The sequence below is a fragment of the Apteryx mantelli genome, chromosome 4, assembly GCF_036417845.1.
Source record: "Apteryx mantelli isolate bAptMan1 chromosome 4, bAptMan1.hap1, whole genome shotgun sequence".
In the NCBI taxonomy this organism is placed as follows: domain Eukaryota; kingdom Metazoa; phylum Chordata; class Aves; order Apterygiformes; family Apterygidae; genus Apteryx; species Apteryx mantelli.
The window spans coordinates 88,732,230-89,885,662 of record NC_089981.1 but is presented as its reverse complement, the minus strand read 5'-3'; the positions used below and the strand labels follow the sequence as shown (position 1 = coordinate 89,885,662).

At 44.3% G+C, this 1,153,433-nt stretch overlaps 7 protein-coding genes, 1 long non-coding RNA gene and 1 other non-coding gene across 21 annotated transcripts; 5 read left to right on the top strand and 4 right to left on the bottom strand.

Moving 5' to 3' along the window:
- Positions 1–461,691: 461,691 nt before the first annotated feature.
- KLHL28 (kelch like family member 28) lies at positions 461,692–476,423 on the bottom strand. Of its 6 annotated transcripts, XM_067295217.1 has the most exons (6): positions 476,345–476,402; positions 474,034–474,818; positions 472,306–473,204; positions 469,545–469,988; positions 466,617–466,825; positions 461,692–465,647 (listed from the first exon to the last, which is right to left on the bottom strand). In XM_067295217.1, the coding sequence occupies exons 2-6, from the start codon at positions 474,085–474,087 to the stop codon at positions 465,484–465,486; spliced, it is 1,770 nt and encodes a 589-aa protein (XP_067151318.1). In that variant the 5' UTR covers positions 474,088–474,818; positions 476,345–476,402; the 3' UTR covers positions 461,692–465,483. The 6 variants fall into 6 exon arrangements, 5 of the variants coding, with proteins under 5 accessions (XP_067151318.1, XP_067151320.1, XP_067151316.1 ...); XM_067295219.1 differs by lacking the exon at positions 474,034–474,818 and having other exon boundaries at positions 476,345–476,423; XM_067295215.1 differs by lacking the exon at positions 476,345–476,402 and having other exon boundaries at positions 474,034–476,094.
- On the top strand, positions 475,569–519,174 carry TOGARAM1 (TOG array regulator of axonemal microtubules 1). Its single transcript, XM_067295716.1, has 23 exons — positions 475,569–475,595; positions 477,002–478,252; positions 488,262–488,418; positions 489,596–489,730; positions 490,497–490,793; positions 492,373–492,638; positions 494,675–494,907; positions 496,900–497,000; positions 500,610–500,777; positions 502,734–502,832; positions 503,298–503,464; positions 504,172–504,340; positions 504,661–504,795; positions 505,928–506,081; positions 506,694–506,799; positions 507,201–507,436; positions 511,023–511,181; positions 511,702–511,828; positions 512,138–512,256; positions 514,368–514,557; positions 515,795–516,014; positions 516,619–516,705; positions 518,339–519,174. Exons 1-23 carry the CDS (start codon positions 475,569–475,571, stop codon positions 518,590–518,592), a joined length of 4,857 nt encoding a protein of 1,618 aa, XP_067151817.1. The 3' UTR covers positions 518,593–519,174.
- Positions 519,175–519,502: 328 nt separating this feature from the next.
- On the top strand, positions 519,503–538,447 carry PRPF39 (pre-mRNA processing factor 39). Of its 7 annotated transcripts, none has more exons than XM_067295212.1 (14): positions 519,503–519,580; positions 523,392–523,755; positions 524,976–525,101; positions 525,742–525,860; positions 526,599–526,766; positions 527,480–527,645; positions 528,313–528,420; positions 530,629–530,793; positions 531,113–531,239; positions 531,333–531,562; positions 532,203–532,387; positions 533,874–533,948; positions 535,471–535,591; positions 537,628–538,447. In XM_067295212.1, the coding sequence occupies exons 2-14, from the start codon at positions 523,426–523,428 to the stop codon at positions 537,676–537,678; spliced, it is 1,971 nt and encodes a 656-aa protein (XP_067151313.1). In that variant the 5' UTR covers positions 519,503–519,580; positions 523,392–523,425; the 3' UTR covers positions 537,679–538,447. The 7 variants fall into 7 exon arrangements, with proteins under 7 accessions (XP_067151313.1, XP_067151311.1, XP_013808053.2 ...); XM_067295210.1 differs by having other exon boundaries at positions 531,333–531,601; XM_013952599.2 differs by lacking the exon at positions 519,503–519,580 and adding an exon at positions 520,241–520,416 and having other exon boundaries at positions 531,333–531,601.
- Positions 531,672–531,757, top strand: LOC136992099 (small nucleolar RNA SNORD127). Its single transcript, XR_010884223.1, has one exon. It is a non-coding gene; the product is annotated as a small nucleolar RNA SNORD127 (small nucleolar RNA).
- A 565-nt stretch (positions 538,448–539,012) lies between the features above and the next one.
- On the bottom strand, positions 539,013–543,873 carry FKBP3 (FKBP prolyl isomerase 3). Its single transcript, XM_067295214.1, has 7 exons — positions 543,747–543,873; positions 543,564–543,665; positions 543,377–543,484; positions 543,055–543,190; positions 541,893–541,960; positions 540,197–540,294; positions 539,013–539,253 (listed from the first exon to the last, which is right to left on the bottom strand). Exons 1-7 carry the CDS (start codon positions 543,852–543,854, stop codon positions 539,199–539,201), a joined length of 675 nt encoding a protein of 224 aa, XP_067151315.1. The 5' UTR covers positions 543,855–543,873; the 3' UTR covers positions 539,013–539,198.
- A 482-nt stretch (positions 543,874–544,355) lies between these two features.
- FANCM (FA complementation group M) lies at positions 544,356–621,294 on the top strand. Its single transcript, XM_067295715.1, has 23 exons — positions 544,356–544,833; positions 545,544–545,716; positions 547,439–547,516; positions 548,542–548,700; positions 571,161–571,292; positions 572,103–572,235; positions 575,218–575,346; positions 575,879–575,977; positions 581,505–581,689; positions 582,338–582,544; positions 585,290–585,524; positions 591,433–591,590; positions 592,263–592,415; positions 607,243–609,241; positions 611,016–611,095; positions 611,208–611,276; positions 611,813–611,950; positions 614,620–614,776; positions 615,549–615,655; positions 616,654–617,220; positions 618,021–618,405; positions 619,973–620,264; positions 621,056–621,294. The coding sequence occupies exons 1-23, from the start codon at positions 544,356–544,358 to the stop codon at positions 621,201–621,203; spliced, it is 6,261 nt and encodes a 2,086-aa protein (XP_067151816.1). The 3' UTR covers positions 621,204–621,294.
- LOC136991773 (heme-binding protein 2-like) lies at positions 553,948–563,858 on the bottom strand. Its single transcript, XM_067295208.1, has 5 exons — positions 563,634–563,858; positions 557,921–558,012; positions 556,463–556,604; positions 554,830–555,013; positions 553,948–554,387 (listed from the first exon to the last, which is right to left on the bottom strand). The coding sequence occupies exons 1-5, from the start codon at positions 563,854–563,856 to the stop codon at positions 554,216–554,218; spliced, it is 813 nt and encodes a 270-aa protein (XP_067151309.1). The 5' UTR covers positions 563,857–563,858; the 3' UTR covers positions 553,948–554,215.
- Positions 621,295–622,982: 1,688 nt separating the features above from the next.
- Positions 622,983–647,561, bottom strand: MIS18BP1 (MIS18 binding protein 1). Its single transcript, XM_067295714.1, has 16 exons — positions 647,204–647,561; positions 645,686–645,808; positions 644,092–644,600; positions 643,633–643,709; positions 641,164–641,294; positions 635,619–635,709; positions 635,039–635,205; positions 633,683–633,849; positions 632,445–632,553; positions 630,690–631,572; positions 629,579–629,751; positions 627,885–628,027; positions 626,002–626,153; positions 624,757–624,841; positions 624,017–624,077; positions 622,983–623,775 (listed from the first exon to the last, which is right to left on the bottom strand). Exons 1-16 carry the CDS (start codon positions 647,559–647,561, stop codon positions 623,681–623,683), a joined length of 3,324 nt encoding a protein of 1,107 aa, XP_067151815.1. The 3' UTR covers positions 622,983–623,680.
- Positions 647,562–648,041: 480 nt separating this feature from the next.
- Positions 648,042–1,034,456, top strand: LOC106492650 (uncharacterized). Of its 2 annotated transcripts, none has more exons than XR_010884044.1 (5): positions 648,042–648,485; positions 724,512–725,225; positions 814,825–814,899; positions 929,730–929,924; positions 1,034,384–1,034,456. It is a non-coding gene; the product is annotated as an uncharacterized lncRNA (long non-coding RNA). The 2 variants fall into 2 exon arrangements; XR_010884043.1 differs by lacking the exon at positions 1,034,384–1,034,456 and adding an exon at positions 1,013,478–1,013,959.
- The last annotated feature ends 118,977 nt before the right edge of the window (positions 1,034,457–1,153,433 follow it).

Below are 1,153,433 nucleotides of genomic sequence, written 5' to 3'. Positions count from 1 at the left end.
CATTTAAACATAAGAAAAAACTTCTTTACTGTGAAGGTGGTCAAGCACTGGAAGAAGCCAGAGAGGTTGTGGAATCTCCATCCTTTGAGATATTTTCAAAACCCGACTGGAGACGGTCCTGAGCAACTTGCTCTAGCTGACCCTGCTTTGGTCAGGGAGGTTGGACTAGATGATCTCCAGAAGTCCCTGCCAACCCCAACTGTTCTGCAATACTATGACTTCTCTTTCTCCATTCCATGCATGGTATGGATCCCTGCACAGACCTATATATTCAGCCCTGATTACTAGATGAAGCTCCATCTAGGTGAGTTCCATTTTGTGTAAGTCTCAGCAGTTGCACTGAAAAGCACAAAAATTGCCATTTTACATATCCAGATTGCAAAGCCATGGAGAACACAGCTCAGCAGGCTGCAGTGTTTTGTAAAGACAAGAAACCACATCTTCTGACCTGATTGAACAGTCACAACTGCCAGACACAGCTCAGATCCCCAGTATCCTGATGTTCACAGCTACCTACACTCTGAGATTGCATGCAGCCAAAGGATTTGTACAGCACGTGCATTTGAGATATCTGTAAACAGATCAGAGGCAATTAGCAAACAGAACAGGGAGTTAAATTCAGCAGAGTAACTGGTTGCTATGAATCATTCACTCATCTGTGCTGGGGAGTGTTGCAATCTGTGGCAGATAACCATTAAGAATTCATTGCTTTTCCTTATGGACAGGACCTATGCAGACCTGTCCCCTTCAGTAATAATAGTGATCTTTCTGGAGTTACTATGGACAAGATTTGCCTTGGTTTTCCTGTTATGTTGTAGAGGCAAAGGCATTAGCTGTAAAAAAGATCCGCTAGGTCACAAGATCACGTTTTTTGTGGAACCCTGGTGAAATGTCTTTCCTTGCTGTATATCCTCCTGTGGTATATCTAGTTCAGTAACAAGGACTCGCAGAATGGGCCACCCAGACATTCTCCTTGAAAAAGGTTGTCTGGTTTGATTAAATGCACTTGTGGGTAGATGAAGGTATAGCAATAAAAAAAAAAAAATGTTCCTTTGGGGTTTGACTATTGCTAGAATGATGAAAGATAGTCTTCCTACAGGGCTGGATACTCATTTGTCTCCTTTGTATTTTTTGAAGTAACTTAATAAGTGTCCACTATTACACAAAAAGCAGCAAAGAGCATATTATATTAAACATTAAAGTTCCAAGAATTATGTATTATAAAAGTTCATATCCTTTGATTTGTTGGAGTAAATTTTTGAAGCATAAATATTAGAAAGTATTATATGTCAGTTTGGTTTTACTCCAGCTGCTTTTTAAAATGATCACCAGTCTCTTGACAGCTTACTGAGTACGTGAACTTATTAAGCAGTCCTACATCTTATCTATCAGTGGCAAATGTAATTTGAGAATCCACAGTTTTGTTTAAAAAGCAGTGCCTTTTAAATATTGCAAGCTAAATATACAGCCACAATTATGCCACACAAGCTAAATACACAGCCACAATTATGCCACACAAAGATTAACTTCAAAATTGCCTATGTCACTTACTGACATTATCACTTAGCTATTGAACTTGAAGCAAGAATTAACACAGGGAAGTTCTGTGGTGAGTCTGTGTACAAAATCAGATCAAATAATTATGAGGCCCCTTCTGGCTCTAAAATCTGTGATGTTTTCATCATTAGAAGATTTTAGGTGCTTGATATGTGTAAGATATAGGAATAAGACTTCAAAAAGTTAAAAATACATTAAAAAAAAAAAAAGTGCTTTCTTCTCCCCAGAATGCTGCAGTCCTTTGTTTTTCAGATAACAATTCAACAGGGCCTTGGTCTTTCATTCTGTATGTTAGATTCAATCATCTGCCCAGTGCAGAGCAGGAGCAATAAAATTGTACCAAATCAGGCTGGACAGACTTTACACTGACATTTGCTGCTGCAAATGACTGCATAAAAATATAGGAAAGCAGATCTGCGTGCTCATTTTCCCGAGGGCCCTACTGAAAGAGAGAAACATTTTCTGGTGATAATTTCTTGAACATGGCAAATTGTACCCTATTGGGGATGTCATGGCCCAGAGAGGTCACTGTGCTTTTTCCTTTGATTTCAACAGCGTAAAATTCGACCCTGGGAAGATTCTCTGTGAATGAGGAAGGAGGACAGGGTTATCAGAACTTGAATTTCTAACAGTTCCTGTAAGTGGGTTAACTAATAAGCAAGAACTGCCTTATTTTCCAAAGTATGGTCACCTTCTGGAACACACATCAATCTTTGTCCTAGTGTGTGTTAGGTATCCTAGTTTTAATATCAACCTTTAACGCTGCAAGTTAAATTCATCAAGTAAATAACGTTATTCAACATGTCTCCACACGACTCATGCAGTTGGAACGGATTTCATGTTAGTGCAGGTTACAGAGTGCCAAACACAGCCAGGCCTGATCGTCTTCCCATCGTCCTGCTCCACTGAAGCCTGTGGAATTGCACCGAATTAAACTTGGTATGGGGAAGCTGAGAGCTCTTGCTAATTCTTCTGCTTAATGAAGGATTCTTTTTCTCACTCTTGACTATAAAATGGCATCGCAAGACTCCATGTTTACAACATCTTATGCGATACCGGATCAAGAACATTTTATGAGTGAATAGCTTTGTTTTTTTTGTCTGCCAGAGCATTAACAGTGATTTTTTTTAAAAATTGCACAATAAAACCTCCTGCAAGTCAGATTAAGCTTTTTGTTAGCCCCTTGAAACCTTATTATGTTCATACTGAGCCCTCACTGACACAAAATAGGGCAATTTCAGTTGCCGTAAATCAACTTAAGTTTCCTAATTGTATTTGTTCAGACCTGCTGAGGATCTAGATTAAAACTGGTTTCAGTGTATTCAAAAAGATGTAACTGACTGAGGATTTGAAATCTAAGGAAAAACAGAATCCAATTCAGACTCTCTTATGCCATCTGCAAAAATAAAGCTCCCCAAAAGTTAGTTATCATTGCAGCAGAAAAAAAAAAAAAAAGATTTTCAATATGAATATGTTGAGTGAGGAGTTTCCATTTTTACATTATCCCTTCTTCAAAGTGAAGCTAAGGTAATAGGCTTGCAATTTGAATAACATGAATATGACTGTGAGATTATACAATGCAAGAGACAGTGCTGACAGAATTTATTCTCATTTATTCTTTCACTGAAAAGAATTGAAACTGGATACCCTCCATAAAAAAAACTGAAAGATTTCTGGTCGTAAATTCTATGTATAAACTTTCCTAGAAATAGTCCTTGAGAATGTGTAATTTGAAACCCTCTGAGTCATGGATAAAAATGATCCATATCTACCATTCAAGTTTTGTGTTAGAAAGGCAGTTACTGAACTGTGATATTTTGAATGAGCAGAGAAACTTTTAAAACCACTGATAAAACTTGTGCTCATGTTTTTCCAGGAGATACTGGAATAAGATTAATGTTTGCACATATCATACTTAAAATTGTATCAGTCGTGACATCCTTAGTTAGCTTAAAGCTTGGCTAGTGAAAAACCCTGCAAATTACCCAGAGGTATTTGGAAAATGATCTTGTAATTATCTACTATAAATTCAGACTGGGTATTCCACTAGTTGGCATCTAATCTACTTTTTAACAATAAATGGGTAAAAAGAACACACTGTGAAAAATAATTCCATTTTGTGTTTATGAACACAGAAATCAGTTCATTAAATAAACCTTTTTTATAACGATGCTGTAAAAATACCATCTCTGACATAAGATTATCTTATTGCCTCATACTGCTGAATCTTATGACACAGAAAATGTGAGATACGACATATTATATTTCATTATAACAGAACATTATTCCTTACAATATGTGATCATAGGTAGCAAGCATAAAATAATATCTTCCCATTATGAGTCAAGCTAGAATTATTCTCTTGTGCATAATGACTGTCCTCTTCCCTAGAGGACTGATAGATGTCTAAGCTCTTTACAAGTATTTTCTTACTGTAGCAGCATCTACACATATCTGGCTTTATTGAATTTCTTACCGAGGGAGTTCAATGAGCAAACCCTAGTTAGGGTTGTCTCCTGTCCTAATTTAAAGTCCTGATGACTACAGAGGGAGTTTTACCAAGTGAAGACAACAAGATGAGCTCCATGAGGTGACTGCTGAGAACACATCTGTGTTTGTATTTGCATTAGGGGAATGTCTGGAGGTCACAGCTCAAACCAGTTACCTTTCTGCTAGAGGCTGACACCAGTCAGCTCAGTGCCACCAGAATACTTGCATTATAACTCGGCAGGACAGAAAGAGAGCTTTTGCCCACTATATAGATTGAGAAACAAAGCAATGGGGAGATTAAAGCTGTGATTTGCTTTCCCTAACTTCAGAATCCAAAACTGAGAGATTTAAGTCTGATGTAGTCATCTCAATAGTCAGTGAAGAGAACCAGGGCAGTTCATCCATAAGACAGGTCCAGGGAATCCCTCTAGAGTGGCTCTTTCTTTCTGCTGACTGTAAAGGGAGCCAATGTTTTTTGTCTGCATTAGTAAGTAATTTGGCACAATAGCAGCAGATCAGTAGTTTGAAGCAGCTGTTGATGAGGCCCATATGTCTATACTATATGCAGTTCAGAGGTTTTACTTTGGATGAGATTTAGTCTACTGTCCCTGGCTGAAAATGTGGTTTGAGGCTGTCTGAAGAACCAATAATTTCTCCAGTCCTTTATGTCCCATTAGGAGCTGGAATGCATTCAACACTCACCTAGAGAGTCTGGTGTAGATATTCTCTAGTCCGTGGAAACCAACATTGCTTTGCATCAAAAATGGGCATGATCAGGAGATTTGCTTCAACACTGTGCAACTGTTCTGAAACAAAATGCTGTCATGTGTGCAGCCTATGTCACCGGTTTAGACCTGGTCATCTAACTGTTGGTTGTCTAAAGTTAGTTAATGGAGATAAATCCCAGCCTAGGTGACTGGTTTAAGGTCATATGGGATCTGTGGCAGAACTGGGATTTACTAATCACATATCTCCTAAATCATAGTCCATACGCTGAAAGCTCAGCAATCCTCTTCGGTCTGTATTAAATAGAACATATTAAGTGACAAAAATCCCATAGAATGGAATCACAGAATCACAGAATCACAGAATCGCTGAGGTTGGAAGGGACCTCTGGAGATCATCTAGTCCAACCCCCCTGCTCAAGCAGGGTCACCTAGAGCACATTGCACAGGATTGCATCCAGGTGGGTTTTGAATATCTCCAGAGAAGGAGACTCCACAACCTTTACTGTGAGGGTGCCAGAGCACTGGAATAGGTTGCCCACAGAGAAGTTTTTCCTCATGTTCAGATGGAACTTCTTGTGTTTCAGTTTGTGCCCATTGCCTTGCGTCCTGTCGCTGGGCACCACTGAAAAGAGTCTGCTCATATCCTCTTGACATCCCCCCATTTAGATATTTGTATACATTGATAAGATCCCCTCTCAGTCTTCTCTTCTCCAGGCTAAACAGGCCCAGCTCTCGCAGCCTTTCCTCATAAGAGAGATGCTCCAGTCCCCTAATCATCTTTATAGCCCTTCGCTGGACTGGTCTCCAGTAGTGCCATGTCTCTCTTGTACTGGGGAGCCCAGAACTGGATGCAGTACTCCAGATGTGGCCTCAGCAGGGCTGAGTAGAGGGGGAAAATCACCTCCCTCGACCTGCTGGCAACACTCTTCCTGATGCACCCCAGGATACCATTGGCCTTCTTGGCCACAAGGGCACATTGCTGCCTCATGGTTAACTTGGTGTCCACCAGCGCTCCCAGGTCCTTCTCCGCAGAGCTGCTTTCCAGAAGACTTGAGTTCAGTGTGAGTTATATCAGTTTCAGAGAAAGTTAATTATAGGGCTGAAAGTAATTGCTTGAACTCCAGAGTACTGGGATTTCAGACAGTTTATGAGTGGCAGGTGTAAGGCAAATAAGTGGAAAATGTTGATAACAAATATTTCTCAGCCAAGATGTTCTTCAGCTGTTTAGCCATAGCCCTTGGTGTAAAAGCATTCTGGTGAACATGAAATGTTGTGTACTGGGGAGGGATGCAAATCCTCTGCAGAGCTGTTTTCCTTCACATGAAATGGAATACCACTTTTTGGTAAGTGCACATTACGACAGTAAGTGCATTACAATAATAATACACTCTAGAGTCAGCTACACAAGGCCTGCAGTAATGGTCTGGATTTTTGTTTATCCCAAAACATATTCCTGAGACTGTTTCTTTCCCTGGCACTGCTTCCATGCACTTTACTACCATAACAAAGCAGCCATAAGCCACTAACTGGCCAAGGGGGACAAATATCACTGAGGAGGGAAGAGCGATTGGGCACAAAACCAGCTGGAGGCTTACCGTTTCCTCAGTTTCCTGGGAGCAGAACCTGGGCTGATGTGACCATGTTTCCACACCTCAAGGCAACTGCCGCTGGGCACTGCTGAAGCAGTTGTGTAGTTGTAGGTTGGCCTCAGGAGGCACAGATACAGGGAAAAAAACCTTTTTTTTGCCTGCCCCTTTGTCTGAGCCAAGTCTAGTACATAAAATAGATCATGGCCCACGCGCTCCCCGAGAAGTGGGCTACTGCTTCCCTAGCCTCAAGCTGTCCCTGCTCCCACGGGGGCTGATCCATGTACGAGTCAAAGAGCAGACCCCTCTCTCCATCTCACATTTCTAGCACACATCCAGTTTGACCTACCCATGTGTTTCTTCTTGAAAACTCACTACTGTGTTTCATTCTCTTCTGTCTAGTTTTGAAGTAGTACAAAAACAGCAGAAGAGCTTAGAAAATTCCTTTTCTGAAGGTCTTCCTACAGATTTTTGTCATTTATGCACAGGCAGATAAACATGTGGACCAACTTCTCATCTGTATTTCTCCTCCTAGTAATGGTCTCCCTTTTCCCCATGAATTTTCCCTCCACAGACATTGCACACTACCCCACTATGCAAAAAAGCTACTCTCTGCTTTTGTGAAAAAGTTGTTATCTCAGTGTTCAAAGACTGCAAGGAGGTTATTTGACTTCCAGCAGGTAGATCCAAGATTTTCTCCTTTTTGTGTTAAGCAATTTTCCCATCAACTTTGTTAATGTGAGCCTCACACTTCAACGTTCATCACCATTGCCATTATTTGATTAAAAATGATATGAAATATAATAACAATTAGTTAATAATGGTCAGTGTACAAATGCTCTTATCTTATTAAACCAGACTGTGTGAGAGTGTGTGTGTGTGTGTGTGTATGTGTGTTATCTGGGGCACAACACTGAGATCTTGTGGAACAAATACTTTGATATATATTTCTTCACACCTGCATCAAAGGATCAGCAAATGCATTAACAGAGAAAAGGAGCTCAGTGTGATAACCAGCTCTGCCAAAGGCTTCCAGGTTTCCCTGGAATGTCTCAAAGGCTGTGAATTATCCGGGAGGCTCTGTGTTTTCTGTATTGCCGTGTTCATGCTGAGGAAATATGAGTTGGCCCGAAAGTCTACAAGAGAAGTTTCTGTCACAGAGAATCAACATTTGAATGAATTCTAAGGAGCAAGAATATGAGAAAAAGAAATGAGAGGGGAAAGAAGAAGGAACCCAAAGAGGAAGACCCTGTTTGGCTGCAGGAACCAGTCGCTTATAGACTGAGGCAGCTACAGGCCTCTGAGTATAACTGAGCTGGAATAAAGTTTGTTCATGCTCTGACCATTCTCTCGGTTCTGCAGTGAGCTCCATGCCCACGGACTTCTCTGCTAGATGCAGAACTTCATTCCTTTTTTTCCTTTAATTGATTTAAATACAAAGTTTTATAGGAATGGAAAATCTGCTAAAATGGTTTGAATCAGCAAGTAGTTTGGTTAAAAAGACATTTAAGTTCAAAACATTTGTTTTTAACATTATCAGAAAAGAAATGTTTCAGGCTTTGGTATTTCAAAGGGCTTCATCTCAATCATTAATAAATCACTTTTTAGGTAGAAGTGACACTTTCTATTTGAAAACTGACCTACGTTTAGAAACAGAGCAGTTTTTAAGGGTTAAATAGTCCCAAATGGAATAAAAATGAACCGGAATTATATTTTCAGAATTTTCATTTCATTTTTTTTTTCAGAAAGCTGTGTTTTGATTTAACACAGACTTTTCCTCCCCTACTTTTTTTTTTCCTTTGGACATAACCGAAAAGTCCATTATTCAGCTTTGGGGATACTGAGCCCCTGCAAACTCAGAACGAGTCAGTACCAGGGGAGGGCTCCAACCAGCGCAGTGAAAGACTTCCTCCAGCTGAGGAGTCCTAGAAGGAAAAGGTGGAAATGCTATTACTACCTTATAAAAGCTAGTAATTCCATCAAAAAAACAAGACCAAGGCTCATTTCTCAAACCACTGGCTTGTAGTAAAGAGTCTAAAAAGATGTTATTCTTCATATTCTTTTATTTAGACTACAACTTTTATTTATGCTACTGGTTCTATATTTGCCTGAAGACAGAGGCATCAGGTGAGAAAGAATGACCAGGTTTTAAAAATGACTTTAACAGCATGCTGATATTTTAGAGCTATTCTCACACCAGGAAGGAATAAAAAAAGTGGGAATAAAATGATTCTAAATAAATAGTGTATGTCCTGAAACAACCTTGCAATTCACACAAAATGTTCAGACAAATGGTTTGTTGGCCTGCACGGTTTTATCTTTTAACAGATTTCTTCTCCATTCCTAATATAAGCCAAGATGTAATAGATGCCTGAGCTTTTCTTTTTTCTTTTCCCTAGATTAATCTCCTTTTTATTTATTTTTGGCTTCCGGATGTTAAAAGGTGAGGTTTGTTCTCTGAAACATCTAGAATATCTAAATGACTTAGCTCTACCAATTCCGCTGGAAATTATAGTTCCTCTCTCCTTTTCTTTTTACATGTACCCTATAACTTTCTACAACAAAGGAGTCTTCTGTTCTATTCTGTTCTGTTCTGTTCTGTTCTATTCAGCTAATGATGTGGCCACTTATCTCCATGTCACTATTTGTCTTTGCATTACAAGCAGGTTTTTTTTTTAATACCTTTCTGTGCCTGAGAACGGACTATTCATTCACACTTTTCCCATCACCATGGAAACCTGGAAATGGGAAATAAAGTTTCCTAATTCACTCAAACTCTAGTTACGGTGGCTTGCTACATTTTTGCATCATGTGAATTTGTATGAGAGTAATGAGAATAACAAGGACAAATGCCATTCACGCAAATCGGGCACCTTTTCAAACATTATGACCTTTGTAATACTGGAAGTCAGTTTTTGTGGGATCCAGGCTTACTCCTGAAGAGCCTTCTTGTTCAGTGATGTGTAGTTTCTGTCTCTCCTCAGTATAATCCGTATTTTTTTCCTTCTCGTTCATTATCTCTGATACAGGAAGATGTTAGCAGTCTCATGCAGGCACGCTGTAGCTGATCTTGATTTAGTTACTAAAGCAACCATATGTGTAAGCCAGAACACAGTCATGTCTCTTCATCATTATAACACCAAAGTCCTGTGGGATGATAAGTCAGTTTAGCTCAAAACAGATTCCTTGCATGAGAGTGATGCATTGCTGACTGACCTCGGATTATTACATTTTAAAAGTCTTACGCTTTCACATCCCCAGGCCTCCTCCCTCTGGAGCACATGACTGCCTGAGAAAAAAGACAACTACTCTGGCTGCAGGCAGCTTTGGGCAGGTCAGGAAGCTCGGTGAAAAGAAGCACTAAGTATGATGAGGAAAAAAATATATATTGTGAGGATAACTATAGAGAGATCTGTTCTGAACTTCCAGCTCCATGAAGCTCTTCTCTAAGGTGATGAACCTTAAGGAGAGAAAAGACAATTAGGATAATCTCATCTGACCCCGTCTTGCATTTGGGCAGAAGGAGAATGCCAAGGATGAAGATGATTTTCCCTGCTACCACAGGGAAAATCTCCGGGAGGAGCAGGATAGGCTCAGCAGTGCCTGAGGCAGAAAATAATCCAGTGAAAAGATTTGCCTGGTGCACAGCGAGCTGGAGTTTGAATCTATAAACCTCTTTGTCCTGCTCAGTCACTTCCACTGGGATTTCTGACTCCTTAGTTAGGTTTGACTGAATCTTTTACCAAACGTTTACTTTCTTTTTAAGACAATCTACTTTTAAGTCTGTCACTTTGAGTTTCTTTTTCTAATCTAGCCTTGTATTTGGCCACGAGAGCTGTTCCCAATTGCCCAAATACCTTATCGTTCGGTCCTGGAGTTTCCTAGCAGGTAACGTAATGGTGCACTTAGGTTTGCGAATAGCTGTTTAGATTGTTAAAGCCCTGAAGGCTTATGTCTGAGTAAAATACAGGGCTTTCCAAGTGGTTCTGCAATATTTTCTGTTTATGGCTTATAGAAATTTGTATTTTTAGTCAGTGCAAAAATATAAGAACCTTAAGATATCTGTGACGCCATATAAATACTTAATTTAAAAAAAAATGCTAAAGGAGGAGAGCATTAATATTCTGAGAAAGTTTTGTAACAATTCTAATATATTTTCTTGACTTGCCTACGATGTTAGAAGAGCTACTACTGAACAGCAGATGGTCTCAGGCCAGGAAATTACCAACAGAGTGGAACAAGTTGAATTACAATGGGTTATTTCTTGCCAGGTTTCTAATCTCAGCCCTGTGAGGTGTTAAGTGCCCTCAGCTCCTGATGAAATGAGGGTTGATGGCATTCAGCACTCAGCTGGATTGGGTACTGCATACATAATACAATTTTTCTATTTCAGAAATGCGATTTCTGATACAGGCTTTTAGACTACACATTAAAACTATCTCAGGGTGCAAAGGCAGGTGTAGCTGAAGCAGAGGCCTCTTGCACCCGCGAAGCAGAAGTATGTTAAGCGGGCTCTCAGCTTGCCTTGAATCTAGACATAAGTACACTAAAATAGCAGAACCAGCTAACACGTATAAGCATTTTGTAACTCAGATAAGCATAGGTATATAAATAATAGGGAGCCACAGAGGGATGGGGACTTGTCGTATGTTTGCACAGACGGGGTCCAGGAAGATGCGTATGTGCAAGTAGCAGAATCTGCAAGGTGGAGAACAGGAGGAAAGACGCCTGGTGGAGCTGCAATAATGCTGCAGAATAAGGAGGACAAATGTCTGGCAAAACCAGAACAAGTCCTGCTCCAAAAAAAAAAAAAAAGATGAACCATTTTGGGAGCAGGTGAGATCCCTGCCTTTCTTTATGGGAAGGGGGAGAGGAGTACGAAACAACGATAAGCAAGAAAGAATGGGGAAAAGCAAGTTGCCCATTTCCGTTCCATATTGCCTCGTCAAGGAACTCCCAAGCCTGATCAGCAACCTTGAGAACTAGAACTGCAGCTACCAGCGCTCACGACGTGGCATCAGCCGCGTGGCACTGTGCACTCACGCTTAGCTTAGGATAAGATTGTTAAGACTGTTTGTTTCAGTATGTATTGATAACGATTAAAAACAAGCTGTTGGCAACGTGTCTCGTTAATGAATCTCTGCCCAGGAGGACTTTGTTTTGAAGTTTGAAAGTGGCCTGCTTTACACTCTCTTCTCTAATTCCCTAACTGATATATATGCATTTCTAAATAGTGTGTGTGTGTGTATTTATACACACACACACACACACACAATTGCAACGCAGGCCTATTTCCTTTCCGTAACCCTAGGAAAAACCCAAACCCAGGCTTGTGCTCGAATCGGAGCTGTTTCTCTCCCAGCAGCGCGGTTCTGCAAGGCTGGAGGAGGCCTCTGCTCCCGCGCCGCTCCGAGCTCCGAGGCTTTGCCTGGCAGCTCCTGCACCCAGCAAAACACCTTCTGAGCAACTTCCTATTGTGTCCAGTCCTGTCTCTGTTAACAGGAATTACCGTGTCAGAAAGAGATTAACTGGAGCAGGGGGTGGTTTGTTTCTTAGGCGTCCTGCGTGACCCCGGGCCACCCACCCGTCCACCTCTTTGTGCCTAAGCTGCCTGTCTGCAAAAGGAAAGGATGGCTCCTTTCTCTTCTGTGCCTTTTCAGGCTTTTGTTTGGACCCTTTAAGGTCATTCGGATTGTTATTTTGTGTATTTACCGTGCTGGGAAGCAGCAAGGCTCTGGCTTAGCCCGGACCTCTACGTCCGCTGTAACGCGGCTAATAAAGCCCGTTCGGTCTCACCGCTCGCAGCTCTGCCTTTTAGAAAAGGTGACGCGTTCCCCTTCGCTGGGTCTGTATAACGCTTCAGTCGTTCCCAGCGTCTCCTGGATGCTCCGGCAGCAAATTGTTTGGAGAGGGAATTAAGGGCTGTTTGGTTCGGGGAACCTTTAGATAGTCGAGCGCGCAGAGCCTTCGTGTTTCGTTTCCTTTTGGGGGGGATCCAGCAGCCGCCGTTAGAGATCCCTGGTGGCTGTGACAGCAGCGTGTCTGATCAGCTGTGGGTCTGCCCCTTTCCTTTTTTTAAGCCTTTCATTTGCTGTTCCGCCGTCCGGATGCAGGTTGCCTTGTTCATTTGCACTGCCTAAGTGGGGCCCTGCTGGGCAAAAGCATCTCAAATAACCCACGTACAAGGGCCGAGGTTTGCTCCGCTATCACTTGCCTTATGGAGGGGTGCTTTGATAAGCAAAGCATTCTGGAGACTCTTTGTTTTTCCCCTCATTAATTAAATATATTCCAAACTCAAGATTTTGGGCTTTCTTGCCCCAAAATGACAACTACCCTTACAGGACCCTCTTGCTATGTCTCTCATTATCACAGACATGATCTGTGTGATGGATGTAGGATAACCCTGACTCCCTGAAAGAGAAGCATGAATTAAGACCAAAACTGGAATTTAAATACTGGAAATACTTCCTAGGATCTAGAAATTCCTGACTCTGCTCTATCCACTTTCAAAATGAGTTAAGTTAGTTAGGAATGAGACATTTGTTCCATTTTCACTTTCCTCTTTCTCTCCTTTTGTTTTTATTTTGTTTCGTTTTTAGGGATGTCCAGAGATGTCATATTTCAAGAGCAACATCAAATTCATTCCCTACCTTATTTCTTTGTGTACTTTCAAAGATAGCTGGACGCTCACCTTTAATTTAAGTATCGTTATATAAATGAAGCTATTGTTAGTTTGACTTGCATTTACCACCGTTGGTAAGCAGAGGAGAGTTATAGCGTTTTTCCTTTCAGTTAAGCAAACATATTGGGGAAAAAAAGATGAGCAAATGTGAGCATGTAAGGAGGCGCGAAGTCTTTGACCTCCCCTCGCCACACCAGCAAAGTGTCATGGGTGTCAGGAGAGCTGATGTCATTCACCCCTAGGAGCGGTTAAAAGACTTGTTTTTCTTTCCCTGGAAAGGACGCGTTTGTCCCATTCCCCGGGGGTTTGCACCCAGAGAATACGGCTTTCAGCTGGACGTCATCCTGTGGCGTGTCCTGCAGTGCAGGTCCCAAACATCTGCCCTCCTGCAGCATGGCATGTCCTGCCGTCCCACGGCGTGTCCTGCCGTCCTGCGGCGTGGTCCCGAACGGCTTCCAGGACCGGCTCGGGGCTGCCTGGGCTGTGAGAAGCGAGAAGGGAAAGGAGGCAGCGGCTGTTGCCACTGCAGCTGGATTTCTGACAGCTGCGACAAGATTCACCGTTTCCGGATGCGGTGAGATTTAGCAGGGTTTCTCAGTGGGGCACTTCGTAAGAACACGAGCAAGGTCATCGTGGGTGTAAATGCACAAATAGCTCCACATCGTGTCTGCAGCAACTGTCCGCAGTGGATCCTCCAAAACGTATGGGAGCAGGGACAAGGAGAGGAACGGGACGCTGATAGAAAAGGTGCCGCTTGGTGCACCTGGGCAGAGAAAGGGATCTGCTTTGGTTCTCTCCGCAGGCAATTATTTCAGATTTAATTCTTCAAATAACAATTCCCTGACTTGTCCCCTGAATTCGGCCTGAATTCCTTCCAGAATGTAAATAACATTCGCTTTCGGCGAGCCTCGCTCACCTTGAGAGCCGGCCCTCGTCGAGACGAAATGCCGTTTCATTTCGTTGGCCCACTTTTATTCCTTGCGGGCATCTTCCTCTAGCTCCTGCTGATGGCTGGTGTCCAGAGAATCTGGTACGGTGCTGGAGCTCCTATTTTAGGAAATGGATTTGCCAGGGGATGTTATTGTTAATTGACATCCTATTTCTCATCTTCTCCCCTTCTGAAAGTTATTGAAAAGTGTGGGAAATTCACCTTCAGAGCGGTGCAGCTAGGCTTACGTGGCAAGGAAAAGCTTCGGACAAGGCTTTTAGCCCTCTGCAGCCAAGGGGCTGTTTTCTTTTAATAGAGTAAGGGTCTGCCTATTCACGGGTGACACTGTTCCTCTCCTTGTGTTACATTCGGCAACTTATATCTTTTTTTTTTAAATCAAGGATTTATACCTTAAGTTGTACAAAAAATACTGTAGATTTTTTCCTGGAGGTCTTTTGTCTCAGGATTATTTTATTTGCTATATAGTTCAAGCCAGTACTCTTGGGCTGGCTGGTCAGTACTAATCAGGTCATTCTTTCATTTTGATCTGAGATAAACATCTGTTTTGTTTTTTTTTCTTTTAAATCTTCTTTTCCCTAGGTTAATTTTAGTAAATGTTAGGGGCAGATTTGGTACTATCACCACCTGTACTATACTACGCTGCATCAGAGAAATCATTAGAAACGGCATCTTTCTTTTATTCTCAGTGTTGTTGTTCCTGCCCAGTTATTCGTGCCCACGCGGCATCGCGCGGCCGAGGTGCCGGGGAAGGCGCCGGAGCAGGGACCGGGCAGCGGCGACCCCGTTATAAGGGCAGGTGTTTCGTGCTGTCCAACAGCGTATATATAACATAGGTGAACAGCAGCGAGCACGGTAGCCAGCTAAAAGCTCCTGCAGCGTTCCCAAATGAGATGTTACCTTGGCGAGCGCTGGTTTGGACCCTGTACCCTGCTCTTCGGTGAGCGTGGTCACTCCTGAAGGACGAAAACCTCCGAGAGATTGCCCCTTTTCCTGCCCTCCTTGCAAGCGTCAAGGCTGCATTATTTCAACGTGCTTTTTGATGTGTGAGATGAGCAAAAGGAGAGCAGGCATCGGCTTCAAAAGCAGACCAGGTGAGGTTCCCTTGCCTTTATAAATATTGCAAATATTGCAAAACTCGTGCCACTCTTCCTTACGTTCCTTCTAAAAATGCTTCGGTGTCGTTTGAGCGTGGAAAGAAATATCCACATAGCAGCCTTGCTTGCAATTAGCCTGCACCTGCATATGTGAAACCAAACTTGAGTGAGAAAAAAAAAAATGTCCGGGATGAATCAGAATTGTTATGAAATAAATAGGTCTGCATACTTCGCTTTTTGTTTCATCTGATATCAGTTAATTTTCGAGGGTTATCATGATGTGCTGTGTCACATGGTTGTCTAGCAACAAATCTAAAGGAATATTGTTCCTAGAAATGGGTCACTGTTTCGAGACAACGCTGATAAGCGACTTAAAGCAGCCCACTGGAGTGGTCTCAGGCCTCGCCGTGCCACCGGCCTCTTGCATAGCCGCAGGGAAGTCGCTTCGCGCGGCGGTTTTACCGTCCGTAAAACGGGGCTGCTGCGAGGGCCGGTCTGCAGCAGGGTTTTGGCGTTACGGATAAGGATGCAATCCGAGGCCGTGCGTCGGTGACCTGCATGGGTTCAAGAGCCCAGTTTCGGGAGGAGCGGCCCTCGTGCCTGTCTGTCGCCACAGATCGGGAGCCTGCCACTGTGGCCAGTCTCTCAACACATCAAGCCTTAAGGACTATAAAACTGTCAAAGAAAAATGTAGTGTTTTCAGTGGTTTTTTTCCTCACCTCTTATCCCCACTTAATAATAAATCTCCGCGCTCCCAGCGCAATGCAACAAATTACAGAACTTTCAACGACAGCCAGAAAAAGATATTGTCTTTCATTAACTTTTTAAAGCTTGCTGATTTTGTGGAATTGCTGCAGCAAATTGTAAATGATGCATGAACTGAAAAATTCATGCCCACCTCGTGCCCGGGGAGCCTGCAGACGGGGCTGTGTAATCAAGGCTGCGCTGTTCGCTGTAGCACTTGACTTCCAGACGCAGCAAGAGGAGAGGGCTGGGCTGCGAGCGCTCTTCCTTGAGCAGGTCGCTCAGCCAGCCCTGACCCTCGGCTCGGCTTGGGAAACACTGAGATAGAGTGCAATACCCTGCCTGGGGTTTCCTCCGTGAGTTAAGATATGTTTGTCATTACTTAGATGCATAAAAAGAAAACAAAAAGAAGTCACTCAAATATGAGTCCCCAAAGTGCTTAAAAGTTATTGTTTTTAGCTGCGATAGTGGGAAGAGCGCAGCGGTCAGAGGAGCAGCAGCAGCGCTGAGCACAGTTCAGGCTCACGATCGGAGGAGGACGGCTTGGGAAGAGCAGGGGCTTTCCCAGCCCGCCAGCGATTCCAGGATTTCCCCGGGTGGCCTGGGAAGAGCAGGGGCTTTCCCAGCCCGGCAGCGATTCCAGGATTTCCCTGGGCAGCCCCGGGAAGAGCGGGGGGCCTCGCGTACCCGGTGGGTTCGCAGCAGCTCCCCTCTCCGGCGCCAGCCTGGCTCTTGGGGCCGTTTCATGGGTTTCCCTCATCACTGCTGCTGCTATCGCTACGTCTAATCACAGGTGCTGGGTGCCGCGGGGAGAGCGGTGCCGACCGGCCCTGACGCCCAGGAGCGGGAGCCGGCGGGATGCAGCCGTCCCTCCCGCCCAGCAGCACCGGCTCCTACGCTGGAGGCAGCATCTGTTGTAAACGCTTTTTTCTCGATCTATCGAAAACCTTAAATCACTCTCCGTTGCCATTTGCTTGCTCGGCACTCGAGTGTACGTGCTGCAGAGCGACACGAATCGGCAGGGCATCCCAGCGAAATGCTCCAGGCGGCTCTTCCCTGCAAGCCAGGGTTACGTCTCCGGGATCTTCCAGCCCCCCGTAGGCACCGCGTCTTGCTGTCGGTAGCCGTCTTCTGCTTGGTGCAGTCGTTCTCGGAGGAGAGCAGGGGAAAACGCTTCCCAGGCCAGGGGAAGAGGCAGCAACGGCTCTGCTGGTTCCCCTGGGCTGCGACGTGCCCTAAACCTGCTGGTTTTAACAATTACGCTGCAGTCGTGACTTCTGTTTCCCTCCGTGTACGGATGTGCCACGACAGCGTGAGGTCGCGAGCGCGCCGGGATGCCCAAAGCTCTGCTTGCTTCGCCGAAATAATGAATACGTGCTGATTTACCCTCAGAAAGCAAAAGCAATGTTTCTTTTAATTATTTTTTGACATCGTAGCCTATAATCTTGCAAAAACGTTGGTCAGTAGTGAGTTTGGAGTGGACGTGGGGGAAGATGTCTTTCTACCCATTGCGAGGAGTCCACCCCTTACATCAAATCACTCGTGCTAACACGTGGGGAGGAAAAGTAGCCATGTGCATGTAGGAGATAAATGTGTGTATTTGTAAAAGTAGCCATTTCTACTAGTCATTTTTTTAAATGTTTCCCATAGCAAGATAAAATTTTGCCAAAGATATACTCCCTTTCTTATTGTGACTTGTTTGAAGTCAAATAGGCACCTTCACTTTCATTTTACTATTCTTGCTGACTTATTTTAACTTGAATGAACTAAAGTAATATATTCAAGATGCTAAATTATGTGCTGCTATTTTCTTTCTGTTGGTAATTGTGGTGTATTGAGCAAAAGATTTGATAAATTGCCTCTCAGAGGGTTCCAGATCAATACAAATATATATGTGTGAAAAATTTAAATTAAACCCATGAAGGAGGTCCAAATTAATTAGGTTTATATCAAAGGCCACACTAATTTTTGCAGGCATCAAGGGAGCAACTTCTGTGTTTTATTCAGTGACACAGCTAGCTGAAACACGTTACAGTAATATTTCACTGAAAGAAGCAGTTTCGTTGAAATGAAATAGTTTCCTGGGAATGTGCTGGTTTTGCTAATTTTTCAACATAATTCTATTTCATTAAAATAAATGTGTTTTGTTACCTTTAATTCAAGTATGTATTTTCATGGAGACTTGTCATATTAATTTGTTATTATTTACTATTATATTCCATTATGTTGTTTTGACATATCTCCATGGTTCAAAAGTATTACAGTCCTGATCCCACAGGAACCTGGAGCTTTTTGTTCTCACGGAGTTAGGGATTAATCAGAATAAGTTTCAGAACAGGGATTAGAGTATGTTTATAAACATAGGAATTTTCTGTCAAAGGGAAATCCCATATTCCAACCTACAGTACTTTATAACACAGCCTACCTGGAATTGTGCGAAACACTGAAAATCAACATTATCCGAGAATGTGAATACTGAGTAAGACCATACGGGTGACAAGTCAACATTACACTTTAAATCAACAAAGCTGCCTTTCTTTCTGCTTTATGAAAGACGGAAAAAAAGTTAATTTAAAATGCAGAGAAAAACACAGCTTCTCTTGGAGAAAATGGCAGGTAAATGCATGAACTCCCCCCAGGCCCCTTCCAGTCTCATTTCGGAGTTTGTAAAGTAAGAAGTCGAGAGCGCAGCTTTGAACCTGGAAGACTTCTTCATCGCAGCCCGCGGTAGCGCTGGAGCGTGAAGCGAGGGTGGATAAACCGGTCCTGGGAGAGCGTCGCACCTTTTGCTCGTCTGCAGAGCGGAGCTTCGGCCACCTGTTTTCCAAGACTGAAATTCCTGCATATATGTCTTTTCTCTCGTTTGCTTTGTTGCTCAGCCTTGGATGCAAGCCGGCGCTATCCACGGCAGTAGCCCGGGCATTTCGTAGGAAAATCTGTTCTTGCGAAACTCGAGAGACTGGGTAAACGTGTGCTAGGAACGCTGATAAAGCTATGGTGCCGCTTCGTGGGGCAGGGGATGGAAGCAAGAAGGGGCTCCCGGACCGCGAGCCGTGTCCTGCTGCCGGGAGGACACGCATTATGGGACCACGACCTCCCGGCAAACGTGCTTCTGCTGGGCTGCTCGTCCCCTGTCCTTCCTCCTCCTTCCCTTGCTGCTACTCAACGGCTGCTCCAAACCTCCTAATTTTCTGGCTGTTTTTTTGCAGCCAGTTAATAGTTTGGTTTTTTTTTTCCTGATGCCTCTATCCGTGTCTCTTTCAGCCTAAGTGACTGTGGGGAGGCCGTGCACGTCCTCGGCCCTTGTCCCAACAGGCTGAACATCAGCCGGTCTTTTCAGTGCCCTCACGTCCGGCAGGTCTTCCTTCTCTTGGTCACGCTGGGATCCATCTCCTGCACCTGTTTCACTTCCACTTAATCTTCCTTGGACTGCTCGAGACGATTTTTACTGATTTTGACGCTATCTAACCTCATTTCAGTTTCTCTAGTTTTAAGCATCCTCCGGCTCCTATCGGTACTCCGATATTCCACTCTTCCCTGGCAGTGTCACCTCGCTTTGAGCGCGCAGTGAATTTCATCCGCGTGCTCTCCTTTTGGGGACAGAGACGTTAATGAACGTTTCCAGCAGGAAGGTTCCCAGCCAGCCCTGCGCACTCCGGTGTTATCCTGCCCCTCACCCAGCCGTTCCCCTTTCAGTACTTCTCCCTGTCTCTCTTGCAGTGAGTTTCTTATTCGGTTTGCAATACCTTGTATTATCCCCCTTTAACATATTATTTTGCGTGGTGTTTTATTAAGCGTTTTATAAAAATTCAGACAGATTAATCTACTGAATTTTGTTTGCCTGGAAGAAAACAGTTGCAGCGTCAAGGCTTTCCTTGATAAATGCTGCGTTAATCTGGAGCAATGTACCTTCAGCAAAGCAACGCCGCGTTTTGTCACGGTCTGCGTCCCCTCCCGCCTTACTCTTTTCTCCAAAACGTGCACCGAAGCCATCCGTGCTTATGGGCCTGTCGGTCGTAGTGGCGCTTGGCTGGGTAGGAAGGAAGCTGGGCTGGATTCCTTAGGTTTCGAAGCCTAGCTCTAGACTGAGGAAGCCTACGTGCTGCACCGGGCTGTCCGGTCACCGGGCTTTCAGCAGCCACCCTGCCTTTGCCCCGTGGCCAAGTCCAAAGTCTTCTTTAAAATCCAGCGCGAGGTGTTCGTGTTGTGGACAGCTCCTGTTCCGCCTTTGCTTTGGGTCCCGTCCGTCTTGTACGACGGCTTACGGTACTCGACGACTGACCGACATGAGGTGCAGCCCCTTCCACGCTCAAGTGAATAAATCGTCCGGCTTTGCTACCTAAGGCTTTCTTTCTTCCAAGATTTCCCGTTGAAAAAAAGAATAAGTCACCTAGCTTATTAATTAGCTTGACCAAATTTGTAGTGTCACATCCCTAAGGAAACTACCTGGCAACTTCACAGATTCCCCATTAGCTGAATGCAGGAATGGCTTTTTTGGACACCGTAAAGAGAGCCGACAGTCAGGGATTCGCCTCGGCTTTGCTACGTTTCATACATCGACGGCACGGACAGCTGTGTGCTGTGGAGACCCGAGTTAGTTCTGGCAGAGGGTGCAGCCTTAATTTGTCGTTGTCTTGGCTGCACTTGGTTGCTGGACTCGTTTTTGCTATTGCACAAAGTACCTTAGCTATGAAATATGACACTTACTATTTTACAGGTGAAAACGTAAGGTATGTGGCAAAGCTAAACAGAATGATTGTTCCAGAAATGTCTCACTTTTAGCCATGGTTCTTTCTGCTGCTTCGCTGCATGGGTGTCATTGAGAACCACATCAGCGAATTTATAATAGTCTTCACTCTGTCAGTGTTTTCCAGCAAATACTAGCCACGTGCACTTGCACCGTTGTTCGATATTAACTCTATTGTATTAGATTAAAACTGTATCCCACCAGTGACTCCACAGTGCTCTCTTGCCAGAATACAAGAAAGTTTTGGAGGCTTTCCTGAAAACTTGGCCGTGGCGCCGGAGCAGACATAAAATGATGCAACTTTTAGCTGCAAATATGCTGATCTCTGGCACTGCTTCCTTTTGGAAAACCCTTTCCAGAAGGAAATGTTAAGGGATGTTTCCTTACGTCCTGCCTTATACTGAGAGCAGGGCAAACACCCTAAAAACAGTGCATGGCACAGACCGTGCAGAGTAGCCAAAAATAGGCATTTTGGGAAAAAGAGAAGCAATAAGGCAAGTACAGAGCAATACTTCCCCCGGCAATCAGCTGATCAGAGACCACCTGTGTTAGAAATTGCACACACATTGGTGTGGTTAACAGGTCTTCGAGGATCTTTATTCTATTCATTAACCTAATTATTTTTTGAACCCATTCATAACTTTGGCAACTACTAACGCCTGCGCCAATGAGTTCTGCAACCTAATTACAGAATCATGAAAAATAGGACTGAAAGAGAATATGAAGAGGACATCTGGTCCAGCATTTGCCCCGGGGCAAGAACAACTACATAGTGGCATTCCTGACAGATGTTTACACAACATTCGGATGAAAAATTACTCCTGTATTTGTTTTGAACTTGATACCTGATGAGTTGATTCGGGGTCCTCACTTCTTCTGTTATGAAAAGTAATGAGTAGTCATCCCCTATTCAGTGTTTCTGCATCATTTACGTCTTTATAGACTGCTATCATAGTCTTGGTTTTTTCCTTTTGAGGTTGAAAAGTTCTAATCTATTTAGTTTTTCCTCATACATATGCATGCAGGATGTGAAAGTACTGCTGCAGAGTGCTTGTTTCCCTCACTTCAACAGCTGGTACTGACACTGATGAAAGCCTACAGCTATCTGGAAAATCATGCAGAAATGGTTGTACCAGTGATTTTAGTGCTGTAAAACCAAGAGATTCTGGGAACACTGGAAAACATACAGAAGAATGAATGCAGTCTAGAGGGCGTATTCTACATATCTAGAAGGCACATCTTATTTGCAGTGAATTGGCTCCATATCGTGTTGGAAGTACACTGCTTTGCATCCCCTGACACCAGACTGATGTCAGCATCCAAAACCGCATCCACGCTCACCAAAACGGCTCCCAGCAGTTTTCCGTTTCCTACACACCCGGAGAACCCTTTCCTAATGATCAGATTCTAGGAAGGAAAGTGTTATTAAAGGAGAATATCCACGTTGCTTTCCAAAGGGCATATTTAAGAAGATAAGGAGTAGTCACACACAAAAAAATTCCACCTTCTTTACCTAACCTGTAAAACAGAAAGTTTCAGTTGATCTTCTAGTTCCTTCAGTTCCACCACTCTGCTGCAGCTGAGTAACTTCATGAAATGGCCACTAGTAGCTTGCATGTTCAGATGACTTCCCAAAATTAATCAAGCTCTTGCTAACAATTTTCATTCATGCTGGAAATCAGTTTGATGCTGGCAAACAGCACAGTTCATAGCCCCATCAATTTGAAAGTGTCGGTGAGGAGAGGACAGAAGAGAAGAACAGGCGTTATTGTGTGCAATAAACTCAGGAGGGTTTAGAACGGAGATTTGAAACACATGACCTATAAAGTAAGTTTTGGAAATCCTCTCCTATAAAAGTGTGGAAAAAAAACCCCTAATATACTGCTTTCCTCTACAGCTGCTTGGATAACATGGTTTTAATTTGGCTTTGTACATTTTAAATACTTCCTGGTTTCCATTGCAGAAGGAAGAAAACACACTTTTCTACTTTATTTATGACTCACCCAGATCTGAATCCTGATCTGCTCAGTTCATATTGTCATGTTGTAACTTTTTTTTTTTTTTAATTATTTCAAATCACACAGAATACAGCCAAGAACATGAATCCTCCAGAATCCAGACTAGCTCTCTGCTGGTGTTGACCAAATCAAAAGGATCAGCTCTCAGTCATAAATCTTAGCAAATTTGTAAGGGTTTGGTTTTGTTCTGATATGGAATAATGGCAAACACTGAAAATTATATACTTCTGAAAAATAGAAGTGATAACCTTAATTCACATAAGAAATAGAGGAGTAGGAATACATTAATATATAAACAAAAGAATGAAAAAAAATAAAGAAAAAAGTACTGTGTATACTGTTTTATTGTGTAAGAAGTAAGGAAAAAGTAATGGAAGTTAAAGGAAATGAATATGGTCCTCAGTTTAGAAAAGCCTCTACACTGATAGTAGATAAGTCCAAGACATGCTTAATTTTAGACACAATTTTAAGTCCTCTCGCTGTAAGATGACTTCATAAGTGTATACCGCTGTCCTGAACCAGCGCTGGAAAAGCTCTGGAGAGTATAAAGCTCACATAAACAGAGTTTGGGCTTTTGCCCAGTACAATATTTACCCATAAAAATAATTGCAAACAGATATCTTTGAATTCAAGAATTAATTGAAAATCAAACAAATAAAACTGAAGCTTTTTTTTTAAAGAGATTATGACCATACACATCTGCTAAATGCTGCATACATCAACGCTTGTGCTTTAGGACTTTGGAAAGATAGACACTAGTCTTGGATACAAAAAACTGTTCTATGACAAGGCTATACTGTAACTGTCTGAGAAAAGACATTTTCCCAGCAGTCAGTCAGCGATAGGACTATGAGCAGGAGAAAGTATTTGCTTGATCTTGCATCTCTGGCATAAGAGGAAAGAATCTCATTTTCACAGAAAGAGAAATGTATAGAGAAATGTATAATCTTGCAAGAGTTTTCAGTGTCAAGGGAGAACATTATTCCGTATTTAAAATACCTTGAGATGTCACTGTCTTTGAACTATCCCCCAAAAAGCATTTGAGTTTATGGTTACTTCTTATTATCATAAAGTTAAGGAAATCATAATTATTTCCAGGGGGACTTCTACTTCAGAAAATAACCCAAAATAAAACTGAACCGTATACCCTAAGCAATGAGACCTGCTACTCATATATGTCCAAATAACAACACAGACTTTTGTATTTTATTAATTTTATATGATGCTTTTTCTTCTCACTTCCCTAGGTATTTGTGTCTGTTCAAGTTTAGTGCAAAGAAAAACCACAGTGTAGATCAGTACATTAATCTAAGACCAGAAATAATGCAGTCCCTTATAGTCCCAATATTTTTGTGCCATATTTTTCAATATCTAAGTCACTAAAATTGAAAAGTGTACACAGGAAAGATAGGAAATAAAAATATATTTGGTATCAAAACCCAATATGTCAAATTCTAGCATTCAAAAAAACCAGTTTTCTTTCTTTATGCAAAAGAAGGCTTTTAACCTTAATAACAATCATTATCTCAGGCAAACACAAATTGGCTTATACAGTGTCAAAATACGGGCACGTTCACTTCACAGGCAAAATGCGAAGTGATGGGGAAATACAAAACACAGATCTGGTAAATTAGTGGTTCTGTAGTAGAAACTGCAGGCAACAGCACTGAAAAGTCACGTAGTTAAAAAAAGAAGTTTTCATAGGTTGCTAACTGCTGTTTTTTCCTCTCCCTTGCTTTCACGGCTCCCTTCGTTCCTCCTCGTCCTCCTCCCCTAGGTCCCTCCCTGGTTAATTTGCTTTCAGAGCCTGGTTTCGTGGCACTGGAGCGGTGCCCCGTTCGGGACAGAGCTGACCTACGCACCTGCTTCGCTGTACAGGGACTATTTGGGAAAAGAGTCATGGATACCCAGGCCTTGCACGGGGCAGAATCCGGACACGAAGCAGAGATTCTCTGGCTTTCCCTGGAAAGCCTCCGGGGGAGCCAGGACTTGCACCCCAAATCCCACGGAGCTGGGCTTGGACCTCAAGCGTTCTGCAGCACTTGGGAAAGAGGAAGCAAAAGGCAATCGTGAACAGGCAATCGTGTTACGGGGAGAATTAGTAAGGTAAGAGGAAAACATTGCGAATGATGCAAGACTGGCGAGACAGACCGCGAGAAGGAAATATTTGGGTTGATGTGATTTCATGCATTACTTCAGGGATAAAATCCTAGAAGCACTGCGGACAAATTACGGCTCTGAAATAGGACACTGCTAGTCGTGATTCAGAAGCCAGGAGCATACTATAAACATGTATTTTCTGCACCTGAAAAAGCAGGAAGATATCTATATGTTAAACAGGATGGTGAAGTATTTTCCCCCTTTCTGCTCAAGGCATACACTAAAAAAAAAAAAAAATTCTCCTAAACATTTCAGATCAACAGGCCCAGAATCCTGAGTCCAGGAGCCCTAAAAGAGCAGAATGAGATCTGTATTTCCCAGATACTCACCTTTAATCTGGGAATATCAGGGAAATTCCATAGCCAGGATGAACCAAATAGCCACATACCAGGTGACCTGATGTCAGCCCTGTTTAATTAATAAGCCAAGCTGACATAGGCTAAAGAAGGAGCAACAAGACAGGACCAGTACTAGTGCCAGCCAGCATGGTTTATGGAAAACAGGTGTGAAAGTGAACTAATCTGGCTTTACTCTTAAAATAGATTACAATTTTGACAGATAAAGGCAACTGTGTAGTACTTGTAAGGTATTTGACTTTATCTCCAGGTTTTTGCCGAGAGGGAATCACTGAATGAAGGTGTTTTTAATAGGATTCTTTAGAAAAGATTACAAGGACAGACACTATTATCTGCTTTGAGGGTGGATATACAGGTATTGCCAAAAAAAAAAAAAAGTATGAATGTGATGAACACTGACAGAAGTTTAAAAAGGAATTGTATGGATTGTTAGGTAAAACTGATGGAAAACAAATGATACTTTAGTACAGACAAATACTGAACCAATATACAGACCTAATGAACAGGTAGAAAGGATAGCAATGATGCTGAAAAGGTCATAGTGAGCAGTCACCAGCTGGCTCAGCGTTAGCTCTTAGCTAGGTGCTGGAGAGGAAAAACATAAATTTCTCAAAAATAAATAAAAGCGCTGGTGAGAAGCGTTGTTGAGAGACATACTGGATTAGTGGCTTCTGGTCTCCGAATAGAAATGAAATAAGTTAACAACGCTTTCTCACGGGGGATACAAGTAGAACCTGAAATACAGAGGCTGAGGCCTGAATTCTGCAGTTCTGGGGAAGCGACCCATTAATGAAGAGCCCAGTTTGTGACTGGGATCCAGACAAAGTGCTTGCAAAGTGGTCCTTGGAAGTGAACCTTTTCCAAGGATTAACCAGCAGAAAAGAAAGAAGAGGCTGCATTCACTGCGTGAGAAATAATTACATCTAAATATTACTACAGTTCTATCAACACATTAAACAATAGCTCTATTACGCTAATGGTCTCTCTGGCATCCTAACAAGAAAGCATCAGCTCACTGAAATTCTTTGTGTTAAGGGACACCCCCAAGGAAAGCAAAGTGGTTGCAATTATTTGTCTTAACTGTTTTATTATTACAAGAGAAGCACAGATTAAAAAAAAAAACAAAAAAAAACATGACTAAAACCAATGATTACTTCCTTTATAAAGTATTTTGGTTGGCTCTGCTCAGAGAGCTTTAACAGCAGTTATACCTTAGGAGGAGGTCTGCTCTTGGATGGGATCAGAGTCCCTTAGTCTGGAAGTGAGTAATGAGTCCTACTTCAGCGTGCTGTGGAATACTAACCCTGCTCACAAACGGGTTCCTCAGTCCCTTTAGGAGCTGGTAAATCACATATGGTACAATACAAACAGGCCAAGAAGGTCCAGAAGGGAGCTCAAGAGATCATGCAGTTCATGCACCACAAACTCATTGAAGGTTTCTCCCAGAAACTCATTTAGAAGTCTAAAAGTCTGCTATTTCCTCTGAGGTCGAAAGCACGGTATTCTTGACGGAGACATGTCCATCAGCAAACACCTCACACCTCCTCCCAGCTGTATTCATAAACGAGGTATTCTTTCATCTAATTCTCTGAGCTGTCCCATGAGGGAGGCGAGTATGGAATTCAGGCCCCGGTAGAGCAGGTGGAAGGCTCAAAAAATCAGAAGCAGGTGCTTCTCTGACAATGCATAATTAGGTGATGGAAGTCACCAGTGCTGCTCGTTAGGGAAATTAAATGTTTATATGGCCCAGTGGAAGGATATGGCTATAGAAGAAGCTAGCAGACAGCATCAGCTGGAGAGGAATAAGTAGTTGATGCTCTTTACTCCATCTTTTTGTTTATTTTTCCTGCTTCTTACTGGAAGAGAGCATGGTGATCATCCTGTCTGATTCTGGACATAGCGCAGGCCACGGGAACCTCACCCAGCAGCTGCTCCATGTGTCTGCAGAGGAGATTCAGTCTTGCTTTAAGAGGACCGACTGTGGCTGCGGGTCAGTTTATACCACCTTTGTGAGATCAGGCTCATAATTTCATGACATGAAGCAATATGACCTTTTAGGAAGCCATTTGTTCTCTGAGGTTAAATGAATATGTCTTCCTGTTCTTTGCTTGAACAGCTCCTCAAAACTGCCTTAAAAATCCCCAGCAAGGTAGGGTGAAGCTTTCCAATTACTAAAAAAAAAAAATGTTTATTCCTAGAATTTCTTCAAGGTAGAGAGAAAACTAATACATTCAGAGACATCTTACTTATAAAAACAAACATTAATTGAAAGGACCTGGAAAATACTGAACAGTTTTGGTTTAACCCAAAAGGAAGTAGCTTCCCCCACCTCTTGGTTTGAAGTGGGGAGTAGAGGTGGCTGGTGGTGGGTACATTACACGTAGGCATCAACTGATGTCCACGTGGAGGATGTGCACTGAAATGTATTTTGCAATAAAAAAAAGCACAGTGTAGTTCTCTAAATCTGTTAGGAAGGAAGCAAAATATTTCCTAGCGTGTACCGAAGAAGCTTCTTGGACCTAGCTCTTCCACAGAGACGTCCCAGTGACAAATATTCTTTCTGTTTCTTCTTGCGGGTAGTCATTTTATTCGCCTAACTGTGTTTCAAGGAAAAGGGTGTAATATAGGCAACAATGAATCAGAAATTTTATTGCTGAGGCATCATTTCCAACTGCCCAGGTCCAAGAAGATAGTATATTTTAAATGGTGATCAGTGCAGTGGGGAAATGGCATAGCTCCAGAGGAAAATGGAAATACAAGTAATTAATTATGAGTTCTACTCTGTATTCAAGTGCAGGCAAACAGTGACTCAGTTAACCGTGATATTGCTACAGTCAGTCCTCTTATAATAGTCCTGTTATGCCCTTGATCCTTTCAATTAATGGTGTCTTTGCTCGCTAATTGTGCCCTAGACTGCAGTTAAATTCTCAAGTAGAGTATTTCTATTTTAATCCATCTTGGAGCTCTGCAAGGTTTGGAGTGTCAACCTTTTTTTAAATTAATTTTCAAGTCCCAGTGTTACATTGCACAAGTATAACATGGGAGAAAATAAAATGAAATCTCCATTGTGGATGCCTGTGCTCTCTATTACATGTCCCTCTATCACCTAATCTTTAGCAGTTGTAAACGTCCCTTCCTTTCACTCTGTCATTTCTGAGGCTCTGTTAGAAACTTGTCTCTGGCTTATTGCTACTCCATTTTTTCCCTATCATTTTAGTTTTTTGAATTGTTTAAAATTTTTATCTACTGTACATCAAAGAAGACCCATCAAAGGGGAAAAGAGCCGTGCAGAAGGCCAAGAGCTCCTGAGGTTTGTTTTTTTCTTTAGTCTGATTTGATCAGAAAGCCATCTGAATTTCTCACGTTGGCTGGCACAAACCTGACCGAACACAGAAATGTTATTGTTGCCAGACCCGTGGATGTCTTTAGGGCTATGACAGCAATGGCTCCGCAGGTCACCTGGCAGCGCTCGACAGGACGTGTGCGCACGAGGAAGGGAAGAGCTGGCAGAGAAAACTGCCTTGGGAGCAATGCAAATATCTCAACTCTCTTCAAGATGAAGAAAGCCTTCAGAATTCGTTCCTGCAAAATTGGTCATTGCAAGCAATTTGTTTTGCTGTAGCACTGTTCTTCTCCGACTTCTGATTACAGTACCCCCAGGGATGAACCAAGTATGTTCTCATAGCCAAACAAATGTTCGCCTTAATTGTTTCGAGTAGTTTTAAATTATTTTCATTGTATTACCGTGCTTAAGCACTGTACCTGCTCTTTAACATCTGCTGCCAATGTTGTGCTGTACGCTGAAGAGAAGATGCATTAGGCGTATGAAAGATTACCTTGCAGTGGGAACACATCTGATAGGAGTTTGATACTTGTTAAGTTAATTATTCAATGGAACTAGTTTTTCCCTTATGAATTTCATTTAGTCTTTACAGCACAACTTCCTTCAGAAAACATGATGATCTTAATGAGTCAAATCTGCAGGTCTTCTGTTCTCTTCAGGTGGGCAGGTTAATTTTCTATATAGTTAATTGCAAAAACTTGTGCTATTGGTAGCAAGTTAGAGGGAAATCAGTACAACACCTTGTCCATGTTTCTTAAGGTAAATTATCTGCTGAGAGGGATACAATGTAAAGATTACAGAAATGTTGAAGGTCTTTAGAAAATCTTTGGCTTTAAGAAAGACCTGCTTGAAATGATTTTAACCCCTCAAGTGGTAGAATTTGTAACTCTGCCAGCATCTCAGCTGCAAAGTGTTTCCATTTGGTTTTGCAGATGCAAGCCACGCTGGCTCTTTTCCTTTTAACAGCCTCAAATAGGTACAACAATCTTCCACTCGGGTTTCCTGTGAGTGAACCAGGGCAATTCAGCCTTTTCTCTAGCTTCTGTAGCTGTGGTTGTTGGAAACCCTTAGTGAAATGGCAGTACTGGGATGAAGCTATTACTCGTCACCATAGTCTTCCGCAGTATGTCTGACATGGATGTCAACGCGTAGAAGCCCATCTCTTGCATCTCTCCTGGGCATCTGGGTTTGGGAGTTTCCTTCTGCCTCAAAGCTAACAAACTGCCTCAATCCAGGTGCCGTTTCAGGACGCCTCTTGTGAAACTCGGCCACTGCTGCCTCGTTGTCTGTAGCAGCGAAAAGGACGTCCGTGGCCAGGCTCACGTCTTCCACGTGGTCCGATGGCTCAACGATGCGGTGCGGGAGCCGTGGACCGCATCACCCAGAGGCACCGTGGTGACAAGTCTCTGAGCAGTTGGTGGCATCTCACCGCAAAGGGATGCCCCTGTGGCCCTGCAAATCCCCTTGGATTACATGGGCAGATAGAACAGCAGACAAGTAAGATGATCTTTTTTTTTTTAGTTTTTGGGGTAGGTCAGCATGCCTGCTAGTCCCCCAAAACGACCTTGGTGCCGGCAGTAGCCAGAGGCAACGGCAACAGCAGCGTCCTCGTTTGGGTGCACGTTCTCAAGGTGTTTGAACAGGAGGAGGCAGAGGGCAAGGCTGGTGCTTGGTTTCCTGGAGCTGCCACCTCCGTACGTCCAGCCGTTGCCCGTCGTGCCACACCTCAGCACTTCAGACCTATCCTTTTAGTCCCGTGGCTCGTGCAATGGGAAGCGTAATGTGCTTGAACAAACCGCTGCCCTGCGAATGCAAACGGCATTGCATGGAGAAAATCCACCCTGAAAGGTGAAATTACTCACTAAAACTGGGCAGGTTAGCGGTGGCCACGGCACGCGGTGTGCAGCAGCACTCTCCCACGCTCTGCTTTTAGGCTCCCTTTGCTAAAGTAATGTGTTATCGATCCTGGAATGTACTTTCTCCAGCGGTGATGTACAAAGCCCGTAAGGACACGTGATGAGTTTTGCTAATGAGCATGAGTACTAGGGTTGTAAATAGAGCTAATGCAGCATTTACACATTTTATGCTAATGTCACACGAATGTTAGAATGACAAGCAGCACTTTTAAATGTGCACTGATTTAATAAGAAAAAAAGTAATAACCTCCCATTCAACCATTTTCGGTGCCTGAAAAATAAAAGATATTATTGAGTGATTTGAGTAAACCCTGCTCCCGGGTAATGTAAGCTATCATTGCATGTATTTTCTTTCTCAGCTCAGTATCAGGGAAAATCCACATGGAAGTTATGCACAGGAGAGTATGTTTCAGGATATAAGAGATACTTACAGAAACCTCAATAACTGTCATCAGCTTTAATGTGGGCAGGAACTGAGTAATAAACCTTCTATAAAATCACCCACCAAGGATCGTTATTATGACAGTAGAGAGACCCACATGGACTTCTTCACTGATTAGAAGATGTTTACTGCAATGGCTGGTGAAGGGAAAAAAAGCTGTATTATGGGCAGTGTTTTTGTCTCCACAGACAAGAATATCCATTCCTGGAGCGTACACCCGGACAGCTTTGTTCTTTTGGACAATAGCATTTTGGCAGAACTCTACTAAAACTGAAGCTTTACATGTCACCTGATTTGTTCCAGTTACACACTTTAATTTAAGAAAGCAAATAAATTAAACAATGTGTAACAAAGGGTTTTGGTAATTCCCGCAAGTACTTGTCTTAAAAGAAGAGGAAAAGAAAAAAAAAAGGGGGGGCAAATTAAACCTAGCAATAAAAAGCCCTTAACTAAAGTGATTCTGTCAAATGAAGAAGACTGATTTCTTTTGAGAACTTCCCTCATGTGTAGGAGCGCGTATTTGTCTTTGTTTGTGTCCTATTTACTCAAAACCAAATTCAGCCTTGGGATGAGTGCACATGCAATTCCCAGTGAACTGGAAGCACATGCAAAGCCAGAAGTTGCCCGTTATTAAACAGTAATCGTTTCAATAAAATACTGTTCAACCATAGTCAGTGGTTGAGCAGTGGTATATTACTTAATAAATTAAAGGACCTTGAGGCCTGGCACAGATTTTTCAGTTGAATATATTTAATTGCATTCCTAATTCTTTTTGTTTAAATAATCTTTACATAGGGCACTCTCCAATTTAAAAAACACACAGAATGGGGCATTCAGACTGTTTGAAAGTATGCATGTTAATTCAGCAAAGTGGAAAGTTGTGAACTATGGAGCCCAGAACGTGGGGAACAGTTTCATGTTCCACCCTGTCTTCTGGAAAACCGTGGCCCCAAAGAGAACGTGAGCACCAGAGTGCTGCTCTGCATAGGGGGAAAAAAACAGAATGTAGAAGAAAAAATGTAATAAGTAAAAGGCAAAAATTGTTTTCCACAATTTATGGAGACTGAGTGACACAGTTACTGGAGTACTGTGGAAAATTTTTGTTTTTTATCTTCAGCACAGGTGGTGGAAAATTGAAAAGGTTTCAGAAAGACAATGAAAACTATGACATAATTTTAGAAAAATCTTATGACTAGGTCTTTTTACCCAATACAGAGAAGGAAGAGAAGGGACTTGCATTTAGGTCTATAAAATCAGAGGAAAATTTGTGATAGCAGGCGGTTCTTCAAATGAGTATTTGGTGGTTAATGTGATGCAAGGTGCAGAGGCTGCGGGCAGAAAAAGGTCAACCCAGAGAGGAGGCATGAAGCCATTTAACTCATTTTCAACACGAGGACAATTAACAACTGAAACAACGCAACCTGTGACACGGAAAATTCTCCATCGTTGAAGATTGCCCTGATAGTGTCCAGACTGGCTTTGTACCTCCACCACAGGATGTCATGAAAATGTCACCAGCTGTGTTATGGGAAACATCTAATTTAGATGTAGACAGCACCTACTGTTTCCCATTAAAGGCCAGGCCCAGATGTCCCACTCAGGACAGGTGCTTCCACTCCTGAGGAAGAAATCTCACATTATACTCCTTTAAATTCAAGTTGCTTAATTTACAAGGATGTGACTCATTCCGAGCTCTTAGTGAAGTCATTTTGTTCAGATGCCTAATCTGAGGCCATAAAATCTGAAAATTTTGGCGTTAGCTACTGATGAATGGAAATGTCATTAAACCAATTTCACTTTAATTAAAAATAAAAAGGAATTTATACAGGAGTAAATCCTGTCAGACTGTACTCCTTCACAAGATGTTTGTGTGGAGTGGTAAGCCCAGCAGGATCAAAGCAGCGTGGCGATTGCGTTTCCGCCCCAGTGTGGTTCGTGAACTTGAAAATATGACTGCATGCCACGTGCTACTTTGATTTTCTTCACTTAACTGGTAATAAATGGACTTCCCCACAAGAGAATACTGTAATTCACATCAGTAGATTTCACTGATGCTGCCCCAGCACCTCAATGCATTGAGCAATTCAAAACTCCTTAGACCTTGTGACTAACCTGTGTTGTGTGCATTGAAGTCCAAATCCCACAAAGATTTCCTCATATTCAACTTCACACACTATGAGTAAAGTTTCTTCAACAAGACAAGTTTTAGTGAAAAAAGCTTGACATGTGTTTTCACCTTTTCTTGTCTTGACTTAATTACCTAATATATGCGCAGTATTTTTGAAGATAACGTTTTTGACACCATGGACTGTATCACCACCTAAGTAAGGACAACCATGAAGGCAGCAGTTATACTTTTACTCCAGGAAGACAAAGGTGTTGGCAGAAAGGATCAGGAAGAAAATAATTTGCTGCTTCTATTTTCAAACTTTAATCAAATTCTCAACAGGGATAGTCCTCCATCATCAAAGTCCTGTCTCAGTCTGGTCGCTCCCAGTGGTGTTGGGTGAGATGAACCAATACAGGTATCTGCTTCTATGAATGCACCCAAATAGATATGCAAACTTATTTTTCATGTGGTGTCTGATATAGATACCATAGAAAAATAAATCACTTGTTTTCTGTATCTACAAGATTAGTTTCCCTTCAGAAAGAAAGTTTTCATTGCACTGGCTTCCTTTATGAATACTAGCAGCCATTCAAACCCACTATCTGCTGAGCTGAAGAGAGTAATGAACTATTCATAGTGGTGTTTTTTTGTTTTTTTTTAATGGCAAGGATTAAATAAATGACAGATTTCAAGGGGTTGATATATTGCTGCATGTATAGGTCTGATAGTGCAACCAACTTCACGCGCAACTTGGTGGCTTCACCTTAGCTATCACTCCATGAACTGGTGGCTTAGAAAGACTGGCTATTCCTCTGAACTTCAAGATCCACAGAGTGTGTGAAGGTCATAGCAAAGGGCTTAGAAGTTTAAAGAGCTGTGGAGGATGTTTCAAGACAGCAGTTATGTTTTCCTATGGGTTCCTGAGCAGTTGTAAGTCCCAGAACAGGAGAGGAACCTGCACAGCTCATGTTACGTATAGGAGAGCAAAAGAGTCTGGATCCCTTGAGATCACCATGGTAAATCTGTTTTTGCTTTAGCTGTCATCACTGAAGCTACAGCAGTTGGAATTTCCCAGAAAATAAACAGGAGTGTAGACACATGCCGTTACAGTTGTGTTCAGGTGACCCAAATCTTCCAGGCACACATCACAGAAGATCCCTGCACCCAACACCTCAGAATTCAGGACCAGGGCTTGGAGGGCAATGATTGGCCTTAATTTCCCTGAGGAGCCTCACCTGCCATGCACATCCTCTGCCCATGGCCCTGAAGCCCCATTTCAGCTCCGGCCTGGGTGTCAGAACCTGCTAGAGCTGTTCTGTGGGTGCCTCTGCCCCCAGCCCTGCCTCCTGGGTCATCTCTGGACTTGTGTTGTAGCCTCATCTCCTGCTCCTGGCTGGGCTCCCTGCATGGATCCTGGACCTGGCTTGTTGTTTGCTGTGTCTGGGGCTGTCGGTGGACCCTGTCACCAGCACCTGGCTTTGCCCACCATGGTCAGACCCTGTGGGATGGTGCCCGGGTCGGTGAGGCGCTGCCCTCGGCGCCCTTCTCTTACAGAGCGGCTGGTCCTCGCTGCTCCCTGGCAGCGTATGCGAGGTGCCATCAGTTTTTGGAGAAGGTAAGCAAGCATCAGGCACCCTGGAACGTGCCGAGATCGGGTTCAAAAGCTGTCCGTGTCTGTGTCCATGGCAAGACAAAGCTGCCTCAGCTTTTGAGCTATTTTCTGTACTTCATTGGTATAAAACTATAAGACTGAATGTTAATTTTTGTTAAGGAGAACCTTTCATGGTGCCTGCTTTAGCTCTTATAATTGGTTATACTAGGAAAGCAAACCGATTGCTCGCTGCAAGCCTAAACTGCCAGGCAGCATTTCAATCCATACAGCGCTTTAGTATGGAATACTGAAGACATGGGATGTGTGTAGGATGCCCTGTGCCCCAAGCCAGGATCAGCTTTAGCTGAACCCCCTCAATGCAGGCTTGGCACGCTCCCCGTGGCACCCTGCGTCAGGGCTGCCCTTTCCCTGCCGTTAGAAAGTTTCTCTGAGTGTTTCTTGCCTGAGTTTACCTTTATTATGCTTGTCTTATCCATGAGGAACATGGAAAACTGATTATTTTCCTATGTTTCATGCCAGCTTTTTGTGTAGCTGGAGACCATTAACCATGTCCCCAAGTCTCTTCATGCTCATCATCCACAGTGCTTGAAGGCTGTCCTCCAAGATAAGTTTTTTTTTTTTTTTAAGGTGTTTTTGTTGTTCTTTCACAGGCTCTGGTCAATCTGTCTCTTCCCTGAAGTGCGGCACCAAAAATCGGATGCAACCTGCCAGCCAAGACCTTCCTGGCACTGGCTCCTCTTCAGAGACCATTTGTCACAGCCGCCCTGCAGATTCAGTCTGTGTTTTGCTTTATACCACGTGTCCTTTTCTACATCCTGTGTAAATGTGGCTTGTTCCTGCCCAGGTGCCGTGCTTGGAACACTTTTCAACTGGAAGTTTCCTATTTTGCCAGTCCACCTAGTATGGCAAAATTGTTTGCAGGTTTAAGACTGCCCTCCGATATGTTTGCAGTCCATCTCAGGTTGGTGCAGTGAGCGTCTTTAATAGACATCATCCGGACGGTTAGTTGAAATATTGGGTATCGCCAACCAGTGCAGGTGCATCCTTTCTTTTTGATAGTAAAACTTAACTCTTCTACAAGTATAACTTCCAGGCTTGCACCCATCACATATAACTATAGCGTTAAAAACAGAGAACACTATATACCTGTAAATATTGTAGTATTTTAATATAGATAATGCTTCTATAGTTTGCCTAAGAGAATACTATGTGAGATTTTGATATTTATAAGGCTTTTGAACCTGTGTCAGCTGGGTCTCCGTCAGAAATCATGCGATCGTTACTGTCTTATGAGGCAGGGCTTGGTGTGATTAAAACCCGGCCGTCCCTAGCTTATGATGTGGACTTCTTCCACAGGTTTTTCTGTAAACTAAAACTAGGTTCACTGATTTCTCCCTCCTTGTTGTTTCTCCGGCTGAAGATCTGTATAGTGTTGCCCCTTTTACTGTTTTCCAGTACCTTACATTCCCTTGGAGTATTTTACTATAATCACTAATAATTCTGAGATTGCTCAAGAACTTGTCAGTGCTTGCTTATTGCTTCTTTCTGCCACCACCCTTCATTTTTTTTTAGAAAGGGCAGAGATCCAGCCACTTTTTTGCTCTATTAATGGTACTAGCCACCTCTTCACAGTGTGTTTTTTTTTTTTTTTTTTTTTTTTTTTTTTTTTTTAATATTGCTATTCAATTACCGGTTACCTTCTGCTGGAAGGTTTCCGACTCCATCGATTACTGAAACAATGTTATTTGGGGTTGTCTTGTTTGCTATTCAAATTTATTTCTTGTTACCTTTGCTTTCACTGGTAACTGCATCTCATTTTGTGCCTTGATCTATGGGATTTTGAGCATGCATGTCCTTTGTGTTTTGGGTTTTTTTTTTTTTTTTCCCTCTTGGTGAGTTAGTTATTTGATTTCTTCCTATTTTCATTTGGCTTCATTAGTCATGAAGTCTAAGAAAAACTTACATATGTTGGTCTTCTAAACTTCCTCTGCTTTGGGGCAGCGTGTGCTTCTTGACAACTTTGCCATCTGCTCGCTTTCTTCCGAAACATAACACAAACACCAAAGCGTGCAGGACACTTTCTGTGCTTTCCTGCTGAGATTTCCTTCAACAGCCCTACCTTGTTTGCAGGGAAGTCTAGATAGTGTCAGCTGTTTGGTATTGTCAAAATCGGAGCTTTCACCCAAGCCTCGCTTCCATAATAACAGGATTAACAAGCGTCTGCCTTGTCCAGCACTGGTCTGACAACTTCAGACCAGACAATTTCCAAAAGCAACAGTCTTTAAGGTCAAAAAGGAGGAACGAGATGACACAGTTCAAGCTGAAACAGACAGAGAGAGCAAAAGTCCCAACCTCTGCTTCCACCTCTGGAATGGGTTAGATATATCATGCCAGGTTGATTTATCTCCAGAGCAAGTATCTCATGTCGCTTCCGAAATTGCCTTGTTGGGAGCGGCACAGAGGTCCCCTAGGTCCCCTCCGGCCACGCGATGTGAGGTGTCGCAGAGCCGGAGCCTTTGGCATCCCGAAGACGATGTGCTGGGAAGGGTGAAGGCCCCCTGCACCTTCCAGGCTTTACCGAATCCCCCTGAATCCCCCTTCAGAATAACGCTTTATTACGAGACCAGACGCTCTCCCCACCTTCAAGAGGCACAGGATTTTTGCCAGCTTTTATGTTAAGGAATGCTGGGTGTTTCTTTCACCTGTTTCCTTTGGAAAGTAATACTGAAATTATTCTTTATCCTAGACAAGATCACACTGGATATTTATTACAATGTTCAGAGTCTCCATTAAAATAACAGCATCTGTGTGCAGGAAGTCTCAGCCAAGAAGTGTCATATTCCAATTATTTGGCACAAAGACCTGGAAATAATTATATTTAAAGAGGGGAAAAAAAAAAGTCAAAACTTAAACACCTAAAAATTCTCCTTTAGAGAATAAATCAATATATAGCAGCCTAATTCCTTCTCTACCCTGTTCTACTACTGACATTTGCTTCTTGTGTATTCCACAATGAGTGTGTCTAGTGCATTGGAACAACATGCAGCAATGTAATCTCCCTCTGCACTGTTTAGAAGTTCTTTTAAAACACTTTTCCCTAGGTTACCTTACTGTAACTAAGCTGAGATAAAAAGGAAACGTTTGAGAAGCTTAGAGAATCATTTATCTATGCTTGTGTCAGCTGTCATTTAAAAAATTAAAGAGTTCTGAAGCCCAAATGTTTTATGCATAAAAAATATTATGTATAAATACGGTACCTGCATAAAACACATTTATACACATAGGCTGTGGATTTAATGGGTGTAGATATCATTTAAGCATATTGATGTACGTCTCTAAAAAGCAAAATTCTAGAGGTGTGTTACTGGTATGAAAAGAGAGGACGTGTTTTGCATTCAGTGTTTCAGATACGTGCCCTGCCCGGGCAGAGCTTCCTCTCGCAGGAGATCTCAGCCGAGCTGCAGCCCTTGAAGTATGATTTTTGCATTACCCAGAGAAGTTCGAGTGAGATTTGCCGGCAGAAACCCTGCACGGTCGGAGGGCTCCGTCGTTCAGCGTGTGAAATACCCGGCCTGGGCAGGGGCTTGAATGTCGAACAGCCACCGGCTTCGGGAAAGCAGAAGTCCCCAGATTATTGCCCAGAAACATTAATGAGCCCAGCAGGGAGGCAGAGCTGTGCGTCCAGCTCCGGACACCCGAGACCATCACAGCAAGACAAGGGGACGAGTTAAAACCCAGGTAAAGGTACAGCGGTGACTCTTTTTTTTTTTTTTTTTTTCCCTTCATATATCTATAACTTGTGGGTAATACCAAGGTATAACTGAAAATGGCAAGTAACCAGACCTCAGTTCATCATGTTTTGGAGGTATTCCAGGGTTCCTGTTCCGGAGGAGGAAAACTTTACCCTGAGCCCCAGCAGCCGTAGCTCTGTGCCTGGCTTTTTGGGGAGAATTAGGTGACGATCTGAAGGGCGGGAGGTGTCCTGGCACAAATACTCCGAGCGATGGAGCTCGGCACCCTGACAAAAGGGTGGCGCGAGAGCTCAGGAGCGGGAAGGTAGAGATTCCTGGGAACCAGCGCGGAGAGGGAGAGCGGTGCGGGCAAGCTGGCAGTTGTGGGAAGAAACTACCTTAAAGGCACAATGGCAAACCATCCTTTATGGAGGAAAGATGAAGAAAGAGCAAGATATATTGGAAAGGCCAACAGAGACTGAAGTAATAAAATGTAAGCCTGAATATCCACCTTTACCTCCACTTCTGAAGAACTATAAGGTGATGAGTAGATCTGTCAAAGTATTTTTTAATGGAAAAGCTGTGATTTATGGGTTGGTTTTGTTTTTCATTACTCTTATTTTTGAAAATAAAAGCAAAATTTGGTGGGGAACACTCACGTTTTCCCATTTTTATTCTTCTGATTTGAAAAGGATGGGGGGAAAAGTCAAATTCTTCCATTTATTATGCCCTTTAAATAGGGAGAATGCTTGTAATTTATAACTGAATAATTAAAGGCAAGTAATACTTCTTATTTGAAGTGTTTAACACCTAAAATGAAATGATTGTTTTCAGACACTGGCAAAGTTTGGAGTCTATAAGTGCAATCAAATGGGGAACAAATCTTCCAATAATATTTTTCAAAAATTGGTAATGTTAAGTCTGGTATAAAGCGTTAATCTTCAGAAAGAAGGATGAAGGAGAAAGCAGGAACAGTTGCCATTTCTGTTTGTGTAATGCTGTTTGGCTTTTTAGCCATGATGGAAAAAAAAATATATATTTTCCTGTAGGAGAGAGCTTTGCTATAGGGAAAACAGCCTTTCCTCCCTTCCCCCTCAGCTGACTCTATTGCAGACCCACAGATTTGCAGACCATGGATGAATTGCGTTAATTTTGCAATTTCAGCTGCCTCACTTATAATCCTGGGGCTGCCTGCGGTAAGGGAAACCAGGGCTCTGGGAGGTCTTTTTGGCCTGAAGCGCCGGAGATGTTAGACTGGTAAGCTTGCCTTGCTCTAAAGAGACTTTCTGGGTCTAGTAAATAATAGGTGTTGCCATTAAGCTTTTTTCAGGACACTGCACTTTGGAGGTTCTTGGCTTTGTTCCTGAAGTGCGTTTGTTGCTGCTCACGTCTCCTTCCACGGGGTTGGTATCGTTAGCCATAAGATGCATGCTGGGTGCACCACATGATGGTCACCATATGTGCACCCGCCGGGGTGGCAGACGTCCTGAGCGTGTAGTGGCAGCTGCCGTCCTTGCCGTGTGCGTGGAGTTTGCAAAAAAAGAGCAGTCAACTGCAATGCCGAGATACGCTCAGCACCCAGGCCCGGGGAGACTTGGAGCAGACCTAAACATCTCAGAACGCTAAAATATCTCTAGAGAAGGGTTAGAAGAGGAATTGTTTGAGGCTCCTTCGTAAAATATAAGGCATAAAGAAAAGGAACATGTGAGTAATGTAGCACCACAAAGTCGTAACGGTAAAAGCATCGGTAGCCATAAAGTATGCTATGCAGTGTCTGTCTATTGGCGGTATTTTCTGGTAGATTGAGGACCAGCCTCCCACTATGGGAGTATAATTTGTGAGCACATTTTGTCACTTGCGGTTTGATGGAGGAGTTCTGAATAGCTGAAATTCCCCTGTATTCAGCTCACGTTCGGGTAGTTAAAAGATGCATCCTACATATGGCTGCTGTTGAAGGGAAGATTCAATGCAAAGAACTTCCTCGTGAAATGTAACCACACAGAGCTAGCTGCACGTGCGTCTGGGTTTTATTACCATTGTATTCATTCCCCTCTCAGCTAGCACTAGATATATGTTGCTCTACATTGATCTTATGGAATCTGATGGGACTACCTCCGGGAAGATGCGGTGAGCAGGAGCGGATTTTCCCATTCCTACTCTCCTCGCGCGCAAGCGTTGCCGCGTGAGTGTACCTGCGCCGTTCCTCGCTGTTTCAGCCTGCCGTGCAAATGAACTCCTCTCACCGCTAAGAGTGGTTGTTTAATGCATTCGGAGAGGATAGCGTTTGACCACGCTTCAGTCATGACCTTTTCAGTATTCTGCATTTTGTCTGAGCAGCCACTTTGTCCAGTCCCCAAAGGTTAGTGGGATGTGGCGTGTAAACATAGGACACTTAGGAAAGCCAAGTAATCAAATGGACTTATAACAAAGGTCACAAGCCTGTTGCACAGTGTATTATTATACACAACATTAATTTCCAGAACTTACAGGCTGGAGCTCTCCCGTAGAAGGCATCGGCGTGCCAAACTTAAATCCTTTCCATAAAAAATAATGATGCTGAAAGATTACCTACAAAACAGCACGGTGTTGAAGAATGGTGAGATGGGGGAGTGTGCTGGATGCTTTATAGACTGAATATGAGACAAAACCATTTTAAGTGATGGGATGGCGAAGAAGGCCAACAGCACCCTGGGCTGCATTAGGCACAGGGTCGTTCTTTCTTTGTATGGAAGCTTTTGCCAGTCCATGGACGTTAATAATGCCGGTTATCCAATACCGTTATTTAATAATATGTTTTCCTCAATGGAAAAACATCTTGAAATAATAAGATGCAAGTAAGATGTAAGACTTCCTGCATCTGCACTCCAAGATTGTCACTGAGCCATGTCCGATAGATCCAAGAACGAGAAAACAGGTTTGCAGACATGCTGAGCAATATGGGCCAAGCCAAGGGTGGGAACTCTGTTTTTTATACTATGTTCCTTTATGTAAAAAGCCTATGACTTACCTATTTTATTTTTTCCATGAAAAATTAAGAATTTTGAGGCTTGCAAAGTTTATTAAACACCCATACAGATCTGACAGTGCCCCTATGTACATGAAATATTGTGCTAAAGGTAAACACAGGTTTTGTGGGAGTGAATAGATGATTTAACTAACTTCATTAATATGATTGGTAATTAATCTTCTGTTAATTCATCCTCCTCTGTTAAAATGGATATTCATACTGCTGCACACTCCAGCTAACAAAAAAACAACAAAGAATTATTTTGAATGAACTGAGAGCCCTCTTCAGTGTATATGACTATATTTTCCCCCAGAGTGAGTGGACAAGTACTTTGTGCTGTAATAACAAAATGAGGAATTCAGCTTGGATCTGACATTAAAAGGATTAATCCTTCCCACACATCCATTTGAGGTGTTTTCATAATTTCACATTTTTCATAATTTAAATCCTCTCCTTTCCTCCAGCTTATTTGTTATTGCATTGGGCTGTATGGAGAGACCACGTTACACCACCTGCGTGCTGCACAGAAAATGCTGTTCGCCGTATAGTTTTAGTGTCAAAGTTGCTAGCGAGGCAATGGAATCAAAGTAAAACAACTGGTTTCATCCTTGTTTCCAGTGGATGATGCTGATGATGAGTTGAATGAATTGATGGGTGATGGCACGGCCGCTGTAGGAGCGTAGGCAGGCTGGAAGAAAGGGCGCGTTGGTCAGGGATTTATCTTAGCATCTACCAGAAGGGCCTTACTGGGAGACGGTCGATGATATTGACTCCTACTTTCAGTATCACTGCATTGGAGAGTTATTTGGAGCTTCTTTTTGCAATCTATAATGATCCATCATGCTTAGCATTATCAATAACAATACAACAGAAGATATTTGGGTTACATATTTTCTCTAGTTACACACGTTTTTCTGTAGAGAGAGAGTTTCTCATGCTGAAGTCTTTTTTTCCAGCTTGTGCACATGTGCTGAGCTGTATCAAGAGCAGGGCTGTGAAACGGGCAGAAAAATGGCCATATGGTTTCCCTATGGTCGCACAGCGCCCGGAGCCTTTGCAGTCTGGTGCGGGCGGCCGAGCGAGCACGAGCCGCCTGAAGGCTCCTCCCGGCTCTGCTGACCAGAGCTGATGCCCCGCGGTGCACCGGCACGGCCCGTGCCTGGGGCCAGGACGCTGCTGGAAGCAGCCGCTCCTCCGCGGTGCCTCCTCGCCTGCGGAGACCTTACCTGTCCGAGCAAGGCGCTTCTGGGGTGGCTTTTGTCGTTGGCTCCAAGGGGGTCTCCTGCAGCCAGGACCCGGCCAAAGGGCTGAGCCGTGCACCCGCATGCACTTGCGCTGCTGGAGTCCGGCGGATTAAAGCAATTAGGCGTGTAGCAGTACATTTCCTCCTCCTTTTCATTACCCAGGAAAGCAGTCAAGATTTTTCCTTCTTTGATGTCGCGCTGCTGCTCTTATTCTAGAAAATGGTGCATTTTAGCAACCCCGTTAAGAGCATAATAACTTATTAGCACATTTCAATCATAATGGAAAATGCTTTGTATTATACTGAAAAGTCTTCTGCTCATTTTTTACTGATTATTAATGGACATTTTGGACTGAAGTTTTGTTTTCTTGTTTTATTAAAAGCGTTGAAATTATTGCTCATAAAATATATATAGCGTTTTGAACTTTTGCTACTGCTGCAGGGATGGATAAATACTCCGATTATCGTAAGGGCAAGGAGAAACGACACAACAGCTTGCAACATCTTTAAGTCTTAGCGCGAGCCAAAACCATCGCAGTTTCTCGGCGTTGCTCCCCGAGAGGGAGCTGGCCCCAGAGGCGCGTGGAGCTTCGCCCCGTGGCAGCGAGCGCGGCCGAGGGCTCCCAGCCACCGAGGACGCGGAGCAGCCGAGCTTGGGAGTCGCAGATCCTGCAGCGAAACCGGTGCAAAGCAATCGTGAGGAGGAACTGAGCGTTCTCTGCATTAGCCTGGGTTTCTTATGTGAGCATGGACAGGACATGGAGCCTGGCAGTAGCTTCCTTCCTTTCCATGGCGTTTTCCCAAGCTAATTGCAAACTCCCTGGAGACAGTGCTGTTCCTCGCACCGAGAAGGAAAATGCCCAGCGTAGCAACGTTTTTGTGTCTCTGGGGCCGCTGCTGTTTGGGTTACAGAAAAAGCCCATGTCGCATCCAGTATGGAATACAATAACCATTGCTAACCCCTGTTAAAAGCAAAAGCCAAAAAAGTCGGGTGCCGGTGAACTACAAAACCTCATTTAGAGAGGTAAAACAGGAACATTGCCATTTCACAAATGCAATATATTTATATATGCATATGGCATATATGCAAATGTTTGTGTATTTGTGTATCTGTTTGCTTATAGGACAGGTTATTTTTCATTCTGCTACATCACTTATTCTATAAAATGATGGGTAAAGGTGAAATATGATGCCCATTGTTATGTTCTTTTCATACAGTAGAAATTCAGGAAAAAAATAGTCTTTCTGCTCTACTATTATAGTAGTTAGATCTTGCATTTTTAAGTTAAAACAATGGTGTGGGTTATCTGTTGGTTCCTGTCTTTCTGCAGCAAGGAAAGAAATTACTGAACTATCCCAGGGTCCAGATGGGTTCGTTAGTGCAAAATTTACCACTGTGATGTTTGAAAAACATGAATGAAAGAATTGCACAAATGGCGTTACATTTTCAGGGAAAATACCATCTATGGGAAGCGTGTGAACTGCCAAACGTGCAAAACGCGACAGTCTCATCCCACCATTGTTTGTCACCAATTATGCCGAGATGGAATTTGGGGGCAAAACACAGAGAAACCATTTTCCATGTATATAATGAGAGGGAATGCTTTTTGTGAGTCAAAAAAAGACCCAAACAACCTTGCACTTCCCAGTAAAAACACTTCCCTACACCAGCCGCTACCTTATTGCATCCGTCTGGGTTAATTCAAGCCTTTCTCATGAATCAGAGCTGGTGAGAAGCCTAAGGAAAGCTGAGGGGGAGAAGGGGCGAGGTGGAAACCCGGATTTGAAGGGAGAAGGGGGAAGATGCCCCGTTTTCACTCTCCGCTCCATCGCCCGTCGGCGGTTCGGCTCGCGCGCTTGCCGAAACGCCCCAGCCCAGCGCCGACCCCGGGTGGCCGAGGACGAGCGGAGCCGCGGCCGAGACGTCGCCGCTCTCCGGCCCCTCCTTTAACACGAGGACTTGCAACCTTCCCCTTTAGCCGTAAAGTTTCCCCTGGCGTCGGGCATCGTTTTGGGGTGCACCAAGGCTGCCGGAACAGCAGGAGCGCACGAGCTGCCGCGCCACCCTTTCCTAAACCTATTTTGGGTTGTTTGAGGAAATCAATGGTTAGGCAACAGCCGGATCACGGTACGCTGCACAAAACTCAAGGGTGTTTGTAGTGATGTGTCTTATGAGAACGTTAATATAGTTCAGCCATTTGGGTCAAACCTGCGGCGTTAGACACCTCTTCCACTAGCCAACCACTATCAACCCTCAGACGAATTTTCAGCGGAGGCAGGTTTATGCTTTACCCCTTCCACCCCACCTGCCCTGGTTCTGCTCCTAGCACCAGCCTCTAAGTGTAATTTCTTATCCTCCTCGATTTCCCTCTTTGCAAGAGATTTAACAGTCTGTTGTGCTTGAGGTCGCTCTCTTGGTGTTTTCTGGTTCTCCTCGTCTGCTGCCCTATGCCCCTTGCTTGAGCGGAGACTATGTTTTTATTCCATGGCTATACATCAGCAACGTGGGGCCCGCTGCACTGCTGAGATGAGCTGCACAACCATGCACTCCTGGGGGAAAAGGAGTTTTAATAGATAGCTCGGTTCTAGGAGCTGGTCAACAATTTGCACACAAAATTATCGGGAAATTAAAAAAGTGAAAAAACGAATGCATAACTGTATAATTATGGTTGCCATCAGCTATGAAGTATACCCAAACTGTTGCTTTCTTCAGAGCTTTGCTATCAGTCAATTATTTTAATGCCGTCAGAACCATCAATAGCCCTTATAGCCGTATCTAGCCTTATAGTATATAAACTGTGAAGTAAATAAATCAAACAATATGAAGAACTTACAAATGTGCTATTTCCAAGTGTTTTTTTCGCGCTTTCTAGGCCATTTGTCTGCTCCACACAGTATTTTTTCACAGCCTATTTCCATCTGTTTCCCCGAGAATTGATAATGTTCTGCACAGCGTTTTCGAATCCCGTGCGCAATGCTGCAGTTAAATGCCACTCACGATTCACACCTAATGTATGTTAAAAAATGAGAAACAAAACCTCTTTTCTGACTATTTTCTAGTCTAGGTATTTTCCAGATGTTTCTTTTTTTCATATTTGGCACTCAGTTTGCAGTGTGCCTTATTCTTTACTTTCAGCAGTAAAAATACATTTTATTTCGTGAGGTTGTGATGGAGAAATAATAGTGTGGGAAAACAATATGTCTGTAACCACAAGCATCAGCCACAAAAGCTAGTGAACCACTTTGTGTTCAAAACATACTGCAAAAATTATAGCATTTTTCTAGTTAATGCTGGATTGCCAACTCCCGAGTATTTCCCCCAGCAGTGCCGGCCAAAGCTTCCATCATCTTTCACTGGCTTTTTGATGGAATAACAGCTTCAGGGTGTGGTTAGCCAGAAGTTATCCAACAAAAATGCCTTTAAACAGAAAATTTACCTTTTGAATAAACTTTTTTTTTGTTTTTGAGTAGATGTCTTACTGGAAATTCTTATTTTTTATCAGAAATTTGATTATAATTTCACCCCAATTCCAAAATGTTTTAATTCTGAAAAACTGACATATCTTCATTCTTGGTTATAAAGTTTACTTGCCCCATATTGCAGGTCTTCTCGGCGGGTCGAGTGGCCGGTGCAGAGTCCCCAGCCGTGGTCGGCTGCCCGTGGCACCTGCGGTGGCGATGGGCAGCCCCCCACGGAGAGGAGCATCTCCAAGCGCAGACACCGTTTCACCAGCGACTCTTGTCGGAGCGCTAAAACTACAACTCCCATACGGTATCAGGGCATCATTTCAGAAGGTATGTCGGGAGTTAAAGAAATATTTGCAGATTTGGCATTTTTCTGAAAGTCAAGCGATTTTGCCTGAATATTTTCCTCCCTCTCTCTCTCTCTCTTTTTATAACTTACTGCATTTCCAGATGGCTGCCTAGGGAAGAGCACTGCAACCATAACAGACAACACTAATAATGCAATAAATAATGCAACAAATGGGTGCAAGTTTGGGTGTAAGTACAGGACACAGTGGTGCAGAGCCATCAAGAACTGTCTGGTTGTCCAGTCCAGTCCTTTGCAATTTCTGAAAGCGATTTTTTTAATGCCCATGGTATAGCACATAACTATATAGATATGCCCATATACATATATGTGAAAAGCGTTGCAAGCGGCTCCAGGTCGTTCTCTCTGCAGGGTTGTCCACAGTTCACCACGGGCATCCCATGCACGCCCCACCATGCGGAGGGAAGCGCAGTGGCTTTTCTAGGGAAATAAGAGTCAGCAGAAGGCTGTCACTGCAAACGAGGAGGAAAAGCCCCAGCAAAGACAAGTTCTCGCCCAGAATGACGGTGTCTCTCGCCTTTCAGTCATTCCTTCACCTCCTTTTCCTTAAGGTCAGCGTCACTGCTAACACTGTTGAGCCCCAGCATGGTGGCACGCAGTGGAGAGCTTTTCACCTTCCTATCACTTTAATTTTCCTCATTCCCTGGGAGAATGAGGAGAAGCTCTTTGAATCAAGGACGCTTTTATCATCAACAAGAACTGCAAGTAACACTGAGCCACCCACCACTATTTTTAATTCTCTCTGCTTGCTCAGTCCTCTTCTTTCCCACCCTATTTAAGAGGCAAATGTGATTACTTCCTCTCTTGGAAGGGAGATCTACAAATAAGAGTGAACACTGTCATTAACTTAAGCCCTGTGCTATTTACACACCTAGGCTTGAGGTTTACTGGCTGGAGCTGACTCTCTACCCCAAGGAGACGAGACAGCGCTCAAGTCAACATTGACAGTGGCAAAAGCTGGTGGGGGCCCTGCTACGTCTGCCTCATTTTGTGATTAAAAAATATGCAAAGGGCTTTCATGCTACAGCCTTCTGAATGTGCGTGTTTATGCTGCAAGAGATACAGGCCATCAAATTCCAAAAATAATTTAAGAAAAGCCCGTATCTCCGATTCCAGCTCTTTACTATTGTTGCCTCTTTCGCGCTGAGATTGTCAATCTTGCCTTGAATGCCAGTTTCACAAAGGACGGGAAATAATAGGAGCGGTGGCACTCATGAAAGTGTTGAGGGAACAGCAGGCTCGGCACGGTGGGCATGAGGGATTTCTTGAGAGGACAGACTTAAACAAACAAAGAAATTCATTTGGATGTGAAAAGAATGAGGAGGAGAGCTTCAGAAAACTTTTGGGATCCATTAACCAGATATTGCAGATAATAACTTTAATACACATGGATAAAAAAGGTTATGAATAAATGATGGAGTTTTCAGATGAGAGTACAGAGAAACACAGGCATTACGACTTATTATTATCGAATTGTGTTCATCAGACAATTTGGAAAGGTCCCTGAAAAGCTATTGATTATTTAACTCAATCTTCTTACAAAATCATAAAAGCTTCAATCTTTTCCCATGTCCTGACTAACCCTCAGTTTAACAGACTGCATTGTCAAGGAATTTGTCCCCAAAATCAAGGGAAAACTTCTCTCTGGATTTAATCTGGTTTCCTCAGTGCATGGCGTCTCCGTCGGTGCGTCAGTCAGTGCGTGTCCCATGCCCAAGCCAGCGCTGCGGCGCCGTAAGAGCAAGCCCCAGGTCATCTCCCGTGCTGACGTGGGGTTGCAAAGTCCCGTCCTGGCAGCCACAGAGCGGCGTTACCCCAGGGTGAGGCCCAGACTTCGGTTCTTCCCTTAAATTTGCACCCTGTCCTCATCTTTTCACTCTAAAACGTGAATCTCAGAATAATTTAGGTTGGAAGGGTCCCACGGAGGTGTCTAGTCTAAACTCCTGCTCAGAGCAGGTCCAGCTTCAAAGCCAGCTCAGGTGGACTTGTCCAGTCAAGTTCTGAAAATCTTCGGGATGGGGATTTCAGTGTCTCTCTGGGTAACCTACCAACCACTCCCGTGGCAAAGAATTTCTTTTTTCTTTAGCCTCGTAGAAGTTTCCCTTGTTGCAGCTTGTGCCCGTGGCCTCTTTTCCTGCCACACTGCGTATCTGAGGAGAGTCTGGCTCTGCCTCCTCTACAGCTACCCCGTAGGGAATTGAAGACAGTAATTAAATCCCTCCTTCGCCTTCTCCTCTCCTGTCCTGTCCTGTTGCATGGGCTTTTTCCATCCCAAGCGTAACACTTTGCACTCCTCTTTGCTTAACTTAATAAGATTTGTATTGGCCCATTCCTCCAGCTTCATGGGGTCCCTCTGAATGGCAGACCTTCTCCCCAGTGCACTGACGGCTCCCCCCAACCTGCCGTCACCCTTGAACGCACTGAGGGCACTCGCCATCCCCTCGACCAGGTGGCCCATGAAGGTATTTAGCAGTATTGACCCCTGAGGATCACCACTCGTATCCAGCCACCAGTTAGACTTCAACACCCTGAGCAGATGATGATGAGCTCCTTTGGGTGCTCAGATGCCATGCCAACGTCAAGGTCCTCAGAAGGACCTCACCAAGCTGAATGTGAGGGAAAAATGTGGCAAACAAACTTCAGTGAAGATAATAAAAAGGAATATAAAGGAACACATCTCAGGAAAAATAATCCAAAGCATTTCTTCCTATTTGTACATGACCAGCTCGGTTTTAGTATATTCTCTTGGATTGGTTGTTTCACCACAATAACGCAGATGTCTTACCTTGTGGCAGGTAAACACCTGCCGTTTTCTCTGGTTCTTCTCTCAGCGCTAATACCGCTGCTGGTGGCACCACGCTGGTGTGTACAACTTTGTCCGTCCCGGAATGAATGAATATCCCGTCTGCTTTCAGGCTGGCAGCCCCGGTCGTCCCCTCCTGCAGCGCTGTGCATCGCTCGCGTGAAGCATTCCTTTAAACCGCGAGCACCGGCCTCTTGTCCATGCTGCGCACAAACCGCTGGTGCTGGCAATCTCTTCAAAAGCAGTTTAATCTAGTCAAGTATTTGTGGTTTTTTTTTTTCTTTAATGATGAGATTTTCAGTGGTTTGCATTGATGCAGTTCCATGTGCTTCTTTGGACTCTCAGTTAGAGCTCGCTGTGCCTTTGAGCAGTCAGGTCTCCTTTCCTCTCCTACTTCTGAGTTCTGCATGAACATGCTGGTTGTCCAGGCAGTTGCTGTCATTCATGGTCCTCGGTCTGGAATGGGTGAATATGCGGATTTCTTTGCAAAGTTACTTTTGGGGAGTGGAGGGACTCTTTGGGGCAACTTCAAAAATAATGCAAAAAAAGGTCACGTTTATTCTTCCACTCGTCAGTCACCTTCTTACATATGGTTGAAATTTGCAAACTGAAACTCACTGTTTACTTCATACCTGTGATTCATGTGGAAGTTAATAACATTTGTTTACTTCTTCCCAGCAAAACTTTATTAAAATAAGATTTTCAGCCTAAATAAACCATTTCAGGATTTCTGCTTCCTGTCACCCAAAGATAAGTCTAAAGTGTAAAATGAGGTAATAGCCATAGAAATCCAGAATATATTTATAGAGGTTTTTATAATGTCTGCATTGTTTTAATTTCAATTCTATTTTCTTTTATGTTATATTTTAAAGGAAAAAACATACAAGCTCTGGGAACTGTGAACCTGGTACATTTAATAAAATATTAAATTGCAAGCTGTAAATGTATTACATATGGTAGAGAGTAGAGTTAGGACACCATCATTCAAACACCATAAAACCAAAAAGCACCCAAAGAGCAACTCACATGGAACATTATACGAATTTACTACAGACATAATCTCCAAAAAATAGTTCTCAGGGCAAATTTATGCTTTTGTAAATGCTCTACCTTTAACCGAATGTAAGGATGCATTATTTAGGAAGCAAAGAGGAAAGTATGTATTAGCAAAGGCAGGAATGAAGTTGCAGTGTGGTATTTAATCTTCTCAAAAAAAAAAAAAAGCCTTGAGTTTGAACCTATTCGCAGGAGATGAATGCTTCTGTTAATCAATAACACCTTTAACTTAAGAAAATACGGAATTGTTTTTTGGAACTAGTTACTTCTTTCGGAGCCTGTTTTTATACAAATATTTTCTTCGGGGGCAGAGCTCATTCACATTCCTCTCCCTTCTCCTTTCTACTTCACCTCTTAGTGCTCAGTCCTAGGTCCTTTTTATGTGCCACTGCCATTGTGCCAATGCAACTGTGTGTGGATTTATAAAAAAGTCTGGTTTAATAACAAAAAATACATATTTTTATATTTTTATTTTTAGGTTAGATATGTCAGTGATTCGGTCACCGTGTGACCTCACAAACAGTTATATCTGTAAGGGAGCCAAGAACTGTGACATATGGCTGGAAAGGTTGGCCCAGGTTGTCCTATATGTTTTGCAGCCAAATATAGTATTTGGGTATCTCCTATTTCACTTATGTTTCAGTTCTTGTTACTTGTACTAAATCTTGGTTGTTCCCTACAAGCTCAACACTGACAAGCCTCTTTTGAGATGCATACTTGCCGTTATTCCATATTTTTATATAAATCTTCCCGTATTATCTTTCCAATAGCATTGTACATAACAATGCACCGCAGTTTGTTCACAGCATGGCTCGGCACACAAGAAATCTCTCCGGTATAAACTATTGAAAGGAGTTGGAGAAGATGTAATTAGGTAATTGGCAATGTCCAGGAATTTTTCATGTCTGGCTTTGAAAACCAAGATTTACCGCACCAAAGGATCTGGGGGGTTCAAGACAATGACATAGTTGAATGCTGAAAACTTTGAAAGCTAAAAAGAATATTTTGAGAGCTTGAAATCATCTGAGCATCAGTATGTGTTGGAGAGACAAGCTATGGAGTACTTCTGAGGAGTTAGATGTAGTTGTTTCTTATAATAACGTTAATGAAATGCCTAAACGCTGCTTTGGTCTAGATGCTAATGGGGGGAAAAAAAGAAAGAGAAAAGAGAAGAGAAGAGAAGAGAAGAGAAGAGAAGAGAAGAGAAGAGAAGAGAAGAGAAGAGAAGAGAAGAGAAGAGAAGAGAGGAGAGGAGAGGGGAGAGGAGAGGAGAGGGGAGAGGAGAGGAGAGGGGAGGGGAGAGGAGAGGAGAGGAGAGGGGAGAGGGGAGAGGGGAGGGGAGGGGAGGGGAGGGGAGGGGAGGGGAGGGGAGGGGAGAGGAGAGGAGAGGAGAGGAGAGGAGAGGAGAGGAGAGGAGAGGAGAGGAGAGGAGAGGAGAGGAGAGGAGAGGAGAGGAGAGGAGAGGAGAGGAGAGGAGAGGAGAGGAGAGGAGAGGAGAGAAGGAAGGAAGAGGAGGAATTTGCAGCCCAGGGAGGTGCCAGCGCTGGACTCTGCGGCCAAGCAGCCGAAGCCACCGGCAGAAACCTTGGCCAGAGGGAAGCAACAGCGTTTCAGCCCCTTACAGCCCTTTCTGGGACACGTCAGCAGGAATTTGGAGACTTTGGGGCTCCTGAGCTCCCGCAAAAGCAGGAACCTGCCTTCTGCCGGGGCTGCGTTTTCCCCAAAGAAAGCGTTTTTGGCCGGCAGCCTGACCGATTCCCTCTTCCAACACCCAAGAGATCGGATCGCAGTCTTCCCAGGAAGGAAACGGGATTATTTCTGGCGATTGCGAGGCAGCAGCGGGATTTAACGCAGACTCGGTACGCTGTGTCTTTGGCTCGGACCAGTTCTTTGACTAGATTTCCCGACTTTCCCGGTTTAAAGTGTTTCTTTGCTCTGCGGTGCTTACCTGCCCTGCCCGCATGGGTTCGTTCCCGAACCGATTAGGTGCCAGAGGAGGGAGCAAGGAAAATCAGCGAACGGGGCCACCGCTCGGTTCAGGACCGGGGGACTCACCCCTCCGGGCAAAGACCCGTTCCTAAGCGTGCAAGCTCTGCTAAACCTTCCCAAAGACAGAATTCTTAGAGGAAATTCATTTCGTAGTTTTTTTTTTTTTAATTTGTATCTTCCTTAAATAACAAGAATAGTTAAAACAGACAATTGTAGTTTGCATTCTTTAGGTGTGTCTCCTAAGGCAAATATAACATGGAACTGTAATATCCCTCCGCAGAGGTGCTGAACATACACTCATTACCTCTAGTTATTTCTCATTCAGCTAATTCAGCCTCCGCTTTTCTTTCCCCTATGAATTAGTTCTCTGACTTGCAGAGATGCCTGTGCAAATGGCCCTGATCAAAATCGCAATCTGTTCGCTTCGCCAGGACACGTCCCTCGAGACGGCGAGATTCATGCCTCGGATTTCACATTTCAGAGTCTATTTTTGTCTTTCTTTTAAGGAAGAATCATGCGTTCATGCGTTTCCTTTAGGCGGGAGGCGGCATCGTCTCCTGTCCTGCAGTGCCACGGTTAGTCTCCACCATGTCAGTTAACATACGACCATCGAAAACGCTGAATGCTCCTGGAAGCTGGTCAGAAAACGATCTCTGATCATATCGCTTTAACGGATTCGAGGTTTTGAATAAGAAGTGGTATCTTTTATTAGCCTGGTTAGCAGTGGAGGGAAAAGCAGTCGTGCAAGCCCTGCTGTGATGGAAGATGAGCGGATGCTGAGCCAGCGCTCCCCTCCGTTTTCCTGCAAGCAGCATCATCAGAAGACTCTGTTTTGCGGGGCAAAATTCAGTTCCTCGAGAAATGAAGATGCAGAACGCTGTGTAGTGTTACCATGGCGGGAGCTATCCTCCAAAAAAAGGTAATCCCAGTGCAAGTCTGACAGAAGGCGTTTGTGAATGAGAGACGCATCATCAGGACTTGCCAGCGCCGTGGTTTTGACGTATTCCTGCATCCCGGACAGATAAACTCCAGGCACTGGCAAGCCGGCGTGAGCAGCCGTAGCGGTCGCTGCTGTGACCGTACTGCACAAGGTTCTCCTGTTATATTTTTATAAGCCACCGCAATAAGTGCAGGATCATATTTTGGATATTTTGCCCGCATCGAGGTTCCTTCAGCGCTTCCACAAAAGCATCTCTCATGAAGTATAACAAATTTCGGGGGTGTTTTACATCAATTACAGAGGTCTTCTGTATAGCACAGGGGTTTCCACGTTATTGCCTAGAGCACTGACGCCGATTGATTCAGGCAAGTCTCAGAAAATCTATGGCTGCTGCAGCCAGATTTCCTGTACGAGTACCGGTCACTTTGTTTTCTGTCAGTAGACGTCCTTTTATCTAAAATATATAATATTCTAGAGTCGCTCTTATCTAGGAAACGTTTCTGGTAGCAGCGTATCAGCAGGGCAGAAGGGGGAGCGCGACAGCGTTGTGTCCAGCCTGCAGCAGCCTGAGGAATACGAACGGGCCCGTAACGGGCAGAAAAAAAGTGTCCTATGTCCCCATCTTCCCACCAAAGCTGTGGCTCACAGAAGCATGTTAACTCGAATCTCATGTGTTACCAGAATATACCTCTCAGAAAAAGCGTGTCTACAGGCCAAACACCAGGCTTATATCACATCAGAAGACCTGTGGGATCTTTAAAATCAAACTGAAGTTTTAAGATCTTTGCCAAAAGACTGATGGAGATGATTAATTAAATATACGAATGTTTAATATATTATTTCATGTCCTGTAATAAAGATGACTATGTCAGTTACTGCAAATGTACACCTAAATCGGTGATATTTTTCCCCAGATGTCTTCAGCTTTAGTAACTTCTTAGTAATTTAGTTAAACTATGCACTTAAGTAGTTCTATCAACTCAGTTAAGCTATTCAAATTATACTTTGCTCTACGAATTATTGCAAGAATGAACTACCAGTCTAGATCCTTATTTTCAGTTTGAAACTTGGAAATAGATGAATAATAAATATTTCAGGTTAATGTGCTTAAATAGTGAAGAATATTCACAGTCATAAGTAGCTAATCGTTAAAAACATGGAACACCTGTCACAGTCACAGAGACTCTTAAAAAGCTTCTTTGTTACTTCTGCCTTATTGTTGTTTTTCATAAACAGGTGGGAATTACTGAAAATCAATACTGAGAATTGCAAGGTCAGGAGGAAGATCATCTCAAACTTGGGTCTTAATTTCAGGGCCAATTTGCCTCGCATCCCAGTAATCAGCTATTTGAGTTTTAGCAGATCTGACAGCTAATTAATTATAAAGGAAGATTGGAGACTGGACAGCAGCCGTGGCACAAGAGAATTCATCTTTTCTGTCAACTTACTAATGTGTATCCATTCTCTTGGCACGGAAAAGAATACTTCTAGTAAATCTTTGTCCATCTTCCGTCTCCAGGAAGGAAATCAAACATGACATAAACAATTGCCTCTATAGTCTCTGGGAAATGCACTCTTAAAACCAAAACATGAAAATAAATTAGCACTTCAACATCAGATATTTTTTTTCCAGTCCTGCGGCTCCTATTGTATGAAAAATGTATAAACAATTTGGCACCAAAGTGCGCAGATATAGATGTGGAACGACTTTCCCGCAGGAGAGAGTGGTGCGTAAAGGACGGGGTACAGGCACCCGAGAGCAGAGGAGGAAAGAGAGGCACACCGGTTTCCAAAACTGCTCAGGTCAGTGCGGCACAGTCATTAGCAGCATAAATCTGTGCGGTTCACATAAATTATGAACAAATTCTGTGTATTGGGAGAGGGCTTTTTGCAGCAGCATGGCAATCAATAGAACTATAAAGGCAGAATATTAACGTAGTGGCTGATGGTATAAACATACTCCAGCTCTCTAAGAAAATCCTGCAGGTAGTCTCAGGCTCGGGAAGGCTGGATATACGGCAGCCACACTATATTTCTCAGGCACCGGCATGCCCACCGCAGTCTGGAGCCTCTCATCTGTCTAGTTCCCCTCACGACGGTGGCAGGATTTACTGCTGCCTTCCCAAGCGGGAAGCGAGCCCAGCGCTGGAATAAGCGGCGCTGAAGCATGCCGCAAGAGGCGGGTTTCACTGTTCTGCGACTTCAGTGAATTCTGATAAAATTTAGAAAAGCCTCTCACACTCTTCTTAAACTTCATTACTTTATTTTCTTACTTTATTACGGATAAATGAGAATACTGAGATTTCATCCCTTCAGCTACTGCAAGGATATGTGGAATACAGAGCTGTAAAAAGAAGTGCTGCAAAAGCTCCACCAAGTGAGAATTAAAAACGAGAGCACCAGATACTTCAGGTGGTGTTCGTCCCCGCTGTCAGACGCGTGGCGGCACCGAGGATGGGTGTCTGCCTGAGCGCTCGGACCCGCGCGGGCGGTTCGTTTGTTTGCGTGCGTTCCTGTGTCCTCCGCAGTGTGAGTTTAGGACCAAAATTGTCTTGCCTATAACAGCGTATTATCTTCCCTAAGGCTTTTATGTGACTTCATTAGTGCCCACAAAAACATCTCAGTGTCAATTCGCATTCACTGTATTGGTCTTTTTCCTTTCATCATATCCCATATAAATTTCCTTTCCAATCTTTTAATATATTAGCTAAATAAAAGAGCCCAGGAAGCATGTAAGTATCTTCATTCATAATTCAGATGTTCTAACTGTTGGCAGGAAGAACACAGGCTCCACTCATTCTCTTCACGTGGACTAACAAACAACTGCATACTACCACCCTTATAGAAATCACATGGCGTAAGCATCTCTCGCGAAGCAGGCGTGCAATTGCGTTGCCGATACCCACAGCCTCCAGAGGCCAGGACGCGCTGGCTTGTCAGGTTGCTCATCCCATTAGCACAGACAACAGTATTTCCACTTCTTACTGCTGTTTCTGCGTCCTCGCTGGCAGACAGCGGTGAAAGATTGCAAAAGAATGAAATTAGCCGCTGAAGCAATGGTGATAGCAAGGAACAACAACGTCACTGGGAAATTCTTCTGATAGATGAAGAACCGGTGAATTCCTGACTCTGTAGAAGCCAAACAGGCACTATGGACCATGGGCATAGGCCATTTTAGGCAGAAGAAGCAGCATTACCTATGTAAGTTCAAAAATATCGTATAGGCATAGGGCATTTCTCTTTCCCTCTGTTTTGCGTTCGTATGAGCAGTGCTGTCCTGTGTTGCCTAGGTCTGATGTGATCTGTTCAAAAATTGTGATCAGAGGAGGTTCTGAAAATCATGAGAACATCAACAAAAAAAAGGAGACTAGACCTGACATGAAGGCAACCTAGGAAGCCAATCTAATATTTACCAAAGAGAAGGTAAAAGAGCATTTTGCTCACAATTTGCAACTTTTAACAACAAATGGAACATGATTTTGATAGGGGAGTCTCCAACCTACCTGAAGAAAGGCAAACAATATCCAGATGGGAAACGAACCTAAACAAATTCATGTTAAGAATAGTTTGGGGTTTGCAGGATAAAGGACATTTGTTAATACGCTTGCTTGTTTATTAAAAAAATAAGGAATGATGTACAAGAATTGTGACACGTTAGCCATAACTGGAATTTTTAAAATCCTAATGGGATTTTATTTTAGGGGAAAGCTTACCTTGAAGCACAAACCTATTCAGAGAAGTCCTACAGTCTTAACTACAAGGGAGATAATGCTACATGATCAAAATGGTCCCAACAGCCTTTTAGTATATGACTCAGATGGTCTCAGATATGCAGTAGTCATACTGGGATATGCTAAACTTGCTGAAATCCTTGGGTTCTGCATGTGGCACCACTTTTAGTTTCTTAGATCCTTACGGATCTACATAAATGACTAGGATTTGAGAAACCCAAGCAATGTTTTCCATATCAGCTGAAAAAAGACATAATATAAGGTCTTACATCACCTTACCAAACCCAGCAGGTCCATAGCTATGGTGTCTGGGTGACGAGTGGTCTCCGCAGAACTAGTCACTCCCCTCCTGCTGGTTCCCCTTCTCTTTTCAGTCCGCTAAATTGCCCTCAACATCCACAAAAGTGCAGAAAACCGTCCTCTACGCAGGTCATTGCTGTAGGTCCCAGAGGAGGTTATGCTGTGGCAAACAAGTGGAGATGTGTCCCATGAGACATTGCTCTTTTCTGATGGAAATTTGAGAACTCTTGCCTTGCTAGGCTATAGTAAGATCTCTCCCCCAGCCACTCTAAATTCTACTAATAGCCTACAAATACCAGATAGATTTCATTTAAATGTATCAGCAGTGGTTTTTAAGGACACTGATAACAACTTGGCAATACAAAATAAACCAGTATTTGATCTGCTTGACAATGTATTGGAAATCTAAAGTTGATCTTAATTCATCACTGCTATAAAGTACAGTATTTGTTACCTCTGCAGATTGCTCTATAGAAATATCAAGTTCAGTTTCTATGACAACAAGAGTCATAAATGCCAAAATTCTTCCTGTTCACTTTCTTTTTTCAGCTTGAGGATGAGTCATTTATTTCAGTCTTTCGAATTAACCATTTCCTCCCCTCTGGAAATTAATAATCCAGACAGTACACCCCTTCCTTCCTGTATTCACAATATGTCCAGTTTGTTTCCCAGCAGTCAGGCTGTGCCTGGAGAGTTTGAAAAAGCCTGCACGTGGCTGTAGTGAAGGAGCAAGTGGCCTCTGAGCTCCTCCAGCTCCCTTCCCTGTGCGCACGCACCCTCGTTTACGGAGCCATGCACCCATTGAACAAGTGCTGATGGTGAACCAGAGCAGCTGCAGTGTATCATCTTTTTATCATGCATCCCCCAAGGATAACAGGATGGAAATATCCCTGATGAGAAACTTTTCCCCCGGGAAATAGCACTGAAGGTCCCTGAAATGTAATGGAAAAGCAGGAAAAGAAAGCCCAAAGATAACCTTAAAGAAGCAGGGCTCCTCCAACAACCACATCTAGTTTAGGACCTCTCAGAAAGGCCGGAGCATCTGAGCACTGCACCAGCAGCCCAAGGGATCTCGTTCGTGGTCCTGCCAAAAGCAGGCTGGGTTTGTGGGCCCAGCTTGCACAGGTGGAGCTCGTGCACATCCTCTGGGAACAAATTTTCCTGCAATATAGGAGAAATTAAATGCTTTAGACAGTCTCAGAAACCTGTAGTTGCAATCAGCCAGGGCATCCCTTTCTCACTTGAGAGTCCAGGAGGCCTGGTGTCTCCAGGCTGGGTAAGCATACCGCGCAGAGCCATGTAGTCAAAGCTGGTGAATGAAACTCCTGTTCTTTCCACTTTCTGCTCCATTAGTAATGTTTTATGAAATAGAACGCACACGGACAGCTGATCCGGGTTAGCACATGCACGGTCGGGTCCAGGCTTCCCCCTTCGCGCTCAGGAGAAGTCCTGCGCTGTGGGTGGTTTTGCTGAGTGGGCTCTGTCAGCACATCCCCTCTGTGTCCTCCCCTCCGGCTTTCTGCTACACTGCCTTGGTGTTGGAATAGCAAAAATCCATTCCCACCTTAATTATACAAGAAACTATGCAAAGTACTGTAGCCACATAGTTTATGAGAGTACACGGGACATATATCCCATAAGCCGTGGCAGAACAGGGTCCTTTATTGCTTCTGTAGGTTGTAAATTGCAGAACTCATTTTAGAATTCCTCTCATATACCACTTTTTTCTCCCTTCTCTACAGTCCTCTCTCATTGCAGGTCTTCTTTTCTCTGTGCCCCACAAAGATATTCTGAATAAAACTGCAGTATTTTCCTGACTTTGAGCAGAATAAATTGAGCTAGGGTTTCATAAAAATGAGTTCCTTACAATGGGGGGGGGGGTCTGCAATGCAAATGGACCTTAATGGGGTATAAGCTTCTTTTTTCCCCCCTTCTTGTAAGAAAGACCAAAAAAAAAGAGCCTTATTTTTTTTAACAAGACCTATTAGATGCTACATAAAGTGGGAAGGCTCATGACATTCAGTACTCATGACGGAAGTAGGGCGATGCTGCGGTGCATAACACAATAGTTCCATGTTATGGGGCTTTTTTTCTTCTTTTGCATCTGTTTCAGACTTAACAAGCTGACCAATGAGTCATTATTGCTCTAAGCATGCTTCCATTACACCTAAGGGAATTTTGCAGCTGAATTTCTACACGAGAGTTAGGCTGTTGCTGGGTACAACTGGAAATCCTCTCCACTCTGTCATTTCACCATTACATACTAAGTACTATATATATTTTTAGGTAATAAAGGTAGTCGGTTATACATCTAGTTATTCCAAGTGTGGCACCGTGTGCTCTGCGGCTATTCTGCCTGTATATTTAAATCTGTTGAGAATTTTTTCAGTGCGTGTGGCAGTTTACAAAGGATGGCATCCTAAGACATACGTGCAAACAGGCAGAGTTTAAAAGCATGTGTGACATTAACTTTGGTATTTGGTGACTCCTGAGTCCCTGCATACATAGCACAAATATTCATGTAGGAGCAGCTCTCTGGATGAGACCAATATATTTGCAGTCAAAACGTAACACATATCTAACTTTAATGAGGTTATATAGAAGTAATATTCAATGGTAGAAGTAAAACGTAGAATATAATTAAATCCCTTGTAGAAACATCTGCAACTTAAACAAGGCTTCCTTCGTGGGAAGCTCAAAATATGTAAAGCAATGCAAAGATGTTCATATCATTCTTTGCTGTAGAGGTACCAGAGTCACCTCCGTGGTCCTGTAAAGCCTGCTGCAGCCTAACAGCCCTGTCACTAATCCCATCTTCATTGCTCTTACTAGCGCAGGCTCCTCTGAAAATGCCGACAGAGCAGCAAGGCAATCTGCAAACAAAACCGCGCAGCACGTGAACATGCAAAGGCATCATCAGCTTAAAATGTGACTCAGCCCGTAACAAGTGGTGCATGGAGCACTGAACTGATCCTGGTACTCATTTGCTTGTCTGAAACTTTTTTGATTGCACTTTCAGCTTTTAACTGACTATTCCTTCCCAGCCCTTGAAATGGAAGTATTTACTTCCCTCCCTGTCTGTGGCTCCTGGACCACAAAACCATGAACACAATGAAGAGGAACGTTTTGACTGTTTTTCAAGTGGAAATATGAGAAGACTGGGTTTTTTTTGTCAATAGGTCTCTTGTTAAATGTGGATACTCAGAAAAAGTTTAATGTTGTTTATAATGGAATTTATGGCTTTATCCTTTCTTTGCACTGTTATGGTCCATTGAAGGCTTTTCATTTGAAGCCCAACAAAAACTTTATGTTCATATAGCCCTACAATAATGTGCACTGAATATCTGAAGTAGAGGTGCTTGGGAATTATTGCATGAAGCTGAGTTCAGTCAAAACATGGCAAGCATTTGAACACAAATTGTTTTATTACAAAGCTGAGGTTTGTGGTAATTTTGCACTGAAAACCAGTTCCACCAAGCCTTCTCTCTGAGGTGGTCCACATTTCTGTGAGCAAAGCCAGGCTGGAAGCAGAAGGTTTTCAACACAACAACAAGGAGATGCTAGAAGTTTCTCATGGGAGAAAAATATAAAGTTTTTGAAAGAGAGTTACCAGCTAAAGAAAGCAAGTATGTGATGGGAAGGCCCTCGCTGCTGGGGACTGGCTTTAATGATCCTGTGTTCGAGGCTCTGAAACAGATTTGTCTTCCTAGAAAAGTCCAGCTCAGAGGAATTTCTTTTACATTTTAGAGTCCAGTTTGGACTGAAACCTGAATTAAAAGATGCATTTTCCACAATTTTTATTTTCAATCAATCAGCTCCAGTTTTCATTTTTGTTTTCACTAAACTTTCCTTCTTCTTTCAAACTCTGGTGCATAACGTCTTCTCATACAAACTGTTACCTAGCATCAGCTAAAATGTTTAGGCAGTATCTTCATGCTCATGGAACATTCCCTTTTCTTTTGAATACCTTCACTAAATGATGCTAGACTTCGCCAGCTGGCAAGATTTTTATCCCATTGTACTTCTTTTCATCTCTAAATAGACTATAATTTGTTTATATTTCTTTGCAGTTCCACTTCTCAGTATTATTAGCAAGGCATTATCATATCTTTGCTTCCTAATTTTACTGGTTTGCCACTAATTTGCAATATCAATGTTCTATGTAGTCTAAATCCACAATCAGCTTTATGCAGAAAAACACTTTCTTCTTTCTCTTTGTGCTAACAAACACCCATGGTGAGCACATGGGCAGGGAAATGATGTGTTCATTACATCTATTCCACTTCCCCCTCATCCTGATGTCAAACAGCTCAGCCTAGTAAGTGGCCTGTTCCCGAAATGCACCTCGGACAGAAAGTATTTCTGCAAGTCTGGCCATGTCAGGAATTGCACAGCCCTTTCACTGCATTCACTCCTTAAAATGGATGTCTGGATCTCATTTTTGTATCATTGCAGAAGCCGGCATTGCAGAATCCAGGCCAGGCCCCCGCAAAACCCAAATATCCTCTGCCAGAACCAGGCTGTCGCACATTCGTAACGACGGTTTCAAATGCACGAGCAGAGGGATGTGAAGGGAAAATTCCCTTTTACCGGCACAGAAGCAAAAGGATGCAGCCCAGTAAATGTGATTTTTGCCATGGCTAACAGAAGGCTGCCAGCAATGAGGGGCTGTCCCAGAAATTCAACAAGCAACTAGAGTCATTAGTGCTCTAAAGGGTGGGACCTATGAGGAAGGGTTGAAAGAATTAGAATTATTCGACCTAAAGAAGGGAAGACTTAAGGGAACAGTAGTAACTGTCTTCAAATAACTAAAAGCCTGATGCAAAGAGGAATATTTTATGCTTTGTACCCATCATGGAGAAGATGGATGTGGTTAAATTATCACAAGACAGATCCAGATTAGACGTTGTAAAAACATTCTGATGAGGTGGGCAGAGGTCCTAACGTTTCCACCACTGGGAGGCTTTGAGGCCAGGTCTATCATCAGGATGACATGGATGCAGCTGAACATGTCTTGGGACAGCAGAAACGACTAGACCACCGCCTGGGTTCCCTTACACCCATTATTTTTCTTATTTGTCTTTTTTTTCCTGTGGTCTCTCAGAGACGTGGCAGGAAAGGCCCAAAGTAGCAAAGATACTGAATAATTCTTATTTACTAATTTCATTATGGTAATCAACTGGATGTATCAGCCAAGGTTTGGGTTATTTATGACCTCACACATAAACTGAAGATATGTCTTTCCTCAAAAGTTTTACAATCTAAGTAAAAAACTGTGATAAGGCAACTAGATTGAGTTTAATGATACAAACATTTGTCAAACTTTATACAAGGTGTATGTCTTAGTCCTTAAAACAAGCTTTTCTCTTTAAGTTATAGTTCCTGGACATTTAACACACAGGACAACACGTTGATGGCATGTAAATATGTAAATATTTTCAGTCCCAGAGAGGACCCAAGCTACATTTCTGAATTTTGTGCAAAATCAGAATGTAGCTAAGTGAGAATAAAAAGAAACACCAATGTGTGAAAACAGAAGTGACGTGTTTGAAATGTTATCTAGGTGAAAAATAAGATGCATATACAAACACAGCCATCAAAACAGAATTAAGAATTAAATTTATGGAGTTTTGCTACCTCCAGATTTACAAATTTCAGCAGAAGGCTTTCCAGGCAGCTGCATTAATTACCTTTAGCCACAGACGTTGCCTTCTGCATTAATGCGCATTGGCATTAGAATTTTAGGCTGTTTGCAGGGTAAAACACAGAAGTAACCTCACATCGCGGGCTGCAGGGACCCTCCGGTGCGGTCTACCGCCGATACGTGTTGAGCACAGCGCTGTGACTCCTCGGCGAAGGCGAGACGCCGATGAGCGTGTCTGGCCTCGTAGGCAGGCGACGCGTTCCCTTCCCGCGGCCGTTCCAGCAGTCCTTCTCTCAGCCTGCGCCAAGATACAGAAACCAGGACACATCTGAATTATTTATAAGGCACTTTCTGTGAGAAGAACGGGATTCCAGACCTTATGCAATGCCACTCGCTAAGGGCTTCAGTAGAAAAAATTTTGACCTCAATATTTGCCAAATGTAAAACGTATGTTCACATCATGAATATATAATGAGTTGTAGGGAGTTACGGAAAGGGTTTTGGTTTACTTTTTCTTGATTGCATAAGAATGACGTTGTGCGTATACCTGTTCAAGATATCCAAAATTTTTGATGTCACCATTTTTAGATAACTTGTATAAAGACGCATGTAAGTAGGTATGCCTTTTCGGGTACTACGTTCCGTAATGATCTGAAGCGGCCGGCCTTTGTCGCCTGCTGGCGTGTCTCTCTGCAGAACAGCTGCTGGGAAAGAACAGAGGTGACCTGAGATTAGTCAAGGTATAATTTCTCACACACACTCACTTCTGAAACACTGCACCTTTCTATCTTTCCCTTTTTTCAGTGTTGGCTGGAGCTGAAAGGTGCATGCATGCGTAGAAACAGCTGACAATAAAGGGATTTTATTTAGTTTCTCTTATGTTGTAGGTATATTAATTCCAGAAGAAATCTAAAAAAAAAGCTACTACAAAATGCCTGGGAAAAAAAATGAACTAAGTCTGGCTTTTGTGTGGAGCAATGTAGGAAACGTTACTGATGGACTTTGAACCCACAAGCACCTTACAGAGAGCAAGGACTGGCAGGAAAAAATAGCAGGTGTTTGCTAGACCGCAGGTGAATGAGTGGTCTTTGCTTCAGAGGGCTGCTGACTTTTTTAAATGTATATCTGGTCAAAAGGCAGTGATATCTTTAGAGTGTGGGTCTCAAGTGGTAGCTTGTTAAATTGAAGTAGACAGGTTTCAGATAGTACAAAAGCCCTGCCTGGATTTGTCTTATTTTTTGCCCTATAGGAAATGCACTTCAGACCACAGAAATCCCCGTTTCTGGGCTCTCAGGAACTATTCATGTGTGGGTAACCCAGACACAGATCAGAGAAGGCCGAACGAGAGGATCAAACTAAAGCAGAGACAGACATGCATTTTACCCTTGAAGACAAATAACTTCCAACAGGCGGGTGAAAGCGCTCTGCAGCGCTGGTCACAGCAGACCTGAGCACACGGAAAATTGGGTAGCGTGCGTTCCCAGCAAAGGGGCTCCCGTGGTGTTACGGGGAAACGGCACCTACAGCGTTCCGGGAAGAAACGGTGGCAAAAGCACCGATGAAGTAGGATTAAAACAGATTGAAAAATACGAATTATGAATATAAAAAAAATTATATATACGTGAATGCCTGACTTGAAGGAGGCTACACACAAACCTGTTTGCCGAGTGCTCCCTCCGGGAAATCGGACCCACGCAGGGAGCCCACCGACACCGGGCCGGTGGCGCACGCATCGAGATGGGACCTGAGCAGGAGGAGCAGATCCTTGGAGCCAGGTAGAACCAGCAACAACGTGAAATTCCAACAAAACGCTGGAGGAACGGCGGGTTGGCCGTGCAGTTGCGATGGGAAAGGAGAAAGCTGGACAGTCCCAGATGCTGAGACCCGAACGGGGTCATTTCACAGAAACTGGCCTCGCTCTCGGCATCAACAGCGGGCTCAGGGCACCAAACGCTCTGTCCAGACGTGAGACAAAGGGGAATTTTGGGACGATACCATTTGGTGTGCTACGTACGCAGGAGATGATAGATACTTCAGGAAATTTGACTCCATTAAAAGGGTACTTTTAGTGCATGGCTGACCCGAAAAAAGCACAACAAAACTAACAGCGTTATTTACCAGGAGTGACTGCGTCAGGACGGAAGTCACCCCTGCAGTCACATCTTAAATGCAAGGACAGCAGCAGGGGCAACCAACATGAAATACTTCATTAACTCTGGAATAGTAAATGTGAAATGAAAAGTACTTCACCGGAAAGAAGTGAAATCAAATTCTACTTTTTTTCAGGGCACAAGGCCAGTTCTTTATTTTTTAACATAGATTTATTCTGCCAAAAAATAAACAGTCTGATAGGAGGATACAGTACTTTAAAATTTTACGTTGCGTCACATGCCCCTCACATGCATGTGCCTGCATGCATATGGCACGGGCTATATTTAACATGATACTTTTGCCTGGTGATTTCAAACATCTGAATTCCAAATCTTGCAGTGTGAGAGGCGCTAATTGCTGCAGCTGAACAGTATTTTCTGTTAATGTGTTGCAGCAGCCAGTATGCAGGAGGATTTTTACTCTGAAGGGAACCATGCGAATTAAAATTTGATTTGTGGCTTGTTTGTGGAGTATTTGATGTCGGAGAGGTTTTGTTTTTTTTTTAATGTTAAAGTTATCTCTTCTGCCCTGAGACCGCGGTTTGGAGTGATGCCACATGCCTTGGATGAGCTCAGACGAGCACAAAACAGCCCATCTGCTTAGCAGGATCGTGAGCTTTGCTCCCTGCTGGCTCCTCACTGAACACAGAACACGGTTCAACGTTTCGGGCCGGATCAGGTCATGCTGCAGCTGCGCTTTTGGGCATTCTTGGAAATGACAAGATTACCCCAAGCAAGACTAAAGTGACTGATCATCCCAAAGCTTTCTATCCCTCGCTAATGCACTAACAGCAAACTCCATCCCAGAACTCTGCCTCCAAAAGAAGCCTCCCAAAGACAGCGTGTTTATAAAAACACAGGCAAAAGTTTGTAATAAAGGTCTTTCTTTGCAATAGAAAGCTATAGCATGGTTGTTTCTCGACGAATTATCTGGAAAAATCCAATATATTTAATGAAAATATTATAGCAGCTTCAAAGAAAAGCGACAGTGATATTCAGGCATGGACAAGGATGCTAAAAATATTTCGGGACACTGACACTAGAAAAGGCACTTCAGCATGAGAGTCACTCCATCTCTAGCGACTAACCACAGACGTCCTCGAGACAGAAATTGTTGAGCTTCAGCGCTACCAGTTTGGAAAGCCAAATCTGCTGATTGCAGTTCCCAAGAGGGAAATACAGAACATGCCAGCACGAGCGAACAGAGTCGCTGAGCGAGCGTGACAGCCTCGGAGAAGGGGGCTGCAGCATGCCGAGCAGGTGCCTGGAGCATTCGAAACGCTTCCGCCGTGTCCTCCTGATCATCGGAGCTGACCCCTGCCCGCGGCGAGCGCCCCTGCCCCTCCGCACATGCTGCTCCATGCAGCCGTCCCCAGGCAGACCCTGTGGTCCTCTGCTGTAATAAGCCACTTCCCGCTACCCCTTTGGGACCATTCTCATCCCATCTCTTTTTTTTGGCTTCTCTACCTTGCTTCTCGGTGCCCACGCTCCGGCGGCGGGAGGTCCCGCTTTCTTTTTCTGAGATTTTGTTCCACTCATTTCACATAGAGCCAGGATCCTGAAACTGAAAAAAGTGCAATTTTTAAGACTCCTTGTCAACAGACTAAGATCGCTGCTAGAAAGGCTGTAACTGGTTGCGGCAGCAGCATCTGCCTCATGAACCACCCTGGGTGCTGGAGCCCTGTGGGACATGACCTCTGCAGCAAGCATGGAAAGGCCATGAATTTCTGCTGTTCTCCACCTTCGCTTAGAACTGAAACTAGACGTTCAATCTTCAACTGATTAATAACTCAGGAAGTAGATTTATGGACCTTGGCAGAAGTCTTTCAGCCCATCCAATATGTCATGCCAGAAATCTAAATAAAAAAGTTAGATTAATGTAGTGCCTCTTGTACCCCTGCTATCACCAACTTCAGATTTATAGACTTAGAGGTTGGGATGATGCCCTCCGCCTTGCGTTGCCCCGACGGTGCGGGGTGTTTGGCAGAGGAGATTTTTGGATCGGCGTAAATGCCGGCGCTGCTCCGCAATTCTTCCTGCGGTCGTTCGATATGGGAGCAATACAACCGTGTTATTCCCGCAGCCAAGAACGAGCAGTCGTGGAGGCAGCTACGAAAGGAATAGCCAGAGCTTTATTCGATGCGGAGTGGCACCAACAGGCACGTGGAAAATATTAATTCACCACAACAAGAAGTCTTGCTCCACCGACATTTTATTCTCTGTGCCTGGATACCCTTGCTAGCGCTTTCAGTACGTTTGCCCCAGGCAGCATTTGCCTGTTCCTATGAACTGAAATTTTAGGAGAAACTGGAAGTTAATATTTGCAAATTGTCTTAAATTTCCCCCCTGCACATAATACTATTTTTCCCTTCAGTTATAGAGAAATTTGAACAAAACTTGTCAAAAAAAAAAATCACCATTTTTGGTTCTTTTATTCTTTCAGGAAGGGAGGAGGTTCAACCAAACTGCAGCAAGGAAAGGCAATAACAGCGGTATGACCTCCTGAGGGGCTCCCGAGAGCGCCAAACCAACCCTTGCTCAGGCTCTGGGGGTGCCTCTGTCTGTGGTCGTTGCACTCAGGCCCTTACGGGGAAGATATTTGGTATATCACAGCCTTCAGTCTTTTGTCCATGGGTGATTTTTCCTCCACTACAAAGCTTTTTCAAAGAGGAAACTTCTGTGTTTTTCAGCATACAGTCTCACAGGAGTGGTATCGCTCCAGGGAAGATATTTTTGTGTGCTGCAAATACAACAATATGGTGCTTGTTTTCACCTTATTTGCATATTATAAAGGTGCTATTGAGTGGGGAATTTAGTGCTCCAACTCCATCCTTAGTGTTTTTCCATCTCCTGTGCATATGCAATAATTTGTACTCTAAGAGATGTTCAGTGACCTCTTTTTTTTCCAATGCGAGAAATGTTTTCATTAAAAATAAAACAGCAGATACATCAAGACATTTCCTCTTGTAAAGCCTCATGTTCTGAATATAAAACAGGAATAGCCCATCTTTGCAATGCTTTCTTATCATGCTATGCAGCTAAAAGAGAGAACAACCGAGAGAGAGAGAGAGAGAGAGAGATTACAATGTTTCATAACACAGATAAGACAAACTTTTTAGGCAGGACTATGGACTATCCAGCAAAATTAATTTAAATAAGTAGATTAATACTAATAATCACAACAACATCATCTTTGGATCATTTTGTTTGATTTAACAAACAAAAAATACTATTCCGCACAAAGGATAAAACAATTCAAGATTTTCAAGTGCATGCGGTCACTGTCTATAAAAACCGTGTAAGAACATTACACCAAAGCCAAAGGTTGTCCAGATTCAGCTTACCTGAAATAAAACTGCATTCATTTCCCTTCTTGCCTCTTCTCCCTGGCTGCCCATTAGATTCAGATGAGATATGAAGTCTAGCAAATCTTGTATTCTCAGCAGGACTAATGCAGTACCCAGAAATTCTCAAGACATAAACAGCGACGAGATAAGACAATTTATAAATAATAGTCTTTAGTCTGAGTAGGACATAGGCAGCAAGTTTATTAGATGGCACTAATGTGGAGTAGCTTGCAGACAATTTTTACAAGACAGAGAAACCTAGGACTTGACCCTATGACAGGTGCTTGCTTTAAATACATGATTAATTCCACTGAGGTCCAAAGGAAATACTTATATGCTTAAAGTTAATCACTTTGTTTTAATATATGCTGAATCAGTATCTGAATGTAATTTAAGAACAAAATTTGAAGCTCCATTTTTTGGTAGCTGTTCGCTGCAGGGCCTACAATACATTCCTTTTTTGTTGAAGGTATGAAGTCTCATTTGCACTGTGAATATTTATAACTGTGAATTTAAAATATCTCTTTTTCAATAAAGAAGCTTAATAGTCTAAGGATGGTTAAATCATTTGCTGGAAAATATTCACAATGTGAACACAAAATAGGAACAAAACCCATCAAAACAAATTCATGGAGACATTCAAAAGAACACATGCAGAATACATATCAGTCCATTTGATCAGCTATTGTCTTACTGGTGCACTGACTAAGGCAGAACTCAGAAGGCATGAAAATTATTTATTTCCACCATTTTGTGTAGACTACATTAGTATGCTGACACTAAACTTGTGGGCTCTGTAACTAATATGCCTTGTTGGTTACAAATTGCATTTGAAACATTCTGAAATGTTAGAGTTGGCTGAATTATCAAAAAACGGAATTGTTAATATTTTTACAAATAGAAGCTGTCAGGTTTGTTCAAGATGATTCATAAATTCATACCATTCTTTATCTGATGGAATTCAGATCACTGCCAAATAAAGAGGATAATAACTCACAAGTCCCAGAATTTTCCATTAATTTAGGGTAAATAATAATTCAGCTGAAAAGTCATACTGCTAATTACTCTGATTTAAAGAGCATTTCAATTACCTAATTGAAGGACAGAAATAGTGCACTCAATTTAGGTGGTCAGTCACAGTTCAGAAATAATGAATTGTAAATGATTAATACACAGCACAGAAACAGTCACAATCTGAAATGATTCCTTTGAATAATCTAACGGGTAGTTGGCAACAATGAATACTTGTGAAAATAATCCAGAGCAATCAGTTAAAAGATCTGGCTAAAAACTTTACTTTAGAAGAACATGCTAATGGAAAGTGGAGGTTTCCACAACAATTTCCCCCAAATGGTTACTGTCTCCTAGGAAAGTCAGACAGATGTTTTATTGCAGTCTCATTTACCCCAAATCCATGCATTTTACTTGGCTGATCCAAGACATTTTTGCCTCCTCTCAGTTCAACAAACTAAGCTTTTAACGGCGTTTCTGTATCAACCTATTGCCTTGCTGCTGTTGTGCAAATGCAGCGGTGGGTACCAGTTCAGAGAAATGACCAAGGTATCTGAGAGCTTAGCCAAGAAGTGATGGAAAACCACGAACCAGGAATGTGAGCCTGAGGAAATGCCCAGCAAGAGATCTCTGGGAGATGAGCAATGGTCAGAAAGAGGCTCAGAATTATGAGGGAAAAGACTGTTCAGTGCCGCTAGAAACCTCTGGTAATCAGGAAAGCACAGCTGGACACATATTCTTCACTTATAAACCAGATCACTTCCAAGAACTATTTGAATCCATCATCAGTTTTGCCTTAGAGGACAGCCCATGGGATGCAAACCCTGGATGATTTCCTCGGTTAAAAGAGGTTAAAATGGTACCGAGAAAGATCTGCATGCAGCAATTGGCAGAAATACTCCAAAGAGAGAAGCAGCAGCTGCAGAATTTCTACTAACTCAGACATTTCTGTATTTTGGCTTGATTTGAGAACAGGAAAACTCCCCTCTCCTGGGCTAAGACGCAGACCCTGCTTTTCCTAAATATTTTGCGCCAAGCTCAGCTTTCCTTTGGAATATTGGAACTCCACTGCTGTGTTGCTAAAGGCTACTTTGCTTTCTAACAGAGCAAAACCCTGGATTGTTATGGACCTATTTTGCCATACGGCAGCTGGAACTGAACTTTGAAAACAGCTGCACGGCACACAAGGATCTAAGTTCGATTCACTTACGTCTGCTGGGAAGAGAAGGAGCGGAAGCCTCTTGCCCCCAAGTTGCGACGTTCGTGTTTGCCCACTGTGATTCGTAACGTCAGATCAGAGACGCATCCTGAAACAGGCAACGGAAACTCCTGGCAGCCAAATTCAAATTCACGTACGCTGACTCTGCCAGCTTCTGGCTTTCCGCCCATCCTGCAGCAGAGGTGACAGGAGGTTCTTTTTTTATCCTTTGAGCTTTATGAAAGTCAAAAACTTAGATCCTGTGAGGTGTAAAAAAAAAAGGCGACATTACCACAGAGACATTAAACCGAATGAGTCTACTCTAGCTTTACAGGTTTTTTTTGAGGACAAATACAATATAGTTCACTGTTTTTTATGCCAAAACAGGTATCTGCTGAAAGCAGGCTGGGGTGGGGGTAGGTGGGAGGCATGAGGGACAGTAAAATGAACAAGTCTCCCCCTGGGACAGTCAGCTCAGCACCAGAGCATGCAAGAACGAGAGAATGAAGACCTTCGCGCCACCCGCTTGGGAGAAGCCAGGGGAAAGGTTTGGGCTCGCGGTGAGGCAGGTCCCTTGGCAGCACGGTGCTGATATCGGAATATGCGTTAGGGCATCAAGCCAGGCAGGAGCTGAAAGAGCATTTTTCATATCTTAAATAAAAATGGAAGAAGAACCCAGTACCCATAGGTCAAATGAACTTTTTTGTCCTTAAAACGAAGTGCATGCCAGAGCTAGAGAAGAGGATTCTCCTATAACCTCAGCGAGTCTCTTGCCGTGCACAGCCCCAGTCCCCAGCCTGGTCTGCTGCCACCAGCACGTACTCGACCCCGCAGCCCCGAAAAGCACAAATTGCCTTTTTCAACAGCGGCCGAGAATTTCCCCCGAGAGGGTTTCCCCCGCCTCGGCTCTCTCTCAGGTGAGCCGAGAGGAGGGCGCTCCCCTCCTCAGGAGGCACATTTGCCGGTCCTTTCAACCATCTCCTCACCTTTCCCGAGTCCTCTCCCAAGGTGTGGACCGTGGGGGCAGAAGCAGGTGGTGCCGGGTGTTCGGCCACCCCAGGCATCGCGTTTGCCACCCGGGCCACAGCACCGCACGAGAGCCTGTGTTTAGCAGACTATGCAGAAGGACACCCCCTACTCTTTTCTCATCAATTTTCCATTTGTAACTTTTTATTTTATTTTCAATTTACCTTTCGTTTTGAGGGAAAAAGAACATTTTTCAGCCTAAACATCAAAAAAAAGAAAAAAAGAAAAAAGACAATCATTCAGGGCGATGCTCAGAGCCAGGTCTGTTCCTTCTCTGCCGTACACGGCTGTGGGATTGCCGAGCAAATGCCGAAGGCAGGGACCTGCAAGGGTACTTAACACCTTGCTCCCGCGGAGGGCGGTGGGGCCAGGCCCTTGGACGCCTGCGCTGGTATAAACCTTGCCTGTGCCTGACTTAGTCACCCCCTCTTCTTCAGAACTGGCCGCCGGTGCTGCCCTCCTTGTAATTGCAATGAGAATCGATATGCTCAGGACTGCAAAGGCCTATCTGTCACCCTGACAAGGATTAAACCGGAGACGCTGACAAATACGGCCTCCGAAACAAATAAATTCACCGTCTGCGGAGCATGCGGTGGCACTAAGCTGCTAAAGGTTCTCCTGAACTGGCGCACCAGGAAACCATCTTCGAATGTAATTATACGAGAAGGTGAAAACCAGGGAGAAGAAGGTGACGTTTGTTATCAGGAAGGGCCACAATTATTCAGGAAGTGAATATTGGGTTTTCATTTCAACTAAGCCTTTTTTGAAAGGCAGGAAAAATAAAAACAAAGACCACTTTCTAACTCTAACTTCTAACTAGAAATAATAATTTTTCAAAATCTGAAATCTATTAAGAGGAAGAGCTACAGTGAAGTGAGTGGGAATGTATTTGCGTAAGCCACAAAATACCTTTTCCCTACGAGTACTGCAAAATGTTGTGAAGTAATCAGTTTGTCATAATTAATATACTTGGAGCTATAAATCTTTCAGAAGTATGAATCACTGTTTAATTTCAAATCCCATTTAACTGTTACATTAGCAGACTCCTAAACTCCTAAATTACATAAACTGTGTCTGAAAAATTATTCCAGATTAAAATATGGAGGTGGTTTCCTTCCTTCCAATCCACCGAAAATCTGATCTATAATCCTTGCAGGCTAAATTCAGCAAGGTAGAAAATAAGGATTCTTAGCATTTGGTTTAGGCCATAAAAGTCAAGCATTTCCATTACTTTGTATGTGCAGAGATGATGTTAAGAAGTAAAGTACTTCGGTATATTCAAAGGCTGAGCACAGCGTACCACTATTTTTTTAGGAACCCTTAGCAGTAATCTTTTAATTAAAAATATACAACTTGTGGCACTTGTTGAGGGCTCAGGTCCATCTGGTCAAGCGCAGTGTTCCGAGGGGTGACCGAAGCCCCGAGGCAGACACAGGGGGATCCTCCCCATATCTGAGACCTGGGTGAAGATTGGTAACTAAAGCACAAAATGAATATAAAGAAATGGGTTAAATTGTTCTGAAAATATCTTATTTCATTGAAAAGTGACCTTCAGATCACTGAAAATATATTCAGGAATCTTGCTACATTTGCCTACCCAAGCCAGGGCAGGGGGAGAAGGAAGGAAAAAATCTTAAGAAGTGGTTCATTCCAGCTACTCCAGGAAAACAAAACAAAACAAGAAACCCTACATTTTAAATTAGAATGTACCAAATTTTCATTCAAAATATAAATGCAAGAAAAAAAATCAAAATAAAAACACTTTTTTGTTTCAGGGAAAGCAAACCAAAAAATGACCTAGTTGTGTAGTTCTGTTAATGAGACTTCCAAAATTCTGTTCTTTTTATCAGTAGATAGGAAAACCAGGTATTGTTTTTATCTGCATGTATTTTTCCTTGCTTCAGATTATGTATAAATTATTTGCCTTAGCAATTCCCAGTGATAATAAGTTGTACAGTTTAATTACATGTTGCATGAAACTATTCCCATTTGTCAATTTTCATGTTCCCACATAAGAAACTCTGTTCAAACAAGTCATACCTTTAGAAAAGAGATTTTTTTTTTTTTTCACATCTATCTCAATTAACTACCTATCTTATTTTTTAATATTGTTTCAAACACTCTGACACATTGAAGTAGTAGTTCCAGTCCTGGATGAAGCTATGTACTTTACCATCTCCCTGTGAATTCCTTGTTCTTATTTCAGTATTGCCAGTCCAACTGAAACAAAGTGCTGGGCGCAAAAGACATCTATTAGAACTCATGGAGGACTAGATGAACATTATAAAAAAAATTGGAGATTTCACAACATTTGGCCTCAGTACCTATACCAACCTTCTCTGGTGCAGGCACAACGAAGGTTTAGCAGAACTGGAAACAAAGGAAACCATTTAAAAGCTAAACCGATCGCTAGTACTCTGAATAGTGAGTTAAACAGAGGAGTGAAAGTCCCTGATTCAACCTAGAGTATTTTAATGTGCTTGCTCTTTCTCTGAATGTGCAATTTCATGAAATACCATGGAAAATGCCTACCAGAAGAAGAGAAGCGGTGTGAGCCCTACTGTTTACCTAACCCCAAGTTCTCATCCATACCAGCGTTCTTTTAACAGTTTTAAATCTAGAGGCCAGATATTTCCATTTCCTATTATTCAGAGTCTCAGAGAAGCCCCAACACAGGGAAAAGACCGATTAACTCCTTATGGACTGCTCTTGCTATGTAGCACCCAGCACACAAACTCATATTTAAGCACTCAGGAGGAGTCAAGTGCCAAGTCTTGGGACTACCAGAGCAAAGCCTGCTGTGAACAGCATAGGAGCAACAGGTACCTGGGGTCCATATGCAAAAGATAAAGACCTTTGCTCAGACACAGCAGTTTTACTCAGGTTTTGTTCTGAAGCAAGAGTGAATTAGCACTTTTTTTGGTGCACTAACCCTTGTCACTGTGCTGCTGCCCCACGTTGCTTGGTCCGTGAGGAGCTCCCGGCCGGCACGCGGGGATGCACAAGGCTGTCCTGCGGGCAGCGCGGCGCGGGGAGCCGCTTGCTGTGCGGCCCTCGGCGCTCCCACGCCGCCCAGCGGACCTCATCCAAAAAGAGTCATACCTGTTAAAGCATAATAAGAAATGTAAGTGATATTTTGTTACATAAGCAGCCTGCTGCTTTCGCATGAGTCACGGAAAAGCTGGAAATGCACCATGTTTGTCTCAGCCACTCTGAGAAATTTTCTGGTTTTGTTTTTGATATACCAAAGGTCCTAGCAGCATTTCTAACATAACTTAGCTCAGTTTTATAAAGTTCAGAAGAGCCTCGACTGCTTGTTCCTTAATATTATTTAAACACTAGCACAGCCAATGCTTGAGCTATAGCACTGTTATGAGTCACAGCGTGATGAAAACGGACCTGAGAACCAAGCTGGCTTTTTCTTTGCTATTTACACTGATGTGTCAGAGACAGGTACATAAAGAATTAGGCAAAAAGTATGTTTTAATTTAATGTGCTGTCAAGAAACAACCCTTTCCTGCCAGCTGATGAGTTCAGCTGGGACGTGGGTGCCCTGACTAAAGGAGGCTGCCTGCTTTGCTTGCCGGAGTAGGATTAGAGGGGATGTTTTCTGCCAAGGCTGCAACAGACCCAGATGACTCCCGAGCAGTCCCCAGCTGTTCATACATCTGTGTCTAATAGATCCAGTGCTTCCACAAAGCCTTTTGCAGTCATTTAATAAAGTGTGTTATTGGCTGTCCTTCACAGTAAAAATGCTTTTCTCTTTGCCAGCCTGATTCCCCCAAATGCTACCAAAGGTTTTTTCCCCCTCCAGACAAAGCAGTAAGGCTCTAACCTTTGGCATAGTTAGAAGATGCATCCCTCCACGGATTGCAATGCTTATCTGTTTTGCTAAAAAGAACTGTTTCTAGCCAGGAAAGAGAGAAGGAAGTCTAAAAGGAGAGAAAAGGTTTCAGCCTCGTCCTGGCTGTGCTTGGCTTTGGGCAGAGGAAGGTGACCCGTTCTGTGGACACTGGTCCACTAGTGTCAGAGCACATGGTTCCTCAAGGAACCGGGTTTCTGGTGGCCTTAAAACAGTACTTCTCAGGTCAGATTATTTGGATCCTTGTAACAAATATTTAACTTTTACATGTGCTCTTTAAATTCTCCCTTTTTTTTCCCGTAAAGGTTTGATTATTTTTTTTCTAAACTAGTCTTCCTTCCATCTGTTTCTGTTTATTTTGGGGATCTATTTCAGAGTATTTCAAAACTATGAGCACCTTTTAACACTGAATCTTGAACATGCAACTTACAGTTCCAAAATTAACCCAGTGATTAGTAATTTCCTAGTAATTGATGACTATGTGTGTTTGGGGGGGTGGGGTGCTCTCCATAATCCAGCTCACCGCCTCTGTATCTCTTTCTGCTTCATGCTAGAAAAGCAGAACACATTCAGTCATTAAAAAACAGGGAAAGCCATCAGCAATGTTGATCAAAATATACAAGCAAATCAATATATTTCCAGCAGATTATAAAGTATGTCCTGCAGTACAGATTGCTTATACTTCAGAACAGTAGGAGAATCCCTTGCTGCTTCTGAATGACACCAAATGAATGAATCAGTTATTTGGATAAAATGTGATGGAGAGACCGTTACTACATTCAGCCTGTGAGACACTGAAGATTTAACAGTTATAAAAACTGTGGCAGGATCTGTAACGGGGTTCGTCTTTTCCGTGCGGTTGCAGCTGGAATCCAGCAGCCCTGGACAGAGCTCTCAGTGCCCTGGTAACACAACGCTCCCGAATTCAGTACTTGCAGTGCCGGAGGACAACAAGCACCTAGACTCCTGATTATGCTGGTAGGGCAACAGTTCAATGGCTGACGCTGTTCTCCGCGTCGCACGATGCCAGCAGCAGCGCTGTTGTCTTCTCCGAGAGCACCGCAGGCAACGATGAGGGCAAGACCGGCGTCCCAGGGCCGCCGCGAGCATCCCTCCGGGGACGCTGATACCGATGCTGCTGCTCATCCCCTTCTTCCCGGCTCGCGCGGGGGTGCTGTGCGGTGCTCCTTCGCCGACGCAGCGGTGGTCGAGAAGCGCTGTGGAGGCGCTCGTGCGGCGACAGGCGAACGGATAGGACCGCTGAATCAAAAGGTTACCAACAAGTTAATTGAATTCAGTGCTAATCTTGAAATGTACTTGTTCCTCTTAACAGCTCTCTTGGTTCTTTATTCACCACCATGCTTAAACTCTAATGACACTGGTTGCTTTGAGACTTCAAGTAAGGAAATTTTAATAAAAGCTTGACTTGATGTTATTCCACTACAAGCTCTGCATTGAATTAAACATAAGGCTGAGGAGATATGTTGACAGTACATCAGCATGAAGTTCTGCTGGCCAGAGCTGAATATGGGTAAATAGTTTTATGTCATTTTCTTTAAGGCTCATTTCCAGCTTTCAATCAAGCTTCCATAAAACATGGCTGAAGTGCTGTGCAAGATATATTATCATGGCCAGTTGTCTGAAATGTGTGGGTACTGTTAATTCTGAGAAATGAATTGCTTGTCTTTCTCATTTTATCATTAAGGTGTTAGCCTACACTGAAATACAGGCATTCAGCCAGAATATAGCATGCCTAATGTACACAGAATAGCACAGAAAATAGATACATGATAAAAAATAATAGCTAAATAATCTATGCAGTCCATTACTGATGTGTGACTGAGCTGTAACTTTCTCTGAGTGTACATCCCTAATACTACAACTTTATTCTTTGATAAAGTTACATATTTACCAGACAAAGTAAATGCCACAGATTTGATCTATTTGGAATAAAGCGTGTAAAGGGTGCTGTGTTGAAAGCTATCATCTCAGCTAAAGAAGATGCAAATATGCACAAGACCATAAGGGGCTAAAAGATTGGCTAAAGGAACCGAGAGTGGTTGGTATGAAGGAGTTATTAGCCTTGAAGTAACTAGAGAAGCTCTTCAAGGATTAGTCTTGCAATCACTCAGCATTTTCATTAATAAATTGCAAAAAGAGTTGGAGAATGCTAATGAAATCTGCGGGTAACACAGCCCCGGGAAGCACTGCTGGGATGGAGACGGGGTGGCATTAAACAGGAGGAGCTCCCTGGTCCCGAGGAGAGGAGCCACAGGGATTCAGTGCTGCAGTCCCGCGCGCTCGGGCCAGCAGACCGATTTCTGCTCTAAGCGCGGAGCTCGTTGGGAAACAACTGAGGCACAAGGACCCAGACCTGTGTGCAGTTGTTGATGACCATGTGACAATAAACCACAGCTGTGCAAAAGTAAGTGTGGGCCTTGGGCATTGCCACTCGGGTTTGCTCAGGGGAGCCCCAAGACCTCACCTGGAAGACAGTGGAGAGTTCTTACCTGCTTGCAGGAAAGATGAATTTCAACTTGAGCAAGGCCAAAACAAGGGGAATGAAGATCCTGTTTACAGGTCAATCCTAAATGAGAGTGGCAGAACAGAGATGCAATATGAAATGGAACTTAAACAGTTTGTGAAAAGCATTATATTTCATTTTTATTTGTGGCAGCATGAGATTGCATTTGGCTGAGGAGGTCTCCCTGCTACCATATTCCAGTTAATTTAAGCAATGTATTGATTTGCACAGTTGATAAATCTCTCTCAGTGCAACAGCATGTACTGTTATAATCTAGCATGTAGAACAACAGAATTTCATTTCAGTGGGACAGTCACTAGGCTAAAGGGGAAATGTTCTTGGCTGCCACAAGACAGCAGACAGCTGATTTGGATTTTATCCAAGTGTTACGACCTAAGCATGAAGAGCTAAAGTCAAACCCAGAGTTGCACATACCTCAGCTGACTGTCCATCTGCCCCAGGCCGCTTTCTTGCCAAGGGTCCCCAGGAGTGATGGAGTGATGGAGTGGGCTGCATACCTGGTGGTGGCTGCAGCAGCAGCTTCTGGCTCCAGTCATCCACCTGGGCACACGCACAGCCTTCGCATCATGCAAAGAACACGCTCATGGTCAGGGCAGCGCAGTAGGCTGCAGCACGTCAAGGAGAGAAGGGTATCAGGCAGTCAGCTGTTGGCAGCAAAATGGTTAATCCAGACTGAGCTGACTACCGTCCACCAGCAAGGAGCCTTCAGGAAGAACAGAGAGGTAAGCAGGCTCCGTTAGTTGCTCTGGCAGCCATGGCCCACTCCTGTCCACTGGCGTTGGGTATATAGATATGTCCACACACTGTACCAGCCATGCTCATACAAACACTGTGGGCATGCAGAGCAGGGGTAATCCCTGCAAGTCCTCAGCCCTAGACTGGGTCACGTAGCTCACCTTGCCGGGAAGGCTGTTCACCTCTGTCTTTGACGAACGCTCCAGCGTTTAACTGCTGTTACGGGAACAACTGATCTCTGGAAATAGGAAGAGATTATGCCTTGAAGGTGCTAGTGCTTCCTGCTGCTCCCTCTTCCTGCGTGCAGTAACTGGGAACGAGACGACTGTGGTGCATGCTCACTGCACGGTTGGTGTTTTGCATTCTGGGGCTGCAGAAGTGCAATGACATTTACTGCGTTTCCTTTCTGCAGTTTTTCCCTGTGGAAGGTCTTTCCCAAAAGATTTCCACTAGGCTGTATCAAACATGAATACTTTTACTACTGCACAAAAAAGAGGTCCAAAAATACATTCGGAAGGGTCTGTTAATTAATAATTACAGTGCAGGCTGGAAGCAGTTCAGTATATTAACTTGTTAAGGTGAAAGTAGGGAAAGAAAGGTGCTGACAGCTATTACTGAATTAATTTTAATTAATTACTGAATTACTGAAAAAAAATCACAACATGAAGTTCATTAATGTTTTCCATTTGACTTGAAAGGTTCTCTCCTCTCAAGGATTAAAATAAAATTGGTTTGAGGGGACAGTTTTACTGAGTTAAAAGTTAGCTTTCAAAAAGTTTTTATCACTAGCATTTTCTGGAGGTGAATATCAGCCAGACAAACTTTCCTTTGTCTGCAATTCCCCCCAAAAGTATTGTTCTGACAATAATTTACCCCTCTGGAAAAGATTCCTGAAATGTTTTGCATCAGTCAGGAAAATGCCTGTATCATGGTATGCCCCATGGTGTTACCTATGAAATATCTTTCCTGCTCCCTGAGATGCTGAGGAAAAATGCAACTGCAACCTCATCGTCCGCTGCACCCGCCCGGTCCGAGGGCAGTGCAGGGAGATGCCAGATTCCCAGTCCTCTGCTTGGCCTTGATCCCAGCTTTTGGGTAGACTTTTCTTTTCTCTATATCAGCTAAGCAAAGCAGGCTTTTCTGATTACAAAGTGTGAAACCATGCTATAGGTGACACTTCATCTCCTTCAGCCCTCCATCTGCAGTGACCCAGAAGCTCACGTTACCAGGGAATTTCTCCAAGGGGTGCATGTGGTGGGCCTCCTCCTCCTCCTCCTCCTCCTCCTCCTCCTCCTCCTGCATGCTGCGTTAGCACTGTTTGGGGCGCTCAGCAAACAGAGGCCAGCACTGAACACGCGGCACTTCGTCTCCACCGTGGCTACGGGGCATCTCCCCCTAGGCTCTTCATTGAGTTAATGCTCCACAACACTTACTTAAAAACATACAGGCTGTGGGATTTCTTAAGTCCTTCCCCAAATCCATAAGAATTTAGCAGTGGAAAAGAAAGTAGTTTGGATCTCTTTCATTAGACTGGATGTTAGTGCTCATCAGACATGTCTTCTTCACAGCAGCCCTAACCAAGAAACGCCCTTCAGCAGAAAGGTGGTAGCACAGTTTGCCAGATCCAGGAAGCATACTGCCTTCAAGCAGTTCTTCAGCATCTTCTCAGGAGGCTTCATCACTGCCACTCTTCCACTCTGGCTACAGAAGCCAACAGGTTCAGTACAGTCTGGAAAAAGTCTAAAATTTACAAAACAAAACAAAACAAAATCACTGCTTGTGACTTAGCAGAAGTATCAGTCTGGGAGGAAGATTGGTGATCTTCTCTCCCAGACAGAATAAGCATGGTGATGGAATAGCTGGCAGAATATCATAGCAATTTAATTACATTTACACCAGAATCTCACTCTCACTCAAAAACTTTTCCCCTTTGCTGAAAGGCACTGTGGCCTCACTGGGAGGACTGTGAGACTGACATGTTTTAAATCGTGGTCAAATTCTTATCAAACTAATTAGAATTTCAAGTTTCTGAAAGTTTCTGAAAGTCTGAGTTTTGTTTGTCTGTTTGTTCTGTGGTACAGAACTGAATGGTACCTTTAACTTCATCCAAATTAATATTTTTTCCTTTGGTCTTTGTATCCTAATAGTTTGTTGCCTGTCTGTAGTAGTTTTGGGTTGTTCTTTTTTTCTTTGCTTTCAGAGGTGATAAATTACAGCATATTAACATAATGACATTAAATTTGTTGCTATTAAAATGAGAATAAACAAAATTTAAAAGTAATCTAATTTTAAGTGGAAAATAATGGATACTATTGAGATGCCCAAACACAACTTATTACTCATCCCCCATCTACATTTTGTTCATGCATTTCCAGGAATTAAACAAAAAAGAATTGAAAGGTTCAGTAAAAGTATTTTGAATATATGCTATTTTAATTGTCAATCACAAAACAAGATATATTAAGGCTTTTTAAAAAAAAATTGTATATGAGTTTATCTTCAGCTCCTTAGAGTTTTCTGTCAAAATGATTTGTTCATTTTAAAGTACAATTTATGTAGAAGTGATTATTGAACAGTATTGCAAAGTTTTGATTCAATATAGGTAGGCTAGAAATTCTCTGGCTAAAGTAATACCATAAAAGAAACCATAGAGCTTGCTTGCTATGTCTTTTTTCTTTCCCACACTCTGGACTTCTTTCCCAGGCTGTCTCTCCCATGGTGTCCAGGGCCTCTGACACGAGAAAGTGAGGCAAGGGAGTTTGTGATAGATCATGGGAGCTGTATTCTGTGAAGTAAGAATATCAGTCAAGAGAAACAAGAAGGTAAAGCACCTGAAATACATCTCTATTGAGGAACTGAGCTTGTTAACATTTTTAATCTATTTTTTCTGAATTATTCAGCACACACACACACACACACACACACACAGACGCACACACACAGTATTTTGAAAAGTTATTCCAATAGAGGATGGAAACAAAAATTTTATGTCTTGCTCTGGTGCTAGCACTGATTGCCTGTATATTATATTGTATGGCCGTCTGTCTTCACTGATTATTCAATAGATTCAGGGTTATAGCGTGTGTCACCAGGGGGAATTTAGGTGGCATGGCTGCAAGAACGGAACCACACCGCTCAGTTACACATAATCCAAAATTTATTTACTAAGCTGGGTAGTGGCTGGATAGCAATTTCTATTCTAACGCTTCTATTCTGCGGCAGTCGCAGAGGTCACACTCACACTGCCCCAAGCCCCAGCCCCTCCAGTCCCGTGAGGACCGGCACCCCGGGCCCAGGGGACCAGGAGACACGGTCCGACTGTGCGATGTGCCAGGTCTAGCTGGTGGCCTGGTTTCCCTCTGTAGCCACTGCACCCCAGGCTCGGCCACTTGTCCATAAAACAAATAAATAAATTAAAAAATATATATATATATATATATATAAAATATATGTGTATATATATATACACACACACACACACACACACACATGCTTACAAATATATTTAACACCAAACTTCATGACACAAACATGTTTGACATCTGCTTGGGACCTGACCATCATTTCACACATGCTTCAGCCTTGACCTTTCACTTATGCAAAGTCTATGCCACTGCAGATCCCAGGGATGCTTGCTTTCTCCTTCACTGTGCTAAAACTGTATTACAAGCCTAATGGCAACAACTAGACCTTGAAATGCAGAGAGGGGGGAAGTAAATCTATTACTTAGCTGTATGAGCAACTATTTTTTTAAGGAGCAAAAATGTGTGAAAATTAAGAAGAGCAAAAAAGTGCTGAAGAAATTCAGTAGCATTACTTGGTTTGTTCATCAGGTGTGATTTTCTGGTTTCTGCTTTCGTGAGATTGCATCCCCCTGAGTTTTGGAATGGCGAAGCAATTTTGTGATCTAGAGTCACTCTGTTTCTTTCCGTAGTTCTGTATTATACATGAAACAAGCTAAAATCTCTTTCATTCTGTGTAGCTGCCATATCCACAGCCTTTCTTTAAGTTCTCAGTTAAGCCTTCAGGAAAAGCAACATTTGTGAGATCTTAAAGCATAAACCATTCAAGTGGATATTTCAAGTGGGATGAATGTGATAGAAGGATATAAAAATCATTATTTAAGCTTTGAAATGCTCTGTGTTATGGTTTTTCTTTCCTAAAGGTCACAAAAGGTTTAAATGATGAAGAATAACATGACCAAGAAGTGAAAAAAAAAAATTAAAAGCCAGTGTAGTAATGCTTTCAATTTCTTTTCTTTTTCTTTTTTCTTTTCTTTTCTCTTTTCTTTTCTTTTCTTTTTTCTTTTCTTTTCTTTTCTTTTAAGAGCAAAGGACTAGATTTCAGACTCCACATGATCATTATAGTCACTGGCATTGTAGGCTGCCTACAAAGAATCTGTGTTGTGACAGGGTTTGAAACAAAAGCTGAAGATATTGTAAACATAACTCATTCTCATGGCATCTCCAACTGATTGCTGCTCTTGGCTCTATACCCCTTTACAGTTGCCATACTGGAATAATCTATACATACCACTAATGAATTATTAAAAATGGCTTTATAGAAAAAATCACAGAAAGACCCACGACTTCAACTATACTGCCAGGTCTAGTGGATTCTGCACATTTTAGAGATTGGCACTGGTTTGGAAATTGCTGCAGCAGCATTTTGTACTAGCTTGTTCACTTCTATCATATGCTGTGACTTTATATCATATCATAACTTTTCAATTCTGCTGGCGTGACGAGGCCATCAGAGAGGTCCTAGCGCACAGGCAGAGTTCTGAGTCAAGTTCGGTTCCCTCCGCCAACAGGGAAGGGTGAAACTGAGATTTTCATTCAAACCTGAATGTGGCTGAAAGTCCGAGGACAGATGGTCTGAGATACTCCTTCATCTCCGCGTCATACTGGACAAGCAGCAAGCAGCAGATTGCTTTACTTGAAATTCACTTGGCCTGTTTTTCTCTAAAAGCACCCCCAAAAGACAGAAAAAGGATGCAGGGGTGCGAAAGCAAGCTGTAAGAAAAGCCACACTTTCTAAGTAACACAAGAAGATGACTCTGAGCTCAGAAAATGAAAGGAACCCAGAAGGAAAACAAACAAATAGTAAACAAATCTTTACCCAGATACATAGGAAAAAAACCACCTCTCAGACCGTTCTACAAAACTCAGATTCTAATTTGTAGTCAGGGGCTCTGAAAATCTTATTCCCGTTTTCCTTCTGTCTCCATTCCTGATGGCCCTCAAAAGGACACATGCATCTACTAACAGATGTTTTAGCAGAATTACCAGAAGGGTTATAGTGACCAAAGCAGCTTATCATAGGGAAACGGGTAGATTCGTTCCTACTGTTAACAGGAACTGGGAAGCTTGCTTTCTTTTTCTTAGGAAGCTTTGAAAGACTCCAGTCAAGGTTCAATACTAGATGTCTCTTCAACAAGTGTCTTCACGCTATGTTTGCTGTAACTAGTTAGGCTGTAAGCAGCTAATAAGCAAAGATATAAAGTGAGTGTCTAAGAAATTATTTGTGTTTCTAATTTAATAAACCCAGATGCTTCAGAGAAAGGTAAAAGATTGATAACTAAGAGATTTACAAGTGCATATGAATAATATATATGAATAAATGAATAATGCAGCTTTTGAAAGCTGGAAAACTGTTTGTGAGGAGCAGAACACGAATTTTATGCCTCATTCACTTCCTTCCAAAATGTTGCACCTCTCATGTATTTAGATTCCAACAAAGTTCTGTCTAGGATGCAAAAGAGAGACCAGCCAGGAAGAGAAGGGCCCCAGTGAATCCTGTTAGTAAATTAATTTTTGGTTTCCTGAGTGATTTACAAGCAGTCCAGATGTCAGGAAAAGGGACTTACTGATTAAAATGACTGTTAATATCCACAGAAATAAAAGAGCCTGTTCTGAGCTGAGCAAATGTGCTCCTCTCACTCGGGTGTGACAGTATTAGTTGAGGAAGGCTCAAGGCAAGGAATGAAGTCCCACCCAGATCATTCATTTCAATTCAGTTTCAGATTAATCAATGTGGTGTCTCAGTCCACTTATTAATGGGGAAAAAAGTCAGAGGTATATATTAGAGCAAAGGCCAGTAAAACATCTGACAACAGTTTGATTAACGTACCTCTGTAATCATTTAAATTAGGTTCTTTCTTGTCACTCTCCTCCCATTATGGATAGATGTAGAGTCAGAAGATTCCTTTTATTCATTGGAGCTTATGCTCAATCTCAGCAAGCGCTGCACTTTATTGCTCATATCAGCGAGATCGCAGCACAGCACCTGTGGCATTGAGCGGCACTTTAGCGAGGAGGCAGCACCGGCCACGTGCTCTCCAAGCCTGCCTAGGGGTCTGACCACCAGGCTGGATTTGTGACAACCAATTATAAGCATGGACCTTGCCTGGAAACTGCTGGGAGAGTCACGTGAAACCATCACCGCAGGCCTGGTCCTCCATGGCAATTCACATCTCATTCCTGAGCCCTGCTGCCTCCATTCCTGAGGGGCCTTCCAAAATGTTTTAGCAGGACTGCTGGAAAGGACACCATGGCCAAAGCAGCGCCTTGGAGAAAAGACAGAGCCGTGTTAGCACCCGGCAGTCATGATGGAGGTATTCAACAACTAGCGCAAAGGCAACCGGTCGGCTTGCTTGCGTTAATGCTGCAGGTCGCACCACCTCTCATGAGATGTATTTTCTCTCACCTGTAAACATTTACATGATGGACTTTCAATGTCATCCCGGTACAAGTTCATAGCTCTTCTGAGCAAATCAGCACGAGTGATGCTCCATGTCAGAAAGCGTCGTCGGTGCCACCTGCATTGGCGAAGACGCACAGCATGGTGCGGACGAGAGCGCCCGGAGCAGGGCTCTGATTAGCCACCTCCAGCGCGCGCCCAAGGCAGCAGGCGGCGAGAGAAGCTCAGAGCAAACATTGACAGCGCCAGGAGGCAGGTTTAACTTGCAGACACCCAATTACTGTTTAGTTTTGTTGTACTCTAGCCAGTTTCTTCCTTCCAGAAACATATCCACACAGCCCCTGCATTCCCTACCAAGAATAACACTGCAAATTGAACACAGTCATTCTGAATTTGTTTTTCTCAGTGACATGTTGCTGAAATGAATCCTAAAATTCACGGTTCATAGCTTTCATAGAAATTAGGGAATTATAAAATATCTAAAGTAGATGCATACTATTCTTCTATTGCAGGGGAAATTGAAATGACCCACAGATATCTAGGGCCTCTGCAGCACACCTCTTCCTTTCCTTTCTGTATCTTTGTCTTTCCTAGAGGAAACTGTTCTGGCTCAAAAACTGATGAAAAGCTTTCTGCAAACAATATCTCAGTCAAAAATCAGCAAGCTTTTAAACTGTAGTTTAGCACAAACCACTCTGATAATAGTATTTTTCCTCCTTTAGATCTTTACTTTTATTCTTCCTTCACTTTTCCCCTGCAGAAAAAATAAGACAAAAGAGAACAATGATGAAATGATGAACTTCCTTTCCTATACTTTCGCTTTTCACATTTTTCTTTATATCCCTGTATGAATGTAATGTGCATCACCCGTCCTTCCCCTCCTTAATGATTTTGCAGTTAACTTTAATACGTGCTAGAGCTATTCTAGGAATACGTGTGCACTTAATGGGACAGATTATAGACCATCGCTCAGTTGCAGTCTTATGACGAAGATGATAACGGTTCTTCACGGGCAGCAACAGACTCTCGCCAGATACCAGCCGTGGCCCCGTGCTGCTGCAGCCCTGGCGGTCTCACCTTGCAGGGAGCAATCAGCTGGGATCTGCGGGGCAGCCGTCTCAGCCTGGATGGATGCGTGCTTCGGGGGGGAATTGGACCCAGGAAGCAACGTGTCCACAGGGCAGTTGTCGCACTGGTCATTTAATCCTTCTATTAATATTGAAAAGATCAACAGTGTCAGTAATTCATGTAGTGACCCTGATGATGAACAGCAGCTCCAAAGTTCTTTCTTTCCATTTTTCTTAAATTCCTCTGAAATGTCAAGTCTTGATTTCTCTTTTTTCCTTTCCTGCTTTTTTATTTTTTTTTTTATTTTTTATTTTTTTTGATCCCTGAGACTCTTGGCAGTCTTTTGAGGAGATGCATTATATGACACTACTTGTGCCTGAAAATTGAGCTGTACTTACCCTGGCCTGCCACTCAGGATTTAAGCTCCTGAAGAATTGCAGATGAAGGATCATAGCTCAGCAAAAGAACCTACTTTACTGCAGACTGATTATGCTTCTTGAGCTATCTTTCTCTCACATTTTTTTGGGAGAAAAAGAAAACACCACTCACTAGCCGTGCAAACTCAGCAGGAGCTGCAATTGCTGAGGACCCCTGAACCTCAGCCGGCTCCGATTTCAGTACTCGCAGCTCATCTTCTGAAGGAAGATGGAGAAACTAAGAATTGAGGAGTGTCATCAATCTACAGATAGACTTTGCATTCAGTTACTGAATCAAAGGTGGTCATGGAATAACTAGATGTTAGATCAATAATTTAGCCAGGCATATTCAGCCTCTGATAAATTAGGTAAGATTCCAGATATAAACTGTTCGTAAATTGTGAAGACATGCAAAAAAAATTGTTTTAGTTTTTTTCTGTTTTTTTTTTTTTTTCAATCTAACAGCAAAAGCAACAACTGGCAAAACTGAAATAGCTGAGGTAGTTGCTTCTTTACATAACCAGACCTTATGTTCTTTAAAAATTAGAATTATATGAATCAGTTAATACATAGAAAGTATTGCTATATATATATATATATTTGATATAATTTCTTCACTTCTGAGTAATAAAAAAGTACTCAGTGTTACAGCAGAGCCGCACTGTATACGAATGTGTCAGTATTATTTTTGGCTATTGACAACTCTGAAATGTGAGCAATTTAGGAAGCAGAAAATAGAGAACATTGGTGTTGATTTGTAAGCAAAAGGAAAGTTATATTAAAAACTCAGACAGAGGGAAATTATGACTTACATTATGATATAGAAGAAACACCTGTTTCTTTAGAAAATACTTAGCAGACTAGAATGTTGTTTCTATAAAATGTCATTATAAGGTAGCAGGTACAACACAATACTGAGCACCAGTTGCACGTTTCCCTCATATCATATGGATGTATGGTGCACACAAACCCCAGGTGCCTAATATTTACAAATTTGAAACCAGAAAATCTACTTTGAAATAAGCATTACTCTAAAAGGTATTTTCAAGGATGGGAGTGATAATAATATCATTGTAAGCACTACTCTTCTGTTGTTTCTTGCTAATTTTAACCCAAATTTCCAATATTTGCAAGTCAGGCCTAAAGAAATCATGCACAGACAGATTTGGGGGGCAGGGAGGAGGGAAAGGTTAAACACTGTCAGGGGCTTTATTCTGTCCTGCCTATAACCCCCCGGCTCCGTGCTCAGAATCAACCCTTTTAGTGTTGAGCCCAACATTACAGTGCTTCCCGACAAGCTAGTAATTTTATGTTTTACTTTATCACAAGGAAGATTAAAGGCTCTTGTAATCTGCAAGCCATCAGTTTGAAATCTTGTCATGGACTTGGTTTTCATTTTTTTTTTTTTAATATATATTCTTCAAATAAATTATGCTTCTCCAGCCTGGAAAAGAGCATGGAGAGTAATAGGACATAGGTCAGGATAACTGTGGAGGGCTTGAAAGGTTAATAAGGCGCCGTTCCTTGTCTTTGCCAGGAACTCGAGGCAGACGGACACCGCTCTGACTCGGCAGTAACAAATTAAAGCAGAAAGCAGCAGGTTCACGCAAAGCGTGGCTAAACTGCGGGACTCCTTGCTAGCAGGTGTTGTGGAAGATAAAAAGGACAAATTAATGAAGAAAAATGAGCCGACGGCTGTTGAATCCCTCGGTCACAGAAGCACAGACTTCTGGAGGTTATAATCCTGGAGCGCGCTCCCCCTGCTCTTGCGCTCTTCTGCAGGCATTGGGCATCGGGCTGTGTCAAGGTGTTGGGCTACGCAGATGTTCGCTGAATGCCAGCCTTTGTGAAAAATGAAATAGCTTTAGAAAGTTTGACAGAATTAGGCAAAAAGCTAATCTCCTCCCTGGCTTTGCAAAATTATGAAAAACAGAAAAAAATGATGGTTTGTTCCTTCATTCAGTTCCTGGGCATTAAGAAACCAGCGGAGGGGTTTAACGCAGACGCCCAGGATTTCACTCAGCGACAGGGCTGGCTGACAAAGAACAAATTCTCCTTTGCACAGACATTCAAGGTTTTACATATTTCTTTCTGTTCTGACAGGAAATGGAAATGAGACTTTTCAAAACAATTTGAAGAAAAAAAAAAGAGAGACAGAGCAATGACGCTGCAAAATCAGGCACTGCGCTTGTTCGCAGGTCTTCCACAGCTGGAGCAGCTGGTCTAATGCCAGACAACGGAATCAAATGCCTGCGAGAAACCTCTTGGGTCCGACCTGTTCCACTTCAGATGAATAATTAAAAAATCCTTTTGTATCCAGGAGATTTGGAGAGTTGCTTATGAAACAGAAGACTCCCCTGTTAGTTCCTCATCATGTGGCAGTTAAGTGTCCTCACTTTCCTGTCCATTCATTTCTGCTTCTGATTTACCCTATCAACCAGTCTGTTTTGCACAAAGAATAATTTTCAATTAAAATTTCACTGCACCTGAAAGTGTCGTTGGTACAAGTGTACACATGTATGCATGCATGCACGCATGCACGTGTATATATATATATATATGACCTCTGTCAGTAAATGTAACCTGCTTGGATTGAACCCTTCAAGCCATGGTCTTTAAAACTCTCTACTTTCTAGCTGCACTTTAGCCTGGACAAGACAGTCTTGACCATGATCACGGCAAATATTTTCCCTATACCTTCAGGACAAATCACTCACAGACACCTGATATTCAAAGTCTTAGTACTACAAACATTATTGCAGCTAATTCAGTTTCTAGAAGATCGGCACTGGCAAAGCCAAACCAGGTGAGATGAGACGATGCAAGAGTTTCCTATGCACAAAGATTGTAAAGGCATTTTTGGAACTGTATTTTTATATGCATGAATCATAAGCATTTGTTAGTGCTTAGTTACTTTTTAGTGGTAGGGTCACATTTTCAATTAAAGTTTTATTATTGTTGTGTTGCTTCCCCAAGTGTTAGCTACACGCGCGTTTGAAGCTGGCCACTGTTACAGTGATGTGTGCTTGAGAGCATCATCAGCTCTGACAATGTGCAATTATTGCTGTAAACTAATTTAAAAATGGAAAATTTTATCTTGACTGTAATATGTATTTTATTCTAGCTTATCAAGAACATATATAAAATCTATAGCATTTTTTTTCATTACAGGTACAAAACCAAGATCATTATGGAGCCCATGAGTTTTGTTTTCAAATGTTCTTCTATCCAATGCCAAGGACCTTAAAACATCATAGGAACACTTAGCCTTATTTATTTATTTATTTATTTATGTATTTCCAATTGCTACATGCTATGACAGCACTGGGAGTGGCTTTTCCTGGGCACCTGCAGCTACCAAACTGCTGGGTTCAGGAGTAGGGGAATTAGGTGCAGAACAACAACCCTGCTGGCATAACTGAAGTGAAGCTTCCATATGCTTAGGAACAGAAAAAATGGGAAGAGATCAAAGTGTGTTATTTTTGCAGTGAAAACCACTTCTTTTTGTCCTTTTTCTTTATAAAAGAAACAAAGAAAATCAAAAATTAAAGAAAATCAAGTGACAAACAGGCGCAATACGAGCTGGAGAGGCAGGACTTCGATGCTAGCAGTACGTTGCCTCCCGTGAAGGTGGTGTGCCGTTCCTCGCCTCCTCCTCGGTGACAACTTTGTGCTGCTGCCAGTGCAAGTGGCTCCTCCGCCCTGGTCCCCTCACTACCAGCCCTGCCAGCCGCAGCTCTGCCCCGGGGCAGCCAGATGCTGCCTGCACCCAGAAGCTTCCCTGCCTTGCTGTTGCGGGCAGGAGCCCTGGGCTCCGGCTGACCTTCCTCCCCTCTCCCTGCTCTGGAGAGCCTCGGAGGAAGAGGAGCTCTGCGACACGCGCATGCTTCCTTGGGGTAGGAGCGGGGTAAAATCAGCAAAATACAGAAGAGGAAGGGAGGTGCATTTCAAGCTTGCTTTTGTCCTTCCAGGTTGTGAATTCAGGATTCTCTTCCTCTCTTCCCAAATTTGGCTCTTCTCAGGCTTTTCCAGCTGGCTGGGACTGACTCCAAACGCGCCCCAGGGGCACGTGAAAACCCTCCTACCCCAGGAGATGGAGCTGGGAGGCTCGTCTGCAGAATGGGCCAGCGGAAGGATCTGCCACGTTTGCCAGGACTCAGCTCGGTGCAGTGCTCAGAGCGTTTGCCAGGACTCAGCTCGGTGCGGTGCTCAGCGCGTGCAGCGGCAGCCGGTGCTCAGGAGGCCTCTGGAGAAGCGACCCGCACGCCTGTGACGGGAATACGGGGCTCCCAGCGGGCTCCAGCACTCAGCAGCAGGGCTGTCATTTTCCATTAAGGCCTGTAGAACTTTTTCCCATAAGGCAGAGCCACTCACTACCTTTTTTTTACCCCCAATATACTCACAAATTCTGAAAAGGACTGATTTCTCAGTCCTTATTTTTGCTTTTGGAGCACACAGAAAACCTGCGACACCAATATTTACCCAGGTGCCTACAAGTGAATTAGTGCATACAGCACCACCTACATGTTTCCATTAACAACAACAAAAAAGGTAGGTAGTGGCCTGAATAAGACACTTCTGTAAGCTGCCTAAGAGACAACATAGGTATGACTTTGCAAAAAGAATGACAAAAAGAAAGGAGAGAAAAAAGGAACAACAGTAATCTCAATTACAGCATATATAGGTTTGTCTTAGATTGGCTTTATATACATCTTCCCCCAGACATTTTTACTGGAAGCAGGGTGGAAAGCAGGTCACCAAAGGGTGATGTATACACAAAATAACAATAAAACAATAATAAAAATAACAATAAAACAAGATTTCTGGCTCACCAGAATTTTCAGTTTTAGGTTTGTATTTCTTGTTCTGTTTAAATGAAGAGAGGGAAGAATGAAGAACTGTTGATTTGGGTGAAAAAGTTATTAAACCCCGTGCATTAAGGCATCTGTGTGGAGCTGGAAGTTTCCCCAGGCCGTGCAGCTGCTCAGTGGAGCAGATACCCTTGCTGGATTCAGTGAGGGAATTTTTTTGACTCCAAGTCAGTCATACCATAGCGGGGACATGTTCCCAGCAGATGCAGGGTTGGGAGAAGAGCACTACCCAGTAGCTGTTGCTTTTCATTTTTTCTTGAGAGAAAACTGTTCTGGAACAGATAACCTGTGTCATCATTTCCACTGCCTTGCTTTTAGCGTAGCACATATTTGCCTTTTTTAAGGAAATAAGTTTAGAAGATTGCAATGCCCTTGGTTAGCTGACCTTGTTCGACACAGGAGGAGCAGGGACACTGGAGTCTCAGAGAAAATGCAGCGCACATGCCATGAGATTGTTCCCAAGGGAACAAAGTGCTGTGCAGAAAATCTCAACATGAACCATCGTGGTGTCAAAGTGTCCTTGCCTTAGGGGCACTCTAACGACATTCAAGCCAGCTCTCAAGTCAGGTGAGGGGGAAAAAAACCCAAAATAGTAACATTCAAGGAAGATCTGTCTCCTCTTGCATGGTCCACCTAGGCATGGTGCGAATCAGATGTCATTTCCAATGTAATGCTGCTGGGTCATCATGGCAGAATTTTTCAGATACTAACATTTTCAAGAGGTGTATTATTATGAAAGTAAGTTCCAATTGAGAAAAATAGTCTAAATCAATTATTGAACTGTCTACCAAACTCAGCAGACAATCACTGGTTTAGTATGGTCTTCCTTGCTCCTTTCTGCTCCCCCAAGCACTGCTCATTCAGACCGACTCCCTTCTCTCTCAGGATATACCGATCCTTCTCTCCATCACTCACTCCAGTTTTTATGCTAATGGCATCACTGAGGCCTCATACATTTTTAAAGCTAGCCCTTCAACACTTCTCTAATCACTGCGTGATTCGTGTGCTAGCCCATGGTCTTGCCAGCTGAACCAATTGATTGCAACGAAGTCAACAGACTAACTGCAGTCTAGGTAGCTAGAATCAACCACACATACTTTGCCTGTAAAACTAGTTGTCTTATCAAAGAATGGCATCGTGTTAGTTCTGCATGATTCCCTCTGGCAAACTAACCCTTTCCCTTTTCTCATTTTCTATTTTTACACCCATTTCTTTTATGACTCTTACCTTACAAAACATACATCAACATCTTGTAAATCTGCAGACCCAGTTAGCCCATAGCTGCTCACAGGAGTTTCCGTTTCTCCCTTTCTTAACTGAAAGTGCTGCATTCACTATGCTCCAGTGACACAGCGCTGTGGCTTGACTTTGAAGATGCACTAACGAACTTTCTAACTGAATCTTCAATGCTAGGTGCCAGCCCATCCGCATTCAGGCTAAGATAATTGGTCTCATCAGCATGTATCGCAGGCTTTCTCAGCGCTGCTTCACTCTCCGGGTAGTGACTCTCTTTTCCACATGGTCCTTCCCATTAGCCATTCTGCACCGAGCACCCTGCTCAACATATCAGACTCCAACCTGCCTAGTTTCTGCCAGCTCACTTTATTCACTGGTGGATGCTGTGATGTCTTGGCTCCATGTAACAAGGCAGCTCAAGCACATGGACTTCACCAGGGTCAACGATCACCTACCTGATGTGCAGTTAGAGATTAGGGACTTGGGTTTTTTTTCCAGCCTCGAGTGAAGTTTCATAATATTAAGGGCAAACCCCAAATATTTCCATTATTTTGAAATATTTTTCCCCAATTTTTTCTTCCGTGAGAATTTTCATTTTTCCCTTTTAAGGATTACCTCTTTTTTCCCTAGTTCTTGCTGATGGTAGCTTCTGGTTAACATACAAGGCAGCTTTCTGGATTATGCTGCTTATCATCAGTTCCCTCAGTACCTCTTTGCAAGATAAAGCCACAAAAAGTAAGGCTATACTAAATATAGATTATGCAACCAATTATTTATGGATTTCATTCACTTGGAGAAAAAGAATGGGTTACACATCATAAGAATCCTTGTTCAGTACTCAGGGAAGGATTGCCAGCGACCTAGTATAAATACATATTGCAAGTCAAAGCAGAATAATATTCTGGATCTGGAATGCTCTATTGATTACTGATCTAACAAAATAGTCAAAGATTTATTGTTTTGAAAATTAGGTGCCACAAATTGTCTAAAACTGCCTAATGAAAGTATTTGAGAAAGTTTATCGAGAGTTGTCCAGCATACCTTTACCAGCTGCAGATACAGATGGGAGCTGGCCAGGTAAAACTGTTGATTATTTCTGCTAGAAAAAGTTTGCTTTTCAGGGACATCGAAGAGCTGGGAAATACCCACTTCTAAAATTTTTAGATAGAGTCCTACACAGGCTCTCTGGAATGAACTGCAAAAGCTACCTGTGAATCACAAAAAAACCTGGAGCAGGCGGGGAAAAGTTAAGCTTCTGATGCTCTTTTGGGTCTTTTGATTGATTACCAGGTGAATTGTACTTTGCTGGATCCTGCTTTGGGTTCCATCTGATCTTCACTGAAAACCACCTTCACAAAATGTTTTGTTTTCTGTAAGATGGCAAATTCTTCTTACTCACAACTCTTAGAGTATAAAGAACCAACAGGTTTTTTCCTATAGTTATACCAGTTATTTGAACATTTGCAAAACTGTTCAGCATTTCTCTAAGGTTAGAGAAATCATTCTGCAAAATTTTGGAATAGTGAAACTCTTACTAAGGAAAAGAAATCTAGCTTGGAAAAGTGTTCTTATTCCAGACAACACACTATCCCTGGAGCATTATCAGTTCAATAAATCTTTTGATATTCTGGTTCCCTTTTGACTCTGCAACTGTCATAAAAGTTATCTTACTGCCAGGGCTCATCATCTTTCACAGTTGTCGTTAGGACTTTGTATGAACTGCAAGATATCTGAAATCACAACAGAGAATACATATATAAAGATATACATACTGTTCTCTATATCGGCTACTTTACATTTGCCTCCCCTCCTGTATTCGTGAAGTTGGTTGCTCCAGCTGGAATTCACTATTTCACATTATCTTGAATTTCATCTTCTTTTACTCAAAGTGCTTCTATTTGCCAAGCTCATTTTTAAGTCTAATCCTATTCTTTAAAAGGCCTGAATCTCCTCCCAACTAGGTGTTATTTTTGCATTTAAATTTATAGATAGATTCTGTAATTCATCACAGTGTGCACAGACAGACTTAACCTCATGCTAGTCATGCTGCATGTAGAAAGATGAATTCAAAATGGATCACTGGGGTGATGAGGGAATGGTGAGCTTCTCATACAAGAGGAAGATTGTACAGATGAACAAAATAAAGGCTGACAGCGAATGTGATTGCTCCGCATACATATACCATGGATAACATCAGGGACGGAGTAAATGTATTTAGCTTGTAAAGCCAAGTCAGCATAGGTGGCCATGAGTATATAAGGCTGAAAACTAGAAGGATGGTGATCTTTTGGGGCACACCTCTAGCCGACGATGTGGAGCACAAACAGTCAAACTATTTTTAGGATGCAAATGGAGCTGTTTATGAACGTAAAGTGTATGCTTTGGTTGCTTGTGACAAAATAGACTCAACTCAGTGACCTTACACTTCCTGCCCGCCCAGCACTCTGGCTTGATCTTGCCTGATCTGTTTTAAATTTTTTGGAACTGACAGATTTCTGCTAAACACATCACTGCTGGTGAAGTGACAGGTTTCTGACAATAACCTGTTTTGTCAGGAAATTTCTGACCTGCTGCACTGTTCTTGACAGCAGCATGAGGCTGTACCAGTCAGAAAGTGTGTCCTTTGGCCACAAAAGCACTTGGTGCTGTAAGGAGAGGAGAGCAGATGAGAGGAGCACAAAGTGCCAGGCACCGTCTGGTGCTACAAAAGATGACACAAGCTGTCTGCTCTGCTTGTTTTATTGCTGCACAGTATTTTTATTACAAAACTAGGGAAAACCACTCTTTTGTCTTATCTGTAGAACAAGCCAGAGCTTAGGAGGGTTGGCAAAGAGGTGCCACTCAGACAGCAGGAGGCAACATTTGGTTTTATTCCTGTTAATCCACAGCTGCGGTGTAGGAAATGCCAAAGAGCAGGTGTCATGTGCACTGGGCATGGTTTTTACTTTGCAAATAGAAACACTCATTTTGTCCAGAGGGGCCAATGTCCAGAGGGAATAGAAGCTATAGACATGTCAGTTTTTAAATAAGTGAAATGGGAAACTTGGATTTGGACAGATAGCAATTTTCTATGGGAAATCTTTTAGACATTTTTCTGAATACAAAGTCTTTTTCTTGCAATATTTGTCAATAGTCTAAAATAATTTCTTCCACATATTATTCCAAAGTTAGAGTCAGTGAAATTACTGGTTCTTAAAAGGAATATTTCACCTAGGAAAGTCATACAAATGAAGCTGTAGTTTTGCAGACATTTTGGCAGTATCAACCTCCTGAATTTTAAAGCTTGTAATAACCCAACTGTTAAGCCACTGTGTTTGCATGCTATTTACACCGCTACATCTCTCCGACTGTCTTCTTAATTCTGGCTTTGACAGCAAGAGAAAGGATCGCTTAGTTTTCCCAGAGTTTGTGATCCATGATGACAACTATATCTTTGCGGAGTTCTGATGACTATACCATCCATGAATCAGCTAATATTACTGTAAAACTTACTGTCACTGAGCTCTGCTTTGATGGATGACCAAAGTAGCTGCTATTCTATTCAAAGGTAAGCAGGAAACTTATAAGAAATTACTCAAGAGAAAGTAAGAAAATAATGCGCAGTTCCAAATGGCATGACAAAGTGATCTGCTTAAGCTCAGCACTTACCTAGCTGAGAACAAGACAGAAGAAATGTCTCATCCATATTTGAATAGCTGATCACGTAGCTAACTTGACAGGCCATTTATATAGACAGATTAGATCATTGTATCATAAACTGTGGATTCTGCTCTGCCCTCAGTTACACCTTGCACATCTCAGCTTGATGCATCCATAAAATGAAGCAACAGGACAACGTGTCTCTCTCTAACTATCTGCATGCAGTGTTCCTAATTCCGCAAGTACTGCAGAAGTCTGCATCTTCAGTCAAATAGGAAAATAATGGGACCAACAGCAGTTGGATATATCAGTGGATATTTTCCAGCACTAATAATTACAAGATAGTATATGTACATTATTTACATAATTACTAAGATCCTATTAATAACCCATGCATATTAAAAAAAAAAAAAAAAAAGAAGATAAATAATTATAGCTTAGTCACCTTAGCTTCCAGCATAAGAAATTTGGAAGAGACGCTCAAGGATTTGCAAGCACCAGGGAGTTGACAAGGTGATGAGTAGTAGCCAAGATAGATGTGTCAAGAGCAAATCATGTCAAAGCAATTTGACCTTCCATAATAAGGCAGTAGAACTCCTAGGAAGGGAAATAAATGTCACATATCTTGATTTTAGCAAGGATTTTGTTACAGGCTTATGGGATTCCTCTTAAAGAGCTGTGTAAATTTGATCTGTAGGCTGGGTGAAGAACTGGTGAGATTTTTCTACTTAGAGATGAATTAACAGCAGCACACTCACAAAACGGAGGATGCACTGAGCATGGTTCTGCAGAAATATGCCCTGGATTCTGCTCTACATGTTTCTATCAATGATGAGGGTGGTGGAAGAGAGCATGCTTATTTTTTGTTGAAGATGGTATCAAGAGGTTATGTTAGAGCATGGGATTAGAATTCAAAGGAATTTTGACAAATTGGATAAATCAATCTGCCCTTCTGCATTTCTGGGGTGCAGAGGAGTGCCTCCTGCCAGGGAGGGACTCAGAGGAGGGAAGCGGATAAACCATTCCATGAGGTCAGAGATGTCCACTTCTCCCACTCCTGCTAACGGATGGAAAGCTCCACAGGCACCACTTTCCTATAGGGCGACACAGAGCAGCCTCCAACCCATGCTAGTGGCTAATGCAGCTTCAGAGCAGGTCCAAACAACGGCATTCATGCAATGGTAGAGAAATCCCCTGCCTTCCCATTGCTTTGGGGCATAACTAAGATACAAAACCTTTACTTTAAGACTAAAGATCAACATTTTATGGCAATAGGTAAGACTAGTCACCTGCAAAGATCCAATAGTGGCTTATTTTCTAGGCCTTTATTAAAATTTCCATCTACTGCTGTTAATTATTTCCAGAGAAATAAAAAACACATCTAAAGAATTTTTTTCATATTTAAATAAATTTCAAGCTTATTTAACATATTTATGAGCATTCTCCACCTTGCACCTGAACCCCCAAAATGCGAAGCCTGTTTCTGGTGGCCTGAGGGTGCTGGCCATGGCATGGAGCTGTACGACAGCATCTCTGAATCTCTCTGTCTGGACTGTTTGTCAGCTGAAGCTCTGCATGTCTTGAAGTCAGTCAAAAAACCTCCTGCTCAGATAAGCTTTCTATAGAAAGGACTAAAATTAGTCTTCCCCACTGTAATCAGGGATCTCCCTGGATACATCCTAATTTAGGCCATCCCCTTGGACTGGAGTGTATACAGGTGCAAGAAGCCACGGAGCACAAAAGGTACTTGCCTCTCCCTGTGTAACTTCCTTAAGAAGAGTTTTGTGTTTAGATAAGGGTATCTTGAACTGCCTGTTCTTGGAGCAGGGAAAGTTGCAAATTGGCAACTGAAAATAACTGTACTTTGGTGGGATGAGAAGGATCAGACTGTGTTTGTAAAGTGCTAGGTAAATTCTAAATTTTATTATTTTATTATGTATGTTAATCTTGCCATTATGAAGCAATCCTCAAATATTATATAAAGGCATGAAAATGTCATTTAAGGTTCTAACACCTGCATATGAGTACAAAACCAAGATAATCAGATATGTAGAAATACTAACATGTTAGCCTGAACAGCGTGCTGAACTTCAAGTATAAAGTTTGATAAAAAAAAAAAAAAAAAAGCCAGCACAGACACTCAAAATTTTCCATATCCAGAAGAATTCTACACTCTTGTTTAAGACTTACCATTTAGGAATTTACTTTAAGGTATTTTGCCTAGTTTGCAAAATATTCCCATGTAATTAGTAGTTAATTTCAGCTACCTACAGCAATAACAGGAAAGTACTGAGAAGAACCAGACCTGCATATACTCCAGGTTTTAAATGCCTTTTTAATCCAAGACTAAATGACTATCTTTTATTACCGAAGGAATATTGAGACAGAAAGAAAGTGCAGAGGGACACTGAAGAGTAGGCAGCTGTTCAGGAAAACAGTTTAACAAAAATAGGTACTGTGTTGCCTGGGTATCCTTCAGAGCCAGCCTGGAAAGCTTCACATGCATTTGATTTAAGGAAAAAGGAAAGGCTCCCACCCACCATCTCCTCCAGGACCATTCTTTCTCTTTGCTCTCCCACTCTTCAGTGACCTCTATCCTCTAGTTACGCACAATATCTTCCATATTTGAAGAGATGAAATAGCTGAAGGAGCTTCAAAGAAGTTAAATGCAAATCAAATGCATTTTCAGCTAACGCATAATAAAATCTGTGCAACTCACTGCCATGGGATATCACTGAGACCATAGATATCAACAGATCCAAAAAGGCTCTAGGGTGATTCACAAAAGACAGGTCCACCTGTGACTGCTGAATCCAATGGCCTAGAAATCCCCATACCACCAACTGCTGAAAGCTGGGAAGAAAAACCAGAGGAAGGACTGCTCTACTCAAACCCTATTTCTCATGCCGTTTCTTAATCATCTACTCTCAACCAGTGACTGCTCTTAACTCAGTCTTTTAGGTGAAACAGTATGGTAGTCTTAATCTTTTTATTAAAAAAGAAGGGGGGGGGGCTTTTTCACTCACACCCAGGTGAGCCCAACACGCTTAGGTCCTGCTCTTCCTTGCGCTCTAAGCTACTGTCAACAGACATAATATTTAAAGCAGTGCTGGGAGCAACACTCCTTCCATGGAAGGATTTGAGGTCTCAAGACAAAGCCTTTAGGTGGTGTTTAAAATAGGTCTGTGAGTCTGACCAGAGAGCCCAGAAGAACAAGGATGAAAAGACCTCTTTCACTCCCTGCAGTCCACAGGCAAAGGGAAAAATGCTCAAGCAATGGATTTCCTTGCTGTATTTTCCTCCTGTTCTTCGCCTGCAAAAGCACTGAGTCCTCATACAATACTCTGTCCCCATTTGTGTCTTTGCTGCCTTACTCTTTTGCCCTTCGGCACAACATTCACTCATCAGGCAGCCTGCATGGCTTGCTCTCCCCATCAGGGAGCAGTGTCATGGGTTTTACTCACAGCAGAAAGCACCAGGTATCATCACAACAGCTCTTGATCTTCACTCAAAAGAGGTTCCACAGCCTCTAAAGCATGTTAGCTATATTAGCTCCTCAGCACAGGAAAATGGCTTTCACCTGGTCCAAATCAGAGCAACCCGACTGCACAGGCTAAAGAGGGAAGCCTTTGCTTTGCTGAACTCCAAGGCTTTTCAGGACCACCCTGGGGCTTGGGTCGCCCCTCGTCCCCCAAGCAGTCCCACTGCCATGCCGCTCCTGCCCACCGAGGGGCACCTCCGGAGCCAGAGCAAGCTCCTGTGCCTGCAGCAAAGTCTGCGGCCTAAAACAGCCCATGGCAGTGGAGCTAGCTGCACCACACCAAGCCCACAGTGTTGATTTGTATTCCTGAATTGCTGCGAGCCCATGTAGCGCTGTACCATCAGTGTGTTCTCACCCTGGACCTTATTCCATTAAGCGCCATTATGGCGCTTAAACCATCCAAGTAGCTCTACTCTTGTGAGTAATACCCCTGTCCTGCTGCTGGATGAGACCTTTCCAAATTAGATACTAGCAAGAAGACGATTACCAAGATCTCACTGACTGCGCTGGGTCCCAGCTAGACCCATCCATCTCCAAGACGAAACGGAGCTGGTCTATCATTTGAGCAGCTGTGAAATACACTGAAAGCCACAGGAATATGCAATCTATTTGTATTTAAATAACATAAGCCAGTCCAAAGGAAAAAAAAAAGAATGTTTTGTAAAACTGCCTGTTTTCTTAGGCAGCAATGTGGGGTTTGTAGCATCAAACAGAACAGCAAGAAGGGAGTGGGATGAGGCACCATGCAAGAGCACAAGGAACCGGCCATGCATTATTCATCTCCGTAAACAGTAACTGATAACACGACAATAGCTGCAACACCGCTGCTTTGCTGAGGTTAAGCTAGAGTTGGTGTTATAAATCTCGGTTTAATACTTTGGCAAGCGCAGACCACCGCAGGCTGCAGGCGCGCTGCATTTATATCTGGAAAGCACCTGGACATCGCCACGCTCGTCGGCGTAGCGCCGCTCCCAACTCAGTCATTTTGCTACCACGACTCCTTACAGAATAACGCAGAGCCATTTCAGGCATCGTCTTCTCGCCACCAGCTTTAAAGCTGAACCAGAAGGTCGGCTTTATGGCGATAAGGAGCAGACGCTCACCTCCCATCGGTGTCCGCTGAGCCGCGTTAGCGAGCCACTAAAGACAGATATTATTAATGGACGCATGGCCAGCGCTCACTGCAACGCGGCCACAGCAGCAAACATCCCGCTCTCAGTCACCCCCGAGCAAACAGACACGCTAGGTATGGCAAGAGCACCAGTCACAGCAAAATCTGGCCTGAAATATTGCTAACGGTAGTAATTTCTCTTCGGTACGTCTGAACGCCATCCCGCTGAGTGAGGCTGTTCCTGTACCATGGCTGAAGTGATGGCAACCTGCACACCAGTGGGTGCGGGGCTGCGCAGCACAGGCGTAATTCACTCAGCCCAGCACGCGTTAACTCCAGTATTTCCGTAACGAGTCCAAAGAAACGCTAACCTCGAAACACTCTGTTTCCATGCTTGTTTCAGACGAAATAAATAAGGGGCGGTTTGAAATTGGCTGGCGATGTGGCGAACGGGGTGAGGCCCTGTGGGATGGCTGGGCCCGGATGCGCCGACATCTTGTTTGTGTGGCGGCGCCGCGAAATGGCTGCCTGCCGCTGCTGGGATGCGCTGGGTGTCTGCCCGGCCCTGCAGCCCTGTCGGGCTCCATCATCCCCAACACGGAGCGGGGAGCGACACAGTGGGGTGAGGCCCTGCCGCCCCATCGGGCTCCGTCGTCCCCGTCAAGGAGCAGGGAGCGACATGGTGGGGTGAGGCCCTGCTGCTCCATCGGGCTCTGTCGTCCCCGACAAGGAGCAGGGAGCGACATGGTGGGGTGAGGCCCTGCCAGGCTCCATCTTCCCCGACATGGAGCAGGGAATGACACGGCAGGGTGAGGCCACTCGTTATACGCTCTGTATCCAGAGCGTTCACCTCCAGGCTGCAGGTTTAATGGCCCTTTGATTGCTATTGACCAAGTTTCCTGCATTTCCTTCTCTCCTAACTTCAGCTGACGCACCGGTAGACCGTTTCCCTGGGCAGGAGGGCCGCCATGATGCTGCTGTGATGGGATCACCATGTGCCATCCTGCCGAGCCGTTCACGCTGCTACCTCCCATTTACCTTCAGAAATGAAATTGCACGAAGCAGAAACAATCGTAGCGAAACGTTTTTGTCATCTTTGCTGGTATCCTCAGCTCTGTGGCCTCCTGAATGTGAATTAGTGTCTTAAGCAGTTTATTCATTCATGGCAATCTGTTCATTTATTTTCAAGAGATTGTATAGCTCCAGGAAGTCTTGCATGGATTTTTTTTCTCTCTCTAAGCTCTTACTGCAAGATATTATTTCTTTATTTTCCTCAGATCATTTCTGCTTCTGTTCTCCCAGGCTGACGGATGAGACAGTTCTGGTCTCCGAAACGGAGAAGCAGGAAGATTTAGGACTTGGGTGAAGAGCATCGAAGCAGACCCGAGGTACGCAGAGGTTCCTCTCGGCAAATGTGCAGCAGCAGTCATTTAACTATTATAGCCAGAATCGTAAGCAGATCGCAGCAGAGTTTACTGTAAATCTCAGTGTTGTTCTTCAAAGTAAAAAGCACAAAACAAAGTACCACTTTCCAAAGCTTAAATAAATATTCATTCTACAGAACGGACATCATTCAAGTTAAGTTTTTCGGGGAACTTTCTTCCTGAATTGTTTTTTATTTTTCTAGAGCTCTGTAAAAAATTTTATTGGCAGCGATTTTAAGAAATACAAGGAATGAATGGCAAGGTAGCGGAATTACATTCCAGGCACACTTTAACATAGCTCATCTGTCCTTCTGCAGGAAGCCAGAATAGTGCTTGGCATCATCTAGGTTTCAGCTGAATCCTATTCTACAACTTTAGTAGGACAAAGTGGTTCTAAAATGCAGTGCTTACCTTGTGCAAAAGAGGCTATTTCTTCTCCATTGCTTTGGATCTTGTTCCACTGTCTTCACAGAGGAAAAATTCTCATTAAACCTGTTTTTTTTTTTTTCCCTTCCTTGATGGAGTTCAGAAGGGTTGTACAACATCAAAGCAAATGTAATATTAGTTGGTTTGTATAGCACTAAATATTAGTGTTACGGAGTGGAGATTTGGCAAAGGCTCATATGTGCTGCCTTTGAAACCAATGTCCTAAGTGTGGTCATCTAAGATTGCAGAAACCTATTATTCCAGTTCTAAAAAGCAAGGTGTTATTTGTATAAATGAATATGGTTCTCTAGTGTTTTTCCTTCCCTATGGCATTTTATTAGTAGATAGTAAGTATGAAAATGTGCTACTGCATTTAACATATAATATTTTCAAATAGACATGTCAGATCTGACTTTGATCCATCAATAATATATTGCTTAGAGTCTAGAAATAATGTTAAAAAAGCTATGTAGTTATGAGTTATTAGGATAAATTGGTTTTCAAAATGGCTTTACTCTTTTCTATCATGTCTCTCTGAGATCAATCTGGCCCACTATTATTTTCCACAGCCTCTTTCATCTAGTAATTCTAGCAGAATAAACAGGATATTCCCCATGATTCCACAAAGTATTCTTACTGGGTTTTTAGAAATGATTTTGATTTCACAGATATTGAAAAAATATCAACATTTGATGAAAATACCCATATTCACTTGCAAGACCAGGAACTTCCAAAACATTGCTATTGTTGATTTGTTTTCTGTGAAAAACTATTGTTTCAACCTGTGAAGTATCAGACAGATTAAAGAACCCTTCTGTACATACACACCACATAGTAAACACTCAAATTCATCAGCTTTTAAGATACTCAGTAGCTAAACCATTTGTCCAAATTATTAGCTCATGTTGAAAATCTGAGTTTTGTCTTGACTGTTTTAACAGAGTCTATCCATAGACTATTCAAATATTAAAAGAAAAAGCTGATATTAAAACCATGAAGAGTATCAAAATGTAATATGAGACATTTAAAATGAGAGTCTTCTAGAAATAAGATTATTATTTTCTAGAAACACAATTCACAAGTTATTTAACATCCTTTCTAACACATGACAGCAAAATGTGCTTGAAGAAATCAAGAACAGATCATTAGTAACCCAGAAATAAATGCTGAATCCTGCTGAATAAACATTTCAGCCAATTCTGATGAAACAATGGAAAGTTCAGTGGGACTTGCAACAGGGGAGAAGAAGAAACATAGCAGTAAGAAAACCAGAAAAGCCCAAAGAAAGTGTTTGCAAGCTCCCTTGCCTTTGCTGTGGAGACAAAATTACGGTTACGAGAACAGCCTCAACAGACAGCAAGGTAACCTGAAACACTGAAAAACTGAGCTTCTGAGACATTGCTAAGGCTCTGGGACCTTATCTTTCCTTTGTACAATGAAGTCAGCTTGTGAAGTTTATTGAAAAGTTCAGGGGAAACAATGTAAAACTGCAAACAAAAGCTTGAATGGAAAGCTTTCCTTGGGCAATCTCAGCAGGCTGCATGGAGCAACGTGCAGAAAAAAACATTCATTGCTTAAATTATGCATCCCCATTTGTCTCAAGGTAGACTTTGAAGTGCTTTTGCTAGAAGAGTTCTGTCTTCAGAATAAATTTCTCATTTTATTGCTGCATAGATATCAAGCAAACGGAGAACTGCACGTTTGTTTAAAAATTCCTAGCAAGGCACCCCATGCTGCTATGGCTTCAGAAATGAAGCTGATTGTTCATTTGAGCAGCCTGCCTTTGAACTGGGCAAATCCAAAATCAATCGAAAGAGTGCTGCTTCCCCCGGAGCGCAGGCGGGAGCGGGGCCGCAGACCCCGGCGCCCTTCCCGCCAGCACTGGGGTGGCCACCTTGGCCGCTCATCATGATTCACAGGGGCAGCATTGCCCAAAGAGCCGTTCAGCTGTGGATGCTGAGCAGCCCGAGCTCAGCCGAGGCCCTTGGTGGTATGCACAGCCGTACTCCCTTTCCAATCACCTGGAAGCAATCCGGACATGATTCCAGGGAGAAAAGTTTCTGCCAGAAATCTTGCTAATGATGTCTTTCAAGCGCAGGAGATCCCTACAAGCACACTGGCTCCCTGTGTGAGTTTAAACCTCATACTTGCAGCATCAAAGCACAGTGCTAAAGAATTTGAGCTAGAAACATCACTTCTTAAGTTGGCACTCATACACAAGAAAAGCTGTCATCCCTCCTTGGGCCAACCCAGCTCCTCAGCCGCATTTGAATACAACAGTATCTGCCAGCTACTTTGTAGATGTAAATGGCTGGGTTTTACAACATAACAAGCTCCCATTAATAATTTGCATATTCAGCTAATGGAGGGTTGCTGAAAAGTTGGATGTGAGTCTCGGCACATCTGTGTCTTCTTAGAACTATATGGGATAATCTGGAAAAAAATGGGCCAACACAGTCTGCAAATATTTTGTGATATCTAAAAAGATTTTTTTTCTGATTCTTCCCCCATTTCCTCTATTTTTCTTGTTGAATTAGTGGAGGATGAAATTAGGGGAAAATGCCATGATAAGAGAGATTCACAAGTGTGTGTTTCAGAACATGGCATTTCTCAGGGCAGAAGTTTTTGTTATTGAAACTCTCCGTCTAGCTCACAATAAAAAATAACTGTGAAGCATCACTTTCTATGGAAAAAAAGCATTATTACAAGTTTTTTTTTTCCCAAAAAATATGAGGAGTTACTATTGAAAGAATGGCAACTTGTATTTTCATATTGTTTTGACTCACCGTCACCCCTGGACACGCACTAGGGTGAAGCAGGGTGCAATGACAGATTCAGTGGGTGTGTTTAACAGCTATTACAGATTGTGCCAGCAAACCCCTGAAGTGCGCTGTGAAGTAGGCCTTAGCGCTTTGGTGGCCAGCACTAGCCCAGGTACCCTGTAACTTCTGCAATTTCTGCAGGATGGACATTCTTAGCCTCGGACCTGGTTTATCTGAGAGCTTATTTTTAATGTTCAGCCCCATTTGATATCACAGGCGTGAAAGCAGACAGCCCAGGTCTCCAGATTAGCTTTGGATGACAGAAGTATACAAGAGCAACACAAACAAAAATTCAGTCCACCCCAATATTTAATGGAGTACATTGCAAAATACTCAGGAGTAATGTGGTTCAGATCTTCTTACACCTCTCTCTGGCTATTCAGCTGCCCTTTCAGAAAATACCACCCAGTTACAGACAGCCTGCCAAATTACTAGACTATGTATGAAAACTGGCACATGTTAAACTTGGAAACAGAAGACGCCGCAGTGATGTGGACACCTCCTGCACAATCTAGACATCTAGGATCCAGCCTTCCTTTCTTGTTACTGCAAATAATTTAATGAAAAGCCAATGCCATTTCAAAGACCTGATGACTTGGCACAAGCAGGGACTCAGGCAGCAAACCAGCCTATGGATGCAAAAAAGCAGCAGAGATGAAACAGAAACAACCCTCTTGTCTGCAGACAGTCATAATATCCTAGGTGCTCTAAAGTAACGTTTAAAATGCCAGGACAATTATTCCTCACCCTGCCCAGCTTTGTCACCTTTTTCTTTTAATGACATAAGCTACAGCTTCTTTTTAACCGAACCTGCTAATCTCAAGCATCACTGGAGGGGAAGATGCCTGTTTATTAGTGACAATATTCATTGTCACTGATATTTATTAAGTTTATTATGTGTGCTGCCTCTTCTTTTGCTGACCTCTCATCCTTTCAAGTAGACGATACCCCCAATTTAAAGTTTTCTCACAGCAGGTATGAATCTCAAGTCCATGGCTGGTAATACTATTGCTGTGCGATGCAGGAGGGGAGGTTTCACTAGGGCTCCACAGTGCAGGGAGTCTTAAGCACTGACCTTTACCTTCCTGCACAACTACAGTAGTCAAGTAACCTTTAAAAAAAAGACAAAGTCATTTACAGTGCTATTAAGCAATGCAGGTGCACAGAGCTCCATTTTAAACAAACCCTCTGTCAGGCTGCCGCGCTTTGCACAGAGCATCGCGGCAGGAGCCAGCCGGCAACTGGAATTCATTCAGCAAACAAGAAGAGATCATGAGCTGCTCAGAAGTGATCTTCAGTGTTTTAGTTTGCTTTAAAAAGAGTATATACTTAGTTCAAATATAGGTATATCAAACAAAGGGGAACATGAGCTCATCAGCCAGAGAGCTGTCAATATTACTTACTTTCTGAATTCATTTAAAAGTTTCAAATTATAGCCATCAAGGGTAATCTTTAATTTAAACCAGGGAGCACTTTCTGAACACTGACTTATAATTTCTTTCCAAAAAAGAAAATATTGATAAATAGAAAATATAACCTGAGAATCTACTCCCAGAGGTTATTATCGACTTTGGCTAGTCTCACTGTTGAGAATTTGCTCGTGTTAATGAGGCTGGTATTGATCAGCTCTGGGGTATGCCCTGCAGAAATGCAGAGTGTTACGGAAAGAGACAAATTCTGGGTGGTACTAGGAGCCAGCTCGTTACACCTGGGTTTAACAGAAGTGGAGCAGACACCTAGTTATTCGCTCTTAAGAGGGAACTAGTAGCTAGTATTTGCTGGGAAGTGTTGGAAGTGAGGCTTAAGAGCTCTCTGACACTTGTTTCCCTGACAGCCCCAGCTCTCCCTTTCCTCCAAGGGACACGTGGTGCAAACTGGCTGTGGTGGCCCTTGAGCGTCACTCCTGCATGGCGCTGCTGGCACCCGGCTCCTACCTTTCCTGCGTCTCACATCAGTCTCTCTTACTCTTGCGAAGAGAGGAAGGTTTTTGTAACCTGCTTGTGTTATGTAGGAACTTACACATTTTGTAACTCCTTCTGTATTCACAATTTTTCCTCTGGATAGCACAGATCTGCAGCCTGGGCAGCCTGCAGGCCTACGAATTAACGGATTCCCAATACAGAACATGCATAGCTGCCACTGCAGGCAGGTTCTCCAAGAGCCGCTGCTATGACCCTGCGCAGAAGCAAAGCGAGCCAAGGTGGAGGAGCACAGCTCGTGGTCTGCTCCGCGGCAGCAGCCCAGGCACGCTGCGGAAGGAGCTCGGGGAGCGCTCTGTCCCAGGGGTAGGACACCTCCAGCTGCTTCCTCCTCACCATGGGTCAGAGCCTGCAAAGTGCCGTTTCCGTGTTGTGGCTGATGTGCTTTCTGTGGTGCACGTGTTTTCTGCGTGGTGTCTTGTTTCTATCAATCACCTTCGTATAGCATGTAAAACTGAACATGGGCAAAATAAAATTGGTTCAAAGAAGTTCTGCTTCCCCAATTATTACCTTGGTGGCGTAGGGTGATTGCCAGGTTTTGTCGCTGCCTCCCTCCTCCCCAAGCTGTCTGACCAGCTTCACCCATGCCAGGCCCGTCGGCAGGGACGTAGCTCCACGGAGGACAAGAAATGAATGGCAGCTCCGCTCGAGCACTGCTTTTTAGCAGGCACCACCTGTATTCAGAGTTCATTAACCTCATGGACCAGTCTTTAGCTTCCGGGACTAATTAGAAATACAGACAGCAATCAAAACTGGAGTGCTGAGTATCACAAGATCATGGGAATCACGGAAAAGCCTTCAACCAGACTGGACACACAGGAGACGCTTAGGAGCGTGCGAGGGTTGCAGGTTCGCGCCCCAGTCCCGGCGCGCGGGCGCATCCGCCGCTGCAGCAGCGCCCAGCGCAGCTCAGGACACACGTGCACGCTGCCCGTCGTGTCGGTTTAAGGCTACTGGTGCTAATCAGATTCATATGTTCAGAAATTCATCGCCTGATATTTTGATCACCAGCATTTTAAAAGCCATCTGCGTTTCTTTGATGATTCAAATCTACTTGCTTTGCAGCCGTATTTAGCACGGACCTCGTTCGCTTTTATCCCTGCCGGAAGCTGCCCGTGCACGGGGGCGCCCGCCCAGGCTGCGCCGCTCGCTCTCACCGGCCCGCTGGCGACGAAGCACCCGAATCGCTGTCGTGCAAAGCAGATCCCCAAATCTCCTTTTCGCTGCAACTATTTTTAAGTTACCCTTTTTATTAGCCCCTAAATAGTCTTGCGTTACTGGCCTGTATTTCTTCAGTCGAATGTTTAAAATAATTCCTCCTGCTCTCCTACCTGCACTAAAGGTCTGGGAAGTCAAGTGCTCGCAGCTCTAAAAACAACGCTTGGGCGCTACGCAGTGTTTCCAGGAGCAGCCCGTGGAACGGAGGGCAGCGTTTGACTTATCCGCAAAATCCAAAGTGTTTGAAGCAGGCATCCTAATTTCCCAAGAGAAATTATTTTTTTTCCCCCAGTGATTATAAATGTTTTAAGACATGACAAATAATACGATAAAGTTGTCTATTCTGCAAAAAAAAAAAAATCTGTGTCATGGCAAAAATTTAAGGTCTGTACTCCTGTAGCTTCATAAAACACAAGTGTGAGGAAGAGAAGTCTTAGTTCAATGTATTACCAACATACAAATGCTCCTCAAATGCGTAAAAGGTTCGGCAGGTAAATAATATATTCAATTATAAAGTCATAAATAATAACGTAAGTTACTTTTGTCCTGCAAACCACTCTTATTTAATAGAGAAAAAAGGAGTTTTACCTTCACTTTATTGCCCTCTGCTGTAGAAGCGCGTGTGTGCGCCCGTGGCTCAGCTCCAGCGGCACATGCCGCGCCGGCGAGCGCGTTCGCCCCCGCGTTTCGCTGCTTCCCGCGCCCGGAGGACTGGCGCGGCGCTCAGCGGCGGCAGGGCCGGGGGACCGCGGCTGCCCCGCTCTGCGGGAGGCGACGGGCTTCGGAGGATGTCACAGGAGGCGGCTGAACGCTTCCATAAGGCCCTGCAAAAATAAATAAACAGGCTATTTGGGAAACATGGGAAAGTGCAATGCAAGGTGTCTTTAAAAATAACACAATGTTGTGATGAAGCAGATATTAACAATTTTAAGGAGAGAAAAATGTAACTCTCTTTAAAATTTAAAAATTAAAAATTGTATAAATACTCCAATGAGATATTTTTTTAAGTCAGTGAGACTTTTTTTTAAGTTATATAAATTCATGTAGGGAAAAAAGACCTTCCTTTTCACTTTTTTCCACAGAAATTGCTTATTGTGTCTCTGATCGGCACCACTTCCCCAAGTCTAACAGCCCATCAGGAGTCCACCGAGTTCTGCCGTTTGGTCGTCTCAGGGGAGAAACGCAGCCGAGCGATTCAGAACAACGGATCCTTCATGGGACAGACTTGCCTGATGTAGACTATGATTCGAGCCGACGCAAAAATACGGAAGACAGATGAAAAGTAAATGTTGTTCCCTATAATTTGACGGGGAGCACTTTTTCAAGCATTACCACGGTTTGTTCAGATTAACTTATCTCTGTTTTTCCATAGAAACCCAAAGGGCTGGAGGGAAGCAAGAAGGAAACTAAGTAAATAAGTAAACAAATAAATAAACAGGAGATGATTAAGTATTTGAATTCAGATTTTACCACCAGCAAAAACAAAGGGATATTTTACATGTTGCTATGCACAAACAGCTCCATTAAAGTATATATATTTTTAAATAAAAAAATTTTTTTTGAGCGGCTGTAGTTATAAAGGAGGAAACTCATGCACAAAACCTTAACCGGAGTGAAGAAGCTTAGGTCCTTTGCCTCAAGCTGTGCATGCTTGAAAGGGACTGGAACACGTTCTAAGTACCTATATATACATATATTTACTTGGGAATGCATTTGGGCTGGTGGTGTGCCTTGCTGCTTGCCCCGAGAGCCGGTCGCTGGCCCCTCTGAGATGCATAAATCCGATTAGTTTGGTTTGGGGGACACTCAGTGCAAGTTCATACAAACGCACGGCTCACGCTACGTTTGCCACGTCCGTGCATGCGTCCACACGTATATGTGTAGGAGGGTTTGCAGAAAAACGCTACACATGAATAATGTACCGCTGCATTAAAATGCCTGGATGAAATCAGCCAGACGTAACACCAAATATTGCACCAGCATCACAGAGAGCAACCTTTCTGCTGTCAAAAAACACGCGCTGAACTGGTCCAGCGGTACTTTTACTACGTGGATCTCCTGAATTATGCAAACAGGCTGTTGGCAAAGCCGCTGAACCACAGCATCTGCACCACGCAGCCCTGCAGGAAGGAGAGACGGAGGACGAGGTCCAAAGCAACGTACCCAAAGTCGCTCCCTCATTCATGCATAACGTCGGTTTGAGCTAAATCAGTGACTCCGCTCTTTTGGCACCTCCGGACCCCAAACCATCTTCCGGCTGTCAATACGCTTGCTTTTCTTGTTTGCCCGTTTCCTTCAGGTAATGAAGTCACCCCGGTTTCGCTGGCTGTAGCAGTTTGATCTGTTCGTTGTTAAAACCACCGTCGTCTCGCTAGCTCGAGTCGGTGCGGCTGCTGCTGCCGGGCACCGGACCTTGCCGAGCCCTTTGCCTGCGGAATTAAAGAGCCGTTTGCTATCAGAAATCTTCTCCCCTGCAGGTACTTCGGTAGGGATGAAATCACTTCTCTTGTTGGGTAAACCAAATCGCGCTTGTTTGGGCTTCCACTGTAAGGCAAGCTTTCTGGACCTCAAATCATTGCCGCCACTCTCGTCCTGAAACCTTCCTGGCTTGTCAACAGCCTTTTAAAAAGGATATGCACTTTTTAAAAGTGTTTATGAGAACTGGTATTATAACACCTGTGCACCAAAACTGGCTCCAAAAACACGTTTGGCTTTACAAACTATTTTTGCAAAATATCACCATATTGGTATACATAGATATTCTTTGGTTATGTGCTAAATATAAGAGTATGCTTAGTTCATGCTACTAATTAAAAAAACAAAAACCAAAAAAACCCAGTATGTCCAACACATCTCTGAAACACCAGACAGTGAATACTTCTACAATGCAACAGCTGTATATTTTTTAGTTGGGGAGGGCAGCGGTCCACAAACCCTTTAGGAGCTCGAATGCTTTCCCGCTTCCAAAAAGCCTGATTCGGAGCATTTCATCACGCGTAGCTGCAGGGCACTGGCCCATTGGGCGCATAGAGGCATCGGAGCTACGAATGGGCATGGGCGCCCGCAGGCACGGCCCTCGCCTCCGCGCGCAGACCTCGGCGCCAGCGGCCCGGGACGACGTGTGACGGCAGGAATATTAGCAATGGGAATCGTGCGAGTTACCCGTGCAGCGCTGGTGCATGGCTGCAGCTGGGTCCTCCCGGCTGTCTCTCTCAATTTAGGAGCTTTAGCGCGAGAAGCAAACAGACTAATACGCGGAGCCGGTGGGTTTGCTGGTACTTGTGGGTTGCAGCTTTGCAGGGATGTGAGCAGATTACACATTTCTCAGCTGCAGACCCGTTTGCCGTTTCCGCCGTGTGGTTTTTGCAGTTCCACATTCACCGTTGCACGAAACGCAGCTAGCGGGAGATGCCGCCACCCGAAACGCGACCGAGCGTGCGGCCTGATGCATCTGTCCGTCACTCGCATCAGCCGCCCTGACACGGTGACTTACCGCAGCAGTCACACATCATTAAATGAACGCTGTCTGGCCACCCAAAAGCAGCCAGCTCCGCTCTGGAGAAAAAGCAGGGCTCAGGGATATCTCCTTCCCCAATCTTGCGTGCATTTGTGCAGAAGCAACCGCAACGTGGCTATGCATCGGGGAGGGGATTTAAGAGGAATGCACCTTGCACGCTGGCAAGCAGCTGGAAGCAGCTGGAAGCAGCGTGGTTGGTACCGTGCCTACGTGCACCGAGCCCTTCTGCACTCCTCCCGCCGCGTCCGCTGAAGGCAGTGGGCAGCTTTGCTCCGCCGTTCCTGACCTTGAGAAGGACGCTCGCGCAGACGTCCAGAAATCGCTAACGATCCCGCCGGCGTCAGCCTGCTAAAGGCCGTCTCGAAGCAAGAAGGTTGTCGATAACCAGGGGCCCTGACTGCTGCTCTGAAGTCAGGGGGACCTTTTGTTCTCAAAATGTTAGAAAAGCTCCAAGAAGGTCTTCTGCCGTTCTTCTTTGAAAGCTTAGCCACGCGACTTCTTAGTTTCCCATTTCCAGATATGCAAGATGTAGGAAGTATACCAGTAACTATCTTCCTTGCGAGGATCAAAACCCTACAGACTACAAACACCCCTCGTGGTCTAATAAAATCATGTAATCAGCATTTTTTTTCTTAATATGTTTTAGAAAAACTTGTAAGTGACTATGAGATGCTGCTTGTAGCATACAAAAAGGAATGATGTAGGTGTGTCGAAGCTATATTGCTAGCAGCTGATATCAAATTAAGATATAGATTTGCAAACCTTCCAGCGCAGAAGTGGTCCCGCAGGGGAAGTCGGTGGTAAGACTCTGTAAGATAATGTGCCGGGAGAAAATACTCTCGTAAATTGTAAGGAGATGCTCTGGGCTCTCACCACATCGCTGTATCCAGCCTTTAAAACGTATTGGACTGATAAGTTTATTCCTAATGTAAACATTTGGCAACATAGTAAAATTGCTACGGATGATAGTTTATGTCTAAGACTTAGGATAGCAGCATTGCAGAGTGCTGCCTACTAAGCCCAATTATATATTTTTTGTTTACTTTTTGATTTCTGTAGCTTTAGTATTTACATTTCCAAGCTTTTTTGCAACAGCCACCATAAACTGGCACATGCTGCAGTACCTAACTGATTTTGGCTCTACATCCCATTTTCAAAATTCACACAGACATTTAAAAATCTAAATATCAGCAAGAATTCAGCAGGATAGCTGTGTCTAGGTTCCTGCTTACCTAGGGCAGTGGCATGGGAGAAGGTGACATGCAAGTACCCTTAAAAATCTGTGCCTTTTTCAGTGAAATTCATTTGAGTCAAAGGGAAAAGAAAGAGAGAGATTGCCCAAGAAGCATAGCAGTCAGGATCCTTGCACTGACCAGGGCGGCGGTGGTGGCGGGGTTTGCTTTCCCAGGTTTCGGAAAGCTTTGCCTTAAGGACTTGAACTCAGAGAGCCCCTTCTGTGCAATGGAAGTCACTAAGTGAGGCACATTTTGAGCCGCTCTGTCTTGAGCCCTGATTTTGCACGTTACGTTTCGCTCGGGGAAGGAAGCCCTAAACGCGTCTAAAGCTGCTCGGGGAAGAGCGGCGCGGGCAAGGCACCGGGCTCCCTCTCTCGAGGGCAGTCAAGGGGAACTTGTTAGCCAGCTCCAAGTCAAGACAGCCCCTACGGACGGCGCGTCTTAACGCCAGGGCATTTTTCACACGTTGATTGCGGCGCGCAAAGAAGCAGAGATGCATTTAAGGGAGTATCAACAGTTTGTTCCATGGCAGGCTGCTGCGTGGACCGTGTCTGCGCTGCAGAGGGAAATGCTTCCCAAAGCCTAAGGAAAGCAAACCTCCTGGTAGGACTGAGCTCTGCGCATGAAGAGGTGGCTAAGATGACAGGACGTATATCACTGAGGACTAGCACGCAATGGAAAAGAGCCAGCAGTTTGCTTCTTTATACACGGATTAAGCAGATACATGCAGATATTAGCATATCTGCTATTGAAGTGTCAGCATAGGAACAGCTCCACAATCCCAAACTCACCAGAAATTAAATGAAAGGAAATACTAAGGATTTGTGAAGCTGAGTAATACAGACAAGAGGAAAGTAGCCAATGAGAACAGATGAAGATAACATTTTTTTTGTTATAGGATTATATTATGTTTTATCCTGACATACCCCAAACCAATTCACTTTTTTCGTACAGCTTGTCATATTAATTATGAGTCATTGAGGCTGACAGAGAGCCTGCATGCTCTTGTAATACAAGGATCTTTGCTAAGGTATAATGCGAAGAAAGGGCTAGGGCAGCAGAAAGTTCAGTCTTCAAGGCAGAAGACTCTTACATTATAATGTTGGTGTCATGGTAAACTGAAAGGATGCAACTGTGTTGCTTAAATTAAAGAAGACTGTCCGTGCCCTTGGAGGAACGTGCTGTTTTTAGTCTTTTAATATCCGGCAGCAGTGTTTAGTTGTTGATCGCAGATTCAAACGTGACACAACGCATTGACAGAGCAGCCAGCTACATTTTCCTCCACGTCTCCATGATTAATATATAGGGTTTAGGAAATGCAACCACAGACTTCCCATGGGAACCCTGCAACACTGAAAGCCCTTTACCAGAACCTTTACCTCAACTCTGCTGCCAGAAGGAGTCCGACATGACTCAGCATCCTCTGAAATTGTGGTTTAATTCAGTATGACCACATGCTCTGTGCTGCATTCACGATTTACAACTTCATCCTGGGCATCAGCCCATGGAGAAGCTGGGGGACTGTGTCCGAAGGCTGGAGGACCTCCTCAGCACTGGGGTGCCCCATGCGATGGCCGAGACCTCCTGCTCGAGCACCCCAGTGGTGAATTTGGAGAGCTCTTTGCACCCACCGTGTCCTGTGACGAGCCCCTTAGGCAAACCTCTAGCAAAACTGCAAGCCCCTTCCACCTCTTATTCTGCTTCTTGCTTGTACACCACCTGATCCCGCTAAGCCACCTTTATAAGGGGCCCTGCCCAGAAATTGATTTTATTATGCTTTTTATCAGTGGCTTAGAGCACAAGTTTGTGGGGAAGGAGGAGAGCGGGCAACAGACTCCTCTGTCCTGCCCAGTCGCCTCCAAACCAGACCAAGGGCTGCCAGCACCAGCCGAGCAGCCGGAGCAGCCCAGCTGCATGTTGGAGAGGAGGACACGGTGGACATGGTCATCATGTTAGTCACCACACTCTGAACTCCCCTGATCCATGGCAGGGGGAAGGCAGCCTTCTGCTTGCTTTCAAAGTCAAAGCTCGCTCTCAAAACTCTATCATATTCTTCCCTCAGTTAAAAGATTATGAACAGCAAAGCATGGAAAGGGGCTTGTCTACAGCTGTCCCAGTAAGTGGTACATCTAAGGCTGAGACACAACAGTTTGGTACAAGAGACCTCTAATATTGACCCAGGAGGTGGCCTGGCTGCATCTTTGAGAAACTCTAGAAGACAGGAGGAAGCAGGAAAAAATATAGAGCTTAATCAGCTGCCTGAAAAGCTGGAAAACATTAGGTAGGAAAGCACATTATCTCTGAAAGCGATGGGAGGGGGGATACAAGGAGGTGGGGGTGGTGAAGAAGCTGTGTGATTTTCCCTGGGAAACTATCGTGGTGGGTAAGTCCAGTTCCTCACGCAGATCTGCTCATGACCCGTGTCTGAGGGGGATTCCTCTGCGGCAGGTGGGAAATGGGGCAGCAGTTAAAGCAGGCAACTAAAAGAGAGTGGTAGGTGCCCTTTCTGTGCCACGAAGTGTTTGGAGAGGCAGCCTATGCAGAAAAGGTGCTGCAGCGTGGCCCTACCATCCAGGATGCGTGCTGGGAGCACAAACTCTTCCGGGAAACAGACCATTTCCCCAGTGTCCTTGCTTGCGCTCCAACCATTAAAGAGGAGACCTGGCCTCAGGGCACTGTAAGGGGCTTGGAAACAGCAGCTTGATGCAGAATTCACGTCCTCCCAGACTTTGTACATCAGCTAAAGTTTAGCAGACATGGTGGCGACTCTGGGCTTTCAATGATTATTTTTGCAAGAAGCATCTGCAGGCATAGAAGAGGCACCCATTCTCTGTCCCATGATGTGTACGTGCCTTCATCATCTACTGCCATAATTGCTCAAGAAGATTTTTCCTGATGCATTTATGTACTCCACCTGATTAGCAGTCATATAACAGCAAGCAATTTGCCATAATATTCTGAGTGTGCTTAATTTTCTCTTTGATGAAAGAGTTGTAAATGTAGGCACCTGTGCTCAACAGTTCATCTGATTACTTACTTCATTATTGTCATACTTTCTATTATTATTTGATATTTGCAAACAGCACTATTAGAGAGATCCACTGCCTAGTGCCCACTGAAGAAAACACAGGTGCTTTTCTCATAACTAAGCAGTAATGTATTTTCTGCAGAACCTTCTCATGTTATAGTGAAGCTAAAGTTTTATTTTAGATGAGATGCCTTGATGATCAAGTTCCTATGGAAATGTTCTTCTCTTTGGGAGAATAAGAGAGAACACAAAAGGTGAAAATAATGCAATAAGGTAACCTCACTGAGACACGCAATACTAAGTACTTTGATGAATGACTACTGGTCATTACATAATGACCTCTGTATAATGCCTAACTATTTTCTTCAGACATTCGTTGAATCCAAACTTGTTTTTCACGCAGTGAAGCCCAGATGACAAAAGGAAGAGTATGAGTGAGCTAAATAACACTCATGTCCAAACATCAGGATGAGGTTTGAAGCCAGAGATATTTAAAGTCCCAGTCTTTCCGCGTCAGGTCCGTGCCTGCCAAGCTTTCTGATAAGGAGAGAGGTAGGGGGAACAAAGCAAAGCAAAGTCTTCCTTGCAAGCCTGAAGAATTGGCTAAAAACATCAAAACAAACCATAGAGATCAACATCAGCTGTTTATGGGCCTGATTAAAGTTGTTGATTTTGACTTATATGCCTGAGTAAATTCACCTTACCTGAGGGACCTGTATACCTTCACACCACTCTGATAGCCGATGTGAGCCTGGGAATTTTTGTTTCTGTCATACCAACTGGTGCAGGGATGCTGGTGAAAGGAGAATGTTCCCAGGCTATTCAATCTGTTGTAATTTGCTCAAACACTGACCAGTTTACAGCACCACGTACAACACAACCTAATGAGCAAATTTTATTTCTCCTAACTTTGACTACTTCAAAGACATTCAGTGATCTAGACTTCCGCAGCAAGACACATGGCACTATCAAAATGCAATCTGCATATAAGATACGTCAGATAGTGGGGCTATAGTGGGAGTCTTGACAAACAGTCTAGACTAGATGATTGTAAACTATTGAGATCAGTCTGGCCGTGTGCATGAAACTCCTTTCTAGGACCAGGAAAAATGGTGTGCAGCAAAACCATTTCTCTTACCCACATTCATGAGACCATGCATGAGTAGAAGTTAAACTATGACATGAGGTTGTTCACACGATGCAGGTACCAACACATCCTCTGCTATGTTCCCTACATTCTTCTACTATTTGTCTTATATATCTCATGGTTATCCTATGCTCCTGCCATTTTTTTGGGTATCTGCCAAACCCTCCTTTTCTTAAGTAGTGTACAGATTTTCAGGAACTGAAACCAATATTTTGCTATGTTTGTGCAGGCTGATTTAAATCCTCCTGCAGTACAAATCGTGATGACAATGCTGAGGACTATGCTCACAGGTTGCTCAGAAGTTCCCCATCCAAGAATTTCCTACCACACTTGCATATAAAGGTCTCAGGCATTCCAGCCTCAGCAACTCATAATGATCAAATCCAGTCAGGTCAATGGGCCTATGCTGGCACAAGTCAAAGTGCTAATCCCTGCACCATCCTCTGTATTTAGGTAAAGCATGAGGTCTAGGAAATGTGTCCAGCACAACATCACCTGGTCCTGTTTCTTTTAATTTGTTTCTTCTAATTATGTGTTAATACACTGTTAATCAGCTGTTTCTACCACTGGCATCGCCCACAGGCCATGTCCACATCATACAGCAGGCTGCGATGGATCGACGCCTGAGCTAGAAGCGAACGGGTCAGCTGACCGCATGGTGTGTTGCAGGGTGGTGAAGGCACAGCTGAAGCAGCATGATTGAACCAAGGCTGTGTAATGCTGACTTGGCTTTCTGTTGCGTGGCCCAGAGTTGTCTTTGGTCTTAAATCCCAGAACAGCACAGCTCCTAGGCCCAAGCTGCCCTGGTGTGTGGAAGACCTGTTGGTTTAACTAACATTTTAACTAAATTTTAAATTAAAGGAAATATTTTGGCTATATGTCAATATGCGCATATATTTATCATAGATGGGTCTGAAACCACTTAGCAACAGAAGTCACAACTATTAATGTTACTTGTAAAATGCTCAAATAATGTAACTTCATTATACGTCTATTTTAGAAATTAAATTAGGCTAGATTTTGGAAAAGAGAAACCACTATCTTTTTTTTGCAAGGGAATGAATGAAAGGTGTTTCTTTAGTTGTCAACATTGCTATAAATTCGCATCATATTTGTGCATTACAGTTATTAATGACTTGATTCCTGAGAAGGATGCTCATTATTGGTTTCATTTCTTACTCTACTCTCTATTTTCACCTCTTTAGCCTTTTACTGTCTTTTATTGACAGAAGGTCACGAAGATATTTTAAATGTCTCCATTCATATTGACTAGACCTTCAATCTGAGTTATTTCAAAGCCTAGAGCTGTTCAGGGAACTTATAAAATTCATTCAGATGTCTTGCTTGCTTTTCTATTAAAGGGATTCTGCAAAAGGCAAAAGGCAAAAAAAAAAAAAGCATAATAATTATATTCTTCCTCAATATAGTTGTTGGTTACCTGCATTCAAGATATATCTCAGGGTTTTGATATTCACATTCTATGGGAAAATACAAAACACAACCAAAGCACAGTAATATTCACCTGTTTCCAACATGCATTGATTCAGAGTTTATAAAATAAGTGAGAATAAATTCAACTGAGTATAATATTGCAGAAGGTTTTCCAGGCTCTATTTCTACAATGCCTTTTCATGGAGGGATATTTTTAGAAGGAATTCCATAAATCAAAGTAGGCCCCAGCGAGGACATTTCCCTCACCTGAAATACAGCGTTTCCTAATCTAATTTAATAAATTCCAAATGTAAAAATTAAATTGAAAGCATTTATAGCACTTAGTTTTTAATATTCAGTATTTCATTCGAACATGGTATGAATATGAGTATGATGTCCTCAGTTATATAATATATGCCTTCAAAGATACTAGCGCATGCAATGAGTATCTACTGCTCTGCAGACGTCTAGAGACAGGGATCAGAATGAGACCCTGCACCGTGGGATACGGCAGCGTAGACAGCTCCACTGAACGCACGGAACAGGGTCCCAGGCAGCTGCGGATCCGCCGTCTCTGGAGATACTCTCAATGCGGATGGGCAAGACCCAGAGCAACCTCACCTAATTCTGAGGCTCACGCTGCTGTGAGCAAGAGGCTGGACCAGGCACCTCCGGAGGTCCCTTCCAGCCCAGTTATTCAATGCTCCTGTGACCGCTGTCCCACCCCCAGCCGGTGCGGAGATGCGGCAGGGACCCCCCTGCTCCCTCTCAGAGGTTAAAAGGCAGCGGTCCAAGGATACCTAAGCCTGACACACGTGGTGACACAACATGTGCACACCAAGACACACACACACACACCCCTACACAGCCCCCAGGACAGACCCATGACATGTCCGATCTCCACCCCCCACAAATAAAAATCTGTGAGATATAGAAGAGCTACCATTTCCTTTGGCCAAGCAGGGATATATCTGCCCCAGGTGAGGGCTAAGCCTACTCGGTCTTTTCTCCTGCTCTGCGCAGAGCCCTCTGAGATGCTGTTAGCAGGGTCTAAGAACCAAATCAGAACTTCTCAGAGACATGAAAGTCCTCATCTCCCAGAGTGGCCGTTTCAGACGTGGTGCAATTCTTTAACAAGCAGGGAAAAAATATCTTTTTTTCATCAGTTTGCCCCTTTTTTCCCAGGACAGATGATAAAGAAGCTGTTGAAGATGGTATATGCAGGCATGGATAGATAGGCATATGGATCCAGAAAAGCAGGACTACATAAGAGTCCGTTGTGTGCTGAAATTCCCAACCACTTAAATGGGCCCTGCGAGCGCTCATGCCACTCGTGTGCAATTCCCGTGAGAAAATAGGGGCTACTGCTGGCTCCAGAGCGTAGCTGTGCAAAACCCGCTTCACTTCGGCAGAAAAACACATCTAGCCTTTAGGAGGAGCTTATAAAGCAAATGTTATGATAGATTCGTCTAGGCCTTATTTCCCTGGTTTCAGAATTGCTAACGCTGAGCTGTGTCATCAGCTGCTTCCCCTTAGTCTCTGAGCCGGTTTTCTTGTCAGAGGAAATCTGCCTGGTTTGTCGTGATTTGTTCTTGAACAATCCAGGTTGGGTGTATCTTATTATCTTAATATCCTCTAGATACCTACAAAGTGATTATTTAATAATTTGCTCTAGTACCTTTACACATACTTAATTTAGGCTTACAGCTCTATAATTTTCTGAGTTCTCCATTGCCTTCTTTTAAAAAGATAGGTGTTCTGTTTGCCAGTCCCCACTTCCCTGAGATTTATTCTTCCCTACCACACCTTCTCACAGAAAATCACCACTGATTCAGAGGTTTTCTAGGGTAGTTCAGCAAGTATTCTAGGGTGAATTTCATCAGGCTCTGATAGCTTGGAAACGTCTAATTTATCTAAGCATACTTCAATATTTTCTTTCCCTGTTATCCCCTTGCTAAAATTAATTGCAGTAACTTTCTGGTCACAATTAACCTTTTTTGGAAGGCTAAAGCAAAAAGGCATTGAATACTTTAGCCTTCATTTGCTTCCCTTCCTTTTCCTTTCCTTCCTTTCCCTTCTGGGCCTATGCATTCCTTTGTCTTCCTCTTATTTCTGATGTATTTATAGAAGCCTTTCTTTTTGCTTTTTTATGTTCTTTGCCAGTTTTATGCCTTGCATTTTTTGATTTTATCCTTACAGGCGTGAGTTTATTCCTTTATATTCATCCTTAGTCATGTGTCCTTATTCCTATTTTTTTGGAGGATTCTTTTCATTTTTTTCATGTCCTTAGAGAGCTCAGAAGCAGCCACTGGAAAGCGTCTCTTGCCTTTGCAACAGGAGGTTGTTGTCATGCCTTTAAAGCAGTTTCGTTCGGTAACAGCCAGTTCTACTGCAGTTCATTTTGCCTTTGAATATCCTCCCAGGAGACCCTCTCTACTGCTTCTCTGAGTTTATTGAAGTCTGCTTTTTTGAACTCTGCTATCATTATTCTGTTGCTGTCCTTCCTTCCTTCCTTTTGAATAAGAAATCCCATCACTTTTTATTGTTTTATGGTCATTATCACGCAAATTACTTTCCACCTTCAGCTTCTCCACCAGGCTCTACCTTTTAGTAAATATCAAACCCAAAATAGCTGTCTGTGCCTCCTCATAATGCTTTTCCAATAGGCCCTCAGGCAATTTTTTTTTTTTTACTGAGGAAAGTCAACATACAGTCAGAGAGCTGAATGTGAACATGTGGGATTACCTGAGTAATTGCGACTTAAATGTGGGTGACACTATTAGACCAAACCACTCACCGGCCATCTGGCCTCCAGAGTGAAGGAGCTAGGAGAACTTCTTTCATTAACACATATGCAAGTAGCAGCAGAATAAATATGTCCTTTTCAAATTCATCCATTGATTTCAAATGGAAGAAAAACAAAAATAATCATTTTCACTAGGTTTTCAAGTCTCTGCATTGTCTATTATCTCTTTGACTAATTTCAGTTCTTTATGCCCTCATGATAAGTATTTCTGTCTCTAATACAAACAAATCGTTACTTATATTAAACCAAACTCTTTTTCACTCTCAGAATATGGTCTGTGGGTCTAGTTTCAGCTTTGACAGTCAGAATTGATCTGCAGATGTTGTTAGCATTCACTTGATGAAATAAAACTCAGCCTCTCAGTCAATTTAGTTCAGAGTTTTTCACCAGCTTTAATTATTTCGTACTGCATGTTGACTATCTTGGCTCCCGGATGGGACAGGCTAATACTCAACTGATATTTCTGTATTTGGGTAGATACATTTCTTGATTCAGTTGAAACGTTTAAGTAATTGATGTTTACATGGATAACTTAATCTTCAGATGAGTCATTCAACACTTCGGATGGACAAATTCTGCAAACTGAAGTTCATTTTGTTCTGAAGTTCTTTAGTGAAGAAAGATGAACTTTGGCATATGCTTAAGCACACGGCTGAAGTGGAGATTCAAATATCTAGAACTCTTGCTTCTACAAAGTAACACATGCAAGGTCCAGAGCATCCCATTATTTTTCTGTTGAGGGGAGTTAATGAATTAATCATATTGCTTCCCATCTAGTCTCCTATGCCGATACACTGCAGATCAGATTGAAAAGTTCAAGTTCTGTGGGAGAAAATTTCGTCATAGTGAAAGCTTACGTCAGTGTTTTCCAGCACTGAATACGAAGTATATCCGGAAACATCTTCATAACACGCTGTTCTGTGATGTGCTCTGAAACTCTTCATAAAGTTCTGCCAGGGAAACAGTTCTGAAATTTTTCAGTCAGTATTTTCAAGTGAACCCAAGGCACTTTGGGTAAGTCATATTCTGGGTTGACTCTCCACCATGTTGCCAATCTGGAGAATTCAGAGCCAAGGAAAGTAACACACAGTTGCTTCCCCCTTACGGACATGTTCTCTTCCCGTTCCCTCACCACAGTGGGCAAAGGTGTGCAGGACTCCTAGGGAAGGAGAAAACCCCCTGAAGCACAGTGCCAAGATGTGTTTTATCAATGTTTTCTCTTCTCTTGCCTGAACACATACTCCCTTGCCAGCCAGTGCTGAGGATACCCCGAAATCTTACTTGCTTTCAACCACCAAAGGTATTTTAAGACCTATCCCTAGGGGGTGCCAATAAAGTGAAATGAAAATAAGACTCATTTAATCCCTGCATAAACACTGCCTGGCACAAAATCTTTGCAGCACAAGTTGGGAGCATCAAGCAAACACCGGTCTCCTCATGTCAAATGATGAACTTCTTCAGCACCAAGTCAGTCCACCAGAAACCTCTCCTAAGCATAAATCATTTCCATTCCGTGGGAATCAAGGTGCCTGCCAGAAATAGCGCTTTCTCCCAGGGCTCTGCCAGGTGATGCTAATGGCATCGATCACGTCTCAGTGGCAGGCGCATCTGACTAATACGGGCTTGTCTGCCGGTGATTGCTCATCGTCTCGCTCACCCGGCTCCATCAGCACCCCGCAGAGCTCCGCAGCTTCCCGGGTAACTGTCCTCCCCCCTGTTAAAATCAACAGCGCGCCGCGGAAGTCTAATAAATACATAAATCAGATCGCTAGAATGACAAAGTCCATGTCAATAAGGTCTCTGCAGGGTCACTTTCTTTCTTTCCTCTCCAGGAAAAGGAAATGTCCTGTGTCCCGAGGAATCAGAAGGGTCCCTTGGGAGCACCAGGCTTGAACACGTTTGAGTCTTACAGGTACTCGGATCTTAAGCCTGGCATTTCCTAGGAGCCTGCTGCTTGACCATGCAGCTTTTGAACGTGCCATAGCAATGGATGCTGCGCGTTCACTTAAAAGACATGGGTTTGTATGACCGGTTTGGACTGAATCATCCCGAAACGTAAAATCATCACACTGCAGAGCTCTGCTGCAGGAAACATCCTGCTGCAAAGCCAGAGCCCGGAGACGCTTCCCAAAACCTCGTGCCGGCACCTTCGGGAAAGTCTCCCCCGCGCCAGCACCAGCTCTGCCTCTGGGGCCGGATGAGCCCGCGCCAACCCCAAGCTTCGAACCAGGCCTAACCTCCCTCCTAAAAAGGGAAGAAAGCATCTACTTTGCAAGACTTTAAAGGCACGCCTTGAATCGCAGACTGTTTTCTAGACAAATTCAATTGTCTGGTCTCGGTCATTTTGGAATTACGCTGTATCCAGGAAACCGCCGCTATTGTTTTCAAAAAGGAAGGCAAGTCCATTTTACCCTCTTCGCTTTAACACATTTGCATAGGAAACCGGGTTGATATGTTATAGTGGGCTAATATAAATTTAGCAATGCCGCAATGTTTATCAGGGGTTTTTTTTGTCTTTGTTTGTGCTTCTGATAATGGCCCTCAGTAATTAGGGTTACCGACTGATCTATCCCAATTTCATTTAATAACACTGAGTCTGCCTATGAAATGAAAAAAGGACTCTGTTCTGGATTTTTTTCTTTATGTGACTGTTATTTAAAAATCTATTTTTATTCAACAGTGAAACCAAAACATGTTGATAGAACCAGACAAAAAACCCTTAATTTTTCACATAGCAGTTGCCCACCCAAAGCACTTCCTTGATGAATCCTGCAATGAGAGAATGTATTATATGTTCCACAATTACTATTTATGGAAAAAAGCACTAATGAGAATAAAACAGGAATATTATCCTATATTTCTTCTTTTGCCTGAAAAGCCTAATTTGTATTATGTTGTTAAGTCTAGGAAATATGACTCAGTACTAGTACCATTATTTCAAGCTAATGTAAATTCTGTTGAAACTTGAGGTACATGAACTTTGCACATTTGTACAGCAGGTTTTAGCTCTCCCGGATGCACAGATTGCGAGGCCAGGAGGGACCACTGGAACCATCTGCTCCAGCCTCCTGCTGACGGCAGGACACGGTGCCTCGTGCCATGATTGCCACACTAAACTCCCAACCCCTGGATGAGCTGGCACGTGGCTCTTTAAAGCCATCCTCTTCAAATTGCAAACTTCTTGTGATAAACAACTTCCTGCCCCATGGTAATCTCAGATTTTAACTCTTTCTTTTTCTAGAGAACAGCCACTGGTGCCAAAAATAAGTTCTAGCTTCAACAGTAATGAGCAACTGTACTTTTTAAAAGAGGTACTTTGTCTATGATCACAAAGAAATAAATCACAGACTACTGGAGAATCAAGTCACATTAAGTAGAACATGGAGTGCTGCTGGAAAGGAAGGTTACTTTGACAATAATTAATGTTATGAATCAGGAACTGAGATTTGAGGCAGGTTCTTGGGATGTGAGTTGTTGCATGCTTATTAGGACGCACTTTTAAGGAAAAGGTGACTTTGGTCAGAGGAGCCCTGAGTCTTCTGCCAGTCACCCATTTTGGGCTTTGGGTTAGCTAACTTCTATGGCAACTTTTCCTAAACTATTTCAGCTGCACTTTGCTACCTATATAAACAGGCAAAGCATAAAGGTGATGCCAGGGAAGGTGATTCAGGCTTTAGCATCAAGTCACATCAGCAAATACAAACTCAGACAGAAAAGCTGCAGATGGACAAAATGAGACAAAGAAATCAAATTAATTGTCTGAGCTGCACAACGAGTCTTCAGTAGAGATGGGAACTTAAGGCAATCTCATCAGTCATGGTTCAGTTCCTTGATTTCTGCAAACCTCCTTCTTGATCATGAAAAATGTACCTGTTCTTCCTCCCATTTAGTAGAGTGTCCTAATTTCTTATGGCTCAAAAGAAAGAAAAAAACCTCTAACATTTTATGCATTTTCTGCAGTTTTGCTAAGGAAGCAAATAAATATTTCAGCACTTCATAAAAATTAATGACAGAGGATTTCTTCTAATTTAAAAACAAACTTATTTTATTAACTAATTTTATTTGCCCTTTGGTAAACTGAATCATATATCATGATGATCATAAACCCAAGGGGCGGGGCAGAAGAATGAAAATCCAAGGATGTCTTCTAAGTTGAAGTGCCTCTGTTTTACCACTACTGACAGTGTCACCTTAATGCAGAACCAAAACTTTCTTTTCTGCTGAACCCTGTTGTCCAGCTTCTTTCTTAAGCACGTCATATAGCAAGGGAAAAGAGAAATTAACTGAAGTGTACTCATGTGAGTCAACTCTTGCTGGAAAGTGGTACCCAAAGGAGAAAATAGAATGGTGTAGAGCTATCTTTGTAGAATAAAATCATTAACAGCAAAATAATCACTATTTGCTTAGCTCCAAGTAACAAGGGAGCTTTGTTGCTGTTCTCATTAATATCCTATTAACACCACTGGCTGTTTCGCCACGTGGAAAATGATGTGAAAGTGTCAGAGCAAGCAGCAGGCAGACGGCACCATCGCGTCGGGACGGGATGGGACAGCGGCCGTGGGCACTGCAGACCTTGGGGACACCCGGTCACGATGACCCCTCCGCTCCTACGTGCCTGGGGCCAGGCCAACGCAAAGTCCCTGCCGGGTACATGCAGGAGCTCGTGGTGTTTGTTCGGGAATGAGCCAAATCCTGCCTTCACCATCTCCCTCCTTCCCAGACAAAGCAGCGTCTGCAACGTGATGGGGATGAAACCTTTTTTCCTGGTAACTTTTAGCAAAACGCTTCCTCTCCCTGCCCCCAGGAGCTGCACCTGTGCTCCGAGGGATGCCAGCTGCAATCAGCACCGGCGAAGCGCTGGGTTACAAACATGCCCTCGTCCGACGCGCGACAGGCAGCGCATGAATTATGCTGATGCACTCGGTCCATATTTCACTATTGCCAGTATTGCCAAATGGCTTATGTGAAGCAAAACACTTCAAAACACTCTAAATACTTGGCTCAGCTGATTTTCGCCCTGTACTGCTAGCAACTTCTCCTAAAATATTGCCTGAAGGGAGCATAAAGAGGAGCAAATTAGTGAGCCTGTCTCCAATCCTGGAAAAGAAATGAAGAAAAAGCAGCTCCACAGGCTTTTCGTGGAGACCTTTCCAGCCCCATGGGGAAGAAAGGGAGAACGCAGAAAACACCGAAGCCAAACCACTTGACGTATGATTGGCACGAAGCGAGAAAAAATATCCGTTTTGTAGGACATAATGGGATGGAGCTGTGTAAATGAGCCAGGTCGTTTCTCACAGGCAAGGGAGCCAACGTGCTCGGTTAGAGACTAGCTGGCACGTCCAGGAAAGCGCTCAATTTAACACCAGAAGGCCGGTGCGCTAACAAGGCCAACACAGTTTACTTTCAAACCCAGCAAACCATAAATAAGTCAAAATGATACAGCCAGGAGAGAAGCTTGTGGTTTTGCTCCCCGCTCCCCAATTGCTTGCGTGCTGGACAGCAAGCCAGAGGAACGGAGATGAGGGAAAACGTGACGTGCCTGTTAATTGCTACCGGCCAAAATGGCCCATGGCGTGGACGAGCATGGTCAGAGGCACCACGTCATGGGGAAGAGGAGGAGGAGTTGGTCCTTCACCAGCCATGTCCAGCTCGGGAGATGTCCTGCCATGGTCAGGAGAATCCTGGCAACCCTCTGAGGTCGTTGGGGCTTCTGCAGGAGACACCTGCTTTGGGTCGGATTGCGTTGGATCAGGATAAATTAATGGACCCCTTTTCCAGTCAGCAGCTGCCGAGGAAAAAGGGATTATGACCTTATTTCATTCAGTACAGCCCCCACAATAACATACATATGTGACATAGGAGCCTAAAGAACTGATTTTCCCAAATTGAGGAAAACTAGGAGTCTGACTAAGGGAGGAAAAGCCGAGAGTAAAAAATAGTAAGCTGGACATATGTGGGGGAATTCTACAACTTGTAGCAGAAAGGAGAATAAGAATATCAGCATTTTAAGATAAAAGATCCACCATTAGATGAAAATAGCAAATTAATAGTGGTGTTTTTGAAAAAAGTAGGTATACTTAAAAGGATTTTTTTCCCCTGTATTTGAAAGAATTTCAGATGGACAAATTTCACATGATGATGGTCAATTATGTTCCAGTTCCTTCACAGCTGAAGAATATTTTAAATGTGTATTGAGACTGAACATCTTTAAAGCCCAGGTGATTTACAATGAAGAGCAGGATGAGGAAAAATCACTGTTATGGTGGTCAAAGGTTGAAATTTTTTTCAGAAGATTGAAAAATGTGTTAGTATTCATAAAAGGCAGACCTGGGTAGTTAGTTAGTCTGAAATAAGTCCCAGACAAAAACAGTATAAAAGCTACAATGAGATTCAGTTTGAGACTTAAGGGTTTAGGTGTAAATAAACCTGCAAACATGGTTTTATGGAAAAATAGATCTTGAAAAAAAAAAAAGTGATTTTACTGTTTCATGCCACCAAGATTTCAGCAGGATATCTGGGTACATATAATGTAGCAGACTTTTACAAGGCAGTTGGCTTAGCATCACTGGAAAACCAGCAATATCCGTTAATCACTAAAGTAAATGGCATACTGAGAAGAAAAAAGAGTTTGGGGAATCTCTATCAAATGGGAATCTGCCAGAAGCAGTGCTATCCCTGCAGTCTATCCACTGCTTTTAATCAGTGAATGAAATATGAATTGACTGTAGATAATGTTGGTGGATAACAGATAAAATTATCAATGGTAAAAAACAGTGGGGAATGTACACAGACAGGTGGCATCCCGGTTGATTTGATAAGATGGGCACATTCAACCATCAGGACCCTTAAAAAAGCTAAGAAACAAGGAAGAGCTGTCAGGATGAAGACTGTATCCAGAATGCAACGAATCTAAAAGACATTTGGGGTAGAACAGGTGAAGAAGTCGAAATACGGGAGCTCCACCACTGGAATTTAATTCCAGGTCACATCAACATCTCCAGCGTGGTTTAAGTGGATTTGGTCCTGCTTTGGGGAAGGGAATTGCCCTGATGACTTCTCAGGACCCTGCCAGCCCTCCTTCCCGCGATGCCCAGCGCAGGCTATGGAAACGCGATCACCAGCTGCACAAACATGGGAACGGCGGCTCAGAATAAGCCGATTTTATCATCATGTGCAGCCCAGCAGAGGCAGGCCAGGACAGCGCACGTTCTGGCATTCCTGGTTTTAAAAAGCTGTCGACAAATTAGAGAGAGGGCAGAAAAGAGCTGCAGAAATAATTTGACTATTAGAAAAAGTTCTTTAGCCTGAGAGGTTTAAAGAGTTTAATCTATTTAGTTCATCAGAAAGACAATTAGGAGAAGACTTGATTACAGCATATAAGTACCTTCACAGGGGGAAAACAACACGTATTAAAGGTCTCTTTAATACAACTGAGGAAGGTGTTGCGAAAAACAATGGGTAGGAGCTGAAGGCAGGCAAATTCCAATTGCCAAGGCGGCACACATTTTCAGGAATTAGTGTGATTAACCACTGGGAAACGAACATAAAGGTAAATAGCAAATTTACCATTTCTCTTCTTCAGAAGAAAGCTTCAGATAAAAGCTGGATGTCCAGAATTCATCTCCCTTCACATAGCCAGTGAAAATGCACCTGGAGAATTGCAGAATTGTCACACTGCTCTTTGGTTTCTATGCAGCTTTTCCAGGGAAATGGCTAACTCTTCCTTAGACCCAGCTCCCATACTCCTTTCCTCCCGCTGGAGCACTGGCACCAGGAATGTCCCCAAAACCAGCCCAGTGTCCCACACAGCCGCAGGAGTGACTTGCAAGACATAGCTGAGGGCCATAGGGGAGTTGCACACTGATTTACGCCACCTGTGACAACCATCACAGAGGTAATTACATTTGGCTCATTTCTATCTCTCAGAGAATCTACAGCAAACACCAGGCTATCTACTCAGAAACACCAAAGTTTCTAATGCATCTATAAATTATCCCTTAAGTTTTATCCCCATTCTGGATTTCCAGGCACCTGCACCAAGCTAAGCGCAGTTTTCAAGACTTTGCGCTCTGGAGGCTGGAAGACACAGAGGACTGGATTTATCTCGGACCCTCACGCTGCTCACTGCTGTTAACGTCTGCCTCGAACCCACCAGCCGATGTCTGGAGCAGACCATGTTCTGCGGCAACAGGTGAACAGCATCCTAAACTCATAACTTCACAGCTCTTTTAAGGATACAGTGAACTTCTTGCAGCATTCAGAACTGCAAAGCAACTACGTTGGTCCATGACATTGATGAAGGATGAAAGGCAGGAACCTCTAAATGCAGAGAATACACGATACATGTGTGGTGAAATTGGGGTCATAGGCATTCTGTGGAGCATTCTCCCAAGAAACCATGTCTCTTACTAAGACAAAAGGAAGTGCAAAGAGGACAAAGCACAAGCTCAGGTCTCCTCAAAGCTCTCAGCTTCAGGGGAAATCACACATCTGTCTTCCTTCCTGAGAACTTGCCTGCTCACTTTCCCCCATTGACCTTTATCTTTTCTTGTCTTTGCAGCTACTTTTCTCGGATCCTTCAACCTGGCAGGAGGAGCTCCATCCCTTCCATTTCTCAGGAGGTGCCCTGTCTAGGGCCATCTCTGCCCACTTTCAGAGGCACCTCCTCAACCAGTTGGTTCCTCCTTAGATCCATAACAAATATAGTTATAAAAGCCCCATAAATATTTGGCCTGATAATCCCTATTGTCCTTTTGTCTTACTGGTCACAGTGCGTTAGAAACAGCTCCAGTTTTCTGTTCTCACTCTAAACTAAGGATGTCCTTGTCCTCAAGGCTGTCCGAGAGAGAAGGTCTCCACAACACATTGGCATCATCCTGCACACAGACAAGACCATCAATATACTACTGATGGGAAAAACGGGATGGTGACTCATCCTGTGTCAACATGCAAGTCTCATATCCGCTGCCCTGTCTGTGAAGGTCAAGATTGTGTCACACATAGGTTGAGCTACACAAAGAAGTCAAGCTGATGCAAATATTATGAAGAAAATTGAAGTATAACACTCTGTCACAACAGTCTCACTTGTAAGTGTTATTTCCTCCGTTTGTACTACTATAGGGTTTTGGAACTAAACAGGTATATATTTAATTCCAAGTATACATGTATACATATATATGTATATGTATATACATACATGCATACATTTTTATATATATATATGTAATAGAAACAAGCTATGTGCCTGTTTCACTTAATTAAAATACCCCACAGAGATTAGGAATTACAAATAATGCCTTTCCTGTGGTTTCAGTCATTTCAAAAAAACCCCAATTTCAAATTACAACTAACGTGCATATGTAAATAAATATATATATATATACACACACACACACACACGTGTATGTGGAGCAAAATCACAGCTCTAGGCTCTTCAAAGACAAATTACTTTCTTTTTACTGTAAGCTGCAGAGACACTTTGAGCACAGGCAGACTTATCAGTGGAGCTGGCTCACTCTAACATCCTCCAATAATTGCATTTAGAATTTGTTTCCTTCTGACTGGAATATTCTCTGTGAAAAGCAGGAATTGTTGCTGAAAAAGCAGCACATGGTGCTGCAGAAACCATCTTGGCTCCTTGACTTCTGCAGCTGCTGCTGCGGGGCAGTAACATGATTTTCATCGTTTCCATGGCTTTGGCTTTGTGGCAGGAATAGCGAAGATGCATCATGTTGGGCTCTTGCTCCTCTCAGGCTACCTTGATGCCAGGGACCATTTTCCAGTGAAACCGTTTCATCAGGAAATCCATGGTCCAGGCTACTTGATCCCTCTAGGATTTGGGGCACTGCTGAACAGATGAAGGTGTGATGACTGTGGCCTCAACCTGAGGATGAAGGCTCGAACCGGGGCCCCTCTCCATGCTGGGGCATCCCATGGAGCTGGGTGGCATCAGCCCGCGACGGGATGACACTGCAGGTGTCCCAAGACCCCCTGGAGCAGGCAGTGGCATGGGCCAGGGTGGCCTCTCAGTTCATTTCAACAAAATGCCTATCAGAGCAGTTTTTCAGGAATTTCAAAGGAATTGAAATTCCCAGACCGAGAGTGCAGTCGACATGCAGTTGCGTTGCAGTGCCAGCGGTGAGAGGCCCAGAAGAGACCATGGCACCGCTGTGCCCAGTACCAAGCTTGCAAGGGACAGCAAAGGCCATCCCTGGCACATAGGTCTCGGGGATGAAGATAAATAAGCTATTACTTGCAAGGGACAAGGACAGAGGTAATGGGCCATGGCACAGCACAGCGGTATACGCAGGCGCACACATATTTGTAATCTCAGGGACCAAAGAATTTCCAGGTTTGTCCAATCTAAGCAATGCTAGTGACTGTTATCTGCAGCATTTACTCAGGGGATGGAACATCATGTATTCATTTTTCAAGTTCTGACATCAGATTTTTCTTGAACATGAGAAACAGCATGGGATCCTGCATAAACGTCATTATGGGAAGTGGGGATGAGTGGCACTGCAATTAAAACCCCTAGGAACACTTCTGTTTTTTGTAAGTGTTGCACTGCTGTCTGCATAGCAAAGGTGTTGTGAATGTTCCCTAACCGATCCTGCCATTCATCTGTAAATCTGTGAAATCAGAATTATAGTTCACTGAGTGAATCATATCTGGAGCGCCAATTCATCTGGTGCTGGCAGGGAGCTGAGCAATGTGGTCCCTCCCAGGGTAGGGGCTCTGAAAATACGAATAGCCAACGAATTACAGCAACATCCCACGACAACAGCCAGAGACTGGTGGCTTCAAGTATGACAGTCCAGGAAAAATAACGCAATCTCAACAAGGCACATGCTTTCCAACAGCAGGAGGCCCAGGCATATACGCCATAGCCATACATCAGTGTCCCTCTGGCTGCTGAGAAGATATATGAAAATGTTGGACACTATCATAGGATTTATGAACTGGTCATGTGAAAAACAGAAGGTCGTTTCAGTCAGGTCTATATATTTTTTTCAGTTTTGTTAAAAAATAGCACAACACAAATAGCTGCCCTTTTGGGTGGGGAAATTTAGTCACCTCAACAAAGAAATGGTGGTTTATTTCAATTTGGCTATATCAATATTTAATAACATTAAGCCCCAACATACAAAACTATATAAAGCTTAATAGGTGTCTGGGAAGCTAAGACAAACGTAAATAACTTTATCTAAGAAAATACACTGTCAATTTGTTTATGTTCCTGGCTAGTAAAGAGGAAAACATGGAAGAGGGACCATATGCTGGCTGGTTTTGATTTAGCGGTTTATCAGTAGAGGCTTTTGCTCGTGATGAACACTGTAATACAGTGGTGAAGTTCAAGAGATGCTTTGAAGGAGCAGAAGACTCGGAAGCACAGGCTGATGGAGGAGAGGGGGACAAATCTGGCCCCGGGGACAAGACAGGGAAAACGGTGCCATCCCAGGGAGCTCTGTGCCATGAAAGCCTCATTCCCACGGGATGAAAGAACAAGAGAAAAATGGGAAAGAGGTTTTGCTAAGGGCCAAGAGACATACACACACCCCTGCCCGGGACTGGTCTTCTCAAGGGTAGGGACGAATCCAGCCTCCAGAACTTCTCCAGCAGAAGTCAGACCTGGAGGAAGGAGCAGAGAAGACCAAACCGACACCTCTCAGGCTGCCTTTATTGGCCCACTCCGGTGTCGGCAAAGGGGTGCGTAGTGAGCCAAAATTAGCTAATTGGCCAAGAGAAATCTAGCAATGTGTTTTCTTCACGTAGGTATTCCGGGTTTAAGTATCTCTTCCCTTTCTGTCCGGTCCTGTTCCTTTTTGCTATCCCACACGGGCCCTTTGGTTTGCGTGGCTATATTGTAAAGTGGCCGGGTGGAGAAAATAAAATCCTACAAGCATACAAAATAAGGTGTTTTTTTTTTCCTTCCAACAAGATCCGTTTCACAACCATACTGTCAGTGAAACCCCAAAGGACCTCCCTTGGATGAAATTACCGCCAAGTATACCAAGTATAGGATTTCTAATTTTTTTTTTTTTTAAATCAATACCTTAACCCTTTACTATGCTGCAATAAACTTTGCATTGAATTTAAACCAGGCAGGCATTTGGAGTCGGGTGACTCTGAAAGGCACATAAGGACATTGCTTCCACGAGAGCAATGCATTCGGATAAAACACTACTGCAGAAAATCCCGTGGGATGCTGGCAAGCCAAGAGACCCTCAGCCCCCCCAGGAGCTGCAGAGGGTCCTGCAGGCTCGGGGAGATGGTACCAAGGATGGTACCAAGGTCCTGGTAGGAAAGGAGCCCCCATTCCTCTCCCCTTCACAAGAAAACAGCAGGACACATCTGGCACGAAGCAGTAGGACGGTGACTAACAGCAACCAGGGCACAAACCTACCGGGGCTCTCCCTGCTTTTCTGTGATACTCGCAAAAAAACGGGACAGAATCCAGAGCACGGGAAGGCCAAGCCATCGCCTTATTCACTTGCCAAAATCATCTCGCTGCACCTTCGTATCCTCTACATACATTTGTCTGTTCTTGCTTATGTTTATATATATGTATATACAAGTGTGTGTGTCTATATATATATAGACACACACATATATATGTATAAAATTAGATAGTAAACTTTTTGGATCAGGAGCCTTTTCCCAGTGTGTGTTCATGACTGAAAACAATGGCAGCAACCGCAGCCTTTCTTAATCTCCATGAATTTATGAACCCTGTTCATCACTCACACTGAAAACAGGTGAGAGGATATCACAGAAAGAGCAGAATTATTTCTCCATCTTGCAGTTTTCAGCCTAAATTTGTTCTTTACCAGTTTATAATCCTATTTTCAAACACTGTCCTCTTACATACTCATCTACCCTCCCTGATGGCTTTATCCACAGAGGTTTTACCCTTGTGGCCCAGTGGTCCAGCAGCCCTGACAAGACGACAAGAGCCTCCACTCTCCCTTGGACGTTGGCTAGCCATCGCAGAAGCACCTCCCAAAGCCAGTTGCGATTTGAGTTATTCTTCCAGGAACACAGAAGCCAAAAGAGATGATTTTTGATTACTGCCTAGTTTGCATTACCTCTATCCTGCCAGCCTGGTAACACCATGCGTAACTTATTCAAGGGTCATACTGCTGGTTCATAGTTACCCTATCATTGATTAAGGTATCTGCATTGCTCTCCTCCACCTGTGTCCAGCTAATCCACTCTCATCTTGTAGCACAGATACGTCATTGTTCCAAAGTTGTACAGTCCTCTATTTTTACTATGAAGTTTCATCCTTTTTTTAAAAATCTCTACCTTTTGCAGACTCCCTCCACTGTGACATTTCAGTTCTTCCCCGACACCATTGAAACCTCTCAGTTTTCTTACCTCTTGTTGTTATGTGCGTATGATAAAGTCACTGATGAAGTTCTTAACATCTCCAACCATCCCAGCAGATCTGCTTTAAGGGCAACCCAATGCCACTTTACACCTCAGTCACTTTGCTACCTCCTCTCCCCCGGGTTAAATGCTGATTTCCCTTGTGACCCAGGATCACGTGCTTTTCTGAAGCCTTGGAGTAGATCTGCTGCATCTCCACTGCTAGAAAAGCAGTTAGCTGAGAAAGGTGCCTAATTCACATGGCACGGCGTACATGAGGGTGGCTGGAGACAACGGAACACACAGTGTGTAAATACTCATCTGCAATTAAAAAAGGCTTCATGCAGCAGTTTATTGGCATCATTCTCTTTCATCATTTGCAGACATGCCTTATAGTAGCATTGACGGTAAATTATTTTTCTAGATTATTATACTCTGCCTGGTGGAATTTGAGGCAGATAACACAATCACTCTGCCAATAAGCAGTCAACGCAGGCACCGTGGGAGGTGTAATAGTTTTTCATGGCAGTTCCTAGAGAATTGATTAGCACTTGGCTCATTAGCTCAATAGCAATCAATGACTCTAAACAGCTTAGATCCCATTCTTGCACATTACAATTGCATAATAAAAATCCTTATGACAGATTTACTTAGCGCACATTTGCAGCACGGTGCTGCGCTCGAGAGAGGAGAGATTTGAAGGGCTGAGATGTCAGGAAGGCGCAGAGGAAGGGCCGGGTCCCAGGAAGGGTGCGAGGTGGCGTGGCACGGCACGGCAGGGCTCGGCACCGCTCGACGGCAAACCTGCAGCACACCAGCCCTGCTCAGAGGGCTCAGCTATGCACATGCACTGGGACGTGTCCGCTGCTCCCCGCTACGCTCCTACGGTGGGAGGCGGTTGCTTTTACGGGCAGCATCTGCAGCGCGTGCCGTCCTCATTGCATCGGGAAAACTCAACGTATGGATTCAGATAAGTCTTTTTAACGGCAGTCCCTAGACTTGAGACAAAGTCGTTTAAACCTCAGGTACCTTCACGTTACATACTGTCATCTTTCAGGGGGACTAAAAGCGCTTTCCAAATCTGTTTTGGAATGTCAAACCAAAACAGAATCATTTCAAACAGCTCCGCAAATTTTCGCCTCCCCTCTGGGAACTTCCTGTTATTTCTTCTCTCTAATAAAGAAATCAGAGGAAGAAAATTTGAGATGACCCAGATCTTGTAGTTCATTCCCATGGAGAACTGATACTGAGCGTCTCAGAACGAGGACTGGCAAAGGAGGACTAAGTGCTTTGGAAAAAAGGTCGGAAGCAGGAATAATCCATACCCTAATCCCCGGACTAACAGAGGGGAGCAGCCTCACACGGCTTTGCCTGCGGCTCTGCCGGCAGACCACGAACCCAAGCCGCGGGGAGGAGAATCCCTTGGGAGCAAAGGTGGAGGACCGGTGTCCCCCCAGCGTCTTTGAGAAGGTCGGAGCCCACAATCAATGTAGCTGGCTTTGAAAACATCTAATGAGTCAACTGGCCCAGGGTAACCGTCTGCACGAGCACTGACATCTCAGTGTTAGACCAGAGAACTGCTGGGCTCAGCTGATGACCACAACGGGCAAAAGATGCACGGCGCTGCAGGACCGAGCAGAGGGCAGCGGCGCGGTGGCTTCTGACCCGAGCGGGGAATCGGTTCGGAGCAGATCTGCCCAAATGACGGCATCAAGAGCGAAGAAAATGCAAAACAAAACACTCAACCCTTCCCCCGCGACCTCATGGTCTTTCCTTTCCAAAAACACACTTCTGATAACTCGTTTTGAAACGGCGCCTTCTGTTTAGGGGTTGATGTAATTTAACCAGGTTTGTTCCACGAGCAACAGAAGGAACAAAGCTTGGTTTCCCCGGCAACTTCGTCCTTTGTCCCCAAATCCCCTGCTCTGCCGCAGCAACTGCTGCGTCCCCCGTCCCCCGCGGCCCTCCCGCCCGGCCAGCCGGGCCGCTAGCTGCCTTGGCTTTATGAGTTTCCCTCCCCTGTTGAGCCTGCTTGAAATTGCCCGATGGTTTCAATAGCTCTTAGTGGGGAATATGAATGGAGGGTGCAGCCATAGAAACCTTAGGAAATCAGATTACAAAGAAATATGTTTTCTGGAAGAATTCAATGTCCCAACAAATGAAATGAAATGAAACGAAACATTTTGAACCAAAGATGGTGTTTTGGGTAGAGACCTTAAAGGTTTTTTCATGCTGTTGCACTCTTCCCCCGCCCCCGCATCTGTCTTAATGCAACCTCAACCCAATTTATTACGATTTTAGACCTTTGCCTTGGCATAAGCAAATCTATGACAATTTGATGTGCTCTACTTACAGTTAGCGCTGGCTGATGAGCAAGGACATGGCCCAAGACTCTGCTGGGGAACGACTGTAAGAAATAGTGCTGTGCAAAAGGGCCAGTGTGGAGATGGACTGGCTTTACGGGGTTTACTCTGACGCTAGCTGGGATCTTTGGCTTTGTCTGACGATGGCTGGTACGGGCTTAGTGATTTTGCATCCCGGTGAGCTCATGCTTCAGCTTCAGTTTCTGGAAGCTGCTCAGAAAGCAGCTGGAGGATGCCTCTGTCTCCAAACATGCATTGCTCTAACATTTTACTGACTAAACACAATTAAAAAAAAAAAAAGACAGAAGAAAAGGTAGGCAGATTTATGCTGTGCTGCATTTTCACCGTGGATCTCCTTTCTCGTTGACAGCAGAAACCAGGTTTTGCTCTGTGGCTTCTGCACTGTGCGCCCACCCTGAGATTCATGCAAAGGACACTTACTTAGATGCTGGCCTTTTGCAGCAGCCTCTTTAAACCCACAGCAGCTTTTTCCTCACCTGCATTCGCTCCTGTACCCGCTGCAGACCGGGCTGCCTTCGCCCCTGCGCGCCGGGTCTCAATGCCATGCTTAAAAGATCATTTTTTGCACCAGTTTACAGGTGAAAAACGTACTCACCTCTAACCTGGCGAGCCAATGTCACCAGCAATGGTGGTGGGAATCCGATTTGATATTGGCATTTTGCAGCTCAGGCACTGCTTGGAAATGGCTTGACTGCCCTGAGTCCAGGAACCTTAAACTAAATATTTATAATGGCTTATCATCTTTTAATGGTCTTTAGGGACAAGTTAATGCTTTGAGACAAGGGAACCTTTTCATTCCTATTCACTTTCATTCCTACTCAACTTTTAAAACAAATATACTATGACTTTTTCCTTTTAAAGGGTCAAGGAAGAAACCTTCAAATTTTAAAACAATTTACCAAAATAACTTTCTCCCCAATAAATTAACTGTGAAAGCATATTTGTAAATTCAAAACTAACACGATTAATTTTTGCAAAATTTTTGCAGAAGGAATATTTAACGTTAAGTTAAAACACCAGATATTTTTCCTGGTGGTCTAATGGTAAGCACTGTCCTAGGCCAGCCAATAAAACAGCATATAACTTAATTTCCCCAAGTGATTTAGTTCCTCATATGACTTTTAAATTAAACCCTGGGAGAAAACTAACTAGAAAACTGCAGGCTTTTTTTTTTTTTTTTTTTAATTAATTGGGTACTAAAGCAATGGTCTGACTACTGTTATTCACAGGAAGGCTCCCACTGACTTCAGCAGACACTATGTCAAACATGAATTTCAAATGATTCCTGTGTGCTCGTGCATCAGTTCACACAGTAAATTCGCATTTGCTTTGCACCCAGAGTATAGCTGTTATTGCTGTTCCTGGCACAAAGAAGTCCCAGCTACTTAACAGAAATGATAGTCGTACATAGCTGCGGAAGCTCTGCAGGTGCAGATGTGCTGGATAATGCGGCGCACAACTTTACCAAGGCAAACAGCGTTCTTCTAAAAGGTCTCAAATGGCCTCTAAAGGTCATTTGAGGAAAAATGGCCCAAGAAAGGCCATTTCTTGGAACGGAAAAAATAAATGTTTTTGTCGGTAGTACGTTCCGAACAGCGATGTCCTGCTACAGCAACAGCCCGTTGCACAGACCCCGATTCCTGCTAGCACCAGCCGTCGGGGTGCCCAGCACCCGCCGAGGCCAGAGCCGCGCAAATGCTGCCGTCGTCGGCGCTGCTTCCCTTGCCCAGCCTGTTTTTGCTAAGGACGACTCTCCTAGCTCTACACCCCCAGGTCCCACCATGCAAAACGGTAAAAACCAAAGGTCTGAAGGACAAAGGTGCCAGCGCTGCTGGGTCAGGTTATAGGCAGAATGGTGTCATATTGATTAATTTAATAAACAAATAGTTTAACGAAAAAACGTTAGGTATTGCTAAAGTGTGGCTGTGCTGTTATAGCAAAGCCTTAATGAGACCATTTCCTATGGGCCTTTACTGACACTTGAAGGTCAGACCCTGGGAACCAGACTGCTAATAAATTTTGAGCTGTAAGTGTTAATTGGGTGAGAATTTGGCAGGAGACGTTGCAGTGACAAACGTGATTTCAAAGCAACAAGGAGAACTCCTGTGCTACAGACCAAAACTTGGGTTAATGGTCTTCTAAACGACACCACCCATCAACCCACGGAGACTCACCAGGGCCACAAAAATCCTGAATTTTCCCCAAACCTTCAGGCCTTTACCTATCAAAACCTTAATTATATAAAAGGGAAACATAAGGACACAGGCCTTGGTGAAGGAGAGAATCAGATATTCAATGCATCATTCATTTTCCAATTTACATGAAAAAGCAGCAACAACAGGAACCTAGTAAATGAGATTTTTATCTTATTCTATACCGTTTTTTCCTGTGAAATAACTGAATTAATACAGGTGTGACAGTAAGGCCCCATCGAACTATCTGAGCAGTCTCGAGACATTTTGATGAGCCCTTGATAAAGGGCTTGATAAAGGAATGAGTTGTCTGGCATTAGTTGATTAATTGGCCAGTAATCAGCTGACAGATAAGCCACAGCAGCAGAACTTGAGACAACTCAGGAAATGGTATCCATGAATGCAATTATAGGCAACTTTTTTCTTACCCCAAATCGATCCTAATACAAGGACATTTTAAACCTTATATACTACAATTATGACAGCTAAAATGTTTACTTTAAAAATTGGACTGAAATTCACATATGGTTTCAATTCCCTTGCTCTCTTTTTTCCCCCAAGACCTATAAAATTATCATTATGCAAAATATCGACCTTATTTATTTTGAAAAATATTCCTGATCTTTTGCAAGTGTGTTCAATACTGGAAATTAATTTTAAATCATTAAATCATATGAGACTGCTAAAATATCAGTGGAATTTCAAGACAGATTGTATAAAGGAAAAATTAAGTTTCCATAATTGTTAATATAGTTAGATGTAAATAACATGTCATTTTGGAGCAATTGCTTTATGAATCTCTAAGTCTTATTTAATTAATCAGTACAGTTTGCATCAGTGACAAACCACATATTCAGCAGATTCAAAGATGCAAATTCTATTATGTGAGCATTAAGTGTAGCTTTATCAAGGATTTAATAAATAACAGCAATATTCCAATATGAAAAACTCATAAAGAACTTGGCTCAAGGGGGCATAAATTGTGACACAAAGGCATTTTTAAATCAGAACACAATTATTTCTAAGAGTCTTAGAAGACAAAAAGTAGTGCCTACTTTTGCTCTCTAAAGCCAAAAACACGTTGTTTTTTTATAACCCCAAGTGGAGAAGAATGAGCACCAGGAGGGCTCTTCTGAAGAACGTGGGGCTGGTGGCATGTTTCGACCATGCTCCTCCACACCACTACGGAGGCTGGTGCCCAGCACTCCATCAGTGTCCCAAAAGGGATGAAACAGCAAAAACGGGTAAAAGGTCTGGACAAAGGAGAGGGGAAGCAGATTAGTCTGGTAGCAAGAAGTGTTTTTGCCGACGAGAAAACATTTCACAGAAACAGGTGACAAATTTGCATCACATCAAAGCAAGTCAATAAATCAAAGGACAAGAGGGGCATTGCTTACAACAGGAGCAGAAGTTTCCGTATAAATTATACATCTCTCATTTAGACGCTTTTGAACAGCTCGGATCCACAGCATGAGTACAAAACCGAAAAGAAAACCACAAACGCGTATTCATCTCAGTCCGACTGCCATTTACTTAAAAACGCCGCGGCTGTGAGGGATCCTGGAGCGCGCGGCCGCGGGATTCCCCACGCTCGCTCCAGCGCGAGGAGCCGGCAGCCGGGATTGCATCGCCCCGGCCCGCAAACGAAACATACCATCCAAACCAGCCTTCCCCTGGATGGCAGGTGGACCCCGAGCGTTTGCCCCCTTTTCTAGTTAAAACACAGAGAAAACGTTAACGTCCTCAAAGAAGTGCACTGAGCCTCCGGATAGCGTTGTCCGGATAGCCCTGGGCGAGCTTGTATCTCATCATGCGAGTACTTTTTTGTAGAAGCATGGCATGAAATGGGCAATTCGTGCTTAATTACAGTGCAAAAAGAATATAATTCACGCATTCTGGCCATTTACTGGTTGAGAGAAGCACAAATATAAATGCCTGCTCAAAAGGCAACATGACCTCTGTTCTCGTGCTCTAATGCGCTGTGCAATTTCAGATTAATCCGCCGTATGATTTCCTGCAGAATCCCCCGCACAAAGCGTGCCGGACACACACTTCAGCTCGTTCGTCTCTGGCCACGTTAACGCTCTCAGGTAATTGCGTGGAAGCAGAGCACGGCAATCCTGCACCTCGGCTGGTGTCGGCGGCCCGATCAGGCAGTAGATAAGATGCAAGTGCAGTCAGCGCGCTCCACGGCTTGGCTGAAGACTCAGGTACGGACCGCATGGGGAGCGGGAACTCTTTACGGTAAAGAAAAGTGTGGTTTGTTTGCTGCCTTCAGTGCGTCAACAGTACAGTCCTGCAAATTGATTCCTATTTCAGTTGCCAAAGAAAAAATACTGGTTTCAGTTGACCTGAATGAAAAAGCGTTGGCATTCTTGCATTAAAAATTCCTCCACTGACTGCCATTCTCCCCCCCACCCACACCTTTTTTTTCCCGGAATTTTTAATGAACTATTAAGGAAAAGAAAACAAATTTTTTGCCTTAAATACTTGCATCATCTTTTTTTAAAATAAAGCACATTTTTACATTTTAAATATGTTCGTTTTGATAGGATATAACTATTTGCCACATTCAGCTCAAATCTTAAAATAATTATTCCAAAACAAAATTTCAAATACCTGTTTGTCCAGAAATGTCACTCAGCACTAATCAGTAAAACGTTTTACCTATCAGTAGCAAAATACAGCATTTTCTGGGTCTCATTTAGTAAATCTCCTTCCACATGTGTTGCTCTTCACATGAACATACAGCAGATACTATCCCTCTTAACCACGGCTAGTGTGAGCCAAACTGCTTTTCTACCAACACGTCTCCTAGACTGCAAAACCAAGATACTTGTGCGTGCGCTGTGACTGCGGCATCCCAGATTTAGGAAGCGCTTTGGTGTCCAGGGGACGGGGAAGCTCCAGAAAACACCTCTGAGTGCAGGTCAGGATGGGTCTTGCCAAAGCCCTCAGCCTCACCTGCATCCCTTACGCCTATATCTGCAGTCCTGCAGGTCTCCATCAATAAAACACATTATTTTAAACTAGCTCAGTCACCAAGGAACTGAGACCACTTTGTAGGTCAAACTTCTTCCTTTTTTTTTTTCGGTTTGGAGGATGATTAGAGGAATAATCTTGTTCTCAGCAGATGTAAACTGCTCTGCTTTTGGTCTCATTCTGCATGAAAACAGCTGCTGAAAGCCCTGGATATGAGGAATGGTTCAGCATCGCCAGCTCGGTGAGAGTTTGATCTCCTAAGGACTCCCACACCTTTGCAGATCTTTTGTCTGTAACGCAAACCTACAATTACATTTGAAAATTAGAAATAATAGCTTTAGTTTTCAAAGGTTACATGGTTTAGCACATCAGCATAAATCCTGTATTAAATCACCTCCAGCATCACAAGGAATCAGTTTCTTCCAAAGGGACTTTTAGCCTCCCAGTTTTGCAGAGCTTTTTTCCAGGTACTTTTCCCCAGGCTGCAGCCCTGAGTACTACCACATAACACTGCTCTTTTCTTTCCTATTTCTAGAGTCTCACAAATCTCGCCTTTTTTTTTAGGTCTGCCTCGCAGCCAGACCTATACGTTTCCTTTCCATCCTTTAGGATTTCTCAGTGCTTTGCTGCAGAGGTTATTTTCACAGAAGTTATGAGTTATTCTGCACTGTTCAGCTCCTATGGAGGGAAGGACTCTATACTAAATGTAGGTCTCGGTGATGTATAGTCTATATAGCTAAAACAAACCAATTCCTTATGGAGAACACCATAAATATTCTACAATTCGACCAGGAAAAAGAATGATGGTGTTGAAACCCAGACATGACTTAGAGGCTCTGCTCCCCACATTCACCCATATTACACTGCACCTCGGAGGCACTAAAAAGCCCCATCATTTTGAACGCAAGCTGGTAAAGAAGCTGGTAAAAGCAGCAAAATTCCAAGCAAAGCAAATCTGACCTTATTTTTAATTTCTGTGAAGAAGACTCAAAACAATTACTGTTGCCTCTCTGGGCATCCTGCATCAAGAGGCAACTGTGCAAGCTCCTCACTGCACCTGTGCATACTTTAAAATAAGAAACATTTCTAATCATCTCCTGCCAAGATGGTTTCTCTTCTGCCTTGCAGTTCCACTGTGGAGAAATTATTTGCAAATAAATGTCCTAGGAAAGCCACTCTTTGGGTGATGAATTGGGAACTCGGAAACTGTGTCATGTCCCACCCAGAGCTCACACCCAGTTGCACTAATTCCGCCTCCTCAGGGAAGGAAATTGCTCACTTTTCCTTCCTTGAGTTGATCACATTCCTCATCCCTTGAGGTTTTTACTTCTCTAGGGATCCAGCATGGATCTGCCCTCACATTCGCCAGGGATGGTCAGTGCATGGGTTCATCATCTCCCCAGATGAGGCAGGGACACTCTTCCCCACTGAGACCGCACAGAGGACGCCAGCAGCAGATCTTGAGAAACGTCGTATCTCACCACCACAGTCCTTGTTCTGGTTTCACATGATCTGAATCAGCTTCACAAGACGGTCAAACGCTGAGCCAGGAATCCAAAGTAACCCCAGCTGGAAACTCATCTGCTGACCAGGAGCTAAAAGTAGAGTAGGAGAAACCCCAGGTCTTGAAACCCCAGGGAAGAAAGGGCAAAACTCCCACTGCCCGGTCCGGAGGCAGCACGTCACGCAGCCCGGCGCGGAGATCGCCCCGAACCGGTGCGTGGGAAGGAGCAGGGGCCTCGGGCTGCCAGGGTTAGAAAAATGCAGCAGGCGAACGAAACGGCCGTAAGAACCGTAACGGTGATGGATAATGACACAAAGGACATGATGGACCCACCTGGGTGATACCACTGAGGTCAGCAGCCACGCGGTGTACCACTAATCCTATTACAGCCGGAATGCTCGTGGCAAGGAAAGGCGCCTATCTTTTAAACAGCAGCACTTAATTGAAAGAGAAAACCAGGCACCTCGGAGAAGCGGCTCGGTGGCAGGGACGAAGCCGTGTTGGAAGAGAGAAGAGCGCCCCGTCGCGGGCTGAGTTTTAAGTGGTACCCGGATGGGTGATGCTCATTCCCCAAAGCTTTGAGCACCCTGCCGACGTTCCCAGGTCACGGAGAGCCTCCTCTCCGACTTGGTGCACCTCGTTGGCCCTTAACCTGCTCTATTACGTCTGTATCACGGTTTCCACCTAATAAAAAAGTTGGCAATAACAAACTCGCTGATGGTTTCCCCGGAGCCTCACGTACGGCGTTACGAGAGCCCGAACCAAGCAGCACGGTGGGGTTTTCTGAACCTGCCTCACGAAAACCAGCAACAGAGGCAGGAAAAGGTGGCTCAGCCAAAGCCCTTCAGCCCCAGCTTCGCAGACAGCTCTGTCCTGCTTGGTCTTTGTGCAAAGCCCATGGTAAAGCGTATGTCAGGACTGTTTTTCAAGGTATCTAATTTAAAAGTCTTACCTAGCCCGCTGCAGTTCGGGAGACAAAATTATCTAGACATATGCAAATTAGAAACCCTTGGGGAAGAAGGGTAGAAGTGTCTCAATTCCTGACATTAGCATTAATATTAAACTTTTAAAGGCAGCCCAGCTGGGGAGGAAAGAGAGGAAATAACCAGCTTCGGCTCTGCTCCCGCTCTGGCCGCAGGAGAGGTGTGAAGGGAGGAGCGCAGGGCCGGCAGCATCCTTAGAGGCCACACACCCATACGCACACACAGTGATCCGGAAATATTTGCAGAAACATTTACTGGAATTGGTCTAAACTGCATATAGATAAAACGTTAATTCTCGGTCTAATTAACTGTTAGATAAAATCTTCCTTATTTTAAACTTCCCTATTATTTTTTTTTTATGCTGAACTAAGCGCTACCAGCTGTATTTACCTCCGGTGGGGGGTCACTTTACAGCCGGGATCTCACACCCTCCCCGAGCCAACACAGTCACTCTGCCGTCACCGGAGGGCTCCTGAATTGTCCTTCCGAGGCCAGTTCCTCCACTTGAGCAGAAGCCTAATTCAATTAAATCATCAATTCATAGACTTAAGGTAAAAGGGCACCACTAGGAGAGGCACCACAGGTGAGTGCTGTCCCACGGCCAAGGAGTCCAACCAGCAGCTAAATTTCCCATAGCACCAAACCCGCAGTCTGTCTGCTGTCCCCAAACCAAGACACGACCACCCGTTCTGCAGACGGAGCCTGCATGTCCCGCACTACACAAATACACTTGCATCTGGCAACATACATATGTATTTTTATTTGAATGGACCCAGCTTACTGCATGATCCGTACTGCTCTATGTGACTGACTCCTATTCAGCATTAACTCGCCGCTCCACCACATTTCTGGTAGACTTTCTATTCGTTTTAATCAACAGTAATATCCTTCAAAGTGATGGATTCAAATGATGGAGTGGCCCCATAGAGTCTCAGTACAAGCATTTCTATGCAGCAATAATTCCTCACTCACGGTTATTCCCTTTCATTGCTCTTAATCCATTTAACTTCTGCTTTCATAACTTCTTGCTCAATACATTGTAGGATTTTAAGTTGAAGCTGAGTCTTTAGAAAAGCCTCTGTGCATTACACAGGTCACTGGCATTCTTCAGTTTTGCAGACTTCTGTAATATCTGCAGCCACAATACCAGTTTCTTGCACAAGGATTAAGAACTGTGTAAACACTCTAGGACCTGATTCTGAGCCAAGCGTGATTTTGCTCCACAACCTCTACATAGGGGGGGTCCCTCCCCTAGCTCACGCCACCTGCAAGTGCGGCTCTCAACTCCTAAGCTGAGTAGCAAACGGGGTGGGAAAAGGAGGAGTGTAACTATCATCCAAGGGATTAGGTGGTTCCTTGTCTGTCATTTGGGAAAAAAAAGTAGGAAAAAAATTTTCAGGAAGAAATGTGATTTTTGAGTCAGCGAGCCATTTAATCTGCGAAGCCCTCTAATACAGTATGATCTCAATGGGGAAATGAGCCTCAATGAGGCTCAGCTCAGCTAAGTGATTGCTCAGAAGGTCGTGCAATAAGTCACTGTAAAACTAGGATTAGAGCTCCGCATTTCCTTCCGGCTTGTACCTCGCCACCGGAAAATGCCGCTTTGGAGGGGAGGTTTCAGTGAGGTGCATACACGCATGCGTCATCTTTGCACTGGAAATCGGAGCTACCGTGCTCGGCTCAGCCACTGGCCTCGCACCGGCAGGCACACGGCCATGAGTGGGGCAGCGCTGTCGGTGGGGATCTGCGCAGTGGGGAGAAAAACCTCCTCTAGATTTGTGGCTATATAGATGCCTAAGGAGAAGACATGGTTGATTTCACACTCCTGTTTGCTTTACCCCTTCAGACATTCTGGAAGAAGCCGTATACAGAATGGATAGAGAAGACAAGAAGGGACTCCCTGGTCATCACATCCAGCCACACATGATTATAGGCAGCCATGCAACAGATACCGCGCCGAGAAGGAAGACAAGGCATCTTCTGCCCCCAAATGAAGAGTCCCACAAATCTCCCAGGAAAGCTGAAGACTTCTAGTACAAGAAACCTCATTGCATTGAATACTCCAGACCTCACTGCACGTTCCTTAGGGAATTGGAAAGAAAGTGCCCAGATGGTGCGTGGAAGTAAATGCGATGCAAGGAAGGCAAAACACTCCAGCTGTCTCTTCTAATCGGGGACCCACTGAAGGGTGCACAAAACCACTTTGCAGGCGACAGTGAAGTTTGCTGGCAATACTAGAAAGAGTAGCACAGGCCAAAACTCTGTGTCTAGCTGACGCCGGTCTTTGAGTGTTCAGAGGAAGGGAAAATAGTCAAATAAACAAGAAAAAAACAAAACAACTCAGAAGCTGATATATGCTCCGCTTTTCTAGAGCTGGCGAACAGAAACTCTGAGGCATTGCATGTGATAGATAAACACATTACGTCTCGCTGGCACATTGAAAGCTGCCTGAGTTAGAGAAGGAGCCTGACACATGAGACCATCACAGCTATTCAATTTCTTGTCCTGGAATATTTGCACCAGGCCGCAGATCTCCTAACATCCAGCCCACTGCATTTCCAGCCTCCCCTCTTTTGGGTTGCAATACATCACAAAAAGATCTCAAAATGTTAGAATAAGCAGCAACAGCGAAGAGCAAGGGAGTAAGTGTTGGAGTAATCTGAAGCCAAGCAGCATAATCATATCTCGCTCCCTGCCTCGGGGGCACTGAGATGCTGCATCTCCAAGGACACCGTGAACACGGGCCAAAGGGAGCGACTCAGCCAAAGCAGCTGAGATGCACTAAAAGTCTGTTCTTTGACAGTACAGAAGCTGGCAATCTGGTACTATCCCCAAAGCAAAGGTGCTCGGCGTCTCAATCCTCCCTCTGGCAAGGAAGTTGTATTTCTCAGGGACACAAATTTCTCTAGGGTCGTGAGATCCTTCCAAAGCCCCAAAGCCGAGGGGGTCACACACTGAGCCCTGCCCCTCCAGGGTATGAAGGTGCGAGGCACCACGTAGGAAGAAACTGGGCAGTGACCATGGGGACGCTGCACAAGGACTGGAGCTGGTGCTGGCCGGGGCCCAAGGCTGCTGGACCTGGTGGCATGGGCAGGAGCTGGGCAGCTGCTGAGGAGAGGAGCTGGAAACGCTCCCTCTGCACCCTGGGTGAGGACCACGAGGACCACCGTGGGCACTGCCACCACCACCACCAGCGCCCACCACCGCCAGGACAGCAGCAGGAAAGAGCCCACTGAGGGCATCCATGGAGAACTAAGAACCTGGTGTCCTCCACAACGGAGGTGAGCTCAGACAGCAGCAGAACAGGTTTATTCCAAGTACTCGAGCTGATCTGATAGGGCGGCCAGATAAAACAGCAACAAATTCCAGCAAACTCACAGTCAAAATTCCCCCATTGCATACCTTTCCCAAAACGCAAGAATTTTTACAGCATATGAAATACCTCACCACAACAGCTACCGTCTCATGCAGCCATTTGAAGCAGTCTGGTCAACGCATGTGGAAGCAATCCTCGCGACACGGACACATCACCGTTTAACGTCAAGTTAATTCCTGACAAGCTTGTCATATTCATAGGCGTATTTTAAAGGCATGTGCTGCATGATAAGACAAGGCGGCAGAGGACATGAGCTGGAGGGAACTGCAGGGAACGTGCGTGATCGAACACATGAGAAAAAAAGAAGACAAATATCAAATATCATAACTTTTGACTCTCTCCTTCCTATTTCGCAATTGAGTAGGTTTTTTTATCATTTAAAAAAAATGGAATTTTCAAATAAACACCCCCCCTCTCCCCCCCGGCAGGGGGAGGGTGAAGAGAATTATTTTAAATGAGCAAAATTACCCAAAAATCTTCTTTTTTTTTCCCCTCATAGAGATATTACACCTATATAATGACATGCTTTTCTATTTTGTTTTACTTGAGATAGCCCTAATTTTAACTGAAAGTGCAGTAATCTTCCTACATATATATATCTTTATTGTACTCTGAGGGGAGATTATATTATAGAAATGTCATTTTTTAAGATTCTTTTTTCCCCAATAACATAAATGAGAAATAAATATTTTTGAGTTTTATGCACAGCAAAAATATGGCTTTTTGCAGTTGTGTTTTCGATTCCAGAGCAATTAAATGGCAGGAGGGGTGCACCGAGGGGCATTATTGGCCTGGACTCCACAAATGCAATTCATGGCGTTGACTTTCCCAGTCTCCCTGGCAGAGCTGGCAGCGTGGGCAGCCTGGAGCCCCAGCACTTTGTCCCCTGCCCGTGGCCAGAGACGCAAGACCAGCCCCGACCTCAGGGGTGGCCCCAGACTGACGGATGCTGAACACTACCGGGTGCTGCGGGACCAGCGGGGACACCCAGCCCTGAGCAGAACTGGAAGGGTTTAGCAGAACATCTTGCTTTTGGTGGACAGCCAATATCTCATAATATTTAAGTCACTGCAATAATTGCTACTGGTTTTAAGGGACTGCCATTAATTACATTCCCCTCTCAAACGCTCTGTTTTCCACAAGGTCAGTTCTTTTTCGTACGAGCAATGAGGCAGGGTTTTGCATTGCAGCTGTCTTCATCAAACGATTGCATTTTACAACTGAAAATGAGGCTCTCATGTCAGTTTGAACTTTTTTTCCCACCAACGCCGAGTGACGCAACCGATCACACGACGTCAGAGCGCAGCACCGTCCCTCCGCGAAGGCCGTGGCAGGATCCATCAGTGCAAATCACATCGCTTTTCTCTACCCCGTGCATGATCGCAGCTGCAGAAATAGAGAGCAGCTCCCCGCTCCACGAAGCCCCGGGGCGCGCGGACCTGGCTGCAACCTGGACTTCACACCAAAAACAAATTTGTCTTATTTCCAGTATGCCTTGGCCCCAAAGGTCCATGCATTTATTTTCTTCTTACGTTTTGGGTGCATTTTCTACCAAACACAGCCTGAACAGCAGGGTGCCTGTAAATGTGCCTAAAGCACCCTGCGGGGGCGAAAACAAGGCAGGAACACCAAAATCCCTCAGAAGGAGAAAGTCCTCAAATCCTTAGACCTCCTTGCAGGGTATGCCCTGCTAGCCTTCCTCCTCTTATTTGTATATAACATATGGGAAATTGCTCTCTTCCCCTAAACTGTGAAGCACATAAAAACGTACAATATCAATCTTTGCAGTGTGGCCTGCACGAGGTAGAAATGTAATTGCTTTCCAAGCACCCTTGAGTTATCTCTCCAGACATGAAACCATGCAAATATTAATCTTATCTTACTCTGAAAGTTTCTGCAAAGAAAAGTGGGAAAACCTCAAAACCAAAGCTGTCGGCAGATTTGAGAGAACAAGAACACGGCATCGTCCAGGAGGTCGCCACCAAGAGGTCAAATAAATGCCTTAACTACATGGTTTAATTCCCATGCTCTAAGTAACAGCAGAGGAATTGAAGCAGTACTCGAGCTTCTCAAAATTATCAGACTCACCCTTTTATTTCAAAATTCCAAACCAAAGGATTCCAAAATTCTGATAATCTTCATGGAGGGAAAATGAACTGAATTCTTTGAGTGTGTCTGTCTCAGGAAGCAAAATTAGAGATCAGAAGTCCTATAGCATGAGGGAAATGGAGCAACTTCCTGTAGAGTCAAGAAGTTCTCAGTGTAAATTAGAATAAAACATTGCAAGTCATACTTTAAAATCTCATTAACATATTATGAACAAAACATTCTTAAAGCATATTGTATTAAAACATTACATAGTATAAAATAGTTTCAAAATTGTAAAAAAGGAGCAAATCTCTCCTGCCTAATGCTGCAGGTCATGAGTTATGCTCGTTCCCCCCTAAGCCCGAAGGTGGCCCTTTCTCTGCTCACCACTCACTTTCAAGAGCATCAACATTTGTTAGTGATTCTTCCAAGCAGTTTTGTTGACAAACTGTGTCATTAACAAGACAGTCCAAATAACATTCCTTCTTGCTATTTTACAAACTGCCATGTCTTGCAATAATTCCAAATATTCAACACTCAAGAGGCTCAAAGCAGAATTAGCATTGCAGGCATAAGGGGGACATCTGCACCAGAAGCCAGTTAGCCAAAGTCCTTTAAAGGCTGTCAGTGACCCCCAGAAGAGATGTCCTCATCTGGCCGGTTCTGCAGAGGTCGCCAAAGCAGCTCAATTTCTCACTAAGAATTCATCCAGGCCCCTACATTTATCACCATTTTGGAAGTCTTAAAAATTTGCACTAAGCAGGATGTTTTTTCAGCCTCACAGAACTCTCTTTAGTGGAAATGAAATGAACATTATCATCAAAACTCAACATAATCACTGAAATTAAGTGGACACTTCTTCCCGGATTAATTTTAGTGGAGGCAATGCTTCCAGTTCTGTTTCCCCTATAGATCACAATGTTCTCTCCTAGTTGTTGTTTTTATTTAAAAAGCCTTTATTGAAATCTTACTTTCTATTTTTTGGTGAGTAAAATTACTGTCTCTGCACACTTCATTTTAAAAATAAATGTCCTCTCCAGTCATTCACATTTGTTCCCACAGGTTTCAGCCACAGCACTTTAGCCTAAGTGTGTTTGAACCTGCTGCTATTTTAGCCTAATAATTATATGAAATGCTTCTTGACCACAACAAGCACTGTAAAGGCATCCTTGGTGTTGAAGAACACTTCCAGGAGAAAGCAGAAATGAAGAGGGTCCAGAGAGAGGTCCTTTGAATGACTTATTAGACTTCACCTATAAAGACAGTTTCTGTATATCTATGCACTGTGCTGCTGACAGATGTTTGAGAGGCCTCATTCATTCACCAACAAGTGGGGTATTTCAGTGGGGTTTTGCCAAATTAGTGGAACAAGCATTCTCATGGAAAGTGCAGATTTTTGTCAATATTTTGGGGTAGAAGATCTTTCAATCAATTTTCTTTTCCAACAGTCAAGTGGGTCTTGATTTTGTTTATTTATTTATTCTAAAGCAGGTATCATACTAATCTAAACTTACTTTTGCTGTTGCCCAGTTTGACTGTGAAAGTCAACGGGCTGGTGCAGCAGTACTGAGGAGGTCTTTCTGAGAGCTTGGACAGAGAATCCAGAAGTCAGGACCTCTTTCCCTCAAAGGGAATGTTTCACCCAATGGCAGCTTCCTCTTGGAAAGGTTCCTCCTTGCTCAGGTGGCAGGCCAGGTGGCCCATTTGCATCCTGCACCATTACAAGAAGTATACTCAGCACCGCAAGGGTTATTTCAGGAATCCTGAAACGTCTCAAGTTGATATCTTGCCAGAGAAGACAACTCCAGTTTTTCCACCACTTGGCAAAAAGCATTACATCGCAATGACATTGCGACCACGCCAGTGCTAGCCTTGACCCACAGGCTCAGCCTCGGACCTGCCCTGACCCCAGGGACCATCTGGGGCTTGAGGCCGCAGGTGAGCCCAGCTCCTCCCCGACCAGCTCTGCCGCCGTTCAGATTTTCATCTGCGGGGTATCTCTCTGCCTTCCTCACTTCTGTAACACACCAGTGCCCCTCCGAGTTCTCTTGGAAGGATTTATAAGATAAATCAATTAGACAGGAAGAGAAGATTTTACTACTTTTATGTAGATTAGTATTTTACATTTCATATACTCAGTCGTGGATTGGTGAGCACTGTCATTTAATACTTAATGTACGTGCTCCTGCTTCTTTAATGAGGATCTTGTAGAATACAACCATCTTTTTTCACAGTCTCTCCGGCTATTTAACTAGTGAGCTCTGAATGTCAAGGAGGGAGGAGATAATGGGAGAAGATTCTTGCTGTAAATTACATAGCATTGCTACCACGTTCCGTAAGGGAATGACCACTGCCGAGATGCCCAGCTTTCCTTTCCGCTCCCTCCTGATTAGCCCCTGAGCCGATAAGCCCTTTTGGGGCACATTCTGCTCTTTTCAGCAGATCAAGCTGCTCGTCATGAGCGGTCCTCAAGGACCGATAACCGCTGCATGCGCAGAGAAGACAGTGCTTGACCTCGGTGGCCAGGGCATCTCCACATGCCCGACTAGCCAACTCACGGGGGCTTTTAACAGTCAAGAACTATTTGAGCTTTGCTGCTAAGAAAATGAATGAGTTTGTCATTTTAAGGAAACAGGGTTAATATAACAACTGACTTTTAAGACTGCAGCTGACAGTTTCGATAAAGGCTACCGGTGGCTTTCCTCTGGTCATGCTCTGGGCCCTTTACCGTTCCCTCTTCCACCACGCTCATCCCTGGCCCTGGGAGCTGTCAGAGGGAGCTGGGAATTGGCAAAACTAAGTGTCCCTGCACAGCGTTGGTGAACCGTAGATGGTCTTTAACGTCACCTCGCCTCTCCGCTAAACGGCTGGGTCTTTTCCTGTCAAAGGTCTATGAGACATTTGCTTGCTTTGACAGTCCAGCACTTCACCAGCGAGCAACCTCCAATCAGTTCCACGTCCTCAAACTTCAAGTAAATGGAAAAGCACAAAAAGAGTTAGTCCTCAGCGAGCCCTGTCTTCCATCACGCCTAGGAACGTTGCCAAAATCGAGCTCTAATTCACAGCGAGGGGAAAAGTCCAAGGCCAAAGGTCCTCCCAGGAAAAGAAGCTGACTATCTGCCACCTCGGTGCCACCCGAAGGGTCACCAACCACTCACGCCGGCCGAGCGATCGCAGAGCGCCCAGCAGAGCCAGGCTCCTCTCCCCCACGTGGCCTTTCCAAAGCAGCCGTCACTGGAAGTGGAGCTACCGGCCGGACTGAGGAGCTTCCGCTTTCTGCTGACCACCACAGATCTCCTAAGACAGGATAAATGAGCAGGAAAAGCTATGGCAGCTTATAAGAAACTTTAAAAAAAGCCAAAAGAGCATTAAAGTTTGTACAGAGGATTATAACAACATTAAAGCAATTAAATAATGATATGCGATCCTTTTTTCATTCAAAAAGACTTCTCAACTTCCGAGTTTTTCATGAAAAGTGAAATTCAGAGTTTGGCCTTCCAGTTTCTCCCTACCCCTCTTCACTCATTTATGCTGCACGTTGAATTGATAAAAATCCATGGAAAATATTTTTAAAAAGCATATATGAAAAAGTATCCAATTTGTTCAAAATAATTTCCATCAAAATACATTTATGTAAAAACAAAACAAAACAAAAAAATCCCTGGTAAGTCCTATCTTAATTTCAGGTTTACCTCCTGCTCTGCCCCATGGCCCTGATTGCCCAGGAGCAGAGCAGGAAACGGCAGAGGATTTTCCTGGCCAAATGACAGATACCTAATGATAGGAACATGGTGGGGGTGAGGAGAAGGGGCAGGGCACAAAAAGTTTTTTTTTTTTTTTTTTTTTTTTTTTTTTTTTACTCTTTTTAGATTTTTCCATCAGCCCACTGGTATTAGATAGCACTCAGAAATATTAACTGGCTTTTACTGTTTGAAGAGTATTGTAACCTACGTTGGAGTAAGGAGACCTCATTTCCTTTCCTGATGGATCCAGCAACCTCAGATATTAAAAGCTGACCAAAAAACCATGCAGGACACCAGGTACTGTTAAAGACCGAACGTACTAAGAGCTGTGCCCGGTGTGGAGTGTAACACCCTCAGAAAGGTGCACAGAACCCGGGCAGAGACCCACAGAGTGGTTACTGCTTTTAAAACCATAACCTGAGAGTCATCACTGAAGGGACCGTGTTTGTGCCACCTAGGGAAGAGAGGGCTGAGAGGGTAATTTTTCCGTATGCAAAAGGCTGCTAAATAAACAAGGGCAAATTGCTCTCCGCATCCACTGAGAAAATGACAAAATGACATAAGGTTGAATGAAAGCTGAGGTAATTTGGGCTGAATTTGGGGGGTAACATCAGGGCCAGCGAATTGCTAGAACAAGCTGTCCAAGGCAGCTGCAAAGTCCTCACCTGTTTTCTGGAGGAGGCTGGTTTGTTTTGCGTTACGTTCGTTTCTTTGTGTGGATTAGACTAATATCAGTCACAGAGAGGCTCAGCTGCACCGGCAAATTACTGCAGCTTAATAAATTACCAGGGATGTCAAATAGCAACTTTCCGTGGGTTTTCTCCTAGCCTTTGGCAGCGTGAGCTCACCGAGCTCAGCTTAATCCGCTCAGCGCAGACCAGGTGTCATCCCTTGCGCTGCTGTGGATGGTGGCACACGCCTGGACTTCCAGACCTGTCCTAACGGCAGTTTTCCCTGGCTCCTGCGCTGCATTTTAGGGGGAAAAGTCAAACGAGATGGTGGATTAAGGTGCTTTCTTAATCATCACTGGACTAGTTTTTTCTCCCCAAATATTTCCTGAGACTTTAGTTTCATCTTGCTTGTGCATCATTTTATATTATTTGTATTAGCTCTGTTCCATACCATTCTGGGAATACGGGTAAGAAGCTGTTTGTTAGCAAAGAGAGAGTCAAAGGAATTCAGTAAGTCGGACATGATTATTGCAGCTTTCCCAAGGCAGGATCATGCTACTGCTGTAGGTTCTGTACATTTTAAAATGAGAACAGAATGGAAAAGGAAAAGCGAAGAAAGGGAGGTAAAGGGAACATTACTAGAGACAGAAAAGCCACTGTTTAGTCATATTGCAGCATATTTTGCATCTTTTAGCTAATCTATATAAAATATAGCTAAATTAAAACGTACAAAACTAAATCCAGATATTCACTGAGAACACTACAGTTGAAATAAATGAATAAAAGAAGAGAGCATTTTCAAACGTACACAAGCGTGGGAATAAGAAAAACCCAAAGCGCCACATTACAAATAACATTAAAAATTAAAATGGAATAAATATAAACATGGGAGCCCTACTGGCTGATTAATACAAAACAGGCACGTGCAGACGGAGATTGGGAAACATGACCACACAACTTTCGCCCATTTAATAGCTTTGCGCTTTGCTCGGCCGCGCGGAGCACGGCCCCGAGGGACGTCCGCCGGGACACCGGGAGCCGAAAGGGCAGGCACAAAAATCACAGGGAATCACAGAGGGAGACCCTCAGCTATGGAAATCGCTTCCTTTCCTGGTGCGAAGCCAGGAACAAGTAAGGGAAAGGACCATCCGGGGTGGCCAGCTCCAGGCACCCGCTGCCACGGGCAATCTTGCCTTAGTGCCCCTCTTGTAAACTTGCCCAAAATCACGTACTTTGAGTTGTGCAAGAGAAATCGTCTCCTTATCCCCATCTTTTCCAATGAGAAATCTTGGTGTTTTGGAGTGGTGAATTCTCGGGTTGTTCCTGCTTGTGGAAAACCATGCCCTGAAAGCCATTTATTGCAGTGCAGCTCTATTACTATCATTATTAACATGGATTTCTTTTGTACAAGAAGACATGCAAAAATAACCTGGGGATAAGCTCTGAAATAGCTACAATTACAAACATTTAATCTGTTTTCTTTTACAGGCAGCTTTAGAAAGCATACTCCAGGCTGATTTATTCATTTAATTTCTGTTCAATTTTTAAAGTATATTTCTTTTCCTGGTCTAACTCTAATAAAACGTGAGGGTTTTGACACCAGATACACAGGTTACTTAACCACACATAACATTGCTTCTTGACAGGCTCTGACTTTGGGAATTGCCTTCAAACTTTAAACTGCAGTTTAAACTAAAAACAAAAAATCTAAAGATTTTAAAGCATCTGATCAGTAAGAAAGAGATGGACACTGCATTAAAATTATGACATGATTGAGAAGCATGACTCCTTTGAACTTAAGGGGTTAGAAAGTTGCTTATTGGGACATACACATTTGTTTTTCCGAATTACCAGATTTGAAAAACTTTTCTATTGCAGAGGCCAAGAATTTAATCTTTCATAATCAAGAGAGATGAACCAGAGTCATAACTTCACTGTAGCATCTCTGAGTTATTTTACTACCAAATATCTGACGTGTCTTTCAGCAAAACTGGCCATTTTTGCCCATATGGGTAGAATCTCTGCAAAGCCACTGCACCCCTCAGTAACCTCCCTGAGATGACAGACACCTCGGCACAGCGCACCGCAGTCCAGAGAGCACGCTAAATTAGTGGTAGGCTCGACCCTGAGATCAAGCTGACATCCTCAGGACACGCATGGACAAAGCCGTACCTGGTCAGCAGCTGTTCAGGTGACTCAGTAGTGCATTGCTCTTTCCAGGGATAATATTCTGCCTATCTTTTGCCATCCACATTACATCTGACATGTATGGTAGTATTTAAAATATCTGAAGGCTCCACAAGCAGGAATTAATCTTAAAAAGAACTTTCTGAGTCATAAGTTGCTTGTTCCCTATTACTAATGAATCCTGTTGCGTCGCTTGCATTTTTGCAGCCCCCGATGGATTGATATGGATTGATATGGAACAACTTTTTATAAAGAGATTTCTTTCTCCAGTGCGATAACCTGCTCTCTCTGTCCTAACAGCTATTAATGGTGTAATTGCAAATGACTCCGTGACCTGTGCGGTACCTTCTGGTATGACCCATCTCATGCTTGAGAGAAGTCTCATAGTTGGGTTTTTCAAGCCGCACTCCTGACTGCATGCAGGATGCAAATCAAAATGCTGTTCTAGTAGTTGGGGAGGTCTGGACAAAGCCAAAGAGGCCCTAGGACCAAGTCTTATTTACACCAGAACATTTGAAAGAGTAAAAATGGAATTATTCAAGTTAATTAACTCCATCCAAGTGAAATGCTGTATCAGCACATTTCCTTGGAGAGTTATGCTTATTAACTAATAGTTTATATCCAAAGCACTAATGATTTCAACGTATCTCAACTCCACCAAGAAGTTTTCTAAAAATTAATCCCCTCCTATTTCATTTACTGAAGGACAAGAAGAAACAGGTGCATAGCTCTATTTTTAACAAAGCAAGAATAAGGAGTACCACATGAAATGGTCAGGGAGCAGTTTGAAACACAGAAAAATACACACACCAGATATCCTGTTACCATGGGAAACTAAAATCTAAAGCAAAAATGGGTCCCACGAAGGGATTAGACAAACTAATAGAAGAAAAGTTCAACACCTGTTATGAAATACGAAGAAGTCAGCTTCTAGCTCAGGAAGCGCCTGCTGGAGGTTGAGGAGAGGACACAGGAAACCACCCATAGGATTCCTGTTTTCACACTCCTCCTCGAGGCGTGCAACCCTGGACCTTGCAAAAGGCAGGACACTCGCAATAGTTGGACTTCTGATCTGAACCACTTCTGCCAGTTTTATGTCCTAAGTCTCTTAAAAGAAGCTAAAACAAACTCCAAGCCTATCGCCACTGTAAATATGACTAAAAATTAAAAAAGTACCAGTTCCAAAACTCTCTGGTCTCAGAAACACTGTAACTTCAAGGCTGGATCTAAAATTAATTTAATTCTCAGTAGTAGCCAGCAAAAATGCAGATGAATGCCGTTATTAACTGTTTTCTGCTGCGCATCTCATCAAATGCTATTGAGAAGTGTTTTGGCAGAAAAAAAAGAAATATCAAATTCAGATCTTGGTCAGTCTAATTACTTCTGCCTCATGGAAGACAAAGTATTTCCCTCTCTGCTATCTCACAGCAGAAATTGTTTAGATAAGAGCCAGACTAGATTATTAGGCAGTACAAAACGCTTGGTGGTTTGAACTATGATTCAGTAAAAATTACAAACACTTCTTTAGGCAACAGTAATCCCTTTAAAAAGGAAGCTAAAGGCGTTGCCGTGCCAGGAATCTCCTCTGCTATTCCAGCATGTCCACCAGGGCTCAGGATCACTCTGAGCAGCTGGGGAAATCAGTGCAATTCTGCATCACCTCTCACCCCAAAATGGGCAGCAGCATGCTAAAACCAGGAAATTTAAAAAAAAAAAAAAAAGTACGTTTAAATGTGTTTTACATGGCTGAAAAAGTGGCATGAGTATTTTGTTCTCCAGAGGTGTGAAACTACTGCAACTCTTCTTTCTCCAATATCAGCACCATTAGCTAAACTCCATGACATACTTTACTGTTCGGTGCTATTTGTTTCACTCTTTGCTCTCTCTGAAACAATTACTGATCACCAGGAGGGAAAAGAAATTCCAGAGGAGGAAACTGGCACCTTCTGTAAACTCTGGGGAGCAATTATTCGCATTTAAAATACGGTCAGCCTTAGGCTACAGCATGTTGCAAAAGCAAATCAGCACCAGCAGCGTCCCCGGTGATTCGGCTGGGACTTTCCGAGCCGGGTCCCTGCGCCCTTGCGCGTCCGTGTCCGCACACGCTTCCTGCCAGCCATCCGCAGACAGCGCTCGTCCGAAGCTCCCGGGCATCCCGCGGCGTTTAAGAGGAGCCCGGGCTGTCGTTAACTGTGTGCATCCATCTAAGGGGGATGCCACCAGCTTTTCTTCCGAACTGTCACTTCCCTGCTTTGTATTCCCTGGCGGCAAGTATGTGGGGAGACGGCGGTGTCAGGAAGATTTGACAGCTAGGCGAGAGCATTGTTCCTGCTTTAGAAAATGCACATGGCTCAGAAAGACACAGCGCAACTCAGCAAAAAAAAAAAAGAACTTTAAAAGGTAGTCTGGAAACAAGCTTAATTTCCCTACACACACACACGCCTGGCCTCTTTGATCAGTCTGATAAGAACAGGTCAGCCAGGGCCTTCATCTCTTCCTCTGTGAGCACTCTCGGGTTTCCTCTCATAAAAAACAGGAGTTAATAGAATTTGTTCCTGCTGAAGCCACGTGAGAGTTAAGCCTCTCAAACGCAGCCTCAGCCTGTATTATCTACCCAGGCACTTGGAGGAAATTGCTAAGGACAGCATTTCCAAAATCAGATGTCTAATTTTAGGTTGCAAATATTCTTCTCCAGGGTCTGAATTGGCTGAATGTTTAAAGGTGCAACTTTGACACCTACCAGAGCAGCTGTGGAGCAGGGGGAGAAGAAGGGGAAGGAGATGTGAGATGTTGGAGGCGGAAGAGAGAAACGAGACAAATTCCCAGGAACCGCTCACGAGTTCAAACGCGCCGGTGCTGCGCTGATCGCTAACGCGTGCAGACTGGTAACTAGACACGGTGCCTACAGCACACAAACCAAACTCCCAAGCCGTAGCTCAGAAGCAGGTCTCTCTCCTTAGACTTGCTGAGCTTAGCAAGAATCCAGATTAAAGTATTTAAAGATGCCTGGTCGTGACCAGCAGGGACATTGCTAGACTTCAGCACACAGAGAGACAAGGGAAAAACACCCAAAACGCAAGAAGGTTCTCCCCAAAAGAGCAACCAAAAGGAGCTGTTGGAAGCCCACGACCTGGAGGCTGCTGGGTTTCTGCTTTGGGGTGGCATGGGGGACACTGAGGGTTTCTTGGCCCTACAGGACAAGGGAATTTTGCTGCATGTTGCTGAGTATCACCCACCAGTACCTTTCTCTTTACGTGATGCAGAATAAGCATTTGGGTAGAAGAGGACTTTCTCATCGAGGTCCACGCATTCGGTTTGGTACTTTGCCAAAAGCTGGAGGAAAGGGAGATGCCACTGTGATGTTGGAGCCGCTGGCTGCAATCTGGGCGAGACCAGCTGAGCAAAAGGCAGGACCACCACAAAGGGCGTTTCTGTTCCTAAAAACTGCCCTTTCAAAACTACGGGAACGCGGGGAACATCTGTAGGTCAGTGTCTCGCTCCTGAAGCTCGGCACGGTTTGCCGAGCAAACAAAGAGGAGTCATTCACAGGACAAAAAGTGGTTGCTTGGCACGAGGAGAACGTGACTTGATTAGGTTTGTTAAATGCAAACAAAGTAAAGAATAATTTAGTAGTGTATACTTAGTATTCAAAAAGGGTCAATTATGAGCCAGAATAGTTTAAAGAATGAATTTTACTGTCAACATTAAGATAATTAAGAGCTGTTTAAGAACTTATGCCCCAAAAGACACAATCTCACAACTGAGAAACCAGCCCTGCACCCTGGTTAAGGAGGTAAGAATATACATATATGTATAAATCCAGTAATTTTGCGGAATTTTGTTTTGAGAAAATATCTTACCTGAAAAGTCTCTGGCCAGCAGAGTTAGAGACAATGTCGTGCATTTATTTTTAAAAGTATATTAGGGATCTTAAAAACTATGTTGGTCAATAAGTTGACAGAAATAGTGTGATTGTCAGTAAGATGAAAAATAGTATTACATATTTATCTTCGGTATTTGAAGAGAGATTCATGTACTCATAACAGGTAATAGGCTACTTTTCCTTTCCTACAGTTACTGAGAAAATTACTAAACAGCAGCTATGAAAATTAAGTACTTTTAAATTATTAGGAAACACCAGAAAAATTGGAATTCAGATAAATCTGAAAGAAAGAAAACTGGCAATCTATCACTATTTTAAAAGAATGAAAAAATTCTCTGGGAAATTTCATTTCTTTTCAGCCTGACTGCAATTGGTTCAAATAATGGAATGGCTAGAAATGGACTAAGAACAATTAATCTGAATAAGACAATGAATGACAGGTAATACTAGTTTTTAGTGAATAATTACAGTAGAAATAATCAAACACCTTTTTTGATCAAAGAGTGTTAAATGTTTTGGTGACAAAAGTAACAGTACTGACATAACGTACTTAAAATTTGACTCAGTACCATACAGTTTCTTAACTAAGAAAGCAGAAAACTGCAAAATCAATACAATAGTCTTTAAACAGTTAAATGCTATCTCACTGATTGGCCTCAAAATGGAAAGCCCATTGAGCAATCACACCTCTGTAGGAACTGAAGCTTAGCTCTAGGCTGTTTAGCATTTTAATCACTGGCTTGGAAGAAAACACAAAATCACTACTGATCAAATTTGCAGAAAAGACAGAAGAATTGGACCAGTGGTAAATAAGTAAAACTCATTTCAGTGATGCAACGCAACACAGATCTCAGGATAATTAGCAATATTCCTTCCAAAACTGTTAAACACCTGGCCAGATACCTTAGAATAAAAGCTAAACATTGGACTTCTTACTCAATATTCGCCTTGTGACCAAAGAAAACAAACCAAACAAAATAAATATTTATGATTGCTTTTGTTAAAAATGAGAAATTGTTCCCATAAGTTGCTTTATTTATATCAATTTTAAGTTCTGAAAATACTGTCTAGTGGTGGTGGTGTAGGCATCACAATTTGGAGATATAAAAGCCATGGCGAAGCCTGTAAAAGCTTGGAGAAACGCCGCAGGAAAACTCGCGTCCTTATGCAAGACGAAAGGAGCTTGCAGCACACGGGAAGATACGGGCCAGAGAGATCTACCCGTATGCAGCTCCGGAGGGGAATGCAGACTCACCCAGGGAACTGGCGGATCCACGGAAATTCTCATTATTGGCCACTTTTCCTGGAGGCTCCTCAACCCCCTGCACCTGCGCCTCGGCACAGGATGTGCTGTAAAGGCTGTTTTAGCCACTCTCCTCTTAGCTCCCAGCCAGAGCACGCATGCAGCAGTCGGGAATTCATCGTTTTCCTGCACCCTGGCCCAAACTGGGCATTTAGGCTTGTGCGACTTAGGGCTCGTATAAATCCTCACCAATATAAGTTAAGCAAACCCCATTCACTAAGACAACAGGTAGCCTTCATTCCCCGGTGTTTATTTATAAAATAAAGTTTAGATATTTCTTGCCTTTAATAAGGAGACTTAAGTCTCTGAACACCAATTCCAGCGACATTCAGGGAACATTTCACCTGTGAGCTATGTAACTCAGAAGCCTTAATAAGCTTCGCCATGGGATGGCCAGTATCTGTTCTCTGATCTCAAACCTTGCTTGGCTTTAGCTGCTATTACTTTATACCTCAGGGAACATTTGATTTTACATTCAGGTTTCTATTTGTGGTGAACAGAGAGCCAAATAACAGGTATATATATTCACAGTGAAGACAGAAGTGAAACCTTTAAGTGGTTCAAATTCTATTTTTGAGTGTCACCTTTCAAGGAGAAACCCAAACCCCTTGTTACAATGAAGTTAAGAACAATTTTTTATATATATAATATATATATAATATATATATATATTTTTATCTGATAGACAACATTAAAATAAGAGCTTTCATTTGTTTACAAACTTTCTCTTTCCGGTAGTTCGTAGCTAAATTGCATCTTTTAAATACCAGAAAGACAAAAGGGAATTTATGGCCACCATCAGATTGAGCTTTAAACCAATGAAGTAACCTGTGGGTGGGCTGCCTCTTTGTACACAGATCTGAAGTTAAGCAAGGTTCCGAGATTTGCAGTTTACAAGGGATTTTTTTTTTTATTGTGGTAGAAAACAACAAAAGATTAGATTCCAGCTTACTTACTGACTAGTGAAAAAGCTTGTCATTAGCAAATACATAATAGGCTTTCCTGTGTTGCTAAATAATTCAAGTCAGAATTTTGAAATTAGCTTCTGAAAAATAAAACCGCTCGATTTCCATGTGCGCACCCTAGAATATTATCAACTCCAGGAGTAGTTATAGCTTGGTGGTATCAAATTTTAAAAGTTTTCCACAGTTTCTGGCATAAATAGAAGTTTTGCTTGGTGTGCAACAGAAGACCTCCGTCTGACCATCATCTCCATATTATCTTCAGAAAAAGATATGCCTAAGAAAAGTAGTAAAAGTGGAATAATCTGAGGGCAGAGAAACAGGGAATCACACGGATTGCTCACAACAGAATCGGCCTTAGTTCACAACGATGCTGTTGCTCAAGCCCAGGAAATGAATTTTACAGCCTGTGTTACAGCCTCTATCTCACTTCGAGACTCAGCCCAAGGACTACGGGACACCCGAATTATTCCACAGCAGCAAAGACTGGAAACTGGGGCTTCGTGCATCAAGCCAGCTGCTGCCCCACTTCCTTTTCCAACGTGTCCATGTTTCATGACAGCTCTGCACAATGTTGAACAGAGAACCGGCAACCAAACCCAGGATGCCTGAAGGCGCATTCATGTTTAAGGTTCACCACCCCAAGGCAACCCCGTATGCAGAGCGAACGCGGCCTCCTTGGTAAACCTGCAGGCTGGTTGCATGCCCTCACTCTCCAGGGAGCGCTCCTGCAAGGCGCCTGCATAATAACCAAGCTGTGCATCCACTAAATAATAATCCTCTGGCGTTTTATCCATCGCCAAGGGTAAGATCCCAGCCCCTGGTTTGGTGGGAACTTCTGAGGTTGACACTCACAGCGTTCTTTTCTATGCCTGGGACTCATTGAAAAAAAATCTTAGCACGATTCCCTGTTCTTAATGGTGTTCGATGCTCTGCTTAACATCAACTAGCTAATTAAAATACAGCTCGCTTTCTCTTCTAGCTTCAAAGAAGTGGATCTGCAGTTACTAGGGCCATTTTGGAAAATATTCCATCTTTTACCACTTCTTCTGCTTGCCTCTTTTCATCCAGTGTTGAAACACCTGGAAATACAGACTTTCTGTTGCTCAGGAGGATGAGCATAGAGATGTTTTCATAGTTAATGCAAGTGTTTTGGGTGCAGTCAGGCTAGTGTTTTGCATCATGGATAGGAGGGTTTGTGATCCTTCACTTGTACAGCCTGGCAGTGGGATTGCCCCAGGTTTCCATGTGCCAGGACTGCCCGGCTTTGCCTACTGCTACCGCGGTTTATAGGCAGAGTTGTGAAATCAAATCAGCAGAATCACGTATGTGCATCCTCTGAGATGGTTCTGAGGAAAAGGTTGCAATTCGGAAACTTTGTCTATTATTACAAGTCAAATGGTCTTTAAGTGGACTAAAGTGGCAGTTCTACCATTAGTAAGATCACTGTATTCCTGCCCTATTATATCTGCCTGGAATGAAGCTGAAGAGAAAATAAGGGGTTATTTTTCTGTCTGTCCAAGTCTTTTTCTCCTTGTTGATACAAACTGAAGAAATAAGCAGACGTGACTGTTAGGTGGAACATCATGCATGCAGAAAGCCCAGACAAACACCGTGGTCAGCTTTTAATAGGCAATGAACTCTCATTTCATAAAACACCATAGCAGCAGCAGAACAGGAGTATATTGGTAATTAAGTTCTCCATAAGGAAAAACAGAACAAACTTCTCTACTGGTTCTCTACACTTCTAGGTAAGAAACAACTTGGAGAAAAAAAGCTGTCATGCAATTTCCAGTGACTAGAAAAAGACTCCTGTAGGAAGCATCCTGCATCTCTGTTCATCCTTTATATATATCCACATTAAAAAAAAAAAAGAAAAAGAAAAGAAAGAAAAATTCACTATGTTCAGTACTGCAGCTCCACTGCTCAGTAAACCTTTCCTGCATATAAACACAATTTTAGGTACTTTCCATTAAAAAAGGTTGCTCGGAATTCAGAGTGATATTAATATTGTAAAGTACTCAGCATAACAGCTTAACGTGCCGGTGGAATTAAATGACTTCTCAACAGTGAACGCTGGCACCTGACATAACGGCTTTAACACAAAGAGTCTTTTTGCAGGCACTATCCCAGTTCCTAACGGCATATAAACGTTATTGCAGCAGGAAAAGCAGAAAAACATGAAATAAAGCATACAACCTAACATTAACATATCTGGCTATCAATAGACATTGAGCAAGTAACTGCAACTTCACAAAAACGTGGATGTCCACCCAGGAAATGCTTCGTGTGAACGCACGGGTCCAGAGGGCAGAACGGGTGCAGATGATGGGGTTTGCATGGATACAGCAGTGGCCTGTCCTAGATACCGTGCGATCTTTCCAGAAGTTAAGCATCATTAATCATTAGCACTTCCAACCATAAGATCTGCTCTTCTGTAGTATCGCTAAGTTTTAAGCCGGTATGTCATTTTTGTTGTATAACTTTCATTCTCCAAGTACACTGTGGCATGGCAGGATAATCTCTTCAAGGATTCCCAGCCATGTCCTAACCTGCTTCACGAGGGCTCGTTAGCGTTGTGCTGGAGCAGACACGTTTGTCTGACGCTTCTGCAGGTGACAACCTCTATCCCTTCCTACTTATGCTCCCAGAAGCTCACGCTGTCACTCCATCTCCGGTGGTCACATTTGCACCAAGCCCTTTATTGCAAATACTTCAATGAGAAGCGGGAATAAAATAAGTCCCACAAAGAAGTAGAAGAGACACGGACGCAGTAAGGGACACTGCCGAGATAGGGTTCGCGTACCAGCGCAGGGATGGGAGCGGGCTCACTTTTCTGTAGCAGAGAAGTGGATCAAACCTCCTGCCCATCTCCTTTTAAAAGGAGGAGCGCATGCAAGACTGCCCACTAGAAAAAAATCACGTGGCATTTAGAAGGCAAGCACTACCTGGAAAACACAGCTAAAGCTCAGCATATCTACAGAGCTAGACTTTTTTTATTAAGTAAGTGTAAGAAGGTCTTACAGGCTTACCCTTATAAATGTAATATCACATACAAAAAGGGATCACTCTGTAGTTGCAGTAGTCCGTGTATGGGTTGGACTGATGAATGATTTGTGATGCTTTTAATACGTTTTTAATTTCTCATTGCAAGTTTTGAGCACTGACCAAACTACACATTTGGATTGAACAATGTGCATTTAGAGGGAAGCTAACAGCACTTTTAAACCCTAGAAACAAAAATCAAAATCTTCTGTGAATCTAAATGTCACTTTCCTAAATTGTTATCTAAAGCGAACGCTCAAATTTGGCAATTTGCTACCGGCAGTTACAAAGCGACGCGCTGTGCCAGAAGCAACCAAGTAAACAGTGCAGTGGACTCCAGCTCTTACGCTTCCTCGCGGTGTCGTGGGAAGGGGAGATCTGGCTCTTTGGCAGCTGCCGTGGAGGAAACGCTCCCAACCAGCCCAGGTCCACAGTGGTCTCACCAGCCAGGCTGGCACCGGCCGAGCAGCAGAGCTGCCGGTGCGGTCCCTGCACTGGGAACCACCGCTTGGGGAGGAAGACCTGTGCACATGGGCCAAAGAAAGTGTGCTCTGTTGTTGCATGGATGCTTTGCACCAGGAGACAGGTCCACAGCAGGTCTGAAGGGGCCTCTGGTAAGAGGGCGAAGCGGGATGTTGAAGCCAAACGGCAAGGCAGGTGCAAACTGCCTCTCTGCACGGCCAGCGCCTAGGAGCAACCCCGCGCCTGGAGGAGCTGCTCTGCAAGCTCAGTCTTGCAGGGACGAGCATGGGACGGTGGTCCGGAGACCCAGGGAGGAGCCCACCAGCAGGCGACAAGCCCTGCAGCCCTGGCAGCTCTGCTGAAGGTTGACCCCACCAACCTGGGCAGGGGGGCTGGGGAGGTCCCAAAATTATCATCAGACATGGGAAAAAACTCGGGCAAAGAGGGGAGATGAATGTCGCCGTTAGGAGATCAGTGCACTTCTGTCAGTACGTCAGGATCACCGTCACTCAGAGTTTCAGCCCAAAGATTTGCTCACTCCACAAGTCAGCGGGGTGCGTGAAGATGCCTCCGGCTGGCTCCCAGGGACGGTGCTGTGCTCGGTCCCCCAACCGCAGGTCTCCCAGGGACTGACTTACCAGCGTGCTTCAAGACTTGGAGGGCCAGAGTGCTCCATGTCAAGTGCAACTATAAACTCCCTTCCCCGCCGCTGCCTGTCTCTATTTAATGCCATGTCAAAGCTTGCAGAGCATCCCCAGGGCACAAGAGCAGAGAAGATTAGCGTTGGGAGAGGCTGCATCCCCAAGGAGAGCTGATGGGTCATTTGGAGCAGCAGGAGGCTCCCGGGCAGGTTGGGCACACTCACGTGCAGCAGTGGCAAGCCCCCGTGATGGGGCAATGCTTTGCAGAGCAGCCCCTGCAAGAGGGCATCTTGTGGCTGCAAGATCACCGAGCGCCACCGGCTGCCAGCACCGGCCAGAGCTGCCAAAATCCAGGCTTTCGCCTCAGGATAGCTATCGCACAGGAAGCTGGAGAGCAGAAACAGCCTCTGCCCTCATCCCCTGGAGAAATCCGAGCATGGAAAGCCAAAGGAGCAAGCTAAGAAGCATAGCACATACCAATATTAGCACTAGATTTCAGAGGGGGGGAAAAAAGAGAACTAGAGCTAACTACCATTTTGACTAAGCACTAAGGAATATATTTACAAATACACAAGAAATTCAAAACTGCTGGAATCTGAAGGACATCCATGAACCCCAGGGCATTCCCCTGCATCTGCTGTTAAACACATTATCCCTGATGAACGAGTCAAAACTGGTACCTGAGGTGGCTCTTCTGGCTCAGGTTGATTTGGGGGGGGGGGTATCTCCAGAAATACCAGATACAGAAACCTGTTTGCAGACAGAGCTTTTCGTGTTACCACCCAGTAACCGCTAACACATTATCATGCTGCTGACAGTATTCCACAAAGACAAAAACCATTTGTTCCAGTTAACTCCATTATGTTATTATAAATAAATATCCTGGACAGCATAAATACCCTCATTTCTGGAAATTAGAAGTTGTTATGGGTTTATTTGTTGACAAATATGGCAAAGAAGGGAAAGAAACTCCAGTTCTTTCACCTCTCACGACAAGTAATGGCCTTTGCATCCCTCCCTGTCGTGGCAGGAGATATACCCTTAATAGGGGGGGTATCGGCCACCTTTTCACAGCCAGACCTGGGTCCTTTGGGCACCTCCACTGCCCTTGGCCCAGGAGCGCGTGCAGAGAAGGGACAGCAGTCAGGACAACCCTTGCTCCAGCTGAGCTCTTCTCGTTCCTAACTTCTAACCACGAGGGCCATGAGGCATGGACGTCTGCGTTACCCACGCTGTTTAATAGCCTGTCTGTAGGAGCTGGGACTAGCAAGTGCCTACACAGGTATAATTTGGGCAGAGCCGCTGTGACAAGTGCGAGGGAAGCACCCTGTCGTGGAACGTGCAGTCGCGCTCCTCAGCTCCTTAATGTACGTAACGAGCTGTGAATTTTGCAAGCATCAGAAAAAGCGTGGTTACATATATTGAACTGTTTCTTGAATCAGATATTAAGCCTCATTTTGCAGACAAAACTAATCTAGCTATTAGATACCAGAGTCATCAGCTAAGAGAGGCAGTTCAGCAAGTTAATATCTTGGAGCAAGCATGGAAATGATATAGAAAGCCTTTTTATGGGCACAGAGCAAATGAATATCATCTTGCAATAAAGACCTGAGGGGGGGAAGAAAAGAAAATGCATGGCTGATGGCCAAGGTAAGGGAAGTTATTAATAGCAAGAAAGTCATGTCCAAAGAGAAAAGAATCATAAATGGTGATGGGCTAAATGCAAAATACTAATAAAGAAAAGGAAAAAAAAAAGAAAGCCTGAGGAATGACTGCTAAAAAAAAAAGTCTAGTAAGATCTTTGGCACACGAACAGGCCAACCATGTCCTGGGCTGTGTCAGCAGGAGCACGAGCGGTGGGGTAAGGGAGGCGACGCTGCCCCGCTCGGCTGCTTTCCAGCCAGAGTTACCCCGAGTCAGTGACTAAGCACCACACTGATGTCAGCAATAGAAATATATATACTTGGGAATGAAAGTGAACTATATCCATCAGTTCTGCACAAAGAAGCTTTTGAAAGAGTAAAACGTTTCACCAGAAACTGCCCCCAAAAACAACCTCTTCACCAGATCATTCAAAGGCTCTTTAGACAGCTCTGCTCAGTGCAACCGTCGGGGACCCTGGAAACAAGAAAGATGGGAGGAAACAAGACCCTCGCCGGCATGATGGATGCGATCACGTCATTACCCTCCCAAGAAGATCAGTCACTGTCAAGTTTTCCCCTTATATTATTGTTCACAGTGAAAACTAATTCCAGCCTGCGTGCAGGCACCTCTGTGGCTGCTGCGAGCAAGGTGGGCACATCACAACCACCGCCCGCCTCCCAGCGTCGCTGGGAGATGCTTCCCCCATCCGCTGGCTCCGTCTCCTCCGTTTGTTGTCTGGAGTCAACAAAAAGCCTGAAAATGAAAGCTTGAAAAAAATGCAACACTGGTTTAACCCTTATTAGGTTGAAACACGTGTCCTTAGCCAGGCAAGCCGGGAAGCCAGAGGACTGCACCGGGGAAGGACCGGAGACGCACGCTCTAGTCGTGAGCTCTTTTCGGGCACCCATTGCTAACCCATTGCTAGCCGCTCTTGAAGTGGGGTATTGGGGCAACCGGACCTTTGCGCAGCTCTTAAAACACTATCGCTGATCTGAACGGAATAAAGAGTCTTCTGTCTCATCCATCCAGAGATGTTAAAGTTATAAACCAATTCAGGCACTTTCGGAAGGATTCCTCTCTTCCTGAATAAACACTACAAGCAGTAACAATGTGCTGAAGATGCTTAATCTTTAAACAGCCGTGACCCCGTAGGCTTTTCCCTCAAAGGCAGTTGCCGCCGCCTGCTTTGTGTGGTTGCGCTTGGCTTAAGCGCGCTATTCATTACCGGCTCTCCCCGCTTCATTCATGCTCGGTCTGTAAATAACCGCGAGCTGCAGCCCCAGGACAATAACTCTTGAATGTTTTCTTGATCTATTGTTGGAGGCATGAGGCTAAATTAGCCATATTCCAGCGCTTTTCTCCAATGCTTCCGAGGGTCCAGGGAAATCGGTAGCTTTTTAATCAAGCATTCTGAGGAGCTACATATTGCGGGGAGGAATTAGCACCGAATTACACACTGCACCCCTGCTTGTGTCGGGGGAAACCAGCATGATGCCTTAACGTTATTAAAAGGAGCATACAAGAAAACAGAAATGATTTGCCTTTTTTTCCCCCCTATACTTTGTTGCTTAGGAACAGCTGTGGATGAGGGGTTTGAGAGGTTTTTTTTTTTTTTTTTTTTTTTTTTTTTAATAAAGAAATGCATTTCCACCATCACCTCCAGGGAGGATAACAAGGGTGTGAATAACAACAGCCGCAGGCCCGAATCCCACGGTCAGCGAGGTTAATGGAAAGAATCCCCATTAACATGAATGGACGCTGAATCAGGATCTAGATGTCAAGGGCTTTATTACCATTATTTTTTAGTTCTGATATTCTGCTACATCACAAGCACAGAATCTTTTTCTTTATGCCTTCTACAAAATAAAATCTTTAGATTGCTTTGACCTTTGGTCCTTAGAAAACCCAAATAGCAAAAAACACCAGAATGTGCATTTAGTAATATCAGCATCATTTACCCCTGACCTACGTGTTTACTGCCGCGGCTGCTTTCTTTTCCGGTTCAAGTATCTCTATAGCAACTTAAAAAACAACAACAAAAAAGCCTTTGCATTACTGCTGCTCATGCATTTTTGATTCACATCTATGCTTCATCCATTGTTAGGGCTACTAATTTTAGTGGGGTTTAGTCTCAGTTATCTCCTGAGAGCAGTGGAGCTCTCCAGATTTGAAAATAGATGGAGACTTGTTTCTGTTTTTCTCCTGATCCATCTGAGACTTGTGTTCAGCGATGAGACAAGGACAAGGCACAAACCGCTGCTAATTGCTGCACCTCTGTCTCATCTCTACCATACTGGAAAGCTTGAAGAAATAGCAGGGCAGCAAAACTACCCGACAGAGCAAACACTGTATTTAGGAGTGAATTGTACCTTGAACCTAAGGTACTAAAACCACCTCTTTATAGAAATAAAAGCTTTGTAGCATTGTTAGATACATATGTATTCTTATATCCATTTCATGCACGGGCAGATGGAGGCAGAAAACATACAATAAGTGTCACAAAAAATGGAGAGAAAAAGTTCCCAAAACAACTAGAATAGTGGCTTCATAATAAAAGGTTATTTTTCAGAATACAACTTCCAGTAGCGATTGAACATGAATGATATAAAATACAATATAAATGCATGCAGGCAGAAAGGATTCAACTAAGACCTGAGTGGATTTCCTACAAGAAAGTTATAAACCGCCCATGCACACATTGGTTACCTAACAAAAGAGTTTCCCCTAGCAGGCTAGAAATATATTTGTGTTAAAATATAAATTTCATTTCTTGCAGATGCTACAGGAATGCTCATATTTATGCAAGTCCCTTCTCTTCCCAAGCGTGATGGGCCCACGAGGGCCTTGTCTCCAAAGCCAATTATTTCCAAGGGCAGAAGAGTGCCCTAGCTTGCCTTTGATGCTCACTTTCAGCTGGCATGAATTACAACAAAAGGTGGAAAGACAAAAAAAAAAAAAGAGGTTGCTCTATTGCAATCCCATGGCCATTAAAACGCAAATGATGAAGAGCGTTGTAATGTTGTGAGTGTTTTTAGAGCAGCTAGAGCTAGGTAAATGAGCCACAGGAGGGAAGGGACAGGACCTCGCAGAATTTCCAGCCTTCAGTTCCAAATTAAGGAGCAAAGTCTGCAGCCAGCCTGTAGCCAGATCTTACGAGACTCAGAAATTAAGAAAGGCTGTTTGAGGTTTCTATCCAAAAAAGGGAACACGTCTGTTTACACTTTGGGTGCTGGACAGGAACAGTAGAGCCAGAACGCAGACAGCAATTGAGGGTTTTTTTTTTTGTTGTTTGTTTTCTTAAGATGTTCACCAGCTTCTAGAAATACTTTGAATTTTACCCAACCAGTGCACACTAACATCAGTTCAGACCGAGGAGGAGCCACATTCCCAGGAGTACCACGTAACAACTGCTACCTCCAGAAGCATCATAACCCACGACACCTCTGCAGCTTTTCCTTATATTACGGGCTGCAAAAATGTTCTAACTGCCATTTCCCCATATTCTGCATGGGGCCACCAGAACAGCAGCATGAAGTGGCGCCAGGTGCTCATCCCAACATGGGATTTTACTGGGCTGCTGGAGGTGTAGACCATGGGGGACAGGGATGAGGCTGTGCCCCAGTCCCCATGAGACTGGGGCTCCTGCAATGGCTGGAAGCTTGTGGCCTCCAGGAGGGGGAACCAGAACTGGGTTTGAGAGATGTGCAACCTGGTTTCAACAAGGACAACACGGCAGTCTCAGCCTCTGGACTTTCCTGACCTCTTCAAATAAAAATAAGAATTGTGCACTTCAGAATCTGTGGCTGAAAAACAGATTTGCAGTTTTAGTGCAGCACTGAGCCGCTGTTCCTATTCAGTTTCAGCAAAAATGCCCGTGTATAAATATAAGTGAAGCCAAATCAACACAGAATTCTTCCACAGCCTAATCATCTAAAAATAATTAAAAACTACATATAGAAGATATTTGCAGCAAAAAAAGGAAGACTTTTTTCTCATTTGGTTCAAAGTGCTGTTTCATCAGCCGCTTATCCTTTCCCAACTTTCCTTTCCCTGCACGCCCAGAGAGCTGTGCCGTCTCAGAATAAATGTCATTATAACTATCGGCTTTACAGCAGAATGCCATGAACAATGAATTTTTAATACTCTGTCTGGAAGTCAGAGAGAACGCGTTAAGGGAACCCTGCAGGACAGGAGAAAGCTCAGAAAACCCCACATTTTGGTAAAGCAAAGATGAGGGTATTTACTGTCTTCAAACCTGCCCACAACAGTCCGGTCCAGTGTAAACAACGGGACACTTGGGAGGGAACGGATCACAGCTCATGTGCGAAGCTAAATTGGTCTTCAAGGAAAGCAGGGTTTTGCTTACCAGAATGAAATAAGTCTGCTCAAGCAGCGAGCCTGTCAGCAGGGTTTTGTTTACCTCTTTTCGCTCCTGGAAGATGCCAGGGCACTTCATTACCCTCAAAGCCTTGTCAGCTTTGAGAACAACGTCGCCAACGCAGCCGTACGACTGAGACGACTTAAAGGGCAAGAGGAGGCAAAGGCTGCAGCGGAAGGGCCACCAGCGGCCCATGAAGCACCGATAGCTCCTCCAGCAGCACCTTCGCACGCGATAAAACACCGGCAGCTATTGCAGGTGGCCATAAAAGCTTTCACAAATAGCTTGTGTGCGAGACGCTGCCTACCTAAATCAACCGCTTTCAACAGCCAGATGAAGTTTACTGATTCAGAGGGTGTCGGGGCGGTCGGTGTCTCACGGGCTCCTTGGTCTCTGCACCAGCCACGATGACCAAGGTCCACCACTCAGCCACGCAGGTCAGGAAAGCCAGGGCTTTCCTCTGCCATCCCAGGGTGCCGGGTCCCAGCAAGGGGTTTCAGCTCTCCCCGCCAGCGCTTGCACCAGGCGAGTTGGGAAGAGTCCAAACGAAAGCTCGTGCTGTGCCATGACCCCAGCAAAAGAGGGTCCTCAGCACGTTTTATTTTGTTAAACTTGTTCCGTGTACATCTCAAGTCCTTTAAATCTTTCTACAAAAGTATTTTGACAATTTTGTTTTTTTTTTCCCCCCAAAAAATGCATCCAAAAGATTTTCAATCAAATAGTGTTTTCTAGTAGCAAACTATTTCAGCAGAAGTCAGTGGAACTGGTCTGGTCCGTTTAAGCAATGCAAAGTTTTCTTTCCCACAGCCTTTCCAGGCCAGATGCCATACGCTTTACCAAGGCCAAGTAATGGATATGCCACTCTTGCATTGCATGCTTTTTCCATTTAGTCCCTTCACCCTTCGCAACATAGAAATATGGGATGTAAGGAAAATAGGGCGCTGTTAACACTGAACAGCTCTTCAAGGAAGCAAAGGGATTCTGTTGGTCTAGCATTTTTGCTGGAGAAGAAGAAAAAGAAAAAAAAGAAAAACACCCTTGAAGTTACCAGTGTTGCATAGTAAATATTCTGCATTAATGCAACTATTTAATTAGTTATGAGCGTATAATTAAGGGGAAAAGCATTGCTCATATTATCAGAGAAGCCTCGGGACACATTTTTGCTAAGTCATAGCTAGATCTGTGTTATACCATACATATAGGTCACATACGTTATAGTCCGCACCACAGCCTTTTGGGCATTAAGGAGTTAAGAAAGAATTCCTGCCTCAGGAAGGAAGTGCACCTTCAGTAAATAAAGCAACATTAATAGACATTTCTGTAAGACTAAGGTATTATTTATAGCTGCTTTAACAAGCCACTGTATAAATATTTCTGAGCAGTTCTTGCTAAGAGAACGATACCATATCAAATGTATGTTGAGGATTATTTTTTATGTTAGTTAAAGGACAAAGCTGTCTGAAGTTTAGAAAGTTGCTGATAAGTCTTGATTTCTGGTTGCGCTCATGTGGAAGAGATGTCCGTCTGCTCCGAGATGCTCATCGGAGAAGACTTTGGGGATCTTCCGGAGCACCGCAGGGGAAGGCGAGCGTGTCTCGTGCACGCAGGGATGGGAGCGCTCCCCGCACCGCAGCCCGATCCCCAGGGCCATAACAGCGTCTCCAGAGCCGCTCCGGCTCCCAAGTCCCTTGGCTGCTGCTTAATCCTTATTTCCATTAATATGCACCAACAGCTATTAAATCCACTACACAGCGGCTCCCCTCCAAGCTACTTGCCTCAGTTTCCCCACTGCGCCGTGATCTCCTTGGGGGACAAGGGGCGACACGGGGGATCCCTGGGGCTTGCCATGTGCTACGGCAGTGGAACGAGACTCAGATTAAATATGAGCGTTGCTCTTTTCATTATTTCTGCCTTTACTCCTTCCATTCCCTTCCTTATCCATTGCTTTTTAATGCAAGAAGAAGATATCATTATGGAGCGATTGCACTAGAGCTGTTTCCTGTACATCGCTCCTGTGACTTAAATACCTTTTGAAAGTAGTTCTTGCACAACACAATACTGACACAGCTTTTCCCGGTCTCGGAGTAACTGGTGAAACCACGTGATGATTCAGACGGAGACTAATAGAAGCCACCTCTAACCTTGCTTTTCTTTTTTCTCTCCGTTTTATTAATATATTTGTCTTGTTCAGTCCTCAAGGAAATAGGATCAGATTTAATAATCAGCATATCAACCAGCTTTTCTTCTTTCCTTGAAGAAGGAGACTAACAATATTTTAATACCATCTAAGACTGTCAAACAAGGGTTTTCTCTGTAAAAGCTCATTTTGGCTAAAAGGGAAATGAAAAGGCATCCTAAAATGAAAGCATTGCTTAATACATATACATGCTTTATGAGTTTTTCTCTGTTACCTGTAGCACAGTTTTTATAGGAAATTGTGGATTTTTGAGAAGTGCTGAACAGGCATCGGTGACCTCAAGACCCCGAAGCACATTTTGGGCACAAGCCCGCATCACCGCGTTTGACTTACGGCCTTGCTGAGCTGAGAGCAGAGGGCTGAAAGTTGTGGTCCGACCCCTGGGTCGGCGCCCGCTCTCTCTTCGTCTCCTTCTGGATCTCCCTGCCAGCATTTATGGGTGCAGCTTGTGGGGATTTTCCCTGTAAAACCTCTGTCAGCTCCAGTTACCGAGGAGCCTCAGCTCCTCTCCCACCTGCGGAGCTGCCCCGAGCAGCCACGTCGGCTCTCCTGCTCCCACGGAGACCCTTCCCAATTCTAGGAAACATCTTGTCCAGCCTTTGCACCCGGGTCCTCAATGCGGTAGAGTGACACCATCCCCAAATGCAAAAGCCCGGCTCAGGAAAGCATGTTTACACAGCAAACACTGGACCCTTCATGTGTTTTGGATGCATCGAACCTTCTTGTAGGACAGAGGGTCCATCAGGAGGGGAAGCTCAGTCCATGCACAGGAAAATGGAAAACCACCCGCCCTCGCAGCTCACGTGCATGCACAGCTCAGTCACGCAGAAGCGGGCAGCGGTGATGAAGACGGATGCATCTTGGGTTGTGCAGTGGGACGGTGCGCTTGGCCAAGAAGGGGGTTGCTGGCAGGCTGGACAGTGCCAAGGGCTGGAGTCGTGGCGTGACCAGGACAGTCCGAGAAAAGGCACAGGAGGCGCCACCAAGCTTTGCACGACCAAAGCTACCCATGGTGTGTTGGTAACACACCGTGTTGCGTTCCTGGCTTGGGAACCATAACGGGCTTTATGTCCAAATTCAGTGTGCAAAACTAACTTCCCCCTCTTCCAGTCACCATCCATGCAGAAAAAAAAAAACAAAAAGTAGAGACTAGAAGAATCTGAGCTCCTCAGAAAAAGCTTTCCAGTTTAATTGCATGACAGATTTAGGATGCAGACTGCTCGACACTTCCTCTTTAGCATCGTCATTCATGCGTTTTACTGGTGCTAGTTCAATGGAAACTTTCTCGAAATTGCAGTTGCATGAGCGGATTCTGGCTGCGGTGCAAAGACAAAGCTGTCCATGAGGTCGGCCACAACGGTTTTATTTTCAGTCATTAACTACCAGGGCAAACTGCATATCGAGCAGGCACAGCCCAGCTCCGTCCGCGCGCCTCTGACAAATGCTCTTGCTACACCTAGACAGAAGCACAACCGATCAGAGCAGCCGCTGCCGCCGGGCATGACACACTTGAGAGGGCTGAGCATCACCTAAATAAAAATACAAAACCACATTATCAGGGCAGCCCTGACATTATGCGGAGACAGATTTTGCTCCTGAAACCAATTTAGCTTGAATTTTTGCCTTTCTAAATACCAGCATTCATCAGGTTAGGTTATTTGCCAGAGCTTAATAATTCCATATAAAGACTATTAGAAGGAGCCTGCAACGAACAGATTAGCACAGAAAGCGAACGCAGGCGTCGAACAGCAAGCGAAGCATCGCTGGCAGATCTCCCGCCTTCCCCCATTTCTGGCCTTGCCAGAAGCAAGCAGACAGGAAAAATGAATGGGAAACAGCAGCTGTTGGGGTCTGCGGGCTCTTTGCTGTGCAGGTGATTATAAATATTGCATCAGAAACAGTAGCGAGCCCGAACCTTTGCGCCCCGGGCGCGAATACGCGAAGGAGCGAAGCAGCCTGCTCCAGGAGTCGTTCTGCCCCGCTGCCAGCCGAGAAACCGGGAGGGAAGGAAAAGCTTCCCTCGCTCTCACCGCTTCAAAGCCGGAAAACTTAACGCCGGTTCATGGCAGTGGCAAGAAATTACAGATGACTTGCTTCTCAAGAAAATGACTTGGGAGATGAAAGTGGAAGGAAAAAGACATTTAAGGTGCAACAGCAGCAGATGAAGGCTCTGGTGCCCAGGCCATAACGCCAGGGAGGAGCACGCCAGCGAGATGTTGAGCACTGTGTCTGGGTGGCGAAGCCCTCCACCCTTCGTAGGATCCCAATGAGGCTGCAAAGCTTTATCCTTTTGCATTAATTCAGATTTTTTATTTTTTTTAAGCTACTGTGTACAGGCAGCACAACATTCGTTACTCCTCCCCCAAAATTGCTAAGCACAGAACAGAATAAATACAACAAAGCAGATAAGCTAAAGAACCAGGAGGCAAAAGACAAGTTTAAGAATGATGGAATGGCTTTTCCTTAATGTCCACAAGAAAAAGAAAGCAATCGCTCCAGGGGAGCTAAAACATGGGCAAGCGTCAGCCCAGAATGGATATATACAGCTGAATTACAAAGCCAAGGGAAAAAAGGATTTTATAATGGTAACACTGACAGATGCTTACAGAAGAGACAGTGGGAGCTGCTACAATTTAAAAAAAAAAGAAGGATAATAATTGCAAGCTGCAAAAAGTCTTTATGCAATTTTACATTTGGCTTTTTTAAAAAGGAAGACTAGCAAGCGGAGATGAAATTGAGATAGGAACAATAACACCACAAAAACGCTATAGTGAGGGAATTAAGGGGAGAGCGTTGCGAGGAAGGAAGTGCATCACTGCATTTCCAGCATCCCCTTTCCCCAGCGGTGGGGGGGGATTTAATGACGGGTCCCAGCTCTGCAGCTTAAGTACTTTCCCTGAGAGTGAGAGGAGGAGAGATATACTGCAAAACACCCTTCTCTCTAAAAAGAGATGAGAGAATTGTAAAACTAGGAGTGGAGTGCTTTCAGGTTCGCTTTTCTTCAGAGGCAGTTATTATTAACAGGTTACTGTATCATTTTGCCTTGGTGATAGATTTTAGGATTTTTTTCCCCCTCCTCTCACTTCAGTTTTTGTTTCCCTTTAGTTATGAGTAGAAAACAGTCCAAGGATCCACACGGCTCTAACCGCAAGCCAGTTTGACCTAACGCTGCTGCTGGAGCAAGGAAATGCCAAGCACTGGGTCAGGATTCAGTCTCGTTTTCCAAGTGGTACCAAATTTCTGGCTATATTTGGTCTTTAAGGTGCATCAACCTCAGCTTGGTTCTTCTCTCCATCACTCGTAATGAGAAGTGTCACATCGCGGGGTGACCCTGCCCCAGGAGCCACATTACCCATCACAACCCAACGGGTGCTACAGCTGGATCATGGGCATTCATTTACTTCCCAGCATTGAGGCAGGTGCACCCCAACGCGGAGGATGGTCCCATGTGCAGGGCTGGGAAGGAAGAGGCTTCTCTGGCTGGAAATTACAGATTGAGGAAGGACCCAGGGGAGAAAAACAGCCCAAGTGTCCCTTCCCTGCTGGGCTGTTGGGGGAAAAAAAAAAGTGGATTTGCCTTACGTATGTGTGAGGAGGTATCTGCTATCATATTGAGTCACGCTGGCCCCATAAAACATGCTGTGCACGGCCCACCAGAGCAGGATGTGATGTGATCAGGGCAAAAAAGAGATCTGCAAGAATATTCCAGTCTTTGTTGCCACCTTTATCTCTCCCCTCTTCCCCCCAAAAAGTCCCACATCCATTCCTGTGGAAAGGCAGAACTGAATTTTAGATTTCCATTTCTCTTCAGGATGTTGGCATTACCATGCCATGAGCTTTGAACCATGATATCATCTCTCTTTGGATGCATTTTTCTCCTCTGTGACTGTATCAGGAAAAATAAAAGCCAGGCATCAATAACTGTAGGAAATTCAATGAGTAAAAAAAATAACAGGGATCGGTTGTTCTTGCAGCATTGAATTGCAGCTGGGAAAGCCACAGACCCTGAAGACATCTACCCACAAAGGTGGTGTTTGTTTCTCCAGACCCCTCGTAGCAGGGAGGTCTAGAAAATCCCACCCCACCGGCTCCAAACACGACTGCGTCAGGACTAGCTCTTGCTTCTGCAAAACCCTGGGAAGCTGCAGGTATTTGGGCCTTTGAGACACCTATGCTTTCAGTGAAGTTCGCTTCCACTCTTAAATAACTTACTTTTAACCACAATATGCTCAGATTAAATTAAGATGCAAAAGCACTAAAGTAATACAAAAGCAATCAGTTTAAAGATACTGTTAAAAGATACCGATATTAAGCGAGAAAATGCCTGAGGCTGCTATAGCTATTGAGAGGTGTCTTGCAAAAACCAAAAAGCCCGTCTTTTACCCCTTTCACTGTACCACTTAAGCGAACAAAGCAGCAGCTTCGAACAAAATGAATTCCCAATTTACAGGAGGGTTTAAGCTTATGATGAACAGATAGTATTTGAATTCAATATTTTAGCAAGTTTTGAGGAAGCCCTTGCATTTTGACAGCTGTGATGCATGGCACCGCGTTACAGTCAATAGACTGCTCATCTGATATTCAGCATATAGCATTAATCTGAAGCCCGGATAACACTGATTGTGTTACATGAACAGGAATATCAATTCCACCTGTAATTTTCTATAGAAAATAGTGCACACGTAATTTCCATAATGCCAATTAAACCAAGACACTCATTTATTACACTGGATTAAAAAGCTTTTTTTTTTTATACAAGTTCTGCTAAAGGTTCTTAAGTACTGTTAATTAAAATCAGTTTCGTCCAGGCTACACTGCTCCAAATTTACCCAGGACAGCTATGCTGCTGAAGCAGGTCACACATCATCATCGTACATGCTCTCACGGAGCTCAGGGTTTATTCGGATTCTTAATTCCCAGAGCAGGCGCTGCCGCACCGCTTTCAATGAACTCATTTTGGACAGGTACGCTTGCATTTCTCCACATCCTCCGCGGATGTAAAGCCGCGTGTGAACGGGCCCAGGAGAGCCTTTCCCGACTGCCCCTCCGGGAGAGGAGGCGCAGCGCAGAGATGCTCAATAACTCTCACCGCTTAAGTACTGACAAATTCACTGCCCCACGGGGAGCTTCTCTCTTTTCCCACCTCGCAGATGTGCTGGTCCTTCCTCCGCTTTGAATAATGTCCTTAATAAGAAGGAACAGCGATGGTGGCTGCTACGCAGAGGGCAGACACTACTATTTACTGCTGTAGAGTGTGGGTTAATATTGCAAATAATTCATATTACTAAGCACACTGATATGGCACTTAAAAATTATCAGACTTACTCCATAGCAAAGAAACATCAATCTGAGAAGCCCTTCAAGATGCAGACAACCGTAGAGGCATAAAATTGTTTCAGTCAGCTGCCAAGGGCTTGCTTTCTTTGTTTTTTAAAGCCTCCAGCAGACAGAGCAAACGCCTTAAGCGAAGCTGAGATTTACCTATGTTGCATGAAAATGCAACATACACAGTGGAGGTAAGGATTGACTTTCTCTGCCACATGAATGAATGCACCTCCCTTGAGCTTTCTACTAAAGCCATAAGTCTGAGGTAGGGAAACAAAAAAATCCTCACCCTAAATGCTAGCTCTGACCTCCCACCAAATGTCTGCATTTGCTGTTCTTGCTGTTCTTGATTTGGGTTTATAAGTAAGTGCAATGGATACAGAGCACGGCTGTTGGCTTAACCTTGCATGTGGCACTAACGTGAGCTAGCAAATGAGGGACTTCAGGTAAGCTGAGCTGGGGAGGAGCGTAGTGCGCTAGCCTGACATATTAAATAATGCTGCTGCAATTTGATGGGGTGTACAGAATATCAGTATTTGTATATAGCAAACTTCACATACAGAATATTTTAAAGATACAAGTTAAAATTAAAAAATGGTCATTGCAAAAGGATGTAGGTGTAGGAGAAATGTCCTTGTGTGGCATTCAGAACGAGTGAACTGGACAAGTTAAAGATATCAAAAGCCATGGTTTTTGCCAATGATAAGACTATAGACTGGACCATGGACTGAGATAAAAAGGACTTTTCATTGATATCCACCGCATTGTATTTAATGCTCTGCTACAAAACCAAGAAGCAGTGGCAGGTTTCCCAGGGAAGCGTGACTCCGGCAAGCGCTCCGCGTGCCCTCCGCCCAGCAGCGTTTCAGCAGTGATCCCTGTCGAGCCGGGACAGCAGCTCCGTGCCGTCAGCCAAACGCGGCTCCGGGCTCCTCGGGAGGCAACGCCACACTTGCAGCTGTGCCGAACTGGGTTAATTCGAGCGCATTAAGTGGAGCTGATTCAGTTTTACACTGCTGGCAGAGAAGAGGGATTGGCACCTCGCGGGAGGCTTGGCACAAGGATGAGCTCAGCCAATGAAAAAAAAATGTTCGTATATTTTATTCACAATATTTACCCAGCTTTTTGAACTAGGCAACCCTATAAAGACAAGAGAAAAGCACTCTGCAAATAATTCATATTATGTCTAACAAAGCTACATCTCTCGCACGGTGGCGAGAAGGGACCTCTCAACCTAACAGCTGTGCTAAGTCAGTGTGAACTGGATGTCAGATTTTGCACAGCTCACAGGCCGTCTCCTTAAGAGTTTCAGCATAAAACTAACACCTTTTGGATCACATGAGCTAAAGGCAACTTTAAAAAAATCAATGAGAAAGGACAGGAATACGATTAACATGCTACCATACACCGGATACAGATTTCCCCGCTTCAAACTTGGAGAAAGATCAGAGCAGAGAGGCACAAAAGCAGGACCTGTGCTCTCTGGAAACAGGCACTGAGAGGTAATTTAGTTCAGCTCTGAAAGATTAAGAGTTTGTGACTCTTCTGCAGATCTTTCATATGAATTTGAAAGAGCCGATTTATTTAAATAACAGCTGACTGAAAAAAGTGTAGAATCACAAGAAGTGGGAGATCCCAGAAGCATCTCTTTCAAAGGGAACATTTGCCTGGGGCAGGAGCGAAAGGGGTCCTGCTGCAATGCTGTTGCTTCTACTGCTCCTCTCGAATGTGCTCTGGAGCTGTGTGTTGAGCAAGGATTGGATTTTGCAATGTTTTCCAGCTGCAGACATGACTCATAGTCCCTTAGATTTATCTTCAGCTACAGAAAATCTATATTCAAGACTCTGTTGATTTTCAGAGTCTATTAAAGATCACAAGAGCATTTGTTCACAGACTGCCTGAGCAGAGCCCAGCAGAGCAGAGCCAGGGAAAGGTCTGGCTCAGGGTCAACATGCAAAGCACAGCAGGTTGCAGAGGACAGGCAGCGTCTCCAGATGACGTGAACCGAGACCGCTCCCGAGATGCCTCCACGCTGACCCAGCAGCAAAGCTGGGCAGCCAAGAGTTCGGGGATGAAGGCTGCTGGGACTTGCCAAAAACACACATCAGCCAGCCTTGAACAGAAGGATAACCCTGGTGTGCAGACCATGGGAGGTGGCACGCACACACCTTGGTGGTATCTGCAGCTTTTAATCATCCAGAAACACCTGATGCTGGGGAAGCTAGTCAGTCCTGCTGAGCAGAGCAGGGAGAAACAGGTCACTCACATATTGTCCGAGCTAAAGCTGCACTTTTTTTACCTCTATTTATGCCCAAGGAGAACTTCCCCCTCCAAGGATGGGATGGGGCCAGGGGAAGCCCATACTGTGGGACAGATGGGGAAGCTGGCACATGCAGAGGAGGACACAGGTGGCGAGTACCTACTAGCAGGTACCCATTACCATGGGATGGTTCAGCAACACTTTTTTTTTCCAAAAGACTAGCAAAGTAGCCCCCAAACCAGGCCCGGTACAAATCCAGTTTGTCAAGTATGACATTTGCTATACTTGTCTAATGTTTGATATTTTACACAGCATAGCACAGGACAAACACTTCAATTTCTATCTGTTCACTTTCTATTTTCATCCCTCCACCCTGCCCTCCTTACCAGGCTAAATAAGTACCTAGTTTTTCATCAGTCATGTATTTGCCAGGAGAAGCAATTTCCAGTTGTACTTTTCACCCAGTATATCTTAATTGCAATAGAAAACAGGCTCTTAAAGCTTGTTTTATTCATACCATCTATTAATTCATTCTTAATCACTAACCTCCTGCTGAGTTACATCTCCTTAGTATCACAGCTATTATTTCAGTAGGGAGATTGGATCATTTATGTTTCTATGTGAACTTACTAGGGTGCTCACTGGTTGTTCCCATACTAATTTAACACACTTGCACAAGTGATTAAGTTTCAGATGAGGGTAGCACCCAGCAGTATTTCAGAGCAGGTTTGTCAGCGTTTCTCGTTACGAGACCCTGTTGCTGTGGATTTTACACTCATGCATGCCTCCACTGCGGAGTAAATGGAAAAACTCTGATCTCCAGTCTCATCGTTGACCATGCTGTGCTGCATTCTGCAAGAATTGCTGGCGTTTTAAAGAGGAGGCCACTTTTCAGGCCCTGCATAGTGTAGAAACTTTGGCCTGCTTTAACTGGAGTTGCAGCTCACCTTGAAATGCAGCTGTGCCCGAGATGCACAGCCTAATACTCCTCATTCCCAGCTGTTTACGTCCTGCAGATCCCAGGAACTCTTACAGATTTGTGGGGAAACACTGATGGACTTCCCTGTTGAGTCTAGTCTCTTTTCCAGGGACTGCTTAGATACTTAACGAGCTTCAGAATGAAGATCTCCATATTCCCATTCCCTTCCCTACAAGAAGCCCCACCGGCACCAGGTCTCTTGGTGACCGGCCGGATTGCTTTGTGCTGGCTGAAATGACGCCTTCCCACAAATAGGCTACTGAGGGAGGGAAACGAGAAAAGCCCCTTTCTCCGCATTCAGATATGGGTATTCTCCGAGAAAGCGCAGACCGAGGGAGAGCAAGGCGGGATCGGGATGGCCGTGCTGTGACAGCGCTCGCACTGGGGCAAGGCACTGACGAAGAGCAAACAAGAAAGCCACGCTGCTTTTAAAAACCACCAAGTCTTAGCCCAGAATAAGGACCTTGAAAGAAAGTTTCAGACATTTCATCTTGCTTTGCACTACACTCGTTAGGGTAGCATCAGAAATTGTACATTTGAGAACACTCACAAAAATGTGCTATTAAAAAGTCAGCGACAAGAAAAACATATTTCAGAAGTGCTTTTCGGTTCAGAAATGCAAGTTCCTCCAGTTCAAAGTGTTTCACGGAAGAGGATCTTGGGTGCCAAACCCTCTGTTTCAGGGTTGTACTTGCTGGCCATCCAGACCTGGTGGGGACACCACCTCTCTCCTTCCACACCAGACTGAAGCAGCCTGGGGAGCTTTTCCTCACGTTTTCCTGCATCAAGGGCAAAACTGGGATTAACTGCACTTATTACAGCAAATTCAGACTGAAAGGAAAGGATTGGCTGGAATATATCCTGGCCTCCTCCACCCTATCCTACATATCTCAGTTCCTCAAAAACTTAGCGTCTGGTCCACCAAGTTCTTCAGCATTACTATACTGGGGAAATGTATAATCTGTGATAACAAAAAGGTGAGATCATGGATCTAATGGTTCCTTTTTTTACGGTCCTCACAGGAGCATACTGATCAAGACAGTTTTAGATAAGAGCAGAGAAAAAAAATATTGCCACGAACAGGGAAATGTACTCCTGGTTGGAGCAGTATGGGCCTGCAGTGACGCACACACCTTTCACGCAGGAGAAGCGGTCTCTTCTCATTAGGGTCAGATAATCAGAAATCTGAACAGACAGAAAGAAAACAGGCTGTAAAAAATATCAAACTGTTCAGACAAGGAAGGTGCAATTCTGGCAGCGCATGAAGATTAGCGATGGAAATAGAAATAAGAAGCTAACTGCTTCTTCCAATCTCGCCAAGGTGTTTTGAGGAAAGGAGGGGAGGGGGAAAAGGGAGCTTAGGGGCCTTGCAAAGAAAAATGCCAGATCTGCTGTCAGCCCTGTTCCTTCCTTAAATGCAAGAGTGGTATTTGCTATGTCAGAGATAAGGATGCGCTGAGCAGCTCTTGAACTGCGTGAAATTGGGGGCAGATGCTCCAGGGCACCTCTCCCACCGCTCACCATGGCTCAGGGAGGACCCCAGTGATGGGGTTTCAAAGTGGCCCTAATATCCCCATTGCTATAACTCAACCTAATTCGCCTGGTACTTTACAGAGAAAGCCATCAGATCAAAAGGCTGATTTCTAGCTTAAAAAAAAAAAGCCAAGAAACGGGTCTCAGTCGAGAGTGGCACCCGGATCAAATGAAGGATAATCATCCCATTTCAGCAGTGTCTTTAGGGCAGTATCGCGGCCCACAGGCAGTTGCTGTACATGGTCTTTTTTCCCCCCTTCCAGCTTAGGGAAACCTCCTCCCCAACACAAGTAGGGGATGGAGTTACTTACCGCCTCATAACCAGCAGAGCTGTATATTCTGCTAACAGCCAGGACACAGGCCAGTGCAGCAGGAGGGAGTGTACAGATTGGAAGAGTTTTTAAAAAACATTTAATTAACATTTCCAAGAGACATTCCAGTAATATTAGGGAGTGATGACCTGGGGCATTTAAACCGCTAGCTCTAACCTCCCTCTGCAAAGGGTACAATAAATTTAAGTGTGGTTTCTTTTTCCTAAGAAAAGTTTCCTGAGACCTTTTCCTCCCACATTGCACATACCATAAAAAGCAGTTTTCCAGGCTTTTTTGACCCCTCTTAACTGCTGTTGAGAAGAGGTGAAAATGCAGAAGTGCTTTGTTCTCACTGTGACAGGAAAAAATCCATTCACTTATTCCAAAGCTTGCCAGGATGGTGGAAGCTATTTTTAACACTGGAAATACCCACCTCAGGTGGGGTTTGCAATCACATCTCTTCCCCTGAAGGCAGATTACAATAACAGGCTCATACATCCAGGTGTAGTTAGTTTGTCAACAGCAGGGAAAACCAAAGGGATACTTAGAGAAGCCGAGGCAAAGGAAAAACTGGATCCACCTCATTCACCCTAATGCATGCTCAGAGATAGGGGAGATAACCCATCTAAACCAGAGTCTCCAAGAAGACCATAATACATGAAGACATCTGCCCTACTGATCAAAGTTTACTTTTTCCTAACTTTTTCTAACTCCCATTCATCCTCTCTGTAGAGGATCTGGGCTTTTAATACAGCCATCGTATACAGTTTGTATCCTGAGGCTAGGAAAAAGCACGTTTGCAGCTATGTTTTACTGCTTGATTTTCATGCCCTAAACAAAGATGAATTTTTTTTTTTTAAACCATGACCACACACAAGCATTTTCCTATCACAGAGCCAATGACCCTCGGACTAAGATGTTTCAGTACTTTCCAACAAGAGCTGATGAAATGGTCTAGCAAGAACAAGAATTCTGGTGCAATTTTAACCTGACCACACATTCATTCGGGTATTTTATGACCAGAGGTATTACTGTGTACTGCACTGAACCTCCCAAATGAGCAGTTTTAAAGTGTTTTTGATCTTAATTTTGGCTCCCCAACATACTGAGATCATCTCAAAAGCTGAGCCTAAAATTTAAATTGCTTTGGAGAACATTTTCAAAAGCAACTACACATTTGGGATGCCTCATTTTACAGGGCTAACTTAAGACAGCTTTGGGGATATTCTTATTTTGGCTTATTGATGAAGAGTGGTTTACTTGAACCTTTAAAATAAGAGCTGCTCCCAGGACTTCTGGATCAGTGGGTATCCAAAGTTGCTAGTGACTTTGGAAGCTCTCAGTTTTCTTTTGACTTCTGTCTCAAGGGGCACCTCAATGCTGATCAGAGGCAAGGCATGGAAATCCTTTCATCACAACCCCTGAAGCTGCCACCAGCCTTAGCTGCAGCTCTAGAAGGGCTTGTTCACACAGGCCAAAAACTCAGCAAGCAGAGCAAGACATCTGCTCACCAACACTGCACTGGAAAGGCTATTTTGGTGGTTATTAGAGCTCACAGGGGCCGGCTCTCACCAGGACGTGGAGGTGCCACCTGCTCCCGCAGCCAACAGGCCTCCTGGTCCCAGGTGCACCAACCTTCTCACTGAGCATGACCAGCGGTGAGGGCTAGGAAGAGACTTCTCTGGGGAAGTTTATGGTTTGAGATGGGTTCACAGGCAAGTAACAACTGGAATGAAATCCTCAAATGGACTCAAATTTTAGATTTATGAAAACACCTTCTCAAACATCAACATTATGATTTTTTTATTACAGCTGCAAGATTAGAAACATTAACTTTACTACATCACAGAATGGCTGCACCAAACGGCCACAATTTTCCGAACCTTCCATTTCTGTGCCTCACAAATACATTTTCAACCCCCTAATGTATGTAGTTTACTAGTGTGCTGCAATAAAGTACAGAAAGAACTAAAACACTGAATTTTTGAGACAGGCAATAAACGGACATGATGATTAAAATGCATCTGACTACCCTCACCATTTCCATAGGTCTGGAACAACAGTTCTGAGTAGGCACAGAGCAACCTCTTTTCAACGTAGCATAAATTCAAGAGTACTTGGGACTTCAAGATGAAAAAATATTCCTGAATGTGATTTTGAAAAAGCATTAGAAGGCTATCCAGTGTGGCTTTTTGTACATGATTAAGCATAAGAATACATGAGAAGTGCCCAGCAAGGTCACACTGGTGGTCCTTCCCACCCAGGTGTTGCCTTCAAAAGCAGGAGGAGATGCTCCAGGAGACACACAAGCCGCCACCTCTCACCCACGCCGGGCAGCAAGCACGTCCCTGCCCAGACCCTTCACGTGTCCGGCGCGACGCCTCCTGCGCACCCGCCTGAACCACCCTCTCGCCTGCCCGGACGGATGCCGCACGGGACCCCAGCAGCCGAGACTGGTGCAAGCAGTTCACCGACTTTATTTAATGTAGTCTTATTCCCGAGTGTCCTTTTGCAGTCGTCTTAAGCGCTCCTACTGATTTTTTACCATTAGCTGGCTTTTCTGCTTTTGATGTTTTTAAAGATTTTTTTTTTTTTTAAACTATCAGCTCGAGCATTATCTACAAGGTGCCTTTGAAAGTAGCCTTCTTAGTCCTCTAAATCTCTTATTTACAATCAACTTGCTGTGGTTCCCTGGCTTTCCTGGGCTCATTTTGGCAAGCTTTCCATTATTTAAATACCAGCCTTTTCCCTACAATAACCTCCTTAACATTTCCACTGAGCCATGCAGGGTTTCACTGAGATGCTTTGTTTTCTTTTTGAGTTTTGGCACACAGTTTAATTAGGCTCCTAATATAGTGACTTTTAAACTGGCCCCAGACAGCTCACAGGAGTCTTACTTTTTGGTCCGCAATAAATAATAATAAATAATAATAAATAATAATAAATAATAATAAATAATAATAAATAATAATAAATAATAATAAATAATAATAAATAATAATAAATAATAATAGCCTCAGTCTTTCTTCAAATGCTCTCCTTGAAATTGTTTATCTGTGTCTGGATTTATTTGCCTCACATTCACCTAGTGCCATGCTACACCTCCCCGTTTCATGATTTCTACTATCTAATACGACAGACAACTTGAACCAGGTTCTGCTCACTTTGAGACCAAATCCAGCAAGCAAACTTTTAAGACTAATTAACTCCAGGAGCACTGTTAAGTGCTTCTACTGTTCTCATCTTCCCAGCTTGTGCTGCTGAGCCAGATGCTCCAGGGGAGCCCGAGATCTCCACTGCAACCACCTCCCTCTTCTCATGTGTTCTCCACCTCGTCAGCGCCCTGCACAGCACCTGCTCTCACCTGGGGCTCAGGAGAGCTCAGCACCACGTTCATTTTATTAGAGCCTGAGACTTAAACCTACAGGAATTCCATAGTTCTTGCCTTTTCCCACAATACTTTTGCACCTCGCGGCATCTTTGACATGCAGTGCCCAGTCCTATTCACTCATTTTACACTGGCAGGCTGGCAACCCATCCACGCACCCTAAATCCTGGTTAAAACAGTTATTTTTTTTCTTTGTACCTCTTAAAAAAAAATACAGAAGAAATTGTTAACAGTGTGCTGAATGACAAAAATAGCTTTACATAATCTGAGTTAGGAGATTTTTACTTTTTTTCTTGAACAATATTTAAGCATAATAAAACTAAAAAAACCCACCAGATTAGCTTCAAAATAGAAGCTTTTCTTACAGCAGTGACAGTAGCTAAAACATATAAGCAACACAGCAGGACAGCCATTCTGGATCAACACATTCTTTAAGAATAGAGTGGCACTTATTGTGTGCTTTTTAATCAGGTTAAAAGTGACACAGAACAGAGTAATATCAGCACAGTAAAGATTATACAATTTAAAGAGGAAAAAGCAGCCTGAAAATAAGACACTCACCATTTGAGGAGAAAACCTCTCTAGAGGAACTACAAACATGCATTGTCTTTTGACTTATGAATGATTGTCTTTGGGAAGAGCCAAACAAGTCAATAGCATGAATGATGCAGGAAACAAAAGTATCAGATAAAGAAAAAAGTAAAACAAGAGGAAAAAAAAACCCACACAAATAGTCATCTCCATAGAGAGCAAGTTTAAATCCAGGAGCTCAGCACTTCAATCATGAAATCCTTCACAGTATGGAAATATACTTCTCATATGCAGATCAACATAAGTCAGTAATTCAGCAGGAGTTCAGTTGATATCATGGGTTTTCATATAATAGATATCATTATTTAAAGATTAAAGACAAAAACAGGAGAGAAAATACTGTTCAGTTTAGATATGTTTTCAAGCCAGTTTAAATGCGAATGAATAAGAATCAAATGGAGAAACTCAACAGAAAGCCTTAAAGAGCAACAGGCACCGAGTCCAGCTGACTGAAAAGGGCATCATTAATATTCTTCCCTTCATACAACCATTTAAGTGATTTCTGATGAAATAAGAAAACTGATATTTTACCTCCACTGTCACAATAAAAGGATTAGCTGTTATAAAACGTAGTTGCCCTGTGCAGAACATACTGTGCTCTGTGAGCTTGATGACCATTATAGAAGAAACCACATGGGTTCCTCCCCCAGCAGTTAAATTCAGGCTTACTGCTTACCTAAAACAGTGTCTTAAGTAGGAGGAGAAAAAAAAAAGTACTTAAATTTAAAATAAAAGCTTATACCATTGGGTGGGTGGGTGTGGGGAACATAACCTTTAAATGGAAGGCAAGCTGAGGGGTTAAAATAGCATTCAGGAAGGCACCACGCGGTCTGTGTCATAACAGCATTTCATGAATGCAGCCCATAAGTCACACGCAGCCCTGCTCCTGCCGGCCAGCACAGACAGGATCAGCGGGAAGGCAACCATTGAAAAGGGAATAGGAAAAGTCGGGCATAACCCCTCAAAACTGCGCACGTTGTCACAGGTAGGAGCACCACACAGTTTGCTTTGGTCTTTCCAGATGTGCAATCAGATCCCTTGTCCCAAGATAAAGACCAATATCATGAATCCAATTTTATCTTGGGAAGCACGTACCCTCCCTGCCTGGGACGGTCCCGGCAGGAGAAGAGCCCTCCCCAGCAGCAGCACCTGCGTGACCAGAGCTTTGGGACTGGTCTGCTGGTGAGCAGGACCACTAGTGCTGATCCCGACCTCAGCCTGCGCCCCCATCCTGTTGAGCAATGTGCTTCCCGATTGTACTCCAAGTATAGCAACTTTTGATCATACTGCAAGGTTTTTTAAGCAAAAATCATCTATTACTACATGACATACTCCTTTTAGGAGGCCCCAAGAAGTCACACACTCGGGGTCTTAGGTAGAGTTTTGCAATGAGATAAACACAGTTAGAATTGCTTTTTGAATACCTTCCCATTCATTCCCCACAGTGAAACCTCCAGGCTTTCCAACCCAAAGGGAATTCCAAGACATCAATATTTTTCTCATAGCGTACAGGAACAAAACACCATTATTCTAAACCACCAAAGAAATGAAAATGCTTAAATTCAGAATAATAGCTCAAAGCATCCCGTAGCACAAGCCACAGCACACCCGCTCAGCCCTGGGCTGTGTGCAAGCCTGGCTCGCTGGATCCATCCCCTCTCCCCGCACGAAGGGCAGCGGCACCCTGGCGCGTCCGGCTGCCTCGGGAACTGCACAAGGGCTGGAGCAGCCAAGACACCAAGCACGCAGCACAGCTCACCAACGCTTGATGAAACGTTTGGGGCCCGGGGGTAATGGGGAAAGCAAAACAAGACATCCCTGGCAGGACAAAATGCCCCATTTTCTGCACTTTCTTTGCCTTGTGCACGCAGAAAGGCACAGCTGCTGGAAGAGCGTTGCACCAAATTTTATATCACCTTTAGACACAGACGATCATCGTTCTTATTACAGGAAAAAGAAGCCCAGGTGGGAAGCTACATGCTGAAAGCTAGAGGTCAGCTCTGAGAGTACAGCCAGAGGTTTAACTACTTGCCATGCTGAATAGACTTACGTTTGAACCATGACACATATTTCCCCATAGATTTTTAGAAATAAACCTGCCATTATCCTCACAAACGATTGCTGTTGCAAGTAGTCTGCTCTCCTGCAAGTCCCACGCTGCATTCCTGCGTCAGGAGGTGGCTATGCATGGGTTCAAATGCTGTCACAAACAGAAAGCACACACGCACTTATTCCCACCAGGTCCCGGGATTTGCATGTGTGCTCACGTCTCTCTCTCCGTCTGCAGCTGTTCAAACACACAGCCAACCTCTGAACAACAGATCCAGATGCCTCCTGCCATCTCCTGCTCTCAAAGCCACATTAAACCAAAACGAACTAGTCACGGTTATTCCAAACTCCACCGCCATCACCCAAAACATCTAAAGAGATAGAAGAATGGAGATGGGATCCCCTTACCCCAAGGAACGCATCTGTGTTAAACCGCTCACTTACCCCATGGCCAGGAGCTGCCAGCGCTTCCCTGCCTCTCTCCCAATGCACTCCCAAGGAAAGGACTAGGGTGCTCCCACCCTGCCGCCTTTGAAGGACCATCGCCCTGCACCAGGTGGTGATCATCAGAGCACGTTAAGATTAGGCAGTGCCTGAATAAGACCTGCTAACTTTGCGAGATTGATTTTAATCAATCTTGCTAAAATTACTGCAGCCACAGATTTACTTAAGAGGTGGAATTAACATTTTTAACCATTTGAGGAACTCCCCCCCCAAAAAAAAACAATCACTCATTTATCCATATCATCTGCACCGTATTGGCTTAATTTGCAGTTTTACCTCAGATATGCCTTAGTCACTTTGACTACGGCATTTGCATCTATCTCCTAGGGGTTACACAGACCACTTCTGTCAAAGCTACATCCCGCTTACTATTATATATAATATATATTATATAGTGTATATACTATTATATACACTAATATGCTATTGGGATTATATTACTATTACTGTTTAACCTTGCACCTTGTCATCAACCAAAACCCAGTTTTTAGCAAACGACTCGCGCTGAGAGTGTGCAGAGAGAGCGCCCAGCTCAGCGAGGCGCCCTCCCGTCCCGGCGATGCGTCCGTCCCGTGGGCAGGTCTCAGCATCCCCCCAGCCTGGTTCATCTATGTCAGACAAACTTCTCGGTCCTAAAGTTTTCTTCCTTGCACTACTACAAAACCGAAGTAGTTCAACAAGTTTAACACAAACCAAAAGAACTAATTGTGGAGATGGGGTGGGTGGAAGGGAATAAAAAGGTTATTTTTGTGGTTTTATTTTGGTGAGAAATATTGCTAATTCTGCAGCTGAAATCACCCCTAACCCAAGGGCCTTCAGTCCCAACAGCATCTTCAGGAAGTGTTTGCAGCATGTGCACAAGCACTTATCGAAATACAGGGCTCTTCAGTAAATCGTTTTTAAAAGCAAATTAGAAGGATTAATTTGGGAACAAAGGGCCATATTTTAATTGCTCTTAGATACTTCAAGGCATGTTTCATGGGACTATTAATGAAGCGCCCCAAGGGAATGAAGCCGCCAACGCAGCACATTCAAGACAAGGGTTAATGACCCCATAAAATATTCCCTGGTGTACCTTAAAGCTAAACTGAGAATATTTATAAATTAAAATTAACATTTCCAAGCCTCCTACTGGCAGGAGCTATATGGCTGAAGAAGAAGCTAGTGACAGCCTTAAAACAAAACAAAAAAAACAAAATCAAACCAAACAAGAAAACATCAGGGTCACAAAGTCTGCAAGACACTTTCTTCTTCATCAATTCCAGCTACTGGAAAATGGCAGGTGTAAGCTGGCATTGCCATGCTAGCCCTAAACTTGTTATTTTTGAACTTATTCAGACGACACAGTATAATACGCTGTTGATATTGATGTTATGCTGACAATCCTTCGACCTTGCAGAATTTCACAGAAGAAAAATGCATAGGCCATGGACTCAGCTGCAATTTTTTTTTAATGACAGGCCAGGGAAAACTGAAAGAGCAGTACTCAACCATGTATCAATCATTACTTTTCCCTGCCTTTGAAACAGAGAAAAAGTGTTTGATAAATGACAGTATTTTTAAATTTACCCAATCAAAACGCGTTTTAGCCTAAAACTCTAATGCTAAAATCTCATGTTTGTACACATTGTTTTGACAAGGAAAATCATATGTTTTGCAGAACATGCTTCACCGAGCTGAGATTAACTGAATTCAGTAGAATAAAAACTCGGAACAAAGTTACTTACTCCAAGTGCAGGCTGGCCAGATGGCAATTTGGTTTCACGAAAAACGTTGATGTCATAAATATTGGTAAGTGCAGATCTCCATGCCAGAAACGGGGGCTTCTGGTTGTTTTGAAGAAGGGACAGACATGTGGCCTCCCTCCCGCACACCTCGCTGCCGCGGTCGCACATACCCTGCACAAGCGTTTTGCTTGGTATTAGGTAGCTACAAGACTGGGATATAGCCCAGAGGGGTATTAGGTGGGTGCAAGACTGGGATGTTGCCCAGAAGGTTGCTAGGTGGGTGCAAGCCTGGAATATAGCCCAGAGGTCATATTCCAGAGCTCTGGAATGCACAGAGGTCCAGTTTCCCACGCATTTGTGTGTCTGAAACGGGCAATGTGCCCTGAGCAGAACCATTTTGGCCGACGTGCAATACGTGGGCAGGCTGCAAGGGTCCGTTATGGTCTTGGGGGTTTCTTTTCCCTCGGGCAGGGGAGAGAAGACAAAATGCACGGGAAAGCTCGGCTCTCCTCCCGGGCTGCGCCCATCACAGCCCCAGGCTGGTGGCTCTTCCCGACGAGGCCCACTTTTCCCTTCTCATCTCCAAGCGGGATCGACCATGCCCCGTTTCGCATGCTTGTCACATCAGGGGAAGTGGCAACACCATCACACGTGCAGGCTGGTGCTTTGTGGACACAATTTATGAGCATATTACGGACATCTCTTGTAATAATAAATTCATCCCGAGAGTCCAAGCTTTCCTGAAGCAAAGCCGAGCTCAACGGGACCATGGTTTAGCCGAGGGCCACGTTTGCAGCTCCAGCACGATGACTGCTAATGAGCAGAGGCCTCCGGTCACTGCTTTCTGCACCGGCTCCATCCGTGCATCATTAGCAGCTGGCAATGGATGTGTCAAGTTTCCTGCTTTTAGGTCATCTCTGCCTTTTTAATTTCCTACACAGGAAAGCACAGAAGCCAGGGTAACAGTGACGCGCGAGTGACACATCTCTTTGGTCAGCCAGCTCATTGCTTGCTCCTCAGACGTCCCTCAGGTCCTCAGCCGGCGCGACGCTGCAGCCGCTCTCCCTGCCGGCCGTGCCGCGCTTCTCCCTCCCATCGCAGGCGCCGGTGGCCTGGGTTTGTCCGAAACCGAAAACCGAGCAGAGCAGCTGCACATCAGCCGGAAAACAAGGGCGACATCAAACCGCCTGTGCCGTGGAGCGGGATCTCAACAGGCTGCATTCGCACAGCCCTTCCGAGACTCGCAAAGTCCAAGCAACCTCTTTTCCCTCTGATTTAAGTCGCTGCGTTTCAGCTTTCCATGGCTGGTGCAAACAAGCCAAGCAGGACTCCGGAGCTGGCGAGCCGAGCGATATGGGCAGCCAGCACGGCAGTAACACGAGGCTCGGGGCATCTCTGATTTAAACAGATGCGCTTTCTGATATTTAAGCACAAACAGTCTGTGTTTACTCAAAAGTGGGGGAAGCCATAAAGAACCTGTTGAAATTCACTCTGCCATCTTACCCCCACAGTGATTTTATCATCACCAGCATTTACTGCAGCACGGGAAGGAAGGTTTATTGCCCAGGCTTGGAGCAGCCCCTCGGCACCAGCACCGTGCCGCTGCTGCGAGGGCCACCACGCGCCCTTGGTGGCACTGCCACGGTGGCCTCACACCACAGGCTATAGGATGGAAACCAAGAAGAATCCCATTTTTTTCCAAATGTTATATATATTTTATATATGTATATATATATATATGTATGTATCAAGCCTCCTGGAAAAACTTAATGGCCAATAGCTTTTAAGAATAGAAAGCTAATGATAATAAAATTGCGTTTTCTGATCCTTAGCCTGAAAAACAAGGCCTGTGAATTTTTCCCTTCAAGGGCGCATAAAGGAAATCTGGCAAATTCTTAGAGCAGGAAGTATAGGATGAAAACTTGAAAAACGACTTTCCCATTAAATTGCCTTAGATTTCCATGTCTGTTAAGCTTCTAAGTCACTTAAACCTCCAAACCACCAGAATATTCGAAATTCTGACTCTGCCCCTGTTGTTCATTTTGGCGTGATTACAAATCGCTGGATGACAGCCCCAGTGAACAGGATACAGCAAACCGTTGTATAACTCATTAAACCCTTATACTGCGAGCATCATTCACTAAGCCTGTTATTGCACAGCACACAAGTGATTTACAGCTGCGGCGTACAAGAGGATTTCATATTTCAGTGTCTTCTCCATTCTGCTCCGCAGCATTGCTCCATTATAAATTTTGCTAAAAGGCCTTGTACATTTGCCAAGGTATGTAGTTTGTAATATTACCTACTTGTTGCTAAATTATTTATAGCAGTTAGACAACATCCACTGTGCCATATGGTATTGGGAGAAAAACAAAGGTGCACAAACAGATAACTCGAAAACAAATGTTATGTAAAGGAAAAAAGATTAACTCTAAAGGGGACGCGGCGGCTTTCATGTGTTGTATCACCACCTTACGTAGGCAGCTCCACGTCCACAGCCGACAGTGCATTGACCCCTGGAAACAAGCTACGGGCAAAAGGGAAAAAACAGATTGAAGCAGACGTCTGTGGACGTGCAAATTGTCCAAGATGAATGGTATGAAATAATTCAGTCAAAAGAGAGGGGAGCAAAACCAAAGGATATAAGCAAAACTGCTAGTAGCTAAACAATAATGTCTTACAGACATCCGACACCACAGTCTTATTTCTGCAGGAAAACAGCGAGACCAGTGTAGAAATATTCTTTCTTTGGCCATAGTCTAAATTCAGCGTTGGGTCTGTGCAGGCGAACGACGTCCTTTGCCGGACAAGGACTTGGGGTGCAGGGAGGAGAGAGGAGCAGCGCCCGCAGGGCGTCCATCCATCCGTCCTTCCGTCCAACCATCCCACAGCCACGGACCTTGGTCAAACACACATCCCTGCGGTAAGGCCAGGTTTGCACTGAAAATTTTCACAGCCTGCAAAAATCTTTAAGTGAAATCCTTCTAAATAATCTAGTCCCTTATTAAGGCTCTACTGGTATACATTTCAATGACCTTAATCTGTGAAGGTCATTAAAAAATGATAGAAAATTACACATATGCTTAGCTGACTTAATAAGCCAATTGTGCAGAGGGTCACACGCAATACTTTGCTATTCGTGACCCTGAGGTTCTAATTTCTTAAGTGATAATGAGACATAACCTACGCATTTTACAGCCAAGAGTGTGGTAATGGAGAGAGATTCTTTTCACCTCAAGGAAGCTTTACTCTAATTTAATACATAACAACCAGAAAATGATCTTGGATTTCACACCTTTTCAGTGCTATCATATTCTGTAACAGTGCTGCAAACTCTCCATTAGGTATGGTTTCTTATTTCTTCAAAAGTTTCCTTATTTCAGGGAAGAACAGATGAGGAAGAAAGGTATTCCTTAGTAGAAAAGTGCACAGGAAAAAACATAATCATTGGAGTCTATTCATTTTTTAAATGATAAAGAATTTTTTTTAAGTATTCATTTTAAAGCTGTTGCTACTTTTGAAGGAGGAAGAAGGCTGCATATTTTTGCATTTATGAGATCTGCAACATTTGCAAACCAAGCGAACATGCATACAAACACACAGCTTAGTAAATAGTCAAAATGTTTTAAAAATGTCACAACATTTTTGGAAAATACAACATTTCAGTGAAGAAATCCTATTTTCAAATCAAATTCTTAAGAAGATGTATTTATCTTCAAGTGAAGCAAAGATAAGAAGGTTCCTCAAAACATCTAAAAATTAAATTCAGCCTTTTCACAAAAACATAGTGTTGTATTTGGTCAGCACTACCAAAAAATATTTTTAATAAAATAAGCCACACGGTGTTTTTCCATACAATATTTGTAGCTGTAATCTTTGGTACCTTTGGTGTTTCAACTGCCAGTCTCGCAAGACTTGTCTAAAAGGATGCTGAGTTTATACCATGTTATAAAGGTTAGCAGCAAACCACAGAATCTCATTTACAAGTTTTTTATACAATTCAAGACTGAAAAAGATTATCCTTTCCTTTTCTCCTGTGTGTAAGAGCAAGCATAGTTGTTTCCTTCTTTTGAAGTTTAAATAATAACAAATAAAATCTTGATGCTCTTTTATTACGTCAGTTGAGGGCCTTTTCTCCTTCCCAGGATGCTTCTGGCGGAGCGGAGCGGCGCCGTGTCCATCCGAGCCTTTCCTCACCCAACCCCACAGCTCCCTGTTCCCGCTATTTGGCTTTCCTGCAAGGGCGCTGTGCGGTATCGTGTCCCCAAACAGCCCCCACAACAAGCCTCTGAACACCAGTGAAAAAAGCTATCATTTGAAATATTGCCCAGTACATATTCTGAGCGCACAAAGTCATCCTTGTTGCATTCACATTTACTTAATTTTTTTTTTCCCCCATGGCACTGTTTTAACTGAGTTGTCGTTGTCTTTCTAGAAGAAGCAAAAGATCTGGACATCTGTTCTGCAGTCAGCCACCGTCAGACGCATTTGCGCTGCTGAGATTTCACTGAGCTTTCGGTTAAATCTTTTCCAGATGTGATCTGATGCCTTTCTCTGCCTGGTTTCCCTTTCCCCAGGGTAGCGTCATCCTGCACTCCTAGCAGTGGCTTCACTGAAAGACCCTTATTTTTTGCCACCTCATTTTCGACAGAGCAGAGGAAGCAATTAGCAAGTGAACATCACCACTGTTTTGTCACTTCTTTCCAAATTCCAAGTCTCTTTCCATTATGGAGCCTGATGATCTGTGAAGACGATAAACCATCCACCCAGCTACACAAGTGGTGGGGCTTTTAAAGCCCGAGCTATTGCCAAGCGTTCCAGCTCTGCAGCAAAACGCTATTCCTTTCAGCTGTTCAGCTTCCAGCTGCCAAAAGCAACGGTTTGCATCTGTCAGTGCCATCTTGCTTCTCTAAATTCAAGTCCGTGGCCGTTTGGAAGCATCACAACCAACGATAAATGGTCTGTGGGAGGCTGCGGTTCAAAAAAACACTACAGTTCATCTTCATTTCAGGTTGTGGGTTGCGAAACTCTAATTGCCTTCCCACAAAATCTGTCCTCGAAGTGGAAGGCTCGTGAAATACGTGGGGGGGATGCTTGCAGCCCAAATCCATACAGATGTTGTGCATATCTTAATAAGGCGGCCGTTATTCTGACGCTTATTTGATCGCATTGACGATGGGAGCGAGAAAATCTGGGCACTGCCCACAGACAACATACTGCCGGCGTGTCGCCTTCTAACAACCCTCTCAATCATTCTAGGGCTTCTTGCCCCAACCCAGGCAAAAAGCTGATTACACGGAGCCTATATTTAACTGAAAATATACGTTTTTGTTACTTCATTTCTACCCTTTGACATCCGCTTGCTTAAGACCTCGAGGAGGGAGCATTCACTGAGATACCTGGCAGATCACGGAATACGTGGGGGAATATAAAACATGACAGCTGCAAGTCTTTTATATGGGTAACACATTTGCCAGTTGAGATCTGAGTTACCAAAGACTTTCTGCGTGAAATCAGACTTTGAAATTAAACTTTAGAGCGCTTTCGCTTCTCCAGACACATGGATGGCCTCATTTCAGACCTACAACAGTCAGTGGAAACGCTCCCATTAACTTCCCGTGGGTTTTGAGGCAAACCCGTATTGTATACTGAAGACATATCGTATAGGGTGTATAAATAGTATAGGTTTTCACACAAGTTAGGGTGGGATATCTGATCAAAGACTTCAAAAAGCAGCTGGCAGCACCCACGCTCCGACAGACCACGTGCAGAAGGAGGTCAGACGTGGTCATCCCGACGGCTCCTCCCGCTCCGCGAAGCTCGGAGATGGGGGTGACGAAGCCGGCTCCAAGCCGCTCAGCACGGCGTTGCCACAGGCGTCTGTCTTTGGCCCTAAAAAAAAAAAAAGATTCAGCCAGATTTTGACAAACAGGATCCTTGCTTGCCATTTTACGTTTAGTCATTTGGCACTGATCAATTTTCATTGCTGTGAAGGCTTCCTTGGAAGTTATTAATGGCTGGAGGAGGACCAATTTTCTTCAGATTTTATTATGACACATCTGCACTCACCAATCTGACACACTAAATATTTATGAACCATGTCATTTTTCAAACATATAGACTAAGTCCCAGTTCATGCTAATCTACAATAAAATTGGAAAAAAAAATGTAAATTTCGCTGCCACATTACAGCCAGCTATTGTAATTTCCAAAATCGGAACCACTGACTAATATATCCAAATTGCCATCTTCTTTCCGTTGCCCATGCTTGTGCTTTCGCGGGTGTGAATGCGCAGTTTGACTGGTTTGAGGGCTGCTGTGTCCTTCAGGAGAGGAGAGGCGCTGCTGTGTAGGATTTGCCACTAAGGGCATAGCTTCTGGCAGTGCGTGGTGCTGGTGTGACCCCGTAACATGTACCTCCTGACCCATCTTCACCAGCACACCAGCAGCCAGCTTTCTCGGGAGGAGGCCACGCAAAAAGTCCTCAGCCTCGTCGGGGACATCAAGTCAGACATTTAGTAATTTTACAGTCTAAGAACAGCTAGGAAAAATGACCATGTTTCCTCGTCAAATCTGGATTTTTCCACTATACACAGGACAACGGTTACTTCACCGGTTTGCCGCCACTCACCCAAAACGGTCCTGTGCACTGTGTCCCTCACACCACTCATTGCGGACATAAAACATGAGTATGTGATAGACAGAATGACCCAGATATGGCAGCAAAAAGGAGATAATGAATGTATCCATGCTCACCTCTACTCATGATCTGGCTGAGTTAAACGTCTCTTCACTGTAGGGTTGGATCACCCACTCCGCCAGTTCTGTTTCCCAGAAAAAGATGGAAATGCTGTTTGTACTTCAATTAGTACAGAGCCCATTAGCGATGTGCAGGGCACTGCTATCGGAAACAAACATTTGCTTTAACGCCACCGGCAGGGAGCCCCAGCACCTTGCCGCTGCCAACCCACCGAGCCAAGGACAGCGAACCGGAGCGAAAAATGAAGCTGCAGCAGCAAATGCAAACAGAAGCCCAAATATGCAATAACGGTAATATTAATGTTATCAATATTAGAGAAGCTGCTTGAGGAAAAACTGGTATTTTAGATTTCTCATTTTCAAAGCAGCTTAGTTCCCCAGCTATGTAACCGGCAAATGTCTGATCCCCACTAGCATCAGCCCTCATGTGTCTTTGCAAGAAACTTCAATTCATCTCTGTCAATCTGTTCTTTTTGATCTCACAAAACTCCTTTTGAGTTACTAACTTTTGAGTTTCTAACTCCAAAATGTCAGGTGAAGAAAAAGATATTTGCCTTTGTGAGGAGAGGTATCAGTGGAGCCTACTTCATTCCAATTTGTGTTGTTTGTTCCCTAAATCTTCCCGCAGGATCCCCGCCACAACCTCACTGACAGGCATGAGCGTATTTGGTGACTAGTCTAGAACCACATTTAGCAGTGGCTGGTCCAACGGAAGAGGCATCTGCTGGGCTCACATTGCAAAACTTTCCTCAAATAATTCCTAATTTTGGTCTCTTCTTTTTATCCAGTCCCTGATTTTCACTGCTACTTCTGGAACCGTCTTCTCTTTGGCAAATCTGCTTGACGCCGCTCAATGGACTTGACTCTAGGAGATGTACAAATAGAGAGTGCGGACACATGCATTTCATTTCCTTAGGAAACCTGCCTGCAACATGAAAGCAATTTGTGTGCCAGACACTTATCAAAATGTTTGGGAACATTAAATTGCAATAAGAGCAAACTCCAGTCACGTAAAATTGCCTCCTAGCAATGCGCACACCCAGGCATTTTCCCTGAGTGCTCATGTCTGGAACCAGGCTGTGGCATCAAGAAATTTCCACCCTAGCTGTAGGTGATAAGTATTAGGTTTTTGTGAGATGCGACTGAAAAGTATTGAGACCTGCACGAAAGACTAGGACCAGCCCGGGTGGTGCAGGGATCTTCTGACTGGCCCTAGTCTTTCGTGCAGGTCGCTGAACAACTCTTTCACTGTCATTCACTGTCGTTCTGCGCAGACCGAGAAGTTGTGCGTTGTCAGATCATTTGAAGCATGAATGACTCAATATAGCATTCAAAAGCACTTTATCAGATCTGACCACACAGTATATAATTATTAAACGCAAAATTTACATCACCGCAATGTGCAATTATGACTCACAAGCTGGTCTAGAGGTTCAAACTCGGTGCTCCCTGGAGATGTGATGTTTCCTCTCCCTGCAATCTAAGGACAGTAAAGAGTTTATCACAGCTTTTAGAAATAGTCCAGTGTGTGTCGGGAGAGTCGTCCCAGAGCCATCCGGGTGCCACGGTTCCCACTTCATGACCGTGTCCCAGAGCCCGGCTGGCGAAGGGCTCCCCTCCACGGGGACTCGCAGCTGAACTGGCAGAAGGCCACAAGCAAGCCCACTTGCATCCAGACCGCACCATCCTTACTCACCTCTGCCGTCAACAAATATCTCCAATAATACCTTTTATATTGCTGTTATTACAATTCTGAGGGTTAACTGAATACTTACTAATTTCTGGACTTGTCTGGAGCATGAAATCTCATGGTTTCATTCCCAGCGGTGAGGCTGCAGAACGATATGCTTGCGGGTCTTCCTTTCTCTCGAACAGATTCCCCATTGCATCTGCCAGAAAGTTCAGCTTTCTCATATACATTCATGTCATAAAAATTCTCTTTATCCTGCAAATGACGTGTCCTGCATCAGTGCAAGTGACTGATTTAGCTGGTTTTAATGAAAAACAGGATGATGATGATGATCGGCCTTCCCAAGAGATGCATCCAGTTAGTGCTTAATGTGGTCACCTTACAAAACCAAGGATAAGGGAGATTTAGAGCAGCGCCTTAGAAGGGGATTTTCTGCCCCTCTGCATGGAAGCCCTCGCTCACGCTGGCTGCTGTAACGTGGAGCAGTTCTGGCTCTCCGTACGCCCCCCACAGCATTTTCTTGTCCTCCTCCACATCGTACTTGCCCTTTTTCCTAAGCTAATGAGAAGCCTTCTCCTGGCACTTTTCCAGCGCAACCCCAGCTCAGCGACGGCGAGGGTCGCAGTGCACGTGCCCCACAGCGGCGCTCAGAGTTTACACAGTTCTCCTTCCCAGTTTGAATTACTTAGTGCCCAGACTTAGATTCATTTCCGTTTATTCCTGCTGCGATTTTCTCCTTTTGGCGTGCTTTTGTCAGGCTGCTGACAGCTACTTATTGGTAAAGGGGACCACAACTCGCTAACACGTTTGCCGGTTTATTGTTCCACACATGTGTTTTTGGTGTGGGTTTTCTCCACACGATGCTTTAATTTACAGCTAGTGGTTTTAAGATATAAAGCTTGTCTGGAAGGATACCCTGGTTACGGGATGCTAAAGGGATGAAATCAGTAAGGCAGCCGACGCGCTCCGGCATTGCGCTCCGACGGCTGCTCCGTGCCGGCAGCTGGCCGAAACGGTGCTCCCGCGGCACCACCGCCAGGCTGGTCTCCCAGCCACTGTCTTTTCCTTTTCCCCCCCTATATATTGGACATTTATGAGATTCACAAACGCGATAACACTTCTGCTCCAAAGCCCATTCTAGACCTGATAATATTTTCCAAACCTAAGTAATGGCTCTGATCACAAATGCAGAACCGAGGGAGACTGTCGCAGGAACTAGCTCCGGTTGCGCATAAGGTCGTAGCCTTAAGCGCAATTTATGAGATCTGCAAAAACTCCTTCTACCACAGAGCTTCCCTTAGTGCAACATTTTGCGGCTTTTGGGGGCTGAAAAGAGCGTAACAACTGAAAATGAACCTTTATACCAATTGCTTGAACATTTCTTACTATCCTTATTTAAAATGATATCATCATCTCCCAAACTGCTGCCTGTTTAGCTATTTGTGTTTCTTTCATTTAGTATTCACTTGGTATCTCTGTTTCTTTTTCATTTCTTTCTTATTTTTAAGCTTACAATTCCTTCCAGTATATTCTCTGATTACTGGCGTATTTCATCTTTTTTCCTGTAACAAGCCAAGAAAAAAAAAGCCTTACTTTGCTGCCAAAGCGAGAAAAACAAACACGCACCTAATTATGCTGGCGGATACTTTGTCCCTCCTGACAACACTGCCTGGGAGTTTCTGCTGCGAAACGTCTGATTTTTGGCCTGCTACTTGACCTTCCGTTTTTCACAGGTTTGCTGACCTTTGCTCCCTCACCTTTTCCGCCGCTTGTTCTAATTTGCTCTTGAGTTCCCGTCTCCTCCACGGCTCTCAGGGTGTTTTTGTTTTCCGCTTAAAGTGAATAGCCTTTAAAGGAGAAACGGCATTTCTGGGGCCCTGGGTGTCGGTTAGGTTTCTTGCTGTTGCTCCGGTGGTGATGAAGCTGTTGGCAGCCCATGTTGTATGCGAGATGTTTCTCCTTGTCTTTCGTGATTTTACTGCTGTAGTTACAGAAGAAAAGCAAAGCGGTAGTATCAAAATTTGGTGGTTTTGGCGGTGTCTCATCCAGGAGAAGAGGAGAACTGCCTGGGGTGGGAAAGGATAAAAGGGGCAAGTATGTGTGTCTGTAGGTGCATATATATATATATTCACACACACACACACACATATATTCCATAGGTACAGTTACAAAAATGCCAGGAATTCTAGCGGTTCCTGACCAATTTTCAGACATGCAGCGTGGCCGGCCCTGGCCCCTGGGAGCGCGGAGGCTCCTCCGGGTCTCTGGCTGCAGCGGGAGAGGAAGGGGCATCCGCACCCCGTCCCTCCGGGCAGCCTGATCGAGGAGTCTGCGTTCCAAAATTGTCCTTAAAAGCCAGGCTTAATGCTAACATCCTGCACTGCTAAAGGCAATGATTCTCCCAGCTAGTTCTGCATGCTAGAGGAAACCCAAAGTCATCCAGAAAACTAGGATCCTCCAGGTATTTGCCCTACATGTACCCCTGACTTCTTAACTTTTCCTGAAATCTGGTTTAAAGCTATTAAATTGTCTTTAGTGTGAAGAAACCTGCTTAAACAAATCCCATAGGATTACACTTTGTGTACACCGTATAAAGTTTTATCTGTTTATGCCTGTGCCAATATATACTGCATTTAAATATTCATAGGATTTCAATACCATACATTTCTATAGTATTGTAGCATTGGGGTGCTTCATCATTATTCAGCCTCATAACATTCACATTTGCTTGCAGAAGTTACCGTCACCATTTAAAGATAAAATTATCCCCATTTTATAGGTGTAAAACGTAGGCGGAGAGAAATGGAATTATTTGCCTGAGGTCACGCAGCAAGTCAGAACCTGAAGCCAGAATTTCGGAGTCTTGACCCAAACTGCCCGCCTGCTTTTTCAAATGGCTGCAAGAGATCATCCAGCTAGCATCTGCACTGCAGGGATAAAATAAAACGTGGAGATGTCCCCCACATCTACGACCTGTACCAAACACTATTACTTTTAAGCCTTCCCTCCCACCGTTGCATCCCAACAGAATCGCGCGCACAGATGCCCACACATATACGTGCTGCTTTTTCATTCCGAGTGGCAGCAAACAGCCTTTAAACACAGTATTTAATATTCTGCTGCAAATGGACTTTGCAGAGCACCATCTGTGAGCTAGGACGTACCGCAGGCTGTCACCGGCTGAGGTTCCCGCTGGCTTACGGGGAACATCAGCTCCCTCCAGGGCAGAAGACCAGGAGGCAGCGATTCCCCCAGCCGCTGAGAACCAACAACTCAGCTCAGGCAAGGGCAAACCTCCAGCCCCGCGATGGAGCCCGGGAGAAACCCGGAGGCTTCACACCGCGCGGTGCCACCACCCGGGGAGGACGGCGTGATCCGGAGGGAGCCGCTCGTCCGCACGGTGGGAGCTCCGACGGCACCACGACCAACTCTCAAACCCCCCGACGTCGGCGGCCCCAGCCGTCGCTCTCAATTAAACGAGCGCGGCGTTTGCTCCAAAGACAATAAAGCGCTTTCAATAATTTAGATCCCCCCCCGCCTCTAATAATCCTTCTGACATTTGCCTCTGCTTCGTATGCAGTATCCGTTAATGGCGATTTAATCAACTGCCTCATTCATAAGTCAGATCAATAGTGGGAGTTTTTGTAGGAGGCCAGTTCAACGGGATGCGCTCACTCCCACTGAGGAAGATGAAGCAATTCATTGTAGCATCGGCTCAAAGTGAAAGAAGTATTGACCTGCCAGATCAAAAGCCGTCAGTGTCTACCGGGTACATAATGTGCTGCTGCAAGCCCAGAACTTAAGCAAAGGGGCAGCTCAGGAGGGATTTACAGTGAATTTATCTCATTCACCTTTGCTTTGAATTAACCACCTTCCCTTTCGTTTATGACAAGGAATTTAACGGAAAGGCAATTTCATGGGACCGTGCTCCCTCACCTCACATTACTTCACACTTGAAGACTTAATCAAGAGCAAAGGTGGGCAGGCGGCGGGAGATGGAGCTTATTAAACAACCTCCTCGCGGCCCGCCTCGTTCAGCTACGTGCGAAATAGCTGGAGAAAGAGCAGTTCCACGTAGCGAACAAGTCATCTGGCGCTCATCGGAGCCACCTCAGCCCTTCAGACGGCTCCTTCTGGAGCCGGCCGTGCCTAAACCCTGCAGGGGTGAAGGATGTTCCCCTTTGGGCACTGCTCGGTCTGAAGGGCTTTGCAGAGAGCATGAAGGACAGGCATCGCCAAGGTGGTTCCTCCACCCGTCTGCTGCCGCGTGTCTGCTTTGCATGCAAGGTTTGCAATGAGGGAGCAGAAAAAGGTCTGCCTCCAACACGCGCAAGTCCTGCATCACCTGGCTGCAGGTACCCACCTGCCACCGGCTTGGTGGTTGTGCTCTGTCGGCACCGAAGGGCTTGCAAACTGCTTGAAATGGCTCTGTTCAGTTCTTCAAAATACCGAAACACGCCTACTCCGTGCACGCTGGGCAGCTTGGGCATTTTACTGCTTCTCCGTCGGAGGCACGAGGCGGCTTTCCGCGTGGGTTGCCTTGCAACCTTGCCCGCTGACTCGGGTAACGAAGCGGCATCGCCTCCGTGTTGCTTATATGCCACCGGCTCGGGAATGTCAAAGGACACCGGGTGACATTTTCAAAGGCAAAACCGGAAAGATCTGTTCCCCTAAGTGCCGGCAAATTGAGCACCGCTTTACCAGCCGTGTATCCTCGCTGACCCGTTCCCCTGCCCCGGGCTATTTACACTGCTGCTGCCTTTTGCAGATATGCATTTTACAGCTCCCAGCTACCTCTGCCACATTTCCTCACCTGTGTGATGGGGATATTTCCTTTCAATTAATCTCTGTCTTGCCTTTTCGGACTTTAAGCCTCTGGGGACATGGCCAATCTCTCTGCCGTGCCGGTACTCCAGAGAGTGGGATTCCAGGTGTTCTTGCCACGTAAACATGTTTTATTCTTTTCTTTTTCTTCTTCAGTCTACTTAAAGAATCCAATGCACCCTCCTGACGCCATGCTTTAGCAACCGAACAGACAAAAATGAAAAATTCAGTCTTACTTTGGGGTGAGCTAACACACAGCTCAAAGGATATGAAAGAGAATTAGCCAGATGTCTGCATCCATAGGTGCATGGAGCCGGTGGAGCCACCTGTCAGTTTTGCATGAAGGTTTACACAAGAAAATGATGTTTTTTCCCAACTGATTTACGAATCTGGTAAATCTAGCCTCAAGAAAATATTGTGCTGCATTTCATGGCAGTTATTTTTTCCTACCTTGATTGCTGTACTTTTCACACTAGCCTGAGAAAATAAAAAAATAGCATTTAGGTTTTGGTTGATTTTGTGTATTATGGAGCTCCGTGTCCTGTAAAAACTTGAACTCTAAGCTCGCCTGTGTTATTTCAGGGCATCTGGTACCAATGATCAGACCAGCGTGGTCATGGAGCCTAAGCTGCACCCAGAGGGTCCCAGATATGGGACTCTGGTACGAGCCCTGTCTCTCCTTCGCTTTGAAGTCACCAGAAGAAGTCCGACACGCCAACACTGACTGCATTCATCTTACTTGACCTGCGAAACGCAACAGTGAATATATTATCTGAAAGCGGTAACTGTTCATTTATTACCATAATAACACCTCTCTATTAGTTCCTATAGTAGGCTGGGGAAAGGAATGACATTTGTTGCAGAGGATATTTTAATTTCAATTTTCAAATGCCGTAAAATGACAACAAGATGGTATCCCACAGGCACACTTGCGAAGTGTTTTGCTGTCCTCGTGTTTTGTAACAGAAGTTGGACAAACCACTGACATCAGTCCATTTAAAGGGTTTAAAAGGATGAAAGTAATAGCCATTAAAAACCCTTGCTGAATGGTACTTAAATGCGAAGGACCTTGACATTTTGTGAATTTAATTTAATACCATTGTACAGAGAACCAATTACAGTTACATCATTATGTGCAATAACCATGACTGGAGTCTCACTCTAACCAACCGTGCAAGGATATTATTTGGAAATCCTTGCCTATCGTTGGCCTCCTTAACCTTCCACGCCCTCCCCCATTCCTGCACCCCTGCACACCAAATATCAAAGCTTTTTTCCTCCGAAGCTCTACGGAGCAGCTTGGAAAACGCGACCTGAAAGAAAAGACTTCAAAGTACTATTATGTTGGTATTAGAGAAAAGAAAGGGAGGGAGGGACTTCTGGGCAAGGACAGGAGCGTTTCTTCATCTATTTTCTAGAGATGGTTATTTATGTTGAATGAGAGTCTTGGGGAACGTGCTAGCGATATGTATGAACTCACACGGTCATCAGGACGCGGCGGGCGACCCGGAGACGCCTTGCCAAAGAGCGGTCGGACGGGCAGTGGAGGAACGAAGGCTCCGCGGCGGCGTTAAGTATGTGGCACCTGCCATCCCCGGTGTTTGTTAAACGAAGATGCACAATAAACAGCGATGCAATTAGGAATACGATACTGAGATGTTAGCGTGCTGCTGCAACGTTCGTACGGCTTCAGCTTTCAAGGGGAGAAACGTGCGGCGTACGCAACGTTCCCCCTCGCCGCAGGCTGCCGGCAGAAACAGAGCGGCAGCGCCGAGCCTCCCGCCGAAAAGGCAACGATGCGGAGCCAGAAATCGATTTCTATTTTCGGCTCCCGCTTTATTATAAAATAATCGAGGCAAATCTAAGGTATCACCTTACCGGCACTGTTAATTCATTTCCAAGAGAAAGTAGGAACAACATTTATTTCCCATCTACTCAACACTTACCTAAACTGACCCCAAATACCGTACTGCATTAAACCGGTTTTACACCAATCTCGCCTTTCCCCCAGATTTAAGGCAGTGGTAAGAGACAGGCTGGCACAGATTGGTCCCAAACGAGGGTGACGGGCTGCGCCTGCATGGCTCCGGTCCTTGGTGGAAAGCGATGGTCAGGCATCGCTCGGCCAGCGCCGGGGATGCGCATGCGTTGGCAAAGGGACAAAAAAAGTGGGTTTTGGCACCAGACGCAGCGGGGGAAGACGCTGCACAGCGGCCACTCTTGGAAGAGGACAGTGGGCAAAATCGCCGCGGGGCTGAGAGCAGAGACGCAAATAACAGCTCCAATTTCAAGTATTTACGATTAGTTTCCGAAATAGAGAGATGTACAACGGTTCGATGCTAAATACGTTTGAGAAATCTCTAATCCGCCTCTTGCTGTTCCGTGTGAAGGACGATGCCCTTCAGCCACGAAAGACTGACATTCAAACTTTCATTAGTTTTTCAGCAGTAATATTTAAAAAGCTTCAGTAAAAATGTGCCTTTTAAAACGCTGGTATCGGTACTCATAAGAGAATAGTCTCTCAGTAAATATTGACATATCACCCACATCCGCATCTTGATAAATCTGTTTTCTATTTCGGAGAGTCTTTTATTCAGCAGTGGTGCTGTCAGATCCCTGGAGTTTTTCACAGGGCTCCTATTTTTCATTTAAGCATTGTTTAATAGAACATGTAATCTTGTTTTTTCTAACCAGTTCTTTTACCAAACTTAAAGTTTCCTAACTTGTTCGCTGAGATCTTGGGAGAGACTTATCTTCGATCTGTAAAACCCTTGCAAAATCCTTTTCTTCTCAGATGACTACAGCATGCAATATAAAAGATCATATGTCATTCTGCAAGGAAGGACTGGTAATACCTTGAAACACTTGGATATTTCTGGTCAACATTAAGTTCAATTCAGCCAACACCCGGAAGCATTTTTAAGAGGTTTAGAAAGAAAAGTGAGTTTCCTTAAATGTGATAAAAAAGGTGAATCCCTGCATAGCCTCAGAGAACACAACCAGTTTGATGCTGTATTGAGACTGAGCTTCAAAATAATTCCCCCTGCTATATTATTATTTTCAGAAAGTCTTTGCACAGCACTTTTAGCAATTTCCTAGAGAGGGAAAAAAAAACCTGAAGTAAAAGACTTACTAGGGCAGGGAGTTGGTCATCCTCTTCCAGCCCGCAGCCGAATTAGCCTCCGGGGGCTGTGCTTTGGGCATGGGTACGGTCTAGCAGCCAGGCCTAATCTCCAAGTCAGAAAACCTGAATTCTCCTTCCAGCTCTGGCACTGATCCTCTTCTAGATTTAATTTCCCTCTTATTTTCTCCATGTGGAATACAAATTTTAGTCTGTCTAGCCAATCTAGTGTTGCATATTTACAACTCCTAGCAAAATAGCAAGGTTATTTTTAGCATCGGGTTTATTTATTTGATAAAGATCCTGGTTAGTACTAGCCCGATGACAGATCCCTGGAAAAACACAGAAGAAACTCTTTTTGGAGAACTGTCAACTGCTTAAACGTATTTGCTATTTATTAGCTAGTTTTCAGCCATTCAAAATATATTAAAGTGGCTTTGCACACCACAGCGATACTAGCTAAAAATCTCCTCTGCAGTTTTAAATATATCACAGTCACCTTTATCAACTAAATGCAAGATAGCAGCCAAAACGGTGCCAAATTTAAGAAAACCTCTTCCTGTTAAACAAATTCAATTGGCAATAATTACGCCGCAACCTTGTAACTTAGTATTGATTCCATCGTAACATCCTAGCAAATACGATTAGGTAATCAAATATGAGTAAGAGCCCATCTGAACATGCCCTGGATAATTATATATCAGTCTGCCATAATCCGTTACCAGGATTCATGTCGGACTATCCGGCATTTTACGACATCCCGTTGTCTTTTTAAAATACCAACATGGCATTAGCTGTCTGTTCCCGCAGCCTTTTCCCAATTCGCTGTGATTTCTCCAACCAACCAGACTGACCCACAAGGTTCGCCGCTCCCAGGGAGCCCTGGCCCTTTTGGATGGTCTCGGATGCCAGCCACGTGGTCCTGCTGATTCCGAAACGGTTGACAGCTGCTCTTTAGCATCCTCCCCAGTTGCAGATGGAAGAGAAACCGTTTCATTATCACAGTAAGAGGCGAGTAAATCATCCGGTTTCTTTCCAAAATGCAGAGCTGCGAGTCTACATCTAATGCCTCCGACCTGCCTGTATCCCAATATGTTTTGTCTTTGCCTAACAGCAGACTGCTCCCACTGCTGGGATTTTACTTATTCAGAGAGAATCCCTCCTCGTTGAGCCTAACCCCATCGCGCATCAATTTTCTACTGACACACAGAGCTTCCCTTATCTCCTGTTTTGATTTCCCAGCTGTGGATTTGCTCACTTCCCCATACACTACTTCTGACTTTTCCTATTTTTTTTTTCTTTCCTCTTAAATCCTGGTGGAGATTTTGTTTTGCTTTCAAATCAAAAAGACCTCCTTTCTCTTCGGTATTTGCGATAAAGGTTTAAAAAAATAATAGGGAAAGATGCCTATTCATGTCTCAGGGTTTAGCAGAGTAGACACAAATACAGCTTTGGATGAACTATAATGATGAGATCTCCTAGGACTAACCAAGGCATCCATCCTCTTTAAGGTAGCTGTGCTTTATTCATTAGCCACTGCTTCTCCAGCCTACCCGTTCCTGCTTTCACACCCTTCTCCTTTTTCTTGGCTTGGCTGTTTGTGTGGCCAGAGGACAAAGTGGTTCAAGGAACTGAATCAGATAGAAAAAAGAAAAAAAAAACATCATTTTTTACACCTTTACATATTTTTTACATTTTTTCCCCCTTTTGACAAAAATCTTTTTGCTGTTTATTGGCACAAGCAGTTTTGATAGCACAGTGAAAGAGGCAGGATGGGAGCCAGGGAAATATCTGGGGATGGGAGAGCAGGTCTGCATACCCCCCTCCCACCCCTTCCCGTTGGCAGGATCTGGCTCCTGCGGTGCAGGAGGTTTGAGCAAAGGCAGCAGCAAGTTCCAGAGCTGCACAAGTCTCTGGATCACAGAGAAGCAGGAATTTATTTATTTTTTTTGGATGAATAAAAAGTAGGGTTTTTTCTAACTAGAATATTCTTCTGGATTTTGTGTATTTCTTTCTCCAGATTGAGGGAGTTTATCCCATAAACGTACTTATCTTCCCAGCTGCCCTAACTCATCGCATGGGATGTGTATGACAGTAAAGACACCTTCCCCGGCGCGGCGCCGTGCCCCTCACCATGGCACGGGGACGCGGTGGGAACCAAGCTGGAAATGCCCTGATCCCAGCCACCGACCAGCACTGGAGGGGCAGTGAGTGAGGATTTGATTTAACAACCTGGAATAAAATGTTGGTAGGACTCAGTGTTAAAGCAGACCGTTTGCTGGTGGACCTAACCCCCAGAAAATATGTTCTAAAGATGCATGTACAGTGAGATATGTAACCTTTCTTCAGTGAAGATGCTGAGGAATAGAAAATTCCAAGAGAAATGAAGGGATCTTTGGAAAAGCACTACAATGGCAACCTTAAAATCAGCCTAAGACCCTCTTTAATCTGCCAAGAAGGAGCGTTTCACGGTTGAGAAATATAGCGTTGGCAAGCAGGAAAATATCAAAAATTCAAATCCTTTTAACGTCTGCCTCCAGATGAAGATTTGGTTACGCTGTTTTTCTTCGCAAATGAGCGTAAAAGTACATGTCTATATTCTTGGGTGAGAAATGCATACACAAAAATTAAAGTGCGTGTGATGGCACTGCAAGAAATAAGATATAGAAATCTAATGCAAGGAAAAAAATGTATGCAAAGTATAGAAACCATGGTTTTGTTAGCAAGCGGGATTCCCATCACTGACATGGGGGAAAAAAATCTTCTTGAGACACAGCCACACAAGAAACTTCCCAAATTCCCTTCAGCTAAGGGCGAACAACCTGCTTCTCCAACTCTATAAAAAATGCAAGGAGGAAAAGATTTTATAGTCTTGATTTTGTTGTCAGCCTAAGAGCAAAAAAAAAGAAAGGTAGATTAGATATTCCTACCCCTAGGAACAGTAATTTTATTTTAAGACTTTGTATACCATAAAGCAGAAAAAAAATTGTCTCTTTCCTTTCCAGATAATTTCTAATTAATAAAGTTATATTTATTACATGCAATTAAAAATATAACCCCAGGTCATGAACAACAATAGAGATATTCAGTCTAAGGCTTACTTATCAAAATTATTTTCATTGCTTTTTTTCCCAAGTACTCTGCATATGAAATTTCATTTCTTGAAGCTACAGTATCCTGTTCCATAAAAATAGTGGTTTTTAATTAAATTAATTTAGCAAAGGAAAAAAAGTATGTTAGAATGCTTCACAGCTGAGAATAAAGCTAATTGAACCAAATCGTTTTTTCTGTAATGGAAGAAGCTCTGATGCAATCTAATTAAAAAGGAATAAACCCTATTTAATTATTTTATTTAATTGTACCCAAGACAATTGTCTGGTTGGCAGTTCTCAAGGATTTGGTCCACGCATCTCACTTTTCGGGAAGTAAATATGAATGTTGCGTTAATCACAAGTCTAAGAGATGAGTGAGCTTTCTGCGAGCGTTCAGCTCCTCCTGCTCAGGAGTGAAAACGTCCCCTCTGCTCTTCGGCCTCAGCCTCCTGCGGTTCCTAAGCTCCGGGTGGCAGCGCCAGTCTTGCAGGTCGTGACTCTTGAAACATCCCTCTTCCTCTCCTTCTTTTGACCCTAGAAGTTCCTATTCAAGCTGATCTATCCTGGTCAGAAACGATCACTCCAAAACTGTCAGAAAGCAGGTAAACCGTGTGTTATTTTGAGAGGATGTTTCCTACCACGCCTGGAGGAGGCGAGTGAGAAGAGCAAGGCGCCTAAAGGAGCAGGACTGCACGCCTGCGCCGCCGCACGCTGAGCCGGGTCTGCGCTCCTGAGAGGAAGCGTGAATGAAATCTCAGGCTGAGATGCAGAATTAACCAAAAAAAAAAAAAAAAAATTCAAAGAAGGGTATTTGCATGGTATTTCTGTATGACCAAGGAAAAGCTCTAATGACAAACGGTGCTGCCACATAAGGTGCAACGCAGAGCTGTTTCACCTGGAGCAATTTTTGCCTGCACTGAGCGCAAAATAAGCAAATAAATAAATAAATAAATAAACCAACCATTGTTTCACCCAAGTTTACTTGAGATGGTGCTTAGCAAGATCCTCAGTCAGGATTCCAACACGAGGTGTTGTTTTTCTGTTGGACAATATAAGAAACAGACATCTATAATGCTCAACAATAAATCACAAAATATTAACACTCAGGCAAGGATTTATATTTTGGCAATATTAAACAAACCCTATTTGAAATGTCAGTCTCTCGGTTAAATTAATTGGAGCTGTAACTCTGATGGCTGTATGGCTACCTGAATATTAATCTCAATATTCTGGTTTCTGACTTGGAAGAAGAACTGTCTTAGTGACATGCTTGATATTTCTGTTCTATACAGAAAAATTACTGAAAAAAATGTTTGCTTCAACACATTTTCATATTTTTTTACAAATTCTTAAAACATGTTTATCCTAAAAATGTCAGAAATACGTAACAGAGATGGTGTATGAATTTATAATGTGAATGACTTAGTATAATGATTTAGGCATCAGTCAGGCCTTTTCCTTTCGGATACAAAGGCAAAAAAACCCCTCAACACAGCAAAAGCAACTTGTTTTCCTGAAATATAAGCAAAAATGCACAGGGGTCCTACCTTTCTGGCAGACTCTAGTCCTAATGTCAAGTCTCTCGCTGCCGTTCTTTACCTTAAATACAAGGACACGTGCTTGAAACTTGAGGCTTCCTTACCTCAGTCACAAGCATCTCCTGCAAGAGAGACCAACGTGGTCGGTTGGACTTTACCGTGGGAAGGGAAGCGTTGCTCTCCTGATGGCCCCAGCGCAACGCTTGGGCGAGACGGCAGCGCGCTGCGACACGGCACGCGTCACCTGGATTTTCAGCCAGCTGCTTGATGCCACGCGGGAACCGCGGCTCTCCGGATGCTCCTACGCCAGGAAGGACCTCGGCGCAGCGGGAAGGGTCCCCAGATCCACCCGCGGGAGCGAGCAGCTCCACGCGCTTGGCCCACGACGAAGATGGCTACACATGGCTTGGTCACAGCATGTAGGTACCTCAGCTGGGAAAGGAAATTCACAGGAGAGGATGCCTTGATTTTTTTTTTAGAAACATCTGTAACATTAATAAAACCTGTGAGTGTTGTGTAGAGTCAATGCTACAGGTAATCTAAAAATCAATAGCAGGCTTTTTCCTTTAGAGACTTCTTCTGGTTTAAACAGAAATTCATTCAGGGCAGTTTTACCGCTGGTATCAAGCCGGAGCTCTTTCTAGCTTTGTGATCGACTAATCTGTTGTGTGTCAAGCCGCAGGATCGGGTTTTTTTACCTTTACGTAACAAATATTGAAGGCTGTTTAGATGGAAAAGGGAATCACGGTTTTGCTCCTTTGTGTTATATAAGCAAGGCTTAAAATGAAATTACTGTTCCTGGCGACGAAGGAACTTAAAACCTGCTCATGGTTTTCACCCTTAGGTTTAAAAAGTAAATAAACACGTAAACAAGTAAATCAAGAATATTCAATCTCATCTAATCTGCTTTAACCAGAGAATCTGAAAAGAGGCTTTCTTATTCTGCAGTTGAAAGGGCTGCGCATGTGAATGTTTCACAAGGAAAGCTTTTCTTCTCAAAGAAGTGTTTGAAATCTGAAGTAAATTAGTGCTAACAAAGCCAGCTTCCTTTTTTTAACCCACATTTTGAACTATACTGCCTTAGAGATCCATTACTTGCTCCTTGTTCCTCTTTCAAACTACATTTTTGAGTGTGCAGAGAAATCCTCCATGAAAAGTAATCAAAATTTGACAGTGGAGTGGTTGTGGCTAGGTTTTGGGGACTTCTCTGTTATGTCACAGGAAAGAAAAGCGACCCTTGCTATCCTTTTCAAGTCACTTACAGAAAGGACTGAAAACTAAGCACAGGAGACTTTATACGTCTTCTCCAAAATGGTAATTTTTCCATGTGTACAGGAGTAGTCTGTGTGACCGTTACCCTTATTTAAGTAACTTCTTGTGTCTGAGGTTTTTTGGAAGAAGACTTGTCAAGTTGCAGCATTTACCCTAAGAATAAAACAGCCTCTTACACTGTTTTACACTTCTGTGTTTCCATAAACTGGCAGTGTCCATGCAAACATCAACCGTAAATATTCACGAGCTGCAGTTTTCCCGTCCCCAGTAAATCCGTCATCGGCAGGGCAAAGGGGTGTGATGAAAGCCCAAACGACTATGCCGACCGGCTCGATCTTGTAGGACACAGGTCTACAGACCCCGAAAGACAGCTCTGCATGGCTGCAGCTTTGCAATCGCCTTTTGCTTCCTCTGCGTAGGAAACCAGCTACAGATTTCTCCGACTTACCCAGTTAGCTATAAATATAACCCTGAAGTCTTCACCACCGCTGTTTTCTAATCTTTGGCGCTCGCGTTGTGGCGTCTGGAGCACAGCAAAGCTCTCGCTTGTCTTGTGTCCTCTTCTTAAGACCTTTTCCAGCCGGCCATCAGCCTTGGCGCAGGACCTTCTGCCCGGCGTTACTGCGGAAGACTTACTGCTCCATCCTCATCTCAGCTCCCTTCCAATCTGACTTAATCCCTGCGGTCGGCCTCTCGCGGTCCCCGCTATAGACTCCTTGCAGCCTCACCTGAACACGTCCCTTTGAAGACAGATTTTTCTCTCGGCTCCTTTCTCCGTATGAATCACACGGATTACCGTCTCTCTAGGCTGCCTCTCTCCTCCGGTCTTCCCAACAAGCCCAACTCTGCTTGACGCCTTCAAATCCTTTTCCTCTAAAAGCCCATGAAAGCAGGTGAGTTAAATGACTGGTCCCTTCTAAAGAAGCAAAAATATATAAACTCACGTTGTGTTCTCACTCAAAGGAACAGTTGCACCTGAAAAAAATGCCTCCTCCTTCCTTTTGTAAAGCTTAACCCATTCTTGCAAACTTTTCCACGTTTTGTTTGCCCCGGATGCGTCCACCCAGGAGAAGCCAAGCGCCCTTACAGAAAGTCACCGCCCGCTCTGCTGGCTCCCCGGGATGCTCATTTTCCCCCACAGTCCCTCAGCTCCCCGTACCCACCGCCTGGCTCAAACTGGGGTGAATAAACACTGCCAAGAGCACTGGGGAGCAGGCGGGGATTATTTCCCAGCTGAGGTTTTCTCCGTGCTTTTCCTCAAGGTTCGTTGCACTTGCTGTTCTGTTACTGTGGGTTTCTCCTGTTTAGCTTCCTCTTAATTAACTGTGTAGTCAGGCTAGACCACACCATACCTAGGCAATTACTTTTCATGCTTTTTTCTTACAGATGAGAAGTCAGAGGAAGCCCAAAAATAGGAAAAAAAAAAATGGCACTGTCACTGTTCTTTCCTTTCTAGCAGCATCCTGTGCTCCAGCTTCACATGAAACCGGCTTCATCTCAGCATTATGCCTCTAATTGCCTTATAATTTTGTTACATGGGACTGCAATGAGGCTATTATTTCATTCTGGAATTTCTCATTACTTTCTTCCATTATGATTATGCACTTTATCGTGTTTACGTTCTCTGCCTCATTTTTAAACCTTCCCAGTGGGCTGGTGAAACTCTTTGGGGCCTGGGAGCCCCTTCACCAGAGCCCGCAAGCGCAAAACCGCATGGATGGGCTGGAGAGGGGAAGCTTTTCCCATAATGCGAATTCCAGGTATTGCTAGCAAAACCTCACTTCTACAGACGTAAAAATTCTCCAATTTGCGAGTGAATTTCAAAATAGAAAAATACGACAAAATATTGGGTCAAATATGATTTAAGTAAATCCTAATCAGTGAGTTGTTTCATTTTTTGGAAAAAAACCCCACACACCTTTCTGAAGCTTCTTTGACCTTCAAACATGCAGAACACATTACGACAGAGAAAGCTGGTATTTCACTTTTGCATTTGGAGAAATATACAGTGCAAAATGCTGGATTTCTCTGAAAATCTTGACTTCCTTGGCAATCAGCAGGATGAAATAAAAATTCAAACAGAAAAATAGACAATTATATATTATGGACAATCTGTGCATGGCGTGTACATAGCACAGTAAACATAATATTATGTATTGAGTGTTTTTTCATCACACTGAGTTTTGGATGATAGAGATAAAGCAATTCAAGCAGCAACTATGCACTCTGGCATAAACTGGTTAAAATAATTTGCCTCCGTGCATGACAAAACATGAGCATTGAATAGAGAATTATATTAAAAATTTATATAGTATTTCCTTGCTAAACCTTACATGCATTATAATCATATCATGAGATCCATTCTGATAGCACTGTAATACAAAATAGCTAGGACGACTCATGTGGAATACAGAAAAGCAGAAAGCGTGCGGTACCATATTATTATTGCAGTGTTTATAAGTTGCTGCTTCCAATCGCAAGCGGAAACAGGGTTTTCAGAGTAGAGGCAGGCGCTGGAACGTAGGATATAATTTCCAGGGTTGGTGCTGTAGGTGGACTTCCACTAAAATATTCATGATTTTAGCTGTTAGCAGCTCAGATTAATTGCCAGACGTAATTAATCTGCCCTGTAGAATCCAGCTATTTTGTAAACATGGGATTTAATGGACATGCCCCCTTAATTTGTATTGCAGGTTTTGTTAATTTGACAGTTAAGTGTATAAAAAACTACCTGTCATATAGAAAAATCAATATCTAGCATGTTGTGTCTATCCAATCACCTTTAAGCCAGCCACAGGACTCCTACGCAATTTAAAAACCAGTCATATTAATTTCTTAATTCCCGCTCTGTCATTTATCATTCACTCCCCCTGCCCAGGCATTAATCTCACCAGCAGTCACAGGGGCTGTGCGCGAGCTCGGGGGAAGCGGGATCGCTGCGTGTCTACCGCCACGTCCCACCTCCACGCCGGCACGGCAGCGCTTGCCAGAGCTGGTGGGACTGGACCATCTGCCACCGCCTGGACGGGTCTCCTGAGGTTGCGCATCGGAGCACGTCCCCTGGGACGAGGGGCTCAGGGCGCTGGGCTGGCTGGTAAGGAGCATCTCATAGCTGCCCACAACTACTCGAAAGGTAGCTCCAAAGGCAGCGGAGCCAAACCCTCTCCGCAGGGTCAGCGGTTAAACGAGAGGAGCCACAGCTCCCAGTTGCCATTTGGGAGGTTTAGACAGGACATTAGGGCAGGCTCCTACCCGGTGGCACAGCCCTGGAAGAGGCACCCAGAGGTGGTGGAGTCGCCAGCCTTGAAGAGCATCTACGCAACACCGCGGCTGGTGCTTCAAGCAAGGGTTAGATGAGATGACCTCCAGCAGCCCCTTCCAAACCATATCTCTGTGAGTCTGTGATTCATGATGCTGCTGTTAGTTTCAGGCCTGCAAGTTTTCCCAGTTATTCTGTCCTCCATAAGTTGCATTTCCCAATGCTGACTTTTATTGCTATCATCTTGTTGATCACCTTGCTTCATTAGGGTCTCTTTAGACTGAAGAACTGCAGCTTTGGCTGATCTAAATAATCCTATCATCTGCAGATGTACCACATCACTAATCATTCCCTTCCCACATCATTAATTGGTATGCCAGACAGCAGCAGTCCCCATGTGGAAATCTCTGGACACCCTACTGTTAACCTTTTGCCATAGTCAAATGGCCATTTATTCCTCTGCTGTGTTCTGGGACTTGGCTGAAGACATTTTGAATGCCCAAATAAATTATGTCAGATGGTGCTCCTTTGTGCCTGCTTGCTCAAGTGAAAAATAGACTGGTATTTCCATGCAGAACAATGACACTGCGCAGAAGTTATGCTCCTGCAGCTCTCCGGGGTGAGGCTGCGAAAATCCCCAGTACAGATGTCTGCGCTACACTCATCCCCTGGATTTCGAGAGCTTTTTGGACATATTGCTTATGCTTTCTATTGCCGCCGCATTCTGTATGCTGATGACTGGGGAAAGGAGTTAAAAATAAAGCTGTGCTATTAACAAAGGGACAAACACTCATTTAAGTGCTATTTATACACCTATACACACTGCTCTGGGAAATTCTCTTCCAGGCAGAACTATACACATTCCCCAAGACAACAGAAGAACTGAGCAGTTTCTAAAATATTATTTCCCTGTGGGCCGTGCCTATGGTGCTAATACCAAATCCCTTCTTCTGTACTGAGGAGAAACAGAAGAAATGTCTTGTGTCCCTTGGGATCCTGCACAGGCTTCTCGTCACATGTGGGGCAATTGCTTAGGCCAAGTTCCTCACAAGCTCTTTGGTGTCTAACACCAGCCGAAATCGGCTTAAAATCAGGAACCGCAGTAACTCCAAGGACCTTGGGCTGAAATTTTCCATCTGCATGATAAAGGGACCATCGCTGCCTTTTCTCCTAGGAAGGCTGCGAACAGCCATTAAGCAGGGTGACAGGCTCAGGCGCTGCAATGACAGCTACTTCGAGCAGCTACCTAAGATGGACAAACGTTTGCAAGCGGCAAAGAGGGATTTAATGAGCCAGGTTAGGATATGTCTTACAGCTTCAAAGAGAAACGTTTTGGACACGAATCACCCACACCACCTCGGGAGACACAACCAGAACAGGGATGTTTAGACTCAGGGCTTCCCCTTACAGAGGAGCACTGTCCCAGGGTACAGTGTCTTCACGCTCAAGTGTGTCTTCGCTCTGGGTTCGAGTGCCCAGCAGAAAAAAGGATTTTTAAATGGCTTTCCAAAAGCTGTGCACACTCAAACTCAAGCTCTCCCTGCTTTTAGCTGGGAGAATGCAAGGATTAATGAATATATAACCCTTCACCTGTCTCGGTGGAAGAAGTGGCACCCTGTGACGGGACACCCAAGACGAGGTGAAGCCCTGACAAGAGTCAATGTAGAGGCAGACACTGTATGGACAACCTCAAGGCCAAGTGTGAGATATAAATGCGATGTAGCAAGGTCACGAAAATATCAGCTGCTGAGTAACAAGGAGCAAAGGCTAAAATGTGCTGAGTAAACCATTTGCAATTAATCCTGTGACTAACTTTAATTCCAAAGCTTGTTTGTATCCATCATGGTCTACTTATCAAGGAGGAAAAAACAAATTTCCCAAAATACGCTCCAATTAAGAGCTTGTAGCTCAGTGAGGTTTTGGCTAATGTTTTACTGAACTATCAGTAGAAACCTTTGAAGTAGTTAGTGACTACTTTAACAATTCAAGTTATTTTCAAATGCAATATCCAGGAAGTTAACAATTTCAAATTTCTTTGGATTCACTGAGCCAATGTGCTGTGATATGTCATATAATTAAACTAGTCATTAAGACTTTACTGGATAGAAAATTCAAATCACTGAGCCATCTGACCTTTTGGGCATTTCAGCCTTTCACACTTCAGTTATCCAGTTGCCTATTAGTAAGTGCCTGACTTTATGGGTTTTCTGAACAGTTTTTTGAACAGTAAATTTAATTCTAAATATATCTAATACTAATAGCCCCACTTATTTTTAATAACAGAGTCTTGAGAAGTAATACAGCCATAATTCTTCTGTAGGTGCACCGTGCTATTTTAATTAATTCCTCACTGATAGAAATGTAACAAAACACAATATTTTCTACTTTTTTTAAAAATAAATAATTGTGCTTAAGGGAGCCTGTGACAAGACTAGTAGATTCTTCCAAACCATTACCACCATATTATGTTTAGATTGATAAGAATACATATCTCAAAAATAGGGGGATTCATGAATTTCATTTGCAGATATGCCACAGTCTTTCTGTGACCTTTATTTTTGCTTTATGCAGTGAAAGGGTATATCCCACACGATGTACATCAGAAATGGTGAAAATCCCCCTGGCCTCTGCTGCATACTTGCAAAGCACTGTATAAATAATAACAGTCTGAATATGAATGCAAGTGATATACATGGACAGTATGAACCAAATTACAAGCATTACGGCAAATAGTAGATCATCTCAGTGACTGCCTTGACATTACAGGGCATATGAATAACACAGAGAAATACATTGACCACAGTTCACATTTCTGTGTTGGCCTAAACTGAGCGTGCTAGTTTATACTAAAAAATAGTCCAAGTTCTGGTTAGATTCTACTCAGCTTATTATGGGACAGATCCAAATTGAGAAAAAAAACCCTATAAACGAATTCATTTTCAGCATGCTCAAGGACGATTTCTGATAGATTGTGACTGGTTTTTTTCAGTTTAAGATGCATCCAGCACGAAAGCCCTCTGTAATTTCCATCCTGCAAACAGCTCGTGTTTGTGACACCCCACACAGGGACTCCTCGCGGTAAGTAATATTTGGCTCATCATTTGCAGAAGGGGATTTCAGATTGGTACTGCAGGGCATGGGGCACGGGGCTGCTCCCCCATGGGGCTCGGGGCTCCTTCCCCTATAACTATTCTTCTCCCTGGAGGGAAAGTCCCAGCTGGTCCCTGCCCATGATCTGGGCTCAAGTAGCTGCAAATTGGTGACTGCAATGCTCCGTACAAGGCAGCAGGAGATTCAGTCTCAGCTTAATAGTCAAATGCAGACCAAATAGTCAAAACATCTCTTGTTGCTGGTTTATGGGTTTCCAAGAGGGGGAAATTGGTAAAACTGACTGTGCTGCAACTTGGGTAACAGTCAATGAGCTCCTGCCTCTGCCCCTCACTTGCGGGGCATCCTGGTGCCACGGAGGCGACCACCTCGGCATTACCCCTTGGACCCTCTGGCCCTGCACACACGGGTTGTCCAACCTGAACGTGACCACCACTTCGGCGTGAAGCATGGCCAGCCACACAGCACACCTCCTCCAGACCTTGGGACTAGCTGCCCTTCTTCTTTGCCACCCCAGGGCACGAGTCACTTGAATTTTCAGTACCAATATAATGAACGATGCAGCAGGAGTTCGGCAACTAAGTGCTCTTTTTCCAGGTTTACCTGACATGCACCTCAACAAGAGTAGCCCAAGGCTGGGCTGAACTGTAGATGGTTGCAGTTGGAGCTTGGACAGCTAATTCTAAAGAAATATATACCGGTATAACCAGTAAAACATTCAAAATTGAAACTGGTTCTTTCCTTTGGACTGCAAACAGCTCTGGAAATGGTTCTAACGTGGCTTTCAAGGAGGGTGCTAGTCTTGAATGATTTTATGTTTTTCTCTATACTTAAAGATTACACAAACCAAATCATCCACTTTAGAAGGTGAGGCGGGAGCAGAGATAAATAACGTGCTAGGCATGGAGCTGTGTTCATAGCTTGGCGAACGTGCATCTAACTTAGGTGCAATTAGCAACAGAGCACACGCTCTTCCCCAGACCAGCGGAGTATGAAATCCGTGGTTAGGAATTATCTGAATGACCAGTTGATTGATTTTTTGGTTTTCTGCACTGTTGCATAGTGACTGATCTAAATCTTGCTTTTTATTAACCCGTCTCCCTAGCGCCTGCCTAACAAAGCAAAGGGAGTGAAGTGAGCACCGAAAACAAAAGCCTCCGTCACTCAAAGCAGAGCAGCTACAAAGTCTTTCAGAAAGGTCAGCTCATTTCAGGCTGCACTAGTCGGCACTGCTCGTGCAATTAGAGGGGGGGATGACGAGCGTGCTGCTGTGCCGACGGGAACCGTGGGCTCATTATTTCATGGGATCCTAGTGACAGGCCATTTGACAGGGAAGGATTTAGGTGCAATTATTAAATGGTGTAGGAAGTAATCAGAAGAAAATATTGAAATAAAGTAAACGGTTTCCACTTGATTTGAAAAGGGGAAGTTAAACAATAAGTAAAACTGAGGGCACTGAGTCTTACTAGACATTATTTATGTATGTAACTAGCCTTAGTAAGTCAATATGTACTTAGAATTATCCAACAGGAAAAAATGTGAATAAAAATTATATGCAGAACCATTAGTATGATTTAAAAAAATAAGTAAAAGGATGCTATAATATGGCAGACATTTAAGTACCTGAGTAAAAAAATGAGGTGAGCGTATTTTAGTTGAAAGTCCACAGGCATGAGTGCCAGATCAAATAACAAGAGTTTCTTCTATAATCTTGCAGTTCTTCAGTCTGACAAGCAGAATAAAAAGGCAAAGTAATTAACCACAGGATGACTTTGAATCACCCGTGAGAGGCATTCTTGAAGTGGAAATGGCCAAATGTAGGGCAAGATAGGCAAGATTGTTTCCAGCAGAAAAAGCTTGACTATTAATTATTAATAGCAGGGAGCATTAATGTCATTTTACAAGACATGATTACAACTTCATCTAGGACATGGTGTACAATCGTTGTCATACATGTTTGAAAGGGAAATTTAAACTGAAAGAATTATGGAGAAAGGATGGTCAGGGGAAAAGAGAGAAATATGAAGGCTGACTGGAGATGTAATTACCCCTTAGAAGTACGTTTTGGAAGAGAAGCAACTCTTTAATTAAAGGCAACGTTGGCGCAAGGACAAGTGGGTATAAACTGATCGTGAGTATATTTAGGAGTAAAATTATCCATGCGTTTCTAACCAACAGAGGAGCGAGGGTCCTTCTTTGGCCTTCTCTCCTGCCAGGTGGGTTTCCGTCAGCAGGGAAATAGGGACTATTTCAAACACCCTTTGGTGGGACCTAGCTGCCCACAGAGACATGTGAGATGTGTCTCCTCCCCGCTCCCACACATCGTCTCCGAGGGCACCGTGTCTGGACAAGGCCAGCTCCTGGCTCAGGAGCAGCTCGATGACCACCAACTTCTGCAGGAAACGGGAAACGCTGGCAGATAGAGGAAAGCCTTCCAAAGCTGGTTCCTGGGACCCAAACTTCAGCATGAACAACCTTACGAACTAAAAAACACCACACACCTCTCCACTTTTCTCGCCCAATATCATGTGCTTTGCTTACACCTGTTCTAAAAATATATGCAGTCATTAGACTTAAAAAAAAAAAAAAAAAACCCACAAACAGCACCTTCCACTGGACATGCTTCTTAGTTCTCCAGAGGAACAGGCAGGAGTTAACAGCCGAGAGACATCACCCACATTGCTCATGTTCCCCATAAGCTGCTTGGTTACTACAGGGAAGTGCAGCATAAGAATATATTTAGATTATTCCAGATTTATGAGTAAATCTGGTCCAATAGATATTTACCTCCCCTTGAAATATCTTCCTTAATTATCTACTCCATTTTGCAGTGGGAAAAGGATAGTATAGGAGATAAAACAGGGATATCAAAATCCCAAAATGTAAGTACACAGGTATTAAAAATATAAGAAACTATATTTCAAACCAAAATAAACTGAAATAAAGGCCCCTGTTTTCACACAGCCATGTTTTTCAAACAATTATTTTTTCACTAGAAGTTTCTCTGGCTAACTCATTTGTAGCAGCAATACATTCAGGGCAGCTCACAGATCTTTTAGAGCCATTGCTTTTGGAGGCTTCCAGCACTATTTTGTCACCCAGTTTGGAAAATCAGACTTTCCTTTTCTAAACGAAAACAGATTTTTGGACCATGAAATGCAGCAGCCACAGAAAAGCGGTGGCTTGCTGAAGATAACATAACTCAATTTACATTTTGCATGCTCCCACGGGGCTGGATGCTCCCAGGCATTCCCACGGAGCTCCACATTGCCGAATGGGACGCGGGAAACGCTTGCCCCAGCCTCCTCTGAGCGCTCCCAAATCGCATGCGACGCGTTGGCAGCACCGTTTTCAGCCTTTGCCCCTGAGCAGGACGAGAGTCCCGCGCTGCCGAGACGGGCTCGCGGCAGGCAGGTGGGGAGCTCCGTGGGTTTCCTATCAACCCAAGGAATAGCCACGGCCAGTTGGGATGTGAAGGGGGAACGGGGCAGGAGGAAACTTGAGGAGAATAAAGTAAACTATAAAATTTCAAATTCAGAAAAATTTGGGGTCTAACTGTAAAATCTGAATAAGGAATACAAAAGAAGAATTCAGGACCAGAATTTTTTTTCCCTTTTTTACTTTTTCCAGCTGTATTTTGCCAAAGGCTTATACTTAGTGAAGCATCTTTCTATCAGAGGAAAGCAGAGAAATATGAATTTTAACATCAGCGATAGATGCACTTTACTTTTGTAGGAGAGATAAAGATGAAAGAATGAAATGAGGTTATTTGCCTTTATCTTCACTGCTACTGAGAGCCAGACTCTACATTTTTATCAGGCGACATTGGTTGAACTACAAAATTCAAAATACCTCAAAGAAATGAATACCTACCACCCTATTTGGTCACATCCTGATAAAACCCCTATCATTTTCTCACTCCTTCTTCCATCTCTGACCCTGCTAAGAGCTGGTCCATTCCAGACTCCGGAGAGGATGGGATGGGGCAGGAAAAGCCTTCATTTCTCAGTACGCAACGTGGAAGCCAAGAGTGCGGAGAGAAACTTTGGGAAAGCAGGATTAGATACTCTGAATTTTCTAATTTCATCGGAATGAATCCCATAGGAATGCTGCTACCTGCCTGGCCCTCACAGTGCTTGCTCCTCCTCTGGGCTCCCCCCAGCCGTGGTGTCCATCCTGGTCACCATGGGCATCCAGGGGACACTGAGCAAGCGTCACCACCTGGGGCACAACTGCCCCCGGGGCAGCTAATCCTGCACACGACAGGGAGCTCCTAACCAGATCCAGCTTCAGAGGTTTTATCTTGGACTTCCCCAATGCAGAAAGCCCTGCACACTATGAGTTTTTCCAAAATTTGTGTTTTATAAATAAAGGCGTGGTGAAGGAGCTCTACAAAGCTTTTCTGTATCAGCTCACTTTTAATCCAGCACTGCTGGATGAAGAGTTTCTTTACAGAAGTTATTTTAATCTATCTATAAATTTTCATATATTTCTCATCAACCTCAGATTTGCATCTTGGCATTTAATTAAAGCTCCTTAAAACACAGATAGAAATATACATTCCCAGTTTCACTGTTTCCTTATAATTGCACATTTCCCTGTTACATACCCATTGGGTACTTCAGAGCAAAATGGTAAAAAATAGTACTGAGACTTAAAACGACATAGTTAGAGTAATCTTTAAGGTTGTAGGATTGTTATTATAGCTACCAAAACAACTAAGAAATAACCATTCACTCCGATTTACAAAAACAAAACTAAAATGCAAAATAAAATGTGATATAGACTGTGCCAGCCATTCTCCATATAAAATTTCTGAGAGATGAAAGACCTTGTTTATACTATTCATCGTCTTGCTCTTTAAGCTCAATGCTTCACCTTCTTTTTTCTAAGGAAATGTTTTCAATAAAACATTTGCAACATCAAGAATTTTATATATATTTAATTTTTCCAGACTGCTTAGAGATCTATTGGGAACAAGTCCTTCTGCATCTGATTTAGCAAAGACATACTGAGATTTTCTACTCATAAGCTTTTGCTCCAAGGCCTAAGAAATCTCTGCGTGAACCCATCCCTTTCAATATACACCATTTTGCCTTTCCTGTTCTACAAAAAAATAATTGTGTAATGCTCAGTATTGGCCTTCAGAGGAAGAGCAATTCTTTGCATGAAACACATGTGGAAAGAAGGTTTTCTGCAGGGAGGGTAAGTTAAAATAAAATTGTATAATGACAGAGAAAGTTGGAGAAATCAGTCAAGTGCATGTGGGGAGAAGTCAGAGGGTTTAGTAACAGCTGGGCAGATCTTTAGCTCGCCAGTGGATGGCCGGTGTTGCACTGTGTCATCTGCAGAGGGGTGTGTGGCACCCGGGGAAGAGGGTGAAGGGGGCCCCATCGCTGCCGGGTGGGCAAGAAGGGCCAGGATCTTCTCAGAGACGCACGCTGGAAAAATGGGAGGCAACAGGCACAAATGAATCAAGGGAAATCTCAGTGGGACATAAGGAAATGTTCAAACTCTGAGGTCCTCAGAGGGCTCGTGAGATCTTCAGCCTTGGAGGTTTCCACAGCCTGGCTGAACAAGGACCCGGGACAACTGGATCTAACTTTGAAGTTGCCCGTGCTTTGAGCATGGGGTCAACAGGAGTCCCTCAAATGTCCCTCCCAGCCTAAATTTTCCTGTGATTTCTATGTGTTCAGTCAGTCATGAGCAGAAGGGACCCAAATCATTAGACCCACAAGGCCATGGGCCTTTGCAAGACCAGGAAGGCTCGTGCAAGCTGAGCAGCACAGCACATGCGATACATGGCTGAAACGGACCTTCGTATTACAGGAGCATTGCAAACGCTTCGGGAAGATGCAGGTGGGAACTGGTACATCCAACACAATAGGTAAACAGAGTCCTCCCTGGCTTTCTCCTTCAGACACCGTACACCATGGCTGTATCCATAACTGACTGCTTGTACTTAATTGTAAAAACAGCTCAAATTGCTAATAATAGATATGGCTACAACTGGCCAAGCAATTATTCACCTGCCCTTCCATCAAAATCACCTCCCTTCATTCCCTGCAGCATTAAATCTTGCTTTGTTATATGATACACTTCTAGTAAATCAGTGCATATTTGTCAAAGAGGATCGTACTTAGCTAACCAGATCCACAGACACAGTTTCTGGGTTTCACCTAAAACACAAATCAAGCAAATCAAGCTCTTCTGCACTTGAGGAATTTATAGAAATTACCCTAATGTGTATACAGCTGTATTAGCTTTTATCTCATAAATTACTGCCCTTTCACTTAGTTATTTCCTTTTAAAAATAAGTAGAATATTATTATCTCATTTTGGTATCTACCCTCATATAAAAAAAAAAAAAAAAGCATGAAGGATCACGTATACTAGTTTGCCCATTGCCAGACAAGATACTAGCAATCTCTTGGCTATTAGGAAAGCACAGTTTAAAAGACATGACCGTAAGCCTTTATTACTTGAGCAGAATCTTTTCACAGACTTTGTCTGCCAAAAATGAGTCTTTGCAGGGCTCTGAAAAATGCCCAATTTCGTATATGTTAAAATGTGCCACTGTAAGATAACTGTGGGTTGTTTCACGGGAGACAATCACTGAACGGTGCAACAGTTTTTTTTCCATTATGATTTGACTGTGTCACACAGCTAAAGCAGAAATTTGATCGAAAAGCTCTCTGAATCTAACCAAAATTAAGGTTATTTTAAATTTAGGTGTGAGCAGCCGGGGGGCAACATACCTGCAGTCCGGAATTACAGGGTGCATCTGAGAACGGTGCATTTTTGCAGGATCAAAGCTATTGACAGTGATTAACAACCCTACTGAGACCCATCATGCAAGCAAGGTGCTTTTCATAAGAGCTGCCCATGAAGAGAAAGCTGGGGGGGGACTGAAATAACCACAGATCAGTTTCTCTGTCAGGATGCAACTGGTTGCTCTTCTGATGGCTTTGATATACAGAAAAATACTGCAGCGGTAATTTAAATGCTGCTTTGTGGCTCCATTTGCCAAGACATGGTTCTCCGTGAGGAACCAAACCAAGCATTGGCATAGGCCATGCACGGGCGCTCTTGCTCTAGCCTGGTGCCTCTACTTTTCATCCTTCTTATCTCTACCTTTTCTTAGTTTTGAAGGAAATGCTTTCCTAGCAGCGCTGGCCAACATCTCGTCTAAGGCTAGAGAACGATACTTTCTCCATTTCCCTAACTTTACCCAAATACACACTATTAAAATGAAAATGTAAAAGTAAAATGCATATTTAATTTCTTTCTCTTGTCCTCTCTTTGCAAGAGTCTCTTAATGAATACAGAGAAGAAAGGCACAAAAAACGAGTGGGAGATTGACAGCAGTGTGAAATATGGTCTCCCTTACCAAGGCTGTTATTATGAATTCTCCGCGAGTGTTATTTATGAGTCTCCCACTCTCTGTGGATGTGTTCTGTGTACATTTATAAGCTCTAACACCTGTATACTTGGAGAATACAAAACTCCAAAATGAAGGCAGAGAAAACCATCATTTCCAAGCCTCTCTCACCCCAAACATCAATTACCTGGATGATTTCCAGTGGTCACGGCACTCAGTGAAGCCTGCGCTCAACCAGCCTGTCCTCTGCTCCACCCGTGTGGCAGCATCGGCGATGGGCAGGGAAAGTGGGACAACCCTCTTCGGTCTGAAGGCATCTGCAGGTCCTTCAGGTTACATTTCCCCATGCAGTTTGGACATCTGCCCCCACCATGTGGGGAGGAAACGTGATCCGGCCTGTGAGATAAAGGTGATTCACAAACATCTCATGAATACGAGCAGCTCTTTCCTCTGCTTGCGGGGAACTGGGCACAGATGTCAAATGACATCCATAGCAAGGCTCGTAGCTGCTCCCCAGCAGCATGGCCGCAGGCTCCCAGGCACCGTGCAACAGGGTTGGGGCTAAATCGGTTAAATTGGTTCCACTTTGGGGGAACAGTTCAGTGCCAGGAGGGGAAAGGAGAAGGAGGGCAGAGGGACTGGCTTCCTCCATAACCCCTGAGTCCAGCTGCCAAACTGCACTGCTGAGACCGCTCCTGGGAGCTGAGAGAGGTCCCTTCGGGCAAGAAATGGGGCTTGCACCTCCATATGTAGCAGACGTGGGGTGAGCAGGGAGCATGTGCATGCAGCCCGCTGCAGCCCGGACAGAGGGTTGCAGAGCAAGGGAGCTGCAAAAATCAGGAGAAACGGTGTTGGGGCAGGTCCAGCACTGCGCACAGGTCAGCACCCAGGCAAAACGCACCGGAGATTGCCTGGCCTCCAAATCCCGAAAGGGCTCAAGTGTGAGATGGGCAGTCAGGTACCCCCAGCGTGCCAGACTGGATATTTGGGTATCAAGTGACCTTTACAAGTAGAAACACGGGAGTTTGGTACAACTGGAGCTAAGGAGAAGGCAAACAAAGAGTTGCTGTTTCTACGCTTCGGTTTCAGCACATGAAGCCTAGGCAGGCTGACGCCTCACCATGGATTGGGCTCTTTCTCTTCCCCGCAGGTACAACTGCCCAATCTGTTTCATTAATTTCTCCAGCTGGAGAAAAGATTCGAGTCATCTGTCAGTGACCAGCCGCCCCGCGCGGTCCCCTCCAACAGCACCGAAGCCGAGCAGCCGGCTCAGGCACCGGGCACCACCGCGACTGCAGACCTCACGGTGCCAGGACTGTCCTGCCAACCCGCGCATCCCGCTCCCTTCCCTCCTTCCCTTCCTAATTTCACTGCAGATCATCTTTTTTTTTTTTTTTGCCTGCAATTAAAAGCCCAGGTGCCTTTTCAACAGGACCAACTGGCAAAACTCTTGGATGCAGTTGCCAGCCGGTTTTCCGAGCCAGCTGCAGAGGTGCGCTCAGCCCGGCACACCTGCGCCCGCGGGCAGCACACAAACCGTGCGAATAACCCGTATAACCCGTGAAAACCACAGCGCCAGGCTAGGAAACTACTGAACACAGCTTGCTTGCCCAGGAAACAACTGGAAGAGGCACCTAGAAATCACTGTAGGAAAGCAGTGCAATCCTAGCAAGGACACTGCAAACCCAAAGGTAACCCGGGTACCAAATCTGAAGCGTGCTGGCAGCTTTAGGAGTTTACCATCAATGTGTGTTTTTCCCTTCTGCCCTTTTTGCATGAGCCCCGTCACGGTGATGAACCAACCTTGCAAGCTGTGTCTGTTCGCTGCCCACCTTGACTGCACGGCCTTTGGAGCAGGGAATGCCGCCTCCCTGCGCCGGGAGCTGCTGGCATGCTCTGTGGTGCGGTAGCTGTTTTTTTAATGCAGCTTTTTAGGTATTCTCTAAAAATGTTGTGTTAGTGCCACTGAAATTCATCAGACATTTTTGGCCAATGTGCTAGAAGTCCAGGGCAGGAGGAGTACTTCGTCCATCATCCTACATCCCCTTCCTCTCCAGGGAAAGAAGACCAGGAATTGTCTTTAAAAGAACAATTATGCCGTAAATACCAACTGAGCTGCTGCGCAGCTAGTGCTCAATTGTGAGTGATTCACACACACACATATTTTATACACCCATATTGTTACATACACGTATTTTAAATATATATCTTTTCCCTGCAAACACTGTCTGCATAACCAGGCTGGCACAGCAAGACCTCTCAGGGCAGGTAATAAAGCCCTTTCAAAGCCGGTGCCAGTGGGGCTCATGACAAATTAGGATCTACAGATATCTTCTGGCAGTTATAATTTTACCTTGTATTGTTAAAAATGTTTAATTTCAAGTGAAGAACTGCTGACAAAAACGGGCAAGTTGGGCTAGATCGCAGCGAACAGTTGTTCTTGTCGGCTCGCTATTTTGCCTTGGTTTTCTTTCGTCAGCCGGTGCCCGTATAGCAAACTCCGTTGCTGCAGGTTCTGCTTAGCACCAGTCTTTCTGAGCGCCTGACATTGCATTGTGAACGCTGGGGCCTAAATTACCCTCCAGCCTTTGGTATTTCTATTTAGGGGAGCTCCCGGCAGCTGGGATGCTTGCAGAGCTTGCTCATCAGCAAAATGCAGGGGGAGGTCTGCTCGGAGCTGACACGTTTTGTGCGATGGGGTTCTCTCCAAACACACGGCGCCCTTCCATCAGAAGGGACGGTTGCATGAAAAGTGCCAGGTGTTCAGGCTTGTGTTCGCTGGCGTAAATCCTGCAAAGCTGCGTATGCAGAGCTTTGTGGCACCAGCTCCGGGAGCTGCCCCAAAATCATTGGGTTTAAATCAAATGGAGGTATTCCAAACCAACTGAAAAATGTGGTGGGAGAGGTTTATGTACTGCTTTATTTTCTTTGTTTTTTTTGTTTTTTTTTTTCCAAGCTGCATCAGGGAAGTGCCAAGGAAAGAAAAGAGAGAGAAGCTGCAGAGATGATATCTTTTTCAGTCTCCTGATAAAACCTCTTCAGTCACTGCTGCAAGAAGGGAAGGAGCACGCTGATGCTCCTTATTACTTCCAGAGAGCAAGGCAGCGTCCAGACTGCTTTGTTTGAAAATACCCTGAAAAGGGTATTTTCACGTCCTGGAATTGCAACTGAATTTCTGAAAATGCAATGCCGTAAAGCATTAGTTATCTTGAAGAATTTGGAGTCTCCCCCACGCAGCACCAGGAGTTTGCCCACTCTCACGCTCTTGGCTCGCGCTGGCGGTGCAGGGAAACGTGGGGAAATGCACGGGGAATCAGGGCACGGCGCTATTCGCTCTGCTTTTGCCAGCTGAAGGTCCTGCTTTGCTTCCCCACGAGACACCGTGATGTTGTGAAGAAAGCTGCAAGCTTGCGTTTTGCTGAGAGAAAGCACTTCCAGATTCTTCCTTCTATATAATTTTTCCTTTAAAATGTCTCCAAAAGGTCATGTTAATCATGTTTACTACCAAGCAATAAACGTTAACACTTCTCCTCTCGCTGGATAATGCTCGAGATTGGAGAAGTGCTTGTCTGTTTGCTTTTCAGTTAAGGGAAGCGAGATACAATAACCGAGTGAGGTACAACATATGCTATTTAAAAACAATGGCATTTACCACTACTCTACTGAGAGATGCATTTTTTTTTTCCTAATGACTACTTTCTGTAGCCTGTGATAGGAAATGGAGTTTATCTCTTTTTTTGATAGCTGGCTTTTTTGTCTTTAATCAACACACCCGCCCTTCCCACTCATTTGCAGTTCCCCTGCGTTGACACCTAAAAAGTGGAGACCGGCTTTAAAACGTAGACTGCAATTTATGTTTCATGTGACTGAAGAAATTCATAATGGTTAGAAAACAGGAAGCCCATAGGCAAACTAATATTTCAGCTACTAGTTGACTGAAGATGTATTTTTTAGGAAATTGCCCCCAAACTTCATTCCTTCACCAACCCTCCTTGGTTTTCGTGTTCTTTCTTATCCTCTTCTCTGAAGCTACCACTGAGTCAGAATGGAGTCTCTGAAAAGACAGACACTGTATAATGGAAACAAAAAGCCCCATGAAAAAGACTGAGCTATTAGTGAACTAATTAAGGTTTTGCTTAATATAGATAAGATTGCAAGCAAGAATAATTAAAGTAAACCTTATAACCCCTTGGATTCAGGAGTCTGGATTGCTAATACCGAGTGCTAATGAAAGCGGGCTGGTGCGGCGCGGGAAGGGGAGGACCCGAGCTCGTGGTGCCAGGGCGTTAAACAGCAAGGCGTTTAAGTAGGTCAGGCTGGCGGCGCTCTGCCAGGACGGAATAGGTGCCTTCTCATCCTATTTACTCTCAAATTATGCTAAGCCGTGTGACATTTGCCCGTTAGAGATGCTTTAAGCTCGAAATGTGGTCTGGCATCATCTGAAGAACCGGATCAAGTTACCTTCGATGCTGGCGCTGCACTTCCAGCACGGGATGTTTCGGTAGGGCCCCGGTCTCCGGAAAAGCCAGCGCCGGCACCGGGGCAAGCGCTGGGACAGGCGAGGGGAGCAGCCCTGTGCCAGGGGCTCCGGCACTAACCAGAGCCTGCAGTAAGGTCACAAGCAAGTCCAGTGCGTTTCCTAGGGAAACCACGCGCTCCGGCTCTCAGGCTGCTCTTCGGGTGCAGCATCCCCGTGCTGGCGGCGGCTGCATTTGGGTTTTCGCTGCTGCAGCTTGCAGTATACGCTGGGGCCGTTTCGTGGTCAGGAAGAGCACCGTACCCAGCCCACCTGCAGCTCTCAGCTGCAGCAAGGCTTTGAAATAACCCTTAATTAACCTGGGAGAGACGCTCCCAAACGAGAGGAGCGTTGGAGCGGGATCTCCGTAGAGGTCAGGCTGGGAACCTGGAGGCTCTCAGACGTCATCCACGTACTAACCCCCGGCACAGCCTGGCTCTAATCACCGCTCTAGGACAGCCAGTAAGGGCATGAAGAAAAAAATAGGTATTTTCTTCAAGCTGTCAGATTCAGCATGAGCTTCTTGGTGATTCTTTCATTTATACTAACCATCGCATTTCAGCGCCATATCCAGGAGATATGGAAACAGTCTGGGTCAGGCAATTTTTGGAAACAGGCAAATGACAGACACAGGGACAATACAAAATGACCAGGGCAAGGTCACCGCCAGGGAGCAGGAAACAAGGAGCCGGTGCAGACACCCCGGCCTGCAGAAAGGAGCAAAAGCCGAAGACCGGTGGGTTCCCCATCCCTCGCGCCCCGCTCTCTGCGCTCACTCCCATCCAGGAGATGCAGCTCCCATTCCTGCTACGAAAGCTTCAGGTCTGTGACCAGGCGGCATCCGTGGCGGGTGCCAGAGGGAGGGCTGGGATCGTATTTTGAAGGCAAGCAGAGACAAGGTCCTGCTAGAGATGACTGCTGTCCGCAGAGGGGAAAGGGCACGAAAGTGAAGATAGACAGGCAGCTTGCCTAAAAATGGCGATGAAGGGAGTGATCTCATGATGCAGGCAAATAATCTCAGAAAAATAGAGGAAAATGCAATTAAGACATGGCAGTGATTCACTAAATTCAAGCACAGGATGGAAGCACAGAGAAAGCAGGAACTAGCTCAGCTAGTACTAAGGACAAACAATGAAAAAATAGCATGAGCATGTAGGGACAAAATCAGGAAAGCCAAGAAACTTAGATAAAACCAGCAAAGGACATTCAGAGCAACAAGGAAGCTTCTGCAAATGGCATGCTGGCAGCAAGAGAGTGAGCAGAAAGGTGACTAATAAACAGGCAGAGAAGCTTATGGCAGATGATATTGAAAAGCCAAACTGGTTAATTCCTTTTTTGTTATTGCTTTGCTTCACTCTTCACCAAAAGGTCAATTGTAATCAGGCATGTAATGCAATTAGCATCACTGACACAAGGGTAATAGCTCGGGCTCCAACAGGGAAAGAACAAGTTAGAAAAGTTAAATATTTTCAGATCAGCTGAGCCTCCAAAATTTTGCTGAAGTGCTTAGCGAACTGGCTGCACTAGTTTTAGAACCACTTGCTGCTATCTATGAGAAATTCTGGAGGAAGAATGAAGCTGAAAGAAAGGGCATACCATAGCTTATCCTTCAATTGTTATTCAGTCCCTTTTGTGTAATTTCAGTTCCCAGGAAATACCGGATCAAATAATCAAACCACCTATTTGCAAACCCCTAGAAGATACTACGGAGGTAAGTAACAATCAACATATGTTTGTCAAGAACGATTCTTGCCAAACTCACCTTCTTTCTCTCTCTGGCGGCATACGGCATGTCCTCCTGGGATGGGGAACAGACTTGGCGGCAGGGGAGAAGCAGTGGATGACACAGAGCTTAATTTAAGGAAGTCTGTTAATACTCTCCCACGATAAGCAAGGTTGAGAAACATACTCTTGATAAACCATGCAAACTCTTTGGATTACCCTTATCCAAAAAGCAGACCTAATAGTTCAAAATCAGAAATGGGAAGATAGAGCCAGCTGCGTTCCATGTCGGTATCCTCATCCCGGTATTATTCGGTATTATCATTAAAAGCCTAGCTGAGGGAAGCGAGTATGTTTGTCCAATTTGCAGGTGATTCCAGACTGGAAAGGGATGCAAACATGCTGAAAAACAGGATTAAACTTCAAGGTGTTTCTACCATATTATAGAAATTAAATGAAAATCAGGATGAAATCCAATAAGCAATAATCCTGTTCAGATCAACGAGAAGGAGCTAGGCATAGACTTACAGAGAAAGATCTTGGGGTTATATGCAGTAATAAGCTGAGTCAAAAGTGTCTTTCTGGTACACACAAGGTGAACTTCAATGGGATGCACAGTCAGCGACAGTCAGCTCTGCAAGATGCATGCATTTTTTTGACTCCACACTTCCAAAGAAGATGTGAACCAAATAGTTCCAACCTCAACTGCTTTGTGATTCTATGAAATAATTTTTTTTTCTGGGTTCATTCATAGACAGGACAAAAAATAACAGACAAAATTGCAGGTACATCTAGGTTAAATACCATGAAACAAAGGTCAAATAGAAAGAAGATTAAAGTACTGGAAGAGATTTCTTGGGAAACTTACTTATGGAAACTCCATTTTTGTAGGTTTTTAAGAACAAGTAAGAAAAGCACCTATCAAAGAATGAGATACAGTTTATCAGATGTTTTGTTGGGTGGTTGGACCAGATGATCTCCAAGATACAGCCTTATTTTCTTTGATTTTAGATCTCCTTGGGTTCAAGCACTACTAATCATGCTAAGGTAGACAAAGGGTGAGAAACAGGCAGGAAAGATGGGCACAAAAATAAATGAACAAATAACCAACCTGAAATCTCCTTCCATTTAATATCCTAGCTAATTCTCTCTGCAGGAGAGATGTTCTGTAATATAACAACAAAAGAAGAAAAATATATTTACAGCCTGAAAATGAAATCTGTTGCAGGGAAGAGGAAATGGAAGGCACATGTGTCCCATAAGTATCTACTGAACCTTCCAAAATCAGTTAGCAATGTAACAGCATAAATATATGTAAATATATATATATGTATATGTATGTATGTATAAAAGAAATTTTTCTAAAGAGCTCTGATTTGGCAACATTCTGTGCTTTATACTAATAGCAATTAGTTCAGTAGTAAAACACAGCAATTGTTTTACTGGAAAGAATACTTGTTTCATTAAAACCCTCCAACTGAGATTTCTTGCTAGAGTAATTTTGCAGTACTGTTACATTTCCTAGTTAGGCACAGATTTATACTCAGCTCGCAGAGCTGCGGGTGTGTGGTTCCACATGTAGGTGATATTCAGGTTGCCCCCTCCAACAATTAACACCTTTGAAATTAAATCAGTGTCTGGTGGTAAAACTTACTAGTGCATGCCACATAAGGAAGGCAGACTTTACTCTGTTTTACTCAGATTTTCAACTCTGTTGCTATATTGGCAATTGTTTTCAGACTATGAACTCAAGCTCCTTTGCCTTGTACGCATAATCCCAGCCAGCCTGCAGCCATCAATAAAACAACAGGGATTTGGATCAACCTATTATATATTGCAATGGAAATGATTCCAAGAAATTGGATCTCAAAAAAAGTTAAATCCAACCCTAATTCTATCTTCCTTTTTCTTCCTCAGAAGGTTATCAATTTTGTCATGGTTCAGCATCATTGTTTGTAAATATAGATTTATTTATCTGTACAACAGGAAGATTGAGAACAAGATGTCTGCAAAATATGTTGAAGTTTTTTGTAATGGAAAAGTATTATCAGACCCAGAACAGCAGTATTAAAATCTTGAAGGACTAAAAACAGATCTAGTTGCAAAGTGCCTACTTAAATGTTCATTTGACAGAAAATCTGTTTTTCCCAAATGCAAGAGTTTTCATGGGTAAGTAGATCTTACCAAAGTATTATTTCTTCCCTAGAGGAAAGTTCTGCAAATTGTTAAACTCCACGGAGAGGTTTCGGTTCAGGATGCTTAACTCCGTTCTGCTTCTGCAAACATGCATCCTGTGCTGGGCGTGTTGGATGTCTCTCCTGGTGGTGCACCTTCCTGGGAAATCAGGCACGCAGCACGGCTTGGTGGCCACCAGTCACATGCCATTGCCCCACGCGCCTACGTGGTGGTGGGAAACTGCTCCAGGTGCTGCCAGGGTGACACTACCAGCTGGGAGAGGTCAGTGACTAACTCAAAATACACAGACATTTGTGAGGTTTTTTTCAGAACTTTACAATCCGTGAAAAGTTTCACACATTTTGATATTTGATATTTTGCACTTGGCTTGAGCTGGAGCCTCCGTCCAAGTCTGATGTTTCCCGCAGTACAGATCTGGCTGAGCTGAACCAGCTCTAGCTAAATGCTCTGCTATCTGCTCATGCATAGCAAGGGCAACCAGTGAGGTTCAGACATCTCCAGCTGACCATACATATCTGAACTTTAAATTGCCAGCTCCGATCCACAGCAGCTGTTCTCTACCATTCCTTAGATTTATAGAGTTTAAGCCTAGACAGGACCATTAAATCTGTCTCTCCTGCCCCTTGCCTGTCACAAGACATTGGATTTCGTGCATTTATCCCCCAGTCTGAGTCCAGTAGCATGCACCTGGGCAAATCACAGCCTCTGCACTTGGTTTTGGCTCAGAGAATACCTGGAGCCCTGCAGACTTGGTCATTAATTCTGCTCTGAGTTCTGCTCACTTTGTAGCTGTCAATCCATGACCCTTGTGAGCAGGCAGGGTACCAGTTACATGCAAAGCACAGAGAAGAGGTACCCAGCCCCCCTCACGGTCTGATCCGCCTTGCAGAAGAAACTCAGAGGTGATGCCGGGACCGCTGGAAGAGAAGCCAGTGACGGGGTGTGCGGCAAAGCCCGAGCAACGTTCCCTGGTCCCGGCACTAACAGTGCTCCTCAGTTGGGGCCAAGGGCTGGCGTTGAAGCCTGGCTTCAAAGCATGAGCTGCAAATGAACCTGAGTGTCTCTTGTCAATGAATTTAGCTCCGAGAAAGGTACTACCTTGACACGTCCATAGACTGACTGTCTCTCTCCGTCAAGAAACAGAGCAAAGCAGCTATATCAGCAAGAGCGTCCTTTAGACCGCACATCCATCTCTTTCTCTTGGCAGGACTACTTCTGGGCAGATTAAGTGAACTCAGCCCCAGACCTCCCATCCAGCAATCCGTTTGATAGCTGAGGCTGCTATTTAGTTCAAGCTCCCACATGCAACGATCATTTCTGTCCATCACAAATGGGACTAGGTGCCCAGTAGGGCATTTCATCTATTTAGCAGCCTTAATTCAACACCCCAGCAGAAACCTGCCTCACCGAGAGATCCCAGTGAAGGACAAGGGGTGACAGTCAGGTCAAGCCTGCAGTTCTCTGATAGCTCTTTGCAGGGAATCTTGCACAGGATCTAATCTCGGCGCCTTGTGGGAGCACTAATTTTTCATTACAAGGGGAGCCGCGATGGTAGAGCTCAGCAATTAAGCCTGCTGCCGTCTCTTCCCAGCATGCGCCCCTTGGCTATTGAGCAAGTGATAAGAGAGTGACTTAGTTACAGGAACAAGGGTTGCAGGGATAAATTCTCCCTAGTCTATCATCCTAACCTGAACAGATGTACCCTATACATTAAATATACGAGAATATACGGTCAGAGAGTAATTTCACAGCCATAATTCAATCAGCAGAATGTTATAACATAATCAGCTGAAAGAATGATGGCCCTTTCCGTAATATACTTCATTATTTCTGCCTGCTTTAGATCATATGAATACTGCTTAATGGTTTAATGGGACTTAAACTATACTCTCAGATGGAACAACAGCACACTTAGGTGAAACGTGGCCTTACTGAGCATTCAGCCTTTTTAGGTGCAGTCCGCTATGATTTTATACAGCTAAAGGTTGCACTTCGGTCAATTAGCTCACCAGCTGGAGCAAAGCGCTTGCTCACTGATTCCCTCCGGTCCCCTGCTACGGGTCTCGTAACCCTCCTGCCACCCACACGATACCGGGTATCCCCATATACTTCTTCTTTCGCCTAACGAAGCACACCGTGGTCCTTGGGGACACGTTACAGCCCCCCAGGCCTGCCCTTCCTCGCTGCCCAAGACTCCCAAACTAACCGAGTTTGATACCTGCATGCGACTTGCCCTGCTAGCATCCCATTTCACACTATCAGCTTTTTCAAACATTTTAATAGGTTTTTTCTTTTCCTTTTTTTCCTGTCACAATCTCCAATTTTGGATAAAGAAGCTCTAAAGTTCCAAATTGCCATTTTCACCCTTTGAAACCACAGAGCTCTTTTTTTTTTTTATGTTTGGAAGGCAAACATGAAGGCAGAGTCACGGTGGTCTGCTTCTGATGTCCGTGCAAGAGCCTGATACTCACATTGCCAGCTCTCAATAGCAAACTTTTCAAATTTATGCTCTACCCAGATGTATAGTTTTCTGTGATTACAACTTTTTGCCCTTAACATTGCGATGTACCAACTAAAGCTACTGAAAAATGGGTGTTTCTGTCAGCACAAAATTCTTGGATTTGAAACTCATTTGCAAACCAGCTCACGAGAATAAAGCATAAGCATGCAGACTTTTCACAATGCAAAATATTCACGGAAGAATAATCCGGAAGCGTCAAAACATCTGGGGAGCTTGTGCCAAACCGGAAAAGCACAGGCAGGTTGCCGTCCGGGCCAGGTCCGCAGGCAGACGCCCGGTGTCCTGATGGGAGGTGCAGCGACACGGTCTGCCCCCGTGTCTCTGCCCCGAGCCGCCCAAATCACAGAAATCCAGACGAGCTGCCTGCACAGGACTGTTTCTGCAGTCAACAAAAATTAAAAGCATTTGTTTTGCAAAGACACAGGTGCGCTAACGCAAACAGGGATTATGCCGATACCGTGTCCAGCCCAGAAGAATGACTCGGGCTCAGAGACCGATGCTCTAAAACCAGTACATGGAAATAGCCTAGTCAGCAAACAGAGAGGATGCTCCTGGCACGGGGCAGCCCCGGGCTTCCCGCGGGATCCGGGGGCGCATCCCGCCCATGCCACCCCCCTCCGGCCCTCCTCGCCTTCAGCTTCGCTCTCGCCTTCAGGGGAACGCGGTTGCACCAGCAGTTCGGCAGCTTTGACGCCTCCTCCCTGCGCAGGTGAGATAAACCGTGTTTCGAGGACGCTTTCTCCATAATGTCGGACACTTCTCAGCAGGTTTAATCAACTGGCACAACAGAAAACTAGCGCTTCTTTTGCCAGGTTTCTTTCGGGTCTTTTTTGCGCTGGTTAGTGACCCAAATCAGCTCCCAGCAGGGCCCGAGAAGCACCAGCGCCCGCAGAAGTAAAGCGCGGGAAATCGTGGTGAAGAGCTGGGGAAAGAGGGGGAAAGAGGAAACCTCCCTTTTTAGGGGGCAGCTAGTAAATTACCTCAAGCACTTGTAAAACCCGAAGTGGCCACGGCTGTATTTTACCACACCGCTGCGAGGACGAGGCAAAAGAGGCAGCTGCACGCGTTGTCTGGAGCAGGCAGGAGCAGGCAGGAGCCGGTGGGCACTGCAGGCTCCCGTGCCGGCACCGCCAGGCTCGGGCAGCCCGTCACCTTTGCTCCTGAGCTCGTTTTCCCTTTGCTTTTCGTGCATTCGCTTGCTTGTGTCTTCAGGAAAGCAGGGCTGGGTTTCAAAAGCAGTTTTTGCCCAGCTCAGCCAGTTTTCCTTCTCTCAGCAGACAAGTAACAATAACAGACAAATAAAGCCATTCGAATCCTTTCGCTTATGAAACCCTTCGCTTTAAAGGGAAACTGAATAAGAAATTACACTCCATAGTTTCCGGAACTTAACTGCTCTCCTCCCCATTCTCCCCATCTTCTAAAAATGACTTAAAAGATATTGGTGGTTACTGGCTGACTGGGGAAACCCACGTTTCTGCTCTGGGATTCCAGGCTTGGTTAAAGTATCAGAAGTTGTTTGGTGACGGCACCATTTTAACACCAGAGATGGGGAGAGCGAAGGAGGAGAGAAGACAACCTAACGCAAACCGCGTTTCTGCACGGGAGAAAAAACGTTTTGCATAAACGATATTTTCACTGCGACGTTTGGACGGGAAGTTTCCCAGCAGCTCTAGCACTAAGCACGTCTCTCATCTTGCATTTCCCCCTGGGCCATGGGTCCCGTTCGCCAGCAGCCCACAAGCTGTGGGATGCATCCTGGCCCTGGCTCTCCCATCGCATGGTTTAATCCTGCGTCCCTCCAAGCCTGTCCCACGCCGTGGAGGTCCGCGTCCGACTGTGCTGCCCGCGCCCGCCACGGGTCTCTGCTGATGCCAATGCCACGGTCCAAAGCCTCATCTAGCCTCCGCGTGATTGGGAAGGGAGCACACAAGTGCCAGGAGAGAGCAAATTGCTCCGGCTGCCCGGAAAGGCGAGCAAGGGAGGGGAGCCGGCAGCCCCGCCGGCCGCAGCACCGCATCCCGGGGAGGCTGCCAGAAAGAGGAGGTGAAGAAAAACTTCCTTGCATTTCCTGGCAAGAGCGATAAGCACAATTAATCGTTAAAAGGAGAGCTCAGTTCTCGGTGCTGTAGTCATAGTAACAGGTTTGTTAAAAAGAAAGCTGGAGACAATAATGCACTTAGAAAGTCACAGTCAGGAGATCTTCCCACCTGGTTATTTCCTTGGGATTTGCATACTGGTTTAGTTGCCTTCCAGTTTCCCAGCACAATTAGTATTAAGGGGGTGGAGAAAGGAGGGCGGGTAGGAACGGGGATTTGCTGGAGGCACGTTCTCTGAATTTCCAGTGGGTTGGAAGAGGTGTTAAATATAGGTTTTCAGTAAAATGCATTTTGATAAAAACAGAAACATTAGTGACTTTTCTCAAATAAGGCACTACCAATAAAATTAAGTGCACTATGTTACATCTTACACAGACGAAACATCTAGACAGTCTAGTCCTATTTCATGTCAGCTAAAAATGTTTCTACTGTCTTTTGACACTTTATGATGGTTCTTATACGTAACCCCATGTAGGGAATCGGCAATGTCCCCAAACAGACCTTACGGTGACCTGTGTACGGTGGCATGCACTCTAGTGGCTGGGTGTTTATTTCCCCTCGGGGTCAGACTGTGACCAGCTCTTTTTTTCAAGAAATGCAAGTATGTTGTATCCGATCAGCAAGTGCGTTTGGATGTCAGCTCTGGTGGGATGTCCCCTGTCCGTGATTTTTCAGTTCTTTAACCCCACTACTTAGCTTACCAAGAACAGAGTGTAGGAAGCACCACATAGAAACCATCATTTCCAGCAGAAAAGTCATTCTGGATGGAGAGATCTCTGGTCTGAGGGCTGTCTCCAAACATCAGGGCTTTCACAACTACATCAACACTGCAGGATCTGCTGAGGGGAAAATCGTAATGAGCGGAGCCAAGAGGTGACTGTGCACATCCTCCACATGCTCAGCTGAACTGGGTGATGGACTGAATCCAAACTAGACCCTTCCCAAGACCTCCCTGAGCTCAGAGGTTCAACGGGATCCTTGCAGGCTTCGTTTCCACCCAGACTCACGTCTCCAGGAGCCCAGGTTGCACCCAGCTGGGCACACGGTGCCTGACTTGCAGGGACTCAGCAGGTGCCTCTGCATCTTTTGGAGCCCTGCATCCCAAACCAGACCTGGACACTGGCACCTTGTTGCTTTCCCATCTCAATGGACTGCAGAAAAGACAGCTTCAGAGCCCAAACCAGCTTCACTAATGTATATTGTCTTAATTTACAGTTATTTTTCCCCAGTAGCAGTGAGCAGACCAGGGAAAGGAAGAGCTCTTTCCAGCAATCTCCATTTGGATAACAGTCTTCTCTATTTTCTCCTCCTTGTTCAGCAATAACTGCCCACAACAGTACTATTCTCCCCCCCCCCCTCGCAATACTACCAAGTTTATGTTCACACACTGGAACTTCACATAATTTGCATTAGTTCAAATGAAAGAGCTGCGTTTAGCACCATATTTTCAATCAACTCACATGAAAGTCAAAGATGCAGACAAGAGCGAAAGAGAAATTAACTGTAGAAAAGGAGCTTTTTAATCTACAGAGGTTGAGTACAAAGCAAAAGAAGGGCATGTTTAAATCCTTTTACAGAAGAATGAAAGTGTTTTCTCTGTTCTTCGCAAGCCCTCAGCATGGTAAATTCTGAGAGTAGCATGCCAGGGAAAAGGAGAGAGATTAATGGCTATTGTTTCATACAAATGGGTAATCAGGAAGGAAATAATTCAAGCCTAGTAGCTAAATTTAATTTAAGGTTATACAAATCTACACCTAATGATACGCTGGCAAATATATTGCATGATTAAATAAGAGGTCTGATGTCAGGAAAGAAATCCTTACCGACGTTAGCAACGGAAAAGGCATTGGTGGAAAAGGAGGGTTATCCTGGTTATCAGCGCAGAAGAGCAGGAGGGACCAGCCAAGGACCAACCTCCATGTCCAAGGACCATGCTCCACCACGGTCGGCAGCGCCGGCCCCGTGCTCGGTCTCTGCACAGGGGTAAGCAGTAAATATCCCTAAGTCCTGGCTTATTTTGGTCTCATTAGAGCAAATCAGCCCATGCTGAGGCCAAGGTGCCCATGCGGGCAGGCACGAGCTGCTCCTGTGCAGCTATCCATGAGCAACTCGTGGCGGATGCCTCTGCACCTGGCGCTCCCGATCCCAGAGAGGAAAGAGAGCGGAGGCGGCTTTCCGGTATGACAGTTGTTTACCAAGCGTCTGTGCGCTTTACCAATTCCAGCTGATAGCATAATTACTTTAGTTATTATTTTAATTATTATATCGATGTCAGTACTAACAACATTTCACATTTTTAAGTTCAGCGTTAAAAAAAAAAAAATAACACTTATCATGAAATTTCTCCTTTTTCCTCCTATTTCACCCTGCTTTACTACCAGCTGTGGGGCTGGGGTGCTCCTACAACCTCAGCATATGTGGGAAGCGAGAGCAGGACCCACGCGAGCCCCTCTCCCTCCAGACCCGCTTGCACCTCCAGCGCTCGGCACATTCAGCCACGAACAACCGTATTTCCAGGAATGACTCTCGCAAGTCCACTTACAGCTCAGTGACCAATATCGCACAGTAGAGAGCAGATCTGGGCATGTTTAAGGAATAATAGACCCTTTCTGTGTAAGGGCTTATCTCATAGCTCTTTAAATTGCAAACTGCTCCCTGCCTGATCCTGAGCATCGCGCTGAGAAGACTTATTTTGGCGGAAAAGGGTGCTCTGAAAGCCATGAAAGGTGCAGGGGAAGGAGATGGCTTGCAGGACCATACGGACACCTGGCTGGCTTTTAATGGCACCAGCATACGTGGGGCTGACCCACATCTCCTCACCTGACTTGAGAGCAGGCAACAGGGAAGAGCTGGTCGAACCCACCAGCAGCCGGGGTGAAGGGAAGCGCGTTCCGGGCGACAACGGAGCATTAGCAGCGCTGGAGAGACAAATTCCCTGCACATCATCTGCTCAAACTTTTCCCGGTGGCATTAGCATTCCAGTCACGTGAACGCTTAATTCATTGACAGATGAGGGGATTATTTTTTGCCACCTCCCATGTGCCTTCAGAAAGACACGAGGGCTGTGAATATTCAGGCTCCACGGGAAGATCGCGCTGCGTGCCTCAGCCCAGACAGGTGTCTGCAGAGGAGAGCGGATGGCGGTCTTGTCATTCCGGTTTAACACCGGCACGGAAAGGAAACAAGACATTTTCTGACAGCTGTTTCTCCTTGAACATGGTTCTCTGATGGTTGCCTTGATGTGTAACATTTGATCTCATCACAGTACCAAGCCTGTCAGCCCATACAGTGCTTTGATCATTTGCTTTTAAAATTTTTGTCTTCCTACTGTCCAAGGTCCTCACATTGACAGAAAGATCTTCGGGAAGAAAGAAGTTTCTGAGGAGAATAATATTTTGTTTTTAATCGTTCCGGCTGCACTTTGCAGACTCTGACCAGTCAGCGTGCCTCTCCGAAGTGTGCCTGGTGGTCCGTCTCACGGTTTCCCTAGGTGGCTCAGGACCAGGATTCACGGAGCGGCACCGCACAAGATGTAAATCTCAACTTTTGTCTCGTTTGGCCAGGGGAGTTCAGAGTGCGGCGCATGAGGAATTCTGCGTTGTAGCAGCCATATGGAGGAGTTTATGCTAATGTGAAAAGCTCTGCTGTGCCTCTATTTTTGTCAGTGCTTCACTACTGTAATACAATTTGCAAGCACAGCCGTTAGCGAGTTCCTATCAATGCCTGTTTATTGTCTAGATGCTCCTGAACTTGCAGCTCAGTGAAGTAAACAAAAATATTAAAGCAAAAGAGATCAAGAGAAGTCCACAGACCTGCACGCTGGAGCAGTCCTGTCTCATCATCTGCTCTGAGCGCCAGCATCTCCGCCGTGATGGCTTTGGCCCACCAATTCCCAGGCAGGATTTCTGCTCCGGCATTCAAGTCTTTACAGAGCTGACGGGCCTCTCTCTCCACATGCAGCAATTAATGGTCAATCAAGGGCACCTCAAGGCTTAGAGCTGCACCACAAAACTGGGCTACCAGCATAGACCATCTAGACTACAGAAAACACATATATGGGGTGTAAATTCCCCTCCTCTCCTTTTTTTTTTTTCCCTTGCATGGCACTAAATTGCTAAAATTTGGAAGTAGCTTCATTATAAAAGCTTGCTGTAGGCAACTTGTAAGAGAAGTTGTTAGTTCACGTGTTGGATACTGTTGTGAAGGAAACACTGGGGCTATTCTAATTGCAAGTTTGTACAAATCCTATGATCACAGGATCATTCAATGGGTGAATTTCAAAGCCAGAGCATGAATTGCATAAGTATAATGTGCTTCTGAAGCCAAAAGGACAAAACAGAATATCAAGGGAGTAGTTAAAATGAGCAAGCTTTGATCTAAGACATAAAAAGAGTGGAAAAAGCTTTTCCCCACCCCTTCCCCCCCACCCCCCCCACAAATTAAATACTAGCTATTAGTATGACTAAACCGGGGATTTTCCTGTCCAAAGTGTTTCAAGTCACTTTACAAAGACCAATCCATTGATCCATCGCTGTACAGCTCCTCCGGTTGGTTCAAGAGAATATCCCAAAACTCTCCTTAGGCAAAGACATCTGACCGAATGGAGAAGCCGTCCCCACCGTTGGTGCGAGGGACATATGCGAGGGGGCGTTGAGAGTCAGATGTCACTGATAGGACTTTTGCGTAATCCATGTCCCGTACGTACGCATGGAGAGAAGCAGGACTGAGCAGGCGGCAGACCCCTTTCCAGGGGCTCGTTTCACCCCGCTGCACTGGCTGTCGCCTGCCCTGCCGTTATTCCCAGCCCTGGAAATCTTCTTATCAATTACCAGGCCCAGTTTAATCACATCGCGATGGGTTTGCAAACTGCTAAAAACCAAGATCCTTCCCCCTCGCTCATGGTGCAGAAGCATCCTTTCCCCCGCTGCCGGATGATGCAGACCGCGGCACCCACGGGAGCAGTGACGTGCGTCCAGGCTCTTCTGCACTTACGGACCACAGAGTTCAGCTCAGATCTTATTCAGATCCCTAGCAGAGCATTTTCTCTGTAAAAGAGCAAACAGTAATAAGTAACTGCAGCTTTCAGGAAAATATCCTGGCTGCAAGCTGCATGGGGAGCCGCATGCTGCAAACATTACACAGCCTTTAACCCAGACATTTGCCTTTATACTGTGCACGGCACTTCCTACCTGACCTGAATTGGAAAATATTCATTCCTGCCTTCTCAAACACTGACAGGGTTTTAGCACAGCTCACGTGAATACACAGACCTATTTCATGGAATTTGCATGGAACAAGTAAGTTTAATGGAAGCTTTTAAGGATGTTTATCACATAACAACTAGATACCGGCAAATACAGCTGTAGCATATTAGGTCAAAAAGACAACTAGATTTGTGATCTAAGTGAACCGTGTGCAACGTACAACATGCAGACAAACATAGCGCAGCTAGTGAGGAGAAGAGGAAAGGATGCAGCACGAGTTTTTTGATCATAAATACATCAAAGCCTGAAATTCTCAGAATTTGCCCAGGTAGGTCAGTGGCTTAGAACGGCAGAGGAAATTAGGGGAAAACACAAAGATACTGCACGTACGCTTTGCTTTCACACTCCAGCATGCTGATTTTTAAAGGCTTTGTCAGACAGACATTTATGAGAAGGGAACCACAAGCATCTCCTTTGCTCCGGGTCATCTCCATGCTGCTTGCGTGTGTGTGGCAGGTAGCTGCCCCTGCAGCAGATGTGACGGGGGGGGCACTGATGTTCTTCTGAGCCGTGATTGCAGCAGAGAACTCATTACGCGAGCTGAGACTTCAAATCACAGAGGTCTTAGACATGTTTCTAAGGGCTTATTTCACCAAAGGATTTAACTGGCCCAGTGCAAAATCTCATCCTTTAAAAAAACCTGCTGCTTAATGGTTCAGGGATCTTTATTTGGGCTTACATTTAAGTCTCTAAATGTTTTCATTTCTGTTTCCTTCTGGACAAATCCAGGATCACCTGCATCTTATAGCACTAAGCATTTTGGCACGGTCTCAGCTGCATCTCCCTCTGCCGGTGTCCTGTTAGGGGCAGCCTCCACGCACGTGCCGTGCTGCCCACACACTGTGCTGCCCACCAAACCTCTGGAGAAGGCTGGTTGCATTTCTTCTGCCCAGACACCCAAACGACCCCTCATCCAACCTACGTAAATCACCTCTGCACTATTTACGCCCTTGGGAATCTTCTTCTGGTACCCAATACACAAAGTGAGGACCGTTTCTTAAGGACAAGAGGTCATGAATTAGTTGATTGATGCTCAAAGCCCTTGCAAAGGTGTAGCCCCTGGCTATGTGTGCCAGAGGACAACCTTTCCCTGTAGGACAAACCTGCTCAGGCCCCACTTCTAAAGGCAGCAACACCGGGAAGAGCTGAACCCCAGCTCCCTTGAGCAGACAACAGCTCGAGCTGTCCCAGGATGCATGCACGCCTGCCTCATGCCATGCTTTTAAGATCCTCTCCCTACAGCAGCTACTTCTGCTTCCAGCCTCTCCTGCCCCACATGGAGCTAAATTGGCCTTTTGGAGAGGAGCAGACGCTGCCAGCTGGAGCGGGGAAGAGGAGGAGGGAGGAAGTGACGGCTGGGAAAAGAGAAATGGACTGACCAGAGCAAGAGAGCTGCAGGGAGGACCCGAAAGGCAAAACTACTTAGAAACACTGAAATTCGGTTGAGCCCGGAAAGTCAGGCAGCAGATGCACAAAACTTGAAAGGAAACAATTTTTTTTCAAAGGATTAGTCCAGCACCTCTTCAATACCTGGCACAGCTTTCCCTGCTTTGATTCCCTCAGCACCTCCGGAGGCAGAGCACTGTCTCACAGGTCCTTGGCCCTGGCCACCACCTTCCTCACTTCTGCTGCCTTCCCAGTGCCGGAGGCCCGAAATAAAGGGGACGGCATGTGCTGCAAACGATAATGGCACCTGCATCTCTGCTTTCTTCTTCTTGGGGATTTTATTGAAATATATGGTGGCCCAGACCTAATCACATCAACTGCAGGGGACAACCTGAACATGCAACGTGTCCAACTCCTGCCACCACCTTGTCCCATTTTCAGCAACACAGAAACAACTCACCTTACAAAGACAGGACACAAACCTGCACCTCCTCTCTTCTCTTCCATCTCGCAGGCGCACTCTTTCTCTTTTCACACCTCTCTTCATGCTGGACATCGACATGTGTAATAAGATGGAGCCGGCTGATGCGGTTGTTTACTTTACTTTCACAACCAACAGTATGACTCACATTATCACTGTTAATACACAGGCACATGTTAGACACTGCAATTATCTTTCGTTCTCCATACAAAGAAATTACAACACAAGCTGATTTTGGAAGAATTATCAACACCTCCTGCAGAATACGGTCCTTCAGTGTAAAGGAGAAGCAGTCATAGACCAGGCTAGGGCACAGCGCAGAAACCCAGATGAACCAAATGAACATGAACTTCCAGTGAGTAAAAAGCACACAGAAATCCAAAAGTCCGTCTGCCAAAGCCCAACAGCGGCCAGTGAAAGGCGTCTTGGGAGAAACAAGAACAGTGCCTTCATGTACTGATACAAACCCAGATGCCAGCAAGCTGTGACCTCCTGAGCCAGAGGTGGGATCTGAGACACTAAACCAGTGCTAAGGCTAGAGCTACCATGGCCAACACGTGCACTGGCTCATGAACCATGATTACAGCTCCAGTTCATCTTTTGAGTTCGAAGTGATGAAGGCGGTCGAGGTCCCTGACTCCCACCCTCCTCTGCAATGCTGATCCCCATTTGGTCCAGCAGTTATCACGAGTTCCAACCTCAAGGTCTGCACGGGCAGCTCCCAAGAAACCCAGGAGCCTAACAGAGGTCTGGATTTCACTAGGACGCCTAGTGAAGTCCTCCCTTGGGAATCCTTCTCCACTACTCTGCACCTGGGCTCTGAGGTTTTGTGAAGTTAAATCTGTGAAGATGGTAAGTACCGAGCAAGTATGGACAAGCATATCATACAAATATGAAAGCGAGCACAGATGCCTGCGACTACTCTGAATTTTACTGATTAAATGTCCAGTAGATGAGATTAAATCTGAAAAGTACAGTTCATCAATACTGCAATATAATTACTTAAATCCAGAATACCATTTTTAAAATGCTCTGCAGAAAGAGTAAGTAGAACTACTGACCAGACTACAAAAGTGTCCCAGCTATTCCGACTTTTAAGCAAGAATACCCCATGGCAGGCACAAATTAATGTTTTTATTTCAGAACATGACCTTCTACCCCAAAAGAGAAAAAAAATACTATTTTTCGTTTTTCTTTCTGTGTTAAGTAACCTCCCAAAATCTGATAAAAAAAATAGCTATTGGAAATAAATTCATACTAGAGTTTTTTAGAATGCTTTTGTCAAGGGAATTGAATAAAGGCTGTGGTATAGAGCTAGGAGTTAGGCAGAAAATGTCAACAGGCTGGCCTTAAGCACATCAAAGTTTATTTTTGTTGAGCTTTCACCCTCTTGTAATAAAGCATTCCCTTGAAGTTCTTAACTTCTCTGACAACTCCTGAGAATAACTGAAACAAGCTACAAAAAATATTTCACCTTTTGCTGTTGTTTAGCTGAATGTTGTCTAGAAATTTACTTAAATGAGCTGATGTGGTAACTGGTTTGGTTACCAGCACAGCCAGCTTTGCTTCTTCTGCAGCTATTTCTGCTGAGGCCGAGCCAACCAAGGCATCACGACTGTGTGCAATATGCTGTAATATTTTCCCTGCAGCCCCGTGGGCAGAGTAGCGGTGTGTGAAAGCATCGTTTATTGAGTAAGCATCGCATCATCAACTGCTTTAATTTAATTTAAAACAGCCTTTTGCCTCTATATCAGCTGCATTTTACAAATTTCCTAGTAGGAACTTATTTTTCTAAAGGAAGTTTATTTAAAATTTAAATTCCAGCCACACCAAGGCCCTTTCCTTCCCTGCTGTGCCGGATGCACTACAGACCATTTCTCCATATATCCTTCTTCGCACAGCTACCTCTGCTGGAGTACAATAGCCAAAAACATTAGCACTAAAAAGAACAGAATATATATGAAAAAGCCACAGTCAACATCCTGAAAATGCTGTCTGCAAACCTTGAGCTCTCTTGTCAATGCTGTCAATCAATTTGGCTGAAAGAGAAGGTGTATGGGAACAGCCTTACACAACCGGCCCTACTAAAGACAAAGTTTTTATTCAAAATGGCTGAAACTAGCTCAGTTGCACTGAACTACCATTAATAAAACCTGAGGTATGTATTACATATGCATTTTATGATAGATGGTAATAATAACACTTCTCCAATCTCAGCTGTAATATTCATTTAACCAGGAAAACTCCTTTAGATAACCTCCAGCGTAACCTTTCCTAAAGTAATTAAAATAGTAAAGTCATTAGCTATTCATTTCATTCTGTATAATACTCATCCTAAAATTAGTTAATGTTCCCAGTTGAATATTGTAAAACTGATTAGTTTTCACCTTTCTGCAGATTCACCTTTGCTATCGGAACAAACTCCCTTGCTGTTTATTAAACTCTGGCATCGGTTGTGCGGATTTGGTTCACTGATGTCAGCATAAGGTGCAGAACGCATAACACTATATTAACTGGTAATTCCAATATAGGCCGCTTTTGGGGGTAAAACGGTCTCTCACCTTTTTCCCCTGCGAGTGGTTTTGTTTGCACAACCAAGGCCACGCTGCGCGGACGGTTTGGCGAGGGGCCCGGGGGGGTCTCCCGTCGCTGGACGCTGTTCCCCGGCTGGGCTGAACTCCTTCCCAACCGAACGTACCCTTTGCTCAACATCCAAAGGAAGGAGGCTTGGGTGGACGACGTTGGTGCAACTGATGTATTCGGGTGGGAAACCGCAGCAGGAGTAATGCTAGTTTCTTGTTTCATAGCAGCAAAGAGCTTAGCTTCAACTCCTTAATTTCACTCAGTTCTAGTTCAACTTCTATGGTGTTCAATTTTAATTCATGCTGTTAACAGCTTAACGTCATCGACCACTGAACAACGCGATGTTTCCAATGCAAAATTCTTGAACAAATCCCCCAAATGATTCTGAGAGGTGAGTTTCTCTTCCAGTTCAGCTTGAAAATAGATACTGAAGAGCTGGAATCTTGTATGGGTTAGAAATTATGTTTTCTACCAGCTTTAATGAATATTATGTGACAAGTAGTTGAGACTGAGCTGCGATCTGCGAGACAGGCTGTACCACGGCTCCTGGCGGAGATGCTGTGGTTGAGTCTGCAGTGCTGCACTCGAACGGCGCGTCTTTAATTTATGAGCAGAAAAGCCTCAAGGGGGAAGTGCAGGATGATTTCTATGAAAATAACCTGATTTGAAATACTAAAACTGAATGTGGGTTAAATGTTGCTTTTTAAAGGCTTATCTTATAATTTCACAACCAGCTGTGAGAGGATACAGCGCAACAGTCAGAAATATTTGTGGATTATACATAAAGTTAGAAAAGAAGCAATTCCCTCCCGTCCATATGAAGTAAGAATGCAGTAAAAAGAGGAAAAATTCCTCCATCTGTTCACAAGGCACCAGGATATCACACACGGGTGCCTCAGTCGGGGAAGGAAGGGCAGGACTTGGAGAAATGCAAGACTTTGTCGTCTCCACCCGAACCGATGGAGCCGTGCCGGCAGCACCTGTGCCGGGGAAATCCTCCTCCCGGCAGAGCGTCTCCGGCATCCCGAGGGGCAACGCCGTGCAGCGCCTGGGGACATCACCCGTCGCTGCCGCAGACCTGCCCGCTGCCTTTCAGTGCTCTGCTAGGGTCCCGGTGGCGCGTCTCAGCAGTCACCATGCGTTGGGATATTCACCGCGGCAAGGTGCAACGTTCGTTAGGAAGAGCGTCGGGGAGGAGGAAGGTGTTCATCTCTGGAAGGCTTTACCCACCGACGCTTGCAAGTTATGCTCTGTGCCATCCTAAATAAAATACTGATAAGCACAAAGTCACATGAGTGTACTGTATTCTAGCACGTGTCACGCTAGCGCCACATGCAGGTGTGACCCCTCTCGTTCCTGCTCTCCACGCTTCCTTAAGGATAACGTCTGCGGCGGCTTCAGCTTCTTCTGGCCCAGGGCCACATTGGGACTCGCGTGGAGCTGCTCGTCCACTGCGGCTGCTGACTCTGTGCCAAGGCGCTGCTGTGCAAGACACAACCCTCTCTTCCCTAAGCGTGGCTTATGTTGCAGATGTGGAAGCATTAAAGTGCTTTTTGCTTTGTTTCCACCATTTCCCCCTCCACCTGTTGTGCAGTCGTCTTTGGAGCACGTGGGCTGCGAAAGCAAGGACATACATCTGAGGGCGACTGCACAGGAATTCCAAATCCAAAGACTACAGGACTTGCAAATAGCAAGGAGGAATAACAAAGTATAAGGTCATTCATTAACTAAGAAGGTGCACAATTTATTAAATGCCACAGAAAAGGCTGAATGTTTTAACATTGTAATGAAAACCAATGGTATTTCTTTCAGAATGACAGCAGCACAGGATCGAGTTGGAAAAATACGTTAGAGAAGTCACTTCAAGATTACTAGGAATCATCTAGACATCATAAAACACTAAGAAACTAACTGAAGCATTTTCTGAATCATTAACAATTGGTTTTGAGAACAGATTAGGGGCCCAACAACACGTGCAAGAAGCTGCTATGAACAGTTTGCTGGCAAAGGACATGGTAAGTGCCGTCTAGCAGGGACCCTCCTGGTCGTGATTCTATTAAATATTAATGACTTTGACAACAAAACTGAGGAAACTGAATGACATCAATCTAGGAATGATTACAAGTGCTTCGGAGGACAGGATTAGAATGCAAAGTGACCCTGATAAATTGGAAAATGGTCTGAAATCAAAGAGATAAAATTCAGTACAGACAAGTGCAAAGAACTGCACATACAAATGAGAGAAAAACTAATATTCAGATACCAGAATGGGGATCGCTGGCTAGCCAGGAGGATTGAAAAAAGAAGCAATGAAAAGAAACTGGACACGAGTTAATAATGCCATCTTGTCACACAAATAACGTACCGGGACCCATAAAAGCCAGCGCAGCATGCAAGATATGCAAAGAAACTCACCCGCTCTCCCTGGGGCTGGTAACACATCGGCTCTCACAGGGTGCTCCGGCAGGGGCACTGCACCTCCGAAAACGTGCATGCATTGGAGAAGGTCTGGTGACATCTGGGAGGTCAGGATCTGCGATCTCTACGGAAAATTTGAACAAACTAGGGTAATAGAGAGGAGGGGAAGCAGAACGTGCAAAAAAGACTGGTGAACAATTACTCTCCAGCTGCTGAGACATAAATTCTGCTTTACTTAAAGCAAAGAGGATTAAGATTTAGATCGGCTATTAGGAAAAAGTTTTAGCTCTCTGGAAAGTTGTGCACTGGAAGAATGTAATTAGGGAGGGAACAGAATACCCTTCCTAAGGGTGGAGATGGAAATCTCATTAGTGAGCTGTGAGACTGATTTGACATGATTTGACATCTGTCCAGCTTGGTTTAATTACACCTAATCCTGCCTCAGATGTCACAGCGGATTAGCTGATCTCTGGAAGTGCGTCCCAGCACTGCACTTAAAGGAGTCCTCTTTCATTGGCTCATGTATTTTGTGTGATATGTTGTTTACTTCCAGATCAGCAAAGAAAATCCAGAAGAGCCCTAAAATAGGTAAGGATCCTAGAATTATTCCTCACTGATATGCTTCCCGCTTGAAAACTTGTATTCTGAGTTCTGCCTTCTAGCCAGTTTTTAATCCGTGCTAGGGTACTTCACTGATACTATGCAGTGCCACATCACGCAAGGCTGGGTCAAATCAATACATTTTAACATATTCTCTGCGTTAAAATCGGTTGTATGGCATGTTGTGCGTCTGCATCTGCATGAAGAAGATAAGCGGTGTATTGCTTTCTGTTCCATTTCACAGCAACAAATTATACTGGCTGGTGGTGCTTTCGTGTTGCTTGAAACAGCTCCCCAGCCTGCCGGTGTCACTGCGAGAGGTTGCAGAAGATGACAATCTCTGGCTCAATCTGTCCTGCACTGGTGATTTTCTGAACAATGATCAATTTATAAAACTTTCTTTTAAGCAAATGTTGCTGCATTTAAAACATGGCCGTAAAGGATTGGGATGGCGTCTTGCAGACATGCACGAAGGCGGTGGCACCTTCCCGGAGCCTCTGAGATTACGTGGGATAGCCGGGTGCAGGCAGCACGTTATGTGGCAGAGCTGCCCAGGAGCCAGCTGGATCTGCTCGTCCCTTGGCAGCAGCTTGGGACCAAGAGCCGTGTCCTGGTGAGCTGCTTCCCGCGTGCATCACCTGGCCGCACTGAGGGGCGACGCGGGGCTCCTCCAGCCAAGCTTTTCCTCCGGATTGCTCCATAGACGAGCTGGCTTCTCTCCACCGATCGCAGAGGAGAGTGGCCTTAACCCTTCTTGACTGAAGTGAGTCTTGGTAGCCTCTTCTGCACCCTCTTGCTATGGGCTTCACCCAGGAAGACGGAAAACACCCCGAAGCTGAAGGAGGAGCTGCTGCCCATCCCACGCGGCCACGGTGCCTGTAGTGCTCGACCTCATGCTGGACGCAGCCATGGCTCCTCCACGGCGCCCGGGTCTCGGCATGGCATCAGTGTGCTCCCGCCTGATCCATGCGAGGAAGGAATCTCTCCCAGGCTTTGAGATATGAATCCATGTTACTGAAGAGCTGTCACAGCATCATCCCACGAGCACACGGTTCACCTAAAAGCATTAGGAGTCTCCACCTTCTGTGGATACAGTTGCACTTTTCTTGCTGAATTCCCTTAGTTTTGTTTCTTTTAGTTTTGATGCAGGAGCTTAACCAGTTCGGTTATTGAAGACACTAGTAGTTAAGGCCCTGAGCAATGCATAGCATGGCAAAAGCACACGGCGAGCAATTACAGGGAAGCTGGATGACAAGCTCTTGGCTATGCTGGCAAGAAATAAGTAAATTAGCCCGGAGGGGATGTTTTCCTGAACAGTCTGGCAGGACGGAAGAGTTGTGCTTCAGGGAACCATATTTGCTGAGAGAATCTAAGAACCATGGATTAGACGGTTAAACTTGCCCACATCTCCATCTCTAATGGCGTTTCCTGAGACGTTTCTAACCAGGCTTTGTCCTTCTAGCTGGCAATAGCTAAAGCAATGCATGTTCAACGATGGCCTCTTGGGAACATAGCACGTAATACCTTGGGCATCACACGGAGGACAAGTCTCCAGAAACACTTTTCCTCTCATCTCCCTCCCTTTCTCCCAGGAACGATAGATGATGAAGAAGGTATGGCTTCCATACTACCCAGCTATCCAAATCTGACCCACAAATATCCTCAGCCTTTGCTGCAAAAGCAAGTTAATAGACCACAGGGCCTAAATGGACAGTTGTCCAGAACATACAACTTTTCAAATCACAGGCTGTTTGAAACAGTGTACAACTAGCAGAAAAACATCTATTCTTGATTTAAAAATGCCTGCAGCAGACGACCCACCAGGAACCTTGGCAAGCTGTTCCAGAGGCTGGTTATCCTCGCTGCTCAGATCTCCGTCTCTCTTATTGCAGGTTCAAACTAGTCTAGATTTCAAATTCCCATCTCCAAGCCTATCCAGCGTATAGGGGTTTTTTTTTAGAAAAAAAGAAAGAAAAGAAAAAGGGGCCTGTATTTTTTCACCAAAAAAACCCACTTTGATTAAATATATTATGGTTTTTGTAACTTTTCTCAGCAAAAAAAACATACCCAAATCTAAATATAGAAGTCATGGTTGAAAATGTAAATATTCTATTCTAAGATGCAAAATAGTAACAAAATATTGTCCAGTTTTATTGTAAAGATTAAATCAGATCATATTTCATAACTGGATGTTTTTAAAGCTCATTTCCATTTCGTGTGATTAGACTGAGGTGCTTGCACATCATGGTATGCCCATTGCTTTCTTTTCTCCCTTGTTCCGTGCAGATTTTATGGAAGAAAGAGGGGTTAAGTAGGCCTGAATACTTGCTTATTCTTCTTTTTGTAGCTCAATAATTTAAGACATTTTTGCAATTCCCTTTCCTTTGATTGGTAGTAGAATATGGTACAATTTTGTAACGAGAACCAATAGAGAGGCAGCACAAATCCACCCGGACCTCCGACTCATCTCTTCACTCCTTCCCGCACACACACACAGATGCACTACCGAGAGAAAGTCAACGGATAGCAAAGCCACTTAATCTCAGACCGGCGTGTTTAGTGGTGTTATACGAGCCTTCACAAAACCCAAGTCATGCTCCACGCATGGCTCTTCCCAGCTAACTGTCCTGCACTTTGGAGTCAACATAATTGCTCCAGACCTCAAAGGTATTTAAACTCCAGAGTCCCTGTGACTTTACGCTAGCAGAGGGGGGAAAATCAGTGGCAGGTGCTCAGATACCTTCACAAAAACTGAGCACTAGAGTTTGAATGTACTGACTTTTGAACCAACGTGCAGATTAGGCTTTTTGGCATGGCTGGGAAATACAAGTTGAGCTGCTGCTTTCATCATGAAATCTGTGAAACATGGAATACAGCTGCGCCCCGATTAATCTGTAGGGACGTGTTTTAAGTTTATATATTGCAGAGAGAATCCAGAGCACATCTACTTTAAAAAACAGGTTTCACTGGGTAGGGCTGGATCTGACTTGGGGTAGACAAGAACAGGATTTTTTACATTCATTCTAGCATATGCATAAAAGATATCTTCCTTCACCTTTGCAAATAGGGGACAGTGATAATTTGTTATGTGCATTACAATTATAATAATGCTTTTTGGTACCATCAAGATTACATTAGGAAGCTCTGCATTCCCAAAGGGAAGATTAAAGTGCAAGTCTAATAGCATGATTTGTTCTTTAGCGGAGCGCTCTTGTGCAGCTTGGAACAAAATATTCCCAGCAGAAAATATCCTACAGTGCTTGTACGAATAAAGGAGTTTCTTTATTCTAACAGTTATGTGGGAAGGTGAAAACTGTTTTTCTTTTCTATTTTTGTTGATCAGTTTTCTTGTATATTGGAGAAGCTTGAGTAGGTGACCAATTACAGAGTCAACTTAAAATCTACATTTTTAGAAGCTGCAAACAGGTATAGACAACAAAAGTGCGATTTGGAGATGCTGGTTTTAGGATCCTGTCCTACCTACCAGCATCACCTGCCATATGCAATGTCTCAAACCAGGGCAACGCAAGCCGAAGCAGAGTCTAGGCCCTCAGCCCTTTTTTCCTCTTCCCGCTAGATCCCACCGCAAGCAGATTTCCCCTTTTTTTTGTTGACACATTCCCATAGCCCTTCCAGCCGCTTCTGCTGGGACCTGACACATAGCGCCCTGCGCTTGCTGCACGGTTATAGCAAACCCTCAGCTCCCGGCACGCTGCCGCCGGGAACCCTGCTCTCCAAAGGGATGCACCTGGCAGACGCAGCCTCCCGCTCTTTCCCTCCCTCCACCCACGCAGAGGTTTGAGCAACAGGCAAAATTAAGTCCAAAGGATAGGTCTACGCTGGGCTTGCTGCCGAAGGCAGCCTTCCCTTTGCACGGCTCGGCGTAGCCTCGTCATTTGGAGCAGACTGCGCCCAACCACAGCCAGCGTTCAGCCATATCCCAAATCAACTCCGAGTTTGCTGTGAAAGTCCTGAGAATCAGAGAAGCTGAAGAACACACGCAAAATTGTCATTCCCGTCTGCACACGGTGGACTGTCTGACTGGTAATGCCCACGTCAATACGTCTCACTTTCAAAATCAGTCATAGACATCACACGGAAAATATATGATGTGCAGTTGGGAGTGTAACATATTTCCTCTGATTCTTTAAGGAAAATGTTTTTCCCTGCTTTCTCAACTCTCTCAATTTTCATTAAGAGTTAGTTTCTCAGTAATGGACCGCTTTCAGATTTAAACTTAATTAGCAGAGAAACTAAACTCCTGCCAAGCTTTGCGCTGCTTCATTATTTAGCTAAAGATGCGTTGGGAATACTTGTGCAACACCAGAACAATTTATTTTTCCACCTCTGCGAAAGTGATGGAAAGGAATAGAGAAGGACATTTCCAGGCACCCGGTTAGAAGGGTGCCCAAGACTGGGCTTGAAAACCTGCCTGTAGCAGAGCAGCCAGTTACTGGTGCACGACGTAGCTCCTCTGCATATATCGAACCCTTTAGGTGTCTTTCAGCTCCTATTCCCGCAAAAGAAAGACTTCAAGAGGCAAAGAAATGGCAGGCAGCGCTACTAGCAGAATTCAAAAAGCAGGCACAGCACCGCAGAGCGGAACGGTTAGAAGCCCAATTAACACACGAGCTATATATCTCTTGACTAGAAATAGGGATGCTTGCTAAAAATGAACATTATTGACTCCTTTTCCCAGCTGGTTTATTCTGGGGGCAACAGTAAGGTATATCTGTCTTTTCTTCTTTTTTTCCTAGCAGATTTCAATGTATATCATGTCGGGCTTGTTGGTCGTTTACCTGTTTCTCTACTATTTCGCCCCTTTAAAGCATAAGTTGTAATAGCCAGAAATACAACAGCTTCCATCAATAAACAAATAAATAAACAAGCCCAGCAGCAAGAAGCAGCTTTGTTCGAGCCACACAGGCAGCAATTGCAGAGGCGCTAATGACAAGCTGCCCCTTCCGACCCGCTCCCTCTGGCCGGGTCTGGGCGCGGGAAAGGCCGGGAGCGCGGCGAGGGTTGGGGTAGCTGCTCTCCCGGGTTCGGCAGCGCACGAGAGCAGGGGAGGAGGAAGAGCATCCTGCAGAAATTCCTGCTCCTGCAGCCGGCTCCAGCGCTTTGCCGCGCCGGGGACGCCCGGGTGCAAGTGCTTTGAGCAGACGGTCGGTGCCTGCTTTGAGAGAGACCTGCGCCACTGCCCTGCTGACGTGCCGGGCCAACCAAAACGAGGATGAAGAGCGCTATTTTCATATCATGAAGGCGGCGTAAAGAAGAAATCCAATACCACCATCACGGCTCCACGCTCAGCCCTCATCACCCCATCCGTGCACTCTCCTTGCTAACAGGAGGATCAGAGATTTCAGCAGAAACAGCTAAGGACTTGAAAAGGTTCTCAGAAAAAAAGACAGAAAAGACAGTTTTTTATCTGAAAGAGGAAAAAAAAAACCCGGAGGGAACAGCTTCACGAGGCAGTCCTACAGCCAGTGTGATCTCCGAGCCGCTTTCAGATGCAAGAGGCGAGCGTGAGGGTGCAGCGTGCAGAGCCGACACCTCCTGTTCCCACGTGCATCCGGCCTCACCTCTGCCACGAGCTACGGCGGCCAGGGGAAACACGGGCGATGCATCTCCTCCTCCATGCCGCTGCCCCTTTTTCTGTCAAATATTCACCTGTCCATGTTTATTTTTGCATACTGAGCTTCAGTGACTAAGTGCCTGGAAATAACAGAGATAATTATCTACCGCACTCGCTGCTCCTGCATATTTGCAAAGAGAAATTGCTCATCTTCACCTCTTTAAACTGCAAATTGCTCAGTCCATGGATTTTCTCTCTGTGCCAGGCTTTCATCTTGACTGGGACACCTGGCACTAGTGGAAAATAAAATGTCCTCTGTAATAGTCAGAAGAATAACCTAAAAATAGGTATAAAGAATAGGAACAAAATAAAGCAGAGAGTGAAAAATAAATGAGAAAAATCATTTGATCAAAAAGGTGGCAAATTCAGGGCAATAAAATGATTATTCGCTTCCCTAAAACATAGAATTAGCTCTAATCCTTTGCTGCCAGATTTTACTGAAAATAAGGACACGACAGGATTAAAAATTTAGAGTTTTTTTTCTACAGCTAGCAGAAAATATCCAAAATTGCAGGAGAGGAGATTAAACAGTGGGCAGGCGTGCAGGCTTTGGAGAGCGTCCCCTTCTCCTGCCTGCTGAGCGAATCCGCCTGAAGAGCAGAGGGATTTCGGCACACTACACTGCAGAGGAAATCTCGCTTCAGCTGCGGCATCCCTCTTTGCAGAAAGGGGAGACGTCACTGCCGCAGATCTGGCTAAACTGAAGCAATTGGCACGTCTTCATTTTCCTCACGATATCTGAAGTTAATAGAGACAGGCAATATAGACAGTCAAAGAAGCACTTTTGTCCACTTCGCCCGGTAGAGTTATGCCCACTCCTCATCCAGCACACACATACCCACGTGTTCATGATTAAAATTATTAAAATCCTTTCATGCACTTAACGTGCCTACATGCTTGCAGAATCAAGGTCATCTGCCTGACGTAGGATGCGCAGAGTTACTCGCGCTGGCCGTCCTTCTCGTGAGACCATCCCATCCCATCCCGTCCCACGTGCGAGGTGTTCACATGGGGCCCACGCATGTTACAGCTCGGCCCTGATTAGAGAACTTATCACGTGGGTGCATCAATGCATATCGTGGAACAGATGTATTCCTACCCACCTCAGAAGCTTCGGAAAACAAATGGCTAGGAATAATCGAAAATGAATTCAGCCCTTTAAAGGATAGGCCAAATTTCTTTCACCATGCCCCCCCAAACCACCAGAGACGAGATCTGGCAAGCTGAAATTAAAAGCACTTTCCAAAGGCCGTGGCCTCTGCTAAAACGGTTGACCTGCTCTGCACCACGACATCCCTGAGAACCGCAGGTCTCGGCCAAGACGGCCCCGTGCCGGCGCCGGCCCAGCGTGGGAACCGTCCTCCCCCCAGCAGCCCCAGGAAACCTCAGCATCATCTAACCCAAGAAAAGTTTTGCAAAACTAGGGGACATGGGTCAGATTCTGCAATTAACTGTACTGAGCCGCTCTGGAAAACAGGGCATTTACATGAAATTGAAATGGATTGACCTGTGACTGTTTTGTCAAGATGGATCTCATCAGGATGGGTTCGCATAAATATTCTAATCAGTGCTCTCATCCTGCCCCTCTCCTTGTAGTCAGTGATAAAGTTACGCTTTTTTCAGAAAATTATTCATGATGTTTATTCATGATGCTGTTTTTTCAGAAAGCTGTGATCCTCAGAAAAGCTGGAGCACCATGGTGAATACCAACCGAATACACGTGCCAGACGGGATGTGGTAGCTACAACTGCAAACGGGGTACGAGATAAGCCGGGGACATGGAGCGAGAGGGGGGCGGCATGCATTACTAAAACCATATGTCCAGCTCTGGCGCACCAGAATGCAACTTGACAAATAAAGCTCAGATAATTGCAAGAATGATTTGAAGCCTGGAAAACGAGTTTTGGAGAGAGAGACAAGCTACAGGCACTTGACCTTTTTAATTTATCCAAGGGAAGGGTAACAGCCGATTTCATTGTGGTCTTTAGTACCGTCACAGGGAGGTGATTCTCATACTAGACAGCTCTTTAATTTAGCAAAAAAAAGTCATAATGAGAGCCAAAGGCTGGAAGGTGAAACTAAACAAATTGAGAGTAGGAATAAAGTTAATTAAGCAGTGAGGTAGCAAACCTAAGCATAGAGCAGATTCCCTATCATTTGAAGTCTTAATTAAATGACATCCTGGCTCAGGGGTTACAGGTTTTGTGGGGGGCTCTCCAGCAGCAGTGGCCAGCAGGGTGGTGGGCTGGACAACCCTGATGGTCCTCCCTGGTTTCTCACTACCGCAGGACCCATGCGCAGGACTCAGGAACCTGGTCAGCTCTCTCCTCTGCCAAAAGCTTCCTAGATAACAAGGGCAAATGTAGGCTAAGGCTTTTATGAGTATTGAGAGGCCAATGGCAGCTCTAAGACCCGGTGCCAAAGTCACTTCTAAAAGTGCCTATTAGCCATCTAAACTTTTCTGACTGGCGTTTCTGAATGAACCAATGTCTAGATGACTTTAGAAAGTGTTTGGGCCTTAGGTGGCTACGCCACACGGTGAAGCCCGTTACCTCCATAGGGCCAAACTCTGGGTTCGGTCCGAATTGTCGCCTGCTTTTCCCCCTGCATGGAGCTGCCTTGCCCCAGGTGTAACCAGCATGCACGAAGGTTTGCAGACAGCATGGACCTTCGAGACCGAGCTAAACTAACAGTGTAGGCATCGCCCGTCTCTAAACAGGAGTAACTGCGTTGCCCTTTCACTTTGCCAGGAACAGATAAAGATCTAAACACTGCCAAGTACTTAGCTATCTAGTAATGTCAGTGGTCATCCGAACTTCCCAAAATAGAACATGCAGAGAGCTAAAAACATGGGGAGAGGGGAAGCTCCCGAGAGTGGAAACCTTTCAGATAGGCACCTAAAAAATAAAACAATCTGACAGCTTCCTATAATAGCAGGGACCTTTCCAGACCACATTGCACACCACATAGAAGAGGCAAGGCAAGAAGCAACCTTGAGAAATGCCAAAGGAAGCAGAGGATGCTCACCCAGGGAAGAGGACGGTGAGCCCTTCTCCCGTGCCCCACAACAACTAGGCAGTGCTGGGTAACTTTGAGCATCCCCACATACATCAGTGAGGTTTTAGGACTCCACACAGCAACCTCGCCAGCTCCGGAGGCTGAACAGCCCCAGTCTGGGGCACTGTCAATGGTTTTGATAGTCTTCTGGCTAAGAAAGAGGCAAACTGGCTGGAGAGGGAACAGAAAAATGGGAACTATGGGTGCAGCGAGCACATATTACTGGTTTTGGTGCACACCAAATGCTGCAGAAAAAAGGAAAAGCAAAGAAAATTTTGATGTTGAGAGACACAAGGAAAGCAACAGACATTACTGAACAAAACACGGGGGAGATGGAATTAGCAGAATACAAAATGGAAACGGGAAGCCCTCCCAAGTAAATTGCAAGATTTCCTAATTCACATACCAATGAGAGATACTTCATACAGCAGACAAGTGCACCAGTCCGAATGACTAGAGAAATGCTCAGGGTGAACAACAGTAAAAGCAGGATATGAAAAAATAAAACATTGAGGAATAAAACTCCAAGGAGAGGAAAAAAATGTGGCTGCAAAAGAAGAGATGGGGAGTTAACACTTTGCACAAGGCAAAAAGGCAGTATTTTTCTAAATAAATCAGGTGTTATGGAGAAATGGCTGCCACTTCCAAAGGTCGTGGGCGCAACAGATTTGGGCTGGAGACATTGCTGAGAAATGACATCCAGCCCCTCCCTGCGATCTGATCTTTATTACCACAGTCACACCAGAAATAGGTATATTTTCCAGGGAGAGCAAACAAAAACAACAAAATCGGAGGGTAAACAGAAGGATTTTCAACAAACCACAAGGAAACAACAGAACCTGCTTTCAGACTAGTCAACAAACAACCCACTACTCTGAAGAACGACAGACAAATGCAAGTTGTAATAAAAGAATTTAGTTGTTCATTGTACGTGGTTGAAGAAAAGCCATACGTAAAAAGAAACCGAAGCCAGAACCAGAAAACTAAAATCTACCAAAAATAATCCTAGCAAGATCCCCCGCAAACAAATAAACAAACAACAACAAAAAAACACGCACAGAATTTTGACCAGGCACAAATTAATACAGGCATATCTTGTACAGAAAATAATGATGGAAAATGAAGTGAGGAAAGAACACACCACCTCATCTGACTTCACAAACTCCTTCAGGAAAGCATATGCTGTGCCCCTGGTGTCCACACCCCCGTTTAACAGGTGGGACCAAAAGTTACTGGTGGACAGGTATTAGACTCAATGGACACACACAGTCTTGCTAAACTGGGTCACATCAACATAGTCTGGTTCATAACCTACAAAAAATGTTAGGAAATGGGAAACCGATTTATCAGTAATCCAAGAGGACAAAGTAGGCATGAATTGGACATATCAAATAGAGCTGGGAAATGGCCCAAATGACTTTAAATGGGGCTCCCATAAGAAACCTGTTGAAAGCCATCACAGAGGAACATAAGCAGGATTACCGAATGAAATTTTGATGCCCGCATGTAAAAGGGCATTCACATCCATGTTTTGTAGGCTGCTGTGCATGATGCACTGAAACAACATGTGGCCCTTCCTCATCGGGAAGGACGGAGAAAGCATTATCAAGAGTAGGATCAGAAGATATATGAAAAAAAATTGATGCACAGGAATGCGACTGTGTTTCTGTCGAGGAAAGTCACCCTCGTGAAGAACTGCCTTAAAGGACATAGACATATAGAGAAGCATTTAATTTCTCTCTGCAGAAGCCGGGGACACTATTTCACATTTATCTAAGAATCTGGTCTTCCATTCTTCACCATCGTTTCTACTAAATTGCCTATGCAGAAGTAAGGCTTGCTGGTCTTCAAACACCAGTTTTTCGAAAGGATGGTGAAGATGAGCCTGGAAGTCAGTTAGCCACATTTCTATCCTCTGGCTCCGAGGCTGAAGCAAGGAGCAGGCTATGGGCTAGTTAGCAGGCGCCTTGGCTCCTGCAGCTCTTGGGTGAATGCCATCTGGCCCTGTTGCTCTCTTGTATTTATCAGCTTGTTCTACAAGGCCTTTTAGAGGACTTAGGCGAGGCAATTTCTCAGACTCTTTGTCTGCAAAGGGCAGCTCCGGTGCAGAAAACTTCACCTCTTCCGGAAAGCGTTGGCACAGAGTTCATCGAGCTTTCCCCCAGCGGCCTCGTTCTCCTTTTATGCTTTGATTACCTATTGGCCTCATCAAGTTTCCAGCTACACCTCAATTCTGATCCCCATAAAGAAAGTTTTATTTTCAGTTTCCAAGTCTTTTCTTCCACAGAAAAAAAATCTGAGCTCTGTTAAATATAAATGTGCAATAATTTTCTACTGTTTACACTTTTTTCTATTTTCCTCCTTTAAACAGGGTATCTGCTTTTTGAAGAATAACTTTTCACTTTTGCTTTCCTTTCTAAATGCACTGGCTTTTGTGGGGGTCAAGCTGGAAAGGAGGGAGAGATGCAAAAGGGGAATGTGTCCTTGGAGTACTCTTTGATGGGTATAACACACACTCCGAGCCTCTAGCCTGGTATATTTTAAGTTATCTCTATATTTTCTGCAAGCATTTTGCTGTATTATCTGATCCTTTAATTATCTTATTTTGTTTTGTATAGCTCTTCTTTCAAAGTTAAGTATTACTATCACAGATATTTTTGGTTTTCAGTCTTCACAAGGATGTTTTAATTAGGTTTATTATGATCTCTCCTACAATATGGCTGTTCGATAGCTTTATCTATAACCCCATTTCAGCACTGCTCAGGATTAAATTACAATTGCTTTATCATGTCTAAAAATGGACTGCCTGTGTGACATCCATATAAACCGAAATCTTTTATTATTTAAGTCTTCACAGCCTCGCTAATCCTCTTTAGCATGTTACGGTCCCAGATATCATCCTGGTCAAAAGGTTAAAACTAGACTTAAGTCTATATTTTTCCTGGTTAGGCCTGGGATTTCAGTCACACAGAATGCTGTGTTGCACGTGGATATAACTACCTATATGTCTGACTGTCTTCATCATAGTATAGCGTTGCTGCGCAGCAGCATGAGCTGCTTCGCCATGCTGCAGATTAACCTGTATCAGCTCTGCGGCATCCCTCTCCTTCGCTGTCCTACACCAGGTTTCTGCATCCATTGCACTGGTCTCTATTTCAAGTTGCCTCCGCTGCCGAGGCTCAGCCAAGCGCAGTCTAGGGGTATCCATCGAGTTCATGATCTACCACATGGTAAGCACCAAAAGACATTTGCACCACACCATGCCAGCTTCCCCGGGCCACCACAAAGCTTGCAAGGTTTCTCAGAAAGTTTTTCAAGGTTTTAGTCACTGGTCAGAACTATGTATTTGGTTACATGTACATCCTTATGCAGATGTTCACATTCCACCAGGACACTTGATTTCCTTCTGCTCAAAAAAATAGACCTTCCTCCCTCCCTTTTGCTCTGCCTCTGTTATTCTGAGGACTGTCCACCTGGTAGCATCCTCCCAACCCTACTAGCACAGCATCATTTAGACAGCTCATGTAGAAGCTCACAGCTTCTCTGGGGGGTTATTTGGTTGTTGCTTCTATAAAACCTTCCTATGACCACTCAAGCTACTTGAGGAAGGCTGGCAGCACCCACCAGCAGCATAACATGCAGCCCCACGTGGTCTTTGCACCCAGCAAGACATGACTAGGTGGTTCTCCCTGGGGTGCTGCAACACCACCTGAATTCTGCCAGCTGCTTTTCTCCCAGCCTTGAAACGATGCCACTCTTTTTGTGTTTATTTTCCCAAGGATTTGGCAATGCCGACTTCTGTAAACTCCTCCATGTGGGTGAACTCCTTCCTTATTTTGCCAGCGTGATCCCTGCTAAGTAAATGAGACTACGGAAGAACATCACTCAGTCCAGAGGAACCAGGAAACTTCAGGTCAGCGCATGGGAACCACCACCCAGGAGGCACGGTAGGGAGGCCCATAGCCCTAGCAGAGTCCTATCCAAACCATAGGATGTTTGGAAGCAGCTGGTAAAGACGACACGGGTCCACATTGCCGAGACCGATTTCAGCTCCCTGCAGCCCTCTTGCGTGAGCCGTTACCGGCACAGCTCGTGGTGGTGGGGAGCCGCACCATGGCTGCTTGTTGAGAGCCCCTTTTCCAAGCTCATCCCAGAAAGAGGGGACACACAGGCTTCCAGAGGAAGAAGAGAGAGCCTGAGTCGATGGCTGCGTTGGGACTGGCAGGAAGGGGAGGCCACCATGTGAAGCACTCGGATCCGCTCATCTTCTATACGATGGACATGATCTCAGCAAGGAGAAGCTTCAGCATTCAAACAAGAACATTTCACATAGACGCACAGGAACCACATTTTTATACTGCTGGCAGGTAATAGTAATCTGCTCAGGTTTAAGAGTCCCTTCAACAAAATACCAGAAAACTAGTTTTGCAGGATGTACAGACTCGCAATAAGACGAGGGCTGAGCTTAATGGATAAGCACCAAATTGGAGAAAATAATTACCAGAACTAGGCCAAACAGAGGAGTGGATAAGGGTCCCCCCCAGAGTCACATCCTATATTCCTGTCTTAAGTTTATATATAGATGTCCTAGATAGCAAACAAATTAAGCTGCATTTGTCCTTTCTGACAGCTCAGCTATGGGGGAGTCACGAACATGGAACAAGCAGTAAAATTAGAGGCTTTAGCTCTCCTGTGTAGCCGGATCATGCGTAATGTTAATTAATCTCATATTTGACTTTGGAAACGTTTCCCGTTTGGCTTGTAGTGTTACTCCTAGGAGTTATTAATGAGTCCTGTTCTCTCTCCCAGTCATCATTTCCTTTTACCAGTCATTAATTTCCAAGGAGCTGTTGCCCCTGTGCAAATCCCTCACTAGCTGTCAGCACCTACTCAAGCATGGGAAAAGGGGCAGCTTTCTGGCAAAAGTACTAGCATTAAAAGTTGTCTCTATCAGTTTTCCATATCCCACGATTCCCTATTGTTCTTAGCAATTAAAAAAAAAAGTCAGAACGTGTTCGCGTCAGCCAGATCCTGCAGAACGGGGCCCCTTTCTTTAACTGACACCAACACGCTATCAGCGCAAGCATTTAGGCCAATTCACTTCTCTGGTTTGACTCAAGTAAAAGTTAAATATATATAATACAAATCCACCACAAAATGACTCAGGCTAAGCCTTTCTTTTTTTTAAAGAAGAATTTACTCTAAAATAAAAGTTTGTCAATAAAAAGCTATTTCTAACTGGCCTCCCACATCTGCTTGTTCTGTAAGAAGCATCATAAAATGCTGCATTCAAAGGACTTTGGCAAAAGGACTTTCCTCTAATAAGAAAGCTTGTCAATAACTTCACTTTTTATCTGTTCTTTTCAAAGCTTTTGTAAAGAGATAATTGTCAAGCACATATAGATTTATTTGGCATCCCTAGCTAGTCCTGAGAAATTACAACCGTGCCTGTCAGACATGCCTTCAGCCAAATCGGTCTCCCGAAATTGCATACCGTGCTTATAAGGGAAGCTACAGGAAACAACTTCTCACTTAAAAGCTTAAAAAAAAACTTAAAAACTTAAACAGAGTTCTTATCACTTAAAAGTATGTTAAAAAACAGAAATAAAAATGAAAAATTTTTCTTGGGGAGCTGTGCTGGAGAGCGCTGTGTCTGGTTACCCATTCAGATGTCTGGGTGGGTTTTTTGTTTTTTGGGTTTTTTTTTAATCTTTCTGGCCTCTCTGATAGCCAAGGGCACTGGGTTGCACAGGTCGTGCACACGCGCTACGTGCAGGAAAGCTTTCCTTATGAGGGAGAAGTGCAAAAACATGTTTCTCGGGTTATAAAGAGAGACGAGCCCCTCAAAAGAGGGGTCTAGAAAGTCACGTAGCAACTGAGGAGCTACTCGGCGCTGGCTGGCAGTAGATGCACGGGAGCGGGTCCAAAGACCTCCCCAAACTTGGCTGCGTGAAGATGTCCCCACGCACCCACCTGTGGACGTGGCTGCCCTCTCCTGCTCCCAGCCAGCATCCCGCGCTCCCGATCCCAGGCGAACGTGACGCAGGCACCCCGCGCTAGCAGGGCCTCCGGCCAGCGCAGCCCCGTGCTACGCTATGTGCATGGTCAGCTGAAGTCTGAAACACTTCCAGTGTTGGCACATCTATTATTCTTACTAGTGTAATAGGCAGAGGACCTTCACATTCCTCCCAGCAACATCCCCGTTTTTCAGTTTCTTAGTGCTAACTCCTGGATTCCAGCTGCTACTGCAGCTTGGGGGCCAGTGCGACCCTGATGAAATCTGCCATGCTGTGGGTACACTTACTCATCTTTAAGAAAATTGCTTGAGGAAATACCTACAGTATCTTACGCCGTGGAATGATAACATTTGGTTATCAGTTTTGTCACCCGATCCCGTAAAAACCCAATGACTTGGGTGGCTGGTGAAAACAGCGTATTCCACCTAAGGAAATCCTTTCAGCGTGCGCCACTTAAATTCAATTGAAATGTTGGAAAGGAGGGGGAATCTCTACAGATCACAGATGTGCACCTAGCAGACAGCTGCTTTTAAGAGTCATAATCAGGTTTTACATATAAAACAAAATCGACTTTAGATTGATCTGGAAACCTTCCTGAAAGCTGCCTATCTGCAAGGTAGAGAATACCTTATTCGTGTGACTTCTTTCTAACCTTGCAAAACATGAAGTTCCAGAGTCAGAGTCACTTTCAGTCATTCCAGAAAAACTGTTTTTAGCAGAAGAGGGAAGCAGGATTTCTGCCCCCTACCTCTACTTGCTCTTCAAATTCTTTCTTTTTCTGTTCTTCAGGTTTTAAGTGCTAGCCAACAGAATTCTCTGCCGATTTGATCAGTGTGTGTGACTGCTACTTAAAACCCTTTGCTAGCTACTGTTGAGGAAGTGAACAGAATATGGATTCTGGGCAATTTTAAACATTGCAGTTCTGCTCATCTTAGGTTTCCATTTTTACAAGTAACATGCAGCATTTCCAGTTATTACAGCATGGAACAAGGTTCTTGCTGCTTTTGCATAAATTTGCTTCCTCCATTGCCCCATTCCTGCAAATTTTTTACACATTAGTTTGCATCTTGCTGTAGTTTCAGACAAGCCTAAGGATACAGCTGAAATGCATCACAAAATTTGAAAAATCATTTTTCAAAAGTTTTGTGCATCAGCACCCAATTTAGTTGGGAAGGAAAGTCTAGCTATCTTTTCCGTCTAGAGACAAAAAAAGAAAGCAAAATGATCAGAATGGGCAGGATAACCCATAATAAAGTTTTAGCCGAATCAGTTTTATCATATCAATACAGCTTACTAAAAAGCATGCCCTCTGAAGAGATGATATCTTTTCCAGGAGTGATAGATGGAACAAGTCCTCCTCAGAGCCACATCCAGGTGCGTGAAGGATGAGGAGATGATTGGGAACAGCCAGGACAGTCTGTTCCTGATTAGCCACACTGGAGAGATGGGGACTAGACGGCAAGTCCTGCACCTAGGATGGAGCAGCCCCACGCAAGAGGAGAGGACGGGGTCAACGGGCAAGAAACAGCTCTGCAGAAACATGCTGGGTCCCACGAGAGGCTGAACGGGAGCCCTTGGCATGCCCAGGGGATCCCATCACTGCCAACACAGGTCAAAAATGCAACGTGCACAGCACCAACCTCTTCGATCACACATCCGTAAGCTACGTGTTCCCCAAATCAGCTGTGCCCTTGGAAAGCCAGTGGGATGAATCAGAACTGGATCATAAAGCAAATACTGACTTCTTAAAGGCTAAGCCTAATGTCAAGCAATAAAATAACAAAAGGTTTTCCCTTCCCTGCATTAAGAAGAAGAAAAAAAAAAAACAAATAAAACTTTCCCATAAAAGACAGGGATGATGATGAAACAGTAAAATTTGTAACTGATTTTATCTTGCAGCTGATTAAAAAGAGTGTTTAAACAAGTGCAGTGTTATAATATGGGAGAATAACAGGAGCGGGGAGGCCTTGAACAGTGTTTAGTAAGACGGGCAGGTCAGATACCACTGCGGGACCAAGACAAGAACGCACATCACCTCTTTACTTCCCCCCATATCCTTGCAAGTGGGCCGGGGCAACGGCACAGCTCCCTCGGCTGCATCACGAGGGTATTCGAGAGCTGTGCCCGACGTCTTAACACATCTCCATCAGCTGGGACCATCTCATCTTTAATGGTATTTCTTAAGTTCTCCGTAGAAGGGCACTACTTTTGTGGACAGGCCCTGGAGAAGTTAATGTAGGATTAGCAGAGCAAAAATTCTGAGGCAAGAAGCTTCTTCAGCTTCTGCTAACTTCAAGTATTTCTTATTAATTGGGACTACTCGGAGGCTGAAATTCAGATTCATGTGCAAGTACCTTGCTGGGCTGCAGTCTGAGCTGTCTTCTTGCTGAATAATGTCACTGCAGTAGTCTACAGAAAATTATTTGCGACCAGGGCATTTATCAGTTAAAATTAATCCTTCTCCGAGTGAAAATGCTTCTGCCTTCCAATTAAGCGACTGTGAGGAATGGAAACAAAGGAAAATTGCTCACCTTAATTAGTCCCTTTGCGGTGCTTTTTGCGAACTCATCTCTCATCGCAAGCTCGTCCGGGCTGCGGCGGCAGATCCGTCAGCGCTGACGGCGTGGGCGTTCGCACGGAAAGCTCCTCCGCGCCCTCCCCGAGGACGCGGCCCTGGCGCTGCTCCACCAGCCCTCCCACGCGGCCACCGAGCTCCTGGGAGGTCCTGACCGAGGCTTTGAGCACGGCCACGGCCGGCGTGAACATCACACGTAGCAAAGAGAGCCACCAGCTGATCCTTCCAGCGTTCAATATCCCAAGTCAAAGCAGGCAAAAAAATAAATAAATAAATAAATAAATAAATGCAAGGAAGTAGTTCTTTAGAAAATGTCACACTCCTGGTAGTCCTCTTATAAAACATATTTTAATGTTAATTCATCCTTGGGAGGAAGAAAGAAAACCCCGAAGGACCTTTTCATTCTATTACTTATTAACATATCTTTTAAAGATATTATAAAGGTTGAACCATGCAGACATTCAAAATGCCTGCATTTCATATAATCAAAAAACATGACAAGTAAGAACTGTTAAATATCCCATCTTTAAGACTGAGTTCAACAATCTGTTTAAGTGCATTCTTTAGACGTGAACTTACATTCACCCTTTTCCAGTAAAGCCATATGCTTTGAGCACTGCTTAAGTTCCAGTGACTCTGCGGGACTTAAAGCAATTGTAAGTTCTGCTGAATAGGGACAAAATTTGTTTTAAATTAAGCACACAGATAACTATTATCAGACTGGTACCTATGAACCTATAAAAAGATGTAGAAAGGCATCCTTAGGGCCACCATATTGTAGACCATTAAAAATGCAGGTGCAATACTCTTGTTTTAATGTCTCTACAAACTGACTCATATACCAATTACGGTTATCTTTAGCTCATTAAATGGAAAGTAAGTTTATTGTCATCTTGCCTCATAAACAGCTTGAAGATTCATAATTGGGAAAAACATACAGTAGCTTCCATTTCCATTTTTAACTTCTTCCATAAGAAAAAAAAAAAAAAAAAAAACTATTCCCAGTTCTTGTCTTTGTGAAGCTGGCGCCTAGTTCCACTGTCAACTACACAAAGAGACTTCATTTATCATACACAGTGTGTACGCGATTTAATGTGTGGATCAACCCCTTTATCTCTAGGAACACGCAAAAAGCGCATCTAGACCTCTCTATCCTGTTGGCAGCAATGCTGTGTTCATTGTCCATTGCCAAGGCTCACCACATCGCCCACCGCGGATCCAGACCCTCGGAGCGCAGATAACACAGGAGATGCCACAAGCTTTTCCAGACGGGGCGGATGCAGACTCAAAGGACAGCACACCAGCCAGGCATTTTTTGGCGTATGCAAGCTCACCGCACACCAGAGAGGTGCATCCAGCACAGTTCTCCATGCAAATGCAACCACGCTGCACAGATGCAAGCTGTGATGGAGAAGATGGACAGTGCTGCAGGTGGCTGCAAGATGCAACAGTGATATGATGCCCTTCGAGATGCCTGTATGTGCATCCTATGGTTACACATTGCATTTTCTCCACTCATTTGGTCAGTAGTGCACAACCTTTAAAGCAGTTTGATATCACTTCACCCATCAAAGATGCTTTTGGGTGGTACATACAAACCATCTGCTGGCAACGGAGCCACCCATGGCATGGCAGCATTTGAAGAAAGCTCCAAATATCAGAAGCTACTGCTGCATCAGCCAACACTTCATTAGCAGGAGGCTAATCAATCGATGTCCTCATTGACTCAATTATCAGCACGCCGGGTTGCGGGAAATTCCCGGGAGGTCTCGGAACACACAGGAGTTCCCAGCAGGGGGGAGGCTCGCAAAGACAGGTTTTGCCCCTGCTAACAGCTCCCCAGCTGGGGAACGCGACCGCCAGGACACGACTCACCCGAGGCCTCGGCCCCAGCCGTAAATCTAAGTCATAAATCCGTCCCGACAGCGCTAATCCGAGTGAAACGCAGGAGATTCTGGGAATCAGTCCAAACACAGGTAGCTAATAAGGCACCTTATTACTTTGCTTCCCAAACCCAGTAACTAGCTTCTGATCTTTGTATTTTAGCAGGAGAAAAGAGAAAAAAAAAAGAAAAAAGAAAAAAGGTCACTTCCAACTATAAATCTGGCCTTGCTTTCAGAGCCTCTCCAAGGCGCTAGGCGAGCACGTGGCCCCCTCCCCAGCTGCCAGCCTTTTTATGGTTACATTTAAGCATATTTTGTTTTCAGACTGTAGTAGGAACATGAATGACTTGCCAGCCCCTGTTACCAAAATCTACTGGTTTCTCAATCTGCAAAGCAAGAAGCAACACTTCTTATTTTAGCTGGAGTTTCAGTGGATTGCTATCTGATACGGAAAAGGCATCTCCTTTTCCTGTGATGTTACTACCCAGAGGCATTAGGTCTTACTGTCCTAGGCTTTCTACAAACACAGAAAAAAAAGACAGCGCTGCTTAAAGACAGCCAGCACGCTATATCACCCGCTGGATTTTCTCTTTGGCGACGTTACATCTTCCCGATGCAGGTTTCGGGTGGCCTTGCTCTGCTGGCACGCACAGCCGCGTTCGTTCACAACTTCATCGACACCAGCGAGAAGTGTCACCAGCTTTCTTACTGGAGCTACTGTGGGGATCTCGATGGATGGGACCGTGGAGCCCACTTTAGTCATTTGTAAATCGGAGGAGTGCGTGCATGATGCATTACTATCGACTTTGATGTCACGTTTTGAAAACCCTACAGAAATTCTGTGTTTACAGTGTGTTACAAAGATATCGTTAAAGGCCCTTAGAAATCACCCTAGTTTTAAACAGTTCCACTTTCACTCCCTACATTCAAGACAAGGACTAGAGTCAGACATAAAAATGCCTCCGAAGCTGGAATGAAGGTTGTAGGTATTCCCACTCCCACTGCTCTGCCGAGCAAGTACGACCAGAAAGCGCGTCACATCTGTAATTCTCAAATCACCCCCGAAGAAAGGCAACCATCTCATCTCCTCCCCCACAATGTGCTTAGATTAATAAGGATGTAATTCCATTGTTGAATTCTGATAATAACATCTCAAACTGCGAGAGTAAAGCAATTACAGAATTGTATATTCAAAAGTTACCCTCCTAACTTAGCCCTATCTGACCCCCCTCTCCAATTAGCTCCAAATACTGTAGGAAAATGAGACTTACTTTATAGATTTCTGCTGTGATCTCAGAGGTCTCCGACTCCGCATGCAGCCTTCTTAGGAGCTGATTCATTATTCATTTTTACTATCTCTAATTGCGAGATGAACTACAAATCCAGCTCAGCTTCAGGCTGGAGGTGCTGCTCCGTGATGCCTGGGAAGGCATCTGATGCCATCGCACTGAGCATTTAGGGAAATGCTCCGGCTGGTGGTTTCAGAGGATTGGACCAGCACAGGCAGGCTGCTAGTTCATGGTGAGCGGAGAGGAGGAAGGCTGGTGAACCTCTGCAGGTCACCCTGCTCCTGAAGAAACTCTTGTCTTCCCTGGGAGCCTCCTAAATATGCAAGTTCATCCCTCGTGGGCCCAGCCCCGCGGCCCTCCCTAATTTAGGGGGTTCGTTCAATCCCCACAGCCCTCCTTAATTTAGGGGGTTTGCTCATCGGCCAGCTGGATTCTGGTGATGCCGCTTTCTCCCAGAGGCAGACGGGGTGTTGCTGCTGTTTCTGGTCTTTGGAAGGGACCCAGCAACTGCTGTTCTCGAAGCTCAGAAATCCCCGCATGAGGTGGAGAGCACTGGCTGGTGTCCCTCCAGCCCATGTGACTCTCCCGAGGCAGAGCAGTGGGGACAGCATCAACTCCTCGGTGGGACACTTGAACTACCCTTGGGGTCTTCCTTGGCCCACTTCTGGTTCATCTCCTCCAGGTTCCTCAGGACCTTCCCAGCTCACACCAGGGTCCTCCTCAGCCCAATGATGCCCACACTGGTTGATTGACTGATTTACCAGCAAGCATCTCAGCCCTTTGCACCTTCCTGGGCAGATGCTGGCTGTCAGCCTCCCATGAGGGTCTCAGGTGTGGGCAAGGAGAGCAAGCAGGGACCCGACTGCTTTCACCTGCACTAACCAGCGTGGTCATCTCCCTGCTGCAGCACCTGCCCATGAGCACAGCGGCTTCCAAACCCTCTGTGGTGCCTCCTGCCTGCTGAGTCCTGTGGGAGAGCGCAGCTAGGGAATAACACGTTCCCCGGGCTCACAGCAGCTTCATCAGCCTTTCCTTGTCAGGGCACAAAGGCTTTGCCCAAGGAGTTGAAAGCGCAGCAGAAATGAAATGGGATTTTGCCAACACAGCAACTTCAGAGACGATTTATTTATTGATAGAAGCTGAAATAGAACACTTCTAGCTGAAGGCACTGTTATTCCCCATGTGCACCCGAGCTGCTGTTTCGGTCCATTTTGGGCACTCATTCTGCCCTACAGCCTTGCCTATCCTAGATAAACATTTTTCCTGATGCACCACTGCTCTTGCTGCTCCCTAAATCAAAATTTTCTCCCATGAAAATGTCATGATATTTTGCCTCTTTATCCTTTTTTTTTTTTTTGCCTCTTTTTCCCATTTTGTCCCCTGCCACCAGACAAGGGCACAACGTCCCCAGGGCCTCTGGGCTGCACCGAGAGCAGGCGATGCAGAGCAAAGGGGAAGGGAATGACCAATATCCTCATGGGTTGCTGAGACACAAGGAAAACTGAAACGACTTTCTGAACGCACAGGGCTGAACTCCCAAGTCCCAGCTATTGCCTAAACTACAGGACAGACATTCATCTCTGGATATAAGGTCAATCCTTGGGTTTGACGTCGCTTCCCAGCTGCTCACATGGGCAACAGTTGGCAGGACAGCAGGAGAGAGGATCAAAATTGTTGATCAAAACGTTTTATCCCCAGACTTTGTCTAATGACATCATCTTTTCACAGCTTAACAAAATTTCTATTGATCAAGATTAAGCCAATGATAAGCCATATCATGTTCAAGTTTCTAGGGACTGCAACCCTCTAAAATATTTAGATCTTTAGTGGATGAAAGACAGTACTTACTTAATTTCTTGACAGATTTCTGGAGCATCATAAAGTGGAAAATTTTACTCCTGTTCATTTGTTCTTGTCTGGCGTAACTTGGGTTTCTTTCATGTCAATGGCAGCATTGACATGAGTAATAGCACAGATGAATTTGCCCTTTGCTTCTAATGTATATGCCATTTCCAGCTGCAGTCAGACAATACTTTTCCTAATCTGTACAGAAAACATGCTCACCCAAGATAGAATACATTAATTTTCTCTGTTGTGCTATTTTTGATGCTGGCAGCCGTAGGTACGCTTTCCATAGAAGCAAAGAATCAGAAGATTTCGGTGAAGGGCTCTTCATGGGGATGACATCTCCATGCAACCATGCCGTTTCCCCATGCTTCTCCGTGACGAGAGCAGCAGCGACGGACCCGGCAGGGCAGATGCAGCAGGAGGCATCACCAAGAGCATCGGCCACCGACGACCCGCAGCCTCCAGGATGTTCCCGTGCCGGTGGCTGGGATGGGACACAGATCCCAGTGGGCTGCTTGGGCAGCCGGTGCGGCGGCAGCACCGCAGAAACACCGGCACAAACTGCCCCCGTGGGAACCCATCCAGCGTTTGCCTTTTCAAGTGTTTATAACTTCTTCCATAAATAAATCCTATCCATCCTGGGGTCTGTTGTCTAATGATTTCTTACTACACACACGGAGTATAAAATATTTCAAGGAAATAGAAACTACGCAGAATTACAGCAGTGTATTTCAGTTTTAACAGCCTGCTGATACTGGCTAAACAGATGCAGGCTTTATTCACTGCAGTATCTTCTTTCTGACATACAATCTCTTTAAAATCCTGAGGGAGTCCCATTTTAATTTACAGTAATTTAACGATGATATTACACTGGAAATTAGAGTTAACTTTTTAATGGCATATATTCCTTCATCTGACTAGTAGAAAGTGCACTTGCAATGATAATCATTTAATGGAGCAGTATGTGTAAATATTAAAGTATTCATAACAGTTTATTGATGTTACACTTGCAAAATAATTCAACAGCTTATTTTTTTAAAAAACTTATCAGTGTCTTTTACCTGCATGGCAGGTTAATGCATTAAACTAAAGTGCTTATAATCTTGCCGCTCCTCGTTTAAACCAAAAGCTTGATTCTGCTATATTAACCTGAAACACGGAAAAGTTGCTAGAAGACTCCTCCTAAGGACTTGCAGCAACGAACCAGGCGTGCTTACGCTCCGCAGAGCACTCGGCATAAATAGGGAATCCGTATTCAGGATCGACGGTTTTGGGCTGAGACCGCTCGCCTGACGGAGCCGCGCTGAGTGTCCGGCGCTAGTCGGGGCGCCAGGTCGCCCGTCCCATGCAGCGTCCCGCGGGAGCTCGCGTTCGGCCTTGGCTACGGCCCCGCAGCCGCACGAAATCTGTCTGACAAAGAACATTTTAAGATCGTATTCTGCCCGCAGAAATTTGGGAGATTTTTCCATACTTATGCTGTATGAACAACAGGATCGTTGAGCACTGCATTAGCTGGGAAGAAAAAACGGGGAAAACAGTCCAAAACCTTCTTATTATTGGGGTGATGGGAAACTCTGCATGGCAACATATCTGCCAACTGCAGCGTCTTTTCCTGAAACTACCTGCTCTTAATGACCGCAGAGGACAAGACGAACCCCTGCTCTGATGCGGATCTGGGCAGTATCTGTGCAACGGGGTGTCTCTGCGGGAGAAAGACACCAGCTGGAAATATAGGTGGCTTTAAAAAAAGTCAATAAAAGCATTTGGGGCATGATAACAAGCTTTTAATTGTAGAATATATAACAAGCATTCTCAGGGTATTTTCTTTTACTGAATAGGTCTATATTTGCGTTGATGCCCCCTTGGCCGGGGATGGCACAGGCTGTTTTTGGACGATTAGGGGATGCTCATGCTTGCGGGTGAAATTCCCACCGGGCCCGAGGGGTTGTGCCGGAGCCCGTCTGCAACATTCCCGATTCCCAATATTCCCACGACCGCAGGTCTGCCTGGTTTGCCAGCTGAACGCTTTTGATTTCTAACCTCCGCTTTTATACCCGGAGCACCGCAAGCCTGGGACTGTTCTGCACTCTCTCTTTTCAAGATCAGTTCTGCCTTTTTTTTCCTAACCTTTTCTACTTGGCTTAACAACCTCTTGCAAGATGAAACTTCTCGCATCAGACCGAAGCGCTGCCTAATTCGCACGCTGGGCTTTCAGCACCGCGCGCCGTTGTACCGGTTGCATCTGAAAGAGTCAAATTGCCATCGTATCCCCCACGGAGCTTCTGTTTCTCCCAATATTTGATGTTTTACAGAAAATCCCTGCTCCTGGAGACAACTGATCATATAAAAACTTTAGATTTCATTTAAATAAATTAACAAGTCTATTTTTAGCAGAGCCAGCTAGGGTTTGAAATTTCAGTTCTAAGGGAAATTCTGAAAAAGGCAAGGAATGAAAAGAGTAATTTCAAATCCAGATGGAAAGCTTCATTTCTGAAGTTTCTGATGAGACAAACACTTTGGAGGGGAAAAAACGGGGGATTTCAAAACATTAGAAACTGTTTGTTTCAGTTTCAATGTTATTTTTGGTTAATATGATCAGTGCATATTTAGTAAACAAGTGTTATAAAGTATAATGAAATTAAAGTTTTTAAGAGATGACATTAACAACTCCCCCCACTTTCCAAAAAGTTTCCACGTCGTGTTTTTGATGGATAACCTCCCCCAGAAAGGCCCCTGCCTGGTCCCTGATTCAGTTCTCAAGGCTGCAAAACCATCATATCAGCAAGCTCCAAACACTCATGAAACAACAGCAAACCAAAGAAAAAAAAAAAGTACTTTTGATTGTTTTTTAAATACTAGACTCCTCCAACCTGTACAATGGATTTTCAATGTTTGGACACCCCAGCTCTGCAGAGTCTCGTGTAAAGTGCCAGCACAACAGGAGGATATTAGGAAAATTAGAAATTAGGAAAAATGGCATCTTCATTTTGCATTCATTTCACTGTCCTCAGTGCTTGCATATAGCCATGCAGTAATGGAAAAATCATGCGGAAAAGTGAAAGCCTTCTTTACAGCTTTGGGGGGGGGGGGGGAAGAGGAAAAAACAGCTGTTGAGGGATTGCTTCGTCCTTCTGCAGACCCCAGCGTTTTCTGCAGATTCCGGCTTTGGATTTGCTCTCTAACATGTCCCTAAACCCCATGACCTCCAGAGACATCTGGGCAGTTGCTCCACCTCTGCTCCACGGTGGAAAAACGAGGTTGGAGCCCATTCAGGCCTGGCTTATATCTCAGACTTTATCTCCTCTTGCATTTTCTCCAGAATTTGCTTTAATTACATTTTCTGTAGATGTCTAATGATAACATTTCCCTTATGGTTTTTATCCTTGAGATATCAAGCCCAAACACCCTTCATTGTTTTTTTCCTCTCATCTCCTTTGCCTCTTCTACAGCAAGCAAAATTCAACCCAAGAAACGTTTATTTATTTCAGAGGCATCCGCGTTTCTGTTTTAAAGCCCAGGTGCGCTCTACCCGTAGATGAAACCCCCAAGGGCCTTTCTGCTCCCGTCCATAGTCGTGCAGAGCAGCGTCTTCCCTTCCTTTAGAAAGGACAAAGAAAAACTTTTAAGGCTTGCAATATTAATTTTAAAGCTTCCTGCAGCAGTCACTGACCTAAATGCAGCTGAGTTCCCTGGATTTATCCTGGCTGCTCTTGCTCTCTCTGGAGAGGACAGGAAAGAGCTGAGATTCAGGTCTCGCTTGCCCGGGCAATAATAGAAGAAACGCTCTTGTTTGCTTTGAAAAAACGTGATTTACCGCTGTTCCGTTAGCCAAAGCATTTGAAGAAGCTTTGTGAAACACCGAGGGGCCGTTTCCCGCTGCTCCTCGACGTGGACCTCGGAAGAGCCTCCGCCAGACGCTGCCGGCCGGACCGTGACCTCCCGCCGGAGCGCCGCGACCGCTCCTCGAAGCCCAAGCAGCGCCGTGAGGCTCGTAGAGCCCTCGAGAAGCCCCGGGTTAAGTGAGCTGCAAAAAGGAAACGCGTCTCGGGCAGGCGGGAGCTGCAGAGCGGGAGCCGCTCCTTCCCCTCCTGCCCGTCCCGGAGGAGCCCGGGAGAGGCGGATGCGCAGGAAAGTGCACGGAACTGGTCGTTTTCCCACGGGAGACCCTGCCTCCGGACCCAGGGCCTGCAGGGAGCCCTCCCTAAGCTCAGGCACAGGACAGTTTCTGGAGCTCTTCTGAGGATTCCCTGGATTTCAGATAACTATTCTGGTTGAAAAACTCAGTAATTTTGGAAAGAACTGAAGCATTGCATTCGGACATTTTTTCCAGACAGAAAAAGTTGATGTTTTTAGAAATAGCATGCAATTCCAAAAAACTATTATTTTAAAAAAAAAAATAAGTAGGTCTAAAACATAAAAGCAAAATTCGAAAGCTGGAAACAAAACTAAGTACTTTATCTGACCTACAAGTACTTCCGCCTTTCAAAAATATATAAATCACTACTTTTTTTTGGAACTGATTAGAGAACTGAAAAATTAAATATTTATATGGTGAACTTAGCATTGATTATATGAACTATGACCATAAAAAAAACATTTATCCCAAATTGCTTTTCTTGTGCAAATAGGGAAAATATTTCTGCTGTCCTTACTCATGCAAATAATCTTATTGGCTTAAGTAGATCGACTTAGCAGAGCCAGGTAACCAGGTTTGGGATCTGAATATACTGTCAGAAGAAACAAATGCTCGGGGTGGTTTAACTGAAAATCGCCTAGCTGTATTTGTCATTAGCCCTTTCATAAACCATTTCCTTAGGAAATTTTAAGGACCTGCTCTGTAATCAGCATTTAGTAGTATTCTTGAAATAGAACTGGTTCTTTTTGTCTGCCAACATTCATTTTTGCTCAGCAGCAAGGAAACATTTCATGTGTGTTACAACAGCAGGCCCAGCCTGAAGTCACAATAATTTATGGAAATCCTGCCATCAGCTCATTTTGTGAAAATTAATCTAATTCATTACCAATACAGCAGTTACTTCCTCATCTGCTCAGAACTGGGTTTGTATCGACTTCTGACAAAGGCAGCCATCCTCCTAAGTCCAAAGATTACATCAAGATAGCAATTAAATCTGATGTGCAAAATCAACTTTCTTTCATTTAATTGTTGGTATTTGAAATAGCAATAACTGGATCAGGGAACGTTCCCGAACCTGCCCCCCTCCCCACAGATAAAAATGAACAAATCGCTTCTAATCTTTATCCCCCTTCTCACACGAGAAATTTCGTGGTTATTAACTGCATGATCACAGAGGTTTTTTCTGAGCATCGCTTCCAGCGCGCTGTCGTTCGTTAGGAGCAAACTCCTTACGCAGTAATCCCAGCACCGGGAGCTGCAGCTGCACACGTCTCACCCAAAAAATAAATTTGTGGGGAGTTCTTTCTTTTCAAAATAGCCAGGATCACTAAACTCCCGTGAGCTTTTAATAAAAATATAAATTTTTGGATTAAAGTGTGCCTGCTCTTGCCTGAAGCCTCCCTGAAGGGACTCGAGTGCAACGGGGAAAGGGGAGAATTGTGTGGAAAAAGGAAATATGCACGTCGCAGTCGTCGGGAGAGGAAGAGGACGGGGAAAGCCTGAGGAGCCCGGGGTTGCACAGCCCGGCCAGCGCTTTGCACACCTCTGAGATGCTTCTCCTCGGGGCTGCTCAAAACGCTCGTCTCCGTCTCCAAGCAGAAACAGGGGAGGGCGACAAGTCCGTCACCAGTCAATAAATAGTGAGCACCGAGCACCCTGCTGCAGTGGCCACACGCATCCCGCCGCCTCCCGACGGGCTGCGCGACGCACGCCTAATCCTGGCTTCTGTTTGCAAAGGAAAGGTTGAAGCTGCATATTTTTCCCGCTGCCTCTTTTCGGCTAATCACCCCGCAGGTCGTGGCCGTACTGAGGATGCAGCCCTGGAAACGCCGCGTGTTGCATGGAGAAGCTCTGCAGGTCCAGCGGAGCGGCGCGCTCCAAAGCTCTCCAGGAAGCACGGTTTTAAGACGTGTCTCATTTGCAATGCGCTACGCAAGGCAGCTAATTACCCTCACGGCAGCTAATTACCCTCACGGCAGCCCTCCTCGCACAGGTGGGCAGGAATATCGCTTTCCCCTCCGCAGCGGGGGCGAAACTGGGGCTCCCCGAGATCCCAGGCTCCGCTTCAGGTCTTGCATCCAAAGTCTTCATTCCCCCGTTGCCGGAATCATGGGATGGGACGCGGCACGCGAGACCACAGACATCGGGCCGGGGTCCAGCGCCCCCCTCCTCGGCCGGTCTTGCCTGCCGCTGCCTGAAGTCGTCTTCAGGCAGAGCGAGGGATAATTGAATCCGCACCCTGGTGTATAATTATCAATCTGGCGCTTGATGACATTAAGAAATAATTATTTCAGAATTTGAAATTCATATTTAGCAAGACAGCGCTGAGCAGCAACAGTTGGGCCCTAATTAATTATTTTCCAGGCTCAGAGAACTAAAATGTGGTTAGTTTGGGGGGGGGCAGTTATTTTTCATTTATTTATCCCCAATGACTGCATCTGAACAAAGCAGCAAAAGAAGGAACTGGAAGCTTGAGTCAGAAACAAGATACCAGCACTTGTTTTGTGACTGCAATATTGCACTGTAGTAGCTCCCACACGTACACGATCTGTTGAGTTTGGGGCAGAGAAGATATTTACATTTCTGCAAATGAAAGTAAAGACATCTGGCCTGACAAGAAAAGCAGGAATTATTGTATAACTCATTGCAAACCAAGGCTATGCCCAAGCCCTCCTCGCAGGCTCTGGTGGCTCTACATCTTCCGAACCGATGCTTTCTCCAGCCCTTGAGAAGAAATGGATGAAGACTGAGCACTGTCCTTGAAACCATACCCAGGATGAAAGTACGGACAGGCATGCAGTAGAAGTCGCTTAGCATCAAAGTGATGTACAGCTACATGTTTCTTAGGAAGAAAAGGAAGGACATGTGAAATATTTCACCCATTCCAACTCAGAATTTTCCAGTAAGGACACTTTACTGTAGGAATTCTCAGGCAAAAAACGTTAAGAAACTGTTTTGTCCACCCCAGTTGCAATTACCAAGATAATTGCGATCAGCACTATTTACAAAGAGATCCAGCTGACTCACTGCTATTTAAAACCTTTAAACCAAGGTCAGACTTACTTAAGTCTTTTGAGACAGATTTCCACTTCATCCACCATTAGCAAGCTAAAGGCATGTTTTCCTCTTCTCTGGTCTGTGTCATGAAAGGGGTCAAACGAGAGCATCAAAGTGGTCACGTCTTGCCTTAAAATTAGCAGGTCAGAGTCTGCAGAGTCCCGCAGCCGACCGGACCCCTAACTGCTGAGGCCCTTGTCCATCAGGTGTTCCCTGACCCAGGCCTTGGCTTCTTCTCTTTGGGGATTTCATGCATACAAAGAGTAAATATATATTTAGATACATTTATGCTATTGAATTGTGTCAAATAAAATTGAGTTTTGGAAAATATTTTAAAAGTTGAGTATTGTTGCTACATTATTGACTGTCTTATTATTGGTAAGACAGTGTTTAGACACGTAGCCACACATAAAGCCCTGGGAGAAAACAAAAAGAAGAATCCCCTGTGCTGATGACAATTCAAGACATAATTGATGCCTTTGCACAGATTTCAACTATTCATAATGGAAGTAAATGTTACTATAGAACAGTGCTGTGGAACAGCAATTTAAAAACATGAATTTTGTGCAAGTTGTGTTTACTTTTAAAAGCATAATAATCTATTCTGCTACATTTTGTGTATTAAATCTCATCCTGGCTTGAAATTTTCTGGTTTTTTTGCCATGGATGAGTCATTTTAGAAAAGAGGATGAAATAAAAATTGTTTCTTTTTCCTACTCCCACCTATATAAAGTTTTCAATGAAACCACACGAAATCTATTAATTTGCTGCTAAGGAGCCAAATTTTGAAAAGCACCTAAACGGATCTTGAAAGTCCAAATGAAAACTGGTGCCATAGCTCAGGCACTTTGAGCATCCTTAGTCACGAGGAGCAGAATTTCCCAGAGCCCGTACGTAGCCGTGCACGACTGCAAACCCTGCCGACTCTGCTGTGCCAGGAACACCCGTACCCACAGCACTGCTCCAAACGTGAGATCTATGACCCTTGTGAGGGCGTTGCAGGAATGAGCACTGGGCCATCTCCCAGACGTGTTTTGGACATTATCAAAGTCAACAGCTGCCGAGTTAGTACACAGCGGTACCTGGGAGAGTGACCGTTTTTCCCTGCATTTAAGTTAGGAGGTATCTAAATGGCAAAGGGTGGCAAATGTTATATTTGCAGTGGCTCCTGCTCTGTACCAGGATAAGAAGCAAAGGATAAGAAAGTAAAAACAAAGTAAAGCATTCTTGCTAATATAGCTGAAATAAATTGAAAATAAAATGCTTCCACATCTGGTTACAACTCACCCAAGGGACTAATTTCGCAGATCACTATGGGTAGGTGAGGGTGGGGAGCTGCCTCCATACATCTGCTCTAGCTAATACTCCTAATGCCTTAAAAGTTTTCGCCTTCTGCTCATATATAATCCAGAGCAAGAACGTGAAGGAAGTAGTCCCTTTTGGCTCATATACTACGGACAAAATTTTGCCTTTCCATTTATAACAGCGTTTTGATTCAATACACACTTCCACTGTTCTGAGAGAGAAGCATACCAGCAATGCTTCCCTTCTCCCCCTTTCTCAAGGATGTGCATTTAAAGTGTCACAAATCTGCAAATGCTCTTCTACCCCGAGTCCCATCCTTCAGCATCAGGCAGGAAAGCAGCCTGCCTCTCTCCACGGATTCCCTGCTGCCTACAGGCTGGGAGAAGGGTTGCCACTGCATCGTCAGGGTTTCTGGGTGTATAGATGAGTTTGGGTGTCGGTGTGTTAAAGAAGGGGTGCGACTGGAGCAGCACCGAGGTTTGGTCCCTGGCCAGAGGAAGGATCACTGCTGATAGCAGAGAGGCAATTAGAAGGGTGAAGAAGACATTCATCTGGCAGATGTTCAAGCCGCAGTAGCAGCTAGACAACCAAGCAGGGAGTTCATCCAGGCATCGCACAAATGATGGGGGTGGAGGGGAAAAGGGATATTTTGGAACCGTCACCGTAAAGGCAATCTGAAGTTACTACCATAACAAAATCATCTGACACCAGCATCCCCTTTGCCATGTAGGATCTAAATCTCTGTCTGGAAGAACACAGGAGGGTCTGGCATGCAGAAAACAAGAAGATTTTGCTATACCTTAAGCGATTCCTGGTCGAATGGCTTGGAAACCCACAGCTGATCAAGCGAATGCCTCCGCGGGTCAGGCTAAAGGCATAACGTGGGCTGCTTCGCAGAGATTTGGAGCACAGTCTGTCAGCCCGGCAGGAAGTACACATTCTGTCACTGCCATTTTAAGTATTATAAATTGATTCATGAAGCCTGAGGTCTGCTATCAGCTTTCTTACTGATGAGAAAGTGGTAAAAGACAAAAAAAAGTCTTGGATAGGATGTGCTACTGAGCTCAGTACGGCAAATAAATAAACTAGAATTGTTGCAAAAATGAGACGATACACGGAGCGGTTCCCATAAAGCAGCAGCGCAGCGTAGCGCCAGCCGTGCCCTCTTCCTCGCCTCTGCCGAAGCGAAGCGGCACGCGGCCTCAGCCAGCACCGGGGGCTGCCCAAGTGCTGCAACAAAGGTACAGAAAACATCTGGGGAAACGGGCTGACGGGAACCTCAGGAAGTTCAGCAAAGGGAAATGTCACGTCCGATCCTGGGGGAGAAACAAGCCCAGGCACCAGGACAGGCTGCAGCATTGCAGGGAAGGACCTGGGGGTCCTGGTGGACGCCGAGTTGATCATGAGCCAGCAGTGCACCCTTGCGGCAATACCCTCTCTAGCATTTGTTAGCTTAGGATAGCACCTACCACAGAGCCCGAAACGTCTGTCCACCTTCCTGCCTCTCCTCCTCTGCTGGGCTCTCTGCTGGCCCAGTCCAGCCTGGTTGGCATTGGTCAGCCTGCAATCAAACAAGTCCATCAGCAGTTATTCACCTCCATTTCTCCCCACTTGAGTTCCCTCCTTGTAAATAGACTCGTCAAGGTGTCTGGGTATTCAAGCACTCACGTCAGCCCATTCAGGTCTTTGGTGGTCAGAGCACAATCGTCAGGGCTGATGATTCCCCGTTGCCCTGGTTCTAGCCAAGATGAACCTCAGCACCACAGGAAACGGCGGTTTCCGCATATCCTCACACCTTCATGGCAATTTTATTCAGTCAGATGCATCAAAGTATGCAAAGACAGTTGTCCCAGATCATAACACATTTTATTTGACCCACAAGGGTTCAACAGCTGATCCTGACTTAGTTCTGAAACAACCTTTCACCACAGTTAAGGAACATGGGTATTATCAATTCTGCGTATTAGTGATATTCATTGTGGTTCCCCTTGCTCTCACCACCACCCAGACACATAATAAACAGCCCTGGCCCCAGAGGATGAGAAAGAAACAGAGGCGCAGAGGCCCTGGGCTTTGCAGCCTGTTGGTGAAGCGCCACAAGCCAGGCATCCTGGTCCCCAGAAAAGAGCCCAAGTGATGGCACGGCAGGATGGAAACCTTCGCTTTGATGATATTTAACTGCTTCGATGACATAAAAGCAATATAAGAGAGCAGAATGTTAAAATATGCAGGTAGAAGATTCCTGAAGAAGCCACACGGTCCATTTGCTGCCCCAGGGTAGGAACCTATCGGATGCCTAATCGTAAATGAAAAATTTGAAATAAAATGAGACAGCTGAAATTAGTTGTTAGGTACTTTTTTCCCCATGACAGCGAAAACTGTCAAAACCAGAATCTCCTCAGAAATTTGCTCGATTGATGCAAATGCACTTTCTGGTGGAATATTCTTGCCCGTGAAACACTAGCTCTCCTTTCCTCCATCGGTCTTCCCTAGGCTTCGCTTCAGAGTCTTAGACCCCCCCAGGTCACTCGGTGACAGCAGAGATGTTGCGGTGGGCAATGGGCAGTGCTGGGCCACCTGCTAAACGCATGCTGCTGAGAGACTTCGGCAAGTGGTGGGAGACTTTCATGGGAAGGAGATGAAGTGGAGAAAGGCTGCCCAGACCCCTGAAACAAGAGCGCTTTGGGAAAGCTCCGTGCCATCGTCATTTGTAGGCAACAGGATACAGCTGCGTTTTTTTTTTTTTTTTGCAATTCTAGGTATTGCTAGCTGGTCACCATAACACCTTGAAAACGTCTCACTGCTCAGAATTATTTCATAAAGCCCAAATTTTGGCAAGTGTTGCGGCCCACTCATTCACCCCCATCTCCCTGAGGCAATGCCTGCAGCCCCGCTGAGAACCCAGAGCAACGTCTAATTTGTTACAGGTCATCAGTGCTTCGATAATGAAGCTACAGCACTTTTAAGAGAAGATTTTAAAACAGTTCATCCTAACCTCACTGATTAACTCCTGCTCAGTTCAGAGTTTAAGTTAATTATTCTTTTAAAAGAAGGTTTTTCTGCATAGGCTTTAAATTATCTCTGTCAACCCCACACAAATCTTTTATAATATTCAGGAATTCCAGAATCAGGCTGTGGAATCGGTTTGTTGAGTCTTTGAAATATCGTGAAGAAGGAAATATGGTAGATATCTTATGTCAATGCAAAGGCTTTAAATCAAGCTCAAAGGGGATCGTTTTTTATGATGCATTTATATGCATCATTATGCAGCCTAAAATGCAAATCGGTATACTTGTAACTATTACACTATAAACTTTTACAATGGTTTAGGTACATTTTAAAAGCACAGATTTTTTTAATGAAATTTATGTATTCATTTTACCTTTGCAGGATGCATCCTCATTTCATAATTTGAAGTATTTCCCATTGTATCAGACAGATAATAATTTAAACTAATAGATTTTAAGATTTCTAGCTCAAAAATACAGTTCCAGGAAGACCTAAGATGAAAAAAATCTTTCAATAGAAATTTCATAAAGAAATTAAAGTAAACATTTTCTCTTTAGCTTCCTTTGAATGAAACCTTCTCTTTGCTTTTGGGAACTGAAACATAAGTGGAATCTAAGATATCATCTCTCCCTCCTCTTTTCATTCTTACCAGTAGGTACGATGTTATCTTCAGTCTTTTCAAGAAAAATTCTGAGTTTTGTTCAGTTGCTACGTGGCATAAACTCCCAATCTTCCATACTTTGGAAGCACCTCTGACACAAATACGCCTTGGCCAAACCTCAGGAACATCTCAGGAGCTCACACTCTCCACTGCCTTATGTAAGCAGGACCCTGCATGCTTAAAAACCTCTGAAGAAGGAAACCCCACTGGGAGCCTCAGCTGCGTGGCATGTATGCCACCACCCTCGAAATTTGCCAGAAAAATAAAAAAATATTTTTACCTTTCCTCGCATGCAATGCTTTCTAAGCATCCTGCTCTTACTACTGTTTAGGATTCTCTCTCATTTGCTTATATATTTCTTACAGTCTAGTTCCCCAAACTAGGTGTAGCATGCTAAGATTAAACCACATCAGTGCCACCTAATGATATCTCAAATCCTCACAAAACTCTTCCATTAATACCTCTCAGAAGAAGATCTTTTTGTGCGAGTACCTAAGTTTTGACTCAGGTTTGCTTTGATCTATAGCTCTCTAATTCTTTCTATGACACTGCTGAGCAGAGATATTGGAGAGAGATGGACTGGACTACCCATAGCAAGATATGAAACTTCTGCCCTTGCATCAGATAGGAACTTAGGACAGAAAGTGTCTTCTGAAGTCATTTAATACAGTTGTATGATACTTCCCATAAAAATGACCAGTCTTCACTTTTTTTTTTGGCCTCATAATTGCCCACAGGACATCCGTGTCAGAACTTGCTCCTCTGAAGTTTAAAAAGCTGCTTTTTCATCAGAGTTGATTCATGGCCAGTCTGTACCCTCTTTTGGGGCAGCATTGCCCATCAGCCTAAGCAGTTATTTTCTTTATCTGTTGCATTCCTCAGAATATATCTGCGCCCAGAAAGTACCAGTATCTCCCTCGAAGGCCGAGCGTTACGCCGAGGATGACCATCCCGTCCAGCACCTGGTCCTGACACCAACTCCGAAGGTATGGTCATCCCTCATGGGAAAAGCAGTTTCCATGCTTCCACTCACCCAGCAGCAGCACCCATGGGAATTGACAGCTCCACGCATTTCTGAGCCCAAAGTTGCGGCCGGCGTTGGCTCCAAGGCTTCAGTCGCAGGCTGGCAAGGGGAACCCCGAAGGCAGCATCGACAAGCTCCAAATATTGAGCTCGCTATTACCGATGGCAGAGTACTGCTGGGTGCAAGCACAATAATTAAAGACCTGAATGGTGCGAGCACTTCCTGACACGAGCAAAGTCACTTGCCCCGGGATTTAAACTTGCCATTTTCTGTGATATAGCATCGACAGTGCTGCCTATGTAGTTTTGATTACAGGCCATAGGAGTCTGCAGATGTTGCGCTCGCTATAGGAGGGCTCCGTGATTGCTCCCTGAATGCCGAACCATATGTCGCTCTCAGATGCAGGGAGGAATCTGCATGACAGCATCAGGAAGGGAGGCATAAGCCCCATGCACAGGTTTAAAAATAAAAAGAGAAACAAAGGAAAAAAAAAGGGAAGCTCTCAGGAGGAGAAGCGTGGCGAGAGTGACGCATACTGCTGGGAAGGAGGCAGTATTCAAAGCCGTCTATGATGAGTTAACGATGCGATTCCCTCCAGAAAAGCAAGACTGGTGTTGATGAACACCAGCTCGACAATTTTTCCAGCAAATAGTCTCATTTGCTAATTTTTCTGAACAAGTTAATGAGCAAAATTCGAGAAAAACATGCTTTCAGAAGTGAAAAATGCTTCCCAAAAATATCTTCACATGAAAGATTGCCATAGTTTAAGCAGAAGTGAGCTAGGAATATTGAAGCTTTCCCTGCTACTGAAAATTAAATGGAAACACTTCATTTGCATTTTAGCAAAACGCCTCAGTAAATCTATTTGCAAATGCTTGGTGTTTTAGGGTGTTTCCACCCAGGCTGGTGCATCACGCTGGGGCCAGAATGCTCCATTTACAGCAAATTCGATGGTGAGTATTCTGCAGTTTAGTGGGTGAGAGTACACAGCAATAGACCATCTAATTCAGGGCCATTTACTCCATGCGATAGGAAGGCAGAAAGAAAGGTGGCCTGCTATATTTTATTTTCTAAACACACAGTGGCAAAGATTTTATCTATATTAGCCACCCACTAAATTTTTGGTATGGGAGATCAGAGGCAGAAATCACTGGAAGGAGTATTGAAGGTTTTTAATCCAGGGTTAGAGATATCCTACCCGGTGCAGTTCTTCAGGCAACTATAAAGTGAGAGATCTTCCCACTTGGCTCAGGGAACTGTAATTCTTCTCAGTTTAAATACGATGTTATTTAGCCATTTTGAAACTAGGGAAATATGCAAGTTGTAAAGCTAATAAAAGCCTCTCAGCACTCCTGAAATTTAAGAAGAGCGAAGCAAATCTTGAATGTAGTAACCTTAGAGATCTAGGAGTAACGCAGACACAATACTCCTTCCCAAAGGAACTCCAGTGGACTTTAATAGGCATTTACTACATGCTCTTCTTTTGCACTCCTGATTCCTTTGTCCATCTAAAAAAACCTAACACACATATACATGCACGCAGTTTTTCAGGATAAGAAACTTGTCAAAAAACGACCATAGAGATGCTCATAGACTTTTGTCTTCTGGAATTAGCAAGTTAGGCAAAACATATTTAAATATATATAAATATTAGAGGACCTCATAAGATTAGGGTTTCTCTTACATTTCTGTAGCCAGAGTCCTGCTGTTGGTATTAATGTTATTGTAATATTGGTGAGATTATCGTGAACAAAGTGACTTTCTATCCTTAAAACATTCATTGCAGCTACATTGGAACGTTATAAACTAATACTGAATATACGATATAGACTTACAGGAACTTAGAAAGCGTTTATCGAATTAAAGGTTGGAGTAGCCCAATGCTGTGAAATGCATGCGCTTGAGCTAAATGTTGTAGTGGGCAATGTATAATCTCCTGCCTCAGCTCTTATGGACCTACAGAGGTGCAGCTCACGGAGCCATGCAGCCGCAGCTCCAGCACCGTGGTGCACTGGCCGTCCTGCCCTCACACGAGGCTCTGGAGAGTCAGGCACAAGGAAGCGCTCCGATGTACTTATGCATCATGAAGAACATAATTCCCAGGCATTATGGCTGGTGGTCCAGCACTTTTCAGGATTCCTGTTCATTAAAACATTTCTGCTCTGACTTGCAACCAAAGCGAATGTTAAAATGCTGGAAAGTTCTGCAGGATGGAAAATCCATTTGCCGGCGAGCTGCAAGCCCTCCGGACGAATGCTGAATACTGCCATGCTGCTGCCTGTCTGCAGGGTGCGGGCGCAGAAGGGACTACGCTGGGAGCACTGCTGCCTCTACTGATTCTTCAGGAGAATTTGGACAGCTTGCTTAATGCCCATGCTTTGCAGGGTGAGACAACCTGCCCTGCTTCATGCTTGCATATCCACCCAGACGAGGGGAATTAACCCCAGGAGACTGCACGCGTTGGGGTTGTTTCTAGGTGTGTGACCTTCTCCTGCCTGCACAGAAGTGACCAAGATCGCTCTTGGTCCACCTTAGGCTGTGTTTTCTACACACACAACTTTGGGGAGGAGCAGACAAGGTGAGACAAAATAGAGCAATTAAATCAGAGTTAGTGCAAGGAATGCCCTGGAAGTCCTGCGGTCTGTGGATTAATACCCAGGTCTCCATCATGAAAATAGTAGTATCTGGGCACACCAGACCGATGCTCGCCAGCCCGCACGAGAAAGGTACCAGCGTTACACAGCTGCATGCATCCTGCCCGCATCAAGCTCTGATTTAGCAACGACTGAACTGGCATCAGCTCTGCTTAGCCAGCCTAGAGGAGAGGGGCTCAAAAGAGACTTTGCTCAAAGAGGAGCAAGTATTGTGGCTCGCACAGGGATCGAGCTCCCTGGCCGCAATGGTTCTTTCTGTGTCTCTAATCTCCAAGGCTAATGTGAGAATTTAAACCTATAGAACATCAGCTTCTAAAGAAGACTGCATTATATTTAAAAGCAAAATAAAGCTTGCTGAAGCTCTCTACCTGTCAAAGCAAAACCTGTCCTCAAAACTTGTGCATACGTCTACACTGTTTACTCTCTGAAAATATTACACCCAGAAATCATTTGATCCTCTTAGGTGTTATGTGATTATGGTGCTTCAGTTTAAAAATCATTGTGCCAAAAGCAGCTTTCACCTTCAAAAAATTTCTCTTTGGCACCTCCTCCATATGTGCATGTCCTTCTCTTTATGCATCTATATATACACACAAGCATCACAGTATGTACTTACATGTTTCTATAACCAGGCCACAGAAAATAATTTGTTCAATTAAAATATGATTAACTAAACACAAAACTGTAAGCAATCTGAATACTGTATTCTTTTTTAGCGAACAAAGAAAGTCTTCTTTCTTTCTGAGTGTATAATAGAAAGATTAAGTATGTTCAATTCATATTCTTAACCGTTTCATAGCTTTTTTAAAAATCCATCTATGCCTCTTGGCAATCTGCTACTAAACTCTCACAAAACTGCTTGAATAACAGCATTAAAAAGATATTTTTCAGGAAACACATATCCCTTCTTTTCATTCCTTTTCTAACCTCATCTGCTCCAGATTTAAGCCGTTCCCTAATGAACTTTAAAATTAATGCATAGATCCAGTCACCAGTTTGGCTGGAGTATTGCAGTAATTCTGCTGATTTAATGCCTAGAATTCTGTGTAATAAATGCCAGTTAGACCCACAAGGAAAACCATTTTCAGGCAGCTTCTGTAATCTTTACTAAGTTGAAGGAGACTGGTTCACTTCACCTTTCCAAGCCAAGCATTTCAAATTGGCTGCAGCTCTCCAAAGCCATCAATGAAAGAAGGAGGTGCTCATCACATTGATTTCTTCTCTCAACCTCCGTCCTACAGAAATACACAAAATGTTTTGATCTTTGAGGCTAGGAAATAGCCCCGTAGGTCCTTGGTATGAAAGAAGTTATGGTGAGCTAGCCCTGCGTAGTGTCCTCTAACCCCACCGCTGTCCCAACGAGTCTCTTGTGCGTCCTACCAACTGCCACATGTAATTGGAAATTTTAATCCTCATAAAATAAGTTTTCTTTAATAGATGCTTTAAACTTTTGTTATTTGGTATGAAAAAAGCATCTGACAGTAGTTGTGTATCCTAGTTTACATGTAGCATGAAATCATGGCAATTTGCCATTTTCTTTTTTAGGTAAGCCTAAAAGAGTCCCTGTGCCCCTTGGCCAGCTGTTATATGTGCAAATGAGAGATGAACTCACCATCTTCACAAAGGCGTCAGGGGACGAGACATTTTGGAAAGGCTGAACATCCAGTATTTTCCTTAGTAGACTACTCATTTTACCTACCTTTTTTGTGATATTATGGATATTATTACTGCCTAGAAGCACAGTAACAGGAAAATACTGGGAAGGTGAAAGGCCATTTAAACTAAAGGACAAAAACATCACAGGAACAAATGTGTAAAACCGAAAAAGGAAATTCTCTCAGCTCTAGTCTGAAGACCATACTTTGGGCAGAAGGTCTCGAGGGGAAGATTTGAAGGTGCAATGTGTCAAAACTTAAAGGGACAGCTCTTAGAATAGCAGAAAACCGTCAGGCGTGACTCAAAACCGCACGGACAGGGAGCCTGGCTCACGCGCGCACCAGGATTGCACCGATGGACAAAGTTGCAGAAAAAGGCTCTGCTGCACGTGCCACCGGCACGCTCAGAGCCGCTCTGCTTTGGCTTCACAATGCGCTATTCTGTACCTGTGAGGGTCATTCAGCTTCATCTCTCCTCTCTCTCCTCTTCCTCTTTCTCCTCCTCACGGCTGCAGGCCCGTCAGCTGCTACTGAGTCATGGCACCTTTAAGAAGACAACTGATCTATTCTATTAATTTTACTTGTCTCTTCTCTTCCTCCACACCCTAAAAAGAGAGGTTATCTCTCTTGGTATTCTTCCCAAATCAATAAATTTATTCAGCCCATCTGCTCTGACTTCAGCATGCGCTCCTTTAATTTGCAACTATTTGTTAAAATACCAGAAATGTAATTATTCCCAAAATGCCACAGGTGTAAGCGATACTTAACATAAAAAATGAAAAATCCATCAAGGCAATGTTTAAATAGTTTAAAATCCAAGTTTACCTTGTTAACCTGAAAAAAGGTACCAAGAAGAGGACTGGCAAGGTGAAGTGAAGGTCTAACAGACGGCGGTGGCACAGAGGGACTTGTAGTCAGATGCTCAGTAATGCAGCAAGGAGGATGAGGGAAGATGAGATTTTCAAAGCAGTCTTGGGGATGCAGATTCAACCGAGAAATATGATTTTGCATTAAAGCCATGAATGGCAATACCCATGTGCAAAATCACACATATTTTCTGAGCAAACGCCCAAATAAATTCCATGCTTGAAAACTGGTGAATAGCTGGGTGTGTGCAAAGCAAGGCACGCTGGTGGGGCCAGGCATCTCCAACCTGCCGTGGGGAGCCCTCCTGAGCCCACGCTGGCACCCAGCCTGCCCTGGGCACCCTCCACCACACTGGCACCATACAGGTTGCAGCTACCCGCCTCCAGTTCCAGCACTTGGTGCCTTCAAGCATTGGACCACCTTGCACAGCGGTGCCTGGGCAGGAGTAGGGGATCACACCCACTCCGTGGACTGTCTAAACCTGACCGACGGGCCAGAAAGAGCTCCTCAAAATTCCTCTTGTGATACTGAACTTACTGGTCTTCTCATTGAAATGTTAAACCACCGTGAAGTGCAGAAAAGTTCATTAAAAATGTGCAGTACCTCTTGGAGAACCTTAATTTGCCGTGGCTAGAGGACTGCTGATTTATTAGTATCTCCTTTGACGTTGCTGATCGTACAGACACTGTAAACAACCATTTCCATCTCATCGCAGATGAAAAGGAGCATGCGTTAATGTGTCAGTAATAAGGTATGAGGGCTGCAAGAAAGCGGTGTTGAAGTTCACAGCTTGTCCTCCATTCCCTCATCCCGCCGAGCCCTGCACAGTGGGCACCGCTATGAAACGGGGAAACTGGCTCTCGCATTAACTCAGCGTCTCAGACGTGGGTTTTTTTTGTTGTTTTTTCCCTCTGAAGTGTCAAAATGACATTGTAATATGACAGGAAAATGGAAATGAATCAGTTACAACAAGCGTGTTTGGAAGGGGAGAAGCGTCTTGTTGTGATGTTTGGTTTGGTTTTACCAAGATGTGTTTCCTGCCTGGTGAAAAACCTCCTTTCGGGAAAAATGCGCCAAGCTTCCCATGGGTGCGTGGGTAGGATGCCGCAGACGCTCAACACCTGGGCCACCACCAGAGACGGTGGCACCAGGTGCCGGAGGCCCCAAGGGCGAAAAGGGAGGGTGACGCTGCTGCAGGAGTCGGCCCACGCAGGGTGCTATCGTCTGAAACCATCGCACCCGCAAAACTCCCCAGCGGTCAAGTTTACCCAAAGCAGAAAACTCTTTTCCTGACAAAAGCACGTGTTTCAGGACACCCACACCTCGATGGACGTTTCGGTGGTGTCCGAGCACCCGCTCGCTGGAGCGTACGTTTCTGACTCTTCTGGGTGCGCGAACCCTTCATCGGAACAATTTGGGGCGAAAAGACAGGCTGAAACGTGAGAATTTCCTGCAGGACCATGGGAAACGAGCAGCAGAAAATTTGGCATTTGAGAGTGACCTGCGAAGCTTTCATCAAACTGAACCAACTCTGCTCAAGCACAGAAAAACTGCAGAATATTTAAACATAGACATTGGTACAGAAGGAAAAATCCAGTTTTAGAAACGGATTCTTATCACAGAATTTTATAGTTTTGCACTTTCGCAGTCATTACCCTGTAGGACAGATTTGTGCTGCTATTCCTTCCTTCAGTAGTGAACTCTGAATACTTCTCAAAGGACTTTTGATTCATATTTATACAGATTTTACCTTTACAGATACACTTCCAGCATTACAAGTGAACACTGTATGGAATGCAGATCACCTTCTGAGCATGAATTTTTCTGTTTCTAACCTGTTTCTTTCAGCTTACTTTCCTTTTCCTCCTAGCTATGCTGCTATCTTTTTTCCTATCTAAAATAACTGGATCTTGCTCAATCTAATTTTCTCTCTCTGCATGGGTATTTTTAAGAACAGAGCTTTGATTCTCTAACAGTTTATCTCCTTCCATTCTCCCAAGCATTTCTGCTGGGGAGAAGATTTTAGTTTCCATAGGAAATACACTATATAAATAAATACTCAGCATTAAAGATTCCTACCCAAACATGTGGGAGGAAAGTATGAAAAATATCCTTACTGCACCTGCCAAAACTTAACATAAATTATGAAGAGGAAAAACTTGCAGCAGGAAGAAAAGTGACACTCCACATTCCCAGCAAAGCAGGAAATCTTATCATAACTGCTGGCATCACGTAAGGAAGTCATTTGACCCAACAGCACAAGACGAGTTTTCTTCATAACCTTTCAGGCTTATTTGTGAGTACAGTACCTGTAAATTCATTTTAAAGAGACTACTGCAGCTACCCACAAACTGCCCCTTAGCAGCATTTAGGCCTTTTATACACGAGGCTAAACTACACTGTAAGCGCAAAAGTATAAACAAAACCTGCAGACTGACTTCAGCCAAACCCGGAGAACGGGGTTTATGCATAATTAAATTCCAGAATTCCAATTTTTAAATGATTTTAATGAAAAAGTAAAGGTCCCATTTTAATAATGCCATCAATATTTTGAAGCTTTGGGGTTTGGTATTTGGATGCCATTCGGCAAGAGGAATAGCTGTTGTCTCAGGGAGTGTTTCAATTCAGTGGTTGCTTTTCTCCCCGATAGATTCACATCAATATTTATGTTTTACGGTCCTGCGTTAATGTAAATGACCCAGCTCTATTGTGTACCTTCACAAACAAGACGCTAGCTACTTGCCTCATTGCTTTAACCTGCGCTATCGTATTAGTACATTTTAGCCTGATGCATTCTTAGAGCAAGTTATTAGCAGATTGGGAAGAATTTGCAGAGATAGCAATTTCCCAAGGAGTCGGTATGCAGTTTCCGTGCCAGCCTCGGCCAGGTACCGCGCGTTCAGCATCGCCAGGCGCTCAGCGCGTTGGCTGAAGTCCAGCAAGGCTCTTTCACTCCTGCGGGATTAGACCCGTTTCCAATCAGGTGGAAAACCTCTCCCTGCCGGCCTGGCAAGACGAGCTCCAACGGAGCAAACTAGTGCAACCTCCCTCCTGCGCTGTTCTGTTTAGACGCTGCTGAAGTATTTGGGGAGAGTTACCCCTACTTGATGTCACCGATCTTTTAACCTCTGACTCGCCACGTTTCGCTGATTGATCCCTGGATGCATGGCAATCCCGTAGTCACCTAAACTTCTAACCGTGTTTAATAAAATTAATTATATTTTTACAAATAACAACTGCATGTTGCTTCTCCGCCTTTTCATTGCTGCAAAATTTAAAACTAGTTATCTTTTCCACAGTGTTGTTTCCATGGTTTTTCAATATTATGCAGCTTTTATATTAAAAAAGATAATGGTTTCATATGCTGCTCATTATACTCTTGATGTTTGCTTTTTGCAGAGGATCTGAAAGAGGAAGCCTTGTTCTAATTTCAGATTTTAATGCTTAGTTAATTGTACCTGTTCAGTGTGTATCCATCCAAGGGAAATGGTCACCAGCTTCTGGGTAAAGTTATAGAAAGGGGAAGAAAGACAGAGAAACACATCTTAGATTTCTTTTAGCTTCATTTTTGGTTTTTCATGTTGGGGAATAGCACTCCATCATAAAATGCCTGGTAGACTTACTGTAGCATATTAACTTTTATTCTCTATTAAAGCTCCCAAATCTTTTCAAATTATGGAAGTTATACTAGAAAGATGAACTTCTGAAAGTTATTTCAGAACTTGTGAGGGGTTTTAAAGGCTTAACTGAGCAGCTGTCTCAAGGTTCAAGGACTGCCAAGAATCTTCTTATCTCCCTCAACAACCGGTTCAGGTCACATCCAAGCACTTTCGTCTGTCACCTACCATAGTCAGACCTGGTTAATCTGCAGACCTGGGTAACTAAAGAACTGAGGACCTAAGTATCTCGTGAAGAAAAACAGCACATGGCAATGACTTGATCTTTAAATCTTAAATAAGAATAAAATCAGAAGCTGATTTGTAGAAAAAAAATATGTAATATTAAACTTTTTTTTTTTTTAACCTTAGTTACATTCCCATCCTCACTGGAGTGAACTTGATAGCATTCTCTGGGGAAAATCTATTAATCTATGCCAAGTTTTTCAGCAGGATAACACTGCTGAAATATGTATATTCATGTATGTCAATATGTAGATGTAATTCAGTACCTATGTTCTGCTAGCATATATGTTAAAAACTCACAGTGTTCATAATGGCTAGATCAGTTCTAGCTTTGTTCAAAGGTAAAAACCTAATGGTCTAGAACAAGAGATTTCATGGCAAAAAACCCATATTTAGGTTGGCTGAGACAGAGGAACCTCAAATGAATAATATCAAGATTTGTAAAGAACAGTTTCCTGGCAAAAAGAAGTGTCAGCATGAACAACCGTAAAGCACCGTATTTTGCGGTGACAATGGTGCCCACTAAATCTCTGCAGAGATTTAGATGGATTGAGACCAGCCCAAGGAAGTACACTGGGCATCTTGGCATATCATTGAACAAGGGCTTCTACTCCATAGGAAGAAAAAGAAATACATACGTATATGTATATTGTGGAAAGCATTTTGTTTTCTTGTGAAAAAATTTACTTGAATTCATTCCACTCAAGCAAAAAGTTTCCTTATTTTTTAAACTGACTTAAAATATTTTCCTTTGAAACACTAAACAGCATTTCACTTTGAGTATGATGATTCAATATACCGTTACTGGATCACTCAGATAAACATTGAACTGACATATTTTGGATTTATGTGGTAGCTTGCAACACTTTGAAGATTTTGCTTTCGAAAAATAAAAACATTTTATTCTGATCAAAGCAAAACATTTTGATATTTCCAATGTCCTTTTTTTTTTTTTTTTAATAATTGTTGCATTCCGTGAGGATTCAAGAAATTTCAACTTTATCATCTGTTCAACAAGAAAACATATATATGCACTGGAATATCTTGGGGTATAAATTCCTGATTTCACTTGGACACAGGAACAAAACCTTAGGATGCTTAGGAAGCATCATGGAAAATAGCACCAAAAATACGGTGCTATTAAAGGAATGACGAGGCCTAGAAAGTCATGAATCAATCCCCTGATTTTAAGGAGCTGAGATGTTTTATCACAGTAAGGATACAAATTAGAGGAGTACGTTAAAATAGGATAACTAGCGGCCTATAAAGATTAAGTGAGGATTTTCTACATGCAGCCTCCATAACACCAGAATAACAATATTTTTCAAACAGAGGGAAGTTAATGCAATCCTGCCCCAGCCAGTTAAGCCTTTCAAGGAACGGAGCGCACTGTCACAACCAAGACAAGATCCTTGGACGTCAGTCAGGACCAGCTTGTCTTTTCCAAAGACACGGCATCTATATAGATAAGAGGAGCACCTAGGATTAAAACAGCAGATGTTTCAAACCCCCAAAAGGGCACTGGTAAGGGTTATAAATCTTAAATGTTAAGGGCCTGACTCAGTTCTGAATTTCTGAGATTAGGAAGAAATTTCCGCTGGAGCACACAAATCCATAACCTCTCACAGCGAGGGGCCAGGCTGCTGCTGCAGGTTGGTTAGTGATGAATACTTCCAGCAGCAGGTACTGAGCAAGAGGAGCTCTTTCTTTAAGCCAAAAGAATAATCTTGGGCTCTTAATTCATTGCCAGGTACAGCCTATTTCTTTGCAAACTTCTCCATTGCTTAGGAACATTAAAACACATAAGCTTTAAATGAACTAAATAGGAACAATCTTATCCTCGCTTCTCTGAATAGGAATGAATTCAGCTTGAAGGTATATAAACTGTGATAATTTAAGTTACTGTTTTTTGAGTTAACTGCCAATGAACACAATTTTCAATTTATTTTGCCCTAGGTTCTCAGACTTTGTACTGTTTGTCGGATTTTGCGCAAACTGTTCTCATATTTGTGGGTGAGACTACTCCGTGGCATTTGTGCTGTAGGTTTTCTCTTTCTATTTAATAAGAATCACAAAAATCGTTGGAAAAGTTATTTACATAGCTGCACAAAGAACGTGAAATAATTCCAAGCTGAGTTAAAATTCACACCACCTAGGGTTTTATATTATACATATATATAAATAAGTATCTGCTAGCATGAATTAATCATTATACAGCCGAATGCATTTATTGTTTCTTGAAATTCACATAAAAATTAGGGTAAAAAGGATTTTTTTTTTTTTTTAACAGCGATGACTGCAATGTGAAGCGAGCTCTCCTTTTGGCTCACAAAGGTGTTTTCAGATTCTCCCAATTTAAATAATCCATTAGGCAGCTTGCACTTTCTCTGGCCTTTCTGGCAGCTGGATATTTATGGGCTCCTTAAAGCCTCCTGTGTTTTCTCCCTAATTGGGCTCAGTCCCACGGGGCAGCAGCAGCGTCGGGCTCCCGTGGAGGAAGGGACGAGAAAGCGCCAGCAGGACCCTTAGAGCTCATCTGAAGCGGGCAAGTAACGAGATGGTACTGTAATTTGTCAATTTAATAATCCAAAAGTCTGAATGAGTATAAGCTATGCTGGCTACAGTTTAATGGATTTTGACCGCATTTCTGCGAGACCGTACACTTCCTCGCTGTGTTTTATTGCCATTAGACCTTCTTCTGTTAAGACGTCCTGCTGGCTCCCCTGTCGTTACAGTGCCAGCAGGTAATAAGGCTGCCAGGACAAGGTCGCTGCGGCTCAGTTTTTGGTTTCAGCCCCAGAAAAGCTGCCCCGGGGTAAATCCGGGTCCCAAGTCTGCAGCTCCCCAAGGGGCTGCTGAGAGGCAAGAGCCACCGGCAAACTAAAGGTCTTCTCGAGTCATCACCGAAGCGCCAGGAAGCCTCACGTCCCCACAGCTGGCTGCTGCACGTTAAAAACAGCCAGGGCCTTTGCGTTATATGAGAAATCCCAGAAACTTCCGTAGCAATTTGACCAGGAAAGGGGATACGTGGGAAGAAGAGGAACCTAACTGGCAACTATGGAGAGCAACGGAGCATACCGATTTCCAGCACTCAGAAATAAGCTTCCTCCACCCCAGCTGTCACTTCTCCCCAACCAAAACTTCCCTTTCCGTCATTAAGACGATTTGCTGCCATCTGCAATGCACAGATCCTCCGCTCAAACGCCGCAGCGGCAGCCGGGCCGGGGAGACGTGCCACGAGGAAAGGCATCAGGCAACCCCAGCGGCACCAGAAAAGACCGAGCACTTGGCGCAGGGGGGCCCAGAGCACCACAGTGCTGGATTTCCGAGAAAAGTTGCGTGCAAGCAAGGAAGCAAGAATGCAATCTCTGTAACGAACTGCAGCCGAGCAATTAATACGATCAGATGAAAGTAATTACCATGCCTTTCCTATTTCACTGGGTGCAGAGCACCAAAACAAGCAAAGTGCTCAGGTTATTGATGAAGATGTTGGATAACTGTTACAGCTGCAAAAAAAAAGTAGTAAAACTGCAGAAAGACATGGCGCTATTGCTGGGTTTGGGGGGTTTTAAGCCAGAAAAGGAAGCATTTAAAGAAGAGAGCCCTGAGCCTCATGGCGAGCACCCCACGGCCAAGCACGCGATGGCAGAAGCACCGGAGGAGCCTCCCCAGCCCCAGAGCGCCGGTGTCTGACGGACGCCTTGATGCAGCCAGAAACTGGGTCGCTGCGGCAGCGCAGCCTTGTGCCATGCAAACGGCAGGAACATCGCCGCGCAGTCGGTCAGCAGGGAGCCACGAGCATCAGAGTCTCCGTCAGGATTATAGAAAATTTGTCAATCACTGAGGAAAAAGCTCTAGCAAAGCACTAGTCAAAACGGGCTGCTACCGGCTGAGAAGTGTTACAAGCTGCAGATATTCGAGTTCAAGGAACGCAGTCTGCTCTGCAAAGACCGAACCAGAGGGAAAGGTGCTGCTGGGGTAGGAGAGTGAATTAACATGTCTTCCATAGGGAAATAATAAAGAGCAGCATGGATAAAGCAGAATCAACTTGAGTACAAATCTTGCAGGGGAAGAGTTATAAAAGAGTTTTAATGAGGAGCCTGTTGCTGCTGGGAGACTGCTTTCAACTCCCAAGGTCAAAGTTGGATATCTAGAGAAATCTGTGGAATATTATTAGAGCAATAAATACCTCAAAGAACTACATTATAACAGAAAATCTGCAATTTCAAAAGGCAAACTGGCAAACTAAGGGAATTGGTTAGAATCATGTGTTTAGAGACTAGAACACTGACAAGATATAAAATTGCAAAACCATATGTGATTGCTTCTCCAGACCGAAGAAAATATGTGCAAAGAAAGGCTCTGGATTGCTGTAGGAGAACGACGGCTGCTGATAGGAGGCGACTGGAAAGTGGGTAGAGGTAGATCTCACTGACCTGCGCATTGGTTAAATATGTGATGCAGTATCAGATTCAAAATTATTACATGCAGAAGAAGATGGGATTAATACAGAAGTTATCTGGGGGTGATGACTGTTTGCATGAAACATGATGGCAAGTGATGTTAGGAGAGGGCTATTGTGCTTGAAGGACTGCATTAAGATCAGCTGCATTTCCCATTTCATTCCATATTTTGAATAATGAAACTGTCATAAGGAGCAGGAAAGTACTAGTGACACTTGATGTCAGAGCTGGAAAGTGTTACCAGCAAGGATGAAAATCTTACCATCCTAAAGAATTAATGTGATGACCGTGGGGACAGGATCTTGTGTGATAACGTTCCTCTAAATCACAGCATTTGGGCTTTTTGATTTTCAAGGAATAGGATTTGGTTCACTGCTCTGCAAGGCACTTTTTTTTTTTTGATCAGAGATTGTATTCAAAGGATTGTATTTTACCATGAGATAGAGAAACACCACGGAAAAAAAAAGTCTCCACCTGCTTTGCCAATGACCGCTTACATCCTTTCATCGACATGTTTTGCTGGGTTCCAGAACAGCGTCTAACGCTACCACAAAATACCCAAGTGTTGTTATTGTCATTCTTAGCACACTGCTTGCTTTTGCTTTATATTTGAGGAAACAATGAAGACTATATCAGAATATGAGTTTGTTTGCCATAAATACATTAAAACACTCTAGACATGCATTTTTATTCCTACAAAACTATGCTTCACCCAGAATTAAAGACACTGTCTCTACTTATCCCAGGGCAAAAGGGAGAATTTGTACACATCTGAAACGAGGGACAAATGTCTATATATATTGCTCACCTGCATAGTGACTCATTGAACTTCATGAGTAATGTGAACAGGATTTCGTCTCCCGAACACACGCTTATTCTCTTCCCCAAATTCAGCTTGTTTATTCAACATTGTTTCTAGGAGCTAACCATCTGAATTTGCACAAATATCGTCCCGAGACGTGGCCGGTCTCTAAATTAGGAAGGAGAGACTTGCTGCCGGGCAGAATGCAAACGCAGGTATATACCTGTGCGCATTGCGGATGGACAGAAATGCTCCGTCTCTGGGTGAGAATTCCCTCTGCCTAGGGGTGTTATATCTGGAGAGACCTGAAAATGAACCAAAGCTTCAAGCAGGGTGCTCTAAGCCTGATTTACAGGGCACTTCAGCTTTTGAGCTTTCACAGAGGGAAAAACTCCCGATTTCACTCCAAATGTTTTGCCCACACGAGCGTAGTCATTAGGAAGAAACGATGAGGATACGAGAACGAGACCACAGGGCATCAGCTCACGCTCAGGTGCAAGCCACCTTCCTCCGCAAGCAGAATAAGTGTTCCTTTTCTCCTTTCTGCAGGCCAAGATGTTCAGCAACCGAATATCAGCGCCTCTCTCTTTTCATCCCCATCAATCCCTGCAGCTGCTCCCGGTGTGCTCTGCCTGAGCATATGCCGAGATATCTCCGACCAGCAGCAGCGCGCTGATCCCGGATTACTAGGGTCTGACTGGCTGGCATACGGGCGACCCAGGGACTTTTACTGCAGCAAGTGGATGGAGTTATTTTAACGTACTTGGAAAACAACCTGCAGACAACAAGTGATTCTGCACAGGTGGCTTCTGCACTTTCTCCCAGAGTCTCCAAACGGGGGGCCGAGTTGTGCAATATCGCCTTGCCTACTGGCTCTGATAAGGGAGGGAAAGCAGGGGAATAGAATTAAACGGTTTAGGCCAGAAGATGCACGGAGTCCAAGGGAGCTGGGCACCAACCCCCTCCTTCATTTGTTGCGTTTCTGGAAAACACAGGATTAAACACACATTATTAACAGCTCAGTGGTGGAACCCGTTATAGAGGAGATCCGGGAAACAAAACATCGACCTCTTTCTAGAGACCGATTCCAGGACCTCCTTTTGGAGAAAACACGGCCATGTAAGTGAACTGGTATCCACATCAGCACCATATTTCTCACCCGTCCTCCTTGAAAGCAAACCAAAACTGACAAAAACCAGCAACAAACATGAGCTCTTCTAGAAACCCTGCTATGATTATCATTTTTATTTGAAGCGCACTCAACTACTGCAGTGACGAATAGCCCCAAGAAATGTATGAGCAGAGACAAATAGAGATAAAAAATAAAATAACCTGAAATAAAATATACCAAAATAATGTATTATCCAAACTATTAGTTCAGCTGGAGATAAATTCAGGAGATATCATCATGTCTTCAACAAGAACCTTACTCCACAAAAACAGAGGGGGGTTATTAAAGCAATTGTCTATAAATGGCATTTTCCTCTTAGTTGATCATCAAATTGTGAACAATTTATACTTTGTAGCAAAAGGGCTTGCATCTCATCATTTTTTATTCTACCTAATATTACAGGGGATGGTCTTTTTACCCGCAGAGTTTTCAAACCGTCTTAAATCCTAATGAACCCTTGACTTCAACAATATCTCACTGTAATGAGTCCCATCAATAAAAACACACATAACAGTGCAGTAGAACATACTTCCTGTCATCTATTTTAGATGTTTCATTGTACAATTTCTTTTTGTCTCTTTGCATTTCAGTATAAAAAACCTGGTATCAGACAATGCATTTGTCACAGGTTTCCAAGCTGGGGAAATCCAGAGAATTAGGTCTGGACTCAACAAGGATTAATGGTACATAAAGGAGCATGATAAGAAAAAGAAAAAAAATACAATGACACAACAATTTGAAAATGAGTAACTAAATATAGATGAAATATTTAATAGGCCTTTGGGAGCACTAGCACCGAGACAAACTGTGGCCCAGAAGTGAAGCAGTGAAGGACAGTATCGGGTAGGTGTCTGGCCACCAGCTGGGACTTGGACCTCGCATGGTGCTCGCCCCAGAGCCCTAGGTCTTGGGCTCTTGCCCTCCTGGGTAATTGTCCGGTCCACCTAAACCCAGTATTCGGCCACTTCTCATTTCTTAATGCAAGCCAAAAGACCTCTTTTGTTCCTAAGAAAAAACACGATCTGCTATAGTAATCCCGATAGCTAATAAGAGTATGTTACACTCAAAATTTTCATTCCAAATACCGCTCATTCTGATTATTTTTACTCCTACTGCAATTCAAGAGGTTTTGACACCAAAAGTAACACGCACACACACAAATTATCCCATTCCCTTCACTTCAAGGCCTGATGTTTGGGCTGAAACTTTTACTCTTGCAAGCAATAGCATCTTTTCCTCTTTTTTTTTTTTTTGTATTTGGCAAACCCATATACACTTACCACTATAGAAAAAGGGGTTTTAAAATCCAAAGATTCAGCCCATGAACTCTTCCGCTTTCCAATAAGGTAGGACGGTCTCTTCTGCAGGTAGGTGACAGAGGCTGCTCTTCATTTAAAAGCTCTGCCCAACATCTAATGTGCAGCTGTCTCATCCATTGCTCCCTCTCCTACCTTCCCTCTGTCGAGGACAAAAGCGTTTGGGAGCTCTACACTGCCTTCTGGTTCACAGGAGCTTTACAGGCTGTTAAACATTTAAAGGCTGAAAAGGATTTCCTGCACCTGTACTGTTCTTCTTCCCTCTGACCGTGGTTCATTTGCTGCCTTCTATGAACAAGCAGGGGTTTGCTTCGCTTTGCTCGTTTTCCCCTCCCCTTTCTGGGGAGAAAAGCTTATGCATGGAAAAAACGTTGAGTTAGGGTTTAAGAGAACTAATCCTGAGACTTGTACACCTCATACCCTATTTCACCTGTACCCAGCATCACCGCTAAGGCAAGGAGTAGCTGAGAAGTAGCCTACAAAGGTCTCGCGAGCGCTCAGGAAATCCTGCTAGCCGCATTCCCCGACAGAAGGCCTTGGTGCAGGGGCCAAAGCCGTACTGTCTTGGGATGCTCCACCTGAAAAGTCCATCGGGGGCTTTCTTCTGCTGGCTAAGATGAGCTGGGAGAGTTGCACCATGCCGTTTGCTTTGTTTTTTTGTGTTAGTCGCGAATTTTGCACCGAGTCAAAACAAACTTATGAGTATCGGACCAGACAGCATAGTGACTGGTCCTATTAAAAGGCCAGAGACCGACAGACTTGAGAAAGACTCGTTTAAACAGCAATGATAGAAATATATCGGAAAGAAATCACGAGCGTGGACCGTGTTCCTCCATGCAGGCAGCTGATGCGTGCATGCGTGGAAATGAAATGAAATCCAAAGGACCTTTGCCTCATGTGATAGTTGGACAGCTACATATATTTTCCCTGTGCTGCCCTTTTTCTGGCTGCTCACAAGAAAAAAAAAAAAAAGCACAGTACAGAAACATGCAAGGATCCCTCTCTGAAGCTGTCAAAAATATTTATCTAATTGATAGGAGCGGCTGCCTGTTGGTGGAAAAAACAATATATGCTTAAAAATAAGCACGCAACATTTATCCAATGTTGCAATTTATTTTCAGACAAATAATACCATTTAAAAGGCTGTCTAAATAGGTATTTGAGCCAGCCATCATTCCAGACACCTGGATGAAATAACATGCATTTTAAAGAACCTTTTGCAAAGAATTTTTTTTTCCAAATACTAATAAAAAAAATAGAAGTACCAAAAAATTAGTTAGCTTAATAAGAATTTAGCAACAAACCTGAACACCACCAGTTCTATGGCAGCATCACTATTCAGACCAGTGGCGCCCGTATCTTTGCTCTTTTTGTTTTAAAGCATCCCGAGATGGCGTTTTGTGCCATTGAAGAGTGCCTGGTTTCTTGCTTCAAGCCGCGGTCAGGCTGCCGCCGGCTCCGCGCCCTCGATCCCGGCCGCAGGACAGCGCGGATACGCTCTGGCAGGCGGAGGGAGCGCACATGGCAGCGGGAGAAGGGAGGACGTACCAAGACGCGGGCATCCTCTGCGCGTCTTCCCCCTCGCTGCCCGGGCGTGATCTCCTGCCTCTTTTTGGGGGGGTTTCAGGTGAAACGAATGGCTGTGCCAAAATGAGCTCCCCGCCTGTCTGCATCGGAACGTGCTCAGGGAGCCGCGATTCGAGGCCAGCGTGACTCCACCGTCGCCACTTTGATTTCACACTGTGCTCTGTTTTGCTTTGCAATAAATTGGGAACAGCCCTTCTCAGCCTAATCCCTACTGGGATGTGTTCGGCTGGGCAGCTCTCATCGCAGTTTTAATTTTAAACGTGACAAGCAGTGAATACCATTCCCCTTTCAGCAATCACCAAATTACTCCCAGGGCCGAGTCTCAAAACTATTAATGCAGCAGTCCTCCATTATCTAACAGGTTTTCTAGCATAATTACTGTTTCTTTAGCAACACATTCCCTGACAGAGGAGCATGATCAGAAAACAAGATAACTACATTCATCCATATGAAAATAAATTCTGGGAGAGATCAAAGATGATGTTTCTGGCTACAATGAGAATATAAATCAACCCTCTAAAATGCAGTCTTTTAGTACCCTCTTATAAAAGCATCCTGGTAATTAACTCACACTTCTGCAATTTCTAGCTGATGATAAAGCTATGGTTTTAAAATGACTAGGTCTCATAGTACGAGGAGTTAGCCGAGTCCCCTAACCAGGCACTACCAAGAGTGCCAGACCTGCCCAGAAGTAGGAATTATTTATCTCAATTCTGAACAAATGCAAAAAAGAACATGAGACGGAGAGAGGGAGCTCCTACTGAAGGGGACAGCAGCCACGGGCTGCAAGCCCTGTACCACCAGCCACCACCCAAGCCAGCTCCTCCTTTCCAGTCGGTCACGATTTTCCAGTCTGCTCTTGGAAACAGACAGTCCAGTAACAGTGTCTCTCAGGGGAAACATCTATCCACCCAGTGTTTTTAAGCTCAAAAACTCTTCCTATGGAAAAAATCTCTAAAATATATGCCATTGAATTTATTTTTCAGTGGTTGCCGTTCATTGAACATCAGGGCTCATAAAACACTCGAGTTCTTATGGGCATTCTACTATGCTTCTGGCTGCTCAGTTTTTAGCATTATTGCTATTAAGGGAAAGGAAAAGTGGAAACAGACTAAAGACATGTAGGGGGATATGGAGAAAAATCATCCATGTGCTCTCGTTGTGGCCCATGGGCTTCAGGTGGAAGACGGCACCACTAAGAGACAAGGTCATGTTCCACAGAGTTTATATAGGAATTCATAGCTTTTAGCCATTTGAAAACCCTATAAATCTGCAGTAATTGATTGGTTTCATTGGGCTGTTTAAGAACTTTAAAGGAAGAGCAAACAAGAAAGACTAGATTTAATCCTCAAACCAACCAGGCCCTTACATGCATCAAGTGAACCACATGCTTAAGTGACTGGAAAGAAAAAAGAAAAAAGAAAAAAGAAAAGAAAAAAAAAAATCAAGACCTTGGTCTTTAGCTAGTATTTTTTTCCACTATTAGGCCAGGTGGTCCTCTAAAAGAGATTTCCCAGAAGAATAGTCATTGACAGCCAAAGAACAGTGCAACTTGCGTGCATCCATGTGCTCCTCACTGGGTAAAGACATGAGCAGACTTCTCATTTCTAAGACTATCCTACCTGTTTGGAAAGAAAACTGCTGTGACTTAAGCTAGTGCTCAAGCTCAGTGCAAGCTTCTTGCTGTTGTGCGTTTCATCTTCCCTCCAGCTACCCGTGCCCTCCTCAAAGTCCCGACAGACTAGTACAGTGTGGCACAGTATGACACAGAGGACTGCTGTCAGATGGTGTTTGATTCCTGCCGCTGAAGTTACATTTTCTGATTTAAAGAATGTAAATGAATAAACTGTAAGTCCTTCCACAGTGCTTCTCCTGTGCTATGACTGACTTCAGCTTCCATAAACTTTCTAAAACCTGTGGGTCCGGTTATCAGCATGGACCTTACCATCAGTAAGGGACCCGTGGGGAGCAACGGCCCTAGAGCTGCACTCAAGACCGGGTCTGTCAGGCAAACACACAAAGATGATGTCCAAAGAGAAATCATAGTTTCGGGTAAAGGACGTTCAGCCTATGGGCGGTGCCCAATCTCAAAGTGTCCAACACTGATGGAGCTCACTGGTTGTTGTACCACACACCCCCCACGCAAGGTCTGTGGACACAGTATCACAGTGTGAACAAATGCAGTCATCCCATAAAAGCCAGAAATCCCAGCAGCAGCAGAAGTACATGAACACTTGCAAAAGTAGGAATTTTTGCGCAATAGAGAGGTTTATCCAGTCAACACCCCTTTTTTTGCAAAATGTTTTGTTCCTACACTCTGCCTGCTTTACAGGAAGATGATGAATCACTTACCATATGGTTCTGCAACCATGCTGGCAACACCTGCATTCATGTACCAGGTTGTTCCTCAAATTTTGCCTTAGGGTTTTTTTTTTAGAAAGTCTGGCTGCCTTGCAATCTCTCTGACATGTTCTTTACCATCACAGTCCTGCTGTGCATGAGAAAACCTGGAAGAAATTCTCAACCACACTCATTCCTTATGCAAATATATCTACCATCTCTCAGGAGGCCCGTCTCATCTAGCATAACTTCTTAACAAGGAGTTAAGGTTGCTAGAAGGCATTTACAGGATCAAACTGTCATACATATGCTTTGGTGCTTGACTGTGCTTTGCCTTGTTCCTGCTTCTTATTTTTCCTAATTATCTATTTCATTCAAAGCCAGTGCATTTGCAAGGGAACGCCTTTCTAAGTGTTCCCACAGCGGGCTGTGTGAGAAATGAGCAAATGTGCACCCTGCTGAGACCTGCTAAGCAGAGTCACATCTGGCAAGGTGGGTACATTGGCAAGCAGTCATGGGCCTTGGGGACATGCACACCAAAGCCTGCGCAAGTCTGGTGATGCAGGTCATAGTGCTTTTCGCATGTAAACGCGTATGGTAAGAAATATTTTCCAGCCTCTCCTTCATAAAACTTCTACTTCCAATTCAACTTCAAAAAGGCAGGGGAAAGCCTTTACAAGCAGAAGTTTAACTTTCCACTTACTGTGCCCCAGCCCCAAGAGCTTCGAAATATCTTCATGCCTTGCTCCTTGCCCACACGTCTCTTGGAGAAATGAGCTGTATGCAATGCGGCACATGGTGGGGTCGCGGTGGGTGCCTGGGCTTCCAGACAACCCTGCCTTGCAGTGAGAAACACCGACAGCGGGGAACTGCAGCAACTTGGCTCCCCAGGACAAAATTACGGATTTTCATGTAGCCTGATGGCTCCCTCCTGTAACAGTGACTCATCCCAGGCAACACAACAACTTCTCCGAATGGAGATATGAAAGGTTCGGGCATTAACACAGCAAGGGCCCAAGAGAGGAGAACTGTCATTAACAGGGCTCAAGAGCCCACGGTCATGTGTACAGGCTTGATCTTTTGAGGCTGGAGGTTGACCAGTCACAAATTTGCCATGCTTTATAGACCACTTCTAACCAAAACAACACAGGACACAGAAGACCATGTTGGTGCCTCTTAAAAATCAGGCGAGAAAACCAGGATGTATGGGGTCTACCTGGCTGCTACAGCAGCATCACACACTGCTAGGCTGAGAGGAAGGATCGGTGGCATTTCGTTTGGCGTTGTTAACCAAAGGCCACCTAGGTGAAAGCTCTCCGAGAGAGAGAGCTCCATTTCCCTGAACCCTAGTCCCAGGGCAGGCACTGAAAGGTGTTTGCCAGTCCAAGCGAGCACAGAGCAGCTATTAGAGGCTTCGATGTAAATAATCGCTTCAAGAAAAAAAAAAAAATACTAACACATACAAGTCCTAAAATACCTAAAGATGAGAGATCGTATCTTTAACATACGGCACACAAATGCAATCTGCACTAAGATCAGAGCAGTCTTAATCTGTACCTACCTTCTCCACTTAAGTCAGCCATGATAGATTTTATGATTACATAAAAAGCTTGAATTTCCAAGTGAAGTATTTCCCCCTGGGATTAAACTATCCAACTGGTACAATAAAAATTTGAGACCATAAAAAACTGCTGCAAGTTTACAATACTTAAGAAATAAAAGGCCATAAAAGCACACGATGTTTGAATAAATGGATAGGTAAACTATTTCTCTGTGGTAAGAACATTCCTGAATCCAGAAACAAGCTGTGTCCTCTATAAGCAGAAAGGAGCAAAGCTGCAAGTCAAGCAAGCAGAATTCTGCTTTTGCCGTCTTGGTGGAGTTGTTGCCGTGCTGGATGCATGGCAATTTGCAAGTCACAGTAAATCTGCTCCTGGCCTACAGATTAATTTCTCAAGATAAATACCTCTGAGTGATTAAGCACACCATAAGTTTCTTGAGAGTGAGTCTGGTGTTTATGGCAGGCTGATAAGTATTGACTTCATTGCTCCACACATCTGCAAGCTGTAGGAGCAGTTAATAAAGAAGCAAGCAAGCAAGGTTTGCAAGAGAAAGTCTGCAAAGTGCTGGGGACATCACTGTGATGAAGCCTGCTTATAATTGTACTTTCTCCTTGTGAATTTTCGCAACACTCATTCTTAATGCACCCATTTGCTAAACAGACCTCTGCTGCAAATGGTACAAAGCTTTTACTGTCATCCAGATAACAAACTACTCACCAACACCTCCAAAATGCTGCAGTTTTCCTTTGCAACGGGGTCTTGTAACATACATGAATCAAGACAGATGAGCTAGTAAGAGCCAGTTTGCCATAAACAGAGCTAAGCACCTGTGTAACTAAGTGATCTATGATAACGAACATGCCCGCACCTTCAGCGGACAGTGATTTCTAGGGACATCCTGAGTCCCAGGCTGCACCCAGACCTTCTTGGTAGACCTGTTGCCCAAGAATATAGCTACTCCCTCATAATCTGTATTTTCTTGATCTTCACCACATCCCATGAAAATGAGTTTGTGTTATAATTCAGTACTGTGTGAAAAAAATACCACTGGGAAAAAAGTAGTTGTTGCCTGTTGTTTCTTTCAGGTCGGCTCCTCCGTAACTGCACTGGATGCTGCTTAAGTCTCTGGCAAGAAACGGTGGTTAAATCGTCCCCTTTCAGCTGCTCCAGACTGTGATTTCAGAGCTATTACATCTTCCCTCTCCATATTCTCCTTTCCAAAACGAGTAGCTCTAGATTACTCTCTCCACATTCAAAACTCAGTCAGCATCAGAGGTCAGGTCAGCTTTGCTATCCCTCACTGTGCAGGTTTTAGTCCTTTTGGAGATGAATCATAAGCTGTGTTATTGATGTGCAGGCACTCCTGGTTTACAGAAAAATGGTTCATTTTTCTGCGCAGGAAAAATTGCTTTCCTGCATAGTAGTAGCCAGAGCCCGTCACTGCAGATGTACAACAAAGGGTTTTTTTCCCCCCTTATGGGCACCACTGTTCACTGTTAAATGAATTTCATCAACCATATTATTTCACAGTTATTCAGTACTATTCAGTACCATAAGAGCCTTCTGCAACATTTAACATTCAGCTCTAACTTTGATAATCTGAATAATTTTGTATTTTCTACTAGCTTTGTGACCTACAGTCTCTGCAAGTTTCATAAAAAGCGGTTGATCTCATTAAAAAAAAACAAACAGATTATTAACCATTAGGCTGAATATTTTATAAATATACATGACCTCTGTGTGTACACATATAAAGGATTATATAAATATAGATGGTTTATTTATATATTGCACATAAACCCATATATGTCTTAAGAGGATATGCTCATTTGAGTTTGCACATTCAAGATTGTTTGGCCAACAGGAATCAAATGGAAGCATCAAGTCATTCCACAGAGCAAGTCCTCCATCCGTTTGTTCCCCCGACTGGTTTTCCCCTGCCTGGCGAAATGGGGGTGTTTCAGGCAGTGCAGAAGGCTGAGCTGAGGCAAGAAAGCAAACAGCACCCTTGCCCTCATGCGCCGCTGAGAGCGGGACGCACTCCCCGAGCCGCCCTGTGGCACCCAGCCTCGCTAGACGCGACGCTGTACGACGGAGCGTGATGGCGGCAGCACAAAGTGTGATTAATGCACCCGTTCTGCAATAATTAAAACTAATTAGTCATCAAAACAACCTACCTCAGGTCTGACTGGATGTCCTGTTGCCCATAATCTTGCAAAGGATGGACACCTTCCTAAACATCTCTGCTCCAGCCGAAGGATAGGACGTGCTCGGAGGACAGCTCCAGGCTGGACCTGCTGCCCATGGCATTCAGTGCCGTGCTGCTCCAAGGAAAACCGGCCCATTCCTGCATCGAGGCTCCAAGAGCCAGGCCGGGCTGCAAGGAGGACATTTCAATGTCGTTAACTCCCCCATGGACCAACGCACTCGTTGGGCCGTTAATGGTAACGCAGAAGGGCTGAGCAGGCTTCACTGGGAGAAGAGGAGCAGCTATCACGGACACAGCTGCGTAGCGGAAAAACAGGTGAATAAACAGTTCAAGGGAGAAGGAAGAAGGAAAAAAAATCACTAAGCAGCCTCATAAATTAGATATGTTATAGCCATAGCGAGGAGTCCAGACAGAAAGGCGCAGGGATAAGCCACGAGCAGGAGAGGTTCAGGAAGTTTTTCCGATGAGTCCAAGCCAGTGAGCGGGCAGCAGCAAAGGGAAGGATTAGACTTAGTGGCTACCGAAGAGCCTCACGTGGCTAGTGCAGAATTTGGCCCGTGTCACGTACATGAAATAATATTTCTAGATACCAAAAAGCTGAGTGCTCGAGGCAACGCTGATGCACTTACCCAGGGTGAAGCCAAGCTACAGGGAAACATGTTCCAAGCATTGAGCTTTAACCAAGGAAGCACGCGCTTTCCGGTTCTAACTTCTTGTTAGAAACACACTGAATTATAACTGTGATACCATAGACTTTTGCTGGGGAATCGAGCAAAGAGAGACTACAGAGGACACTCCAGCATTACTGAAGACAGCGTACCCAGGGGTTCGCCTTGGATGCCCAAGAGACTCTAGTAATAAGCTCAATAGTGTGAAAGACGGATGAAATTGGCCATCAGACAGGCATGAAAGGATTTTCATTTTAGCCAGTCTGATCCGCAGCCCTGTGGCTGGTGCTGTCGGCCATGGTGATTTTATGCACTGATGCAGATGAGGACGGGGAATCTCACAAAAGCCGCAAGTAGAGCTGGTAAGAAATAGAGTAGGCTCATAAATACGTATCAAATTAGTTTTCTTTTTCCTGATTTTTGGGTTAACGTTACCATTTGTTTTTCCTTTTTTCACATTATAACATAGTAGACGTCAATAAAAAGATAAAGATTTCCGCTTTCATTTCTCCCCGTTTTCCATTTTAGTACTAAAAGAGATGCTTGGGATAAAGAAAGGGGACAAAAGATAAGTGATGACCACAAAGATAAAAAAAAGTGGCATAAGAAAATACTTATTTTTGGATTAACCTTTTTGTAAAAAGAATATCAACTTTCTCTAGGTAAGAAAGAACCCAAGAGACCCATGAGATTAGACACGTTCTGTCTCTGATCCCAAGGTCAATGTTTAAGGCCTGTATTAGTCTTAAATTTGCACTAGCCCAACACAATGCTTTTATCTTGCTTGTCCAGGGCGTTAAGCCTGCATGGCTGGAAGATGGGGTATATGGGATCTCAAAATATGCTGTTTCCTTCATTTTAGTAATATTTCTTACGTACCAAATCCATCATGAGAGACAAGCGTAACAACTATCCTATGCAAAGTGGAAGAACTATGGTTATTAAGTTGTACATTAAGTGAAGTTTCTTTAAAAAGTTTATAATAATATGAACTCAAACCCCAGGAATGACACGTCTTAGCTAAACACGGACAGTGTTTTCTAAGTCTCATTACAACAAATGAAAAAGGATTGAACCGAAAGACCTATTGCTCTGATCCTTTATGTGCAAGTCCCCTTGTACAGACTTTTTCTACATTAATTTGTTCAGTTAAAGCCAAACGGATACTGTATCCCCAGGGTGGAGACTAAACCTGGGCTGCAGTAATTGCACTCGTTGGTTCACTCCAACTGATAATAATTTTTCATATTTGGAAGTTATCCAAAATTTCTCTTTCCCCTTTATTGATAACAGCGACTACAGAACCGGAGGAGTCCCAAGAGGCCTTCATGCAACACCACCTTGTTCCAAAAGCGATGGACAGATTCGCTATGTCTGCTTCTCTGTTGAAATTAGGATTCATACATTGAAAAACGCTGTAACAAGCTATTTGGCGTAACTGATTCGCCCAGAAGAGTTTTCGTTGCATTGCGAATTCACGAGAGGCTGCCATAAACAATACCAGAGAGATCTAAAATGCTTTCTATTAATAGCTGCTTAGACCTCTGGCATGCGTCCTGCAGGGTGTCTAAAAAGCCATCGTAACGGCATTACCGCGGCACGCAGGGATGCAAACAGGCATCAGCACTGCTGGGACGGGCGTCGGAGGGAGCCAGGTCTGCGCCGGTGCCCGACGGGAACCTGGGGCTCGGCTGCCCTCCGCAGCGCCGAGCTGCATGCTTTGCCCTCGGGGGCTCACGCGTGCCCTCCCAAAAGCTGTGCGCTGCATGGAGACCCGGAGCATCCACGCGCCAACGCTGTCGGTTTGCAGGGAGCCCAGCTGCTGAGCTTGCAAAGCCTCTCTGCTGCTTTCCCTTTCGGGAAGGATGCCAGCGTTTCGTCATTGAGGCGCCTCACATCACTGCACCGTGAAAAACAACATATGGCGCAAAGCACCTAAACGTCGAAAAAGCAGACTCTCCACTGAAAAAAAAGGAGCCCTCTAAAGGACGCGTGCATTGCCTGGGCTGCGGTCACAGAAGCCCCCCGAGTTACTACTCGTACGCTGGCTTTCCCCATTGCAGCGGTAGCGTACCCAGACCCTCCACCCCAGACCCAACGTGGGAAAGACCAAGCGCTTTTCCTCCTATAAAGATATCGCAACGCACATTTGCTCTCTGCAGCTTGATGCTGGTAAGGGGCAGTCTTCTGATCAGCTTTCCAGAGCAGCGACCAGGGGACAACCTGTTCATGGGAGTCGACCCTGCAAGAGCGAAGACGACCATCTCTGATCCTAGCAAAAAGGATCGTGGCTTAGGATCAGGGAGATGAGTGGCAAAAAAGACTGCATAAATAGGATAAATTAATGAACAGCAAGAATCTAGGACTGGTGGGGGAAATAGGAAGAGAGGATAAATATTTATAATAGAGTCATTGAGGAGCAAAGAAGAGTACAACGAGCCAAATCACTAACCACTTTGGTTTGCATACTAATGCAGAAGTATGGAGAATGAACAAGAGGAGCACAAAAAAAGAACAAAAAAAAAAAGAACCAAGCTTGGAAGAGAAAGTGAACAGAGCCATGAGCAAAACTACGCAAAACACAGCAGTAACAGGGAATTTACCCAAGTAGCTGAACAGAAGAGAACAGAAGATGACACAGACTGTTCAACAGTTTCTTCATGAGAAACACCAGAGCGAGCAGCTGCAGAGGTAATTAGGCTAAGACTGAAAGCAAAAAGCAATTTAAGTGGGACTGGCCCAAAGACAACAGAGCTCACAGCCTCACCAAAACAAACAAACAAACAAAAAACCCAGCAAAATAAAAACAATGGATTCCAGGACGGCCAACCTCAAAAACCTCAGGGAAAGTCCCATGAGACACATATCTAAGAGAAAAGGTGTTAAAGAGAACAGGTTGATCCTCAAAGAAATATGTTAACGGTCTGAGTACGCTCGCATTTGTCTCAAAGTTGAAGGAGGAAAGGAAACTTTGTAAATGAAATATGTAACTGAGAAGTGGTAAAAACCTTCCACTTAAAAAATATATATGGCTTTATTATTGGGGGGGGGTTCAGATTACATTATTATTGCCAAATTGGAAAGCAATTAATTAAAGGGAAGTCCAACAAAGAAGAATGAAATTATCAGTGATAAAACACAGTGTTTAACCTGATGAAAACACGTTCTACATCTTGCTGGGAAGTGGCAAACACGAGCAGGTGGTACCGGACTGGGCATCTCTAGGACTGAGGAAGATGATCCTGAAGCACAAGGCTCTGGGCATGGGCTGGCAATAGGATGTAGAAGAGATCTGACATGATTGACATCAGGGTAATGGAAAGAAAGATGTTGAAAGTAAGACGATACCCTTCAAAACTTTGAACTCCTTTCTGAATAAGGAGAAAGAATAATAAGGAGAATAATAATAATAATGAGAAAACAGAAACGAGCATCGACTTTCATGGGGTGAATGTAAAAAAAACAAGCAACACACAGGACAAAAAGTTTAAAAAATAATTTGCAAAATATATAAAACAGTAATAAATCATTTTCAGAAGCAGGAGTTGACAGCCCCCCCCCCCCGACAGTGTGGAGAATCAATACAAATATCAAGTTGTAAAAAGGAGCGTTCAAGGAGAGCAGGCCACAGAAGAATCCGTGTGTTGCTCCGAGCGTGTGTGTGTGTGTGCAGCTGTGGGTGCCTCTCCCACAGATCCAGGTGTGGGATCTTCCCTAAATTCCTCCCTCTTCATGTGGGAATTGCTGAGGGCATGTCAGCATCCGTGGGACAGAGCAATTTGACAAAACAGGCAGTGGCCAAATGTAAGGAAGAGATATTTACTCATGATTCTCAGCTCCTGAATGAAATGCATTAATAGTGACTGTGGCAAAAAATCTCAGTTAAAACTGCCTTTATACCAAAAAGGTATAAGGCTGCAAATGCAACACTAGTTTTATGTACCCCATTTTATGCATCCAGGAATATACTTACCAGATACCGGTAAATCTGATATCTGTTTGTATTGGGTCCACTCTCAGGTATTTTAATAAAGCACAGAATTCACAGGCATGCAGATAAATATGATCTATTGGGAAAGAGTCAACGTGGGTTCTATACAAGGAACTCTTGCCTTAGAAATATATTTGAGTTCTCTGAAGGAGACCAAAAGCATGTGGATAAGGGAGATATGACTGATATAGTTTATTTGCGTTTCCAAAAAAAACCATTTTTCAATATGTCTGGCCAACGGCTCTAAAAGAGCTGTGATACTGTATAAAAAGCAAAGGTCCTCACATGAATAAACACTTGGTTAAAAGATATGAAAAGAGATGGAACAGACGATGAATTTTCCCAGTGAAGAAGCATCCACTTCCCAAAGGACCCTCATCGGAGTCTGTGTTAAGGCCTGACCTGTTCAACATGCTCACAGGAAGTGTCTCGCAGTGAACGGTTCTGCTGGAGACGCTAGCTTCTTTAATTTAGCAGCGGGGAAGAACAACGGCGAAGACTTGCAGAGAGGCTTCTCAGTACTACATGCCTAGATAACAAAATAGCACATGAAATTCAATGTTGATAAATGCAAAATAACACACGTGGGGGAAAAAAATCCCAACTCAACATACACATCAATGAGCTCTAAGCTTGCTAAGGGTATTAAGGTATTATGAGTCATAAGAGAGAGCTCTGTGAAAATATGAGCTCCGTGCTTAGCAGAAATCAAAAAAAAAAAGCAAAGGAAGTCTTTGGAAATAATAGGAAAGGAAAGGAGTGGAATGCAAAGGAAAGGAAAGCGAGGACACATTATGCGGCCTCTGTAAAAGCAGTGGTGCCACTACATGTTGAATACGACATTAAATTCTTGTCACTGCTCCTCAGCTGCAAAACGGGTACAGCAGAACCTACAAGGAAGGCGTCAAAGACGACCAGACATGCAGAACACTTTTTATGCAAGGAACTAAACAGATCAGCAATAGTCAGTGTGAAAGAGAGAGGAGTATGAAGGAGGTCTAAAATACCATGACCTTTAGTCACAGATGTGCTCGTGGAAGATGGGTCCCCATGCCAACCCCCAGGAAGCAGAAAGGGGCTCTGTGATTCACGGACCATTCGGTCACATCCTGGGCCCTCTCCTTATCTCTGCACAGTGGCTGATGAGGTCAGTTGATGGAGATGCCTCAGGGCGGGGATGTCCTTGAATCAGTCAAGTCAGTGAATTTTATTGTTGACTTTAATGATACCATGACAATAAAAAAAAAAGTTTGATCTATCTTCTGGAGGATGAATCCAAGCCATTTCCTTAAAGAAGAAATAACAAGCCAGAGGGATGATTTATTACACTAAATGCACCAATATTATCCTGCCCAAAGCATTACCCTACAGAGGAAAAGGACAACTGATGGCAATCGTTTGTTCATGTGTCACTGGGCATTAGAAACAAGTCAGCATTAAAAATGAATCCAATTCATTTGCTCTGGGCTTATCTTAGAAAAATATGTGCATTCATCCATGATTTAAGTACATTTTAGATCAGTCAGAGGAAGTCAATGACTTTGTAGTGTGCCATATAATGTATAGTAAAACTTCAAATTACTAGTTGCCAAGAAATCAGTAGCTGAGGTTGTATACCGCATATGCTTATTCGTGACACGCAGCAGTAAAATTAACTGTGGAAATCAATTCTGCGCATAAGAGACAAGATGCTGCTAACCGCGAGCATCTCCAACGCGCCTGGGAAGCCCTGCTCTGCAGCCGGCGAGGCCGGTGGGGCCCGTGCGCGCTCGCCCCCCAGCCGGGGGCCGGTCCCCACCTCGCTCCGAGCGGAGCGGCCTGCGTGAAGTGATGCTGCGGATTGACCGCGCTGGCCAGAGCGCCTCAGCTCTTCAGCGCTTGTTTTAGGTAAAATATTAATGCAGGCAATTTAATAGAAATCTCAAACTTACAGAACTTATAAAAATTGCCAACTGCAAAAAAGAGGTCAATAGACTGCAAGTAAATAAGGGCAGTGAAGCAAGGAGACGTGATTTTTGAAGAACATTCTCTCCATTAAAAGTTTAGCAAGAGCTCGGGAGCAGGGGCGATGGCCAGCCTCGTGTTTAAGGAAAAGGGCACGTAGCAAACCATAGGCTGGTTTGTTGACCTCGGAGACTTAAATACTGCTCTGGAGGTGCAGAGCACTCCAGGGGGTCGCTGGCAAGAAGCAAACACTTCGATGCCACGTGCAGCAGTTTCCAGAAGGATTTAATCAAAGTGAAATGGATTCTGTGTGACGCTGGATCCCTAATGCTTGGCAGAAAGCAAACACTGCTCACAAATAACAGGAAATTCAGAGACAATGATATACTGCCTATTTCAGTGTCAAAGTGGGTACATCTATAAATCTCCCTTTCGTTTCAGGTGGTTAATTTATTGTTTGCATTTGCACTGTAAAGAAGCAGCCCACCATACGCCACTGAACATTTGCACTGTAGAGGCAGCGCACCTTCCCCTGCCGACTACACAACGTCACCGAAAAGTGCTGCTTCAACAGATGCAGGAAAAATAAAAGACTTTTTTGTGGATTTGCAGTTTGACTTTAAAACAGAATGAGCAAAAAAGCTCTCTCTGCCACAAGCCTTTAGCTTTGTCTAATTTATTCACATCTACACCTTCTCCAAAGCCTCCGGTATGTGTTGCATCAAGACCAACACCAAAGAAAGCCGGTCCCAGGGCAGCGAGCGCCAGGGGTGCTGGCGGCACGGCAGGTGGCTCCCGCAGAGCACGTCTCGCTCTACGAAAGACCTCCCCACCCAGTCTGAAAACAAACTTTCCCTTCAAAATAGCGGTGCGCTCCTGTTGCACGCAGACCTTAACTCCTCTGCGTTGCTCCCCGATCCTTTCTGACACTACCTACATCGAGCTTCTTCGCCCCCATCCACGATTCGAGATCTTGGAGGGGCACACTGTGAACACGCACCAGATAACCCTCTCCATGAGAGCTCGTTATAGCACCAGCCTGGGAATTTCTAATGAAAAAAAAAAAAAAAAAAGAGGTAGCTTTGATTACAGTCTAATCACATACCAGTTCATTTCCAGCCAGCTCTTGCAAATGCTTTCCCCTGAAGCTGATCAATGAGCGACACATTTTGTAGTCCAGCTGTAGCAACTCAGATACACCAGAGGAGATGCTGGAGATAAATAAGTCGAGTTTTCCAAAGCACATTACAAAAGGACTGAGAAATCTATGGTACCAGATCTAAGTCTAAGGAGCACACTGACTAATGAAGTTACATTGATTAATCTGATTAAATGTTTTATCAGGGTAGTAAGGGTGAATTACCAGCTTCTTTCAGCAATTCCACCTTGAGCATAACATAGCCAGAAGGCCAATTCTCAGCACAACCAGACAGACTGTGATGAGATTTTAACTCCCATTTGTTTATGGGATAGTGAGTGGGATGTCTACCATGAGAGCTGGGTTAAATGGAAGCAGAAAAACAATTAATTCCCCTCTGAGGTGTTCCTTTTCTAAAGGAATATTATTAATGTCACCTAAAACACTGCAAATTAAAAGAAAATATAGAATTTGAGCGTGTGCTTGGGGACGGGTCAGGTGGAGCTGTGGAGTCCTTACACCATGAAAGTATGCTGAATAAAAGGCAAACGAAAGAGAGAGGCAAGAATGGCTTTTAGGCCGCTGGTGTCTTCTCAAAGGATAAAACAGGCTTGCGATATGTGAAACCGCTGACGGGGCAGATCGAAGCCCTTTTTGAACTGTCAATACGTCATCCGCTCTGCAGATTCCTTGATAGTAACCGTGCAGACAACAGAGCACCATCGTTTTTTCCGTCCATCAGCCCTGGCCTCGGAATCGAGCGTTTCCCGAGAGCGCGCTCCCGGGGCGGGCGCCTCCGCATTCAGCTGCACGCGGCCGTTCCCTCCCTCCCCGGCAGCGCGGGGGCTGCAGCAAGCTTGCTCGCCTCGCGCCGCTCGCACAAGGAGTGGGGGAGACGTGGCACAACGCGTCTTTCAAGTCACTGAAGATGATCTTCACCCAAGGGCAGTGCCGTTGATGCGCATTACTGCACACTCTCCGCGTCCGTGGAGACATCATTCTGGAACTGCATTTATTCCAGTTTCTTTCATCTTAATTAGGATAATCAGATTATTGGTCTCAGAGCACCATGGTGCTCTTTTCACCTCTTGCAAGCACCCAAAGAAGCAGAGCACATGCAAGACAGAGCTCAGTCTGTAAACGCTAAAAATACCCCAAAGAACCTGCCAAGTTACACGCATTGGCTGGACGTTTTGCCCCACAAATGTGCAAAGGCGGCTGTTACAGTTCGCCTAGGAGGAAGTGTTGGACCATCAGGCACCCAAAGCAGTTGACTCCTGTCACATCTGGCCTTACTCCGAGCCAGCTACAAGCTGCACACAGTGGGACTGAGGAGGTTTGTGTCATGCCTCATACACACAGACCGATAGAGAACATCAAGTCCGGAGGAAGACAAGTTCCTCATGGATGACTACCATGTAGCCACCAAAGGGAGGGGAGAGTTTTATTTCTCACTGAAGCAAAGAATTATTTACTGTTCAATTAGTGTTGCGAATGATGCAACAAGATGCAAAGCGTGGGTTTGCGCTCAAAGGGTCACAACAGGGATGTAAAAGAGCTGGAAAAATATCAGCTAAGGCACAGTGTGATGAACAGGGAGGCTGGCAGAGAGCTTTGTTTCTTGACCAAAGCCCATGGGGAAGATGGGTCTCCCCTACAGGTACATCCACCTGTTTTGGAGGAGTTTGGCCCTTTTTGGACCAATGGTCATGGCACATCAAAACTGATCAGCTCCAGTGGCACCTGGCATTTCTCCTTTGCTTCTTTCTAGGTATCTTCCCAGATGTTTTCCCACCAAGACCTTTTCCTCTGCTCCTTATCTGTTCATGGGTGTTTTACAATGATTTCTCCCTGGATGACACACAGGTGAAACTTTCTTAAACACGTGGCAGCATGGAAGTTTGTTAGAACAAGTCTTATTCAAACCAGGCAGAAAACTGAGTGAAACCAAAGAAGAAATGCTTAGCACTCAAGCATCCAGTAAAAGAGGGGAACAAAATGCTTGTGTCCACTGCAGGTCTCCTTGTGCCCATTACCGAGCCCCACCGTAGAGGCTATCCCCAGAGCAGGCGCATTTCTGCACGCACAACACACTGCTGCGTAGAGATGCCAAAATTTGCTCATTATTCCCCAGCCTGGGATTCAGGTCCATCCAGTTACATCTGCCAGGGGCCGCCCCCAGTCCTGTGCGCTTGTTTTATTCTCAGAACTTACTCTCACATCCTGTTTGCCACAAATTCAGCTTATTTTAACTGAAAGAGCAACAGTTGAACGAGAAGGGGCATCACACCTGGAGGGCAGAAGAGGGAACCTCCTCACCAGCGAAGCTGCCCTCAGAAAAAGGCACACAAGCAAGATGAACCCAAGCTTTTTGGCTATCCTACTTCCAATACTGATATAGCTCCTCTTTCTCTACGTAGCGCTAACACACCCCTTGCTGAATCCAGATCCCCCTCTTCCCCAAACCATCCCTTCAGTGAAAGTATATTGGGATGGGACCAAGCCTGGATCAGCTGCCCCCATGCCACCAATCTCCCCCTCATCTTTACTTCGAGCAATAATAGGGTTGAAAATTTTTCATAAGAGACAGTTTACTAGAATTAATCCTGTGGCAGATTCCTTGTTTCAAGTGTGCACTGAATGCTAATCAAAACAGGAACCGACATGAACATAAAACAAGAATAAAATGACTTGAAGTCAAGTTACTCATTACGCAACAATTATTCCCCTGAAGATCTGTGCAATAAAAAGGCTGCAGAGAAAGGAAGCGTTTTGTGACTTTAGTTTCCACCTGGAAAGGTCAGAGAGAGTTGGCCTCTGGGAAGGGTCAGCACCGGCCCAGGAGCTAGCTAAAACACTCGGATGCAAGCAGGAGGGCAGTTTCTGAAGGCTGGGACTAGCAGCAGAGAGATTTACTGCCCCTTGCTTCCCCTGCCCCCGTGCAGCAGAGAATTAACCCAGATGCAAAATAACCTGCCCTAAATAAATGCTTTCCCCCAGGCAGCTCCGTCCCAGCAGCTCCCAGCGTGGCAGCTCATGCCCCGGGCTGCAGTCCGGCACCGGGAAGGGGCAGCTGGAAGCGAGTGGGACGTGGCAGTAACTAGAACCAATATTGCCTCCAAACCCCTATGTGATTTGCAAAGCCTGAGCCTGAGCTGCACGCTGGACTAAGAGGAGGAAAACACAGGTTTGGGCCAAAGCGGCGCGGCATTCCTGCGCCCCCAGACAGGCTGGTGGTCTTTGGTTGCTTTTAACACCAGCGATGTGCAAGTCCCTACCACAGATACTGCATGCTGGGCTATTTGGTAAGGTACTGCCAGAAAGGCTTCAGCAGGGTGACAAAACCTCAACGTACTACACGGGGGGCTCAAAATATGGAGAAAGAGTAATTAAACGCCACGTTGTGACTGTTCTCACTACCGTTGGCTGCGTATGTCCACGCAGCTAACCCAGGACCCCTGTGCTGAGGTCAGCATGGCTGGGGAAAGAGCCCAGAACGGGTCAAAGGAAAAAATCTTCAGCTGAAAAGCAAAGAGAAAAAAAAAAAACTTTTGCTTTAGGCAAGGTCTAGGAAGACCCACCACGAATAACCACCGTTAAGATATCCCTTTTCATGGGCTTAATGGTTCAGCTCAGGAACCAGCAAGGGATCTGACAGGCTGCACTGACCGCGGGAGGCTCTTCAGCTGGGGGAGCCCAGCGATGCCGTGGTGGAGCCATGCTCGCAGTGACGTTACCATCAGGAGGAAGATCTCCAGGCATGCCCCACAGACGCCTCTTCCAAATCTGCACGCAGAATTGAGGTCCTCTAATCATGGCAAGAGCAATCGTGGTTGCAGACAGTCCAGCCTGCAGTCAGCATGCGGAAACAGTCAGGGCTACGGCCAGTGCACGTGCTGGGAGCACATCTGGGGCCTTTAGCAGTAAGGGAACAGCCGCAAAAGAGGAGGCTTTCCAGAACCATCTGCAACGCTTGAACTATTGGATTTGCATGTAATCCACCAAAATGGAAACCTAATTTCCAAGTCACACGCCATTCAGCATCCAGTCAGGCCAAGCAGAGAGAAAAATGTGACAAAAGAGAAAACTATCATGCTGCTCAGAGGAGTCCTGTCACCATAACGTCGTGTCATGACAGATTGGGTCTGTTCATGAAACAGCGGTCACTCAATCAATACAACTGAGATAATAAAATGTCTCCCTTCAAACTTCCCAGGGCTTTGTCAAGGTCCATAGACACATGTAGGATCTTTCACTCTTTGGGCATCTCCGCAATCTCACTCCATCAATCAGTTACAGTCCATCTGGCACGGTTTTACCTTGGTTTTATTCCCGCTTTTAAAAATGGACCATAATGGTCTCCGTGATAAGTTAATATACACTTCTGGGACATTCTAATAGATGATAAAGGCATATTGCCAAGTTACCGTAAAATGCAAGTTCTGATTTCTTTTGACTGGGTGTTAAACTGACTGGGAAAGGTCAATTGGAGATAAGAGATGGCTAATAATGCACAGCTCTCATCTACTACTTATAATTCCCTATATAGAGCCCAAATTGTTTTGCAAAGGTGACCAAGCATTATTTCTTAACCTTTCCATGGGCTAGACAGCCCATTTCCATCCTGTAGGTTACTGAAGATGATCTAAGTACAGTGATTAAGGTAGCTATATCATGAGAGAGCTTTTCAATATTACTGATGCGTGGAGAATCAGATGGGAAATTGTATTACAGGAATAATACATAATTTTTTTTTCCATTTTAAACAGCAGAAAACAGTGTTTCAGATGCATACGAAGGTCCAAAGTTTCAAAGCTACCTGCTAGCGTGGTGAGTTAAGACCTTAGAGTCTGGCTCAGTCATACCCACGCACTTAAGTTCCCAGGTATGGCCATAGGTATTGAGGGTAATCAGTGCCCTAAGGAAGGACTGAAGGAGGATCCTCAGATGGCTCTTCTGGGCTCCTCTAAGTACAAAGAGGCAAAGGGTTTTGGAAATGTGGGTCTCGGTAACTTGCTGTAAGCGTTCACCAGTATCAAAAAATTAGAGCTCGGGCCGCTATCACAAACCGTGCATGCAGCCCAGTGACACCAGCTCTATTGACTGCAAATTTTGTGAGCCCTGAAATCATTGTATTCGTGGATCTGCTGCTTTGGCATGGGTGAGAACAGGTTTTTAACGGGACTAGAGAGGCCACAAAGGAAATCTTTACCCCCGGCGCTCTGCAGGGAGAGGAGACCCCAGGCATGGCAGGAGGCTGCAGGGGCCAGGCAGTGTGTGTTCCTCAGGAACGCACAAGGAAGAAAACGAGCACGGGTCACAGAAGGTCTAGATGAGGGCTCAAATCTTTGCACCTTCATCCCTCAACAAATGAGGGACATCCATATGCATTACATTTTCCAAAGGCATTGAAGCACACAGCTTGGGGGGGGGGGTTCCCCCCTTTCCCCATCACAGCCTGACTCCTGCTCGGGGAACTTGGGTTTGACCTTGTCAAGCCGTCACCCTCTGCACTCTGCTCCCACCAATTGCTGAACAGCAGCACTAAATATATTTCACCTGGTATTTAATGCCAGATAAATCACCGCAGCCAAAAAAGGAAAAGACAGCATCATGTAAGCAGCTGATGCATCTGACAGCACATATTGAAACCTGAGCAGCCGAAGCACCAGGTTCACAGCAGCTTCTCCTCAGGCAACACCGACTCCCGTTCCTCCCGCCAGGCTGGCGTACCTCGGGATGCCGAACACCCAGGGACACCCTGGGCAGCTCCTGGCTGCCTCCCCCGGCTTGGCTACGGGGCTGGTTTGAGCGTCGCTGTGAACGTGACCTTGTGCTCTGCACTTTGGCAAGAAGCACGATAAATTAGATTTGCCTGACACGAGAAGCAGGCTGCGCTGTTTAAAGATTAATCAGTGATCCAGCTGGAGCACCTGACCTCCCCACAGCCCGAGAAAACCTTCCCTTTCATTCTTTCCACTCTGGAGGGTCCCTCAGGGACCAATAAGCCAAGCAAGCTGGAGAGATCTGAACTCATCCGTCCAAGCCCCGACAGTCATCTCCAGCGCTTTCTGGCTTCCTGAAAATCACCTCTTTAATTGCACTCTTCAGCCCTGGCTGCAAACTGCTCTACCATGGATGAAGCCAAATTAGTCATGTTTTTAAAAGGGAACAAACTTTTGCTTTCTCATTTCCTTCCCCAAATCTACCCTTCCATTCATTTTGGTTGGCTTTCTCCCTTTCTTTCCATTTGACTCACTGTAGGAGTCTCCCTCTGCCCTGCCCTAGCTCCAGCTCCCATCTGATTGCAGCGAGCCATTTCAATTCGCTCACCCAGCAGCAAAATATTTGGGGTATTGCCAGGTGAGTTGCTGCAGCAGTTACAACCCAGAGAGCTTCAGAGCAGTTGACCAAGAAGCGGCAGTCCAAGCCCAGCAGCGCAATCACGTCTGTTCCCTTCACTACACGTAATTTACACAGTTTGATTTTTTTTTTCCTATGCATTCACCTCTTTTATTTGTACTTTGAGGACAAAGTCTGGTTCTATTTTCTTAAAAGTATGATTTTTCTCCCTGCCGTCAACTCAGCAATGTATCAGAGATCTCTTGCACAGAACATCAGACAGCCTAGGCCACGTGACAAGGGAGACTTGTAGACTGCAATCTTCTACGTAAAGCTACAGTATCTGAAACGAGTGAGCGCGGAGCAAACTCACGAAGCCTAATGGCCAAGCCTGCAGCGGAAGAGGCACGAAAGACGCGTAGCAAAGCTCAGGTAGCAATCACAGAGACCCCAAACGGTGCATTTTTGTATACTGTGTTTGCATGTTCCTGGCAGAGCAGAGCAATATCCGCCAGAGGCAGCGACGTACCGAGCCTTTCGCCAGCCGCACGTTCAGACCTCCCAGGGCCCAGTTTTGGTGACATACGCTGGAGAAGATGTGCTGGGGCTGCCCACACCAGCCCGCGGGACGCCCCAGGGTCCCGACCACTCTCATTCTTCTGGCACCAGAGGGACTTTTCGCCCAACCATCTCCCGAAGCAGGTACTGCTGCCTGCCTCGGTGTTCCCAGAGGAGATTGTCATCCAGGAGCCCCATCCATGCCCGTTACTAGCCGGGAACAGCGCAGGCCACCGCAGAGAAGAGGAAATTGCACACCGCAAGGAGGATGGGCAGCCACCCACAGCACAGCAGAGAAAGGATGGGCAGACCACTGAAGCTGTCCAAAGAGCAACCCCGCTACGCCAAAGAGGAGCACGGAGCAGCGGCTTCCTTCAGCAGGTGATCGAGAGATCCAGCCACCAAACAGCCACCAAAAGCAGCGGGCATCAGGAGCACGACAGGATGCAGAAAAGAACCGAGCTGCACCAGGTTCAGCAGAGCAATAGCGGCAGAAACGACAAGCGCAGAGCAGAGGCAGGAGGCAGAAGCAGCCAAGCACAGGGTCAGGAAGGCAGAACTTCGGCCACCAGCAGGTCTGCCGTAGCAGAGCGTGGGCAACTGGAGAGCGTGGGCAACTGTGAAGCTCACCAAGACCCTGCTCTGTAGGACAGAGGTAGCAACGGAGATGGAAATAAGGTCCCCGCAGTATCAATGCGACCAGCTGCAAGCAGAGCTCTGCTTTGAGTGCTAGATCTTTCAAAGCACCGGGATCTAACAGGAAAGGCTGTGTCCCCAGAGAAAAAAGCACACTTAATCTGCTTGCGGTAAGTCAGCAGTGCTATTGAGCAGATGCAAACACCGGTAAAAGAAGAGATGCAAAATGCACGGAGGTTAGCAGAAACAACCATGGGTTGCAGGAGGAAGTAATTCTGAGACAGCACTGGGAAACCAGTCTGTATGCGCATGACTTGACTGTTAGCAGCAATTGCAGCGTCTTTGTAAATAGTTGTGTTAATACAGAGACAGTTTTTGAAATGTGGAGTCTTTTCACCTAGCATACTGAATATGAAGATGATTTGTCACAGAAATTAGATTTTCACAGGCAGCAATACAGACAACTATTAGAATATACTTAAATGCGAAGCAATCACTTTCAAGTTTTAAATAAAGGTGAAGGTAGTGAGCAAGATACCTTTTTATGTAGGCCTTTACTATGCTCCGAGTGGCCTGCAGCTGCTTTGTTTTCAAGTCTGTTACACAAACAAGGGAATGTTTTTTGCCCTGAAAAGCATTCCTAAAGGGTAGCTCCAGCAATTACACATTATCAGATCAATCAAAGCACTGGGAAGGTTTTTGTACTAGAAGGTTCAAAAATTCGAGTTTCCAAGGTCTGAAAAGCATGCAAAGTGTGAACAAAATCATTCTCTCAGCACTATTTTTTCCTTCCCCAAACTCTATGCTGAAGGGTTATCCAACTATGTGAATTTGCAACTTTCCCTTAAAAGTAATCTCATGCTGAAATATGAGCACTACAAGCTCCTTTACAGGACATTAAGGTTTCAAACAAAAGCACTTAACATGAAGAAGTGCCAATATCAGCCTGTAAAAACTGCAGGTTCTTCCCCATAACCATTACTCTGGATTGGGCAAAACAGCACAAGGACTGATGGATATACGACCTCCTGTCCCGTATCACCGGAAGGGAGAATTTCGGGCTCCCATCAGGAGGCAACGCGATGCCCGGAGGCGAGGAGACAGCCCGAAGCGGAGCTCAGGCCCTCAGCCAGCGCCGCACGGGGAGCGATTGCATTTCTGCATGCAAGCGAGCGAGCTCAGAGAGTCCATGGGCAGCCAGAGCCACCGCAGTGGTTTCCCCTTGCAGATGAAAGTGGGGACAAGCTGGACCAAAATAAATATTCTGGAATATTTGCCAGAGAGGAGTTGTTTAAGCTAAAGCACAAGCTGCAGAGCCCCCAAAACACAAAGAATAACTAACCATAAAAATCTTTGAGTCCATGAGATTAGAAACTGGGGTTTTGACCATTGGAGCAGCAAGGTTCAGGAAGAGGTTCCCAAGGAGGTCAACAAAACCCAACCGAGCTTCGGGGGCACCAGGCCGGCTCGCCAGCCAGGCAGACAGCATCGCTGACAGCAGCCGGGGGAGCGGGCTGCAGTTTTCAATCCAGCGGTCCTAGGAGATGTATTTTCAACTTGTGAACAACTAGTCTTTGAGCTGAGTATTTTTTTTTTTTTTAAGTGCATGCAAGCAGCCCAGACTCTCCCGCTCAAGGAGAGGAAGGTGCCGACCAATTCTTGACTTGTGCCGGGGGAGTCGGAGATGCTCCTGCACTCTGCAAGAGCCAAGCTGTTTCCCATTAGCAAGGCTTCGGCTAATTTGCCATCGAGATCAGTTCCGTACTGCAGAAGCAGTACTTTTTACTGCCCTGAAAATTGAGCTGGCAGCACGAGGAAAAAAAATATATATATATATTAGCTGCTGGAAATGCGTTTGCATTCTTTATTTTCTGTCAATCTTTTTTATTATGAATATTCCTTAGAGGTCTGCAGAGCCAGTCGTATAACAAAAATGCATTTGTAAATCATCAATTCATCAACTGACAGGACAAAATTAAAGCTTTTCTTTTCTTTTATCCTATCTGCCCACTATTCCTTCTGCAGAGGATATGGGGAGGGGGGTGATCAAGAGGAAGCACGCAATCCCACAGGCACGCAATCCTCGCGCTCGGACAACGCCGATCGGAGAAAGAGCACGGCAAGCGAGGACCCAAGCCACAGCCTCACCTGCCTGCGAGATCCCTCTGCAGACCCCTTGGTCCTGGCGCACTTCAGTTTCTCCTCCTGTGAGCGTGGAGATTATCAGGATTATCACAGAGGTGTGAGACCTCGCAGCGCTAAAGGCAGTACATTCACTTGGACAGCGGTAGGACAGAGACCATGTGGAGCGGAGTGCGCCGACACGTGTGATGTCCCCTCAGTCTCCTCTACTCCTTACCAGGGAAGCTGAAGTTATTTGTAAATTCAAGTCAAATTTAACAGGCCCCTTGGCTATTAAATGCAACACTAAAGTGGTTCGGTTTGATGTTCCAGACTCTTCCATTTCTTCAGGGTAGAGAAAACCTGAGGACATGGTGGCAACCTCCATTTCTGTTCTGGAGCTTAGTGATTACAGCTTTAAACCGGGAAGTCAGACCGGCTAGATAAAATCCCCTCTGCAGAAAGCGACGTTCCTCCTTTTGGTTCCTGCATGCTAACTTTTAGTCTACAGTCTTTTCAGAAACCATCATCTCTTCAGTTTTCCGTGAATACAGCCGCAGACTCTCACCAAAGAACCACTCAAGCTATTCTAACCCTTAATTAGGGAGCTAATTAGGGAGGAGAAGATTCACTCTGGCAGCCGCAGTGTCTGCAGTCCCTGGCCAAGCCCTGATGCCCTCCAGGAACTCAATGCAGTGACAGAAATCACCTCTTACTTCTTTGGGGAGACCCCAAACCAGCGAGACCCGAGTTTTTCAGTTATTCTCCAAGCACATAAGCTCTTACAGTGTTTTTTCAGTCAAGCGATAACAGTTTCTGCTGGTGCCAGCCTGACTGGGAGTTTTCCAGGGTATCCACTGCAGCCATCCAGGGGATGGACGTTTTTCCCAGGGTGAGCTAGCCAGTACCAGTAGCGAATCTCGCTGAAGTGCCACCAAATTATCTCTCTTTTCTCAGCCAGGCTGCCTGCAGCCAGTCCTACTTACCGCGGATCTCAGGAGCAACTGAGACCATCAGCCGCGGTCAGAGCCTGGACCCGGTGGCCTGGCTCAACATGTTCCTCACTGTGCTGGTATAGCCCTGTCTCCAGCAGGAGCTCTTTGGGTTTGCACCGACACAGGTAACGCTAGCTGCTATTGAAAGCTGGATCGTGCAGCAGGTTGGTCCCCGAGGGACTGCTGGCAGGCTGTAGACCACGCATAAAGATATCTGAACACGTGGAGCGGCAGCACCTCCCTTCTCCCGGCAAAGCGCAGGCTCCTCCTAAGCATTATATTTTGTTTAGTCTCTAAAAGGGGCCAAATGCAAAGAAAGAGAAGATCAGGCTCACAGTTTTTGAAAAGCAGGAATCGCAGGTTGGAATAGTATTTTGCATGAATAATTCATACCGTGATTGCATTTCCATGAATGTTGCATATTTAAATGCAAATGCAATAACAGTGCTCGTGGGGGTCCAGCACTATTTCTAGCTTTCAGCCACTGTTTCTGTGATCTTACAGCCCAAAGAGCTTCTTTGAACTGCCATCACTAGCTCTGGCCTTGCTACTTCAGAAGACACAGGCCATCTACCTCTCGCTTTATTTTCACTTTAAAATTCCAGCAGTTTAAACAATTCCTATAAGAAAACCCTCTTCCTCCCCTCCCCAGCTTTGCCACATCTAAAGTGGTTGGAGCAGATGCCTTGTCAAGGTTGAATTCTCCAAAAGCAGCTGCTTACATTCTGAGACATCACTTTGGAAGAAAAGCTGTCATTAGCAAGACATTTACAAAACCCTCTCCTCTTTTGTGTGGGCGTTGGGAAAGGTGGGGAGCAAGGGGTTTGGAGGAGACCTTCCTTTTCCAGAGTCGCATGTTTGTTTTGCTTTCTTAACAGAAGAATAAAAAGAATTGTACTTCCAAAAAAAACCTGCCAAAAGCTCATTACAGTAATTACCTTACCCTTGATGGATACTGAAGCTAGCTGCTTCCAAGAAAGCCAAGTATCATACATATAATTTTGCAACAGTAATCTGTTAAGAGGTTTATTTCTCATCCTAGATAATGATTTCTAAGGCACAGCATCGGAACAGGTAGCCCTTGTAATTATAAAGCCATCACAAAGTCTGTGGTATCCAACTTACCCTAGTTACGTGCTGATATGTACTGGTGCGAAGCTGTCACATGTCTGGAAGCCTGGAGTGGCTTTTTCAGAGCTGGCGTCACATGATGTTTCCCTCAGTGAGTCCTGCAAGTTAACAGCACCAAGTGCCGACTGCGCATCCTTTCTCTATTTTAAATATTCCTCTACCCTTGCGATGCGGAACGGTATGAAGAGACACAGCCTTTCTGCTGCTTTCCTGCCAGAGGTTAGATACTCAAAGAGGATGTGCCAGGTCTTCGTTATTATCCAGAGCACCTGAGGGGGGGGGGGGGAGAAACAAATTAATGGGGAAATCTGAAAATCTGCTGCAGCTGAGTGCCTGAGAGCGTCCGTAAGGGCAAGTCCTCCAACACCTTGATTTCAGGGTGCTGTCAGCATTTGCCAGACAACAGGGAAGGCCCTAGGGGAATGAAATGTGGGCAATTTTAGTGTTATCTTGAGCCTCTATCCCCCATCAGCCCTGTCCTCCCAAACAATGTTTCTGTCAAGCTCTCAAACGCGTCAGTGAGCTATTACAATCTTCACAATATTTTGTTTCAGCACTAGTTTTAAAGCAGAATGATGATTTCCTTAAATTAGAGAACTATTCACAGGAAGAGAGAGACATGGGACACAGGACTTGGGGCACCGGTGTCATGGTCTATCCCTTACGGATGATGCTGCTGCTGCGCAGCCCAAGCAACGTGACTGCAGGAACGACGCAGTAAGCACAGAAGTACCAGAATCTGGCTGGACATTTCTAAACAAGAACATTTTAGAGCTAAGAATGGGCTAGCTTGCAAGCTTTGCACAGCAGACGTACGTCTTTGCAGAAAGCTGTCAGCACTGGATTTGACCAGGATGTTAAGTTCTCAGCCATTTTCTTTTACCACCCTATCTCTGGGTAAAACAAAGAAGTAACAGTCATAGAAGGCATTTTCAAAGCGTGGCACAACTCAGGACAAATGGTCAGCAGGATCAAGACTGTTAGTGTCTTTGAGATATACGGAGATGAAGAAGTTCCCTTTCCCTTTTAGTTTTGCAATTCAGCAAGCCCTTATGGCAATCAATTCTTTAGAAAAGAATAAGAGTTTTTAACTTGCAATCCAATTTACTATGTTTTAATAACCATGAGTTTCCAGTGATTGGAAGCCTGCTGCTGTTAGAAAAGAAAACAGCAGTAAATGCCATTCAGATAAGCTATTTATAAATGGCACACTTCGATTCAAAAAAAAAAAAAAAAAGTTACAGTAATTTTATTTGCAGCAGGTGGTGCTGCAATTTTTCTCTGCAGAAAATGAGTGGTACCTGTGCAGCATAGTAACAGCAGCAAATGCCTTGGCACAACAGACCTCACCGTGTTTGATTGCAGTTTTGCTCAGAACACAAAAGGTTAATGACAGCCGAAAATAGTAATAGGAAAATAAGTACAGCCCATTATCAAGGTGGAGCATTTCTGTAGATATTTAATAGCTAGAATAAAAAGTACAGCGAACGTTGGCATCATCTCTTGCTGTCTTGATTCGAACAAGCTGTACCTTCAGTGGGAAACTTGCCTTCTCTGCACAGCGCTGCCCTGGCTGCTTCACAGGGCTCTTCCTGACAGTTTTTCCTTCACTTCTGTCAAGGGGAATAATCCCTTTCCCATTTTTTTTTTTTACCTTCTGCAAGGAAATCAGTCCCTCTGCAGCAGCATGTGTTTCCTCAGTAGCCAGGAAGACCCCAGCGCAGCTCTTCTCAAGCAAGCAGGCACTGATGCCAAGAGACCCACTTTCAGAGCAGGACTGGGAGCGGATGCCACCGAGCTTGCAGCTCGCCACGCATCCACCATGGACCTGGGAGCTTTCACCCAGCGCTGGAGAGTGGGTGCTTGCGCCTCCCAACCTCGCAGGTGGATTGCTCGCCAAAAATACTGTGCAATCACTCTTAGCTACAACTCTTTCACTCCAACAATTCCCACCAGGAGAAAAGGGAATCTGGAAGACATCACTGGGGTGGGACACGGCAATTCTTTCATCTGCTGGAACCATACCTGCCTACAAAGGACAGTCTGGGATGGCATCATGATAGCAGTTCATCACAGACAAGTTTCCCCCTTAACCTGGATCCAGTATTAGACCTGTTTCAGCACGGACAGAGTGCTGCCCCGGCTCCCTCTCAAGTCAGGTGTATACAAGACAGCAAACCTACCTGAGGACAAGGCAGAGCTGATCATGGGGTGGCGATTTCAAGATTTTAAGCTTTCCTCCTGCCTTCCGCATTAGAAAAAAAGTCTTCTGAATGCCAGGAACCCCAGTGCAGAAAGGATCCAAGTGTCAAACTTCATTGCATCGCAAAGGAAAAGTAAATACTGAATGAAACTTCAGTCATATATTTACAGGGAACTGTCTCCTTGCACAGATGCACAGTTACTCAAAAAACGAGAGGAGAGAGAGAAGAAAGAGAAAATGCTACCACCAAGTGGAGGGAAGTATGCAGGTGAAGCAACGGCAGTATGAGAAAGGTAGAGCAAGTACAGACAGTTCTTGTAAATCCCTCTAACTGCTTCCAGTGATTTATTTAGGAAGAGTAACCCCCACATTATATTTTCTGGTTATCTTATATAGAAGAAAAATGTTCTCTTTGGGGGATTTTTTCCTCCAACTTGCTCATGTTCATAAGTTTAGCAGCACTATTTGAAGCTTAGGTCTGCACACACAGAGGCACTATGCATGCATGTACATACACAGCGGATGGATAGATTTATGAAACAGTTGGTACGGAAGAACATTTGTCTGCCGCAAGGTATTGTCCTCAGTTTGTTTGCCAGATGTCAGCTTGCTGCTTCGATGTACTGGCTCCTCTGCCTGGGCATTTCTAATACAAGAAGTATTGCATATTATTTTGCAAGAAAATAATACCTTTTCCCAGTGGAGACTGGGTAAGTGAGCAGAAATGTTCTGCAGAAGTGCAGCATACAAGAACACAGTCCTACAAGCCCACTGGATCCTATACGTCCACTGGAGGTTCCTAACGCTTAGTCAGAAGATTAACTTGCTTTCCAAAGCTCACATATATTTTGACCATTCACATGTTGAATAACAGCTCATTTCAAATATTTTTTATTACCCTAGATTACCAAATATAGATGGATTGTGTGGACTAAGATCTAAAAATGACACTATTATTCTCCAAATAAGAGATTACAGGAACCTGGAAAATGTGGATGATCTAAAGCAAGAATGCTCAAATTTTCTTTGCTTGTGACTTTTCTTGCACCTCAAGAATTTCATGCAGTGCTAAGAACTAAGGGTAATCTTGACTGCAAAAACAAGACTTGAGAGCCCACCTGGTTTAGGGTGGTGAATCCTAACAGGAGAACAAACAGCTGAGCTAATGGAACACCAAAGGCAGAGCATCCCAAGACGATTTGATAAACAGGGTGGGGAGATCATCACTGAACTGCCACTGCGAAGCAACACTGATTCTGAATGATAAAAAATAGGTTACATGCTAGATTTAGCAAGCCAGACTTTCCAAAGACCTCAGGTGCCACTTAGGCAATTAAATGGAGTGTTGAGATTTTTGAAAACACACCTATTCTGCATCACTAATGATCATACCAAACACGTTTAGGTAGCATTTCAACCCTTCTTTATGGACAATGCTTTTAAAAATCCGGGGTTAAAAAGGCTGAGGTGGGAGCAAAAACCCAGCTCTAAATGGAGAAATCATTAGAGACTGCAGAGAAGAAAGGCACTAAAAGCCGCCAGGCTGGAAGAGATCCAAAGCGGAGCCAGATGACAGGAAACGATTAGACAGCGGACGGGCTATGTGCTTGACTTCGGAGATGGAGAGGAACGAGCCGGGGCATCGGCTGCGGGGACCATCTATGCCGAAGCCAGTCAACGCTCCCCGAGACCCGAGCGACCGAAGGGCGTTCGCAGCAGGCGCAAGGAAACGGCAGGGAAGCAGGAGACGGAGCAACCGGCCGGGATCCCAGCAGGGTCCTCGGCGTGCGCGGGCTGCCCGCGGCACCGCTGCCACGCGCCCCGACGGCAGCCCCTGTTCTGCGAAGATCTCCGGATTCCTCCCTGCCTAGATAACGTCAGCAAAATGTCTGTCGCTACGGCAACGAGGGAAAACAAATTGATTTGAGAGGTGCCTGATATTCGTAATGCATCGAAATTGTTGTTGCTATGGCAACGTGATTTATAAATGAATTAAAGTATTTAGAAAACAATTAGCAACTGAAACTCCAGGGAAGCGAGGTGAATCTCAGCACAGCCCTGCCAAGGTCTCACCCGTGCCCGGGTTGGGAGGACATCGGCACCCAGCTCCGAAGACTTGAACCTCTCGTCCTCCACAGCCTTCTCAAAATGGGCGATTCGGAAGTTCATCGCGGACTACGGAGGAAAACACCGCACACGGTGGGATGGCGACCTCAGGGTGGCGTGACGGCTGGGCGAACGCCCTCACCAACACGACGGCAGCCGCCTTACGGTCGGTCCCCTTGACCGGCATTGAAGGTCTGAGCCCCCCTGCTTTGGCCCATGCGGGGGGTGATCTCTCAAAGGACGGGCTGTGCCGAAAGCACGCGTGACTTAGATGGAGAGGGCCAACGTCAACTGGTCTGACCTGGCTCGATGGAGACTCCCCTTGGACGGCAAGAAACACATTAGAGAAACGAGATGCCTCTGGTATGACGGTGAAGAGCAAGGCGCTTCAGGCAAGGCTTCCAACCTGAATCACTTCGTGTGCAATCCCACCAGGGAAATTAATCATTTGTGTCTGTGTTCATTTGTATCCGTGTGGGAGGTGTATTTAACAGCAGAAAGCAGTCAGAGCGGAGTTGGACGATGAGCACTTACTTTGAGTCGAAAAGACGATTAGGTTTGAAAAGCAATTAGGTAAATTCACTGAAGAGTAACCCATCAAGAACTTTTAAAGACGAAAATATTGCCTGACTCAGAAAGGCCCATAACTGCAGATCTGCGGAAGCTGGGAGAGTACATCAGCGAAGTATCGCTACCTTCTCACCCCGTGCTCATGCTCTTCCTCGGGCGTTTGCTGTTGACCATCACCTGAGCGGGATTCTGGCCTTGGTGGGTCTTTGGTCCAATTCTGTACAGACTGTGTTCTCATGACACATGGCAACCCACAACAGACTACCCTGTATTTGAATTACTCACATCTCAAGTAAAGCAACAGCCAGACAAACGCTATACAAGAAAACCACTTCACAGACCTTGGCTACCTTTGAGCGGCTGGTCTGCAGAAGTAACTACAAGAATTCGCACTGCAGTTTGTTTCCTTTCATCTCACTTTTACATCCCATCTCCTTTCAGCAAGTCAGGTCAGAGATCAGCTGGCAAATAACATCTTTTTCACAATATTCCTGCAACAAACTAATGAAAAGCTTCACCTGCTAAAAGTAGGGGCCTTCACCACAAGCAAAACGTAACACAATGTCTAGTGCTGTTCTCCCTTTCATAGAACGAAGCCAGAAGAGCACTTAACACAACTGACTACAATAAATGCGTTTAATTGCACTTCTAATACAGACACTGAAAGCACTTTGGGGATTTAGGAATCTAATAATTGGAGGGCGTCCACGCAGTGATTTATCCGTGCTGCTGGCACTGAATGACAATACATTGCACTCTTTCAAGGAGTGGCTCCTGATTTCTGAAAAAAATTCCAATTTCCGACCCTCCACATTCTCCAGCGGCCCAGTTTATTTAATACTTTGCAGGTTTCATCACGAAGAACAGAGCATCCCTTTCTGGTTTGCACAAGAATGGCTCCTTTCATGGGGAAGGCGATGCAAAAGTCCTGCTCTCTCAGCAGGCTTGCTGCGGAGACCTGAAAGCCCTGCTCCCAGCAGTGAGGATGTTTCTGTGTCACAGGCACCACAGAAAAAGGTACAAAGTCACTTTCTAAAAATGACTTGCAAACCATAACTCAGGTGCCAGACTCTGCCGTGGTCCCAAGGTACATAGGGCACGCTGAGGGCAGCCTCTGAGGCTGCTGTAGCTTAAGCATCCTCTGAAGGTTCTGCAAAGCGAGTTGAGGACCTTCTCCAAATTCCCCAACAACCGCAAATGTAGAAGGTGCAAAAGCTGCCTTAAAAACACAGGACAAAATCTCCCAGAAAGTATAACAGTACCCACATAAAACTGCACCACTACACCCTCGGCCAAGGTAACTCCCGCATGCCTTGGCAGCGCTCCTTCCAGGTTAGGAGGCACAGGTGCAGCACAGACACTGCGCAGAAGCAACCTCCCCATTTTCACCTGAATGCTGTGAAGCTAATGAAGGATAAAAGCAGTTAACTGCCAGTCTGTTTTCATACCAGTAGCACTGCAGCGCACAAGAATTCCCCTTTGTTTCATCAAAGCCATTTTTGTAAATATTACGTGATGCCTCCAATCGGGTTGTTGACAACAAGGATTATGAACGTGTAACCGCAAGTTCCTCGCCTGAGTCAGAAGAACAAGAACTATTAGCTAAATCTGCAAAAAGGACATTGATATAAAACAGAGACAGGTCACCGTTATTTCTAGTTTGTGATACTGGTCTGGGAAAGAACTGACCCACCAGAGATTTCCACAGACACGCTATCAGCAGTTTTACACCACAATACCAGGCTTAACTACAGAGGACCTTTTTTAGATGATTAACTATGTCTTATATGCAATCATATCTGAAAATAGGGGACCTAATGCCACACAGAAAACTCTTCTGACAGCAGTTTTTATAGGAGAACACGATATAAAATAAAACTAAACTATCATGGCTAAGATATAAGCCCTCAGTATGAACTTCTAATGCATCAGTAAGCAAACAGGCCTCCCCTTCACATAATTAAGATTTCTGCATTTATAATATTCTACACTATACTTAACAGTATGAAATTCAAAAGAAGGCTTCAAGCTTACAGAAGCACAAAAAGCCACATAGGTTTTTATTCATAGGAACTGCAGAAGAAGAGCTGGTAAACCTACTTCTTTCATTTCCAGTACCTCCTGCTCCTAAAACTCCCTTCAAAGTTCAGCCAGTCTCTCTTCCCAGTCCTCGAGCAGGCCTTGCACACCCACACAATTTTTCATCTGAAAGTTTAATTTCTTCCTCTCCCTCTTCAAGAAAAGTGTAACTTCGTTTTAGCTATCACTGACCAGAAGAAACCCTCTGACCATATTTAAATAGAAAAATGACATTCAATCACAGCACAAACAGTTTTGTTATCAAATTGTGCATATATACATACATAATCATACCTACTAGAACAACCAGTTTATATCAAGCAACTCAGTGAATCTGGTCTGCCTACTCACTGAATATCCATGATCATCTGAAAATGTATTTTTAATAACAAGTTAGCATTGCTATTCTTTAGATTGATAAATATTTGAAATTTATGCTTTGCTCTCTAGCTGAGGATGTTACGTGGTACTTGCTGATATGATTGGACAAACTGATAGGCTCTTTTGACATAAATAGTTGTGCATATGCATTTAGAAACCTATTTTCATCATTTTTTTCCACATAGTTGTATCATTTGTTTTCTGGGTGACATTTATTGTTGCATGCAAAACTTATTGCTGAAGTAGGTAGAAAAGGCTTGAAGTGAATTAATTCAAATATTTGAGTGAATAGATGAGAAACTTTTGCATTCTCAAAAGTTGATCCAGAATGATCACAAATTACATTATCCTAGACTACAATATCCTGATAGAGTTATAGCCTGGAGTTCATTTCATACGCATTAGTAACAGCTTCTGCTCATTGACACATGTAAGAAATGACAATGCTTCTTTGCAAAACCTGTTAACTGAAACAACAGGTGACATCACCTGCAATGACGTTCACCCAAAATATCCATGGATGTAGGAATTTGCATAGGTATTACACCAGAAAGACAAATGTTTGTCTGTGCAGAAGAATTGGAATGGAAATTAAGAAACAAGCAGTGGAAAGTGGGAGGCATGATTAGATACAGACACACAGCCCTAAAGAAACCTGGAGATCTGTCTGCCTATTGCTCAGACCGAGAGGATGAGCAAAGACTTTGGTGTCCAGAGAACAGGACTTCACGACCTCTTTGCACACATCCCGCAGCTTCAGCCCTCCATGGGCACAGAGTTCACCAGTGTGTTTGTGGCAAACGGGGAGAAGAGCAGCCCTGAACTACCAGAGCAAATAGAGGTATTTGAAGTACAAGATCTCATATGGAAGGCATTACCTGACTTCCGTTTGTAAATAATGAGATTGTAAAAAAAAGATAATTCCCAATTCAATGTAAATATATAAACAGACTCCAGGCTATATAACTAAATACTAACATTTTCTTTATATTTGGTGCACTGCAGTAAGATAGCATTCCACTTCAGAAAATGCAGTCTTTTGCATTGCAGCATTTCCCCCAAAGACAGATGTTGCAGATGGGTCTTAAGACTGGTCTTAAGATGAGGCAGGTCATGAGGAAGAAGTCAATATCCTTCAGTCAATAAGGCACAGATGATGGCGAAGCATGGATTTTGTTTTCTTGCTCTGATCCTCTCATAACAGGACGCTCCGGACTGCTTTGGGGTGGGAGATCATGTGGCAGGAGGAAACAGTGATGCAAAAGCTACTTTCTTCAGCCACCCCAGAGAGAAAAATCCTCTTCCAGAATTGCAGTCATGCCTCAAAGACTCTTTTCTTCTTCCAGGAGGAGTTTGGATTGTACACTGAGATAGATCCCAAAAATCCAAGATTTCCTAGATCTAAGAAAGAAAAATGGGACTGCGTAGCAATTAATAGCAAACACAGTCTCCTCTTCTTCTTGCAGCAGGCCCCTGCAAAGTGTGCATTTTCTGGGTATATGTTCCTCCCGAAGGCAATAAAGTCTTCTTATGTGCTCTTCAGATGAGAGAAATTCTCTTTTAGATGAGAGGATATGTCTCTTGAAAGAGAGACAGAGTTTGAAGACCATCTGCTTTGAGGAATTCATAAAAGAAGAAAAAGAACAGGAAAAAAAGCAAAATATAAACAAAAAGGGAAACTAAACCATCTAAAAAGGGTTGTAAAGAAACTCAGAGCTAGAAGCAAGGCTTGAAAAGGGATTCTAGCTACCGATGAAAGCTCCGATCCAGCCAGAAGCAGAGAATTTGAAAAAGGGAGGCTTGTTCCAACCATCTAACCACGTGCACTACGCACAGAAAGGGTGGAAAACAGGCACTCCCTGATGGGTATTAGTAGGGCTCAAGGTTTCTGGTTTTAGTGCTTGGCTGCAGCCAGTGTCGGCGTGCAGGACAGTCAGCCAAAGAGAACACCATGTTTTGGCCATCTCAGATGATCCTCATCCTTGCAGAGGATTTCTCCATAGGGATCGCTGTGCTTTGGGCAGCCTAAAACAGGACTTCAGTGCACCCCCATGCACATGTTTCGTATTAGAGGGCCTGTTTTAAACAAAATGTTGAGTTATTTATGATACATATAACATCTATCAGCCCTTTGCTCATAGCCAGTTATAGTTTATCTGACGAAGTGCAAAGAACAGAACGTTCAATTTGAATAAGTGATCTTCCATGCTTTACAGAGGTTTATAGTTTAGCTGCTGTTAATCTTAGATCTTTATTTGAATTTATTCCTTTGGAAATGACTCCAGATAATAGTCAGACTCTACAGGCTAAAAACCTTTAAAGTGATACAAGCCATAAAATAAACATCACCTAATGATAGCAAACACAATTTATTGTATGGTTCATTACATTTCCTTGTAACACATTCAGAGCGGTAAATGGGCATTCATTTAAGTTTCAGCTTGAGTGTGTCCCTTGTTTGAAATTGCTGAAAAGCATGTTTTTTCCAACCAGCAGATAAATAATGTACAAGTAAGTAATGTATATGTTTACTTCTTTCCTTAATATACCTGTATGCTTAAAAAGGAATTTCTTGTAAACCACAATAGGTCATATAAAGCTTATTCTATCTGCATAAATTTCAGTCATGTTCACAGTTTTCCCTGGTCTTTCTGATATTCAGAATTAACTTCTCAGTCTGGTTGTTGACACGCTTAAATCTTTCTATCAGTTCCTGTGAATTTCATGATAAAAGATCTCCGATGACCAGAGATTATTCCAGAGTGCTGCACTCAGCATCCAGTAGATATCACCCAGATAGGGCTGATGCTCAGTTTTCTGAAAGATCTTGATGCTTGCATTCATCCTTAATTAGAGCGAAACATGAAAAGATTCAAATTCCCCAAAGAATAATATTCTGAAAGAGTGTTAATTTGGGACTAGGGAGAGACATATCAGAACTTCTTGTTTCAGTAAAATGTGTATAATATTAGAGACAAAAAAGCTATTTATAAAACATCATGTTCCAAATATGTCAAAACAGAAAACTGACCCTGACTTTCTTCTACCAGTTTGATTCCAAAATGAAAACTACCTAGTTTTAAAGTGTTTCAATTCTTATGGAAAAGTATATTCAAATTCAATATGATTCCACTATATTTTTTCCAGAAGAATTGTTGACCATAGGATTATACTAGTTAGACAGAGCTCCAATGATACTTCTTTTTTTACTCTTGTTAGGTTCACAGCTGACCAATCATACTGAAATTATTTCAAGAAGTCACAAATTTATTGTGACCAAAATTAAGAGACAAAGTTAATTTTTGCTATTATTAAAGAAGTTTTTTTTTTTATTTAAAATCATCTTCCTAGTATTTGTTATCCCTCATAGTCATAATCCTTTGATCTTGCAAAACACAAGACCAGCCCTTGTTACAAGTATTGCTTTGGAGGAAGTTCTGAATTGTTCTTTTATATCTCAAATCATTTTATTCCTATATTCATTTAAATCCATATGTAGTCACATATCCATATAGGATACTTAATTCCATTTATCCACTTTTCATTTCTCCTGTATTAGGAAGAAGTCACTGTCAGCATGGTCACGGGAATTTTACAAATACCTTTGTAAAAGGATGGATGTCATTACAACCATCTAATTTACGGTATCATTACACTGTCTAATGTCAAAAAATCTGCAGCATTCAGTCTATACGCTTCCAAGCCCAACAGCAAACATGTCACAACCTTTCACGGCTTCTGCCCAATTAACAAAAACAAATGCTCCTTCCTTGTCAAAGGTATCTCATTCAAGTGATTTCAGCTACGTGTGATTAGGTAAATTCCCAGCCGGCTGGCCCAGATCTTTCCTCTTCACACCATTATTGCAAAAAGCCTGTGGATGTTAAGCAAGCTGTAATACTAATGTGTTTTCACAGCACTATTTCCACTCCCCTTTCTAATATTTTCATCAACTGTGAGACTCTCCTTATGTTAAAAAAAGCCCGCAAGGTTATCTTGCATCTTTTTGGAGCGGTAAGAAGGCGTTATTCTGTGCAGAGCGAGACGTGTACGAGGGACCCGGCGCTGCGGCGCAGAGAAATGCCGGGCTGGCTTGGAAGCAGCCGTGGGAATGGGAGACACGGGGCGGCATTGGGGAGTCGGAGACGGGCACAGGCTGGCGCGGGGACCTTGCAGCAATTGACCACTCGTCGGCTGTCAGTTATGGATGCAGACCTGACGCTGGACAGAACTGGGGCAACAAAAACGGTGTAAGGGGCATCGCGTTTGGTAAATTCGGATGCAACGTGGAGCTACAGCCCAAAGAAGAAAGAAAAGACATAAAATCGTGTTAGCAAACATGCAGAAATGACCTAGAGTGGTTCCTAGGGTGAGCAAGAAGACACTGTCACCGTGCCCATCGCACTCCTCCCCGTGGTGGCCTCCAGGTGCTGTGACTCTCTGTAACCCCCAGCGCCAGCACGAAACCACCAACCTCAGGGCCTGGAGGAACAGGGCAAGGGGGAGCACGATCCTGGCAAATAGGGTAGAAATTAATTGTGTGTATACGAATTTTAATGTAGTCATCTTCTTTCTTTTGTTATGACAACTGGATATGAACTAATGATCAGACTCTTAAGATTCAAATTATACTAACATTAAATTCTTGGCTTTGCTTACATATCAGGTGCGCTTCCTCTTCTTCCCCCATAAACAAGATTTTGAGCATAACAAAACTCTGCTTTGAACCATCCCAAGAAGCATGGCAAAGGTCCTCGCGCTGCTTCTGTGCCGTGTCACCCTGAAGGACCATCTAGTTCCCAGACATATTTCAGGAACACATCTGAATCCAGGGCAGCAGCAGACGTTTCATGAAAGGAGACATCTCCTTACGTGTACAAATGGAAAATAAAACAGAGGTTTATCTTCCATAGGAACTATCAATTTCTCATTGAGACAAGAGAACAGGATGAAATCTCTTCATGGACTTCAGAGATGCAAGAAATCCAGAAATATCACTTTGGGAGATACTTTCTTGCCTTTACATTTATGATGGACCTTGCTAACAGATATATGTGTTTGTTGCTGTCATTTCATGGCAAAATGTTTAAAAGAGAGGCTGGAAAGGAAAGAAAGAAAAGCAGAGGTTCAAAGTCACTCAGATTCAGAAGAGATTCTTCTGCTTAATGTTGCCTGAAACAGCTCAATTCCCCCTACTTTATTTTGGGGGTTTCCTTCATATCATTACTAATCAGTTCAGTTTAAATTTAGGAACAGAAACTGGAAATAGATTGGTGCCTAAGAACAAGTCAAAACGCACATAGAAGAACAAGTCCCTTCTTTTCTAACTCTGGGCACCCTCACATCCCAAATCCAGAACTGGATTGTTAGATCTAGTAGGGAGTGATAATACATTTAATCTTGATCATATTCTATAATTCTGTTTTTAAATCAATTTATACTGAAGATCTTATGGTAAATAATTATTTAAATACCATATTTTTTTCTTTTATTGCTGTTCCAAGATTATAAGTGAACTATTTGAATACAAAAATTTGTCATAACAAGCTATTGGAATGCATCTCAGGGATCACTTTGCAAATTGCCACATAAGGTTTAATACACGAAGAACAGAAGTAGAGGCAAAAACTTCTAACATGGCCCCAAACAAGCTATTCCATGCACATTTTTAATACTTCTCTGGTATAGTCTATAGTAAGGTTTCTGAACAAGTCACAGCTAGAGATGTCTACAAAACAGAACTAAATAGTTTTGCTGGAAAATGACAATTTCTCAGAACCAAAAAACATTTCACAGGACAAAAGATGGACAGGGTAGCCAGAAACTCGGTGCTTACTACAGTCACCTGCGATACGGAGGGCAAAGCCAACGCTTCTCCAGCCTCAGATGAACTCGACCCTTCCCAGGCACAGCCCTCTGGCCACAGACTCTCCACTCTCCGTGACAGAGAGCTTCAGGCTCCTGGGTCAATTCTCTCAGATCTGGACCTCTGCAACTTCTTATCCCAAAAGTCTAGGCAAGAAAATTCTCAGATAAGAAAGAAAACTCAACATTGCAAATATTTCTATGTGCAACAAAACTCTAATTTTTGAATGCTGGTCACCTGCCTGGAGGTTGTTATCGTACTAAGTGTCAGGAATAGATACTGAATAGTAATAGCATGCAACTGTTCAAGCTAGTAGCTTGATCTTTTTCTCTGATCCCAGTTATTCAAGCTTCAGGGCAAAAGAAAACTGAACAAATTATAAAAAGTAAAAAAAAAAAAAAGTTTTTCAAGACTAGTTATCAGATAAATAGGTTTTACTAAATATACTGTGAAACTTTGTGACGGTCACAAGCCCAGCTACCAGCACACGCAGACTTTTCTCACGAACTGCAGAAAGTTGAGGTCTGCAGCTCTAGCGCGTGCAGTGCAGACATTGCAATCCCGTAGAGCTGCAAATGGAAACGGTGCTTCTCCGTTTAGTGAATCCTAATCTCTGCCTCTATTGGATGGAAGTTCGGATATTGCACCCAGTGTCCAGTTCAAACCATATGTTTCTTCAGCAATTCAGGGACGGGCACTGCTTGATCCGAGTTCAGATTCATGGCCAAGGCAGCTCTGCTGGCTGCTTTTCAAAGAGGAAAGACCACTCCTGTGATTTAACTGTGGTTAAACCAACCCTGAAATCCCATCACACATTGTAAAGCTCTAAGAGAAATTGCCCCTTTTTCTATTTGAGAGCTGTCTTTTTGCCACAACATGCCCCTGAATCATTCCATGAGGTTTTGGATGCTTTTACTTTGTCAGAGTTTTTAACATCTTAAGTTAAATGAAACAATCTGTGTTTTAGACATATGGTTGTTCTGAATATTTTGGACTGAGTATAGACTATGGCATCAGGGAGCTAGCTCAATGTGTTATCTATTGAACGATTAGGATATGAAAGAACACACTGCACAAAGGAGATGTGCTCTTGTCTCATCTATTTTTATTTTTTAAATTTTCAATTCAGAAAAGGCTTTGAAAAAGAATTCCTAGTGAAGCAAAAACACCCTAGGGGCATGCAAATCTGAACTGAGACACAGCTGCTGCTGGATTTCCCTCCACAACTATCCCAATTCTAATTTATTACAAAACTAGATGTATAAAGATTATGACAGAGAAGGCACTGCAGATAAAGATTTAAAATTCAGTTGCTAAATACATGGTTAGCTATACTGAAAGTGCAATTTAGACTTGCTAGGGTAGTTACGGTCCTGAACTAACATTGACTACTAATTAGAAAAGCACTGCAGGACATTATGATAATGAATAGCTTTCCAAATCGAAAGTGTTCTGGATTGCTTCAATGAGGAGAAAAATTGAGAGCAGCAATGCATCTTTGAAAACATCCTTAAACAAGCTAGATTTCACCAAAATTAAAAATTAAATGAAAAAAATCATTTGCCTGCAATTCCAAGTCACTTCCGACCAACAAATCTGCAGATTTTCCTTCAAATTTTTCACTTGTTTATGCCGTCTCTGATGCTTTTCCAATCTTTTTTTTGCCACTCTTCCTTATAAACATGTAACTTCATCAATAGCAACTAAAGTTTCCCTGCAACGTGTGCCTTGCAAGGCACTTTGCTTTGGGTCAACCTTGAGTTTTGGACAAAGGGCATTATTTTTTCAGCTATCTCATTCGGCCCCAAGCCCATGCCAGTCGCATGGACTAACCAAAGAGATAAGTCTATGCTCCTCTTCGAGCAACGAAAATACCCAGAGCAATCTGCCTTATATCCAAATCGTTGTGAAATGCACCTCGCTGCACAACTTTGTTTTGACAGTCAGAATTATTTCCGTTTGCTGTTGGAGAAAACGACATAACTTTCCTAACTAATGCTAATTTCCCCTGAGTTGTAGGCACCAATTTTTCTAAACAGCGATGTCTGATCAAGTTAAAGCGGGAGGTTATTACTGGGGTAGCTACGAGGACAGTCCCGTGTCACCGTGCGTTTCCGGTCGTGCAGTTAGCACGAGTGACTCTGGGGGCACCAGAAGGAAAGCTGAGCACCTTCAAGACCCTCGCAGAGCTGGGACACGCAGCTCTGCTGCCCCTCGCTGCACCCGGTTCCACTCCGCCGACAGGCTGGAAAGTGAATCTGTGGCTTTAGAGTGAAAAGAAATTTTAATTCATAGAATATTCTATAGCTTTTGAGTGAGAATATTTGATTTTTTCTATTGCTAAGATGCAGTTCAAAGTGCAACTAGCTACAACCTTCCTCAGACTTTCTCAGCACAGAGGGAGGTTAGTACCAGGACGTATTTCAATATTGGTGAAATTGCTCCTAGGCAGGGTTTATGAGGCCGGGGGAAGAGTGGCGACTGCTTTGCGACTTGGCTGTGCAGTCTCCATCGATGGGCCCGTTCCCATAGCATGTTTTACAGCTGCGAAACTAGGGTTCAGAGAGCGATCGAGCAGCCTGCCTACAGCGACCTGCAAATCTCGCATCTGTCAGGAATTTAATTCGTCTCCCCTAGACCTTGGCTGTAAAACAATTCGACGAGCAAAACAGCTCTGGCTGCTGGACGTGGCGTTTCTGATGCGGTCTGCGAAGGCCACCGGAGCTGCGGCCGCGGGCTCGGCCACCACGGTGCCCCTTCGCAGTGGCGAGCCTCTGCCCGCACTGGCTGCGGAGGAAACCCGGGGCTCCGCCGCGGTCTTTCACGTCCGCAAGAGGAATGAGCAGGGCCCCAAGGGTCTTACCTCTTCTTACCGTCTCTGCTATTTGCAAACGCTTCCCGCAAACTACGCTTAAAATGCACGAAATGTCACCGCTCGTGCATTTAACCGTCTCAGAGTGGCTTGGCGACAGATGGGATGCATAAGGCTGAATCAGATGCGTTGACCAAAAGCGTTAATCGTTTTTTTTTTTCCTGCTAATAAATAGGGCCTGCATTCACTTGTGGAAGTTATTTAAAGTTCACAGATTTCCAGCAGCATTTGATAAGCTTAGTCTGACAATTTCCTGGGAGTGAAATATTTACGCGCCAGATTGTCTGGATTAGCAGCGGCGCTCACTGCGGTATACCGGACAGCTACGCCATTAAGACAACCCATGCAGATAACGAGCCTTGCTTCAAAATGGCAGCAACGAACTGCTGATGGGAGCGGTGGCCAGAGACGGACCTTTGCCGGAGCATGGTCTACCGCCTTCCTCCTCGCGTGGATCTTGCTAGCAAAGGGCACAGTTTAAAGGGGACAACCACATCTTCTTCAGTGCATGCACCAGCCGTTTTCATATTGCTTCATTACTCTACAACATATACTCAGTGTTGCAGAGCTGCATATTTTATAACGGAGATCACCCCATGAAAACAAGGCCTGTTTTGGGAGGGGGCAAGAAAAATAGAAATACATGTCAGACCTTCTTACACGCAACAGAAAGCTGTCAAAAGCCAAGGGGAAAACATGGTCCCACCTCAACTATATCTAATATGAGTCAGAAAAACATGACAAACACATTGCAGCCTCCCGAAAGAACAGCACTTTTTCCTATCTGAAATGTTTACGTCCACGTCCTCACCATAACCTGAGTTCCTCATAATCAATGTATTTCTACTTACTCTGCTGGGAGACTGAGCAATTTTAGAGATGGAGAAAAGAGACAGAAGCAAGACTGAATTGCCCAGCAATGCACAGGGTTGCCATGAAAAATGACCTCAGATTTCTCATGGCCCAAAATAAGGTCCTAGTTCCTCAACTATTCGTCTTTTAATTTCAATAAGGGTATGTGCACATGAAGACAAGCAATCGGCTTAGCACCTGTCACCTGAGCTCTTCAGGACAATTTGAGCTAATGGTTTTACCGTACTTTGCATTGAGTTCGGAGCAGCGTGCACAGCAGTTACCCCGGCTCAGCCGACAGTAACTCACCCGTTTGCTTAACGAGATGGCTTGCGATTGCGTGAACTACCCATTGCTAACACAATCAGATCGCCCCTTCAGTCCTGATCATTTTTAAGTACTTAATTCGCTCACTTCCCACGAGAAGTTATTAGCAGCATGTAGGGCTAATTTATCTTCCATGGTTGCATTTGATGAGTATTTAATTGCACACAATTTTGGCATGCTAGCATTTAGCAATGTACTGCGCTGCGCAGGTCCGCATGACCCGTTGCCCACAGTCATCCACTTTTAAGCTACAAAAAAATCATCTCATCTTGACTTACTTCCACCTATTTCACTAACAATGAGAAGTTATTACTGAAATAAAACATTAATGTTAAACGCCTTTGCCTATAGTATTTCTCCCCACTGAGCCTATTTTCCATTTTTCAGCTGAATGAAAACTGTTAAAGTTGCTGTTCTTCAGCTCAAGACTGAAATTACTTTAATAAAACCAGTAAGTTGCTGACCTAAGGCTTATAACTCAGGTGACAGGGGGGTCACTTGAAGGAGAAGCAAGCATACCTTTCCTGAAGAAACAGGAAAGTTCGATGTTCTCTGTTTCCACCTCAAATTATGGTGACACAGAGTGGACAGTATATATTCAATGGAGCGCTTAGGGCCTAACGTGAATCCCGAAAAGACCGTTTACGTCACAGCTTCCCAGATGGGTGAGTTTAGGGAATACCCGGCTTGTCGTGAGGCCACCGAGGGTTGGGCTGCACCTCGGCCACCTCGGAGCACGACAGGTCTCTCCCTGGTGCACAGCAGCACCGGGACTGCAGCCAACCTGCAGCACTGACCCTGCTGACATCACTTGGAATTTTTGGTGGTTTTTTTTTTTTTTTTTTTTTTTTGTTTAAGAAACTCAAGATTTAGGCAACCACTTTGAAATAAAAACTGGGGTCCAGGAACAGCGCTGCTTTTGGTGCAGATGCTGTCAGAAGGTTTCAACCTCCAAGGTACATGCTTCCAGTAAAAAAAAAGTTTGCATACATAAATTTCAAACCCAAGAGCATACACTTTCTTATAGTCTGATGTCATGAAGTCCAAAAATGGCTTCAGTCTGTCCTAGGAAAAACATATCAGCTAGAGGAATAGAGATGAAATTCAACATGCTTATTTTACCTTTAATAAAATTAGAGTCTGAAAGATTTAGTCATCACCCAAAAAAAAAAAAAACAAATAGCTCTAAGTAAGTGGAGAAATATTTTCAGTTAGATTTCAGTTAAAGCGTAAATTCCAGGCACATTCATCTTGGGATTTTTCACTCATTCTTGCCCAGGTAAAATGCTGTTTTTCTATGGCTCAGGAGACACTACTCCTGAAGAAAAACAGAAAAGTCCCTACTGCGAGTGTGGTCACCAGGTACAACGTCCCCCCCTCCAGAGCATCAGACATGCTCCATCAGGGTAATGTGTTGTGCTAGAATGAGGTCAAAATATGCCCCTTTAAACTCCAGTAGCAGAGGAAATATAAATGGAGTTCCAGCTTGGCAAAAGCTTTAATTTTGAAAAGAGAGAGCCCCGGATTAGGAAAAGAGCCTGCCGTGGGCACGTGCGTCCCGCCTGCCCCACGCTCTCGGCCAGCGTGACGGCCCAGACCCCGAGGCACGCGCGTGCTGCAGTCCTCTACGTCACGACACAACATTTTCTTTCTTTTCTGCTGTACGTTAACATTTTCTGTTGGGAAGGGGCACGTTCTCCTGACAAGCTCTTAGCGAAGCTTGAGAGATCAAAACGTACACTTCATTACAAAAGCACTCTCCTGCCGCACGGATTTGCTGAGATAACTTCTCAGCTTCTGCGGCAATGAGAGGAGCAAGCTGATGCGAAGCAGACTTTGCTTATGAAGCAGCTGAAGGTCAAATGGAAACCAGTTATGATGCGGCTTTTGTTTAATACCACTTCAGACGTGAACATCCTGCTTATAATATATTACACTTTCACATCGCTAAGTTGCTCATATATAAATCCACAGTCCAACTGCCAAAGACTTTGAAATTTTGCTTGCATAAAGCTGTTAAGCAGGATGCTTCTGGTTCGGTTTCACAGCATTTCTGTAAAAGACAGAAGGCTTGAATTCCTTTTCTTTGAGATTGTTAACAACAATGAGTATATTTGATAATAAGCCAAATGAAAGTAGATACAATCAGAAATTTCTCCTTGTCATGTGCCAGCAACAGAGAAAAAACTACTGTGCAGGGAAAATACAGTGTTGCTGAGGGATTAATATCAGAACCTGGTCTGCACATCCCCGGAAACCGAGGAAGGAAACAAAGCAAAATACTTCTCCTCTACACACAGTTACTGGGACCAACCATGAAGAGAAATTTCTTTTCCAGTACTGGTTTGCACAGAAGCTTTTTAGCAGAATTGAAATATTCCAGCAACAGCTAATTCAAACCAAGATGCTGATTCAGTCACCGTACAGATTCATATGCGGCTTTGCATTCCTAATCTGCCCCTTTGTCTGTTCCCTGCTGAAAAACAGTCATCTTTCCCAGAATGAATTAGGATTCTGAACTTTTGATCACACCACACCTTGTTTACACTTATGAAATCATCAAAAATTACTTCACACTGCTTAACTGATAAGAGCCCACATTAAAAATCTACGCCTTGCTACTCATGGCTACAAATTAGCCCTCTTTTTTTTCCGTATTTCTTATACAGCTTTCTGAACTTTATGTCCATTCTCACATTACTCAGATTCTTCATTATGTGGTATTAATGGTGTTTTGAATACCTGAAAATCTCTTTTGACCTTCATAATATTCTATTTTCTTCATAGCAAAAATATACTTTTTATTTCATATGACTCCCTATACAATAGTATTTGCTGGCTGATTTCTGCAAAAACGATCATAAGAATTTTCACCAGGTGGTGATATGGAGCAGAAAGCAATATGCTTAAACCAAAGTTATGCTTTAGTGTTGGTCAGAAAGGACCTTTGGGGGTCATCCAGGCCAACCCTGCCTGCCCTGACCAAGGCAGAGACCGTCTCAGTCTGTAGTTCCTGAATGTCAATCACTGAAATGCCTCAGCATCTCCCATGTTGTCACCTGTCTTCCAGCTGATGGCTTTAACTCCATTAGAAAACGCGGTTCAAGCAGCAAGGGCAAGAAGAGAACATGGGTCACTGTCTTAAACTAGGCATTTTCACTAAACACATTTGTTATTACTTAAAGAAGAAAAGTGTCTTTAATAAAAACTCAATTCATACAGCATATATATGCTCTGATTATGAGGTACAACAAATTTGCATGTCTTTACACACCGGCAGAAGCAGCTGGTTACCTGCTTTGCAGCCTTAAAGCTCTTGCCCCACCTACCAGTTTACTTTCCAAACAAGTCATGGTGTGTGAAAGCAGACATTTGCCTGTGTTCAGCTCCCCCTCAAACCACTCCCCAGACGATCATCCTCTCCGAAAAAACTAATGAGCTCAAACCAAACTGTCAGGGGAGCAAGATGTTCTAACTTCATTTACTTCTGCAGGACTCCCAGGACAGCAGCTGCGTTCGATGACATGTCTCAGATGTGCTATCTGAATGTACTTAGACTGCACAAATTACTTGGGGCAGAAAGAATAATATCTCCCTTTCCAGTTGTCTGATGAATATGCTAACTTTATGCTACAAATAATGAAACTTGAACAGCTTTCGGATGTTAGCAGCCTGGGGCAGAGCCCAGCTGGTACCTCCATCCTATTGCCTAGCCAGAGCCACCCAAGCATCCTCTTGCGATTTACACATGCAACAGCTGTAGGGTCAAAACATGACTGTCCTTAAGAAGAGGTGTATGAAAATGCAAAAAGTCTGTCCTGCACTGTGACAAATAGCTAGACCTGCCAGGACTCCAGCATGTTTAATCCAGAAGTCAGCCTGGGGCTGTGCTTCCCTAACACGTGGGTCCCGAATCCAGAGGCAATGCAAGCCACAGCTCCACAGCAGCTATGTGGTTTCAAGTCAAAATGGTTTACAATACACGATAGTCAATAATTAAAGGTTTTGCACAAGTCTGAAGTACTCAAAGCTGTTTCTTCAGTACTCCATGTGCTCTGATATAAGGTGAGGACATATGACCTTCTGCCTATGTGTCCTTTCCACTGCCCAGCCGCTCCCCTCTAAACCTCCGTCCTCCTCAGATCCTCAGGTGCCCAGAACTGGTGTGGAATAAGCTGAAAGTGCCACAAAGCTGCACATACCAATCAAATCACTAGAAGAATGTGCTCCACCAGATAGACTAAGGGTAGCAAAGGAGGAATTCCTTTGGGAAGCAACAAAAAGAAACATGCTCAGATGGACTTGTTATCAACAATACATGGGGAATTATCACTTTTTACGTAGAAGCACATGCATATCTGTCCACAATTATAAAGACTGAAATATAGCTGTAATCTATAGCCATAAGGTGAGATTTCCATCTTTATATGACATGAAAAATGTGCCAGACACAGGTTTACCCATAAACAAAATTGCTTTTTTCAGCTCTCCCTTTAATGTGAAATATCAATCATTTTGTGGTTTTTATTACACAGAATTTAGCTTTTGTTTTTGACAGATGGCTCACATTCAGTCTGAAGTACAACTGTATATCATTCCCATTATATACACATCCAAATTTCAGGGCATATATTTTAAAAAGGCAGTAATAAATGGCAAGAAACACCTGGTGAAGTAAGGCCAGTCACAGAGACCCCAATCAACTGTATGGACTTAAATGTGAAAGGGTTTATCAACCTACAGTCGTTTTCTGTGCATTGTGTGCTTATTAAAACAGCCACTGCTTTGGGAACCAGATGTTATCTCCTGGAATGTGAGAAGAGATGATAGCACAACAAAACAGAAGAGAACCGTTATTCAAAGCTGGGTTGCAAGCATTTGGGCTGGGGCGGGGGAGGAATCACACAAGTGTAAAAGGTCACAGATTTTGTTCAATTTTTGCTAATTTTACTGAAGTTTCCAGAACTTTGGCTACATCTCTTAAAAGACTCTGAAAATGAGGGAAGGGGAGAGGAAGGGCAGGCAGCTTTTCTGCATTTCACAGATTTCTGCAGGACAGAAAGCAACGTGGCCAAATGATCCGACCACCTGCACTACACAGGCCACCAGCTTTCAACCAGCAGCTGCCACCCCACGTCCCTACGCCCCGGTGCAACCACGACATCTCTTTTGGAAGGACAGCGGTCTGGAAGGCTGCAGGGACGCACGGAAACGGGTCTTCCGAAGCCCTGGGCCCAGTCCCCTGCTCTCCCATATAATCCCTTTCGTACACACACCTAGCTCAAAAAGGGGTCCCGGAGGAAACCCATGTTTTTTCTCTCACTGAACACAGTCCTTTGCTTTACTCCTTTTAGCCCAATCTGTCTTGCACTTTGCATATCAAACCCCACCTTCTCCAAAATTTTATGCTTAGTGCATCTGAAACAATTTACTGAAATACAGATTTAATAAACTGCTTTTGAAACCAGAAAAAAGTTGTATTATGAAAAGGTATTGTGTTAATCAGATATTATCAATGTATCTGTCTCTTTATTCTTCTATTATTCTTCTATTATTTAATTGCAGAGGATGTTTCCCATACTTCAGTCACGTGTATATCTGACAGATGTACTAACCACCACGGCAGGACTTGCACTGTCACGTGTACTAGTTCTTTTAAAACTCTCTGAAGTCCCATTCTGGGAATCTAAGTTAATTCCAACATAAATTTAGTTCAACCTCATCCCAAAGGACCACATGGCAATTCCTCTTAGCTTAGTGATATTCCTTTGTGCCGTTTATTCCATTTTCGGACTTCCTTCAACATCTGTCAAATTCAGTAGCGTATGTTCTGCTTTTCCATCTGCCAATGTGCTCAGGCCAATTCACGGGGAGAAACACAAGCAAGTGTGCCGGTCTGTCCTTACGTTACTTAATTCTCAGGCAACGGGACAGACTGCACATCATTTCCACGAGATGAAATTGGTAACTAACTGCCCTTTGAAAGATTGCACTGTTGCCCTACCCCTCTTCTTAAATAACATTTCTTTACTGATATGTCCTTTAAAAAATACCATTTAAGAGATGCTGCATAAAAGAGCTTTAACAACACTAAAACAGGCTAAACCAAGCAAAAGGAGCGAGCAGCATGTACAGAAAGGGAGCTACTCAAGGATATTCATGTTCCTTGGCATTGCTCACTAAGGCCTACATAAATCATTGTCTCTAGGTTTATTGTTCTGAGAACAGACAAAATAAGGAATGTAAATTTGTCAAGCTCAGTCAATAAAATTATCGATTTAAGAGCAGAGACAGAAATTGGAGATGCAACTGCCAGCTCTACTCTTGTCATGTTTGCTCTGTAATCCTCAGTGAAAATTCTTCCTAGCACATTGCAATACGCCAGAATGGCAAATACTAAGAAATTCCTACTCTGGCATTATTCGCTGCTGCTGTGATGAGACAATCAACTTTTATTATCAAATCAGAGCAATCTGTATAATCAGGAACAGAATTTACAGTTTCACATGTACCTGCACAAAAATAGTAAGGACATTTAAGGCTATATTTAAAATAACAAAACAAATAGCTTTCAAAAAAATTGGCATTAAAAACCTTTGTTGCATGAACGTTCTTCAGGCAACCTGAGGTAGCTACAGGGAAGAAAGTATTTAGAACATAAACAGCTATGATGAATCCATCAAGAATGATTCATCCCTTTTTCTATTCAGAACCAAGCTTCAATTCCCTAAATTAAAATAAAATGGCATCCATTTAATACATTCGAAGTTGCCTGTCTGTTTGTCCAAGTGCAGTATGATGCAAAGGTCATTTTTACCTTTTTAACTTGGACGCGTTGTGTTAATTATCAAGAAAGAATGCTTTAAATCAAATATAATTAGTTAGGTCTTTTAAATTTCTGTAAGCATTTCCCAAGCAAATGCATAGATAGTATTGTTCAGAAAACATCAAAAAATGTCCCGAGCAGAAAACGTTATAGTTTTTCTGCAGTGATTCTAAATGCTATTTCTTACTGGTGTGACTGTGGAACGTACAGCGCTGGCCAACACGAGAGTCACCCAGCGAAGGGAGCTGTCAGACGCGACGGAGAGGCCCTTCCTCCAAGAGCTAGATGGCCAAGCCAAGGCAGAAATCTCCGTAATTTACAGCTGACTAACAGAACTACTGCAGGAGGTTCAAGATTGGTTTGGGGCAGGGAGTTTTGTTTGTTTGCTGTTAAGAAAAATGAAGGACTTCAAGTCCAAGTGAGAGAAAAAAAAAATAGGATTTATGCTGCAGTTGTTGACTTGGGAAATTCTCTCTGCAGTGACTTGCTCAAGGCTCCTCTCCAAACCTGAACCTGGTTCTCTGAGACACAGCCCAGGTCCTAGCCCCGTTTAGATCCGGCAGTTAAATCAAAGATTTAACGTTTCATTGAACAGGTCATACAGACCCATCTGTGTCAACAAAACACTGAACTTCTTGCCACTGCCTTTAGCTGTTTTTTGGTCACTACCTTCAAGCATTTTCTTCATTCTTGAGGACAAAAAAATGTTCTTTGGCAACACACAGATATATAAGGAAAAAAATATATAGCTAATGCAAATATGTGCACCGCAGCAGCGGCACTGACCAGACATCGAAGTGGACCTGACACGGAGAAGGTTACGCTGCAGCTCCATCAGCACTAGCTCAGGCACCATCATTTCTGAGTGGGGTAGACCTGCCGTTGGGGGTTGGATGTGGTCTCGAATCCAACGTCCTCGTAATTGTTCCCAAACTGGTAACAACTGGGCATCAGGGGCGAGTCTCAGACCCAGCGTCCGCAATGCCTCTGCCCCTGCACGAAGCAGGGTTGTTCTGCTCCAAAGGATGGCTTAATTGACTTAGCAATTGTCTGAAATTTGGTGCAGGCAATAGTTGCCAGACTATTCCATTCTTCTTTTTTTTTTTAAATAAGCACACTATAGTTGTTTTAACTTTGCCCTTTGGTACGTGCACAGGTTTTCATAAAAAAGTGAAAGTCATAACAACACCCTAAAAGTAATTCCCCTTAATATCCTGAAACTCTACTACCACTTCTTTTCTCGTGCCCTAAGAATTTAGCCTGGAAAGCAACTCAAATTTTAATGCATACATCACAGTTATTTGGTTAATTCATGGCAATCAACTTACTCCTATTCCTTCTAGGCAGGAACAACAAAAGATGACGTTTTTTAAATACCTTGACAGCACGAGCGCAGCAATCCCGACGCCCGGGCAGCGGCGTGGGAACCGCCGGCCTGGGGCTCCCCGACCCGTCGTGAAGACGCTCCAGCTGGGCTCTTCCCGAGCCGGAACGCCAGCTCCAGCCACTCGCTCCTGGCCTTCGCCACGTTTCCGAAACGGCTGTTGCTCATGTTTTTATAGCATTGCCCCCATTCTGGCTTCCTTCTACGCGCTATAAATAAAAGGCGCTCTCAGCCCTGGCGGGGGTGAATTATTCATTTCCCCACACACTGATTGCAAATAGTCTCTTCTGCTCTTCTCCTCATTTCTTTTTTTTTAATCTTTAATTAATGAACCGACAAACCAAATCATAAACTTTGCTGGTTTTCTGTCGTGCTGATTGTGCTTTAAGCATAATGCAATCACTGCTCCTCATCCCGCTGTCCGCAGCAGGAGCGGAGCAGTGAGACAGCCCCGGCCCGCGCTAACCATGTAACGAGCTGTGCAGTCCTCCAGCCGCGGGAGCTCCCCAGCAAAACACACCGCCGTGCGCACGACAAGCACAGAGAGCTAGGAAACCCTTGGGGCAGCACTGACAATTTAAGGCGAACACCGAAAGAGCCGGACGAAACCACAGGCACTGCATTTCCGAGACAGGTTCTTCTCCAGGGATTTAGCAATTCAGCAAAGCACAGAGCTTGTCTTCTACCAGCAACCAGCTCCTGGCGAACCGCAAGGAAGCGGCGGACCAAGACTGGTTTTGAACAAAATCCCATACCTAGCAGCAAGTGCATTTCTTCAGTCTGATTTAAGGTTAAATGAGATATCCCTCGGGAGCCCTGCAAAGGGAATTGCAGATTCGTGTTTCTGCCTACGAGCCTCAATTTTGAGAAACAGTCCTGCGTACAGAAGAACTTGAGTTTGCGCTCCACGTGATCTTACAGCATTTGCTATGTCTTGTTTTTGTTTTACCTGAGGGTTTTGCCATTATTAAAGACAGCTTTTTAAGCATCCTCCATCTGGCAGCCAACTTACAGCCCTGATATTTTCCACCGCATCTGTCTCAGGGAGAAACAGGGACAGAAACCTGAACATATTCCTGAAGTTTTAAGGAGAATAAAATACAGACAAGCTCTGGCGGAGCTGTCCTCCCCGCTCACTGGGCAGTGTTTAATGACCCAAGTAATTAGAACTTGAGCATCGTTAATAGGCACCGAGGCTTACCTGCTCGGAGAGGTCGGGGCAGGCGCCTCCCTGGTGCCTTGGATGAGAGGGACCGGAAACCCTCCAAAAAACACCTGAAAATTTTTGCAGTAAAGCCCAATCCTGACCTGCTTTTCTACGCAGAGAGGGATGAGCAAACAGCGTTTCACACCACGTCAAACCCCTGCACAGCCGGGAAGTTGCTTGCAATGCTTGCACATATTTAAGCTAAATTAATTCCACTTTTAGGATGTGCCCATCCTGAGCGCCAGACCTTTTAAGCCTCATGCAATGATAATTCATGCAAACAGGAAGCCCAGCGGTTTCGGGAGGCTGCACCCGCCTTCGGCAGCCGAGGAAGCAGGACCCGGCGCGGGGCAGCTCCCACGTCCATCCGAGCCCGAGCGCAGCCCCAGCCGCCGCAGCGGGGTGGCTCGCGGGGCCCCACGCTTGCACCGTTCATGGCAAATTATCCGCTCGGCTCATCGGATTCGCATGTCTGATTTCACACGTGTAAGATGGGAAATGCATTCCCGGGAAATCATTACTTGATGCATTTAAGCATTTCAGTAATTCAAGTTAGGCTCGTCCTATTAAAAAAAGCTCGCCTGTGTTAAAATCTAATATCCTCCTCAAGATTTCACATTCCAGGCTGCATTAAATGGGAGAATTGTTCTGCTTTGCTGTCCGGGAGCTGAAGGATGCAAATCAGCCTCGTTCTAGACAGCTGACTAGTCAAGTCCTAAAATACTGAAAGTTTTACAGGGAACAAGGGCAAGGAAGAATGCGCATTTGTCTGCATTAATAAGCAGCTTTCCTGCTGGCGGATTTGAAGCGCTGCAGGTTTATTATTATATAGCGCAGGCTTATTACAGAGAAACAGATGTCAGCATGCCACCGCTCGACTGAACCTGGCTTTTTTTTCCCTCCGCTTTGTAAATGCACAGGCTGTGCAGGAACGGTCCTTTTCCAGTGGCAGCGAGGACGAAAATCCCCCCTGCGACACCAAATCCCTCCTCCGCGTCGGACCGCGGGGCTGCCGGCAGGGCAGGAGGCTCGCTCCGGGGACCGCAGCGTCCCAGCGGACGGGGGACCCTCCGGGGACACGGATGGTGTCCTTTCCCTTAGGGGGAAAAAGACGATGTTCGGGAAGCGGTTCCTCCTTGCTCTTTTTTTAACACTTCCAATGAAATAACTTGCTCTGCATCAGCTTCATGCCAAACAGCAGCTCGGTGTTTTCTGTTTCTTGACCTACAATTTGCTGATACTTTGGCTGAAAGCAGCCTATATCAAAGATATAAGTCTTTTCATATGGAGATTGGTTTAGCTCCACAATAAATTCGAACAAAATGCTTCCTCCGACTCCCTTCAAGCCTAATCTCCCCAGCTTCTGCAGAGAGGTAATTGAATTTCAGATCTCCATCCTGGACATCCAGCAAAGGCTTTAGCAGAGAGGGGAAATCATTTCTGGATAAAGTTTTAAATTACGTGGTGCGATCTTGGGTTTAATGAGTGGAAAGGCCAGCGTATATTATGCAGGAAAAAAAAGGAACGTTAGATTATCGTTAACTTCAAGCAACAATATAGAACTGAAAAAAATCTATATTCAAAATTTATTTGAGCAGGGCTGATTAAGCTGGCGGGTTCCCTGAGGCTCTCTGCAGCACCCAGCCCTGACCACTCACCGTATTTGCAGTTTCAGGCAGGAAAACACTCTTCCACGTATAATTTTAGGGAAAGCTCTCCTGCCGGCTTGGCAGCACTCCTTTCCAATTGCTATTGAAACTCATTGCCCACCTTGAGCCATTTCTTTCCCTGGCGAAGGAGGTGCATCTGCTTCCTTCTCAAGTGCTCGCACGCAGTTTTTCCGCGAGGTTTTCCAAATCTATAGTTTCAGCAACCGTGGCGGCTCTGCAGCCTAAAGATCAAATCAAATAAATTCAGAGGCTCCTTTGAGAGGAAAAAGGGCTGCTGAGGAGCAGCGAGGCCTTGGCTGGAGCCTTCAGGGGACCTCCAGGGCGCGAAGGAGCGAGAAGCGGAGAAAGCAAGGGGCCATCAAGTGCGGTATAAGCAACCGGGGTGTGTATGCGGGGTCAAATGCAAAAAGTCATACTCGGGTGTCACGCACAAGCTCTTGCACCAAAAAAAAAGTGAAATTTCATGACAAGCTGAAAGTTTGATCAAAGAGCACAACACATGAGCTGTACTGCAGTTGCAAGCGGCAAACCAAAAGAACGTGAGACCAGAAACTGCTGCGAAAAGCTGAGATGTCAAAAATTTAAATTTAATTGGTAGAGGAAAAAAGCAACAGGACAGCCCACTCCATCCAGACGCTCAGTGCTGTTGTCAGTAATAACAGCAGGAAAAGATGCCTTGAAAGGATTAGTTTCAGCATCACGGTTGCTAGTCCTATTACATTTTGAAATCTCAAAACCTAGGATGGCATTAGCTGGGTCTTCATCGAACCAAGGACGAGAGACTCCAGCGACATTGCCTTTTCCCATGGTGTCTTCAATGCTGCAGCTAGCAAGTGCCTCAGTATCCGTTTTCATACCTTTCTTTACATTTTTCCCTTCCCCAATTTTTTTTGCTCTATTTTTTGTCAGGTATTTAAAAATAGTCTTGGTATAACCTTGGCGTTATAGACGTTTGCAACATTCCCACAAATATGGCATAAAAGACAGATAAATCAATGTCTGAAGTAGCCCAAACCTCGTACATATCTTCTAATTTTGATGGTCAACATGGTTTCTTATTGCAATTGTCCTTCTACAGCAGAAAGAAGCTAAATAAGAACAGGCACAAGAAATAAACACACACATTTTAGGGGAAAATGCAGCCTGTAACTTTGCTGTCGGCCACATTTCCCATAGTCATCTTTTACCTTTAAGGAAACAGGAGTTTCTACAACAGCACGAAGGTCAGCCTGCCAGCCCATCCCGGTTAAGTTTTCTTCTTCAAAAGACAGATACAGAGATACTCTTTATTGAAACCTCCATCTACAGAGAAAGAAAATAAGGGATTTAACCCTTTGCATTTCAAATGCTTTAACTTTTTTCCCTCTATAAGTATTTATTTTATTTTTACTTTTTTTTTTTTTAAGATATCAAATTTTCCCACGGAATTAATCAGTTTGAGCCTCTGTACTTGAAGCCTGAAACCACATGTACTTATTTGGCATTGCATGTTAGGAACCTGCCCTGAACTGTGAAGACCTTTGATTTTCTGACCAAGCTCTTTCTCAAAATTAAAACAACATAACTCAGCAAGGGCTTTCAGAACAAGGATGCAACAAGGTCTCCCTTGCCTCAGCAAAGATGAGGAAGGCAATTTTAGTCTCTACAGGGCACTACATGCAGCATTTATCTCCCCAGTGCCCTTATTTCAGAGGGATGATGACAACCTGCAGAAGGTGCAGAAAATAACTAGCGAAAAGTTTGCTGGAGAAAATGCCCTCATCTAAATGAAAGGAGGCAGAAAGTGCAAGCGAAAGGAGAAAACCCTGGGGATTCAATGCTCTGTAGAAGAGAAGGGCAGACAGGGCAATGGGAAATCTCACAAGAGCAACCAGGTATAGCTTTGCAGCAGCGAGGGATCTCACCTCTGGAGCTAGGGGTTGCCGTCATTCCCGGGCGGCAGCGGCGCCCGAGCTGGGACCAGCCGAGCCGCGGGGTGCACGGCTGCCTGTGTGCACCCCAGTCTGTATCCGCATCCCAGCGCAATCCAGCATTACACAGCTTGGAGGCGCCCCAGGAAATCGTGCCGTCCCCCACCCAGCCAGCCTGGAAATCACCCGGACTCCGGACAGGGCTAAACCAGGTGAAACGTGACTGATATCGCACAACTTCTGCCCAAATGCCGCAGTGGCCCTTATGTCCTGTGAACCTTTATGTGCACGCGAATGAGTGCAGACAGACAGCATTTGGTGCTTAAACCTTATTAGAAAGCTAATATGTTTGTTTTGATATGCAAAAAAGGTTGGTAATTTTGTTTATAATAATGCCATTTGCAATGCTTAGTTATTATAAATATTTGGCTTCAGGCAAACAGAGCTGGGAAAACAGCTCAGTTTATGCTAATTTTTTATTCTTAAACTACCTTGACAGCGTGTGCATATATATATAGAAAAAATTCCCAAAGTTCATATGGGGAATTAAAAGCATACAAACCTCAGACAAGAGCACACGCCAGCGTGACAAACCCTTGACGTTTGGACTCGGTGTTTTACCTAGCAACCCGTCCTGCAGCTTGCTTAGGTTTGATCGTGCTGGTCTCCCAGCCTGTTTCACACTTCATTTTCCTACATTGTAAAATTTCTCCTATGGGAATCTTCCGTAAGGATACACGAAGTTGTGTAACGGACATACACATCGGTTATTCCTCGCACTGACAACTTGATTCAATAAAATATGCTGCAAGGTGGAAAAATTCTCCTTAAAAGACAAAGCAGCAGGAAAGAAAACAACAAACAGCCTTGAGCACAAGACATGTCGATCTGGAGATGGATCTTTGGACAAGGAGAAAAGGAGACTCGGAAGAAAAGGCATAATTAAACAAAAATAAGACAGGACAAAAAAAATTTAAAGAGGAGTTAAATCTCTCTGGTGATCTGAACATCTATAACCTGCCACATGCTTCTTCCACGCCTTTATCTCAGCTCCGCTGCCTTGAGAATTGACTTAATGGAGACAAAACTAAAACCTCCCCAAACAGCAGCAGCGAAGGAGGGGGCAGCGCCGGAGAAGCCGTTCCAACCCGGATCTCCGTACCCAGCCACTGGCAATGCTCTCCCAAAGACGGGCGGGAAGCACGCGCTCCACCGGCCGCCCCGCGCTCCGCGGGAGGATCTCCACTGGCATCGCCGCGCTCGGACCGTGTTAATCGGACAGGATGCTTTTTTCCCCAGAACGGATGGATGAAAGGACGAGATTGTGAATAGGAAGAAGAGCAGGAAGAGAAAGGCTTTGTTCATGCAAACTCCCTGGGTAGCTTCAATAGTGAAAGAAAATGACTGCCAGACCCAAATAATAGCTGTTCCCTGTCTTTTCGTACTCAGCAGCCAGTGTGCAAGGCAATTAACTCAGCTAGAGGTGCCCAAAAGTGGCCATCAGTTCAGAAAGAAGCACCTGGGGGCCTGGCGGGCCGGATGCTATGAAGATGGCAGCTACCACCAGTCAAAACTCACCAGGGTCACTTCATGGAAAATAGATTTTAAAAAACTTTTTTTCAAAATGTTGTATTTCAAAAACACAGAGGAGACATGTTGATCTACAAAGACCGTGTTTCAATCCAAGCCAGAACCACACCTGCGGGATTTTAAAATGCATCAATTATTGCATTTTAGTATCTGCTGCTGACAATTTTGAAATGTAAATGTGTCTATATAGACACACAAAATATAAAACATTGTTCCCGAGTGAATTTTTTATAGCTTTTCAAAAGTTCATAGGTAATTTCATTAAAGCATTGCACAAGTTTTGACAAAACTCTTCTCCTCAGCACCAGTGACCCGTTTTCTGCTTTTCAATGTGCAACATGATGCATGAGTGCTGCAGCAGGGTTTCAGACTGGACACCTTATGTGGAACATTCTTAGCCAAATCCTTGCTATAACTTCAAAAAGGTAATGCTATGAAGTTCCCACAATGTGAGAAGGGCACAGCCTGTCCTGGAAAGCAGGAGCCTGTGGCACCCAGCCCTTCGGAGATGTCCACCCCAGGGGCCAAGGCAGAGCTTTCTTCCATACGCTGCGAAGCCGCCAAGGTCCCTCAGCCACCAGGAAAACACTGAACGACCATGTGAAAGGACAAGCACGACCACACAGAGCACAGCATCTTCTACACGCCAGCTGAAGCGGTCTCAGGCACCTCTGAAAGCTCCCTACATCTTGTAGTTCTGCAAACTATTGATCCAGGGACGTTTTTTGTTCCTTCTGTCCTGTCTTGGGATTACCAAACATGCACGTGTGTTGGCCTAATACAAGAACTAATCTATTTTTACTTTGCCTTTCATCTTAAGTCCAGTATTCCTCTTTCAGTTTAGCCAAAAGATCCCTTTTGATAATTCCTTAAATCTTTTACCTGACCTTCCCCCCCCCCCCCCCCCGTACATCTGCTTTATTCCCCCTCGTAATTCCGACTTCTTACCAGGCGAATAGCTGGCTTCACTAGTCAGACAGCACATGGTACAAGCCAAGGACCCAGGAACCTGAACCAAAACGCATGCTACTCTTTCCTTTATGCACGTTTTTGAGAAGTTTCCCCCCCACCAGCCCATACACTCACGGTTTCACTGGTTATTTACCTTAAATACGAGCCAAGCACACGAGGAGGCTCAAATCACCGTCAGCATAACATTCTCAGGAATTGCTATACGTCCTCAGCGCTGCTTCGACATTCCCTTACCTCTATTTTACACACCCGGTAGCTTACTGCTAGCCCTTCGGTAGCCCACAAACACCGCATATTTGTCCGTTCAGCTGCTCAGTCACGTTCTTGAGTTCCTCCCTACTTGAAGCCTTTTTTTTCCCCACCCCCAATCTGTGGAGGTTTCCTTAGCTTACAGAAATATCACCTGCGTGGGAACACACGTTGCACTGGCTGAGGCTAGCAGAGGCAAAGCTACGGTGTTTTCACCTACCATCCCCTAAATCCTTGCGCAAGGTAGGAAAACAGCTCCGCAGGAGTAAGAGACCCTCGCTGGTGCACGTCTCCGTAAGGAGACCTTCTTCGCTTTTACGTGAGGAGCAGAGCGCCGAGCAGCTGCTGGCCTCTGCGGCGAGACACGGGCCAGGAGCGCTCGCGTGCCGCGACGGGGGCAGCCCAGCCACGCTGCTTTTCATTGACACAGCCGAGAATTTGAGAAGGCATAGTACTCAGCATATTTTCATCTCACTTTATTAAAACTATCAAAAAAGAGGTAAACACCTGAGTCAAAGATATGCGCACTTAAAAATGACTAGACTGATGAGGACTGGCTTGCCTTTAATTTTCAAAGCTATATAAGTACATTTATAAACACCATTGCCCTTTCTCCTTCCTCCACTAGACTTTGCCGCTCTGACTGACATCTGATTTTTTTAATATCATGACTTAATAACTCTAGCTGAATAGTTTAAGATATGTAATCCTCTCAGCTTAGCTTTTTAATTAAAGAAAATATGAAAGCAAATATCTGAGCTCAGATAGGTTAGGGACTACAGTAACTCTCCATAGAGATGGAGAGCCTTTGAAGAGCACAGGGTTATTTTTCATAATCTTCTGGCTCTGCTTTGAAACATTTCCCTTCCCGCCATGCACCCCCTCTCCCCGCTTTTTAAAGTACTTTGGGTAAAATTTTTAGAGCATCTAAAAAATTAATGCACCTGAAGCATCTCATAAGACAGCTGGGTGCTTAGGAATCTGAGCATGGCAGAACTGCAGATTTAAGGTTTTGCAAATCCCGCCGGCACAGCCAAGGTGACAGCACCTGAGCTAGCACGGGAGGCGGCGGGGACCCAGGGTCCGACCCAGCTGCCAAACCCCATGGTGGGGGTTGCTCTACTCATAGCAGTTCTCCCTCCAGCCACTTTCAGGCTTGCTCATTCAGAATTACATGAGATGCTGTACTACCTCCAAACTGCAACTTGCCTTCATCTACTTTTCGCTTGAAAGCCAAGAGCATTTTAGTGAAAAATATGCCAAAAATAAGCTAGTATGAGAACGCAGCTCAGGGAAGGTGAATCTACTACTGGACTGCAGCTCCTCAAACACAGTGGTCCTTGTTGGCTTCCAACCCCTCATATATACAATATCTAAAAATGAAGAAAACTCTTAAAATGTGGATCTAGTTCCCTTGCCCGCCTTCCTAACTCTATCCAACTGGCAATTAAATGGTCTCATCTCACAGCTACCTGTTCTCCTCACCAACCTTTTCCTTCCTAGTCCGAACACCATGGGGGGACAGTTTGTGCCGTTTAGCACTGTTAAGACCCTGCAGAACCCAGGCAGGGTTTGATGTTCAAGGATCAGGACCAGCAGCACCTGAGTTTGCTGAACGCCCGGGTGCTCAGGACGCTGCCCATCAGCTCCAGCTCTCCCACAGCATCTAAGGGTGGGGAGGTGCTAAGGGAAGAGACATCCACCTTCCCTCTCCCCCCACTAAAATTCAATCAGTGGGTCATCCGGTGATTCACTGGGTACAAGAAATACAGGTTTAAGTCCTTTTTCAGCACCGAGCAACATCACCAGCAAGGGCCTTCAGTGCTAAGGACCTTTTCTCCAGCCCACTTGAATGTCTCATGGGTATTCTGGGAAGTCCTCTCTGTCATGGCAAAGCATCACGGCTCTTGGTTTCACATTGTGTGAAACAAGGAAAGTGTTGAAGTCTGGAAAAAGTTCAGAAACAACACATCAAGCTCAAATCAGAGAGTTATAAACATTTTCTGTTGCTCTGCTCTGGATGTCCTGTAAATCTTTAACTGTGTTTAAAACTCCAGTACCAGGCAGCATGTTCTTTGTGTCATCTGACACAGGTTCACTCCTATACTTCCTATTCCAATATCTAAAAAAAAAATCTTTGCTTCCCAGAATGCCTCTTTTTCAAAGAGACAGAATTAAAGATCTTCCAGGGAAACTCATCCACTAACACTCTCTCATTTTTAGCTTCATCCAGGACCTGAGTTATAAAATATTTACTGTTAAAGAAAAATTTAAAACCAAGCACTCCTAATACTGAAATTTGAAATGTTCCTCTTAGATAAATATAATATTAAAGACTGTAAAGTGTTTGAGGAATTTTATAATAACTATAATCTATATAGACTTGAGGTCAGCAGTGACCCCACAGCACATGGGTAATATCATGAGAGATATTCAGTGTAGCCTTTAGCAGTAATAAAAAGCAAAATGCATAAAAATGACAATTCGTTTGCTCATTTCCATTACAGTTAAAATCTGTTTGAACAAGACAGACTGGAATTTTGCTGCCTAGCAAGTTCCAAGGCCAAGAACTTTTTCATGCCTGAAAATGAGGCTGAAGAAAGTGTTTCCAAACACAAGTCTCTAACCTGGAAAGCGAACACGTTCTTGGAGTCCCGTGGGGTTCCCGCACTCCGAGAGCCCCAGCCCCACGACAGCGGCTCCCTCTTCCCAGCACGCTGCCCCCAGGACCAGGCACGAGCCGATCACTGCTCCCACGACCCACCTGGTCTCCATCCTTTTTGGTTTATTGCGTTCATAATGAAGATCATGAACGGGCTGATGCTGGCCCGTGGTCACTGGTGGACCCAATAAAGCGCACTTTTTTTTTTTGCATAGATCTGTTCACAAAGGAAAGGAAAAACAAGCAAAACAGCAGTCACGTTTTCAAAGTTATTTACCCTGAAGCCTAACAACTACTTTCCTTAGTGACTTACCTTAAAGAGTTCAAGCGCCACAAAGTCAGCAAGATCCATCCCAAACCACAGACATGCGCATCCCGCACCACTATGCTTTTTCTGAGTAGTTCAGTCTGGCAGGTCGATGCAGGGCCCAGGACTCTGAAAAAGGGACCCAGAAACTCCTATGGGTGCCGAAGAATTAGAAAATGCAGGAAACCCAGAGAACTGCTGGGCTACAGTGAATGCACACACACTACCTGTGACCTGCCTTTTTAGTTATGCTGCAAGTGTTTTTCTTCCAGCAAGTATTTCCAAAGTGTATAAGTAGAAAAATGCTGAAACTTCAAAAAATATATAATGTGTTTAATTATTAATAGTTCTGTATAAGCTTTATCTACCCAAGTCCCAAGAGTCAGCTTATTTCATCACGTACTGGAAGACAGACTGCAAGAGTCCAACATTTTTAGATTTGCCCTCTTTCAAAATGCCTGTTTGCCCATCTTCATTTCTGCAAGCAAAGAGGCACTGGACCCCGCAGAACCGCTGACGCTTGTCAGGGGGCTTAACCCAGTTTCATATTCTAATTTTTCAGTGGAAGAACAGTGCTGGCTACCAGCCTTGGTCCAGTTGTAGGCACTAGCTGCTAAGGAGAGGCAAGTGAGCACTGCGCCAAGTAAATTAGATAAGAAAAAAGTCCAACTAAAATACCAGCAGTACTGTATGCTCAGGATAAAAAAACTTTACACCTCCACATGCTCTGCTTTGCAGGCATTTTCTAAGTCTTCCAGTTTAAAAAAAAAACAAACCTGTAGCTCTAAGTGTTATTTGCTGTTTGTGTTCGTGTAGCAGATTTTCCAGTCATCTTCCCCCCCAAAGGCCCTGGAGATGAGTGAAAGCTCGGATGAACTCGTTACCAGCCCAGCTGCTGATTTCAGAAGTTGTCTTTAAAGGCTGTTCCCTCTCGGGGGATACCTCATCCCTTCTGGGCGAGCGGCTCTAATTTGCATTGAAGCACAGGTAGAAAAATTGTCTTAGCTGTCAACCTGCTAGAAATACCCACTGGCAGAGTCAGAAAAAGCTATGGTCTGTCCTACTTTTAGACCTAAAAAGCAGTGCAGGAAAAACAAGTTGGGAAAATTTGAACGTCTGTCCCATAAGCCAAAATAGCGTTCAGGTCTGCAAAATGCTCCTCAGGAAGATTCGTGCATCGTATAGCAGCCTTTTACCAAGCAGCTTAGGATTGCCTTGCTAATACAGCGACTGCTCTATTTTCCGAATCCTCATGTATTGCACACGCCAATTCAGCACAACCTATGCAGCATTTGATGAAAGCATTTTATTCCCATTATTTTAAAATACTGAAGAAAATGGACCATTGGGGAAAACAACAAATTATAATGAAATAGCAACAAAAGCAGCTGAATGGGAAAGAGCTAAAACAGCTACCAATGCCTTGAAAAAAAACCCACGTAGAATCGGTGCAGGCCAGAGCTGGCCAAGCTCTTCAGTGTGCAAAGCGGCTGCGTTGCCATCCTGGCGCTGCCCGAGGGGCAAAGGCACCCGAGACCTGCCGGACCCAGGGCTTCTGACCCATCTCATGTCTCACGAAAGGAGCTGCAGCACTCCGGGCTGTAAAGCCCTGAAAGGTCTGCAAACATCAGTCTCTGAACACCAGGAACAAACTCTTTCCATGAGGTGTACCAGGACCAGTCTATCATTCCCAAGTCCAGAAAGACTCTCATCTTCAGCCTAACCAGGATGCTACAGGCAGGATGCCTGAAGAGGGATGGGGAAGGGTGACTAAGTGTGACATTAAAGAAAAGTTAGAATAACCCACAATCCTGTTATCAGGAGTCTTGGGTTAATTATAACACTGAGTGGGATTTTGACATTCTGTTCATGGAGAAAGAAAACAACAAACAAACCCCCCCCAAATCCAAGACCTTAGACAAATGTAAAACTTCATCTGAAAGGGAGCAATCCCTCCTTCTAACAGGGAGATTCACAACAGTTGGGACTTTCTGGAAAGCCAAAGTATCTCTTAATACAGCACCTAGTGCCTTATGCCTGATGGCTAATTATATTTGCAGTCTTGCCTCTGCCCCTGGAATGCAGGGTTGGAGGTTCTCTTTAAAAACACATTTTGAATGGTTGTGTTAAAAATCTTACCAGCGTGGGAAGCCAGTTGGGTGTTGTAGGTGTGCAAATCGCAGCTAAACCCTGGAAGTTTGACACTAGACTCTGCTTCATCTTTCACCCAATGTTTTGTTTTCTTACTGCTCACAGTGCCTCGTCTGACTGTTCCTCCAAACACCGGCAGCCGTGCTGAGAGAGCACAAGGATCAGCAGGAAATTTGTCACTCAAGGGAATATGAGAACTGCAGTTTACTTATTGCACTGCAGAAAGCAGGATTTTGCCATAGAATTTTGACTGGATTCCACAAAAGGATGCTGAGCTGCATGGAGCTGTAGTAGCAAAGGACTCACATGAGCTACCAAAAGTTTCCCCAAAAGACCAGATGGGTTCTTCTCCATCTTCCAATAGCATGCACAAAAGCATTCAAACCATCAGCTGGACTGGTGAGAAATGAAGGGCCCAAGACACTCAGTGCAACGCACCTCAGACAGAGGGATGGAGATCCAGCTCCCCCAGCCCCGTCTTGAGCAGGGGCTTGCAGCAGGATGCCCCCCCCTCGTCCCACGGCAGTCCCTCCTCAGCACAACCAGCAGCACCCAGAGGTACACAACGGACCATATGACAATACCAGACACCTTTTCCCTTCTACCCTCTGTTGATGCAGCCACAACTGGAGACAGCTGCTGAGTGTGGTGGGACCACAAATACCCCTTTTGGAGAAGGGTGACAGCAAACTCTTCCAGCAGTCCTTGGAGTGCAGCTTCTGCTTTTTGTGTACCACCAAGCACTGGGGATGAGGCAGTAGGGAGGACCAGGCAGAGCAGCAGAGCATTGTTGAGCTCCTGCTCTCTGCCAGACCCTGTCCGGAAGGCTGAGGAGGTGCAGGGGGCACAGTGAGAGGCTCATCTGAGGAGATGCAATCCTTGCAGAGAGCTGACAGCCCTGCTAACCCACCACAGACAACCCTAGGTGCTGAGGCTCCTGCCACCCGAACAAGGGATCCCACTGCTGCCAGCAGTGTGGAGATGGTCACGCAGGGCCCTGCACAGGCAAAGTATACCATGGACAAGTCACAAGGTGTGGGACAGTCTTCCATGCTGTTGTGGAGCAGCACAAGCAGGCTGCTCCACAAGCACGGCAAGCCAGGGGCTGAGGATAACCACAGCGCAAGCAGTGCCCTCACCAACCAGGGTTGCAGCTCCGCAGCATTGCAGCAAGGACAGGCTGATGATAGTAGGAGGTGCCACTGAGAGCCAGGTGACCATGGGCCAAGGTGAGATAACCAGCCAGGTCTAGGGTCCAGCCAGGACATCCCACCAGGACTGCAGGAGACAGGATTACCTGCAGCCAGGGTCTGAGGTGCATCTAGGAGACTAGGCTGAGCACAGGCACCCCACATCTCCATCCAGGTCTAGGGTCCATCCAGGATATCTTACAGGGCCACAGGAGACAGGATTACCTGCAGCCGGGGTCTGAGGTGCACACAGGAGACCAGGCTGAGCACAGGCACCCCACACCATGTCTCCAACCAGAGATAGGGCCAGGCCTGAGCTTAAATAGAGCCAGGCCCATGGGTGGAGGGGAGGGTGGGTGGGGGTCCCAGGTGCAGCTCGTCAGGGTGATTAGTGCCCTCAGCCCCAACACATGCCTCCTGGTGCTCTGTGCATGCTGCCTTCGCGTACTGGAAGGTGCCTGGGTTGGGCAGCAGGTACTGCAGCTTCGTGCATGCAGGAGCAGTGTCCGCAGACTCAGCAGCTTGGTCACCGCGCTCCCGCAGGGCGATGTGCTTGCAGGCAGCTGCGCAAAGCACCGTCGAGCTCATGGACCGTCATTTCTTCATTGCAAACAGCATCCCCAGCCATGGTGTGGAGACCTTTTAGAATAAAAATTCCCTCAAAGATGAGAGCATGCCATCACCTGCTTTGCTTTTTTTTTTATGAAAATAAAAAGGAAATCAACAGCTGTTTAATTCTCTTGAGTTAGTTTAACAAAAAAACTATTTCTTTTGAGTTTTGTACTGAGCTCATATTACAATCTTCCCCCGAACCCTTTATTTCCAGCAGTGAATAATAAATGTGCAAGATTCAATCATGCTGTAGTAGAAGTCAGAAATAAAGAACTTCTCAGTGGTACTTAAAAAGGATCATTTTGGTACTTGTATCACAGACACTTGCTGCATCAACACCGAACATCTGCCACTTCTGGTTTGCTGCTTTTTAGAGCCTTTTCAGATGGCCACAGGGGACCAGCTAGAGCAGAGGTAGAGCTTATTGAGGAAACGTCTGTCTCATTGCTAAACCCAACGGTCCACGTGCAGGAGCAGTGGACAAGAAAAGATGAGCAACACAACGCGCAGTCGAGGAAGGCAGCCCGAGAAGTGAGGTTTCCAGGGACCGTTCTCACTCAACGGCAATCTCATCCCAAAATTATTGTGCATCATGCCTGTGCCGGGTTGCAGCCAGCGCCGGTGGATTTACGACCGTTGCCGCTCAGTTACGTGGAGGATGGAGAGCCTGCGATTCCCCGCTGCCGGTTAACCTGGACACTGGATTTACTGCCGACTGAGCAGCATGATATACTGTTTGGTGCTTCTGCTACTGTTGAGAAAAATGTGTTGGTTTACTGCCGTTTGGGTCGGTGGCAAACATAATTACTCCTACCGACTCGTCAGGAGCTGCGCTCGCGGCTCTTCGCAGCAGCGCAGGGCTGCCAATGCCGTCGCCCGTCTCGCCCGGGTCGCGTGCCCTTGCAGCCTGGAGCATCTCGGGGGCAAAACCTGCACGCTCAGAAATGCGTGACCGAGTCCTCGGGCATCTTCGTAACAGCACCGCTGTTCCCCAGCCGTAACGGCAGATGCGCTGCGTTATTTATAGAGTAGGAAGAAAGCAAAGTGAAAATAGAGCAACCCTCCTCCTAAGGAGCGCCAGGCAGCTGCCGAGGAATTGCCCAGGACCACACGAGGGGACAAACTACCCGGCACGTGAGCAAAGTCCTCTGCAGGTGTGCAACGTCCCCGTCCCCGGGGCGAGGAGCGGGCCGAGGGCTTCAGGACATCGTTTGGGCATTAGAACAGGTGCCAGTGCAGGGCTGGCTGGTGTCCTCTCCCGCTTTGCATCGTCTCTTGTGTCGTGTCGGGTGCTCGCCCAGGAGCAGGAGCCAGGCCCTAACTCACCATGGGTATTCAGTCGTGTTTCACATCATTTACGGGCAGATTGCACCCCCAGCGACAGCATTCCTGACTGGACATCCCCAACTATCTGCAGAAGCATATGCAATTTAGGCACTTTCTCTGATCACGAACTATCTGCCTTGCGCAGCCAAAAAAAAAAGAAGGAAAAAGAAAAGCATGCATAGAAAATTCCTTCAACTATAACCCCGTTGTATCATAAGCTTGAGATTTTGCAATCTATATATCCGCATAATGGCTAACCCATTTTCAGGATTAAAGAGGAAAACAAAAATAACCCAGTAGCTTCCAGCGAGAAACAAGATATATATTATTCAGTTCATTAATCAAAATCTAGGTCACTTGTCAAATACACATACTATTAAAGAAGGCAAATTAAAATTTTCTCTAAATAAAAGCCAGCATTTGAGAAATTTGTTTTTTATGCTGGAAAGCTGGCCTGCAAAGATTTCAGTACTGTCAGTCAGCTCCAATTCATGGCTAAAAATTAAGACCCTTGCTGTCCTTTTTATTGTGAATATGATGACAGGAAAAGCCATTTCACTAAGCATGTCCAGTACCTGTGAGGGTCTCCCAGAGATGTAACTTCAGGAGAAGCCTTATAGGGTCTGCGGTGCAATCTATGCTGATTTGGTTAGGCTAATTAATGAAACACATCTACAGGGGCTCCATTTCCTAGGGGAAGGAGGAGTTTCCTGGCTCTTGTCTCTCTCCAGGTACCTGTAGAAGGAAGTGCAAACTACATGTTATTTTCGGGAAAAAATGGACCAGACAAGGTCAGAATGACTTGACAGTCCCTGAAAGGCAGATGCAGATTGCAGGGATGGGGGAAATATCGCTGTGAATCCACACGGGATCTGTTCCTGCTGTTCGTCCCCTGTCCCAGGTGAAGCTCAACGGGGTTTGGGTCAAGCTGCTCCGCTGCAGAGCAGAGTCTGGTGACAGGTCTCACCAACGAGCCACCACCGAGGGCCGTTTGTACCAAGTGACACACGGCTTAATTGGGAAGCACCTTTCCAGCAGGTCAGGTCACCCCTGACGGATGCTCCGCTCCCTCCTGCCCTGGGGGCTGTCGTTGCTGGAGGAAGCCGCAGGCTGTTTGCAAGACATCCTGCAAAACGCAGCTGTTCCTGTTGGGAGCAAACATTATCAACCTACAGGGAAGGAGCTCCTGCCGGACCGCCGACTTCTGGAGGGCCACTTGCGATAATTACAGCATTGCTGTATTTCACTTGGGAACGGTTATTACTGAGTGGCTCAGATAAAGAGGTAAAAACCAGGCGAGATATATTCTCACGCTGAAATTGGCTGAACGTGCTCCCCAGCAAAGCCAAGCCGCCAATGGAGTCTCATGTTGATGGTGAGTTCGGTTCTGGCTGTCTTCATGGATTATCCGAGAGCGTTATTTCTGACGTTAGGGCAGAAAATTAATTGCTCAACATTCATGCCTGAGGGATTTCTGGACATCAGAAGATTTCTGAGAAACTCTCAGGAGTTTTCCTGATAAAACCTGTAAGAATTGCAAGGCTGTAGAGCACCTAAGGGGAAATATGAACACCTAACTTGCACAGCCACAGGGTCATTAGCTGGACCTGATGCTAAGTCCTCTCATGCCTGTTTTTTCAATATAGTCCCTGTCCTGTATATATGCACAGACCCATGCAACGGCCCAGAGCTCTAGCTGTGGCACAGCCAACTCATCAGCACGGCATTTCCACGGGGCCACATTTCATTTTCTTCATACCTTTATTCTTAAAAGGCGCCTTATGTTCTTAATTATTCCAGCTCTTGACACCAGACACTCAGGTTTTGCAAATTATACAAGTTTTTACACCATAACCAACGCAATCTTAAATAACTATAATTCCAAGTTTCTGTTTTTCTCTCAGCTCTTATTTTTCTTAGCTGTCTCCTGGGCTGGCTGTACCTTTTAGGCAAGTTGTCTGTGATTATGCAAAAATATCTAATTAGATTGAATGAAATTGTCATATCAATAAAACACTGCCCTTCTTTCAAATCCCAGCAAAATACATGTACCAAGCAGTATTATTGTTTCAAGCTTTTTCTTTGGGGAGGTTATTTTGCATTTATTATTGCGGTAGTTGCTCCTCACACCATCCTTGCTTGGAGATCGTATTTCTTTAATCAGAGTTTTCACCCAGGGTTGCTAATAATCTCGGATTTTTCCAGCTGGCTTCGACACAGCCGTGGGAATGACGATGGTGTTGTACAACCGCACCTGCACAAGGACGAGCTGTGACCGCACTGCTCCCTGGGGCTGGCGTGCTCCAGCTTTCCAGGGAAAATAGGAAATCTGGGGGTGGCACAGTGGACTTGGTGCTGGTTCCTGGATGAATAGGAGCTGCTCGTTCTCCAGGTCCGATCAATCTCTTCTATGCATATATGAATATACATATGCATATGACTGAGAAAAGGAAATAAAAGCATCCATGCCTCCCACAGCCTCGCAAACTCCGAGGGAATTAAGCCTGGTGGAGCAGACGTTAAAGCGCTGAATGGTCCGGCTGTGGTTTGCATCCCCCTGGGAGAATCGGGACTTGGGCTGAGGCAGCACCTGGCCAGCTCTCCGGCCACCCATGATAGCGCCGGCTCTGCACTGCCAGAAGACACCCAGGAACAATATAGACATTGCCACGGTGCCCAAAGCCAGCTCCCTCTTATGCAAAAGCTTTCACCCCAAAAATGAAACCCTGATACTATTATAAGCCTATTATAGGAGCACACAAAGCCGGTGAACCAGAAGATTGGCGTAAAAAGAGGAAGGGGACCTATGAAGGCAAATCTCTTTCCAGACAACATGGACCTTGTCCAAGCAAGTGCATGGTGGTCACCACGGTGGTGAGCTCGGGCCATGTCCGCAGGCAGCGACTGCTTTGCTGTTCTGCCTTGTCCGCCCAGTCCCCGTGCGAGCCCAAGCTCCTGTCCCCATCCCGCTCAGCTGCTTGTGCAAAGTCACTTGATGCTGGGTTTGCCCAGGGGCTGAGGCTTTGGTTGCAGCTCAGTGCCAACATCTCTCCAACATCCCCAGGGGTGCAAAAACCTGCACAGTTCTCTGCAGAACCCACTTGACTAATTTTTCGGGGGAAGCAAGAAGACCAGCAGCAAGTCTGCAGATTTTCAGAGCAATTTAATAAACCAGTCAAACAGAGCCCAGCGCCCCAGGTTCCCGAAGGGAGATGGGGGCCGGGCGCAGGCGTTGGGCAGCACGGCGACCGAGAGCGGTCTGCTGCTCTGCTTTTGGAAAATAATTTCCTCCACTGCAGGTGGAACGATAGGAACCGACTCGCTAAGCATTTTGCACAGCTAATTAGCGGCTGCGCAGGTATTGAGCAGTTAAGAAACGGGATTCTTCGTAACTCAGTTTGCTCCACGCAAACCCGGTTTGCTCCCGGCTCTGCCGTTGACTCAGTGGGAGAACCCGGACGCGTCACTCACTTCTCCATCCTTCCCCTTCCCTATCCGCAAAAAGAGGGGAGAGGGATGCTGATACTGACACAACCTTGCAGAGAGGCACCTACGGATAGAAAGCGATTAAGTTAGCACTGCTATTAATAGCTTTCCTTGCTAATTCACATAAGCGGAAAGTTTGCCAAGAAAATGAGCAAGTGTAATGCCTTGCAATTACCCTGCAAGTAGAGGCACATGATAGCTGTGAAAAATCTGCTTAAATACACACCGAGGATGCTTTGCAAGCCTATTCACAGGAGGGTACTTACATCTGCAAGCAAAGCCTCCGCCTCGACAGTTTTCTATTCGCCTAATTCTATTTCCATATTTGAATACATCAAAAATACATATGAAGGTAAATATTTGTGTTTGTCAATAAAAAGAAGTGCCCAGATTAGAGAGTGTAAAATAAGTATTTTCATTTCTCTTTTGCTCAGAGATGTAAGAATTAGGGCGGTTTTGGAAGCCATGCCACATTGCACCAAAAACAGCTTGGACTACCATGCAGAGGATAATAATTTGCGATTTTCAGAACTGCATCTAGCAGGAGATGGCCCCACCAGTTTTGGTACTTGGTGCCTTTCAGATCGTCAGGATGGATGTGGGAAAAGGATGGGCCAGGACTAACAAATGCCCATATGACATTAGGAAAAGAAAGTCCTAATTTCTAGCTGGAATAAGAAACTTGGAGGCCTAAAGAAGAAAGAAGCATGGACAGGGAATAAAATCTCCCTTACTGTGGCATGCTGCTGGTCACCTACCCATGGAAATGAGGAGAATAAAGATAAACATGCCACATAGGGGAACATCATGCCATTAGCATGGCTTCTCTAACTGGTGGGTTTCTGCTTTAAAGCCGTTTATTATCACTCCTTTAATGCATAACCTTAAACCTTATGCCAGGCCATTTGATCCCATTTCTATTATTCCAGTTCTCAAGGTCATCTAACTCTTCTTCTATAAAAAGAGTTGTTTTGATGCTTCCTGGATCTCTGTTACCCACAAATACCCTTGGCATATTTTTGATTTTAGTACCAACATTACTAATGAAAATATTAAATAAAATTGGTCCCAGCTCCAGTCCAACTTCAGAAAATCCACCGATAATTCCCTCCAACCTATTACTTCCACTAACGCAATGTTTTTCATCTCTTCTCTAGCCAGTTAGTCATCTGCCTGGACATACTATGACTTTTCATTATTACCCATCTTCTGCAATTTAAGCAGTAGTAGCCCATGTGGCACAGTATCAATTATTTTGTCCCCTCAGTCCCTATGTTTAAAGCAACATCATTACTGAAAACACAAGTAATATAGGTACTTACCTTTGGCCAATATGCAAATGATCTTTAAATCCTATCCATCCTCAACATACAGAATCACCATTTCTCCCTTTATTGTTTTTTATTTATATGAACATTTAGTGTTTAATATCCTCAATGAGACAGAGCTGAGCTTGTCTCAAGACACTTGTCACATTCTCGCTACATTTCCTGGTCTCAGAATGACTGGAATTGCTGATTGCTTCTTTTTTTAAGTCCTTGAAGACTCTCTGCTTGTCCTAATTCCTTTCTGAGGTGGATCTGCATTTGTTCCTTTGAGACACAATTTCTCATCATTTTGGCACTGCGGACTCAAACAAATTCAGTTTTTACTCATAGTCAGTTCCCTGAGTTCTTCAAACACATACCTTTAGTAGCAAACCCTCTTAATTTTTCAATTTGCCCCTTTGAAATTTAAAGCTTAGTTCAAAGCTTGAGTTCTTAGTTAACAGTGTAGTTCCAGCCTACACTTTTAATTTTTTCAAATACTGTTATTTAAACTGTGATGATTTACGAGCATTCAGTTCACAGCTTTTTTTTTTTTTTTTTAAATCAGTTCTTTACAAGGCTCTTCTCCCTAATTACCCACTCAAAATATCATTATCTCTTATTGATCTAGTGACTGCTAGGTAAATAAATCATTTGACTACTATGCTCTGAAGTAATATGGACTTGCCATTACTAGTGAAAATTTTTGTCATATTTATCTCTGGGATGATAAAATATCTTCCAACGATGTGATTCTCAATTAGCCATATGAGGCTGACAAATATTATTACTTCCATGCATCTCCAAACACAACCTGAGGGTCTAGAGCAGATTTCCATGTTACTCCGTAGCATCACTTTATTCACTCTTACTCAGAACAATTCTGACCCAAAAATGAGGTTTATCTCTTTTCTTCCATTTTTCTCTCTTCTTGTTTTCTTAAAATGTTTTCTTCATCAGTGTATAACACCTTCCCACCATCTTGAGCTTAATTCTAGCTTTCCTGAACAGTTCGCACATCAGCACCTCCCTCCCGGTGGGGATTTCCATTCCCATTTATTTATGTTATTGCTGTATATGCAGTATCATATCTTGTGTTAGCTTGAGTTTTTGCCATCTGTAGATCATTTCTGCTGTGAAGCCAGCTCTTCGGTTGTATTAGGTTCATTCCTTTCTCCAAGGTCTATTTTTTCGACAGTATTACTTCCTTTTCTATCCCTGTCACCCAGCCCCTGGCCCTGTCCTCTTTAGCCATTCCTGTTTGCTTTGTAACTTGATTATCCCTTGTCTCTTTATCACCGAATCAGAGTAATACAATATCAATAAGTAATATAACTTAACAGGAAGGAGGGACAAAAAATAAAATACCTAATGCTCTTCAAATACTTTGAATGTTCTAAATGGAGGGAGTAGAGGCCGTTAGCAGTGTTCCTCTGAATTAATGCCTCTCGAGTATGACAAATTTGCTTTGATCTTATTGATTCCAATTGCACATGAAACAAAGCTTCCACTCATTTTTTTCCTGAAAAGAACAAAATATATCCTGTGCCCAGCAATTACATGGTTTGTTTCTGAACACCACAAACTTTAACACTCCATTTGAAACGCAAGAGGAGGAAGCACACTTACGGGAAGTTTATTAACTGTGATTTATGCTGCGCTTAAAAATTTTACAGTGATTCATCAATGCAATTTCGACTGGCTTAAATGTTTTTGAAAAGTGAAAAAGCAGAACGAAGTTGCCCCCAGAACAAAGGTATATTCCAGTTCAAGTTTTCCATGAAACTGGTCTTGTAAGACACGTTTATGAAACTAAAAGTAAAAAAGAAGAATGGAAAACAGAGCATTACGATGCTGTTCTCCATGCATGCGGTCTATGTACGTTTTAATTGTGTACCAAGCCCTCTGTACAGCTGTAAGTATCATTATGGAAACACTTTCATTATGAATGCCATAAGGGAAAAAAAATAATAATCCTTCGCCTATGAACGTTTTCTGGGGCAAGAGCTGTGCAGCATCTCAGCCTCAGGACTGAGATCTACCGCTTTCATTGGACTTTCTTTTCAGCAAATACCGAGTTGGACCCTCCGTAGGGAGTTAGAACATAAAAACAGAGCACGCTGGCTCATCGTGCAGATTCAAAGCCAGAAGGGAACATTAGATAATTTATTCCTACTCCCTTTACAGCATTATTCAGAGGCTTTAATTTTTTTAACTATCTGCATGGCTTTTCCCCAAAACCGCTTTCATCAGACGCTGATGGCCACACAACAGCACCTAGTAGGACACAAGACGTGCTCCCAGAGCAGCTTGCATTACCGTGCAGGAAAACAAATAATTTCCCGTGATGTCCCCCGTTGTCACATTAAACCTCGTGGTAAGCGCACATAATGAGCGTGGGAAGCGTCCTCCTGACGTCCCCAACCTCACCTATTCCCGGCGCCTGTCGTCACGTTCGCATCATGCTGCCGCTGCTCCCCGCTCCCCGTTGGCCATCCAAAACGTGCCCGTGGCTCCAGCCGTGGTGGAGCAATCGTCCCCCCTCGCAGCAGGCAGCTCAGCTATCCATTATCACTAAGTGACAGTCTGTTCTCTGGTTAAGGCCCCGCATTTGTCATCTGACAAGGACTGTGGCACACTTAACAACACGCATTTATTCTTTAATAAAGTTCAGCAAAGACCGGTATTTGCTTTCTGTTTCGGTGTTTCATCTCACTGTTGACTTTTACGGCGCTCTCATAAAAGCTTAAAAGCTCATCTCGCAGTGTAATCAAGCTAAAAAGTCATGTTATCACAACGATGCGATTGCTTATGCAATATGTTAGAGGCGTTTTTAAAAAAGCATATGTTCAGTCTGCTATAGAAGAGCAACAGGATGCTGTAAAGTTGATGCCTGTTAAATCTGTCATAAACTATAATATTTGATTTAACTTTGAGTAAAACTCAGCTGACAAAAATACTTTATGGCTGCCTATTAATGTGAATAGGAACCATGCATCATCACTAATGCAGGAAACAAATCATGTTGGCCAGCTGTTTAATAAGAAATATCTTCTGTGCTGTATTTATCTTTGTCATCCAGTCCAACAGTTTTATCTTGCACAAAGGTGCTTCCCTTGACTTGTTATACTGAATATTTGATATCACAGCAAAATGTATTAATTTCTGCTGAAGAGAAAAATAAAATAAAATAAAATTATCCTGATGTCAAAATAGAAATAAAATGGTTGAAACGGAAGGAATTACGCACTATAGCTCCCTGAGCAGAGTTCAGGGCACCTTCCCACAGGTCCCCAGCACTGCCCGACAGACACGGCGGTACCTGCCGGCTCTCCGTGCCCACGCCGCCGTGCCCGTCCCTGGCTCTGCCTCCTGAACGCTAGAGACGCGCCAGAAAGCAGGGGGATTTTAACACCAGACCCACCTCCTCGCCTAATTATGGCACATGTTGTTTCACAGAAGTAAAAATCTGACCAAAAAAAAAAAAAACCCTCATCTTCCCCTTTTTCCTAGCTCCGCATATCAGAGGAGGCAATGCATCTGACAGTCACGCCGGGATGGTCTGCTGAGGCTTTCGGTGTATTTCAGCGGAATATAAGGTTGCTTAAGAAGCAGTCATCAGGCCCCTGCAACACTGCATTCCTTTAAATACTGTTTCATGGCACAGGACAAAGAAGACGCAGTAAGAAAGTTGGCCAATGAAATATTTATGAATCAATAATTTCCCTATCCAAACAAGAATACAGCATCAAAGCCCAAAAGTAGGCTATTGGTCAGACAACTGTTACAAATTTAGTTAATAAAACGTATTAGTGACCTCACGTATCCGGTAGATAGCTCGGCGCCTCCTCCTGCGCAGACCTACCTTGCCGGCGCGTTGCTGCTCTGGAGGCACGTTTGCCTGCCCAGAATTACACAGCGGTTTTGGTGCCCACGGGCCACGTCGGGACTAGTTAATTCAATAGTGCCAGAGAGCAGCTTGAGCACCGGCCTCATTGCCCGGCTCAGTTCGCTGTTGACCTGCTCCTGACTTGGTCTAGCCCGTGCCACGTGGTGTCAGGGCATGGCTTGAGGGCACCGTGGGCATGGGACTGCTCCTACGAGACAGCAGAGGTGAGGCCACCTCAATGCTGGCTGTAGTCCATTTTATTTACTGGTACGGATGTACCTAATGGCTATCATGTCCATGCAAAGCTTTGTGAGGAATAGGTGCAACCAAACTCAAAATTACGTCTCCAGGACCCGTGCCAGATTAACATCAAGCCCATCCATGCTTCAGCAACAGCAGCCAGGTGCTCCCCTTCACTGCAGGACGGTATCAGCAACTGCTCTGGTTTCCCCCATGTCTAAAGGGCGAGAAACATCATCTACTGGATGCAGCGTGAAAGCGCAGAGCAGCGGCGTCAAAAAAACATTATGTAAATTATAGACACAGCAGCGCCCAAGAGAGAATTTACAGGAGATCTGTTTCGGGGCCAAAGGTCCAAACAGCAATATCTCAGGCAGACGCTCGTGCCTCCTTAGCAGGCTATTTCACAGCTCAGGATAAACATCAAGCGTCAGATGGAGGTATAAAACCACAATCCAAACACAGCTCTCCCCTCGTGCCCGGGATGCGTGGGTTTGATACCTTCTAGAAACAGCTTTGGCAACCAAAGCTAAACATGTTTCATCTGGAGCTTTAGTTTCAGCTCACCTCTGCAGGGTGTCATTTCATGTGCTTTGAAGAATGTTTCTTAATTATAAGAGACCTCCTTATCTGTGTACATTATTGGTACAGCTATAACAAATTATGCAAAAGATAAACAACTGGTGAAGATATGCAAAAAAAAATTACCAAGAGACAATCTCTTAACAATTATATGTCTGATGGCACAATATTCAGGGTAGGAAAAGTGGTAATTTGCATAGTTAGTTACATCAGCCACAATCAGAAAGAGCTGTCCCTGGCCCCTCATCAAGAGATATGGAGAGAGGCAACGAGTATGGAGATCAATAATTCGAGTCTTGAGCACCCTGGAGAGGGCGAGCACCTGCCAGATGGGATCTTGAACAGCTTGTTCCCAGAGAGGAAAGAGCTTTCATCAAGCCAGAAAGCAAAGGGAAGTATAATCAGTATATGACCCTCGGTATTGGTTCATTTTTCTTGGTTGAAAGACACTTCAGATGAACAGAGATACTCAATTTAAAGTTTGCAGAGGGAGAAAAAACTTCATGTGTGAAACAATCAATTAAAATAGACTCAACAGATATTGGGCCCTGAAAGTAAGCTACAAGAACTAAGGAAATTCTTACTTAGGGACTACTTAGATTCACTACTTAAGTACATACGCATATGTATATATACACAAATATACGTACATACAAATATGGACACCCACGTATAGAAAAGGAAGTGATACATTTTCAAACTATTATGTTTTACAAGAGTGTAAATGTAAATTCCTATCACTGCAAAAGCAGGGAAGAATTTGCAACACGAAAAGGAAATGGGATATATCCCCGGGTCTTGGGCACGCATTAACCCGATCTTCACACTGAAATGCCTATTTGAAACACTACAGTGTCATCACCAGCCTGGAAGTCAGCAAAGAACTGACACTCCCGGAGTATTTCTGATGAAAAACGTGGGAACTCAGCAGGACTCTGCATGCTGAAGCCCCCCGCCGAGGGTAATGGTAAGATATGAGCCAACCCGAACTGAAACAAAGGACTTAGCGGCTCTTAGAAAAGCTTGTGCAAGACTGTCCCTCAAACAGAAAAAGAGAAGAAAGTGTGATCTCTGTGCTGCCTCTTCCCGGCATTAAACAAGCAGGAAAGAGGAACAGCAAACATTTTAATAAGCAGCTAATTTTGCCACAAACTCCCCTTTATGCACGATGTCATCACTGATTCACGAACATGACGTACTGTGGAAAGAGGACTCCTGCCTGAAGCCTTGCTAGAGGAACCCACATACAAAGAGCGTGGTGAATCAGAAAAGTCTGTTTCGGACCGTGAGAAAGTGGCAGGAATGGGGCTGTGCAGACAGCAGCGCGCGAAGGATGGATGGAGGAGCTCCTCGGAGGATCCTCTGCGGTCCCCTCGGACAGGCTGTGTCTGCGGTGATCAGAAGTAATTATGCTTATATATTTTCTTGCAGCGTGGGGTAGCATGAGGATTTCTTCCTCGCTGTGCACATTGCCCTTTCTCACCCATCAGCCTCTCTGGTGGCAGCTGTAAGGATCCCTGCAGTGTCCCCGTGGCGAGGAGGAACCTGCTCTGCATGATGCTGTGCAGACACCCATAGCGTAGAAACACCCGGCAGGTGATGCGACAGCTCAGCCGACGCAGCCGGAAAGAGCCGCAGTCACAGTGAGCATCAGGGACTTGTGCTCACATGGGCTGTTGTAGCTGTTGCTAGATTTGATCATCAGGCCCTCCCTTGCTGCAGTTCGCTGGAACTTTTTGGTGGGGGTTCCTGCCACGCCAACCGCTGTGGAGGGACCAAGAGCAAGGATGTGCCTCCAAGGCCTGTCCTAAGAAGCCCTTCCTTCTGCCGGGAAAATAAAGTTGGAAGATGCCCGTGAAGCAGTGGATGAAGCCTTCGTTGGCTGAGTGGGGGAAGCTGTGCGGAGGATGCCAGGAATGGGCAGAAAGATGCCCTGATGCGCGCAGAAGCTGTTGGTCGTTAATGGGAGGTGAAAGGGGAGCCAATACCTACACTAACGTGTCAGCAATTGCTAGGCTCAAAATAGTCAAACTGGCAAGTCCCACTTCTCATTGAAGAACATGAAAAGGTCACTGAGTGTTAGTTGCTTCCTCCTCTTTTGTGCCACTGCAGTGGGACAGCAACAGATTTGATGACGTAGATGCAACCCATGGACGTTGTTAGCAACAACGTTCAGCAGCCTGATGGGATTCACGTGCATCTGAAGTGGAACCAGCCTGGACAAGCACCCAGACCAAAAACAAACATCTCTGCTCCCTGTGCTTGACAGTTTGGTTGGCTCAATACTTACAGCACAAGTAATTTGTTTGGCCAGCATATCGTAAATAAGCAAAGTTTTACTCTAATCCAGAAATAAACTATGAGCTAAAAGAGTAAGTGTCCACCTCTCGGCCTAAAGGAGGGATCTTTCAGCTCAAGCTGTGGAATATGAATACAATGGTGTTCATTTACTATTCCTAATGAAATGACGCATGATGTTGTAGCAATGTGTTTTCAGCAGGCTGTAACAGAGAAAAGCAGATGGAAGCCAGAGATGTGCTAATTAAGCTTGATAATAGAAATGTTAATTAAAAAATCCTGAAGAGGAAAGGACACTCTGTAATCTCCTTATGTTCTCAAGTGGTGCAAAAATGTCCAGTTGCAAGAAGCAAAGTCTTGTAAGAAACAGGTGGGCTGGGCTGGGAGGATTGGTCTTTGCTCTAGGCTTCAACCCTAAACCCTCCCCGAGGAGGGGATCGGGCGCAGAAGGCAGCAGCCGTCGCAGGCAGCCGAAGCAGTGCCACCTGCAAGCATTGCTCGAATGCAATGAGAAGCTTTGGCTGATCCTCCAGTCCCCAACACACCGCTCCTCTGTGCCCTGTGTGTCTTCACAAGCTGCATGGATAAATCTGAGAACTGGTGCAACAGGGGGTCACAAGAAGCATCTTCCCATTACCAGTGACAACCAGAAAGGCTCACTAGAAAGTAACAAGGAATTGAGAAACAAGATTAAATCCTCATGGTCACTACAGAGGTTGTGACATTAAACCCTTCACTTCTGAGTCAGTCCCTGGTCCTTAGGCAGTGATGTGCATAAAAATGCTCCATGGCACTTTGCAGCGGTTCATTGTAAGTCTGTCTCATGAGGGTAACCTGCAACTGCTCAACTCAGCTGGAAAGATGAGCTTCTCACCCCACTCTAAGTAGAGCAGTGTTTTCAGGTCCTTAATTTAAATTCATAGGCTTTTTAAAAAATGTCAAATTTGACCACACAACTGAATTTTGCACTTTTGCCCCAAAGTGTCTTCAGAAATGCCAGGACTTCCCCAGACAGACATATGAAGTCCTATCCAAACTTGTTATGACTCTACCATGCAGTTATGAAATTACAGCTATAAAAATTAGAACTTCTGAAAAGCAGCACTGAGTCTGAATGTAGTGCCAAGGTTAAGCAAGGTTTGTCATCTTGACTCACTGGGCAGAGGAGCATCAGAAATGTGCATAAGACTTTCCACTGCACCCCAAAGGTCCTGCTCTGCCCTGCACAGGAGCATATGTCACCTTGAGGTGCTACTCAACTGCATTGAATGGTTCCTGCAACTAAGTCAACACAGATTTTGGCCCTGGCTTCCAAGAAAATAGTTTAAAATAAAGTTAAACCTGAATAAATTAGCAGACCATTATTGTTTTATAAATTACATGGAAACTGTAATATAACTGTTCTTCTGAGGCTCTACTGATTGGGGGACTCTGTTATTTAAACAGCTGACTAAGCAGTCCTCTTGATGTTTATTTGACACAAAAATGTTATCTGACTTAAAGAAAAGTCAAAACCCTGTTATTTGCAAACTCCTGTATTGTTTGTGTCCTCACATCCTCTAGAAACAGGAGCTGGTTTTGTGGTTCCTTCTCCTTTAGCAGCCATGTGCTGCCTCCTTGGGTGGAAGGCTCTGCAGGGGACACGTTCTTCAAAACAAGACCTAGGCAGGTTCCTGACTGAACCCATTTTTCAAATAGTGCTTAATTGTGGAAATACCTTCAAGCCTGGCATTTCATCCACGCCTCAGTCCATGGAGAACACAGCCATAGCCAGGCATTCCCAGACAGGTTCAGGTGGCTGGAGAAGACTGATAGCATTTGCTAGACAAATTGCCTGACTCTGTGTTAAGGAACTAGGTTATCATGCTTATTAGCTAAATAGGAACTCAAGCATGGAGCAGTCTGAGAGGCATATCAATTAGCAAGGAAGAGAGGTATTTCAAAGACACTCTGTGATGTACCTGTGAGCTAGATTAAACCAGAGAGCAGAAATTAGCTGAGTCAGCAAGTTCCTTTATTATCGCAGTGCGTCTCCACGATGAATATTGAAATCCTTCCTGGACTGCTTTAAAATGAGCTCATCTGAAACCCAGCTGCTGTTCCCTTAAATGAAACCAAATTGTCAACAGAAATATACTCGGTCAGGAGTAGCCTTTGATTCTATAAAAAAACTGCTGTGATAATTGCAGGTAGTTAAAGCTCTACTAATTATTAGAGCCGCAAAAATACCTACCACTCTGCAATAGATTGACTGAAGTGTCTTGTGTTCCACCTCTAGGGCTCATCAGAAGACCGCAGCCCATGACATCTATCACCTAAAAGGACTGCTGGTACAGTTCACTGCAGCAGGAAAGCCTACTGAGATCCCCCGGCTGGAGGTGACCATTGGTGTGCACGGAAGAAAACATGTCCCAAGCTCTGCAGGCAACGTTGGGCCTCCTCTCGCAACTCCAGGCTACGTAGGGCAATATTGTCCCCGGTCCCTGGAGGCAGGGCTGTGGCGGCTGTGGGCTGTTCTGTAGTGCACCTTTGGTGGTCCTAAAGCCAACGGTCAGGACTGCAGCACATCACTGAGCAGCACCTCGGCTGCGGGAGAGGCCCCATTTCCACAGCTCCGCGGGCTCCCGGAAGCCGCCCTTTCAATTGCGCTGCTCAGGTTTTGTCTCCTATGTGGTGAGGAGCTGTTGACTCCTGGGCTGTATATCCACTCCATCCCGAGGTCCAATGCAGAGAATCAGCTCAGGAGTGAGAAGGGAAGGGCTCCTTCCACCTGGACATGCAACCCTGCCTTATTTCATGGTTCTATGCTGCTTTAAGGATGAGAAACAACACACTTTTTTTGCTAAGAAAGTGATGGGGTAGATGTCTCAGAGGCCACAGCTCCAGCTAGGTGCCCAGGCACGGTGGGATTTCCACCCTCCTAGTCTACCTTTTCCCCTTTCATGTTTTCCATTTCCCTTATGCTGCATCTCTTTTTGAGCCAAATCTGTGCATGAGAAGCTCCCCTGCTTGCCCTGCGTACACAGAGGCACTGTCACTCTTCCTCTCTGCCCTTCCTCTGCCTCACCACTGTGTCACCCGCCTCCTGCTCCTGCTCAGGTGGCACCACCGTTCCTACTCAGTCTACTCAGCTTCTCCTCCCTTCCGTTCCTGACCCCTCCATCATCCAACCCGTTTGGCTCATACACTTCAGAGATTCGGGAATCACTGCAGTTTTCAGAAGACCACTTTCAGCCCTCCTCTTGATACAGCAGCGCATGTGCCCTCATCTTTCACCCCGACTCGGCACAGGAGGTGCTCCATGATTCCCTCCCGAGAACACACGGTACATTACGTTGCATGGAAAAAATCCCAGAGTCTTAAATTACAGTGCCAGAAGGAGCAAGGATAACCATACTGCTTCCTTCAAATAATTCCCATGTAGCTTTTAAGAAAGCATCCAATCTTGATTTTATTAATTTCCAATCATGGACAATCCATTATGACTCTTTTTAAGGCGTTCCAGTACTTCATTACCTGCAGTGATTTCTTATTTCTGGTTTGAATTTGTCTAGTTTCAGCTTCAGTCACTGGATCTCATTAGACATTTATCTCCTAGGTGGAAAAGCTCTGTATTATTAACATTCCTACTCTTATGTCAGTACTTGGGGCAAGGATCAGGTTATTTCTTGATCCTCTGTTGGACTAAACACCCTTTCCTATGAGACATACTCACACTAGCTTGTGATTCTGCTGGCTTTCTTCTGAGCCAGCATCTTTCCTGACTTGTGGATATCAAAGCTGGACATCATATGTCAATCACATCATTGCTTAACATGAGGTAATATAACCTCCATCCACTTGCTTATCAGATGCTCTATTATTTTGTAGAAGTATATGCTTATTATTACCTTCTGGTTCTAGTCACCAGAAGCCTTCTCTGTAGCAAAAAATGATTCACTAATACCATTTTGAATTATATTTAGGAACCATTTATTGTTTTTTTTTCTGTTGTCATCATAACATTGTCCATCACCATGAGCAGAGATAGCCATTTCACCAAGGAGTGCTAGCACTGCTAATCTAATCATTAGACTTAACAGTAACAGTCCAGTTTCTGCCTTCCTCCTCTGAAACTCTTTAGCAAGTCAACACAAATGCCACGCTCCATCCAGGCACCAATAGCATGAGTCAAGCAAATGGGCAAACAATCGCTTAGAATAGCTTAGTACTGAAATAAGCTGCTTACCAGTAACCAAAGTCCCTGGAGAGGTGTTGTCTTGATGGCAGTCACATTAATTCATGCTTCATTTGAATCAAAGTAGTCGTTAACTTTTGCACTGTCTGGAGGGAATGTGCTTGTGTCCACAGTCCTGCGGTTTCAGGACAGGTGCCTCTTCTGCTACGACACTGCCCCCTCCCCTGCCGATGACATCAGAGGGCTCACAGCCTCCCTTTTGCACCAGTTCCACTTGCTTCTCATACAAAATAAAGTTGTCTTCTTTCCTTGACCCTTAGATGAAGCTTTCGGACTGCTCCCTCCTGCAGGTCAAAGAAGGTCTTCTCTCAGGGGTCTACCAGCTAGCCACCCACCAGTGTACAGGTTCGCTGTTTGCTGTGCTGCCTCTTCTTCACTTTTTTTCTCTTTCTTTGCCAGTTACAAACAATATTCTAGATGCTTCTGCTGGCTGAGCATGCGCCGTTATTCAGAGGCACAGCCTCATCCCAAAGGTATCATTTCTTTGGTGCATGACTTTCATTAAGACAACAGACGCATTTCATGTGGCTCCATGGGTAGAAAGCATGTAAAACATACTTTAAGAAGAGGCCATTGGGATGAGGTTCACCAAACAGAGAAAACTTGAACTGACGGGGAGCAAAAACCCGAGATGACAATGAATTAATCAAGAACTAGCAACACAAAGTAAGGAAGCTTATTGCTATCATCGGGATTATGCCCGTGGAGCGCGCTACCTCCACCAGGCAGTTCAGAGGACTCGAAATCGTGCTAGCTGCGCTCTGCCTCGCACCTTCATGACCCGAGCACACACGGCGTGATCGGCCCTCTGCGGATACCAAAAGGGTAAGAATGATCCAATCTTGATTAAGAGGGCACATGCACACCCGCAGGTGTGCGCGTATACGTGGACTGTCAGCAGAGCATGGAATAAATCCTGCACCCCGTATTCCCTCTTCTCTCAAACTGTACCTCATTTAGCATTGATTCTCCTGCCTGCTTAGCCATATCACCATGGCAACGGTCCGGTGTCAAATTAGCTATTAGCAGAGATAAGCCTGAGAATACTTAGGAAATTCTTATCAAATCATTACTGCTTTTGCAGTTTGCTTCATTTCACACTGTACAAACATCTTGCTATTTGTGTTGATATTACAAGAGAATGCATTGCAAAGAGTTTGGTTTGTGGCTCAGCTGATTTCCCCATAGCAAACCCAAATGAATTATAAAAATTACGGAGTGCTTACAGGTACGAGAAATTGAGGTTTTATTTAGGTCATTACAAAAAGTCTCCATTAACTCACCTTGAGAAGAATGCATATTAAAATGAGAATGTGCCTCTTCCTTAACTGCCTGTATCTACTCACTAAACAGGCTATTTTTCATGCCATGTACTATTATAAGTGCACTAAGTTGTTCAAAATGTTTGTTATTGCTTAAAGTTTGTTCTTCAGTTCCCAGAAAAGCAGATTCCGGTACACATCAAAATATACAGTTCAGTTTCTAGCTTTGCAGCCTGCATGGGGACATATGTTCATGGTTGTCGACAGATGCTTAGGTCTTGATCCCACAACAGTCTCCACCTTGGGCGGACTCTTTTGAGTCTGCACAAAGACCACTGATATCAGAGGGTCTATGCTGTGCCACATCAGTCTGCTAGCACAAAGCTCTTAGAACAATTTCAGTCCACGTATATTCATTGGTATCTATATATATATGTGTGTGTGTGTGTACATATGTGTGTGTATATATATCCATACACACATATATAAATATATATATATAATATATATATACACACTTCTTTCCATGAGAAATGTTGCTACTTGAAGCATCCAAGCCACAGAATTTCCCTTCATATATCCTTCTTCGCCAGATATCTCTATGTTCCCAACAGCTGATGGCCTCGCGTGCAAGCAGATGAGGTCACATCGTACATCAGTGTCGTACTGTATCAATCCATCAAAGGCTCCTTCTGTGACTTGTATAATGTGAAATCCATCAGCCCAAAAGCAGAAGACTCCGAAATCAATTTCCTATTTACTGGTTCCTTGATTAGTTTGATTTGTATTTTGCTGAAGCAATTGAGACTCAGCAATTTTCTCCATCTTTGGAAAAGTTAGTGGAAAGTTACAGTGCAGCAAAGAGCTGGCAGCACATGCTCGTGCTGATAACAAACCACAGCTGTTGGTTAAGGTGACTTCAGCCAGTGAGGTGGCTAAATTCTTCTTAACGCCTCTCCTCTAAATCAGCCCCCCACAAACTCCAAAATAAACAAATTATTTGAAGACAGAAGAAACTAAATACCTATTGGGTATTGGGTAAGCCGTGGTATTGGGAAGAGCCGAGAAATTGAGAAGTTTTGAATTCATGTCCGTGGGAGGAGGACCACACCCACCAACGTGGTGTTTTGGACACCAAAGCAACCAAGAACATCAGAAGAGGCAAACCTCATAAATGTCAACCACCGTAAGGATAACGTCCGTCGGACATCCCTAGAGCGTTCCCGGGGGGCTGCAGAGCCCCCCAGGCCGGTGCTCCCCATCAGGGTGGTGGGACCACAACAGGCCTGGGCTGCGTGGGGTGTCCCCAGGGAGAAGGCTCCCACCACTCCCAGGCACGGCTGAAACTGCAGCCAGGGTGTGAACACGTGCCTGCCATGGATCCCCGGGTCGCCCACGGCGCAGAGACGTGGGGATGGGTGCTAACACCAGGGGTTCGGAGAGCAAGGCTGACGACTGATGCATGCATTTTGCAGTCTTTGTAGGTCTTTCCATAAGGTGTGGGAAACGCGCGACTGTTCGTCTGCTGCAAAGCAGCTCCAGGACTGGAATATTAACGCCGGGGGAGAAAAAGTACTGCAAATGTGTTTTTCGCAGTCACAACAAAAAAGAAATAAAACGTGTTCAGTGCCGTAGCATGCTGAATAATAAGCAAGTGTTTAAACCTGAAAGAGGTCTTTTCCACACTCCTCTTTTTGTCATAGACAGTCTTTTTAATTCTGTGACATGGACACTAGAGACAAGAAGGAAGCCGGGGTGGTGTGCTGCCTCCTGACACAGCAGCCTAGATGGTGATGAGTCGGTTTGAGCACATTTCTTATGAATTTTAGAGGAGGGCAAAAAGGAGAACTTTTCTGGTTTTGAACTTCCTTCAAATGCTTTCATATTTGGACTCACCTTTCAGCTAAGAAGCTTCCCTGCATCCGGTGGGAAAAGCAGCGTATAATAAGGAACAGAAAGGAGGAGGGAGAAACGGCGTGCCTAGACTTAGCCACCTATGGAAGAGAAATGTTATTAAATTGTTCTCTCTCTTTTCCCTTTGTAGTCCACTGATCCTGTAAAACTAAGATGACTGCTGGCTTATTGAGGCTTGTACATCCCGGGCTGTTGTAAAGGAAATTGCCTTCTTGATCTAGGACATGTGAGTACGAGCAGATAAAAGGAATTGGTGAGCGCTGGGTCAGAAAAGCCAATCCACTGCTGTTTACTGGACTCTTGTAGCATTCTGAAGCTTGGCTCTCACTTAAAAGGAGATCCTTATTTAGCTTTTTGCAGCTAACTGCGGTGGGTCTCCATTCCCTTGCTCTAAGCTGGAAAGAGAGATGCAAATATTTTACCATTAAAAATTGTATGCAAAAGATATGAATAGAGACCAGGCCTGTTTTTTGAAGCCCAAATTTTCCTCTTGCTTACGGGTACTGTTGCACTGAGCGATTCTGGGAGAGGGATCCTTGTGTATCTCTTATTGTGATTTTCTTTGCCTTATTAGAAACAAAACATTGCTTACTATTTTTAACTGTAAAAGAAAAAAAAAGCCATCAGGAGAAGTATACATCATTTTCCCATCACATCTCTTTAAAACTCATTCTCTTCTCATTTACAGTAAATAACCTGCAAAAATATTTGAAAATAAAATCTCATCACAATAAAAATGGCTATTTAGAGAGTAGGTAAGAGACAATTTCAAAGCAAGAAAAATAAAACACTATAAAATAACTCAATATTCAGGACATGAGACCATCTTCATCAACCTATATTACTACATCATCTTGTCAATGAAAAAATCTTGATTTAGTGTTTTGTGCAGAAGAGCTATGATTTAGTTATTGAAATTTTCCAGCAAATAAAGTAATGCACATTGACAAATCAACACTTTCTTTCAAAACATTTGCTCAAGGATTTAATTTTAAAGTTGAATAACTGATGACATTTATTATAAGATCATTGAATGACAAGTTTAAATTTCAGTTAAATATTCAGTCTTTTTTAATATGCCGCTTTCATTGTGTACATATGACAAAGAATTTTTTTTTTTTAAGAATAAAGTTCATGTATATGAAAGAAAGAAAAAATGTGTAATATTGGACAGTGCTGACAATGTTTTAGCTGTACTCTAAGCTACTTTTGAAAATAATTGCTCACTAAAATAATGTCTTTGGGAAAATTTTGTTAACTTAGAACACAGAGTAATTATGATGTATTATAATCTCTTTAGGACCCCATGACCATTGATGGTAGATGCCCAGTCAACCTCCTGTTGGAGACAGGAGCCACCAGGAGTGTTCAATGAATTTCCCATGGAATCGCATCACATGACAGTTTTCATAAACTGCTAAACTTCGTCTTAATATAAAATAGCTCTTTTCTTCCTCTTCTCCTGTTGGGAACTATTCTATAATTCATTCTTCTGAATGGTAGAAACTTTATTCTGTTTTCCAGCCTAAACTTATTCATGGAAATTTTAAATCCACTTGTCCTTGTGCCAGCACTTGTCCTTCAGGTTAAATATTTCCTTTCCCTCCCTGGTGTTTTGCCCTCAGTGTATTTCTACAAGGCAATCATATCCTCTCTCAGTTCCTGTTTTGCTAGTCTAATTAAGCCATACTTTTAGCCTCTTATCAGGGGATAAATTCTCCATTTCCTAATCCACTTTCTTTGAATTTGTTTCAGATAGAATTAATTTTTATTGAACGGGAGTGCAGAATTGCACAGAAGTAGGACACGTACGTTGCTTTAGGGCTCTACTACTTCCCCCCTTCCTCTTCTGGAAAATCCTGCAGGGAAGCTGAGATCATATTGGGTTTTTCTGGTCGTTTCACCAATTTCCAACCCATGCTTGGGCATCCTTAGGTAGCACGACTTACTTTCTTGGCACTCTCACCTGGGTTTTGTATCAGTAGATCCTAGCCCACTTCTAGCACACGCCTGCAGAGCTGCCCAGTCCTGTCTGCCCCTCTCCTAGCTTTGTGCTTTTCCTTCCAGAAGGGGAAGCCAAGAAACCTAGCGAAGAAGTGGCAGTCCCAGGGGATGGCCCCCTCTCTGGTTTCCTGGACCTACAAGCTCTGAGCTGGGCATCCTCAAAGCTCAGGACCTGGAACAACATTTTCTTCCCCTTCGACATGATGATGCGACTCCAAAACCCTCCCTCTCTGATTTAGCGGCGTTCTGTGGCTTTTGCACCCGTACTGCAAAACGGAGCCCAGCACGTGCCGATAGTCATCGGCCATCGCACAAACAAGCCAATAAATAAATAACTGTGGAGCGAACGGGCTGCTCTCACTTGCACCAAGTTCATTACTTCTGAGTGCAGCTCGTGTCCCGCCAAGGTTCCCGCCTTTCACTTTTAATGAAACAAGCTGAATTTCTCTGTGTTATCTGCAGAAAACATGTGCGTGTGAAACAAAGTGAGGATGAGGAGCCAGGCTGAGAGCATTTAAAATAGCAATCTGTAAACTCTTTACTGAAGCAAGCCTAGGAACAAAACCCCTACCATCTCACAGAAAAAATACTATCAAATAAAATAAACTTTACTAGCTGACGAGCTCCAACAAGCACTTGCTGCCAGACTCGGAAAACTGGTCCCAACACTAAGTATGAACTGTGGAGACACAAGGAGGGGATGCACCTGGGACTGGAGGCACTGTTGCCCCGTCAGCTCCAGCACGAGGGTGCAGAACATGAGCTACTTCCAGCCTGAATTTCAAGTTTGCTCCTATTCTGTCCACTGTTGCAAAAGGCTCCATGCAATTCATTTCTGTCTCCTATCTGCACCGATTACCTTACGATATGTTATTAAGCAGCACCCCTGGACGGTGCAATACATGCTCCTTGGCACACACGGACAGCAAGGATGGTGTGTTTCTCCCAAGGACATGTGCTGACAGCCTCTACGGTAGTCAATGGGACATGTCGTCGAGGTCCTGGGGCTGTGAAGGAGTAATGTTGGTGGACAAGGTTATTTCTCTTAAGTACAGCACATCACTGCTAAGCTATAACAAGCTGCTGCTTCTTAACCGGTGTTACCTTTATGGGAAGAAAATCTGGGGTACTCAAGGAAAAGAGCAACTGAATAAGTAACTGACTCTCCTTTCTGCCATCATCTTTCATCTGAAGAGCTTAAAAACCGTCGCAGATGTTAATTATCTTCCCTTCCCCGTGAGGCAGATGAGGATCAAGTCCTCGGTTCACATGCACGGAGACGTCGGTGGCCTTCATCTTCCCAGGCACCTCAGGGGACAGCCAGGAATAGAGCAGGAGCTTCTTTCGCTAATCATTAGACACCAAATCCTCATTAAAATACACAACTACTTCTACAAAATGAATAAAATCACAGCTTAAGACTGGTGCACCAGCTCGTGATTTATATTATGATTATTCTAAGCTGGTCCTCAGGGGAAGCCAGAGCAGCAGAAAGCTGCCCCACCTACAAAACAGTCACCAGGATAGGGGCTCATGTATTTCAAAAGGTCTCTTAGCACCAGGATATAAGACCTTGGCATGCCGCTTTCTCCAGGACACCCTGCAAAGGTAGAAAGAAAATAGAGATTTTCTTTTTATACTGCAGCAACTCAAAGCGGTCGGAACAGGGCCAAAAAAAAAAATCGGTGTCCTCCGTACAGAGGAAGGAGGGCATGTCTCAGCCCCCTTGTAGCCGTGATGGATTAACGGTTGTGTTAGCTTGTAGGAATCAATCATATCACAAAATGCATCTCGAGCACAGCTTGCAATACCCGGCTCACATTATGCTGCAGTGTGCAAGTTTAAGGAAATGTGTACCTTAAAATGGAGCAACACGAAATAATAGGGAAAAAAAAAAAATCTCTCCCAAACACCGCGCGTCCCGAGTGCTGCTGGCGAGGGAAGCTGGGTGCACTGCCCATGGAGGCCCCACACGCGGGGACCGCTGCAGCCAACGTGGTGGACCAGGGCGTTCCCGGTGGGTGGTCCCCATGGATGGACCCCATCTGGGGCCGCAGACACAGGGAAGCGGTGCTTCGTGCGCTCCCAAAGCAAAGCAGGGTCCCTGCCGCAGCGCTGCCCAACACCTGCCTGTGGTCTTGCCCAGTAAGTTCATTTTTCTCCTGCCTCTGCCTCACCCTTGTGCCTGCAGCCTTGGAGGTGTTTTACTGCCACCACCCACTGCCAGGCCAGTGGACACACGCCAAGACATGGCCTAAGCCATAGCTTTTGGGGACCTTGCACCCGAGGAGTGCCTTGGGCCACCCTTCGTGCACCTGGGACGTCCTACGCACCCTCAGAGAGGTTTTGAGCAATGCACAGGCCAGGCGCTGGACCTTTCTCAGTGTACGAGTGCAAACCCTGCAACCAGATCTGCCTCAAAAGCAGTCAGAAACGCCGCTGATATCTCCCTTCATCTGCACAAGTGAGCAAATTGGTTCAGATTTGTTCAGACGGCGCTGAAGCACGTTCTCCACTCCCGATGAAATAAACCGCGTAAGATAAACCAGGTACATCTCCGTTTCAGTGTTTTGACACCCATTTGAGTAATGAAACCTGAAATCTTCTGTTCAAAGGAACAAACTGAAGGGGTGATCAAGAAAACCTCCCGATTCCCAGCGGCACATCCCAGTACAGGTTCCACCTTCTCAGCCATTTTCCCCTGTCCTCAACTGCCTTCCCGCTCTGCAGGAAAAGGCTGAGGGGAATAAGGGATCTCAGGAGGCATCCAAAAGTCACCAAATCCACAGCCTCCAGCCAAAGGAGTGAAGTGAAATTCTGGCCCAAGCACCCTTCCCTGTCCTGGGTGGCACAGCAGGTGCTCCTGTCCCAGGCAGTTGGTCCGAGCTTCCCCACAGAGACCTAGAGCACGCTACTTATTTGATAGTGTCTTACAGAAAACTAGCATTTCTTAGAGGCCAAGAGCTGTTGACCCTTTGGACCTCACAGTTTGGGGTGAAATATTGCCTCTGACACTTCTGCTTTGCCCACGATTGCTTCAGCAATCTTCACTGCCGTGGCTGCACAAAGCATCCAGAAACTCACCCCAAAACTGGGTCCGTCAATCTCTCCCGCCACTGGCCGTTTATTGAGGACGGTGCAGTCGTGGCATGTCACCTCCTGCAGGCGCACGTGCAACACTCCCGGGAACGCTGTCGGCATCGCTCGCTGCACACGCATGGTCACCGGCTCCAACTCAATTTTGCCACCGTAAAGCTTTCCTCCGCCCAAGGATGTCACGGGAATAAATCTGTTCATGCCCGTAAAGGCCTTCAAAGATGGAGAGTGACAAGTATCATAACTTTCCTTACTTAACTGTACAAAGGCTGGAATTTAAGTTAGAAACAAGTTTACCTTTCAGTGCGGCATTTAATAAGCTTGATGCATTTTCTTCGTAATACTGATCACTCTCTTTAGATGAGTCCTCAGCTGCCTCGCTGCCTGCCGGAGAGCAGGAGTTAGTGGCCCCGGCCACAGCCACCGCTCTGCCCCGTTATTCCCTGTATTGCGCTGCTCCAACTCTGCTCCGCCATTCACCTTTAATGAGGTGTAATGAGTAAAGGTTGATCAAAGCAATTAGCAGATTTTCGGCACCTTTAGACCTAGCAGCTGTCTGCAAGCTCACCAGCAGAGCAGACGCGGCCAGGCTGATGCCTGCAACGTGAATGCTGCTGCATGAGGCAAGCCCATGGCGGGATGTCCGAGTGCATCCCCATTCGCTGCGATTCCCTTGGAAAGGAAGGGAAAATACGATATGGGTATTGGCAGAAAAGTCCTTTTCTCCAGGGTGCCTGCTGCTATAGCACCCGCATCTACCAGGCACCAGTGATAGGGCACCCTTGGTTAAACCAGGGATACTCTATTTTCCTGAGCTAAAACAACTCAAAATAACAGTATATTATATAAACATAATGAGTATATAAAATAAGGGAGGTTACCGTCTCTGCCTGCCATATGAGCCGTCCCAGCCTCGCTCCCTCAGGCTTCTATTTTCAGTTCTTCATAGTTTTATTAACCTGTAATTGTGGCCTCCCTTGCTGAGTATCTGCCTTCAGCTGTTCTCTTTGCTGGCTTTGGTTGGTCATTTGGATGTGCGACCGCAAAGAGGGCTTGTTTTAATTTCAGCTAAAATGGTTCATCTGTGCAAAAATAAGTTGTTAAAAAATCCAGGAATCTGCCTCTAAACACTTTCAGTGCTGGTACTCTTCAGAGCAGAAACCTGAGATTTGGTTCATGGGTGACCAGCTGATTGCCGTCTCTGTGAAAATCCGTTCCAACCCTCCCGAATTAAAAGCCTCTAAAATGCCTGTGGTTTAAATACGCTCAGGAAAGCGTTCTTCACCTCCAGCGTCTCCCCGTTCCCCCACCTCCACCCCCCGCTACATCCCTGCCACCAGCGGCCAAGCGCACCCGGCCCAGGGCTGCAGAGCTGGGTTTTTGCTCCTGTACTGCAGGGTCGTTCACCCTGTTTTGCACCAGGGCTCTGACCCGGTGAGTATTTCATTGCATTCGCAGTCTCTAACACAGACCAAATCGGATCGTTCCCTTCTGGCCTCCACGGGACCACAGTCAGAAGAGGGGCTGAGTGGGGCCGTGTTTCAGAAGGGCGCCCATGCACCTCTCCCTGCCTATTCCCAGCACAAGCGGAAGGGCAGACCTCCCTCCTGGCCAGCTCCTGATCCCTGCTCCGTGACAACGCGGCACAACCCCCGTAAGATATCACCACGCGCCCCGTTGTATCCCACCTTGCAGCACATCTCTGGTAGCCCCAACCACTTGTGTGCACCTCTTGTGCAAAACCGATCCCGACCAGCATCTCCATGCAGTCAAGCGCTCATGATTTTGGATGTCCAAAAAAGGACCAAAAATGGTCCTGCAGCAGCCAGCTGGAAAAAGGCACATTCATCCTCGTCTCATCAGGAACCAAACTGTGCTCATGCGCCTCGGTTGTCTGTTTAAGACAGCATATCTCAGACTGAAGAAGGTGTTCACCGTTGCTCATAACGTGCCTGGCAGCCAGGCTCTGCACAAGCTGATGCCCCTCATAGCAGACAGCATCAAATTTTAGAGAGATAAGCTAGTATTTGCGAAGCACTCGGCTTCACAACTGATTGAAGCTCAGCTTCACCTCAACAACGAATATCAACATAGAAACGCCTACCAGAAAAAAAAAAAAACTGTGCTCAAAGCAGGTTTTTAATAGTACACAATAAACAGAGGCAGAAATGATGCAACTGAAAAATGAAAACAAAAATATTGATTGCTGTGCGTTAAGGTATGTCCCCACTGAAGCTGCACTCCATTTGGGGCCAAAATCCTGTGGAAACCAAAGTACGTAACCATTTTTATTGCATAGGAGAGGCAGGTCTGCAGAAGGAGGTCATCTCTTTCACTGAGCCCAAAAGTTTTCTCTGATTCTTCCAGTTATATCAATTGATCCATTAAAAAAAAAAAAAAAATCTAGTTAAAAATAAATGCCCTGACCTGAATTCTGCAGAACAAGTAACGCACACTGGCTTTGTTCTTGGCAGTCCAAACACCGGGCGTTTAGTGATGTCCTCAAAATGTGCATGATTCGTACACCGAGCTGAATTCACTGCAACAGGGCGAACAATTCTCGTATGCGGGAACGCTCTCAGGAGGCAGTAATGCATCTCCAGAGTCAACGGTAAGCACAGCTCTTAGCCTGTGATGCAGAGGATCTCAAGTGTCTCTTACCTGCAGATGAAAACCCACTAAAGGCAGGATCAACAGCAACTGCAAAATTTTCTTTTTGTAAAAATGCCCTGCTCAGTTCCTACACTCGTAGCGGAAGCTGTCAGTGGTAAGTAGTCAACCAACCGAAGAACGTGGAAAATGAGTGGATGGAAAAGAAATAAAAAAAGGCAACATCTGATCCAGACCATTGCGAAGAGACAACCTAACGGAGCGAGGCTCCACGACCGGCTTCCTGAGCTATGCCGTGACCGCTGCAGCGAGATCTTTCAAAAGCTCCTACACATCCTAAGGGGCAAAACCTCCAAATCCAGAGCCCTAAGGAGCCCGCTGACAGACGGCCACCTCGGCTGCACCCGCAGGGAATTTAGTGCCCCTAGGAGGCCAGTTATATATAGCCAAAGCTATTGATTTATAAAATTAGCCTTTCTTAAGGGACATATTTATTACTGGTGAATAAATTGTCCTGTAGCGCTAAGCAAGAGTCCTCTATAAGTTTCAGAAAGAAATGGAAAAGCTTTTACCCTTGTGAGAGAAAATTGTTTGCAGAAGGAAAGGAGAGCTTTCAAAAGGCTTATCAAACATAGACATATTTCTAAATTTCACCCAAACACAATGAAACTGCAGCCTTCTCTCCACTCCGTTCTTCATTTTACTTTGCTTATATTCAAAACTACTACTGAAAGTCTTCCTTGTAGAAGAAACAGGCTTCAAATAAGGAATTTCTTGATGTCTTAGCCAAAGCTGCCCTAAGGCCATGCCCACACACCGGGGCGAGGGCAACCTGCAGAAACCCCGAACCAAAGACAAGCTCACGCAGGAGGCCTCTGCCTTCCCTCTTGGCGGCATCCAGCCCCGGGGAAGCGGCAGGACCTCGACGGCGCTTGCAGGAGCTCCGCAGCGAGCGGCGAGGGTTGTTGTACTGCTCACACACGCTTACTGTAACTGCAATTCTGCATCGCCGTTATTGTCTAAACAAAGAATCAGGTTGACTATCAAAGCTGAAATGAGGCATTATGAGAGCTTTTAGACTTGTGTAGTCATTGCCTCAAAAGAAATGGAAGGCTCTATTATAACACGAAAGAAAGAAAAACCTTTTCAGAGGCTGTTACAAAAAAAATCATCAACATCGCCTGCTCTACAAAAAAAAATTTAATTTAGGGTTTATGACAAACATGACAAAACAAGTGCTGACTTCTCAGTATCATTCATGAAACGCAGCACGGTCGTGAGTAATGCAGGAAAATTTTGTTAATTAAACATTTAATGTAACAGGGCTCGTGAGCTAGCATGGGGTTTCTCTGCAGATCTATTTTTAGTGCTCCCTGAGCTGAGCAGCAGTTCATCTGCCCACACTCGGAAACCACGGACTTGCAGTTAATTATGAATTTGGAAGCATTACCTGAGACATTCGTTCTTATGCAGAGCAAATAGTTGGATGGGGAGATGAGGGAGAAGCGTTGCTGATGCAAACCAGCAGCTTTTCTGGAGCCCGCTGAAACCCTCTGTATTTTTGCCTCGTCTCGTCCTTTGGCTCGCTCTGAAATGCACCGTACACTGTCGGCAATTGGTCTTATTTCAAGTGGAAACCCCGGGGAAGAAGAGAATACAGTATCCTTTCTTCTTATGACAGCCCTTATTAGTATGTATGTTCAAATGCATCAGCCTAATGAGGCCGTGTCATTACGGCAAACTGCTGTTTTGAGTATTGTGGAAGCCTCAGACTATCAGAAGAATTTGGGGAGAAAAGAAAGGCTATTAGTTAAACACAAGTAGTCATAAAGTAATAGCAAAGACTGCCAAAAAATACATTGGTTTCACTAATAACTGCTGGGCAAAATGTAAAGGGAAGGATTCAAATATACTCATATTTTATTTCCAGGCATGAATAGCTACAAGCTACTCCGAGCAATGCAGACCCTATAGCACTTATATACTACAGGCAAGATCTATCACAGCTCTCGAGCAGGAACATCTGAACCACACATTAAATTAGGCAAGATGAAAAATTATTCTAAACCGTCAAAGCAACACTCAGCTTTCTTTTCCCTTTGGCATTCAGCCAGTTATTGCAGATGAGACTGCAGCTGAAATTTGCTGGGATGGTAATAGACAGGCAGGGAGGAGGCAGGTACATCTCCCCACGCACTAACCCCTGGGAATTTGGGGTCAGGAGTGTCTGATAGACATATTTAAAAATACCTTGCCCTAGTACGTTTTCGGCACTTCTGTAATTTTTTCTATCTGGATGCAAAGCTTTTGAGAACTCATCACCGAGGCACCGAACTAGGACTGGGGAAATAAAGATCCACTTTCTGTCTCCAACAGATTCACTGTAAGACTTCAGGGAAATCACTGCTTTTCAGACTGCAAGCCAGCTTGAAACATGTTTGCATATTCCTAAGAAGGAGACAAACAAATATTTATTTTCTAATAATAGGGCATATTTATAATTACAGTGAATTACAACCCAGAGAAGCACAACATTACTCCAGAACATTGTAGGTATAAGAGCAAACCCATGCATCTGTCAGCTCACCGGTGAGAGAGGTCTCTCTTTTCCCACCATCCGCCCAGGACATTTGCTTTGTCGAGCGGAGTCCAGCCATCAGATGTTCGTGTTATTAATAAATCTCATCGTAAAGGGAAAGCAGCCGTGGTGAGGATAGCCAGCACAAGGAAATTCGGCCCAGCTTCTCACAAGCAGCAATGACCTAGAACTGTTGCTTGCCTGCAGACGCTTTGGTAGAGCAACCCCCAGATCTCTCCCAGGGCGGCGGGTTTTATTGAGTCTCTCGGAAGCATCGTCCTTTCCAGGCGGCCAGACGTGGCACGAGACGCCCCCTCCCTCCGGAATTAGCCACTTCCTTTAAAAGCGGGAAGGGGGGGACAATCGCCACCGCACTCCGTCCAGGCGCAGGACAACCAGGACGACGTTTCCGCGCATGGTAGACACCCATACCACGAGGGCACAGCGGGGGAGGCCGGTGAGAAATAGCACTCCGAAGAGAGCTGAGTCAGCCCGCGATTTTTTTTTTTTAATCACAGTAACCGCATCAGCATCGCGGCAGCGCAGTGACATCTAATTTATTACTTGCCAAACACTCCGAAACGCTCTTAGTAAAATACGTTACGCAACAGCTTTTTGTTTTTGAGGAGCTCTGAGATTCCCAACTGCGGCAGCCACAACTATTCATTTATTGCGGCAAAATTCCAAGCGAGGACCTCGGCGCCCGTGGGCAAGCGCGGTCCTGCCACGCCACCTTCCAGCGGGCTGGAAACAGGGCTCAGCAGCCTCGGAAAATCAGGCTCGCGGTGCCAAAGATAATCAGCAAGATCACTCAATTAGCATAATTAGGGCTCCTTCCCGGGATAACCCCTTGAACGGTTGGTTCGCTATGGAGGAGTTGAGGGCTTTACCTTCCGTTCACCCACGGCTCTTCTGCTCTTGCCAGGTGGTCGGGGGAGCTGGACCTGTGGACTTCAGGAGGCTCTGCAACGCTTTCCCTTCGTTCCCTAGGTTCTGGATTCATCCCACAGCGGGTTTTATACCTTTCCAGTTGGCAGCAGATGCGAACTTTGCTTGCAAGGATGGTATCCCGAAGAGAGAGACTTGCCTCCGGCGACCAGCAGGTAGGATCTTCTCTACAGCTTAATTACTCATTGTAATGCTGCGGATAAATACCCTTTAAAACCATTTAACAAAGACGGGTAAAGTCTTTCCAACTGCAAAATAACACTTGGCTCAATTTACGAGCTGCATAAAGAACGGCATTCTTGTTTACCGAGTTGAGTGGGAGATCGGGGAGAGTTTTAAATCTCGCCCACATAAACACGGTGAAGGGGCTCGTGCCAGGAGGTCAGCACGGAGTAATGGTCCGTACAAACGTCGGCCTAAAGATGCGATAATCACAAGAAAAGCGATGAGCGTATACAAAGCATATAGCAGCGGGCATATGGCAAGATGCAGGAGGAGGGTGGCAGCAGCCACTGCAACACCGGCAGCACGCGGGAGGGCGTCCGCGAGCCGCGAGCTCCTCGTCGTGCTGCTCTGCGACCCCGGCTCGGATGGCGACCAAGCGCTGCTGCCCATTGCAGCACGGCTCGTCCATCAGAAGAAACCCTAGGCTGGAACTTATTTAGCCACCGGCAAGGCCATAGGCAACAGAAAATGTTTTATTGGCTGCAACAGAGGCCTCTCACCGAAACTGCTTGAAACTCCACGGCAGTTCGTTATGCTGGGAACGCTGCTCGTTACGCAGCGATTGCAAGCATATGGCTCGCAGCCGCGAGCAGAAGGAGACTCTGGGCTAATTGCTGCATTAGGAGCAGCAATATTCTCAGCAGCCTGCGACGACGAGCAAAGAGCTCCGCGCTAAAGACAAAGAAACCTTTCTTCTTTCCCTTTTCTCCGTGCCTTTCTTGCAGAAAGCCGCATTGCCCTGAGAACAGCGGCTGCTTCCCCATCCCGGCACCGATCCCCAGCATCGGCAGCCGCTGCCCTGCCGGCCGGCACGGAGTGAGAAACGCTCATCTCAAGGGCACGCCGAAGCCACGCAGCTGCCCCTGGCTCCTTGGTGATCGCTCCTTTGGGATGCGGAAAATTAACACGTGAAAAATACACCTTGGAAGAGCCACTGCCATGCAAGGGCTGGACGAGGCGTGACGCCGACCAGACCAACCCATCTCCGCTGGGAGGTTGCACGAGCTCCAGCTCATGGGAGCAGCAGCCGGCACGAAGCGGGTTGAGGCACGTTGCACCCTCTGCTCTGGAGCCAGCCGGCAGCAGGCAGCACCTCTCCGGGTCTTCAGATTGCCAAACCAGTACGTGGCTGTGACTTTCTGGTCAAAACATCCTCCCGTAACCGTCCAGTTTGCCCAGGCTCCCAGAGCTCAGTTTGCTGTGGAACGGGGACAGTTGTCTCATTTTCCAGGTCAGGACCAAGTGTCCACCTCAGTGTCTTTTTATTAATCCAGGCTGACCTCCTCCACGGACGCATGTGGAGCGGGGGGGGAACAACTGTAGAGACCAGAAGCAGTTGTCAGTGCAAAACACCCCTGGACTCCGAGCAGCCCGAGGATTTTCCCTTTCCTGCTTCGTAATTAATTATCTGGTCCTCAGTCAGAAAGGGAGGCAGGAAGATAAGAAACCATGAAATGATAATGAACCACAAAAGAAAAATAAATCTGTTCTTAATTATTCAACAACCTTGATTAGTTTAACACTTCAGGGCACTGCAGAGACACTGGACCATTTGAAATCCTCACTTACTGCCTAACAGAGGTTGGCTGGATGGTTTTTTTTCCCCACTAGAGATATCGCAGTTCATCTGGCTTCCATCTGCCTTTTTTTCTATTCCCAACATTATTTTTTCTCTTGAGTCAACTTCTGTAGTATTTTCTTCACAGATTCACAGAATGGTTGAGGTTGGCCAGGACCTCTGGAGAGCATCTAGTCCAAGCCCTCTGCTCAAGCAGGGTCACCTAGAGCACATTGCCCAGGATTGTGTTCAGATGACTTTTGAACGTCTCCAAGGATGGAGACTCAACAACTTCTCTGGGCAACCTGCTCCAGTGCTCTGTCACCCTCACAGATCGTAGATAACACTCCTACTGACTTCAGAGATTTATTTCGCCACTGGAGATGCAGCCCCCCAACAAGCAGAGGGTCCAGACAGGGAAGCAGGGCAGGGGGAAGGAGCCCACTGCTCCTGCATGCGGCACCTCCTCAGGGAACGACGCTTCCAGCCTGGCCTCCAACGTCCGACCCCATCCTACATGAGAAGAGCAGGCCGTGCCAGGCTGCACTTGGGTAGGAAAAAGCAGGAAAAATGTCCTTAGGAGCTCTTAATTTGCAGTATATTAAATGATTGCACTGCAAGCTGTGTGCCTACCACTTAAGGCAGTCTTCCGTAATGAACAACCAGCTCCAAGATTACTAACTACCTCATTTGTTTTTGAGCATCTAAAAAGGCTGGAGACTTCTTCAAAATTATATTTTGACACATAATGCATCTAAAGGATAAAGCTTGTCCTCAAAGGCTTGTGGTCTGAAAGGCAGCATTAAAAGCACGGGGAGAACGAGGAGAGGGACTGAAACAGTGGGTGAAGGTACAGCAGCGTTATGGAGTTACTGGTACTCGGTGTATCGTCCTCCAGGAGCAACGTGTGTGTTCGTGGAGGTCAGGTATGGCACGGCACGTGTTTTGGCAGGAGCAACATCCAATACACTTTTCCACCAATGCTCTTCTGCTTTTCCAGCGACAAAAACAGTAACTGAGTAATGCAGCTCATCCCATGTGAACATCTCTCAATCTTCCTGCCATATTAGCCATGTAGTTTATTTAAGAAACCCTTGAAGTAGCTAAAAAATCCTATGGCCCAGATCCACGAAATCAAATGCTTCCTTTTCTTAAATTCGACAGGCCTGAGGGCAGGCCTGGGACTGCTGAGTGTTGAGAGTCTGATAAGCCACTGTTTTCCCTCGAACATGTCAGAAAAAGAATCAGGAAACATTTTAAACCATCCCTTGAAAAACTTCCTCTAAGCATGAAACTGCTGCAGTTTCAGAGCTCAGTACCTCCGGCCATTTCCAAGGGCAGAAGAGTGCTGGCCGTGGGAACCTGAATGCGAGAATCATTCTTTAACCATTCTGTAGTATTTCTTATAAACGCACATGAAAATCATATGTTCAAAACAACACATCATTTGTAAAGTCAAACATTCAAAAGTTAAGGAGTAATGGGTTTGCAACACTCAGCACAGTCATTGCTTGACTTCTTTTCCAGCGTTTCCTGAGATCCAGCAGCCCATCTTTGCTCACTCACACACGTATGTGTTATTCCAGGGGCTCTGCTCCGGGTGGACCAGGCTCCGTGCCCGCTCCAGCACCCCTCAAGGCTGCGGCATGCGCTTCCCGGCCAAAGCCCAGCCAAGCACTGCCACAGCGGGGCAAGCGTTGCACAGACCTTACTGCTCCGGGCTGAAACAAACTCAGAACAGATGGAAATAAAGGGCAAAAACTCAGGCAAATTTCCACAGAATTGAAAAGCTGGTCAAATACGCTCAGGTTTTCCCAGGAGCTTTCCTGGAACTTCTCCCAAGGTTTGGCTTGGTGCAAGATTACAGTGGTGCAAAAAGTTTCAAAAATCTGTAGCAGTGACCAAATAACATATTTTTCCTTGTCTCATTATCAAATACTCCCTCACTTTTCCTCCCCTCCAAAAAAAAAAATTGCATGAGCAGAATAAATGGTTGGAGACTGGAATGGACGCAAGCTATTAAATATGAAGAGAAACCAGTGATAATTCATTAAGCCATTACACAGACCGACAGGGGCAGTTTGGTCCTTCTTTGACCTTCCACGAAGCACATCTGCATCTTCCACCTACTTCAGAGCATTGCACTGCTATCCCACATGAACTAATGTCCTTCCCTGCACTTTGCTCCTGTGGCAATCGGACATGCTAATTTATGATTTACAGCTGCTTTCAGGATTTTGCATTCTGCCTGTGCTCAGAAATAGGAAGGGGAAAAAGCATTTCCCACCCTCCCTTATGGGCTATAATCTGAAATATTATGGAAAGAAAACAAAACTGCTAATGTCTTTCTTTCCCAGCTCCCAAAACACGCAGTGATTGCTTTCTCACTTCCATCCAGAAAAGTTCAAAGGTAGCTAATGAAAGCGCCACTGCACTTTGCTAGCAATCAGCTCCTACCGAAGAAAATTGCAGGATCCAAATACATCGGCAAAAGTCAGATGCCTTGTATTACATCTTCATGTGCCAGCTACAGCAAGCTAGAAAATCCTGCTCTGCAAAACAAATTGTTTGTTATTCTGCTGCAGACCTGGGAAACTTTGACTAGCAGTTGTGTCAGCCACGTTTTCCACGGAAACGTTTTAGAGATCATTCCCATCCCTTTGACTACTCGGTGAAGGCAAGCTAGAGAAAAACGTAGACGGTTGCCTCTCATCAAAATAAGTGTCAAATCCATATTTTTAAGTTAAATAAATACAGCAGACCAGTAAAATATCTATTTTACCTTTTTGGTCCCCTAGGAATTAGATCCACAAAGGGATTTACATGTGTAAATCTGAAACCTCCAGCCGCAGACAACCCTGCCTTAGGCCATCGCTCTCTGAGGACACCGGCTCTTCCTCCGCTCCACCGGGTCTGCCTGCCAGCATGCCCAGGCTTTCCTCTTTCCCTCTCCCCCTCTGTCCTCTCTCCAAAACACAGCCTAGCTCCCCCGCTCGGTCAGCTTGCTGGGAAAGGCAAGTCCGGATCATCCACAGATTCCTGCATTGTTTAATGTTTTCCAGCTGAACTAGATAATCTCCTTTGGAGAAACAGGTAAATGCAGTTTAGGGATTGGAAGCGAAGGAGATTTCACCCTTCCTTTCTTTCTTATTCCGGTTTCTCTTGCTACACCCTCCAGGAACCGACTCATGTTTTGCCCCTGTGTGTGAGATGATTAAACACTTCACCTAGAGCAGAAATGTTTTCTGCATTCGTTTATTTGCTTACAGGCCACAGCCAAGCCATACCTTAACTTCCATTTCAACAGGACAGCACTGAAAGTCTCCCACCCTAAAGCACGCTCTCCGAATGCCTCATCCTGCCTCCTCGCGCACGGAGCTCACTAGATCTGGTCAACAAATGTTCTCCAGAGTTCAAGCGAGCGAAAGAATGAGCGCAGAATTTCTCCTCTAAATACTATTAAGTAGTTTGGGTTTTTTTGCTCATGTTGTTTAGTACAAGACCGTTGACTGTTATGGGAGACATATTTATTAAAATGAGCAGTCCTCCAGAAACATAAATGCATTGCAATTTCAGAAAAACTGATCTTTGAAAAAAACTGTTCCAAAGAGGTAATATAATACTAACCTATATAATACTATTCCAACTATATAAAAACATTTAAACTCAACCCATCTCACTAACCTGACAGTTTCTAAAAAAAAAAAAAATTCTAGATGCAAAATTCTGAAGTCTGAATACCTGTCTCATCCATGCAAATATTAATACCCAGCTTCTGGTTGGATGGAAAGGCTCAGAACAGCTCCTGCTCTCGCCAGCAGAAGCAGCTCTTCCCTGATGGGGACGAGCCTGGTGCTAATGACGCTGGAGCAGCTCTTCACACCTGCTTCAGAGGGGTGGCTTCAGTCTGCATGGGGAGCGGGGGAAATGTTCACAAAAGGCAGGGTGTATTTAGATGACATTCGTAGGAACAGAGAATAGGAGTTTGCCACCCTGTGTGTTTTGTCCCTGCAATAACCTGTTGGCTAGATGTGACCTCCTTATTTTTGTAGAAATCTCGGTAAATGTCTCCTGCTTTCATTTCCATTTCAGCTCGAGCTGGAGACTCTTCATTAGAATTCAGCTGCGAGAGGGCCCTCGAATCAAAGCCTGATCCATTGCCAATTAATAAATTTAGATTGCCAGCTGCAAAGGAATAATCCCATGGATACTTTAATCCATTCCCCTTTATTTTGTTTGAGCCTGAATTCCCCGTTTTGAATATCAATCACCATGAAATATCCCCGTCATCTTCAAGAGAAGGGGCTCTTTGCACAGCTCTTCCATTGAGCCAGCTGGGAACGGGTTTACGCTCCTCCAAAGTGGAGGCTTGGCCTCCTCGTTGCATGCAAAATGTAGGAGATTTTCTCAAAGGCAGAGATTGCTCTTAATTCCCTTCGTTGATTATGAGCTGCATCTTGATGTTTTGTGTACATGACCAAGTGACCTGGATTTTCTATTAACGGTTAAGGCTTCTGTATTCAACTGATGGCTGGTAACACAGCAAGGAAGGCGCCTGAGCTGGTTGCGTCACGCCACCAAGTGCAGGCAGCCGGCTACTTTATTTCACAGCAAAGTGTCAGGTGACATCCATGAAACTCCGGGAACTTGCATGAAAACGCGCACAAAGAAGTTTAGTTCTAAATTTTCTGGTTACTTATAAAACAAGAAATCTATGAGCACTCAGACAACAGTTAAGGCTGTTCTTACCTAAAACTGAGACCCTTCTTGTATATTTTACGGCTATCTCTACTTTCATCATCAGGGCTACGGTAACACCCGGGGAGTGTAGTTACACGTACGGATCCGCTGTGCAAATATGCTTGTGCGCAGCGAGATGCCCCCGACTGAAGGATGCAGCACGTAGGGGCAAGAGGCAAAGCGAGCGAGCCCAGGGAGGCACTGAGATAACGCTGCCGTCCCGGAGATCCAAGGCAGCGGTGACACCGGCGTCTCAGCCCTGTGCCTCTGAAAATCTTCCCCAACCCGTCCTGGAAGCCACAGCAGAAAAAAGGAAGTGGAAGTACATAATAAAGGCATCTGGGATAAATCGCAGACCTCAGCTCTCCCGCTGCACTTATTCGCCAGGTAGGACAGGGCACGTGCTTTTCTCCAGCATCGCCCGTGGGAGTATTTCAAAGCATGTTTTAAGGACTTTCACACCAACCACTTCATGATCTCAAAAAAAGAAAAAAGCGAAGAACACTTTTTGCTGGTCAGCTAGGTAAAAGTGGATTTCACCTAATGAAAAATTAACATCTAACTGCTCTTGGCTCCCTTCCGTAAATGAGGAGATTTCGGGCGAGTTAGTAACTTGGCTCAAGCTCCAGGTGAGTATGGAGCAGGGTCAGGTCTCACGCCGACCTCCAGGGTCCCTCCGTGGAGAGGGCACTGACCTCCTGCACAAGGAGGTGGGAGGCTCCCGCTGCCCCCAGCGTTTCTACCCCACCAGCAAGGAGCCACCAGAGCGACGTTCCACCTACTCCCAATCCCAGTTTTTCTGACTCCTTCGGTATGTGGTAGTTGATAACGAAACTCCCTGTGGGTCATTCCAGCTTATTCCAGCTGCTCATGGTAGTAGTAAATGATCCCCCAAAATCTCTTTTTCACAGTGCAAATTATATTAGAAGTCCAGTGAAAATTCATACCCAGATTCAATACTCAGCAACCATCACAACACTTAGTTGATAAAATCCTTGAATTGCTTTGACATGAAAATATTGTTAGTATGTTTTTGCCTAACTCTATCCGAGATTTCCTAAACAGTGTAGGACATTAAATTAAAATCCTAAAGTCTTAACTAGAAGAAAATCTTTTTAAAGACTTATTATTAATGTCATTTTACGTATGAGTAAGTGGGGCACGGAGCGGTAAGATGATAACAGTCAAGTGGTCTTTTTAAAATATGTTTTCCAGTGATTACAATGAAAACTAACAGAGAATATTTCCTTCCTGCAAGGAACTACCCAGAGATCCTAATTCTGAAAATACTGGACTTTGAGCGCTTCCGCTAATGAACGGCTCGTTTACCTTTCCATTATGGTCGCACCAGGTCTGATAGGTGTGACAAGGTAATGACAAATTTCTTCCCTGAACACCTTTGGCCATCAATATTGGCCACTGAACCAGCCAGTTAAATATGGCCAAAAGGAGCAGCCTTTGACCTGAAAGCAGCCTTGGCAATTCTGGATTTTATCACTCTGCATCCTCGCAGCGAGGCTGGACAGAGCTCTGTCCAACTCGATGCAGGTTTTTCTTGAGCATCTGCTCCTTCAGCCTCTAGGCAAGGGGTTTGGTGATGAATAAACTGAAATTACAATAAAACACAAACCAAGCAAGCAGGGGGTGGAAAACAGGGCTCCGGACACCCGTGCCAGCACCGAGGCCCCCCCGCACCGCCGGCCCCGGGGGCATCTTGCGAGCCCCGGCAAGCAAAGTCGTTATACCATGCTGGGGCTGGAGAGGTGCATCGAGGCAATTGGGGAGCAGGCACGATACCAGCATCTGCGTGAGGTTAATGCAATCGCTGCAATCTCCCCTGCAGCCTACGGCAAGACCTCCCAAAACAGGTCCCCCCCAAAGCCTTCCAGGGCAGCAAGGGCGCTCCCACGTGCATTATAAAACCTTTCCACTGATATCACTTCGTAGGGGTTTTTTTTCATTTATAGGAGCTCTGACAGAAACCTGATGGTAGTTTTTACTCAAAATGAAGGGTCACGAGCCCAGGAAAGGCTGAAGAACAGCTGAAGTTCAAGAAGGAAAGGTGCTCAGCTTAGGAACAGGAAGGTTTAGCTCCCTTCCCGCTGGGATGATAGGCCACCTGCTTGTAACAGCTTCCTATGTCCCCCGAAATATTATTAATAATTAATTGATAGTTACTAAAATAGGAAAAATATTAATGCTGTGTGTTTTCATTTTTATTTTAAACTCCATAGAAATATTATTCTAACTCAATATTTTGGGGAACGAGTGTGCAGCACACCCTTTAGGCAGTATCCCTGATTGAAAATTAGATGAGTTCATGGGAGATGGATCAAGGCACCAGTTCCCAGGCTGCAACCCATCACAAATGGGTCACAAAGCCTCCAAATTTAGTCAACAGCCAGTAAAAAAAATACCTTATTAACAGATTTCTCAGCTTAAAATTGGAGGACGAGGGTGCAGCAGTGGTGGTTCATGGCATATCTGGAAGATTGGCAACAACCCAGAGAGCCTGAGAGACCTCATTAAGAAATACTTTTGTATGTATTTCTAATTACTCTCATTTCATGGTACAGGTTTCTAACATTTAGTCTTTTATAAAACTTCAAAACACCAAATGGAGCTGCTTTTAATCTCACTTCTCCCTGAAACCCCCACTTCAAAAAGTAATCGCTTAGTGCTGGTGTGCATTTCGTTTAAAACCCACGAAAACATAAAAATCCAGGTTCAAGGAAGGAAACCAAAACCACTCTGTGGGCTTTTAGAAACAGTCAGATGTAGTCGTGCCATACCTAAGTGCATGAAATTAAGTCAAAAGGCTGCCAAAATTCATGAAATTGGCTTGAAGTCATGAGATCTAAAAAACCACAGTAACTCCTGGGACTTTCTGCTTTCCCTCTGGAATCTGAGTCTTTAGGGTTTGTTTTTTTCAGGTTGGATGCTGCAAGCAGAGGGTTCGCTTTAGATTTAGACAGGAAAAAAACTACCTTTTAAAAACCTGGGAGGTATAAGGCTCACGTCCTCTTAAGAATTTGGGAGGTGGCGCTTTAGGAAAATATTAAATGCTGCAAAACTGCAGAAAAACAACTGTGCTGGGAGAAACCGGAGCAAGCGACAGGAAACCCCCAGCACTGCACCACCGCGCTCGGAGGGGGCACGGAGCGGGGCCGGCACCGGGGCCGTGCAGAGGGGACCTGCACCCACAGTGACCACGCGGGCCTGTTTTTCCTTTTTTTTTAATTGTTTTTTTTCTGCCTTGTGTGTTTTTTATTCCTTTCAGCACCTTTTTTCTCAGTCCGTCCTTTGTCTCCTCGTACGTGGTTATTTCCTCTCCTTACGTTTCTTCCTCTCCTCCCCACGTCCCAGGCGGTGGTTGCAGCGCCCCTGTCCCCGCGCTAGCTCCTCTTCCTCATCGCCTGCGAGCGTCTCTTCTCTCCGCTCCCTCTCCTCCGGGGAGGTTTGGCTCTTCTTCTCGGGAAGCAGCTCCCGGTGCCCGTCCCTTGTAGCTGAACTTAGCAGACACCGAAGCAGAGCGGGGACGCGCTTGGGAGAGTCGGCAAGGCAGCAAACGCCGGCGCATCCGGGAACCGCACGAGGTTTCTAGCCCAGCACACCGGCCAGCGCGTTTCAGACCGTGCCAGGACGTCGTACCAACCCAGCTCGGATAAGGGTATGCGGGAAACCGCAGCCCCGACGAGCAGCGAGCACAGACACGCGCGGCAGCGGGCGTCCTTGGAATCCTCTCGTGAGCGCTTCAGAGCCGGAAGGTTTACATCTCCTCTCTTCCTAAAGCAAATCTGGAGAAATTTGTTCAGCGGGATAAACTCTGCTGACATACTGACCTTCGTAACAGCTTAACAGCGCGAGCTAAGGCTGTTATATGGCTATAAACATAACAGATGTTACAAGCTCGGACCCGTGTGTGGGAATCAGGGTACGCAGCTGGGCTGCGAGGAGCACAGAGCATCTGGAAATGAGCAGTGAAAGCAAATTCTGTCCTTTTTTTTTTTTTTGCATCTTCCAACCTGCTATCTACAAGTCTGCTAGTCTTCTCCTTTCCTCCTGGCTTGGCTGATATGAGAAGAGGCCTCCCACTTTCTGGAGGGAATTATTTGCATGATTCTTTCTCTTCAGGCTACAAGTTTTTGTTGCTTGGTTCCTTACCAGCTGGACAGCTTGGCTCTTTGGTGTCAGATCCTTCAGCCTTTGGTCCTCTCCCTGCTATCCAGCATGTCCTGCTCTCCAAGCTGCTGTAATTCCAGTCCCAGCTCACCACTCATAGCTGGGGTTAACTCTGGTGTTTCTTCAGTCCTTAGCTGTACCACTGCTGCTCAGGAATGCGTGTCCTATAGGCTAGTGCAATCTGCATCTTTTTGATCAGACCTACAGAAAGATGATTCGGGAATTTCTATCAGATCTACTCCAAGCTCCCTGCTGGCTCCGATTCTTCTTCTAAGCGTTCAAATTCACTAGCGTTGGCAATATTAGTCTCATTTGTCTGTGTGCTTTTGCTGTTCAGTAATTTGCACGTTCTCCTGTTCATCCGGATCCCTTTCTCTAGAGAAATAACGCTGTGTGTCTGCTGAGCCTCGTCGACCACGCTTGTGGAGGAGTCCGTGCTCTGCAAATCTTTCGGGCTTTCAGAGCCAGCTGACAGCCTAGATGCAGCTTCTGCAGTTTTCTCTAGGCCAGCACCATGCCAAGACTCGTGTTGCACCACCTGTCACGTTTCTGCGTCTGTGTCATCACACGTCTCTGGGATGCCGTTCACCCCTTCTTTGCTTCTCTCACCGCTGCACTGGGATTTTTGCCTTTCAGGTTGCTGAGCTGTTGCGTTCGTCTTCTGAATTGAAGTGTCACTGGTTTGTTCTCCATGGGTGACCATTATTTTCCCTGTTCTTCTGTTGACCCAGTTTCCTTCCCCTAGAGAAACGAGGCTGTATGTCTGCTGAGCTTTCTCTAGCCTAACTATGGCGCAAGGGGACTGCTGCAATATATGGTTTTCTCCTGTGGCCTGAACTTTTTTTATCCAGGTGTCACTTGTTTGCTGGCCATGACTCATCACTACATTACCTGTTCTTCTGCTTAGCCAAGTCTCTTCACCCAGAGAGACAAAACTGTATGTCTGCTGAGCTTTATTAGTCAAACCTTCAAGCAACGTATTGCTTTGTTTATTTTCCTCCATCACAAGCTCCATTTCCTCGAGATTAGCAAATTCCAGTTCTTTCACCAGGAGCAGTTCATTGTCACAAGGCAACACGGAGCCCTCAATTTGTTGATCAGGTTGCTCTGACTCCTCTTCTACAGGCTGTTCACTGTCACGTTGCGACTCTCGTCCTGGGACCTGCTCACTGCCACGCCGTGACGTCTGTCCTGGGACCTGCTCACTTGCATGCTGCAATGCCTGTCCTGGGACCTGCTTGCTGCCACGCCGCATCTCCTGTCCTGGGACCTGCTCACTGCCACGCCGCGACGTCTCTCCTGGGATCTGCTCACTGCCACGTCGTGATGTCTCTCCTGGGACCTGCTCACTGCCACGCTGTGATGCTTGTCCTGGGACCTGCTCACTTGCATGCTGCAACGCCTGTCCTGGGACCTGCTCACTGCCACGACGTGACGTCTGTCCTGGGACCTGCTCACTGCCACGACGTGACGCCCGTCTTGTTGGCTACCCCTCTTGCACAGCTGTTTCAGGACATGGATCTGAAATTCCCTCTTCAGCGCTGTTTCCCAGTTCATTCCCTGTATCGATGCTGCTCTCAGATTTCTCAGCGGGGGACCTCAGGATTTCCGCAAGAGCTTTCCTGCTCCAGACCAGACTTGTCTGCTGGCTTCTGCTTGTCACCTCCGTGTTTGTGCGGGGGTTGATCCAGGCGATCCCCTCTTCGGGGCTCTGGCCCAGTGCCGCAGCAGGCTCCGTGGCTGCCCTCGAGGATGCGGGGCTGGGCCAACCCTGCTGGGACGGGGGACGCAGGCTGCTCACTGCCTCGCTCCCCGGCTGGTCCGTCTGCTGCGTGCGGTCCACCGTCTCCTTGCTTTTAAAAACGCTGATGGAGCTGTCTGTCTGCTCAGCCTGACTCCTCTTCTCCTTCCCCCGTTTTTGCTGCTGCAAGCTTTCTTCTTTCGCTAGCACCCCAGGATTGTCCCCGTCAGGGTTCACTGCACCCCGTCCTTCACCCACCTCAGCTTCCACCTCGCCACCGCTGGCGTTAGCCCCACCAGCGCTCTCAGCACCTCCTGGCTGCTGATTTCCATCCCCCTCGTGGTGCTGTGGTGACCCCACGTCGCCCATCTGGTTCCCCGGCTCGACCTGCGCGCCTCTCTGATGTCCCCTTGCTGTGCCTCCACCTCAACGGCCGGTGGTGCTGGGGCACAGCCTTCCCCGGCTGATGGTGCTGGGGCAGACCCTCGATGGCCGACGGTGCCAGGACAGGACCTTCGGCGGCTGATGGTGCCAGGGCAGCCCCTGGATGGCCAATGGTGCCAGGACAGGACCTTCGGCAGCTGATGGTGCCAGGGCAGCCCCTAGATGGCCAGTGGTGCTGGGGCAGCCCCTTGATGGCTGATGGTACCTGGTCAGACCCTTGATGACTGATGTTACCGGGACAGACCCTTGATGGCGATGGTGCTGGCACAGCCCCTTGACAGTCGATGGTACCAGGACAGACCCTTGATGGTTGATGTTACTGGGACAGACCCTTGATGGCCAGTGGTGCTGGGGCAGCCCCTTGACGGTTGATGGTACCTGGTCAGACCCTTGATGGCCGATGGTGCCAGAACAGGACCTTGATGGCCAATGGTGCCTCGATAGGACCTTGATGTCCAATGGTGCCTGGACGGACCCTTGATGTCTGATGGTGCCTAGACAGACCCTTGATGGCCGATGGTGCCAGGACAGACCCTTGATGGTCAATGGTGCCTGGAGAGGACCTTGATGTCCGATGGTGCCTGGATAGGACCTTGATGTCCAATGGTGCCTGGACAGACCCTTGATGTCTGATGGCACTGGGGTAACCCCTCGCTAGCCGATGGCTGGTGGGGGTCAGCACGCTGCTGGTCCCGGGCAGGCCGTCCTCTTGCGGGCCGGGCCGTCCTTCAGGCCTGCTGGGGGGCGGGGGGCAGCCCCATGGCGGCAGCTCCCGGGCCGCGGCGGCGGAGGGCTGTGGGGCGGCGTGGGGCCCGCTGCCAGGGACGGCACTGCGGCACCCACCATCTAGAAGCCGCCGGCACCTGTGAGGTCACTGGCTTCTGCCCCACAGCATGGCCAACACCACCCCACAGCATGGCCCATGCCACCCCACAGCATAGTCAACAGTGCCCCATAGCCTGACCCATGCTGCTCCACAGCATGGCCAATACCACCCCACAGCATGGCCAACGCCACCCACAGCATGGCACATGCCACCCCACAGCATGGCCAACACCACCCCACAGCATGGCCCATGCCGTCCCACAGCATGGCCAACACCACCCCACAGCATGGCCAACACCACCCCACAGCATGGCCCATGCCACCCCACAGCATAGTCAACAGTGCCCCATAGCCTGACCCATGCTGCTCCACAGCATGGCCAATACCACCCCACAGCATGGCCAACGCCACCCACAGCATGGCACATGCCACCCCACAGCATGGCCAACACCACCCCACAGCATGGCCCATGCCGTCCCACAGCATGGCCAATGTCACCCCACAGCATGGCCCATGCCACCCCACAGCATGGCCAATACCACCCCACAGCATGGCCCATGCCACCCCACAGCATGGCCAATACCACTCCACAGCATGGCCAATGCCACCCCACAGCCTGACCCACGCTGCTCCACAGCATGGCCAACACCACCCCACAGCATGGTCCACGCTGGCCCACAGCCTGGTCCACGCCACGCCAGAGCACGGCCAACGCTGCCCCATGCCACCCGCAGCCTGCCCCACACCTCCCCGCCTGCCCAGGTGAGCCACAGCCGCAGGCCCAAAGCTGCATTAGTAATTTGTCGTTGTTTCGCATTTACTCTTAATTGTAAAGTTAGCTCAGGTTCTGAAAAATTTTAGCACATGGCCCGGCTAGTTTATCTCACTTGGCTTATTCTGGAGAAAAATCTGCTCTGCAGTATTTCAGTGGAGATTGCTTCTCACAAACTGCGGCTGTCAGGGAAACTGTAATTCATAAACCAATATTTCTCCTTAACAATCTTACACTCTTAAGCACATAATTAAAAAAAAAAAAAAAATTAAGAGCCCTGTGGCTGCACACCAAGATGTGGATGAACTGTGTACCTCATTTGTGCTGTATGTACAACTGAAATTCCCTTTTTAATTTGCTCTGTCAAAGTGCTCTGTTAAATATTACAGCTCATACTGCATATAACATCTTTTACTGAAGTAAGACAAAAAATAATTTGGATAAAGAAGTACTGAAACAAATACCCACCCAAAGCCAACAAAACTGTGTTCCTTGTTCACGGTGCATATTCAAGGTTTTATTAATTCCAAATGAGCACATATACATACAGGTATAACACAGTCACTGGGTAAAAAAAGGTTTTAGTGAATTCACAAAGTCAGAATTCTAAATTACTGAAAAGAAAAATGCCCCAGGAAGGAAACGATAACTTTGTTTTAAGGCGTGTAAGTGAGTGCTCCGGGCTACAGCAGCTGTGATATGTGCCCGGCGTAAACCTGAAAATATCCATAATTCCTGCCAAGAGTGGCAGGAACCGGCTCGGTTACGGTAAATTGGAAGCTATAGTGTTCTCTAAGCAGCGACATATATATTACATTTATGCGTTATAAGCTATGCCACGCAGACGTGCGGAGCCAGGGGGAGCCGAGCTGGTGTGCTGGGTTTGGGACTGGATAGTCCTTTTTGCTTTCTCTTGCCCTATTTATGTATTCCTGGTTATCTGAGTAATATCTGCGGGATGTTTAATCTCCTCTGATAAATCCACCCAGAGCGATCCTCATAGCATGAGCCTCTCTGACGGGCTGAGGCCACCGCGCTCCAGGACCACGGGCTTCTGCAGCTTGAACGGGTTCACGCAGAAGAGAAAATATTTCTAAAAATGCTGTTGGAGAAAAACGCACTCTTTCTTTTCCCTTTCCTTTGCAAGACCCTGGCACTCTCTGGGGGACTTGAGCTTCTGCGGAGGACCGACTCGTGAACAAAGTACACGGCCAATCCTCTTACCGCTTTCTGAAAAACCTGGGAAAACGCATGATTTGCACATATTCGGTATGGCCTTGTTAGGTCGTCGCAACGAGAATTCCCAGATGCTCGGTCCTGGCCGTGATCGAAGACCTGCGGCTCTCCCCGGCATTGCTGGCAGCTGTCCCCAACGCCGGGAAGGGATCCCACACTCTCCCCGGCGCGCAGCCCCCACGCCTGCAGCAGCGGAGGAGAAATTGCTCCTTGAGCAGCGGGAAGGAGAGCGAGGACAACTTAATTACCGCTTGCGAAGCCCTCGGGTACCTGAGGCAGCGATAGCCAGGGAAAGACCAAATTCTTCTTTCGGAAGACGACGCAGCAGGCAAGTCCTGGAAGGGAGCAGCGGGGAGAAAGGAAACGCTGAGCAGTTATTCAGGCGACGCACTGAGAGACTCGGGCTAAGGCAAAAAGATTGCGTGATGGTATGATTAAAGCCCGGATACACATGCAGATAGAACACATACGTATGCAGAAGCTAGAACAAATTCAAGGCTGTCCTTCCTTGCCTTCTGCACGGTTAGCTGTGCGGCTCGCTGATGTCCTCAGCCTCAACGTACCGTGCTGAACAGGACTTTTTTAGTGCCCTCTCACATGTTTGTCCTCGGTCTCTTGTTTTATATTCCAAAAGTAGTCCTGCGGGGACTGAGATCGTCTTCTTGTTTGGCATTTTGTGGAAATTAGTTTGCGTTTGCTGAGCAATAAATCTCAATTCCTCAGCTAGGGGATTCTGAAAAACGCTTTTGCTGGGGACTACAGTCCTGATTTGGTATTTTCTCCCTGTAGAAAAAGAATAAAACCAGGAATATTTCCATCTTCTTCTCTCTTTCTCTTCTCTTTAGAGTTATTATTATTTGCTGTTTTAGTTTAGAGCTAGATGCATATATGTGTATATATATATGTATATACATATATATGAAATATATATCAATCACTTTGGGATTTTGTATTTAGAAACTAGGCCAGCAACAATATCTGTTTTTCTCATCTATTTATGAAATAACTTCAACATAAAGGATTTCAAACTTAAAATAATTTCCTGCTTTCAAGTTATGCCAAGAAAATTAAATCTAATGTTTGCAGGAAAACCCTGCTTGGGTTTTCTCTTCGTTAAGCACAGGAGAAAAGAATATCCACAAGGAATGGACAGAGTCTTTTGGGGGTTGTTTGGATTTTTTGGTTTGGTTAAGTTCGGGTGTTCCACCTAACAGATATGTTACAAAAGCATTTGGAAACAGTCTAGGTTTGCACATGGAACAATATTATATTGTATTATATTAGGTTTGCACATGGAATTTTATTATATCATATTATATTATACCGGGGTTTGACCATTATTTTGGATTTTAACTAAACAGCATGAAAAACTGTAAGAAAACTTTTAAATCAGTCACTCAAGTCTTTGAAATAAGCTGTGCCAACTCATTTGAAGCAAAAGAGAAAGGATTCCTCAATAAGCTACAAACTTTGCTTTCTCGGTATAACACGGCAATATCAATTATTACCTATGCAAGAAGCGATGTGAGCCGCAGCCACAGCACAACAGAAGCGTCAAAGCAACGCAAGGCCACCAGCAGCACAACACACAACATTCTTCAGGAGGAAAGGAGGACTCAATATTTACATTGAGATAAGAATACAGGAATGTACCTGTTTACCACGTTAGACCCTTATCAAATGGGTGTTAGGCACCCAAAGTTGAGCTCTTCCAACCCATCCATTGCTTAGAAGACAAAAGAAAACTCCGAACTTCTAGCAGGAAATTTTACCTTTGCACCATTCACAGGCGTGCTGTTTTTAGCAGTGGTGTTGGCAGCAAAAGCACCAAAGCATTTCAGCTTTACTGCGAGGAAATCGCAAGAATTTCAAGTTTGAAGGTATCCGAGGGCAGGCACACCCATTCGTCTCGGTGCCACGTCTCCGGTTCGTACCCCTTACAGAAAGTTGGGTCATCGAGAGCGGTCGCAGGGGCGCTGGCATGGCCATCGCCTTGGAGTCACACAACGTGTGGTCACCTTTTCTGCAGCCAGCCCCAGGGTGAAAGACACCCTGCAGGACACCTGTCCGTATGCCGAAATCTGCTGTTGAGCATGGGTCCCAGGCAGCTCTGGGCTGCGTTGCATTCGTAACAGTGGTCCCTGGCACCCAGGGTGTCACATATACGTACGATTCCTCAGATTGTGCTTACAAAATGGAGATATACTTGTAATCTGGCCTTCCCTCGTAATCTGGCTTCATAGAAAGCAGACAGACAAATTCTTTGCTACCGCACTTCCAGCTTGGTGGTTTCGAGCCTTGGTCGCATGAAGAAGTCTACGTATGGAAATTGCCTCGTTGCTGAAAGAGTTAAAACCTCAGCATGGCACGGCGGTCGCACACCCACCCTTGCTGCTTGTGTCTGTCATCGGGCAGTCTCGGGCTCTGGGACGTGGAGGATGAAAAGTGGAAAAATGATGAAAAAGAGAAATCTGCGCTCAAGTTGTGCTCCCCATAAACCACTGTAATTGGATTTGTGAATCCAATTACAACTGTAGTGTAGAAGGCCACATTCAGAGCTCGGTGTTATATTTGTGAAGCTGTACAACTTGTATATGAAGAAAACTGGGCAGAAATGAGCTGACTGCTTTTCCTTGAAACAGTCTGAGAAAATACCTGATGACCTAATTCTGACCTCACTGAAGTCAAGAAAATCAAGGCCCGAGGTACTTCAATTAGAAATCCCCTAAACGTGTTGAGGTGGACTTTAAATAAGAGCAATTTTTCCATTAGCCCAGCTGCAGATCTCACATTGTAAATGAACCAGCCCAGTGCTGAAAAAAGACATATATGACCTTCTAATTCACATCGCTCTCTTGTTCTCATTAGAAATGGGAATTCAGCCGAGTTACAAAACTTCACTGCTGCAGCATAAGAAGCCAAACAACCCTGGGGAAAATGGGTAAACTGCTGGCCAAACAAGGAAGATAGAATAAGTGAACAAAGCAAAATGAAATAAATTATAAAAAAGAATAAAATGAGCAGGTTCATGGTCACTATTGCAGAGGCATCAACACAGCTTTTCCAGAGAGACGTCATGCCTTAACAGCCTATTGCTGTCCTTGGAAGAAGCCAACGACCCTATGGATTGAGGTGAGCTGGTCAGTACAGCACACGGCATCAAGAAGGGTTTTCACCAAGGGCTTTTAAGAAACGAACCTCTCACAGGGCAAAAGCAAAGGTTCTCTCCTGGGTCAATACTTAGCTCTAGGAAAATGAAGATTCAGGCAAAGAAGACCGGGTATTAGGAAGGACGAGATTGCCGGTGGAATCGCCAGGGCTCCCTTCGGGGAAGCCAGCTCCTCAGTCCCGTCACTAACGTCTGGACAAGGAGAAGTGCAAGGGGGCAACATCTGCTAAAGCGACACAAAACTACTCACTGTCAGAACTGAAGTTCATTAACAAAACATCTCACAGGAGAAGACGGCTTGGCAGCAGGAAGGCTGATGACATGCAGTGTTGATAAGTGTAAGTAAGTAATGCACATTGGAAGAATTAAGCGTAACGCATGGGGCTCTAAATTAGCCACGACTGCTCAGGAAAAGGAGCTTGACTCCCTGGGACTGGTCCCCTGGGAACCTCCGCTGAGTGCTGCGGAGCAGGCGGGAGGAGCGACGGGAGTCGCTCGGAGAGGAGCTGGCGTCCCAGCCACCGGCTACGAGCCTCGGAGCCACCCCACCTCGGAGAGAAGACACGAGAACGGAAGGGGCACGGAGAAGGACATCAAAGGCGCTCAGAAATATTGCCTGCTGTTCTCTTAAGGGACTAAACAGCCTAGCTTTTCTCAGCCTGGAAAAGGAATGATTTGGGAATGGAAGATGACAGAGCAGAGGGAGAAGCTCTGTGGCTTGGGAAAACACACAACAGTCTTTCATTACATGGTGATAGGTTATCCTACGAAATTATTAGGCATTAAGGCTAGTTTAAAGCTAAGGAACTACTATTTATCACGTAGCACATAATTAAGTTGTGGAATTCGTTCCCACAGAATATTGCAGAAGTCAAATTATAAGTGGTTTCCAAAGGTTTAGACAACCTCGTGAAGGGTACACGTTGCATGTGAAAAATAAGAGGTTCAGTCAACTGTTGCAGCATTCAAGAACGATCCTGGCCGAGCCCCGCTTGGACTTTCGGCATTCTCCCCAGAAACGGCAGCCAGCATTTCCACACCTGCCAACACTAGGGCAGGCACGCTACGAAACTCCCTGTGAACTAAAAAAGCTTCTTTTTGACCAGAATTAATCTAGAGCCATTGAACACTTAGCAAAACTGCTGGCGGCAAGTGCACGGCTTGAAATGGCAAGGTGGAGAAAAGCAGCAGGGGGGACGTGGATCCAAAACTGGCCCTTTGGGGAGGAGAACGTAAGAGTCAGGCGATAAGCAGCAGGGTTGCAGCAGGAAGGGGCTCCGCAAGTGTCTCCCAAGTCTGATTTATTTATAATATATTACTGACACGAGGAGAAGCGACTGCAGAAACGCAAGAAAAGTAGCTAGCTGTGGGAAGCTCTACCACCTTTGCAGAGACACCTGTAACCCGTGCCTACGGCCGGACTGTTGCCCAAAACAGAGCTATAAAAGGAGCAGGGGGGATCTCCCAGCATGCAAAGATAGTTGTTGAAGTGCAAGGGTCTTATTCATTTAAATATCTGGTAGAAACAGTGCACCTCAGGGAGAAAACCGTAAAAAGCAGAGGTTTATACAATACTTTATATAGTGCATATAATTTGTCTATTCCACAATGTACTGTTATTAGAAAGAAACATTTGCCTTTAAGACCTGGAGTAAAGTCCCTTTCTCCAGGCAAAGAATACGAATATGGAATTATTTGGGACCAAAGGAAAATCGCAATGAGTTATTAGAAGCATACATCAGTAGACGATGGCGATTTCAATCACCCGGCTGTTCATTAGCAAAGGCGTGCAGAAGGACACATCACGGCAGGTCACCTCCTCAAAGAATGCTGAAACAGCGCTAAACCGAACATCTAAAACATCCTTCAAGCTTACAACCAGCAAGGTCTGGGCTCGCTACCTGGCAGCTAGCGGCTGTTGTCCTGCTAGTCCTGAGCGGATATATCTGTTGGAAAGCCAGGCACCAGGATTGCAGCCCGGGAGCTACAGCAGCAGCACGGCCCGACGTTCCCTGTGAGCCCGGATCGGCACCGTGCCGGCTGCGCGTCGAGCTGAGCTCTCGTGCAGAGCTGGTTTGCTGTCAGTGGTATTTATGTATTGCGGACTGTGTTTCTGCAAACGAGCCGAGGGAAGCCAAAAGGTTTGCATCTGGGTTATTTATTACGGTTTTCTTTTCTTTTGCTAACAAATGGCTCTTGCCCGCTGCATGTGTTAGATGATATAAAATAAGCCTAAAATCCTCAGGAATAAAGAAGGAAGAGGCACCATGTCCCTGCCAGCCAGGGCACTCGCAACCATGCGCAGAGAGCCGGCGGGGCAGGGAGAATAACATATCTTCTAGGTATACATTTCTGGCACAAAAAGAAAAATTTGCGGCAGCTAGGAATCCTCCTAAGCTTATGATCCTGCTGATATTTATCACCGAAAAGCAGAACAGGAAGAAACAAACTCAACTAACTCCCAACCACTGAGCCACTGAGATGCTCACACTGCTTCAGGGGAGCTGGAGACCAGAAGGTCCGAAACGCCGTCCCCGCAGCCGGCCTCTTGCATAGCAAGTGCAAGGGAAGGGAGAGTCATGCTTAACCCCAGACTGGCACGTTAAAGATACTCCTAAATGGACATATATTCAGTTCTCTTTATTTCTGATATATTTTCTTTATAAATACATTCACTGCTCCCTATTTAAGAAGGGGAAAACAAGGACCAGGAGCAATTTGCAGCTGCATTTCAAGTTTAAGCGCAAAGAGGAGAAACGGCACCTCGGTTCATGCCTTTTCCTTACGGTCCCAACCCACCTACTGTAATCTCTGTGTTCCCCCCAGAATATTAATATCTTCTTAGACAGTTCAGGCCCGCCACCGTTTGGCCATCAGCACTACCTGGATTTTATGTCCTACTACAACACTACAGTACGGAGAATTGTTAAGAAAAGGTGCCATACAAATAATATACACGAAGAACGGGGAATTTTTCTAACCCAAAGTAATTGTTCAGCAAAAAAGAAAATTCTTTCACAACACAGTCATAACTCAAAGGAGTGAAAATCAGGTGGAGATGCAAAACTTTGATTTGCACCTACGTGTTTGAATCTGCTAATTGTGCCCTCTGGGAGCTAAGTCTTTTGAAAGCGGTGTTTCTTTACACATACATGAAATACTTCTTGAATATTTCAAACACGGTCTTCATGTATAAAGTAAACATATGTTGATCAGTTATTTCTAGAATAATGCGCCATCTGCTTTTTGACAATGCATTCCTCCGAGCGTAATGAGTAGTGACGGGTAAAAGTGGAAAACTATCTTCTATGAAATTTTGTTCACTTGTAGACGTTTTGTGCAATTTAGAATCTAGAAATATAAATCTTGAAAAAAACTCGCGATTATTTAATCCAGCCCACGGCCCTGAGGAAAGCTCATCCCTGCCGGATGTTTTCTAGCTTGTTCTTGAGCTCTGCCCCCAGCAGACGGCATAACCCCCACCAGCCTCTTCCCGCGTCTCAGGGCACCGAGTTGCAGAAAGCTTTATCCATTCTGAAGCTTCTGAACCATTTCTGCTCAAAATGAAGTTTGCATTTTTTTCTCCCCACAGATTATTGTATCAACATCTTATTGCAGTCAAAACCCATCCACGACTCCGGCATCTCGCCTGTCAGGAGGGGCAGCTCACCGGGCGCCTGGAGTCACCTTCCGTCCTTTCCCCGTCGCGGGAGCCGGGAGCTCATTGCACCGCGGTGATTGTACAAGTTCTTGCTGCGGGAAACTCAGGCTGCATCAAAAACGGCCTTTTTCAGCTCTTTAGCAGGCGTGTAATGGAAAAAACTGCTCTTCTGTGCCAGGAGGGAAATGAGAATTTTCGATGTTTGACAAGTTAAACCATTTTAACTTTACTTCAGATCGATATGATGTCTGTTTTAAACACAATCTAATTATTCCGTAATAAAAAAGAATGATTAAAATATAACTGCAAGAAATGTTGAAATGAAAATCCAGTTCAGACTGAAGAGAATCAGTGTTTTAATTTTGCGAATACTGAAAATGGCCCTCTTCAATGTGAAATAATGGCAAAACTATTTTGCCTTCACAATACAATTTCTGTGTCGCCGAATGTGCATTTTTTACAGACCAAATAACTAAATCCGAAAATTTCCACTTAGCTCCGTGGGCAACACCACCAGGCTGTGGGGGTATTTCACCCCTTCTGCTCTTCAAGGCCCGTTCCCCATCGCTCAGCACTTCCTGGAGGTCTTTGCCTTGAAATGGAGGCCGCTTTCCCCCGTCATGTTTCACTGACGAGCCAACGTCCTCCAGAGCAACCAAGTACGTGTGATTTCAGAGCAGACTGAACATGACAGATATAACGCACCAGGTCTGGTCAGAGATATAGCCCAGCACATGGCTAGGTTGCATTTCCCAGATTGCGCTACGGCCAAGGAGCTCGGCAGCATGCCACCTCTGTTGGCTGGAGGACCTTGGTCTACAGAAGAAAAGAGGAGCATCGTCTCCAGCCAGACACAGCTTCAGACTCGCGCTTTCCCAGGTCGTTTTTCAATAGGCTTCATGAAAAATATAGTGAAAACCGTCCAGCTTTCACCAAAATATTCCATGGAAGGGTCTTCTCATTTTTCAACAAACCGTAAAAAACTTCAGAAACACCTGAAAAACTCCCCATCCTGCCATCCTGAAGCCTTACGTATGAGCAAAGTAAGAAGGGCGGTGAACCTGGAGCATGCCGCATAAAGCCCTCGGAATAAAAGCGCTTTTCTCGTGTCATACTCTGGGATCTTTCAGCATGAGAGAAAGACAAATCGCTAGGAGCAGCTCATAGTCCTCACTGCCGGAGGAGAGGATGCGTCTAACAGCAACGCGATGGGCGTCTGCTCTTCCTTCGCGGCCAGAAAAGATTAAAGTCAAGGCAGCGGATTCTGCTCTCCCCTATTATCCGCTGACCTGTCCCCATTTAAACCCTGCTTGCTGGCCGTACGCACCGACTAAAAATCTCCCTTGACAAGAACACGTGGTCTGTCTCGCGTGGGTCGCGTGAAAGCCTCCGTGGGATGAACAGGGGCGGCCAGAAAACGCAGACCACGACATGGTTTGATGCCTTAACTCACGGTTTGCATGCTCAAGGTTCGGAGATTGCTCTGCCTTGCAGCTCCTCGTCCCTCCAGGTGCCCCCGGCGGGGACCTTCCCGCCGCCAAGCCGAGCTGAGCCACGGGACAACGCTCCTCGTATTTGCCCTAATGCCTGTGGTTGAACAACCGCACAAATCATCGACTGCACGCGGGCAAATCCCCTCTTCTCTCACCTTTCCCTGTGTCGGAGAAAACATACATATTTTATTTAAAGCACTGCACACTTTCTCGTGCTTGTTTTTCTGCATTTTAGATGAAGGGGCTTGTTTTGGAAAGTATGTTCACAAACTTCTCTGAGCCACAGTCATTGAGTCTCAGTTAAATCCACTAGACCGAATGATAAAAAATGTAAAGCATTTTATGGGTGGTATATGGTTAAAAATGTTTTTTCATCAGGTGATAGGAAAAAAAGTTTATAGAATCAACAGTTTCATGCAAAACGAGCAGCAGCCATTTCAAGTTGAGCAGAAAGGGGGAGAAGTACGAAGGAGCAGCAAGCGTTTGCCTCCGGTTTCCGTGGCAACCCATCTCCGCGGACACCGTCTGGCAAAACTGATGAGCAAAATCATTGAAATACAAATCTGCAAACACAAAAGGTCAAAACGCAAGTTTGGAAATGAAAAACTGGGCCCAGACTAGATTTAGTTCTCGGTTAGAACGCTGCAGAAAAGCGCGTTTTGATTGCAAGCGGTTGCACGGCCAGGAGGCGACCAACCAGGTGAGGCACGCTTTGGAGAGAAGACGTGGTACGGGTTTCCTACAGAGGTGCTTCATGAATGGGTATATCTACGTGAATATGTATTTATTTGTGTAGGTCATGGTCATTCTATACATTACTACGTAGATGTGTATGCATCGTAATGGTTTCTCAGACAACCATAAATATTTCTGTGTATTTTTTGCACAATGAGCATCCATGACTACAAACCTTTGTGCTGTCACGACACTAATGACCACGACTAATTTCTAATATGCAGGGAACTATTTGAACCTTTGCATCCGATGGCACAGGCATTAGGCGCTGCAGTTTCTCTTGCACAGGCCTGACGGGTCTCCTTCCCCACTCAGTCTCGTGGGAAGCAAGCTATGACGGACTGGGACCTCCACTCGTCTCAGTTTGGTTTCTGTCTGTTCCTGGGATCTGGAACCAGGAATTCTGCCTTAGCCCATCGGCAGATGGTTAATCTTTCTCTTGGCTACTTACTATGTAAATATATATTTTCACTTACGTATACAGCCAGCCTAAGAAACTCACCCACAAGGGATTTGGAGGATGTGGTTTTCCCTGGGTGCCAGTGACTGGTCCTGTTTTCGTACTCCAAACCTGTTGTAATGGATCCGTGGATTTTATCCCTTTCCATGGATTTTATCCCTTAAAGAAAGGAAGTTTTTGGACAAACACAAATACATTTTCCTCTTCTCACCATTGACTGAGGTGGTCAGGACAGACTGTCGGACCTGAAGTCACGCTCCAAAACTCTGGCCCACTTCTCCATGCGATGGCACGGCACGAGGTGCGGACGGAAAGGCATAAGGCTGGCTGAATTCTCAGGTAAGCACCAACACATTTTCCTCTTTTCCATGTGCTAAGGCTCACAGATGCATTACGTAAAGATTTGTGCAATCGTGTGCCTTCAGGATGGAAAGTCTGTCGTTCTTTAAATGTTGAGACATGCAACACAAGGTAGAGTTGTATGTAAACAGCCTGCCCCAAAGAGGCGTCGGATGAAGTTATTTATCTGCAGATACGGGGCCATTTAGCAAATCTCCATTCAGGAGACATGATTAGTTTATCCTGAGCTTGTCAGCATTACTAAGGATTAGACATTGATGTTTATCCAAAGAAGGAATGTTTCTTGAATTCACTTTGGGAGCGCAAGCTCTGGGAGCCGTGCGGGCTACTCGCCGAATCAAAAGCACTTCTCACGAGAGAAAGTTCTCAGCTTCAAACAAAAAACCTCACCTAATCAGAGCGAGAAGCCCCCGGAGCTCTGCTGTGATGGGAAAGGTGGACTGACACCTCCGGCAGGGCTGGGGCTGGGCAAAGCCATGAGGAATGGAGTGAGTTTCCTGGGCCGCCCCACGGCCGCAGACCTCCCGAGGGAAACGCTGCGGGATCGGCACCCCAACGCGTGTTATTTATTCCTCCGACGGCTACGAGGACAGACAGCAGCGACCAGCCGACTCTGAACGATGGAGATCGGAGGAAGGGAGCCGTGCCGTAACCGTGCCTGCACCAAGCAGGACTTGCCATTGGCTCCCCAAGGCGGCCAGTATATACAGAAAAAGAAAATACTCTGTTTAGGACAGGCAAAATTGCCTCCAGCTGTGGGATAATTGAATTTCTCCTAGAAGTTAGTCAAGCCCCACCAGATATACTGCAGGAATGGGAAGAGCGGTGACCCGCGGAGGAGTCGGGGCGCCGTGGGGCTCGGAGGGCTGCACGTTCCCGAGCTGAAGCCGCTTCAAGAAGTCTGAGCGCCAGCAGCGAAATAACGCGACGTTCGTAGCTACGCAGAATCACCAGGCAGGTCATTACGCTTCTCTTAAAATCCTTCTTCAGCGATGACAGCTGTACCTCCTGCCTTGCGCCTGCGAGCATCCTCCCCAAGCGGAGGTAGGAGGCCAGCAGCCCGTTTGTAGAGTCTGTTAAAAACGATGTTAAAAAAAAAAGAAAAAAGACCAAAAGGGAAAACTCCAAACAATCCTGCCCTAGAGACCACAGGAAGAACCCGACCCACAGCACGGGCTCTTCTGGACACGCTTATGCTAAAATACGCTTAGGAGGTCTGAAACCCACCATGGAGGGGTGGCAGCACCTCTCCTGGCGCACACAACGGAGGGGGATGACATCCGCCTCCGCCACCTTCTCCCGCTGCTGCCAGGGCAGGCACGGCGCAGACCCGCCGTGTGCAGGTGACAGGAGTCTTCCAGGCCACCACGGTGCTCTTTCCAACCCAGCTTCTCGCTGACCTGGAGCACAACAGTCGGAAGGTCTTTTGTCAGTCAGCGCTCGCAACGTGGCTTGAAATTGGTGCTGAAAAGATATGTCAGAGTTTTACCTCTTGGTAGAAACTTCTTGGTTTTGAAGGGTGTTTTTATCTGAGAAGACATCATTGTAGTGAACAGTAATATAGTCCTGTCCTTCTCCTGCCTCCTGGGCAAAAAGGAAATGAAGCACTGCGAGTGAACTGTTATCTGACATCTCCTAGACGCTTTCCCAAGAAACACCGTGCCGTATGGAGGGTGTTGCAGCCCGGGGTCTGCAGCGTCCTCCCAGGAAGGGGCCAGACAGCCGTGATCCAGCCGTCTGCTTCCCGGGAAGCTCCAGGGTTGGGGGTTGAGCCGTGTGTCCAGGCTCGCCGGGAGCGGTACCTCCCAGTCTGGCTCCTGCTGCATGCTATGGGAAAACGTGTAAATCATACTGGTTGAGCTGAAGCAGGCTAAGAGATAGAAGAGCAGGTATATATGAAATACATATTTGCATGTGGGATGGAGAATATAGTAATTTCCTGTTATTTCCCAGGAACAATCCGAAGGTCTCCAAACTTGCCCCATCAGTATTGTGCCAACAATGAAGAAACATAAGCTTTTTCGTTACCCTCCTCTTGTTAACCACATCGAAAAGCTACACGTGCCTGTGACAACCTTCAACATACAGTCAAGGCGTTATTGGGGACCTTCGCTGAGCCAAGCCTGCCTCGGGAGGCCACGGGAACGTCAGCAGCAGCAGGTACGGGCAAGGGAGGCAGGGCTACCCGTGTTCACTCGTCACGTGCGTCCTCTCCGAGAAGCCAACAGTGCAGAGCGGACGTGGAGGTAACAGGGCACGCGTGCCGTGCATCTCACAAATCACTGGTTATGCCATTTTAATAGCTCTGCGGAGATTCGGGATGCAAATTCAGGTTGAGCACAGATATCGTGCCAGGAGACTAGGAAGATGCCAGCCACAGGTGGTTGCCCACCCCAACACACCTACACAGACTTCAGCGTTGCACACAGGGAAAAGCAAGGAAAAAAAACCATCAACATGAGGGACGGGGAGACACAAAGCGGAGAGAGAGAGGTCAGCAGAGGTGGTCGTGCAGACTGGGGGTGGCACGATGCACCACAAGGTCCCAAGAGAGGCGACGCTCAAGAAACATCTGGTGGACTTTCACATCACCACCCCAGCAGCTGGGATGTGCTGGGAGACCACGCACTCCAAAAGCAGGTAGGAAACAAGGACAGGATTGGGTTTGTGTTTTGCAGGCGATAAATTCTTGTTTTTGAAGCTGAAAGTCTGACCTTCAGCCTTGGTGAGTAGATTTTTATTCTACCCTGTTGCCGGGGCAAGATGGATTGGAGTAACTCTGGAGAACACCTCCTCCTCGGAGCACAAATCCACAGGAAAAGGTGAACGCGGGGCACCCGATGGGGGCCCTGCCTAGAATCATGTCTAAAGGGTCAGACGTAAATCTCCGTACGAGTCTCCCAGCTGCAATGCATCTTCCTGCAGTGCACAGTGTCTCCAGTAAAAAAAAGCATATTTGTTTCCCCATAAATTAATATTAGACCTGCTACTAATATGTATACTCTTGTTGCAAATAAATACACATTTGCCACGTTTTATCAGCAAAAATGTTTTTCACTTCTGCCTGGAATGAAAGATGATGGAATGGGGGATCTTTAGGGATCTCTTTTTCTGCTTTGTTTTTCCACATCTTCCAGCTACATGAGAACAAGATGTAAAATCCAGCAGCCAGGGATATCACGGGGAGCGGTGGTGCTCTCCTGAGGCTTGTCAGCCCATAAATCAGCACGCACATTACACCCATGCATATATGCAGATTTTCTGTCTGTGATAGACAGAATATCAGTACAACCCACAATAACATGTGGCATTCTTGCGGTATATGCCAGGAAAAAAAAAGAAGAGAAAAAACAGCCTCGTGCGTACTACGGATGTTGTGGAGGTTCACGAGATGTTCCGTAGAGCGATACTTTTGGCAGGATGTATAGCAGAAAGCAACTTCTCCAGCAGGTATGAGAGACACCTGCGTCTGGAAAATCCTCAGGCAGGGAGGCTGGGAAGCAGTGCACGGATAATATGTTTTCTGCTGATATATCTAAATCGATAAGCTATACCAGGCTAGCAAGTTCTGGACCTGGCATTTATATACGGTGTGTAGCTCTGCGCTTGAACCATAGAAGCTGGGGCTGAACCAGTCAAAGAAAACGAACATAAGGAGGGCAGGGGAGCGGAGCTCGCGCCCGCCCGTGTAGCTAACCCGTTCTGCGACGGGGGCGATTTCGGACCGATTTCGGACACCTGTACAGTGCTAAGGGCCGTGCGCCCTCGTGAAATTCAATAGCTTCTCCTTAAAGTAAAATGGGCACGTTTTTAAGCAGCTTCTGGCTGCATAAGTTGCAGACAGGCGCATTTTGTACAGGCAGGGTAAGCACGCGCCCACATTAACAGATGCGCACTTTTGCACGTACTGGGCTGTAAATACCGGAGAACCCTCCCCAAATTTTACCCCAAAGCTCGGTTACCGAGGAGAAAAGCGGCGGCCGTCGCCCGTGCGCAGCCGGCAGTCCTCTGGGATGCTCTTGCGGCACATCTCTCCTAGAGGCCACAGCAGGCGGCCGCATCCGCAGTAGCAACGTTTAGAGTCTGTAACACGACTTGTTTGGCCATAGAACATACAAGAAAATCCCCAAATTTGAAGAGTGCAAAATGACAAAATCAGGACAACAGCATACTGGGACTTGCAAGAGTGGGCAGAAAGAGTCAGTTTTCGGCCCGAAAGACTGCGCACGTTACCAGGATGCCAGGGTAAAGCGCTAGGAATGCCTGGATAATATTTTGCTCCCTTTGCTTGTTTCCAGGGCACGTAAACGTGCTTCCCTTTCCTCTGTGCTACTGTGATTTTAAGCGATGGCAGCCTTCTGCATTTGCAAATGCCTGGGATACTCCATTCTCTACAAAACCAGGCGCTTCGTACCAGAACCAAATGGAGAAGAAAAAATGTGCAATACATTATTGTTACTTTCATATCCTCATTATTTGCATATTTTTCCAGTTTCTCTAATGCGTCTATTGTGCTTTTTCCAAACAAGCTAAATGCATTTTTCCCCAATCTTCTCGCTTTACAGCCCGTACGGCTTGTGCCTCGGGCAAGGGCCACGGTGGGAGGCACGATGCACAAACCAGGCACTTTTAGCGTTTTTACATTTTAACACGTTATAAATTTCTCTTCTTAACAATAATCTGGCAATAATTAGAAGAACATATTTTGCAGAGGGGACCAGAGGTCTGCTGTAAGCACTTCAGAACAAGAGAGTATCTCAGAACATGCCCAGTAAAATATACATGTAACCGCCACCGTTTCACGCTATGGCCCAAATCGTTGCGTGTTCTTGGGGAAAGGTGGGACATTTTCTGGTGGAGAACAGGAAATACGTCTCCTGGAGTAACTTCACGCAGGCCAGGTAAAAGGTAATTCCTGTTCCTGCGTCCTTTTGAAACCGGCACTCGATAGAGTAGCAAATGACCAAAAAAAGTGTTTAGAAGAACTCATTTCCATGCTCTGCAGGCTCTAACCTTGTCTCCCAAAGCCAAGGTTGATGCGTCCCATGCCAAATTAAATCTAAGATGTATGCAGTAATGAGAAGGGTAGCATTCCATGAAAAACCTCCGCTTTTCAGTTAAAGAAGCTACGGTTTATTAGATATGCAAAAATTACAAAGTCGGTGTCACTTTGCAAGTTCAGCTCCTTCCCTAAGCGCTTAGGCATCACACCCGAAGGAGCAAGATAGCTCTGGTTTCGCACAGCTTGCTACCTGGATACTCCATTTCTTTAAAAAAAGAAAGAAAAGGTGCCCCGGTGGAAATACAGCACTCTTTTCTCAGCAGATGAGGGATGCGCCGGCCGGCGATGGACACGGGCTCACGGCAGGCTTGCTTAACCCGACCAGCGTCCTCGCAAGCGGGACGGAGGAGCAGGGCTGCGGCCCGCGGGAAGCGGTCGTTAAACGCGACGCCCAAACCCGCTCCCGGCGCACCAGCCACCTGCACGCGCCAACGTCGCGTTGGGCTTTCCTTGCTTCATTATTATTATTTTTTTTAATTGAAATATTTCTCATGCCTGCTCAAACACCTCTTCAAGAGTGCTGATATTTATCTAACATATTGAAAGATTATTTCAATTTTCACAAAATCTTGTTCTTTTTTTTTCCTCCTTTCCCCTAGCAACCTAGCACGGAAAACAAAACAACGAGCAAATCTCATTCGTTTCATGCGTTTCTGAACATCGTGGCAACCGCTGTCGGAAATTTTAATCCTGTCGCCCTCATAACGCTCATTTTGCCTGTTTCCACGGTCGCTCTGCGGAGCTCGGCCGCGGCAAACGTAACGCGCCTGAAGACACGCTCAAAAGATAGTCCAGTCTCTCCCCTACAGAAGCTCCTCCATAGCTCCAGGCACCCTTGCAGCTCTTCTCCGGGTCATTTCTCCTTTTAATGCATCCTCTTTCAAGCCGGGGTGATGGGACTACCAGGTGCTTCTGCAGCTCCTCCCGGAGGCGGCAGCTCTCCCCCAGCTGAGCGACGCCGAACCACAAATCCAACGCACCTGGACACCGAACCCTCCTCTACCCCCAAGGAGCAACGGTGATGCGCCTTGACCGGGTGATGCACATTGACCCTACAACCCTGCTTGCACCAAGTCGCTGCGGCGCTGCCCCTTCCACCCGGGACAGCTCAGATCCTTTAGGAAGCTTCAGTGAGCTTTTTGCTGATGACCTTCCTGGAGACCTGTGGGCATCACCTTGGCCAGGTCCCGCTGAGCATCTGCTCGCTTTGAGCAGCCCAAGGGGTCTAGGAGCGGAGACGGGTCCTTGCTGGAGCCACCAGCATGCGGCAACGAGCTCCGGAACCGAGCTTTGGCTCCACCAGCGCGCTCAGCCCCGGCACGCTCGCTGCCGGCGACGTCCCTCCGGCTCGCCTACGGGCACCGGGACCTTGCTCCTGCCTGTCGGCCCCTCTAACAAATGACCTGCCAGGTGACGAGTGGCCACCATGCCAGCCCGAGCCCACACCCGCCTTGTCTCGCCGTCGGGAAATGCCGTGCGACTCCAGCAACTCAAGCTTGCTCAGCGCAGCGCCACGGAAGCACAGGCTTGGCTCTTCGGTGACGGAGCGCTGGACGGAAAAGCTTCTCTGCAGTTCCCCAAGTGCCACCTGCAGGTCTGCTCGCGGTCCCCAGGGACGCAAGAAGCCACAAGCAAGGAGACCAGCAGCACGTGTGCCCGGGCGGGCGGCTTTGGGAATGGGGAAAGCCCTGGCAAAAGTGGCAGAAAGAAGTGAGCTTGCAGTCAGCGAGAGCACCAAGAGGAGGTCTTGTTCAGGAGGAGGTCTTGTTCAGGAGGAGGTCCTATCCAGGAGAAGGTCCCATTCTGGAGGAGGTCCCATCCAGGAGGAGGTCCCATTCTGGAGGGGGTCCCACTCATGAGGAGGTCCCATCCAGGAGGAAGTCCTGTCCAGGGTGGGAGGGTCCCATCCAGGAGAAGGTCCCATTCTGGAGGAGGTCCCATCCAGGAGAAGGTCCCACTCAGGAGGAGGTCCCATTAAGGAGAAGGTCAGATCCAGGAGAAGGTCCCATTCAGGAGGAGGTCCCATTCAGGAGAAGGTCAGATCCAGGAGGAGGTCCCCTTCTCATGGGCTCGACCTCGCCTCCCCACGGGCACCAGCTCCGTGCGCCGAGATCCTTCCCCTCCCAGCTCCAGCCTCGCGCAGGCGCGGGCTCAACGGGCCACGAACATGCTCCCTCCTCCCCGGCGAGGACCACGACGCTCCACCTCCAACAGAAGTACAGGTCTGATGGTGGCAGCAAGTCACAGCAGCCCAGGGAACAGTGACAACAAGGTTGTGCTTCCTTCTCCTGCTTTTTTCACGCTCGGATATTAGGACCGGGCACGAGGTGCAGGGTGCACGCTGCGGACGGTGGGATTGGGGTACTTTTCCTAACGCGACGGTGTCGCGTTAGGAAAAATACCCCAATCCCACTGTCCAGCCCAAATCTTGCAAGTCCTGCAGAGCCTCCTCCTCGCCAGAGCTGCACCTCTTGGAAAGCATTTGGTGCAACTCAGGCGTCGCCGGCGAGTCGCTTACAAACGGAGCTTCATGGATTTAACTAAGGTGCCGCCTATGAGCCCTTCCTAAGGCCGTTGGTGCCGCGACCGGAGGAGAGTGCTAAGATCGACGGAGTTGAGCTTAAATATTTTATTACGGCAAGCTGCTAAATATTCATGGTCGAAGGAATGGGGGTCACTGTTTCCGGCTTTTCTGTAGGAAATTCGGAGGAAATTAGGAAATGCAGCCTGCGCAGGGTTGTGCATCCCCCCAACACCCTGCGCAGGGTTGTGCATCCCCCCCACAGCCTGCACAGGGTTGTGCATCGCCCCACAGCCTGTGCACGGTTGTGCATCCCCCCACAGCCTGCGCAGGGTTGTGCATCGCCCCACAGCCTGTGCACGGTTGTGCATCCCCCCACAGCCTGTGCAGGGTTGTGCATCCCCCCACACCCTGCGCAGGGTTGTGCATCCCCCCCACAGCCTGTGCGGGGTTGTGCATCCCCCCCACAGCCTGTACAGGGTTGCGCATCTCCCCACAGCCTGCGCAGGGTTGTGCATCCTCCCCACAGCCTGCACAGGGTTGTGCATCCTCCCCACAGCCTGCACAGGGTTGTGCATCTCCCCACAGCCTGCGCAGGGTTGTGCATCCTCCCCACAGCCTGCACAGGGTTGTGCATCCCCCCACAGTCTGCGCAGGGTTGTGCATCCCCCCACACCCTGCGCAGGGTTGTGCATTCCCCCCACAGCCTGTGCGGGGTTGTGCATCCCCCCCACAGCCTGTACAGGGTTGCGCATCCCCCTACAGTCTGCGCAGGGTTGTGCATCCCCCCACAGCCTGTACAGGGTTGTGCATCCCACTACAGTCTGTGCAGGGTTGTGCATCCCCCCCACAGCCTGTGCAGGGTTGTGCATCCCCCCAACACCCTGTGCAGAGCCCCCAGTGCTGCTCGCGGTGCCGCCTGTTCCCGTCGCCCCGGCACACGGCGCCTCATGCAGCCTGGTCCCGTCGCTGCTCACCGCGGCCGGCACGCACCGGCGTCTCGCAGGCAGCCGCAGGGACCCCACCGCCGCCGCCTCGTCCCCGGCAGCTGCCCGGCCTCCGCGGCCCAGCACCGCCGAGCCCGGCCCTGCGCTGCTCCCGGCTGCTTCCGAGCAGGAGAGCGGTGCCGCCAGGCCGCGCGGGACACACGGGGGCTCTCGCTCCCTTCGCTCTCCGGAGGGACGTTTGGAAGCGCCGCGGGGCGACGGGAGGAAGCGGCTCCGGCCGCCACCATCAATATTCCCGTGCGCCGCAGGGCCGGAACGCTAACGTCCGACCGCGGCACGGTATTTGGCTTATCGCAGGCGGGACGAGCGTTTTAAACGCCGCAGCGACCCGGAGCAATTGCAGCAACTCTCGCAAAAAAACTCGTCCCTGTCCCCTCTTCCCGCTCCCTCCCGACGCCGGCGCGGGAACGCAAAGCAGCCGGCGATGGAGAGGAGAGGAACTGCGCTGCCGCGAGCCGGCGCGCACCGCTGCGCCCCAAACCCTTTCCGAGCGGGAAGCTCGTGCCGGAAGCGCGGCTTCCCGCCCTCTCCGAACCAGCCCAGCGCCCTTTGGGAAACTCCCGCTACGTTGTTTTGAGCCGTTATTACCTGCAGCTCTGCAAATTAACCTTGCGAGCGAGGAGGGGCGAGTCGAAAGCCGGCGGGCCGCACGCGGAGGGCGTTTGCTCGCGGGAGCCCGGGCAGGCCGCCGGGGGAGGCGTTATCCTGCTCCGGGCAGCTCCTCGGCAGAGCAGCCTCCGCTGGGCCCGGTGCCGCGGGAGCTGACCCGAGCTGGGGAGGATCCGGTTCCTCGGAGAACGTTCGGCAGGAAACTAGGAGATGGGGGGGAAAACCTCGCTGCAAGCTCCCTGCCGGAGCGGGAGGTTTGGCGGCGAGGGATTGACGGCGCGTTAGCACCGTGAATTCTGTCTAAACCCCGTTATCGCAACGGCCCCGCCGCAAAGCTTGGCGCGTCTCGACAAGCGGATAACATCCGCCGCTGCAAAAAGCAAAGCAGAAACCATCCCGTTCGGCCTCGCGGGGCGACGGCACGGCACCGGGCACCCGAGAGCCGGGCCGGGAGCCGGAGGGCTGCGGGGGGCTCCGGGGGTCTCCCGCCGCCCCGCGCGAGCCAACACTGACATCCAGTGACGGCGCGCGCCAACTGCAGACGTCGCCCCCCCACGCGCGCAGCTCTGCCCGGAGAAGGGCAACCCTGCGGAAACGCTCCCCGATTTTCTTCCCCCAGGAAGAAGGCGCTCCGTGCGGCCAGCTCCTCCTGCCCCGCAGCGCTCCGGGCGCCGTTCCGCGCCCGCGCCTCTCGCCCTGGCTAGTTCCCGATTTACCCATTGAAAGAGACAAAAGTTTGGAAATAACAGGCTCTTTCTGCCCTGGATAGATACTTATGGTTTCTGTCGCGTCGAAATCCGTTTAAAAAGGTTGTGGAGCACAGGGAAATTGTAAGAAAAATGTTTGCTAAGAAACACAGCAAAGCCGACTGCCGAAGCAGGAAAAAAGACGGGGAAGGAAGCAGGAAGAACGGCTGCTTGAGCGCGACGTGACTGCTACAAGGAGACCTGGTTTCGGCAGCCGGCCCCGAGCGGGGCCAGGGAGCAGCCGCAGGGGCCGGCGAGTGGCTCTTAGCTGGAGGCGCCTGGCGCAGGAATGGCACGGGAATGGTGTGGGAATGGCGTGGGAACGGTGTGGGAATGGCGTGGAAACGGCGCGGGAACGGTGTGGGAAGGGTGTGGGAACAACGTGGGAATGGCATGGGAATGGCATGGGAACGACATGGGAACGGCATGGAAACGGCGTGGGAATGGCGTGGAAACGGCATGAGAACAGTGTGGGAACGGCACGGGAATGACATGGGAATGGCGTGGGAATGGCACAGGAATGGTGCTGGAATGGCGCTTCACTTTGCCTTTCCAGGTTTGCCAGGGCCTCCTGCCGCAGCCGCCCTCCGAGCAGCGAGGCGGCCGCATCCGAGGACTCAAGGTCCGTAAGGAGCGCACGGAGCAAGGGGCACCGCTTCCCCGGGAAACGAGGGGGGCTTCTCCCTGCCGGCAGTGCGGCCCCGGCGGTGCGGCCGGCTTTGGGCACGCCGGTCGGAGCCGGGCGGCACGTGCGCCTGCGCGCTAGCAGGGCTGCAGCCGAAGCGGGCCCGGCTGTCCACCGTAATTAAGGCTCAGCCGTGCAGGCTGGAAGCCGGCGTCGCGGCTGAAGCTCTGGAGCGCCGGCAATTAATATGGATGAGGGAAGCGAATGCCCCGCTTGAGCGGGGGGGCGAAGCTCCCACCTCAGGCCGGGGCGGCTCGTCTTCCTTTGCCGCGGAATCGAAATGACGGCGCCGTGCTGCCGCGCGCGGCGAAGGTCAGGTCCCCGCTGCGACAAGCCTTAAGCTACGCGAATTTTACCCGGGTATTTGGGGGTGATTCCGGCAAAGAGGGACGTGGCAAACCTGACTGCGCACGGCGCCAACACACACACACATAGAATAAAGCTGAAAATACGAAAAAAAAAAACCAAAATTCTTTCCTTTCTTGTTACTTAAGTGGAAAACAGAGCTCTTCTGCTGACTGGACAAGGCATCCAATTGATGCTTGCTGTCGGGGAGTTTTCTTCCATTTTTACTAGGCAGAAATCTGATAGTTTCTCAAGCCAAGTTACAGCAAAACGCTCTGCTTATGCCCGATATTGCATTATTTCCACATATTGCTGACTTTCCAGCAATATTTGCCTGCTTGATATGTGCATTAGCGCAACAGAGCCTCAGCCGGGCGACTCCTTGGCTTTGGCTTCGGCCTGTCATCTCCAATGGAGAAGAGAGAGCGGCGAGATTTATTTGAAAAATTATTTGGAGTGCCGCCACATCACAAATTGATCTAAAATGATGCTGCCCGCGCCAGGTTTGCAAGGATACTGTGCTGATTCCCGGTTTAAAGTGCCATTCAGATTAAAGCTTTGGGGGAGTCCCGGTGTTTTAAAGCGTGCATGACAAGGGGTGACTCTTAAAGCTTGACGTCACGTATCCAAACTGCACTGCGCTGTCGGCAAAGCAGAAAGCAGGGCCCGAGCGCGATTTATCCTCTGGGAGCAGCCTGAAGGCATCGGGGCTGGAGCAAGGCAGCTGAAAAGCTCCTGCCTGCTACAGCCCCGGGTAGTTTCTTCTGTGGCTCCTGAAACGCTGTCTTTGCCCCAGTGACGTTCAAGCCTTACGTGCACAGAAAGCGGGACAAGATGTATCGCAATTGCATTTAACCCAGTTACAGCAACAAGACTGGTGAAATTCAGTGGTAGTATGAAAGCAGATTCCAGTTTGATGTGCTCTTGGTAAAAAGGCTGTTAGCAGAGGGAATTTCAATACAATGCATGTCACTATAAACGTCTACGCTGTTAGTTTTTTTATCGCCATTTATCACATATTGCCTAATATTGTGTAAACGTCCTGTTCCTGAACCCGTCTGCTGCTTCTCGGCTCCGTGGCTGAGCAGCTCTCTGCGTCAGGCACTTTTCCCGCGGTCAGGGTTTGCACGGCCCCGACCCGCGTCGGCGCCGCGGTGAACCGGGTGACGGCGGTTTGGCCGCGGACCGAGGAGCCAGCTCCGCGCCTGACGAGCCGAGGGCCCTCGAGGCTCCCTGCACCCCCACGGCATCGCCTCCGTGCGGATTTACAGCGGAGAGCCCTGCCGGGCGTCTCCACAAGGCCGCGCGGAGAGAGGCTGGGAAAGGCAAGCAAGGAAGAAGGGTGCTGCCGAGGGAGAGGTAGCGCCTGGCGAGGAAGACTAAGAAGAATAACGTTAACACGGCGGCAAGCGGAGAACGGCCCGAGTCACGCAGATAAGTCGGGACTTATCTGTGCGGAGTTTGCCTTTGCCAGGCGAGGCAGCTCCCGTTTAACATCCCGCAGCAGGGCTGTCAACCAGCACAACGCTTCCTCTGTGATTCCCCGTCACGCCGCATAACGAAACGTGCCTCGCACGGCTGCATCGGCACCGCCAGGATGCACGGAGCCCCCGAGACAAGCCAGCTGCATTAAGTGATTTACATAGCGCCGGGAGCGACACGGAGGAGAAAACATGGGGCACAAGACAAAAAGGCAGGCGAGGAGGAGGGAGACGGGGAGCGAGGAACAAAAGCGCCAGCGTCGTCTCGTCCGTCTGCCTTCCTTAGAGACGCAGCCCGGTGCCAGCCAAGCACAGGGCTACGGTGCTGCTGCAGGCGGATCGCTCCTGCCGCCGCGGATGGGAAACGCAGCGGCCGCTCTCCGGGCTCGCGGATAATGAGGGGATCGCGGCACGTGCCGGAGGGTGGAAGCAGCGCTCCCGGCTGCATCCGCCCGGCTCGGGGCTTCGCTTTCACGACTCCCACTGGACCGTCACGACAAAGCCGCCGGCTGAGCCTTGCCGTGCCGCCCCGCTCCCGTCCCAGCGGCATGGGAGAAGGAGGCGCACGAGCTAGAGAAAACCCTTGGCTCTGTGCGGGCCAGGGAGCTGCTCTCAGTGCTTCGTCCCTAAGGCCACCAGGAGACGGGTGCAGCAGCAGGAGCTCGGCCGGGACATGGGATACGGGACACAGGACATGGGCGCGAGCTCTCCTAGCCCGTGCACGCAACCGCGTGAATAGGCATCTCCTTACAGAGAACGATGCTTTTTAATTCCAAAAGCCTATTGGAAGTTGTTTGAATATTTTCGAGCCCCATCTGCTTAGGAAGAAAAGGCTTTGCGGAAAGATGGGAGCAGATGCCGGTTTGAATATCGTTTATGAGAACAACAGAAACAGCCTCGGAGAGCGCGTGAGCAGGGGCTGCAGCTGGCCGGTGCGCGCTGCCTGTTTTCTTAATCTCCTCCGAAGACCCCAGATAGATTTGATTTCTAACCAAAATAAGGTATCTGCAGCCTCCTTTTAGACCATGGAGAACAAAGCAGGAAATTCTCAGTGCGGGACATCCCAGTAACAAGCCCGTCCCGCAGCCACCGCCAAGAGGGACGCTCCACGCCTGGCGCGGTCCTGCTGCCTCCTCTGCCTGCCCCGGTGGCACCTACAGCATCCAGCCCTCTTTCAGGTCACCTGCCCTTTGGCTTTAGTAACGCCGGCGTCCTTTGGTTTCCGTTTCGTGGCCGGTTGGAAAGATGGTCGTTTGCACCGTTTGCTCCTCACGTGTCTCGGTTTCTGTCCACCCAACAGCTCAGAGCAACACGGAGCTTGCTCTTCCCCGAGAGAGGAGCACGAGCGGCAGCAGCCACCAGGGCGATGCCTCCTCCCGAGCTGTCCCGCATCCAGGCGGCAAGAAGATCCGCCAGGTCAGCTGCATCCGCGGGGCGGATCCGAAGTGCAGTGCGGCCGGGGGGGGGGAAGCAGCAGCAGGTTTCAACCAAAGCCGTGAAGTTTAGCTTTCCGTCCTCGCTGTGCAAGGCGAGGAAGGAGGCAGCGCCCCAGAACAGCTGCAGTGGCCCTGCCCGGCGGGAGGCTGCGGACGGCTTCGGCCAGGCTTTGCACCTGCGCGCTCAACGCCTACGGCCAACCAAACATTTGGCTCACGGCTGAGCGAGGAACGGGAACGCTCCCCTCTGCGGGCAGTACAACGGGGGGTTGTCGGCCCGGTACCTTCTCCATCCCCAGCCAGGCTGGGGTGCTGCCCTGCAGTCCCCAAAAAAAGGCAGGAGCTGCTCGGAGAGCTCCGGCTCCCTTGCAGAAAAGAAGTTGCTTGCTGCCATCTTGAGGTCAAACCACCCCAACGGCACCAGGGTTCTCCGGTATCGCAGCCCACGCTAGGAGGAGGGGTCCCTGCAGCCCGCTGCACCCGCACCCCGGGAACGCTCTCTGCAGCCAGCGTGCGTATTCAGCTAGACAGCGGCGACGCGCGAGGCAGAGCGGCCGGGCTGGGAAGGAACCGCGTTGTGCAAGATGCTCCCCGCACCCCAGCGTGCACTGGAGCTGCGCCGCCCAAATCCCTGCACCGCTGCTGTTGGCGCGGACTCATCTTCCGAATAAAAGTTTAACACACATTTCATGTGTCTCTTTTAGGAAACAGCGTTCCAGGAGAGCTGTTCTTCTAGGCCGAAAGATTAGCTACTAGACGGGGCAGCTTGGCTTCCCTCTGGTCCCCCACCTTGCTCGCCCACGCAAACCACCGAGAGCTGTGACTGCAAACGCTCACGGGGGAAGGACAGCAGAGCAGGCGATCGCCCAGGCTTCTTCCCTCACCACAAACTGTTTCTGGTTTTGGTTGGGGTTTTCTTACGCGTTTCTGTTGTATTTTGCTCCTGAGAGCAGCCCTTCTACTTCCCAGACTGCAATGCTGGGTTTTCTCCTCTCTGGTGGGCAGAAGGAGGACATGTTCACATCTCCTCCCCAGACTCAAACGTCGGCTGCAGCTGTAGGGTATTTCTGCTCATTGCTGCTCTATTCACACCTTTGACAACACTAGAAATCAATCTGCTCCAATTGCATCTCGCTGTGATATTCACTTATGGTCAGCTTCTCTCCTGCTGCTACCGTATTCGTTGGCAATCTTCCCACTGATTTCAAGGAGAGCGAGATGAAGCCCTATGGAGACAGGGAGCGAGATTTACCAGGACTTCCAATTTCTTCCTCGTGGTCCCCCTGCTTCCTGCAGCGGCACTGCAGTTGATAGACACAGGCTACTATATTTCATTTAGCATTCATAGGAACTTTAAAATATTCATATTACTAATGCAGAATTTGATCTCTTCATACTGCAGTGTTCACGCATGGAGGCAAGCGTGGAGGAATTCTGCAGCGCAAATCCAGGTCCACATCAGAATTAAATACCTGGTGCATCCTAACATCTATAATGAGCTGAACAACTGCTCTGGAGCCTGGATGCTGCAGGACTAAAATATGTATCCAAATTTGCAGCTCAAAGCTATTGGTATTTGAATTTCAGCTCCAATTAAATAAAGCACTCAAGCATGCACTTAACTCTAACTCACGAGTAACATTGCCATCCTTCAGCAAAGCAATACCATTTCTGTACTTCAAAATGCACAAGACCTGAATTTCCAGCAGAATAATTTAAGAACACAACCTGTTGTGTGTATGTCTGCGTGTGAGAGAGAAAAGAAATGAAATGCTTTTTCTCTCTCATATCGAACCAAAACGCACTGCCTATTTCCTTTCCGGTTAAATGCCATTCTACACATTCTGAGAAACTAAGTTGTGAAAATGAAGTCTTTCCCTTTCCCCTTTCCCCTTCTGCACCCTCACTGCCCCTTCCACTAGCTATAACAGCCATCACTAGCTGTAATACATCTTCACCCCACTGTATCAACGCTGGAAACAAGCCAGCGAGAAACCGTGCCGTCTCCAACACTCAGGCACAGACTTCTTGTTAACCTGCAGGGCCAAGTGCATCAGAGAGCAAAGACAGCAAACCGTGGAGTTAAGTTGCAAGAAATCCACCCGCGGGTTAGGACGGTGTGCTTTATGTAGTATATGTGCTTGCTTTGGGAGGAGTTTTTGCTTTGGAGCTGTAACTGAAGTTACAGCTGCATGGTTACTTCAGTCTGGCATACCCCATGCATGGGACTAGTCCTGTTCCTGCTCCGTACCTGCTCCCCACCTCCCTCCGCTTCCCTCACACCAACGCTGTCACTGCGAAGCTGTCCAGAGAGCCACAGGCAAAAATGTGGGGCCCAGCCAGGGCCAAACCTGAGGGTCTGCGGCAGGCGGGCGCCACCTCCCTCATGGGCAATGCCTTTTGGGAAATGTCAGTCTAGGACCTGATCCACAAACGTATTCAGGAACGTAAATTGCAATTAAGGCAGAAATGAGCCACCAAAATCCATACGAACAATCCACAAAAGCCAAGAAGCCCCAGCACTATGTTATCTTCATTATATAGGTGCCCATAATTCTGCTATCCTGCAGATTCCTCTAGGCTGAGCTGAGCGTCCGGTATCTGTCTCGTGGCTGGGCGCTCCAGGGTCTAGTCCTCAGAGGACGCCGTTGTGGCAGCGCGTGGCACAGCTGGCAGCACGGGACGCCGCCTTCGACAACAAACGCAGCTGGCAGCGCGGCAGCAGCCCGATGCTTTGGAGCCTCCTTCCTGCAGAGAAAGCGGGCGACGGGCTACAGGAAGGGCCCTGATTGATAGAAAATAAAATAAAAGAGGAATGTCCTGAATGGCGTGTCTGCAAAGCGGATCCCAGACCCAGCTTCACGCTTGAGTCTTCTCTTGTTCAAAACATGACACTGCCTGAGGACACTGTCTTTACACCCGTAACTCAGTGAAGGAAAGGAATGGAAGAAGCGCATTTTCTGGAAAGGTTCAAATCCTTGTTAAATATTAATATGTTTTAATGCAAAAGTTCAGTGAACTCAGTTTGCAGAGTAGGTCTTTGAAAAAAACAGAAGTGACAGCAATTTCTGACAAAGCCCAGAAATATGTAGGAAGAACCTTTAGCGGAGAGTCCTGGAAAAGCACGTCAGTTCAGCAGCCTGCAGACACCTCCCGGGCCCTGCCAAATCGTGTCAAGGGAGCGGTGCAGCGGTGCCGCGGTGCTGCGGAGCTGCGGAGCTGCGGCTGAAGGTCTGCAGAGCCTCTGGCAGAAAGGGACAGAGAGTGGAGTCCGCGGCCTTAGCACACCAGGAAGACAAGGCAGATGGAGCGATCGGCATTTAAGGGTGGGTTTAATCATACCTTTTGAGTTTGCTGATATAGATATAATGGTCAAAATCACAACAGATACTTCAAGGGGAGACTCCACTAAGGTCAGGAGACAGCTAAAGAGATTTTTATTTTCTAAATCAGCAAAGAAACATTTTTGTACTGCTCAGTAAAGACAGCCACAACTGCCACAAAAGCTACTGCAGTTTACGCAGAAGTTTCTCAGTTGCTTACGGGAGACTGTCAAATGTTACATTCAGAAGAAATGAGCCATAAAAAATATTCTAGGTTTGCTCCTGAAATGTTTTTTGTTAGTAAGAAATGTGAAAGTACAGAAAAGGCCAAGGTGGCTTCCTTGGATGAACAGAACGTGGTCAGAGATGGTCAGCCCTTCTTGGTATGAGTGAAGCGGGGTACAGGGAGCGCTTCCCAGGTCCGAGAGCCCCATCCATCCACATCTGCTTGTGGCGTCGGAGGAGCCGCAGGCCACCCTGGACAGCCCGGGGTCAGATGTGCTCTCCGGGGCTTGGCACCAGCTGTGGCTGATGGGAAAGAGACAGCAAATTAAGCAGCCTGGCTTTCCAAGATTTAATCATGTCGAAATGATACATCTTAGCAGGGCAAAGGAGGTTGTAAGACTTTGCTGAAATGAACACTTTTTTCTCAGTGACTGCTGATTCCTTCACGTGACAGAAATACCAAAACGCTTCTGATAAATGTTCATTATAACACAGTTGAAAGAAGAGTAATTCATTGCTGCTTTGATTATTGTTAAGTTAGCAATGAAATTGCCTGTGGAATATTTGTATTTTCAAGTATTTTGTGTAGTCAAAGGATTTGAATTTTGTCAATATTCTATTATTTGCAGTTGATAATGTTAATTATGGAAAACACTGTTCTCTCTACCAGTCAGTGGAAAATGAATGTGTGCTTCCAGCTTACGTTCAATATGAAGATTGTGTAATAAAGTTTCCAATCATTTTTCTCTTTTGCCAAAGGCATTTCAGAATTACAGAAATGCTGGGAAATCCTCAGGCAAGGTGGTCTCTAGATGATGCAGCTGACAGGATCAGACAGTTTTCTAGCTCTTAAAAATTACATTTCAGAGTCAGTAAGACATCATCTTTGCAATTTTTTAATTCTGACAAAGTTTGAGATGATGGAAAGATACTTTAAATGACTGTATACTGCGCAATGATTGGCTGCGTGGCTGGTGTCAGCAACAGGACTTCGGTTTCCATGAGACCCTCTTTGAGGACAGCAACTGCTTGGAAGAGATGGGATGCACCTGAAAAAAGTGGGGCAAAAGCATCTTTGCCAACAAGCTGGCCAGCCTGGTGAGGAGGGCTTTAAAGACGGGGGAGGGAGAGGGTGTCCATGGATCAAGGGAGGAAGTGGTGGACGGGACTGGCAACCAAATGCTCTGGGGTGATGTAAACAGAACGGACCTCTTGATCAACAAAACAGGGCTGAAGTGGAATCGCCCCAGACGTATGCATGTAAATAAGGAGGTACCTACAGGACCACGTTATGGGGAAAGCTCTCGTGCCATTTCTAGGAAGTCAGCACGTGGGGTGCCTCTCCGAAGTGCCTGTACGCTAATGCAGCATGGGGAACAGGAGAAAACGGAAATCTGTGTGCAGTCACAGGGCTACGATCTCACCGGGTTCACGGAGATATGGTGGGCTAGCTCACACGACTGGAGTGCTGCGATGGATGGATACAGGCTCTCGAGGAAGGATGGGCCAGGAAGGCGAGGAGGGGGAGTCACCCTTTATGTGAGAGAGCAGCGGGACGGCGCGGAGCTCTGCCTGGGGACAGGCAAAGGGCCAGCTGAGAGCTAATGGGTCAGGGTTAGCAGGGGGACCAAGACGAGTGACACTGTGGCGGGTGTCTGCTATAGACCACGATCAGGAAGAAGCACATGAGGCCCTCTGCAGACAACTGGAAGAAGCCTCATGTTCACAGGCCCTGGTCCTCATGGGGAACTTTAACCACCCCAGTACTTGCTGGAGAGACAACACAGCAGGGCACAAGCAATACAGGTGCAATGGCAACAACTTTCTCACACAGGTGATCAAGGAGCTGACAAGAAGAGACACATTTCTGGACTTCATGCTTATACACAAGAAAAGACTGGTCAGGGATGTGAAAGCTGGGGGAAGTCTTGACTGCAGGGGCCACAAGACAGTGAAGTGAAGGATCCTGTGAGGAAGGAGCAGGGCGAAAAGCAGGATCACAACCCTGGACTTCAGGAGAGCAGACTTCAGCCTCTTCAGGGACCTGCTTGGAAGAATCTCATGGGATATGGCCCTGGAGGGAAGAGAGGTCCGGGAGAGCTGGCTGATACTGAAGGATCACCTCCTCCAACCTCAAGCATGGTCCATTCCAAAAAGCAGGAAATCAAGCAGAGGTGGCAGGAGGTCTGCACGGATGAACAAGGAGCTCCTGACTAAACTCAAACATGAAAAGGAAGTGTACAAGAGAGGGAAGCAGAGACAGGTGATCCAGGAGGAATATAGAGACACTGTCTGAGCATGTGTGAACAGGGCTGGGTTTAGGAGAGCTAAAGCCCATCTGAAGTTGAATCTGGCAAGGGATGTCAAGGGCAACAAGAAAGGCTTCTACAAGTACAAAAGCACCAAAAGACAGGCTGCAGAAAATGCTGGACTTCATGAATCTCAGGCCTCTGAGACCGGACGGGAAATCTGGAGGAAGGAAGACTTCCCCTTGGTGGAGGAGGGTCAGGTTAGGGAACACTGAAACAAACTGGACATACACAAGTCCATGGGCCCTGATGGGCTGCATCCACAAGTGCTGAGGGACCTGGGTGATGTCATTGCAAGGCCACTCTTATTTTTGGAAGGTCATGGAGATCAGAAGAGGTTCCTGAGGACTGGAAGAAAGCAAATGTCACTCCTGTCTTTGAGAAGGACAAGAAGGAGCATCTGGGGAACTACATGCTGGTCAGTCTCATCTCGATCCCTGGCAAGGTGATGGAGCAACTATTCCTGGATACCATTTCCAGACATGTGAAGGACAAGATGGTGATCAGGACTAGTGGGCATGGATGTACAAAGGTGAAATCATGCTTAACCAACCTGATCGCCTTCTGTGATGAGATAGCTTGGTGGATGGGGGGAAAGCAGTGGATGTTGTTTACCTTGACTTTAGGAAGGCATTTGACACTGTCTCCCATAACATTTCATAGACAATGAGACATGGACCTAGTGGACCAAGTCCAGAAAAGGGCCACGAAGATGATTAAGAGACTGGAGCATCTGTCATACAAGGGAAGGCTGAGAGAGCTGGGACTGTTTAGTCTGCAGAATAGAAGGCTCAGGGGGCCAAAGTATCAATGTGTATAAATATCTGATGGGAGGGTGTAAAGAAAATGGAGCCAGACTCTTTTCAGTGGTGCCCAGTGATGAGAAAAGAAGCAATGGGCACAAACTGAAACACGGGAAGTTCCATCCGAACATAAGAAAACACTTTCTTCCTGTTAGGGTGACTGAGCACTGGAACAGGTTGCCCAGAGAGGCTGTGGAGTCTCCATCCTTGGAGATATTCAAACCCCAAGTGGACATGATCCTGGGCAATGTGCTCTAGCTGTCCCTGCTTGAACAGGGCGTTGGAGCAGATGATCTCTGGAGACTGCTTCCAATCTCAACTATTCTGTGATTCTGTGATTCTGCAAATACTACTCACTTATTTCAGTGTAATAACTGTTTTTATGATACAGTCTTAAAATTAGAGTACTCTGATCCTCTATGTGCTAGAGCTTATGAAAATGCATTAATTTAAAGTAAATTAAAACAATTTCTGGGAAAAAAGAGATTTGATAATAAACTGTCTTCAAAAATTAAATCATGATAAAAGCAGAAAAAAAGGAGAGATTTCATCCAGTTACAGATGTTAGCATGTACATAACTGACTTCATTCTTTCATTTCGGGAGAAAAAATTACTTGAACCTAAATCAGCTGCCTTCTCCGGAGACAAATGGTCACATTTTTAGGGAAGTACATGCCTTATTGAAAGGTGGGGGACTTGAATCTGGGTAAGGGTTCTTCGTACTGCAGTATAGGTTCAGGGGAGTTCAATAGCATGTGTGTACATGCTTAAAGACTAGAAGAAGGTCTATATATTCTACCTCCAAATCATTTTTTCAATTTCTACTCAAATGCACCATTGCAGAGAGTATTTTCATCATACAGCAGATATCATACATATGTGCTAAACACTCATGTGGTTAAGGCTGTGCTTCCAATTGCTTTCTGATTGGAGCTGGGCAGGGGCAGGGTTAGATCTCCCACCGCAGAGGAAGTGTAAGTCCTATTTTGAAATCAGTAAGTGTTGTCATAAGTGTTAAAAGGAACTACAAGACCTGTGTATTCGAGGACAGTGGCAACACTTCAGAGCAGGGTTCACGCAGGCTAAGAGGAACGGTGTTTCCCACAGTGCCGAGGAGAAACGCTCCGTAGCCTGTTTGACACATCGCTAGACCCCATTTCCAGCCACAGGGTGAACGCGCAGAGGCACCTGACACCCGGTGAGGACAGCTGTGCCCACCGCTGCTTGAGTGACAAAACCTGAACCTTCCGCCTACGCGGTACAAAACATATTGTGGGTTTAATATATTGCCACAAGACATCTGAAACGAGCTTTTTCCCTCCAAGAAATTAGTTTTTGAAAGCAATCTCGTGCAATTCTGTGTTCATTTCCCCAGATACGTTTATTTCCCAGGTCGGGAGCACACAGTTCGCAGACAAGACAACCACTTGCTAGGGGAGAGGCCTGCCATTTTACCGAGCGGGGGGGGGGGCGGTAGCCAGCCCGGGCCGCTGCCGTTTCTAGGCTCTCGGTGCCAATCCAAGCAACGTTACGGACACGACCGACGCTGGGCTACTCTACCCGGGGCGGGCCCGCGGCTCCGCAGAGTCTGGCCGCCCGCGGCACCGCCCGGCCCCCCGTAGCACCCCCCGGCCCCCCTCCGCCCCGTCACGGCGCCCGCCCCAACTGCCACAGCCCTAACAGCCACTGCTACCCTGGCAACGCAGGCCACGCCCACCTCCCGTCCCCTCTTTTGGCTCCGCCCACTTTACCCCCCCGGCACAGGTACCTCCCGGGGGCGGGGCCGAATCTCCGCGAGGCGTAGAGGGGGCGGGGCCGTGCAGCGCGTCCCTGGGGAGACCGTTGGGGGGGGGGGGTCGCCGAGACGACCGTTGGGCGGCTGTTGCCGGGGGGAAGGGGGTCGCTGAGGCGACTGTTGCCGGGGGGAAGGAGGTCGCTGAGGCGACTGTTGCCGGGTGGAAGGGGGTCGCCGAGGCGGCCGGTGCGGGGGAGGGGGTTCCTCGAGGCGGCCGTTGGCGGGAAAAGGGTCCGCGAGGCGGCCGTTAGGGAGAGAAGGGGGTGGGGGGGGGGTCCCCGAGGCGGGAGCCCGCCCGGTAGCGGCGCCGCGGCTGTGCGCGCTGCTTCCTCCGCCCCCGAGGCGCCGGACGGCACCGCTGCGGGCAGGGCGGCTCCACGGGCCTTCGCTGTAGCGGCGGGTTTGCTTGTGGCGGGGAGGCTCTCGCTGCGGAGTGCCCTGAAGGCGGCAGGAGACACCGGTCCTGCAGTGCCGGAGCCCCTGTGCCTTGGAGCTGCGCGATCAGCTGCCGCCCTCGCTTGCTGTCTCCTCCCGAACCCGTGTGCTGCTGGAAGCGAACGTGTTGCCCTTCTCGTGGACAAAAAGGGGCAAGTGATCTTCAAAACTGAACGGCTGCGAAAATGTTACCGGCAGGTTTTTTTTGCCTTCTAAAGGAGGTTCATCCCTGTGGCTTGTGCGGTTGGATTTAGGGAAGCACAGATGCGTTATTGATAGCGGGCTGCCTGCGAACCGCGCGACTTGCTTCTGCGTCTGGAGGAAGGATGTGGAAACTGCAGCTAATCATACAGCGCAGAGAAAAGCCGTTTAAACGTCTGTGCAGTAAGCCGCGGGTTTTAAAAGTGCCCAGGAGGGAGTTACAACTCGTGTCTGTATGATGAAAGTTTGGCTCAGTAGGCTTCTCTGTGCAGCTGCTTGGCTCAAGATGTCTTAAAAATGGCTACAAAACAGGTATGAAAGAAAACTGGGAAGGTCGTTGGGTCCGTGTCTGTTCTCTGGGGCAGCATCAATCATATCACTGGCATTACTGATGTGTTTGCCTAATCTGTGCTTAGGTTGCAGAGGTGGCAAAAAAAAGAAAAAAAAAAGAAGTAGACAGGGCCCCGAACAACCTGATTTAACCTCCAAGTCTTCTTTGGTGTGGGTGCGTGTGTGTGTGTGTGTGTGTGTGGTGGAGGGTTGGACCAGGCGACTGACCTCCAGAGGTCCCCTCCAACCTAAATTATTCTATGATGAAAATCGCAGAGTATTTTAAAATATCTGTTCTTGTTCTCCCTGCTCTTCCTGTCTAAAGAATATCATAATATCCTGAAGCTCGCTGCCTTAATTCTGTTTCGCATTGCGTATGATAGGAAACAAACTGCACGTTTCTCACTTTGTAGTGACATTTTGTATGTTTGAAGATTTATGTTCTTAATGGTTAGCTGAATAAGTCATGAAAATATTAAATTTAATCAGCCAAGAAAATTTGACTTGTAACTTATCAGTTAACATTTTTTCCTTAATTTCAAAGCAGCTGGGATATGGGCAAGAAATAACTGTCTTTCAAATAAATCTTCCTTATTCTATTAAAAAAATCTGAACTTTCACAAAGTGGATGATTTTTGTGTGTATGATTTTCAAAAATGTTCATTATTGTTCTACACTTGCAGAGTATTAAAGCTTAATAATCTGGTCAAATGATTCTTATTATTTTAGTTCTCCCCAAGAAGTTCCTCAGGGAGACTTAATTCAGCTGGCAGTTGATGAATTTTTCTGTTGCAAGCTGGAATTGTGTGAACAGTATGGGTAAGCGCACAATATATATTATTCAGTAGAGGCTGAAATGTGCAGGTCTTTTGGTTTCTCTAGCAGTCCTTATTCTTGCTTGGGGAAGCTATCATAGCTGAAACTTTCTGTGTCTGTGTCCTATCTCAAAATGGCATTGAACTACTCAAATGGTGTGTTTTCCCCATGTGTTCACATCAGTTTCTTTTGGAGATCAGACTTCTGTGGGGAGATGGCCTCTGGAAATATCTGGACCCATTGCTTTTTCCTCTGCTTATAAAATATGTGGTGGAGTGTAACTTCCAATCTGTGTTTTCTAGGTCATACTGTACAAAAAAGTATGATTGTCCTATCAGTTTGCAAAGCAGAAGAGGAGAAACAACATCATTCCATGGTCATGGTAATTGAATATGAATCATGAATAAGCATTAGATGGCAGAAGAAAATCTAAGGATTTCAGTCAAAGGAGTCTGCACGATTCTTTTTTCCTCCCCGTCTGAGCTAACAAGACTTTTCAGCGGGCTAGGGGAATTGTGGTCCAGGCTGACAAGGATGGATCGGAGAAGGAGAGTGGATGAGGAGTATGATGGGCTCTAGGAGTTAAGTAAAGAAACTTGAGGATTTTTTTATCTTTGAACTGTGCCTATGGTAATGTCCTTACTCAAGAAGGAGACCGGATACTAGCTGTAAGTAGCAAAGATAAATGTGTGGTGAATTCACTAGAGTTGTTTGGTCTCAGTTCATCCAAGACTTTCAATAGCCAAATAGAGGCGTGAATAGAGCTGTGGCTGGGTAATAAACTGTATGTCCGTCTTTTTTGTTTTTTTTTGTTTTTTTTTTTTTTTTGTTTTTGTTTTTAGACCAGAGCAAGGAAAATCACCATCTGAGAAATTGCAGTTCTGCTAGTCCAGTTTCCTTTGCCTGTCATATTTCACAGTTATGCCTTTTCATTAGTTAACATTAACTGTTCAGTAAAATCTGAGTAACAGTTGCCTGGGGACTATGAAATGCCTGGCTGCCTGATGCATCAAGAGCAACCTTGTGCTTAAGAGTATTGCTCCCTAGATTACCAGGAAGACAAAACAGATGATCAGAATGGTGTTTTCCAAGGAATATAACAGTCATATGTTACACCTTTATAGATTGAGATGTAGGAAGAAAGTTCTTTCAGATCTGAGGAGCAGGTTATCCATAAACAAGTGGTAAACCGGTTGGTGGAACCTAAACGTAACACAGTTTTGGTGCACTGTGACTTGAGTATTTGGCAAGCATTTAAGTCATGGCCAGTTTGTTTTCATTAGGAGAAGAAGCTGATAATGGAGGGAAGGGGGTGTTTCTCTGCAGTCCCACTGAAGGTGTGCACTATGTCCCATCTCCCTCTGCCCCCCACTCAGAGCAAGAACAAAGAGCGAGGTCCAACCGCTTAGGGCTGCGCTTGCAGTCGTTTCTCAGGGTTCTGCCGGCTTGCTTTGGGGTGGTTTTGTTCCTTCCTGCATTTGACAACCAGGAAAGCTCCAGATCCTTGCTCTGCTTGGGTAGAAGCCGTTTCCATCGTCTCCTGGAACCTTGCTGCTTTTACTTGTACAGGATTTAGGGTGGCTTGTGACAATCTGTGATGGATGACTTAACCAGCTGCTACAAATGTTAAAGCTTATTGAATAATAATGCATGCTGCAAAAAGGTCCATCTCTTCTGTTCTGGCTGAATCTGGCACAAGTCCTCCTTTATTTCACTTTCTGCTAATGTATTTGGTGTCTTTGCTCCTTTCATTATAGATGTGGTCATTTAAAAACATTCACCCAAAAAATCTTCTGTCATGGGGTACCTCCTTTCGTTGTTCTAAACACGTAGCAGTGGAAGCTAGAAGATTTGGCATATGTACCGTATCATCAGGGCGTTTTTCTGATGACAAGTAAGCAAAGTATTTTAATGCAGTAGTGAAACATGTCTTTGATTAGGAAGGTATGACGCTAAAAATATTCATTAATAAAGAAGTCGGTATTTATAGCAACTTTAGGAAGAAGTGAACTCAGCCTTTGCTAGCCATTGGTTTCTGTGTTCCCATTTTAAGACCAGCTGTTGGATATCAGAAGTGGCTTTTTCTGTTAGCAAATTTGTCTAAAATCCCTCTGCTTCTTGCAGGAAATATTTCTATTTTATAACTAGATGTCATGACATCTTGATACACTGAGATGTAGTTGAGAATCAGTTACAAGTAAGATGCTTTTGAATCCTAGACTTAGTGTCTTTGGTTTTTCTCTAATAACAAAAAATGCAGGTCCTGTGAAGCAGAGCTGAGGAAATGGAATCAGCGTGCCCCAAGCTGGAAGAAGTTAGAATGTGCTTTTCTGTCAAAATCGCAGCTGTGCTGAAGTCTAAAAGCATCTTTGTAGGAAATACAGTTTTAAATTTCAGATAGAACTGATTCTCCGAGCAATCCTACAGGAATTGCATACATCAGGCATTCCCACGTGATTTACACTATGGAAGAAAGCCCTGAAGTCCTTGGCTCCAGTGCTAGAAGCAAGTACAGTACGAGGGTCCTGTGTGTGGTGGGCTTTGGCACTGACCCCACTGGTGTTGGGTATCGCTGTCCGTGACAGCAATGCCAGTTTGTTACCACTGGCTGTGCCTTGGATCCTAATCTCCTGTTTGCCAGCGCCTTGCTGCACACTTAGGTGTTCATCCTCAACCTCATCATGCAACCATCTCCCCACACTTTAGTCCACCTCTTCTTTCCCCCCAAACCAGGACCAAGACTATTCCTGCTTCTTACCCCACTGAACAGGCTGCTTCGTTTTGCTCTGGATTTGCTGCTGGTCCTGCATTGAAGTGTGGACGTGGGCACTGATCCGCTTCTGTACGCGCTGCAGAGTGAGCAGGGAGCCAGGCGCACCATGCTGCGGGCAGTTACCAGCCAGCCACCGACTCGTGGTGATAGTTGGCCTGAACACAAACACTTCCTGGCAGCCAGGAGGCAGGAGCCGCTTCTGTAGAGCGTCTGCCACTCGGGATTGACAAGCCTTAAATTTCCATTCCATTAATGGAGAGAGGGGGGAAGTATTACAAGAATATTAATGTCAACGCGTGAGGGAGTTTGCTCGCTGAGATTTTTGAGTCAAGTTGCTTTTTGCTGTAACTCTAGTTGGATGCAGTCAGTTAACTCCTCGCTGGTTGGCACTGTGCTTTACTAGACTGTCTGCAGCAGCGCTGGTGCAGGGAGTATCCAAGCTAGCTTTAAGTTCCTGTACTCTTATTGCCAGACTAACGCATTTTTCTGGTTCAGAAATACCTCACCTGTTGGTACTCACATGAACTATCACCATAAGTGAGATTAGCACCTAAAACACACATTTGAAGAACTAATATCTAACAGTACTCTAACGTTATTTAGCCCAAATAACACCCTTTGATCCTGAACAGGTCATGTTTCTGCAAAGTCACTAAGCCATGCTGGGTCTTCACCAGGGCAGAAGAGTTTGTACAGTGGCTTTCCAGAGCATGTTCTCTGGTGATGGAAAGGGGGAACAGGCAGGGTTTGGTGTTCCTCTGATGGTTACTCATTCCCTAGGGAGCTAATGCGGCTACGGGGACAGGTGGAAAACACCCAACCACGCAGCAAAACCCTCTTCCAAGGCAGCTTCTACTGCCAACAGGGCTGAGGCCTGTTAAGCGGTTACTGGCGTCAGGGTCTTCCAGCCAGCTCGACCCTCCGCACGAAGGGCAAGTATCCTCCCGCTCTACCCTCCCGCAGCTTTAGCTGTCCACAGCTTGCAGCGCCGTGGGTAGTGCTGCTTTTGAATGACAGCTCAAAGACTACAGCGTTAGAAAGAAACTAAAGCTACAGTATATTTATACTCACCATCCAGCAAAAGTGTAAAAATAAGTTTTTCCCCAGGTTTATTTACTAAATTATTTCACAGTCAATGAAATAGTTACAACAATAATTACAGAGCATTATCACAATAGCAAACACATTGAGAACACTAGTAAAGAACAAGAATGCAAGTTAGTTATTTTCCTGTTGAACTCAAATGCCACTTTTGTAAACAGTAACAAAACCAGAACATTGCTGCTAAAAAAGATGTACACATAAAAACACTCTACATACACAAAACTACATACATCATTTTATACTCCCAACCAAAGCACTCTGGTCAAGTCCGAGTACAATTTGGTATTCTCTGTACAATTATTAAATCCTGCTAAAAATTATAGTTATCCTTGGGTTTAAAATACAGCACAGCGCATAAGGCAAAAAATAGGAATTATCATCCAGTTCTTTGAGTTGCAGTTAAATACCAAGAATTTAAGGCAAGCTTGAACATTTTGCATTGTTTCATATAATGAATGGGGACTTACAGATGGCAAATTCACAAAAGTAACACTTAAGCTACCTCCCAGTAAAAGTTAACTGTTTATAATGTGTACTGGACACCTTTGCCCCGTTAGAAATTCCAACTAGACTTTCTGAATGAAAAGCATTCCTAATAGGAGAGACTTCAGGAAGCTTACACATGAGTATCTTAATTAAAAAAAGCAGAAATCCAGGAACTATATGTACACATATAAACTCATACTCATTTTAAAGTGCTTTACAAATAATTTTGAGTGACTAAGAAATAGAACTGGATGATAATTTATAGTTGTATGACATTGTATTTGAAGATCCTTAATTTTTAAACTGCAAGACAGACATTAGAGTATTGTACTTCAAATGCGGATTTAAACTGATTGTTGTGTCTGATCTTCCTATAACCAAGCACTTCAGTGAAGAGGACAACAAGCACCCAAAACCGAAAATAAAGATGGCATGATTTTAAGTGACACGATCCCTAGAGCTGATACACTGACAGTTCATCTAAACACAGCAGTATTCTTCATTAGGTATTCTTCCAACTCTTAATACCAATCTTGCTTACTAAAAACTTGCTTATGTGCCTATCTTAAATTTAGCAATACCACAATACACAAATTGGGTCAATCTCTATAGCCTAATTTAACATTGCTACTGCCTAGCTACAGGGAGTAAAATATTTTGCACTTTCAAAGTGTCTTCAGTTCCATAAATGCAAGATGTTTACACAATATTGAATAACCATCACCACACATCTGAACAAAGCATCTTCTTGTTCTGCTGATGCTAAAGTGGTTTCTATATCTTGCCCCGCTTTGTACATACCGAAAACTGTTTGCTAAATGCTTCCAATCAAAACACGTATGCGAGCATCTCCATTCATGGATTCCCACTGTAGTTAAACAGTATACACTGAACTGCAAGGAAAGCCTCCTGCCACCTTAAGGCATGAACTCGTCTTGTAAGTAAGGAAAGTTGTTGTTTTTTTTAATATTAGTTTGCTAAGCATCTTTATTACCCGGTGTATATTGGAAAAGATGATAATCAATGGCATCGCTGTGAAACTGCGAGTGAAAAGTAAAACAGCACATGTAAACATTCAGCTTGCGCGTTCACCTGAACCGAAACGAGAAGGCAAACTATCCACGAGGCCGGGCCGTTCCAGGAAGGGCCAGCCCCCAAACCGCTCCCCTTCCCTCCCCGCGGACCACCGTGCGACGTACAGCGACGGAGCTACTTGGGTCCTTGCAACAGATTTACTGGAATAAGGACATTATGCTATTATTGCTATAAAACTAGAATCCTTAGTGGGTCAAATAAACAGCATAAAAATGCTGAATTTGTTAATTTTATTTGCTTTTAAAGTCCTGCTTCATTCTACCAAATTTGAAGAATACGTGCAGGAGTTTACATAGTTTGTGCAAACATCTGTTATCTGTGAATAACGTTTTATGGTGAAAACACCTTTGTCTCCTTCACTGTTTAAAATCTGAATGTTAGCTCATGGAAGAACAAGGAAAACTCCTGTTTGCCTGACTGCAATTAGTTTTGCAGGAACTTAGAATAAATAAAGTACACTCAGAAATCCTCCACTTAGCATACTTATAAAGAAATGGCTTTTAAAGCAACTATTTTGAATATTATTGCACCTTCAAAAAATAATACTATATGGGTTTGAAAAACGAGGGGAAACAAACATTAATTTAACATGTTAAAACAAGAGGAAAATAACTCCAGAGGCAGAAAATTCCTTAAGTACCAGGTCTGGCAATACGCATACAGACATCAAGACAGAAATTCAAGATAATCGTGATTCCTAGTTAAAATCAGAAAACAAAACAGAAACATGCTAAATTAGCTAGAATTAATACTTACTTAATCACATATTTTTAATAATGGTTATAACCCACAGCATCACTTCCTATGTATCGGCCCGAATTTTCACCAAGTTTAGGGCTATCGCTAAGACACATCTCCTCCGATTCTGGTTAATCACAGGATCCAACCTCCAATACTCCGTCGCACGGATCCGCACTTCGGAGGAGCCACTAGGTCCCGCGCTTTCCGTTCACCGCAACTCGTGTCCAAGGCAAGACTGTCTAAGGAACCAGAGACGGGCTCTCGCTATCGCTCCATATTCGTGTATTTGCGAGACTAGGAACAATAAAACTAGATCTCATGGAAAAACATAACAGACGTGGAGCTCTGTGAGTACACTGTTATTCTCGACAGTTTTCATAGGCGCAAATGTATCAAGCAAAGAAGGAACAAAAACACTAGAACGATCCAAACGATCATGCTTTATGCATACTGCGCTAAATTGGTAACAGCCTTATCGTAAGTCCTACATTTAGCACCATTTTTATATCTGAACACTCGAAAAAAGCAATCATACATTCTTTTAAAAAGGGAAGTTGTCGGGAATATGGGCACGATTACGCTTGGGCGAAGGATGGGACGGATTCCTTTTTCAGTATTTTACATCATGCTATGAATGCTGCTGTGACATTTTCTGATGTCCTACTGTTGTAATTTTTCTTTGCGTTACAATTAAAAACACACAGCAGTCTAGCAAGATTAAGTAATTTAATCTACTACTTATCCACAAAAAAATAGAAGGGAAGGTTAAAAATGTGAATTCTCTTTATCAGGTCCAAAAATTTTGTAAGAGGCAATAAATTTGCCTTGTAAATTTATTTCTTTAAGTAGTTACCAATGACCATCCCAGCCCCCATATCGGTAAAACGGTAACAAAGGAGTGTACAGGCAACATACTATGGCATTTATTATTTACAAACCTTGAGATACAGAAACAAGGCAGCCCTTTAGTTACTGTTCATAAAAAAAATTATGAAGCACTGGCATTTTCTTAATATGAGGACACAACCAGCCAGCTATCAGCAAACCGAGCAGTCATACGACGCATTCAGACATCTCTCATCCCAAGCACAGTAAACTCCATGTTTCATAGTAGGCAGGAGGAAGAGAGAAAAGCTCTAGAGAGTGAACGGGTTAGATACACAACGAGGTTTCTCACCATATCCCAGGCATGTACAGTACGCACTAAAATTCACTGCCATTAACAGGATGCTATCTAAACCCAGTTGGCAATAAGTCTTCCATTCCTTTTGCTTGTGTTACTGAAATAACAAAGGCCAGTTACTGGAAGAAAACAAATCCTTCCTCATTTCAATCACAACTTCACCACATTCCTCCAACTTCAGAAAATGCAGCTTATGGTCTCCATGAGCAAGGTATCCTTCCAAGCAGATTAAGTCCCATCTTTGCATCAGGTCCATAAATTCCTATTTTTCAAAGTGCAGTCAAACCAAAATTGCATCGACAGTACATCATACCAGCAGAGTCCAGCCAGGTATCGGAGATGGGATCGTATTTCTGTACAGTGTTCAGATAGGACGACCCTGAATGACCTCCAACTACATAAAGGTAGTTATCAATTACAGCTGCACCAACTCCTGGGGAAAAGGAAAAAAAAAAAAAAGATACACAACCATCAAGCATGGAAATGAATAGTACTTTTGTTCCTAACTGAAATCCTAGAATCAGTTGGAAGGGCCTTCTGGAGGCCATCTGGCCCCTCAGCTCAAAGCAGGGCCACCTCGGATCACGTTGCTCAGGGCCTTGTCCAGGCAAACTTTGACCATCTCCAAGGACAGAGATCCCACAGCCACTCTGGGCCCCCATCCAGCGTTCGACCACCCTCATGGCAAAATAATGTCTTAATATCTAATTGGAATTTGCCTTCTTCCAGCTTGCTCTCACTGCCTCTTGCCCTTCCACCAGGTGCCCCGAGGAAAGCCTGGCCCCATCCTGCCCACACCCCGCTCAGGGAGCCACCGCGGGCAGCAGCCCCACTGCCCCCCGCCGCCTTTCCTTAAGGCAGAAAGGACAGGTTCTCCCAGCCTGGCCTTCCTTAGGCTGTCTTTAAACAAAGCGCATGTAAATGGAAAGTCCTGCTCTCTTCAGATCTCATTCTCGTTTTTCCACTCTTCTTGCACCCTCTTCCCCATGACAAAACAACGCTCTTCTGTCCCCAAACTCCTTGTCAGGAGGAGAGAAGGGAAGACGTGTTACTGAGTCTCGACATAAAATAAAGTACAATAAAACAGTAACCAGAGGATTGCTGAACTTCACTCAGAACTAGTAAGAACAAAATAGAAAATGAGTAAAAATATTACTTTATATTATGTACAGCTCAGTATGAATAAAAAACAAACTGGACTAATTAAAAAAAGAGAAATACATACTTGAGTAATTTGTACATTCTTTCATTGAACTAAGTGATCTGCGACCCAACTCACAGATGCAAAGCGCTCTACAGACAAGTCACCACAACCTTGATTTACTGCAACTTCTATCAGGTCAAACGGTAGTTTATTTCTGCAAGGATATCCGAGATAACCGCTCAGTTCCTGTGTCCCCACCTGTTCTGGGTTCCTTCATGGGTCTGCACACAGTCCACTGATTCTGATGAGGATCGTATCTCTCAATGCTTGATAAGTGCGACACACCATTGTGTCCACCTACTACAAAAATGAAGCCCAGCATGACACCAACACCAAAGTTTATTCGTTTATCAGCCATTGAAGCTACTGTCTCCCACGAGTTTTTACTCGGATCATAACGCTCCATGCTGCGAATACAAACAAACAACTTGTAAGACTTGGATTTCAACATTGGAATCTTACACCACAAGAAATCGGCATTTGTCAGAGACTCATCTGGTTCTGCCAGCTAATATTATTACACAAAGGAATAACATAACGCAAAGAAGAAGTGCTTGAGCCAATGGAAAATTCGGCAGCGCGGTTGCTTTGTACTACACACAAAGCACACAAAACACTAAGGCAACACTGGCATCAGTCACATCCCAGGATCCTCCAGCAACACGAAGCTGGTGCAGCTGAAGGTTCTCAACAGTGCTGCCGAAAAGAAGTTTTAACGCCTTTTGTTCTGATGCAGCAATTACAGGTCAGCCTCCTCCCCGATGCTACTACCAGGTACCTTCAGGTTGCATTTTGAGACAAAGTGCTGCTACTATTTATAAAAATCAACCCATGAAAAACTGAGCATAATGCAGATCTGAAGTGAATTTATTTGGGTAACGCGTCAAACCAAAAAGCTTCCCTGTGGCTTGCCCAAAAACAACAGACGGAGAGGAAAAAAATTTGGAGAGCACGTCCCCCAGGAAAAGCCGTGAAGAGGGTGCTGATGAAAACACTAAGGACAGAAGAGTTCTTCAGGACAGAATGGAAATGAATTAACAGCAGTCATGTTTTGTAGCCCCGGAGGATTGGACCCGTGGTCAGAGTCGTTAACGCACTCATGGCACACAGCCACCCCCGTCACAAGGACGGGTCGGTGGCGGCGCGAGGGGGGAGGAAGAGGGGAGAGGAAACCAGCAGCACTCGGCAGTAGGAGAAAAGGTGCAGTCAGGTTTCTGCTACTCCCAGAGCTTGCACGGGTCTCATGGGTGTATGAGATGGCATGTTAGTTGTGTCCTTGATAATTAATAAAATCAAAATTATTCAATAAAAATTAAAAAAAGGAAAACGTTGAGATATCCATCAATTCTAATAATCCATAGGAGTTGCTGGCAATTCCTTTTTGACTGAGGAAGGCAGAAACGGGATACAGGAGTAAGGCTGCTGTAGAATTTTAATGTTGTTAAGACTTTCTCCTTTAAAAGTACCGGTTTGTTAAAGATATTCCCTGTTCTCCCAGGGATGTCTTGTATTTCCTGGAAGGAGGTAATTCAATTTACCCTTCGAAGACCTGTGCACGCAGTGAGCATTCACCTTTCAGGCACCACTTCTGCCACGAGCAGGAGTTTGTGCAATAAGGTGACAGCGGCGCGAACGCCATGGAGGAGCCGCGTGAGCTCCTGGTACGTTTGCTCTGCTCCACCGCCGACTCCGCTTTGTTAACGCGCTGCTAACGGGGATAGTTCTGCACAACGGGAAGAGAGCACGGAGCTAAGAGCGACTGCACAGGAAAACAGTGCGGCTTAATTATTCCAGCCTAACTTCCCATGAGAAAAAATCCTAAGTCAATGGAAAACATTTCAGAGACGGTTTGCTCGTCTGTTAAGTACTTTCAACTGCTACTACAATCTAAAGTATAAGAAATTAGAATAAAAAAGCCATACTGAGTTTTATAAAATCCTGTCACAACTACACCAGTTTAAGTTATTGGTATTATACATTTCAGTAATTTAAAAAATACTCCTCGTTTTCCATTTGAAAGCTACTTAGTTATACTTTTCTATTTGGGAGCCAATGCTTTGTTTCACAAACTGTTTTATATTAAGGTATTTCTGAAGAAGATAAAAGCACATCAAGTAGGAAAAATAAGTAGAATTAATGACCAGTGCAATGTTGTTATACTAAACTGTTAAACAATCAATGCATCACATTATTTATCAAATATAAGCTCTGCTTTCCTATAAGCAAGATTTTCAATTTCACCCTTTATTCAGCCATTTAGACTTTAGTCCAAATTTGCTTCCTGAAGGGACACAGGGCTGTTCTGTTGCCACTGTTTACGATGGAAGGAGAGTAAAAATCGTTTCTTTGCACAACTAAATGCCCCAGTCCATCAATCCCGAGCAATGTGGAACAGGACTATTAAATAGCCCGCTGGTGCCAGGAAGCCTCTTGGGGGTAAAGCTCTGAAGCAAGCCTGTTTCCACCCAGGAGCCAGACCAGCCATCAGCATCTTGAGCTTTAGGATTATCATTAAGCCTAGTTTAAGGTTCCAGTTCAGGTATATGTTTATTTTGTGAATATTAAGCATGTGAGCAGCCCCACTCATTTCTAATCAGTGTTTTAAATATTTAAGTTAACTGCACATCCTAATATTCTGCAGACTTCAGACACAAAGACTTGCACAGCACAAGCGCAGTGCTGCGGCTAAGCAAGTCTCTCCAGGGGGCTTATTAACGGAGGGCTGGCACCGCGGGGGAGAGAGAGTTGTACTACCTTGGGGCCTGACTACGAACGCCCACAAAATACCGATCTGCTGAAATAACTAGCTCGAGCGTGTACAAGGCAAGGCATCGCGCAGGACCTTGCTCAGCGCTGCGCAGATACGCCTTTGTGCTTATCCTCTTCCCTTCTTAAGGATTTAAAAAAATGCAGCTCTGAGCTAGAACACAAAGTTAAGTCCATATAAAGATTTCCCAGTTGAATCGTCAGACTGATGCTGCAGAACAAGCAATAATGAGGCCCGCTGTGCATCACTGCTAATCGATCTTAGAATATTTTTTAATTGGCTGCCGAACGCAAGCTTAACAACAAGCTCTGCTGATTTCTAGCTTATGATACCGAGCCGCACGTATCGAGAGGACGTACCTGTTCATATGGGCAGGACCATAACCACCGATGGCATATATCATTCCATCCAGGACGGCTGCAGCAAAACAACTTCTGGTTTTGTTCATTGGGGCCACTAGCTGCCATTCCTTCACTTTAGGGATGTATTTCTCCACAGTTCGTAAGTAAGACTGCCCATCGTAGCCGCCTAAGGCGTAGAGCTCTCCTGCCAGGACTGCCACTCCCAGAGTACTCCGGCTCTCAAACATCCTCTCGAGAGACGTCCAAGTGTTCGTGTCGGGGTCCCAGCACTCCACCGAATTCTCGTGCTTTCGGTAACTGATGCCTTGACACACGTGGGTCGCGATCCCTCCCACAACGTAAATTTTCTGGTCTAGGACGCATATTCCAAATTCGTAGCGGGGAATGCTAAGAGGTGCCAGGCCTATCCAGGAGTCATTCTGGGGAAAATACATCTCAACACTGGAACAGAAAAACAAAGATTACATGAGCAAACCTAGGTTTCTGAAGCCTTGCGGAGCGTAACTGAACAAAGGAACATGATTTTAACGGTGTACTTCGTATTTCCCATCCCGCGTTTGCTGTGCCTTCCCGCGGCCTGACCGTAAGCTCAGGCAAATGCTGTTTAGGGGCCTAAAGGCCAAAGCACGGGGCCCCACAGCGCAGAGTGCTGCGCGGTAACACAGCCAGCAGTCACGGCATCCAGCCCAAGACCTGAAACGATGAATTTTAGAAGTACAAGACGGGCAGACCGGGGAGATGGCAAGACAACATCACGGACAGTGTGAGGGAAGACAAGACCGTGCTGATGCCGCAGTAGTTTCTGGAAGTACGTTATTATCGGGGTGAGCTAAAAATATAAAGCAAAGGGGTAAGAGGGGTAAACAAACAAACGAAAAAAAACAGAACAGCCACAGAGATGAGAGAGAGAGAAGAGGAGAGCAAGAGAGGCAGAAGCCCATGTCTATATATACATGTACAAACACACATTTAGAAAGTATAATTTGTAGCTTTGTAATTACATGTTTTACATACACTGTATAATTTAAAGAAACATCACAAAGCAGAAGGTTTTCAGTTTGGAATATTCGTTTCCAAAAAACTAAGTTTATATGCATTCTTTTCAAATCATACCCAGTTTTAAAACACGATGAATCTAGGCAATAGTGTATATAATCTAGTTAACCCACCTAAACAGTTCAGTTAATACTCTAGTTAATTTAAATGAATGTCTGATATTCAAGGAAACATATCTGTGCAAAAAAAGGTACAAGAAAACGAAGCCACTGAAGAGGTGAAAGCCACGGACTAAGAGCCCAGCAGCAGAGACTGCTGAAACACCAGACTGGCTCTCGACAGCCGCGGCCCAGGTTGAAAAGAACAGGACTAAACGTATTCTGAGTAATTCTGTTACTACATGGCAGCAGTTGACAATAAGTGAAAATCAGCCTTCCTGTAAGTACAAATGAGAATTAAAATCAGAACAGTGGAATTAAGGTTTCCTACTTGCCACTTTTAATTGTGAGAAAATTGGGGACCTAAACTGTTTTGAATTATTTTTACTGATCTGTGACATTTCTGTATGTCAGGAGCAACTGTTTAAACTTATTTAAATGACAGTTTAAGAGAGACTGATATGAATAATAAGGAAAAGAAAATTTTGTATGCATTAGCAAATGGTAAATAGTCGTAAAGAAAATTTGTGGTTAAAAACCACATTGGAATGTAATATTGTTACAATCATTGGAGAATCTATAAAAGAAACAGAGCTGAAGAATCATTATGAGAGGACTACTTTACTCACTCAAACAGAAATGGATTTGTTATTAAACTCACAAAATCCTTTTTAAATCTATAAACCCAACAATTCCCAGGCCCAAAGTCTAGTTCACTGTTGATCACTATTGATCAGGAAAGCTAACTTTTGGTAACTTAGCATCTGGGAACTTTTATAAACACAGGGAAACATATATATATTCCCAGATTTTGAAAGATGTGTGTGTATGTATGTATATATATGTACGGACACACAAACACGCATGTATGAAATTGTGTCACAGAAAAGACTACTTTGGAGCAGAATAGTGTCCAAGGTTTCATCTCGAGAACCGTTCCAGGCCGTCTGCCCCAGCGCAGTTATCCTTTACTCTGTGCTGATAAGAGCACACTCAACATCAAAGTATCATATGTGTACGCGTAAATGCGCATATATATGCGTACCCACACAAAGTTTAAGCATCATTTCTGGAAATGTTAATATAGTGTTATAACTAAACTCAACAGTATTATTAAAGTTATTTTTCTCTGTATTTCATTTCTTTTCCTCAGATGAGTCTCACTGATGTAACAGTCTACTGGGCCTCCACTGAAAACGGGGCGAAGAAGAAAGAGGCACACTTACCCGCTTCTGCCAGCAGGCGTACGGATATTTGCTCAGTAGCAAGGATTAAATTCATGGTTACATTACAGTCAAGAATTTAACATTTCTAGGAATTACCTCTTCGCTCCGATTAAGTTTATTTTAATTCCAAGCACTTCTGAGTTACCAGGAAGCATGTTTTTCACCCCCTCCCCTCCAAATTTTTCAAAAAAATTTTTAGTCAAAATTTTGTGATTTGATAGTCTACAATGCTAGATAAGTGAAAACTATGTAAATTGGAAAAAAAACTCAAAGGATACAAAAGTAATATACAAACTGGAAATAGCCACATTTATTATCAAAATTCTCAATCAACAGAATGAAAAAGGCAAGGCTTTATAGTTTTTTACTGTTCCTTACCTTTCCAAACAAGCAAATAGTCCAGCTTTTCCTCCGACAGCACAAAGAACTTTAGGAGCGCAGCGAGGTCTTGTCATCAGCATGGTCTGGTGGGAAAGTCTGTGTTCAGGCATAAAGTGATATTTTAGGGCCTCGTTCAGCAGATGTTTGCAGGTGTGGTCATCACGAATGAGGTGGTTTGCTTCATATAACCTTGTCAGAAACTTAACGCTCAGCAGCGGCAAGCGAACACAATGCAGCAGCTGCGCTAAGTACTTCTGTCGCTCCTGCACGTCGTATTTGATCCAAGACTCCAGCGCGTAAAAAACTGTCTCTTCTGTCACAACATTCAAGCAGTCATTGGAAACAATTTCATCCAATTCAGAATGCGTAAGCTCAAAAAATTCTTCAGTCTGACAAACATCTTCAAAGTTTTGACAAATGTATTTGTTGGCAGCCAAGTAGAGGTCATGGCAGCCGTAGGTCTCTGCGAAACGAGAAATCCCAATGCAATTGCCAGGGTCGAGCTGGCTTTCAAGAAACGTGCAACACTCCTTCACCACAAGTTTGATCTGGAGAAGATTCGCAGCTGGAAGAAGAGACTCGACAGTGTCCTGCGAGATGAACACCGTGCCCGTGTAGGCATACTCCACTATGGCTTGCAGGGCTGCCTCGTCAATGCACTGGAACTCCACCTCCGAATTCTCCTTCTCGGAAAGGTTCCCAGTGAACATGGCTTTGAAGTACGGACTGATGCTGGCAAGCACCACTTTGTGGGCATGAATCTTGACATCGCCAACTCTCAGGATAATGTCACAGAGCTCGTGATGTTGGCGAAGGAGGTTCAAGCCTTGCAGAAGCTGCTCAGAATGCAAGTGGGTTAAGTTGGCAAGCATGTAGGTTGGAGACGACTGGTCCATCTGTGACAAACAGAATTTTTAACGCATTACTCAGGGTTTCATTTTCCAATGGCTTCGTTACTCACATCACTTAGACATGCTACATATAACATTTAAAAAATATTTTTCCATTTAGGCTTTTATCTTAATTAGTATATTACTTTTCAATTTACTTTTTAAATCCTTATGCTCTATGCTTTTCTTATGCAAGGAGAATCCAGTGTTTATTAACTGCATATGCTATTTTAAGCTTTAATTAAAAAAAAAAAAAAAAGGAAAAGGAAGGTTTTTTAGTTCTGGAATAAAACACATGATGTTATCCAGAGCCTAGATGACCTGACAGGATTCTGCACCAGATATTTAAGAGAACTGCACAGTGACTGGAATAAAGAAAGAACAGAACTGGTTTAATTGAGACGGAGTTTTAGAAGTTCTTAAAATGAAACTGATTTGTGCTGCTAATCACTGATGTCCTACATCAGCTTGATGTGCAAATGACCACATTTAAAGAAACCTGCTCAAATGCCATTTGAATGCTCTGAGCTCTAAGTCAGTGAACTGTCCTCATAATTCTCCGAAATTAATACTAGGCAAAGAGGAAACCACTACATCTGTGTCTGTACAGGAAACAGGTGCCTTGAACTCTTCAAAAATAAGTTCTCTGGTGAGACACGATGCTTCCTCCTTTTTTCATAGACATATTTGGATCAATTACCTAACGATAATGCAGTGCTTTAAAAGAGAAGGGAAAGTTCTCAAACTTTAGTAAAGTTACAACACAGGTAAAAACATTTTATTGCTATATTCCAAAATGTTTTAAGTATTTTTATTGAAAAAAAACTCAACTTACAAAAGGCAAAAGAACAATATTTTCCTGACTTGAGATGTCTGTTTCTGTATTCATTTTAAAGGACGGACACCAAGGTATCTTTCTTGGGTGAAATCCCACATTACCGTTAGTCCAAACCACCACCAATGGTGATGCAGAGTACCCAGCACACCCGCCCCTCCTCTGGGCACAGCACCAAAGTCACCAGCTCCCAGGACCGTCACAGTTTCAGCGATGCTCTGCTTGGCGTTACGGCAGGGCAGCCAGGCGCTGCCGCGGCTCGCCTCCGAGCGCCGCGACCCTCGGGGAGAGCGGGCCCAGCGCCGCGGGCAGCGCCTGACGCTCGGGAGCGGCGAGCTCTCCGTTCCTCCCCACGCGGCAACGTCCCCGACAGACAAACCGCAGCCCTTCAGAGGGATCGGATGGGCGAGGATCGGGAGCCGGGCCTGCCGCCACGGGAAGCGGGGCTGGGCGAGCAGGGTGAGGAGCTTTCCTTGGCTAGCCCGGGATCGCCTGGACGGACGGATCGAACATGCTGGTGTCACCGTTTCGATGCCTGTTCCAGGCCCCGTGGCATCGGCAGCCACCCACAGCTTCGTGTAAGAGCAAAGAGAGCGACCCTCATCCCTCCCACAGCCCCACAAAATCCCCAAACACCTTTTCCAGAAAGTTTTAGTTTGCATTGCGGCACTCGACGGCACTATGATACCTGCTCCAGTTTCAGCATCATTAGCATTCAAATGGTGCTGCCCACCACTAAGAGCTGGAGGATCGGTTCCTCGCTTTATTCAGTCAAAATTATGTTCCTGGTGAGAAGGTGGAGTGTACGAATGTGTCAGGATCCTGGGCCACGAAGAAACGTAACTATTGTTCTGCAGAGAACATCGCAACCATCCAATTTCTGCATTGAAAAGCTGATTTAATTTTAATTTGCTAAGTGACTATACAAACTTCCAAATCTCACTCCTTTTATCTTATTATTAAGAAGTTCATCATTTTTACAGTTTCTTAACTGACACCTAATTTGCAATAGGCCTACTTACAAAGCACTTAATCTGAAGGAATAAAATTAGTTGCCAACATCTAAATACAGAACATAATAGTACTGACAAAGTGAAGACTTACAGCTAGAGGAAGAAAACCTCTTCCCCAGGGACAGAAAACCCTCTCCTAGTACAATCCTATCCTTGAAAAAAAACATATCTAAAAGAAAATCTTTGAGGGTATCTGCAAAGAGCAAGATTCCATATAACATTTTCCATATAACATCACTTTTGCAGCATTAATTGCATTTAAAAAGCTGTTCAACAGCTAAAACTCTTTCATTTCCTTTTGTGTTTGCACTCAGTTCATAATTTTATCTTATGTGCATGTAGAAACCATAGAACACAAGGTAACAACATGTGGAAAGAAAAAGGAATGGTTAAAGTTCAGATACAAATCCTGCAAGCATGGCTATAAATAACTATATTTCACTTATTCCACAGAAACAAATACTTTTGCACTGACTCGACAGAGATGCCTACTGTTCTATCTCACAAACCTGCTGTACGGCAATGCTCGCCTACACCACATATTTGCATGTATTCACTGTATTGGCGGGCAAGGAAACAGAAGCCGGCAAACTAACCAGCCCTGAAAAACACACTCCCGGTCCAGCAGCCTGTGCTGGGAACAGACTGACTGCTGCCGGCTCCTGGGCTGTCGGGCTCTTTCCGCAGCCAGTGGCAAAGCTCATCTCGAATGAGCAGCGAAAGGAAACGAAAACATTGCTCAGGGAAGCCTACGCCGTCACTTGCTTGCCCAAGAGCTGCTCTTCGGCGAGCGGTGGGACGCGGCGATGCCCAGTGAGCGACGCCGATCGCGCTTTCTTCCCGCGCAGGAGACCCGCAGGAGGCGCCGCGGGCGTTCGGGCGCTTCAGGGCGGTGTTTAAGCGCTCGCGAGTTCCTCGCTGCGGCCCGGCCCGTTCGGTCGCTTGTCAGAGGGAGCCGAGCGGCGGCCGTAAACACCCGGGAGCTTTCGGGCAGCTCCGGCTCTCGACATCCAAAGCACCAGGGGAAAAAAAAAAAAAGCGCTTCGAGCCCAGGGAAGCGCCCGAAGCGCTCGCCCGCACGGACGAGGCTCCGCACGAAACCACCCGCCCCGCAGCGGCGCCCCGAGCCTGTGATTCGGGGGGGGGGGGGGGGGGAAATCAGCGCGGAGCTCGGAGGGCGCCGCCGCTCCCGCCCCCCCCACCCCGCCGGGGCTCGGGGGTCGCTGCCTCGGCCCCGCCGGGGGTTGCGCGCCGCGGACCGGCCGCTCCCGAGGGCCGCCGGCGGGGCCGGTGCTCACCTGCGTGCCGGGGGAGGGGGTGGCCAGGCCGCGGCGAGGCCCAGCCGGCGGCAGCCGCAGCCTCGCTCCCTTGCGCTCGCACGGCAGCGCCCGCGCCCCGCCCGCGTCACTTCCGGGCGCCGCCGCCCCGCGCCCGCCCCCACCGGCAGCGGCGGCGGCAGCGGGGAGGGAGCGAGGGAGAGGGGGGAAGTCTCGCTTACCCAGCACCCCCCGCGCGCGGGCGCTGCCACACCGCACGCGGGGCGAGGGGGGAAGGGGGCGGCTCCCGGCGCAGCCCCGCCCAGACCCTCCCCCCGCCCCGCCCCTTCCCCCCCGCCCGCGGGCGGCCGTTGGTGCGCGCCGCGCAGGCGCCGCGCGCGCGCGGGGGCCGGTCCCTGGCGACGGCGATGTTGCGGCGCGCGCGGCGTCGCCGCAGTGGGGGGGGGCACCGGCGCGCGCCGCCGCCCCGCGCCCGCGCCCGCGCCCGGCCCCAGCCCCGCCATGGAGGAGGCGGCGGCGGCGGCGGCGGCCGCTGAGCGCGGGGGGCCGCGGAGGCCGCTGCCGCGCCGCGGGGGCGAGGCGGCGCGGGGGCCGCGCGGGCAGGCCCTGCGCGGGCGGCGCCGCGGGCCCGGCCGCCCCCGGGCCGCCGCTGCCGCCGCCCTGCGCGGCCCCGCCGAGGCGGAGACGGAGGAGGAGGAGGAAGAAGAGGAGGAGGAGGAGGAAGAGGAGGCTGCCGTCGGCTCCCCGCAGCAGCCCGGCGAGGGCCCCGGCGCCGAGCGGGCGCCGTCGCGCCTGTGGCGGCCACCGGGCGGGCCGCGCCGCCGCTGCCGCCGGGGTCCCGAGGCCGCGACGCCGCCGCCCGCCGCGCCCCGCCGCCCCGGCCTGGAGCTGGGGCTGGTGCCGCCGGAGCTGCGCGCCCGCCTGCTGGACCAGGAGGACTACCGCGGCCGCGCGCAGGCCGTGCAGGAGCTGAAGGCGGCGCTCGGCGGCGCCAGCGCGGCCGCCGTGGCCTCCACGCCGGCTCCCGCGCTGCTGGGGCTCGTCAGCTTCCTCTACACGCTGCTGGATGACTCCAACTTCAAGGTGGTGCTGGGCGCCCTGGAGGTGACCCACCTGCTGGCCCTGCGCCTGGGCCGCCGCGTCGAGGCCTTCGTGGCGCCGCTGGTGTCGGCTGCGGCTAAAGTGCTGGGCGACAACAAGCTGGCGATCCGGCAGGAGTACGGCCGCCTCTTGCTGCGGCTCATGGAGGCGGCGGGGCCCCGGCGCGTGCTGAGCCTGCTGCTGCAGCGGCAGCACCTCCAGCACAAGAACTCCAGGGTCCGCGAGGAGGTGGTGAACATCTGCATGGTGGCCCTGCTCACCTACCCCGGCGAGGACTTGGACTTGTCCAAGCTGGCTTTCGACCTGGCCCCGGCGCTGGTTGACAGCAAGCGCCGGGTGCGACATGCTGCCCTGGAGGCTTTTGCCCTGTTGGCGTCTTGCATGGGCCCGGGCAAAACCAGCCTTCTCTTCAAGGCTGTAGATGCCGTGGAGCTCCAGGATGACGGGGACGGGGTGATGCACGCCGTGCAGGCCAGGCTGGCCAGGAAGACCTTGCCCAAGCTCACGGACCAGGGCTTTGTGGAGTATGCCGTGCCCTTGCCTTCCTCTGGGCACAGCCGGGGCTCGTGCTTACCCCGCGGAGCGGACACGGACTGGCTCTTGGCCGGCAACAGGTCCCAGAGCGCGCACAGTTACTGCGGGTATCACGCGAGGGAGGCTGTGCAGGACTCCGGCTCTCACAGCGCCTGCGCTGACCCGGGAGTGTGCCCAAGAAGAGTTTTAAGTGCGGGTAAAGGGAAAAACAAACTGCCCTGGGAGAATGAGAGTGCTGGAGACGGGGAAGGTGGTTCAGGAAACAAGGTGCCTCTCGCAAAGGGCGCGGAGCAGGTAGGTACTTCTGGATCCCCGGGCTTTGTTCTTCCGAAGGCTGTTCCGGGGGAAGGTGTGGAAGGTGTTGGCTAAGGCTTGATGAAAGGCAGGTATTTCGAGGTGTGGCTAATACTGCTAATATTTTACACGCATGGATCTCCACAAATACATTGATCTGGGAAATCTGATTCAAGAACTCCTTATGACAGATTTAACACTAGTAGAAACCAGAAAACTTATCGCTTACGAAAACAGTATTCTTGAAATTAGGTGGGCTCCACAGGCACTTCTTGTGTCTAACCGTAGTGACCTATTTCTGACAGTGGCTAGCAGAAACCTGGGGGGGAACTATTTCAGAGCTTATGTATTCATACATTATTTATACATTACTTATATATTTGTGTTGGAGAGTACCTGATAGGCAGCAAAGAATTAAGCAAAAATTTTGACTTTCCTAGATACAGACACTGTTTCAAGGAAAAATGGCAAATTGCCTCATTTCAGGCACTGAACGCAGAGCTCTGGAGCGTGTCTGAAGCTAGTGCTTTTTGGCAGCGTACTGACCTGTAATAAAATCTGTGAATTAACAAATGTGCATGTGGCTCATGTTCCTCAATCTGATTTGACTAGGAAAAATGTAAGACAGGGTGAGAGAGTAGTTCTGATTGACCCGAGTTTAGCTTTTGCCACTTACTGACCATATCAGCATCCATGACCAGAAGAGACTTTTGAAAAATTATTCAGGTCCTTTCAGTCTTGGCCGTGGCTCTGTTCCATGACATCTGCTTTGGATATCCATGCGTTTAAGACCCTCTGGGGTGCGTGGGTGTGTTTTTTTTAACTGGACAGGTTGTTTAATTTAGCATAACTTGTTCTCTAGTAAATGAATTTCAGCAAGTGGCTCTTGTTAGAAAATCAGAATCTGTTTAGAATAATTTGCTCACTGCAATTATTTATGCATTTGGAATTTAGTTCTTAGTCACTCAGTAACTTGCTCCCAAGCTGGCTGGGTTCATCAACGGTGCTGTGCGTTCTTGTTTAGCGAGGACTAGGTTTTAATAAAGTCCCTTAATAAGGGAATGGGAACGGTGGAAGGTTGCTGCAGGGAGAGTCCCCCCTCGGCCTCACAGCTGCGGTGGAAATGGCTCTCGTCTTTTTAACCTTTTCTGCACACGCAGTTACGTTTGTTCCCGTAGACTGAGGAGTGCGCAAAGTCTCCTGCTGGACGGAGGCAGAGGAAGCAATCGGTTTATAGCTTCTGTTTTGTTGCATATGTAAAGTGTGTTTAGGAAGGGCATGAACTTAAATTTGACCTGAAGAAGTAGCTTCATATTCATAGCTTCAATTCAGTGATGATGAGTTACTCTGTTTAGTAAGTAACATCCTCAACGCTGATATGATAAAAGCTTTTTGGTGTATTTGTGTAGTGTAAACTTCATGGGTCTAAACCCCGTCTCATAAAATTTGGATGAAAACCAGCCATAACTACCAGTGCTGAGAGTGCGTGGGGGGTGGTTAGTCTCTAGCGTTCCTCTCGAGGGTGTGCAGACGGGGAGCTACTGCAGCAGGCTCTAGTGACCTGTTTTACCTAACGCCCACCAGGAAAAAATGGAAGGACCTTCAGACTGGCCCCTGTCCTCTCCTGACCGCCTGGCTTGTCTCTTCCCCTCAGTCCCCAAAGCTGTCTGTGTGGGGGGAGAGCTTTTCTTCTCCTCTCCTTGGAAGACCTTTCCGGTTGTATAACATCATGCAAATACTTAAATTAACGCTTTCCTTTTGCGATGATTTTTTTTTCTTCCATCCTTGTATATTATGCTGAATGTTTCACTTTGTTTCTACTTATGAATAGATGTAGAACTTGTATTTGCATCTGTTTCTGCAGAATTAGAACAGAATCAATTTCAGCCTTTATTTGGTAAAAACATTTTGAACATAAACTATATGTGAATGTGAGTGTAGGTTATTTTCCTGAATTTATTTTCCTTTCCTGCTATTCAGGGGTTCGAGCTGAAGTTAACCAGTCTGACTTTGCTTTTCACTGCAGTGAAAATGCTTTTACAGGGAGAAAATACTGTTTATCACATACTATATTTATTCCTTTTTAAATAAGAACTATTTTTTTTCTTTCTAATGCCTGTTTTTCTAAGGCATCCTGTGCCTCCCGGAAATGCTGTCTGTTCCCGTCTTTCCCCTCTACTTTCTGACTTTGTTCTCTTTGCCTCTCACTTCCACGTTATGTTGTTTTCTTGCATATTTAAGTTGGTAGAAAGCAGATTGATAACTTGGAGGTGTCAGAATTTGAAGACATCATCAGCTGCACTCTACCAAAAGAAAAAATGTTGATGCTGCTTTTGCACGCTTACCTGACAGACATCCGAATGACCAGAAACCTCCCCTAAACCAGAAGTCTTTTCATACTGAAGTATAACTTCTCTCCACGTAGCTTTGTGCTTCCTTGCAGGTAACTACTGACAAGAATAACATTTGGCATCATGTTTTGTAGCGTTTGGAAGTTGCCATTTTTGACTTAGATATAAATGAACACAGTACCAAAATCATGCCCGTATTACCGACCTGCTTCAGTGGTGCGGTTCATCTGCTGTAAAGACTGTCAGAAGTCTTATTCCCGGAGTTACGGAAAGTGGCCTGACATCTGATACAATACAGCAGCGAATGTTTTGCTTTCAATGGGTTGGAAAAGTCTGATTCAATGCACATGAAAGAGCAAATTATTTCTGTACCAGTGGACAGTTGAGAGCAGCATGTTGCTGGCAGACATAAGATTTTAGAACCGTCCTTCAAAAAACTGGCTGGTGGGAGCTGTCGTTTTAAAAATCATTTTGGGTTAACAGCTGCCTGCCTGCCAAGCTCTTCCAAGGCGTACTGAATCAAACGTAAGCTCCGCCGGGCTCGAGGAGTAGCTTTGTCTCTGGGTTCAGTCCCGTACCCGTTCAGTCTGCACAGACGTCCGCAGTAGCCATCGCGCTCTCCAGCAGCAGCAGTTTAGCTGGTGCTGGCTACGCCTGTGTGCTGCTGGGGTGGCGCTCGGTTTTTCAGGCTCCGGCAATTCCTTTGTACCTCCGCGTCCTTAAAGCCAAGGTTTGGCTGTAACGTTGCTCCGGCGAAAGCGTGGCTTAATGTAGCTACCACGGCTTTGCACCCTGTGTGAGGTAAAGGAGCAGCCTGGTTTAAAAAAGAGATGTCGGGAAGAAAGGAAGACTTTCTGTTGGAAAGCAAGGCAAATGCTGCTGCTCGTCGTTGTGCACCTAGGGGGAAAAATGGAGTGGGAGTCATTTTAGTTATCTACACCAAAATTGCCTGAGCAGTCTCGTTGTCAGTGGAGACCTAGGCAGGGCAAGCAGTGGAGTATAGAGGGCTATTCGGTCAAGTACCTAATTCAGGATAGGACGACTTGCTCCCAAGACTTAATGGAGTCATATTGGCTATATCCCCGTTTATGATAATGGAGGTTTAAGCAACGAGATCGGTTTAAGTGTTGAAGCGTTTATCTGGTTACTGTAGGTTGACAACTTTGTTACCCTGTCTTCACCTCCTGCTCATTCGTCCGATCCTACGGCTGCATCTGCCTGAGCGGGCTGTAAAGCCCTGCAGGGCTGGGCACCGTCCCTGGTTCCGAGTCGGACATTTGTCCAGTTCTCGGCAGTACTTGTTCTGTTGCAGAGGTGACTCCTGTCCTGTGGAGCGTGTCTAGGATGCAAGTGGGCGAACTGTGTTTTCCCTCAAGACGCTATATTTGCTTATGTGGGGCCTAAGCTTGGACAGTGTTTCCTGTACCTGAAGACATTCCTTGTTAACTGAGAGAGATGGCTGTATGCTGTGGAAATAAAGCTATTTATCTTGGGGCATTAGGCAACCAAAGGGGAGGGGGGGGAAAGGCAGCTCCCAGTATGCCTTTTATAACTGGCTGCTTTTAATAAGGCATGTCATGCAGAAAATTTGGGTAGCTGACCTGTTCATGTAACTGTAAAAAAGTAATTATTAATTCAGACATTCCTTTGAGATGAATTTGTTTAAAAATTAACTTCTGGAGTCATTTTGTGGCTGAAAGGATGCATGAAACTAGCTTAATGTTTAAAAGTATTTTTTACTAGTATTTTTAGGGGCATGTGATACAGTGATTGTCCAAGGCCATGTCTAGACTTTGCTGATCTGATAAGATGTGGGGTTAGACGTGCATAAGTTAATATGTACTAAAAATGTAATGTAGATAAAGCACCTGTCAGTGCAGACTTGCAGACCTATCAGTGAGACGGTCTGGTCGCAGACGCTCGAACCGTGACCGCCGCAAATTCCTGGGAATGCCTTTGCCCTGAGCTCGGAGCTGAGTCCTCCTCGCAGGAGGAAACGCAAGCGGAGCGGCGAACGCCACCAGAGGCCCGGAGAGGTCGCGAGCGCGGCAGGACGGATGCTCTCGCCCCCGCGACGCTGCTGGCCCGGGGCTCTGCGCCCAGCGGGGCCGGCACCGGCGGCGCAGCTCGGACACGCTGTGCCGCGCGCGGGTGCCCCTCCGGGACGGGCGCTCGCGGATCGGGTAGCGCACAGCCCTTAGAGGTTGTGACAGAAAACACTTACACCAGTGTTTGCTTAATCTGCGCCTCTTGTTTATTTTGACGGTTGGTTAAATGGGACGATTTCACGCTTCAGAGCTTTATATCCAAGAAGCAAGAGCTATAGCTGTTCATAGCACCTCAGCTTTCCAGTTTTCTTTCTGAAAGCAAAACTCGAGTTCGCCAAATTAAGCATAATTCGCCATGCCTCTTGCAGGTCTCCTCCTTGACGGCTGCGCACATCTGTCAAAGCTGCAGGACAAACTCTGCCCTTTAACTCTAGCCGCTTCGAAAGCGGCTTCTAATCGGCCTGGCTTCCTGGCCCTCACTGGTGGTTCTCACCACTTGCTTTGCATCTGTAGGCTACAGCTTTCCTGGTCCCTACCTGAATTAAGGATATTGCATCAATCGGTCTGAACACCTGCAAAATTATGTTCTGGAGCATATACTGGTAGGAACCTTTTAACGGCATCTGTGGAACGCTGTTTGCCAGAGAGATTAAATATTTGCAGAAAGAGATTTAATAAAGTGCATAACCCCGTAGATTTTTCCTTCGCTTGTAGTTCAGTAAAGTCCAGTTCTTTTCTCGCCCCGAGCTGGCAGAGCCGCGCTTGTCACATTCAGTTTGCTATCTGTAAATTAAATGTATAAAGTTGTCTGAATTTGCTGAAGTTAATGTTCTCTTCCCGGAGCCGCTGATGTATCAGGCCTGCTCTGATTCCTTGGTTTAAGCCTTGGAAGATGTAAACAATTCCAATCTGAATGGAACCAGATCCTATCCCGAAATAAATATTTATATTATTTTATTTAGGACTTGATACGATCTTACTAGTCTTTTAGGTGCTCATTTTGAGTAATTGAAGTTAACCTGCTGCATCCAAACGTGTCACATTCTCAAATAGTTTCCCAGCTTGTCATGCCGTTCTTGAGAGGTCGCACAAGTCACTTTAGGAACATCACAGCATCTTACTTTGTTAGCAGTCCCCACCCGCTCTGCTCCCTTTTAACTGTAATCTCTTATAATTCCAATTTAGGTAAACTATCAGAATAAAAACACTGTCTGAAGCTTGGGGTACAGAAGCGGTTTTAAAAACATCTAAATGCTACTTGTTCTGTAAATATTATTAAACTCCTGGAAGCATGAAGAAGCAAAACAATTGCTGCTGAATAAGCTAATACTACGCTTTGAGTTCCTGATCAGTCTTTTGGTAGAGAAGTGTTTCTGCATTTACACTGAAAACTGCGTGTGCTGCATCGGGTACGTAGCATGGGCAGTAATTCTTGCAGGATAAAAGTTAGCTCACGGCTTCTTCCCCTGTAAAACATAGACGTTGTGGACCGCCGTCCCCACTGCGGAAAGCCGTGCCCTCAGGGGAAAAGCACAGCATTTGAGCATTTTACTGAGGTTTTATCCAGTGTCAGTAGTTGAGAGTCATAAGGCGTAGGTGAGCTACACGTACTTTCACGTAACTTCATTATTTGGTGATGCGTGTGGAGTTCTTTTACCTGCTAATCTAAAAATTAACTGGACAGCTTAATAGCTGGGTTTTGTCAAGACCAAAGCGAGTGTTTGAAATGGTCTGTGAAATTAGTTTTATGAAACAGAGAGTCTTGTTTTCCACAGAGGATAACAAGGATTAAAGGACAGTGGAGGTCGACCCATCTGTGTGATAGAACCTGTTCTTTCGTTGTACGTGGAAGTGGAAGTCTCTGGGAGATGAGCCACGATTTTGTGGAGGCTAAGAGAGTATTTGGGGAAATGCCGTTGTATGTTTGTGCTATGCTTGGTCACTGTTGGGGAAAGGACATTTGCTAAGATGGACCTTCCAGCTCGCCCAGTGCAGCTCGCCAGTGACGTGTGACCTCGGTCAGCGAGGGGTCCGGCGCAAGGGCTGCGTTCTGGTAACCAAGTTAATGCTTCTTTTGGTGTATGGATTCAGATGGTTCCTAGCACCACTGCTACGAGTGGGAATGAAATGAAATTGAATCCTTGGAGAATTCTGTTTGCCGGGATCTGCCATCTATTTTCAGTGAAAAATCTGGCAACTTTAGGTTTGCTTTTCTTATTTGCCACCACCCTGTGTGCCTGCGTTCAGCAAATTTTTAACGTCTGTAATTATAATTTGCGTACAAGAAAGCAGACAGTTTTTATTCCTATAGCTGCAATTTGAACAACTGAGCAAAGCCGTACAATCATGTTACTGGTGTCTAACTGGCTCTTTCTGCATACGTTGTTTTGTCTGTATGGAAAAATAAGAGTTAAGCGCTTTTCGCTTACTTTGCATTAAGGAATGCATTTCTTTCCAGACTGAGATATGTGCAGATTGAACATGATGTGCTCCGACAGCCTGATCACAGAACCAGGAATCCGGACTTCTCATCTCCTCTTTTATCCTGAGTTATAATAACCTCCAACAAACCACTTAACTGCTGCACCTTCTTTACTGGTGTCCTTCAGGGAACCCTGAAGATGAAAAGAGAGCGTATCATTACTACTGTTGGGATTTAAGCCATTGCTCTTAATGCATGTTCAGCCGTCCAAACCCTCTCTGGTTCTTCCTAGTGTCGAGATTTCCTGCCCTTATCCGACGGAGGCATTTCTTACCTGCTGGCCTCCCTCGGTGGTTTTCACTAGAAACGGGATCCAGACAGATCCCTTTGGTGTCCAGGCTTCTTAAGGTTGCCCTCACTGTCCAAAGCTTGAAACTAAGCAGTCGTCCACTAACAGTTTAAGGGAGAATCTAATAGTCTCTGAAACCTGCTGGAAAAGTCCAGTCCTACATTAGCACTTTGCTCCTGGGATGTAGATGCTGTTATTTTAGTTTGAAGCTTTTGAGCTTTTCAGTGGGATTCCTTTGGATCCTTCAGGTGAGAGATTTGGGGCTGTTATATGGATGACCCTTTAATCGTATTTGGTGAATTTAGAGCATGTGACAATACGTTGGAACATGCGTTTTTGTAAGTAAAGACAACATTTTTGCTGGTTAACCACAGAAACCTCCCAAGAACAACCAGGCTGTTTCAGTTCAAGAGGCTGTGCGTCCCTGGGGATGCGCACCTTGGTGGTCAGTACCGAGATAAGCAGCTCTCCCTGGGTGAACCAGGGGTGTTTTTTAAAGCACTAAATTAAAATAGTCATATTACTGCTTTGCTTCTTTATTTATTGCTGACAGGGACCAGGTATGAGTTATTATTTTCATTTTCAAGGGAGAGGTCATTATTAGTGTAAAATTAAAAATACGTTACTTAAAACTTTGAATCCTGAACTTTGTTATTTCAAGCGGAGTTTCATTGTTCGGGAATGGAGATTTAACAACAACTGGCTTGTAGCGGTACCTTGTTAACGTATGTTGTGGATCATCTTTAATTGGAAGGGCTCTGGAGGGTTTTGTGGAGACTCTTAAAGGTTTTTGTATGTATTCTGTAACGATAAAAAAGGATGCTCTTTCTAGGATATTTGTGACCAAGTAAATACAGTAATGATTTAAAAACACAGTATGTTCATAGGCATGCTACTTATTTCATGACTGTGCCACTTGAAGGTTTAAATTCTGGGCATGGTTTATTTTGGGATGCTTTGGTGAAACCCCATTTGTTCCACACCAGTAAATCAGAGAATTTAGCTGCTCTTTATTCTACCGTGTCATTTAACTTGCAAGACGTTGTAATGTGTTAAACTACCGTGAGATTCCTACCGGTGCCCTGAGCGTTTGGCAGAGTGCAGAAGTGGCTTGCGACTGTGCCGGGGCGGCATGTGCCGCCGGGCCGTTCCTCCCCACCAAGGCTGCCGGTGCGGTGGCTTTTAGCCTTAACATAATGTAGGTCTTTCAAATATCGAACAAATATTTCCAGTTCTGTTTGGACTTGCATTTTGACCTCTGTGTGGAGCCTTCCCCATGACAGGGGAGAACGGAGTTGATTATTTTAGCCTTGACATGGCTTAAATTGCTGATTTTAATATTCATATCAGAAAGCAAGAAACCTTTATTTGAAGCATGGTCTTTATTTTGCTAAGTATTTATATTTTTTCAGAATTTTCCTTTAACTATAGTGTATTCTCATTACAAGCTACTAATTTTACCAAATACAGCTTTTAGACTAAATCTGCAACATGCTTTTTCACAACCGTTGTTTAAGCAGCTGTTGGCTATTTAAATGTAGCTTAATGTACTTATTCAAATATTATTTTTTAATTTTTAAATATGGTGAATGGTAGAAGTCAGGTTATTTTTTTCTTTTTGGAATGTGAGTAGTGTTAACACATATTTGAATGGGAACTGGAATCCAACTAAAAGGTTTTATAACACTTAAACTCCTTAAAGTATTGGATAGCTGTGAAAAGAAAATGTTCATCAAAATGTTTTGCATTTAAAAATGAACTGCGCCTCCTTAACAAAGGAAGCCTTAGTAATTAGTATTGATGAACTATTGGGCTCAATGCTAAATTATGAAGTTTAAAAAAATGCTTACTTTTTTGGTGAGAGATGTGACTTTTGGGGCTGTTCTCTTGGCCGTGCTGCAACAGCTTGCGCTTGGTTTCAGGGCAGTGGAAGGCTTCATACCTTGTCTTGCCAATCTTCTAATAAAATGTTAGGTGAAACAGTTTAATGATGGAAAGTAGAATTAGAAACACAGTTTTTAAAACTTTGAGTAGTGTTTTGAGTTTAGGTAGTTATTTCTCACTCTTTTTATTTCGTTGTTATTGAGTATCCGCCTGTAGCTTGACTTTTGGCTCTATGTTTGTTCTTTTAGTAAAGCCTAACCTGCACGTTTGGGAAAGGAGGTCTTGATCCTTCCACCTGACCCGCTGGTTGTAATGTTGGTTCTGATACATACAGTGGATGTAAGAGTTCGTACAGGCCAGAAGGGTTCATTTCCTCTCTGCTCCTCTTGCCACCGAGTCATTTTGTCATGATGAAATTGGATCTTAAACCGCATGGTGTTGGGAAGCGAAGACCTTCGAGCTCTGCAAGCTGCACAGCTCAGCGCCTGCTCTTGTGCAGTCCGGTCCGGGAGCCGAGACCCCGGCCTCTCCCGAGGGTTTTGCAGCCCCTTGCGGTGGCCACGGCGGTGTCGTGGAGGGGACCGCAGCGGGGCAGGCTGCTGCAACCACGCTCGGCGTCTTCTGCTGGAATCTCGGCTGGCTTCTCGCGCCCTTCACGCAGCAAGGGTAGAGCTGGGGTTTGGGTGCCATGGACCGGATCTGCTCCTGCGGGGGGGGGGTTCGTGTCCACACCTGTTCTGCTGCTTTCCGTTTTCTAAGTGATAGGAAAGAAAGTTCTGTTTCTCCATCAGTCTTGACAGTGATTTGTGTCATTTTAGTGTAAACGGAGACAGTTATGGGCAGTGGTGGGGTCTAGACGACAAGGTTGCTTGCGTAATTTGGGTGTTTGTAAAGAAAAGGGTTGAACTTTGTGTTCGCATGCATACGTATTTCTTTATTTTCTCTTTTCTTACAGTTCTCTCCACCCAGTGACTTCCTTCAGTCTCCAAAGTTAAGGCCCTCTCAAGGAATGCCAGTCAGTGACGAGTTATTTTTTAGTAGAAAAAGACCATCAAGGAATTTATTTCAGAATAGTATAGATTTTAGCTTGGAGCATTCTTCTGTTTGTGCTGGTAAGTATTAACACGGAGGAGCGTTTGATTAAGGAGGTGGTATCTGTTGTTTAGGAAGTAGATTTAGAAGAACTTGAACATAAATTTGTAGCTTAATGGACATGATTTCTCATTTGTTGATTATTAGTTTTAATATTTATTTTCATTTACTACAAGTAATTGAGGAATCAGCACAGGACTGTCTCCAGCTGAAGTGAACTGGGATGCTTCGTTCGTGCCCTTGGAGAAGCGTATATCATCCGAAAACACAAAGCATGGTTTTCCAGTCCTGCTTTACGCACACAGATATTCATTGGTTTAGATAGATCCAAGAGAGGTTGTAAATCAGCACTTTGCAGACAGCGCTGTGTTTTCACAGCGTTTAATGTAATTTGGCCATTTAAGGCATGACCAAAAGGAAATAATGTGGTTATATAAACAGCTGTAGGGAAGGTGACATTTGTGTGTTGTAGGCTCTTCAGGAGAGCCGGTAAGTGCATACCTGTTCTCAGTTTGTATATTTTCTCTTTTTTGCTTCATATAATCTGTTAGGGTAGAAAGCTCTCTGAAGAGCGAGCTTTGAAGACTGCTTTAAAGGGTAAAAAGGTTTGTGTTTTTCAAAACCAGTTCTGTAAGAGGCTGGAGGTTTAGTGCTATATTTAATTTATGCTACCAATGTAGACTCAGTGATTTGTATCTTAATAGCAAAAAGGCATGTGAGAAGCCGGGCAAGACCAGACTTGATTTATTCTCCGTGCTTGGCAGCGTGTTACACACTGTGCCGTGTTTGGGGAGCGCTGACGTGTGGGACGCAAAGGTTCCTTGCTGTTGTGCTCGGAGTGACGTCATGCTAAAGAAACTTGCCGTGTTTTGGGGTTTTGAGGTGTTGTCTTCCCTTTATGGTCATATACTGAAAGAAGTGATTGTTCTGTTTTTTTTCTTTTGGCCCCCTTCAACTCTGGGAGTTGGAACGAGGCCCTGGACGAACGAGCAGCCGTTTTACTAGCTTGTGCCTATGAACAGTGTGCTGGGGTTGCTTAGAAACTCTTGAATGAAGCATTAAAAACTTTCAAACTACTTAGATTTTACACGGCAAGTTAGAAAAAGAGTCTTAATTCACTATTAACTGTTATGGTATATTTTGAGTTAACTACCATACGTTAAGTATTTATCTAGTTATTTGTTTTCCTTTTGAAAGGTGCTATGGGCTCTCATCAGCCGCATATTTCAGGGAAATGCGGACAACTTGGATACACACAGATACATGGGAGGAGTGGTAGTGTGGATTCGGATTTGCAATTTTTAGGATTAAATAACTGTCAGCAGGACAAAGGTACATGGATTGTAGCTGTATTATAAATGGGTGCATGTTACTTTGGGCATGTCTTTTTTCTTCTGTGTTAGATTATTTAAACTATTACTAACATGTTGTTTCATACTTATACAGAAGTGGTAGCACCTCAGTGCTCTTTTTCACTCATAATTATTTAATTTGCAACCCACACCTTTTTTTGATATCTGGCTGATATCTGAATCTGAACTTTTCTTGAAAACCTGATTTTTGGGGTCCTGTTAATAGTATGTATCAGATCAGTCCGGCCTGCTTAGCAGCAGGGGCCAGGTCCGAGTCTTGCCTCTCTGGCACTAGCTAATACGCTTCTTTTGGTCCTCTCTAACGTGGAGAGGGCAGCAGAGGTGCAGGGCTGAAAGCGCCTTAACACGGGCGTGCGCAAGCGGAGGCAAAGGTCTGTCGCTTCCTCGGAGGACGGCGGCTGGAGGGAGGTGTCCTGCAGAGACACTGTTGGTGCGGGTAAAGCTTTTCACGCTCATATCCTTGTTTTAATTTGGTCTCTGAAACCCGTTGTTAGCTGACGACTGCTCGGCGCTCTCTGTGCGGCTTTACCAGACAGATACCAGGGTGCTGCTGTTTCAGGCACCGCTTGCTTCTAGTTTCAAAAGTGAGTTTGTCACTTGGGTTAAATGCTGACCTTCATTTTTTTTATCGTCCAGAGAGTGTATTATTTCATTGTAAATTATTATTATAAGAGATGTCACAGAGGCTAAGTATCCTAAATACTGTTCTCTCTTTCTTTACTCAGTTTGTGCCAGCCTAAATTTTTCCGGCAAGACGCAGAGAACCTTCTGCAGTCAAGCAGAGCACGCGTTGTCCTTTCAAGGTCCTAGTGCAAGTCAGGGGGCCTTCATCCTGCCGTCCTATCCTCTGTCGTCCCCCCGAAACAGTCCGAAGCACGTCTCCCCTCCCGCTGACTCTCCGAAGAAGTCGCAAGACAATACCGTTAACTTCTCCAACTCCTGGCCGCTCAAGAGCTTCGAAGGGCTGCCTAAGCCTGGTTCGCAGAGGAAGCTCCTCGGTCAGAAGTCAGGAGACAGTGCAGGTAGGAGTGATGCCACGTGCACTGAAAACTGATTTCAGGTTTGTACTTTGAGTGACCACAGAAGCTGGACAAACAACCTGCGGTGGCAGGTAAATTTGGAATTACGCAGTGTCCCAACTGTGAGATTTTTATACCTTGCACTTTAGTAGTCGTACCACTAGAGGCTTCTTTTAAAAAAATGAGATGTTCGTGATTTAGTAGTTTTATATACTGGCATGTTTCGTTGCTTCTGTCTTTTAAATATGTGGGATAAAGTATAATATGCAACAATGCCACTTTTCTTATTGATAACATATCAGTGAACAGTTTGCCATCAAAATAAAATAAAAACAACCCCCAAAATCTAGCACTTTCAAAGAAGGCCAATAAAATAAGACCTGTTACCTCCAGTACTCTCATTAATGCCTTTGTAAAAAATATTACTCATTGCATTTTGCCTTTTCACCTTTTTATTTGTATTTGGAAACTTATGTATCAAATTACTAGCTCTCGGAATAGCTCTTTAAAATCTGGTTACAAACAGCTACATCTCTAATGAGTGGAATCTATGCTAATCTCATCTCAATTTACCTTGACAACTAACTGTTTATGATCTGATTTCCTCTGTCTTTGAAAACCTCATGTACACATTGGTTAACTTGAAATAGTTTTTAAACTTATTTAATCACAATTTTTCAAATACGCGTAGCTAAATTGGTTCAAATACTTATTAAAGGAAATCTTATTTAAAGTTAAGAATAGCTTTACTATCAGCTTAGCTTAAACAGATTCCTAATCATTCATGAAGCAGAGGTGGTTTAGCAAAGCAAGACTTTCCACACAAAGTTTTGCAGTAGTTTAAAGAAATCAGTTTTAAATTTCATCTTAATTGAAACCCATATTTCTGTGTGTGTGTAGAAATTCTCTGAATTAGTTCTTTGGAAGTTGTCTGTTCCTTGAATGCATATAATTTTACCCTGGAGATTTGTGTTCATCGCTTGCTGATTTTCTGTGTATTTTCCATATGGTTTTCATTTTTTTTTCCCATCTCTTTAGAATAACTTTATTGTTGTTACACAGCTTACAGCAGAGTTTGCTAGGGTGCCATTCTTCTTTTTTCTGAATTAAGAAAGATAAATTTCAGTACTTTTTAAAGGTACTAAGTAGAAGTTGGTATGCACATGCATGAAATAGACTCATTTATATTTTGTAAAAAAGACACTAAAAGCAGGAGTGAATGGTATCTGAGCTTAAAATGCAGAGAGATGAAAAAAGTAGTCAGGAAGTTATAGAAAAAGCCATGCAAGAAGGCATGTCTGGTACTATTTTAACTGCTTTGTAAAATTAAATATCGGAAAACGTGCATGAGTAAGTATTCAGAAATTAGTTTTGGTGCCTTTGGAAAATAGATGCTGGAGGAGAAATGTTGAAAGTTTTTCAAATTATGCATGGTGTAAAAACACAGTTGGATAGGAAATGATTATTTACCGTTCATGTAAGAAGTCTAATTCTGTCTGTGTGCGTAGGTGTATATCTGCGCATATGCGTATGCACATAGGTGGATGAATCAGGGGCTCACGTGTGGTTGTGTCTTACCCAGGGGAGAATTTGCAGGAGAAACATTCTCCTCTGCAGCTGAAACCGGCCTTGGTGAGACACCCAGCTTCCCGGAGAGGCCTGAACGGGACCAGACCGGTCCCCCCCATACCCCGCGTCGCCAGCCCCTTGCCGGATAAGATTGAATTCAACGTGGCTAAGTGGAGAAACGAGGAATGTGAGGACGTGTGGATGAACGAAGTGGGTCGGAAGCTTGCAGCCGATCTTTCAGAGCTCAATGTTGACGACAAGGAAGTTGACCAAGAAGAGGTTGGTTTAAATATGAGTTTACACACTTTTAGGAACTGATGGAGTGTTTTTTTTTTTTTTTTTTTTTTTAAGTGCCAGAAGAGAATAAGTATTTGCTGACTTAAATTTTGTGACTGTCATCAGTACAGCAGGTCTTCAATAAGATAAGAGTGATTGATAGAAGCTAATGAAGCAATAAATATCCATGCTGAAACACCCTTCCTGTGTTTCTTCCAGACATATGTGAATTTACCTTCTTTTTCTGAGTGCTGAAATCATCATGTAGTACCAAGGCAGGAATTATAGGCATTTATACAGTTTCTGTTCTCACTATCTAAACCTAAGTTTAAATTTCATGTCAGAGTTAAATAATAGTTCGTTCTTTGGTTATAGCAGAGGGCCCAGGATATCTAATAACTTTATTACTGAAGGGTTCATTTGACTCTGAGTTTCCTTAGTCTTCCAGGTTTGTTGAAATTTGTCTTTGATACTTCAGTGTGTTTTGGCTGTCTTGGAATTCAGTCGTTCTTGGGTAAAATGAGACAATCTGGTGTGAAGCTGGATGAGTGTGGTCTCACCTTCCTCTGTTTAACACAGACGTAACACAGACACGTTTGCCATTAGGCTTGGCAGATCGTCTCTCCTGCAAGTGGAAATCCACTAGTGATAATTTGGGCCCGTTGCATCTATTCAATGACTCAATGTCTTGAGTTTGCCGGTCAACATGCGAATTTCTTAGGAAATAGTTGAAATAGTTAATACCTTTTAAAATCTGTCCCTTCTGTGACTCATGAGACTTGTCCAGCAGACCTATTCTAGCATGTCCCTTTATTGTTATTTATTATGGGCCCACTGAATAATCTGCCGGCAGCGTAGCTGTGTGCTCTGCACTGCTGTTTCTCAGCCGCATGGATCTTCGGTGATGCTCCAAGATGCGCTCGTGTACGTGAGTGAGCTTGTGCCGATCCCTGCCGCTGTGCCCAGTACATGCTAAAGAATTGTCGCTCCCTCTGCTGCTCAAATGTCCCTAATGTTTGAGAAATACTAATTAGCAGCACTGGTATAGGACCGCTGCACGGACAGGCCTGATGTTTTCAGCGTTTGTGGGGAGGTGGAACTGTATCCACACTGTCCGCACCGGTACAAACTGACACCGCTGCAATATTAATTACGTGAGAAGCACAGGTATTGCATTTGCTTGGATTTCTGTGATCTTCCCAGTTTGGTCCCAAGCAACCTGTGCTGATTTCTGTCACAGCTCGCAGGAGTTGTTTGCATCTCAAATCCTGTCCTTAGTCCCCGTGGATCTGAAACAGTTGCAGCAGGACTTAATGGCTCTGCTTCACAATCTTTTCCTTCCATCCCATAGTCACTACTCAGAGTAATTTGACATGCTCTTCAGATTGGGGAAGAAACGTTTGTTTGGGTTTTTTTGAGTGCAGTATAACTTTGTCCCAGCATTTCTCTCCTCCGTCCTCAAACCTTCCTTTTGATGTCACATACCAACGTCTACATTTTTTTTACATCAAATATATTCTACTGAAAGAGGAAGAACATGGAGTAGCATGAAGCTCTAGTTATCATAGCTTTTCCTGCGCATTTAGGGTAGGAGCTGCTCTTGCTAGGCAGAGCTTTCAAGATTCGCTTCTGCGTATTTTGCAGCTTTGTGCAGGTCAGAATGCAAAAGGCTGAGGTCCTGCCTGCCGGTTGTGTGTGCTTGCAGCTGTCAAACGCTTTCTTTATTCTAGCCTATTGAAAAAGGTAAGAGCAGCTGACTGCAAGCAATCTGTTCCTGTGGTTTGCAAAATGAAGTTGGATACAGCCTCTGCGCAGTATTTGCATTTCTTTGCATGAGAATTATTCTTGTGAAGTGAAACACGTTAAGATACTGGATAACCTATGTAAATGTTCGGTGGTGTTGCCCAGGAGGGGCATCCGTGCTGCACTCCTGTTAGTGAATTGAACTAAACATGTAGGAACATACTTGCTTTTGCTTAAGAAAGCCTTTGTCCTGTGCAGTGAATAAATACCGTTGTTTTCTTTTTGATCTCGTTTAGATGCAGAGTTCGCTTAGATCTCTACGAAACAGTGCAGCTAAGAAGAGGGCGAAGCTAAGCAGCAGCATTTCAGATCTTGAAAGTCCGGATTCTGCTCTTAAACTTGATCTGCCGGTGGATTCCCCTTCCCAAGCTTCCTCCCCAAGCGCGAGCTGCTACGGCGAGAGCGGAGTCTGCAGCCGGGAGTCTCCGACTGCGCCGATGTCCACAGCCCCTCAGAGGAGGAGAGTGATGTGAGTGCAGCTCCTGCGTTACCTCCGAGCTGGAACGCTCACGCAGAACCTCTGCTGCTGTTAGCTGGACGTTAAAGGAGTGAAATCTGTAGTTTATTTTGTATATGCTTGATTTTATCTATGAATTATTTTCCTACCTAAAAATACTTTGCTCTGCACTCTAGCTGCTTACTTGTATCACTCCAGTTTGTTGCAGCTTTTAACTGGAAAGAGTCCCGAGGTGTAGCCATAGTAACACCCTGCAGCTGGAGTCCGGTGGTAGTAAATATTTTATGATGACTTTAGCCTGTCATAGAAGGTATGTGAACCACAGCCGAAACAAATGAGTAAGAAGGAGAATGAGTTAAGAGGAAGGATAAGGTTTGCTTATTACAGCCTGGACATTTAAGCAGGATTTTTTTTTTTGAGATAAGAAGAAAACAAAGTAAAAGTTTCTTATTATTGCAAATCATGAACCATTTCCATTTTATTATTGACAGATTATTGTTATTTAAAATGCCTTCACTGAGCTCTGCTGAAAAGAAATTGTGTGATGATACAAGTTATTTTGATTATGCAGCGCAATGACACAATTGGTTATAAGCAGTATGAACTATAAAAAAATAAATAAATAAATGAAGTAAAGAGAGTTTTGTGGAATTTTGCAAATTCTGCAGCACACAATCTTCTTTCCACTCTGGGAGCCCATGGTAAAGCTGCTTGTAGCTCTGATCCTAAGAATATCCTGCATTTTTGTATATACTAACTGCATCCTTTTAAAACTGGCATACAGCTGTGTTAACAAAATAGGAAAGAAAAGAAGGGACATAAAGAAGGAAGGTTATTGAGACAGAGGGAGCCTAGAATGGTTCAGAAACAGGATTTTCACAGCTGTGGAGCCTCGGGGTAATTTCTCTCTTCCACATATGCTTTACTGCTGAATTGTAGTTCTAAAAATAACCTTTTCAAATAACACATGAAAATGCAAGAATACCCCCAAAATCAAGATATAATTCTTCTTTGATCATATAATTCTGCATACGATGTTTTTTGAGGCAAGGTTTTGACCAGAACAGCTATGAATAAGGATGCATGCTGTGGCACATACCATTGCAATTATTCTGTGACAACACAAGCTTAATATTTTACAGGATTCACAGATACTGGATCTTCAGAGAGGTTAGTTCAGATGCTAATTTACCAGCACTGGAAATTGGCATTGTCTGTTCACAAAATAGGTGCAGTGGGCAACAAAAACGTAGGTTTCTTCTGTGTATCTACTTTTAGAAGGATTTTATCCACTGATATAGTACCATGAGTAACGGGAACTTGATACTGGTGTTAGTGAAGTTTCTCTTCAGTTGCTGATGTATATGGGCTTTCCTCAGCATCTGAAGAGTCAGTCTTGCAGTTTTCAGTACTAGCAGAAACTGGAATAGCTGCTGTTTCTCTGCAACTCTAATGTAGGCCAGGACAGTACTCAACAGTGCAGAGCTCTAAGGTGAAGCATCTTTTGTTCAAATACATAATTAAAAAAAAAAAGTACCAAGATTGTCTGGTATAAAACAGCATTTTTCTGGTGAATATCTGTCTGCTAGAAACTGAGCTGAAAGCCCAGCTAATTTCTGAAAATCAGAAGTCGGTAGTTTTGGTCGCTGTCATTTGCCACTCTTTGCCAGATCGCAGTCAGCAGTGTCAGTCCCCTAGACAAATGATTCCTTAGCTTTTTCAGTGCGTGTCAATTTTACTCCTACTGTAAAGTCTGCTCTTCAGGCTTGTCTTTATGGTGTTCTTTGTAGTGGAACTGCTGATGAAATAAATTCTACTGAATTAATTTTCTTTTTCTATTCCGTGTGAACATTTGTAGGAGTATACTTGAAATATTTGTCCACAAAATATACTGGGGAAGAGAAACTGAAATGTATTTATGTCTCTGCTAGAAAGTGTTGTTCAGGTGGGCTTTGACTAGTGTGTAGAATTGTATGTATAAAAATGTATTTTATGTTGTAACAGGTCAGACATCTTTCCACTGCTTGGCAGCAAATCACAGCCTGCAAGAATATCTTCAGCAAGAAACAGAGAGACTAATGTGACAGAACATGCCTCCAGCGCAGGTATTTTACTGTGTTTATAAATATATAACTTGCTTCATAGATGTGGCAGAATGATCACTTTGGCTAGTATTTGATTTCACTTTGTTCTTACTTGTTCAATGAGATTTTGTCCCGTGAGCGCTTAAAAAAAGATAATTGCTAGACTTGATTTGATCAAACTGAGATTATCCTGTGGTACTGCAGGTGAGAAGAAATTCAAGGGTTTCTTTCTTTCTATGTCATGATAAAATGTTTTAATACAAATGCCACCTGTGAGTATGTGGCCTTCAAAACTCAAAACCATATTGTTTGAAAATTTGTTGAACACCAGCTGGATAAGGGTAGAAAGGGTCAAGAGGTTGCAAGCAGTTAATTTCCTCCTAGACAACTGAAGTTTGGTGATACTGTTCTATTTTATGCATATAGTGAGCTGCAAGCAACTGCAGATTTCTATAATGGACAAAAATTGATTGTTTATGATTATTTATGTTTAATCAAGTTTGGCTCAACTAGATGGAGAGATTTCTTAGAGGAAAAGACCTGAGGGAGCTGAGCCCACAAGTTCTTCTCTGGCCGCTCTTCCCAATGCCTGCTCCGACGCACCTCTTGCAGCCTCAGCAGCTGTGCATTTTTTCAGAAAACTTGGTGCTATTACAGTTGGAGGGTGTCTTGCAAGACTGAATTTGCAAAGCCATCACATTGAAAAAACAACAGCAGCTACTGAAACTGTTGATCTTTTTCAGAAGTTGTAGCTAAGGCTCCTCAGCTTCGCTAAGGCTACTTTTCTCTTTTTGTAGAATAAATCAGCTAATAGGTTTGTCAAGTAACAGCTTAAGCTGGAAAGCAAATACTGCAGACACATAGTAATAAATTTTGTGCTTAACCATTTTACATTCATTACATGAAAAGACCTTTTGTGAGAAGTTGACCTTCAGTGTAAAATAATGAGCAGCACAATTATTTTGCTTACTGAACCAGTTAATCAACCCGAGTGCGCAGCCCCAGACCTCTTGTGAAGAGCTGACAGCATACTTTACTGATAAGGTCAGCTTAATACCTGTGCAGCTAACTGATAAAGAAATTCCCTTGCTGGCTAGGTTAGAATAGCTTCCCCCCACTACTAACTGGATTTGGCCCATCACACAAGCCAAATCTCACGAAGCTCTGAATTTTTATACTAGAATTTGTAGAACTTGTAAAAATCATTGTGGCATTTAACTCTTCTCACCAAATAAAAGTTTTCAAACACTGAACGTAAATCCCCCTTACTGTAATTTAATCCCATTACTTTTTGTTTTTAATACCAAGGATGGAATATCTTTTTCTTCCAAGCAGCAACCTTTCATGTATCAGAAGTTAATTCCTTTTTTTTCTTTTGTCTTCTGTTCTCTGGACTAACCTCCATTTTTTCCAACTTCCCTTCATAGGTTACACTTGATGGACTTTTTTGTTCTTACTGTTGTCAGCTAGGCCCTTTTCAACAGATCTACCTTTTTTCTTGAAATGCAGCGCCCGTACAATACCTGTTGTGCTCTTAGAGTCGAGTGGAGTAGAAGGATTACGACAAGTACCCGTGCAGCTTTTGATTTATCCCAGTATGATATTTGCCTTTTGGCCACTTATTTCCCACCCTGTCTTTTTATGACTGGTTATTCATGCCTGTAGCTGGGGTTCGCCCTGCCAAGCTGTAGGGGGCTAAAGTGTAGACATCTGCTACAGCTTTTAGTCTAGAACTCCCTCGGTCATCAGAGGGAGGGAGGTTCCTACAATGGGTGATCCGTCTGAGCCAGGTAGGACATCTGTTTTAATACGTGAAGAGCTGCTGCACGGCAGTGTATTTCTCCACTGATTGCAGAGGAAAGCTTAGCTTAGAGCTTATGGTTTAGGTGTTGTAAAATAGGTGAAATTAATCCCATCCTAGTTGTAGAATCTTGTGCTTCTCCTTTTGTGTTGCAGACTGGTTCTTTTTGCATCATTCTTCTACTTTATCGTGAGCTCCTTGAATTCTGATCCTCTCCTCAAGCATGCGTGTATGCTTCCCCTTTGGTCTCCTTTTTTTAAATTTAGTATACTGTCTCATCGTACAGGCTGTTGGGTCAAATATTGAACAGTAGCAGGTCCTAAACAGACTGTAGTGGAAGCCCACTTTGTGCCTCCCTCTGCTTTGGCAAGGGGGGCAGCTACTGCGAGTACGTATACCTGGGACGGTGTATGGCCCCTCGCTTCTTTCCTGCCCAGAAGGTCTGTTACTGTGTCCTAAAAGGAGAACAGGTTTCTCTGATCGTCCAGTTTTCCGATGGGCGCTCCCAGATATATTATCTGCCCCGATACTGTCCTGGGAGCTGAAGTGCCCGGCATACTGGTCCGTCGTTCCCTGGCTTCTCCTCCTTTTTTTTTTTTTTTTTTTAAAGATTTTCAACACTTTTGCTCTTTTCTATAATGGGTCAGTCCCTGCTATGTGACTTCTGAGTTTTGATGTGTGAAGCACTGTGACAGCCAGGCTTCTCTGGGACGGCGCAGCAATTCTCCGTCAAGGAGATCTGAACCTCGGGGGGGGTCTGGCCATCCGGGAATTCTCCAGAGCCTCTTGGGCCAGTCCAGATTCTGACAGATCTCGGGGCCCAGCCCACAGTTTCCTTGCTGGAAGAGCCTCTCCGTCTCAAGCATCCCGCAGCACAACGTTTCCTCGGTTTCCAGCCCCAAGAGAACGAAACAGCCTGTTCCCGGCCGAGTTCCCACCCGAAGAAGAGAACGCCAGAAAGCGGTCCGAGGGTTTCACCGTGGCTCTTATTTCGCGTGTCACCCTGGGGTCTCCAGCACAGCTTCTGGATGAGGGCAGACCCTCAGGTTGGATGGGTCCGGGCAGGCGGTGGGAAGCGCAGCAGAACTGGCAGTGCCCCTGCCCGCGGCAGGCAGGGCGGCCGTGCCGCTGCCCCTCGCAACGCGGCGCGGGACAAGCCGGGACCGCTTCGGCAGCTGGGTCGGACCGGTCCTTCGCCTTGGCTGTGTCTATCATCCGCTTCATTTAAACTCAGTCTAAATTACATTGAATTTATGAAATACATATTAAAAACGCACATCTAGAAACACGTCTGCCTTTAGGTGCTTTAATTTTAGGGGTATTTGGAAAAACAGAAACGATCCTTTAAAAGATCCCAGAAGTAATTAGGATTTTTTTTTTTTAACCAAAACTACAGTGTATTGAGAATGTTTTGCAGCTATAAAAATGCTTATTTTCTGTTGTTAATAATTTTAATATGAAAATGTTTTATGTTTTCATGCCATTTTGAAAAGGAAATATTTCTTGTGCTTTTAATTACTATTATTTTCAGTTAATTGAATCATGACTTAATTTTGCTTTTAATGATGAATTAATTAGTATTAAGTGTTCATGTTTGAAAGACTTTTAAATAAAAACAAAATTTCAAGCTTTGGGTTAGATTTTCAACTGGGTTGTATCTGTAAACAAGAGCCAGAGCATCTTTGCTGACACGTTCAAACTTCTGCAGGAAAGAACGCTCATACTGTGCGCAGAAAACCAGTCGGAGAGTCTCTGAAAATGAACCTTTTTGAGAGTCCTGTATTATGCAGACTTTTTAATATATATATTTGCTGTTTCTCCTTTCACAGGGCTAACGTTTCATGATAAAGGGGCTTCGAATGTCAGCATAGTTGGCCAACGTTTACGATGTGGCAATGGATGTGGTGATTTTGAAGACAAGAAGCAATGTGAAGTGTCATCTACTATTTTTAAAAGTCAAAACATAGAACACCAAAGAAATTTTAAGCATTCAAAAGGTCTGTGAGTCTGCTACATTACTGTTCAGCTGACCTCTCATTTATGGCAAAAAGGCTATATGTCTTTTTTAAAACCAGCTTTTATAGAAAATACATTTCAAGGTGTTTAGCTTTATTCCCTCTCTTCTAGTCTTTATACCTATTCTAATCAGTTGAGGGGGTTTGACATTAACTAAAATTAGAGTGCCAGTTAAAATTAAAAATCAGGAGATAGTAAATGCCATGGAAAAAAAAGATTGAAATGTTATTTATCTCTGTCTGAATATTAATAGCTTTAAAACTTTGTGGTTTTAAATTACTTTGTTGTTCGTTGGTAAAATTAAGGAACTTAAGCCATTAGATTTCTTTTATTTCAGTTTTAACTGCGTCATTTTAGTACTGAGAACATACTAGGAATAATCCACTGAAACTACTTTTCCCTACATGATAATTGCTGTGTATATGATATAGATGTATGTAAAAGATGTTCAAAAAAAAGGGCTTTTTTGAACATCAAATGTAAAATGTGGAAGTCTGTTTAAGGAGAACATGTCCTCGCTGTCTCCTCTTGGTCAAATCTCCCTCATAGTGGCTAAAATAAACATCAAGTAACAACATTTTAGTGACAAATATGAAAGTAAATAGCAATATTCCAAGTGTTGATAGATATTGAATCGTAAAGATGATCTTTGTCCCAATAAGACTTTTTGTGCTATGATTTTCTGATTAAAAATGGATAATTTGTCTATTCTCAACATTTTTTTTACAAATAATGAAGTGCTATTTTATAGAAAAGATCCAAAGCTGAGCAATGGAAGTCGAGTATCTAGTCACATTTATAAATCCTTTGTTTGTTAATACCTGCTTATTCCGTGACACCTGTAAAATGGAAATTTGTAACTGCTTCTGGCCAGGATCCGTGGTAGGGACAGAAGCTCCTGGTCTGCAGGCAGCTTCCAGAGAGGAGTCGGTGTGCAGTGCGCATTCGGTTACGGTCTAACAGCAAATTTCTCGTGAAGCCCCAAGATTATGTTCAAGAAAACAGCAAAAGACCAATTTTGACAATTCTCAAATATTAAAGCGTGGAACATCCAGAAGCCAATGACTGTTTCTGTGGGAGGCCAACGTATTTTTTTCCATAGAAACCCTTTCAGTTGATCTTTTTTTCCTCATAAAGCACAAAAAGGAGAGGTCCAAAATTAAAACTATATAATGTTCAGATCACTTGCAAGGGAAGGAGGTGTCTCTCGTATCTCGCACCTATAATCGTTCTGTGGCAAACTAATGATGAAGATGAAGGCAGTTAAGTGCAGCAGGTCTGACAAGAGTCCCCGCGTGTTGATGAGCTTTCTAGCAGGTGATCAGGCTTTCCTTTTGCGGTTTAGAAATTTCAGATTATTTAGGTTAAATAGCAGAAACAAATGTTGATCTTCGTTGTCACAAATTACCAATTTTTATTTGCAATTAGTGTAGCCAAAACGGAACTACATAAAATATGTCATCCATTTAGCTGAATAACTTGAGAAACTGCTAATGTATACAGAAAACATTAAGTGCTGTTTGGGACAAAAAAATACTTTATCAAATACTGTTTTGATTCAATTGTGCTGAATTACGTAAGAAATAGTTCTATACTTCCACTAAATGAGTTTAAAACTTCTTTTTTTTTTCAGCGGAATCTGTTGGTTTAAACAGATATTACCTTCTCTTACAAACTTTGGTTCTCTTTACTATCTTTGGCAGAAATTATATTTACTGCATGCTCACTGTTATTCTGAGGATATCAGTATTTGGTAAATCTTGTGAACTTCAGTAACTTGAAAAAACAATGATTTATAAATGTGATAAAGAATTCGGATGTCGGTGCATAATGTCATTGTGGAAGAATAAAACACCTACCAAAGGGTGAACTACATGATTTACATGATGTGTGGGGTTTTTTTGCTTTCTTTTTATTATTATTATTATTTTTTTTAGGTTTTACAGGGTCAACTTCTAGTTTTCAACAAATGAACAACCTAGATTTCATTTCACCACGGGTCCTGTCTGAAGATTCAGTAGCGGTTGTCGGTAAAGGTATTACGAAAACAAAATTATCTCCTATGTCTCATCATGTTTTTAAAATGGGGAAAAATGTCTTTTTGCAGAGTGGGAGAACGGGAACTGAAGTGGGTTCCTTAAAACATTTTAAATTGTAGACAATCTCCAATTTACAGAGTAAATATAAAGAATTATGCTTTCAAGTTTTGCAATTACATGTTATGCTGTTCCTTTTGAGAAATATGTTCTACTACGCTATTTGTGTGCGGTAGCAAATTATGGAGGTTAGGTGCTCCTTGTAGGCAGATACGCACACGTGCGCGTGCATCCGTTGTACTCGGTGGAGTTACAGAAGAGTACCTTTGGGTGGAAGTTAGCACTAATATTACAATAGCAATGGTTTTATCTTCTGCAATTGCTTTTGTTTTGCGTTGGTTTTTGCTGAGGTCTTCTGGCTGAGATGGTTATTTTGATGAGGACCCAACATGATATGCCTTTCAGGTGTTTTTGGAAGTTCTTCTGCGCTAACGTATAGCCAGTCCATAACGTGCGTCGCGAATGGAGACGACCAAGCTGTCAAACCAGACACTGAGCCGTCGTCGGGGGTCTACGGGAGAGGCGTCTGGCAGAACAGCGCTGCTTGCCTTCACCTTGAAAGTGAAAAAGAGGTAAGAATTTCAAAATGATTTTATTGTCTCACTTTGTGTTTTTTAATAGGTGTGAACACAGCTGAATATAGTTTTGTAGTCTCTATATTCTGGTAAACAGGAGTTTGATTAAAAAACATTAATACATAGCTCAGGTGACTGGCAATAGAATGCAAGTCCTTTATTTATGTTTTCCACTGAGTTCCGTTATACTTTGAAGACTAAAGCTGGGTTAATAATGAGAACTCGTTTGTCAACATCTGGTTGGCTGTGTGCAAATTTTTGATCTGAACGGCTTATTTAACTTTTTTTTGCAAACCATAACGAAAACAGTTTCTTTCTCCTGAAGTTTGCAAAATGTTACATTAAGCCTAAACCAGAAGTTTCTGGTAATTCAGCATTATTTTTCTAACAATGGTTAAATAAAATGCAGCTACATTTTCTCAGTAAATTGACTACTGCAGATTGTTCATGCACTCTAAGTAAGGACAGGAATGGGCTGGCATTTTTTGATTGGTAAATACATATGAAATAAATTTGATCTTCTCGGCATAGTCCATATGGAATTTGTGTTCTCATCTCAAAAGGGCCATTATTAATGACACCAATTAGCAATACTGCTGATACCAAATTAAATTGGTTATGTGTTTTTTTTGTCCTGTCATATTTTGGATTAAAATAAGATTATTTTTATTACATCTCCTAATGGGTGGATTAATTTTGTGCAGATGAAAGTTGCCATGTCAAAATCTGCCCAGGATAAGATGAGGCAGAAGAGAAAAGAAGAAAAAGAGCAGAATCACAAAGCACATCACGAAGTCAAAGACCTCGAAGAAAAAGAAGAAAATCCCTGGGTGACGCTCAAACTGAATGAACCAGAGAAAATGACAACAGAAAGTGAGGATTAGTGTTCGTCTTAAATGAATAATGTTCTATTAAACGCTGATGAAGTTGAAATTATAATTCTGGGATAATTATTAAAGATTATGACTGTTAGTGTGACATAAGGCATGGCTTCAGTGAATTTTACACTGCAGTTTGCTCTCCAGTCATTTGGTGTCAGTCTTATAGTGCAAGCAGGGGAGAGTAAAGTGCTCATGAGAAATATTTGAAACACTGCAGTTAATAAGAATTTCAAAAAGCAAGTTAGGACTGAAAATACAAATTTTTCTGATTTTGTTGTTGTTGTAGTTTGGATGTTTCTTTCTGTTTTCTAGATGTAGGTCTCTATGGGGATATATTAGCATCATCAAGAAATGAATCTTTGTCATTAGAAAATGTTGTTTTGAGTCCTTCATTGAAAAGAACATCCAGTTTGAGGAAGACACAGTGTTCAGCCTTGCTAGATACTGGTAAGCTGCTACTGAACATAAATGACTAAACCAAATGTAAAAGACTGTTAAAACGTTTGGATGAGTGGAACGTGAGAGTTCCAAAGTACCGTCAGGTTTAGTATGATTTATTTGTAAAATGGATTGGCCTGAGATGCTCTGGAAAATTACTGGGTGGGAGACAGAACTCATCACTGCCCCCTTGAAACGTTTTTCAATGTAATTTATTAGGGAAATATTTGAAACACCAGAGGTTTTTTTTTCTTGCTCAGTAACTTAAATGATGTAAAGTATTGATGGAAAACTGGCTCTCTGCCAACCCCTTCCTGCCCCAGGAAGAACACTCTGGGTACGCTTTTCACTGAGATGCCTTTAAGATATACAGTCGAACCCTTTTCAGAATACAAGCTCATGTTGACGATGGTCACAGGCTAGAGAATTTCCCAGTTGTCTGTAATACTGAAAAAATATAGATGCATTGTAAGTATGACAGAAAGTGCTGGTTTTAGTATGACAGTAAAATGAATTGGAAAAAAAATAGTCTTCCAAATATAATAAGAACTTTATGCTATAATAAACTGAATCTGATTATTATCTTGTTAAAATGGAATTCAGTCATTCATTGGACTAAAAATTTTCTGTTAGCAATATTTACTTATTTTTATGACTGCACACATTAGAAAATTATTTCTCAGTAGCTAATTACTCACAATTATGATTTTTCCATCTCCTCAAACAACAGAAGCTAGATAATATCTGTTCTGTATCACAAGATTGGTACGTCAAATTTCTTCTGAAAGCTGAAGAAGTGTTGAACTATATGCAGTGATTTTCAAATTCATTTTTCAGATAAATTCATACCTAGGCTCTTTAAGTTTTCCCACATTGTACTTTAGCACATTGTACATCTATTTTTACGTTAAAAAAACCAGCTACATTTGTGTTTGCAACTTTTTAAAGTGGTAGTTGTATGCAAAAATTTTCATTCTCGTGCTAACATATTGAGGATGTAACAGAGAAAGCTGTCTGTGTAAACTTGGTCCTTCGGTAGCAGCAACCTCTATAAACCTCCAACTTTTTATATTTTCTTCCTTTGAAGGAACTGATTTCTTCAGATTATGCTAATTATTTGGTATGTTTTATGACTTTGCAGATGAAATTTCTCTTGGAGCACGAGGACAATATAAAGACCGGACCCCATCTGTCACTCACAGTCCAGAAATAATGGATCCATCGGAATTACAACCCTTTTCCAAACCAGAAACAGCACTGACAGAAGCCCTGAGACTTCTGGCTGATGACGACTGGTGAGTGTGGACATCTGTCCAGAGGCTGAACCTAATGTATAAGGCATTTATGTTGATAACTTAACAAACTGGCAAAATGGAGGTAACATAAAAGTAGGTTTTTTCCAAGGATTCCAAGTGATAGATGAGCAAAGAAGAAAGTTATTTTTCAGTCTGAATCTAGATTAAATTGTAACTGTTGAAAATATTGCTAGTGCCTACGCTTTCGGAAACTTGCAGAGTTGTTGCAGTCTAAGCCCTGTTTTGTGCAGGGCCCCCACCAATACCGTCTTGTTTATTTTCTGTGGAATACAAGGCTTTACTGCTGCTCCAATGGGAATAATGGGGGAACAATGCTGCCTTTTCAGTTCTGAGAAGGAAAATAATCCTTTTTTTTACTCTCCTGCAAGCTGTGGACAGAACTGTAGGAAAGAATTTAGAGGCTGGTATGTTAATGCAGCCCTGCTACCACATTAAAGGACAGACCTACTGTGAAAGAATTTCCCATTTTAAATGTCTTTGCTATTTGCAGTCTAATTTGTTTGCTCTTTGGTTCCTTAGTATTTCTACCTCTTTCATATTTTTTGCAATAAATTTGTAAATGTTTTTAATTTAAATATTTGCTTTACATAGGGAGAAGAAAATTGAAGGTCTGAACTTTGTGAGATGTTTGTCTGCCTACCATGCGGATATTCTGACTGTAAAGCTGCATGAAACAAGTCTGGCTGTGGCTCAAGAGGTTAAATTTTAATATCAGAATATTTCACTGACTGTATATGTGTATATGTATTTTATAGCTCTGAGATACCTTGACATGAAATGGTATATTCATCTGTAGTTCATTTTTCTGTTTTGGACATTTTCAAAAGGATGAGTTTGTAGTTCAGTGAAGCAGCTCATACTTCACTTACCAACAGTTTATCTGACTTCCTAAGAAACCGAAAACATTTAGATTGTACTTTATAACATTTTAATGTATATGTATTTTAATTCTCACACATTGTGAATCAAGTAGGAAATTTATTTCTCACTTGATTTTAAAATTATGTAAAAATTACAGTGGGAAACATTAAGCTTTACTTAATTTTAAGTATATTTATAAGCAATATTCATTGTTTGTTTGGGTTTTTCTGTGTGCAGGTCAAGAATTTACGCTCAGGTGTTTCTCGAGCTGCTGTGGTCTGTTTAGGGGATTTGTTCACCTACCTGAAAAAGAACATGGATCAAGAACTAGATAATACAGTAAAGGTCCTCTTGCACAAAGCTGGTGAATCCAACACATTTATAAGGGAAGATGTAGACAAGGCACTGAAGGCTATGGTTACTAATGTGACTCCAGCACGTGCACTTTGTTCTCTTATAAATGGAGGGCAAAGGTAATTCTTACTAAGACTTTATGCAGAAATAACCTGTGAATAGATTAAATAGTCAAGTATAGTAATTATTTAAATCTTTTTCAAAATATGATAAGCAGAATTAACAATATAATAATCCAGCTCTGCAAAACTTCTGTCCAGGGGCATATGTTTTTTGGCATATAAGTAAAATGTAGGTCCCCCCCCCCCTTCTTTCTGTGTTATGTAAAAAGTTGGCTGTTGATTTTGGAGTCTGGTATATTTTCTTGTAGTTTTGCAAGACTTCAGCAGTTTTATTTGATATTAATATGATAGTCCTAAGAAACTATTTTGCATTGTCTGGCAAAGCTCCGGTAGCGTTCTCATTTGCCATTTGTTCTGCAGCCAAAACTCTTTTATCAGTTCTTCAGCACTACTTTTTCTTTAGAAAAATGATTTACAGCTGGGTATCTCTGGATGCAATCATGTTGGTCCATTTTATATTCCTCTCTTAGACTTAACTGGTTAATAGTCCTTTGTCTGCACTTTAATTTCCTGTAAGTGGTGGTGGCCACTATTTTTCCTGAGTACCTCACACATGACAAGCTTCCATTTAGGTTTTCGTAGTTTGATTCTTTCCTTTAGCTCTCTTTAATCTGTAGCAGAAGTTGTAGTATTTTCTTTCACCTTACCCATAAAGTATGTTTTTCTTTTTTCTTTTATATCCTCATTCACCATAATAGCAACGCTTAATCTAGCCATTAGGCGTTCCAGTATGTTAGATGTATAATTAACTTATTCTCTAACGTCTGTGTTATCACTGGGACGGGTACGCGTTTCTTGTAGCCTGTCCTGCCATTCGGTGCATCAGACACGGTGCTCCAAAACTAACTTCAGAGCTGCTGCACAGCTGGAACTCGAAAGAGTTATTCTTGATTCAAAATGTTCTTCTTCCTATTTTGTTTCCTGGGAAGTTGGTGATTGTGGAATATATTGATTCTGTCTCCGGAAAGGCAATAAGAACTATTCTTCCATTATTTGAACTTTAAACTGAAAAGCGAATATAAGCCTTGGGAGTTAAATGATTTATGGAACATGCCCATATGTAGTCATTTTTTTCTGAACTTATGAGCAGCAGACAGCAGCCACACGCTGCTTTTACTCAGATCTGTGTAAAAAGGCTCAGCAATTACGTGTTTATGCGCTCACAGCGTTTTTTCGGAAGTGCTTGGCTAGGCAATACTCCTGAACGTAGCTGGCTAAACGTGATGCCCCCTTTGCAGCGGCAGCTTCCAATGCGCTCATCTGTCCTTCTGAGATTCCTAGACCTATGAAGCTTTGACCCCTCCACTTTGTGGACTCAAATACGTTTTCAGATATATAAGGTATAAAAATTGTCTGAGCTGTGAGATTGAATACCGCGTTTGAAGCGGGGACTTGGCAGCTAAAACGCCTCTAGTCGGAGGGGGGATTAAATCACGGAATACAGCGCGTTTCTAATGCCTGACATGGCATAAGCTGCGCTGCGAGTTGCAACTCTTCTAGTTGCCTTTTTAGCAAAACAGCCTATGTGGTACATGGGGGCTGTTGTCTCTTGAGGCTGGAACAGTGAATATAAGAATTATATTCAAAGATGAAATCTGGGAGAAGAATGATACCTTTCTTCAGTGTAATGTGGAAAACTTAAGGTTGTGTTTGACACGATTGCATGGTCATACTAAATGTGACTTGTACATTGAGTTGCTTAGATTCACCACAGCTTCTGTATTCAAGTTAACAGTTATGGGTTGGCCGACAACCTTGTAAGATCTTTTAAAATGTATGTATTTTCTATTTTACACATTTCAAGTCTACCGTGATCATAAGTAAAGGACTTGTAACTCTGAGTAGGTACCTATACTGATTCTTGATCAGCTGCAAAATTGTTTTTGACTTTACCAATATGAATAATTAAAAGCATTTTTGTTTGCTTTTCTGTGATACTGCTCTAAAGATATTGGATTACTGCTGTAAACTCACCTCTATAAACAGATACTCGATCCAAGATCATGATTCCAGGACTAGATCTGAAATCGCAGTGATAGTATTTCAGAGATCTAAAAGTCATGTTTCTTATCTCTATCAGTTATGTTTAATTTTAGGGTCTTATGCATACACTGAAATTTCCTCCTATTTTGCATGAGCAGCAGGCATTTGTGGGGAATGGGGCTTGCTCGCTGCAGTTTGGTGAGGTCTTTAAGCTTCGTAGTTGTTGTTTTACCGTCAGTACAGATGGTAGGAATTCTCTGTTACTGTTTTCCTTCTCCCCAGCTACGGAGACATACGACTGCTCTACAGAGGTAACTGCAGGTGCTGCAAACTAGTCAAAGCTAGTCGTAATTAGGTTGCTCAGTAGTGGCCAGCAGTGTCGTTGTATCGGCACCGAGTCTGGCATGCTAGCAGCCAAGATGCTGCGCCGATTTTGCAGCCTGAGCGGAGTATTCTGAGTTGCCCCATTTTGCTGTTTTAGTAGAGCCAGTTAGTTGTCTCTACGCAGACGGAAGCCACCTAGATAAGCTGCTTGGGTGTCCTGGAGCGCAGTGTAATCTAGTGGTACCTTTGCTTCCAGTGAGGCCATGATACTCTAGGAATTACAGAAAACTAAAATCTTGATGAGACGGGAACATAGTCATTCAGGGAGAATGCTGGATTTTCATGTCTGTCTGAAAGGCTGGGGAGCCACCAGTGCGACTTACCGCATCGGTTCTGTTCCTTAGCTCTCTCCTTTAGACCTCTCTTCCATTTGCACTATGGAAGATAAACCATACAAATGTCTCATTTACTGTGCAGTAAAACTGTGCTTAAAATAGCATGTTTAGTCTAAAGATGAAAATCAAATTGGAATGTTCTGAATTTGCGGAATTGAATTGTATACTCCAAACTCATGTGGGATCAGCAGCATAATTTACATACAAGGTTAGTTTGCTACACAAGTTGAAAACCGATTCCATCGTTTCTCTCATTTTCATCAGCATAGGTATTTGATGATCTCTTTTTTGTAGGAAGTAAACTTCAGCAAGATTTTTAGAAGTCAATAGAATACTGCTTTATTTAATTTTAAGTTGATATAAAACAAGATGTGGGTCAGAGCATAGGAATTTGTTTTTCATAAAATATCTGGAAAGAACATGTTAATAGTGTTCTTTCTAAAACAAATTATTTTTACAATTATTTTTAAGCAAACTAAAAGTTTCCCTTTAAAAAGAAGAAAATTACCGGCTTTGACAGTCCCAAAGCTGCAATATCCTGCCCCATAAGAAGGCAGGAGCATAAAACTGACTTTGAACACAAAGAACATTAGTTTTCCTCTTTTCATTCTCCATTCTAGTAGTTACAGATTTTAAGTGAATGAAATGAAATTCAGTTCAATGGATTATCCTTTTAAAGAAGTTCAGCGTCTCTTTTTACTTCACAACATTTCTTCTATAAAGAAATATGCAGAATAAGTATCTGCATATCAGCAGTGTCCTAGCTGCAGTTTATGCTAAAGATGAAAAATAAAAACTTGTACACCATATTTGGTAGAGCAGATAAATACTGTAACTTAAGCCTTGTCATGGCTGTTTACTAAGCAGTTGTGTTTCCTTAGCCATCTGCATACAGCGGTGAGGAGATGTACAGCCCAGCACCTGTCGGATGTCGTAGAACGGATGGGTCCTGGACGGATACTGTCTGGAACCAAAGATGTCACTGATAGGATTTTACCTGCGATAGCCAGGTTTGCACAAGACGGTTCCCAAGAAACAAGGTTAGTAAAGCTAACAGTAATTCACAAAAGCCCGCTCCAAGCAGCTGAAGCTTCCGCGTAGCTCACTGTTTTCCTTAGCAATGACAGAGGGTGACTGGTAAGAACGTGTAGTGGAATCATCTGAACGCCTCCCGCAGCTGTGCCTCCGTGGCGGCAGGAAGGAGGGGCTCCAGGGACGTGCTCTCCAGGGCACAGACGTGGCACAGGCCAGGCGGGGAATCCTGGCGTGGGGATCCGTGCTCTCACTGACCGGGCTGGGCTGCACGGTTGAAAGACAGCAGATACTTCAACATTGAGATGGAGGACTGTTCTCATTCCTCAATTTGCTCAGTTGTTGTTTAAATAATAATTGCTGGGCATAGTTTCTTTGTGGGAGCAGGGAAAGGGAGTCAGGTTACACTTATCGATAACAATCTTCCTGCGCTTTTATATTTTGAAATTTCAAGTGTCTAATTATCAATGGAGTCACAGAGCAAATCAGCGTTTACAGATGCTTATGTCATGGTCTGTTGCCCTGCAGATATTATGGTCGAAAGATGCTCTTCAGCATGATGACTCATCCTGATTTTGATAAAATGCTTGAAAAGTATGTGCCGGCCAAGGATTTGCCTTACATTAAGGAGTCTGTTAGCAGTCTACGTCAAAAGGTATGTGGAAAAAAGCTTTTGTTGAACAGGCGAGAAATATAAACTTGTACTAGTAGCTGTTGGGTACAGGCAATGAACCTACAGGGAATGGGAAAGGTGAGTTCAGAGAATTGCAAGTAATCAAGTGACTGCCACAGAGCAACTTACTGCTCATGAGCTGAACTGTGCATGCCCTTACTCCTTGCAGATATGCTGAATCAACTGTACTTTGCAATTATACTTGCATGGCTGTCAGACTTGCCTTTAGAGAGTCTCCAGCAGTGCAGAACAGCACCAGCCGTGCTAATAAATGCTTTCATCTTTGTGCAGGGTCTGGGGGAGATGCCATTAGATACACCCTCAGCAAAAGGAAGACGTTCCCATACCAGTAGTGTTGGACATTCGAGGTCATCATCTACTTCCAGAGACGCTCTCAACATCGCTGACAGGTAATGATCTTACTGAGTGTTTTACCCTGTTAGTGACTGACCTCCAAGGGAATAGCCGTTCCACAAGAAAAGGCTGTATAAGCATTCACGAGTTTGTGAAAATTAAACATGTCTGAAGAAAAGAGTGAAACTTGGCTTTTCCCAGATAAACCCTTTTTAATAGGATAACTGCTAATATTAAAGTTGCTTTGTGCATTTTAAAGCTAATTTGTTTATCAACTGCGTATGAAAATACACACAGCACACAAGCACTTGGAATTCACAGTTGACCCATGTCACTGTCAGGTCAAGATGTTGCTATTCAGACTCTCTGTAGAAACAAAATGCCTGGTGGTAGCTGCAGCACACTTGAGAAATTGAGATTATCTATTTGTGTGCTTACCTGGACAACTAAGGAATCAGATTTTAACTGGGATGCCGATGATCCTAGAACATACTGTCTCCATTTTTGGTTTCCTGTTTTGTCTTCTAAATAGGTCTTCTTTTGAACTGGAAAAAAAAAAAAAAACAAGAAAGCAAAAAAACTGTATCCAAGAACATAGAGTTCATAGGGGCTGTGACTAACTCCAGGTTTAAGAAGGTGCATCTATTCAGGAACAGATTTTTGTCACGCCCTCTCTACTATTCAAGATAATAATCAAGTCTAGGCTTGATGGTGTATTTCTGCTTTGGCACGTAAAGCTACATGTTTGTTTCCATATAAGAGATGCTCCGTACTGCAGTCTGCCCAAGGCCCTCATATCTTTGATTCGGGCAGTTTGAGCGGCCTGTGATACACTGGAAGGACAGAAGATGCTGATGCCAGGTTTTGTCCTCACAGAGCTAACAGGCTTGAACTTGAAGATGCAAGAAGAAAGATGCTTGTTCCATGCCCCATCAAAGACTTTGTTCAAGCATTAGGAGTGAGCTAGGGAATCTATCTGGGCTGCTCTGCAAATGCAAGATACTTATCTGGACTTCAGATAAATTGGAGTCATTAAGCTTTCCTGAGTCAGAAAGACTCATTTAATAGAATGGAAGAGATTCTCAGTCTGTTCAGTCAAGCTTCAGTGCTTGAAACTCTCCATCACTTTTTAACTTTTGAAACACTTTAAACTCTTCTTGTTTTTCACAGTGATGAAATTTGTCTGGTATCAATTACCGGTCAAATAAATTGTTCCTGCTTAGATCCTTAGCCTCATCATTACACTTTAATTGAACTTCAGTCTTCTCCTACTTCACCTCACCCTGAAGGTACCTTCTTAATGGGTGCCTGCTCAGCCAGGAAAGTGATTCTGCTGCCTTTATGATTCTTTCCATGACTAATGAGATTAGATGCCACAGAAAATTTGTCTGAAAATCCTCTGCGAAGAGATGTTGAATTTCCATTTCAGCCAGTCAGCTAGCTTCCTGTTTCCCCAAATCCTGCTCTTCACTGGAAGAGGAATGTGGTATGTGCTGAATAGTTTCAGAATTTCCTTTTGTTACATTAGAGAACCAAATGGTTTAGGGAGTCTCTCCATGTGTTGCTGGCTATTCTCAGAACTATTTCACAATTTATAGCTACTGGATAATGTAGATAAGTTGTGTTTCTTCCACTGGACATTCAAATATATTTCACTAGAGTTCACGTCATGTCATCTGCCTGCTTCAGGAACATCCCAATGTGAGGGGGAGGAATAACTCTTAAATTTTAGAAGTGGAAGGTATGCTGCTTAGATGCCACTTAAACTGGGATCAGTGTTGACAGTACTTAGAGAAAAAACAGTTAATCTACAGTAAATTTATTATTTTGGCTTGTCAGTCTGATGGCAGAGTGAGGGAAGGTCACAGCTGTTCAAACCCTGCTGCTCTCATGCAGGAACAGAGGAAAGCACAGGGCTCATGCCTAGCTGAAGTTTCTCTCTTGTGTGGTAGGTATATATGAGTTTAGAGTGGGATGTATATTGAGACTTAAGGAACAACAATTTCTATTAGGCGTTCTTTTAAAATAACCATATTTAACATGTGAGACCTCCTTCATCACAAGATTTTCTGTATTCTTCTACTTCTACTGAAAGAGAATGTCTTAAAGACTCCTGTTCCAGCTTGCTTATGTGTGCACTGAATAACTTAGGTTTTCCTTTCAATAGGGAGTCTACAGAAGCTCGTGAAGTTCCAAGAAAAACAGCTGCTCATAATTCACTAGAAACTGCGGAATATGTTAAAGACATTACAGATTTACTGAATGCAAAAGACTTCCGTGATCGAATAAATGGAATTAAGCAATTGTTATCAGATACAGAGAACAATCAAGACCTTGTTGTTGCAAACATTGTGAAGGTAACTGTACAAAACCATTCTACTTCAACAGTCTTGAAAGTTCTGTCACAAAATTTTCTGCTGAAAATCTTAGAATCTCTTTCGATAAGCATGTCTGATTAATAGGAAAACACCGAGGAACAGGTTAGTTATGCTTTAAAGAGAGATAACATGAGCTACAAAGATAGTTGGAAGTAAATAGGAGGAGCTGGAAAGCTTTCACATAGAGATAGCACTCATGAACTATTTCTGGAATACTGTGCGCAGTTTCTTATGCCGCAGCTGAGAAAAGATTAAAATACTGGAACAAGTTACAAAAAGATCTGCAAGGAGAAATCAAGATCTGAAAAACTGTCTCTGAAACACAGGCAGTTGAAATTTGTCTGCATGTTTATGTAGGAGAAGGTGAGGAAGTGTCTTGGTTGTGGTAACAGCTTAAGGAACATACTGTTTCTGATAGGAAAGGAGTTTCTTTAGAAGAAATACTGCTATGAGATCCAGTAGTTTCAAACTAAGGATAGACAGATTGAAAGTAGAAATAAGATTGCCTTTTAACTGTGCAGTGTCTTTGCTTTGAAGCTATAAAACATGGCTGTGAAACTTGCCAGTATCCTACCTGTGAATGATTTTGAAATCTTTAAATTAAGATCGGATATCTTTCTAAAAGAGGTGAAGCTTAGAATCGTGGGCTTGATCTAGGAACTGTCAGGTGATACTCAAAATATGAACAAATTGCAAGAAGTTCAGACTAGAGCTTTTCTGTGAGGATACCTGTTCCTCATGCCTCCGAAAGGCAGAAGCAAACTTTGGCATGTTACTGCATGTCGTAATGACACGTACGGATTATAAGACTAGAGCCATCCCACTGCGTGCTGTGAGAGATGCAGAAACAAAACATATGTCTCAAAGATGCTATAAATGGACATTCTTTTTGCCCAGTGGAGTTTTGTCGTCTTAAAAATACTTTTTTGCAGAAAATATTAGTCATATCGAAAGTTATATATGGCTAGTGTACTTCCATTAAGTTGCATAGGAATGATTCAAATTCAAATGATTTTGCGTACAGTTGAATCATACACAGTACAAATATCAAATGTTGGTTTACTTGCTAAAAGAATAAAATCCCAGTTTTTTTGCACATCAGAGCTGTCTCTTGAGAAGGTGGACAATAAAAGTGTAAATATAAAGCAGGAAATATAATATTCACTTCAAACATTAATTATTAATTCTGATGAATGCTGTTTGGATATTTTTTCAGATCTTTGATGCTTTCAAGTCTCGCTTACATGACTCCAACAGTAAAGTAAATCAGGTTGCTTTGGAGACGATGCACAAGATGATTCCATTGCTGAAAGACAATTTATCACCTGTGATCAACATGCTGATTCCTGCCATGGTAGACAACAACCTAAACTCCAAAAATCCAGGGATTTATGCAGCTGTCACAAATGTTATTCAGGCTCTATGTCAACACTTAGGTAATTTACTCACTGTTAATCTTCAAGAGTGTTAATTGCATTAATTAAATTCTAAATATAAAGAGTTGCTCTTTAAAATAATTTCCATCTAGACATTGTATTGTATAATAATTTTTTTATTCTCACACATCACAAAGCAGATAAGTCATCTTATTATTTCAATGTTTTGCCAATCCAGTAAAAAAATACTGCTAGCTGGACCTGTCATAGGTGTGTAGGTGCTTTTGTTCTATTTTCATAGCAGGTGTTTCATTATTCAGAAGCATGTCAAACTGCTGAGACTCTTAAGCAGATCAGAGAACTAGATTTTTGCTGATTTATACGTGCCACAGCTAATTTCCTTCCTCAGCTGTCCTGGCTTTGGAGCAGAATCTTAATATTTTGAGTAAATGAAAATGCTCCATGCTGCCAGACTGTGGAAGTAGTTCAGAGTCGTTAAGAGTATGCCTTTATGCTTTTATGCCCTTAAATACATTGCTTTGTTTCCTTGGAGTTACTATATCGTAATTAAGGTTATTATTTCCATTTTTTGATATTGTGATTATTTCTAGAGTGTTTAATTTTCTGCTCAAGATTTTTAACATGTGTTCTTCTTTGAATTTAGACAACTATTTGCTTCTCCAGCCATTCTGCACAAAGGCCCAGTTTCTGAGTGGAAAAGCAAAACAAGATATGACAGAAAAGCTTGCTGGTAAAGTTTTATTTTGCTTTGCATGTTTGTTTATTTGTATACCATCCTCATGATGCAAATTCACTGTAGGATCATGGTGACAAGGCTGTAGCCGGCTGCAAATCCGCCCTTCAGTCACAGTAGATTGCAAGCATTAATAATGCAGCAGTATCAAATTTCAGCCCCTCCCAATGCAAATAGAAGCTGTTGCTGGCAGAACAAAAGATTTTGATATGGTCAGATATCCCCTGCAAGTTGCCTAATGACCTGCAGTTTCACGTGGCTTTAATGTAGAAATGGAGAGAATGAGTTTGGTTTTGTAATGCGTTTCATTCCGTCAGTAACGGAACGTGTTGTGCTGCACTGTGACTTGGGTCCCGACATGCCTCCTCCTGCCTTACGGGCAACTGTGTTCTCTGTGCAGAGAGCCAAGGGAGTAGGGCTTGCTGAGGAGAGTCATCTTGACCACTTCCCTTACTTGCTTCAGGTCATATTCCCTCTCCAAGTACTCACTCCTCCATACCCCTGTCAGGAAGAAAAAAAATGGAATGACTGATTTTTTCAGATTTCCCAGCAGAGAAGATACGCTGTTCTCTAAGGCCACTTCCTACAAACTCTGCAATGTTACTTCTATGCCTGTTTACTTTTCCCACTTGTTCTTGCTCTTGATATTACTTGCTGCTGTGTTCAGTCTTAAAGGAGACACGGTAGGCAAGCTGAGCAGACTTCATAACGGTGTTCTTCCTAAACTGCTGCCAAAAGTTTAAAGACAAATTAACTTAAAAATACAAGACAAATTTCAATTAGAATTTGCATACATATTTTAATAGTGTGGATTATTAACTTTAAATAAATTAATAGCAGAAATGTTGAATTCTCCTTTGATGTGAACAAGGGATATGTTTCTGGGAAATAGCATTAGCCAAACAAAGATTATTGAGTTTATTTTGAGGGTAGGTCTATGTGTAATAGTGAGGAAATTAAACTACATGATATATTGGACAGTACTAATCATCAGCCTCTAAATAGTTCAGTTCTTTCTGGATTTTTTGGAGGAGTTTGTAGCAGAAATATCAGAACACTACATACATACACATTCTAGCAAAAAGGCAGGTATTTGCCTGTAAATACTTAATTCATGATGTAATTGTCTAAGTATGGAAAATATTCCAGCTTGTATGTATTTATAATATAAGGCTATTCGGTTCCTTGAACTCAAATATGTACTGGATATTTCTGAGATAGATGGGGAATCATAAAATATCAGATGTTATGCTGTACACTGTGAGGAATGAAGGTCCTTATGGTAATCCTATAAAAAAAAAATAACTCAGAAAAAAACTTTGTTTCACTTGTATTTTAATTTAATGGAGAACTGTAATTATTAGCAGTACAAATGTTGCTGTATAATAGAGTCCTGAGAGAGGATAAAAGGAGTAGTATTTGCAGGGAGGGCTGGTATATCTTTTATTAGACCACTGACGCTGTTGTAAAAACAGACGAGCTTTTGTGCATGGCTTCCCTTCGTTAGGTGCTTTGAGAAGGTGCTTTGATACTTAAGTGCTCTTAAACACCCCTCAAATAGGGGGTGACTTCCGAGTAGTATTGAAACGGCCTTCAAACGCCGCCTGAAAAGCTGTTCTGTGTCTCGCAGATCTCGTTACGGAGCTGTACCCACGGAAGCCTCACGCTGTGGAGCAGAAAGTGCTGGTTGTCCTCTGGCACCTGCTGGGAAACACGGCCAACAGCGGCTCGCTCTCCGGAGCCGGCGGAAATATTCGGACGGCTACCGCTAAATTATCTAAAGCGCTCTTTGCACAGATGGGTCAAAGTCTGTTAATCCACGCTGCGTCTCAGCCACCACACATCAAGAAGAGCTTAGAAGAATTTCTTGAGATAATAACCTAAAATAACGACCTCTTGTGCGCGCGTCCGTGCGTGACTCGGTCGGCTGATGGGCTCCGACCCGCTGACAACTGTTTACATGAGGACAAGTGGAACAACGCTACCCTTGCTTTATTCACAGTGCCTGCGTTTTTCATGTAGAACCCCCCAGCGGCCGCTTTCGGGGGCGCCCGCGTCGGCGCCCGCCCGGCGCCGCTCGCCAGCCCGCCTCGCCCACGCCGGCGCTTGCTCGTTTGCACTTTCCGGTAGAAATTACAGCACAGCGCCCTGTTTGTAGTAATGGATGTGAGATTTGTAATGAATAATACACTTTTTAATCGTATAATCATGTTCTGACATGTTTTAACACTAAGCCTTACATCTGTTAAGCGGAAGAAAACCCTGGAGATGATTACGGAGAAGGGGGTTTTGTGTGATACTTGTGGAAAACATGTATTTTTTTTAATCCACCTCTGTACTTGTGCAGTATTAGCTCGCCGCGGCTGCTGGCGCGGTAACGTGACGCCTGCGTGGCGGGTGGCCGCCGGCCCCTGAGGAGGCGGCGGGCTGCGGCGAGGCGGGGGAGCGCTGACGGGGGGTTGGGGGGGTGGGGCGCCCTAACGGCCCGCCCGCGCCTCCCCGGGGCGCCGCGGGGCCCCCCAGCTCCCGGTACTGTACTCGTTTTGCTAAGGAACCGTTCGAGAATAAACGGATTTATTTCTGTAACGTGCGGCCGCCGCCTCCTTGCCTTTCCCGCCCGCGGGGTGGGGTGGAGGGAGGGGGGATGGGCGGCCGCCGCGCCTGCGCGGCGGGGGCGGGGCCAGGCGGCGCTTCGTGCGCAGGCGCGGTGCGGCGGGGGAGCGTTGTGCGCAGGCGCGGTGCGGCGAGGGAGCGTTGCGCGCAGGCGTGGTGCGGCGGGGGGGGCGTTGCGCGCAGGCGCGGGGCGCTCTTCCTGGGGCCTGGCGGCGGCAGTGCGCGCACAGCGGGCGGATGGTCGCGAGCCCCGTGGCAGGTCGGGGGCGGGGGGGCGGCGGCGGGCACCGGCGGCCGTGGCGGAGGGGGGCCGGGAGGGGCCGGACCGCCCCGGAAAGCGCTGCCTTTCCGCCTACAAGGAGGCCTCCTGTGGCGGCGGCGGCGGCTGAGGCCTCTGCGCGGGCCCGGCCGTGAGGCGGCCGGCGGGAGGGGGGAGGGGCCCGGCTGTGAGGCGACCGGTGTGGGGGGCGGGGGGGGGCGGCCGTGAGGCGGCCGGCGGGCCTAGGTGTTTCTGATGAACGCATTTATACTTAAAAACACCAATATCACGTGCGTAATAGATACTTAACTGAAGCAGGCTACATAATATCTGGTGCTCTGAGTTACCTAAGGCAGCTGAACGCAGTTATCCAATATGCGCATTGAGTTATTTAACTTTAGTGGCATAAAAACGCCTAGAATTAAGTTACTGCCTTACGAGGCTGTCCGTGACGTATGTGCTTCAACTTCTTGTCTGTTATCTAAGTAATAACGTAGAGAGGCTTGTGTTTGTTTACCAGGTGGGGTGAATTCTGCTTGTGGTTTTTAAGGTTGGACATAACCTTCAGTTGTTGTAAGAATCTGGAATATGGCTGGTTCAATTTGAGACACTTTAGGTTATATTTAATTAGAAGCTGTCAAACAGATTTTAGGACCTGTTTGAAGTGTATGAAGTATGTGAATAGAAATGATCAAATACTATCTCGTTCTCCTTTGTTATTGTTTTTTGATTCTGAGAATGTAATGGTTGGTAGTTTTGTTTTTTTTTAAGATGGATTGCATCTCCTGACTCATCCAGAAAAGGAGAACATCTGGCGTATCTCAGAATAATTTTAGGTCGTTAATTACTGCATATTTAAGTACAATTGTTTTAGCTTTCTCTAAGGTTTAAAGCTGTAAATATCAGGGCTGCTGTTTTGCATAACCCACTCCTCTTCTGCCCTGATTTCATAAGGGTTATGTAGCTAAGCTCTGAATGATAGTAACCATTTTTAGTGGTGCAGATCTGTTCTGTGCGCTGTACTGGCAAAGGCGGAGTAATGCTATTTTGATATTTAATTTTCTAACTTGTAAAAGGTATTTGTTAATGAAATCATTGCTGAAGACACATCTCCAAAATTCACTAAAGAACCTGGCTTTTGACACTGTTATTTTTGATTATTTTAATTTTTTTTAGAATAACCTAAGATGTGAGGAAGAACTGGTCATTAATGAGATAAACTGCACATCTTACAAGAACAAGCATTCTCTTTTTCTGTAGGACAAAAGTAGTAAAGTACACTGTGCAGTCAGATCATGTTTGTATGACTTAAATAGCATCAGCTGTTCATAAACAGATGACCAATTACTTTACATACTTATGAAGCGTTTGTCTTTTAAAAAGGAAAGAAATTGTGTTAGTGAAATTGGCAGGTGATGTAAAAAATGGAGAATCAAAATAATTACTTTAAAGAGACGATTATTAAAGCACTTGCAAAATAGAACTTGTATAGCATGTGTTGGTCGTGCAGACTTTTCTACACTGCTGTCAAGTTATTTGACTTGATGAACTGTTACAAAAATACAAGCTGTTGTCTCATGTTTTGAAGCTTCTGAAGCTAGGGTATAGGAGTTGGCCTTTTTCATAAGGTGAAAAACATTTCCCTTCTGTCTAGATTTTTTTTCCCCCCACCTTTTTATTGTTGAATTTTCTACGTATTTGTTGAATTAAAAGCAAAAACTTCTGTTTGTCCTCTTTTCAGGCTTCTGGTCGGAATGAATTCCAGAGATAAAAATTGGGGGGGATTTGGGGAGGGGACAGGATGTTGCTGTTTTGTCTTGCTTTGTTGAAATAAAAAGCTTACTTGCCATCTTCTCTGAGGAGAACCTAAGAGTAATAGGAGAGGCAAGTGCTGCTGTGCATTTGAGGATAATAGTCTTATATAAACAACTGAACTTGACATTTTTCTTCCAAAATACAGTCACAGTTAAGTTATTGTATTCTAGATGTATTTTATTATAAACCTGATGGTTACATGACTGTAATAAGTTATCTACTGTAATATGGTGCTACAAATATGATACAGATGCAATTCAAGCTTATAGATTGTTGTATGAAACTGTGGGGCCATAAGAAGTAGGCAAGACATTCTGTATAATTTGACATACCTAATCTGCAAGCCCACCGGTGCTGGTGACACCTAGTCCCAGATATTTTTTACATGAGCCTTTGCTGCATCCTGCATGTAGGTGTGAAGTCTGCCTTTGTATGCTAGTCTGACACTACAGTGAATCTGCAGCCTCTTTAAAAGAATGGTTATTGAATACGAGTGTGAAGAGGAAGAATTACCCAAGTTGGAGAGTGAATTTTGTTGGAGAGTGAATTTTGAATGTTATTTGGTATTTCCATCAAGAGTCATAGCTGTATTATGCTTGTAAGATGGTGGTAGGGAGAGAGAAAACCTCTGCCGCTCTCATAGTTTGTATACGGTAATACCTAAAAACACTAGTCATGGAGAAAGAACCCTGTTGTTTGTGACAAAATAGATAATTCCTGCCTTCTAGGGTATAGCTGTGTTCATGAGACTAAATGACCTGCAAGAACTGTTGGAAAGAGGTAGTTTTGTGAATTTTTATATGCATAGCCTTCCAAGTGTGAAGAGGAACTGATAGAAATTATATTACCTAGAATCAATTAATCACGAGGCTCTAGCTTGGAGTTAGAGGAAAGTTCAGTTTAGTATCCTTACGCGTAGGCCTCAGGCGTTGAAGGCCAAGATGAGCTGGGGCTGAGCACTGTTTGGCAATGCAGCGTACAACCACGTTGTGCCAGACCAGAATTTATGGAGGCCGGTGGGGCTGGGCAGCTGCATTTGGCAGGAAGATCAGAATGAAGAGTGGGAGGAAGATAGAGTCTGTCCTGAGGGGCAGGAGGAAACATCTGTCATGTCATTTTGTACGGAAGCAGGTGACTACACGTAAGGAGCTAGCCTGAACTTTTTTGTGGCCCTCTGATGCTGGCTAGTTTGTGTAGACATAGTTAATATGGACTGCTGATAGTAATTCTTTTCTTTGTAAAGTTATTGTTTAAGCTAGTTCAGCTAGGTAGTGAGGGTGTATTTTAACATATGGGTTCACTTTTATACCTTGATAGCTACTGATGGTAATTATTTGGAAGATTCACAATGATGTGTATGTGTGTTAAAATTTATGATTGCTATGAATGCTTTTATAATTGTGAATGAGGCTCATGATTGAAGCAGATCTAATTGCTCAAAGTTTGTGGTGAAATGAATGGATGCATGAGGCGCTAGGGAGATTCTTGAACGGTTGAAAGTTGGGAACCAACTTATGCTCAAGGGTTAACCTTGTTTGTTTAATCTAATCTTGGAATAATCCATTTTGACTTGTGTATGTAGTGAAATGTTTGGTTGTTTAGGTAAAAGCCCTATTCTGAAAGTTTTAGGCTTTTCTGAACTTTTCACACTCTTAACTTAATACAAAGGTTAATATGAATTCACTGCTGTTAATGTAACAAGACTGAATGCACCTGACAGTCTAAAGCTGTTTACTTATAGATTGGCACATCTGCTCTTTGCAGCCATCAGAGACAATGGGCAGCTTTTTGTTTTAAGTGATGTTTAACTATTAGGAATAGGTGCTTCTCCCCCTCCCTCCCAGTTAAACAGGAGTAATTATAGCACTTTAAGGCCTTTTTCTCTCAGTACTGTAGTTGAATTAACGTCTATGCAGGCTGATAATTTTAAAACTCACAGCCAAATTCTTCTTGACTACTTGAATATTGAATCTTTTTTTTTTTTTTTTCCCCACAGGATATAGTACTACAAAACAGCGTTAACCTCAGCTATGCAGAACTCGGATAATACAGAGGAGGAGAAGACGACTGTGAGCAATGACAACACAGACAATGGCGCTGAGACGGCAGCAGAAGAGCAGCATATGGACTTCAGTACAGAAATTATGAGTGTAACAGAGATGGAACAATCGCCTGATAGTTCCCCTGACTTGAATGAAGAGAACACACAAGAGAGTGAAATTCCGAATATTGAAGGTTTGCAGACAACAGATATTGAGGCTTGCTTCCCTCCAGATTATGATAAGTTCTGGAAAGTAGTAGAGGAGAATCCCCAGGATTTCACAGGATGGGTATATCTACTACAGTATGTAGAGCAAGAGGTTAGTATGTACCTCCTTTTTACCCTCAGCCTTCCAGAAATAAACAGTCAAAACCAAACTAAGTCATGGATATTCCAGTAGCAAATCTCCAACTTTACATCAGGCTTTCATAGATACTGTTTTCAGACAGCAGCACTTACCAATTGTGTCAACAGCAGAGACCACAAAATAAAAACAATGTTTAAGACAAAGTCAAAACAATAATTGTTTTGAAAACATTAATACTGTTAAGCTTTTGTGTCTCACAAAAAAATTGTTCCAGTTTGTAAAAACAAACCTGTCCAGTTGGGCTTTTGTGCTTAGATTATAATCCCTCTAGGAAAAATACAGTTAATACTTGCCCACTGTTAGAGACAGTGTTTTGCACTTAAACTTTTTGGTAGTAAATAATCAGCTATAACTCAAATGCCGGATTCTCACTGGCTTTTAAAAAGGTAATTGTTTTTACAAGTTAAGAATGTTTGTGTTTTTCCAAGACATGCATAGAACTACATAGATACTGACATTTACCACTGTTGCTGAAACTCTGAACTGACCATTGGATTCACTTGAATGGTTTTAAATAAAGCTTCAAGGCTGGTGTATGATGCCTGCAAGTCGGAGGCTGGGAGTTCAGCGAGCTAGTTCAGATTCTCAAGATTCTTTCTTATTTGTGCGTGGGCATGTTCAAAATTACTCAAAACTTGTTGAATATGTTTGATGTTGTCTTATCGTTTTCTATTTTTAATGAGAGTAAGTGTGGTCTACACGACTTGCCATGTGTTAGTTTCATTTGGTCCTTCTTAATTACATGCATAAAAGCAAACAAAAACCAATGGCTTTTCACATGAGATGTAACTAAGCTGTGTGGATCTCCTTGCTGCAGAATATGTCAGTTCAGAAGTTTACATGGGTTCTCAACAAGCAACAGGACAAATTCATGGGGAAAAAAAAAAGTGGAAGGCTATAATGTAAAATACTTATCCTGTCTGAGGAAGTCCCTGAGCTGCAAATTTTCTGGCTAGGAAAGTTTTCTGAGGAAGCTTCGCTGTATTTTTGTCCTGCTCCTATACTTCCCATAGTCATCTGTTATTGGTTGCTCTTTGAGACAGTTTACTGGATAAGATGGACCTTTGGTCTGATTGCAGCATTGTTCTTTGAGAAGAAAGCTAGCTCTTCGTTTTGTTCTTTAACCTGCACATTGAAATGCTTCATTACCTTTTATTGTATACTTCCTACAGAACCATTTACCGGCTGCCAGGAAAGCATTTGACAAGTTTTTCACACATTATCCATATTGCTATGGATACTGGAAAAAGTATGCAGACCTTGAAAAGCGACATGACAACGTTAAACAATCTGATGAGGTATGTAGGTAGCTGGATGTAGCTATTGCCATTGGTCCTGTTAGCCAAATAATGACTAACCTACTGCAAGTCATTTGGCTGCCAGACCCTACCATATATGGTCAGATTTATAGGGATTTTGTTTGCACTTGTCACTTCTGTGGCATTTGTAGCTAATGTTTTTTCTCTTTGTTGGCAGGTGCGTTAAACCTCTACAGTTTGTCAAGCTTTGCAGTGCAAGCCTCTGTATTACACTGCAGCTTAACAAGTAGGGCAGGGCTTTTCTGTCACTTACATTTATTACTCATTTTCAAAACAATATAGTTGGTTTGCTGGTCACAATTGCTACATCTTATTGCATTTTTGGTCAGACGCTGTCAATGATGCTCTAATGGGTCTGTGCCCTATGGTCTGTACCCCAAAGCCTGCCCACACAACCTGGTCAGAATGCAGGGACCGCTGCGCTTTGAAGATCAAGACTCTGCACGTGGAGATCAGAACATTGCCATGTTCTATCCAACCTCCACCCAAATGGTAATGGTAGATTATTTAAACAAAATTCCAGTAATTAGTATTTCTAAGGTTCACCGGATAACACAGTGTTGCCTCTCTATTAGGACACCATTAAGTATTTGAAGTACAGTTCATGTTCTCTTCATAGGTTTATCGCAGAGGGCTTCAGGCAATTCCTCTTAGTGTTGATCTTTGGATACATTATATAAACTTCTTAAAAGAGACCTTGGACCCTGCTGATCCTGAAACTAACAGTACTGTGAGAGGGTAAGTTGAAAGCAGACTAAGTGATACAGGAAACATAAAATTACGTAACAACGTAATCAGATGAACAGGTATGAGCTAAAGGGCAATCTGAGAGCAGCCTGCACTTACTCTAAGGGCTTTAAAAAAAGCGGATGGAGCCAAGTTCTACTAAGCAGGGGTAGACAGTCTAATGTAGTATAAGGGTCGCAAATTGTGAACTGAGAGGTTAAGACTAAAGGTGAGGAACTACTCAGTTAAGCACTAGGATGGTAGTGCAGCACTGGAACAGGTTACCCAGAGAAGTCTGGGAATTTCCTTTCTTGAAGATTTTTAAGGTATGGCCGGAGCATATCTGACCTCACCTGTGGCTGGTGATGGTCCTGGTTTGAATAAGAGGTGGAACTGAAGTTTGACCTGAAACTCTAGTTGAACTAAATCAAAGCAGCTTCTAGCTGCATGATTGATGCATAGTTTTTGTCTGGTAAGCAGCTAAAGCAGTTGTTTGAGAAGCTTCTTTACAAGAATTTTTGAGCCCTAAAGGTTGTGTATTTTTGTAATGTCTTACATTCCTGCATGTGGCTTTTTGCGTTATCTTTACTCACTTTGTTTTAATAGTGCTGGGCAGGAGGGAACAGTGCAAACCTTATTTTTCTAGAGATCTTGCTTTGGATATTTAGAAAATACTTTGAGGAATTTAAATAATGAATTCAAGTGTGCTGCCGCATCGAGAAACAACTGTGAAATTATTTCACTTTTCAGAGCCTATGAACATGCAGTCTTAGCAGCTGGGACAGATTTCCGTTCTGACAGACTGTGGGAAATGTATATAAACTGGGAAAATGAACAGGGGAACCTAAGGGAAGTTACATCCATATATGATCGTATCCTTGGAATTCCAACACAGCTCTACAGTCATCACTTCCAGAGGTAAAGAGGAAACAAAGATTTAATTAATTTTATGAATTTCTTGAGCACACTTTAACCTATTTATTTAAAACATAGAAATGATCACTCAGAACAATAACTTGAAATATCTGCTCAAGCCAGTAATAATGATTTTTCTCTTACAGAATTGGATTTGTCCGCAAATGTACTGTGTTATTGCAGGATTGCTTGAAAATACAAACTAGATGAGATAGTTTTACTAACTTTTTTAGGTACTGAAACACATTTTAGGAAATTAGTGAAATACTAATTGAACTTCAAAAGTGACTAACTAAAGAGAAATACTTGGTAAAGTTTTAAATATTAAAATCCTGTGTTAATATGGTCAGGATAAGAGGATCTGGAAGCACTAGTTAAATTATACAGTAGCCTTCCTGTTAATTTCTGCAGATCTGTGGTTTTGGAAATAATGAATCTTCTAAAATTAATCTTATCCTGTCAATTTAACATGGCAAATGATCTGTATGCACCACTGAAGTTCATCATTCTTTAATTTCTTTTTGAAACATGAAGCTTCTGAACATCTCAAACAGTAGAATTTCCATTTTGTGCTTATGTTGTCAGAAGTTGCATCTTCAATATCGTTCTAGATTCATACAGAACCCCACTAGGATTTATTATTGTGCTCTGGTTATGCAGACTATTTACTAAAATATAAAACATAAGTTTGTTGATTTTTTTCTAACTGTTCTTAGGTTCAAAGAACATGTACAGAACAACTTGCCCCGAGACCTTCTGTCTCCTGAGCAGTTTGTTCAACTTCGCAGAGAACTGGCATCTGTAAATGGCCATAGTGGAGAAGATGCGCCGCCTGGAGATGATCTGCCCTCTGGGACTGAGGATATAACTGACCCTGCTAAGGTACATACGTAGAGGATGTTCCTCAGCACTTCTAGCCTTGTTCTGCTGATAAAAGAAGAGTTTATTTGCAGGAAATATACTATATTTGTAGCTGAGGTGTTTCTGTAGTTCTCTTGCATATCAGCGATTACTCTTTGGCTCATATAATTACTGCATTTGTCTATAGAACATACTTTTCCAGCACTTCATAGGTATCAAAGAAATGGAGTTCAAATATGAAAGAAATGGTGTGCAAAACTTTTGGAATAAATATTAACCATTCTAGATTAACAACTGTGGTCTAAGAAAGCTCATCAGTAATTGTATGTGTAGATTCATAGGTTCAAAGGCTTGTGAAATCTTGGAGCCGTCCAAAAGAATTTCTAACTGTGAAAATATACACTCACTGAAACCAAGTTTGACTTAGATCCAGATTCATCTTGAATCTAAGTCAGCTTTAAGATAAGACCAAAACTTCGCATAAAAAACCTATTCAGTTGTGTTGCACTAAGAGCAAAGGCACCATCAGGGCAATATCCCTCACTCCTTCCAGCTGTTCTGGACAGCATCTAACATATCTGTGCTACTTACGCTTTTTTAATTTATGCGTATTGCTGTCATCATAAAGTGCATTTACAAAGCTGATGCATTATCTACCTGTGTTACATTTTTAAAAATTATCTTTTAGCTAATCACTGAAATTGAAAACATGAGGCACAGAATCATTGAGATTCATCAAGAAATGTTCAATCACAATGAACATGAAGTCAGTAAGAGGTGGACGTTTGAAGAAGGGGTAAGTTTGTGTATTTTTGTGTAACGCAGCATGCATTAGAGTCTTGAACGTAAGACTGGGAACTAGGAATTCTGAGTAACAGTTAAAGCTTTACAGTCTAAACTGTTGTGGGGCTTTGAACAAAGATCGAGTTTCACTATTCTGCCCTTTTCCTTGTGAAAAGGCAGCTTGTGAGGTGAACCCTCTCATCTGAGGATTTTAAAATCTTTAAGCAATACTTGGAGAGAGGCAAGGTGGTGCAACCATACCTTTTATTAAGCAACTTTTAAATATATATGCATAAGCAGTACCGTCTTACACAGCATTTTTATGCATCTGGGGTATTACAAAATCAATAAGGGGAGGAAGGCAATGCTGATCCAAAAGGTAAGCCTACCCTAAAAGAAGAATGCAAAAAGATTCATGTGTATGCATGTATATTGTTGCATTAGACTCTTGCATCTGAAATCAGTTAGCATTTGCATTTTCCAGCTTTCCATAAGCAACATACTCCTACATATAACATAGTAATTGATTTATCATTTGATCAAGACAAATAAAAAACTTTTTCCATGTAGAATTAAGCTCAGTTACTGTTGAAAAAGCGACTTGGGTTTTTTAATTCTCAACTGATTTTTCTGGCAAACATAATATTGCATAATATTGTTCTTGCCTTAAATTTACTTTCTTTTCAAAGAGTACCTGGTGTGGGAAAGTTGGGACAGGTCTTCAGAGATGCCTAAATGTGGTACAGGAAGTCAGAACTTCGTTATGTTTCGTATTGCACTTTGTTAGAGTAGGCCTGACACCTTATAAGCCAAAGGAACTCAAAAACTTAGTACAGGGCCAGCATTAGTACCATAGACCAGTGCGTAGTTTAACTCATGAGAGTTGCCTTTTCTTGATATGTGTAACAGCCTAAAGAACTGGTACCAGTTCTACACGTTGCAGCAGCACTCTTGCACCAGATATCTGCCCCAGAAGGAAGTAAAGCATACAAAGTATGACCGTAGAGCAGGTGAGGGCTCAAATATGCTGATGTGTAGTACCAAATGGTTATGTGAGTAAAGCCATTAAGGAAACCCTTAAGCTTCAGCATCTCTAGCTTGGGATAATGCTAAAACTGTGGACATGTTGCAGAAAATGTATCAGAAACAGGGTATCTGCTATTGCTGATTGCCAGAACCAATACCTGCTCTACCAAGAGAGTATGGCCCCTCAATAGATACCGACATGTTGGATATCTAAGGAGTTTGGAATATAAAGTTAAACGTGTCTTTATAATGGATGGAAAGTAAGTAGATATACAGCAGATGCCAGATGTAAGTAATGGTGGCCACTTAGACCTGCTTTACTACTGCTTTAGCAGCAACAGTATACCTGTGACTTTATCAAAATGGAGGAAAAAAAAAATTGGGTTCCATAACAGAATTCACTGAGGAGCATGAAGGGGATGATGGGCTTTAAATTTCAAGCGGCCATGAAGCATTGCCTGTTACTCCTTAATTATTATTGTAAGTTCTTTTGATGCTTATATTGACGTTTTTGAGATGGAATTGTGGTACAAGAAAGAAATAATCAGGTAAATTAAAGATGGAGAGAGAAAAAGCCAAAGAGCTCTGGAGGGATGCTTTACTGCATCTCGTTCAGAGCAATTTTTACAATTTTCTCTTCTGAACTCTGTCCCGTCCAACTCCTCTTGTCGTCAGCAGTAAAAATGTGATCTTGCCAGCTATTGAATAATCAACTTAATGTAAACATTTACTATGAAGTTCAATTAAATGCTCTGTCTTTCCTTCCCATGATTCTCAACACAATTTTAAACTTAATTTGGAGGATGTGTGTTAGTACAACAGTAAGTACTTTAGTTGGTTGTATATATGTATGTGGACAATATTGGTTGTTGTTTACAATTTCTTTGTTGTCATGTTGCAACTGCAGATTTGCAAGGGAAAAACTGTTTGCATTGAGTTCTTTCTCAAATTCTGTAAACGCTTTTACTCAAAAGTTTTCTACAGAAACTGGCTTAAAATGTAATTGGCAGTAACATTTCTTGAGCAATAGTTGGATAACCCCATTTGGCTCGTTTGAATAGAAAAGGAAGTATTATTCTGAAGTCCAGTCTAAAAAAATGGTGTTACTTGAGCGGTGTGTGGTTAATTTTAGTTTTTTAATCCAACTTGATGTTACACTTATTAGTCATGCATTGCCATACTATGACTCTTGCAGATAAAGAGGCCTTACTTCCACGTAAAACCTCTGGAGAAAGCTCAGCTGAAAAACTGGAAAGAATACTTAGAATTTGAGATAGAAAATGGAACTCATGAACGAGTTGTGGTCCTCTTTGAAAGATGTGTTATTTCATGTGCCCTCTATGAGGACTTCTGGATTAAGGTAAGGGAAGTAGTTTACCAATGGTCTCTTACTGATTGCATACATTGATCTAGTGACTAACCTTTTGTACTCTTGTTGAATGTTGTTCATATATAACTATATCTGTTGCATTAGGAGATGGTCTGCTTGCAACCAGATTTGACTGCTGCATATGCCAACTTCGTTGCCTCTCTACGTCCTTCCTTACAGAAACTAGTCTAGTGGTTCAATAAAGGTGCTGAATGGGTTTAAACAAAAGAATTTTATCGTTCTGTCATGTATTTAAAGACCAAAGATAAGCTGTAAAATTATACAATCTCTGCTCTGTTTTCAACTATAGTATGCCAAATACATGGAGAATCATAGTATTGAAGGAGTGAGGCATGTCTACAGCAGGGCTTGCACAATACATCTTCCTAAGAAACCAATGGTTCACATGCTGTGGGCTGCCTTTGAGGAACAGCAGGGTAAGAGCAAAGTTGTGTTTTCCTGGGAGGGATTCTGCTTTAAATTAGCTGTTGGATGTGTCGTATTTTAAAGGTTCTTCACTGGTATTTTAGGCAACATCAACGAGGCAAGAAGAATCTTGAAAACATTTGAAGAGTGTATTCTAGGACTGGCAATGGTTCGCTTGCGAAGAGTAAGCTTAGAACGCAGACACGGAAACATGGAAGAAGCTGAACACCTCCTTCAGGATGCTATTAGGAGTGCCAGATCAATTAGTGAATCGTCGTTTTATGCCATCAAATTAGCTCGACATCTCTTCAAAGTACAGAAGAATCTCCCAAAGGCAAGAGAAGTGCTGTCAGAAGCCATAGAAAATGACCCCGTATGTGTTTCCTTATTGCTGTATAAAAACAGACTCGTGGTATTTTTTTCTGAACCATGTTTTTTAAATATGGCAACAATGATGACAGATGTCCTAACTGTATGTGATGTTTCATTACTACATGGAGACACTAGTCCCTCTAAACTGATGTTGCCATATTTGCAGCTTGCAAATCTGCAAGTTTACAACTTTTAAATCTTTTCTCATCAGAGGCACAGTGTGCCTCATACTCTTCATTTTTTCCCTTCTAGAAACTCAAATAATATTAGGAGTGTTTACATTTCAAGGCAAACAAAATGAATAGTGTAGACAGCGTTCTTGAATCATTTTGTATAACCACAGAAGTATTTGCCCCTCCAACCCTTATTGTTAATTGTAATACCTGTTTCTGTAATGTTAGATTACTTTTTATTTATTCATGAAACAAACCAGGTCAAAGATGACCAATATAAAAAGATGATCTTTTGTATTGCCAGTTCTGTAACATATATTTATGATGAAAAAGTTCTGGTGTATAGTTTTATTTAGTGTTAAATACATAACATGACAGATGTACAACTTGTGATGCAGTCTTTTTCCCCCCCCCCTCCCCCCTGCCCAGGAAAATACGAAACTTTATCTCAACTTACTTGAAATGGAGTACAGTGGAGATCTCAAGCAAAATGAAGACAACATCTTGAGCTGTTTTGATAAAGCTGTCCATGGCGCCCTGTCTATAAAAATGAGGATTACGTTTTCTCAGCGAAAAGTAGAATTTCTTGAAGATTTCGGGTCTGATGTAAACCAGTAAGCTTTAATATGTGCAGTGGCCATATTAGGGTCACCAAAAGATGTGCTTATAAAAGTGGTGGGGAAGAGGTTGGGCATCCATTCAATTTTCTTTTGTGCTGTAAATTCTCTGTTGACAGATAGATGCCAGAACCACATCCCTGTTTTTAAAAAAGGAAGATTTTTTCAGAAAATTAATCCCCTTTTCTCTGAAATACCTAACACTTCATAGAGCAAAATTGTTACCCTTAACCTCTTCTTACAATTTTCACTTGCTAAGTTTTATAAAGGAGGATGCTCCTCAAAGAGGAAGTGTTTTGTGATGCAGATAAAATTTTATTCTTCAATAACCTCAGAGCTGCTGCTTGAGTTCCCCAAATCACATTGACTTTGTTAATGTTTCTAAACATTTAAAAAAAAAAAGTACTTTTTATGAAGGAGGATCAGATACTAGAAGTGCAATATTTTAATTAAATACCAGACATGCTTTTTTCCCTCTTAATTCCCTATAGTAAAATAAGCGCCTGTTTTTAATTTACATTTTACAGCTAATTTTCTTGGGAAGACTAGCCATGAGTTAGTGTTTCCTGCTTTGTATGTTTTTAGGAATAACTGTCCGTAATTTCTGCTTACCCTTAACATACTAACTTGCATGGCAGCCAAGCATGCAACTTTGGGATCATAAACAGACCAAACAAAATACAGTGTTAAGTTCTGTTAAGTATCTAGAGGATAGAACTAAGTATTCACTTAGAATAAGACTCTTAAAAAAAAAAAAAAAAAAAAAAAAAAAAAAAAAGCCTATTCTACTTATTAGAATATGTATTCAGTTTTAATTTGATACTTTGTAAATTGCAATATGCAGCAGAAAAAAATAATCTAGATACTTTAGTTAGAAAATGCATGTATTATTGATATATAGATATATGCAAGTATTATTGATATATGAATAATAATATGGCCATTTCATGCTGCATTGAATTTACCATGATGTTTGAGAAAAGACTGTAGGTAGTACTTTGGAACTGTTATAATTTTGTATAATACTCATTTCTAGTATTTGAATAAATGTGTATTCTAAAGCATAGTGCTGCTATGGGCAGTATCAGCAGCTAGACTACGTAATACAATACTACGTAATCGCTGGGAGCAGCAGCTGTATCACAAGTCATAAAATTTCTTCATAAAGTAACTTAATGAAACAACTGCATTAAGTATGCTAAAATTTTAGCAAGTTAGGGATTTCTGAGCTAGTGTTTCTGGTAAAATTCATCTTTATGCAGTGTGGAATCTCCCTTCAAATTAGTAGTGTTTTTTTGGCTTTCATATCTTCATGATGGATAGTCTGATTAAAATTTGAATTTGGTTATAATTGAGTTTGATTTTAAAATGTTTTTATATTTTTACAATTTGAAATAGACACCTTTTAAAATGGTTGCTCATGTGTTTAAAATGTTTACATGGAAATTGTGAACAAAAGTGTAATTTCTTTTGTTTCCTTCAGACTTTTGGATGCCTATGACGAACATCAAGCACTTCTACAGGAGCAGGATTCTTTAAAAAGGAAAGCGGAGAACGGGTAGGAAATCTGTTCACCTGAAAATTTAAACTAACCCAATGGGTTATGCAGTATTGGTAGCGGGAACGTGTATTATACTGGACTGTATCTGATACAAAGGATTTGGGAAATGCTTTAAAAATAGTTCAGAGAATGATCATCAGAGACTTTTGTAGGACCTGTGAAATGGAGAGGGGATGGGTACAATAATTAAGTAACACTTTCTTGTAGCATTTGAATTTCAACAGTTCTTAAAATTACTGTGATCTCTATTCCCTACATGTAAAAACAAGAATCGTTAAACACTTCTCACTTATAGTGATCTTGTAACTTTTTTGGCTCTGACTTAAAGCTTTGAAGCAAGTTAAGTGCCATTAGCAAATATGTAAAGAAGGAAAAGCTGTTAGAACTTGCATCAGTTACAGTTCTGTAAGCTGACTGTGTCTATTCCAGCCGTAGGAATAACTGCATTTTTAAGTCTCAAGTTTCTTTTATGGTTTATGTGTAGGAGGTTTTAAGGCATGCCAGGTTGTTAAGGGTGTTTAAAACTATGAGCCAGAAATAGTTCCTATACAGACAATTTATGATTTAGCATAGACTAGCAGAACATGGAGGAGGATAGATGTGAAATAGAAACGAGGACTTCCAAATGTGGCGTTTTAATTCATACAAAGAAACACACTGTTTTAAATTACCCCAATTCAGCAAGTAAAACTGTCTGAACCGTTCTTAGACAACGGCTGGAGTTAAGGTCTCAGAACTCAAGACGAGGAGGTGGGCAGTAAACCTCTCTCTAATATTCCTGTACAGTTATCAAAATACTGAGGCAGTATGGCTGCAGCTGATTAAAAAGCCACCACAGTCTCCTCCTACATAGACACGTTGAACAGAGTGGCAGTTCGGTCGTAACCTTCCAGAAGTCCTGTAAAACATCTGTATATGCAACTGGTTAAATCTAAACAAGAAATGCTTAGACTGACGGCTCTTTAGGAAATTGCTTCTGGAAACTTAACAGGGGCAAATTGGTTTTTTTTCAGTCATCTCACAGTGATTATTTAGGCAATTTTTTGTTCTGTCTGACGGCTGAACAGGCACGGCCTTGGACAGTCTTGAACACTTGCATCCATGCTTCTAGTTACCCCTACAAGAACAACATCACTGTTTGTTTGTTTTTATCACTTAAAAGTATACCCCAGATAGGGGTATACAACTGGCTTAAATAATTGGAGCCAGACTTATTGGAGAAAGTAACATTTTAAATTATGTATCACAGAAGCACTAAATAATACTGCTAAAAGTAACCGTCTCTGAGCAGAAGCTTGTTGTTCATGTCTAGGTTTAAGCACCGTAACAATTTATAAATGAGACCATTGTTCCGAAGCCCCATATAAGGTCTTTCTCTAAATCAAACCCTGTTTTCCTATTTGGACAGGTCACTAAATTTGAAAATATTACTTATCTTTGTGTAGTAAATGTAATGAATAAAGACAATTTTAGAATTTAATCTAAGATACTATTTACAAGCATTATGTTAACTTTGCAGATCAGAGGAGCCAGATGAAAAAAAAATGCACCTAGATGACCCAACTTTGGCATCGGCACAGATGATGGATGGAGACATGCAGGTCAACCAGGCAGCGTACAACTATAATGCCTGGTATCAGGTGGGTGTGCTTTGATTGCTTCTGCTGACGTGCGCGTGCTGAATATATGTAAATTGTTTTCTCAGTGACTTTCTGCTGTCTGTGGCCAAGTGTTAGCTGGCAAGGAAAGCTTGCGGTAAATTTTAGCTCCTGTTTTTGTTGCTTCTTCCTTGTCCTTTTATGTAAATTTATAAAATCTCTCTGTAGTGTGGAGAAAGATTAAGAGATTTTGCGGCTGGCTCTTCCCTTTATGTAAAAGGAAGCATAACAGCAATTAAGGACATTCCTGGCTAAGGGCAATAGCCCTGTTTTGTGCTGAAACTTTTTACCCAGGAAAGTCACCTTGAGATGCCAGTTTACTAAGTGTTTTCACAGTTATTTTTTCAGAGTAATAGTTCCTATCACATCAGCATGGATTCTGCTGCCCTAGTACATAACGCGTGCAAGACCGGCCTGTTAAACAGCTTGTCTGTTGGGGCTGCTCTTGCCTGCTCTTCCCCTTTGCCCTCCCTAGGGGCATAAAGGCTGAATGAGTAATGTAAGAGGTTTCCTCCTCACTTGAGTTAGCATGCTCCGCTTGCTTCTAGGACAGTCCCTTCCGGTATTCTGACTTGAACAAGGGGCAGGTCATAAAGTCTGAGCTTAACGTCTGTCCTTTCTGCATGAGATTAATACTACGAAGGGTGGGCGCTGCTGGTGCCCCCTCAGCTGGGATGAGTCTTGTCCTGTGGGCTTGGAATGCTTTTCTTGTCGGTTGAGAGCTGCAGTGCTCGACTGAAACGCTTGCCGAAGCAGTTGACGAAAGCTTTTGTTTAGATTGGAAGGAGCCAGGGACCCGATCTTATCGGGCAAACGACAGCAGTGGTCGCAGATGTGACGTAAGCAGGCAGCTCTATAAGCCTGTTTTAGAAGTGTCTGTATCACAGCGAAATGTTCATTCCAAAGCCAGGCAGTGAAAGGTGTCTCACCCAGCATGGGGAACTCCGCTCAGTATTAGGCCAGGAAAAACGCCAGAAGTTCTCAAAGCACAGAGGCATGGGAGCAATAAAATTATACTGTTTATAAAGATCTCAGTCCTGTGGTTGAACTGCGAACTCCAGCACTGGATGGCTTCCACACACTTCAAAATCTGCTTTAGAATAGCAGACACCATGGAAGCTCTGAGGGGATGGAGACAGTTGTTCATGCTGCACCTGAGAACATTATGCTGCTAAATCCCTACCTAAGTGAGACAGTTGGGGCTGCAAGTGGTGGCAGTGCCATCTCCTAAGCTAAATACGTGGAAACTGCCCCACTCGTGGTCTCTGCTAGCTGCAGACCACTAGATTTGAAGGGAGTAGTGTTATGGCACTATGAGACTCTACTTTCCTCCCCCATCTCGTAGGGTTTGCTGTAATACTGGGCATGGAGCTAGTGCCTAGAGTCTCCCATAGATGCAGTATTCATGTTTTCATTACCTTCTGGTCATTCCCTTTCTTCTTCCTCTTGTGAGATTCAGTTGAATATGGAAGTGAGAAGGAGCTGTAGATTAGGTACCAAAGGGAGAATTTGAGGAACGAGATCGAACCTCTGACCAACCCTGTATTTGAAGACTCCTCACGTGCATTTTTTTTGAAGCAACTAAAAACATTACAGGCAGCAATACCAGCCACTGCGCTGACCTTTGTTAAAGTATCTGACCGTTGACTTGTGACTGAATCGGGTGCCAGTTTTGCTTCGGTAACAAAACTGATTTTCAGAGGATCGTGGTATTTCAGAGCTCCTGGTACCCTATAGGCTTTGAATTGCATAGAAACACTCTATTGTACTGCCCTTTATATCGCACTGAGGTACAGGATGCACGTAAAGCCTGGAGGAAAAGGTACTGAGACGTGACTATTCTGGATATCAGATGGAGCACGTTGCCACTGGGGTATAGCCAGGCTGGCTAGTGTGCTTAGGTCAATTAAAACCACAAAAGGGTGAACTGACAGGCGACATTCTGGAATGACAGCTAAGCCGATCTCCTTCCTGGAACACCAGTGTTCTGACTTACATTATAATGTATCTTTTTCTAGTACAACTACCAGAACGCGTGGAATTACGGACAGTATTATCCTCCTCCTTGATCAGAAGAGTGAGTGGAGTTCACTGTGCAGTTTCAACAGAGATGGAGTAAAAAATATATTTTTCTAAATTAGGGATGTGAAAGAACTGTTGTAATACCTGCTCTTTGGTCTTCTGCATGTGAAATGAGCTGATGTTCACAGGGTATGTGTGAAGCAAGATTCGTGTGTTGGTAACTGATAAATGGTATCTCTGTACACTGCTAGTTTACCATAAATGCATTTCTTTATTTCCCTGCACTAACTTATGGAGATATTATTTGAAGAATTTTTTGCCATTTCATAATGATTCTGTAGACTTAAAATCAGTAAATCTGTAGCCTTTTTTAAGCATTTCTGATGACCAGTGTTAGCCGCAGTGGCTGCTACAGGAAACGAGCAGGTGGAGGAAGGCTGCTGGCTGATGAGCAAGGCTGTCCTTTCACCTGCTCTCCTCTCCAACCAAAAATTCATAACCCGCTTCTATCATGAAATTTCTTCCCATGGCCCAGTGAGCAAAGCCCAGACCACTGTTTATATTGTCATGACTGAAACTCTTCAGATGAAGATGGCAGCCTTTGTAAGCTGTGATATGTATTTTCTATTTTATGTGGGGGTCAAAAATTAAAATGCAGTGCAAAATGATGTTGCATTCTTTTTTAAAAAAGCACAAACTGTGTTTGGGATGGATTTTTGTATCTAGAGTTTTTCATGTATACAGTGTGAGCAAACTTTTTTCATTTTGATCAAAGTGATCATTCTCATTTTCGTAATAAAAGCAAGGAATTCAGTAGTTCTTTGAGCTTTCTTGGATTTTCTCATGCAAGCTAAGAATAAGAATTTCAGATTCTCAGTTCAACAGCTGTTGTTCAAACTAACTTCTGCTTGTGTCTATGTTATAGAAACGGCTCCTGACAGGCATCGTGCTTGTCAGTTCTGTAAAATGCCTTTAAAGGAGAATTTTAGTAACACATGACCTGAACATGGTTTTTAATTTAAACAATGCTTAGCATATAAATATCCATTTTTTTCTTCTTCACTTTTGCCTCTTACACTCTCCTAAGGTCTTCTAGGTCTAAGTAAAATTGTTGGGTTACCACCGTGGTAAAACTTAGCAGCTACACAGAAGCTCAAGCTGAAAGAAAAATGAGTTACCAAAGACTTGAGCTAAGTACTGAAGTAAATACTTTGCAATAAAAGATTACTCAGTACCGGAAGGGAGAGTAAAAACAATCATGGAAGTTCAAGATGGGGCTGTTTCCGCTTTAACAGTTTACTGGAAACTTAGGCAATTTTTTTCCCCACACTAGGAGAAAGAATTTTTAAGGTGAGCCTACACACAGAAACAAGTCAAATCATTTGCATGTATAAACTATGTTTCTTTAGTGGTATGTTACTGTACAGCAGTTGAGGAGAAAAAAAAATTGATTTTAATACAAGGCCACAGTTGTAACTATATCCTGAAGTTACAAGAGCAAAACTGCAGTTGTTGGAAGCTTTCTTGCTCATAAATGGAGTCCCAGCAGCAAAGAAAATTCTTCATTTCACTCAATATCCACCAATTCCACTTCAAAGAAAAGTTTTGCATTTGGTGGTATCCTGTTTACATAAGTTAAGGAAGCTTATAAGAAACATAATTAAGTCAGTTTATAAATCAAAGTTAAGTGATTTACCACCTGTTCTGTTTCTCAGGTGTCAGTTTTACATTCCACTGACCCATTTTAACATCCTGTATTTAGTATGTAATCACAGCTGCTGTTTAACATGAGTGGTCATAAGAGACATTTGGTACCAGTTCTACGGATATGCCTTCTATCAAAAGACATAGTTCTCATTATTTAATTCTTAAGATGAACAGCTGAATTTTAAATTAACTGCCTAAGTGTTGTCTCCCACACTATCACTGGTCTTTCTCTGGGAAGTTAGAATGTCTTATTTGAAGACAAATATTGAAATGGAGTGATTTTTCTTTTTTGAGGCAAAAAGTATTTAAATTATCAGCACAGAAGGTAAGAGCAGGAGAGAAAATCCCTCCTCCTGAAACCAGCAGGAAGGGTGGACAGGAAATACAAAACAGGACTGTAGAAAAGAGTTCTCAATTCAATCCCCTATTGCTGTTGTACCCCAGAACCTTCTCGAAGACCAGTGCTTCTAGCCAGTTTTAACTGCTCTCTATACAATAGCAGCAGAAACCTTTTCTCCTGTTTCCCTACTAAGTACCTCCATTTGGGCTTTGGGAATAAGCATTTAGAAGCAGCTAGAATAAAAAAAACCTGGGAGACATCAATGGAAAGTTATCCCTGTTCTCAGCTAACATTGTCAGCGGGAATGCAGTACGCCCTAGAGGAGCTGTTCTTCAACACTAACGTGCAGTTGCATCAAGTAAGTTCATTGCATTTGTTTCTGCTCCTTAACATTCAAAGCTGCTATGAGCAGCAAAGGAACGTGCCCCCTTTATATTCCTCTCTGCGCTGCAGCTTAGTCTGCCGAGCATTTCCAAGTTACTTAAAATAGTAACGGGGAATTGATCACGAAAGGATACTTAGCATCGGGCTGCCCTTTCTTGCCATAAGCCCATTCAGGTTCAATTTCCAGCTGAGCTTTCTCTCCTTTACTCATTGTTAAGAGAGCTTCATCCCACTAAAAAACAAAACAAGAGTCTTAATGCACTGAAGAAAGTGCATTTTTTATGCTTTCCCAACTTGTTTCTATGAATACCTGCGCAATAATGTGTAATTCTTTTGTTCACCCACCCAAGAGCATACGCGGTGAGGCAGTTTTGCATATTCTGTTTACATGTGGAAACATTCACCCCTGCCTCATGTTCCCTGCTCCCAAATTAGTCTCCACTGTACATCGTACTCTGGGTTCGTGATTTCACGTTGTAAAGATACCAGTAATCTGAAGTAAACGTTTCAATGCAAGTATCCAGTTTCAAAACATGTTTCACATGTAGACACCACACACCAACTGGTTTGCCTCTCTCTCCACCTCGGGTTTCCCTGCTAGTCTGCACTGCCAATGGATTAGCCTTATTTTAAGGCGGATGCCTAAGGGCTAGTTTTATTTCAGCATTCGTCCCTCCTCAGGACTCTCCCTGCCTCACAGCTACTGTTCAGGTTAGCGCTGCAGCAGCATTTCACCAGGAGCAGCTGCTACTCGTGGCCTGTAGCTACTCGAGGAACATCCTGGCAGCCACACAGAACAGGAGACCAGGAAGAAACCCAGGTGCCTGTTTCCTTTGCAGCACTAGGCATAAGCCCAGGGACATTCTCCCCTTTGCAACTCCGATCCAGAGTCGGTCATAAAGGCCTTTTTTCCTGCATAGCAGCAGCATGGGAAGTTCTGTGTATGAATATATATATATCTTTTTCAGTTGTGCAAGCATAAGATCATGTTATCTTGTGCTAACAGCCACTAATTTTACCGTTGGCTCGGCAGCAGCGAGATGCACAGTGAAGCACCTCATTTGTGCGTAAGCCGATTTCTCCCATGCACCAAGTTTCCACCAGTACCTGTGACTTCAAGATTGAAACAAGCAGATGAACGTGCAGAAAATTTGATTCTTCTACTTAGTAATTTTAGGCTATCTTAGATAATCCCCTCACACAGCTTCTACCTGCGCTACTGTAACAGTCTGTGCTGGATACAGTAGAGGAATTATAGCAAGCCTCACAGAATGGGGCTTCCTTTTGTTTAGCTCTTCAGGATTCTGAAGAAAACTTCAGAGAACAGACACTATGCAACCTATTTTCAAAACTTGACAGCAGATAGAATCTGGCGTTTCAGCATACGGTTCAGGGTTAATGGATGAACCATATGCAGGAAGAGGCACTTGAGGTGAATATGAAAAGATGCTGAGAGAAAAAAGTGTTCTGATTGATTGACTAATAACGGATACCGTGCACGTGTACAGGGTAGAGCCCCAGGAACCCAGTAAATAGTCTTGTCCATTGTGCAGAGTGCTACACATAAATGCATAAGAGACTGTACTTATCCTGAGGAACATGTACTTGGAAAACCGTTTTCCAAATACTGCTTAACGAGAGAAATGACACTGAAGATGGATGAATGCACCTGTAAAAATATTACATCTTGCTGATGCAAAAGCTTTCAGCTTGCTGCCTCCCCCCCCCCAAGAAACAAGAACAGCAGCTCAAAATTTGCATCCCAGTGATAAATTCTGCAGACTGAAAAAATGTTTTGGATGTTGAGGGAGTCGTTAGTGGCTTACTTACACCTCTGATAACTTTTCCTATGCCAACTTTGAAACTTAAAGGTTTGGCTGCTTTTTTCTTCTTTGAACCTGAAAGACAGTTTTATGTTCATTTGCTTTAACGTCACACCAGCACATACCTTACTGCCATCTAAAATTATTATGATCATGCTTTACATAAAGATCTGTTTTTATAATATTTTTATTTATACCACACTGACAGATTTCCCGATGGTTCCTATTATTTATTCTTTTACTCAAAAGAGCAGTTCACTGGGTGAAAATTTAGTGCTATGCAGTGATTGTTTTCATTAAATATTCAAGTTCTGCAATGAGCTGAAGTTGAGCTGCATCCTGCAGAAACTGATCCAGTGAACCTAAAAGACTCTTTTCTGCACTACTAAAGTTGAAGATAAATGCAGTAAATGCAAAGGTGAAGCAAAAAAAAAAGTCAACAGGGAACCAATTTTGCTTTCAATGCTGTAGAAAAACAGATTATAAAACAAGTAAGATGGATCAGAGACTATTCCAATGACAGCTTTGCTGTTCCTCTCAACCATGTTAAACATCAGTGCTGGAAAACAGGAGTTTCTATGATTTACCTCAGAATCGTACACCTAAATCCTCTGATCAAAACAGTGACAAAAACACTAGTATACTTGTCTGAAGCGGATATGGTATACCAGACTGTTTCAAAGCACTGTTGTTCCAAGGCCTCCACGTTTAAGGGTTCATTGCAGCAGTACACCAAGGACAGCCCATGCGGAGAAGCTAGCTACACTGTTAGTGCACGAGTTCTGCAGATCAGCTGAAGTACCCGGGTGGGAATCATCTTTCCTCTCAAGTAAGTCTCAAGGCCAACCAAATGCCCTTATTTCACATTATCTGTGGCCTGGGAAATACCAAACTTGAGCTCTGGCAAGATGCACCAGGTATCACTTTACACAAGCCAGTCCTAAAATAATGCCCTGCCTTCGCTCATGGAAAAACTGACTGCAGGGATGGACTGCAAGGACACTGCCAGGCAGCTCAACAAGACGACGGTAAAAGCAGTTTATCAGGACTCTGGCCGTGCAAACCTTCAAGAAGCAGTGCCCTGCCCGAGATTGCCTCATGAGTCCTGCTAACTTCCTCCACGCGTATACGAGACAGAAGCCAAACGCTCAGCACATACATGACCTTACTTGTTTGAATATTGGTATCGAAGACTGTTCCGTCCTGTAATTTTCCTGTATACCAGCAATGAACAGTGTCTCCTTTCTTCGGAAAGTTGGTCTTATCGCCCTTCTTTAAAATTGATTTGGTATATTTTGGTGGACCCTAGGATTATTAAAAGAAACAAGAGTTACGAGCGCTCCGTTACCTGGTCTCGGACTAAGCACGTTCAAGACTGCACAGCCACATAGTTCAAGAATGAGCGAACGCGCGCGTCGGGGAGAGCGGCGCGATGCCACCGCGGGCCCCGCGCGGGTTCCCGAAGCCTCTCGCCGCCCCGCAGCCACCTACCTCCTCCACGGTCTCCTCGGGCTTGGCCGCCTTCTCCTTGGCCTCCTCCGCCTTGGCGGGCTTCGCCTTCTCCGCCGCCTTCTCCGCGCCCTCCGTGCCCTTAAAGCGCTGCGAGGGGAGAGCGGTGGCGGCTGTCAGCGCCCGGCGCCCCGGCCCCCGCCGCCCCCCAGCCCCGGCCCGGCCGCACCTGCGTGAGGAAGAGCTGCGTGTAGGCCGCGATGAGCTGCTCCTTGTTCGCCGTCTTGGCCACGTTCTTCACCTGCCCCAGCAGCTTGTGCTCCGCCAGGAACTGCAAGACACGGCCGTTAGCGGCGGCGGCGGCCCCCGCCCCTGCCTGCCTCCCGCCCCGCCGCCCCGCGCCGTGCCGTACCGCCTGCGCCGCGTGCTCCTGCAGGAACTTGATGATGTCCTTCTTGGGCAGCGCCTCGCTCCGCAGCTCCTCCGCGCTCCAGGGCTGCGCGGGCGCCGCCGCCGCCATCTTCCCGCCCGCCGCCGCCGCCGCCTCCTCCTCCTCCCTCCTCCTCCGCGCGCACCGCCCGCCCTTCCCGTCGTGCCCTGGGAGGCGCGTGGCGGGCCGCTGACTGCCTTTCCCGGCATGCCGGCGGGGGCCGGGACTACACCTCCCGGCATGCTCACGGGCAGCGGCCGCCCGAGGACTACACCTCCCGACATGCCCACGGGGGCCTGGACTACATCTCCCGGCATGCCCACGGGGCCCGGGACTACATCTCCCGGCATGCTCGAGGGCTACGGCCGCCCGAGGACTACACCTCCCGGCATGCCCACGGGGCCCGGGACTACATCTCCCGGCACGGCCTCGGGGGCCGGCGGGGTTTTTAAGCGGCGGCGTCGGCGCCGGCGCCGCCCAAGGGGGAGGGGGGGAATGAGGGGAGGGGGAGGCGGCGGCGGCGCGCGCGCGGCGGGCGGCAGCGCACGTTACCCGCGGCCCGGCGGGGGCCGCGCGCCGCCCTGAGGGACGATGAGGGGCGGCGGCGGCGGGCGGCAGCGCACGCTGCCTCAGGCCTGGCGGGGGCCGCGCGGCGGGGAGGCGCGGCGGGAGGAGGAGGCGGCCGACGACGACGACGAGCTGCTGGCGGCGGAGGCGGCGGCGGCGGAGGAGGCGGCGGGGGCCGTGCCGGGGCCGGAGGCGGCGGAGGCGGCGGCGGGAGGTTTCTGCGCGGCGGCCGGGGCGCTCTGGATCTACCCCACCAACTGGCCGGTGCGCGGCTACCAGCTGCGCATGGCCGGCGCGGCGCTGCTGGCCAACACGCTCGTGTGCCTGCCCACGGGGCTGGGCAAGACCTTCGTGGCCGCCGTGGTGATGTACAACTTCTACCGCTGGTTCCCCTCGGGCAAGGTGCTCTTCCTGGCGCCCACCAAGCCCCTGGTGGCGCAGCAGATGGAGGCCTGCGCCCGCCTCATGGGCATCCCGGGCCGCCACATGGCCGAGATGACGGGTACGGCCCGGCGCCTTCCCCCGCGCCACGCTTGGGCTTGACGGGCTCTTCTTCATTATTATTATTATTATTATTATTGTTATTATAGGGACCGGCGCCTTTCCCCCGTGCCATGCTTGGGCTTGACGGGCTCCTTATTGTTATTATTGTTATTATTATTATCATTATAGGGCCTGGCGCCTTTCCTCTGCGCCATGCTTGGGCATGACAGGCTCCTTATTGTTATTGTTATTATTATAGGGCCCGGTGCCTTTCCTCCATGCCAAACTTGGGCATAATGGGCTCTTTATTGTTTTTTATTTATTTATTTTAAGTCTTTGAAGACCCCATGGACTGCAGTTTATTACTGACCGGAGTAACAGCCTTAAGAGCTGCGTCTGTAACCTCCTCTTAAATGCAGGCCCCTCTCGGAGGTGACGTAGGCCAGGTGCAGCGCCGAGGGCTCGGCGGGACGGCATCCTGATCTTCTTGCTAGCTCTGTTTCCCGTGGTTCTGGATTTACTGTTTTATTGCGGAAAATCTTCCCATTCGTTGCATTCATCCCCCCTCCTCCCCCCAATTGGGAATAGCATCTTCACGCTGTTAAAATGCGCTCGTTTCCCAAAGCTGATGTTGGTCAGCCAGCCCTGTGGGGCCTTCTCGGTTTGTGGCTCTTTGCATGCTCTGTCCTTAGTTGAACACATTGGTAATTTTGCGTGTTTTATTTTCAGGGGGAACCCAGGTCCTCAGTCGGAGGGAGCTATGGGCTGCCAAGAGAGTCTTTTTCCTTACGCCGCAAGTAATGGTGAACGATCTTTCTCGTGGAACTTGTCCTGCCGTGGAGGTCAAGTGTTTGGTTATCGATGAAGCCCACAAAGCTCTTGGAAACCATGCCTACTGTCAGGTGAGACTGGAGGGACAAACGCCACCCGTGGCATGCGATTACAAAAAAAAAAAAAAAGCTCAGGTTCTCTTGAAAGTGTTGCTGGCATCATTGCTGTAGGGATATTGTTCTTGCGTTCCTTGGCTTTGTTTGGAAAATGAGCAGAGATCAAACAGTGCTCTGTGTGATCAGCACCTTGATTTTAAGTACAAACTATATTAAAACTAGATTAGATGAGATGGGAATTTTATTAACGTCTGAATAAAATTGTAATTTTTGTTTCAAAATACCTTTTGAACAGAGGCTATGAAAATAAAAACAAATATGCTGTTTATTTCAGATGTGTTCATATTTGCAGGTGTACACTGGTATAGTTATGTGATGTTTGAATAAATCCTAAATGGAGGGAGGTATTTTTCAGAAAAAAATGTGGGTATCTTAAGTGAAATGAATTCAAAATTTCCCTTTAAAACAAAGCTTTGTCTTGATTAGGAAATAGTGTTTACAGTATCTTGGCTTAATCTCCTAACAATATGTGACTCAAGAGAAAGTTACTGTTTTATATATTAAAGAAATTGATTGAATGTATGTGGAGTTATAGATGCTTGCTTACCAGGTCTTTAGATGAAAGTAGGTGTTATTCAGTGCTTGTCTAACTTGAAATGCTGGAAAAAAGCTGACGGCTTGCTAAATTAGAACAGTATGTGTTGGCTCACCAGTGTCACAGTTTTTTCTTCTATCCTCTCATTTTTCAGAACATATAGCAACTTCATTTTCAAAGAATTTAAGCTTATTGGTTACTTTATTTCAAAATACTGTATAAAACATTTCTTAATTTTTTTGCTATTACGCTAATCACACTGTGACATAGAGCCAAGATTTGTATTCATTGACATTTGAGTCATCTTAGTTATAGAGGAAAAAAATCTTTTATCACCTCTGGTCAGTCCCTGTAATTGTTAAAGTAGCAGGTTTTCTTCTTGCTTTTTACTATAAGCATAAATCGAATTCCTCTATCTTTAGTCTTCATTCATTATTTTCTGTGGCTATTATATTTGTTACTCTTTGTAATTGTTTTGGTTTTTTTCCTCTCAGAGCAGTGCAAGGCAGGTGGTCAGAAGGAACAGGGCTTGTTCCCTGATAGTACCGGCAGAGTTGAGCTATGCAGGAAGATGAAGTAGAGGCAGTCTGGCTATTGCTCGAATGCTCAGCAACTAACATGACTGACACATTTTTGGTCTTGTGGAGGGTTGTAGGATGAGAACTTGGGAGCTCTAAGGAATATTCAGATGTTTTCCTAATTGCTACTGAAAAATTTTAAGTGAGACTTGGGTGAATGCTGATTTTTCACAGCAGCTTTCATCTAATCTGGATTCAGATTAGATGGAACTAATCATCTGCAATTACTTTTTTTAGAGCAGTTCTTTGAATTTGTTTTTTGGCAGCTTATTTGGGTTAATGTGCTGTTAGTCTTTTGGTTAAATCTAATGAAAAATCATTTAATATAACTTATCAAATTTGCTCTGTTGAGTGGAATTGGGCTAACATAATCAAGATGAAATGTTCTTGGATATAAAAATATTATCAGCTGAGGAATTTCTGGTTCCCATTTGAATTTAGATGTACTCTTCTTAGAATATTTTGTTGAGCCTTTACCACTTAGTTGATGTTTTCATCAATATAGTTTGTACCTGCAAATAATCTCCTGTAGGATATTAACATGAAACTTGATCCTCTTCTTAGGTTGTGAAGGAGCTAAGCAAATACACAAATCAGTTTCGGATCTTGGCCCTCAGTGCCACACCGGGCAGCGATACAAAGGTGGGTCGAACCTGCTTTCATGGTTGGAGTGATGGGTTTAACAGAAGCTGTGTTTAATACCAATATGAAAAGCATGGAGGATATTGAAGTCTATCAGAGTTCCAAATAAAAACTGAACCACTTTACGGTCCATTAGTTGTTGAGTTGTATGTCTTTTTGTTGCTATAGACTTTTATTACCTTTTTCCTGTCCTTTCTTAAAGGGAATAAGATTATGTAGTGAAATGGCTAGCGTACCTTTTGCTGTTTGAGAATGCGCACCTACTTGAACCAAAAAGAGTATATTCTCAATGCAAAATGGCTTGTTGAGTACAGTTTATTGGATAAATTTAAATATGGCTGAAGTTTTCAGTCTAAGGTAGGTGGACATCCAAATTCACTCTAAGGAAAAGCTATGTAGCTTGACTTTTATATGGAGCTTTTCAAGATGTTAATGCTTGACAAAAATAAGTGTTACGTGAATTGTTTACTGCTCAAAAAGTTTAATATTAAAGAGGAGCTAAACAGAGAACTTTAAAGAGTTTTAATAGCTTTTCTTGGTCTTAATCAGCAAGACCTAAACTGCATGTTCCTCTTCTGGGATGGCGTGCGGCAGTGGCTGTAGCTCTGTTATAGTGCAGGCAGTGTGTATTTAAGCTACTAAGTACCAGCTTGACGTGTCCTGTAGCTACGAGAGCTCTCAGCTGTTACGGTATTAGGACAGCTGCCACCTAGCTCCCTGTAACGTCTCATGGGAGATTTCACGGCACACTCAAGCCTGAGGAGTTCTGTCACTCAGACGCTAAGGCAATTGCATGGTTTTTCCATTCACAAATTGATCATATAGGTTACTTACGTACTACTTAAGGCCCTTAATTGGAGAGTCCTTCATTTTTCATCCATCTGTATAGACAGTAAGTACCTTTTCCTTAGTATTATATTCAAGGCCTATTAAAATACGGAAATAGTTACTTTCGTGTGTTATTGACTTGCATCACTGGGGTGATAACAAGCAAATGGGATCTTTTCTTGTGACTTCTCAAACAGGCGGTGCAGCAAGTTATTTCCAACTTACTCATTGCGAAGATAGAGCTGTGTTCTGAAGATTCTCCAGAAATTCAGCCTTATTCTCATGAGCGACGTGTGGAAAAAATTGTTGTTCCACTTGGTGAAGAATTAGTAGAAATTCAGAACGCTTACATCCGGGTGAGTTGTTGGGTTTCTTTATTGTTTAATGGATAGCATCACTAAAGAAATAATTTCCCTTCCTATTTTAACATCTCTATCTAGTCTAGTAGCAACTTACAAAGTTAACGCTTTCCTGTGCAATTCACGTCGCCTTTGAATGTAAGTCAAAGAAAAAAAACATGGTTTCAGCTACAGCAGCTACTGTTTCACTTTGTGCTGGTGATATGTATTACCTTGCAATAACTTAAAGCTCTGATGGGAAATTTACTATCAAATTAATTTTCTTATCTTCTTTCAGGACTCCTTGTAAAAATGTTTTTTGAGACCTAAATTGAGGGCCTCTTTTAATTTGGCTAGAATTCAGCAGTATTAAGAGGTTGGGAGTTGCTGTGTTTGTGTTATCCAGGTTATTGTCGACCTTACATAAATCGTATATAGATTAAACTGTTTTTTTCTTCTTGTTAAGAATAATCGTTAGAGCTTTAACTCCTCTGTAAGTGTACATAGTTCCCTTTTTTTTTTCTTGTGAGTATTTTTTACCAGTAGCTGCTGTTCAAATATAGGACAGATTAGCAGGGAGCAGAACTGTTAGCCAGTTGATGGCTAATGGTCTGTGTCTTCTCAGTCAGGTATTAGCAGGCGCGTAGTATTCTGTAAGCCATCGCTCTGAAAAGTTCAAAATGAAGAGTTGGGTTTTTTTGGTAAGAACCCTAAAAAATTAGGAATAAGTTTAGTATGGGACTATTGCCTTTAAAGTATGTCTTTTAGGTTAAAAAGTTTAATGATTTTGCTTATAATCAGTGTGAAGACCATGGGAAAGCAAATCTGCGCCTTCATTTTCTATGTTTAGAGTTAGCTTTTTTAGATCAGCTGTTTTCAAACAGGCAACCTTGGAGCTTATTTAAATAAGAAAGTTCCACCGATCTGCTAGAAAAGTCTTTAAAAACTAGTTTTGCATCCCTGCAGAGGCATCAGTGCTCGTATTGATTTCGGGGAGGTAGTCTGAGGTTTTTTGCTTTTAGATTAAAGCTGGAATAAGCATGTAGGTTTGACTGATCTGGTGTAACTGTGAGTATAGACAAACCTTTATTAACTTCAATGGCTGCCACTGTGGCTTCGGTGGTTTCAATTTCCTTTCTTTGATCTGACATTTGCATTTGAATTGCTACTTAGAACATAAGACTTCCCTTTGCGCACATTAATAGCGTACAGAGAGCGAAGGGGCGGTTCCCAGTCTTTTCCAGCATTCTGCTTTCAGACTGCATGGGCAAAGCGTGCCCTAATCTTAAAGATTTTGGCACTTTCAAAAGTGGCTTCTGTACCTCCGTTTTCACAGAGGTGTTTCTGTAGCCGTGCCGTTTTCTGCAGAACGGCGATGGGCCTCGGCCATGCCCTTAAAGTTGTCTTTTATAGCGTTTAACGTGCTCGTGTGTTTTGGCTGCTGAGTGCTTTGATGTGAGAGTACGCGAGGGCAGCCCCAGGCGGCGAGGAGTGCAGGCTGTGACCCTTCCCTCCCCAAAGGCACCGTCGCGAGGTGCCTTCTGAGCTCGGATACGTGCATCACCGCGTTAAATCCTGCTTCTGTGCAGTTTGGGTCTGGAACCGCTCTTGACTCGTTCTGTGCCGCCAGCAGGAACTGCGCGAGACGGTGCTGAATGCGCGCACAAGCGGGGTGGCGGATCGCTCCTGCAGGGAGGAGGAGTGCGAGTTTGCCAGCAGACTTGCTGCCTGCAGCATGCAGATGCCCAGCTCCCCATATGCATGCTCATTTCAAAGGAAAAAAAAAAAAAGGCTTTTTTTGAAAGTTAGTTGAGTCTTTCGGGTTTTACGGTGACCATTTCAAATTTGGGGCTAAAGTGGGTTTTGTGAATTCAGAATAGTACCTTGTGACTTACGTTGTTTCCATTCAGAGGAAAGATGGCAATAAAGAGATTGCCAAACACTGAATTCTAAAGTAAATGTTAAAAGTACTCATTGTTAGAAAAATAAGATCCAGGTGTACACTCCGCACAATAAAATCATTAGCTTTAATTTTAACAAACAGTAACAGTGAACAGAACAACATTTCAGTGAAAATGGAGGCCAGTGTAAAACAGCACAACTCAACAACGCTGGAAAAATTATAGTTATGTTTATATTTGTATACATACAATCAGCAAGGCCCTGAGTATCACAATAACTGGAATAAACTTTTTAGGCACTATTACATGTTTGAAAAATACACAGTATGCAGGACAACATTTATCTGCTAAGGCTACTTCATTTAACTTTCAAAATATGTGTGAATTATGTTTTATCTCCTTTTAACAGTGCAAATCAAATACTTCAAATTAAAAATGAAAATCCTTTGACTAGTGGCTTACAAAGTAGAACAATAGGTGGATAATAAAATACCTAGTCCAATAACAGGAGTTAGGTAAGCAGGTTTGACAAAGTTTTCAGGCTTTCTAAAGTGTTCTTTTTGAATAATAGTAACGTTTCCGTGGCATTCATTGGTGTAGCTGTTAAGTATGCTCTGTCTCGATGGAAAAAAAAAAAATGCAGTTCCTGGTGCCCTTCTTTGCGGGCCGTTTACAGAAGCTGGTAGTGTTCCATAGCCATAAAGTGTATCTTCAAATTTAAGATTTCTCAGCAGCCTAAGCAGTCTAACATAAGTCAAAATAAATACTATCTCGGAATTCAGTTTTACGTAAAACAACACTGAGCACTTCGCTGTGGTTAGGATATCAGCACATTCAGATAAACAGCTCATTTTTATATTTGAGTAACAAGAGTGTTTCTATACCACAAGCAGCTGAGTCACAGAAATACTCAGGTAAAGGTTGCCTATGGAAAGAGATGTACTATATAGCAAACACTTCTTTTTCAATAGTTTTTTATGTAAAATATATACAAATTGATGCTTTCTGGTGAGAGGATTTAATTGTTTCCTAGAGCTATTAGACATTTCTTGTACCAAAGCATCCATATTATTTCTATAACTGTCAAAAACTTCCTTAATTTGCCATAGAACTTTGTCTCAGGTCAAAATGTATTTTTTTATTTGCCTTTATATAAAAAGAATGTTTTTTGGACCAAAACAAAGCCTGTTACTTAATGCATCCCTGGAACCCCCATTTAACTCAATTGAAAGCTTTTATTATTTTCCATTAACTTATTAGCTTTTACTTTAATACTGGCTGGCATTTCTACCAAAATGAAGAAATGTTAAAAATAAAATACAAAGCTAAAATAGCTACTGTAGGTGGTCAGGAACTTCAGGGTAATCGGACAGGAAACTATTGAACATATTGAAAAGGAAGTCGCAGTATTTTTTCTGGCTGTGATCCTATGTCTTTAACAAATTGAGAGCAATAAAAGACACAAGACAGACACCTTCACCATCTCGTCCTGTTAAGTAAGAGATACCTTGACGTGCATTTGCACTGTCACATCATCAAAAAAGTGGCTCCTAGTTGCGGCCACAACTGACACAAGCACTTGTGTTGCCTCCTGGCAAACCACATCAGAGAGCTTTCGGGGGAAGAAAACAAAAAACAAACCACAGTCTTCTGAGATTGCTCTCCCCTTCCCCCCTAAGTGAGATCAGTTTTAAAATCCAGTTAATTTGTGGCAATGCAAATGTTTGTGTCAAACCAGTGCAGGCTGTCTGAAGAGCTGGAGAAATCAGATTCAGAGGAAGGAAGTGAGGATTACTTATTTTTTCCACAAATGCTATCAGTTTAATTGTGGCTTTTAATAAGGTTTTTCTCCTCTTCCCCCCCCCTCCTGCTTGCTGTTTTACTGAAGTCATCTTTGTGGACAGCAGCCCCTAGAGGGCACCTTGGCCATGCTCAGGTGTGATCAGCCAGCTTCCAGCCTGTGTTTTTCTCACTGAGCTTCACAGTAAGCGGTTTTAGTTTGAAGAATAAGGCCGGTTTTGTGCAGTAGAAAGCCTTGTGGAGCTAGGAGGCTTAAAGTTCTTGAGAGCTGTATTTTTTTCAGAAGTACTACGTAAATCCATTTTGTTTGCCAATTAATAGGACTGCACTAGCAGACACGGGCTCTGGTTGTCATGTATTGTTTTAACCGAAGAACACAAGCTCTAGAGCCTAAATCTTGTAGCTGATAAATAGTGCTGGTGATATAATTCTTGCAACTTTATATACTTTATATAAACTAATTTAATTATATTAAGTAATTTGATTAAACTCTACTATCAGATCTTTAAGGGGATAGGTTAAGAGGGGATTTCTAAGAACAAAATTATTTGCTAATCTGGTTCTAAAGTGCATTAGGTGCTCTTTAATTGTAATATGTAGTCGAATTTGAATGGTGCTTTCAAGCTTTCTGATGCATTTAGAATTATACAAGCTTTTCTTTGAATAACAGCATGCTGCACTAGCAGTTTTCTAACTTGAAGAATTACCATATGTCATATGGATGAAGGGTAAAGGAAACAAGTTGCAGCACAGAAAATTAGATATTAGGAAAATAATTCTCACAGTGAGAGTGGTCAAACACCATCCAAGTTGGCCTTTTTTCAGCAGAGGGTTGGGCCCAATGACTGCTAGAGGTCACGTCTAACCTAAATCTTTCTGTGATTTTAGGAAATATTTGTGTCCTATTTATAACTTTAATTATGTAGTACTGCTAGAAAGGTTGAGCATAAAAAGCAGTTAACAGATTACTTCAGGTGCAGCGTGTTAACATTCAGCGAAGTTGTGTTATAAGACCGTAGGATTCAGCAAGCTGAACGGCTGAGCATGGTACTTTCTATCTGTGGACGCCACATGCAGTCATGAGATTGCTATGAGTGTGTGATTTAGGTATACCTTAACTTTGGCTATCAAAAGTTTAGTGAGCATTAGGACTGTTTGGACTTCTTGGTCTCTTCTCACGGTTAAAAAAGAACTTTGGTTAAATGCTTTTTGAGGTAAGCATTAAGAATCTCTGCTCCATGGGTGGCAATATCAAAACTAGTCAGCATTGGCTTAGTTTTGGTCCTTGGTTCAATCCCAGTGGCCTAAATCTGGCAATTTTCTTCAAAAATGAAGACCTGAAAGTTCTTTTTCCAAAGGATATTCTACATGTGAGGTGGCTTTAGCGTCCCCCATGTAAAGCCCCTACAGTATCCTTTTTGCAGTGGGTGCAGCTCTACCTCCCCCAGGGCATAGGCTCCAGGATCTCCCATAGGACAGTCCCAAGCCACAAGCAGTTTAGGGATGCTAATAAGTGGTGGGGGGAGAGGTCTCCATCTCCCTTATCTTGTTTAAAAAAAAAAAAAAAAAAAAAGTGACCTAATCTTAAAGGTGTTAAAAATCTCCGTAGCAATTATTTAAGAAACGCAAAATTTGACGTAGGAAATTGTGTACATCTCAGGTGTTACTTCTGTATGCTTATTAAGTTGTATTGATTGTCTTGCTAAATGGCTAAAAGCCACTTTTCTAAATTTTTTGAGTGTTTGTACCCTAGTCTCACATGATTCACCTGCAATATTCTGCCATGAAGTCAAAACCGAATCTTGTAATTGAGAGGCAGCAGAAGTGGGAGACTATGGTCTTTGAAGGAACCATATTTCATTAAGTCGGTTAGCGGCCGCTGGATTTGTATATCCTGCAATGATGAATGTATCCTGCAAACATAGCTCGGGACTCTCCAGAATTTCCGCCAGCAGGTTTATTTCCCTCATTATGGAGTCTTCATTGGTGATTCCTCTGAAACTCCTGTAACAATCAACTTCATATCACGCTCTGTTTAAAATCCACAGTTTTTCCAGAGCCTAGAAATTCCTCCTCCTCTTAAGTTATTTAGTCATAATTCACAAATGATACCACCTCACTGTGATTTATCTCAGAGATAACATTTTCTTATTAACCCAGCATTTTCAGTGGTATGTCAGGCAATCTGTTCACAGCTCCATGGAATAGTCTGTGTTTTGAGATGCTGTTAGATCTCACATTTACAGAAACGTTATTTTCCCAAGTAAACTGGTAACTGTTATTTCCCGAATATCCCAGTTTCATAAAGCAAGCAGCTTTTAACGGTTACCGAAAATCAAGTGTTACTGTTAGCTTTTAGAATTTAATTTAAAATATGTAACATGTCCAAACTGAAAACTACATTTTTTTATAGTTGCTACTAGAACAAAATTGAAATGTTTCTTACCTACTGTAAATGATAGTAGAAGGCCACTCTTCAATGATTATGTCGGAGTCGAAAGGATGAGGTGGCTGGTCCTGCAGCACGTCGGGCAGGTAGTACGCTACTGTCACCGACTGGGTCATCTCCGACTGAGATTCGTTTGTGTGTACTATAGTCACGATGGGGATCGTTATCCCCAAGTACAGTCCTGAGGAGACAGACGGGACTTTTAGAAGATACCGAAGGAGGCCTGCGTACTGTGCTCGGCTTCTCATCTCATACTGAGCAATATAAAGCGAACGCCGCGGAGCGGACAAGATTTCCATTGCTAGATGGAATTCAGTAGGATGGTTTAGAAAATGTCTTTGTGTATGCCAGGTTGGAAGTAGCATGCTACTGTGTCTCGTAATGTGCATGTGTGTGTATTCTTATATAAATATATATATATAAGCTACATGTGCATATGTGTAAATCGATGGGTGCACATCTGTCTAAAATGCAGTATTTGGTGAGCTCTTCTACATGCAGGGCAGAGTTTGACTTGATAACTGCTTGAGTCTTTCCTCCTCTAAGAAGGCTGTGTTTACAAACTGCAGTTATCTCACTTTTTAAATATTTGAGAACAAAATGTAGGCCTTAGCTGGACAAGGGGGCCGTGTTGTGCCTTCCTCGAGGAGCTGCTGTTAACAAACGCTGCTGTACATGGGCAGTGCTGCAGTAAAAGGTTACGATCGTGACTGTGCAAATAGTAGTGATCTGAAGTGAGAACTTTGCTTCTGTGCGCAGCTTGGAAACAAAACTTCTGTGCACTGCTCTGGGCCAAAATGTTTTTTAAGCCATGTTAAAAATGTTAACAGAATGGGGAGAGTGGGGAAAATACCCAATGAGGGAAAAAAAATTGAGATATTTCTAGCTTGTTGGAAAAAAACATTAAGGTTCACTTGAGAATAACACGTCAGTACCTTTACAGAACAAAACGCTGGGTATTGCAGTACTTTTTAATCCGCTGGAGAATGGCAGAAACAAGAACTGATGGCTCTGAGTTGAAACCAGATGAATTTAGATTGGAAACTAGCTACATATTTTTGATGCAGGCGCAACCAAGAACATTGAGGATTTGCCATCTTTTTAAAGTATTTGAGTTAAAACTGGATTATTTTTCTGGAAAATGTGTCAACCACACAGGTTTTTGGTGTCCATTCAGACATGCGCTAATTAAGTATTATGAGCTAAAATCAGGGAGGCAAGACGTTATGGGCTCTTCTGGCATTAAACTCTGAACAAGTTCTTAGAACAGGCTTTTTAAATACTGTTGTAAAAATTGAATTACTGAACTTCTATAGCAAAAATGTTGTTTATTGCTGGGAGTTTACACAAATAGCCAGTTTCAGTTCCCAAGCAGTTGCTGTGGTCGGATGCCTTTGGGAATCAGTTCAGTGATCACTTGCCTTTGGCCATTCTCTTCTAACATGTATGCAGGAAGAGACACACTTCCTTTTAAATTCTAGTGGAAAGGCTATATTGCAGGAAGATGTTAATATAGAGAGGGTGGTATATTTGGAAAAGGTTAATAAAAATATCCCTGTAATTAGGAGAGGCGGGTGCATAAATACTCTCACATTTTAATGTAGAACGTAGAATTGTGGTAGCCAATTACCTGAGGAATTCTGCTCACAAATGTACTTCATAAGCTTCATGAATCCCAGACATATGCTCTGTTCGTACTGTTTCCCTTTCATTTTTATACAAGCCCACTTGGCTTTTCCATACTGACGTTTTTCATAAAGCAGATCTCCAAGCTGCAAACACAGTTAGACAATAATTTTATATTTTAAGATAATCATTAAAAAAAACAAAACACTTCACACAGTATTTCAATGCTTTGCTTATAACACACAGAAATCAGCTTGTCTGAATGTAGCGAACAGCAAGCAAGAGGAATGATTAAGTCTCAGTGTCAGCTATAACTTAAGTGTATTCTGTTTACTCTTTAGTTCCCAGTATAATGAGTTTTACAAGCACTTCATTTCAAGGTCCAAGTTGGCATATGATATGTAGGTATACAAAAACAATGCAAAATTTGTGTGGATGCATCTTATTTGAATATGAGAATAACTGCATCTTTCTCTTTTCAATTGTCAGTGAAACAATCTTGAAATGAACGTGCAAGTTTTAATCCTTCTCGTATAAATCAAGAAAGGATATGCTGCCGACCGTGGTCAAAACTGTTTTTCAGCAGAGACTAATACAGGTGGTTTTCCTTGAAAAATAAGGAGCTGTCAGCTTTTGCACTTGCAGTATTAAATATTTAGTTGAAATCAACACTGAAAAACCTTCTTTTTTTTGAATCTGCACTTATTACAATACTACTGAGAAAATGCTTCCAAGCAGTTCCTATCTTTGACCTCATTATTGGACATCTAATTACAATAAAATTGAGTTAGGAGTCCCCAACTGTTTAGATAAAATACACTCAACTGAAACAGTGATATTGATAAATTTGAATTATGTGGATCCGCTTAATGTGACAGGAAATCTTCATACCTGGTTAGTAAAGGTTTTCTTGGTTTGTCATTTATTTAAGGTTGAACACTTGGTTGCACATTTTCCGAGCTGTAAACAGTTTGTTGGACATCAGTCTCAGGTTTTTATTAGAGGTTGAGATGTCTTTGTAAATTACTTTGATAATGGTCCATGATGCAGAAGGACAAGTTCGGTTTTAAATTAAGATATTGATCTCTTTTGATTCCTCTTTACTGAATGTTAACGTGACCTTGTAATGAAGCAACTGCATTGATTTTAGCGATCAAAATGAGCATTTTATGTTAAATGTCAAAATGTGAGTTTAATTTGTTAAATTAATTCTAAAATGATCACAAATACTGTAGTTCCTGACCATCTTCTGACTTTCCTGCCGCTTTCTAGTTATAAAAAGAAAAATCGACACAATAAAAAATGGCGATGTGTTAAAAACGAAATGCCCAGCTACCTATCCAGTTGTAACACTAAAAATCACAAATGGATTAAAATAATTTTATGAAGGAAAATAGTTTTGAGCGCTAGGTACGAATCCTGAAAATACTGTTAAAGTCTCAGTTGGGAAGGAAGACGTTACCTTTTCTTTGCGCTGGATCAGAGTGAACGGGATGGTCTGTCTCTCCTGGGGGTTGTTATTTCTAGTCAGCTGCTGAATTGGCTCTGCCATGTCTGCAATGAAATCGTACAGTCTCAAGTTCAGAAGTGAAGCTACAGAAATAAGAATGAATTGTGTTCCATTTTACTTTTTCTCAGTTAAATTTTGGGGAATTTTGTGTTTAGAACAAATTTAGTGTGGTTTTCAATATTAATAGGAATAGCCAATGGATTTCTGTTGTGTGTGTACTGCTAAATAGAGCAGATTTTACTCTTGCTTTCCTCGTGTTTTCCAACTGTACAAGCATCTCTTAAAGGCTTTTGATGACGTTAAACATTAACCTAGAGATGCCCTGGCAGTCTTCTGGTTCTGTGCAGATGATATTGTCAGTTCTAGCAACTCTTTCCTTGCTGCATTAATGTGCATTTGCACCAAGTATATTGAGCTGGTTCTTCTTGTTCACACATTCTAGCAAACATTACTGTGGAAACTATTTGTCATCTCTAATGGATGTTTTGCACCCAGGATTTTACTTTTGAGCTTGAAATGGTGCAAATTTCCGTGCTCCTTGTTAATCAGAACGGTGGCCGGGTGCGAAGGCAGTGCTGCTGCTCAGCGACGGCAGCGCCTAAGCAGCTGGTGCCACGCAGGCAAGGCTGTGACGGGCTACAGCCACGGCTTGGATTCGTGTCCTGGCTAGCTCTTGTTATTGACACCCGGTTACGACTTTGCTTTTCTCTGTGAACCATTGCTAGCACCGATCGCTGGGAGCGTTATAGTTGAACTCACAGCAAGTGCCTTCCAGCTGCGATGCCGTGGTGGTCCAGCTTCAGTGAAGGTAAAGTGGAGTGCTGAACCTTAATGGATTTATATAATGATGATTTCTTTATGCAAGCCTTTCTAATAAGACCTCAAAGGAGGGGAGGATTTAAAGAGAACAGGCAAACAAATGATTTTATCAAGAAGTAGAAAAGATCATGGACTTCTGTTTGTAATTTTAGAGGGAGGCTTCAGAGAAAAGGACCTGGGGGTCCTGGTGGACGACTTGAGCGGGAGTCAGCAGTGTGCGATTGCGGCGATGACGGCTAACTGCCTGCTGGGCTGTGTTAGCAAGATTGCAGCCAGATGCCTTCAGCCTGGAGAAGAGAAGGCAAAGGCAGGGGTGGGATCTAGTTGGAGTCTCCACTACATAACAGAGAGTTACAGAGAAGACTAAGACTCTTCTTGGAGATAGATAATGATAGGATGAGAGGCAGCAGACATGAGTTGCTGCATAGGAAATTCTGAGTAGGTATTTGGGGAAAAAACCCACAGCGAAGGTAGTCAAACACTGGGACAGGGGCCCAGAGATGTTGTGGAACCTTCCGTCCCTGGAATCATTTAAAACTCAACTGGATGAAGCCCTGAGCAAGCTGAAACCTGAAAGTTAGCAGCTTAACTTGGAAACTAGCTCTGCTTTTAACAAGAGGTTAAACTAGAGACCTCCAGAGGCTCCTTCCAACCTACATTTTCACATGTTTCAGTATTACTTAATTTTGTATATAATACCTATTTATTGAAGAGAGATGTTTATACTTCTTTTTTTTAAAGAAAAGTGCTGAAACCATAGATGAGGGAAGAGAAAGAGTCCAATTAAGCTAAAGGTATAAGATAAGCAAGCTTAAAATTCCTCACTGTAAGCATCGTTGAAAAACTGCATCTTAGGAAAACATGTGGTTTAACAAAGAAATTAGAACACAGATTTGTGTGTGTTAATACTGCTTCTTTTTGTTGCAAGATAGTTTTATCTATATGTGCTCTGTCTGATTAGATACAAAGTGCATTAGGTGAAAGGTTTTATTTCAATTTGGATGAGGCAGAAGATTTTAAATTTTTGACTTGTATAATAGTGAATATTAAGATTGTAGCGTAATTGAAAAATAAATTACAAACACAGGAGCAGAGCAAAGCAAGTTTCATAATTTGTTTTCTGTTTGTCAGATTCCATTACACCTGGCTGAAAAAATAAAGTGGTTCAATGTTCTCAAATTAGTCATAATTACCTTAAAGCCCTAGGAAGGATTACATGAAAAGTACCAGTTTTATTTGACTAATCGGGATACCTTGTGTTTTGCTTGCTGCTTATGTTTGCCCCTTTCTTCTGTTTGCACAGGAAGGACATTGAGTATGGTCTTAAATCTGAGCTCTGACGCTGCTAGCAGGGGATCATTTAGTGAAGGAGACTAAATGTTATTGCTTAACTTTGGTTGAAGAACTCTTAAGTACCTGCATGCCTGCTTACCAATACGGAGATGAAACTAAAATGTCCTTTGACTTTTTGAATGATTCTCACATTTTGTCAGGAATTTAGTAGTGACCCTATTCTCTGTTTCCAGACGCAGAGCCACTAGCAATCATCCCTAGCCTGTACCAGTCACCACCCTTCCCAGACAAGCGCAAATGGAGGAAAGGAGCTAGCGCATGGTCTCGTACTTCTGTTCTCCTACAGTTCTGTAGTTGCGATATGACGGGGTTAGGTGTGTTTGCCACTGTGCTTGCCTTGACCTGCCGTGATCAGGTTGATCAGAGGTTGATCAGACCTGCCGTGAATTTCATTTAAGTGGGATGTAGTTGCCCGGTGCACCTTAACGTAAAAGCCCACAAAACTTTATCATCCTAGAGTAGAGGAGACAGCCTTTATAATACTAGGAACCAAATCTTCATAGGGGAAAGACCCCCTGGACAGTGTACCGTGCGTCTTGGAGAGAAGAATCGGGAAGCAGCTCTGGGAGGTGTTTACAAGCACAGTCTTGCAAGCAGTCCTGGTGCTTGACTCGGGCAAGGCTTAACTGTGAGACTACCCCACTGGGATGACGCAGTGATGGTGCTTTTGTGGTCCTTCCCTGCACAGGTCCTTCGGCAGCCGGGTGCTAAGGCTTTCCGGCAGCCTCTGTGCCGCGCAGCTGTGCTGCTGCTTGCGTGGCAGCCTCTGCATGGGAAGTACGTTTGAGCTGATGGAAAACCGTGTGCCATTCAAGATCCAAAGCGTGACCTGGAGCCAGGACACCTGGTCTCAGAGCGTTGTACACCAAGTACCTTAGACAACTTTAGCAAGTGGATGATTTTGATGGGTGGCAACTTTTCTCTGAGCTTGTTTGTTAGTCTAGTATTGAAATTAGAATTGAGAAATTTAACTGCTATAGCATGTCTTCTGCTTCTACCGGTAGTAGATAAAATGAAATGGATTTTTCATGCAAAAAAGTTAGATTATATCTTTCTGCGTCTTTAATTTTCCTTTGCCCTTTTGTTGAGAAGTTTGGCATGGTCCAGTGAGTCAATCTATAGGGTTAAGCTGCTCTTAACAGTGATAAATTGACAGGTCAGAAGATAATTGATAAGCTGGTGTCAAAATCTCAAGAAATCTTGCGTTTTTTTAGAAGGCTTATGATGTTCCTGTTGTTCACAAAAAGGTGGTAACAAAGCTAAAATGCAAATCTTTTGGAAAGATATGTTGTCACCACAGTATAAAAGAGGTGGCAAAGCTTGTGGGAGCTGAGAACTATTGATGAGAAGGATGGCATCATTCTTATTTTGCAGATTGTATCGTTAGACTACAGAAAATACAATCGCTTGTTAAGGTCAGGAGTGTTCTGTCTGCACAGCTGCCCATACGGCTGTAAATAGCCGGCCAAGTGATGGTCTTGTCCTCTCTTAAACCATGCTGTAGTGACACCAGCTGCTCGCGTGGGAGGCAGAGAACCAGCTTGCTCCCTACCGAAATGGAGGGTTCCTCTTTGCGGGACGTCGAAATCTGTGCTTTCTCTGTGTATTTCCTGAGGCTGAGTGACGCTTTAGCTGACTGCGTGGTGTCTACTAAATGCAGATAGGAACGGTTAACATGAACTTTAAATAGGCCATGTAGACTAATCTGCTGAACTCCACTCCTGACATATCCACTCCCTTAATTTTGAACAAACTCTTTCCTTTTGCCTAACTCTAGAAGAGGGCATTAACCTGCTCAAGTTTGCTCCTAAGTGTCATCTGGCACCTGAGTCCAGGAAATAGTCCAAGAAAAAAAACCAGACTGTTTGACCTTATTATACTTGGGAATGCAAACTAACAGTTGCTTCTTGTAATAAACTTCACTGTGAGGAGGAAGATGCGTACTATTTCTAGCAATTTACCGAGAACCTGCTCGAGTCCTCTTCCTTCCTCTTTTTACTGAAGGTCTGAGTAACCGCAAGTGTCTTGATGCATTGCCTACGTGTCTGGTCCACTTTCTGAGGCCACCACAAGATTTCTGAACTGTTTTATTTCCCCATCTATAAAACGCAATACCTGACTTATACTGCTGTTTTTATTATGGATTACATTCCAGCCTCTCCCTTAACACCGTCTGCGAAACTAGTAAAAGAGCCCTGGGTAATATCTGAAACACTGTTTGGGGTGTTTTTTTCTTTTTAGATATTTGTTTAGCACCACAAAGACATAGTAACTAAAAAAGATAATATAGTAACTAAAATGTGGCAAAATACTATTTTGACACATTTCCTAAACATAATATCTTGCCTGTTAAATCTTAGTGAAACAGGGCTTTGAAATCTCTGTGTATTAGTGTATTGGATGTTTTGTGGGAAGGAATCTTGCTTCCTTATAGACCCAAAGCTCCTCCTGGGAGCGAGCTAGCACGCATGTCTTTGCCGTGGCTGTACATGCCTCGCACGGGCGGCTCTTTGCTCTCCTCCCTTTCTCCTCCCTTTCGTCTCTGCAGCACCCGAGGCCTGATTTTAATACACTTGCTGCGGAGGCAAACCAGTGAGACTGCTGGGCTGTGTGTTCAAGCTGTGGGGTTGCATTTCTTCCGGTGGACTGTGTTCAAAGACTGCTAAAAAGGGCACCATGAGAACCTGGCAAACCAGGGAACTCTGTTCACGTACAGTTTTTTAGGGCCTTTTCTTTTTTAAAAACCTAAAGGGTAATCAGTAATGAATTTCCCTTGTTAAAACAGTAGAAAGATGAGACTTCAGGCATGGCTTGAAAAGGAGGGAGAAAATAAGGTTGTACACCGTGGTGGGATATAGAAAGAGTATTTAAATAACTGGTTGTTTCATTTTGGTAGTGTCTACTGCAGTCTAAGTTTTTGCTGAAGTCTTGGAGACCTCAGGTAGGAAAAGGGGGGGGGGGGGAGGGAGGATCCTTCTTCCCCACTTGCCTCCTTCTTTGAAGGCGATTTATCTGAACAGTAGCGATGCTAAAATCTCTATTTCTTGCCATGAGATAATGCAGCTGAGCTAAGGTTTCTGAATAAAGTAAGCGTGCGGTTACTCTTTGCTTGTTAGGAGTTTGCTGCAAAAGAATCTGAAAGAGTATGTCTGTCCTGAAACTGAAAATAAACTGTTCAACACCACCGGCCCAGGAGGCTTGCTGTCAGAAAAGCCAAGCCGGTCCTGTAGCTGTGTTCAGCCCTGCAGCTCCAGCGGTCTCTGAACAGAAACGCCTGGACGGAGACAGCGCGGGGCGCTCTCGGAGGAGCGGGATTTGGGGACAGTCCATTAGGTTTTGGACCAGAACTGTGACCCCCGTCGGTGCTGCGGGCACGACCAGGTCCCTCCCCTGCTTCCATGCTGGGAGCCTGGTGGAGTCCCGTGCTGCCTCCCCCCCCCAATCCCGGAGCCCCGCAGGGGTTGGACGCGAGGGGACCGCGGGGGGCTCTTACCGCGGGGCACGTCCACCTGGTGCCCCCGGCCCACGCTCTGCCAGTAGCCGAGCAGCCGCTCCTGCTCCTCGTCCTCCATGCGCTCGGCCTCCTCCGGGCTGCCGCCGTGGCTGTGGCGCGCCGAGTCGGGGCTCTCCTCGGCCATGCCGTCCAGGTCCTCCAGCGTGATCATGGCCGGTGCGCCCGGCTCGGCGCCCCCCATGCGGCAGCCGCCCGTCTCCATGGCCGGGCCAGCGCCGCGCCGAGCCGGGGCTGCGCTTTATCAAGGGCTCCCGCCCTGGCCGGGCTCCGAGCGCGGGGGCCGCCGCGCCGGGGGAGGGAGCAGCCCCTCGGCGGGGGCAGGCGGGGGGGACGCGGCGGGCGCTGGCCTTCGCGCCGCCTCCGGGGCCCCGAGCACCGCGCTGACCGCAAAGCTTCATGTTTCTCAGCGTTAGCTGATGCTCTGCCCTAGCTGTCCTCCCTGCGCCGTCTCTCCCCGCTGCTCCCATCGCCCATCCCTCCTTCCTTACTGTTGGTATTGCGCTTTCTTTATTTGCTTCTTTTAAACCGTGATTGAAAGTCAGGTCTTTCATTTTGTTCTGCAAGATCATTCCCAGCTGGCTACAGTTAGGAGCGCAGAAGCCTGGGATCGCTTGGTCTCTGCAAGCTTGGAAGCTGATGGCTGCACGGTTTAGTAACTGCTGTGGAAAGTCTTTGCCAGGAAGAGGTGCGTGAGCAGAGCTGTTCTGTGGAAGGCTGTGAAGATCCAAGCGGCAGCCGAGCTTGAATCTGGGGTCTGTGTGGAGCGTGTGGTTCTGCGTGCAGTCATCTTTCACTGCATTCCCAAGTTGAAACTTAATGAGAAGGAGGTGGTGTGGTCCCCTGATCTCGGACAGAAAAGGGAAGCCTCTGCGCTTTTAAAACTTTCGGTAGGAAAATAGTCCTCTCCCATACACTGTTGGGATGGAGAAGGAGGTGTTGAGAGGAGGAGACCACAGTCTAGGGATCGAACTCCTGACTTTCTGTGATGTGATGCTGAATTTCTCCCCCCCCGCCCTGTCCTTTTTCTGATCGGCAACTTTCTCCCAGCCTCAGCTTCTGGGATTAGGTAATAACCCCGGGAGCAGACCTCTGTGTGACAGTGAAGTGTTAACTGCCCTAGAAATGGGAGAGACGGTGCTGACTGTGTACTGACGTTAAATGCTGAAATGCTGCTGTTCCGGTGAAGTGTTCCTTCTGCTCCTCAGAGCTGACCAGCTGCGGCACGTTGCTTCTCTGAGAACCTGGACAAGGAGGAACAACTACCTGTGGGAACGTCCTGGAAGCTCGCTGCTTTTCTTACCGAGTGAATTTAGTTTTTGGGGTTTTTTATTTTTGTTTTGTTTGAGGAAAAGTGGAGTGCAGCCACTGGTTGCAGTAAAGGAGGCAGGTGGTTGTGCGGTGAGCACATCTGGCCTCTTGTCTGCGGGCAGCGTGTCGGCGTCACAGACTGACGGATCTGTGAGTCCGCAGAGAAGGCAAATCTTTGACAAGCGCTCGGAGATGATGCTTCCTGAAGTGCTTTGGTTGCCTGCTTTATTTGATTTCATGGCCAGCTACCTTAGTGTATAAAATCACAAGGTTCACTGCAAACGTGCTGACGTGGGCTGTATTTTTGGGTCAGTTATCAGACTTTCTTCACAAAGATGCTATTAAACCTTGTTCATGGGGCAGCTAGGCTGTTGTGGGTAGATACCTTGAAGTAAGCAACAACATGTGTCAGTCCAAGTCTCAGGTAATGACTTAAATTACACGTTAGTACAGTGTAAACTCCATAACTTCAGTTATGTGAACAAAGAATTTTCATGTAATTTTTGAAGTTGGGTTACTCCTGCTAAGTGAGGGCTTCCTGCTTCTTGGAGGTTTCTTCCAGGAAAGTGTCGTTCTTAAGAGCTGACTTTCTGAGCTCATGCAGAGAGGCTCTTTCTGTGCCTTTCCTGCTTAAATAACTCCAGCACTTTCTCACAAAAATAATCCTGACTCTTTTATTCTCTAAATAAAATTTGAACAAATAGGTGCTTAAATACAACTATTTCTTTTTGGAGGATTGCTAAGCGTCATTGCTGGAGATGGAAAAAAGCAGAAAATTTGTCTATAATCACAGCCACGTTTCTCAGTTTGTAAGAAGTGCCACTAAATACCGACCGTTGGAGTTCGAGATCGTACTGGAACGATCCATCTGAACAGATAACCGCTTGTGTATTTTGATTTGGTTTTGTGTTGTGTTATGGTTATAATTAAGTAAAAAGAGCTAAATTTGATATAGTACTGAAGACGTCTTATGGTCTGTGTCTAGACACTGCTATCAGCTTTGACTAATAGAATAGGTGCTTGTTTCTAATTACAATTGAAAAAAGCTTATTTTTGTTTTATTTGTTTTTTCCCTACTTGTTAATTTTGTATGTGACTGTTGGCTAATAAATAGTCACTCTTGAGAGAATGTGCTTCTGTTAGTGCTGTATTCTTGGTGCTTTCCTGGCCGGTTTTATCTCTGAATATAATAGAAAAACAAATGTTTAGTCTTTCATGTTGGGTATACAAAGCACCCTCAGTAGGAAGCTTCATTCGGTCATGTGGTGAAGTGATGATATTTACTCTTACTGAACTGCAGATTTCTATAAAAATGCCACTTCTGCTGGGCTCCCAGACCCCCCGATACCCTTCTTGACGGAGTCTTAAGACTTTCTCTCAACCCTGAGCTGTGGCTGGCAGTGTTTAAACAGGGTCTACACTCTGTCAGCCATGTCATTCCTGGGATGACTTCTTGGAAATTACCTTCAAGAGTCTTAGGTTGGCACACCTACCACCTCTCGGGATACTGCACTTTGTTAAACCCAGACCTTTTTAATTTCGGTCCTAAAAATAATGAATGCTCTAGCTCTTCATCTCCTGTTCACTGGGGCTGCTCTTTCCTAGAGCTGCAAAAGGCCCTGGTTGCCTTCGTGCCTTCCTGCAACAGCAGGTCAGTTTGTTCTCCTCCAGGGCAGTACAGTCACAGCACTCTAGTCCTCATACTTGTGTTAAGTCCGTCTCTTGGTCTGGCTTTTCCAGTGTGCTCTGCAGGCTTGGAGCCTGGGAGAAGCCTTCTCTCTCCCTTTCTTCCCTTTCTGCACCCCCTTAGTGGGGAATTTGCAGATGTGGAGCAGACGGTGGGAGCAGCGTGACGTCCATATGGGACGCAGCAACAGCAGCAGCCTGGGTTCGTGTTCTGGGGCTGCTCGTGGTATTTCAGCTCGGGTTTGCAGCGGTTCCAGATCAAGGCAGAGCAGTAGGTTGGCTGCTGGTGTCGCAGCCCGGCGGGGGGGTGTCATTCGCCCTTGCCCAGTGTGGTCCCGTTTCCTTCCACATCCGCTCCGCATCGGCCACCCCAGGTCTGGAAGTGAACTGCGGCGCTGGGTGAGGGGGGGAGCAGGAAGGGGAGGAAGGAAAAGGCAGCTTCGCCTCTTCATCGGAGCGCAGCGCGACTGTCTGAAACGGGGCGATTCTGCCGGTCGCAGCTCCCTGGCACTTTGGATTTCCTGGGGCTGTAAGGAAATGAAGACAAGTAGAGCTTGACAGTCTTTGTTTTGTGAAGCTACAGTCTGTTTAGTAGCTGGTTTCTTTCAAACCTCTCCTCCTCTTCTCTAGAAGAGATGCAGTTCTTGGTGTAGGCTATCAAGTTCTTTTTTCTTGTTTTTTCTTTGGCAAAGAAAGTTTGCAAATCTGCAGTAAAATAACGAGGCCAGGTCTTTTGTTTCCGGTTAGTCTCTAGGGAATAAATTTAGAGCCTTCATTTTTTGTTTGTGCTAAGAGAAAACAAATTAAAAGCTGTTGTTAGTGAGCTGTAACTGAAACAGTAAGCAGTTCTTTGCCTTGTCGTTTCTACTTTAATACACGTTATTGTTCTCAGCTAACGTTGTAGGCCCAAACCGCAGGTCTTAGGGTAATCTCAAGGACAAGCTTCAAAACATCAGTGTGATGTGCCAGGGAAAAATACCTTGTTCAGCAAATACCTTTAGGTTCTTGGCAAGTTTAGTGTGGTATGGGATAACTGTACAGGTTCTCTTTCATGTATTGGTAGGAGATCTATCAACTTTATCAACTAATTTTAGGAAGATAGAAGAAGTCATCAGTGCTAGTAAGAAATTCATATAAATGAATTCTGCGCTTCTGTTTTTAAATGAGTAACATGACACTTAAATGTTCTGGAAAGATTGAAGAGACTTTCCAGAAGTATTATCTTTTTAATTAAAAATAAAGGTCTGGAAACAAGATAAATGTAATCCCTTTGAGTAGTGCTGGTTTCTGTATCTCTTCTAAGTAGGTTATGTTTACTGTTCCTTATTAGTTTTGGAGCTACAGGTGACTGGATCCTGCTGTCTTTCCTAATAGTCTTCCTTGGTTTGTTTTGTAGAAGATGATTAAATCAGACAGGGGTTGGACATTGAGCACACAGTGACAATATAATTTTCTTAAATGTTATAAACCAGGTCAGGAGAGGAAACTTAAAAATACATGTAATGGAAAATTTTAAAAAAGAGCTATGCTACCAGTATGAGACATAGTACACCTGTACTGCGATATCATACTTCTGCGGGCATTGCTTTTTAATGCCAGAGCTAATTTCTTTTTTAAGGAAACTTTTTTGTATTCAGAGACTGACTCCATTTCCACTACTCGAGACATAGTTTAAGCTTGATCTCCAGTAGCTCGAGTATCCTCATTACTGAACTGTTTGAGGAGGGAGTAAATTGCAATTTTAATGGTATCCCATTAAAATAAAAAGCACTGAGTTATGCCTTGCATGGTGACCATTTTTCAGGAATACCTTTTTTTGTAGGCTGGAACGGATGTTACCGGCTTGCTCCTTTTAAAGCGGCTCATCAGATACAGGCTAGCTTTAAAAGCAACACAGCAACAACAAACTGCTTGTAAAAGACAAAATCTTGAATTTTAAACCTTTAAGGTTAAACCACATGTGAGAAACTATTTTCTTGGTGAATGTTTTTGTCTGCACTTTAAATAAAAGATATTGGATTTTTTCCTTTCCTCTGGAAACGCTTAGCAGTGATTTAGACTCTAGTGGCGCTAGCCTGTCACATCAACACACGAATCACGTAGAGGTGGCTGCGTACAAGTCTTCCTATGCTGCGTGTAACCCGTGAACCATCTCGGAAAGGATCAGCAGAATCATTCTTTTGGGTGCGTTAAGAAAATTAAGAAACCCTAGGAAGAACCGCTAAGCAGTCTGTGCTGCTGCTGCGGGTTTCTCTTTGCCTCCGGGCCCCTGTGGGTGTGTTTGTATCAGGGGTCTAGCTGGTCCATTAGTCCTAATGGGAATGAATGCTTTGGGGTGAAATCCCTTGCCTGTCCCTGCTTGCAGGGCTCTGCTTTGCTTTGCTTTGCGTTACGGAGCGGCGCGGGAGCCCGTAGACCGGATTCCCGGTAGGCGAGAGTAAACCTGAAGATCAGAACCGCAGTTCTGAGCTGCTGGGCTGCGCGTGGGCGTTCAGTCCGTGGGGAAACGCTCCGAAATAGCCTGCTGACCCGCGTGGAGTGGGCACTGACCCTCAGCACCGACTGCTTTACCTGCCGATCTGCTCCTTGTGGCCTGGACCGCTTGCTAATGTGGACGTAGCCGGTCCTTTCTTTCCAGCAGGGAACGGTGAGCTGAGATCAGCTCGTCTGCTGCCGAAACGGCGAGCTGCGTGCGGCTCGACGTCCTGCTACGGAGGGGGAGCAACCCAATATGCACCACAGCGTTCAGGTGACAGCCAGGACTTCGGCCTCGTTTCTGCTGTGTCCCGCCAGCCTGTATCTGCTATAATCTGCTTAGTGTGTCGACTCCAGCTCGTTGTTTTTAACGGATTTGGGTACGCGGAGCCTGTGGTGCGGAGATTCCCCAGTAACTTGTTTTCTCCGTTTAGCTGGTGCCTTCGCAATTTCGCATTTGCTCTTCCAAAGTTCTTTGCGCTGTGGATCCCTTTCAGGATCGATACTATTGCGGCTGCGATCGTTCCCACGCCTTTCCTCGGGGCTCCCCGCTTAGTGCCGCGGGGCACCGTACCCAGGGGAAGAAGCTAAAGCAGCACCAGACTGCACAAGTAATCGAACCAAGAAGGGAGAAAGAGTTGGACTAAGTTGCCGTTGTACAAATAGATGGTGGTTGTAAACAATCTTAGTGCACTTTAACAAACTCTAGTAACCCAGAATACTCTAAAAGCGTGAAGAGGATACATAGCGTGTTGTTACTTAGTGTTTAAAAATACACTGTATTTTAAAATCAATTTCCTTTTCCTGTTGCAGCATTTTGTCTTCAGAAGCTGGTTTTGTTAGAAGTCCCAAGGTCAGACCTGCTGGACCTGTCGTTTCAGTTGGACTTGGTTTTCAGTGAGCTGAAAGAACAGTAAAGAAAGGAATAGATATTCCAGTCTTTGCTGTGCTATAGCCTGCTTTGCTCCCAACGCTGCTTCAGCTAAACTGGTGTTAAAATGCTTAGGAAACCCAGGGAAATGTCATATGTGTGTAACCAGCATTCAAGAACTAAGTCAAGGCCGTCTTTGGAGAAGCTTGTTACTGTGCTCTAGTATACCAAGATGGTTTTGGTACTGTTAGCCAACTGGGCCAACAGATTGCAAGTCATTTCTGTGGTACAAATCCGATTAGTCCAATTATTGCAGAGTTAGCGCTCATGCAAAACTAAGTCTGTGAAAAAATCCCGACCGCCTAAGGCTGAGAAACAAAGAGGAAAAACAGGATTAAGATGAATTAGTGCAGGTCACTTCCCTTGTTCCACTGATGTGGAAAGCAGGTACATGTGATGTCTAAGAGCAAAAAGACATTTCTGGCATGGCTTCCGAAGGCATCGAGGCACAGCGCTGCTTCCCAGCCGTGTCCGGCTCCTTCTCTGTTCATTCCCCCTCCCCGCACACGCAACTTTCAAACCTGTTGTTCTAAATCACCTGCAGTGTTTTAAAGTTCTCCAAGATGAATGCGTTCCTGCAAGTTTTCCTGGGACTAGTGGCCCTGTAGAAAAGACATGGAAATTAGAGCTTCCGGTAAGAGGGGGAGCTGCAGCGTGAGCGCGGCGGCTCGCTCCCTCCTCCTCCTCTCTGGCCGCTCAGTGCTTGCACGACCGCAGAGCTCAGCGTGTGATACCGCTTCTCAGGTGGCTGGGGGATATGGGCTGATCTTGGGGGTGAGGGGTGTTTGTGTATAGGGGACAGAGCACAGATCCACTGGAAACCAAAGTGTTCTGCTGCTCCTAGAACAATTTTTGTAAATTGGCACAGAAACACAGACCGGAGCGGAGAGCGTTATGGTAAGCCGGAGCGCCAGGTTATCATCAGTTACGGTAACCAGTTATCCGGAAATCAGTCCTGCCTGTCCTGCAAAATACCTTTCAAAGAAAATAAAGGAGCCACTCGTGTTCTATTTTATATATTATCAAGAGTAAAAATCAAATTGCTTAAAAGGGCTAAATATCCTTACCTTCACATCTCATGTATGCCTCTTTTGTTTTGTTTGCAGGTGCTAGAAACATTTGCTGGACGCCTGATTAAAATAGGAGTTTTAGCAAGGCGGGATATTCCCAGCCTTACGAAGTATCAGATAATTCTAGCAAGGGATCAATTTAGAAAAAACCCTTCTTCACAAAATGCGGTAAATGTAATATAATTATTTTTTGTGTTATTAGAGTATCGAATAAGTAGTAATACTTCATAGTTTACAAAGTTTCTTGATATGTTTTAACTTACATTTCCATTGTAACGTTCTGTTTGTAGCCTTGGGATAGCATATGCTTACTTGTTCCAGATTTCTTGAGGCTAGTATAGGCGAGTTAAAGAAAAAACGAAAAACTTCATTTGCAAGCTGAAATTACGCTAAGAACTTAGATTGCACTTTCTGACTGCCCAAACTACACTTTGACCTCTAAACTGCATTACTACCCCTATTTTTTTGATAAATTGCCATGGAGCTGTTAAATTTGAGTTGAACTGCCATGGAGTTGAAAACTTAGAAAGAATATTGCCTTAAAAAAAAGGCAGTGTACCTTAAAAAGAATATTGAGAAATGTAGTTCGCGGTAGGAAAGACAGCTTTCCTAACTTAAGCTTTGTGGCCTGGGTAGACATGACAGAAATCTCCTGTTTTGTCAGATATTGATGGATGGTTCAGCTGTCAAATTTTGAATGTTATTGCATTGGAAGGTAATGAGCTAATCTTGGAAAATAATACAAGTATTTTGGAAATAGCTTGAATAGCAGGAGAAAGTTGCCGTGACTGATCATTAGGAATTCAGTAACCTGTTTCCCAAAGTTTTTGATAGACAAAACACTCGCTGTGCATTACTTTTTGCTTTAGTTCCATTTCTCAGATGTTAATCTAATTTTTGTCATAAGATTTGGAGTGTGATTCCTGCTGCTTATTGACTTCTTTAATTTAATCTAATGAGTCATTTTTGTTTTCGCAGGGAATACAGCAAGGCACAATTGAAGGAGATTTTGCACTTTGTATCAGTTTATATCATGGTTATGAGCTACTGCTGCAAATGGGATTACGGTCATTATTTATCTACCTTTGTGGAATTATGGATGGATCAAAAGGTGAAGAGTCTTCAGAAACATCCTTCCTTTTGTCCCCAATCCTTCTCATTTAATTTACCTCATACGTATAGTTACTTTTGCTCAAAAGAGTTAATTTAATGAATAGGTTGCAAATGTCACTGGTTTTTGATTCCCCTTCATCCCCATTGGAAATATGTCATTCAATGTTAAAAATAGTTATATAGTACATTTGGGAAAGCGAATGTGTGTGTATGGGAGCGGTTTTGAAAAGGGAGAAGACGCAAATAGAATTTGGAGTAAATGACAGTAATATCTTAGGAGAGGCAGGAAACAACCATAAACAATTTAAACCAAGACAGGGTTTGACCTTTTAAAGCAATTCCTGCCTTATTTAGCTTCCTTTATAGCAAAAATAGTTTCAATGTATGCATGAATTTTAAGCATCTTTGCCAGAAGACTTTCTAACTACAAATTTAGATGCATCACGCTACAATTTCTATACTGACTGTGCAACATCTTCCCTGCTTACTAAGGAAGCATATATAATTCTATATATGTGCACACTTTCCCATTAGTAGGTTAAAAAATTAAGGTTAAGGTTAAAATGGGAAATGTCCTCAGCTGCCCTCTCACTAAAATGCATATACTTGCTGATTTCTTTCTCTTTCTTCTCAAAACAGCTCCCACAAATACACAGGTTCCTCAGGCCCGGTTAGATGAGTCTCTGGAGCTGTAGTGAGTCCAGCATCAGTGCTAGAGGACTGCTCTCCTGTATGGGAAGGGAGCCCTGAGTAAGCTGCATCGAGAGCCATAACTTATGTGGTTCGCTAAGCCTAGCTTTGAAATTCTGGTGTAATGGAAAGAGGACTGAGATCCCCAGATTGTTATGGTAAAAATAATCTATGTCCTAGCAAGCTGATGAAAAACAGAAAAGGTTCCTTGCCCCAGGAAGGGTAGCACTTGTTTTTCCATTTATTCGGTTGACCGAACCCAGCATGCAAGATTCCTCATTCTGGATTCTGACTCAAGTGAGGAAGTTGTCCCGTGACTGCAGTATACATGTGCGTCCTCATCGAGAGCTGAGAAGTCTGTTGCACCAAAGCTCTTGTACAGTTGACAAGTTTATGTTTTATCTGAAGCGATTAAGTTTTAGATATATTAAGCTCCCCAGCCCATCTGTTGCACTGATGAGTGGTGCGAGTGATTTGCGTGAAGTTGTTCACCACCTGACATAACTGCAACTGCTTGATTCTCTTTTATGCCATAATATTGCACAAGTGATAAACCTCAAGCAGACTTTTTTGGCTTGACATAAAATTCCTTGATTAAGCTGCCAGCACAGTTTAGCACTAAAAATGAAGCGCCATGAAGAAGGTAAACAAGAAGCATACAAACCTTTTAAGTCCATCTCTAGCTGAGGTCTGGCTAGCTGGAGTACTGCCAGGTTCTCTGTCACTGCTGCCTCTTGTTGGTGATTAAACTAGTCTTTGGCCTGCGTTTCTGTTCAGACAGGACTGTGGCCTAAGGAAGTCATGTTATTCCCATTGCCAGGTGCAAAATTTTCCTTTGGGGTGAAATGATCACTTTTAGTCAACATAATTTTGGTTGCTGCTAGTAGTGTGTTCCTCGTCCGTTTCCAGCCATTCGTTTACTTCCTTTTATTGGTACTGACATCGGTGCATCCTCACCATGAACTCAGTCAAGAACTGTTCCACCCCAAAATTAAACTGTCCAATTCTTATTCTCTTCCTCATCAAGTTATAGAAGGTCTCTTTTATTAAGCAGAAGTCATCTAATTTTAACATTCTTGTAAAGAATATTTCATGCTTTTGGTCATTGTTATTTTTTCTCTCTGTACCTTTTCTAGTTCTATTCTATCATTTTCTCGAAATGAGATGTCAAGAGCAGCGTCCGCTCTTCTACGTGTGGATGCAGCATGAATTCATACAGTGCTGCAATAGTGTTTTCTGTTTGGCCTCAGTTTATTTTAATTCTCTCATTGAATATTGTAAGTCTTCTGCAACCCTTTGCAGTGATTTTCAGCCCTCCTGCATTGCCGCTGCCGGTGCAGAGCTGGTTTGGCACTGGCGCCTCTGCCGAGGGCACAAACTCGCGCCCGGCGGCGGCAGCCTGTCTGCAGGTTTCTCCCGAAGCGCTGGCTGCTTGCAGCAGCCCACGGCGTCGCCTCCGTGTTTCCTGCTCTCCTCTGGTTTGCAAAGAGGCCGCTTAGCTGCGTGACTGTGCGCTGGCTTATAAAAGCCGCTGCGTCCACAGCGCCGCTCCGTTTAAATGGCATGACTTCGTCCTACATCTGAAGCAAGAATGTACAGTACACGTTGTATATTATCTACGTATGTAATAGAATATGTGTATAGTATGCATATGCTAACAATATTTGTCATTTTTGTGATTATACTTTTAGTATTTTTGCAGTTTATTACTTTTGTACATGCAGATTTTATCACCTCTGAACACACAGTGCTGTTAGACCTAGGCACTGGAGAGCGTTTCATGTGTTTTGTAGTTTCTCAGGTTCCTTAAGTTCCTGTCCACTATTGGAAGGTAACAGATGGAAAATATTTCTAATAACTAGTTCCTCAGTACTGGTTTTGATAAGTTTGGTTTCTGGTTCCAGTAGAACAAAATTCTTTTCAGCATTGTCATAAAACTTTTCAAGAAACATTTTTAGCAAAGGGCTCCCTTTTCTTTGGGTACTTGGCAGCATTTCTGGTAGTTGTAGAGTTTTTCTGGTGTAAAGCAGCTGACATAAAACTTCCCAGTTTCCCAATAGGGCCAAGGCTGCTTTTTTATCCATATAATTTTCATGTTTAAATTCTATAATGGCGTCTTTCCTGAAAAAAATATTAACTTCACACAATGTTTGTTATGTTTTCTAAAGCTAGCATGTAAATTTTAGCTCTCAAAAAGAGCTCGTTATTTCTAAATAGTCTGTCTTTTGGATAGCAAAAATTAGATACACTCTGGAGGTTGACTACTAAGATGTTTAAACTTTTTACAAAGGGTTAACTCGTACAAGAAATGAACTTGGTCGTAGTGAGGACTTCATGAAGCTGTATCAGCAGCTTAGAGACATGTTTTCAGACTCATCTCTGACTTCAGCAAATGGAAGTCTTTGCAAGGATAGAACAGGTCAGTATTTCCCTTTTAAAGACACAATATTTACTTGCCGCTTCTCCTTCTTCCCTAATTCAAACTCTGTTAGAGCAGAGCCAGTGTTAAATGAAACAGGAAATACTTCTGCGTCGTCTGTGGATGCCCCAAGACATTCGTTGTGATACCTGGCTAGTGTTCTTCGTTCAAGATTAAGTTTTCACCAGACTGTTTTTTCTATTTATCTTCTTTTAGTCATTCTAGAGACCTTCAAATGAGCTTTGTGTATTTGAAGCTTTTAATTTGAATTAAAATATAAGGATAAAATATTCTTAAGTAGGCTGACTGTACATCTTTACAATGTGACCATAACAAAAGTAATAATAAATTTTCAAAAATTGTTTTTTTTTTCCTGTAAGTAATTCACTGAAGTTTTGTTTAGGTGAATGTAATTAGAGCTAGTGTCGAGAATTTGTATGTCTGACTCAGGATGCAAGAAAATGAAGTTCACTGACCCTTTATACTTCCTGCAGGTGTACTTATACCTTTCATTGCTTTGTGTCCTTTCCAGTGTCTGAAAATAAAGGATTCGTTTACAGTCATCCAAAATTAAGGAAATTGGAAGAAATTGTAATAAAACACTTTGAATCCTGGAAAAAAGGATGTTCTGGTAAGTACTAAAAACTCAGAGTATCTGAAAAGTTGAACTTGTGGATGAAAATGAGTAAGATCATACTGATTTATTGCCTAATTTATTCAAATGTTTCTTTATTGTCTTGCATGTATGTATCTCCTCCCTGTGAAAACTCCTCTTTAGAAAAACTATACTATTATTATTATTATTATTATTTATTTATTTATTTTTGTTTTTTTAAGAAAAAAGCTTTCTGTAAGTTATGACTATTAATTTGATATAAACTGTTCTAACCACTTAGTAAAGCAGTGGTAGCCAACTTTTAGTAGTGTTACAATGTCTCGTGATTTTCATAGCCACAGAATTAGTTCTGGAAGCCAGCTCTCAGAGCAGTGATAGCGTAAACTATGCTCTCCTTAACAGTATTAGCAAGTAGGTCTGACTTTTACAAACAATATATTAATATGTGAGTTGGTGCTATTCCCTGCAACCATCAAAGATAAATTATCGGATAAGCCAAACTCAAATGTTTGGCTTTGTCAATATAATGAAAATGTAATATTGAGTTGGACTGAAAATTACTGAATGTTTGATTTTGTTGGTGTGTGTGTGAATATATATCTGCATTAGTTTTTGCAGCGTACTTAGGTGGACTGCAGGGCTTGTTTGTTCTTTTTTAAAAAAAACATTTTTTGAAGAATTCTCTTGATAATTTGCTTGAGGAGAGAAAAAAGATGCAACATATGGAGTTTGTAAGGATAAAATGCTTGCGATTCTGTGAAAGGGCGTAAGTCAATTAGCACAGATGTATGATTACTTAAAGGACAAATTCAAAATATTTACTAAAGAAAAGTATGTTTTCTGATTAATTTAAATGGTTAAACTGTATTAAGTGAATTAAGTTCCAAAATGATTGTACTTGGAAGAAAGATTTTCTATCTTAATTTAAAATATACTCTCAAATATTTTTTATAGACCAATTATTCTTACGGTGTTGAGAAATTATAATAGCAAAATAATCCCTCTTCTCTTTCAATCCTGTCCTGTAATTTCAAAAGAAAGAATGAACTGAATATTTTGGGGGAAGAAAATCCTTCAGTTCTTAATATTGGAGTCTCTCTTACGCCTTTGCCTTGGAGAAGTCTTGAAATCAACATCTATAAGAGATGAATTTGAGACAAATGAGCCTATAGCTGCTATTAGCAGAGAGAGTGTTTAGTCTGCCCGGTCATATGGACTATATGTCTGTGCATTGCTGCTATCTTCATATGGTATAGGAATATGAGGATAGAGCCAATAATCCACTAACTAAGCTTAGGGTAAGTTTTTTACTCAAAGCAGGAACTTTCTCAGTCTCCCAGTTCTCTGAAGAAGAGTAGCCGATTAGGCGACGTCGGCTCGGTAGCTGCTGCAGATACGGTGCGTAGGTCCCGACGAACGGTGCACCTCAGTAAATTGATTTACTACCGTGTAATACAGTGGATAGAGTTCCCTGGGAATTACCTGGTCTGCTCATGGATGTTCCTAAGGAGTTTGAAATACTCTGCAATACGGTGTTGAAATGCCATGTAGGAATTCTGGAAGGAGGCAGCTTCTGCTGTGGCACACTGGGAAAGACATTATTTTTGGTTTGTTGTTTTGCTCCTGAAACATCCGATAGAGACTTGGACTGCTGCATAAAGTATTTCTTACTAGGGGTAATACATGGATATTTGTGCTTATCTGAAATGAGAAAAAATTATTTTTATGCAAAAAGGCCTTAAGAATAAGTGTCTTCTGAGTGTTTCAGTTTTACCTTAAACTTGATATGCTTTCACTATTTTATATATCTTGATTATTACAGCTGTTACTTTATGCTAGAGTTTTTGTCATCAAAGCATCAATTTTCCTTTTATTCTTTTATATAAAAATATGCAGTTCTTCTAGTGTTTTGTTTAATAAGATATTAAAATAACTGAATGAAGATGTGTAGAATTAAGCTGACACTCAGGTTTTGAGAATGGAAAAACTTTGTAAGTTTTGTGCTGCTGGTATTTTTATTTTGTCATTTCTGTGTGCATAAAGGAATGGAAAACATATAATTAAAATTCTCTGTGAAGCTAGAAGTTAATTCCCTCCCCCCTACACATATAAATTTAGAATTACTTTTTAATGATGCTAGCAAACATGTATGTTTTGCCACCGCTACCTGTGTTCCAGCTTTCCTCTATGATAGATGGTTTTAATGTAAAATTCACTTCCTTCTCTCTTTTAAAATGAATGGAGAACGTATAGACGAGTTCATGATACACAGCTAGTTACTAAGAATGATAACCTCTCAGGCCTCAATCTGAAATTAAAAGCCTTCTATTACCTTCTTCTTTCTCTCATCCTTTTTACTCTGGGCTAAAAGGGAGAACAACCGCAGGGAATACAAAGCAGCGTCCTGAAACCAGTTCTCTAGACGCATACAGTTAAATTTGAAACGAGGACAAACAACTGATCGTGAAGTCTGTGCCTATAATGCAAGGTCAGAAAGCGCTTTAAAATTCAGTCTAATCACTAAGTTGGAGGCATCCTAATTACTCAGGGAATGTAGTAAGCTCCAGCTTGTATGTCCTAAATTTATGCATCTCCAAACTCAATGTATTGGGCAATTGACAGAAATACTGTGATACGTTGTGATTTTGTTTATTTGGCTTATTATTCATTGTGTCCTAGCATCTTTGATAATACCTTTGCACAATAACCCAAGACCTGTACTTCCACCCTGACTCCCGGTTTCTTGCAAGCAGTCTTGAAACCCACGTGTACAAAAGTAGCTCCACCCTAAGCTGTGTTCCTGGACTCTAACCGAACAGCGAGCACAGCCGGGTCCCGACTTCTCCCTCCTCCGGACGGGTATTTGTCTCAAGTCTGTCAGTAAAAACTTGAGTACTTACTAAAATTCCAAACTTAATTGCATATATCTTTGCTCCATCAGAAGACTCTGAAATAAAAACCTAAATCACTATATGAGCAGTGGAAAATACATTCAGCATTTGTTTCAGGAAACTCACGTGAGCGCACGATCTCTCTGGGAGAAAACAGGAGCAAAGAAACCCCCCAAACCTAACCCCGCGTTGTCCCAGTTGTGCGTTACTCCTGTGAGTAGCGCCAAGTTGCCTGAGCAAGCTCTGAACCATTCCTAACCAGTGCAGCGATCAGGTTAAGTGCTGGGATTCCCGCTCATGTCCACCCCTGCTTTGGGAGATGCATTGAGCAGCAGTTCAGGTAAGCGCAAGATCACATTCTGGCCAGTTCGTACAGAATGGTGGCTCAGCGTAATGAGCTTCTCCCAGCTAATCTTCCATACCTGGATTACTTGTCAGATTGGTTATGGGCTGCTAGTGTCTTCAAATTTCTACGTCTGGTTTCAGGTAAGGTCAAGGAGGAAAGGGCAGCAGTATAAAATCTTTTGCAATACAAGAACAGACGCTACTGAATATTATTGCTATTCAAGTCATGAGAATATTCTGAACAACATTATTCCATGTCTATTTTTTAACGTGAAGTTAGTGGCAGAAAATAATGTGAACTCAGGTAAGTAGAATACATCCAACCTGCACCTGTTCTAGAATATATGGCTTCTCAGTCTGCTCTGCATGGCAAGTTATGGAGAATATATTATAGCAGTGTTGTAATTCTCTGGTTCCTAAGTTAAAAATGTTGAGTCATATTCACCATCTGATTTCTAGGCCTTCCTTGGGACTGACTTCTGCACTTGCTAGATGACCTCCAACGTCACCTGCAGTTTACTGAAACAGTGTAGTCTGAAAGACAGACTAGCTTAGAATAGCTGGATGGGACCTCTGGAGGGCATCTCAGCTGGGGACCTCCTTGGCTGACAGCCTCGAGGGTGAGATCTGCTGTGACCAGAGGCAGCAGTCTTCGTAAGCCACCTGTGACTTCAAGCTTTATCTTAGGAAGAAGTGGGGGAAATGGTTAGCTTCAGCTTGTCCATTTAAGGCAGTAAAGACTACTTTGACTTAAGCTGCTCAAAGCCTTTCTGTGCATCTGTATGCAAAATTAAAAGTGAAATGGGGGTTTTTGCTAGCTGGTCAGAGATGTATATGTTTTTCAATCATACTTACGCTTTAACTTCAGGAAACAGCTTGATACCACCAGTACAGGCATAGCATGTGACCGTGGTCAAGCACCAAGTGACTTCTCTTCATATATTCAGGAAAATATCTTTTTATAAACTCAGTCTTGAGGATTTTTCTTCTTTGTCTAAGTTTTTTCTTGCTTTTTAGGAGGTAAAGGTCTTTTGTGGAGAATTGTGTAATAAAGGAGCTCTCTATCTCCTGAAATCTGTTTGATTTCAACTGGGGACTGTGTCTAGGGAACACACTCAGGCTGTACTGATTTCCTTAGTTTGAGGTATCCTGCTGGAGCTGCTCTTTATAAGATAGTAGACTTTTACTTCATAGCATGCAGTAATGGGCATGTTGGTTTAGTGTCTGGAGGAGCAGGCATTAATGCCCTGGGTTTCTGTGAAATTAGTTTTCCTGGTGGTATATTGGCTGACAGTCAAATGCCTGAGCAGGAAATAGATTTTGTTGTTTTGAAGGGATTTTAAAGAAATAGCTGCATTTTTTGACTGATTGCGACATGCGGGTGTGACTGTAATGCTACTGTCAAAATAAACCCTCTGCAGAGTGAAAAGGCACAATATTTCACTTTCTCAGCTGATTTAAATACCCTGCTATCCGCAACTTCAGAGTAAATTAATCAAACCAGGTTTTTTTTCCCCTTTTCTTTGAGGTGATAGTTATTTTTGCCATTAAAATGAGTAATAAAAAGAATGGTGACGACAGATCATTCAGATGAGACCGATCCCAGTAGATAAGGGAGATTTCTGGGCGTTTCTTCTTGTGCTGTCGTGAGGATCCTAAGCAGATGACTCCTTGGAGTAAATCATGGAGTGCTGGCACACAGCTCTTGTAGCGTGTCGCGCTCTGCGCTGGGCTGGTGACAACAGTGGTTTTATTGCCGTCCCTTGATAACCTCCTCTGCCTCTGGGCACTTAGGGAACAACTTGAGAAATCACATTATAGTCTCTTTGGAGAAGGCGTTTTAAACTTTACTTCAAGGCACTTACCGGCAAACCTGAGCTTTTCAAAGCAACATTAATAATGGTACGGCAGAGATAAGACATCCTCATTGTAGTTGGTGCAAATTCTGCAAAATTTGAACACTGCTTTGATTGCAGGGAGGAATCGTTTGGCTGGGTATATCTCCGAGCATTTTCTGAGAACGAAGAGGTTTGTCTAAACAGACTGAGAAGTTCCTCATCGTCAATGTTATCTACTGATATTTTAGATTCACCTATTTAGATTTTTTTTAATTTTTTCTAAGTGAGGAATCAAAATACACTATATTTGGACAAAATCTTCTGATCCTTAGGTCAGATGAGAGCTGTGAATTTGTAACTTGTGAGATGATCTGTCCTCACATTATTATTTATTATTGTTATTATTATTATTATTTTAAAATTGTATACAAAAATGCTCTTTTTTTTGGCTTTTTTTAAATTAAGCAGATCAAAACACGACTGAAAACAAGTCGATGGATACCAGAGTAATGATCTTCTCATCGTTTCGGGATAGCGTGCAAGAAATTGCCGAGATGCTTTCCCGGCTCCATCCGCTTGTCAGAGTCATGACCTTCGTTGGCCATTCCACAGGGAAGAGCACCAAAGGCTTCACGCAGAAGGAGCAACTTGAGGTAAAGAGACGATGAGACTCGTTACAGGAAATGGCGTTTTAAGGAGTATTCTCATATAAATATTTGGATGAGTAATATAGATTGTATAGCAGAAACTGAACCTTACAGTATCATTAGTGAATTCCTGTGGAATGCAATTGCTGCTAGAGTATCTGAGATTATATTCACTGAACAGAATGTATAGATGGAAATATTTTATACATTTACATTTGCATAATATTAAGAAATGCTAAATTTTACGTATTTGAAAATGTGGAGAAATATTTAAATAGTTATTTGTTTGCTTAGGGGATTTTTTTATTGCAAATAGAGAAGAGCTATCCTTAAATTTTGATTTAATAAAAGTTTTGGGTTTTTTTTTAAGTACTTAATTGTAAAGTTGGTAACATACATTTTAAAATCAGAATAAGGTGTGCTTTTTCTCCTTTATTTAGAAAAGAAGACTCAGACGTTGATAACATTAGTGTGTTGTATTTTGATCATCAGTTCTGAATGAAGTAGTTAACAAATTTGGAAAGACTGAGCATTTGTAACCTTAAAATATAATTCTGTTTTTCAGCTTCTGGATGAAGCTAATAAAAGGTGCTATGTGTGTATAAGGAGCACTCTAGCTATAACCTGTTCAATCTATTTTTAATCCATTATTAGGTGGTGAAACGCTTTCGTGAAGGTGGGTATAACACTCTGGTCTCTACCTGCGTTGGGGAAGAAGGCTTAGACATCGGAGAAGTCGATCTCATCATCTGCTTCGATGCTCAGAAAAGCCCAATCCGCCTGGTGCAGCGAATGGGCCGAACGGGGCGCAAGCGGCAAGGCCGAATCGTGGTCATCCTCGCGGAAGGGCGGGAGGAGCGGGTGAGCGTGCCGCTTCCCTCCCCGCTGAACCCGCGGAGCGGGGAGCAGCCCGTTCCGCCTAACTGCGTACCCTCGCCTCGAAATCATGGCACCCCCGCCTCGCTTAGCAGCGTTTTACCTCTTCGCCCAGGAAAGCTTGATAGCCTGTAATATCCTGAAAATCTGTGTGCTTTCTCAGCGTTAAGGCCTTTGAGCCTTTGTTCTTAATAACTCTTATTTTTTAAATGATCAGTGGAAACACAGGAAAAGCTTTTTTGTGTTTTTTTGGTTGTGTTTTTTTTTGCCAAGGCTGCAGAATACTCCGTGGAGCAGGTAGGAATGAAGCTCAGAGTGGAGGGCTGGTGAAGCCCCTCGGGCTGATCTGCTGACGACACGGTGCCTTCAGACAAGCACGTAGTCGCAGCAGTCTTGCGTGTCAGGTCTGAAGAGATCAGCTTAAGTGGAAATCTGCTTTTGCTAAATTCCTGGACCTCAGTGCTCAGCTCGGGGTATAGTTAATCTTCTCCGACTGCAGGCTGCCCCTCGGGAAACTAATGTGCTAATGACCCGCTCCACCCTGCGGTCCCACCAGGGCTAGATCGGACCCCGCGGAGGTGGCAAGGGGGATGGCAGAGCAGGAGGAGGCTGGGCGATCCCTCGGCAGCAGTCCTCGCTTAGACTGGCTGCAGTGACACGTGAAACGGCACCTTCCCGGTTGCGCTGTGCAGCCCCTTTCTGGATGCAAGGCTTCCCGAGGGGCAGCTCGCTCGCCGGCTGGAACCTGCTCTGTCCCGTCTTGCTTTGTTTTTAGGGGCTGGGCGAGTTCTCAGTCGGCTGCTGTTTCGTGAAGTGAAACCTGAGATCTGTGTATGCCAAGTGTAAACTCAATTTGTCTTGGTATTGTTTCATTTATTCCAGCTGATATTGTGCCTCTGGTTTAAGTTTGTAGGTAGCAGAGGTTTAATTCCAAGCGAGGAGTCTAAAGAATCCTGCCTGGGGGGAAAAAAAGGCTTCTTTGAAGGATCTGCTGAGTTAAAAATGATAAATGTGAATAGTATCTGTAAACAGACATTTTCACATGCTGCTTATGAAGACTGTTACTATTGGAAGCTCCACTCTGTAATGGAGTAGTGATATGGTCCCTTAGAATCCCTTAAAGTTTCACTTTAAGCAGCTGCATTACTGTTCTTCAGATTCGCTCAGAAATCTTTGAAGCAGAACCTTGCCCCGGGTAGAATAGTCGTTTTATGTAGTTTTTGTTTTGAGATAATCAAATCAACTTTTATTGCTGAAGAATATTGCCTTTTTTTTTTCTTCTTTTTAAATTCCGTTTCCTTCCAGCTCTCCTGTTAATGTGGAGATTCTCCTGTATCGCATAACTTGTAGCTAAGTAATTGATAGTCTCTTATTAACTCCTGTGAATTTGTTTAAATACAAACAAACAAAAACCACTTCTAAAGTCAGCCATAAAGCTTTTGAAGAACTTGTATTGGGAAAAAATTAGAAAATGCAGGTCTGGAAATTTTTAATTTGACATGAATTTTTGTTACAGAATTCTTCTATCACTTTGTTCTCCTCCTCACCTCCCCACCCTAAAAAACAGTAACCCCCCCACTTTTTTTCCCCCTTTGAAGTTCAGTTGCCCCAAATGAAAATATCCTGCGGTCTAGCAGCGGGATTCGCATCGTGCGGTGTCACCTTGTTAATTCTTGGGGTTCCCAGAGCACTTGTGACTTAGGAGTCTTTTTACGTTTCTAGTTGGGCTGTATTCCTGGAGGTACCGCGTTTCGGTTTGCTTTTTAATGTCCTGTGACAGCTCACCTGAATGTGCCTTAGCTGGTAGCCGGGGATTCAGGCCGATGCAAACAGGGGGGCACAGAGGCGGTGCAGGAGCCCTTGTCTTCCCTTCCTGTCTCCATCGACGACTTTGCTGCTTTGTCTCGCAGTAAAAACGGAGCGTAGTTAAAAGGCCTTGTAGTATATATGACAAATACACACAACCCTGTGCCTCATTTTGCATCACCTCCTTTCCTTGTTTCTGCTGTAGTCTAGTTTGCCTCATCCCTCTGTCTGTGGCAGATTGTGAATTCCTCCGGGCAAGGGCCGTGTGTTTCTCTTTCTGGAAGCGCGCTGTGCCCGCTTTTGATCAATTCACAGACTGTAAATAGCTGTAGGGTTTATGTTTTGGTTCAAGGTTTATGTTTTGGTTGGTGTATTTTAAGGATTTCATATCCTAAGACACACTTGCAATTTAAAGAACAACCTTTGTGCTTTGTTACTTCTTTGCTTTTTACCACAGTTGCTTTGAATGACTTACCTAAACACAGAAGATCATTCAAATTTAATTTGACTTAGATACCTTAGAATGGAAACTTCTTAAAAAAGGAGAATTTAGTAACTGTTTTTTAAAGTAATCATTATGGTATTTTCAATGCAACCTTATTGCTTTATTGTTTTCATCTACGTCCTTCTGCTCCTTCCTCTCTCTCTTTTCATTACTGTAATATGGAGTCACACTGCACATCTGATACTTGAACAAGTGCTTATGTTGACCTAACTGACCATATTCATGGAAGAGGGAATCTGGTCGCCTGTCTGGGCTTTGTATTGTATTTTTAGTTGTGTTTGTAAAAGATTTTGCAGCTTCGTAATGGAACATGATGAAATAATGAGAAACCTCATAAATACTCAGGTGTGCTTTTGCTTTTGATAAAGTTACGTCAAAAAAACAGTCCAACAGCAAATGACTTGTGCTGTCTCTTACAGACTTACAATCAAAGCCAGTGTAACAAGAGGAGCATTCACAAAGCCATTGCAGAAAACAAAATGCTTCATTTTTACCAGCATAGCCCACGTATGATTCCAGACGGCATAAATCCAAAGTTGCATAAAATGTTCATCACTACGGAAAAATACGAACCAAACAATTCAAGAGCGCTTTCCAAAGAGAGAGGATCTCGTTCTCTCCAGAATAAATCTGCTCTCTTTTCCTGTGTCACTGGTAAGAGGATTATGGTGTTTCTGTAAGCACTGTTTAAGCTGCTATCTCATGTTATATTACAGCATATGTAAACTGTGTGTTTGCATGAGTTCTGGGTGTGTAGTGACAGTGTCATTTCTATCAGCTGTAACCTTTCAGTTGGGATATTGTGCTGACGGCTACTTTGATTCCACGTTCTGTTCCTCGAATCACTGCTCTGTCTTTAAACGTCTGTACTTCAAATGAGACGTTTGTTTCATCTTTCTCCAGTGAGCAAGGGCCAGAAACTCCAGCTCTTGCTACGGTCGGAAGAGGCGAATGTTAGTGATGCCTTTGAAGCCTTCCGACATGCCTATGTCAGGTGACATAATTGTCACTAAATGTTTAGTGATAATTCTGTACTAAATCTGTTTTTTAGCTATCACACTTGGGCTTAATGATTTTATTAATACAAGGAACGGCTTCTTTCTACCTTTGCAAATGACAGTAATACAGAAATGCATTAAAAGTAAAGGAATTTTGGGAGGGGAAAAAAAAGGAGGGGAAGCAGGGGTAGTTTATGAATGAAGTACACACTACTGGAGAAAAGTGAATCTAAAATTGCTCCTCAGCTGATTCCCTCATGTGGCACTGGAATACTCAGTATACTAAATATAACTTTTATGATAGGAGGAAAAAACTAATGTTCTGCAAATACGTGGAAAGTTTCATGCTAGATTTAGACTAGCATTAGAGACTACTAGGAACTGTTTTGAAGGAAGAAACTCCTAAAAGACTTCAGTAGCTTTGTATTTCAGTATCCGTGTAGTTAGACTGTAAGGGTTGATGTTCCTAAAGGCTTCTGAGCTTAAATTTCTTATTATCAGAGCAAACATCTGATCTTTCTCTGACCATTATCCAATGAAAGCAAAAGGCTGAAAAGAGAAAGGGGAAGCAAGCTGGGAACTCATGCAGAAAGAAAGCAGTTTTCCCCTTGGCCTGCTCATGTGATCTCCCATTTTGTGTGGCAGAAACGTAAAGGAGAGGGATCGGTACAGGTTATGAGTCCATCCATGACACCTACAGCACCAGCGCTGCGTGAGCCTGCCCGTGCTGCAGGCGCAGCCCTGGCGCAGCTGCCGGGATGCTCCTGGTGGTGAGGTTTTCCGATCCTGCCCCCGGAGCCCCGTGTAAAGCTTGCTCCTCTGGGTTTTGCACGCAACCCAGGTGGCGGCTGGTAACGAAAACCAGGGGTGGTATAAACAGACACACAACCTGCACGAAAATGAGCCGAGCAAAACGTGGAATTAAAAACATCATTTCAGAACGTTGCTAAAAGTCTGTGCCAGGAAATAGAAACGAGAGGCAGCGAGTGCGTAAAGAAGATAATTTGCCGAACGTGTGTCCTGCTGCAGGCACGGCGCTTCGAAGGCTGCGATCAGCCGGTTCCTTTTGCGCGAGACAGGCTAGCAGCTGCCGCGGCTGGTGCGGAGCAGCATGACTGACTGCTGTCCCGCATGTGTTACACGAGGGCAAGTTCTTGAAACTTTTCATCTTGAGCACCAACTTGATACGGATTTATCAAAGTCCTCTTCCTTGCTGCGTGAAGCGAGTGGCAATCTGCTTCTGGCGTTGGTGACGTTCAAGATCAGTCTTGAAGAGAAAGGTCTTTATTTTCTTTTTCTTTCTCTTGTTCTTATTTTAGTGCTTCCTGTCATGCTGGAAAAATGAAAAAGCCGGCAGTAATGAATATATTGTAGAGCTTGTTGTTCTTGACATGTGCTTCAGTGGTTTAAGTTGAGATTTCTTGTCCGGATGGTACCGGGTTAGTAGAAGGGCACACTGCTTTGTATGCTGTGCTAGGATGTAGCCCCTGGCCTGAGCCTCCTGTCAGCTTGATCTTGCTCTGGTTTTCACAGGAATGAACTTTCCTCATCTGGTTAAGACAACGTTTGGCCTTTGGCTTTTGAAAACTCAATCATCTGCTGCTTTGTGTATACTAATTAGAAAAGAGAATTTTTCCTTTGCCTCCCTTGGGTTGCTCCTTCTCACTGTTTTCAGGATGATACCTGCATAAAACTTTCCTAATGATTTTTCTTTTGTTTAAGTGAGTTTTTTTTTTTTTTTTTTTTTACTTATTTCAGCTACGCCTGTTCTGAGTTACTTTTCTCGGCCAGTGATGCAGCTTCTGCAAAATGCCGACTGCATCTTTCTTGTGTAGCCGAGCCTGCAGCGAACAAGCTGCCTGTGCTGCTCGTGGGAGCCCGAGCATCGATCTTAACCCAGAAAACCTCAAATCTTAACATCGAGAGCAACCCCAGCAGCAGTACTGTGCTGCTTGCTTTCGGCCGTCCTCCCGTGCCCCCTTTCCGTCTCGCGGATGGCCGCGCTTTGAGGAAGGGAAGCGTTCTTGCTCTGTCGCGGCCGCTCACCGTTTCTTGGGGGAACGCGCAGAGCCTGGCAGCAGCTGAGCGGCGGTGAGGTGTGTGTCACGGTGGCTGCGCTGCCAGCTCCGCACGGGGCCTCCTTCCAGTTCCCCCTTTCCTGCCCCCAACCCGCGACGTTCCCTTCTAGCTGCAGGCTAACGCCACCTGCTCTGCCCCTCCGCGCTATTCCTGCTCCCCTCCCGGGTCAGGGGAAAGGACAATACTTGGTTCTGGAGGAAAATACAGAAAATGACATTAGCGATTTTAGTGATATGTCTGTCTTTGCTAACATGCTGCGTTCATAAATCGTAAACTTCTCTTAGAGATAATTATCCCTTGAAGTGAGCACGTGGTACCTCGTACGGAGGGGAGATGCTGTTGCCAGCTTCTGAGCTGAGCAGAAAATGATCGTTCTCAACTAGATATCCAAACAGCCCAACAGCTCTAGCTTCAGGTGGGAGATTTTTTCTGAGAGAACTAAATAAGGTTTTCTGGTACTTTGCAGTTACTCGTTAGCGTACAGCTTAGCTTTCCACAGAATGTACTGTAAAAAAAGCTAGGGCCTATCTTTATGATATCGATGCAATATCCATGTCTCACAATAATTTCCACTCCCCCAGTGAGTCTGACCACCAGAATGGAAACTTCCTACCTTTGCTCTAGTATTGGTTACACCAACCTAACCTATAAACTGAGCGATGCTGGTGTATGTGTTACTCATTACTTATTTCTGATAATTTAGTGCATGTATTTTTGAAATGTCTTTGCATCTTTTTCTTAAAGAATCTTCTTCTTTTAGTTTTGAGAGCTCTTCATCCACACAGTGAGTTTCAGGAATCTCTGAACAGTGGCTTTGTGTAAAAATGGAGCACTTGGTAATTTGCAGGATTTGTAATATTCTATTTGGTTGTTGGGATCCCTGATTTAGTCCAAATACATGGGAGAACTTGCTTAGATTTTTATCAAACTGTGATTTCAGAGCGCTCTACAGAACTCTCCTCGTGACATAGCTTTTCCCTTCTGTTAAGTTTGTTGATAGCAGCCACGTTAGTCTGGGTCGCTGGTTGTCCCCGGCTTAGTTGGGCTTCAGTCCGTGTGAAACGTCAGCCCTGTCGGGGTCTATGACATTGACTCCTCTGAGGTGCCTAGAACAGCAATGGGGAAGAGTTAGATGTTCAAAAGTGGAAGTGATAACTGGCACAATAATTTGCCTTAAGGTAACTTTCTCCAATGTGGCATCTGCTTCAGTTTCCCTCTCTTCGTACTAGTGAGTAGGTTTAGTGGCTCAAAAGAGCTTGAAAGCAGACGTCGGCTCCTGCTTTCCCCCGTTAGCCTCACGTATCCAGGCATTTAGGTCAGACGGTGAGGCCTTTCCTCACATTGTGTGAAATCGTTGTTTCCGAGTAAGGCCGGGGCCTGGCATTAACCTATTGCCTGCTGGATCCTGCTGTTCCGCTTTGCGAGACGAGGGGATTCCCCTCCGCGCCCCTTCTCCTGCTTCGGGCTTTGTCGGTGGGCGCTGGGCTTTGTCAGCTGTGGGGCTCCTCGTCCTGACAGCCCAAAATATTTGCTCTGCTCAGGAGCAGAAGCCTGATACCTCTGTTACTGAGCCCAGAGCTTTGAGAAGTATCTGTCACAGGATTTTGCCAGCCTCTGGAGGTCTTCATGCTTGCATAGTGCTGGACCGTGCAATCACCATGTGTTGCTGAAGCAGATGGTATCGCAGGGTCCTCTCGTCTTTGAGCAGAGGAGATGCCCTCTGGGATTGTAACACAGAGAACTGAAGTCAGCTGCTGTTCTTGTTGACTCCCTGGACGTGTTTTGGTGGCACACTTGCCACCTGAACTGCTCAGGGGAGCTCAGGTACATTGTCTTGACAGCATCTTCAAGAACGGGAGATATCCCAAACTAGATCTCTTTGCCTCCTTTTTTCTCTTTAGCAACTTGCTGTTTGAAAATGTGTTCTTGGTTGCTTGCCATGCCATCTTTCTTGCATCTTCTTTCTGACGAAATGTCTTAAATGAGGCAGTAGAGATTTTTAGTCATCTTAATCACTTTGGGCTGTCTTGGGTTTTGGCTACAGCTGAGTGCTCCTCCTTGCCCTTTCTCCCTTGTCCAGGTAACACTCGGTCCAGAACTGCACGGTAGTTCACCACTGAAATATTCCGTCTTGGAGCATGGATGCTGGGTAGAGCCAGCCTGCTCCTTTCCTGTCCTTATCAACAAAAGGAAAGACCATGAGATATGCTTTTCTGATAAATGTTCTTGGTTTTCTGGTCTTTCAGGTCTCTCTTTTTTTCCTTCTCTACTACATTCCTGTGGTAGTTATGAAGAGTGTAACAACTCCTAGACTTATGTCAGAAATATTTTAGTAGCAATATTGATCTTTCTCTCTCGCGTGCGTGCTCTCCTTTTTTTTTAAAAAAACCAAAACAATACATGGCCTTAAAAGGCTTCAGTGTTGGTTAGTTTTTTCCAGCTGTGAAAGACACTTTCTCAACTGGACTTGAACCAAGTTCTCAAGACTTTCAGGGGTCTGTTTTTGAGTCCCTGATAAATGTTGTCACACCATACTGTGGGGGCACAGTCTCCAGCAATTATAACTTCAGCGGATTGAGAGAGACAGGCTGATTCCTCTTAAGTGGCATTAATTCAGAATAGGGTGTTGGCTACAGATTCAGCCCAAATCCTTTCTGCAGTGGTTGCCGAATTAACTTAATTGTTTTTCTCCAAGCTTCATGCATCTAGGCTCCAAGCGATCATGTTCCAGCTGCTCTTTAATGCGGATGCTTTGGGTGTTCCTTGCTGCTTGCATTGATGGCAGTTTTGAGGGATCTGTCGTTCTTCTTGCATGGAACTGTTAAAGGCGGTAGCGGCTGTATTGGAGCTTGCTGTCAGACTGCCAGAATGACTCCTTTTCCTCTTTGTCACCGGAGCTCACCGTCCTCGAGCCAAGCAGCATCAGGCCTTGCCTTCAGGAAGCTGCCTCCGAGCACTTGTCTTGTACTCACAGAAAATGCAATTTTAAAATTGAAAAGAGATTGATCGAGGGAATGACTAAGAAAATATTTTTGGCGTAGCAAATTAATGACACTTTTCTGTATTTAAAGAGTTACTTTTCATATTTAAAAAAAAAATCACTTTTTTATATTTGCAGTGTTTCCCCAAGGCCTTTGAGAAACACATTTACAAACTTAAGCCTTATGTTTTCCTTGTGTACTGACTGCTGTGCTGTTCACAGGATGTATTGATGTTTGACACATGCCTATAGATCTATGTATGTTTGTTTCTATGAGGTCTTCCCCCAAAATAATGGTTTAATGGGTAGATTTATCCATAATTATAATACATAGAACTGTGTTTCAATATTTTGTTTCTAACATCAGATTGTCTGTATCTGGTTTTGGCTGTGGCAGAAAGAAGTATGTTTTCTTTTGACTGGTTTCATACGAAGTCCTTATTGTTTATTCTTTTTCTTAAAGTAGAACTTATTTTCCCCAAACGTTTTCTTTTTTCCCTACTAGGCACAAAGGAAATACATTGTCATGAGAACTGGTCTCTGTCATCTGAGGAATTTGAAAGATGGGACAGACTTTACAGGCTTAAAGAAAGCGATGGAGTTAAGGAACTGATACTGCCTCAAATTCAGTTTGAAACTTTAGAAAACCTGGAGGAAATATCAGTGAGTTTAATCTAAATATAATGTTACTTTTGACAGGAGACCTAGAGGAAACACTAGGTAACAAAATCAGTTATGAAATTGAAGGATGTTTTGAATTGAAGGATGTCTTAAAAATGCAATTTTGAGAATTATATATTGGTTTTTGAAGTTAAAAATGTAGGAATTAGGTATCTGAAATGTCTCTGACATTAGTTCTGTAAATTAGAAATGGAAAAACAAAATACTACATCTTTCTTTTCTATTGAAAAGAATAATCTCCCAGTATTCAGTAAGTTCTATTTTTGCTTCTAACAATTTCATACAGGATGCTGTGTATTTATGATGGTATTTTATTCATACTTTTTCATTCCCTTGTTTATATAACTATCATAGTGTTACTAAAAGAAAAACTCAAGTTCTGCAAACTCTATCCTGATCCAGAGAAAAAATGGAGTTTATGTGTCATTTCACCATCTAAAACAACATGTCTTTGTCTGATGAAAAACCATGATCACACAAAACATATAATTGTTTTTGGTTTAGACCAGACTTAAACCCTTGCGATAATGTTTAGAAACTTTCCTGCCTTCAGAGTATTTATTGTTTATTGTTCCTGATAAAGAAGTAAGCATTGGTTTTGCTGAGCAATTTCTTGATTAAAATCTCCTTACTAACTTTAATTTCAAACTGCAGAAGCCTAAAGAGGAGGGAACTCGTGAACTTTCCTTGTCTGAGTGGAGCATTTGGCAGAATCGTCCTTTTCCTACCTCTATGGTTGACCACTCGGATCGTTGTTACCATTTTATTAGCATTATGGAAATGATAGAGCTGATGAGACACGAAAAGGTAAGGTGCTTAAGTTTGGCTGTCTGGAAGCATGCATATGTATTTAATGCACACTTAGAATATTTAAAAAGTAATGAGTACTCTACTTCTGTCTGATCAGCTGAAACAAAAGGTGGGGAAATGTTTTCACGGGGTTAAATCAAGCATTATGAAAGGGACAATGTGCATTTAATTTTGATTACAAAATGTCTCCCATTTGTATTCTGTAATTATAAATCTTTCCTACAGAAATGGTTTAAAACCAGTGTTTTCTTAAAGAAAAAACCACACATGAATCATTCTTGTTTTAATGGATCCAAGTATCAATTTTTTACAAAAAGGTGCAAGATATAAGAACTAGTCGCACCAAGGAATGAAATCACTGAGAGTGATAGTAGTGTTATTTCAGAGTATAATAGAAATCAAAGTAATTTTGTACCATGTATGGGCATTAAATGCATCCCATAAAAACGATGAATGTATGTTGCATGTTTAATGTGCTTGTGTTTTGAGGATTTTTGGTTTGTTTTACCTGAGCTTTAATTAAAAACCTAATTGCTCCTAAGAATTAAGGGATAAGAGGAATGTAGTCAAACAAACGTGGATAAAAACCATTTGGGAGATGAGTTTTGTTTGCTAACGTTTATAGGTAGTGTCTGTACATTTATAATGAAAGATGTATATGGGAAAATGCATGCAGAAGTAGGTCTGTCAACAGTACCTGAGGACTTTAATTGTTCACCACCATTTTTTTCTCCGCTTTAGCTCTTGTATATTCCACGCACATTGCTTTTTAGTGTGTTGAAGTTCTCTAGGTCATGAGAATCTGTTGCTAAGCTGCCAGTGTTTCCTGAATAACTAGAGTAATCAAGGAAGAGAATAGAGACGTAGTAGTTGTGCTCCTTGCTAGGAAAGTGTATTAATGGAAAATTATAAACAGATTTTGAGAGCTAAGATAAGCTTCTCCACTTTGTCACGGAACAATGACATTTTCAGCTTCTCTGAGCATCTGGGTCCCCAAGCTGGGATCAGGAATATCTTGCCAGAGAGAGAGAGCCCTTTGAGGGGAGCTTTGGTATAGAGAACTGGAAGAAGCCAGGAGGCAAAGAAGTGGTTAAAAAATTTAGAATTGCTCTTCTAATTTTCACAAGAAGGAAAGATGCAATATATCTTAATTCAATTTGTCTGCACTGAACAGTGATTTCTTGAATGAAAATTTTGTTAATGTTTTCTTAGTAATTTTCTTAAGTCAGCCTTGACTTCTTTGAAGGGCATTAACAGTCTTTTCAAGACAGGATCTTGGTTTGTTACCACTAGCATTTATCAAAGATAAGGGAGGTGAACCCCGTGTCCAGGTTTGGAGTGAAACTCTCCAAGTTCCATGACTTATACTTACCACTGGCTCCCACACCACCAGCGAAGATGAAGCCTTTTTTTCTCCCCAGCAACGTTCCCTGCTACCAGAGAAGGTGATAATCCGCCTATGGTGTGATGTATGTTTTTTTATGGTGACATGGCTTTGGAACAGTCACTGAGCTGAGGCAGTCCGTACTCATCAGGCAGATTGTACCGGAAACATCTTGCTGCCTTACAGTTTGTGAATGCTCTAGTGAAGAAAATAATCTTCCATATTGCTAATATGAGAGCATGTGTGGGTTTTTCCTTCTTTCCTCCTGCTCCTCCCTCTCCTCCCTCTCCCTGTTATTACCAATCTTCTCCTAGGTCTTCCTAATTCAGTATACCTACAGCTTCACTCCCAGTGAATCAGAAAATGCATACAGAGAAATGTGGGCATAATTGTATAGTAAATTGTATTTCCAGATCAAAAAACCTTTAAGCATAAAATATTATTTAAAACATCTCTGTTCTAAACCATTTCTGTTGGTGAGTGCCACTAACACCAGCATTCAGCACTCTTATGCTTGAAGGTCATCACTATTATAATTGAACGATTTAATTTGGACCCGTGGAGGTCTCTGGTCCAGTCCTTTTCTCAGTGCATGGCCAGCATAGATCAGGTTGCTCAGGGCCTGGCCAAGTCAAGTTCTGAGCATCTCCAAGGATGGCGATTCTACAGCTTCTCTGGTCCCGTGGTCCAGGGTTTAACTATTCTCCCTGGTGAAAAAATTTCCTTCTAATATCTAATTGGAATTTCCCTTGTTGCATGTTGTGCCCATTAACTCTGGCCCCTCCACTGTTCACCTTCAAGAATTCTGGCTGTCTCTTCCCTATGCCCTTGCATTGCGTAGCTGAAGATGGCAATAAGATCCTTCTTTTCTTAAGGCTGAACAGAGTTCCCTCAGCCTTCCCTTGTGCATCCTTGTGCTCCAGCGCCTTGACAGTCAGTCTTGGCAGCCTCCACTGGACTTGCTCCAGTCTGACAAAATATTTCTTGTATCGGGAGGCCTAAAATTGGATTAAGCACTTCAGATGTGGTCTCACAGGTGCTGAAGAGAGGAGAATAACCATCTCCCTTGGCCTGCTGGCTACTGTCCTGCTAATGAGGCCTGGGAGTGATCAACTGCTTTTGCTACAAGGGCACGCTGCTGTCTCGTTTTTCTGTCCTGAGGTTTCTCCCAGCCCGTTGAGGTCCCTCTGGACAGCAGCCCTGCCCTCAAGTGTGTCAGCTGCTTTCCCTCGTCCGATATCATCTGCAGACTTGCTGAGGGCGCACGCTGTCCCATCGTCCAGGTCAGTAAGAAAGACCTGAAACAGTAGAAACCACTGAGAAACACTCCCAGCAACCAGTCGCTGGCTGGGCTTCATACTGCTGTTCAAAACACTTTAAGCCTGGTGAATCAGCCAATTTTTCACCCACATTATAGTCCAGTTATTCAAACCATACCTCACCAGTTTAGCTACAGGATTGCATCGAAAGCCTTGCTAAAGTCAAGGTGAACGACATCCAGTGCTCTTCTCTTGACCGTAGAACCAGTTACATCTTCATAAAAGGCAATCTTGAATTATTTATCCCTGTTTCATACACTTGCTGGGATATTTTCTTGAAAACTTGAGTATTTTCTTAATAGTTTGATTTGAAATTTATATTTTAAACCTGAAATTGGAATAAATATAACATTCATGTAGCATGCTAATTTCACACATTCATAATTCCCTTATGTGATAGTATTTTGCATCATTCCCAACAATATTCCATATAAAACCATTCAAATTAGGATCTTTCAAAAATTCAGCAAGCTTTGCCAAAAACTGATTATGCCAGGTTGCCCATAGCCAGACCTACAGGGGAGGCTTGGGTGGGATAATTTGAGAGTAGAAGCTACTACACTGATTTTTTTTTCTTCTTGTGGAGTGCTTGATTTTAGAAGGAAAAAAATGTAAAAAAGCAAAAGTAGAACAAAATAAAAGAAATCTAGAGATTTGTCAGCAAGGTTTTAAACTTCTGCAGACTAATTAAATCATGCTTATATAGGTGGGTACGCCTTGGTTGTATTCCCAATTCTGATGCTGTTTGTGCATGAGTCACTGTGCTGGGAGAAGTTGCAGTGATGGAAAGAAATGCGTCTGTTGGCAAGTCCGGCGCTGTAGAACGTGGACCCAGTGCATTTCCCTTGCAATACATTTTCATGAGCGCTTCAGCTGAGCCTAAGATTGGGAAAATCACGTGGTTTAAAGCCCTGCTTTTCTGCCAGATTTGATTTTGACCCTGCTCAGTGTGCTGTCCCGTTTCACGGGACGACACGAATGCGCGGTGCTCGCTCGAGCCGCGGGCAGTTCGGGGACCCCCGGACTCGGTGCCTCCTGGGTTAGCTGAGGTCCTTGGGCCGCGTTATCGGTGTGCGTCCCAGGCCCGTGTTTGCTCGGCGTACATACAGCACGTGCAGCCCGCAGATGGGGATATCGTTAACACAAGCTGCTCGGAGGCAGGCGTCCGTAGCGAGCGCTCCTTCTGCGGCAGGTTCAGAGTTGCAGAAGTCTTGGCGTTTAGATGCCTTTGGAAATTGTGGGTGGGAAACACTGTTATGAAAGCAGTAGGATAGGATAAAGGGATGCTACACCAGCCTCTGGGAAATTCACCCTTAGCAGAGATCAAGCCTGCAAAAATCCACCTAAAAAGTCCGTATCCTACGAAAGTGAGTGCATGGGAACACGTTTCAGCAGTGATTCACAGGTTTTTCCAAGCTCTTTATGTACTGGGCATCCAAGTTCCCACTGTAAATATGCTACAGCCAGATATACCACTGCTAATCTGCTGGCGTTAATTTATATTCTCAATAGCAGAGGGATTTAAGGCAAATACAAGTCAAAGCTATTTCGTTAAATAACCAAGATACTGAGCTTCAAACCACACTTCTGTTCCCCCCCCCCCATTTAGGGATAAAATATATATATATTAAAAAAAAAAGGGCAAATCATTATTTTACTTTGAATCACCAAATGATTGGGAGATGTGTGGTGAAACTAATAATTATTTCTTGGGAAGAGTGTCTTTCAGAGATTAATAAATAACTTAATACAGGCCAGCTCAGGAAGTATTTTTGTGTTCTTTATGGGTGTTTTCTGTTACGGAGGAGAGCTCAGGAATTCCCTGATGTGTTATTTTCATTTTCTTGTGTTCATTCAATTAATGATTTTCAAGAAACCTCATTTACAGTTGGTTTTTTTGCATAATAGATTTTAAAAAATCATTTAAGACTTGCATATTTTTGAAAAGACTAAGTGAAAATCTTTGGAATAATTGTTATTTTTATATTGTATTTATATGGTTTTAATAATTTGAAGAATTAATTGGCACATTCAGGGGAAGGAAAAAAAAAAAGGAAAAGGAAAAGCGAGACCCCAAATATGAACCCTAGGACAGGCACATCCACCGCAGAAAAGCCTTTAATGCCCATGTGGCTTTATTACTCCAGCAACGAGAACTGGGCAGATGGGACTGGATTTTCAACTAACTAAAGCATTTGAAAATTAAACTGTGCTGTTTGGAAACAAGATCAGGGCAAACTAATCATTTTTACTGAAATTGTATTTATCTGAATTTCTAAGTGTAAGTAACAGGAAATATTAAAGTGCACTTTTTCTGGGAATTAGACAACTCTTAATGACTCTTTAGAAGTCATAATGTTGTCAAACGGTGTCACTGTGAGTATCTGTTTTCCCCCTCAAAGCTGCCAATTGGAAGTTGTAGCCAAAGCAAATATTCTCCTTAGAAAAGCAGAAGAAAACCTTCAGGCTCCATAGGAAGGGTTGTCTCTTCTTCGTACTCAAGTAACCTCTGATACCAAACGCCTTGGGAGGCAGAGTTTAGGAGATGAACCCAAACTGACTGCCGCTAAAACAAATTTTATCTTCTGTCTTTATTTCACTTGAAGAAACGCATGAGGTGAAATGCCTGACGAAAGGAGAATGCTCCCAGCGTACCCTCAAATTCTAACGAAGCCGGAGAAACTCTCCGTGATTTCAGAGTTTTCACTCCGACATATTTCTTGGGGAAAGTAGGGTGTTTCCGGCCAACTGTGACTTTTTCCCAGGAGTTTCTGAACACAAAGTTAAAAGCGATTCGAGTAAGGGCATTGAAAAGGAGATCTTTTTAGACCCTCCTTGGCAGTAGTATGACATTCTGATATTAAATATGGCAAGACTTCTTCCCCAGCCGGTAGCAAATGGCGCTTCGTTGGGGTGTTGATGAGAGATGGGCTAATGCAGCTGTGAAGCTGCTGGTTTGAGCTGCGGGAGAACCTGGCTTGAACAGCGGAGGACGGATGGAGCAAACACGCTGTCCTGGGATTCTCACGCTAAACTTTCATGCCGTGGCGGCCCAGCTCGTTCGTTATTCCAGAAGACAGCAAGGGGAACACGGCTGTTTTGCTCCTCAGCAGGGCGGCTGTCGGGGGCAGAGCCCACGAGACCGGACACCTCAGGCCTCCAATTAAAATAGTCTCTTTGGGCCCTCTTGATTTTCTTGATCTTGTTGCCAGATGCTTCAAGTCTGAACCCTAATTAAGACTTCGTTTAGACTGTTCAGACCCTTAATTGCAGGTGCTTTCTTTTTTTTTTTTTTGAGAATCCCGTGGAGTTTTGTGCTTACGCCGAGACGGGAGAAGAGCGAGCGGTTGGGCGCCGGGGTTTGGGGTGTCAGTGCGGAGGGGGCCGGGGGCTCGAGCAGCTGGCAGGGCACCGGGACGGGTCCGCCTGCGTTCGGAGGGACTCGGTGCTCCTGTGCGGTGCTGCCCACAGCCTCCCTGAGCCCTTGAGCTCAGCTCCAGGCATACCAGCCGGGCATACTCTGCTCCACCTAAATTAAGTGATCTTGGTTTTCTGGAAAAAATGCCTTACTATTGCATTTTATGGAAAACAAGTAAAAATATCGATTAGGTATTCTAGGGTGGCCGACTTAAATCTACAGACATGAGAAACTTCATGTGGATTCTGTTATTTATCCATACCGCTGTCCTATACAGCTTCTTGCCTCTTCTGGATTTCCATGACCAGGGTATCCGTTCCTGATCTCCCTCCCCATGGTCGGTAGAGCAGTAGAGCGTAATATTGGGGATAATATTTTAACCTTGTTTTTCTGTGTACTGCAATAACTTGCTGGTGATAAAGCTTAGGGCAATATAATGCCATTTGTTTAGAGCACCGAAACGCTATTGTAATTGGAAAACTACTTTTAGATACAATAGTTTGGGTATTTTCTTGGATATGCCTGTTGCTGCTTGTGTTTTTAATATTGGTATAGAAATGTAATAAGGCTTAGGAAATGATTATGGCCACTGGGCTTCAGGAATGCTTTTGCTGTCTGTGTTTTGATGGAAATTATATATTGGTATGCAAATCATTGCTCTATATCCCCCTGTAATTTTTTTTACTGGAGGGGGGGATCCTCCTATTTATTTCTGCAGTACTTAGCACAGGGACATCCCAGGTGAAAGAAATCAAATAATAAATGCTGACTTTAACATATCTATGATGTTAAATAACAGAACAGTCTGTGGTTCCAGGCTGGACACCTGTAGTACTAGCTAGCTGTCACTAGCCCAGAAAGCTTTGTAAAATAAACCATAACTAAACCAAAGATGAATTCATTATTCTGACGTTTCAGATGTTCTGAAACATCTACTCTGCCTCTGTAGCCTCTTCCCATAATTACCTGTTCCCATAATTGCTAGGGTGCCCCCTATTTTGCTAATAGGTCTTCCTTTTTAATGATCTTCTAAGTGTTTTTATAGCTGTATTTGTTGTATAGTCGAATACTCTCTGAAATTAGTGTGTCAATCAAATATGTACAGAAAGGTAAGTGAAGAGCAGCCAGTTGCCGGGGCAGGTGGTGTCTCTTCAAGAACTCCAAAGGAGCTTTGATAGGAATCTGTTCAACTGTTAATAGCGGTATATAACCAGCCAGGGCGTCACAGGGCTGGGAGGCGTCAGATAGCGAGTTTGGTTTTGAAGAAGGTGTCGGGTAGCGGCCGAAGCGGAAGTTAACGGTTCCTTCCAGGCAGGGAAGCTGCTGGAAACCAAAGCAACAGTCGAATTAGTAATTGTATCAATAGGGTGACACTGGTAGGAAGAGAAATATCACGGGTTTTATAGAGGGGAATTGTGGTTTCTGTGTCCGTTAGCCGACTTTAATAAAACAGCTAAGGATGTGTCTAAGGGTCCTCGGGCACGTCTGATATACCTGAACTTCCACAGCGTTTTTGGCAGTGTTCCTCCCCCAGGGTCTCTTGCGGAAGCCAAGCAATCGCGGAATAAGCGGGGTCGATTAGTGACCGGCTGATGAGCAGAATCAAAGGTATCAACGGTGGCCAGTCTTCCCATGGCAGAGAGGTTAGCGCTGAAACCCCATCAGCATCAAAATTGTTGAACGTATTTGTAAGTGACCTGGAAAGGATTGATTTTAATGGCAATGTATAATTATTTTGGGTAAGAAAAAAAAAAAGATGGTCGCGATGAGTCACAGCAGAATCTCTTACCCTGTGAGCAGGTTCTAAAAATTTGGTGAATTAAATTCTGTTCCAGTAAGTTCAAAGTCATTTGGGGGAGAAAGCTGCCTTAGCCAGAGAAAAGCTGTGCTGTGCACTTCTGTGTACGCGTTAGTTCAGTGACCGCCATCAGTCAAAAAAGTGATTCGGATGTTAGAAATAAGCGGGAAAGGAATAGAAAATAAAACAGAAAAAAACTGTTATGATAAAAATGTCACGTGTGCATGTCTTGTGTCCGACATGCCGTTTTATTCGTTCTGCTTTAAGTGAGATATCAGAAACAGCAAATAGCGAATGTGAATAGGAGCTGTGGGTGGTTTCATGTAACGCGAGCACTAAGAGGCATCTAGTAAAATTATTGATCATCTGATTTAAACCAAAGAGCACCTACAACATAATTAAACTGTGAAACCTGTTGCCATATACTATTGTTCAGGCTGAAAATTAAGTTAAAAAAGTGGGATAAATTCACGGATGACAGGTTCATCCACTGCAGCTACAGTCAGTGGTGTAGATGTAACCTCCAGCCCGCGCAGGCTGCACGTTGGATGGCCGGGGGGGCAGAGGGGGATGTTTTGGGGAGGGAGCGCTCCAGAATTTCGTTATTTTGACGCTCTCTCTCCCTTGCTGGTCAGATACCAGACCCTGGGTTAAAGCAGCCGTTGTCTGACACTTGTCGGTATTTTTTTCCTTTTCCTTTTCTTGCTTGTTTGTGGGGAGTGGGGCAAGACTGGTCCTGGGGGAGAGCGTTTAAGGCGCAGTGTTTTGCAGACTGCATGACAGGGAGTCTTCTGTGCATCGAGGGGCAAACTCCAGGGATTGCTCTTGAGTGTTACTGGATCAGCTGATCACCTAAGAGGATAAATTTGTAACTCTTTGTCATTCAAATAGACTGGAATATGCTGATTTGATATCTGCTCTACCACCATCCGTAGTGTTGTAATTATTATTAATATGCATGTTAAAACATAAGATAACTGGAAAATACTCACTTAACTACGTTAGCAGCAATTTCTCCACCAGGTTTAATACTCAGTATTAAAACTAAAAATGCAAAAGCCTTTCTTCCCTGGATCTAACCAAAAAAACATTCTGAAAATAGGTTTTCCTGTTTTGAGTCAGAGCAGACTTGAATGCCAGTTGTTCTGCTGTTTTTACCTTAGTTTAAATCAAACTTTGAATTACGAAAGTTAAAATTGTTAAAATGTATATAATATCTATTTACAGACTTATCTTTTCATTTTCAAATAGCACAACCACCAAGGTTTTGACAGGAATTTGAATCTAGTTAGGAAATGTATATCCAAAGCAGCTTATGAGGGTGGAGAGGGTGGTGTTAATTTTGATTCTGACATTAGGTGCCTAAATTTAAATGCTACAGAGGGAAATTGGAATAAGCAAAACTTTATATACATATATATATTTATATTTTTATATATTTATATATGAAGTTTTTAATATCTTGTTTACTTTTTCTATTTTCTCTATTAAGAAATCTATTGCTTTTTAAACTGAACCAGTAATTCTAAGCAAGGTCATCGATTTAGGACGATAATACGAGAGAGGGGGCTGTTTTCCGCTCCTGCATGACCTATTTACTGAGTGGCTGATACACACTGGAACTTACTGGCTTGTGGAAGAGCTGATCAGACAATTTAAGATTTTGCAAGTTGTACACGTTCAGGCTAAATCGTGATAATGAGAACTCTGCCCTTGCACGCCATCAACAGTAACTAGATGTTCTGGGAGAAAGTATTTTGAATAGGAGAGAGTGTTTTGCATGACTAAGTTGACTAAAGCAAACCCCATGTAAGCCTGCAATTAGGTTACTGACGTTTGCCCTACATGCTAAATTTGTCTTCTGGGCTGTTGTCTTCACACACAGCAGTTCTCCTAGACAATTTTCTTTTATTTTTTTCCTCCCCCTGTAAGTCCTGTTGACTACCTTCGTAATTTTAGAAAATGAATGTTCATATATGTAAATATAGCTAGATATAACTAATACTTATTTTTAGATATGATTTGTTGATTTTTTTGCTTGTTTGTTGAAATAGTTGTGCTGAACATAAATTGGGCTTCCAATAAAAGACAGAAATCTTGTAAATACAAATTTAAGGACAAAAACTAATTTTTATGTCCTTTGGGTACATAATTAAGAATAGCCAATCAAGAATAGATGAGGAGGGATCTCCCCCCCCCCCCGAAGACACACACCCTACTAGCAGCTTATATCAAAATGACCCTGACCTCATAAATTATTCATTAGATTAAGCACTCTGCCTTGTTCCGGTGTTTAATCAGAGCAGAAAGCACTGGTGTGCTAACTTGTGCTGATGAGTGCTGCGTGAAGCCGACTTGATAGTCTGCAGGATTTTCCTGAATCACTCCTGCTTGAACAATTAGTGAGCTACTTTTGGCCATTTTTTATTTCTTTATCTGCTAAATCGAAGACCCTTCCATAAATTTCTGTTCCTGTGCATGTACTTAGTACACTTAAAGTTAGGTCACCCCTTACCTTTCCCTGTCAAACTACGTAGGTTGAACTCCTTGAGTCTCTTGCAATAAGATATATTTGTAGGAACTTATATAGCTTTTGGCTGTCCAGAAACCCACCTGACGTTTTTGGCAGTCTTTCTCACAAGCGGCTGGTAGTAGGGGAACCCGCTAGGTGTTGAACCTATGCCAGTTACATAGGCGCTCATATCCCTGCTTTAACTTGCTATTTTCTTGCTAATAATAAAATGCCATGATTGCATTTGCTTTTTTGGTCATGGCAATATGCTGTAAGTTTATGCATTGGGCTGGAAGTATGGTTTCTCTCTTTAAAGTATTTCATCTTGAATGTAAAGCAAATTTTCTTTGTTCCTAACATAAAAAGACCCATATGGGGACATGTATCGTACTTCCTCATGACGCTCTCCCACCCTCTCTTTCTGCCTCAAGAAATTCCTGAGGTGGATGTGATTTCGAAGGGGGTATTTAGTGACTCTTACTGGATTTCTCTTCCATGGACGTGGGCAGTTGTCCTTTAAATCTTGTACTGGAAGAGGGGGTGAACAGCTGATTCCTACCTGCTGTTCATAGGCCACGTGTGGTTTTGCCAACCACTGCTGCATCCTCAAGTAGTCATTTCTTTTGTGGGCTCAAGGATCCTAGTTTATTTGATTGTTTCTTATATAGAAAGCCATTCCATGCTATGCTTATTCTTGCTGCTTTTCTCAGAACTTTTCCCAATTCTAGTAGATCAGTTTTGAGATAAGGAGGCTAGACCTACATATACTGCTCAAGCTACAGGATAACCATGGGCATATGTCATGGCTTCATGAGGTTCCTCACTGCAACATCTCCTCATTCCTGTTTTCTATCTTGTACCCAATTACTTATCCATGCAAGAAATTTTCCTGTTTTGGCACCTCTGCTTAAGTTCCTTTAAAGATTTTGGCAGAGACTTTGAAAGCCTTTCGGAAAGCCAAGAAGACTGTATGCCTGAGAACATCCTCGTGTTTTTGCTTGTTGGCCCCTTTACAGAAGTTTAATGGGTTTGTAAAGTATGATTTTTATTTTCAAAAGCAATATTGCCTCTTCTGAAGAAGACTCATCCACTAATTATGTTATTTACTATAGCTTCTTCAAATTTAGCAGATTAGCAGCCTATAGCTTTCCAAATCTCCCCAGGATTATTAAAAGAAAAGGCGGCATATTTTCTGCACTCTAGTTCCTGAATTATGTAGTTTGCAGTAAGCCAGAGATTACATACCACCCTTAGCAGTTCAGGAACTTCATTCTTGAGTTTCTTTAGGTCTCTTGGATGTCGTGATATGGTTCTTATTTGTTGCTGTACATTTAGATGTACAGCTTCGTGTTTGACCATATTAAAACACAGATTGTTTTCTTTTATCTCATTTACTCCCTGGTCCAGACATCATTTGAATTTCGGCTACTTGCCTCCCTCATCATTTTTTGCAGGTCTGATTAGTGCTGAGTTTGTTTTATTTTGGTTCACTGGTATAAATGCGGAACAGTGTAGGGCCAAGCATGATCTGTGCTGGGCCTATTAGAAATATACTGGGTGGAGAAGAGCAGTGGTTTGTGGGTTGGTGGTTTGGCAGCTAATCAATCTTCAATCCACTTAATGTATATTGTGTTTTTATAATGCTTGGATACTGTAATCAAAACATTATGTAACATCCAGTCATGTTACTTAGAGAAATCTAAGCATTTCGTTATCAGCACCGTTACCTTGTCAGCAAAGCATATAATCTCCCCAGATGACATTTATGAAGTTAATTTGTCCAGGTCTTATTGATTGCTGTTTGTTATTGCTCTTCTTTTATTTTATATGAAGAGTTCCAGATCTTGATTCTTTGTTTTGACTGAGCTTGAAGGAAGATAATTGTTTGGAACCTACAAATACCAAAATCATCCTTTAATCCTTTTTTAATAATTGCTTCCTTCACTATTTTGGCATTAAGACTTTGTTTAAGTCAGCATTTATAGTCTGGGGAACTCCTTGTCATGCTCTTGGTTAAAAATCTTAGCTGCAGTTCCTTTCGATGTGGTCATTTATAAAGGCCAGATAACCGAAGCTTGGGCAATAGGTGCGCAGCAGCTGAGTGACATCTTCTTTAGTGGCAAATGGAGTAGAAGGTGTTTCACAGCTCTGCAGAACTGGCTCTAGCAACTTAATCCCTCCTCCTGCTCTACCATTCTACCGTGCAGACGTTAAAGAAAGTGCACGTTTTGTCACTGAGACACTGGTGTCATTACCGTAAACAGGACTTGTTACCAGCTGTGCCCCGACCCCGAAACAGCATGTCCACAGATTTTCTTCTTTATTCTGCATGTGATCCTTTGTGCGCCTTCGGTACGTGAAGTTAGCATTAAAATCTAAATACTGATTTTTGTTTTGTTTTTTTATTTCATAAAATGTGTGAGAGCAAGCAAATTGTGTTGATACTGGCTAGTGGCTCTGTCTGCTGAAGCCTCTCAGAGAGGACCTGAAGTTATGGGAGGATGTGATCAGTCTTCAAAAACGTGAAAGATAGCTTGGAATCTCAGCCAGGGGTTATTTGCAGGAATAAATTTAGACAAAACTGCCAGGAGTAATTTTAGGTATAGTCCTCTGTCTTGTGGAATGGGATAGGCTGACTTTGCAGACTTTCTTCCAGATCTTCTTTTCCATGATTGACTTCTCTGGCTCCCATAAGAAGTCTGGCAGTATAAGGTAGTTCAGCAGCAGCTTCAGGTGCATCATCTGACTGTTTAATTTCTTCACAATCTCTTTCAGAAAAGATCCCCTATCGGTGGCTGGGGTCACAGGTTTGTCGGTTTATCGGTCGCTGGGGCAGAGTCACTGCTGAGGACAGCTCTGTAAGCTTTCCTGGCCAGCTCGACTGCGCGCAGAGCAGTTGTTGGAGAAAGGAGAAGTCATGTTCTCTGTGAGTGACGACCAGGGGTTATGCCCGCGGGAGAGGAGCCTGCCCTTCGCATGGGTACATGTGAGAGGCGATGAAAGGTCTAGCTTAGGAAGAGGTAGGGAAGGATGGAAGGTCGTTACGTCCTACTGAAGGATATTAATGTTCTTGGGGTTTGGGTAGTGAATATCAGCGTGGCCGGTACAAGCCGAAGTAGGACTGCTGCTCTAATAGGAGCAGGGCTCGGGGTTACGATTAGGAGGACCTCATTTTTTCCTGTTTATATCTGGTAAGACCTTTGGAGAGTGGTTCTTGTGTAGGAAGAAGTTAACCTCCTATTAGAAGAGTCAGTTTTGTCACCCACTGTTCTTTCAAAACACCTTGTGTAATATCAGGGATTAAGGAGTTGAGGGATTTATCTGAGTCAACTGACAAAGAAATTCTACCTTCTCTTCAGTTCTGACATCCTCATTTTCTTTGATCAGTGAAGTAGATCAGAACTTTGAAAGAGGGTTTCAAACCATTTGTGTCAGAGCTTCATTTGCCCTTTTGTTCCTTTTGGAGATCGTATGCCTTAGTTTTGCAATCTTAATTTAAAAGAGAGAGTGAGAAGGACAACAAATAAATAACTTTTCAATTCGAGCAGTTCTCATGGATACCTAGTTGGGAGTCATGTCAAAATCTACTGCTGCCTTTTTCAAGGCTATTTTTTAGAGTTGATTCCCTTTAAACATGACCTGTAAATTTGCTGCTAATTTTAGTATATCAAATTACTTTATTCCTAGAAATGTAATACTGTATTTATTTTAAAGTCTGCTATTCTAAAAGTTTATTTTAAAAGGCATGTCAGTGTATTTATGAACAGAAAATTAATGTATCAGTGGAAAAAAAATAACTTCTGCATGTGTAGGTGAGAAATTCATAATGTGTCATCAATGGCAATAGCAAAAATGGTAGTATAAAGAGAAAAGGGAACTCCAGGCTCACTTGTACTTCAGTAAGGTGTGGGGTTTTGCTTTTTTTTTCTTTTTTTCTCACAGCACCTTTCTAAATTTGCTGGTCCTTCCAGAAATACTGCCTAGTTGCATCAGCCTGTCTGAGGGCTAAGACACCTAGGACATTTCTCACTAACAAGGAGAAGTTCCTTGCTGTTGATATTCTGAGCATTGCATCTTAACTGCAGGGTGCAGATGCACAGTGCAGAGTGCTGTGCGTTGCAGCTCTGCTAAATGCCATCTTCAGTTATGTGTGGTATCTTCTGGTCATGTTAAATCATTCAGGTTTGACTACCCAGGCATGGATTTGCAGTTAAGCTTCCAGCAGACTTTTTGTTTGAAACTTGTGACCTTAAATGCAACGGATTTTCTTTTTTTTCTTCCTAATAAATTTTAGGAGTAGAGAAACCTTGTCACTTATTTAAAATACCCTCTGACAGGTCCGTGTAAATCTGTACGTGTTCATGATAAATATTGCACTTTGTTTTTTCACCAGGGAGACTGCAGCTATGAATTGGAGATTCAGCCTTACTTACATATTGAAGATGTTAATTTTCAAAGGAATAAAAGACCTTTTTCCATGACCAGCTCCGCATTTGATCAGAAAGCACAATCATCTAGAAAAAGCATGGCGCACAGGCCAAAAGTAAAACCATTTTTGCCTTACATAAACGATACTGAGAGTGAATTCATTTCTGCATTTAAAATAAACACAAAGACCCGCAGAAGAACTTCTGGATTAAATTTGGAAGTGCCTGCGTTGCCTGCAGAAACTACTGCTTTAGATTCTTCCTCAGCAAGAGGACTTGCACAGGTTGAAAATACTGATCAGAGCAGTCAAGAAGATGATGAAATAGCAAAGGTGACATTTGACTTAAATGAGTTTACTGACTTATGTGACAGCAGTGAAAGTACTATAAATCATGAAAGTACCATAATAAAGGAATGCAAATCTGTAGATAAAGCTTATAGCGCACTGGGTGCAAACCATACAGATTCTGGTTATGGTAGCTTTACAGTTGAGAAATCACCTGTTTCTTCTGGCTTATTTTATCTTCCTGAATCAGAGTTAGATTCATTTGCACTTGTGACACCATTTGAGGAATCTTCTTGGGTAAAAGGAATATTTTCCTGTGTGCAAAGGCTTTTATCACAATCTCCTCCCCCTTTGAATAAGCTTGATGCTCTTGAAAGCTCCATGGGAAGTGGAGAAGAAGCAATCTGTCCTTTTCCAAATGCTGTTTCCAAAAGTTCTTCAGACAGACTGCAGGACAAAGTCTTTCCCGCTTCTTCTGAAGCTGATTGTTTACTACTGCCGTTTGAAAATCCTTCTGAACTAAGAGCCACCAGTGAATTGTGTGCCTCTGTAAATACCCGTCTTGCAGAACCTATATCATCTTCTGAGGCTGCTGTTGATAAAGCCGAAGAGGGGCCTCACTGGAGTGACAACTTCAGTAGTGTGTTTCACAGTGAAAAACTTACAGAAATTCAAAAGAAAATGCTAACAATAAATCGCGCTCTGGCAAATAACCCTTCAAATAAATGTTTCGTTCAGGAAGGTAAAGATGATCTTGCAGTGAACAAGAAGAAAGTGATTACTGATGAAGAGAAGAGTAAACATTTATTTGAAGGTGAACACATTTATGAAACAAATAATGAATTTTTTTCTACAAATGATGAGCATTTGGTCGTGTCAAATGCAGGTGAGAAAGTTGCTCGGCCAGTTGCAGGAGAAGGCTCTGAATGGTTTCTTTCTGAGGAGTGCTGCACGAATGCTGACAAAACCCGCCAGGAACTGCCAATACGCGGTGAAATCACAACTATGAAAATGTCAGGTGAAACTAGTGTGACTGAGCAATTTCTGGATGATCAAGATCTATACGACTGTTCTCAAGAATTGTTTTCTGTTAACTTTGATCTGGGGTTTTCTATTGAAGAGTGTGAGAATGAAATCTTAGAAGAAGAAGATATGAATGCTAATAATATCAAAAAAGCAAATGGTGCTTCAGGCGATCATGAAGATGTTCAATCTGCTGAAGTTAAAAATAAATTACTGAATGATAACTCCAGGCCTCAAACACCGCCAAAATGGGATGGCGAAAGTCTTGAGAGAGCAAACGTTTTCACGCCGTTGCCATCCCAGAGTTGGAGCACAAGTCGCACAGAAAAGATGGGGAATGCTGCCGCTGCGGTTTCTTCTTGGAAGTCAGGAGACAGAATGGGAAGTGGATCACCTGAAGCTTTGGCTTCTTCACTTTCTACCCCAACAGGGCGAAAGCTTCTGACCATTGAAGGTATCAAAAAAATTCCTCTGAATGTTTCCTCTAGTGTCAGGCAGGAGATTGGAGAGATGCCACTTACAGCAAGAGTAAATGCGAGTCCGCTTAGAAAGCGCTTTGAGAGTTCAGTCTTGGATGCACTTGATTTTCCCTCGGGAAGAACTGAAAACCTAGAAGACGCAAACCTGCATGTTTCCCATGTATTTCCTGCTGAAGGTAGGGATTTCGTGGTAAAGTTAGTTGATAGCTTCATGCTTAAATAAGAGTGTAGAATCCAATATCTCTTGAATCTTAAACTAAGCTTTTTGAGCTAGTTGGGAAGGAGGGTAGAAAAAGGGAATAATGGTTATAATACTAAAAGTTTGCTCCGTGAGGAGACTTTCCAGAAACTTAACATCTTCTAATATACGCCACGTACTAACTAGCCATTCGAAGCTGAAATACATAGATACATGTTAGGTAAAGTACTCTGGGCCGAATCTCTGAAATCTCTTTGCAAGTGCAACCATGTGAGACAACTGTGGGAACTATCGCTGCCTTTAAAGCCCTTTCTTAATGCCCTCGTATCGTATTCGTAATCACCCTGAGCTGTTACACTTCAATCGCTGAATCCATCCCTTCATGTTTTTCTCCCCTTGTTCCTGAGGGGTGGAAACCATCCTGATGGGTTTCTTTCATTTTAGTTGCACGACAACTGATTCGTGTGTTTAACGTTTTCCTGACAATAACTTCTGCTCAAACCTGGATTGTCTTAAAATGGTAACCGTTCGAAGGCTTTAATCTATTTTTGTTTCCTCCTTTCTTTCTCCCCTTCTGCCCTTTTCTGTTTTAGGAACTGTAAATCTTTAAAAATGTTTTTTTCATGTTTTGTGTTCAAATATTGCCAATGCACAGTTGACTGTCCTTCTTCATTCATAATAATCATTCAGGCTTAACGTTACTAAATCTGATTCATAGGGCACTTTGAGTTTTCCTGAATGATTTTGCTATTGTCCTTAAACATTGAAATTAAGCATAAATAGTCTGTTTGGTGCTTAAAGCATCTTTTCTTAGTTGCCTTGGAATTTGCCTGCTGGTCGCCAGATTTTCTGAATACCACTGTTTGCCAAAAGGCACGTTGTCTCCTGAATCATCACCCCTTCAAACTCATGCCTGAGTTTGCTGAATAAAAAAAAATCATGATTTATTAAATTGATTTAATAAGCGCCCCGAGCTGGTGATCTGGGACTGCAGAGGAATTTGGGCGGAAGGGAGCCCCGGAGGCGTGCGGTGCGGCCTCCCGCTTGGAGCGCAGCGAACGCGGAGCCGGGACCGGACCGGCCGCCGCCGGGACCTGCCTGCGCCACCCCGGCGCTCGCGGTCCTCGGCCGAAGGGTCTGCCTTCGCTCCGGGCAGGGCGGCCCGTGTCGGTGCTGGGCCGCTGGCCGCTCTCCCGCGGGAACAGCTTCTCAGCCTCCTCCCCTGGGGTGTTGGAAAGCTCCTGCTCGGTCTCTCCTGAAGCCATTTTCACTCCAGACGAGACAAGCCCAGCTTTTTGTTGAAATGAGAATTACTGATACTTAACTACACTCTTTTAGAAGTGGGATGTTTAGGAATTCTGTGCTTTTCCAGACAGCAATCCAAACCGGTGAGTGGTTTAGCGGGAAGCCTCCCTCCCCCTGTCCTGCCAGAAGCATAGCGCTTATTCAGTTTATAAGGGCTCCTTCCCCTTGGTTTCATTTTCACCTTCCTTTTGCTTTATCGGCACTGCCCGCGGTTGCCACTTCTGCTCAGAGAATCTCCAGGGAAGCAGGATTTATTGTGCGTCTCAGCTGGAGCTTATTTATTTTGATTAACAAGGCTAAAGCGAACAATATTTGCCACATAGATCAATAAGTAATCTCCTTTGTAGGTACTTTTGTAAGAGACCGATTTTGGTTGTTCAGTTATGGCAATATTGTATTGTGAACAACACGTTTTCTTACAAATGCTGCTTGCTGTTTCTCTGTAGGAACAAGCAGTGAAAGTGAAGAAGAGATTGTTATCCGAAGAAAAAACAGGAAAAAAGAAAATGTTTTGAAGTCCCCTGACGTGAGTCTTACTGGAGGGGAAGAAAAAAAAAGACGAGAAGCAAAAAAGCCAAGAAAGCCAAACATAGAAGCAAAAATCATCTTTGCAATTATACTTATTTCTGTTTATATAGGTTATGAATGGCAGTGATTTTGAATCGCCAGTTCATGCCGTCAGAAAACGTAGACACCCGCTTAACACGGTTAGTGTGTGCTTTGGTGATACAGAGGAAGAATAATTCAAACTTGTTTATGGATTATATTTTTAAACATTTAATCTTCAGTCAGCAGGCAAGCGCTCTTACTAAAAAGATTTTATGCTATCTGACCTAAGCAAATCAGAATGTCATTTTTTCCCTTCCTTCAGTTCTTTCCCAAGGTCTCCTAAGATGAATTTGTAGTTGTTTGGCAGTGAATTATTGTTATAGATGTAAGAGCTGAGCCTCTTCCGTTGTGAGAGGCAGTAAAATAACCTCTCTTCCACAAAGCTTTGAGTCAGCAGAATGTTCATGTCACATTTAACCTGATTTTTCTTCCAGATAACATATGTTCTTGTTCCTTTCTGAAGAGGTGCTACTTTTCTATTTAATAGAATGGTTCGCATCATTGTATTTTGCAATTTCAAGTGTGAAAATCGGACACTGCTGAAAAAAAATGATGTTGAAGGATGTGTGTGTAATTAAAATGCTTTGCTTGCTTTAGCCTTGCTTATTAAAGTGCTTGTGACGTGTTCCTCTAGTCGGATGTGTCCAGCAATGACAGCATGGATCTTCACGAGAGCTCCAGGAGGAGCCCGGAGAGCAGCTCAGCACCCTGTAACAAGAAACAGCCAAGAAGTGTGAAACGGCCAAAGGTCAAGAGCAGCTTTACATGCAAGGTATGAGGTTACGTGTCCCTTTTAACACTTCGAAGGGCAAATTTGGAGCAGGTTGCCCTGAAGTTGTAATTTAGATAACTAAAGTGCTTTGTCATAGCTGTACATATGTAAGTATAGACATTTGCATTGTTTCAACAAAAGAACCAAAACTAGAATTGGTGAGATTCTACTTCGTCTCCAAACTGCAAGAATAAACTGCAAATATTTTCCAACTTCTCTAAATTTAAATTAAAAACACATAAAATGTCAAAATTGCTGAGCACTGGTTTCACATCCTTAGGACAAAAATTTACTGTGTCATGGAGCCATTCGTTCTGGAGCCTCTGTGTGTGTGTATGTCTATTTTTATGGCATTATGTAGACTCTCATGCTACAACTGTATTACAGTAGACATGCGGTTGGGCAGCAGTTCACTTTTAGGACGTCATTTAGTAGCGTTGATGCCAATATCTGTTTCACACAAGTTTGTTGCAAATTGGAGATGAGATGAAACCTTGGAACACTGGATATTGATTTGAACTCTCACCTCCGTTGCCCGACTTTCAAAGGAGTCTCCCAGACCCTGCGTAATAACATTCTGAAGCAAAATAGGAATTTACACCATGAGTAAGGAGATACCCAAAGATCAGTCAGACTTGGGAAATTCAGGTACTTTTCCAGAACTTACGCTATTAGGACATTTGATCATACGAATATATGACCTGCTCTACTGGTTTCAACTTTGAACATCTTAAGAGAGTAAATGCTCTCTCGACCCAAAGCTTAAGTCTTAGCTCAGTATTTCATACTTTAATCTGTCACTGCATCAGGAACTTGTTGAGAGGGTGCAGGGCTGGGATTTTATGTTCACAGTAAGTTGAAAAGCTCTTAGATAGGCATGGATGTGCGTTCCACTAGGAGGAGATTAAGCAATCAGGACTCCAGGGCACATTATGTTGCATATTTTTAATGCTTGATCCAACACACAGAGAAAAGTATCTTGTGGTTCCTAACTTGAACAGTGCCTTTCAGGAGCGCACTTCTAGCCAGCAGGATCATCTTCGTTATGGAGACTTCCCCGTAGTATCAGTACTTTATGGTCTGGAATACAAAGAATAAGGGAGGTGAAATTAAACATTTCTTTGAACGGAGACCAAAAGGTTCATGGAAAAGAGTATGTTATCTGTGTTCTTATGAAATCCTACTCTGCCTTCACATGTCATCTTATCCAAACATCATATGGATGAACATGTCAGAATTCTACAACCTCAGAAGATCCAAGACGTCAGAATCCTTCTGCTAGCCCACCACCAGAATTACTGATAAAGGAGTTGTAAGCCTGGCAGTGATCTGTGATTAGATTAACTGAGCTTGTGAAAAGTCCAGTGTGACCAGAACAGCCATCCGGCACTGGATGAGATTCAGTAGATAATTTAAGCACCTGGTAGTGCTTTATTTCCTATGTGTGACCAGAGTCCTGACTATTAGTTTCTGCTTTCACGGTGTGTTGCTGCAGAGTTTGTCCTCTCCACAGTCCTCCACAAATAGGAAGGATGAAGACTAACTGGCAATAGCACTGAGTGGTCTTTCCTGTAAGCAGGTGACCTCGATGTGTTTGAAAATCATCAAAACTCTCCTAGCAAAGGAACCATTAATAATGCCTGTCAGGCTTGCTAATTGGTGTAAGCAGAGAGCTAAAAGAGACCAGACTTAGGAAAATTTGGAAAATCGGAAATGTCACTTATTATATGCAAAAGGTGCCTCACTCTTCCTTGTGGTAAAGCAAAATGTACAGCTTTGTACGTTATAGTCTAAACATCCCGACGGCAAACAAATCATTCTTCTGGAGTAACTGAGATACGTAATGATTATTCTTCCTTTTTTTTTTTCCAGATTTTACTTTAATGCGTTATAGCTGAAATTATAAGAGAAAAAATTAGCTTAGTATGAAGTGTCTCTGAAAAGACATCTTCCTGACCTTTTTGTTTGGTTTCCCTGAACATCCTTCGGTATATTCCGCTGTCTGTTACTGAGGGAACTTCGAGGTTTGTATCATGTCTCCTTCACTGCAGTCCCTGTGTGAAGCGTCTCAAATTCCACGAAAGAAGAGAATTTCCTCAATAATCAGTTGCGTTGTCTAATGAAACAAGCCAGAGTCCTAAGCAGGAAAGGGCAAACCAATATGTCATCTGCATCTGAACTTTCTGATGGACTTAGCTTCAGAGTAATCCAGATTTTTTAATTCAAAACCGCTTTTCTTTAAGCAACTCCAAATTAGAATGAGTAAAACTAGATTGATAAGTTATAAAATAACATAATATTATTGGGTAGCTTAGTTGCAGTGTGTTAGGAAGCTCTGTCTGTACTTAACTAGTCCAGGTGCAAACAGTACTATGCACGCTACGTACCTTTGGCTAGCATTTTTAAATGGCTCCAGGTTCGTCTTTCTGTTGTGGTGGGACCGATCTCTGTGTTCTTCCACGTATTTCACTGAACTTTGTGTTCTTTGCATCACTTCCCTTGTGCAGGACTCTGTTTTCTGAGTCGGAAGCCTAACACCCGTGGGCATCTGAGCAGTTATCTTCTGAATTCATGAACTGATTTAATCAGAGACCTCATATGTAACATTAAATAATTGGGAGCCAGCTTCTCTAACGTTAAATTTGTTTGTATTTTTTTTCATTTTTTAGAATGCAGCAAGACAGTTTTTAGAGGAAGAAGCTGAGCTTTCCCAGCAAGAGGCAGATGGTGTTTCATCTGATGAGAGTGATGATTCAGAAGATGAGCTGAGCTCTTCACTCGCCCAGTTCCTCAACGATGATGCAGAGGTCACACAAGTGTTAAATGGTGAATGAAGAAAATTGTTACGGTTTTAAGATAAGAGTGAAGTGGCGTGCGATAGCCGTGGTCGTTCAGTCAGTCACTGCACATGTCAGTTTATAAGCAGTTAAACTCTTCGGCGGTGGTAAATTAGGTGCTTGCCGTTATTTAGTTGTACCTTCTCTGTTTGTACTCTCGTGAGCTCGTATGTATTAAACGCCTCCCTGAAGGTCTCTGCGTTGCCATAGCTTTGTGCAAGCTTGAGCGAGTCCTTCGAGGCTTGCGCAGTTAGGAGCTCGCCCTTCGCTAAGGAGCAGCCCGTCCCCGCGTGCTCCGTTGTGACTGTGCAGAAACACAATTTTCCCTTTCACTTAGAAATTTCTGAAACTTCCAGGTCTTCTGATACAGAGAGACCTGAAATATGAAATAAAGGTATGAACTGTAAAGATAAAATTACAGTGTTGACACTGTCAGAGATGAGAAAGTAATGGGGGGTTTTTTTGGCTGAGGTGATTTGCTTATCCCTGCACTGATGAACCTTGTCTTTCCCTCGGGTGTCTGCGTTATGGAATCATCTTACTCCCATTAAAGAGGTTCCCAGAAATTGTTGCTGAGGATTTTCCTCCTCCACTGAGAGTTTTTTCAAATTCCTTTTTTTTTCTTTTGTGTGTGAAATACAGGTTTTGGGGAGCTTATAATGGAATTATTTATCATAAAAAACATAATGTAACAATAATGAAAGAAATAATTATATCCTTAATAATACTGCATTCTCTTCTCTTCTCTTTCTTTAATTCAGACTCCGAGATGAAAGGAGTTTACCTGAATTCTGTGCGTAGTCCAGCTCTTGGCAATAGATACAAGATGGTTCACCGTGGATTCAACAACAGCGCGATTTTCTCGCAGGTGTGAAATGAAACGGCTGCCATCCTTGCGAAATTCAGTTTATATATGACTGTATTTGAGTTTTAATCTCACTTTGGAGTGTGGCTTGCAGCCTCTTGTTACTAAGTTCTAAGAAAAGACTTCAGGCCTCATTTGGATTTCTGAGTTTAGAAAGTGCACACGCGGATGTGCTTTGGTGGAAGCTTACACGTTCCTGCTGGAGAGAGGTCGCCGGGCAGGCTGATGCGAAAGCCTCCCGACCGCTGGTCCTCTCTTCTCGCTGAAGAGCAAGGCTGCTGCCGCGATCGCTGCGGCTGGCCGTAGGGGCTGTGCGGTACCTCCAGGGCCATGAGCTTTGCCTGCCGCCGTCACAAGGGTTTCTGACTTTCTGACCGTCCCCCGCGATCCGCCGTTGGGTTCTGCTTTACCCCTAACGCTGCACACGTGCCGTGGCACAAATCGCTTGCTGCGCTGTATTTTCAGTTATGTAGTCTTCAACTTTCCCTCCTTTTTTTACAGAGACCGAACATGGTAAGTAAATGATAAAATTGAAAAATGGATGCTCAGGATGGTTTGTCGGTCCCCTCACTCCCAGCAAGGTCTCTCTGTATCCTCCATTCTTGTATTTTATATCACCTTCAGCACTATAAATGGAGGTCTGTATTTGATGAAAAGGCTAAATTACCTTTTTTTTCTTCTTTTTTGCTCTTAACTCTCTTACTTCTATTGTGATATTACAATTAATAGTCCCATTAAAAGCTTTCTGGTGAAAAACCATGGGCATGACCCAAAAATCTCAATGTACACTCATTTCCAGAATCAGCCACAAGTATGTAGGGCCTCCAGGGAAGCGGCTGAGAAACCAGGTAGCGTGTTCACCACTCTATTTTATGAGTATTAAGAAGCCTGTATGCTCTGTGGTGCTTATGCACAGGATGCACTGGATAAGCAAAATACAGAGCAAGAGCAAAATTAGTGCAGAGTTTCAAAACCTGCTATTTTTGGTTTTCCCCCCGCAGATTCCTGAGCAAGACGAGGCTTATGCAGAAGACAGCTTCTGTGTCGGAGAGGAGGAAGAGGAAACTTGCAGAAAAAGTGACTCCAGCGAGGAGGAAGTGTGCGTTAATTTTGATCTCCTGAATGATGAGAGTTTTGCTAAGGGAAGAAAACAATACCTCACTCGCCGTAGAAAAAAACTGAACCAGGCCAAGATGGAAGAGGACCACACTGCTCCGGTGCCAAAGAAGAAACCATCCCGAATTATTGTCCTTGATGACTCCAGTGGGGAAGAAACGAGTGTCAGTAACGAGAAGCCCATGACAACAGGCTGTTTCAGGACAGAACCGGAAAGTGCTCAGTTACCCAGATCGTCGCCTTCAGTCTCTTCAGCACAGCACAAAGAAATTGCTGGAGAAGTCAGTGCTCATCAGCCTCTGGAGAATAAGGGTCAGATGCTTCTCAGCCTGAAGGCGTCAGTGTCTGAAACACTCGATTTTCACCCAGAAGGTCAAGTCAGGAGCAGATGTTCCTCATCGATTGTCTCTAGTTCTGATTCCAGGAAAGAGGATCCTCGGGCTCCCGCTGAGGTGGGTGTTAATTCGAAACAAGGACTTTCATCTCACCTCACGTTTCGCTAACGAAAGTGGCGTGGGGGGAGCTCGTCCTTGCTGGATTGTTGTTAGGAGGGTTCTCAGAAACACAGCAGCAATAGTGAACGTGCTTCTGGCGATAAAGGCGTAAGTCCATTCTGCTTTTTTTGCTTTACATTACCACCTTTTTCCTTGATATAGGAAGCTTTTGTACTTGCAGTATAACTTGGAGAATGTCTTAGTGATGAATGAATAAAAACCGAGGATTAGATACTGTCTTCAGTCTGACAGTCATGGAGGAATATGGATCTATGTCAAATGGCAGAGAGATCCCAGTAACCTGGGGTCGGAATTACTTTGTTTTTGTAGTTATAAAGTACTGCTTCACTGTCCTAAACTAAAAACCTGCATAGTCTGAGGTTTGATTCCTGAACTTCTGTTATGCTTTTCTGCCTGACTTTTATTGTTTACAATATTCAGTTTTTGTTGAACTCATTATTGTTAGTGAATGCTGCAAACTTCTGTAATTTAAGCCACTGAGTAATTAGGTGCTCAACTGATTTGGGAGATTAAGGTTAGACAGCATTAAAATGTTGATCCGAAAGTGTTAATGTTTTGCAATAAAGCACCATTTTTTAAGGAGATTTTATTAACTAGATTTTTCAAAAAACTGTGGAACAAAGTTTGTGTCTGCTGAGCATCAGTGGTGAAAACCATTTTTTTTATTGGCACGTCATTCTTTGGCCTTGCGCATCTGTGATCACTTAGAGATGCCGTGTGATTCTCAACACTTGCAGGTGGAAAGTTCTTTGAAGAACGCCTGCGTGAACCCTTCAGCTGCATCCTGCTCTGCTTCCCGAAAACCGTCATCAACTCCGAGTCTTACTTCACGTGACCCTCTGGAGAAGGAAGCTTCACTTTGTATCCTGGTAGACAGCCGTGAGATCTCCTCGGGACCAGAAGTAATATCTTCCTTGAAGGCAGTGCACGGCGTGAAGGTGCAGGTTTGCTCGCTGAGCAGTAGCGACTACGTTGTGAGCAACCGCATGGCGGTGGAAAGGAAATTTCAGTCAGAGTTACTGAACTCTGTCAATAGGACTAAAGTGATCCAGCGGATCCAGCGCTTGCAGAGCATGTTTGAGAGAATATGTGTGATCGTGGAAAAGGACAGGGTTAAAACAGGTAGGTATTCCCAGGTGGGGGTGGCACGTGGACGCACCGGTCTCTGCTCAAGGCTCACAGTGGCCGCGGTAGCTGAAATTGGTTATGTTAAAAACCTTTATTTTAGCCTCTGTAGGAGTCTTGCATTGATGGGGTCACCAGCTAAACATTAAAATTTGCTCTGTGCTGAGGGTGCTTAGTACATAGAGGTCCACAACTGGCTAAAGAGGGCTACTCTACTGGCGCGAGGAAAAACAAGTTAACTTGTATTAGTATGGTCAGTTAGTCAATATGCAAAAAAATCAGCTTCGAAACAACCTAAAACAAAGAGGGCAAGAAGGATGCAGTGACGAAAGCGCTTGGCACCGAAATAGCTGGCTCAAGAAAAAGTGGTGTCTGTCAAATGCACAGGAAAATTCTCACCTGTTAAAGGCAGCGGGAGCAGGAGCCAACCTGAGCAAGCCATTCTGCCTATTAAATCCACCTTCAAAAGGTATTAAAAAAGAAAAAGTACGGATTAAAACACACAATAGCTGGTACTTGAATAGTCAGAAGGTAATGAGCTGATTGTAATCAGGTTTTTAGAAAAAGACAAAAAGAGCGCTTGTACGAAGAGTTGCTTTTTTGGAAGCCTGTGTTTGGGCTATTAGCTCATGTTGCAAAGCACAAAACAGATTCTCAAATGCGCCTTTATAATCCCACCTGACTTTACTAAAGCTCGTGGAAAATCTGGGCTATTTCTTAAAGTAATTCATATCGTTCAGACTAGCCCTTTGTTTTAATCATAAGATCCAGATTATGTAGCCTAGTGATTTTACTAATGCTGTCGATTCCCAGTGCCATCCAGAAAATGAAGTGATTCAAAGAAATCCTGCACCTGCTTTAAAAATGATGAAACTAGAGCTCTCGGCTTCAGTTAAACTACAGACATTCAGGGATGTAAAACACTACTACGGAAATGAAGTAATTGTGGATGTAGCTGTGTTTTTGTGACATAAATCTAATAACTGTGACAGTCTAAATATGAATATGATGGTCGAATCGGTCACTGAAGATGCAGATTGTCACGGGGGCGTAGATAAGGGCGTTGCCTTTGCGTTGCCTTTCTGCCCCACTGCTGAAGCCATCGTTCAGTTCCAGCTTTTGTCCAGTTTCTCTAGTTAAACTGTTTTCAAAGTGCTGCTTGTTTCTTATTTGACCCTGTTCGAGTGCTTTCTTGTTACCTCCGTAGCTTTACAAAATCTCTTTAGTCCGTCCGGTTATTCACCATTTACCACATGCTCCTCTCAAGCCTCTCTCGTAATGACCTTTGCATCTAATTTGCATTCTCGGTGCTAATTCCTCAAATCTGCTTCTGGAATAACCAAGTAAATCCTCCTCACCATGACCCATCCCACCTCCTTCCCTCGAGAAGTTTTCCCTCCTCCTGCTTTTGGGTTGTGGGAACTCGAGGCAGTGAATGTGGCTTTGTCGTTAGAAGCCACCTCTACTTTGGTGCTTTGTAAGTGATTCACATTCTAGTTCTTTGCCGTAATTTAGGATTTACAGGTAAATCTCACTGAGTTTTTCTGTTATTTTAACTCTGTAGGAGAAACGTCCAGATTTTTCCAAAGGACTCAGTGCTTTGATGGGGTGCTCTCAGCCTTGGTCCAGGCTGGGATCCGAATCCTTTTTAGCTCTTGCCAAGAGGAAACCGCCACTTTGCTGAAAGACCTGGCTTTGGTGGAGCAGAGAAAAAATGCTGCCATTCTTGTGCCAACCGAAGTGGAGGGTCGCAGGCAGGAACTGCTCAACTTCTACTTGAGCATTCCTAACATGAGCTACTTAGCCGCGCTCAACCTGTGCCACTATTTCGACTCCGTGAAGAAGATGGCCAACAGGTAACGGCGAAGGTGCACTGCAAGTATGTTGAGGCTCTCGTGCCTTGCGGGAGGATGGAGATTGTAGCGCCTTTTCCTTCTCCTTTCCCATCTCTCTAAATTCACCCCGGCCCTTGTGCTAACGGTGTGAATCGGAAACCAGACCTTGATGGCCTTGATGGTGGAGGTGGGGAGAACAGTGATTGATTGCTCCTGGAAAGGACTGCCAAATTCTCCCATCTTTCCCTAATTCAGTAGTTGTTTTGGGCTTTGAGGAGTTGCTTGGTCCTCAGGGACAACTGCGACTGTCCCTGGCCCCTCTTGGGAAGCGGTGCTTGGGCTGATAGCGGTGAGGGGAAGCCTCCCCCGACTTTCCTTCTTCGCTGTCTCACCCAGGACCTTCTGCTGGGCAGAGGTGAGGCAGGATTGCCCGGAGATGCCATTTTTGTGCCTTACTGTTATTCCCAGAGCTCCGCGGGAGCTTTCCTGTCTCCACATCTGCCCTGCCCTCCTCTTTAGGCCTTTCTCAATCTCCTTTCAATAACAGGCAGAGCTTGTTACTCCTGCTTCTGCTGCCCTTCGCCTTTCAGCGGTCATGGCCTTCCCTGTTTCTCTGCAGCTCCTGGGCTTGCTTAGTCTGGTGTGGGCTCAGCCTTAGAAACGGAGAGGGAGGTGAGCGCCGGCAGCTCTGGCATCCTGCTGCTCTCCGCACGCTGGACCCTTCTCCCTGCCTGGTGCTTTCCCGTCCGGCCCGGTATCGTCCCTGCAGCAGCCAGAGCGCGGCGTGCGAGGTGCCTCCTTGTTTCTTGCAGCTCCCTGCTGGACATCGCCACCCGCGCCCGCGTCAGCCAGCAGAAGGCGGAGGAGATCTACCGCTACCTCCGCTACGGCTTTGACGTGCAGATGCTGCCCGAAAACCTCCGCACGAAAGGGAGAAGCGGCGCAGCCGCAAGGAGCTGAGGGCGGCGAGAGGGGGCCTCCAGCGCTGGGGCTGTTTGCTTTTAACTGCACTTTATTACGTTCTCGTTCGCTGTACTATATGTAAATAAACCCTTGCAGAAATCGCCGGGGCTGTGGGGGGGTGTTAGACCCGCGCGCGTTTCTCTCGTCGTGTCCCTGCAGCGCGCCCTGGCCAGGCGGTGCTGTGGTTGGGGGGGGGAGGCCAGCGGGAGCCCGGGGGGTCGGTGCTGGGCCGGGGGCTCCCCAGGTTGGGCTTCCTGCAAAGCGAGCGGAGCCGGGCTGCGGCTTTCTGCTGCCACGCTGTGGCTGCCTGCAGAAATGTCTGTCTGTCCTGTCCCTTTGTCTCCTCTGTAATTGCTGTTTTCTGGCGCAGCCCTTGGAACGAGCAAAAGCTTTGCCTCTGGAGGAGGGAAGTGCACAGAGCCCCGTTCACCCTGCTGAGCATCAGGGAGGCCGAGGGAGGGGGGGGGTGGAGGCGTGTGGCCCCCTGCACCCCGGGGTGCTGATATTTGGTACTGCAGCTGTTGGGGGGGGGCTTAGCTGGGGACCTCTAGGGTTTAGTAAGGCTTGGTTTAGCTTCAGCTCAATTTTTGTAGTAAGTGATTTGCCAGAACCAGTCTCTACTGTAGTTTGCAGTTCAAAGACTTGTAAAGGCCTGAAATTGTTTTTTTTTTTTTTTTTTTTTTTTTTGGGGGGGGGGAGGAGGGCAGGGGGGGAGAGGAGGAGGAGGAAGCATCCATCGTGTAACGCTTTGAGTAAGCACCCAGAGCAGTTCTGGCAGACGGAAGGTGAACGCTGCGTGTACCTTGGCCACAAGTACCTGAGGGTCACAAGCTTTTTCTGGACGTGTCTCAGGTAAGTCAAGGCTTGTCCACATGGCGACAGGCCTGTGCCCGCTATCACTGCTGCTGCGGTTTTTGTCGGAGGGCAACACACGCCCCCCCCCCCCCCCCAAATTAGCACTACGAGTCAGCTGGTCTTTGTGCCTGCGTGGTGTCCCCTGCCCCTGCGCAGGACGAGTGTAATGGTTCCCCCGCTCCTGCACCAGTAGCTGCTAAAGTATTGGGGGGGGGGAACCCTCACCCTCGACTACAGCAGCAAAGCAACAGGGTAGTGCAGAGCTGAGCGCAGGTTTTGCAAACTGCTGTTCAACCGCAACGTCACTCTCGCAAGTTACTGTCGTAACATCAGAGCGGTTTTCTCTGCGTTTGGTGTCAGGGTTCCCCCCCCCGAAGGAACGCGGCCTCCTCTTGCTCCCCATAGCCACAGCCGTCCCGCTACACGCGACTGCAGCCCGTTTCCTAATCTCGGTTCCCCTCCCCTGCAGCGCTGCCTTAGAGATGCATAACGTTATAGCCTTAATTTACATGACGCATTTCACAGAACACTGTGGTGGCGTTTGATCTCTCAGTTTCTAAAGAAAGACCTATGATGTAAGTTGTTTTAAGGCCCCTCTTAATTTGTGCCTCCGGGCCCTCTCCTACCCCTCGGCTTTGCATTAGCTAAGCCCCTGATGAAACAGCTCCGAGCCCCTCCACGGCTTTCCCCAACCGCAGCTGGGGCTGGAGCAGCCCTTCACCCAGGGGATTATTCCGACATTATCGTTCCCCAGTAACAAACCTGTGACCCCAAAGTCTGATTTGGCCTCCCAGCAGGAGGAAAGCGACAGCAGCAGCTCCCACGGAAAGGTTTTCCTCTAAACCGAGGTTTCAGCTAACCTTACGCGCTTGAAAGGTCAAAACCGCTTGGGTGACTTGCGGCCGGCGCTGCCCCTTCCCACAGAAAGACGACAAAGGAGTTTTTTCATATCCACAATTTAACCAATAAAATACATGCTCAAAACTTTCTTCTTTCATATTACTGCTCAGAGTATTTGACATAGCTTACAGTTGGTAGGAACTGTAATTTTAAAAAATATATGTTTACAAGGCAGTGCCTTAAAATTTTCAACTTCAGATATTTCTCTACATATTCATGAAACTGCTGTCAGATACTTAGTACCTTTTTATTACATTAAGGAAATGTAAAAGATTCAAATTAATTCTCAATAAAGGAAAATAAAAGGCAAGTCCAATTAGTTACAAACTGTACTATTATACATTTATTGTACAGCAGTATTGCTAAAAGTTATTTTACCTTAAAATGAAACAATCATAACCTTTGCCAGTAATTGGTATATGGACACATTTTTCCCTTGCCCCTTTCCCCAGGAAATACTGAGCAGAGGAAAGGAGGAGCCTAGGAAAGAAACTGCCATTTCATACACATGAAAAATTACAAGCACCATCACTGACGGGGCAGTAAGACCAGATGCATTTTAACACCATAAAAACTCTGCAGACCGAGATTGCCAACGTGAACTAACGTAGACCATAAGAATACCAGGTCAGCGGGGTGGCTCAGGGCCTTCATTTTAACTTTGTTTTGCGAGAGGGGTTGTGTATCATCTGTTCAACTACTAAAATCCAGGAATTTGATTACGCAGAAAAATAGGAATCTTCCTCCTCTTCTTCTGATGACTCTGCTGCCGTGGGTACAAAGAGCTGCCCTACAACGGCGGCCTGCTGCGCTTCTGCAATAAGAAAAACAGTGGCGAGATCGTTAATGTATGTACGATGTGCCTCGAGTTAAGGGCCCGGAATTTAAAAAGCAGTTACAGCAATTCCAAAAAGCCAAGATGCTTAAGAGAAACCGAGACTGCTGAAAAAATCTCAGATGAAAGGTTGTGGACACCCACAGATCAATGGACGTACCAGTGATTTGAAAATAAGTGAGTAAGCAAGAAATGAAGACGGGAAACAAGAAGCGCTTACTTTTATCAAACGTGAACTTGGTGGCTCTGCACGACGCTGGTGTAGCAGCTACAGCTGCAGCCTGAGGAAAAGGAAAGAAAGGCTACGCTCATACAGCTGGTACAGCAGCAACACAACACGAACGTCAAAACAACGCGGGGGGAGGAGGAAGGAACAGGCAAAGACCTGGTATCACAACAGCTTGAAGTTGTCCTGTTGCTATACTGCATTTTCACTGAACGTGTAAACTGTTTGACTACCATAAAATCTTTTACTAAACTAGAAGCACGGGCCATTTGTCTGCTTTCAGAACTCAGCTTTTCACAGAAAAACAACACTGCTGCTCATTTAAGAAATATAATAATGTTTTGGGAGGAAATAATACCTCAAAAACCAGGAGAATTACTAAATCCAGGATACTGAAGGAACAAATACATCAAGACATGGAATCATGGAGTATGTGGTGGAAGGTGAGGAGTCGCTCCCTATCCAACTGCACCGTTACTGTAACGGTAACTTCATGCGCCTGAGGATCAAATTCATTGTCTTTTTCAGGGGTTGTAACTAACTGCTTTTATACTTAACCGTATCAGTAAGTAGCTCCTGGCAGGAGGGGGGGTGGGGGGCAGGGGTGTGTGTGGCCCCTTTTCCTTCTCGAATACAGACACGTCTCTAATCCTGTGATTCCTTTGCCTGCTGTTCAGCGAAACTTTGCACTGCTACAGCAGGAACTAGCAAAAGATCAAGCAAAACAGCGTTACCGCTTTCTTCCTGACGTTGTCCCAGGCCCCTTTGCTGCCCTGTGTTTTCTTCTGCATCCTGAACACGTGCCTATCATAATCATTCCTGTAAACACAAGCAAGTTCGCATTACCAGCGTGCCTTGTTTAGGGAAGCTGCTGGATAGAATTACAGCCGTTATTCACACGGTTCTAATTCAGGAAGAAAATTAGCGTGGTCATTAAGAACCATTGATGCTCAATTCACAAACGTAATAATAGTTTGGGGAAAATACCTCAACACAGAAGTGATCGATTAGAGCACACGCTATAATTCTTAATGCAAGTATCAGAGAAAAAGCTTTGTCCTCACCAAAGATGTTAATTCCTTGCACATTGGATAAACTGCCACTTATTTTTCACTAAAGAAGATTCAAGTTTGTTTCAATAAAGCCTGAAGCAACTGGGCTCAGCAGATTTAATATTCACAATGAGCAGAGAAACCTCTGCCAAGCCTGAAGCCCAAATCACCAGCCTCTCTGAGTGTAAAAGGACATGGAACTGAGAATTTTTTGGATGTTCATACTCAGTTTTGCACACTGTTGAATGGAAGAGCTTTCTCTAAACAAATGCTTAAGCGACCGCAGGATTTACGATGCATGCTCTAAGCCTGGAGGTAAACTAGTATCTCATTTCCAAAAGTGACTACACCTTCCTCAGAAAAAGACAAAAAACCTCAGGGAAAATGAGAAAGGAAAATGATGATAGCATATTTGTACTATTTCTAACTTGACCAGATTTCAGACACAAAAAGCAACTGAATTAAAATCTTCCAAACGCTGAATTTTTATTTAAACACTTTAGAATTCACCCATTCTACTTCCTGTGTCACCACTCTAAATCAGAAAGAAAACGTGGGCACTGACTTTGCAACATCTTCACTCCTTTATAATCCAAATAAACTACAGTCTGTATCTTCTTAAGTTAAAGATTTAGCTCTCCTTTTCCCAGGTCACGATCTGAATCGGCAGGAGATCTGAAGTCTGTAAGTTAACCTTGCAAGCCCAGGAATTTTAATCCCGTTAGTCAGAAGAGGACAGGAACTGTAAAGTTTTTAAGCTAATAGCTGCCAGTAGAATGTATTTGAAAGAGGGAGAAATAGAACAACGCAAGAAGATAGGCAGGAAAAAATGGCTTCTTGCTGCAGTTTTACAAAAACCAGTTTGGTTCCTTTTGGAAGAAGGGCTAACGAGGAAGCTTGGAAGGACTGGCAGTGTGGAGTTCCTACCTGTTGATAGATCCCAGCATACCAGGGCTGATGTGCTCACACTGAGGGGTCTTCACCAGAGGGAAGAGAGCGGAGGAAGGCGTCACTGGGTTGTTGTCCGTAAGTGCAAAGTCGTCCTCGTCATCCTCTTGGCTTCCCCGGAACGTTGGCAACTATAAAGCCACATCAGAACAGTCAATAACTCGTGCTTTTAGCAAAAATCTGCTCAAGAGGCTTCTGACAGTTCTGTCTCTGACAGCGGCAATAGCAAACACTCTTCATGATTTTGTGAACCTTGCTTATATCCCTCTTCCCCAGCTTTCTCTTCTCCAAAGTGAGGAGTCCCCGACCTCTCCTCAACAGGCAGCTGCTCCATTCCCTCGATGACTTCAGTTGCCTTTTTTTGGACTCCACTATGCCCCCCTGGAGGGGCAGAGAGCAGAACTGCAGAGTACTCAGAAGGCAGGTACACGAGGACCTCACATGGCAGCCAAATGATGCCTCTGCCTTGTTCTTAATACTCTTCTTGTTGATGCCCAGCATTTTGCTGACCTTTTCTGGCTGCTACTACATGTTCAGAAAATAACTTCAGATTAAAATTACAGGCTCGGAGTTGACCATTACTAATCAGGAAGAGGATTTCAGAGTCACCCAGTGAACTTCTGGCCCTTTCATTTTGAGAAGATGTAGAAGAACTGGAAAGACTCAAAGAGGGAAAGCAACGTACATGATCAGAAGTACAGAATGACTTCTGCAAAAGAAACAGGACAGTGGGTCCTGGGAGAAAGGGGGGGCTGACTGGCATCAAGGGTTAGCAGATGGCAAGTTGAGATCAAAGAGAGGACGACGGTTCCTCACACAGCAGATAATGAAACCTGGAATCTGCCACAGGAGACTGCAGTTGCCAAAAGTCTACGTGGGCTCACGGAGGGGCTGGACTAGTTCATGAAACAGGAGGCTCCTCATCACTTCTAAGTGTACAGGTTCCCTCTGGAGGTATCTCCCTCACCATGTGCTACAGGAGGAGCCTAGTGTTTTGGCACAGATCAAGCTAGGCAAAATGAATTTGAACCCGGGGGCAGGGAGATGGCGAGTTCTTTCAGGTGACTGACTGCAATTGTATCCCAGCAAAAGAGGAGTCTCCCGGAGAATCCCTCTGCAAAACCAAGATGTCTTGGACACAGACGCATTGATTCTTTGGTAGCCAATCTGCATGTATTGGTTACGGGGACTTTTCCGTAGCACACTGGAGTTTATAGAAAGCAATCACGTTACCACCGTTTAAATTAATTAGCACTTTTCAATGAGCCACTGTGTTACTCTCTTTCTGGCCGCATGCCAGAACAAGAAGCGCAGGCAGCCCTCGGCAAAGGCTTCTCAAGCCAACACCCAGGAGAGTCGGTGAATAAACAACGTGCAAGGTGCAGAGCGAGAGGGCAGCAGCGCTCCCACAGAAACCTCCCCCTTCCCCCCGCCAACAGCAGGAGGCAACTGCGTTTAAATCTGAAACCTGTTAAGGTCTGTATAGGTAAGAGCATGACTTTAAAAAGCATCCGCAGCCTAAGTATCCAATAACCTCCCCCCCAAAACAGTGGTACCACTCTGCATCGTGAAGTTTCTCCTGCACTCGCAGAGACGGAAAGGACGCCCCTGCCACAGACTCCTTTCCACATATCCATTAAGCAGTAATACTTGTCTGCAGAAGTCACCTTCCACACATTCTCACTGCCAGCAATCAAAACTACTGCAAAAACTAATCAAGGAAACAAGCCTCTTTCCCCAAAAATCACAAGAAAAAAAAAAATTTATTGATGGAACTGAACCAGCAGACTTTTGTAATGCAGTGATTATATTGAAATAACAGTCAGAAAAGCCCGTGCATATATACACATTTTTCAGATTACCTTTACTCTTCTATTTTGAAAGGGTGTTGCAGAGAAAATATCATCATGGTTCTCCTTTGGCATATGGTCCAGGAAATCTCTCATCTGCTGCTTTCTTTTGAAGGTTCCCACTTTAGCAGTTACCATAACTGGTTCTTTCTTATCTACATTAATCAAAATGTATTAATTGTTCAAAGACACTAATTATGTAGCATGGATTTCAAACTAATCAATTATAATCAATGCTCGAGACACAAAATTCAGTCTCTCTCATCGGAGGAGGTTTCTTATAGCCCCTCTGAATTTCTAGATAAATTTATGCTTTCAGAAGAAAATTTCTGATTAAGATGTATTGCAGAAGCTTACTCCAGAGCCTTACAGAGCCATTGCAAATATTATATATCAGCTATTTTATTAGCATTTTAACAGAATCACTCATGCATCTGGGTATCAAAGACAAAAGACATGGAGATTTATCACCTGGGTCAAGAGGCACAAAGCGCAGTTCACAAGCGGAGCTCTGCCGCACAGATACGGGCAGATTTAGCATTCTTGACGCAAGGTTTGTGGAACGCTGATTTTAGACGTAAGCGTTCACAGCTCTGCGAAGGCTTTACCCTTCGCAAACCTTAACCCACCTGCCTCACCTCAATCACGAGCTATAGATCTACTTGAAGGGAAGAAAGGACTTTGTTAACTTCTGTGCTACAAGTTCTGCAGCTTCTGTTACGCAGGATGGACGAGATGATCACAGTAGATTTCCCTGTCCTTAAAAGTCCAATAACTGGGTAACCTAGATCATCTCTTTTGGACAGAGAAAACTTTGATTTTAAAGTTTTCAATAAAAGGAGACTGAAGCAAAATTTTAACCGTTGGGAAAGATTACCAAAATTACCTTCAGCCATAATTGTAGAAGAGTTAAAGCTTCAACTTCCAAAGGCCGAGTGATGGCATATTTTTGTCAACTAGAAGAGTTGATTGTCATCAAATAGCTTTTCTCCTCTAAGCACTTACTGGCTGATAAAGTCACCGTAACCCTCTCTTTGTTAGTTAAGTGGATTGACTTGGCACACTTGCTATCCTTAAGGATGAATTTCTGACTTCAGAACTGGACAGAAAATAACAGCAACAGTCACATCCCTGCCAAATATGAAAGAACATAATCTCACTGTTCTTATTCCACATTGCGCTTGTGCATCCAAGCACCCCATCATCCTTTCTAGATGGATAGCACTGCAAGAAGTTAATTACCTACTAGGCCTCCAAGTATTCCTCAAGATAGCTCTTTTTCCTTAAGTGGTAAAGCCACTTCAAATCTTCCCGTAGTGCCAAAAACTAGAAAATTCTAAACTCTCTTCTCTTCCAGCTACTGCTTTTCTCATTTATGGCATCCTCCACGCTCTGCAACACACCTTTGTACTACCGAAGGTAACTTCCTTCGTTACAGGACTCCGATCCAAATGCTGTAAAGCATGGAATCTATTTATTTATTTTTAAATAGATATAATATGCATAAGCATAAATGTGTGTATGTGTGTATATATATATAATGTGTGTATATAATATATATACATATACACACACACACAATCTCCATAGACACACACACATATATATATTGTGTGTGTGTATACATATATATACATATTTATACACACACACACACAATTTAAAATTATTTAAAGACAAAAAAGATAGCCGGAACTGAGAGGTACCTTTCTTCTCTGGTTTCCCTGAAGCGGTCGTCTTTGCGGCGCATGTTTTGGAACCTTTTGCCTGTTGCTCCTCCACGTATTTCTGGTGGCATTCCTCAGCAGAGCGCGACCCCACGGCCATCGCCACCTCCACCCAGAAACCGTTCTTGTGTTTCGGAAAAGCAGCAACAGCCCTGCCAAGAGCACAACACCACAGTCGTCCTCATCCGGAAGAACCTGCGCAGTGCTGCCGAGTTAAAACCCCCGGGCGCACACGGTCCTTCCTGGAAAGGACGCTACACTGTGTGTAGAGACTCTTGTCTCTGGGGTGTTGTCCAGAGACTTTGCAGTGTGCAAAAATGTATATGAACAATTTATGCCAATGTCTCAGTTTCAAGAGAAATTTCTTATTTGCAGCAGTTACATATTTTTCACTGAGACATGAGCTCACGCCCTTTCGGGTTTCTAATCTAAAAGAAAAAAAAACAAACGTTGTAGTTTTATTAATGCCTCTATTAAATGCTGCCCGGGAGCTGGTTTAGGTAGTGCCACAGTACATTAATTAAACATTCTTGTGGTTAGTGGCACCTTTATGAAATTTGAACATCTTTTTATGTGTTTAATTTTTAAATACATAAACACATTTTCCCTAACATCTTGCTACATTACTACCTCTGACTTTTGCTGTCTAAATCATAAATATCAATACTTTTACTGTATTATTCATTTCTTCATGCTTTTTCAATTTTACTTATGGGAATGTCTATCACTTTCAGAAAAAATATGCACGTGTTTTTGGAAAGCAGGTGGAGGAGTACTGATCCATGAATTTCTGGCTATTGGTTGTGTTCCTCTTCATGCTAACGAAGGTAGCTGGGGCTGGCGCGGACTCACATATCTGTTGTTATCTCACAAAATACTCAGTGTCCTTTATTTTTAAAAATTTGTTAACAATTTTTTAAAAGGGAATTAAAACAAAGTAAACCTTTAAAAATAATGTGAAAGAGAATGAATCTGAAAATCAAAACCCTGAAAAATCCAAATTTGAAAGATAGTCTAAAAATTCAGGTATATTATCCTTCCTGATGTCCAAAGGAAATTTTGCCCCGTAATGAAAAGGGTAACTACTTGCCTGTATAGCTTCTGTAACTCCTTTTCAGTCCAGTCATCTGTGGTCCTTGGAAAAAAATCTAGAGATTTCTGGACCTTTTCTCTCTCAGGTTCTCTTGATTTTGCTGCTGAAGATTTGCCAGTATTAGCAACTGTACAGTTTGTTTTTTTGCCAGATACTTTGGATTTCTTTTCTTTTACTTGAAATCTCTCCTCACTCGTTTCAAGCTCGCTTTCAGATTCAAACACATACTTTGGAGGGTTGATTCTGCTCCTTGTCCTCATTGCCCTGCCAGGGAGGGAAGAGCTGCTGGAGCCAGTAGAAGGTGTTTTCTCTGCAATCGCATCCGAAGAGCCATCGTTACATTCAGGCACGCGTAACCGTAACTGCACGCTGTGGGAGGCAGTGGAGAGTTTTACTGTCCTTTGTTCACTTCGCACCTTGTTTGCATCCTCCTGTGACCTTCCCGCATCAGAGGAAGGTCTGAAATTGTGAGTCTCTCTCTGCAATAAAGGTTTAGTTATCCTTTTGACAGACAGTGGGATATCTTCACTGGATTCCCCTTCCTCATCTTCGCTTGGCGATTCTTCTGTTGAATTCTTGTCTTGGAAAAGTTGTTTAGCTGACCTTAAAGAGTACTTGCAAGACTGCTTATGCACAGCCAATTCTGCACTTTCTCCCCCTTTCTTTTCCTCTCTCATTCCTGTGGTTCTGCTATTATGTTTTTGGTTGCTTAGTCTTTCAGTATTTAAGGGAGTCAACTTAACAGAAACCTGTGCTTTGATTTTATTAATACTAGTTGCACTATCTCCTTCATCATCATCCGAAATATAGTGTCTGGCCCCTTTGTTTCCAGTGGACTTGGTCTCTTTTTTGGAGCTTGCTCTTTTTTCACTGTTCTTCCCTGAAAGAGATTACACCAGTATTATCAAATACAGTAACGTAAGTGGCTCTCGTGCTCTCAGGCAGCCGGCGAACACCCTGCTGTGGGCTGCAGCGCGTTCCCTGCCGACAGCCTGCTTCCAAGCCACTAGCAGAACGAGGATTATCAAGGCTACACAAGGGAACATGAAAGTATTGAGCAGATACAAAATAAAATGGTAAACAGAAAATGTTGCAAAAATGCTACGACTTTGAGGTTGAATACAAATTCAGTTTAAGCTGTTCTAACTTTATTTAGGGCTAACTTTCTAAAAGCTTTATTTGCTGTACACAGAGATTTCCTGCAGGGAACTTTAGAGTTCTGTTTTCTATTTTGACTGATCTCAGGGTGTTATTGTTTCCCAAGTTTTATTTTTAATGGAGGTTCTACAACTCTGTTAACACACTTTTTGCCCATAGAGGCATTTCAATTCTTTTAATTCATCCAACTTGAAAAGTGAAGCCACACCGATAGCCAGACTGGTCAACTGCACTTTTCGTCAGGCTCTCTTAAGTCACGTGTAACAACTTTGTTTAGAGATCCAAAGTACAGGAGTAGAAACTTCCAAAAAAGCACAATCTTTTCACTTCAGTTTCTCGAAAGAAAATCTGCTTATTCCTATTATGTAAATAAAGAAGGGATTTACAAACATAATTTATATTCTGGGCTGTAAAACTAAGCATTAATACTAGTCTAATAATTATTTGGGGGGGGGGGAAATCAACTGACCATTAAAGATTTACTTAATTTTTTTTTTTTTTTAACATTAACAGGACATCACCATACTACACCAGCAACAAATTCATAATCACATCAAATCCAGTCAGTAACTTGTAAAATTACAAGTTTTTTACCTTTATTTTGGCTTTTTGTTTTTTCTTCCCCTGTCTTCACTGATTCCTTTCTGTTGTTCTTCTGAAGGAAGGAACTGGTTTTTCTTTTGGATTGTTCATTACCATACATCTTCAAAATAAAACAATTAATCTAAACTTCTACTAGAGATCACATATCAAGCCTACTGATGCCAGCTCTGAAAAAGCCAAATGTTTACAGGATGGACAGATTTAAAAGTCACCTACACAGCCCAATATCTACTATTTGATAAACATTGATGCTTACACACATGCACGCGACCAAAGCAAGTTAGCCAGATTCCCTTTAAATTTATATACTCTAAAAAGCAGGTTAAAATCTCAAGGCTTAGACCTGCGAGATGGTGGTAAACCAGATATAAATCTTCACCGATCGCAAGTGTTAGCCCACTCCCCGTTCTGAAAGGCCAAGTAATCGTAACGAAAAGACAACAGCCCCACGCACAACCACTACAAACGATGCTGCTTTCCTTCACTCGTTATCAGAGTGTTATCAGACTTGCTTAAAGTGTCATAATAAATCAGGAAGGGCAATCAAAGCTGGAGTGATCTACACAGATCAGATCGCAGATGGTTTTTAGAAACGAGGAAATGCTTGGTCCTAATGAACGTGGAGACGTACGCAGAAAGGGCAGAAGCGAGAACGGTACAGGTTAACAAGGAAACCCACCCGCCGCGCTGACATCCCCTGTGCGACTAAACGTGACAGTGGGGAATCAGCATTCCAAGCTCACAGAGAAATTTTACTTAGTTACCTCTGTACCTATGTGCAACTTCTTGTTTGATATACTTATCTTTCCAAAACCCTCATTTTCCAACGAGCAATTTCCTGTTAACCCCACCTGACAGACAACAACTGATAATATAAAGATTGAGGCTCTATATTTTTGGTTTATTTTTATTTTTTTTATGTTTTAAAGAGTTCCCGCATCTTTAGGCACTTATAAGAACTGGACTGTTTCAGTCAGTTATATATGTACCCAAGTTTATTCAAGATATTTATGGCAAAACAGAGACTTGAACTTAAGAGCTCTAATTTACTAGGCCGTCCCAGGCCTCGAGTAACTGTCTTTGGAATTAGTCCAGGAAACATAAAAGTTTTCATTGAAGAGATCAAGGCCTTTTAGATCCAGAGCATGGTTTTTTTTTGTTGTTTTTTAAATAGGCACCTCAAGAAACAAATTGAAACCACTAGGTAACAACGCACAAAGGAATCTTACCATGCTCAAATAATCTATTCCACCTTCTTCTATAGTAACATTTAGTTTCTGATCAACAAACTCACGTTGTCCGCACCAGAAATTTAATGGTGGTTTAACAAGACGACCACTACGAGTGTAAATTCTGTTTTGGTCATCTGATACAGAACTGTGCTTTGGTGTCGTATCTAGAGGGGGAAAAAAAAAGGAAAAAAAAAAGCAACAAGAAATATAATTTTGCCCCGAATATTGTACTGAAAATTCATCTTTACAGACTTCCCAAGCCTAGGAATAATACTGTGTATAAACCAAGTTCATTTGCACTGACTGCATGGAAATAGAGAACTTACCACAAAGTAATAATGTTCTTTTAAAAGTGTTCAGGTTAGAAATATGCATAGCTTAATATGACTGAAGTAATAATTTTGACAGCAATAAAGTTTATACTTCATGAAGCTTCAATTTTTACATGGTTTAGAAAGTTATGAATAATCTAAAAATCATACAGGAAAGCAAAATGATATGAAAAGTTATCACACTGAACAAATCCTCACGGTAACGAGAGAAAAACAGCTTTTTTTAGTATTATCAAGAAAATCTGATTAGAGTATTAACAGATAATCTGATGAAATCTGACTGAAGCCCTGTTGGAGCTTCAAGATATGATGACAAGATATTAAAACAAAGTCAAAGTTAAAAACAATTAGTGTCCTTAAAGAAAACCAGGCTTGCGCTACAAGGCAAGGAAAAGGCATGTTGATCATTAGGTTATGGCTTTACAACCACTTCCTTTGGAAATAAAGCCAATTTAAGGAATTTCTCATAACCCGTTCTGCTCATCCCCAGTGCTCACTATCACTTGCTATTCCTCAACGGTGGCAGAAAAACTGAGAAGCCATAAAATAAACCAGCTCAAGGAACTAATCAGTGTTAAAACTAAGCCTGCCAAAAAAGGGGCAGCATGGGAGAGGACTCCCAAGGATGGAGCCCTTAAGCCAAGTCTGCTGTCAGAATAAACGCCTTTGAAGTCCTGGCCTTTCCACTGCAATGGACCAAACCAGACTCCTGCCTCTTTCCCAGGTTTATTCCTCAGAAGAGCCACAAAACTGTTTTTGCAGACACTGTACATCAGCAAACCAGAAAATAACTAAGTAGCGGTCAGTGCTCTTGATTATTGCTTGGTCTAAGTGAACATCTTAGCAAAACCAACCAAACTAAAAAGCCTAGCACTATTAGTTTGTTCTCTCTTCCATACAGCCTAATTAATAAGATAGGAACAAAATAGGTGACTGATATTACATATCTTTTGCTAGGGAAAACAGCTCTCAAGAAAACCTCTGATTTTTATTTTCAGAGAAAAGAAGTATAAATACCCACAACTGGTTTTATCATTCTTTGGTAATACTTCGTAAGTTGTGTTTCTAGTTTCAGATTTCTTTTGGGCTCCTGCTGAATCTTCTGAATTTTTCAACACATTCGTATCCAGCGAGTCATTTTCGATCTCTTCGTTTTCATCCTCATCATTATTTTGCTTACGTTCTTTCCTAATGATTTGAAATTAAAAAATATATATATAGTAAACATCTCAAGCAATCTTCTTTTAACATGTCAGCTCATGAAAATCTGAAGTCTTGTCCTCATCCCAGCAAAAGCACAATTGCACAGTGCAGCTGTATTCACACAGACACAGCGCAAAGCACCAAACCAGCGAAGCCTTAAACTCTTCTGCTTGCCCTGAGACTACAGAACTAGGTGATGCAAAAACAAGTCAGTATAACGAAGACTGGTAAAAGTGTATCCTTCCAAACTGGTGACCAGGATTTGCCTAAAACATAGTTCTCATACATGCATCTGTAACCTTTATGCCCTTCTAGTTTCATATACTTAAGAAGCAGAGTATCATTTAATTAATGCTAAGGAGAGCATCACAATGAAACAGAATCTCAAAAGAAATTACCGTCGTATTTTCTCAAGTAAATCCTCAACATATTCCTTCCACTTTTTGGAAAAGCCATACATAAATCTTTTGATGAAGCGATATGGCAATCCTGTTTGAAATAAAAAAGTAGTGTTAACAATAGCCAGGCAATACTTGTATTCAAAAAAGGGTGGAAATAAGATAAAGTAAAATTATAACTTTGTAGATACCTCAGAAACTCATTACATCTTTAAACACAAGAGAGAAAAAGGTTTCTCCAGTTTAAGAGACTAGCATACTTAACAGAAAAGTGAACAAAGGAGTCATTAAAAACACTCTCTCTGTTTGGAGACAGCATTCTACTTTCCTAGGAACCGAGAGCACGATTTTCCCCAGTGCATTTGGCTGGACTACTGGGTGGCTTCCCCACGCAACGAAGCGAAGGCTGTGGAGCGCTAGAAGACACTCGAGAACCTGAGGTTTTAGGGCTAAGGTTAGGTCTGAGCTGTTTAGGACTTGTCACATCAAGAAAACTCCACCAGGAAGAAAATATTATTTTGCTTCGACTCAGAAGCTGCTCGATCCAGAGGGCACAGACGGCTCGTGAGACTTAGCCAAGTAACAACTGCAGCAGTATCAGGCGCAGTCAAAGCATTTGGCAACAATATTGTAAACGTGCAAGTTCTTCAAGTAGCACAGAGACAGCAGAATGACTCTAATTTTGTCCCTGGAACTGGAAAACCACCCTAAAAAATCTTGATGCAAAGGTATACCATAATACTCTGCTGCAAGAGAGAAGGGAGAAAAGCACCACGAGTGCCAGCCTTTCTGACCAAGATATTTGGCATTTAACACTCCCGTTGATATTAGGGTAACATGTAACATTCTCACGGAGAGGAGCCAACGCGTATGGGTGCGCGACCACAACACTGCACCACTGCTTGCTCAGAACGTCTAACGAACGAGCCTCTGACCCTCAGACCACCAGAGCCACAGACTACCACAAGAGGGGTCTGCCACACATGATTAAAAAATAAGGTTAAGATAGCAGTCTATGTATGTGAAATTGTAGGAAGTGATATATTTATTGGAAAGCGTTAAAGAAGTACATGAGTCAAAATCACAACCATAACCTTTTAATCCTGGGAGCAGAAAGGCCGTTAACGTCAGCCTACGCCAAAGAGGTCCAAAAACTGAGGTCCTCTAGGAGGATGGGTAAGGAGAAGGGCACTCTTCTGCTAGTCTATGAGGTGCACAACCAAAAGGTCCATCTAGCCACCATCAGAGAAAGAATACTAACAGCAGAGACCAAAGAATATCGAACTAAGACAGGGATCCACGGATACTTTCCCCAAGCAGTCTCCCAGCCTCCAACGGTGGAATCAATACTGATTTCTATGCATTTAATAACCCAGAAGGAATTGGTCTTCTAGGAAATCGTCCAGTTTCCAACTGAACTCATGTAAAACTTTAACATGCACAAGATCCTGTGCAAAGATTTCCACAAATTAAGTGCACATGGCATGAAAAACTTCCCTTTTGTTAATTTTTTCATTTTCCCTCTACTAGGTTTGTTTGATTTTTTTTTTATTGCTATTGGAAGAGATAGTGCACAACTGATCTTTATTCACAATCCCCATTCCCTTTGGGATTTTATAGGCCTTTTACCACACCTCCTCCCCAGTTTTCGGTTCTGCAGGCTGAAAGGTCTTTGCATACTTTATCCTTGTCCTACGAAAGCCTTTTCTTAACTTTAAACACACCATCCTTCTCTGAGCATATCCAACTTCTACATCCTTTTGAGAACAGGGTCTCTTTTTGTGGAGAGCGGGGGGGGGGGGGGGCAGGGAGGGGGAAGGCAGGAGAGAGAGGAAGGGAGACAGGATAGCACCCGATATTCAAGATGTTTTGTACCACAGGTTTTATAGTCAAGAGCAGGTTTTGGTTTTGTTCCTTTCATATTCATTCCCAATATTCAGATTTGTTTTGACTGCTACTGAGCATTGAGCTGATATTTCAATGGAAACATCCATCAAAACCCCCAAATCTTGTTCCTCAGGTTTTACAGTGAATCAAGAATCTCACCATCTTATATGTAATAGTAGGCTTTCCCCTATATGCATCACTTTACATTTATTTAGGCTGAATTTCATCTGCCATTTTAATGCCCACTCCGAAGGTCTTATGAGGTGCTTTGCGGCCATCCTTCACCCTTATCGCCCGGAATAACTTAGCAACATTAGGCACAAGTTGCTGCCTCCCTGCTCGTGCTACTTTCTATACGGTTTGTAAATCTGCTGAATAGCCCACATCATTATGGGATTCCACTAGTAACCTCTCAACGCTTGAAAAACAGATTTTTTTTTTTTATTCCCATTGTTTTCTATTTTTATTTAAATCCATGGAAACTCCTCATTCTTACCACACAACTACTTTGTTTCCTTAGGAATTTTCCCAAAAGCCTTTCTAGAAGCCCAAAGACCAGTGGCCCTTTCAAAGAAGTCTTACAGGTTTGTGAGGCTTTACTTCCCTCTATAGTAGCGCTGCAGATGCCTTCCTCCATTCCTCAGTATCTATACATTCACTAATACCATACATTATTACAGTTTCTATTGGTTTGCCTCATAAGAGCACCAAACTCCACATTCCTTAATTTCAAGTAAGTTGGGAAACATTCTCTTTTTTAAAAGGCTTTGCATCAGCCACCTTTCAGGCCATAGGTATCGAAACATTTTTTAGTGAGAGGTTACACGCTAGTTATTTCATCCTTCAGTTCCTTTAAAATGCCCTAGGAATACCACTTCCTTCTCGAATGCAGGTACTGTTCATTCTCTAGTGGATTGGATAAAATACTCTGCTATGATCAGAAGGGGCTCGGGGCAAAGCGTAGCAAGTGCCATCACACAGATGCAGGTCGGAATGGAGCAAGCACCGCCACGAGTTTCGTGCAACACCTTCCTAAGGTGAGGCAGGAGGATGTCGAGCAAAGAAAGCACCTGTGCAGCAACAACACCTGTGCAGTTAAGCAGACTCTTTCGGGTGCAGAGCCTCTACTGTCCCTTCACAGACAGGCTTGGTAGCATTCTTGGAGTCCCAGACTGCCAAAACCCACTTTTTATGAGGAAGCCGAAGCAGGGAAGTACCTAGCCAGTGCTCTTACCGCAACACATTTCATTAAGTGTATCAGTGCTTTGAAGTGTAACTGGCAGCAGCAGGACACACCAGTCAAATATTTTTCACGGGCAAGTAGTTCTGTAGCTTTGTCCACAAACTGACGGTGCCACTGCTGACAGTCCAGCTGTTCCCAACTGCCAGCTCCACTGCTTTGGGGAAATGCTCAGGTTAGATTTTAATGTGGCATTTCTTCTCCTCTCTACCTACACTGGCTTTCTTCACTTAGCTTCTCTTTTGACTTCATATACCAACATTGAATCTGTTCAGGGTATTTCCAGTTCCAAGGAAGCCATTAGCTAGAATAAAGCAGTCTAGTCCTCTTCCTGCGTGCTCTAAAAGTAATTTACAGAACAGGTTACAAAGACTTCCATCATCACAGCACTTGGGGGTAAGCGTTAGCTTACATGAAACTTTCCTGTCAGTCGTTCTTGAGAAGGATGATCCCTTAGGGCAACTTCTGTCTAGAAGCCTAGACTGACTGCTAGAGAGAATGACATGCGAGCCGCTTTGCCCAGCTCTGTAATGTTTTCCGCACTGACCTTATGATAGGGTTGGGAGGGGAGGAGGAAGCTGGGAGTGAAGGATGCAATGGCAGAAGTGCTTAGCCTGTAGATCAGAGGAACTGACCCAGCACAGTCCATTAGCTCTTAGATTTGGGAAGACTCTGTAGTACTTGAACCACTCTGCTCAGAACAGAAGTCCTGATGTCACTTTTCCTTCTCAGAACATTAACATAAAAACCAGTACATGTATTTATTTAGCAGAGTAACTAATCAAAAATTCAAAGCAGAACAGCCAAGTCAGGTGTTTAATCAAAATTCATCCTAGTACTACAAGCGATAAGAGAAAATTAAACAAGGCTACAGCTGCATCCTGAGAGAGCAAGGAGTGCATATATGCCCCATACAGGCTATTAAAGAGGACGGCAATCATGCACACACAGCATGCTTGTACCAAAGGAAGCGGCCGTTTCACCTACGCTACAGATGATCTTCACATTCCTAGAGTCGCTCATGACTGCTAACATAGCAGCTCTTTTCACATACTAGTGAACTATGACAGAGGATTTGTGTGAAGCACGAAACACAGCTACAACTCTGCAGGCAGGAAACAAGTGCAGTAAGTGCCAGCAGGAGAGTACAGCCGCCTTCTGAAGCAACTGCAGTATCGGGCACCACCGTATTCATACAGCTTGCTCAGTCCAAGCTGCCTCACTGACGATATAGATACTGTTTCTCCGGCATTCTCCAGCAAACACACTTATCTGGATCCCACCACATTTGCCAAGTTCACAGAAAGCACACCACATGTTTTTAGGGCCAGGATCACTGGGTCTGCTGTTCACTCAGTATGGCCTGATTAACAGACCAGTAAGTTTCAGTCATTTCATCTATTAAGAAAGTTATATTTTGGTCAAAAACATCTTCCAAGGGGGAGAAAAAAAGAAGATGCTACCTATTGATTTTAAATCATCAGGAAATGGCAAACCCACTTGTGTTGATTTGTTCCCCCAAACCTGACATTCTGTTGAGTGTTCACTGTATTTCTCATTTGGGTTTAGCTACTGGCCAGTACGCACCACATTCATCCCAGTCCAACCATTCCTTCAGCCCTCAGTCTTCTCCCTCATGAAGGTGCATAACCAGAGTGATGCACACATTAAAATCACCATCAGTCTAGAAACCAGCTGCAAATTTTATGGTGGGTAAGAGGAAATTCTTTCTGAAAATTTGGTTAAAATTAATTCACAGTTCATGTGAAAACAGAAAATGAGAAGTTATGTGTAATACTTATTTTCCATTAAAATTCCATATGCTTCAAAACAATCTGAAGCAGGAAGTTCTGCAGAATTTGGTACAACATACCACTTATTTCTACTGACCCTAAAGATGGTTCAATTTACTAAATAATAAAGCATCGTCTCCATAACAAGTCTGTCTTCAAATTGAAATTCCATTCAGTTTTGTTGAGCTAGTGGTTAACCACTGAACAGTAAGCTACAAAGAGAATATGATCACTACTGTATTTTCAGCGATATACAATCCTTATTTAAAGGTCTAAGTGTTATTTAAATGTGTTAACACCAGAACACTGTCCAAAAATTACATATAGGCAATCTTGACAAAAAGAAACAGTTTCTTTAAAAGAATGTACCCATTTGCCATCTTCAAGCACCAAAAGGTTCTCTCTGTACCCACGCCATCCTAGAAAAGCCAGCAACAACTAATATTAGATAGTATTTAAAAATCTGATGCCGGGGTCGGTTTTCAGTATGTGCTGCATATCCACTTAGTCCAATCGGCAGGATATTACGAACCACTCACTTGAACGGTATGTGCGACTTTTCAGAAAACCATCACAACTCTAAAACCCTTCTCAGGTCGCTACGTAACATTAAGAAGTGTCTTACCTTCTTTTCTCATTGAAGCAGAATCTATCTTTCCTTGTAGTAAGTAGATACTGCCAGATGATGTTTTAACTTGGTTATGTGCTATACGTTCTACAATTGCATTACTGTGCCAAGGCAGATCTTTCATATCTCTAAGAAAAGACAGATAACATGAAAAGAAATAAAACACTGTTTTCATAAAAGAAGGAAGAATTTACAAGAATATTAAAACTCCATATTGGACCGGCAATGTTCCATAGTCTATGAGTGATATAGGCAAGGGAATGAAGCATAAAGCCTCAAAAGCACTACAGAATGATGCCCTGCTTCAGCATTCATTGAAGCAAACAGAAATCGTTCCCCTTCCTGGAACGGGTGTTAGGCAAGATGAACATAATTGGAAAGAATTAATGCAGAAAAGAAATAATTCTCCCAAATATATAACTGTTTTAACTCTGAAAAAATACGCACATTCAGTAAGAATGACTTTCCAGTGCATAAAAGGCTAGAGGGTTGGGGGGCAACTAAGTACCAGTGAGGTACAGAAGCTGGAATGTGAGAGTTCCTCTAAATCAGCCATACTGACTGGATGTACTAGATTTTGTCTCATCTTGGACAACAAATATTCTGGGTTTATCTAGTACTTGGATAGGAGACAAAATGAACATCTCAACTACTGCAAGTGTTTGTCACAGAACATTAGTTTTAACATCAGACTACAGAAACGAAATGAAGGACTGCATTCAGCTCACCAGTGCAATGATGCTACTATCCAAGTTACAAAAGTACCATCATACAGCTCAAATATATATTCTCCCCAGGAATGTTATATTTATTTCTGATCCTCCTATTTAAAGACAAGAAGAACTGAAGGAGGAGTCTCCATACAAGCAAAAAATTAGAATTGTTAAAAAAAATGATTGAGAGACTTCTCCATGAGAAGAAAAAAGAAAAGGATCCAAATATTAAAGTATAAAACAGAGAATCCAGACAGATTTTTTAAAAACATAATTTTACAACAGCTTAAGCTACAGAACAATATTAAAGACTGAAACTTTTCACAAAATATTAACAGAAGTCCATTCAGAGAGTCTAGAAAGCAGATCATATATACTACATGTAAGTAGCATATACCAGATATGCAGCATCAAAAATGAAAACAGAACATGTTGCTAGTAGGAAAGGGAAGATAACAGCTGTTTTCAAAGAGCCATGAATCAAATGGCAATTCCTACTACAAATCCTGCTACAGGATAGGTAGCCTCTTGAAATCTCTCAGTAAGAGTACTGAATTACTTCCTTTTACAGTACTACTGCTGTGGAGTGAGGTTCTGGGTTACCTTTTCAGCAGATAAGCAACTATCTGTAACAGCAGGAAGAGAGCAGAATACGCTTCTCCTAGGCTATATTTTCACAGTATCTTCAAGCAACCTTAGTGCAAGCTGTTGCCAGAAGGGACAGTCCCATCCACAGCTACCACGTTCCCATCCTCTCCTTTGTTTTGACACTTGTATTCAAATATCTATAGGATCAGGAAAACAATCTGACCGAAAACATAACCAGAAAGAAATAGTCAGTTTTCAGCTGGATCAGCCACTGCCACGGCTCACCAGGAGGCTGTAGGAGTTCTAGTGCCAGCACAAACGATGTGGCAAGAACACACGGCCGATGGTGGTCTGCCATCTGTCCAGATCGACTAAAGCAACTGCGAAACTCCAGCCCGAGACTTTTTGTGAAAGGAAGGAGCAGAAGCTGATGCGAGCCCTAGTCAGCAACAGTTTGGGGGAGCTACTAGAAAGACACATTTGTCTTTGCTCCTCTTAAGCTCTTTGCTCCGAGGATCTCAGGACTGGACCTCGAAATAATTATTTAACTGGTAATTCCCTGCATGTACACACTCAGCCTCTTGCACAGGTGAAGGAATTCACCTCTTCTTAAATAAATAAGTTTAAACTATAACATCACTTTATATTTACAAAAGACTAAGTCCCATGAAGGTGCAGCTCCATGGCCACCTAAGGCTATTTAAACCAGAACTACCATGGTTCCTTCTCCCCCAACCCCACTCCTCAGCCTCCAACTGTTCAGTTCCTCACCCCGCTTTGCACCAGCTCTGCCAGTCTGCAGACCCCGAAGCAAATCGGTTCAGCTTGCCAAGTCAGCAGATAGACAGCTTAGTTTTAAAAAATAAAATAAAATTGTAAGAGCTGTCAGTGCTGACACAAGGGCTAGGAGGCGAACAAATGGCCACGTTCCCCGGGGCTAGGGGAAGAAAGCAGCAGAACTGTGACACCACTAACTTGGATAATCCTATGGTTTTGTGGAATCGCTTCCAATAGTTACCAAGGTATTTCAGTAAACACAAGTCTCAAAACCACAGATATTCAATGAGATGAAGATGCTAAACTTTTCAGAATCTGAGCTATAAAAGCTATAAAGACAACCAACATGTTTTACATTGCATTTAAATCTCAAATAATTTTTTCTTACTTTCGTTTTCCTTCAACACATACTGCAGCGTTACCACTGATCACCTTAATTCTCCAACTGGTTAGGCAGATTTTTTTCTGTGATAAAAAGAAATTAAAGACGTATCATTTTTTAAAAATTAGATTAAGCTACCACCACAGCATTATCAAAACAGAAATTAAAAATTCTTGTATATCTTGAAAAAGTTTTCAGGCACAACCCTCCAGACCAGAGAAATTAAAAATTACCATTAAACACATTTATGGAGAAGCATAATCAAACCGGAAGCTAATGCGCAAGTGAAGTCATGAATGTAAATTATAAAAAATGCTTTCAGTAATTTAATGTTGACTTCTAGCAAGTCAAAAACAACAACAACAAAAGAAAAACAAACAAACAAAAAATCACAACTGTGAGCTACAAGCAGCCCACAGGAAGTTTTAGCATCTCTAATGCCCCCAGAGCATTAAGTTCTCCCACCTCTTTGTTCCCCTTGCCAGCCGTTGTATCTGTATGAGGTTTATCCAGAGAGACCTTAGAGCCTTCTTTTGGTTTTTGCCTCCTTGGTATGTGGACTTTAGGAGAAGAGAGCATAATACTACATAAGCACTGTGAGGGTTTTTGGGAATTAGTCTCCAGTATCTTTTCTACTCCACGAGCAGCTGGTTGATTACTTGGCCGCAATTGTCTTCTTTCTTGATGAAAGTCAGTACATTTTGTTTCTCCACGTCCACACCTTTCTTCTAAGGGATCCCCACTTTCAGAAGGGGGAGAATTTCCATTCACAGTATTAGTCACTGTATTTTGAGACAATTCATCATCAGCATCAATTGGTTCCAAGAGCAAATCATCCTGATTGTCCTTATCAGTGGCCACATATTCTGTATTAGCATTATTGAGCTGCTCTGTAAAAGCAGATTTGACGAATGGCTTTTCTGCAGCTTTGGAAGGAGGAACATTTTCCTTGACTGAGTTTGAAAACGTTGGATCTGCACATAAAAAAAAAAATACACAAAAAAACACAGAGCAATTAGAAGATATTGGAGGAATAGTAAAAATATATTCATAAATTTTAATTCTATTTTAATATGAATAAACTGCTATTGATTAACATAACAATTCAAAAAAGAATGCCTATTTCAATTGTTAACAGTAACAGCAAGCCATTTCTCTGGATTTGTTTGGAATAGCTTTTCCCCATCATGAGTGTAATATTTCTGCTGTTGAAGACTATTTTAACCATCCCCTTTTCCCCAAAAACTAAGCTAATGCACACCATCCCTATTAATATTACAGCTTTGCCATTCTTCCCACCCTTTTTTAAAATGAATCTTCTCTGAAGAGCAAAAAGCAGACTGTTTTCACAAAAAATTCCATAAGTCTAGAATAATTCCTTTTTCCCAAATGTCAATATTCCACTTCTAATCATGTTGATGCTATATTGGGAACCACAAGTGTCTTTTTTTTTTTTTTTTTTTTTAAGTTTTCAGCTCATTTAAGTTCAGTTTTAAAGTTGAAAAACACTAAGATTTTGGCATGCATCTTTTTCTCTTCATTTGCCTATTACCAGCAGAATTATAGGAGGACAGAAGTGTACACAGGGTTATTATCAAGGGGAAAACAAGCAAACAAAGAAATATAAGGGAATTTGTCATGGAACCAAACCTTTTCACTCTATGTATTAAAAACTAGGGGAAAAAAAGAACCAGCAATAAGAGGTTTAGGATTTTTCCACATAACTTCCCACCCAAATGCCACAATGTTACATTTAGTCGCGACAGAGCTCTTGACCACAAGACCACCCAGAGTTAAATGGCTTTGTCAGAGGACACAGTGCAGTGAAAAGGACTAATGGCTTCACGGTCAGCAGCCAGTAGCCTTGAACCACAGTTTAAATGTCTAATGCCATCTCCAGGTCCCAAAAGACAGACTTGCAGGTCTCTTGCTCCAATTTCGACTGTGTGCAGACTACAATGGAAGAGGAAGGACGACACACTGCCAAAGCACATAAGCCAAACAGAAACCCTCATCCCAAGGAAGTTTTGGAAGTGTTCTGAAGAGCAATATCAACTACCTTTCTGCTGCTGCAATTTCTGTTTCACACGCAAGAAGAACTTCTGAGGAGATTCCAGTACAAGAGGGTCTACTGCTAACAATTTCACGGCGGTGTTTTGAGGAATCTGGGTGCAAGGCAATTCTGGAAAATATAGAAATCCTTTGAATCCTTTGAAGACCTTTCCCTTTTCACTGCAAATTAGGTGTTATCTTGCATTAGTTGCCCATGAAAAATACACCCTCCGAATCATACCCATATACACATGCCATGCTTGTAACCCAACCCAGAGGGGTCTCAAGGTATATACAAAAGGATATTTCTCAGGATTAAGGTGTAACACCTAAGACAATACTAAACCCTCAGCAGAACTAAAAATCCAGTCAAAAAGTTATCAATTTGAGGTACAACAATGCAGGCAAAAGTGTGCCTATTGAAATCCAGTGTCAGAAAGGAAAGAAAAGTTTAGGAACTTTTGCTTATTGTGAAAATAACAGCTTAATCTTGTTTTTATCACATGCAGTAGGGATAATAAAAGTAATAAGGGGTTCAAGTTGCAGCAAGGAGATTTAGGAAGACTTTTTAATATCTAATCATAAAACCAGGGCAATGCAATCTCCACACTAGCATGTTCTTTTGAGAGCAGACCGGATAAACCCCCAGCAAGAACAGCTAACTTACAGCTGACCCTGCAACCGGCCAGATAAAACAGAGCACTCGGCTTACTTTTCTGCAATTACGCCTTAAAATGAACGCTGACAAACCAGCTAGCTCTCACCCACCCACCCGCACCTGGATACGAGTTTTGTACAGGAGGTTCATAAGTATTGCACTTCAGAAAAGCCTTCCATCCAGAATTACGGACAAAGGTTCATGGCTGTCTGGGACAAAACAACCAATATCTCCTTGGGTTTAATTAACCATTCTGGATGGTTACAGCATGATGGTTACACCGGAGGACACCTTCCCTCTGCAAAATACCCTTAATTCCTTTACAGCTCCGGTGGGAGGCAGAAGGAGGCCTCTCCCACCGGCCTACAGCTGCAAAATGTACGCTTCTCGGGAAGGGGCACAGCGCTTGCGAGTTCCCGTTACCCCGAGCAGTCAGAATCGGAAAATACATTGAAAAAAAAAGCGATGAGAACAGGGAGCCAAGCGGACTTCCCGAGAAGGATTTCAAAGCCAGGACAATCCTCCCGCCAACCTTCCCCCTTTCGCTACTGGCTGTAGGAAGTAACTCGCGTCAGCTTTTGCTTTACTTCTGAAGTGCGATTCTCCGCTCTGCCAGCTGCCGCGAAGCGTCGATCCCATCCGCACGGAGAGAAAAGCTAAAGCCAGAGCGAGTAGGAAAAGGGAAAAACACCAGGGGAGAGGTTCCTCTAAAAAGCGGGGGAGGGGTGTGTGTGTCAGAGTATGGTACAAACATGTTTTAGCGCAGAAAGCCACCACCCGGACACGCTCCCGGACGCGGGGGAGCCCGCACCCACGCGGACACCGAGTTACTCGCACACAAGCTCCCCGCGGCGCGGCGGCACCCACCTCTCTGCGGCCACCTCACGCGGTCGCGGCGGGCGGGCCGCGGCAGGACCTTGGCGGGGCGCTCGGCTGCCGGCGGTTCGCCCGCCCGCCGCTTCAGCAGCGCCGGGGCCCGCGGCGGCGGCGGCGGCTCGGCGCCGCCCCAGATCTCGCTGAGCTCCAGCAGGTCCGCGCCAACCCCGCCGCCGCCGCCGCCCGGCAGCAGCGTGGACTGGAAGACGCCGTCGGCCGCCGGCCACCCGGCGCGGGCCTGGGGCTCGGCGGCCGCCGCCGCCACGGCGCCCCGGCCCCTCAGCAGGTCCTTGAGCGGCGTCAGCGTGCCCGGGGGGATGCTGCTGAGCAGCACCGACTGGAATGGCATGGCGCCCCGGCGGCGGGCGGCGGCCGGGCCGCCGGCGGCGCTTCTGCTGGGCGTAACGAGCATCGCCGCCGCCGCCGCCGCCTCAGCGCCGCCGCCTCAGCGCCGCGCGCGCCCTTCGCCTCAGCGCCGCGCGCGCCGCCGCCGCCGCCGCCCCTCGCCTCAGCCCCCCCGCACGCGCGCGCACCCCTCGCCTCAGCCCGCCACACAGCTGTTAGAAGATTTGAGCGCGGCCGCCCCACGCGGATTGGCGGCCTGCGCGGGTGGCGTCAGCGCTGACGTATGCGGGGTAGGCGGGAGGGCGGGCGGAGTTTGGTGCTGGCGCCCGGAAGTTCTGGAGACTCTATTGTGGGGTGGGGGCAGCGCGGTGTCTTCCCCGCCCCGCCCCGCCCCGCCCCCAGCGCTGAGGGGAGCGCGCGCGCGCGCGGCGGCGGCGGCGGCGACCGTTGGAGCCGTTGGGAGCGCGCGCGGCTGCCACAGCGGAGCAGTTGGCGCCGAGGGGAGCGCGGCGGGGATAACGGCCCGGGAGAGGCGGCTCGAGGGGCCCGGCCCGGGGTTACCGCCGCCGTCGGGGAGCGGGGCAGAGCCGTCGCTGCGGTACCGCTGCCGCCGCGAAGATACTTGCGCGTCCGGTCAGCCGGGCTGCCAAGGAGCAAACTGCGAATATTGAGCAAATGAATGACTCTTACAGTAACAGTCAGTGTTACCTGAGCGAGCCGGTGAGGAAAAGGTGACAAATGTGTGACAGCTTCACAAGTCAGCCCAGGCGACTTGGAATAGGATGCTGAATGGAGAGAGGGTGCCCCCGTCCTGCACAAAACGGGCTCGAGGTCGTAAGGACTGAGCAGAGGGGATGAGGGCAGAGCATAGCCCAGGAGGTCTGTCTAGGCAGAGGCACCAAGCTGTGTTCCTTGCTCCTACCTGCAGGTAAACTAAAAGTAGAAAAAGAAATGAGTATAATAAGCTAAATATCACATGTTGGCAGTTCCAAGAGTTTTACCCACCTCTAAGCGCTAGCTTGCAAAGTGACACTGAGCTGTAACTTACGTTTAGATTTTCAAAGACAGCGGTAAGTCCAGTCTATAACCATTAGCTTAAGTGGGGTATGCAATTTCTTAGAGCTCTGAAAGTTAGACAAGCTGTTGTCTGTGTCTTGGCTAAAAGGTTAAGTGGTAGATTTTCATACTTCAGATGAGAAAGGAGGAAAGTTATTTGCATAATGCCTATAACAGAAATTAGCATGTTTGCTCCACAGGCCTGGTTCACCTAGCTAATGAGAAAGCACAGTGAATATCTTGTAAAATCAGGTGTTTCTGGCATTTAGATTAGCCTAAGCAGGTGGGCTTGGAAAGTCAGTTTTGGATAAGAAACTACCTCAATGTTCACTATACCTGACCAGATGCCTGTTAGCACATAGTAGCTACCTAAAAAAGTCTGCTTTCTATTTGTGCTGGGTATTTTAGTGTTCTGTTTGGTATTTTGTATCTTAAATTTTTTTTGTAATTAAAGTTTTTGGGCTTCTTGCAGAAAATGTGTATGCTAATTAATGGCCCAGATTATATAGCAGACAATGATCCTGTGCTTGCTTCTGTCCTAAATTTCTAAGAATTTGTATGCAGAGGAAAAATAAATATCCAGATACAGAGTTGTCAATGCTAAGAATTGAAGGTAGGTGTCTGGGGAGTGGGGTCATCAGACAGGAAATAGTGAGAAGCTTGTTTTGCACAAATAGGCTCTTTGGCCTTCAAGTTTCTTGCTGAGTAGCTCTCATGTATCTGAGTTACTTCTCTGATCAATGAAGACAAACCATATCTACTACAGAGACAAGAATCTGTGAGCCAGTGAACTGGGCAAGTACTGCTGATTATATAGTGGCGTATAGACATTAAAAATGAGAGGCCCAGCGCAAGAGTTCTAGAAGGAGAAGGTGTTTTGTTGCAGAAGGGATCTCTACAATCTAAGCTAGCTCTTGTGGACTCTGCAATCCAGGGAGCTCCCTGTGCTGTTCATTCTGTGATCATCTGCAGAGCCAGGATCTCTGGGTGAAGTAATTAAGCTGGTAGCACTGAATGGGGGGAAGATTAGAGAAAGCAACAGGGAAAATGAAAGAAGGGCTTGAAAAAGTTGAAACAGGAATGATAAGAGACGGATATGCTTACATTTTATGTTTTTACATGTCTCATTGTGGTCTGGATATAATTGACTGTCCATACAGCTGGCTTGGTCTAACCAAGCATAACACTGCTAAATGCATAGAGCAATCTATCTAATACATTATAATAATATCATCTAATAGTTTGTATTGTATATTGCACTGTATTGATTTGGCTTCTCTTAAAAAGCAAAAAACCTGTATAACCTTCAGCTTATTCCATATCCCTAAGAATATTTTATTGCTACTATAGTTCCTTAAATACTTACCAGATAAGCTTTTCTCTAAAAGTAATCAAAAGCAGAGGAAATTTGCTTTCATCCAGTTACTAACAGAAGTCATCATACTTCCACAGGAAGTTGAGTGGTAGTTCCTTCTTCTTAGTAAAAGATAAGTTTGTAAGATTTGGGCAGTTAGTTTAGAAATCTCTAGATGCTCCTACATATTATAAACGTAGTTAATGGGGCAAGGCAAGTCACCTTTTGTAAATACTAACAAACACTAGTGGAGCTTCCTAAACAGCATGTCTTGAATAATTTTTAAGTTCATTTTCTGTTTTTTGTTTGTTTGTTTTTTATTCTATGAAGGAGAGAACTGGCTGATTATACAGAGAAGAAAAAGGAGAGAATTGGTTGATTATATAGAGAAGAAAGAATAATCCAGACTAAGCGCAGAAAGCTGTTAAGCTAAAAAGAATGAGTGGACTGGTTTGCTGATTTTATTTGGGTTGAGTGACTTAGGTTGTGCCTGTAATTGGAATAGCAGCTGTGCACACAGGAGAGCTGACTCTTGCAGTGGAGCAGGATACATCTGGAGGTGAGAAGTTCTTTAACTCAAGGCCACACCTCCACAGTGAAAACTGCTTGATAGCCTTACCGGGTCTTTGTGCTTTGGGCACAAAAAGAGACATATATATTTTCCTAATTAGAATGACTAATTAAATCTCAGCAGTTACAAAAAAAGACCTGAAAATTGAATTCCTGACCCTGCGGTTGGTTCTCTTTGGGCAGACTTTGCTGATGCTGGTAAAAGTCTCTGTGGAAAAAGGATTTGTTGCAGGACAGATCATCATGGCATTATAAAGGGGTTTCCAAGATAGTTTTTTTCAGACTTGTGTCTCTGTTTATTTTCCAGTGGAGATGCAGACCACACTGATGAACTTAAGAGACTGTTTGCACACTTAAGTAGGTACTTGACCGATAGACCTGCTTCTGTTAGTTACGTACCGTAGACCCCCTTAGAGCTGATCCATAGACCACCATGATCCTAGGTACCTGTATGGAAAGAAATGCCATCCATGCCTGAAAAATTCCTAAATGTACTTCTGTCTAGTCTCCTGTGGTCTCCTATAAGCTATTTTGGCTTTGCAAAAAGCAAGCCAAATGTCTGGGTTCTAGAGTGCAGATGAAGTCCAGTAATCCCATATCTGTAGTTGTGTGGTTGAACTGTGAAAAAGTTTGTATGATGTTTGGCTTAGATGTGTGTGCTTTTTGACATCTTTTTTTTTTTATGGAAATGAGTTTCTCTTTTATTTGGGATCCTTCTAACTAGATAGTAACAGATCTTGTGGTCGCTGAAGGATTTCTGTGTTGTCATATAATAATAAGTATAGAGGTGTAAGAATAAATGTCTGGAGTCCTCTGAGAGGTTCAGCCTTATTGCAGTCTGGCAGTCATTCTTTTGTATAATGTTTTTGTCCTGGAGAGATGCCTAACACATGAAAGACCAAGGAGATGGTACAGGTTCTGTTATTATCTGCAACACCTATGAGAGAATGCCAAATGTTCTGTGTTCCCAAAAGAAGACTCCAGTGGGAGAAATAGGGCAAAGTGAGGGAGCTTGTTTAAAATTAAACTTCTTTTACTGTATCCTATTTAGCCAAGATAGATTACTGTTGATAATTAAAGAAATGTCTTCTAGCCCTCAGGGTTCCCATTCTGATTCCTATAATTACTGTGAAACTCTGCAAAGAAGCTTAGTCTTTTTATTGTTACTTTCCTTTCTGGAGCTATTTTTCTGGTGGCTTGGTAATTAGATTGATCATATCTACACGTCTGCCTAGCTAACTGTTGAGCAACTTACTGGCACTACCATAACAGCACTTTACCCTTCCTCTTCCCTCCTTTTTTTTTTTAAATATGAAAGGCATGCTACCATTTCTGGGAGAAAACTAATTGTTGTCTTAATTTTCTATACTTTTTATCATACAGTCTATCCTCTAGATTTTTGAGATCTTAAATCAGTTACTTGCATGGCTGAAAAAAACTACAGCTTCCTGTGTTTATGGGTGTAGAAGTAAATATTCATACAGTTATGTATGTATACATATATGGATATAAAGGATGGTTTATTACTGGTTTTAAAAACTAGAAAATACAGGATAATCTTCATTAAACGTGGTTAAAGCTTTAATTTGTTTGATTTCTGCTGCAAATTACTGGGTGACTATATTGCATCATAGATCTTTAGCCTATGTTTTACTTTCCTGTTTCCTTTCTAGGATGATCTTGGTGTAGCCAGTGAATCAGAGTTACAATAAGGCTATAAGCTGTAGGATCTTTGCCTCAACTTGTTTCTGTTTCCAGACAGTTGGAAGGTATTCAGTGAACTAATAGAGTCCTAGAAGACAAAAATGATCTTGTGGTTAGGCAGGCATGAATTTCCTGGGAGAACTTTGTGCTGCCTCCTGTCTGCTTTTGACAGAGCTCGGCACAAGTCCTAAAGCAGTATTTTCATGGGCAGAGTCTTGGAGGGAATACTCAGTTTTCTGGGAGCCTGATTATTAAAAGTCCCAAATACTTGAAGTCAAGTGCAGACAGCAAAGCTGCAGGGATGGTGTGGTCTGGGGTAGCTGAAATGTGGCTACGTGTTCATTCAGGCTCGCTGCTAATTCTGCTGCTGCTCCTGCACCACTCTGGTCTTGGCCACAGCAGTTTGCCCTTCTCTCTCTCCCCTTGCTCACAAAGTGGGGATGATGAGGCTTTTTTATAGCTATTTGATTACCTTAAAAGAAATTCTGGAGCTGCATAAGTTTTTGATTGCATTGGATGTAATAACAATGACTAGTACTGGAAAAAAAAATAGAAATGAATTCTTTATAGCTTAGATACTGGGCATTAAATAAGGCATGTGGCCATAGTTTGAAGAAATCTGAAAAGTAGTAGTGGGTAGTGTTCCTGTTGATTCAGCAGCTCCTGTATGTCTTGTTCATTCTGTGATATGTCTCCTTCGTTAATTTTTGAAGGAAACTGAAGTCGCACGGTGAATAACAATTTGTAAGCACATACTGTCATGGCAGTCGTGCTCTGGCATTTGTTTAATTTTTGTTTCACTCTGTGATCGTCACGATATTTTTCATGTCATTGGTAACAACGCGTACACTTCTAGTGTGCCAGTGCTGTTCCTTGGTGTGTGTGTTTTCATGAACGTTGCAGAGGTGCTGGGAGGACTGTGTTTATTGTCGGAATTACTGAAGTATGTCTTGCTGTGAAATTTCTGGGTTAAGTGGCCCCATTGGTCAGATATTTCCTTGTACAGCATGATTGTTCTCCATGGCGCCAGTGAGCACAGAAAGCCAGAGCCCGATGGGCATGCATTGGCAGATAACCTGTCATGCAAAAAAACCCTGTTTTCCTCATTTTCTGGTCTTTTGTTCATACTGATAACATTGCATTTCTGCACCTTTTATCTAGTGCTTTTGTTGCTCAGGCAATTAATTGCTGTTGTGCTCATGCATCTGTCTTTGGATTTTGTTTTCATTACCATTCATAAAATAATAATAAAAAAAGAAAGGTATGTGAGCTATAGCACTAGAGAAGCAATAACCTATGCCAGTCACTTGCTGTAGCTACCAGAACAGTGATAACTGGATATCATCCTCCTGTCAAAAAGCTAGTGCCTTGCCACCTGCTGTCTTGGAAAGTATGTGACTGACCATCCTTTTCTGTGGCCAAAGAACGCTCAGTCCTGCAGTGGCTGAGCACTGTCAGTGCCAAGCTCAGAAGGGAGATTGCTTCTGTAACTGAAGAAGTTTGCCTTAAGCGGTGGAACAGGTAGTGAAGCTTTTTCCCAGCCTGCTAACTGTGACTGAGGACTCCCTCCAGCCTGAGGGTTTGCCTGAAGTGCTTCAACTGCTCACATGCCTCCAGAAACCACACTTGAAAATGTCCCTAAATCTGTTAGAGACATAGTGATGTAAGTTCTGCATTTCCTCCCCGCTTGCTGATACGGTCCTTGGCAGACAAACTGCACTGACATTAAAGCATTGTGAAGCTCTGCTGCAGAACATTTTAAACACACAGAATAATTGTTGCCCAGAACTTGCAAAAGCATCAGATGGTTTTTAGTTGTTTCTGTGCTTGTATACCTGCATGTGACAGCTGTTAAAGGTTTTAATTTTCACAAAGATGAGCCTCTTCTGTTGAGAGCGGGACACTTGTAAAGTGTCTCAGGTTGGATCCAATCCAAAGTTTGCAGCTGGAGAAAGCTCTCCGAGGATGTTCTGTTAGCATTTTTCTTTTGTTTGGGATTTAAAGGTCTCATTTTTAAAATAATGTTATGGACATTTCTGGTTGCTGGGCCCCTAGATCCACCTATATCCTGTGTCATGGACGAACAGTCAGTTAGTTTGAATGTCAGTCAGACTTACTTTAAACAAATTCTGAAGAACCCTCCAAAGCTGAGAGAATTAAATCCTGTATGTGAGCAGGTTTTAAGCTGTTGAGAGGACTCTGTCCTGCACATCTGTGATCTCTTCAATGCTGTCTGACAGATCAGTGAGTTTCTTTCTGTGTTGAGGTGCATAACATTACTGCTCTCCTGAGGGAAAACAGGAAAGAAAAGCAACTCCTTCCACTGTTTGCAGCTAGCTGGTTTATCAGAAAATAAGCAAACTGCTTCTTCTTAGAGCACTTAATGCTGTACTTTCCAGTAGTGTAACTTTGACACGATCACACTGAGCTTGGCTAAAACAGGGTTTCTGCAAGGGCTTGTCGTTCCTGGAGGCATGAATCGGATTTGAGAAGCCATTCCAAATTTTGACATCAGAACAGTCTGCCAGATTTGTCATCTAAGTGAAACTGCTTATAAAGTGTCTAATAAGATTGCTTTTCAGTTATTTTTGTTTAATCCAACAGTTTGGAATTATCCAGTTTTCAAATACATGTATTGATTTTTCTGAAAAGTTCTGCTGATATTCTATCAGGATGAGTGGTATAGAAATAGATAATAACTGAATGGTGCTTCACAGGTGGTTTATGAACCTGAAAAGCTGAAATGTCTTCTGTGAGTCTGTATGTCTGCCAACTTGAGCAGTAAATGAATATTGGCTTTCTCTACAAAGATTTCTGAGTAAAGGCACCACTTGTCACTGACAAAACACCACCCTACTTTATGTGAAAATGGATGGCTGCCTCCAGATTATATTTTATTTTATTCTTCCGCCTTTTCTGAATGGTGAATATTAGTTATGTTCTTGGCCAGCAGCTGAGGAGGAGGGAAGAGAGAGCAGAAAAGGAGGCTGTGGTTTAGGGATATCAGAAAATAATTAAATGCAAAATAATGCAAACATGCAGGAAGTGGCTGACTGGGATATATGGAGTTAACTAGAAGGTCTGAGGCTGCATGAGTTATAGCGCATGCACATGCGACCACTCTTTAACCACTGGACATCATGAAAACTGACCAATGTGTTCTGAATCTGGACCTGCCTTATCATATAAGACAGTGATTACTGCCTTTGGTAACTGAGGTTCCTTAATTACTTTTTGTACAGAATTTTTCAGAAACCTGTAGAAATTCAAAATAAAACTTGTAAACTGGTTTTGTCTTGCTGCTCTCTTACTCATCTATCAAAAGCATTGGATTTATAAGCAGGTGCAAACAATTATTAAGAGTCAAATCACTGTGAATAAACTTGTTTCCCCAAAACATGTTTATATGCTGTGGAAAAGACATAGTTCCTCTTGCAGCGATGGATCAGGGTCAGGCTATGCACAGGCAGTTATATGGAACAGCTAATGCATGTAAATTCGGTTGTGCTCACCCTGCGGTAACGTGTGCTTGTGCCTGTGTACTTGGTGTAGTAAGGCTCTGCAAAACTGTATGTGCAAGAAACCTCCTGCCTTAAGCTTCATGTTCTCTGCAGGATCCTTTTATTATTTGGAAGGGTTTTCCAATTCCTCTCCTTGTTTGTCCCCTCCTCACCACCAAACTGGGCTATTCCATTTCTCAGTGTTTTAATGTAGGTTGTATGGACTGTGCTGCTGCTCATAGTGCCTCTCCGGTCTGTACTGCATGGTATTGGGTCCAATACCATGGATTTGCTCCAGAACGAGAGACAGTAAGTGCAAGTGGGTGAAACATTCCTGGGTGCCAGAAGACCTGGATCATGTTCTTGGCTCCTTTACATGTCTTTGCCTCTGTTTCCCCTCCCAGCAGTTGCTTTTTCCTTTTATTAAGGTACATTTCTCTCAGGCAGTATGCAGACAGAAAGTAGCTGCCTGCATTCACTAGTGATTGGAGTGAGGTGGAGTATTTTTGTTTATTTTCACTCGCACCTACACACCAGAATTAAATCTTGTCAGTTAGAAGGGAATAATGCTAATTGGCTTTGTGTGGGAGGAAATATTTTGAAAAAGTGAAAATGCTTCCTCAGTGCTGTCTAAATCATTTTAATCTTTCATTAGGTAATTTTGGTCTCAAAATGTCCTTTCTTAAAGATAATTTTGTAATGTTTTTCCCGTTCAGCCACCAAACTGCTGGTACAGCTTTAGTTTTGATTCATGGGCCTTTGGGTGCAGAGGGCTGGTGACAGCCCAGTCTGATCATGCAGGCAGTTTGGTGAAACCCTCCACTCTGCCGGGTGCAAAGGGGGATCCTGGTGCTCACTGCCAAGCAGAAGGGGTGATGTGCAGGCACAGGCCTGGGGGTTTTTTTTGTGGCCATCTGTTCTCCAGAGCAGTTTGTGTAATGTGAAGTGCAATGTACTGCTCCCGCTCCCCGGCAAGAGGCATCTGCTGGGCTCCTGAGTGTTTGAAAGGACGGAACAATCCAGTTGTGGATTCCAGTCTTGAGGCTTGGTCATGACCTTGTGATTTCTAGTAATCAGCATAGTTTGGTCTGAATGAAATCGGTAATTCCAGTGACCAGCTTGCTTAGACACTGTGACTGTAACTGTCAGACTCTGCATCTTCTAAGAAAGACTGGCTTCGGCACGATGGAGACTGCTGCGCTACGCAGCCGCCGGCAGAAAGCCGAGGCATTGCTCATGGGGAATGACTCGCGTGCACTCTGCTGTCTGTGCGCCCAGGGCTGATGAGCGGGGAAGGAGATCACCCCTCCGGGGCGGGAGGGAACGGGAGTACGCGTGGATGCTGCCTCAGGATGTGGAGATCACATCCACACAAGCTCGCTTTTAATAGCTTGGAGTGAATAGCAAGACAAACTGTTTCTGAATAGGTTTGTACCGCAGACTAATGGTTTTGCCGCAACTCTAGGAACCTGTGTTTTATAACTCTCCACTTGCCTATATAAAAAGATTGGATTAGGGCTTTTTTGTGGCTGGTTTCTGGAGCATGAAACAAACTGATCTTGGTCTCCATGTTGGTACTACCTCTCTAAAGTTCACTGGTCAGGCATTTTCAGTTAGGTGAGATTTACTTAACAGTAAAATAGAAAAGAAGTTTAAATAACTGTGGGCTTCCCTATTTTGAGTTAACATTCATTTCTTGTTTTCCCCATGAATTACAGTTTTAAAAATTAAAATGAATTAATGGAAACAAACGCTTCCAGGAAATGAAACTCCAAGAAAAACTGTGATTTGCAGTGTTGCAATGACTACCATGTCTCATCCCCCCTTAGGGAGTCCAAGGATATGGCATGTCCTTCCCCAGACTGTGTATATTTCTAATCCTTAACTGAAATTAGCTGAGTCCTTTTTTCCCTCCTGGATTCCTCTTTTCAAGCCTGTAGTCATTTCCTTCTTTGTATGTACTGTAAGAAGAATGTGGAAGTGTTAAATTGCAGGGGCTTGATGTTGTGAAATGTCTGGACTTAGGGAAGACCTTTTTGAGGAGGCCTTTTCCTTTATCAAAAATATGCTCCTCCTACAAGGGTGACACGTGGGGCTGGCAGGGGCAGTAGCCTTGCCCGCAAGAGCCCAGACCCACGGTAAGCAGCAGAGCAGGTCCTGTCGTGGTACCCAGGGTCAGCCACAGTCCAGTTCACTGACAAGGCTACAGAGTGAAGTCGGGAAGCTGAGGCTGTGGGTCATGATCAGTGAGAGACATAGCCAGGCGCCAGCGTAGCTCAAGTGAGGACTAAGGATGAGGGCGTGAGCCTCGGTGCAGCTCCCGGGCAAAGAGGAGAGCCTCCAGGAAAGTGTCTCACAGGTTGTTCTGTCTTTCTCAGCACTCTGATCTCAGGTTGCAGCTGTGCCGCATCAGGGCTGGCCTCAAGCACAGATAGCCAAACCCTGGGGTAGTGGGGTGGGGAGAGCTGCAGAGCCTAGTAGTGCACTCAGGCCCCGACAAAGGCTTATCCTTCACTTTTGATCTCTTAGATAGCCTTGGCTGAGGTTTACATCATGAAACTTCAGAAGAATGCTTGCCGAGATCCTTCTCTGCATGCTTATAACTTCTTTCTACTTTCTCATGTAACTTTTGGCATCTCTGTGCTGGTTCTGCAGCAATCCCTATGCTGGCACATTCCTTTCCGCTATTTTGATTTCTCTTTCCCGCTTTCCCATTTTCTGCTTCCTCGACTTCATTCCTTGATTCTTTGAGTTCTCTGTAGTTTGGCAAATAAGCCATCGTATATATGGTCTCGCTACCTTTAAGCAAGGTGCACACTGATAAACTGCAGTTTTTAAACAGAACATCCTCTCTTTCCACCGAAGATGGTATGTTTATGTCCATGTTGCACCATCTATCTATGTCACGTTGTGTGTGTAAATGTCTTCTTTCCATTCTGCATGCTTTTTGTGCTCTGAGCCTTCCTTGTAGTTCTGTCTGAAACAAAACTTGATGCATCAAAGCTGCTCTGACTGAACAAATCTGGCTTGGTGACCTGGGCACTTTCATTTTGGAAAACAATACTTGCCATTCCAAGCCCCTCTCCATGACCAGGGTTGTCTGCATAGTATCTTCCTTTGCAGTCCTGCTCTTTAGCTTTCTGCTGCTTTTTGAGTGCTTTTCCTGCTCTTGAAAGAACTATCATTAAAATTTGAAGTTTCCAGTAAGCCCTTAGTTTTTATTGTTTCCCTCTCACTGCTATATTTTCACAATGATTTATTCTTCTGATAGATTTTATGCATGTAAGTGAGATTCACATTTGTAGTAGTTCCACTCCATTCTATGCTGGCTCCTGAAAACAAGTTCTCAGCAAAGGAATCTGGAAACTTAATTTCATACACATAATGTCACAGCCTTCAAAATGAATACTAAGCCAAGGCTACATGCCTGCTTATCACTATTCCTCCTAAAGTAATTACTCATAGATTCCTAGATTCATGGATAAATAGAATAGGTTTGGCAATGTCTAATAGTATCTAACTAAAATTAAAGCAGTGAGAAGAGGAACCAGTGTGAAGAGAATCTTTCTGAAGGAAGTTTGCTTGGACTATATATTTCTGTGGAAAAATGTCATTCTAATTTACAGGTTCACTTTGAAATAAGACTTGAATATCATTCTCTAAAGTCAGATCTGGGACAGTGCTGTAAAAGGTGGTAACAGGTTTGAGTCAGAATCTGTAACACCTTGAGAGTTTGACACCAGTGAAATGTTGATTAGACTGCAAATACCCTCTGCCAGTGCTTTTCACATTGGTCTTTCAGCCTGCCCGCTGCGGTTGGAATATTCGTCAGGAATTTTATGAAATGAAATCTTTTGACAAGGAGAGATCACACTGGAAGCCAAATTTCTGTTTATTACCAGCATGTTATCTTGTTGCAGCATGCAACCATATATTTATTTTAGCATTTTCTCTGCTTCATGTAAAATAGCAAGTGAGATTACTCTGTGAACATCCTTTAATAAAGCAGTTGCAGGCATTTAAGAGCAGTGTGTCAGCTATGATAAGTGAAACTCTTAATGCAAGGTTTTGACTGTTGTAAATCACTAGGCAGACACTATAACAGGGCTTCACAGGCACTACTATGCAGCAGTGGATGTATGGAATTTATTATCTGCTGTACGTGAGTTTTGTTCTTTTTTTATTAACAATGAATTCGTTTGCATTCATCTTGTATTCCTGCTTATTTATTCATTTTGGTTGGAATGCAACTGTGTTTGTGAAACTAATTTGTTTTGCTGTGAAAGATTTGACCTTTTTAAGGAAGTTTTATTCATGACTGAAGAGATATTCAGGCAAATAATGGATTGAAAACTTGAGTGACACAGACTGTGTTAACCAGTGTCCTAAAATGCTGTTCTTCAGAATATTCTACAGTAGGTTCACATATGGGATGATGAAAAGAGAAGAAGTGGGTCTGGTTTTGTGTTGCCTTCTCAGAAGGCTTTCTAGACTGAATGCTGAGACTACTGGTGATCATTTGGCCATAACATCAACATTTGGGTTTACTTTTTTTTTTTTTTAATAAGGTTTTCAGAAATGTGCTTCTGTTGTAAACCCTTCAGGAAAGATGGATGGAGCTGCCGGACTAGCTGATTTGAAGTGGTGCCTACTTCTTTTTTCAAAATCAACAACCATATTTAAAGTTACTGGTCCAGCTTTGTAGCTGCTGGAAAAATGTCAACAAGAGCTGAGAAGATATTAATTTGTGCCTATTGAGAATCTGTCCTGCTGCGCTGTTAGCAAAGATGTGTTACTCATTCTTGTGGAGAGCTTTGTTTTTCTGACGATTATGCCATTTTGTTTCCTTGTTGCCCAACATGCAGAGGTTCTCTTGATAAACAGACTACTTCCAGAGTGCACGGATAGCGTGGCATCACTGTCCTTTCAGGGACACTTACGCTGTCCTGCCCTATCTGCCTTGAATTAAAACTAACAAGTAATATGCACTATGACTGCTTTGACCACACTTCAGGTTGCTTTTAACACAGCCATAATCTATTTTGATGTGAGCTATTATGGATAAGAATGGGAGAAATACATTTTGTAATGGACACTAACTTGGTATGACTTTGGCAGAAGTGGAATAAAAAGGGGAACTAATGCATTAACGCTGCCAAGTTTGCAAGCTATCAGTGCTATGTGAAACGCTGCTGCAAAAGTATTGTTTGTGTGTTATCTCTTAACTGCCCAAGCAGAGCAGCAAGCAGAGGTTGTAACCACGGTCTGTCCCTGTAGCATGGAACGTGCAACGTGCCTGTAGCAAAGCCTGCGGTGGGGGTGTTTCAGACCCATTCTTGTGCATTTCACATAATTGTGTGGCCAAAATTCCTCTGGAGACCAGTGTTCCTCCGAAGTGTGGTAATCCCATTGCTTGTCACAGACTTCTGGCTTTGTTTAGTTCATGGTGTGGTTGCTCCCCTAAAGTCCAGTTCTCTCGCCAGCTGTCTCTGTCCTTCTGGCATGGATGTGGAAGACGCCTGGAGATGAACGTGTTGAAGTTTGTGCTGCTGAAACGTCCCATTTACTGAGCAGCTTGGCTCTTGACATGTCAGACAGTGATAAAACTCTTTGCAAGTAGATTTTTTTTAATTTGCCTGTTTCCTTGGGTTCTTACTCTGCTCTGTCTTCTTATTTTGTTATAATTTAAGAACAAATCCTTCTGTCGCGTGCTCCTTCCACTTTAGGAATCAGAGCAGCATAGAACTAGGAGGAGTCTGTGTCATCTGGTCCTGTCACATGGCAGGATCATCTCTACCTATGTTCTTGATAGGTGTGTAGCATCTCTAAGAATAGATTAGACAATGACGGTGATAATATATTCTTTTTTCACTAGCCTTACTACTGGAAAGGTTTTTTTCGAAATGTCTAACTGAACTTAGCTACAGCTTAAGACCTCCTTGTCCTGTCCACTATGAACATAGAGAATAGGTTGTTCTTTCCCCTTTGCAGCAGCTATGTTCAGCTCATGTCCACTCTTACTACTAGTTCCTTCTCTGCAGAAGTGCCGCCTTGCAAGTCATCTCCGTTGCTGCTAGTATCACTCCACCAAAGCAGGCATAGTCAGCTTTGCAATGGTGAGTGGAGCCTTCATCTTACAGCTTTTGAGACTTGTGCGCGCCACATACCACCAGCTTTCCGTCCTTTTCTGGCCATACCCTGTGTGTTATTGAGCAGCATCCATTTCTGTGAATATGTTTTCATTGAACAGAATTGAAATATTTTTTTCCTTTTTATTGTTCATTGTTCCTGGTACGTGCCCATTTGATGATATGATTTACCTGATATTTATAGATCCAAGACTTCTGTCTGGGTGTCATAACAAATTCCATGTTACCATTTGCCTCCTTTAGGGAAGTGCTGGTGTGTGGTTTCTAGCACTAAAATTATTTTGCTGTTAAAGTGTTCCCCAGACCTTTCTCTTTCAGTTCGTGTAATTGGAATGGATTATAATGTACTCCGGGGTGTGCCTTATACAACTCACTCACCTATATGCCTCTGCTGTTGTTGCTGGGTTCCTCATTTAAGCATTTCAGAGCATTTTTTTCTCCTTTGGTAGTAACTCTGCTTTCCTTTTGCTCCCACGTTTCACATTGTGGTTAGATGTGTTTAATACATTTGGTATTATTGCTGGCTGTTTCATATGCTGATTGACACTCTGTCCAGCTTTTCATGCTTCTGTCTTTGCTAACTGAATTCGTGTGAACTCTTCTTCTGCTGATTTAGCAATGGTGCTCAGAGCCGTATGCCTTGTGCCTTTCTCTAGGGCTTTTATTTGTGTTTCTATTTATTCTTTTGCTCGGCATATCCATATCAACTATTGCAGTGCCAGGTCCATCTCCCTTAGTAACCATTCACAGACTTTTCATTGTTACTTCCCTGAACAATTTGTTCTTTAATGAGTCTCTTAATAGTCCTGGTTCATTTTTTTTAAAGCTCCTCAACTGTTTCCCCCTCGTTTTGTTTTACATTTGTAAGGGTTTTCTTCACTTTCAGGAAGCCCAAAAGAAAACAAGAAACAGAACAGGTGACTTCCTGGAAGACTTTTTCTTCACCATGAAGGGCAGGTTGGGGTTGCCTTACTGGTACCGTAAAGCCAGAGAGAGATTCTGCATCAGTACGAGGCCTGATTTAAAAAACAAAAAAAAACAAAAAAACCCACTGAGTTGCAGGCAGTTGGGATCAAAGATTAGGGGCTGAGCAAGAGGAGGTTTGGAACCAGAGGCCAAATATTGCCAAGGGCAAAGTCAGAACCTGAGGTCTGAGCAAGAGGAAGTTCAAGGAGCCAAAGGCATGTCAAATCAAAGGCAGGCGCATGATCAGGGCCCTGGGTTGAATGTCAGGATGTGGAGGACTCTGATTTAAGATAAGCTCCAAGACAAGGAGCCAGGAGACTGATAGAAGGTCAGGTGGGCTGGCCAGGAAAAGGAAACACTGCTGAGCAGAGGGGAAAGGAGCAAAGCACAAGCACTGAGGAGCGGGCAGGTAGCACACTGAGCAGCTTGTGGGGTTGTCTCATACTCCCACAGGCTGTGCATCAGACTCACAAGCTTGGGATCTTGAGATATTGTCCTCCTTTGTCAGCAGAGCAAAGACCTGAAAAATTTATGGAGTAAGTAGGGAAGAGCTGAGTCAGAGCTGAGATACAGAAAAGAAGAACCGGACAAGATGGAGTACGTTGCAACTGCATTGGAATAGAAGTGTAGACAGTCTTAAGATATACCAAATTACTTCCGTTTCCTCTGAAGAAGGATATTTGTCGAAGCCTCTTCATCTATTATGGTAACTATTTTAGAAAGGAAGATGGAGTTAGTTCTGTTTAATTCTAAGTTTCCAATGAAAGTTACCTTCAAGGACTGTGACAAAGCAAACATGTACAAAGGGATAAAAAAAGAGGATAAAAAGCTGGAAGAATCACAGCTTTTTGGTGATATTTTCAGGAAGCAGGGACACTCATCAGTCACAGCTGAATGCTGTGGTCCTGCAGATCAGCTGTGATAGCTGGTGGTGGAGACTGGCTCATTTCCCTGATTTGGGACATTCTTAGCTCCTGTGGTTAGCTTCCTCTCTTGGACAACAAATCCCAGGCTGAGCAGAGCTGTTTGTGCCTTCTTGCTGTGTTCTGTTTATGCCATGTAGTGTGTCTGGTCTCAGGATCAAGAGAAAAGCTGAAGGAGAAGGAAGAAGGTGATGAGGGGCAGGGGTGAAATGGAGTGTGCAGAAGAGAAGATGGAAGAAGAGCTCCATGTGCTCCGGTGGTCCCTGTGTAATGCACAGCAAAGGTTAGACAGCTATACTGGTGGTTTGGTGTCATATGGTTCAGACTTCGCACCTCTTCTCAGTACCTTTCAGCTCTTTATTTTTCTAGGGAACTTGTGCGTGGAATAGCCCTAGCCCATGCTTTCTTGTTTTGTCCACCAGTGGGATCTAATTTCTAATGCAGCAGTTTTCCCTTTGATGTCAGCATTATATTTCTATGGTCAGTACTATGGCCATAGCATGTTCCTTTGTCTGTTGATATGATTTATCTATTATATGATTTATCTAATTATCTATTGATAATTTCTGTTTGGATTACTTCAGTGTTTCACTCTTTCGCACCTTTCCCATCAACACTTACTGCATTTACAAACCTTTGTTGCCTTTCCCACTGTGCATGTGTAAGCCTGGACAGCCCTTGTTAGGAGGGGCTTCTCCTCTCTTTTCCCTTCCCCTTTTCTTTTGCACCCATATCTTTTGCCTCTTAACGCATGACTTCTCTGCAGCTGAGACTGTCCCTGCAGATGGAAGAGACACCTGCAGCAGAGCCTGTTGCTGTAGGTTTCCTTTATAGTTGAAGGAGAAGCAGTCAAAGTAACCAGCAAAGCCACATGAAAGTAGATGTCTGAATGCCTGTTTCTCTTTGCTGGATATGCAGAGATGACCGCTGCAGGTATGGAAGTCTGTACTGTGGATGGCTGAAATTAGATGAAATGAATTCCTCCCAACATGCGGCCTACAGGAAGCCTCACTTGGCTGGAACATTTACACATTACTGGCCTTGGCTTGCTCCAAGAGGAATATCCATTTCATGAATCTCAGAACCAAGCAATAGTACAAGACTGACTTGATAGCAGGGTCACGCTGAGATAAGAAACATGTTTCTGCCATAGCCTTGAAATTGCTTTCACCAGGTTGTTGTACTTATTGGTGTTACTTGCTGGGTGTACATCACTTCACTGGTTTTCTTTGGTGAATCATCACAGGAATACTGATAGAGGAACAGATGTGACCTCTAGAGGAATACTAAGGGTAGCTGTTATTACATTATATAAAAACTGTAAATACTCTTGTTTCAAGGCATCCACTAAGCAGATCAGGATTAGGAAAAAATGCCCTCAGAAGTGCTAGAGCTTGTGTTCTATTTGTGTAATTCTGTTTATACAGCAGCTATAAAATACAGTCGCCAGGACTGCTTATGCCAGGCACTGTACCAAAGTGCTATAGAAGCATGTAATCCATGTATAAACAGGACAGTAGATGGATGGGATGGGATTGAGGAAAGCAATGCGGTGGCAATGGTCAGGGTGGCAAGCAGTGGTTTCAGCACCCCTGCAAACTAATGTTAATATAAAGGTTTTAGACTGGTTTCGTAATGAAACAGGACATGCCCGAGTGCTGCATCTCTCCTAGCGTGTCTTTGTTCCTTCCCCAACTCAACCCTTGCTCATGGCCAGTGACTTTTGATTCATTGGCTCATTCAGTTGCATTTGATTGGGAGTAAGAAACTCAAGTTTTGGGGGGGTGAAGGGGGAGCGAGCAGGTGGGGGAAGATGACCTCCATCTGATCCAGTTGTCCTAGTGTGAGGCAGTTGCTCATCTACCGTCTGATCTGTGAGCCATCAGCACAGAAATGGTAGCGGAATTTGGTTTTCCGAATGTGACTAGGGTTGCACAGAGACCACAGGCAGAACCAGTGGGCTGCCAACAAATGACTGCCACAGGCAGCAAAGAGATCCAGGAGGAAGCATGGATTTGAGCTCTGGGATCACTGGGAATCAGACAGGGCGGAAAGAGAGGAGAGGAAGGTAGGAATGAGGGAATGTTTATTTTCCTGTGAAGATGTATGGTCTGCCGTGATCCAATGCCTACTAAATGTGGAGAACTCCCTTGGAATATCTCCAAGGATGGAGATGCCACAATCTCTCTGGGCAGCCTGTTCCCCTGCTCAAAGGAGTTTTTCCTCGCGTTCAGACAGAGCTCCCTGTGTTTCAGTTTGTGCCCGTTGCCTCTCGTCCTTTAGGTTTAGTGAGTTAGAAGCAGGCTGAGGAAGGGGATGTTGGGTAGTGTGGCAATTTTTAACTTCTTGCAGAAGAAGCAAAAACATTTCTAGCCTGAAATTGTTTTGGACAAATATGCTGATTAAAATTCCCAAGGCCCGTTCATTGCCATGATAGAAAAATACCTGGTGTGGACTGTGATCCAATTTTGTTCGGTACGTTAAAATCCCATTAATGATCTAAATGTCTTCAGCTACATTATTAAGCTGCTAACATGGTAATTTGGCTAAGTGTATTTAAAATGTTTAAAACAAAATTATTGCTGTTATTCAAACATTATCAAGATTTTTAAACTAAAAGGAGCCACTTCATAATTTTTTTTTTTACAGAGATACATTAGAATAATGTATAAAAAGTGACAGTCTCTTTCACTGGCCTTTATAACATTTTGCATATGTAGGATATAAGAAAAATCTTTAAAATATTTTGTTACTGAGAGATTAACTACTTCACAAACGTTTCAAAATTGGATTTTGTTATAAACGCTCCCCCAGTCTTAGGTGTAGAGGCATAAATAGCTTAGCTTTAAGGATCAGCCACCAAATTCCAAATATTACCTTTCAAGCCTCGCTGGGCTGTGTTAAGCCTCACAAAATTCTTACAGTGTATTTCTCCTTCAATGTCATACTTGGTATGTGTGTTGGTAGGAGAGTGCCTAATATGAGAGAATTTTTTCTTAGGCATCTGGGTGGAAAGGCCCAACTAACAAGCATTTCCAGATAGAAGGTCTCTGAAGAAGGAAAAAGCACTGAATTTTATTAAATCCAATTTGATTTCTAATTCTAAGGGCTCTTGGGAGCAGAGTGACAGAGGCTTTGCATCCACTAGATGGCAGGAGCTGCCTTTTGCAGTGATGTGCTGGCTCTGTTAAGCCAAAACCTGGAGCTGGGAGGTTTCCTGTCCAACACAGAGCTGTGCCTGAAACGCACTTCTGTGAAAAACAGAGTTACTAATAATGCTTACACTATTTAACATTTATTTATGCCCCCCCCCATCTGTGGTTCTTAGAAACACAAGCATGAGTGAGGGTTCAGGGAAAACATGTTGTGTGGTGCAGCTAAGCTAAGCTTGTCCTGAAGTTTGAAAGCTGGGCCTCCTCCCTGTGCTGTGCTTTGCTGCTGTTACGCCTGACCTTACAGATCTGGAGATGAGAAAGAAGGATTATAACCATGTAGTCTGACTTTTGCTATAATGCAGGCCACAGAAATTACTTTCCCGGTTATTTTCAGCCGGACCCGCTGGCTGTAGGAGAGCTTTGATACATTCTTTAGGATGATTTCTGGTCTGATTAAGAAACTGACACTTTCCTCAGTGAGTTGTTCCAGTGGTTGTTACTCTCTGTGTTAAAAATGTGTGCTTTATTTCTTATCTGAAATTGTTTAGCTTTAGTTTCCAGCTACTGCAATGGGTAATGCCGTTCTCTGCTGGAATAAACAGGGACCTAGTACCAGAATTTTTACCCCATGCAGGTGGTGAATAGGTCACCTCCTTTCACTCTGTTAAATGAAATATGAAAAGCTTCTCTCATCTCCCCACACAAGGCAGGTTTTCCAGATCTCAAATCTTCCTGTTGCTTTTTCAAAAACCACTTGGAGGTTGAATCCTGGGTCTCCAGCCCCTTCATTAAAGATGGTCTCCAATGCTGTATATGGGAGTAGCACTCCCTCCCCCTTATCTCAGTTCTTCTGCCTACGCATCCGAGGTTCACCTCTTGGGCAATTCAGCTCACTGGCTGTCATCTTCACTTGGGTTTGGCCATAACCCTTCCTTAGGAACGTGGACCTGGAAGAGACTCCTGAATAGTAGATTTCAGTCCTATCCCAACTGTTTTTGTAAGCTGAGCTCACCTGTAAAACTAGCTGTGTATTCTACCTCTTGCTCTACTGTTGTTACTGGAGTGTATTCCATAACCTTCCTTCTCTAATGATGTTGCCTTCTTGTTTCCAGTTTAAATTTATTCATAACTAATTTATAGCTCTTCATTCGTTGTGCCAGTGCTGTCCTTTAGCTTACTTAATTCTTTCCTTTTGCTGTTATTTTCTCCCTTGTTTTCTCCCTTGCGTATCTAGAGAGAGCAGTCACAGTTTGTCTCAGCCTTTGTCTCAGCTGAAAGCACTAAGCCCTGCTACTTTGCTGCTGCTTCTGGACCAGTTTGCCTCTGCGTTTTGTTTATGAAGCAGATGATCAGAGCTGTGCTCAGTCCTTCTCTAATGAGATCAGCTCTTTGCTTGCACAGAAGCAGTAAGAATTTCCTGTCCTTACTGGGAGTGTCTTTCTCTGCATGTCCTTAGATGCTTGATACTACTTTGTGAATCTCCAGTTTGGTTAATAAATGCAGTTCTGGCAGAAGATGCTTCTATAAGGTATTCAGCTTATTCAGGTGCAGTTTTTTAAAAAAATCCAACGAATTTCACAACATCCTGTTAATGAATGCTGCCATCCTTCCTACATCACTACGTCTGATTTTGTCTCTCAGGTCTACCACCTTAACCATTCTAGAGCTCCCTGGCTCATCCAGCTTCCACCTTTCAACTGTAGAATCACAGCGCTCGGCTTCGCCAGGCCTCTACTCCTCTATGATTTCCTGAGGGTGCCAAGACTTGTTAAACACTTATGTAATTAGCCAATGGATTGCTTTAAAAAAATTGCTCACAAAAATTGCTTTAAAGTTTCTTTCAGATTGTCTGTGATGAATTTTTTGAATAAGAATTATTTCATTTTTACTGTAAAACATGAATACACTGTTCAGTATCTTTACAAGTACAGAAGAAAAGTACTTGTTAAATCCTTTTCTCTAACACTGTTAGAGTATACATTCCCAGTACTGGACATAAGCTATTAGAATGATTTCCCCTGTTATTGTTCTTTTAAGACATCTTAGTGTCCTTTACCTTATTGGTAAGAGTTTCTCTATTTTCACTTGTGTCAGTAATTTCCCTTATCTCTTGTACGTATTTAATAAGTGATAACTTCAAGTAATTTCCATTGATTTTCCTGTTCTCCATTTTTTTTTTTTTGTATGACTTTTTTTCAGTTGGCTATTTTCCATTATATTTTATGACACCATCTTTTCAGGTTGGTGAATCTACTAAAGTATTTTTGAATAACCTAATCATTATTTTATTTTCAGTCAGCTTGGGAGGAGGTGAAAGATAAATAGAATCAATGTATATGGGAAAGAATATATTTGGAAGCTGTTGCCTGCTGTCAGACCAACGTTCCCTCAAGCACAGTATCTTTTCTCTAGTAGTGGCCACAAGCAGACGCTCAGGGAAGAGAGGACTAGCAAGTGCACTCTCCTGGCCTTTGGTTATTTGCAGCCCTAGGGATTTCCCGAGCGCGATGGAGTTTTCCCTGTTGAGTTCAGTGTCATGGGGCTTGGCAGCCCACACCAAGGCAGTGACTGGGACAGTGGCATTGTGGTTCTCGTGTCCCTGGTTCCTTGGACAGCAGTTCCTTCCTTCCTTGAATGTAGGAGGACTAGGTCTTCCTCAGTTTTTCCCCAGTGTCTTGCAGCTTCCCTCATGCTCTAAGTGTGTGTATTTCTTTTTTTTCCCCCCTCTGAGTCGTACTGCCTGGTACTGCCCTGAAAACCTCCTCCAAACATCCCTGGTTTCAGCTTTCCTTCCTGGTCAAGCATCTGCGGAAGCTTGTTTCTGTGCAAGGCCTCACTGCTTATTTCCCCTCTTCACTGAGGGAAGGAATTCACCTTGCGGAGTGCACAGTCGGTGATCACAGGGATCGTGGCCCCACCGTCCTCGCTGATGCCAACCAAACAGGCCTGTTCTCTTGGCATGTTCATGACGCAAACCCTGAGGTTATGTGACCATCTTGGAAGGCGCATTCATTGCCTTGCTCATCAGGCCCCTCCAACTCTTAGCATATGGTTTGCAGCTTTTCTCTCCTCAATACCTGGTTGCTGCTGTACTCATTAGGCCAAAATAAAGAGCAGGTGACGGGGAAAAAAAGAAACAAGACAAGGCAAAGTCTGGCTGCTTAGGCTCTTCCACAGGGGAGAAAGGCAAAACAATCAGTGCAGCCAACCCCTTGAATTAAGCAGAGTAATGGACCACGTATCTCTCTGCATAAACTTCTGCTTTTGTTAGGAGCTCTGCTGCACACAAAATAGCTGTGGTACCCGAGTTCATTGCCTGGCCCATGACTTGAGGCAAAATGTATTTCTGCTTCAGCACAGATTGTGGCTGACCTTGGTTCTGTGAAGTGATCAGAGTGACACCAGTGCTGTGTGCCCTGAGGGGTATTGCAAGTACTACAGTATTCACTAGTTTATCCTAATGCCTTAAACTGCTTGTTTGTTGCAAAGTATATTAGGACTTGAAAATTCTGCTGGGTAGGAGCTGTCTCTGTATTTTCCTTTGTACAGCTCCCAGCACAGGGGGGTCCCAGTGCTCTGTGGTGTTTCCTCAGTACAAATAACGGTAGCATGTGCGATGTGGCCAGACCCTGCTTTTACTCCTCTGTCCTTCATCAAAGCTAGTGGTGCACTAGAGAATGGTAGTCTCCTGGGAGCTGGAGATTATTTTCTCTAATTAACTTATATTTTGTTTAAAACCCTGTATTATGTGGCTCTTTCTCGCTGGGTCCCTGTGAGGCACAGCGCTAAACGTGCAGGGAGTCACAATGTGAAACAACGCAAGCAGTGGAGCTCCGTTATCTCACTCAGCGCATGCACATACAGCTAACCAAAGGTATGACTGCAGCACTCTAGTTCATAAGAATGGTGGGTAATGGCAAAATTAGTTTCATAGTGGTTGTTACCTGTACTTGCTAGGTTAGTGCAAGTCCTCCCTGTATTGCAGTCACTTCTTCCACTGCACCAGTGCTCTTCCAATACTACTTACTTGCACGTTGCCCCCAGGTTTAGGTTTTGAACAAAGGGAGGGTCTAGGAGACCCTGCATATGCTCCTGGGGGATCTGTGCCATTCTCTGTTCAACAGTGGCTGGAAGACTAAAATAAGCTTGTTTCTTTTAATTAAACAAAAGCATGGTCCAGTAAGTTGAAATCCAAAATCAGCCTTTCCGTAACTGAGTGAAGCATTCTTGGTCCTCCATGAGTCTGGCCACATACTGGGAAACCAGTCTGCTGGCCTGTTGAGCTACAGAAAGTGCTACAGTATTTGTGCAGCATTTTAATTAAAAAATAAGATTAACCCTTACAAATGCTAGTTTTTAAGGAATTAGGCTAAATGCTACTCTAAGGAATGAATCAATGTTTTATCTTGCCCTTCCCTGAGGTACAGCTGCTTTCCAAAAGCTGTTTCTACCTGTGCTTGAGGTCAGCTCTGCCCACTAATTAGTGCTCCATAGTCGTCTTGGAGTAAAACAAAATAAATATTTGTTACCAAACTCTGTTTGGCTTCCGGTGATTAAAGATAAACACCTGCTTCAGAGTCTCAAGTAAATCCCAATATTGTATGATTTTCTAACAAAAAGTGAGGCAGTAAGCAGTTCTGCCTTTCCATATGTTACGTGTGTCGTTAAATCCGACCCAAATTCCAGAGAAGACCACATTCATATTCAGCAGCAAGCTAGCGATGGCTGGGTATAAAACAGGAAGGAGTTCAAAAGCACAGGGGGGCCGTGCTGGTGGCAATAGGGCCTTTCTGTGATCAGCTAGTGAACGTGGACTTGGGTGGAGATGAAAACAAATGCTTACAGTCTTGGCCTTTGAGTCATCCTGTAAGCTGATTTGGGTTCTTCTTGCCACTGTGGATGGTGTCAACTGACCCAGTAGGTCGGTGGCTTGGGGGAAAGCAGTTGCTTTCGTTTGTAGCTGCTGACCATGTCTTTATGAACTGTGTCTTTCAGCCTGTGTTTCTCACTGCCCACGTTGCTGATTGCTTTTTCCCATACCATGTTTTAAAATGTTTACGCACAGACTCATGCTTTCCCTTCCTGGGAGCTGATCCTGCTTGTCTCTGCAAGGAAGCACATCTGATTATTACTTAGGAGAGACAGATTTATGATGGCTGTTATTAGGAGACAACACACTGTGATTATAGACTTTGGTATTATGTCTCTGAGAAGGTGAGATGGCTTCACAGTGTCATAACCTGTCCCAAGATCTTGCAAGAAATTATGCAAAAATAACCTAAGAGTTTAAAAATTCATGTGGCTTATGACTGGTGCTGTCTTGCAGAATGAGAATTTTGCAGTGATATTCATTTCCTAGCCGTGTTATTTGTATTGCAGTATTTTTGCTCACGGAGGAGAAGTCACCTCAGAAGTAACAAACATATCAAAACCTATATGGCTCAAGAAGTCCCTGATCTGAAAGGGTAGGGACTGGGATAATGTTGTGGGGAGGATCCTCTATGTGTGTCCTTTTTCCAAGACATCTGCTTAGGCCACCATTGGAGCCAGTGCTGAGCTACACCAAACTTTGATTCTTGTATTCTTTTGTAGTAAAGCTCAGTACCATGGTACTGATTTGTCCTAAATGCTGAACAAATAGATCAGTAAGGGACTACCTAGTCCAAATAGCTTCCAGCCGTGTTGAATCAAACGAGAAGAAACATAATGACCCATCATACAGATGAGTTTGAGTGACTGATCTGCTGAGACTGTGCTGAGCCTAGAAGTCTTAGGCCAGTATTTTAAGACTTTGAGTCAATGCAAAGGTCTATGTAGGGCAGTATCCTTGCTCTGACTAAAGCTATTAGTGAGTGCTTAGGTAAAAAATATATGTGAAGGGAAGCATGCAGTGATGCTTCCTTGGTACATTCTTGAAGCACAAGACAGTCTGCCTGTCCAGAACTGATCTTGAAGTGTGCATCGATGGAAGGGCTCCCGGCTCTGTCTGTTCAACTCTTTCTGTTTTCATTAGTGGTGTAGGCCAAGGCAGTAGTTAGACTGCAAAAATCTCAGAGAGAAAATGATGGTTATGGGGTGTGTTTATGTGTTTTTAAATCATTTCTTTTCACTTGAGAATACCCAAAAAAGGTTTGGGGGAGTGGGGAGTTTTCGGAGAATGCTCGTGTGTGTGTAAGCTGTATCACCACATTGCAGTGTTCACTTTGCCTCTGTCTGGGAGATCAGTGCAATCGCTTTGTTATGTCCCAGAGAAGCACTTACTGCAAAGCCATGTTCTTCACTGATGACAAAGGGCAGAAAGGGGTGACCGATCACATGGTCCAGTCTCTTGTGTAATGAAGACCACTGATCTGTTCCATGTTATCTATTTAGAAACACATCCAATCAGTTTGAGAATCACCCGTGATAGAGCCTGGTCCAAAGGGGAATAGGCAGGGCCTAGCTGTTGACGTTCCTGCTGCAGTGGTGGTGGGTGCTGGGGAGTGAGAGGGATGGACAGCAGACAGCAACCAGGTTTGCTGACCCCCTAGAGACCATCTCGTCCTGCCAGTGTCGGCCATGGCCCAACCTGCAGGACAGTGCTCCTGTTCCTAGACTGCATTGCATCCGTGGGTATGCTACATCAGTGGCTACTTGCCCCCCAGAGTAAAATTTTCCCATTATTTATGTCCTGAAGTTGTCTAACTTCAGCTTTCAGGCTTTGACTCCTAAGGAGCCCAAAGAACGGGGCAGTATTTTTTCATGGATTCTGAGGGCAGAAAGGGGCTGTTCTTGTCATGCAGTCTAACTGTCCATCTAACACAGATGATAGTCCTTCCTACTGTGTTATATGGGAGAGTTTGCTGTGCAGGTTTTGTTCGCATGTTGATTCGGGTACACTGTGCTCAGGTCTCTCCTTAATCTTTTTTGATAAGCTGAATAGATGAACTCCTGATGTCTTTTACTCTAAGGCACACTTCCAAATTCTTTAATGGTTCTCCTGGCTCTTTGATGAAGCCTCTCTGATTGATCAGCCTTTTCCTAGAGCTGTGAAAGCCCCATGGGACTTGGCATTGCAGCTGCTGCTGGCTCAGAGCTGCATCAGGCACCTCTCTCTGCACCTGCATCTCTCTGTAGGTAGGGATGTGTCCAGGGAAGGCAGCAAGGGTTAGGAAGAGGGCTGAGAGTGAACACAACGGGAAGCAGGCAAGACTGGGGCGTGACTGGAGTAAAAGTGTCGTGCTTTGGGAGGTGCAGAGCAGCACAGGCTCCTGGGGCCAGGGGCCAAGGTGGCCTTGAGAGGCACTTCAGAAAAAAAGAGAAATGAAAAAGCATGTTTGCATGATTACAGGTAAACTGGTTAGGTCCAGGCAATTATCTGCCTGTAACACATACCGCTGACTGCTGGAGCCAACAGTCTTTGTGTTGCTCCTGGCAGGGCAATCAACCAGTTAGCGGGCAGGGGCTGTGGAGTGGAAGCTCTGGGCACAGCAAAAGCTTTGTTATTTTGGCATGGAAAGAGGGTGCAGAACAGAACTCCCTGACTCCAGCACTTTGTGAGATGGGTTTCACTTTGGCACAGAACGAGTTGGAGCATATGTATGTCCCCTTCCGCTGTAACAGTGACTGGATGCCTCTTAGCCGAGGAGTAACAACAGCTTCTCATCACTGACCCCAGCAAGGCCTGGTGTGGGTAGCTGTTCACTTCTTGTGCTGTCCTCTGCTGGTGGCTGGTGCTGGCAGGAGCTCCCAGAGCCATGAGTCTTGGTGATCTTGTCCCACAGGAAGGATGGAGAAGGTTTCCACTCCTCAGATATCGTTCCAGGCTGCCATCTACAGAAAACTGCTAAAGGCATTTTGCTAAACAGGAACAATTTAAATTAAAGGCAAAATGCTTGGGCAGTAAAGTGCTGCACTGTACAGTACTGTAAAGTATATGCAGCTGCTTTTAAATAATGTCAAAGTGGAATAGCTTTGATATTTATGGATGTTAACTGTAAATGTTAAAAAACATATACATTGTGTATTAGAAAAGGGAAAGCAATGTCTGTTTTGTCTGAGTGAGCGATAAGTTTTTCGGTGCTGCTTTCTATTTTTGTCACTTAGGAGACATTTTAATCTAGCAAAATGCAGGAATCTCTAGCAATGCTAATGCTTGTTCTTAACACAACACAAATTATAAAGCCATTAGCAGAGTAGATGTTGTCTACCTTTGGATTATTCCTTGGCGAGCACTTACAACAATTTAAAAATAGTGTTGCCATTTTTTTGTACATCATTTTACCAGTCCCTTGGATGTTTGCCAAAGGTGCTGCCTTGCTCACGCATCTGCCTGAGAAAGAGCATCTTTCAAGTTCGAGGGTACTTACAATTCGGCATAGGTCCAAATCACACTTAGGGTTTCCAGATTTCATGTTTTTTTCAGTCTCCTGCGAAAAGCTGTCCAACAGCTCCATGCAGGAAGATCAATTTTCCTGAGCAGCTACAGTGTGTTTCTGGAGCTCCTCGCTTGGGGCACCCCAGCCTGTGCAGTTTCTGGTGTGTGTTGGAGCCATGCCCTGGAGCTGACAAATCGCAGAATGGTTGAGAGTGGCGGGGACCTCTGGAGATCATCTAGTTCCCCCCCCCCCCCAGTCAAAGCAGGATCAAAGCAGGTTGCTCAGGGCTGTGTCCAGTCAGGTTTTGAATAACTCCAAGGATGGAGACTCCACAACTTCTCTGGGGAACTCGTTGCAGTGTTAGATCATTCTTAGAGTAAAACAGGTTTTTTTTGTGTTTAAACAGAACTTCCGGTGTTCCAGTTTTGCCCATTGCCTCTTGTCCTGTCCCTGGCGCCACTGAGAAGAGTCTGACTCTGTCGTCTTTACTCCCCCCCCATCAGATACTTATACACATTGATAAGATCCTCCCTCAGCCTTCTCTTCTCCAGGCTGAACAGTCCCAGCTCTCTCAGCCTCTCCTCTTATGGTAGATGCTCCAGTCCCTTAATTATTTTTGTGGCCCTTCACTAGACTTGCTCTAGTGTGTCCATGTCTTTCTTGTCTTGGGGATTCCAGCACTGGACCCAGCACTCCAGGTGTGGCCTCACCAGGGCTGAGTAGAGGGGAAGGATCACCTCCCTCAACCTGCTGGCAGTGCTCTGCCCAGGATGCCATTGGCCTTCTTTGCCATGAGGGCACGTTGCTGGCTTATGGTCAACTTTTTGTCCACTGGGACCCCCAGGTCCTTCTCTGCAGAGCTGCTTTCCAGCCGGTCAGTCCCCAGCTTGTCCTGGTGCATGGGGTTATTCCTCCCCAGATGCAAGACTTGGCACTTCTCTTTGTTGAACTTCATGAGGTTCCTCTGCCCATTTCTCCGGTTTGTCAAGGACTCTCTGAATGGTAGCACAACCCTCTGGTGCATCAGCCACTCCTCCCAGTTTTGTATCGTCTGCAAACTTGCTGAGGGTGCATTTGGTCCCATTCTCCCGGTCACTAATGAAGATGTTGAACAGAATTGGCCCTGGTATTGACCCTGGGGGACAGCAGTAGTGACAGGCCTCCAGCTGGGCTTTGTGCCTCTGATCACAACCCTCTGAGCCTCGCAGGTCAGCCAGTTTTCAGTCCACCTCGCTGAGCACTTATCTAGCCCATCCTTTATGAGTTTGTCTATGAGGATGTTATCGGAGACGGTGCTGAAAACCTTACGCTGAAGTCAAGCTAAACAGCATCCACTGCTCTCCCTCAGGCCAGGGTGTTTTGAGTAAGCGCGTGTGTTTTGGTGAACCAGCAGCCCGTTGGCGGCTGTACGAGGTTACAGCGTGAGACAATCCCTTCCCTGAGGAGCTCAGGCTAAGTAGGCAGGGCAGGCACAGGGCAGCAGCAGAAGCAAAGAGCAAGAAGCGATTCCCCCAGAGTCAGCTGGCAGGTTAACAGCAGAGCCAGGACTAAAAGCTGCGTTTTCTGACCCCCTTTTTTCTGTCTGCTTTTCTACTGAATTTTAGTTCTTTCTTTTCCAGAATAAAAATAGAGATAAATGTTTTGGGTTGCTTGGGATGAAAGTGGGAGGCAGCTGAGAAACCTTTGCGATCAATAGCTCTATTCAGACCATAAAACTGAGGTAAAAATGGAAAGGGCTGTTTGGTGATCCAAAAAGCAGCCAACCTCCTGGCCTCAAACTCTTGACAGTAAGCTTGAATTATTGGTTGAGTTACACATGGTGGCGTAAAGCTGGCATTTGCAGGTGCTTGGCTTAAACTCTATGAGCCGTTCTGCTACACTGGGACTGCCTGTAAACATACAGGTAGCCGCACACTGAACTGATGTCCAGGTGGGGACCTCTCTAAAGCCTGCACTGTCGTAAGATAGACCTGGTATGTACATCCTGGCCAGCTTTTGTAGTGAGTCCCTCTCATGTAATTCTCCTTGCCAGCTGAGCAAATTGCATTTTAAAACAAGGCAGAGGGGTGGGGTTTTGCCTCTGCCACTGGTGCTCAGAGGCCATCTCAGAATTTCACTGCTATCATGATTATAAATCTTCGGATTTCCAGCCTGAATTATGGCTATTTTATACCATTTGCTCTTGTACAAACATTTTTGCCTTTTAGTTTAAACAACTCTCCTCCCTCCCTGATGTTTATATCCTGAACACATTGAACAAAAATGCCCTCTTCCAGCCTTCATTTTTATAACTGAGATAAGCCAAGCTCTTCGAGGGTGTGCCCAGGTCATGCTGTGGAGTGCGGTGCAGAAACCTCTCATCCATGAGGGCCCTTGCTGGCCTGGTAATAGATACTGAGTGGCACTGCTCCCGAAGCGGATCAATCCTGCTAAAGAATTAGGTTGAGAAGATCAGGCCTGGCATTAAACGTTGGTGTGGCCAGACTGCTTTGAGACTGGTAGGATATTCCTTCTGATGCTGGGCTGGGCCATGAGAATTCCCCTATCTCAGGCTAGTCCTGTACTTCGTCTGAGGAGCTTGCTGCTGTTTTTTCTGCCATTTGCAAGGTCTACACCAGCCTTTTTTTTTTTTTTTTTTTTTTTTGTCCTCTAAGATATACAGTGGTCCATATTTTTTCTACCCATTTTCAAAGCAGAAATTATAGATGCTGTATTTTCAATACCCTTTTTGAAGAGGCCGTCTCATATAAATTGCCCTGTGCCCTTCCCTACTGGTGTTTCAGCTTGCTAGATTATGGGTTCTAGCCTCATCAGACTTTCCTCTCACTGATAGCTATGAAGTCAGTCCAGTTTTATTAAGTTTGCCCCTTTGATGGGAAACTTTTGAAATCAAGAGCCATATTTATGGACCTGTTGCTTATCCTTCCCTTTCATTAGAATGAAACCAGTGAGCCTCCATTTGTTTCGAGCTTTTCTTTGACACGTTCTTCGTTTTACCAAGACAAAGGTTGAAATATTATTGCCAATTTTTATTTCAGTGACTCTGTGGTGAAGATATATGTTGGGTATGGCATCTGGGCCCTGTCATTATTCACAATATCTGTTTTTTGTTCAAAAAATGTACTTTAATGCTGTTTGTAATACCTTTCACTTCCAGTTGTATTTCACTCCCTTGCAGCTTAGGAGAAGCTGTGCCCAGTCCAGTCCTGTGGGTCTAGAGTCAGTTTTGCCATCAGTCAGGAAGAAAATCTTGGCTTGAATGCCAGACAGGTGGCTTAATAAAGTTAAACGAAGGAATCAATCATGGGCATTTTGGAGGACACAGCGCTGCTGTGGTAAGAAAAGGAAGGCCATTGCACACTTTCTCACGTAACTTCTGGCAGAGGTTCAGCGTAGCTGTATTTAAAAAAATCCCGCGGGTGTGCTGTGTGTGCATGTGTTGTTTTGTTTCTTTGGTCTTCTAACCTTGTCTTCACTAGTACTTGTAGTACAAAAACTGCCCAGAGTTGAAGTTCTTTGGGAAAGTGACATTCAAGAGTGGATAAATAAGAAGTTAATATTTGCTTATAAAGAGTCCCCTTCAGAAAAGTCTGCCACTGCCTGAGTAGATGCTGTAGCCAGTGGGCTGTTGTGCATAGAAATGCTGTACCACTACCACCATCTTCTTTTCTGCTGTACATGTTTCAAGAGAAAATAGTGTCCTGTTACCTAGGAGAATCTCTGTTCCTAAGTGACCTTCCAGAACCAACAGAGTCAAACTTTTGATGGGTTCAGGAACTAATGCTAAATTTCCACACACAACCCATATCACGGATAATCAGAAATCCCTGTCAGGATACTGTTACTTGGATAGCCCACGTCCTCAGGTCATCGAAACAAACTCCAAGGTGGAAGCAGGGGCTTTTGTGGGAAGAGGTCCAGCTACGGGAGAGTGGGGCAGGGAGGGGGGAAGGAGGTGGGTAAACTTGCCTTTGCATTGTCCACGCTGGGGAATTACCTGCTCTAGGGCTCTGTCACTTCTGATTTTTGGCAGACAACTCTTGGATGATACAAATGAAGATACTTGCTGTGCTGATGTCCTCTCTTTGGTGGCTTAAACTGTGAGGATGGGGGCAGATCCAGCTTTGTCAAGTGCTTTGCCTGATTATGTAGTGTCTCGTTATTTGACTGCTTGGAACACGTCTGTGATATGTTTAAGCAGCTGCGTGCATGTGGAGAACCAGTGTGTTCCACTGCTGCTGTTCTTCACCTGAAGTGCATGATGAAATGCAGCAGACTGATCTCTCTGGTGCAGTCCCTCTCTGACTGAGATGTGCAATATTTGGCATCTCAAAGCTCTTCATCATGGCCAAAGCCACTAATGGAAAGACTCAGCTGCTCTTACATAATTCTCTGCTGTCTCAGCTCTGCTAATTGGAAATGTAAAAAAAAATGTTTCTCACAGTTTTTCAAATCAAGACCTAGTAATTTCACTCTCTCTTGGAATGTTACTCTAGTGGTTATGAAATTTAGCTTAATCTGCATTAATGCTGCCTTTTAACATTGGTTTAGGAAGGAGACCAAAAACCCGCATCAAGCTCCAAAGAGCTATTAGAGAACAGTTGCAGGCAGAGTACTGGAGATCCTTCCTTTATAGAGAATAATAAATGTTAATGCAGTGCTTAGCATTTCAATGTCATGATTAAATATCCCAGAGTCTTATTAATTAAATATTTTATATTCGTGCAAATGGCCTTCATCCTTACAATGGCATACTAATTCCAAAGTGCCATTTAAAGGGAAGGGAGAAAGAATGTGAGTTCCTTCAAGGAAAGAGAATACAAACAATCCTTTTTAAAATGAATGCATTAATAGGCTCTTTGGCAATTTATTCTGCCTGAAGCAGCTTTGTGGAGCAAATGTAAATATCTTTTTTTATGCGGTTTGATCCCAGAGTCATATAGATGGCTTGCCATTGGTACTGCACAAGGAAACTATCAGTAATAAAGTATCTGAGGGAATTAATATTCTGTGGATAGCAGTCTGTCCTTTCAGTGACACCAACATTATGATTCTGTGGTGGTAGTTATTAACCTTTTCCCTGACGCGACCCCATATTACAATCTAAAGACATTTCAGGCTTCTATTCCCCTAAAGTCATAAAGAGTTAGAAGGTCGGTACAAGCTCTTGAACCCAGTTCATGACCCCTTTCAGGACATGGTATTAGCTAACTTTCTCCTCTGGAAAATATTACCCAGTGCCATGCTCAGCAGCGTGTGACAAAGTGGTCTTCTCCTCACGCATCTTGTTCTGAGGTTTTGCCTGACGGAGTTCTCAGAACTCCTCATCTCTCTGACATGCCCTAGCCATGGTCGCACATCAGTGACATGATTCTGTTTGATTCTGATACCTTTTCACGGAGTCATCGTACTTGCACATCCTTCTCATTCAGCCAGTTAGTATGCACTGTTATTTTTCTTCCAGCAGAATTTCACCCCCCACCTCCCCTTGTAGCAGAGATATGGTGATTTCTTTGCCAGAACCTAAGCAGCCCAAATCTGTGCTGGAAAAGGAAGATTTCATTTCCAGCAAAAATATACCATATAGAAAAAGCTCGATTACTTTTGTGTTTATGATAACATGAGTTAAGTTCCCTTACAGTGAGACGAGGTTCAGGGACACTGGCAGTTTGCTCTTGCAGTATCAGACATGCGCTCCGTGCAACGCCAGTGTACCCCTAATGCTAAATATGTGTGCTGACAGCGTACCTTTTGCTGGGGTAAGCATTCTTGCTCTTTAGGTACAAGTTTAAAAATTTTTTATGTTTCTGGTGGAAAATGACTGATAGAAAATGGCATATTGGTTTCTTTGCATTTAATTAAATCTGGTTGTAGAGCATCGCAATTTAGTGCTTGCCTGACAGAACTTTAATGCAGCATGACAGGGAGTACGCGTTAGTGTAAACTTCAGATAAATTTCTCCTGCTCTTTTTCCCTCTGCCTCCTCTTCCCCCCATAGTAACAATAATAATAAAAAAGTCATTAAGGTACTGCAGGAGGCAGCCAGTCCTGACAGGAGTAACCTGCCTCTTCATTTGGCAAGTGAAGGTGAGATTCATCAGTCCATTAACGATGAAATTTAGTTTCAGTTGTATAGTTTTTCTCTCGTCCTAGTTTTGTCCTAAAATAATCTGTTTGGACCACAGATCAAGGCTGACCTTTATGTGCTAAGACCTTCATACTAAAGAAATGAGATAGGAGGAGAGAGCCAGGAAGTTCTATGGGTGAAGCTTAGAAATAACTGGCTGGCTCCAGAGGCTTCTCTGCCACCTACAGAGGTGTAAAGGCAAAGTCCTGCAGTCCTGCCTTTACTTGCCAGAAGGAGTTCCTGTGCCTTTCTCTAACGCTGCTAGGTGCAATCTTTCCACCATCATTTCTGCGCTCTTACCAGGATCATTGGGTGGTCACAGAACCTACAGAGGAGAAGCCTGTAGCTGCACGGGGTCGGGGGTCTGAGCACAAGGCCAAACTGAAAACTGCCTGGTGGCCACGCTCCTGTCCAAGTCACAGGAGTACTGGCAAAATAAAACTGCCACTCTTTTTCATATAAGAATGCTGAACGAGGAGAGTAACATAAATAAACGATTATACAGCTTGCTGTCCAGTAAGGCTGAGCACTGGTGGCATCTTTTTCCTTTCTTTCTCTCTCCTTTTAAAATAGAATCCAAATTCACTGCAGTGCTTTCGAGATGACAAGAAGAAAGCCTGTTAATAAAATTATTTTCAAACAATGTTAGCATCTCAGCTGACTGGAGATCTGTTGGGCCTGCTGATGATACGGTATGATAGAAAATCAGTAGCACAGGAGAAAAACACTAATACAGTAAGAAGGAAAATAGATAACCGTTGCGGGTTGCTATGGCTACTTGGTGCACTTGTTCTCCAGTGTCCTTTTGAATGTCTTCATTCTAGCGTTAGATTATATTGCTTCAGAGTTGTGGTCACTGTTAACAGCGTTATGTTTATGAGATGGCCAGTTCCGGGTATAACTTGATACATTTTATCTTGATTCATCTTTGACAAAGATGCTAATGAGATACCTTCAGTAGCACCCCGGCAGACTCCAAGGATCTTATTGGATCAGCTGTTGCTGGCTAGAGTTGTCCACAAGGGCAATGCAGTGGGACCCAGCCAGGGTGAATGGAGGATTTCTGAGTCAGGGCCTGTTGCTGGTGATCAATGGCATAGGTCCTTAGGACACGAAAGGTGAAACTGGTCAGGCCTGTATAATCCGCATATCTCAGGGCATTAAGTGCCATTTATAAACAATTGTAAATGACTGCTCTTGTAGCCAGCCACTGGCGTTTGGTCCTCGTGATGGAAAACATCCCTGCTCAGCTGGAGTTAAACGTTGTTCTTAGAGTGAGCCTCATGTTTATGCCCCAGCTGGGACCTCTCCAGGTGAGACTGCTCCTGTGTGAGGTCGTCTTCTCATCCCTGCAGCGCTATGGAAGCCTGTCCTCTCCCTTTTTTCCCCCTATTTATGCACTACTGCTCATAGCCGCCTTTTAGCAAAGCACTTCTAGCAGGTTCTCAGCTCTGGTTACTCCAGTGACGTTGCTGTCGCTAGCCACATAACGCCATGCGGAGTCAGAGCCTGGATGTTCGAAGAATCATCTGCTAACCAGGACATCTGTGCTTGAGCGAGACACAAAAGGACACTGGTGCTCACTAGTGGGAGATTTTCCCAGGTTACACTTTTGGAGCCCATTTGGGCAAGTCCCTGGGTACTTCGGGCCGATCGTTCATAGATGGTTAGCTGCTGTGCCAGGACACCCTGCTTAAGTAATTGGCCTGTTATCAGGAGGGGTTCAGATACTTCTGAATGACTTGTCAGCACCTCATGTTCCATGACTTTACATGTAATATTTTACAGTTGTTCAATCTTCTATTCCAAGTCCATTTATTTTAGAAGAGCAAGCAGTTAGTGTAGTTTTCCATACTCATTTTTTATATCTGGTACTTCTCGACACGATTTCACTTTTATCATGAACACGTTTTCCTGCACAAGTATTTTGTGATGGACTGCTTCTCCATATTGGAGGAGAGAGCTCTGCACTGCTGCGGCTGTTACGGCTTACGGAGAGAATGACTGGTGCATAGTCTGCAATTCCATCAAAGCCTGTTACTGATCCTTCTTCCACTATAACTGCATAGGAATTACTGTACTGGAAGAGGCCGTTTGCAGACCTAGAACAGGGTCTGTTGCTGATGCTATGGAAAAGAGACACTCAGTCCACTTGACATCATGCACTTGGCAAAATTTCTTTCCTCTACTGATTACAGATCACATTGCTCCCCAAAGTACCAGAACTAATGTCCTCTTTTATTTGTTATCTTGGCTTGGGCAACTTTTTCTTTCTTTACTGCCACTGCAGTAAAGTTTGTACCCAGACACTGCAAACACTGTCATGGCATTCAGAAGATGTGCATGCTGCAGGCAGTGTGCTTGGCTTTAAAAAGAGAAGCTTCCAGGAGCTGGAGCGATGACTTTGTGAGCTGTGTTCACAGTACCAAAATACAGAGCAAACGATCTTTGCTTTCCATAGTTTGGTGACACCACAGAGATACTGTCTTTATTAAAAACAGGTAAAGAAGGAACAACCTTCTGTCCTGATGAGATGCAAATCTATAAACTAAATGTGAGGAAATGTCTGGTTTCTGCACTTGCTTTCTTTGCTCAGCATCCTCTCATTAATTCTTGTTATCCCCTTGTCTTTCGTAGCTCATTTTTATTAAGCCAACATTTGTCATCTGTTTGAAGTTGACTAAAACGCTCTTTAATCTTTTTAAATTATTATTATTATTATTATTATTAAATTTCCAAAAGAAGCAGCAGCATCACAATATATCCCTCCTCTTTGTTCCTCGCTCCCAGCCAGAAGGAGCTCAGATGAAACGTTTTCAGAGTAGGTGGGAAGGTGGAGAAGGTGTTGGTATGGAGATGCAGTTCAGTGTCGAGCGAAGATAACTGCTCTAAGTAAGAGAACTCAGGCACCGTTACAGGCTAGCTGTGTTAGCACTGAGGTCTTTGGAAGCTAATTTGCTCTGCTGAAAAGTTTGTTCAGAGCTAGTTTGGATATTTCTAAACATCTTAGTTTTACACCATGTGTCCCATGTGTTGCCATCCAAATGCTAAGAAGAACTTTGATAGTACAGTTCCATATTAAAACTTGAATGGATAGACAGAAAATGCATGCTGTCAATAAGATATCACTAGCATAGACCTCTACTCAGAGAGCCCAACTTACGTAGATTTTTGGGACAGTATCATTCAGAGAATGTCATAAGTCAGCCTTATATTTCGGGCTGGATTGTACAGTGAACCAATGTATAACACTTTATTACAGTTCAAATATTGACAGTGTTTAATGACATTGATTCCCTTTCCATGTCACTCCAGTTGGTTGCATGGGAGGAGGAGACAGCTGTTTAAAAGTCTGTGTGGTCACCAAGAGATCTTTGTGTTACAGGACTGAGCCGTGTAAAAGGAGTGATGCATAAGGTCTGTAACATTTATCCTATTAGTCCTTTGGAAGACATCTTGGGGCAGAGAAGTCACCCAGAAACTACTTCCTAAAGGGTCTCAGTTTTGTGCAATGAAGGCTCCCCGAGCTGAGACGGTCCTGAGAAAAGCTGGCACACAGCTCTGTGCTAGAGATGCTCTAGGACAGCCGTGGGGCACAGGAGGATTTTAAGCCTGATTTTGGAGCCACTGATCACTGAGTGGTCTAGTTGTGGTCATTCTGGCTATGAGTTTGATAGCAACCCCCCTGTTGATGTCCCCAGAGCCAGGATTTCTGGCTGGAAGTGTTGGACAATCTTTTCTCCCATTTCTGGTCTCCTGTATTCTCTAATTCTTGAATTGCCTCACTTGTTCCAAAGTCACATCTATTTGCCTCAGTGATGTTTTCATCTATTGCTGCTCCTGAAATGTCTGGTTCAAAGACGCAGAGACAGGACTGTTTGCTGTGCCTCCGCTTGGCTGGGCGTCACGTATTTGTGAAACTCGGTGGTATCTTATTTTTCAAACATCAAACAGAGTGTGCATCTGAATAACACTGTGCTCCTAGAGCAGGCGCTAGGAATATAATCTTTGTCTCAGGGATGGTTTGTTTTTACACAGATGAACTGGTTAAGCAGATAAGGCTCCCATCCTAACGATGGAGATGATGCATCTTTGTAATCATCCTGCGTTGTTTGGGTTGGTTTCCAGTGTACTGCCAAAACCCCCTGGAACTGGACTTATGAGTTATTCATTGGACGCAGTTTAACAGTCATTATTTTTGGTGCTCCAAGTTAGCTAATGGTGTCAACTTTCTGCCTTAATAATGACAGAAATAATGACTTGGCAACGTATCTGTGTGCTTTAGTCTTGTGTTACTGTTTACAGAAATGAAGTCCAAGATGTTTGCAAAATGGGCACAGTTGAAAGCTGTAACATTTTGTACTTTGGGACAAGAAAACCTTTGTTCATGTAGCATTTTTAATTCTATAATGAATCAGAATAATACCAAATAAGATTTTAGTGTTGCATTGTTTGCTATAGAGATACCCTGCAGAAATTAGATTTTTTTAGCATGTGTGTGTCTCTGTGTAAATGCTGACAAGATGCATTTTGAAGAACTGTTTAATTATGAACCTTGCTTAGAGCCAGGTACATTGTGGATGGCTAATCTTCAGGCTTTCTTATATTTTTCTGTTACAGAACAACATAGGGATGGTTATTAGTTTAATTTGGGGTTTATTTGGTAAGGTAGAAGGAAAAAAAGCAGCAATTATCTAAATTACAGATCAGGCTGAGGCTGTGCATTCGGAAGCAGAGAATACGTGATGTATAGCTTGAGTGGCCATGGCACGATGCTCTTCTAAAACGTGGGCAAAGGAAACACTTTTGGTCCTTGGTAGTTTCCTTGCCGAGTAGCCTGGAATGGTATTCCAGACCTTTTCATCCCATCAGCTCATACGTGTTTCTGTTTTGGGGTTTTTTGAATATTCCTGATTCTTGCCCTCTCACCAGACAAGATGAGCTCTGCCTGTGAGTAGATAACCAAGGAAAGAAACAGACAGTAATATCAGAGAAACTATAGGAAGTTACTGAATTATTCTTCTGGCTTCTTTTTAAGAATTAGAACATGGTTTAAAAAGAGACCCTGGAATTTTAGTCCTTTAGATGCTGCAGAACTGAAGACTTCTATTTTGGGAAGTGATGAGAGATTATTTTTTGGAAATAGTTGTGTTCTTTAGAGGTGTCTTTTCCAATAAGGAAGAAGGGCTTAATTTTCATAGATGCTAAAAACTTGCTTGATGGTGCCCTTTCAGTTATTCAGAATCATCTCTTCTTGTGAAGTTAAGGCATGAACTGTCATTTGATTGATACAGAAGCTGACAGATGAGAATCTCTGTTTTCCTTCTGAGAGCAGAGCTTCCCTGGTAAGATATCTTTCCTCACAGTTTGTGACTTGAAGTGGGGAAACAGCTACCTTCCCTTGCAACTGTGAAGGATCTCAGATCAACATCTAAGTTGATAGTACATGCCTTTCTCTAAAATTACTGCTTCGAAAAACCTTGAAATCTCAGTTTCACCCCCCTAACCATGCCCTTACTCAGCTTACATTCCCAGTATTCCTTCAGAAAACAAGAAGCAGTAGAAGCAGAGCTCAGGAAGCAGAAATATGCCAGCTTGTTCTCTCTGCAGCCACATAACGCAGAACGCAGGCAGAACTGCCTTGCGCAGGCAGTGCTGGCTGCCACCAGCTTCAATCTATTTTCACCTTATTTCGTAGGGCAGTGACAGTAGCATTTAGCATTGTGGTGAATGTTAGTGATCCTCCTAAGGATATTTTCATGGCTGCTGCACATTTATTGTCCTATAAGCTAAAGTTTGCTTTGCTAAATGACACTGCTGTTTTAGACCCCTCATAGAAGGGGAGCTGCCAGCAACCCTTCTCGTGTGACAGCATATTCACGAATCTGGTGGCTGGAAGATGAGGTGACAAACGCTGTCTGTTCCAGTGTTTGGTGGCTGCTTGGGACCGATGTCCTCACTTTCCTTGGGAACACGTCCATGTGAGAATGCCTCTGGGGGAAGCTGAGGAGGGAAGCTGTGGAGCTGCTGGGTGTCCGTTCATCTGGCTGTAGCCGCTCTTCTCTCCAGGGGTGTCGTTACATAAGGACTGACTGCCTTTCTGAGGAACGTTTCTTTGCTCCAACAGAATTTCTGGGTCTACAGGGGATGTTTTCTGACTTGTCTTTTGCAAGAGATTAGACAGGAAAATCAAAGCAGTTCCTTTGCATTTTTTAAAAATGGCTGTCTGCCCTCAGGCTTGGTACACCGACTGGAAGCTGGAGAAGGATGGGTTTGTAATTAGTGCAGTTCTGGGACTCTTGAATCTTGGACTCAGTTCCTTGTACTGGCATAACCTTATGCAAGTGAAGACAGATTGGTACATGCTTTATGCATGTCAGCAATCCTACGAGGCAGAGGCAGTAACCTCATGCATAAAAACAAGTGTCTTTTGGATGATTCCTTACTTGGTGCCTCAGTTCTTTCTGTAAAATGGATGCAAGAGTCACTTTCTTACTCCTGTCCATTGAGACTGTCTTTATATGTGTCTATAGCCATCAGTGCAGCAGAGCTCTGAGCTGAATCATCACTGTGATGACAATAAATGTGTTTTGGAATGAAGTAACAATGATAGGACAAGTTCTTTCTTTTAATTTATCCACTTAGGTTCCCAGAGTTATGCTTCCTCTGAACTGTGCATCTGAACATCAGTACAGCCTGCTGTAGACTTTCTAAAGCGGTGCTGAAAACCATTTCCCCAAGATCTCTTGTTGACTCTTCCTATTCTTTCCTCAGCAAAGAAAACCATTCCCCTGCTGCTGGCACACCTTCATAGGCAACATCACCTAAGCTGCATTAACGATACTTTCTCATTCAAGATCTTTATTCATAGTGGCATCTGGCATGCTAAGGAGATCATTTCCTCTTTGAGTTCTCCTCATCCTCAGTGTATTCTCCCTCCCCAAATCATTTGGGATTCCTGTAAGAAATGACTAGAATATCACAAGTATGTCTGTGATTTTTAAGACCAGGAAGCAGCTGTAGAAGTAGTTATTAGGAAATAAGAGATATGGATACACTTAAGCTGTGGAGAGAAAAGAGCAAAGGGAGAGCAATGCAAAAACTGTTCAATTTGGAAGCAACATTTGGGCTCTTCTAGGCAGAAAGACTGTCTGTGTTCCCAGCCATGCATTCTGGAGCATTCAGGACAGCTTTTCTACAGTCTGTTTTGTAACAAAAATAAGAAGCCCTCTGTGATTAGTGAAAGGTAATATTACTGAGGAATTTCTCACCAGCTCTTGCTGTAGTTCGTGAAATTACAATCAGATAAAGGGATGTCTTCATACATCGCTCACTACAGGGGAGACAAGGTAAATTTCACTTGATATTCAGTTGCCCCCTCCGCCCACATATAATGAATTATAAATGTAATTAACAGTCAGTAGTGTGACAAAATGACAGCTTGTAAAATGCTAAACTCCTGAATGGTTTTGTGTGCAATCAGTGTGTAAAAAAGACATTCTTTTGCAAGCTGGGGTGCTGCCTTTACTGACTCCGTTCTCAGGGAGAACAGGCAAAGAACCTATTCTATTGCCATAAAGAAGAAATAGTATTGTTATTTTAAGTGTCCAGTAGGTTTCCAAATTGTTCTATTAAAATCAGGAAGATAAATATATATTGTAAAATGAATTTAATTGGGACTGGCACTAAAACTCATAACAGTGCAAGGATCAGAAAGAAGTGCAATGGACATAAAAAGTGTGTGATAACTCTAAACTGCGAATGGACAGTCATTTCTGACTCAGTAAGATCAATGTTGGATGGGAAAAGAAGAATGATTTTGGCAGTGGCACACAATAATGAGCTTTTTTTTGTGGCAAGAGCCCTGTAATACAGAGATCCCTGAATCCGAACAGTACTTATCATCTGTAATTCACAAAGCACATTACAAGTGAGGTCAGTATCACTATTCCTTTTTTTCCCCGGTATTGTTTAGATGAGGAGACTAAGCTAGAGGGATATGAGTGACCTTCCCAAAGTCATCTGCTAAATCAATGGCAACACACATTACTGCCTTTCCCCACCATGCCACACTGATCATCTTCATTTTATCATTCATTATTTGGGGATGCCTTTATTTTCCACTTGCCTGGGATACAAGTTTACACCTGAATGCATTAAAATGCTGCTTTTCCTGTCTATTGCGAGATATGCTGAACATTCCAGTTTCACTCCAAATTAAAGGGAATAAGACTCAACAAACCTAAGGGTTAACATTTGTCTTGCTGGTTTTAAGAGACAGTTGTTGGATTGGAGCTGACATTCCAAAATTAGAAAGTGCCCTAAGACAGCAGGAGTTTACCATATCTCCTTGCAGGAGCTGGAGTTGTTGATGTGACTAATTTAGAGAGGCTGCAGGCAGTGCTGTGGTCAGCAATAGGCTGTAGGGGGAAAGCAGCTTTATTTTTCTGGATGTCCACTAGGTGCCATTTTCCTGCTGATGTGTAGCATTCCCACTGTGGGAACTGCAGAAAGAGTTCATGGTTACTGCTTTCTAAGACACAATCAGGCAGAAAGCAACTGCAAATAACCTTTCTGGAGCAGGCAGTACAGGACAGGGGTTGTGTCAGCTTCTGCTGGTGTCTCCAAAGGCTGCTGAGAGTTTGCTTGTGAAACAGAGCAGAATTTGACTTGCAGTCATGGTTCCCTGCAGATGCATGAGTCAAGAAGAACCAGCTTGACTTGCAAACCCCAGGCAAAGCTTGGAAAGCCAGCAGAGAGGAAATGCACTTTTTAACTTTGTGTCTGGAAATTGGAGAGGCAATGGCATTTTACTGAGTCCACACTCTTTCGACTTTGGTTTGTGTTTCTGTGGTTTTCTGTTTTGCATTTTAGCAAAACTGAGTAAGTAGATCTTGAGATGAGTGCAACATAACAACATTCACTCCTTGCAGTTTTAACACTGCAAAGTCTTGACCCTATGCAAGAAGGAAGGTGGTAATGTCATTAAAGACTATTTCTTTATGCATATTAAAGCCACTGATGTGGTAGTACAAGGTCTTGCTCTGCTCAGCCTTGCAGATTATGACCAGGGTACTACAGAGCTCAGCTACTGCTAATGTGGATGTGGTAATCAATGGTAGCCTCGTCTGTACTGACCATGAAATTTTCAAGATCCTGAGGTGAGTGAGGAAAGAGTGGCAGAATACAGACCCTGGACTTCAGGAGAGAAGATCTGAGCTTATTTAGGAAACTGGTAGGGAGGATACCCTGGGACACAGGTCTGAAGGGCAAAGGAGTCTAGGGAAGCTGGCAGGCCTTTAAGGACAGCACCCTCCAAGCCCAAAACCGTCTACCCCCATACTCAGGAAAGCAAGCAGATGCATCAGGAGACCAGCTCGGCTAAGGAGGGAAGTCAGGACAGAGCTCCTGTGCAAGAAGGCAGTATACAGGAGGTAGAAGCAGGGTCAGGCTGCCAAGGAGCAATTTAGAAACATTGCCTGGGCATGTAGGGATGGTACCAAGAAAGCCAAAGGTCATGTGGAGCAAGGGATGTCAAGGGCAACAAGAAGAGCTTCTACTGCTGCAAGAGTCGGAAAAGGCTGAATAAGGAAAACGTGAGCCAATTGCCAAACGGGGTGAGTGATTTAGTGAGAGCAGACACAGATGAGGCTAAGGTACTCAATACTTTCTTTGCCCCTGTCTTCACCAACAAGGTCTCATGGGCCTCCATGCACAGTGAAAGGGTTAAAGGAGGGGAAAAACTACCAGTGGTGGATAAGGATCAACTCAGGGATTGCTTGTGAAAACTTGGCCCATGCAAGTCCATGAGACCAGACAGGATGCATCCAAGGGTGCTGAGAGAACTGGATGATGTCCTTGCAAGGCTGCTCTCTATCATCTTTGAAAAATTGTGGCGATCAGGGGGGTTCCCTGACAACTGGAGAAAGACAGATGTTATACCCATCTTCAAAAATGCTGAAAGATCAACCCAGGGAACTACAGGTGAGTAAGGCTTGCTTCTGTCGCTGGTAAATTCATGGAGTAAGTCCTCTTGGAGCACGTTTCTGGGCACATGAAGGAGAAGAAGGTGACATTATGCCTGACCAATCTGATTGCCTTCTACAATAAAATGACTGGATTTGCAGAGAAAGGGAGAGCAGTGGATGACATTTATCTTGACTTTAGCTATGTTTTTGAAACTGTCTCCCATAATATTCTTGTACAGGCATACCTCGGAGATATTGCGGGTTCGGTTCCAGACCACTGCAATAAAGCGAATATCACAATAAAGCGAGTCACACGAATTTTTTGGTTTCCCAGTACATAGAAAAAGTTATGTTTACACTATACTGTAGTCTATTAAGTGTGCAATAGCATTATGTCTAAAAAAACAATGTACATAATTAAAAAATACTTTATTGCTAAAAAATGCTAACCATCATCTGAGCCTTCAGCGAGTCATAATCTTTTTGCTGATGGGGATCTTGCCTCGATGTTGATGTCTGCTGACTGATCAGGGTAGTGGTTGTTGAAGGTTGAGGTGGCTCTGGCAATTTCTTAAAATAAGACAGCAATGAAGTTTGCCACATTGATTGACTCTTCCTTTCACGAAGGATTTCTCTGTAGCATGCGATGCAGTTTGATAGCATTTTAGCCACAACAGAACTTCTTTTAAAATTGGAGTCAGTCCTCTCAAACCCTGCCACTGCTTTATCAACTAAGTTTATGTAATATTCTAAATCCTTTGTTGTCATCTCAACAATGTTCACAGCATCTTCCCCAGGAATAGATTCCATCTCAAGAAACCATTTTCTTTGCTCATCCATAAGAAGCAACTCCTCATCCGTTAAAGTTTTATCATGAGATTGCAGCAATTCAGTCACATCTTCAGGCTCCACTTCTAATTCTAGTTCTCTTGCTGTTTCCACCACATCTGCAGTTACTTCCTCCACTGAAGTCTTGAACCCCTCGAAGTCATCCATGAGGGCTGGAATCAACTTCTCCCAGACTCCTGTTAATGTTGATATTTTGACCTCCTCCCATGAATCACAGATGTTCTTAATGGCATCTAGAATGGTGAATCCTTTCCAGGTTTTCAATTTACTTTGCCCAGATCCATCAGAGGAATCACCGTCTATGGCAGCTACAGCCTTACGAAATGTATTTCTTAAATAATAAGACTTGAAAGTTGAAATTGCTCCTTGATCCATGGGCTGCAGAATGGATGTTGTGTTAGCAGACATGAAAACAACATTAATCTCATTGTACAACTCTCCATCAGAGCTCTTGGGTGACCAAGTGCATTGTCAATGAGCAGTAATATTTTGAAAGGTTTTTTTTTTCTGAGCAGTAGGTCTCAACCGTGGGCTTAAAATATTCAGTAAACCATGTTGTAAACAGATGTGCTGTCATCCAGGCTTTGCTGTTCCATTTATAGAGCACAGGCAGAGTAGATTTAGCATAATTCTGAAGGGCCCTAGGATTTTTGGAATGATAAATGAGCATTGGCTTCAACTTAAAGTCACCAGCTGCATTAGCCCCTAACAAGAGAGTCAGCCTGTCCTTTGAAGCTTTGAAGCCAGGCATTGACTTCTCCTCTCTAGCTGTGAAAGGCCTAGATGGCATCTTCTTCCAATATAAGGCTGTTTCATCTACACTGAAAATCTGTTGTTTAGTGTAGCCACCTTCGTCAATTCTCTTAGCTAGATCTTCTGGATAACTTGCTGCAGCTTTTACAGCAGCACTTGCTGCTTCACCTTGCACTTTTATGTTATGGAGACAGCTTCTTTCCTTAAACCTCATGAACCAACCTCTGCTAGGTTCAAACTTTTCTTCTGCAGCTTCCTCACCTCTCTCAGCCTCCACAGAATTGAAGAGAGTTAGGGTCTTGCTCTGGATTCGGCTTTGGCTTAAGGGAATGTTGTGGCTGGTTTGATCTTCTGTCCAGACCACTAAAGCTTTCTCCATATCAGCAATAAGGCTGTTTCGCTTTCTTATCATTCGTGTGTTCACTGGAGTAGCACTTTGAATTTCCTTCAAGACCTTTTCCTTTGCATTCACAACTTGGCTAACTCTTTGGCGCAAGAGACCTAGCTTTCAGCCTATCTCGGCTTTCGACATGCCTTCCTCACTAAGCTTCATCATTTCTAGCTCTGGATTTCAAGTGAGAGAGGTGTGACTCTTCCTTTCACTTGAACACTTAGAGGCCATTGTAGGGTTATTAATTGCCCTAATGTCAATATTGTTGTGTCTCAGGGAATAGGGAGGCCCGAGGAGAGGGAGAGAGACGGGGGAATGGCCGGTCGGTGGAGCAGTCAGAACACACACAGCATTTATCGATTAAGTTCGCCGTCTAATATGGGCGCGGTTCGTGGCGCCCCAAAACAATTCCAATAGTAACATCAAAGATCACTGATCACAGATCACCACGAGATATAATAATAATGAAAAAGTTTGAAATATTGTGTGAATTACCCAAAGGTGACACAGAGACACAAAGTGAGCACGTGCTGTTGGAAAAATGGTGCCGATAGACTTGCTCGATGCAGGATTGCCACAAACCTTCAATTTGTAAAAAACGCAATATCTGCCAAGCACAATAAAGTGAAATGCAATCAAACGAGGTATGCCTGTATCCAAGTTTGGACATTACAGTCTGGATGGCTAGACAACTAGATGAGTACAAACCTGGTTGGATGTTTGGGGTCAGATAGTGGTGGTTAACAGGCTGAACTCTACCTGGAGGCCAGTGACAAGTACTACAGGGATCTGTGCTGGGACCTGTCCTGTTTAACATCTTTATGCCCATTCCTGTCCCTGAGAAGGCAGAGCCATGGCAATGACAGTCTAGGCCTGCCTGGAAGCTCTGGGGAAAAGGCCCTGGGGATCTCAGTGAGCAGCAGGTGGGACACAGGCCAGCATCATGTCCCGGCAGCAAAAGAGGCCAACAGCATCCTGGGCTGTATGAATGGGGCACAGCCAGGAGATGGAGACAAGTAATCATCCCTCTCTGCTCAGCACTCGTTGGACCACATCTAGACGCTGTGTCCAGTTTTGGGCCCCAACACAGGACAGACTTCAGCCAACTGGGGCAAGTTCAGTGGAGGCTACAGAGACAATTGGGGCTGGAGAACTTGCCCGGTGAAAAGAGCCTGAAGAAGCAGGACTTGTACAGCCTGGAGATGAAACATCTTCGGGAAGACCTGAAAGCATCCTGCCCATTCTTACAAGGAGGTCATCAGGGAGATGGAGCAAGGCTCTTTATAGTGGTGCCTGGTGGGGGGATGAGAGGCAAACAGTGCAAGTTGAAACATTAGAGTATAAGGGTATAAGGAGAAACTTTTTCCCCATTAGAACAGTCCAGCAGTGGAACAAGTTGCCCAGAGACATTGTAGTTTCCAATAGGAGCATGCCTAGGGCAGAGGGAATCTCTGGAGACTTTAGACTGCCACCAGCAAAGAATTTCTATGAAGAATGTGTTAACTGCACTTTTTCAAATTTTATTTGGCCAAATCTGGATGGATTTTCTTCTGCCCTGCAGAGCCTTCTGCAAAATGAATTTAAGGTAGACACAGCAACAATTTTTCTCTGCTATCATTCTTCAAAAGGCCTTACTCATTGCAGTGGAGATGTTCTAAAAAGATCAGCTTGGGACTGACCTAGCATGGAAAATGTAAACTGAGATGCCTGAAGTTTGTCCAAGGTATAAGCAATGGAAACAAGAGATTATAATGGGAAACACCATGCAACTTCACTTAGATATAATGATATCCGCCTTTTATCAAATGTATTCTCCCCCTCACCCTCGTATAATTACATCTGTTTATTAAGTTGGTACTGGTGTGTGTCAGAAGAAGTGATTTTTTTAATAGGGATGTAAAGAACATTTTTGTTATTAGTTGAGTGAATAATTTTTTGTCATAGCTCCGTAATTTTCAAGTCACCAAGTCTGTATCTTGCAATGGGGATCCAGGGCCAGCCCTGAACTCAGTCAGGGGTGTTGAGAGGAGCTCGTCTGCACGGTGCAGGGACAGGGCTGGACACGGGTTCTGGGCTACTGGGGGGGGAGCACCAGAGAGGAACAGCAAATTCAGCTTCAGACTCTTCTTCCAGGTATGCTAGGAGTTCTGCCTGCCTCGGAGCATGTGGGCAAAGGGGAGAAGTCTAGCTTCAAGTGCCCAAAGAGTGGAGCACTATGCAGACGAGCTGTTCCCTGTATGTTAACAGGAACTATTTACCTCTTGCTGTAGTCAACAGTGATTCATTTAAAAGCAAAAGCTCTGAGGCATTTGATGGAAAATGGTACAAATAAATAAGTGGGAGAGTGGGTGCCCAATAAAGTTCAACATTCATTTTTACAGGTTTTGTGTTTCACTCTGAAAATACAAACTCTATCGATCCATGCAGCACTTTCATTTTCTGTATAAATATAAATAAAAATGATAACCCTATCCATGTGTAACTCAGTTCAGTTCATTTGAGCTACATTCTAACTTTCCATAATACAAATCAGAAAATTGCAGCTGTACTGTATATTTGACGTGATAACCTTGCTCAGAACCCCACCTCTGGAGAACAAAATCAACCTGTATGTTTCCTCTTCACATAACTTCACAAGGTCACTGACTGCCCAAGTAGCTCTTTTAGGCAATATCCTACTATCAAGTATGGTAGAAGCAAGTCAGTCTTCGTAGTTTATTTGTAGAACTTGTGGATATACAGTTCTTGCATTTTATTAACAAGAGCAGAAATGGAATGAATTTTTTAGCCATTATGAACCTTGTGCTGGATAAAATACCATACATTTTTACTGGGGCTCTACTGTTTTAACCTTTGAAAAGTGATTGATGATTAAGCTACCAGTGTTTTACTGATGTCTTGTATGAGGCTTGTGTGCATGTGTACTTACCCACTTCATTCTCTTTCAATATACTGATTTAATTTTTTTGTAATCATAAATCCAAATGTTCAACATCATATTTACCATGTTTTGTATTTTTGAACTGAGAAACAAACATTATTCATTGGGAGAATACCTGCTGATATGGCACAAAAAAATGGTGTTATGAGGCCAATACTTCTTTCCTTCTTTTTATATTAGTCTCTTTCCCTTTGCATTTTGGCCACCGCTTTAGGCTTCAAGACTGAAGTGTGTTTCCTGAGCTTCCCTTCGCTGCTGACCCCCGGGAAGCATCTTCTAGTGATCATTGAAGAGAATGAAATGGTTTTGACTGGCTTTATTATTGCAAAACTCACACGGACAGCAACCTTAATCAGCAGGGTTTTGATCATTTTCTTAAGGCTTCTTTCCAACATCCATGCCGTTCTGTGCCAAAACTCACTTGTACAAGTGTCAAGGGTGAGACCCAAGACACCATCTGGGGTTCTAAAGAGCACCAGAAGCAGAATTAAAGTGTCAGCAGAACAATCACAAAAATCCCTGCCAAGAGCACTAAATGACCTCATAAATTCTCAGAGGGAACCAGAAATACAGACATACTCCGAACACTTTTCATACACACACAACACTGAGTTCAGAGTCTACAGTCATTTCCGTTGGAGAGTAAAGGAGCAGGAGGTGTCCATAAAATAGGGCGGAGACCTGGTCTCTGAGATACAGAGGGATGCTCTGGAAGCAGTTGATGAAGCAGGAAATCCCAGTATCCCTGAACTCTGGCTTGTGGTTATCCACCAAAGTCCAGCAAACTCCTCTCTTTGGGAAAGAGAAATGCTAAGGTCGGCATTTCTACTGGCAAAAGGAAGCATTCGTACCATCCAGGCTGGGAGGGTGCCCAACCTAGGGACCTTGGCTTTCGGTGCCTGGTGAAGAGGGAGTAGAGGCCTGACTGTTTCCACTGAGAGAGGAATCTAGTCTTCTTGGGTAAGCACCATGTCAGATGGTGTGAGCACTGTTCCTCCAGCCATCCCACCACCCTTGGTGCAGCAGACCTCATTACGAGGTGCCTCCATCTCCCTTATCACACATGTAGTGAATTTAGGGACCTAGCTCAGCATCCTGAATTGCAGCTCTGAAACTCAGCACGTAAGTTTTCCACATTGCAATACTGGAGCCTTTTTGAATCTGGCCCAAGCGCTGGTATTTATCACGCACATTGCTGTTATGTTGCAGTCCTAGGCAGGAGTCGGGCACCCGCTGTGCTGATTGCTGCATTCGCACAGGAGGTAAGAAGCAAGTCCCTGCCCCAGAGACCCGAGGTGCAGATTCATGCCATAAAGTCTGGGCAGTTAGCCAAGGCCCACGGGCGGGGGAGCAGCTGGGCTTTCTTTAGGTGCAGAGAAAGTGGTGCCTGCACAGAGCAGCTGGCCCCTATGATCTGAGTCACCTTGGTATGCCTTGAGGGAGCCTGGAGTGACAACCCCTACAGAGGAGTAATTCACTGAAGTGCCTGAAGTTAGGTGCAATGAAGCCAGGTCTCCCATCTAAACCCATCACACACGAGATGAACAATCAGCAAAACGGAGGAAAACAAGAGCCCTGTCTTCTCTGCCATAGGTGTCAGTGCCTGTCCTCGCTGCCCGGAGCCTGTTTGGGGTGAGACAGCATTTGCAGTGCCCTGCATGTCTTAGCAAAACTGAACCTTGAAAAAAAGAGCTCTCTCTCCTCTCCTTCCCTCCCGACTCAGCTGGACAAAGGCTTGGCTGACTTGGTCTAGTGTTGGTGACAGTCTCACTTCAAGTGCAAGGTAGGACTAGAGGCCTTCAGAGGTCTCTTCGAGCCACCACTTCTGTGATTCTATCTGGTGTTTCTACAGTGGTAACCCTGTGTCCCTAAACCCACATTTTTTTCTCTCTACAAAGCCCAAGCACGCCAGGAGGGGCCCATCGAAGAGGTATTATTTAACATAGTTGTGTTACAGCTACAGACAGTGACCCACGTGAGGTGGGGTTCAGTTTTTGGGTCTGTCCCTTTCCCTGTGTGGCTGCAACCATCTGATGCTTCAGGATAAAAATGGCAAACAGCCCACTTTGTCTCTCCGGATAGCAAATTCTGCAGGGCACTGGCTCGTTCTGCTCACATGGAGTGACAAGCACACAGAGGACCCTTTCTTTGACACTACTGCAAGGAAGGAAGTGATGGGCAATCTTCAGCCTATGGTGCAAAGCTGTTCTACAGCAGCCTCGGGGCAATAACGTGTCCTTTCCGAGGGCACGGGGGCAATCTTTCCAGCAGATTCTCTAGTCTGGCCCATCCCTTTCTCTGTTCACCTGCAGGCCAGGAGCTTCACTGGTCAGCTCCTACCCCTGCCAGGTCTTGGGCATTTTTGCCAATCCTGGACTCTCTTATGAGGGTCCCTTCAGTTCTATTGGGGGAAATAGCTGGGCTAACACCTACCTTTTCCATTCCTTGCCTTGGTTCTGCTGCGCCAATGTGTGATCCTGCTGTGCCTGTGGTGCTCTGATACGTGATAGATGGATCAGCTATTTGGCTTGCAAATGCTCTGAGAAAATTGTTGGGTATGTCAAAACTGGGATCCATTGTGGGGTTTGTCGCTAGTCATTTTTCCAGCAGACATCATTTCCCTTTGGGATATCAGTGGGTGAGACAGCTGCTGCCCAGTCACTCTAGGAAAACGGCGTTTCCCGACTGATGCGAAGCGTGACCTCCCTGCATCCCCTACTGTATGTTATGTGGGTGGGACGGGAGGAGGAAGAGCCTCCTCCAGACATGCATGTTGAAGCACGCGGATGCACAGGAGTCGTGTTCTGTCGGGGCACCTGCTGCTGTGGCTCTTGGACCGCTCGTGGGATTCTTTGGAGAAAGGCTTTTTTAAAGACACTCCAGTAATACAACGTGTAGAGAGACCTGGGACTCCTGAGATTTGAAAGCCATTAATCATGTAGAATTAAGGCAGTTAATCAAGTCTCAGAAACTGACAAAAGCTTGTCCCTGAGGCTTTTTACCTTGAATATCTTCGGAAAATGATAGTTTCAGCTTTCCACTTGACTACCTCCGTAGGCTAATTCATTTTCTTCAGATGCAGCCCAAGGTCAGCCATTATGCGACTGTGTCAGCTTGAGATGACGCTTCAGTCATGTTAAGGTAGAGCTCTGCTGTGACTGGCACTGATGCTCTTGGTGTCAAGGAGATGCCATCGGGTATTCTGGCAGGAGCTTAACTAGGGGAAAAGAGCTAATGCTGCAGACCTCAATTTATCTTAGTTTAAAACTTGAAATATTTCAGTCACCAAATACACCAAATGAGATACTGTGTGCAGTAATGGGGAGTGTTAATGCAGAGTAGGAGTGTGCCCAAAGCTGGGGCTTTGGTTGTGCTATCTGCATTCTGAGTTCACACAGAAGCACTAATTTAGCTAATCTTTTCTCATTACATAATTTATGTAATTAATTTCAGTTTGAATTGCTCCAGATGCAGATTCTGCCTGCTTGGTTGTCTGCTGCCTTCTTTCCTATCAAATCCAGTAGTGTTAATAGCAGAGGCCCAAAGTCCCCTCTCAAGTCTGCTCCCTGCATTGATTTTTGGCCTGCCTGACCGTGGCCCAAAAGTTCCAAACTTCGTATCCTCAAAGCAGTTCCTGTTGTTCATGGCCAACCTGCAGACTGACCCTGGGCCTTTTTCCATAGCAACTACATGTTTGCCTGGAAATCCTATAAGGATACTGAAATGTCACCCCTGCTGGGAAGGCACACCAAGATCTACTCCCAGTCCCTGGGGTTGGCTGGCCGGACCCGCTGTATTAGCACCGTGTTCAAGAGAGGAGTGAGGGCTCCGTCCTGGCTCTGGCTGCAGAGCACCTAACAGGGAAGGGAGGGGACGGAGGTGGTACAACCCTGAGACCGTACTGGCATGCAGCAGTGACTCCTCGCAGGGCTCCTCGGGCTGCTCTGGACCGTGTGTCGTGGGAGCCCTGAGATCATTTCCCAGCTGTGTAGTCAGGGTGCAGAACACATAGTTACAGGGATGAAAAAATAAAAAAAGCTGACAGTCTCCAACCCCAGGCCAAAACAGTCGGGGAATCTGTGAAACCCTCAGGACTTCACTGTCACCCCTAACTGACACAGACATGACCCTAAGAGCTGCCCAGAGGAGACTTTCCACATAGATTACAATCTAGGATTTGTTCACCGCAGTTTGAAGGAACCATTTGTGCAGCTACTGCATAAATATGTCATAGCAAAGAGGAAACATGAAAACCCTGTATGGAAGAGTGTTAGAAAAAAGCAGTTCCGTGCCGTGGGGCAGCAGGACTCCTTCATTCTGTACTCAAGCAGGAAGGGATTGGCGAGTTAAATATAAATAATCTTGTTTCTGTATGCTAAAGTTTCTCCCACTTTGGTGGGAAAGTGAGAAATAATCCAGAGCTTAGCAGAATGTGCTATATAACTAATTCTCACATTGCACCTGTATTATGCTGGAACACTGGAACATTATTTCCATTTGATACAGGGAGACAAGTGTTTTAAGTGTGGATTGACTTGTGGTCTCAAAGGGATTCAGGATCAAAGTATGGATGCAGAGCCAGTTCATATTAGTGGGAGATTTTCTGCTAGCTTCAGTGGGATTTGGGAGTTTGATTTTTGGAAGCTCAAAGTTTCTTCTTGAGAATTTGGATGCAGTAGCACACACTGGGCACGCGGACGCACACAAAGCACGTCAGGGAGCAGGGCAGACTGGCTGCCCTCTAAGGGACAGGGAGCCGAGGGGGTAACGCAGCCAGGAGGGCAGGGGCCTCGCCAGCCGGGCCCAGTCCCGCAGAACCTGGGGTGAGGCAAGCAGGGCAGATAGAGTTCATGGCCAGGTTCAACCAAGATCACCAGGCAAGTTTGTGGCAATGGGGCAGGTCTGAGGCCGAGCCAGAAAGTCAGTCTGCAGGCCAGAGTCAGACAGCCAGGCAGGTCCATGGTGGCCAGGCAGGTCCATGGTGACCAGGCAGGTTCAAGGTCAGGCCGGGATGTCAGTCTGCAGGTTGGGGTCTGGACTGGCAGGGGCAGGGGCCCAGCACACCTACAGTGTAGCTCAGGCAGGGACTGAAGGCCCAGGGCTGAGCTTAAATGGGCTCCTCCATGGACAAGGTGTGTGGGTGGAGGCCCCAAGTGAGGCTGGCCAGGTCCATTAAGGCCTATTTGTGCCCTCAGGACCCTGACAAAGTGTCAGTAAAAGCATTTTGTAATGGCAGTGAGATAATACAGCATATCTGAACCTAGAAGCCAAGCTGACATTTATTAGCTGCTCGTCAATTCCTGCAGACCGTGCAGAGACAAAGCTCCCGTCGCTCAAGCGGATCTGCCTAGGTAAACACAGAGGATAACCTGCCAGGGGAACGCGTCCACACCAAGCACCGCACGATGAGCTGACGCATCTCGTCCCACCTGCTTTGCAATACTGTTTGCAATTACTGTTAGTAAGAGTGTTAGGGACACAGCACTCTTAGTAGGCTGGACAAGGAGAAGTCTCTCCAGTCCTCCATGTCCCTCCACTCATGGATGTGGGAGTCATGTGAACATCTGGAGCAAGCAGTTCTCGGGACTTCTCTGAGCAGCCAGAGGAAGCATAAGAATAGGGCATCCCATAACTGCTCTCCTGTAATTACCCTCAGTAGCAGCTGGTGGTGAAAACAGTCTTTATTTTGTGTCCTGTTCAATGCCAAGCACCTGTTGGCAGGAATAACACCAATAACAGCAATAATGAGGCCTTGGAAGGGACAGAGAATAGTTGTTGTTCTTCCATTTGTATTAGCATCAAAAAGGCGGCAGGATAATATGTGTCAGCTTCTCCTGTGGATCTTGATGCAAATGCTTTCCCCAGGCAGGGTGTGGCATGGGTTTGTCCTGCAAAGGTGGGCCTCTCAGCCTCTTCCATTGTGGGAAAAGCATTACAGTGATCATCCCATGAAGGATCAGGCTTTAAAATCAACACAAGCAATAAGCTTTTTCCTAAACTGCAGCAATCTAAACACAGTGTGATAGATCGTGATGGATTCTCTGTTCCACTTGTTTCACCCAGTGCACCTAAAGTCCACGGCATGGTTTGAAATTGCCTGGAAGTACTTGGTGGACTACCTGTGGGCAGGTGAGCTCTCGTTTGGTGAGAACTATTTCTGCAACAGCCACCCCCACCTCTGCATCCAGAACAGGAGAGCACAGTGGGCTGCAGAGCCTCACCACAACAGCTAACCTCCGCAAACCCCCCTGCTGGCAGCATGGAGATGGCTGCTGTCCTCTGACCAATGCTCAGGTTTATGACATGGGACCAGCTTTCTGAAGCCATCACTGTGCTCTTTCCTCCGCACGCATTCGTCTTGAATGCTGCGTGATGGAGCTTGAGATGCAGTTGGGCACAGAGACTAGCGACTGCAAAGAGGTTCCATTGTTTGGACTGAGATGTGCTCCGGACACACAGGAGTTTGGGATGATCATTCTCTTCTCTGTCTTTCACCTCACAGAATCTCATTTTTCAACATTGATTCCTCTGAACACAGTGCAAAGCTTTTGCAGTCGGTGGAAACCCACCTCCTGACTTCCCCAATCTTTGGATTATGCCTTGGACGCTTTCTGGTACACTGTGGCCGTGGCAGTCACAATGATCACTGTTGTCTACTGCCTGAGATCTCTAAACGATGACCCATTAAGGAACCCATGTCGACTGTAATGCATCCCTGTATGCCTTTAACGAGCCTGGGGGAAGGCTATATAAAAATGCATATTTGGGTTGGTGACTAAAGGGAAAATTTGAGAATAAATTTGATTCAGTCTGAAATGATGCCAACAATTTTTCTTTTTCTTGCTGAAACAAAGAGCCTAACCCTCTTCTTCACCGAATCCCTTCAAATATCACAAAGTGTAGAGTGTCTCTATACCCAGAGAAACTTCCTTGGAAATATTTTTCAAAAGTCTGTGAACACTAATTTAAGGAAGTCTTTTTCAAGATTTTTTCTTAACTTCACTACCCCCTGCCCCTATACACACAACACAAGTTAGAAACCTTTCAGCCTCTGTACTCTGGGCCGATCTTTCAGAGAGTCTGGGCTGACCAGAAGAACATCTGCAATATTGGTTTGCAGCCACTATAGACTGTGTAATACACACACTTCTTTTATACTGTATTACCTCTGCATCTGCCTTCCTGGCAGGAGGTCAAACTTGCACGCAGAAAAATGCAACTAAAGGGAGTGTGTAAAGACGTTCTAAGCTAAGTGAAGAATCTCCAGCAATTTAACTTGCACTTGTTCATACTTTTTTCTGACTCTATGGAGAATAAATTAACAGGTCAGAGATTGCTAAAGTGAAGATAAGGAGATCAGAGAGTATCTCTTTGAGTCTACCTTACGCTACACATCAGTCCTGTCTTGACTTACAGAAAGAAATACATTGAAAAGAGTTAAGGTTATTATTACAGCTTAAGCACAGAATGTACCTGAATAAAATAACAACCAGAACAGAGTCAACAAATCTCCCTTCCTTGAAAAATTAGCATGAATTTATAGAAGGTTCTTTCGGTAATTTAATTACTTTGTCTGTGAATACGTAGGGGGGAAATTGAAAACATTTCTTGCAAGGTGTGTCCATGGATAACCTTGACTTCCTGGCAAAAACTGAAAAATGAAAACATTTGGCTAAAGCTGGAAATGTTGTCAGGGGCCTTGTGTCATGCTAAGTCTGAAGGGGTTTAGGGTGGACTGCATCTCTCATGAGGGATCAAGCATTCCTCTTGCTGGGATTGCATGCTCCCCACCCCCCATATGTGAGGCATTGTAGAATATACAGATTGGTTTCAAGGCTGGCGTATGATGGTGGTGACGTTAGTACATATTTGGATAACCGTGCCAAGGTTGTAGAGTAGCATTTATGATTAAAAGTATTAAGATTTTGTCTGATATGTTCAGCTGGCGTGCTGTGGTTTTTGAATTAGCATTTTCCACATAGAAGAATCAGTTTCCTGAAAACTGTTTTTCAAAAATATTTTTTCATTAAAAAAAAGAAAAGAAAAAGCAGTCAGGATAAAGACTTTGAGTTTCTTTTGACTTCCATGTTCGCATCGCAGTGCCAAATAACTCTTCTCTTTGTCAGAGGCCTGCTGGCATCTCTACACAGAGCCTGACAACAGCAGCCACAGGCAGAGCCGGGTGAATCGCAAACGCATTCTTGCCTTCTCCTGTCCCACTTTGTGCTGCAGCTGCCAATTAGCATTAATTAGCATTGATTTCTGTGCGCTGGTTCTTAAGTGAGGGCTATGTTAATCTCATCTACAGTTTCTTAAAGTTAGTATTTTGTTTACTGAGAGTTAAGTTTTCAATATAGATGATCCAACTGATGTCCTTTCCCTCATGGCCCAGGAGCAGAAGCAAAGCAAGCAGTTCCTTGCACTTCCAGCTGTGCCTGGAACAGTACAGTACCGAATGGACCCGTGCTCTCAGCAGATATTCACGGATATCTGCTCAATACGTTAACTACCTGACCTGCTGTTTTCTGGGATACCATTTGTGCTTCCTGACAGAAGTCAGCAAGTGGAAATTTATGCACAGAATCACCCTCCTGAAGCAGCTCTGTGTTTGTTTTAGTGCATCCCGTAGAGCCCTAATTTCCTGAGCCCTGAGGCTCTGGCAAGAAGGCTGGACTTGCTGCTAAGGCTGTGCCACGTGTGGTCTGAGCCCTTCTGCACGTGCAGACTTGTTCATCCACGCTGCTTGCCCTCAAGCACGCATCCTGCTGGCGCTAAAGGCTTCTGGAGGGGAAAGCCCCTGTGTGCTGGGGCCATAGGACAGTCCCAGTGTGTTGGCCATGCAGTGTGGGTAGGTGAGACACAGGTAGAGCTGGGCACGCCGTAGCAGTCTGTCAGCAGCTATGTTGAGCTCGCTGCTTCGAAGGTAGCGTGGATGTTTTGCGCAAGGGCTGACCGTTTGCTTGCAGCCATCAGTGTGGGTGAGAGTGACTCTGTGCGGCTGAACCTCCCATCTCTGCATACCTGGCACCTCTTAGGACTGCCTGAAGCTTAAGTGAGCTCGGGATCAGTTCTGGGGATCAAAAGCATGTTGCTTTTTAATACACAGGATTTTGATTCTGCACGTGCAGCTCTTTGAAGAAGAGACGTGCAGCAGAGAGGAGATGCAGACTGTGCACTGCTTCTTGACTGACTGCAAATAGCAAGCAATCGCTTTGCTTCTGCTTCTCAGCCTTGATAACAGTGGCATGGCAGAAGAAATAATGGACAAAGACCTTTTGGAAGGATTTTAAACCTTTGTTGCACATCAGTCTTCAATGTCCTCTCACCATTAATAATCTGGAGAGGGTAATGCAACACCGCCAGCTCATGATTACTTTTGTGATTAAGGGGCTTCATTATATGTTGCTTTTGGAGCTTTCAACCATCTGAGTGCTTTGAAGCTAAAGACAAATAATGAAGGTGCACACCACACAGCACTGTTTTTCTCCTGATCTCCAGGTAAAATACCTTCCTTATCCCCCACCCGCTAACAGAACAGGACATAGATTACTACACATTGCCAATCCTTTCAACTCTCATAGGCAAGGCTATTGCTAAATAGCATATTTGAAAGTAATTTTATGTTGCTAAACGTCCTAAGAGCAGTTTGCTTGGAAACAGTTCTTGATGAGCTGCGCTGCTGCACATCAGCCAAGCCTTGGCAGCATCGCAGATCCTAAAAAACCAAACCTCCCAAGGCATCAAGTCGGGATGGCAGACAAGCGCCCCCATGCCCCGCAGAAGGGAGTCTCCCGTAACTACCGCACACGCTTTTAGGAACTACGTTTGGGCTCAGCTGGCTCCGATGAATCCCTTCATGGGTCTCGCTCATCCTCACCAAACTGCTGAGTCCCCGCTCGAACCGCCCCGCTAACGGCCGCGCTCGTGTTCAAACCGCCCCGCTAACGGCCGCGCCCCTGTTCGAACCGCCCCGCTAACGGCCGCGGCACCTGTTCAAACCGCCCCGCTAATGGCCGCGGCACCTGTTCAAACCGCCCCGCTAACGGCCGCGCTCGTGTTCAAACCGCCCCGCTAACGGCCGCGCCCCTGTTCGAACCGCCCCGCTAACGGCCGCGGCACCTGTTCAAACCGCCCCGCTAATGGCCGCGGCACCTGTTCAAACCGCCCCGCTAACGGCCGCGCCCCTGTTCGAACCGCCCCGCTAACGGCCGCGCCCCTGTTCGAACCGCCCCGCTAACGGCTGCGGCACCTGTTCAAACCGCCCCGCTAACGGCCGCGCTCCTGTTCAAACCGCCCCGCTAACGGCCGCGCCCCTGTTCGAATCGCCCCGCTAACGGCCGCGCCCCTGTTCGAACCGCCCCACTAACGGCCGCTGCCTCGCTCGCAGCGCCGGGCGGCGGCGCCACCTGAGGCGCCTCTCCACAGCGAGCAGGAGCCGCGCCCGGGTCCGGGTCCGGCCCGGCCGCGTCCCCTCCCGCCCCCGCCGAGCCGCCCGGGCGGCCGCGGCTCTCCCGGCTTGTGGGCGCCGCCGCCCTCGCAGCGAGCGGGGCCGCACGCAGGTGAGCGGAGGTGGTTTTGCCGGGCTAGAACTGAAAAACGAATTAAAGTGCGGGTAATAACAGGTGAGTGGAAGCGGAGAGCAAGCGCGGCGCCGTGGGGCGAGGGAAGGACTTGTCAGCTTGGGTTAAAGGGTCACTCGAGTGATTTATTTTTAATTTGGGTGGGTGACAGCTGTGATTTCATTTGTTAGCCTCCCCAAGCGAGGGTATGACATACCGAATAAAATGTGTCAGCTACTGCGTCGCATCACAGGAGACTGTAACGCTGTGTCTCTGCAGCAGCGAGGGGCTGCTTTGCTCAGCTCCCTTGCAAACTCGCGGCCGCAAGGCAACAAGCGGAGTATCCTGCACACGCAGCTCCTGCTGCCCCTGGAAAGGCGGATCCTGCCTGGTACAGTGAGCTGCCCCTGTGGTCTTTGTGTGCAACCCCTGCCGCACCAGAGGCGGCTGCTGCGTGCGCAGACTGTGCGCTTCACCCTGCAGCACCTGAAAGTCAGCGCAGCAGCACTTCCAGTTGCAGAGCGAGTGCTTTTCCATGCCCCCTGCATCGCTGTTCAGGGACAGTCTACAACAGGCAACAAACCAAACTTACTTGTAGTGAGAGATGCAGACAAGCTCCTTTCTCATGCTTTAGAGTTGTTAAATCCAGTGACACATGCTTCAGCCTGGCCATTGTGCTGCCAGGTGAGTGGTGAATCGTTTTGTTTGCCTAGGGGAGCTCATAAAATGCTGTTGAATAGGAAGAGGAGACTCAGTTCTTCATTCTGTGCCTTTTGGGATGAGCCGGTGTGATGTTTTTAGGCCTATTTGCATTAGTTTTTATCTCAGTCTGCTTACTGACTTGCAAGTTCAAACCCAGAGGTGATAGGCAGTGAAGTCATTCTCAGAGTTGCCTCTGGAAAAGAAGAAAACTTTACTGCTCAAGAAATTTAAATTAGCCAATGGCATTCTGCAAACATGGTCTCTGTGTTTATTATCCACAGCCTGATCGAGTCACAATTCATGGAAGTAGTCTGATAAATATATATGTAGCTTCAAAGCCTAAAATGAAACTAGCCTTTTATATGCAATGCATATTTTGAGCAGCTGAATATGAATCCAGGTATTTTCTGCATACTTTTCAGTAATACCTGAAGGAACCATGTTATAAGTAATCTACCTGGCTATAAAAACACCATAAGTAGAAAAATACAGAGCTTTTGACATATTTCAGACTAAAATGATGTTCTACCACTGCAAAGAGAGATAGGGATTCCATTTATAAGTGACAAAACCAGGATTTTCTTGGATTAAAGTGCCGTAATACATTAATACTAAAAATAATTTATTGTCAATGCCTGCCTTTAATTACTGTAACTGATTTATAAAACAGCTTATGTGTGGATCATGAACGGATTATGTCTATCAGACCATAGCATAAAATGCAATGTCATTAGATATTTAAAGCGGTCATTAATCTTGCAGCAATGTACACCAATTACTGCTCTATCTTTGCATTCTAACTAGCAGCCTGGCAGGGGAGCCGCTGCGACATTTCCATTCCCTGGATCTGTACAACTAGCGTATCAATGCTACTGTCACAGCCATTGCAGCACAGCGCTTCCTTTTTACTCCAACGAACTCCAGAGCAGCTGCGCTGAGTCAGGCCAAAAGTGCCTGCAGCCCCGTGTCCCACCTGTGATGGTGACTCGTAGAGGCTGCTTGGGGAAGAGTATGAGAACAGGGAAGGCCTGTAACAATAATTTTGCAGTATATTCTTTTAGTCTCCAGCAAGTTGCAGCTTAGGGACCTTCTGAACTGGCAGCGGTATCTTTGCATTTAATAGTTCTTCATTTTTTTTTTCTTCTGTTGATTTATCTAATTTGCTTTTTGAAGCCACTTAAACTTTTATTCCTGATTGTGGCCTTGTCACCTTCATGCAACTAGTTTCCTCTTTCTGCTCCTGGTTTCACTGACAGAATGAGAAGCTGCTATTTGTGCACAGATTGGAATCCAGTAGGTTGAGCTGTGGCTGTACTGAGATACCTTCCAGATACCTGCATGGGAAGTGTTGTTCAGCTCAAGCAGATCATATCCCGAAAGAGTGCTTTTCATGGATGAAGTGCCTAAGACCTTCTTTTGACATTGAGGTTATGAGACTTCTCAGGAGGGTGCAGTGATGTGTGCTGGGCACTTTGCTCCTGTGGCTGGACTCCTTCTGCATCTTCTGCTTCTAAGCTGCTTGTTTAAAGACAGCTCTGCAAGCTGTAAGCCTGATGGATGAGGCCTAAAATCAGAGGAATACAACACGTTTCCCTTCTCCCAGGAGCACCCTAGTGGCAGGGAGCCTGAGTAAGAAGGAGCACTGCTGGCAGGGCAGGGCAGAGGGAAGCAAAAGGAAAGGATGGGGCCGGGGGGGTGGTGGTGGTATAATCCTGAAAGAGTATGTGTGTGTGTGTGTGTGTGTGTGTGTGTTGGGGGGGGTTGTGTTTTTTTGTTTGTTTGTTTGGGGGGGGTTGGTTTTTTGTTTTTTGGGTTTTTTGTTTGCTTGTTTGGGTTTTTTTTTTGTTTTGTTTTACACATGGTGTTTTGTGCTTGAGATACACTTCTGTTAAGAGAGAGTCATATAAAGTGAAGGAAAGTCTAGGCCAGCTGCCTCTGTCTGACTAGGCCTGGATTGAAGGTCGCCCTCACTGAAGGCAGTTGCTGCCAGCGGTGGGTGCAACAACTAGAGACTAGTGGAGGATGACAGAGGGCATGCATGAGTGTTCCCTGCCAGGTGTGTGTCACAGACAATATCTTACTTAAGAGCATCATCATCTTTCTTAAGTGCAAAAGGACGGTGTTCTTTATCATGCACTACTCTTGGGGGCTGTGGGTGTCAACGAGATCCAATGTGGTACAGTGGCAAGGAGTCCCCCAAGCAGGGGCAGTAGCCTCTGAGTTGTAGATTGAGGTTTTAATTGGTGGCTTCACGTCTCCATTTGCAATGAGTCATACAGGACTCAGTCTGTGAAAGACTGAGATTTTCAGGCACTTGGCTAAAGTGAGAAGGAGAGGATGGAAGCTCCTTGCTGGTAAGAAAAGTGGCACAAGAACCTGATCCTATGTGAACATGATTTGGATTCTAACTTTCCTAGCTTGAACGTGTCACAGGATTGCTTCCTGTGAAGGTTATGATTCTGCTTTCAATCAAGCTGAAGTTACTCGGAGATTAAGCTGACCGTAAAAACTAACCAACTGTCTGGAGCCTTCAGCCTGTCCTGTTAGTTCTGGGAGATCCCCTGTGCTTGTCCATCAGCTGGGATGAACAAATGTGCTTAATCCGATTACACTGTCTTTGAGACATGTTTGGAAATGGCTTCCGGATCAATTACTTTCTTCTCAGAAGAGAAATTACTGTAGAAATTGAAAATGTGCTTGATTTGCTCAGAGCAAAGGGAAAAGAAGACAGAACATAAGAACTGAAGATCAGAATCTGACAAAGAAAAGGAGCAAGCAGCTCTAATTTCCTAGACAGAATTTTGCTGTAAGGAAATTTATGCAAAGCCTATGAATGCAAGAACAATCCAAATTACTATAGAGGCAATCAGTCAATCATCAACACATGTTAGAAATGTAGAGGTTCAAGTGGGCTTTGCTCCTGAATGTCTTGTCTTCCTGAAAACAGAAACAAGTACAGAAGTCCAGTGCATACAACAGCTATAATAACTGGTTCATGCCTATTGGATGGAAGTTTTTTGGACAAGTTGATCAATAATCATGGTGGGAAATCAAGTAAGAAAGTATCAAAGTACCAAAGAAAGCCAGCTGTGGAAGCTGGTACTTAGCATGGTGTCACCATGCGGAGAGAGCAAGATGCAGAAGGGAATAGGACTGCTTCCCAGCCCTCACTCAGAACACTGCTGTTTATGCATTGTAGTTTGACTTTTGCATTTTTTCACAATGCCTTGGAATTGCTAACTAGTTTTGCAGTCCACTTGCAAACCACTATAAACCCAGCTCTTTTCTGAAGAGCTTCTGTCTAGCCAGTCTTCCCAGATTGGTCTCGCCTGTACATTTCATACTCAAGCTTTCTTAACCACATCCAGGTGATTATGTCAAATATCAGACCCAGAGAGCTCCCTGGAGAATCACGCTCAGCCTGCCCCCATGGATCATAGATAACTATTCTTTCAGTATGATGTTCTGGCTTCCTACCTCCTTTTAGTTTCATTTAGATCATGTTTTCCTAGCTTGCTCTGAGAATATCATGCAAGAGAGCATCAAAAGTATTATTAAAGTCAAAATAAATGACACTTACTGCCTCCCGTTATCCAGAAGGCTGTTACCCTGTCACAGAAGAAAATTAGGTTTTATAAAACCAGGCTGCCTGTTACTTGCCCTTTGTCTACCATCCTTTCTTCCCAGAAAAAAACCTCCCTTTGAGTTTTGCTGTGATGAATAGTTACTAAATTAATATAGTAAATAGTTACCTACAATGCTGGGCATGGTGCACTGGACATAGAGCACCAAATTCACAAGAGTGAGTTCTGAGGTCTAATGTTAAGACCTTGTCACCTAGAGGTGGCACAAGTAAGCCACACATAGACTGGTACAAACTGGGAGAGCATCGTGCAGTGTTTCTGTGCATCTGTCCTGAAGAGGAGCAACCTCAGAGCTCCCATAGCTGAGAGGTTAGGGCATTCTGCATGTAGAGTCATGTCTTCATCACCAGTATCATGTCAAAAAAAAGCCTATAGGCCATCTTCTTCCTACTTCTCCTCGCTATGGTTATCAAAGACGTATCATCGACAAGGTAAGGCAGAATTTGAATCAATGCTTGCTGTATTGGGTTTTATTGAGAGTGTGGACTTTGTATGCTGGGGATATAGCAAAGGGCTCTGAGCTACCTTTTCTTGTGAGGAGAGGTATGTTAAGGCTTTTCTTTCTGAACTGCTGTACTGTTATGCCTCCTGGGGTGGTGGCAGGGGGTATGACAACGAAGTGCTGTTAGGGGACTCAGTTCCCACGTGAAAATTGACATGTAACAGTCATCTGCTTGGGGTGCAGCATGAAGGGATGAGCCCTGCAGTGAATGATCAAGCAGAGGGGGAGCGGCAGGGGGAGACAGTGTAATGCTTGTCGATAGTGTAAACACAATAAGGAACAATGAAACGGGCACAAGCTGAAACACAGGAAGTTCCATCTGAATATGAGGAAAAACTTCTTTCCTGTGAGGGTGACAGAGCACTGGAACAGGTTGCCCAGAGAGGTTGTGGAGTCTCCTTCCTTGGAGATATTCAAAAGCTGTCTAGATACAATTCTGTGCAATGTGCTCTAGGTGACCCTGCTTGAGCAGAGGGGTTGGACTAGATGATCTCCAGAGGTCTCTTCCAACCTCAACCAAAGATGCTAAGGAACAGTGGGTTGGAGAGACCTTTGAAAGGATTTTATCTGGGCAGCTTGTGTGGCCTAATTAATGGGCTCTCTCCTTTCACTCTCCACCTGAGCGCATGCTTGTCTTCCCCTTCTGAGGGATAGATAATTTTTTGTTTGTTTGTTTTTTAAACTTCATGGATAGTTGTGAATACTGCTGCAAATACAAGATTTTGCAGAACTTAGATCCTCTTCACAATTAAATTTTGCCATGCTGCACAGTGCCGTAGCACACGATAAATTGGCCTTTACAACTGGCTAATGACAGAGATCTGGCTTCTTTGTAGCATTTGTTACAGTTGCTAAGAGCAGTCCAAGGATTACTGTAGTTATGGTGGTTTCCATGAATATCATTTCCCAAATGCTTTTAGATTTACTGTGGCAGTTTACCTCTAATTGCAGAAACAACAAAATGCCTTAAGCATATTTATTCACTTGAGTTTTATTTTAGTTACTCATTATAAATGTCTTAATAACAGCCTGAAGGGAAGGAAAAGAATTGCATTTGAGCAAGAGAACCAAAGACAAGTTGGTTTAAAATTTTGCTTAAAGGACCATTATGTCCTTGGTAGAGTTTTTTCCTGCTGTTTTCATTTCTCCTTCTGCCATTTGATGGTTCAAAAACAGAAGTAAAAGGTGACGGAGTTATGTAATACCGTTAGTCTCAGGTCTAATAACTGTTGGTAAAACTCAGTCATTGAAGTAAATTGACTTCATTGCCACTGAAAGATAAATGCTTTGTTTGTAAAGGCAAGGCTTGGGGTTTTTTTGTTTGTTTTTTAAGTGCTGGTGGATTAACTCCTCACTGAACATAAAAGTTATTTCAGCTGATCAGAAGGTGTTCACAGCTGGAAGAGAGAAAGGAGGACTGTGGCTTGAGACCAAGGATGGGGAAAACTGATTCTACAAACAGCTGGATTCTACCAGAAACAGTTGTTTAACTCCCCCTGCCCTTTTAAGTCTCAGTGTCTCTTGTGTGTTGCTGAATATCTTCAGTTCCTACAGTTATTGGTCTCATCTGGGGAGCAATGATTTCTTATAGCAAAGGGCAGTAATTCATGTCTTACAGCTCTGGAGATCCCAGGTTTACTTCCTGGTGTGGCAGCTGAGGGACATTCAACACACTCGGAAAGACTTGCTGAGACCTGGCAAAACAGTAGTGGGCTACACCTCATGAAAGTTATTTTGAATTCTTCTGCCTTGTGTGGCCCAGCTCTAGGGCAGCTCACACCGCCCAAAGAACGTTACAGTAGCTGGGTGATCGCCACGCAAACAAGGAACGGGATAATGCCTTTCTCTGCCACACAGTCCCCTTTATGGTGTGCAGCAAGGCCCCTGTGCTCCACAGGAGTGCAAGCTTAAGGAAGAAAGGAGCAGCCTTGAGCCCTGGTCTCTGTGTTGAATTGCAGTATTTCTTGAAGGCCTTGTGTTTCTGCCCACGTCTTGGCTTTAGTGCCTTTGAAAAGTGAATTACATGTATTTACGATGGTCAGGTCCATTCTGATCCTACCTTCAAGTGCAAAACTAGGAAAGAGCTGTTGTGAGGAAACTGGGAAAGAAAGGAGGAACTTCGTATGTATATGGCTTTGCAGCATGCTTCTGTCTTCCACTAGTAGATGGTACTCAGTCTGCTAGAAGAGCCATCATTGCTTCAGGATTGGTTTTTGAGGGTCTATGTCCCTTGCTTATCAGGATGGTCTTGTTTTGGGATTCAAGTTCCTGGTTCAGCCAGCATAGGGGGAAATGTCTTAGGATTATTCCAGTAGATGTGTGACCTGGCATCTTCTTATGCAAGAAAAAAATTATCCTTTTGACCAAGTTGGCCCTAATGCTCCTTCCATGCACAAAGGAGGGGCTTGAGGCCAGGAAGGGAGTTTCTTTCTCTGCTTTTCTGTTTCCTTCTAGTAGAGGTTGTGACATCATCAATGAGGTAAGGACAGAGTGGTCATTTTGGGGGTGGTGGCGTTTCCCAGGAGAATGCCTTATGAATGATACCTTCAAGCCATGTTAGTGGGATATTAGTTTTTGCAAGCTTGCTCTGATAGGAGGTTGTGCAGTCCATCCCATGGTGCTCTTCCCCTTGAGCTGAAATGCAAAGCCTTTGACATGAAGGGGAGCTGGCTAGAGAGCCTCCTCTGGGACTTCTCTTGTAAGTTGGATGCAGACATCTCAGTGTACATGCTGTGCTTCCTGAACCTGGCTTGCTTAGAGGATCATCAACACAGTGCTTCTCATATTCTATCATCTTTCTTTTGGTAGAGTGATGCTGCATTTCCATTTAAACCCAAGTGTCAAGTTTGCTTTGTGAATTACTACTATTAAAACATGACTGTTTATCTTCCTGCGAGTCTTTCGAGATTATTTATACATTCAGAATTTGTCAGAGGGGAACGTTCAAAGGAGTTAAAATAAACATGTAATTTATTTGTGGTAGTACAGGTAGCTTGGAGACGTTAATTCTGCTGCAGATTAAAGGTAGAAGGAGACCCATTTATCAGGTTAGACAGGAAATGTAATGCCATACTGAATTTAATATCTTTGGTGCATGATCCCCAGATGACACTCTTTTAATGCATGTGGTTTGTTCTCTTGATGGAGGCACCATTTCAGTTTCTTTTGGACAATATATTAGTTATTCTTTATCTTGTAATCTCAAATTCGTGTCTGAATGAACAGAGTGTCCTTCAGGAACATCAATATCTGTAGATGCTCCTCTTCAGAACAGCATCATTGCATAGAACAGAGATTAACTTAAATGTAGAACAATTTATTTCCTTACTGCAGGTAGGGAAGGAGACCATAGGGTGCTCTCGGTCAGACTTTCCAACACTGATGCATACAGCAATAAGCTGCAGAGCTACCTGGCCTGTCAATGACATTGTCCTAAAACATTTGAAATCTAATATTTTTTTAGTGAAATTACTTTGCAAAATGGACAGAGGAGTAAAGATTCTTGGTTGAGACTCTCTAAAGCTAAAAGTGTCTTTCTGAAGTTTATTGGTTTTCCAACTGTGAGGGTAATAAACCCTTTTCTGCAGTTTAATATTTGTTTTCATTCTTATAGTTCAGTGATAATTTTTCCCCCTGGGAAATACATGGAGAGATGATGAGTTGGGAATAAATTAATTCTGAGGCTGTTGCTCAGCCATCCTGTGTTTACAGTAAGTGGCAAATCATTAGCATTTCAGGTATCTGTTGCCACAGCATTGTTCTTCAGAATGATTTTTTTCCTGTTTGTCAACTCTCCTTCCACCTCAAAAATAAAAGCGCAACAGTGGCTTTATTTTTATTTGATCATTATTGGTTTGGAGTTTTGTGGGGCTCTTTGAAGAATAGCAGCTTTGCCTTGTGACCATCTTACTGGTATCCCCCCCATGATGGTACAGTGGTAGGGCATTCCCTTTCTGGTTGGACAGTTGTACTCGCACACTCACTGCATGTTTTATATCTCTGAGGTGATGCAGCCACCGTTGGCATTGGCCATGTCACCAGACCTATAGCACATTTCAGAAGAGAAGCATCTACTGGTGAGTTCTGTCAATAATCATGTATTGTCTGCATTGAGATCTGCCTGTCATTTGGTGCCACCCTTTCCTAGCCGAGATGGAAGGAAGGCTTGCTTCTGTCTGGCCTTTCAAAGTACGCTTTCAGGGTCTGGAGTGGCCCAAAGCAAGCAGAACAACTGGCTATGTTATTTCTTTGCTGTGAGCAGCATGTATTCACTAGGTGCATGCAGAGCCCTGATGTTAAATGGCAGGTCTAGGTGCTATAGTCCTACGAAGAATGAAATAAAGCATATTTGAGCAAAGCTTCACCTTTCCACTGTTCAATCTATCTTCTTTGAAAGACTCAGTCATGAGGAAAGACTAGCTAGGCTAATATATCTAATCCACTTCTTAAGAACTTCCCTTGAGAAAGGTCCTACAGTGCACATTCTAATAAGACAAGTGATTATTTGAGCATCAGAGTCACGGCAGTCATAATCATAACATGACCCTCTAGCTTTTTATTTTAGCTGTGGCCTTCTTGGAAATTTGAACCTGCAAACTGTGTGTAAAGCTCAATTTTCTATTATTTTGGCTTGGGTACAAAACAACATCCTTGTTCTTCCACGGGGGAGACACAAGAAAGTGAAGTGGGGATATCTGCACATCTGACCTCAAGGAAGACAGAGCAGATAAGAAGTTGCAAATTAGTTCTTGAGTCCTGGAAATATTTCTTCTTGTATCATTCCACAGCTTCTGCTCCAAGTGATGAAGCCCAGCAGAAGAATCTAGAATCTAGTCATGTCTTATTGGTGCGCTATCATTCCTTCTGGTTTCCATCAGCCTGCATGAAAAAAGCTGTACTGCATGTTTGTTAGCAGTTTGAAGATGGGTTTATTGCTGTTATGTTAGAGGCAACGAGCACTAATGAGCAGTGCTATCCCAAAAGGGTTCTCTGGTGTAACTTCGTTAGCGTCAATGTGCTGTTACACATACCAGAAGTGAACATGGAGATGCACACTCATAAGTTACAGGAGAGCTTTCTTTGCTGATTAGTTAATCAACTGAACTTTACTGCTGAGAAAGGCTGGAAGAAGCTCTGCTAGATGCCACCAATGCAGCTCTATGTATATTCTCAAAGAGCCATTGGAGATAGGGATGACATCTTAAAGAATCCTCCTGCATCCCTTCCAGGTCTTGATGCTTTGGCTGCAAAAAAAAAAAAAAAGCAAGCTTTTCTGTGTCCTTTAAAAATGATTTGAAGTTATTTTGGGACTGGCTCAGTCCTGGCAAAGTTCTGCAGGCCTTCTAGGATCTGACCTTGTTGCTATTAATTTCATAAGAGACTCGGTGGCATCCTCTTCCTCTTACAGGGTCAAACTGGGATAACGTCCTATCACCACTGATAAATCACCATGCATTAGGGTGGCTAATAGTCTTCAAACATTAATTACTTGATTACATGAAGAAGCAGTTTTTCTAAAGTGGGATGAAAAGGCAGCAGTGCTGAATAAAGATTAAGAACCTGCCGATTTTTTGTTTTTAAAATGGTCTTATTTTTACTTTAGGTGAATACAAGAAGTGGGGCTGACTGACAGTTCTGTAACACAATTATTTTTATTTTTCGGCAAGCAGCAATCAAGAATATCAGAACTGAAATGAAATTTGTATCTCAATTGATTTTTAGGAGGAGGAAAAAAAAAAGCCCTGCTTGTGACTGTAGAGATTATGCTAACTCCAAACTGCACCTCCCTGCCTGTTAAGCACGTAGCCTGAGCAGGGGTGTAGCCAGCAAGCTGCCTAGTTAAGAGTGTGGGCTCAGCTGGCTTCCTCTCCTGTCAGTGCAGGAATAAGCTAGGTGGGATAAGCCTAGGCACCTTCACGGCAGGTGCCTGTCTCTTGCCACTGATAATTCGTGGAGCCCAAACAGCAACAGTTAGGAGGGAGGAACTCGCCCATCAGGTGTTACCAGGAAGAATGTCTTTACCCTGGAGTCAGGGGTTTGTGGAAGTAAATTTCAGGCCTTCAGCACAGACACAGTCTAGAAGCATTTGGTGCGTGGGCTTTGCATAACGATTTCCACATGGCATGTCTTTAACTTCAAGTACAGCTAACAGAAGCAGCTAACAGATGCAGCGGTTGGCACAGCAGTTCACGCAGAAGGGCCTGAAAAAGGGCCTTTCAACACTGCTCAGACCAGCATACGTGTTCTCAGCTATGGCAGTAACGTGCCGCAGGGCACAGACCCCAACGGTTATTGGAGCAACTGTCCCTGCAACCGCAGAGGCTTTGACCCAGCCGGAACTTCAGAAGGATGATGCAGCTCTGCAAGTCTTGGGCTGCAGGAAATGCCTGGAGCCTCTTGATGGGGCTGATGGTCTTTTTGCCTGCGGGAGGTATGCAGTGATTGAGGAGTTCTGCTGCCAAGTCAAGGAGCTGCAGGGGGAGGTCAACAGATTGCGCAGCATCATAGAGGATAAGAAAAGAGATTGACCAGATCTTCTCTGAGACTGTGCAGCTTCAGGAGCCTGAACCTCCAACTGTAGCACAGGGGCAGGCAGAATCAGTGCCTTTGGGGTCAGAATGTGGAAACTCCCTTGGTGGCAAAGGCTGGAAACTGGTGACTTCTGACACCGTGAGGAAGGCTCCTGCTCCACTTGAAGAAGGGACAGGTGACCCAGGGGGAATATAGAGGCACCGTCTAAGCATGCAGGAATGGGATTGAGGTTAGGAGAGCTAAAGCCCACCTGGAGCTGAATCTGGCAGGGGATATTGAGGGCAACAAGAAAGGCTTCTACAAGTGCATAAGCACCAAAAGGCAGGCTGCAGAAAATGCAAGGGCCCTGGTGACAAAGGATACAGAAGAGGCAGAGGTTCTGAATGCCTCCTTTGCCTCAGTGTTCACTGGTAAAACCAGCCTTCAGGAATGCCAGGTCCCTGTGACCAGTGGGGAAGTCTGGAGCAAGGAAGCCTTCCCCTTGCTGAACAAGAATCATGTTAGAGAACACTGAAACAAACTAGACATACACAAGTCCATGGGCCCGGCTGGGTTAAACCTACGGGTGCTGAGGGAGCTGGGTGATGTCATTGCCACTCGATGATTAGGAGAGGTTCCTGAGGACTGGAAGAAAGCAAATGTCACCCCTATCTTGAAGCAGGACAAGAAAGAGGATCTGGGAAACTACAGGCCAGTCAGCCTCATCTTGATCCCTGGGAAGGTGATGGAGCAACTAATCCCGGATGCTGTTTCCAGACATGTGGAGGACAAGAAGGTGATCGGGAGTAGTCCGCACGGATTTACAAAGGGGAAATCCTGCTTAGCCAACCTGATAGCCTTCTGCGATGAGGTGGCTGGCTTAGTGGATGAGGGGAAAGCAGTGGATGTTGTTTACCTTGACTTTAGTAAGGCTTTTGACACTCCGTCCTATAACATCCTCATAGACAAGCTGATGAAGGATGGGCTAGAAAAGTGGTCAGTGAGATGGACTGAAAACTGACTCAGCTGCTGGGCTAAGAGGGTTGTGATCAGCAGCACCAAGTCCAGCTGGAGGCCTAGTGGTGTCCTCTAGAGGTCGATACTGGGTCCAATACTGTTTAGCATCTTCATTAAGGACCTGGGGATGGGACTGAGTGCACCCTCAGCATGTTTGCAGATGATGCAAAACTGGGAGGAGTGGCAGGATACAGCAGATGGTTGTGTTGCCATTCAGAGGGACCTCAACAGGCTGGAGAAATGGGCAGAGAGGAACCTCATGAAGTTCAGCAAAGGGAAATGCTGAGTCCTATTCCTGGGGAGGAATAACCCATTGCACCAGTATGTGCTGGGGCTGGCTGGCTGGAAAGTAGCTTTGTAGAGAAGGCCCTGGGGGTCCTGGTGCACAAGTGCACCGTAAGAGCCAGCAATGCGTGCTTGCGGCAAAGAAGGTCAGTGGTATCCTGGGCTGCATTAGGCAGAACATTGCCAGAAATACGAGGGAGGGGATCTTTCCCCTCTGCTCAGGCCTGGTGAGGCCACATCTGGAGTGCTGGCTCCAGTGCTGGGCTCTCCAGTATACAAGAGACATGGAGCTGCTGGAGCGAGTCCAGCAAAGGGCCACAAAGATGATTGAGGGACTGGAGCATCTGTCATATGAGGAGAGGCTGAGAGAGCTGGGACTGTTCAGAGTGTTGAGACAGTTCCTCCCTCTCAGAGGAGAAAGGGAACTCAGCACAGCGACAAGACAAACAGTGCACCAAATGCCCCTGCTTTTACAAACCTTATATCCTATTTTAATGTGAATGCCGGGTCATACAGAGCGACACAAACTGCCGTCTCCAAATTCCTGCCTCACGTGCTTGGCAGCTGTATGAAAGCACACTAGCCTCCTTCCTCCTAGATGGCAGTTTCTTTTCAGTGGGGACTTTGTTTTTCCTTGTCTTCCTGTGCAATGCAATGGTGAATATATACCGCCTGTTATAGTGTCGCTTAGTTTTGTGCTCACTGTTTATTTGAGCTAGGCTGTCTGTTCCATTCCTAAGCCCTCAAATTAACTGCATTTCCCATTTTTTCAGTTGCCCTACTTTTATTCATTGTCTTAACAGCTGTACTGTTGCTATGCATGGAAGGGAGAAAAGCCTCTCTGCCAGTTTGGTCTTGGTGCACATCCAGTAGGTGTATAGACTGAATATTAGCTGTGCTTCCCACTCCCTTGCTCTTCTGCTGGAATAGTCTAAGGCTGCGGTAACCTAGGGACACATTCCTGCTGTGCTCTGTGGGTATGAGACTCCACTGGGTTGAAAATTTATGAAATAATATCCTACAGGATTACCATTAAAATAGGCTTGTTGCCTTTGATCCTGACCTGTCTCAGCTAGATTTTTTGTATTGTTTTGACTGAGGGAATAGGGCAAAGCCAGAAGAGACAGTAAGTTCATTACAAACTAATCAAGGCCTCTGTCAGAATAAATTTTGATTGCAAGATCAAGGTTTTGATGGGCCATTAGTTATCTTACATATCTGAAGCTTACAAACAAAGTTTTTTCTTATATAGAGCATTTTAAGCACACTAGCAAGGGAGCAGAACTGTTTTTTCAGCAAGAGCTTACCTTGCTGAGAAAATGATACCTGAACTGAAACACTAACAAAATGGAGGAAAACAATAATTTTTGCCAGCCTCTTATTTTTAGTGTTCTTAGTTCCTATTTGTAATTACAGTTGGTGCAGTTTTCAGACACATATGGGATTTTTCATTTGATTGTATCCAATTAAAATGATTGTTACATCTCATATAATAAAATGTTTTCCATATGTTAGATATAATAAAAGCTTAATATCCCCTGGTGCTGTAATTTCCATATTAGTACAATATTAGATGGCATAAAATGTTTGTGTATTTGGGCTCCAAAGGCACAAACACTAGTGTTCAATTTTACATCCGTAAGATGCTACTGATTTCAGTGGGACTATTGATGAACACATGCATGTTTGTAGAATCAAAGACCTCTTTATTAAGCAATTTTTTCTATTACAGTTTTAGCAAGAGAAGCTATTTTCACTGTCTGTGCAAGTCTTTCTATCCTGCTCTATCGATGATGGCATTCGCATAGTAAGCTCAGCACGCTGCATGTGTGGGTGGCAAAGGTGTTTTTATTTGTAGGATAAATAGCATGGAGGATGCTAAGTTGTTCCATGGCTTGGTGAGAACGTCTCCTCTAATGTAATTGAGATGAAACCAGAAGGCATTTGGAGAAATTAAGCAGATGTCTGTGGAAAGTACTGTGGATGCCAACATAATTTGAGAATGATTCCTTTTCTCCGGCTTTTAGATCAACCCACAGAAATTATTAGTAGATAATTATATAACAGGTCTGGCGTTTTACGGGCGGCAGTGAAAGCATTGTGCAGCAAGGTTATAATTCTTGATTACAGTCTCTTTACCTTTTCAAATAAGTGAAAAGTACTTTGTTTAGACTATGTTTCAAACAGAAGGAATTGAAAATTAAATCATAAAAAATGTTAAATTTCTATTAACACAAAACTAACACAACAGGTTAAGCATTTGTAACATTCCTGTGTTTCTGTATTTTATTTCTGGTGATTTCTAATGTCTTGTACTATATACAACTTCTAGTGCTTTTTTATTCTAATCTAGCAGCAACTATAGGTGTCTGATACCATTACATTTTCCGCTGGTCTCCAGGATTTGAAAGATTTTAGGAATACCATCTTTCTACTTCACATCGTTTTTTGTGGGCAGGGGTCCAGAGACTGTGCCGGTCTGAATTTTATTGGTTGCATTGTTCGAAATGGGGGGACAGCTCTCCTGTTTAATTGTTCCCCTGAATAGGCACAGCTTGTTTCTGTTCTGCTCTGTATGCTGTTATAGCCTGCTGCTGTAATATAAAGCACAGCTCCGAAAAAATTTGGATGGTGTAATTTCCTTTTTTTTCTCTGAAAAACCCACGAGTCACAGTGAAAGTTGCATCCCCCTGCTTGGGTAGTGCTCTGCCCCCCCCCCCCCCATTTGCTACAGTAGTAACCAGATCTGTTCCAATAGAAACTGCTGGGGTTTATCTGCAATTGGTGTTGGCAGGATTAGGAGCAGGAAGAATTGCTTCCCTAAATGTCTTACAGATTCTTTACTTACAGCTTGATGCTATCTGCATAAGCCTCTCTAACAGAGAGGGAAACCTCTGTGGTTTAACAAGATAAGCAGAGAAGGTGTCGGGTCCAAATGACCCCTCCCATTAAGAAGCATATCACTTGTATTTCAGTTTTGTTTCTGCACATGGGTGCTGATTTTTTCTCATGCAGAAACCACAGAAAAGTGAGCGTGTGCATATACGTGTTGGACCATGTATGAGTATGACTGTGCCTCAGTGAGCTGGTGGGAAGCCCTTCGGAATGAAATAGCCTTCAGTGGAACTGGTGATAAGGATGGTTAGTCAGGGCAGAAAGTTACATTTAGTCTTGACAAATCTGCTTTGTGCTTCTCTGCCATGAATAGCGCATGAATACCAAACAGGACAGGTGATAGAGTGCTCAGCACACGTGAGTGATCTGCATATTCCGCTGTAATCTGAACCAGGATAACTTAGTTATTCACTGTTGGCATCAATGAGATGATGCCAGTGTAGAGCAGGTGTTGTAGATGATGAAGTGAAGCAGCCTTGTATTTCATGTCATTGGGAAGCTCCCTCCACATAAATATTATGTGTCAGGAAGTAACAGCAAAACAATTATAGTTGTATTCCTTGCTACCAAAAATCCTGTATCCAGCGGTAGGACTATCTAGCCACATTGTTTCTGTGTGTGTGTCATGGTAATATTAATAAGAAAGAAGGATACGCACTGAAGAAATAAGAGGCCTATATTCTGTTGATTTTTAAGTAGTCACTTAGTTCTGCTTTTTTTGACTATTCTGCATCAGTGATGGTGCTGTGGATCGATTACATAGGCAACGTTTTTGACAAATAGCAAGGAAATGAAGAATTAAGCCAGCTTACGGTATATATCCTTTGGAGAGCAATGGTTGATCCTGGGCCCTTATCTTGCCAAGTTATAAAGAGCTCCAGTTCATTCCCTTATGTAACACCCTGATAAAATAGGGTTTGGATGTTCAACTTTTTTTCCTGGGCCTTGTGAAAACCTTGCATGTTCCCAGATCTTCTGAGCATGCAGCAGCCCAGCTTCACAGTCACTGCAAGCCACAAATCAGTCCTAGCTCTACCTACTCTGCCTGTCATTGCAATGCTCATGTCAAGGAGGTCTCTGTGACAGCTGCTGTTATCTGGTAGAAAGATTTTGGTACAAGGTGAGAGCAAGAAACTGGTGATCTTGCATCTGGTCTAGCTATTGGCTATAACTGTGATTCATATGCTGCTGCCAGACTGTTTTTTCCTTCTCCCATCTAACAATTTCTATTAGCTTTTGTTTCACCAGCTGTAATACACATGTCTCATTACCCCTTTAAAAGTTTCTAAATAGACTTTTCAAGATGTTAAATTGGCAAAGCCAGTACTAGTATCTCCTTGGCTTTTGATTTTTAATGTGTCCCATTGTGGATCAATCTGGAATACTGCATATGGCAATCCTCATGTTAGATAATCATGGTTATTATTGTAAGCATCCCCTAGAGAACCTTAACAACTGAAGTGGGCAATTACCTTATTTTAAATTTAATTAAAAAATGATCCACATAAGGAGAAAAGTTTTAATGTGATCAGCGGATTCATTTCAATAAAAGCTACTGGCACTTTTCTGTGAGTACTGAATGATGTTTGCAGCCTCCAGTGTCTATCAGAGCTGAGTGTGCATCTAGTATTGACAGCACATGACACTAAGAAATGCTTCAGGATGTAGCAACAACCATCACTTTTTTCCTAGAATTTTGCAGGATCTCTGCAGAGTTGGAGCAATGGCTTTATTGAAATAATTTCTTATTAAGTAGTGATTGGGGAATTGCTTATCTCAGGAACAGTTTCAAAACTATCCAATTCAGAGCAAACCACTCATAGAAAAGAAGAACACCAAAGCAGGGAATTCTGCAAATACATTCAACTTCTAAGGGCATATGTTAAAAGCAGTGCCTCTGGCAAAATATCCACCTAAGCTGCGTAGGCAGATGTTGCCTGGGACATGGGTGCTGCTCTAGGTAGAACTTTAATATGGCTACCTGGAAGTTGTATAATAAGTGCAAATTTGCATGGTAGCCACAGGTGCTGGTCCTTGTCCAACAGAGAAATTGTTAATTCTTGTGTCTTCTTTTCAGGAGAGGTAGCAGAAGCATGGGTGGAGAGGTTTCCTCTTCACATTGTGAATAACAAGAAGGAGAGAAAGCTTGTGGATGAGTGGAACAAGGTTAGCTATCCAGCCACCCTCTGCAGAACTGAAACCAGGCTGCAAAGAAAGTGCCTCAAGTTGACTTTTTCCTGTAACCTGGGTTGGAGACAGCCAGCTGTTCTTGAAAGCCTTCTCAGTGGCTGAAGCCTGGAAGCAGTAACATATGAAACAGTGTTCTCGTCTCAGCTGAATTAAAGTACATCCTCTTTGGCATGAAGATAAGTGGGGAAGAGACTTGTTCTTCCTTTGGGGAGAGACTAAGATAATATGCAATATTCTTTCATTTTTTTGGCTGGCTTCTCACCGAGTTGTTTGCATCCTGCTGAAGTGTCCTGTAACTGAGATGTAAATAATTCAGCTCCACCTTTAAGGGACCTTCTTTGACCGTCCAAAGGGCTCTGCAGAAATAGTCCATCACGTGCCCTGATATATGGAGGAAGTGTTGAGCAAGAGTTGCAACTAGCCACATGCCTTAGAGAACAGCAGCAGCACCAACACAAGGGGGTCCAGCACGTCTCCCAGAGTCCGTGGCAGGAAAGTCTAAGCCCTAAGAAACTTTGAGCGAATTTTCAGGGAAGTCGGATGTTTCCCCAGCCTGGCAGTAAGGACTGAGAAGTATGGGGATGTTCCTCTTGCCTGACCGGTAAGTGCAAAAGCACAGCTGTTCTACTTATAAAGTCCCCTTTAAGCTTTTACAATTATTTTGTTAAAAAGAAATGCTATTTTCAGAATTTATTTTGCGTCACACAGAACAAGCTAATGCTGTGAGATTGAGTTTAATTATATCTCTGGTAAATTACAGCAAAGTTAAGGGGTGCTGGCTCCAACATCCCTTTAGTGCTAGTTCTGCAGTGCATTCCTGTGATACCATGAAGACAAGCCTGGGAATTGCTTCTTTTATGTTCATATGGCTTAAATGAACCCCAAATTAAAATGATGGGCATATCGTGGCTTCAAATTAATGGCCTTAGAAGTTTAAATGACGAATTTGTAAGTGAGTTAAATATAATCCGAGTTCCTTTTGCCTCTATCCTTAGCAGCCTGATATTTTCGATCTTCTAAAGACAGCGATTTCACCAGCATTTAACAGAGCTGGAAGCAAAAGCCCAATAAAACTCTATATACAAGAGAACATGATAAGTGAGGGAATGGATAATGGGGTGGTTAATGCTGTTAAATACCTCGTGCTTAATGTTGGCAGGTCGATTGGTTTAGCCAATAAAAATTTTTAAGTGGTTGTAGGTCTTGACTGTTGGAAGCTTTCTCCAAAAATAATCCACCAAATGCACTGAAGTATAAATTAGACTTTTAACAAATTGGTGCCATGATTTATTGCCTCTTTATGTTGCTTTTTTGGAAGCCTTTATTTTAATAGTGTTACGTTCATTCTCAGGACTAATTTCTTCTGCTAGAGTTAGGGTTGTAAGTATAGAAGAAGAAAGACTCCTTAGAATAAATTGAGCCCCAGAACAGACTGCCTGAGAACGGTGTGGAGTCTTCATCGTTACAGACTGCTAAGAGTCAGTTAGAAAAACATGTGGTTTGCATGTACTTGATTCTGCCTTAGCAGGGAAAATGGACTAGGTGACCTCTTGAAGTCCATCCGTAACATTACTTTCCATGATGTCAGCACATTTAGAGAGACACAAATATTCCTCCAACTTGACCAATACTAGCTTGTAAATTCTGAGGTACTGGAATGCTCCTGCCCCGGCCTGATGGTAATTTGCTTATCTGGTTACTGCAAACACATTCTTCACACCTGTATGCCCATTGCAGCCTAAAGGTAGCATAGAAACTGTTTAGGGATTTGGGAGATCACCTGCATGAGCAGAGCTTACAGGAGTAATGCCTTAGACACTGACTTCTGGGCTGTGCCTTGTGTAGTTTTATAAATGCTCAGCCTTCTTGCTTTTCTGCAGCATGAGCGTTAGTCATATCTGGCGCATTCTTACCAGCTAGATTTTTGAAAAACATGAGAGGGCCTGAGAAGAGCACGGAGCCTGCCTGCAGGGATTGCCTCATGAGGAAGAGAGATCAAGAGAGCTCAGCAGGCAAGACCTGCCTAAGCTGTAAAAAAGTGCAACCACTTGTTATCTCAGAAGTCTTCACTAGTAAACCAGAGAACACTGGAACTGGAGTTAGCAGTTGCTAGAACACATAGTCACTGAGGAACCTCTGAAAATGCACCTGTCAAAGCACAGACTAAGGCTCTTGTGTTCTTAATGTGTGACTTCCCTCATGAATGTAACACTCTCAAATTCTTTTCTTAAATCCCAGCTTCTGCAGTCATGTGATAATTGAGGAACCTTTTTCAAATATAAGTTTGAAGTCATCCAGGTTACAGTTCAAAGCTTTATTCTGCTCATGGGTCATACAGATAAAAGGCTCATCAAAATGCAAGTAACAAAACCTATTCTTAACTATTAAAATGGTTTAAAGATTCTTCAGCTGTTACCATGAGTTTGGGTTGGCAGTACTGAAGTGCCTGCTCATGACTCCCAGTGTATCATATTGATTTGATTTGTTGCTTTCCCTAGCCATTAAGTGAGCAACTTTTATTGTTACCATCCTGCCATGGGTTAATGGCAGCAAAAAAGAAAAGACGGACTGGGTTTAGATTTATAAAGGCTGTTATCATAAGCCTGAGCTACAGCCCTGCCCAAGTCCGGAGAAGTACCTTCCTAGGACACTTGTAGGCGTGTTTCCTCCCACAAGTCTCAATGAACTGGCTTGTCTTATTTCTCTCAAAGTACTTAGTGACTGACTGAAGAGCCTGGGCACCTTGGATTCCCTCAACAGGCCATGATGAGTTGGGGGCTTGCAAGGGCACCTCAGGCTACCTAAGAGCTGAATCATGCTCTAACAGGCCCTGTCACTCTCTGCCGGTTCTTGAGGTACTCTGGGATGACTAGGCTCCAACTTAGGCTCTTGTATTTATATGGAAAGTTGGGAGAGAAGGCAGAGAACATTCACATAGGAAAAAACAGGACATAACATGGCTACACAGATGAGTAAGCCTTTGAGTCACATGCTACCTTAGACTTTGCTCCCATACCTCATACTCTCTTTGTTGCTATGAATATCTAATGGGCAAATATTCCTCTTGATACTGTGCTTCCCTACCTTTCCCTGTGTCTGTGCCTGGGGCTCAGGCCCCTTCAGATGTTTGAGCAAGAGAAAAAAGTGCTTTGCCTCTCAGTTGTTGCACCAGGACTTTTTTGGCTTTGGTGCTGCAGATGGCTTTTCCAGTCTATACCTTTGGCCCCATCAGCTCTCCCTCTCTCAGCCTCTCTCTCCCCCTTGACTCTTCACTGTGATCATTCCAGAGTGGCTTGCTTCTTTGCTGCACTGCTAAGTCATGGGAGAAGCACCTTTCCACTCGTTCCCTTTCTGCCTTGGATGGAGGAGTTCTCTGTAGATGCCCATGCAATTTTGTCTTTAGCCCTTTCCAATCCTTCATAAGGGCAGTGATGCTTACAAAAATACTTGACACCACATAGATCATGAGTGCCCTGAGACTCTGATCGATAAACCTCCAGTGCTTTCTGTGCTTCCATCTGTACTTGGGTATTATCTCCCAGGTTATATTTTTTTGTGAATTCTCAAAGGACAGAGTCTGCCTTTCTGTAATCTGTACAGCACCTGGCACTGAGATTCCCTCTAATGAGGCCACGCATTACTTTCTAGCGCTTTCTGAGCCTTCTGTGTCTGCTTCGCTGTGAGACAACTGGTTCTGATGAGTAGAAGCTCCTCTCCGGGCTGTAGTTCTACTGATGGTACAAACTGTGTTCCTGTTGGCAAACGGGATGCGCTGTTGGTGGCCAGTCTGCAATTCTTGCTGGGCTGAGCTGTGCAGTGTTTGGGAAATGGCTGCTGCTGCTGTACTGTGTGAGGCATCTGCTTTTCAGTATCCCCACAGCAATTCCGTATCACAGAGATTCTGGCTTTCCATGTCTCCTGTAGGTGAGGTACAGTTTGATGCGTTCTGAGTAGTTTCTTTCATCGGTTTGCTCAGTGCCCTTCACCTCTCTGCTCTGAGTATTGCAGGATATCTCTGCTGTTGTTGAGCTTCCCCCGCAGCTCTCCCAGGATCTCAGCTGAGCACAGGTTTCACTAGCTTTTGTGGTGTTTATTCCCTGAGCCAAGTCTGTAATCAGCCCCAAAGTCTTTCTTTGCCTTGTACATCTGAGTTATATGTGTAAAGTTTCTGGAGCTTGTAATGGAGATAACGTTGGCCTTCTGAAGTTTGTCATCTTCAACCATTAGTGTGTCTGCAGGAAATACTGATTGCATTTGGGTGTCCTGGAGTTTTGGCCTGGAGTGGTCCTTGTGAATCACTGACCAGTTTAACTATGCAGGTTGTGTGGCCTTCAAAAATGAGACACTGCAAAATGCATCCCTCCAAAAAAAAAAAAAAAAGTGATGGAGAGAAATAAACTGTTTACTGCAGCGTAAAGAAAACAGAAGCTCTGTAATCTTTGTTTTTTTTTTTTTTTTTTCCGGGTGTTTTCAATGGGGAAAGCAAGGGGCATCTTGAATTGTTAGAAAAAAGCAAAGTGTCTTTTTTTGGAGTTCTGTAAATGCATCACAGATACAGAAGACAAAACTTTTTTACACGGGGGGTAAGGTATTTAGGAAGTCAATGCAGTAGCAAATTAGGATTGTAAAACACGCCTTTACAGCATCTTCAGATTCCTAGGAGGGAGCCTGGGAACAACTGCACGTCTGCAGGGGACGGAGCGTATCTCATGAGTGCCAGCATGAGAGCTCCTGGCGTTAGCAGGGTTTGGCTCCTCAGAGCTCCGATAACTTACACAGTCCTCAGTCTCCCATGGGAATACTTTCTAGGCGTTTCTGTGCATATGCTACTTTGATTTGATTGATAGATTGCTCACTTAATGATTATGTTGCCATAATGAGGCAGCTACAGAAATGAAAAAAAGGCTTATGACGAAGATATGAATTCCTTTGTTTTTTCCATGTGATTTTGGGCAAGGGAAATTTAAACAAAGACTTCCTAAATGTTATGAGAGGCTTGAAAGGGACATGCCTTGATCTGTCCGCAGAGTGCTTTCCCAAATATATTGAGGTTGCTGCTGAGAGACAGATTCACTACCACAGGGTTTGCACTTTCTGGAGTGCCAAGCACCAGCTTTTGTCTCTTCAGGAGAACGTCTTGGTAAAAGCGGGAGGTAAGAGGATTTAGGGGAGAGTCCTGTGCTTTGTATGATGCTTCCCTATGGTCTGGTAGGAGTAGGGGATATCTCTGAAAGGATTTTACAAGTCCCAGACGTCAGCAGAGTGCTTTCCAGCAGGACCTGGGCTGCAGCTTCGTTACTCAGAGATAGATCTTCTCCCGTGTCAGCTGCTGCCTTTCTAAGCACTGCAGGTGAACACGCTGAGCAGCATCTTTCACATGCAGGCAACCTGCAAAAAGTTGTAAGCACGTTTCAAGGTTAGATGTGTTTTAGTGATTAATCACACTGTCTTTAAGACCTTTGCCTCCACTGGCTCACTGAAGTGGCAATTAACCTGAGCCTCCAGCATTGCAAAAATTTCTTGACCCAGATAACAACTCTCTGTGAGTGTAGCTGCAGGGTCTCAGTAAAATATTTCTCCTGCTTTATTGCTCTCTAAGCTGGCCAGCCTCTGGGAGGACTCGGCACCTCTGGTGATGGCAGGAATGTAGATACACAGCTCTGAGGGTTTCAACAGGGCGCGGGCAAACACATTCCTCATGCAAGTCCAGCGAGTTCAGCAGAGCTGCATCGGTGAATGGTTGATGCCACTGCTGGGAGAGACCTTGTCTAACTGCTGTGCAGAGAGTCTTTCCCGGCATCTCCCAGTCCCTGAAAGTGGAGCTATTGGTCTCAGCACGGGGACCTAACCCGGGGGGTTGTTTTTACCTGTAAGACTATTTTTAATCTTGAGATGTTTCATCTTGGTGATAGTGCATATGCCTGGGTACCTCACTATTTTTTGTCTTGCTTGTTCATATTATACGGTCATATTTATCAGTGTGTGTGTGTGTTTGTGTGTATAAAAAAATATATATATGAGTTCTACCTTGAACCTATAAAGAAAGAAGCACAAAAAAAATAGAAGAAATGCAGTTTTAAGGTGTAAGGATTTGGAAGATAATTATTACCTTTACTTTTGTGGGAAAATAAGAAATGGCAGTTAAGGCAGGTGACATAGCTTTGTATTAAAGTTGTCAACACTTGTTATGAGATCAGTTTTCTTTGCCAAGTTTTAACTGTATGAACTGAAATTTTATATGCCAATTTTTTCCCCTCAATTATTTCTTTCTCTTTTGAATTCAGACAAAACATTCAACAGTTTCCATAAAAGCACTTAAGGACAGAAATATTTTTGATATACAGTCTCAAAACTCTTTTACATATTGTCCCATATCCAAAATACATTACACTGCTCGCTGTCATCACATGCGTATGGCTAAGTTTGCTGGAAGGGAGTGGGGGCAAAAGTGTTTTCTACCACCGAAGTTTAGATGCCAAGTGCCTGATTAGCAGGCTGGGCTCCTCTGTAGGGACCGCAGGAGGACAGGTAGGGTCAAAGGGAATCTCAGAGCAGGAGTCCTCTGTGGGTGGTTGCTGCGCTGGTGAAATCTATATGCCATCCCGTATCCAGTAGGTAATCACGCTGTGGGTCAGTACGCTCTTAAACTCTCACCTAAAATTAAAAGGTAGCCTGTATCCTATCGACTCCGCCTGTACTCATTTCTTCAAATAGCCTTTATTCGCGGGAGAAGTGCGAGTGCTTGCTGTCACCAGTGTGGCCCCTCGCCGTTCCTCCCCGTGTGGCTCTCCGCAGCTGGCAGTGACCCTGGCCGGCCGATTCCTGTGGCGTCAGGCGCAGCTGCCGTTTTGGGGCGAAGGGGCTGAAGCATCATTCACAGACTATTTTTAAGGCAAGAATTTTGACTCACTCTGCCTGTTTTTATAAATTTTCAGTCAAGCTGAAATTTGATTTCAGATTAGGCCCCAAAATCTTACTTTCTGCACAAGAAATGTCTGATTCTTGAAGGAATATTAAAAGTTCCTTTCTGTGTTTTTTGAGATCATGCAACTCTCCAGCCCTAATGATCTTCAGCGAAGGATCATTTTGAACGGTGAGAGGAAGCTGCTCACGTATTACCAACTATCAAACTCTCTAGCTGGTAGCAGTGTTCTACCTGCAAATGCATCTTGTAATATTAACCACATGTAGCACCAGATGATCTTGTTTTATTGTACGTAAGCTGTCTCACTGCTCATATAACAAAGAAACCTAAAAGTTATTCTACGAAGGCTTGTATTTAGCTACAGGGGATGTACAGTGATACCTTTCAGAAGTGTGTTGTCTCCGGCATTTGATAAAAATCCTAATGCCCAAAGGACGCAGGAACCTTAGCCAACGTTATCCAGTTATCAATGTCTTTGTAGTGTCTGAAGGCCTCAGAGCAGTGACAACAGGAAATACTTCTGGTCCCTTAAATGAGAAGCTTTTTCTCGCCGAAGTAAAGGTGGGAAAGGCTAGCTTCCTGACAGAGCCTGGGGTTTGGTAACCGATTCCTATAGTTCTTCTTCTTCTCACTCTTTAAAAGTCCAGGTCTCCTTCTAAAACAGAAATACCATGCAATTTCTTTTATTTGGCAATTTTTGCCTTTTGTCCAAATGTCTTTCATCTCCCTCTCCTCCATTTCCAGCATGTTTACAACTTGAAATTCACAATCTTGGTTAATTTTTTTATACAGTACCCAAGCAGTAACCAATGCTAATATATATTATGGTTAAGAGTGCCATATTCATCACTGTTTGGGTTTGTTTGGGAGTGATAAAAAGCAGAATATTCCTGAAATTATTTAATTCAATGACTGTCTTATATAATAAAAATATAACAATGAGAGACAGCAGTTGTTCTCTGAGCAATACGTCATGACATTTCAGACCAGGTGGCTCCTTCCCTGACAGCACCAGAGACAGCTTAAAGAATAGCTTTGGTCTTCAGAGTGGGCATGGAGTGGGCTGGCAGCCCCCGGGACCAGCCCAGCTTGGTTGACTTCAGAGCAGGGCTCTGCCGGCAGTGGGGAGCAGATACGTGGCCAGGGCTCAAAAGGGGCAGAGGAGAGGAGACTTTCTTGTGGATCCAGCGGAACAGGGTGGCTTTTGTTTCAATACAGGAAGCCATTAGGATTGCTGGATTGGGGGGAAAGAATGGACTTCTTGCAAGGACAGCAGGAGCAGAAGGGAATATATTTTCAGGGCTTGTATATAATGTGTCAGACAACAGTTCTCAGCCTCCCCTGTTCACAGAGCTGGTTAACGTCTGGAGATGGGAGGCCAGCAAGAGCCTGTGCTGTGCTGGGTAAAGACAAGAGGGTAGTTGCCCTTGATGTCCCATCAATACTGAAGCTCGGGGGGAAGTGCAGGTGAGCTTCTTGCAGAAAGACACTGAAATAGTTCATCAGCATCTGTGTTTGCAGCATGCTGAGGGGGCATCATTGCAAGTCAGTGCAAGAAGACATCGACTTTGTGGGCTTTGAGTCAAGTTCATAAAGTGAGAAAATCGTACTAGTTGGCTTTGATTCTCTTTTCTGTGATATGGTTCATCTCTTGAGCCCTAACATGCTTTGATCAGGCGTTATCAGACTTGTTTTAGTTACTGTTACTATCATTAAACGGTGCTGTCATGTATAAATCTACTTATTGACAGTATAAAGAGCCTAGGATAATTCTGTCTGGAAAACTAGAGCTTCCAGGGCTAATGGTTCTTCTCTCTCCAGCTGGGAGAAGAAAATGCCTGCACAGTTATTTTTCATTAGTCTTTCTTTTATTAATATTACCAGTTTGAAAAAGGATACTCAGGCATTAGGAAGAAGTGATCTGCAGTGCTGATTTATGTAGCAAGGTTTAACAATTCCCTGTATTGAAGTCGGTGATAATTCAGGATTGCAGGACCAACTGGTGTAATTTTTAGGAATGCTAAGGCACAACTGCAGTTGAATGAAATAAAACCACTCCCCACCGAAACTCAGATATGAAGGACATATGGATTGACCAGGGACAGTGTAACTCATGAGCAGAGATGTGAGCTGGCAGTAGTCCCTGCATGAGACCTTGTCTGCTCTTAGGCACTGTTCAGTCTCCAGGCACATCTCCAAGGGGCTTCCGAGGTGAAAGAGCTCATTGCAATACTGTAATATGAAAAACTCACGGGCTAGAGGAGGAGTGTGGGCAAGGCTGTTTCACGTGTCCGTGCTGCTGGCTAACACAGCACCGCTGACTGCCTGTCAGGGATCCTAGTCCCCTGGTGCACAGCTCTTAGCACCTCCCATATCCACACTGGTCTAAGCTGGAGGGTTTACAGTGTGCCCTTCACTGTGCAGGAGGGGGCGACAGCCTGTGCTTGCTGAGAGTGTGTTGCTGTTCCTCTGTATGATTTGCCATTCCCAGATAACTAAAGTTCTTTGAAACTATGTTGACTTGTTGCTGGGCTTGTTTCTGGTAAGTACAAACTCCTTTGTTCTCTCAGAAACAAAAGATCGTGGGAGAAAGCAGGGCAGAACAGAGAGCAGGTGGCCCTGCTCTGCCCACCCTCCCAGCCAGGGTTTCCTGCTGCTCCCTTTGCACTTGACCCCAGTCATCCTTGGCTTGGGTTAGGCATCATGCAAGATTTCCCCTTGAGCTCTGCAGGCAGAACTTTCCCCTCCAGCTCTCCCAAAGCAGGTGGACCTGCAGAAGGGACTCAGCACCCTGACGATGCCCTGCCCTACCTGTCCCGAGTGCATTAACCTTACATTTTTCAATGCCTAACCTTGCATCATTTAAAGATGTTTCTGTAAGCTCAGAGTCCTAGGCCCTTCCTTTATAAGTGACTGTAATCCCCCACTATCATGCTCTTTATCAGTTTTCTTTCTTTTGCTTGTTGATTCCAGCAAGGCTTCGTGCTGCATAAGTCAGCACGAGCCTGAATTGCCTGTCAGCACCCAAATGCCTGTAGATGGGTGAGATGAGTCTGGCTTTCTCCGTAACCTGCTCTCATTCAGCTGAAAGAGAAGGAGGGAGGATTTTTAGTTCATGAAGTCTTTCAGGTTTTGTCCGTTCCAGTCTCTGCACTAGCACTTCCTTGCAGATGAATGGTGGTGCGCAGCACCCAGAGGCTATGGAGCCCTGGAACAGCACTCCAGAGTGCGCAGTCAGCTGGTGTAGTCCATGCAAGAGCAAACTGATCCTGACAGATATGGTCAGGTTGCACTTGGTGACCTTTCTGAAGGACGCCAGCATAGTCCCAGGGAGCTGAGAGCTCTCTCTTGGCATCTTGGACAGAGCGAGGCTTGGTCCCCTGCTACAGTACAGGACATCTGAAACTTGGTCTACCTTATCGTGGTGGTGTGCTTTCATGAACAGGTGATTCCAAGTCAGGATGCCTTTCCTTCTGTGATCTGACCTGGTGTGGCCATGCCAAAGCGATTGGGGTTTGCTGGGCTCAAGGGTCGTGCCCTCAGATTTGGACATGAGGGGCAGCTCTGGCCTGCAGGACCCCATGAGTGTTAGCTCTGGTGCGCAGGTCTTTATGGTAGGCATCCAGAGCAGAAGCATATGTACCTCTGGGTAACATGGCACCTGAATGCTATTTCAGAGGCTGTTACTGCTCCTAAAAATTGTGCTTAGGCGCATAAATACCTCTGCAAATGTGGCTCTTTCTGGAAAAGTCACTCTCAGCAGGAGAACTTGGTATCTACATCCCAGCCAGTCCCCTAATCGCTGCTGCACAGTCCCACTATTACAGACACTGCACTTCTAGAGATTATTCATTGCTGAAATACACTGGCTGCATCTTGTGGTTTTGTCGGTTGGATTTTTCTCATTTGTCAGGCCCGTGCATATGTTCAGTATAGGCTATTTTCCCTGTGAAATTGGCTGCTCAAGCAGATGGTTTCAGAAGGCTGCTGTCTTCAGAGTGCGTGCCTCGGACTCCTAACAGCTTCATGTGAACTTCTGGAGCTGGACGTTAGGGCAAGGGCGTTGTTAGCTGCCATTAACAGTCTCTGCAGCTTTGCTATTTGAATCGCTGACCTCTCCCTGTCCCGTGGCTATGAATGAGACTGAGTGAATTTTGTTAAGAATGCATGGTAACAAATCAGTGAAAAATCCTGGAGCAATTTCCCACCGCAGTTGAAGAGCCTTTTCCCACCTTGCTGGGTACCTGATGTAGGTTTTGTTTGCCTATAATCAATTGATGATGATATAAACATGAAGCAATAACTGCGAAGAGGGAATGTGGTGTGTTTTTAGGCACTGCAGAGGTGAAAAAGACTTTGCAAAATGAGTCACATGATTAATACAGAACCTTTTCTGCCTGTTCTGAAAGAAAAAGAAGTTTATTCAAATAGGCAGTGAAGTGGTGGGTAGTGACAATCTTTTTCTGGGGCACTGGTGAATACACCATCCAAACTGAATAAGCTTTGCTTCATCCTAGAGGGGGAATAAGGGCTTAGTTTGAGGGGAGAGGATGTGTCCAGATGATATCCTTATTCAGGACAGTACCTTGTCCTAAATTTCATCCTCAGCTTTGTTTACACTGTTGAAAAGCTCTGAGTAGTCTCATATGTAAGGTTTTGTAATGACCAATGCTGAGAATCTTTGCAAAATCCTTCTTAAAAGAGAATGAGGAGCAATAGAGGCACGAGAAAATAAGACAAAAGGTTCACATAAGGCTTTAGAGAATTAAGCTAAACCTGAACCAAGACCACTAAAATACTTCTGCATGAGAAGATGCACACAATTATTGAGTGCTCTAATTTGTTCACTTTAAAGTCTTGTCTTTGAACCATTCAGCTTAGCTTTCGTGCCTGTTTCTCCACAGAGGAACCGCAGAGATGCAGGGTTCCCCAAGTTATCCAGCATACACATTCCTGTATGCCCTCTACAAAGATAAGAAGTGAACAGCAAGCTGCGTTATGTTGAATTAATGAATCCCAAGCTATGTTAAAACTTGCCACTACCCAGGGACCTGACTGAAATCCCAGTTATTCTTGCTAGCCGTCAGCACTGCATCTGCTCAGTATCCTCCTAATAAAGGTCATCGGTATCCTGGGGAACTGGAAAGGACAGCGATGCTTTGGCCTATCAGTGCCAAGATTGATTTATGTTGTCTCCAGCTTTCAGTGCATGAGTGAAATCTGTTCATATTTCCTCACTAAATGTTTCCTTCTGAAGCAAACATTTCAATATCCATTGGGCTTGAAAGATTTAATATTGACTATACCACATGCACATTGTTTGCACAAAGAATGTTTGGATAGACTAAAAACATAAATATGCATCTAGTTTCAAAAACTATTTTTAAACCGTGCTTGATTATTTTTTTTAGAGCTTAATTAAAATGTATATTTTGCTGGCTTGTAGTTCTCAGCATGACTGAATGCTGCCTGGTCTTTGGAAAGAAGTGTCTTTAAAGTGTCCAAGATGTTTATGTTTGAAAAACTGCCGCTGTGTGCAACAGCTTTAGTACATTCCATAAAATTTTTATACCTAATGTGAGCAGTGTCTATAAGATGTTATGATGGAAATGAATTTATAATAGTCTCACTGAAGAGATAATAGCTCTGTGGCTGCCACACCAGTTATACTATGTATGAATATCAAAAATGAAGGGGGAGGGGCAACAATTAATAATGAGCATGTTAAAAATAACAATGAACATCTGGCAAAGCTATTGACAGAGGTGGAGCCTTCGACCATCCCCAGATACTCCTCGGCAGATTTTCTCCTGTCTCAGTGCTGCAGCAGGTGGGGCTCTGCAGTCGTCTCCTCTCTGCTAACTGCTCTCTGTTTCCCGAGCCTGGAAGACAAGAAGATTTTTAGTGAGGGCCTGATGTGGCTAGGGATGTTGGTGAGCAAGCCTGGGATGAGCTCCCGAGCGCGTGGGAAAGGGAAGATGACTCCTTAGAGAACCTGAAGTCATTGTGGGGCCTGAGAGTGTGTGTTGGAAAGGAGTTCAGCAGATGACAAATCAGAGATGTGGGCGAAGGCTGCAACCCAGTTGTGCTGGGCTGGGTTCCCAGGAACGGCCAGATGTGAAGGGGTGTACAAGTAGAGTTCTAGGCTCTAATGAGGAGCTGGAGGACACTGAGGAGGAGGAGGGAAATGCTGAGCTCTAAATACGGTATGTCACTGCACCCAAACTGTAAAGCATGAACTATCATCAAGGTGAAGAATGGAGAAAAGGTGGACTGCAGGTCAGTTGTGGACTTTGCAGTAATTCTGCGGGGAATTGCCTTTCATTCGCATTAAGACAGTAATAAAATTTCAGCCTTCAGGGTGTGAGTTGAGCCCTTTCCAGAGGCAGGAGGTAGCTTTGCTGCACTGCATGCTCCACCAGAGGTATGCTAATTTTTGCTGCACATTTTAACTTTGCCCCTAACTTGCTTTGAAACAACAGTGGACAACTGAGGGGAGAGCATGGGCTGGGGGGTGGGGTGGGGAGGTGGATCAGGGCACTGAAATAATAGAGACTTTTCGCTAGCTGTTTGGTTGGTATGTCTTGCTTGCATATTCAGGGCAGACCGTTCCAAAAGAGGGTAAGGAAGGAATTCCCGCTCTCCTTAAATTGGTGGGAACTTGGTCTCCTGGTCTGTTGCTTTCCTCTTCAGCGTGGCACACCGATCTGCTAGCGATGTATTTCACTGATAAACTCTCTGCCTGTGCTGGGCTCTTGAGCATCGCTGGCTCTTCAGGCTGCTCTGCTGCATGGCCCACAGTCACCAGGGGACTGGAACGCTTCTGTTTGGAGTCAAGAAGCTGAAGACAAAAACTATGGCAAAATCCAAAATGGCTGCATGGTCGGTGTTGCTGTTAAAATGGATTGTTTTGAAAGCAAGTTTCTAGGTGTTACAGCTGCGATGAGCCTCAGCCATTCCATCAGGGAGTGTCTGGTGGGAACACATCTGTCAGAGTTTGCAGAGACCTTCAAACTATAGATGCGAAAGGAAAACAGCTGCATCTGTCTCCAGGTGCAGAGTTGGGGGCCAGCAGGTATGTCCTAAATAACAACGCACTCATAATTTTCCTGCTCAAGGAAACATAAAAGGGTGGCAGGAGAGAGTATCATATAATAAAGACTTAAAAGATGAATAAAATATAGTAAGGAAGGACAAGATGTGGGTACGGAGGACAGAAGGCAAAGTCTTTAAAAGGCTTAAGGAAATAAGAACACTGCAATTCTTGATGCAAATGTGAAAAGTTCTGGTTCAGCTGAGCACTTGCTTATATAGAAATAGCTTAAACAAGGGCTGAGCAGTCATTTAAATGCTTTGCTGAGCTGGGCCTAAGTGTATACAGTCTACACTCATGGAGACTTTGCAGCTGTAGTAGATCTGATTGATAAGCACTTAAAAAAAATTATCATCTCTTTCTGCTATTGCAGTCAGCTCTATATTGCAAAAAAAATTAAAGAAATTTGATAAATGGTTAGTTATTTTGTTAATGTGTTCTGAAAATAAAGTTAAATGAAAAGTGAAACCAAGCGGTCTACATTTAGAGCTATTTATGCAAGGAGCAAAATCTAATTAAGCAGTTTTAACGAGTACAATATTAAGGTGTGAAGTTTATTGAACACTTGGTTAACTATTCAATTAGTCTGTGGATTTTGTGAGCTGGTATAATTCTAATTCATGTGAGGATCAATTGCTTGATTTAGAAGAAAGTATAATAAAAAATTTTAATTCCAAGAATAGTAGAAGTTAAGTAATTGTCATGAATTGATTTCATTAGCATAATCATTACTAATGTTCTTCCAAACAGATAAATATTGCTTGAGAGATTTGAAAAGAAGAGATTTTAGGCTTTGCCATTAAAATAAGCTTTGTTTTCTCTTAAATTTTAAACAGAATTATAATCAACGGTTTTAAATAAAACTAGCTTAAATATCGAAGAATGATCCATTAGGTATACCCAGCCTTTCCTTGTTTTCTACTGCTTATTTCTGGTGGTTGAAGCTTTTTATAAATACAAAATGTCAGCTGAGATTTCTCTGCCTTTTGTATGACCAAGGGACCAGCTTTGTGCGTTTGTCTTCCCGCACTCTCCCCAGCTAAGGAGATTTAACTCGCGCAGTAAAACCGGTACTCAGTCACTCTTAAAATTAACCAAATGAAAGGCAGATACCAGAACAGAATTGGGTTTGTTCAAGGAAGATTAGCAAAAGAACATCTATCTGCAATACCTGTGCTCGGGAAACCTAGTCATTATCGGGAAAGAACGGGCACTTTTTTGACTGACTGACTATACTATAATTTGAGTTTTGAATTCTTACCAAGACTCATTAAAAAAAAACCCTGTTTTCAGCCCTGGTGATTTGTCAGCAAATGAACTCTTCAGGTGTCAGTCTCGGGAACTGGAGAGTTAAAAAGAAATCTAGTCAGCTGCAAAGCTGGAAGTATTAGCCAAGCCAAATTGTGCTAATATTGGAAGAAGCCGTTGCAAACACGATGCCACAATATCTAGCAAGCTGATATCTTCTGGTATGTGAGGCAGTGTCTGTCTTAAGGCTACCCAAGCTTCGGAAAATATTTTGCAGTTGGAAATGAAGCATTATTCATAGAACTCAATGTAAAGCAATCCCTGGAAGTCGGGTGTGCAATTGATTCTTCACATTCCCGGGAAGTTGGGTTGGCTCCCCTATTTCTGTGTGAGACTTGATAAAACAAAAACCTACCCCTTTCTTCCTGAATATTTCCATGGAGCTATTCTCCACTGCGGGGTTCATGAGGTGCAGCGGCAGTCTGCCTGCCAGCTGGGGAGGTGTTGCGAGGGGCACGGCGGAAGTGTCTGTCCTGAGCTGCTCATGATGAAATAGGACTTGCGGGTGTCTGAGGCTCATTAAACAGGGATGGGGCCAGATTTCCCAGAAGACTAAGAAGCCTTGAAGTTAGAGGCTTTCACTTCCCTTTTCTCTTGCTTTCATTGCATTCCTAAGACTGTGCTACTCTTTGGCTGCCTCAGTGACTGGATGTGGGTTTTTTGCTTTCTTTTTTCCCGGGATAACTGTGTTAAAATAAGTTATCCATGTGGAAATTACAGTATAATCACAGAAGCTCATCCTCAGGGAGCTTTGGCTCTGGATTCTTTTGGAGAAAAGGGAGGCAGTATGCTGCGTGCATTCCCGCTGGTATTGGGGCAGGCTGAGCAGAGGGAGGTCACCAGCTCTGTGGTTCAGCTGATCCGCCAGCAGGTCTCTCAAGGGACTAATTAAAGCCCCCCTTTAAGTCCTTCTCCCAGCCCCTTCTGGGCACGTCAACTACAGGAATGCCATCACACTTAAAGACAGAGCTTAGTGACAGCTTCTGTCGCAAGATGTGCTGATCCCACCAGGCCTCATCCATGTCCCCATACACAAACCTGTCACTCTGTCCAACCCCGAAGTAAACTAGCAGCTCATGTGCAGCTGTGTTGTGCTCTGCTATGTGCTGTGGAGATGGGCAGCAGGACATTTCTCTTCCCTGCTGGAGCCAGGACGTACACAGTTGGCCCATGTTCTGCACATGGTTAAGGCCAGCTGTCTTACAAACCAGTCTGGAGCCTCTGCTGCTGTCCCTTCTTTCCCCAGTGGTTTGTGTGGGATGTCCAAGGATCCCGTGCTCTGCTCTTAGTTCCTGAAGAGATGCCCTCCTCCATCCAGCCCGCTCCCAGGTAGCTGGATGCTTCATGTCGCATGAGGTGGGCTGGGAGGCCAGCATCTCTGAGAATCACTCTTTCCCTGGCAATGGCCGGTGGTTCTGGAGGGGTTGTCCTCGCCATCTTTAGAGTTCAAGTTCTGTAAATGAGTAACACAGCGGGTCCAAATGTGTGGCCAGCTCAAATGCACCGTTACTTGCTTTTGCTCTTACTATTTCTGGTTGATGAAGCTTTTATTCTCAGTTTTTAATTGCATCTAATTCCCCCTTTTACCTCACAGCTTCAGGCTTTCTTTCAAGAAGATAATTCTTCATTGTCTTGAGAGAATGTGATGGGCAGGCAAAGCTTGTCTAGAAAGATCCAGGAAATGCAGCCTGGCAAATGGAGGAGTGGAGTGAGAGCACATGGTGGTGAACAGCACTACGTCACACTGAAGCCAGGGGGGACAGATCAGCCAGTCTGTCAAGGCAAGGATAAATTCACAGTTTCTATGGTGAAAATAAGTATTCCTGTGAAAAATCAGGCTTAAGAGAGGCAGCTAGCCATACCTGGGACCAAACTAAGATCTTCCTGACCTTGTGGAGATAACAGAATGTGATACCGAAAGCCAGGCCTTTCCCGGGGAAAACTGGAGCAGCTGGAAACTCAAAGCAAAATGCCTCTCTGAGCGTTGTGTGGTCTGGCAGTTTCAGTGGTCTCCCTGTCACTGGGCCTTCAGCTGGAGCAAACCTTGTTCATGTTGGGAGGGGGTGTGCGGTGGCTGACCGCAGGAATGCGGTGTGGGGCATCGTCATGGGGCATCCTTCCCCTGGAGAGCTGCGCCTGTGACCAGTGTCTGCTGGAGCCACGGGGCTCTTGAGTCGTTCTTGTAGGGCCTGTCAGGAAAGTACCTCTCTGAGAGCTCTTCCTGGAGAATGTGTTGCTATAAATTGCTCAGGCATGCAGTTCATTACTTCCTTTGCTGTGAAGAGCAATACACCATTTTGTTACAGAAGGAAACTCCTGTACCGCGTGGTTCATTCACAGTGCCCAGCATGCCCTTTGAAGGGAGACGAGGCTCGTCAAATAAGCTGACAGTTGGGGAAACTGAGGCACGAAGCATGGAAAAGCCCAAGGTCTTGCAGCAGAGCTCTGGCAAGGCTGGGATAAGTCCCAGGAGCCTATTCCCAGTCCTGTGTCCAGCCTGCTCAGCTCTGGTATGGCAAAAGTGCTGTATAATCTTCCCGAACAGTGTGTTGGCAGGACTGACAGTGATTATCCTTTCTTACTTTCTTCTTCTCCATCTGACCAGCCAGACAGTAAGTGATGAGTCAATAGTTTAACATTAGAAAAATGATCTGAGAAGGAAACTGTTTAAAATTGTGTGGGTTGAAATCTTTCCTTTTTCAAGAAAAAAGCCTGAATGATTCTGAACTTTTTTTTTTTTTTTTTTGGCCAGGAAAATATTTGATTCAAGGGCAGGAGAGATTTGAGGAATAATCTACTTCTCCACAGAAGCTATTCTGATGCTTCCTGTTTCACAACAAATCAACATGGATTAAAAAAACCTGTCACTTCAGTAACACTCTTTGCATAGATTGCATTCAACCCACAAGCTTAGTTTGGACAGGAAGGATGAGCATGACAAATACATTAACTTAGCTTTACTTGGCTTTCAACCAGACAGTCATGCTCCCAGGAATCCACCCCGTTCTTGCACTGGCAGGCAGAATGAATTTGAGCCTTCACCAGATATAACTAATTAGGTTTCCAATGTTTAAGCTTTACAATGTGTTTAATGAAGGCACATAGATTAACTTTACTGAGGCATGAAAGTGATGCATAAGGACTGTATCAGATCTTGTCACTCAGAGGACAAAATTCAGGTGTGGATTAGCAAAGCATCCATTATTCCTGATTTCTAGGGTTATACTAATGGTTAAATTAACTCCGGGTTCTCAGGGACTATTAAATGCCCTAGAGCTATTACAGCTGAGTTTATACTTGTCATTTCACTGCAGAGGGAAGCAAGAAAGGCAAGATGGGAAAAGGAACATCCCCCGCACCCTGCTTCTAGTTAAGAAAGGTGAACCTAGTTCATTTTCAACTTGTGCTCCTATGCTGTCCTCTGGCTATGATGACAGTTTCCTTCTGGGGCTGAGGAGAACCTTCTGGAAATGCTACATTCCTACAACGAGCCCCTGTCTGAGGAGGACGGGATGGAACAGTGGTAGGAAGATGTGTGATGGTTTAGGGATGTCTTATGCTCACGTCCTGGTTCCAGACGGGCGCACGGTGTCCAGCTCTTCTTAGCGCAAGGGCAGCTCTGCTGCTGCTGGGGTTTCTTCCTGGCTGTATGATGCCTGCCCCGGGGCAGGCCCCCCAGAAAGAACAGGCTCTTTGGACTCTTTCCCATGGTAAATGGCAGTCCCCGTCTTGCAGCCTTTTCTGCCCAGCCATCGCATGAGCCTTGGCTCCATGCCATGTTTCTCCTTATTCCATCACTCTCTCTAATCTCTGCCTTCTCTTACTGCATTCTGGTTTTCTGCTCTACCCCTCTCCTCCTCCTCTGAAACTGCCAGACTCCACAGGACTTGAGCATATTTTCTTCTCCTCTTCCTTTTCCTCCTTTCTCCAGACTCAAAGAGCATTTCTTCAACTTTTTTCCCTGGGAAGTGATTTTGAAACTTCTGGTCATTCTTGCTGGGATCTAAGCTGTCTGTATCTTCCTCAGTGTCTACTGCTCAAAACTGGATCTGTTATTCCAGTGGATCTCTTGCTAGTGCTTTGTAGAGAGGAGCAATTATTGCTCATTTATTACATGCAATGATCATGCCTGTATAGCCAAGAATGGGATTTTTCTTCTTTGCAACAGCTCATAACTGTTGGTCCTTGGTTAGTCTGTGATCTGCGTGTCATACCAGTTTTCTCCCAGGTTGGTTTTAATTCGCCTACCTGATGACTGAAGTCTGTTGTTTTTTATGATGGTCATATCATATGTTGATTTCAGACCAATTTCAGGTTATTGGAAAAATTAAGAATTTAATTTAAGTATTTGCACAGTGGTGTTATTTGCAAAAGAGTCAATTGAGTCTTTATTCCATAATAACAGTCCCCTAAACACTTTCAAAAACAGAATTAGGACCAGGACAGATAACTGAGAATGTGTTTGAAATGATCTGTGTTTGGCTGTAAACCGCTTGCAGTAACTGAGACTAGTTTTTCAGCAATTGATTTCTACCTTATGCTGATTTCCTTAGGTCTGTATTTCCCTGGTTTGCTTGTGAATCTCATGACAGTCTCTAAAGCCTTGTTAAAGTCAGGATATATCACAACTATTGCTTCTTTCTTACTCACCAGACCGCTTACCCTGTCCAAGTAGGAGACTTGACAGCAAATGTTACCCTCTAATCCATGCTGGCTTTTTTTAATCACCTGGTTTCCTTTCTGTACTTAGATAAATAATTTCTGTAACTTTCTTTCCAGGCACTGAAGTGAGGCTGACTGGTAGGTAATTCCCAGGGCTTCCTCTATGTGCGTGTAAATGACAGGCTCTGCATTCGCCCTCCTTCGTCCTCTGGGGCTGCCTGTATCCTGAGCACCTCTTCTGAGAGAACTGCTTCCAGCGTAGCAATCGCTTCAGCCCTGTTCCTGACTCCTCCAAGGCAGATTCATCACACCCCGAGGACTTGGTCCAGCTAACCGAAGGGAACAGTTGCTTTCTATCTACTCTTGGCTGTTTTCTCTCCTTTCAGACTGCACTGATATCTGTCTGGTCACAGTTGTGTTGTTGTAAATAGCACAGCAGAAATGGTGGGAAGGTTTCAGCCTTCTCTGACGCCTGTTATTTGCTCTTCCTCCTCACTGACTAATTGGCCTATGCTTTTTCATTGTCTTCCTCTTTGTTTAAGATATTTATAGAAGTACTTGATACCTGTTTTGTTGCCTTTGCCCCTTGCTAGTTTTAGCTAATTTGAGCTTTCAGCCTTTTCTGTTTCACTTCTAGGTGCCCACACTATTCCTGTACAGTCAGTCTGTAGTGTTTGCCACACTTGTACTCTTTGATTCTTCCTCTCTGATTTCTCAGTCGCTGTGGAGTGCATGTGTACCCTGTTAGCCTCTTTTTGTGCTTCCTTCTTTCCTCTGTTGGATGGTTTGCCGACATGCCACATCAGCACAGGCTGTCAGCCTGCCTGATATCCATGCCTAGATCCTGGGCTCCCTTATCCACCTCTGGCTCAGACTGAGTTTTCCTGATACAGGTTTTTCTCCTGCTTGCCAGCTAGTTCAGCTCGAAATTTCCTACTGAATTAACTACGCGTACATACCCATGCACATCGGGTTAAATTCACTAGGGGAACATATGCACTCTGGCCCCTCAAGGTGCTGGAGTCCCAGACACATGGGCCCTGTGACCCGCAGTCCCCCTCCAGGTGCTGGCACTTAGACCCCACTTGCTCTGGTTGCTGGCAGCACAAGCAGGTGGGCCCATACTACCTGTGGTCCAACTCCAGTTAGTGGCACTTGATTACACTTCTTCTGGTCTGTCCAGTTGCTGGCACTTAGACCTTGCAGCACACATGGGACAGAGAGTGAAATTACTCACAAAGATAGTTAAGAAAGGATTTAGTAAGGAGATAGGACAGACTGCAGCAGCCAGGTGCAGGGCTCAGTCAGACAAGCATACTGACCAGCCCCTTTTATGGGCGACTGTCCCCTTTTATTCTTCCTCCTCTCTTTTCCTCTCCCTTCTTCCTTCCCGACCCACCCTTTCCCCCACCTTTGACCCTGCCCCTAAGCATTCCTTGATACGTTTTGCATGGTCACACTGGTGCCCTCAGGTACCCCGAACGCTCGCCTTCATCTTAATTCCCCTTTCCTGTCGGTTACAAGGTCCCAGTTGACCCTCTTCAAAGCTGTGCCTGTAGTTTGTTAATGGCTCATCAGTTAGTGGCTGAAGACCTTCGGTCTTGTATTCTCTGTTAGTGCTAGTTTATCAGGTTTCTGTCTCTCTGTGGTTTTGTTTATCACCTTTGAACAGAGAACGTCCTCCATCTGATAACCGTTAGGAAGCAGATGCTCTCACATTCCTCATACCTTGCAACCCTGGCTGCAGCTACAGTGTGTTCTAACTTTTTTGCGTGTCAGGGCAGAATATGGAGATGGAGCAAAGTAAAATTAATGAATTCACTTGCTTCATCATAATCTAGTGCATGTGCCCAAGTCTCTGCTGACCAGGCTTTTTAGGCATAACCTTTTCCTAAAGTGCCACATCTGAATTACTCCCCGCTCTGATGTGGGGAGTGGCCTGGGTCCTCATTACAGCAGTGCATCAAGCAGAACTGGATCTCAGTATGAACAGAGTAGGCGGCAGGCTAGTTAATAGGAAAAAAAGGAGAATACAGATGTGTCAGAGGCAAACAGCTTATAAATTAATCCATGTAAGAACAGATGTATTTGACACAGCAGCAAAGTGCTTATGTTGCTTTCTGCATCTCTCCTAACCTGACCATGAGCAAGAGAGACAATTTTGGCATTTATCGGTTTCCTCCTGGCGGTCAGGACTTTGTCTCTGTCCATGATGGGGTACTTCATGCCTCTTCCATCCACTTTGCACAGGTCAGTGGCCTTTCAGGACAATGCGTTCTCTGTGCTCCAGACTGAATTTCAGTGACAGTCCCCATTAAGAGGACTGCTGTGTGGTGCCAGCATTACCTCGCATCCAAGATTGGCTCCTCGCTGTGCCACAGGCTCTGTGTGTGACTTCAGGTGAGCTACTTGCGCTCTTTGTGCTTCATTGCCCTATCTGCGTAATGTGACGTTACAGAGGCACACGACACAGCTGCTTTCGTTAGCGCTCGCTAGTGACAGGACTGTTTCCGTAACTAGCTGGACCTCCTCTCCCACCAGTCCCTGGCTATGCCAGCAATGTCAGGAACCCTGTGACCTCTGCATAGTTCTGAAATGCTTTATAGCTCTCTGTATGTAACATACAGGGCATAGCAAGGACTGATCTTGGACCACAGTGTGTGTAGAAGGACCACTATTATAGCACCCTACAAGTTATTAATATACTATATGAGATGCTAGAGGGATTACAATTCCCAGGGAAATCATTGCATAGAAACATTTACTATCTTTTTGCTTTATTTGATTTTCCCAGCATAATCGAAATAGCTCCAATTTTATGCCGGTGGTTTTAGTGTAATTTCTCGGCAGTCATATCCAGCATTGCCAGATTGAGTCAGTTTGTCATATCTTTGCTGTGAGAAATAGGAGAGGGAAGGGAGGGAAAGGGGAAGGGAAAGGGAAGAGAAAACTTCGCTGTGGGGCAGTCCAGCAGTGGAACAGGTTGCCCAGAGCCACCGTGGGTTCTCCATCCTTGGAGATTTTCAAAGCCCAACTGAGTAAAGCCCTGAGCTACCTGCTCTGGTCTCATAGCAGACTGTGGTTTGAGCAGAGGGGGTTGGACTAGAGACCTCCTGAAGCCCCTTTCAACCTGAGTTACCTATGAAATATAACTACCAGATGAATCTGTTGTTCCCTACATTTGATGCAAAAAATAATAGAAATGGCACAAACTCAGAGCATTGAAAAGAATGATGTTTCAGAAATATCCAGTGATAAATTTGCATTTAGAAATATTCAAAAGTTTTGCACAGAATTTGGGAAAGCAATGAGATGCATGATTGCTACTGGGGACTATCTTCCACTCTCTTGTCTAAGTTACTCTTGTGCTCGATGGAGGTCCTTGATGTCACGGTGAGACCTTGGTTTTAACCCTGGGGTGGGGAAAAGTGATCATTCAGGTGAACCTGAAATCCCCAAATGATATCATCTGAACAAAGGCCTGAAGACATACAATATCTCACCCACATCACAGGCTTAATTTCCATGGTTTCCCCATGAGAAGACCCTCACCAGGCTCTCATCAAGACTAGAAAAAAGGTTTCTCTGCTGCTTTGCTTCAGACTGCGAAATTTGAGACTGAGACAAAACAGCCTCTAGGACGATATAACTTTTGGAAGAAGTTTGGATGTGTCAGAACCTTTGAGTTAGGAGACTTTATGTTAAATATTAGAAATCTTGAAACAACATAGAGTAACAGGGAGCAACATGGAGCAATTATTGCATTGGTACTAACCTAGACAAAGTCTAAAAGAGGAACAATCTACAGATGAATCGAAGAGCTACATACACCAGGAAGTAGAGAAATAGTTCACGAACTATTTAGTAAACATTTCAGTATTGTTTTTACTGTGCTTAATGGTTCATTAAAAAGCAGTAAAAGGGAGTAGTAATAAAGCAGAAATCTTTTATTTGGAATTAGCCTCCGTGTGCGGAGTGGCTGGGGGGTCCGTGTAGTTGCACTGCGGGAGGTCTGCACTGCTGGAGGGTGCACGTGGATGTGCTGGGTCTGCAGACGTTGCGCCCTTTAAGGCTGCGCTCATGCACGCTGTCTCCCGGCTCGGCTGCACAGGGAGGAAGCGTGGTGCTGAGGCTTTGTTCAGGAGTTCCTTTGGTCTCGCTGGAGAAAGCATGTGATGGCACTGCAAAATTAGCAGCGCGCTTTATAACGCTAACTACGTCTGCAAATGCTGATGGTGGGAGCTGCAGTTTACAATCAGTTGTTTTTTTTTCCTATGCGCTAGAAATACTTGAATAGAATACTTGAGCTAAAATAGTTACTGCTATGTTGCAACTAATACTCTACCAGTTTTTCAGACTGGTAGAGTTCAAAGTCGGGGGAAAATCAGATTATCTAATTTGACCTCCCTGATATCACAGGTCGTTGAATTTTACCCCTTTATCCTGCATGGAGGCTGGTGACTTGTGTGTCTGTAAAGCACCTTTCTTGATAGGTGTCCAAGGGTGATTTGAAGAAACAGAGAAACACAGAAATCACTTTTCCCTAGGTAGTTTATTCTAATCATCCAGGTTGTTAAAAATATGTACCGTATGTGATTTGAACACTTCTGGCTTTACCTTCAAGCAGTTGGTTCTCCACATACTTTTCTTTGTTAAGCAAAAAAGGATTTAATTACATGGCATTTCCTTTCTACAAAGATAGTTATGCCTTCCAACCAAGGCACCTTGCAGTCTTCCCTTTGGGATCCCCAGGTTATTGTGTATTTAAATGGAGCTGGTTGGAAACCATTTCAGAAACTGCTTTATTCACTGGCAGATGTTGGTTCATCAAGATAATACTTTGGGGAGAGTGTCTGTTTTTTCAGAATTATTTCCTGTGTCGTGACTGCTGCAGAGCAAGGCCGCGGTAGCAGGTTACGACACCCTAACTAATACTGTCACCCGCAGGCTACTGCACGTCTCCTGATTGCGGCATGAGGACTCAGGTTCAGTAGAACCCGAGAAAGAGAAGAATGGGAAGTTTTTATTTTTTTAACTTCTTCCACCTGCTCCTGTGTGGATCTTTTCTGTATCTCCTCCAATTTTTCTGCTTCTTTCCGAGGCGCTCCACACTGGAGCAGGACGCAGTGTCCTGACATCAGTCTCATTGCCATGTACTGAGGCAAAGCACCTTCTGCCCTGCAGGTGATCACAGTTACTCCTTTGCCGCGTCGCCCACGGAGAATCATGCCGAGTTCCTTGCCTGCTACAACTCCTAATTCTGCTTGTGCAGACTGCTTTTCCTGGTGCGGTTGTGGCCTGCGTATCTTATCCCAAGCCATTTTCGAATGTATCTAAGAAGCACATGTCCCTCCCTTGTCTTATGAGGCAGGGGACATATATGTAGGTTTATGGCCTTCTTGGATTGTCTGTGCTGGGAAAGGAGATGACTGAACCGTCTTTCCTAATGAGAGGAAAGAATACATTGTTCAACGCATTAAGCGATGTTGTTCAGCATGGGACGAAGTCAAACACCCATTGCGAAGTGCACAGCTCCAGCCCATGTCTCACTAACGTCCCCAGTGCTGGGATAGTGTTAGCCCACCCAGGTGCCATCAGCTGGAGACCTGGGGAGGAAACAGAGTGAGCTTGCCGAGTTAGCACATGTATTGTCCATAGTCCAAGTCTGGCCAGTGTAGGCTCTTTTGGGTAAAAATTAGTCAACTCTTAGGTGAAAAGGCAATGGACAGCTGTTGTCTGCACTGTTCAGCAAAAGGGCTACTGAAATGTCCTGCATATATGCTGAGCAAAATCATTCTTACCACAGCCTCAGGCTTGTATCGCTGGATGGCCAACTGGTGATATTTCACCTTCCCAGTAGTTTGTTCCCTGTTGCCACTTTTGGGGTGTCTGCCTGGGTGAGAGATCACGGGTGGGTTGGGCGAGGAAGCGGCATCCTGGCCTCCTGCTCCTTTCCGCCGAGCATTCAGCTATGAGAGCCCGGGGGGAGGACAGTGGCTTGCTGAAGGGCGGGAGGCTGGTGTGACCTCCGGTGAGGTCCTGCCTCCATAGATCCGTCACAGCTGACATGGCTGGGCCAGGGGCCCATGGCAGTCCCTCTTTCCCGGGGTTGGAGGCGGGTTTGCCGTGCTGCGGTACTCCAGGTAGGGAAGGCACAGTGCACAGCAGAGCGGGGGCAGCGGTGGGGTGCAGGCAGGGGCGCAAACAGGGGAGGCAGGACGGAAGAGGCTGCGGATGGAGAGGCCGTGAGGGCAGGTGTATTGTGTAGTATTTGTACAGGAGTATTCCTAATTCACCGTTGGTGTGATTTCCCCCCCAAACTGCTTTCCCTTGGTTTATATGCAAATTCAGTGCTCCTGACTGGCTTGTTTTGTTTCTTAAAAGAAACCTGGAGAATATTTAGTGCTTCCAAGGTCTCTGGGTGGGGAGGGACTGGTGACATATATATGAGTAGTTTTCCTTGCTGCTGGCAATGTCAGGCAGAAGGGCCATGTTGCAGACGCGCTCTGTGTTTTTACCTTCCAGCATTGCTAACTTGTGGTTTCGATGGAAAGTGGGAAATGCTGTTTCCTTTTAACTCTGTTGAAGATTTCCTGTGTTAAATATTCTTCCCTGTTCAAAATAAGATCACCAATATGTAGACTGTGTGTTATATTCCCTCTGCCACAAAGAAGTTGAAAGTGATTCCGACTCTTATTTTCAGAGATTAATATTAGAAATACCCAGGATTCTTATTTAAAAATTGCTATTATCCACTCGTATTCTGCTAAAGTCCTGCTAAAAATATTTGACCCAAACAGCAGCAGTGAGGTGCAACCTTTATGTGTTCCTAAATCCATTTGCGGGTGGTGGTGTTTTGTTGGTGTTTATCTGTGGGAAAGTAGATATTTTAATGAAAATGTAGATGGACCGTAAAATCACTTGTCTGATTTTATGTGGATTGTTTACTATTGATTTAAAATATCCTTTACTCGTTTCCCCCCCTTTTTGTTTGCAAAACATAAAGCCAGAACTGCATGGACAACCTCTTGCGCTGCCTTAGCTTGCTCAGTCCTAAAACAAGCCACTGTTGCTCATACCAGCATGCAGGAGACTTATGCACATGTTGTCTCGTGGACTCTGCTGTCTGACTTTGCTAGGAGCTTCTCCCTCAAAGCGGATTTTGCTATTAAAAAGCAGAGGAGCAAACCATTTATCACCACTCTGCGCTCTTGTCTGAAGGGGGACAGGCGCCTCCTCGCTGGCTTGTCCTCTGGGGCCTGCAGAGCTGAGGGAAGTGGACCGGACAGGGCGATGCCGTGGTGGGCAAGGAGGTCCTTGGCTGGGCTCCAGGCTGGCGACCAGGCCGGGAGGGGAGAGGGGAAAGAGGCAGAAGAGAAGGGCTGGCAGGATGGATAAGAAGCGAATGGAAGAGATGGTTGGAGAGTACGAGTGCCAGAGTGTCACAGTAGACATACCACTTATTAATTGCATTTCCTGAGTGAAGTTGATAAATGCTAATAAGTGCAGCTGGCCTGATTATATGTCTGGGAAATCACATGTGTTTCGGTACCGTCTCTCCCCTGGCTCTGACTGGCTCAGCTGTGTTGTATTGCAAATTACTTTTCTGGAAGCACAGAAACTCTGCACAGCCTGAAGTAGAGCTTCATGTATTTGTGCGCTGAAATAAGCACCTGTGACTTGGAAACGCAGATGGAAGGGAATACCACCATTTCAGAGTGGTGGTCTTATATATTTCAAGCAACACTATAGTTTCTGTATTCCCAGAACAGTTATTTGCAGTGCAGTCCGACTGATTCGGAGAGGGATTAAGAGTGTGTGTGTGTGTGTGTGTGTGTGTGTGTGTGTGTGATGTACAACTGTCCCGTGATGTCCTAGCCCATGTGCTTTCTCCTGTTCACTGGCGTTGAAGCTGCTAATGGATTTTCTCCGCTCACCTCATCTCTCCATCCCCCTGTTGCTGTGCCCCTTTGCAGCGCTTACAGGTGCACTGTGGTGTATAGAGTTTATTGACATTAGTGCTGGCTGATCCTGATCGATTTATGCCAGTCCCTTCTGATGGAGCAGTGTGAATTTCCTGCAGAAATGGTGGGCATGATGAGAGAGTTCAGTGTGGCTAGTTTTGTTCGTTTGTTCATTTTTTAAATGTCTAAATATTTTTTCACCAGACCTCGGTCCTACTTCACTTTCTCTGAATGATCTGTCTCTGATGCAGAGATGCTGGAGTTCCTGAGCTGTTCATATGCTTTTCTGGGGAGAGAAGGACACATTTCTAAGTAATGCAGGTGCTGTGCAGAAGACAGCAATGACCCACACCTGACAGCTCTCGACAATCCTTTTTATACGTAACAACAGACATTTTACATCTGGAACTAATTTTATATTAGTCTGCTTACAGCTGTTCCCAGACAGTTGAATTACGGGTGTATGTGAAAAATGGGACTTGAAGGAAACCCAAAGCATTGCCCCTCTGGCCCCATCAGAATGCAAGTGTGTGTTGGCCTGGGTTCAGCGCACTTCGTGTCTGTGTGCGGCGTCTGTGTCGTTTGCGTGTCTCTTTCAAATGACCAGAGACTGCGAAGATGCGGCTTGGCCAGATGAATGTTACGACCTTTTCCTTGCTGGTATATCCATGTGTAAAGGTTCCTTGCAGTCATTCCTGGATTATTGGCCTGGAACTGGTGCCGGCATCGTCTGTAATCCTTACAGAAACTGAGATGTTTCCATGCTGTAACTCTGAGGTGGGGAGATCCTGTTAAACTTTGAGACATTAATCTCTGCAGACAAGGTCCTGAAAGGAGTTAGCGTGCCATTAGCATGATTTTGTGAGAAGGCTGCTCTGTTCCTTTCACCTGGAGCAGGAAAATGCGCTTGCAAGCTCTGCGGGGGGCAGCTGCAGCCCTCTCGTGGGTGTGATGACTGTCCAGAGGAGAACCGCAGCACGCTGCGTGGTCTGCCCGCCTTTCCCGAGGACGCTCCGCTCAGGCAGCACTGCCCAGGCGTGGCAGAGGTTTGTTGGGACAGTTTGTCTGGGAAATGCCGAGCGAAGACACAAGGGAAGAAGCAATGAAGGATGTTTCGGCAGCGGAGTTTGCAAGAGCCTGTTCCTTCCGGCCGCGCTCCCGTGCTGTGGTGGGGAGGCCTGAGGCAGGGTGCTGGCGGGAGCGGAGGTGAGTGGCCGATCATGCGGGGTACTGGGGATCCCACCTCAGCACTGCTGGGGAGTGGAGTTCAGTGCTCTCTTAGCTGACTGCAGGAAGGGTAGGAGGGTGTGTTGCACTGCCCTGCTCTGATTCGTGTTGTCATCTCAGCTCGTCCGTGGGTATGTGGGCTGTAAGGGCAGACATAGGATCCCTTTGGATCACTTCACACAGGTTCTTGCTCTCTGGGGATATTTTGCTTTGGTTGCTCCAGCTGAAGACCGTGCTCACATGAGCAGCATGTGATGTGATCAGGCATGTGCAAGTCTTAGGGGAATGGAAGTACCAGCTCACAAGTCGATCAGTCCTGCTGAACAGTTAAGAAAGTTCTGTTCTAAAGTGGTCATTTATCATGGTGAAGTCACAGTTTTGTGCTAGAGCTTAAAAGGTTGAGCTGAAATTTTCAGTAGTGTCTCTTGGAAATGGGGCACTCAGGAGGGGATAAAATGTCTGTCCAACTTCTAACAGTAGTAACAGAATAATCTCTTTGGGTTATACATAGGACAATATCAATCTTTCCTCTTTGGACTTGAGGCTGACCTGAGATGCTCAGCTCTGGTCATAACCAATCACAAAGAAAGCGAAAACTCAGAAAGCACCTGCGGTACCTTTCTTTTGTCCTCTCCTACTTCTCTGTTCTGCCTCAGGTCCTGATGTGAAAGTGCCTCTGTGCAAAAGCTCCTGGACTTTCTGCTTTGCTCTTCTCCGTCAGCAGGTTAGAGTTTCACTCTCAGCAAGCTCTCAGCACTTAACTGCAGGGGTTAACTGCAGCAGGAGCCACCAACTAGCACATACCGATAATATTGTAGTCCCATCATCAGCTGTGCAAGTACAACCTGTGGCAAGCTCTGACTAGAAGGAAATTCATCTACAGCGGGTGAGAGCTTCTGGACGTGCTCGGCACCGAGAGGCAGGAGCGAGCCCTGGGCTGGCCCGCCGGAGGCTGCGGACGGGGCCTGGTGTCCTCGCACGCGCCGGCGGGCCGGGCTGGTGCTGCGCAGCGGCTGGCAGGCGTGTGCCTGAGGGCTGTGCTGCAGGTGGCACTCGTGGTCCTCGCATTGCAGCCCTCTCTCTTCCAGTGCTGGCGCTGCCTGCCTGCACAGACGTACCACTGAGTAGCTGTGGCGCTGAGCAGCCACTTGTCCGCATGTGTCTGGATTCCTGGGGCTGCAACACCCTGTGCTGGGCAGGCGTTTCGATTTGTGCGTTCGGAGGCCGACAAGAGCCGGTGGATGGAGGTGTGCACGCAGACGCCTCTGGAGAACGATTCTCTGCTGCTGTATGGTCTGGCCTGTGCAAGCGGAGCCAGGGCTTTCTGCTTTCCTGCGTTACTTCTATTTTGAAGATGTTTCTGTGTGGTTTTGTTCTTTGGAACTTTTCCGTTGCTAACGGGATTGCTGCAAAAAGCAAGCATTTATAATGTAGCGCATTCCTTAATATGGTCTGTGGGAGAACAGCACTTGTTATTGTGAGAAATTGGCTGAAGAGGTGAGAGATTGCCATAGAAACTGCAAAGGCCTTGCTGCATGCCAGAACTGTGCTGTGCTGTGCTGCGCTGTGCTCGCTGGCCCGCCCGCTGCAGCCTACCTGCATGCACACAGCCGCCTCCTTTCCCTTTGATAGAGGATTTAGGATCCTCTTCCTCAGGGTTTCTGCCTCAACACAGCACATCCTGCAAGTGGGTTTAACGTTTTGATTGTCGTTTTCATTTTGCACATCACCCAGTGAATGGTTGTCACTACATAAGCTGCTGGGTCATCCTTCCCTCCTGCTGTCCCCAAACTCTTGCAGTCTTAAACATCCTGTCCCTCAACACTAAGTATTTTGCATCTGTTTGCAGTCTTTTTTCCCCACCATTTCAGCATGTCCTGTCTCTTTGTGCTGTGGGATACTGTCTGGGATAGATAGCAGAACTGAGGTAGTATCTTTTCCAGGGAAGAGATGTCTGCTCCAGCATGGATGCTCTGCTTTTGTTCTGCCTCACTTTCCTTTTCACTGAAAGAGCTAGATATAAAAGGGTTGGGCTTTTCATGCTGTCCTGACAAACAGTTCCTCCTTTGCCTTTTGTTCCTAACTTCTTTCTGCTTTTCCGTACCTAGCCTGTTCTGTGCCTTTTATGAAAGAACCTGTTCTGAGAAGACACAGAAATGCTCCTTTCTCTTTTTATTTATCACCTTGCTCCTTCCTGCTGTTCTCAGATAGACATCCCGAAGCCTTGCAGACCAGGGCAGAGATGAGGAGACTCCTCTGCTGGGGATCATGCTCAGGAAAAGAACATGGGTGAGACAAACACAGGTTCACTTCAGCCAGCTGCATTTGTGTGGCTGTTCTCCTGTTGTGCCTGCCTCTGCTGAGAGACAGACCCTGGTTCTGCCTATGTTGTCTTAAAGCCAATGAAATTCACCCCAACTCCCCAACCTCTTGTCTTCAGACCCCCATCCTGAAAGCGGAAGCTGAGAGTTCTCTGAAGCCCAGCAGGTCTTTGGTTAGCTTTCATGACTGTAGAGAGACTAATGAGCACAAAGACCTAGAAGTGAAGCAATGATTGGTGGCTCAGCCAAGGACAACGTGAGGAACCTCTCTTAGTGGAAATGATGTTCCTCTCCTTGCTGGAGAGACCTGATTCAATCAGTAGCAAAAGGAGGGTTTCTGTTCCTGGTGACAACTTCCAGATGTCCTCCTGTACAGTGTGAGTCTCAGTAAATAAATGAAATTGCACCAAACTCAGTTCCATGATATCCATGGGACTTGCTACTGCAAGGTTGAAGATCCACCAGTCCTGACATAGTATTGGACATAGGTGTTTAAAACTCAAGGCAGGAGTTTCAACTTTTGAGATGATCAAGTGTGACAGTGAAAGTCATACTTGAAGAGGAGATGCTTTTTACTTCTGGAGAGGTGTTTATCCAAACAGAAGCTTTCCTGGTGATCTGTCTGACCATGATCAGCTAAGCAAGACAGCAGGCTCTTGAAGCTTTCCTGATATTGAGCGCACAGTGCATTTTATGTTGCATCCCATCTCCTGTGCTGGCCAGCTTCTAATGTTTTGCATTAAGATGAAAAGAAAGGAAAAAAGTTATTCATTAAGGGAAAAGTTTGTCCCAGGCCCCTTCAGGCAGCAGATAGAAGCCCTGAAGCATGGAATTAATAGAACATTGTACAGAGAAATAGCAATTAAGGCATTTTACAATATTTACTAGGTTCCTCAATGTATTGGACACCTCAAGACTTGAGACGTATGCTTTAATTTCTTGCTCCAGCATCTCTGCTCTTCTGTCATACAGTTGTGAACGTGAGCTTGTCAACCTCTGTCTCCTAGCAGTTTGCTTCCTAGTCCCCTGCACCCTGTTTGGAAATGCAGAGCTCCCTTCCTGAAAGGCCTGGAGGCTTTCTTGTCATTTTCAGTCTAAATTAATTCATGACTAATTCATGTCTGCATGAGTTTTATCCCAGTATTATACTTCCTTCTCTTCCTGGTATGTGCTCCTTCGCTTTCAGTATCTTCACAGAAACTCATCAGATTCCTTCCCAACCATTTCACTAGACAACACAAAGTAAACTGGGATAATCTTTCTTTAAACAGCTTTTCCACTTTTTCTTACCCAATGGACAGTGGATAGAGAACTCTCAACCATTCTGTGATTCTGTGAGCTTGGAAGGGACCTCTGGAGATCGTCTAAGTCCAACCCCCCTGCTCAAGCAGGGTCACCTAGAGCACGTTGCACAGGATCGTGTCCAGGCTCTCCTGTCGCTGGACACCCTTGAGAAGAGTCTGATCCTGTCCTCTTTACACTCTCCCTTCAGATATTTGTACACATTGATAGATCCCCCCTCAGTCTTCTCTTCTCCAGGCTGAACAGGCCCAGCTCTCTCAGCCTTTCCTCATATGAGAGATGCTCCAGTCCCTTCATCATCTTAGTAGCCCTCTGCTGGACTCTCTCCAGTAGCTCCATGTCTCTCCTGTATTGGGGAGCCCAGAACTGGACCCAGTACTCCAGATGTGGCCTCACCAGGGCTGAGCAGAGGGGCAGGATCACCTCCCTCCACCTGCTGGCAACACTCTTCCTGATGCACCCCAGGATACCGTTGGCCTTCTTGGCCACAAGGGCACATTGCTGCCTCATGCTTAACTTGGTGTCCACCAGCACTCCCAGGTCCTTCTCCGCAGAGCTGCTTTCCAGCAGGTCAACCCCCAACCTGTCCTGGTGCATGGGGTTATTCCTCCGTAGGTGCAGGACCCTGCACTTGCCTTTGTTGAACTTCACGAGGTTCCTCTCCGCCCACCTCTCCAGCCTGTCCAGGTCTCTCTGAATGGCAGCACAGCTCTCTGGTGTATCGGCCACTCCTCCCAGTTTGGTATCAGATACAATACAGGTGATCATTCAGTACAGACAGACACTTCTACTCCAGTTCAAATGACTAGTACCCTTAGAAGGAGCCTGCTGATGTCTGGTGGCGTGCTGGAGCCCACACAGACCTGCCCTGGCGCACTTTCATGGAGCAACGTGGATGAGTCCTCTGTGTGCAGTCCAAGTTACCTGCTCTGCATCCAGCCCGATCTTACAAATGCCTCCCCTATGAGGGGATTAATTAATTACACTGTGTCTCGAGAAGCTACATTATTATGAAAGCCCCATTTAATAAGTGCTCAAAAGGCAGCAAACAAGCAAATACATAACTTAGCAGTAGTGCTTTAACTTCAGAAGATTTACAGCAGCTGGAAATTCTTTTCCTCCATTTTCTGAATCTGAATGTAGAGCTAATCATAGTTGTATCATGTTCTAAAGGAAGAAACTGTCTTAACTAAAGCCTTTCTTGTTACTGCTACTGATAGAACCCTGGGCTAAAAACCAATGGACCGTTCATTAATTGTGTTAACAACCAGTGCTGAGAAGATGATTGCTCCTATAAGCATATTCCATTATGTTCAGAGAGGCAGCTGAACAGAACGGTGGCTATGGCATGGCTGAACATTTCTGCTTAAGCTGGGGAAGAAAAATCAGTTCCTCTTTGGGGCAACTCTCATCAGTGCCATAACTTCAAGTCATCAGCTTTCAGGGTGTTCTTCTGGCATATGATTTCTAATGCTGTTTTAGAGAGTGGGACAGACTTGGCAGGTGGTATTCTTGGGGACATCTAGTGCCATGTTAATAAATTTCAGGAGCCAGGGCAGCAAAGAAAACAAAATCTCTTTAAGTTTGTGTGAATTTACTAGGCTGCATGATGGTCTCCGTGGCTGCTGGTACCTGTAAATCCCTAGGGAAAGGGGAGAAAATGTTCTGTTTAGGCTGCAGGGAGCTTAAACCCTGACCTCGGTGCTGCAGCAGCCCTCCCTTGGGGTAGCACAGTGCAGCTATTCTGCTGTAGTAATACCAAACATTCCTAGATAATGTTTTACCTGCTTGCTATACAGGGCCGTAGAACACCAGTCCTAAGCCACCACTGCTCCTGGGATCAGCCATTTTTCTCTTAATAAAAGTTGTGAAATACTGGGGAGTTGGCTCCGCGTGTGCCCGTCAGCTGTGTGCCTGTCACGGAGAGTTGTGCCTGTCAGCCAGGGCATGATAAATGCTGAAGCTCATGATAAATCTCCCACTCTGCAATCAATCGATAAGTAAAACGAAGGTTTTAAAGAATTTCTGATCCCATCTCAAATAACCTTTTTCAGAACAGTGGGACTGGAGGGACCCTTAGGAAAGAAGAACCAGGGATCAGTTTTCTGTCGGCAGAACAGGTCAGCTGGCACTGAGGCCTCATTGTGCTGGCAGGAGATCAGTGTCCATCCTCTGCCTCGAAATGCTCATAGTCTCAGGCAAAAGCCCTAGCAAGGTGCTTAACGGGGCTGCATTTTCACTGTAAAACAAGAATTGCCACCTTCAGAAAACAGCTGCCTGGGGTTAATTCCTTGGGAGGTGATCACTGCACTCTTCACTGGGATGAGCTGCATGGAGATAAAAGCTTGCCTGCCATGCCTCCAGTGGGACGCAGCATGGGAGCCCCCTGAGCGGCTGTGGTCAGCTGGTGAGGGAGGAGACTGGGGAGCACCCGGGTCCCCTTGCCAGGGCATTTGAGTGAACGGGAGCAGGAGGATGCAGCAGTGGGGCTGAGGATGGGGACATGGGCAATGCAGGAGGTGAATGGGGATAGAGGAGGGGGTAGGTCCCAGGCTGGGAAGATGGGTGGAGGCGGGTCGCAGTAAGACAGCCAGCAGCAATATGGTTTGGGGGCCTCCTTTCCACTTGTCTGCTAGAGCCTTGGTCCCAAGGGTCTGAGGACACTGTGCTGACCTGGTGGAAAGCAAGCCATACCCTCCAATCCTCTCCTCCTGCTACAGAGAGGAGTGAATATGGGGCCACATGGCTCAGAGGGGTTGCCAAGTCTCTTGCACAGCTGCCCCCCGTGGCAGCAATAGGATCCTTCAGGAGAGCAAGGACTTTTGGAAAGCTAATATTGGAAGAGTACCGCCCTGGGGTAGAAGTATTTTCCTTGGCAATTCTGTCTCCTAAGTAAATCTCACACCTTCGGATGCCCTGCTGGGCTTGCTCACAGGGCTGGCGAGTATCTGAGCTGTGCCAGTGTGCTGCAGCTATGAGACACGCGTCCCTCGGCATCTTTCCCAGGTGGTCTTTGAGTGGAGTGCTTTAGGGCTGGAACAGGCTGTGCTTAGGCTCAACGGTCTCACCTCCTTGGGGGCTGCCTGGAAGGACAGTTCTGCAGCTGGGAGACCCAGGGCTGCTTCCATGACACACCAGCTGTGAGCCCAGGGTAAGAGGGGAGCCAAAGGGGCCTTTTCCCAAGTTTGTCTTGGGGCATCAGCCCTCCAAGCCAGTCTTGGGGCATCCAGCCTCCAAGTGGGCCCAGACTGCGGAGAACCTGCCCTGCTGGAGCAGCAGAATGCCTGCGAGTCCCAGCCTGGATCTGGTTAGCTGCAGGCGCCTGCATAAACACCTTCCCTGGGCAAGTGAAAAGGAAGCAGAACAGGACAGTTGGCACTTGGACAAGTTTGTTTATGCAGCGGTAGAGTTGTGTGAAGCAGTAGAGTTGTGGGCTATTTAAATAGTTTATTCTTCGGTCTAAACTGAAGCATTTTGGGGGAAAAGTTCATCATCTTATTGTTTGCAAGTTGTTCACCTGCGCGGTGTAACTTCATTTCTTCAGCTAAGACTGTGCAGTACCATGTAACGTTTCCAGAGCAGTTCTCCAGTCCAGTAGACCAGAGAGAGAGGGAACAGATCGAGGGGTTCGGATGCTCTCCAAGTCCTGCCTGGCGGATTTCTTAGCAGTCTGGCTATGGTTCCGTGATTAAGATTCTCATCTGTCGCTGGTAGGTGGGTGGTAAATGAAAGCAAAGTTTATTAAAAGTGGTTTTGTCTGAAAGTTTAATAACTATCTTGGCATATCTAATAGTAAGTGGCAGCAAAGACTGGTTAGTCTTGATTTAATTGAGCTCTCTCTTCTGTCCGCTTTTTTGTCCTCCCATATCAGCTCTTGAAATCATATCTGACAGGTTTTTTTTTCCCCAGAGGTTCACCTTACTGTGCTGAGTCTCAGTGCAAACAGGATGTACTGCTGTGCGTCCACTTTGGTTGTTTTAAGGGATTTGAATTCAAGGTTCAGGCCTGTACGGGCAGGGTTTCTCAGAAGGCTAGCTTTGAAAGTTTGGATCCAAATTCCTTCAGGCTCGTCCAGAAATGTGTAAAGCCAAATGCCTCCCCCCAAATCTGAATCATGCACCCTTTCTTCCATGATGTATGCATGCTGGGAGAGGGCTGGAGACTGAAGGGCTTCAGAAGGATTTCAGAAGAACCAGGTGGGACCAAGAAGGTAATGGGAGATAACTGTTGCTTGAGACAGCAGTCTCAGCTGGCCATGAACATGGATCTGCACTAGGGGTTGTGGTCTTTGCATGATGGGCATTGCTCTCTTCCTTTTGGACCTGGCAAAGGCATTTCGCAGTCATCTGGAATGAAAGGTTGAAGGATAATTTCATATTAAATATTGGGAAGAGTTCCTTAGAGCACGTGGTGGGCATGAAGGTAATGGGAAAAAGGAGGAAAATTTTAGATGTCTGAGGAATCACAAAGCAGAGCGATTTCCAGAAGACAGACATATGCATTCAAAAGGCAGCAGCAAATGCTGTTAAGAGCAGCGTGCCCTCAAAGTCAGGAGCTGTAAGCTGCCACAGTGTCATAAATCTCCTTGGGATACAGTATTACAGCTGGTACTATCCCATACAGAGGAACAGTCTGTGCTCATCCTTATCCATCCAAGTCCACTGATCATGTGCCCAGTGCCCTATAGTGACATTTATGTTCTGTATATCTGTAAAAGGCAAGTAAACAGAATTTTTACAATGCCAGAATTAATGTATCACCGGTGATGTTGTTGTACTTAGCAACAATTATAAAAATTAGCATCTTTCTCACTCTTAGCAGGGTTAATTTATGTTCGTATCTGAGGAATACAGGTTTGTCAGGAAGACTCATTGAAGAAGGCATATGGTTGGGGCTTGAAGAGTTAGCAAAGGGCAAGCACAAGTGTTAATATGGCACTCCTAAATGTGGAGAATTGGCGTAAGTTATAGTACAAATTTTAAATAAGCTTTAGTAAGACATTGTGTGTGATGGGGATGGTAATCTTTCCCGAGCCTCATTTCTGCATATTCCTTAAGAATACTCAGTGCTATGTGGAGAAGAAAGTGAAGCAGGAGGTTATACGAACCCCAAATGCAGGATGTACCTACCCTCTGGGCTAACAGAGATATTGTCCAAAGATATTAAAAACAATTTACTTCATCACTGCATGATGGGCTGGATCTTGAGGGATGGGCAGTTCCTGTGCCAGGGACATGGTTGCCAGCGAAGTGCCATGTTTGAGGAGCAGCTGAGGCCGTACATTTCTGTAGAACTGTCCGTACGTGAGAGTGCGCTTGAAAACACATGATTTGCCCCAGATGGAACAAAATCACATATGCACAAAGTAAAATATGGGTAAACGGGTTTTAAAGAACGCACTGTGTTTGTCTGTATTACTTTTTTTTTTTCCCCAGAGAGGGGCTTTTCTTGATTTAAATGCTTGCAGATTTTGACTGAAGAGCTTTAAAATCCTTTTCCCATAGACTCCCCTGCAAAACTATGCAATGATAGTCTGACTCGCTTGACTGCTTGGCCTTCCCAAGGTGGGAGATCAGCCAAGGTGCTTCCATTGTGCTCCGTGGAGTAAAGCTTGGATATCTTGGGAATTTGCCTGTGAGGCAAGAGAGAAGATGCGCTTGTAGGGCAACATGGACATGGCTGTGGTTACCATGATGAGCGTGTGTGTAGAGGTCTTCATGGGAGCAGGCTGCTGAGCCAAGGCTTAGGAAAACATCGCTGCTGTCTCTCGTAGCCTGAATACATGTGTGTGGATGTATCGTGAGTGACGGCACGCTGCGAATGGTTAAGAGAGATCCGCACGGAACGGCCAGGCCCTGGGTTTGCTGCGGCTTCTGTCAGGCATGCATCCAGCAAAGCTTTCACTTTCTCCTATGTGTGCGTCTTCTCTTTTTCTAATATGCATAAACTGCTTTTAAAAATATGTGAGTGGAAGGGCCTGATCCTGATCTTACTAGAAGGGGAGCAAGATGAAAGTAATGAATTGCTGGACGGTGTTTTGCAACAGCAGCTCTGCACAGTTGCTTTCCCTCTGAGGTGCATGTTCTGTGTAATGTCGTGATTTTGTGTCCAGGGGAAATACAGAGAGAAGCACTTACGGAGAGATTTTTCTCCTTTTTTCCTCTGTGTAGCAGCCTCTACTAGTGTGGAGCCCTGCAAGAGGCAAAGACTTTGCTTGATGAAAATTTGAGCAAGCGAGTGTCACAGTAAAGATGTAATTTGAACCCCTTGTTTAATGAGGCTACACCAAAAAGTGTTGTTTTGGGGCAGGCAAAACTAACTGGGACTTTGGACCGTTTGCTGCAAGGTTTCCAGCGCAGAGGAGAGGGCAGCGTGCCCTGGAGGTGCGGCCCCGTGGAGCTGGCTTTCGAGCCCTCAGCGGTTCTCGTGCCCTTCCTGCGGCTGTGGCCCTTCGTTCCCAGACCTGCCCTGCTTTTTAAGAACGTGTGGTTTAAATGCTTGCTGTCAGCATAGAGCACTCTGTCTTGGGCTTGCGTAAGGTGGTTCAGTTGGACTAAAACAACTATCTTTTTCAAGTTGTTGAAAAGAACAAATGATAGTTTGGGTTTGGTTTAGAGAAGACATTATTTTTTTAGTTTTGCAACTTAGCCACAGAAGTAAAAAATGAATTATTTTGCCTGCTTTGCTCTATTCGTTAGGGACGGTCATCTGGTATTACTTTAATGGCTGCTGGTCTGCCCAGGACACCAAAGGCTTGGACCCAGCAGCTCAGAGGTTTGCTGCAGCAGGTCGCTGCACTGCTGAACAAGCTCCACGTCTGGGCAGGAGAGAGGTGCTTCCCGATACTGCGTTAACCCCTGGTGTGGAACTGGCTTCTGCATGGTGGGGGCATGGATATTGTGTTCGTCTTTGAGCTGAGCAGATTTGCAGCTGCCCACATTTCACCCAGAGCCTGAGATAGTGAATGCACAGAATTCCTGAAGGCTGCCTAAACTGAGCCTTGGGTTGTGTCTGTGTGGCCCCGGAGCTGGCTGTGCATTGCATGGGAGCATCAGGACAGAACAGGAATTCGGATTCTGCAAGCAGATTAGCTGTGACATTGCAGCTTGCAGTGGGGCTACTAAATAGTCTAATATTAAACAGATCAGAGCATCTGCTATGAATTCTCGGGAGGGCTTTTTCAGCATGGTAGAGAGCTGCTGCTTTCAGGACCTTGCTGCCTCAGGGATCTCTGCTCAGCGCTTGGCTTAGTGGTGCAGACAGCCACATAGGGTTTCAGCTGGTATCACGGCAAAATGAGTAAATCAGCAAGTTTCACGTGGCCTGGAACCTGTTCGTTCACATGTTCATTCCTTGTGGACCCTGCTCTCAAAAGACTGGGAGCCAGAGCCAGAATTTCAAGGGTTTTGCCTAACTTTTTGTACCTTAGTGATCAGTCCTTGTTGTGTTAATCAGGCAGATGGCTCCATTAATTTCCATGTGGCCAAGGAACTTCTCAGTGCTTTGCTGCCTGCGCTGCTCCTCCTGCGAGGGACTTCTGCACGGCACCCTCGGAGATGAGGGGCTGCTGCCAGTGGGCCAAGAACTCGTTTCATGCTAGGGACCGGCGAGGCTGCCCTGTCATGACTTAAGCAAGAACATAAGGATTTGGCCCCGTTTGTAACAAAATCAGAGAGCAGATGAGTTTCAAATGCTGCTGCTTTTGTGAACACTGTGAACTGCTCTTGTAATAATGGTTCTGGTTTCTGTTCTTCCTTCCCTCCTCCCAGTCCAGCTTATCTTGCAGCTAATCAAAGTCACAGGGGAGATATTGAAGTCAGAATCCATCAGATACCACATTTTTAGATAGATATCTAGATTAAATCCGAGTACATTTTCAAAGACCCCACATTTTTGAGTTCGTTCTTAAGTGAAACGATGGAAGCCAGAATATGTGCTGAAAAAAGTCGCGTTATCTTACTCTTGAAGGTCAGTGATACATTAGTAAGTGTGCTCTTCTGAAAATAGGCTTTAATTTTCCCCTTTCAACCTTTTGATTGGTTTGACATTTAAAAGGATAGAAGGTAATTGGGAGGTTTATTATACATTTCTGTTAAGTACAAGATGAGAACATTTAAATACCTTAGGTAGAAAGTGCATGCAAGAAAACAGACAACTTGCTTGGAAGAAGGAGACAGCAACCTTTTTCCCTACCCCAAATAAAGAAAAGCTATAAATGATTGACAGTAAACTGCAGTCAACAAAGGAAAAACTGAATCATAATGTATGATGATTTTTTTCTCTGTTGACTATAGTTTGCTGTCATTCATTTATTGCTTCTTCTTATTTTAGGCTGGGAAGAAATGATGGGCTTTCTTACTACAAAATCTGTCCATCTTGCATAGTGCTTTTATAACCTAAGGATTTTTTGTTGTTTTGATCTCACACTTAAAAGAAATCTGTGACAAACACCTTCCTGTTATATTCTAAACTTTTGAATATCCATAAATTAATGAAAGGTTGAAAGAAAGTTAAGAGAACTTAGATTTCATAATTCCTGTTTGCGTGTTTCAGTAGCTTGGTTTAATTGTATGAGTTAAAATTCAAGTTGTGTTTATGGTTGGATGAGAAAAAGCTCTAAAGATCTTTCCTTAACCAAAGAATAAAGGACCAAGAATTTGAAATTTTTCCAACAGATCTGTACGGTGGGGAGGTACTGGGCTACCAGAGAGGAATGAAACAAGTAATTTGGCTTTGGCATAGAGATTTTAATTTTGTGGGTGCCTGTGGGTGCAAACCAAATTTACAGTCTCTCTGCAATGCTGCAGTATGAGAGTGAATGGATTGCCAGTAGGTAAATGGATTAGGTCAAAAAAATGGATTTTTGCCAAACTGATGATACATGTTCTGTTTTCTTGAACCTGTTGAACCATCTCTGTCTCTTGGTGACATTGATGGTTGCTCCTATTTAAGAACAGGGCATAAATGACATCTGCAGCTAACCACAGGTCAGAATAGCAGTCCCTGAGCTTTGCTGGGCCATCAGAAGCAACAGGTTTTGTCCTGTCAGTCTGAAGAAGCCAAACTAATGACAAGCAACATCAAGTGACTCTCACTGCCACCTCATTGTCGGTGAATCAGGATATGGGGAATACTGAGCACGAAAGTCCTTGTGACTGAAGAGGCTCATCTTGATCTTTAGAAGTCTACTGAATCATCTATGCTGGGAATTAAGCCACAGTCTCTGCATCTAAAGGCAAGTGCCTTTAGTGATAGGGTTAAAGCACCCATCCTGGTAGTTAAAGCTTGCAGCAGCCTTACTCGAGCAGCCCAGCTCCAAGAAGAGTAGAAGTTTGTTGTGAGGCTCTGCAAGTGTCAGTCAGGTACTTTAAATTGAGAGATCTTGAAATGGCAGACATGTGAACAAGATCTCTGTCTCTCTGTCGTGATGTTGAACTGTCCCTGTGATAAGTGGCCCCGAATTAAAACCACGGATAGGATCACCTCTGAGCTTTGGTTGTGTCAAAATCTGGATCTCCATTTAATGGCAGCTGCTCATTTCTAGGACAACTGTCTTCCTTTTCTCTTAGGACACCTTCTGTTAGGCCTATAAAAATGAGCTAGAATTCTGTCTTGGTTATATTAAGCCACACAATAATAAGCGTTGCGGCTGTGGTTACAGTTCAAGTCCATTCAAACAGCTATGAATTAGAACATGGTTTATAAGATACCGGCCTGTGAACTGTCTTTCCGATTGTTCTTTCATGCAGTATCCGTTCTCCATATGGAACCACGGCTTGAGCTTAATAAAAGTGGTGTCTGGCTAGCTGCAGGGGGTCACTGGGGATCAGTCTGAGCTCTTGTATTAGAGATGGATTGAGTTCCCGCACCTGTAGGAAACCAGAAAGACAGGGGAAGAGCTGCCCTAAGGGTTTAGGTATTTCAGGGTTGTCTTGGGAATTGGCCGAGAGATTCAGAATCTCTCTATAGTGATAAATCCGCTGGCAAGATTTTGCAGATCTGGGAGAAGGTTGTGGGGAGGGCCGGGGGTGGATTTCTGGACACTTCAGGAGAAAGTGGTCTTAAATGATTTTTAATTTAAAATCTGTTTAGTTTTTGATTTTTTCCTTATTTGTCTCACAAGGTTCTCGTCTCCCTTTCTATCCTTCTGCAGTGCTGTCCTGTGAGCACCCTCAGTGTCACCTTTAGAATCCCTTGGGTGACTTAGAAGCAGAAGTGCTGTTTACAAGTCAGAGAGATTATGCTTTTAAGGCCCTTTGGCAAGTCCTTTGCAACGATCATGCCTTCCACAGAGGTGTTGCAAGCTAACAGCATGATCTCCTGCTGCTCCTAGCTCTTTTTGGTGTCGTTGCGTAAAGGTAGTGTTCTTTTAAACGCTGACCTTCAGCGTGTGCTGGAGTTGCAGCTCTAAATGTGCCAGCCCTTTCCTTGCAGATGCCCCAAGCTGCACGGATTCTCTGGTGAGCACAAAGATTCCGTGTCTTCTGCCTGTCTCCTGGATGCCCGAGTGCTGTGGCTCGTGGCTTACAAGCTGCCCAGTGGAGCGTGGTGATCTCAGACAGCCGCACAGCTCGAAGTCACAGCCCTGTTACTCAGTGCTGTTCTTGGCAGTGAGAAAATTCTCATTAACTTCATCGTGATTATCCTAAAGTTTGGCTTCTCCTCCGCAGCTTCTTGACGCTGGACACAAGCTGCTTTCCCTTGTGTACTTTTCAGAGTGCTCCAGATCTTGCAGACCAGTCTTTCCTTGTCCTCTTGTATCCATCCATCCACCGTGTGTGTCATCTCTCTGGCAATATACGGGGTAATAAAAGTAAGTAATGGCGTGAGTCACAAAAATAGCAATATTAAATAGCAGTGAATTGTGAAATGCTCCGTACAGTTCTAGAAACACAAGGCACGTGTTTCAGGTTTACTGTGTGACTTCTGCTGTCTTAGTTCAGCCTGTCGTACCCCTTATCTGGTGTTAGTCCCACTTCAGTGGTGCCCGGTGTGAGCAGCAGGGTCGGCCCCTGCTCCTGCTTCCCTTCCGAGGGGAGCATGTGCTGCTCTCCTGTTTGCCGGTTCAGCTAGTGCGAAGGCTGAGCACGCACACACGCGCACACACGCAGACAGAACACGGCCAGCTGCACAGACTGCCACGGACGGGGAGGAGGCGGAATTGACCTGCAGTGCCGGGCTGGGAGATTTGTGTTCAAGCATTGCTCTTGGTGCACACTTATCTTGTGTTGTGTCTTCATTTGCCACGTGGGACAGAGGTGGTGACACTGCCCCAACTCTGGTGTGGCCTGGAGGAAATCGAGAGGGAGGCACCGGGATTTACAGCGATGAGCATGCTAGTGCAGACCAAGTGCGCAGGATCCTAGCTGCGGGAATGTGCATTTGTGTGGGATCTGATTTTCAAGTCTTGGGGATGGAAGATCTACAGCAAAATGAGTTGGAGCATAAACCTCCGTTTTTCAGGTGCTGAACCTCAAATCCTGACCTAGAGGAAAACAAAGTATAATTTATATGCTTGTTTAGGAGATCAGGAAGTTCTTAAGAAAAACAAATGCACTGCCGGAGTAGGTAGTTGTGATGCTGGCAGAGATATGGCTTTGTTTAAATATAATCCAAAATCATTAATAATCAAGCTTGGTAAACCCTTTTGCCCTCTCTCTTTTAGTATTATTCTGCCTGGCAAATACTTTCAGATGAAAAGAAAAACAGAATCCTGAATCGAATCCTAAGCAAACATTACTCATTATTGATTGTAAAGTTACAGCTAATGTTTCAACAGCTTTTTTTTTTTTTTTTTTTTTTAAGCACAGTTGTTATGACAGATCATTTACTAGAACAAAAAGATTTGACCCAATGCAGTCTCTGTCAAAAAGTTTCAAAGCCCACCTACGGCAGTCTGTGCTCCCAGATAGCTCGGACACCTCTTACACAAATGGTTTCATTTAATTCTGAAAAAGCATTTCTCCAAATCGAGTGTACAAGTATGAACGAAGCTTGCATGTCTTTACTCTCTTAACAAACAAATTGTAAGAGTTCCAAAAACTTGTGAGAGCGTTCAGTTTCCGATGGGTTAGGTTTCCGGAAGAGTCACGGGCAGGTCCCGCTCGGCACGCTCTCCCTCTGCCCCCCGCTTGCTCGCATTGACGCCGTGCCGCAAGGAGCGGGGTGATTAACCACCGAGCCTGGGGGCTCGCGGGTGACGGGTGGAATTTCCAAACCTAACCCGTGCTCCCGGAGGAGCTGGGTGAGGGTGCAGACGTGGCATCCTCTCTCCTGAGCTCAACCTGTAACTTAAATAGGTAGTTCTGTTATGTAACTGTGGGGTTTAGGGGTGGTCAGGTACTGCAAAACGATGTGTGAATGTTTGCGTGAGCTCCAGCCTGACCTGTACCTTGCCCTCGTCTGTGGCATCTTTTGCTCCTGGCTAATGCATTTGAGAGTGACAGCGGAGGGTGCCCCAGAAAAGGTCCTGGGCAGCGGTCGGCTGTAGCAGAGCTGAGCAGTGGACCTGAGATCTGAAAGGCGGCTTCAGTTCCCAGCCTGGCAAAGCCTCTGCGCTTCTGTATGGTGCGGAGTTCGGTGGCGTTTGGTGCTGTTTGCTGGCCGGTTTTAAGAAAGATTGGTTTTGCTATGTCTACAGGGTGACATATTAATGCTAGCTTACCAGTAAGTCTGTCTTATAAAGGTATCTGTGTTAAGAGAGCTTTTGTGCTAACTTGTAATGCTAGGAATTTAATTGTCACAGAGAGAAAATGGCTCTTGTAAAGCGAAGAGAGAATATTATAGGAGATGGCATCAGCAACTTCAAATAATTGTTGTTCTGCTAATATTTGCCTTTAGAAGATAATGAGAGAGTTTCTATCATCATAAATAAGCATCTTCAATGACAAGAAATGTATAGGAAATTTATTACTATTATTATGTATTTGCATTGTGCCTTATGACTGGCAGAAAGAGAAAAAAAAATCCGGAATGATGATTTTGCAGTAACTAATTCAGCAAGCCCTGGTTAGGCTGCAGGCAGATTTAAAAAATGCCTTTTGCAGTGCACCCCCCTGCTCTTGGTGGTTTTGCGTTGAGGGTGGGATGCGGCGTACAAGACGGCTTTGCTTTGCTTTGCTGCACAGGGGGATTGTGCTGGTCTGGGCAGCCCGCCCCGCCGGCTGTAGCAGGCCTTGTATCCCCAGCCTGCGGGCAGCACGTTGCTTGAGCAGGGCCTTGGAGTTGCTAACTAGGACTGCTACGGACGGGTGAAGTGAAGGGGGGAAAAACCAAGACTGTCCTTGTCAAGGTTTATGGCCAGACTTCTACAGACTCCTTCCCCTGCCGTGAAAGCAAACAGGAGCATGAACAAATCTCACTAACAGATACTAAAACTCTCTTCTTCATTTTAATGAAACAATTTGCAGGACTATTCAGCCTACTTATTCCTGCATGCGAGGTCTCTCCGAAGTACAGGCTCCCCTCTGACTTCTCGTATCGCTCACCAGCGTCGGCTTCCTAGCTGCTCTGCACCAGAGTGACTGCTGCAGGTCTGTCGCACGCAATATCGCTGCAAACCTCTAGGCCAGAATGATGGGCGTTTGACAGAGAACGATGATTTCTCCGGGTCGCTGCCTGAGTACGGCCTTAGCCGGGCCGTGCAGGAAAGCGGTGCCGCAGCACAGACTGTGGGATCGTGTTGCCAAGTAATTAGCGTCACCTTTGCGCACTACCTGGAATTTTGCACTGCGTGTTGGTGGAAATAGGAATAGACAAAATTAATCAAACAGGGGTTGGTTGCATATCTGTTCCCAGTGCAAACGAGGGTGATACATGAAACGCTGCAGTCTGTTTGATTTCTTTCTTGTGGTACATTAGGTATTGAAGTCACTTACACAGGCAGACTAGATCTTGGATTTTCGTGTATTTGCCAGCTTTTCACCTGGAAATATTGAAAGTGTCAGCTGCACGCAGCAAGGCTGGCACACCTCAGCGTGCTGGAGACTGTGAGCAGCAGCCCCCCGGTGTTAACGTGGACAGAAGCATCCAGGAGGCACTGCGAGATCAGCCATCCTCCATACGCTTTGTCTCCTACACTGGCGTTAACACAATGCCGCCTTGTCTTTCTCTGATACGGTTGTCTCATTTCTGGAAGGCTCATCACCAAATTGAGAAGAAGGTTGCCCAGTTTTGGTGGGGGTGAGAAAAGCAATCAGTTAATCCCATGAATCCTCTCGCTATTGGCATTTGGCTTGCACGCTGTACTGTAAGACAAAACAAGTACCATCTTCCCTTCTGTGTGTGCTCAACATCCTACTAAAGACCCTCTGTCTCCCGTGGTAGTCCTCAGTGCTATCTCAATTTAAAAGGATTGAAGGGACACAAGGTCTTTCGTTAGGTCTTGGGTCCAAAGCTGATTGAAGTCACTGGGGCTTTGCATTGGCTAGATTCGTTTTCAGTCTCACCCCCCGTGTGAAACACAGTGGGTCCTCCTTGGGGGTCTGCTGCTGCGATGCATCTGCCCACAAAATTCCTCAAGAGTAGGGAGAAGTCTTGAGTGCTCTCTCAGGCTGGATGACTCTCTTTTGGTCTATCTGCGTATCTTTTTTCGTTCACTTTTGCCCGCTGAAGTGGCAGAGCTGGGTATTGCAGACTCTCGCCCCAGAGGCAGCACTGCAGCTCTGCTTGCTTGTGAAGGGCAGCGTGTGACTTCGGTGTCCTCAGTAGCCTGTGTCGCTGGTGGGGCAGACATGGGCTGGCTCCCCCGGGCACTGGTCAGTCCTAGGGACTCAGGCAAGAGTCTGCAGAAGAGGAGCGACCCAGTTATTGCCTGGAAGCATACGCACCACCCTGAAGTGAAAAGATACGGCCACCAGTGTGGATCGTGATGCTTTGCTTTCTCTTCCTCTGCGCAGCGTGCCTCTGCCCGCCCCTGCATAACACGCACAACAGAGCTCTTCTTGCCATCTTTGCGTCTTTAACCTTGGTGAAGCTGGCAGATCTGGGGCTTCTGAAATTTCTGAGTCCTGGAGAGGGATGCGAGTCTGATGCCATTTAGGTTAATGGATCAGTGCTGTCATTTGCGCCTTTCTCCTGCACATCTTATGTCGGATTGAACGCTGGCTGCACGTGCTGTGACCATTTCTCATGTAATGCAGTATGCAGTTTTTGCTGTAGAGCTGTAACTACTGATGGTCCCCCAGCTCTGCCTCCCTGCACGGATGGGACTGTTCTCTGCTTGCAATGCTCCAGGCACGCTCTCCTCCAGGGCTCAGTTCTTGTGCATGCAGAGAGCAGTGGTATAGGGTAGTAAGGAATTTTTAGCCCGTGTTTGCCGGCGAGGGCCAAGCTTGTCCCTCCTGGGCAGCCAGTCACAACTTTGCAGGTTTTTTAGTTGCCATTCAGTTTCCCACTCTGTCTTCCAGCCCATCACATGTCTGTAAGGAGAGGTGTGCTCCTGGTCTTCAGCTGGCTCCGAGCATCCTGAGTGGCAACTACTTCTGTGGGGACAAACAAGCAAAGGGCAGGGTTTCAGACAGTATAAATGATATTACGGTTTCATCAATCATGTTGTTATTTCTTTTGGGCCTAATGAGAAAGCTTCTCCCGGGTTTATAAGACATTAGATGTTCCTCCAACAGAATAACAGATGTAGCAGGTGTGGATTTGATTTGCAGCCCACTGACCCCAGTTAGAGTTGCACCTGCTCACAGCAATGGAAGGTTTGGAAGTAGTTGTATTGGTTAATAAAGAATAGTTTCAGGGAACTGGTCAAACATTTTTAGTGTTGCTCAGGGCAGCGGGAGGAAGCTGTGAAAGGCTGTGTTGGGAGAGAAGTACGCTCTCGAACACTAGCACCCACTGTATTAATGAGAGCTGATTTTCTTCATCATCGTCTTCCTGCTTCCAGGATCAGTGTTGCTTCTGAGGATCAGTGACGGCAGTGACAGTTCAGAAAGCCTGGAGCTGATTTCTCATGGGGTAGGTGTATTACTGGACCTTTGTTCATAAAGGATGCAATGAAAAAGTGTGAAGAGCCTTCCTCTGCCGAGTACCCGCAGTACAAGCCCAGCAGGGATCCACACAGTGCCACTTCTCAGAGATCTCTGACCTTGTACTTTTTTTCTCCCCTCCCGCCCCACAGATTGGAATAAAATGGAAGAGTTCCCATTTCAGGAGGAGATAAACCAATTCAATCTTGGGCAATTAATAACTTCCTGAATAAATCCAATTAATCATTGCAGCGTTCCCTTCATAGGATTCCGTAAGCTTTCTTGATGGATCTGCTGTTGGAGGAGTGCTTTCAAGCTCTGCAGAGAGACAGGGCTGACACTCATTCCTGGGGTGACTCCAGTAGCATTAATGCAGTCACTCCAGGAACAAATCTGACTGAAAGTAGGTCTCAGGGGAAGTGTAGTTCCTTATTAACTCATTTATTATCTCAGAGTAAGAAACTAACTGGTCTTTTATACTTCTTTGCGCTCACACCTGTAGATGTCTGCTCCAGAATGCAGCCGTGCAGGAGAACTGTGTTTATGGCATGTGCTCACGAAGGCACGTTAGAGCAGGCCTGGGGTGTGCGCTTTGTGGTATTGCAGCTTTAACTGTATAGAGCTGCTATGTTGGGTCCCTTCTACAGTCTCAAGCGAATTAAGTAAGGCTTAATTTCTCGTAGGAGTTTTCCACTACTAGATAGTCATGGGCCAACAGTGCTGCTATGAGTCCCTGCTGCTCCTTTGACTCAAGAGTTGTCTGTACTCAACTGGAAATTGGGAGGAAAGGAGGAAAACCTCTGGCTTCAAATCCCCAGGAGCGTAATTTGCAGAGGGGAGCTCTTCTTTCACATGAAGACGGTGAGGTGCCTGGCCTGCTGCCTGCAAGTAATGTTCCTCGCATCGTTCTGAACGTGCGGGCTAAATGCCATAGCACATTTTGAAGTGAAATGGTCACTTCAAGAGGTGGTTTCTACCCAAAACAAATAGCTTGTAGCCAAGCCTGTGATCAGAGAGTGGCTGTGAACTAAGGCTGTGTTTTGGTAAAACTGGCCTAGAGCTAGGGGATTGCTGGGAAGCAGAATTAGGTCAGTGGCTTCATGCAGCTCGGCTCAAGGTAGCAGTCACATCTTCTAGATATTTGAGAGTAACAGCTCCTGGTTTGTCTTTCTGATGAGTCCAAGCAGGACCTGTTTGGCTAAAGTCAAGGAACAAACAGCATCACCTGTCAGCAAACCTTGGAGGTACTCTCTTAAAAAGAGCGGCTAGAAAACTTTTTGCCTGCTCTCTAATCCTGTGTTTTTTCAGCTAATAGATTTCTACACCCTTTAGTTGGGTGTAGACTCAGGTTCAGTTTCTGTTATTACCGCCTCAGACATAAAGGCAGAATTAATAATTTAGCTAATTTAGCAGACATTATTATTATTTTATTCTTTTTCTCATCTGAAGGAGTATATTTTATTAATGCTGGAGAACAGAGTGAAGATTCTGACATAAGACTTTTTTTCAATAAATAAAGATAAGTAGATTTGGGGACATTTACCATTTAGTGATTTAGTGTTTGTGGTTGTTTTTGTTTGTTTAACAGAGAGCAAGTAAACTAGGCTCAGATGTCCTGGCATAAGCCTGTGAAATGTAGGGGTTATTAAGGTTTCCCTGTAGTGCAAACAGAGGAAGTTTGCAGACTCCGAGTTAGACATGGGCTCTTCATGCTGCCTGCAACTAACTGTTTTTTGAACTATCAGTTAAGACAAAGATTATTGTGTAGCCAGCCAAGGTATTTTGAAGGCTTCTTGGCCCTCAATAAGGAAAATTTGTCCTTAGTTTAATAGGAGACCAATCAGAGAAAAAATCTGTTTTTGATACTATTGTGATTTGGCTTAACCCTTATAGTCATGCAATATAAGATGTTATCGAAAGTGCTGTTTCTGGTTTGGGGTAACAAACTTGATTTCCAGCTAAAATAAAGGGAAATAAATCCCATCACATATTGTTGCTGCTATGGTAATTGTTATTTACATTTGAGTACATCAAAAGAGCCAAGTGCCACTGTATGAGCAAATTCAGTGAAAGCGCTTCTTGCCCAAGCAAGCTCTTGTGAACCCTGGGAAGGGAAGGAACTACCAGCATCGGAAACTGCGAGTAGGCCTGGATTCAGCCCACCTCCTGTACAATTGCTTGAGCAAGATGAATTTTGACTGGTGAGAGGAGGGAATGGTCTGTCTCATTTTTGCCACTAGAATGCTCAGATCCTCAAGCCTGTATCAGAAACCTCTCAGGGCTCGGGTTCATCTGTGATTGAGAAATGTATTTGAATGAAATGTAAATGAAATGTATATGACAAAAGCTGTAAACCCCCACTTTGCTGGGCTGCAAACTCCTCAGGACATGCAGGGTCCCTGATGTGTGTGTGTGTGTGTCCATCACTTACTAGAGTGGGTTCCTAGCTTGGGCTACATGGAGCTCCAGGTGGGATAAGAAAAATATATGTTTCATTGAAAGCTGTGCACTATCCCTATTTTCACTAACATGCAGATGGCAACAAGAGCAGTGTCCTCTGATCGTCAGTGAAAGAGCTCTCAAACCAAGCTGAGGAGAGAGAAGGTCTAAGTAATCTCTCAGTGATAACACGCGGTGGTAGAATGGGTGCAAACTGGTTTACTTCTACTTAGCTGAAGTTGCAAGGGCTTGTGCCTGATGCAGGTTTCTGGCTTCATCCTCTTTAATCAGTCACTGCTCAGCGCAAGGGCAGAGAGGATATGGAGGAGGTAATTACAGCAGCCCTTGTCTTCCTGTTCCTAACTTATGAGGCCACCCTTTGTTCCAATCACAAATAAATTTGAGGAGACAGGTGACTGGCTACTTCTGCAGTGGAGATTAATGACTCAAGTAGATTGGTTTGTAGGTCCTGTGTTGAATTGCAGTGAAACCCCAAAAAACTACAAGAGCTGTATTGTGACTTTCTTAATTCTTAGCAGCTGTGGCCCAAGTAGTTACACACCAATTGGAAAGTCATTCTGCTGTTGTTGGCTTGCAGTCTGTTTGCAAAAGAAAGCCTGGAGAGCTTGGAGTCAGCTTTGATTCTCGCAGCTAAACAGGCAAGTGAGGTATCTCTCTAAAGAGGAGTCAAATCCTTGTTCCAGCTTGTTCTCCAAAGTGATGTGGCTGAATTCAAGTGAAAGAAGCTAATCTGTAGGAAATAAAAAAATCTACAAAGCACAAGAACATGCAGTCAAAAAAGTAGTTAGTACAGAGCTCAAAGGAGATTTCTTGCAAGCAGAAGACACAGGGAAAAGAGCCAAGTAGGAAAGACCAAGGTACAATGTTACTCCACTTGAAACTGGTCCTAAGAAAGAATGAAGGTGCCAGAAGTCTTCATATGTCATACCTGAAAGTGCAAAGACCTGGATGACACTCAGAAACTGCTTTGTTCTGCTTTGTTTGAGATGATAAACACTCAAAGGGGTTATAACTTTGTTCTGAGAGCAGAATTGCTCTCATCTGAACAGGCAGGCACCTTGCCCCTCACCTACGACCAAGGAAGCTCGGCTTGAACACTCCCTGGGGAGCCATGGGTACCAGCCGGCTCTCCAGACTGTAAGTAACTGTCTAAAGCACAGAGCCCAGGGAGCACATCCCAGACTCTCCAGCCTGGTGGAATGTACTCAGTACTATGCTACAAAATCCTCCTTCCTCTTGTGGCTGCTTCTTTTCCCATGGCTTACTGCCTGGGACACAGTAGTTTGGACATTGTGCTTGATGTCTTATATTACCTCGTTCTCTGTGTCTGAATATGTTTCCAAATCCTATATTACTTTTGGCCTTTTGTGCTAGTGATGAGTTCTTTAAATGTACTCTGGCAGTCTCAAACCATTTGAGACTATCACACAAAAGCATTCAGTAGTCAAAACTGGTAATGCTGATGGAATAAAGCAAATACCAGTATGTGCTTTGAGTATCTTAGTGTCACAGTTCCTTTTGCAGCAAGGGTCCTGATGTTCACACATTTCCAAATGGAAGTACAGCCAGAAGATTTATTTACATAACCTAGATGACATAGTGAAATGTCTCTCTTCACAACCAATTTGTTTTGGAGTTTATTTTGTTACTTGGTTTTCAGTGGTACATCAGAAGCTCATTTTTAACCTACTGTTATATTCTTCATTGATGCAGCATCTTAGCTGTGCTGGTTTCTTCTTGTTATTTTCAGCTGTACTCCTTGGCTTGTACGGGCAGGAATTTCTCTCCTCATGGGCTAGGTTCATTCCACAAACAGTGACAGTTTTACACTTCTAATAGCTGTAGAAGTTCTCCTGAAATCCCTTCCCCAAGTCATGCTTTCCAGGTGCTCACTCAGAGTCCAAAATTTCAGCTCCAGAGCTGGATGTTGAGGCTGGAAATGCCTGGGCAAACCTACCTCCACAGAGTCTGGGCTTTGCTTTCATGCCCTTTTGGGGAAAGTCTTTGAATGCCTGAAGTTACATAACTGAATAATTGGCTTTGATTTTGAGGAGTGTGTAAAATGAAAGGAGACTGGGGCTGGACAGAAGAGAGGCCCTTCTTACTGCCTCGTGCTGTGCAGGCTGCAATGCTGGTTGTAAATCTTACTCTTTTCTTCCTCATTAAAAAGGATGCTTGATGACATTGTTATTGTTCACTGTTAGTCTTTAGCAGTCTGGAGAATGGAAGACTTTCTCTTGGTTGAGGACAATCAGGTTAGAGATCATTTAGGAAAAGCTGACATCCACAAGTCCATGGGCCCTGATGTCAAGGACAAGAAGAAGGGCTTCTTCAAATACATCAGTAGCAAGAGGAAGACTAGGGAAAATGTGGGCCCTTTGCTGAATGGGGTGGGTGCCCTGGTGACGAAGGATGCAGAGAAGGCAGAGTTACTGAATGCTGCCTTTGCTTCAGTCTTTACTGCTCAGGCCAGCCCTCAGGAACCCCAGATCCTGGAGGCAAGAGAGAAAGTCTGGAGAGAGGAAGACTTTCCCTTGGTGGAGGAGGAGTGGGTTAGAGATCATTTAAGCAAACTTGACACCCACAAATCCATGGGCCCTGATGGGATGCACCCACGAGTGCTGAGGGAGCTGGCGAACATTATTGCTAAGCCACTCTCCATCATCTTTGAAAGGTTATGGAGGACAGGAGAGGTGCCTGAAGACTGGAAGAAAGCCAATGTCACCCCAGTCTTCAAAAAGGGCAAGAAGGAGGACCCAGGGAACTACAGGCCAGTCAGCCTCACCTGCATCCCTGGAAAGGTGATGGAGCAGCTCATCCTGGAAGCCATCTCCGAGCATGTGGAGGACAAGAAGGTGATCAGGAGTAGTCAGCATGGCTTCACCAAGGGGAAATCATGCCTAACCAATCTGATAGCCTTCTCTGATGGAATGACTGGCTGGGTAGATGAGGGGAGAGCAGTGGATGTTGTCTACCTTGACTTCAGCAAGGCTTTTGACACTGTCTGCCATAACATCCTCATAGGGAAGCTCAGGAAGTGTGGGTTAGATGAGTGGACAGTGAGGTGGATTGAGAACTGGCTGAATGGCAGAGCTCAGAGAGTTGTGATCAGTGGCACAGAGTCTAGTTGGAGTCCTGTAGCTAGCGGTGTCCCCCAGGGGTCAATACTGGGTCCAGTCTTGTTCAACTTCTTCATCAATGACCTGGATGAAGGCACAGAGTGCACCCTCAGCAAGTTTGCTGATGATACCAAACTGGGAGGAGTGGCTGATACACCAGAGAGCTGTGCTGCCATTCAGAGAGACCTGGACAGGCTGGAGAGGTGGGCAGAGAGGAACCTCCTGAAGTTCAACAAAGGCAAGTGCAGGGTCCTGCACCTACGGAGGAATAACCCCATGCACCAGGACAGGTTGGGGGTTGACCTGCTGGAAAGCAGCTCTGCGGAGAAGGACCTGGGAGTGCTGGTGGACACCAAGTTAAGCATGAGGCAGCAATGTGCCCTTGTGGCCAAGAAGGCCAATGGTATCCTGGGGTGCATCAGGAAGAGTGTTGCCAGCAGGTGGAGGGAGGTGATTCTCCCCCTCTACTCAGCCCTGGTGAGGCCACATCTGGAGTACTGCGTCCAGTTCTGGGCTCCCCAATACAGGAGAGACATGGAGCTACTGGAGAGAGTCCAGCAGAGGACTACTAAGATGATGAAGGGACTGGAGCATCTCCTCCATGAGGAAAGGCTGAGAGAGCTGGGCCCGTTCAGCCTGGAGAAGAGAAGACTGAGGGGGGATCTATCAATGTGTATAAATATCAGAAGGGAGGGTGTAAAGAGGACAGGATCAGACTCTTCTCAAGGGTGTCCAGCGACAGGAGAGGCAACGGGAATAAACTGAAACGCAGGAAATTCCATCTGAATGTGAGGAAAAACTTCTTTCCTGTGAGAGTGACAGAGCAGTGGACCAGGTTGCCCGGAGAGGTTGTGGAGCCTCCTTCCTTGGAGATATTCAAAAGCCATCTAGACACAATCCTGTGCAACGTGCTCTAGGTGACCCTGCTTGAGCAGGGGGGTTGGACTAGATGATCTCCCGAGGTCCCTTCCAACCTCAACCGTTCTGTGTGAATCTGTGTGTGAACACCCAGGAGCCTTAGTGGTGGCTAAGGACCCTGCTGCTCTAGTTCTGTACAGATAAGGTAAAATGACAACCCAGTTCTCAGAAGAGCTTCAATCTCAGTGTAAAATCACAAATGGGCTGAAGAAGTAAAAGGATCAGATGAAACTGTAGTGCTCTGCATTGCATTAGGTCTTGGTTTCTGAGTACTGGGAATCGGTTAGAGCCAGTTTTTCCGTGAATGAGGAACTTCAGTGCTTGGCTTGCTTGCCCATGTCCCAGCCCCCATGAAACTGGAGTTTTCAACTTCAGATCCGCTGTCCTCACTGCACTGTAAGTGCAGCATCGTTGGGCAGGAGGATCTCCAGGTATATGACTTGTCTTTTCTGTTTTGCTTTTTCTCCTGGCAAGCGACAGTCTTGATGCATGCGGCTTTTTAGAACTGGCTCAGCACTGTGTAGCTTGAGAGTCTTTTAGGAAAAAGTGGTCCGAGAGGTGCAGAGATTGCGATTGGTGTATGATCTGTGGGCAAGGATTTCCGAAGGCAGTGCACCTCAGACAGCAGCGGGGAGGCCGTGTTAATACAGATTCCCTTTCAGGCTGTTAGAGATGTCTGGACAGAAGGGTCATTTGACTGATGACGTGAAGAACGTGTGCACACAAGAGGGTTAATTCACAAATTATCTGCTGTTTAAATGAAAGGAAATAACCTGTACGGGGGAAATCAATGTGCTCTTATCAAATCTCTTGGAATGAAAATGTCTCTCCTTTTTTTTCCCCGCCTTTGAGTTCCTACAGAAACATCTTCACAGCTAGTACTACTTTACAATCTTTTTGATCTGTGACATGGATTAATACTAATACATATGGGTTTGGTATTTTGTTTTTAAAGATCATTGTACATTCAAAGAGTTAGTTGTTGATTATGTCTGTAATTTCAATAACTGATTTAAAAATTCATTGCAAAGAATTGCCTGGAAAGATGCAAAGAACTGCCTAGAAAGACGCATGCCCAACTAACTATGTAGCTTTAGAGACTTCAAAGAAGAAACATTGCTCTGTATAATGGAAGAACACAAACTTTCTTCTGACCCTGGTGGCTTTGTCATTTTTTAGGGCTTTATTATTGAAAAATAACTATATTCTGTTTTTACATGAAAAAAGGTTTCGCTTGCTTTCCAAGGAAGTTTTTCCTCTTAACAAACATATCTTTTTGAGGAATTTGACAGCTGAAGATTTTTTTGGAAGCAGATTTAAAACCTAGTGCTCCCTTGCTGGGAATAACCTCCTGATGTGCTGGAAACAGTAGGAGGTGGAATAAATAATTCCCTTCCAAGCCTTACTTTTTGAGGTGAGGTGAGGTAAGGGAGCTGGAGACATGTTATTTTAGTCTTCATATTCAGTTTGTCACCAAAGCAAAACTCAAGATAACTTTCACCACTTTGTTCAGCATTAATTGATTTTTAGTCTGTTGTGGGAAGTGAAGGGAACGGATTAAACTCTAGAAAATGGCTGGCAACAAATCTGTCTCCTTGGAGAAGTGCAGAACGATGGCCTAATCTGCTCATCCCTTGCTGTGAGCACTGTGGTTTAGTGTTTGTTTTCATCCATGTGAGTGGAAGAATACTATAAAATAACTTTTTGGTTTTGCCAAAAAAGGTCCTATGTGCACTTCTGGGTGGCTAATGTGCTTGGTTTTTAAGAGTTGGAATTCATCTAAATCAAGATAATGCTTCTGAAAATGTGATTTCACTGTTTTCCATGCTGTTCAGCAGGAACTCTAATTAGGTGAAGAGTTTTAAATTGCTCAGAAAAGTGTTTGCAGCTTTTCTTCAGAGGTGGATTCCTTCCCTCCTCGGAGTTCAAGGCCTAATTTCGGATTTTTTCCTGGAGGGTGAGACCCAAGAGCCCTTAATCTAACAAAATAAAATCTCTGCAATTAAATCTCACGCAGCAGCATAGCAACTCTGTGGCACTAAGCGGGGAAGTGCCTCAGTGCCTACCCATGACTGCTGGTCCCTGGAGCGGTGCGTGGTGGTAGAACAGACTCACACGTGTCCCAGCAGCTGGAAACCCACTTCCAGCTTCCTCATCTGTTCCTCTGGACAAGCCTGAAAGCAGCGGGCACAACGCTTGCTGGTAAGACTGCTGCGCTCTTCCTCATGCCTTTGCTTGCTCCCGTTGGGGGCTGTGTCTCAAATAGCCTTCTGGCGTCCCAGCACCACCAGGATTTTATTTTGCAGCTGGAACCTACTGATTTGGCCAAGCAGCAGAGCGGCTACAACAAACACCTGGCTTGCACTGCGCTGAGGCTCTTGCCAGGCCTCCTGACCAGTGCCTCTGCGTCTTGCCTTCATTTGTATGTCCTTGGGCAGGAACTGCTGCATCCTGCTTGTGCAGTAACTAACTCCTTGGAGCAATGGTCCGTGTCCCGGGGCAGTCTGGTGCTGGGGTAATACAAACAAGCTCGCAGTGCCACAAGCCGCCCGCGTGTTCTCCCTAACACAAAGGACCCCACGCTGCGTTCTGTCCTGCCGCCTTCTCTGGGAATTGCCTTGTCCTTCAGAAGAAACAAGGTTTGGCCCAATTTAGCTTAAGAGCTGGTTGCTTACAGAAGAGACCATATGAGTAGCCAGACTGGCTGTCAAAGGCATTCAGGCTCCGCGGCAAAGAACAGCTCTTTGGTAACTTTTCAGAGTCACTGGTGGAAGAGTTCCTCTGATTTTTCATTCCTGTTCTTGACAGCATGTTGCGTCGCCTCTCCGTGTGGGCTTTCTCTGTACGCACTTTTGTGTGATAGATTTGTGAGGAAAATGTGTCTGCATTCGTCTTCAATAAAAAATAATAAAAATAATTCGGTTGCCAAGCTGTACCTCTTGCACAATTGTCTGAGTGCAAGGTACTGTTGCACTTTTATGTGGCTTGCCATTTGGTAGGTTGATAAAACCGTTGCATCTGCAAATTCCCAGTTTCCCTGCCAATGACATCTACAGGGGAAGAATTTTACAAAAATAGCCCTGTCTGCTGGTAAAATCTTTATTGCACAAAAAGGGAGGGGTTCTGTTTTTTATTAGAGGTTTGTTTTAAAGATGGGAAGAGCTAACTTTAGGCAGCTTTCTTCATGTAGGGCTTAGTGAAGACGAGGCACTATAATTTTTGCTGTGGATCACCAGACACTCCTATAGTTTGCTCTGACTGTCTACATCAGCCCTCAAAGCTGCTTAGAGCACCTACTCGGAGCCCTCCATCTCTTCAGGACTTAGGCAGATAGTTGCGTCAGTATAAACCACACAATTTCTTTTTTCATCGACAACAAAACCTTACTTAACCTTTGCCTGGTGTCTTTTCATTCCCAGGATGGCATCCTGGCCTCTGTTATCCCAGCTGACCACGCGTGGTTTTGACCACAGCTGAACTGACCAGATTAGCAGTTGTGCTTTTATTCGTTCAGCTGAGGCCCCTGGAATGGACCGTACAAGCTGGCAATAAACATTGCCCGGCCCTAATGGGCTATTTAGAATGCTAATCTTTCATGGCTTTAGCACTGATTAGCAAAAAGCAGATCCATCTTCCTTTTTTAATCTGGTCAGTCTGTGTGCATGTCAATTAGTTGGTGGGACAAGCTTCTAAAGTGAATTTCTCAGGCTTCAGCACTGTTCATTTTTCTGTCATACTAGCCTGTCTAATGTTCTTCCTTGGAAATTATGCATGTTCTTTTCTGAATATTGCTCTGAGATTATATTTTTATAATGAAAATACAGGCCTAAAATTAGTTTTCATCTTTTTAATATGAAGTCTTCTACCTGACAGAACTTCACATTTGATTATTACAGGCAAAATGAACAGAGTTTTAAGTCCTATCCTGTAGCAGCCCAAACTTATTCTATATGCTAGAGAGATCTTCAGGGGGTTTACAATGAAAAAAAAATTTTTTTTTTTAATTAATTACTAAAATATCCTGAAGGCTCTCCTGGAGCACTTATTGAGGATAGATGTATCCAGTCAGTTACCTTTTCTGATAACTATCTACATTAGTGGAAACCAAACTAAAGCTTCTACTGAAGTGTGATGGGAAAAGTGAAAGAAGAGGCTTATGCTGGATGCAGGTTTCAGTTTTCCAGCTTGGGCCAGACAGATGAATGTTAACGAGTAAATTTGCTAAGGAGAGGACCTCATCCTCACTTAGGTACATACTATGGATTTTGATGTCTAACTTCAGTTTCTCCAGTATCAAGTGCTAATTGCTAAGAGCTCTATTCAGTATGTGTTGAAGTTCCTGGGGTTTTATTCATTTTAAGGGTTAGATCAGTCATTCTGACTTTTTTTCAGTGTTTAAGTTATGGCTGAAAACCCCAGAGAATTCTTCTTTGTGAAACTAGATTTATTTATCAATTTATTTATTTATATTTAAATAAAGAAGCTCAAGTGTCTGCCTCACAATAATTTTGCTCTACCAGTTTTTTTCGACAGCATTGTATGGATTTAACTGACCAGCAGGAGCATTATCTCCTTTTTCTTTTGACTTTTTCTCATTTGTTTGTATTGTCAAAAGGTTCATCAGAGGAATTGAAAATACTTAGGAAGATGTGTTGGAAGGAGATAATTGATGGCAGGATGTAATTATCTCCACCCTCCCTATTTTGCAGGGACTCCACCACCCTTGTCTCCTCTGCAGCTGGTGTCTAGATTTTGATATTCTTTTGATCGCGTATTTGTTGGTGGAGTTGTCTAAGCATTCAACTTAGCTCTGAAGAGGCTGGCTTCTGTCAGCCTATTCTGTCTATTGTGCAGAGGCTTTTATGGACTGGGATAGGGTAAGACGATATGCAATCATTTATGCTCCTAACTCCCCTCTGTAAGCAACAAGTGCAGTATTTGACCAGAACAGGAGAAGTTCTACCTCCTGGAGGCATGTGTGCCCAGAAAAAAAAAATCATATCAAGGCTCATACCAGTGTTCTCTCACCATGTTTCAGCATGGAGCATGGCCATTTTGGGAGAGGATCTGGAGAGATCTTGTGTTTCTGTAGCGACTGGACTTTGTTTCATTGCAGCCACCAGAGAAGTGAATCTCTTATTAGTTACCTCCTGTGAATACTCTCCTTGGCTCCAATATTTTCTCCTTTTTCTATTGACTGCAGCTGCTGCTCTGATGTACAGCAGCTACTCATTAATACAGCTAGCCTTTGTCCAGTGAGTGATCTTAGGATTAAGTGCCAGGTCTTTGATCTGCAAATATTATGGAGAGAGTTTAACCGTAACTTCAGAGAGATGTGATCCTACTAATTTGCTCTGTGTGCTGTACTTGTATACTTACACATTTCTACCTAGCGGTCCCTGTGAGGGCAAGGCAGAATAAACCTGAATTATCCAGCCTGTTGATAATTTGTGAAACAAGATTTTTCTGAGGCAAGAAGAACTGCCGAAAAGCAGCAGTATGTGAGATTTGCTACAGAACTTACTGTGTTTTCTAGAGTGTGTCAAAGTGACCTGTACATTAACTGGTATGCCATACCATACCAGAAGCAAATTCAGGAGGTGATAAGATGGCCTCAGCATGAAGGGAAAATGTGTATGGGTGGAAGATACTGTTAGTGTTTAAAACTGATGCACCAACCAACTGTTGTGAAGTTTGGGCTTGTTTGTCCATTCTGGGGCTATTCTGAACAAATTTAATCAAAGAAAGTTCTGTGGTCTCTCTGACAAGTAAATGAAAGATGTACGCATAATACAGAAGGTTATTTTAATAATGACCTAATGCATATGGTTGCCTCAACCTTTACATCAACTTTACACCTCTGTTTATTCTTTTGTAACAGGTACAGCTTTAAAGGCATCTTAGCGATGTTGAAATGCATGTGTAAAAACTCATATGGAAAATGTACGTTACTGGACTGTATAACATTCCTGTGTAGTACTATTATACTTCTGTATTCCATGGCATTCCATTCCAGGCATGACTGATGGATGTCTAAGTAACAAACTTGCCAATCTGTAGACTAACATGCAAGTTTTAACATGAACAGTTTTGTACTACACCCTTGACCAAAAAGCATAAACTCTTCATTTTTCACACTTACTGGGTAGTATTCAGGTCTCTATATGCGTCATGCTTTAACCGTGGCAAAGTGTTTTCTAACTGAACCTTTATCCCGGAGTGTGACCATGCACTGGCACTGCGTTGGCACCCTGGTGACTACCACTGTGGGCATATACTCAGTACCAGGTTGCTGCAACCTTTGGGAGTCGTGAGCAAGCAGTAACTGTCCAGCACCTCCTTGTTTTAGTCTATCATTTTTCTATCATTTTAGACTATGCTTTTGGCTCCCTGGACAAAGTGGTTCTGTCCTGAAGACGGACTCAACCTGTATTCGTATCTGAAATTCTTTCTGTGTGTCTATCTTTCTATCTGTCCAACTATTTATGTAATGTATCTGTCTATCGGATATTAAGTTCCTGTGTCATATCTGTGATAGGTCCTGTCTCCATTGCAATGCAATGGTAGAAACAGTGGTTCTCACAGATGCAAAAAATACACACCCAAAGGTTTGTGTGAAGTAGGTGCTCTCCTGTGTGTTAAGGTGTGGTAATGTTTCACAGGATGCAGAAGAGCAGGGTAGGCAGTAGTACATCTTACAGAAGATTAAGTACATGCTAGTGTCTGTTTACCTGATGATCTTCCTACATGGCAGGTTCAGCTAGCTGTTCTCAAGGAGTAACCTCAGCTGAGTAACCCTGGGAGGGGGGATTAGAGGCCTAGGTGACCTTGTCATTGCTGAGTTATTATTTCTGATGCTTTCAGTTATTTCAGGGCTGCCCTTCACTTCTTACAGATTTCATTTTCCCTTCTGCAGGGAAAAAGGATGAGGAGCAAATTTGACTATTCCTTTATGCTGTTCCACTGGAATAGCTTGGGGCAGATCAGCTGGGTCAGGCAAGGGATGAAGGTAGTGCCTCTCGTCCTTGCTCCCATCCTTTTTGGCACCCTACTTTTGAGGAAAGTCCCTTGAGGGGAGCTGCCTACCTAGTCCCGCTGTCCTGGCCTCAAAATAAAGTACAATATAGTCTCTGTGCTAAGAGCATCAGACTCCTCTAGTCAACAATATCCTTATAGATACTAGCCTTCCTTCATCACACAGCCTCTTCTACCTCCCACCTCAAGGAATAGGCTGTGGTATAGGACACCATATAAGACTGCATGAAGGTTTCTTGATCCATGACAGCTCTTACCATGGCCTCCTTTTCATGTTAAGTACTTTTGAATTCTCTCTCTGTCTATCTGAATATACTGCCCAGAGGAACTCTCTGTGCTTAGTATAGGATGTTCTAGGTTGGGTACAGCCAAAATTCTAATTTTTAATGTGTCTTTCTGCTGCAAGACATCATGTCCAGACCCATGCACATACTCCCACCCACAGCTAGAGCAGGGTCTGGTAATTTAGGAAGATGATTCAGTGAGCCTGCTCTTGTGGTACCTGCACATGTCTTCCAGAAAGCAAATGTGCCAATCCAGATCTGGCCAGCTGCATTTTAAAATAAGTTGGCAGCAGACTCCTGCTGTTTGATGCTTCTTGTTACTCTTGTGCCAGATGAGGTCAGCATGCTGTCTAATTGGGATGGCTGCTGAGATTTATACAGGCTCTCTAGCTCAAGAGTTTTGTGGCCCCCCTGTAAGTGAACTGCACTCTCTTCGCTGCACATGAACCCCACTGCAGTCTGTAGAGTGTCCTGGTTTCCAAGAAACATGGGTCCTGCTGGGTGTGTTTTCCTGCATGTGGCCTTCCAGGTGCTCATGGTAAAGGTCTTCCCTATTGGTATCAAGTAGCTTCAGCTTGGGCTAAAAGACTGACAGACTTGAGGGGACATGTGATCCAGCTCCCTTCTCTCCAGTGTGTCCAGACATTATGCCACCTGGCACCAATTTTCTTCTACTTATAGTTACAAGTTGGTTTCAGTGTTATGGCAGGAGGATTATCGTGATATCTGTCAGCATAAGCCCGTGTTTGCTGTGTAAATGGCCACTGCTTTTGGACTTGTGAGTTGCTGCCAGACTTCCTGTCAAGGGCAGGCCACAACTACGCCAAGCTTCTTTGATCTTCTCTCCCCAGCTGTAGCTCTTTTCTCCTTCACCAGTTCCTTTCACATCCCCTCCAGCCAACTGCCTGCCCTTTTAGCTCTCTGATGGCTGCTGCCACCCTCAGCATACTGAGATACTAGCTATTTTTAGCCCATGTCTCTCTCAGCAGTCAGCAGAGTCAGCTCCCGTTCTGGAGCCTTTCTCATCAGGCATACCAGAGATGCATCCCTCTCCCAAATTAGCTGCTGATGGTACTTTTCCTATCCCACAGCAATGGCTTTCTTCAGTTTGGTCTTCTCTGTCCTGCTTCTGCTAGTTAGTGCTCCAAGAGATTAGCCTAGAAAGACCTCACCTCTAACAAGCATGCTGCCACCACTGTCCCTCACCAACATAAACAAAGCAGCAGATGTGCTGATGACACAGATGCTTGCAAACTGTCGAGGTTCACACGTGGACCACTGCGTGTTACTCCTGCTGCAAATCCACCTCCAGCTCTGCCAGGGATTCTTGAGAGCAGTTAGCTTGCCTCCCGCTGGCCATCAGTTTGCTAGCACTGTCTCACACCTTGTCCAAGGTAAGGAACTGCACGGAGTCCTCACAGCAGTTCTGAGAAACTGAGAAGCACTACTTTGAAGGCTGCAGAGCCCTTGCACCCTTTTTGAAAAAGCAGGTCGAAGCCCTGTTTATTTCTTTGTCTGAAGCCACGCAGTAACTCTCACCCAGACCCATTTGTTTCCTTACAATAAGGCCATGATGAAGCTGTGTTTGTGGTGGACTTTTAAACAGAAACAGAAACTTTCTTGTATTTTTTTTGCCATGCACCCAGGTGTTACCAAGCTGTCCTTGGGGGTGGAGAGTGGACCAACGAAACAAACCCCCAAGCTTGGGCTGAACCAGAGCTATTTCATCAGCTGCTCTTTCCTGATTCTTCTCACAGGTCCTATTTATGCTGAAGTCTGTGCAGTAACTGGGATTTCTCTGTCTGTGTTTAGGGTCTCTTGAGATTTGCAGTGGAGACATGTATGTCAGGGAAAAGCCCCTAATGCCAGGTGTGCTTGGACTTTGGTGCATGAGCTCTGATAGCTGTTGAGAAGCTAAGGGTGAGGGAGAGAGTCAAAAGGACCTTAGCTTAGCAGAGGAAGAACTGTTGGACTGCATCTGAAATAGACTCTGATGGGATGAATTCCTCTGGAGAGGTTGGGGAACTGACTGGAGTGTGACCCTTCAACACTTCACGAATCACTAATTACATTTGCTTTTGATAGACTCTCTCTTGTGCCTTGACCTGAAAGCACGATAAGGGAAATCATAATCAGCGTAATGGCAAGAGCATTAAAACTACTTGGAGCTGATGGATAGATTTGCGATGAGTCTGTAACAAACTGCAATGCTTCCCTCGACCTTTCTAAAGAGTTTTTTTTTCTAACCTACACAAAAAAGTTTTGTCCAGTGTGACCAGTGTACTGATACTGAGACCACAGGCAAGGTCTCCAGTAGGTCAGAGGATTTAGAAGTAAAGCTCAGACTTCAGGGGTTCAGGGTATTCACCTATGTTTTTGTTTTCGGTCATTCTTCTGGCAGCGTGACATCTGGGCTGGCTCAGCTGTGCCCTCACTGCGGTGGCTCAGAGTGGTGTATACCATCTCTGCGTGGGCAGTGTCAACAGAATTGATTTCCCCACGCCAGTATATTGCTCAAATTCTGGATTTTCATCTCTCAGACAATCATGATAAATAGTATCTCTATAATGACACTGTAGCAAGCCATCCCTTATTTGAGGGAGGATGTTAATGAGTGTGTCTACTTTTACATTAATTCTGAGAAGATTTACTGGAGCTTGCTGCTCTGCAAATTCTCCAAATGTCAGCAGCAGCAAAGGTCAATGCAGCAACAACATTAATAGTTACTGAGAAGGTTGTCAGGCTTGGAGAAGCAAGGCCACAACCTAGGCAGGAGCGTGTGGTGAACTTGCCTCTCACTTCACACTTAAGAGATAATTATAGCTCATGAGTACACAAAACAAGAGGTTTGCATGGCCACCAGAACCCGTCAGTCAAGCCCTAATTAAGTGTCTTTGACATCTCAAGAAAACGAGCTGAGATGTCAGAGAACCTGCAAAAGCTGAGAGCTCCTAGAGTTACAGTCCTCCTCCAGCTGACATTGTGGCAGCAGCCAGGGAAGCTCTGATTAGGAGCCCTCTTGCGCATGGCTTCTTTTCTACTCAGGGGACTGGCAACTCCAGAAGCTGTCTTATTTGCCCTGTCTTTTGAGCACTTAACACCAGCTGGAGGGGGAACCTGAGGCACCCGTGCTCCTGAGGCAGAAACTTTGTTTGGGCCATGCCGTCCCCTCTGGCAGCAGTCAGACATGTAGCGATGCGTCCTACTGAAGTGGAAAGGTTGGTCAGTGGCAGACAGTGGCACTGTTTTGTAGCCATGAAAGCTCGTTGCAATTAGGTGGTTTCTGCCTATATGGTGTTCGGCTGAGCTGGCTGTCACTGCTCTGCTTAGGCCTGGAGGAGCAGGGACTTGTACACAGTGCAGCATGCTGGTAGCAGTGTTGAGGTAAGTTTGCACTGCAAGTAATTCAAACTGCTCATTAAAATAACATGCTAATGATCACGTATTCTTGGCACCTCGGGGAAACAGCCAGCCACTTCTACTTCATACGCAGGGAAGGGGAAACAGCCCTATTAGACTTGTCAAGTGATCTTGAATGCATCAAATTTTGGATGCTCTGTTCAAAATGCCATGGAGAAGTCGCACCATTCCTTCTGTTCAGCAAGTGGAGAAACCTTGTGCTTCAAAGTGGGCTGGGCTGGACTTCAGCAGTCACTCGTGAAGGTCCTGATGGCTGAGAGGTCGTCATCAGCTTGAGATGGCTGCGGGAGTCGAGGGCTGAGGGGAGCCTCCTGCTTCTTTGGCTGCGGGTTGCAGTCGCACCCTCGGAAGATCCTTTTCTCGCAGGTTGATACCTGTGAGAACACATATGTACTTGGAATACGTAACTTTTGTTTCTAAAACCCGCGGGCCTCTCCAGGGTAACCTGACACAGTGGAGCCAGCAGTTGATTTTTGGTCTTTTCTGTAATGTCATCCATTCACAGCCCTGATATCATGACTCTGAATAAAACATATTTCAAGTTGAAGTGTATCCTTATACTGGGGGTGGAGGGTGTGGGGGAAAAAGCAGAAAGGCTCTTTCATGTTGATTTTTGCCTGCAGAATTCAAAGACAGATTTTCTGAATGAGCAATATTGCATTTAAATGAGTTCACTGAAAATTAGAAATACCTTTTTTTTGTTTCCTAGCCTAAAAGTCATGTTACTATTGATTTAATGCTATAGCAACAATTTGACAGGGTGTCGTCCTTTGTCATCCATGTCTGAAAATGTTTTTTTGAAAAATAAATCAAATTTCATAGTGTAGCAAAATAAGTATAAAGCATGCTTATGACTGAAACCCTTGCTCCTATCTGGGATGTTCTTAATGGGTATATCCCAGACTTAACTAGTTTTTGAGTTTCTATACAGATATAATTCCCACATCTTCCTTTTCCCTCTCCAGACTGGAGATGGCTGAAAACAACATCAGATTGTCTTTCATCTGCTATAAGTTTGCCAGATATGTAAGAAAGTGCTTGGTTTCATGAAGCTGAAACATCAATTTCCTTTTTAAAAAAAACAACCACCTCTAGTAAAAGTAGCACATGCTCTTCTTTCTCAGAAAAAATATATATATATATATAAAAGATCTTCAGGATATTCGGACAGTCAAATGTGTTGCATGAAGTTAAAAGCCAGATGCCATTTCTGTTATGGTCAAAAGAAGGACTTTTATGAAATTCTGAAGCATCAAATGTATCACTGGAGGTTAATATTGTCTTATCTCTTGGGAATACAATGTTCAGACCATAGTCCTATGTTAGTTATGAGATCCAGAAACGTGAGGCGCTGAGACATGGATGAGATAGATACCCTCTGGGAAAGGGTCTGTTCAGGTGGGGTGTGAGTACCACGAAAGGTCTTCTTGTGGTGCAACCAATACGTAGTACAGGAGTGAGGCTGAAAGAAACCAAGTGCTGTTTGATCAAGCTGACTAATGCCCAGTGATTTCACCCTGACTGTCCAGCTTCTTCCTAGGGGCTTCTATTCCTTTTCACTCCTGGCCATTTGACTACAAATTCCAGAACAAAGTTATTTTTGGTTTACCAGAAATAGCGTGTGTACGTAATGCTCTGTCAGGTAGGTTGCTGGAGGTTTCGGACTGCAGCAGATAAAGGATTAAGTGGTGTGCATTAAAGAAAGAAATCCAAGCTGCTTGTGCTTTGTGTGCTCCCACGTTTAGCTCGCGGATCGCGCTTCCTCTCCGTGATAGCGCTTTAACCTTTAAATGCATTTTTGCAAATCATCTTTTCCCCTATAAGCAAGAGAACAGTGTGCTGTGTCTGAGCACTAAAATTCCTCTCGGCGCTTACAGCAGATATGTGAGACAGACTGTTTCCCTCTCCAGTTCAGGAATAGTAAACTTTCAGTGTATTAATATAATGGAGCTAGATTTTTTTTAAACTATTATTTCCTTCCTATTGTTGATAGATGTGCTTTAAAAGGGAGTGAGTTAGGATCCAAAGCTGTGTTTTAACCAGGAGGATTTTGGTGATGTTAAGGTAGTTTGTCAGAGAGATTTGAAAATGAAAATTGCAGACTGAATATACACTGACTGAAATTACTACCCAGCATTCAGTGTCGGTGCTGTAATTATAGTGAATTGAATATAAGTAGTTTTTCAAGAGATAGGCCAAAGTTTGGACTGAGTTTTGTTCAAGGACGGCTTACAGAAGAAGTTATGAGTAGGTGGTGCTCTGGTCTCCTATGAAAAGTGACTCTAGGAGATCCACAGGGTGGCTTTTTGTTTTATTGTATTTCTCAGCTTAATATATGCTACTGAAGCTGCATCTTATGTTAATTTTCTGCAGACCTACATTGCCATCAAATAAATGAGGCAGATTTTGGAATAATTTGTTCAGCTACTACGATTTTTAGGTTTCCAGTTTAGTTCACTGAACAAATTCTTAATTATCTCAGGGCAATTGAAATGCTCTACAAATCTTTGTGCCATCAGAGTTATTTCTGTGAATAATGCACAACCCTGTCTCCGGAGAGGCTATCTGTATCTGAAAAGTTTACTAAAGGGTCATCTTTTCCCTTGCACATATAGCGATTTATACTTCACGGCAGCCTTTTAGGATATGTGCCTAATTTCCGAGCGCCCTGGCAAACATCGCTTCCCTCACATCGCAGTGCCCCTCTTCAGCCTGTGCTTAGCTAGGAAATGTCTGCTCCTCCGGTCCCCTTGCCCCACTCCTCCTGTTTCCTTCACAGTGCTGTTGTCCACAGGTAAGTTGAGGGACCATAATCCCTGTTTATTCTGCGCATCCTTGGAACGCTCTTCCCAAAATTAAACATTTAAATGTTCTGGGGTTGTTCCACCAGTGAATCCAGTTTTGAGAGAGGATATTAGGTTTTAAGGGACCAAAACAACCACATGTTTCTGTAAGTTGGTTTTGTGTGTTACAGATTTTCATTCACTAGCAGCTGTCAAAATGTTTTGTAGATATATTTCAGCACACCTAAGAGTGGAAACCGATCTCATTTCCCTTAATTAAGGTAACTCAGAACTGCTATTATCCACTTAAACTCTTCTGACAAAGCCCTGAGTGCCATTCAGAGAGAAATATTCTTTTGAATATTTCTGTTTTGCACCAGTGACTCTGCATTTTGCAAAGACACAAAGAAGTGGTTGCCAGCCATTGCCACACAGTGGTGTCTGAGAAAGAAGAGTGAATAACTGAAATGGTAGATACAATATCCAGTAAATTGTGCTGCAGGTATCTGGCTCTCAGAGCACATGCACACACAAAGCAGACCAGAAAAGAAAGAACAAAAATACTCTTCTAATACTAGAAGCCTTATTCTTGTGACATTTTTTTTCAGTGTACTGTCTGATGGGAGTGGGAGCACGTGATATACCCGTTATTGCTGTTGAAGCATGGCTGTTTGTAGCAATATTTCTTCTCCCGCTCCTGGATACTTGACAGGGTTATTGGTGGCGGACAACCTAGCCATGCTTGTAGGCTTCATAGCTCACACTTGAACTCCCTTTAAGCTATGCTTCCTTCGTCTCCCTGATATGTGAGCACCGAATGGCCTAACTGCAGAAACATGGAATACTGAGAGCAAAAATAAATGCTGTAAGGTAAGATAAAATTGTAGTACTAGATAACTGGCCTTAATAAAAAAGGTTGTAACAAAAAATGCTAATCCCATGGTCTGGATCAAGTCTCATTAAAAGACTGGGTTTCAAACGGCCCATTTTCCAGCTGTATCTTTAATTTTTAAAAACTGTTGTTTTGCATTGCTTAGAATTGGAGGATCACTGAAATTTTGTGGCAGCTTTTAACATACTTGAAACATCCCAGCGTTCCTGTGCTCTGTTCTAAAGCTTTCCTTAGCCACAAGGAATATCAAGCTGTGTTTTGACTAGACTCTGTGTTGTGATGACTTGCTGACCATGGTGCACAACTAGAGCTCTCACAGAATCACAGAACGGTAGAGGCTGGAAGCAATCTCTGGAGATCATCTTGTCCAAACCCCGCTGTCAAGCACAGCCAGCTAGAGAGGCTGTCCAGTTGAGTTTTGAATATCTCCAGTGCCACAGCCTCTCTGGACAACCTGTTCCAGTGCTCAGCCACACATGACCATTGCTTCTTGTCCTGTCATGGGGCACCACTGAGAAGAGTCTGGTCCTGTCCTCTTTACTCCCCCCATCAGATACTTATACGCACTGATAAGATCTTTCCTGAGCCTTCTCTTCTCCAGGCTGGACAGTCCCAACTCTCTCAGCCTCTCCTCATATGACAGATGCTCCAGTCCCGTAATTATTTTTGTGGCCTTTCACTGGACTCGCTCCAGCAGGTTGATGCCTTTCTCGTCCTGGGGAGTCCAGCACTGGACCCAGCACTCCAGATGTGGCCTCACCAGTACTGAGTTGAGCAGAAGGATCACCTCCCTCGAATTTTTGGCAGTGCTCTGCCTAATGCAGCCCAGGATACCATTGATCTTCTTTGCTGCAAGGGCACATTGCTGGCTCACGGTCAACTTGTCTACCAGGACCCTCAGGTCTTTCTCTGCAAAGCTGCTCTCTAGCTGGTCAGCCCCAACCTGTACTGGTGCCTGGGTTATTCCTCCCCAGATGCAGGACTTTGCACTTCCCTTTGTTGAACCTCATGAGGTTCTTCTCCGTCCTGTCAAAGTCCCTACAACTATTGTAGGGTATACTATTGTTCAAAGAACCTTGTCATTGAAATTCTATGAACTTCTATAGTGTTTACCTGTAACCTGATCACTTCTCAAACAGTTCTATTGAAAGAGACTCTACCTAACCACCAAAACCCCAAAGAACCACAGAGAAACTTATGACATTAGCATGGTAACTGCACCAAGGAGTCTCTCTCTGGTATAGACTTGGGTAGATTCAGTATACTTTTCTGATTAGTTGTGATTCAGTGCCCTTCTTGGTGCACTTTGTCACTTACAGCATCTCTTAATATCATCAATGTCGGGCATTAAATGTATCTGTCTGCAAGATGTGATTTCGGAAGTGTCACCTGACCTGAAAGGCAACCTGCTTATCTGAGCGGGGATTGTTGGGCTGCCCTTATTGCTGGCTTCTGGGGATTCCAGGCTTTGGAAACTCCTATTTCCCTCTCTCTTTTTTTTCTTTTTTCTTCTTTTCTATCACTTTGGTGGTGGTGGTAAGGCTTAGAAATTTTCTGTACATATTAAGCTACCACATTCTCCTGATAGGAGTAAACATTATTAATTCATACAGAGCAGAAAGTGGCAACCTATATTACCTATGCCTTGGAGTAAATACTTAAAGAGCTCCGTCACAAAGTGCTGAATAGGGCCGGTTTCCCAGAACAGAAAGCAGCCATATGTTTAGCAGATCCTAAGACAGTGGAATTTCAGAAGCAGTCAGAGAAAGCTCTGCTTTTTGTATAGACTTACAAGTGGGAAAAAATCTGACATCATAACCCTATGAACTGTTTCTGTTATTAATGCCAAGCATTTTGGTAACATTCATTTCTTTTGGACTTTGCAGTTTTGTCATTCTTGCAGCTCACATTTATGCGCGTGTAAAGCAATATCTCCTTGAACGGTGCGAATATCCGTGCAAGGCAGGGAGGGCTGGGGAGCCCGGCCCATCAAGGAGAGCATGCCAGAGTCTGATATCCTCCTTAAGGAGCCCCAAACTGGGTAAGACTTCATTACCCATCCACAACACTTTTATACAGCTTGGAGCAGCTGTGATCACTGAGTAAGTAAACAGTAAAGCTCTCGCAATGTTTCTTAATTAAAGCAATTGGTATAGTTTAAGTAAAGAGGAGGGTTAGCCTTTATTGAGCGTTCTCCCACAGCGATTATGAGATCAATGGGGCTCTGATGTCATGCTTGCTGAGGGCTGTAAATTGGGGGAAAAAATTACTTTTATGCTACATTCACCTCGCCTTGTCTCTGTAGATTTAGGAAGCTATTAATGAGCGCGCATACAGAAAGAATCAGCAGATGTATGGTATATATTACCTTCCTGACAGCTTGCTGCTGATTCAGTGAGCAAAACAACCTGTGTTTTCTTAACATCAAAATAAAAATAAAGCTTAACACAATCCCCTGGTTCAGTCTGGGTTTCCTAGATGTACTTGACTGGTGGATGCTCTGGCACTTTAGACTCATGAGGAGAAACAGAACAGCTTTGCTTTGCTTCCCATCTCAGGCTTTTTCTTTTATTCTTGAATGGGGAAAGCTCTGGCAAGAAGCAATTGCAATGATCTGTTGGAATTGCTAAATAAGTTTAGGTCTAATTACTAAGAAAGTGTGGAGCAGCACTTGCAAAGCCAGGTGTAAAACCTCACTCAGAGTTGGTCTTTTCAGAGAAAGAACTAGCCAGGACTTTCAAGCTAAGATTTTACCTATGTATATCTGCAAATTAGGAAAAAGTCCAAAATGAGGGTAGAAGTCAGCTGACGTTTTCTTATCTGTTTGCTGATTCTCCTGTTAAAAGATAAAGCCTGTGTGCAGAGGACCGTGAGATATTAGCACAGTCTCTTGAGCTTCTCTTTGGCAGCCGGGGCATGTTCCCAGTGGCGATGGGCTCAGACCCAGCTTGCTAATGGCTTGAAACCAGCAGGTGATTTTATCCACGGTTTGGCTGGTGTATGAAGCTTTGCAAAGGCTGAAAGTTTTGGCTTTTTTTTCTTTTTAGGAAAACAAGACAAAACTATTCTAAAGCTTTTTTTCCCCAAGGTTTTCCTACTAGCCTTTCAAAAGCGGATAGGATGTGTCTTAGATGCCTGCATTTCACCAATATCGCTGAAGAGGAACCTTGTTTTTATCACTCCAGGAAGAGGAATTGGCCAGTGACTGGTCTTTGTCAGTCTCAGAAAATCTCTTCTTTGTATGGATCACTCTGCCTTTTACAAAGGATCATGAATCTGTTTTTATTGGAAAAGTGTTAATGCTGCAGCTATTTTCTTCTTTTAATTAATTCAGGAGCAAAAAGAAAATATAATTGCCTGATTAAGTGTCAAAGCGCCCTTGAATTCAGCCCCGTCTCTTTCAGTGTCAGATATGAAGCTCATTATTTTCTAGAAGGGGACTCCTGTTTTGGCTAATCCAATGTAATTAAGCATGGATCTAAGCATAATTTAGATAATGTAAGAGTGGCACTCTGTTTTAATGAAGCTCTCCATCAGCATGCTGGCCTCCTTCTCAGCATAGATTCTATTAAGAAATAAGGTGTACCTTGGTCTGTCAGTCAGAGTTTATGGATTGCTCCCTCCTAACTCCATTAATTTCTTGAACTCAGCATCTTGCTTCCTGTAGCCAACAGACTGCCATACAGTATGAACTACACACAGCTTTAATTAACCAATTACCTGTACTGTGTTTTTCACAAGTTCATTAGATTTTGGGCTGCTTATAATGGATACAGAAGAATTCGTATACTGCTATGATTGTTATTAATCAGAATTAGATGTAAGCATTATACCGGATATGCACAGAACTATATTACAAGTACATTAATAGTATTGCAAAATTAAAACTAAGACAAGCCAGAATTAAATTAAATTAATTCTAGCCAAAATAAATAGACATAAACAACCAGACAAAGTATGTCCTGATTTCATCTGTATATTTTTGTGGGAGATTGTATGATCCTTGCGATCGCTTATTATCATAAAGCCTGGGCTTTTGGGAGGGAAGTGCTGTTTTTTAATCTTTATTTTTCTCCTCCTCAAGGTGCCTGCCGCAGTGCACCGGATGGCTCGCGCTCCCTGACGAGCCGCTCTTAGCTGCCTGCCTTTCCTCTCGTGCAGCGCGCTTGCGCCCTCGCTGCCACGGCGCAGGCCCTGCTCCGGAGGCAGGACCGGCCGAGGTGACCCCAGGGCTTTCTGCAGCGCTCGTCCTGCAGAGCCACGGGGCCGCGGCGAGTTCCCCAGCAGCCTTCTCCGACCGTTCAACACGCGGTTCAACACCGCTCGGCGCTGAGTGGAGTGGCAGTCACTGCTGAGCTCAAGTGCATGATTTTTTTCCCCCAAAAGCTAGAATTTGGGCAAACTTGAGGAGATTTTCCTGAATATGGCTAAATGCTATGCATATATAAAACCTTGCCAAAAAGCAGAGTATGTTGGACAATGACAGGGTTTTTAATATAAACAACAAATCTTTCTATATTCAGTCCATTTCCTCAGAAATTGCTAATAGTGATCCTGTTATGGGTGACATGAATAAATAAAAGCTCAGGAGAAGCTCAGCCTATATGGATGCTGTTTTGCAAAGATTACAGGTGACTGAAGACTGTCTCACAAACAAGGTCTCATAAATTCAGTCACAGGTGCTGCTACCATCACAAGAGGTTCTAAAATAGTGATGGCAACATTAAATCACCAAATCTAGCACAAGAGATTAAAAGTGGACCCAGACAGAATACATACAAGTTAAATTTGTACTATAAATTTATTCTAATTCTCTGTGTCATTTTGGGGCATATGGACCCACTCACCGTTATTGAAGTGCTTTGATAATATGTTACTCAAACATTATAGAGTCATTTAATCCCTAAGTGATATTTAGAATATTAAGCAATTAATTATAGAAATATCATTAGTTTTCAATTAGCCTTGCTGGGTAAAGATGGTCTATCAGAAAACCTTGGTCACCTGTTCATGCAATGACGTCTTACCCTATCTACTGGAAGACTGCCCTTAGCTTCTCTGGGTCTCCCTGGCAGAAGTGACCGCTCGTGATCCTGACGTCATGCTGCAGTTTATAATGATTTGTGTGCCAGGAACTCCAAGTGCTTTATTCTTATCCGTTGCCCATCACTGCCAAGCAGGTGTTATCTGGGGATCCTTCTTGGGACACGTGCTGTCTTCTCAGCCTTATAAACATAGTTTGTGTTTAAAACTGTGCTCTGCTGAACTGGCGACACGGCTCGTGTGCACCCTGTGGGATGGAGGGGGCACGTTTAGTAAGGGGAGAGTCTCCTTTGCTGCGATCTTCCCCCAGTGAAGCAAAGCGATTGCTGGAGCCAAGGATGAGTGGGTTTGGGAGCGGTCAGTGAGTAGGAAGCTCGGTCGTGTGCCATGCCGGCGAAGAGGGGTGTGCGGGAATCGTGCAAGGCAGGCACGCGGTGCAAGCAGGGCTGCAAATCTTTTGGTGCTTTTTGTTGGTTTTCTGTTTATGCTTGTTTTGCTACCTAAGGTAGGAATGAACTTCGTGTGCCTGGACGGCGGGGTAGCAATCACCCTGGTGACCCGGGAGAGAGCTGGGAGCCCCAGAGCCCGCAGGGGAGAGCACAGGTTGTACGGGGAAGCCAGGGGGTGTCCCGCACACTGAGGGACATCAGGCAGTCTTCCCCCATGCTCTGTGCTCAGGGGTCTGCAAGAGACCCGGAAAGGTTTGGGGAATTCAGCACAAAGCTTGTTAGCAAAATAACACTAGTGCTGTGCTTTAGCTAGGCATTTGACTACTTTTTTTTTTTTTTTTTTTTGAGCAGTTGAAATCAACAGAACACCACGAAGGAAAACAGAACATGTATGTGTGCATGTGGTGGTGCATAAGCATCCATGCATCTGTGTATGCGCTTCTTAACCGTAATCTGGGAGAGGCCAAGTAAGCCTGGAGAAATCTGGCCAAGTTCAGAGCCAAAGCAGGAAAAGACAGTGGATTGGAGGAAATAGTCACTTTAACAATGCAAAGGAGTTATAGCTAGATAAAATGTAACAAAATCACTCATATTCAACAGCAGTGTTTTAGAATTGCTGCTTGGTCGTTTTTTAGAAGAGCTTATAATTAGGTATGAAGTAATATATAAACCCTGTATGTAGTGGAAAGTGAAGTCTCAGTAGTGTTCTTCCTTTCTAGCTGAGGATACACAAGCTAGTTTTACTGAGGTGCTGGGGTTTACGTGTGCACCACCCCCCACACGTCGATTTGGGGTAATGCCTTCTAACAACCTGGTCTTGCAAAATCTCTGGAGGACTCTTATGCCAGTCTGTGTAGGGTTTGCAGCAGCAATATCAGTACTGTGATGGACAAGGCCGTTAGGTGGGAGCTGACATATTTCTTCAAAGCAGGTTGAGGCTTTTTTTGTAAGTGATGGAAGAGTCGCTGGTCACGTGAAAGTCTCTGTGGTTCTATTCAAGGTGACACTGTTCAGCAGGTGCCATGAAGTTGTCTTTTACACAGTAAATCTTTCCAACCTCTGCTATGCAATAAATGATCCCAGCATCTCTTTGTGTGTGAAATACCTCTGCTAGTCTTCAATATTTCAGCTGTTGAAGCAACAGACACTGCTTGCAGCTGGAGGACTACCTGCCTTTAAATTGTTATTTAGGGCACATTCCTATGCTGGCTGTAGTTATAACCATCAATCTTTCAATAGACTACTGCAGGCAAAATGTTTCTAATACGCTTTTGCTGAAAACTACAAACAAAATAAGAACAGTCTGAGTCTGCAAAGAATAAGGCTCAGTATATTTTAAAGTAGTGTCAGGCTGGGATAATTCCATTGCCTTTACAGGCTCTACCAAGTCTCACAGAGGTGTGAACCTCTGAAGATTGTTTTACTTTTGCAATGCCTTTCCTTGTTGCAACGTGGAATTTGGAGCATGGATTTGGCAGAGAGTGGCTCCCTGGATAAAATAAAGACTTAAGCTCTTGCTTCTATGAGACCTGAGTTCAAGTTGTAACGATAAGGCACTATTGCAAACTAATCTTTTTCTGTGAGGGCATAGCTTCTTGATTTGTGAAGCTCTTACAGAAGGAATTTAGGACTTGAAGACTCTCTCGAGAGCTGGATGATAGGCAGCTAGGTGCTGAGACGGAGGTGTGGAGGAACTTCTGGCTTCAGGTCCATCTGTAGTCATTATTAGTGGGTATAGAGAAGAACTGCTGTGCATTTCACTCAGATGACTATAGGAAAAATCACTAACACAAGGAAAAAGCAGCATTTCAGAGTGTCATTGAAGCCCACCTCCAGATGGACTTCACCTTTCAATCCCCTTCGCCACTTCACCAGGTTGCAACCTTTAGGCAATTTGGCAATTCCTGGTATTGCCTTTCAAGCCCCCCCTTTTTTTGATATAGGACTTTTTTTTTTAATGCTTCTATTAAGAGCTGTGCAAAAGTTTGCAGGCTACATAATTGCTTCTCAGTAGAGACTTGATCCTCATACACCCCATCGTAGGTACAGTAGTGTTATTCCCAGTCTACAGAGCAGTAACTGAGATTCTCTCATTTCCCTAAAGTAAAATGAATAATATGCTTGGCAAAACCAGGACTAGAGTTTGGATCTCAGTATCTCAGTCCTCCACTGTCAATCAATATTTTTCTCCCCTCCTAGTCTCCATGCGTATACGCTATGTCTCTGGTCTTACTGTCTTTCCATTCACTAGGCAAACAGCCAGACAGTTTATCTTGTTGGATACGTTAAAGATTATAATTTAAATTTTTTTAGAAAGCACACTTCAAAAAAATAATAAGGTATCTGGGCATTCAGTTTATCAATCAGGTGCACACCGTTTGTGAAAACGGTGTCTGAAGAGTGGTCACTGAAAAGCCCACCTGGATCTCTGGGAAGGTCTTGATCCTTCTAAGCAAGCGTTCCCTGCACGCCTCCGCCCCCCGTATCCCTGTTTGCCCCTCTCCCCAAACAGGGCCACATTTCCAGTCTCTCAGGAGAGATCTGGAAGGACGGCAAGAGCCTTTCCCCTGCCCCGAGAAGGCGAGTTGCCCGGTGATGTGCTAGCGCCTGCCGACGTAACGGCGCGTGTTCCCTTCCGGCGGAGTCCCCAGCCGGTCGCGGTGCTGTGCCGGGACAGAGCCGCAGCAGCTCGGGGCGCAAATGCGTTGTGAACCTTGGGGCTCCCTCGTTTTTTCCAAAGCAGCCCATCATGTTCATTCGAAGAGCTCCGGCAGTAGGTGCTGGAGGAGCCAGCTGTGCCCCGTGCTGTGGTGTCTGTGGGCCTTTCACAGGCTGTTGCTGGAATGAACGTTTCGGAGTCAAGCTGACATTCGCTGTGGCCTTCCCGTATGAATCTCATTTGTAAATTTAATTTCACCTGTGTTCACAGCACCTAGTATCTTACAATGTTTTATTATAACTGAAGTGGCACTTAGCTGCCTGTCACACTGGCTTGCCGTCAACAAAGCGGTGAACTCAGTGTAAAAATACACAAAACACCCCGACTGCAAATGGGATTCCTGGTATTAGACTTAGGTCTGTACCATCTGCTCTTTGCTTGTGCTGGGCATCGCTTGCAGGCATCAGTTAATGATGAATCGTCGTTCACTCTCTGAGTTTCAGTAATTGAAATTGCTCCTGGTGACGTGTGGGGTTCTCGGCAGGGGCGGTCGGGGGCCGCGCGGGCGCCTGCCGCCGCTGCCCCTTGCTGCCTGCTGCGGGAGGCTGCGCGCGGCGCTCGGCGGCCTGCTCGCCCCGGAGGAGGGAGAGGGGCAAAGGGAGGGCTGAAAGGGCTGAAACGCCGCTGAGGCTGGTCCTGTCCTCGCCACCTAGACCTCCGCTGGAGGAGAGGCTGGCAGCGTATAGAGCCGGGTTGCTGTGACCTGGAACAAGGGGTAGGCCTGGGCTTCGGCTCCAGTTTCCCCGTGTTCTCAGTGACGGAGGCAGGTTGTAAGCCCAGGGGAGCGGAGCCCTCCCCACGCAGCTCCTCTCGGGAGGAGAGCTCAGTGCTTGAGGACCTTCATCCAGGACCTCTACTTTTCTCAGGATCAACAGACCTGAGCTTGAGTTCTTCTGAGGGGGCTCCTCCATCCTCCGGTTCCAGCTGGGAATAACCCTCTCTGCAAACCGTCTGCCCTGCTAGAATCTGTAGCTGATTCACTAGTTCCTGGTGAGATGTGGGTGACAGCTCCTGTGCAAGGCAAAGCGTACGGCTGTTCCTGCAGAGCAGGGACGCGCGCACGCTGCTTTGGGACCTGTTTGCTGAGGACTGAATCGCTTTCCTCACGCTCATTAAAGTCAGTTGGGAAATGTATGGCCAAATCTCAGAGCAGCACTTTGAAAATGTGTGATTAGACTAAAAGGTAGCATGGCAGTAATGTTACGTGCCTGTCTCACTGCAGTGTACCTGATAAATCCAGGTTTAATGGGAAGGAAATGTAAGGTTTAATATTCTATTAGTGTGCTTAAAGATCTGCCACACTGACTGCTTTATCCTAACATGAGTGACAGGCATTAGTGTATCAGTCTGCAGTGCTCGGCTCACGTCTGCAAAGAGGAGATTTAAGGGCAGTGGATTAAAAAGCTTTTAAAAAATAACATGTAATAATATTACAGATCTCAAATCAATACTAGAATAAATTCGCAGGAAAATATATTGAGTGGTGCTTTCATCTAAGTCCCTGAGCTGTTAATGTTCCCCGGCAGCGCAGGGTGGAAGTTTAGTTCCATCACTTCGATTTTTCCAGCCAACACAAACAAATCTGTGCTCCTTTTTCCTGTGCTGCCAGTGCGGCCTCTTCTGCTTTATTTGGCCTGTGCTTTTGGCCTGTAAAGCAAGCTTTAAGAGCTTCCAGTACTTCTGGGGCCAATATAAAACAGCTTTGATCCCTTGCTTAGATTTCTTCAATCCTTAATTTACCTTCACTTGTCCTTCTAAGCCCTTTTTGCTGTTGCTGTTGTAATTCTGTAACCCCACAGAGATCAGCATCCTGGTGCTTTTAAACAAAACAAAGGCTCAATCTTAATTTAATGACGGTGGCTCGGAGCAGACAGCACGGACCACTTTATGCTGATCATCTTAATTGCTATCTGCAGGATTTCATCCCTGAGCACTAACTCTGCCAACTGCAGTCCGCATATTGTCTTAGGTCAGTCGGATTTTTGTCTTTAGTGTTAAAAAACCTTTTTCATTCACCAAGATCTACTGGGTTTTATTCAGTTTGCAAATTACATGTTTAAGACTGAAATGGTAATTCAGCCCGTGCACTTCTCAGCTTTTCTTTTCCTTGAGACAGCATGGCGTTGAGTAAAGCTTTGTGTGTTTAATCAGTGCTCTGTGTCTTCCTGGCAAATGCCTCAGGCAGGGGACACAAACCCAAAGAGCAATCAGAGAACACAGCGGCTTTAAGAGGGCTGTTGAATTTAGACAGACCGTGTTCTAGTTTCCTTATGGCACCTGCTAGCCTGTGCTGACGCAGGAGCTATGGCAGGCTACAAACGTCTTTGTGTTCCAGTTCCCCTACCTCTGCGAGTAATGGGAAACAGGCCTTTAAAAAAAGCTACTTAACACCTACCTGTCCGTGCCTAAGGGACGGTACATAGATGCACTTTAGTGATAAGTCAATGTATTAGGTTGCTCTGTGGTTTCCAGGGAAGTGAACTTACCGAACCCTTTAAATGTGTGCTCTTTCTTGGTAAAAACCAAGCACATGACATGTTTGTGATGACTATTACAGGCTTAATCTTTTCCAGGTTTCTTATTTAAACACTTTGTTTATTACTCTATTAAGAAGTAGTTCACTATGCCAAAATCCAGCTTTATCTAGTTACCAAGCGGCATGATTTCAGTGTTAATATCACTGAAGCAACTTCAGTGTTGACTTCTGCATCTGTGGTCAACTTTGGCCACATTGTGACCACTTCAGGGGTTTTCAGCTCTTGCAGAATTGTGTAATCTGGTGCAAGTTTTCTCTTCCTGAATTTCAGCCACTGTTTTGATATCCACTGTTTGATGTTTCGGGGGCTTTAGGGGACTTTACATTTAATTTCTGAATGCTCTTCTGATTTTTGGGATATGTTGTATCCTCTTCATCGGCACTGTGTTCAAGCACTATTTACCTTTCCTAAGGATCAGCATTAGCAGGATGACTTCTTTTTCTCAAGTTCTTCCAGTTGCCACAATATTTGTCAAAGATTAATGCTCGGTCTTGTTGTAAATTTGTTTGAGTTGTTACCTGGTGTCTGATCAAGGACTCTTGCACACAGAAAATAGCAAGACTGTTGACTCTTCAGCTTGAGATATTATATAAACTTGCTTAAATTTTCACCTTCTTTTTATACATGCCTAAACCTTATCTGTTGTAATTTATGTCTTTGTATGGAGCGCAGTACTGAAACTTCTGTAAAATAGCTTTAGTGTTCACCCTCTCTGCGTGAATGAACCCAGACGCTATAAAAAACATCAGGCGTTTCTGAAGCTTCTGTGGCCAGGGGCAAAACCGCTGCTTGCTGAAAGGGAAGTGCTCTTTGCCGTTGTCCCCACGTGCCTCCCACACTTCCAGAGAGCCTGGGCTCTAACGGCGCTTCCCTTCTTGCCACTCTTCCAGGCACGTTGCTTTCATACCTCATTTTACTCCTGATGCCACGTGTTACCTGCAAGTCGCTTCAGCCAGAGAGTATAGAAAGCATACCACAGTCTGTATGGTTAACTTCACCTGCTGTCTGAGGCTTTTTTTCATATGCAAAATGTATTTGTTGCTTTGTATCTACACGGTATTGAGTTAACGAGACAGAATCACAAACAGTATTTTAAGAAATTAGTATTTCAGTAAGTCTCAGATGCCCTTGCCTGAGTGTATGTCCTGGCTTGTTCTGTGGCTCATGCTGTGTTTGCATTGCAGTGGGATGTTTTGTGCTCACTGTACTTTTATAACCTTTTCTGTGTGCATCTTCCTTCCTCTGGAATATTTTCTCCTCTGCTGAGGTATTCACAGGTTTTGGCTGTTTAGATCCAACCTGTTACTTCCTAGTGTTTACGAGCGGTGGCTTTGGTGCCTTACGCAGCTCAGGAAGTTCACAGCTGCTGTAGCCCCTGATTTAAATGACTGAGATTATTTATGCTTCTGTTTTCTCTGACGCCTACAGCTCTAGCTCAAACCTCTGTTCCTCACTGATAGAAGGATGTAGCTCTAAAGCATAATGGTTTCTTCTGGATAAGCTGGATACAGATTTTTAAAGGAAGGTTGTCAGGTGACTAATGCTCGGGCACAGTGCAATTCAGTACCTCTACTGCAATTCAGTAGTAACCTTCATTTTCTCTGTAGTCAAGTAGGTTATGAGACCTGCCTCAGGTGAGCGGATATTTGGGTCTCCGGTATGTGAGAATGTGCCGTGCCATTCACCACTCTGCTCCACCTGAGAAGGTTTTCTCACCCCCCAGGATCCACATCCTCCGTTTCTTCTTTCTCTCCTCGTGGCTGGGATGAGCCTGTGGAATGGCCTCTCATAATGCTCGGTGGCAGCATGGCACAGGAGGGACAGCACAGGGACCCGGCTCCATCCCCATGGCCTGTGCGCACAACAGCCCCACCTCCGCATCTTGAGAGGCATCAGCGCTCGGAGAGCCGTTGTTGGCTGGCGAGGTAACTTTCTGAAGTCGTGCTCTCGCTGGCATGGACTTAGAGGTAGCACTTCCCCGTACACCTTTAGGCACGTGCCCTTTTCTTGCCTGCAAAAAAAGTCTGCAGAAATTGTGTTCTGTTCATACATTTTTCACCAAAAATGTTGTCATATGTTTATAAAGGGATTCCTACTCGTGTCTTCTCTTTGGATCAATCATCATCAGGTTGTCTAGGAACCTGGATGCCTTATTTCAGTCTATTTTTGATTCCCTTTTTCTTAACCATTTCCTTCCTTTCTTGATGAGAGAAGGGCCTGATTGTTTTCATATTTCTTGCTGGGTTTAGCACTGTTTTATTAGGTTTGCTACAATAAAAGGTTGATTCGTTCAGTAATAGACTGTGTCAGATGGAAGCAGCCCCTTTGCAGTATGTACTTAGCATGGTTTGTACTTGGGAAGGAGGAGGGCAAAGGTAAGGAATAATTTAAAATCTCTTCCTGTTCCTGAAAGTCAAGCTGAGATCTGAAGCATGGGATTATACAACTCTGTGATGTCTCTCATCTTAGTGTGCCCCAGCAGTAGTGGTACCAAACGCTGAAACAGGTCTTTTCATATTTGCAGTAGCTACATGATGTCCCTCAACACAAACTGCTTAGAAAAGCTGTTGTAGCATCAATTCCCCATGAAACTGTGTGTTTTCTTTGTTACTGATGCCCAGGGCAATTTAATGGCAGGATGTGATGGAAACACATGCCTAGCAGGGTCTCTACGCTTACACCTTCACTTGCGGACAGTTGTGTGTGTGTGTGTGTGTGTGTGTGTGTGTGTGTGTGTGTTATCACTGTAGTGCGCAAGGCATGGATCACATCCCCTAATCTGTACCGCCCAGCTCAAAAATTGAATCTTTAGTACCTGTAAGGGAAAGTGGGATTCAAACACCCTCTTGGCAAAATGCCAGCATAATGTTGGTGTGCACATGTATATTTTGGATGCTTTCCGCTGAATAGTCTCATCCTGTCACTGTGCCAGGGAGAAGAACTATACCAAAGAAAGCAGTCCAGCTGTGCACATGCCTTGTTCTGCTTGCACGTTGCAGCTGAACAAGGTAAACCTGTATTAAACCCAGTATGGAAATTGCATCTACCGGTATTTAAAATACGCTTAAGTATTTCACCGTCTTCTGCCTTATGTTCACTGGATTGGCAGCTAACCTAAAGTGACATGGAATGGCATTGCATTGGCAAGCTAGCGTCCAGGGACAAAGCAAGCATGTTTTTGCCTCCTGTGATGAAAGGCTCCACTTAAAGACTGGAGGATGGTACATAGTTACTTAGAACAGTTTGGTTGGTTCATGTCCATGAGAGAGTCTGGTTCGTAATATAGTGCTTTATTTATTTATTTATTAGTAATATTTCAATTCTTAGCTGTAACAAGCTTTTTCTGGAAAAAAAAAAGTTAAAAAAAATCTGGCCAGGTTTTTTAGTGCTGTCTCTGGTGCCATCTGTTGTGCTAAAAAACCTCAACATGCTTTGACACTTCCTTAGCACAGGAAACGACGCTGTGGTGGCTTGAGGAGGAGAAAAGGTGGGGGAGTTTTTATGGGGTTACCGCCACACCTGAGTGACAGCGAGCTGACACTGAGGCTCGCTGATGGGTGTGCGACTCCTGTCTGCGCTGCTATCCATGATTATAGAGTCACAGAGTAATTTCGGTGGAAGGAACCTCTGGATGTCATCTGGTCCAGCCCCCAGCTCCAAGCGGGGCCAGCTCTGAAGTTGAAGCGGGAATGCATTCCTCGCTACTAACCTTTGGAGGTAGTAGTGTAAACCTGCTGCGTCCGAGTAAACCGTCAGGCCTGCCATGACGCAGAGTTTGTTTCTGCTTAGGAAAGTGGTGATCTATAAAATAAGACAGTCCTGGGTGCAAGCCTCAACTGATGTCCTACTGGTTTTGCAAATAAACCTTTCCCTCACTGACGTGTAACCCCGCTTTCTCGCAGAAAGACAGCGCCCTGTCTCTGAACACTGGGATGTACAACGACTCCCGGCTGTATCAGCTGCCAGGTGTGTCAGCCCTGAGACAGCTTCACAGGTGCCCGGGACCAAAATCAAAAATGTAACTTGCAAGTTGAGGTGAACGGGAGGCCCTGGAGTCCTGCCCCCTCCAGGAAGCAGTGCTCAGCTATGTCGGAAGTCCCGTCCTTGTTATCCCTCCGGGGGGGATCTTCGTTCTTTGTCCTTCAGCTGGGAACCAGCTAAACCTTGTTTGGAGACGAGCTTTGTTGCCTTGGCTCCTTCACTGCGGTAGCATCTCAAATAGGAGCAAGGCGCTAGTCCATGGCTGAGGAGACAATAGATTTATCACAATCCAGAAATTGGAGCCCACCAAGATGTATATCTTCCCTCAGCTTTGGTTTCATACTTGATAGTATTAGGGGAAAGCTCTGTAGCTGCCAGCTGTCAACGGTAGGCTTCTTGTAGAAATTATGGGTCTGTCTCCTGGTTTGCAGTTCTGTTTGGTTTGAAATTAGCTTTGAATTTTAGAAGATTTCTGGAGCTGTCTTTAATTTATTCAGTGAATGGCAATTACATCCCATAGGTCCTCTTTCTCCTCTGCTTTCTTTCAGTGCTGCAGTGAATTTTGGTGACTGCACAGATCTTGGGGTTCCACACAGCCCTGCTACACACAGTCAGCTTTTTCCCTCTGTTGCAATTCTTTCAAAAGCCTGAATGTATCTGAAGCAATGGCACTTCCCATAGACAGCTCTGTGGATTTATGCTCTTCATCCTATGCATGCGGTAGAGTGACAGCCGCCAGCTAAAGATGGGGCTGTTTAAGATGGCGCGGCGGTGGGGGCAGCCTGAGCAGATTTCTTACCCTTCCCCTCTTAGGAGACTGTAAGTCACAGCAAAGATTTGCAAAGGCCAGCTCACCTGTCTGCCAGGCAGGCTGCGTTCCCGGAGGCGCGTGTGTCAGCGCTGACGTGTGTTTGGTGCAAGCTCTTTGAGCGCCCATCTGAACCCAGCCTGTGGGAAGGAAGGGACGGTCCATAACTAGATGTGACCCTGCTTTCCTTCAAATTCTGTTCTCACAGCTGGTTTTTCTTTGTCCTGGTTCATCATTATCTCGAGCGCCACCCACAAAACGAGCTCTGCTGCAGGCAGTAGCTGGTGGCAGTGCCGCAGCTCTGGGGAGTGACTTACAGGACTGCCGGCTCCGCTCCGAGGTGGGCACCACAGCCCGCGTCACGGAAACGAAGCCCTTGCAAAAGGGCGTGTGGTGGCAGTTCTGCGGCCCACAGCTGGCCCGCACAGCTAGGACGATGGGGCCACGCTGCACCTGGGGGACACACTGGGCTTTCCTAGGCACAGGGAGGTTGGAGCCCCCCGTGCCCATGGACCGGGGAAGGAGGTGTCATCCCTTCCTGCTGTCCTGGGCTGTGGGGGCAACCGCTAGTTCTGAAACAGAGCTGGGGAGCACTTTTCATTTGGAAGTGGTGGTGGCCAGGCTTGGGCAGAACAAAGTAGAGCAGAATTGTTGTAAGGCCAAAATTCAGTTAGAAATTCAGTTCCAGTGAGATGAAATACCCGGCTGCTTAGAAATACCCGGCTGGGCAGTTGCTTGAGCTGGAGGACACGGGTGTTTCCAGGGAGGCTTTGTGCGTACGTTTTGTCCGCAAGAGTTTCTGAACGTAGTATTGTGAAGAAGAGGAGTAAAAATTATCACTCGACAGCTGCCGTATTGCTGAGAAGCAGGCTAAGAAAGGCTTGCAGTGCCCTCCTGGATGACAAGCGGCACTTGTCACCGTGCACAGCAGCAGCGCTCAGCGCTGTCCCAGCGGGCTCCCGGGGGACGGCTGCGGTCAAGCCCAGCGGTAACTGGGAAGTCACAGGAGTTCAGGGAAACCACCCTGAAGATATGAAGCTTTTGCCGCTAGCAGATGGAAATAATTTTACCTAAAGATTCCATCATATGGTACAGCAAGTAAATAAAGAATAATGCGGAACAGATGTGATAAGGCAAATTTATGTGCGACACTGATGTGAAATGTGTTAAAATGATGGTTACATGAGTACGGAATGAAAATTAAAAAAAATGAAAGAAGAAAAGCAGCTACATGAAACAAGCCTTGGAGGTTCTTTCAGAAGCACTGATAGGGAAGCTGCCTATTAGGGGAAGAGCTTATTTCAGTTCAGCAGTTAACTTCAGGAAGGGTTTGTGGATCTGCACATAGAAACTCTGCATGAGCATAGGTTCCAAAAAAAGGAATGCAACCTGGATACTCAGTCCCTTTTTATTATGTTAAAATTGAAAAAAAATCATAATTGATTGGACATCATCATCTCATCTTTGTGTAAATCACATGAAGGTTTCTCCTATCCTTTTGCCTCTGCAAAACCTCAACTCCTCTGTGTCCCACTGCTGCTGTTTTCAGACCTGATAGTTTCCATTTAGCCTAAGCAAAGCTAAGGTGACCTAAGATGTCTGTGCCAGCTAATAATGTCTGATAAGCTATTACCGTGTTCTTGATCTATTCTTCTATTTTTAATAGTTACGACGCACTGTTTTCTGTCCTTCATATTCTAAACACTCTAGTGTCAGAGATGGCACAAAATGCTCGGTCTCCACTGGGGAACATTTTACCAGTTACAGATTAGTAGCAGAAGAGCTGCTTACGCGTTTTCAGTCTTTTTATCTTGATGCCCTTCTCTTTAAGTGCCACTTGAAACACAAGCAAACCAACCATAGGGCTTTTCTCTGAATTTTGGAGGTAGTGACAGAAGTAACCCCGTGGAACAGAGGAACTCTTGCACCCGGAGAGAAGCTAAGAAAACTGTCCCGGTTTTGTCTCTGAACCCCCTTTTCTTTGCAGTTTACCGTACAGCGGTCTAGTTGGCTGGGTGCAGATTTATGCAATTGGCTCTGTGATTTCAGGGATTTTCTAAGCAAACAACTGAACTATCAATATTGCCCTAACCGGACATCAGTGTTTATCTTTGCTTTTTATGAACACAGATTAGAATTACTGAGTTTAAGTAAAATATCGTCATCTGCTAGAAAACAGTCAACGGGAGCAAGTATGGTTTGTGTTACAGGGGTTGTGCCTGGCTCGCAGCACGGTGCTCGTATGTGCCCTTTGCAGGGTGGATTAGCCGCTACTTGTCTTCGGCTTAGAGTTTGCAGAGCTCTCTTGTCTATGCAGATGATCATGCAGGACAGCACATGACATCCTGTAATTGGTAAAAAAGCAAGGGCTATACTGTGATCTTTGTTGGTAAGCAAGAGACACATAGGACTGGAAATCAGTGTCCTCAGAAAGTGGTAGCTAGGTGGAATATTTCTCAGATGAGCTATTCAGTACGGATATCCCTCTTTTCCTCTCCCATTTTTCTGGGGCAGGGGAGGGTGTCTTTTTTTGTTAAGCCAGCTGGAAAGCAGTACAAGTTAAAACTGGGGCTGCAAGGGTGGTTGCTTCAGCTGTCATTTCCTGGGAGCCTGAGATCAGCCATGACGCTGTTGGGTCTCTGTCATTTGGCCTCGCAGAGACGTCTCGACACCTGAGCCAGGTGGAGGGACCCAAAGGAAATCGGGGCCTCCAGGGAGCTCTTCTGCCTCCTGACCGCAGGACCATCTTTAATAGCATCCAAGAGGCTGTCAAAGGATTTTTCTTATAAAACGAAGGTAGTAAGGATGCAGTTAAAATGAAAGCTTTACCTAATACTTTATGTTTCATATGCCTGAGCTGTTTCTAATGTATGGTTTTGGTATTTCTGATGGAAAGTTAAAAGGATTCGGATGGTGCTTGTTTGCCATGTGATGAAGCAGTCCCTGATGTTTTTAAAAAATCACATGGAGCTCTTCAATTCTCGAAAGCTGCAGAGTCCTGTTAATGCTTTTGGCTCGCTGGGCCTATTTATTTCACTAACGTTTGCCAAATCAGCAGAAAGGGTTGTTGTCACACCGCGCAGGAGCTTGTGAGGTGTTTTAACGTGGCCTCGTGGGTGGAAGAGAAGGTGGTTATCCTGGAGGAAGGAGGAAGAGCAGCCGCAGTGTTTGGTCAGTTTTCTTCGTGTCTTTCAAGGTCGAATGTCAGGCAAAGACAAAATCATTTGTAATGGTCTTCTAGAGACTGACTTCTAATGCAACAGAGTGATGTTCTTCTAACTGCAGGAAGAATGCATTAAATTCCTACCTAGATTTTTTTGTTGTTGAGTGAAAGTTAAGATGTCTTGCTGCTCGGTATCAGCAGTTGTATTCCTAATAATTTTTGTATTTCATAAAACGGGAGAGAAGAATGTCTCTGAAACCAGGTGCTGTATTACTCAATACTGTTAAAGGAAAGCAGCTGGGCAGCTGGCTCACCTAGCTCGTGCGGTTTGCTGAGTAGGGACATGCACGGAAGAATTTCGTATGACTGGCTGGAAAAATCTTCGTGGAATTAGCAGAATTGTTGTAAATATAGGCCCTGCAGGTCAGAGCGAAAGGACTCTAACCGAAAATGTCTCTTCTGAAGTTCAGGACAAGCACTCGCTGCCAGGTGTTCGGTAGCTTTTGGGAGTCCTGTCATACAGCACAGATGTGCAAGTTATGATGTGCTGAACAGCTCTACCAAACTTCACCTTTGGATACCAGCTCTTTTTTTGAGGAAGACAATTGACTCTGTTTCTGTAGAGGGAGACTGATTTTGCCATTGACACTACTTCTAAAGATGTGGAAAATTACCCTCTGTCTTTGTCTTACATTAATATATTTATACATATATAATCTTTTAATGCCCGTTAGGAGGCACCTGCTTTTTTACGCTGCTGCAGTGTACACGAAGGGTGTTTCCTGTTTCAGATAGTGAGAGGCTCATTAGCATCTTCTCACAGTTATTTGCTTCAACTGCAATGTTTTGAAATTCCTTCGTCAGGTCACAGGCTCCTTTTTTAAAATGAGTTTTTATCAGTGTTTGTCAATACAGTATTAGGTCACAAACTTTCCTTTCTTTCCATCAGCTGTCCTTGTTCATACGCAGTGGTGATCAGATGATCATACGCAGAACAAGCTTTGTGGCAGGGCTGCTCCTAGGATCTTCCAGTGGGCTCCGGAATTCGCCATGTATTCATGCTGTACATGCATTTGTCCCAAAATTAGAAAAAATCGGTACCCGAATGAATATTATTTAATTTCGGTGTGTGACAGTTCTTGCAGCTTTTTGTGGGAGTACATATTCTGTGCACTTCTCTGCTTTTTCTCTTTTTCCCCCCTTTTTTTTTAACCAGTGATATCTTTAAGTTGCTGAATTAATTATATCAACATGTCAGTCATACTGTGCTGGTTGATACCAGGTGGTGTCACCTAAGATAAACCAGAAGTAACTGCCTGACATACGTAACATCGCTTAATCAGAAAACCCATTCATTTTCCAAAGCCAGCACTTACCCTCCTGCCTTTGGGCTCTGTGTTTGGCTGTTTCTGTCGGCAAAGACAGATCTCTAATTTGATCTCAGATTTTTTATGAGAGCTGACATCTTGCCATTGGATTCGAAATGACTCTTCCAGCTTCTTCCTTATTTCTGACAGTTTATTACAAGTAGCAGGTAATTACTAACAACAGTTTCTGTTGTACATCATCCCAAGGATCAGAATATTAAAAGTCTGGGCAGGAACCTGGTATTTCTAATGCGACGGTAAAATTTACTGTGAATAATGTTAATATAGTAGATTAAAACATTTTCTAGCGTGAAGCTAACCTGAATTCTGGGTGTGTTTTAGCAAGCTGTGAGGCTGCCTGAGCGGCATTTGTGTTAAGGTGAGGCAAATAGCGTAATGACTTAAATTGAACCTGGATTACATGTAATATTTGTGTTTCTGCATAGGGATGATGGCTTTGGCGGAGGCGGAGAGGGACAGGTGAGACACGCCGGTGCTGCCACCCACTCTGCCGTGTTCAGGTACGTTCCAGATAAATTGCTTAATGGTTAGGAGAAGGGCTGTAAAGAGACAGCTCCAGGATCCGTTGTCTGCTCTTATTATTGACATACTGTATGGCTTTAGATGATTTGCTAAAATAATTTTGGCTTAGTTCTCCATCTGTACAATAAAAAAAAGATCTTCTGCTTTTTTTTTTTCTAATTCTAAAGTGCTTAGAAAAGTACCAGTCAGAGACTGAAATAAAAATAATAGCGATATGCATAATAAAAGTTCTAAGATCAAGTCACAAGCAAATGAGACACAGTATGAAGTTATATGAATTGAGTAGATCAATGTCTTTTTCGTGGAGAAAGCATTGATTTAGTGTATGGAGGTAGTTTCTGAGATGATAAAAATATTTTCACTTTAGAAAAAATACTGAGCAGTTAAAAACATTTAGATAAACTAACATACTTTTGGATTCCCAGCTGCAATGTCAAAATCTTCAATATCTTTACTCTCTGCAAATTTATATAATAAAGCAATGGTGAAGATCAATTAATTTGCTCATTTTTGATCATTTTAAAATTACTTTATTGTTTTCATTAGGTTGAGCTTTGAACAAAAATCTATTTGAACTGGGAAACTATGTTTCAGTTTGAATGCTGAAACATGAAGCATTTTAAGGGAAAGGCAAACAAAGAAAAAGTAAAATAAGCTTGTGGACTCTACCATTTTCTTCCATTTCCATTGAAAGCAGTTGGTGTATTCTGTTAAACATTTCAGCAAAACCTTGATTTTTTTACGTGATTGTTTCTCTGGGAAGTGATGCACGCTTGAGCATGCTTTGATAGCAGTCATTTTACCTTTGAGGAGACTGATTATATTTGAGGAGTGTAATTGTGACCCTGAAGCATGTAACCAGCTTGGTCAACGTGCTAAAGAAGGGTCAGGTAACCTCCCGCTTTCCCCCCAAACACTTCTCTAACCTAATGAGGGTCCCTTGCAGGCTTTCATTTGGAGATGCTGTTTAACCAACCAAAAAGGATCTTGTGGGCAGTGATTAAAGAGCAACTGGGAAGCTTCCAAGGCCGAAAGCGGTAGCGAAGAGAGGTACGCTCCTGATTTGCAGAGAGTGGAAGCAGGAGCTTTTGCATTTCCACCTCCTTCTGTCTGGGGTGACACAATACTCCGCACCAGGAGAGCTTTGCTGGAGGAGGACTCCATACGCAGGCTGCCCTTAGTGGTGGCTCGCTTGCTGTATGCTTTGTCCTGGTGTGTGCTGTTTCCCTTGGTTCCAAGCTAGGTCACAGCTGTGAAGACAGTCTCAGGTTTTGTCTCCGCAGAATGACGTAGTGGACCCGAGGGGAAAGGCAGTACTTTATTGTCTTCTGTGAGCATCACTGACTCCTTCAATGCATATACAGGGATGTCACCAGTTCTCTTAAAGATTTAGTTTAGAATCCAACCGCAATTTGAAAGGTTTCTCTAAGAGTTACAAGCATAACAGGGAGTTTCACTAATAAAATATGAAGAACATACATGTTATTATAATACCAAAATGTGCAATTATGTCTTGATTGCAGCTCGGTGATTACATGTTTTTAATGAAGTGCACATTGTCAGTGTGGGAAGCAATAAAAAAGAAAAAGTTGCAGAAATGAAAATTTAATATATATGATAATACACATAAATCTATTAGAAAAAGTAAAGCAGAATTAATTAAATTTCAGTACCCAGAGGGTGAATAAGAATGGCAAAGAATTAAGAAATTAAAAATTCATACTGTAATTAGAATTTTGCATACTAAAATTAGAGGAGGTGTTTTCTGATAACTTCTAAAATCATTTTTAAAAGAAAACCGTGATGGGAGCAGGGCATGCTAATTATGCATCGGAACCTTAAGGTGTGAAACCTTACTTTACACAATCTTGAAAAGAGGATTAAGTACCCAGTTAAGTTTATGTATAAAACTCAGTAATTTTTCAACTTTTCAAATACAAAATAGAAAAAAGGATTACAGAGGAACACAGCAGGGCATTATTTATTTAGACATTTAACAAATAGCAAAATAATAGTTCTATGCAAGCTCTAGATAAGCCAAGAAACACCTTCACCACAGCCTGATATATCCACAACGTTAGATAACAAACATATTCAATGAGGAGAAATTTGCTCGATTCCAAAAGCATCAACCATTACTATGTTATTATTTTTCACTTCCTGCTAGTCTTTGACCACTCCTGCAGCTGAAATGATGTAGTCCTGGTTCTTAACAGGATGGTGGGGCTGAAATGACATTTTATTCTTGTTTTCACAAGGCTTAAATGGCTTTCCTTAAAGCTGTCCTGAAGGAAGGAGGCAGAGAAGTGAAGGCAGAGGGTAAGGAGTCATTTATGAATGGAGACGGGAAGCAAGAATGCAGGTTCTTGGCTATCCATAGGCTTGTTTTCCAAAGGCCTTATCCAGTGTCTTAGCCTTGACTTCAAGGGGTGGCCTTTGGTCTTCCCGACCTCCAACAGGATCAGGACATGGGAAGAAACAAGCAGGTGATTTTGTTCTAGGCTTTCTTTTGAGTAACAAGAGAAGACAGTGACTCATCAAGTTAGGATATATCCTAGTATATGGAGAGCGGCAGTAGAGGGGTCTCCTCAGCTGTGCTGGGATTCCTCTGTTGTCCAGCACAAAGTTAGGCAGACTGCTGTGGTCGTGCCTTTTGCAGCCCACCGCAGTCTCTTGCAGTTTCTCTTCTCTACCAGTCGTCTTTTTCCCCATTCTGCCCTTTGTTTCTGTGTAAGACCTGACGCTGCCTGCTGCCAGAGCTATCCAGATGTTGCACTTTGGGCTGGATCTTCATTGCTGTCAGTTTTGCTCAGGTTTTGTCAATGCCCGGGAAGAGGTGAGGGGAAAGTGTCTTCTGCCTTGTAGGGGAATTGTCCAGTGACTTCCAAAATGAGTCTGGGGAAGGAGGGTCCGGAGCTGAAGGAGCTGTAGTCACCCTTCTTTCAGCCCAGCTTTCACGTGTTCGTGTCAGAGCCAAACATGTGCACTGGAGATAGGACAGTTCACCTTGGTGGGAATGGAGTAGCCTTGCCGACTGCCTCTGCTGGTCCTCAGCAGAGGCTGAGAGCACTGACCCTGGGCATACGAGCTGTGTTCCCACCCATGCACAACTCGTTCCCATGGCTGGCTCTTTGCTCTCTCGGGAGTCTTTCTTCTGCTGTCGAGTCATATATGAATGCACAGGAGCTTCGAGTTTCTTCCGGAGTGTGTTTCAGAAGTGTGGGCCACCCTGTAACTCTTCAGGGCCATTCTGGGGGAAGCTGCTTTAGAGTTGCATCCTTGCAGAGGTCAGCAGAGAAAGTACGGTTAGGGGAGGAAGAGGAAGACTACACTGGTTATTATTGGTAGGGAAAAGAACGCAAAAGCAGCTGCTTTGAGATATTTGGCTTTTGATATGTAGTTCTAATCACTGAGTAGTTGCATGCTGAGCAAGACATCGGTGACAGGAAGAGTCTAAGGCAACAAACATCTATTCATTGCTGTTTCTCCCAGCTCTTGGCTGAGTAGGACATAACAGTAAATGACAGGAGATCCAACACAGTGAAGTGTGAAAAATCCCTGCCCTCAATGAAATTGGTGCAGTCTAGAGAACCTGTATGCAATGCAGACCGTGTGACTGTCACAGTGTGCACATCCTAGTGACGTACTTCAGGTGTGGTTGGTCCTGTCCTGAGGTAGAGGTGTGCACTGGGTGACCTCTCAATCTTTTCAAGTCTTAGCATCTGTGATTTGATGACATCTGAAAATTAAAAAAAAAAAAAAAAAAAAGCTTTGGACTAACGCTGGGCTAATTCAGCAGGTGATAAATGTTTGGAGTTGATGTCGTGTAAGTTGAGTGCATGCTGCTGTTATGAACTGTAGCCATAGGAGCCTAGAACGTAATGCATCCAGTGTATGGGGAAGTGTTTGTTTTAGTGTTTGCATAAATCTACATAATTGTCATCTTTGGTGCTAATTAGCATCCTGAATGGAGATGATATTGCTACCCAGGAAGCTTGATATATGACTGGAAATCATAATAGTAATGGTAGTGCTAATAGCACCATTGTTAAGAGCTGATGTTATAATTGAACTTGCTTATAGGTAAGAGGGACAAAAGTCTTCAATATTATTTAGGAGTATTAATGATAATGGATGGTGGCTGTGGTGTAAAATACATAGCTAATGCTGGAGTTCTTGTCGGAAAATGCTGTGTTCTGACATGCAGTGACAACCTTTACACGAGGGAGAGGGAGCCTGGGGACCCATGCCGGGGAGAGGAGCTGCGGGGACAGGCCGCGGCTCGCAGACCTGCCGGTGTTGGCCAGCCGGCGCTGGCGCCGCTTTCCTCTGCTGGCTGCACTCACAGGACGCGTGAGGGGAATCACAGTGCGGTGCCGCCTTTGCCCGTGAGCACCACCGCGTCTGGGCTGCAGCAGCCCTGCCGTTAGCAGTGCTGAGCGATGCCGCGGAGGCCGTTTGCGATGTTTTCCTGTGCTGTGACCCACCGAGCGTGGGGGTGATTCTGTCTGTTCTTGAGCGCAATCTATGGCACCTTTAAGCTACTAGAATACACGCAGGTACTTCAGAGGCTGCTCTGACCTGCCTTTGCTGAGAGCTTCGGGCCGTTGCAATTTTGAGGGAAATAAAATTCTTTTAAATAGGCATTTTCAGTGGAAACATTAACTGTTTGATTACAGTAACTATAATTGTATGATACCAAAGTATTTAGGAAAAGGATGCTACTATGTATGCTATGGAAGGCAGCATTTAACCATTAGAAAAAGAGATGAATCTGAACCAAAAAGCAAGATCATAAACTCTTCAATTTCTATTTAAAAGACTCTTTAGAGCATGAACATTGCTCCCAGAAAAGATTATCAATACAAACATGGCATTATTAAAACGATTTTTGTTAATAATATTTCCAGTATGACTAATCCTAGCATCTATCTAGAAGTGAGAGAGCACCAGAGTTTGTCTATCTCAGACCTTTCTCCTCCCACCCCTCTGACTTGTATCAGCTGCAGGATACAGTGGTCCAGTATACTTTTCTCCTCATGCTCTTAAAGAGCTGGAAAACAGCTGAGCTCTGGATCTGCTTTTGGGTTTCCCTAAAATGCAGAGTATTTTACTGTGCTGTTAGTGTCCGATACTCTCTGACCAGGTTCTTTTAGATATTCTACACATGGAGGGTGTAATGTTTAATATCAAAATTTACTTATTTGAAAGTATTTGATGTTACACGGGATTTTTGATTTAGCAGAATGATACAGCAATATACTGAAGTCACAATGCAAGTGTAAATTACACTTAGGTAAACATAACAGTTCAATGACAATAAAAATGTGATTCGTATTCCCGGTCTCTACGATATGCTCACCGTCACGACGCTGGGCGTCCCAAGTCAGCGGGAAGGAATACGTGAGTTGAAACGAGCTCAAGCCCGTCACTCTCTTCAAAACTCTTTCGTTAGTTGGTTGGTTTTTGTACCCTATGTTGGGCTGAGCCACGTGCAGGCCTCCACCCCTGGTGGTCTGTCTGACTCAGGGAGACGTTCACACTCTTTTGATGAACTCCGGAGGAGCATTTACACCACCAGTTGATCCACTCAGCTGGGATGGGGTCAGTTGATCCACTCAACTGCCGTAGCTGTTTATCTAAAACGAAGGCCGCCCTCCAGGCCCCTTTGTGGTGAGATAAAGTCAGCTTTCCGTGCAACAGCTGTGGTCAGTCACATCTTACGTTCTGCCTGAGCTTCATGGGCACCTCGCCCTTGCCCATCTCCTCTGAGCCCTCTTCCCTCGTAGGGGTTTATTAGGCGGTCACATGTGTTTTCTCCAACCGCTTGAAAACTGAGGAATGCTGGTAGAAATGAGCTCAGACAGGCCGTTTCCTTTTTCTTAGCTGCCTGAATGGTCGAGCGTGTCCATGTGGATATGCTCAGGAACGCTACACGTCAGGAGAATGACGGCTCGACTCAGAGGAGGGCAGAGGATGCAGGACCATGCTGGTCTTGTTTGCATTGCTTTTATTCTTTATTTCTTTCCTTTGGGGATGACTTTCTCGGTGGTGGAGTGGCACTCACCTCAGCAAATGTTAGCTGTGTACAAGTTGGATGTGTAGTCTCAGGTGTGCTCCGACCATAGTCAGCAGAGATATCATCCATCCTGACAGAGGAGTCCAGCTTGGGGAAAATGAGTTGTCTTCCCAAGGTGCCTGTTCCTCTCCGTTGGCTGTGAGGGGTGTCTAAATGATGAGTTCAGATGATGTGCTGACCTCTAAGTAGCTAACGTGAAGTAGGATAAATCCCAGTGTTAAAATCCATGTGAATTTGGAGTGGGAATAAAACAATTTTAAAACTATAATCTGAGTCTCAGATAGACAAGCAGCAGTCCTAGCAAATAGTTGTGAATACCTAAAGAGAAATGGAAGACAACTACCCGGGTAAATTTATTTCAGCATCTGGTCTGTAGGACCAACTTCATTCCTGCCTTCATTTTCCCCTGCGTTCGTTACTGCAGCAGGAGACATCCCAACCAAGCATGTTTCCCAACCTTATTCTTCTGAAATTAAATGGATTATCTCAAATTAATTCAAATATGATAAGCAGCTATATAATTCTTATACCACATCTAGAAAGACACTGTAGGAGAGAGATTCTGCAGCAGTGAGTATTTCCAAAATTATCATAGCAGTGAAGGTATTCTGCTCTCTTTATTTTTCTACTTTTTGCATGGAAACCACTACATTTTGCTCAGAGCAATAGTTTTTATAAAAGACCAGAATGCATCTGCAGAACGTCAAAAAAAAAAAAAAAGAAAAAAGAAAAGAGAAGCTAAGTTAAACCTTTAAGAAAGCTGTTCTCTGCCACGATACTAACATGTATTTGAGTCACTCTTAATCTGTAATCTGTATTTTGAAATACTGCCCTTTGTGTAATTCTCTGCTTTTTTTATATCACAGTTCTGTTTCTGGGTGCATCTTTGGGTGGAATAAAACCAGAAGGTCACACAGCAGGGCAGCTCTGGAGGAGCTGGTTCCTGATTAATGTATTCGCTATATGCTCTGCTGCTACCATCCTTCATGCTGCCGTGTGTGTGTGTTTGTGTGTTGTGTGTGTGTTGTGTGTGTGTGTGTTGTGTGTGTGTGTGTGTGTTGTGGGAGCAAGGGCAGCTGAGGCTTCTTTTTACAGTGCTGAGCTAAACCACCGCAAGAACGGGGAGCTGCCTGAAATGTGTCCGTTTAAGCACTGCCCACCAGCAAATACTGCGCCCTTGACCCTGAACAGGCTTTGTAGGAGTGCGATAATCTCAGTGGGAGTTCCCTCAGAAACATGGAGCGCTTTGGAATAGAAATGGCGTGTTTCTATTCTGGATTTTTCATTTATTTTGACTTCCAAGTTTTGACTGTGTTTTGTATTGTTGAAAGGTATAAAGAAAGCAGTTTCAGTGAAATGGGAGAATAATTTGGGGGAAACAGCCACTCTGTCCTTGACCCCTCAGTCCTGATAGTCAAAGGAGATGTACAAAACAGCTTCCAGGAGAAGCCTGGGAAATAACTCTTACTTCTGCTGGAAATGGAAAGTTATGAGATCAGTGCTGATATCGCTGTCTAATGCAGACCGTATATTACAGTCTTCCACTTACTTTCCCTACTGCTGACCCCTTACAGAGATGCTATGCTGATGATCAGGAACATTTCCTCTAGCTAGGATGCCCCTTTCCGACTGTTTCATCGGATTAACATAACTACTGAGCTTGCAAGTCGCTGCCTCGGTTTCCTAGCTGAAGAAGGACTCGAGCGCCTGTGTTGGCTGCCCAGTGAAGAGCTGGTTCCTCTCCTTGCCCAGCAGCCCTCTCCCGGCCCCAGGCTGCCTCCTGACCCCGGGATGCTTTGGCTCTGCGGTCTGGCAGTGCTGGGCAGGCAGCAATGCCGGGGAGCTGTTACTGGCCTGCTGAAGGCAGCCGATCAGGATGACTTCCCTTGGTACCCCTCTGAATTTTTAAAGCTATGATGTTCTCTATTACAGTTATGCCGCCTCAAAAAAACCCAACTCTTTACTGAACTATGAAAAGCATAGGTGACTCGAGAGGGCTGCGTATGCTGTGTCCCTTCAGGTACTATCCTCTTAAAATCAGTGTTTTATCATCCCGTAGCCTGTCACTCCCTGTATCTACAAACACACGTCTGGTTTATGAAACCCTTATGTGAGAGTTAGCTGAGCAGAAGACCCTGGTTGTAGGGAAACGGAGACAGCACAATTGTTATGTACTATTGTATTTTCACAGCTAGAGCAGGATATTCTATTATTTCTGCTTTCTCCTACCCCCTCCCCCATTGTCACTATGGAGATAACGGGAAGAAAAATTCCCAGTAAGACCTGGGAGCCTGCTCACCCTGCTGCCTCTCCGGCCGTTTCCAGCAGCCGTGGCTGCGTTCAGCTCTGACCCCTGCGAGTGCTCCCTGGGCTGCTGCTCCGGGCTGCGGTGCCCGTGTCAGGAGATGTGCTCTCCACCTGCATCGCCCTGTAACTGCGTTCTCCCTCCTTTCAGAAGAACCATTCTCTTAAACTGTTTTTTTCCTTAGTTTGAGCTGGGAAGAGGAGGGGGATCCTGCGATGGGGAGAGGGAAGGGTTTGCAGATTTTCTTCTTCCGTATTTCAGAAGAAGCTCTCATGTTGGGCTGCCGCTGGCTCTTTGCAAGCCTCGGTTTGCCCACCGCCGGCCTCGGCCGTGCTTTCCTGGAGGCTGGCTGGGCGTGAAGGCTTTGAAGTAGACAAAGAAAGAGGGGATGTCTAAGAAAGCAGCTTCTGTATTTGCTACCATCAGTAGCCAGGCTTTACCAAGGATGATCAACGAACAGATGCAACATGCAAATCAGGAACCTTTCCTATGGCCTCTATCTGGTTTCTCTCCCCGGGAGTTGCTGATTTATTTATTTGCTAAACACCCAACAGCGTATCCGGTGTGGTACCAGGCACAACGAAAGGCAACAGCCCCCGTGTTGCTTCAGGAATGCAGTGATCCTTTCCGTGGTTTCCCATTAATAAAAGAAGCGCTGTTTCAGGTTGCTGCCAGCCTTCTAGAGAAATAAATTCTCATGTGATATGATGTGAATGTGAAATGCATATTCCTTTAATTGTTGTCTAAATGTAAATTTGAACAAAGGGCAGTACAAAAGCAGCAACTGTGTGAAGCAGGCAAGAGCTGAGCTGCTATGATAAGGAGCAAAAGAAGAATCTAGAGATTATAGCAATTCCTGTAATACTCTAAATAAAAGTCTGATATCTGCATGTAATTCTGATATCAACAAACAGTGGCTTGCTGGAAGTGGAATTAATAAGAGAGCAGCAGAGATCCCTGCCGCTTGGCTTTCCTGCGGCTGCAAGGGTTTGGAGCTAGAAATGATGAGGCTCAGCCAGGGCTTGCGTCCCTCGGTTCCCCTGCGGTGGGTGGGATGGGTGAGGGGAAGGCAGCTCTCACGTTGCTTGCTGTGAAGGGCAGGCAGTTGCCTTGGGCTGCGGTTGTCTGGAGGTAGCCGGAGCAAGCTCCCTGCTCCCCGTTTACACGTTGTCAATGCACACTGCTCCCTGGCTGACCTGGCGGGGCAGCTCTGGCCGGTAAGTCGCTCTAACCTAAACCCGGTTTCACATTCAGTTCTCCCGCGTGGGAGAAGGCAGCATCAGCCCCATCCGCGGTTTCTTCCTTGTTGCCTGAACTATCCACAGAAAGCAATTCGCACAGAGATCGCGCGTGCTGGCCCCCTTCTTGCCCCCCGCGCCGCAGAAGGGTGGCGTTGTGCCTCCTGTTTTTTCTGTGCTGCGTTAGCAGGAGAGGACAGCATTTACTTGATGGGATGGCAGAACAAGCTCTTGTGGCTCTGAAATCCTCACACTGCTTATGAACTCCCTGGAGGAAAGCAGAGAGAAAGCAACACAAATTTGGCAGAAAACAGGAAGAGAAAAGGTGATGCTGAAGGTGTGGCCATGGTACATGCCAGAGGGACAGGCTTGAAGATGAACCCTTAGAGGAAGGGGTATGTGGAGATGAAGGCAACCATCAGGTGAGAAGAATGAAGGGTTGTGAACTTTCATTTCCCGAGCAGGTTCTCAGGTCACAGGGCTAGAGGATTTTTGGAGCTAGAAAAGCTTTTACTCTCTTCTGGTAATACACCTCCATTTATAAATAAACATTAACCGAGGAAGACTGGAATCCCGGTGTCCTGTCTCTGCAGTTCAGGGTAGTAATTACCATTTCAGAGAGTGCTTTTTATCCTTCTGGTTACATCTCAGTGAATGCTCAGCTTTTACACAGAGTGGAACTGCTCCACCAGGAGGACAGAGGAAGTCTAGCACTGGGCTGGACGTCCAGATAGCTCGTGTTAAGCCTTTCGGTCCAAATGAAAGTAGAGGGTTCACAACCCTCCTACAATGAATGATCCCACATACAAAGTGAAGCAGATGTAAAACCTGCCTTTCCCTCTATCTCAAAATATCCTATACACTAGACTGTTTTGGGGAGCAGAGGAACAAGGAAAGGTATCCCCAGTTAAAGGAGTGCCGGCGCTTAATCAGGGAAGCAATGGGCTGTGTATCCTTGATGGTTTGTAACGTGCCTTTCTCCTTCTGCTTTTGTAACTATAGCTTTGAATCCCCCCCCTCCATTTTTTCCCTCTCAGCTGGATCTATTTGGAAACTTCAGCTCAAGTCTGCCAGTACGTTGGGGATGTGTGATACCGTATTTCATGGCAAATATATTATTTCCTGGAAAAAAAAATGCTCGGTGATACCTGGACAAATTTGGGGCTGCAGTCAAGGTCTTCTTGCATCTCACATAATAGCTTTGAGATAGCAGAGTTTGGGGATGGGAGACCCTTGCCAAATCAGAGAGCATTTTTTGGAGAAAGTCTTGGAGATCCCCCCAGCCGTCTTTATTTTTTTAACTACCTTTTGCCTCTAGGAGTGACCGTTTGCCAGGGCCTGAATTGGTAGGCACTCTGGTCGTGTCGAATATGCATATTTGAACCAGCTTTCCTCCAACAAGTAGGTAAGAAACCTTCTGCCTCTAGTCTTCAGGAGGCATCTCCCATCTTCTGAGCCATCTGTGGATGCTGTTCTGAAGAAAGATAAGCTTTAGAGAAGGGAGAGTGAGAGAAGATAAAAGAGAAAAATTAAACCATTTATGAAACTTTCATCAAAGCACTGTTTATAATGCTGAAGGGAATGCTGTCTTACCTTGACACAAACTTCATTCATAAACTAGATTTTCATTGTTTTTCAGCATTATTTCTGAAAGACTTTGTCAGCAGCCTGGCAACTTTATATAGACAAGTTCATGATTTGCTTTCTTCTGTGACTATCAAAATACTAAATATGGGTGTTTATGTGCCTCATATCATCTTGAAGTTTTGTGCATATAATTTAAGTTTGACTGAGTTGAAAAAAGTAATAAATAGTAATATTAGTCCTGTGATTCCTTTCCTATTCAGAACATGAAGCTTCTCAAACATTATAGACCCTCTAAAATACTGCAGAAAAGTGAACAAAAAGCCTGAGATCAAATAACTTCAGTAGAAGCCCTTTGAATGATTATGAAAGCTAATGACTGTTAACATCATTAAACTGAGTCTGCATTTGATTAATGTCTTAGGAACAGGGATCCAGTTTCCATCTTTTTACACAATTTGAAAAGAGAGTGATTACCTTTTGATTTTTAAAAATAAGTAATTTGTTTATTTGCAGGGAGTAAAATTGCATAATTTTTTTCACATATGGGTACATTTCTGTTTACCCTTCCGAAATGTCAGCAGGATGTGTGAACTCTGCTCCTTTCCGAGGAGCTATTGGAGCGATTGCTGTTATCTTTTCTGTGCTGCTGTACCAAATAAAATGTATTGCATGGTTTAAAAAGAGAGTGCCTGCCCCAGGGGAACGTATAGTCCAAATGGAGAATGCAGACAAAGGAAGCAAGAAAGAGGCAAGCCCTACCTCGTGGCGCGTGTGGGGACTGGCACCTGCCTGCCTCCTCCTCGTCATATGGAGATGCCTCTGGGCAGCTTGAGCTTGTCTGTTTGGAAGGGACCTTCTGACAAGTCCTCATATCCTTTCTTGTCCCAAGGAGCATCCTGTAGTCTTCTTGTAGGACCTATAGCCACAGTGTCTTATGCCTAATAGAACAGTGAGGTCTGTATGGAGGAACTTTTCCTTGCATTGAATCTTTCTAGGGATGCTTGAGTTGTGCAAGAAGTACCCAGTGGCCCATTTAGCTCCGTGTTGTGTCTGAGAGTGGCAATGGGTGATGCCATCTAAGGGGAGCATGTGAGCCTGGCTGCTTGCTGCGGTCCATTCCCCAGCACCCCCAGCCATTGATTAGGGACGTTAGAGGGTACATCCCTGCCTAGTCCCCAGCTCCTGTTTTTGATCCTGTTGTCCATGACTTTGCAGGTAGTGGTTGTGAGGCCAAATTTACTTGTTTTCATTTCCAAAAGCTGAAGCCAGAGCAATTTTGTTATTGCTTCCTTAAAATTAATAAATATGTGTTTTATTCTAAACATTTTATGGAAAAAAAGATGTGTGCTCTTAACATTCGCATTAGTAATTATTATTGGCATGGCAGTTCTATAACCCATCTGCCATTTCTCTCTTCAAATGTTGTTTGCACTGCTGGAAGTGATAAAAAACGCCTTTACTGAAACCTGCACACAGTCCACTGGGAAACTGTACGCAGTCTAGCTGGACTTCTGGGTCCAGTCTCTTTCCTCAGGGAAAAAATACCACTAGGCCGAACTGGAATGTGAATGTGAGATTGCATCTTTCATAAGCCAAGTTAGGCCCCTGCTTTTTTCTTTCCCCTGTCTTCTCAAACCAGCAAAGACTGTCCTTCTTCCCAAATAATGAGTGACCATTTGGTGTTTCTAGCAAAGAACAGGGTCTGAAACCTCAGGCTGCTCTGTCCATTCTGCTGTGCAGAACCTTAAATGATCTTGAGCTTGTGCTCCTGAACAGAGACTGTTGTTGGATGCCAGAATAACCAACAAGGTCAAGCATCCCAAGAGAGGTCTCTGTACTACTGGTGTATGAATTAGAAATAAAATCATGGGTTTGGAAGGGACTTTGAAAATGGAAGACGCTGAGGAAAGATCCTGAGACCTGTGTTGATCCCTTCAAGCCCTTGTCCCTTCCAGCCTGAAGAAGTGTAGTAGTCTTGAGTTTCCTCTTCTGTCAGTGTGGAGCAATACACCACCTCAGAGAATGATATGATCGCTAGTGGGACAGTCGCTGCTGGCCGGTATCTGTGTTTTCCCACCAGTTACCATGCCATGCCCAGAGCACTACATTTCTGCCTCAGCCTCCTCAGTTAGGTTCCTGAAGTTGGCTGGGAAGAGTCTAGGCCTTAGGATGTCCTTTTTAACATACTTCCTACTTGTCTTAGCATAGACTCTGGCTCTATTTCCATTTTGTATGCTTGGAGAAGGTCTTGTGAATCTGAAGGGCTTGATACCCCTTTTCTCTGCATAGCCGAGCTCTCTTCCCCTTGTGCCTTGTGGACTGGCTTGTTCTATATGGATTAATGGTGCATCTGGGTCGGCACACAGGAGGAGAAACAGCCTGGGAAAGAAGCCATCTCCTCTGTCTGGTGCTCTAGTAGGTTTATACCCAGGCTCTGTGGTATCTTTCGACTAAAAAATGGTTGCACAATGACTTCTGTGAAACCTTTATATTTCTGCTGTAGAAACTGAGGACTTTCCCATTTGGGCAGAGTTGTATCTGTTTTTTACTTTCCAGCAGCTGCTCGGAAGTATCTTCAGTAGCCATACAGATGGTATTTACAGTTACAGATGCTTCACATCAATGGCACTCAGTCCTCTCCGGGGTTTGGCCCAGAGAGGCTGACGGCAAAAGCAAGATGTCATTCTAAGACTAGCTTTCACAAAGCGTGGACAATCTGGGGAGACTTGAAAGACTATAACATGGTTTCACTGTTTTTGAAAAACTACAGACATTTCTGCTAGACAGATGCTCACAGTTCTGCCAGGCTGGACACTTTTATTCTTTGTATTTTCAGACTTCTGTATAAAGACTAGTTCCAGCACAAGAAATAACAAGAAATTGCTCCTTAAAGAAGAAAGGATAAGGCAAGATAAAGAACTTCAAAGCAGATACCATTGCATTATATCCAGCAAGAAACAAGAAATTACTAGGATGAATCCACTGTTAAAATCTGCTAAGATTTTCCGGGGAGAACGCATTTATCTCAGGGACAATGGAGCTGTGCAATTTCCTAGTTAATGCAAGTGAAATATCCAACAAAAGACAGGGGCTTTAATAGGCAGACTTGTTGCTTGGTAGTTTCAGATCTCTACATGGGTTCAGCAGAAAAATATGATTTATTGTAAAATGTATAAAACGGAAAGTTTTATATCACCTTAGGAAACTTTTTAAAATACTTTTCTTCTTCAAAGAGGATCTGGAAGTTCAATAGAAGTTTAGAGATGACACAAGCTTTCATTAGGAATTGTCCTCAAAGTCTTTTTTCTGTCAATGGTTGTTAAGACTCTTTGACTAATACTTTTAATAAATCAATTTCCATACATTATAGTTAGGGTGGAATGAGGAAATTAATCTAATAACTAATCAAAAGCCATTTGGATGTGAGGAAGGACACTGCAAGCACAACTGTAGAGTTTTTTTCTCTCTTTATCAGTCTGCAGTTTTGAATTGCTCAAAGGATCACAAAACTGATCCTAGCTACACCCCTACAAAACTACTGCCCGGTCTCTCAAAGGGCAGCACCAGCCTAATACAGGTTTGTTTAGGAATTAAGTATTTCCAGGTTATCCTTTTCCTGTTTTTAGCATCAATCCATGTATATAAATGACAGCCTTGTGTAAGGTTGCGTTCCCCAGCTTTGGTAGGCGCAGCCGGGAGACCAGGACACCGCTGCAGCGACAGAAGTATCCTGCAGTTTAGCTGCCTACACCAAGGGCGAGTTGTCAGCGCTGGCAGCTTCGCCTCCTCGCCAGCCCGTTCTGCTGCCGTCCGTGCCGCGGCGAGGGCTGGAGCGGGGGCGCAGCGAGCGCCTGCGGGGGGCTTTGGCTGCCGGCTGTGTTTCCTGGGGGCTGGGGGGTCGGTGCGCGTTCTCAGGATGATGCTTTCAAAGAGCAGCCGCTTTAATGGCACGTGCAATTACGTGCTGCGTATTGGCAAAGGCTTCCTGCAGCGCGTCCCGTGCAAAGGGAAGCGTGGGCCACGTGCGCGTACGGCAGGTTCCCTAAGCCATCTCCAGCCGTCACTGTGTCTCTGCTGGGACAGAGCCTCCGAGAGCAGCCAGGGCAGCTCCGTGCAGAGCCGAGGAAGGTGCGTGGATGTGTTGCAGGGCGCTCGGATGCAGTTAGGGGCCGTGCGGCTGTTTGGGACCTGTTCTCCCTCTCACCGGCCGCCAGCTCCTCTGCAAAGCGTGGTGCTACAAGGCACCTGCCGGCAGAGTGCTTCCGCAGGCAGCATGCGGGTCAAGCGGCGGATGGCAGGTCGCTGCTCAGAGGCCTCTCTCTGTCCGGGCACGGGAGCTGTGTACCTTGGGCTACACTGCTTAGCGGCAACCGGTAACCTTGTCTTTCTACTTGACAGCATCCAAGTGTGTTTGGAACCAGAAGGCTAGATAAGGCTACAAAATGGACTTAGTGATCCCAGTCGGGAATCCAGCCTACTTGTCCAGCTGTGAAACTGTGGGGAACTGCAGTGCAGGCTTGCCCCTGAGATACGGAAGGGAAAGAAAGGAAAAACGAACCCTTTCCCATCCTGAAAAAAATAAATGCTCGGTGATGGTTTTGGAAACCAACCAACCAACCCTTTGTACGACCTCTAAGAGCTTTGGGCCAAAATGGTCACAGCACGATTCTGTGGAGTTAATCGGCAGATTGAGTTGTTTGAGGAAACTGTGTAGGTAAAGGCAGATGGAAATGCAGCTCACTTCGTGGCAGCAGTTTGCATCCTGCAACCGTCAGGGTCCTGATGCTACACCCTCCTCTAGGCTGCAGGTCATCCAGTTTTCCTTTAAATTAAAAAAAAGAAAAAGCTGGAAGAGATGTTTGAAGCAGTAGGTTTTAATCTGTGGCCTGCCTCCCTCACTCCCCCTCTGCGCGAGCGGGGTCAGCGCCGTGAAGGGCACCGGGGCCGCGGTGCTGAGCAGCGGGCGGGGGGACGTGGGGTCGGGCGGGAGAGCCCCGGCGTCTAAACCGCACCGCTCACGCAACGGGTAGCAGCTCCCAGGCAGGCCTGAGTGCGAACCGCTTTCAGCCTGCTTTCACTGGCTGCGCTATGAGGATCGCGTATCCCTTGAACACTGAGTTGACTTTGTGTACACAAATTTTTATAAACATGCATTTTTGACAGTCAAATGTTATAAATACGGGTTTCTAGTCTGTAGCCAGAGGATCAGTTGTCATAGTCAACTGCTAGAAGTTCGATTTTAATTATACGCTGCTTTCTCCCCCTTGAGTATGTAAATGGTAATACTATATAAGCGTGGGCCGTATAGAGAGCTTGAAGTGACGCCATATGAGACAAAAATGAGTTTCAGTCGCATTGCAGACTGTTCAGGAAACGTGATACTTCAGTGACGTAGTATCATCTTGTGTACGCAGTAACCTTCACACCCTGCCCTGCTAAAATTGCCACCGTCTTTGAAGTTTAAATTATCATTTTTAATGGTAATTTTTAATGGTACTTTTAAAATTACCATTCTTGTGATTTGAAAGCAGTTTGTCTGCTTCCTGGTGTGGACAGGAGGGGGAAACAAGTAGCCTTAGAAAAAAAAGGAAGGCAAGAGAAAATACAAGGAAAAAATTCTCAATATTGCATTTCAGAATGGTGTGAAATGGCCGCAGGCAAATACAGGAGCTTTTGCAGCCTCTGAAAAACACCTATGCGTCCCATCACGGAACGTGCCACAGTCCCCACGCTAGGGCCTTACGTAGCAGCTGGCTCGCCTGGGAAGAACATTCTTCCTAAATTAATTGAAAGGAATGGCCAAAACTCTGCTAGTCAGTTAATAGGGAAATAAACTCCAAACAACATAACAGTTCTCATCGCGAATGCTTGGTGTTAAATAAGGGGTTAAATTAAGATGCTACGGAGAGTTTATCTTCTCTGAGAATTTATGAAACAGAAGTATTTTGTGAGTATTTTGACAAGTGAAAAATAAAGCATTCTGTGTCTTTTTGCTGTTTCCTGTGGCATACTTCTGAGTGAGGGAAAAACAGAATGAAAAATTTTCCTATGTGAAGTCATTAGATTTCAGTGAAAAGAAGAAAAAAATAGTCTTAAAGACTTTTAAACTCAGCTGAAAAGGCATTATCACTGCAGATATTTCAGTGAAACATTACTCAGGTAGTTTTTCCCTTTGTTGTATTGACAGAGCTGTACTAGCAAACACGACGAGATACGTGTTTCCCTGCACACAAGTCCAAGATACAGAGCTCTCCATCTCCACCAGCCTGTTAACCACGTCAGGACTGATGGCCAGTCAGGGGTCCGTGTACAACCAGGTTCTTTCTTGCCCATAAAAACTCTGCCAGTGCTGCCAATGACAGTCCAAAATCTCTGGTTCTTGTACAGTTTTATTCAAGGATAAATTGTTTTCCGAATTCAGACCTTGATTTTCTGCTTTCCATCCAACTGGAAAGTTATGGCATCTCTTTTCTAAAGGAAACCAAATACCAGCTACTGCTAGTCTTTCTTTGAGCCAAGAAAGCAAGGGGCTATATTCTCCTTCCTTTACTTATGGAGGGATGTGTTGCATCTGCTCAGCTGTTCCACTAGAGATGCGTGAGACTGCTTGCAACATAAAGCCTCCCCAGCATTCAGGGAGTGCACCAAAATCTGACTTTTGCATAGGTTTTCTCTTGTTTCATGGTTTTCTATGTCTGACTTAATAGCCCTAACAAGGGAGGTACTCTTGAAAAGCAGTTTCTGTTGAGTGCAGCAATACTTGAGTATTCATCCTTCAGGAACCACCACCTGTACCCTGTAGCCATCTCAAACCCTCACTAGCTGAACTGTGCTCGTGGCGGTGCCTCGTGGCAGGGCTGGTGGAGCCACTGTGAGGTTATGAAGGAAAAGCCTTGGGGACCCGTGCTGATGCGCAGCTCCCATCTAGCTCACTGTCACCAACTCCAGTTTTCCAAGGGAGATACGGCAACAGATCCAAACTTCAGAAGCGCTGGCAGAATATTGAATCTCACTTTGTTAGCTTGTCGCATTGCTTTGTGTGAACAGCTATGGGATTTTTCAGAAGAAAATGGACATGAACTACTTTAAAGTTTTAATTCCTTATAGGGTTTTTTTTTTCTCTTGTCTTTTCTCCCAGCATAACAGTACTGTGTGGCTGTGTGACAAGAACTATAATCACAGTAATAACATGCCTTCATACTTCTTTAGTGCCTACACTATGACAATTTTCACACCTTACAAGTATTAATTTATTGGTGTTATTATGGTGCCCCAAAGCACGCTAGGCACATTCACAACACATAATTAGATGCACCTACCTCTGGGGCGTTTGCATTTGAAGGATACAGTTGTCATGCAGACGTACATGCTGTTGCAAGGTTAGATGTTGTAAAAACCTCTCTTTCATGGGCTCCCAAGGACCCTGTGTGAGGATGAAGGAAGAAGCAGATGCTGTTCTCACCTGGCTGGACAGGAGCCGATGATGAATGGACAGGGCTGTAGCTCCATTACCTGCTTGACTGATGCATGGAGTAGATGATCTGGCAGGAAGTTACCATAATTTGTTGATATTACAAGCCAGAAGAAAGTTTTTGCTCCCTCTCTTCCCCTTTTGCCCAAGCCATGGCAGATTGGATAAATTTAAGTCTTGTCCTCCCAGACTCAGTTCTGGGGCAGTGCCACATATTTTTGGACATGTATGACTTTCCTGGCAACTCTCAGTGCTGGTTTATCATGATATCTTTAATATTCCCCATTATTTCACAGTGCAGGATCACTATCTCTTTTACATAGCCAAGCTGTATATTTTTCAGTTAGTACATCTGTCCCTAAGCTTTAAAAACAACACCTCTTAAGGTGCGTTTCACTGCTTGCTCTGTCAGCATCAGTTATTTTTTCTTCTCATCAGAACCCTCCAAAATCCTGTTTCTGTACAAAGATTTTACACCTGCTGTTACAAAGCATATTTTTGCTAGCTGAAGTTCAAGACAGAATTTCGTTTTTTTCACCTTGCACAATTTCTCAGAATTCCCCATCCCATTATTTTTTTTTTCTCTTTTCCCAGATGAAGGAGACTGGCTGAAAAGGTATCATGTTTAAAAAACAAAGACCTCCCCCTGCCCTACTTTTTGGAAAGAGCCTACTGTTAGGAGGAAACCTCTGCCTCAGTTCCATGTGCTCACCTTGGATGCAAAGGTTAGGTTTGGGGTTGTACACGCGAAGCAAGCCCTGCCCGTTGCCAGCAGAAGTGGCAGGGCTCTGTGAGCTGGGGCTCTCAGTCTCGGGCTCTTCCCACCTCTGCAAAGCCCATGTCCTCTGCACCCACCTTGGCTCTCCCAGCGCTCCCCACCTGCAGGAGCAGTGGACAGGGTGGGATTAGGTCAGTCCTGCCAGCTCTCCAGCGTTTAGGGCTGCCAGCTGCTACAATAAGTTTGAGACCTTGTGCTATCCTGATGTAAGATCTAGACTGCCCTTGGTGCCTAAAAACCTTTGAAAAGAGAGGAAAAGAACAAAATGGTTAAGTCCTGTTTGTCACCTGCAATCCTGCAGCGGCAGTTCAGGAGAGGGACCTCTTTGTGCTTGAGTGTTTTGCAAGATTATTGATAACGTTATGAAAGTGTCTGTCATCTCCTTTATTAAATGCTTTCTTTCTTTTCCTTAAGGCAAAGAATTGCTGATACAGCTTCTTTAAGATTATGATGATGATAAACAAAATAGTGGTAAAAAGTAGGTAGGAGGCTGAATCTGCAAAATGTAAAGAAGGTTGTGAACCACAGACTTTCTCTTTTCTTCAAAAACTGAGTTGAGTTTCACTTCCATCTTCTCAGGCAACAGTCAGCTTGATCCAATGACTGTTTTGAAGGTTTATAGTACAGTGCTTCCGTTCTCCATATTTTTGGGTTTGTATATTTGTATTTCAGTGTAGCTTCTGGGGATGCCTTGAACTCTCTGTTTAGCTTTCCATGACTATTTGGCTTGATTCATCTCATTGACACTGACACAAATCTGCTGTCACTCGTGTTAATGCAAAGCTAGGGGCTCAGAGGAAAATCAGATTTCCCAAATTTTGCCATTGTTTGGATTGAATACATTGGTACCTTTCTGAATTATTCAACTAGCTTGAATGGTGTTGGAAAACTTCTTCAGATGTGAATTCTACAAATGAATTAGGAATTAGATTTTTGTTGTCAACCAGGTTCCACAGTTTTTTCAAAACCATTTCTATTTCTTAGCTTTCCTTTTGATTGAGTGTTTCAGCATAACGATGGATACGCATAGATCTGCTAGGAAACACAAGTTTCTATGATCAGCACCGCTCATGAAATCTGCATTTGGTGGCTTGTATCTCTTAGCTTCCAAGCCCAAGAGGGCACCTCGTGGTGCGATGCTGTATATGTAGGGCTATTGCATGTCTGCCTGGGAAGTTTCCAGGTTGACTCTGTGTCCATACGCCAGAATTTGGGTAGTTCTCCAAATATAACTGACTCCATCTGCAGTGCCTTCATATCTGTTGGTAGAAAATGTGCTATTGGCAGGCCAGGTTTTTAACAGTTTTATGTTTTCCTTTAGACTTTTCTTATGCAAAGCAACACGTTAAAATGAAAGGCAATTTTGTTCAAACAATTCTCCGTTCTTCAGCTCTGTTCTCCTGGCCCAATGTTTTCCTGAGTTGTCCTCTAAATGGCAGAGATAAGTGCCTGTGTTAAAAAAATATGTAATGCTTTGAGCTAAATTATTGGACAAACAGAAGCAACTGAAGACCCCCAAATTCCTGGACAGCCCGAAGCTCGCAGCTGTGTTCGCCGAAATAGCACTTTGCACCCGTAGTGAGCTACTCCTCCAGCAAGGAGGTGGCTTAGCTGTTCTGGGGTACCTCTGCCAGCGCGGCAGCGAGGCCATCTGGCTGCCTTTGGTCTTCCCTCGGGCTGCGATGGAAAAGGAAATACGAAAGAAAGTGACACTACCATGGCTGGCTGTTATTTCATGGTATTCCTAAGGAAAGAGTATGCTACTGCAAGCCGTAGCAGGGCAGCCAAGCTTTCCATCTGGGTCTTCTAGTGAGCTAAGGTTAAACTGCAGCGCCTGAGCTCCTGCGGGAGCCCAGCGTCGCTGGACCTGGGACATCTTCTCCAGGGCTTCGCTGGCCCGTCCCTCTCAGTGACGCTCCGTTGCAGCAGAACAGACTGGAGAAAAATGTGGAGTTACCCAGTTTCCTAGGATTGAAGAAGGCCTAACTGTGATTCCTTTCTCGTGGGCCTTTTCTGACACTGACGTGGGTGCTGGTATTTTGCCCAGTATTTAGCCACGGCTTTCACGGAGCAGCTTTGCAGAAGGCAGCGCGCCGAGCGGAGGTGGGCGCTGGCAGCGGCACGGGGCCGGGCCGCGGGGCCTGGGGGCTCCTGGGGGGCTCCGGCCGCTCTTCCCCACCGCAGGCCTGCCGCTGGCCACCGCCGGCGAGGGCCTTTGCGGCGCCGCGGGGACTATGGGAGCCTGGCAGGAGCTGCAGACAAGAGCAAACATCCCCACTTCTTTGCAGTATTTGGATATTAGGGAAGGAGAAATATTTCATATAGAATAAACAAATATTTTACTGCCTTCAGTGTTAAGGTTGGGGGTTGTTTTCAGGTCAGTACCCTATCAAACCGTCCTGAGTCAGCTTTGAGAAGAGGAAAGCGTTCTAGGATCAGCTTCGCTGGAGAAAACGCAATAGTTCAGGTCTCTCACGACAGCCTGTGTTAACCCGTTGAACGACAACGCGGGCGACTGTGCGGATGTTAAATGGATTCGGTCTCTTCTGTCGATGGCGTTTGCAGTAGCAAGTCAGTTCTCTGCCGGTGTCGAGTCCTGTCAGCTCTTCCCGCATCCCCAGGCAGCGTCGGTCGCGGGGCATTTATAGTTTGTTGGAGCTGGTCACCAGAAATACCGTGGCTTAAACCGCAGTTCCCCGCAGTCGGTGGAAGGACCCTCGCTGTCATTAGGACAAGACGGCGGCGACTCTTCACAAGCAGCGGTGGCCGCTGTTCGTGGACGGGCAGCGTCCAGCTGGCAGAACTGCTGGCAAAGGAGGTGCCGGGTGAAGCCCTCAGCTGCTGTCCTTGCGGTAGATACTTGAGGGGAAGCTGGTTGGTTTTTTTTTAGTGATATATAACCACTTCTACTTCTGAAAGTGTATGCCTGCTTCTTTTTGCTTGTAGATTTATAGTTTACTAAATTTGTAATAAGATTTGCAATCTTACTATAAAATATAACCTTTTAGTACACCAAACTGTTGTCAGGCACTTGCTGCATAAATGAATTTACAAAACATTTAATAAACCAACTGTATTTAGCAGTTGGACTACAGAAAAAGACTGATTTTGATCATCGTCAGTCTTGCGTGTCTCTAGAAATGTATGTACCACACTGCTACATCTGCACTCCATCTGCACTGCTTGTGGAGGATGCGTACTTATAAAATACAATTAACCTTACAATCCGTATGTCCGTCTCACTGTTTTTATATAATGGGGTTAAATATTAATGAGATTAGTTGCATCAGAATTTCCCAGAAATGTGCTTCCTTTATTTTGCAGCATTTACAGAGTTTGTAGCGATAACAGATGTGAAGTATTACAAGTGTTCAGCATAAGGCCTGAATGACCTCCAATTCAAATTCAAGTCGTGACTCAACAGGGATTTTAAATGTCAGAATGGCTGTTGTGCTAAAATAAACAAAAACCGCAGCATTTGGAACAACTGGGGCCATCGCCATGTTTCTGCCTTGGGGAAGCCAGGGTGAACTTTCCGTCAGCGGAGCTAAAGCTGCCTCGCTGCTGCTGCGGACGAATGCTCGCGCTGGGGAAGGTCCCAGCTCAGCGTCTGCTGCTGCTTGGCCCGCTGCGGGAGAGGCTGAAGAGGCTGCGCAGACGCGCTCTGCTGCCGCTCGGAGCGCAAGCCGGCTAATCCGCCTGGCGTTAATTCACTTAAGCCATCGTCTTAGGCAGTCAAGAGGCAAGCTGCGAGAAGAACTCCCTCCACAACCGCGACGCATCTGCCACTTTTTCTGCCTTCTTTTGCCGGAGCCCAGGAGGAGGCCCGGGGCAAGGCGTGCCCCTTCCCACCGCTGCTTCCCGCGTCTCCGATGAAACCCAGCCAACGCTTGGAGTTGAGGGCTTGAGCGTGCTGACTCTCGGTGTTTGTGGACCATTAACGGCCACGTGAGGTTCTGCCAGTGAAATGTTGCCACTGGTCAGGAGCAAACACCAAAATCCTGTGGCGTGAGCCACAATATTAGAGAAAAGTTCTTTTCTCAGGGGCAGAGAATAACAGCAGTAACCAGAAAATAGGCAGGAGAGATAGCAGAGCTGCTGCAGGCAGCAGACACTGTGTCGTGCTGGTGTCCTCGCCGCGAGCGGGGCTGTGCCCTCACAAGCCTCTTCCTGCGCTGTAGCTGCTCTCCTGCCCTTCGGGGCGGCCTCCGGGCTCGCTCCAGTAAAAGCCTTTACATCCCTGGCGGAGCAGGAAGCACTGAGAAAAACCTTTTTTTGAAGGAGATGTTGGTAAGCATGTCAAAGAAGGGGCATGATTTAATAAAGATCTGGCCGTAAAATGTTGCTGCTAAATCTAAAATGAGACATCGTATTCTATCTATCTTTTTGAAAAACGGAGGAAAATACAATTACAACGTGAATAGTCACCGGGATGGATATGCTGTGATGTACAAGGAAACGGGATTTGCACATAGAGTTGATGCAACACTGTTCAATGGAATGTTTTTTGTCATAAAATGCCGCTTTTAAAAATATATATAATTCATAGGAACACTGATTTTTATGAAGTCTTGTCATGGAAAAATTGACAAAAGGTTTTTTTAAGCTCAAAAGAATTGGTTTTGACATTTTGCAAGTCAAATATTTCAGTTCTGAAGTGAATTTTCAGAAATTAAAAGTAATGAATATCTGGAAGAGATGCCCAAAGTCAGGAAATAGAAACTGCAAACTCCATGAAGTGTGTTTGGAAATACAAGTCAAGAAGTACGTGGAAGAAGGAAACCTTCAGAACAGGGCTCAGGTCAGGCTGGCGCGTGGTCCTGTAGAGAGAAGCCTTTGCAATCAGAGAAGGGTGAATGTTCCCATGGGAAATGCAGCAGTGTGTGACTGTAGGGAGTGCGAGAGCTGCACTTTTGATTATACCACCGAGCCATATTTTTCTACTCCAAACAGCATCCACTAAAGCATTTTACATGTTGAGATATTAACTACATTTGAAACTAAAAATTCTGCAGGCAAAGCAAAAAGAAAAGCCTGAGATGAAACAAAACTGTCCAGTTTGTAGCGTAACTGATTATCATCAGTGGAAGTTAGTGCTTTATATATCAAGGTTATTTGCTATGGATTGGAGAGGCACTGACAAATCTAGATTTTTTTTAATTATGTGTGGCCATTAAAAAAGTAAAAGACACACTTTGTATTCAGAGAGATCTATAAACACTGTTGTTCATGCATTTGGTTTTTCCTGTAAGACTATAGGGAAAAACAAGTGTGTAGAATTAATGTTTGCCTTTTTGAAAACTGCATTTGCATGGATAAACATGGCGCTTTCCAGTTGATATTGATGTCTGCCAATGGGTTATTCATGACCTAAGCCACTTTGATGCAGACCTTCTCAGTGTTCATTTTAACAGCCTATTTATCAATTACAGGACCATCAATAACTACATGAAGTGTTTGTCTTATAATAATTTTCTTTGTAATAATGAATCCTTGATTTTCTCTTTTCACACAGTAGAATCATTGTGCTGGTTCAAAGTTTACATTTCAATTGCGGTGTTGCAGTAAAACAGTCTATTATTCTTCATAAATTGCTCTACAAAGCTATTAACATGTGCATCTACCACTCAGACGTAATGAGATAAAAGAAGCTGATGGGCCTAGTTAGGGAAGACAGCAGTGCGTTTCGATGCGCACTTAGATTACATTGCAGGAACCTCTTGTTTGTCTTCTGCATCAAGAGCCTTGCTTTAGGAAAGGTGAAAATCAGGAATAATTAACGTGCTCTTTTATAATGGTTAGGCTGTTGAATTTTTTAATGACTCTAACAAGATTTCTTTAATCCGGTGCTTCACTAGACAAAGGACAGGATAATGTGTTCTCCTGGGGAATTCAAGCTGGGTAAGACGGTACTGAAAGAAAATTGCAAAGGGAGAGATGGGTTTCCTGACTTCTCAATCTTTTCAGCCTTTCATGCCTCTCTGCATGAACATAAAGGCTTTTTTCAACTTGTGTGGGAAAGAGGCCCCTGGGGAGCTGGTAGCAGCACGCACCGACCTTCACCGCCCGTACTTTACATGGTCTGCATGGTCCAAACATCACGTGGGCCTGGGAATTGTACGGTGTTGTCTGTTGGGACTTTGCTTCCCCCTGTTTGGTGCATTGGTTACAACTCACTCTCCAGAAGGTGAACATTTTATTTCTGCTTTCTGTTTAAAAGACAGTTTAATTAATATTTACCTCATTCCGTAATTATAGATGTTATTGACTGGACCAACTCTACTTATGTCTATGAAATTACCTGTAAATACACTGCCTTTAAGCCATCTTTAATGACAAGATTTATATAGCTATATAAATAACCCGTCCCTTTTCAGTCATTAAACTTGGTTGGACTTTGAAGGTTTGGCTCTGATGAGCAGTCTAATAAAAGGGCAAGGGGAAATGTAATTCACTTATTAATAATTTGTGATGTGCTCTGCTAAGCATCTAAAGATCAAGATCTACAGAAAAGTTTTGCAAAGGAGTCCAAGCTGTCATTTAATTTTAATCAGGAGCTGAGATATGCTCCAGGGCATTTTATGAAGGGAACAAAAAACACGTGCTTCCTATCTTCAGCATTTCTTTGTAAAAAGTAGTCGTGAAATCCAGATTAAACCCCGGCTCACTCAGAGGAACCCGTCACAATCATCATGATTCAAGCGCCACGGCTTGATTCCTCAGGCCGAGGGGGTGTCCCCACTGCAGCTCCACCGGCATCAGTTGGAAGTTGGATTTGTACCAACAAATTTGTGCCATTGCTTTAGTTTTGGCATGATTAATCATGATGAGGTACCGGCCTCTCACCCCTTAACCGCACTGCTGCGTGGAACGCGTGTGAAAGGGTGAGCGGATGGGCAATGCACCACTGCTCAAAGGGAGGTCCTGGCTCCAGAGTGTTGTGCCATGACACCGCTGTCTTATATCCCGTTGGGAAGGGAAATCTGGAGGTTTCCCTGCCTGCAGCGGTGTCAGGAATTGCAGTGGCAAGCTCTTAAGAGTCTTCTCAGTCTCTTTTTCCACTCCTTCTGCATTTTGGTTTGTGACTCTGCAGGTTTCATGATTATTGATTGTTATTATTATTAATTTTGATTTTGCATATGTAGGTAGAAAGTGATTTTCTACTCCTGATTAGGAGGAGAAGGGTAGGATGTGGAGAAGTTATGAAAAGTCCTGTGAATTCAGCACTAGTCAACTTATGTTTGGGACGGGGAAGATGATAGCACCGCGAGGGTGATCTGATGGATGTGACGGCCTAGAAAAATGGAGTTTGCAGCAGTTTTTAATAGGGTGAGTTTGCATTTCTCAAGGTCCCAAAAGGGATATTTCAATAATCAGGAGGAGAGCCCTGCCGATTGACTTGGCTGCGTGGGTGGAAGTGAAAAGCTGTAACTCAGAGAGATTATTCAAGAGAAAAAAAAGTCGGGAAGAATTAGATGCAGTCTGGATACGAGTGCTCGGTTAAGATAACAGCCTGCTTCTGTGGACTCGGGGGAGAAGCTTTATGCAGTGCCTGTGATCAGAGCGTTTAGCAGGCCTGGGGGAGATGGTGGGGCTGGAGCTAAAGAAAGGCCGGGGCAGATGTCCCCGGTGGCCAGAGCGGGCCGTAGCAGAGGACAGTCCAGATGCACGGTCTGGGTGTGTGCTTGGGGGAGGAGAGGGAAAATCAGCGTGCGGAGGGGACGAAACGGGCGTGAGGGGAGGGCGAGGAAGGAGGGAGGATGGAGCGCTGTCCCAGAGGGACGAGCGGCAAGGGTGCCTGGAGAGGCAAGCCGGATCGGAGGCGGCGGCGGAGCCCAAGAGGGGTCTGCGGGGCGCTGCCTGGGCACTTGGCCTTGCTCCAGCTGCGACCGAGGAGGCAGGATGAGCGCCGGTGGAGAGCTGAAGGTCCGGTTCAAGGAAGGGCTGTGCACATCTGTAATGCGCTGCCAGGAGCCCTGCTGAGGCCTGGGGACGCGCAAGGAGCATCATAAAATCCATCTTCATCCTGAATCCTTCTCCCCAGCACAAAAATGACTTCCTAGCAGCTTTTGCCGTGTTGAACAAAACTACCAAGCAGTGGTGGAAGGTGGAAGATTGGGATCCACCAACTCACTGTTACACAAGCTAATATCGCTGATGAGTTTGTTCTTTACTGAGTGTGACAGTGCGCAGCCAGAGACAGCAAGATGGGCTCTGGTAGGGCTGGGTCAAAACAGTCCTCCATCATTCCCGCGCTGTGCGTGTCGCTGAGATTTGCCGCGTAGGGGCTGGACAATTCCCGGTATCAGCGTTGGTGCGTCGGCTTTGCTTTCCTGAGAGGACACAGTGCATCAGCTTGCAAGGCCAAACCGCCGCGGAGGAAGAGGGGGGTGTTGTCGTGGCTGAGGAGCGTCGTGGCCCGTCCAGTTCAGTGCCAGTTCTTGTGCTGTCAGGAAATAATGCCGAGGCGACACAAATTGCTACTCACGCATTAAAGTGGAAGGTAGTAGCCTCTTTTTGAATGAAATCGTCTGAAGTTCAATATTAAAGAACACCTACAAATCCAAGCTATCACTTTATTTAAAGCATTTAAGCAACAAGTTAAGTATTTCGATATATAAATTTCACTGTCAGCTTGATTGCCTGCACTATTATTTGTTGTTCTTAAAATGGCTGCAAACGTTTCCTCTAGTTACTTAGTATGACCAAAAGCATCCTGCCCCAGCGCTGAGGCTATAAACTGAGATGGTGACTTGCCCGAATCTTTTGTAGATTTTATTTAGCACCTAAGCAGCAGCTCAAAACCAGAAAATACCAAACTGCAAAACCAAATTATGTTTTTCTTTGTTTAGACACATGCATATGTATTCCGAACATTACAGAGGGAAGTAATCTTACGGCGAGTCTCATCGAGTAAAGGGAGGGGGGCTAAAATCAGATTTAGAGGGCTGTTTGCAAACTGATTTGTGATACACACATTGGACTTAATGAAGGCTGGATTCATAAAATATTTATTCGTCTCTTGCTAGCAAATTTCTAATGTGTAATTTGCAAGTCTGACTTTTTGCCTCCGAACCGCAGCTGTGTGAAGTCCAAGAGCCCCCTCCCGGGTAGGAGCAGACTCCCACCTCCGCGCCGGCGAGCTCAGGCCCCAGGCGAGGAGGCGACTGGAGCGGTTTCTGGCTAAGGGAGCAACGCGCCGCCGGCTTCCCCCCGCCGTGTCCCCTGCCCGCCCGCCCGCTCTGGTGTCCCGGGGGCTGACGCTGTGACCCTGCAGCTCAGGCCCGGGGTTTCCGCTGGCCTGTGGACCTGCTACTGCCTGCGGGGACCGATACTGGGGACGGCGATCGTGCGGAGAGCATTGCTGCGAGGAGGGCGCAGCGGCAGCCCTCGGGCCGCGCGGGGGGCTGAGAGCAGCCCCTGCTTGACGTGGTTTCTTTGGACTCCAGCTGTTTTGGAAATGGACCGCTCTGACCTTCCTGCCTGCCCAGTTTGCAGTGTCTGTGCTGCCCTGCGTGCAGGGTCGGAGCGACTAACTGCACGAAGGTTCGGTGGTGGGCAGTAGCGTGGCACAGACATTGGATTGCGTATGGATTGCACACCGATATCAACGGCACACTCTAAAGTGCAGTGCTTAGACACCACGTTTTTGATCAGGATCTGATCATGGATGAATAATAGTGTTCACACTGTTATTCATAATGAAGTAAAATTAAAAACGGGCATTTGGTGAAGCACCTGATGAGCTTGCGTAAAATCTGAGACTTCACTTAATGGTTGTCAGTTTTACTGCAATATCGTAAAACTTCTGCAGAAATGATGTGTAAACTTTTGTAAATAGGCAATGTGTGAAAGAACATGTTTTGGTCAGCTGTGGTTTAAGCTAAGCGCTGAGATATGCATTGAATGTTGCTGTGATAGAGCCGTAACTCGTGGCTTTAACATAAGGGAGGCTGTTACACTCAGGCAACTGACAAAACTGAATTACACTAGTCGTTATGCTTCTGATAAGGGAAATGCTTTCAGCAAATTTAATTAGAGAGCCGCAAACTTTTTTAAAATTTAAATTAGCTCATTGACAGTGAAACTAGAAATTAAATGTGAGTAGATTACAGCTTGTTTTCAAGTATTAATAACTGTTTTACTGATCCAAAAATAATATGGTTTGCATTTTGCAGTCTGGCTAAGAAAATCTGCTCCACACAGCAGTGTTTAGGATCCAGCAAACCAGCCGTAATGCAGCAGTGCCTTCGGAGCTGCTCCAGGCTTCTGCGCGCAGTACGGCAGCAGAGGCTGAGGGGGAAAGGAGCACTGAGAAGCAGCTGTGGGGTCGAAGCTGATTATCCTGTCACTTGAAAATGTTGCATGGTTTTTGTTTTTACATTCTGAAGTAGCACAAGACTTGTCAAAGTCTATGAGAAGTCACCCATTTGCCTTGATTGTCTTTTATGCCCCTAATCTGTGTTTGTTCACTGGGCACCCTTTATTTTGGAGAAGCTGTTAGAGGTCCTCAGTAATGAAACTGTGACAAGGTATCTGTAGCCCTTTCTCCCTTATATAAGGAAGAAGTTAGCGAGAAGTCACAATGAAGGGATGAAGCAAGGAATGACGTGACCTGTTTCAGTGAAGCCGCTGTCTCTAATAGATGGAGCTGTATTCTGCTCCATGCAAAGTGTGCATGAAGGTATGTTGATGGCTAAGGATAAGACTGGAAGTCACTTGTGTGTCAAAATGTGTCTTAAATTTTAACAATGAATGAATTCCTGCAGGTTTTACAAAAGGAGCCTGGTGACATATGGCCTACATTTCTGTTCTTGTTTTTCCTACTATTACACATTCCCATGGCTCCTCCAAGACAAAGTCTTAAACAGACTCAATATTTGATACACAAATATTCATGATCTCATCCAGAAGTCCTACTTACTTATTTGTTTTGCTATAGTGTGTAAGAGTCCTACTCAAGGACCACCCCGACAAAATTGCCTCTGCCCTAAAGAACTCTCATTCAAAGTGCAAGACAACATACAACTGACAGTTCCACAGAGAGAGGGATCAACAGAAGGCAAGGAGACATGATGAGTGTGATAAAGAGTGACTAAGGCCATCAGTAGCCCAACTGTAGGCATTATGGCAAAGTGGAATATTAAGGAGAATGAAAGAGATAATGAGATAGATGTTTATGGGGATTTCCTCCAAATCTCAGGTGAGGCAGGAGAACAAGTAGCAAAGCAGTTTCTTGAGAATCTAAAAAATGATAATAGAGGCCATCATAGAATAATAAAGAAATTTAAATTGGACGGGAGCTCTGTAGGTGCGTAGGCCCACACATGCTGAAAGCAGGGCTTTCTTCAGAGCTTGATCAGGTTGTTCGGGGCCTTGTACAGTCAAGTTTTTAACATCCCCAAGGATGGCGATCCCATGGCCACATTGTGCCCCTGTCCCAGGGCTTCCCTGGTACAATTCAAAGGTCATTGAATTTTGCCCTTTAACTTTGTCCTTCTGAGAAGTGTGTGGGTCCATCTTCTCTACTGACCACTTTTCAGTAGAGAAAACAGTGATTAGATCCCCCTTTATCTTTCCTTTCTCAAGGCTGAACAAGCCCGGTTCCTTCAGCCTCTGCTCATGTATCATATGCTCCAGCCCTCTGACCAGCCAAGTGTCCTTTTGCTGGGCTTTCTCTACTATACAAATATCTCTTGGGAGCGCAAACGCACACTAGGTGTGGTTGCACAAGTGCCATATAGAGCAGATCACTTTGCTCAACCTGCTGGCTGCACTCCTGCTAATGCAGCAGTGTGTGGTTTGCCCTCACAGCTGCATGAGCACACTGCTGACTGCTGTTCAGCTTGTCCACCAGAACACCCAGGTCCTTCCCTGCAGAACTGCTCCCTAGATGTTCAGCAGCCAGCCTATACTGCTGCATGGGGTTGTTCAACGTGTAGGATATTGCATTTCTCTTTGCTGAACTTCATGAGGTTCCTATCAGTCCATTCCTCCAACTTGTTGAGATCTCTCTGAATGCCAACTCTGTCCCATGACTTACTGTCCATTCCCCCCTGTTTGGTGTCATTCATGAATTTCATGAGGGTGCATGCAGTTCTGTTGCCAAGGTCATTAATGAAGATGTTAAAAATAATGGGCCCGGGCCCAAACCCTGAGGAACACTGCTCATCACGGCCAGCTTCACTTTGAACCATTGACCAGAACACCTTGAGTCCAGCAGTCCAGCCAGCTTTTCTCTGTAGTCCACTTATCCAGTCCATATTTCCTCTGTTTGACTAACAGAAAGCTAGTATGGGAGAGCATGCTAAAAGCCTCATTAAAGTAAAAGTAAGTGACTTTCTGTACAGTGATCATGACTTAGTACTGAATCAGTGATGATATCTAGGGTGGGGTTGGGCTATGAAGGACCTTGATAGGGAAACTGAGCAGCTTATCTGCTCACAGATCATTTTTATGATCACAAAAAAGGAGATGGGCATAGAAAAAGGGCAAGATCTAATGCTGCTTGTTGCTTTCAGCTGCCCAAATATATATGTTTTCCAAAATGGGTCATAGGCAAACACCTGTGAATATAACTATGCTCTAAGGTATTATTAAGTAATAGTGGTTCTTCAGACCCTGCTGTTGAAGAAAAGCAAGTTCTCGTTGATGACTTTTCTGTGTAATAGTCAAAAGTTTTGTATTATTGTAATAAGTTGCTTAAACTGATGTTTAAAAGTTAATCATTTAACAGCTTACTTTAAAAAGTTTTACCTTCAGGATATTATATCAACTGCAAACTCTAGCTAACTCTTATATTCACTAGCAGACAATGGCCTAAAATTAACAACATTATATGCTTATGTAGTCCTTCCAATCAGTCTATGAGTCAATTATTCTCCCCTTTGGATTCAGGAGGATGAAAGTACTAAATTGAATCTCTGACATGAAGGGCAGAGGGAAATGAAGTTGTTTGTTTAATGTTAAAAGAAAAAACACCAAGCCCTTCTACCAGCTGGTGTTTGAAGAATATATGCATATTTCAACATGATGATTTCATGAGGCTGTCACATCTCTTTCCTCAAGTCTTGCTTTATCTTTTATTTTAAAATTTGTGCTAGAGAAGGTCCTGTGTTTGGAATGCTCACAGAACAGAACTTCAGACTCCAGCATTAGATCAAATACATTAAAAATCTAAGATTTGATTATACTAATGAACATTAAACTTTGATTGGCATGGATTTTAAATGCCCCATCTAAAGCTGCCAAGGAGTTTGGCCCTAAAGACATCTTGGAATCTCAGCTGCAGGACCTCGAGCAGTAAGGAAAAGCATGCTCCCTTGAGGTGTCGTTGTGGCTTTTGCTATTTCACAATAGGAAATATATATTATGGAGTTTCGAGAAGTGATTATGGCCTATGGCATGTGGAAAGATAGAGTCTCTCCATATATTGATCTTAGCTGCTTCTATGCTAATGGTTCATTAGTAGCGGAGTAAATCAAGCTCTCTGTTCTGCTTTAGATCAGGCTTGTTCCTCTTTTCAGGATGTTTTTTCCCCTTTGCACTGAACTTGATGCACTTACTGCATGATGAAACATGTAAATAGATTATGTTGTCCATTTTTAGGACCTGGAGGTAATCCAAGAAGGTAGCTTCGCTAGCACAGGCAAAGGGGCTGGCTGTCATATAGTGATTCAAGTTATCCTGCCCAAAGGTTGTGATTTGGCTGGAAGAGGATCCATGCCGCACCAGTGCAAAATGCAGATATGAGCAATGTTTTTCTGTGTTTCCTTCCATTCTTTCCACTCTCATCCCTTCTCTGGGCTCCTGCACAGTGGACTTGCCCTGCAGTGCTGTTGCTTTGGATTTGCATTGCATGAAAGCATCATCCTGCTTATCAATTAGCCCTGTTTAATGAGAGGTGTCGATGGTCCAGGGATTGAGGGGACATGTGCCTCATGTTTTGTATTTCCACCAGATGTGAGACATGCCAGCTGGAAGCTTCCTGTGTTCAGCAGAGATGAGACAAAAGATGTGTGTGCACAGTGGGGGTCAGTTTAGTATTTCCAAGTTGATTAGCATAATGCCTTAGGATTGCTTTTTGCTTTGTGTAGCAAAGCACAGAAATTCAAACAGGGCCGGGGAACTGATTTTTCTCTGTATTGTGTTTGGCATAGTGGGACTTTGACCACTGATTTTCTTTGTGGAAGAGATGTTCCATAGCTGTTTTGGAGGCTCCAATCATTAACATCTGCTCTATTTTTTACTGTGGACAAACCATTGCAGTAAGGGGCTCTCCAGCTTCCATTGAAAGGTGTGATGTGCTGGCTGCCAAAGAGCAAGGGAAAGGACAGTGCTGGGATCTGCCCACACGAAACAAAGCTTTAGGTGCACAGCGTCTAGCACCTCGGGTGCTAGAGTAACACTGTAAAGCTGGTGGATTGTGCACGACCTGCCAGGGCAATTCGTCCAGACCTGCTTGTACCAGCCTTTCCTAAGGACCTTCAAGAGGGGACTACTGGCTGAATAAACTGTTCTGATGGCAGAGACTGCACCTGGCCTCCTTTAAAGTTGCATGGTGAGAGGTGCCCCTAGCCAAAATGATCGTCTGTAATGGGTTACCACTGCCAAATAGTTTGTCCGGTCTAGAGTCTGCTCCCTGTCCAAGTTCAAGAAGGGTCCAGGAAAAGGGACATTGAGAATAGTCTGTTTGAATAGTTCTGCTATTGGCAGCATCCTCCCAAGAGCACTTTAAGCCCAGATCTGCTATGTTTGGTCCATGCAGGTGCAATAAATCTGGTGTTTCCTGGAAGCACTGACAAACCATTCATGCACAGTATCCCTGCTTATGTGCAGAAGAAGAACCTCTCTTATCCCTAGCAGAAAGCAGGAGTCTCACCAAGCCAGAAGGGCTGAGGCATACTGGTCTGCTATACTAAATCCCAGCACTGCAGCCTTGTTAGTCTTGCCTGGGACTAAACACGTAGCTTTGTTGCTGGCTGTGGAGCTGTCTGTCTTCTTTAACCAGTTAGTGAAATGTTTGAAATGCCTCATAATCTTTCTTGCTTGAAATGTGCTTTTATGCTTTTGTATATTTTTTCTGGGACTGGATGTAGGATAAGAAGAGGAACACAGAGGAGGAAAACCAGCAATACCATCACTGCCACTGGGGAGGACTTTCTGGGGAATCCACTATTCCCAACTTGTAATGAAACAGTTGTTGCAGGGCACACAAAAATGCATGGCCACCAAGTCTGATGTTAAGGAAAGATGGCATCTTAGAGAAAAGACAACAAGATAGTATTAAAAGAAAAATGTGCCTTGCAGATTACGCTAGCACTGGGACAAGTAATCTGTAAAGAACTCCAGAACCACAGGATGGTCCCTGCTAGCTCAAAAAATTACAGTGTGCAAAGTTCCGTTAGGAATTTTCTCTCTGCCAGAACTTTTTTTGGTGGTGAGAGCAAATTCATGTAAGGTTCGGCTGACAGGGGCAATGGGTTAGTGTACGTCTGTGGGAGAAACAGATGAACAGTGACTAATTGTGAATGATCGTGAGAAATAGCCTTCTTAATTGACAAACTCAAGGTATGTCCTTTTCCTTGTACACAGCAAAAGAAAGATGAGCGCTTAAATTCTACCGTATAGTGCTTCAGGCACATTATGGGCAGTTTTCTGGTCACATTTATTATATTCTGAAGGCCACAAGTAAAATTCTGTGTTTAATCCTCCTGATGATGAGAAAGGCCAGAGAGGTGCTGAAGCCTTGATAAACTGTCGATTAGAGCAATCTCCAGCACAAAGAAAACTTTCAGTGATCCTAAAAAAGCTCCAGGAATAAGGATTGTCTGGTGAATAACTAGGGAGGGCAAAACTGTGACTGGTGGGTCCAGAGGACATAGGAAGTTTGCTTTTGTCCGTGTGGAAAGGAGTAGTGTATTGATATATGACAGGGGAAGAAAGGTCTTGTAAGATTACCCGCAAGTAATAAAATGAACAGAACGTGGAGCCTCTGAAGCGGTGTCTCGGATATGCCGTTCTTTGTGATTTTTCAAGCAGAATTGTCTTTGTCAAGAAGTCAGATATGGACATCTGCATCATCTGAGGACAGAAAGAGAGAAAAAAAAGCTGATGAGCTTTCCTGAAAAGACCAGAGTGACTGCAAAAACTGAACATGTTGAAATATTCTCCAAACACTCAATGTTTCTAATTCAGGAATAGCAGGTTCTGGTAAAGAGGTCTACTTGTATAAACTTGGGGAACGAGACATTAAGGATCAGTTTGTGTCCCCATTACTTGTACTGAGCAGTGTTTCATTACCGGTTGAGCTGCACTGTTGCCTCATGAGCAGCTAGAGTAGTTCAGGAGTTACCAGCCTAGCTGGGGGTAACCACCGTGATGGTGCGAGTGCTCCCTGATCCACCTGAGTGCACACTCGCCCAGGCTTACTCATGTTGCTTTTGGCCATGATTTTAGCTATGCAACCAATTTTGTCTGAAAGCAGATGGGGGGGAACGATGAAATGGTCTTTTTCAACCACTCGGCTGAAGAGAAGCAACCAGCACCTGGGAAGAGGAGGAAGTATTATCCCCATTTTACTAGAAACTGGTCAGAAAAGTAAGATAATAAAAACAGATGAATCTCAAGCAGACCTTGGGCAGAGCTGAAAATGCATCAGGACAAAACTGATCATGAAAATCTCTTGAGATGTGTCCCGGCCCTGAGGTGCCTACACACCACCAGTCCTTCCTGCTTTGACTCAGCTGCGACTCAGATATCTCAGGTTTTATTTTCACTGACTTGGAGTCTTGGCCAAGCCATTTCCGTAGCTTCTGTGTGCATGTGTGTGTTGTACATGCCCATGTGGTGAAGAGAATGAACTTCTCTTCTTCTGTCACAGAGCCCTAGGAGCGAATAACACTGTTCAGCAGCAGTGTTGCAGTGCTAATGACATTCAGAGCTGTCAGAGGTGCTCCCTGCTCTCTGCTTTAAAATTCCAGAAGATTACAAATGCTGGTCGTGCCTCATTGCTGACAGGTATCAAAGGGCCAAAAGAAACAGGTGGTGTAAGCAGCTACTGCATGGCACCCCGTCGTGTTTGTGGTGAGCTGGAATAGTGTGGGCATTTTTAGCTGAGCAAAGACCTAGAGGACTGGATTTTATAGCACTGATTCAGATGGTGAAAAGAGTGAATGCAGCTAAATGCAGGAATGTATATTATGTGTATCTTTAGTTAGAGGCTATTATACCTATTGCTGCTAGATTTGTTTGTAGGAAGGTAATTATTCTAGTTAGTAAATGAATGAGTTTCTAGGTAAGAACTCAAAGGGGTTACTTGAGCTTTGCACCAACTGTGTCTGCTCCAAGCTCGTCCCATAGCTTTGGGTGAGCTTTCATTTGGGGACTGTACACATGTGCTATGGGCTTGGGGAGGGGAGGCAGCTGCCTGCCCACCCGCTGCCCGCCGCCCGCAGCGCCGAGCAGGGCTCCCGAAACAGCTAAATACACTCGCACGGCGATGCTCTGAGGAGCCTGTCTGACTTCGAAAAAGAAATACTCTTTGAAAATAATGATTTGTGCTGTTCTCCGTTTATTGTAGCTTCTTCATCTAACATCTCTTTTCTATAGTAGGGAGTGAACCTAAATGTAGACTCTTGCAAAGGTTCATTATACAGGATGCTGGAAGCCTTTACAGGGTAAAAGGCAATGGTTGCTGTGCCTTTAACTTCGGTATGAACTGAAAGGTTTTTAAGTAGCTACATGTGTGATCACAAAAACACTTGTCTACTGTGATGATTGGTACTATTTTCCTCTTGAACATGAGCAATTTTGACAAAGAGCTCGAGCCTATAGTGCGGCAGCAGCAAACACTTGGAAGTGATTAAGTCACACAGGGCTGGAAGAAACACGAGCACCATCCACTGCCGTCGGCAGCTCCGGAGCAGCGACGGCGCTCACGCGGGTGCATTTGCAGTTTCCTCTTCCCACTCCCCTCCCCATTTAGCCCAAATGACCTATTCTGGGATGTTTTAGCAGCAGTGAGCCCAGCTGCGCGTTGTCCGTGCCACGGGAGCCGGTGTTCTTGGCCCCGTCCCTCTCAGCTCCTTCCTGCAGAGCTGCCCAAGTGAAGTGGGCCTGGCAGCGGCTAAACCTCTCCGGGGCAGGATGATTCGGTACTGAAGCTCTTAAATTAGACATTGTGCTCACAAAGCAGCTTGAATCCGTGACAAGGGAATTACAAATCCACAGAAATTTACTTGTTTATGCTAGCAATCATCAGGTCTGAATGCCACAGCAGTAGGTTTTGCAAGCAGAAGTGGCTGGGAACCGCTGCGCTAGAGGAGAGGTTACTGCGATGGCCCCTGAGGCTCGGTTCAGGTCCTGCGGCGAGGCCGTGCGCTGGGACGCCGTCCTTGTGCTTGTATGACTGAGTGCTTAAATAGGAAACAGTGATAAATTAATTGAAGGAGAGGCTGAAAATCCATCTCCTTCTCCAGTAGGTGCTCATAGCATTAGGATCTGGCTTCATAATATTTAGCTATTAATGCAAAGCGGAACGGGTCCATTAGAAAGATAAAAAGCATCGTAGAACAAAGAGGAGCAGCAGGTAGAAGGTTGGGGTGGAGTGCCTGCGAGTGCTTGCCGCAGAGGAAAACATATCTTTTTTGTAGGAGTGTGTTTTTCTCACAGGACTTTGAAGAAGATGAACTTGGAAATGCCATTATAATTCATCACATCGTATTCAGCATTGGTTTAGGCCCTTGATTTGTAGTCAACTTTTAATGGATCATCTTAGAAATGGCTTAAGTTTTCTTTGTGACTTTTCATGACACAAACAGATGCTTTTAGCTAGAATTACATTTCTTATAAATTAAGGATAACATTGCCTGCAATGACAATCACGAAATCTCTGCAAGACAAAACACAGGCCAAAAAAAAAAAAAAAGAAGAAGCCATGTTTGTGTGCTTTGGTCTTTGTTTCAATGATTGCAGAGGTGTTGGGTTTTTTTGCAACCTCTCTCAAGTCAGAAGAGTCTTGTGTCTTCACAGTTTTGCTCCCAGGTAGAGTATTAAATGTTGCCTGCTACCAGCCACCAACCTGCACAAAAGAAGAGGGTGAGGAGTTCCTTAGCTGTATCTCTAATCTGAATAACATCAGCTGGAGACCCGATGCTCTTGCTGACATATGTTAAAGACAAAGAAAAGTGTAAAGAGCTGAAACACAGGGATAATGATGCATGTGGTGTGCCGCTGTATCGGAAGTAAACAGTTTTGTGAAGCCTTATGAAGCTTCCCCAGAGCACGTATTGTTTGTGCACAAATCACCAGAACTCCAGCAACTGCTTGAACACCGGTGATTAAAGATGAGCTAAATTTCTTTGACTAATGGGCATGAGCCAGGCTGAGCAGGTGATGGCTGTGGAAAACAGGTTCATGAATTATAAAATAGGATCATTTCAGGACTCTGAATTGATTTAGACCAGTTCTTAGATTCAAAAGTCAAGAGCTCTGAAGAAATATCTTGGTTTCAAATATTTCCTGCTTTTAAAATGAAATTTTCATTCATAGACTGAAAAAAATGGGCACTATTTCACTGTGCTTTGTAATCCCATGAAGGAAATAGAAGGCCTGCACTTTTTTGAAAGAAATGTTGAAGCAATGCCAAATTATTATTCCTGCGCTAGTGAAGTTCATTTGACTTGTCTGAACAGTCTCCTAATCATTAAATGCATCGCATTAATATAGGGGTAGGTTTGGTAGAGTATCAGTTGGTTACCTGGCAACACTAAAGATCAGTAAGAAGTCATTATTAGCATTTTTTTTAAGTGCAGAGAGTGATTTTCTAAATGAAGTGTTGCATTTAACATGAAGGAAAGCTCTATTAGACTTCCCCTGGGTAGGTCAACAGAAATCAGACACAACTAAAGGTTAAGACTTACCTGCAGATGGCTGTGTCTTGATCACCCATGGTACGTGCAGTTGCTTTCAGTCCCTTCGTCCCTTCCAAAAGATCGTACTGTTCTGCTGGGTCTTTGAGCCTCAATATATGCTTGTCTGGAAGCTGTAAACATTTTTATTCTGTGATGGAGCAGAAAAAGAAATGTAAGTGCCTAAGAGCATCAGGAGCTCTTTAATGAATGACAGAACATGAAAAGAGACGACAGCCTTTCATCTCTGCCCTGCACAGCTAGCAGCTCTGCCCTGCGCGCAGGAGCGCTCGCCGGAGCGGCTCGGCGGTGGTGCAGAGCACCAGTCGCAGCGCGCAGCGTTGGGGCTCTTCTCCTTTTTTTTTCTCTGGCCTTTCTACAAATATTCAGCTTTAGGTTAGGAGATAGTGGGCAAGTTCTGTGATTTTATGTCCATGGAAACTGCAGCTACCGCTTACAGCTTATAAGTTCATGGGGAAATCTTTCATCGTTGGGTAGAAAATGAGAAACTAGACAGACCGTACTTTGTGAGACTGGAAAAGACAATTCAGATGAAGTGCTCCTGCGGGAGCTCCTGCTCCTGCTCCCCTCTCAGAAACCATGAATGTGCAAAGCGAGCGTTCAAAGCGCGTCTGCTAGAATTCCAGAAATCCAGCCCAAAGTACCTATCTCCTGCCGCCTTTGGGAGTCCTCGGAGAGCGGCGAGGGCGGTCGTGGGGCAGGATGGGGCGGACTTGGCTGTGTCTGGAAGATGAGCCCTTCTGGGCAGAGCTGCGGTGCATCGACTTTTTATCCATACTCCAGACGGGGAGAACTTTCTCTCTGCGGTTTTATAACCTTCCCTAGAAATATCTTAGAAGGTCTAAGCATGTAACTGCGCCTGGCCTGTTTGAAATGGGTAATGAGGTGCTGCAGGCTGTGAACCTTCCCTAGGAAGACCTGCGCTGCTTTCTGGAATTGCTCTCCGCAGCTCCCGGTGAGGTTTGCTGCACGTGGTTATCAGTATCCGGCAGCCTGCTCCGGGCAGCGCGGCGGCTCTGTTAAGCCCAAGTTCCCTGTTGCAAATGCGGGTGCACCGGGGCAGGCGAGACTCCTGCACTCGTCCCGTGTTTGCTCGCTCTTTTCTTGAGGCAGGTTTGTTGATGTGGGAGCTGCTGTCTGAGTTAGTGTGAGTCTTTTCCCTGGCAGCAGACAGGCGATACTGAGGCTATGGATACTTCCAGAAGTTATGGATACTTCCAGAAGATACTTCCTGTTGCTTTCGAGCTCTAACACTTCATGGCCCGTGGACTCCAGGTGCTTTCTTGACCGACTCCTTTGTGTTTTAAAGCTGGTGAAGATACAAAATCTCTCATTTGTTCCGTGGGAGCTGGATTCTGATTTCCCTTCAGTCTGTGCCGCTGCGTTTCTTTACCCACCGCTGCTAGGGCTGGATTGCAGGCAGAGGCTGGTATTATAATCTCTGGAAGCCGGTTTGCAAAGCGCTCTTCCCCAACGAAGTGTCCCGGCCAGGCAGCGGGCTGCAGGGTGTACGGCGCCTCGCGCTTCAGGTTTCTCTAAGCTCTCATCCCAGGACTCCTGGCTTGATTTTATCGTGGGTCTGCAGGACACTACTGAATCTGGCTGCATCTCTGGGGAGCATTTCACAGGAGATCCTGACGTTTGCTGACGATGATGTATCTGCTGCAATCTCTGGGCTGTAAAGGTGACCCTGCAGCATGCAACGGGCACCACGCGGCTGTATTTCACCCCTCCCCTGCCTGCTGTGATTCTGCATCCTTCTCTTCAGCGCTGGAAAAGAAACCTAATTTCTGGAGGCACGGGGGGCTCACTTAGCGCCTGCCCTGCCGAAAGGCAGGAGCCGGAGCGGATCGCGGAGCCCAGGTGGGCTTCGTTCAGCTGGCGCGGAGGTGCAGCGTGGCGGTGCTGTGGCCGCGCGGGAGCTGCTGCGCGTCCCTGGGGCTACGTAGATGTCCGCTTGGCCATGCGGTCTCTGCAAGAGAAGTGCAGTGCTTGGAGTTCTCGCGTTTATCTCATTTCGAGTTAAATTGGACTAACACCATCGATTTGTATTGGCAGTACGATCGAAGCTGCAGGACTGTATTGTGCAAATGCAGTTAGAGAACGCAGGTGACATTTAGGGGTTTTCTTACACACAATCGTTCTTAGTAGAAGATAGAGCATGAAGCAGAATTCGAAACAGGCTCTTAAAGGACGAAGCGGGTGCATATGACTGACTTCGGTCCCTTGAGTTTCATCTGCATATCCCTAGAAAAGCTGGCAAAACAAAACAAAACGCACAAGCACTGCTCCAAACGGTCCTAGCTAATCAGGTGGAAAATGCAAACTGTAGAAGCCAAAGGATTTTACCCGGCTGCCCTTACCTCCACGGGAACCTGCGGAATCTGTCCCTGTGATCTGCAGAGGAATGGCTAAACGAACCGTTCAGCTGGTGCTACGCCGCGAGGGCCAAGGTTTTACAAAGCGGAGGAGCGAGAGAGGACGCGGGAACAGCAGCGCTGAGCACACGGGCTGGAAGTAGATCCAGCGCAGAGTCAGGTGGAACGGGCCATCTGCCCACCCTTGTCCTCCGTTCCCGTCATCTGTACTGCGGTGTTTGTTCCCTAATCTTCAGGCAATTACGCTTGTTGGACACAGAGGAAAAACAGCTGCCGTTTCTATTCAGATTAGCTGCTTATCATGCTGTGCTTTAAATACCTTCAAATGCTATTTTCTCTTTCCATCTTTCCACTCTAGCTAAATTATTTAAAAATCTGTCAAATAGTTTTGCACATCCATTTGGCCTTAATTAAAGAAAGTGGGTTTCTTTTTTAATTGATTTTAATATTATATTACAAGTACAAAGCATTTCCAGCAGCCTGTCATCGGAAATCTAGTACAAGAGTGACTAAGGCTCTCTAGCACAGGCTGCTGCCGTTTCTGTTGTGCTGAGCCCAGATCTCCAAGGAAATGTCTGTGCAAATGCTGTTTGTCCGCAGTTACTAAAATGTTGAATCTGCTGGATATTTCAGCCAAACTTGATGAGGGGAAGAAGGAACAAATATTTGCTTGGGGGAAAGTCTGTTTTGGGAGCTTATGCTTAGATACTAAAATATCTTTGTGGGAGGCAAAACATTCCTCGGAATGACTTTATCTTAATTCTTTTCCTTTTCTTTTCCTTTCTAAGATCATATATTGCACAATACAGTGCCAAAAAATATGTTGTGGTTTATGTTGTTATGGTTTTATGATGCAGTCTCAAGGCAAAAATGAGCCTTTGCTCAACCCCCCCCAGCATTTCAGTGGCAGCCTTGTATGCTGAATTTATTGCCCCCGCTGCCGCCTTTTTCCAGCAGTAGGGTTAACTGCATGTTCGTGGATTTTGAAAAAATATTTTAAAAGTGAAAAAACATCCCAAACTCATGTTTTTTCAAGCCAGGAAATGTGGCTTTTCAAAGTGGAAACTTCAAAATGGGAGCTTTGAAGTTGATGCTTTTTCAGCATCACAGGCAGAACCTGAGGATACCCGAACAAACCAATATGACACACCTAGAAGTTGCTTATAGCTTATTTTCATCAGACTCCACAAATCAATGCGAACTCTGCTTCCTTCCCGGTCTGTGTTACTCCCTGACAGCCTGATTTTACTCTGTATCTTTATAGCTGTTAGCTACTAACTAGCTTCGTAGGTTCAAATGCAATCCCAAACTCTTTCTTCAGCCAAAATCCCTCTGCTAGGTCCTTGCTCTTTAGCTGACTCGAGGGACGGAGGGAGTCTGTGCGTGGGCATGCATGTGCGTGTGCGTGTGTGTGTGTACAGACGGGCGCTGCTCGTTTCCAGACCCAGTGGGTTGTCATCTCAGTAACGTTCTACCTTGGGCCAAAACCGTGTTCTGGCACCATTTGCCAGACTCCAGGAGAGAACAGGAGGATAGCAGCACTAGATGACACACATGACCCTCACTACCCAAATAGGCATTAACAAGTCCTCATTAAACTTGTTAATCAAACGCTGAAAGAGAGTAATGTAGTTAATGCCAGTCAAGCTGGAGTTTTGATAAATATCCCTGGAAAATGAGCATGATATCTTTTTGTTTGCAATGACAAGCTTGGTAAACAGTGGCATTTGCAATGCTGTAATGAACTTTCCTCTTCCTCCTCGTGACTTGCCTCCACATGAGATGCTTTGATTAAGGAAAAAGGCAGACGTGGAGTTGATGTGGCCCAAGACAACGGACCAAAGCTGCCTGACGGGTGTCCGTGTGTCAGAGGAGCACTGTATGGGAGAGGCACAGAGTTGCAGAAGGGAATAGCGGGCACTGTCCTTTGCTCTAGGATTTATCCTCACTGACTTGTAAGAAAACTTGAAATTGTAACTGATAATTTACAGGTGAATATATGAAGATGAGATGAGTGGTAGATGATGAAGAAAGTTACTGATACAGGGCATCTTTTTTGCCTTTTAGGCTGGATATAAGCAAGTCAGTACATATTTTCATATCTGTAGCACAATTTGTCAGTCTCAATAAAGCTATTGTTGCTGGAGCATCTGCTACCAAAATACTGTGCCAAGGCTGAGGAAGCGTATTGCTATATTGTGAAGAATTCAAAGAATAAATGCAAGAATGCTCAGAGATTTTGTACAGAAAAACTTTGAGTTTAATCTGCTTTGGGTTTAATCTGATTACTTAAGGGATAAAGGTCAACTGATCACAGTTCACATAGCTTGCGTAGGAAACAAGGCTTTTGGAAATGACTTCTTTAGTTTAGCAGACAAGGGTCTAGCAAGGTCCGAGTTTTGGCTGCTGAGGCTAGTCATAGTCCAACGGGAAAAAAAGGCACCATTTTTATTGTAGGGACAAACTAGGAGAATTTCTGTGGAGTCACCCTTGCTGGAAATGAGAAAGCTTTTCTGGGAGAAGTGCTGTTATTCAGGAGGTCATAGCGAATGGTGCTGAGGGGCTCTGCTGACCTGCGGAGTGAATCGCTCTGTGCCTCCTTGCACTTGGTTCACACAGCCGCGGTTACAGTGCCCGTTGGGTGCAAAGCCTGGGTGTCATCAGACTTTTCTTTGCTCCCTATAACGCGCTTGAATGTGGCCAGAACAGAGACATTTACAATGATTTTCCAATTAAAAAATGCTACTTGGAAGTTTTGGGGAACTTGTTCCTTTTTTAACAAACCAGTAGGAGTGTCAATAAGAAAATACTGAGAGTAGATGCTTAATATAATGTAATGAGGTCTCCCAACTGTGGTATGTAAATCTGAATTTTTCATCTTGCTTTTTCTCATTCCCTAGAACAGTGCAGTGATTTCTAATATATGCACTTTTTATTTTTCCTTTACTCTTTCTCAGAATGTTTTTCAGCTCCAGATTAAACCTGAGAATAAAATAAAATATTCAGGAATAAGCCCAAAGGAAAGTAAGGAAAAATGCAACAGGAGAACCAGAGAGGAACAGATTTTAACTTAGTTGCTCTTTTTCACAATTTCAGCAGTGTCCAAATAACTCTGCATCGTGGCCAACAGAAGTCTATAATAAAGTACAACTGCAATTTTTGCCTTCAGTTTAGAGCTCAGTAAAAGAATAAATAGGGGACTGAGAAATATTAAAGGCAGTAATGGGCCAAGAACATTCTCAGTGAGATTCCCCTGCAGTGAGCAAAGCTCTATCAAGGATGAATTTGACCTCGTTAGCTTACGTAGACGCTTCTTGTCTAGAACAGAGCTGTTAAGTGGTGCGAACCAAATGTTCGCTGCTGGTCGATTGTCCCCCACTGTTTGCAGATTGGATGCAAATACAAGCAGTGGGAGGTTGTCCCATTTCTTCCTGGTTGTCGTAGCATTATCTTTGCTTGAGTGAGAAGCACTTTCTTCTTGTCACAGTGCAGCATATTTAGGGCATAGACAGTGGGCGTCAGTCGAAAAGGTTTCCTAAAGTGTTGCTGTTAGCAAGTCATTAACATTACCAGCAGCATCTCCTCAATCAATGCAGGATGGTATTTCAGAGGAACCTAAAAATTAATGTGCCCAAGTGCTTCTGACACTGCTTAGGGAGCGGGTGCTAATTCCCCGGCCTCCTTGAACAATTCCAGCCTTGGTGGATACCTGCTTAGACTCAGAATGGCTTTCCTACTTAGGAAGTTTGCTTTCAGTCTTTATAACTTTGTGCAAGGTGGTATAAATAAACTGTTAAACTAATAAACACTTTGTGCTCATTTTATTAGACGAACCCAGATGAATGGATATCCAGAATCAAGGCAAATTGATTTGATGCTGTAATTTTTTGGACCTAGAGATATTGTTTTGAAGATTTAAAATTCACTGAAATCACTACAGTAGTGGCAAATCATTTGTTTTCTTATTAACGAGTGTTGTTTATGCTGCTAGTGTCAGAGATCTAAATGAACAAAGCTGCTTACAAAGAACAGCATGAAATGCGTATGATTTAAATGCTGATGTTAGGAGGTAATGGAGGGCTTGTCTCAAGCTCGTAGAAAGCAGAAGCATCATTTCCCTTGACTCTTCTAAGCTTTGGATCAGGACCCAGTTGCATAGTTTTTATTGTGGCAGAATTTCATTCCTGACTAACAAGTATTCATTTATGGGCTCCCGCTGTTTCGTTGAATATATTGCAGTGTTATACAGAATCATGTAATCATGTTATATTGTAACCAACAAATGTTAATCTGGCAATTCTTAGTTTTACAGGTCCAAAATGAATTCTTTGTCTTATACCACCTTTACAAAAATTGTGGCAATAACCTTTAGATCTTTACCAGATCCACAAAGTGCTGTGATATTTAAAGCTTTTCCCTAGTGACTGACCCATCAACAGAAAAATCAAAATAAAGGAGAGCTCCCATCCCTCTCCTCCTCTAATGATACCATTGCATAGTAAGTTATCTCGTGGCTGTCTGACTGCCCTAGTATTGTGAGATGGCCGTGTCTCATGGGTGCCCAAGTCACAGCCCGAAGTGCTTGGAGAAGTATTAATGAGCACCCCATGCTGTGCTGCTGCAATTTCAAATGCTTTGGTCATGGGAGAGGAACACCGGAGCAGAGCAGGATGGTGTAAAGAGGACACCAGGTATAGGGTTCATTCATCTGTGTTGCTATGGTTTCTAGAAAATCTTATGAGTCTCTCTCTGTGGTATTTTGCATAATGTGGATACACCCCTGCTTACAAGAAAACTCCTCTAGACAGCCCATCAAAGACTGACTTTCCTCTAACGTGGCTCAGAGGTGAGTGTTCTCATTTCCCAGTGTTATTCCTACAACCTGTAGTTCTGCCTCTTGCTTCTTTACCGGTGTAGGTCTCCTGCTGCTGTGATTGTTGTTGCCTAACGGGATAATGATTTGGTCCCCGATGGTAAGCAGACTGCGTTCACTCTGTGGAATTTGGTAATTTGTTTTGGGCATTTTGTTGCTGTAATCTGATGGCCTCGGTACTGTTCCTTTTAATCCCAAATGTAACATTCTTTTTCTTCCAATGATGCATGTTCATTATTCATGGCATCAAGGCTGCATCCTATATGAAAACTGAAGTGTGGCGGTATAGCTCAGTTTTCATTCACACTGTTGCTGTAATTGTGCTCTACTTTCACCCTTGTCAGAAACCATAATGTAAAGATACTAAGGGAGTAATCAGGCACAGGGATCTAGGCAGATCTAGGCAATATATTAATATGTGAACTTATTTCTGCTCAGCTTTAAGGAGTCTTTCGTCTTGTATGAAGAAGACATGAGGTTCATGACAAGGAGAAGAGAAACCTATGTGGTAACTGGACTGCTGTAATTGGATTAGGTAACCGGTGCCATGGCCATCCAGAATCCAGCTAATCCAGTTCACACACAAAGGAGCCTAACTGAGCCGAGGCAAATATCAGTCTTCCACAGTTAATGAGTAAGGAGATATAAAAAGTTTAGTTTCCTAAGTGCATCCATTTAAAAACTGCAAATGAGTGCTGCTCAGTTGGACAGGAGTATAAAAGTATCGTAGAGCTTTTGTGTAGACCATGTACATGATAGCACTAAAAGCTACAGCTCTTTGGAAAAAGTTTGGAAGAATATCCTATCATCATCCCCTATAATTGGGAAAATGTATCCCCTGTAAGTAAAAACATTTCTGAGAATTCTCTAAGACTGTCAAAACACCCTGCTTTTCTCCAAAAGTATCAAAGTATTTTGAGTGTGGAAGTGACTTTTCATTCTGAACGGCACGATAACAAAGATGCCACTGTTCTAGGACTGTCAAAATGAAATGATTTTCTCAATCCAAAATATGTCTTAATCCTTTTAGTCTTGAAAAAAATTAGAAAGGTCTAGGTTTTTGGCAGGTTGTAACAAATGGCAAATCTCCATCAGGGAGCACAGTTTTCATCCTCTGTAGTGCTGACTGTCATGTTCGCTTTTTTGCCACCAGCTCTGCTTATTTGCATTGTTTTCCCACATCAACTGTTTTGTCCATGAGGAATTTACAGAAAGAGAGCAGGGAACTTGCCCAAGTTCACTCTGTTCACGTTTTCAAGGCTTTCTTTGCAATTGTAACAGCTAGAGCACAGTTTTTATTTGTCTGCTTGATGTTCAAGGTTGCTTTTTGTTGTTCAAGGTTGCCTTGAGGTTCCATTAGCACAGTTTACGTAGCACCATCAGCACCAAGTCACATCTGTCTGATGTCAGAGAGATGCCATTAAACTAAACAGCCTAGCAGGAAAGGTTGCATGTGTTTACTAAAGTGAGCAGGTGGGTATAGGGAGCACTAGTTACTTAGTGCAGCTAATTTACAGCCTGATTCAAGTCAAGGAACAAAAAGGTCACATAAAAGAGAAAGTGCTCCATCTGGTTTTATTATTCTCCAAGTCCAGTACTGTGCTTCGTCGTGTTAAATTATATGCAGCAAGCCCCTGACAAAGGAGATAAAACAATTCATTTGCCATTTGAGGTAGCCTGTTTTTGCTGTAAACAGTTTGATGGCCTGACACTGACGGTTTTCCTACATTTAAATCTTACAGGCACCCTGAGGTTTTCTCAACTACTCTATTACTAAACCTGAATTTTAAGTAGAATCCCTTTATGTGACAGTTGCCATTGGGAAGTGTCACGGGGAGGAACGGAAGCTCTGAAATGTCAGATTGTCCCTAGGAAAGGCTCTGAAAGACTGATAAACCGGGACTGCACGTGCTTCCCAAGTGAGTACACCTCGGAAACCTCCTGCCGCGAGAAGCTGCCTGGAGAAGCAGATGTCCACTGTGCTAGCTTGTCTCTTCTTCCTCCTCAGATTTTCATTTTTGACAAATGTTTAAAGTTCACGTAAATTATTCTTTTGGCAAAGTCTGACTAACCCCTAACTCAAAGAGATGCAAGTGATTGAAGCGGTATGTTCATTTACTGTGGCAATAATGTTTTAAAGAAGAGAACAGATGCCACTGTGCTGTGCAGCCATGCAAACACCTAACCAGGGAGTGACAGATATAAAAGGAGATATTCGCTCCTGTAGATCCTTCCTGGGACCTGAAGGCGTTTTAGTAACGGTCACAAGTTCTGCAGACTGTGATGCCTGGTTTCCTACGGATTCCTGTTCCCGAAAGTCCCCTTGCAGGAACCCCTGGGGCCTCACCCATGTCCTTTATGAGACTCTCTTTGGGCAGGAGACAGCACGAGCTCCAGCTGGTTTGCAGAGTCCCATGTACTGATTAGCTGGCCACTGCGTCATGTCAATTGGCCTTTCGGCAGCTGCTATAATGAATACGGTATAATGAATGAGTTCTTCCTGCCTTTCCCTCCATCTGGGCACCACTCGTGAGCTCCTTCTTCTTCAGTCACTGATTTCCACAGAGTGTGTATGGACTTTGTATCTTTGATTCTTCTGTGGCCCCGTTGTGTTTTGTGAAAATTAGTCAAAGCAGGGACCGCCAGATGGGCAGAGAGGCAGACTATTAAAAAGTCTATAAACAGTAGCAGAACACCCTCAGTAAGAGAAAACCTGTTTGGGATCCATGCACTTTCTTTGCTTTCGCCTTCAGCGGCGGATGGAAGCAGTAGTGCAAACTCGTCTCATTGCCTCGGAGGTCTGTGTTGGGCCGGGGAGGAGCTGGAGCCAGAGCCGCGCTGTTTCCGCATGCAGCTCAAGTCGTCTTCGCTTTGGGGCACCCTGGGGCTCTGCACCTGCCCTTGCCTCCGCAAGGAGAAGGTTCGTGCTGATACGATGCTGTGACTTTCCCCTGCAGTGTGGAGGAACCACTTAAAACTCTCCTGAGGTGCGTCCGGCTCCTATTCGGTGCTGGGAACCAGGCAGACGCACATCCCTGCAGAGCAGCTACATAGAAACACGTGGGCGGGTTGTGATATGCTTTGTTCTTCCTTATTGCGTAGCCCAAACTCTCCCAGCTGCGCACTTCCCTGCCAGATGTTGTAGTTCATTGCATGAACCTACGAAAAAAGGCTAGTTATGAAATCCTGCTCTCTGAGGGCAGTAGCCATAGGCATTCTCTGTACGCCAAGCACGGGACAAGAGCTCTTCTCTAGGGATGGCCACAGAGCAGCTGGGGACCAAGGGCTGGAGAGAGAGAATGGGTTTAAAAATGCCAAAAAAGATACTGCTAAGAACTGAAGGAATAAACATTTTCAGATTTTTGATAATATTTCTTTTGAAAATCTGTCTCCTTTTTTTCTCCTTTCTTTTCTCTGATTTTCTCTTTCATTTCTTACTTGCCCATTAAGCAGAGGGAGCAAAGCACAACATGAAAAAATGAGACAATAGGCATCCCCAAATTCTTCCAGACTTTGTCACTAAATAAATGACTCTATAGTCATAATTTTATGTTTTGAAATGCCATTTTCCATGTGAACATCTTTTATTGAAAAAAAACCCCCACCAAATGTGATCAGATTTGCTAGCTGATCTCCTTGATAAATAATCTCCATGTTTGTCTTTCTTCTTACCCATTCCCCCTGCCCTCTGCCCGTCCTGCTCACCTCTGTCTACCCCTGTATCGCATTTCACCTTTTTCTTCTTACCGCTTTTCCCCAGCCCTTTGCTCTGCTCTCTGGTCCTTTACCTCCTTCCTCCCTGTTTTCGGTGGGCCTGGTGTTAGGGCTGATGTCGGCTGCGGGGCACCCTTGGCTGCTGCATGGTGCCAGGTCAGGCCCCAAATCATCCTTCTGGCTGATGTGAGAAGTGGAACTGATGCACCAGCTCACCCTGACTAATGGCCAGCTCTCCCTTCTCTCACCCATACATATAGTTCCAATATTTAAGCTTCCTTTCTCTTCATTTTCTGCTTACTTGTGGTCCTAGACATAAATTTTGAACCACAAGGGAGGTCCTTTGGGGAGCAAGCTGAGGAGAAAGCTCAGCTGCTCTTCCCTTGAAGCTGCTAGGGTAAAGCTGTGTTTCCCAATTAACTTCTTTAAATAACTTTTTCTCAACCAATTGCCTTTAATCTGAAAAATTATATCAGTTTAATAATATTATAAAACAAGTTTCTTAAAATGTCTCCCCCTCCCAGCCCAAAGTGAGAACTGCAGGAATTAGCAAAAGCTCCGCTCCCTGGCTCTCAGGTCCATGTCCCTGCTGATGAGCAATGTCTTTTGGCCACGCTGTTTTATTCTGCCTTGCCTGAAGAGTTCCTAAGCGCTGAGCAGCCCACTGCTCCCGACGGCTGCTGCGCCGTGCGCTCACACGGACTGGAAGCAAATTCCCATCGCAGCATCTGATGTGCGAAATGATGGGACTGGAGCACTGCTGGCTGTGGACATTGTTTCTTGGGACCTGGGGTACCTGCTGACCGGATCTTGGGCTATGGGCCTACAAATAGTCCCTGTGATTCTTAATGAACATTAACGCAATTGGTTCACGAGTGCCACAGTATCTTAGTGTGTCCGTGAGAGCCATAGGACAGACCAGCAGGCAGGTTTGGGAGGTCTTGGCCATCGCCGCTGATGCTCTGCAAGAGGTGACCCTGCAGGTGTTGCAGCACCGGAGAGGAACTCTGCCAGGAACACGGCCACATCTGGCTTCGCTTTCTACACTAGGTACCTGGAGTTAACAATTTACGTCTGAACAGTTACGGTTCCCAACTAATAATAATATTCGTTTTCCAGAGACACCTTTTTCATTTGGTTTTATCTCCTCCCTCTTCTCAGCCTTTCCGATGATCTGTCACCCTCCTCTGTAATGGAATTTGTTACCATGACTGTTTTCAATTTTTGCCTCCTAAGATTCTGTCTCGCACTGCCCGAATCCATAGTTCATCTCTGTTATCTCCAGTTGTGACATATGAGTCTGCTACTTCTGAGTTAAGAATGGTGCATTTTAACCCATCTTTACAACTAGTCATTCAGCTTTACTTATTATCGAGATCCAGTTGTGTTTCAGTTAAATCCATCATGTTACAATCATTCCTGTCTGAGTACTAAATCCTGTCTTCACCTCCAAACCCATTTCTTTACTGATTCTTTTTTGCCTTTAAATTATATTTTTCCATGTAGCTTGCTGTAAAAGTTTTCGTGTCTGAGTAAGGTCTCAATTCTATCCTACTGAGGGCTGTTTTATTTTATGGACTCCCACGGAAATCATTTTGAGGACTCAGTGGCCGTCATAACAATTGTATTACATATGCTGTTAATCTGCAGTGTGTATCTAAGGAGAGAGGTTCACTCTAATGTGAAGCAATAAACTTTATTTAGGCTTCAAGCTTCAGCTGATGATTAAACAGCAGTTTAAGTTAAAGTTCTGCAGAATTTTTTCTTGATGAAAACAGAGATTTGAGTCCCATACCTTCCTTGACTTATAAGTCTCGCTAACCTGTATGAAAGACTATTAACTTTGCTTTGCAGAATGCACATTTCAGTCCCCTTTATGGATTTCCTAGAATCTGCTCCCGCTTGTCCGAACCTTTACCTGCAGTTCTATCCCAGCCCTTAATCACAGTTCCTTCTCCTGCATCAATGCAGCCTTTTTTTTTCTGAGTTTAGCAAAGTAATCCTCAAGATGCTAGATTTTCACGTTATGTATTCTTACAGGTTTTCGTGACAGCAGATTAGCACCTGTCAAGTCTCTCTGCAGGTAACTCATACTTCAGATAATTGCCAAAGAGTTATCTTTAAAGGTGTTTTGCTGCTGATGGTTTTTGAATCAAGTTCTCCGATAAGAACTGATCATCCTGCTGGATATGGCTTGGAGAGAAGTCCCTATATCTGCTTTACCAAGGTTACAGCTTTATAAAGCCTGTAACTCAGGTACTGTATTTACAGTATATAACAGTATTGTAAGGCTCTATTTTTTTTTATCCAAAGAGATAACAAATATCCTCAAATCAGATTTCAGAATTAAAAAAAATTGAAATTCATTAAAAAAAAACAAATTTCCTATATGGTTTGTGAATATGCATGTACCTCTTTGTCATTGAGTGTGTTGTGAAGTTTAAATAAATTTTATAGTTTCCTATTAGACAGCTTTCTCTTCCCTAGATTAATACCGTAGATAATATGAGTATATATATTTTTAAAACTGACAGGGCATTTATTTCTCTTTCCAGTGGCAGAAATCCATTAGAAGTAAACAAATTCTTTACTCTTATCAGAGTGCTTTTTGTTGTCTGCGTTTAGAGATAAAGCTCCACTATTTTATCACAGCGCATGCGTATGCATTTCCAGCAATGTTAAAGGGAGACCATGTTGCACAATGAAGTTACAGTTGGCAGTAGTGATTGAAAATTCATCTGAAGCACATGTTGCATTGCATGGTAGGTTATGGGAGAGCCTTTTCTCGTTAGCATTTTCTTTTATGTGTTTCCTTCACACGTTTTTAAAATAGCCACAGTTTGCCGAGTGTTTGAGCTTTTATGACTTTGTCACAAATATAGTAGAGGTCAGAAAGGTTGTGTTCAGCAGTGATTCAAGCAGTGACTGTGCTGTTAATTGGTGAACACTCTGTAGCTGAAGTCACTCCTGGTACGGCCCCTTGAGACTGCAATGGTTATATTTGGGGATCAACCCATTAGACTCCCAACACTCAGAGATTTTGCCTGCAGTCCTGTGGTCAGTTTGCTTTCCTTATTTCACCAAGTGAATGGGATCTTCTTTTCAAAGCCACTGAGAGATGCTACCTTCTGTTAAACTGCTTCCTTCACTCTGTCTGTTGTTCAGATGCCTGACCATGAGATACAGGGTACAATAAAATGACTTTCAAGATAATATACATATATATGTAGGCAGGGTGCAGTGGTCATCAGAGAACAGAAGAAAGAATTCATATTTGTAGAGACGAAGAGAACCGATGCATAGTGAGAAACTTCTTTCCAGTATCCAAAGGACGTGCAAATTTATCCAGACGTTTCATAGATGGGTATGTGATTTTGCACAACAGTTGTACATTTATTTCAGCTTAGCCTCTGGCATCATCTGGTGTCATCTTTCACCGGGGGGTTTATAAGTATCAGTCAATCTTGTCATTTTGCATTAGAAAAAGAGAGCTGAATAATAAAACAATTCCTCATGCAACATCCCAAATATTTCCATTATAAAAGGGGGGAAAAAAGAAAAGCCCAAACAAAAACTATCTGGAGAATAAGTTCTGAGAAGTTTCTTCGTTCATAGGATTATTACAACACAAGAAGTGGTGGTGGGTACTCCAAGTTGGTCATGTCCAAAGGGTGGGATGTTGTGACATGTGGAGTGGCCCAGCTTCTGCGGGGTGCTGAGAGGTATCACTTGGTATAAAAGAAAGATTGGGAGGAAGGGTTTGAAACCTCAGGAGAAGGAAGATATTCCAGCTTGGAGAAGGTGGTACAAAGCTAAGACAGGAAGGGCTAGAAAGGCAGTTTATAAGGTTCTTTGCAACCAAAGAACTGAACAGCAATTCAGGAAGTGGTCGGTTATTTGCTGCCGCTGCTATAGATCCCTTCACTGTCTCTGGGTCTCTACAGATTGCTGAGCAGTGAACACTTGAGGTCAGTTGAAGTCTCTGGTCCTTGTTCCCATCAGAACAATTGTCCACTAACTGTCTCACACTAGAGAAAAAGATAGTTGACACAACATTTTAATTTTTTCTTTGCTGGTTTTGAATTTACAGATAACTTGTTAATTATAGTTGACATGGATTCATTATTTGCAACTATTAATATATTATCTACTTTGGTAGTTACTAACAGTTAACAAATTTCATTTTGTAGTTTCAAAATCCTCAAGTGCCCTTCATTAAATGAATTACACAAAGAAAATGTATTGCAGGCTTACTGAAAGAAATAATTACACACTAAAATAATTATTGGCTTTGGACTCTTTTAAAAAATGATGTCCAGGCTATTATGAAAACAGTGGTGGGTTGCACAGGCTTACGGTAGAATATCTTTTAGGTGTATTGTGGTCCACTGTTGAGCCTGAAACATGCTTTTTACACAGGGCATAGCAGAATAATGCTATGAGCCAGCTGTCCTGGCTGATGCAAATTGGCATTGGCTATATTTACGTAGAGATTTGATTCACTTGTCTTTCCTTCTCAAAATGATTTATTGTTAGCTACTGTGAAATCCCAGATAATTCCCAAGCCACTTTGAGTTAAATCATTTGGGATGCAAATATAGAAGCAGCTAAAACACTGATAGTTCCAAACTTGCATTTTAAGGGTGACAAAAAATGAGACATATGTCTAAGGAGTAGTGCACATTTTAGCTTCCCTAGGACAACTACATAGCACCCAGAAGAAGCTTCTTGCGTTATTTGTCCCCCACCAATTGTCCTCCCGTCTCCATCTACTTCAGAAACTGCAGGAGACTGTAGTCCTCTCTTCGTGCTACCCCAAGTTTGGTGCGCATCTCATGTCTACCTTCCTTCCCCGTGCTTGGCTCTTTCCCTCCCTGCTCGTTTGCAGCTCACTGACTCTCTGACCCTCTCTCAAGGCCCCTCTCGAATGCTCTTTACTTACTCTTGAATTTACCCACTGTTCTTCCTCCCAGATCTCTGAGTCTCCTTCTGGAATCATTCCTCAGTTCCACTTTTTTGGGGGTCCCTAGTTTTCTTCATTCTTATCAGTGACCTCTAGTCTCATAGGCCCTGCAAGCTTTCCTTTCTGTTTCTGTCCCCACTCTTCATTCCTCCCCTTTCATACACACGTACCTTTCCCCCAAAGCTCTCCTTTCTGTTAGACTCTTGACTATGCATGAACAGTAAGATTATTCCCCCTCCTTGGATCTGTGTAGGCAGGAGGAAGGTTGAGCTTTTATTGGCTTGCAGCACCTGGCAGTGTGGGGTGCATGATTTTCCAGTGAACTGAGTTTTTTCCATTTTTCTGCTTTGCGTTTAACTCAGTAAACTTGGTCCCCTGAAGACTTAGAAGACTCCTGAAATTTTCGAATGAGTGATAGTGAAACAGAGAAATGGCAAATATCATCATGTTTACTAGGAGACCTTGCTTCGCTTGACCAACAAGAGTTAGTAAAAGTTCACATATAAAAAACTGCCTCTGTGTTCAGAAAATAGCCTTAAAGGAGCTTACTCCAAATAGCTATGATCCATAAGTCAATTTTCAATCCCCTTATCATAGATGATGTATGGAATATGAAAAAAACAAGGCATCACAGTATTTGTCTTTTATTTTAAAGTGTGTAATAGAAGATTTATGGCATCCATGGTCAATAGGAGGAAACTTCAAGGTCATTTAATTTGTCAGAGCACTAAAGACTATCAGCAAAGTCACAGCGTGGGCTCTGGCATAGCAAAATCCAAGTGCTTACCCATGTAATGAAAAAGAACAAATGTTAATGTGTTTGTAAAGGGGACCTATCTCAATTCCAAATTATAATTGTAGTTGCATGTAATGTATCCTAAATGGCAGGTGAGAAATAAATGCTTTAGAGCTATGTTACTTCATGCATGAAAATTTAAAAAACTGATCTGGAAGAGTTATTGTGAGTTGTCAGGAGCTAGAGCACTTGGAAGACAAAGTGTGTGACCAGGCAGGTGCAGACAGCATCTCTGTCTGAAGAGAAGCACCTTAATGGAAAAACACTGAATTCCCTCTTACCCAGTTCAAACAAATACGATCTTGTTTTACACTCCAGTGCCTTCAATTGCCTAAGAGAACGGCATTTTTTAACATCTAATTTGAATCATCTGACCTACTGTTGTGCTGCTTTATTTAGTTTTACTGAGCAGAAATTAAGTAATCAGTAATGTTACAAGCTGGTGGTATGGTATTGCATACTTAAGTTTTGTATAGTAATATTCCTTTATCCCAATATGTGATTTTCAGCTAAAGTTGATGGAAAACTCCAATATCTCAAAGCTCTCGTCTCAAAGTACTGTGCATACATTTCTTCAGTCTCCTGTAGTGCGTTATGGGACAAGTATCCTTGTGTTATTCAGCTGCGATGCCTGAAATACGTATACATGTTTCGCCAACAAATGCAGCAATCTAATTGTGGTTGTTTAACGCGCAGTTTAGGACAGACAACAAAATTCTCCTCCTTTAGGCTCCGAGCCTTCCTTGCCCCTGTCGGATTCTGTATCAGCCCCCCTCTGACATGGATGGGGGCAGAATTCTGCTCCCGCTGAGGAACTCTGCAAGTCATGAAATGGCTGAATCCTTCGTGAGTTATTGAATAACAAAGAGAGATTTTGGCTAGCAAGAGATGTTTTTGTCACTGATGCAGGGAGAACAGCTCTCATAGCCCGTGAAACACAGAGAAAAAATCAGTTAAAAGTTCATGAGAAAGTAAAACATTTTCCATTTTCAACTTAAACTTTTTTAAAAAAGGGAGAATTTTTTCGTGGGTTTCTTTTTACTGCAAATGTTCTTTAAAAGTGTGAGCAGTTGTTAAAATGACATATCACAGGAATGAATTGCTTTTGAAGAAATGAGAGCCTAAAGAGGAGCATGGGGCGGGGGGAGGGAGAAAAGAAAAAACAAATTGCCCTATTCATTACTTTTCTTGACACCTTTTTCTTCTTCCCATCCTAATTGTGAGCTGTGAAATACAGTTATCCTCTGTCGACAGCGCAATGCACTGTGCAGAAGGCTCCTGTTGGAAGTCTTTACCTCCCCAAGAGAATCATAGACTCATAGGGTGGACGTCTACCTTATAGGTCCATATTTAACTATGAATATTTGGAACATGGAGGTGAAGAGCTTCGTCTAGGTCCAGGTAATGCAGCAGAAATCCAGAGAATTGCTTCACTACTATCTCACTGTACTAATTTTATTGACATTGATAAAAAAGCTTTGCTGATTCTCCATCCTTTACAGGAGGTGTGGCAAAAAAAGAGGATCTGCATAAAATCTCTCACTCAAGGAATGATTCAGAGACTCCAAAATAAGCATAATCCAGCTCTAAGTCTACGCTTAGTTCGGAGGTTGAATAAAAAAAATTAGTAGCGTAGTTGCATGTGAAGTCTATGTAAAGGTGAGCACATAAAGAAGCACTGGGAATCTAAATGGTTTCAAGATTTTTGACTTTGGTTTCTAATGCATTTGGCTGAAAGGAGTCAAATTGTGGTCCCATGAGGTTTAAAGTAAGAAGTGCAGCATGCTCCTTGTCTGATTTGTTCATGAAGAGCTTGTTCATGCCTGTAAGGAGCTGTTAAAGAGCAGTTTGTCCACACATCAGGGCAACTAAAATATGGTGGCCATTAACATCATCCCATGCTTTATTCGTGTCAAATGACATATATCTCTTATAATCTCTTACTGATTTGTTAGTGACGTAGTGTTAGACAGTGCTGTTTATTGCTGATTTATGCTTCCAGTGAGTTGCCTGGTGGCTCACCAGCTGGGGCTTTGCAGCCAGCTAGTGGCTGGCAGGTCGGCGGTAGGCACGACCCTGTTGGAGATCGCTGAGGCCTTCCTCACATCTTCGGATGACTGGTCGTCAGCCACGCTGGTGCAGCTTTTCACGTCATGGGCCCTTCAGTGGTGTAGGGGCACTGGACAGGATTTACCTTGCCGTTTAGTGGGGATGTTAGAGGGTTTTCTTGCCCTCCCTGCAGCCTGGGTGTACTTCTGTGTGTCCGTGAGTGCTGTGTCCCAGGAGAAGCTGTGCTGGGGATGCCCTGATGGGACCTCCTGAAAGCCCACATCTCTGCTCCCCTCCTTGGACCCTGAGCCCCCGCGATGGTGGGTACGTTGTGCAGCCCACCTCACCCCCGGTGCGTGAGGAGGTGCAAACCCTCCTCCGTGGCATGCCACGTGCACCGCGGTTCTGTGAGGGCCGGGCAGAGCTGGCAGTGAACGGGGACGTGCGTTAAGACTTGGGAGGACCCAAGAGGAGAGGAAGGGGAGAGCAGAGAACCTGGGGTATATCAGTACTATGCGCCTGCGTATGCGGATCGGTACAGTGTGTGTGGACAACAGGTTCAGGCGGCTGCAGCAGGTCGGTCATCTGTGTGTGTCTTGTAAACCTGATAAAGTCTAGCTCTGCCGGCTGGGCTTGTTGCCTCCGGAAGAGCGTGTGTGCGTGTGTGCGCAGACATCTCCTCTGAAAGCGATGCTGTCAGCTGGCAGAGCAGTCAGGCACGTGTACGTGTGGTCACATAGATGCTTGCCAGGTTTGGTGTTGTTCAGAAAATGGATGAACGTCAGCACATTTGCTGTGGCTGCAGCAAGGAGATTACGTGGGCTGAGGGGAGCTTCAGCAGATGGAAAAAAGATTCACTGGAGGTTACTAAATTAGACAGACTGTAGCAGGGTCAGGAGCTGTCAGTGGCTGGCAGGGATGCAAGAGGCCAGAACTGCAGGTGGGGTTTTGCATGATGGCACCATTGCCCGTCGAGCCATGCTTTGCATCTTGGCGTGGTAGGGGCAGCTACGCTGACCTGAACCAGTTGGATGGTGGCAGTCCTCAGGTCTCAGGGTTACCACTTTCTGCTTCTTAAGTTTGCCTCAGCACATCCCTGGGGACTGCTGGCAGCTCCTCTCCCAGGCTGGCCTGTCCCCTCAGCATGGGCTGGCGTCTGTGCCCCAACATCTGCCCCCAGCACTGCCCAAGCACTGTCTTGAGACCGTGCTGGCTCATAGCCCCAAACCATGCAAAGGGCCTTTGCAGTGACCGAACGGTGCAGATCCACGATGACCAGTTCTTGCATGTGTTTTTTGGCATTGTTCGATTTTTCTATGTAGACATACCCACGGGGACCAGACTAGGGCTTGGTTTTGCAAAGGAATTAAAACACACTGTAGTTAAAATGGAAAAGTAGCAGTAGGCAGCGCTCTTCATCCACTTAAGCATATGCCCAGCATACTCAAACCAAGAAAATCCCTTTAACCAATATACAGTATGAGCCATTAAAAAAAAGCCTGGGCAATGAGATTATGTGTTTAATAAGTTTCTAATATTCTGTATAAGGTTCTCTTCTGGTCTGTGTCACCACTGATGAGCATAAAGCCCTGTAGTCCGTTGTTATTTTACTGCTGTCAACCTGATTTTCCAGGGAGAAGAGCTGCTTTTGCTGACCTTCTTTTTGCAGGGATTTGAGTGAAAAGCATAAAGAGTGATTCTGAACTGAAACCATATAACCTAGGAGTGTAGCACACTGTATCTTTAAAAAAATTTTTCTACCCATATGGTTAAAATGAGTGTCAACAATAAATTTAGTTTTGGTCTTAAAACGAATTTTGACCCAGACAGTATCCCTGTGTTTCTGGGAAGGGGAGAAAAACAGGAAAAAAACTAATTGCAGTCTAGCTGATCAGATGAAAGTGCCCAAACGAATGTGCATTCATTGTTCAAGGCTTTCTGTGTTAATGGAGTAGGACAGAAAAGCTGGATTTGTCACATAATATTATTTTTGGTCCAGGTCCTGGGTCTGTGTGAATGTGGGCTGATTCAACCTGGCAAAGATTGCAGCTGGTCCTGTTAATGAATGAAAAAATGCAAAGCAGAAAACGGCCTAAACTTCTGAGTGTTGCTTTTGTTCATTCCGACACAATGTAAAGCAGCAGGTTTTTCTTGCGTCTTTTATGCAAAACAGTAGATCACATGTATTTAGGTTGCTCTGTGGTCACCTGTTAAGAGGAGTGTCTGATTAGCCCGCGTTACCTTGAAAGGTTTATTTATATTAACAAAGCTCCTGGCAAATACAGTCTGACATTTGCTTTGTAACCGTGATAATTTCCCATGACTTAGAACGTTGTGATTTTAGTTGCCTACTGTTTTGTCCAGTATCCCGTTCGTCAAAAGCCTGTGAATCGTGCCAGAGACCCCCGTGCAGTCCCCAGGGCCAAAGTTACGTGTAGTGGGGAAAGTCTCTCTTTATTGCAGCTGGTGATCAGTGTTGCCCTGAAACGTGAAAGGCGACTGATGGTTGGGAAACTAGAAATTATATGAGTGGGCTGGAAATTTCCCAGCCTTTAAAAAACAAAAACAAAAAAGCGGCTACATTGTGGTGACCTGAGGTGGTAGCAATTTTATGTAGTATGGGAAGTAACTTTTCCTGTTAGGTATCCTGAATTCAGTGACATTTCGTTACACGAAAAGATCCTTTGTTTTGTACCAAGGTGCAGGATTAAATGGAGACACATTGGTGTTCAGGAAAGGGGTAATGAGTTCACTAATTATCTTGATCTTGAATCTGCGAGAAGAGGTCAGCGCCTTTCCTGTTCATCATTTTTTTCTCGCCCTTGCTGTAAAATGTTCAGTGATGGCAGCAGGAATGAAGGACTTACAGGGGTTCAGCCCCATTAGCATGCGGCTGCCCTTGCTCCTGCGCGCCTGCAAATCGCGTTCCCTTGGGGAGACCATTTCTGGTTGGCACCATCTGGTTGGCACCCATCCAAGTTGCCCGTCTGAGTGCGCTGTGCCGCCGTCCGCCTCCGAGCTGGGCGCGCAGCTCCCTTTCTCCGTGGGAGCACGAGGCACCTTTGGGGCACAGCTCATCTGCCCGAGTGAAGATGCCTGCTTGAGGATGAAGGGAATCATGCCCTGTGGTTCAGGGTCTCCATCAGCTAGATTTTTCTTGACCGTAAGGAGACTTTTCATTATATATGACCCCCAGTGTCCCTTTCTAATCCATGGAGAGGAATGGGCATTTGGGGCACGCAGTTCACCTCCTGCTGCAGTGAAAGTCTCCAACAGGTCAGCTGGATTTTGCACTTTTAAGGTGACTAGCTAAGGGTGGATGTCTGCACTGGCCGTCTGACACTAGGTGTGATGAATGCCACCATTATATATGCAGCATTATGTACACATACATGCTTATATATGAACGTATGAGGTACGGCAACATATAGCAGCACCTGGTCCAACTGAAGTAACAGAGTGGTCTAGCTGGAGCCTCTGCACTGCTGTAGAAGTTCGTGTCTCCCTCGCAAGGGGGATGTGGAGCTACACTGGTTAGTCCTATGCCATGTGTCGTGCCCTGTGAGCGCACCCTCTATTTAGGTGACAAGGGGACAAATCAGGCCAGAACCGTGACAGTACAGGGATGTGTGAGAAGTCATCAAGATCAGGTACTTCGGTCTCACCTTGGACTTTTGAGCGTTTCTGTAAAGTAAGTAATGCTAAGGTGAATGAGCAGGGATATGGCTGGAACCGAGGAGAGGAGTGCGCTGTGTTGTACGGCAGGGCCCTCAGAGGGAAAAAGAACTGCTGCTACGAGAAAGGCAAGCCCTAGGGTAAAAGTGAGACAAAATGGTTCCTTGGAAAAATCAGTCTGATGAGCTTAAAAAATTAGAATTGGCCCTTCTGAGTTTAGACATCTGGTCATTTTAACTTGGGTAATCTTTCGCTTGAGTGTTTAATCATGCTAATGCTACATGAGTTGTTATCTATTATTAAACCTCCCAGAGCTTTTAAGCAGCAGGCAGAGAGAAAGCTCTGCAGAGTCTCAAATGGGTCCACGAGATGTGTTGCTGGACAAATACCAGGAAAACCAGCTGTGCTGTGGTGAAAACTGCAATGCACCCATGGAATAAATACCTTACAGGATGTGCAAATGAGAGAGAGCCTCCAAAAAGCATGTGTCTCCACTATACGCCTCCCATTAGAAATGTAGGAATTCCCATTTGTTCCCAGAAAACCAATTCTATTTCAGTTGTGAAGTCAATATTGCAGAACTATTGAGTTGTAATGGCTTTAATTGTGTTGCTCAAGAACTTTTAAACCACATTAGTCTCATTTAATTCAACTTAAGGGAACACAAAGAGAATTGAGTTCTCTAAACTTGGTTGGGTCTATTTTCCAAAATGCCCTTTTGGGTACAATTAATGTTACAGAGTAGATGACAACAGCGAGAGGAAATTTCCCTTAAGTACATGCAGGGAGCAAGCAAACCCAGCTGAGATTTCTGTTGATGTTCATCTAGATGGAAGGGGTGACTCCTCTCTCGAGGAGCTCGTTAGAATACCGCTAAACTTCGTTTGTAACCTTCCTGTGCCTTCACTGGGCGGTGTGACTGCTCCAGGAGAGCTGGCTCAGCCCAGGGCAGCTGATGTCCCGCTGCCACCTTCCCATACGCTTTAGACAGGCAGGGGTGGTTCTGCGGCAAAAGGACAAGAAAGTCAACACCGAGACACGGGGGGGATATAAATACCCACGTATGAGCGTGTGCGGGGGCTCCCTCATAGGGATTCGCTCAAGGAGGAGTCAGGCCATGGAGGCACATGATGCTCAGGGCTCCGTGCAGCTGCTGTGCTTCTTCGAAAGATTTTTGCTGAGAGAGAGGTGAGCGAGTTGGAAATGTGTTACTCATCATCACCCGCTTTGCCCGTAAATCTGTATCATTTCAGTTCTTTTTTCTGTAGGAAGGACAGACTTTGTACATCTTGGCAAACACATCGCTCTCCCCAGCTGAATTTGGTAGGGATGTGATATTAGCGGCCGTTCTTGTGCCGAGACAATGAAGAATTAGTTGTTCGTCTTAAAAATGTGTACTTGCTTTTATTTAAAGCTAAAAAAGATTTATAACTTGAAACCTAACAAGAAATTTGCCTAGGCACAGAGAACATATCAACAGCTAATTTTCTTTTTGTAACTTTTTAATTTTCTTTCCACCATATGGCTTAAATTGTGTGTGAATTAATATTATTCATAAATGCAGCACAGATAGAAATAAGACCAATTACAGCAAAATATTCACCATCTTTTTAATCTCTAAGGTTATGGGAAATGCTGTTCTCTTGCAAATTTAATATCTTAACAAAAATCACATGGTGTGCAATGTTTGACTTTTGCCCCATGGTATTTGTCAAGTTTGCAATATTTTGCCAACAAATTAACAAGGGGTATATTTCAGTGAATTTTTATGAGCCAGAGGGAATCTGCCATTTGGCTTCAAAGTATTTGCCACATGTTGCAGGGGTAATTTGGATCTGGTAGGATTCAGTTCAGAGTTTCTGGTATCTCAGCTGGCAGAGTACTTTCTGGCTTCTATTTTGGGAAGCTGATAATTGCTTTGGGCTGGCCGAGGTACCACACTTCCTAGTCACAGGAGGATTCTTCTCTTCCAGAGTCAAATGCACAGTCTGGATATTGCTGTAGAGGAAAGTACACTGGATTTTTAAGGCCTGTTTAGAAACGAATAAATGGAGAATGATCTCTTGGCCATAATTCTATGGCATACCTTTTAAAACTTTGTGAAAGCCTGTCATCGGTGCCTAAGAACGCTTGTATTTGCATCAGATCACAATCCCATCTCTCCCAGTATCCAGACTCACACAGTCTTCCTAAAGAAGAATAAAACCAGACAAGTTTAGAGTTATACTTCCACTAACACCTCTACATTGCTATCAGACAACTGTAGCTGAGGAGTTTCCTAAGCCAGAACTCATATCTACATTTTTTAAATTTAATTTTCCTTGAAAGACCATCTTCTGTAAATTAGTATAGTCCATAAGAGGATGGTGAAACCTGCATTTATCAGCATGCTTATTTGCATGACACAGTTGAAAAGCAAAATACCAGGAACATGCTTCCCAGCAAGGGGAGCGCTGGCCCTGCAAGCGTTCCTGCAAGCTGGTTCCAGGTGTCAGATCCTGTCGGCAGAGCTGTTGTTACTGTGATTTGCTAGACTGAACTAGCTGCTATGTTTAGGACGAAGCATTTTATGGTATAGACAATGCCATATGTGTTTCTAGTGCTGTTTGGAGAACGTAGGCCTTGCTAAACTGGCTGAGCCCAGGAGTCTGACCCAGGCTCCTGCTGGTTGGCACCAGCTTCTTGGGAACCTGACTCAAACTCTGGATATTTCATTGAATATTTCGTTTGGCTGGATTCAGTCTTTTGCTGGTGCTCCCAAGGGCGCTCTGCACTGGAGCAGCAGCTGCCTTGGCTGGGGTCTGATCATCTGAAGCTTACCCCTGAGTTGCAAAAATCTCCTTCCTGATATCCCCATGCCTGTACTTGTGCAGCCTGTTTCAGGCTCCCGTCCTTCGGTGCTCATTTACTCGCTTGCTGGTTTCTCTCTGGCACGCTTAGGCTGTTTGCTTTTTTCATCTGAATACCAAGTGTTTGAAGTTTGCTGTTTATGTTGTTTGAAGACATGCTGACTCTGATCTTCCCATAAATGCTCCTGTGAGAGTGTGGCGAGCCCTGCTGTGCCTAGTGGAGCTCCTCCCTGACTCAGCTTCGAACCTGTGAAAGGAAGGCAGAAGTCAGAGGATGTTGCCCAGGAAAAGGCTGCACAAATGCACTTCCTCCCTCTTTGGTGATGGAGAAGTTGGAGGATGCCTGGCTTTTTGTTTTCTTCCTCTAGGAAGGAAAATAAATATTCTGTAGAACCTGAGATAGATAGTCAGCAACCACAATTCTGTTCAACTCCATCCAAGATGTGTTGCAGATCCAACCCCATGTCTGTGTTTAATCGTTTGCTGTTAAAATGAAATCTCTCTGAATCTAAGGGTACTTCGTGATGGACCATTGTGTCCAGAGACCAAATTTTAATCCACGGAGCTGATTTAATGAAGTGAACTTGACTGAAGTTGTGAGGGACATCAACAAAGTCTTTCTAGATAAGAAAACAGTTTTGCAATAAATTAATGCCATCTGGTGCGATCTATGTCAGACGAACTCTCTGCATCTGTTACAGCCACAGGAGAGGAGATGTAGAAGAGAAGAGTGAGAAGAAAAACAAATAATACATTGCTTCTGAATTGTACTGAAGCCTAGTCTCTAAGTGACCCTTTTTTCTTTTCCAGCATAATGTGAGAAACATGCGGTGAGTGTATCAAGTGTATCAGCAATCTCTCACAAAGAAGGCTTTTTTAATTTTGGTTTTTTTTTTTCTTATTTTGTTTTTCTTACTCAGAATGCAGAGGTTCACAGTATAAGCTTTGAGGTAGTTTGGTTTTAAATGGGCTGCAGTGAAAATATCCATGTCTGCTTAGATAAATTATAGTAAATTCCTCTTAAAAAGTACATGGCCTGAATAGAACCTTTCATCTCTTCCCTCGCCAGCTCCAGCTCTTTGCAGCTGGAGTTTTCATTTGAAATCCTGTTCACTCCCAGCCATTTGGATCCTTTCTCTTTGAGTCTGGCTTAATGTGTGGGGTTTAGTTAGTAAACGTTCAGCCACCTGTGCTGACCTCTAGCACAACACAGGACTGTTCTAGGGGTGTATGGGAAATACATACTAAAACTTTTCCTTAATCACTTCCTCTTTTGACTTTTATTAATTGCATTGGTCAGTTATATGCAAGCACAAAGAGGTTGTAGAATAAAATTCATACTCGTATTTTAGGTTAGATTCTCCTCACTAATGATTTGGTTTCCTGTGTACTGTGTCTATATTTGGCATATAAATTCTCCAATCTTTATCATTGTACTTGGAGTGTAAGTCTTTCAGCTGCCAATAACAAGGAGTTTCTCATCTCACATTTACCTCCTTTCTTGTAATGCTTTGGGTGAAAATCCTGGCTTGGTTTCAAGCATTTGCTGGCAAGTATATTCATGGACCCACTGCAGAGTGAGAAACATTTGAGCTGAAGATCATAGGTCTGCGCAGTGGCAGCAACAGAACAGGACCCATCAGCGCAGCACTAGCACTTCTCCGGTGGCAGGGGAGCGACGGAGCGACTGTGCTCATCCCTCAGGACCGACTGATGGAAACAGAAAGGAAGGCACCTACGGTTTTCAGAGGTGGTATGTGAAAGCTTTACATGTGTTTCTCAGAATCCTCACTTTCCTTCTGCCATTCCCATTTGAAGTGATGTAGCGGCAGTTCTGGTTCTCTTTTACTGTGTGCGTCCCACGTTTTGGAGGAGTTGTTTCACCTCTTCCATGTTTTCTGATCTCAGCAGTCTGCTTCTGGCTGCGAGCGAGGGAAAGGAAGGAAATGCATCAAGAAAAAATGCAGGACAGCTCCTGTTTTATTTCTGTTCTTTACATCTCGTTTTGCCTGACAGGCTCCTGTCTGCTGTCACGCGTATCAGATAGTTGCCGATGAGCACCTGCCCTGGCCGCTGATGGACTGGAAACTTCGTGGGTTATCTCCAAGTCCTTCAAGCATAAGTGCCTCATCCGCATCTTGCCAGATAGAGAAAACGGAACTATGATATTGTCAAAGATACTGATTTCTTAGTGCATTATTTCTCCAGAGACCTTCTCCTGCAGTGCCTGAGATGTGCCAAAAGGCTGTTGCCCCATGGGTGAGGTTAAATCACGCCCAGCCTGCGCTCGGCCAGCTGCTCTCCTCATGTGTCCGCCTTTATGCACCTTTGGCTGTGCTGCGAGAAGACAGCAGCATTTCATCGGCGGCGAGAGTGCGTTGGTGCCTCCCAGGCCCCGCTTCCATGCCCAAAGAAACTCCTTGGAGCTAAACCGAAATTCTTCTTTTCAGGACCGTAAATCCGGAATAGTTCGGTTCGTTTCCCTTCTCCATCAGTGAATGCACATGGCTCGCAGACGGCGCTGCTCCGTCTCACAGAGCGGCACTCTTCCTCGGGGCTAAACCTAGCCTTGTGTTTTTGCTTCTCCCTTTATCCTCGCGGTGACTTTGCATCCCGGTGCCGACGGGGGCTGACGCCGGCGCTCCAGCGTGCAGTACTGTCGCCTGGCTTCCCTGGGCCGCTGGCCTTTGCTTCTGCCCCGTACCTCGGCGTTAAGGTGCGGGCTGCCGTTTGGAGCACGAGCCACGAGGAAAGCCCCAAAGGCCTCGGAGCCAGAAGGAGCGCGCACCTCGCCGCGCCGCCGCCGGGCACCCGCGGCTCGAGGCTTTCCCAGGTTCCTTAGGGCGAGTGCAGCAGTTTGGGGTTCTCTGATTATCTCCTTGTTTGTGTGTCGTCTGAAATCATTGTTTTAGCGCCAATGATTTTTATTTCCAAAGCCTTCCTCTGGCAGTCCTTGTCCAGAACACCGTCTTAAATGAAAACCTCCCGGAAATTGCAAGTTGCTAACATCTCTCCGAGAGAAGCCTGCCACTGCATAGCAGTGCTGGCGCGCATTTAATTGCACCAAAATAATTAGTATTGTTGAACTCAATGATAGTAGGTATATGCCCTTTCTCTCTTTCATACATGTAAAAGATGTGGTTATTTTTTACATAAATAATTTAAGCTCAATAGCTTATTTTATTTCTACTTTGTGCCTAAAATTACTTTCTAGATTGTTAGAGGAAGATCTGTGTCTTTCTCTAACCCCAGATCTTTAAATCTCATGCACTCGTGGGTGTAGAAATGCAGTGGCAGTCACACACTAAGAAATTCTCATCTCTTTTGTCCGTTTTTATTTTCTCTTATGCACTGACATTTGCACTTAATTATAAATACTGTGTAAAGCATATCTTCTGTCATCATTCAGTAAACTCAAGAGGCTCTTTTTGGTTTGGGGAATTGGAGATACATCCACTTTGTAAATTGCGAATCAAATGTGTTTTTTAATGGTTTTCCCCCAAAGTCTTAGAGTTTCAGAAAAAGTTTACTATAGGGAATATCCAGCAAGTACTTCCAGGACTATCCAGAGGATCATTTACCATGGCTGTCTCCATAGTACATTTAATAATGTGAAAGTTCAGTGTAGTCCTTACTTAAAATTACATAAGGAGTGGAACATGTAGATCTCAAGCATTCATTAGGGAGCAGAGCAGCATTAATGGCTTGATGGATAGCTTCACTATCATCGGCTCTTGAAATAATTATGTTTTGTAAATGCGGTGCATAAACAACTCCTCAGCGGTGCTGCCATATAGTAATGCGCGAGGGCGGGCGAGCTCAGCGGAGCCGCTGAATGGCAAAGTCGTTCTCCTCGATGCAAATCATAATGGCACGGCTTGTATTGCGGAATACAACTGATAATGCCAAGACTTAGACGTGGAATGGGCTTTCTGGGTCCGTTCTCATCGGAGCTCTGATTTTGCGTTTTAGAGCCATGCTTTTCCAATGACAGAGAGCGTTTAGGGTACGGGGGGATTTCTGTTGAACACAGCAATTTTATATCAAAGACCACTTCTAAAAGTGAGCTTTGCAGTAGAGAAACACACCCAAGGATGTTATCTACAGAGCTGTTTTGTGTGCAGAACATACCACAGGTTCGATGAAAAATCCTACAAAATTGCAAAATCTTGTATGCTTAAAAGTCCTGCCATTGTGCAAACGTTAATGAGGGGGATTTGAGAACAGTTTTTCCATTCTTTTTCTCTCACCTGAAAAATATACAGCCAAAGAAGATAAGGCCAGCTCAGCGGTATCACCTGAAAGCAGGGAGATAAGAGTTCCTCTTTCGTGACTCTGATTGCAGGCCGGGAAGATATTAAATTTGCAAAGTACAGTTGTGGAAGCATGTTATCCATCTTCCCGCTTAATCATCAGGACAATAGCACATAAACTTTCCTTACTTCGTGTTTAAGCATTGCTTTGCGTATTTATTTGTTTTAATTTTGCTGTTCTAGCAGAAGGGTGTTGCCTGGACAAACAGGCCACTACTGCATCGCACATGCGACACGACGGAGGCTTTCCAAAGACTGCTGACCCCACCGAGCCGTGGCTCCCGAGCAGCAGGGGCTGGGCAGGGACCTGGCTCCACCCAGGTTGTCCTGCGTGGGCGAGCAGTAGTCCTAAGGACCCGGAGCTGCCGGCCACGCGTGCCACTGGCATAACTCCCTTGCGGTCAAGTGCCTCCAGGCAGCACGAGGCCCGAGGTGGGTTTTCGAGAGGGCTGTCCAAGGAGGCACGTCTGTTCCCTTTGAGGAACCTCAACCCAACGGCCTCCGTGGGCGTTTGTCTTGCGGAAGCACCGGGTGCGTGCCGCGAGTGGCTTCGGGCTGTCGGCCCCGGGCGTCAGGCTGCGTTTCCTGGGGGCCAGCGCAAATACCGTGATCGGCACGGGTGTGTTCATTACAGCGTTAGTGCTGAGGAGCTCATGTGCTCTCCTTGCAAAACCTGGCACTTCTGCACCAGTGTGTAACAGATACACGCCACGGCAAAGCACCGCTGGTCGCCTGTGCTCTCCAGCGCGGCGCGAATGTGGGCACGTTCCCCTTTCCGAGCCAACAGTTACCATGCTCCGTTTCTCCTCTCATTCAGATTTTAACCCACCGTAATTTTATTAAGTGGAACCGCTCTTTGTTTGCAGAATTGCAAGCAGGAAGAGAGTCATTCTTGTTACAGAAAATTGCATTATTTGAAATGGCCAGGAGAAAAAAAGGAAGAAACACTGTGTTTTTGCTAATAATTGACTCTGGATTTTTAGTGATTTTTTCTTTTTCATGCAAAGCCTCTGACAGCCGATAAAGACAACCAAGCATTTTGCTACAAAAAAGGAAAGCTGAAAATCCCTCCAGTCTTTTCTCTTGGGAGATGGGAGAAAGTGCCTGAGCACTGAATAGGGTTTTGCTGAAATCCGTGAACCTGCATGCCTTAGATCCTTGTCGGCTTCCCACCGGCGCGCGGGGCAGCCGGTCCGCGCGGCGCACGGATGCGGTGGGGGCATTGCCACCGGCACAGGCGAGGAGGTCGGGCTGTGGCCGTGGCCCTTCGAGGCCCCGGATGGTTTGGGGTCGGTTTGTGGGGACCGCGCGTGGGGTGTGTGCTGCCCCGTCTGGCCCCCAGCCAGGAAGGCTGCTTTCTAGCCCGCAAATCCACTTAAGCCTTTAAAAGTCGGATTTCCCAGTTTGAAGCAGCCTGTGAAGTGGCAGCGATCCGACGCCGATCTTGCACCGGGGTCTCCACCTCTGCAACCACCATCCTTCTCCCACCGCGCACACGCTGTGTGCCTTTCCGCTCTCTGTTTTCCTTCTCTTTCAAACGTGCGTCCTTTCTGCTCTCTTTTTTCGTCTGGGCTGGATTAGAAATGCTCTGTTTGCTGTTCAATTAAAGCGGCCTCTCAGACACTGCAAAGTTCAAATAGTTTTAGTTTTTCCTTTAAATATATCTTTCTGGATTTAATGGGCTTTGCAGGCTGCGGTTTCAAAGTGGTTATTAATGGGATTTGTACAAGGAACTCTTGCTTTGTGCTCTTAAAAATAATATTAAAAAATCCTTCCATTGGCGTTTCATTTCATTGATTCAGGCACGTCAAGAAGTGTCTGTCGGGTGTCACTTTACTGCTTGGCCTGTATGTGATGATTCTGCAAAATGAGGCCTGCGGTGCATCTGGCAAATCCAACAGCAGCCTGTTAATTAATTAAAAATACTGGCTTTTGCTTTCTTTAACTTTATGATAATTATAATAATTATTATTACGATTATGGGGAGAATGCCTCTGCCACAAAGCTCCACTGAGATATAAAAGGTAATAAAAAAACTTACAGTCCTGTCAAATGTTTAAGGATGTTGAAGGACTGCGGAGGAGACTTTGCATCTCACTCTTCAAGCGTAGTCTTTGCTCAAGCCATTTCACTTGCGCCCTGCTCTCGCGCTTGCACCCGGGTTCCTCCTCCCAGTTCTTAACTGGTGGTCGATGCGTCGGCAGCCGTGCCGTCGCTGGCCCCACGCCGCGTAGCATCTCCCAGCCCGTATCTGTGTTTAAAAGCAGGCCCGTGGTGGGACTGCGGGGCTGTCACCGGCACCTGCGCCCCACGGCGGTGCCGCCTGCCCCTTCGGGACCTGCCGCGGTGAGGGGCAGAGGCAGATGGGTCCCGAGAGGCAATGTCGGCATGCGATGGGAAACCTTGAGAAGCCTTTTCCCGACGAGCACCAGCTCTGGGAGGGTCTGCACACATCCCAGAGAGTTGTGGTCTTGCTGCTGTCATAAGCAAGGTGTAAAAAATGGGCTGGAAGGGGCTTGTAGAGGACCTCTGATCCAGCACCCCGGCTCAGAGCAGGGAAGCCCACGAGAGCACGTTGTGTCTCTGTCACTGATGGACTTTCCTTTGGAGAGAAAGAGCAAGCCCAAGGTGGTTTTGAGTGGTTTGAGGACCAGTTTAAAAACAGACAGACTACTTAGTGTTTTGGGAGAGTCTGTTTTGGGTGTACGAAGTTCAGAGAGGTGGTCGAGTTGCTTTGGCTTGGCCAGTGTCAGCCCGCCGTGCCACGTGTGGTGTGTGTCTGCAGGACGGTGTGCTCTGAAGGAAGTTGAGGAGATCTGTCATGAACCTTGCTCCCTGATGGCTAAGCCTTGTCAGATCATCTCCAAAATCTGTACGGTGCTCTCGTTGCTTTTGAAAACCTGGGCTCACGTGTCTCTGAAACGGTCTTTGAAATCGTGGGGAGAGAATGAAGGTAATCATGAAAAGTGGAGCAATGTCTCTCCTTTCCTACATATGTATCCAGTGATCCTAATCTACTAGGTCTCTATTAACAAAATGGGGTGCTGTTAAAATGCAGATGTCCTTTTATTAATGAAGAAAAAGCAGTGACATGCTCTTAAATGAGGGGAAAGCAATTATCATTTGCTCAGATGAATCGGCTGGCGTTCCTCCCCGCCACCGCCTCTCTCTGTAGCTAATGAAAATGTAATGCATGTTGAAGTCATCAGCAACAGATTTTTGAATTGCACATTGTACTGAGCTCAGCTTTAATAGCATCTTCCTGTGAAATGACAGGCAGAAATAAATGTCCTTCAAAATGATTTATACCCTGGATTAGGTGCAGGTTGTAAAAATACCCCAAGTTTAAATCACTGTCAACCTTGAAACAACAGCGGAGAAGGTGATGACCCCAGTTAAAAAGTAAACAAAAGAACTGTGTTTCTCAATAGATTGAACTGCAGGCTGTCTTTAAAAATAAGATCTGTGACTTTAATGTTGTCTGCTTTTAAATTAAATTGGAAATGGGGGTGGTGTGTGCATTTTGCAATTACAATTCAAAACAGCTGGATTGGAAAACATAAGCCACAGCAAAGACACGAGGCTAAGTTGTATTAATAACACACATACATTAAACTACTGTTAACTGGGGAATACAGGTAAGTCAGGAAACAAAAATATTGTTGTGAGGAGACTTTTTTGGAAGGGAGAGTAAAAATATATATTTACTGACTTGCGAATTAAAGGTTTTTTTCTTCCAAACTTTTGGAGTGATAATAATATATATCTCAATAATAACTGTTTACTAAAAGCTGCTCACAAATCTGAATATCTACTTATTCATTCCTTTGGAAGCAGTAGAAAGCCGTAAGTTCAGCAAACTTCCCTTGGAGCCTCACTTACTAACTTGATAGTTTTCCGGTGCTGTTAGTCCGTGCAGCCCTGCGTGGGTCCTTTTCTGCCCTCCCGGGGCTGGAGGGACGCCTGGCTCTGTCGGAGCTGTTACGGGCCAGAGAGCCTCTTGGGCTGGGCAGTCACATCTCCGGTTGAAGCCAATGGAAAGTTGGTCCCCAAGACCAATCAGTTGTCTCTAGATGAACATTCAAAGATTGGGTCCTACAGAATTATTGGATTCTGGAAATTTGCCTGTTTTCCCAAGCTCATATTGCAAAAAAGGATCAGAGCTGCAAACAAATCTGTATCTCACAGCGTTGTACATGCGGCACTTGGAGTCTGTAAGTATCTAAAGGTACTTCAGGTCTGCATATTAATATCTTTTTATCCATACCTGTGAACTGCCATCAGGAACTTGCTTTACTGCCTGGAAAGTCCCATCAGTTCCTTGTCAAGCAGCTCTGTGATCCACAATTCGGCATGCAGGAGCAGCGGTGTTGCCTTTCTAGGGCCAAGGTGGAGTAGCAGAGGGAAATTGCCGTGGAAATGCAGCGCCCCTCAAACACAGCGGCATTTTTTAATTAAACCATTCCTTCCTTAGACAACTGGGCATAACAGGAGGGTCATTCCTAGCTTTTCTGTCACCTTCAGATTAATATCATCTTGCAAATTTCATTAATTTGTGTTCCACTGAAGGAGGATGGCCTGAATATGCAGCTCTCTGCAACCTGAAAAATTCCTGATTTTTTTGTTGTCTTCTCCTTAAAAAAAAACACAAAACACCCCAAAACAAAACCCAGAATTCATGGACTAATTAATGCACACCGAATGATCACAGTGCTGACGGGACCATGGCGGCACATTCGGCACAGGTGCATAATGGCTTTGGTGGTGTGAAAAGGGTTGGAGCTCCCCACCGGCATTTTGGCAGCAGGAGGCCGACGTCCAAAAGTCCTCTGCCGTTTCAGAGCGGGGACTGCCTCGTCCCCTGGGCGGCCGCGCACGTGCGCGCAGGGCACACGCTGTGCCCGTTGAAGCCTGTATTCACCGTCACCATGCACAAACCCGCAGGTATCCCATGGTCTTTTTGCGCTATTGCTTCAGTGAGTACAAAGCCGCCTAGGAATGTATGGTAAAAAGGGAGTGGGTGTAATAAGAAAATGCAAACATTTTTATGCAGGAACCTGCAAAGTGCTTTTCCAAAAAATGACTTTACGTAGCTGAAGAATAGTTAATCAGTCACTTTTTTTTGCTGTGGGAACAGATCGGGAATAATTGTCGAAGCTGCAACCGCAAGGTGTGAGCTACTAAAGACAAACCCTGGAAATGCTGCTGCCTCAGACAGTCCGGTCTGGTGCTGCAGAGGGGCCAATTGCCCAACAGCAGTTTGCAGAGAGGGAAATTGCTAAGCACTCGGTCGAGGGAGGGCGAGCAGAGCACGATGGTGGCCTGGCACGTCCAGGGAGAGCTGTGACCCCATGGGTGAGCACTGATGAAGATCCCTGCGCCTAATTACCTGCTGTTTGAGGAACTAGAAATCACGACCTTGTGGCACGGTCAGAAGTGAGGTGTTGGGAAGCTACAGTTCTTGGGTTCCACAGACTTGTGGGTGCTGAACGTTTCTTTCCCACCTGAGCAAAAAAAGTAGGAGTGAGACATCGAGGAGAAGCTGTACGGAGCCGGGCTGTGGACATGTACGGCATGGTATAAATTCAGTGCACGTTGTTCTCGGAGCCAGGACGTGCTTCTGCCTGCATCATCCTTCTTGCCTTGGTTTTCCACCGGCTGCTCCTCGAGGACAGTCCGGGGGACTGAGGGATACGCCATGTCACAACAGCAACATGACTCACACCAGCCGCAACAGATTTTGGTCTGCTGCCCGTCCTCACCTGGCGCTTGAGAAATCTCTCCCCTGCGTATCCTGCTGACATATGTTTCTCCTCTTAAATGCGATCCGTCATTGCTCTGGACAAGCAGAAGCGTTAAGGGAGATGGCGAGGAAAGGGAAGCCAGCCCCGCAGCTGGCAGGAGCCTCGCGGAGCCCGGCGCCTGCAGCCGAGGCTGAGGGCATGCAGGGCGTGCGAGCAGCCTCCCGCGTTTCAGCCCAGCGGGACGGTGCAGGGGCTTTGCCGAGTTCGGGCCCGTGGGGCGACGCAGAGGCGGCGGGGGGCAGATGTAGGTGTGCGTTTGGACGGCCCTTGTGGAGGGCTGCTGGAGCGTGACCGTGCGCGTGTGGGCACACGGGGACACATGGGGACGTTTGGGTGCAGAAGGATGAGCTAGGGGGAGGAGAGGACCTTTCCCAGGGGCTCCCGGCGCTCCGGCCGGCAGGCCCCACCGAGGAAGGACACGGGGCAGCTATTCGGAGCGCAGGCAGGCGGTGCCCGACTGCCTGGCAGCTGCTGCGGGTATTAACATCCCCCTTTAATGAGTTCTGTTTTCCCAGGGCACTTCCAGGAATCGTTTGAAATTAATTTTTAAAATTTCTGTGCCCGGGTGCCTTTTAGCAGGCTTTGCCCAGTGTGGAGGTGGTTTACCCTGATGGGTCAATGCCTTTGTGGATGCCAGCATGTAACTAATCTCCCAAATGCAGAATTAAGTACTGTCTCTTCGCTATTGTGATGATCATCATTTTACTAATCCAGCTCTCACTGCTCAGTCCTCAGAAGTGGGTGACTTGCTTTTTAGTGTGTTCACTCGCACGTGGCGTTCATCTCGGTGAGTGGAACTGGGTTTGATCAAAAGGCTATTTTTTCCCCCATAAAACGACATCGCTTTTACAGGCCCTTCAGACAGAAGGAACACGTTCCGCACGTAGAGCTCTCGGCGCCGTCACCAAAGCTGTGCGCGTCTGCCTCCGATAGGACCCTTGAGGCAGCCGACTAAAAGAAGAGGCAATATATTGACCCAAAGACGGGCCGTAGTGTCGGAGAAGGGGATCCCATGGATGGTAGGGCAAGTTGCAGCCCGACTGCTCGTACGAATTAAAGTGTTTTGCTTCTTCTTTTCCCTTTATAAACTCTTTCAGGGCTGAATGGGCACCGCTGTATATGCAATCAAAGCTCTTCTTAACATCCTGGCTTTGCACACGCAGAAGAACTTTGGGATGTTATCAAAAGTTTTTTATCACAATTTATATGCAGGAAGGCTGCCAAAGTGTAAGTGAGTCAAGACTACAGTATAGAGTCACAAATCAAGTTGCTATAGAGGATGATTAGCTAATTGCAGTTAATTACTTTGAAAACATAACACCCAGGCCAAACAGAAAGTATCATAAAGAAATTAATTTTTGCCACTCCTTGCCTAATGTGGTAACAAGGACCTGACTATTTTCCTCCAACTAATTCTTTGTTTGCTAAACAGGCCGATACCTGCTGATAAGATGCTTTACTTTCAAGTGATAAATTATCTTAATTAGTTTTAATTGTTTGCAGACAATTTTATGCAAATCGAGACATTTAAGGAACAGAAGCAGAGCTTTAGCTGTGGTTTGGGAGATGGCTAAGGAGCACTAAACTTTTCCTACGTCAGCGGGCTTTTTTGTTCTTAAAAGTAAGAACGTGCGTGCTGAGGTCTGATGCTGCAAGGGCTGCTGCGGGGAGGCAGGGCTGCAGCAACAGGCTTGCTCGCAGCAGGGGAGAGCAAACGCGGTCTCAGGGGTTTTCAATCTTTCCTCGGCGAGCTCGGAGGTTTCTCATGGGCAAAGGCACGTGCTGGTGTTTTGTTCCTGCCCAGGCTGTCGGACAGGAGGTGCTACGAGTGTGGGTTATTGTCCTTGCAGTTGTATTTCCCAAACTTTGCTAAATTCCTGTAGCCTGTTCTTACTGGTGACCTTTTATCTGAGTGTAAGCCAGGGTGTGCATCCTGCTGGGAATGCTGGTGTCTGGTATTTTCACATCTGCGGGCTTGGCACAAACCAAGCGGGTCTCATTTGGGTCTTCCTGCTTAAAAATTGCAAGGAGGCCTTCCCGCAGGAGGCAGTGGTTTGCCTGTAATTTTTCAGCAGTAAACATGTAGACATTTTAGGCAGCACCTGGCTGGCCAAACCTCATGGTGCGCCTTGCCGGGTTTAAGGAGGGGTGGCCAAGCTCCCCCCGAACCCGCTCCTCGCTGTTGCAGCTACGATGCGTTGATGTTTTTGTGCCAGATGAAATGCTGTTTGGGTATTACAACTCTCTGGAATTAAAGAGAGGTACCTAGGAACAGTATAGTCAGTGCTTTCTTTTTTTCATGTAGGATCTCAAAATGTTCATCAGAGGAGCCTGTAGCGTATAGTGGCCCTGGGACTGGCTGCTCTCTTCCTGAGATAAACCTTCTTCTAATAATAACATCATCAGAGTGAAAATGTATGAGCATTTAATAATTCAGTAGGAAAGTACAGTACTATGATGGGGGGGGGGAAGGCTTTTTTTTTCAGGCTAGTACAAGAAATAACACTGACTGCTTAAGAGAAACAGCGCTGTCCCCTTGCCACGGCCGAGTGGCCAAGCTGGCAGCTGTGCGGGTTTGCTCGCTGCCGGGCCGACGCAGCGAGCTGATGAGCTAGCCAGTTGTTTGTGCACTTCAGCTTGGAATAAAATGGTAATTTTGGTACTTATGTGTATAATCTGAGAGCCTTTTTGGAGCCTTTTTTTTTTTTTTAATATATTGCAAATCAAGTTGTAGCAGATCAGATGCGTTTGACTTACTTACTTAAATGAAGGCAGCAGTTGTTCACTCTTCCCACCGGGAGCGATCGGCCATAGCAGGCTCGCAAAAAGCTTTGTGGTGCCAGCAGCGCCCGGGAGAGCCGTGGTGGCACGTAACAACTTACAAACTTTCCGAAAAACGCCGCTTTTGCAGACAGGAGTTCAGACAGCCTCGTCTTCGGGGCCTTGCAGGTGATACGGAGAGCGCTGAAAGCCCAAGATCCCAATTTGTTTCTAAACAGAGAGCTCTTTCTCATGCTGATGCTTAAAAAAGGGGCTCTAGCTGATTACCTTCCCGGTGGTAAGCGTACCCAGCCTGGAGCTCGGATCCGCTGAGATCAGCGCCTCCAGGCTCCCGCGGGACTCAGAGTCTCCCCGGCCAGACACCCGGGCGGCCGGAGCAAAGGTCTTGGCCGTGCCTCCAACCCCTCCGAACCTGCTGCCCGTGCGCTGCTCGGGCAGGGAAAGGACCCGGTTTCCTGCACTTCTGAGAGGATGGTCCGTGCGTGGCAGATGTCACTCGTGTCACTTAATGCACTGCTGGCGCCTGCTCAGAAATGCGAGGAGTTTGGCAGTGTACGAGCCTGTATAGGCTAGAAACACCGGTACAAATGAGGTGCAGTTGGCAAGAAGGGGATGTATGTGAAAGCCTTGCACGCGTTAGATCCATAAAAGCTGCAATGTGCTGTGCTGGATTTTTTTTTTTTTTGCTTGTTTGGGTGTTTTCTTGGGGGTTGGGAGGGTTGTTCTCTTTTCCAACCTCTATCTGGCCCTCTAGCCACAGTTGGGTTTAGGAATATTTTTCAATGAAAGCATAAGTGTTTGCTGTTTTAACTTAAGTAAAGCTAATTAATACTCTTATTCATTTGTTTAGACCTAAGTAATTACTGCTTCCACACTCCTTCCAAAAGTCCTAGGATCCTAATGGCTGATGTGACTTAAAATTGCAAAAACAGCTATTGCCCATTAGCACATTGGTAAGACCTTCCCCACTCTAGCAGCGATGCCCTGAGGGTAAATTTGGTTGGCAGCAAGCCTTGAGCCTCTTGTTTATCACTTAACGTCTCTCACCGCAGCAGCGGTGCTGTGCTGGAGATCCCTGAAGTGCTTCTGCATTGCCACCACAGCGCCGGTTTCTCTGCTTGCTCCGTAGCGCTGGTGAGTGTGTCGGGCTGCGTTACCCACCCGCACAAATCACGGTGGTGCACGGTGAACGGTGATGCAACGCTGTCCTTAGCCCGGCCGTGCGGTGGGCTTGACCATGTCAGGTGGGCCGCTGCTGGGGACGGAGAGCGCCAGCCGCTGGAGCTAGTGAGGTCTCAGTAAGCCCAGGAGTTTTCCATGGTCCACATTGCATGGTGCAGGTGTACTCTTGGATTGTGATTCTTTGGTGTCAGCTCTGGGTGTCGACGTGTCCATGTGTGACACTGAGTCACTTACAAGCCATCTCTTTGAAAGCACTTGTCACCTTCCTCCCATCGTGGTTCGTGAGTGCCATCACTCAGGACGGGAGGAAGGCTTTTGAACCTACAGCCTGTCAGCATCAAGCCATGGGAAACTGGATTGTTTAAATAAAGGACACCTGAAACAAAAGGCAGACTTGCCTAAAGGTGGGGGAAAACAAATCAACCAAACTCGGACGCTGTCAGTGGGCTCATGTCTCCTCTGTGATGCTAAGGGCCAGGGGAGGCCCTTGCTGCAGACGGCAGGGAGTGACTCCCCGCCATCGCTGGTGGGAAGACGACCTGTGATGCAGGATGGTTTCATGCCAAGATCAAACTGGTGCGGAAGTTGCCGAAATCGGGCCGTTAGCAGGGAGGGTGAGCAAGCGTGCTCCAGACTGAGCAGCCCGCACCCAGCACCCCTCCGCGTGGGCGACGGAGCGGGGCAGCGGGGCAGCCGGTCTCGCTGCCGAACGGCTTGTTTCTGTGGCCAGGGTGATGCTCAGTTTAAAAAACCTGGGGAAAAAGCTGGAAAAAATATTTTTTTTTCTTGACAGTGAGACAGGTGACATGTGCAGGGAGCACGTAAACAGCAGAGCTGACCACCTGTAATAAGACTTGAAAATTATTGACAGCTGTAGTCAAGACCGAAAACATTCCAAACAAATTGCAATAATCTATAGGACTAGTGAACTTTATCAGTAAACGCTTGAAGTTTTGCTTTTTCTCTGTTTGCAAATGTTGATCTCTTTCAAAAAACACTAAGGCAAGCACGCTTTTCTTGCTTTTTCCTGTGTATGAGTAGTTTGGTTCTGTTTAAATGACATTTGAATGGCAATTGCTGTCGTTGGTGTTGTCTAGCAAAGGGAGCAAGGACCAGCCGACCGGGATGAGCTCGCTCCTTGTTCTCTGCCAGAGTCACAAGTTCTGCTCTGACTCTAGATCCCAGTGGATGTGAAAAATGAAGGTACCTCTTTACCTCACTGCTCCTCGGAAACGTAACCCCATACCCCAAAACCTTTGTAGAATTGAACGCAATCTATTTCTGTAAGGAAAAAAAATGATGGCATCGTTGGTTAGCAATATCAGCCCCTGTTAATTTCCTTTATTCTCCAGCTTACTGAGAAAATATTAGATTGTCATGAAATTAAATTACTTCTCATGAAAAGTGTAAGTGAAAATGAAAACTGTTGACATTAAAAACAATGTCTTATTTTAGTTAGTACCCAGAACCTGAAAATTCATTTTCTCAAAGTTTTCATTTGTCATAACCTTGGGCCTTGGTTTTTCGGTACATCCAGGATTTCCTTCAGTATTTTCCCCTTAGTCAAAAGCTGCTTAGCAATCCAGCTTTCCCACTGAATACCGGGTATTTTTAAGTTTGAAATCTTTGCATTACAGTCATGTTTTATTTTCCTGTGCGTTGAAATGATTGACTTTACTTTCTATGCCCGATCACCACCACAGTATGTGTACTAGCATATCAAAGATGCACAGACAACAGGGCTTGTTCTTGTTTTCTTTAGTAATTCTGCCAAGGTGACATGTTTGGGGTGGGATGGGATATTGCTTTTTAGAGCACAGGAAGACTTCCTATGTCCCCCAAACAGCACTGGCTCCTAAACAATTGAATGAGACCCACAAAGATTTGAATGTAATTTTTCAGAAATAGACTTTGCATATATAGAATATTTTGCATGAATTTGAGACAAAATTAAATAATGTTTTTTAATAATTCCTATGACCACCAATTTTTTCCTGATTATTTCAAGTAAAAAAACACTTCCATTTGAATTGTGAACTACTTCGGCAACAGTTGCCTCTCTCTGGCCGTTTTTGTGCTTTGAAGATTGAAAACAGCAATAGTTGCCTTGCCTTGGTTGTAGATCATAATCTTTACTTATGATTCAGAGAGCAAAAATGATGATTTATTTTTTTGGTCAACATTTTAACAAAAGGTCAGGTTCTAGCTGTTGGGTCCATTAAGAGCAAGAAGTCAGCGTTGGGGCTGTGTTTCTGTAATCCCTTCTCGCTGACGGGGACCATATGCGGTGTGAACTCCTTGAACGGAGGAAGGGTCAAAAAACAGGGGAAAGCCGCTTCCCGTGCAGCTCCCAGCCTCTTAGCACCAGCGCTCGACCCAAAGTTCTCTTTTCTGGCGTTTCTGGGGCTTCCTCGAGGTCTCCACTGGCCTTTTCCGTAACGTTTTGCCGACGTCTCTCCCCAGATCCCTTTGCGCTCTTCCTGCCCAGCACGGTGCAGTGGACCCGCTTGCCCCGTGCGCTGCTGCCCGTGCCGTCCGTGCTGCGCCGCTGCGGAGGCCGGCGCGGCTCCCGTCCCGTCCCGTCCCGTCCCGTGGACACGCGCTTCTTCGGGCCAGGCCTCGGCTGCAGACCGGAGCTCCAAAACATTCTCCCGCCGTGCAGCGATGCTGCGGAACGGGATCGCCTGCTGCCCGGGAGGTGCTGAGGCCCCGGGGCGCCGCCGCGGGGCGTTAGGCAGCCAGTTTTCTAAGCCTTTCTTGTTTTATTTTGTTTTCCCTGAAGCCAGTGCTGTCGGGCAGATGACTTTATGTAGTAGATATATGCTCTGCTGGTCTAAAAGCCGGCGTCCTTCGCTGTGGCGCTCTCCGTCGCTCCACGGACTGATCGGGGCTGGCTAGCCGTTAATTTGGTAGGAATTCCCGACGTGCTGCTTTAGCGGTCGCTAAGGTGACTTTGCTGGGGGTATCAGCATCTCACGGAAGTGGAGAACGAATGAAGTGTAGCAGAATGAAGATGGGTCGGTAAAGAATAAAATTTTTAAACTAGGCTGTTGTTTAAAGAGATCTGTAATTTTCCATGAGGCAGGACCATTTAGGAAAATCAATGGGAAACAGAAAGATCAATGCGTGCCAGGAAACGCAGGGGCGAGAACGAGCTCTGTGCTTGTTCTTGATTACCACTAGGGAATATTAATCTCTGGATTTTGATAACTGGAATGAACCCATATACAAACATCAGATATTATTGATGACAGCCTATTTGTATTCAGTGAATTATCCATCTGGAATAGGACAGAATAAACGCATGGATTTGCCAAGACAGTGTCTCGTAGAAACCTAGGAGTGAAGTGTTACCTCTGCCTGTTACCTCCATAAAACATTGCCCTGCAGGTTGCTTCTTTGCCTTCAAATCAGGCAGACAGCACGCAGGAATTCAGCAGAGCCGTCGACAGCTCCTACGCGAGGCACTGCCCTCGGCGTTTCTTGTACGTTCCCAGGCACGTTCCCCCAGTCGCTACACCCCATCGGGAACGACCGTCTCTGGCGAGCGCGTCTCCTGCTTGCCGCCGCCGCGGTGGTGGTGGTGGTGGTGGTGGTGGTGGTGGTGGTGGTGGTGGTGTGCAGCATGGCCAAACCATCATCAGTTCTGGTGGAGGGCCGTTGTTAACAGTCTGTCACTGGCTGTATCTGCCCACGAGTGCGGACGCTTTGCCCAAAACTCTTAGGACCGGCTAATTGCTAACCCCATGTCGACAACAGAACCTATTGCTGAAACTATGAGAAGTGCTCAAGTATATATGGGTAGACCCAAAAGCCTGATATCTGTAAAGGTGGTTCGTGCCCAGTTGCAATTCAGCTTGCACCCTTGCTTCCTACACAGCTAATGAAAGAGAACTGTCATCAATAAGAATTGCAACTCCATTTCTGTTTTTTTCCTCCAAAAAACATGGATGTAAAGTAGATAGCAAGAGAAAGCAATGTAGGGAAGTTAGCTGAGCTGTGGCCATTCCCAAGGGTGAGGGAGAAAGCAATGCTGGAGGAGGATGAGCACTACTGGAGGGGACACATTGGTCCCATCACTTGTAAAAGCAATCAAAAGCCAAAGCGCTTGTGCTGCATTTCAGCCACAGCTGAAGTTACCTGCAAGTGGCAGCTGCAGACGTGTTTTTGCATCGCCAACTAAATGTTTGAAATACTTGGAAATTCAATACAGAATTACAAAGAGGCCAAAGAAGGTTCCTTGGCAGGATTTTCCACTTCTGTGACATACCTGCCTTAGGAGCTTTGACTCTCCTTTCAGTCAAAGGAGGGACAGACGCATTTTCGGAGGCTTGGGCTGAGTCATCTTGTGGAGAGGCTTCTTCGTTCCCGGCAGCTGTGGGACGATCATGGACGGCGCCCGAGCTCTTGACTAAGGCATTTCAGTTGGTGCCCGCATTTAGAGGAGGTGGCAGCGCCGACCAGGAGAAGTGGTACTTTTCGGTAGAAGTCTGAAGCTCGGACACCTGTTGCTCAAGTCTTGGTTCTTACAGTCTTTTATATCCATTCTCTGCTCTTCATGGGGGCAGGGGGGATCTCCGTTTTTAAACCCACAGAGGGGTTTCTAGAAACATTTTAACTGCTTTTTATAAATTCTGTAATGTGAATAAAATGATACATGTTCCTCTTGTGCATGTGCAGACAGTTTGTGTCTAAATGAAAACTTCTGGAATAATTTCCCAATGCCATGATGGTTTTTGCACTAAAATGGAATCAAAGAAGCTTGATATAATTGCTTACTTGAATAAGAACCCATTTGTGTATAAAATATTTATATTAATTGGGGAGTTAATTGCTTATCTAGCAATGCTGAAATAACTGCTTTGTGAAGCTCAGAAAGATGAGAAATACCTCTCTAAGGACTGCTAAAATGAAGGACTATGCCTTCTTTGAGGTTTGTTAAAGTTTAAAGCCTCTCTTTAAGAATTACACAAGAAGAAACAAAACTATTCTACAGCAAAAAGCCTTTTATGCAGCAAATAGAAGTGCTTGAACAGAAATTCATCTGCCGTTAAAACCTTACGAAACTCAAGGAGCACTTCAGAATAAACTGCATTAAAGAGAATATTTGAGTCCTAGTTTCAGAGATTCTTTGGGGATACCTTGCAACAAAACCCGGCAGTGGAGTGGCCGCGAAGGTGCGGATTCACAGCTTGTGTGTCCACGCTGTGGCTGTGCAAACAGCCCGCCCGTGAGCTGCTCACGTTGCCGAGACCCGGAGCGGTGGCAGCGGCTGGCAGCCCTTTCTCAGCAGCTCCTAGAAACGGGATTCTTCGCTGCCGTAGGGAGACTGCGCGAGGAAATTGCCCGTATTTGTCACAGTGAAGTTATCGGTTTGGCACTTGCTTTTCAATATGCTTATCTCGTCTCCACCCGTTCATTTTCTGCAGCAAATAAGCCGCGGTGAAAGAGTAAGAGCAGCGGCGCAGCACGACGGCGGGCGGATGGACGGACGCGCTTCCCGGCCGGCGCCGCTTCTGCAGCACGGTGACTCACCAGGCAGCGGTGTCGCTGATCTCCGCAAGAGCGCTGCCAACGCGTTAGGCGTAAATTGCTCTGACTGCGATATTGAAATGCTGTTTGTGCTGCAGGTGCTAAGTGTCTGGTGCTAGATCCACACCAGCCAATGTTCACTGCTAAGCAGGGCAATTCCTGCTGGAAATGAGACCTGCCCAAGCTAATTTTGATGAATGAAAAGATACACTTTGAATTTCAGAGGCTTAGTGTTTATTATTATTTTGTCTTGAAGACTATTCTGTAAGATGAGCTCCTTGTTTTAAATGAAACATTGCTGGCTTGTATGTCTAGCTTGTAAATGCCCTCTTTAAAGTACCTTAGGTAAATACTGCTTTTAATTTTATTGTTTAAGATCACTTTTAGTCTACCCATCCAGACACTGTGTAGGATGTTTATGGCAAAACAGACAGGATTAATAAAATAAAATTCCCTGGCAAGTTCAGTAGTCTGATAAAACTGAGAGAAGAATCGCTAGTCTTTCAGGGATGGTGACATGAAAGTAAAAGTCAAGGAACTTAATGCGTTCATTCCAGGAGAGTCGGTGATCTCCTCTCCACGTTTCTGCAGGAACCTGTGTGTCAATAATAAGCCCAATAGAAAATTCTTTTTTTCAGGTTCTTTGGATATTTTTCCAGTAATATGGGGATGGAGTTGTGAGATTGGAGGGTAGTAAATATGGCACCTTTATTTAAGAAGGGGCAAGAAAAGGGATCAGCATAGCTACAGGATTTCTGATCAACAGTGTTATGTCAGGCTTTATACTGGTCTTGCGGGAAAGTATAATTATAGACAAAAAAAAAGGAAAATGACACAGTTTTGCCTGGACTTATCAAAACTAGGCTGTGTCACATTCCTCTGGCCACCTGCTTTGGTGGGGCTGTTGTTCCCCTAGCTGGAGGCAGTAGCCCACCCTGGAAAGATGTCCTGGCAAGGAGGGATCTCCTCAGAGGTCTGAGGGAGCCTGTCCTTGGCAGGGAGGGACATCTCACACAGGTGTGAGTTTTCCCAGCATGATATTTTTATCCTAGGTAAACAGCCACGAGTAACGTCTGCCCTCCAAAGAGCAGCGTCTCAGAGGATCCACGATCTCGGCAGAGCACTGTCCCAAATCCAGCTGTCCCGTCCAGCTGTGGGTACTCACAGACACGGCCTGGGCTTGAGCTTATCTGGCTCCAGGTCTTGGTGGTTTCCTGAGCCGTACTGCTTTTGCACAAATCGAAGTGGTGGTGCTTCTAACTCAGTAAATGGTTAATGTGCCAAAATTCACTGTTTGCCTGCTTCTCTCCAGTACACGTGGGAGGAGCGCTACCTGCAGAGCTTGCAGTATGAGTGCGCTGTCTCAGATGCTTTTTTATACTGTGCATAACGGACATGTTTCTGTCACTCATACCTTTCTCTTTCAGTGCTCTGATTTAATTAAGAAAGTACATCAATCATACTTGTATAACTACTTTTCCTATTTGCTGGCAGTAAAAATCTGTCTCAAAGTGAGGACCATTAACATTGTCTTCTATATCCTTACGAGAAATATTTTGCTCATGAATTTAACCAAAAACAAGAATAATAAAATCATAATGAAACTGAGATGAGAATTAATAGCAAGAATAGAGAGAAGGAAAACCCGGTTATCATGACAATTGTAAAAATGCACGTCACATTATGCCAAAAGTGTATCCTTAAGCTAAAATGGACAGATTTATAAAGAAATAAGTGAAGAGGTTAGTTTTCTCAGTGACCATTATGGAAATGACTTGGTTGCACCCCAGCTATTCAAACCAGAGCCCTGGTGTTTAGAGCAAGCTTTATATTTTGCCTGTTACACTTTTGTGGCAAATATCAATACGGCTGCAAAGCTTCCTTTGGACAAGGAGGGCTTGACCCAGGAGAGCACGGGGAGCGATGTCGTGGGTACGCGTGCTTGTCTGGGGAATGAAAAGCGAGTAATGTCCTTGGAGCCGGGGCCTGCCTGGCATGGGGTGAGAAGCGGGTGAGGTCCGTATTGTCCAAATTAGGGATGGATAAGCACCGTTTCCCTTGCTAGCCCTGATTACGTGGTGGTAGGAACCCAGGTGGAGCTGAAAGCTTCCCTGCCTCAAGACCGTTTGTTTCCTTGCCCACCGCTCTCGTCCGGAGACGGGCAGTATACTTTTCTGGCAAAATTCATTAAATAAGAGGATACGCGGCTGTGAAACAGTTCTGCCTTTCGTGCGGCGGAGGAGCAGTCGTGGTTCTTGCTCCTGCCCCGGGCAGGGCAGCGGAGGTGGAGCGTCCATGGCAGGACCCTGCTGCGGCGCTGCCCAGGGCTGTCGCTGCGTCCCGCGGAGCGGATGATTGCAGGGACCTGTAAGGCAGGTGTTACCTGGGACTCGTGTACCTGTCAGTTTTTATCTGCTCAGTGGCTTTTTGTGGTTTTAGTGCTGGGCGCGCAACCTCGGCTCCAAACCCATCAGCCTCCTCGTGGCATCTCCATCACTCACAGCACCCTTCAGCTGGAAAAGGCTGTTCCTCACGGTGCCTCTAACTCACTGCAAACTAATGAGTCTGTCAGGGAGAAAACAATCTGCATTTGTCATTTCTTATCTGCTGGGCCTGCATTTAGCCAAGTCTGACACCGATCTCTGTACGCGGAAGGGGTCAAGGACTAGACGCAGACGGGGACGGCTCGTCCTGCAGCGCTCGGCTCATGCTGGACTCTTCAAGCTGACAATGTTTATTTCGGAGCCAAAAGCAGAAGCTTTGCTAAACCATTTTTTTTTGCAGTGGTGCTTGCTATAGAAGTGCAGGGGCCAGAGGTAATATTAAATCTTCATTATAAAACCGCACCGTGTTGTCTGATGGTGGATGTCAGCTCGGTGTGGTTAGCATGATTAACAGAATCCATCTTTTACATTTGATTCCCAGTGCTTGTACTGGAAGCCCTGCCATTTACTTCTCTCACGCTGTAGTAAACATACTGTATCCATGCTGCTGGATAAAGCTGAGAACAATTAAAGTAGACCCGGAGCAAAGTAAAATCAGGGAGTATTGATCTTGCATCATGAAAATATTAATATTATAGGCCTGATTCAGCAGCACACTTCAGCAACTTTAAGAGCCTGAGCAATTTACTCCCTTTTCAGCAGCACACTTAAACACGTGCCTGAGTCCAGTCCACTTCCCTGAAATTTGTACTGCTTTGCCAGGAAGGGCTAATTTCTCAAAGGTGGTCTGTTGTCTACGAGGGACTTCAGCCCTGAGTGAGGTACCCTGTCTCATTTGCAGCAGGGACTTGAACAGCCTAGATCAGATGCTGTTCAAAGTGGACAGAAGGAACATCTTCTCCAGAAAGTGATGGTAAATAAAAATGGAGCTTTATGGTAGTTTTCTTCAGTGTCGGTAATGATACTTTCTCCTTTCAGCAGTACTTTTCCTCTGAGATATCAAAAATCTGATACAAACTTAAAAATTCAGACTAAATAGGTAAAAATGAAGTTCAGAGAGGCTGACAAATATTTGGAATGAAAAAGAAGCAGAACCTGCTGGAAAGAGGAGGCAGGCAGCAACTTTTTTTGTGGCCTAAGAAGGCAGGGACATTGCATACTGGGGACTTAACGTTGCCAGTCAGGAGCTCTGACTTGTGTCAGCCATGAGCTCTTGTGGCAAAGAAGGCCCTTCCCATCCTGGGCAAGCATGCAGGTCCAGGGAGGTCATCTTCTCCTCTAATGAGTGTTTGTGAGACCATGTCTCGGGTGTTGCATCCAGTTCTGGACCTCCCAGTACCAAAGAGACAAGGACACACTGGAGCAAGCCCAGCGGAGGCCACTGAGCTGGTTGGGGCTGGAGCTCAGGACAGAGGAGGGAAGGCTGAGGGAGGTGGTTTCTTCAATCAGGAGAAGGCAAAGGAGGGATCTTATTACAAGCCATCTCATTGCTAGCTACAAGTACCTAACAGGACCGTGGTGGTAAGAGATCCAGACTCTTCTCTGAGCTGTACAGTGACAGGATGAGAAGCAGCATCACAGGTTGCAGCAAGGGAAATTCTGAGCAGATATTAAGAGAAATTCCTTGATCATAAAGGTGAGCAAACACTGGCATGGGTACCCAGCGAGGCGGTGGGATCTCAGTCACTGGAGCCATTCAAAACTCATCTGGACAAAGTTATGAGCAACTTGATATAATTGACTCTGTTCCGAGCAGGAGGCTGGACTAGAGATCTGCAGAGGTCCCTTCCCACCCACATTATTCTGTGAGTCTGTGATTTGAGCTCTCATGTTGAGAGTTAGGTGCCCAAATGCCATTTTAGTGTGTAGTTTACACTGTACGGAAACATGGATTTATGGCTATCCTCATTTAGGCTCACAAGTTTTCAATTTGTTCTGAATGTCTAGTGAAGTCATCCATGTGCAGGCAGTGCTTCTTCGGAGGAGTAAGGCTTTTATACCCCATTCAGACTGAGCTGCTGGTTTTATATCGGTTGTTATCTTCTGACCATACCTGTTTTGTTTAAGGTGTTGTTAAGTGCAACTGTATAAAATGGTCAAATAGTTCTACCCATGCATGTAAACTCAGCAGCAGCAGTATTATTAGTCTGCATATAATACAGCAATTTTTCCTTTCGCAAAAATAACCATCAGGAAACCAGAGCAGGAAAGAGGGAATTATAAAGAAGACATTGCTTCCTTGTCATTTCATTACGCTTCTCTCACTCTGAGTCAAATCTGACAGCTTGAAAAATGCCATTCTGCTAGAGTTTATGTTCTGTAAACACACAGATAAAATGGAGGCATTCATTTAATACTTGACTAACTGAGTAACACTTAAAAACTTCATAAAGGTGCATTATCAACTTTAAAATGTTCCTCCGAGAACATACCTTGCACTGTTTCCAAATACTGAAACCAAGCATGTAGATGAGATCCATTTAGAGAAATCTTAGTGAAGAAATGTCTTGCTTGGAATACTTAGTAGTGCTGATTTGACTGAAGTTTATTAGATGACAGAAGACCAGATTTAGGAAATACTTGCCTCCAACGCAATATGTTCCTAACTGCTTGCACTTCTGCCTCTCTGATTCTGCTTTTCAAGCTATTTTCAAGACTTTCGACTTGGCTGAAGGATGAGATGATCAAACCTCAGAATATGTAAATGGCAATTTCAAACAGCAAGATCACTTTAGGGGAGAAATAGAGTTATTTCCTCTTCTTTAGGTTCTTCACTAGTTATAAATTCCGTAGCTCTGAGTGACTGAGGAGTCCCTTAGTTAGTGCTCTGGAGTGGAACAGATGATTGCTTCTGAGGACTATTGACAAGGATGACCAAAGTTATGGAGAAGCCTCTGTGCAAGGGATGACTAGACTTGAATTCTTCAGACTGCCAGAAGACAGCGGAGGGCTTGGAGAGCGTGCTCAGCGCCTGCCGCAGAGCGGGTGAGCTCTGCTGGGCTCCGCCGTGGCGATTCCCAGCCCGGGTCCTGCGGCGGGGCCGGGCGCAGCGACGGCGCAGCTCCCTGCGGGACGGGGAGCCGGGGGGTGACGCCGTGGCCGGCAGGGCAGGGACCTGGTCAGCCCGTCCCACCATCCCACCAGGGCGCAGGGCAGGCCCAGGGTGGCAGCCAGGTTCACACCAGCCCACGGGGAGTAACGGCACTGGCCCACCTGCTTCAGCGGCAAATAGGTTTTGAACAACTGATTCAAGCTGGGTTTATTATCGAGGGGAAGAAGCAGCTGTCATTCACAGCTGGAGGCCTGTGTAATTCTTAAAAATAAGAAAAACTTTGTAAACAATCAGAAAACCAAAGTCAGAATTAATTCCATCCAAAAATTGCCGTGAAAAGGAATAGTCAAGAAATCACTGGTGCATTTTAATAACTGCTAAAAGTAAGAGGATAAATACAATATTAATTCTATGACTTATTTTTTACACTCCAGTGAACATAAATTTCTGTAATTGTATTTACTGGGCTTGGCTGTGTTGAAAGATAAGGGATAATTACATTCTTGATGGATGGGAAGGAGCATAGAAAATTACACTCTTTTTAATATGTTAACAATACTGTAATATTAGGGAATTCAATCAGATATTCATAACAAGGAAAAATGTTATCAATGAATAAGTTACACAAACTCAATCTGTGTTCTGAGAATCACAAGTATTTTTGTTTTTCCACTGTAATTATAATGTTTTTTCCAGACCTGAGAAACCCCAGCCCCCTGTAATTGCATCATCTGTGTGGCTATCATTTATGTAGCGATATACTGTAAAGTTGGGGTTTATTATTTTACTGCCCTTTCCAGTTTTGCATTGGGTTTCCTAACCGTTTTATTTACTTCACTCAGTGTTGCATCTCAGGAATTTCTAAGTATAAATATGAGGTGTTGGTATATTATTCCATAGCACTGATGAGACTGAGAAGCTGCATTAAAATTGGAATTTTTCCTGCTTTGTAATGAGGGGATCCAGTATAAGTCTACATTTATTCCATCCAGAAGCTCTGTGAAATGCATCCACATCACACAGTTCCCTGCCCTAAGGATCATGCTGTTCCCACAGACACGTGGAGATGGGGGGACCTGTCTGAGCCCGACGGGGAACACCTGCGTTGTGCCTCCTGCCTTGGTGAGAACTGACGACACTTTGCACATCGTTAAAACCCTACACACCCCACCTGGGTGCGAGGTCCTTTACTCCAACCACCTGTGTCACAAATCCTCAAAGGGCTGCTCAAACTGTGAAAAATAGTACTCACAAAGCTTCCGAAGGGTTTTAAATGGTTAATGGTCAGTGTGTGCAACGGAGGAGTAATGCTGTAGTGATTGCTAACAGCCTGGTGGTAGCAAACATGGAATTTTCAGTAGCTCTTGAGGTAATGCAATGTAGTCTTAACATTTGCCCGTCTTCCTCCTTCTCTTCAGTAGTTGTTCCCCCCCCAGCACACAGTGACTGAGCTCAGGGGTTCAGCAGATTGTGAGCTGAAGCACAAAGAGTTGCAGGTATGGCGAAGACAGGGATGCTTAGGTCATCTGGCAGATCTTTCTGGATTGCTGGGCAAATGTCTGCCCTGGATTTGTGGCATATCTTCTCTGTTTGAAGCCGGAGGAGGGGGACTTGCTGCTTAGGCCGTAGTGCTGTTTCCAGGTGCACCCAATAACGAATTACAAAGGAGCAGGAACTCAAGCCCAGAACCCAGGAGAGCTTGTGCAGTGATTCCTGCGGCTGAGGAGCTGGTGAGGCCTTTGCAAATGGCACATGGTACGTTGCGTGGTCCTCACAGAGTGTCTGGCCTCAGCTGGTGCCTTCCTTACCCCAATATTTGTGAGTAGGGTGTGTTTGGGGGGGGGCAGGATGAGCAAGAGCCAGGCAGTGATTTTTATTGCATGCTGTTCCCTGGTTGTCCTCCTTGCTGAGATCCTGCTGGTGGTTCATCTCTGCTGGTGGTGCATGGCACAGGCCCCCAACTGTTTCTTTTGAATAGAAATATTGTAAGGGTCTTTTTGCCGTATTCCCTTGACTCTGATGCGGTGGTGTAACTACTCAAAGCAAGAACTCGCTGTGATTTCTGGTTCCTATTAAAATGTGAAATTTCTCATCTCTGAGCCGTGACCTCAGAGAATGATATTATCTCTTTAACTGAGCCAACAACTCCGGACTTAACACTATAAAAATTGTCTGCTCGTATGCAGACGCGTTTCCTCTAATTTCATAGCAAAATGTTTCTACTGAAAGGCAGCAAAGCCGCAGGATTCTTTCTGCCAGAAATCTGACTGCACATGATAACTATTTTTTTGTCTCTGGGTTTATGTTTGTTGGGAGCAGAAGAGTCTCCTCTGTTATTAATTCACGCTGAGCTCCTGTGTCAATTCAGATACCTCTCTCATACGATACGCAACTCCCCCTCCATGGGGAGGGAGCACGGAGAACTACGTGTGGCCTGTGCTTCAGAAACTGATAATCCGTTTGTTTTCTCCTCAGCATTAAAGGTGGGGCTGTGGGATGAGTTTGTGCAAAGGACTCGTGTGGCTGAGTGGCTCTTAGTTAAAGACGAAGGTCACGGAAGCGCGGTGCAGTAAGGGTTGCGCCTCCGTTGCTGGAGACGCGCTCTTCCTGGAGATGCGACCTTGCGCCGGGCTGATGGGAAGCCTGCCGTGGGGGTGCTGGTGCAGCTCGGTTATCCTTGACGGGGAGATGGCACTGATTCTCCCAGGGCCTGGCCATGTCTCTCCCCTGACATGGGGCCTCCTGAGGTCCATCACGTTGGGTAAGACTTTCCCTGTATTTCTCTCCTTTGGGTGTTGGTCATCCTGCTGGCAAAGAGGGCTCCCCGCTGGATGGGAGATACTTGTGTCAATGACTGTTGACCCTGTCCTGGCACAGAGAGCAGGGTGACAGCTGCCTCCCAGGACGGGCTGACACCCCATCCGTGTGTCAGGGTGGTCAGGGACTCAGACTGCCTAACTAGAATCGCAGCTCCTCCCGGGGCACCGCCGATGTTTCTGCGTGCCGGGGTGGGCACGAATGGGGCCCTGGGCAAGGGTTTTTCCACCGTGCATCCACTGGGAATGAGCAGTGAGGAGGTGGGCACCTCTTCCTGCCACGTCCTCTGCACCTGCCAAGGCGAAGGAGCATGTTGGGCAGGAGGATCCTGATGCGAGTCCTGATTTCCTTCTGCGTCTTCTCTTGCGTCCTCAAATAGTTTTTGTCATGATGTTGCCTCCAAGCAGGTGGGACTTGCCTGCCACAGACTAGTGCCTACACAGCTAAATATCCCCTGAGGAGCTGCACCTTTTTGTATTTTTCTCACTTCTCTCTCGCCTTTGTTTATCACTTTTTTGCACCAACTGTAAAGTTAAGGTGCTGTTTACACCTTCACTCAAATGTTAACAATATCTTGCAGGAAAACCACAATATCTAATGCTTTGTTTGAGCAGCTGTAACTCCTTTCGAATTTTGTAATCTGATTTCAAACTCAATTTTGACTTCTTTGGCATGCTTGCATTTAGCTGTGTATATAAACACACAATTCCAAATTATCTGTCGTTATCTCTGGTTGGACTTTACATGGTGCTTTTATGTATTTATCTTCCCTATTTTAGTAAGCATTCGAACCAGCTTCACTGGCTTTTAATTTCTCTTCTTTCCCTTTCTTAAAGACTGCATTATGGAATGTTCTTAACTGATAAATCCATATGTTGTTCATAACTTTTCAGAAACTAGGGGCAGCCTACTGGGAAAATGATTGCTTGCTAATGCCATATTTGCCGTGAGGCAATTTAATTGGCAATTGCAATTGAATTAGTTGCTACTCATTCAAATTTCTTAGTTATCCAAAATCTATGTATCTGCTCTATAAAAATAAACCATGCATGAAAAAGTGTCCAGTTCCCCTGAAAGCCTTTGGTCTTGGGATGAGATTGTTGAAGCCCAGGTAGGAAATACTTTTCAAAAAGCAGCTACAAGGTCGGATGGAGGGATTTTTAAGAAGATGGAAGCAGGAAGAGGCGTGAAGATCTTTATGTTCCCTTTTGTGCAAGAGAAGTTTCATTTTATTTTATATTACTTTGCAGGGTTTGGGGGTGAGCATTTGAGTTTTTCAGTTAATATACCATGTATCAAGAGAAAGGTTTGAAAGATTTAGAGTGGCCCTGGGTCTTCCCTAGCTGGTGATAGACTGCTGCTCTCCTCCCTTTCTGCCACTGGCTGCATAATAATACAGGGTAAAGTGTGCAACGGTTATTGAAAAAGATCACGTGTTTCAGCTTTCCTAATTTGTCTTGAGCTCACTGATAATTTGACTGCATAAGAGAAAGAAATATTGTTAGAAATTATTTTGGAATAATTATTAGCTTTCTGGTGTACATGGGGGGAATTAATAATCCGGAAGGATAACAAAAGAGAAGTGAAGAAAATGAAGAACTGTCTGTGATAAAAATACTGAGGCACTTCACCAGGAAATCACTTAAAGAATTGCATTTGATCTTTTGATCTGAGTTGTCTGCTTTGGATAGAAGCTCACTTTTTTTTTCTTCTTCTTTTTTTTTTTTTTTTCCTTTCCCAAAGATGTAAAACTTCTCCCTGAGGTTATTTTCTCTTATGGTGTCACGTTGTCTGCCTCAGGCCTACAATGTCACATTGGCAGGCAGCAGTGACTTGGGACTAAATCATGTCTATAAACAGTTTCTTAGTACTAATCGTCATGGCTTCAGTATGGTCCCGTTGCTCATGCCTGAGAGTAAGAATTGAAGACTGAAGGCTTCCAGTGTCTTGTCATTCCTTTCCTTGAGGAGACAGTCCGAAAATATCCCAATTAGGGCTTTGTCATGCTGTGAGGAAGGCAGCTCCTGCCCTTAATGGCTATGATGCAAGTGTGAAATGAAAGATAGCAAGGTATGCAACCGACAGAGAAGGATATAAAACCTAACCATTAAATGGTTGCTCTACCTCTCTGCCTGGGTAACTATTGAGGGGGATTGCCTTTACAGTTCTGTGTTACAGTGCAGAGGTGGACTCTTTCACACTGACATTTGTACATATGAAACTCCGGTAGTTTGAGAGTAGGTCCTTCCTGGATGAAGGAAAATGATGCGTCTGAACTATTAGAAGATGTGTGGAAGGGGCCTTTGTGTCTGTCCCGCCTCTGCTGCATGGTTCCTTTTTGACTTCAGGTGGATCTCTTTTCAGATGTGATCACCCATCTATGTAGGGGGGATTACAGCTCTCCTTGCTCTCAAGTAAGACCATGTGTGTAAATACAGGTTGTTTAGCTAAGGTAGGTTGGTGAGATGTGCAAGCAGCAATAGTACTCAATATCTAAGAGTCTGTACTGTGATTTAAATGCCCCTTCATCAGTGGGAGGGCAAGTCCTCATCAACCACAGTTCCCCTGGTTGAGTTGCTGAGGCTGGTAAGAGCTGCAGCTATTCAGGACCTCGTGAGTGTGAGAAAAGCTGTGAAGTGAATGTAATCATGTCTTGCTTTACCAGGAAGCAATTCTAGACTCCAGCTATCAATGCATAAAGCCGCATTGGTCTTGTGTTAGCCAGTCCTGTTTACTGGAGTTACCAGGTAGGTCATCAGCATGTTCCAGAGTAGGGAGGCAGGAAGCTCACAAAAAAGGAACACTTAACCAAATACATTTCATTATAATTCTTACTTTTTAAGGATAGTTTCTTCAAAGCAAGAAGAGTTCTTCAGGAGTGCAACAGTCATCTTGACTGCTCAGCAGGATTCATGAGAGAGTTAGCTGTTTAACTCCAAACAGAGTAGAAGCTGTGATTAATGCTTCGTAAAGCACTCTGAAAATCCACCTCTTAAGGTTTGAACATCTTCAAAGAGGGACTGCTTCCAGTTTGTATCCTCTGGAGAAGGCAGACAAAATCACAGTGTGGTTGTTTAGCAGGCTCAAAAGAGCGAGGATTGGACAAACATCCTTCTGTGGCTCCCACTGAAACTATTAAAACATACAGAATGTAAAACGTGGTTTGGTTCTTTTGACTTGCTGTGCTATTCTTCCTCTGCTGTTTACGTGGAAGAGCCTGAGGATTTGACTGCGTGCAAAATGATCTGTTTTCTTTCTAAAAAATACCTTTTCCAGATTGGGACAAAGCCAAAGTTTGTCACAGGAACCTGTAGTAGGTCACTATTGGGAAACTTTTTTGGGGAGGGGTGGGAGAAAATAAGAGAATAAGTTAGCTGTAATTTGACAAAATAAAAAAGGCAGAGGACAGTTGAATGCTAGAAAATCAGTATTGACATTCGCTAAGAGCCTTCCATTTTATGTCAGGAAGTCAATAATAAAGTATAAAGAGCAGCAAGCTTCAGCAAACTCCTGCCTCCTTTTGCTCTTTAGAAAAGGTAGTGAACTTTATTCAAGTTCTTCAGAAAGGGCCTAGGTAGCCTTCTTCTTTAGCCTGGGTGAGCAGAAGGTTGTGGTGGCTGTCCAAAAATCAACAATCTCTCCAGGCTTGACCTTTTAAAATCCAAGCTTTATTCTCTCTTGCCTTCAAATTCATTTATATCCGAAAGAGCACTTGGAGTTAATCTTTTAGTTTCCCCTCCTCAGGTCTATATATGACTATGTAGGTCGCATTTGTAATTAATAATCAATAGCGCTCACAAGAGCTGCATTTCTAAAAGCAAAACAGGTCCACGAGACAGGAAAAAAAAAATTGCAGTATATTCAGTAATATTATCAAATCAACTAAATATTGTTAGATCGCTGTCAGTGCAAAACAGGAAGGCTACCATGCGAGCTGTGTAAGTGATCTGTCTTTACAAATGAATGAACTTTGTTCTGAAAGTTACACTGCAGCAGCAGTTTCTACTTTCTTTCTTTTCATTTTAGCTAAAATGAGAAATGTAGCTATTACTTTTCTGGAATCAATGTGCTGCACATCCTCAAGAGAATATAGGATCATTATCTGTGCCAATTAAGTTTATATCGGTCGTGTTGTAAACTTGACTTATGATGGCCCTGTAGCAGCTTAATCTATTTGCCAGCAATGTATAATCTGACCAAATGGAGCATTAAAGTTCTGCTACTCAGTGACAAGTTATGAGAGTAAGAGTCACTTTGCAGTAGTAGAGAGTCCTATGGTCAGAGGTAAGCAGAGCAAAGGGGTCCTAACTGCAACCCCAAAATCTTCTAGAGCAGTAGGTCATATAGTCTACCAGTTCCACCCTGACACTGCAAAAGGAAGGCAAACCACACTGAGGGAACAGCTGGTTTCTTCACCTTGCTCCCTTAGAAAATAGGAAGCCACTGCTGTTACTCTTCCTTCATCCTGGTAGTCAAGATTTTAGCATCTGTTTTCCTCAACTTTACCTTCATGCTCTCCCTGTCTCTTCTACTGATGGTATCATTTTATTTCTTGATCTTTAAAAGTAGTAATGATAATGCTACTTTCACAGGCCTTTCATTAATTCAAAGTTATCTGCAAACACAAATTGCTTAGTTAACAACTGCAAGACCTCATGTGAAGAAACTGAGGCAGAGTGCTCTTTTCCTCCTTTCTTTTCTGAAGCCTTTCAGGTCCTTTCAAAACAATGTTGGTTCAACTCAGTTATTTAATTAAGTTTGGGATTTGTAGATCCTGTGCCAATCCAGAGTATTCGACTGTTCCAAGAAGTGAGATGACTATTCGAGTAGGTAGTGTACTGACTCAGCAAAGCACTGCAGGGAAACTGAAGAATGTGCTTAATTCAATAAGATTTTTTTAAGTGTATGTAAAGCTGCTTCACTGCATCATGGCAATCATTGGTAGTGTCACAAAATAAAAGGTCTAAACAGGGTATTTATTTACCACCCTTTTTTTTTTTTTTTTTTAAGCTAGAGAACCATTCCAGGTGGTGGAGGAGAGCAGGGCCCCTCAATCCAATTTCTAGCAGGCAGATGTTAATTTTACAAAGCTAACTCCTAACACTGGCATTAATAGTGCTCTCTGGGATACTGCACATCATCTCCTTTCCAAAGAGTCCTTCCCAATCAGAGATGAGTGTGCTACAGAATAATGTCCCACAGTCAGTGTTTCAGATCATTCCCTTGAAAAACCTTGTCGTGGATAACTATTCACCTTCTCCAAAGACCATCACCTATGGCTTTCTCCAGAGATTTGTTATACTCTCATCACTTCAGTATCTCTTTATGACTTCAGTGAGATGCCATGATTTCATCTGATAAAACATTATTTTTGGTGCTCTGCTGTATAATTCTCAGCTGGCACAACCTCTTTAATTTGCTGAAATACCAGAGTACTTGACCTCTGTTCCCTGAAAACTCAGAATCTGAGGTACTTGGACCACTGTCAAACCTCACATTTTCTGGGCATTGCGATCCCATGAACCTCATCATCAAACTTCTTGCTGAAAAGCTCATGGCTGGATGATGTTCTGTAGGTCACTGTTCAGAAACATTACTGTGGAGGTTGGGACGCTCTCTTTTTTTCTCATTCTGTAGGGCTTCGCAGTGAATTGCGTCTGCATATGTGTCTTACCCCTGCTTGTTTCTGTATTGCTTGGGAATCAACATAAGCTTATACAAACTCAAGGCTGATTGGAAATGGGATTGATGATGTAAATACAAGTAGAGATGTGTTGGAGGTTGTGTGGGCTTGTCCACTCCAACTGGGTCACAATCACATTTATTTCCCAAACTAGTTCTCAAAACCTTCATTTTTAAGTTGGGTATCCTACTTGTTTCCCTTCTCCTGGGAGAAATACAGCCTGTGGGTGGTTCAGCAGGTGGTAACTCTCCTGCCTTTTTTTTTCTGCCTTTGACATCTGAACATGAAAATTTCTTCTAAAAAATGGCCAAGACACAACTGGCTCCTTGGCTGTACCCTTGAGGCTGGCAGCTATTTATTTGGCAGCACAGCCCTGGGACAAGAGTTCCTGTTTTTCTGCGCTGAATTTAATCATAGGTTTAATAGGTGAACATTTCTCCTCCAGTAAGGATTAGTTCAGGAACAGGCTGTAGTTTCATATGTGCTGTGGCAGGTATGTTTGCGTGACTTCAAGGTCCTTGGAATGCAAGGAACGATAAAACCACAAGTAGGGTATTTTAGGGAGTAAGATGAGGGAGCAATGTTTTGGTATCTCATGTTCATGTTGGGAGCAGGAGATGTCGGCTGATGGACAATTACAGTGTAACAGAAGAAAGATCTATTGATCATGAATATTGGTGTAGCTGGTTGCCTTCCTCCCCCCCTTCCCCAATAATGTGGGGTGTGCGTGGTCTTTGCTTAGTTTTATTTTTCCTGCTATATTTGTCCCTGTTTTATTGTCCCTGTGTTGTTCATTGCGGTAATCCAACAGCAATAGTTAGGGATCCCAAAATGTTGGATGTGGTCGTTAGCTGGTGCTTCTGAGTGAAGAGCAGGTTGTTCCAAAATGCCTTCCTTCACCTCCAGCTTTCAAAGGCACCTCAGTCTGTTGTCCGGTTTTCACTGCCAGCCTGGATCACGGTAGCTCACTTGATCTGAAGCTGGGTAGGACGCAAAGGTGATGCCTGAACTCCAGCTGATGCAGAACATGAACGTGATACGCCCAGGCACTCTCCTTCTTGACAGCTGTGAGCACATCAGGCTTGTGGTTGCTTTAGAAGTGACCTTTGGACTTTGCTGTAATGATTTTGCCTTGTTCTCTGGACAGTGTCTTGAGCTGCATTTGGCCACGATTTAGACTGGCTTGTCACCTTTTTTTTTTTGCAGCAATACCTGTCTGTTTTAAAACCTCCTATTTCTGAACGTCTAAGCTACCTGTCTTTTTTCCCTAGGCTGCGGATTTCCCAGCCCTGACCCGTACCGCAGTTACAAATAGCGTCATAATCCTGTGTACACAGCATGATCATAAGCAAACAAGGCTTTCAAAAGAAGTAATGAGCAGTGTATCTAGTGTCTGGAGAACAAGTACCAATTTGTAGGGGGCAATTATACCTAGACAAAAGCTGTTTCTTGTGTTCGTCTAAGGAGAACAAGATTTGCAAGTGCTTATAAACGTCCCATCTTCTTCCTCGTCTCTCCCCAGATTTAACCTAATTTGAATTTATTAACATATAAACCTATTATTAAAATTATTAGAATGCATGGATAGAAGCTACAGATACATTAAGCTGTCAGGAATATGCAGAAGATCATTTCCAGACGTGGCGCTGTATACCTCATGATGTCAATATACTGTGGCAGAAGTATTGCAGCCAGCTTTAACAACAGATAAGCAGGTCAGAGTGGGAGACAAGACAAGTACTGCTCAAATCAGTCCGGATATTTTCAGAGAACTAAACTACCTAATGAGCACTTTCCCTTTTTTTTAATGATGAATATTATATCAATCCTCATATTACTAGGTTTGTCCTTCTTTCATAAATACTATCATGGGCAACTTTGTTTAATTGTTCAGGGTGAGCTGCTGAGTGGCTAAATGTGAGGACTTGCTACCTGTTCTGTTCATGGCTGTAGTATTTCGGAAGTCCCTTAGGAGATGAGAAGATGCAGGTGATCTGCTGCGTATCACAACAGTGACTAGTCAAGCCGCCCTGCTGCGAGGAGCCCGCAGACTCGTGGAGCCTGTTGTTCACCATAGATAGCTGTTGAGCCAAATTCATAAAAATGGTGGTTATATGGAGATAGTTCTCAGGCAGGTAGGCTTATGAGCTATACAAAGTGGGTTTAATTTTCGTAATGACAACAGTCAAAACATATTCTCTTTTAAGTTTTCACCCAATAATCTGCTGCCATGGCTGGCATTCTGGCCGTGCCCTCAACACTTTTGGTGGCCTGTTGTAAGTGCTGTGGTTCTTGTCTGTCTTACAGAGAAGTTTGTGGTGGTTGGAGGTTTAGCGTGGTTTTACAGTAGACCTTTCTTCATTAACTGTTGCTTATACTGCTACCTATAGTTGGAGGGCGCTAGGTTTTTAATGTCTTCCCAATGCATGCCCAGCTCTCTGGCAGACTTTCCTCTTGATTCAGCGTGGCTTTTGTTTTATAATCCTCACGAGTGAGATACTTTTCCGGTCATTTTTAGGCAGGAATTTTGCATGATCTCCAAGTCCATTGTGTTCGGTTTCACTTCCTAGGCTCCTGCAGTCCTTTTTCCTTCCCAGCTCTGCTGCCTCACATCAGAGTTTCTGGGATTTTCTGAGATGTCTCAGCTTGGAGGCCTGAGGCACTTCCAGTCGCCTCTCTTGTGCATCACAGCATGGCCCTTCTCCGGTCTCTGGCTTTTACAGAAAGCAGCTCAGGAAAATAGCCTGGAATGGCCCGCGAAGCTGCTCTTCTGGATGACTGGGGACAGAGGTGCAAGGGCACGTTGTAGGCTGCATCCGCAGACCAGTTTAGATGCACTCTGAGTCTTCCTAGATTTGCTCGTGCAGGTCTTAGTCTTCTTACCCCCTGTGTCCTTACTGACTTCTGTTTGCACCAGGGATTAATTGCGATCCAAGAAAAGATCTTCCTGGGATGGTGGGAGAAGGACAGGACCTGCTGATGGGTGCTCCTCGGAGGGGAGACGAGCTCTGCTGACAAGGGGCCACGATTTTAAAATAAGCTTCTGGCCTTCTTGAGCCTGATGGTGACCTCCGGCCGCTGCAGCGGCATGGGGCTCGCTGGTGGGGGCTTGCGCGGGGACGGAGGGGGCACCGCGCTCGCCTCCCTTGGCTCCGCTGCTGCGCTCGGCGTGTTGGTGCCCGGCGCGTGGCAGGGAAAGACTCCTCTGCACGCAATAAATGTTTTAAGAGTAGCTGACCAATTTTATAGTGGACTTCTTATTATTTTTAAAATATTAAATATTAGCTGGAAGTGGTAGAGCGAAACCTTTTCACCTTGGAAGCCTCGCAGGAATATTAAAATCTTAAAAAGATTTAAATGAATAAATGACTTTTTTTATACATTTACAGCAAGGTAAAGAATAAAATATATCAGTAAGGGATTTTTAGATACGGACAGAATCCAGCAGGGTGTCGAATAGTATCTAACTGGAAGATGGCAAATTTTAAGATAGCATCTCTTTTCATACAATTCTATACTATCTTTATTACCAGTTTTTCTGGCCTATTATATTAAATCAGATTCACACATATCAATATGAACTCAAAATAAAATTAAAGCATCTATAAAAAAAAAAAAAAAAAGAAAACAACCTGGAGGTTTTATTCCCAGTTCTCATGGTGCGGTTCCTCCTTTCTCTTTTCTTATCAAAACCACTTAATGAACTTTTTTCCTCTAAAATGAAGTGAGTTTCCAAATCCCATTAATATCATTACAGGATGTGATTCATAGTGAAGTTTTTCATCTTGAAAATTTTTTGGGTAACAATTTTATCTTCTTTCACAGAGTGAGTGAAAATAACAAAGCAGAGTATAGTACCTTTCTGCAATGATCATATTTTAATTTCCTAAAGTTCAATTACTAATAAACTTGAAATTCCAGTAGAAATAGTAAACATTTATTTGTTAATTCACTTTTTGATATGGCTTTTATTTGCTTGGAACTTGATATATATTTTTTTAAAGCTATCTTTTTAATTACAATTTTGTGTTACCGTTCTTTGCATTGTGTAATTTAAGAGAGAACTTAAAATTCAGAAGTATTTTGTATTATTAAATTTTGATATTTTAGATTCTCATTTAATATAGAAAAATCTCTAACAGTTTAGGAAATGCAATGGTATACCTAGTTCTACTGTATCTTATAGATTAAAGATCTGAAATAGAGGTTGAAAATGGCAAGTATAGTGCTGTATTTTTTGTTCCAAAATACTGTATGCTTGGTGTGAATTCTGTTGCGTGGAACTGTTTCTGGCACCAGTTGGAGTGAATGTGGGCTAGTGAGAGTATGCTTTTTCCTTTTTGTTTTGTTTTTTTTTTATACTTATTTACATTTGTGAAGGAACTGGTGCTCTTCTGGAGCAGTAGGTAAGTAGCGGAGGTTTTTAGGTACAGTTTTCTCATTGCGATGCTATTTGTGGTGGTCAAGCTCTGCCTTTCTTCAGCAGTCACTTGTTCTTCTGCAACCTTACTGCTCTATTTTTTTTTTAAGAGGAGATTTACAAGCTTGGGTGGAGAGTCCCTCTTATTCACTAATATATTTATATAAGTGGTCTTTGAAGGCTCAGTCACTCCCTTTTTTAATGAAGTAATTATTGTAGGGAAGTATTTTCCTTTTTTTCTAAACACTTTCCACTGGTGGCATAGACTCCTTCAGTCATTTTTTTGAAAGCAAATTAAGTTTGCTATTCTTGATCAACTTTCATGGGCATCTTAAATGTAGTCTGTGAATGTTGAAGATACAGAGTTGCAGAGTTTTGCTGGAAATGAAATTAATAACGTCACAGAATAAAACCACCTGTCTCTGAAGGCTATGTCTTCTCATACTGTTTTATCCTGACTGCACGATTCACCAGTCCTTTTCAACTATTAGACCAAATCTATCCAATTCGCCGACATCCACTAAGATACAAAAGGGAAAGAAAGAACCAAAAACAGAAAGGAGGAGACGGCTCGCAGCTGCCATGCCCAGTTCTCAAGCTGTCACCGAGTTCTTCTTTTCCTTACCAAGGATGGATGCAAGTCAATTATGCAATTTCTGACCTTCAAAAATTAATTTCTAAACTCCTAAATCCTCATTTTTTTTCCAAAAGTACAGCAGTGATGCAGTATGTTTTCATTTCTTAAGTCTGTATGAGGAAATAGAAAGCAAAGTATGGATCCTCGTTGCCCTGATGAGCTTTAATAGTTGATTGTTGGAAAACCCGCCTTGTGAGCTGCTGGAAATCCACCCCCTCACTGTGTTTCTTAGTCTTCTAAGATGTGCTAAATGGGATGTCCCAAGATGGAGGTAATCCAAGTGAAATCCCTGAAAACCTTGGCTTTTCTGTGCTTTAGCTCACGGTCGGGAGCACTGCTGTGTATTTTAATGCCTCCCTTCTCAATGGCCTTCATGAACCTCTTGTGCCCAAAGCCTTGCTTATGGGCGAGAAGAAAACGCACCTTAAATGTAGAAAGCCAAACGTTTATTGTTAAGGTAATTGAAATCTTAACAGTCTAATTCAAGAATTGTTAGTAGTCTAGATTAATTAGTACAGGAAGGGAAAGAACACATCTGTGCAGGAAAGGTTTCCGTAATACGAGTGCAGTAAAAATTGTTGTGTTCTTGCTTCGTGTGGACCCCATCGCCCCGCTCCTCGGGCCCCGAGGACGGTGGTCTGCACCGGGAGGAAGGCGCTTGGCACGGTGATGCGCTCCTCTTCCTCGCCCTGGGAGCCGCTCGGGTCATATGTTTGCTGATGCACTTCTCCTCCTTGCTCTTTCTTCTCCGCTCCGCAGCTCACATCACACCCCAGTTCACTGTATGGGGCGGCTCTCGCGGGTGTTCAAGAGAAGGAAGACCTCTCAGCCACTGCCCTGGTCGGTTTAGCTGCAACAGCAGGTTTTCGAAGTGCAAAAAAGAAAAAAAAACAGAAAAAAGCTGCCCGCAGGTCAAGGCAAGTTGAGAACAAGCCTCAGTCCTGAGGCCTGGCAAAGTCGGTGCAAAGCTTACGGCCTAAACCAATATATTCTTAGGGTAAATATTCAATAACCAGGTCAATATACAGTTAAAATAAATGACTCTAAAATATTCCCGCTTGCACTACTGATGTTCTCTAAGCAATGGAAACCGTGTGGAACGGAACGGATTCGTCAGACAGGGAGGCACCTAAGTACAGGGAGGTGCTGGGACACGCTAAGGCTGTAAGGTAGTCCTTGCGCTTCTGTCACTGCAAAACATCTTCAGATCTCGGAGGTCAAAGCAGTCGAACCGGATGAGGGTGGGTTCCTGTGGTCCGTCCTGTACGCTGGATTTTGGCAACTGTGTGAAAAACAGTTTTGGAAAGAGATCTACTTCACTCGGCGGGAAGGAAACGAGTCATCTTTACAGCCTTCTAACGAACGAGGCTCCGACTGTGCTGCGTCTGTTTTGCAGCTCCGACTAACTTCCGAGGCGCTGGGCAATTCCCAAATCCAGCTGGCCTGGAGCGAGCTCGGGGCCTGGTGGAGCTTGCGGACAGGGGCCGCGGGGGATTAGCAGACACACGCCTGTAGGGAACCAGCCTTCCTTAGCTTTGTTCCCTATAAAACAAGCTGTTGAGTAAGTAAATGTCTGCGAAGCAGAGCTCTCCTTGCGGACAGCTGATGGTCGGAAGGGAATGCAATATGCAGAAAAGATGTGGCTGGCTTATAGTAGGAGGAGATGCTGGAAAAAACCTTCTGTTCAATACAAACAATAAACTATGGGTTTGGTATGTGAATAACAGCAGCTGAAGGGACGCCGTCATGTAAAATTACGTTTTGTTCGCGGGCTTGAGCACGTATTCCTGTGGACCGTCCCGGTTAGCAGTGCCGGGCGTGCTGTCGTTCCAGCAAGGACAAATGACAGGCTGGATTTGCCGGCCTGCACTGACGCTTATCTCGTGTACTAACGGTTTTGCGCTCAGGTTATTTAGGTCAATGGCCATGACCGAATTTTAGGTCAAAGAAAAAGCAGACACTAGCGAGGCAAAGGAATCGGTAACAACAGCAGTGGTGAAAAGCCCCGAAGATGGTCACCGGAATATGAATATTCTTAGTATTTGCAGTGTTCTCAGAGGTGCGGTTTCGATGCATGTGAAGCCACAGTCATAACCCAGAATTTAGTGCCTGACGTTCCTCTTGATCATGGTGTTAAAATCTTGAGCCTGGGCATAGCCGGGAAGCGTCCCTGACCTTGTTGCTCTGCGTTTTGCAGGCTCAAGAGGACCAGTGAAGCACTGTGTTTTTCATAGGCAAAAATAAAGAGGCGCCTTAGACAAACTGCATCTTCGCTATTTTAAAGCCTGGGAGTAATCGTTCCAGTTATCCGATGTGGATTGGCCACTCGACAGAATTGAGGCAACAGCTTCCTTTGCTCCACCAGATGCATCTCTCTGGGTTACTAGAGACATGCTGTCCTGGTGATTTTAAGCGATTTTCCCCCTCTCTCTCCCCTCCCCTTTGGAGGGAAGGGATTTGGCCGTGTTTTCTACTTGTGTCTGTGCCCAAACAGTAGGTGCTTTTTGTAAGTTTGTAAAAGAGAAAAGTGGCTTAAAATGGTCGTGCCCGCTGTTATTTGTACTACGCTGGTGCCAAGCGACTTCTGCTGCCGTTGCACCAGGCACGGCGTGAGCAGGCACCCCGGCGCTCGGAGCAGGTGACTTGACACCGAACTGACAGCGCTGAAGGTTTGGGCCCCGGGAAGGAGCAGCCCTTACCCCAGGAAAGCTTTCGCTCCAGGCGGGAGAAAGAGGCAAACGGTGAAAGGCACGGGGCATAAAATCGTTCTTCTCTGTCTTGCACCATCTAACACCGACACCTTAGATAGCATCTGGCTCCTGGGAATCTCCGTTCGATGCTGCAAATGCTGCGTTTCAGCCACCCGGGAACCCTTGCTGTTGTATCACAAAGTAAGAAATGTAGGTACATCATGAACGTAGCCTGAGAACCCCACCACAGGTTTGAGGTCTGTGATTTTTGCCTCGTGCAACTTTGCCTGCCGGGATTTCAGCTTCTGATATCGTGTTTGCTTCTGGTGTGACAGAAGGATTTAAAGGTGAAGATGGACTTGCACAGGCTGGACCTGGAAAAGCTCCTCCTCACAGCTAAGGGAGATCCAGCTTCTCTTTGACTATCTGGCCATGAACTAATTGAAGGATTTTTTTTCTTACTCTAAACTTCTAGCAGACAGAGACTTGTTTTCAAAAGTCTTTGTCTTTTAAATAAAACTGAGATTTTTTCCTTCGCCTTTGTGGAGGGGAAGTGTTCTTCACTGGAGCCTGACTGCTCTCAGTGTGCCTAAACTCAGATATCTTCATTGCACCTAATCTAAAACCCCTTTAAATGTGAAATGGTGCAACTCGTAATACTTCCCTGAGATGCTTGGTTGTAGAAGGATGTAGCTGTAATGAATTTTATCCATTGCTTTTGGTGGGAACTGGATTTATAACTGTAAGCTGCACTGAGTCCAGTCCACTTGGAAGACACCTGTTTCAGGAAGAGGTGGGCCTACCAAATAGGACTTCGGAGAGCTTTTAGGTGTCTGTTTGCGTTTAGATATAATATGCAGAGGAATAAGTATTTCTGTGCATGAATACATACATACATTTAGTTCATACTAAAAACAATGCCTGTCAGAGATGGTAATACCAGTGGTATCATGAGAACTTGCAATGATTTGTGCTTGTTAGCAATTACTACATTACTTTTATTGTGCTAATTTTATTTCCTTGGAATAAGGAGAAAAACTACTCTGATTTCTATTAATTTCTATGCATTATTGGTTTAAAACTGCAAATTTCTTCATGTTGACACTGCTGATGCTTGCATGGGCTTTTGCTACAAATGAGCAGCATACCAGGATTAAAATGTACAGTGTATTTCCAGCCCTGATGTGAAGGAGTTCTGAGAGATAGAAGAGCCTGAGAAACAGAAACATGCGGAAGCTGTTTAAGATGTGCTGTGGTACCAAAGTTGTCATTAGAAATACGGCTTAATATCCCCGAAAGCTTAGCTCAGACGCAGCGGGGCTGGGTAGTCGGTTTACGTGGTTCAGTTCCCTTATCATAAGTGCGAAACATCTGAGGATCTGTCTCCGCGCGCCTTGCAGAGGGTTTGAGTGCTCTGCCCTCGCTGCTGCGTGGGCAAGTCAGCAAACCATTTATTCTCTCTGAAGTCAGCACTGTCTGTCATGCAGCGGATTACGATTTCAGGTACGGCCTTTCGTACAGCTGCTCTTATGCTTTCAGCTTCCTGATCTCCATGGCTGGGATTCACCTTATCTGCCTTAAGCTGCCAGCAGCTAATACCTAGCCAAAGCTCGCCTAATACCTGGTCTAAGACTCCCTCTGTGGTTAATGAGGCGATCCCATTAATACGAGATACTGGGCTGATCCATCCAGCCTGTCCAGAACACCTCCTTCCTGTCAGAACCTCCCTTTGGAGGGGCTGGTGGTGGTCCCTTGGGATGGGGCGAGCACCCTTTGGAGGGCCTGACCTCTAGGTTATAGCAGGAGCTCCAGTGAACAACTTCAATTAGATGTGCAGCATTTTTACATTTCAGGTTAGGTGAGACCAACCTTATCTACTTTCTTCCTTCCCCCAAATTCTTGTTGTGGTGGAGAAGGTGTAGCTCACTACATGAGTACTCTTCCTTTCTCAAGAGGTCTTTGAATGGGCAGAAGAGATGAAAGAATACTAGAATTTCATGTGGAATAGTAGGTTTATACTGTGTTCACCTGGGCTGAATGGAATAGTATTGGGACCTTGGAGATATTCTTCAAAATGTTAGAAAACAATGTTAGTGAACACGTTAAGAGCAGGGTCCTTCCTAATTTGGGTTTCATGGCATCAAGATTTATAATATACAGCTTGGTTTTATTTTTTGTTTTCTCTTTTTTCTTTTTTTTTTCCCCTTGCAAAAGTGATCACTGCCAAGGGAAACATTTTAGAATAGTAAACTAATGATGTCTCTTGGGCTAAATTCGTGCTTAGACTAACTTCATTGGCTTCAGCGGAATTACAGTGAGCAATTCAGTTGTCTCCGCTCTGTCGTGGGGAGTCTCGTATGCTGTGAACATGGGAGCAGGCTGAACGAAGGGAACTGGGAAACTGTGCTAATAAACATGAACTATAGCATTAGACAAAGCTGAGGTTATAGCTGCTGCAAATCAGAGTTCCAATATATGTAGCATCCCTGATAGAAATGCAGACTGATTTGAAGCATAAACCAACTGTTCACAGTAAAACAAAGTGTCATTTATCACCCACTGATTTCACCCCAGCCAGCAGTCGACCTTTTTCCGCTGTGGTGTCAGGCAGGAGAGGGAAGCTGTGTTTTGTAAGTTGTTTTGATTTTTTTTCCTGTTTTTTTTTTTTTTTTTTTTTGTCAACTAATTGTGTACGGTGCTGCTACAGCTGGTTTATGGAAAATGCTTTAGAAGAAAATTGTTGTAATGATAGAAAACCATTAGGAAATGGCTCTTGTAATAGCTTTCCATGGGAATTTCCAGGTATATTTAAAGGCTGCCGGGTTCTGGGTAGTTTGAAAGGTTTCTGAGTAGGGAGCCTTGTAGTCATTAATTTAGCGGCCAGAATCTGGTCTGAGCCTGCAGTGATCCCATTTGTAATCCAGCAGTTTCAGTAGTGTTGAATAGCTGTGTAAGAGGAGGCCTTTAGTAGATGGTCAAGATGACAAGAGAGCCGAGGTTTGTAGAAAATAAATCTGTCAGTGCCGTTATGGGAAAGAATGGGAAAGACCTTGGGCACGCTGGCTTTTGGCTAGATCTGTCATAAACGCAGTAAAGGTTGACCTAGGGCTGGGAATGGTTGCTCTGAGGTCACAGTTCACTGGTGCATGAAACCTGGCTTTTGCGTTTGCACTGCATGATGCAGAGGACTTCAGCTGTGTCAAGAAAAGCAGTGGTCCTGTATAGACTCGTTGCCATTTCAAGAGCTTTTTTGAAGCTTTTGACTTCACGCCAACAAGCGATGTGCAGAATCAGGCCTTGCATATCCTGCAACCACTTTTACAGAGAATATGAAAACATAAACCTTGCAAAAAAACTTGCATCTTTGTGGTCTGGCTAATTCTACAGATTTGTGACCATATGTTCACACCTGAGCCAGGTTGAGTTCGTGTCAATACATGATCCAGAAAAGAACAGACCAGTCTTAACAGGCATGGGACCACAACCCAAGCAGAGCCCAGTTTTGTTAACATATAGACAAGACGTGGGAGAAAAATAGCTTCTGAAGTTAAAAGAGGGTGTGCCGTTACTAATTTTCTCACACCCCATGTTTGTAAGCTACTTACATTCCTTCAAGGGCTAATCTGTTCCCACTTTCCCTTTAGTCTGCCATTGCTATGCATCTCCTCCAAATTCTCAGTTTGATTAGCTTCAAATTGTACCTGGAGGACTTGATCCCAAACTCTGTGCTGCACGATTGTCACGTGTGACTGAATGTTTATATATCTGAAAGCTTTTCTCTCCTTTCCGGCTGTGCCAGTTGATCTAATTAAAGATTTCACCTCTTGTAAGCACATGCAGAATGAATCAGTAGCCTGGCAGGAGAAAAATAGATCAGTGACCTGATGAGGGGATTGTGTGCCTTAAACTTTGTGGCTGATTGGTCTAAAAAGTTGTATCTTACTTCTGCTTACAGACTTGGTCTTGCATATGTCTCTAGATTTTCATGGCTACAAGAACACAAACACATTTTACCACTGCTGTTGGCTGAGAAAATACAGGTCCCTCACCCTGGGCTCATGAATTTTTCTACTGTCGTGGTCAGGATGGACGCAGACCTCGCTGCCACGTTTCGGCTGGAGGTTCCCTGCGTTCCTCATGTCCCCTTACAATAAAACTGAGGAAGCTATAGCTTCCACAGCAGTTTCATTGTGGAATTGAGTGCCTATAACGTACACCTCTTTCAAAGAAATTCCTGAGTGTTCTTTCGTTTTTTGTTTTTTTTTGTTTTTCCCTGTGTCTTAACTTTCATCCAGCTATTGCAGAAACTATTACTGGACAACTGAGCATGCTACAAGTTATATATACCAAGATGAAAGTCAACTAGCATAGCGGAAGTTAAGGTTAATTTCCTTGCTGTAGCCTATTCTAGCGAAGGAGACAGTAATTAGAACAATCTTACAAGTTTAAATTGCTTTTTAAGCATTCTTTAATCAGCAGTAATGAGGTTAGGGAGGGAAGAAAGCCCAACCCTGACTGTGTGTTCTGGCTACTTCAAAGAGCAACTCCCCCTGACATGGTTGTAGTTGCTGTAATGTAATGTTTGTGTCAGTGCAAAAGCGTAGAATGAGACCGAGTCCTTGCTCCTTATCTGAAGATGAGGAAACATCTCCGTTGTGGAGGCAGGGCAGATATTATTCTTGGGTAGGCAGAAATCAGATTTATTTTTGAGGAAAAACATTGTTGTGAGGCTCTACTTTTATCTAGGAAACATGTGCAGTGCAGGCTCTGCATGCCAGGAAAATGAGCAGCTACGTGGGGAAAGGCAGCTGCCCAAACACTAATGGGGAGAACTAGAGCTAACAAAGCCCACGTGTGGCCTTCTGCAGGAGGAAAAGAGCCGATGCCAGGAATGAACAAGAATTTCGCACCTCTCCAGGAGAAGAGGTCTTGAGAGAAAGCAGTGAGCTAGGATAGACCTTGCAAGTGAGAGGGAGACCCTCAGAGCAGAGCCATGGAAGCATGGAAGAAGGCTGGAAAGAGATGAAATAGCAACGTTGCCAGTGTTTATACTGCAGTGCCATCTACATTGGCTTATGGCACTGTACTGTAGACATACGTAGGCTATATTTCAGTTAGTGGGTGCTGTTAGCAGGGAGCTGAAGCTCAGCTGAGCTCAGCTAAGTCTGTGTTTCAGTGCAGATGTATAGATGCTTGTGGGCAGCAAAGAACATTGATGCTTCTGGAAGGTGGCAAGGAGAGGACCTTTTGGCTCAGCTCACCCTCCACTCATGTGGAAGATCATAACATCCTGAAACTGTGAGGTCAGTGAGGGGATCATCTATGCTGGGACAGAGTCAGAGCTACGTTATAGTAACCTCTGCCTCAGTGGTATGCTGCAAGCCGGGGATGAAGAACATCCCATGTTTGGGGCATCAAAGTATATGTTGGTGGCTAAAAGATGCCCAGTTCTCTCTGAGCTGGTTTCAAGGTCATTTGAAAATTAAGCCACTGACATTGCAACATTTTTCTTCCATTTTCTGCATTTTTTTTTTTTGGGAGGGGGGGCAATTTTTTAGATGAGTTCAATTACTACTTAGACCCCCAAAATAAACGTCCAGACTTTCAACACAGGTTAATGCCTTGGATGCTCCTGAATATCTACTACTAACTTCTCCTTGGATGAAGTGGAATGTCATTTTTTGTGTGTATTTTTAACCTCATTATGGGTAATTAAAGTGTTTTTACAAGCTTCAGCTATTCTGAAGCTATTCTTCGGGTACTGGAACATTCTTGAAAACTTAGGTTTGTATCTCCCTGGGTTTACTCGTCTGTGCCTTTGAATTACATTCCAAAAGCTTCTGCATTCATGGGGCTTGATTTGACCTAAAAAGTTTGTTCCTATAAGGTGGTACTTTTTTCAGCCATGGATTTTATTTTATTTTTAATTTAGCACTTTTATTTACTTATTTTACACAAAAGCGGACAGTTTGCTACTTAGTACTTGCATGTTAGCTCAGTTTTTCTAGTGTCCTTGATAGGATATTGAAATACAGCATACAGTACTAAAATACTTGAAATAATTGTCGTCTTTTCATTTCATTTCTCTAACCTCTCCTAAGCACTAAAGTAAAGTACCTTCTTTGCTGAACTCAGCATCTTCATCTTCATAAAATAATGTGAAGAGAAAGTATCTAGGATTGGGTGAAATTTTTAGCTGAAATGTTCAGTCTAATATACTGAAGAGAGTAAAGAACTGTAGAGACAGATGGTCTTATGCTTTTCTTGCCAAGTTCACCCAGCCATCAGAAGACTCAGGATGAGGTATCTTTGCCAAAAAAACAGATAGAGATTCTTTTTGAATATAAGCGCATAAAAACCAAAGAGTTTGGAACACTATCATGCAGTGATTATGTATCTATTAATGAGGAAGAAAATGAAAAACAAGAGTGCTCCCGAGATCCTGTAAAATACCTCCAGTGATGAAAAATAAGCCAAATCCAGCCCTGTCATGGTGATAAAGACAATAAAAGATGCGTGGAAATGAGGACAGTAAAAAGTTTGAATGAATTTAATTTTGGAAACCATCGTACTGTTAAGAAAAAAATGTAAATGAGAAATGAATGGCTGTATAGTAAGAGAACATAAGGGAAAATGAAAAAGGGAACTCAGAGGTTGGATGATAAACTAACTCTATATTAATGATGGCAACAAATGCCTAACTGTCTTTCAAAGCCTATGATGTGCCATACAGCAGTCAAGCATGAACAATATTTAGCATCTAGCAACTGTTGTCAATTTTTCATATTCCTGCGTATTTCTGACAGTCGTTTTGCCGGAGGCAGGAAATTGTTCATTGGCAAACGTTAATCAGAAATGTGTAGTAGATGCTGAACTGTGATGTTGAGGTTTAGTGGGTAGTATGTGTTGATGGAACTGCTAATGTGCTGTGTTAAAATAGTTTTATTGAGGACGCAGGTTGAAAGCTATTTCGGTCCTTGGCTGCTTGGAGTTGGTGACATTGGATGTCGATAGGGTTGCCTCAGCCGGGCTGTTAAAGAAGGACATTGCTCCTGTGGTATGCCACACTTCCAGCGAAAAATCTCCCTTTGAATGGCATTGCTGCTGTTACTGGTGGGCCCGCGAAGGGCTCGGTGTTGCAATGGGAGTAGGGAGTGTGGGCTGATATCCGTGATCCTGTGCCGAGTAGTTTAGAGCTGGAGCTGCATCCTAAAGGGATATGGTGCCTTTGGAGTGACCTGGCTTGAGGAAGTACGGCAATCTCCTAAACATGTGCTGGTGCAAGCAAGGAGCGTGGCTGTAGACGGTGCCTTAGGAGAAGGTGTTGGTTAATGCAGAGGTTCGCTTTTCCTCACAAACCGTTTGAAAAAATGGGACATTCTTGGAAACCGAGAACAAAAGCTTTTAGCCCCAAGCAAGATTTAGGAGCATGACCATAAACTTTTTTTTTTTTTTTTTTAAGGAGTAACTTCTTGATTACTCTCCTGAGAATTGGTCCTCGTTTCTTATTCAGCCCCTGAAGGAGTCTAAGCCAGTCAGATGGCATCGACTGTTGAGGTTCCCAGCTTTTTTCGTATCCTCTGCCCTCTAAAGCAAACTTGCTAGTGTGCAGGAGCTGTGCTGGGGTCACTGGTCCCATGTAGGCTCTGGTTTGCGTGTGGGCAGCTGCTGGGGACCAGCTACTCCACAGGAACTAGATGGGTAGGGAGGACTGACCAGGCCAGGCTTGTGTCTCAGGCCACACGCGAGCCTCTGCACCGATGTCATTCTCTAGTTTATGAAGGAAGACAGTAAGACAACACACAACTACCTAACCCTATTTCATCCGTTTTTCCAAAAGTGCTGATTGCTATCAAATGTAGTGTATACCTCCTGCCATTTCTGACTTCCTAAAGTTCATCATGGTTCATCCCTGACCACCACATTAATCTTAACCACGTGACAAAAAATAGTCAAAGTTAGTATCTTCTTCCTAGTATGCTCCTCACTCAGTCTGCTCAGTCTAATGTCTGTGGTCCTACTGTCTGCTCTCACTGGAGATAAGTAATTATTTAATTTTCTTCCAAATGTAAAAGCCGACTGTCTCTCTACTAGTAATTTACAAGCACTATATTGTCTTACAAACTTATATTAAAAAAAGGAAAAAACAATAAAAGGAATGTGATTGGGTTTTGAGGTTCCACCTGGAAACTGCACTGAGTGCTGCTTCTCCCTGACTTGTGTTCCCGGCGTCAGTCAGGACTGGTCAGGGTATGCTGCCATCTACTAAATGCTACTCTTAGAGACACAAGTATTCCAGCTTATTGTGCCCGTGTTATGGCTTCTGCGCAAGCAACGTGCTCTGTCGTGCTGTTTGGTTTTGACTGTCGTGCCATAACTCTAGCTTGCTGCAGCACGGTAAGGATGGAGGTCCCCCTTCCTGCCCACGGGCTTGGGGGGGACCCAGGTCCCCAGGGAAACACCCCTAAGCCTGCGGGAAGCAAGGCTGGTCTTGTCTGGCTTGGGATTTGGAAACATCTGGCAATCTAGTTGTGCTCTCCTAGACCGCATGTCATCCTTTTCCCAAGCGGAAGGGTCCTAATCCAGCTGGGCGCTCGTCCCAGAAGCTGTTGCGTGCCTCTTGCTGTCGTGCTGCCCGTGTCCATGCCTTGCCCGCTTCTCCTGTCTCCTGTGAGCTGAGGGTGACACCTGCAAGTGGTACTTGGATCATGAGTGCACCATGGGTTTCTTCAGGACTGTAACGAATTTATTCCCTTTCATTTCCCAGGATTCCCGCAGAAGCACTCGGAGGGGCCGCAGGCACGTAAGCCCGGGCAGCGGCGCTCCATCCGGCCCCTGCCTCCCACCTGCCTCGGGCTGCCGCGGGGAGGCCCCGAGCCCGCTGGCCCTCCAGCAGCACCCTTTCCGTGTGGATCCAGCCCTGGAGTAAATCTATCTGCCTCAGTTTCCAGTTATAAACTAGGTAAGCCTCATTCGTATTCGTTCCCTGTTCCTGAATCTCCCCTCTATGTATAAATCATATATCAACAGACAAAGTTATTTAGAGATGGGTTAATGAGATGTGCCCAGAATGTTCCAAAACACAGCCTCCAAACCTATTGCTAATTAGGCACTGGAGCCACTAATCTAATTTTAGCCAGTCACTGAATTTATTCCTGGCGGAATAAAATGCACTTTAAATCTCATTTAAAAGGCACTGAGATACTCTTGACAAATTAAAATATGAAATTAAAAATATATTTAGTTTGTTTCTGCATCATTAAAACAGTCCTTGCTGCAGATGAATCAAACCCCATGCCTTCACATTTTCATTCTGAAGCCGGTGTTTGCTGCTGAAATTATGAGCTATGCCCCGTCGCCCTCCCCGTGTCTCGTAAAATCGAGTGCTGTGCATTCAAGGATGCTGCAGCTGCCTGGGTGCAGTTCGGGGGAGTGCAAGACCCAGAGCAGTGTGGACATCGGATAGATGTAGGGGAAATGAAATATTTTGGTGAGGGGGGAGATGTAAAATGAGTAGACATAAAATAGAGAGAGTAGAGAAACAAGCAACACAAAATGGCAATCCGAATGCTAACTAAGCTTGTAATAGAAGAAAGCTATAACTAAAAGAAAAATAAATATTCCTATCAACTGTATGCTTGATTGCTTCTTCTTACTAATAATTTACCTCTTGGCTAAACTAACCTCCTTTTGCAAGCGTTAATATCCAGCCTGGCATGAATGAAGTAAATGATATGATTTTTATCTGGAAAGCAAAGCTCTTTAAAACGTCCCGTTTGACGGAGCGGGTCAGCATCTGCGCCGAAGTATCGTAGCAGCTGCAGCTAGATGGCACAGTCATCTCGCGGTGCTGCGGCACGGCGTGGGAGCCGGCGCCGACCCGCCTGCCCAGCGCCCGCGAAGACCGTGCCGCCGGAGCCGTCCTGAGCCACTCTCCGGCTTGCGCGGGGAGGGCTGTGCCCAAGCCTGATGGTTTGCCCATAACCAAGGGTCTGATTCAGCTTCTCTGAAGGACAGGAAGAGTCTGAAGAGTCTTAAGCCTTCCCTGGGCTTAATGTTGGTGCTGATTGCTCCTGGCGTTAACCGTTACCAAGCTCTTGGCTTAAAATTGCATTTCGATAATTGCGGCAATTTAAAAAATTACAGGTTTAAAAATTATGATAAGCAGAGCGATCATCTCACATGATTGCAGGATTCTTGCCTGCGAGGAAATGGAGGAAATTTTGCTGATAACTTGCTTTTGATGCGGAAGAAAAGTCAAGGCTGGTCACCCAGGGCCGCCGCTTTGCTTGGCACGTGGCCGGGTTTCGGCCGCTAACCTCAGCCGCGTGCGGAAGGGCAGGACGGCGTCCCGCGGGGCGAGACGCGGCAGATGGCGCGGGCTCGCTCCCGGCGGTAGGCGCCGCGCCGGAGGAGACCCCAGCTGCCGGGAGTTCTCCCGCTTCCTCCATCCCTCTCTCGGGACCCGGGTCCCGCCAGCCCCGCGTTACAGGCGAGGTGAGGCGCGTGGTCCTGGCGTCAGGATTATTCCGGCGTCGAGGTTGCCCGTCTACGGCAGCAAGTCGGCGCGTTGCCGCTCTGCGGAGGGCTCGGGGACCGCTGGAGTCCTGGGAGCCCTTGTGCGAGAGGACGGCGAGCCGCGGCTGGGGTCACGCGCAGGCGCGGGGCAGAAAAGCGCCTCCGTAACACGGCGCCTCGCGCCGAGAAACCCCCAAGAGAGCCGGTAACTTCTGCCGAACGGATCCTCGTAGGAGTTGGCGCAGAGACTGGGTAGAGTGTTTTTTATTTCTTCTTAAAACCCAGCTGCAAAAAAGGAACCTTTTAATTCCTACAAAAAGCCGCACTCTGAAAGCATACCTAACTACTGCATATGCTTTTAACTTCCTGACATTTCGGCACTGGCGATGATAAGCCGTAGCGCGCGCCGTGCTGGCGCACGCTTAATGCACCCTTATCATGAAAGGACGAGCTGGCTGGGATGGAGAGGGGGAGCGCTGGAAAGGTCAGATGGCATTGGGAGCAGGAGCGGACTGGGGGGAATAGAAGCCACTGTAGTAAAATACCAGAAAAAGATATTAAGGAAAAAAATGCAGAGGCTTCTGGGGTCAAAAAGTACCGCTGAATGGATTCGGTCTGCTTTTCTCTGATTCTTTAACCACAGAAGAAAGACCTAGGTGGCAGATAGATCTCAGCTATGCGGTAACAGCAGTCTTTTGCTGCTAGAAATGTATGAGAATTTCTGCCGAGAACTATTCACATAATAGTTTGCTTTCACGCAGTGCTGGGTGAATTTCCCGTTAAATCAGAGGGATGCACAGAAACATAAAATCATGTTTTGTGTCTACTTAAGTATTTATAATCAGACAAGCTGAATATAAGGTCTCCCTGCGGTGGTTCTTGTCGGTCAGCTTTCTTGTGAAGGGAGGCTTGTTTTGGTTTTGTTTTTGGTTTTTAATAGGTTTTGGGGGAAAAAAATGTAGTAGCAACATTTTGTTAAAGGTTTGTACTAAATCTCAGCTCCATTTAATTTGAAGTACAAAGATTCACTTGAAAGTTTCATAACTGACAGATGCACAAAATCTTATTTGAAAGCTATCGCATCTGTGAAGAATGCCATGTTTAGATGCCCATTCAAAAAAGACAATTTATTTTAATATACGCCTCCCAGTGATATTAAAAGTTTGCTGAAGTTGGTCACAGTAGAAACTGAAAAAGTTTGTGGCCTTTTGCATGTTTTGGTATCCAGATTTTCCTACAGATGTGCAGTGTGCGTAAAATGTAGAACACGGGCACATGAAAATGAGCACAGAATATCAAATGACTTCACAGCAGTGTTCTGCAAGTGCTTGCTACTTTTTAGGCTTGTAACACGCTTTGAAAAGCTTCTGAAACATCTGGGTATCATAGCACAACTAAGACTATATACGTCTACTTCGGCTCCATACAAATACAAATTGGCCTTTGGTCTGGTGCCCTCTGAGAGGAGGGAGCTTCCCGGTGCTGCATGTTTAAGGACAGGAAGAAACCCAGAGCTTCTTGAGGCATCCAGATGGACAGAGGAGGAGGAAGCAATGTGCTCTCAAGGGACTCATTTGCATGAGTTTCACTTTAGAGATCAGGAGCATTTTGCTGTTAATCTTTGAAGGTTTGTTTTTTTGGGGTTTTTTTGTTTTTTTAAATGTGTGGACAAGAGAAAAATATCCAGTGCGTCTGAGACGAGCCCCCTTGGCAGAGCCTACAGTTGTGGCTGAGGCATCCTGGGGCAGGAGAAGAGGAGGCAGAGAGGAAAGAAGGTCTATCTGGGGATACTTTGCATTGGTGCTAAGGGCCTTGCTGGGTCTGGTATAGCCCAGATTTATGTCTTAAAAAGCAAAACGGTAGGGAAGTTGCTTTTAAAGGTGGCTGGCAGTGCTGACGAGCTTCAGAGGTTATGAGTAGAGCTTGGACATGGGAATGGCAAAGGATGCGGTAGCAGTGGAGAAAAGCAAGGACCGCTTGGGCTGGGGAGGTGGCTGTGGCCTGCTTTATCCGTCCCTTACCCAAAGCAGAGGGACGGGTAGGGGAGTCCTAGGAACAACAAATGCTTTGGGGACAAAAGGTTGACTGGCTCATAGAGTTTGTCCTCTCTACGTGGATGAAGTAGTGAGGGAGGAGATAGAGATGCTGGATATTTCAGCAGCTTCTCATGGCCGATGGAGGAACGCCCCTGGCAAAGTGCCAGCAGGAGTGGTTGTCCTGTCTACAGTTTGTTGTTTTATTTTTATATGAATAATATATATAATTTTCCAACACTCACCTTTGCCAGGGTAAAGGTCTTTTGGCCCTGTAGGTAGAAACCCATGACCAAGGGAGTGAGGAGAACTGCTTGTTCCTGAGTGCCCAGAGGGTCTAAACTAATTATCCCAGACTGTTAGTGGAGCTTGAGACAGTTTTGTCTAATTTTTCAATAGAAAAACCTATAAAACTAAGCAGTAAGAAGGAATGAATAAGTGATGCCTGGAAGAGGGATCCCACTCCCCAGCTCCTCTCTCCCAGATTCTAACTCCTAGTTTATTATAAGCCTGGTCCAAAGCTCATTGATGTTAACTTTTAACATTTAGCAGTGAGGAAAGGATCGAGTCCCTTATGTGAGCAACATGAGGACTGATGAACTGTTATTTCATCCTGGATATAGTTGTATGACTGTAAATGCTACCTAAAAGTATGTGTTTAAAAAAAAAAAAAAAAAAAGCTAATGTAAATTTTTAACTTGCTGACCTGTTTGCAGCAAATGGAGTATAAACTATGTTTCATTAAATGAAGAAACCTCATAAAATTAACCCAGCATGCCAGCAGAATCCCTGTCCTGTTTGTTTTACTTTGAGGAATGTTTTGCCTGATGCTGAAGCTGCTCACAGAGCAGAGTACAAATAGTTACCAAATCTGGCTGCCGTTAAAGTGCCTTCGTAGTGGAGTGAGTCTATCCGAGCGAGAGCTGGAAATACAGGCGCATTGCCATTCAGCTGTGCAGCTGCCTTACCTTTCCACGGATATTAGCACAGATCAAATGTGTAATTACTGAAGACCAGCCTATTAGTTTGGATAAATTACAGAGCAAAGTAAGTATCTATTGATGCCCAAAAGAATTTGGAGGAGCTGGGTTTTTTTTATTATTGCTTTCTCCACAGCTATGGTATTCCCAAATCCAGGCATTAAAAAATCCGGAGTCAGATCCAAAAGTCCATGAAATTGCCTTAAATTGTGAAATTAAAAATAACGCTAACAATTTCAAGTTCCGTTCTTACTTGCTTTCTGGTTTGTGAGCCGCCTCGGTGTGCTTGGTTCATGTTTTTAAGCTTTTTTTCTAGTAGGTGTGTGCCTGCCCGGGCAGGTGTAGGCAGCGCCGAGCTTGTCTGCTCCAGCTCTGAGCTGGACAGGCATGGCCATCGCTCCTGGGGCGCCGCTAGCCGCACTCTTACGTGACAGTGTGCCTGCAAGAACGGACCGGGGCCTCACTGATCCTCAGCTGAGGGTGTCTCGCTGAAGAATCGTGGAGTCTCTTGTAACGGGCTCTGGCTCCCTTCCTCCAGCTAGACCGCTATGCACTGAGTGGGGACGTGCCTTTGGTGAGACCATCTACAGGCTTAAGATTAGATGTGCCAGAAGGACTTTTCTAAGCTTGTGCCCTAAGTGTGAGGGAGAACCAGGAGAAGCAACGGGGACTTCTGATCCTCCACTGGGTTCCTGTGGTTTCCGTGCCGAGTGGCCCAACCTCAGTAAAACCCTGTGTGGTTTTGAGAGATCTGTGCGTGTGACTGGTGCCTGGTAGACGCCACTGAGCTTAGGGCCGGCCTGAGCTGCAGCTGTCCTCAGTGTGGAGCTCATGCAAGCAAGCTGTCCAGGGACCTCCGTGGCTCCTCACTGAGCTCTGTTGGGTTTCATGCTGCTGCATTGCTAGCTGTACGCGAGCACGTCCAGGCAATCAGGTGAACACGTACTTCCCCGGCTCTCTAGCTGATCAGGGGCAGCTGTGGTTCAAAGCTGGCTGAGAGCTTGGCACTGAGTCTGTTTATTTTGCTGCTCAGCAGACGCAGGCTCAGGCTGGTGCTGCATCCATGTGCCTACGTGGTCTGCAAACCAGAGCAGGCTTATTTGCAAGAGCCTCTGTCGCAGCAGTGACCTCAGGGTACAGGTGCACTTGGTAGGTCCCAGCAGAAGACCAAGGTATTGAGAAAATACAGAAGTTCAAGGGGTGTGTGTTGACTTAAGAGTCTGACTCTGTGCTCATCTGTAGAACAAACAGATGCTTTCTGTGAGACAGTGTTTTTCTCGTGCTGCACAAGTTGCTCCACTGATTTTTTCATTGTACTGATTTTTTTTTAAATCAGTAAATATCCTTATTGTAAAATAAAGATGTGTGAGAAAGTTATGAAGCAGCCAGTCTCACTGATGTAATTTTTATTGTACTCTAGTGCAGTACTATCTCTCTTTAAATTAAAATTTACTTTTAGATGAAAATTTGGATTTTTACAACATTGATTTGGAAGTCTCCTAGCAAAAAAAATGTTAATTATTGACCAAAGGATACTCTTATTATTTTAAATGACCTGATGCAAAAATATGAATCGTCCTTAATGATGGTTTTGTGTTGGGTCATACTTGAAAATCTTTTATTTCCTTTGCAGTACTTTTCCAGTGGTAATACTGAAAAACGTTCTTTTTGATCACGTAGGGGAATATTGTAAACATCATGAAGTTTTGGGGTGTTTCTTAGACATCAAATTCCTATAAGAGGATATTTGTGTGTCTTTCATCCATATTCATTTAGATCGGAGATGCTATTAAAAAATTTCTTATTCTAACAGCCTGGGGAGCAGAAGACTCAAAAATGATGTGTCTCAACGCTCCTAGGCCCTTCTCTGACTGTTAGCTAAGCATGAACTATTTATTTATTTATTTTTAGTCAACCATGAGAGTGAAGTCCTGGAGTGGCTCCTCAGTATGGGGTGCGATGGTGAAGCCTATAGCAGTTTTAAGATGGAGTGGAATGAGCTTATAAATGGGATTTGACGACATAGTGGCCTTTGATAAGAGAGGATTGGATAATTACCTAGATGAACCATGTACTGCTGGAAGAGACTGATTAAAGGCCTTTTGGAGAAGTGTGATAGACATAAGGTGACAATTGCGAACGTGTTGATTCTGATAGCTCAAGTGTAGAGAAGACTTCACGTTCTGCAAGTCCGTAGAGCGGTGCGTCTCAAAGCAGCCCTGGGACCCTATGGAAATTGGTCTGCTTTTGGAGTATGACAACTGTACAGTTTAATCACAGCTTACGTAGTAGTATACGACAGAGTGTCCGTCCTACGGGCTGCAGTATAACTTAGAGACACCCCAACAGGCTCATAGTAGTTGGGTTTGAAGGAACAAGCTGGCTTCAGCAAGGTCATAGACTGCAGGAGCGAGTTAGCTCATAGTCTGCAGGAGCAGACCGGCTTCCGCAACACTGGGCTCTACCGGGTGAATGAACCCGAGCCAAACTTTGTACTGTCCCAGACAGGCACTTTGCATCACCCAAGGCAGATTTTTAAAATCCATTGCAGATTGCAGCATGCATTCACGGTCATTTCTCCAAAGTGTTTGCGATTTCTTCCGTATTCTGTTGGTATTCCGCTTCATTTAAAGCTATCACGAATATCACTGGACTGTGTTGTCAAACTGATATCCAGATTTATTACACTGGTTGGAAGCTCAGGATAAGCACAGGCGTTGATTAATTTACCAGACATCAGCTTACAAAATCTTTGGCGCGGTCGGTACAACTTCCCGGCTGCCGCCTGGCCAGAGGAGTGAAGCTGTGCAGACTTGCTGAGTCTGCCCGTGACAGCCCCTGGGATTTTCTTTTCGGGTAGTTCTGCTCTCGTCAGGATGCTGAAACGAGCAGAGCGCTCCCTGTGCACTTTCCAGGAGCACTTCTTCACTGTGATTAATTTGCAACTAGCTGGGCCTTTTGGTGAAAAACATTTTTGGCGAAACTGTGAAAATTCCTAGAGGGCAAATATATCCTGTATTTCTGTTTCACTTTGTTTTTCAAGGAGTAACTGCTGTGCTATATCTAGTCTCCCCTATTCTATTTTTAATTATCATTGTTCAGGCTGAACGACACTAACAACACTACTTCATTCTTGGCATACTAAACGCTTGATGCTGTCCGGATGTTTGCCTGTTTCCGAAGAGGCGGTACAGAGCCAAGGGCCAGTATGATGTGAGATGCTGCTGTGTTGCTGAAGGTCTCTGCCTAACTCGAGCCTAGCTCACTGTGTGCAATTCACTGAGATGAGCAGAAGTAATAAAGGGGTCACACTTCCATCAGTGCGTAATGATTAAAATGTCCACCTTCCCAAATTTAGGTAATATAGTCCTTAGTGGTTGGGCAAGCACGTCTGCAGAAGTGTGTGGATGTAATTATGCAAGATTAGCCTGGAATATGCTGGATCCTGGAGAGCAGGATGAAGCAGTTACATGAATCCAAGCTGGCTTAAACAGCAGAGGCCTCTGATAGTCCAGTGTCGATACCTATCAGAAGTCAAAGAAAAAGAATAAGGCTATTTCTTCATAAATGGAGGACTTCTGAAGGTCTTTGCTCTTGGCCTTTGTTTAGGAACAAAAGACAGACAGCATTATAAAGTGCTTTCCAAGGACTTCTGATGACTTGCTGGTCACCAAGAGTCTCTGGTCATCTCAGCTCTGTCAGATAGCCAAGGCTTAGTGCCTCTCGGTAAGGCATTCTAGGAGAAGATAATTTGTAGAGATGTTTCCAGCTGGAGAAAAAGTTATTAACGTGTCATGAAATTTGTCTGGAATATGTTACATTAGTTCTGTAGGTGTCTGTGTGTCCGATGCCTATTGGAAATCTTTGATCTGGAGTAGAGAGGTTGCAGTATTGCATGTTGAAATACACAGGAACTAAGTTCTTCAGGAACTGTTCTCTTGTTCTCTTCTTTCTGAATGTACGTTTGGATATGGAAGACGGCATGAGTTCTTATTTTCTCACAGTAGTTCTTCTGGTCCTGGTAGCCATCTGTATCCCAATATTAGCAATTATGTGCCTGCTTCCATGAACAAATTGTGCTTCTTTTACGATTCTCCCAGTCTTGTACTTTCCTTATCCTTCTCAGCGAGCATTTTTTTCTAACAGCTATATTCAGCTATCGTGTCATTAATTCCACATCATATGGTAGTCTAAATATAAGTTGTTTTCCTTAATTTATTTTCAAGATATTTTGAAATTCTGTTCCACATCTTTCCTGTGTCCTTTTCTTTGCTGATAATATGTTCTCATCACCCGCTAGGCTCAATCCGTTCTTTTCAGCTGTGCACATAGCAATGAAACGAAGGTTCCTGGGCCAATGCACTTGTTCTAGTACACAAGTTAAGACTAACCAAAAGAAAGCCCGCAGAAGGATCACACAAATGACTGAAAAATTTTGATGAAAGAATTTTAAAACCCACCTTATGCTGAGAGAGTACCAAGTTTTCTCCAAGTTGATGGAAACATGCAACTCGGTCAACATGGTAATGTGAACTCTAGAATTTAAGGAGAAAAAATTAAGAACCAAAAATGACACTGCCAGCTTTTTCTTTCTGAAGGTTATTGGAAATCTGTTTGTTTATATCTCATCATTTAAGCCAGGGCACATCGCTCCAGTTCAATCCCCACTGTGCCTTAAAAATTTGAGCTACAGGAGAGAAGAGTTAACAGCTAAAGTGAGCTCTTTACTGGATTAAGTTCTCAATTCCACATTGTTTTAATGGATCCAAACTGGCTTGTGTTGTCTGAGGATCTACTCCTTCATTTTGTGCTGAACAATTTAAAGATTAAAAAAAAAAAGTATATCTTTAAAAGTGGAAAACAATCAGATTAGGAATATAGACTGGAAACTCATCCTAGTGTTTAAATGGTCACTGCATGTCCTGATACACAACAGAAGCCTAGTGCTAGTTAGCAGCTCAAGCAGGAAAAACTGTGCTATTTTTCTTTTCCAATTTATGTGTCAGGGTTGTGCAACTATAAATCATTGTGACTGCGGAGTACAGGCTTTTAATTAAATGACAGCCGTAAGTCACTTTTCCTGTAACTCATAAGCCAGATAGTGCTTTCCAAAGATCTCTCTAATTTGAGCTGTAATATTTAAATCTAGGAACACATCCCCTGTAATGTGTTCTCAATTGCATACAAAATGTAAAAGATTTCTGTACAAAGTTTTCATCTCTTTTGTTCTTTGTAAAATGCATCCAATAAAATTTCAGAAGCTAACATTTAAGTACCTATTTATAATTTTTCTGCAGTTGCAGATTTTAAAAATACTCAACATTAAAAAGTAGGAAAACACTTTCAGAAAATGGTATGTGAATATTCCCAGGAAATGTGTTTTAAGACATACTTTTGTCATGCCATTATTATTATACGTAGTCACCAGCATTTTTAAATCCACATGACAGAGAATCAGACTGAAGTGCTCTGGAACATGATATCCATCAAGGCCTAAAGGGTTGCTGGAGGCAATCAGCCTTCTGATGGCAGAATGGTTAAAGGCTGAGCAGCAAGAGGACCAAGCTGTTCCAAAAAAACCTGCAAGTGATTTGCAATAGTGACTGCTTTAATCATCTGTATTTTTCTAGTGTGACTAGCATAGCATTCAGACCAGAGCAAGTAAATATTCTTTTATATATAATTTGACCCTCCAGAAAATCCTAGGGTTCAGCTGGTATTTCCTGATGTATATCCTTCAACTGAGTTTGAATTTCTTAGTCTGTGAACAGTCTCTGCCTCCAGGCAGTAACTTGTCTAGATGTTGGTAGTTCGTGAATGGTACCAATGGGAGACAATTATTGAAATCAAAATTTGAGTATCAAAATACTAGAAAACTTCTGGGAGTTTATTGTCTGAATACTTATTAAATATTATCTCCCTTGGGGGTCCTAAGCTGAAAGATGCCTGAAACAGTGTGTCTCTCTTTATTGCCACATGTCTACAGTTGAATCCCCAAAGTTGTGTCTTGATATTTGCTGAAATACTTGTGCAGCTGGAAATGTCAGTAAACTTTGGATATGGTTAATAGATTTCTTGACTCTTCCAAAATGCTCTCCTCTGATTTCTCACAAATTTAACAGAGCTTTTTATAAGCAGGACAGAAACAACTTGGACACTGAGGACAAGATAGACAGTTTCTAACACAGTTCTTATTCCAGAAGAAGACCCCTGCTCCTGCGTTGTTAGGTGGCAATGTGGCCACAGTTTCATCTTGGCTTCCTTGATCACAGCCTCACAGTCATAATTTATAGTTTTCTTCTGCAGATACAGATACAGCTTTTTTTTTTTTTAATCAGTATTTACCCTAGAGACAGCACCATGTTACATTTGCAGCATATTCTGTTGCTATGTTCTTTCCAGCTTGTCCAGTTCTTCTTTTACATTGGGAATCAGAGTAATTAGGCTGTTCTGAACATGCACAATGAATTCTTCACTAGCTCTGTTCATGCACAGTTATACCTCTTCTATAACAGACATCAAATATCTAGAATTTTGATTTATTCTTTTCATTCCTATTTGTTAGCTTGCATGAAAGGAGAGATGTTCTACCCATTGGAGGTCTTCCGGCTACTTCACACAAGTTGGGCACTCTGATCAGTAATGATTGGTTCTGCAGAAAACAGGATATTTGGCTAGAAAAAGTGAAATTATCATAAATATGCATAAAGTGCATGAAAAAAAGCAATTATTTTGGCTTTAAAAGCTAGAAACAGTTTAGCAGAACAGATGGGTTGCATAAATCTGGCAAAAATGAGGGCATGAGGGATTTGTGTGTGTGTGTGAGTGATGCAGCAAAGGATAAGCCCAAGTTTTGTGTGATAAAGAATTTATTGTAGCTTGAAAAATGCCCATTTTCCTACCCTTTCAAAGTAAAAATAGTGTCTGGGCTCATTAGACAAGGCTTACCTCAGTAGTTTCTGTGGGAATTTATGGAATTATCTATGAAACTCTCATCACCAGATACTTGCTCTCTAGCATCTTAAAACCTTTTAATTTTCAGAAGTTTTTGACTCCACTCTGTTTCCTAGCCTATCTCCCAGCAACACTGTGAACAATTTCCACATCTCGGTCATAGTCAAGTCATATCTTGATACGGAGAATGTTGGAAATTGTGATAACTTAGTGGTATCGTAATGCTTTCCTAATGTGTTTCTCTGTTCTTTGCTTTTTGCTGTACACAAAGAAGGTATTTAATCAATTTGTATGGAAAAGCATGCCTTAAGCTCACTGAGAAGATGCAGGCTTTTGACTACCAGATATTGGGCAGAAACTTCTCTGTTTCTAAGGACAGAGAAGATCATAGCTGGTCAGGAGTAACACCCTTGCTTTGTGCGCTTACCTGAAGGATGCTTTCGGGCATGCATGCTGTCTTGTTTTGAAGGCCTCAGGGGAGATGGTCAACCCGTCCGTTCTGTAAGAAAATCAGGGATCTTTCCAGCTTTCTGTCTGTTGGTGTGTACCTGTATATTCCATAGACTTTGGCACAAATTATTCTGTTTTACCATACTTTCAGCCTCTTTGATACAAAATAGATGATATAGCACTGGATCATGCAGCTCCAATGTGTTTCACGAAACATATACAGATCACATTGGTCGCATCTAACCATTGCTTAGCTGGCATTTTAAAAGCAGTTTTCTGAATTGGTTTTCATTTATATTACCATGTAGCTTTCCCGGGTCAGCTTAAAAATCACCTGAGGGAAGTCTCTCTCATCATTTAGGTGACTTACAAATAAACCTGGCCTTTCTGAAATTGGCTGCTGACAATTGCAAGAGCAGTTTTACAGTACAGCAGTTTTACTCCTTGAGGAGCTACTGTATGGATTATTATGGTAATGCATTTGTTTCTTTTTTTTAAAGCTTTGTAATTTTCTGTTTACATTGTATACTGATTTGATTATTCATCAGATTCGATTGAAGTATAAGCATGTAGAAGTTTAAGCGGGCTATAATTTAAACTTAAGTTTATATCATACAATCCCTATTAAAGAAGTTCAGTTCCATAGCTGGAAGATGCACGTTCTTTACGCATGAAATGGGCTTCGTGACCAGTGAATCCTTCTGCATGACAAAATCTAATTCTGCTGCTAACAAATGAATAGGTGGATTTTGTGTCCTATTGATCTCAGAATTACCTGACTCATGCCAAAAATCAATCACACACCTCTTCTGAGCAGTCACAAGACAGGATACTTTTTATTAAGCCTGTCCATGATTTATAGTTTTGCCATTAGTGTTAATGTAGACTTAAAATATCAATACTTCATTCTAACACCTCCAAAGTGGCATTGATTCTTTCTTATCTAAGCTCCCTCACTTGCATGGACGCTACCCAGAAATTTTTTGTGGTCACATAGAGACGTTTGCTTCAGTCAAGTTACAAGCGCGTTAAGGCAGTCAGTTGGTATTGAAATTCTAATGATGGGCAGCATTTCTGCAACCTAAGAACTAAAAGATGGACACTGTACGTTTATTAGGTGATTTCTTGTTGGAAATGGTGAGCACAGCTTTCCTAAAAGCAGCAGTGATATTTCAAAGGTGAGTTACTGTAGTACGTTCAGCACTGTGGGATAACATAGAAGGAATTATAGGACCACCTGATGGACCATTTGATGACAGAAGCGGACAAGAGGTGCTCAGGAATGGTAAGGCCTCAGTAGGCAGTTGGAGAGGGATTAGACAAATTCATGCGTAAGAGCTTCAGGAGCAAATTGGGAACTAGACAGGAACGTACTCTCTCATGTCCCTAACCCAAAGGCCATGGGTGCTGGGGAAGTCCCCGCGGCTGGACAGCAGACAGCGGCCAAGCCGTGGCTGCCAGTGTCTCCTGCTGCACTGTCGGAGACCCAACTGAGCTGGATGGACTCTTGCTCTGACTCTGTGGAGAGAAACCTCTTGTTTTTGTCCTTCTGCTGTGTTTGTCTCCCTCTGGAGAAGGTGAGGAAAAGCTGTGCTGGCCCAAGCGTTGACGTGCGGTGTGAAGTTGCTTGTACTGGCTTGTTCCTGGCAGAGCCCGCTCTGCCGAGCACAACGTGGTGTCTGTATCCTGTCTGGCAGGAGGGTGCATTACTCATTTCGGTCACGATTTACAGCATGCTGCAATTATCCCACGGTCTGCGTATGTTTTAAAAGTTAATGGAGAAGAAACAGTGTTTTTAAAAACCCATTTGAAAGCTTTCCAGTGGCTCTAGCTGCCTCAGCTGGTCACGAAGGGCAAAGCCACCAACCTCGCTGTTTGACTCGCATTAACAATGAAATCTCTGCTTCTGTAAATAAATGCCAGAGCACTATATGTTCCTGGCATCTTGTGGTGTCTCTGGATGAGATTCGTAGATGCACCATATTGCAAAGCCTGGGAAGATGGATATAAGCGTTTTCTGCCTCCTTTTTAACCCCAAGGAGCACAATAACCTGTGGTACAACTTACGTACGTACCCCTTAGGCCAAACTGTAGCCTGGCATTCACACCGTTGGATGCTGATGCCAGCCCTTCCCCAGTCTGTCTCTAGCGCTGCAACAGGGACTGGCAGAAGCTCCCATCCCTGCCTCCAGGAGTTCTTGCAGCACTGGGGTACTCTCCTGGGTTGGAAGACGTTTCACTATTCAGCAGACTTTTTTTTTAATCGGTATCCTTCTTCCCTCCACTGACAGCATGTTTGGTGGTTATAAGCAGGGTGCTTGTATGGAAGCAACAGCTTTTTACCTTTGCCTTCTGTGTTCAGATTAGGGGTCATTTTTTTTAATCATTTGTTAATGTCAATGCCTATTTTTCTAAAATCTGCCTGATTTCTATAAAATTAGTTTCTTGTCAAAGACTTTTTTTCTTGTAGAAATGATTCCTTCTGTTTTTCAAGTGTATGCGCGTATCTGCTGCTACTTCCTGCTGGGGTTCATTTCTGGCGCTTTCACTGGTTTTACATCAGCAGTGTTGACTTTCCCGGCAAGAGGCTGCTTAGCTGCACTGCTGCTCTCTTGCAGACTGACCTAAAATCCTGTGCCATGTCTTGCACTCTAAGCAACTTTTCATGCAGCTCTGGCCCACTTAGTTGTTGCCAAGGGGAAGATATTGGCATAAAGAGCTCACCCTTTGGAGGGGCGACATGCTCTGTTTGAAGCGGTTCAGTCTGGAAGATGAGTTTCTGTGGATGGCAGGAGGCAAGCTAACAAGAGCTGGGCTTTCGCATTAGCAGTCGCAATGGAATCTGCTCGTTCAGGTCTGAGAGATGAAACCCACTTCTGACAACAAGCTGGATAAGGAAACCAGTTTCGTGGGACCGTTGGTTGTGATGGCATGCCATGATGGCTGGTGGCTGGGATTAGTCGAGGTGACCAGCTTCTAGGAACTGAACAGCCAGGTCCAAACACAGAGGAGCAGCCCAGCAGGATGCACACCTGCAGGCAACTGGCCGGGTGCCACCTCTTAGGAGCAGGCTTCATCCTCCCTTCCCACCTCGCGTGATGCAAAGATCTCAGCACAGTTCGTGGTATGAGTCGATAATGGTTTGAGCGGGAGGACGTGGAGAATCAGGATGATAACCTTCCTCTTAGTGTGGTCTCCTGTGGAAACAAAGCTAGAAATCAGACTGTACACCTGAAAGGGGAAAAGATTTATAGATAGACCAACTGGTGCAGTGAGAAAAATTAGGCAAGCTGGTAAGCACGCAAGCCCTTCCTCAGGTCTGAAATAGGAGCAGAAGTTGAGAGGCACATATGTAACCTGTGAAACTTGATAACATTGGGGAGAAGGGGGGTTGGTTGCAATGTGTCATATTATTCTCTAGACCTCATGGGTCTCAGAAACAGGCAGAATTATGAATTTTACCTCTCATAACCATCTTTCAAAAGTATTTTATAGATTTTTCTTTCAGAATTAGGCCTGATACCTCTGAAAAAGTGATTGCTTTGTGAGAAATGTTCACTTGCTGCCATCCAGGTGATTTTTGCTTTGCTCAAATTGAATGACTTTATCCTGGTGTTCAGTACTGATTTATTTCCCCATGTATAGGGCTCTTGGTGTGCTGGATTAAGCATACCTGGAAAGGCAGATGTTGGAGCCACAGATGTGGACAGCTCTGCTGGGGAATGTTGCTTGTGCTAGCAGAGGAAATAGGTTTCAAGTGTGGTATTTCTTGTTCCAGATCTGCTTGCAGTGCTTTGATTTGAGGAGAGTTTGCATTTGTTGATGAATTCAGTGAATTTGAGGGCCTGTTTGAAGGCTTTGATGTCCAGCTCTGGGAAGATTCTTTCAAAGCAGGATCTTCCTTCATTGCTTACTGACTTTTCAGCAAGGAAAATGCCACCCTTAATTGGTACCAGAAACTTCACATTGTGAGAAAGTCATGATGAGGAGGCAGGATCAGGAGGAAGAGACTTACTGAATGTCTCAACTGGGAAAAGCCTAAATAAGAGCTTGTACCTTTTTCAGTATTAAAATCAAGTAAAAGCAAAGTCCCAGCCTGTAGGAAGCCAGATTCCATGCTTACCAACCAAGAGCTGTAGGTTTTATTTTCTGAGCATTTTGCGTAAACAATATTTGATGAAATTTATTTTGCAAAAGATGTGATGGACCCTGGAAAACATGTGGCTGCTCTTAATACAAATGGAAAACCATTCGTGTTGCACTTGCCACAGGCATATTCTACTGTTGCAGTTTGATCAACGTTTGTATTGAGTGTGGTCTTGGCTGGGTGCCCTGGTGTAGGAGATGAACTTTATGAAGAACATAATGCAAAATACTTGAGTAGTTTTGTAAACTGGTCTGGATTGACATGGTCCTGGGCAACCTGCTGTAGGTGACCCTGCTTGAGGAGAGGGGTTGGACCAGATGCTCTCTGGAGGTCCCTGCTGCCCCCAGCTGTTCTGTGATTCTGTGATTTCATCTCCGTGTTTGTACCCAGCTTGGCAAAGGGGGCTTTGGGAAAGCCTCTCTCTCTTCTGTAACATCAGTCTAGATGCTCACTGTTACCAGCCTTGCTTTGGGGCTCAGAGTCCCAGACAGAAAAATCTGTGTGTGCTGCGTCCTACGAGCTGGTCCTGAGCCCACTAAGGGACGGATAGGAAGAAAGCTGTTAAACTGCGTTTTCCCTGTGGTGTTGTCTCTGAAACCTTTCATTAACACTGTGCTGAAATTTAACAAAGAAATCCAGTAAGAGGCCTCCCAGCCCTGGACTGTTTTGGCTCCGTGCTGCAAACTGTGGCCCATGGAGATTCTGCAGCCAAGCCAAATTTCTTTTAAAGAAAGACCAAAGGAGTAGGGACGGTAAATGTCTTTAGGCTCTGTCATACAATGATGTTAGTATGGACTTGCTGTGGGAAGTCCGTGTCAGACCATCTTAATTTCAGCACAAAGCTGCATACAGCAGCAAAGCCAGGCTGCTTTATATATTAGATAATGGGATACCGTACGGCACTGGGTGGGGGAGGAAATTCTCTTCTAAGAGCCATTAATTGGAAAATGTGAGAGCTATCATTGATGTTGCTTAATGATGCACATAAGGCTTAAAATATTTAGAATCTGTTCAGTAAAAGCAAAATCAGATTATTTTTTACCCATGCAATTTTACATCTAATGTTTCAGGCATAAAAAGTATTTCATGCGTCATTTATTTATAATAAATTAAAAATCTCTATTAAATATTACATTGCTGGGAAAATTTTGTTATGAATATAAAATTACTTTTATTGCAGCTTTGATGTGTGGCTATTTCTGCTGCATACCGTACTTGGGCACCGAGTGATTAAGATCAAAAATTGTTTGCCATGGAATGCTCAAATATTTTACTTTAAAATTATTTACAGTGGCTTAAAAATAACTATACTAATTAGCTAATGTTTACATTCTGCAATGGCATTTGAAATTAGTGTCTGAATAGCAGACTGTGGTGTAGCTAATTCATTGTTCATTTGCTACAGAGAAGAATGGAGAGATGAAGAAATGCTGCAGAGGATGAAAGCAAGAATGAGAGAAGAGAGAAATAAGGGGATAGATAAGCCATGGCTTGCTGATCTCTTGGAAATGCAGTTCAATTAACATATGTTAATGGATATGACAGTTAAGATCAATATTTATAGTCCACAAATGGTCATGACTTATTTGTCTGCGCAGGAGGTTTTACAGTCGTGGTAGTTAGGTAGGACAGAGCTAATCTGAATTATAACTATAGCTGTGAACCTCTTGTTTCAACAAATTCTGAACAAATGGGATCACAGAACTGAAATGAAAGAGAACAGTGGAGAATTAGTAAAGTCTCAAATGAGCTAAAGGCCATGGTGGAATTAGATGCCCAGCAGTCACTGACGGTGAAAGCACCAGTCCATTGCTTACGTGTAGTTCATAGATGATATGAACTTGACCTTATACGCTCCCTAGGAACCTATGTTCATTAGCAGCTGTGCTACAGCATGGTTGCTACTTCTTACTTTTTGAGGAATGTCATCTTTCAGGCTTCCGTATGAAAGCGGTTTCATTTGCCATCGTAGGCTCTTTGGCAAGCTTTTTACAGCAACAGTTGAATTTATGCTTTTTGTGGCAATGAAAGTCTACTTTATAAAAGCATAATTGAAGTGGTAGTTTATAATGTCAGCTTTTGTATCTCATGTTTGTTGTTATCAAGGGAACTCAGAAAACTGCTGGAATTCATGCATATTCTTAGGATTTCAGTAAATCATTATTTTAATGGAAATGACTGAGAGATCACTGAATAATTCTCATTTTATTTACAGTAGAGGTAATGTAAAACTCATTCAGTGATGAAAATCATTCACTACATTATATGTACATGTAGGCATTCTTGTTTATCCCTCTCAAAGATGTCCTTTCTTAGGTAAGAAAACAAGAAATTTAAAAATGGACTGTTCCAAAAATCTCTCTTAAATATAATTCAGCAACCTTGTCTTTGGCAGTCATTACTCACTGTTGCTTAAGGAAAAGAATGAAAGAGTAAGAGTGGAGTGATCTTCCTGCTGGTCCTACCTTGTAGGATAAGATTTGATTGCCCACGCATGGGAGTCTCTGGGGTATCTGAGACAGCCGCTGGGACTAGCTGCAGGGCTCAGGGACCACCTCCATCCTTATGGAGCAGGAGTTGGAGGCCAGAAAAAGTACCTGAAGTCATCTTAAATGGCACTAGATATGAATGTGTATGGTACTGAGTCAGGACCAAGCTACTGATAATTAGTAATGTTGGCATTTTCTGATTTCGAGGTTGCATTCAACCCACTATGTTCCATATTGCTTAACTGATCTGTCATGCAAGAATTTGTTCAATTTATTTTTTAAATTCTGATCTCCACAATGTGAATGGTTCCATAATTTTCATGAACCTCCATGGTCTCTAAAGAAAGTACTATATCCTATTTGTTTTAATACCAATTTTTATACTGCCTAATAACTTCACTGTGTGTGCTGAGATGCTATGTTTGGAAGAACAAAGAATAATTGTTCTGTATTCAGTCTCTGCACATCTGTTATGATTGTAATGGTCTTGACCACATCATCACCTCCGTTGGCTTTTTTTTTTCCTCAAGCTAAGGAATCTATTTAGTCTCTCACCCTGTAGATCTTTCAGCATCCTTCACTGTATCTGACCTATGGGTATTTCCCCCCTTTTTGAGAGGGTCAGCCACCACTGAAGGAAGTGTTCAGGATGTGATTTTTTTTTTGGGGGGGGGGGGGTGGCAGGGTCTTCCCTCTTTGGTCCTCTTCTGATATTGTAATTTTCTCTTCACCTGCTGCTCAGTTTTGAACTAGTGTTTTTGGACAACTTTCTACAATGCCTCTGCAGTCTCTTTCCTGAGGAGTAATAGCTCCTGTAGTCCCTCTTCCTGTGATAGTTTCTGAATTTCATCCACCTTTTCATTGCTCTTCTTCAGATCTTCACAAATAGGAATAATTCGATTAGCTTGAATACACTCCCTGAAATCTTGTCAGCTTCCTCTTCCAGATCGTCTCTGAAGATCTCCAATGTCATTTGCAGTATCTCGTATACAGAGCTAGTACATGACAATATGCCATGCTCCACTTGTGGGAAATTCAAATGGAAATACGGGCGCTGTCTTTTGTCTGTATATGGTACAAATAGCATGTCTTCACTTTTTTCCTTTTAACCGTTATATATATGTTCACTTTGTTTGGAGTGTAGAAAATAAAAAAATCTTAAATGTTTAAAAAAAACCCAAAACCCAAAGATCTGTGAAAGCTATGGAAAACCATCCATGAATTATAAAAACAAAAAGGATTGAATGCCTGTATATACAATATAGCAACTCAGAATAAGTCAGAAATATATGAGAATGTAATGGTGTAGAAAGAGGGCAAAATTCTTAATATTGGTAATGATGGAGGAAAAAAATGCTAAAAAATAAGCATAAATATGTAACGAGCTGAGGTTAGCAATTGCATACAATAGAATAGTAGGGATGTTATCAGAAACAGAAGTTCTGCTTTTTAGTACCTGCAGAGGTTTTACTATCCTAAACACAAAATCCAGAGGTGGTTAAATCACCAGTTCTGCTGCAGCTGAGTATCCTCTCAGCTGTGATTTACTGTACTATCAATATCCTGAAGAAGGTGTGACCAGAGACCGGGGTTGTGAGAGCGTACGTGGTTTTCAGATGTCAGTAAATACTGATGCAAGGGAAAAACTACTAAGAGGAGAGTAACAGGAACCCTATATTGTACTTGTGTCATGTCATTCGTAGTTGTTGTTGGTTTTTTTTTTTTCTTTTTTCTCCCTGATGTCTTGTTGGGATTTTCCCTGTTGCAAACTGTGAATTGATCTTTGGTTTTGTGGGATTTTGCCACTGATACTATAAGTTAAAACTTCTCTCTTTTTTGCTCTAACCTCCATGAAGGCCTTGGGACTAGAATGTGGAAAGGTTTTTCATTTTTTTGTCAGCTCCCTCCTCTCTGAGTGATAATTTTAAGATCAAACGATACCTTAGTAAACCATGTACCTTTCTCTTTAGATATGTGTTGCATATTTTTCTTATCTCCATGTAAAAAAAAGTGAAAGAAGACCGGATTTACCTTTAAGGCAGAACCAGGCAAAATGCATATCCCCAAATGTCTTACCCGTGTGCTCTCCATCACTACAGGCCTACCCCAAAGATGCTCTCCCCTGAAAGACGTGCGCTTTCTGCGCTGCTTGTAGCTCTGTGTGCGGGCTCAGAACTTGAACGTTTGAGTCCAACCTTCTCTCTCTCTTTCCTTTTTGTTTTCTAAGAGAGATTAAGAGAGCTCAGTTACGAGATGAGACAAATGCTACAAGGAAGATAGCAGTGCCTATGAGTGCCTGTGGGGTAAACGCGGTGAAGGAAAAGAGCTTTTTAAGTTAGAACAAAAGTTATTCATTCAAGAACAAAAGAGTAGAGTTCAACTTTCAGCGCACTTAAGCTGAAATTAAAGGAAGTTTTTCTTGCTATCAGAGTGGTAAAGTTCTAGAGCAGTTTCCAGATGATATTTAGGGGGCAAAATACTGACTAGGTTTAAGATGGATCTTGGTAAATTTGTGAAACTGGTTTATAATACGGCCATGAGGGGAGACGGGGCTTGTTGATTTTGGAGGTCTCTTCCATTCCTGTGTTCTTACAGACATTTTGCAACTTACACCCACTTAAGTGAAGGAGATGTAAACATGAATGCTGATGCTGAAAACAAAGCTGATACAGGAGGGCACTTCTGCACAAAAAAATCCCGGAGCTCATGTTTAAATAGTATGATAGGTTCAGAGACTTTTCAGCCTCTATTAAAACTAGCGCATGGTGTCTTGGGAGCTACTCAGCTTCTAAGCACTTCTTTGAGCCTCTATGGGCAGGACTTGAAACAAAACTAAGAAAACCCCCATGCGGTGCAAAAAGCAAGTGCCTTACTGCACTGAAAAATGCATAGATTGAATCTCAAAGAGCGTGGCTATATTCTGTGCTCCCACGGATCATGTATTTGCTCATCAAGAAATTCTAGCCGCCTTGGAGAGCTGAGGCAAAGCTTGTGAATCCAGTGCACGTTCTCCTTGCTTTGGTAACAAGAATCATGAAAAGGCTTTTCTGACTAAACTAATCAATGCATCATCCTCTGGTTGTCTTTCAACTATCCAGCTGTCTTATTGACGTAGAAGATGCTCAAGCTGGAAGTATTGATTCAAGCCAGTCACCATTTACATCGAGCCTTTCAAAGAGAAGCTGCCTAAAGATGTATGGATTTACAAAGCCTGCATTCTTGGCTTGGCAACCTGGATGCAGTTGTACAGGACAGCGACGTAATTCTGGATGAAGGAAATTGCTGACAAACAACCTCTTCTCACCAGATAGAGGGCCAGAATTCATTCTTAGTCCCCCAAATCTCTGTGATGTAGCTATCTTTCATGGTGTGAAGTAGCAGAGTCAAGGGAAATGCTCTAGAAAGGCTTGGGTATTCCTTGAAGGATGTACCTTAAGGTTTGTAATGGGAGGTCACGCTTATGCTCTGAGGCAGTTTGCTTCTGGATTTCTACAGTTCTCCTCTGTGCCGTTCTCCTTCAGCATGCAGCCTTTAAATGAACTGGCTCAAGTGTCAGTACTGTGAGGCTGGTGGCTCTACCTCTCCTTGAGCACATCCAAACACCCCAGTACTGCAGGTGATGCTTGAACTCATGGGTCAAGAACTGTTACGAGAAGAAGCATTCAAAATATTTGATGCTCCCTTCTTAAGCTGAATGCTCAGAATACGTCAGATCTTAAACAGTTGTGGTTTGCTTTTGACTTCCCTGCTGACTTCCTTTACTAGGCTCTCGTGGTACCTGGTTCTAGAGGCAACGCTTTCAGGCTCCGTTAATTTATGAAATGACCTGGCCAGGCCTGTCTGCTGGCAGAGCCCCCTGCTCCGACGGGCTCATGTCGGCCTGCCTCGCAGTTTAGACTCTGACTTCCAGGAGAACATCAAGTCTGGTTTAGAGACTTGCTCCTCATTCGCGAGGGCTCAGTGACCTCAGTCATTGAAATATCCTTTTGAAATAAAACATGACACTGCGAATACCTGTGTCTTGCGGAGAGAATGTGAAAATAATCCATCTTGTTATTTAGCGTACTGTTAGACGGTGAGCAGCTGTTATAGTAATGAACTTGATAAAAGACTGCATCCACCAGTCCCCAGATCAAAATTAATCACTTATATCGTATTGTTGTTATTAAGCTGTAAAGCTCAACAAGCACTTTATCACCCTTAAGGATATATCCTGCATCCCTTGTGGCCCAAATATATCCTGAAACCTTTTCAAAGTATTAAAAAGAGATTATTGACTGGTCATTGGAAAGACCATATCCAGATCAGACAGCAGTGCTCTGTAAGTTATACTGCACATTTCCAATGGTGTTTTATTACGTCTGTGTACATGGTGGAGAGTGCAGAACTGCCAGAGACTTCGGTCCTTTTTCTAGGAGTGCCAAAAAGTAACCCCAGTTATTCTTTGCATGTGAATAGGCTGTCAGAGAACATACTGGAGGATCACTGATTTTTAGTTATTTATTCTTCCCGCTCTCCCTACCCCATCCTTTACATGATCCAAAGGCAGTTGCAATAGTCCTTAAACGTTGCTTCAAAATTCACTTCCTTGCCATTCCCTTCTCACTAGAGTAACTGAAAACGTGGCTTTTGCAGTAACAAGCCCTTTGAATAGCCATAGCGTTATGAAGGTGACTAAGGAAATACTTGATCCCTGCATTCAGTTTCCATTTTTTAGAAAGCGTGTTGCTGGTGTGTCGTAAGCTGGACATCATGCCTCTCCTGAGAGCCAGCCAGTGTTGAAGCTGAGCCCCTGCATCTCTTACGGCATGCTGTCACTCCCGGAAAATCCCAGCCGAATCGCTAGGAGTCGGGCAGTTCCCGGTAGCCTAAAGGCCAGCCAAGGGTGCGCGTGGGGCAGGGGCTGGACGAAAGGGGGAAAGGACTGGAGTGCTCAGAAATGAGCTTTCTCAGCGTTAGGAGCTAACGGTGGAAGCAAATGAAACGTAGCCACGAGGGACGGCTACTTTGCAGAGTAATAGCAGGAGTGACATGGGTAATGACCCAAGTGACGTGACTTTTGTTATGGGATGCGTTTTGGCTGGCGATCGCTTCTCATCAATGGCTGGACCTGTCGCGCTCTCTGGATGCACAAAGAACAAATGATTTCCAAAGTTAAATGTGTATTTTGCTGGACTAAAAGCAGACATTGAAAGAGCACAGAGAAAGCAATGAAAAAACCCAGTGGGCACATCCCGTGTTGCAGTGACAGTAATCTGGAAGCACGAGACCACGCACGGCTTTACTGCCGCTCCGTCTCAGTCTATCTGGGCCTTTTACGACAACGTGTGGATTACTGTCCTTGGCAGACTGTGTCCCTCCTTAATATTAGTGCTATCATTGCAGTCTTCAAAACTGCTCCTTGTGGATAAAGTTTTTATTTAGGTTATTATGTCATTTGGAGTAAGGCGTGGGATTTACGTGTCGGCTGTTTTTCCTAGGCTGCGTATCACTCAGTGTCTGCAAAGAATACTGGAGAACAATTCTGCCTCGGAGAGAAGGGAATTGCGGAGGTGCAGTATCAAATATTATACCTGCAATTAGCCAGTCTGCAAATGGCTTCCAGTGCGCCCATTTGCAGTCTAGCAATCCTCAGGTTTCATTTTTATGTAGATCTAGGTTAACGACTAGCTCATTTTAATCTCTTGAATGAAATCATGACTGTTTATGATCTCTAATGTTTGGAGACAGCTGAAGTTCTTCCTCCAAATTATTTTCTTGGTTTAGCACAAAACACTTTTGATTTCAGATTTATTTAATCGAATTGCTGTGGTCCAAAAAGAAAGAGGTTTTTCATTAAAGATGTAAAAATTCCTGTATTTCAACTATTTCAAAACAAAAAAAAACATTTTCTTATTTTAGAATTAGGTACAATGTATTGTTATGAAGTTCACTTCGGTTTTGTGTGAAGAAATTTCAAGCTTGAGTAAAACGAATTCTTTAGTTTCTTCTAAAATCATCGGTAGTAGTACTGTTGTGACTTCTTTCATTTTTAATTTTTGTTTTCAGTTAGCCAAAACCATATTTTGGTGGAACTGTTAGTGCTTTTACTGACTGGTCAGTCTACAGCCCTGCATCCAAGTGTTGGGTCTTGCTTGCTGAGTTGTAGCCAGCTTGTTGTGGCTGTGTGAAATTCTCCTGTAGGTGGAACTTCATGTTGATTTTTTTTTTTTTTCCTTTTTGTTGCTGAACTGCTGGGCACCGTTGCTGTTTGTTGCTTTAATGACCTGTGCTTAGCTTCAACCCCTGAGTGAACTTCCAATGAGTTTCCCATTGATAAATGCAAAGCGTTAAAGCCTCTTTGGGGTATGATGCAAAATGCAAGTTCTGCAATTCCTTTAAATAACAGGCATTAAACCCCAATTGTAGGCCTTTGATAAACACATATTTAGCTCAGAAACCCAACATATTCGGTGTACTTGAGCAATCTAGGGCTGCATTAAAAAGTAGTATGTGCATTTGTGTGGTATCTAATGATAGAAGGGTGCTTTTCTTTCCATACTGGTGTCTCAGGTGCAGCCATGTGTTAACTAAGAATGAAATCATATTCTGGTCCAAACACCATCAGATTTATGCTTAAAAACCCACCTTGAGCATCATTTTGAACAGTGCTGTGTCTCTACTGTGAACGTCTAGTTAAAACTAGTAAATATTGCTATTAACTATAAAATCTTTTCTATCAAAATTTGACGTGAGACATTCCAGGCTTATTTGTTGACAGACTGTGAGTTTAATTTGGACATGTTTGAAGTTTTTGATTTGTTTTGTTTGGGTTTTGTTTTTTTCTGATACCCCTCATTTGCTGTCCTGAGCTCCGTGAATTTTTGCTAAACAACAGTCGTCATATATGCGTGATGGGATGTGAAACAAGCTTGGCCCTTCTGACTTCACACCTATTAGATCACCTAATACGATTCCTGAAAAATGTCATGTTGTGCCATTTCATGTAGTGAGCTGTGTATTGCAGTCAGCTTGTTTCTGGCTGAGGCACGATGTACAGAGAGAAATACTGGCTTTTCCTGGAGAAGCTACCACTGGGCGGCTTGTTCCAAAAGTGCAGCTGTATTCCTTTTTTTGGTTCAAATGCTGTGCTAGTTCCAGCAGCACTCTTAGAAATAATGTATGCTTTTCTGGTGTGAATTTCATTAGTATGAATTTCTCTGGTCTCAGCTTCCTGACCACCTTGCTTTTGTTTGGCTTCCTCTCCTAGATTGCAGAGCCCTTTGGATTCCAATTTTTTTTTTCCCCTGATGGTACTTACCCACTTAATGCGTTCATCCTCTTATTTCAACAAAACATACTAAGCTGTATAATCCCATATTTAATAGCACACTGAGCATTGCAGAGATACTGGCTTGAACAAACACCTGGTTTACTCCAGTGGTTGACAACAGCAGGGTCATACTGAAGTTTTATAATCCAGTATAGAAGTTATAAAAAGATAGTATCCTAAATCTGATGAATTTAGAAGAATTATATCTGTTATGGTATTGTATAGACTATTTATAGAATCTACAAAAATCAATAAAAAAACACATTCCTGTAAGATTTTTTTTCTTGCAGAAATGCTTGCTTTCTGTTACTTTTTTTTTTTTTTTTTTGCTTGAGCTCATCAGCAAGAATGTTCTTGGAAAGCATGTTGGCTCATGCTGACTTATGAACTTCGTGGTGTAAAAGTCCCATTGTTTTATTGAATTTTTTTATGTGGAGGAAAACATGTTTAAGTATCAGCAGGATTAAGGCCTGAGCATGAGAACTTGACTGCAGGGATGCCTGTGGTTCACTGAGCACGTCCCTGTTGACATAATTTCCTAGGTACTGTTGTACTCGAAGGATAATAATCAGTGATTTGAAGTCTAACAAGAAGTCAGTTATGAGTGGCATGCCCCAAGGGTAAAATACTCATGTGACTGTATTGGCATGTCAGTACATCTTCATCAGTGACCTGGGTGATGGGGAAGAGTGCACCCACAGCAAGTCTGTGGATAACACCAAACTGCTCAGTCTGGAACAGAGAAAGCTAAGGTGAATACGTGGGGGAATAAGAATTTGCATTTTTAGGTATCAGCATTCAGATTAGAAATCTGACTTAAAATTATGTTCATCTAAAACTGTTCCACAAGACCATTTTGTTTGGTCTAAACTAATCAGTTGAGTAAGAATTTTGGGTAATGACAAAACACTTCAATACACAGTCACCACATTGAGTCAGACAATTTGGATTTATTTGACTGAATTATTTAAATCACATAAAATTATGTTGATTTCAATAAGTGAGGAAAAATAGGCTTTTTGAAAAATAGCATTGGCTTAATGCTATGTAATGTATAAAGTAAAGCTTTTAACTTTGCTGCTGAGAATACTGAAAACTGAGGAAAAATTAGGAAAGTCTGCTTACGACAACTTAGAAGAGATCTTGGACTGCAAATGGTGATCTGGGGAGAGAGAACTGCAGAATTTCTACAGAATTACAGGACAATATTGACTATATCTGGATTACAACAAGGCAGGAAGAGGAATTAAGCTGAGCAAATCTCCAAAGTTGATTGAAAGAGGTAACACTTCATCTGCAGCCTGTTAAAGTTTCTGAGAATCTGTTTCCCTCAATTCACTTTGGTTCAGGTTCATAATTAGTATATGGCTGCAGCATATCATCCTTTAGGAGAAAATACAGGTGGAACTACATTAAAAGGAAAACTCCCCATCTACTGGTGTTGAGAAAACAGCACTCCTTGCTCCATGACAAAATCATGTGGGAAAGCTTTCAGCTGAAAGACTCCTGATCTGATGTCAGAACATTGATGTTAGAGTTATTACCAGGAAAGGGTGGGGAGAACACTGCTATGAATGACCCTTGTAGCCACCTGAAGCAAGCCTGCCAGCATGGTTGCTACCATCAACACCATGAGGAAGCAAATCCTGGCTCTGGATCCTGAATGGGTTGACAGCTTGGAGTTGCATAGGTTTACTACCACGGCAAGGAGGAGATGGGCACCCTTCTGCACACAGCTTAGCTCATCTTCTGGTGGCTCACAGCTTACTGCTGAACACTATGCTTCCTGGGTCATTCTTCAGCGGTCTCTCTCTTCCCTCAATCCAAAGCAATGTAAATGCCTGTTTCAGTAAGGGTGGACGACCCTGCCGGAGGAGGAGGCCTACTTGTCAGTTCCTGTGCTGCTGAAGACATACACCTGGGATTAGTCTGAGTGTTGGTCTTGCCCTTGATGACTTGTTGAAACCTCCCACTGCTCTTGTTCCTTTTGCTGGATCTGCAAAGAGGCAAGAACGCCTGCCCGGGCTGGAGAGAGGGCACAAAGACTTCATCCCTCGGGGACTGCTGCTGTTTATCATGGTACTTCTGGCTTTTCATCATCTCAGTATAAATGAAATATCCTTTTCATCCTCCAGTGAATGATAGCAGCTGGAAGTAATTTGAGTGACCTGCCAGTCTTTTGAGTCTCCTACCACTGATATCATCCACCAGCATTCCTGCTGTCAAATAAACACTTCTCTTAATTACTAAATAACCTTTATAAAGTACGAAAAGCCAACATGGCAAAAGTGTTCAGGATCCCAACACGCACCAGGTACTCCCAACCTTTCTGGCCAGGATGGCCATGTGCCCAGTTCTAGGTTGTAAACAGCCATCCTTCTCCATCACACGGCTGCACTCGCTGTGTGTGTACAGCAACACTGACGCTCTTGGAAAGTGTCGGACTTGCTACGTGTATGCTACCAAGCACAGGGTCATACGAAATTCCCTGGGCACTCGTGAGAAAGAAGGCATGTGGTCCGGTGGCTGCAAGCAGGAGACCTTTTCTGAACCCTTTGCATGTTCTACGGTGTATCATGGGTAGTTTGCAGGGATCAACCCATTATTATTTCCTTTGCTGTTGTGACAGTCAGGTGGAAAACGTTATCTAAAGGTAAAATATTGCCATATCATGAAGAGCATGCCCAACATTATTGCTGGGAAGGTGAGACACACAGAAGAAAAGACTTCCTCAAGGTCGGATTGCAAGTCTGTGTGAGAGCTGGACATGTTTCCACATGTGGCCAGCATTTACCTCCTTTACTGTGGTGCATGGTTCCCAGAACACCCTTAGAAACAAGTGCTCTTTCCCCTCTACTCTACTCTACTAGGAAATCCTGCAGAGTCCACAGTAGTTGTAAAATAAACTTACATAGCTAATTCCCACCTGCTCAGGCAGGTGAGTTTTAGCTGGAAGGCAGGGAGAAGTCTTCTACAGGAGAACGTGGAGAAGCCCTTGTCAGGCTGAGATGCTGGCTGCCTAAAGGTGCTGCAATGCTCAGCTGATATCGGGGCAGAAAAAGCCGCTCTGGCATATGGTCCAAACACACTGATGATGTGAATGACTAATTTTCTGAAAAGTTTGAGTGGGCTGAGGGTAATTTTGTGTAATAATTTGTATCTGAGAGTTGTCTCAATATTTCACATCTCTTTTGGATTGGCTGTAATCCATCACCCTAATTGCCTTTCCTTGGTCAGTTGAATTTATATGCTTGTCTCTATCATACTTAAAAGATTGTAGGTACAACCTTTCTTTCTTATTTAGACTGGGATTTTTTTCCAGTTTTTGAAAGGTCACCATGTCCCTTTTCCCAAAGATGATAGTATGTATCAATTTTAGAGCATTAGACCAGAAACGTGAAGTAGTTTTCCTAGGTTTAAATCGCATATTAGTCCTGGTACATAGGGCTCAGCTAATATTAATGTGAAGAGCTTCCATGAACGGCCAGGAGCCGATCCTCTGCTGTTACAAAACAGCTTAGCTCTTCTGGCCTCTGTAGAGCTACTGCAGTTTGTATCAACCCAGGAATTTTCAGTGGGGCGAGGGAAAACAGTTTTGAGTGACACAGGCATGAATTTAATGGGAAAGAGGAAGGAGGGATTTCCAAAATGGCTCATCACTCGGCCTATCTAAAATTGCACCTGTTTAAAAAATGTTGGACAGGTTTAGTTGAATGGCTGCAGCACTCACATGACCATTCTTGAAGGGATTTAGTGGTGGCTTATTGATATTTGTTTCATTTGCCCACTCTACTGGTATGAGTTACCCAGTTGTGAATTGATTCAACTATTACAGAGGTTGGGTTCATTTGAAAAAAATCAATTTAAAAAATGGTCTCCCTAAACCAGTACAAGCTGTTATGCATGCAAGGTCTGCACAGGCGCTGAGTGCCTGGAAAAGGAAGTCATTTCAGCAATAAAATGAACTGGCCAAATTAACTTTGGAGCTTGTCACTTAGCAGCCCTCATCAGTCTCTCAGAATTAAGCCTTGTGATAATGACAGTTTTACTCTATTATTGTCGATGCAGGAGTAAAATGATTGTCCCTGCAGTAATAAAACAATAGTTTGGGTAACAGAGGAACCTTTCAGCATGTTTCTTTATTGCTATTGTACTGTAAGTAATGGGCCTATGCTTTGAAATCACTGGAGCCTGATATTTTGTGTGTGTGGGGGGGGTTATTATTATATTGGAGAAAATCATAGATTCTGTTTCATGAACTGTACAAACAATTAGCTTCTCAGCCTCTGTGCTGACTTATTAATGTGTAACTAATTTATTTTATATCTAGTGCATAGGCAAAAGTTAAATCAATAATACAAATGTAGTACAATTTTAATATGCTACTGTCAGAAGAGTGAAGAAAACTCAACCTCATAAATGCTTAATATTTCACTGTCGTATTTTAAATAATGGATACATATTGGAAAGACTACAGTGAAGTATTGGCTTTCCAGATACCCGAAATTAATGAGGAGGTTTCTCATATATACACAATTAGAACAGGTGAAAACAAGCAAAACCCACACTTATTGTAGGATTAGTTCAAAGCTTCATTTATTAAAAGTTTCTTTTTTTTCCAGAAGTGTTAAAATTTTGCATGAGACTTTTATTTAAAGTTTTAAAGCGAAAGAACTACCTCTTTCCACATATCTGTTGAAACTGATTTTTTCATTTAAAAATTTGTGTTTTAAAGTGCTGTAACCCAACCATATACGTTATTGCAAATATCCACGTACATATTTAGAAACAATTTGTTACTGTTGTCCTTCATGATGTATCTGTCTCTTGAAATGCCTGATATGCTAAGAAAAATAGATTATAGAGTACAAGTGAGCAACAAGTGCACACTGAGAATGGCAGAGAGGTTTTGGCGGCAGGCTAGCCATCAAAGCACGAGGCATGACCGTGTCACTGCCAGTTGAGGATGAAGAGGAGGCGAACTTTCTTTCTGTCTTTGCAGCAGCGTAATTTCAGAGGGGGTCCTGTGCCACTGCAGTCTCGCTTGCCATGATACGTCCCGGCAGTGGAAGCACTGGGCTCGCCTGTCCGTCGAGGCAGCTGTTGGTGTGACCCAGACGTTCCTGGGAGATGTTAAAAATGACACTAAAACCTGTAATGAAGGGGAATCACATTGTCCCAAGGTGGCTGTTCCAGTGCTTTACTACCCTTTAGTTAGAAAGTTCTTGCCGTATTGCCTCTAAGTTTTGTGATTTTTTTTTTTCAGTTGCTTTTAATCTGCTGCTAGGTGGCATGGAGAACAGCTGATGACCCTTGTTTTAACCAGGAGGTGTTACATGTTGGGAGTCTATCTCCCTTCAGTGTTCTCCTTTCCCACTTCTCTCACCTCAGAAGTCACATCTCTACATCTGTCGTCTTTCCTCTACTTGACACTTTCCAGTTAGTTTAGATTTTTTTTAAAGTGTGGTGCTAATGACTGGGCTGTGTGCTCCAGACCTCACCAGGGCTGAAGGGAACTGAATAATTTCCTCCACCGTTTCCTCTCTGGCAGTCCATTAATAGTGCTCAGCAAGTATTGCCCTGTCCTTTGGGGGCTATTTAACCCCTCTCCCCACAACCCCTTCTGGCAGCGTTGCCAGCTGACTCGATGTTCTCATCCTTCCTTCTTTGCTGTACGCTCGGGTTTTCCTACCCGAATGTAGTGCTGTTGCCTTTTCTTACTGAATTTTGCCCCGTGACTTTTCCCTTGGTTGGGTGCTCTCTCCGAAGTGCCAATGCAATTGCTGTTCTGTTGCTGTTCTCCGAAGGTGTGCGTGACTTGCCCTGCTTTCTTGTCATCCACAGGTTTTGTAGATGTCCTTTTTATTCTTTCATCCAGCTCATTTGCAAAAGCGGTGAATGGAACCAGGTCCAGCGGCTAACCTGTGCAAGACCCTCTAAAACATATCCCTCCTTTTCTTCCCCTGCCAGTTTGACAGTGCTCTGGGAGTGTTTTTCCGTACTGCTTTACATCCCCATTAAGCCTTATTTGCCTAGTTTGCTGCTAAGAGAGATACTGTCAGAAGTCTCACTAAAATAATGAAATATTGTGTCTACTCCTTCTCTGACCACAAGACCCAATGTCATGTTGACAGAGGAAACTAGAGTTGACTCTGGCCAGGCTGACTCTGGTTTTGGCAAATGCATGCTGCCTGTCTCCTGCCGCCTCGTTAACCCCTCACAGCTTCATGTTGATGGTTCAGTGATATGCTCTCGTGCTTTCTGGCGTATGATCCTGCGCCAGACATGCTGCTCCGCTCTTTGCCATGCTGTAGGGAGGTCCTTCAGGAGGGAGCTGGGATGGCTGCCGGGTCCAGGCTCGAGCAGTGCTCGGGTGGGTGCCGCTTACTCCAGCTACAGGGGCTTTGGGAGACCCTTGTCTGTCAACAGCCTTGAGATGGTTCCCTGCCTCGCGAGGTTTGTGAAAACATCCTTGTGAGCATCTCTGAAATGATGCTTGAATGATGCTCTGAAGTTCATAATGAGTACTTTTTTTAGTATACAAAAAGGCTTCAAGGCATATAATTTGGATTTCTGCTTAAAATTTGCTTCACGATGCCCCAGTATAAGCAGTAGATAAAATTTCGTAGTGAGGAAAAAGATGGGGATTAGTATGTGAAGTGCGTTGATACATCCCTGTTGGCACTGACCTTGCAGGGACAGGGTCTAAAGGGACTGTGTCTGCTCCCCAGCCTTGGAAAGCAAAACCGGTACAGAGTTAATGAGGAGACTCTAAAAATATGGATGAAATGAGAACAAGATACATGCTGAGCGTTTGTCCAACCATAAAAGGAGAAGCACTGTACAGAAAGGAGGGAGAAAGTGGAGCAAAGGATACATTTTAGGAACTGAAATGAAATCTGACTGTCTGACACTGAGGGTGCCTGGATATAACTGTCCATTTGAGATGTCCTACAGCATCTGCTCCGGGCTCCAGCTGCCGTGTCAGAAGGGCAGATGTCTCCTGCCAGTCCTGAGGCACGTACTAAGGTGCCTCAAACAGCTAAACACCTTTATGTGAGCAACTGAATCAGGTTCTGAGGTTCTTCGAATTTTGCCTCCAAGAGCTATTTACCACAGAGAAAGTCATTATTTTAACTTATTGGCCATCGTCTGTCTCTTATGTTGCTTTAGTATAATATGTAGCTTTCCAAACCAAGATTAGGATATGCTGGGGACAGACACTGTGCACAGCTGTAATGAATATTTTTGCTCCAAGGAGAGTTCAGTTCAAAGACTACAAATGCCTCTGGCTTGAGTAGTCACATCTGATGATGTGCCTTTAGAAGAAGGGCATGCAGCTATAACAGCAAAGGGAACTTTATAACTGAAGTCATTTTGTGTTGTATTGTGTTTAAAGTAAGAAGTTGATACGGAATAAGAGAGATTTTTCAGAGTTGCAGACAGCTGGTTCTGCCTTACTCAGTCTGACACATAGGAGAACCATTCGTAGATGATCTTCTTGAGCAACAGGAACTTTGTACAGCTCTCTTTCTGAAAGGAACAATTCATTTACTTTATTTTATTGCTGCCTGTATAAGGGGATTACCCCTTTGGCATGTGTGTGCTTTTCTGATCTGCTGTGCGCCGTGCTCAGTTGTAGGCAGCTGCTGTGTTTCACACTGTGGTGGGAGGTGTGCTCAGATGACAAGGCAAAACGCTGCAAGACCTGACATGCACACCATGCTGATTTCAAGTAGCACTTTCCATTTCTGAGGAGCAGTGGATCAAACTCAGACTGGCTTCCTCTTCATCCGGAACATCAAGTTGTCAGGAGCAGATTGTAATTTGTGGGCCCTTCCTACAGTATGGAAGAAAAGGAGTGGAAAGGAGAAAAGGGCTAGAAGAAATCTCTTCAGCATGCCTCTCTGTTCCTCATGTCATTTCAGCTCTCTTAATGAAAAACCGAGGTAAAAGCTGCCATGTCACCCTTGGTTTTGGTATGCAGAGATGCCACGCTGTTGGACCACACAGGTGTGTTTGTCACTAGACAGCCCAAGCTGCAGCAGGGACACATCACACCATCTGAAAACTCTGCCTTTGAAAAATATATTCCCCTACAAGCTCTGTGCCAGGCTATGTGCTCTATAACATTAGCATCTGTCTGTAACTGCTTAGCTGAATGCAAACGTCATCCAGGTGACCGGTGCCACGTAAATTGTTCCATGGCTTCCTCCCATCCTATCCTCTGCTTGCCCTTACTGTCTGCTGCCTGCTCCCCACAAAGAATATAAATAATAATAATAAAAAAAATAGTAGAAGTATGCTAATGAACACAGCTGTTATTGCTGCTTTTTCACACCTCAGGGAATTGTATAAGTTTGGACTCTTCAGGGACATGGTGAAACACTTTACCCAGCAGCATGTTTGGTGATTAGAAGCTGTCGCTCGCCAGACTGCAGCGACTGCTGTATCTGTAACCGCAATGCTCTTGTTGCACCTCACTTCCTGAACCTCTGTCTGGTGCCAGGTCTGTGTCATGCTGGCCGCAAGGCACTCTCAGCCTGGCAGCCCAGCCTTTTATAGAGGTGGCGGTGAAGACAGAAGTGCCCTGCTGCCTCTGATTGATTGATTGTGGGCACTTCTTTACAATCCATTTTCAGTAACAAGCACACGACCACCAGCTAGTACTGCTGCCTCCCAAGAACTTGATAAAACAACATCTGGCCTGGACGATGGGAAGGATCTCAAGGAAAGTTCTGTGCAATGGAAGGACAACTGGGTGCTGTTTTGCGGAACTGATAGTGAACTGTTAAACCAAACGTAAAGAACTGACAAAGGGAAGAAGTAAATGATGGGAAAAGAGAGAGAATATGCACATATTCCATGAGTATGATTGCATGAAATATTGCAAGTAAAGACTTCTCCAGGAGGAGGGCTGCCACTCTCAGGGACCTCAGCAGGTTGGAGAAATGGGCTGGCAGGAACCCCACGAGGTTCAGTAAAGGCAAATGCCAAGGCCTGCACCTGGAGAGGAATAACCCCAGGCACTAGAACAGGCTGGAGGCCGACCAGCTGGAGAGCGGCTTTGCTGAGAAGGACCTGGGGTCCTGTTGGACAAGTTCTCAGAGGTGCACAGTGACGGGATGAGAGGCAATGGACACAAGTTGCAAGAAGCGAAGTTCTAAATAGGTACGAGGAAAATAAAATTCACCGTAATAGTGGTCAAATACTTAAACAGGGGCCCAAAGATGCTTGATGTCCATTCTTGGAGATCAAAACTCAGCTGGACAAAGCCCTGAGCAACCTGACCTAACTTTCAAATTAGATCCAACTTCAAAGTTGGCCCTGCTGAGTGAGGGTTGAACCAGAGACCTCCAGATGTCCCTTCTAACCTGAATTATTTCCCTGTTCAGTAAGATGTACAGAGAGACCTTACTAAGCTAGTTGGCATGTAGTACACGTGCGCATGGATTGGGGTTAAGTTTCACTTCAAGGCAGCTGAATGTTTTCTTACGGGAAAATGCATGGTTACAACTGCGTCACGGTCTCTGATGTTCAGTATGTATATTATGGTTCCTTTTCATCCTCTCCTGCCCTCTTGCTAGCAGCCACAATCTAAGGGAGGCATCTATCCAGCTCCAAGATCTGTTGAATATTAGGCTGAGTTTCTCTGTGTTGACATAGCGTAGAAGCTTGTGATGGTCTGCAGAGATTCATGATGCTTGAGTTTTCACAAACTCTGGCCCCTGTTCTTTACAGAAGAGATCTAGACTTAGCAGTGCTATTGAACCTACAGACACTCTGTGCTTGCTGTCGGTTAGCACAGCTGGGGAGGCTGGTTCCTGCACCTCTGCTGCTGTCTCCTAAGCAGCAGCAAGGTGGCTTTAATGAATGTATGAATTTTGTGTGAAGATTAAGACTGGGAAGGGAAGGCACTGCCTGGCAGGACTTTGTGGAAGTAGTGTTCAGCAGGCCATAAAAGTGAAAGAATTGACGTACGGTGCAAAGAGCGCCAAAGAACGATGAAACAAGGGCTTCTGCTTAGATTACCTCTAGGAGAAAGCGCAACCTTGTCCTGGCTTGCTTCTCCAGCACTCATAAGATTGCGACGCAGCTGCATACGGTAACTAGAGGGCTTTATTTGTCGGATGACTTGTTGGTTTACAGTCTGACCGAAGCGTGAAGAGGAAGCTGGTGTCTGGCTTCAGGAACGGCTACTCCTGCTGAGGAGGGAGATGTCGTGGTGCTGGAAGAAGCTGCAGCCTGGTGCTACTGCAGTGATCTGCTGCGCCCAGCTAGAGGAGTTGTCTCTGGGGAATCAGAGCTGACGAAACAATTTTTAAGAGGATTTGGATAAACCTGGGAGATAACCCTGAGAGTTAAACGTGGGGTTCCCCTCACCTCAGCCTCCCAGGGGTGCCTCAGGTGACACCCACTGTGCATTCCTCCCCGTTTCCTCCACGAGCTACCTTTGCACAACGGCTGAATTGCAGCAGGACGGGCTTCCAGACTGTCGTCTTCATAGCCAGGGCAGGGGGCTGTGACAGTGGGCAGCAGGCCCTGCTGTAGCCACCGACGTTTTTGGTGAGGGGTCAGGTCCTTCGTGACATGGCAGGCATGGATGGGCTTCGGGAAGCTGGTGATTCACCGAGGCTCGAGATCACCCAGAGATGGGGGCTGAGCTGCAGACTGGGGTGCTTCAGGGGCCGCGTCAAAGCAGAACTTTTGGTGACTGAGGACCCATGTGCAGATGCCTTTCCTTTGCGTGGCAGGGGACCCCGAGCCTCAGTTCTTCCTCAGGAGGGCGGCGGGCGAGAGGGACGCTGCAGGTCCGGGCTCCAACATCTCCGTCCTGCCTGCGCCCCGCTCTGTCCCGCCGTCTTTGCCAGACTCTGCCGTAGGCGCTTGTTCTACTTTCGCTGCAGTTGTCCCGGGAAGGTGTTTAATTACGACGCTGATTATTCCTGCAGTTATGTCTTTGGGAGCCTGGCTCGGCATTTTTAAAAACAGCAGCAAAAACAGACTCCCTGAAAACGCAGCGGTGATGCAGGCAGCGGAGCCATCTCCTCAGGTCAGGCTTCTAATTAAGCAGGGAGCTGGAGGATTTGATGGATTCAAAGGCTACTTTTAAATATGCTGCTAAACCAATGGGGTATTTGGCTTGCTATTATTTGACTGCAAATAATACATGTCTTGAATTGTCTTTGTGTTAGTTTATTTTTATGCTTTATGTGTTCTGGAAGATTGGCTCAGGCAAGATGGGAATTCATCATTGGATAATATGCTGAGAAGAACAGGACAGTTTAAAATACTTAATATTCTCAGTTCCTCTATGGGATTTGGGGATGTGTGTGCATGCACATGTCTGTGCATCATTACAGTTAGTGGTAAGCTATACAAAATAAGAAAACAACCGCCAGGATCCCAGACAAAAAAATAAAATGAAACTGAATATTTGTTAAGTATCATGATTTATGGAACTTTTCTGAAAGTGAAGAAGCCTTTATGAAGAACATGCAGTCTCATAGTCATTAGGGGCATTTTACTGTTTAATTTTAAGGAAGAAGATACTTTATTTTCTTAAATAATTTGTTAAGGATAAGGCTGTGGATGGATGGATCTGGTCTCCACAAATTTCTCAAAAAACTTCAATTAACATGCTTTTGTCCTGAGTGGAATTTTCTTTCTCAGTCCTTGGCTTCTCTACCTAAGCCTGTTTTATGTAGATCTTGAAAGGCAGCTTGCTGCGTATGGAGCCCACTGCAGTGAAAGTGGCCATGGGCAAATGCAAGGCCAAAAAACTTCAAGCTAGCAAAAATCCTTTTCATCTCCTTCCCTGGTATACAGTTATCGAGACCATCCTGCAAGCACTAAAACGCATGAGGAGCTTTACACGCGTGGGTAGCGGCACAGTATTTGGAGGATATGTGGTGGGGAAAGAGGCCACCTCCTTGCCCAGCCAGGTGGTGCTTAGGTTTGAAAGCTGAAGGAGACAGCCAAGTTCATCTGATGAACCTCCTTCTTGTTTAATATGGCCTGGATACGTTTCCTCCCTGCAGCAGATTCTTGAAAGCAGGCCTTTTACAAGCAAGCATCTTTTACAAAGAGATATCTAAACTCAGTTTAAGAACTCTAAGCGATGATGAATTTGCTGTACTCCTGGTTAAGTTGTTCTAGTGCTTATAGGTAGACTGGATAAGGCTTTGGATTGTTATGAGGAGTAATAAGTGTTTGTACTGTGATGAGCAACTATTGCCTATTAAAGTGGAGATAAAAGTTGAAGAAATGCATTATCTGGGGCTTGGGGATGGAAAAGAAAAGAACATAATTACAATTCTGTTTCCTGCTTTATTCTCCTTTAGTGCTGTCTTGAGGATTGTAATGGCATGTATTTTAATGATTGCTGCAGAGTTTATGATTTATTTTTATAAGCCAATCGCAATGAAGTATTAACTTTGTCGGCAAAGCCTAAAAAAAGTTTGCCATAATTGAGTTCCAGCTATAAATTCTATTAAACCTTTGTTTAATTTGGAAGTTTTATTTTTCAGGGAGGTTCCATAAACCTAATGCAGTTGCCAAATACAAAATCCAAACTCTGCATGTATTAAAGTTCATTAATATTAAATTAATTATATAATATGCTGTCTTTTAAAAGATGAAGCATTAAATTTTGTCCCTGCAAATAGGAGATCTGCATTGATTTGAATGAAATTTGTTTGTTTAGACCATAAATTAAGATGAAGATGCTGTTCTAGCTATTTGCTTTGAGTCAGCCGGAGGCAAGGTGTGACTTTCCTTCCACAAAACACTTCAAAGGGCAGAAGGAGCAAATAGGAAGCGGTTGTTGTGTTGGAAGTGAATGACAGAAGGGAAATACAATGTTTTGAGGATTTAGCAGATGGCATACTGTCAGATGATCTTACAATGCCTGTTAAAAACGGGGAGCATTGGATATTGGAAGCAGTAGTCCTAGGACAGTGATTTACTTTCTGGAAGTGTCACAGACACCTGTGAAAGAAATAAAAGTATAGAGTTTCTGCTGATTTAAACTTCATTCTTAGTCAGAGGAAAGGCTCGTGCTGGATCTCAGGTCATAGGAAACCATTCATATATCTATTTTTAAATAACTGTGCATCATGTTCCTGCTTGGGTTTCAAGCAGGCAACTTGACTGATCTGGATTCAGAAGGTGGCGTCAGGATACATCTGGGGCAAATGCGCAGTCGTCTGGTGGAAGCAGCCGTAACTAGGAAGGAGGGACGTGACGGTGGCACAACTATGGTGCCAGAACAGACCAGTATGTTTGAAGGATGTTGTTAAGTTAAATAATTTAAAAATCCCCTCGTCTTTCATTTAAAATGTACAGAAGAAATTTTCTTCTTTTTGTAGCTCTGTGGGATTTCATGTAATGTAAATCTACCTTCTTATATAAAGAAATAAAGCTTACCTAGATTCATATTTCCATCCATATTTGAAAATAAAAGAGATGAGGATTAAAAAGAGAAGCATAGGGGGATGGTAGGAAAATTTGAGCTTAAAAGAGATGTGATGAAAACAAATAACTAGATCTGCATTTTTCCGTCTCGGCATAGTCGAGGAATGAAGTGGCGTGTGCAGGATGTCACGGCAGGCCTCCAGGTGGGTGACAAGTCTGTGGCCATGTTTCGTGACCCGTAGCGTGACTCCTTAGCAGTGACGGAGAAGGTGGCACAGTTTGATCCCTCACCTGTGATATTAACCGTCGTTATTACCTGTAGCTTTCTGGAGAGGACTTTGGCGATAGCCTGCAAGTCTATGGGCCAGCTGCGCCTATAACCACGACTGAAAAGAATCATCCTGGAAATGGAAAATTTTAGCTTGCCCCTTGTTTCTTTTACGTGAGGGTGGGAATATCTGTAGCAAATCTAGCGAAGGCTGAGCCGTGTATTGGCTGACATGGTCAGATGGGATCTGTGTATTTGCCTGTGACTCATCCCGGTGGTGGAGCCTGCTCCCTCCTGCGAGCGGTGGTCCCCTGGAGAGTCTTCCCTTGAAACCTGGGCTGCCAGAACTGAATCCGGGCTCCTTTTCCAGCTCCTGTGGAGCCCTGACCTGGGTGCACTCAGTGAACTTCGTTCCCTGCTTCGAGGTAGAGCTTGCACTGGTATCTTCAGTCAAGAGGTGTGAGCAGTCGGAAGCCTTTTCTAAATGCCCTCACCATCTGTTTCACAAAGCCAGTAGGGGTTTTCAGACGCCTTCTTGGAGAAGACGTTGCTGGCAGCTTGTGGGGCTGGGGAGCAGCAAGACTGGTCTGGTATGGAGTTAGGGGAAATGGGCTGAGCAGGAGAGCAAAGTCTCTGAGATGTGGGGCTCAGGTCGGAAGAAGGGGCCTGGGCTGGTTGGTTTTCGCCTCCTCGGTGCAGAGAAACAGCCTACTGTTTCTCCGCTGACATCCATCACCTGCATATTGCTTGGCTGTTCTCATTTTGATTTCTGATGCACTAAGCACAACTCGTCTTTCACCTCTCTGACAGCTTCATCCTTTCCTCCAACTCAGACTGGCCTGTGGACTTTTGTGAGCAGTCTTTGAACCTCTGGCTGAGTCAGGAAAGTGCCTAGTTGGTGCAGAGAAAGCCAGATCATTTATCTTGACGTGTCTTCTTGTCATACTGCATTAATTAGTTTGAGCCTACCGGTGGAGCAGGACAAAGGCAGAAAGGCTTTTTTTGGTGATAATTGGGATGGTTTGCTAGTATTTCTAAGATTGATAAACTGAAAAGCAGACAAGAGCTATTAGATTAGTAAGTCAATCTTTATATGCAGTCCTCTTGCTGTTATTCTCCTAGAAAAGCTACAAATAGTTTGTACTGCAGGACCCCAGGGTCATTTGCAAGAACGACCAAGACCTCATTGTCTATTACTGACACTTAAACACAAATGCAGGAACAAAATAACTCAGTCATTCAAAGTATAGTTTGTGTTGAGGAGTGCGGCTAAGCTTTTTTTTTTGCAAGTTTTTTGAAAGTTTACACATGACAAAAAATCTATATCCGTAATGGTAATGAATCAAGAATGCCTGATGTCTATAAATGATAATTACTGATGTGTGTGCATCACAGTACAGTCTGCATACCTCACTTTATTCTATACAATTCTATTGTACAAAGGTGCAAAGAGAGTAAATGCATGGCTAGTGGTCACCCGGGAGTTCTGCAAAAGAAGTAATGAAATTAAGCCTCCTGAAGTCTAGTCACCCCTATGCAAATCTAATTTTTTGTGTATTTTAATAAATAGGTACCCAATGTGTACTCGGTTGTCTCTGACAAGTGTGGTTATTTATAACAGTGTAAATGTAGTGTGATTGATAAACTGAAAAGCAGGCAAGAGCTATTAGATTAATCAGTCAATCTTTCTTATACAGTCCTCTTGCTATTATTCTTCTTCTAGAAAAGTTACAAATGATTTGTCCTGCAGGACGCCGGTGTCATTTGCAAGAATGACTGAGACCCTTTATGACAGTAATGACCTGGTGGAAGTACATGAACACAGTGCGAGACTCCACTTTTGAATCTTTGCTCAGAAGAGGAGGGGCGTTCACAAGGGTTTTGTGTGTCTGGCCATCTTCTCGTCTGTAGGACTATGTGAGGCAGCAATGCCCCAAGGCAACTTGAATAACTGCCCCTCGCCTCCAAAGCACGAAGCATTGTATCTTTGTCCCTTAGCGCTCATTAACGTCAGCAAGGCAAGTTGCCCTTTTTTGTTTCATTTGTTTTACGTTCTGACGCCACGGATGGGGCTTTCTGAATGAAAGGATTTCCTTCGTAGGCAGCAGCCAGAACTAAGAGGATCTCTAACTCAGCCAGTGTCGCATCCAAACCATCTGCCCTCAACATCTGCTGTCGGATGAGAGTGTACAACTCACCGTAAGGTCAGATGGCTAATGAATTCCCACCAGATTTATCCTTCTTGTATGACTGACACAGCGCAGAAGAGCCCCCAGGAATCTCCATCCTGAAGAGTATCAGTCTTCCATACTTTCTCTTGTCAAACTCCATTACAAAGCTGGGTGGAGAAAAGACCTCTCTTTTTTCTCTCTCAGACATCCAGTTTCACTTTCAAGTTTTGAAGCACTGGAAAATTGAGCACATAGGTTTTTTTCAGTTCTTAACTATCTTTGCTATCAAGAATTGATATTTTATCCTGCACTTGAATGTTTTGTGTTTTCTTTTCCATTTCAATTGCCAGCTCTTGGATTGCCTTATAATGTCTTTGTTGAGCTAAACTGCTCCCTATTACCTGATATCTGCGCCTGGCTTGTGCAAATACAGTCTTGAATTTTGTGGGTTTTAGCTTTAAATTAAAAAAAAAAAAACAATGTGCATTGCTCTCTTTTAGTCTATGTCAGTTGAGGCAGATTTTCCAGGCATCAGATCATTTCAACAGTGAGGAAACTTTCCTTGTTGTTTTCAGAATATATCATATACTAAGGAATTCCTTGTGCCTAGCTCATTTCTCTAAGACCCCGTTCCGTATTTATGTAGGACGCAACTCTGATTATGCCTGTTGCCCTTCTTTGGCCCCAATCCCAATTGTCCGTGTCATCAGTGAGAGCACTGGTAGGAACTGCACCCAGTACTCCGGTGGAGGCCTCCCCAGGGCTGAGAGGCATAGAGGGTTCCTTCTCCAGCGTTGCAGTCTCTACTGCAATTTCGACGTTTCAGGGCTGGTTGGTCTCTTTTGCAACAACATGACATTTTTGATTCATGTTCAGCGTGTGATTCACAGTAACGCCCAGATAATTTCCTGCAGAACCGCTACCTGCACAGTGGTTCTTCATCCTGTATTTCTGTAATACACTGATTCTGTTTCAGTGGAATATCTTGCAGTTTTCTGTATTGGATAACAACCTGTTTTTTGCAACTCTTTTGTGTATGCATGTATGTGATGTGTAGGGATAAATTTTTACTGAGTAAAATGTTGTGTTTCCTGGCTTGAAAAAAAAGTCTGTTCCCAGACACCCTCAGAGTACAAGATAACTCTATGTTCCAAGATTGTGATCGTTAGAATATTAGGGATTACTAATAAAATTGATCCCTTAGAGTGAATGCTGAGCAACTGGGCATGACATAGACAATGTCTTTATTTATTCTGTTTTACATATGTGCCCATTTGAACACTTCAGCCTAACCCAGGAGCTGTAAGGCCACACACAGAAATCGCAAGCCCTAGAAAGACGATTTGTTTAAATACTGTGCTATGCAACCTGCAACTGTATTTTTATTCTGGTGTTCCTTATGGTTCCTAAGGTCGATATGGTCCTTACGGTGTTCCCTTATAGTTTGTTCCTTATTGATAGGAGACTCATTGCCAGTGAGTATTAATCTGTTTTTAATTGTGGTGTCTAAAATGATTTAACATCTGTCAGTGATTTCTAAGACTTAAAATTTAGATGTAAAAAAATGTGATTCACATGAAACAGAAAAGGTTTTAATGTTTTGTAGCATCTCAGTATTTCTGGCATTCTGCCCAGTACTAATTCCTATCTACTGAAAAGAAATAGCAAGAGAACTTTAATTCTAGTTTGCTTATGAAGTAGAGGTCTTTTCAAGTCAAGTTTGGCATAATTTTCTCATCTCATTTAATTTTTCATATTTAGCTTGAAGATATTTATGATTTTAAAGGGAGAGAAAATAACACCAGAAGCACAGAAGAGGCCTAGTCCTGGAGAGTTCAAAGGGTGTTACTGAAAACGTGGCAGTCAACTACAGTCAGGAAATATTCAAAAGAAATAGGGGCAGAGGATCAGAAACAGCCTTGCTGGTCAAAAAGTTCCAGCCTAACTACTGTCCGCAGCCACATCAGAGACCTCTGTCATAAACTGTCTTGAACCACCCAACGGAGCTGGACCACGGCTGCCCAACTCCCCAAACCAGCATGTTTCCTGAACCTGGAGGAAGGGTACATGTTTATAGGAGTATTGCTGTATTCTGTATTAAGGTGGTATCACCACGTCAAAGTCATTCTTTCCTTCACCCTGATGTCTGACTGCTTCCTTCCCTGTCTCCATCAACCCCGTTTTGCACGATTTCTCATAGTGGTTGCCCTTCTTCTTTAGTGTTAGCTCTACCTGTCTCTTTTGCCTACTCTATTCTAATTTTCCCATTCTCCTCATCACTGAAAATCGAGGTTTCACCCCTTGCACGCACACCAACAGCTTTTCTCCATCTACCACGCCCACCATCCACACCACCACATCTACCTTCATCCCCCTCTCCCTTCTGCTCTTGCCCTTCCCTTTCCTCTCTTCCCTCCTCCTGTACACCACAACCATGAAGAAGACCATCCAGCTCCAAAAAGTCACGCAGGCCTTGGTCCTTTCATCAGGCATTGATCTTTAGCTGCTTTCTATTTCTCCCAGGCTTCACCATTTCAGTTTATATGACAGTGATAGTGGTGATGAGCTTGTCTCCTGTTGCTGCTGGTTCCCTCTATTTTCCCTTCCAACTTCTCATTTACTTCTGAAAAGCTCTGCTTTTTCTTTCCCATTCCCTGCTCCCCTGCTGCAACCACCTGCTATCCTCCTCTCTCCTTCTCATGAGCCTTTCTTGCTCTTTAAATAAATAAAGTCCCTGGCACGCTCTGCTTGCAGGCACTCCTCATTATCTCTGCTGCGCCTCAGCTTCCTTGCCAGCGATCGTATGTCTCCACCCTCCCCTCTTGCACCGCGCTCCCAGGCGCAGCATAGTCGTTTGCTTGACATGTTCTTCATCATTGACTCATCAAACACTGCCTGCTGCCTCTCTCTGTCTCTCTGTGCTGGAAATCTTTGTCTGAGTTCCCCTCTCCAACCGGCCTCACCGGATCTAGCAACTTCCTCCCGTTTGCCATCTCACGAAGGGTCTCCGTATGAGATTGTCTCACCGGTGTTCCACCAAAATCTTAATTCAGGTAGATGTGAAGCATCTGTATTTCAGAGATCAATCACAAGCTAATAATCTTTAAGGACTCCCTAGCTTCTGGAGGCAGGGGAAGTGAAAAAGCACCTCTTTTTGGGGAGCTCGGAGCTGCTGCTCGGCTTCCAGGCATGGGCTGTCTTCTCAGAGCTGCTGACGGAAAGCCTGAGCACTGCCCAGCGTGTGTGGGGCTGATCCGCCAGGGCCCTGACCCTGTGCTACCCCCGCGTGGAGCCCCTCTCTGCTTCTTTCACTCCAGCTGGGCCTCTGTCCTGCAAAGGACAAAAGGTAAATGGGGCCAGAGAGAGGATAGACAAGACCAGTAGAGGAGTCAGAAGGAGAGAAATGCTGTTAACGAAGAGGAGGAGTCTCTTCTCAAGGAATTACCTATGTTTTTTCCAATTTAAAGTCTTAAATTTCATAGTCAGGCTTGGAGTAAAACTCTAGAAAAGAGTGGAAAAGTAAAAGGATCTGAAGCAATACACTTCAGGTTATGCAGCAGATCACTTGGCAGAAGTGACCTCTGGTCTTTTGATTCCCAGAGAAAATCCATATCCTATGAACTGAGACTGTTTACATGAGAAAAAGCAGGATCTGACAAGTTGTAGAAACTTTTGGAAAAGTGTCAAAGTGATTGAACAAAACTGGGAAACTGAATATTTCATATAATTTTCTTACAATGGAAAAAAGTATGGCTGGTCTGAAAAAGAAGGAGTAAAATTTGGCTGTAGGCACTGTGTGCTTTTTCTGCCGTACAGAATGTGATTTTCTGACTTACTAAAGCTATCAAACATTTTGGTTTCATCTTTAAGCTGAATTCAGGTGGCTTTTTGTGCACTGACTATTTTTTCCCTATTTTATAAAATATGGAAGAATGCTGTGCTTGTGTATTATCTGTATGCTGATAATGGGCTTTAATAAATAAATCCCTGTAAGATGGCAGGGACATTTAAAAGTTAAAAAAAATACTACACATAGTGTTTGCTGTATTTAAAATAAGTACTGCATCAAAACATTTTAGCTGCAGTGGGAAGCTGTTTCCTTTTTCATGACTTTATGCATGACTGCAGTGTGTTAAGGAATTCTCTGGTGCTAAGAAATAAAAGACAGAGCTATGTTTTCACATAGGAATTGAGGAGTTGGAGATGAAAAGTTAGTTAAGATTCAAAAATACTTTTCAAAAAGGAAGGAGGTCAGTACTGCCTAAATACTCCGCATCAGAGGGACAGAGCCCATCACTAGCACGCGCCGTGGTAGAGCTGGTGGGAAGAGCTCCTGTGCGGAAAGTGGAGCTCCCGAACAGCCTGAGAAGATTCAAGAGCTCCTGCCAGCGTGGCTCGGTGGCAGGGGACCACATCCAGCATGCGCCGTCCTTGCATCTCTCGTACTGTTTACGTCATGTCGCAATATAGACTTGAGACCACCTCGTCCTGTTGTGCTAGGTGCTGTACGATCAAAGGAGGCCTGAAAGACAAGATGACAGAAAAAAGGTGGGTCCTGAGAGCAAAGTGAGCCCTAGCAGGAGGCAGGTGCCTCCAGGGAACCGTCTGGTAGAATTAGACCCCAGGGGTTAGTCCGAGGTCGCTCCAGTTACACCTGGAATGAATTTTGGAGCCCTGTTTTTGTCCGTAGGTTGGCCGGCAGTTGTCACGCCTGTAGGAAAAGCCGTGCATCCCAATGCATCATTAAGCAGCCCCGTTGGCTTCCTTTGCCTTCACAGGTCCTTGATCCAGCCCATTGGCTTGCAGCAGGGTCTCGTGAAGGAGACAACTCTGGAGGACAAGGACATGCCCAAAAAGAACCAGAAAAACTTCATTTGAATTTTGTGATCCTCTCTCCTTTTCACCTGGCTCTTGCAGAAAGTGGTTTCCCCTCCGGCTCGGTAATGAGTGAGGAGCTGTGCTTGCTCCGAGCTGGGGGAGAGGTGAGAGGTAGGGAGGGTCGCCGGGACCCGGCCGAAAATAGTGTCATACGGGGGGGTTAGGGTGGACGGGGCTCGGTGGGCTTTGCTGTGGTTTCTTTTATCTATAATACACGTTTCAGGTTTATAATGAAAAAAAAGCAGTAAATGGTAGTTAGCTCTTCTCATCCCTAAGTAACTCGTTAGGCAGATAACATGCTTTTACCAGCATTTTTCATTGACCATCTGAAGTTTTTCAGCTTCTTATCACGAAAAAATGTTTTTGTGCTCTTGAGCATTTTCATGGGAGCGAGTCATTTTTTCTAAGCTCTTCTACTGGCCTTAGCTATGGTGAAAATTATGGTCATTTTAATTACCATTCTCTGAAGTTTTAGGGCTATGAATTGAGCATCTTTGAACAGGTTAATAGTTCTTCTCTCTCTCTTTCGCCCTAAAAAATAATTCTGACAAATTTTAAGAGAAATGCATTTTCACCTCATATAACACCACGACTATTTGGTTTGCTGGAGATACTGTTATGCCAGACGTGCGTTATGTTCACTTAAACATGTTCTTATCTTTGGAAAACCTTTAAGGAGCTTATCAGGGCTAAGGGAAATAAATGTATTCTGTCTGCAAATGTCAGGTGTGACGGAGTCGCACCGGGCCCCTTCCTCGCTGGGGGAGTCACGGCAGTGATTTGCCGCTGCGCGGGTGGACGCGCGGCGTGTGCGAACGGATGTCTCCCGTGCTACATCCGTGTAGCTCCTTTCAGTGCATTTTAACCTTTTATTTCTTGCCCTTAACATTTTATTTTCCTGTGTCTAATAACTCTTCCAAATTTATCTTTTTTTCTTCTTCAAAGTTTCTTTTTTTTTCCTGGAGGATGGATATATTTTAGCTGTTTAATGCAGTTCTTTTTTAAGTTTTTTTCTACGGCCACAGCTATTACAGGCCAAGCGATTCACTTGCAAAGTGCACGCAAAGAGTTAAGCATTTCTTCCCTGTGCAGAAGCTTGCCTTGAAATGGTGCAACAGTTAAGAAAAATTCATTAGAACAAGGGGGATCCTTTAACAGCGCTTTGCTCTCACTTTCTGATTAATGCTTCTGCTTTAAACCCTTATCCATTTATCCCTCTATGTATCCTATTGTTCTCTCTTCCAGACAGAGGTTTCATACAAACACCATTTTAATTACTTTTATAATTACCCAGTAGCAAAATCTTTGATGAAATGCCTCTTATACTTATTGCAATCTTTGCTGCTTTTTTCATGTATTATACACAACTTCTCATTAACATTTTCAAGTCTAATTAAATTTCTCTCATCATTTCTCCATTCACCTCTCCAGTATTGCTCTCTCCTGATTCTTCTCGTGACATTACAGTATAGATGACATCACAAAAATCTCATTTGTTTCGGTGGAGAACGCAGTTTAGAAAATGAAGACTTGGAGCAAAAGTTGTATAAAAAAATAAAAAGATTTTTTCTAGTTCATTGGTTTGGAAAAGAGTTAGAAATTGGTAGTTAATTATTAGAAAAGTTCATTGCCGGCTGACTGCAATAGCTTAAACAAAATTGAAATATTTTGAGTGTGAATTCTCCTGTTGCTTAGATTTCAGTAGCTCACTACTAAATACAGCTAAGTGCAGTGATAGAAGATTATATTGCTTTATTGGCAGTTGTAGTAGGAGACTTAGATTTGATGACCAAGGAGCACCTCAGTGGTGTTGCCCAAAATACGACAGTCTGACCCTAAAACAAAGAGCTGTGGCAAAGGTCACAACAACGGTTGCTGCAGCATAAAGACACAGCCATGGCCAAATCCTTTGAGTACCAAAAACGTTTATACAATTATTATTCTTTTAAAATCATGGTGATTTAGGACGCTTCAGATTCCTTTTGGAACTGCAAGCAGAAGGCTGCTAGCTCCAGACCTCCAGGCTAATTTGCTGGATATGGTGATTTGGAAAGAAAGATCTGGATAATCGTTTCAAACGTGGGGATAGTTATCCAAGGGGAAACTTAGGAAGTTTGCAAGCTGCCTGTGGGTAAGGAGGGAGAGAGGTGCCTTGCCCTGAGTTGGCTTTCTCCTTTGCGATACCATAGACTATGGTCTGCCTCCAAACCGGTGATGTGACTGCAGCTCTTGGAAGGGGCAAGGGGGCTCGGGGATGAAGGTGTCACGAGCGCTGCCCAGCAGGAACGCCGCAGGAGTAGCTGTGTGACCTATTTCCCAGGATCAGCTGGATACCTAAGTAGGTAAATCCAGTGAAAATGATTAATCGTATCTCTTTGCAAGATCTACCTCGTCTGTCCTAAATTGTCTTCCCCTCGTGTTCCTGCTCTCCTCTCACTGACCTTAAGGTACCATTCCCAAAGTCTGTTATTGACCAAACATCTCGCACAGTCCTTTCCTGTTTGTTGCTTGTATTTTTGCAGTTCACCGCCATGAAAAGATATTTTCTGTCCTTACTTGCACATAGCATTTGGTAACTCGCATCTTTCTCACTGTCCCTTGATTAGATCTTGCAACTGTTTCGCCGCTCTGTGTTTACTTCTAGCACTCTACTTTTGAGGCGGTGTGCGGGGATTTAGCTGCAGTGTTAATGGGAATCACATAGCTAAATCCTCAAACAGTGCTTTGAAAATGAATCGCCACCCCCCGTGGATTTATCAGGGAGGCAGTGCCAGATGCAATAACCCTTGGATAAATCTCGGTTTATCTCTGAAAAACTTGCTGTTTCTTCTCTCATATCTGCATCTGCTGTATCATTTATGGCAACTGCTAATACTTCCTTATGCTCATGCCTCCATATCGTTTCATTTTTAGTTACTGAACTACCTGCTTGTTCTTTAACCTTTGAGCACTTGGCTTAAATCAGGTCATTTTGCCCTGAAAAGGGGAAAAGCCTGGAATACTAAAAGAAGGCTGATGTGGAAATAAATATTCCCCGCCACGGACCAAACCATAACCTTTTTTCCCTAGACACTTGAAACTTGGCCCAAAGTCCTTAGATGAATTTGTGCAAGGTCTGGAAGAGCCCACGCAGCACCTGGACCGCAGGGAGCGAGGGTGAGCGCTGCGTCCTCCCCACCGGTGGCTTGGCGGGGCTCATGCCCCAAGGGACCGCAGCCGCTCTTGCAGTGTATCGCGGCTGTACCGTTTCCCTAAAGGGTGTATTTAGCACCTGAAGGAACTGCAGGATTTCCCCTCGGGAGGAGTGTCCCCTCCTGCTTTCGCACACCTCCACGCTGGGCAACAGGGCAAGGTACACCTCAATCGGAGTCAATGGTTGAGACGTGGCAAGTCAATATTTGCTCGTCTAGTAACGTGTTTCCTCAGTGGCTGATGAGCAAACACTGAATTAAGTTCCTCAAGGTTTACCGCTTCCAGGATCCTGTTACATTACCTATATAACAGCTCTTTCCGTCAGGATGGGAACCCCTGTTCCATGTCTTTGCTTAGGCTGGGGCCCCTTGCACAGCTCTCCTCCACCTCCTCCTTGCAGGAAAAGCTCTGGAGTTTGCTTTGTTTTGGTTTTCGTTGTACGTAAACCGTATGCTCCTACCAGAAATACCGTGCAGGCTGCGCCCTAATCTCTGTGCCGTGCACTTTAGGAAGTCTGTAATTCCAGTGCAAGTTACAGGGCAGCCTCTGATCTGAGCAGCAGCTGGAAACTTGCTTTGCGTTGGCACCACGTGTGCTGTAAGGGGCAGAGCAGCGAAGGGCCAGGCGTGCGCTCACCACGCTGCTATAAACACTAAAACAATCCTTCACAGAAACAATGGCAAATCATTTATGTTCACTGACGTTATCTTATAATAATATAGACAAAGTGATTCTGGAAAGACAGGTTTAGAGCCTTGCTAACATGCAGTTTAACAGAGCATATAGTCTTAACCTGTGTGAAATGCTGAGATACCTTCAGAGTACCTTACGTGTTTTCATGCATTTGAACCTCCTGCGGTGGGCAATGACCATTTTGTGTTTTTCCCTCTGTGCGGTGGTAGGCGCTTCCTACGCCGCCTGTTACGCTCCAGGCTATACCCTGAGCTCACGCTGAAAGGCAGTTAAAGCCAACAAACAGGGAAACAACAAGTGAAAGTACTGTCTCCTGCTATTTTCCGTATATTCTGTTTGTGGTGGCATTTTGCATGCACGCTTCAGACCAGTCTCAGAAGACATTAATGTTTTTGTGATGCTGCTATGCCAGTTCTTCTCTTCATATCCGCTCTTGGAGATTTAACTCTGAAAAGATTTTCGAGACAATCCATAGGGGGAGGAAGGGAATGTATTGAGAGAGGATGAGACTGAGAAACACAGGTAACGGGTGAATTATGCATATTCTTGAGCATTCACCTTCCGAAACTAGTGGGGCCTGGGCAGTGGATGACTGGCATAGAAGACCTTGAACAGCAATTCTGTGAAACCTGCTTTTTTTTTTAATCAATGCAGTCTTTTAGGAAGATTAATTATCAGAAGGAAAAGCCATTTTTTTTGTTCTCATTGTACAAGTTTTGGATTAATAAAAGAACTCTCTTTTCTAATACTACTGATAAGCTGTTCAACAGGGTAGTAAGGCACACAAGTAAGCATAACTGTTCAGCCCAGAGATGCAAATGAGAACATATTACAGGTATCGCTGGCATTTTTGACCTTCATTAAGCATGGGAGAAGAGTTGAGCATGCCTTCAGTGACTCACGCCTAGCCAAGATCATAAACGGCAGTGCGGTGCAACTCCTTTTGCAGAGTACTGTGCAAGGCCATGCAAAGCTTTTCCAGCTTGATGCAGAATTGGTTTTAATATTCATGAAGCTCAAATATCAAGACCTTCTAAAAATATCAACATACAAGAAAAGGACGATTTAGACAGGAAAAGTCTGTGAGCTATAAGCATGTAGGAATTGTAGACCATGACTGCCAGTAATTATGTACCTGGATTTCTGAATTTCAAGTATGTGCAGATGCTGCACAGTATTCGTAAACTATATCAACTTAATTTTCTGAACAAAACATCTAGACCTGTTTAAGATGCCATCTGTGAGTATTTAATGTACACGTTAAAAAAAATTCCCTTCAGTGTACTTGGTATTCGAAAGTCACTCCTACAGAGAGACAAAAACGTGGTTACAACACAGCGGATGCGTGAGGGCTTACAAGTGCCTGCGCTTTATCCATATCCATATGAGAACTCCTCCAAGAGTAACCCGAGACAGGGTCAAGTGACCCCCAAACTGTCCCTTGGCGGTCAACAGCCTTCAGCATCAAAAATTTGTTGGCCTATTAGCATTGGTGGGGACAGGGAATAAGGGATTTCAATTGATTTGTTGAGAGAGTTTCAAGATTTGAAAGTACTGTCTACATTATGGGGACTGTGAGGTCTCAAATGTCTGCTTTTGTTCTTGGAGCCTGGGTATCTGGGAAAGAAAAATAATTCCTTTTCTCTGTTAGTTGATCAAGTGAGATTTTGAAATATTACTACCATGGCTGGATATTATGGGAAAACTGGTAGATACGCAATGGAAAGTTCTATGATTATTCTTCATATTGGAGCTGGACAAAAACCTAGCAGCAGAGAGCATTAGAAATGATGACAGACCTACAAAGTGTGGTAGCAATCAAAGTTAATCATGTCCTTGCTTGAAAATAATGACTGCCCAGAAATTTAAGAAAAAAAAAAAAGTAGAACTTGTATGAAGTGACTTTAGTGCCACAAGGTTACAAAATATCCCATTGGCCAAGAGTGCAAAATCTCGATGAGCTGCGCCCTGCTCAGTGGTCAGTTCAGCTCAGCAGGATCTCCCCTGCCGTCATTAGGTAGGCATAAGACGCTTTAATGTTTTGTTAGCACTAGTCCTCGTGTTTCTTCTCCAGTAAGCGATCAAAGAGATGGGCATCTTCAGGGACAGTTTGTTCTCACCTAGAACAAACTGTAGCTGGATGACCCAGATTTCATGAACTTTTAGAGACTTAGCAATATAAGAGATCAGCTGGCCTCATATGACCATGCATGAAGTTTTGAGTCTGAAGTTTTTGCCTCTCTCCCAGCTTGTATCTAGGTTTTGCAAACTGGTGATGTATGTCTTAGTACTGTCCAGTATTGACCTGCAGAAGATTCATACGGCTCTATGAAGTGGAGTTATGGACTGTGTCCAGCCCTGAGGAGAGAAGGTTTACTAGGCAGGGCATCAAACAGAGAAACTCAGAGAGAGACTAGGCGTCCTGGGTGCCTGTGGCAGCCCTAGAGCACAACCCCTTGTCTTATTGAGCGGAGGAAGCCTTTGGCACTGACTTTTCCTTAGAAACCGTGGGAATGTCTCTGTTGTTCCTCCCTCTCTTTCCCTGTACGTGCTTCTCCAACTGTATGTGTCTTCCAGAGTCTCACTAACGTGTCATCCACCAGCCGTGACTTTGCTGCAGGAAGGTGGTGGTGGGGGTTATCTCTGTTCAGAAGAGCCAGCAATCCTCCCCAAAACCTCTTTCAGGCAGCTGCCCCAGCCCTTCTTCTCAGCTCCAGGTGTAGATCCCCAGGACAGGAGGTGCTGGCTATCAGCAAGCAGGTGAGAGCAGCAAGTGCCTTTGCATCGTCTGCTCCCTCGGCAAGCGCTGCTTCAGTGGAAGTGCTTGTACCAAAATGCCTGTTAGCTTGTGCTTGAAAAAAATATGTGGGAAAGTATGAAAGGTTCATAACTGCTGAACTTCAAATATCAGTGCCGGAGTACGCTTCTAACACCCGTTCGTGTTTCCTTGTCACACTGGGCTGGGGTGCTGTGACGGACAGCCTGGCCCTCTCTGCCTGGACCCTTCTGCTTCCTTGGGGTGGCCAAGATTTATCCTGGATCTTCCTGGGCAGCCGTACCTTTCTCCATTTCTTGTTGTTTGGTTGCAAAAGTGTCTGGTTCTTTAAAATGTGGGTTGCAATTTAACACTCCTAAAGCATGCAGGTTTCACCAGGTTTCTTTCAACGTTTCTTATTTTTCTTGTTGTTATATTAGAGACTCGTAATTACAAACTCCAAGTTAGAGCTCTTATTAGTCATCAGCCCTCAAACACTGCAAGCCTCAGTGTTTTGCATTTGGGAGGTGCTGATAGCCTGTGTTTGATCTTCCATCACTCCAGATAAGTGGCGTTGCCCTAACAGTGCACATATAATCTGTTCATAATTGGAAGAGCTCCTTCAGGCATCTTAACATTAAAGCTCTGAACACAATACTTCATCGTTACAACTAGTTAAAAGAACGCTGCCTTCATAAATTATAATTCTGTAACTCTTTTGAAAAGGAATTAGTATTTTCTAATATTTCTTGTAACAAGCACCTACAGCCAGTTATTCCAACAGAATAATTTCTTCCCAATTAACTAAACAGGTTCCACCTCTATGAAACAGCGGAGTTTTATCCTGAATATTGTATTTTTGTCAATAATGGGTAGTCACAAAGGTCAAGATGTCTGATGTCTGTAATGCCACCACATTTGAATGGGGGTTAGAAAGATTAGTGGGAAAATGTGTAAAGAAATCATTAAAGAAAAAAAACACCCTTGTAATTCAAACAGTTTGCAATGTTCTGCTTCTAAGACTTGTAACACTGCCATCCAAAGTTCAGGAAGGAGTGACCATTAAGAAAGAGATACTGATTCATCCCTGGGAAGGAGAAGCTTAGCACCACTGAACTTCCTGCACAAAGCCCGGCAGAGGGGTGGGTGCCCTAGGGTCAGAGATAAGGACCCAACGTTTCCAGAAAGCTGAGGTTCCCCAGACTTAGTAGTTTGGCAGCTTCGCAAAGTTTCAGTGGAGATGAGATCGCTTTAGCATCAGAGCTCAAGAATAAAATATAAAATAAAATAATAGGACGAAGATTGTGCTTACAAATGTTGGTTCACTTCACACTGGTATCACGCTGGTCCATCTCTTTCAGTAGGAGATGGATTAGAGACCTCCAGAGGTCCCTTCCAATTGAAATTATTCCATGATTCTGTGAAATCCACTTTACAAAAAGAGCTCAAAATATGGCAGGTTAAATATATTACCCGAATCCTCTTGGAGGAAATAACCTGTTTCAAAGTCATAATCCTTTCCAACAAATGAATTTATATTCATGCTAGAGCTAGTATCAACATCATTGTTATTACTTTCATAAGTTGAGGTTATTGAATTTGTACATCTTTTCTCTATTAAAAAATGTTGTCTTTCATTGTTAACATTCGTGGTGATCAATAACAGACTGTAGAAATGTCACCTAAGTACATGTAACGATTGCTGTATACATTACGATCAAATGGCGTTACAGGAATATTTTGCAACCGCAGTGAAAGGCAGGAGGGGAGTTTCTAGAGCTGAAAGTGCTGAACGTGGTGCCACCATCTCAGAGGGGCATTGGAGCAGCTTTTTTTTTGAAATACCACAGTGGGAGCTAATGCCAATATATTCACCCGTTGCTCCCAGATCTTCCTCTACACTGTTGCTCCTGGAGGAAGCAGTGTTGCCTTCCGGGGTATGACATCCTTGTTGTTCATACCTTCCAGTTATGTTGATAGTATACGCTGGATAGTATAGTTTCACTTTGTGTTTCCCTAGCGTCAGTGCTAAAGGTCATGCAGCTTGCTAATGCACTTCTCTTCCTTCCGCACTCCTCTGTTTCCACATGCATGGTATTTTATTTACTGTAATGCTTTTGATCTTGCAAATAGTGCAAGATGTTTTTTGAAGCCTCAGAAAATTAATGATTTTGAACTATTTTTCATTTTCACTATGAAAATAAAAAAGTTCTCTACCATTGCAAGTTTATGCATAATTTGTTCATAAGAATGCTTGTGGACAGTGGAAGTCACTAGCTGCATATCTGTTTCAATGTGGAATGATCCAGAAATCGCTCTTTTTTAACCTGTTACTGATCAGGTTATCACAGATGCGTGCAGCTGTTAGCACTCTCTTTGCTGTTGGTCAAGTTTGTGATGAATGCGTATGGAAATACATACGTTTGCTTGGGAATTACTTGTGGTGTCACGGGCTCGGGTGACCTCCTCGGTGCTGGCCGTGCACCCGGTGCGTCGTCTCTGCCGGGCGCCGCACCATGAACGGCAGCGGTCGCTGTTGGAGGAGGCCCACGGAGCTGCAGCGCCGGCTGCTTTGCTATCGGGTAGTGAGCCGCAGGAGATATTTCACAGTGAATCAACATTTGCTTCCTTGAGCTACAGCGAGAAGTTCTGGCCCTGAGGCCGTTGAACAAATGGATGGGAAGAGACGGGAAAGAGCACCGTGGGGGTAGAAAGAGTTTCAGAAACCTTCCTACTGCTTTTAATGCCTGTGTACGCGGAGCAGAGCAGAGCGGAGGAGGACGTTGCGCAAAGGGTGCGGGGGAAAGGGGGTGTTTGCTAATTTTAGTGGTAAGTAGCTGTGTAGTATATGGCATTGCATGTAGTCACGAGTGGCTTCTGCCCATCAGAACCTCTGCTGTTAAATGCACTTAACTTTTTATTTCGTAGAGAGAACAACAACAAAAAGCACTTACTGAAACTGGAATTTTGAGGAATTAAGGTTTATTAGAACAAAAGCTAAGCAAAATGTGCCCCGGTAAAACCTGTATCCAGTGTAATTACATAAAGCCACTATAAGAGAAATATCCATCTTTATGGATTTTAGATTCTTCTTTTTTTTCATGATGGTAAGAGAGAAAAGCGTTGATTAGGTATTGTTATTCTTACAATAAGGCCTGCCCAAATATACATATCTGAAGGGAAAAAATAAGCACAGCCGAAGAGAGAATTTAGCTTTTGTCTTTGATGTTCTTTCTCGCTACCAACTTTGTTTAAAATAAAAAGGAGGAGTGCTGCCCTTTCACATACATGTGTTTATTATTGCAGTATTCATGGACTGTAAGCTTTTGTGATCAGGACCACTCTTCAGAACGCGTCTTTTTATGTCCATATATTTTAGGACACTGAGCGAGTCTTCAACTTTTTTAGGCTTCTAAAACTGTTCCGGCTTACATATTCCCCCTTCAACAATGTTAGTATATCCAGTTAAATGCCATTTCTTCCTCTGCTGACCTTGACCAGCTGCCTTCTGCCTTCCTCTTTACATAACAAAAGAAATCCCGAGAGTGGCATTGTCCTGTCACCAGGTGGAAATGGCAAGGTTGTTAATACCGAGATTTGTGAACTATTTCTGGGTTTTGCTCGCGGAAAAGCGGGTATACTCATTTAGTGAAGAAGGTGCTGTCCTTTTCAGTACAATGCATGCTACACAATACCTACTGCTCTTCAACGTTGGTGAGGACATATCCAGGACACGAAATGCTCCCAGCAGCGTAGAGCTTTTCCAGGCACGCTTCCTAATATACTAAGCTTCTTAATAGCACCCAAGAGTGGAATAAGCATTTGGATGTCGACATGCGGCATCCCACGCGCTGCCCCTGGCCATTTCATCGTCTATATCAGCAGTGAGTCTGGTCTTACATGGCCAGGGAGATGACAGGGGAGAGGTTTTGAGACGTTCAGAAAGCTAAAAAGAAAGACGTGTGCTTCAAGGATCCATTCCTTCATCCCTAGAGAATAAAAAGAAAGAAGTCAGTCCGATCCTACTCCTGTTTTATTAAAGCAGGAGAGGCAGAGGGTTGGCGACACTCTACTTAGTCCTGCCAGAAACAACCTGACAGTCCTCGCACGTCTGAGACTGATGGAGGAAGGTAGAGAGCACGCACAGGGCAGGAGTAATCACATTCTGCTGACTTTTAAATTGTTTCTGCAGAGAAAAGGGAGACGACGCTGCTAGTTTAATTCAAGCCTAAGAAGGAAGAGCATTCATGTTCATGTACCAGAAGAGGAACATTAACACTATTTACTGATCCTTGCCACTGCAGTTCCCGTGAATGGGACTCCGTGGACTCAGGCCTTGTAAAGCAAGGAATAAATCTGTGCCCGCTGCAGTTGTGCCGGTTTCTTTGCCAGCATGTAGCTGACAGGACTAGATCCCCTAAGTCTTCTTTTCGCTACAGTACAATATTTAAAAATGGGAACCGAGTCCTAAGTGACATGCATCACCTTTACTCCTGGCTGTTCTCTAGAAAAGGTCATTCTGCTTGGAGTATCAGAAAATTATATAATTGTATCACACAGTGCAGAAAATGAAAAGTAATTGAAAACAGTCCATCTACCACGTCTACATATTTTAAGACATTTCCATGGTTTTCCTGCTATTGTTCCCAAAAGAAGAAAAAGTCATATCCAATCATCATGCAAAAGACCTATAACATATAGTCTGTTGTACTGAGAGTCGAGGATCATTTAAACTGATTTCAACGTGTAGCCTTATTTGCGGACAAATGAATTTTGATTTATTTTTCATTGAAGAATAGAACTAAAGTGCTTGAATACTGAGGACTTTCAAATAAAAAAAGAGAAAAGAAAAAAAAACCCAACCCGTATCCAGCACAGCTTCACTGATGTCTGCAGGTACAACAGTTACTTAGTGGAACTGTGTGTAACATGAAGGAAAAATTTTCTATTAACTTCTTCATGGTTGGAACTCAACCTCTATTAGTTAAGGCCAGCAGTTCAGATCCAGCCTTCAGCTCCCTAAAAAAAAGGGCTTCAATTCTAGCAAGCTGGAATTAGGGCTACAGCATAGCAAGACCCAGCAGAAGGCATCTGACTTTTTCAGACCAAGGATATTAGCACTGAAGTTGCCTCTGGTCATGTTTATGTGCTTTGCTGAACTTGTGGCAAAGTACAGGATTTCCAGTTAATACGTTTTCCCTTGTGGTTCCTGATATAAAGGGTACCTGTACCTTAGAATATGTGGCAGGATGTACATGGTTGTGCTCAATGATATTACAGTATGTCACGACCTTTTAAAAATATCCTACCCTTCATAATTCTAAAACACAGTATTTTAGTATTATATATTCACTAAAGAATTTCTCCTGCCCAGGCATTGCTTCTCCTAAAAATAAAAGGGACACACATCAGCAAAAGAGGGACTTATCTCTAGTTTTCCATGAAATAATGTTTTCAAAAATACTCTTAAATTTAAGGTCCTGAGTATGCAGGGACCATAGTTTAATCACTCTCGAATCGAGCTGAACTATAGGGCTAGAGAGGAACAGTGACTCTCCCCCGTTGCTCCTGCTGCCTGGGCTCTGCACACCTGCAGACACACTTTCCAAAAGGACTGTTTCTTTGGAAAATCTCTCTTGTTCCGCCAGCTAAGCCCATAGGGTGTTTAAATACAAAGGCATATCATGGGGCAAGGGCTGCAACGCAGCTTGAACACTGTTGTAAATCTTGCACCATTTTCTAATTAAAAGCACATAACTACTCTTGCTGGTATCTAGGAAGTGTCACGGTTCTGTCCTGTAGCTGACACGTTTAAGATGAATGACCTGATAACTCTTTTTCCAAATGAGATTCATAGTGGGTGCTGGAGGTTGTCATGTAACTTTGCCATAGTGACTGGCCAAAGAATTACTGACTGATTTTAAGCCTGGAATAGACCATTAGATCATTTAGTCTGGCCTCTTGTGTAACACAACACATTGAATTTTACCCTGTTACTCCTGTGCCAAACCCAAGAACTTCTGCTTGACTAAAACATATTTTCAAAGTCTCCTTGACAAGAACTTGCATCCTTTCATCATTCTTTTTCGTTATTTTTCCATGTGATCCACACTTGACCTTTCTATCCATTAGCACATTAGACCTTGACCATTCTTCTGAACTTTCTTCAGCATTGCAGGCTTTATTTTATTTACTTGCTCTATTAATTAATAAATTGCTAGGTCAAAAATCTCCTCAAACATTTGTTTTAGATCTTTTGGCAGCAAGTTATCCAGTCTGGTTGAGTTAAAAATGGTTTTTATTTGTATAAGTATAGCCACATTGCAATTTCTGCTTTATAGATCATGTGAAGGAAGAGTGAAGGATACACTGGTGTTTAGAAAAGATGTTCTGCTCACATGGGTTGTGAGCAAGGCGTTACTGTAACAACAAAGCAGCTCTTCCATAGGCAGGTTTTTCTTCTAAAGCTTCTTTCTCTAGCCTCAGTTGCATTAATGGGTTTCTTCCTCCCCCTTGGAAATCTGTGTCTCGTACGAGTGTGTGGGGTGAACCTGGTGTTGCACCCCTGCCTTTAACGTGTAGACAGTGCGTGATGGTGAGTGTGCCCGGAGCAAGGCATGGGGCAGGGGAAGCGGCTCACAGGGCAAAGGGCTGTTTGCGCATCCAGGACGGATTGCTCTGCTGAAATGAGTAAATCCTGTTAATCAGTGCTTATCCTGAGCTCCTAACGAGAGGCCAGCTGGAGAGTCCGCTCTCTGACTTAGGAGGCTCAATACATATTTGCACATGGCCAAGCGATTGTCTGGGATGACTCGACTTGCTTCTGCCGTGTCAGAGCAGCCGAGCGCTTGTCCTCTGTGCTCGGAGTCACTAATCGCTCCCTGAGTGGAGGTGGCAACTTGCGTTCATTAAATGATTCAAATAATTTTTTTCTACACGTGATCCGCAGCTCCATCAAGCTGTAAAAGCAGCACATGTTGCGGAGCCGCCTGCGAGCTGGAGTTCCTGGGGCTCTTCTGAGTTATATTTACGACAGTGGATAACATGAATTCTGCGGTTAATCAAGAACGAGGGTTAACGTGCCGTAATTCCTGTTCAAAGGACCATTTTAGGTATTGTAACTCTGCCTATGGCATGAATTCATCTTTCCTTTCTTCATTTGCAAATAGGAATGTCATTTCCAAGCTGTGCCCTTGCTCTCAGTGTGCTATTCACTGTGCTCACTGGCACTGTGAAGATCAAGTGCCACATCGCTCAACTTTTGTCTACATCTCCATGCAGACTTTGGCCAGATCAGAAAAAATCTGAAGAAAAGCTAGGGGGCAAGAGCGATATTTGGACATGCTTATTGCACCTGCAGGAGTTGAATAGAGCTTAATAGACCTAGGTATCATACTTCTGTCCTGAGCTGATGCTTTGAAACCATAACACTTTTTATGCTGTAAGCACTAAATACCATTATTATTTTGCAGTTTATGTGTAATTCTCCATTCTATGAAAAATTTTCCATGCCTTTAACTGCCATCTTAGATATTAAAAATAAATAATGACAATGGCTTTTTTAAATTTAGAAGAAAATCAATCAGGGAATCATTTGAAAACACTGAGTGTTTTATCTGACTTTTCACTCCAATGTATTATAGACCTGAACGGGTGACTCTTGAATTACATCAGGGTTTTGGCTGATCTTCTTTTTAGAAGGCAGATATTGCCACATACCTTCAAAATGCATTTCCCCTGTTTAGCTGAAATGGGAGTAGAGAATAAATTTTTATGTGTTATTCTTTGATCATAGTGTATAAATACTTTGAAAAATCATTTTCAATCACAGCATATTTGAGAAGAGAGACTAAAATGCTAGGAGTTAAAATATTCCTCTTTCTTAGATATATTGTGTGCTTTTTCACCTAAATGGATGGTAATACCTGCAGCTTAGGTTAAGAAGCATTATGGATATATGAGATGTATGGGATGTCTTTTATTTTTAAGCAGCGCCACATAAAATACTGGATTTTGGGGTACTACCTGGAAGTGTCCTCTGGTAGTGATGAATTTAGGAACTTGTTAAACCTCTAAAAATTATTATTTCTATAAATCCTTTCATTAGATGGAAGGTTTTCCCAGTTACTCTTTAAAACACCTTTTCTGATGGCAACATTTTATTGTGCAATATTATTAATGCTATAGAGAAAGGCATAGCAGTTTCCTGAGTAATACTGTGTGCTGATAATGTCAAAGCAGTCTTCAGTGTTGCATCAGTCCCAGATTATTTCTTTTACTGGAATAATTTACATAAATGCAGCTACCTCCTGTATTCTGCAGCTTCAGTTTTATCCAAAAAAATTTTGAAAATATTTGTGTATTTCTCTATTTTAGGTAAAAACTGGTTCTTTCATCCTCCATTCTTTATTCTTTATGCTCTTTTCCTCTTCCTTCCTTTGATAAAGTGGTAGGAAAAGACTATTTCTAATTTCCAGCTGTTCCTTCAAGTAGCAGCTTGAACATCACCTATGCAAATATAACCCAATGGTTTGATTAACTTTTAAGAACACAGGAGTCTGTGTTCTTATCAACAAGATGTTCCCTCAACATCTGCAATGGTTTTGCAAAATCCATCAGAGACAGCAGAAAAGGATTCCTGTTACCTTATGCCTTGGGATCAGGTAATGCATGAGAGGGGAGTCTAAGGTGAAAGAGTCCTCAAGTATGGGCAATGCCTGGAGGAGTCTTGTAAAAAGGTTAATAATGACACCAAACCTGATAGGGCCAAACCAAGACATGAAGCACTTTCCCCCCAAAGCTATATGTCCACATGGGAAAAGGGGAAAAAAAATCTATAATATGTAATTAAACGCATGTCAGTCCGAAAAGGAGAGGAACATTTTCTTGACTCTCTTAATATAGTTTTTCACTTAGGTTCTTGAAAGGGCAAAATTCCTAAATGAGTTGGATCAGGAAAATAATGTGTACATCATAAATTTCCTTAAGTTTGTTTATTAGATATTGTCATTTTCTCTCCTTTCCTCTAGTGGTATGTACTGTTGGTACTTCTTTCCATATTTCTCTGTTCTTCACAGTTTTTTTGTGTCTTCTCATTAAGATGAATGAAGAACCACTTTAGCTGTACTCCCCAGCACAGGCTGAACCTAGATCCACATTCCAAATATTTGTCGTCTAGGAATCTTAGGAGAGAGAGAGAATATTGGTGACACTAAATCACTGCATTCAGATTTAGAATTTTGGCTTATTAAATGCTTGGAAATAAATGGTGTTTCAAAACAGAGAGTGTATCCCCTCTCTACACATTTTATCTTGAATGAGCGGATTAACACTGCGTAGAGATCAAATGTTCATGGTCTGGATCAAAGAGGCACACTTGCCTTAAATATAACATGTCAAGCACCAGAAGTTAATGAATGGGATCAATTAACTCCAAGTCCAGAAGTCTCTTGATGAGAGTCCCAGAGTCCACCCATGACTCCCTGGGCACCAGTAGCCTTTTCACAGAGGTCCCTCCAGTCCAGGACAGCTCTCTTACACATTTCCCTGAACTTTTCTGTTGCTTTTATAAATTTCCTTTTCTCTCTTTTTGCTACTTTTCCCTGCCCTCTGTCCTCTCCACTGCCCATTGAACCTCAGCTTCTTATCAGTTGCTAGCAATGAATGACAAATAAATGTTACCAACCAAGAATCCTAATTAAAGCCATTAGTACACGGAGTGCCGTGTGCGCTCCAGCACGTGGAAGGTTCAAGCAGAGCAGCGACTGGTGGAGACAAAGCCAAGAGCTGGAGACAAAGAAAAATCTCCTGCCAAACCTGTGCAAGGCCATTAATCTGCTTCCAAGGAGCTGTCAGGGTGCTGGGAGCAGCTCTACCAACTGCCCGGCCCAATGCAGAGCAAACCCGAGGAGCGCGGCCACAGCAAGCGAGCTCTTGCAGGACTTGGATTAGGAAAAAGGCTGTGCTGGCGACAGCCCAGAGGGGCCGTTAAAGTGGTGCCTCCTCTCTAGGGGTATGTCGCCTGGCACAGGCTCCTGTCCAGCAAAGCCCCAATGTGCTTTAAGCAAAGCCTTCAACCAGGGAGACGGTTCTTAAGGCCGGAGATACTTTCTGTGCCATGTATGTACCACTTTCTTCAAGGTGGGCGTCCCATTTCCTTCTCTTTTGCTACCAAAAAATATTCCAATCTAATGCACTGACCAAATTGCCTGAATTTGGCAGGGCAGCCTTAGGGCAGCCTTAGGGCAGCCTAGGCAAGTGCATTTACGATGCATTTGACTCAAAATATGGCTTAAACTTATGCTTGACTCCCAAGCTTAGCATGCAATGTAAGCGTACCCTTAACTGTGTTGTCCATTCTTGACCTGAGCTATTTGCTGAAAAATTGGCAAAACTCCTATTGCTCAGACTGAGAAGTGGAGATGACAGGGGAAGGGAATGTTGTTGCTCTTGCAGTTGTGTTGCTTAGGAGGTGCAGGAGGGTCCTGTTTCCTTGCACACAGCAGTGGCCCATGGGTATCTGCAAGCTCCTTTCCTCAGCTCCCTGCTCCCTCGCTGCCTTTCCGAGGGTCGTGCTCCGGGTGCCGGCACTGACGGTGCCCCCATCCGGGGCTCTGATGCCACCAGTGCTCCTCTCCGTCAGCCACGGTGCAGGGAAAGCTCCTGTGCTCACAGAGGTCGAATTCCTCGCTGGCCTAATGCCTGCTTTCATTTTGGGTGTATTTGCTTATATGTCTTTGTAAAAGAGGGTAATTGTTTCCCCAGGTCATCAAAGATGGTCCTGGTGAAAACCCACGGGGAGGGGGAGTTCACTCGGAAAACTCATCCATTGCCCCCAGGAAAACTTGTGACGCCAGATTATCTGCATTAACTTTTACTTGGCTTTCTCCCAGTAATTTTGGGTCCCCTTTCCCCCATCCCATATGAGCTCCCTGGTTGCCAGGGACTTCTGTAGCCCCCAGCCTGCGCCTGGCTTCCCAAGTTTCTGAAAAGAGACACTGGCGTCAGCGTTGCCGGCCCGCCGGCAACCTCCTTCTGCAGCACACCCAAGTTTCAATTCAAAGTTTTGGGTTTTGGGGGGACTAAGGGTCCCACAGCTGTTTTAGACTCCTGAGAGTTGTTTTGCGGCTTGTAGTCTTCTAGAAGTGGAGAAGCAAAATGGTTCGGCAGACCCTTGCAGAGCGAGCGCACGCCACGTGGGACCCGTCACCGCGGCCAAGTGACGTGGGACATGTTCTCCATGTAACATCAGGCAGACCAGCAAGGAAGGGGGCCGGGCTGCATTGCTGGGCTGCGATGGTTCCCCCAACACCCGCGGAGGGGTGTGAGAAGGCTGGCACGGGGGCGGCCACCAAATAATACCCATTTTTGTAGAGCACTGCTGTATAATATACCTAGGAAACGTCTCTGCGACGCGGACCGGGCCGGTACTCATCTGGCTTGTCCTGCCTGTATCTTTTATTAGCATTTCTATACACTAGGACATAAAAAAACACATAAATAAATAAATAAACAAACAAATGCCAGAGGCAGGGTTTTAAATGAGAGAAATTTCCAATAACATAGGCCGGTGTTTACAGCTCCACGCAGTATGGGCTGATAGTTAAGGACCAAAATTTGGTATTACATGGATGGGGGGATAGGAGTCAGACCATGGTCAGATCTGGCTCGAGGACTTTTTGTTGCAAAATTAAAAAATGTTGTGGCCCCAGGAGGGAAAGTGCTGATCTGACGTAAACTGGTTCTGATGAGGTGAATTTTGTAGCGCATATTTGACTCGGCGCCTGCCCCGCGCACCCTCTGTCTGCCGGCAGCCGTCATGAATCTTTCAGGAGAGCATCGCGCAGGCGAGTTTCCTCCATCGCAGGTGCCACCCAAACGTGCTGCGTCTGCGTAACAGAGCGGGGTATGGATCCAGCATTAATGCTCTGGGAACCACAACCTCAGACCTCGTGTGGAAGGAAAGGAAACTTGCTGCTAAATATTTCAGGGTCGGTTAAAAAATTAAGGACCGGAGGTTTCTGCTGAGTGCTGCACGGAATACACGTTTGGCTTGTATGAGTAGCTGCTGCAAGAGGTTAAGAACTTAGCAGGATTAAAAGAAAAGATGGTAATATTTAAACCCAGTTTCTGAAGACTTATTAACCCCAAGTACTCTTGAATAAGCTTGTTGCTAAATATTGGGGTTAGAAGGAAACTCTTCCTGAATGGTGAGTTATTTTGTTGAGGTCAACTGAAGAATTTCTTTCTCAGAACCCTGATTTTTACCTCTTTAATCTGCTTGGATGGACAGATTTTGAGTATGATCCCGTTTTTAAAAGCTTTGCCCAAAGGTCTTTTGCCAAAACCACAAAATTATGCAGAACTCTAGTGTGGGAATTTGAATTCTTACTTCCTTTACACCTTTTTTTTTGAAAAACACAAAATATAGGAAGTTAATGTCTGTAATTTCTCTACTAAAAGTTTTGTCCATTCCAGAGAACCACAACTCATGTAATAGAAGTTTAATGAGAAAGACATATTAGAACATTATTTTTCCCCTGTTAACTTAATGGATTTCACTGACATTTGGAGTAGGTATCTTTAGCAAATGGAAAAGTTGCATCGATTAAAAATGAACCCAAGGCTGAGGCATCAGAACTTAATTATCAAAACATAGAAATATTTCCAGTGTATCCATTTTATAAAAAAGAGCCAGAGACTCATCCGCATCCAGACAGCAGCAAGAGTTTGGCATCGGACGAGTCAGAAGGATGAAAAATGCCTTAGTTATAACGTGACATTAGTATTGTTGTGAGAGATGGCTGCGGAGGCAATAGGCTAAGGCTCTTTCAAGGCTGATGAAATCAAACATTTGATGGTTAAAACAGAAGAAAAGGGGATGGAAGCGGGTATTCTGTTTTCACGCATCTTCATCAAGCCCCAAATCCAAGCCTGGCGCCCTGCCAGCCTTCCACGCGGCTTTTCACGGGAAACGCGCCCTTCTTGGCTGCTGCTTTGGACTCTTCCCGCGGCAGAAGTACCCGTGTCTTGCAGTTTTACCTCTTTCCGCTGAACTCCTAATGAGCTTGCTCAGGCCCCGGAGCAGCAGCATTTTGCTAGCTGTGATCCAAGCCGTAAGTGCTGTTTTAGTGGAGTAAGAGGAAGAGGAGGCTGCGGCGAGATTCGCAAATTTGTAACATTTAAAATGGGATTTATTGTGTCGCGCCAATAAAACCCTTCAGTGGTAAATTATTTACGTCGGTGCTGTTACTGCCTACGAAGCTACCATTCAAAGCTGCTGATCAGTCACCATTACGGTCACGTTTTTTACAGCAGTAGTTCCCCGGGGAGCCAGCGATGGGCAGCAGCACGGGCTGCACGGCACAGGGGGGGCCACCCCTTGTTTTCTGTACTTGTGAGCAATTTTTGTATCCCAGCAGTCAGCGACGTATTTCAAATAGTTCTATAACGCACAGCGAGCACAGGTTAGGACTGTACTTTATAATGTCCTTTTTATATCACTGTTTTGTCATTATTTTTTCTATAAATGCTGCTGCACCTCGTAGTCCTGAGGTTGGGCTCGAAGTGCTTTGCTGAGGTAGGGCTTGTAGGTGCTCATGGTGCGGATTGGACTGTAGCTATTTGGATATATGGGAAAAGGTGTGATAAAAGGTACAAAGCGGTGTTGCAGGCACAAAGTGGTGTTCGTCCGCCACGAGAGCCTCCTCGGAAACGTGAGCGTGCAGGGCTCCCGCTGCCTCGCTCTGCTGAAAAAGCATGTCTGCCCTAGGTAGCTTTTACTCTTTCAAACAGAAGAGGAAAACTTTAGGATAACCTCTATGAATAACCTCGCCTTCTCTCTCTACATCATGCTCCGGTAGCAGGATTTTCATAATTCATAGCCTTCCCTCAGGGCTAAATAATTCAGTACATTTTGGGGGTGTTACCAAATAAATGCAAAAGAAGAAGAAAGGAATGAGAGGGGAAAAAAGCCTTTACACACCCATTTCCCCACTGAGACTTGTGCACGTGCGAAGGCGTACGGGAACATACGTGTTGCATTTGCAGGCAGCTCGCGTGTGTTGAAGGCCTTTGCCCACCCACACAGTCAGCTGCAAGCGTCGCCAGCGATTCAGCATAGAAGTCACCGTGGGCATGGTGGTTCTCTCCTCCAAGCAGGAATAGCCGTTTGGGGGATAATCACGAGGATTCACTGAGCTGCAGACAGGGAAGCATTTTGTGAGCTTTTGCCTTAAGGTTTTTAGGGGATAAAATGCAGGTGAGTGAAAAGGAAAAGAACATAGAAGAGTTGCTTAAAACAACTGCTTGACACAAAGGGATTTGTTACTACAGTTTGATGTCAGTCTCCTATTCCCATTTTCCGTAACACGCACTCACGTGCACACGGCGCCAACCATCGGTGAAGATACAGGTAGACAAAGAGGTAGAAACTGTTCTGTACTTGCTGTTAGAGGTACCTTATCATTTCTTGGCTGCTTATCCCATAGCTGGGAAATGCTTGCTTTTCCATCTGAAATGCTTCTTTTTCCACCAGCCAAAGTGTCCCCTGAGGTCCCCGTGCCCTACCGCTGCTTCGGCTTTGGAGGGAGCTGCAGTTGCTCCGTGGCGTGACTGTGGGCTGAGGTCCAAAGGCCACCCGGACCACAAGGCTCCTCGAGTCCCCATGCCCGCTGTGGCCATGACGGGGGCACGCTCAGGCCAGGCTCAGGATTTGCGGCTGAAATGAGATTCTCAAAGTGTTAAATAGAGTTTTAGCATTAATATCAGCACTGCGGCAGCAGTCAGAGCTGCTGAAGTTTGCTGACCGGGAAGCTGGTCCGAGGCATAACAGGGTGGTAATGCACAGGGAAGAAGCTTGAGGGGCAAAAACCCAAATACGCATGAAGTTTGTTCGTTAGTAAGCGTTGTAGGGGCTCGGCCAGCTCCAAGCTCCTCTGCAAGGGAGGGAGCCTGTGTTGCTGCTGGGCTGGTGTCTCAGCTTGTTGCTGGGGCTGTTACATTAATTACTGACACGTTTTTCTCTCTTATTGATGGGCTGGATGGTGAGTGTTGTAATCTGAGACGATTTCTTTGCAACCAGTCTATGAAACTACCCAACCTTCATTTTGTAACCTACAGTCTCCACCCTCCTAATCTCCTTTTCTTGTAGCTCTGAAGCGATGGGGCGTGTGGGATGGGAGAGGAAGATCAGGCTATAATTCCACCCCAAGACAACCGAGCTCAGCCACCAGCAGCACCATGGGTCCTTCTCACCAGGACCCATCTCCCCGGGCAGAGGCAAAGCTCCTCGCTGCAATGGCTTTACTGCTTCTAGCTGCCAGCCCTACCTAGTTGTACAGCTCTTTTAGCACTCATCATTGCTCCTGCATAAACGACCAGTTCAGGTTTTTGCAGTGAGACTGTCCCGTCCGCCCTCTCTGCGACCCAGCTCTTTGCGCTGCCACCGGGGTCCCATCCCGGCTAATCCCGGTGCCTCCCCGCTCGAGCTCAGCACCTGGCAGGTTTCCCAGGCCTTGAGTAATTGCTGTAGTTCTTTTCCACACCAATTTTTCAACATCCTTTTAAAAATGAAAGCACTAGACCAATATTCAGTATTGAATTCTCAGCTTCACTGCTGTCAGATGGAGAGAGAGAAGATAATTTTTTCTTCACCTATTTATGCACGTTCGGGAATGACTGTGAGCAAGGAACCGGCTCCCTTGAGGCCACTTTCCGCTTGTCCATGGTTTCATATTCTGTGCCTTAAAGTTTTGCCTCTCCATGGTCAGATCCCGAACTTCTCCTGTTCCTACAGCCAGGGTTCAAGCGTGTCCTTCACAAGAGCTCTGTGGCTGCTAGGTTTTCACGGCCGCTGTTCGTCTTTCTGGGAGTCTGGAGAGATTAATTTTTCAGCCACTTGTACGACTCTTCTCTGTTCTGAGGGAGCCTTTTGAACCCTGCTGCAGTTCCGGCAGTTATTTTATATGTACTTCCAGTCCATTAATGAACATAGAGCATATGCAGGTATCAGCTGAGGCGGCCAAAATATGCTTTGATCGTTCACCACTGCCAACACTTTTGTGAGATCTGCTCGTGGTCAGTGTTTAATTGCGTGTCAGGTGTTACGGATGGGTTTCATCCAGCACTAGCGCTTGGGAGGGCTTTTTTTTTTTGGCAAACAGAAAGGTCTTCTATTGCTGTTCAATGACAGCAAGCAAATATGTCTTACCTCAGTTGACCTGTTACATCTGCTGTTAATTAGAAGTAAAGGAGCAGGTGGAGCCAGTGGTTTGGGGAGGAGGTGGGCAGAGCTGCGGGAGGAGCACCACGGTCTGCCCTTGGCTCTATCCTGAGCCGTATCCCGCTGGCCACCAGCAGGAGCAGTAGGAGGCTGGGTGAACCTGTGGCCTGACCCAGTTTGGCCAGTTGCATCTTTTTGTGTAATTACAAACTCTTCATTTATTTCCTGTATCCACCGGTGTCCTGTGCCTGCACAATATTTAATGCATTGTAATACTAGCTGCTGAGAGCAAACATCCCTGGAAAATATTGAAGAAACATCACTTGCATACGCTAGCGTCTATCCGAAAATGTCAGCAGTCTCTCTAGATGGTGCATAATGAAATCCATGTGCTGTTGCTGAAACAAAATTACAATTTTTAAGTCTTTTCGGGCTCCATTTTCTAAAAAACAGATGGAAATCCCTCCCCCTCAGGAAACTGCCTGAGATCCTGCGTACATCCTGCATATATCCTGCCCAGGCACCGCGGCTCCGTTTCGAAGGCAGCCCACATTGCAATGTGCCATTTCGTCCACGTACCGTCAGTCTGTTAGTTGTTCATCCGTTACTCGGCGCTGGAGCTGTAAGGGAGGTTGTCTTCCCTACTAGAATGGTAAGCTTGATACACTGCCTAGTGCTACAGCACTGCTTTTTATCTGGGGCCATCTGACACATGCTTACCGGCTTCTGAACACAGAAAACCTGGGTCTCGAAGAGAAATAGTATTTCCCAGCCGCATTCTTTCTCTCTCAGCGAGAAAATCTGGTGATGTTAATTCTTAGCAAGTAATTGGATAGTGTTTCACACTCAAAGCACTTAAAATTTATTTATGTAACAACTGCATTATAAAGATTTTTGGAAATTATATAGCCGTACAGAAGGCAAAGGACGATTCTTCGCCTCTGCAGGCGCTTCTGCAGTGTCGCAGCTCTGGCTCGGGTGCTGGATACCAGCAACCGCCTGAGTTGTCTCCAAGGGCAATTGCTAATCAAACCCTTCCCATCGCGATCTTACGGATAAAGTTCTTCAGGTTTAGGGCAAGGTTTTGGTGCCTGCAGCAACAGAAGTAGAGGCTGCGCAGGCTCCTCCACTGCTCTGCGCTGGAGAAGCCTCCCCGCGCCGTAGCCACCGACAGCCCATTGCCGCGCTGCCTTTTTTCAGAAGAAAAAGCAACGTGGCAAGACAACTGCAACTGTATCTGCCTGACTTTGTCCCTTTCCTGGTTCAAAACAGATTTGCCGGTAGTGCTTTTTATTCGTAACAAACCTTGGGACAGGATTTAACCAGCAGGACAACCGGAGCAAGGGCTGGCGGGACCTGGTGATCCCGCTCTGCCCTCTTGCCTATTCGGTAGGGCAGAGGACGTGTAACTTGGATATCGGAAGAGTTGGGGCATGAGCTGAGAAGCCCCTTAAAGAGAGGGTTTGTATACAGCAAAGTGGTGAGTTCAGGGGCGGCGAAAGCAGGGTACAAACCTGGGACAGGTTGGGAAGAGCAGATGGGCAGCTGCTGGAGATCCCGCTTTTCTTTAGCCGTGCCCGTGCTGGGAGGCCGAAGCAGGTCGCAGTTTGACGTCTTGCCTCCCATGCGCCAACCACGGCTGCTGGGGACGCGCTGCTGGGGACACGCGTACCTGTTCCCCTTCGAGACCCCGCAGCGCCTGGGCTCCTGCTGGTGGAAGCACCACGTGCCCAAATCTGGTCCTGTCGGTACGTTCCTCATTGCTGGGCAATATTAAAAGCCCCGTGTTAGCGAACTGGCCGGTTAGCCGTGCAACGCGGTGCGCGCGGCACCGGGAAGGCGGCACCCACCACGCCGCCGTGGCTCTGCTGGAGATAAACCGCTGTGACGCCTGCTGACAGCACCCCTCTTGTAACTTACCTCTAAAACCTTTGCATTTTCTTTTGACATCGCCCTTCTTCTTGCTGATGAAAACCCCCTCTAACTTGGCATGGAAGTATGAGCTCGTTGGATTGAAAAAAAAGAAAAAAGCTGAAAGCAGTTGACGTTACTACAAGAAAGACTGTGCAAAATTGCGGATTGCTGAATTTATAGCAACCTTATTTATTTGTTCGAGAAATATCCCGGCGGCTCTTCCCTGGGGCGCGCGTGGCTCTCCAGAGGTATCGGCGGCCGTAAGATGCGACGCTGAGCAGCGAAGGAGCTACCGGAGCGTGCGCGTCTCCGCTGAAAGGCGGTAAAGGCCGTTGCTGCCCTCGCGGTCTCTGCGTCTCGCGCCAGCGACGAGCAGCCCGTCCCTTGCCGCACGGCGCCCTGCGGGCGTTGCACGTCGCGCCCGGCTGTCGCTGGAGCGGGAAGTCTTCGCCTGTGGGTGTGTGGTTTCCTTTCGGATAGCTGCAAATACAGAAATATGACCAGATGCTCCCCATCAGCATGGGAAAAATGGAAAAACCTTGTGGATTTTTACCTTGCTTCAAACCAACGTGTGTGTATCAAAGCAGAAGGCTGCGCTCCCGCGTGGGGTGCGTGGCCGGTGGTCCGTGTCACCCGCGCAGAGCCTCTCGGAAGGTTGCCCTTGGGTTGGGGCACTCGGCCTTGTCCCAGGGCACGTTGCATCTCGTTTCTGTAGAGCTTCCCTGCTTTCAGAGCTGCATCCGATGGGGGGAACCCCTCTGCGCATCCAGGCGTGCTGGATCATCTCCATCTCTGCAGACAGCGCTGTCAGTGCAACCTGGACCGTCCAATTAACCCTGTACGTTTTCGTATTCGGCAGTGATTTGGCAGCGATGATGACACACTTTTAAGCACAGGCAGCGTGTGATCCAGGCGGCTTAGAGAGGCAGCCAAAGTTTCAGACCTCGTCGTGATAAATTCTTCCGTTCTTCTGCAGTTCATTCGTCAGTAACGGCATCGTTGCTGGCAATTTATAAAAAGCCTGTATGTGGCGCAAAGGAGTTTTAGTAACCCAAATGATGGGTTTGGAAGTCTGAAGGTGAAATCCCACCCGCGCTGACGCCGATGCCCAAACCTGCCGTTGCTTTCATTAGGACAGAATTTCAAACCAAATATGTTAAAGTGTTTTTTTCTTTCCGTTTTTCGTGGCTGTTCTGAGCGGGCTGCCAGTGGGGCATTGCGCCTCTGGCAGGAGGCGTGATGGGTCTTGCTCTATCCAACGATCTCGGCACTGCAGTGACACGAAAGGAAAAAACCTGGAAGAAGACAAAGGATCCTAGAAAACCTGCTTAAGACCGCATCCCAAAGCCAGGTGGTAGGTAAGTGCCTTCCCTAAAGGAAGGCACTAGGATTTCCACTGAGCTGGAAATAACGGTATTTCCCTCGAGTTGGAAGTGATGATACTTGTGCGGAAACCTTTTTAAACAGCTCTGTTTTCCCGGTAAGAAAGCTTTGACGATCCTGGGGTCTGAGTTTTCAGGTGGAACCCCATCATTTCCCCCCAGGAGTCTGGGTTTCCCCCTCCAGCCCGGCGAGGCGAAGCCCGAGCTCGGGGAAGCCGCGGGACAGCGCCCAGGAGCAGTCTGCAGCATCCTTTTCCCTCCCGCTTTCTGCCGACCGATCCCAGAGCTCCGGGATGAACGGCAGCATTTGAGTCTCTGCAGAGGTGGTTTGCTTCGTTCTCAGCTGAGGTTCCTCTCATTTCGCAAATGCTCAGGCACGAAGCGAGCAGGGCGAGCTGGACGCCTGGGCCGTGGCGCTGAGGAGCAGGGACGGCCAGAGAAAATCCTGCCGGGGACGGGACGGCGGCAGAGGAGGACGCGCGTGTCTCAGGAGGGGCTGGGGGGGCACTGCGAACCTTTTCTATTCCAACCAATTTTTTATGTTCCTCCTTCCCGAGTCCCCGTCCGTGGGGTCGCGTGAGCTTGGGCGAAGCTCGTGTTGAGCCCAACCACCTCTGCTGCCCACGGTGCCAGCACATCCGCTCCCACCGACGCCGGGCTGCAGAAAGCCACGTGGGTGCCCGGAAAGGGGGAAGATCTGATCTCGAAGGTGCGTGCACAGACAGTGATTTTGGACAGGGACGGGGAGATATGGGAGCTGAGGAAAAGGCTACGCAGAATTTGAGAACTGACCCCTGGAATTTCCACTGGATATTCCTGCGGTGGAAAAGGGTGGAAAGAACTCGTTTTACATGAGAACGAGAAGAATGTAGCCAGAAAATGACTATTGGATTATTACACTTAAGTGTCTGCTCTGGAAATGAAATTTTTGGAATTACCTAGGAAAGTAGCAGACTGCCAATATACTGTCAGAAATTTGCCTCCGTGGATGTGGTTGCAGCATTGCAGTCATACATTTTAAGATGCATTTCAAATCTCAGACATGGGCAGTAATCGGGCCTCCCAAAATCTGTTAGGTGAGTTTTGCAGTAGCAAAGTTGCATATTTCCGCTTGGTTTAACACAAACAAACATAAAAAAGCCAATTCTTAAAGGAAAAGTCTATGCAGATATTCTCAAATTGCTTCCCATACTGGAAGGGAATTGTCCAAAACACGTGTGTGAAATTCAGATGCCAGGGCTTTACTCCAATCCAGCAAACGCCAGAATGAATCCTTCCCCCAAATCGTTAAATCTCACCTCGTTTGCCTTGGACCCAAGCACACCTCCGGATACCCGGTCCTCTGCATCGGCTGGGACGCCGTGACAGCAAACAGCTGCGCTTCTATTAGCTCTTCTCATTCCTTGCCATGAAGTGTCGCTGCCACTACAAATTTGGAGTGACTTGAACAGTCTAAAAAAAAGTTCAGTTTGGGGTCAAGCTTCCTGAAATAGCAGCGAGACGTACGAGGCTGAAGAGGGGCGGCTCTGCTGTGTGGAGCGGGGTGCCGGGAAGCAGTGCGCCGTGGATGAGGCTGCTGCAGCCGTACCGGTCAAAGCGGGAGCTGCCCCTTGGTGGGCAACATCTGGACACTCACAGAAATAAATGGCACATCTGCTTGTCAGCCTGCGTGCTGTGCTTAGCAAGGGGTTTGCCTGCACGGGTGAAAAACAAATCTGTGGCTGATCAGGTGTCCACGCGAGTCGGTCTTGCGAGCCAGTAGATATGCAGGTGCGCTGGGTTGCAGCCGTCTCTGGGCTGAAAGAGCTCGGCGAGCACGAAGGTGCTGAGCGCAGGCGAGCGGAAGGAGCCGGGAAGCGCCTGCCTCCCGGCCCGCGTTTCCTCCGCAGGCTAAGGAGGACGGAGGGAGGATGCAGCCCGGAGCAGCCCTCGGAAGCCGCGAGTGCGAACGATGCTCCGCTGGAGCCGGCGGCGCAGGTCCCGGCGTTTCTGGCCTCTCCGAAGAGCACTCTGCTAGGCCACAGCCGTTCCCACGGGAGGTTTTTACACCTTCAGGAGAACGACATTTTTATTCAGAGGTCCTGCTCCTCTGCCCGGTTCATGGGCCTGTCGGAGACCTTCTCCCCCTGAAGCCCCACGAGCCCAGGCAAATCCTCTCCCTTTCCCCTTCCATACTCCCTTCCACTCTCTGTCCCTCCCCTTACGTGTGCAACCTCTTCTGCCCCTGCCGTACACGTGCTACAGACAATTCTTCGCGCAGCAAAACACAGCGGTCGTGAAATGCAGGAAAGTGAGGAAGTGTCGGCAACTGACTTTTGCTGGCCAGAAACACCAGAAGCCGCTGCCAGCATCTTCCTCTGGTGCGCTCCGTCTCTCCAGGGTGAACCAGACCCAGACCCACCTGCCGGCCAGCGACTTGGGGAAGGTTACCCGAGAGCCACAGTCCTGCTCCAACCGGCGGGCGGCACCAGGGCTCTCCTGCCCACTGCAGATCTGAGAAGGTCCTCTCCTCCTGCTGCCTTGTGGACAGCAGCTGAGTTGTCTTGGTCCCTGACCTAGCTTTCCTGTTCATAAGAAATGGGAGAAAGTTACCTTTTGCTATGGTCGGAAAAAACTGTGATGTGCTGCGCAGTTTCCGAAAGGCAAGGGTTGGGGAGGCAGCGTGGCTACGCAGCTCCACTGCTCCGGGTCTCCGGTCCTGATCCTCGCTAAAGAATCCAGCAGATCAAAAGCCGCCGTTGTTCCCACAACTGTCCTCATGCCGCAGTTTCAGCGATCTGCAGAATAAGTACGGGTGAAAATACAGTAACATCTCGTGGTCAAACGCGCACGGACCAATGCAAACGGCAGAGCCTTTGAGCTGGGTCTAAATAAGCGTGTTTCTTGCGTAGGTAACGGCGTAGCCAGGAAAGAATTTCATGCACAAGGAGCGTGAACTGAGGTCTCAGGAACTGAAAAAAGCCTCGCTGGGGAGACTGCCAAAGCGACGGCGGCACGAAGATGCCCTGGGCTTGCACACCTCCGATACGCTGGCAAATAAGAGCATGGGCTTTGTAAGCGATGCAAACCATCACCGACACCGCGGGCAGCAGCTGTTTGATTTCCGTGGAGTTTTTGATGCATTTTAAACCAGCGCTTTGCTGCTGGCCCTAAACAGGGCGATTTCCCAACTCCGTAAGGCGTAAAGGGAGCTGTGCGGCGCCTTCCCAGGGGTGCCTGCTTCATCCCAGGGCGCGACTGCGGCGGCGAGGGGCAGGGCAATACCCCGCGCCCGCAGTGCGGCTGAGTGCCGAGCGTTGGCGTGCTTTGGTGGGGCAGGAACCTTTGGTGGGGCAAGGTGAGCCACCCCTCCGTGGCAGCAAGTGCACGTGCGGCCTGGATACACTCTGGGTTCCCTGCTCGATGCAAGGCCACGTCTAGCTTTCCCCGGAAAGGGTGAGGGGGTCCCCATGCTTGAGCAGGAGCGTACTTGAGCTCCATGCAAGAGCGAGGGGAGCACTGAAGGAAGAGAGGGCTCAGAAGCAGCTACGCAAGGGAGCTCCCTGCTTGCAATCAGGCTGTCGAGGCATTGGTACATGCTGGATCTTCCCTCCCGAGCCCTTTCCAGGGAGAATATCGCACCACGGCATGGCAGCACAGGACGCTGTGCTCCAGCCTGCTGGAACGTGCACATGGGAGGGATACCCTGAAGACTAGGTGCTTCTGGCACTGCCCCACCACCCAAGGTCATCTCACTTAGCCAGGGTCCACATGCACATTTGGCATTTGGCTTGTTGGATGTGGAGACACGTGTCCCATGTGCATCAGAAAACATGGCCTTGGAGTCTTTCAGTGGTCAGGCTGTCTCAGATTGCAGTCCAGGGAGCAAGCGCGGGTCCCTGCCTTTTCTGCTTCTAGGCTGACATGCACCTCGAGTCCTATAAAGCCTGCGGCACTGCTGTCCCCATGCGGGAGCCCAGGACTGCACATGAACTTCTCTTTTGCCTCCGTGAGCTGCACTGGGCAAAGGGAGAAGGACACGGGGAGGATTTAAAACTTCCCGTGGGCTGCAACTACTGCCTCTCCTCGTGTTGAAACTTTGTCCGGGGAGGTCATGACAAGACACGTCTGACTTGTCTGCAAGATGGGGCAGAAAGCTCTTCAGCCCACATTTGGCTGCATGGTGGTGACTGTATCTTACGTGCCTCTGCCCTGATCCGTGGGGATTTGGCATGTGCTTCTCTTAAGAGCTGTACCTCCATGCCCTTGGGTTCGACCCGCTGGGCTTGCGTATGAGGACTGGAGATGATTTCAGAGGGAGGAAGAAACACGGTCTCGGGGGAGTTGGCAAATCCTAATGCAAAAAGGCAACTAAGCTATTCCCAGGGGCAAATCTATGGATGTGGCTGTTTTGGGCCTGAACTCAATGCTTACTGAAGCAAAAATGAGTTTAAGCCTAAAAATGCTTAAAATCTTTCTCCTGAGATGTTTTTTTTTTTCTTTTTTGACTGATAACCTTAAAGAAAAGTAGGAAAATCTGGGGATGGAGAAATGTTGGTGGATTTGTGAGTGACTTAGAGAAAAAGTGATAGAAAACGCGAGCCATTTGAGTTTGGGGATGCTGAAGCTTTGCTGAAGTTCCTGCTGTTCTCTAATGACGGAGATGTCTGCCAGTCTTGGCTCTGCTGCAAGCTGCACTCTCTAATTAAAAATCAATTAGTATGTTTAGCAATTATCTAATTAACTTACTAAAGCTATCATGTTAGATTCATATCCAAACATGCCTCTTAAATTGTATGTATTAGTAATAATGCAAATGATGCATTTATTGCTCATGTAAGTTTGGATTAATTTGAAATACGTGACATGTCTCTAAATTTGCACATGCCTAATAAACTGTACCTGAGGCTTTTTGAATATCCAATTAAAATCATAAAAACAATCCTGGGAACACAACTTTGCAAGTTCTCTGTACAGAGGACTCCCACTGAAGCTCAAACGAAAGAAGTAGCATGAAAAGATCACTCACATCAGCATCAGCTTGCAGGACTATGAGAGTTAAAGCTGGTGCTGTTTGACTCTCCGCAGGACTTACTGTCAGGTAACCGGGTGGCCCAGAGGACTGAGCATCAGGCTGTACCTTGAACGCTGTGGCCAGGCTCTCCAAGCTTGGCTCGGGGTCTTGCACCCTTAATTCTCAGTCCCATTTAGGCTGGGAGCTTCTTGGAGCGAGGACCCCTCCTAGCCAGCCGGATTCATAGCACCTATCAGGTGGACCTCATCGCACCAAATCCTCTCAGTAATAATAGAAAAACTCCAAGGACCTGTTGTTTCCTGCATTCAGAAGAGGTCAAATTCATTATTGAGTTAGAATTTAGAAAGTCATCTATTAAGCCAGTATTTTCAGCTACAGTAGTTGTCTCTGCTGCAGCTCTGAAATGTACTGCACCTCCTAAAGCTGCAGTAGTGGAAAAAGTGGAAAACACAAAACATGCTTCTGTTTGCAACCGGTTCTAGAATGGGAAGCGGGAGCAGCTTTGCAGAAATCCACGGCCTCTGTCCTTTCTGAAATGATCCAGATGCCTTTCCTGGGAACCTTGCCGTTCAGTATATTAATGAACAGGCTATATAGGAGGGTAAAATAGTCTTGTAATGTGCATCAGTAGCTTTGAAGAACCAAACATTTATGTAGTCAAGCAAACTTAATGGCTTGAGTGGGAAGTTGAGAAAATCCGGTGAAATGCATGACCAAGTAATACGGACCCCATTTCAAAGGACTGCTTCAGCTTATCAGTCTGGATTACAGGGAGGGCTTTCTGGCAGAGAGGCGTATTCAGGGAGAACGACTAAAAGATGACAGATATCGTTGGTGCCACGGGCTGGAGCTCATCCCCTCCCATGGCTTTGGGCTCCCTGGAACCACAGGTGTTGCCAAACAGTAACGAAGACGGAAAGAAACCCTCCTGTAATGCCTCAAACTGTCTGAAAAAAAGTGGTGAAGCTCTAGAAGCTTTGCAGCCTTTAAACCAGGACTCTTTTCTCCCCTTGATAGCAAAAGCCGTTTCCAGATCCGACTTCCGTGTGTTCCGCAGCTTCAGCACTGCTGAGCAGAATTTATGAATCAGAGTGCGCTTTTAAAGATGGTCACTTCTGTGTTATTAATAGCGAGGAACGTGGCCAGAGAGAGAACACATAGCCACCAAATGGTGGTGATAAAGCCAGCAAATTGTCTTCTTAAATTCCCTGGAAAACGTTTGTCCTTGATATGAGCAGGCTTGAGTTGGTGGCAGTAGCGACGCCAGAGCTTTGCGGGATCTAATGGTGTATGTCGGGACGGTGCGAGTTGCCCGGGTCTGTGCTCCCATGGACGGTGGAAACCTTAGCTCCTTCAATTAGTTAAAAACCTCTAAGGTGAAAAAACACAATAGAAGAGGTTCTCCCTGGGAAATAGAAGCATAAAGTGACCATTGGCCAGATTTGTAAAGGTCATTAGTTGCCTAAAGAGGCGTATAGGACGTGCCTACTGAATTTGCTGAAACAAAATCCAGCCAGCTCCACTCTGGGCGTTGGGGAGGAGGAAAGCAGAGAAGAAGGAAGAGCGAGTTTGAATACGAATAAGGAGCTATAACTTAGCAGGGTTCAAGAAACGATGAGAGGCATGTGAAGAGGTGAAGGTCCAGATTTATCACAGCAGGACTGATTTTTAAGTGCATGCTTAACCCCCCCAACTAGTGTCCAAGAGTAATGTGACTCCTGTGTCCTGGAAAAAAATAGGGCGGTCTTCTGGTACAATTATAATTTTGAGTTAAAAACCCATAAAAAATCAAAGGAAAAGTTCTCGTGCTAGCTGAGGTCCCTACGTACACCCATTATAAAGCTGTAAAGCCATGGCTCTGAGGACTTTCCAAACAAGTGTTTCTTCACTAGTAATTATGGAAATGTAAATTGTATGCAAAGTCTTTAAAGCAGCTAAAGGTTTCTGATTTACGCCACTTTGTAACATCTGTCACTTTGCAAATATATGTTCCCTTCCACCCCCAGATCCTGACATTTAAAAGGAGATTTAATATTACAATTGCTCATTGAGAAGGAAATCAAACATTTCTTCCAATATAACTGACCTCTTAGGACACTTAAAACTTTTGGAGTTAACAGCAGGCACTAAAACAGGTGACTGATTTTATTGTCCTTAACATCTTGCCAACATTCATAGGCTTCTGCCAAATGCACTTTCCATGTTTGGCGTCTCAGAGCTACATGAGATGCTCTTAAAAATTTATAAGTGCATGTTACAAAAGACAGTCTTCCAAGAGCAGAAACCCACTAACTTGAATTTCTGTTCTACCACCCAGAATAGAAAATGCATTAAGGTTTGTTTTAAATTTTCATTGTTCTATTTGTGCTTGATTTACAACCTACTGGAGTCACTGCAGTGTGTCATAAGACTGGAATAATTTAAGTATTGTCTCAAAGAGGCAAACTATTAGGCTATTTGCAGTTGGCTGTTTGCAGTGTGATCTCCACTATAGCAGCTGGAGATTACAGTTTTGTTTGTGGCTCTGGAAAAACACCAGAGAGGGGCAACAGAAACAATAAACTAGACCTAGAAGATCCTCTGTCATAGGCTTTGAGGAAAACACTCTTAAACTTTTTTTCTTTTAAAAGGGAATATAAAATAAACCACTTATTTAGGATAAAAATGATAACATTACCCCCAAGTGAAATGAAACTTCCCAATCTAATAAAGCTTTTCAGCTTATGCAGAAATGAAATTGAGGCATGCTGTTTTTATTTAATCATGTTTTGGTTCAACTTGCACCAGCATTTCTCAGTTTTTAAAATGCGGCCATGGGAGACTCCCCCTTCCCTCTCCCTCCAGACCGTCGTATGGTCGATTCTGTTTGGAAATATTTCTCTTGTGGGAACTTTTCCTCAAAGGTTTGATGCCGAATCCCGATGTCTACAATTAAATATGATTAATGTAGGGAGTCTTGGATGCCTCTTATAACCCTTAGAGCTGCAGCACGTTGCACAGCCCCTCGATAACGCGTCCTCCCTGGTTTGCTTTGCACAGGGCAGGTGTTGCATTTCCCAGGCGGAAGGCTGCATTTGGAAAGCAAGACAAGGTAATTTAACCAAGGCTCTATCCGTTCGGTAGCCCAGCTCTGCCTCATCCGCTGTTCTTCTCTCAGAGCTTTGCTCCTCTTCGAATGCTTCATTTTTTAGCATAGTGGAAAAAGAATTAAAGCTATCGGTGTGCGGGGAGGAGTGGAGATTTTCCTTCTTCCATCCATCCTCTCCCTCCTCCCTCTCCAGTAAACCTTTGCTGCCACAACCGCTGCTTATTTTAAAAATACCCTGCAGAAGCAAAGTGAAAAAATAGGACCTGACTCAAAGAAGAATGAGTTTCCTGCTTACATGCCTGAAAAGGTGCTGAGCAGTTCGAGATCCGGCCCGCGCGGCGCTCCCGGCGCTCGGCACTCTGGCCCTTTGGCTAATGGTTATGCGCTGGCGGTTTCTCCGTGGGTTTTTAGTGACAAGGGACGAAGGGCTTGCTGTAGTAATCCTCTTGGCGGCTTGGTGCTCAAGGATGCCCCTCATAACAGGGGGGTGGTAGCAAAGCTGTGGGATTTTGCTGTCGCTCTCCAGGCTCGGAGGCCGGATCCCGTGGGTGCGGGCAAGCCCGAGGGAAGCTGGCAGCCGGCTCTGTCCACGCGCCATGTCCCTGGGAGCCCGTGTCGCCGGGATTCGGAGGAGACGCGTCCCTGCGGTCCGTGGAGCTGCTGGGGAGCTCAAGAAAAAGAGGAAAGAGCAGGAACGTTGGGCTGAGGATGGGGGTTATCTGCCAAGAGGGGAAGATCGGGTGGACGAGTCCCCGTGCAGAGTCCTTCAGCTCAGGAAGAATCCTTCCCCACTCACGATTTTAATCCAGGAATACGGGAACAGTTTTAAGTACTGTCGGGTCCACATTTAGCAAGACATATGGCTTGCGTCAATCCCACTAAATTAAGAGTGGAGGGGAATAGCCCCGACCCTGAAACGGGGTTGACCGTACGGGTAGAGTGTCAGCTCCGTCCCGTGCCGGCGTTTTGGGCTGGGGCAGCCCGCGGCAGGCTGAGCGCTGCTCAGGACCAGCCTGGCTCGGGACCCTCCGCGGGAGGCAGCTTGCCCGTGCGCACGCTGGTTTTCGGGGGAAGAGACCTTATTAGCACCGATAGGGCCAGGCAGCCCCAGCTGGCCACGGGGCCGGGGAACACGCCGACACCGTGTCGTTTACTAGGTGAGATGAAACCAGAGCCTGAGAAAGCACCTCCGGGAGGTGTTTGGGGCTGATATTCGAATACATAACTCGGATAAGAAAAAAGGAGCTTCCAGCTTTAATACTAAGTAGCCAGGCAGACTGACTGCGGACGTGGGGGCAGACGGGAATTTGTGAGCACGACCACGAACTACGGAGGTCTCAATCCTTCAGAAGACTATGGAAGAATAAAAAGTAGGGAAAATGAAAAAAAAAAAAAAAAAGCAAAACAAAAGCAATGACCTTCAATAGGGCAAAGTCCAATAAACTCAGCACTGTAGGTAAGATCCTTTGGGAAACAAGACTAAATGAAAAAAGGAGTTCAGGAAAGTTGGCAGTTCTTTAAAAACGCTATTAAGGGCACATGTACAATCTATTGCAGTACAGAGAAACAATAAGAAGGGTAGTAAGGAACTACGGTGGCTAAATCCGGAGCTCTTTTATTGACTCCAAGCAAACAGGAATTGTACGGAAAGTAAAAAGTAGATCAGATTTCCAAAAAAATAAAAAGTGCAGGGGAGTCCTATAACAAAGACAAGAGCACAGAGAAAGGGTCAAGCAGAAGGGCACCCGAAAGTGAGAAGGGATCGTGGTACAGCTGCATTGGCGTAGGAGAAGGCCGGGGGAGCCTGCGGCTCACGACCAAGCCGATGGAGCGGGAGGACCGGCCCGAGAGGGCGCTGAGCCCGCTGAAGCGCTGGATGCTTTTCCTTCCTTTAGTCCTTGCTAAAAACTTCCATAGCCAACCCCGTTACCAGATAGGTAAGTACTCAGGCTAAAAGAGGGAAAGGGCCTTTTATAAAGTATTGATATTTGGTAAAAGTTGTTGGATCACCTTGGTTCGGCCACGTGCTCACAGTCCTCGCCGAAGCGACACTGCAGCCGCTGCCGCTTGCAAGGGAGGTGGGAGAGGGACGTCTCAGCGACTGGCAAAGGGCTAGTAAAAAGCAAGGGAAAAATCAGAGCTGTGATCGCCTTAATTCGTGGAAAAACACACCAATGAGCGAGCCCTGGGGTACGCTGTCCAGGCTGGCCGAGTCACACACACCTGCTTTTGCCCCGTGCTGCCTCCGGCGTGCTTTGGTGGCCCCGGCTGAGCGTCCCCTGCGGCCGCGCCGTCGGGTGGCCCGAGGGCTGGCAGCGAGCGGCGCCGGAGGAGCAGGGCTCCGCTCAGGAGGCAAAACGAGTCAAACGGTGCCTCTTTACAGAAGCAGCGGAGACGCGTGTGATTTCTATTAGTTTAACAGAAGCTGGAGGTAAATATAAATCAATATGTAGCTACGAGCTGTGCATTGTTTGTCCCTATCTCAGCTTTACTAGGTGAAATTATAGTTTGAAAGGTCAGTGCCTGTGTTTTAAGAATAAACCAAAAATACCTTCCTGGACAAATGTTAGAGTTGTAGTTTATCATTGCAGAGAGTTTTCATGGAAATTGCATACAGCAGCTCTTTGGGAATTTTACAGGTTCCTACCCGCCAAGAAGGTTGCAGTGAAGCAAACGGCAGCGGTGCAGCATTAAAAAGCAGCTGCCGGATGCGTCGGTGGACATGAAATTGCAGCAGAAATGCATGGCCCCCGAGCAGATCATAGCTGCATACCGCGTGTCAAGAGAAGATGTCATTCCAGCACTTCACCAACTAGAGGTTCTGCTGGCAACTGTCTCCACCAGCCGGGTAAAACCTCCGCCTGCAAACACCGTGGCCGGCTGGGTGGGTATGCAAGCGCAGTCACCCGGCGAGCGTGTGCTGTCTGGGTTTGACATTTGTTCTTCCTAACAGAGTTATTCATGAGCTGACCGCTTGGTGGGCTGGCAGCCTCCCTCTGTGCAGGGGTAAGGACAAGTGTCTGCAGACTAGCAAACTTGGGTCTAGGATCCATTTTCTCATATTTATCCCCACTGTTTTCCCTGGATAACACAATTAGATGCCGTGGATGATATTTGCACACTGGAGAGGCATGTAGAGCATCTCAGTAAATGGCTTTATTTTTCAGTTGTGTTTCTTCCTTGACAGAATTTGATCCACTCGTGGTAGCAGCTTGCGTCACACCGTAGCTGCACATCCATCCAGGCCCTTTCTGAAATGAATGCGGTCAGCAAAAACGTCCACAGGATTATGACCGCTCGTGTTAACGAAGGATGGTTAGGCGGAGAAATAGCAAAAGCGACTGGGGACCAAAGCGAATTTGCTGCCGCCGTACCCGCTGTGAAGAAGAGGCTCGTTCGCTTGCCGTTCTCGCAGCCTGGCGCACGGGAGTCCTGAGCTTCGTGGCAGTAGTTGCTCCTCTGTAGCAACAGAGCGACCGGGTAAATTTGCCGACTCCAGAGCTAGGCAAGCTTGATGCCACCGCTGAGTCTAGAACACAAATTGATGGGCAGCCTGTTTTATCCCCTCCCTGGGCCAGCTGTGTTTCGTCGCGGTGGTAAAAGCAGCTCTGAACCGCGGGATACACACAGGTCTAGCGCCTTGCAGTCGTGGCGGTAATATGCCCAAGATATTTTTTCTTCTATAAATCCTCCAGCGTCTTTCTGGCCCAAGCGGAGAAATCAGATGCTGAACAACGTCGCTGAGGGAGTAAATACCTCGTAACCAGGCAGGTGCCTCACTTTTCATTTGCACCCGTGTGACCATTTATGATTTTATTTCGTAATGGCATTGCGGCGAGCTGCGTTTTAACAAATAGGAAATTAAATCAGATGGTGATGTAAACCTGCAGAGGAGAACAGGCAGCTGTAATGGTTCTTTATTGCTTATTTCATCTGCTGTTGCATTTTGCCATCGTCTGGTGCTTAGTGAAGTGTATGATTTATTCATAGAAGACACTGTCACAGCCAAAGGGTTGTACAATAAACCACTGACAAGGCCTGTGCCAAAAGCCATTAGAAAAAGAGAACAATAATCTAGACACAAAGTATTTACAGACCAAGTTGTCTTTAATTTAAAATCCTTTACTAAGGCTTGATGATAATTACATCACATTTCAAATCAGCCAATGCTGACAGGCTCCTGTGTTTTCCCCTTCGGTATTAAAAAATCTGCAATAATCGAAATCTACTTTAAGAAGCCGCAACAAATTAATGTCATCTTAAGGTCACTGAAGCACTCATGCATGCTGCTAAAAGCCCGATTTTTCTTATTTACTAGTAGTGCCAGGCTGGCGGAGGAGCTGGCATGATAGATATGTGTTTAATATGACTATTGGGCCAGACACTGATCTATGGTCTTTCTGCTTCTCTTTCTTCCTCCTGTTCCTTCTGTTTCTCCCTCCCCATACAGAGATATTTATGTGTATATGTATATATATATATATTTATGGTTCTGCTTCTCTGGGAAGGGGTGAGGCATCTTGGAGCGATGGAGCAATGCTTTAACGTCTGTAAATCCCAGTGGGATTCACAAAGGGAAAACGTGCCTTAGACTGTTTTTCCCCTCACATCTCCCCGTTCGTAACAGGCGTCTTGATCCCTCCCCGCTACGGATTATTTGAGGGGGCTCTGAGTGCCAGGGGTGACTCTGTGGATTCAGCATGATCCAAGAGGATAAAACTTTGATTTCAGAAAGCACGGATGCAAGGAGCGGGAAGGCCTCACGTAGGCACCATCCCCTTGGCTTGCCTCCACACACACGCACGTCTGGGAACGGAGCTGTTCCCATCCGATACTTCTCCCATTAGCAGGAAGGTGGCAGACAGCAGGGTTACGGTGGATGGAGGGGCCCGCTGCGCAGACTCAACGTGCGTTCCTCCTGTTTAGGAGCCTGTCGTCCGGAGCGGCGTTGATGGCCTGGGCTCTTCACGCTCCAGTTGGAGGGGGAAGCCGTGAAGGAGGGGATTCGCAACCCATGGCATGTATTGGAAATGGGCAAATACTGGAAATGTTGCAGTGAGGGCCATAGCTTTCTCCAGGCTAAGACATTGAGCTACTGGCCGGAGCTGGTCCTCTGTCTGAAACAGGGCATGGGTCCCCACGTTGTGCTTACGAGTCTGGAAGACAAGCTCATTTATTCTTTTAAAAAACAGCTGCTAGACAAGGACATTGGTGGCAGCACATCATGCACAGGATATAAAAAAACCTTTGGTACCTGAATTATGTTAGTGACATCTTGCTGGGATAAAGCAGGGTTTTATGGATCACTTTGTGAAATGTAAATACTTACATTTTCCATGAATTGTGTTCTTTTTTGACAGTGGCCCTTAATTTCACTGTGCCATATCTCTTCCTCTAAGAAATAGGGACAATTTCTCTCTCTTGCTGAGGTCTGTTTGTACTGTAAACGTTTGGAGGCTGAGATAACTCCTTGTCCCATGGTTGTTCAGCCCAGCTCCTGTAAAATCTTGGTCAGCCTGGAGGTAACTGGGTGTTCCAGGGTCCCTACAAAGAGTAATTTGGAAATGAAGGGATCCTATGATGCAAAAACATATTATCGCTTTTTATGGCTTTCAAGACTCATAAAATGATGTGTGGGTCAAAAAAAGGCTAAGCCTGCATACAGAGAGTAGAGGTGAAGAAGAGCAATTGAGTCATCCTAAATGCAGAAGTATTGCTTTAAAGTGGAAATCTGCCGTTTAGTTTGTTCCTCAGTCTACTAATTCTGTGATTCCTCCTGCACTGACTGTGTCCTTGGAACAAAATAATAGTCAATAGAGTATAAAATGCAGGTTACCTGCACGTAAAAGCTTAGCAGAGTTTTGTGTAGGTGTGGCTGTTAAAGGGTTAACTCCATCAGATGTCCTAAGCTATCCCCTCCCAACATCTATTTCCTCACATTTTATGGCTACTTTTTGGAGACAACAGAAGACAAATTCAAAGAAGCCCAATCTGCCTCCTTTGTCACTGCAACTTTGTCAAGGATGCCGTGCAGCGTGCGGTTAATTGATATTCAGGTGTATGCAATTGCAGGGTTTTGACGACTGAGAGCAGTATATACATTGCTCAGGGTCTGTTCTCAGGAGCCCCATAGAAGAGGAAGATGAAGTGTGGTCTCTTGCTGATGTTTACGTTAGCTATAACTTTGTTCCTGCTTTATTTCTCTATGATCTCAGATGTTGCAGAGCTGTAAGGAATTGTTAAGGATTCTGAAATAACACAGGCTGGTTTCCTTGTGATGCACAGTGCAGGCAGCAGGAGTAAGAAATCTGGTTGTAAATCCAGTAAAGTAAAAGAAAAAATTCAATTAGCCAATCTAATGAAAGTAGTCCTTTTTGGAAAGAAAATACATCATGAGGGCTTGCTTTCAGGAAGAAAGTTTGTTGTGTTTATGGTCTCTTCTTGAAGGATTTGAGGGTTCTTTGGTTGTAAATTATAATGTTGTTCCCCGGAGAGTTTAAATAGCCTTTATTTTCCCCAGCAGTTGTGCAAGGAAGCTCTTATCCTTTGAACAGGGTTTGTGGAATATATGATGACTTGTGTCAAACCTCCTGCGCAGGAGATCTCTAAGCCAGAGGCTGGGAGGGTTAGCCATGGCCATGCTTGGGGACAGGGGGCTAGCCCAGATGGACCTTTGGTCTGACCCAGTACAGTCACTCTTTGCATTTTAAGCATCTTAAGTATTTAGATAACACTTCCCAAGTGTTTTCAGCAGCCGAAAAAGTCAGACTGGGGAAGGAGATGGAGTAATGAACACCTGGGTAATCATGCTTACTCTAGCAGGATTGGAAAAGATTTTGAGGATGATCATTTCATGGAGAGCAAATTCATTTGGATACTGTGAATTCTCACTCTTCTGTGCAAAATGATTTTGGACAGCAGATTTAAGTGGCTGATGGCACTGGAGAAAAATGGGCGTTCCGGTGTTTAGGCATACAAGCTTCTGAAAATTCAGGAAGATCGTCGTCCTAATATGAGCTTCTGAATATTTCTGTGAGTAGGAAAGCCTGTTTGGAATTTTAACTAAATGCTTTAAAAAACAAACAAAAGTGTCCACCACTTCCTGGTCTCTGGAATAAGTGGAAGTCTTCCATTTGGGCTAGCTGCTACAAAAGCAATCGCAGCTCTTCTGCTTGTGTGGGACACTCGTGTCCTCACAGCCATCTGGCCAGCAGATAGGTCTGCTCCCACACTGCAGATACTGCAAATGTGGTGAGAACTCAAACATATTTTCAAATTATTTGCAGTTTTTCCAACAAAATGGAAAATGCTTCTGAGACAGGCTTTGCTACTTTTCCTCTTGAACAGGTTGTGTCCAAACTCACAGTGTGCCTGTAGCATACGCTTGCATGCCAGTACTAGCAGGACCTGTGCTCTGTCCCATCCCCTCCATCAGTGTGGGCGAGAGGACCCCGAGCAGCCTCGCTCCGTCCCCTGGGGCAGGTGCATGAGTTCGGAGAGCGCCTGGACTGGTTCAGAGAAGCCAGCCGGTGAATGACTATCAGACCTTCCTTTTGCTGGATGGACTTTCCTGCCTAGTCCTTTGCTCCAGGTGAGCAACGACTGAGGAATGGGGCCTTTTTTCAGAGCTCAGAGCGCGGCACGTCTCCAGCTCTGAGGGGAGGGCTGCCAGCCATCCCTTCGGGGTGCTGGATCGCGTGACCGTGCTGGATGCTGTGCGCTCAGGCACTGCCCTGCAGGTCGGCCCGTGGCCACCGGCCTGGGCTCCGCTCCGGCAGCGGCAAGTGGAGCTAAATCTTGCCCAGAAAACGAAGGTTGTAGGAGATGCAGCCGCAGACACCGGCCTGGCCTTCTCCGAAGGGGCCGTTGCCTCCTTTCGTGCGTGGAGACTTGCACTTCCCTGCACTCTGACAGCAGGGGAGGCACTGCTGGGATTCCGGATTTAGACCTAGCTCATTTCATTTAGGAAATGCCAAAAGTTGGAGCCTCCCAACCCTCCCCGGCACCATGGTCCTGTTCCTTGCAAGAGAGCATTCAGGATGTTCTTGCAGAGCTTTTGCCACTTCTCTCGCGAAAGGCAGTTCTGAGCTGTGCTAGGAGGGTACTAACTCTGAAAACAAGGCGGGACTGTCCAAAAAAACCCACTCTTTCAAGAGCACAGAAATGCTCCACGTCTAGGAAACCCCTGTCCCTCTCCTCTTGCAGCCAGCAGGGCCGTCCCGCTCTTGTAGCCTTCATCCTTCCTTCTTCCAATCTGGCACTTTGCTCGCACCTGTGTCTCGGGGCTAGGTGTGAAGACAGGCGAGTTGAGTACCCACCTACAGCAGCAAGGAATTCGAGGCGGCAAGATGTCAAGCAAAAAGAAAAGAAAAAATTGTTATTTTGTGGCAATAACTATCACCACCCGAAGCTGACAAATTGATAGGGGTGGTTTTAGCGGAGCTGACGACGCTGTCACTGACTCTTATATCTTGTCTCTGCTAAGCCGGTAGCTGTTTGATGGGATTACGTTCAAATGGGAATGTGGCACAGCGGCTGGCACACGTCGGGGGCCCGGCAAATTAAGGAGTTTGCTCCCTGCTCATTTCTGAACCTCCATATAGGAAATGAATCCCTGCTTTAGCTGGTTTCCGTGCTTATTGTTTGGCAGGGGATTCTGCCTGTCCTACCGTTTCTTCACGCATTTTCCTTAAGAATCATATTCGACAGCCTACTGTTTTTCATCTGTGAGCATCACACACTTGAAAGGGCTTCTATGCATTGAGTTTTCTCTAGCCACTTTTTTCAACGAGACACAAGATTCTGATAGCTCCAAATATCTTACCTGGAATATTGCATTAATATTTGATCTTCATTGAAGCCAAAGAGTTGTCTGACCTCTGCAGACAATGCAGAGAATAATAAAGCTTTTGTTTGTTCTTGCCACAAGAAACAAAGGCAGCTTCGCTTCTGCCGATGGGCTGTGAATGCTAACGAAGATGCTTGTTAGCGGGGAGGCTGCAGCCAAGCACGCGCGGCGCTCCGGCTACGAACATTTTCCAGAGCTTTAAATAGAAAAGAAAGTGAGGAAGGAAATCTGCAATGTAGCAGCACCCTGCCACCGATGGATTTGTACGGCTCTGATTTTCTGCGTGTGTCTGCTTAAAACTTCACTCAGAAAGGGAAAAGCCGCAGGTTTGAGGTGGTGCTTCAGCGAGGATGTGCTTCCGTATCAAAATGAATCTATTCAAATAAATAGCTAGCCCATTTTCACAGTAAATATGAAAACAGGCTCATTACTCACATACCCACATGTTAGGGTAGTTCTGAAAGTTAAGATTTTTAGCAGTCTTCCATGAGCGAAGGCTTGGGTTCCTGCTCCCCGTGCATCGGGCGAGCTGGGTGACGTCTCGGGGGGTTCCCAGCCCGCAGCAGCCGCAAGCAGTGACTTCTCTTAGCTGCTTTCCCGCAGGAGGCCGGGTCCACCAGCCTGCGCTTGCCCGCGATGAGCCCAGGGGTAGGACGTATCACCCCGCACCTCCCGAGCAGAGGTTAAAGCTTCCGCTGCTTGTCACGGCTGCGACAGGCGAGAGGAGCTGGGGACCGTGGGGAGCTACCCCACGTCTGGGGGTGAGTTCAGCCTTCCTGTGGAAAAGCAGCCCCAGATACATGCAACCTTAATTTTAGAATTTCTTCATGCTCTATTCTTGATCTATGTCCTTCCTGTTGGGCTAATGCTAGGAATTTCTGTTTTTAATTACTTCCTTGCTATAATAAAAGGTGCATGAGGGGAGAAGAGTAGCTATAAAGACAGGAGTGGGAAGGCTTTGGGCAGGAGAAAAGGAAGGAGAAAGAAAGATAATGCCAACTTAGAAAGTAATGCTATGAGCAATTCCCACTCTGGTGGAAATGAGGTGATCTACAACGAGAAAGTCACTTCTGAGCTATCCCTACCAAATGCATCTTTTAAGGACGGGACCTTTTCCAAAAAGCATTTTAACAACAAATTTGTTATTGGACCACTTTCATCTTTGGATTGGGAGAAAAACATGCAATATGTACTGCTTCCAAGCAGAAACATTTATAGTGTTAAAATAATGCTGAGCCAATTTTCTTGAAATCTCAATTATTTTCCCTTTGTAGATTATAAAGTCAGCTGAGGGTCTGCTCTAATACCTACAAAAGTCAATGGGAGATTTTGCATTAGCTCTCCAGGGAGCTGGATCAGTTTAGTTCCCAGCTGCAAAGCCTTTAAGCTTTGCTATTTTTGAGCTATGTGAAAGTAAGATTTACATATTGGTAAATTGTACTTCTTGCTCTGTGAGTTATAGAAGGTTGATGTTAATTTTCCACAAGTTTTTTGGAGGAAATAAGATATGTAAGTTAGACCTAAAATCAAATATAAAAAGTCAAAGCATATTCTTGCTGTTGTGCTATATTTAATGCCAGGGAAGTACTTTGTTTATTCCAGTTTTGCATCTCACAAAAGCTTGTCTGTGTGAGCAGAACAAGTGGCCGAAAGTGGCAGTTGTCCTTCGCGTTATTTAGTGGCTGCTGGTCTTTAGCTTTAGGAATGAATTGTCAGATTTTTCTCTCCAGCCATTAAGTGGGACGTTTCTCAGTTTTACCTTGGTCTATAACGAGTAATTACAGGACACTGTTGCCCTTAATGAAGTTTTCAGAGTATTATTCACCATTTATGTTCGGGTAGAGTTTGGAAGCCTTGTCCAATTTAATTAAGGTGACCGCAACTGTAATTTTTTCCTTGATTTTATTAATCCTTTTCCAGTTGCCGAGACGCCTGCCCCGCTCCTGGGATTTTGCATGGCACCTGCAACGCCCCAGCAGGCCGGCGCCCCGGGGACACCTTGGTGCTGGGACACGGGCGGAAAACTTCTCCTGTTCCCTGTGCCGCAGCTTGGTCCTGCCTTGGCCCCCAGGGCACAGAGTAATGTTCATACTCCTGCAAGCTGAGATCGGAAAAACGGAGGGGGACTTGGAAAGTTCCCAGGAAAATTAGGCAGCCGTCTGCTTTGGAAAGCTTCCCCAGCACCGCTGATAACAGCTGATGTTTCGTGGTGCACCTGCAATTGCGAGCGAGGAGCAGACCGTGCAGGGCATCAGGTGCTTTTCCGTAGCTCCTTTCCCAGCCTTGGCGTGGGGCGCTCCCGGTCAGGCTCTGGAGCGGGGCAGAACGGAAAAGCATCCAGAAATCACCTCCTGGCGACACTGCGGGCGGCAAGCAAAGGGCTCCAGCGGCAGCACAGGCAGAGCCGTCGGGGCGAGGGCAAGATGGGCAGGCAGGTGCACGTGGGGGGTCACACACACTCGTGTGAGTTTGTAAGCCTTTTTCCCGTAGGAAACCAAAAAAAAAAAAAACACCCACACCACCTTTTCCTCATCAGTCTTTCTTAAATATAGTGCACAGGGACAGTCACAGCTTCCTGGTGCAGCACGGTACCCCCGTGGCACGCTGCAGCCCCGCCAGCAGGCACCGGCTTTCCTGCCACCGCCGTGCAAGTGCTCCTAAAGGGGAATTTTGCTGGGAACATACGGGGACAGGGGAGCAAGAACGGGAAGAAATCTCTGGGCTGCTGATGCCACCAGAGCTGGACCAGCGATGGATTCGATCCGTTATTTTCACGGGGGTCTGAAATGCGCCATCGTCTTTTATGCAGCGATATTTGCTTGCTGTCTCCCTGCTCGCTGGCTTTTCAAGCTCTAGTAAAAATCAGCCTGTAGGTAAGTCTGCTTCTCTCCGTGTGCTCTAAGCTGGCTCCGGTGTGCCGTAAATGCAGCCTCGTTATGCCTCGGTAACATAAATAAAACTGGAGCTGTGCGACCTGTATATGGCGGCTGCGAGAAAACTTACCATGTTCCACTTAATTTCTATCCCGACTCATCTAAAAGCTCTATCTGGACAAAAACACGGTGTGATTCAAGAGTCCGTCCTCTCCGCACTTACTGCGGCTTTGGGGGCCTTTCACTGAGGGCATTTTTTAATCTACAGTTCTCTCGTGTTCGGTGGAAAAAAAGGGAATTAAAAGGAGATCTCCCTCCCTCCTGCCCTGAAAAAGCACGGCACCCGAAGGGGCTGCTTGGCAAGAGCCCTCACCAATGTCCCTCCGGTCGTCCCTCATCCTGGCCTGAGCATCCGTCGCAGTTTGCTTCGTGCTTCTGCCATCCTTTGCACAACACGCCGGCCCGCCTGAGCCTGCAGTAAAGACATCAAGATTTTGCAATTAAAAAAAGGCCTGGGTTTAGATGGACTCCTGGTGCAGTAAGGGCTGAAGTGTGAGCTGCCATATGTCCATTCTGGTCCGCAACAGCCATGACTGCTCGCAGCCACCTCAGGAGAGCGGCTCTGGAGAGGTTCCTGGGGTCTCCAGCCCTTCTCGTTCACAACCGGCTCCAGATTTAGCTGTGAAAAGGCATTGCCTCCCTCCCCCCACCCCCAAATTACTTGTATGTTATGAGCAATTGTATTTTTATTGGATAAAACATACCTTTCTTGGGTGTTTCCTTCCAGGAAAGAGTTGACTAAGAAATCCATCTTGGTTTTACTTTTTTTGTCAAACACCTGGAGTGCTTTTCACAGAATGGTTGAGGTTGGAAGGGACCTCAGGAGATCATCTAGTCCAACCCCCCTGCTCAAGCAGGTAATGTCAGGTAATTTCCGGGAAAATGGAAAAAACGGCCACTAAAAAAAAAATAGTGGTTTTCAATGTCCTCAGGCCTGCATCGGTGGGATTTGCAGTCATGAAAGCCAGGTTGCTTTTGAGCATAGCTGAACTGTGGGTGGGACAACCCAGTCCCATCTTTCGAGGCCATCAGGAGTCACACGCAGCTACTGGACATGCACATCACTTCACCCAGCTCGGCCAGCGTCACTGCCAAACACGTGGTTGACTTATAGCCTTGCTCCACCACAGCGGTGGGGTTTGGCCGTGACATCTGGGTGACCAGCGCGGTGATACCCATCAACAGAGCTTTGCGCGAGGCATCCCAAAATGGAACACACTGACATTTTAAAGGGCATTTACTGAACAAATTTTGCTTTCTTCTTAAATTTGCGTGGAAGCAGAACGCCTGAAGGGAGCTGGTAGCCAGCGGGTTGGGCTGTGTATCCCAGGGAAGCTGGGCTCAATGCAAGTTATTAATATCCTGCTTTGTTACTGTTTGTTTTCGGCGTGCGGCATATGTTGGGGGGAAGGAAGCATGTTGCAAGCACAGTTGCTGCTTTACAGGCACGTTGCAAGATGCACGTGGGCGGCGTATTTGTGAAGAGTCTTGATGATGTCTCGTAATAAGAAAACATCTTAATTTAGTAGCAAGGGGCTTTACAAGCGTAACGGCAGTTCACAGCTAAGCCAGCCATGTAACTGTGCTCGGAGATGAATTTCTAAGATGTTTCCATCATTTTCCTTTTCCTTTTCCTTAGTTAGATTGGTGGAGGCTAATTCTGATAGGGGGTTCACGCTTTGCACGTGGATGGCTCTACATGGTTAACAGTCACTAACATTACACTGGCCTGGCTTCTTTGGTTGTTCTGTTTTTAAGAGACTGACCCCATTAAAAAAAAATCTCTGGGAATAATGGCAGAAGCATGGATGTGGAAAACAGAATGAGAATTAAGTACCTATTTGTCAATTATGGTGAAGTTAAATATTTAACAGGCTGCATTTTTAAGGTGTAAATAAGATAAACAGATAACTGCTAATGCTGAAAAGAACCATGAAAATTACATTAGATACCTGACATATTTTTTCCTTACCTGTTTGTAGAAAACTGTCTCCTGATACCCTGCCCATCTAGAGGGAACAGTCACTTCATTGTTGCATTTCCATCTCCGAAGAATCTCTACATCAAAGGTCAAAATCATCAATAGGTAACCAAGCTAATTAATAGCTCTTAGTATCCTTGTAAAACACAGTTTTTAACATCATTTTTGTTTAATATCTCTCATGTCCACCAACTTGATAAACTTTTTTACAAGTTCTGTATTCTAGAAAATTAATTGCACTTTTATTCTTGTGTTCTGAGTTAATTATATAGCTAACCAGGTTTATCTCTTATACATTAAATCCAGCAAGTGCTCTTTTAACAATCAATTGATATTTAATTACAACAGAGAAGCTGCCCTATTAAATCTAAATTAAATGCTCATTCAAGACTATTAAAGTGTTACCAGACCATCATATAGCAAATGCCATACAATGCCGCATAAACCATTATGTGGCTGGTTTTCAAATGCTGCTTTTTAAACCTGGATAGAAAAGTTGACCTCAGATGACATTTTCTTCAATTTTTGGTGAAGTCCTTAGCAAGATTACCTTTATAAAATCAATTTTATTTAATGAATGGTAGGTACAACACAGTGACTTTTTTGGATCTTTGAGCCTAATCATAACAGTTTAGAAGGAAAGACTTCATAAGAATTTCAGATGGCTTCGTGCAAAAATCTTTATGGTTCTGCCCCTTCATGTCGTGCCTGCAGCCTTACGGAGAGGGAGACCCTGCGCCTGGAGCTGCCAGCGTGAGCCGGGGTGGCTCAGGCAAGGCTCCACACCTTCCACCCCAGCCCACCGCCGCTCTCGCACTGCTAGCTGCCGCGTTCATAAAATCATCATCCCAAATCCATGGTTCGCAAACTGGAGACCACAGAAGTATCTGGGCAATGGAGAAGGCTGAAGACGCCCCCAGCTCTTCACCTGTTTTCCTTCTCCTGTCTTGCTGCTCTCTTACAGCCCAAGAAGAGTGCGATGTTTGCCTTGAACCACTGGTAGGGGTAAAGGGCAGGTGGACAAAATGGCATGGACAGCTTTATTTAAAGTTTGCAGTGCACAAATTGGGAGGGGGTGAGGAGGAAAGACTATGAATTACTCCTTTTGATGGAGGTGGGCAAAAGGACTGGAAATCTGGAGACCGGGCTCCAAAAGCTTGAAGCTCTGTAGGGAATTTGCATCCTTGGGTGCACAAGGGTGTTAACGCGAAGGAAGGCAACTGAGTATCGAAAGGGAAAGATTTAAAAAAAATTCTTGTAAAGAAAGCAGTACCTGAGTTAAATAGCCAAAAGGGCTTTTTTTGCAGTACCATGTGGAAGGCATTTAAGTGACTAATATTTCAGTCTTGAAGGGGAAACTTCCATTACTCAGTATAAGCCATTACTTCTGATGAGTTATGGGTCATTCATCAGTCAAATTTATAATGCATCATACATATTCATGCCAGCACATGCTTAGAAGACTAATGTTAATTTTCGTTTCCCTTGGCTTGTTTTCCATCTTCATTTACCTGCACTCTGTAAGCTTCCAGTTTAGAAAAAGTAGAAATTTTCGCTTGATAATTTTTATTGGGTCAATTAACAGTTGAGCAGCCCTGCAAGCAGCCAGGAAATCCTAACATCTGTGCCCATGAAAAGACTTTATTCATTTGACTGCAGCCGTTCACAGAGTGGAGACGAGACTGGGCACAAGTGGGCACCGAGTTCGGTGCTTTGGGCCTAACAGCACCATAAAGATCAACTCATGTAAAGTTCTGTTTAAGCTGTGTTTGCACTCAAAATGCATTTGATTACCATAGCAATTTAGGATCAGCTGCAGGCGTAGCATTAACTTATGAATAAGAAAAGAAAAGAAAACTAGTGGTTCCCAAATTTTCTCCTTGCATCTCCCCTCCTGAGGTCGTGATCTCATTTCCGCGGCACTTCTAGACTCGCAACCTCGCAACTGATGAACATTTTCTGGGGCAGAAAAATAAAAAACGCCTGAAAGCACAGATTAAATGCCCTGCCTGAGAGGCAGCAGAGCCGGCTGCTCATCCCTGCTTTGCCACGGACCTGCTGGGAAAGGCTCGAGCAGCCTCTTTCCTTCTCGGTGCCTGCGTGTCCCTTTTGCCTCCCCGGATCAATAGCTGTCTGGGCAGAGGCGGTGGTTTGGACAACGCGGTTCGCTGTAAGTTTGGACCTTGAGGCACTAAACGCTTTTCCTTTTAAGTAACTGGCTTTGTCTATTTTTCTTTTTTTTTTCCAACGAAAGAACAAAATTGACTCTTTTGCAAGGTGAGACAAAAACTGCTCTTTTGCACAGCAGGATAAGGAGAGGGAAAAACTCTTTTAAGTAGAGTGAAAAGGAAGTCTGCTCCTTGCAAGAGCATCACGAGTGTTTGTACTGCTAGCTCAGGAGCCAGATCTTTTACAAAAATGTATCCCTTGAAGCAATGAGAAGGTACTTCCACAGTTAGATGTCAGGAAGAAATGGATTTAGCTGGTGATCCCCTTTCTTTTAATCAGCTCAGCATTATGCTCCCAGCTTTCCCCGAGTAACAGGAGACAACGATCCATCTGTCAATATTTAAAGACATGAAATGCCAGAGGTGTGCCAAAGCGGGCTGGAGTACCGTAACGGGGCTAATTAGCAGACGGAGGCTCGCAAAATGCCAGGTTTTCAAGTGCGCAATCCAGCAGGAAGCCCTCAGCAGTGAACCTGGGTGGAGCGTGCGTGTCCGAGCTGCCGGGAAGCTCTCGCTCCTCCCTCGCCTCCGTAAATGCTTTTTCCCCCGCAGATTCAGGGAAGGTAACACAGGGTTTCCCCATCGCAGCTGAGCACCTTGTCCACGCGGGATAAGCAATTCCAGCAGACCTGGTTCTTGTTTTGCCTCGGACAAAAGCAAATGGCAATAGCCTTTTTTCCCCTGAGGAATAAAATTCTTCTTTTCAGGCAGCCGTAGAATATTATTTCTAAGCTTCCACCCGCTGGCTGTGCCTTTGTGTTTGTCTGAGGCTTACTTTATATGTTCTGACTGTGAGTAAGTGACCACTGAGTGTGAGTAGTCCCAGTGGAATAAACTTCTGCTTTTCAGCCGTAATGGTGCCAGCATAACCGATAAGATGCAAAGTTTTTATTTCCCAGTTGCAGGTTTCTGAATTCCTCAGTGTTTTTCATTTGCAAAACTTGGCACAGAGGAAAATGTCAATAGTTTGGAGAACTGATGAGTCTTATGGTCCTGTTTTAATTCCCTCATCTTCTGCCAAAGAGACTGCTCTGATCCTTAATTATTCCCTAAACTGCTTTTCCAATTTACTGGAACTACTTCAAAATGAATGCAAAGGTCTCTGGGCTGAATCCTTAACTCATACCTCTGGCATTAAATAGTGTTTCTCATACCTTGCTGTGAAGTGTGTGCTTGACCTAGGGCACAGAAAGTTTGAGAACAGTTTAGCAATTAGGTCAGTGTTTGAAATAAGTGGAAAAAAAACCATCTTTCTGTGCAAGTAAGCATGTGAGTTTAAGAGCAGCACTTGGCCAAATAGTTTATTAATGTTGTCAAGCTGCAGCTTGGTTGAACTGAGCATGTTTCTGGATGGGAAAGGTTGTGCAGGTTGCTTTCTGTGATCAGCCTCAACATCTCCCAGGTGCTTGCTGGTCCGTCCCGTGCCACTGGCATGCGCTGCGTGATGCCAGGTATGACCGTGACCATGAGACAGTGTGAACACGGCGCTGCTGGGCTGGCCAGGACCTGGCCAGGGTCCTTCCCAGCAGCTCTGATTTCATCGGTGTGGTCAGCGGTGGCCACAAGTGAAGGAACGACCGGAGATGCCGGTAGTGAGTGCTCCCTCCGAATGCCACAGCCGCTAATGGTAACTACATCCCGACCACTTTCATTGAGCGTGTTTCCTTCCAAATCCTGTGTGCATTAAACTAATTTCTTCTTAATTGAAATCACATGGTTTTTAATGTCTTTCTACAATATTTCCCTGTCCACAGCGGTAGATAAAAATCTCACCCTATTAGATATTGCCACCAACTCAGCACATTAATATTCATCATTACCTTTTGTATGCTGCCTTTCAATTAATTTCCAGCCCACATGAAAGCCTATTTAATTAATTTTCAAGGTAAAATTTCTCCGAGACAGTATCTCCCACTTCACTCCACATATTATACAGATTCTTTGAATCTGCTTTGATAAGTCTATTGAAAAAAACAATCAAGTTTGGCTAGCAAGATATATTTTTGATATATTTTACTGTCAGTGCTTTTCTGTATCGCTTAAGAATGAAAAGATCTGTTATTCCTGATATGGAGAGACACTGCCTTAAAAACCATGCTGCTGGTGAAAAAAATCCTGGGATTATATCAGCCTCGCTACACGGTCAGCCACCGGAGCAAGGGGGTTAAATGCTGCCCAGGCAGCCTATTTGTCGTATAATATCTTCTTAGATTACAATATGCGCTTCAAAGGCGAGCAGGGAGTGAACAGCTAAGACTGGCATTTTCAAACGGGTAGTCAGTGAATGATGGCAAGATTTTAGCTCTGCTGTGTATGTAGCAGCTTGTTCTAACGTACATCATTTGGGGAAGTTACGCTGTGTAACGTATGTCATTATATGATATGGCTGCCGAGACAAGAACATCTGGGTTGAGGTGTGCAGTCTGCATGGAGGAGGATGCCATGGACAGGCTGGATATGACCATTGCACCTCTTCCCTGTGTGCTTCAGTAGGCATCTCTATGGGGGTCCTATGCATATAGATCATCAGACTTATTCTCTTCCTTGTTGTCCATACTATATTTGAACCCTTCACCTCAATCATAAGTGAATATATCAGTCTGTGACCACTACAGAGCCCTTCCTTCTGACATTTCTCAGATAAAAAATAAGTAGCATTCAATGTCACTCTAGCTAGCTTTCAGAAAGATTTATGGTTTTTGTTATGGAGCTGGATATTATAACTAATGACTTTAAGTAAAAAATTACTGGACAGATGCTGCCTTCATGTCAAGTCTGATTGAGTAAATGCCAATGAAAAGTAGTTCCTCATAACAGATTCATCTTCTGACATTGAGCATATCAGTGTATCCTTGACAACAAAGCTTAAAAGAACAGCAAAACAAATGTACTCGTTATGTTGGCTGAAAATTAAGTGAACCAAACTTGGATTGATCGCTTCCTCATTGCACAGTTCAGTAACTGAAAGTGTCCCCTGCTCACCGTTCTGTTCAGCATTCTCATCTCAAGCCCTTTATGTATTTCAAAAATAAGAAGGAAAGTAATGTGATGGCTGAGAAGAAACCAGTAGCCAAGGAACATGCCAAGAATATAGAAAAATAACATATATAGGCATTAATCCAATGAGCTTATGTATAAAATTCATCTTCTGAAGCCCATAGTGTTTGCATTTCCATGTATATCTATTGGTGATGGCTCTCCATGTAACAGGTACAGTAGCACTGAGTTCCTTTCTTGATTTTATTTTATATATACACATAATCTTTATGTCTGTAGAGGGACAGGCATATTGTTAAGTCTCTAAGCTTGATGGGCTGTACTACTACTCAGATTCATAAGCAAGGGGGATTTGTATGTAGTTAGTAGGACTGTATAAAACAAACAATACTCTTTCTTTGAAGGATGGATCGTATTTTATCTGAGATACTGCATACATTGAAGCCCCTCCTTGCCTAGGTTATCCCCACTATCACAATCCAAGTAAAAAATAATAATAAGGGAAAAAGCCGAGGTAAGGTGCAAGATCCAAGTGACTGATGTATGGAGTCTTAAAGGACGTATGAACATGTGAACGGCTGAATGGGGTAGCAGACATCTTGTATGACAGTCCTTAGTGACAGTTGTTAAGAAACAAAATGGCCTCCATTATGGTGGTTGTTTATTCCAAATAATATATCTACAGAAGTATACAGAAGACAATCTTATATTTTTTTAATGGTGCTCTTGTTTTAATAACACTTAAGCACTTAAGAGTTGCACTTTTGGAATAGGCCCCAACTGCGCAAGTTATTATACGAACACATAATGCCTTGTTAGGAAGCCACTTAAAAGCAAAGAGACTGAAGAGGACTCTGAAGATTAAGTGAGTTGAGGCTTCTGAAAATATAAGGGAGTTTGGGTCAAGGAAGGGAAGAGCCGGGGCCACACCTGATGCAAATGCAGGAATGCAGGGCTCTGGGGGTCTCCATGCTCTTATGCTGGCTCTAGCCCAGACTGGACTTTTGCTTTTTCTGAGCTGTCTCTGCATCAGTATGGAAAGGAATATTATGCCTTCTGCCCTCAAATAGAGGAGTCTGACCTTTACAAGAGTGTTTTCATAAAAGCAATCTGGCATATTATAAGCCAAATTAGTTTTTTCATTTATTTGGTTTGGCTCTTTTACATGGTTTCGTTTCAGGTTATCCAGATGCAAGAAGTTGCCTTTTGCTTGGGAAAGGAAGGAGCTGGGGAGAAGGCAGGAGGAGAGAGAGGAAGGGACATTAGTTTCAGTTCTGGAGGTGATAGTAAGGTGCATTTTTCAGGGAGAAAGTCATTAGTATTGTTCTTTCCTCTCCGTTGTATAATCAGCATCTTGAATCTTATGCCATTTCCATGGACCTTTACAAATAAAGTCAGGATGCTATGACTGTTTCAGGTGAACATAATAAAGATAGAGGAACTCCAGCAAACCCCTTGAAAAACTGCTTGGTTTCCCTGGCTGCCAGATGTTGGCTGTGCGAGACTTACTGCCAGTAGAAGCTTTAGGGGAAGAAGAAGTGAGTTCTCCGCAAGGTCAGAACCATTATCTATTTGTGTAGCTGGTGGATTGCACTTTAAGTACTATTTGTATTGAAAAAAAATCTGCTTGTTACATGGCTGGCCATGTCAGCTCATCCAGGCAGCTGTAAGGCTCTATTTATGTAGATGATTAGATTTCCAGTAATTAAAGTTTAGGGGTCAGTTCTGGGTCAGAAGGGAATCAGAGCAAGAGGAAAGGCCATTCATGAAATGTGCCTTGTGTCTACCCTTTGTGAATGACTTGGTCTTTACGTGGGTGGTCGGGTTTGCAAGATACAGTATTATACTCTAAGCTGATTCCCACTGTATTTCATAGGAGTCTTCTCTTTGATAGTAAAGAGAGTTAAGAGAGGTCCTAAATATTTACCATTGACTACATATTGCAAGTAATGGAGATAAGAAATCAAGTCTATTACACTGCATTTCTGAGTGCAGGAATTTGTGGTGCTCATGAAAAGAGAGGTACTTGCTAAGACTTTTCTCTGGATCTGAAGGAGCAGCATGTTCCTTAGGGATACATGAATGTGTCCGTGCCTGTCTCTGATGGTTTTCTTGGTTGTAGAAATTGTGATTCAGCTATAGATCCCTCACATGCTCTCCCTGCTGCGTTGTGAACAGGAAAGAGGTCTTCCAAGCTGAAGGCTGCCCATTATCTTTGAGTGCCCTTCTCAGGGGTCTGGTGCTTGCCTGATAGCAGCTCAGCAACATGCAAAGTCTTGGTGTGGTGGGTACGCAGAAGGTTTTATATGTGAAGTGTTGCCTGTTATTGCTCAAAGACAGGAAGATCCGAAGATGAAAGCCTGACACAGTGGTGGAGTTCAGGAGGGATTGTGAGAAAGTGCATAAGGAAAGAGAAAAGAAGCTGCAGGGACGATCCAGATTTTTGGAAACAGAAACTGGACAATAGCTTCTAGGTGAAGTATGAGACTAAAAGGATGTAGCAGAGAGAGAGAGCCCAGCTAGAAATTAGTAGAGGAGCACATTGCAACACTGCAGATGAGGCAAAGACATCATGAAGATGAAACAGGCAGTGAGGAAGAAGAGAAAAGCAGCTAGCTCCCAAGGAAGAGGAACAACAGTGAAGGTAACTGGGACCTGAGCCCCAGGAGGAGGGAGGACAGATGGCAGTGAAGGAGAACAGAAGTCATGATGATCTTCAAGCAGAGAGGAGGATGGAAAAGAGAGGCTGAAGAATTACCTGCCATTGGGGGTACTGGAGGTAAATTGATGAGCCTGTCATCAGAACTAACCCATACAACTGAAAGGACATGAAGATGTAGTTGGAAAGGCCGGAAAGGATCCTGATGGATAGAAACAAGAAAGATTTCACTGACTGCCTTCATCCTGGGAACATCTGAGACAGTGAAGGTCTGCAGCAGGTTGGAGGTAGCCCTCAATCAGGCAATCTTTAGTGGAGTTCTGGTCCTCCCATGGGAAGGATGAGGCTGGGGCTGTGAGGAAGGCTGGAGGGAGAGGATGGTGTTCATTCACAGTGAATGTCAAATATTTTATTAGCAATTGTCCAAGAAGATTTTTCACTTCTTTCTGAAGCACTGGAGAAAGATTCATTGCTGGCTCCCTCTATGCAAAAGAATAGATAACTGCTTTGTTTTTCTCTTTTTAAGAGAACCATCACTGCGGTGTCTTGGTTTGTGCACAGTTAATGAAAATCAAGATAAAGGCTAATGAGCCAGTAATAAGCAAGAGTATGAGCTCATTCCAAAATTTAACTATGGACATAATCAAGGAGATGTACAGCATCCATTTTAAAAATTATTTACTTCTCCTGTGGCAACTTGCTATCAATGTGGCATAAATCAATAAGAAATTAATTCCAAACTGTTCCTAAGGCTGTGTGAACTGTAAGAAAATCATAGGAGGCAATTCATAAATAGGAGCCTGGGACAAACGCGTGGCCACTGTGGCTTTCCAAATGTCCGCGGACTGAAGAAGCCATTATCTTGCCCATTTCGAGAGGGGCCAACAGAGGTGGCGGCTCTTCTGCTCGTGACACTGGGAGCCCTCTGTGCACACAGCTGTACTCCAGGGTCTGTGTGACCATCCACGCATGCATTCCCTCTCTTTCGCCTTCTCTCCCTGCCTCCCTGCCTCCCTTTTTCAAAGCCCAGCCCTGTTTGTAAAGGCCAAATGCGGAATGCCTCACAGCTCAGGGAGAGACTCCCATTAACTCCAGTGGGCTTCCAAGTAGACCCTAAAGGCACAATCTAGCTCTCAACATTGCTCTGAGAAAAGGTCATTCCTGTAACACTAATAGTATACGGTGTGTTCAGCATCTCCAAATACCCATTTAGTTTGAGTCACGCAGAGACGTTTTCCACTGTTTTTCTCAGATACTTAAACTCTTTCAGATATGTTCCTGTGTGCCTGGTAGGTGGGTGGAGAGTGAAAGCCATCATGAAAAAGGGGATGTTGTCTTCGTGACAACTTTCCTTCTTTCATCTGATGTTGAGCGAGTCCTGTTTCGCCCGGCTTCCGCAAGCCTCACGGCACAGATGTTGCTTAGCAGGCAGCCTAAATCTCACAAGCGCAACGTCTCCTGTTAACCGCACAAAGGACTTCAAACATTCAGGCGCAAAACACGCTGTGGTTCCTCCTGGGGGAATAACAATTTCTTGCACAGTGCCCAAGCACTACGGATACTACAAGCAGCGCTGTGAGGGGCAGAGGGAAGGCAACGGTAGCGGTGGGAGGTCAAGAGAGATTTGTGTGTCCTTAGAAAAAGCCACCGAACTGTCAGCCGCAGTATTATCGTTCTCTAGTGAAACTAGATTTTGACAGAAAATGCTGAGGCGGTTGTCATAGCTATATCCATAGTCTGCATACCCTTAATTCAGCGTGGCATGAATCCCGATGTTTGCTTACTTAGGAACTAGGTAGGTTTGATTTCACTTCCAAGGTCTCTCTGAAACATTTTGTCTCTAAAATCCTCTGTATGTGATTTTGTTGCATGAAATCTCTGTGTATGCCTTTTTCCTAGTCATCACTGATCTGCTGAGTGCTTCCCATGTAAAGGATGCCGCCAACTGCAGCGTCCCTCGGACCTTCTGGAGAGGCCGGTCTCTCTGCAGCAGTCAGACAAGCAGAGCAGAAGATCAGGGAGAGGGTCCTGGGCCCATTCACGAACCATATCTTCGCTCCTCAGTACAGTATTATCAGGCTGGGAAGTCGCACACCGATGGCTAACACTGACTTTGTAGCAGGTTTTATTGCTCTTCTGGAAGCCTCTAAAGCAGGGTGGTCTCAAATGCAAAGCTTAAATGAATATGCAGAGAGAGTGACAGTGTGCCGACGGAGCTGCAAAAGGAGCACGCTCAGGAGAAGGCTGCTCTTGTGTGAGCTTTTTTAGACCTAGTAATAAAACAGCAAGGGCATTCCTTAAAAAATGAACTGCATCTTGACATCCTGACAAACCTTTTAGGAACATAGATTGTCATTAACACAAACTCCGTTTTCCTGTGTCTGGCAGTGGTGAGCATAGCTGTCCTGCTGAAGGCTTCACTCCAGCTCGCAGGGGTTAGAACGTAGCTTAAAGCTTGACCTAGAAAGGCCAAAATTCCCATAGGAAAAAAACCTGCAGTTGCAGGAATTTGGTTTAGGCTTGATAGTAGAGCACGATCTCTCTCCTCCAAAAGAAGAGCAATGAGATGCCAGATTTAACATTCGCGAAGGTTGTCCATTCGTCGCTCCATGACTGCAGCTGAGGAGGACGCCGGGCGGCGCAGAGCCCTCAGCGCAGGTCTCACCAGGCCAGCCGCGTTTGCATGAGTAGCTGTAGCTCGAAAGAAATGTAAGTATGGTGTTGCTGGACTTGAGATGGCTCATAGAGATTGCAAAGTAGCAATAGCAGTAGATTAAACCTGTACGTTAGTACTAGTCTGCCTTATCCTTGCACACCTCCTTTCTGAATGTGGCTTGTGCCAAGCTCTAGCTTCTTCGGTTAGGCCGGCGTGTGAAATGAATTTGATGTTTCAGGAGCAGACAGTTAAAGCAGAACGTCCTTACGTGGAGAGCTTAGCTTAGCGATTTGCTAGATTGTTGTTCCAAGTTTTGGAAAAATCTGATAATGACTTAGTTTAAAATGCATCAGACGTTCTTGGAGCTTGCCTAACTGATTGTTGCGAAAATAATCATTATGGCGCATTATGCTGAAGTGTTTGTTTTATACTAATTGTTCTGACCTTCTTCATCTGTATTTGATGAGATTTCTATGCATAATTAAAAGGCCCTCCAGGAAAAAAAAAAATTGTCAGCAAACTAATCTATAGGACAAGTAAATGCAGATCATTCCTATCACCTTAATTCATTTAAAATTCAGCCTTCCTTTTTCCTTAAGATTTCTTCCTTCATCAGTGCTTAGTATGAGCTAATTATAAGCCACTTTAGCCTATTGTTAAGCTGCATACAGATTTTTTTCCATTCTGAAGCCCAGGTTTTTCATTTGCTTATAGTATAAAGCAGCCAGATGTTTCTTTAGGAAATACAAAGCAGAGCAGTATATAGACATTATATCCTTTGCAACATACCATATGATGGGGCAACCTACCTTGGAAAGGCCACCTGATGGAAGCAGGCATCTCTGGCACGTGCCAGGTGTCTAGGTGTCTGCCTCAGGCTGAAGTCCCTCTTTTATTGCTGAGGCATGGGACTGAGCCTAGAGGGAAGTATTTTGTTTAGTCTCTATTAGAAAGAGCAGTGCTGCTCATATTGAGGGGAGCTGTTTAATTTGAAATAACATAATGGTCTCATGCCTTCAGAATGGGACTTCAAGTTTGCCAGGTCCTTTGCTAGAGATTTTGTGTTTACAATCTCCTGGAGAAGCCAATTGCATGCGGTTAATTTATTAAGGCTTTGGAAGAAAAAAAAAAAGTTCTTTGCATCTGCAAAGTTGTGGCAGGGAGCAAACGTAGGGAACTTTGCATCTTCTACAAAGACGGGGCAGGGAACTATGTGTGAAAACCTGGAGGGACAGAGCAGAGCACAGACCCTGGGAGAGGGCAGCGTGGCCAGACCTAGACGGGGTTTCATTGTCCCTCTGCAAGCGTAAAGACATTGCAGCGCTGATGGTGGGGCAGCAGGAAAGTGCCGTTAGTGTGGGAAGGGAACAGCAGCATTTGCTCTTTCACTTTGCTCTTTACATTGCAAAATCGTCTTGGAAATTGCTTTGCCTTGATCTATATCCCACTGGCTTATTGGTAGTTAGACTGGATCTTGTTTTTTTTTTTTACTTTAATTCAAAAAATATAAACATCTGAAGTGGTGATTTCTGAATGTGGATATTGTTCCTTACAGTAAAGAGGGGAGTCTGGGGCAGGTTCTTTTGCCCTCTGCCCAACCAGATTAAGCTGGGAGCCCGCCCATACATGCTGGAGGGGTCCTGAACTCGGAGCGCTCTGGGCTTTGATGGGAACTACAGTCCATCCTCTGTACTTTCAGGGAAGCAAACTCCCACTGAAGCAAAGGGCAGTTTAGCTACTTTGAAGTCTCAAAACATGGCTATTTACTGGCATCAAGTCTACACAATAGGTGCTTCAAGCCTTGAGTAGTCTAGTTTTGTGAGGCTGTGGCACTCTATCTAGATGGTTGAAAAACCAGACTGGTTCGTTGCCCCTTGCTAATCACCAGCTCCCTCTGGCAGCTGGCTGGCAGCCCCAGCACAGGAGACTGCTGCAAACAGAGCCTACGTGTTTTTATCGGAAAAATTAAACCCAATTAAAATTGACACGATTATACTGTGCTGGTTCTTTCCTTTCTCTTACGCTCAGACGTCACAGGATCTTTAGGGTGAGTATCGTCTCTCTGTAGATTGCCTGTCGTATTGTAGTCGCTGAGGAGGAAAAGGGCAAGAAGACTCTGGTACGCTGTAAATGAGCAGTTAGGGAATAAAAAAGCTAGTTCAGGCTGGAGATATGCGTAAGGACCGAGTCCTGGTAGGACTTTGAGTTTGCTGAGGGTCTTGCAGAGCTCACCGCTAAATAGCTGTACTTATATCCCTGGATGAAAGCTTGCTGCTGAGCCCGTATTTAAATAATAAATGCTGGGTATGACAGTTTTCATCTCCATAACTGGAAATGCGTATAAGTGCACACATTTCTAAATAAGACCAGGATGTTTTCCAAGGTGTTATAAATGCATATGACAAATCTCCCGAGTTCACCAAATGGAATTAAAGGAGATAAAACTTACAAGAATGAGAACCAAAGCTGAGGGCTGAGCCCTCAAAGTCAAGTGTCCAACTGAATAGTACCCATGCACTTGCATAACAAGATTCGCATCTCTTTAGTGTTCTTTCTTACTACAGCCGTGACATTTTAAATTGGTCAATAGATGTAAAATTGCATCGATTCATTAATTTTTAAAAGCAAACTTTGAAAAGCGACTAAGATGCATTTTGAGGAAAGGCATATAGTTAGAAAGGTTAATTGTTGTTTCAAGCCACTTGGTAAAATCAATAGGACTTGGAACTCTTACGCTTTCTGTGTCTGGTTTTTGTTAAAAAAAAAAAAGAGCTAACGGCTGTAAGTCTCCCTGCCAGGGTTCAGGAGTTTGTGCCCCATAAACACAAAACGGCGGCTAACGGGGGAGTCGGGAGTCACGGCTCAGTCACTGGGCAGGACGACTGGTTCATGCTCCTCTTCAGTAATGGAGAATAAAGGAAATGCTACTTTTGCGAAGGACAGAATAGGACAGAACATTTGATTATGTATGTTTACCTCCCCAAAGCTATGTGAGAAGCTGCTGGTGAAGGTTATAAAGGCAGTTCCTCAGGAAACGGGGGACCAGAATTAGGGCTTTTTATCCTGTTTACATGGTCCCTGGCTTCAGTGTCGATCTGCTGTGCAGAATTCGACCCTGGCTCTTGACGAGAAACGGGGTCACTGTTTCACAGGTCACGGCTAATATTTTCTCTGCCTTTTGCAGGCGTGAAACGAAGGCACAAAGAGAGACACCGAGAAGCACCCGCTAATTCTGAGCGCTGCGTTTGCGATACCGCGACCCCCATTTCTGGGAGAATTTAGGCAGCCAGTTCCTTGCCCAACCTCCGGGCAGTGCTTCCTCCTCGCTGCCCCGCTCCGGGGCCCGGCAGCCCGGGCGCTGCCTCCGAGCGGCTCCGGGATCCGGCGCGTGGCAGGACGGGAGCCCGGGCGATGCTTTGCGCCGTGCTCTCGCCCCGGCCACCCACCGGCACAGTCGCGCCGTGCGCTCGGGGTTGTTTCCAGCCTGCCTCGCAGGAGTATAAATGAAATAATAGCTTTTAGATCGAGTTAATAGACTTAGATGATAAAACACAACGGGGGTTTTGTTAAGAACATGAGTGAGTAGCTCTGAAAAAACAAAGCTGTATAAAATTAATACGAGCGAAACTGCAGTTCCTCGGGAAGCAGAGGTTTCGAGCTGCCTCTGGTACTTAGAGCGTGCAAAGGTTCAAAGCACCCTAATCAGGGCTGTTGTTCTTTTATCGCCGGTCCCACCACGCAGCCGTCCTTCGAGCGTCGTGATTCCAGAGTTTGCGATCTGAGTAATTCCTTTCTGAGTGTCACTTTAACCATGCAGCTAATCTGCTTTTTTTTCCTCCACACTGATCTGATTTAGATGGAACAATGTGAAATCAAAAGCTCCATTTGTCTGAACTCGTATAATGGGTTAGAATTATTTAACACTCTTGCATTCTGAATGCATGTGCCACTTTCTGTAAAATATATATATATATATATATATATCTCTGCACATACAAAAGTATACATTGACCAAAGCTTGTGAATGTCTGACTAAATTCAAATCTCTGCTAATGCACATTAAAACTTTCTAAGTTTTAACTAGATATTGTTGATTAAATCTAGTTCTAGTGTTCTTATCTTTAGCCCTTTTTACTCACAGTTTAGCAGAAATATGTATTTTAATCACTCAGTACTGTCCTTTTGGACTCCTTTACAAGCATACCCTCAGATTTTTCCCCTCCTACCTTTTGATGGTACAAAAATTCCATCGAATTTTCAGAATTTAGGCATGACCATGGATTTTTCCCTCATTGTCCACCAAACATGCTCTTGGTGAAGATGGAGCAAATGTCACCTGTGTGAACAAATGAGCTGATGCAGTAATACAAAGCGACGTGGGTTCACACTGGGGGTAAACCTGGCGTCTGGTGCTTTGGAGGGTACCAAGCTTCCCACCCCCACCTGCCACTGAGCAGCAGAAAGCACAGTCTCATGGTCTCAAGTTATTTTGGGGCATCAAATGTGACAGTTTTGGGGGCCAAAACCAAAACAAACTCCTCTGACATTTTGCAAGCTTCAGTTCAGTGACTGCACTCAAAGAGAAGAGAGAGGGTTTTTTAATAAAATAAAAGAAATGAAGGAGTAATTCCCCTACTGAATAGGGTGGAATACATTCTGTTTTTCTCTGTGACCCTTTCAGTGTTTGTTCCTATGCTGGCTCAATTCTTTATTTTAGTCCTCAATAAAGAAAGCATGAGTTTTTGAGAAATGATTACCCAGTCTCCCAGGTTGGTCTGGTTCCTCAGTCAAACAGTATGGGGCTTGACTGGAAGTTGCCCACCTTCCTTGAACTTCACAAATTCGGTTATGATTTCTCCGTTGCACTCATTTTGCAGATTCTGGTGGAGGAGGAGAGAGAGAAATAAATAGCTGCAGAAGTTTCTTAGTGTCGTATTTTGTGTTGTTGCTCACCGAGATGCAAAGGAGGAAAGTGCCAAGGTGCAGCAAGAAGAGGCTGCTTCAACTGTATGAAGAAAACAGCTTTGCGGAGCTGCTCTGGAGCAAATCCACAGCTTGGGAGGAAGATACTTAACACCGTCTTCCTACACATATCCCTGCAGCACAGAGCACCCAGCAATTTCCGCTGCAAGTACATGAGCTGTGATCGAGCTAGATGTCTTTTAGGAAACCTTGAACTGCTCTGTGCAAGTTAGAGAAGATTTAACTGGAAGGATGGAGACACTTGTAGCCCAAAGGTTTAACACACTCGACAGTCTTCAGATCCAAGGTAAATGCCATGTCTGCTTGATCATGGGTACCAGGAATATGTGCTGGCTCCTGTGGTTTCCAAGAGGGCTGGGTTTGGTGCTTAACTCCAGGAGAGGTAATTTTAAGTTGTATTTTGTATTGTTTTCTTGTGTCCAGGCTTAAAGCTCATATTAATTTGGGGGGAAGGCCAGGAAAAGCGACACACTCACCGGAGCAAGCAAGCTTGCTTGCAGCTTCAAACTCTGTCACAGGCAAAAGTCTTGCCTCAGGGAATTTAGATTAATTTATTTCCAGTTAACAAAGCTTTTAATTACTGATTTTGATACTGAGCGACAAGACGTAAAAAAATTAAATGCTTAGGTCAGCGGTTGGCCCACAGGTTGGGGTCTGGATCAGCAGGGGCAGGAGCCTGGCACCACCACAGCATCCCTGGGGCAGGGACTGACGGCCCCGGGCTGAGCTGCAATAGGTCCCATGGGCAGGGGTGGGTGAAGCCCCAGGTGGGGCTGGTCGGGGCCCTGGGGGGCTTATTAGAGCCCTCAGAGCCCTGGCAATCAGGTAATGCAGCATGGATCCCATTTACCATGTGTGTCTGACCTAGATTTCATTATTTTTGGCTTCTTCTCTATTTAAATTAGCAGCAGGGCAGTTCCCTTGGACTTTGCTCATTCCTCTCCGTTGGGTTTACCATACTTTTTTGCCTGGCCTGTTTTCACGTCTTGGATAATGCAGCGTGCTGTCCCTGCCGGAACGCATTTGCTCTGCTCCCGGTTACGCGCTCGCTGCCCACCTTGCCTTCCTGCTTGCTCTCTGCCTCCCCCAGCTCTCCTCCTCGCCGTGCAAGGCCTCCCGACCCTGCTTGTCCAACGTGTCCCGCTTCGTTTTCCTCGCTCCTTTTGCTCTGCCTGCGTGCAGCCCCTTTCCCTTTGCTTTCGGCACGCTTCTCTCTCCTCCCTTGCCTCTCCGGCCGAAGCGGCAAGGTGGGATGTGCTGCGGGTAGGTCTGATGCCAACGCAGCTGCAGCCGGAGCCAGCACGTTACCGAGGCTGATGCAGATCCATGTGTGAGTTATTCAGTTCGGTCGTGCACTGTTATCCCCAACTTTGAGCCAGCGCGGAGGAGGCAGGATGCTGACGTCAGTAAGTCACAGGTCAGGGCTGGCCTCGAAAAAACCTTTTTCTTTTGGTACCGCTGTGCACAGGAAGGTGAATTAGTCCCTTCAGCACAAAACCGAACTGAGCTGCGGTGCTGCGTGAGTTTGGTTTTGGGCTGGGAAGGGAATAGAGGGGAATTTTAAAAGTTCCTCCGGGCAGTGTCACTGTGAAGTAAATGCAGCTGAAAGTAGAGCAGAAAACAAGATGGGACTTTGCCGCTGCTCGGGGCTGCTATCATCTTTTCTTCTGGCGCATCCAGGCTGTGCCTAGCGCGTGCTTGCTTACAGCTCATTAAAGAAACACCTGAGCGCCATCCCTGTCCAAGTCGCTGTACCAACCAGTCCAAAACGCACAGCTGCAAGAGGTGTTTGTTTCCCTTTATAATTCTAGTAATTTTTAATAAGCAACTTGAAATTGGGTTCTTAATGAAATCCTCTGAATTTAAGAGATGCTAATTATGTTCAGGAAAGAGAAATCACTAATCTGTGCTTTGACCACAACATTTAATCAGTTTGTATCATTCATTCCCAGCATTTCCATTATAATTACACATTAAAAAAAAAAAACAACTACTTGATTATATGCACAGAGCTGAAAGCTGGCTTATTCTTCTTTAAGACAAAGGGATGTACTTAGCAGACCGACTGGCATGTCTCTGAGTTTAAGAATATGCTGAGTTTTGGGGTCATCTGCAGTTGTAATCCTTTGGGAAAACAGCTCTGAAAGAAGTGTCAGTTCCTCAGATGCCTCTGAGGCTTTTAAACCTATATTCTTGTTTTCTGATGCATGTGTTGCTAAAACAAGAACAAAGCAGCAGATGGGAAAATGTAATATTTCATTCCCAGATGCATATTTGTTCAGAAAGTAGTGATTTCACTCGTGATGTCATGTTATCGAGCAAGTAGCCCTGCTCAACATGGTATCATTACTAAAAGATTGTTTTCAAAAATAACTTTTTTTTCTGGAAATAGTCTTTGTAGCTTGCAGTCTGAAAGTTTGTGAAGTAGTCACAATACTTCAAAGACTTTTGGCAAAAAAGGCCTCAAAGAAATTGTTTTGTTCCACAAATAAGCTGTTTCCAAGGCAATTTCGTTCAGGTTAATTCATCAGCACTTCAGTTTAATTGCTCCGTTAAGTAATAACAACCTAAGCATTTTTTTTCTCTATTTTATTGTATGTATTGTTATTTCTGTATTTTCTGTTTATTTGAAGTATTAGTGGTTATGCTACCCAGGAATGAAGAATCCGTCTATTGTATACTGTACTATTAATCATCTTGCAATCATATGTCTAGAGACTGCAGAGATAAGAACTGCTGAATTTGGCTAACTAAAATGGGACTATTATGGTCTCTATTTTGGTGAACAGAATTTCTAGTTATATTTCTGGGATTGTATAGTACTGGAAAAAAAGCTTTCTCATAGACTTAAGCAAATAAATTTTCCAAAAGCTCTTGGACATCAAATTTTGATGAAATGTGGGTGGCAATACCTTTTATATTCCTGCCTCAGAGATAAATGGATATTTTTGTGAGAAAGAGGTGAATGAGCTGTTTCACTTTGCCTTAGAGTCATGCAGAGAAGACTTAATGACGTCTGATCATGAGATTTGGGTAATACCGTCCAAGAAGAAAAGCCCTTTGAAAACAGGGAAGCAGGATTTTCAAACTCTGGTTCCATCCTCTTCTTTAAACCTTGTGTAAAACCTCCATGGACACTAGGAGGATTGATGGAAATGGTGTAAAGCGGTGTAGCACTCCTGGGTCAGAGCACGGGCTCGAGGCTGCTCTGCAGCCCAGGCTCGGTACGTCACCGAGCGCGCAAGGAGAATTTCTCCTTGTGTTCACGCATGGGGAGATGCGACTGTCAGGACGCTGAGAAGACGATGCGGGTGGGGGATGAAGATGGGAGGGCTGTTGCAATTCACACATCAGTTTTCTTTGACGGGTCAGACACTTGGGAATGAAGATGACACCTTCAGTAACGGTTGTGTGACACAGTAACGGAGGTGTGAGCCTTTACTCGCTTTACTAACCTCGGTGTGTTACAGAAACTGGCTCAATCAGTTTGCTGTCCAACGTACGGAGCAGTACGGAGAAGTGGAAATGTAGGACTACCAAAATTAATACTGGATATTCCCCAGTTCAGAAAGCAAATGGGTCACTGGGGCACAGCACTGCTTGCACTGCAGCCGTACCTCCCAGCCAACGCCACCCCTACAGTCCCCTCAATTCCCAGGCGCATGGAGGGAGCTGTAAAGACGGGGCAGCTGGTCTGCTGGAGGAGGGTGTAATTTAGGAAGGACAGGCTGGCATCCCCACCTGATCCAGGCTGTGAAGCCATGCAGCGCGGCAGCTCTGCCACTGGGGAAGTGTCCACAGGTGGTGACTGTGGGCATTTTGGAGGAATGACATTAACTGGCTAACATACAGGAACATGCTAATGTCAGGTTGTTCTCTGCTCCCTGACCTGATGCTACACTAGGGTCCCTTTACAGCTCCGTGAACATTTAAATGATCCTTAAAGTGACCGAAACGGTATAAATCTGTAATTTATACCTCTTTGGCAGCATGAAGGGACCATAAAAGTTGTGTAAAGCAACTTTAACATAACTGGTGTTAAGAAACCTGATTGAATTATTGAGGCTAAATGGATTACCACAGATCAGCTGAGCTTCAGGAATTGTTCACGTGTGCCTTTAACCATTGAGTAATTTGGCTCATTTAAACCTATTTCACTGTAGCCTAAACTGAGCTAAATTATTCTGTTTGCAGGCTAAATGCACATACATATGGACATCTGTTATGGCTCAGTTAACGTATGGTGTCATGTTGAACTCGACCCTGTGACTGAGCTCCAAGAACAAGTACCACTGTGTCCAAGCTGGCTGCCGTCGAGAGGTTAATATCTGGGGCCTTTTTCTTCTCTGTGCAATTCAATCATCAGCTGTTTATGTTCATAGCAACACGGCACTAAAAATAGTTTATGGCAGTGCTGTAAGAAGGAAACGTGGAGAATGGCCATCACGATAAACACCCTTCAACACCCATTACTGTGAAGAGCACTAAAGCCTAAGTGACAGCCTAAAAAGAAAGAAGCGTCATCTTTGATTCATGTTGCTGTTGAATTAAGCAATATAATCACTGACGAATCAATCATCACCAGCCATAAACAACCGGTTCGTTAGTTGGCCTTCCTAAGGCAAAGCCATGGACCATTAATATGTTACACATTGGGCTGTTAATAGCAATAAGAATCAACCCAACACTATCAGGAGAATTACCAATAATAAAGACCAATTTCTAACATTATGAGATGTAAAGCAGGATCAGAATATCAGAATAAATCAAGAGTAATTCTTCCAAGAACAAAGAAATCACTCTATTGTAAATAACATTTTGGGAAATTTGAGACTCTGAGCATTTTAAACTGCTCAAGCAATATTTTTAGGAGAATATCCTGAAGTAAGCAGAAGTATCAACTTCTTAAAATTACCATTTTATTGGAAAGGGTGTAGGTCTTCGGAGGGCTAAAAGATATGTCTTAGTAGGATTGACAACTTTCCCTTATTCTGAAAACAGGGAAACAATTCCCTTCTGCATGATTTTAAATAAAAAAAACTACAGTAGAGGTTGTTTTTTAGGAGAACGTCTTTTGCTGGATATGCACTTTAAATTACAGGAGCATTAGCTAGGACAAAATAGATGATTTATTAAAGCAAGAGCCAACCTACTTGTGGAAAAGCTGAGGATTTCCAGCAATGACTCTTACTCTCATTGCTTAGCTGCTAGGCTACAGATAACTAAATATCCACAAGAGGGGATGACAACGCCAGATTTTTATGTCATTCATTGTAAACAATTTTAATCTCTTGATAGATATGCTTGTCTTTCTTGTTTCTCACGTATTGCAGCATCTCAGCATGCCTGTTATTCTTGTCCTTTTGCCTTTTCTATTCCTAACACTTGTTCATTTATTATGCATTGAAAAAGTGATGAAAACATTCGTAAAAAAGTGAGCAACAGAGCTACATATATGTCCTCACTCTTCCTCCTACATGTGATGTAATTCTACCCTGCTCCAATTTCATCTCTCTCCTTCCCTCATAAATCTCCATGAATCAAGAAATCTATCCCACTGCTCATAGTTATGAAACACACCTCTCAAAAAGAAAACAAAAACCTTTCATAAATGCCAACAAGCTTGAGAAGATTATTTCAGATAACAGTATGTGATTTAAGGCACAATTCTCTTGGCAATTCCAGTAGACAAGCCCTCCTTATTTCATCTTGTCTCATCTTTACTAAATTAGAGGAGCATTAACACAGGCCACGCAACCAGGGTAGTGACCCACGTGGCATGAGACAATTGCCAAGTTAACTGTAGCTGCTAGACAAAGATCTAAAGGGCAAATCTGAATTGCATCTAGAAGGCAGCTGGAAAACTCCTGCAGACCCTGGAGTGTGGAAGCAGTATTTTCCTTTCAAGTATTGAAGATAATCAGTAACATCTCCTGAACTGAGCATGTGACCACTTGGGAGTATTGGACCCCGCAGGTTCTTGAAGTGAAAAGTCCTATGAGAAGTCATTAAGGAAGGACTCAGCTATGGCGTATCTTCATCTAAAGCTCTGCGATCTTCTACTGTTCCCAGCTGCCAGCTGGAGGATTGATAAAACGTTGTTTAGGGACAAGAAGAGGAGAGTGAAAGTTGGAAGGCAGCAAAGCAGAAATTGCCTCCCTTTTTGGCAATCGGCCATTTACAAGGCAGTGCAGTGGAGCAGCCGTCCAGGCCTCCAACCAGGAGTGCGGAGAGGGCTCTGCAGGGACAGCCCGTCTGAAACGCGACCCACTGCCTGGTCAGTTTGCGAATACAACTCCAGAGCTCAGGAGTGGGTTTTTTAGCAAAGAGCACCGTCTGAAAGAGAGAATACATTCATCCAGGACAGTAGCGATTAGACATAATCTGTATTTGGGTGGTGGACTGCTGCTTTGGATGAATGTTGAAGCGATGTTAGTCTAGGTCTCCAGAAAAGATCAAGACGATCAGATCACGCTCAAAACAAAGGAACCTCAGATGATGGAAAGACTCTGTTTCTGGGGAATTTTTTCAATTTGCAGGTTATTTCTGAAATATGTTGCCAGGATTTGCTTTGCTTTATTTGTTTTTATTATTTATCTATTTATAACATAAACTTCTCAGGTCATCTCTGTCTTTAACTTGTGTATGTAGAGAGCGTAGCACAGTGCAAATGTGACTTAGGTCTTCCAGCACTAACATATTACAAATAATACAAAACTAGTGCCTTTCTAAAATCTAAAACGGTACCTCTCCCTTCCTGATATGAAATGTCGTGTCGTTACTCCTTGTTTCTCTACATGTACTTTATGAATGCTTTATGTCTCAGTTGCATCACTTTATTTACTCTAATTATGTTTTTTGTATGAGGGAGGCTATCAGCAGAGTATTCCCAAAAACTAGGTGCAAGATTGATTTTGTATTTTAGAATAAGCACTAGCAGGTTTGCCCTGCCCTGATGCAAATGCAAAATGCATCATATTAACGAAGACTCTAGATCAGGGCCCTGCACAGTGATTATGTTTTATGCATGAGTTCTCTGCTCATCCAAGACACATCAAAGGTTCATCACTGACCGCTGATAAACACATTCATCTTCATTTGAAAGCTTTGTTGTAACTGTGTTTCTCTTCTTGTCTTTCCTAATGGTATCTCAGCAAACAGCCCTTCTCCTGGGAGATGCTGCGGTCCAAAGCCGGGTCGCTGGCTCTGTCGCCCTGACTCTTTCTTGCAGCAGCTGTGGGATTTAAGGTGCATTGCTTTTCAGGCCTCCTCCCATAGGTGGCAATTTTCCTGGTCTTTATTGCATGCTTTTCTTTCCCCCTCAAAACCTGAGGGCTTCGCCGAGCCCTGGGACTGGATCACGTCGTCGCACTGCGCTGAGCTGTGAGTGTGGCCACTCGTTCAGCTGAGGGTCGACCTGTAACTAAACCTGCCACCGTCTGCACGTTCAAAGCCGGCTGGAGGCAGGAATAATTTGAGTATAAAAGTTCCAAGGTGTTGGATTTCAAAATTAAAGGCGCCTTTTTTTTATTCCTGAAAGAGGTATTGGGGCATTGTGAGGTCCTAGAAGTACTGGAGACTGCCCTTATTAAATGAGTAGTTGCTTCCATCGTTATAAAAGAATTTATGGAAGACCACAGCAGTTCAGCACATAACAGCTTAAAATACATTGAGAAGCTAATCATACAGCTGCCTGAGAGCTGTGCAGGGACTGCTGAATTAATCAGGTGCTTTGGATTATGAAACACTGCAAAAAGAAAAAAAGAAACTAAGAAAAGGAAAAAAGGAGAGCATGTCTGCTCGCTGAACTGCCTGTAACTGAAATGGTACCCAGGGACCCCTTTAACGGTAGTCAGCAAAAGAAGTGACCTTCATTATCGAAGTGCTGACTGGGCACTTTCAGGGGTCTGCTTACCAGCCTCTCAGCGAAAGAAATATCGGGCAAAAATGTGTGCTTGGAATAAACAGCGATTCATAGCCTGCAAATTGACTGGTTTGAAAGCAGGATGCTGGCAGTGTCCCATTTGGGCCTGTAAATGACAGAAGGGTCTGAGCTTTGTTGCTGGCTGCCTGGCACGTTATTTAATCTATTTAGTCCTCAATTCTAAAAGGAAAGAATGGGCACAATAAAAGGGAAAAATGGGCGTAATAATTCTTCTTTTCTCACAGCTTCTGTCATACCTTTTGAGCTTGCAAGCACTTCAGTGCAGGAACTACCTCTTGCTGCAAATGTATCTGTATTGGGCACGTGTGTGGAGACACCGCAGAAATACTGTGCTATATGTGTTATGTAATAAGTAACTGATGGGTATTTTATTACTTGCTGGACCATGAATGTAAAGTCGGTATAGCGTGCCATATACATTCCTCTATAGCTGCTGGCATTGCATAGAGCATATTGGCATGGAAACAGGCAGCGGAGGCTCTGCTGTGAGGCTTTCTGGGGCAGTTCCCCTGCTTCTGTTCACTCGGGTAGTAAGCACACTAATTGCTCGTAGTAAAGTGAATTGTTCCTAAGGTGTCCATACAGGGGTGCGTAGGAAGCTGCTTTGAAGGAATCACTGCAGATCAGCTTATTTTGCCGTAGCTGCTACAGTCGGTTCCCCTAAGCATATTAGCAAGGCTGTCCATCAGGACGTTGTAATAGAAATGCCAGGCTCACTGAAGCTGACTGGCAAAGAGCGTCTTGGGGGTCTCCTGGGAAATCGGAGGGGTTTGTTCAGATCGCTGGCTGGAACAAAGCAAATAAATCCACGGGTTCTTGTCACACATTTATTTCCCCCCTTTCCATTACGTGCTGACTTTCAACATCACACAGCAGCTGCTTTGGACAAACTAAATGGCATGCTCTTCCTTCTCCTTAGCTTTATGAAACTCTTTTACCCTTGAAGATCGCAAGGGCTTTTCTGACTTCCCTGTTCCCATGTTTGTGGGGAGGTCACCAGTGGTGGCAGATCCTGCACAAAACATCTAGAATGGGAAGGGATGACATTCACCTCTTAGCTATTCAAATCCATTCCTGCTCACTTTGCCTCCGAGTGCTTTGTGCGGTGCAGGCAGGACTGTGCATCTGCACGGTGTGTTCCTGTTACAGCTGAAACCCTCTGGCGCTACATCACATTTCCTCAAAAGATGGGTGCTTGCATCCCTCTGCGGTTTTGGGAAGGCCAGAGTGTAAGTGTTCATGTATGCTAATTTTTTTGAAAGCATTTGGTGGGATTCGTATCACTGCTTTGTCTAAGGCATGAAGTTTAAAAGTGGTTCCCCACCATACGCAACAGCATGAGAAAGATGCTTTTAGAGAAAATTGTCATTTCATCTTTCTTATTCATGTCCCTTAGGGTAGGATGAATCGACTGTAAGCAACATCCTCTCTTCAGCTGTTTCAGAGAGCCACATCATTAGTTCAGACCCATCCACCATGAGAGAGAATTCTCACCCTGAAGACTTTACAACTTACGCAGCAAAAAAGTTTTGGGGAAGGTGATGAAGATGAACATAAACATTGCCATACAGCAACAGGACTAAGCCCTGCTCCTCAAAGATATATTTAGGCCTCTAACTCCTACTGAAGAGAGGTGTCCTAAAGGGCTTGGCAGAAGCAGATAGTTTTACAAAAGGATCAAGATTAGAGAGAGAGCTGTGTTTGCTTTCCTTTGATCTGCAGTTCTCTCCAGTTTTTTTAAGAATAAAGCGGGGGTGGAGGGCAGAAGGTCTTCCAAGCCTCACACCATGTTTCACTGCCAAATGCTGCCTACAGACAGCAGAAAACCTGAGCTCCCACTTTCAGGTGGGCTCCCACGAGGATGTCTAAGGAAGGGTACTGGGGCAGGAATTAGGGTAGGAGCTTGTGTTTGCAGTGTTAAGAAGCCTGTGCAGTCCCATCGCCCTAGAAGGGTATCAGATTTGCTGTTTAGAGAGAAGCAAAACTCCCCGAAGACTCCCCAAACATAAGCCAAAACTGTGCTGAGTTTTGCAAGTAATTCAAAGGTTTTTTTTACTTTTGACCTTTTCTATTTATCACTACAAAAGCTAACATTTTAGAAATAACAGAAAATTGAAAAGAATGAACTAAAAGTCATACTGGATCACAACCACCTCCCTTTCAGTGTTCAAGACTTATTCATTAGACGGTGTCTTCTTTCGTTGACTCATAGTCCCTGGACTCATCACAAGACGCTCATTAACACAGAAGCGCAGATGTTACTGTGGTTGCAATGATGTGGTGACGCATGTATGAATCCTACTTTTCTTGTTCTCCTTCTGCTAACCTGTCTCTTTCTCAAACAATTTGTGGTTTATAAGCTCCGTGAGTGCTCAGAGAGCACCTAGAACCAATAATACTATTAGCATAAACCCTCTTAGTAATCTGATGTAAATACTGGGGTCAATGCCATAATGGAAAACAAGGGGTTTTACAATTTTCCTGTGCCAACTACCATCTTTTATACGCCCAAATTGTTTTGCTGTTGGTGGTGGTGGTGTTGTGGTCTATGTTGTTGTATCTGATGGAAGAACAGCTGGTCAATTATTTCCTATAGTCAATGGCAATGTTAAAGGGTTTGAAAGCTGTGCACAAAACAAAATCTGGACAACATAGGACTTGGCTCATTTGTGTATTATACACTAAGAAATAGCACCAGTTGCCTTAAACTAGTGGGTGCATAAGCCAGTTAATCCACCAAGGCATATTGTAATATGTACATTGAAGAAAGGAACCCAGGTGCAGCATAGGTGTGGAAAGAACGTCTCCTCCGAACGATCGCAGTGTTGGGTGGCCTCAAAGTTTCCAACAGATGGGTTCATACAATCCTGGTCATGGCTTCAGCTGTCAATGATGTTTCAGTTTTGTTTGACTTCTGGTTTGTTGCCTGCCAAAGCCCAAATAAATGCATATGAAAAATGTCGTGCTGAACAGTTTGTAAAGTGGGGAAGTAGGGCATTAACGAGGTCAGCCAGGACTGAATCAAGACCAGTGAGTGGTCATCATCCTCAAGTGTCAGATTTGCTTCACTGATAAAGCTGCAGCACTTGCATTTCCCATAATAATGTGTGAGTACATACGGTCTTATAGGATCGGAGCTAACAAATCTGTTAGGATATTTTGTGTCAATGAAAATGAAAACCAGATCTTGATAAACTTCCACAGTTTTTCCATGTAAATCGGCTACCTCATATCAGCATGTTATTGCAATAAATCTTCAGTGAGGAATGATGGATGTAACAAGAGAAAAAGGAAAGCTACTTAAAGCCAAACTTCGTTGTTTGCAAGCACTGACAGCCTTTGCAGAATTTAATTAATTGTTAATTTGCAAGCTTTTAATAGCTGCCAAAAGCAGTGAGGTTATGTTTAGCCCATGAATTTGTTTTCCTGCTCTAATGCATCTTGTGATGTAGCTCTGATTGGTGTTATCCAATGCCTGGCTGAGCGAGGAGACAAATGGGATTATGAAGAAGAGGTTTCTTCTAAATTCATGTCAGAATTTAGCAACTCAGTTTATTTCAGAATTTATTTTTTACCACAGAGCAAATAGATATTCCTCCACTTTATATACCTCAAAAGCGTTGCAACACAGCTATAGGGCAATAAACGAAGTATGCTGAAGTCTTAGTTAAAGGACGAGGAATTCAGACTGCCAATGATCTTTATTGACAGCTGGCCAGAGACTGTGACCGTTCTTGCAGCAAAAGCATTTTAACCACTAGCAGTTTAAAAGGTGCCAAACTGCATCACCTTGACCTTAAGCAGAATGGTTCTGTCCGAAACTGAAGAGTGACAGTGGCAAGACACCAGCACTGTCAGGATGTTAATTGCCAGCTGCTCTTCAGGTGTGAAGGAATCACATGTAGCAAAATAATCTCTATTCCAACATGCTGATCTTTTAAAAAGACACAGTTATTGTAATTGCAGAATGGACTAACTGTCTCATTCTTTGAAAATTAGCATTCAAAGCCATTATTCACAACGACAAAGCCTGCCATTTTGTCCCAAGATGAGAGAGAAGAGGAGTAAGGCAGATTAATGAGGGCTTTCTGCCGGGTCAAGGCACAACAGTAAGCTGATGAACTTAAAATTACTAAGGAAATAAAATTGCCTGCAAAATTTGCTGGAGGTCTCCCGAGAGAAATTAATGCGAGGAAGAAACTGCAGAGGAGGGAGCAATTACTGGAGGAAGGAGTGAGGGCAGGACTGCTTCTCAGGTGTGGGAGGTGCTGGGGAAGAAATGAACCCAGTACGTGATATGTCCTTGAGAACTGGCACAGGACCTGCCTGGATGCTGCCCTTCCTCTGAAAAGGGACATAAATAGTGGTCTAAACAACAGAACGGGGAAGAGTGAGAATTGTGGATTCTCTAGAAGTGGATGTGCTAAGGACCCTTGCAAGAGAGAGGAGGAGTTCATGCCATCCTGATGACAGGCTGGGAGATGACGAGGCTCTGGTCATTCACCCTGCTGTGCCAGCCCTACTTTGCCTCTTGGAGAAGAGGGCAGCGGAGCTACACCAGCAGCAGGATCAACCCGTTCGGCTCCATCCATGCTTCCCTTTGCTGCCACTGAGGGTTGCACAGATTTCCCATGTATGGATTTGGCTGCGGAACAGACAAACGCAGCTGATGCAGAGTACGAATTCAGGCCAGAATGCACAGAATGGCAGAAGTCAAGTTGAACTACTAGATCTTCTGATCTAAAGCATGAATATCATATAAACCATGCGTAATAATATCAATGGTCTAAGTTAATGGGCTAGGAAAGATCAATATATGGTCCGTAGTACTGGGGGAAAGGGAAGTAGCCTGAAGCAGAGTGAATCCCGGTAGTCCGAGAAACATGACTCACTCACAGCTTCAGGTGAAAAATCGTTAGCAAAAAGGTAATGAATTGGTTAATATTAAATTTTCTGCAACCGATGGACGGTGGGGGAGAGAGGATAAAGAAATATAACACAGATTCCCAGACTGTGTCACCGTGTTACAGATGTGCATATCATAATCTTGGACAGAAAGGGTCGTGGAAAGCGTATTTCTGAAGAGCCATCGTTTTGCAAATTTTGCATGGTCTTCTTGAGTAGAACTCCGCTCTCAGAACCAGGCTCAGTATTTACTTCTCTGATTTCATTAGGAGGAATTCAGCACAGCTTGATCTTCGCCACCAATATGCGAAAGGTGCAGGGCTAACTTTATGATTCTGCACGTTTGCACAGAAGATTTCTTTGAGCTTTCCTAGGTGTAACATGAAGAACATTTGAGGCATTGTGTTTAGTTCCCATTTGTGGCATTTCAGTATGCAGAACTCATTGAATTTGATATTTACACACTTTATTTGATGATTCATAAACAGCATCTTGTACAAAAATAGATATTAGGGAGAATTGTACCAGTATAAAACTTTAGAAGTTCCATTCCTTTTGAGGAAGTTAATACAGATTTACATCACTGCCACTGCTGAGGGGAAATTGTGGCCAACAAGATGTATGCAGGAATTTTACGCAGTAAAAGGAAGAGTTCCAGTAAAAATGTATGGTACTTTATGCTGAGGAGTCTTGGCTATTAAAAAAAGAAATAGAAATAAATAAGGTTTTCAAAGTAATTTCTGCCTGGTGAGCACCAGCGATTCTGGAATATCATGCAAAGTAATTAAGCACATATTAGATCATAAGGTTCAATGCAGAAGACTAAGGGTTATAACTGTCCCTGTGCTGTGCTTCTGCATTACCGTAACTTTGCCATTACATCCAACTTAAAAAGCTCTTGGTCTCTCCAGAGTCTGCCCAGCTTTTCCCCTTTGGCTGATCGCTTGCTGCCTTTGGTGGAGCGGCAGGTTCTGCAGCCCATCGGAGACCTGCTGCCAGGAGATGGGACATCAACTGTTTAAACACAGCTGGGGAAAGGTGGGAACCGAAATGTGGGATGTCAACACGCAGCAGTTTGCTAATCGATAGCTGCTGATTTCTCAAGGATACAAAGCGAATGCTCCAAAATTAATTTCCGGAAGCTGACGTTAATGGCTGGGGGGAAAAGAATCAAAGGGAGAGGATAGTTTTTAAAAAAAGCAAACTCATCTGTGAGTGATTACTCCATACAGAACACTATAGGTTAAATTTTTTCTATGAAGATTAACTCACCAACACCTTTCCTTGGTACAGTGAATTCACAGTCCAGTTCTTAAGGCAAATACATGAAGCTTGCCTTTGCTAGATAACATTAAAGAAATGCCAAATGCAGGTATTGCTTTGACCCCTGGTATTTCATTTTTCTGTGCCCAATCAGTCACACTTCTTTGAACAAGATGACAGTAGGATACGACCCTTTAGTCTTATACGTGTGTTTCTACCATCACTTTTGGAGCTTGATACAACGGGGCTGAAATCACTGAACAAGTCAGAACACTCATTACAAAAGATTAGATATTACATCTTTAAATGGGAAGGAAATTCAGTGTTGCACCACCCTTTAGTTGAGAGCATGTCCTCCTGGGAAGTGTGGAAGGAGAAAAAAAAAATAATTGCAAAAGAAGTTTTTAATACCCAAGGATAAGTATATTAAGACATACTCATTTAATTTGTGGGGGGTTTTTTGTTTTTTTTTTTTAGAGAAAAATAAGAATATGTATGCTGGCCAGTACAACATGCTACAGACTTGGGAGAAGAGGTAGATTTTGAAAGCTGGGGATCAGGAGGGCTGCAGTGCCAAAAAAGTGCTGGATCTGAAAAGTATGCATGTGCTACAGCTCGTGTTGTTCTGCAGTCCTGAACACAAAGATCTTTCTAGGAGTTTTTTTTTTTTTTTATAAAAACATTTCCTTTGCTTATGCACTCATAAAGCTATTTTAAAATCCTTCCTTTTACTGCTGTTTCTCTGACAAAAAAAAAAAAAAAGAAAGAAACATAAAATCAATTGTCCTTTAAAATTTTACAATTTTTATCCACAGGATTTTTAAAGCAGATCAATTTTTTTTTTTTAATTAGCTTCTGTTCACCTTATGGTTTCCGTTTTGATCGTGCAGAAGAACATGAAACTGCAATGCAGTGAAATGCACCCTGTTGGAGCCGAGACCTCTCTGGGAGACCTTTGTCCCTGCCTAGGGCTGTGTCCGGAGAGCTCCAGGGAGGCCCGGGACTGATCGCAGTTATTGCAAGCCTCACACAGAGTGTTGCAATCTAAAGAAAGGGCAAGTTTCACTGTAATCTGGAATAATTCTCACGCATGAAAGCGAGCCATCTCGTGCTTACCAGACACGAAGATCTCGATTTCAAATGGCTCTTATATAAGACAGGTAATAAAGGAGAAAATTAGTTGCACCGATGCTATTGAGCGCAGATGTGTGTTTGTGGATATATATGACAGATACCATTCATCTTTATGTAGGCCTTATCACATATTCTGATTTAGGAAGGTAAAAAGCGTTGGCTTAACTTAAAGATCTTAAGTACATGATCCATTGAGGATGTCTTCACTACATGTTTTAAACTGGAACCTTAAAAATTTTCTAATAGGAAAGTTTTATAAAAATTCTCTGAAAACACCTTTTGTGTTTGTCAGTGCTCCTTTCAAATGCGAATATTGTGGAATTTGGAAATACAGGAGGGATACCAAACGGGGCAGGTAGAGGGAAGCGGTGCAGTACACGGGTTTGCTCTCGTGGCAGCCGGAGCGCGGGAAAACCAGCCGGCTCCCCGGCCCAGCTGCAGCATTTCTTCAGCGCAGCAGCCGTGGGAGCCAGGGCAGAGAGCGGGGTTGTCTCGCGAGCTGGGCTGCACGGCTGAGCGACGGCGCCCGGCCTCGGCTGTCTTCCACCAAAGCAGTGGAAAAACTGTTTAATCCCCACGGTAGCAGCATGAGAAGAGCAAACAGGGAAAATTTTTCTGTGTTCCAACAAAAAAATCTAAGGGAAAGCAGAATCCCAAACATTTTCTTTGGGACAGTCCCTGCACTCCAGGGCTGCCCCAGCCATGCCGGAGTGGCTGGTTGCTCTGGCTTTGCTAGGTGGCATCTGCCCACGTAGGTCCACTATGGGTTAAGTTTGCTAAACCATTAGCAACACAGGCTTCACCACCCTGGAAGATATTGGCATTGGGTCACACACCTACAAATAAGAAACATAGGATACGGGTCTAAGATGGAAATCTTTGCATCTTGCTGCCTCTCAGTAATATTTTTGCATCAGAATTACTGATCATTTTGCATATCATCTTTTTTCTCCACCTGAATAGAAAACATATTGCCACATTTTGAAGATTAAAAATTACAATTCTTTATTCAAGACACTTTTTGAATTGCCTACATTTCCTTTGCCTTCGTTACTGAGTATTAGGGTATTCGTGGGAAAACAGAAGCTATTCCACTTACAGTTAGCTTGAGTTCCTGCGCTGTCCATCCAGCAATGTTACAATCAAGTTTTTGTGACATTACCCATTTGTCATCATGGGAGCAATTTTGAAATCACAAATATGGGTTGTGGCATTAATGAATAAATAAGGAGGGAACTGTGCTGATTAGAAAAAAGGCATTAAAAATCTTTGCAATCAGCAGTAATAACAATAGAAAAAAACTGCATGACAGATAAAAAGTGAGAAAATTCTCGACATTGCAGTTGAAAACTCCACCAGAGTTCTGCACTGTTTCCTTACATTAGCCAAGATCAATCTTCATGAGGCTGTATTCCGCCTCAGAGAAAAAACAGCTGTTGACAAGAGTTTCAATTTAAAGGATGAATTTTCATTCCAATAATAGCATTTGAACAGTTTTAGATTCCAAATTATGTAAAGAAAATAATTTAAAATAAACCTGAATATGACAGCGAACAAAAATATTTTCTTTTCCACATTTGATTTTTAAATACTTAATACTGATAGACTTTTTTTTCATGAGCTGAAAGGAAACTAAGTAGAAGCCTCAGGCAAAATAGCTTCTCATCTTAATAAAACAATTTTATTATGACCAATTTTGTGCTGTTCATCTGTAGGGTATAATGAACCCTGACCGCTGCTTGGCCATGTAGCAAAGCTGTCACGTCTGGGCTGGGTTTCATGCTTACTGTTCCTGCAGCCGATTAGACCTATTATTTGTTGGACTGGTTCATCTTACGTTTTCAGCGTCTAGGACAGGGCAGCATGTTGTGGGACGGCATCCGCCCGCTCCTCATCACTTCAGAAGGAGATGGAGCACTGAAGGGAACTTGGTCTGATGCAGGCGAGGAGGTTTGTTTTCCTCCTGGTTACTGCAGCCCCTAGGACACGGGTGACCTGTTTTCCCAATATATTTTCCTTCCAGCGCAATGGATGGTGCTGTGAGGTTCTCAGCTCATCTCGGTGAAAGCTTTGGGAGCACGGTACTAGTGATTTGTGTTTGGGACATGCTGTCGGTCCTGCAGAAACTCTGCAAGGGGTGGTACAGGAGGACAGCTGACGCTGCAGTGGTTCAGGTGATGAACCTGGATTAGACCTATGTGCCTTGGCCCTGCTCAGAGGTGGAGCAAGAGGCTGTTTTCAGTCACTTGCTGGGAAGACTTGAGGTCAATGTGCTGATCTTTGGGATCTCGTTTTTAAGTCATAAGACTGTTTTATGTAAGGATTGCAATTTCCAGAAGCTCTAAACTGACTCAAAGTTCTGTTTGCACATTTCCAGACACGTGCTGGGCCCAGCCACCAAGGAAGTTAAGGGTTCAGGGTCCGCTGACAACAGCTTGCAAACCTGAGTGTTACAGACAAGCTCAAGAGACCATTTCCAGTGAACACTGTGATATTGCTAATGTTTCATCTATTCAGGAGAAAAATGGTGTGCTTTTTTTTTTTTTCTGAACAAATTCTGAAAAACAGCAACCGCAAAGAGCTCTCATGCCCCTGCTGAGCAGTCCACGGTGGGTAGCGAGCGTATGTGTGTGAATACGGAGGGGGATGCTGTGATCTTTGGGAAGGCAGCTAGTCAGAAGCAGTTAGGCAGAGCTTGGAGGTGGTTGAGTTGGAGGAGCCGGAACAGCTTGCTGGCAGGAGCTGTGCACACTGATCTGGAAAACCACGGCAGAGAACCGCAGATCACAGCCCCGGCACTCGTCGCAGGATTTGCAATTCTTCCTATGTGCATGCCTAGGGAGGGAGCACTGGGTCTGGCGAGACTCGTTTTCCATGTAATCCACGTCCCGTACATGTTGAGCTTCGTCCGCTGAACAGCTCCAATGTCAATCGTTCATCGCCATGTCAGAGCCAGGGCTGGCTTTAAAGAGAGGGCTCAGTAGCACATCCGCGAGGCTTTTCAGGGAAGCAGGCTGGATTTGGGGCCTCATCCAAATAGCAGGGAAAGCTGTAAGCATCTTTCTCCTCCAGCCAGCTGTTGCTCCCAGTTTGTCGAAGCTCTAGCGAACGCTGAGGTTTTATGACATGCAGAGCTGCAAAAAAAAAAAAAGTGTTAGGTTGCTGGTTTGCTTAATGCACAAATACCTTCTCTTCTTCCTGCAGCGAGTGCTGCCGGCCAGGCCTGGCTGCCCCCGGGCTGCCTCGATGCTTTCGCAGGCAGCACTTTCGCTTTGGACCCTCAGCGGCGACGGGCAGGCGGATTCGGCACGGCTCTGTATTTCCTTCCTTGGCTGGATGGGCAAGGCAGGTCTGTACCTTCTGCTTATGCACCGTGCGTGCAGCATGTACTTAAAGGCCGAATGCTGGAATGGTTTTAACATTTCCCCCGCCCTCTTTATGAAATAATGCAGCTAGTTTATGCCACAGATCCTTTAATCGCATTCTCATGGGAAAACACTTAGGAAAGGCTTGTAGTTTTCAGCTGTCGGGCAAACTCCGGAAAGCTCTGTTGTTTGTGACGGTGCCTTTAGTACACTTCGTTCCTACCACAGGGAAGAGAGAGAAAAATCACATTTACTAGCTCTATTAGGGAAAAGACTTTTGATCAACAGATTTTAATCAAAATGGTAGGCAGGGTAAACCACGTAACTAATATGTTTGGCTGTCACGCAAGCCCTAGGTAATGCCAGTGGGGGAGGATAGAGGCCAAGGAGGACAGGAAAACATTAATATTGACAATTATAAAAATTATGCCAAAGCATAGAAGACCACTGGAGCAAAAGCAGCTGCCTAGGCTCCTATCAGATCATAACCACTAACAGCACAAAGAAATTATGTCTTCTCTGCATTTCATTAACAGCGGCATTAATAATAAGCACGTAGGTGTCACATGAACAAGATCTTGGATCACTGAGTTCAATATCCTGCTACTTTAGCACTTCATCTTGCGGTTCCTTTTATAAACTTATTAAACATAGAGTAAGCACAGTCCGTTCCATCACTGCAACAAACACGAAACAGTACTGATATGTGTGTTGGGCAGGCAACCGAGGTGAGCACAGGAGCTTTATCTCCCTGCCAGCTCTCCTCCTGGAGCAGAGGAGGCTGCAGCCCAGCCGTGTCTAGAGCAGGGTGCTGGGCTCAACCGATGGAGCCTGTGCGGCTCTGGGGATAACATGGTCACAGCGTGTTGGCCTTCATGGACAACAGCGCCCACGGGTGTGGGTACCTCTCCCATCCACCTCACTTTGTCTCCCCAGCCAGATGATCAGGTGTCCTCAGTTTTCCCCTTCAGCAGGAGTCCAGGGAAGGCTGGTGGGCATACCGTGGTAGGCAGCAAGACATCTCAGCCACCAGACCCTCCGCAATGTGGAGCCCAGTCACGGATTAATACTTCACAGTACTCAAAACGTAATGGCTGCTGCTTCTCATGGCTCTTCCAACGTCCTCTCTTTGCATCAAATTCAGGTCTTCTTTGGGTAACTGCATGTGCCTAGCAGATTGCCACGATGGCTCCTGCATTTTCTCACTGGGGACTCTTAGGCCTTTCTTTGAGATGAGGATTAGGGTTCGCTGCCTGGAGCCTCAGCATGTTCTCCCTGCTCGTCCCGGCCCCAGTGTTCGGCCCTTTCCGAGGGGACCAGGCGTCCCCCCCCTGACTCCACCACACTAGTGAAGCAGAGCATGACATTTCTTTTCTCCAAAGTCACTCCTTATGTACAGGTGACTTTATGGGGCTTAGTGCATGATTAATAGATGTTGTAACAACTTGCTAATCATCTGTTATACAGTCTAACAGGTAAATAGATTGCATATAAAAATGACTGCCTTTGATAGCAGCTGAAGTGCTCCTAACCCTCCACGACACCGACTCTCACATCTGCCGCTGTTTATGAGCACTATCAGTCAATCATCGCTTGACGATTTAAAACTGTTTATGCAAGTAACAGAGAATGTAGCTATGACCGTGATCTGAACTAGGTTACGCTATCAGCATATGTCACCTTCTCACTCTGCTGCAGCTATTGAGACCTGCTAAACATTGCACAACAAGTACTCTGTGGACTTCTTGTTAGTTTGGGAATACCATAAATCTCTAGACACTGAGAAACAGGTACTCCTGCTATTTTCCTTCTGTGTTTTCTAAAACCATGAAAAAAAAAAGTAGACGAGGAAAGGGAAACTTTTCTTTTTTGTAACATTTTTGATAAAGTTTTCAGTATATTCATAATTTATCAAAAGCTTTTCTGAAAGTTTGAGTGTGCAATTGTCCATCAAGTCCCTGACACTGCTGTCATGATCCTTATTATTCTATTAGTTTTTCAGAAGACTCTGCAGTAAGCCAAATCACCTCCTCACAAACGTTTTTCTTGGCTAGTGCCACAATACTTCAATCCCTACGCAGCAAAGGTTTGTACATTCTTTCCTGAAATAGTCCACCTGGCCACGTAGTCAGTGGAGCCTCATCCCTGTCTCCATTTGCGAGTGTGCAATCTTTTACAAATATCTTTCATGGGACATTCATGGAAAATAGGTTCAACCCTGCAAACGCTTCATCTCTTGCTAAAATTAACTCATGCACTTTTTCCCACTGGAGTTGTCCATAATCCAGTATCTGTACAGAGAAGATATCCTCACAAAGATTTTCTTGTGGCTTCATTTCTGGACACACATGCAGTCAAAGTCTCTTTATATTACAAAAATAATGTAATCTTTCAAGAGTTTATGAGATCATCTCTTGAATTTGTTCATATGTGCTATACTTTACAGGCACATACCATTAGCACATACATAGATCTTGCTTGATTGCATTTTATTGTTTGCTTACAGCAATTGCCGAAATCAACACTTAAATGTACTCAAATCTAGAAATCACATTTGGAAAATCTGTCTATCAATATGACAGAGAAACACCTATCTACTTTTGGATTTTGTGTTTTTCACACCTTTCTTTTAGAAAGAAAAAGAATAACACTAATGACTTTCAAATCTTACAAGGAATAAATGCTGCTTTTCTCAAACGTTTGAACAACAAGCATATGTAAAATTATCTGTGCTGAACAGACATAATTGTTAATATACATTCAGTGATATTGATGTAATATGCTAATATCCATAGCTTGTTTCATATGTCTTCTCTTTAAAGAAGTTAGCATTGTAGTCCTCATGGGTATCATATCTCACCAGAGCAAAGAAATGTGAACTTTATTTTCTGTTATCCCCATTGTTTTACAATTTATTTCTTTCAGAAACCTCACAAATTCTACTGCTGAAGATTTACTGTTCTTGAATTTCTTTTAAGGTTTTTTTCATAGCCTCCTCAGAGACTTCCATCTCTGTCAAGGCTGCGTTCTAAGCTCCCATGAAAAGTGCCCTTGGATAAAGAAATTTTGCATTGTATTTTAAATGGAAAGGCTAATCCAAAAACCATCATTTCACTTTCCAGTTTCTTGACATCCTTCAGTCAATTCATTTCCCCTTGCTTATCTAGCGGTCCTGTAGTCATCTAGTAAATTTTCTTATAAGTGGCATTTTTTTAAAAACTAATTCTTATTCAAAGCTGTTTGTGACGTAAAGGGAGGTTTGAACACGTGAGGTTGTTTTGGTGGCAAAAGTGTTACCATATATCAAACAGGCCAGCATATCTGCTGATAGGTGTGTTCTTGCACGGCAGCACGGAAAGGGTTGCAAGTTGACCTGCTCTCTCTCTGCAAGCTAAGCCAAGTCGAATTTCCACAAATGTCCTAGCTAAGACAGCACACGTGAGCAGTTACAATGGATGAGCTGAAGTAACGTGAGTGTGTATTTCATGTCATTCTATATTTTCTGGTGAGACAAGACACACGACAGTCAGCTCGATAGCTGCTCTCTTTCAATTTGATGGGATACGTCAAAGGTGTCTTTTTTTTTTCTTACAGTTCTATATTATTTCTATGAAGAGCATGGTCCACGTTCACCCCTTGGACTGCATCATCCCCATCTGCTCTTCCTGCTTCCTTGGCCCCCATGCAGCAAGTGCTTTACATAACGACAAGTCCCGACTGTGGCTAATTATTTCGGTCGCTGTTTCCCTTTTCCATTTCCTCCCGCGAGCCTCGGTGGTGCTGGCTGCTGTGCATTGCCCTTGGTCTCTCTCAGGGTACTGTCCAGGCAGCGTTCCCTCTTCTGCTGCGGGAGAATCCCCTGTGGCACGTATCTGTAATCAGGTGCCCATTGCTCACAACGCTGAGTTAACAGTCCAGGAATAAACATGATAGAGTTACATTTACTCTGTATGGGTAAAAAAAAAAAATCAAAACTTTACACTGTTCATAAAAGTGCACTTGTATAAATTAAATTTATGTTTCCCGTAAAATAGTGATTCTGATAAAAATAATGCTGAAACCATAGGCTTTCAAGGTAGAAACGTTGATGTCAAAGATATTTAAAACTATGAAGTGATTTATTTTTGCTGTTGAAGGTTGAACCACACATCTTTGAATTGCATAAATTTTCCACAAATATTAGTTTGTATACTATTCTTTAATATTCATCATATGAGAAAAGATATAATCAACCCCTTTGACCATTATTAAAATGTGAATTATATGCAATCCCCGTCTCCCTTTTTATTACAGTTCTTTTGTATTTCTTAAGCCATACAAAATTTAATAAATCTTTGCAGGACTTAATAAAGAGCAGAAGATTTATATATGTACTAAGACATTCATTTAGTCTTCATAGCCTTATTGAATTTATTTTCATCAGATTCCTCATCACCTGCTAGTTACCATATTTATTGCATTCTCTCCATTGCTTTTCAAAGCACGTACACGTGAAATGTTCTCGGAAGAATATCCATGCGGATGTTGCATTCATCAGGTAAATGTAACAAAACCATCCGATCGGCCAAGACATTTGACTTGAAGTAATTGAGAAGTTGTGGGTTCAAGTCATCATTGTCCATCATGTGACAGTTTCCTAGAAAGCTCAGTTACCTGCTCTTTCTTCCCAAATAAGTGCCTGCTATTTCAGGCAATAACTAGAAAGCTGCCCAAATTTTAGCAAGAAACAAGTGTTGCACTTACACAGTAAACAGCTTATTTGTGACAATTTAAGCCTAATTTGTCATCCCTTAATTCCTCAACACATTCTAATGTCCAGGACTTTCCAGAAAGCAAAAGCTTTCCATCTGAAACTATTTTAGCAGTAGCACAGACTTTGTAATGATACCCAGACAGCGTGAAAGCCTGGGACCTCCTCTGGAAGTTAATAAGCATACCCAGAGATTAATAGGCATGAAATCACTTGAGACTGCAGGCTGAAGAGGGTCTGAGAGATCCACTCTGCTTCTGCAATACCAATATCTCTCCTCAAACCAGGGAACTTCAGGCACAAATGATGAGACTGTCCGCTTGTTCTGCTGTGATTTTTGTCTAACGGGTTACTAATAGCCAGATAGCTGTTGTCCTGCAGTTTGTTCTGTATGTGATGGTGTTGGCTTTAAAAAAAGAAAGAAGAGAATTAAAGGGAGCAACACGCAGTTTATGAGATATATACCTGCTGCAGGGCTAGAGTTATGCTTTGCGTTGTGGCATCACAACTAGAGGTGGCAGGGAGCTCCAGAGGTCATCTCGCCTGCCTCCCTGCCCGCTCCGAGATCAACTAGGGTGCAGTGATTCAGTCACGACACTGGAAGATGCGTTACCCGTTTGCTGGCTCTGTGGTCGCTGTGTTGTCTTCTCTGGCTGAACCAGCTCAGGCCGAAACCTCGCCGGCTGCCAAAGTCACGGGCTAGGGAAGAGTGAATGTGGTGCAAATACGTGGTGATACTTCCTGGGAAGCATCTTTTTTCCTTATTTCCAGTGCCTAGACCTGTTCTCTCGGGTGAAGTTTGGCACAGACAGAATACTGGACGTATTCGGAAACATGCATATAAGAGTAGACCCTAACACCATGACTACATTTCAGTTAGCAACCATCCAGGGCTGACATTCGGTTAAGTGCTGCCCTGCTCTCCTACAAAAGCCCTTGAGGATTTATGTGATCGCATTTATATTAGGATATGAAATAGCGCTAAAAGAAATACCTACCACACAAATTTAATGCAACTGGGGCAGGTCATGTCATGGACTATGTAAAATTTTCTTGGACCTATTGCGTTGCTTACCTGTGTTATCCAAATTTTTGGATATTTTGGGAGTTTCTTGAAAAATCTGACTGAAGTATATTTTTCAATATTGCCTTTCCACAAAGGTACAATTTTTTGCTGCAATCCCAATTCGGGAAAAAGAAAGATTCAAAATATTGACTGAAGCAGTACCAACAGAAACCCAGCAGAATATCACTTGTTGTTGTAAAAAGGCGGTTTTATTTGGGGAAAATGCAACTCCGCTAACACAGTAGAACTACACATCTGTCTGAGCACTTGTAAAAGCTGTTCCCGTATCCGAGAGAAAGATTGCAACATGCTTTATTCACTGAAAGAGAACAAATATGTAACGGAAAATTGTATTAGAATAGCCCAGATGGAGACTGTCAAAATATAAATCTTTGTGAGTTACTGATATATATCTCAGGGAAAAAAAAAAACAAACAGCACATGTAGGCCACTGCTAATGAATCACATTACTCACAATGCTGTTAATGACTCAAGCATGGATACCTTGTGTAATTAAATTATAAGGAAGCATAGTTTAAGCAGATGGAGCTTGTCCAAATTTTAATGTGCTGCGAACTGCATTTCGTACTAGAAAGAGGACTAATTGTTTTGTCATGATTTTTATTCTAGTACTATTTTATAGGCTATAATCCAACATTTCAGATTTTATCTTATCAAATAGCTATGCTATATGCACATGAGACTAAGAGTTGTTCAAGTGGTGTTTCTTGATATCTTGACATTAGGTCAGTCTCCTTTTCTGCATTCATATTAACACAGATATACAAATTATAATTTCTCAGTGGAAAAGGTTTATTCCAAAGAGCTGTACTGGTCCGGGGCAGGGATCCCCAGGGGTTACACGAAGTTATTCTGAAAATAGCAAAACTAGACGAGTAGCGCCGTGCGTGGTTTGCAGACAGGAAAGAACTATCAAGTAATTACGAAAGGCAGACACCCAATTCCATCCGACTTGCTTCCAGACAGACATAACTGCATAAGCACCAACGATGCTCTTCAACAGCCTGGTGCCCCGGTGTCTACAGTCCGTATGTGCATGGAGCCAAGGTGTAGGCTCAGGGTAAGAATCCGTGAGTCCCATTTCCATGGATACAACCATATCGGATGGTGACTTCCCTTCAATAGTGTGTAAAAGAGAAAAATCATTGCCTGGCCAAGGACTCGTAACAGCAATAGCGGTAATTGTTATATGGAAAAGAAAATAATATTGTTAATAAATATGAGTCCCTTTTAAGGCATCCCATTTGTCTCATGGCTCTTCAGCTGACAGAGTACTTGAAAACAGACACGTTCAGCCTCTGAAGCTGGAATATCCAAAATAAATTGTCAGGTGGATGCACTCTAAGTGTTTTACGTGGTCCATGTCCTGAAGGAATGACTAGATCTATTCAGATCTTCTGTACATTACAGGCCATTAGATTTCACTGAGATACCTCTACACAGAGTCCAGCAACTTCATGATAAATATACCACTTTTTTGTTCTCATGAGATTAAACAAGAGACACTAAGGTGCATCAAAACTGAGGACTCTAGAGGATAAATGATTAATTGACTTACGAGGAGATGGAAGTATCTACTGAACAGTTCTTCCTCTTCTGCATTGCCACTTAGAGGGTTATAGTCTGCACGTAGCAATGATCTATGGTCTTGGAGTTTTTTCCCCTAATATTTGTAATGGTCATTTATTATCTTTAATCCTGTTAGGGATTTCTGTTAGGGATTTCTATCCCACTGCTAACTTAGCTTCCCTAGCCAGTCACTTCCCTTTCCAAACTTTATTTCCTTTGCTATATTATCTTCATCATAGTCCTCTATCCCCGTGAGGCTCTACTTGCTCTCCACCTGACCCTCCACCACTCATCCTGAGACCCAGGTTTTCAACTCTTCAGTGCTGTTTTTGGTTGCTCACACCACAGACTGGAAAGACATCTCTCTGGCAGAACATGCAGATAAATATTTCTTTGTTTGGAGGGCTGGTTATGTGTATACTGTTGTATTTCCCTGTTTTTTTTTAATTTCCACATCTCTTAGTTTAATCACACATTTAGAGAAAAAAGTCTTACAATCCAAGGCATAATCACCGCGCTGTACTGAGCAAGTCGCATAGTGTACTTAGATTATTACATAGCTATCCCTTATTAAATTGTATTCACAGCTATGAAAGACGGAAGAAAAAGGCGCACTGAAGAACGTGTGGCTACTGCAGGGAGGCGACAGCCGTACAGAAGGCGTTACAGGACCCGCAAGGTCGTTTGCAATCTGCCATGCCCAATTAAGTCGTTCTCGATGTGAAGAGCTGAAAAGCCATTCGAAGCAGTTTGTGTGTCAGCTTTGTTAAGCGGAATACTAGTTGTGCGGGGCAAAGGCAAGTAATGCGCAAGGGAAAAATTCCTCGGGTCTTAACAGTCACAACATGTTCTAAGGAAGAGCTAATTATAATGATTCCTTTTTGTGCTGCAGCAGATTTCATACGGAGAAAATACGCTTTGCCATGCCAACTTCTGGGACCTGACAAAGCCAAAACAACTTCTGCAGACTCTTACAGACAAGAGGTGTACGCAGTTCTCGCCGTCCTTCATTACAGCACATGGGTCTGCTTGGGACTGTGATCTAACTTTGGGGTAAACCGGAAAAATCAATGATTTTTATGTTGGTTGTACTAACACACACAATAGCATTTCCACCACTGCATCGTTCTTCCTTTGTACCTGTTGATATACCCAGAAAAAATGCAAGGGAAACTCCCAACAGGAACATTAAAATTAAGCTGAATGCTTAAGAGAACAGTCTGTATATTAGATCCACTAAATCAACACCCTCGAATTTTAACTCCCTTCTTATGCTCTACTCATGATAGCTGCTACGAATATTTTTCTTCGTCTGAAAGATTATTTCAGGCATTTTGAAATGAAAGTGATTTCATTTCAGTTGAATGAAAAAAAATGAAGTTTCTTCAAAACTGAAGTTGTCTGTGGGAATTTCACTCTCCTCCTAACAAAAAAGACAAGAGCTTACTGAGATATTTACTTTCAGGTCAGTAAGAACTGAATTAGAATATATTTTTTTTCGGCCAAACTGTAGTCTCTGCACCACTTGTATATCATAATGTCTCCTAGATCTTGCCAAATTCCCAGGTACGTGATTTTTCCTGCGTTCCTTCTCGGAGATCCCTTGTTTCTTTGTTATTCTCCCAGCGTCTCCGAGGGCAGGTGTGGAGGGGCCCTGCGATTCCCACCCGTGGAATCGGTATGCAGCGCTTGTGCGTTACGGCGGTCCCGGAGCCTGCACACGGCTTTCCACTGAGGTGACCTCAATAAACTTATCATCTAGTGAGCGGCAATTAAAATTAACTGAGTAGTCCCACACTGAACCAGGATGTTTAGACCATCTCGATAGACAGTGTTGGGATGGTCAGCATGAAAATGCTGGATTTTCATAATTTTTTTCTGCTTTGCACTATGCGTAAGAGTAGAAACAGTTAAATTTCTCTCCATCTGAAAAAAAAAAAAAGTCATCTTGTCCACTTTATTTCCTGTCTCAGTACAAGTCACGGTGACACGGGGTAGGAAAGATACCACAGAAAAGCCCAAATTTGATGCCCACTGAAGTCAATGTATATTGTAACTTGATAGGGGTTACTTATGCCCTTATCTTACCTTGCAATTTGAGCAATCCATCTGAGAAGAGAATATTAAATGGACAAAGGGCAGAGATTTAAAATAACCTAATAAGGAATTAGGAATAAAATTCTCACCAAACTGCCACCTGCAGTTTTACCTTTGGCTTCTAGAACTGGCATTTCATTAAAGTAAGGAAAATGTTACACAAATAAGCATGTGCCACTGGTTTTTGTTTTCTTTCTTAATTAATAATTTGTTATATTTTACAATCAGCTGTTGGACTTCAGGAGTTTGTGTCGGCAGAGCCGTTCGCTGCAGCGCCATAGTCTCGTCCGATATAATTCAGCGCAGCACTTGGGACTTCGGTGGGGCAGCGCTTATTTACGCTAGCTGACACTCTTGCTTGCAGATTTTTACGGAGGGCTGAGTTTTGCAAACCTGCAGGATACAGCACCGTTTTTCCTCTGCGAGCCGCCTCAGCTCGTCGCAGCGTGTATCGGACGGGGAAACATCCCTCGCTGTCTTTGACGTAGAGCTTTTATGCCAGGTTGTGCCGTACGTTACACTAAGCTGCTGGCTTTACATCATAAGCTAATGCAATGCAGAGATGCAGAGCTTCTGAATAAAGACCTTCTAATTCGGGTGGCTCTTTAGCTGTGTGAATGCTTAAGTACCTGCAGCGGTAAGGAAATGCAAATCCAGGGATGAGCCATCTAGTTTTGAATTATTCAGGATAGCGTTCTCGGTGACCTGAAAGGGCTCCGTCGATGCAGTCTGTACCACTCGCCGGTGTGCCACATCTGCGCGCCAGAGCCAGCTGTTTGCATGTGTTTAAATCCAGAGGGCAGAAATCCCCAGTCTCGGAGAATATCATCTGAATTTCTTAGTAAACACGGCACCCTATGCAAGGAGCTAAGGATCATATGTCATTTCGGTGGCATGGTGGATGCTCTGCAGGAATGTGAGCTACATGTGAATTGTGAAAGGTTAACACGCAAGTTTTCCACTTTCACGTGGTCTCCTTCTTTACAGCGTGAAAAATGTTTTCCTGCCCACCTGAGCTAACGGTTCTTGGAGCTTCTGGAAAAAAAGTCTGTGGACGATGCTGGGCTCTCTGAGTTCCAGAAGCGCAGGTGAAGGAGCTCTCCGTGATGTGCGACGAGAAGGAAACAGTATACCTCCTACAGGCACTGGCCCCCAGACGTTCATGACTTCGCTGGTTGTGTTGTGTGCACACTCAAACACCATTCTCACCCCCAAATAACGAAGCTATATAAATTTTAAAACGGAGGTCACCACCCTGCATGCATGGCTGGCATCAGCACTTGGCTCTCTACAGAAGGAGATTTCTTGTGGCACAGCTAGGAAAAAGCTGAAATCATTGATCAGTCGCCGTCTCTCACCAGTCCCTGTGTGATGCTCTTTGGTCAGATCCCCAGTCGTGTCCCACCCACGTGGCAATAAAGTGCAAGAAAATATGAGCAAATAAATAGCAGTTTTATGGATTCCAGAGAGCTGATTAAGTATTAAGGCATCAGGTTCACAGAAATCTGTTGAAAAACAAATCCATTTCTAAATCTGCCAGCTGCACCAAAAACCTCCTCATGGTCATTCTGCACCCTGAAACGAGAGCGATGCAATGGGCTGGCTCCAGCGCAGCTGAGGGGCCTTGTGCTCTGCTCTGGGGCACGGAAAAGACATAAAACGTGTCCAAAATAGCTCAGGCCAGTGAGGCTGTGCAGGCTGATACCTGTAAAGGCTCCAAGTTGCTACCTATAGGCCAATATAAGCAGCCAAGATCGTGCATCTTGTATTTTCCAGCCTCGTTACTCTCTAAATTACATGATAGAGGGGCTTGCTTTTAACCAATCTGTGTGTTTAAAGTACAACTCAACCTCTTGTTCCCATCCTCTGGCTCCTTACGTTCCAAGTAAAGTGACTTTATGCAAATAACTGGGACTTGTGGATACCAGCCAGGGCAGGAGGCCAAAAGCTTTCCTTCCACGTCCCTTTGATTAGATCGGTGGTTAGTGGCTTGCTACAGCCTTACGTAGGATTTCTTAGCCTCCAGGGTGAGACACCACGTTGTTTTAATGCCCTCACCCCAGGCCCAGTGTCCTGTGAAGCTGGCACTGAGCCCATTGCCACCCTCCAGAGCCTCCGTGGCTGTAAATTGCCGAGGTTGGAAGGGGCTGCGAGGCTTGCATGTGCTGCATCCATGGTGAAAAATGAACTTTCAAATAAAGAAGAAATGCAGTCCTATAAATCTGGGGAGGAAAGGGAGAGGAATATACTTTGCACGTGCTTTGATTGTAGAATAAGCAATTCAGTCACAAAGCTTTTCTTCCAAGAATAAAGCACTCAAAGAATATGGGCAGAAAACGAGAAGCCTGCAAAGGCGCAAGCGGCATCTTTTCAGCTCGGTGCTGACTGATGGGTCAGAGTCGCAAGCCCTCTTCTCCTCTGCAACAGAACCGTATTCAGAGGCGCTTAAGGGAGATCAATCAGTCTGGCTGGCCTGGTCGAAGAGCTCCAGCTCTCACGCTTTGCATATAGCGCTGCTTTATGCAGCAAAACAAACTGCTCTCTTAACTGCCAGATTGTGCCATTTTTTCACGTTGTTCAGAGGAAGAGGAAACGGTCTTAATTTCAGAGCTGTTTGATTTCACTCATTATATTTATTGTTTCATGTTGTGCTAGTTTGTTACAAATACATATTGTGCCTTGAAGTTGCTTTTCTGCACAATTCATCATCTCTGGAACCACTTTACTTTGCTTCCCTAACTTATGGCCCAAAGCTTTGCTGATTTGAATTCTCTTGTGTTATTGACTTCGCTGTTAGCTACGTTTTTTCAACCAGGCCAATGCTCTGACTGCCTGATCATCCCTAAGTGCCTCAGAACGTGGTTCTGTTGCAGGGGAGAAGAGGGCTTGTGACTCTGACCCGTCATTCAGCACTGAGCTGAAAAGCTGCGTTTATGTCTTTGCAGACTTCTCATTTTCTGCCCATATTCTTTGAGCGCAGCGTCTTCAGAAGAAAAATGCTTTTTCAGATGGTGAGTCAAGAATTATAACTTCTTACCTTAGCTGAGTGCTCTTTTTGTACTTTTCTATATTTATTCCTTCCCTTTGAGGATGGATAGAGCAGACATTCATCCAGTAAAAGACTTGTCATAGGAAATTGTAATATTAGTCTAAATGCCTAAAGTGTTCTGCATTCATCCCAAGTAATACCTTCCTCTGCAAGTGACATATCTCCCTGGGGCTAGCTACAGAGGAACCGTCACTTCTCAAGTAGGTTTTAGGGAAAATTTAGCCCTTCCTGTCCAAAACTGTGATTCTGCAAGTGGTTCAGCTGTTACTAAACAGTTTACTTTTTGATTTTAAAGGATGAGTAGATGTCTTAATCGTCTTAATTGTTTAAGTCAAGACATAGCATGGGGGAAAATAGTTAAGGGTTTCAATTCCATCCTGATTACCAAAGTACTTATGCTTTAGATGTGCCTCCTGCTCTTCAAGAACAGCCAGTGCACACGCACTTTCAAGTAAAAATGAAGAACGCCGGCAGTCATGGCACTTCACGCCTGACCCAGCAGACTTTCTTTACCTATGTTGGTGACTTCATCTCATGCCTGACATTAGGCAGTTGAAGGTCCTTCTTATCATGGTCCTGGGGTCACCTTAGGAAAGGTCAGGGAGGGTTTGCAGGATTGATGCATGCCAGCTGGCTGCAAAAAGCGCTCTGGGCTTTAGCCTTGGCGTTGCCCAGCTGCAGGTCGTGCAGACATAACTCAGTCCATGACCGACCCCAGGCACTGCAGCATCTCATCATTTCAGAATCTGGACTGAAATAGCGAATATAACTCCCTATTTTAGATAACAAAACACCCATTAAGAAAAGCTATACTGAGAAAGTGATGATTCAGGAGATACTGTTCCATCTTTTTGTGGAATAATTTGTCAAACCTCCCCTGAAGCTAGGGCACTGTTGCTGATCATCCTGGGCGCTTCCCTCAGAATCGACTATTTCACAAAATCTTCAATTCCGTGCTGTTGATACCTGGCCATCTGCTTTCCAGCAGCTCAACCTAGACTGGATGCACTGCTCAGGTCCTAGCCCAGGTCAAAACACTTTAGCTACTAGGTGGTCATCAGCATGCTGGGCCTGCAAGCAAAGTTCGTCAAGAAAGTGTGTTTGAATTTTAAATGTGTTTGGTGAGAATAACTGTTATTTCTTAAAAAAAACAAACAAACAAAAAACCTTAATGCTAGCAATTGGTTCCCAAACCATGAAAATCATCACTATACTACATTTACTGTTGTAAGTATAGTCTAATGAACATTTTTTTAAATTTAATTAGCTCAATTTTTGTCCTTTATTATTCAATAAAGAAATTATTGCAGAAAAACTTATTAAGAAAAAATTATTAAGAAAGGATAATTTTGTTTGTCTCCTGTGTGACTTCATTTTAGACGTTTAATCTAAATTTAAGTCAGAGTGTTTAGTTCATTGAAAACAAATTATGAACTGTAATGAGAATTGTGCTGGTGTTGGACTGCGGTGTCTTTATGCCGGATGTTTTAATTTCAGTTTAAACCTCTGCCTGTTCTCCTGAAGTCTGTCTAGTTTTGTCCACAGCTCTCCCACACACCAGCATCAGCATGTTTCTTGAATGTTGCTAGCTTGCAAACCTCATACATGTGGGAATTACTATGAAATAAAAATAGGCTTGGGCTTGTTCACATTCACCTGCTGTTCCCGAGATGAAAACACAGAGGAAAGCAATTTAGAGTGACAGAACACTTTTTAATTCAAAAAGATTGTTTTTATGGAAGCCTAGAGCATCAACTGAATTATGAACCAGAGAAAAAAACATTAGGTTTTAGACTTACTAACATCTCCTGTACTGCACAATACTGTTAAATAGCTCATACATCCACCAGGAGTCTAAAATTCTCCAATCAATTAAAGCAAACTGATACAAGGCAGGAGCATATGTTAGGTATTTTTTATAAATGTTTTCATGATTTAGGCATTTTTAAATACTGTACCTAAACTGACATATTTCCATGCTCCATCTTCTTTAGTTATGTGATATTTCCCACAGACTTACTGAGACTTCTCCTGTGACTAGAAAAGACTTGTTTTAACCTACCTCCAACCTTTTCCAGCTTATCAGGTTTTGGTATTTCTTTTGCATATTTGAAAAAAATACTCTTGGGCTCGGTAAGTGACAGGCAGTGACCCATCTGCAGATGCAGCAGGGTGTATGCACCACCCTTTATGAACTCTGCTTCAGTGAGCAGCATTTCCCTCTGACCTCCCAAATTTCTAATCAGCTCAGTCAATAATATATTTTTTTTTCCACTGCAGCAAAGCTAATCACGCGGTAAGGATTGGGAGGGTCCGTCTTTGATGACTCCTGCTCATTAGCCCCCCTTTTCCAGGTGTACAGAAATCCTCCTGACACCCTCCTCCAGCGGCTTCCCAACTGCAAGCAAGCTCACTAGCCACCCCACCAGAAACTCCAGCTTAAGGGCTGCCCATCTGTCATCCTCCTGACGGTCTTCATGGTCGCCTTCAACGCCTTTCCTTTCTGACACCCTCGACATACTGCCCGTCCCCAGTGCAGTCAGCCTGTGGTGTCCAAATCCCTCCTGGGCATTTCACTTCCTTGGATTCCTCCACCGTCTCTGCTGCACCCTGTGATGCCTTTTAATGCCTTTCATCTCTGCCCTCACTTGCCCAGCGGGTCTTTTTGTTATTTGCCATCCTTATTTCTCCCCCAATCAAGCTGGTCACCACTGCGTGCTTGTCAGCTGGTCTCAAAGCGGCCTCCATGCATCCTTGCAGCCTATCCCGATCCATCTAAGAACATGGTGAGAAGGAGTCTTTTCTGAATTCTTGCTTGAGATATAACTCCTCTGCAGTAGCAAGAGGAATCTCGCCAAGTGATCATTGCTTGTCTACCAAGCAGGACATCTGAAGCCAATTCAAAATAAAACATTTTGAAATGTCAGTAACCTTCAAATTTTACGATTCCTATCTATGAGCATGTGAACATAAATACTGCCCATAGGGTCGCATCATGGCCCATCTAGCCCAGCGGTTTGTCTCCGACAGCGGCAGCAGGGGACATAATTTGGGAAGAGAGTGCAACCCGGGCACTGCTTGATGGCCACTTTCCACTCCCCAGCACTCACACTTGTGCCATAATGGCTATCCTGGTGCTCCTGCCGGTTCCCAAACGTGCCCCTCTGACCTTAGCTGTGTTTTCTCCATGTCATCCCACAATCTGTGTAGCCCAGTTCCTTCTTACACCTGGCTCAGGTCAGGTGTTAAGCCTGAAAGCATTCGTGCAAGCTGTAACTTCAAGCGCAAGCACTCCTTTGACATCAATGGAAATATTATTGTATTCACAGTCGCGCTAAGGTGTAGGGCTTGCTTGAGAGTTTATCAGCTTACGTGGTTTAGGAGCGGATATAAAATAGTTCCAGTCTCAATCATCGATGGTGTTAAACGGAGAAAGTGTGCTTGCATCGGTAGTTTCCAGTAGGCTGTTTTCTCCATAATGTTTAATAGAAGCCAAAGTCATTCTTGGAGACATGTTGATTTTCGTCACGTTTGCCTTTGAAAAATGAACAAACTAACAACACAAGAATGAATCGTTTTATACTTTGTACCTTCTGTTTCAAACTGACTGCTCAGCATGTAATTATTTTAAACAGGAAAAAAACCCCAAATTAAAATAAAGGCTTTCAGTTTTACTGAAAAATAATTTTTCAGTCTATTCCAAATACACTTGCAATGGATTCCCGTCAATAATTTTGTCTGTGATCTGTTCAAAACCAGACAGTTTTTAAATTCCAGAATTTCCTGAGGAACAAAACAGCTCTGGCCCAGTGCTGCTCAGTGACGGTTTAGCCACTTTTATAAGGGAGAGTATCACTTTCTAAATCAATATAGTAAAACATCAGAGATGTTACCAGCCTTAGCTCTGCGCAAAAATCATGTCCTCAGACTGGCAAGATTTCTGAGGCATGGACAGATCTGGACAATATCCAAACCTGGACATTTCTGAGCTACCAGAATATAAGCAAGAGTAATTAATCTCCAAGCTGTAGGAAGGCTACCAAAGAGTCCTATTAGCACGGAAGCTGCTTTGACTCACAGTGATCAATAACACACATTTGCAAGTGTTTAGAGTATATTATTTGCATTTGTGAAGGTAATGAAAAAAACTATTGAATTTTAATTAGCATTTTCTGGCTCCTCTGGGAGAATTTTAATTCAGTCCAGAAATATATTCAGTATATATTTGAGACAACACTGGGCAAAATTCAGAGTAATTTCTGATGTTCTGGCACTACAGAAAACACCTCCAAAGCACACATTTCCGTAAAGGACCCACTGTCACAAGTTATTACAGAAGCATAATAAAGGGTCTATTGTACTATAAATTGTTTTGTCATTTTAAATTTCTGGTAACTGCTGAGAAGAAAAATTAAATAAATAACATGACTGATTTTCTTTTATGAAACCAGGTTTAGGCTGTGGAAATGATTTTCCTACTGCACATAATAACATTTAGATAAATAGATCAGCTTTTTCTCTCCTACATGCTCCAGACCAAATAATTGTACTAAATGTCCGTGTAAATGTTTTAAATAGAAAAATACACTATGGATTTTAACAACGGGAAATAATAAATATAGTAAGTCACAGTGATCATATAATGTAGGATCACTATTCATCTGACAAGAATGGCTGTAATCTGAGCAGACTTTTCAGATAAGAAAGGTAAATAGAATAATACACCCAGGAAAAGATATTTTTAAATGGATCTGAAAAAAAAAAAAAGTACATGCTGTGTTCACAGACAAACAGTGAAATGCCTTAATTGCAATGAAAGTTATGAATGTGCAGACAGAACGGAGACATCCAGATTCTTTAACTGTTAATTTCCATGTTTCAGTCCATGTATACCTTCAAACTGCACTAGGCTCTGCAATCCAAGTGATTCTTAATTTTTATTTTAAGTATATGTTCCCAGACTTCATGATATTTGTGCTGTTGCTGTCTAAAGAGTAAGAAGGAAACCTATTCTTTCTTAATTATAATTATTTAACTAATGACAGTGAAACAAAGATTTGGACTCATCAAGAATCTGTCTCAAGTTTTGGCATGAAAAACATGACCTTAATGAATGTTCAAGCCAGCAACCCTCCCCATACCCCAGCGCAGAAGGTCTCCAAGAGGGAAGAGCTTCAGCCAAGCTGACGTGGCCCTTGCTTAGGGTCCTCAGTCTGTCCTACGCTATCACCCATCAGCTTCAGGCAATGACCTTTTTCTTTTGAAGTAGCTATTAGGCTTAAGACCATAGTCAATAAAAATGTTTCATGAACTTGCACACCAAGAGCATGGGCATGGGTATGGCTCCAACTCCACAAGTCAGGATTCAGGCCTCTGGAATAATTTTTACCTTTTTCTCCATATCTTCCCTATGCACAGCTAAAAAAGTAATGCCAGGAGCACGCAGCCCTTTCCATTCTGAATCCTCCCAAACTTTCCTGCACTTGATAGTTTGACTGCAGTGTTATTGTATTCATATTATTACTATTATTATTTTTTTTTTGTGGAAAGCAATTGTTACTGCAGTAGTGAATGGCGAAATCTGAACAGATAGAGACGATCGGTTGGAAAGACGTTTTGTGTGTTTGTGTGTGCATCTGTACAAGTAGCAAACACATTCCTACATAAAAATAAAACAAGAAGAAATAGAGGTGAAGCCTCCATTTGAATCCCTAAGACACCCAAAGAACGAGTAATCTGAACAATAATCCAACCTGAAGAGTATGCAAGGCTTTAGAGCAAGTCCAGAGGGAAAATATAATCAAAGACATGGAGGTAGATGGCAAATGGGATGGGAGAGCGACAGGTGTTTACCGAACATAACTCATGCCAGCAAAACCCAATAGCTTTTTCTGTAAGAGCTAATTTTATAGGCAGCAGAAACGCGGTAGGGCCCATCTGTCTGGATTTCGGTGTAACGTTTACTGTAGTGACATATTATTAGTCAGTGTTAGTAGATCACAGGGTAAATTCAAAAAGACAGGGATTAATATAAAGGAGCTGCTGATATACTACCCATGGCCAAGGGAAAGTCCCACTAGCTCTGTCTCAAACCACAGCATGTCCCTGGCCTTGCAGAGACCCCACCGAACACAGAGGTTTTTACCTGTACCTCTCCATAGAGGGTCCCTGGGTGGACCATAACCCTATCCCAAATAGTATTTCTTCCCAAGGACCAGCATGGATGGCTTATGGCATTCAGTCCATGCTCTGAATATGTCAGCCAAACAGTTGCTGAAGGAGCTAGGGGCGATGCCACGCTACATCCAGCTTTGGTGGAGCCAGGAGCCCTTTTTCTTGCATTTGTGGGGGCATCTACCGAAGCCTGGGACAGCTGGACGGTCAACCTCCTTTCCATGCTTTACGTCTCCCTCAGGGTCACTCCTGCAAATGCTTTTTCCTCACTCCCAACCCTACTGAAAAATAGTGCATAACCCTCTTTTAGGGTCTAAAGAGATTTCCCCGTGTAGGAATGCTAAAGAATAAAGCAGCGTAAAATAACCTTCCTGTTTTTATTTCCATTTGGTGGGAAGGCAGGGCAGGACTAGTGCAGACTCCGATTATGTCCCTTCCTCTATAAGATACTGGGGAGCATACTGCAGGTGGAGTAGAAAAATCTGCAACAGGTATAGAGCTGGGCCTTACAACATCCTTGGAGTAATGGGAAAATAATCGTAACACAGATATTGGTGCATCTGGACTGCAGAAGAAGAAGAAGAAGAACAAAACCTCGCGTTGCTTGTCTTCCGTGACTTACACAGGCACTTGGTATTCTCCGTCTGTATTTTGAATGTGTTATAAATACCATCGTGTGTATTACATGTAGATGTGTATGACACAATCCAAGATCAAATTACATTGGGAGAACTTTGGCAAACGATTGGAAATAGGTTGCCTGTCAATAGTTCAAAACAAACAGCTTTAGGTCTACATGCTTCGAGGATGGTCTCGATCATCCCTGCTCCCCACGAAGAACAGCTAGCGCAGCTCTTTAAATCATCCATTGAAATTCTGCCCCCGCTCCAGGCCCCCGGTCGCAAGCAGCCCATTCATCAGCTTCCTCATGCTGCTTCAATTAAATTCTGCAGCGCTCTGAGGCGATGTAGCATCAGCTCTGGCGAAGAATTTCAATTCTGTAAACAGGCCTGTAAATATGCTGCTGCGGATAAATTGGCCATCAGTGTGATAGAGAGAAGTAAAGTAAAATGTGTGATTACAGCTAGTTTTTATGCGCGAGGAAGCTGCTGAGACATTACTAAGAGCAGGAACAATGTTTTTGCACCCTGTGCTTATCTGGCAGTTTTGTACCTATTTTATATTAGCTATTTTCAGGCAAATGTTCTATGCCTGACTGATACTTCTCACTTGGAAAGCTACTTTTAAAATAATCTCGACCTAGATTTTTGTAATAAAAAGCAGCACACAGTGCCAGAATATGTTGTGGTGTTAGTGCCATTTCATCTCCCTTCCTTAAACACAGCTCATTTAAAAGACACAAATTTAATCCTCAGCAGAAGACTGATGGACAAATACTTAGATTTTAGGCTTGCGTGGATTGCAAGCTGAGTCTTCAGATAAAACGTGTTTCTGCTGGTGAAAGAGAGGACTCTCCTCTAGCGGAGGTTATTTCTGGTTGCGTACTTGCTTGGTTTTAAGTCCCTTTGGAGGCAGCGATGTCAGGAAGGCGCCTTTCAGTTTCTTGGCCATAATCGAGGAGGCCAGGGCCTCGCTCATGCCCAGGTCACGTCCTCCGCAGTGGATCCCAGAGGCTCTGCGGCGGTACAGGATAATCCCTTTATTCCAGATCACCAGCCAGGAGAACTTTTGGGATGAGGATCAGCAGGAGCTACCTCACTGCAGACACCCAAGGGGATTGAGCAAGTCCATCCAATATGCCAAAATATTAGTAACTGCCTGAACCCCCTTTCCATCTCCCCAAAGGGGAGCTATACCTCACACAAATGTGCATTTTTAAAGCCTGAGAAAAGACAGTCTCTTAGTGATGAGGGGAGGTAGTCAGCACGGAGGAGTGGTGGGATTGACACAGACCTGGTGCACCCAGCGAGCGGGGAAGGGACAAGCAGGCAAGAGGGGAGAGCAGAGATGGAGAATGGTGGTTCCCTTCTCATGCATGTCTGAAGTTACAGTAATCATCCTCAAGTAAAATAATACTTGGGATATATAGATCTTTTACCTTTTATTTCTCTCAGTAGCTTTGTTAGGAACTATACGTATCAAATATTCTTGTGCATCCTCATGACACTTTTTCCATTGTAACAACATCCAAGAGTGAGGAAAGAGCGCATAGGAGCAAAAAAACCCTTTACTCTTTACTGACTAGATTTGGTCCCAAGCCCAAACTCTCGCAGATAACCGCAGAAAGCTGCAGCAGCTCTGACAAGGTAAACGGCAAAGAGAACAAGCCCCTCCAAGCCCTTGCTCCCACGCTGAAGTTGTCCAGGGACTCACGGCTCCTCCAACATGCTGAGTCCAGCCAAACGCAAGCTCCTGAAAACTGGGACGTGCAAAATAAATAATTAAATTGTGACTTTACTGTCAAAGCGAGTTGCCCAAAATAGAGATGTTTTCAGACAGGATTAGGCATATTCACAGGAGATAGGTCCTTCCGCACCTATTTAAAACGATGATTTAAAAACAGCTTAAATTGCTTATTGCTGGAAGCTGGGAGAATATCTTGGGGCAGAAGTGATCATTCACACGCAGTTTTCCCGAGCTCCTGCTATTGCTGTTTTGTGGGCAGGACACTGGGATGGCGGGATCCTTGTTTTTGACTCAGAAAACTGTGGATGCACACCGATTCCCTTTTGCCCATTTCCCCATACCGGGGAGGCGCAGTCAGCAGTGAGGGGAGCAGCGACCGCTTGGCTGCTCGCCGCCTCGACTAGGAGCCCGAGCAGGTGCCTGAGAGCGGAGCAGCCCTTCAGGAGGTGCTTGCAGGGCTGACGATGTGTCGTGGCAGCACCCATTCAGTATCCTACCCAATATTGATCCATTTTGCTCATGCCTTCCTATCTGTTGGGATGCATTTCTCTGGAAAAAGAGATGCAGCAGGAGCAGCTCTCCCAGGTCACCCCTCTGCTTCCATCCCAGTTTTTCTCCTCATCCTAATGAGCTCAACATAATCCTGCGTGCATGTGCCACCTGGATGTGCTCACCTTGTCTTTGCAAAGTTACGACTCCTGTATTCCCTTTTCTTTCAGTAGTAATATGTTTCAGTTTTCCATCAATTTTTTTTTTTTTTACAGTGACTGGGTTAGATTTACCATGTTCAGAAATAATTGATAAATGACTTCTTAAAAGCTCAGACCAGTGCTTTCTGCCAATGGCCAAATGAAAATGCTTTTCTAATACAGTTCACGCATTTCCAAAGTAAAATGCTCTAAAATTCAGATCACTTCTTTTCCACCTGTATTTTTTCAAAAAGTTCTTTACAAAAAAAAAAAAGAAAGAAAAAGAAACCATTAATGTCTTCAGCGTCTCAGTAACTTCCCTGCACTGCTTGCGCTCACGATGAAATCATCTGTGGTCCCATATACAGTATGTAAATATAGGGAAGAACTGTTAGAAGGGAAAGGGGAATTGAGTTATTAAGGTTTCTGGTGTGCTGGTAGTAGAATATCCTGAGTTTCACTGCTGCATGTTGGTTATGTTTGAACATGAATTTTGTTGTCTCTAATTTATCCTCAAAGCACCTAGAGCATATGGACAGTATATCCATAAAGAAATAAAATGAGCACATAAAATATTGTTCTTTTTCAGTGTGCTTTAACTAAAAGTGCTGGGTGACGTGCCATTGCAGGGAAGAGAGTTTAACTGCAAAAGTAAGGCTGTGGTAATCAATATTTTACGTTTTGACAAGCTGTTTCTGTGCAATTCAGTTGAGATTGAAGAAGCCTAGTTATTATGATTTCAGTATGACCTGACATTGAGACAGCTCTGTGCAGGCCAAAAGCAGTGATCAGAGCTCTGAAGACTGCATCTTGCATGGTCTTCTTTCGGTCTTACACAGTAAATACTCCCATATTAGCTGTAAGCAAGCTCTGCCAGTAGGACTGACTATAGTCTCATTGCTAATCAATTTAGTATGCTCTTCTTATGTTTTGAAATCCTATAATTCTCTTTCTTCTCCTACCTCCTTGACTCCAACACAATATTCAAGACCAGTCAAGGCTGGATGAAAAAATATTGCGCCGTCTCTCCGTTTTCGTCACATGAATCCCTCAGGTTGCTGGTCGTTTCAGCCTGTTTTCCAGTTTCGTTCATGGGACATTCCTCATAAGGCATTTCATTTCCCTGGAGGAACCCAAAGCTCGGTAAAGTCCATGCTCTGAATAAAGCAGTTTGCTGCTGCTACTGCTGCTGTATCTTTTTCCTCTCAATGGATTAATGTTTTATGCAGCGAGGTGTGATGAAGGACAGCATACAAATCAACTCAGGTGGGAAAGAACGACATGGTTCAGCAGAAGCTTACGCTATGTTTTGAAGTAGCTATCTGTTCCTGTCAGACCAGAGACCTACCAACTCTCAGCAGAGCACTGCCCACCAGTAGGGTGGGATCCTCTCCATATTCCTCCATCATCCAAACGCTGGTTGCGGGAGGACTTTCCAGGCTCAGGATCACTATGAAGTATTCATGAGGTTGGGTATGGTCCCTATTAGACACTTTTAGATACCCTTCCTTCTAGCCGCAAACATTTTAGGTGCTTAATGCTATGCTATGAATTTGTGAGACCACTTCACCCATTCTTTAAAAATATAAGACCTGCCACAGTGAGTCTCCAATATGACCAGTAGGGAAAGAGTATGAGGACACATCTAGAGTGATCTTCGCTCTGACGTGTCCCCTCCTGTGGAAGGACTACAACAGGTTCAACACAGGTACATGCAAATGTTGCAGGGCAACACGGCACAACGCTCCAGGGGAGAGGCAGGATGAGGAATGTCCCTCCGATAAGCTGAGTTATTATGTGAAGCCTGCATATTGCGCACGCTGCTGTGTTAGTGGGTTTAGTGCTGAGATTAAAGGAGCTGATATGTGCAGATCTCTCTGGAGAGAAGATGAGTGGCAATAGGTGCACGACACCATAGCGAGCATTGCCCGCAAGCCCTGGAGCCATGGTACCTGCTGGAGCTATGGCAGAAGGAGCTAGCCATTGCGGAGTTACTTTGTCTTGCTTCCCAAGATAAGTTTTGGGAGAAACATGCACAAACAGAAAACTAAAGGAGCCAAATAAAACCATAGAATATTACTGGAGAGGTTTCCACTTTAGTGTCATGAGCCTGGAAATGCTAATTGCACCAGAACCGGGACCATGAGTGGAGAAGCTTGAGAGCTACTAGTATAACGAGTCTAGTGTGCATTTTGTGCATTAGCTTCTAACTGCATTAAAACATGAATTTCTACCTCTGTCTGAAAGCTCTTCTGCCAAAGTCCCATCAGCATCTGCATATTAAAATCTCTCAGGTATTCACACCCTTCCCTTGGAAATTCAGTTCCGCATTCAGCTCACTTATGCAAAAGCTTGAAATGTGGCTGTTTCTTTCTCCTACTCGCTGCTGCCTGAGTTCTCTCTTTAATGAGCACTAGCTATTATAAACCAAGTGGAGGAGATGCTCCGTCTGTGGATAGGTCATCTGTCAGTCGTCGGTCATCATTCAGCCCGACAGCTCACCTCTGCTGATGTTTTAGCACAGCAGCTATAGTCTGGGGAACACTTTGCTCAAAAGCTCCGTTTAGGTGCAAGTCATAAAGTTTGTAGCCTCCTCCACCACCTTGAATGAAAATGAGTTGGTAAGGTAGGAAGCTCTCTTGCAATTTGTGGATCATCTGATCCTGGTTTCAAATGCTACATCAGGGACTGAGACCGTGATGCTGCTTAGCAACATTTCAGCTATGGCCCCTTAGTGGAAAAATTCACCATGATCTTTGACCTTTGTACTTGCTGTAATATAGAAACCTAACGCATGTTATTTTTTACAGCTACTTTCTTCTTCACATCATCTGTCTTAAAATGTTCTTTGTTGTTGTTTTCGTCTTCCTAAAAATAGATTTCTCTGCTGTGCTTTGTGTTTGACTTGAAAGACAGTAACAAAAATCTCTTCTTTTTTTCCCCCCCCATCACCAAAAGGTCACAAACAACAGCAGAGCTCACGCTGGCAGCACCCAGCAGTCCCGCCTGCGCGCACCACGCGGGTGTTGACCTGCGCTCGGCTCTCGCTGCTCGCCGCAGCCGGAAGATGCCCCCCATGGGCGCAGGCATTGCGCCAGAGCAGCACCGCGCACGGAGAAGTCGCTGGCAAAGCTCCCTGTTTTGTTGTTCTGCGTCGTCTAAAGGTCACCGTATTCGACCCATGCTGTTTCTTCGCTTTCACGCTTTGCAGCATGCACTTCGCAAGCTTTGGGGAGGATGGGGACAGGGAAGGAGGAAATCAATGTGTGTATGGATATCCTGAATTTAAGCTGTATATTTGCAGGAAGACTTCAATGGTATTAAGATCTAAAATTTTGTTACCAAGGCCAAACTTCTTTGTCATAAATATTCAAATAAAGCTTGTATTTATTTATCGGTTGTAATTTATCCAGTGTAACGTCTGCCATCCTACCACACCTACCTTCTTTTCTGCATCCACCTGTCCTCCTGCGAAATGCTCATTTCTGAGGTAGCTTGGAAAAAACCCTGTGTTTGCACCACATGAAAATTATATTTATTTAGCAAAAGACCCTGTTGTTTAGTGCAGTGATGCAGATGTAATATTGCTCTAATTGTCCAAAGACTATTTCATGTCTATGCCAACAAGTGGGAGAGTCAATATTTTTGATTCTTGTTACTCACGCAGCACTATGCACTCTGGGGTATAATAAGAGCTGCGGGAAAACAAAGAATAAAAACAAAACAAACAAACAAAGCCTGCAATGGTTTGCCATAGGAAATGAAAAAAAATCAGTGTTCGTTTTCTTTACTACATCAAAAAATTAAAAAAAAGATTCATTCATATTTTCATTTAAGCATTTCAGGAACACTTTATTCACACCTTTTTTATTATTTAGCAGTTTTCTCCCTCTTTCTTTTTTCCTTTCCATTCATTTTTTCCCTCATTTCTCCTTTTTTCTTCCTTTTACTCCAATGACACAACAAACAATGGGAAATTAAACAAAAGGTAAAATAAGCTTTTTTACATTTAATTTTATATAAAATACTTTAAAAAAATAAAAATGATCATTTCTGATTGACTTGACATTTAGAGTGCTTATTCCAGTTCTTTTCCTTCTGTGTTTTGTCACTTTTAGGGCTCACCCTTTCAGAAAGATCTCAACAGACTCATCTTCCATCTGATCCTTTGATTGCACAGTGTCTTCCTTTCTCCAGCTTGCTCCCACAGGGATTTCCTCAACTTTTGCTTCACTGGCCCTACAACCTCAGCCAAGCCCATGCAGAGCTGCAAATGTCATCCAGTCATTAAGATAAAATTTGAAACTGGCATTATTAACAGCAGGGTAGATACTTCCTATGTGTCACTAGGACAAAAATACGTAATTAGTGCCAGCGAATATTGGTCTTCTGGCAGAAGCAGCAGCTCCACCATGGCCTGGCTGTGTGCTTTGTAACGCCTGGGTGAGCTCCCTAATGGTGCTGGGGTGGGCAGTCCAGCGTTGGGGTTACATCAGGATCATTTGTCATAACTGGAGCGAGTTTGCCCACCGTCAGTGTCGACTTGTGATGAGTGTGGAGGGAGATCTGGTTGCTTAAGTAACGTTCTGTAATTCTGTGCACTCCCATCTGCCCAGTGTCCGAAACCAAAACCTTACTGCTACCTTTAGGGTACTGTTATAATCGCTGCTCTTATTGTCATATCTCCAGTGAGACCGAGCCACTTCTAAATAAAATACATTTTTTAGGCCATGGCATCTTGCTGAGCCTCCAGGCTCCAGCTCAGCCTTTAACAGGAGAAACCCTGAAGGAACAATTAGAGCAGCCTGGTACAGCAGCCACCCTCCAAAAAAAAAAAAAAAAAAAAAAAAAGTTAATTTCAGCTTATCTGAGCTTGTTAATGGACTTGACAGGTCAAATTTGTCCAAATTTGTTCAACTATTTGTCCAAACACTAGAATATCCTGGAGAAGTGAGAAACTCGCAGTGAGACCGTACGAAGCAGCTCTGGCTGTGCAGCTCACGTCATTCACCACTACGGTATGTTATATCATTTATGGGAACATCAAGCAAGTATTGCTCTGCATCCCAGACTGTTGTGCCGGGTATTTTCAGAAGGTGGGAGACACCGGCAGTGAACAGTGGCAGTGAGCTCTTCTGCAGTGGTCACTTCTGGGTGCACAGCATGGATTTCACAGCTGATGTTGCTCCAGCTAGAAGCTACCTTGGCATACTGTTATGTTCGTTCTAGTCACTGATCCTTCACCATTGCACAAACTCAACACTCAGAAGGTTGAGCTACTACCATTACCCATGGGCAGCAGCTTTTTTTTGCCTTTTTTTTCCCCTGGCACATCCAGATCCACAGCTCCATTGCTGATTCTGAGGGTGATGGCTTCTCACCCAGGCCATACTATACTGAATCATGGCACTGATTTCTGAGCAGCAGATCTATCAGCCAGCCCCGTAATGTGTTAAATTGTTATGGCACATTTTGCTTGTTTAGAGGAGCTGCAGTTCTAATTAAGATTAAAAATAAGTTATGACTCAGAGTCCAATAAAAATGCAATGTAAATTGCATACCCTCAAATTTAATTTGCTCACCCACAGGATGAGTATCCTCATTAATGTAGCAAGTGCAGCAAACAATTATTCTAATTAAAAGGAAAGATTTGGTTAAACTAACCCACATTTTAGTCCAGTCTCTGATATATCACAGTCTTTTACCAACCTGTCCATTAAAGGAGAAAATCAAAGTGGTTAAATTGAATCATAGATTAGGATCTTGTTGAGAAACTCTAGAGAACAAGAGACAGATAGGAATGAGCAGAAGAGAAACCGTAACAGACTCATTGACAAACTCACGAAAGCCTCGAAGGCACCTGGAGCACGGCAGTAGTTCAGAAGTGCGGGTTATAAACCCGGAGGTGACCACTGAAGTCCTATGGTTTGCCCTTCCACGTGGCACAGGCAACCAGTGCTCTTCTGAACGGAGGTGGCCTCAGGGCCTGGTGATTTCCACCGTTCCCGTGTTGATAGTCTGAGAACTGGCAACGTGCCTCGTCTGGGACAGTGCACGGCACTGCGCTCCGGCAGGGTTTGCAAACGTTCCCAAAGGATTGTGCTCCGTACTGCACCCCTGCGACGGACGCTCGTGTCCCAGCCTCGTGGGCGCTCCCCAATACCCTTTGAGCATAGCTCAGAGGCTTTAAAGAGCAGCAAATTCTCCGTGTGCAACTCACGGGACCTCTAAGAAACCATGGAATTAATTACCACCCCGATGAAATTCCTCCCAAAACACTGGCTTTATTCTGTGGTCTATAACACCCTTCCTCTCTCCTGGGTCTCATCAGGGGATCCTCAAGTTCCCCCCACCAGGTTACCAGTTGCCAAGTTAACATTTCCTCCCAAGAATATACGTGAATAGGTGTACTTTGAGGAAATCTGTATTTTCCTTCTAGCGTGCACCAAAGGGCAAATATTGCTAGTTCTCAGTTGTGAACTACAAACTATCATCACCTGCATCTCCTTTGTGATCTGCACAGGAATAAAAAGGTGCAAGGCGACTAAGCAAGGGAAAAATAAAAGAAAAACTCAGTATGGCTTTTCCTACGCCCAAGAGAGGCTCCTCTGGAACCTGAGTCCTCTGAAGTCTTGAGACCTTTTGGTGATATTGAGCTTGGGTGTATTTGTGGCTATTTTAAGGACAATTATGTGTGTGGTGGCATTGTTGCGGAAACTTGCTGGATTACTTTCCTTCCACGTCAGTGAGCTGAATCAGGTCCCCCAGGGGACAGGGGGGAGAGTGGAGTCAGCCTGGAAGAAACCTCCTGCAGAAGCCCATAGCTGGGGGGGGGAACATGGGAGGAGCAGGGCCACCAGGTCCCCACCGGGCAGTAAAATCCGCCCCGGTGGCATCCATGGCTGGTCCGGGACCCTTGGCTCCTTCGTGGGCTGGCAGCTGATAACAAATGCTACCCTGAACACCAGTTAATGGTTGACTTACAGTGTTGGATGCTACCTGCTGACACTTGCTCCTAAAGCTGCAGACGGACACTGAGAGGAGGGGTTTGGAGGTGGCGAGGTCCTTTATTAAACCAGAAAACAGCTGAAAACAGCTGAAAACAGACAGACTTTCAGCACACAAGTCCTTTGCTTGATCTGAAGTAGAAGTACAAAGTTCAGGATTAAAAAAAAAAGTTTTTTAAGTTTACAGGTAGGTTTTTGAAAGCCTTTGAAGAGGCTGAAAATCCGATTTGCCTTATAAGTGTGTTGGATGGGAACTGGAGAAAGTTCCCAGCAGCAAAGCCTGCGGTAAGGAGAGGAGAAGGACCCGTAAGCAGCCGGCCCGTGGAAGCAGTTTGTGTTGCGCGGTGGCCTGGCACTGCGCTCGAGCTGAGCTGAGCCGAGCGGGCACGCGCAGGGCAGCGGCGATGCCGCGGCTGGCCGGAGCAGCCAGGAGGACTGCTTATGGCTTCGGTATGAAAGGCACAGACAGATAATAACACGCAAGTCTCCCTCCTCCCTTCTTATTCCCGTTACTCGAATCAGCCAATATTTCTGAAGAAGATCTTAAGAGGTTTGGCTTGATACCAGGGCAAACTTAGGTTAGTCCTATTTGGAAAGATCCATTACAGCAATTTTGGGAGATAGATGACATGCATGCAAAAAGTTCCTGTAAAAGCTTGTCTTTGTGATGATGAAGCCAGCCTGGTTGGGCCCTCCTGTGCCCAGAGCTGTACAAATCTAGGTGTCCCAAAGAGTCACCTCCCGAGCACCAGCCACTGTGACAAGGAACTGGGACGGGCCGTAACAGGTAATGCACACACAAGATCTCCCACTTCCTAGCCCAGGAGCAACCAGACTTTGCTGCTTGCTTAGCTGCTATCAAGTCAGGGTTGTCTCCATGCATGGATGTAGAACGTCTTATTACCAATAATGCTCAGCAAGAAACCTCACAGCAAAGCTTTCTGGCAAACAACAGCCTAAAATCCACTACTAGCAGCAGAGCTGTGCTTTCAAAAGTCATCTGCTGTAAATTGCACGGACTACAGACACCTGAAACGTCCTGCTGATTTATTGACCTCCTCTCTGGCATGTATCATTAGTCTACCAGTAATTTATATGATGACACCAGAATGAGCAACAGCACTGTCTTTTCTGTTCTAAGAAAATGCACCACAAAGCATACCTGAGTACTACAAAGCTACATGTCTTTTGAATAATTACCACTGGTATGCAGCTGATGCTTGTAGGAGTTAAATTTATATACAGACATCCACATCCGACTGCATACACATAAATATATATGACCTGATAAGTGTATACATAATTCAGGAATCCACAACAATAGCAGTGTCTTTTCAGTAGCATAAAATCCATCAAAACCTGCTGTCCTGAATTTTTGTGACCCCGCTTCTTTTACACTTATTCAGTATGGAAATTTTTATATAGTTTTCGTTTCCAGCTCATATGACAATCCTGTTAGCCACTGTGTTAGAAAACAAATGGAAAAAGACCTTTTCAGTGGGTAATAAATACGTTGCAGTCTTAGGACCTCGCGTAGAAAAGTATGCCAATAGATAGTACGTTCAGTTATTGGCTGATTGGCAATGAACAAGACCTTATATTCTGCTTCTGGTTTCTTTGCCTTTGGTTTCTCTGAAACAGAAAGAGCTTTTGGTAACGATTTTGACTGATTTCAAAGTCACATGGAAAGATCAAGGCAAAAACTGGCAGTATTATATTGATTTTGGTGAAAACTGGAAAATAATTCTGCTGGTTACCTCTTCCTTATATGGGTAAGACCCTTATGCTTCTCCTCCCCAGACCGGGCTGTTCTTCTCAATATGTTATTCTCCCTCAGCTCTCCTCCTGAGGATGAGGAGCAGGAATTCACTTTTCCAGAGCATCCCTCACTCCTCATCCCTTCCCCTGCACTTTGTGGGGGTTTCCATGTACTCTGCTCTCCATCACTTTCTTTTTGCTCCCTTATTGCTTATCCCAGGGTACAAATTCCCAATCAGCTACAGGTCAACCTCCTTACTTCATCTCCGTATCCTAGCTAAACTGAAACCTTGGCTATCTCATCACAGAAGTTTCAGACTCTTATCATCGCTCAGTTTCTGCAGTATCTCTTCCTCAGGTGTGGGTAAATGCAGTGTTGACATAGATTCATCCATAAAGAGAATACCCTACCTCATTACCTGTGTCTATGCAGCCTGTCTTCGCGTGTTTGGTAGATCATCAGGCAGAAAACCCCACCTGTCTGCATTTTTAAGGCCACTGACTCTGTACTCCCTCCTGACTTGAGGAGAAGCAGGGCTGGAAGGGGCTGGAAAAGGTCCAAACTATGCACAGTCTCCACTGCAGGGTATTTCACAACCTGCCTGCTTAACCTGTTGAGAGTTTCCCTACCCTCAGAGGGAGGAAACATTTCCTAAGTACCAATCAAAGCCGCCTTTGTTGCAAATTAAACTTTCTTTTTGTCTTGCTCCCAGGAATAATTGATCACCTTTTCTGAAGCTCTCTTAAGTGGTGTGTCACAGCTCATAACTAAGATGAGTCTTTAATATATAGCAGATGAACAAATGAGCATTAGAGAAGGAAGCTTCTTAAGAAGCGAAGAGTAAGATGTATCTTGTCTTTTTGTGCCTCTACATCTCTGAAAATTAACTACATTGATTCTGTTATGCTGTAAAGTCGCATTTCTGCATTAGCCCTATGGGTTAGATATCTTACAGGCCTTATACTAGGACTGTAAATGAACATCGTGAGCCCCTCTACAATTCTCTTTTCTAGACTAAATAAACCAACCCCTTTATCCTTCTCTCATGGGTCATATTTTCTAAAACTTACTGTCATTCTCTTCTTCCATCTCTCTCTCACTGTCAACAAGTGAGTTCTCCCTCCTTCCTTGCTGTGACCAGCTAATGATGGGACTTCTGTTGTTACTGGGCTTTCTTCTGTGTTACTTAAGTAAATATGCTTAAAAAAAGTAAAAAAAAGGTACTCTGTAGGAATGTTCTTGCAGGCATTGCATAGCTATTTTGTTACTTTTGTACCAGTTCCACTTCTTTGGAAAAATGAACAATCCTAGCAAGACTGTGTTTAGATATCCATATTGTATTGCATTTGGTATATTGGTGACCAGGGCAGTGGTACTTATCTTTCGTATGGCTTGTAAACTGCATTTCAAACAGGGAAGCGAGCGACACAGAGGAAGCACAACTGGCCACGTGAAAGGACTCTAACACGCAGGAGGGCGGCAGTTCTTTCCTCATGTGTCTGTCTGCAAGCCATTAATTGTGCTAAAAATGGTTAAAAAATAAATTACTTTTTTCTTGTCTGACTTTTTGGGTTTCTGGTTGAACTGCCAAATAGCTAGATCAATTCCCTCCGAGGTCTCAAGCGGTAGCTTTGCAGCGTTAGTACCACTTATTTCCTTCTGACCAGAAGTGTTAAATGTAGGCGTTTTCCCATCACTTTCTTAGAGAATGTTCCTAGTTTTTCACTGCAATTACTCTGAAACTCTGATACTGTTCTCAGAATTAGGATGATGCTAAACCCTAGTTTCAATTGCCATTAGTATCTTTTTTTTTCAGTATCTCTTTTTTACAATTTTGACGTTTTCCTACTATATTATTAGTGGGGAAAAAAAAAATCATCCAGAAACTTTGGCTTTATATTTTTCTTGCTAATTCTACAGCTTTTTTTTTTTTTTTTTAACCAACATTGTAAATACAAGCTCCTTGCTATCTCAAAGAAAACCATTTTAATTTGGATAGTCTTAGATTTCCTAGTTATGTTAAAAACAGAAATGTTTAGAACTGAATTCAGAGAACAAATAAGAATCTCATTGCTACAGGCATTAAATAGAAATTTTTAAATATTCATTTAAATTGCAAACAAAAGTTTATTAATTCAGCTGTAAGTAGAATAATAAAAAGTAGCTCAGAAATTCTGAGCTGTAGGTCTTGTAATCTTTCTTCATGAGGGAGCTCCTCCTTCTCTCATCCATGCTTCACACTCCTTCCCAATTTCCTCATAAGCTAAAGGGAGTGAAGGTTGGTGAAAGCTTTATTTTTTTCACCTTTAGCAACAGCAGAAAAAGTATGATAGGCATGGGTGGCTATCGATATGATCTGAAGATACTGAGTTTCGTTAACACCCACTGAGAATACAGCAGATGATTGATTGATTATTTTTCCATCCAAGTGTTTTTCACCAGAAAATCCCAAATTCATGAAGCTGAAAATGTTAATAGGAAAAGATGGGTTTCAACAAATAACCCCCAACTACATTAAAGAGAAACAACAATTAAACATGTTCAAAAATGTCCAAATCGAAGGTTTGGTTTGCTTTGCAGTGAATGAAACTTGCATTCAGCCGAACATGCAGATGGATGTATATATGCATACACACACACTGACACGCACTTTCGCTGTATTTGTGGATTTTTTTTTGTTGCTCTTCAAAACAGATGTCAAACCATTAACTTTTCCTTTGGAATATATTTCTCCTTTTTAAATCCGGAGGTTTACTCCCAGATGGGAAAACCGCTTCATGCCCAGCTGTGAACAGGGAGACTCCAGCCAACGCTGCGGATGCCGGATCAGTTCTCGCGGCAGAGCAGGGCGCTCGCGTGTGCCTGCCGTTCGCTGGGTGCTCGCGGCGTCTAGCTCGTGCAAAACGAGAAGGAAACGTTAAAAATCATTCTCACTCTATTCTAGGCATCCTTAAAGCTGGCATAGCTGGAGGGGAAGATATTTTTTTCCCATGCGATTTATAACAGAATATTATGCACAGTGGAGAGCCCGTGTTTTGCTTTGTATTCAATTTCTACAGGACTGGAAGAAAATAGAGGAGTCCTACCTGTGTGTCACGAACAGGGTAATGGGAACGAATGAACCCGGTGTCCTCTTGTCTGATCACGGCGGGGTGCTGGATCTGATTTGTTTAATGTGCCTGTTGTGGCCGCGTGCCTGGGAGGCTGGAGCTCGGGCGCCTCCAGGCATGACCAGCACCAATGCAAGAAGCTGCAAATACTGTCCTGCCCGGAAACCCAGGAGAGAGTTGGAGATAAGGTAGGTTAACATGAGCCAGAACGTTTCCTGCTGGAAGGTGAAGGGCAAATCTGCATTTAGGAGATACGAAGGTGGCACAACCAAGCTCCTTGCCTGGAAGAACTGATTTAGAGGTCAAGCAGCTCCCAGGGAAAGGTTGCACCCAGCGTGCGGGCTACGTGGTTGGTCACTCGTATTCCTGTCCTGCCTCTCTGCCAACCGGGCAATTGTGCGAGGAAGTCTGCATCCGCGTGGAAGCAGCAGCCTCTCTGTGCAGGACAAATAAAAAGCAGAATTTTCTTTCTTCGCCTGGTGCACCGCTCTCCCCACAGCTCTGCCTCCCAGGCTAAAAACTGACGGGGGAGTTGAAAAGCGATTAGGCAACTTCATTGGAAAAAAGATCCGTCTTAAACGGAGTCATGTTATTCCTGCTCTTGCCTGTGAAATTTCCAGTAGGAGAAGCTGCGAGTAGCCAGCCAGAGGGCTCCTAGCGCCGAGAGTCCTTGGTTCATTTTGCCCCTTTTCTAACAAGCTGGTGAAATGCTGCATTTTTTTTGATCTAGTATAAATTCACCTGCAGAAAATGAAATTTCGTTCTGATGCCTCATCAGCTTATCCATCCTGGGATGCTCATGAAGTCCCGGGCAGATTATTTTCTCATATACTTGCATGGATGATAGTTCCTTGACTGAGAAGCTGCTTCAGCATTTGAAGAATGGTGCATAAGGCTGTGTGTGCATCCACCAAAAAGCTGCAGGAAACAAACAGAAATAAAACTAATTTGCAGAAGATATTTATTAAGTGGGTTTTTTAAGTTGTTTTTTGTTTGTTTTTAATAGAGGCCATGACCAATTGCTTGCAAAAATACAGCATAATTAGGAAGCTGATAAAGTCATTCTGATGACTTTCCAAATAAGCATACTACCAGGTGTCCTTAGAAAAGAAACCTTGGAAAGCGGAGTTTCTCGTGAATGACACGCTCACGGACATCTTGCACAGGGCCTGGGAGCACAGGACCGCCTGACAGCAATTCTCAGCATTTTCCATGTCACGTTATAAGGGAAAGCATCTAGACATCTAGACGGAAGAAAAAAGAAAATGAGCTTAAATTCCTGAAATTCGCTTTCAGGTTTTACATTAAAAGCTCTCTCTCATCATATGTACAGATGCTCTTAAAGAATTGGTATTGTGGACTTTTCTGAGCTTGTATGAGAGGCAGCGTTATCTAGCACATAAACCATTCCACGAAGGACTAAATTGTGGTACTGTTTTTATTAAAAAAAAAAATCTTTTAAATTCATATGGCATCAGATTATGTTTCAGTGCATGCTTGTATAAAGCCCAGTACAACTGGGTTTCCCAAGATTTACAGGTGATTCTGTAATAAAAATACTGCCCTTTATAATATAGTAGGAAAATGATTGCCTTTTCACTTTTTTTTGTTGTTTTATTTGAATGCACATTTATATTTAAAATACCCCTAAAATGGTTACCAGCATTTTTAATTATTAAAAAAAATTCTATAAATATTTTATGCTGACTCCTATAATGGTTTTACTAACCATGCTGATTGAGCATGCTTTTAGGAATGTTGTAAATAATTAAAAAAATTGGTCTACACCAATTCTACAAAACCGAAACAACTTTGAACTCTTTCAAAAATATTTTTCTTTTTTGTTTTTAAACAGATCTATTAATGGATCAGAAAGATAAATGCTTGCAACATAGGTAGAAGGAAGAGAGTATTTTGTTATTTTCAGACATGGTTTTAAAATAAATATTAAAAATAGCCATTATTGTAAATATAGATAATTTTTTCTCAATGTGACTGTGATGCCATAAAAAACACCACAATTTTGAAAATAAACATTCAGGAGAGAAACTAACTCAACTTTTTTTTTCCCCTTGAAAGTAGGCTGTGCTTTGGTTAGTTCCTACTTTATTCAAACCGATTCTTCAGGAATATCTAGCACAGTGTCATTGCAGGCTATGAGCCAGTGATATTTCCTTTCCGTCATTCGCTAGGACCTGAGTTCACAGTCATAATTCACTGCCTGTTGTTTCCCTTCACACCCTGGTGATGTTGATAAGATGAGACAAATAGTTTAGCATTTCCAGTGGCAAAAGACAGCATCTGGAAGCATTTCGTTTCCAGAAATAAAACCAAAGCTACTCCTTTTGCCAGCATTTACAGCTAATTTCCTTTCTTGTGAAAGCTGGAATAGATCCCCTATTTCTTCACCAGGATCTGGAACACATGAGGAGATAGATCCACTCCAGTATAATCAGATTTTTTCCTTCCTTTCTCCCTCTGTCTTTGCATATATCATGGATCTGCGTCTTCCAGTCTGAAAGCAGCATGCTGGGACAGTGCTGAGGGGAGCTTGAATTTTGGGAATCGCTGCCCATGCTCCGAAGCAGAACGTAGAGGTGCTGAAGGCCAAGGGATGGGCGTTCAGAAGACTGAAAGTGTAGAGGCGTTTTAATGGGGAAAGTGTGTTTGTTTTTCCTCCAAGCCGTTCATAATATTACCGAATAGTACAAAGAACCTTGAACAATACCAGACAATATCGCAGCAGAAACCTTTTTCCCCTTTCTCAGGTGACCCTCCGAAATTAAGCTGAGAATGCTTTGCCAGCATTTTTTCACTTGTCATGCAACAGTTTCACCTAGACCATATTTCCCCATCTTGCTTATGTGAGCATCATAAAATTCAGGGTCAAAAGCCTTGCTAAATCAAAATATAGGACATCTGCTCCATCTGCCCCATTCACAGAGCCCATTACAATGCCACAGAAAGAAATTCATGGTCTGACAAATCCATGCTGGCTCTTAGCTACTCCTTTGATGTCTTCAAAGTCCTTATCAATGCTTTGTTTCAGTATATGTTCCAGTATTTTTACAGGAATTGTAAAACTACAACTGAAAACTAGAAAAAAGCATTGCATATCTTGATCTTCCTTGCATTATCGGATGATAGCTCTCACATTCCCACTCTTAGTGGACCAGTTTGCTGTTATTTAACTACTAACGTCCTCTACAAAGTGATTTCTCCCAAGCCTTGATGTTTCTCTGGCTGCAGCAGCTCGTGCTGTGCTTCACAATTTCTCATTTTGCCCCATCATGTGTGTGCTAGTTTTCACTCCTTTTCAATGATCTGAGCCAACTTTCAATTTCTGGGGCCTTTGTGGTCCTCATCTCATGCCCTTCCTAGACCTGCTGTGAAGGCCGAGGGTGTTCATGGAGCTAGATTTGCTGGGGCAAATTACTGTACTCTTGCAGCTGACAGTGCTGTTCCCTGGCCTGGGGACATGAGATGGAGATGACTAACCAGAACATGATTCTCTATTTGTCAATCCTCACAGCAGCTGATTATCTTAATAAAGAATAATTTTGAGCGGAACAGGCACGTTTATTAATCAGTTTGTTTTGTTATTGCAAATGCATATAATTGCTAAACATGTTGTTCTAGTCGTTCCTAATTTTTTTTTGATGTGCAATTTAGAATTTTAAGATTTTCATATAATTGTAATGCATAATTTAGAACAGACAAAAAACATCTCCTTATATCATTATATTCCTTTAATTAGAAAATAAATGTTTGGCTAATAGTGTAAAAATAATGTAAAGTTTGAATGCATATTGCTTACTTTTCAGCCTGAGAAAGAGAAACGTTTATGGGATTTTGGGGGGTATTTGCAAAAATGATGTGACTCAATTATCACTTCAAGCAGTAGGAGAAAGTATGAGTTTTTCCTTCAAAGGAAAAATAACCCAGACAACTGTTTGAATCAGAAGTGACTGAAATTGTAGAGTTAGTTAGAGGGATTTTTTAAAGTATATTTTATATGTAATCAGTTAGCTAAATCAATCAGCAAGGTTGATTTCTGATTGCATAAGGTATTTAAAACACACACTGAGAATACTGCAAGCATTTACTTTCCCAGGCTGAATTATGTTGGTATTTTTATGGAAATATATAAACTGTCTATGTTTGACTGACACAAAGATTTCCTGGACTTATTTTTATCATTTTTGCAAATTGCTTCAGTATGGTACATTATCACCAACTCCTTAATGCACTTACAATTTTTTTAAATGACTACTGAGTATTTCTTTAAAGCACAACTTATGGCTTTTTAGTTTTACTAGGAGAATATAAAGTGATATGGGGATGGAGTGGAACCTAGCAGAAAAAAGATTTGCTCTACATGAAGACCTCAGGTGAAGTACAAGAAGTTATGAGACCAGACCCCATGCAGCTGGCTCCAGCTTCTGCCACTTCATAGAAGAGTTGCTTTCAGAAGGCGGTGTTGTTGAGCTGATCAAACATCTGAAATACAGTTTGGAAGGAGGCTTGCTGCTGCCGGGTAGGGGAGTCGAAGCATACCTGTGGCGGCTCATGCTCATCCCGGACAACGAGAAGGTGCTCCAGCCACCTACTCAGAAACTCCTTTGGCTTGGACAGAGCTCGCATCACCACAGAGCCTTGCGTCTTTAGTGGTAGTGCCTGACCCTTGCATTTTAAAAGCATGCAATGTATTCATGCATGCAATATATTCATGCACCGGAGATCCCCTCAGGTAAGGGAGATCACACAAGGTGAGTATATATGGGACTCTCCTTCCTCCTCCCTGTCCTCTCATACTACCCACTGACACATGCTTGAATTGAGACACTCAAAAGGACTGGTATTCTACCTTTTTTTCTGTGCTTTTTCAGCTTTTCATATTATTTCTCTTCCAATCATCTTTTATATTCCCTTGTCTTGCTCCTTTATTTTTGTGTTATGAGAAGGTTGGTACGTAGTGATGACCCCGGGCCATGAAGGCAAAACCATTTCTTGGACAGTTTGTTGTTAAGAGAGTGATTTGAATACTACACAAAGCCAGAAGCCAGGAAGATTGCTGCCAGTTCCAGTCCTGAGGGACTACTTTTGTCCTTTATTTACGGGCCACTCTAGTCATTGACGTGCTGGATGGAGAAATTTGTGTTGCCTTCAGAGAAGGCAACAAGAGATTCAGGAAATGCCTTAAGGATAAATAAAGTAGTTAGTTATGACATATGAGATTATCTTAGATTCATTTAATATTAATATTGATAAACAATGATTCTAGTTACCAAGCAATTGTAAAATTCTCGCATTCCTTCCTGTAAGGATTACCCAAAAAAACTACATAAGACTGCAAAGTAAAAGAATACATGTCCCCAGAGCATGAAATCAGGAGACTATCAGGAAACCCAAGGAGACTATCAGCTAATTGGGAAGAGACAATATCTGGTCCAGCAATTCTCCATTTTCTGTGGGGAAAAGAAGACAGATTAGCACAAATCTGGGAGTTGCTGCATGTCCAGAAATGGTTCTTGTGTTACCAGGACTACAGACGCCAGAGCAGGGAAAGTTCTCCTTGGAAAAATCCAGTGTGCTGTGTCCATATGCTCATTTCCGCTACCAAAGTGCAGTGTTCACCCCTGCCCCCAACACACACACAACAGAAGAATATGACCAAAACTGCCTCCCGTGAAACTAGGCTGTTCTGTCTAACGATGGCCACATTCTTTCTATTTTAGACCTATGCTAGTAGTCTCAGAAAACAATTCCACATTACTTTCCATGCCCAGAACAGCTGGTCTATCTTTCTTTGAATCATTTCTCTACCTTTTTTTAAAGCATTAGGACACCACTTGGAAATGGTTAACCAACAGGTATTAACCCAGATTTTCAAGAATTGCTACAAACTAAATTAGCGGTTCATAAGCCACCTCAATATTTTCCTTTGGAATGCTTGGATCCTTTCATCTGAGGTATTTGATTTTAACAGATACTCTCTCATATCTTTTTTTTTTTTTTTGCCAAAGATAAAAATCTCATTCCGTCTACAGCAGCAAAGAGAGATTTTCTGGGTATGTCTGCATTTTTCATGTCATTTACCTCCAGCAAAGAACTGCTACTGCTGCCCACTGGGCACTGCTACTTCCTTGATCCATCTGGCTTCCTTTATCAGTTACTTATTTGCATTCCCATACTTCCTTTTAGCTCCAATGGCAGTTTGCCCTGCATCGCTTTTATTGCATCTGTGGGATATTACTGTGCGTGTGGACATCCACTAGCATGTCCTTGAACACTTCCTACGTTTCATAAATATTCCCTGCATTAAATTGGCAGACTTAACCATGCCACAGACTGTTCTGAGCTTTGCAAGAGAAGTTCTAATTATCCCTATCTTCTGGTGTCCGTTTTGTCACATACCCTCCACGTATCAGAGCAAACACCCAAGCCCTTAGGCAATAAACCTCTGCTGAGATCGACGTTGTCTGTCTCAATATGACAGCACAAGAGTTAACGCACTTTTATAGACTTGTAGCTCCTTGAGTGACTCACAGTGAATCGAAGTTCTCCTTGATTTTAGACACCTTATGGAAAGCTGTAAGGTTTCATAGCCTGATGTCAGCCTTGACAAATGTGCTAGCTGAATGGAGCACTCAAACTATAAACGAGAAATGATTACTCCAGGAGCACTTTGATGAATTTGGAGAAAATCAGAGATAGCTTTCTGTCCAGGTAGTCAGTGAAACAAACTAATGGAAAGGTTGCTGCAATGATAATAATCTGTAAGAGCATATTTTATGAGCAGTTAGTAATGTCCCTTTCTCATTGGATGCAATTACTTTTCACTTAGCAGTTCTAAATGACTAAGTAACTTGCATCTTTACTCATTCCATTTGACAATACTACCAAATTACAGTACAAAGAGTGAAGCTATCCTCAGAATGGAAAGAAAACAGTACAATATATTAAGCACGAATTTTATGCAATCATATATTTTCTGAAAAGTCCTTTTTAGAATTACGTTTTCTTGGATCCTTGAATTAGACTATATATTTGGAACATGAACCATTTACATCTTACATGCTCTGAACGAATATCTCCTCTTTTATTGACAAATAATCTGGACATCAATGGGAAACAACCAATCATTACAAATATTTCAAAATAAAAATTTACAAGACTGAGTTAGAATAAACTAGGACTGAATTGTTAGTTATAAGGAAACATCAGTTTGCATAGAATGACAGCGCAGTAATTGCTTTTTATGGATTTGCATTCTCATGGTTCTCATTATACTAAAGTAAGTTTTTAGCATTTGTTTTCCTTGCTTCACGTTGAGGAAAAAGAAATGCATTGTACACCTTGTTATGCAACTGAAGCCTGGGAAATATTCAGGTTTGTTGTCTGAGTTAGTGCTGTGATTAGGTTTGAAATGAAGTACCCACTGCTTCTTATCAACAGGCAGTCTCTGATTGCCAGTCCTACACATTAAATGAAATTCAATTATCCATTAAAATTATTTGTTTTCAATAACTCAGCTCAATTTCAGAGTTATGGCAGTCAGTTTTAATTGTGCTATGTCAGTCCAAAAGTCTGCAGGCTTCAGCTAGATCTCATTACCTGCATCTATATTACCGTTTAAGCACTCATAATTAAAATGCTTTCAAGAATTTCATTTGGCTTCATCTTAAGAATGCCTATAAAATATGTTTGTGCTTTTGTAAGGAATTGCAGTAGGTAATGGAGCACTGCCGCTGGCGGAGGAGGAAGAACGAGGAAGCAAGGAACGATAAGAAAGAGGCTGTTCTTTCTGTGGCCGTTTTTCTTCCCGCGTTGTTGTTAACACAAGGATGCCTGCTATGCTGTCTTTCATTGCTTCTTGCAAATGAGCATCGGTTTTCCAAAATCTTCAAGGAAAGATTATTTGAAATTTTCCCAGGTTTATCCAGTTACATGTCTAAGCAAATTTTCTAATAACAAAAATACCTCCATGGTTTTGAGAAAAGGAATATATAATACCTATGCCTTTTTCGTCCTCTGAGATTGGATACATAACTTCTCTATCTATATTAACATTGTTCCCCTGCCATTTTGGAAAAAATGACAGATAGATATCTTCATTTACCAGCTAGGTTACTGCTGCACCAAATTAACATGAAATACGTGAAATTAAATTTGTCAGAGGCCTAAATATGATCACATACAGACAAAATTTAAACTTAAATAGTAGGAAAACCTAAGTCTTCTGGAAGTACATTTGCTTTGCATAAGAAGGTCTATGGACTCACTGCAGTCAACATTTCAGCCTGCTTGCAGCCTAGGAGGAACCACACTCATCAGTCACCTGCAGTGGGGAAATTTTTTGTCTCCAAGTTCATTCCAGCAGAGAGAACTTCTATAGCCAGGAGAATTCAGATCTGCTTTCCTAAATTACCAGCTGCATTAAATATAGTGTGAGACAAAATACAACAATTTCTCCTGCTGCAGAGCGTGATTAATTTCACTTAACCGTAACAAAGCCAAATCTTTAGGTATCAATTCCCATTCTCTATTCTGGATGATCCATCATTTTCACAACAGGCCAATCTTACTCCAAGAAAGGGAAATTTCTTATTCTTCTCCCTGCCAAAGCTTGCAGATCCATTATACTGGGATTTTAATAGATGCATGCCTCCAGGGTATGAAGCATAATCATCCTTTAAATGTTAAAACATACAAAACAAGGTATATTACACATAATTCCACCACTCTCTCCTGAGCATTAAAATGCGCAGAAGATTTATGCCAAAATGGCACTACTAATATTACTGAAATTATATATTAATATCATTATATATTAATATCACGTCATATTATAATACAAGACTCTCCTAAGTTAGGTCTTAGGAGGCCTGGCTTTCGAAACCTGCCCACAGGAAGAGTATTTCTTCAGTTAACTTACATAATGGATGCTTGGTTACTATGAGCATTTAGTATGAATTTCAAGTACATTTGGCTAGAAAAGCCTTTCACATTGAAAAAAAAGTGCTTGTTGAACAGTGCTAGTAGCCAGACTCATTCTAGTGGAAAAAGCACAACAGCAGCTGCTGCTGGAGTTCAGTCTGGATGAAGCTCTAAATAGCCAAATGAGGTTTTGAGGCCAAATTCAATGAATTTGTAGGAACAGAATGATGTCCTAAGGAAACATTTACTGTTGGATTTGTATTATGGAGTTGTCTATTCTAGTTAATTAATCAGGCAAAGAAAAGTGAGAAAGAGGGAAAGAAAGATGCTGTACAAAGACCTCTTCATTGTGACGGACTTACACATCTTACTAAGTAAAATTTCCTGAAGGACAGGAGGAAAACAAAACAGAGTCTAACTTTGTAGTATGTCAGTTAAATCACAGATTTCTACAGACCAGGCAAAGAAAGCGTCAGCAATGACTTTGATTTCAGTGGCCAGGAAAACCACAGCTATTTCACCCAGTTGTACAAGGAGCCTGATCCCACGTGGAAGAGCTGCTGCTCCAGAAGGTCCCGTGTGAGACAGAGGCTGGCGAAGGTCCCGTGCTCAATGACTCACAACTGAGACTTGCGGCCTCTGCACCCGCTGGCTACACTCCTAGGTCTGGCTTTTGTGCTGCCGTGGGAGGACCAGGAAATGCTCAGTGTTCAAGCAGTCCTTCACCACCTTACATCCCAGGGGCAAGGAGAAAGTTGGTCAGCCTGCCACACTGTCCCAGGTCCACCTGAGAGAAGTCCGGGTACGGGCTATAATCCCACGACCCATAGGCAGGTAAGAAAAATGCTTCGGACAAGAATAAAGGCAACAGCAAAAGCACAGAACTGGACAGGCTATGATGCAAAAAAGAGTTGCAACTGGAAATATCATAAGACAAAGTAGCAATAAGACATTAGAAGTAATGAGAAGGCGGGAAAAGGTAGCTCTGTTATTTCACTGGTGAGGAGAAAACAGAAAGAACAATGAGAAGAAGGCTTGAATGTTTAAAGCCTATTTTTCTCAGTGTTCAGGGAAAAATATTAACACTAAGCAGATGCTCCTGAGAATTAATATTAATGTAGCCAATAACAATGCAACACATAGTAGGGGAAACATTTTTTATCTGAGTTATATGTACTCAAGTCCTCAAGACCTGGCAAAATCTGTCTGAGTACTTAGGGAGCTAAACACAGCAATTTCCGAACCATTAGTGATTACCTTGGAAAATTCAGAAAGGGCAGGTAGGGTCCCCAAGGCACAGGAAAGAGCAAACGCAGGACCTTTCTTTAGAAAGAGGAAAGATAAGGAGACACAACTGTAGACTTATCAGCATAACCTCTGTGAGGAAGGACACCGAAACATTGTTTAGCAATCTATTTATAAGTGCTAAGAGAAGAGTAAGATGATAAAACTTCCAGTGTGATTTTCTCAAAGGCAATAGTGTCAGGCCAACAAATTTTCCGTTATCAGAAGAGTAATTGGAGAGAGAGGAAGGAGTCACTATTTTTGCTCTAGGAGCTCTTTTTACATAGTTGCACCTGACTTTCCCATGAATGAAATATGATGAAGGTGAAATTATCATAGCGGTGATGGGCCATCAGCTGATACACTCTGAGGCAAGTTATCAGTGGTCTGTCTTTGGGCATGTGAAATGTGTCTTGCAAAGGGCAGTCAGTACTCTTAAATATTTTCCTTAACCTGTGGATGACAAAACAGAGAATCTGAGACATACTAGTATGTGGCTGTGAAACCATTATTAGTGGGGATACTAAGAATTTTTAACATTTGAAAAAAAAATTCTGAGGATTGTTTAGAAGAAATGTTTGAGCCTGTCTCAAAGCCAGGAGATGGGAAAGATGACCTCCTGAGATGCCTTGGAGATATACTTTCCAATGATCGTGTAACTTTTGCACTTTGGTAACTTTTCTTAAGTGGTTGGAAAAATCTGATTTGCTGTTACACTGACAGAGATTGTCTGCTTTTGGGAAGACTGTTGTCGTACATATTTATATAAATGATGACATTAGGGAGATAAGTCCATTCTGATAACTCTACTGCTGCAAAATGGAAAGAGGGTTGTAAGCAAGCGTGCCGTCGGGCTGTCCTCCCCTGTTGGCATCCTCCTCCTAATGTGTGCATCCAGCTCAGCGGCCAAAAATGAAGTGTACCCAGCACATTATAACATAATATGGACATGAAGACAAAAAAATACTCAACCTTGATTTTTATATGGTGAGAAATGTACTGGATGCTCTGTTTGGCATACTTCAAACCTCCCTAACGGGAGGCACTTCTACCAGCTGGGGGAAGCTCCTCTGTGATTTTTGCAAATAATAGGCTGTTATTTGTTCCCCAGTGAAGTCAAAATGATATCTGGATTATCACACAGAGAGGTAACAAAATGCTTTATTAGGAAGGGCCATTCCCTGCAAGTGGGACCCCTCACCAGGAGCTGTTTGCTATTTCCCTGCTGTGCTCTCGGGGGGTCTCGCGCTCCCACTGCAGGCTTGCACCTGAGCAGCTAGCCCGTGTTAATAAAGAGCATATCTGACTTTTAATAAACTCTTCCCATTTCCCAGTCAATCTTAGAAATGCTGTGTCTCTCCTGCTTGCAGGTGCCTCTGGCTGCCAGGAGCATTTAGCATTGCCATGCATCTGCTGCTGTCTTGTGCAGTGTATATGGCGAGGGTACCTATAGCCGGGCTCTCATCCTGCTCTTCTGCTCACCCACCACTGCTCATTCATTAAGACATAGCACTAACACAGTATCAGGCCTGATTAAAAGCGCTGGAGGAAACTTTTCAAAATACATATACCATTTGCATGAAAGGATTTATTTGTGGGTTCATTTCTAATCCACCCAAGTAGCCTTTCTTTTCCTTTTGTGCTGTGTATGGTAGTCTATTAGTTAACATGAACTTCTATATATTTAAAGTTTCTGAAATCAAATGTGAAATGATGCTCTTTGGTTTCGATGCTAGCCTGAATATTGGAAACATTACTTTTAATTTTAGTTCTAGTACAGTGTCCTTTCTCTGACCTTGGATTAATTCCCCTTCTGTGTAATGAGAACAGCAGTGTTTCCTATCTCTCACCCTTTGGCTGTCTGTGCATTCAGGCTATAAACTCCTCAGCGCAGGGACTATGTTACTAGACGTATCTCCACTGTCTGTTGCGATGAGCTGGTTCTCTTGGCTACGGCATCTCTAGAACTGCAGTAATGATCACTGGCATTGAATATGCAAAATGTTGCTATTTTTCATTGAAGAAAATTTCTGAAACGTGAAATTTAAGCTCATGCTGTTTCTCAGGCTTGGAAGGTCTAACCTGCATGTGAACTCCTTTGTCATTTTATAACTCCTTTGGATTCGCTTTACCATTTATTTTCCTTACTTTGTTTATCTTGTACACAAAGTACTTTGTGCCAATAGAGTCATTTACAGGGGACTAGGAGAATTTATAGCCTTTTATAAATTAGTGTTATGGAATATTACCTACTTCTTTTAGATCTCAGCCAGCAATTCTGATGATTTATGACATTTAATGACACCGGATGGCATAACACACTTATTTATTTTAAAATTTCTGCCATGCAAAGCTCTGTGCAATGAAAATTGTCATTTTTAATGGTACCTCAGAGATTCAAACAGAAAATGTAGAAAATTGCATTCTATTTTCATTCTGGCAGTCACATTCATTAAAGCAATTAAATTAAATTGAAATTAACTTTAGAAGATCATCCACATGTTTAAAAAAGCCTAGTTCCCTACAACATTTTCTTGTTAAAATTCTTTTGACATTAGTGTCTGATCACTTAAGAAATGACAATCAATACACATTGATTGCTCTGAATGTTTGATACATCTGGGAATGTCGAGCACGGTCTTTACTCTGTTTCCATAAAGAGTAGACCTAGCAGAGGGTCCCATCCATACTTAAAGAGCTTGTAGCTTTACTGCCATGGTAAATAATATCCCCTCTCAGTTTTTGGCATCACATCTTTAAGCACTTTGCAAAGAGGACTGAGCAGCTCCGAGGCAATCAATGCATCTCTTCACGTTATTAAAGCATGTTAAAGAAAAGCAACCACTGAATGGACTATGAGTCAGAAGCCTCTAAATCTGGGGTATTTGCATTCCAAGATTGTGCCTGACCTGACAATTTAGCTAAAACCTATGAAAAATAGTGGAAGAAATCACAATAGCATCACTGGAATTGGAAGAGGTGCGATACACAAGCATTTAGGCACCCTGATGTGGGTTGCTGCCGTTCTCCATCCCAGCCTGATTTACCACCCCGGGTTTCAAACATAAAACCCTCCTTTGGCAGTATGAAGTCTGGCACCGTTCACAGGTGGCTGAATAATGGGAAAATCCCCCAGTATACAGCACATCCTCAGTTCTGTCTTCTTCCAAGTCAAGAATATTTACTCTGAAAAAGTAGTACTTCTGCTGACTGAATAATTGAAAATGTAAAAAATATTTTCTGATCAACAGATGAAATTCTGAGGCTGTTGAAATTAGTGGTGAAAGACATTCCGCCAATGTGCCTAACAAAAAGCATAGATTTAACTATTAACTTGAGCGTCAATAAAAATGAACATTAGCAGCAATTGCATCTTTATAGTTACCCTGGTATCTGAAGTATTTTCAGCACGTAGAATGACAGATGTTACCAATGTTTAAAGTAATGAAACTATGGACAATGGAGGATGCCTTGATTTTAAGTGTTCTCATGCTACAAATATTAATTAAATGGAGATAAGAATTTTCTCCTTAATGACCACAAGCTGCATATTACAGTTCTAGATGTGTGTTTGCTCTGTAGCTGCTGCAGGCTATAGGTCTTGACACAGGAAATTTGAAGATATTATCACTACATACAGCTCATATGTCTGGATATAGACATATGAAGATGGCAGGATGAGGAGTTTCTGGGCAGAGCACTGGGTAACAAAGACTAAGGAGTTGAATGTCTGTGGATCAAATAGCTATCAGGCAGCTTACCAGCAATCCAGCAGCAATAGCAAGATGGTAAACGTGAGTCACCTGTCTGGCTATAATGCATGTCGTGGTATTTCTATACGACTCATCAGCCGTGCAGTTCACGTGTGCTACAAGGATATCTCTTAGAATGTTTTAACTCAGGGATGAGAAAGGTGGTTTTGATTCATTATCCAAAGGTCCAGCAGTGGTCAGAAGCTTCCGCAGGGCTCTGTACAAATGTAATTACCATTTATTACTGTAGAACCAAGTTTGGAAGGGCAAACGGCTCACTGTCAAAGAGCCGGGTTTGAAAGTCGAGCAGAACAACTGTACGAGCTGCCTTTTACCCTCTGTCTAAGCAATGGACCATGTTTCCCCTCGTATGCGTTTCCAAAGCAACAGTAAATACTATCCCTGTTGAGACAATAGTATATTGTGCTCCTGCTGAGCAGAATTTGCATTTCATTTGCAGATTATTATACTCGGGGCTTAGTTTAAACTGCTTTCAAATTTCCTTTGCTGCTATTTGGTACCCACAGCTGTATCTACATGCAATTTTAAACCCTGGCATTATTATCTCATCAAGTTTCAAATACGGAAATGCCCATCATTTTAGCCAGTTAGCTAGCATAAAATGTAAAGCTAATGCAAAGTCAAGATAGACAACATCCACTGCTCTCCCCTCATCCACCAAGCTAATTATTTCAGTGTAGAAGGCTCTGAGGTTGATCAGGCATGACTTCTCCTTCATAAATCCATGCTGACTACTCCCAATCATCTTCCCATCTTTAATATGTTTGGAAATGGTTTCCAGAAGGATTTTCTCCATTACCTTCCTGGGGATCGAGGCGAGGCTGGCCAGCCTGTAGTTTCCCTTATCCTCCTTCTTGCCCTTCTTGAAGATAGGAGTGACAGTTGCTTTCTTCTAGTCCTCTGGAACTTCTCCCGGTCGCCATGACCTTTCAAAGATAATTGAGAAAGGCCTCATAATGATATCAGTCTGTTCCCTTAGCACTTGTGGGTGCATCCCATCAGGATGCCCCTCGACTTACCTATGTCCAGTTGGTTTCAGTGCTCCCTAACCTGATCCTCCTCCACCAAGGCGAAGTCCACCTTGCTCCAGGCTTCCCCTCAGGTCTCAGCAGCCTGGGATTCCTGAAGGCCAGTCTTGCCAGTAAACACTGAGGTGAAGAACACATTGAGTACCTCAGCCTTTTCTGTGTCCTTTGTCACCAAGGCCCCTGCCCCATTTAGCAGCAGGCGCACTTTTTCCCTAGCCTTACTTTTGCTGCTGATGTACCTGTAGAAGCCTTCTGGTTGCCCTTCACGTCCCTCACAAGATTCAAATCCAGGTAAGCTAACCCCATCCCTGCACACTCGCACAGTGTCTCTACACTTCATGCATGTAGCAATGGACTGGTTTTGAGCTTGAAACACGTGAGCCTTGAATATCAATTTAAAAAGGTTTAACCTGCAATGTTGTATGAAAATGACTGCTTTTCTATTCCTCAAATAGCAAATGAGCTTAGAGTATTCCTCCATTTGTATAAGTTTCAATAAAGGCATAACCAGTCCAGTTAGGATGGCAAATGCCATTGAAATCTTCAAGTAAGTATCACTCCCTTCCGTATCCCCTGGCGTCCAGGTTAATTCTGTGACAGTTTCTCACATATCCTCAACAGACTGGAACATTTTTGACAGTGTAACTTTAACAGTTAAAACATTTCCATCGGTTCTACCCAGCTTCCACCTGCAGTGCACCCAGGCCAACTGAGGCCAGTCAAAAGGAAGAGGGATGGATGCAACGGGATCTCAGATAAAAGCAGAAAGGGTCAGATCCTCTGCTGGGAAAAGGCTGGTGCAACTTTACCGCAGCTCACTGAACTAAAAACTTCATATAAGAGGAGCATCTGTCCCAAGGGTCCACCCAGGGCCCCTTGTTTTCGAGAGCTCCTTGCGATAGGGGAGATCACTGTTAGCTGTTCTTCATGGCGCTCAAATAGAGCTGTTACTTCAGTAAATCTCTGTCATGCTTTCCTATGTCTTCCTCCTTGTATATTTGATCTCCTTGTAGTTATTACTCACTTGTATTGTACTTTTCATTTAAACAGAGCTATTCTTGTGAGGCAAGCTCCTCACCTACGAAAGGTTTATGGGCTCATAAAACCTTAAAATCCAGAGGGCACTTCCACTTGCCCCAGATTAAAATGACAACATCCTCTGGTGGCCCATTGTCTTACACTGAAATTACATCCATAGGACGCCCAGATGAGGAAATCCAGCTGGAATATACACAAAATGCAAATATGCCTATTACAAATATTTGCTTGCATCCCTTTGTCTAACAGACGTTGCACCATGACACAAAATAAAAAGCACAATGAAAAGCTGTCTGCAAGGTGTGAAGCAGAATTCAGGATCCTGTAGCTTGTCACCAGCGTTATCTTCAAGCTCTGTAATTTGTCTCGGGTCCTGCTGTGCCGTATCTTTTGCTTGTGGTCTGTTAGACCTGTCCCTATCTCAAAAGTCAAACGCTATATATATAAAAATCAGCTAAGCTGTCCTTCTGAGCAACTCTGCAGGACACATTGGTAGTAGAATGCCTTTTGAGTTAAAGCATCTTTCAGATAAAAAAGGGGGTGATTAAATACAAGTTCCAAATGACATATATATATATAAAGTGGCATAACTGAACAAATAACGGTCATCAGATCACTTCAAATGCATAATTCCATGGTTATTGCTAAGAAGTGCAAGTTAGCTAAATCCACTAAAACAGCCAGAATGGAACGATGGTGCCAAGCACTGCACTGTCCACAGCATCCCGAGCCCTCAGCCCTCGCAGTCATCTCAGGGCATGGAAAGGTTAACAGATTGCACGGGGCTTTTTCTGAACATTAAAAACTTGCAAACTATCACTACTACAGGAAACAGATTGTTAAGCACAATGCATTACTCTGCAAAATGCAGAAAGTGGCCAGAAACAAGGTATGGTAATTCTTCTGTCATTACTAGCTTGCTGGGTCATTTTGCCTCTATAAATAAGAGTTCTGCTTTCCCAGTGATGTGCAAAATCACTGAGCAGGTCCAGTAAGTAATGTCTGTCTTTTATTGTTTTATTAGAATGTTTTTAGGATAGCATCATCAAAGTATCGTTCCTTATTAAAATATTTTCCATCCAATATTTTAAAGGGAAAATGGTTGCTTTCACATTTTTAAATGTTCCTGGAAAATGCCCATTTCAACAGTGTGTTGTGTTAAGAAAAGATATCAAAAGTATGAAAGTATTATGTCTTGGGTAGCTAAATTCTGAAAAATGCTGGGGCTGTGATAGGTCACTGAGTCAGGTGGTGGTTTCAGTTTCCACTGTGGAAAGCAAAATGACGTCGCTGCTGTTGTTCTTGCAGGTTTTTATATTCCAGGGAAAATCCGATACATGCTGGAGAGAATCAGAAAGATATTTTTCACCAGGTAATCTTTATAGTAAAAATCTGTTCTGGCTAGCTGTATTCCTTATTTATTTTTTAATCAACAAAAAGGCAGCTTATAGTGGAGTAACATTTCAGCACTGAGAGAATGGATTAGGACGAAGTTCCTACTTGAGGTGCGGCGGTGCCGAATGTGCCTTCGCCTAGGCTGATCAAGCACCGGAGTTTATAGGGGGTAAGCAAGCAGTCATTACCCAAAACTTTCCCTAAGACAACTCGGTTGCAGATGTGGAAAGGCAAACTCCTGAGATCTGTTCCTGCCCTAACTCTGAACGGTTTTACATGTAATTCATGAGGTGGGTGACAGCAAAGGGGAGCTGTGAAAGGGCCATAAGGAAGGAGGATTCCTCAACACCGATGCTGGGGAGATAACCTGGGACAGCTCTTGAAAGAAGGCAAGGAGAACAGAAGAGCTGGAAGCATCACTTTACGTGATAGCAAGGAGACAGAGAGCACTGCCTGGGCAAATCCCGCACCCAGCTCCTGTCCTTTCATGCATTTTTTTCAAAGCACTTTGACTGGGCAGGGGGTGAAAGGACCCACGAGATGTGCTACAGCCTACAGCACACGGGGACAGCTGTCCCTTCAGCGTGACCAGCCCGGTGAGGTCAGCCACCTCATACCCACCAAGCTTTTGCAGATATCGCTCGGCTGACTCTAAGAGCGTGAGTCGGTCCAGGACCTCCCCAGAGCACCAGACATCTCATGAAGAGCAGCACTGTGGGACACCTAGGCTTCCAAGCCACATTCAAGAGCAGGCAACGTGTCTCATGGAGCAAGGTGCAGGATCAGGTTCGGGGACCCACGGTCCCTCCGAGGCGCAGGTAAAGGACCTGATGTTATTTCTTAGCCCTCCCTGCAAATGAACTAGTGCTACAGTTTTCTATTTTCCCTAAGCTATAGACTGTTTGGACAGTGATGCTAATAGTGGCCATGTTTTGCTTTTCAACTTATAAAACTGTAGCAGGTTTAAAGCTTTTAGCTATAGGCTTTTTCCAAAGTAGCAATAGAACAGATATGAACTACCATCCCATTACGATTGTTTTCCTTAGGAAAAACAATCATGGTAATTTTTGCTCCTTAAGATGCCCAGCACTCACAGCAAGCCAGCATCCAAATGAGCTTTGTGATGCTTCTAATTACCCTTTGGCCTTCAGTGCTGTACATTTGACATAGACTTTGCCATTCCCTGCCACCACCCCACCTGGGAGCAAGGTGCATTTTCAGAATTGGAAAACAGTTTGCTTCTCTCCAAGGTAAAGGATAGATAATGTAACCTATCTCACCATAATTATTCCCCCCTCCTCCGCTTATTTTTAATGCAGACAAGAAGTAGATCCTGTTCTGTGAGAGAAGTCTCGGATTCACCGCTATCATGCTCTTGATCCATAGGGCTATTCTACAACTTTATGGACCGTAATTGAAACGAAATGACTAAATACTACTTAACTGCATGATAACAGGAAACATGATACTGCATGATAACAGATAGTCATCTATTAGCCCCAGACATAGCCTGAATCATTTATTGAGGCAACGAGTCTCTTTTATGTTTGGATAAAATGCAAGATGGCCATGAAGGAAAAGGAAGCGCTCCTCTCTCCTTCTCCAAGTGATAGCCAGCCAGCGGTCAGATAGCGCCAAATGTGGCAAAGCCCCATACTGTGCTTAGATATCACAAGAAGACAATTTTCCCCGTTGTCCATGGTTCACTCCACACCTCTTTTGGGGTGCCTTCAGGAGCGAAACGTGGGTGGTTAAGAGATGGCACAAGGCAGGACCAGACACCACTGGAGGACTGGAGGTGAGCCAGCCTCAGACCAGTCTATTCCTCTCTTGCTTCATCCACAGAGCCTGGATGCTCTCCCCACTGCAGGCATGTGCCAAAACCCAGACCAAATTCACCTCAGTGCACAGATTATGTGGCCAGTCAGGGAGCTTGGGTTCAAATCCAGGCTCAGAGAGGAGCTAATGGGCCATACCATTACACTATATATGTATTTATATATGTATACACAGTATGTACCTATACACTGTGGCTCACGTCCTGTGTCCCTCCTGTTGCCTTTTGGGATGGCAGCTGTGTCCCACGCTGCGTGAGGGCATCCCAGCTTGGAGATCGGCAGCTGCCTGCTAGCACAGCAGAGCATGTGAGAAGTCCTGCAATAAGTAAATAGAGAATCACACCAAAAAAACACCTTTTCTCATTCCTTTCTGCAAGCTGTTGCCTTACTCGCTGAAGAAAGAGGGTCTGTATCCCTTCCAAAAATAATCATGGTGCTTATAAACCCATTAGATCATTGAAAGACCATTGAACATCTTAAATGAAATATAGAGATCTAAATAAATTTGGAAGAGCAGTATTCTAACGCCCTTCAAAAGTGTGTCAAATACTTCTGTCTTACTGCCTATTACATTACCCAGCCATTAAACATGTATTATCTTTTGAAGGAAAAGCAGAGATTAATGACCCGAACCAAAATGATGAATTCACTGCGCAAGATGAGCTAGACTTCTGAAACAAGCCAGCAAACAGAAGGAAGAAACATTAAAGCTAGCCAAATAATAGAACAATAAGGTCAAAGAAGGAGAAATTAATAGGCTGTTGTTTTAAGTTATCTGAATTCCATTCCCTACTCTTTGAAAAAAAATTAACCAGATGATAGAAATATATTTTCTCTGCACTTTATTTCCTCTACAAGGAAAATTCTCCCCAGCTCAGCATTCCTTTGTAGTAAAAAAGATCCATATTGCAGTAGAAACACCAGCTGTTTTTTGGATGAAACTTGAGAATGGAGCCCATCATTTACTGAGACTGTATGGCTTTGGGCGAGGATGCCAGCAGAGGTGGGAGACGCAGGGATTCACCGTGTCAGACTTTTCCTCCTGTCCAGCACGAGTCCCACCGCCGTCATAGCTGGAAACACAGTGAAGTGGCTGCTTCGGAATAACCACATTCCCCTCTTTGCTTTTAGTGCTTAATCATCCTCTTTGTATGCTGTGCATGAATTACTGTCGCTGAAATTGAAATTTGTTACATAAAGGATATTAATGTGGTTAATAAGACAAGCAATCGCCCACTGGTGGCCCTAGACATATCCAATAATTCCTTAATGATTTTTTTATTGTTACAATTTGCTACTATAAAACCACTAGGCCAATTTATGTCTGTTTCGTCTTTACCAGGAGAATTTCTGATTAAAATAATTTTAAATATTAGCACTTTTTCCTAGCATTTTGGGTATGCTGCTTTATCAAGTAGTATTGACCAGTAACAGGGTCAGTTTGTTACCGTAGTCGTTTACTCTGCCCAAGAGGCAAAAGTTCAAAGCTCTGTCCGGAGGAGCCTGTTTGCATTTATGGAGAGGAACATGCACAGAGTGGGCAGGAAATCCTGGCTGGGAACAGTGCGGGGGTGAATGGGAACAAAAATCACTATACGAACACGAGGGGAATGAAAATAAATGGGTGTAAACCAGACGTTTGTCACTGCTGTGTTGGACACACCAAAAAAGTGAACTGCAATAGCAGGAGGGGTTCCTGAAACAGGTCTGACGGTGCCCTGTGGATTTGAAAACTTATCCCGGTTTAAAGCCGCCTTCAGGGCAGAGCAGCTGGAGTCCGTGCAAGAGAGCAAAGTTAGCGGCGAGCAGGGACTGGGCTAATGCAGGAGCTTGAGAATGCGCTTTGGGCAAGGAGGTTGGCCCATCTCAGCGTGTCCCACCCTTAGGTCTGGTGGCTGAACTGTCCCTGCACCCCGAAGCTCCTTGCTGAATTACTGCCTGCTAACGAGGCTGAGCGTGCTGCTGTATGGGAGACAGCGAGCTGAACGCTACCTATAGCAAAGCAGAATAGCATATAAAGTGGTAAGGTTGCGTACATGGGGTGCGTTAAGATTTCACAGCTCAGATCAAGCAGAAAGCAGGACTACAATACCAGTGCTCTTCCTTTGTAGATAAAAGGTGTTTTACTGCCTACTGAGAATTTTGACATTTTCTACTCAGGGTGCACAGCTCTACGTACAGACACGGCATGGTTTTAGAAGTGGGCTATTGCAAAATAGCATTAAAACTAGCAGTCTCCGAGGTATTGAGCTACTGACACCAATAATGATTCAAGTTAGGCATCGCACGATGCAAAGGAAAGATATCTACTGCAGCAAAGTTCTTCAGAAGCACCTGTAACAAGCTCGCTGGCTGCTGTTGGCCAGAGCAGAAGAGGAGCAGACGCAGAGCTAGCTATGCAGAGCTAGAAAAGGAACTAGTGACAGAATTTATAGCACGAGAAAAATGCCACAGGTATTTATCTGGCAGAGCTGCAATGGCAGATCACAAATTATTAGAGCCCACACTTAATAAATCATTAAGAAAAGTATCTGCTAGATCAGAAGAGAATACTATTGCAACTGAAAAGAAATTCCTCCTCTGCGTGGTCTTTACCAGTACACAGACCTACTAGGCAAGGTTGCCCAGTAGGGGACAAAAGCGCATGCTGACAGAAGAGAGCGTTTGCTTGCTTGTAAAATAATTGAGATACTTGACAGAGAGATTAGCTGGGAGCTGAGGTCTGCAGATACAAAATGATGCAGCTCATCACACAGCCTCACGTAGTATTACCTAAAGCAGTAGGAGAAAAGAACCACTTAAAGATCATGACGCTTTATCTAAGGATCCAGACCTAACCTGGTGTACTGGAGAGCAAATAGCTACTTCACGATGGTTAGGGGAAGGCATATACTATTGCAAATGTCTGGGTAAAAAGGTTTCTGTGTCAGCCTGGAAAGACTTAGGGCATTAAAAATACTAGAGAATTGAAAATGTAAAATATATCAAGGGGCAAACCCTCCCATCCTTTCTCTGATAGCAAGGAATCAGGCATTGCACATCGAATACCCTGGGGAACATTTGATTGCTTCTGAGAAACCATGTGATCATATAAATGGAGCTTGAGGGAGAAAAAAAGCTGCAGCATAAGTTTAAGATAGCATCTGCTGGAGGTCAGCAGTCGAACTGCTCAGATCTTATCCAGGTCCTGACTTACTGTGAAGAGCAACGCGGGGGAGCAGTGTGCTGTATTTCGACTCATATCTGCTCCTCTGTATCTACATCAGATTGGGATGCTTCATGACTTGCTGTTTTCCATTATTGGTTTCCATCCACCCTGATAAATAAAATTCTAAGTCAGGGCATAGATTTTTCAGCATATTTGGCAGAATCACCCACTGTGCTTCAGCCCCATGTTTTAACCGAATGTTGTAACTTTAACGTTCAGCAGGGTCGTGTTAACAGTGCTTCATGCTTGCTGCTCACAGAGCCCCACCAGAAAAATGGTAAAAAACGATGCAACCCTTTTCTGCTTATCTTCTCTCATCACTAGATATGACTTTTCTCTCTGTCACAGTCACCGATGTTTCTCCTCAATTTTCCCTCCTGGTCCCTTCCACTGATACCAGTCCACCCATCCAAGTGTATTCTCCCACGATCCTCCTCGTATCCTCTTTAACTCCCCTACCACTCCTCATTTTCCTCTCCCATTGTCTTCCGGCTGTTTGTCTGCATGATAGAAATATGTTTTAGGTCTTTGCGTCTTAAAAGAAAAAAGACCCACTGTACGGATCTGCTTGCCTCTTCAGCCGCCTAGCTTTCACACCGCAGCCGCTCAGCGTGGCGTGCCCGCAGTGTCCATCTGGAGCTCCTCTCCTTCGTGTCCTCTCCAGCCCGGCCCAAATCCAGAAAACAGCTTTGTCCTTTGTAACCTCACAGCTGTCTTTAAAAAACACAGTGACGCTCTTTTTGCTGTTGTGCCTTCACTTGTCTCTCCTTTCAGTAGTTTTTTTTCAGCGGTCCTCACCTCTCCCAGTTTTCTATATAGATACTGTAGGATTGGAAACTATAGGACTTCATTTCCTTCCTCTCCATCTTAATCGTTTCCACCTTAACCTTGGCGATTTCAAATGCAAACTTAACCTCTTCCATGTGAACAACTCACAGATCTGTCTCGAGCTCCCAGTCTTTGTGCTCCTGTCACAAATAAATCAGTGAGTATCCCAGATTTTTTTTCTTGGCTATTGAGCCATCAACTCAAGCTCAGCATAACTAAAACCAAAGCCTTTTGCATTTCCAGGACCTCTTTGGTCCTGCCTGGGACAACAACATGATTACTAGCATTACTAACAATAAAAGCAATTTTAACTGAGGTAAAAAGGATTTAGGAATGAAAAAAAAGTCTTCTGTTAGCAGTTTCTGCAGTTATAACATATACTCTTCCTTTTCATTCCTCTCCCGGGAGGAAACAATTACTCTGGAAGAAAGCTCACCTGACTGAGATCCAAAAGCTTATTAGAAGGGGAAGAACACTGCAGGAGAGTCTCAGCCATTATAAAATAAACTATAGCCGTGTCAAATACACATTATATTAGAATCCTGGCAGGTTATAAAGAGCTGCTGAACTCCAGGAAGATGTATCCTTTGTGGGAGACAAAAGCAGTTACCATGATGACAAAACCTGTGAAATGCATTTTTTATCTTTAAATAGTAGACCAGGGAACATGGAAAGCAAATCTAGAAATAATTTTATAGAGGAGTGTGTCATAGAGAAAGAAATGGGAAATTTGTATTACACTATTTTTCATCAACAAGTCTACCCCACTCTTTCATCGCTTTTATCTTTCTTGAAAACAAGTGCGGCCTTTGTGAAAATACAGACTTTTTTTTCCCTTTCTCTTTCCCTTTCCCTTTCCCTTCTCTCTTTTGGTGATACACCAGAGGAACAATAATCTTCTTAAGTACTTTTTTCCTGTGGGGTTGAAAAGAATGGAGAAAAAAAAAAAAGAAAAAAAGACAGCCACAGCTGATGAATCAAATTACGCATTTTCATAAACCATCTTTTCTAAATCTTGACACATTAATGTATCCTAGTATGACAATGAAAGGCTTCTCCAAAAATACCTCCATGCCAGTACTGCCAAACATCTGCAGGGCCTGGCACTTTGTTGCTCATCACAGCAGAAACAGAAGAATGGGCAACTCAGGCCTTTCATTGCCTTCCTTCCTCTGCAAACTTCTTAGTGATGAAAAGCAAGGAAAAGATAAACAAGACGACTACAGTGATACAGAGACTGGAAGAGAAAAATGCATTGCTGGGAGGTGAGCAGTGGCTTGCGCAGCAGCAGGTGCCATGCTGCATGGTGTCCTGTGCCTGGTACCAGAGATAGCTGCAGGATAATATGAAGCAGTGATGCACATCTGCTGCTGCAAAAGGGTGGGAATTGTTAGGGAGGGGGATAGTATTAAAGGAAAGGGTTTTGGTACAAAACACGTTGCACTGCTCAGTAGAGCCACGGGATTGCCTTTTCAGCTGGTTCTAGAGGATAACAGTGTCCAACAAGTACTCTGGTTGAAGCAACACCCTGGATTAGGAGACAGGAGTTGCCTTTCACTTGAATTATGACTGTCATACAAATAAATGGAAGGCTGCAGTGATGCAACAGTAAAGATGTTCTCCAAAAACCTGCTCACAGACTTGGTTTTAGTCTGTGACATATGCCTCGCACTAGACTGTGGCATGGTGTCATAGGATGATGCAAGTCCTGAAGCTTTCCTTGGAGCTTGAGATTTGGTCAAGCGACAGGTTTAACAGGGACCCTCTACGAATTCTTCACTTGCTCTACCTTCCCTTCCCAGATCCCCCCTTCTCACTGCTGAAGTCATGGAGATGGCTCAGCTTAAAAGTATGCTAAACACAACCTGTTTCTGGCCCCTTGTGAGCCTTCTTGGCAACTGGAAGTTGCCTACCATCGTCTCAAATCTTCCCTGCTATCTCCCCAGCCAGGAAGTGTGTTTGGCCAGGAACTCATAATGCACCTTCTTACAGCTGAAGGATTTAATGATTTATGTCACGGACCACTTATGATGTGATGCAAATGCCCTGTCAGCAATTACACTATTTGAGGGAAAATCCATAGCTTTCTAACTGCAATTCAGGATTACAGGACTGCGGAATAAGAGAATTACATTTGCAAAAGTAAGACCTGTACTGTGAGCCCTAGAAAAAGATATATCCGACAAGCAAGCTGCACGCATCTCTTCTCCGTAATGTGCAATGCTTGCTAAAGAGATGCTCTATTAGTGCTGGCATTCTGTGTCTTTAAAATCCTTCCTCGGACAGGTTTTCAATAAGTGGAAGCTCACAGCGTAGTTCCTTCTGTGAAATAAGTGTCTGGGTCAAAATCACTTCCAACTGGCTCTAAGGTTTCTCCTTTCCTAACTTTTCTCTTTAGTTAGGGAACAGGGAGAGGTGGATATTTTCAGCCCAGCAGATAACGTCAAAGAGCCTGACAAGAATTTATGAATGGGAGAGCGGGACGCCTTAGAAATGAATAATGACCGAGCGTAGCTCACTAAAAGGAAACAGGAAAAATCTGTGTGTCGGAGAATACACTGTCTAAGCTGTGGCATTGAGCTTTTTTTTTTTTTCCTTATGGTTAATTTTTTGGCTCTAGTAAATCCAATCAGACAATGATTTATTACAGACTGCTATTCTGTGTTATTTCCTCTTCAATACTAATATTAAATGATTCATTTTCTTGTTGAGAAAGAAAGTCAATATTGCAAATCTGTCCAATTTTCACGCAGCAGCTCCTTTGGGACATTGCACAGTCTAACTGACTTCATGCTTTCCCTGGTATTCAGGCTATATCTTCCTTTGAAGGCCATTGCCTCTGGGATCAGTTTTCTTTATGTTTGGTTTTTGCATCCCCCAGGTAATTGCGGATAAGATGTTACCTCTGGGCCATTGTGAAGAAAATCCATCCTGCTCCTTAATCATTTTTGGTCTTCTGTTCTGTCAATATCCGATCTATCAATACTGCCATTACCTTTAAACGCTAAATTGCACGCAATCATGTTTTAAGCATGGTCATTCCTACATCCTCTCGTCTACTGTGACAAATGCAATGTCTCCGTGTCTTAGAATAATGGGCAGCGGAGGAAGGGACTCTACAGGAATACAGGAATATCAGCAGCAGGCCAGAAGAAAGGTACACGAAGCTTAATGTCCTGATGCAGATCGCTGTCCATTGTGAGTGCCAAGGGAAGAGCATGAAAGCAGGGAAGCACGTAATGACATCCCCCAGAATACTTTCCCTGCCCCAGTGATTTGTGATCTTCCTAAGCTAAAGGTCATTTAAGCGTCTTGAACAGCTCTGGACAGATTACTCTTCCATATATTTCTCCATCCAGGTTTTGAACCTTTAAAGCTCCTATACCTCATTCCAGTGGCTTATAAAATGTTTGGCTGCATATGTTGCCCAAGGTCCGTTGCAGGTTCATTGCAAATGTACATACAATTTGCTATTGCCTTTTATTGTCTCTGAGATGATTCATGATTTGTGCTTGGGGAAGAACCTCACTTGATCTTTGCTTCCCTTCTTTTGCCATGGCCTTTTTAAATCAGTTTGTCTTTGATTTCTGATCTTTTTTGGAACTTGTCTTCTCTGATGTTAGTTGCAAAAACCCAGAAACCAAATAGGGCCAGAAATTCCCTTTCTTCTTTTCCTTCACATTTCTGCAACTCTCTCTCTTTGTCTCTCTGTCTTTTTTTTTTCTTTTTTTTTTAAAAAACTTTTTACTTAAGATGTTAAGTAATATTCCTCAGGTAGTTGATGTAGGTTTTAGAAGCCACAGCATCTGAGATAAACATGCATTTCTCTATAGCCATCTGAAGATGATATTCTAGATTTTGAAAATCAGCAAGTACACACTGCGAGAATGTGTGTGTAACTGTTAAGTATGTTGGTATTAGCTGAAGCAATCAGTGAAGACTAAGGCTAAAGGTGCAAGTATAGCCAGCATCAGTGCTGCAAGCACACGGGTTAATTTTGAGTTATAGGCACTGAGATCCTCATTCACAGTCTAACTGACTTCCTATTTGCAGGCCGAAGGAGCAAAGACCTTGAAAATAACACACACGACCGCAATTGGGGATTCTGCAACGCAGTGAAATCAAATATATAGTCTGATAACTTGGCCAAAAGTCTCACTTGAATTCTGAAACATTTTAGGGAATCCCAGATTCAGAAAAGCCAGCAGACAGCTGTATCTCCAGCTTAGAGGAGACCAAAATGGGTTGGGAGACAGCTGGTGCTTTATTTTCCAAAGCTCTTCATGGGATCATGAGAACTCTCATAACACAGACCGCATGGAGCCAATCTGCCCAAAGACTCCAAATCTGAGTATGCAAAGTCCAGTGGTGGAGAGTGTACGTGGACAATTGCTCAAAAGAAAATTAGCATTGCTACATTGCTAACAAAGTAGAGAATACTCAGGTTTAAGTTTAAATTTCTGAAACTACCTTCTGAGCTTGTGAGCTCAGAGGAAAAAAACATAAGGATTTTCTTGACATTTGCAGGAGAACACTAAGTTAAACTTGGAATTCATTCCTGAATGCTGTCCAAGATTAGAAATCTGAAAATATGAAGTTCTAGTAGGGGATGAAAGCTCATTCATCATAGCTTGGTAAGATTTAAAAAAAGTGAAATTTAAATGTAAACTTTGTTTACAAGTTGACAAGTTTTGCACTGACCTCTGGCACTCGAAGCATAATCAGTAGTAATAAAAGCACTAGAATAACTTTTCCTGCTCTTAGTTCAACTCCGATTATGACCTCTTCTCCTCCATGTGGAAAATAGAGAGAGATTTCTTTCAACTTTGAGGGAAAAAAATAGTTAATTTGTCTGGAAAATGTTTCTACTCATTGGCTACTGTGACTTCAGTGTTTTAAATCAAGTGCTATAGTTCTAGAATTAGTGTATTGAAATCTAATGAATTTCTAGGGGAAAAAAAGTAGAAGCAAGAATGAATTTCTCAATACTTACATGTTTCTGCTTGCATCTCTGAGCACTCAAACAAACAATGTGGCAATGAATCATTTAGAGAAGACTTTGTTAAGTACAGTGCTGAAATTTCAGGTTTAATGCAGATAACCTTAAAACTCTCCCTCACTCTCTCTCTAAGGGTAGCAGATACATCTTTATAGATTTGGATGGCATAAAAAGATTTTTAGATTCCAGATTCCTTCCCTCTGAGATTTAAGAGGAAAGATATGTGACATATTTGCTGATAATGTTCCAATAAAATAAGTTCTTACTTCCCAAACTGTTCATTTATTTATTTATGAATTCAGCCAGCAATGCAATATAATGTGTTTAATACCATGTAATTTTATGCCGTGACTACTTATTCTAATAATTTGGTTCCTTTATACTTAAATGTATATATATATTTTTTAATTTGAAGAGGCATTTTCCTCCTTCCCTTAGTGTCATGAATTTAGGGTCTACTGCAACCTTGTAGTTGGGTTTTTGGGGGGTTTTTTTGGTAGCACCCTAAACTGGGAAACCTGGAAGGAGCAAGGTCTACCCAGGGTGATGAGGCAAGAAAACATGAGCAGCTAAAGACTGACAGAACCATGCTTCCTTTCTCCTGGTCATGACAGGTTCACGGGGTTGAATGGTGTGTTTACTGCAGAGGCTGCAATGAGAACTGAAGTTCCGGATTTTAGGGAAATTGTCTGAAGTATGGCCCTTGTAATTAGCAGAGAATTCAGCTTTCTAACAGACTGGGTATCACTATCCTCCTCAAGTGTACAGGTTTCATTGCTAATCTGCAGACGTGCTTGCTTTCCTCCATATGTCTCTCTACGCTCCTGTGAATACAATTCATCATTCCATCACTCATGTTTCAAAATCTCCTTCAGCTGTTTTCGTATTTAACAGGGCATATTTCACATCAGAGAAGTTACTGTGCTCTTTGAAGGCCTGGAAATGTTGGTTGAGCACTTCTGAGGAGAAATAAGCCTGTAAAATCTGCATAAAGACGGAGCTCTGCTAGAGGATGAATAAGGAACAAACATATCAAAGGTCTCAAAGAAGAAAAGAGCTCAGACCTGCATTCTCCTCAGCACTTGCATGTGACCTGACCCAGCATCACCAGCTCTCACGATATTTGACTTCTCTTTCATTAGAGACATAGTGGGTCCTGGTACGTGTTTTAGCAGAACATTTTCAACTTTCATTTAGAATATGAAGCAAGCTTCTAGCTCTTGAATTGCCCAGAAATGTTGGAAAGCACGATTTCTAAAGGCTTAGAACTCAGAGAAGAAAAAGGAAATTTAGGATAACTGCTAAAAAAGCGTTGGTAGAATGATATTTGTTAGGTGTCTCAGCAACACTAAACAGCAGCTTTTCTCTGCTGTAACAAGCTGTCTGGTGCTTCAGACCCGATTCTGGAAGACTTGAGGACCTTTCTCTGCAAGGTGATGCCTGTCGAGCAGTGAAAGCTCAGCTGTCGCAGACCTTGTGTGATCCACACACCGCAGTGAGGAATCATACGGAGACATCAGCTGGAGCTGGAAAGCCAAATAAACACTCAGCAAGGGGCTCACGAGAGTGAATCAGCCAGAGTGAAGTGCCGTGCTGACTCTGCTGTCTACTTCCAGTTCACACGACCACTGACTTGAGGGCATCTTTCCCTTGCTCTGTTTAACAACAGAGATATGCACTGAGACATTAACCGGGGCAGCCAGAAAGCCAATGACAAGACATGGAGTCTTATAAGCACATCAGCAGGTTATGTGCAGCTAAGCAGAGAGGAGACTGAGGTAGAAGTAAACTAAGAAACTCCTGTTTAGGCTACTAGTGCCCCACTACTGAACGTTTCAGCACAAAGGCAATCTCTAGGTGCAAAGCTGGTGGACACAGAAGATGATGTATAAAGCAAGCCTCCTCAGAAAATGAAAATCATTTTCAAATGAGCAAGCAAATTTTTTGGGGGGGGAATGAGCATGATTTCTTGAGCTTGCACATGAAACTTCTCAAAATCGCTGAGAATTTTGAGCTGTTGTGGAACTGGAGAGCCACGTTCTCTATACACTGGACTGTCCAACCTCTGTTGGACATTATCCTGTTAACACCAATGAAACCAAAAGCCAAAGCAGAAAACGCAATGCTTCGTTCTGAAACTATTGCATACAAGCTGCAGTTGCTGAAAGCTATCCCATGATACCAAGAGTGCTCTTCTCTGGGAGAATGTTACCAACATTGTCTTTTTTAGGGTTGGAACACAAGAGTGTGCAGAATAAAAAAAATAAGAGCCAGGAGAAGGAAATGACAAACTGAAAATTTGGGGGAACCATGTGGGGCAGGACAGTTCAGTGCAAGCCAAGAAATCTTGTTGATTCAGGAGTCTCAGGAACTATTTCTATTCCACTCTTACTATTTCTACCAAAATACCCCCTCATTATAACAGATCTCATTGCATGGATGAGCATCTGGTAAAAATGGAAGGAAAAGGAGTCTCTAACCTCCACTCTCTAAGAGGTTTACAAAGAATATGGAGAAGAATGTGCAAAGCAGCGACAATGTTATAGGTGCTCTGGGGACTCTTTCAGACATCGTGAGGGACTGCATTAACAAAGTGGATGATGCCTTCATCATTTTTTCTCCTCGAAGTGGTTATTTTGAAGACTTCTTTCATATAGTGACAAGTTCTTGACCTCTGCGGAGCTGGCTGATAAAGATGTGGATGTAGCCATTGTACTGCAGCCGCACTCGTCACAATATACGCTTGAACATTTGCCCAGAAAACCACTCTTTGAATAAACAGAGATATGACGAGGCATAAGCAGACCGGCATGAGAGCTCATCAGAAGAGAAGGAAAATACTTTTGGAAGGAGTCATCCACAATTTTTAAAAGTAAAATTAAAACAGATTGTTCTGCTGGGAAAGAATTTTACTAGCTGTGTGGGATGGGGCAATGTTGGGAGTCACGTACCTGAAACACATGCACAGGCACTGCACTACAACGACTTGCTGATCACGGCAGGCACGCTGGGGCAATCCCCCCGTGTCCATTCTGCGGTCTAATGCTGTGACAGAATGTTAACTGGTGCCTAATTCAGCCTCCTCCTTGCAAAAGAACATCTCACAAAAATAAAACATTCTCCCAGTCTCTGCGCCAGTCATGTACGAAGGTGTTTTGATGGGGATAAAGCAGAGGAAACAGATACTCACAGCTCTTCCATGAAACGCAGCTCTCACGCAGTCTACAGTTTGTATGCAAGTTCCTCATAGTAATAAATGGCATATGCTTTTCTCATCTCGGGATCCGCTGTGGCTAGGAACGTAAGGATCTATATGTCCAGGAATAAAGGCAATACAAAAAGCCAAAACAGCATTTGACAGCAAATGAAGCATACCAATTTTTATTTGAACTCTTTCCAATCATTTCACGTCTATCACCCCAGATCATGCAAAAAGCTATTAGTTCATTTATTCTCTGAATCATTACTACCAGCTGTGCTAACTAATATAAAAAAAAGAGTAATGGATTCCTTGAGGGAAAATTTATATGCAGGGTCAACTTTTTTTTTTTTTTTTTAAGAGAGGCAGGCAATTATCACTACTTTTATTTAATGATGTCTTCTTTGAATATATGTCATATTTCTTGGAATAAAAGACTACAAATTTGAGCATTCACTTGAAATAGAATTATTGATTCATCCAGCATCAAATCTACTGTCTCATAATTACAGATGATGAAAGGCTCTTCTCTCTCTCCTAACAGTGTCAAGCTGTTAATGCCAATCAAAAATGCTGAAGAGCATTATAAAAGCTGAACAATGCAAGATGAATGTTGAGGCTTACTGTTCAGTCCAATCCTATGAGATGCTGAATGTCATCAGGACACATGGCACAATGTCAGTGTTATTTTCTTGTAATCTGCAATGGAAAATAGTGCAATTGTTGTATTGCAACTAAGATTAATGTATATTTTGTGTGTGATTACAGCACGGGCTATGTATCTTGAGCTATCATTAGAATTAAGGCCAAGAGAAGTTTTCTTGTAAAACACTTCTAAATGAGAATGACATATGCTATTTTTTTTCAACAAAAAATTGTGGAAAATTTGTATTTCATTGAAAATGCCCTATTTTGCACTGAAGCACAAAATAATAGCTTTAGTTTTCCATTAAAAATACTAAATTTTCTTGTCAACTAGAAAATTTTCATGAAGAACGAGGAAAGGCAACACTTCCACCTCTTTCTGAACTTTTAGTGACGGTATGCAACAATCGTCATGTCCTCTTTCATTAGCTTATTTTTCACTAGCTCAACCCAAGACTAATAACTATGACTGAAGGCACATACATGAGCAATGCAAAAACTTCACGAGGTTCAGGTTTAAATTTGCAAGAGCTGTGTTTATCCTGAAATACCAACAGCAAGAGCCAAGATATTGAAAGCCATGTATTTGGGCACCTAAAGAATTGTCTTGCTTTTCCAAGGCGTTAAACCTGTGAGCTCTCTTGGAGTCCAGTGGAAGCAGCAGGTATCAGACAGTCTCTTCTGAAGCACTTTCACCTCAAAGAGGCAAGAGGAGTGCCTAACCGAAGCCAGGGCACTGAGGCATGGGCTGTTTCCATAACCAGGATGACAAAGAAACTCCGGCAGGTGCCCGGGGAGAGCCCAGCTCCTCAGAGCACAAAGCTGATGCCTGAAGCACAAGGATATTCTTCACCCATTAACTGTCTCTCTATGTTTTTCAATATACGAGCACAACAGTGAATCCAGCACCACTTTGCTTCCTGGCTACAAGGAGTCCGAACAGCAAACTATATTCCTCAGAAGGAAGATCATGACTGTAAGACAAGGCGTATATGAAGAGGGGCAGGTGGGGGGATAGCCATCTGTTGGTACTTCTGTGAATTTTATAATGATATATTTAAGATTCAGGAACTTGTTAAAGAAAATGGGAGACATTCATCCAGAATACAATGACCCAGGAAGGAAGACCTAGAGGATAGCATGGTCCTCCTGCCTTCTACTGAGATTTTAAGGCTGGCTGTTAACCATCCTCTGTCATGGCACAGCAGCCAGCCAGTGACTGCCATTAGAAACCTTATGCCCTTGTCAGCTTCCCAGGAAAAACTGGAGTACAACCCCACCACCTCCATACAGCATTTCCCATCCTTCAGTCACTGCCCTAGGACGATGGCTGCAATGAGGACCACGATCATGGTCAGGGAGCTTTCCCCTTCTCGTCTCTCCACGTGTCCTGTTCCTCTTGGATGGCCCAGGAGCCACGGAGATGAGTGAAGAAGGCACCTCTAGAGGTACCAGTCTTTCTGCCCACCCACACGGGATCAGTGTACCTAACCCCCCTGCAAGGGATTCAACAGCCTCCTCCAGCAGCCTGCTCCACTGCTCCACAGTCATCAATACAAGACATGACTGTCTGAACAAAACCTCTCCTGCTGGGATTTAAGAACATTAGTTTTACTGAGAGTTGACATGAAGAAGGATTTTTTTTTCCCCATCCATGGACATCGTGTGTATTTTCTAGCAACAGTCATGCTCTCAGGCAGTCTTCTCTTTCAAACTCTCCATGTGGGTCAGGATCCTTCCCTTTTCCTCCTGGCATGGAGGCTACAGCTACTCAGTTGTCTGTCCTCATCTAACAGATCAGACTGGGCTTGTTTACTTGAGTTTTTCCCTTTGGGTCCTGCAGCGAGTTGTAAACGCAGCACCCAAAACCAGTCTTTTAAAAACTGATGCACTGCCCACTCTTAACAACAGAAACAACCTAAAGATAGGAAACTTGTTTTCATAACAGTCTACGAGCTTTGCTATCTTACCTAAAAGCTTAAGCAGGTCTCACTTGTACCTAGACATCCATCTGTTGTTTAAAACATCACTTCTTGAGCTGGCTTCAGAAGCTCCTTGTTTCAACACAACAATTCCATCCTGTGTCTCATGAATGTGGTCAAACAAGTCCCAACAGCTCAATATATTTTCAGAGGTGAGTTTCAACGTGTGGATATGAGGCTCCAGCCCATTCCTCCCAAGGCGGATAGTCTGACAAGCCCACTCTGGAATTAATTCAATATATATTCACAGTAAAGTACAAAATATCCACCATCTTTCTCAGAGTTATTTTCAGCAGTTTCATATTTTTCTTGTGATGAATTACTTGTTTCCCTCCTTCCCCTGTAAAATCATCCATTATTGACTTTAAAGTAAGCCGCCCAACGCCATGGGAATGTATTGCATTACTCTGTCCTAAAGTAGGCGAGTTCCTGTTTTTTTTGTTATCAGGTAATCATACATTTCCCTGTCCTATGCAATTCTTAGTTATGTTCGGCTCTGCTGCAACAGCAGCGTCCAGCAGCTAAACCTTCTGCTGCACATTGAAATGTTGTGTTATTGCAGGTGGTGCTGAATTATGTGATGCTCTGGGATAATTCTGCTATTGTCAGCTTTCTCTAGAGTCCAGTGCTTCTTGGTGTGCTCTGTCACATTATTACCGGCCTGTTTTATGATGAGTGGAATATGGCTTATTTCTAATATGCAGCTATTCATTTGTTTTCCATTAGTTGAAAAGAAATGAGACAAACCTACCCACCTACTGGTCCCCAAGGATAATCCAGAAGGAGGAAGAAAGATTTTAAATTATGTGGGTAGATATAAATGCTAATTCTTAAGCACAAGAGGTTGAAGGTATGAAATTAAATGGAGGAAAGCCAATCTGAAAGATTTTAGTAGGGAAACATTTTCACCTCTACTCCTCCAGAAAGAGTTTGTCCTCAGCTTCCAAAACAAAGTGAAGTGTAAAAGGAAGGAAATCGCTGCAAGGAGGTGTAGGTGCATCGTGGATGGGATTTTCAGAACGCACTAAATACTGGTTCTCTCTGCATTCACTGGAATACAGATTAAAACTCATGTAAGCATTGTCCTTGCAACTAAAAATAAATTTTCATAAACCATAAACTGTGCAAAGTTTGCAGAAGCAACTTACCTCTTCTGCATCCGACTGCAAAGAGAACGTAGAAATGTTAATTCAGAGCCAGCTTCGTCATGGGGATGAGCTCAGAGAGGGACCTCTTCTCCTTCCCGCTCCCACAGTGGATCAGCAGATGACTTGCACCACAGTCTAATTATCCTAGCCTATTGGGTGAAATAAAAAAGCAACATTTCTCAGTCCTTAGAGCAAAACTGAGGAGGTAGTAGGCTACATATTTCCACGAACTGTGTAGGAACATACCCAAGACCTGTACTCCACTGTCACATTTGTTTGAAGTTGACCAGCAAGTTGAAAATACATTAAGGACACAAAGAGGAATTTGGAGGCTGCTGTCAATAGCTAGATCAGTTCAGCCAGATTAAGGTGCATTAATAAAAGTGACAACAGATGCCAGACCCGTTCCAAAATAAAGTGAATTCTCTCAGGAGCATTCTCAGATTCAATACCTTTTTAAACACCAAGTATTATAGACCTGTTTCAAACAACCCAGAAATACAGCTCCAGGTACGCACACTAACATTGCACCTTTATAAATTCCGTATGTGTGGCTGCCTTGGAAAATATGAGTTGCTGGGAGCCCTGGGACACGTGCCAGTGCCTTATTGCTCCCTTGAGAATAGCCAGGACGCAAGTACAGCTTGGATATGGCATTTGGTCTCTCTTTCCTCTCATGTCTTCTATCTTGCCTCGTCAGCCTACGAGCTCCTTGGATTAGGGAATATACTATCAGAAGAGCACTCTGCACCTGGCATTACAGAGCCCCCAGTGGCTCCAGAAATTCAAGCAACAATAATAGAAATAATTATAATATAGCTGATATTCTTACCATAGGACTCATGCCAATGGATGCTGCTGAAGCAACTGGAAAAAAAACAAACAAAAAAACCAAACCAACCCCAAAAACTAGCCAAGTCAGCAAGGTGAGAAAGCAGAATCTTTAGTCATTTGGCTTGTCTCCGATTGCTGGCTGGGTCATGAGAGGCTACAACAGTAATTTAATAAATCGTATTTAATTAGACATATTAAGTTAGTATTGCACAAATATTTGTAAAGCCCATGTTGTGGGATGCTTGAGGTAATTAAACACTGGAACAAATTCATTTCCCTCTTCCCCCATCTTTTTTTGTTTTGAAGGAAAATGGGAGGAATAAATTATGCACATACTGTGGGGCCTCATGCTGCCTGGATGTTTGTTAATAGCTTTTCTTTTCCTTCTGAACATGTATTATTTATATATGTTAAAGAACAGCACACAGTACAAAGGAACTTGGCCCTTAGCCTGTTCTCTTACAGCAGGCAATAGCAAGGTCATGCTGCAGATTAGTATATAAAGCCGTTCACTATGAAAGGGATAATTCTGTGGGCTGCTAATGCAGACTGAAACATCTTAACATTCCTCACACACATGAAAAGGTGGAAAGTGATCACTTTACATTACATTTCAATCTGAGATTTTCTGATGTGGGAAAAATGCACTTCATTCCCCAGCCTTCTCCACTGGCTGCTGCCAGAGACTCATGGAAACTTCACGGTCAAATTAATATTGGCAACATTTATTTTGCTCTTGCCTCTTCTGTTTTGTTTTGTTAATTGGGTTTGGTTTTGTTTTGTTCTGTTTTTTAATTGAGGCAAAATATTTTTTCTCTTTTGAGCCTAGTTGCAATTTTGCAACGACAATAAATAAAGAACAAGTTAGCCTGGCTCCGTTCCACAGCGTCTGGGATTTCATTCGCCAGGTACATCTCATCTGAAACTAGCACCTTGAATATCAGACAAACCACTACACTGGTGAAGCTCCCAAGCTACTCACACCTCTGGTTGCGTGGACTTCTGCCATGGTGGAGGCACACAGGGGCAATTTGAAACTTATAGCTTAAGAGCGTAGATGCTGATGGCTGTGAACATCTAGGTAACCTTGTCTATCAGGGCAGACGGGGAGTCTTACTCATTGACCAGAGCTTCCCAGGAGCTGTTATGATGTGAGCAGTAATTAAAAGATAATTTTGAATATGAAATATGCTTTGCGTTCCCCATGATGATTCAAATATCAGAATAGCTACCTACTATATAGGCACCACGGCATAGGATCAGCCCAACAGCCCATCTGCTTCCATAGCCTGTCTTCTTTGGTCATCAGTGGTGGATTTCTAGGGAAAACCAGGGCAAGAATCCTCTGATATTTTCCCTAGCTTAATTTCCCCATTTCCAAACATCTACAGCTTGAGGGCCTTCAGCACCAGACCTGAAGCTGAAGATCCAAGAATGCTCATCAGTGCGTTTGCCCACCACAGCCACCATGATCAGGGAGTTAATGACAGGGAAGAAAATGCATGGAAGTGCTAAAGAAGCAACGCTCACCAGGAAAAGCTTTTCTCCTCTGGCTTTCCTTGCTGGGATTATTGCTCTGCGGAGCAGGTTTCATGATTGCCGGGCATTCCTCTCCACCCCGAAGAGTACGTGGCCAGTCGCAGAAAGTGGCCGCTGTGGGGGTGCTCCCTTGGCCCCACCTTGGCAAATGCCTGATGCCAACACCAGGCGACGTGAGCATAAACCATGCAGGGCAAATAGATAAAACTGGAGAGCGCTTGCCCAAAACTCATCACGCTGAAGAAGATAATGACCATCGGCTGGATTAAACAGTAAATGGGTAATTATAAGAATTTGAAATGAAAAAGGAGTCAGCTTGTAAAGAAGACCTCTGCCAAGGTCATGTTGGGTGCGTGCAACACATCTCCATGTGCGTGTGTGTCTGTGTCATCACAAGTTTGGGGCGCTATGGACAGATGTTCAGAAATCCATAGGCGTTTATTAACATTGCATGAGTGTCTGGCATTGTCATTTCCCTCCCGCACTACTGATATCGATCCTGAGTATGCAGTTCACTGATTGCCAGTTAATTAAGTGCTGTTAATAAATCAATAAACCACCTTAGTGCTGATTTGGTTTAAACTCCATCAACTGAGCAGTTTTTTCCCCTGCTGCAGACAGGTAGCAGTGATTCGCCGCAGCGGGGACCCGCTCTCTCCTGGTGAACTTGGAGAGGGCAACACACAGAGGTGGGGACACGCGGCGCCACGAGAAAAGGCCTTCACGGCTGCTGCGTGACTCCTGCAGAGCTCTGTAACTTTGGGTTGTAGAAGCACCAAACCTGGGGTCTCCACTCTGCAGCAGGGTGTTTCAGCCCCTGAAGGGGCAGGTGGCCCCCTTCCCTCACCGGGAAGCCACAAAGCCACGTCTCTACAGGGGTGAGCAAACTGCTGCCCACGTGCACAAGTTTTATCCCCTGGACCCCTATTTATTTTTATAAATATATTTATTTTTATAGATATATTATACATAATATAATAATATATAAAAATATATTAATATACATCTATAATATCCTGATTTATCCCCTGGGTGCCAATATTGCTTTCTCCACATTTTCCCATACACCCTGCTGAGCATGCAAAACCTCCCTTTGCAGAGCTGCATCTCTGTCTCTCTCCAGCTGGGACAGATTGCAAAAGCAATGCAAGTAGCCAACAGCCGAGCGGCTCCTGGCCACAGTCCCGTCTCTCCACTCATGGTCCGAGCACCACCGAGCACCCCAGCACGGACCCGGTGCCAGAGAAGAGCCCAGCCGAGGGCTGCAGACAGACGAGTGGTTTCTTCTGGGTGGGAAGGGAAAGGAAGGGGGGGAAAAGAGCCCCCAAACTAGTAAGAAAGTAGAAGTTACCATAGCAACTAGCACCTCTTTCACCAGAGAAAGTGAGGAAAGAATCGAAGATAAGAAAGAAGTAATCAAACAAGCTTAAGGGATATAAAAAAAAATAAAAATTGTTTATGAATTATAGATAAGCCAGGTAAGAACTCTTATGAATCAATTGAAAAGAAAGTAGATACATTGAATGAATTTAAATAAAAGGAAAAGACACTATCTGCATTCTAACACTTTACTACAAATTATGGATTTTTTATTTTTTGGGGGGAATTATTGCTTTGCTTAGGAAATAACCCAGTGAGGCAAGTGAATTAATGAAAATCCAAATACTTAAATGCAACTCAGACTCGGTGATGGAGCTGTCTCATTGCTTACCATGGCAGAGAACTAACGGCCAGCAGTTTTGGAGTAGGCAGAGCCACTCACATTTTCCTCTGCGACTCCTACACAAAGCTGTGGAGAGACTGAATGAGCCTGAGAAGTAGCTTGCCCTAGAAGGATAAAAAGAACATATTTTCCTGTAGGATGCATAGTTATCCTAGAAATTCACTGCCACAATAGAGTCAATGAAAAAAGAGGATTAAATATGGTTGGGAATTAGGAAGAATATGAAGATTTCAAGTTACAAGAGTGAGGATATAAAATCCGAGGGGAGCCTTCATTGAAAGGTGTTGCAAGAATTATTAAATCCTCATGCATAATGATCTAAATTAACAGCGGGGATAAAAGACCTTGCAGATTATTGCATGCCTGACCGCGTGCTGCCTGGCACTGTCTCCTAGACCAGGACAGGACCTGTCTTGCAGGACAGGACCGCGGATGCTGCTCGTGGTCGCGGTGCTTGGGCTTGTACGGAGCTGGGAGTCCCCAGGGACGCGGAGACGTTTCTCCGCTCTCCATCCTCCTGGAAGCGGCTCCTGGGACTGCTCATCCCTGCCGGAGTGTCGCACCCAGGAGTTTCTCCAGGTTTCACCTGCATCTTCCATTTCCTGCTCGCGTACCGAAACAGCCCGGAGAGGTTTTGTTGCTCTCTCCCAACGCGCTACATCATAACGCCGTTAATCATAGGCCTGCACAATCATATTGGCATGCTGCTTGCGTTACTTCATAAATAGCGTGCAATTACCGAGCAGCTCCTTGTTCGGAGGATGCCCTTGATGTAGGGCTCCCGTTAGCATTCCGCTCCTCCGCTCCACTGGAGTGCATTAAAATCTTTCTTTGCAACAAGCGTCCCGCTCAGAAACATAAATCTTCAGCTCCTAAAAGCAACTTTATGGAGAAGGTGGTTTATTTATTAATGCGCACATTTATACAGAGAGCCAGCTGCTGCAACGGCTTACCGTTTTTAATAAATACACCAGGCAAACGGTGCCACCCAGGAGCGAGGCGAGAGCCGGCTACATCAGCGTGGAAGCCCGGAGGCTGCAACCCAGCGCATGCAACCCCGGTCCCTCCCAGGCATCCTCCTGCTCCTTGCGACACCACTTGCCCTGGAAATACGACATTAGGGACCCAAAGCTGAGGCTGACGTCACTGGTCGCAGGACTCTGAAACCTGCTCCTGCATGCTGCAGTCCCTTTTGAACAAGGAGACCTCTGTAATAGAGAACACCATAAAGTGTTGTATTATGTTATGCTGCATTACAATATGTTGCAGGTTCGTAATAAATATATACGCATTACGCACCACATGGAATATATCATTAATATTTTACATTATACTGCATATAAAATATACTAGAATAACATAGTAGAACTTAGCAGTAGTCAAATAAGGGTGGACTTCTTTTTATAAATAGCATGAGTATCCAGAGGTGGAATACCAAATATTAACAAAGATAAACCAAGTTTGGAAGGGGAAGCTACAAGTCTATATTTGGTGGTCCCTAAAACATCAAACTATATATAAAAAAGGAACAAGGTTGTGCTCACTGTGTCTTTCCCCCACTACCCTCCTACTGCTATTCTAGAGCTGAGCTAATTATTTTTATTTATTTTTTTTTAATGAAATATTTTTCTCCTTCATGAAACTGTTTGGGAATTTCCTAAAATTCTATCCTGTTCTTTTAGTGAAGGAAAAACGTCAATTTGTTCTAATTTTATCTAAGGCTTTTTCATTAAAAAATATATATGTTTTTTGACTGGAAGAATATTTTAGTGTCAACATTTTGCAAAAATAAATAAAGCAAGTATTCCAAGTTGTGTGAAACTGTGCTTACACAGAGTAATCTTTTAAAATGTGTTTCTTTTCCACTGAAAATCAGGTCAGGTCCAAGACAGATGCTCCCTTCAGTGATAAACAGTATAATATAGTCACCCTCTCTTCTACGGGTTTTCTTCTGTGTAGTGCAAAGAAGATGGATGAATATGTGGAATATGGATGAATATGTGGAATAGTACCGGTAGAAAACCTCAGCTGCACCTGTAAATTTTCTGACTCCATTATTCACTTTAGGAACCTTTTGAAAGAAAGCAGGAGGAAGGAAATCCCACCCAAACCCCAAAGCAGAGCACCATTTGCTCAAGCTGGGAGCACACAGCCTGGTTCAAGGGCTGGGAAACCCTCCGCAACCACGAAATAATGCTGAACCTGCACTTGGAGGTGCGCGTTGCATAAAGCGCGGTAAAGCACGTCGTGCGACACACGACCGACGGAGGTCACACTGGAGATCGCCTGCTGGGAGTCACCTATGAACGTCCAACCGGGAGCACACTACAAACTCCATTATTTCCATGAGCCCGTTCTTGCCATTGAAGCAGCAGAAGCCAAAATCAATACCTGGCACTCTTAATTAATAATTTTCTGCAGTCTCCAGTCAATTATAAGGACATTTTAAAGGGATGCAGTGGGACAGTATGACATTAGAAGTGCCGCCAATTCTGCTAACCTCTGTTTTTATTAAAACACTGAATCATTTTTATAAGGGTGACAAACGTTGACATTTGCCACTCTCACAAGGCTGGTGACACTAAAACTTGATCCCCAAAACCTAATCAATCAACTGGGACGATGAATATATTTCTGCCTCTTGGGGAAGCATGGAAAAAAATTGAGAAGACAGCAGCTTGCATCCACCCATGGTAATGGGCAGAACAATAAAACATTTTTTCTTGCCAAAATGAAAAACTGAAAAATTGTGTTCCATCTGATCTGAAACATTGCAAAGAATGCACCAGAGGGCTTTTTTCCCCAGACATTTTTAATGCAAGTAAAGGAAAGCAAGTGCTGGTGTAACAGTGACATGCCAGGCTCAACACCTCTGCTTTTCAAGGAAGCACCGCTACAAAATGGTCATAACCACAACTTGTCCATGGGGAGAACGTGTTATCTGTGTCTCCCATGAATGCTCTTCTATTTTTTTTGTGAAGCACATGTATTCTTGGGACCAGACAGAAAAACAGGTCCTCCAATGGTTGTCAAATACCGATGGGGACTGTGGGTTCAGAGACCTTCAGGCACCCAGCAGTTAAAACTGGACTTTCCGATTTCTGTGCAAATGCCCAAACCACTGAGAAATAACTTCATCTTTCAGTGTGGTAAGTGTAGTCAAAGCGTTTTTCCAGCTGAAACTGAGTTTGAGCAATTTTAACCGGAATTCATGAATAATTTTAAGTCAGCTAACTCTACATTAATTCTGTAAATAATCATTTAGAGTTATAATTTATCAGCTTTGAATTACTTCACTTGACTAAAATTGTTTCTGATCAGAACTTCCAAAGCATGGTCCTAATGGGCTGGACCAAGGGTCTTTTTAGCCCTTTATCACATTTATATTCATAGCACATGCCTAGAAAGAGTGTAAGAAGCCAGGCAAATGCTAGGCGATTCTTTCCCAGATGTAGCAACCTTCTCACCATGCAGATGATTACTGTGTATGAGGCAAAGAAATATGGAAGAAGCCCTCAAGTGAAAAGGAGCGTGGCATTATCTTGATTCACATGGCTTGCAATGAAAGCTCTGATTCAGGAACGCATCTAACTGATCAGTCTTCTTGAATTAGACAGTGATTTTTTATAAACTTTATCAAGATGAAAAAAGCGGTCCTTACATAAAAGGAGAAAAGAAGCAAAACAAAGGCCCATCTCCATCATTCACATGAAGTATGAAATTTCAAGCAAATTGTAAAATCCATATTACTTGCTTACTAAGATTCGAGCTCATCTAAGAATGTTCATCTAATTAAATTGTTTAATTGGCTGAAAGTTCCGGCATGGAAATAAAGAAAATGATTTTCCATTCACAAGACAAGGTATCTAACAGACCATCTCGTAGAGCACTGAGAGGAAAGGCTTGGAGAGGTGTAAAGTACCGCATTAATCTCAGTGCGTTGACTGTGAAAACTCATTATGTCAATTTAATGTCCGCTTCTTAAACTATTTACTTGATCAAAAACATGCGGAGGAAGATGGGCTATATCACTGTCATCTCTGGTTGAGGCTGGGAAAGTACCACTCTTTCAGCGGAGATTCAACCCATCCTGGTTAACCTCACATCAAAAGAGATGACAGATGCACACAGCCAGTTACTGAAACTGGTTGAGATTGCAGTGATTGAGGGAAGGACTTTCTTCTACCTTGTCTTGTAATGACAAGTTTTGGTCTGATTTTCCTAGGATATGGAGTTCTCCAAAGCTATGGTCTTAGTACACAAGAATTTAAACATGCAGGTCATGTTTAGGGTGGGCAATCTGATCCGACTTAGAAGTTGGCCCTGCATCAAGCAGGAGGTGCAAATAGAGACCTCTAGACACACCCTACACCTAAATTTTTCTGCAATTCTTTGACAGGGCTCATAGACTTTATTTTTTAATGAAAAAAGCACTGCTATCTTCTCCCATCCCAAATTTCAGAAGAGAGATCTGTCATTTTCATCAGTCCTAGTGGTACTAATACAGATTCACAGAATATTTTTGTGGCATCAGCTCGGATGTGGCCCTTTGAAAGAACATAAACATCCCAAGATCTTGCTCTTGTCTGCTTGTACAAATGTAAACACTTACATTTAGAGGCCTTAATTTCCAGCCAATTTCCGTCAACCCCATGTCAAAAGGAGAGTGCAGAATGCATGGAGAAAATGGCAAAGGTGAGTCAAGGTGTGAAAGAGCCTTCCATATGAGCAATAATTAAATCGCCTCAAACTCTCAGCCTGAAAGAGGTTACTAAGGAAGGACATGACAGAAATCTATAAAATCAAGAATGGCCTGAAGAAAGTGTGCCAGGAATAATTGTTCCTGTCACTTCCAATAAGAAAGCCGGGGGGCTTCAAGAGGGAGACAAGGTCAAAACAAGAACAAGGAGTTATTCTCGTGTACTGTGTAGATAAACTGTGAAGCCCCTTTCTGCCGGTTCTTTTGGATGCTAAAAGTTGACAAGGGTTCAGGAAACAGTGGGATAAGCCTGAGAAAAAAAAAAAGACAAGTATTGAGAGCTATAATATGCATAGATACGTCAGAGCCCTAGCTGCAGCTCTCCAGGGAGTATTCTAAGGAAATATTAGTATATGTGCTTTTGTTTGTTTTGGGTTTTTTTTTGTTACTTGCTATTCACACTGCTGGGGACAAGGTAATCTTCACTGTGGATTTTTAAAGCTGCTCTTGTGTTTTTAAGTTTGGGGATTTGCTGCCGAGAGAGAGGTTCTCTCTTCACGGAATCTATTAAGCCATGAAAAATTTATTTTCCCCTTGGCAAATCATTTTCTGTGTTCCATGGTCAGAACAGAGCTGTTGACTCTGAAGGTCTGTGTGTCTTAACGCTGTTGCCACAAGTCGCAGGATCCATCTGAACACCACCTTCCAACACGGCTAGACCAGAGAGACAATACTTGGACCAGGTCACAGTACCACGATTGGTTCTGCACAGGGACACCTGGGGAGCGTTTGAAAGCATCACCAGCCAAACCAACACAACTACGCCAGCAGAGACACCAGGGATATCACTTCTTATCTATTTTCTCTGGGGCAAATTAAGAGTGCTCTTCTGTAGTGCCTCCTCTGAAGGCATACAGGCAAGCAGAGAGGATGATGTAGTAGTGACAAACCCATAGAAAGTCCTAAACATCAGATTTTCTGTGTGTTAGTCACTCTACTTCGCATGGAAAATTTGTAGCTACCTTGACCCTTAGTTTAACTCTAAAAGACATTGGTAACTGGGAAGGGTAAAGTGGGAGAAGCCACCAAGTGAAAGTCTTTAATTTGTGACTGTATGACAGCCGTAAATTGGCTATTATAAATAAAGCCACAAATAGCCATACACTGTGGCTAATGTATAGCCGCATCCTTGAAACAATATCTTGCCCTTTGCTCCAGCATGGTCAGGTCTTCAAAATCAGAAATGAGAAGTACATTTTTTTTTCCCAGAAAAATTCTTGACCTGCACCATTTCAAGCTCAGTATCGCTTCTAAGTATTTGAGGCGATCATAGATACGGACACATCCCTGATGCCTCAAAGGCACGTTGGTCTTAATGGCGTGCCGATTTTAATGGGTGTTATTTTAACAGAGTACAAGTCACTAACTCACATTGCGCAAGACAGTAACATAACCACAGCTGGATCCTGTACAACAGGAACAATATACGGAGTCATATTCAAGGACAAAAATATTCCAGTGTCAAACCAAATTCTCTTTATATAATTTGTTAGGCAGGTTAGACACTTTTACCCACTGGTAGAAGACATCAGTCAATATCAATAAAATTAGTCTAAATGATCCTACAGCTGAGGGCTGTGGCCTTTTGCCCCTCATGACTAGAAGGCCTGCACCCTGTCAGATGGTATTTAAATGGACTCCTTAAATAACTGTGTGGGTGAGTGAATTTCCACAGGGTTCAGAATATTTTCTTTTTCTGCAGTCACTTTGATGCTCCTCTTCTTCCTGCTTCTTAGCCATAGATTACTAATGATATTACAAGGAAGCAACTTATACCTGCCCACCACAATATGAGCTCTCCAGCTGACTTTTAGTAGGGAACACAAAATAGAACAAAACAAAAGATGAGGGTCTGACGCTGTTCCCACACTGAGCAGTGGAATGGAAATGTGGTTTCAGTGACTGATGTGGGGTTACTTCAGATTTGTGCTAGTGCAGTTGAGAGCAGAAATAAGCCTGGAGTATTTTTTTTAATTTTAATTTTTAATATGGCAGCAGGTTGTCTAAAGCGTCAGTATAAAGACAAACTTTGAAGCTTAAGTGAACCCCACTCATGGATAGGGCATGAGCTGCTAATCCAGGAGCAAAGTGATGCCTTTTTCCAGGCAGCCTGGACACAGTATTTGCTGTCCCAGGGAGGTGGCAAATTCCTCAGGGATCTGGTTATTTAAGGCTAGGAGATTTCCATGTTGAGCAAAAGATTCAAGAAAACAGTCACCTTAAAGCACATCACCATGTGATTTCACTTAATTCACCCTAACTTCATTTAATAGAGCAACTGCATTTCAAATACAATACTTGGGGGGAAAAAAGGCTCACAGAGCGAGTAAAACACTCCAGTTTTTGTCGCACAAGAGCTCACTACACTGCTACACAAACCAAAGCAACCAAGACCACTTAACCATGCATCCCCATTTGAAAAATGATGAAAAAGAGCAAATTTTGCAGTTTTTTGGCCAGAGCATGTGCAACACTGCCAGCAGGTGCTATGAGTGGGGAACGAATGCAGGTTCAGCATGCACATGTGTGTCACTTGACATGATAAAGTCAAATCTTCAGTCAGGACAAGAACTGGACTGTTATTTTGCAGTAATTTGTCCCTAGTAAATATTCCAGAATATGTAAATGGCTTAGTGCATGAATTCAGCTTGCCATTGAGTTTGTCAATGATAAAACAACTTCAATCCAAAGTAAGTTAAAGGAGTTAAGTGATATTATGTCAGTGTTCCTGGCACAACCTGTACAGAGAAGTAGGCACAGAAGCAGTTCATACAGATACATGCTTGGAAAGAAAGTTTTTCAGAGATTAAACAGAAGAATCTATTTCTTCATAGTCATTTCCTTGACTAACAGTTAGCAGCTCCCCTAAAAAAGATAGCAATCTCTGCATACGTTGCCATAATTGCAATGCATAAGATCTAAATATTCCAATCCATGAAATAAATGATGAAAGAAGGTAGAAAAAAGGAGGATAGAGGACTTCAAGAATGAATAGAGAACATATGCCAAAAAACAGATTATCACATCTGCTTTAGGGTCAGTTGATTGGATAAGTCACAACTAAACACCCAAGGAGCACCGATAAACATGCTATAGCATGAGCAGCAAGCAGGCATCACTAAGGCACAGGCTGGTCTCTAAGAAAAGCCAGCTTTCACACATGACACTCAATACAGGTCTGTTTTATACTTAAAAACAGCTGTTAAACTCAATTAGGATTCAGCAAAGTATTTACCTACTTGAGCAACTAAATCATTACTAATCAAGAGCTAAGGTGTTTTACACAAAACTGAAGACTGACCACATTCAAGACAAACTGTTCTGAAAAGTAGTTGGATTGGATGGCATTGCTGATCACATTGCTTATGTACACTGTTGGGTTTTTTTTTAAAAAAATAAAATTTTTAGTGAACTGACTGCCTGTTCACAGGGCAACCTGTGCTAGTACTGCATGCTGTTTATTTATATTAGGGGAATTTCCTGACATACTATTCAGCAACCAGAGCCAGTTGTATTAGATTCTGTATCAGGAAAAACAGACAAAAAAATCTGACAATGATAGTAGACAAAAATAAAAAATAGAGTAGAAAAATCATTTTTATGCATTTATTTTTATATATATATAAATATATACATGTAATAGCCATACACAAACAGGTAGGTACCTCTTTATTAACAGACAATGTGGTAAATCATACAGATAACTTAAAGAAGTTTTTATGCCTGCCCACTCACTCCCTTTTGTTATTACATTTTCAGTTTCTTTTTGAAGCAATGACAGAGTTCCATTTTTTTGGAACAAAAAAAATGAAGAGTCTTGAGGAGAGGTTTGAAGGAAAATGAGGAGACACCACTTTTTTTCCCCCCTTCCAAGTCAGCAAGAAGGGTCATAGAGACTGATCTTGTTTTCAGCCTAATCTATGGTTTAACTGTACACTTGGGTTTTCAAAGACATCTGGATTACTTTATTTTAAAGTGCATTTTGAGCACTAAAGCATTCTGGTGCTGGACAGATTATTCCCACTGGTTATTTTGAGAGCATAAATAGGGGTCAGTTTTAAAGCCTTGCCACAGCGTTAGTTAAGTTTTAAAAAAACTAGATCAAGTTAACTAGATTCAATTTGATATGGATTTAGACAGAAGGAGATAAAGTGCAAGTATGTTATCCCCTTTCAGAGTCTGGAGAGATTACTAGATATTACTAGTTTTCAGCAAAATTCTTTTTAGGTCAACTTCACCTTGGAGAGAGGGGGGGGAAAAAAAATTCTGGTATTCCAAAGCTCTCAGCCAGGAACCCTATGACTACATAAATCACCAAGAGGCATATAACTGTCATTAACAGCTCAGCTATTAAGTTTAAGAAAATCAAATGTTACCAGCACGCACCGAGCGCTCACGAGCAGCCTCACTAGCTATCGCCACCAGCCATCTCACTCTCAGACACCGGAGGACGATCCAGAGCATCTTTAACTATCTTTAATTCACTTACAGGAGTTTCCAAGTGAGCAAGGACCTTTCTGCCTTGGGGCACTCATGAGAGTACCGACCCCATCATTTAAATGGTTTGCTATAAACATATGCTGAAACAATGATTTCATTTCAAAATTGGCGCAAATCTTTCAAAAAGGTGACTCTGTTAATCAGGGTACTTAAGTGTCCGACTAACATCCTACCTCGTATTTTTTTTAGCTTTTCAGAATATTTTTCTTTCTTGTTCTGCATAGCTTTTACTTTAAAAAAAGGAAACAAAAAAGAATGTTTTTAGGGTTTTTTGAAATTGATTTGATCTAGTCTGTACATGCTTCAGTTACAGCTAATATGTTTCTTTTCTTTTTATATCTCCCACAGTTTATAACAGGATATGAAACAAGACAAGACACAGATCTGATTTCCAGCATGCAGAAGTGCACAGCTCTTATTTGGAAGGAAAGCTATATTTAAGCAATAAAATAGATCATCCATTTTAGATTTGACTCATAAATGTCTAGTTTCTCATTTGAGGTGTAATGGGTATATTGGGCTTTGATGAAGTTAGGAGTTTTTAATAACACAGGAAGCTGATCCTAGCTATCAGTTAAATTCATGATTTCTTTTCATCTTCTGACTCATTCACAGTATAAAACATGCTGCTCTTGTAGGAGAGAAAGCTTTGCTCATTGACAATATTTTGGGTTCTTTTTAACCAGCCCATAGAGGAAGACGCATTTTAGCTACCAGTAAATTGTAGAGAGTCTCATCTGGTTGCTCAACAGCCACATTACATCCACAGTCCAGTGCGGGTAGAAATATTCCACCTAGCTTTAAGCAAGGCCATTTGGGTCCTCTCCTCAGCTGTACAGATTTTACACTTGTGTGACTGTTTGCAATTCACTGGTCACATAATTTCACTTAAAGCAACAAACTTAACTATAAGAAGTATAAAGAAGTATAATAAGATATACTTGGACCCAAGTGAGACAAAATAAGATCTGAAACAAATCACAGCCTTTTAATGGTGAGAATAATTAATCATAAAGATCAGCTGCTAAGGGAAGCACTTATTGTTAACCTCTTGATTTCATCAAGACTAAATACCTTTCCAGAAAACACATCTTAATCAAACACAATTTATAAGGCTAAGTCCCAAAGTAATGGGGAAATATGGGACCTTTGGCAGGCAAGCAGCTAAATGACAGTGCTTTGAATTTCTGCTTCTAGCTATATCATTTTTTTCTGCTAAAACTTACCTTGCTTTCATTAGAACAGCACACAAGGTGGGTTCACCCTCCAGGAACCTAAACCTAGGGAAACTGATGCTACATATATAAGGCAGGTTCTGCTTGTTTTCCCCTTAAATTGAAGCTATGTGATTCTAGACCAAATTTGAAACAGCTGAAATTTTGACTGTTTGACCAAAATGATGGTCAGCTGAGGAAAATGATACCCCAGGAGTGGGTCAAAGGCAGTTCATTCTCCTCAAATCCTCAGTTCATAGAGAGCGTTTGAACTACTGTTTTGTTTTTTGTTAAGTAAAGCCCTGGAAAAGGGCATGGAAAAATCCCTTTAAAGGAATTGGCTGGGAAATACAGGTAGACTTCTTCTTCGCTAAAATGAATTGAAACTGATACAGCCCAAGGATCAATTCAAATTTATTTTTCAGCCTTACCCAGGAACCCTCTCCCTCTCATGGTTTATCATGTCCCTGCTTTGCTGGGAAATCATATCTTAGTGGTAAACAGAATAAACAGGAAAATGGTGAGAGACGTAGAGAAGTGGAGTTAGCGCTACAGGAGGATTGGAGTCTTGTTTTAGTTTTAAAGGGAAATACCTGGCCTAGTCGTGGGAAAAGCTCTGAGATCTAACTACGTTAATACTTTTTGTCCGAGGGCCGTGTGAGTCGGAAGTGAATTGCAACTCCCTTTTGAGGTATGCTCCCTCCAGCGCTCCTGCCTCCTCCTGACACGCGCAAGAATTACCTGCCTGTTCCTTTCCTAATTCCCACTCTACCTTTCCACCCATCCTGCTCAGCAAAGGGCATGTTGCTGAGGGTGGGCATATTGACTTGTCTTTTCTCCTCCAATTTAAACCCGGTAATTTTTCCAAGGAAAAGGAAACAAGTGAATTTTCAGCTAGAAGCTGAGACGTAGCTAAAACCAGGATTTTAATTCAGAAATTGCATTCGTGGAGAAGACTCTTCATTTTTTTCCAGCTCAAACACTAGCCACCTGCAAGGCCTCCTACGGGTTCAAATGCAAAGCCTACCTGTGTGCGCACATGGTTAGAGAGGTTTAGAAGGGTCTAAAAGAGAGGGTCACTAGAGAGCTCACAAATTTAATTAAAGGAATGACTTCTTATTCATATGCGCTTTGTACTTTCCTTCAAGTCAGAAATCCGCATGTTTTGTTAGGGTCAGTTCTGGCCTGGGGAAAAAAATCTAGAGGTGGTTTTCCATGGCAAAGCATGTGCAGATTTTCACCGGAGTCCCAGAAAATGAGGAAACCAGGGAGTGTTACCATGTTACTATTTGCATTACCAAGTAAATGAAAAAAATCCATTTTATTACCTTTAGACATGGATCATGCTAATTATGAAGTTTGGAGTCAGACGTGATTTCCAGTGGAGAGAGCTGATCTTAGCTTTTCTCATATGCGAAATGAAAATCTCAGATCTCAATTATAAACCATTTGAATCAATTTTCAAGTAGAGCAGTTGGAAAGAATTTAAAAGAATTTCTACCTATATGAAAAGGAATATGCAATAACTATTGGCTTAAAAAGAGGAAAGAAAAAGAAAAAATTGAAACACAAAGTTGAGCTGGCACCGGGTCCTAAATATATAAAAAGGGAAAGCCAAGGAAAAGGTGGATGTCCTGGAGTGCTGCTTACTATGTCTTTAGAAAGGACAGCGAGGGCATGAAGACACTGGAGGTTCTCAGCATGGATTCGTGTCACAGCAGGAAGCATTGAGGTCTTAAGAGCAAATCTCAGCATAACCAAGAAGCAGGACTTATTAGCTAAGGGGCACTAAGGTGAAAATGAGCCTTTTTCTGCATCCAAACATAAGCTCTAACGCACATTGCATAATGCAGACATGCTCTAATGCATTGCATTGCGTTGTGCTTTCTAGATGCTTTGGGTCAGGTCAGTAGTTGGAACAGCTCTGCAGTGTGCTCCCTGGTAGGCTCGGTACCCTTCAGCTCTTCGATCTCAAAGGTTTATATACACGAGCTTTGGGAATACTATCAATTCCCATGGATTATTCTCTTGAGCAAAACTAAACATACGGCAAGATTAGGAATTTCAGTTACATTTTTCAAATTATTTCAAAGTGGAGTGCAATGGGTATTGGTGAGACTCTGAAGACTAATCCATTGCTGGAATAACTGGAATTGACATAAATTTTCCGTTGGGTTAAACTAAGTAAGATCAAGAGAAACCTAAGCAATACTGCAAGCGCGTAGAGGTATGCCTGCAAAAATGATCATCATAGGTAAAGAAAGAAAAATGTTCCCAGAGATGGTTACTTATGAAGTCTTGTCTCCTTTAAGGTTAATCAAAAGAACCAATAAATCTAACATGTTCTGACTAATGTCTACAATTCAAAGTGAAATGCAGAATTTAGTCTTGGTCTCTATATGATCATGTTCCTTAAGGGACTAAAATTAAACTTTATTAGAAAAATAAATATACCATCTAAAAAGGTGAAATGGAACATGTACTTTTAGTAATGAAATTAAATTTCACTACATACAGCAACAGCAGAAGCAGGAAGATTAGTTGTTCAATTAATTTTCCATCTTAAATAAAAAAACCCTCAATATCATAGAGAAAATGCATTTTATATGCCAGCTGGGTATAGCATATATGCCCCAGATGTAAGAAGATTTTCATTAGGAATGACAAAGCTAGAAAATATGGTCTTCTGCATATTAGCCAAGGAAGAATTTGATTCAATTAACAAAATGAAAAGAAATTTTCCTGTGCTCCAGCTTCTTTGCCTTTTTGCTCCAACGTCTTTAGCTTGAAGGTGATCACTGTCCCAAGGAATATGTCTGTGAATCATGCAATCACCTTGCAAGACAGGCCAGGCTGCATACTTCACTCAGCCTGGGAGGACATGCTCATACCAGGACGGGCATTGGAGCAGGCACATTGCTATAAAATGCTTGTTTTCACCTCCTTTGCACTGATGTATGCACACTGTTTTATTGCCTACGCTCAGCTCCAAGAGAAGGATGGAGCACTCAACTCTCCTTGCTTCAGCCGAATGCACTTACCACTAGGTGACAAAAACATGTTGCCTTTTGCATTTCCTCTCCTTATTCCAGTGACTACTGAGCTCTTTGCTGAACAGACTGAATTCCACCAGGGGAACAAACTCCTGAAATGGTCTGTCTTCTCTGCTACAGACCATGGTGTGAAGCGATATGATATGATACAAAAGCATTTATACCGTAGAAAGAACTGGACATATCTGCGTTTGCAGGGAGCACGTCCTGTTGGTGTGAATTACGGCCATGCAGAACAGATCCCCTAAAGAGAACTGGGTTTGAGATAAATGTCCAGCTAAAGCTACTGAAACTGTAAAAATTCTTGGTATGCTCAGAAATTACATGTGGTGTGCGGGGGCTGCAACAGGTGGTGGTAGGAAGGGATATGTCTAGAGGGCTTAGACATCTCCTGGACTTAGTGGTGGCTGTCCAGAGGTTATTTTCACTGTAAGTCTGGAATCTGGTACCAAATCCTGTATTAGATAAAGCCCAGAGTGCCCTGCCTTGACACCCTCACGAGCCCAGCCCAGAACCTGACAGCAGGGTGTGCAGTGAGTCGTGGATACCTGTCCCTGCGTAAGGGTACAGGTTTGTAACCTGGCACAACCTAGCTATTGCTTGCCCAAGACATTTGAGCCGCTCAGGTAAACCAATATAGGGAATTGCTTCCTTAGGACACGGAAGGAACTTGTGGTTCCCAAACATTTAAACGTACAGACCTCATTCTCACCTCCCTTGCCCCCAGAGTCCCATCTAGCCTAGCCTCTTGCTGCTGCTGTTCCTCATTTCTCACAGGGGGTGATGGGAGATGAGCCAGAAGAAGAAAATTAGCAACAATGGCAGTGAGCAACCTGATCACCACATACCATCATAGGCAATCACCACCTTCTGCACCCAACCCCTAGCCAACCCCTCCTTTCCCTTCAGGTCCACATCCTAAAATCCATTCTAGCTACTGTCTCCAGGCTCCCATCCTTGCCCTCAGCTCCAGTACCCCAGATAGACCCACAGGTTCAACCAGACCTCCCCCTCCTAGACTCCCTGGGGTATTCCTATAGTGACTGACTTTGCAGTCTCCATCAGCTCCAAAAAAGTCTCAGTGCCTTCGGTCCCCTTCTTCCCCAAGTTTCTTCAAGCCTCAACATCAACCGAAGTCCAGTGGGATGAGAAGGCAGTGGCAGTAGTGCTGGGGATGATAGATGATGGGTAAAGAAACAGCAATCTTGCAGGGAGAGAATGAGAGGAAGAAGGATGAGACTGATTCCCATAAAGGTGATGGTCACGGCTGTATTTATAAAGAGGGTTAATATGCTCAGGTATAACTATGCTGTGATAAGACATACTGGTCATCAGATGACGGCAGACTATGGAAGAAGATGAATTGCAATTACAAAGCTGAAAGCTGTAAAGTCACAAGGTGACTTTAATATTATTATCTCCAAAGCCAAATTCTGCCTTCTACTCTATGAACACGGGTCCATGTATCTCTCCATTCCCTGAGTATGATGATGAATTTGTGAGATTTCCATTCTTGCATGAGTTGAAATCCTCTACACAGAGAGACCGTAGCAGGGCCCCATCGTACAGGTCTGCAAGAGACAGTGAGTTACAGTTGGAAAGGGCCCCCACGTCCCTCAACATTGTTTCTGCCTTTAACCACATAACTAATGTAAAATCCTTCTGGATTACTCATTTGAAAAGTATACCTCTGCTGTGAGGCTAATGTGTACGCTAAAAAAAATAATTCATATGATTTAAAACCAGACGCAACTCTTAGATCACAACTCTTGGATCATAACCTGAATGTCACAGACCATTAAACTTCACTGGAAACCCCTGTATCCACTCTCATGGCAGTAAGTAAATGAAAATGTTTCCTTCTTTAGAAAAGGACAAACTCTCCTGTGCCACAGGAGACCAGCGTGCTGTGGATGCATGGGCAGGGAATTGAGTGGATGACCTGTGCCAGACTGTCCTGTGGAAGAAGGCAAGAAGGAACGAAAAAGATCTCTATTAGCTTCAGCTGGCGGAAAATCCCTGCGTGACCTGGAAATACATCAGCTTGTCCCAAGAATACATGAACAAGAAACATCAGGCAAACATCCAGAGGGGTTGCAGCAACCAGGACTGAAGCAGCCATCCAGTCCGTCCGGTCCCCCGCTGCGGCAAATCTCTAGTGCTTCAAATTAAAACAAATACAGCCAGAACACATGTGATCAACTCTGCCTGGGGGTGAATTCCTTCCTGGCACCTGCAGGCAATTGCCTGAAGCCGTGAAACATAAGATTTGATTATAATCACAGTCTTTGTGTGTTTGGAGCGTGCTTAGGGCAAGGCAGGTTTTCCTCTTTCCTTCCTCGCCATCAAGGGGTGGGTGGGAGGTTGCAGAGCGACGCAGACTCCTAAGCCAGAGAAGACCACACTGAGCCTGACTATATCCGAATTTCCTCTTGCCAGGATAAAAACCCATCTTTTCAGATCAAATCTAATCTTACCTGACATGCCCAAACTGATGGTGAATGCACCATTTCTCCTGGCAAGCGGTTTCAGTGTCTGCTCATACACACTGCTAAAAAACTGCACCCTGTCTCCAGGACGTATGTAACTAATTCAGCTCTCAGCCTTTGGATCTTGTTATTCTTAACAAGCTTGAAATGCTCTTTTCCTCTCCTTGCCTCCAAAAGAAATATCAAAACCTCTTTTTTCTTGTGTAAAAGTCCTCACTGACGAACACGGAAGCAAATCACCCCCAACTCACCTCACTTCTGTAAACTGAATAGAATAAGATCTTTAAGCTTCTTTTCCAAGTCTTTTTTTTCCCTGCTTTTTTTTTTTTTTTTCCTCTCCCTTGGAGCAATTTCGTGACTTGTACTGAACTCTCTCAGCAAATTTCAGTCTTCTTGCAACGCGTGCCCCAGAGCACCACGGAGCTGCAGACTTACTGACAGCAGGTGTGGAGACAATATTCGCCTTCTCCTTGATATTCCTCGGATTAAACATCCAGAATTTCATCATCCCTTTTAGCCACAGTGTGCAGCGACCTCATGGTGAGGCAATTACCTACAGCAACGGCCCCCAAGTCACTATTTTTCAAGACGTGATCTCCTATTCTAAAAACACAGGCTATATTATTTTCTGCAGAGCATTATCTTAGATTTAGCTATGTAAAAACAGTGCTGGACTAAGACCCAACTGAAGAAGACCTCAGTCAAAATAATATCAATCACTAATATGTCCAAGTAGCAACTACACTGTAAGATCTGCTTGATTTAGTTCTTTTAATATGTGCCCTGTTAGCTCCACATTAATGCGAGTGATTTAATGAAAATGCCATGCATCACTCAGTGGCATATCCAGGTGTTGTTGGTGTTATTCTGACTGAGGTCTTCCTTGGGCCATTTTTTGGTCCTATTTTAAATTTTTGCAGTTGCCTATCCCCAGTGACCATCCGACTCCATCTCATGGGCACGTGGACATTGGCATGGAGGTACCTACGTTGCTTAGGCTAACTCTGCGGGTCGGGTCGTGCTGGGAACAGCGCTGCTCCCTCTTGCTGAGGAAACGCCCGTCTAGATGTTCAAACAACTTCCATGACTCTGGAACGGCGTAAAGCGCTGTAACAGGACTGAGACTTTTGCATCCAGTGAGCGCCAAACCCTAACCCTCACACTGCTTTCTGAGAGCTAAGCTCTTCTGAGGGAAACGAGTGAGCTGCTTCAGCTCCTGACGTATTTCCCCTTATTTCCCCACTTTTCCTCTTCTTGCATTGCAAACAATTTAATCCACTTCTTTCAACTCATAGGAAAACATTAAAATTTGGGAGAGGGATTCTGTCATTTTTTTCCCCTCCTTGTTACCAGCATTAAAAAAAAAAAAACAAAACAATGCAAATATGTGAAGATAAGAGAAGATCTAGGAGTCCCACTGAAAAAAAGAACCAAATACTGGTTCTGCATGGATGATTCCACAAATGCAGGAAACAGCATGAAAAACATTTTATTTTCACCACTTACCAAAGAAAGGAGGTGAAGAGGGTTTTGATGACGTTATACAGTATACTAGTAAACTACTACTGCTTTTCAGTAGCACATGCCTGATGCTTGCTGTTTGGTTACCGCAGTGCTGCGTATTTTCTAGGTCAGGCAAAGGTAACTTTGCTGTCCTCCTCCAACAACCTCTCACGTCCCAACAAAATACTAAGACTGTAAGATTTATTACTCTTGCCAACTTGCCGATTTTACTAGGAAAGAGCTCCTGAAAGCTAATGAAAGAACCCTGCACTTTTTCCACTTTTCTTTCTTGTCCTGCTGTTCTGCGAGGACAAGTAGCAAACTGAGTCACCGTTTTGATAGACACTGAACCCATGTATCCAAAAACGGGCACGTTTGCATTCCTTTCTCGTGCATATAGCTGACTTCACCTGTTACGAAAACTCTCATAGACGTACCTCAAGTATTTTTAAACTGAATGGCGTAACTATGACTAGCAATCAAACTGTGGCAATGTTGACACGTGGAGGGGGCGTGTGGTCCTCTAGTATCCAAAGCAGTTTTCCCTGAAAACCAGGCTCCTGCTCAGGTGCAGCTCCCAGACCATCTTCCAGATGTGCTCTGCACAGGGTCAAACAGCAAACGTCAGCTTGCACTTCCAGCCGGTTACCGCGTTAAATAAGCCCCTTTAATTAAAAACAAGCTCCTGATTTTTCTTAATCAAATCAAATACCTTCTCTTCTTTCAAGTGGTCAGTCTCCACCGCATTAGCTCTATATTAGCATTCAGCAGTGCTCAAACCCAGCGGGCAACGGGATTTACGCTGGGAAGACCCTTGCTGAGTGAGTGGCCAGACCCTTAATGGCAATTAGAAAGAGTTTTAGGGGTTATTTAAGCCTCAGTCAGTCTCTCTCAGTGCCCTCACGCAGGATGCAATTACCTTATTAGCAATGCAGACAGTGTCTCAGTACATTTTTGAACATTTTTGTCTTTTAAAGCAAAAGAGGATATGTATTTGTCATATTTCTCGCTTTTGGCAAGGAAAGGTGAATCTGAGGGCGCTGGCAGGCTCTCGCCAAGGCTGTGGAAACGAGACTAAGGCACAAGAGAGCATCGGCCACCTTCGACAGGGGAATCGGAATCCCTGCAGCTACACTGGTTCCAGGAGATTGGAAAAGAAATGGAAAAAAAAATTTAAAAAAGGAAGAGCCTGTCATTGCTCTGTGGTCACTGTTCCTTCATGCAACCTCTCTCTCGTTTTGCAAGTTTGAGCATTATCAGGCCATTCTGTGCACCTGGATTTGCAGCTCACGGCTGGATTTTCTGCTAATGGCGACACCTTCTCCGCACCAGGGAAACGTCCTCACCACATCTCTGGAAGCAACCGTGAGCTCGCACCACCTGCTCTCCCTCCAGGGCAAGCAGTAACAAAACTTCTTTACCTACTGGCTCATTTTCAAAAAGCTTCAAGTAAACAAATTGTTTTTTGCCAGCTCCACTATCTTTCAAGCCCATTTGAAGTTGGACAAAATTTTCAGGAGTTATTGAAATGAAGGGATGGAGATACACAAAGATACTCACAGAAGTATCGTATAAGCCTCTTTCCCTGAGGAGCCGGGCTAAAAATGTCGAGTACGACTGAATATAGCAGAACCACAGATTTTTGCTGCACCCAAAATAAACTGGGATTTACATCCCTCATCAGCATATTGTGCTTTATAGCTTAGTTTTATTAATTTTCGCTCCGTAATTAAGGAATATGAGGGAAGCATTGTGTTCTGGTGGGATTAGTGCAAATAACGGGGATTGCGAAAGGCCTAGAGCCACTAAAGTAATACTTTAATCCTTATGAATATACTGCGTGTCGTCCTGTCATTAAAAAAAGGAACATACTGAAGAAAAACCTAACGACTACCAGCAATGAAAAGCATTCCCCCAGGGAGACGGATCTGACGGCCCTGGCAGCAGCACACGCTGCTCCACTTGCAGCCAGCGCTCTAATACAGCAACTCTATAAAAATAAGCAGCTGATTAAGAGTAAATATTGCCTTATATATGCAGTTTATCCTACGGGCTAGTCTTGCCACTCAGTCCATGCTATGCTTGCTCTGAAACACTCCAGTTCCCACAAATAAAAAGTTTCCACTAATTGAATTTTGTACTGGTACCAAAAAGCACCAGTTGTACTGGTGCTTTTAGTAGGAAAAACAATGCCAAAATCAAAGATTTTTGCATAGATGTTTGTGTAAGCCTTGCCAACCTTGCCATGATTTTTTAATCATTGAATCAGGTAGGATGCGGGATAGTGAAGTTTAAATCTTGGTCTCAGGCAGAATAGGTACTTGAACCATGATCCATGAGTTCAGCTAAACAAAAAAAGATATTTTCAAAGTCCTGAAACTTTATCTAAAACCATAAAAAACACTTTCCACCTCGCTCTGCACAAAACTCACTAAAGAATAATATTTATGAAATGAAGGAAAAAAAATGCTGTATTTCTTTGGGCCTGATTTTTGGAGGAATTAGCCAGTTATAGGTGCTGGTACTATTAGGAGCAGTGGTGGGTTCTGGGAGCGAGGTACCTGGCCATGGAACTCTGGTATGCAAACAGGAGGTCCCAGCTCCCTCGCTGGCAGTGGGGAGAAGATGGCAAGTGCAGGTGAGAGCGCAGAACGCCTGCATTTGATGGAGCTTGCGCAGACAATGTGTAAATACAATATATATAATACTTCAAATAGTAATATATATAATACTGGCTGTGTCCATATATATGTCCTTGGATCTCCTCTTGATCCCATCTGGAGTTTCTGTGCTCCTAAGACATAATTACCAGTTTTGGGGAAGATCAGGTCAATGTGTCTGAAACGACAGGAAGAGAGCGTCTCAGCCATCAGCGGGAGCACTGAATATCCCAAGGGTGGCATGAGGGCTCGCAGAAGTGTTTTAGGTTGTGAAACCCTCTGGGAGAGTATGAAGGACTGTGTAGGGCAGAGGGGGCCATAACCGGTGCAGTCTCCTTCAAACTGCCTTTCGGGAACGGGTGCTGGCATGTGCTACCCAACCTGTGCCTAGGCACCGTCTGGGACGCTGTGAGTCGGCTGAGCCCAAAGTCACGCCAGGGATCAGACTAACGCTGTAACAGAAGGGACTGTCAAGGGTTAGGACTTACGTCCATGCTCTGTCCCTGGGAGATCAATTATAGACATAGCCTCTGCATCTGGAAAAATCAGGCAGTCTCTTGGCATATTTTAACAGAGATTTACATCTTCTTAGCTAACAACGTATAATTTTTTTCTCTCTTATGTTCTCTGACCTTCCTGCTTAAAAAGCGCCAAAGATCAGGAATTTATGAAGCTTACATAATAACATCAATACTCATTGTTCTGAAGTTAACTCTGATTACAAGATATGCATGTATTGCACACGTAGAAATTTTAGCCAAGACTTCTAGAAATTGTGCTTAACCAACCTGATGATAGTCTTCGACAACAAAATGACTAGCTTTTTGGATGAGGGGAGAGCAGTGGGTTTTATATATCTTGCCTTTAGCAAGGCTTTTGACATTCACTCCAAAAACATCCGCATTGGCAAGGTAATGATGTACGGACTAGGTAAGTGGATGGTGAGGTGGGCTGAAAACTAGCTGAACTGCTGGGCTTGAAGGGTTCTGATCAGCAGCATGAGATCCAGCTGGAGGCCAGTCGCTAGTAGACCACCACAGGGGTCGATACTGGGGCTAATATTGTTTAACTGCTTCATTAATGACCTGAACGGTGGGAGAGAGAGCGCACCCTCAGCAAGTCTGCAGATACAGAGCAGGTAGAAGTGGTTGATATGCCAGATATGCACAGTGGTTGATACGCACAGCTGTGCCGTCATTCAGAGGGACCTCAACAGGCTGGAGAAATGGGCAGAGAAAAAACTCATGAAATTCAACAAAGGGAAACGCAGAGTCCTGCCCCTGCGGAGGAATAACCTCGTGTACCAGTACGTGCTGGGGGCTGACTGGTGGGGGAGCAGCTTTGCAGAGAAGGACCTTGGGGTCCTGGTGGACAGCAAGTTAACCATGAGCCAGCAGTGTGCCCTCATGGCAAAGAAGGCCAACAGCATCCTGGGCTGCATTAGGCAGAGCATTGGCAGCA

Bases quoted from the DNA above. Each gene is read 5' to 3' on its own strand.
- KLHL28 (XM_067295217.1), bottom strand. From the start codon at position 474,087: ATGAATACAGAAACAGACATCTCAAGTCAGGAAAATATTGTTCTTTTG. The intron at 473,205-474,033 runs GTAAGTTGAGTT...TGTTTGTCACAG, and splicing joins ATATTGTTCTTTTGCCTTTT to ATGGACCAGTCGTCTCCAAC. The intron at 466,826-469,544 runs GTACGTCCTCTC...TTGTATTCGCAG, and splicing joins GGTCCTGCCCATATGAACAG to CATGGAGCGTTATGATCCGA.
- PRPF39 (XM_067295210.1), top strand. From the start codon at position 523,426: ATGCAGAACTCGGATAATACAGAGGAGGAGAAGACGACTGTGAGCAAT. The intron at 525,102-525,741 runs GTATGTAGGTAG...TTCTCTTCATAG, and splicing joins ACGTTAAACAATCTGATGAG to GTTTATCGCAGAGGGCTTCA. The intron at 528,421-530,628 runs GTAAGTTTGTGT...TGACTCTTGCAG, and splicing joins GGTGGACGTTTGAAGAAGGG to ATAAAGAGGCCTTACTTCCA.
- TOGARAM1 (XM_067295716.1), top strand. From the start codon at position 475,569: ATGCTCGCCTACACCACATATTTGCAT. The intron at 489,731-490,496 runs GTACATGGATTG...TTCTTTACTCAG, and splicing joins TAACTGTCAGCAGGACAAAG to TTTGTGCCAGCCTAAATTTT. The intron at 490,794-492,372 runs GTAGGAGTGATG...TGTCTTACCCAG, and splicing joins GAAGTCAGGAGACAGTGCAG to GGGAGAATTTGCAGGAGAAA.
- LOC136991773 (XM_067295208.1), bottom strand. From the start codon at position 563,856: ATGGAGACGGGCGGCTGCCGCATGGGGGGCGCCGAGCCGGGCGCACCG. The intron at 556,605-557,920 runs GTAACGTCTTCC...CTGTGTTTGCAG, and splicing joins TGATCCAGCGCAAAGAAAAG to CTTGGAGATCTGCTTTATGA. The intron at 554,388-554,829 runs GTAAGAAACATT...TGATTGTTACAG, and splicing joins TCTACTATCATTTACAGTAG to GAGTTTCAGAGGAATCACCA.
- MIS18BP1 (XM_067295714.1), bottom strand. From the start codon at position 647,561: ATGCCATTCCAGTCGGTGCTGCTCAGCAGCATCCCCCCGGGCACGCTG. The intron at 645,809-647,203 runs GTGGGTGCCGCC...TATATTTTCCAG, and splicing joins CGTGAGGTGGCCGCAGAGAG to AATTGCCTTGCACCCAGATT. The intron at 633,850-635,038 runs GTGGGTATTTAT...TTCCCCCTCTAG, and splicing joins AAAGAATGATAAAACCAGTT to ATACGACACCAAAGCACAGT.
- FANCM (XM_067295715.1), top strand. From the start codon at position 544,356: ATGAGGGGCGGCGGCGGCGGGCGGCAGCGCACGCTGCCTCAGGCCTGG. The intron at 575,347-575,878 runs GTCAGTATTTCC...TGTCCTTTCCAG, and splicing joins TCTTTGCAAGGATAGAACAG to TGTCTGAAAATAAAGGATTC. The intron at 575,978-581,504 runs GTAAGTACTAAA...TAAATTAAGCAG, and splicing joins CTGGAAAAAAGGATGTTCTG to ATCAAAACACGACTGAAAAC.
- FKBP3 (XM_067295214.1), bottom strand. From the start codon at position 543,854: ATGGCGGCGGCGGCGCCCGCGCAGCCCTGGAGCGCGGAGGAGCTGCGG. The intron at 543,666-543,746 runs GTACGGCACGGC...CGTGTCTTGCAG, and splicing joins AGGAGCACGCGGCGCAGGCG to TTCCTGGCGGAGCACAAGCT. The intron at 539,254-540,196 runs GTATCCTTTCGT...TTATGTAAACAG, and splicing joins AAAGGGCAGCCCGATGCTAA to GATACCACCAAATGCAAAAC.